At 43.3% G+C, this 1,153,433-nt stretch overlaps 5 protein-coding genes and 1 long non-coding RNA gene across 7 annotated transcripts in view; 4 read left to right on the top strand and 2 right to left on the bottom strand.

The window, feature by feature from the left end:
- The first annotated feature begins 58,221 nt into the window (after positions 1-58,221).
- ADD1 (adducin 1) lies at positions 58,222-249,589 on the top strand. Its single transcript, XM_029606751.1, has 16 exons — positions 58,222-58,302; positions 60,989-61,069; positions 65,272-65,421; positions 68,643-68,682; positions 74,542-74,585; positions 74,690-74,788; positions 75,242-75,418; positions 83,401-83,652; positions 92,829-92,930; positions 152,436-152,525; positions 152,624-152,641; positions 162,066-162,158; positions 226,081-226,237; positions 230,365-230,739; positions 232,288-232,380; positions 246,745-249,589. The coding sequence occupies exons 1-16, from the start codon at positions 58,222-58,224 to the stop codon at positions 247,104-247,106; spliced, it is 2,214 nt and encodes a 737-aa protein (XP_029462611.1). The 3' UTR covers positions 247,107-249,589.
- Positions 249,590-272,164: 22,575 nt separating this feature from the next.
- On the bottom strand, positions 272,165-349,331 carry MFSD10 (major facilitator superfamily domain containing 10). The gene is made up of 12 exons (XM_029592067.1): positions 349,051-349,331; positions 342,681-342,777; positions 341,145-341,248; positions 338,880-339,038; positions 335,726-335,914; positions 330,417-330,525; positions 323,717-323,828; positions 305,694-305,802; positions 301,419-301,509; positions 283,506-283,553; positions 277,735-277,824; positions 272,165-273,238 (listed from the first exon to the last, which is right to left on the bottom strand). Exons 1-12 carry the CDS (start codon positions 349,222-349,224, stop codon positions 273,132-273,134), a joined length of 1,389 nt encoding a protein of 462 aa, XP_029447927.1. The 5' UTR covers positions 349,225-349,331; the 3' UTR covers positions 272,165-273,131.
- A 42,903-nt stretch (positions 349,332-392,234) lies between these two features.
- Positions 392,235-682,190, bottom strand: NOP14 (NOP14 nucleolar protein). The gene is given in 19 exon segments (XM_029592043.1): positions 392,235-392,658; positions 406,870-407,025; positions 424,079-424,197; positions 425,843-425,990; positions 442,095-442,254; positions 456,500-456,653; positions 497,310-497,411; positions 498,976-499,111; positions 502,368-502,453; positions 503,065-503,195; positions 526,630-526,717; positions 526,719-526,913; positions 553,144-553,272; positions 566,424-566,546; positions 592,564-592,698; positions 613,160-613,305; positions 654,394-654,535; positions 663,690-663,824; positions 681,820-682,190. Coding segments are annotated over 19 exon segments (2,574 nt in total). The 5' UTR covers positions 682,000-682,190; the 3' UTR covers positions 392,235-392,549.
- On the top strand, positions 400,933-434,286 carry LOC115085726. The gene is made up of 4 exons (XR_003854936.1): positions 400,933-400,974; positions 425,452-425,573; positions 432,444-432,532; positions 434,192-434,286. It is a non-coding gene; the product is annotated as an uncharacterized LOC115085726 (long non-coding RNA).
- Positions 682,191-688,408: 6,218 nt separating the features above from the next.
- On the top strand, positions 688,409-1,017,755 carry GRK4 (G protein-coupled receptor kinase 4). 2 transcript variants are annotated; one of them, XM_029592025.1, is made up of 16 exons: positions 688,433-688,808; positions 769,346-769,441; positions 843,230-843,342; positions 851,645-851,722; positions 888,344-888,444; positions 916,615-916,707; positions 928,663-928,726; positions 933,926-934,066; positions 957,387-957,577; positions 977,178-977,215; positions 978,860-978,949; positions 984,661-984,869; positions 1,001,505-1,001,642; positions 1,010,746-1,010,883; positions 1,011,652-1,011,783; positions 1,014,290-1,017,755. In XM_029592025.1, exons 1-16 carry the CDS (start codon positions 688,757-688,759, stop codon positions 1,014,341-1,014,343), a joined length of 1,728 nt encoding a protein of 575 aa, XP_029447885.1. In that variant the 5' UTR covers positions 688,433-688,756; the 3' UTR covers positions 1,014,344-1,017,755. The 2 variants fall into 2 exon arrangements, with proteins under 2 accessions (XP_029447889.1, XP_029447885.1); XM_029592029.1 differs by lacking the exons at positions 1,011,652-1,011,783; positions 1,014,290-1,017,755 and having other exon boundaries at positions 688,409-688,808; positions 984,661-984,885.
- Positions 1,017,756-1,054,916: 37,161 nt separating this feature from the next.
- Positions 1,054,917-1,153,433, top strand: part of HTT (huntingtin) — a 797,032-nt gene continuing 698,515 nt past the window's right edge. The window contains exons 1-7 of the mRNA XM_029606726.1: positions 1,054,917-1,055,234; positions 1,082,315-1,082,398; positions 1,095,113-1,095,233; positions 1,114,181-1,114,240; positions 1,125,560-1,125,639; positions 1,141,803-1,141,943; positions 1,152,953-1,153,092. Coding sequence (XP_029462586.1) covers positions 1,055,134-1,055,234; positions 1,082,315-1,082,398; positions 1,095,113-1,095,233; positions 1,114,181-1,114,240; positions 1,125,560-1,125,639; positions 1,141,803-1,141,943; positions 1,152,953-1,153,092 — 727 coding nt within the window. The 5' untranslated portion in view covers positions 1,054,917-1,055,133. The remainder of the gene's footprint in view (positions 1,055,235-1,082,314; positions 1,082,399-1,095,112; positions 1,095,234-1,114,180; positions 1,114,241-1,125,559; positions 1,125,640-1,141,802; positions 1,141,944-1,152,952; positions 1,153,093-1,153,433) is intronic.

Here is a 1,153,433-nt window from a genome sequence, read left to right as displayed (position 1 = left end):
AGAAATATAAAATTGTAAGCTATATTAATAAACATAATTAATGTTTCAGAGCAACTGATGAATAGAATAACATTCAATAATTTAAAACTCATTAAAATTTCTCAAAACATCAAAATATTTCAAGTCAGCAGACTCATCACATAATACTCGATAATTAAAATGGCAGGCAAGACAAACCTAAAAAATCACCTTTACTTACCCTCTCCAGCTACTCTCCTACTCCTTTCCCCTGCATGCCAGTAACGGACACACCAGAAGCAACAGTGGCTGTCCTCAAGGACTTCTTCCTTAGGGCCTATGACCAATCTCTCTCACTCACACATACACGTGCACATCAGTTAGACCCAATGACTAGTCTGTGTGTCACACACCAGTCACCTTCCCGACCAGTCTTTCTCTTTCCCCCATGCACACCAGTCACCTCCCAGACCAATCACTCTCTCACACATCAGTCACCTCCTTGACCTCTCTCTCATACACATGCACACCCCAGTCACCTCCTCAACCAGTCATGGGTGTAGCATCCGTACAGTACCACCAATTGCGTGCACAGCAGGAGTGGCAATGAGAAGAGGGAGAGGCCTGGGAGGCTGCTGGTGGACCCCATCTCACCAGCAGTCAAAGAAAGAAGAGTTACAGGAGGCTGCTGGCAGCTGAGAAGAGGAAGAAGCCCATTCTCCCACTTCTGTTTCCGGCCTTCAAACCATGTGTGACCAATATGTACTCCTATGCCGAACTCGTGCATCATGAGATCAGCATAGAGGAAGTGCTAGCCCTATGAGTTTTTGAATAGCGCAGGGCAGGCACACGAGGAGCAGCGGGAAAACGGGTTCCTTCTTGGCTACCAATGGCCTCTCAGGCCTGCTACTTAGCTACCAGTGGCCTTCCGGACCTGATGGGGAGTCTGCCTGTGAATGGTAACCTGCTGGGGTGTGTGTGTGTGTGTGGGTGTAGTGTGAATGGTAACTTGCCTGGGAGCGCTTGTGTGGGTGTAGTGTGAATGGTAACCTGCCTGAAAGTGCTTGTATGAGAATGGGGGCCTGCTTGAGAGGGAATGTGAATGGGAACTTGCCTGAGTGTATGTGTGTAAATGTGAGAGCCTGTGTGCGGGTGTGAAGGAGTGTATGGATGAGTGGGAGCCTGCATGTGAGAATGAGCCTATGTGTACGTATTGGAGCCTGCATGTGAGAGAGTGTGAGTTTGTGTGGCAATATGAAGCTGTATGAGAGAGAATGTGTCTTTGGGGGAGGGAGGGAATGAGAGCCTGCATGTGAGAGTTAGAGCCTATGTGTGTATTTATGTAAGGGAGTAAGCACCTGCATTTGAGAGCCTGTGTGTGACAGCCTGTGAGTGGGTGGGGAGGAATGGGAGCTTGCTTGTGAGAGCCGTCATATGAGAGAACATATGAAAGTGGGAGCCTGTGTGTACACGAGAGAGCATGCAAGAGTGGGATCCTGTGTGAGAGCATGCATGTGAGAGAGCCTGTGTATGTGTGTGGAGGCAGGAAGGAAGACAGGAGGAGAGAGAAGAAATAGAATGAGACCTTGAAAAAGGAATAAGAAAAAGACTGGGACCAACTGATTAGAAAAATAAGATCAGACAACAAAGGTAAAAAAAAAAAAAAGTGCCTTTCAGCAATTGAAATATGCCATCTTTGGGCATGTCCATTTCTTATATATTTGTATTTTGCTTTTTTTTCAGTATTCCAGAGTTCACAGTCTGTTTTTGCCTTCGTATTTCTAATTAGTAGTCTTATTCTGTATTAGGTAAGGGTCTGTCTGAGATGTGCATGTGTGTGTGACAAAGGTGCAGTATTTTGACTAACATGTAGCTTCTCTGTAGGGATTTGTAGCAGTCTGGCTTGTTCTGTTTGCCCAGTAGGTGGTGTATTAGTGTTCTAGGGCATCACACAAGGCTCTCACAGGCAGGCACGTGGGGGAGAGAGTCTGTGTATATGAGAGAGGGAGTGTGTGAGAGCATTGGCATGTATATGAGAGCGGGAATGTGAGAGAGAACGAATGTTAGTGTGTGTGTGTGTGAATGAGAGAGAGTTTGTATGGCCCTACCTACCCAATCTATGATTATCTCAGGGTGAGTGGAAATCAAAAGGTCCCAGCTATGGAGAGCAGGAAATTTTTTTAATCCTTATTTTGAATTATTGGGTGTAATTGATGTTTCTATTGTTTTGAAACATTTTATTTTTTGGGGGGGGGGGGATGGGAATATTAGAACATTTTTTAATTATTGGAAGTTTTCATCAGATATTTGAAATATTTTATTAATTTGGAAATATTAGAACAAATGGAACAAATATATGCAAATTTTCTTAAATTATTGGATGTTTGTCAGCTGTATTGACATTTATTCTTTTTATTATCATAGTTTTAATATTATGAATGATGTTTTATATCTCTATTTTATTGCTTCAAGTTTTGCCTTCTGGTTTCCAGTACAGTTTTTGGTGGCACATGTCTATTCTGTATCTGAGGGTTTGTATTTAAGGTTGTTCTTGTGGAACTTGAATTTTTGCTGTAAAAATTATGGTACTTATTGGCTTATGGTCCTCTCTCTCGTTTCTATTTTAAACAGAAGTTTGCTCTTAATTTCATTTGCATGCAGAAAATTGGTTTTGAATGTTCTTGCAGAAAATTTATTTTTTTCATTCACATTTTATTGTAACTGTTAGTAGATTAGGTGATTTGTTTTAAGAGATGGCTTTAGCTAATTTTCCCTCTAAGGATTGGGTTGCTGTGAGCATAAAATTGATTGGCTTTTTGCATCAAAGAAAGTAGTGCTCACGAGGTAATGTAGGAGGGCGAACTATGTTCTAGGGCACCTGACAGCAGCAAATTTTATGGTGTACTACAAACTTCAGCAGTTGCCCTACACCCCTGCAACCAGTTTCCTTTCTCATACACACACAACCAGTCACCTCCCTGTCCAGTCTCTCTCACACACCAGTCACCTCCCTAACCTTTCTCTCTATTGCACACATATGCTTAAGTTAGAGTATGTTCTCGCACACATGCAGTCATTCACACACATTCTCTCTTTCACTTTCACCCACTCTGGCTTCTACTCTCTAACTCACCCACTCTGGAGTACAAATGGCAGCTGCAGCAGCCCCCACAGCCCAAGAAAGAAGAGTCCTATCGACTGCCGGGGGCTAATGCGGCTCTGCCTTCTCTTGTTGATCGTCATTTTGCACTGAGTCCCTGCTGCCCCTATTGCGATCTCTGGCTGCTGCTGCAGGCCAATTCTGCTGCTGCTTTTGAAAGTGGCATGTGTACTAAGGCTTCCCCACTCTGCAGCACTCCACTTCTGCTACTGTGCAGGTCCAGGGAGCCTGCCTGGAAGTGTTCCCAGTGGTTAGCGCCCACTTCAAATGTTAATTTGGAAACACAGGGAGCAGGCACATTGGCTGCTTGGGGGGGGGGGGAGGGAGGAGAGGTGGGATTTGAAATGACAGACTTGCAGCACTAGAGGGTGAGCGCTTTTGCTGGTGGGGGATAGGACTTGAAACGCAACATTTGATTGGCCCACAGTGGCTGGAGGGCTTGAAACTCTGCAGCTCTGGAGCTCTTCTTTAATCATCCTAAAATTAAAGTGAAAATTGGTTTAAACAAATTGTCACCTTTGTGGGGAAAAAATCCAGGAATTTATGGGTGAAAAAGGGTGCTTTGTGTTCAGATTAAACCCTAAGTATCCATCCCACCAGACCTCAGACAAGAACCCAGCCTCCCAATCTTCAGGAAAAGACTTAAGACCTGGCTGTTCAAAAAAGCATTCCCGGACACTGATTAACCCTTGCAGCCTGTTGAACTACCTCCCATTGTAAAAATGTTAATTTAATGTAAATATCTTTATCTAATGTTATCCTCTCCCTTTCTTCTCTACTCCCAGTTCTAGTACCTTGTTATTTGTAACTGCTTCCTCCTCACTAATAGGTTACTCATTTGTTCTTTGTACACCCCTGTTCTATGTAAACCGGCATGATGTGATTGTATCATGAATGCCGGTATATAAAAATTTTAAATAAATAAAATAAATAAATAAGTATGCACTGATTTGCTACTACCAGTTGATGTATTTAGGTGGTACTAAATTTCATTGCCTTAGCACTGTTTTAACCTTTATAGCCAGTGATGTGTGAGGATATTTAGGGTTTTTAAATTCTGGTGGCTGAGTGAGGAATTTTGCTTGTGTGTTTTGTTTGGTTTTGTTTTACTTGTTACTATTGTACTTATACGTTTCTGCCTCTTATCCTGAAGCACATCTAGGATGCAATAATGGTCTGTAAATGTAAATAAGTGAGCTCTGGTCAGTGTACACTAAGTGCATTTACAGTTGAAATATATGTGTACTCAAAGTGCTCTTCTCTGGTTGCAGAGTGGCTATTACCAAATGCTCTGCTGTCAATTCAGTTGAAGTATGTTTTCATTTTTATGTTGCTCTATGTATTTTTGTCAAAATTTAGAAACATATTTGATGATAAAAGTTAAACCAGCAAGGACCTTTCATAGGCAGTTAAATGACCACATGCCTCAGCTTTTTTCTGTAACTGTCCTAAGGCTATGTGCCATATTAGGCACCTTCCCTAAAACTACAGAGCTGAAAGACAGCTGTACCTCAGAGTAGCTGTTGCACTTTTATGTTTTACTTTGAAGGGAATAAACAGTAAAACAGAACAGAGAGGTATTTTTAATGTTGGGGATGGGGGTGGATATAGTGAGCTTATTTAACGTCTAATATTAGTGGCCATGCTGATGCTATGCATCCTCGATTTCCTGGTTAATCAGATGTTTTAATTGCCTTAATTAATAGGGTATTTATTTGAGATATACTTGTTTCTCAGCAGAGCATGCAAGCCAGGAATTAAAACAGGACTTGCTTAATGAACACAATGGATTAAGAAAACCTAATTCAATAAGGACACACTTTCAAGAATCTTTTGTAATTGTTACTTCTGTATTTCTATTGGGTCAAATGTGTAGGCCACTATGATACAATTTTTATCCATTAGCTTGTTATAGTGATTATCTTATGCTTTGTAACACCTAATCTCATACCTGCAGTTTTTCTGATGCAGCAGTTATGTTGTGGATCTGCCTTCTAACTGTATGCCTGCTGCAGATCTAGAGGTGTAAAAACAATGACCACATGTTCTGCGATAGTTCTGCAGCACATAGCTGTATTTCATTATTACTGTTGTGTATAGCCGGTGAGGAAGTGGGAGATGGTAAAATAGGACTTTCCTAACGTGTAGCAGATGGACTCAGGACCAATGGGTATAGTGTACTCCTGATAGCAGATTGAAATCTGATCTGTCTCCGACATCTGGTCAGCCTATGCATCCTCCAAACCGTGACTCACAAGGATGCCTTTCAAGGGAACACTCCTGTTCGGAAGCGAACTAGAGAAACTGGCCAACAAATGGGGCGAGTCCCCACTGCCTTGGCTACCGGAGGACAGGAATAAGAGAAACCAGCGATCCTTCCCTCAAACTTCCAGGGGCAGAGGATCACAGCGCTTCAACCCATATAGAAGCAGATATCAAGAGGCCTGCCCCGCAGGCTGGAGCTAGTCCTTTCGGAACAAGCAGAACAAAAGGGGAGCCAACTCGGGCTCAGGCCCCAGCCGCACCCCACAATGAAAATCAGCCGACCCGTCCAAAGGAAGAAGCCATAGGGGGCAGACTTGCCCTATTCTACCAAAGATGGGTCGTTAACTTCGGACAAGTGGGTCCTATCCATCATTCGAGAGGGATATTACCTGCACTTCCACCACCTCCCTCGGGCAAGTTTGTGGAATCTCCCTGCCATGATCCTTCCAAGAGGATGGCAGTGGAAGCTACACTGACCAGATTGCTAGCCTTAGAGGCTGTAACACCGGTGCCTCCACAACAAATAAATACTGGACATTATTCCATCTCTTTTATCATCCCCAAGAAAAAAGGAACGTTCAGACCCATTCTGAACTTCAAGGCGGTCAACCGTCACCTGAAGATTCCTCGCTTCTGCATGGAAACCCTACGCTCTGTAATAAGAGCGATACAACCGGGAGAGTTCCTTACATCCCTGGATCTGTTGGAAGCCTACCTACACATTCTGATCCATCAAGAGCATCAGCGTTTTCTATGCTTCTCGATCCTGGACCATCACTACCAGTTCCGGACACTACCTTTCAGGTTAGCCACTGCACCCTGGATGTTCATCAAGATCATAGTGGTGGTGGCAGCAACACTGAGGAAGGAAGGAATCCAGATGATTGGCTGATCAGAGCGAAATCCCCAGAGGAAAGCCACCAGGCAACCAACAGAGTCAAAACTCTACTGGAGAGCCTCGGGTGGGTGGTCAACACAAACAAGAGCTGCCTGCAGCCCTCCCAATCTCTAGAATACTTGGGAGTCTGGTTCTACACCAAACAAGACAAGGTCATCCTGACACAGACAAGGAGATCAAAACTAATGACCCAGTTACGAACTCTGTTGAGCGAACTTCGCCCCACAGCATGGGATTACCTACAAGTCCTCGGCCTCATGGCATCCACACTGGAAGTAGTGCCATGGGCATGAGCTCACATGAGACCCCTACAACGCTCACTACTATCACGATGGAATCCTCTGTCCCAGAACTACACCGTACGTCTTCAGCTGCCGGACAGAGTTCGGGCCCAACTATGATGGTGACTACAAGAAGCCCATCCTAGCCAGGGAGCGAGACTATCCTCATCAACTTTCCCACCGTGGCCCCTATTGGGCGCAATCATCCACAAGATAGAACACCACAGGGGACCAGTACTTCTAGTGGCCCCGGACTGGCCAAGAAGACTGTGGTACACAGACATGCAAAGACTGCTGACAGGGAGCCCCCTGCCGCTACCTCCATACAGAGACCTGCTCCAACAGGGACCGATCCTCCACGAGGATCCAGCTCGATTCTCTTACTGTCTGGCCATTGACAGGACTCACCTGAGGAAGAGCAGATACTCGGGGGCAGTAATTGACACCCTACTCCGAGCACGCAAGTTCTCCACATCCCTAACATACATAAGGATTTGGAGAGTATTCGAAGCTTGATGCGAGGACCGTGACGACATACCACGCTCAGTCAAAATTCCTGCGATTTTGGAATTCCTGCAGAACTGCCTACAAAAGGGATTGTCTCTCAACTCCATCAAGGTACAGGTGGCTGCATTGTCATGCTACGGAACCAAGAACGAGAGCGGCAGCATAACCTCTCACCTGGATGTCTCCCGCTTTCTGAAAGGAGTCAAGCAGATCCGACCACCCCTGAAGTGGCCGGTGCCTCTTTGGAACCTCAACCTGGTCCTAGATTTCCTAGCAGGAACCTCCTTCTGACCTCTCCGCGGCCTGTCTCTCCGACTGTTAACACTGAAGACAGCCTTCCTGCTGGCAGTCTGTTCGGCCTGTCGTATATCCGAGCTACAAGCACTGTTCTGCCAAGAGCTGTTCCTCAGACTCACCCCGGGAACCATCCAGTTACACACAATTCAGTCGTTCCTCCCCAAAGTGGTGTCTCACTTCCATCTTGTCCAAACCATCTTGCTACCATCGCCAGATGAGCATAAGAATTCGGAAGAGGCTCGAAGTCTACGCCATCTCAACATCAGCAGGCTCCTAGTTTGATACCTGGAAAGCTCGGAATCTGTACGAAAGACGGACCATCTATTCGTCCTTCACAGCGGGAAGAAGCAAGGAGAAGCGGCCTCACGAGCAACCATAGCCCGCTGGATCAAAGAAGTCATCAAGGCGGCCTATGTAGAAGCAGGCAAGTCACCACCTTTACAAGTCAAGGCCCATTCTACGAGAGCCCAGGCAGTGTCCTAGGCGGAAACAAAGATGCTGTCACCCACCGAGATCTGCAGGGCGGCGACATGGTCCTCTATTCACACTTTCTCCAGGTTTTACCGCCTGGATGTTCAGGCTCGGGAGGACACAGCATTTGCAAGGGCAGTACTAAGTGGGTCATGGGCAGCCCCCCCCCCACCCGGTTCGTGAGTAAATTTTATACATCCCATTGGTCCTGAGTCCATCTGCTACACGCTAGGAAATGGAGAAATTACTTACCTGATAATTTCGTTTTCCTTAGTGTAGACAGATGGACTCAGCATCCCACCCACAGCTGCCATTACTCAGGGACTTCTCAAGGGATTCACGGGTAAGCCATGCTTTCCTTCAGCTAGGACACCCATCCTACTGGGTGTCGACGTTTCTCGTTTGAGGGCACTGGCGGTCTCCAGCTATAACCAATTCAACCAGTTCAAATTTATTAAGTTAACCAAGTTTATAAAGTTAATCAAGTTATTAAAGTTATTCAGTCATACATATATCCACAATGCTTTTCGAGGAGAATATTAAAGAGCTGCACTTCCTGCAGGGGTATATGTACTAGGGCTGACGTCAGATTGAAATCTGATCCATCTCCAACTGCTATCAGGAGTACACTATAACCATTGGTCCTGAGTCCATCTATCTACGCTAAGGAAAATGAAATTATCAGGTAAGTAATTTCTCCAATTGCCAGGCTACAGTGATATGAGGGAGACGGTTATAAGTTGTCCACGATAGAAGCTTCAGAAAGATCCCTAACCTGCTCAATTAACTACATTAAGTTGGTTTGATGTCTGATTTGTCCAGAAGATATGTTCGGGAGCTACCCATCATAGTTCTAGTTAGGATGTTCAGCCTTGGTATCTAATCAGGTAACCAGAGTTGGAAAATTTTTCAAAGAAATTGGGTGCCAGCCAACATTTCCCTGCCCAGCTGTCTTGTTTGTTTTGGCTTTTTACTGTTTTCACTAATTCCTATTTTGTTCTCTTTCTTGTTTTACTAATTTCTTTTGTTTTTCTTTATTTCACTTTTTTCCGCCTTTAAGTTGCCTCCATTCTCTCCCATCTACACCACTTTTTTTCTTTGGTTAGCAGCAGAAGTGGCGATAGCTCCGCCCAACCAAGACCCAAGGTTTGATGGAGGCAGAAGTGACTCACTTTTTTTTTCCAGTCTGGGACCAGCTGCAGTGGATGCAGCTCTTTCTCCTAGGACAAGCAGGATGGTAGTCCTCACACATGGGTGACATTATTGGATGGAGCCCAGCACGAAAAGCTTATGTCAAAGTTTCTGAAACTTTGACTAGGCACATTGAGTGTGCCCTATACTACATGTCCACGCAGGGTCCCTCTTCAGTCTTTTTTTTTCCATGAAGTTTTTGCCTCGCGATTTTGTTTGCGCATGACTTTTCATCTGGAAATTGCCTTGGAAAACTTTCATCACTTTTTTTTTCCCAGGACTTTTTCATGTTCCATAGATGCTGGGTCCCTCTCTGTGCCCCCCTGTAGGTTCCTTAGGTTTTTCGGTATCTTCAGCAAGTTTACTTTCATGACATAGCCCCACGGCAGCAGTGTCTTGGTGCCTGCACGCTTCAACCGTTAGCAGTCACTGCTGTTGTTTGTCCCCCTTCTTTTCATTCGTCATTGCCTTATCTGGTTTTCGTCAATGCCCCCAGTGCTCGAAGACCATGTCCATCATGGACTCTCACAAGGTATGTTTCCTCTGCGTAGGGGCATCGGTTGATGTCCGGGGTTGCTGCTTGTGTGCCCAGATGACCTAGGGATGTCATTCCTGACTCAACAAGATGGAGAAACTCTTCGGGTCGAGGAAGTCCAAGCCATCAGCATCTGCATCGGTGGACCTTGGAGCCGCACCAGTGGACACTGCACCATCGACATCGGCGGGGCCATTAATTAATGCCATCAGCAGATAAGGCACCAAAGACCGTCCTCTGTTTGTCTCTTCAAAGCTGAGGATGCCAGGTTTATCGTCATTGATCTCTGTACTGGGGAAAGACCAGGCCGAGCACAGAGGTAAGCAAGGGAAGCACCTGCATCGGTCACCTTTTATGCACAGTGCTGGGCTCGGGGAGGCACAGGCTCATGCCGTGATGCCCTCGAAGCGACCCCACGGCAAGGAGTGCCAATCCTCAATTGATGACGGGAGTTTGCGACTTACTCCACCAGTCCTGGTGCCAGTCGCCAATCCACCTCAGGGATCTGAACAAGATCTGGCCACCCCTCCTGCCTCCCAGTCAGTGTTGGCATCAGCAACCTTTGAGGAGGAGCTGGAGTGGAGAGTCCAGCTGGTGGTAGAACAAGCGCTGCAGGACATCGTGTCTGTGACACAGATTGTGCTGATGCCCACGCTCTCATTCTGGAACTGCTGCTGGAACTTCTCAATGTGCTTATTGGTGCATTACTAGGAGGCCATCGATGCCTGGCAGGGCACCAATGCTTCCCCTGAACAACACTGTACTTGTTGCCGGTTCCTCCAAGGAGGAAGCTCCATCGAAGGTCACCTTAGCCTGCTGCTCCTGAGTGCAAGTGGCGGATACCACCATGGTGTAGATGGTATACCCATCTCTGTACAGCCTATAGTTGTACGCTTCATGTGGGCCTGCTTTAGTTGAAGCTTCCCCTAAGGCCTCCCACTGTGCCTTGGGACTTCAACATGGTGCTTGTTCAGCTGATGAAAGTTCCTTTTGAGCTGCTGTGTTCCTGTGACCTGACGTACTTGACCTGGAAAGTCATATTTTTGGTGGTGGTCACCTCAGCACGCAGGGTTAGCGAGCTCCAGGCCTTAGTGACTTATCCACCTTACACTAAGTTGTTGGTTTTTTTTTTTTTTCATGACAGGGTGGTCCTGCATACGCACCCTAAGTTCCTGCCTAAGGTGGTGACAGATTTTCATCTTAACCAGTCAATCGTTCTGCCAGCATTTTTTCCCAGGCTCCATTCGCACCAAGGTGAACAAGCATTGCACAGTTTGGATTGCAAGAGAGCCTTGGCCTTCAATCTGGAGTGGACAGAATCCCATAGACAGTCCACCCAACTTTTTATTTCTTGTGATAGGACTAGTTTGGGAGTTGCCATTGCCAAACAGACACTATCCAATTGGCTAGCAGGTTGTATCTCCTTCTATTATACCAAGGTGGGACTGCATTTTGGGGGGTTATGTCAAGGCTCATTTTGTCAGAGCCATGGTAACTTGTGAGCAGTTTCTGTGGAGATCTGCAAGGCTGTGATGTGGAGTTCTCTCCAAACATTCGCTTCCCACTACTGTCTGGATAGGGATGGCTGACGTGATGAATGTTTCTGGCAGTTTATCCTTAGGAATCTCTTCGAGGTGTGGAACCCAACTCTCCTTGCCTATGACCCATTGTTTGGGTTCAGGCTGTCTCTCCCTCTGTTACCAACAGCACTGGTGTTCCTGTTGGCACCTGGTTAGGTGGCTGGTTACCTTTTGGGTCAGGAGCAGCCTGTAGCTAGGGATTCACCCATGTGTCAGGACTGCCATCCTGCTTGTCCTAGGAGAAAGAGTTGCTTACCTGTATCAGATGTTCTCCTAGGACTGCAGGATGCTAGTCCTCACGAAACCCGCCCGCCACCCCACAGAGTTGGGATTCTCCTATTTTTGGTTTTTATTTTATCCTATCATAATTCTATGTTACAAGACTGAAGAGGGACCCCGCTTGGATGTGTGGTATAGGGCATGCTGGGCGTGCTCAATGTGCTTAGTCAAAGTTACAGAAAATGTGATGTAAATTTTCTGTGCTGCCTCCATCAGATGATGTCACCCATCCTAGAAGAACACCTGTTACAGGTAAGCAACTCTACTCTTTTGTGTGAACATAGTATTGTTTCATTTTTCTGGGGAGGGACTGACAACAGCAGAGGCAGCTTCTTTTGGATCCCGGTCAGCAGCAAGCATCAGATGCTAATTTTAGATTGAGTGATCTGCAGCCCTGAAAACATGTTCAGATGTATTTTGTTTAGTAGGTAAATTACAGGTAAAGAGAGCACTACTACACTAAGACTGGAACCTAGTGAATTACTACTGCTTGTTCATATGGTGCATTTAAAATGTTTTTTAGTTATTTCAAACTTAGACTGCAATTCCATAACAATGCTCAAAGCAGTGAACGAAGATAATTTTACTGATGTTTATTTGCTATTATGATTTAAAATCTAATAGCAATAAAATATGAAAAATCCTCATTAAAACACACAGAAAAAAAATACATAGTATGTCTTATGTACTATTGCATAATAATCCATTTAGAGTATCTTGTTTTTGCCATCTTATGACAGCCATGAGCAACGTATTAACTGGATGCTGTAGTTAGGTAGCAGTAGGGAGCAGTTTATTATGGTGATATGTAAGAATAACCTCAGTTAGATACTTGCTGATCATTGCAGGGATTGACTGATCCAATGGGGCTTGTGCAGAAATGTTCTACAGTTGCCATGCCCTCCTCTTCCCCTGCAATGAAAATTGTGACATTAAGCAATAAAAATTGGGGGGGGGGGGGAAGAATTAGAGTTTTTGTTTTGTGTATTATATTTTTTAGAGAATACATTCATGTAAAGAGCAAACAGTTGCATAAAAGCTTACTGTGTTTTGTTCTGTTCACTTCTCTACTTTTACGTAGCTTTTCATTTTTTAAAACCATTTCTCAGTCTCAGTGAATAGCTGTATGTGAATCTGTGCCAGCAAATGAGCTGATGCTTGTGGGAATAGAGGTTAAGGATTGGGCTATTAGAGGAACTCTCTGCAGATGCAAATTGTTCACAGCTTTTGGAATGTGATGCAAGAATTGTTCCATTATTATTATTTTTTTTTTATCAGCAGTTATTCATTGCTTTATATTTATGGTGTTCTGTCCTGTTGCATGCCTGAGGTTCCAAGCCTGAATACTAGATTATATAGTTGGTTTCCGACTTGTGTTCCTTTGTTGCCAATATGTCTTTTTAGCTTCTGCTATTGAGTGGCATATGATAGATTCTAGGTAGAAAGTTTCAGTCTTTGGTATCTACTAAGTGAATGTATCCTGTATAGATAGGCTGCAAGTGAAGAAATGGTAATACAGGATCTAAAGCATGATTGCTGCTCATCAATAATACTTTAAAATGTTTGCTGATTTCTATATTGCATTCATAAATCTTCCTTTCTGTAGGGTTTACAGTACCAGTATTTTGGCTTGTATGACATTTCACTAAATAGACTCCCAACAGAAAATGTAGTTTTCTTTATTATAATGCATTGGGGGTGTTCAGCTAATCGCATTGCATACCGCTTATATCTAGTTCACATAATGTCACCACAAATGGACTGTTTCAAGTACTTACAATATACAGTTTGTATATTGCTTGATAATAAGGTAGTAGGTATTGGCGCAGGTGGTTATTTATTTATCTTTTTAAATGAGGCCATCTCTGAACACAGGTTTGGGTTGCATTGCTGTGTTTTATCTTGCAGAAATGTCCATACCTTCAAGTGGTGACATTCTTGAAAACAACAAAACTGGGAATAACACCTGCAAAACTTTTGACATGAGTGTAAGGGAAAAAATGCACATGTGTGTGCTCTTTCACTTACCTATTCCTATCTGATTGGGCCTCTGAAGGTTCATTAAATTTAAATCTTGAACCTTTGCCATGTTCTTAACATTTGTTGAAAACCTGTTAAAGCACAGCAGTGCTCCTTGCTCGATTTTGAACTACTTTGAATAAAACAATGTGGTTGCTTTCAGGGGTCAGAGTTTGTTTTGCGCATACCATGATAAAGATGACCTTCATACCCAATACACGCTGGCTTAATGATCTTATTCTCTCAAATGTACTGCTAGTGCTCTTAATATCTGCATTGTACCAAAGAGAACTTCCTTTTGGCACTCAAAGTTTAATATGGATTATTGTGCCTTTCTTCTAATAGCATGTTGCACCCAATCAGAAGATGGGGAACTCTCTATTTCTGTACTACAGATTGTCTTTCAGGGTTTTTTTTTTTGGGGGGGGGCCCTATGCTTGTGAACCAATTTGTATGTAATCCACTGTCATGTGCTGCAATTTATCAATGTCTCATCGTTATCTCTCTTTAGTTTTTCTTGTGTCAGATGTTTCTCCAACAATCACATGTAGATAACATTTTTGAATTTCAGTTTTTGGTGCATTTGCCACATTTTCTTTTATTTGTTGGTCTAAATCTGTTGCTGCTTTCTATACATATATTGGTGAGTTATCACTCTTTCCTTCTGTTCTTCAAGTTTGATTATAGAAATTTTGTAACTAATTATTTTGGTACTTTAGCCCCTTTCGAGCATTGATTCCATTAAATATACTTTGTGGCTTACTAAATAAAGTTGCTGTTTATATGGAATTTATTTCTGTAAGACCCATGCTGCCTTCATTTTTTGGCATGTGCAGTCTGGACATACAGTGGTTCTTATAGATTGGGCATGGAACAGTTTTCTTCCTGTATGCAGCTAATTGAGCTTTCTGGGGCCAGTCTGGAATTCCAAAGCTTTATGAAAGTACATGGATGGCTTGTATTTTGTTCTGTGCTGTTACAGCATTTTTCAGTATTAGTTTCATTCTCCTATAGTAGTCTTTGCTGATCTTTTCTCTTGCTGTTTTGTGCTTCATTGTTACACCTTTATCCGTTTATATTTGTGTTCCTTCCTGTCCAGGAGATGCTTTCGATTTTGGCTAATTTTCCTCCAGTGAAAATTCTCAGCATATTTGTCAAAGCCAAGTGCCATGGTGGTATTTGAAAAATCCTTCTCTAATTGAAATTCTGCCAAATGACCATTGTAGTAGTTGTAAAGTTTCAAATCTATAAATAGGTGTGGTGATATCTGTGGATCACTGGAATCTCTTTGGGTTATGGGTTCAGCCTTAATCACAGAGTTCCTAAAACTACACAGTAGATTTAGTGTCAGACAGAAAAAAATGGCAAGACATCTCTCTTGAATATTTTTCTGAATCTACATATTAAGAATGAAATATTGACCACCTTTACAATTCTGAGGGCATGTAGTTTGCCACATTTTCATTGTGATTTTAATGTACTGTATCAAGCCTAGCTGTATTTTGTGTATGTGAAGGCAATGATTCAAGATTGTGTGATGCTAGCAAATGCCTTCTTATAGTCAGTCAATGATATACTATGATTTTAGCCAGTCTTACAACTGACCATGATGGCTTTATTCAGCATTCATTGGTCTTTTGGTACCATAAAGTCCTCTCTTGTTGCCTTTCTGTTGTAATGTCATGATGATGTTGGAGGTAATATGATTGCATATTCTCTCTGTATCTATTCTAGTAAATAAGCTATAAGGAAGCAGATTATGAATGGGTAATTTTTGGGGACTTTACTTGAATCTCCCTTTGGGAGGAGGTATGTTCTTTTGTTAACTATTGTGGTGTTAGTTCTGATTGTCTTATCAATTGATTCTTTTAGTTTTAGAGTTCAGTTTACTCAATCTAAGTGGAGAGATGTTGAATATTTGAGTACTGCAGCGGGGCAAGGATTCTTCCCATTTGGGTCTGTTCTTAACCTGGTTTCGAATTCTTTTGTTCTGGCCATTCCATAATTTTGATGTTTATGATTTCCATATCTCTTTATCCTATTATACCCCTGTCCAGCCCTTCCTACCCCTTCTTCCAGCTTCTGTCCCTTTTATTACCACCACTCCCGACTTTCATTACACAATTCACTGTTATAACTGCCACTGCTGTCCTGCTTCCATCATAGCGGTAGCTGATATTGCTGATTCTCCTTCCTCCATCTGTGTAGGCTGATGATGCAGCTGATGTCTGTGTCTCTTCCTGGCTTATGTGGGTGAATGCTATAGCAACTGTCCCTGCCTAGTTTCCCATCTTGGGGCCATAATCAATCTGAAGATCCCACAATCCATCCAACTGGCATGGTGGGCCAGATGTTGCCTGTGGACTGTAGTTTGAGGACCTGTGCTCTACAAGAACTTTGCTACTCCGTTCTACCATGTTGCTGTGTTAATTCACTTGGATATGTAGAAATAAAGATCAGTAAATGAGCTGTAGATGATTAAATGGATTAAATTACGTGTAGACAAGCTTGGTCCTTGAGGGCTGCAACCCAGTTGAGTTTTCAGGATTTCCATAATTAATATGTGTAAGATCTGTTTGTGTGCACTGCCTCCATTGTGTGCAGATAGGTCTCATGCATATTCATTTTAGAAATCCTGAAACCGTGACTGGGTTGTAGCCCTCAAAGATTGAGTTTGGGGACCCCCTGGATTAAATTCATGCATTTGTGACTAGTTTTAAGATTTGTGCTTTTTTAATCACATTAACACAAAGTATATAGCTACAGAATGACTTTTATTGGGTGAAGTCTATTTGTGTCTGTTTCAAAGTACGGTATTTGGTCATTTTAATTTTGAATATTTTTGATTGTGAGTAGTTTTGTACTTCCCTTTTAGCATTGTAAGTTTATTGATGCAGTAGTATGTCCTGGTAATATTCTCTCACAAAGCTGTCACCTTGCTCTTCTCCATGAAGATTTATGCCTGTGAAGGTTTTTTTCTGGTCTGTCTTATGATGAAACAAATCAAGAAATATAAAATCAATAGCAGTAAAATCATACTAATAAAGAAAAGATTTCAAAACAGCTGATGAAGTATCCAGTAATTAGAAGCTCATATAAAAAATGTCCAGACACAACACACAGCCCAGTAATTAAAAATAAGGATAAAAAAATATTCTGCTCTCCATACCTAGAAACATTTGATTTCCAGGTGCCCTGAGATTGTTGTGAATTGGGGGGGGGAGGGGATGCTTGCAACCTTCTCCTCTGTCACACACGCTCTCTCTCTTTCTCTCTCTTATACACACACACACACACACACACACACACACACACACACACGCACGCACGCTCTCTCGTTCTCTTATACACACAGGCTTTTAATCATATACACACACACATGCTCGCTCACTCTTTTCCTTCGGACCAATGCTGCATGCACTTGTACTTAACATGGTCTCTTCCCGTGCGCGTGGCCGCTGCATACCACTTCTTCTTCCGGCCCGCAGGGAACAGGAAGAAGAGCACTCAGCAGCATGGATGTCTTCCAGCTTTCCTGCCGTGCTCCACCCAGGTGGAGGAAGAGTTTGCATCTCGCTGGGGCAGGGGGAGCAGCTGGACCAGTGGGGGACCGGGAAGTGTGGTGACACAACTGTGTTCTTGGCGGTTGAGAACACTGCTCTAGGGTATACATATTTAGCTCCTTAAGTGTCAGCTGATATGGCTTTTGGTCTAAACCCTGATCCATTTTGATAGCTTTTCTCTGGACCACTTCCAGTTGGTCTATATCCTTTTAGAGGAACAGCATTCAGAACTGGACATAACTATTGTAGGGGAGATCTTACTGACATTTCTGTAGAGTCATCTTTTTTCCTTCAGTTGATAAGCAGGGCTGAGTTAGCCATGATATGTGAGGGTGATGTCATCCAATGGCACCGAATGAAGCGATCTCTCAGAGCTCAGTAAAAGTCTTACTGAGCATATACGGTAGTGTGCATGCATTGTCTCATGAGCCCCTCAGTGTGATTTTTGTCTGAGCTTCTGCACAGACACATTTCTCTCTCATAGATTTTCTTCATATTCTTTTTCGCCTGCCTATTGCAGCTTCAAGTTTTCATTGTATTGCTGCCTCAGCAACCCCTCAACATTGCTTTAAAGTGCCACCAAAATAAAAAAAGAGGCACTCTTACACATGTCTGGAGAAAGGCCTAGAAAAAACCCTCCATCAGCTGCTTTAAGATCTGTGTCTGTGGGTGTCGGATGTTGGTCTCAAATATCCATGAGTATACAAGAATACCCATGAGTATACTACAAGTGCTTAGGCCCCGACCATGACTTGGCTAATTGCTATTACAGGTTGTATGCCCCCAGGATTCAACAGTCTTGGGCCTGGAAAATGCAGGATCTCAGAAAAGTACTTAAAGGTGTAAGTACCCTAACGAGTCAGACATTGGAGCTGATCTTTGTTCTGGAGTGGGTTGTCTTCTGACTCATGCCAAGTTGAGCAAGGTCTCCTTGCATCCTCTGCTCTGAGGCTAAGACCTTTCTTCTCCCCACTCCCTATGATTCCGGGTTCCAGATCTGCCTCTAGGCCTTGTGTAGAGCAGGCACAGATATGCTCTGTGCTAGAAGTGCCACAAAGAAAGGAACCTAAGCAGGACCTATCCCAAGTTGGAGCCAAAGAAAAAAACGGTATGGCCCCACATGTATGGGGCCATGTTGGCACAGGTGCCTTCATCTTTTATGGCACAGAAAGACCCCATCTTTTCTACTCGGAGCTTTGCACTTCTAGGGTGCTATTGGTGCTGTTCAGAGTATACATTCTATAGCACCATAGGCACAGAGGCTTTCAGCGCTGGCATTGATTCAGTCAACGATACATTTGGTGTTGATGAAAAAGATGCTAGACAAGATTACTCTGGCACACCCATCAAAAGGCCTTGGTGCACAGCCTAATCAGGTCAGTGCACAGCAGCTCAGAACCTAATCTTTCTTTGGAACCAAGTATATCTGCTGTTTTCCAGCATGGTGAAGAGGAGCCTATATTGGTCTCTGAAGAAGATGTCTGCCAGTGATCAGAGTACAGCAGCAGGTAAAACAGTTTACTGAGATGGTGAAGAATTTCATTGCCTCCCTGACTCTTGCAGGCAAGAGAAGTGCCTTGGAGCCTTTCCTGTCTAAAATGGGAGAGGTAGTCCTTCAAATCAAGGCGCAGTCCACCACAAGTTTCCGGCCATAGGTTCTAGTCCTCAACAATCACACAAGCCACCTCATGTGGTTGGGGTGTCCCACTCTTAGAGGATGAGGAAGGAGCTTCAAGTGGGTCAACTTATCGTTTGGACATGTTGCCTTCGAACAGGTCTTCATCTCAGTGACCACCTTCATTATCACAGTCATGGGTCAGTGTTACCATGTTGGTGGTGGGGTCAGGGAAGACCAAATAGTAATTCTGTCTGATCCCTTACACAACTTACTGCAACAATTCTTCCTCTCCTGAGGATCTCTGCTGCTCCTAGATACATTTGCAAATGTACTGGCATCAGTGTCAGGAAAGAGGCAGATCCAAGGAATGAGGCTTTCGGCCTCCAGCAGACTGTGGCAATTGCATGCACAAGTTATTCCAGGATCTGCAGTCCAGGATGTGGTAGAATCCTACCCACTGCCTTTTAGTAACCAGCAAACTCTACCTAAAATACTGGGTGCAGCCAGGCCTTGGGTTTGGTGTGGCCCAGCTTCCTCACCACACCTTTGTGGCAATGTGCTCTCAAGCAGGCCAAGAAGTCTCGATTTCTAACACCCCTCTAGGGAAAGACCTGAAGCTCCTGGATGCCTATGGGAAGAAAGAATTCCACAATTTCATTCTAATAACTTGTATAGCAGTAGATTAGCTTACATGGCGCAGTACTTGCAGGTGTGTTAAGCTGAAATACTCAACAGAATTATTAGAAACAGAGTAAGTTATAGTTCGTAAAACAGTGGAGGATGCAGAGGAAAATATGAAAAGCATCTAATCCGCTCAGTCAATGAGGCATTCAAAGCTGAGGCCACAACTTCAGCAGCAGCCATTGAAGCCTCTGTCTCTACAATACCTCTCACATATTCAAAACATAGGGCCTTTGGCCCTCTGATTCCCTTTCCCCTACCACCACCACTGTCATCCAAAACATATGACATCCAGATCCACAGATCTCTTCCTCCTGCCAAGGTGTGATGTATGCTCTGGCAATGCTGGCAGTAATGGGCTGGCTTCACTCCTAGCAAATAATTCAAAATATATGGGAGGTTTAAGTGGGGGGCTGATGGGGAACATCTAGGAGATGGGTGCCCAACCCAAATTTTTGATGGTGGGTTGGGGTGGTATGAGTCAAAACTTTGATTTCCTGGGGGTATGGTGGGGTAGATAGATACTGGGAGCCAGAGGGTTTAGACAGTACCTTGTCCAGCTCTCCATTGTTGTCAGCTCATTGACATTTAACACTAACTCTGATCAGGTGCTAAATACTTCAGGTTCCAATGGCCTGTGTGAATTTAGTGCTTCTTTCTGACTATGGTGACAATAGCAAATGAGATCGTTATCACCATATTTTAATATTTTCTGTGTGCATGCAGATTTTTAGTATGCATGCATGTCTGACTTAATTTTGTGCATATAACAATATGTGCTAATTAACAGGTCACTATTAATATGCACCTTAATTGTTAGTGGTCTTTAGTGTTAGCACCTATGTGCTCCCTTTGTCTGTATTGCATTTTTTTTTATTTATTTATTTATTTATTTAGAGCTTTTCTATACCGGCATTCATGATACAATCACATCATGCTGGTTTACAAATAACCGGGGGTGAGATAACTTTGAACATTTTAACAAGTGGAGAGAAGCAATGAAGTTACAATAAAACAAGGGTGCTCGAACTGGGAGAAGAAGAAAAAGCTAGAGTAACTTAACAGTAAGAGGAGCAACTATTTACATTGTGCTGAAAAGTCTCTCAATAGTTGTTGCGGTGATTCAGTTAGGATCGGGAAAGGCTTTAGATGTCTTCTATGCAAAGTTTTCAAAATTCTGCCCCTAAGGTTTTCTGTAACCCTATTTGACATATCATGCATAGATAGTGAGTGTTATATCGTAAACAATAATATGTAGTTGTACTGGGTTAATATGGAGGATGTGAATATATGTTGTAGATGTGCTCACTGTCATTTTATTTTAATATATTAGTTTGTAATTCTCAAGTTGCAGTATTATTGATATAGTACACTTGGCTTTATGTGAACAATATTCATAAACATTAAGAGAGCGACTAGAGAGCATTCATTTACAGAGTGCTGCAAGCTTTAGGTGCCAGATTTAATGTATTATGCAGAATACGTATATTCAGAGATTACTTGTATACTAAGAATGTGTATTGTTCTACAGTTAAATATGGTTTATATCCTTTCTTTTTTCACAGAATTTCTAAGATTGTGCTATGAATGGGGATTCGGGAACAGGGGTGGTGACGTCACCACCTCCTACAACTGCTCCACACAAGGAGAGGTACTTTGATAGAGTCGATGAAAACAACCCAGAGTATTTGCGAGAGAGGAATATGGCACCGGACCTTCGTCAAGATTTCAATATGATGGAGCAGAAGAAGAGAGTCTCCATGATTCTGCAGAGTCCAGTAAGAAAAATATACTCTCATTGAAACAGCTTTGTGGGACAGCTACATTCGTTTCGTGTTTAATGGATGGGTGTACGCTATGGAGGATCTTAGTTTAAAACTTAAGTGGTTTAGAAGTAACTGAAGAGCATGTACCCTTTTTGGGAATAACGTGTTGATGATAATAGATGAAAATCTGTTCATAATGCCTCCAGCTGCATTCCTAATTTTGAATGTGCATTAGTACATTAGTAATGTGCTATAGAGCAACACTGAAAGGTTCATTTTTAGAGGCAGCCCCTCTACCTACCTCCAGTTATCATTTGTAAGTACAAACTTAAGAAGAGAGAATCCTAACTGCCCATTGTGGTGCTGTAGTACTAGTATCGCTTCCCATAAAGTAGGATGACCACTAAATGATAGTGACTCTTTTATAATCTGAGAATATTTCTCTAAATGTGTGCTGTGGTTTTTCTGTACATGAGTGGCTTATTTTTCATTGACATTTTTCATTGACATTATCAATTGTCAGGTAATTTGAAAGAGGCAAAGCACTCACTGAAGCACTGTTGAAATTTCTTAAAAGGGAAATACTGTTTGTATGGGTTTTATATATTGTGTTCCTTTAGTTTAAGTTGCTAAAGGCAATCCTATCTAGGTGACACGTGAGGTCCGCTACCTTCGCACCAAGTAGGCATGTTACCAGGCGATCCTCACACCCACCAGCCACCCAGCTGTCTACATTCCTAATAATCGAATAACCAACTATGATGGCCGACCTAACCCTTTCCTCCTGGGCAATAGCCCTGGGAGACACATCCTTTGTGCGAGAGGACAATGCACTACCTGGAGAGCAGATCCTTGCTACAGGATCCTTTCGTGCTGTACCAGGTCGATACTCTCCGACCATGAGACCTTCTTCCTCCAGGGCAGCACCAGGGCTGCCAGTCTGAAGTTGGGACTTGGCTACTATGTCCCTGAATGTCTCATCTATATTTATTTTATTTATTTATTTATTATTTTTATTATACCGAGTTTCATGATAAGAATCACATCAACCCGGTTTACAATTAACATGTGTGTGGAGGCAGGGAGTAACATAGTGATAAACATTTCCCAATTCAACATTAAATATAGTGTGAAACTTAAAAAATATTAAAACAATAATTAGGACGTGAGAAAGTTACAAAAAACAAGGAATAATAACTAGGACCAGAAAGGGGGAGGGAATTAAAAAAGAGAATATTTACATTTCAGCCAACTGTTTCCAAATTAATAAATATGTATAATGTTATAAGCAAAAGATGTGTTGATGGGTTGAAGTGTGGAGAATTTAATCCAGTTCTGGGAAAGCTTTTTTAAAAAGCCAAGTTTTTAGTCTTTTCCTGAAAGTATGAATGCATGGTTCTTGTCTTAAGTCCGGTGGGATATACCTCTGTATCTGCCTCAGCTCCTCCAGGTCTGCCACTCTAGCCTCCAGAGATCAGACTCGTTCTCTGAAACAGGAGCTCTTTGCATCGGATGCACATGTACATGACAGGTAAAAAATCATACATATGACATTCAATGCAAAAGACTGGGAGGCCCCCCTCTTGCTGCTGGACTGCTGCCTTCATCTAAGATTTGTTCAGTTCTTAGTTACCGTATTTTTTGCTCCATAAGACGCACCTGACCATAAGACGCACCTAGGATTCAGAGGGGGAAAATTTAAAAAAAAATAAAAATTTGTGCTAAACCGGCTCTGCGTCTGGGCGTCTTATGGAGCAAATTAGGGGAGTGCATAGCTTTTTTTTTTTTTTTCTCCCCATTTTGTTTTCGGGTCTGGGGAGGGCCATTTCGGTCCACTCCCCAGATCAGAAAACTTTTCTTTTTCTGGGAACCCCTCCCCCCCAAAAAACCCCCCCATCCCAACCCTTTAAATTAATTAACAACCCCCACCCTCCTGACCCATCTCCAAGACCTGCCGACTTAATTTACTACAACCCCCCACCCTCCTGACCCCCCCAAGACCTGCCAAACGTCCCTGGTGGTCCAGCGGGGGTCCGGGAGTGATCTCCTCGGCTTCGGCCGTCGGCTGCCAGTAAACAAAATGGCGCCGACGGCCCTTTGCCCTCTCCATGTCACTGAGACCGACCAATAGCAGCGGTCGGTCCCAGTGACATAGTGAGGGCAAAGGGCCGTCGGCGCCATTTTGATTACTGGCAGCCGACGGCCCTTTGCCAAAGAATACATGTCAACAAAAACAGGCTCAAGGTCCGAGCCAGAAGCCTCAACAATTTATGAGCGAAGCAAGGCCACAGCCAATGCCAGCAGTAGGTGGAAGAATATCCTCATCCTATCTGGAATAGTCCAACATAACATTGGACCGTTGTGTCCTCAGTATTGTGAAAAATGGATATCAACTGAACTTCCATATCCCCCCCCATGCCTACCCCATCTAGTTTATCATGGAAAGATCGCACAAACATGGATCTACTCCAAAAAAAGTTCAATCACTTCTAGCTGAAAACGCTATTCAACAGCTGCCTCGCCTGCAACACAACCATGGCTAATACTTCATCCCCAAAAAGGGAGGGGGTCTCAGACCTATTTTAGACCTATGGGCTATGAACAAACTAATCCGGGAAAAAAAGTTCAAGATGACATCTCTCAAGACCATGCTTCCTTTTCTGCAGCCCAACTACTGGATGTATTCCTTTGACCTCAAAGATGCGTATGCTCACATTCCAATGTACTTAACCTCACACAAATACCTTCGCTTTCAGATAAACAAGTTGCATTACCAATATAAGGTACTTCCATTTGGCCTATCATCAGCACCCATGGTATTCTGGTCGCCGCACCCATGGTATTCTGGTCGCCGCATCTCAAAAAAGATATAATTGCGATGGAGAAGGTACAGAGAAGGGCTACCAAAATGATAAGGGGAATGGAACAGCTCCCCTATGAGGAAAGACTAAAGAGGTTAGGACTTTTCAGCTTGGAGAAGAGACGGCTGAGGGGGGATATGATAGAGGTGTTTAAAATCATGAGAGGTCTATCACAGGAAGGGGACATTCTGCTTCACCCCCTACACTGCTCTCTACATCTGACAGCATGGAAATTGAAAGGAAGGCTCTACGTCATCTTTCTTCCAGTAGACATTGAACATGTTCTTATTTCTGCTAGAAAACCATCTACACAAAAGAAATTATGCAAGAAAATGGAGCAGATACTTCAACTGGTGTAATACTACGCAGGTAGGTCCACTTCATAGCTCCCATCAACAAGTTATTAGTTATCACCATCTTCTCTTTTCCACTGGACTAGCGGTATCGTCCATTCAAGTATACTTAATTGCTATAGCAGCATACCACCTATCCTTGAATGGGAAATACTTATCTATGCATCCTTTAGTATCTCGCTTCAAGGGTGGAGCAATAAGACTCCGCCCTTAAATCTCAAAACCAGTGGTTTCTTGGGACATTAACATAGTTTTAGAAAAGCTCATGTACCCACCCTTCAAACCGCTACACTCTTGTTTCTATGAAATTTCTATCCTGGAAGGTACTATTCCTAGTAGCCGTCACATTGGCAAGAAGAGTCAGTGAGTTACAAGCCCTAGTTCACTACCCTTCATATCTCCAGTTTTACCTTGATAAGGTCACCTTAAGGATCAACCCAGTGTTTCTTCCTAAAGTAGTCTGAGTGTTCCATTTGAACCAATCACCTTGCCCACGTTTTTCCCAAAACCACATGCAACGCAGAAAGAAAAAAACCCTTCACATCTTGGACTGTAAAAGGGCTTTAGCCTATTATATTCAAAGGACTCCATCACTGAATCATAGCTCACAACTATTTGTTTCTTTCAACCCGAATATGCCAGGGTTGCCAGTCTCTAAGCGGGCATTAGCTTATTGGTTATTCCTATGTATTAACTTCTGTTACTTGAAGAATGGAGACAAACTTCCAGATGGTGTAAAAGCACATCAAATCCGAGCTACAGCAACTTCCATATCACACCTAAAAGATGTACTGATTTTAGATATCTGTAGAGCAGCCACTTGATCGTCTTTGCATACCTTCACATCACATTACTGTCTTAAAGAGCAAACTCAATCAGATGCAGCAGTAGGAGAAGCAGTATTATGCTTCGCAAGCAAAACTTAAGCTGTCCACAAACATCATTAATTCCTTCACACATAACTATTCCGGTTTGTAAACACTACAATCGGAAGGAATAACTTGCTCTAGAATTCACACCTGGGGACTCCCACAAAGCATGGCTAATTCAGCCTGCTTATCTAGGTAAAAAAGCAAATTTGCTTACTGTAAATAGTGTTTTCCTTAGTTGGGATGAATTAGCCATGCACCCCACCCTCCTCCCTGGACAGTTAATACTCCAACTCTGTCTCTATCCTATTCTTTCTCCGTTCGCTGCACACTAATGTTTTCTTTAACTGAACGGGGGAGGGAAATCACTCGAGAACTTCTACACAGGCACACAGAAACACAGCCCTGTATTTTTTGAGAGGATTCTGCGTCGATCTCCCTGGGAGGACGTCCCATGAAGCATGGCTAATTTTTCCTGCTATCTACGGAAAACACAGCTTACGGTAAGCAAACTTGCTTATATTTAAAAAGAAAAATAACTATTCTTTTATTTGATCCACCCAACTCATGATTTATAAATTTCTATTGTGTCTCTTCTCAGTTGTTTCTTTTCCATGCTGAAGAACCCTAATCTGCATAGCTTCTTATAGGAGAAGCCATTCCATTCTCTTTATCATTGTAGTCTCCTTCCTGTTCACTTCTAGTTTTGCTATGTCTTTTTAGAGATGGGGGTGACCAGAACAGCACACAATTCTCAAAGTGCGGTCCCACAGAGGCAGTGTTTTCTGTTTTATTGTCCTTTTTTTTTTTATCATTCCTAACATTCTATTTGTTTTTTTGACCGCTGCCACTCAAAAAGATGAAGATGGCAATGCATCCACAAAGACAAAATATTCAAAATGGCGCTCTTATACAAATTACATTGTGATATAAACGATCAATATAAACTTGGACAACAAAATCTAACAAGAAAATTTAATAGCTGAGTATTTTTTCAAAATTAAGAAAACACTTGAATGTATACATAGGATACTCTTCTAAGAATATCTCATGTTATTCCAGAAAATAAACTTATATGGTCGACATGTTTTGCATAGCTGCATCAGGATCATTTACATATATAAGCCAGTGATGTTTTTCAATATAAAAATTTTAATTTTGAACAGTTTTATTAAGTTTTAAATAAGCAATACAATAAAACATTAGTCTGGAAGAGCTGGAACACTGAAGCCCCTCCGGACATAGTCCATAGCAAATTTACATTTCTTCTGTTAACCCCTCGCATCAACACTCCCCTTAACCTTCTCCTTCCCCCTCCCCCCACCCAGCCATGACTGACACCAACAGATCCATGCTGCGTATCCAGGCCTCAAGACCCCTTCAGACTAGAGCTCAAATCCAAGTCGAAAGATAGGGAGTAAATCAGTCATTAAGGATCAAACTCCTAGAGCGATGCGGAAATGCCTGCAAATAAGGGTCCCAAATCATCAAGAACTTCTGGCGTAGCTGAGGAGAGGCAAGTTGATTGAGCCAAGTCCAAAAAGAGGGACACTCATTACCTCGCCAATGTAACAAAATCACTTTCTTCCCTACTAAGCATGCTTTAAGAATAAATAGGCGAGGGCCCTACCTCGTCAGGAGATGGGGAAGACATCCAAAAAGAAAAAGGAAGGGGGAAATGGGAAGGGAAACCCCCCAATAAGGCCATAATATAGTTGGCGATACAACCCCAAAATCGTGGTATAGGGGGGCAAGCCCAAAGAGAATGGGAGAAAGTTCCAGTGACCTGATTGCAATTTACACAAAGGGCAGATGTGGAAATGCTAGAGCGACAAGTAATATGGGCGGACACATAGGCCCTCCGCAGGAACTTGTATTGCATTTCACGATAATACATACTCACTGTGATTTGGGACACTTGCCTTTAAAGCATGCCTTAAGCATGGGTACAGTAATAACAAATACCCCAACCCCATTCCATTGGTCGACCAAGATGGGATATGGCTCCTGTCGTGTAAGGGCTTTAAGTTTTTTATAATATTGTGACAATGAAGGAGCTTGTGGTCTATCAAACAAAAATAACTTATCCAATGAGTGAAAGACCATAGGGGACAGTGAAGTTTGAGGTAAGGACTTAATGTAATGTTGGATCTGTAGATAAGAGAATACTTGGTCCGATCCCAGCTGATACATTTCCCGCAGCTCGGAGAAAGGTAGTAGGTGCCCTTCGCCATTAAGTGCATGACCCAATTGTGAAACTCCTTTAGTCAGCCATAACCGAAAGCCTGCCACTTGGGAGCCAGGATAAAAGTCCACATTCCCCTGTATGGGTAACAAGTATGCATACAGTCGAGGTACCTGCAATATCTAGGTCACTGCCTTCCAAGTTGTGCGTAGAGGCCTTATTGAAGGAGAGTGAATTAGAAACGACATGGGAGCAGTGAAGGAAGCGTATAAAGTATATTTTAAATCCAGTGGGGCTACCAGGACCTGTTCAACTGAAACCCTTACATAAGAAGATTGACCCAAAATCCAATCCCTAAGTATACGAAGGTTCATAAGAACATAAGAAATTGCCATGCTGGATCAGACCAAGGGTCCATCAAGCCCAGCATCCTGTTTCCAACAGAGGCCAAACCAGGCCACAAGAACCTGGCAATTCCCAAACACTAAGAAGATCCCATGCTACTGATGCAATTAATAGCAGTGGCTATTCCCTAAGTAAACTTGATTAATAGCTGTTAATGGACTTCTCCTCCAAGAACTTATCCAAACCTTTTTTGAACCCAGCTACACTAACTGCACTAACCACATCCTCTGGCAACAAATTCCAGAGCTTTATTGTGCGTTGAGTGAAAGAATTCTCTCCGATTAGTCTTAAATGTGCTACTTGCTAACTTCATGGAATGCCCCCTAGTCCTTCTATTATTCGAAAGTGTAAATAACTGATTCACATCTACTTGTTCAAGACCTCTCATGATCTTAAAGACCTCTATCATATCCTTCCTCTGCCGTCTCTTCTCCAAGCTGAACAGCCCTAACCTCTTCAGCCTTTCTTCATAGGGGAGCCGTTCCATCCCATTTATCATTTTGGTTGCCCTTCTCTGTACCTTCTCCATCACAACTATATCTTTTTTGAGATGCGGCGACCAGAATTGTACACAGTATTCAAGATGTGGTCTCACCATGGAGCGATATAGAGGCTTTATGACATTTTCCGTTTTATTAACCATTCCCTTCCTAATAATTCCTAACATTGTTTGCTTTTCTGACTGCTGCAGCACACTGAACCGACGATTTTAAAGTATTATCCACTATGATGCCTAGATCCTTTTCCTGGGTACTAGCTCCTAATATGGAACCTAACATCATGTAACTACAGCATGGGTTATTTTTCCCTATGTGCAACACCAATCACTTGACCACATTAAATTTCATCTGATATTTGGATGCCCAATCTTCCAGTCTTGCAAGGTCCTCCTGTAATGTATCACAATCCGCTTGTGATTTAACTACTCTGAATAATTTTGTATCATCCGCAAATTTGATAACCTCGCGTGTCATATTCCTTTCCAGATCATATATATATGTTTTGAAAAGCACCGGTCCAAGTACAGATCCCTGAGGCACTCCACTATTTACCCTTTTCCACTGAGAAAATTGACCATTTAATCCTGCTCTCTGTTTCCTGTCTTTTAACCAGTTTGAATCCACGAAAGGACATTGCCTCCTATTCCATAACTTTTTAGTTTTCTTAGAAGCCTCTCATGAGGGACTTTGTCAAATGCCTTCTGAAAATCCAAATACACATCTACCGGTTCATCGTTATCCACATGTTTATTAACCCCTTCAAAAAAATGAAGCAGATTTGTTAGGCAAGACTTCCCTTGGGTAAATCCTTGTTGACTGTGTTCCATTAAACCATGTCTTTCTATATGCTCTTCGATTTTGATCTTGAGAATAGTTTCCACTATTTTTCCCGGCACTGAAGTCAGGCTCACTGGTCTACAGTTACCCGGATCGTCCCAGGGGCCTTTTTTAAATATTGGGGTTACATTGGCCACCCTCCAGTCTTCAGGTACAATGGATGATTTTAATGATAGGTTACAATTTTTAACTAATAGATCAGAAATTTCATTTTTGAGTTCCTTCAGTACCCTAGGATGAAATTCATCCGGTCCAGGTGCTTTGCTACTCTTTAGTTTGTCAATCTGGCCTACTACATCTTCCAGGTTGACAGTGATTTCGCTCAGTTCATCTGACTCATCACCCCTGAAAACCATCTCCGGAACTGGTATCTCCCCAACATCCTCATTAGTAAACACGGAAGCAAAGAATTAATTTAGTCTTTCTGCAATGGCCTTTTCTTCCCTAAGAGCCCCTTTAACCCCTCGGTCATCTAATGGTCCAACTGACTCCCTCACAGGTTTCTTGCTCTGGATATATTTTAAAAAGTTTTTATTATGAGTTTTTGCCTCTGTGGCCAACTTCATTTCAAATTCTCTCTTCGCCTGTCTTATCAACGTTTTACACTTAACTTGATAATGCTTATGTTTTATCCTATTTTCTTCAGATGGATCCTTCTTCCAATTTTTGAAGGATGGTTTTTTTTGGCTAAAATTGTCTCTCACCTCGCCTTTTAACCGTGACTGTAATTGTTTTGCCTTCCTTCCACCTTTCTTAATGTGTGGAATACATAGAGACTGTGCCTCTGGGATTGTATTTTTAAACAATGTCCATGCCTGTTGAATACTTTTTTAACCTTTGCAGCTGCACCTTTCAGTTTTTTTCTAACTGTTTTCCTCATTTTATCAAAGTTTCCCTTTTGAAAGTTTAGTGTTAGAGTTGCATATTTACTTATTGTCCCCCTTCCAGTTATTAGTTTAAATTTGATCATGTTATGATCACTGTTGCCAAGTGGCCCCACCACAGTTACATCTCTCACCAAATCCTGCGTTCCACTAAGAATTACATCTAAAATAGCTCCCTCTCTTGTTGGTTCCTGAACCAATTGCTCCATGAAGCAGTCATTTATTACATCCAGGAACTTTGTCTCTAGCAAGTCCTGATGTTACATTTACCCAGTCAGTATTGGGGTAATTGAAATCTAAAATTGTAACAAAAAAGAGTCAGTACAATAACCCAATAGGTAAACTGTCAACAAAGGGGGGAACTGATTCGAATTTAAATTTTTGCCTATAGTGACGGTGTCTTCAAGCCAGACGTTGTGATTTCCACCCAAAATCCAACCGGACCTCTAATCATTCACCATCACTCTAAAATCTATATTTATTAATTGAAACTATTTTTTGAATTTTTTAAAATTTTTGAATATATCATAAAAGTTCAGTCGAGAAGACTTTTAAGGAAACAAACTTAATTGATTGCTCCACTCCATTGACAATGTGAAGAAGGTGAGTTGATGAGCACTCTCTCAATGCATAGTATAAACACAGCCCAACACGGCCGGTGTTTCGCATAACAAGCTTCCTCAGGGGCATCTAAATAACATTCAGCACAGGAGTATTTGCCGATTCAAAATGGACACGAAGTCTCCAAGGTTCTTCTGCATTGCAACCTTGGAGACCTGGACTACCAGTTCAGTTACCCCTGGTCAACATCCACCTCCAGAGGACTTTTCGGGGCTGGAGAAGGCGAAGAGCGCATAAAATTCTTAACAGCCTCGGTCTCTGTGAACCAACGAACTCCACCTGAAGTAGCGACCTGGATCCGGGCAGGATATACCAGAGTAGCGCGCATCCCTGTCTCAATTAATTTGGAACATAGCGGTGCCATGATGCGACGTTTTGCTGCCTGATTCGCCAAAAAGTCTTGAAAGAATAAAATTCTTTGATTTTCATATCGTAGAGATTTCCCGGCTCTAGTGGCTCTCAAAATTTCACTTTTGTGGCGAAATTGAATATTTTCGCAATGATCACGCAAGGCCTGATGTCGGAGTCTCGTTTAGGCCCAAGGCGGTGCGCGAGTTCAATGCGGAGGGGGCCATGTGCGCGAGAGAGACCCAACTCTTGATGTAACCAACCTTCCAAAAAGGACGGCAGGTTCCGTTCTGCCAAAGTCTCCGGGAGCCCCAGGAAACGGAGGTTGGACCTCCGCGACCTATTTTCGAGGTTCTCCAACCTCTCGGTATGTTTTTCTAACGTGGCTCTGAGCGCCGCGATGTCAGCCTGAGAGATCTGGCAGCCATTGTGAAGATTGGATACGCGCTGTTCTAGTTCCGAGAATGGGGACTCATAGCCCGCAACAGCCGCATTAAGCTCGGTGAGTTTCGCCGAGATGTTTTTTAATTCGGGGCCAAGTAGGTTGGAAATTGCAGCTTTAATATCTGAAATCGCTGCCATAGAAACATAGAAATGACGGCAGAAGAAGACCAAATGGCCCATCCAGTCTGCCCAGCAAGCTTCCCTCATTTCTTCTCCCATACTTATCTGTTTCTTTTAGCTCTTGGTTCTAATTCCCTTCCACCCCCGCCATTAATGTAGAGAGCGGTGATGGAGCTGCATCCAAGTGAAATATCTAGCTTGATTAGTTAGAGGTAGTAGGGGTAGTAACCGCCGCAATAAGCAAGCTACACCCATGCTTATTTGTTTTTACCCAGATTATGTTATACAGCCCTTATTGGTTGTTTATCTTCTCCCCTGCCGTTGAAGCAGGGAGCTATGCTGGATATGCGTGAGGTATCAGTTTTTTTCTTCTCCCCTGCCGTTGAAGCAGAGAGCTACGCTGGATATGCATCGAAAGTGAAGCATCAGGCACATCTGGTTTGGGGTAGCAACCGCCGTAACAAGCCAGCTACTCCCCGCTTTGTGAGTGTGAATCCTTTTTTCTTCTCCCCTGCCGTTGAAGTTATGCTGGATATGCGTGAAGTATCAGTTTTTCAGGCGGCAATGCGGGAGGATCCGGCACCATATTGGAAAGCACTTCCGGGGCTCTCTGCCTTTCTTTCTCTTTCTCTTTTTTTGTAAGCCTGGAAGTCATCACACTTACCGTCCACGGCAGATGTGCTAAGGTATTCTCACTGAGGATTTTGCAAATCAAAAGGCTGCATTTTAACCAGTGGATGAGGCTGGATTACTGGGGGCCAGTGCTGCGAAGGAAAATCACGTCTTCCCCTTACATTGCATCACGTGACCTCCCTCCACAATAAAAATTTAAAATTTAACGGTTCTCTAAAGGGAGTCCCCTAAATAAAACATTGTACAGTGTCCTACCAATCACTTTTAAATAGACAAAAAATGTCCTACACTTAATAACGATATCTTTGAAGACAGTATTGTCAGGTCAAAACCATCACTCACTTTCTCACACAGAATAAGTGCTTGGCCCAATGGAACAGGGCAAAAATTGCTGTTCAGCATTTCCCAAAGCACCACTTTGTGACGGACATTCAATAAAAGTTACTGCTCAGCATTTCCCAAAACATTGCTCAATAGCGAATATTGTGGATACAGTGCGAGTTATCTGGCGTCTCCCTGATCACCATTCAAAGTTGCTGCTCGACATTTCCTAAAGCTCTACTCAATAGTGGATATTGTAGACACAAAATGAGTTGTTGTCCGGCGTCTCCCCAATCACCGTTTTATAGCTGAAGTTACTGGATTTCTTTAATCAAACTTTTAATCCAGCGTCGTTACTCAAAACATCTTTTCACAAATTTTTGTAACTGGTATTCTATCCGTTATACCGCTGCACAACGGCATAAGTCGCTTATTTGGTGTCTTGAGACATGGTGCCGATTTAAAAAAAAAAAAAAAAAAATATCCAATAACGTCGACTATAAAATGTGATTGGGGAGACACCAGACAACACCTCACGTTGTGTCTACAATATCCGCTATTTAGCAGTGTTTGGGGAATGCCGAGCTGTTACTCCGTCACGAAGCGGTGCTTTGGGAAACACTGAACAGCAATTTTTGCCCTGTTCCATTGGGCCAAGCACTTATTCTGTGTGAGAAAGTGAGTGATGGTTTTGACCTGACAATAACGATATCTTTGAAGACAGTATTAAGTGTGGGACATTTTTTGTCTATTTTAAGTGATTGGTAGGGCATAGTACAATGTTTTGTTCAGGGGACTCCCTTTAGAGAACCATTAAGATTTTAAATTATTATTGGAAGGAAACCTCAATGGCTTGGTGTATGTAAGATCCTGATGCAGCTACGTGAAGCATGTCGACCATATAAGCTTCTGTTTTCTAGAATAACATATGAGAGATTCTTATTAGAGGGGATCCTATGTATACAATCAAGTATTTTCATAATTTTGAAAAAATACTCAGCTATCGATTTTTCTTGTTAGATTTTCTTGTCCAGGTTTATATTGATCTTTTATATCACAATGTGGTTTGCATAAGAGCACTATTTAGAAGTCATGGAGTAGCCTAGTGGTTAGAGCAGCAGGCTACAAACCCAGGAGACCAGGGTTAAAGTCCCACTGTCGCTTCTTGTGACCTTGGGCAAGTCACTGTACCCTCCACTGCCTCAGGTATAAACTTAGATCGTAAGCCCTCTGGGGAAAGGGAAATACCCACAGTACCTGAATGTAATCTTCTTTGAAGTGCCGAAAAGTGGAATATAAATATCTAAAATAATAAATATTTGATATTGCCTCATTTTCTCTCTGTATAATAATTTTCAGAGATCTTTCAGTCAGCATATTTTTGGGGTGTTTTCCTCATTTTCTATTTATATTTACCTAAGTAAATTTCCCCATAAAGAAATCCCATATGGAGTTTCAGGAAAATTTGACAGTTCCTAACATGCTATTTGTTTTTTTTTTTTGTTTTTTTTATTGCTGCCACACAGTCAGGCCGATGCAATATTTGTGCGTAGAGAATGAGTGCTCAGCCACTTCTCTTGGGCGCGTGATGCAATATTTAAATGAGGGCTTGCGCTAAAAAGGAGATGCTAGGGAAAATTGTGCATCCCTAGCGCTGCCTCGGCATTGGGTTCACAGGAAATGTGGCTGTTGGTACAGGTGGGAAAAACGGACGCTCAATCGAAGAGTCTGTTTTCTCCTGCTACCAGTACAATATACACACAAGATACAGAGCCTGGACCGGTTATCTTTCACATATATATATTGGGCCCTCAGAATTCATCTCACCCATCCTCAGTAACTCAGTAACTCAGAACACATCTCACCCATCCTCAGTAACCTACATTGGTTACCAGTAAATTTTAGAATCCTATACAAATCAATCACCCTAATTCACAAAACCATCCATCATCAACTTCAACTCGACTTGGAAATCCCATTCAAACTCCACTCCTCTAACAGACCAACTAGAGAGGTTCTCAAAGGCACTCTACAATTTCCTCCGACTAAGGCCACACGTCTCTCCACGACCAAAGACAGAGCTTTTTCGATAGCAGGCCCATCTATTTGGAATAACATCCCTGCAAACCTCAGATTGGAACCCTGCCTCTTAACTTTCAGAAAAAGACTCAAGACGTGGCTCTTCCACCAAGCCTTCTCCGATCCTCCAGACAATCACTAATGGCTTCCACTCTCATCCGGCCTTGGCATTTATTTTCATGAACTATGGACTCTGGTACCTCCAGGTTAAAGCACTTTCAAGCTTTAACCCGTTCTCTCTATCGTATCTTTCATAATTAATACTTGCCTTTATCTTCCTTCCAGCTTGTTTTAAGCTTCCAAGTTCTTGACTCCCGTTGATTGTAACTGTGACTTATTCCTATCTATGGTTATTTATTGTTTACCTGAATTGTTCCTTCAGTTATACCCTATGTTAAATGTAAACCGATCCGATATGGTTATTTACTATGAAGGTCGGTATAAAAAACTGTTAAATAAATAAATAAATAAATTTTTCCCCATGACTTTTTTTCCCCCCCATTAATATGCAGGCTTATTTAGCCATGGGTGACATCATGGGGTGGAGCTTTCTCTCTAAGCGGCAAAACTAATAGGAGGAATCCAGAAAGCAGGAGTTTTTGTTTTTATCAATGAGCCCGGCATACCTTTGCAACCAGCCCTGGGCTGGTGTGAAATTTGCTGTATTGCAATGGGCACATAGGCTGCACAGGAAATGTTTTGAAATGCAGGTATTAGCTAATATCCTAAATCTACATGGAATTTGCATGTGATGAGCGCTATTAGCTATGCGGTGGTTTAGATGCATATTTTGGACACGCCAATCCCCATATTGCATCAGGGATTATGGACTCCCATCCAAAACACGCTTCCAGTCATGAGTTAAGCCGTGTGCTAGCTGCAGTGCATGGTATTGCATCGGCCTGACTGAGCTGAAGATTTGAATGTATTATCCTCAAGGACTCCAAGGTCCTTTTTCTGTGTAGTGAATCCCAATATGGAACCTAGCATTATGTACCTTTAGTTGGGATTATTTGTGCATCACTTTTCACGTTAATTTTATCTGCCATTCAGATGCAGTTCTATGCAATCTGCTGCTGTTTTAATAGATTTGAATAATTATCTGCAAATTTGATCACATCACTTGTGCCCTTTTCCATATCATTTATGAATGTTGAACAGTGCAGGTCCCCAATACCAAACTTTCTCCATTTTGCAAACTGACCATTTAGTCTTACCCTCTGGTGTCTCTTTTAACCAGTTACCAGAATACAATAGGACACTGCCTCCTATCCTATCTTTTTTTTTTTACTCTGAGGTAATGTCTCATGGGAAACTTTGTCAAATGTCTGAGAAAATCCAAATACACTATATCAACCAGCTCATCTTTATCTACATGTTTACACCTATTGTAATGACAATATGTCAAGAGGTGATAGTTCCGGACAAGCAGTTTTGCACAGCCTGTTCACCCAGTAGTCTACTTTCCATTGGTGGGGCCAAGTTACTTCTTCACTAATTGCTCCACTCTGCAGCCCTTAGCTTGGGATGTGTGTCATGCCTAATTCAGCCCTGCTTGTTGACAGAGAAAGCAAGTTTGCTTACCTGTAAACAAGGTTTTCTGTAGATAGCAAGATTCTTTAGCCATACTTATTACCCGCTTGTCTCCATGGAGAGTTGACTAACTTGCTAAAGCTTAAATTCTGGAATAGACTAAAGAGCTTATGAGGCAGTGCGAGCACAGTAACTTCCATACATGCTCAGTAAAGTTTTCTTAGCTCTGAGTGGCCCTTTTTGGTGCCGTCAAATGATGTCAGTCCACATGTCATGGCTAATTCATCCTGCTCTCAATGGAGAACCCTGCTTACAGGTGAGTGATTTTGCTTTCTGGGGGTTGCAGTGATAACTTTTGGAAAATATACAGTCTTCTAAGATCTATGTACATACTTTCACAGTAAAGTATGTAATTAGCTGGTTCATCTGAAACGAGGACCAGAGTGTCTGAGATACTTGTTTGGTTTTCTTTTTAGATGCGTATATTAATGAAAGTTTTCCTCCCATCAATGGTAAAGATTGTTTGTTTTGCTTATAGGCTTTCTGCGAGGAGTTGGAATCTATGATCCAGGAGCAGTTTAAGAAAGGAAAAAACCCAACTGGTCTGTTGGCATTGCAACAGATTGCTGACTTCATGACTACAAATGTACCAAATGTCTACCCAGCAGCTCCTCAAGGTGGAATGGCTGCTCTAAACATGAGTGAGTGTGACACGTACATTACTAATAGTGTACAACGGTTTATGCAGTACCAGTGAAAACAGTCTTACTACTAAGTATAATTACACAAATTTAATGCAGCTTTAATTTTACTTTAGACTGTCACATTCAAAACACGAAAGCAGTTGCCTAAGAATGAGAAGACAACGAAAATGGTGCAAATAATGGGACTCAAGGCTGCTGGACTGGAAATTTGAACATTGTTAATGTTAATTTGCAAATATAGTGCAGGCACCAAGATATAGGAATTGAAATAATGTTACTGGCTTGTCCTGCTTAATCTGCTGCTCCTGTTGAGCTGCTAGTGTCTGCTACTTTTTTTCTTATCTTTGCTATTGTGCTACAGTTGTCAAATATTGGCCACTGTGATGAGATACCAAAAGACTACCTGTCAACAAGTGATACTAGCATAAGATTTATTGTTTAGAGCTGTGGTCCATATCCTTTTTTAGGTCAGGGGACACCGGATGGATGATGCTCACATGCGTGACACATTGCTCATAAGACTGTCGTGGGCTAACTGTATACACCCACTCAGCATCCCCAGAATCCCTCCCTGCAACAGTGGGTACAGAAGAATAGGACATTTCCTTGTACAACTTACTATAGAAAAAACAAAGTCTGATCTGGATGTCATCTCAGTAACGGCAATACAAACTCTCCTCTACCAGGCACATTGTGAAATACTACAGAAGGAAACGCAGCATGTGTGGCAAACCTACTATACCATAGTTCCGGCTTCCATCCTCTAGAACCCCAAACAGTTCTGGTTTTCAGGATATCTGTAATGAATATGCATACGAGATTTGCATACACTGCCTTCATTGTTTTCATATAGTTGAAACCGTCTCACCAGTGAAGCTTATTCTTTTTTGAGAGTAGACATGTTATAGTGGAAATGTTAATCTGTCAGGCATTCTCTTCACCTCTCCACCACCCCTCTGCATTCCATGACATTGGGGTTGCCTTCTCTCTGCAGGTGTAGACGAATTAGGAATCCTAAAATTCTTTGTTTGGAACTGCCTTCTACATGACTGGAGTCATAACCCACACTCTCCCTCATCTATTATCTATTGGTTTCATAAAGGACAGAGTTATGAAGGTCCATAATCCAAATCCATTTAGCTGGACAACTCAAGTTATCTGACTATATGGCAACTTTGAATATTAGGCCAGTTATCCAGCTAAAAAAGAGGCATGCCAGGGATGTTTTGGAGCGAGTCTGTTATTTGGCTAATTTAACAGATTTTTTCAGTTGTTTCCAGCTAAGTTATCTGTATAACTTTAGACCTGCGTTAAATGAATCCAGAACAAGTGGGTTATGCATTTCTACCAGAAGATGGAAACAAAGCAAATTGATGTCATAGTACATATACCCCTGCAGTGACATCAGCCTGCCAGTATTCTCAGTCTCCAGCAAATGGATGTGTATCTCCCTACTGGGGATTGCTTCATTTTGAAAAAGGAGAATTAAGGATATTCGCCCCGCTCTTCTGCGGTGATACCAAAAGGTCCCTCCCACAGTTGAGAATTCCTGAGGTGATTTCCGTGGTCCCTCATATGAGTACCTTGGTCCGGTAGCTGGTTTTTCAGCTAGTATGGACTTAGCTGTTTAAGCAGCTGAAAGGCAGCAGGTGCAGGAAGCTGAACACGGCATTGACGGCATATGCCCTCTCCCCCCGCAACCAGAGACCATCTCTGTTCTCAACCAGGTAAGGCTGAGCTCAGGTAAGTTTAAAAAAAAAAAAAAAAAAAAAAAAAGGTAAGCGTGCGGCCACTTAAGGCACCGCTTAACTTAGATGCATATAATACCAGGCCCGATTAAGCGTCCAAAAACTGGGCGCACAACCTAAACACACAGACACACACACCAAACAGACAATCCTGTAAAGGGCAGTGTCACGTAAAAGGAGGCTTTTGTAGCTTAGGCTTCCTCTTTTTTTCCTGGTCTCTGTGCTTGGCTTGCAATTCTGATGTTCATTCTGCTCCATGGGAGGTCGAGGGACGTGGGCAGCCTGGCGGGTTGAGCAGTATCTGTAGGCTAGGCCCTGCTCTGAGGCTTTTTTTGCTGTACACACTTGGTAGGCTGCAATGGCATTTCACGTGTTTTCTAAGGCTGCCCTCTGCAGAATTGTTGGTTCGGCGTGTGTGTTTAGCTGTGCGTCTAGGTTGCACGTCCAGTTTTTGGATGCTTAGTCGGGCCTTGTATTATGTGCATCTAAGTTAAGCGGCGCCTTAAGTGGCCGTACGCTTACCTATGCACACAGGTTTTCTCACAGGACAAGCAGGATGGTAGTCCTCACATATGGGTGACATCACAGGATGGAGCCCAATCACGGAACACTTTTGTCAAAGTTTCTAGAACTTTGACTGGCACCTACTGGGCATGCCCAGCATGGCACTAACCCTGCAGCCAGCAGGGGTCCCCATTCAGTCTTTTTTCCGCGTAGCAGTAGCCACGTGGTTAAGGAGCTCCGCAGAGATTCCTGACAGGAAGTTTCCTCATGGAATTACTGAAAACTTTCTTACCCCACAGGGGTCCCTCCTTCAACTTTTTTTCAAGCCGCAGTACTCCGGTAAGTTTTTTACCCATTTTTAGTCAATTCCCGACTAGTTTGGCCCTCGCAGCCTACTTGCCGTCGACAGTACTGCAGCTCAAATTTTCCAAGGCCATGCGTCAGGGTTCCGTCTGTGCCCGGACTGTAACCACACCATGTTCATAACAGACCCTCATAAGGTCTGTGTAATGTGTCTTTGATGTGAGCACGATGTCCTGACCTGCACCAAATGTGCCCTAATGATACCAAAAGGTCACAAGGCCAGAATGGAGAAGATGGAACTTCTCTTCCGTGCTCAAACCCCGATGTGATCTGAACCGACACCATCCACTTCGCGCCAGTATCGACCTCCAGCCGGTGACCTTCCGGCATCGACTACTTCTTGGCCTTCAACTTACCTCTACTCCCCCTCAGGACCAAGGGGATCGTAGAGAGAAACATCGCCATTGACATTGGAAGTCTCGGACCATCGAGGGAGCAAAATAATCGACCTCGCCATGTCCAAGCCGCCGTCGAAAAAACCCCGTCCACAAAAGGCACCAACCTTTTCTGCGACCGGGTCACCGAGGCAACCCTCACCCGGACGGGTATCGGGAGCTGCGACTCCACCTTTAATGGTGGTCCCTCCGGCTATGCCTCTGCCTCCTTCTCCCCTTCCGGAGCCGGGGCTGATTGCTCCAGGTCTCCGTGAAGAACTGGACCGGATGGTTCAAGAGGCCATCGACAAGGCAATGCATCGACTCCAAGTTCCTCCAACACCGGTGTCGATTGTGGAACCGACCACCGACCTGATTCCGGCAGCGTTGGCACTGCTGCTCTCGAAGATGGAAGTGCTTATTGCCGCTTTTCCACCGATGGATCCCGTTGCCCTCTCCACTTACTTTGTCATTGGGAGGAGAAACATCATTCCGCATCCCTCCATCGGGGGTCTTACCGATGCCTCAGCCATCGATGCTGATGCTTCCGGCGCCACCGATCCATCCCTCGATGCCTGCACCGGTGCCTTCGATGCCTTCATCTGTGCCTCCAGTTCTTCCTTCGATTCCTTCAGAGCCTAGACCTGGACCTTCAGGAATTCCACCATCCTGTCCCCCGCTGGTTCCTAGAGGGGCAGGTGCTGATCCCTATGATACCTGGACTGATGATTCTTCACCAGACACCGATGACTTGCCTTCACCACCTTCTCCTACTGAAAGCAGGAAGCATTCTCCTCCGGAGGACCTTTCCTTCATAAATTTTGTGAAGGAGATGTCTGAATTGGTTCCCTTCCAATTACAGACCGAACAAGATGACAGGCATCAAATGATGGAGCTGTTCCAATTCCTGGATGCTCCCAAGGAAATAACCTCCATCCCTATTCACCAGGTTCTTCTGGATCTCCTCAAAAAGAACTGGGAACACCCTGGCTCTGTTGCTCCAGTCAATAGGAAGGCTGACAGCCCCAGGTTTTCAAAAACCTCAGTTGGATCACCAATCTGTGGTTATAGAATCGGCCCAAAAGAGGGCAAGGAGATCAAAACCCCACTCTTCCTTTCTCCCAGGCAAGGAGCAGAAAATTCTAGATGCCTTTGGTCGCTGTGTCTTCCAGGGCTCAATGCTCATGTCCTGAATCGCCTCTTATCAGCTCTATATGACCCAATACAACAGGGTCTTTTTTAAGCAGATACAAGAATTGACAGACTCCCTGCCTCAACAATTCCAAGAACTTCAAACCCTAGTGAACAAGGGCTTTGAGGCAGGCAAGCATGAGATAAGATTATCTTAAGATATCTTTGACACTGCTACCAGGGTATCTGCAGCTGCTATTTCAGCAAGAAGATGGGCCTGGCTCAAGTCTTCAGACCTTCGCCCTGCTGAAGAATAGGACAGATTGTCCGACCTGCCCCTGTGTAGGAGACAATCTGTTTGGCGAGCAGATTCAATGGACGGTGGCGGAACTCAAGGACCATCATGAGACCCTGAGACAGCTCTCTCTGATGCCTTCTGAGTATTCCTCAAAACAACCTCTCTGAAAGGACACTAAGAAGAAATCTACCAGCCACCGTCTAGAGCTTGTTCTACTAGACCTTTCCAAAAAACCCAGTCTCGTCAACTACGAAAACAAAAGCCTCAAGCAGCTCCTCAGCCTGGCCCTGCTTCTGGTTTTTGACTCCTGCATAGAGAGCAGCAGCCAGCTTCCACTGCCTCACATACCAGTGGGAGGTTGATTGTGCCATTTCAACAATAGGTGGCACTCAATCATCTCAGACCAGTGGGTCCTGGCGATAATTGCTCAAGGTTATTAACTGAACTTTCTCTCCATCCCACCGGACTCCCCACCTCTACCGACGTGGAGAACATCCAACCACTCTATCCTCCTGGAACAGGAGGTCTCCCTCCTCCTCCAGTGCAAAGCAATAGAACCAGTGCCCTACTCTCAGCACTGCCTAGGGTTCTATTCCTGGTACTTTCTAATCCCCAAAAAATCGGGAGGCTTTCGTCCAATTCTGGACCTATGTGCCCTCAACAAGTACCTCCATTGAGAAAAGTTCAAAATAGTAACCTTGGGTTCTCTTCTTCCTCTTTTGCAAAGAGGAAACTGGCTCTGCTCTCTAGACCTCCAGGACGCATACACACATATTGCGATAACTCCATCTCATCACAGATTCCTGAGATTTCTGGTAGGCCCCAAGCACTATCTGTACCAAATGCTTCCATTCGGCCTGGCATCTGACCACGAGTCTTCACAAAATGCCTCGTAGTAGTTGCAGCCTTCCTCAGGACTCAAGGTGTTCACGTCTACCCCCATCTAGACGATTGGTTGATCAGGGCTCCCACTCAGCAAACTGCTCTGTCGTCCCTACATCTTACCTTACACACTCTGATTTCGCTAGGATTTCTCGTCAACTACGACAAATCCTACTTAGTCCCATCTCAAACTTTATCATTCATAGGGGCAGATTTGGACACCTTGCAGGCAAAAGCTTTTCTGCCTCGACAGCGAGCTCTCACACATCAGCTACAGTCTCAGCACCAGACGACTGCACGCCACTTCCTCATCCTGCTGGGACACATGGCGTCCTCAGTTCAGGTTACCCCAATGGCTCGCTTGGCAATGAGTCATGCAGTGGACTCTAAGGTCATAATGGACTCAATCCATTCAGCCCCTATCGACCATTGTCCATGTCACCGACTCACTCCGTCAGTCTCTAGCCTGGTGGAAAAATCAGATCAATCTCCTCCAAGGCTTGCCCTTCCAAACTCCAGATCCTCAAATAATTCTCACCACCGATGCTTCCAACCTCGGCTGGGGAGCCCTTGTGGCCGAACTGCAGACACAAGGATCTTGGTCTCCAGAGGAAGCCAAACACCAAATCAATTTCCTGAAGCTTTGAGCAATCAGATATGCTCTCAGGGTTTTTCAAGATCGCCTGTCCAATTAAGTCATCCTGATTCAGACGGACAACCAGATGGCCATGTGGTACATCAACAAACAGGGAAGGACGGGCTCCTACCTTCTGTGTCAGGAAGCTGCGCAGATATGGGCGGAGGCCCTCTTCCACTCGATGTACCTCAGGGCCACCTACTTGCAAGGAGTGGACAACGTGTTGGCAGACAAGTTGAGTCGCACCTTCCAACCGCACGAGTGGTCTCTAAACCCCTCAGTGGTGGACTCGATCTTCCAACAATGGGGTTACCCTCATATAGACCTCTTTGCGTCACATCAAAACCGCAAAGTAGAGAACTTTTGTGCTCTCACTCGCAGCCAACACTATCAACCATGAGATGCGTTCTCCCTCTCATGGGCGACCGGTCTCCTGTATGCATTCCCTCCACTTCCACTTCTCTCAAAGACTCTCGTGAAGTTACGTCAGGACAAGGGAACCATGATTCTGATAGCACCTCACTGGCCACACCACATGTGGTTTCCAGTACTTCAGGATCTCTCTATTCGCAGGCACATTCCCTTGGGAAAGGACCCGCTTCTGATTACTCAAACGACGGGTGCCTACGCCACCCCAATCTTCAAGCCTTGTCCCTGACAGCCTGGATGTTGAAAGGTTAATTCTTCAGCCACTTAACCTTTCGGAACCAGTTTCCCGTGTCCTGATTGCTTCACAGAAGCCTTCCATGAGAAAATCCTACCTTTACAAATGGAACAGGTTTAAGTAATGGTGCTCTTCTCAATCCCTTGACCCCTTTACCTATCCTACCACAAAGTTTCTAGACTATCTCTGGCACTTGTCAGAATCTGGTCTAAAAACATCCTCCATCAGAATGCATGTCAGTGCGGTAGCCGCCTTCCATGAAGGTATCGGGGACATTCCTATTTCAGTATAGCCCCTTGTAACAAGTTTTCTGAAGGGCTTGCTTCACCTCAAGCCTCCACTGTGTCCTCCAGCCCCTTCTTGGGACCTCAACCTGGTTTTGGGTCAGCTCATGAAACCACCATTCGAGCCTCTCCAATTCTGTGATCTTCGCTATCTCACATCGAAAGTGATTTTCCTTTTGGCGATCACTTCGGCTCGCAGAGTTCGTGAGTTACAGGCTCTAGTTACCTATCCGCTTTACACTAAACGTCTGAGGACCAGGCAGTATTCCGCACTCACCCTAAGTTCTTGCCTAAGGTAATATCAGAGTTTCATCTCAATCAGTCCATTATACTACCTACCTTTTTTTCCCAGGCCCCATTCCAATCCAGGAGAACAGGCTCTGCATACCCTTGACTGTAAACAGACTCTAGCGTTCTACCTAGACCGTACAGCTGCCCACAGGAAGAGCACTCAGTTGTTTGTCTCTTTCCATTCCATCAAATTGGGGCAGCCTGTGGGTAAGCGGACTGCGTATCCTTTTGCTATTAGCAAGCGGGCATTCCACTTCAAGACCGTGTTAAAGCACACTCTGTATGGGCCATGGCGACTTCAGTAGCACATCTACTTCGGTTCCGCTTCCTGACATTTGCAGGGCTGCCACCTGGAGTTCTCTCCATACCTTTACAGCCCATTATTGCTTAGACAAAGCCCATTATTGCTTAGACAAAGCCCATTATTGCTTAGACAAAGCAAAGACAAGATTCCATCTTCGGCCAGTCTGTCTTGCGCAGCCTATTTACAACTTGACATACCAACACCCTTCCGCCTGCCCGTTAGCGTTCAGGATGCCCTCTACCAAAATTCCACCCCAGTCCTAGTGCCTTTGCACACTTGGGTACATTTCGTGCATACTCGGACATCCTCAGCTCGGTACTCACCCATATGTGAGGACTACCATCCTGCTTGTTCTGTGAGAAAGCAAGTGTTGCTTACCTGTAACAGGTGTTCTCACAGGACAGCAGGATGTTAGTCCTCACGAAACCCGCCCACCACCCCACGGTGTTGGGTTCGTTATGCTTCTTATTTTATTTTTCGGCACTTCCTGTAGCTTTTAAACAAGACTGAAGGGGGACCCCTACTGGCTGCAGTAGGTGCCAGTCAAAGTTCTAGAAACTTTGACAAAAGTGTTCCGTGATTGGGCTCCATCCTGTGATGTCACCCACATGTGAGGACTAACATCCTGCTGTCCTGTGAGAACACCTGTTACAGGTAAGCGAAATTTGCTTTCTTTAGTCTACCTGGCTAATGTGTTATGGACTTTTCCTTCAGGAGCTTGTCCAAACCTCTTTTAAACACCACTATGCTCTTTGCCATGATCATGTTCTCTGGACACAGATTCCACAGCTTGATAATGCGCTGAGTGAAAAAGTAATTTCTGCTATTTGTTTTGAATCTGCTAGTTTCATGGAGTGTCCTCTTGTTTAAGTATTATTTGAAAGGGTAGATTACTGACATTTATTTACCTCTTCCACCCAACTCATGATTTTATAAATGTCTATCATGTCTCTTCTCAGCTCTTTTTTTTTTTTTTTTTTTGGTATAAACATTTTTATTGAAGTGAACAATGAATCAGACATACATAATAAACTGTAAACTGCATACACTCCGTTTTGTTGCATTCAGAAACTACAAAGAAGCCCCCACCTCCCTCCCCCCTCACACATACTATAACTGTTATTAAAGACCGTGGTTGAATAAAGAAGCATACAACTTATACTGTGGGTGGAAGCATGTCCTCCATGGCGCTCGAGTCTCGCCAGCTCAAAAAGGAGTCCCAAATGATGTGAAACCGTTTCAATGTATTATGTTTGATGGCTGTCATCTTGTACAGGGTGCAAACATTGTCCAGACACATAATCACTGCGTTTAGAGTAGGGCCTTGCGCCCTCTTCCAGGCTGTAGCAATTTCCAGCCGGGCAGCTAAACAAAGTTGTGCTATAAAGGGATGATTTTCGATATGTAAATGACTACAATCACTGTGAAGTAAAGCCATTGGCATAGTCAAAGTAATCTGAGTTTGTAGAATCCGTGAGCAGAGGCTTTCAAGCTTTTGCCATAGTGGTTTAGTACAGTCTCCTGACCACCATATGTGGTCGTAGGTCCCCAAAATTGGACATCCCCTCCAGCATAATCCTCCAGCATAATCCATTACAGTTAGTAGACATTTTTGCAAGATGTTCTGGCGTAATGTACCACCTATACAATTGCTTATATCCGTTCTCTAGAAGTGTAGCCGAAATCGAGAGCTTGCTTATATTTGTAAAGGTGGTAAGCCAGTCCTCTTTGGAACATACCGTCGAAAGGTCTTTATTCCAAGCAGAGATGTGGGTCAGGGAACTTTCTAGTGCAGTTTATATACTTTCAATATAAGTCCTTTGAGGGGAGAGGTAGACGAGCAGTAACCCTCAAACAGCGTTTTCCCTGTACCAAAATTATCAATTTTTAATTGAGCAGCATAGTAATGCCGGAGTTGATGGAATGCTAGGAATTCCGAAGCAGTTAATGCATACATTTGACATACAGAGTTAAAAGAGCGGAGATGCCTTCCCTCCCAAACATGTTGGAGCCATGTAATTCCCTGTCTTTTCCCTTCTGAAAATGCAGTCAATGAGCTGGAGGGAGGGAAGTTTACATTATGGAAAACCTGGGTTAGAAAGAAATAAGTTCTTGTACCAACCACTTTGGGCTTCCATTTATTCCACACAGCTAGCGTATGCCTCGTGGTGGGTAACATTGAAGGACAGGGTCTTGTTCATACTGGAGGGCTGCCATGCTCCAGGAGTTCAAGAGTATCATTACCTGCTTTTACAGGGAGTTCAAATCTTTATCTGAATGCTTTAAGCACACAGAGTTCAATGAAAAATTATCTGTGTACTCCACGCTCACAGAGAGTTCAGAGAAGGCCCTTCTTGAATATTTAACAACTACTTTTTATCTTTAAAATAAACAATCTTTATTAGTAGTAAGCAAGAAAGTGAGAGTAAATACAATAGGTTTCTTGGGGGCAGTGTAATAGTCTTAATGGTGACATATTACCTAGCCTGCTCAGTTATTACAGGATACATCATTGTCTTATATACATGTCTACTAAAACTAATGATGTCACAATGCCTTTATCTTGGTACACTCCTTCTTTCCCCACTCAGTAGCCAGGCCTTGAAGCGTCAGCAAGTTTCCTACACAAGTTTCTACGCAACCTGCTTCTGCCTGTCATCCAAGGACTGTTTTTCTTGCTCATAAATGACAAATCACATTCTTTCACTTGTGCGCAAAGCTGTTTCATTAATTTCATCATTTAACTGTTTAAATCCAGAATATTATCAGTCTCCACGTTTTCCTGGGCTGCCAGGGCATAGCTGATAATGGCATCACACCTACCTGGGATTGTTCAATAGTCGCCCAATGTTTGGGATCCTCAAGAAGATGCCAAACTATCAGGGGTCTCAGTTGAGCGGCCACATAATACCATTGTAAATTTGGTATACCCAGACCTCCATCCAGCTTGGATTGATACAACGTATGTCTGCTTACCCTGGGGGGGCCTTTTTTTTTTTTTTCCAAATAAAGTTAAATATCTTCTTTTGCCATAATTTCAGAGCCTTATTGGTTACAGGGATGGGCAAGGATTGAAATAAATACAATAATCTTGGCAGCAGATTCATCTTTATTGAGGCTATCCTACCTAACCACGAGATGGGGAGTCTATTCCAACAGTCTAAATCTATAAATGCTTTCTTGATAAGTGGGAGATAGTTTAGTTGAAAGAGATCTTTCGGATGTGGAGGTAACTGAATGCCCAGATATTTCAACGTACGGGCCGCCCAGCGGAATGGGTGCTGATATTTCAAATCTAGGACAGTCTGGGGATTACATGTAAAATTTAGCAATTCAGATTTCTCCCAATTGACCTGAAACCCAGAGGCTGCACTGAAGCGTTGGATAGCTCTCTCTATTGCTAGTAGTGAAGAGTGTGGTTTAGTAATAGAAAACATGATATCATCTGCAAATAACGTAAGTTTAAATTCTTGAGTAGCAAATTGAAACCCAGATACACTTCCATTATTCCGTATCGCAGTAGCCAGTGGTTCAACAAAAATAGCAAAAAGCAGTGGGGATAAAGGGCACCCTTGCCTAGTTCCTCTGCCTACTATAAAATAATCTGAGTATCCCCCATTGATTTTAAGGCGTGCCTTCGGATCTCTGATAGACGCTCTAGCCAAGTGCAGAAAAAAGGCCCAAAGCCCATCTTTTTTTAGGACACCAAACAAGAAAGGCCAATGGACCATATCGAAGGCCTTCTCTGCATCGATAGAGAGGAGAACAGCCTCCATTTTGGTTCTATGTGCCCACCACATTATATCAATTAACTTGCGAATAATATCCCCGGCCAATCTACCGGGCATAAAGCCCGCTTGGTCTTGATGTATAAGAGAGATATTAAAGTTATTCATACAATGAGCCAAGATTTTGACAAGGAGTTTAATATCTAAATTTAAGAAGGATATTGGCCTATAGGAGCTGCATAACGAAGGGTCTCTGCCCGGCTTGAGTAATATCATTATTCCCGCCAAATTAGAATGTGGAGCTAGCTCTTCTCTCTCCTGCATGTGGTTATAAAACTTTTGCAGTGCGCCACTATATAAGGGGCAAACCTCTTATAGAACCGGGCGGTTACCCCGTCTAGCCCGGGGGCTTTCCTATTTTTAATTCCTTTATCGCCTGTAATATTTCAGGGGATAAGTTCTCTGCTTCCAAAACTTCCTGTGCCTTTAATGTAAGTGCCGGCAAGGTAACGGACTCTAGAAACTTGTCCACTTGACCCTGGGTGATATGGCGTTGTTGAGCATAGAGGTCAAACTAAAACTGTAAAAATCTCTGGCGGATATCAGTGTTATTAGTCAGCATAATCCCCTTCGCATCTTTAATTTTAGGTATTAAATTCTGATACGTAAGTTTCTTTAATCTGTGCGTTAAGTTCCTACCCGCCTTGTTACCCCCTTCGAAGTATTCCTGTTTAGTTAACTTCAGGGAATGAACCATCTGAGCAGATTCTAAACGCATTAAATCCTCCCTTGCTTTTGTGAGGTGAAGTAAAGTGTGTGGGGCACCAGCGCTCTGGTGTATTTTAGTCAGAGTTTCTATCTTCCTCCGCAAATCCTGAGATTCCAGATTCCTCCTCTTCTTTAAAAAGGAAGCCCGGGATATAAAGACGCCCCTTATGAAAGCTATAAAGGACTCCCAGACCATCAATGGCTTAGCCTGCTCTGTGTCAATATATTTAAAGAACTCTTGTATACGATCATTTATAGACTGGACATATTTTTCATCATCTAAAAGCGAATCATTTAACCTCCAGAACCGCATTCCTCTATCATAAGAATTAAACTGAAGGTCTATGGTGATGGCTGCATCATCAGACCATGCGACAGGTATAATATCTGGTTTAGTAATAGCGTTAGATAGTAAAGTATCGATCAAAAAATAATCAATTCCTGAATGTACATTGTGGGGTACAGAAAAAAAAAAGTATAAGATCTAGAAGTGGGATACTGCGATCGCCAGACATCAAAAAGATGCTATCGATCTATAAACTTCTGTAACTTTTTCCTATGTATAGGGGCTGTTGACAGAGTACCCTTAGAGGAGTCTAGCACAGAGTTTCTTACCATATTAAAATCACCACCTATAAGGATATTACCCTGTCTGTGGAGCGTGAGTACCCGGTCTAGTCAATCTAAAAACTGCCCTTGATCCTGATTCGGGGCATATATATTCACCAATGTGTATAGAATACCATCTATCGAGATGATTAATATGATATAACGCCCTTGGGGGTCTCGAATGCAGGTCTGACAAGCGTATATCAGGCTTTGAGATGGCGAAATATACTGGAGTGGGTATTTTGCTATTTTAGCCCTTGGCGTCCAATATTGGGACAGGTATTGGTTTGATTTCAATAATCCCTCAAACCGAGCTTTCAAATGGGATTCCTGGACGAAAATGATATCAGCTTGTAAAGTCTTCGCCTCCTTGAAGAATATATGGCATTTATAAGGCAAATTAAGTCCCTTCATATTCAGGGATGTTAATTTAAAGGAAGCCATATATACATAGGGCAATAGAACATGGGCATAGCATGATGATAAACGAGCTTGGAAATCCACTCATCAAATGCATAAAGCAGTAGAGAAAAATCAGATATAGACATCAGGTCATCAGAAAAAAATTGACAGGCCATCACCATACACCGAATAGGGTGTAGCATGTAATTCAGACATCCCAACAATACTCTTAACTCACCCACCAGTGTAAAAATGAAATCTTTGTATAACATGAACCCACGGTGCATAAAAACATGTGTGATCCCTTGGAACCCCAATTTGACACTCCCTCCCTCCCCTATCATACACCCATGATCTGCTCCAACCTCCGTGCAGATCAGTACTCAGTGAGGAAGAAAAAGTTGAAATTAAAATCACCATCATGTAGAGTCCCCGAGCCCTTTTTTGGTATCCAAAGGGGAAACACCCCAGGGATGAAAGTTAATCAGTAGGACACTGGAATCCTGATTCAAGTAGTATCTCCGGATTGCTTCTGAAGATGAGAGTTGCCCTTCAACCTGCTGTTTCATGTGCCAGCTTTTTGCCATCGGGGCTGTGATTCCCTGTGACTTAGCTGACTGGTATTAGGTGCAGTGAATGGATTGAAACCATGTTCCTTTAGTAGAGGTATGGCATCCGCTACATTAAAGAACTTAGAGGATATCCCATCGCAGGTGTATACCAGACCAAACGGGTGCAACCACCGATATTTAATATTTTCCTTCGAAAGGAATGCAGTTACCTCCTTAAGATCTTTTCGGTTCTGCAGGGTGGCCTCTGAGAGATCTGCATACACGGATATCTCTTGTTCCTCCCACGACCATGTCAGTTGTTTCCGAGCGAGACCCGCTATTTTCTCCTTGAGAGTGAAATCATGAAAACAAATGATGATATCACGGGGTAAGTTAGAATTTGCCACCCTCAAAGTCTGATGTGCACGATCCAATTTTATTTCCAAAGAAGGGGTGCACTCACCGGTTTGGCCTGCATCCAACAGGAATAAGCAGAAGCGCCGGATGGTCTCTGCGCAGTCTGCATTTGCATCAGACTCTTTGAAATCACAAAAGCGCAGATTGCCTCTGCAGGCTCTGTTCTCCATATCAGCTAACTAAGTTTTAATAGCCATATTTTCTTCTTGGAGATCCACCATTGCGTCTTGCAGATGTTTGGCGGTGTCTGCATGGGTATCCGTTCGGGTCTCCAGCTCATCCACACGGTTGCTCAAGCCAGAAAGTTCTTCCTGGAATTCCTCCATCATTGCACGAATCTCTTTTTTGTAGTCTTTGAGATCTTGGCATAGACCCCCCCCAAACTAAACCAATCTCTAAATTCAGAGCGTGTTGGTGCCTCCGAAGACTGAATATTAAATTCATCCGTCATTTCACTGTTCGCGTCTCCCTCAGGCTGTGAGGCCTCCGCATTTTGCGCTTCCAAGTCCGACTCACGCTCCTCTGCCCAGCAGTATGAAAAGCACCGAAAATCCACAGATTTCCGCTTTGCAGCCATGATCTATCTCTGTCTGCGCTTGCCGATTGTTGTTTTGGGCTAGAATAAGGGTGGCGAATCCCGCTAATTATATCTTTTTGTAGGGCTACACGGGGAGCTCGCAGCTCATGCGACCATTCGCTCCGGTGACGTCACTTCCTCCCAGCTGTCTCTTTTCTAAGCTGAAGAACCCTAGTCTGTGTAGCTTCTCATCATAGAAGAGATGTTCCATTCACTTTATCATTTTTTCGCCTTTTCTTCACCTTTTCTAATTCTGTCTTTGAGATGACGCGACCAGAACTGCACACAGTAATCAAGATGCAGTCACACCATACCTCAATATACAGGCAGTATTTTCAGTTTTATTCTCCATTCTTTTTTAGATCGTAAGTGGTGTGCAGCTGCTATATTTTTTATTTATATTCCACTTTTCATACTTTTTCAGTGCTTCAAAGTGGATTACATTCAGGTACTGTAGGTATCCTTCCTAACATTCTATTTGTTGTTTTGACTGCCATCACACACTGATCTGAGAATTTCAACATATTGTGCACAAGGACTCCAAGGTCCTTTTCTTGGTTAATGACGACGCCTAATATAGAACCTAGCATCGTATACCTGTCATTGGGATTATTTTTCCCTATATGCATCACTTTGCACGTTTCTACATTAAATTTCTTCTGCCTTTCAGTTGCCCAGTCTCCTATTCTCACAAGGTCCTTCTGCAATTTCTTGCAATCCGATGCCATTATAACAAATTAACATAATGTTGTATCATCTGCATATTTGATAATCTCGCTTGTTAACTTTTCCAGATCATTTATGAATATGTTAAACAATACCAATCCCTGTGGTATTCCATTTTCTACATTTGAAAAACTGATTTAGTCCTATCCTATGTTTCCAGCCTTTTAAGCTACCAATCCACAATCGAACACTGCCTCCTGTCCCATGAATTTGTAATTTCCCGAGGCCTCTCATGGAGGATGTTGACAAATGCCTTCTGAAAGTCCATAGAAATTATATTAATCGTCTGTTTTAAACCTTAAAAAAAATTCTGAAGATTGGTAAGACAAAACTTCCCCTTGCTAAAACCATGTTGACTCTTCCCCATTGAGCCATAGCTATCTATATGGCCAATTATTTTGTTTTTAAGAATGGCTCCTACCATTTGGCATGGCACAGACGTATTAGGCTCATCAGTCTATAGTTTCCCGGATCATCCCTGGAGCACTTTTTAAAAATTGGAAGGTAGCCTGTGTGACACTAGTCTTCAAGAATCATGGCTCTTTTTTTTTTTATGAAAGGTTACAGATTAGTAGTAACAGGTTAGCAATAATGTTTTAGTTCTTTTAGAACTCTGGGATGGATTCCATCTGGTCCTAGTGGTACATCACCCTCTTAGTGTGAATACTGAGCAAAAGTATTTACTTAAGACATCTTTCTTCTGATTCTCTTCTTCACTAAGCCCACCCACCCCTTTAATTCTTACAGACATTGAAGGGTTTAATTAAACAAATGGCTGGCCTTGTGATAAAAACTGAAAAGGGTCCAAAAGAGCTGTTAAACCATCAAACATAAAAGTAAAAGTATTTGTGCACAGATGATTATTTTATAGATAAGTATTCAAAGGTGTGCAAGCTTTTGGGTTGGCCCTGTATCTTAGATTGTAGAGCTCGTTGCCAGCAGGGCTCGGAATATACTGCAAATGCAACACTGGGTCTGGAGAGGAAAGGAAGTTAAATGTTACTGTAGCAGTCCCTGTCTACCTTAATGTAGAGCTGAAGGTTTTTGTGAAAACTTCCTTTGAAGTCAGAAAAAACATCTGAGCATCCTGTTAATGCCATTTGGTTGGGAGGGCATTAGATGCAAGCTTTTAGGACTACTAAAGGCCTTTCCTCTAGCACTGCCTTAAGATTTACAAATTCAAACCTTATGCACTGTTTAAAAAAATCTCCATTGTTTCATACGCTTAATTTCTTGCAGATTGACTGCAAATATTTTGATGATGATCTCAATTTTAATGCTAAAACAGCAGGATGTAATGTTGAGCCGTTATGGTACAGCTGCAGTTCTTGAGTGCTTTCATTTGTTTTCATAGGTCTTGGCATGGTCACACCAGTGAATGATCTCAGGGGCTCAGATTCGATTGCATATGAGAAAGGGGAGAAGTTACTGCGATGCAAATTGGCAGCTTTCTACAGACTAGCAGACCTCTTTGGGTGGTCTCAGCTTATTTATAATCATATAACAGTGAGTATTATATTATGGACAGTTATAACTAAACAATTGAAATATTAGTCTCTCCCTTCTCTGTTCTTGCCTCTGTTTCCCCTTCTTCCCCACCCATCTCCATATGTAACTGGTAGTGAAGTAATGAGAAAAAAGTATAATAGTGGAAGGATTCAAAAGCACAGTTAAGAACAGAACAAATTGGATTCCAGCCAGTTTAGGATAAATAGTCTTCAGAGATTGTACATCAAGCTTCTCATAATGGAACAAGGCTTCCTTCTCATTTTAGCGATTAGTATTCTCACTGGAATGAATAAGTTGCATTTATTATTATATGGGCAATTCCTTGTACCAATTTTCTTCATCAACCATTTTTCAAAAGTTATTTTCTTCTTTTAAAGCTGATATATTTTTTAATTTATTTAAAAGGACTTTTATCCCACCTATCAGTTGTATTTCTGTAATCTCTCTGGAGAAACATAGTAGTCCTGAGTCTTCGACATTAAAGCATTTATTTGACCCCTAGTGTATGAGCTACATTTGTTAGCAATGATAAAATTGTATTCATTTATAAGTATTGGCTAGGGAGCTAACTATATAGTCATGTTATTTGGAACTTTGAATGAAATTGTTCAAACTATTCAAAGTTCTTGAGTAGACCCCTCCAACTCTTAAGCTTCCAGTGCTGCCAGAACCTACTTTAAGCTCTATTGTTTGCTGTTTGAAACACTATAATCCTTCAGTTGTGACAGCCAGAGGTTTCTTACCTTTGGTCTGTCTTATTCACTGTTTGTTTATATTTAGCTCATGTCTTTTTCACTGATAGCTCAAGGCAAGTTACATTCAGGTACTGTAGGTAGTATGCAAGTACTAGCTTGGACAGTAGAGCAACAATTCTTTGCCTAAGGGACATGAACCATAGCTTTCCTTGGAATCTGTACAAAGATGCTCTTAAACCAGTTGGCTCTGTTCCAGGGGATGTGACCACTCCCTCTTCAGTGTTCCTAGTCCCTTCTGGTATTCAGGCCCATTCAGTAAAGTCCGCGGGAGAGCTGGCGCTCCAAGGTGCATTGGCACCACTGATGCACAGTGCTTCTGCACTGTTTGGCGCAACATGCATTGGTGACACATGGCACGTCAGGGCTCTCAACACTTGCGCACTCAGAGCATGGGGCCCAAGCTCCTTTAACGCACCCTGTTGCATTGACATATCAATCACCAGTTTTACTGATTCAAGACTTATTGGTGCATATGATATCTTGTCTCTTGTGGGAAAACAGTGCTGATGTATATGCCGGTCACCCTAGATCAAGGAAAGAGGAAGATTTTATTGCCTCTGCCCCTCCAATCACAAGGTTTTGGACTGGAGACTCAAAACTCAGTCTGCTCTATATTATATCTTGCCTCCAAAATGGAATAACAAGAACCCATTCTAGTCTCCAATGAAGGTGTTCACGTCCCACTCCAGGTCAGGGCGCATCTGTCACTTGACCAAATAGTATATTTTGTGAAAAGTTTATTTACCTCTTTAGCTAAGGAGACAGCAGGCACTGTCTATTCTATCCTCTCCTCTCCTCTTCACTATTGTGATGGTGATCTCACAAACTGGAGTCCCAGTTTCACCCATGGAGTGAATACATCATCAGAACCCTTACTGAAAGGTTCAATTGCAGTGGAGTCAAGTTTGTCAGAGGTGATAGACCAGGGAATTTCTTCTCTGGGGCAACTGGGAAAAAAAATCTCCCCCCCCCCCCTCTCAGTTGCCACCTTCATCATTGGAGTCCTGGATTAGTGAGCCCTTACCATTAGTTTCTGAAGAAGAATCTACAAAGATACTTTCTGATCCACTTCCGGATCCTTCTGACAATACATCACCATCAGAAAATCTTACCTCTTCCAAGGTTGTGGAGAAAATGGGAACACTTGGCATCAATGTGCATAAAGATAAAGACCCCCACTTGAAAATCTTTGGGCTCCTTTACATTCTGCATGCTCCATCAGAACCAACGGCTCTTCTAGTCCACAACATTCTATACCTGTTACAGATGAAAATGTGGGGAAACGCCCATTTCTGGCATTCCTATGGCTAGGCAGTTACATCTAAAATATAGAATTAAAAAAAATCACTGGGATCTGGAGCAAGTTACCCCCATGCTTATTTGTTTCCCCAGACCGTAAACGTCAGTCTTTGCTGGTTGCTGTCTGAATCCAATTCCCCTTTTTCTCTTTTCCCCTTTTTCTTCTGCCGAAGAAGCAGAGAGCCATGATGACATTGAATCAACAGAATGAAGACTTATTAATTAATGGTAGTAACAGGTGCACTAGCAAGTCACCGCATGCACTCTTTTCTTCATGTCCATCCTCTAGCCTTTCTGTGTTTTCTTCCAATTCATTTGGAACAGTTGTGGGGATTCTGGTGCCATGTGCCTTCATTTGCAACTACTGGGGATTTTCTCTGATTTTAATACTCTCTCTCTCTCACTGTTCTTAGTATGGTCATTGCAGCAACAACCTTGAGGTTGAGAGCTATGCATCCGGGCTCCTTCCAAAACCCAGTATCATGGACTCTAAAACTAGCTGCTTGGTGGCACCCTTAACGATGACCATGACTCCCTCCCTGCCCCAGAGGCTATGAACACTACCTCCGCAGCCAGCCCTGGGGTATAAGACTTGATTAGGTACCAAACCTGGAAGCTTCTGAATAGCAGCAAACAGTACTGCCATTGAACAAGGACCATGGTTCTAATTGAGCTCAAAGGAGCAGGAAGAAACTGCTGGTTCAAAAATTCATTGGTATTTCGGACAATAATTTGAATATGTAATGAAGAGAGAGTTATATTTAATGTCTAATGTTTTGTAGCTGTTTTCTTTAGACAAAGGTACTTTCTATCTTATTTTTAAATGTTTCTAAATTAGTATTAAAATTTTATGCTAAGCATTTTCTTTGTAGGTAATGCAATAGATATGAACGTCCAGTGGTGTCCTCACAAAATCTTCCATTTTCCTTTGATTACTACTAAACTCTTCCACACAATTAACCCTGGCAAGGAGAGACTTCATTTGTTTAAAGTCAACTTTATTCAAATTTAGCACTTTATTTTTAATATACTTGACTTATGAAAGTCCTTTAAGACCATGACTGGATCATCATTTGGAAGAAGTCGTATTATTTGATGTCTCACATTTTGTATCATCTGGGAGCAGAGTTTGTCACAAAGAACAATATTGTAACACTGTTATAAAGTGACTTGCCTAGCAGAGGAGAGAAGACATTTAAGATCTCAGAAAGCCTATGCCTACTAGGCTTTATGGTGTTTGTCAGTATTACACAGCATTATTCAGCAAGGCGCTTTCTTACCCATAATACAGTTCTGCTCTAGTATACCTAAGGTGGCCTAACCAGGCCAGCTTCTGGGAAATATTGCACAATCGTAATGACTTATCTGCTAAAACAACCTGAAACTTCAGAAGAGTACAGTTTGGTTGCACCTGCATGCTTAAACGTATCATGGAAAAACTCCTCACATCAATGGCTGCAGTATAGGTAGAAAGTATTAAACAGTCCAAACACTTTTGAATTAAAGCGCAATTTCGTTGCTTAATATATACTTTTCAAAACTGCTACTCCAAAAGTCATAAATGCAGTACAGTAGGGGGACCTGGTTGAAAACTACTGTACTGCATTTATGACTTTTGGAGTAGCCACTTTGAAAAGTATATATTAAACAACGAAATTGTGCTTTAATTCAAAAGTGTTTGGACTGTTTAATACTTTCTGCTCTCTACCTTCATGTGTGGCTAATGCTTTGGAGAGCAGTTATCTCCTTTTCTGATATTGGATTTCTCCTGCAGTATAGGTAGACCATGGGAACAGAGGGAAATGCTGATATGAATTACAGGCTTTTCTTGAAGGTTAGCTAGTGAAAAAATAGCACCAGCTCGACAGGCTACAAGGGACATTTTCACACACAGGCACATCCCTCCTCTCTTTCTCTAATTCACCTTTTATTCATACAGTTGCGTAGCTCAGGTGTGATATACAGACTTGTACAAGCTCATTTTCTTAAATAATATAATCTTTATTGTATGAATATCTGCCTTTGTATGTATCTTATTCTGTCTGTTGCTTCTGGGAAGTGGACCTGGACCGACTAAATTCTTCTGAGACCCCTGCCTCATACCCATTCCAATAAGATGAATTCCAGTTCTGGATTCACTGAGGTCCTCACGCTTATCTTGTTTTATTTCAGTGATAGATATGGCACTGTGGGCTAGGTTCCATATGAGTGAATAAAAACATCTGTTGCTAAAGTATATGGAAGCCGCAGGGAGGATATGTTAGTTTTCAGCTGTTCCAAGAAGTTGTGCAATCTCTGACTTAGAAGATTAGAGGGAGGAAGATCATTACTGAGAAAAAAATTGAATATTTATTTTGATGGATACAAGTTTGCTTGGATGAGGAACCATTATGTTAAAGTTTTCAGCTCAAGGCTTTAGTCTCAGAGGTTTGAACATAATTGTAAAACTGAGGACAGTGGTGAATGCTCTGAGTCTCCTAGCAAACGATTATGCAAAAGGATATTTGCATGAAATCAAACTATTTTGTAATGTACTTAAGAATGGGACAGTGAGTCCCAAGATGAAGATAGAAATTGAAGTTTCTGTCAGGGGCAGAAAGGAATTTTCTCAGCTTACTTGCAGATGATATAGCAATGAATATGAATGTGAACACATTGCCTACCATCAGGAGTATAGGAATTAAACCAGGAGGCCTTTCTGGCCATATGCAAGAGGTGAGTTGTCAGAATACTAGATTTCATGGTGTCTTGTTTCAACAGAGAGGTTTCCAGGTTGTTCAGCAAATTCAAAGATCCATGGGTGATAGCTACAGATGCAGTGTCTCAGAAGCAGATCAGCTCACTGCTCTGTATTTTCTCAGTGGTGAATTTGAGAAGATTTAGAAAAATGGAAGCATATCAATCCAAAGTGATTGTGATAGCTTACTAGCTCAGGAGTCCATGATTTTTGGACATTGTGGAAATACGGATAGCAAAGTCTTCCCAACTTGTCTCATGGAGGATTGTCAGCTAAGAGGCATCTTCAAGAAACCCAGAATCACTACCTGTGACAACCTGTTAACTGAAAAGCTTTCTCTAAAGAATGACTTTTCAGACCGCAGAAGCAGGTTTACTAAAGTCAAAAAAGGCTTCCATTTGGAGAAAGTTTGCATTCTTAAATTGAGAGGAACATTTCTGTTCTTACAGCCTCAATGAAATCCATTTGAAATTTTTGTTTGTCTTTGTAAAGGCCTAAAAGTAGCTACATTAAGGATGCAAATTGAAGCACTGTTGGCAGTACAAGATCAAATGCATGGAAGAACACTATCTTCCCACCTACATGATAACAGTGGCTTGCAACAGCATTCCAGCCCCCTAAAATGTCATTACATTTGTATGAATTACAAATGACACTTAACATAGATTGTTCCAAACTTTGTTTATTGCAAACCAGTATACTCTTAAAGTACATTTTCAAAGTCACAATTCATTATTTCTTAGCATTTTTTTGTAAAATAAAATAAAAAACTGAAAATGCTGTTTGCTTAAGTATTCAACCCTTGTGCTGTGGAAGCTCCAAGTTATCGAGATGAAAGATATTGCCCTAACAATTGGCTTCTTTCTACTTGTCAATCATTAAAAATGGTCAGTTTTTCTAGATAAAATACCCACTAATTCCAGTGCCATTGATCAGACTGTGAATCTGAAGGAAAAGCTGTGAAAATGAAGGCCAAAGAGCGTTCTAAGGAAATTAAAGGTAAAGTTATAAATGTGTACAAATAGGAAAAGGCTACAAAATAACATCTAAGTGCTTGGATAGCCTAATGAGCACTGTTGGATCAGTTGTGAGGAAATGGAAGTTTCATTTGTAATCCACAGAAATCTGACTTTTTAGAGGTTTGAATACTTTTGCAAGTCACTGTATAGTGTTTTGGAGAGCTCCTTAGTTTAGATGATTGTTAACAAAACGTAAATCTGGTTTTGAAGGCACTAATGAAGCCACTGTTTGAACCTGAGGCTTCAGTTTCCTTATTTCTTTATATAATGGTGTTCCTGGTAGCAGGTGGTTCAGTAAGAAATATCAGCAAACTGCAGACCCTTTTCGGTTTCCCCTTTTCTTGAATTCTTTTGCTTTACTCCTGAGGTGAATTAGGTTTCATTTGAATCGTAAGGTAATATTATCTTATGCCCAGAACGCTGGTCTCTATTAGAGAAAAGTTTTAATTGGATATTAAGAGATTTAAAAAAAAAAAAAAAAATTTTAGAAGATTCTGAAATCCTCCTAGAAATCAGCGCATTTTGTTTTGTTTGTGGCAACTAAGGGTAAATCAGCTTCTAAGATGTCCATTGCCAGATGAATACAAAATTGTAACTTTTGAGGCTTGCAAAGCAGAAGTCTGTTTTGGTTCTGAGCTTTGTGAGACCTTGTCCAGCAAGAGCTGTGGCAATGTTAGGGAGACTGCATGTGTTGGTTAGAGATCTATAAGGCTACTGTTTAGGAGTTGATACATACCTTTTTACTGACTTATCGTTGACAAGTGGGCATCAGTAAATATGTTCAGAAGAAAGAGCTCCGCAAGCTGTATTTAACTCATTCTGCTAGCAGAATGCTACAGAACAAGAATTTTTCTTACCTGCTGATTTGCTTTCTGTTAGGGTGCTTTTGGGCCAGAACAGAGAGGAGAATATTCTTAAGGAGGGTTTGATCTGTCTTGTCAGAAGCTACTTTGATTTGAACTGAAATTTGCAATAATTGTATTTAGTTATAGTGATGCATGTAAAGTGTGAATGTAACATGCATGCATTCTAGGGGCATATTGTTAAAGATAAGGGGCATGAACATAAAGGATAAAGATATTTAACTAAAAAAAAAATAAAGTAAGAGACTAGACTAAGAAAAAAGGTTACCTACGAATACGAACAAAAAAGGATGCAGTGGCAAGAGGAATATACTACTGCAGGGATGGCGAACTCCAATCCTCGAAGACCGCAAACAGGCCAGGTTTTCAGGATATCCACAATGAATATGCATGAGAAAGATCTGCAGGCACTGCCTCCACTGGATGCAAATCTTTCTCATGCGTCCTCATCGTGGATATCCTGAAAACCTGGCCTGTTTGCGGCCCTCGAGGACTGGAGGTTGCCATCCCTGTTCTACTGCTTTTGAGGTCAAAGTGAATTTCCATATACTGGATTAAATGATAAATGTTTTTGCGTTATAACAATAGAAAATTTGTTGTTAAACTAGAAGGAACACCATGTTATCCCTTCAACAACAACAAAAATAAGAAAAACAAATTCTTTGAATAGGGATGGTACCTGTTCAAGGCTAACAAATATTAAAAGATAAATAAGGTTCCTTCCTCAGGCTGTAAATATTTTTCCTGGTTTTAATTTAATTTAATGTAATGTTTCCCTGCAGGTCAGAGTTAGTTCTGAGCAAGAACACTTCCTTATTGTACCTTTTGGACTTCTGTACAGTGAGGTTACTGCATCCAGTCTGGTAAGCAATTAAGTAGTACACAAACTAGAATACTTAATGTTTGCATCTCTCTAGCACTTTTTCCTTGTGACAGAGGGCAGAAGGTATGGTCTAATGATGAGAGCATTTTCATATGATTTAAGAGAATGCCCTCTTCCATCTACTTTCTTTGACTCTAGACAAATTTCTCTGATGACCAGCAGTTCAGAGTTAGTCATGCTTGACACCAAATGGATGAATTCTTTGAGTGTTTTGTTTTTGGTTTGTTTTTTTTAATGAAGAAAGCCAGTGAAAGGATTTACCCTGTGTGTGCTGTTACCTCATGGCTCCCCTCTGTTTTTGTCAGCCAAGCCTGTCAAATGTGTTTTGCTTCTCTGGTTCCACAAAGCCTGAAAACATCACCTTTTTTTTTTTCCTTCAGGCTGTTTGCCTAACCCCTACCCCTAGATCAACCTAGATAGGGTTTTGGTGCTTTCAGTTTTATTTATTTATTTTTTTTGTTAGCCTGCTGAACTAGCCTGCATTTTATTTTTCAGTGCAGCCACACCAGCAGGCTACTCAGCCAATTTTTTAAAAATCTCATTGGATTGTCTTTTATAAGGAAGATCCTAGTGACTTATCCACCTTATATAAGATTTCATCGTAAGTGTTCTGTACATATCCTAAGTTGCTGTCTAAGGTGGTGTCTGATTTCTACCTTAATCAGTCAGTCATTATCCCAATGCTTTTTTTCCCCCTATATCATATCTCCATAAATGTGGTGGGGTTGGGTTCCATGTGGGAATTTGATCTACTTTGGGTAAATGCACATAAACATGCTGCAGAGCAGACTAGATGGGCCTTTTGCCAACATTTACTATGAAACATTTTTTTATTCTGATTCTGGGGCAGAGTCAAGATGGCAGAAAGCTACTGAATACTTTCTTGCTTACCTCTAAATTCTTGCCTATTTCTTCGTCATGGGGAAAAGGAAGGGGAAGGCCAGAGTGTTCCCTGCTGAGTCCTGCTCCTTCTGCATCTAGCCCCATGAACCAATTTCTGCAGAGGACAGCGTACTCCTCGCTTCTTGCTTGCTCCAATGTTGGAGCAAGCATGAACCATGGGTAAGGAGGTTCCCCACCATTGTCGTCCCCGATGCTGAGATATCGCTCTCACCGGAGCATCGTGAACCAACACGTCAGCCCAGGAGTAAGCATGAAGAGCTGCCAGAATTTCATGGTGAGCAGTCTCATCCCTATGACGTCTCTGCTGTCATGGGGGGGGGGGGGGGGAGGGGAAGCCGTTTGATCAACCCGCAGTGTGCCAGAGCTTTTTGCTGGAGTCCATGGAGCCACTTGGGCAGCAGAATGAAGATTCTTTAAGAGGTCTGTTTGGTTAAGGTCTGGGGAAGTACACTCAAGGTCTGTAGCTACAGCTCAAGAGTTGGTGTAACTCACTTTTTTTTCAAGAGGTAAAGTGGTAACCTTGGAAGGAATTTGGGATGCAATTAATGTTTTGTCAATTAAAAGAAAAAAAACATTTTTTTTATTGAGCCAGTTCAAAAATTACAGCCATTCACTAAACAATGTAAGACAGCCTCCAACAGCACAAACCTTATGATATAATAACAATAGCATAAGCAAGTCCCTCTTTGCTCCTCCCCTCCCTCCCCCCACCCTCCCCCGGACAGATAAGGAGAATCCATTTGGTGCTGAGTATTGTCATGTGACCCATCTTTGTGACTGAACTGCTGTCTTCAGAGAGGATCTGTTAAAAAAAAAAAAAATAAAAAAATAATAATACCTTTGCTGCCCTCCATTTAACTCAGTCACCCAAAATGTGCCTCAAGCTCACGCATACCAAATGTGACTGCATGATTGTTTCTTTGAAGACCAGGATAGTCACCCAGACTGGTGATGTCATTCTGATGGCGTGGGCACGGACACATTCTCTAGAGCATTCTAGGAAATTCTTGAAAATCTCTCTAAGCGTTCGCGTTGGGTCCTACACTAGTGCATGTATTTCTTTACAACAAAATGATGCCTGTCACGGTGCCATTTTAACATACCAGCAGGCAGGGCAGAGGTGCCTGGGGATTACTCCTGCCCCCATGTAGGCATTTTGGACCTGTGGAATGGAGTAAGATAGTTTCAAGGATGTTAATTTTGGATCGCACCTTATAATTTAAGCTTTTCTTCCAGTTTAAAAAGAAAAAAAAAGGGGGAATTCTGACCAATCAAAAGCAATTTGTTCTATCATGTTGGCAGGTTGTTCTTATTTCTCCCATTTTGTTGAAGACAACCCTTAGCTAGAGAGCCCCATTTGTGTAATTACTGTTCAATTTACTCTCCGTTGCCTCAGGTATAAAAAGATTGTAAGCCCTCTAGGGCTAGGGAAATATCTACAGTACCTGAATGTAATCTGCTTTGAAGTGCCAAAATTAGGAATATAAAATCTAAATAAAACTGCTGGTCTTCAGAGAAAGCAATGTTGCTTACCTGGAGTCAAACAGCTCCCCTAGTCACACAAACCCTTCTTCCTCCCGTTCTGGAGTTGAATCTTTTATCTTAAGTACAGCAGAAAGGCCCATTCTGTGACCTGTGCTGCCCGTGCATATTCAGATCTGCAAGAATTTTCTGGGAAGCTCTGGTAAACATGACTGTGCCTATGCTATCAGGATGTCACCCATACATATGAATACTGAACTATCTTCAGAGAACACCTGTTACAGGTAAGCTTTGCTTTTGTAACGATTAATGGGATCCTGTTCGTGTGAAAAATGCTAAATAAAATGTTTGAGTATTTTAACCTGGGGTTGTGGGGGGAAGCGAAGCAATAATCAATGTTGTTAATGCAGTTTATTGCTGCTTTCTCCTCCCAGTAAGTCTGCACAAAAAATGGTGTGGAGTTAGGTTGGGGAGGAAAGGTACACATGGGGATTGCATTTTTAAATCATCGCATCTATTTTCTGGAGCATACTTACGCAGATACTTTTGTACCATGTTGTGCGCATTGGTCAAATTTTCAAGGGAAACTTCACAAGGCATTCTCTTTGAAAATGAACTTGCAGTCCCACAGATACAGAATGTGGTTCTCATTATTGCCCTCCTTGGTTTCAAATACACAACCTTGTATATAAAAAGATAAATCTCAATTCTGCAACTTTCATTACGGTTTGCACACCGTACAATGCCTTCCTTCCACGTGCACAGCCACTATTCCCTTTCAAGAGACACTTACACAGTTCCTCCAAAATACAACCCATCCACCCCTCACACCCCAAAATTGAAAATAAAAACCCTTGCACAAACAACCCCCACATTCCAGAAACACCATCCAGGCCTGTAAACACACACATGCATCCCCCTACACACATTTCTCTACCATCCTACAAACCACATACAAAATCCAGCTCCAAACACTTCTCCACACACACATTCTCCTATCCCCTAGGTCCATCATACAGATAAATACACACACTTACACTAAATCCCCCACTAACACCTCAACATACCATAGTCCTCTACACAATTCTTCCAAAACACAACCTTCATACACACATGTATTCCCTGCTGCATACCCTCTCCACAAATATCCAGCCCCCACAAAACACTCCTCTCCCTCCCCCTGAAACTTACCTTTCTCTCACCCACATCCTCCCATACAAACATGCACTTTCTGACACACACCACCCTAAGAAAATTATTTTGGAGGAGAGTTAGCAACAGAAGTATATGGCAAATGCATTTTGTCCCTCGAAATAACTGCTGGAGGTAAAGAATGCCTTTGGGGATCATGTATATTCCTTGGAATACACCTTTTCCTTGTTTCCATTTTAAAACTAACCAAGGAGGGAGTGAAGATCAGATGCTTTCATATAACTGAGTGTTTCCTGATTCACAAGTTTGTTTTAAAAAAAATGGAATTTGCTCTCTTTTTTTATTTCTGCATGGTATTGGTTGTGGTCACTTAAACTTTAAAGCATTTCGCTAAAAATAAACTACTGAAAATATTTTTGTACGCTGCAAGATATTAATGCATTGAATATAAATAACAGCAATCCTGTCTGATATCCTTGATAGCAAAAATTAATTTTTGTCCAGAAAAATTTCTTAGCTTTGGTAATTGTTGCTGATCAATGCCACTGTGAAAAACAAAAATTAGCTGAATGTTATGTTGAATGGCATGTTACTATTTTCTTTTGTAATCGTTCTGTTCTGTGTTCAATGTTACTGTATCAACAGGTTAAGATCAATCTCCAAGGAGATGTGGTTGACCGTGGTAGCACTAACCTAGGAGTAAATCAGGCTGGCTTTACACTGCACTCTGCAATCTATGCAGCCCGACCTGACATTAAATGCATCGTTCATATTCACACGCCAGCTGGGGCAGCAGTAAGCATTTATTTGTTTCTTTTAATTTAAGATTGTTAATTTTAGCTATTTAGAATGGCTTAGTTCTAGTTTTTCATTTTATGGCGACCAGGACTTGTTCTCAAGATACGTTTCCTAGCAATGAGCTGTGTAATGTAGTGATTGGAGTGCAGCGTTGTGGACCTGGTCTCATTCTCCTGTCTATCACTGAGACTGTGACCTTGGCTTGGTCACTTATCCTGTCCATACACAAACTTGAAATGTAAGGTTTTTTTGAGATGGAGTATTCTAGCCATATAAATTATTTTGTACGTTGACAGTATGGTTAGACATTTTAAAGATGAAAATGTTTTCCAGAAGTGACATATATTGATGAACTAATAAATCAAAATGGTAGTGCCACATATTAATTTACAGTTTCAATAGAAAAGTAAAATAAGTTGTCATCAACCAGCACCAAGCAAACCCTTCTCATTCAAAAATGATTTTATTTCGGACTGAAAAAAACAAAAACCTTAACTTTACATTTATAATATGTATCCTGTTACACCCTTAATTCACATATATTAAGAGAATACCTTTTGAATCTTATAAACCGTTGTGATGGCTTCACCGAATGACGGTATATAAAACTCAACAAATAAATAAAAATAAATAATTTCAGTGTGGCTATGCTAGCCACATACGATCTCTTCAGTTTGCTTCCAGAATTCATAATTGCTGGATGTGAGGGTGATCTGGCTGTGGCATCTGTCAGCCCATTGATCGTTAGGGTTGATCCAGCAGATCTGGCTGGCTAGGCAGGTGTCCCCTTCCTTCTTTACCATTCAATGCTCATTCCTCCCAAAGCTGTGTGCTCAGTCGAAGAGCATGACCTTCCCATAGAAGAAGTACCGCTTGTCGATCAAAGGTAGAATAACTGTACTCCCCTGATAGAACCTCCAGACAAGCTCAAGAATTCATAATTGCTATATTTCCACTACAAGGATGTAATTCTAAAAAAAAAAAAAAAAAAAGAGGTATGTTTGCACTTTTGAATGTGCATACCTTGTAGCTAATTTTCAAAGGGATATTGCACAGGGTTTAGTTTTGTATCTTTGTTGCTTTGCTAAGCCAGCTTGCATTTTTTTTCTTCATAGCCACACCAGCAGATGCCCAGCTGAATTTTTCAGTTCTTTGACTCATCTTTCTGAAGAAAAATATGTCTTTAGATTTTCTTCATTATGTCTGAGAAGCAGGCCAGTGGCTTCAAGTTTCCTATCACTTATAAACAGAATATATTCCTTACTGACCATCACAAGATTTGCTATAAGTATCTGAGACAAGTCCACACTTACATCTTTACAAAGAAGTCACTCAGAGTAATTCAGGCCTTGAAGGATATGCTCTTTGCCTTCCTTGACAGCAAGGATATTGGAAATTCAACCTAAGGTCCGTGGTGCAACACTGATCACTAGTAGCCAGGCTTTGTTTTACTAAAGTAAAAAAAAAAAAAAAAAATAGCAATCAATCAAGCAAATAAACTAAACTGTGTCAAATAGATCCTCAATCACTTCAGCTTATTTGTCCAAAGTTGGGCCCAGGAGCCAAGAGGAAATATCACTGTCCCTATTCAGGATGATTCCAGGGCTCAGCCTCTTGTTGAGCCTTTGCAACTCTCGTGTCTCTGTATGATTCAAAGAGCCAGAAGGTTCCATATCATCCAAAGCATCCATGGTTGTTGGTAAGCTTTGCCTCTCAGGCTCAGACAGTGCTGCACAAGTCTCCAGAGGTCTATTTGAAGCCTTTGAAAGTGACCTCTAGAGAGTCATGGAAGATGGCCACTATCTTATGAAGTAAACCCAGACATAGTCAGAAGCTATTCCAGGCAGCATTGGATAGGAGAATTGCTGAAGTGTTTGCTTAGCAGTTTGCACTCCCTTCTTCAAGCATTTAAACTCTTTATTCTAATGATGCTGCTCTCAGTGCAGAGCTTGCTGGCACCAGCTCAGGTAGGACCAGCAACCCAAGCCTATTTGTGTCATGTTTGTGCTAAGTCAGCTGAACTCTTTTGAATTGGGAAGCCTCTGCTGCCCCTCCGCAGTGCTTGGTCCTGATGCCCAAAGAATCAAGTTTTAGGTCACTTCATCTCTGGATTGGTATATTCTCATGCATCTATTAAATCAATGTTTTCTGAGCCTGAAGAGTCCTGAGATCCTGGATACTTGTCAGAGGAATATTGTTCCAAAGCAGAATACTCAACTGACATTCTATCATGGCCATGTCTACAACAGGCCGAGAATAAGTCTCCACCTGAAGACCTTTCTTTCCCTGACTTAGTCCAGAGGTTGCCAAGGCCATCTCTTTTAAGTTACAAGCTGAGGGTAAGCCCAGGGTACACCTTGTCCTCCTCAAATATCTGGGTGCCCCTAAAGAATTGGTGGCAATACACAATCACCCTTTCTTCCAGGATGAACAGAAGAGAATATGTGAGACACCATAATGTACTTCTTGTTGGAAAGAAGGCTGAAATGAAGTATTGTGTCCAGCATCTGAGGGATTTAACAAGCCCCAGTTACCTCAACAAACTGGGTAATTGAATCTGCCATAAAACGGCCAACACATCTATGATTCACATCTCAGGACCTCCTGGACTTGACTACCAGATTCTAGATCTTTTGGGCAAGAAATGTTCTTGCAAAGCTATGCTCATCCCATTTATTTTCTTGCCAAATCTACATGACATATTTGCATGCAATATTGAAAGGTCCAGGAATTCACCATTCACCAATTCCCTTAAGCAAAACTGGCAGATTAATTACCTGATGGAGGCCCATGAGGAGTGAGAGAAGCATCTGTTCTGCATAGCCTATGCTTCTGAAACACAAGAGTCTCTTCATGGCCATTGATGCCTACAAGGAAAGGCTTAAGAATATAAGAAATGCCATACTGTGTCAGGCCAAAGATCCATCAAGTCCCTCATCCTGTGTCCACCAATTAACAATTCAGGTCACAAGTAACTGGTAGGATCCCTAAGGTTCAGTCTTCCTTGCTCATAACCAGGGTTAGGTGGCTTTGCCATGTCTACATGCTAACAATAGTTTATGGACTTTTTGTCCAGGAACTTGTCTAAACCCTTTTTAAACCCAACTATTCTAACTGCTTTCACCACATCCTCTGATAACAAATTCCACTGTCTAGTTTTGCACACCAAGTTGAAAAAAGATACTTTCTCAATTTGTTTTCCATGTGTCTTCTATTAGCTTCATGAAGTGTCCTCTAGTTCTAGTACTGTTGGAAAGGGTAAATAACTGTTCCCTATTTACCTGTTCCACCCCACTCATGATTTTGTAGACCTATATCATGTCTCCTCTCAGCAGTCTCTTCAGTCTGAAGATCCCTAACCTGTTTAACCTTTCCTCATAAGGCACATATTCTATCCCCTTCGTCATTTTTGCTGCCTTTCTCTGTACTTTTTCTAGTTCCACTATCTTTTTTTGAGATGGGGGCAACTAGAACTGCATACAGTACTGAAGCTACGAGTTCAGTACATTATATCTTTTGAGGGGGGGGGGGGGGTTTCCATTCCTAAACTAATACTTAACATTATATTTTCTTTTTTGACCATCGCCTCACACTGAGCTGAGGATTTCAAAGTATTGTCCACAGTAACTCTAAGATCCTTTTCCTGAGTGATGATGCTCAAAATGGAACCCAGCATCACATACCTATAGTTTAGATTATTCTTCCCTATATGTGTCATTTTGTAATTGTCCACATTAAGTTTCATCTGTCATTTAGATGCCCAATCCTCCAGTCTCATAAGATCCTCTTGCAAATCCTTACAATCGACTGGTGATCTATTTTGAACAATTTTGTCATTTGCAAATTTTATCACCTCACTCATGGCTGCGTTTTCCAAGTCATTTAAAAATATATTAAAAAGCATCAATCCCAGCACAGATCCTTGGGGTGCTGCAGTATTTACATTTCTCCATTCAGTCCTACTGTTTCCTTTCTTTAAGCTAACTACCAATCCACAATAGGACATTGCCTCCTATCCAGTTTCTCTCTGATTTCCTGATGAGCCTCTCGTGAGAAACTTTGTCAAACACCTTTTGAAAATCCAACTCACATATCAACCAACTCACTCTTATCCATATATTTATTAACCCCTTCAAAAAATCTAACAGGTTTATAAGGTAAGACTTTCATTTGCTAAATACATACTGAGGCTGCCCCATTAATCTGTCTTATCTAGATGGCCAGTAATTTTGTTCTTTGGAATAGCTTCTTTCATTTTGTCCAGCACTGACATTGAGCTCACTGGTCTGCAGTTTTCTGTATCACCCCTGGAACTCTTAAGAAATGGGCATTATATTGGTTGCCTTCTATTCCTCAGGTAGTTAACTGATTTGAATTAGAAATTAACGATAATTAGTAATAAGTCTGCAATTTCATTTTTTGGTTCTTTCACAACTCGAAAATGTATACCATCCGGTTCCTACAATTTGTTTGTCAGTTTACTGTATTGCATTTTCCTCGTTCATTATGATTTGCTTCAGTTCCTCTGAATTATCACCCTCAATATTTCTGGTGTAATTCATGGAAGATTGCCATTCTATACGGCAGTCTCTTATTCAATGCCATTTCCAAAACCTCCTCTACATCTGGGAAATTTTGTAGTAGTCTGCCTAGGAAGCAAATTTTCCCTCCATTGCTTCCCAACCCTTTTTCTCAAAACAGCAGGATTCAAGGCAGGCTTCAAGACCAAAGGACTCCATAAAGCCAACCTGAGAGATGTTTTTGACTAAATCCAGTAGAGTTTGTTAGATTCCCACTCTTTTCTGGAAGACCTCCATGTAGGGGAAGGTAGCGGTTTTACCTAAATTGTAGACCTTGTATAATCTCAAACAGTTGAGTTCTCTAGTTCATTATAGGAAGGTTACAAATTACTTTAATTGGGAATCCTCTCAAATCATATGCCCAAAAGAGCATGGAGAATCATGCAACACTAGAACCTGCTTAAGGTGGAAAGTTTCTTCTTGCAGGCCATAGGCATTGAACTTTTTCCACCACAAGAGAGCAGGTTGGTATTTTACCTTGAACAAATTCTTGAAAATGGAAATGTTCAAGATGGTTACTCTGGGTTCCATAATTCCCTTTCTGAACAAAGGAGACTGGCTATGTTCTTTTGGATCTAAAGGAAGCATTCATTTACATAGACTTGCATCCCAATCACAAGAGGTTTCTTGGGTTTGTAGTAGGGACACAAGATCTTTAGTATTGTATTCTGTCTTTTGACCTAGCTTCAGCACCACAGGTATTTCCAAAATATGTTGGTCATTGTGGCATTTATATGCAAGCTAGATGTTCATGTGTTTTTCTGCTTGAATAATTGGCTATTTAAAACAGCATCTTGGACAGAAGCAGACAAATCCATGCATAATACCATCTGGATGCTGCAGTTACTAGAATTTATCAGCTACCCCAGATCTGATTTGAATTTGACAGCATAATTGGAATTTCTAGAGGAGGGGGGTAGTATGAAAGATAGCTGACATGATGGCTCATTTCCTCATCTACAGGGCTGACAGTTATAGGAGTGTCAAAAAGAGTAAGTCAGACTTGGCAAACATCATCAGCTTTTTTCATGATGAGAATGTTGGGACTTATGACTTTTTTGGGTCATGTAACTCCTATGTCATATCTCCATATCAGACAAGGCCAATGGACCCCAAAGTCTCAGTGGAAGAAAGCCACTTAGGGACTCCAGGAGAACATCTGTCAGATAGCTCAGACTTTCTGACATGGTGGTTGTCCCATTCCAATATGACCTGGAATTTATCCTTTCAAATCCCTCCTCACCAAGTTATCTTAACCACAGATTTACTGCTAGGTAGATATGGTATTTACTCCTGGGGGAATACTACACACAAAAATTTAAAATTCTGCATGTTTTATATTGGTCAAATAATTTAAAATGTAATGCAGAAGAGTTATTCAGATGCAGAGTTTCATATTTTGAGCAGAATTCCCTAAAAGTATACTGACTCCTTACTCCACTCCGACTCTTTACTCCCCTTTCACTCAGCCTCACAGGCCCCAACTCCTTTGTCCTCCACTATCTCTCCCATTCTCCACCACACTCAATGCCTTCCACTTTATCTCCATCCCCAGCCTTCCACTCTCAGAGTTTGATCCTTTTCTCTTATAGCCCCTCACACAGGCTGTTGCCGCGCACACACAGGCTCCCTCTGTCCCACTCACACACTCCCTCTCAAAGGCTCCCCTGCTCTCTCTCTCTGGCACCCAAATGCATCCTCAGTGCGCAGTACCACACTTCTCTCCATCTCTATTTATTTCTACATTCTTATATATTGCTCCACAGAGTAGTTCTGGTTGGTGCAGTTTACATTAAAAATTCAATGTAATCATCAAATACACAAGTTTTCCTGCTTCTCCTGTCTTCTTTGGCCACAAGTGGGATAAGCTTTGCTCATGGCCTGGCGTCCTCACTCTTCTTCTGCAAGCGGGATAGACTTCACTCATGGCCTGGGAGCCTTCCTGTTCTACCACGAGCGGGATGGGCTCTGCTTGTGACCCAGCGGCCTCCCTCTTCTACCGCTCACGGGATGGGATCTGCTCGCAGCTGCTAACTTTCTTGTGCTTCTGTTGCAAGCGGGATCGGCTCCGTTTGCAGCCTTGTGGCCTTCCTGTTCTTCTGCTGTGAATGGCATAGACTTCACTCACAGCCTGGCGGACTCGCTGTTCTGCCATGAGCGGGATAGATCTGCTTGCAGCCCAGCTGCCTTCATATTCTTCTGCCGCTCACAGGATAGGCTCCAATTATGGCCGCCAACTTCCCTGTGCTTCTGCCGCAAACCTGATGTGTTCTGCAAGCAGTCTACAAGCCTTTCTACAAATTGTGTGCAAAAAATACAATTCTGCACAGCAGATGAATTCTCCACAAACTCTGCACTCTGTAGTAGTGCAGAATTTCCCTAGGAGTAGGTATTGGATCTTCGAAATTTACAAGAAAATCATACAGTTCCTCTAAATTTTAGTAGAGCGTATTTATCTACAACAGTTCTCATTTTGCTGGAAAAGCCATGCCCACATTGAAGAACTCTAGGCAGCTGTCTGCAGTTTTGTCCACACCTTTGACTGCAGAGTGAACAAGTTGACCTTGGCTGATGCAGCTTTTAGCAGGTGAATTCTTCAAGATACGTTGAACTCCCATCCAGCTGAGAGATGTCCCAATTGGTACTAACTGTTGGAGAAATGCAATAGAAGAGACATTTTTGTACATATATTTTTTTCTATGAACTTCAGTCAGGATCATCTCCTCCTCCTTATTTTCTTCCTTCCCTCTCTGATCTTTATCTATATTAAATAAGGTGCAAATAAAAAAAAAAAAAAAAGCTGGTATCCTGGTTCTAAAAACCTCTGAGTGAGATCCTTAGATTGATGTTTAAAGTGGAATACATCTGTACATATCTGACATACTCATAAAAACTGACTAACTGGTAGGTTCCACTTGAAAGCTCTTAGAGGGTAACTTTGAAATCTTAAGAGGTTGTTCCTTTCACACGGCTTATGGTATAGATCCGTGAATATATTACCACCTCTCTTGTGAATAGTCCTATCTAAAAATGAAATTTGTTCTATGCTGTATTGTATTGAAAACGTCAAGTTTTGATCCTGATTAAGCCAAGAATGAAAAATTAGCAAATTGTTTAGAACCCTCCCAGATGAAAAATGTCATCCATGTACATTTTCACGAGACACTGATCAGTCCCCCATGTAGACCACTCATGTTGACAAATGGCTCTTTACACAAACATACTACAGGAGACAGCGGTAAAATGTATAGAGGAAATATTAGACTGTCGTCCCCATCCACAACATGTATCAATGCATTTTTTGATAGAGTTGGCCAAGTTAGTGCTGTATGAAAACAATTTTTCTTTTGGTACCCAATTTTTTCATCAGAAACACAGGATCATCCCCAGTGGTCACAGATGTGGCCAACATATATGCATCATAGTTTGAAGAAACATACATCTGTTGCTTGCCGGATTATAAATGTATTCCTTTATGAATGAGATACGTAGATATATGTTTCATCTGAGAGGGTTCTGAACAAAATTTGAAATGTCTTAAGAACATAAGAAATTGCCATGCTAGGTCAGACCAAGGGTCCATCAAGCCCAGCATCCTGTTTCCAATAGAGGCCAAACAAGGCCACAAGAATCTGGCATTACCCAAACACTAAGAAGATCCCATGCTACTGATGCCAGTAATAGCAGTGGCTATTCCCTAGGTACACTTGATTAATAGCAGTTAATGGCCCTTTTCTTGAAAAGTTTGAAGACCCCTGATATAATGGTTTAGATAGTGCAGACCCCAAGTATTAGAGAGAGAGGCTTTTAAATTATGAACCAGGTTGTTCACTATGGTTTCAAGATGAGAATCCTGTGACATGGTCTTGCATTAGAAATCAGCTAAATTAATACATCTTTCATTGATATATACTATTCCAAGGCTGTGGAATGAAATACTGTGTGATCGGCACCTGCCGAAGATTTAATGGCCTATAGGTGCAATTTAAAGACTTGAATATTTTAATCATGGGTGTAAGATTACTGTGTGAATCATACATATCTGTGACTTATAGGTGCTTTTAAAGTTCATCCTAGGTTTGGGAAGGAATATGTAAAGATTCCTAGGGCTGATTTGGTTGGGGAATGGAGAATGCAGTTTACTTTAAGCAGTGGGTATTTTAATGTGGATAGTTTGATTGGTTTGCGTCATCTTATTTAGTTGTGAAGACTCTTGTCCACTAAAGGGTGGGAATTTTATGGAGGAACTGAAACTTTTTGTATGTAGAAAGGAATGATTATGTACTTTATTGGATTGCATTATTGGGATAGATCATAATTTACAGCTGGCATGTGGGTTTTTATGTATATTGTAATATTGTTTCTGTGCAACTTGCTTAAACGGCTTGTATTATCCTTAGGTGGGGTATAAATATTTGCAAATGTTTTAATTGCACAGGTATCGGCAATGAAATGCGGTCTCTTGCCCATCTCCCCTGAAGCCCTGTCTCTTGGCGAGGTAACTTACCATGACTACCATGGCATTCTAGTAGATGAGGAAGAGAAAGTATTAATTCAGAAAACCTTGGACCTGGGAGCAAAGTGAGTAGTCTCTATACATAATAAACCACAAGATATTTTTTATTCTTCATACTTGTATGTTTTATTAAATCATGTGGTTTTTTTTTTTTTTTTTTTTTTTGCAGGTCCTTATTTTGAGAAATCATGGGTTGGTAACTGTTGGTGAGACTGTTGAGGAAGCTTTCTATTATATCCATAATCTAGTGACTGCCTGTGAAATTCAAGTAAGAGATTGATGTCTTATGTATAATGTTTAAGCAATAAGGCATGACGCAGCAAGCATGTACCAGCCAGATAATGCCCACATCCCATTTACATGACTTATGTAGTGCTAAAATAAAAATAGCATGGCAACCCTTCACCATAACTGGCAAAATGGCTTATTGTGACTGTAAAAAAAATCCTCCATATAATTAATAAGAAAGCTAATACGAGCTTAGAAACTTTAGATTCCACAAGCATGTACTATGATAATGAGTGAGAAATCTTGCTGTCCATTGCTTAGCAGCGTTTTAATCTTTCTGCTCATTTTAGTCTGATCTGTCTAATACTCTTCCTAATTAGATTTATTTGTAACCTCTAAAATTGCCTTTTGTGAGCTGTCTTTGTTTGGCTTATTGTTATCATTTGGTTTTCCTAGAGAAGCTATGGTAACTCTCAATGAATTTTATTTTAAGGTACGCACCATGGCTAGTGCAGGAGGCCCTGACAATTTAGTGCTTTTAGACCCTGGAAAATATAAAGCAAAATCCCGTTCCTCTGAGTCTCCTGTAGGAGACGGCAGCGGATTGCATCCAAAGTGGCAGATTGGAGAACAGGAGTTTGAAGCCCTTATGCGTATGCTTGATAATCTGGTAAGAGACTTAATGGATGTACTTTTTTCTTTTATATAAACACAACTTTTAAAAAAAATCCCCCCCCCCCCCCAAAAAAAAATAATTGGTATGGTGTATATATATATATGCAGAGCGTATACCTAAAGATAAAAAGACACTAAGGGATTGATCCACTAAGACTTTTTTCCCATTCTGTCTCTATGGGAATAAAGCTTAGTGAATCAGACCCTAAAAGGTATAACATAGTAAGCTGGTATTTGTGGTCAACCATAGTGCAACAGTGAATACATGCAAATGTATGCTGCTGATTATCAGGAACTGGCTCAGTTGGTTGGGCCAGTCCTAGTTGTTCAGTATGTGTTTGCCTGCTGCTGCTGCAGCATGGAGGAAGAATAACACATGAGCTTTCAACAGGATGCCTAAAATGGAATTCTTTTTTCCTCAGGGCATTCAGTGAAATCAAAAGAAAAACACAATAAGATAATCTGTACATTGCCAAGCATTTTATTTAACCCTGGACAATGTTTGCATTTATCCCTGGATTTATCTGGAAAGCGAATCCTGTAGCTTTCATAGTGTGTGTATGCGGAGGTTGAATAACATGATGCAGTGAAGGGTACAGGTATAAGTGACTGACTAGGCTGGTAGTATAGGTAGACAAATGTACTACGCTATCCTTTTTAAATAAAAACTTCGAGTAACGCAGTGGGCATTCACGTTTTCTGTGCAGAGCAATATGTTCTGTGAATTACAATTCATAGTAAGAGTTACTATGTTAAGCATCGAAGAAATTGCTTCCAAATTAAAGCTAAGGATGGTGTGACTCCAAATTCTCAGATGAGATAATCTTCCTGCCTATCCTGAAGGAAAAGCTGTACATCACTTCAGGGAGGTTGACTGCCTTGCTGTGGTTTCTCCTTTGTTCCAATGTGGATGTGCCATTGCAGAAATAGGCTCTATGGACCAAATGTTAAAATAGAAAAGGGTTTTCTGGAGTATTTCCAATAGCACGGTTATAAAATTGTGCTTTTGATCAGTGGATTGGCCTCATGGTCTTGCACTTGGGTTGAGAAACTTCTGAGTTGTATGTTGGGAAAGAGGAAAGGGTGTCTTCTAAGAGTTGGTACAGATTAAAGGGCAGTGGCAGTAGATTTCAAAATTTAACTGGAGGATGCATTGCCGTTTGTTAAATGTTCAAGATGTAGAAAAGGAAAATACTGTATAAATGAATTGTCTATTATGCTTTCCCCTGATTCTTAATAAAAAGAAAAAAGAGCCTTCGTAGTCTTACTATTAAGATTATTTCCACATCTGTGCCACTGCCATATCATTGAATGGCATGGGAGTGCTTTGCTTTGGGCACTACGATGGGTAGTAGTAATAAGAAATTGTTTACTGTGAAGGAAAGGCCAAAGCAAATAACTTAGTTGACTGTAATCATTTAAAGAATGTTGTGCCTATTTGTTTTCTACATAGAACTGTTTGCTCTGAAGAAGGGACTTGTGAGGCATCTCGTAAGCTCATGTACTGCAATATCCTTTTTTGTTTGTCCTTTACAAAGTATCACATACTACTAAAACTTCACGTACGTACCCAGATCAGTCCAGACTCCCGGGTTTTGCCTCCCTTCCAGCAGATGGAGACAGAGAAAGTTTTGACAGACTCTGCCATATATCCCAAGGTGCCACCCACAGTCTACCAGTATTCCTCTGTCTCTAGCAGATGGTTGTGCAAAACCCACAGTCTGGTTTGATCCGTAATATTTAGGTAGAGCTTGGTTTGGAAGTTGTTAGTGTAGACAGAGAGGTGTTTTAGCGGTAAAGTTCTTTTTTAAAAAAAAAGAAAAAGTTTGCTTAGCTTGGAGTCTCAAGCTGTCCTGAGAGGACCATCCCCTCTTGTGTTGCAGGCAGCTGCTTGAAGGGGTCGAGGGTCCTGGTACCATGGACAGAGCAGCTCTGGGGGTGATACCGGAGAGTCCAGCTCACTCCCCCCAGACGGAACAGAGGCTCATACAGGCTGCCGTGCCGGCCTGCGGGTCAAAAGTAAAAAAAAATCATACAAATCATACAAGTCTTTATTTTTGCTGTGCAGCCTCTCCCTTGACTTCCTGCATCTGCAGCTCCTTTTGTTTGGCAATTCGCCGTTCCGGGGGGCTGTGTACTTGCGAGACAGGGCTGTCATGCCCCGATCGTAGGCTTGCCGCAAGTGCGATTGTCCCGTGAAGGAATTTGTTCCGCTTGTTTTCCAGGAGGGGAGGGTCCCTCCGTTTTGCCCCGGGAGGGTCGGCAATATGCACGCCCAAATGCGGCGAGGTCCCCTGCTCATCCGGCTGCCCCGGCTGAACCGTTTCCGTGGAGCATGGGAATGACGGCCATTTTGCCTTCAGGCAGTACTAGCAGGAGAGCCACAAGGAGCGCGCGGGGGGAAGGGAATTCTCCTCCTGCGTTATCTCCGCAGAGGCCTGTCTCCGGAGGGACAGGGGATGCAGACCCAGAGTCCACTGAAACGGATGATGACCCCGATGATGCAGGGGACTCCTCCTCTTCTTCGTTTTCCTCGGAGTTTGTATTGCTTATGCATAAGGCCTTTAGGCAAGAAGGCAGGTAGGAACCAGGTTGAGGAGGGTCCCTCCCCCAGTGGCTCCCACAAGACGAATCTGAAGTGGCATAGGTCTAAGGAGAGCCGGGACATGGATACCGGGGGCTCCGGTCCCCCTATGGTACAACGCCCATTGAGAACAGGGGGCCATCAGATGGATACGGACACCTCTGATGATACGGATTCGCAAGAAAAGCCCTCAAGAGGGGTGGATGAGAATCCGGACTTGCCAGTGGACGTGGTCCGAGGGGCACAGGTTGCCAAGGGGGACGACCCAAAGGTTGTCCGGCTGTTCTGTAGAGATGAGCTCTGCCCGCTCATCTCCTTTATTTTGAGAGAGTTGGGGATCGAAGGGCCCCTGGCAGAGGTCAAACGGGAATATGGATCCTGTCTTGTTGGGCCTGAGGGGTCCCACTGCTTCATTCCCATTCCATTTTTCCGCCACAGATTTGTTATTCCGTGAGTGTAGTACCCCTGACCTCGAGCTCAAGGTGAGTAAAGCTATGGACAAGCTATATCCTTTGCCAGAGGACGATCTGGAGATGTTACGAGTTCCTAAGGTGGACTCGGCGGTGACGACGGTTACCAATCGGACCACTATACCGGTCACCGGAGCAACGGCCCTCAAGGATCTGCAGGATAGGAAGTTTGAGATTCAACTCAAGAAGATTTTTGAATTGTCGGCGCTGGTGGTGCGGGCCGCCATGTGTAGCAATTTTGCCCTGCGGGCGGGCCTCCGCTGGGTTCAGCAGCTGCAGGCAAATGAAGACCTGTTGGAGGGTGAGGCTCTCCAAGCGGGCCGACTGGAGTCAGTGGTCGCGCATAGTGCTGACGCCCTTCATGATCTGTTGAGGGCCTCGGCCAGGTCCATGGTATCCACAGTGTCAGCACGCAGGCTCCTGTGGTTGAGAAACTGGGCGGCGGATGTTTCGTCTAAGGCGCAACTTGGCACCATGCCCTTTAAGGGAAGGTTGCTTTTTGGTAAGCAGTTAGAGGATTTGATCCAATCTCTGGGAGAAAATATGGTCCATCGTTTACCAGAGGATCGGCCCAAGTCCAGAGGTTCCTTTTCTGCAAGATCTCATTTTTGAGGAAATCGGAAGTTTCATCCTGCCAGGGCTGCGGGACCTGCTTTCAGGCCAGGGCCTAACAGGCAACAGTCGTGGTCTCAGTCCTTTCGTGGCCGCTGGTTCGGGAGACCCGGAGCTTCCCCGGCTTCCACTAGAGTCAAGTTTTCGCAATGAGATGAGGCGGGCCCACTCCTCGGAGGTTGTCGTGGTTGGCAGACTGTCCTTGTTTTACGAGGAATGGGCCAGGGTGATGTCGGATGGGCCAGGGTGATGTCGGATCAGTGGGTCCTCACAGTGATAAAACACGGTTACGCTTTAGATTTTGTACGCCGTCCCCGTGACCTATTTCTGAGGTCCCCGTGCGCATATCAAGAAAAGCGTCAGGCAGTGCTCGACACATTACGATGACTTCGGGGCCTGGGGGCAATTGCCCCTGGTCCCGTTGGGCGAACAAAGGAAGGGCCAGCATTCCATCTACTTTGTGGTCCCAAAGAAAGAGGGGGAACTTTCCGACCCATCCTCGACCTAAAAGGTGTCAATCGCTGTCTTCAGGTGCCTTGCTTCCGCATGGAGACCCTGCGGTTGGTGATTGCCTCCATAAGTCCGGGCGCATTTCTGGCATCGCTGGACTTAACAGAAGCTTACCTGCACATCGGCATACGACGAGATCACCAGCGGTTTCTACAGTCTTTCATCCTCTGTCACCATTATCAATTTCAAGCCCTGCCTTTCGGGCTGGTCACCACTCCCAGAACGTTCACCAAGATCATGGTGGTAGTGGCAGCTCAGCTTCGCAGGGAAGGCTGGTTGGTGCATCCATATCTGGATGACTGGCTGATTCGAGCAAAGTCCAAAGAACTTTGTCACAAGGCGGTTCGCCGAGTGCTACAGCTGTTGAGATCTCTTGGGTGGGTGATCAACTTGGCCACGAGTCAGCTTATGCCTTCCCAGACCTTGGAGTTTCTGGGAGCGCTGTTCAACACAAGACAAGGGAAGGTGTTCCTGACAGTGGATCGCATTACCAAGTTACAGAGTCAGGTTCGGGCTCTGTTGGTAAACAGTCTTCCTCGGGTGTGGGATTACCTGAGGGTCTTGGGATCCATGACTTCCACTCTGGAGCTTGTACCGTGGGCCTTTGCGAATATGCGTCCGTTACAGTCGGCATTGCTGTCCAGGTGGAGTCTGGTCTAGGAACAGTTTCATCTCCCTCTCCCTCTCCCACTCCCACTCTGGAGGTGGCTAGGTCCAGTCTCATCTGTGGCTTTGCTCAGACAATTTGCAAAAGGGAGTTTCCCTAGTAATGCCCGAATGGACGATTGTGACTACGGATGCCAGTCTCTTCGGTTGGGGAGCGGTATGCCACAGGAATCTGTACAGGGCCTATGGTCTCTACAGGAGTCTCAGTGGTCCATCAATCGTCTGGAGACCAGAGCGGTTCTTCTGGCCTTACAAGTGTTCCGTCCTCTGATTCAGGGGAAGTCGGTCCAGGTCTTGTCCGACAATGTAACCATGGTGGCGTATAATCAATCGACAAGGAGGGACCAAAAGTCGCCAGTGGCGGAGGAAGCACGGAAGCTGATACACTGGGCGGAGCAGCTCTTGTCCTGTATAGCGGCTTCCCACATAGTGGGTGTCTAAAATGTTCAGGCGGACTTTCTCAGTCGCAACCGCCTCGACCCAGGAGAGTGGGAGTTGGCGGATGAAGCCTTTCGACTCATTTGCGACGAATGGGGCACTCCTACTCTCGATCTGATGGCGACCTTCAAGAATGCCAAGGCACCACGGTTTTTCAGCAGACGCAGGGGAGAGGCACCGAGGGCGTGGACGCGTTAGTCCTCCCATGGCCAACCGACATACTGCTGTATGCCTTTCCATCATGGCCTCTCATAGGGAAGATGCTTCGTCGGATAGAACTACACCCAGCAGAGGTCATACTGGTTAGTCCCGGAGTGGCCGAGACGTCCATGGTTTGCAGATCTGCTCAACCTAACTGTGTTAGGGCCTCTCTCTCTCTACGGGGCATCCCGTCTCTCCTTCATCAAGGCCCTGTATGTTTGGAAGAGGTGGATCAGTTTTGTCTAGCGGCATGGCTTTTGAGAGGTGACGCTTAAAAGGCAAGAGTTACTCGGACGTGGTGATTGCTACCCTTTTGAGATCGTGAAAGTCGTCTACGTCTTTAACATACGCTAGGGTGTGGAAAGTGTTTGAAGATTGGTGCGAAGCACGGAAAGTTGATCCCATCCGGGCGTCTATCGCAGATATTTTGTGTTTTCTGCAAGCTGGTCTCGCAAAGGGTTTGTCGTGCAGTTCGTTTAGGGTCCAGGTGGCGGCACTTGGTGGTTTTCGAGGTTCTCTTCATGGAATGTCGTTGGCTACCCATCCGGATGTGGCGCGTTTTCTTCGGGGAGCCAAACATTTGCATCCCCCGCTTCAGTCCCTTTGTCCTTCGTGGAATCTGAATTTGGTTCTCAACGCGTTGTGTGGTTCGCCCTTTGAGCCTTTAAAGAGAGCGACTTTGAAAGATCTTACTTTAAAAGTGGTGTTTTTGGTTGCTATTTCCTCAGCTCGAAGGGTGTCGGAACTTCAGGCGTTGTCTTGTAGGGAGCCTTTCCTACGGATTTCTGAGTCGGGAGTTTCATTGTGTACGGTCCCGTCCTTTCTTCGGAAGGTAGTTTCCTCTTTTCACCTGAATCAGTCAGTGGAACTTCCATCGTTTACGAATGTGAATCGGTCGGATCCCCTCGCGCGAGACTTGCGGAAGTTGGATGTTCGGAGAACGCTCCTACAGTACCTGGAAGTCACGAATGCTTTTCCATTGTCGGACCATCTCTTTGTACTGTGGAGTGGTCCGAAGAGGGGAAATATGGCTTCCAGGACTACTATCGCTCGCTGGCTGAAGGAAGCTATCTACTCAGCTTATTTACTGCGGGGCAAGACCTTGCCGGTAAATGTTCGAGCACACTCTACTAGAGCTCAGGCAGCCTCCTAGGCGGAATGTCAACATATTTCTCCTCGAGAGATTTGTAGAGCGGCTACGTGGAAATCTTTGCATACGTTTGCGAAACATTATCGACTGGATGTCTGGGCCCCGGTCCCGGGGGGGTTTGGAGAAGGTGTGCTTCAAGTGGGCCTCTCCGGGTCCCACCCTAAGTAATTGCGCTCTGGTACATCCCAGGAGTCTGGACTGATCCGTGTACGTGCAGGGAAAGGAAGATTGGTTCTTACCTGATAATTTTCGTTCCTGTAGTACCACGGATCAGTCCAGAGTCCCACCCTTTTCTCAGCATTAAGTCAAGGGAGAGTCCGCTCAGTCAATAATTGTCTAAGATGATTCTGCAGATTTGATTTCTCAGATTTGGGTCACGATCAGCCTTAGTGATCCGGTTGTTCAGGTTTGGGTTTCCATTTCCTGTATATAGTTAGTTTGGTTTGATCCATTCTGCTTTGACATTGAGTAATACTGGCAGACTGTGGGTGGCAGAGTCTGTCAAAACTTTCTCTGTCTCCATCTGCTGGAAGGGAGGCAAAACCCAGGAGTCTGGACTGATCCATGGTACTACAGGAACGAAAATTATCAGGTAAGAACCAATTTTCCTTTTCCTCCAGGACATATAGTAGTCCACTCTATATTTTTACAATATTTTCATTCATTATATTTTAGCTGTTTCAACATTCTGACTTAACTTCTTGTTTGTATCTGTTTGTTATACTTGAATGTGATAACATATGTTTTTATAGCGAAGAATTAGTTAAATGAAAACCAGCATAATAGTTGGCTAGAAGAGAAAACTTTATAAAGCTAATGAATGTTTAAAGTTGCAAGCTTTCAGGTCTGAGATTGCCTGACAAACACATTTTAGTAATCTCAAAAGCTTGCATTTTTAAAATGGCCATAAATTTGTTGCCAGAGGAGGTGGTTAGTGCAGTTAGTGTAGCTGGGTTAAAAAAAGGTTTGGATAAGTTCTTGGAGGAGAAGTCCATTAATGGCTATTAATCAATTATACTTAGGGAATAGCCACTGCTATTAATTGCATCAGTAACATGGGTTCTTCTTAGTGTTTGGGTAATTGCCAGGTTCTTGTGGTCTGGTTTTGGCCTCTGTTGGAAACAGGATGCTGGGCTTGATGGACCCTTGGTCTGACCCAGCATGGTAATTTCTTATGTTCTTATGTTTTCTGCCCAGCTTTTATTTATTTATTCTTTTTAGCTATTTTTGGCAAGCAAGCATAGTGCCTCCCTGTCTGTTTCCACAGCATAATAGCAGCAGGATATTACTGGTTTTTTAACATATGAGATGGGAAAATTGATCCTTTTGTTTTGCTATTTCCTCAGGGTTACAGAACTGGCTACCCCTATCGATGCCCTGCTTTGAGAGAAAAAGCCAAAAAGTATAGTGATGTTGAGATTCCTGCTAGTGTCACAGGGTACTCCTTTGGTAGTGACGGTGACTCGGGCACTTGCTCCCCTCTCAGACACAGTTTTCAAAAACAGCAGCGGGAGAAGACAAGGTGGCTGAACTCTGGCAGGGCGGATGATGCTTCTGAAGAAGGGCAGAATGGTAGCAGTCCCAAGTCGAAGACTAAGGTGTGGACGAACATTACACACGATCACGTGAAACCCTTGCTGCAGTCTCTCTCGTCCGGTGTCTGCGTGCCAAGCTGTATTACCAACTGCTTGGTCTGTGCCTTCCTTACTGTTCATAGTTGATATAGAGCAACTTGAGTGGCTGGCACTTGGAGGCTTTGGGAATTAACATAGTTTTTCCTTTTTTTTTCAGCTCCTTTCCTTCCCTTTTTAATTCCTCAGAAAACTAAATCTTACTAATGTTTTTTTCTGAATCTGGCTTGGGGTGGTGATCTTGCCTTGGTAAAACTGTAGTAATTTAATATCTTAAGCTTATTTCTTGAAACTGCTTAAGACTGTCTTCCTAGATCATCTGCTTTTTGAAACCTGTGTTCTCTTTTCTTTAACTAAAGTAGCAAATAAGCAAATTTGAAAGTCTATTCATGTATGTGAATTCTCATTAGAAAACTTTTTATAGGAATTTCATAATTTGACTTGAATGGCCTGTTAATAATTCACTTAGTTTTTATTAACACTATTTGTTATATAGGAATATCACTCTTAAGCAGTTTTTTCTTAATGTAGTTATAACATATTAACCTTTGCTTTGCCATCTTTCTTTGTTTTGCTGATCCTCTCTGTCTACATATATATATATATATATATATCCCAAAGCCTCTAAGTGTTCACAACCAGCTGCCTTGTGCATGAACTGTTGCATGCCAGTAGATGGCCATAAGTGAAAAGTCTTTCCTCCAGTACCAGCTGGGTGTGGCATGACTAAAGTGCAGCTCAGGCCATCAGCAGGCACTAAGCGATAGATACTGCAACTGGTACTTTATTTGATTTTCTTTTTGTTAGCAGGTTTTTCAAGCAGCATTTCTAAGTAGGTTGTAACTCATTAAGGGCTGCAGAACATGAAATGACCATTGAAGGGGTCAGAAGGCATGTTTGTGTCCACTCTTTTGATGACATAGAAATGGAATATTTTACAGGCATTGGCCAGTTAGCTGCCTTCATTTTCTTATAGATTTCTCCCTTATTTAGATGAGGGTCTCCTGCATGTTAGTGATATCACAATTAAATGTCCAAGGAAAATCCTGCAATCCACATTTTCAGCATTTTAATGCCAAATGTACTAGTATTTGCTTTTTTTAAATGTCATCTACTGTATGATATTTTAATGGGACCCAAATGGGCACTTATATTATTGAGGGATTGAACATGTTCATAGTGTCAGAGCTGCAGGTCAAAGAATATCTATGAAACTACTCTTAACATCATGAATTGGTTGGTTAATGTCCTATATAAACCATATATGGAGAGACTTTAGCAGCTAAAGATGTAATCTTTTAAAAAGTGGAGAGGGGGAGAGATGATAAAAACATACAAATATCTGGCAGTAAGGACGCTTGAGAGCAAGGGGTCATCATATGCAGCTGAAGGGGGAGAGGCACAACAGGAATAGAAGAAAAGTCTTTTTCAAGGCGTGGTGGACACACGATAGGCTTGCACCAGAAGTGGTAGGTGTTAGAATTTAAGTATGCTTGGAACAGACACAAAGGGACCTTGGTGGCAGGGTAAGGGTGAGAGGAGGTAATATGTGATCTATGGAGAGTAGACAGGTAAACATGTGCAAACTGGGTAGACCAAATGGTACTTCTATTTCTATGTTAGGAGTACCTGTTCTGTCCAAACTAATGCAAAACAGAAGTTTTCAGAATTATAAATTGTTCACGGCTTCTTCATAAAAATGAGTACAGGTAACTTGGTTAGAAAAGGCACCATTTCTGCACCAGAGCAAAGGAGGACTACAGTTGTGCCCATATTAAGCTGCAAAATTGAACAGTTTAAAGCTATCTCTATCGCTTACAGAAATGCATCTGTGAAGCCTGGTATACTATCAGGCAACGTGCGTACCATGGCATATTGTATTGTATCTTCCCCTAGAAAGCCCTGAAGTAAACAGAAAAGAGATTCTCTCTGGGTTTAAAGCCAGGTACTTCACTTACAGAGCATATTTTAATAGTGTTAGTAATCAAAAACATCCATAAATACATATAAAAGGCATACTACTAAAGATGCAGCTTAAGTGCATCAGTAATGTACAATTGAGAAGCCTTATTTGCCACCATAAATGAAAGTACTGGGACCTACACTGAGCACAAATGGCATATATTTAACAACCATGGCTTCTTTCTAGGGTGAATCTCTTGTATGTGAATGATGAGATGTAAATACCAAATTATAGTTTTAATTGTGGGGTTCATTTCTATAAAATATAATTACATGCATTAGTATATTGAAATAACTAGTGAAAATTCAGAGAGTCCTTAAATGGTTAACCTTGTGTTACAATTGTGCATGAATCATAAGATTTACAGTATACCAGATTTGTTGTGCATAAAAGTTAATGTTCTCAAGCTTAGAAGTGCTTAGATTGCTATGTTTAATGTTGTGACTGTTAAAATTAATTACTCCAGCCTTTCATTAAAGATAATTTTATCTGAGAAGATTATAATCAGTGAGTATACCATAGCTCCATGTTCATTCCATTTTTTTCCTTTACAAGTTGTAAAACATTTTAAATTCTGTTGCTTTTTAAATTATTTTTTTAATTTATGGCTCTTACTAGCTCCTGAAAGTACTCAGGAAAGCATAGTATTTGCTTTCTGAAGTGGGTTTGTTTTAATGCTCAGTGCATTTTTAAAATTTTGATAATTGGTTAAGGTTCAATAAATAATTGTAATAGTTTAACAGAACTTGGGGACATAAACCGCTTTCTCAGAGGACAGCTGGATGTCAGTCCTCACATATGGGTGAAATCATCGGATAGAGTCTGGCCCTGAACTTTGATCTCAAAGATTCTAGAGCTTTCAGAAATGCCCTACTGAGCATGTGCTGATGTAGTTATTACCCTGTCCCCTAGGCAGAGTCTGTATTGCCAATTTAGAGATTTTGTAGTTGAATCTGGTGACTTTTTGAGCCAAATGGAGATTTTAGAACTGTAAATGAGACAGGGAGCTAATTTGGCTATCTTTGGATGATTTAACTACAAATCTAGCGACTTTCTCACAGCTCTAAAATTTCCATCAGGCTCCCTACCTTCGAAGAATATCTAGAAGCAGCAAATTTCAAGAGGGAGACCTCCTCTGCTAGAGTGCAAGAGAGTGGTGCATCTTTTGGCAAGAATGGGGCAGGAAACTTAAGAGTGAGCCCTTTTTTGTCTAGAGTGCCATGCTGGATGGCCCTGCCCTCTCATTCCTCACTTCAGCCCCTCAATCCCCAGAACAGGTTTTGCAGGTTCAGTCTCCCTAAGAATATGTGTGATAGATCCACTCCTTTCCCCAACAATCTTAGGATCACTAACTATGATGATGCCACTGCACAACATGATTTTAGCTACTTTTTACCCGATAGGGAAACTTTTCACAGTGGATGTAGTGACTTTTTTCAAGTAGGAGTTGGCAAACTGGGCAGAGTCCCTCAGTCTTTTTTTCCACAGAGCCGTGTGGTCATGATATTCAGCTTTTCTCTCACTTCTTGTTGTGATTTCTTTTTCTAGAGCTGCTGCTGTTTTTCTTTTTCTTTCAGTAGTTTTTGGGTTTTATTTTATTTTCTCCTAGAACAAGTAGGATGGTAGTCCTCACATATGGGTGACATCATCAGATGGAGCCCTGTCATGGAACACTTTTGTCAAAGTTTCTAGAACTTTGACTGGCACACTGAGCATGCCCAGCATGCCACTAACCCTGCAGCCAGCAGGGGTCTCCCTTCAGTCTCTTTTTTTCCCCGCGTAGCAGTTGCCTCGCGGTTTAGGAGCTCTGAGAAATTTCTCACAACTTTCCTCACAGGACTATTTGAAGTTTATCTTATCAAAAAATCCCTCAGCGGGGTCCCCCATCATGCTCCATTCCCTCCGATGCTCGGTAAGTGTTTTTTCTGGTACTTGCGGTCGGCTCCCTGTGGCTTACCGCTTCAATGCCCGATGGTCACCGGCCACGCGCCCGCCAAATTTTAACATGGTAACCGGATTTAGAAAATGTCCCAAGTGTCAGAGGACCATGTCCATAACGGACCCGCATGAAGTACGTGTTTTGTGCTTAGGCCCCTCGCATGAAGTTCGATGCCCTAGTTGTGCACAAATGACCTCCTAAGGCCGTCTCGCTCGCCTGGACAAAATGGAGCAGTTTGCCTCAAAAGAGACTGCTCCATCGACGCCAGTTCAAGCGCCACCGACCGTGGAGGGTCCATCAACCTCTGAGACAATTTGCCAGGAGCACTGTGGACAGGGTGACCGTCCGTCACAGACTCCATCAAGGACATCGGCGTCATCGTCCTCTGTGCCGGGGAAAGACCGGACCGAGCACCAAGGAGAAACACCGACACCAGACGTCCCCGACCTGGGCCGACACCGATACCGCAGCGGCATCGACTTCCATCGAGCCGCCCAAGGAGAGGAGCCCCCATACGTCTCTGAACCTGGGACCTGTAGGCGTTCCACACTGGTGCCAGGCACCGAGCCTCCACAGGCCCCCGTGGAGGCTCCGGTTATGCTTAGCCTGCCTCCTACCCCAATCGCCTTGCCACCCATGCCGGCTTCCTGGGAGGAATTGGACCGTGTGGTCCAAGAGGCAGTGCTTGAAAGCCTTACGAGACTTCCAATCGTCGCCAGCACTTGCCCCCATACCGGCCCTGGAACTGGCTCCCTCGATGGTGGCACCGCTCCTCGAGCGCCTCAATATGCTCATTGGTGCCTTATCGACTCCTCTGCCACCGGACACGCTGGCATCCAGTCATCCATCAAGGCCTCTGCAGGTCCCAATTCCATAACCGGGTTCCTCGGAGGAGGAAGGATTGATTCCCGGCCACGTCCCTCCACGGGAACCGCCGATGCCTGAACCCATGCCAGGGTTATTGGGGCTACCGGTACCCAAGCACAGCTTATCTGCCCCAATTCCATCGATGCCTTCCTGCCCTCTCTGCTTTGGCATGCTTCCTCCATCAGGAGCTCCACCAAGAGAAGGCGAAATCCATGGGGCAATGTATCCTCAGATGATTCATCACAGACATCAGAGGACCTACTCTCAGAGCCTTCACCGCTGGAGGAAAGGCAAAGATCTCCTCCAGAAGACCTCTCCTTTGCCATTTTTGTCAGATGTCTGATACTATACCTTTTACACTGGTCACGGAGGAAGATGCTAGCCATAAAATGCTGGAGGTCTTACAATTTGTAGATGCTCCAAAAGAAATAATGGCAATACCGGTACATGAAGTTCTTTTGGACCTCATGCACCGCCTGTGGGAACATCCAGTACGGTACTCCCAGTCAATAAAAAGACAGACGTTACCTACCTGGTTCAACAAGCCCCAGGTTTTCAAAAGAGTCAGCTGCCCCACCACTCTATAGTTGTGGAATCAGCTCAGAAAAAGGCTAAACGATCGTGTACACATTCTTCTGCCCCTCCTGGTAAGGATCAGAAAGCACTGGATGTGTTGGGACAAAGGATTTTCCAAGGGTCCATGTTGATATCGTGAATTGCAGCTTATCAACTATACATGACCCAATATAATAGAAATCTCTGGAAACAAATCCAAGAGATTGCGGAGACACTACCACCTCAACAAGAAGCCTTGTCCTCCATCCTACAAAAAGGAACGGAAGCAGGTAAACATGAAGTCAGAGCTGCCTACGATACCAGGAAGGTAGTGTTGGGAGTCTTTCCCTCCCACAGAAGAGGGGTGTGTCTTTTGACCCCCTCCCATGTTAACATATGTTGAATCTCCTTGGGGGAAGCCTCTGGGGCTCCATCCCTCGCAGATCATCAGTTCCTTTGAATCTGTGTATCTCCCTGCATCCCAGGACCTGTGGGCATTGGGTGGATAGCAATGATGGTCTTTGGACCGTTCTTGCTGGTCCATGGATTACTGTGATGGCCTACCCCGTTTGACTGGGTGGCCACTTGCTGGCGGGTGGGTTGCTTATGAACTCAGCGATTACCAACAATAACCCACTCTGCTCTGGAGAGTAGGAAGTTTATTGGGATCAGGAGGCCCCAATTCACATTGCTTTCTGTATCTTCAAAAAGGGGAGATACAACTAGGTTTTCCTGAGGTGACCCTTAAGGGTTCCCCCTTGGACTCCAGGTTCTCCACCCCTACAAGTGGTGGCCCTTGTTCTCAGTTTCCTGAAAAAGGGATTTAATTACCTCTGACTGTTGGTCGCTTTCTGTTCCCTGTGGGATCTGAGAGCAAGCTGAGCGTTGGCGCTTTTTCCTAGGTCATCCTAAGGTACATTAGGTCTATTTCACAAGGGAGTTTTTCGGATTTTGACTCCCCCCCCCCCCCCCCCCCATCATACCCGGGGTCTCACCTTCTAGGCAGCTCCCCAGCAAAGATTAAGGTCTGCTCTCACTTGGGAGTCACCTTTTTTTTTTTTTTTTATACCTGCTGAGCACAATGTGTGGTTCTCATGGATTACCCCTCTTGCCAGGCATTCTCGCATGTGGGGACTGTACCTCAGGGAGGGTGGGTTCATGTCCATTTGCATCCCAGTTGGCATGTATGCCTTTCAACCTCTCTCCATCTCCATGGCTGCATGAGTTAAGGGATGAAGGACCCTGCAACAGAGGTGCTACAGTTTTGTTGTGGTGGCTTGAGAGCTATTCTCCCCTTTTAGGGGATAGCCCTGTCTTGCAGGTAGGGAGGTCCTGGTTCATGCAACTGTTCCACTTAGTGGACCACATGATTCCTTGAGGAAAATATATGTAATCATGGCCTTGGGTATTGATACTTAGGCCAGTTCTGAGACCAGACTGACCCTGCCCTGGTACCCTTCAGGTTGCCAGGTCAGTAAGAAATCCTGCTTCTATAGGGGTTGTACTTATGGCATCCCTGCTTTCTGTTTCTTGGTGGAGAGCTCTGGATTTCTTCCCCGGGAGGTTCACTCTGTTTCAGCTGTTCCTATTAAGCTGAGAGGAGAATCAGCAATGAGTTGTTTGGGGTTGATAAATTCAACCTAGTGGCTTTTTCTCATCTCTGCATTCCTGGAATATGCCTCCTTGTATTTTTTGCTCCTTCTGACTTCTGATCAGAATGTCAGGTGACTGGGAGGGAAGAAAAACCACGAATGCCCAGCCTAGCCTATCTTAGTGTATACCTACAGGGATCGGTACACCATCTTTTCCCTGTTCTGGCAAGTACTGCCTTTAGCTTTTCATACTTCACTGGGTTGACCAAAGTGCCTCCCTGTTCATCTGAGCTATCCTTTGGATAGGATGGATAGGTCTGTTCATGACAGGGTGGAGCATGGGTGAACTTCAGGCCTAGCTTAACGCTCCCTACTCTGTTTTTGGGCTAGCGATTCCATTCAGGGATTGCCTTTCATCCCCTTATACTTTTGACATCTGTCCAGGATAGTCAGATCTGTCTGGTACTTTGGCAGGTAAGGTCTACCAAAAATCTGACCGCTGTTACTGCTGCTTCTTCCAAGTGTTGCTTGGGTTTTTCCACCCATTGTGCCTATCAGCCAATCGCTGAACATGCTTTAGCAAATGCATTCTGTCCTTAAGATGGTAGTGGCCCACAGTTTTGTTCTGGAGGGCTTTCTGGCCCCAGTTGGATTTTTGGTGGTCTTATGACACCAAAGGAAACTGTGGTCTTTGTCCAAATGTTCTTCTCTTGGTTGGTTTTCTAAGCCTTTTCCTGTATACAGGAGGATTTAGACCTAATTTGCTTGTCTGGGTTCGCTGATCTGAAACCTTGATTGCAATACTTCTGTGAGGCAAAGTATGCTTTTTGCTGGAATTTGCATTACGACCTTGCCTTAGTCGCCTCTGCTATACATCGGAGTTTTTGTGTCAGTCTGTTCTTTGGATTTCTTTTGTAGAACTCAACTCTTTTTTTTTTTTTTTTTTTTTTTTGTTTTTCCTGCCTGGACCTGTTTTTGGGTTGGCTGCCTCACAGACAAATGGGAGCAAGGTAGGGCATTCAGCACTGTGGGCTTTCCCTCTTTGTCCTATTTTCAGCAGCCTCTCTAGCTAGGGATTCACCCATATGTGAGGACTGCCATCCTGCTTGTCCTCATAGAAAGCAGAATTGCTTACCTGTAAGAGGTGTTTGGTCAGCAGGATGCCAGTCCTCATGAAACCCACCTGCCTCCCCTGGGAGTTAGTTTCTCCATGTATTAGCTACATCATGGACTGAGGGACTTCAGCCTAGGGGGCAGGGTGATAACTGTAGCTGCACATGCTCAGCAGGTCTAGAATCTTTGAGATCACAGTTCCAGGCCGGGCTGCATCTGATGACAGTCACCCATGTGCGAGGACTGGCATCCTGCTGTCTTCAGAACACCTATTACAAATGAGCAACTGCTTTCTGGAGTAGATAAATCCCCACATACTATCATAGGTGCACTGGCAATCTAAAATAACCTTGTACCATAGACACTGTGAAGCGCTTCAAGTTTGTGTTTGGGATATTTTTGTAACACATGAGCTGTAAGTTATACAAAATATTTGACATCGCCAAACTGCTCTGCTAGGTTGCTGTTTAAGCGCTGATACTGCTATTAATTTATTGAGAAACATCAAGATCATGGAAATGGTGCACTCCGATGCTGTATTGTTTTATTTTAATGCACAACTTTGGTGATGCCCACTCCTGCTTCCCTTCACTGTACAGAATCCATCCATAAAACCTGGTTAGTGACATCACATTGCTTTCCATAGTCCTGTCATTTTATGCTTTAAGTTTGCTTTGGTGTCTGTTGAATATCAGAGTAGTGAATCAATGATCTATCTCTACCTTTCTTTATTCAATGTCCATTGAATTTTAAGATTAAGAAGAAATTAAAAACTGTATGGCTTCACAGCACACTGTTTTATCATAGAGCTGTAGATACATAGTATTCCTGAATGGAATAATACCTTGGTGAGAGTTTTGGTTAAGTTTAAAAAAAAAACAAAAATTATATTTTATAAGATCAGTTCTAAATGTATAAATTAGTTTTGCTTGAAACATTGTTGAAAAGTAGGCATAAGTTTGGTGGTTTGATATTAATATGTAATCATTGGTTCAGTTCTCTAACTGCTGACTTTTGTCAAATGCATGACCAGTTGTGAATGTACATTGCTGCTATGAATGTCCCTTTATTTCCTGTAACACTTCTGACTACTCAACTGTTCTTGATATTACAGTGGACTAAAGAGGATGGGCATAGAACCTCCACCTCTGCTGTCCCTAACCTGTTTGTTCCATTGAACACTAACCCAAAAGAGGTCCAAGAAATGAGGAACAAGGTTTGTATCCTTTACTTATATACTTGGATTTGTAAATATTTTATATGTAAATCTTTACAATGTGCACCTGTTTTATTTGCACTGAATAATTAGAGATCAAGAACTGGAATTACCTGATCAGGGATAAAATGAGCAATCTGGAAATAGTTTTTGTTTTGTTTTTTTAAGATTTTGTTACCTATCCTCTTAAATGACTTCAGTTTTCTTCAAGCACTTTATCTTTCTTGATTTGAGCAAATTAAACAAACAAGCTACAGCATAGAAAAGGCCTCTGAAATGTGTTTTATTTCCTTTGACTAGGAATCAGCTTGATGATTCTAGTGTAGCTTTTCTTCCACATTTCATTCTTAAAAAGATGGAGTTCTAGCTTCAGCATCTATTGCTAATGCAAATAGAATGTTTGTTTAGGTTACAATATATTAATTTTGACATGAGAGAAGAGACTTTAGGGTTCCCATGACAGCTTGTGCTTGAGAATTGTCATTCCTGTTTAACAAGGTTAACTGAAGCTTGTGTATTTCTTCTAAAAGTCTGATGGTAGTAGAGGTAGGATACTCTGAAAGCATAGTTGAAGCAGGTACATAGTAGTTTGTTCAGATTTAGAGAACAAATGTTGAAAAATGGAAACATTTAAAACATTCTGTCCTTTAGTAGCTGGAAGTAATTGATTCTTAATAAAGCCTTTGATGTGTTTGAACAGGGGAAGTTTCAGATGTATAGCTGATTTTAATGAAGTTGTGGGATTTGATTGAAGCAAATGCACACTGTGCATGATGATTTAGAAAAAAAAAAAGGCCAGCCAGATTCAGTGCTATATGCAGCCAGGCAAGAAACTGAGGTTTGATTCCTGAACCCAGTTTCTGCTCATTGGGCTGCTGTGGTATGGAGGTAGGCTCTGAGGGGGAAGTGAGGCAAGAAGTGGCATCTTCCCCATCACTTAATGGTGACACTTGAATCCAGGATGCATGTGCATCAAATTCTGGAAGGAGCTACAATTCGTAGCATCAGACTGATGGCTGTTGCTGCAATAGCTGGACTGGAGGGAACTGTACGGCATTAAACAGGGAGAAAATCTCTGGTTAGTTGTAAATAAAGGCTTCTGGCATCATAGCCCAGCTAAGAGAGGTATCCAGTTTAGTTGGAGACAGAGGGAGCAGGAGGAAACTGCAAACCAAAAAAAAGTGCACAAGAAAAAACTGAATGAACTTGATAGATATGATTATGCATGTGGTATTATAACTTCAAGCACATAAAGACAGCAAAATGTGAGAAATTATTTTTGAAAGAGAAGCCAAGCACACATTACAATGAAAAATGGACAGAGTTCAAGCTGGACTCCAATACTACATAAAGTAGTTTAGTGTAGTAAAAAAAAAAAAAAAGTGACCATTTGAAACAAATTTGTTGATTCAAAAGGAGTTTTGACTAAAGCCATAAATGCTAACTACAGAGACCTGTAGACCCAAATCCTTTCCTTTTCCTACTTCCTCTCCAACTACTGGAAATGCATGCTAAGTGCCCTGTGAGCATGACAGGAAGTCCATGTCCAGGAACTCAGAACAAAAATCAGAAACCAGGACCAGCTTGGTACACTAAAACAGAACTGCAGCAGGATATGAAGTCTTCAGGTTCCTGTGCTCTCACAAAAGTTTGACATTAAAAGAGGAAGAGAAGTGGAAGAAGGGAGGAATGATGGGGATGGAGTAGAACAAGATAGACATAGGATTTGGGTGGATAATATGTTTTAAATGAGCAAGATGAGAGATTCAATTGGAAAAAAGATATGGAAGAAAAAAAAAAGTAATGTCACAGATACATATATAATGAAGGAAAAATAAAAGAGGAAAATGGTTAAGTGGGAGAGCAAGAGTTGATGGAAATAAAGGGGAATGGGAGAAATACGAGCAAAAACTGTTATGAAACCAAGAAGTTTCAAACTGGTGTAGCCTCTGGGTGGGAGCACCTGGATAACTGTCCCCAAAAGCACACACAGATAAAATAGATACTATTTGCAATAACTCTCCAAGTTCACATCTAAGTGGTCTATGGCTCCCAGTAGGGGGGAAGCTTAGCTTCAAAGTTTTTATTAAAGCCAATTCCTTAGTAATTTTATCTCCTTCTCCTTCCAGTTACTCAGATTGAAAATGTGTAAACTTAACTCCCAAATTTACAGCAGATTCTTCCCACTGTGGAATGATCAGATTAGATGTCTGGTTAATTAATAAAACAAAAAAATCTCAATTTTCATACTTCTGAAATCTTCACCAGTACCATAGATCTCCTTCTGGTAGTACAGAATTTGCACTCACCTCCTGAGTACCGCACGCTTGAATCAGTAGTGAAAACGCTCTTGAAAAATGCATTAATCTCTCCTTCTCTCTTGTAATGGATGGGAATCCATTCCTCTGGATGACACAGCTGCTCCTCAGGTTCTTGCAGAAAGATACCTCCTCCTCTAGATGATTTGGAAAACTAAGCCCCTGGTAAAAAACACTCAGTCTCAAAAGAACAAAATAGAAAAAAACATATTCAATTAGGGCAATCAAAGGAAAGGTAGAAAATCTTCCTTCTCCAAACAAAAAATCTCTGAAACTCTGGACCAGAAATTAGAGTTCAGACACTCTCAGGTCGATGCAATATCAGCGCTCATTAAATGGGCGCTCATGATCAAGTGCCTACTCTCTTAAGGATAAGAGTCTTAAACTTTATCCTCTGCTCTACTGGGAACCAATACAGGGATTTTAATGCAAGCATTATGTTACATGTTGGACAACTAGAAACCAAACGTGCAGTGGCATTTTGTAACAATTGCAGTGCACCTAACTGACATTTAGGTAAGCCCAGATAGAAAGCATTGTAGTAGTCAGTCACTGAAAAGATGAATAATTGGACAACAGATCAGAAATCGTCACATTCTAGAATTATATTTAAGATGCAGTGTTCTTAACTTAAAGCCTGTTTTAACCACTTGCTGTAATTGTTAGATGTTTAAAGAAATATCAAATAGAAATGCCAGGTTTTGCACAGGGTTTAATAGAGATATGGGGGTCCCTTAAGTGGCTAATCTCAGGTCCAATGACTCTGTACTGGCAGGGGAGATCAGGGCTACTTGTTTGTGTCGTGTCATGGGTGTCAGAAATGCCTGATATAACTGGAAACAGCAGCTGAATGTCAGTATATATTTTAAAATTAATCCCTATGTCTTGCAGCATTATAATTAATGTATGAATATAGATGTTGACTAAAGATGCAGAAAGGCAAGACCCCTGTAGAATCCTGGATGAGATGTGCCATTTAGAAAATTTTGGGCCAATATTGGGGGGGATATGACAAAACCACTAGGACCGCACCTCCTGTCCCAATTTCAGTTGAATGCTGTAACATCAAAGTATGACTCATGGAGTCAAAAGCAGCCGATACATCTTTAAAAAACAAAAAAAAATTACTACTGCTGCTGCTTCGTGCTGAAGTTTCTGCAGGATAGAAACAGAAATCAGGAGAGTTCCGGTGCTATTGGCAATTGTGCAGCACATTGTTTTCCATAAGGAATGAGTCCACCTGGGGTTGGACCAGTTTTTTGATAAGTTTACCTAGAGGAGGAAGAATAGAAATGTGCCTCTTTCCAGCTGGATCATCTGTATCATGGCTAATAATCTTAGTGATAGGGCAAACAGCTTTCTTAAACCAAGTTGATAGGTCCCTGTTGGAAGGTGTCCTGTTAATCAAGTTACTCAGGTTATACAACAAGGAATCTTTCAGACTGTTTAGTAGCCAGAACAGACAAGGGTCTAGAGAGCAATAAGCATGTAAATTTGAGAGGGCCAACTCAATCTCTGTTTTACCAATGAAATCAAACCAGTCATTTTCACTGACTTTTGGTACCCAGGTCTCTGTGAAGAGAACCCTCAGAGTTCTTTCTCTAGGCAAAATAATCAGAGGGACTGCATAAGCAGAGCTGTCCCTCAGCAGGGCAACTCATGAAGAAAATCTGAACTAAAAATCCACTTCCTAAGATGGTAGCAGGGGTTTATAAAGGCTCAGGCACACACAATCTTTTACCCCATATGGAGAAGCTCACACTAAGAGTTCCTTATACTGAAAGATGAAGGAATGTAGATCAACAGGAGCTGGCCCCATGTCTCAAGTTCAGATCTCTTCTTTGAGAGGGCTGGCAGCAGATGGACATGTTGAGAATGTGATATATTCATTCCCATGGAGGGAGAGAGAAGATTGCTACTGCAACACCCCTGCAGGTTGAAGGTATGGCACTGAGGGTAAGTCTTGAAGGAAACTTACTTCCAATCTCCCTGGCCAGGAAGGACACTTGTTGCCTTGCCATGTTCTCTGTAGACAAGCAGGACTAATTCAGTTACTCAAACTGAGTGATGGCACGGATATATTATTTGCTCTCCTAGAGCCCAGTATGATTTCTGAGCACACGCAGGTGTTCCCATTCAGCTGCTGCCATGCGAGTTGTCTCAGTAGTTTTTCTTCCATTGAAGTATGAGAATGATTTTTCTATATCCTCTTGCTGAGTTTTGATATCCTCCTAAGTCAAGCAGAATGGTAATCCTAACACATGGGTGACATCATCAGATGGAGCCCGGCACGGGCTCCATCTGATGTTATTGTGGCATACCACCAACATCAGGTCTTCCAGTCTCTTGCCTCCCCTTAGTAGCAAATTCATTAAAGGCTTCTATCTTTGTCCTCCTATAAAGATCCCACTCACTCAGTGGGATCTAAACATAGTACTTTCTCAATTAATACATCCTCAGTTTGAACTATTGCCATCAGGAGAGCTTACATTTCTCTTGGAAAGTATTATTTTTGGTAGCAGTAACCTCAGTGCATAGAGTAATCAAACTCCAGGTCTTTAGTACTGCATATCCCCATACACAAATTTTTAAGATTAGGGTAGTATTGAGAACTCTTCCAAAGGTGGTTTCTCAGTTTCATTTATAGCAATTGATAGTGCTACTGATGCCTCCCCCCCCCCCCCCCCCCCCCCCCCCAAACTTCATTCCAACAAAGCTGAACACAATCTTCATACTTTAAACTGCAGAAGATCTTTTATTTTACTTGGAAGTGTCTAAACCTTTAAAGAAAATTGCCTCAACTTTTTGTTTGACTCAGTTAAACAAGGACTTATTAGTTAAGAAGCAAGTGCTTTCTACTTAGTTATATGACTTTATTTTGTACTGTTATGCTAACTCTGGCATTCAATTTCATAGTAAGGTGAAGGCTCATCAGATGCAAGCAACTTCAACTGTAGTAGCTCATCCTCATTCTGATTCAATTTAAGAAATCTGTAAAGCGACCATTTGGTCCTTTATCCATATCTTTATCAAGCATTACTGTCTTGAAGAGGATTCCCTCGGGAATAGTCATTTGGCCAGGCAATACTACTTAACCCTTTTAACTAATGACTTCAACTCTCCCTTCAGCCTCTGTCCTCCAGTTAAACCAAAGCAAATGATTAAGTCACAACCCTCAACTTAAGGGTACCTGCTTGTGGGGCTGAATTAGTCCTGCTTGTCCACAAAGAAAGCAAAGTTGCTTACCTGTAATATCTGTTCTCCATAGATAGCAAGACAAATCACTCACACAATCCCACTTCTTATATTTGAAGCTCAGCTGAGCAGGAACGCGTGTATATGCTCAGACTTTTAGGTCTTTCTGGACTCTGAGAGAGCACATTCCACATTGGAACTATCTGGTGACTTCATCCCACTTGTATGGCTGATTTGTCCTGTTGTCTACAGAGAACACCAGTTACAAGTAAGCAACTTTGCTCTATCTGGGCAGGAATGTTCAAAAAAGGAAGAACTTATAAAAACAAATTAGAGAGAAAGCTGGAAGCACAGAAAGCATGTAGGTAATGGAAAGGATCATTGCAAAATAAGGCCTAACTAAAAGAAGGGAAGAAGTCTAAAGGCATAGGAATAGAAAAAAGTGGAAAATAGCCATCCTGGAGAATCAATAAAGCAAAACAAAGGGTAAGTGAATGTTTTATTTTGTCTGCAATAAATTGCTTTTTAATTTTGACCAGAGTTGTTTGCAGGTGACATTTTAAAGATATGTATACAAATATATTACTCTGCATACTAAGTCACCAGAGATCATATATGCATTTTTTATTTTTATTTTTCACACTTATATATTAAGTTAAAGAATTACAGTATATCGCATATATGGAGAATCCATAAATGGAATTTCAATATACATTACATATAGCATAGAGTATTTGAATCATGTATCTGAACAATTTCGGCACCTACAGGTTAAATTACAATCTATTGCGAAATTATTTATGTGCCTATTTGTAAACCGTTGTGATGGTATATCACTAAACGACGGTATAGAAAAGTTTTAAAATAAATAAATAAAATAATACACAAACTACGGTACACTTAAATTTGAAAAGTTCCTATTTTAATGTGGAATATGTATATGTTTTGGTTTATTTGTAGGAAGCTGTATTGTTTAATGTGTCTTTTAAAATGACAACCCGCCTGTGTGGTTTGCTCACTTACTATATCCATGTGTTAAAAGACCCTCTCAATGAGGTTTATTCACTGTATGTTCCCATTCATACTGTCCATGTCATGCCCATTGGAAGTTCCTCAGGTTTGTGGTAAAGGACATGTATTACCAATACAAAATGCTCCTGTTTGGCCTCTCAGTAGCCCCTGAGGGTGTTCATAAAATACCTGATCAAATTTGGCAAGTGTAGAGAAGAAATTCTTACAAAATTCATTCTGGTTCATATTTGGACCTTGAATGTTTCCATACAGACTGCATTCCAAAATTAAAAATCTGCCTTTGACACAATTTCTTGGAGTTTCATGTTTGTGGTTTATGAAGAAATTTGCAGTTCCAGATTACTTTGACCTATGCCCTTATGGAAGAATTCAGGGCTATGGTCCAAACAAATGGTGCACAATCTGCCCCTTTTTGTGTTTGAAAGGTATATATCAAGGATGCCCTCACCCCTTTTTGTCAATTTAGCTATAGAACCTTTTGTACAAATGGTATGATTTCACCAGAAATATCCATGTTTAGATTTCAAAATACATCACACAAAATTGTACTTTATGCAGATATGCTGCCTTTCCTCATTCATTCATTCATTCATTCATTCATTCATTCATTTATTTATTTATTTATTTAATGGTTTTTATATACCGATAACTGTTTGCACATCGTATCGGTTTACAAGGAACATTGTGGTTATATAATGTATCTATAACAAATATATAACATTTAAAACATTTACATAGAACAAATTGGTAGCATGTAGAGTTAACACATAAGTATAAAATGACTATATACATGTTTTAAATATATTTGAAAAGGCAAGAGCATGTAATGATACAGGGAGAGGCTGAATAATTGCATATAATAGTATCTGAAGAGGCTGAATAACTGAGTACAAACAAACGGTAAGGCTAAGAAGCCTGAACGTAACACATGTATTTCTGAATTAATTAGAATCCTGGAAAGGTCTAGTGAGGTCTTAAGATGATAAATCAACTATAAAAAAAAATCCCAGATCTTACTGGGATACCCAAATGTCTAGCTTTGCTATTACTGCATTGAGTTTCAGATATGTGGTGATCCAGATTTCAGCTAATATAGCAGATTTATATAAATTGAACTATCCACCAGTGCTACATAAGCTCAAAGCTAACTTGGATAGATAGTGTATACTTCCAATTTTTTTGTTTGAAAGAGTTAATTTAGTTAAATGATAATTCTACCAAAATTAATGTATATATTCCAACAAATTATCTACAATATTCCTAAGAGTATATTTGTTCAGCTGAGGTCAAATTTCCTCCTTTTTATGGAATAAAAAACTACAGTATATTAGATAAACCATTCTGCAGTTACCCTATCGCTATGGTGGTCTAGAACTTCCAAATTTTTCTCTGTAGTATTTGAGCCAGATTAGTAGGATTACATAGATGGCTAGGAGTAGATATACAGGTCAGGAGTGGCGAGAGCTAGAAAGTTCTCAAGTTTATGATCATAGTCTGGCTACAATGTTAGAGTACCCACCGGGAAGTAACACAGTAAATAAAATTTGTAGAACGAATCTGTGTCATACTCTGAGGGCATAGCAACTTGTGAATAAGGAAGGTGGATTGAAGAGTGGGAGGATCTCCTTTGTATGTTAACTCAAGGTTATTTTTCAGCAGATGTATATATTTGTGGCAAAAAGGTGAGGCTGAAATATTTAGAACAAATTTATGAGGGCTCAATCTTTAAAACATTTGCTAAATTAAGCACAATATGAAATAACCCATAACCACTATGTAATCATGCAGATAAGGAGAATTGTATGGGGATTCCGTTGAAATGGATATATTGTGGCAAAGGATTGTAGTGAAGAAAATGCACATAATCTGCTGTTAAAATAACTCAACATCATTGCTATTTAAATATGGAAGGTAAAAAGGTGGCAACAAGTAGAGCATTGACAGGATGTAGAAATCAAGATCTTCACTTGGAATATGAGGAGGAGACTTGGCAGAGAATTTGGCGTTTGATATAAAAAAAAATAATAAATTGGTTTTTATGATTTATGCCTTGATGCGCTTTATTGGTTAAATTATTTTATGCTGATTTAAATGTTTAGGGTTTTTTTTTGTCAAATTCAATGTGAAAGCTGTTAATTTAATTATGGATATTGCACTCTGCAGGAAGCAAGTTATTAGGACCTGCGGTTATAAATGTTTCTAAATAAACATTGTACATGTCTGTTCTCACAGCACTTTGCTGTGAGAACAGACTGTTCTCACAGCAAACTGCTGTTAAAGGGAGTGCAGATATATAACTTATACATGTGCTGGTACTGCAGAGAAGTTAAAAAGTTCTGATTAGATGTCAAAGGTAAGATAGCAATTATTAGTGGTTAGAAGTTACCCCTCTGCTGGAGAAAGGAAGTGACGTCACTGCCTATGATAGCAGCCTGAAATTGAGCTACCCAAAACAATGGGCTAATCCAGCTTAAATCGCAGACATCCGAACTTCAGAAGCAACCAGCTGGGGTGTGAAGAGCACGTGAGTGTCGATGAAAAGGAAATCTATAGACTTCCGCAAGTTTTCTTATACAAAAACGGACGAGAGCTCTGAAACTGATTTAGAAAAAATGCCAGCGAATGACTCGCCCGATCCTCCGGTGGACCCGACATCAGAGGCACCTAGTCCGGGACTTGATCTCCTGACAAGAGCCGAACCACGCAACTGGTTTGGCGAGCTATGGCGTGATATTAAAGCCTACAAGCAGGAGGTAACAACTCTAATTGTGGAGATCCGTGAGGACGTGGCGGAACTAGGCTGCAGGATCAACAAGTCTGAAACGCGCCTGGACTCACAAGCAGAGGCCTGGCAAGTATTGCAGAAGGACCATGCTGCCTTACAATTACAATGTGCCTCCTTGTCTGAAAAAATTGAAGGTCTTGAAAATAGAAATCATAGGTGTAACCTGCGATTCCGGGGTATACCTGAAACCGTGGAGTTCTCGGATTGCAATTCAGTGGTTGAGAAGATCTGTCATTTTGGAGGAAGAAAACAATGTGGAACAGCCCGATCTGACTTTAAAATTGGAGAGAGCACATAGGCCGCTGGGCCCGAAGATAGCTAACAGACCACGGGATGTAGTGGTCTGTTTCCACTCCTACTCCCTAAAAGAATAAGTTCTCACTAACTCTATAAAAAGAAAAAAATCAACTACACTACACTAACTGCACTAACCACATCCCCTGGCAACAAATTCCAGAGTTTAATTGTGCGTTGAGTGAAAACGAACTTTCTCAGATTAGTTTTAAATGTACCACATGCTAACTTCATGGAGTGCCCCCTAGTCCTTCTATTATCCGAAAGAGTAAATAACAGATTCACATCTACCTGTTCTAGACCTCTCATGGTTTTAAACACCTCTAACATAACCCCCCTCAGCCATCTCTTCTCCAAGCTGAAAAGTCCTAACCTCTTTAGTCTTTCCTCATAGGGGAGCTGTTCCATCCCCTTTATCAATTTGTTTCGCTCTGCTGTACGACGCATGATGGAAGACATTATGATCACAGTGACGCAAATAACTGTACTTTGTCTCTATCACCGGATATGGATTTGTCATGTTTAAGAATATTTTGTTGGTACAAACTTGTGAAATGTTTAATAAAAAATTAATTACAAAACAAGAAATTATCCCACTGCTATGTGTGCTAGGTTGTTAGGAGAAAAAGGAGTCACCTAAAAACTTAAAGCATTAATATCTGTGGCTACGTGCAGCAAGACTGATCATCATATATTTTTGGAAGTTGACACCACAGCTTGTGGCATGGTTCAGATGCAGAGATTACTTTATTAGAACAGACTACTTGTACATTAAAGGATTAACTAGAGAAATATAATATTTGGGTGTTTATTGGACTGGTGGAAAGTAGTTGACATTTACTGCATACATTTTTATGTAACACTATAAACACTACTCAGTAATCAAATGTGCACTATCTATGAAAGGGGGAAATAACAGCTTCATTGTAATGAGAGAATGTGTTCTCAGTGTTTTTTTTAAAACACACATTACAAGCCATCAAACAAAAGTTTCAAAATAAAAAGGGAAGAACTAGGCTCTCCTGTATCAGGAAGCTGTCTTGACTATAGAACTGGACCATCATATGGGATGACCTTGAAAGATACTTGTCTGGCAGGGGTAAAATACACTCTGGCAGGCAGACTGTCAGAGTATAGTGAAGAGCATTTCCCTTCACTGGGGAGCTCCCAAGATCTTTTTGCAATAATTGCGAACAGAGAGTTGCCAGCATTCTATGCCGATATCCTTGACATGGTATTTTGCTTAAACATTTAGATGAGATTGGAGTGAGTGGATTGCTATTAAGTTGGTTGCCCTCATTTCTCTCAGGACTGGTAGTGTCTTATAGAATGGAGGGCAGTCTACCCTATACTTGAATTTTGGGTTCCAAAAGGTTCAGTATTGTCACCACTTTTGTTCAATATCTGTATGGCCGTTATTATGAAGGTGGTTCAAGGTTTTGGAGTACGCTGCCACACATTCAGTGATGACATTATCAGTTGCATCCTTGAATGGTAACCAAACATTCTGTATATCAAATCTTTGTGTGCTTAGGAGCATTAGCAGCATGGTTATAGTGGTTTAAGCTGAAATGGAATCCAACCAAGTAGAGTTACTGTTAAGTGAGTAGATGGACCAGTTATCCTTCAATTTTGGGTCATAGTTTGAAACTGAAATGTGGTGCATAGTCTGGGCATTTATCTGGATTCATAGTTACGGATGGATGCTGAGATCTCATGTGGTGGTGAATATATTTATATCCCAATGGTATATCCAACTGTTACATGGATTACTGGTCAAAAAAAATCTGTTGCATTTGTGGCCCATGCTTTTGTGCTTGGGAAAATTGATTACTGTAATGCCCTGTATCAGGGGCTCCCAAAGATTAGATTAGATTAAAATGGCTACAATTACTGCAGAACACCACAACTTGTTTTTTTCCCCATTATTTTTATTAACTTTTAATCCAATACAAGGATTGAAATAAAGAAAAAAATGATACAAAGACATAAACAATAAGGGGTACATTTTCAAAGGGTTGCATGCGTAAGATATGCGCGCAACCCCCAAAAACTTACCCCTGCCTCCCCCTGCGTGCGCCAAGCCTATCTTGCATAGGCTCGGCGGCGCACACAAGTCCCGGGGCTTGAAAAAATGGGCGTTCCAGGGGTGGGGCCATGGGTGTGGTGCCAGCCCGGGGGCGGGACCGAGGCCTCCGGAACAGCCACCAGGCTGGGGAATGGAGAGCCAGCGCGCGCAAGTTACGCCTGCCCAGAGGCAGGCGTAACTTCTTCAATAAAAATCAGGGGGGCGGGTTAGATAAAGGAGGGGAAGGTACGGGGGGAGGGCAGAGGGAACGGAGGCAGGCTGCTCGGCTTGGCCCGCGAGGTTGCACAATTGTGCACTTCCCTGTGTGCGCCGACCCTGGATTTTATAACATGCGCACATGTTATAAATTCGGGCGTAGATTTGTTCACGCCGGGTTGCGCAAACAAATCTACGCCCACACACATGTTATGCAATCTGGCCCTATGGATATGGATGTACTCATGAAACTGCAAGGATTTTGCGGTAAGGCTGTAAGTCCACCCCTAGGTCTTGGTGGAAGTGATGCAGGAGGGCTTGTGCCTGAACCTGTAGAAGTGATTCTCAAAGACATATGGAAGGTGGTCACACACTCGAACCTCCCTAGCCAATACTGTTATTCGACTGTGCACATATTCTGTTGGAGTTTCCACGAGGCTGTCTGAATTAGATAACAGATTAGGGGGGATAGAAATCAGTTTACTGCTATGTCATCTTCTGTTTTACATTGCAATCAACCTAAGGCTGTTGGTATTAAGGATAAAGTACTGTTGTATCATCAATGTGAGTCTTTAGAAAATATGTTGTGGGCTAGGAATTTATATTTGTTAAATTTTCCTAAAACATGGTGGTTATCACCTATAGAATTGCTTAAAAAGTATTTTGCTGAAATATTAGTTTTCCTTTAAAATGTTTTTCTCTAAAGTTATTACTTGCCCAATAAAAAAAAAAACAAACCCAAAAAGCCCCTTACTATCAATGTAGTTAAGTGCTCTATGGATGTTCTTGTCCCTCTTGAGAGTTCTGATTTTTCATTGTGTTTGCAAGATTCACACAATTTAATTTCTACCAGAGCTACTTTGTTGTTTACTTTTCTTCTGAGACAAGGGAAATGGTGCTCAGACAGTATTTCAGCTACAAAAATGAATTATTTTGCAGTCAGAAGATTCAAATCTTTCCTGACATTGCTAAAGAAACCCAATTGAGAAGGAAGCTTTTTCTACAGTTGAAATTAGTTCATTTGGAGGCATCCTTCTTAAAGTTGCTTTGTAAATGTATCATTGTATATCAAGGGAATAAGTTAATTGTTGTTGATCCTGTTCATTTAAAGGCCTTTATTTCTGACAAACCAGGGTAATCAATACCAGGTATTAGGTGGTATTTTGAAATTTTATTTATATTAGCTTACAGATAACTGATCTTTTTTTCCCCCTACTATATAGTTTTCCTGAAGAGTTCCCTCTCCCACCCCCCCATTTAATGGTGACTGGTGATGATTCATAAGATGAATGCCACAACTTGTTTAATAGCAGGGAAGAAAGATTAAGACCATGTTTACCCCTATTCTTTGGTCATTATATTGGCTCCTAGTGGAGCAGAATCCCCAGTTTAAGATCATGGCTTTAATTTTTAAATGTCTTTATTGGGCAAACCACCAGAGACAATAACTTTCAAACAGGTGCAAATATACATGCGTGCATTGGTGCGAGCCCTGGGACATGTCAGTTTTATAACATACATGCACATACACATATGTTATAAAATAGCCTAGGTGAGCATATGTGTTTGCCCAATTTTGCAAGTGGTCATGCATAACCATGCAAAGTCAGGTTTGAGCCACGCAAGTGGGGGAATTTTATAACGGGTGTGCATGCACGCCATTACCAGTTTCATCTGTTTGTCCACAAGTTTGCCCATTTCCTAGCATGTAGCAGATGGATTCAGGACCAATGGGTATAGTATACTCCTGATAGCAGATGGGAGACGGAGTCAGATTTCAAAGCTGACGTCAGCCTACATATACCCATTCAGCATGCTCAGCTCTTCAGTATTTCTCTGTCTCCTAAAGCAGATAGGGACACATCCACACACTAGAATAGTGGTAGGAATTCTAAAACAAAGAAAGAAAATTTACCTCAAGAAGACAAGTCCCGCTCTCCTGCAGTGATATCTAAGGGTCCCTCCCCCAGTCGAGAATTCCTGAGGTGATTTCCGAGATCCCGCAGAGGTAAGCCTCGGTCTGGTAGCCGACTCCCCGGCGTGGACTTAGCCCCCAGGGTGGCTTAGAGGCAGCGGGTGTTGAATCAAGCACGGCAGTGAAGGTATTCCCCTCTTCCACCGCAGCCGGAGACCGCCCAGCACGAGACCAGGAAACACCGAGACCAGGTAAGATAGAAACGTTCTTTTAAGACTCCGGTCTCCAAAGCTCGATTTGCCGCACAGATTGTCCTTTCCGGCGTCTCTTATATCGGGTTGAGCAGCTCCGTCTGAGCTAGACCCCGATCCGGTGCGAGGGTCCACACACGTGGAAACCCTCTGGGGGGGTCGCCATCTTGCCCGCATGGTCGTTGGTGCCATTTCCCCTCTTTGACCGCCGTATTGTCCGCACAACTGAGCCATGCGCACAGCGGCGAGCTGGGCGCACAACTGACTTGTGCACATCTGTGCTGTGTGCCCAGCGAGTGCCGGGCGCATAGCGGCCCACATAAACGACCCGAGCACACAAATAGGCCTGTGCGCACAGTGGCGCGCACATCTTGCCCAGGTACACAAAGTGGTAGCCTGCACGCACATCCCGCACGCACATCTTCGGTGCACCCAGAGCGCACAACTTAGCCTCCCGGCACGCATACCAACGCGCACAAACAAGTATTGAATCACTCCACGCGCACAAGTCATGGCACCGCCAGCCAAAAAGATCAAGGGACAAGCCCTCTGCCCAGCCTGCCACCTGAGAGCTGCGCAACCTGAAGTGGCCTCCACATTATGCCAGCAGTGCGAAGAGACTCAGGGGGAACCTAAGCAAGGCCCTCCACAGCCAGTAGAGGGTTCCAGATCCACTAATGATAGTACCCAAGACCTCTGTATCTCAGACTCTGCACCTACACAGGAAGGCACCTTGGGGGCTTCCACCATAAACACGCCAGGATTCAACATGGACCCAGGGATCTTCTCCTGGGTGGAATTCTTTAAAGGAATACAAACCTTTGTCCAGGCACAATCGGTACTGCCGGCGACACAGTCCCAGTCTTCACCAGAAGCACAAGATCTTCCAAGCACCTCTCGGACCACTCGAGATGTGCCCCATCTAGGCAAGAGCCTCCCTACAGGTGATTGACACTTCGGGGGACGAGACTGACACCCTGGAGGAAGGGGAAATCCCCCCCAGGGATGGAATCATACTGAACCATGCTGCGATTCTTCTCCAAAGACGAGTTACCAGCTCTCATGTCTCTGACCCTTAAGATGCTGGCCATTCCAGGCACGGGTATCACAGCGGAGCCAAAGTCTAACCCCGTCCTGGTGTCCCTCCATCAAGCCTCATGCTGTCTTCCAATGTTGCAGGCCATACAGCAACTGATTGACACGGAATGGAATGCCCCGGAGGCCAGCTTCAAAGGAGGACAGGCCTTAGAAGCCCTATACCCCCTGGAACCCACGGCCAAGGAACTCCTATGGTTCCCAAAAGTTGATGCCATGGTCTGCGCCATCTCTAAGCGCACAACCATCCTGCTCGAAGGAGGAGCGGCACTCAAGGATGCCCAGGACAGACGTCAGGAAGCCATCCTCAAACAGTCCTTTGATGTAGCAGCAATGACCCTGCAAATCGCGTCCTGCTATGCTGTAGTAACAAGTGCCTGCTTGCTTCTCTCCAGAGATGCAAACACGTCCACTGAAACATTAGAACCGACGATATCCTTCCTCACAGATGCAACCTCAGACCTAGTGCGCACCTCAGCCAGGGGCGTCTCCTCCATAGTTGCAACCAGAAGACAACTATGGCTCTGAAATTTGTCGGCCGACGCGACCTTCAAAGCGAACCTCACGAGAATGCCTTTTAAAGGATCCCTCTTGTTCAGAAGTGAATTGGAGATGTTAGCCAACAAATGGGGCGAATCTCCAGTACCTCGCCAACCAGAGGACAGGAACAAAAGAAACCAGTGCTCCTCTCCCCGAAGAACCAAGGGCAGAGGAGCACAGCGCTTTAGACCGTACAAAACACATACTACCAAGCACCTCGCCCCCAAAGGCAGGTCCCGGTCCTTTCGGAACAGAAACAAGAGGGGAGCAGACTCAGATACAGGCTTCAGCCTACCCCACAATGAGAATCAGCAGACCCATCCACAGGAAGAAGTCATAGGGGGCAGACTTTACCCTCTTCTACCAAAGATGGGTTGAGATAACGTCGGACAAATGGGTCCTAACCATCCAAGAGGGATACTATCTGGACTTCCACAGCATCCCTCCAAATTTGTGAGATCACCGTGCCACCCCCTCTCCCAAGAGAACGGCAGTGGAAACCACACTGACAAAACTACTCAGCCTAAAGGCGATAACCCCGGTGCCCACGCACCAACAAAATACATTTCACTATTCCATATATTTTATCGTTCCCAAGAAGGAGGGAACGTTCCGGCCCATCCTGGACCTCAAGACCATCACTCGTTAACTGAGAGTACCACACTTCTGCATGGAAACCCTGTGCTCAGTCATAAGGGCAATACAGCTAGGAGAATTCCTGACTTCACTGGATATATCCAAAGCCTATCTCCACATCCCAGTCCATCACGGCCATCAGCGCTTCCTACGCTTTGCGTTACTGGACCATCATTACCAGTTCCGGGCGCTACCCTTCGGACTAGCTACCGCCCCTCGGACTTTCACCAAAATCATGGTGGTAGTGGCGGCAACACTAAGGAAAGAAGGAATCTTCGTACATCCTTACCTGGACGATTGGCTGATCAGGGCAAAATTTCCACAGGAAAGTCACCAGACGACCACCAGAGTCAAGAATCTACTGCAGAATCTCGGGTGGGTCGTCAACACAGCCAAAAGCTGCCTACAGCCCTCCCAGTCGCTAGAGTACCTGGGAGTCCGCTTCGACACCAAGCAAGACAAGGTTATCCTCCCCCCTCCAAGGAGAAGGAAACTGATAGGCCAACTGCGAAAACTGTTGAACTATCCTCGCCCCAGGGTATGGGACTACCTCCAAGTCCTCTGTCTCATGACATCAACCCTGGAAGTTGTTCCATGGGCAAGGGCCCACATGTGCCCACTACAACGTTCCCTACTGTCATGATGGGACCCAACATCCCAGAACTACTCCATGCACCTCCAGCTACCAGCAGAGGTTCGGACACAGCTCTAATGGTGGCTACAGGAGGACCACCTGAGCAAGGGAATAAGACTATCCCCACCGAACTGGATCTTGCTCACCACAGATGCGAGCCTGCGAGGGTGGGGAGCCCCCTGTAAGGAACTGATGGCCCAGGGGCAGTGGGACAAAGAAGAGGTGGGATGGAACATAAACTGGCTGGAAGCCTGAGCAGTCCGACTAGCCTGTCTACGATTCGGCCACAGACTCCGGGGCGAGTCTGTCAGTCATATCTGACAACACCACAACAGTTGCCTACATCAACCACCAGGGAGGAACCAGGAGCCAACAGGTGTCCCTGGAAATAGACCCCTCATGGCATGGGCAGAAACAAACCTGCAAGGGATCTCAGCCTCCCACATCTCTGCGGACTACCTCAGCAGAGAGAGCCTAGATCCAGGGGAATGGACACTGTTGACCACAGCCTTCCAGTTGATAGTAAACTACTGGGGAACCCCAGCTATGGATCTACTGGCAACCTAGTCCAACGCCCAAGTTCCCAAGTTTCTCAGCTGCAGAAGAACTGCAATCCCAGGAAATCGACGCCCTTGTCCAGACCTGGCCACAGGAAGACCTGCTGTACGCCCTTCCCCCATGGCCACTACTGGGCAGGATCATCCACAAGATAGAACACCACAGGATCTGGCCAAGAAGGCCATGGTATGCAGACATGCAAAGACTTCTTGCGAGGAACCCTCTGTGCCTTCCTTCACACAGGGACCTGCTCCGGCAAGGACCGATCCTCCACGAAGACCTGAATCGATTCTCTCTTACGGTCTGGCCATTGAGAGGACTCGCCTGAAGAAGAGCGGATTCTTGAAGGCAGTGATTGACACTTTGCTCCGAGCACGCAAGTTCTCCATATCTCTAGCTTACATACGAATATGGAGAGTATTCGAACCCTGGTGTGAGGATCACGAGATCCTTCCGCAGACAGTCAAAATCCCCATGATCCTGGAATTTCTGCAGGACGGCTTGAAGAAGTGGTTGTGTCGCAACTCCCTCAAGGTTCAGGTGGCCACGCTGGCCTGCTTCAGAGCCAAAGTAGACGGCATCAGTCTATCAACCCATCCAGATGTTTCCCGTTTCCTGAGAGGGGTCAAACAAATCCGACCACCCCTAAAGTGGCCGGTACCCCTATGGAATCTCAATCCTAGTACTAGACTTCCTCGCAGGAACTTCCTTCAGATCAACACGTGGTCTGTCACTATGGCTCCTGATGTTGAAGACTGCATTCCTAGTGGCAATATGTTCAGCCCATCGCATCTCCAAGCTTCAAGCTCTATCCTGTCGGGAATTGTTCAGGATCCATACAGCTACGACTGTCCCCTCCTTCCTACCGAAAGTGGTTTCTCAATTTCATCTAAACCAAACCATCTCGCTACCATCTCCAGACAAACATGAAGACTCACGCCTTCTTCGCCATCTTAACGTCGGCAGACTCCTAGTCCAATACCTGGAAAGATCGGAATCTGTGCGAAAGACGGACCACCTATTCGTCCTTCACAGCGGGAAGAAACAGGGGGAAGCGGCCTCGCGGGCAACTATAGCCCGTTGGATCAAAGAAATAATCAAGGTGGCCTACGTAGAGGCAGGGATGCCTCCAACTCTACAAGTCAAGGCCCATTCTACAAGGGCCCAGGCAGTGTCCTGGGCAGAAACCAAGATGCTGTCTCCTGCCAAGATCTGTCAGGCAGCAACAAGGTCCTCCATACACACCTTCCCCAGGTTCTACCGCCTGGATGTCCAGGCCCAGGAGGACACAACCTTTGCAAGGGCAGTGCTAAGTGGGCCAAGGGCAGCCTCCCGCCCTGTTCGGGAGTAGCTTTTGTACATCCCATTGGTCCTGAGTCCATCTGCTACACGCTAGGAAATGGAGAAATTACTTACTTGATAATTTCGTTTTCCTTAGTGTAGACAGATGGACTCAGCATCCCGCCCACGGCTGCCCTGGAATCCGGAAACTTCAGGTGAAAAAACCCCGAGAACAAGACAAACACGGGGTAAGCCAGGTAGTACCCCTAGTTCAAGACACCCATTGTTGCCGGGTATCGGCGTTATCCGGTTGAGTGCACTGGCGGTCTCCAGTTTGGAAATCAGTTGAACTAGTCCTAGTTAATAAAGTTAACCAAGTTAATAAAGTTATTAAAGCACACATATCCACAATTGCTTTTCAAGGAGAATACTGAAGAGGTGGGCATGATGCACAGGTTTATGTAGGCTGACGTCAGCTTTGAAATCTGACTCATCTCCCATCTATCAGGACTACACTATACCCATTGGTGCTGAGCCCATCTGTCTACACTAAGGAAAACAAAATTATCAGGTAAGTAATTTCTGCAGTTTAGTGCTAGGTCCTTAAACTCTCGGATTCTTTAGTCTGCACTTCCCCCGTTACTGTAGACTCCTTAAAACCCTCAAGGATGCCTTTTTTTTTTTGTCTCAGTATCACAAACTTAAATGGCAATGGGTCTGGGCGTGTGCATAGGTACTTGTGTGCACATCTCTTGGCCATACCCTGTCCTGCCCACACCATGCCCCCTTTTCATTCCAAGTGAGAGATTCATGTATCGGGAGATATGTGTGCATATAGGAGACTTTAAAAATTGGGTGGACATACACATGTCCTATATGTGTGCGTGCAGCTTTTAAAACTCACTCTTACTTAGCAGAGTTGTCATACCATAAGACACAGAGATCACTAGGATCATCCCAGCAAGCTCTGTTGGTAGCACTGACATTTCCGTAGGTATGATTAGCTTGTACCAGAACATCTGCATTCTCGTGCTTTGGCCCAGTGTTGTGGAACTCTAATCTGCTGGAGGTCCAGCTTGAATTAAATTATTTAACATTTCATAAGAAGGACATAACCTGGTTATTTACATAGGGACTAAGGGGAATGAGCAGAGGTAGGGGATTTAGGAAGATGGTGTTAGGAGAAGTGGCTGCAGTTTTTTTATTGTTGGATGGAAAAGCAAGAGGAACAGGGAATGGAGGATAGTGAATGATGGGGCATGTTGGAGGTATAGGGGAGGAGTGAAAATTTGACTTTTTTTTTTTAATTTTCTTTATTGATTTTTAATACATCACCAAGAATAAAAACCTCTTGTACACAATTGTAATGATAAGGAAAACAAGAATACAACAATATGTCAAAAAGAATCATCAAGATCATCATCAATGCTATCAGGCCACTAAAAGAGTAAGGGAGGGATGCACAGTTCCAAGCAATATCTGACCAAAATCTAGTAAAGGAAATAAGAGGAAGCCTACTGAATCATTAGTATTTTGTGTATGAGAATTTAGGGGATTAAATCTTCAGATGGAATTAAGTAGGAGCAGTGGAGATAAGAGAAGAGATGGCCACTGGTGCCTAGACCAATTTATTACTCAAAAATCCCCACACTGAGGGTTTATAAAATATGTATCTTACAGCTAAATACTTTAAACATTTACAGTAGATAGATCCCATGCTGTTAACACTCAGGGATACAGCATGAGAACTGTCTACTGTTTGGGATCCTGCTAGCTGCCTTTGTTTGATTGTTGCTGTTTGTTGTACCCCACTTTGAACTTTGATATGTGTGAATTAGAAATTTTTAAAATAAATATGAGGCTTTAAAATCTGTTGGGAGAGGATCACATGATGTGGTAGCCGAGAGGACACGCTTCTCCCTGGCTCCAAACCCGCCCCACCAATCGCGCCACATCTGACCACAAATTTGCTTCCTAGCTAAGCACTACATACCATCGGGGACAGGGCGTATATCAGTGGTCCAGGCTCGGGGGAAACCGCTGTCATCGATGCCGGCAAAGACCAGCAAAAAAGAGAGAGAAAAAATGACAGCACCCGAATCCAAGATGGCGGCCGCAGCGGACAGTGAGTCTCCCTCCCCTCTTATGCCTCCAACCATCGAGGCGATAAAAATAGCGGTTCACGAAGCTTTAGAGGACAAATTATCGCAAATAACAAATCAGCTGGGGGAGGTTCGAGATTCGCTGGCAGCAATCCCCATGCTTTGAAATGGCAGAGGCACGGATCTCAGAGTTGGAGGATACCACGGGGGTTATAAACGCTAAAATGGCGGCCTGAGATAAAAGTTTACAAGCTCTCCAGCTTAAAGTTGGTGAGCTGGAAAATAGGGCCCGCTGCGATAACTTGCGCTTCATGGGCTTCCCAGAGACAGTGGAGGAGCGCGCTCCCTGTGTTCTTTATTGGAGACTTGGCACCCGGAGGTGCTTGCTTTGCCTCACTTACAGGGGAAACTCGTGGTAGAGCATGCCCATAGACTGGGAGCGAAAACCTCACCGTCGGGGCGTCCTTGGCTGGTCGTCGCCAAAATTTTAAACTCAGCTCATAAGGCTGAGCTCTGGAGGGCATCCTATTGGAAAAAGGAATTACACGATCAGTCACATTCCATCAGAGTCTTCCAGGATTTGTCAGCATCAGTGTCCAAGGCCAGGCGGGGATTTTCACCCCTCTGCTCCACTTTGCACAACCGAGGTATCAAATTTGCTCTCTTGTTCCCAGTGCGCTTGCAGATTTGAAGCGCAGACAAGGTCCATACCTTTGATTCTGTGGAATTGGCCCGGGCTTTCGTGGATTCCCTGGATTCCTAAACTGTTTTTTTTTTTCTTTTTTTCCCCAAATACTTGCTACATAACTTTGGCCACAATTAGGAGTTGGCTGGGGCAAGTAAGATTTCAGCCATGTAACAGACTGGTTACAACCTGAGGGATGAATCCCTAGTGTCACACAGGTTATTTTTCCCTGAGACTTTGTTTTCTTCATTTTTGGATGACTTTGCCGCAATAATCACAAGATTTCACATTGGGAATTGGTGCTTTCTGAGAACTCACAATATGCTCGCTCTGCATAGCGGCCTTTTGGAGTGATGTGTGGGAACACACGGTAGGGGAAAATCCTGTATCTTTTGAAGTTGCCATGGCACAGCATTCAGCTTGACACCCATATTGTTATACTCTTGGGTTCTGACTTAGATATCACACTTAAGGAAGCTCTGTTGCTTCAAGGTTTTTTTTTCAGGAATTGAAGGAAAGATTTTCTAGGATAGCTTCTAGACAACACAGGTGAACGTTAGAACATAAGAACATAACTTACTGGGTCAGACCAAGGGTCCATCAAGCCCAGCATCCTGTTTCCAACAGTGGCCAATCCAGGCCATAAGAACCTGGCAAGTACCCAAAAACTAAGTCTCTTCCATGTAATAGCGGTGGTTATTATCTAAGTCAGCTTAATAGCAGGTAATGGACTTCTCCTCCAAGAACTTATCCAATCCTTTTTTAAACACAGCTAACCACATCTTCTGGCAACACATTCCAGAGTTTAATTGTGCATTGAGTGAAAAAGAACTTTCTCCGATTAGTTTTAAATGTGCCACATACTAACTTCATGGAGTGCCTCCTAGTCTTTCTATTATCCGAAAGAGTAAAAAACCAATTCACATCTACCCATTCTAGACCTCTCATAATTTTAAACACCTCTATCATATCCCCCCTCAGCCGTCTCTTCTCCAAGCTGAAAACTCCTAACCTCTTTAGTCTTTCCTCATAGGGGAGCTGTTCCATTCTCTTTATCATTTTGGTCGCCCTTCTCTGTACCTTCTCCATCGCAATTATATATTTTTTGAGATGCGGCGACCAGAATTGTACACAGTATTCAAGGTGCGGTCTCACCATGGAGCGATACAGAGGCATTATGACATTTTCCGTTTTATTCACCATTCCCTTTCTAATAATTCCCAACATTCTGTTTGCTTTTTTGACTGCCGCAGCACACTGAACCGACTATTTCAATGTGTTATCCACTATAACGCCTAGATCTCTTTCTTGGGTAGTAGCACCTAATATGGAACCTAACATTGTGTAACTATAGCATGGGTTATTTTTCCCTATATGCATCACCTTGTCCACATTAAATTTCATCTGCCATTTTGATGCCCAATTTTCCAGCCTCACAAGGTCTTCCTGCAATTTATCACAATCTGCTTGTGATTTAACTACTCTGAACAATTTTGTATCATCTGCAGGTTTTTTTTGGTGCCTAGCTCATTTTTGGATGAATTTTCTAGCTGGATTCTCGTATCTGACTGTGTTAAAAGATACGTTTCTTTTACTTGATTACCTGAGTTTGGATGTTTTCTTTTTGTGTTCACAGGGAAAACTTCAGTGATGTTTATATGTTTTCTGTTCATTGCTTTTGCTACTCACTGCCCGAGGAAGAGGGTGGGTCGAGGTCATGGACATATCATTACGTGATCTCTTCGCTTCCACTATGGAAGCGCAGTGGGGTAGGTTGTGGGAGGATGGCAAGGGGAACAGTCTTGCAAACTTGGTTGGGTGGAGGTGGGCACAGTTGAGGGGGGGAGGGAGACGGGTTGGGGGTGGTGGGGATGGGGGGTGGGGGGTGGGTAAACCAGAGGCAACACAAAGTGAGGGGACGAATGTTATGCAGGTAGCAGAAGCAGAATTACATTGTTTCGTTCCACCGAGGGGGGTGAGAGTTGGGGGGAGCCCTAGCTGGAGGGGCTTCCACCATGCTATTTCTGACATTCAAGCATTTATAATTGACTTCTTGGTAAACACTGAGTAATCACACACGGATTGTTTCTTGGAATGTCTGCGGGATACACTCCCCAGTCAAGCGCTCTAAAATACTTTCCCTGTTGAAGAAAAAAGCGACTTTAGTGGCCTGTTTACAGGAGACTCATCTCTGCGGCAGAACATGCTAAATTACGCTGTGACTGGGTGGGGGAAGTGCGGTATGCAGCGGCCTCCTCGAGGTCTGCGGGTGTTGCCATTTTAATACATAAGAAGCTCCCTATTAAAATCACTAAAGAAATAGTAGACCCTCAGGGCCGCTACTTAATTTTGGTCTCTGAATTATATGGTCGGACTGTTTTATGCAATGTTTATGCCCCTAATTCCTACAGCCCCAATTTCTTTCGGGGGCTTTACTCCCATTTAATTCCCTATCTTAATGAGATTCTAGTTATTGGGGGAGATTTTAATACTATCCGCGATGCCACTTTGGATGCCTCCATGTCACGCACACGGGAGCAGGGAATGGGCAGAGGTCCTCAGCTGTTGGAAAGTTCCCTTCACTTGTTAGACGTATGGCGCTTATTACACCCAATGGACTGGGACTTTACACATATGTCCCGGGCACATGCATCCTTCTCACGGATTGATCACTTTCTGGTTAGCGATCACACGTTCCTTTTAGTAAGCGATGCAAGGATTGACAATCTAGTAGATAAATGAGGCTTGACCGACATGCCGCAAATGCGCAGTAGGGAGCAGCTCTACTGCGCATTTGCGGCACAAAGAACTCTGCCCAATGTGCCGCGAGAGAGCACGTCGGTCAGAGCGGCGGACACGGCGTTTTGCGGCAGTGGCGGTGGTATGTCAGCGTCAGTCGGGCCAGCAACAGAGAGCGGCGGATGCGGCGTGGAGGAGCAGCGGCAGTGAAAGCTGAGCGACAGGCGGGCAAGCAGCGAGCGCAGTGGTCAGACGCTCCAAGAAAAGGCTCCTCAGACATGTTAACAGCCTGAGCCTGGCCCTCCTTTGCCAGGGAAGGGGGGAGAGAATAGGAAGTAGGGACGGCGACGGAGGGACAGGCTCAGGCTGTTAACATGCTGCAGTTCCGTCAGCAAATGCCTCCTCCTTTTGCCTGGTCCCTCCCAGCCGGCCCTGTAGAAGAGAAAAAGGAGTGGAGGAGGGCTGAGGGAGAGGGAAGGGGTTGTGGATGAGGTGATAGTGGAAGGAAAGGGAAGATGAGGGGATGGAAGGAAAAGGGATGAGTGAGTAAGTGGGAAGGGTAAGATGTGCAGAAGAGAAAAAGAGGGAGTGGGAAGGGGGTGTGGCTGAGCGGAGAGGGGATGAGAGTGAGGGATGAGATTGAGAGAGAGTGGGGAGTGACTGAGGGAAGGGGAAGGAGTGGGAGGGAGAATGAGGGGGAGGTGAAAGTGAGGGAGTGGGATGGAGGATGAGGGGGAGGTGAGAGTGAGGGGGAAGGAGGATGAGGGGGAGGTGAGAGTGAGGGGAGGGAGTGGGAGGGAGAATGAGGAGGGAGGTGAGGGAAGGGAGTTTGAGTGGGGGCAGGGAGGGAAGGGGAGGTGAGTGACTGAGGTGAATGAGCGAGGGGAAGGAGGAGTGAGGGAAAAGAAGTGTAGACGGGTGCAGTGTCTGAAAGCGGACCGAAATTTTTTTTTAATGTAGCCCGTTGTTACTGGCTTAACGGCTAGTATTGTTATATTGGACCATGCTCCCATTTGGGTAGATTTTCATTTTTCGGTCGGACCGTCTTCGGCGAAAATATGGCATTATCCTTACTTTTTGGCAAATGATATGAAATTTCGAGATTATCTGCGGTCTAAATGGGCGGATTATGCCTCTTTTTTTTTTTTTTTTTTTTAATTTTATTTTTATTAAATTTTCAATTTATAACAAGCATACATCTTGTTAGGGTAATATAGTACAATCAAGGCATAATCATGTAAAGAAATATTTCTCTATTACATAAGCTTTTGTACTGAAATAAAGGAGAGGACAAGAAAATAGAGCGAAAATTAAAGAAAAACTATACTTGTAACAATTCAGGTCTCCATGTATACTAATATCTTATCTTACTGCGGACCACAATTATGTTATATCTGGGTATGAGTTTCCAAAAAAGTTTTCAACTGTTCAATCTCAAAGAAAACATAATTAACATTATTAAAAATAATAGCGCATTTGCAGGGATAACGTAAATTAAATTTCGCACCGAGTTTTATAACATCTGGTCTTAATTCAAGAAATTGTTTACGCATTATTTGTGTAGATCTTATCAGATCTGGGAATATCCAGACCTTATGGCCATAGAAAAAACATTCTTAATATGTTATTACGTTCAGATACGAATGCAAAAGTCACCAATACTGGTCTTCTCTGAGCAATATCTGTCTCGATAGATGATTCAAGAATGGCTGAAACATCCAATGATTGATCCCCTCTCTTCCTGTACTCTTGCATTTTCTCTTGAAACTTGTAGAAGGTAATAAATCTTAGTGATAACAGGAAATGCTGATTCAGGAATATGTAGTATATTTAACATATAACTTTTAAAGAGTTCAAGTGGGGAGATCAATCTTATTTGGGGAAAATTCAGTATTCTTAAATTGCAAATCCTTGAAGCATTTTCAAGACTTTCTAGTCTTCTATTAGTAATTCTTTCCGATTTTATCAAATTCTGAGTAAATTTTTCAGATTCATCAAGTCTTTTATCAATATCCTCTATTTTTTGATTATAAGAAGACAGCAATGTTGTATTAATCAAAACTTGATTTTTAGTGCCCATAGTAACTTGTGATAAAGTAGCTAGAGATGACTCAATTGATTTTAAAGCCCCACAAATGCCTTCCATTGTAGAAGGTAAAGTCATATATTTAGATAGATCAGTCTCCACAACCTTTGCATTCTCTTCACCCATACTCCTAATTGCGCCCGTTCCCCTACCTTGTGCTGATGTCCCAGGGATATCCAGCCCTATTTCCACGCGAGGATTTTGATCGTTTTCAAGATCTTTCCCTTCTCCCGTGTCCGGGGACTTCCATAGTCCCTTATCCACACTCAAGGGATCTCGATGTTGCAGCGCTTCCAAACTCCCCTGGACTTCCACAGGGTTTGGCGCTGATTCTGGCACGGACCTCAGCGGTAGCTGGCCTGGGGGAACAGGTCTGTCCGGCACGCCGGGGCTCAGAGTGGTATCCAGGGTCAAGAGGTTAGTCTCGCGCTCCTCGAGACTTCCTGCCGCGACCATACTTCCCGGCGTCTGGTTGGTATCTGCGGAGAAAAAACCCTCTATGCGCGGCTGAAGATGGTTGCTTGAGGGTGAACTTGTCGTTACCCCTTGCTCTTCACATGGGGGATAGTAATTGCTGCAAAATTAAAAAAGTAGAACGAGCGCTGCCGAAGGTTTTCCTCCGCGTCTTACATGGCGGCCATCTTGAATCGGAGTCCTTCCCGCTCTTGAATCCGGATTATGCCTCTTTTGACCAGGCCCATACTTCTCAACCTGCCTTATTTTGGAATGCAGCTAAGATGGTCCTCCGGTGGGATATAATACCCTATGTTTCCCACCGTAAACGGGTCTTGGACAGGCATATTTTGGCGTTGAGTAGGCAACTGCAAGGGGCCCCGGTCAGATTAGCTACGGGAGGGGGTGAAGCCACGCGGATTACATATCGTTCTCTACAAGCGGCCCTCAATTCCCTTTTACATCAGCGGGCGAAGAAGAGTTTCTTATACTATCAGTTTCATCTCTACCAGTACAGTAACAAAACTGGGCGTATGATGGCTAATCTGATTGGTCCTCAAGGTCTAACAGGTTTATCCCAGCGCTTCAGACAACACCCACTGAGGTGGCTCGAGAGACCCCGGGTATTTTGCGTGAATTTTGGGACTTCTATTCGACTTTGTATACTTCTGAAGGGAGGACAGCGGAGGCTAGTGCCAGCTACTGCTCTAAACTTCCTCTTCCCTGTTTAACCCAGGATCAACAGGCAATACTCAATCAGCCTATTTTGGAAGAGGAGGTACACAAGGTTATAAGGGGTCTGCATAATTTTAAGGCCCCTAGGCCCGATGGATATACTGCGGAAATTTTCAAAACTTTGGTGGACCAGATAGCATGCCCCTTGGCCTCGGGGTTTTCAGAGTTGATACAGTGTGGTCCCTTTCCCCCTAATGACAACCTAGCTTTAATTACTCTCATACCTAAACAGGGCAAAGACCCTGTCATGCCAGAATCCTACCGTCCGATTTCCTTGTTAAATTTGGATCACAAAATATTGGCAGAACGTTTGGCTCCTATTTTGCCTTCACTAGTGGGTGATCATCAAGTTGGTTTTGTACGACAGAGTATGCTTTGACTAATATCCGCCGAGTTTTGACTGCTCAGATGATTTGTCGGCAAATGGATAACCCCCATTTGGTTATCAGTTTTGATGCTGAAAAAACATTCGATCGGGTGGAATGGCAGTACTTGTTTTTCATTCTGGAACAGATGGGGTTTGATGGTCTCTTTCTGCAGGCAGTACGTTTATTGTATTCAGAGCCCCGGGCAACTATGCTTGCTAATGGCGCACAATCTGAGCCCTTTGTGGTGGCTAGAGGCACTAGACAAGGTTGCCCGTTATCACCTTTATTGTTTATATTGCAATTAGAACCCCTTTTGCTGGCTATTCATCATAGTCAAGGAATAAAGGGGCGTATGCTTTGGCATGCACATTTTTAAAGGTGTGGCTTTCAAGGACGATTTGCTGGTTTTTATAACTAATTCCTTCTTGTCTTTGCCTTCACTACTGAACATAATTTGGGAATTTGGTATGTTTTTGGGGCTGCATTTGAACGAGTCTAAATCCTCGGTATTGGCATATCCTTCTAACCTCCCGGCTACCTGGACGGGATCCTTTCCACTGAGATGGACCACAGATTCCTTACATTATCTGGGGGTATACCTCCCAGCAGATCCTGAACGAGTCTATCAGGCCAATATCCCTCAGATGCTGAAGACTACTATTGATCATTTGGCCCCATGGAATAGATTGCCCCTCTCCTTAAGCGATCGGGTCAGTTTATTCAAAATGACTACATTACCTCTGTGGCTCTATCTTTTACAAAATCTCCCGGTCTTACTGAAGCGGGCAGATCTTCAACGACTGGATGGTGCGTTACGGCGGTTTCTGTGGAGGGGGAGGGAAGGCTCGTCTTCCACTAGCCTGGTTGAAGACAAGGTGGGGTAGGGGTGGACTGGGAGTACCTGATTTGGCACCTACAATTTGGCCTGTAATCTCGGGCTTATACGAGATTGGCTGCTGGACACCTCTGCTCATGCCCCGTTATATGCTGACAAGGCCGTAATGGCTCCGGTAGCCCCCGCCTATGCTGTTCAGTCTGGCGCTACTTCGCTTCCATCTTTTATTGTACAAACGGCAATGGTACGCCCGCTTAGACAGACGTGGAGGTGGCTAATGAAACTTTTAAAGTTACCCCCCTTTTGTACTTACTTTCTCCCAGTAGTGGGGAATCCTAATTTTACCCCAGGATCACAATCTTCCTACTTTAGAGCTTGGGAGGATAGGGGTCTAACTCACTTGGGTCACTTATTGACATGTACTGGGGAACCAATATCCTTTCAGGATTTTCAGGTAATTTATGGTTTTGGAATCACCCACACTTTTGCACATTACTTAAGAGCGCTCCCTGATCGTACTAGAGATCCCTTGGTGTTTCATACCCTAGATGGGGGTTTTTTGCTTTGAGGGGGCCAAGGCCCCATCCATGTCAGTATATTTATAAGCACCTACAAAAACATGCGGAAGTGGATATGTGTTCCATTTTGGAAATCCGCTGGAACAGGGATGGTGATTTTGTCCTTACACAAAATATCTTGAAGACATGCTTTTGGCGTATTTCCAGGATCTCGGCCAATATGTATTATAGAGAGTTACAGTTTAAGTTTCCCAGTCAGGCCTATGTGTCACCACAAGTGGCCTTTCAACTAACTATAGCACCCTCAGCCGGCTGCCTCCGGTGTGGGTACCCTTCTGGGACTTTGACCCATGTATTCTGACTTGCCCCGCTATACAACGATTTTGGCGCAAAGTGGCAGAATACATGGCTGATTTGATAGATGTCGCTTTTCCAGTTACCCCTCTTTGGCTGTTATTTGGGTGTATTTCACCGATTCAGATATGAGTTCCTGGGTCGCGTATGCTTTTACATAAAGCATGTCTTGTGGGGGAAAAAATTATCCTTTCTGTCTGGCGGTCGCCTGATAGTCTGTCCTTTTGGGCCTGGAGAAATTGTTTCAATAAAATGATGACTATGGAGTCAATGGCTTCTCAAATTTCTCCTCGCTACCAAAGGCATTTTTTTGAAGGTGTGGCAGAATTATCTTCAGTCTCTTCCCCATCGTGCCAGCAGCCTTGTAGTTAACGATTAACCTTGCTGTTGTGAGTGTTACCTGGGTGGAACACTGCCCTGACTGCTGCTGACTTCCTATGTATTGTGTGGAACTGGGGGGGAGGATGGGCATTTCATTGTTTGCATCTATTGTGATTCTGTTCTGAGGAGGGGGCAGGAACCACCCCTCTTCAGCCAAACCTGCATGTGGTTTTGCAGTGTTCAAGCAGCATCAGTTTGTATGAAATTGCAAAACTGCTGAAATAAAAGATTTTTTATGGGTAATGAAAAAAAAAATCTGTTGGACTCATTTGGTAAAGATGACCTTCAGGACTGTTCTTGCGTTACAGAAAATCTATCCTGTTTTGTTTTTTTAAATAGTTGGTGGGGAGTTTTTTTGTCTTTCTTATTATCACGTCCTCTTCAATTCCTCTGCCCTAGGTAACATGCTAAGGTGGCTCTCTAAACTCTCGTGAGCCTAAGAGTTGTAGTGTTGCCACCTCCAAGAGGAATGCTTGGGCAGCAGAGGCTGCTGCTGTAACTGGGCAGCCACCTTACTTCTCTCTCCTGGACCTCTATATAAGCACCTCTGGGGCATGCCCAGGCCTAACCAGCCCCATTGGAAGATCTGAACTTAAGACCCCTAGGCCACAGGATCAACCACCTCTAATCTGGTCACTGCTTAAAAATTACTTTTCTTTTACATATTTGGTCATGGCACAGCAAAATTGTTTAGTCTGGGGATGATTTATTCAGGTGTTGACATTGCTGGGCAGTGGCTTCCTGCCTTTAGCTCCTGAAAGAATAATTCAGAGCTTTGCATTCCTTTTAAGAGTTGTTCCCCCCCACCCCACATTGGAAGGCTGCTTTGATTTGATTTATCATCTGCCTGTCCATGCAAGCCCAGGGCATGGACAGGCAGGGGGCACTCCATGAAGTTAGCATGGGGCACATTTAAAACTAATCAGAGAAAGTTCTTTTTTACTCAACGCACAATTAAACTCTGGAATTTGTTGCCAGAGGATGTGGTTAGTGCAGTTAGTATAGCTGTGTTTAAAAAAGGATTGGATAAGTTCTTGGAGGAGAAGTCCATTACCTGCTATTAAGTTCACTTAGAGAATAGCCACTGCCATTAGCAATGGTTACATGGAATAGACTTAGTTTTGGGTACTTGCCAGGTTCTTATGGCCTGCATTGGCCACTGTTGGAAACAGGATGCTGGGCTTGATAGACCCTTGGTCTGACCCAGTATGGCATTTTCTTATGTTCTTATGTTCTTACATCATAACACAGTACAAAAATAACAAACAAATAATTTCTTGCATCACTTAGACTTCAAGGGCAGAAAGACAAATCTTGTTGGTCCAAGAAAGAATTGGATTCCTTGCCAGTTGTAATACTGTTCATTGGGCCATCATTATTTTTTACAAGGCGGTTTTGGACCTCTGCTTTCAAATCCAAAAACATCCACTGTCTGTACAATTTTGATGTTCTGTGAAATGCATCAGTCTCTAACAAAACCACATCCATCTCATGTTAAACTAACACACCATTGTGTTTTTCCAAATGTGTTGCAGTCATAGGTATTGGAATGTGGGCTGGGGTTGCAGGGGCTATGCCCCCCTCCAAAAAAAAAAAAATAAAATTTCCACTTGCAACTTTGCCACAGGAGACCAGGGACCTTCTTAAAAAAAAAAAAAAAAGAAAGAAAGTAATTTGTGGCAGTGTGAGTGGTGCAACTGCACCCGCAGGATCCCTGCACTCATCCAGTTAAACAGGAGAAGGTGATGGCCAGCCTTGCAGTGCCGCCAGCGCTTCCTCCACCTCCTGACAGGCCCAAGCATTGCACTTTGAACAACATGGAACAGGCAGAGGAGAAGGAGGGAAGTAACTGAGATGCTACAAGGCTGGCTGTTACCCCCTCCTGTTTAACTGAATGAGTGGGTAAGTGGATCCATGGGGACACAGAGACTTGGGGGAGTGGAAATGGAGTGACTCAGTGATGGCGGGGAAGAAGAGACTGAGTCTACTGATGATCTGGAAGGAGGAAAGGCAGTGTACTGGGAATGAGAGAGTTGGATGTAGTGAACTAGGGATGGGGTCAGAGGAGGGAGGGCATGAACTGGGGATTGCAAGGAAAGGGAGGGACAGAATGAACTGAGGATAAGGGAAAGGGAGGGACAGTGAAATGGGATTGAAAGAATTGGAATAGTGGGGGAAGGGAGTGAGGGTGAGAGAGGATGGGGGAAGAAAAGTAGTGCAGGGGGGAGAGAACTAGAATGGGGATAGAAGAGAGGTGGCATGCTAGAGAGAGATGCCGGGGACAAGAAGAAAGAGGAAGGGGCCAGGAACCAGAGGCCTGATCATTTGGGTTGATTTTTTTTGTTTGTTTGTTTTTGTTTTAGGGGACAGTATTATGTTAGGGCTACCAAGCCTTCATTTTTTTTCTTGGTAGACAGACAGGCCTCTCTTCTCCTCCCCCTTCCACCAGCATTCCACTTCTTTCCCATCCACCTCTTCTCCTTTCAGCTTCTCCATTCAGTCCCTGTCTCTCTCCGTCCCATTGCACCTCCTCTCCCTTTTGCCCCCCTCCTTCTGCTTTCCCCTGCTCCCATCCCCATCTCTTGCTCTCCCTCCCACCCCTACCTCTGTCCCTACTCATACTCCTATCCAATACAAGAAAAACAAAAAAGGCCTTCATTGGGGCTGCAGAACCTTTGTTTTTTGGTTTTTTTTTTGGGGGGGGGGGGCAGACTGCTCTTCCTAGCCCCCAGACCTCCCCTCTTTCTCTCTTTCCTCCCCTTCAGCCCCTCCTTTTTCTCTTCATCCCCCTTCTCCTTCTGCATGCCACCTCTCCCCATCCCTTCTTTTTTCTCTTCTCTAGCATCCTACATCTCTCCCCATTACCCTTTCTCCCCACATTAGCATCCCAAACCCTTCCCCATTACTACTCCCTCTTGCTTTTCTCCTTATCCCATCTCTTCTCCTCCTCTCTTCTTGCTCCCACCCTTTTTCTTTCTCTTCTCCCTGTTGCCACTCCTCCTCTTGTTGCTTTCTCTCCCTTCTGCCCCCCCATCCCTGTCCACCTCCCACAAGAAAAATGACAAAGGCTCAGCAGCCCCCAAAATAATACCATATTATGTGGGCGCCACCGAGACTTTGTCATTTTGATTGTGGGGGAGATGTTATATAACATAATAGGCTCACTCCCCACAAGACCAATAACTGGGGCCCAGCTTAGTCTAGGAAAAAAAGCATGTTTGTTTATAGTGCTCCAGTGTTGCACTGCATGCAGAATCTGCCTGCTTGGTTACCATTCTAATTGTGTATATTTCATGTTTTTAATTTGTGACACTTATTTGTATTTGAGGGTCATTTTGCATATGTGACTAAGGTGAGGTTTTCTGCTAGCATGTAGTTTCTGTGTAGGTATCTTTAGCGGTATTGTTTATTGTGTTTTCCCAACAGGAGGTGTACTGGTGTTCTAGGGCCTGGTATAATGTTTGCAGTGCTGCCTAATCATAGGTAGAGTTGTTACTTGTGGAATCTTGTGAGTCAGTGCTGCTTTAATATGATAGGTTTGTAACATATATTGCTGAGGGTTTTTTCTCCAGGATTTTGTATTTCATAATGGAAATTTGTATTTCTTTTACTTTGATACCAAAAATAAAGGCTGCACTATGATATTCTAGAGGGATTTATCAAATAACACCAAAAGTAATGAAGAAAATATCACCACTTAATCTAAGATATTTCAACAACCATTTTACAATAAAGATTGAAACTATTATACCCCCCCAATACGAGTTGTCCTTGTGTCTTTATTTATTTGAAGTAGTAATTGCTCTAAGGAAAAAATTTTTTATGGAGGAAGGAACGTTTCATATTTCATGTTATGGCCCCCACACCGGGTGCTGTCAAAGCTTATAATCATTAACGATCCTCCTCCATCCACTCTTTTGTTTTTATATGCGTGTAGCGTGCACAAAATGTGAGAAAAAACATTTTTATTAATTAAAAACAAGTTTGTTACCGGCTATGATAGAAATAATGTCCCGACTTATCTGTTTCAAAGTGATGACCCAACGAGGCCGCGTTTCTTCCTATATACACCTGTCCTAAGGTGTATATAGGAAGAACAACAAGGAAGATTAAAATAACTCAATGAACACAAATCAAAGTTGAACATGGAAACACTGACCGCTCCTATAGTCACTCACTGTGTACAAAACAAACACGTTTTTTCAGAATTGAAATGGACCATCATTGATCACATTCAACCATCATTAAGAGGGGGCAATCGCATAATGTTGTTAAATTGACGTGAAGCATTTTGGATCTTTACATTACGTCCATAGACACCGGAAGGTCTAAATGAGGAACTTGACTGGGGTTTGTTGATTTAAAAACACATAAGTTATGGGAGGGCAACGTGATCACTGATTGGATAAATTGTCATTCCATATAACCACATAAATATCAGTTAGCTCAGACAGGCGTTTAGACGAGCAGAGTTTTACTCGCACCGAAGGCTGGAAAGCAAACACAATGTCATTTCGAAGATTACCGGTCAACAAACATCTTTTTCCAAACACAGACAGAAAGTAAAAAGAATGTATCCCCTGAGGAAAGATCCTATGGGATCTGAAACGTGGCCTCATTGGATCATCACTTTGAAACAGATAAGTCGGGGCGTTATTTCTTTCTATCATAGCCGACAATAAGCTTGTTTTTAATTAATAAAAATTATTTTCCTCACATTTTGTGCTCGCTACATGCATATAAAAACAAGAGTGGATGGAGGAGGATCTCTAATGATTATAAGCTTTGACAGCACCCGGTGTGGGGGCCATAACATGAAATATGAAACGTTCCTTTCCTCCATAAAAAAAATTTTCCTTAGAGCAATTACTACTTCAAATAAATAGACACAAGGACAACCCGTATTGGGGGGGGTATAATAGTTTCAATCTTTATTGTAAAATGGTTGTTGAAATATCTTAGATTAAGAGGTGGTATTTTCTTCATTATTTCTGTTACTTTGACACCAACATTTTTTATATGCTGAAATATAGGGGAAAATATCCTGCTCTGCCCCCATTGTTAGAGGGGTGTATGTGGGGGTGTTGGGGAAGGGAGTCTGTGATCACAAAGTATATATTTACAGAACTGGAGGTACAGGATTTATATTGGGTTTGTCTTGCACATGCAATGACAAGAACGAAACTCTTAACCCAGGATACAGTATGTTGGGCATGATCTCAGTCTCTGAGAATTACTTCTAGTGTTCTTAATTACTTCAATTGTTTTTTTCTGAAGCTGTTAAAGTATTATATACAGACTATATTAAGGTGAGTTTAGAAATGTTTTAGTCAGTGACTGGTGGCCAAACAAATAGGACTATTTCTGTATCTTTAGCCACATTTTCTTGGTCTTTGACTTCATCTCTTGGTATTTGATAATCTTCTCTTTCTCCATTCATAGATAGCAAAGAATAGTCACTTAGTATTGACATTTTTATTAGTAATGCTGTTTTTGTTGTTTTCTCCTTTACCACTATGTCTGGTTTTCTAGCATCAAGCATTTCATTGGTCTGGAAATTAATTATATACTAAACATAAATTGCCATACTGGGTCAGACCATCAAGCCCAGCATCCTGTTTCTAACAGTGGCCAATCCAGGCTACAAGTACCTGGCAAATACCTAAACACTAAGTAGATCCCATGCTACTGATGCCAGTAATAGCAGTGGGTATTCTCTAAGATAACTTGATCAATAGCAGTTAATGGACTTCTCCTCCAAGAACTTATCCAAACCTTTTTTTTAAACCCAGCTACACTAACTGCACTAACCACATCCTCTGGCAACAAATTCCAGAGCTTAATTGTGCATGGAGTGAAATAATTTTCTCCAATTAGTTTTAAATGTGTTACTTGCTAACTTCATGGAGTGCCCCCTAGTCCTATTATCCAAAAGACTAAATAACCAATTCACATTTACCCATTCTAGACCTCTCATGATTTTAAAGATCTCTATCATATCCCCCCTCAGCCATCTCTTCTGCAAGCTGAACAGCCCTAACCTCTTTAACCTTTCCTCATAGGGGAGCTGTTCCATCCCCTTTATCATTTTGGTCACCCTTCTCTGTACCTTCTCCATTACAACTATATCTTTTTTGGGATGCAGTGACCAAAATTGTGCACAGTACTCGAGGTGTGGTCTTGCCATGGAGCGATGCAGAGGCATTATGACATTTTCCATTTTATTCACCTATCCTTTCTTAATAATTCCTAACATTCTGTTTGCTTTTTTGATTGCCACATTACACTGAGCTGACAATTTCAATGTATTATCCACTGACACCTAGATCTTTTTCCTGGGTGGTAGCTCCTAATATGGAACTTAACATTGTGTAACTACAGCATGGATTATTTTTCCATATTGCATTACCTTACACTTGTCCACATTAAATTTCATCTACCATTTGGATGCCCAATCTTCCAGTCTTACAAGGTCCTCCTGCAATTTATCACAATCCTCTTGTGATTTAACTACTCTGAATAATTTTGTATCATCTGCAAATTTGATTACCTCACTCGTATTCCTTTCCAGATTATTTCTAAATATATTGAAATGCACCGGTCCAAGTACAGATCCCTGAGGCACTCCACTGTTTACCCTTTTCAACTGAGAAAATTGATCATTTAATCTGTTTTCCTGACTTTTAACACGTTTGTAATCCACGAAACGACACCGCCTCCTATCCCATGACATTTGAGTTTCCTTAGAAGCCTCTCATGAGGGACTTTGTCAAACACCTTCTAAAAATACAGATACACTGCATCTACTGGCTCACTTTTATCCACATGTTTATTAATCCCTCTAAAAAAGTGAAGCAGATTTGTGAGGCAAGACTTGCCTTGGGTAAATCCATGCTGTGGTCCATTAAAACATGCCTTTCTATATGCTCTATGATTTTGATCTCTAGAATAGTTTCCACTATTTTTCCTGGCACTGAAATCAAGTTCACTGATCTTTAGTTTCCTGGATTGCCCCTAGAGCCCTTTTTAAATATTGGGGTTACATTGGCCACCCTCCAGTCTTCAGGTACAATGGATGATTTTAATAAGTTACAAATTTTAATTAATAGATCTGAAATTTCATGTTTTAGTTCCTTTAGAACCCAGGGGTGCATACTATCCAGTCCAGGTGATTTGCTACTCTTTAGTTTGTCAGTCTGTCCTACTACATCTTCCAGGTTCATAGTGATTTGGTTCAGTTCATCTGAATCACCCTTGAAAACCATCTCTGGAACTGGTATATCTCCCACACAAAATAAGCCCTATAACCCAACGTATTCCAGAACCCTCACACACTGTAAACACACATCAAAAAAGGGGGTTTCACTGGTCAAAATTGATTCACAGTAAAGTTATAACCACGAATGCTGTGCCAAATATATTCGTTTGTAGGACCTACAACTTGAGTTTGGCTGTCGTACAAACTCATACTCCAGGTGAGAGGTCCATTTACTTTATTTATAAACACTCAATTTGAGCTCAAATGATTATAAAATAACTCGTTTGAGCTCAGAATTAAAAAAAAAAAACCTTAAAAATTGAGTGTTTATAAATAAAGTAAATGGACCTCTCACCTGGAGTATGAGTTTGTACGACAGCCAAACTCGTTAAGTTGTAGGTCCTACAAACGAATATATTTGGCACTGCATACGTGGTTATAACTTTACTGTGAATCAATTTTGACCAGTGAAACCCCCTTTTTTTGATGTGTGTTTACTGGTATATCTCCAACATACTCATTTGTAAACACAGAAGCAAAGAATTCATTTAGTCTTTCTGCAATGGCCTTATCTTCCCTAAGAGCCCCTTTAACCCCTCGGTCATCTAACAGTCCAACCGACTCCCTCGCAGGTTTCTTGCTTCGGATGTATTTTAAAAAGTTTATATTAAGAGATTTTGCCTCTATAGTCAACTTAATTTCAAATTCTAGTTTAACAAATTCTAGTTTGACAATGCTTATGCTTTTTTCTATTTTCTTCAGATGGATCCTTCCAATTTTTGAAGGATGTTTTTTGGCTAAAATAGCCTCTTTCACCTCACCTTTTAACCATGCCTGTAATAGTTTTGCTTTCCTCCCAACTTTCTTCATGCATGGAATATGTTAGTTTATGTGGACCCAGTTGGTAAAATAACAGCCTTACCTGGGTCAGCCGAGAAGACAGCAATCCTGCACGCTGTAAAGGGTAGCCCAGATCCACAAGAGTGGATGGCAAGCGAGGTAAATCCAGAGACAGTCCGAGTCCAAGGGCAGGTGGCAAGCAGGGTAAATCCAGAGACAGACCAGGTCCAATCGAGAAAGCAGCGAACTGCAAAGGTAGCACCAGCACAAGTGAGCCTGTAGCTGAGGCAAGGGCTTGTACTGGGCTGTCAGCTTAAGTATTGGTTTTTCCTGCACTAGGCACAGAGAGTGACAGGAAGAACGCTGACGTAAGGGGAGGAGCCTGACTGCATTGGCCTGCGTGGCACGCTGCAGTGCGCAGCCATGCCAGACATGGCCCTGATCATGTCGGGAGGTTGAGGGCAAGTCGGAGGTACTGATTTGTCTCCTAACAGAATACATCTGGACTACGCTTCTAAGATTGTATTTTTAAACAATGTCCACACATATTGTACACTTTTAACCTTTGCAGCTTCACCTTTCAGTTTTTTCCTAAATATTTTCCTCATCTTATCAAAGTTTCCCTTTTGAAAGTTTAGTGTTAGAGCTGTAGATTTATATGTTGTCTCCCTTCCAGTCATTTGCTCAAATTTGATCGTTATGATCACTATTGCCAAGTGGCCCCACTGTTACCTTTCTCACCAAATCCTGCGTTCCACTAAGAATTAAATCTAATATAGCTCCCCTCTCGTTGGTTCCTGAACCAGTTGCTCCATGAAGCAGTCGTTTATTCCATCCAGGAATTTTATGTCAGCATGTCCTGATGGTACATTTACCCAGTCAATATTGGGGTAATTGAAATCTCCCATTATTACTGCACTGCCAAATTGGTTAACTTCCCTGATCTCTCAACATTTCATCATCTGTCTGATCATTTTGGCCAGGTGGAAGATATTATAATCTTATCACTATACTCTTACCCAACACACATAGGATTTCTACCCATTTAGATTCTACTGAGCATTTAGTTTCTTATATGATCTTCATCCTGTTGGTCTCTATACCCTCCTGGACATAAAGTGCTACACCCCCACCAAGTTGAACCTCCCTATCATTGCGGTATAATTTGTAACCTGATATATCCTCTTTGCACCAGGTCTCTGAGATGCCAATTATGTCTATCTCATCATTCACTGATTTATGCAAAGAATATATGTAAAATAGAATGACATTAACATTAAAAGTAAAGTAAAAAAAATGGGAATGTGGGTGGAGTTGAGATAGAGCTGGGGCGGAGGTTGGTTCCCCCCCCCCCCCCCAAACCAAAAAAGCGTTCTGCCCTTGGTTGCATTAATGTTCTAACTTTTCTCCTAGGACAAGGAGGATGGTAGTCCTCACATGTGGGTAACATTATCAGATGGAGCCCGGCACTGAAAACTTTTGTCAAAGTTTCTAGTCCCATTCCAACCTGCCCTTCCCCAGGTGACCCTCACCACCGATGCCTCGCCTCAGGGCTGGAGGACCCACACGGATGGCCTACATACTCAGGGCCTTTAGACTGCGGCCTAGACCCATTGCCAGATAAATTTTCTGGAGTTGTGGGTGATCCGGTATGCCCTGTGTTGGCCTTCCAGGACAGGCTCTCCTCCAAGGTAGTCCTCATCAGAACGGACAACCAAGTGGTGATGTGGTACATCAACAGTCAGGGAGGCATGGGCTCCTTCCCTCTCTGCCAGGAGGCGTTGCAGGTCTGTTTAAAATAAGCCCATTGCAACATATTACCAGTACCCAAATGACCTGATGCTTCATGCACATAGTTTCCTATGCTGACTTAATGAATGGCTGCATATTGATCAGCAGCCTGATTATGGGTACTCTTGGGTACTCACCATCATCTTTACCTACATGTGCATCTACCTGTCTAACATAAACCTGCATCTCCTGACAGATTTTCCAAATTTGAGGCCAGAGATCTTTACCCCAAAGAGGTTTTCCTTTAATCTGCCATGCATCCTGATGCCACTTTGCCATACAAGGTAACAGTCCTTTATAAACTGCCCAAGAGTCTGTGTATATGTAACAGGAGCTATCCTCATCATTTTGTGCCGATTGAAGGGCTAGAAGTGCTGCATTTAGCTCTGCATATTGGCTACTTTGCCCTACACCCTCCCTGCATCGATGTTCCTGAACAGGAGAGTAAGCTCTGCGGCCTTCCATTTTCTCTGTCCCTGATTATAACAACAACTGCCATCAGTGAAGCAGGCAAGAAGTTTTTGTTCTGTGGTCAGAGTATCGTATTCCGGGGCTTCTAAGACCGGACTATGAGGTGGAGTACTATCTAATACTGGAGGCACTTCAGAGAAACAAGGGACTTCCATAACTTTTTCATGAATTTTGGATAGTCCAGGGGAGGAACCTCGGACACAGTTAGCAATATACCATTTCCATTTTAAAAGGCAAGCTGTAAGGGCAGTACCAGTTAATGCAGTGGTGTGCTCTGAATTTACCCATGTCATAATTGGAATTTGTGTTCTCAGAGTAATATCCCGTTCCCCAGTAATCTAATTAGTCTCAATCAAAGCCCAATAAATTGTGCGTTGAGTAAAAAAGAACAAATTTTGGTCCTTATTCAAACCCAATCACACTACCTCAACACCTTTCCAAGGTGAGTAACTGAGCTGAACTATTCAACTTTTTTACTTTGGTATATACTGCTCCTAGCTTATTTCTAGCTTCTGGCTACTTTTTGGGGGTGGGGGTTTTTTTGTGGGTTTTTTTTTGTTTTTTTCAATACAAGCACTCAGTATTAAATACAAACACTCAGCTCTTTAAAAGTCTGGAGAACACTCAGTTCTGCAGACTTTTAAAAATAAACACACTACCTACTGCTACCTTATTGACTGACTAAAAATACAAACAGTCTAACTTGTTTATTCGCTGCCTACCTACTGCTACCTTATTGACTGACTATTTAAAAATGCAAACAGTCTAACTTGTTTATTCACTGCCTTTCTGACTATTAAAGGCACAAACACACAAACACACTAAATAATATTCCCAAATAGTTAACTTTGCCCCAATACTTTTAAAAAAGTCAATGTCCCAAGCAAAAACTTACTGATTCCTTTCAGCCACCAGCATATAGAGGATGCAGTATCTATGAGATGTGGTACATGATTCTGCCAGAAATTAAAAATATCACAAACTCACTGTACCTCCTTCTGTGAGGTAGGGGCTGCAAATTGTTGGATTATATTCATCACTGATTCCGGAATACGTTTACCTGCCTACCACCATATACCCAGAAATTTCGCATCTTGACTGGGTTCCTGGACTTTTGTCTGATTTATTTACCACCCATCTTTTTCTAATTCCTGACATAGAAGGGCTAAAGCTTCAACAATTTCCTGTGCGTCTCTTCTCTGAAGTAAGATGATATCTACATTATGATGTAACTTTATGGAACCCGGCAACTTAGAAGTTAACCGTTCCAATGTGTATCCAACCTCTTCATGATAAACGATTGGATTATGTATATATCCCCATGGCAGTCTGTTAAAGTATATTGTTGCCCGAACCATTAGAAGGCAAACATCTCCTGATTAGAAGGGACAATAGGAATACTAAAAAATGCATTACTAATATCTACCACAGCATACCAGGTACCATTATGTTCTTGGTTGGCATGTATCAGGTGGGACAGCAGCATGAAGTGGTGGGATGATAGCATTCAACTTACAGTAATCCACTGTAAGGCGCCAAGATCTATCTGGTTTTAACACTGGCCAGACTGGACTATTAAACGGAGATTTCACTAATGTCACTACTCAGTAGTTGTCTGCAAAACTTCTGGTGGACATTTGGTTTTAAACTGGTCAGAATGAGAAATTTCTTTAGGTTTGGGAATGCATACACACTCGGGAAGACAACCAACATGAACAGCAGACACCAAGGTTTGTTTTGGGCGGATAAACATCCGTCCTTGTTTAACTTCCCATTCAAATTGTTTGATAAAGTCAATGCCTAATATGCAATCTTTCTGGGGAGCAATGATAACAGGAAGAGACAGTCATTGACCATCCTCTGTAATTACATGTGCTAGGACCTGCATACCTGTTGTAATAGAACCTCCGTATCCTTCCAGCTTTACTGGTTGGCCCCTGTATCGATATGGGTTACCCCTTATAATGGTGGCCTCTCCCTTCAGTCTCTTTTTTTTTTTTTTCCCGCGCTGCAGTTTGCCTCGAGTTTAGGAGCTCTGTGAGATTTTTCTCACAACTTTTCCTCACGGAAACACTTACAGTTTTACTTCATAAATAGTTTCCCTACACGGGTCTCCCTTCATGTACATTCACGTACATTTCATCGACGCTTGGTGAGTACTATGCCCTGTTTTCTGGTCGGTTCCTGTTACCTCACTATCGGTTCCCCCGGGATACCAACCAGATTATGGCCCTCTTTTCTCCCTATGTCTATCACCCTCGGTCCACCCCACAATGCCCGCGAGTGTCCTTGCTGTGATCTTCCACCGGGTCCATCGGAGCTAGAGGGATTGGGATGTCCATGGTTCCCGTTGCCGCCAGGGCCGCAGTCCATGCACCCATCGATGCCCCCGTTGATACTATCGAAGCCGCCATCTGCACCTACATCGATGCCCTCATCTAAAGAAAACACCCCATGCTTCAGGTTCTAAACCAGAGCCCCATGTAATCCTTGGGCAACAAACAATGCCAGGAGCAGAAGAGGCACGGTGACCGTCACCAATGCCATCCAGGACAGCGAGGGCATCTTCCTCAGTGCTGGAGAATGACTGGCTGAGCACCGAGGGAAACATCATCGCTGGCACAGACATAGTTCCGCGTTCGGTGCCGGCACTGATACCACACCAGCATCAATGTCCATTGAGCCAGTTGCGAAGCGGGCCCGGTAACAAGAATCTGTGGTGGCTCATTACCCGGCACCGAGGTGTTCCCCACCGACACCGGTGCCGGGTACTGAGCCACCACAGATTCATGTGGAAGTGCCAATAATGCCTAGCCTGTCTCCCCCTGTAGCTGCGCTACCTATACCAGCTTCCAGGGAGGAGATGTACGTCTTCGTCTGTCAGGCTGTACGTCTTCGTCTGTTAGGCTGTCCTCGATGCCTTCTGGAATCTACTAACACCAGAGCCATCGATATTCACACCATTGTGGCACCGCCTCGTTGTGGCACCTACCAACGATAGCCTAATTTATCGATGCAGACTCGTCGTCCTGAGCCTCCACGGACCCCTATACCTATCCCGGGATCCTCGAATGGCGATGGGCACTCTAATCCTGCTTCAGTTCCAATCCCATCGAGACCTAAGTAAAGGATGTATCTGAAACCATCCCTTTCGACCTGGTCACTAAAAAAGGACCAGAAGTTTTCGGGAAGGTCTAGGTCGTAACTTCTCCCAAGAACTATATTGATGTCACATATTGCTATTTACCAGCTATATTTGACACAACACCATCCACATTAACTTCGAGCAACGTGTGATTACTTCAAAACATCTTCCCATTGCCAGCAACAGGACTCTGTGCTAGATGGTGAACCTGGCTTACGGCCCCTGATTTATGGCCCGAAGTCCAAGATAAACTAATTGATCTGCCATGCACTACAGATAATCTCTTCGTGCACAAGGTCCAACAGACAGTGGCTCAATTACAAGACCCTGCGACAGCTCTCTGTTTCTTGCACAGCAAACAGGGATGCTAGAAGGACCTCTTATCGCTCCCGCATGAGACCAACTGATATCCAGATCACACAGCTCCGCCAGCCGGGCAGGCTCCTGGATTTTTCAAATTTGCCAGAGAACAGAACGGTCCATCTCACTGAGGACCAGGGCTCGGGATACCATTCCCTGGATGCAACAAGGCAGAGGATTTTAATCCCGCTATTTCCTACTTTCAAAGAAAACAGGCAACCTCCACCCATCCTGGACCTCAAATCTCAACAAATTTCTTCAGAAAGAAAAGCTCAAAATGGTGTGTCTCGGCACCATGCTTTCCTTACTATAACAAGAGGTTTGCCTCTATTCTCTGGACTTTCTATGTGCTTCATAGTGAGCCAACAACATTTTCAATACCAAATCCTGCCATTCGAACTAACTTCGATAACTTGTATATTTCACCAAATGCCTAGCAGTGACTGCCGCTCATCTACAAAGAACAGCAGCAGTCACATGTTCCTTACTTTGGATGACTGCCCAATAAGGAGTCAATCCAAACAAGGAGTTCTAAATTCTCTAAGACTCACTATAAATCTTCTACATTTGGCTGGGAATTCTGATCAACTACCATAAATCCCATATGGAGCAGATCTGGGCACTACAGTCGCAACGGCCTTCCTGCCCAACAACCGCACAGACATCCTATCAAATTGTCCACATCTCTGTGCGCATGCAATATAGCTCAGCCCATCAATTCTTCCATTGCTGGGCCACAAGGTTTCCGTGATCCACGTCACTCCTATGGCCAGACTAGCCATGAGAAAAACTCAGTGGATTTTAAGATTTCACTGGCTCTAAGCTGTTCAACCGCTTTTGTCCCTGATCCATATCACCGATCCAGTAACCAAATCCTCAGATGATCTTGGCAATGATTCCATCCAACTTCGGTGGGAGAGCTCGTATCAACATCCTCCAGACCCAAAATGCATCGACGCCACTCCATGAAAAGTCTCACTTCAACTTCCTGGAGCATCAAGCCATACATTATGCCCTTTATGCCTTCAAACATTGCCTCTCACGCAAAACTTTGTGGATACAGACAGACAACATAGTGGCAATGTGGTACTCGAAGAATCAGGGCCGCACAAGATCTTATCTGCTCTGCCAGGAAGCCATGCGGTTCTGAGCCTGGGCCCTTGCACACTCCATGCATCTCCGGGCCACTTGTCTAACAGGGATACCGAACATATTAACAGACCATCTCAATCGATGTCTCCATCCCCACAAGTGGACTCTGAATCCATGTGTAGCGAGCAAAATCTTCTAGCGCTGAGGTCAACCAACCATCTACCTCTTGCATTTGAATCGAACCACAGAGTGGACAAATTCTGCTCCCTGTACAGGCTTCGAAATGCAGGGGCGAGCAAAGGCGTCCATGGGTAACGCAACAAATGCCTCCTATATGCATTTCTTCCTGTACCACTCATAACCAAAGCTCGTGTGAAGCTACAGCAGGACAGGTTTTCAATGATTCCCATAACCCCGTGGCCTCGACAAGTATGCTCTCCATACTTCTCAACCTATCACTCCAGGAACCAATTCGCCTGCCCACAAGTCAACCTCATAACACTGATATTCTCAGGTACTTGTAGCTTCACGAAAACTTTCCGCATGTAAATCTTAACATTCGAAATGGGCAAGATTTACCAAATGGCGTGCACAAAAAGGTGTTGCCCCTTTTTTCCTGCCCCACTCCATCTCTATTAGGCTATCTAGGATACCTTTCGGATTCTGCTCCCCAGACATCCTCCACATGGGTATACCTCAGTTCCATCTCAGCGTACCACCAGTGATTAGGGGATGCCCTGTGCACGGCTCAACCCCTTGTGAGTTGGCTTATCATGGGTTTTCTACAACTTAAGCCTCCTCTATGATCACTGGTTACGGAATGGGGCCTAAATGTAGTGCTTACAATGCTCATGCGTTCCCCGTTCGAGCCTTTGCATTCCTATAACATTAAAATTCTAACATGGAAAATTCTTTTCCTTGTAGCCATCACCTCTGCTAAAAGGGTCAGTGAGTTACAAGCCCTAGTTGCATACTCACCCTACACTAGGTTCCTCTGTGACCGAGTGGTCCTCCGTACTCCCCCTAAATTTCTTCCTAAGGTGGACCCAGTCTCTCCCCTTACTCAGTCTATAGTCTGCCCACCCTTTTCCCAAGGCCTCACTCTTACTAGGGCGAGAGGTTTTTGCACCCTGGACTGTAAGCATACACTTGCATTCTGTCTAGACCATATTGCAGTCCATAGGAAATCCATCCAACTCTTTGTTTCTTTTTGACAAAAACAAGCTGGGAGTTGCAGTGAGCAAACAAACTCTTTCCAACTGGCTAGCAGGCTGTATCAAATTCTGCTATGACTAAGCAGGCCTTCCTCTCCAGGGTGAGTGCAGGCACATTTTGTAAGTGCCATGGCAACATCAGTAGCACACTGTCGTTCAGTACCAATTGCCGACATCTGCTAGGCTGCGACATGGAGTTCTCTTCACACATTCACAGCCCTCTACTGTTTAGAAAAGGAAGTCATCAAAACTCTGCCTTTGGCCAATCTGTCTTGAAAACCTTTGTTCCAGTATAATCTCCAACTCCTTCCACAATCACCTGCTGTGATTTCAGGCTGCCTCATCATTGCCAATAGCACCCCAAGTTTTGTGCCTGCTGCACGAGTTGTCTGCTATTGGCCTGTTGTAATATGAGTCAGCCTGTAGCTTGCTAATCACCCAAATGTGAGGACTACCATCCTGCTTGTCCTGGGAGAAAGCAGAATTGCTTACCTGTAACAGGTATTCTCCTAGGACAGCAGGATGTAGTCCTCACGAAACCCACCCGCTACCCTGCGGAGTTGGGTCCGAACTTTTTTATTTTATTTTTTTGTTCGCTCTTTTTGCTACAAACGAGTCTGAAAGGAGAGATCCCTGTGGACACAGGGATCATGGCATGCTGGGCATGCTCTGTATGCCAGTCAAAAGTTCTAGAAACTTTGACAGAAAAGTTTTCTGTGATGGGGCTCCATCCAGTGACATCACCCATATGTGAGGTCTACATCCTGCTGTCCTGGGAGAACACCTGTTACAGGTAAGGAACCCTGCTGTACCTTATAGTCCTGATTCTGTTTTTCCAAAAAGGCAATCTGACCCTGCACCATCCCATTCTCATTATGTTGCTGAACATTAGTTTGTAACAATAACCAACATGCACATGCCCCATTCACATCTAATTTTTCCAACCATATTCTTTCTAAAATTGTGGACACCTTTACCTCTAAGGGTCGCATCTCCTTTTCCCACTGATCACACGTTACATTAGACCTAGCAAGTTGCTCTGCTACACAAAACCGGGAACCAGCCCGGAATCAACAGTGTATGTGTAATAGAATTATTTTTCTTAAACATGATTACTTAACAATCAAGCAAAAATGTAATTGTGACATAAAATCCTATTCATGATGCCAAATGTAAAAGGGTAGGGTGGCTGACTGGTAGGTTATATGTCATAGAATACACAACACACTTACAGCTCAATACAGTAAAGTGCGGCCGCGGTTACCCTGCTCCTAACCGGCTTTCTACTCACTTTTCGGACGCGTTAGTCCAACCCGCGATACACTATCCCCTTTAATCCATCCTTACTGCCTCTTTAAATCCCCGGGTAACCCCTTCCGCACGCGGCATGTATATCAGATGTAAATGATCGAATTAGCTATTCCCTCCCATACAGTAACGCGCGCCCCGACTATCGCTATTTTACCCTGCCATTTTGCCCCGCTTTTAACCTGCTAACTTACCGCCTACCCCTACCCCTGCGTTAGAGGCAAAGGTTAAGGGTAGACGGCAAACTTTCCCTCAAAAGAAAACCTATAAACCTTTAAACCATTAAATATATGAAAGGGCAGCTTTTAATCTCTTATTTACTGTCCATGTCTATTTTATTATTGTCGGCTAGCCCCCCCCCCCCTTTTTTTTTTTTTTTTTTTACATGATATTGTGAATCATTGCACTACACATGCGATTCCTTAAATGAACTTAAAACAAGTTGTTGGTAAAGTTGTTATAAATACCTTGGATGTCACTTTCCGAATCCCCCATCTCCATGTGGGCGGGCGTGTGGTCATAGAGGCGGGAGCCAGCGGGCACGCGTTCATCCAGGTGGCGGGAAGGCGCGTGTTCAACCAGGCGGCGGCAGGAGTGTGTTCATCTAGGCAGTGGTGGCGGGAGCCGGTGGGCGGGTCGGCACGCGTTCATCCAGGCGGCGGCGGGCAGGTGGGCGTGCGTGCGTTCAGGCGGCGGCAGGAGCCGGCGGGCGGGCGTGCGTTCATCCAGGCGGAAGGAGCCGGCGGCGAAAGCGGCCTCCAGCAGCCCCCGCTGGCAGTGAATGAATGCACGCCTGCCTGTGTACGCCCATGCAATTTCGGCGCTCAAGGAGGTGCATTAGCGAACGCCGATGTCACATGCCGTGACGTCACGACGCTTGACGTCACGGCATGTGACATCGGCGTTCGCTAATGCACCTCCTTGAGCGCCGAAATTGCACAGGCGTACACAGGCGTGCATTCATTCACTGCCGGCGGGGGCTGCTGGAGGCCGCTTTCGCCGCCGGCTCCCTCCGCCTGGATGAACGCACGCCCGCCGGCTCCCGCTGCCGCCGCCTGGATGAACGCACGCCCGCCGGCTCCCGCCACCGCCGCCTGGATGAACGCGCACCCGCCTGCCGGCTCCCGCCGCCGCCTGGATGAATGCACGCGCCGCCGCCTGGATGAACGCGCACCCGCCGGCTCCTGCCGCTGCCGCCTGGATGAATGCTCTCTCGCCGCCGCCTGGATGAACGCGCGCCCCCCGGCTCCCGCCGCCGCCTGGATGAACGCACGCCCGCCGGCTCCCGCCTCGATGACAGCATGTGCGCCTGCCGGCTCCTGCTTCGATGAACTCTCTCCCGCCTCGAACGCGCGCCTGCCGGCTCCCGCCAGTAAGTTTACTTTTTTTTACACTTTATTCCCTTTTGTTTTAATTTTCGCCCTGCTGCTTAGGGAGGGGGGGAACCATCCACTTCCTGGTACCTGTCATTTCAAATGTCAGTTGAAATGACATTTGAAATGACAGGTACCAGCGCACCCAGGATACTGTATAGGCGCTGTATTAAGCGCCTATACAGTAAAATGGGTTACGCGGGCCTAACGCTTCGCAAACGCGGCTTGCATTTGCAAGCAATTTAAATAGAGTATCGAGCGGTATGTGACCAGAACTGTGCGTGCGGCAAACGAGGGTGCGCCCGGCACTGCCGCACTCTTTCTAACGCGGCCTTACTGTATCGACCTGTTACTTATAAGTATAGAAACTTTACTTAACTCTGAGAATAAGCAATAAAAAGCATACAAGATTAAGTCTGCATTAAAGAATATCTACACAAAATACTTTCCTCACATTTCCCAATGTAAGATATTTTAGAAAATCTGGAAACACGATGGAAAATAGCAACAACTCATTGGTCACTTCATTAACCATTGATAATGTCCAAAAAGCTTTTCTCTACTTCATGGGTCATTTCATTAACACTGGTAATGTCCAAAAAGCTTTCGCTCTGAGCTGTTGGTTCTCTTATTTCAAACAACTGTTGCTCTTTAAGTTAATTCTTCTGACCTTTGTCTAGTTCCTTTCTCCGGACCACTCCCCATGTGCTCGTTAAGGCACCAACTTCGTTATTGCATCAGCAGCAAACAGTGAGGTGTGGCCTGAAGGCTAAGTCCTGTTTTCCTCAGATATCTGCAGTTAGCCTTTCTGAATAACCACTCTCCAATATATTTGATCTCAGGACCTATTTTGTTACAATTTTTTTTGTTACAAGCAGGCTAAGAAAAATGGCATATGTATTCTCAGAACCTATAGGCCTTATATTAAATAATTACACTAATAATATCTGATTTTCTCTGCTTCATTCCTGTCTGTCAGGGCATAATACTTTTTCGCACGCTAACTTCCTCCTTAAAATGATTTCCCACAAAAGAATGAATAGGAAAAACCCATATAATCCTGAGAGAAACAGCAGCTACAGTAGCAGACTACATTACGTCCTACCACTAGGCTAGAAATATAACCTGCCAGAGACAATTCAGACCAGCACTGGAACCTGGGAATTGTACTTGCTATTAAACGTTCTGTACCCAGTAATTATAATTACTGAGAGAATCCAATGGGAGCACTGAGAGGAGAGGATCATCTTGCTAGTGGCTAAAAGGAATTAATACGTTTTGCTTGAGAAATTTTTTTTTTGGGGAGAGTAAGCTATTGGGGTATATTATTTTGTGTGTTTGTGCTTTTCCTAGTCAGTAAGGCAGCTAATAAGCAGAAGTTAGTGTGTTTGTATTTCCCAATCCTCCCATCCCTCTCCCACCCACCCCTAGCTCATCCTTTAATTTATAGGCAGGTACCACTTTCACACACACAAAAAAAACCAGCCTTTTAACTTCACTTCACGAATTCCCCACATCTTATTGAGAGTTTGATCATTCCCCTGTAGGCCACCTAAAACTTAACCAGGAACTGAACAAATGTGCGATGAAGGCAGCAATCCAGCAGCAAGAGGGGGGCCCTCCCAGTCTTTTGCATAGAGTATCACATGTATGATTTTTTTACCTACTGGTAAGAAGTTGTACGTGTGCATCCGATGCAAAGAGCTCCTGTTTCTCAGAGAACGAGTCTGATCTCTGGAGGTTAGAGTAGCAGACCTGGAAGAGCTCGGGCAGACAGAGGTATATAGATGAGACCTTCAGGGACATAGCCAAGTTCCAGCTTCAGACTGGCAGCCTTGGAGGAAGAAGGTCTCATGATCAGAGAGCATCAACCTGGTGCAGCAGGAAAGGATCCTGTAGCAAGGACCTGCTCTCTAAGTGGTGCATTGTCCTTTTGCACCAAGGATGCGTCTCCCAGGGCTTCTGCCCAGGAGGGAAGGGTTAGGTCGGCCGTCATAGTTGGTGATTCGATTATTAGGAAAGTAGACAGCCGAGTGGCTGGTGGGCGTCAGGATCACCTGGTAACATGCCTACCTGGTGCGAAGATGGCGGACCTATCGCGTCACCTAGATAGGATTTTAGACATCGTTGGGGAGGAGCCGACTGTTGTACATGTGGGCACCAATGACATAGGAAAATGTGAGAGGGAGGTTCTGGAAGCCAAATTTAGGGTCTTAGGTAGAAAGCTGAAATCCAGAATCTCCAGGGTAGCATTCTCTGAAATGCTCCCTGTTCCAGACGCAGGTCCCCAGAGGTGGACAGAGCTCCAGAGTCTCAATGTGTGGATGAGACGATGGTGCAAGGAAGAGGGATTCAGTTTTGTAAGGAACTGGGGAACCTTTTGGGGAAGGGTGAGTCTTTTCCGAAGTGATGGGTTCCACCTTAACAAGGGTGGAACCAGACTGCTGGCACTAACCTTTAAAAAGGAGATAGAGCAGCTTTTAAACTAGAACAAAGGGGAAGGTTGGCAGTCGCTCAGCAGCGCATGGGTCAGAGGGAGGTATCTTCAAAGGATACTAATGAAGCATTAGAATAAGGGCATCCCAACAGTGAGGTTCCAATAAAATCAAGTAGTCCAAGTGCTTGTAAGTAAAAACTTTCCTAAGCTAAAAAATTCCAATTTATCCCTATCAATTAGAAAGCAGAATGAAAATACAAACACCACACTTTGAAATGTTTGTATGCTAATGCCAGAAGTCTATGAAGTAAGATGGTAGAATTAGAATGTATACCAGTGAATGATGACATAGACTTAACTGGCATCTCAGAGACATGATGGAAAGAGGATAACCAATGGGACAGTGCTATACCGGGATACAAATTATATCGCAATGACAGAGAGGAGCATCCGGGAGGCGGTGTGGCGCTTTGTCTGGGATGGCATAGAGTCCAAAAGGATAAACATCCTGCAGGAGACTAAATGCCCAATCTAATCTTTATGGGTAGAAATTCCTTGTGTTTTGGGGAAGAGTATAGTGATAGGAGTATACTACCGTCCACCTGGCCAAGATGGTGAGACGGACAATGAAATTAGGGAAGCTAACCAAATTGGTAGTGCAGTAATAATGGGAGATTTCAATTACCCCAATATTGACTGGGTAAATGTATCATCGGGACATGCTAGAGAGATAAAGTTCCTGGATGGAATAAGTGTCAGTTTTATGGAGCAATTGGTTCAGGAACCGATGAGAGAGAGAGCAATTTTAGATCTAATTCTCAGTGGAGCACAGGATTTGTTGAGAGAGGTAATGGTTGTGGGGCTGCTTGGCAATAGTGATCATAATATGATTATTTGAATTAATGACTGGAAGGAGGACAGTAAGCAAATCCACGGCTCTAGTGCTAAACTTTCAGAAGAGAAACTTTGATAAAATGAGAAAAAGTTAGAAAAAAACTGAAAGGAGCAACTACAAAGGTAAAAAGTGTGCAAGAGGTGTGGACATTGTTTAAAAAAAAAAAAAAAAAAGAATACCATCCTAGAAGCATAGCCCAGATGTATTCCACACATTAAGAAAGATGGAAGGAAGGCAAAACGATTACTGGCATGGTTAAAAGATGAGGTGAAAGAGGCTATTTTAGCCAAAATATCTTCATTCAAAAATTGGAAGAAGGATCCAACAGAAGAAAATAGGATAATGCAAAAGTGTTGGCAAGTGAAATGTAAGACATTGATAAGACAGGCTAAGAGAGAATTTGAAGTTGGCTGTTGAGGCAAAAATTCACAGTTAAAACCTTTTAAAATATATCCGAAGCAGAAAGCCTGTGAAGGAGTCAGTTGGACCGTTAGATGATCGAGGAGTTAAAGGGGCACTTAGAGAAGATAAAGCCATCGCGGAAAGATTAAATTATTTCTTTGCTTCGGTGTTTACTGAAGAGGATGTTGGGGAGGTACCCGTACCGGAGAAGGTTTTCATGGGTAATGATTCAGATGGACTGAACCAAATCACGGTAAACCTAGAAGATGTGGTAGGCCTGATTGAGAAACTGAAGAGTAGTAAATCACCTGGACCGGATGGTATAGACCCCAGGGTTCTGAAGGAACTAAAAAATGAAATTTCAGGTCTATTAGTAAAAATTTGTAACCTATCATTAAAATCATCTATTGTACCTGAAGACTGGAGGGTGGCTAATGTAACCCCAATATTTAAAAAAAGGCTCCAGGGGTGATCCGGGAAACTACAGACCAGTTACCCTGACTTCAGTGCCAGGAAAAATAGTGGAAGATGTTCTAAATATCAAAATCACAGAATATATAGAAAGACATGGTTTAATGGAACAAAGTCAGCATGGCTTTACCCAAGGCAAGTCTTGCCTCACAAATCTGCTTCACTTTTTTGAAGGGGTTAATAAACATGTAAATAAAGGTGAACCGGTAGATGAAGTGTATTTGGATTTTCAGAAGGCATTTGACAAAGTTCCTCATGAGAGGCTCTTAGAAAAAGTAAAAAGTCATGGGATAGGTGGTGATGTCCTTTCGTGGATTACAAACTGGTTAAAAGACAGGAAACAGAGAGTAGGATTAAATGGACATTTTTCTCAGTGGAGGGAAGTGGGCAGTGGAGTGTACTGGGACCCGTGCTTTTAAATATATTTATAAATGATCTGGAAGCAATAGGACGAGTGAGGTAATCAAATTTGCAGATAATACAAAATTATTCAGAGTAATTAAATCACAAGCAGAGTGTGATAAATTGGAGGAAGACCTTGTGATACTGGAAAATTGGGCATCCAAATGGCAGATGAAATTTAATGTGGACAAGTGCAAGGTGATGCAAATAGGGAAAAATAATCCATGCTATAGTTACACAATGTAAGGTTCCATATTAGGAACCTTACATTGAGTAACCTAACATTGTGTAACCTTACATTGTGTAAGGTTCCTAATATGGAACCAGGAAAGAGATCTAGGTGTCATAGTGGGTAATACATTGAAATCGTCATTTCAGTGTGCTGCTGCAGTCAAAAAAGCAAACAATGTTGGAAATTATTAGAAAGGGAATGGTGAATAAAACGGAAAATGTCATAATGCCTCTTTATCGCTCCATGGTGAGACCGCACCTTGAATACTGTGTACAATTCTGGTCGCCGCATCTCAAAAAAAGATATACCGTAGTTGCAATGGAGACGATACAGACATAAGGGTGACCAAAATGATCAAGGGGATGGATCAGCTCCCCTATAAGGAAAGACTAAAGAGGTTAGGACGGTTCAACTTCGAGAAGAGACGACTGAGGGGGGATATGATAGAGGTGTTTAAAATCATGAGAGGTCTAGAATGGGTAAAAGTGAATCTGTTATTTACTCTTTCGGATAATAGAAGGACTAGGGGGCACTCCATAAAGTTAGCATGAAGCACATTTAAAACTAATCGGAAAAAGTTCGTTTTTTTACTCAATGCACAATTAAACTCTGGAATTTGTTGCCAGGGGATATAGTTAGTGCAGTTAGTGTAGCTGGGTTTAATAAAGGTTTGGAAAAGTTCTTACCCGCTATTAATTAAGTTGATTTAGAAAATAGCCACTGCTATTACTGGCATCAGTAGCATGGGATAGACTTAGTTTTTGGGTACTTGCCAGGTTCTTATGGCCTGGATTGGCCACTGTTGGAAACAGGATGCTGGGCTTGATGGACCCCAGTATGGCATGTTCTTATGTTCCCTTTAAATTTAACCACTTTATGGGGGTAGCAGAGAGGGGTAAAGAAGTGGATGGAGAATGAGGTAAAATATAGAAGAGGGAGTCAGGAGTGAAAATATTTTAGAAAAATTATGCACCATTCAGAATTAGGAGTCAGGGAAATTGTTTTACTTAGTTTGTTCTCACTTTCTCACACTCATTTTATTGGGCGGCTGATTATACGGTTTTTAATTTTTATATTTTTAATATTGCTTTTCCTTTTTTTTTATTTTTTTTCTTGTCTTAATTTTAGGCACCCAGGTGATCTGACTTCTGAATTTTTCCAGCCTTGAAAGGAGTAGGAGAATAGGAGAGAGGGAGGGGTGGGCACATGCTGGAAAGAGGGAGAAAGAGGGTGTACAGGAAGGAAAGTGCTTTGCAGCCCCAGTCCTGGCAATTCACAAAGTGCCCAGTAATCACCAATATGCCCCCTTCCCCTGGGCAGTAGGAAACACACACAGAAAGTAAAGAGATTCTCCCTACGCTCTGTCAAGTTAGCTATCATCCTGTGAATCCCCTCATGGGCTGGTCAAACATAGTGCTGCCTACACAGAGCCAAGGTTAGCCTCTGACTTTAAGCTTTGCCAGCTTGGGGGCCAAAACAGTCTCCAGAGCTACCATCTGCCCATTCTTCATCCTTCCTTCAGCAGGGTGGAGGCCTTACCATGATTGCCTGTTCTTCCTCTTAGGGAGCTGGGGCTATGCAATGATCATATTCTCCTCCCCTTGCTTCCAACAGGGTGATCTTCCCAGAGTCGTCAACTCTTCCTCCTGCCTCTGTGAAGGGGCATCGTGCTGCAATTGGCCAGATTTTCCTTCTGTGGAATCTTGCAGGTTGGACCTGCTAATCACATGCATCATGAGATTAGTGGAACTAACCCATGAGTTTTAAAAAACAAATGCTTGTTTGTGCAGCCGGCAGAGAAAGATAGCATTCAGTTAGCTGTTCTTCAGTGCCCACAGGCCACACATAAATATCACACACACATATTTCTTCGTAGAAAGAATGGTATATGCATGGAACATCCTTTCCACTGGAGGTGATGGAGGCAAAAACAGTAACAGAATTCAAGAAAGAATGGGAATAAGAACATAGAATCCCTAGTTGCCAAGAAGAGGAAGTAAAGTCTGAGATCAACTACAGGGTGGCCCATGGAAGAGAGGCCTGCCCCCAATAACTGGTATTGGAGGCGGGCTACTTTTCCATGGGCCACCCTGTAGAACGTATGGTGGTGTACCATGAAATAAATTGAGAAAGCTAGATTGACTTTCTGGTCCTTATCTTTCATCATATGCTATATTTCTGAAATGAAGGCCTAAATGTACCCTAGTAATTGGCAGTCTGTCATTCAAGTGGCCTGAATTAAAAAATGATTCCTGCTCTCACTAATGGCTTTAGGAGACTCTGAGCCTTGCCCAGCAGAAGAAAAATAAGTCTGAGGGACAATGACTTCAGAAGTATACAGTAATGATGATTATTATTTATTTATTTATTTGTTTGTTTAACTAACAGCTTTTAATATACCGGTGTTTGTGCGGGCACATCACGCCGGTTTACAATAAACTTGAGAAAGGAGGAAAATTACAAAAAACAGGGAGCGGGTGAGGGAGCAGGTGAGAAAAAGGGGCGGGAGTGAGGGGGATAGAAAGAGGAGGAAGGGATAGCAGCTAAGAAAGTAGAGTAGAGTAACCATAATTGAGGTGGAGGTATTTACAGGAAGGAGGTATTTACAGCAGGAGGGCTGCAAAGTGGGCTAATTCGAGAAACTAAAGAAACTTATTTACAATGTTGTATTATTAGTTCTATCACATATAACATCTGCAGTTTCATATACTGATGTATTTAATGTATTCAAATTCCTTATGGCAAATAATGCATAGCTTTGTTTAAATACAAATATAAAAGTTTGTGGTAGTACAGTCACTGGCCCCCTTCTCATCTGTGAATAATGTTATGCCTTCTGTGATGTTCATATCATATGAGTTTTACTTTTCCATAGAAGGAAATGAAAAGGCAAAGTAAGGAAGAGCCTAAGCACTGATGCTTGGTGTTTGGCAAGCTATGCAAGTGGCCTAAAGGGCTCACTCATGATGATGGCTATTAGATCAGACTATGATGGTAGACACAGCTCATAATTTGATTTTGTCAGGCAGGCTGTAAGTACAGAAATAATTAGAAAACCTAATGGAAATGTAGGCACTTGTGTAGCTGGATCTGTCTAGCAGGCTACACAGGGGACCTAGGAGATTAGATATTCAGCCAACAACAATGCTAATGTTGCTGGCTTTTTAGATTATTACAGAGATATGTGGTTAGACATGGAACAAGGAGGGGTGCTGGAGGGAGCTAAGTGGGATCTTATATGTTCATCTACCCAAGGAATGGAAGAGCAGCTTAGGTGGTTAGAGGAATGGGCCTAAAACTAGCAAAGCCAGGGTTCAAATCCTGCTTCTCCCACAGATGCTCCTAGTAACCTTGAACGAGTCACTTCAATCTCCATTGCTCAGGAGCAAGCTTAAGTTTTAAGCCCCATGGGGCAAAAAAATATCTAATGTACCTATATTATGACTCACGTTGAGCAAGAGTTTGGAAAAGCAACTAATTAAATTCAAATCCAAGATGTTGGAGTATAGAGGAGAAAGATAAGGAAATAGATCTTGCAGACAGTCTCACACTCTTAACTGGTAACTTGATGCATTCTTAGTGAGTGGTCAGAGTAACTGGACAGTCCACCTCCCCTCTTCCTCCTTTCTCTTTCTGTGGATAACAGTCATCATCCTTGTCCCATCATCCCATAACCTTGGAGTCCTCTTTGACTCCTTGCACACACTCCTTCTCTGCGCATATCCAAAACACTGCTAAAATGTGTTGTTTCTTTCTTTATTCATATATTCCAAAATTAAATACTCTCACAATTATATTTGGGAAATTGTATCAGAAAAGCAGTGTGCTCTTACAGTCGTCTGGCTCTTGCCCACAAAGGGCTGCAACCAGTTTCGTGTATATGGCACTCACAGTCACCTCATTTACTCTTTCCCATCAGTTACATTTTTTAGAATTTTTTTAAAATTTCAATATTCCACTTGTGTCACCCAAATTTAAAATCACTTAACTCTCCTTGTTTAATACCCAACACCTCTGTGCTCCAAAATTTTTATCCTCAATGTTTTTCACTATTGCTTCAGTGCCTTTTATCACCACACTCGAGCTCCACTCGCGCTTCACTTGCTATTTTCTCGCTGCTGTTCTTGCTGTTTGCTGTTTTATTACGGTGCTGTCTGCCGCTGCATACACGCTATTCTTACTCCCAGCATCGACAATGTGTCAGCGGTTATGCCCGCCTTCTTCAGGGGAATCTTTTAGTTTCTCGGCCATACCCGGCCCCTTCCCACTGATTTGAGCGAGAGGCGCCATCTTTAAATCAGTGTGCTGTGGGAAGGATCCGGGTACGGCCGAGAAACTGAAAGAGATTCCCCTGAAGAAGGCGGGCATAACTGCTGACACATTGTCGATGTTGGGAGTAAGAATAGCGTGTATGCAGCGGCAGACAGCACCGTAATAAAACAGCAAACAGCAAGAACAGCAGCGAGAAAATAGCAAGTGAAGCGCGAGTGGAGCTCGGGTGTGGTGATAAAAGGCGCTGAAGCAAAGGTGAAAAACATTGAGGATAAAAATTTTGGAGCACAGAGGTGTTGGGTATTAATTTAAACAAGGAGTGTTAAAAGTGATTTTAAATTTGGGTGACACAAGTGGAATATTGAAATTTTAAAAAAATTCTAAAAAATGTAACTGATGGGAAAGAGTAAATGAGGTGACTGTGAGTGCCATATACACGAAACTGGTTGTAGCCCTTTGTGGGCAAGAGCCAGACGACTGTAAGAGCACACTGCTTTTCTGATACAATTTCCCAAATATAATTGTGAGAGTATTTAATTTTGGAATATATGAATGATAGGTTCCTCTATGATTAGGGTTGGTTAATTGTAGATTTACATTGAGAGGACTTATAAGCCTATAAATTACAAGAATTTGTGAGTTTCTTTAAAACATTGTCAAAATCTGTTCTTTCCTTTCTGAACACACTACGAGAATCCTTATCCACTCTCTCATCTCGCTTAGATTATTGCAACTTGCTCCTCACAGGCCTCCTGGCAAGCCATCTTTCTCCACTGCACTCTGTCGTAAATTCAGCTGCACGACTTATCTTTCACCAAAGTCACTATGCTCATATAACCCCTCTTCTGAAGTCACTCCATTGGCTCCCTATCTGCTCCCACATATACAGTTCAAGCTCCTCTTTCTCACCTACAAATGCCTTCACTCTGCAGCACCTCACTACCTCTCCTCTTATCTCTCTCTACACCCCTCCTCGTGCACTCCATTCATCTGATAAGTCAGTCCTATCTGTGCCCTTCTCCTTGTCTGCCAATTCCAGACTGTGTGCTTTCTACCTGGCTGTGCCATGTGCTTAGAATAGTCTTCCTGAACTGGTGCATCATGCTTCCTCTCTTGCCATGTTTAAATCCTATCTAAAGACCCACCTTTTTTAAACCGCTTTTAAATCTTATGCCTGATTGTCTGCTTTTTAGTCTTGTTAACGGATTTGATTTTATTTTTAACCAATGTCTTGCTTTATGAAATACCCCAAATCTCTTGTCCAATATGTTTAGCTTATTAGATTTTAAGCTCTGTTGAGCAAGGACTGTCTTTTTGTATGTTTATACAGCGCTGCATATGTCATGTAGCGCTATAGAAATATGTAGTAGTAGTTTTTTTGTCATCATTTACTATGTTAAAAAGTGCATCAGAGGATAATGTTTCTGGAGTTGATTGAAATTCTTTTGCTCTGCTATTACCTTTCTAGATTCGGGAGCAAAATTTGCAAGATATCAAAACTGCTGGTCCTCAATCACAAGTTCTTTGTGGTGTAGTAGTAGACAGAAGTTTTGTACAGGTGAGTGCATAAAATATTTGGTAAAATAAACTAAAAGTTAATGTGTGATATATTCTGTCACCTAACATGTTGCAATAAAATTATTCTTTAATTGGCAGAGATTATCTATCTATAAGGTAAGTGTTAGAGGCAACCCATTTTTTTCTTTCTTTTTTTGCAGAAGTGCTCAGGATCTTTTAAATCATTAAGAACAATTTTAACAGAGCTTTAATTGTGTAGTGCAAGCATGTCAATGAGAGTTGCTCCTTTATCCATTGCTAAAGTAGTGCATGATATGAAAAGGCTGCTCTGTTACAATCCTGCTGAAAACTAGTCAGGCTTACTGGCAATTTTTCCAAAACTATTTACATGAAATGTGTAAATACTTTCTCCACTCCTTAGACGACTCTTTCACTTTTGAATTTTTGTTTCAAATATTTTTGTTACATTTGCAACCTTGGAAATGGAGGGAGGTGAATGGGAGGCCGAGGGCATCACACCCATGTGCAACATTGACCTCTGATGGCTGACTTAAGGGTGGGGATCTATATCTCTCAGGTAGGAAAATGTCATGGAAATGACTGGGAGGAGGTTCAAAAAGTAAATAAAACCCTGTATAGCTGTGAATGAAAGCTGAAGGTGCTATATTCCCAGTAAATGCCAGTTCTGAGTGTAAGCCTAAACAAGGAAACTGCTAGGCAACAGCTTCCAACCCCCATCTCAAAACAAAAACTGTCATTTCAGCACAACTCCAGAGACCCCTGACTGGTTACATGGATACCCCTACCTACAGGTTCACTAATTGGCCAAAGGGCTTTCATGGGAGGGTGGAATGGGAGGGGAAGGGAGAAAGCTGCTGAGCCAAAATACATATAGATGTTGTGATTAGCTTACAAAAATAGCTTACTGAGCCCTTTAAACGAATGTGATAAATGATGTCATGGTCAACAGTAGCAACTGTTGTTGTTTTTTTTTTCCTTATTATGACACTGATCAAATAAAAATGCCTTATAGCTCAATAAAAGCTTCTGTGACCTGAATAAACACGGTTGGTCTACAATATACTTAAAGCTAATTTAAAAGTTCATTGGTCTTCACTGAATGACATTGTTGTCTAGCAAAAATACACTAAGACAAGTAGCCAAATATGTTTATGCATTTCTTACATACTCAATATACTTTTCCTTTTCCTTTTTTTTTTTTTTTTGCACTGACAGAATTCTAAATTGAAGTTCTTATAGAGCAAGTACAAGACAGGTGCTAGTTGAAGGTTCATCAGCAAGCCTGTCCAATATGCCTTGAACTTTCTGTGATGGGCCATTGAGTGATTAGGCTTAGATGGATTAAATTCTACGCCCATGGGAGTCTTTTTGGTCCTTTTGCTAAAACTTTCATCCTGATTTCCAGTAGCATGGATAGTTTTAGTAATGTGGACACCTATTCATTAACACTTGAGAACTTCTGACTCCTTTCATATAACAATGAACAAGCTATCATATGGCTTACTTTTTTGTTTTAATTTTCAAAGAATCATCCAGAAAGTCCTTTTTAGAATATTTTGTTGAGCAAGTTAGGGGAAACGTTCATGTGTGTGGAGTTTCCTTTTATCTTGAAAATATCAAGAGTTCAGAGTTTTTTTCAAAAATGTCCTTTTTTTTTAATGCACTGAATATTTGTTTCAAGTTTATTGGCTGAAAATGCAGCTATTCTAAAGATAGACATTTGAACAGTATTGCTGCATACATTAATATGCATTTACATGACCTCATGTACAGTTGTGCACAAACGTTTAGGAATTCTTGGTCAAATTGCATGTTTTAATGAATCACTAAATAGAACAGAAACTGACACAACCTTTACAATCAAGGATGTCCAACTCTAGTCATTAAGGCGTGCAAACTGATCTGGTTTTCAGAATATCCCTGATTAATATGCATGAGATAAATTTTCATTCAATTGAGGCAGACTCCGTGCACATTTCTCAAACATATTCATTAGGGTTATCCTGGAAACCTGACTGTTATGTGCCCTCGAGGACTGAAGTTGGACTTGTGTTTTCTTCATAGTACCAAGTTAAACATGACATTTTTCTGCAATTTTAAGTCAAAATTACTATTTGCTGATTTTAACAGACTGAAAGTAATAAAAGTGAATATATGTCATGTCCAGTTGATTCAATACTACTTTAAAAAAAAAAAAGGTGTTAAGGCCCAAAAGGTTTGACTTTTTAGGCCTTTGGTTAGTCAGGTGAAGGCAATTCCAAGGATGAATAAATATTCCAATCCTTCTGACCTCTCAGATTGTGATTGTTCAGTCTGCTTTCAACAACGATGGCTCCTCTAAGCAGCAGCTGTCATGCATATGGGGTATGGAAATCCGAATGAACTGTATTCGATGGGGGGGAGAAGGGTTGATGTGCACGGGGCAAGAGAGAGAGACCTTGGGATGATAGTGTCTAATGATCTGAAGTCGGCAAAACAATGTGACAAGGCGATAGCTAAAGCCAGAAGAATGTTGGGCTGCATAGATAGAGGAATATCGAGTAAGAAAAGGGAAGTATTATCCCCTTGTACAGGTCCTTGGTAAGGCCTCACCTGGAGTACTGTGTTCAGTTCTGGAGACTGTATCTCCAAAGAGACAGAGACAAGATGGAGGCGGTCCAGAGAAGGGTGACCAAAAACGTGGAAGGTCTTCATCGAATGGCTTATGAGAAGAGATTGAAGAAATCTAAATATGTACACCCTGGAGGAAAGGAGGAGCAGAGGTAATATGATACAGACTTTCAGATATTTGAAAAAGGTTTTAACGATCCAAAGACAACGACAAACCTTTTCCATCGGAAAAAAATCAGCAGAACCAGGGGTCATGATTTGAAGCTCCAGGGAGGAAGACTCAGAATTAATGTCAGGAAGTATTTCTTCATGGAGAGGGTGGTGGATGCCTGGAATGCCCTTCCGGAGGAAGTGGTGAAGACCAGAACTGTGAAGGACTTCAAAAGGGCGTGGGATAAACACTGTGGAACCATAAAGTCTAGAGGACTTGAATGAAGAATGGGTGGCTCGCGGGAATGACAGCTACTACCTGGAGATAATACCCTTATTCAATAAACATACACACGGTTAATGCGACTCCAACATTGCTCTAAGCTTCAACGGCAAGAGGAAATGTGAAAAAAGATTAGCATTCACAAAAAACGGGGAATAGCTTGCTTGTTACGGCGGTTACTACCCCAAACCAAATAAGCCTGATACTTCACTATCAATGCATAACCAGCATAGCTCCCTGCTTCAACTGCAGGGGAGAAAGTCTGATACTTCGTGCATATCCAGCATAGCTCTCTGCTTCAATGGCAGGGGGAATGAAGAAAAGTGGATCTATATACAGACAACAGCCAATAAGGACTGAATCACATAGTCTGGGTAAACAAGCATGGATGTAGCGTGCTTATTGCGGCGGTTACTACCCCTAACTAATTAAGCTAGATATTTCACTTAGATGCAGCTCCAACACTGCTCTTTGCATTAATGGTGGGGGTGGAAGGGAAATAGAGCCAAAGGTTTACTAAGAGCCAAGAGTAACAGATTAGTATGAGAAAAAAAAAATAGTGCAAAGCTTGCTGGGCAGACTGGATGGGCCGTTTGGTCTTCTTCTGCCGTCATTTCTATGTTTCTATGTTTCATTAGAAAATGAAGATAATTCATGCCTACAAAACAGAAGAAGGCTATTAAAAAAAAAAAAAAAAGTTCCAACCTTTAGCAACTTAGTAAAATGATGATACAGATAGTCCAGCAGCAAGCTGGAGGCTATCCATTCTTTTGCACAAAGTGCCACATGTATGATTATCTGTTAGTGAGATGCTATACATGTGCACTGGTGCCTAGAGCTCCTGGCTTTTAGAGAACAAGTTCAGTCTCTAGAGGCCACAGTGGCAGACCTAGAGGAGACTGAGGTATGTAGAGGAAACCTTCAGAGACATAGTTAAGCAGTCCCAACGCCAGTCAAATGGCCCTTGTGCTGCTTTGGAGAAGCAGAGTCACCTGACAGGAGACCACCTCCATGGTATGGCAGGAAGTGATCCTGTAACTAGGACCTGTCCTTCAGGTAATGCCTTATCCTCTTACACCGAGGATGTGTCTCCAGTGCCATGTGCCCAGGAGGAAAGGGTTATGATGTCCATTGTAGTGTATGATTCAATCATTAGAAATGTAGATGATTGGGTGGTTGGTGGGCATGAGGATCACTTGGTAACTTGCCTGCCTAGTGCAAAGGTAGTGGAACTCGCATATCACCTAGATAAAATTTTAGAGAATGCTTGGGAGGAGCGCCCCTTTTACCTCTCAATCATCTAATGATCCATCTGACTCCCTCGCAAGCTTTTTGCTTTGAATGTACCTGAAAAACGTTTTATTATGAGTTTTTGCTTCCACAGCAAGTTTCTTTTCAAATCCTATCTTTGCCTTTCTTATCAATGCTTTGCATCTAACTTGCCAGCATTTATGCTGTTTCCTGCCTTCTTCGTTCAGATCACTTTTCCATTTTTTGAATGATTTTCTTTTGGTTAGAATAGCCTCTCACCTTACCTTTTAACCATTTTGTTATTTGGCCTTCATTCACTTTTTTAATGCATGGAATACATCTGGTCTGGGCTTCTAAGATGGTATTCTTAAACAATATCCCTGTTTAATGTAAACTCTTGGATCTTTGCAGCTGGTCTTTAAGCTTTTTCTTAACTATTTTTCTCATTTTATTATAATCTCCCTTTTGAAAGTTAAATGCTAGGGTAGTAAATTTCCTTAGCATCCTCCAGCTATCAAGTCAAATTTGAACATGTTATGATCACTGTTGCCAAATGGCCCTAACACCATTTCCTCTTACACCAAATCATGTGTTCCACTAAGGATTAGGTCTAAAATAGCTCTTCCCCCCTTGTTTGTTCTTGTACCAGCAGCTCCATGTAACAGTCATTTATTTCATCTAGAAACTTTACCTCCTTAGCATGTCCTGATGCAACATTTACCCAGTTAATACTGGGGTAATTGAAATCACTCATTACTACTGTCTTATTAGTTTTATTGTCATTGATACATGGGAATATCAATAACATATGAAAGTGCAGGAGGGAGGGTCGTAGGTAAGCATCTGAAATCTAGAACCTCTAGAGTTGCATTCTCAGAAATATTTCCCATTCCATGCACAGGACCCCAGAGGCAGGATGACCTCTAGAGTCTCAATGCGTGGATGAGACAGTGGGGAAGGGAAGAGGGTTTTAGGTTTGTCAGGAACTAGGGAACATTCTAGGGAAGAGGGAGCCTATTCCAGTGGGATAGGCTTCACCTTAACCAGGCTGCTGTACTAACCTTCAAAAAGAACATAATTTAAACTAAATGGGGGGGGGAAGCAGACAGTCGCTCAGAAGCTCATGGTTTGGAATCATGTAACTTTGAAGGATACTAACAAAACAGGGATGTTGGGGAATCCTGATAGGTTGCAATAAAACTAAAATAACCCATGTGCTTTTAACTAAAGAGCAAATAGCATAGAAAGATTCCAGTTACCCCCTATCAACTGATAAGCAGGTTGTTAATTCAAACAAAATACATACTTTGAAATGTCTGTACACACATGCTAGAAGTCTAAAAAATAAGATGGAAGAATGCATAGCACTGAATGAAGAGGTAGATATAATTGCCATCTCAGAGACCTGGTGGAAGGAGGTTAACAAATGGGACACTGTCATACCAGGGTACAAATTATATTGCAGTGATAGGATGGATCAAATTGTGGGAGGGATGGCACTATGTGTTAAAGAGAATATAGAGTCAAACATGATAAAAATTAAAAACATGAAACAAAATGCACTGTAGAATTTTTATGGATAGAAATTCCAAATGAGAAGGGGAATAGAATAACAGCGGGGGGGGGGGGGGGGGGGGGTGTGCTACAGTCCATCTGTCCAGAATGAACAGATAGATGATGAAAGGCTAACAAATTAGGGAAGCTATCAAAACTAGCAATATAATAGTGAGTGATTTCAATTACCCTAGTATTGACTTGGTAAATGTCACATCAGGACATGCCAAGGAGTTTCTAGATAAAATAAATGACTATTTCATGGAGTAGCTATTTTAGACCTAATCTTTAATAGACACATGATTTGGTGAAAGAAGTAATGGTGTTAGGGCCATTTGGCAATAGTGATCATAAAATGATCAAATTTGACTTGATAACTAGAGGAAGGATGTTAAGGAAATCTACTTTCAAAAGGGAGATTATAATAAAATGAGAAAAGTAGGAAAAAACTTAAAGGAGCAGCTGCAAAGATCCAAGAGTTTACATTAGGAATGGATGTGTAAGAATACCATCTTGGAAGCCCAGACCAGATGTATTCCAGCATTAAAAAAGTGGAAGGAAGGTCAAACTGCCAAAATAGTCAGTGCTGGGCAAAATGGTAGAAACTAATATAAAGAACAAAATTACTGAACATACAGTTATAGTCTAATGGGCAAAACCAACATGGATTTAGCCAATGGAATTGTTGCCTCACCAATCTGCTACTTTTTTTTTTTTTTTTTTTAAGTATGAATGAACGTGTGGATAAAGGTGAGCCAGTTGATTTAGTGTATCTGGATTTTTAGAAACCATTTGACAAATGATCTCATCAAACACCAAAGAAAATTAAAATCATGGATAGGAAGCAGTGCTGGTACTGCTTCCTATCCATGCTGGTACAAGATAGAAAACAGAGAGTAGAGCTAAATGGTCAATTTTCTCAATGGAGAAATGTGGATAATGAGTGCCCCAGGAAGCTGTATTAGGACTCCAGCTTTTTAGTATATGTATAAATGACTTAGAAATGGGAACAAAAAGTGAGGTGATCAGATTTGAAGATGATACAAAATTATTCAAACTTGTGAAATTGCAAGAGAATTTTGTGAGACTGGGAGACTAGGCATCAAATGGCAGATATTTATTGTGGACAAGTGCAAATTGATTCATGTTGGGAAGAGCAATACAAATTATAGCTATATAATGCAAGGTTCCACATTGGGAGTCACCACCCAGGAAAAGGATCTAGGCATCATAGTGAATAATATGTTGAAATCCTCTGCTTGGTGTGCAGCAGCCAAGAAAGCAAATTAGAATGCTAGGAATTAGGAAAGGAATGGAGAATAAAACAGAGATTATCATACTTCTGTATCACTCCATGTTGCGACAGCACCATGAGTATTATATGCAGTTCTAGTTGCTGCATCTAAAAAAATGGCATAAATTTAAAAATGTACAGAGAAGGGTGACCAAAATAATAAAGGGGATGGAATGATTCCCCTATGAGGAAAGACTAAAGAGGTTAGGGCTCTAAAGTTTGGAGAAAAGATGGCTAAGGGTGAGATACAATAGAGGTCTATAAAATGAGTGGAGTTCAATGGGTAAAACATGAATTGGTTGTTTACTCTTTCAAAAAGTACAAAGACTAGGGAACATTCAATGACGTTACTAGATGATACATTTAAGAAAAATAGAAAATATTTATTTACTCAACGCATAATTTCTTTGCCGGAGGATCTGGTGAACGCTATTAGTGTAACTAGTTTTAAAAATGGTTTAGACAAGTTCCTGGAACAAACATTCATAAGCCATTATAAAGGTGGACTTGGGGAAATCCACTGCTTATCCTTGAGATAAGCAGCATGAATCTATCACCCTTTTTGGATCCTGCCAGGTAGTTGTGACCTTGATTGTTCACCCTCGGAAAGAGGAAACTGAGCTTGATGGACCTTTGCTCTTACTCAACATGGCAGATCATATGTCCTTATAAATGTTTCTAGCTAGCAATTTCAACTGTCAGAAGCATTGTTAAGAAATGGAAGTTAAATGGAAATGTCAACGTCTGGAAAACTAAGAAAACCTTCTGATAGAACAGTCTAAAAACTGGTCAGATTTACAAAACAGAACTCTCATCACTGCAAATAACCTATCGAAATGTTTAGCTGCCACTGGAATTGTTGGCCAGAGGTCTATAGTACAGTGTTGCTTACATAACGATCTATATGAGAGTGTTTTCAAAAGGAAATAACTTTTGCCATGAGGTCATAGAAAATATCCAAAGTATGCAAAACAAAGCTTTGATAAGTATGAAACATTTTGGAACAAAGTGCCTTGGACTAATGAAATGAAAATTGAACTGTTCAGCTACATCCAAATAAAATGTATTTGGAGGAAAGAATACCTAGTTAACCATTAAGCACAGTGGTGGATCTATTATGCTTTTGGGATCGTGTTGCACCCAGCAGCACAGGAAATATTGTATGGGTAGAAGGAAGAATCGATTCAACTAAATATATACATATTCTAGAAGCTAATGTCTTGCAGTCAGTTAAGAAATTAAAGCTGAAAAGAGGTTAGATATTTCAGCAAAACAACAGTCGAAACATAGCTCAAAATCAACCATGAAGTGCTTACAGGAAAAAAAATGAAGGTTTTGGAATGGCCCACACAGTCCCCAGACTTGAATATTATTGAAAATCTATAAGGAGATCTCAAGCAACTTTTCATGCAAGGAAACCTAAGCATATTTCTGAGCTAGAAGAATTCTCCAAAAGCAAGAATAGAAAAACTTTTAGCTGGCCACAGGAAACATTTGGAAGCTATTATTTCTGCCAAAGGAGGTATTACAAAATGCTGACTGAAAGGGTATCCAAACTTTTGTACGTGCCATATTCCGTTTTGCTATTTCAATCTTTTAAAACAGCAAATAGTAACTTTGCATTAAAAACTGTAGAAAGATGTGTGTATCTTTGTAATTAAATATTACTCAAACATTCAAAATGAAGAATCAGTATGAAAACTGAAAAAACAAAAGCATTTAAAAATCTTAGTATTATTTATACCAACTTGTGCAATGCAATAGGGATCATCATAATGTTAGAAACCATTTGACAAATTCTCATATTATGATGATCCCTATTGCACTGCACAAGTTGGTATAAATAATTCTAATATATTTTTTGAATGCTTTTGATTTCCAGTGTATATCTTTGTACCATCTAGAGATTGATATTTAACATCTAAGGCCCCTGATTTTACAGTCTGGTAAACTGATAAGCATGGGAATAACCTGCACAGTGCAGCAGATACTGCTCGGCAGACTGGGTGGATATTTAGTCCTTTTCTGCCATCATTTTTATGCTTCTGTACACTCAGATTCATTGAAACATAATTTGACCAGGAGTGCCTAAATCTTTGTGCACAACTATACATAACTGAGAATGGAATGCTTACATTTCCTACACAGATGTTCTCCAGTCGCTTTAAGTATGAAACTTAGGAGGGTGTTTTCTGTTTCCTTTGTCCCTGTCTTCTTCACACTTACAAGTTTGACTAGTCTCATTCTGGTCATGGCATCATCCTGTTTTGGTGTGCTGCTTGTCTGCATGTCACTTTCTCATTGTGTTGTCCAGTATAACTCGTGTCTGCATGCTTATAATTGATAATATGATGCTCTTGGTTAATGTTGAAAAGCTTGGGTATGGTTTGCTGTGTTTACTCAATTTCCTGTTACAGGATGCACCCCTCTCTGACTGTACGGAAACTATTGAAGGGCTCGATCTCTCAGAGCTGGCCTTTAGTCCAGCTAAAAGTCTCTCAGTTAGAAAGGTACATACTGCCCTGTCATTAAATGTTTCCTGTGAATGCTTTTAATACTGTGTTCTGCGTTCACGTTTACCTCTGTTAACTTGCTCTGTTATTTCTTTTAGATAGTAAATTGGTCACACAGTTCAAAATGAAAACAGTGCTTTATATATAAAATTGAGCAAGTTTCTCTGTTCCATACCTTCTAGTATCTTGAATTAAAAACCTATCTGTTGCATGAAGGTATTTTTAAATCTTTTAAGTTTGTGAATAATCAAATTTGCCAAGCTTGCCTTTTTTTGGTTTGCATGTGATTATAATTGAGGTGGCCTGAAGGATTTACAGTGCAATGGCCTAATCAATTGTTTTCTTTACCAGTATTCCATAGAGAAGTTTAGGAATTTAGGACTTCAGAGATTGTGTATCCATTATGCACTGTATAGTATTTGAAAATTATATAAATATCAGTTACAAATTGTACTATGTCCTTAATTTTAAAAAAGGTCTTACTCCTTTATTGCTAAGGTATGTGTGATCTCCTTGGCCAAAGAGATTTTTGTGTTTTGTTGTGGCTCATTCTAGATTGTACCAGATGGGTATAGTGACACCTGCTGAGATGAGATCAGCAACATTGAAACTCATTTTAACTCATCTGCTTTTCTCTTTTATTATTGCCCTCACATCTTTAGCAACTTCAGTCCCACTGCCTTACATAGCAGACCTGAAATATTTTTTTACATCAACCCACCACCAAACTTATCAGAGATACAGAGTGGATTGGCCAGTCTGATATGAGATTAACAGAAAAGTGTCATTAGATAAACTCTGTTTATTCCATTGTGTTGCATCCTACACTGCACCAGAGGAGATCTACCAGAGCAGTAATCCTTTAGGGAGAGTTGATTACAGTATGAAGTATTCTACATCCAAAAGCTGCATCTGCTGAGACCTATTTATCAATTTGCTAATGTTTCGTGAAAAATATGCAATAATTTCCCAGTTGCTGCCTTACAAATATCTGCCAGTGAAATAGCAGTATCCCTGGACAAATTCTAATGTAAGCAGTAGAGTCCTGACACAAGTTGTTTTTTTAAATTAGATATAATTATGCATACAGGAATCAGTGTGATGCATGCCTTGCACTAAGTTTTGTAGTTAATTTTTTTTTTTAATTTAAATGTTATAGCCCGCCTACTTAGATATCCTAAGTGGGTAATAAAAATACACACATTTAAGCATAAGACAAATCAACATAAAATGTCAACCTATGATGTGAAGAAAGACCACCAAGCAACCAAATAATGCATTAACATAAATCAAAACAAACTGGGACTGAGCCGCTAATTTCATCTTAAAAACTCCAAATGTGCCTCAGCCTTTAAAAACCTGTTTAACAAAAGCCCTATGACCTTTTTCCTGAATTGTCTAATACAAACTTCAGAGCAAAGGTCCTTAGGTAGTGAATTCCAGTATAGAAAACCTACAGCAGTGAACATCCTTTTCCCTTAGTTTTGCACAAATGCAAATAGTTGACAAGACTGCCAGCAAACTTTTTCCGTCAAATAATACAAACTGGGTAGGAATATATATTTTCAAAGATGCATGAATGCTGGAAGGTACTACACGGTGTAATACCTTGAAAACTAAAAGCAGCATTTTAAATTTTATGTGCCAAAAGACAGCCAATGTAGAGATTCAAGCTTGGTGTCATGTATTGAATAAGAGGCGCTTACTGTAATATGTGCTGTAGAATTTGGTGCTATTTTTAGAACTCTGTGTTTATACAGGAAGAATCAGAAAAACAGAATTACAACAACCCATTTCACTTATCAGTTAACTGAATCATAGTGCAAAAATCTTATAGGGCTAGCATTGATTTCAGCCTGAGCAATATCATGTTTATAAAATATTTTGCACTATTTTATGGCAGAGTATGGTGGGGGGGGGGGTGGATGAGTGTGAAGTTTACCATATGTTTCTGTGTATATAACAGATTTCAGAAAATGTTATGGTAGGATTCTTTATTGCTCAGTAACAGGGAAAAGCAGAGGTTGTCCCTCACTTTGCTCAGGAAAAAGTCTACTGCTCCCAATTTTTCTATACATGAGCAGTAACTAATGGCATTCACCTAAAAAAATATATTTTCTGAAACTAGATAAAAGAACACACATGCAGGATGGTATTCTCACAGTTTTTTTGCTACCCATACTCATTTTTAATTAGAGCACAACAGTGTCAGATGCGTACTCACCTCTTTCTTTCAATCCCATATGACTTCTCTAACTCCCAGCTCCCCACCCCCAACACATTTCAGTTAATTTTACCATGAATGGAGCTCTCTGGCACAACTATATTTGCAAACAAAGATTTTTATTGAATATGGGTGCAGCCTAGATCAAATTGCAAAACTAAATTTACCCATTAATTAAACCCTCTATGATTAAGCAATCCCTGTAGGGTGACCACCCCTCACCTGAGTTGCAGTTCATAATACGTATCATGCTAATGCAATATTCTGGTGCTGGGGATGCAGGGACGTTCAAGCCTTGCCCCCTCCGACGACGATAGGAGAGCAGCAGGAGTATTAAGGGGTGATCAGGCCAATCATAGCTATCAAAGCTGAAGACTAGACAGGCAACTCATCTACACGCTCACCCACCCATGAAACACAGTAGTAGTAGATATCCACTTGGAATTCACTCCTGACCAGTTTTCACATCGCACAGGCCATGCGCAACGTAGCAGAAACAGTACCTGCTTGGTATTGCCTGAATAACTTTAAAATAACACTTACTGTGCACTCTTAGGGTGTGGTTGACCCCACCCACCCCCAAGCTGTGACTGTTAGGCACCCTGCCATGTCACTTTGAGGCCACAAATCCTGTCCTGTGATGGGCAGGCTGAATGGAAAAACTGCCCAAAAGAAGAGGCTGGTAGGAGGACTGTTCCTGGATCAAACTGAGCTCACCAGTCCTCCCACCAGCCTCTATACCCCCATCCCTGGAGGCAGAGCACCTCCACTGTTGTGGCGTACTCCCCTAACCTGGAATGGGAGTCTGCTCCTTTATTATGCAATAAAGTAAAATATACATACCCATTAATTTTACAGTGAATTATGCATAATAAAATTGTGCAAAAACATGATATTCTACTTGTTTTGATCTGATATAACTTAGAGCCCGGAACCTTATTCTATTCCTGCATTTAAAGGTGAATTTTAAAAGTTGAATGCGTGCCGAAATCAGGAGATGAGTGCGCATCTAGCACTAATTTGTGTCCATCTCATTTAATAAAGCAGGTGGATGCACGCACATGTACCGATGTGCGAATAACCCACATCGAAGGAAAAAGAGGCATGGTGTGGGCATGGGCATTCCAGGGCGGGACCAAGAGATGTGCATGCAGGTACCTACGCGACTGGCATGCACCCAGGTCCAATACCGTGTAAATTTACTTCTGCTAGGGAGGAGGTGTAAGTTTAAAAAAAAAAAAAAGTTACAGGCAACTGTTAGGGATTTGAAGGGTCTGGGGTAACTGGGGAGAGTACAGACTATAGAACCAGGGGGGTTGGGGAGGACCTAGGAGAACACAGGGCGAACTAGTAAAATTGGTCCTCAACTGGATGCGCATCCATTTAAAATACAGCAGTTGCACATCCATAAATCGATTTAAGCTGCTGGTCAAGTGCAAGCTTAAAATTAGGTGCACAGATATCCATGTCTAGGCTATTTTCTATCATGTGTGCATATGTACAGGCATGTTATTAAATTGCCCTGTCTCTGGGCTCACACTGATGCACAGGTATGTGTTCCTGCACAGCCATTTAAAAGTTATCATCCCTGGGCATGGATAGGATAGGAGGGTATGGTTAAAGGCAATTTCTCTGGATTTGACCTTCTCTCTTCCACCCCCCACCCTATCACATTCCAAATAGTGAAGTTGAAAATTAGGTATCCAGCTTCTTGTTGAAATCATAGGGGAAAAAGTCAATTTCTGCCAGCATCTACTGAGTAGCAGTAATCTGTTTATCCCTCTTTCTTCCTCAGTGTCTTTTCCTTTTCCTTCCCTCAGCTTATTATTCAGTGCCCTAATACACTAGGTGGTGCTGAGCAATAATTCTTTTACCTTGATCCTTAAGTGGGAATTGATACAGTGAATGCTGATCCCAGGCTGAAGTTTGGAGATGCCACAAACTGTCAGCATTTCAAGGAGTAGTATGGAAGTAGCTGTAAGACACTGGTTTTCAATTATGTACCCTGTATGTCAGCAGGGCCATGTGAGTGCCACTTTTAGTTGATATGCAGGGAAGTAGTTAATCTGTTCTCTATGATTACCTTCCACCCTGTGCAGCCGCCATATTGGTCAGCATGAACCAGTCAGATCCAGTATGCATGAAGAAAGTCTTGAGAAATATCATTTGAGGTCACAAATAATTTACCTACTGCATGGCCCAATCAGATCCAATCAGATCGCTGGGTCAGCCAAGTTCTCTAAACTTGGCTGACCCAGCGATTCTAGGGTTATGCTTAATGAATCACTAAATAATGACTTGGCAGTATAATGTTTAATCAACATAGGGCAAGTATTAATACATGCATTTTCTTTGTATATGTTTGAAATAACTGTGACATAAACAGAGGCTGGAACATTCCTGTAGAGTTACTGAATTAAAAAAAAAAAGAAAACAAAAAAAAAAAACCCACTTCAGACTTAGCCAGTCTGTGCTGTGTGCTTCTACATCTTTTCATTCTTGACACTAAAAGTAGCATTGACTGAAATTCAAAAACGTTGCTATTAATTTGAATGAGGAAGAACACAGAGTTCTCCACTTGACTGTAGTTCAGTGGTTCCCAACCTTTTTTGTGTTATGGCACACCTGGCATTGGGCTCACTTCATCATGGCACACATCACCTTCCCTATCCCCTATTTCCCTGGCATCATTCTATTTTCTTTCTTCTCCTCCCCCAACCCCTGGCATCATCAGTTTCCCTTCACTCTTCTCCCCCATCATTAACTTTTCTCTTCCCCCTCCCTCTCTCACCCCTCACTTCATTACCATCTTTTCCCCCTCTCTTCCTTCTCCCTTCACTCTGCTGCAGTCCTAATCTTTCCACCACAATTGGCATCACTTTCTCTTCCCTCTCCCCCCACCACTCCTGATATCATCACAACCTTCTCCCCTCACTCAGCCCCAGCAGCATCACCTTCTCTTCCTTTTCTCTCCTTTCTAACCAGTGCATCATCCTCTTCTTCCCTTTACTCTCCCTTCTATCCCCTGCATATTCTCTTCCCTTTTCTCTCCCCTCACCCCCCCGGTATTATCACCTTCCCATCTCTTTCCCCCTCTTCTTTCATCATCATCTTCCTCTCCCTACTCCCCACTGTATCATCACCATCACCTTTCCCTCCCTGCTCTGTCTTTCCACCCTTCTGGCATCACCACCTTCCTACTTTTTCCTTCCACCCCCTGACATCTCTATCACCTTCTCTCTCCTACTCCCTCATTCTCCTAGGACAAGCAGGATGGTAGTCCTCATGTGTGGGGTGACATCCAATGGAGCCCGGCATGGAAACAATTTTTTCAAACTTTGACTGGTGTCCACGCAAGGTCCCCCTTCAGTCTCTTCTTTTCCATGATGAAATAGCCTTGCAGTGGTGGAACTCCAACTCCTTGAAATTGTTTTTGAACTTTTTCGGGGTTTTTGTCTGTGTCTGGTCTCCCTTCATGTTCGGTTCCTCCGTTCGTTAGGTACCCTTGTTTTGCCTTCATTCTTTGCGGTCGATTCCCGACTTCTTCACCGTGGGGTGCCAGTCAGTCATTGATCGCGAGCTGGCCTCTCTTTTTCGATGGCATTGTCTGTTTTTCGCCAGTGCCCCCAATGCCTCCGGACCATGTCCATCACAGATCTGATTGAGGTGTGTATCCTCTGCCTGGGGACCTCGCACTACATCCGGGGGTGTCGTTTATGCAACCAAATGACCCCCAAAAGGGCGTCGAGCGAGCCTGGACAAAACTGAGAAGCTCTTCAGGTCTCCTAAACCCTCTGCTTCGGTATCCTCGATACCCAAGGACCGCGGGGAACAGACTCCTCTTTGTTGTGTCTGTCGGTCTCAGACGGCTTCGACCTCTGTGCCTCACCTTTCTTCTTTCTCCTCCAGCCTTGGGAAGATGGCTGCTGCCGCATCTTCTTGCCGCTCTCTCCAGCATCCCCAGAACGGCGACGGTGTTCGTCATGGATTTCCTGAGGGCCTCCTAGGGTGTGCGCGCGCACGCCACCCACGTCTTTATCCACATCATGGAGGGCGTCCCCTCCGAGTGACGTCACGCCATCTGGGTATTTAGCCTGCCCTTCGTTTGCTAACAAACGGGCCGATATAGTACAGCGCACTGTTGCCCCGCGTTTGGACATGCGTTTTTGACGCGCTAGCTCTACCCCTTATTCAGTAAGGGGTAATAGAGTGTCAAAAACGCGTGTCCAACACCCCCCCCCCCCCCCCCCCCCGAAACTAATAGTGCCCGCAACATGCAAATGCATGTTGATGGCTCTGTTAGTTATTCCTGCCGCACATTTTACTTTCAGAAATTAGCGCCTACCCAAAGATAGGCATTACTTTCTGCCGGCGCCAGGGAAGTGCACAGAAAAGCAGTAAAAACTGCTTTTCTGTGCACCCTCCGACTTAATATCATGGTGATATTAAGTCGGAGATCCTAAAAGTTTAAAGTAATTAAAATAAATAAATAAATCGGCCCGCGGCTCGCGGGTTGAAAACCAGACACTCAATTTTGCTGGCATCCAGTTTCCGAATCCGTGGCTGTCAGCAGGTTTGAGAACAGAAGCCAGCAAAATTGAGCTGCCGCTTCCGTCAAAAAAGAGGCGCTAGGGACGCGCTAGTGTCCCTAGCGCCTCTTTGTACCACAGGCCCTAATTTGCATGTTTGACCCCCTGAATTGCGCGCACAGGAGAGTGGCCTGTGCGCGCGCTTGGAGAGCAGGTGCTCGCCCGCTCTCCCACTACCTTTACTGTATTGGCCTGAAAGTCAGCTTGTCTCTTCTTCAGCTGCAGGGTATGCATCCGGGACTCTCTCTTCTATCCTGCGCTGCCTACCGTCTATACGAATGTGGGACTGGTCTCCTCTCCTGAGGACCCCTGGACTGTCTCTATTGGGTTACCTCACTGCTGCCATTCCTGGCAGTACCACCAAGCTGCATAATAAATATGAATTCTCTGTGTCTGCATGTATAGAGTCTAGACTAGTACTGCGGTTCCTCACGGGGCTTCTCCCAGTGGGAGTGGCCATTACCGCAGTACCCAAGAATCCACTCCAACAACTCAAAACCCTAACACTCTTCCCCTGGCGGTCCCACTATCCAGTACCTCTAAGGATCGGAGAGAGGGGGATCGATCCTCGGTGGTCTCTCCCCACCCGCTAACCTCAGGGTCTTCTTCATCCTCGGCACCGGGGAAAGATCGGGCTGAGCACCAGAAATCCAGAAAGCATCAACACCAGTCAGTCTCGCCACGGTTCCAGTTCTGGAGCAGCATCGGTGGCTGCTGAGCCGCCAACGAAGTGGCACCGGCCACCGGAGGCCCCATCCTCCAGTGTCCCCGGTAGCCCAAGGCGTTCCCCACTGGCAACAGTGCTGGGTATTGTGCCTCTTCGTGATCCTTCCAAGGATGTGCTGGCGATGCCTCGTCCCCCTCCATCAGTCCTAACCACCCAGAACTTTCAGGAGGAGCTGGACCGCAGGGTGCAGTCGGCGGTGCTCAAAGTGCTACAGAGCGTTGAGCTGCCGGCACCACCGGCCCCCATACCGGTGCCCGAGCTTCCGCCATCGATGCTTGCACCCCTGCTGGAGTGTCTGGACATCCTTCTTGGTGCCCTACAGACACAACCGCTGCCAGAGAGGCCTTTGATGCCTCCTCGACCACAGATGCCCTCCACTGGAGTGATCTCAATTCCTGGGTCCTCCGAAGAGGATGAGGCCTCTGGGACCGGAAACCCTTGCCCGCAGTTTCCCGGGCTGCCAGCGGTTCCCTCCGGTGTACCACAGCCGATGCCCTCTCGATGCCGGGGGTTTAATTGATGCCGCCGGTGCCTTTGGGGCCCAGGCCCACTGTCCCTCCCGGCCTCCGCCCTCTGCGACCGGGTCCTTATGACCTGTGGGGTGATGATTCCTTGGACTCACTCTCTGAGTTTTCTGACAATCCCTTCTCGGAGCCTTCCCCTCCAGAGGAATGGCGTCAGTTTCCGCCCGAAGACCTGTTGTCTGCCAGCTTTGTAAGGTCCATGGCAGAGGCCATCCCCTGCCAACTCCTATTGGAGGAGGATACCCATCACAAGATGCTGGAGGTCCTCCAGTTCATCAATGCTCCCAAGGAAATAGTGGCAGTGCTGGTCTGTGACATCTTTAAGGAGTTCCTCCTCCATATGTAAGAACACCCGGTGTCAGTGTCCCCGGTTAACAGGAAGGCCGATGCAACCTATCTGGTGCAACCAGCTGTGAGCTTTGAATGGTGGCACCTCCCCAACTAGTCAGCGATTGTGGAGTCCGCGCTTAAAAAGGCCAGACGCTCCCGACACATGCTTCTGCCCCTTCGGGGCGCGAACACAGGGAGCTCGATGGCATAGGAAGGAAAATGTTCCAGGGAGCTATGCTGGTGGTCCGCATTGCAGCCTGCCAGCTATACATGACCCAATACAACTGCAATCTGTGGAAACAGTCCAAGACTTTGCGGAGGGCCTTCCCCAGCAACAGCAGGAGTCTCTTGAAGCCATTGCCACACTGGGCCTTGAGGCGGGTAGACACGAGGTGAGGTCTTTCTACGACGTGTTCGAGACCGCAGCCCACCTAGCTGCCAGGGGTTCAACGCCAGACAGCTGGCTTGTCTCCGATCCTCAGGACTCCGACCAGAGGTTCAGGGCAGGCTTGTGGATCTCTCCTGTAAAGGCGAAAACCTGTTTGGGGATAAAGTGAAAGAGAGGTCATGGCACAGCTGAAAGATCAGCATGATACTCTTCAGCAACTCTCCGTCAGCCCCTCCGAAGGCCCTTTCTCTGCCAGGAAGTCCTCCAGGCCAGGCCCTCATAAGCCTTTTTACCAGCCAAGGAAATACTATCCTCCAGCCACCTGTGCCCACCCGCCTCTGACCAGTCCTAGAGGTTGTGACTGACAGCAGCGGGTTCCGAGGGCTCAACCAGCCCCCCAGCAGGTGCCGTCCACAGGCATTTGACTGGCGGCGAGAGGGCACGAGCCAAAAGTTGGATCCCCTGGCGGTTGATCCCCCAGTCGGTGGCAGGCTCCTTTGCTTTGCCCGCCATTGGGAAGCGATCACTTCAGATCATTGGGTCCTTTACATTGCCCACCAGGGCCTGAATTTCAGCTGGCTCCCAGAGACCACTCCCCTATGTCTATCATGGGGCTTGCCCACTCATCAGGTCTTCCTTCAATCGGAACTCTCCACCCTTTTAGCAGTGGGTGCAGTGGAATCGGACCCCCGTGAGCAACGGGGCCACGACTTCTACCTGAGGTACTTTCTCATTTCGAAGAGGAATTTCGGCTTGTGCCCCATTCTCGACCTCAGGGCATTAAATTGGTTTCTCGTAAGAGAGAAATTCAAATGGTCTCTTTGGACACACTGATCCCACTCCTTCGAAGAGGAGACTGGCTCTGCTCCCTCGACTTAAGAGGCTTATGCCCATATTGCAGTTGTCCCCAACCACAGGAAGTATCTCCGCTTTCTGTTGGGGGGCGACACATTTTCAGTACAAAGTGCTGCCCTTTGGGCTGGCATCAACCTCTCGTGTCTTCACAAAATGCTCGGAGGTGGTGGCTGCCTACCTCAGGCGTCGTTCGGTCCAAGTCCTTCCGTACCTGGACAATTGGCTGATCCAGAGCAACTCCCACTCCGGGGCCTTGAACGCGCTCTGGCCCTGATGGTTCGGACCTTGCAGTCGTTAAGATTCGTTATCAACTTCCCCAAGTCGTATCTCTGTCTGTCTCCACGTCTAGACTTTATCGGCATCAGGTTGGATACAGCACAAGCAAAGGCTTTCCTGCCCAAGAATTGAGCCCTCTCCTCACTGGCTACAGAAAAAAGGTGCCGGCCCATCTGCTGCTCCGCCTGCTGGGCCACATGGTGGCCTTAGTCCATGTGACCCCCTTGGCCCGTCTCCGCTTGAGGAACCCTCAGTGGGCCTTGCAGTCCCAGTGGTGGCAGCCATCCCAGGATCTGGAGGTGCCGATTACGGTCACAAACCCTCTCCCTGATCTGGTGGGAAGCCCTTTCCAGTTTGGAAACCGGGCTCCCATTTCAGCCCATGCTGCCCCAGATGACCCTCACCACCGATGCCTCACCTCAGGGGAAGGGGGGGGGGCCCATACAGACGGCTTGCATACCTAGGGTCTTTGGACTGCGGCTGAAGCTCCCTGCCAGATAAACTTCCTAGAGCTTCGGGCGATCAGGTACGCCTTGTGGGCCTTCCAGGACAGGCTATCCTCCAAGGTCGTCCACTTCAGAATGGACAACCATGTGGCGATGTGGTACATCAACAAGCAGTGCGGCATGGGTTCCTTCCTCCTCTGCCAGGAGGCGATGCAGGTCTGAGATTGGTCCCTTTCCAGAGGGATGTATCTATGGGCCACCTACCTGCCAGGTCATCTGAACACACTGGTGGACCATCTCAGCCAGTCCTTCCAGCCACACAAGTGGTCCCTGATCCCTGCGGTGGAAGCAGACTTGTTCCGTTGCTGGGTCACACCGGACATGGACTTGTTTGCCTCTCCCCACAATCACAAGATGAGCATGTTTTGCTCCCTGATTCCGGGGAAGGGCCATCCGGCCTGCAACGCCTTCTCCCTTCACTGGGGACAGGGTCTCAAGTATGCATATTCCCCTGTCCTGCTCCTCTCGAGGACTCTGACGAAACTGCAACAGGACAGGGGGACCATGATCCTGGTGGCACCCTCCTGGCCAAGGCAGGTGTGGTTTCATCTTCTCTAGGACCTGTCAGTGAGGGCGCCGGGCCCACTGAGGACGGCTCCCGACCTCATATCGCAGAACCAGGGCACCCTGTGCCATCCGAACCTCCGGCTCCTGGCCCTCACGACATGAATATTGAGTGCATGATCCTCCAGCCTTTGCAGCTCTTGGATGGTGTCTCCAGGGTCTTGACTGAGTCCTGGAAACTTTCCACCCAGAAATTTTACAGTTCGAAGTGGAAGCGTTTTTCCATACGGTGCAGTGGCCACGGACTGGACCGCTTCCCCACTTGCTGGATTACCTCTGGCATCTGTCAGAGTCTGGCCTCCAAACCAGATTGGTTCGAGTACACCTCAGCGCCTACCACCAGGTTGTCGCCGGTGCGCCCATTGCAATCCAGCCACTGATCAGGCGCTTCATGAGGAACCTTGTTCAACAACCCCGTGGGATCTCAACGTTGTCCTGGCAAGACTAATGCGATATCCGTTCAAGCCTCTCAAGTCCTGTGACTTGAAGTTCCTCATCTGAAAAGTCATGTTCCTGGTGGTGATGACTTCCACTCACAGGGTCAGTGAGATCCAGGCCCTGATCACGTACCCTCCCTACACAAAATTCTTCCATGATCGTGTTGTGCTATGTACACATCCAGAATTTCTGCCTAAGGTGGTGACTGCTTTCCACATCAACCAGTCAATCATCCTTCCCACGTTCTTCCCACAGCCTCAGTCTTACCTGGGGAAACGTGCTTTCCATACCCTGGACTGCAAGCAGGCACTCGCTTTCTACTTGGATTGTACAGCGACCCATAGGCAGTCCACCTAGATCCTTGTGTCTTTTGACCCCAATAGACTGGGAACAGCAGTGGGGAAGCAAACCGTGTCAAACTGGCTAGCAGATTGCATTGCCTTCTGATACGAGCAGGCAGGCTTTCAGCTGGCCGGCAGGGTGAAAGCTCACTCTGTGTGGGCTATGGCGGCATCAGTGGTCCCTATCGTTGACATTTGTAGGGCCATGACCTAAAGTTCTCTCCACACGTTCGCGGCTCACTACTACCTTGGCAGGGATAGTCGCCAGAACAGCGCTTTTGGCCAGTCTGTCCTGCGCAATCTATTCCAGTCCTGACCACAACTGTCTTTCATCGTGCTCTCTGTGGGACCAGACCGCCCCTGTTTTTTCCCCACAGCACCGCAGTTGTGTTATGCCCATTAGTACCTTGTTTGGCTACTGTGGGTCTCTGTGGTCAAATGGGGTAGTCTAGAGCTCTGTAATCACCGACATGTGAGGACTACCATCCTGCTTGTCCTAGGGGAAAGCGCAGTTGCTTACCTGTAACAGGTGTTCTCCTAGGACAGCAGGATGTTAGTCCTCAGGAATCCAGCCCGCCTCCCCACGATGTTGGGTTCACCTTCGGTTTGTTGTGTTATTTTTCTCACTCGTAGTTTTTGCTATATTACGAGACTGAAGGGGGACCTCGCGTGGATGTGCGGATAGCAGCAGGCCAGTCAAAGTTTCTAGAAAAAAAGTTTACTGTGCCAGGCTTCATCGGATGATGGAGCCTCACATGTGAGAATTAACATCCTGCTGTCCTAGGAGAACACCTGTTACAGGTAAACAGTGCTTTCCACTACCTGCTTCCATCACCTTTCCTACCCTCTCCCCTCCTTGGCATCAGCACTTCTCTTTCCCAAACCCCCCTAGCTTCCCAGCTGCCTGTTTTTATTTATTTATTTGTTTATATTCCACTTTTCACACTTTTTTGTCAGCGCTTCAGTGGATTACATTCAGGTACTTGTAGGTATTTCCCCATCCCCAGAGGGCTTACAATCTAAGTTTGTACCTGAGGCAATGGAGGGTAAAGTGACTTGTCCAAGGTCACAAGGAACGACAGCAGGTCTCGAACCCTGGTCTCCCGGTTCATGGCCTACTGCTCTAACCCCTAGGCTACTCCTCCACTCTCTAATGGGAACTGCATGGGCCAGCAGCATTTGAGACTACAGGGCCCAGTGGAGTTTCAATTGTAAAGAAGAGCCAGCAGAGAGGGGCAAGCAGCAGCAGCAGATAAAGCGCTGCTCTCTGACTCCACCTTCTGATGGGAGGATATTCTGCAGGCCAGTTGTAGGAGAAAGAGAAACTAAAGATTGCCACGTCACACTAGAGACACAGCTATGGCACACTGGTTGGGAAACACTGCTATAGTTGGTCAAAGTAAACTGTTCTACTCTGAAGATACTTAAATGTTGCCCATTAAACTATTGGAAATTGATAGTTGTGTTTAGGAGAGACGAAAGCAAGAATCAATAAAGTAAGCTGTTCTACTCTGCACAGAAAAATGCAAGAAGTCCTCTATGATGCAGCTTGCAGAAAAGAGATCAGCATGGAGAATGCCATCAATTGAGTCTCTTTGGCATAGATATTCTACCAGCACCAAAACTAGCTATAGCAATGGATCCTTATCAATGCCAAAATTGTTTTGGTGCTGATGAATTTTTCAGCATAGAAAAGCAGAAACAGCAAATTTGGATAAAGCTTTGCCTACAAAACAAGATTCCATTAGCTATGTCAATTTTTGTTCCAAGATTAGATGATTATTCTCCAATGATTCCTCTACCAAAAAATGAAAAACTGTAGCTGAAATTTGTGAAAAAGTACTTCAGATATGCCAGGTTTGCCACTGTCTCTACTGGAAGAAAAATCTTCTATTTTAGATGACCTCCAAGTTGGCAAGCAGTCCACTATTCCAGTTTATCAGTAGAGTAGAGAAGAAATGATCCAAACAATTCACTTTCTTCCAAGGATAGGGAAACTCCAAAAGACCCTCATATTATGTTGTCTGATTCTCAGGAAGGCTCAGTCAACTTGTTCACATAGATCTTCCATCAGTGCGTATGTATTAGAGCAAATTGACAAGCTAAACATCAGCATATCACCAGGCCATGATTGTATTCATCCATGAGTTCTGTACCCTATCATTAAAATCTGTCACGGTACCAGAGGACTGTAAGATAGCTAGTGTATTGTCAGCATTTAAAACTTTCTCCAGAGAAGATTAAGGAATCTACAGACCAGTGAATCTGATGTTGGTGCAAGGCAAAAATGGTAGAAGCTGTTTTTAAGAACAGAATTACTGGGCAAATGGCTAGACATGGTTTATTGGGGAAGAGCCAATATGGTTTTAGCAAAAGGAAAAGTCATGCCTTTCAGTCTAGTAGAATTTTGAAGGTATAAATAAACACTTTGGGAAAGGTGAGCTGACAGATATATTGTATCTGAATTTTCAGAGGGCATTTCATGAAGTCTTTAAGGAGAGGCTTGTCAGGAAATAAATGCCATGGGATAGAAGACTTTTCTATTGGTAATTGGTTAAAAGATAGGAAACAGAAAGTAGGACTAAATGCCATGGCTTGTTTTTCCAATGAAGAGAGGTGAATAATAGTGCCCCAAGGAATCTTTTCTGAGACCAGTGTTTAATATATTCAGTAATAATCTAGAAAAGGGAGTAATTAAGTGAAATAATTTTAAGAGGATATTAAATTATTCAGAGACATTAAAACACAAGTTGATTGGAAGCTCAAAGGAGCAGGAGGAAACTGCCAGGCCAAGAAGTGTGTGTGTGTGTATAACTATCTCTAGCACTTCTTTCTCTCCTCCCTAGGAATAAACATCCCCCTTTCAAAAACATTAGTCCTGAACTGTGAGGCATCTGAGGGGCTGAAAATTAGGGGGTTTTTTCTCTGCAGATATATTGCTGCTAAGATTTATGCTATTCAATAGCAACAGGATAAACCTAGTGTTAGGACTCAATTCAACAGTATTAAGACCTAACATAATAATGACGGCAGAAAAAGACCAGATGTCCATTCAGTCTGCCCAGCAAGTTTCTTATGGTAATAATTGCTGCTCCGTACAGGTTATCTCAAAGCCCATTTCTTTTCTCTGGCCTTCCCTGTTTAATCCTCTTCCAGTACTGTGGGGCAGGCCTTGGCTTAACTTGATGATTGATAGGATCTGTTTGCCCATGTGACTTTTTTGCTTAGTTCAGATATGTTAAGCACTATGGTTAGTTTGTTTAATGTATATTTTGTTTTGTAACAATTATGTCTGTTTTAATTATGTATGTACTGTTGTCATCTGTCAAGATTTATGGATTGGTGGAATATAAATATTTTAAATAAATACCCCATGTTTCTGTTAAGGGTAGTAACTGCTGCTCCATGCAGATTACCCCCAAGCCTTATGTTAAGGGTAGTAATATTGCAAAAAGCAAAAAAGGTGGTGTGAAACCAAGCAGTAAGCTGTTCCTTATGGAATAAAAAGCAAGAGTTTGACAGTTTTTCAACACAACAGCTTTATTTGGTTAATCTTAACGAAGTACAAAAGTACATTCCTCCAGGGCAGTAATATTTACAATCAAATTCAAGCAATTGTCAAACCCATAACAAAATTGCAGCTAGCCACATTTTTGTGGGGTGAGCAGCCTTCAGACAAAGCTGCTTCAAGGTGCTTTGCTTTTGGACTTGGCTGTAGAAGCAGTCCTGTGCATTTTCCCTAATGTCGGTGTGTCAGTACCCGGACCGTAAATGTCTGGGCACAGCATTGACTGTCGTATGAATACAATTCCCCCCCCCCCCCCATGTCAAAGTAGAGAGCAATGTTGCAGTTGTATTAAATGAAAAACCGCAATTTGAATCCTCCGTGATAGATTATTTATTGAAACCTATAAAGCTTCTAATCCTGAAGCCGGGTAAAGCAATTTAAACAGCATTTAAATAGATATTTCAAGAAAAAAAAATTTAAGACGAAGAGAGGAACGTTTCATATATCATTATCATAGATCCCCAGTTGTATTAAAAGCATTAAGGGTAGTAATCCCCATGTCTTCTGTTAAGGGTGGTAACTGCTGCTCTGTGCAGGTTACCATGCACCTTTTTCTTCCTTTCCAACCTCTGTCTTTTAGGGATCCACAGGGTTTATCCCATGCCCTTTTGAATTCATTTACTGTTCTAGGCCTCACCTCCTCTTCCAGAAGGGCATTCCAGACATTCACCACCCTCTCCGTGAAGAAATGTTTCCTGATGTTAGTTCTGAGTCATCCCCCCCCCTGGAGTTTCTTTTCATAACCCTTAGTACTACTGTTTCCTTTCCAATGGAAAAGATTTGAAGTTCATGCCTCCCTAAAACCTTTCAGGTGTCTGAAAGAGCTATATCATATCTCTTCCAGGGTATATATAGTCAGATCCTTCATCCTCTCCTTATATGACTTCCAGTATAGACCCAACAACATTTTGTCGCCCTTCTCTGGACCGCCTCCATCATATCTATCTTTTTTTGAGATACAGGCTCCAGAACTGAACACAATACTCCAGGTGAGACCTCACCAAAGACATGTACAATGGCATTATCAGCCCCTTTTTCTTACTGGTTATTCCTCTCTATGCAGCCCAGCATTCTTCTGGCTTTAGCTATTGTCTTGTCACATTGCTTTGCTGCCTTCAGATCACCAGACACTATTACCCCAAGGTCCCTCTCCCATTTTGTGCACATTAGTCTTTCACCCTCATCACAAACAGCTCTTTTGCATTACTGTACCCCAGATGCATGACCCTGCACTTCTTGGCATTAAATCACAGCTTCCAAATCTTTGACAACTCTTCAAGCTTTCTTAAATCATTCTCTACTATTTCAGGCATGTGCACTCTGTTGCAGATCTTACTATCAACGGCAAATAGACAAAGAATCTTCTATCCCTTCCGCAGTGTCGTTCACAAAGTTATTGAACAGATCCGGTCCCAACACTGATCCCTAATGGCACGCCACTTAACACTGTTCTCCCTTCAGAGTACGTTCAATTTACAACAGTCAACCAGTTAGTAATCTACTCCCATTACCATGGTGCCCATTCCCAAGCTTCTCATTTTAATCATGTCTCCTATGTGGGACCATATCAAAAGCTTTGCTGAAATCCAAGTAAATCACATCAAGCGCTCTTCCTTAATCCAATTCTCTAGTCACCCAATCAGAAAAATCAATCAGATTTGTCTGACAGGACCTTACCCTGGTGAATCCATGCTGTCTCAGGTCCAGCAACCAAATGGATTATAGATAGTTCACTGTCCTTTCCTTCAGCAGAGCGTCTCCATTAATTTTCCCACCTCTGAGATGAGGCTAACAGCCTGTACTTTCCAACTTCCTCTCTACTACTATTCTTGTGAAGCGGGACCACAACCACTTTTCTCTTAGTCTTGCGGTACCACTCTCATTTCCAGGATCTACTGAACAGGTCTTTCAGCGGATCTGCCAGCAAACCTCTGATCTCCCTAAGTATCCTGGGATGTACTTCAGCTGGCCCCATGGCCTTGTCCACTTCCAGTTTTCCCAGCTCTTCCCATACATTCTCTTCTGTAAAAGGAGTTTTGTCTACCCAACTCCCGTCTATGGTCTTGTCCACCAGCAATGGTCCTTCTCCAGGGTCTTTAGTGAACACTGAACTGACATATTTAATATTTCTGCCATTTCTTCGTCTCTCTATACATTGCTCCTTGTCACCTTTCAATTTCCCTATACTACTTTGTGCCTTCCTTCTTTCTCTGATAAATCTGAAAAAGTTATGTCCATTCATTTTACCTCTTTGGCAGTCCTTTCTTCCACGTGACCTTTTGTTTTTCTGATTTCTTTCTTCTTCTAACTCAGTTTCACCAGGTATTCTTCCCTGTGTTCCTCTTTTTGGGATCCTTTATACTTCTTGCGTGCTGTTTTTTGCCTTTGTTTTTTCAGCCACCTCCTTTGAGAACCAGATCCGGTTTCTTTTTCCCCTTACTTTTGCATGCTTTTCTAACATGCGGGCCGATACAGTACAGTGCGCGCCATTAGCCCGGGTTTGACCGCAATTTTCGACGCACTAGCTTTACCCCTTATACAGTAAGAGGTAATAGCACGTCGAAAACGCGCGACCAATCCCCCCAAAACTAATAGCGTCTGCAACATGCAAATGCATGTTGATGGCCCTATTAGTTATTCCTGCGTGATCCAGAAAGCAAAATGTGCAGCGAAGCCACACATTTTACTTTCAAAAATTAACGCCTGCCCAAAGGCTGGCGTTAATTTCTGCCGGCGCCGGGGAAGTGTACAGAAAAGCAGAAAAAACTGCTTTTCTGTACACCCTCCGACTTAATATCATATCATAGTGATATTAAGTCAGAGGCCCCAAAATTTAAAAAAATTAAAAAAAAAAAATGTAAAATCGGCCCACGGGTCGGAAGACGGACACTCAATTATGCCGGCGTCTGTTTTCCGAACCCGTGGCTGTCAGCGGATTTGAGAACCGACGCCAACAAAATTGAGCGTCGGCTGTTAAACCCGCTGACAGCCGCCGCTCCTGTCAAAAAAAAAAAAGAGGCGCTAGGGACGCGCTAGTGTCCTTAGCGCCTCTTTTTACCGCGGGCCCTCATTTGCATACTAAATCTCGCACACAGGAGAGTGGCCTGTGCGCGTGTTGGGAGAGTGGGCGCTCGCCTCGGAGCGCTGGCTCTCCCGTGGGTTTTACTGTATCGGCCTGACAAAGATTTGCCTTTGTAATAGCTCCCTTTAATTTAGCCTACTGTTATTCCACATAATCCATTTTCTCCTAGTCTTTTAGTTCTTCCTCCAGGTACAAACCCATTTTGACACAGTCCATATTATTGACAATCAAAACGTGGATCTTTGTTTGACTTCTCTGTATCCTGTTTGCAATATCAAACTACTACCATGGGTTCCATTGCCATTTGTTTGAACATAACCCCTTGAAGGGCATCTCTTATCGCTCTACTTGTAGATTCTTTGGAAGGCATGCTCCAGTCCACATCCAGCAGATTAAAATCTCCAACGAGCTACATTTCTCCCTTTTCCACCTTTTGGATGTCTTTGACTAGATCTCTGTCCAGTTCTTCTGTTTGAGTCAGAGGCCTGTAGACCACACTAGTAAAAATGGAAGCACCATCTTCTTCTTATTTTTTTTTTTTTTTTAGGATACTCCATAATGCTTTTTCTCTACAACCACGTACCTTGCAATTCAGGTGCTTGGACATTTGTTTTTGATATAAAGAGCTGCTACTCCCCCCCCCCCCCTTTTTTTTTCTATCCTCTCTGTCCTTCCTTAAGAAGTTATAACCTGGGATGTCCGTATCTCAATCACGAGAATCAGTGAACCATATCTCTGTAACAATGTCCAAATCTGCCTCCCCCATTAGGGCCTGCAGTTCTGGGATTTTATTGCCCAGACTATGAGCATTTGTGGTCATAGCTTTCCAACTTTTCTCCCTTGGTTTATGGATCTTCATGGTCACCTTTTCTGCTTTTTTGAAATGATTGATTTTTATTTTCTCCTCTCAATTCCTGTATTGCTTAGGAGTGATGCCAATTTCATTGTCCACCTCCTGCCACCCCCGCTCCATAGTTTAAATGCCTGATAATATATGATCTGAATTTCTCACTTAGCATCCTCTTTCTTGCCATCCTTACCATATAACTTTTATTGCTCTCTGCATGGCCCCAGCTGCGTATCCAAAACCACTTGTTTTGAGCCAAGAGTTGAAATTACCTGTATGGCATAGCCTTACCTTTCCTTTTCTATGAACAGATAATACTTCCAAAAAGATAATAGTCTTTGCCATGTGTCTAATCTTCTTCCCTAGATTTTGGAAATCTTTCTGTACTGCATGGACACCATTTTTATTGAGATCATTGGTCCCCAGGTGGATAATAACATTGATATCAGAGTCCTTACTTTCTTCTATAATTGCTTTGACCACCTTGTTTGCATTTCTTTTTCCTGAGGATCCTGGAAAGCATTTATTTATTTATTTATGTATTTATTTAAAATTTTTATATACCGGCATTCATGATACAATCACATCATGCCGGTTTACATAGAACAGGGGTGTACAAAGAACAAATGAGTAACCTATTAGTGAGGAGGAAGCAGTTACAAATAACAAGGTACTAGAACTGGGAGTAGAGAAGAAAGGGAGAGGATAACATTAGATAAAGATATTTACATTAAATTAACATTTTTCAATGGGAGGTAGTTCAACAGGCTGCAAGGGTTTAACTGTTGTGTCCCCATCAAAATGAATTCCCAAATTGGTTCCTCTGACCTGCCAAATTGGATTAGATCAGTGGTCCATCTAGCTCATAATCCTCTGCATTTCTTACACACTTTCTCTAAGCACTTGTGGATTACCACCATTACATAGGTTCTTAGAGGAAGTGTATAGAAATAGTGCATGTGTAATATTAATTCACTGTCATTCTAGAGCAGACCTGGGCAAGGGGCGGCCCGCGGGCTGAATCCGGCCCACCTACGGTCTGAATCCGGCCCGCCCACTGCTGAGAGCAGACGGGTAATGAGGCACTGCTGCCTTCCCTTGCAGAGGGAAGGCAGCAGTGCCTCATTCCCCGTCTGAATGAACTGCTGCCTTCCCTTGCAGAGGGAAGGCAGCAGTTCATTCTCCGCTCCCTCGCTCCCCGATTGGCCGGCCAATCGGGGAGCGGAGAATGAACTGTTTTTTTTTTTTACAGCGTCCGGGGGGGGGGGGGGGAGGAGGGAGTGACTCGAGCGAAGGCACGCTGTCCGATTGGCCGGTGCTGGGCAAGCCTTGCCCAGTACCGGCCAATCGGACAGCGTGCCTTCGCTCGAGTTTCTTTCCTACATATGTCACGGAGTTTTTTGCCGGTCCGCGGCGCGCGCTCCCGGTCTCTCCCGCTGCCGTTGCTGCTGGGCTGTCTCACGTTCAAGCCCAGTGGAAACGGCAGCGGTGTTGGAAGAAGCTATGGCACCCGCGGCTGGCCTTTTCTTCTTCCCGCGCCTGCCCCTCCCGTGACCCGAAACAGGAAGTGATACAGGGAGCGGTGCGCGGGAAGGAGAAAGAGCCGTGCCGCGTCGGCTGCAGCATCGGCCCCCGAGCAATTGAACCAGCCGGCAATCGAGAAGAGAGTCAGCAGCATGAGCCTCCCGCGGCCGAAGGGATTCTTCTTTCTTGGCCTGCGGGGGCTCATGCTGCTGACTCTCTTCTCGATTGCCGGCTGGTTCAATTGCTCGGGGGCCGATGCTGCAGCCGACGCGGCACGGCTCTTTCTCCTTCCCGCGCACCGCTCCCTGTATCACTTCCTGTTTCGGGTCACGGGAGGGGCAGGCGCGGGAAGAAGAAAAGGCCAGCCGCGGGTGCCATAGCTTCTTCCAACACCGCTGCCGTTCCCACTGGGCTTGAACGTGCTGACAGCCCAGCGGCAACGGCAGCGGGAGAGACCGGGAGCGCGCGCCGCGGACCGGCAAAAAACTCCGTGACATATGTAGGAGGAAGAGGAAGTGAGTAAGAGAGAGTGAGAAGCAGCCAGCCAGCCTGTGTGTGATTGAGTGGTCAGAGAGCTGATGTGTGTGTGTATGTGAGAGACAATGAAAGTGATTGCTCAGGGAGATGACTGATGTGTATGTGAGAGTGTGAGGCATTAGTCAGGGAGGTGACTGATGTGTGTGTGTGTGAGAAAAAGCATGGAAGTGAGAAGTCTGGGTATGTGGGAAAGCATGAGCATAAGAAGCCTGGAGTTGTGGGAGTGAGAAACCTGGGTGAGTGTGCATGCATGAGAGAGAGAGACTGCTTGGTAAGGTGACTGTGTGTGTGAGAGAAAAAGATTGGTGTGTGTGAATGTGAGAGAATGTGATTCAGGGAATGAGAAGCCTGTGCACGTGGAGAGTGAGCATGGAAATGAGAGAGACTGGTGTGTGTGTAACAGAGAGAAAGTGATTATGGGAATGAGAAGCCTGTGCATGTGAAGAGAGTGAGCATGAGAGTGAGAAACCTGGGTGTGTGTGAGACACAGCATGGGAGGGAGAAGCCTGTATATCTGAAAGAGAACTTGGGAGTGGAAAGCCTGTGTGTGTGTATGCATGAGTGAGATCAGGTGACTGGTGTGTGTGTGTGAGAGAGAGAAAAAGTGATTATGGGAATGAGAAGCCTGTGCATGTGAAGAGTGAGCATGGGAGTGAGAAACCTGGGTGTGTGTGAGACACATCATGGGAGGGAGAAGCCGGTATATCTGAAAGAGAACATGGGAGTGAGAGACTGGTGTGTGTGTGTGTGTGTGTGTGTGTGTGAGTGAGAGAGAAAGAAAGTGATTTTGGGAATGAGAAGCCTGTGCATGTGGAGAGAACAAGCATGGGAGTGAGAGACTGGTGAGTGAGTGTGTGTGTGAGAGAGAGAGACAGAGAAAGTGATTATGAGAGTGAGAAGACCATATATGCAAGTAGAACACGGGAGTGGGAAGCCTGTGTGTGTGTGTGTATGGCATGAGAGAAACTGTTCAGGAAGGTGACTGGTGTGTGTGTGCCAAAGACTGTTTGGGAGATGATTGGTGTGTGAGAGACAGAAACTGGTCATGGGGGCATGATTGGTATGGTGTGTGTGTGTGTGTGAGAGACATGGGCACTAAGGAAGAGGACCATAAGTATAGAGCTTAGCTTCTACTGCTGCTTCTGGTGTGTGCCATGGCCTGCAGGGAAGGGGAGTAGGAGAGCTGCTGGAGGGGGTAAGTAAAGGTGGCTTTAAGTTTATTTTTCTTGACTGCCATTTTAATTGTATGATGTCTGCTTTTTGAAATATTTTATTGGTGTTTGGAGAATGTTTAATAGTTTTTATGAGTTTTTAATTGTTGGATGTTATTCTGTTCATAGCTGTTTAGAAACATTTATTCTGCTTATTAGTATAGTTTTACAATTATTTCTGTTTGGGGATCTATAGCTGCTTGTTAGTTCTGTTTTCCTAATAAGAGGTGTATTGGTGTTTAGGGTCTGATGTAATATTTGTAGTGTTGCCTTTTCATAGATAGGGTTGCTCCTGTTTGAGTGTATTCCATAATACAGGTGTAACTGTGTGCAGATTAGTTTATGTGCATTACTACAGATCCTGGGAGTATGTTAGGTCGGTTCTGTGTCTGTTACCGAGATGAGATATTTTGCTAGCATGTAAGCGTTTGTATCGGTCTTATTTGTTGTGTTTTCTCAGAGGACATACATTGGTGGTAAACTGCTGTCTTTTCATAAGGAGGGCTATTGAGAACTGAGTTAATTATATTAGTCCGGCCCTCTAAAACCATCCCAATTTCTCATGTGGCCCCATGGGAAAATTAATTGCCCACCCCTGTTCTAGAGCAAGATTGTACATTATTTATGGATGGCACTCCTCTTTCAGTTAAGGCACAGATAAAAGACCTGGGGATATACGTAGATGCAGATCTATTTATGCAAGTCCAACTTTCTAAGGCTATTAGTAAAGCATTTGAGCAACATGAGGGGCCGATGTAATAAAAAGCGAGGAAAGTGGGCACTGAAAAGTCAGCGCCTGCTTTCTTAATGCGTGCATGGCGCCCGCAAGGGGGGCGCCATGCAATACACAAATTAGGGGGTTGCACTAGCAAGGAGGCACTAGGGTTGCTTGCGTGACCTTAGCACCTCCTTGCTAACGTGACCCCGCCACGGCTGCCAGTTACGAGAACAGACGCCGGTAAACTCAGCATCGGTTTTCATAACCGGCTGTCTGCAGTAATGAAATGCGGAGTGAATGAGTAATAGCCTCATTCACATGTATTTTCATGTGATGAGCACTATTGCATTCACTCCGCGTCGGACACTCGTTAAATAGGCGCTAATCCCCCTATTGCATTAGGGGGTGGATTAACGCCTGTTTAACCCACGTCCGAGTGCAGGTTATACAGTGCGCTCGGCCCCTGAGTTAGTAAAACAGTGGCAGCAGTTTCTCTATCAAAAAGACCTAGCAACATTAACACAGGCAGTGGTAGTTTCACAAACTGATTACCATAATACTCTTTATGCTGGTCTCCCACAAAAGTGTTTGAAAAGACCCACAGAGTTTAGACTCAGTGGCAAGGCTTGTTCTGGTGGTTGTTATTGAGAGCACATAGCTGCTGTTCTTTATGCCCTGCACTGGCTCATGATCAAATACATTATCAAATACCACTGCTGCTCCTTGTCACCTTGGGCAAGTTAATTTACCCTTCGTTGCCTCAGGGGCCATTTACTAAGCCTTTTTCCCATAGACACAAAATGGGAGAAAACCTTTAGTAAATAACCCCTTTACATTGTAAGAGCTCTCAGGAAAGGAAATAATCTATAGTACCTTGAATGTAAGCTGCTTTGGAGTGCCGAGAAGCGGACTATAAATAAATTAAACTTAAATTACATCTAAAAATGTTTAAATCTGGGCATAGACTAGGGCTTAAGTATTTACAGAACAGCCTAATGCTGTATGCCCCTTCCTGATCACTTAGGTTAGCGATCTTCACTATTTTTCTTGCAGGGGCCACTTTGGCAAAAAATTAAATGCGACAGCCAGGACCATCACAGGGCAATGTGACTGACACCCTGCGCAAAAGAGAACTCCCTCTCCAAAGATGTGTCCAGCATGAGTAGGTGGGAGTCCTCTCCAATGATGCAGCCAGCCCAGCTCTCTAACTGCTTCTCTCCCTTCAGCCAATCTCTGCCCCATTCTGTCTTCCCAATACACACTCCTTCAATTCACACTCTCCCTAATCCATCCCAGTCAGTCTCAACCCCCACCCTCCTCTCCAATGAGTCAGCTTCCACCATCCTGTACCCATCCCCACACTCTTCAAACCAGCTCTCCTTCCAGTTTAATACTGTCACCCCACCAAAATCATCTTCTCCATAGGCATGCTGCCACTGGCACTCCTGGCACCATACAGCTCTCGTTGCATATGAACTGGACAGTGTCTGAACACCCATGCTTTTCTCATATGAGCAAAATGCGGGAGTTTAGACACCATGCAGCTCAAACTCGCAGAGAGCCACATGGTGTCAGAAGAAAACAGAACTTTTCTAGATGCAGTATGAGTATGTGTACTGTGATAAAGGGAGACTGTGAACCACACTTTAGGTCTGTGAGAGCTGCCACTGACTCCCAGACTTTACAGTGAAGAACACACTGGCTTAGATCTTTTCAAAAGGATTTGCTTCTAGTCCCTAGTATGGCTCAGGCATGTTTGATAAAAACTCAAGATAGTACCTTTTCTGTCATTGCCTCATGTCTTTGGAGCACTCTACTAAAGAGTCTCAAATGACCTAACTGAATTCCACTGTGGTCTGGCTTTCAGCACTATAGAATAGAAGGAATTGGAGAGTGTCTAAAGAAGAGTTTTTACAGTTTATGTGAAGATGTCGCCACATGCGTTAGTAGCTGATTGTGTTTGTTTTATGTATTTTTAATTTTCACTTTAGTTGTGTGATTACTAGATTTTTTTCTTTTGCATTTATAAATGATTTTAATTTTAATATTGATTGTGTACATGCTTCGTATTTAGAAATTTGATTCATAAATAAAATTAAATGACATTCTTCAAAGTTCTTTATTAAATTTCAATACATTATTTTTAGGAATATAGGGAAGTAAGCACAAAGTACAAGGTAAATTACATTAACAACTGAAAGACAAAATACTTATTATCAGGCCGATATAGTACAGTGCGCTCCGATGGAGCGCACTGTTAACCGGCATTTGGACGCGCGTTTTGGACGTGCTAGCTTTACCCCTTATTCAGTAAGAGGTAATAGCGTGTCCAAAACGCACGTCTAACCCCCCCCCCGAACCTAATAGCGCCCGCAACATGCAAATACATGTTGATGGCCCTATTAGGTATTCCCGCGCGATTCAGAAAGCCGCACATTTTGCGCGATTCAGAAAGCCACACATTTTGCTTTCAGAAATTAGCGCCTACCCAAATGTAGGCGCTAATTTCTCCGGGCACCGGGAAAGTGCACAGAAAAACAGTGAAAACTGCTTTTCTTTGCACCCTCCGACTTAATATCATGCCGATATTAAGTCGGAGGTCCTGAAAGTTTAAAAAAGTTTAAAAAATAAAAAATAAAAATTTAAAATGGGCCCGCGGCTGGTGGATCGAAAACCGGACGCTCAATTTTGCCGGCGTCCAGTTTCCGAACCCATGGCTGTCAGCGGGCTCGAGAACAGACGCCGGCAAAATTGAGCATCGGCTGACAGCCGCCGCTTCCATCAAAAAAGAGGCACTAGGGACGCGATAGTGTCCCTAGCGCCTCTTTTTACCTCCTAATTTTAATAAATTTAAATACTGAATCGCGCACACAGGAGAGTGGCCTGTGCACGCGCTGGGAGAGCAGGCGCTCGCCCGCTCTCCCGCGCTTTTACTGTATCGGCCCGTGTGTAAACCAATCTCTCTTTAAAATCTCATGCAGGCCTGTTTGGCCAGACTTCTGATCTCTCTATTACACAATATCCTGATATCGCCTATTAGGCAGGCATGGACTGATTTAACCAAGAATTTGAGGATATCAAATTCTTATTTGCTACTTGTTCAAGGCAACCTTGAATTTACTCCTGGCTCTCAATCAGCTGGCTTCCATTCCAGGGTGTCTAAGGGAATTACTCAACTGGGACATATTTTGGATGATGAAGGTAAAATATTTACTCTTCAGGGTTTGCAAGGTCTATATGGGCTAAGTGACACCCACCCATTTACATATCTACTCCAGGTAGATATGTAAATTCATACATTGTATGGTCACACTTTTGGTGAATTGAAGTGGACTGTCATTGATTATGTGCAACCATTGGTAAGAGGAGGGGATCGGGTTGGTGCGCTCAATAGACGTGAAGCATACTGGATATTTACTTTACAGACACAAGCGCTCATGGTTTAAATGAGGCACTTGATTGGGGATTGCTGGTATGATGGCAGACATATTGACGTTACAGCAACGTGGCTTGGGATTGGATGCACAGCCATCCGTGCACCAGGGTTAAAAAGGACTGTTACACATCAGCGTTTAATGGCGGCAGAGCCTTTTGACTCGCTTGGAAGAAACTGAATTTATTTGGAACGATTTCCTGGAGTAATTCATATGCACTGACGGATAGTTTCACAAGGAAACATCCCCTGAAGAAAGGTCTGCCAACGGACCTGAAACGCGGCTGCGTTTCAGGTCCGTTGGCTGCGTTTCAGGTCCTATTTACACCAGATAAGTCGGGACATTAAGCATTTGCATTATTGTTGAATTATAAGCATGCTTTTAAAAAAAAAAAATATATAAAAAAAGGAAAAAGTTCACACAAACAGATTTCTCACCTTTGGTGCACGTTATAGATATAAATAATTGGATGGAGGAGGAGGGTTGATGATTATGCACACAGTGAGATCACCCAATTGGGTTTCATGACTCAAATTTATGAAACTTTTCCTCTTTCCATATAAAAATTTTGTTTTTAAAAAATGGTGGCTTCTGGAGTTAGATTACTCCGGAGCGATTGAGATAATTTATGCACTACCCGACATTGGGGTTGATATATTGAGATTTGATTATATAGAAAAAGTAATAGGTGATTGGTTTTTTGGATTGAGATCATACAGTATAAATCCCTCTAAAGCAGTTGGTGCGATTGATTTTTGGCCTATAAAAAGGTAACATTGGAAATATTACATCAGACTCTAAAACATCAATACACCTCCTATTGGAAAAAGAAAACAAATCAGGCCGTTATAGATCCCTAAACAGAAAGCTCATGCTAGCAGAATACTTCACCTTGATTGCACATGCAGAACATAAACGGACCTTCAAACTCAGAATAAAAAGACCATAATTTATAAACAGAAACGTCCAAAAACTGAACTGTAAACTACAACAAGCCAGTACAACAGAAAAACAAAATCACCATCATTCCTTATAAAATATCAAATAAAATAAAAAATTATGAAACTTCAACCATAATAGTAAAACCATACTAAAAAAAAGAATAAATATTTCAAAACAGTTGACAAATAGAACATCAAATAATCAGAAACCAATAAAATATTTTAAAACAGCAGATACATTTAATAACATCTAATAATTTAAAATAAGGATTAAAAATCCCACACTTTTTATTCCTGGGAACTTTTGATTCCTATCACTCTGACATTGTCATGGATCAGGCAGGCACAGGGGTGCACACAAACTCTTCTCTCTTATATACACACATTCTCTAATACATGTTCATTCTCATAAGTACTCTGTCTTATGCACCGTCACAAACACACACTCATGATCACTGACTCACATACACACTCACATGTGCTCACTGACTCACACATGCACTCTCATGCACTCTCACATATACTCAATGACACACAGGCTCACACATGCTCACTGACTCACATACGCACTCACATGCGCTCACTGACTCACAAACACACTCTCATATATGCTCAGTGACCCACAGGCTCACACATGCTCAAAATTCACACTAGCTCATATATACTCAGTGACTCACTTTCACTCTTCCTGTGAATAAGTTAAAAAATATATTTTACTTACTTTTTCATTGGAGTTCAGGGGGTATTCAGGCAGGGCTCCAAAAGAATAGGGTCTGGGTAGGCCTCCAGCAGGCAGGGATCCCTATCGATAAGGGCAAGCTGGAAGGCCCAGATGCTGGCAAGGGGGCGCTGGTAATTTATTTATTTATTTATTTATTTTAGCGGGCTGAGCATGAAGGCAGTTGCGCCTGGGAGAAGCAGGAAGTGCTCATCCCCTGGTGAGGTAGTCCCGGGAAGTTTGTGCATTCCTGTCCCCGGCAGAGGAGGCTCGAGAACAAGTGAGACAAAGCAAGGCAAGGCAGGTGTGATGAAGGCAGTGGGAGGAAAGAAGAGAAGCAAGCTCAGGCCCATGTACCCACTTTATCGCTGCCATCGCTGCGTGAATCCAAAATATGAGAGCCTCGAGGAGCTGAACCCCCCCCATAAAACTGCTGCGGGGCCTTCTGGCAGCCCCGGCGGCTCACAGCAGAGCAGTGATTTTCTTGAACCACGACGGCATGGAAGGCAGAGCAGGCTGCAAGAAGAAGCAGGCAAGAGTAGTTTCCACTGCCGCAGTACTGCGTGGGGGAGGAGCTCAGGTCCAGGCCCATGCTGCCTCTGTGCTGAAAATGAAAAGGCAGTATGAGCAGAAAGAGGAGCTCCTACAGGGTTGTGTTAGGCACAGCGACTCCGCAGGCATGGGGCCGCTGTGAACACCAACCACATGATCGGGCTGATCAGCCCACCGGGGCATGCCTGAAGCCCCGATAGGCCAATCCACCCCTGTGCCCTCCTGTTAAACGGTTCTGGGGATGTGTTGCAAGTTATGTTGGAGACCTTTTAGGCATTCAAGTTCCCTTATTTCTGAAGGTATTGCTGTTTGACTGCATTACCCCATTATTGGTCCAGGGTTCTGGACCTCAGTTGTTGCTTAAGAAAGCATGTGGTGTTGGGGGAAAAAGTGATTCTTTTATTTTGGAGAGGGCAGGATGCTCCTACTTTTTGGGTTTGGTGTAATCATCCACACCATATGATTTAGATGGACAATATGGCGTCACGTGTCTCACCTCAACACAAACGGAGGATTTTGTCAATTTGGATCTCTTACCTCCAAACGCTGCCACACCAATCCAGGAGTTGATCTGGAAAGATTGACCTGTAGTTCTGCATGTATAGCTTCTATGTTAACTGCTGACACAGTACCACATTTGATCAGTGATTATGGGGGGAGGGTGGAAGGGAAGTGGCGTTATAAGAAATTCAATGTCACTTGTACGGTTGTCATCATATGTCGCTATTTGGGGATACATAAGGAACCTTGCACCCCAAGCCATGTTTGTATTATTCTTCTTAATTAAATATTTTGAACTAAAATCTCAAACATTGGGGGGATTCCAGAGAAATAAGAAGATACTACAAAAGAAGAAAAATTATATCCAAATAAATCTGAAAGAGGACTACTAAGCTTATAGTGTGTGATAGTACAAATATTGATACTATCACCACCTACTGGTTACCACCACCCATTTATACAGAAACTTTAGCATCAAGAAAAATTCTTAGTGGCTTAGGATCAAATAAAATTAACTAATGTGAGTTATATCTTAACATACACTTGCAATGATAGTAAGAAAATATTCACCACCTAAGGCTATAACCTGGTGCAGCTGTAAAAACTCCTTAAGCCTACTCTGTGTCACAGAGAGAGAAAAAAATACACGATTCCTAGATCTAAAGAAAAGCTGCATAACTGAATTCTCATCAGATTATAAAAACAAAGGAAACTATTAGAGTGGCACATCTAATTGCCACCTCTTAGAATTGCTCTTAATTCCAAGCTGTCCAAAGTTACTTGATCTTGCTCACAGACCTCTGATACTAAGGAACCTTTAGTGTGCTGCTTAGATAGGAGGAAAAAGGCCTTGTTCAGAGGAGGCAAAGAATCTCCAGGAATCTTTAAAATCTCCCTCAAATATCTCTTAAAAGGCTCCACTGGATTGGTTTAGATTGGTTATGGGAATCTAAGGGAAGTTAAGTACTCTTAAATTCAATCCTTGCATTTTGTCTTCGTTATACTGAACTCCTGAATTATCCTTTATAAGATTGGCATTCACATTCTGCATAGCCACTAGTTCTTCAAAGGATTCCAGATTCCCACCATAAGAATTGCAGTGTTGTCCAGCCTGGTGATTTGATATTTACATTCCTTAAGAGAGGACTACAAGCCTTCTAATCTCTTACTAACAATTTGTTTCAAGCTTTTGAAATGCCAACTGAACGCTAGTGTGATCCTTTGGGTTTCCCCACTTACTGCCACTGGCTCCCGGGAAGTACGTCACACATATCATGATTCAGGGTATGTGGACCCTTGGAGCTGTTATTGGATTGATGTAGCCTAACCAGCAAACAGCACTGCTTAGGATCCAGTAGGCAGCAGCTGGCTGGCAGAAGAGGCTAGTCCAGAATAGTCAGCAAGCAGTGGCAAGGCTGGAACAAAATCAGGAATAATAGCACAGTATCAAGGATCATCAAGGGAACAGAGTCTCCTTTTATTTTAGAGTATCAGTAATGTCATCAGTGTGCACCACAGGAAGTCCTGGAGGCTGGACCTATAAACTTGGTGAGTGTTGTGCCACTTCCAGTTGTTTTCAAAGGGCCTATCAAAATCTTGAAGTAAACAGAACTCTATGGTGACTGACAATGTGTTCAGGAAGCCAATGTAGCCAGAATATTTGTTGCAAAATGTGCTTGGAGAGACCCAGGACTGTAGGTAAGGCTTTGAGAGGAATGAATTGGGCCATTTTGGAAAAGCGATCGACTACAAAGACAACAGTATGCCCTGAAGTGGGGAGGAAAGGGCCATAAAATAATCCATAGAGACATGAGAATGCTAGTACCCCTGGACATGAGTCCAGGGGTACTAGCAAGAGATGGCGTAAACACACCGGTCATTGGCAGGAGATTTTATTTTGCGTGCAGTTGGTATAGGAAGAGATGCAATTATGCATCTCTTTAGCCAGGTTGGGCCATCAGTAGTTACGGGAGATAAGGTCCATGGTTTTACGAATGCCTTGGTGGCTTATTTCAGGACTTTCTGTTGGAGACATGCAGGCAAGAATATCTTTTCAGGAGAGTTTTCAGGTAGTGTCATGGAGATGATAGCGACAGTCTTGGCTGGGTCAATAAGATGCTGAGGGGTACTGAAGAAATCTGTAGGATTGAAGGATCTGGACAGGGCATCCACTTTGTTTTTCTCTGCTGAGTGATAAGTTAGGTAAAAGTCAAATCTGGTGAAGAGCAATGATCATGTGGCCTGTCAAGGGTTAAATCTCCTGGCGGTTTGAAGTTATAATACGTTCTTATGGTCTGTGAAGATGGAAAAGGAGTATAAGGTGCCCTCCAGTAGGTGACATCTCTCTTATAAGGTTAATTTAATGGTGAGTACTTCACGATCACCAATGCCATAGTTCTTTTCCACTGGGAAGAATTTTCTAGAGTGTAAGGCACAGGGCAACAATTTGCTGGTGGAAGCAGACTGAGAAAGGACAGCCCCCTAAGCCTGTCAAAGAGGCGTTTACTTCCAGAAAGGAGGACTGCATGGGGTCAGGCCTTTGAAGTACTGTGGTGGAAACTAAAGCATCTTACAGACGGACAATTGCTTGGATAGCATCAGATGGCCAATCCTTTCTTTTGCCCCTCTATTACAGAGGTAATGGGAGTGATAAGAGTGGAGTAGGGGTGAATGAATTGCCTGTAATATTAGGCAAATCCCCGAAAGCGCTAAATAGCTTTGAGGCCCATTGGCTATGGCCAACCCATAGTGGTAGAGCATTTAAAGGTATGCTTTTGTAGGTCCTGTACTGATATTATGTAACCCAGGAATGGGAGTTATGGCTCATGGAAAAAAATCAGTAGAACTAGGGGCCATGACTTGAAGCTCCAGGGAGGAAGACTCAGAACCAATGTTAGGAAGTATTTCTTCACGGAGAAGGGTGGTGGATGCCTGGAATTCCCTTTCGGAGGAAGTGGTAAAGACTAAAACCATGAAGGATTTCAAAGGGGCATGGGATAAACACTGTGGATCCATAAAGGCTAGAGGATGGGAATGAAGTGAAGAGCCAAGGGGGTGGATTACTGGAGTGGAGGCTACTACATGGTGATTACTACCCTTATTCAATAAGCCTTCGCAAGGTTAATGCAACTCCAACATTGCTCTCTGCTTCTACAGCAAGGAGAAATGTGGAAAAGAGGATTTGCATTCAGACAACAACCAACAAGGACTGAACTTCACAATCGGGGTAAACAAAAAAATGTGGGGTTAGCTTGCTTAATACGGCGGTTACTACTCTAAACCAATTAAGCCTGATACATCACTTTGATTGCATATATAGCATTGCTCTCTGCTTCAACGGCAGGGGGGAAATGTGGAAAACAGGATTTACATTCAGACAACATCCAGCAAGGCAATGATTTGTGCAATCTGGGTAAACAAGCATCGGGGTAACTTGCTTGATGCGGTGGTTACTACCCTTAACCATTAAGCCTTATGCTCACCTTTGATGCAACTCCAACGTTACTATCTGCATTAATGGCAGGGGATGGCAGGAAATTTGAATCAGTTACCAACAAGGGCCCTGAAATTGGTGGTTGGTGAAACAGATACGTATGGGAAAATAAATGTGGGAGCTTGCTGGGCAGACTGAATGGGCCGATTGGTCTTTTTCTGCCATCATTTCCATGTTTCTATATGTTTATATTTCTCCAACTTGGCATAAAGAAAGAGCATGCTCCCGTAAACACTAAAGTACAGTCTTGACATGGGAATGATGTGCGTGGAGATTGGGTAAGTAGATCAAAATATCTAAGTATATTAAGACACAAATATACAATAAGTCTCTGAGTATGTCATTGACAAACTTTTGGAAAACCGCAGAGACATTAGAGGCCGAAAGGTATGAACAGATGTTTCTAATGGCTATCCAACATGTTAGGCAGTTTTCCATTTGTCACTTTTTCATATCCGTATGATGTTATATGCTTTCTGCAGATGGAAGCGCCATGAAGCCAGTCGAACAATTCTGATATTAGTGACAGGGGGGTATTTGTTTTTAATAGTGATGGCGTTAAAACCCTGGTGATCAATATATGGGCGAAGCAATCCATCCTTACCCACAAAGAACCCACCCCAGTGGGGGGAGGTGGATGGTCTAAATAATCCTCTCTTGAGTTTCTCCCAGATGTATTCGGACATTGCCATGACCTCTGGAATGGATAACAGGTAAATTGTACCACAAGGCTGCATCTTTCCGGGCATTAGGTTTGACAGTCATATGGATGGACGATGGGGAGGTAGAATCTCGGCTTTTTTTTAAAATTATTATTATTTTACTGAGAATATCCACGGAAAAGGCATATTTAGTGAATAATCCTGGAAGAGTGGAGATTTCTTCAGTGCCAAGCTAGCTGGGGGGATACTGGAAGCAGACAAGTTTGGAAACAGTGGATGCTGCAGTAGAGGATCTCTCTGATTTCCCAGTCCATAACTGGAAAATGGTATTGTAACCAGAGCAGGCCAAGTAGTATGGGGTTGACACGTTTCCAGATTCCGTTGTATAGTGAATAGCACTAGGCAATATATTTCCTTAGGCAGAAGCAATGCAAACAGTTTTTCAGAGGTACTACAAGTATCTAGAACTCCTTCACAAGGGCTTCATCAATAAAGTTGCTGGCAACACTAAAATCCAAAAAGGCCTCTGAGAAGAATCTCTTATTCCCAAAGCTTAACTGGACAGTCAGAATAATTCTTTGTGATGAAGTGGAGTGGGTATTGCCTAAAATAGCTTCCCTCATTAAACCTAAGCATGGGTGTTTCCCAGACTTCTTAGGGCCCAAGACAGCATAGTAATTCTTGCCGGCACAGGTTGAGCAATTTTTGCTGGTGTTTCTCCTCTTCAGAGAGGGGATAACATCAGCCTTTGAAAGCTGGGAGCCAGGTGGGCACAGAGTTGAGGCAATACCCGTTCTCAAGATCTTTCTTAAAAATGGATGTCAGCCTTCATAGCCAGGGTTATGAGGTCATCCAGCTTGGCCGGCGGCATCATGGTCCGTCAACTCATCTTCTATTCGGTCTGAAAGACCTTGCCAAAATATGGCCACCTGTGCTTCTTCATTCTAGGAGAACTCAGATGCCAAGGTATGGAATTGTACCACATATTGGCCTTACTGTCATAGATCCTTGTCTCAGGCAGAGCAGTGGAGAGGTCATGGAAGACACTTGAGTGGGTTCATCAAAGAGCTTTCTGAATAGAGACAGAAATGCTTGAAGACTGGGGTTATTTCTCTCCCAGACAGACCCCTGCCGGGCCTGACCTGACAGTACAGAGATTATAAAAGCCACTTTGGCTTGTTCCAATGCAAAGCTGGCTGGCTGAAGTTCTAAATGGATAAAACATTGATAAATGAAACTACTGCAGTTCTTGAGGTCGCCTTCTTGCCAGAATGGTGGGGAAGATATAATGAAGAGGTGGTCTGCAAGAAGATGAGGCCAATGACCGGTCGTTTGACAGCTGGAGGTGGCATAAATGCTGATAGGGACAACTTGCTTATTCAGTTGCAGAGACAGGACTTTCAAGACACCAATGATGTGATCTTGGTTCTTCTATTGCTGCTGGACTGTCTGTGAAAGGTCCCGCAGAAATTCAGTGAGGGGACATCAGCAGGGTCTGTGGCCTTGAGCAAGCAGTCACATCTCTGGGTGTGTGGACTATTGCAGCTGCTATTGGATTGGTACAACCTAACCAGCACACAGTACAACTTAGGCTCCAATAGGCAGCAACTGATTGGCAGGAAGTGGCTGGTCCAGAATAATCAGCAGGTAGCAGTGAGGCAAGGCTGGGAACACCACTAAAGAAAAGAATTAAGAACCGTAATGGCACAGTATCGAGGATCAGGAGTTATTGCTTAAGCAGTCACCAAGGTAACTGAGCTGCCCTTTTTTTTATTTTTTTTTTTTGAGTAGCAGTGTTGATGTTAGTGTGCACCACAAGAAGTCCTGGAAGCTAGGCTTATAAATCTAGTAAGTGCTGCATGCCCTTAGTCTAAGCCACAGGATACAGTCCCAAAGCAGGATCAGGGAAACATGCCAGGACATTGCCTCAGAAAACATAACACCACACCAGGCCTGGGGCCATAAGGTACAGGATGCCAACCAGGGTATATATAGCAGCCCATGTTATACAATGCCTACTCTCCATGTTCTACCACCTCAGGCAATAGTGCATGTCCACCGCGGTCTGTTTCCAGCCATCCAGCTTTTGAACAGCGTGCAGTACTGGCTCCAATGTGTCTACAACTACTGGAGCAGGAGATCCCAGCAATGCAGTTTTGCATAAGAATATAAGATATGCTATAATGGGTCAGACCAAATGTCCATGAAGTCCAGTATCCTGTTTCCATCAGTGGCCATTTCAGGTCACAAGTATCTGGCAGGATCTCCAAAGGATGATAGATGCCATGCTGCTTATTCCAGGGATAAGAGATGGATTTCCCAATTTCCTTAATGGTTTATGGATTTTTCTTCAATGAACTTGTCCAAATCTTTTCTTTAAACCCAGCTATATTACAGCTTTTAAACATTCTCTGGGAATGAAATTCAGAACTTAATTATGTGTTGAGTAAAAAACATTCTAAAATGGCAGCTGCAAAATCCTCCCCAATGTATCTTACTTTAAATGAATCTATTTTCAGATTTACTTGATGTCTGCATTACAAGATAAGCTTTCAGCAATTTTGGAACAAACTGCTGATGTAAAAAAATCTCTTAACAGATTTTGGACTGCTTTTAGATAATGCTGAGGAACAAATATCAGTCCCAGAAGATGATTCTGTGGTGCATGAGTCCAAAATAAAGGAGATGGAGAAAACTATGGCAGCACAAGAAGAGAAAATATATGAATTAGAGAACAGAGTACCATAGTAATTTAAGATTTGACTGTTTCAATTAAAGTTTGGAGGAACGGAGCTTGGCTGAAGTTTTAACTGAGTGGCTTCCTGAAGCACTGGGCCTATAGGAGCTGCAAGGCATGCTTGTAATGATAGGCCTATTGAATTATGAGGATATAATTAGCACATCCTCATGTTTCAGGACTATTCTTCAAAGTTCTCCAAAAAATGGAAGGAATTTGCATCAGTATGCTCCAACTTAATACAAAAGCATATTTGATTTACTTTGCAATTTCTGGCACATCTGTGTGTATGGCATGAGGGGAATGTGCATGTCTTTGATCCGGTGGAGTCTATGAGAAAATCTTTTTCAATTCATGACTGATCTTTGTTTTGTTTTTCATTTTTGAATTTGAGAGGGTTACCTTTAGTTTCATAATAGTTGAACTCTGGTTTTGAAAGCAGTACGCTGTTTTTGACAGTTATACTTTTTGGAAAAGGGCAGTCCTCAGCCTTTCAGTTTTCTTTATTGAATGCCCAAATAATTTCTATTTATTTTTTTGCCGATATTGGATTAAGAGTTCTGATCACACATAAATTACAATGATTATTTGCTTTATTTTGGTAAAATGTAAACAATGTCTAGACAAAAGTTTTTGAAACACATTTTTATTGCGAAGTTTCCCAGAGACTAGCAGTAAACATAAACAGCAAAATACAATCACGAATCTCCCCAAAACATGTCTACTGCTACTTATACCCATTTTCATACATCCCCTCCCTGCACCCACAGAACTTTGACGGGAGACACCAGTATATTAGTTCAAGGATGAGCCACATCCATATAGGCGGGAATAACCATAATTCTAAGAAGAAAATTTCTAGGACTTCTATAAAATACAATCACATATAGTCTGCAAAGGCTGCCATGCACAAAAGCGCTCTGAGAACCTGAAAAAAAACCCCAAATTCCCTTTCCCAAAAAGGATAGACTCTGCAAATAGTTTTGACTCCCAATTAAAGTGTCTTTTCAGTTCTTTTGGTAAGGAGCACACAAAGGTTGTCCAGATCCTCTGGCTTGCTATCTGGTTTCTTCTTAGGAGACTGCAGCAGTGATGGTCGCTCCAACATATATAAGTCCAGCATAGAAGTAGATCACATCAGTAGTAGGTCCCAAAGCAGTTAACCAATTTAACAAAAGTAGTCTTAGAGCAATCAAACATCCTTTGGTCAGTAGAACTGTGTGCATTTAACTATCATGCACCATCAGATCTTTATGACCAACTAAGCAAAAGGCTGAAGACCATATTGAAACAGAGATGTTAGCAGATACAAAAAATAGCTTAACAGACATCCAGAACTTTTGTACAGCAACACAGTCCCATAAACAATGCAATAAGGAAACCTGGGGTTGATTGCAGTTAAGACACTGATTTGAGGTAGCTATCCCAGCAAGATAGGCCTTGCGTGGCCAAAAAATAACTCTATGCAGAATCTTATCATGTAGTTCCCAGTACACTGCATCCAATGCCACTTGTCCCACCAGTTGGTCAGAATCATAGAAATCATCCTCAGCATACATTGTAGGTCTTTTGACCATGTACCCACTAAGGTTGCATAAATGATACAAATTTTTACATTCATCTTCTAAATATACCATTTGTAATACTGGGAAATGGAAACTCAAGTTTTTGCATGCAAATGTACAAATCGTTGAAACAGACCATTGTTTAAAGATCATATATCATATGCAGACATGGCCTTGAGATAGCTATTTGCATACACATAAGATAATCAGAATTGGTAAAAGAAAGAGATTGACAATAATAAAAGGAGCTAAATAGCAATTCCGCATTGATAAAGTCGTAAAAAATTCTCATTACCCCATCCAGGCAAAAACTGTGGATTTCCCCCCATGAAGGCAATAAAAAAGACAATTTCCATGATAGACCCAAGTGCTGCCAAAGGACATGCCAGCATTTCCGCATAGAACTTAAGAGAATTGGCAAGATAAGGCAAGGCCTCAGTTTGGAAATGGAGCAAGTACATTATACTGTAGTGTTTAGCAAAATCCTCCTCCAGTCGCACCATTAAATGATCTTGTACAGTCTGTCTCAACCATTCCTTAAAAATCTGCAGGAGACATGCCAGATTAAAAAATCTAAAATGTACAAAATCCCAACCGCCTGTTTTTGGGGCCACCAAAACAGAAAAACAAAGCCTTGCCCTCTTGAAACCCCAAAAGAATTGGGAACATGCTCTTTGAAGAAAATTGATATCTTTTTTTTGTTAGGAAGAGCGGTAGCATCTGAAGTAAAATATAATAATTTGGGTAGCAAAACCATTTTAACAAACACCATTCGACCTTGTAGTAAAAAAGAAAAATGCTTCCAACTATACATTTTTTTTAAACTCTTGAAGCAGCGGAAAGATATTATTTGTACCACATATCCGGGAATCTATGTATTTTAACCCCTAAATACTTCTTGCCCAGGCCAGAAGGAAAACTGGCCAGGTATCACAGAGATGACCACCAATATCCATAGCTTCAGATTTAGATAAGTTTTTAATTTTAAACCAGAAAAAGAGCCAAAGTTATGAATGTCTCAGAAGTAAAGGCAGAGCAATCCAGGCGTTATTCAACACCATCTGCCATACGCAAAAAGGAGTTTCAACTCATTGGGCCTAATAGGAATGCCAGTAATAGTTAAATCCTGTTTAATTTTGCACACCAACAGTTCTAATGACAAAACAAACAAGAGGAGGTGATAAAGGGCATCCCTGCCTAGTTCCCCTCCCCAAACTAAATAAGGGAGAGGAGGCACCATTAAGACAAATGCTTTAGGATCTTTATAAAGCAGTTGGATAGCCGATAGAAAGGGACCCTCAAAACTGTAAATAAAAAGTCCCAGGCCTTCCTATCAAAGGCTTTTTCTACATCAAAACAGATCAATAGAGGGTCAGCTAGTTTCTGGGTGTGACATGGTTCCAGCATCAATAACAATCGCCTTATATTTGTAATAGGCTTCCTGCAAAAACAAATCCTGACTATTCTGGGGAAATCAAAGCAGGCAAAATATACTTTAGTCGATTAGCTAAAATCTTAACATAAATCTTAACATCCTGGTTCAATAAAGAAATAGGTCTGTATGAACCAGAGTCAGTTAAGTCCCTAGTGTCCACTAGGTCACAGTGCAGTATCATATGGTTAAATAGAGCACAGAGATCAGGCTTTACAAAATTTTGGAGCAATTTGTAAAACAGAGTTTAAGCCACCCAGCCCCAGCAATTTATGCAGCTTTAGCTCTTTTATAACTACTGAGACTTCCTGCATGGTAATTGGTTTATTCAGGTTGGTTACCTGTTCAGGCAATAAATGAGGGAGCTGTAACTGAACAAAAAATTTGTTTTGGCTGTTTAAATTTGGTATTTCTCTGCCATACAAAGCTTGTAAAATTCCTTGAACACATCCCCTATATCAGAGGGGGAAGTGGCAAAGGAACCATTTGGCTTTTTGATATTACTGATAAACTTGGATTGGGAATGAGATTTCATCAAATTTGCTATTAGCCGACCAGGCTTCTTGCCATATTTGAATAATTTATGCCTGTAAATAAAAAGAGCACTCGACTCCTTCTGATGAAGAAGATCATTAAGGATTGCCTGCATGCTTCGAAACCTAATCTTCCATTCCTCCAAATTACTTCTAGTCCATTGATTTTTATAGTAAAACAACTTCCTACCCAAATCCAAGATCTGTTTGTCTTTGTTATAGCAAATTGAATAATCTCCCCTCTCATCACCATTATTGTTGTTTCCCAGAACAGAATCGGGGTTTCACGATGCTGCCGGTTGGTCTCCAAAAAATAATGCCATGGTTCCTGTAAAAGATTGTGGGAAATCCCACTCCTTACAAAGCCATTCTGATATTCTCCACTTAAAAAGAGAATCAAATCCAGTGTCCCCCGTTTCCCCCCCCCCCCCCCCCTACCACCACCACCATACAACAAACCACTGGGCAATAGTCAGAGATCACTAACTGCCCTATGTCTACTCTATTAACATCATTGAAAAAAAAATCCGATATTAAAATATAATCAATCCTGGCTTTGGTAGGGTGTGCCCTTGCATAGTATGTAAAGTCCCTTTCCTCTGAATCAAGAGACCTCCATACATCTAAACGTGAAAGAGAATCACAAATGAAATATCTTTCCCAGGATCCAAATGGGAAACCGTGGAAGCAGAGCATCTGTCCAGTAAGGGGTCATGATATAACAGGAGCTGACCCCATGGTGGAAATACAGGTGATTAATTTAGTAAAGAGTCCGTGATCTTATCAATTTGGGGCATAAACAGATGCCAAAATAACAGATATACCAAACAGGGCTCCTTTGACCACCACAATCCTAAGAAGAACATAAGAAATTGCCATGCTGGGTCAGGCCAAGGGTCCATCAAGACCAGCATCCTGTTTCCAACAGAGGTCAAACCAGGTCACAAGAACCTGGCAATTACCCAAACACAGAGAAGATCTCTTGCTACTGATGCAATTAATAGCAGTGGCTATTCCCTAAATAAACTTGATTAATAGCCATTAATGGATTTCTCCTCCAAGAACTTATCCAAACCTTTTTTGAACCCAGCTACACTAACCACGTCCTCATCTTCCCTAAGTGCCCCTTTAACCCCTCAATCATCTAACAGTCCATCAGACTCCCTTGCAGGCTTTCTGCTTTGCAGTTTTGCCTCTATGGCCAACTGTTTTTCAAATTCTCTCTTAGCCAGTCTTATCAATGTCTTATATTTAACTTGCCAATGATTATGCTTTATCCTATTTTCTTCTTATGGATCCTTCTTCCAATTTTTGAATGAAGATCTTTTGGCTAAAATAGACACTTTCACCTCACTTTTTAGCCATGCTGGCAATCCCTTTAAATTGGCACTGACTAACATGCGTTGGTCCAGAACAAAGGACACCCATTTGCGAATTAAGATCACCACCCCACAAGGCTTAGATGACCCTGAGGAAAAGAAAATCTGATTATAACCTTGCTTATTCTTAATTTATCATTCTCTGTATCTGTCATGTGAGATTCCTGCAAAAAGACAATCTCGCCCTTTAAGTGATGTATATAAGAGAGAACTTTTTCCCTTTTTATAGGCAAACCCTTGCTTGCTACATTCCATGTTATAAATGTGGTTGAGGAACCCATAAAGCGTATAGAAAAATTACAGATGATTCCATATTACTGAATATGGAAAATTACCCTATCTATTAGAACCCCACAATTCCTTAATAGGAAACTCACCACAGTCAACTCCCAGGCAATAGAAAACCCAGAAGACTGCAACAGCATAAAATATATGCCCAAGGTAGAACCCATGAAATAACATTCCCAGCATAAACTTGGCTTGCTTACAGTATAAAAGAGAAAATTAATAACCTACCAATAGTGCTCCCTAATAACAACCAGGGTGTCAAGAACCATCCACCACCCCCTATTGTTCCCCTCCCACCCCCCCCCCCCCCCCAAGACCACCAACCCACAAGAAAATCAGTAGAAAATACTCTTTGCCTAGAGATCTAGAGACAGTACTGTGAGTGTTCTGGTGCCATCCCCCGAAACAATGTGAAGTAAACCCAGAAAAGGCATAACTTTAAGTCAAGGAAAATCTTCCTGTGATAAAGAAAAAAGCACAGTTGCGCAATTTAGCAGACATGCCACTAATAATCCATGCAATACAGACTGAAATTTTCACATTCAGGGCCCATCAGGTTTCCTCACTGTATACCGTCTACAAAACACTGGGTATCCGGCAATGAGTCAAAAACATGTAAGACACCTTCGTTCCACACCTTCAACTTGGCTTGACACTGAAATGTGAATTTAACTTGTTTGGCCGTCAGACGAGCACATATATAGGCCCAAATTCCTTCCGTTTTGAGGCTACCTTGTAAAGACATCTTTCAATAGGCTTGCCAAATCATCTGCTTCTGCTGGAAGTTGAGGAATCGAGCAATCACAATTCGGGGCTGCTATTTGCCATTGTTCATAGGATGTAACCTGTGCGCCCACTCTATAACCAGTGGCGCACCATCGGATCAGCTAAACCCAACGCCATCTGAAGCCAATCAATAAGGATCTTGGTTAACTTATGCTCCTCAAGTGACTCCACAAAACCCACGAATCTTAGATTTTTCCAAGAGCAGTTCTCTGATTCGTCTTTTTTTTTTTTCCCCCTCCTGGACCGAAACCAGCTTTTCCAGGGACTGCACTTTCCTTCTCACAGCCAAAGTATCATCTTCAACTACAGTGATATGGCCTTCTAGGGCTTCCACCGTTGGGCTAAACTCCATTAACGCAGACTTAATGTCAGCAATTTGTTCGGCAGTTTTAGTAAGGTGTCCTGTGACTGCTGCCTTAACTGCTTCAGTAATTGCCATTTCACTAATAGTGCATTGAACCAGGTTGTGGATGCCATTTTTTCTTTTCTCATCTGCTTTTCTCTCTCTCTTCTCACCGGCTTGGCAGGCATTCCCGGAGGAGATTTCTTCATGTAACGATCGATTATTCATATGCGCTCACAGAATCAGTATGGATGGCCAAAACCTTTGTGGTACTGCCTTCAAAATTAGCAAAAATCGGGAGATGGCACCAGGATTCAGCAGCAAATCAACTGCTCTGAATCAACACATCACGTGACTTCATAGACAAATTTTTAAGTTGTAATTTGATTTGGTGTAATGAAATCTGCCCCTGCATATGCAGGCAACTGTGGTATGTGTGTCTGCATTTTCAGAAGTCAAAAGGCATGTTGGGTTACTTATAAGCAGGAGCTTTTGCATACATTTTTAGAGGACTATTGTTTTTCAATACCTTGATTATATACTGGTTGGGTTACAAAAATTGTTTAACTGGGGGATGGCATCTGTACACATCAGTTTACACCCCAGGCTCTCGTTTAGATAGGGCACTCAATAAATATGGGATTTGGAGGGAAAAGAGAGGGAAGAAATAGGTAGGGATTGTATTTTTCTTCTTTGAATTCTTCTGGAGGATGTCTTATTGGCTATGGATGCTTGGAAAATGTGGGAAAGTAGTTGCTGATGGCATTTTGGAAATGTTTGTTAGCACTGTGCAGACTTGGAAATGGTGTTCTCCATTCAGTGCTGTGTTGGCTTTTGAGCAGGACATATAGGTGGGATGGGAACCCGTATTTTTAACACTTCATGAAATATGGTTGGTTTAAGTACCCCTGTAAAGAGAGTTTTAGCCCGCTTGCCAAAATTGCATAGTCATGTAATTTTCTTACAGGAAACCCATATGAAGGATTGAGAACATGAAAAAATGCAGATTAAATTTTTATGCATCTGGTACTTCTAAACACAATGGGGTTGCTGTATTATACATAGAAATATTGCCTTTAATATGGAAAAGTAATGTGCGGACCCAGAAGGACAATATACCCTAGTTAAGGACCAATTGTTTGGGTGACTTATAATCTTGATGTCTGTCTTATGATCACTATATTTTTTTTATGGGTTTAAATGCACGGATAGTTGAACTGGGTCCAGCCCCAATTAATTATGGGTGGGAATTTCAACTATGTGGCAAGCGCATCCCTTGATAAATGTACAGATTCTAAGATCCATAACTTAGGAGCACATAAAGGAGTTAATTTTATGTATGAAACCCTAGTTATTGGAAATTTGGAGAGTATTGAACCCTAATACACATGGTTACACTCATGCGAGAGCATATCCATCTATATCCAGAATTGATTATATTCTGGTGTCTGAGAGTTTGTTTAACTTTATGGTACAACTGAGAGAGATGAAGAAAATAATCAAGACGGCAAAATGTCAAGCGGAAGAAAGGATTGCCAAAGAGATAAAGAGAGGTGACAAAACATTTTTCAGATACACCAGATAAAGGAGAAAAGTTCAAAGTGGTATAGTGAAATTGAAAGGTGAAAAGGATCAATGTGTAGAGAGAGACGAAGAAATGGCAGAAATATTAAACAAATACTTCATTTCGGTATCCAGGAGAAGGACCGTCGCTAGTTAGCAAGAAACTGGAGGGGATTGGAGTAGATGTAACTCCATTTACAATGGAGAATGTGTGGGAAGAGCTGGGGAAACAAAGTTGACAAAGCCATGGGGCCTGATGAGGTTCATCCCAGAATACTGAGGGAGCTCAGAGACGTGCTGGCTGGACTGTTGTGTGATCTGTTCAATAGATCCCTAGAAACAGGAGTGATGCCGAGTGATTGGAGAAGAGCGGTGGTGGTCCCGCTTCACAAGAGTGGGAGCAGAGAGGAGGCTGGTAACTATAGGCCGGTTAGCCTCACCTCGGTGGTGGGAAAAGTGATGGAGTTGCTGCTGAAAGAGAGAATAGTGAACTATCTACAGTCGAGAAAATTGCTAGACCAGAGGCAGCATGGATTCACCAGGGGAAGATCCTATCAGACAGATCTGACTTTTTTGATTGGGTGACTAGGGAGTTGGATCAAAGAAGAGCGCTCAACGTCATCTACTTGAATTTCAGCAAGGTTTTTGATACGGTCCCGCACAGGAGGCTGGTGAATAAAATGAGAAGCTAAGGAGTGAGTGCCGAGGTGGTGGCCTAGATTGCAAACTGGTTGACGGACAGAAGACAATGTGGAACTTACTCTGAAGAGAGAGCGGTGTTAAGCGGAGTGCCGCAAGGATCAGTGTTGGGACCAGTCCTGTTCAATATCTGTATGAGCGACATAGCGGACGGGATAGAAGGTAAGGTTTGTCTGTTTGCAGATGACACTAAGATCTGCAACAGAGTGGACAAGCCAGAAGGAGTGGAGAGAATGAGACAGGAGTTAAAGAAGCTGGAAGAGTGGTCGAAGATATGGCAGCTGAGATTCAATGCCAAGAAGTGCAGAGTCATGCATATGGGGTGTGGAAATCCGCAAGAACTGTATTCGATGGGGGGTGAAGGGCTGATGAGCAGGAGAGAGACATTGGGGTGAGTCGGCGAAACAATGTGACAAGGCGATAGCTAAAGCCAGAAGAATGCTGGGCTGCATAGAGAGAGGAATATCGAGTAAGAAAAGGGAAGTGATGATCCCCTTGTACAGGTCCTTGGTGAGGCCTCACCTGGAGTACTGTGCTCAGTTCTGGAGACCATATCTCTGAAGAGACAGAGACAGGATGGAGGTGGTCCAGAGAAGGGTGACCAAAAAGGTGGATGGTCTTCATCGAATGACTTATGAGGAGAGATTGAAGAATCTAAATATGTACACCCTGGAGGAAAGACGGAGCAGAGGTGATATGATACAGACTTTCAGATACTTGAAAGGTTTTAATGATCCAAAGATAACGACAAACCTTTTCCGTTGGAAAAAAACCAGCAGAACCAGTGGTCATGATTTAAAACTCCAGGGAGGAAGACTCAGAACCAATGTCAGGAAGTATTTCTTCACGGAGAGTGTGGTGGATGCCTGGAATGACCTTCCGGAGGAAGTGGTGAAGACCAAAACTATAAAGGACTTCAAAGAGGCGTGGGATAAACACTGTGGATCCATAAAGTCTAGAGGATGTGAATGAAGAGTGGGTGGCTCACGGGAACGATGGCTACTACCTGGTGATAATACCTTTATTCAATAAACATACACACAGTTAATGCGACTCCAACATTGCTCTGAGCTTCAGCGGCAATGAGGAAATGTGGAAAAAAGGATTTGCATTCACAAAAAAGCGGGGAGTAGCTTGCTTGTTACGGCGGTTACTACCCCAAACCAAATAAGCCTGATACTTCACTTTCAATGCATATCCAGCATAGCGCTCTGCTTCAACGGCAGGGGAGAAAGTCTGACACTTCACACATATCCAGCATAGCTCTCTGCTTCAAACGGCAGGGGAGCAAGACTGGTACTTCACTTTCAATGCATAGCCAGCATGGCTCTCTGCTTCAACGGCAGGGTGGAATGAAGAAACGTGGATCTATATTCAGGCAACAACCAACAAGGACTGAATTACATAGTCTGGATAAACAGATAAGCATGGGTGTAGCTTGCTTATTGCGGTGATTAATACCCCTAACTAATTAAGCTATTTCACTTAGATGCAGTTCCAGCACTGCTCTCTATATTAATGGCAGGGGTGGAAGGGAAATAGAATAAAAAAGGTTACTAAGAGCCAAGAGTAACAGATAAGTATGAGAGAGAAAAAAAAGTGCGAAAGCTTGCTGGGCAGACTGGATGAGCCGTTTGGTCTTCTTCTGCCGTCATTTCTATGTTTCTATGTTTGTAGAATCTTCTTCAATAGAATATTTGTTGATATCTGATCATGCTCCTGTAATGTGCTGTCTTACATTTGATATACCCTATTCCCAGAGTTGGCAGTTGCCTTGGTGGTTAATCCATGACAATTTAAGATTTTTCTGGAACGAGCATGGAAAGAGTTTGTGAAGAATAATGCTGAACATTAGGACGCCCCAATTTTATTTTGGGAAACTGTGAAAGCTGTGATGAGTGGAGAAATTATTAGTTATATAATAGCAGCTAAAAAGAAATTAAATAGGTCATGGATTTAGAAAAACAAATGTCTGACTATAAAAGGTGAATGAATATTAATGGGAAAGTTGAAGAGCGAAAGGAAAAATTTCTTGGGACACAGAAACTACTAAATGAGTTATTACATAAAAAAGCTACTGTGTCTGTTTCATTACAGGCATAAACTGGTAGCAAATTGGGAAAGATGCTACCCAATCTGGTTAAAGGTCAGGGTAGATCTAGATTTATTAAGGGGATTATATTAATACTGGTGTGGAGATTAATGCAACTCCTGATACTTGTAAGATTTTTTAGGGTTATTATCAAAATCTATATCAGAGTGTGATGGTAAAGATCATGTACAGAGACAGAATTTCATGTCTGCAATACATTCTGTTTTATCCATATTGGAATTGGAAAAACTAAATGCTCCTATTTCATCTTTTGAAATGCTGAAAGTAATTAAAAAGCTACCCTCTCTTAAGTCACTTGGCTCAGATGGTCTCTCTTACCAATTTTATAAAATATTAGGAGAGTTAATGGTTAATCCCTTGAGTGCTCTTTTTGGGAAATTGATTGAAATTTGGGAAATGCCGGAAACTTTGAAAATGGCAGCTATCATTGTGCTCCCAAAGCCTGGAAAAGATCCCATTGACACGTCCTTGTATTGACTGATCTCCCTTCTGAATCAAGACATAAAAATTTATTCGAAAATTATTGCGAATTGGCTTAAGTAAATACTGCCAGCTCTCAGTTCTCCAGAACAGTCTAGCTTTATTTTTGGGTGGAATTCAGGATCAAATATCCTTAAACTACTTCATACTTTGGAGGCCTGCAAGGAAGGAGTGATGATAAAACCTTTGATTGTTGGTTTTGACACTGAAATGGCATTTGAGTAGGGTCTCCTGGGGCTTTCTTAATTATGTTCTTGTCAAAATGGACTTTAAGAGGTGTATCTTAGAATCGATTAAGGTGCTTTATTCTAATCTGTGTCTGTGTGTGTGTTAATTGACTGTTATCGAATCCATTAGTATTGAAAAGTGGTACCATTCAGGGTTGTCCCCTTTCCCCTATGATTTTCATGCTGGCTTTGGAGCTTCGTATTCATAAATGTAATGGGGAAAATAAGATATCGGATGTCCAATTGGGTAACTATATGTTGAAGTTCATGCTTTTTGCAGATGACATCTTAATGAGTCTTACTAAAGCACGCCAATCATTACCAGTGGTATTATACACTCTACTGCAATATGGGAGTCTTTCTGGGTTAAAATTGAATTTGGGAAAATCAGAGGCTTTAGACATTACAAGCAAGATGAAATATTCTTGGAGAATCAAAATGGCATCATGAGGGGCGGACGCATTGGCTCAAGCTCCATTCCTACCTCATTTTTTTACTTACTTTCTTATTGGAGATGCCGCACACTAAAAGAAAAGGCCGGTTGAGACCTGAAACCTTGACACCCCCTCAGTCAGCAATGATTCAGACGAGGATAGAGGGCTTCTGCTCCGCCGCAGGATTTGCTCCGGATGTTCGTTTCGCTGTTAGCGCAGGAGGAGAGCAAATTCCTGCACTATTGGAAGAAATATCGTTAAGCCCCGGAGCTCCGATTACTCCTTCGCCACCCTCACATGACATGGCTGCGAGACCGGGTGGTCAGTTGGGGCGGAAGACGCCCGAAGAAGCAACCATCGAGGCAGGGCCCTCCAGCTAATTCTGTGTTCTGTGATATCAGCGTGGGAATGCAGGCATCTACACCGCTGGTAGTAGAAACAACCACAAGTTCAGAGGCAGGACTAACTGGATTCTCCGTCAAGATGCCTGCCTTGGAAGGGAGAGAGCTCTTGGAGGACTCCCAGAACAACGATGGAAGTCCTCAATTTCCTATGGTAACTTTTTCCTATAAACCATGTCCTGTTAAATCTTCAGTTGTGACTTTAGATTCATTATGGAAGGCTATATCTATGTTAGAAAATTTTGTAGTCTCTTTAACAGCTCTGAAAGACTCTCAAAACCAATTCACCTCATTAAAACCTGAGGTTACAATACATTCATCTAAAATAGAAGAATCGGAATTTAAAGTGTCTCAAATCCATAACACCCAGAGTGCTTTAATACCGGGAGAAACTGTAATGTCCAAAAAAGTGGAGAATTTGGGAAAATTCAACTAAATATTTAAATCTGAGAGTATTAAACTTTCCTAAATGTCAATTAATTTCTCCTAGAGAGCAATTTAAAAAGTATTTACAAGAGATACTACATTTTTCATTGGATATGATACCACCTATGTCAAAGGTTTATTTTCTTCAAAATAGTATGAAACAGGGAGAAATTCCTGATCTTACGTCAGTTTTGCCATCAAATATAAACCTCTTACCATCTGCAAATGTGTCTGAATTCTTGGAAACATCTACTGAGGCTCAAGTTGAAAACAGAGGAACTCTTTTGGTTAAATTTGTTTTTTCTACTGATCGGGACAATGTCTTTAAGATATTTCTTCGAAATAGAGAATCCCTGAATTTAGGCCAGAGGGTCTGGATTTATCTCCAGAGTAACACAGATACGCTGGAAAAGATTCTTGAATTTATGTCCTCGAGTGCGATTGAGTGCTCAAATAACTATATGGTATCCATATAAATGTGTAATGAAAATTGAAAGTAATAGATCTTTTTTTTTAACCTTCCCAGTTGGGTCACTTTCTGGATTCTCATCAGTCATCTGGTGAAGTTAACCAAGTAGCAACCGGTGAATGAATATTCCTGCACATCCCCTCTTTAATTACATATTCTTGGTTTTGTTCAGCATTGCTCTATTTTGTATTGATTCTCCCCAATTTCATTGTAATTCAAGATATGGTTTAAATATGGAAGTAGAATTGTAAATGTATTTCTTGGGGATCATATACCATTCTTGTGTTTTCCATGACATGTTATTGATGTCTATATAATTGAAAATTAAAAAAGAAATATTCTTGGAGGGACTTCCCTTTGAAATGGGCAGAAGGTTTGATTAGATATTTAGGTATTTTGATTCATAGCCAGGAGAAGGAATGGTACAACCTGAATATTCCATCTACTATACAAGAATTTAAACAAAAAGTGCAAAACTGGATACATTTTCCATTGTCAGGTAGAATGGCACTGGTTAAAATGATATTGATACCTAAGATATTGTATATTTTAAAAATGATCCTTCTTGCTCTTCTAAAATAAAGATATTAAGTTAATTGTGTTCTAAATTATTTTGGAAGTCTCTGAAAGCAAGACTTTCCATATAGAAATTACAGATCCCTAGGGAGGAAGGAGGAATGGGATATTCAGATGTTCGTTACTATAACATGGCCTGTATTATGAGATTTATGGGTGAGTGGCTTACTTAGAAATGTAAATATATGTCATTAGTGCTAAAAATCCAGCAATGGCATCCCACTTATTTAAAATATGTTCATCTGGAAAATAGGATTATTTAATTTTGCATGAAGTCTGTGTTTCTTCTAACCAGTACTGTTCGATATGCTTGGAAATTTCTTAGGATTTTATTAGGGCTGTCTTGGGAGATATGCTGTTTTGCCTCTAGGGCTGTTTGCATGATTTTCCTCCAGGTTCTATATACTCGATCACCAACAAATGTTAACAAAGGGAGTTGTGGATATTTCTGCTTTATTAATCTGTGTGCAGGTTGTATACATCCTTTTGAATATCTTGTATCACATTCTTTACTTGGTAAGAATAATATAATGGTTTACCACCAACTAAGAAGTTATATTACTACTGTATGTAGGGAATAAAGTACAAAAATACTCTTCTGGTCCTTTTTTTGAGGTTATTACATATGCTTGCTAGAAGTATTTCTTCAATGTCAACCTTGTATAAATTGTTGCACTTAAATACTCAATGTATCCAGCTGCAGGTACTTGCTGATGTGTGGTCTTAATCTTCAGATTCTTTTGGTAAATAATGATCTCTGGAATACCCTACCAGAAAACCTAAGATTACAAAACAACACAAAAATATTTTAAAAACTACTCAAAACTTGGTTATTCCGACAAGCCTACAAAGGTGGCATTGGTTAAACAACTTCCCCACACGCATCACCTCAGCCTACCTATTCACGCACTTATAATATATATATAGTAGCTACTTTTGAGACCCTTAGTGCACACAGGATCTAAGCAGTTCTCCCCACAGACGCTCCCACTTAACCACGAAAGCACACTATTTAATCTCCTTCACCCTTTCCCCCTCTCACTTGCCCCTACACACCCCCCCCCCCCAGATATCTGTCACATTACCATGATGCACAATTCAAATCTAGAGAATATCCTACCATAATCTCTTGAAAATGTTATCTTGCCTTACACAATAATTTTATTCAACATTAAACACTATGGGGCAGATTTTCAAAGGGTTATGCGCGTAACCCCTGAAAAGCTGCCCCTTCCAACCCCTGCGCATGCCGAGCCTAAGCCATGAGACACACGTAAGTCCTGGGGCTTTCCTGGGGGGGGGGGCGTATCGTGGCCGTCACGTCATTGGGGGGGGGGCATTCCGGGGCAGGGCCACGAGCGTGGTTCCAGCCCAGGGGCGTGGATGTGGCCCCCGGCCCGGAACATGGCGCGCGCAAGTTACACCTGCCTCAGGCAGGCATAACTTTTGAAATAAACGTAGGGGGGGGGGGGGAATTAGTTAGGGCCGGGGGACGGGTTATTTAGGGGAAGGAAAGGGAAGGTGGGGGTGCCAGAAAGCAAGTTCCCTCTGAGGCCGCTCCGAAATTGGAGCAGCCTCGGAGGGAACGGAGGCAGGCTGCGCGGCTTGGCGCGCGCAGGCTGCAGATTTTGCACAGCCTTGCATGTGCCGACCCCGGATTTTTTTTTTTTAATTCTTTATTTATCAAATTTTTAATTTACAATACAGGTATCAAACTTGCAACTGAAATTACAGAATTATGTAAACCATAAAAAGAAAAATATTATAATATTTCAAATATATTCCTTATAACATACTCTGTATTTTACAAGCAAAAAGAGAAGTATATCCAAATTAGAGCATTTTTTTTTTAAATAACTATAATATGAAATTTGTAAGTTAATTCCCCAATTATATTTCTTTGCCATTCTTTTCAATCCCCAAAAGTGCTCTAAGGTGTTCAGGGTCAGTGTATTGATATCTCTGCCCATTCAATTTTATTGCGCACTTGCAAGGATACTGGAGTATAAATTGACCACCTTTTTCAAGCACACTTTTCCTTAAAGCGAGGAATTTCTTCCTCCTAAGCTGAGTGGTTTTCACAAGATCAGGGTAAATCCATACCTTATAGCCATAAAATGTTTTTGACATATTTTGAAAGAAATATTTCAATATATTATCTCTGTCTGATACAAATGCTAATTTTACCAACATATTACCAACTCATCCTGAGATTTTTCAAGGAAATCTGTCAGATCTACTGATAGCTCAGCACCTATTTTCTGAACTTCTAATTCATTATTTTGTGTTTCTATCTTAGATTGTTCTTTCAATTTTGTAGAGGTATTGATATAGAAAGCTTTTACTATTGTTGGCATAAGCTGGTCCGGCATTTTTAGTATTTGAGTGATATAAGATCTAAATAATTCTATTGCATTCATTTTTCCTATATTTGGAAAATTAATAATCCGGATGTTTAATATACGAGAATAATTCTCAATATTCTCAATTTTCCTTTGTATCTCAATCTCACTCTTTATCTGTTGTAATTGTATTTTTTCTACTTTCAATAAACGATGTTCCACATCCTTAATTTGCTTTTGTTGGGCTATCAATAGATCTGAATTACCTTTCACCACTTTATTAGTTTCTTTTACAACCTCAGTTAATTTCTTAATAGAGGAGTCCATTTTTGTCAAAAAATTCCACAAAGTTTCCAAAGTGATAGTTACTGGTCTCACAATTACTTCCTGGGAAATCTTTTCAATTGCTTGATAATTATTCTGAACAGAGGAAGAGGAAGAAATATCTTCTTGCCCAAGAACTTGCTTAGGTGACCCAACTGACATATTTTTGCCCTTTGATAGTTCCACTCCTTCATTAACTCCACTGGTTCCTTCCACACTTTCTAAGTCACCTTGGGGAGTAACTGGTAAACTATGGGATATCGCCCCTTCTTTACCAGGTGGTGTTGGTATATCTGGCGCTCCTGGACTCAATGAAATGTCCTCGGCCAATAGGGAAAGATTTTGCTCCAAATCTGTCCCTATAGCGGCCCCCTCAACAGGAGTAATCTGAGGAGAATTAAGCCACTCTGCAACAGTCCTTTGTTCTAGCTCCATAGTCGGAGTACTAAAGGATGGCCTTAACTTGGCCTTTCTCTTAGTATGAGGCATCTTTATTTCAATAAATTTAAGGAAAATGGAGAGCTATAAACTGGAGAGGCAGAGAGGACCTTACAAATGTTAATATACTTCTCTGATGGAGAAGTAGGAGATGAATAACAAATAATAATCCAGCCTACCTTATTCAATAGGCAGGAGTTAATAGAATACCCAGTTCACTTCTTGCCTGAATCGGGACTTTTCAAATATTCCGGAGGCTCCCAGGCGAATCCAGCCGAAGCCAGCCAAAGCCACGCGCCCCTTAGGCGCGCGGCTTCGGCGCAGCTACTGCGGGGCGCCTCAGCAGCTGCGCGCCATAGGAGGGCCGTTTATACTCCCTTCCGGCCCCTCCTAGTGACGCAGATGGTGCAGATTGGCTTTCCCCAAAGCCGTCGGGGCAGGCTCCTGCCTACCCCTCCCGGGCAGTGTCCAGGAAATAGACTGCCGATTAAGGCAAAGGAAATCAGTGGATGGAAATAAAGAAAGTCCTCCTGCCTCGAGGGTCCGAGGTAAGCTCTCCTCTCGACCCCGGATTTTAAAAGATACGCACATAGCCGCGTGTATGTCTTAAAATCTGGCGTACTTTTGTTTGCGCTGGTTGCGCGAACAAAACCACGCGCACGCGTACTTTTTTAAAAACCTGCCCCTATATTTCTTAGTTACATTGATTATATAAGAATGGTAAGGTAATCCATTGTTTTTTACATGTAAAACATATTCAATGTTATACATTACATCACTGTTATCCCTATAAAAAAATTAGCTGTTATAGTTATTATACCTTTCTACCACAGTTATTAATGTAAATGTTTGCCTGTTCATGTAAGCTGTTATACCTGTAAACCAGAGTGAAGGCTTGAGCCACATTTTGGTATATAAAAGCATACAAATAAATAAATAACTCTCTATATAGGTAACAACTTAATTCAACATGCAACGGAGAATGTGTTGCTGAAAGAACTTCAATTTTGCATTCTACAGAGAGCTATCTTCTGGCCTGTCAAAGCATGCAAAGCTCACAATGCGGCATCAGATAGTAAAGTGTGGACAACCAGGAACAACATTGCTGCATTGTATGCAGGATTGGGTAAACATTCAGTCTGTTTGACGAATAACACAGCAGTGTTTGCAGGGTATCACTTCGGTGTCAGGTTATTTGTCAGTGGCATTTTGTTTGCTGGGTTTCCAGGGTAAATTGATAACTCTAAATAAGCATTTTAAGTCTTTTCATTAAAGGTGGCCTGGTAGCAAAGAAGTGTATATTGACCAATTGGTTAGATTCTAAAGGCCCAACTCTTTTGCAATGGAAATCTGCAATATTGGATTTGCTTTTTTTGGAAAACAAATTAGCGAAGATAACATCTAAGGACTAAATATCGCTTTCAAGAAATTTGGAGCCCCTTTTTCAATTTAATTCAAATAGACTTGAAATATAAGTTAATATCAGGCTCTTGATAAATCATTTCTGGCATTAAACTTTTCTACATCTAACTTTTGTGTAGTCTAGTGACTGGTTAAGAATATTCTTTGGTAATTTTCTTACATTCTTCAGCATGTGTGTTTTTTAAGCACTTTTTCCATTATTCTTCAATAACAATGTTCAATAACATCCTTCAATGGAAACATGTGGATGGACAGGATGGGGTGGGTGGGTTTCAGAGAGCATAAAAATGTTACTTTGTTTTATTATTGCAGTGGTCTTTTCCTAGTACCCTGCTTTGTTCATTGATGTACTAAAATGCAAAAAAAGATATTTAAACAAAAAATATGTTCTATGTGTTTTAAATTTATATATTACCTAGTAACTTCATTGCATGTCCCCTAATCTTTATACTTTTTGAGAGAGAAATAGATACGCATTTACCTATTCCACTTCATTATTTTATAGACCTCTATCATAACTCACCTCAGCCATCTCTTTTCCAAGATGAAGAGCTCAAGGGGAATCGTTCCATCACATTTATCATTATGTTCACCCGCCTTTCTATCTCTTCTAATTCTGCTATATCTTTTTTGAGATGCAATGACCAGATTTGCCCACAATGCTCAAGTGTAGTCACAAAATGGAGTGTGATCGCATCTTCAGTATTGTATGCAATTTTTTTTTTTATTAAAAGAAACCTTTTTGGAAGCTTAGATAAAAAGTATTCCATGCATTAAAAACGGTTGAAGGAAGACCAGATGACTGCCAGTATAATTTAATGGTGAGGTAAAGGAGGCAGTTAAAGCTGAAAGGGCATCATTCAAAAAATGGAAAGCAGACCCAAATGATGAAAATAGGCAAGATCATAAGCACTGGCAAGTTTATGTAGTTAGGCCAAGAGAGATTTTGAGAAAAAGCTTGCTAGTGAGAGAAGAAAACTAATGAAAACTTTTTCAAGTACATTCAAAGCAAAAGGTCTGTGAGGGAGTCAGGCTGCTAGATGAGAGGAGCAAGAAAATAGTAGAAAAACTGAATGAATTCTTTGCTCAAAACCACACAAAAGTTGTTTGAGGATAGATTTATATACTCCTGTCAGAGGCGGTCTCCCCTGACGTGAGAACAGCAGAAAAAGGAGTATTTTTCAATATCAGATCATGGCTTGGTGTGTCTGTCTGGAGCTTGGAGATGCATTTAATAGCCTGGATTATGACATGATGGAAATTTCTACAGTTAAAAGAAAAATGGGAGGACTGCTTGAAGCTGAATAGTTTTACTGATGCCACCTCAGTATTGCTATGGGAGAAGGGGGAACGCTGTGTGAAGGGAGGGACATCATAGCTTATGTAGCAAAATAAAAAAAATAAAAAAATAAAAAAATGTACAAGGGTTCCAAGATGGCCATCAGTAGACAACAATGTGGGATCTCTCTTAGGCAGATTACATAAGTTTCTTGCTTGCAGGTATTTTTTTCCCTTTCAATGGGCAGAAAGAGGAAGCCAAAGCTGGGATCTTCCCCTGCAGCCCACCCGACACCTCCTCTGGGCACGATGGATGCCCGTGTTGTCTACAGGAAACAAACGTTGAGCAGTCAGCCATTGGAGAGAGAGGGAGGGGAATTTGAACTCCCTTCTCTTATGAGCTCTTTGTCACCGCTAAACGCAGTGCAGAGGACACCGCCCAGTAATCCTGCTGCGGTTAGAGCCTCCCGAGTGTTGGGATTGTCAACAGAGAAGAAATTGGTTTGGTGATCTCTGTGGGGAGTGGTGCAGAAGGCCCTGCAGCATCTAGTCCTGTGAATATTTCATATCTGTCGGGTGAAGTAGTGGTTGGAGCTGGAGGACTTGGAAGCGACTGAGTACCCGATGGTAGTGAAACAAGTGAGTTGCAATTGTTATCTCAGCCATCTTTTTTGGTAAAGAGACCTTCTTCTTTTTCGTTGGAGGCTATGTGGGATGCCATAGTGGACTTAGGGAATTCTATATCCCAGCAATTATCTCCTTTAGTCCAGAACTGTGTTGGTTTGGAGAGGCGAGTTCACGCTTTGACCAATTCCACTCAAATTTGGGCCAGCAACTTGAGTTGGTTCGTTCAGATATGACTAATGTTAAATGAACTCAAGAAGCAACTAAAGAAAATTCAAATCTTGCTCAAAAATTGGAAAATTTTGAGAACATTGTTAAGAATAAAAATTTCAAGTTCATAAATTTTCCAAAATTACCCTTGATATATCCAAAAGAGATGTTTAGGAGATATTTAATCGAGATTCTTCATGTTCCTGAGAATGCTATTCATCCTGTTTCCAAATATTCTATCTTCCATCTTTTAAAAGGATTTCTACTGAAGACCATGGGGATATGCAAGTGCCTTTGGTTCCTTCTGATGGAGCTGCTTTGGATGTATCTTCGCTTCTTGAAACATCAGATACAGAGTTGGCAGTCCCAGCCACACTTTTTGTCACATTTGTCATCGAACCTGATAAAGACTGGCTTTTAAAATTAATTTTTTCAACTCAGATCTGAAACTTTCTTGCAATTAAAAGTGAAGGTTTTTCCTGATGTCTCTAGTCAGACACAGAAAAAACAGAAACGATTTTTTTTCTCATGCGCTGTTGGGTTCAACAAGTGGGAGGTGTATTTTTCCTTAAGTTTCCCTGTAAATGTATGGTTACATTCCAAAATAATTCTTATATTTTTATGGTCCCCCACAATTGTCCCAATTTGTAAAACATCAATTATCGCTTCCTCTGGAAGCGCCCAGTCTTGAATTGCTTTAACCAATTCTCAGATATAGATTAGTTTTACTTAAATGTTGATCGATCTTTGGTTAATGTCATTATTATACTTGTGTATTGGATCGCCCCACCTTGAGGACTTTGATTGGAAATTGAAAAGATTATGTATTGATTTATTCTTGTAATTTTCTTTTTCTTATTTCAATTACCTATTTTTTCTTTCAAGATTTAGGTCTTGTATATTTTTGGGAAATGCATAAATAGAAAATTAAAAAAAAAGAGATGTGGAGATGTTGAAACTAATGAAAATGCTCTCACAGGAGGGGCAAGATGGCTACCACGACAGGACGATAAGGCTCCATAGTTTAGAAGTACCTTTTTGGGAATTTTGACTTCAGTCATAGTGAAGCGAAAGGCCAAAATGAAGGGTAAAGCTTCCTCAAATATGACTGTGGCTTTGGGTCCAATGGACAAACATTGTTATTTCCTAAGTGGGACAATGTCCTGAGACGAGCACAAAGCTGGAGCCTCTGCAAGAGCTGGAACTCTCATTGAGTTTGAGCCTGAGCCCCTCTTCCACCGCCTCCATTTGGGCTCAATTGCTCTTCCTGAGGAGGGATGCTGGTATTGCGGCATATGGAGGAGGATAGTTTCCCAGGTCAACTGAACTGCTGCAGGGAGCATGAACCTCAGTGGGTGTCAGTTTCCCAAACTGACCATGCTCAAGTTCAGGGCGCAGGAACTGATGGCAGAAACATACAACCTGGTGGTTTATTTGTGAGTAGACCTCAGCCAGTCTTGTTGCCATCCCTGAAACAGGGAAATCAGGAAGCCCCTCTCCCTGTAAAAAAGGACATCATGTTGGAGGACATCTTGGGGAGCAGTTTGTTGGCTCAGTTGATTTCTCAACTATCTTTTTTTACTCAAAATGCAGCTTCTAAATTTGAAGGATAGGATACAAGATTTGTAGAAATAGGGAACCAGTTGGCCAGGATGGACTTTCAACAATCTACTCTGCAGGATGCTGGGGCAGCTCATATCAAGTGCATGACTTGTGAATTCAGAACAGTGAGAACTTCACTATGAAAAAACATATAAGCAAATTAATCAAAACAGGGTACTCCAAACTAGGAATATTACATCGACTGAAACCCTGTTAACATTTCAAGACTTCCATACTGTTCTACAAACACTTATATTTTCAAACTTAGACTACTGCAACTCTCTTCTACTAGGCCTACATCGAATCTACTAAAACCACTACAGCTGCTTCAAAATGCCTCTGCAAGACTCGTTCTAGGAACAAGGAAATTTGAACACATCACTCTCTCGCTGATTGCACTACACTGGCTTCCCATAAAATCCAGAATTCACTATAAAGTTTTAACACTAATATTCAGTATCATCAACATTAACCCAAGTCTATTAGGAGTGACAATTCAAAACTATACACCTCAGAGACCTAAGGTCACAAAACAAAGGACTGCTTATGGTACCTTCAACTTGGGAAAGGAAAACACACCTAACGCAAGTAAGAGACCACTCGTTTTCAGTCCACGCTTGAAGTTTTCTGTTTGTCGTATTGACTCTGGCAGGGAGTTCCACAACTTGGGGCCTGCTATTGAAAATATGGCTCTTCAGAAAAGCATATGATTTAATGTAAAAGACCAATAATCTGATAATTACATCAGTACCAGAGGTAATGTTAATGGAGCAAAGAATAAGAAATGAATTATGAGGCATAAATTGTTAAGAGCGAGCAACAAGTAATGAATAATGTGTTGTACATTGATGTTAGAGTGAGCAATAATTATGAATGAGATGATGTACACTTTTAGTAGGATTAGTTTTTGTATTCCTATTAAGTCGAACATGAATGTGCACAAATATGAGCTAGAATTGAAAATGCACAAACATGAACTGGATTATACAATAACTAGTGTACTTACCTAAAATACTTTTTTGAATTTGATTTTCAATGAGAACATGTTTACTTTGCGGTGTCAAACTAAAAGGTGATTGCTAACCCACAATATGTGATCATTAACCGTGAATATGTATACGGATCTTGTAAACCGTTGTGATCTACTTTTGGAACGATGGTATATAAAACGCCTAAATAAATAAAATATCATGGACTCCTTACTTTTGCATTAAAAAATGGAATCCTTGGGGAAAATTTGTCCAGAATTAAGAACTTGCATATTCTAAATTTCCCAAAGACCAAATTTATATCCTTTCAGGAACTTTTAAAGAAATTCTTAAAGGAGATACTCAGAATCCCTTATGAAGAAATGGTGGTCATTTCCAGTATTCACATATTCCATCTGGAATGCGGGAAGAGAAGGGTTACACTTATCACTACAGATAGTTTGGATGTGTCAACTTTCTTCAAATCTTTTCCAGATGAAATTTCAACTAGGGTGCCAACATTAGTGTCTTAACACTGAGATGGAGAAGAATTTAGTGTTCAGATTGTACTTTTAAAAATTTTTTTTTTTTAATTTTGTGGTCAAAAGGTGAGGGTACTCCCAGATGAGGCTGGGTCCACTCTGTTAAAGAGGGAAACGTTTTCTTCAGAAGAAAGACCAGGTTCTTGCATTGGGAGCCTTTTTTTTTTTTAGGCCCATTGCAGTGTCTGATCATTTTCCAAAGAAATAAATGTCATCTTTGACCCTTTCCAATTAGAGAAAGTTCTTTGAGAAAAAAATCTGAATATTGAAACATTTCTTATTGTTTGTGGCATTGGGTCAAAGAGAAGAAAAACATGAGATTTGATCGTTAGAAATTTTCCATAAGTCTTTTAAATATTTTCTTTGAATTATCCCTCCCAACTATGTGGATTGGATGCAGCATTTAAATGTTTTCTTTCTTTTCTTTTTTGTAACACTGATATTTTTTGGATGCTCTATTTTCTTTGGTTTAAGTTCTATAAATCTTTTTTGAAAATTCAATAAATTAAAAAAAAAAAAGTGGACAGATTCTGCTCCCTACACAGGCAACGAACGCGTTAGACATGGACCCCTTGCTCACCCCTGGAACCAAAGGCGGCCTATATATGTCTCCTCCAATACCTCTCATAGCCAAAAAAAAAAACAAACCAACAAGTCTTGTGAGATACAGCAGGACAGGGGTTAATGGATTCTCAAACCCCCGTACTGACCTTGACAAGTATGCTTCCCCATACTTCTCAACCTATCAATCCAGGAACCACTTCGCCTGTCCACAGCTCAATTTCATAACACATAATCACGGCAATTTATACCATCCGAACCTTCAAATCTTTTCACTAATGTTTTTCAGGTACTTGTAGCTTCACGAAAACCTTCCACACGTAAATCTTACCATTCAAAATGGAAAGGATTTACCAAATGGTGTACACCAAAAGGTATTGGCCCCTTTTCCTGCCCCACTCCATTTCTATTGGGCTATATAGGGTACCTCTCAGATTCTGGTCTCCAGACATCCTCTGCAGACCTCTGTACACCTCAGTGCCATTTCAGCATACCACCAGGGAGTAGGGGATGCCCTGATAACGGCTCAACCCCTTATGAGTTGGCTTATGATGGGCTTTCTACAACTTAAACCTCCTCTACAATCACCGGTTATGGAATGGGACCTAAATGTAGTGCTCACAAGGCTCATGCGTTCCCCGTTTGAGCCTTTGCATTCCTATGACATTAAAAATTCTTGTATTTTCCTTGTAGCCATTAAAAATGGCTACAAGGAAAATTCTTTTCCTTGTAGCCATTACATCTGCTCAAAGGGTCAGTGAGTTACAAGCCCTTGTTGCATACTCACCCTACACTAGGTTCCTCCATGGCCGAGTGGTCCTCTGTACTCACCCTAAATTTCTTCCTAAGGTGGACTCAGTCTATAGTCTGCCCACTCTTTTCCCAAGGCCTTGCTCTCACCAGGGCGAGAGGTTTTTGCACACCTTGGACTGTACATGTGCACGTGCATTCTATTTAGACCACATTGCAGTCCATAGGAAATCCACCCAACTCTGTTCTTTTGACAAAAACAAGCTGGGAGTTGCAGTGGCAAACAAACGCTCTCCAACTGGCTAGCAGACTGAATCGAATTCTGCTATGAAAAAGCAGGCCTTCCTCTCCAGGGGTGAGTGAAGGTACATTTTGTAACGGCCATGGCAACTTCAGTAGCACACTATCCTTCAGTACCAATTGCCGACATCTGCTAGGCTGCAACATGGAGCTCTCTTCACACATTCGCAGCCCTCTACTGCTTAGATAAGGACGGTCATCAAGACTCTGCCTTTGGACAATCTGTCTTGAAAACCTTTTTTTTCCAGTATAATGCCCAACTCCTTCCACAACCACCTGCTTTGATTTCTGGCTGCCTCACCATTACCAATAGCACCCCAATTATTGTGCCTGTTGCACGAGTTGTCTGCTATTGGCCTGTTGTAATATGAGTCAGCCTGAAGCTTGCTAGTCACCCATATGTGAGGACTACAATCCTGCTTGTCCTGGGAGAACACCTGTTACAGGTAAGCAACTCTGCTTTTCTTTTGTGTGCTTAAAACAGTCTAATACTTTGCATAAATGTAAAATGCATTTTATCTTATATGAAAATAAAGACATTTAGAAAAAAAAGAAAAATACATGTTTTGGACACATTTTCAAATAGGTCGATCTTATTTGTGTTGAAAGGTGTTATGTTTTATATATATTCTGTGATCAACTTATCTAAATTTTTTTTTTTTTCTTAGATGTGGATGGTCACTTTTTTTTTTAATAGACTTCTAAAATGTGCACTCTTTTCAAAAGAATTTACATGTGCAAAGTGAACTCGTGCAACAGGCAAATCCTATGGTCAATTCAATGGCATATATTGTAGCAATTTTCAAAAGCCCATTTACAAAAGTAAAGTGCATTTACACATATAAAACCCAGTTTTAAGCATGTACATGCTTTTTAAAATCAGGCACTTAGAGGTCGATTTTAAAAGGAGCGATACAGATCCTGGAGCGCACACATGGACGTGCCAATTTTATAACATGCATGCAGCGACACGCGCATGTTATAAAATACGATATCTGAGTGCACATACGTGGGCGGGTGCCCCATTCGCGCACGCAGGGAGGGTACATATTCAATTACGTGCAGCGACGCAATCAGCCTTTTTTCCCAGTTCCCTAACCCTACCCTTCCTCCCTTTTCCCCTCTCCTCCCCGACCCCTAAACTATCCCTAACTAACCACCCCTTTTTTTTTTCAATACTTACTGCTCCTCCAGAGCAAAAGTATCCAGCGCACACTTCCCCAGGACAGCGTCTAATGGCGCTTTCCTGGCCCGCCCCTTTTACTTGGCCCAGTACTTCTGCGCGTAACGGAGGTTATGAGCATAGCTGAGCCCTTTCCAAAATGTGTGCAATGCATGCAGAGCTCGGCCACGTGCATAACCTCCGTTTTTTAAGCATGCAAGGCTCTTAAAATGTGGGCATTATTGTATAAGGATCTGGCAGCATGCTCATGCATGTGCCCTGACTATCTCAGAGGCCCAACTGCCTTTCTTAATATTACCTTTATATAGACTTGAAATAGGTGAAAGTCGGGGATACAAGCCAAGGAATTAGTGTAGGTGGAGAAAGGAGTGAGGAATAAAAAGAGCAAGCAGCAGGAGGAGAGGGCCACAAAAAAAAAACATATGTAACTAATTCTGTAAGCCCCAGCAGTGTATATGTACAGAAAGTAGCTGCTTGGGGGAAAGGTGCATGCTGGGCTGTGCCAGTGTTGTGCAAGCTATGACCAGTCGTGTCTCGTGTGCACGTGCATAAACTGTGAAACATTTTAATGTATCTATACACCAGAGTAGATGATAGCAGCCCCATGTGGATAATATGCAGCTTGGATGTATAATGTGAACAAATATTTTGAAAATGAAAACGTTGACTAAATCATCAAAACACAAGTACTTGGTCTGACCTCAGGGCTCTAGAACTACTATGACAGCTATCACACTAGCCTTTAGTGACACCTCTGGTTTGAGGTGACTTCTACCAGCTGCTCAATCATCTGTCTCATGGTTTCTAATGTAACCTAAATTCTGCAGTGTCATCACTATTTTTCTGTATTGGATGTTCATTTTTTTTTGTAGTTGATTGGAACTGCAATAGACTCCTTTTTTGTATTCATACCTCTTGAACCATGAAAAAATTAGCATAAATCTGAAATTACATACACTTAGAATGTATAATTAGCATATGTTTGTATTATGTTTTTGAAAAATTGAGAGTTACATTGCAGTCTTAGAACAAACTTGGAGGCAAATTTGTCATTGGCTAATAAATTGTAAGCAGGGAGTCTATAAAACAGTCCTTAACGTGGGTAACAGCAGGCATATTTTCCACATAAAAGCTGCTGCATAATAAAATATTTTGAGACAGGCTGCTGTTCAGCAGATTTTGTTCATATACCCAAATTATGTGTGCAAATAATCAAAATGAATTGAGGTAGAGGAGAAATTGAGATATTTGAAAATCTATATGAAATGTGCTTACAAAAAGAATTGACTGTGTGTTTAGTTATTAGTGTTTAACCGTGGATACTTCAAGTAAGTTTATTTTGTAGCAGACATATTTGTGTATGTTCTTTACCAGGGAGAACTGGTGACTGCATCTAAAGCAATCATTGAGAAGGAATACCAGCCAAGAGTGATCGTGAGCACAGCTGGTCCAAACCCCTTTAATAAACTCACTGATCGAGAACTGGAAGAATATCGCAGAGAAGTAGAACGCAAACAGAAGGATTCTGAAGGTTTGTTACTTTATATGACAGGCATCATTATTTTCACATGTACTGCACCAGACATGGGAGCTCAGATACACTCATGACCATTTCTGCTGACATCAAAAGCTACAACTTCCAGCTAAAAATGGCGTCTCACTGATGTTGGCACCCATCAGCCTGATAGTTCTAGGTGTTTGACATTTTCTGTCGCATGAACTAAAGATAGGTTTCCTAACACTGTACTGTATTTGTACAGCAGTTAAAAAATGTATCAAATTGTCCATCAGCACTGCTGAGACCTGATTTCTGCTTCCAGACTTTGTGCATATTGGAATGGCAGCATTTACAGGCCCTAGGATGCCTACCAGCTAATTTGAGCACAGTAGTTTTGGGAAGATCTGCAGTCCGTCTTTCAGTGAGGCTACTGTCTTTGCAATGGCAGAGCTTGATGGGAAAAAGTAGAGGGATTAAAATAGGGGAAAGATATTTGCTAGCTATGAATGAAGGTTCATGGTGCTGTAGTTGTGATAGATTTAAGTTGGGCTGGAAACCTGAAAAAGCAAAGAGGCTGCTGGGCAAAAAGGAAATATTGTGCAGTTACTTTTTCTGTCAATTTGGATTGCTGTACAAATCAGTAATTGTGCCTAGTTATGTTACTGGTGAATTTGCTTAGCACTAAGTTTGGAAGTTTTTAGTACATTTAGTAAATGAGATGCCAGCTAGCTTGCCCATCAGTTCTGAGACTTCAAACACATCCAGGCTGGTGAAATGTGTGCACAGAGATAAAAGATGATAAAAGAATATATATGATAACCATAGCTTTTCAGGAAAGAGGAATATTTTAATTTGTAGGTTAGCATGGTTTCAAGAACAAGTCATGCCTGAGAGAGTTATTTTATTTGTTTGTTTTTATATGAACGCTCTGAACAGTGCTTCTTGTAGAAATATATTCACAAAGTATTTGGAAAATACAGAGTTACATGGTGGATGGGATACTCAGAGTCCAACAGCAATACCCTATTTAGCCTTAGGAATGGATAAAATATAATACAAAAACCAGAGAATCCAATCTGCAGTATGTTTTACTTTAAATTTTGAAATGAGAACTGTCATACAATGAACTCGAACTCGACAAGTCAGTAAGGGTCATCATTCTTATAATCATGGGCCCATTGTCCATGGTCAAGCTATTTTGTACACGGGCACATATACATGTGTATGTTATAAAATGGCCACGTCCCTGGGGGCGGGCTGACTAATGCATGCACATGTGCGCCCACACACTGGTTTAAAAGTTACTGTCGAAGTATAGTAAAAAAAAAAAAAAAAAAGCTTCAATCCTAAAGGGAAGACATAATGTGCTTAACTGAATCAAAATCCTAACATGACTTCATTTTTCGAGATAACTGCATCGGGGAAGTATTCAGGTCCACATTCTTCCAACCCCACTATGTCTCTCTCTATTTCAAAATTTAAAGTAAAATATATTGTGGATTGGAGATGGGATACTAAGTCAAAATGATTACATAGGATAAAACAAGTGAAATATATTTTAGGTCTAGATCTGAAAGAAAGGTACTAGTCACTTAACTGAGAGATTAGAAGTGAGAGAGCACAAACAAGATGTGCCTTGCTTAGTACAGAGAGTGAAAGGAATAGTATGTGATCAGAAATGGGGAAAAAGAGAGGGACTAGAGGGAGAAGAAGAGAGGAAAGGGAATTGGGAGCAAGGCCATGAATGCACTTAGATATAGATGAACAGTTTAAACATAATTCAGCATTTAATTGGGAGATGGCTTGGGAGTTGATAGAGTAGACAGGTTGCTGAGTTTGGGGGCAGAGATATATCGGGCAAATCAGTCAGAAGGTTGTCCAGACTGGGAAGGTAAAGGCCAGGAGGTGTTGAAGAAACAAGAATTCATTTTATAAATATGAAAAAGATGATAGTGCTGAGAGCAGTACATAGAGATGTATAGGTAGACGGAACAAGACATCAATAGAGAAGCCTCCAGGAAGTAGACAATGAATCTGTCTTGCTGGGGTTTAACATAATGAAGCAGGGGTGCACATAGATTGGAAGGGATAGCAGAAGAGGTGTTAGAGAAGGTTGTTAGTAGTAAAACATTATGAAAATGAGTATTTTTTGATTTTGACAAAGCTTTTGATAAGGTACACATGAGAGCACGAATTTCAAAATAAGGAAAATTAGATTTAGGAATAACTTTTGTGAATGGATATGGAAGTGATTAAAGAAGCATTTCCAGGCAATATAATTAATGGCACAGATTCTGATTTAAATAAAGTAAGAGATGAGGTCCTCTAGGACAGTGCTTCTCAAAACTCTCCTGTTAACTCCAGAATCGGTCAGATATCCACCATGAATATGCATGAGAGAATATGCATAGAATATGTGCAAATTTCTCATGCTTATTGATTGTGGATATCCTGAAAACCTGATTGGCTATGGGATCAGATTTGGAAAGCTGTACTCTAGGGGCCTCTCTATATATACATGAACCATTGGCCATTCATATGTTTCTCAATGAACTGGAAAATGAATAAATAGCAGTAAAATCACTTAAGATATCACCAAACTATTGCACTGTAAATACACTTCAGGAATCGCTAATTTTATAGAATATGGATGTGTCGGGCAAATGGACAAACACGTCTATTTGCATATTTTGGCTATCCTGAAAATCAGACCTGTTTATAGCTCTTGAAGTATAATTTTGCTTATTCCTGGTGTGTGGTAATATTTTTGTTGCACAAAATTTGGCAACCGCAATAATGCTTCCTTAAACTAACCAGAAAAAAGAACTAAATGTATTAGTTGATAAGCTGTGAATGATTGCACACACATACACAAGAGTAGCAGCCACGTTGTCAAAGCAAGGAGCAAAAATGCTATCCTTCAGTCAGAGGTGTCAAACTGCAGTCCTGGAAGGCCACAAACTCAGGTTTTTGGGCTGTTCCTAATGAGTATGCATTAATGTATCTGCATGTACGGTCTCCATTGAATGCAAATATATCTCATGCATATTCATTAGGGGTATCCTAGAAACCAGGCCGATTTGTGAATTTCCAGGATTCCTGAAGTCCTTCAGTCAAATCACATTTGGAATATAGGGTTCAGGTGTACTCTCCTTCAAAAATAATATCTTAGAAAAAAGTATAGATAATGGCCATTAAACTAATAAAGGGGACACAAGGGCTTACGTATATCGAAAGATTGGCTACACTGGACTAGAAAAAGGGCATTTGAGGGGTGATCCAGTTACATTGTATAGATATATACTGGACCCTCAAAAGAGCTTGTAGAGTATCTTTTCACCCCAGGGGTAACTACAAAGCATGGGAATCCCCTCTCTATTTAAGGGGAAATATATTTTACCATCCCAGAGGAAAGACAGTTTTTGCTCTCAGGGAAATTATGGAATTTTTTTGCCACCAGAGGCAGTTATGGATTCAAAATATTAATAATGGGCAGTATTTTTGAGGAAAAATAGAAAGTGTGGTGGTGCAGTTAGAATCTAGGAAAAGTACTCATGCAAGAACTGCAGGTGATCTCCATATTTAGTATTAGTGGGAAGGTTTTTGCTGGAAATCAGTTATTTGTTGGGCAGAAAGAAGGCTGGAGGCGGTGGATCTAGGATTGTGACTCAGTCTACCAAGTAACAGTTGGCCACCCTAAAGGAGAAGGTAAGATAACTTGCCCAAAGGTAGATTTCTCATAGTTTTGCTTTACGCTAGTCAACATAGACATTCTGGTGTCTTCAGTGAGGAAAATGCCAAGGCAAAACTGAAGCAATGTTTGCACAGGAGCACAACTTTGATAAGTCTGCACCAGAGAGTTGAGGTTCAGCAGGATGGAGTTCGCCTCGCCTCGAACCACTGGACTACATCACTTTCTTTAGATAAGATATTTTCCTGTGCTTTATTCATTCTGTATAAACATATGAGTGCTCTTGGAAATGCTGATCTGTTCTAGAAATAGTGGATTTTCTAAATTGCACATTAGGCTTTCTAATAGTCTAAGCCTAAAGCTGCACCGAGCTGGACTGTACTGTTTATACAAAGAAACAGTGTAGCTTTGGTACAGTATAATTGCATGCACTTTTGTTTTTCCTATGACAATGCTACACCTTTCCTAGGCAAGCTACCAAAATGTGGAGAGACAGATTTATTGAGACAGACCCTGGCTGGAGAGACTAACCTTTTAATTAAGGGTCAAAACCTTAACCTGGAATATGCCTCAGATAATGCTGAAAGCAAGCAGGACTTGAAGGCTCAATCAAATACTTTCTCAAGTCAAGGTAAAGAAGCAGGCCTGAAGATTCGGCAGAACCCAGACATGGGATCTAACCCTTTGAAGAACCCAGAGATTGGGACTGGCCTAAAGCCTTGTTCAGCTGTGCAGCAAAATGTTACCTGCACTATTCCAGAACCAACATCCCCCCACAAGGAGTTTCACACTGCTGTCATCCAAGCTCTTAGCTCCAACCCTGATCTGTTTACAGAGACCTCAGGTACTAATGAATGTGCAAATACTGGCTGTCAATCAAGTGATCCTGCTGCTTCCCTCACCTGCACTCCGGAGGCAGCAGGGTCTCAGCCATCCTTGGAAGCTTCTAGATTTGCTTTGGCTTCTCTCTATTGGGGAGGAAGTGCCAGTGATTTTATTCTTTGATTGGGGGAATTCCTCCTGGGATGGTGGGGGGAGACTTAAAATCTACTTGGAATTATTACAAATTCACACTAAGATAACCTCATTTTTATTTCTCTGCTCTGCCCTGAATAATTCAAACAACATTAATAAATTGTAATCAAGATACTGGAAAACAATTCAAAGCAAGTGAACGTTATGTATTCCCTCTCTTTGTTAGAACTCTGATTAAGAGCATGTAGGAATTTCTTTCTAGATAGATTTGCTTTGTGTCCCTGGAACTTGAGTCTCCAAACTGCTGCCTGCAGAAATGAAGTCACCTCTTGCCTTGAGACTCATATTTAAAGTCTCAGTTCAAGCTTGCATGGCAAGCAAGCGAGCTGATACGAATACAGCTGAGCAATGCTATGCTTATTTCCTAAACCACAGAAAAGTTGGACAGCTGAAGGCTGTTTGCAGTTCTCCTGCCTGATATATGGAGCCTGTTGTTTCATGGAACCAGAGGAACAGCTCCATAATCCTGCATTAAAAGCCGTGAGATCTGCCAGTGAGGTGCACATTCTCACAGTTCCTCTTGTTTTGGTTGGAAGGGAAGGAGCGGGAGAAGTATATCAACCAAGAGAACAGCGCTTTGAAGTCTACTGTTTCAGGTCTAAATTGATATTATCTAGCACAGTATATCCTTTCAAGTTGAAAAATGTGAAGAAGGGTTTGAATTTTATTTTTTTTTTTAATCTGCCATCCTGTCCTGCACTCCAAATTGGCCTCGAGCCTTGGAGGGCTTATCGCAAATCACAGGCTCCCTTCCGGGGACTAGAAGAGGGTCACAGAGCTGCTCAGGAAAGGGAGATCATGTTTCTATTTCACACTAATTAAATAAAATTACAGAGTTGCTAAGTTTTTTTTATTTCCTACTTTTAACTATTTTGAAATGTACAGCCATTAGAATATTTAATATGGAATATACTTAAAAAAAAAAATGCATATTGAATAAAAAGTTCGAGAGGAAGGGCATGATGGTCATGGTTGTACCACATGAGAGAGCTTGACTTAGATGATAAGCAGTGCTTAAATGCCAAAGGAGGGGGTAAATCTAGGGCATGCACACACCATTGAGGGAAATGTAAGAAGGCATTTTGGTGCATTTAGTCAAGTGTATCTACAAAAGGCCCCTGCATGGCAACCTGGCCATTGAAATCAGTTCCAGGTCACATCCTAGATACACTTGATTTTTTTTTTTATGACACCTGCAGTATAGTTTCCCTTGCTTTGAATTTGAATAATAGACCCTTTTGCTCAAGAACACAAACCAATGTAGAGCAGTTTGTAAATAATATTCTGTATGGCACAGGAGTCCCCTGAAAACATTCTCTGTTGGCTCTTCTCTTTAATTTTTTATGTACATCTGTAGAACATGCAGAAGAACCTAGAAAAGAGAGAGAAGATAGTCCTGCAGACCACAATTTAACCCGCACGCCACCGAGCACTCCGATTAAACAAGAAGGTATGGTGCGTTACGAAAAAACCAAAATATTAGAGCTGTGCACTGCTCTTGAATCTTGCATAAAGGGCACATGTTGCTTGTAGCTTTTAATAATATATCTAGCAGACTTTTGTTTTTGTTTTGCATTTTTAAAAAGGGAGGGTGGAAAACTTAAAATGCAACAAACTGTTACTGTTTAATGTTAACAATAATAAAGAAGTGTGCATTACCAACAAGACATATATGATCCCACGTGCAAAATTATTCTCCCTAACACCAGCTTAGACTTCCGTGGGCCCTTGGGTAACTGATCATGCTGCTCTTCTAATGCCCGAAGCAGATGCAGTCCAACATTGGCTTGTGCACATTATGGTGAATTTGGAGCTGCACACCATTGCGCACTTCTTAAATATTATTGTTGTTGGATTACACCTTTGGAGATGTTCTCTCCAGTTTTGGAGTTCATATTTTTAACATAGCATAAAGCTCATGATATACTATTACTGTCAATAAAAAAATCACAATGGATGGAGGTCTGTAATTCTGACTTGTAAGGTCACAGTAACATGTCCCCAATATACTGATGCTGTTCTGCTCAGCAGTCTGGTGTGCAGCTGGTGTAATCTAATTTGTTTTGTGTGCTCCTTATCCTGTTTATGGAGAGAAATCACTTGTCTGTTGAGAAGTCTTTCATTCACTTCATCTCATTTCTTCTCTCAAGAATGGTGTCACCCATTCTGTTTGTTTAACATAATGGCTGTGATGAATGCATAGATTTTTCTACTTGTGCTTTTTTCTTCTTGTGGCTGCATTACAAACAGGAGATGGATATGCTAAAGAGTACCTGTTGCCATAGTAAGTATCATCCCATTCTCTGATCTGTTTTCGCTTCTTTTTCAGTATTTTCTGTGTGCTTTGCTTCATTCTCTTGCATCTTTTTGTTTTATTCCCTTTGGTTTTTGTTTTCAAAATAACTGTCTCTATTTTTCAGTTGGTGACAAGACTTGAATTCTCACAGTTGACTTCCTGGAATTGTTCATCAGTTCTGTAACTGATTTTTTGGGGGGAGCACCAAGTAATGTTAGTGCTGGTATTCAGCAGTGGAGATTATGCTTTTTTAGATCATGATTCCCTTTTAGCCCACTGGTTTTAGATGGTCCATATTAAACATGTTGCTGTATCAAAGTTTAGTATAAATTCTGCTTTCCAGTTTTAAGGGTTTTAATATTTATATTTCATTTTAGAATACATATTTCTATTATACCTTGACTCCCAATTTAAACATAAAGCCCATTGAGAATCGTTTTAAATTGAATTTTGTATTGTTTATCTAGTAGAGTTTCCAGTGGTGAGTTTCCATCTTTTTGTAATCTTTGAAGAACTTCCTATGTAGTTGGTCACTTTGCCCTATATGGGTAGTACAGAAGAGAGAAAAAAAAGTAGACCCATCACTCACCACTAGAATATTTATCCAAGCTTAGTTTAAAAAAAATATGTAATGACATCTAACCCTTTACCTTACCCACAGAAGTTAGTAAGTTAAAATTAAGCAATACTTTTATTGTGGATCTTGGTCCTTTAGCTAAGATTGTTCTCCATTGACAAGCAGACATGAAATAGCCATTATATGTGGGTAACATTATCCAGCATGGACCCAGCTCTCATGAGCTCCTCAGTTTCTTTGTGCGAGCTACTTTATGGACATGTCCCAGTCTCAATTTTTTTCAGCTATTGGGGGGGGGGGGCTAGTGCCCCTATATGCCTCCTGCCCCTATATGCCTCATTGCTGTAAATATATTTTCTGCTGTTGCATCAGCAGTCCCTCAAATAGAACAAAAAAAATAGATTGCGAATTTCAGAAATAAGATGTTGAAGAGAATGGAAAAGGCCAAGAAGCCTGCAGTAAATGGCTTTAAGGCTTGCATCTTTGGATGCTGGATGACCATCACAGATATGCATGCCATCTGCTATTGGGCCCACATCACAATTCCTCCATCTGCTACTGCTGTGGTTGGGAGTTCCTTAGGGTCCATTAATACCGTGCCAGGACGATGGTGGCCCTAAGGAAGGTGGGTAAGGTCCCGAAACCTCATTGTGATGCCAAGCAGCAGAGCCCCACCACTCATTGAGGAGTGAGGTATCATTGGGCTCCAGTAAGTAAGTCGAGCTGGGAGCTGCTTCTTCTTGATACCACAAGCATGGGAAGGCTTATCCCCCGCCACATCCCCTTCCCCCCCCCCCCCCCCCCCCCCATGCTTCTGGCCTTTGGAGCTGCCTCAAGTTGGGGGGTTGAATGTGGTGCCAGAAGAGGCACTAAGGCGAGTACCAAAGTGGCATGGGGACCACCTTCAGGGCTGTCCCCTCAGAGCCAAAGACGTTAACAAAGGGGCCTTGCTAAACACCGAGGCAGAACATAGCCTTATTGGAGCAAATTATGTCCTTATTCATGATACAGCAAATCCCCACGCGCCAAGCAGTTTGTTCTTTCCAGACCCATTGTTGATTAGGGCACTGTCTGTGTCCTCTGAAAAAAAAACCACACTTGGAGCAGTAGAATTTGGTGTTGGAATGGAGCAGTTTGGCATGTACACTTATGGGGACTATCATGGTGCAGAAGGAGTTACTGGCACCTTCTATGAAGCAGAGTGTTAATCAACAGTTGTTGATACAACTGACATGGCACATCTCTGAGCCAGCCACCAGTGTGGCTGGGGATGCAGCCATGATGCCGGGCTCCTATTCAGATTTACTGATAACCCTGAGTGAGGATGAGCTTATTTTAAGTTTTTGAAGAGGGTGTATCTGAGGGTTGCTCAACCTGCCGGGGGGGACCCCAGTTATTGGAGCTAGTGAATAATTTCTTTGCCTCCTTAAACCCTGAAGATGGATATTTTCTTACTTAGCTGGACTCCTCCAGTTTCCATGCTAGTTCATACTTCTCTGCTGGAGCTTCCAGTATTGGGAGTTTGTCCTTCTTATGAAGTGAAGGATTTACCTCCAAGGGAGTCCCTTCATGAGTGAGGAGAGAATGTAGGTACATTCCACTGTGAATTCCTTCTGGATGTTTCTTCATCAAATAAGCGGAGGTCTCCATCTAGGTCCACCTTCTGCATTGTCAGGGTCATGGCTTAATGTTCCCTGTAGTCAGGATATGAAGAGGATTCTGTAGTGATTCCATTTGATCCCCTGCTGGACTTACCTCAGCATACTTCCCCCTCCAGAAGATGGCTACGTCAGATTTTCTGTCAAGCTAGTAAAAATACTATCCATCAGAGTTTAAAAAGAAACAAAAAAAAAAAACCACACGAATGGATATATTTGGGCTCCTGCAGTTCCTTCAGTTCTCAGCAGATTCTGAGGCTATCCTAGTTCACAAACTCCTCCTAGACCTACAGATGACAAGAGTGCAGATACCTACTACATGCTTTCCAGTAACCCGGAAATTGCACTTAAAGTCTAAAGTTCAGGCCACTCCTGGGTTTGGGGCGATCCAATTGCCACACCACTCTGTGGCGGTGAAGTCAGTGATGAGACATGTTAAGCATATTCATGATCACTCTAAAATGCCTCCTAGAAAGGACAAGGTGGCTTTGGATGCATTTGAGAAGAAAGTCTTCCAGGATTCTCTGAGGACATGCAAGATGGTAGTCCACATACACATGGGTGACATCATCAGATGGAACCTGGCAAGGAAATTTTGATTTTGTAGTTTCTAGAAACTTTGAACCTGCCCTGCTGGGCATTTGTAGCATGTTATACTAATGCATCCATGCAGAACTCCCTCCAATCTTATCTTTTTCATGGAGCCCACCAGTTACGGATCTTTGTCTCCCCTGCTGTTAGGGAAGAATATGCTTTCTAGAAGTGTAGGAATTGATCTTTGAGGGGTCACAAGATGTCTTTCATTTCCCTTTAGTCATCCTAAGTAGGTTTTTCAGTTATAAGTTTCTTTCAACAGCCATGTGGTTCACCAGCATAAATGCATCGAGTTTGATTTTGCTGCATTAATTTTTCAACTGATTCCCCAAAAGGCTTTGGGATCAGTCTGTGGTTGAATACATTCTCAAGAGGTCTAGAATCCATTCCTCTATGCCCCCAGGGTCCAATTATTGTGCCCAGGGCTGACTTAAGTTTTTTAGAAAGTTATGCCTATGCACACATAGCATCCTATTGGTCATTCATGAGCTAGTATTTGTGAGACATTCTGAAGATCATGATGGGAGTTGGCAGTGCAGCGTCCTCAGAAGCATGTGATGACTTAGTCACTGATGGACAAGGGTATGGAGTGTGCCTAGTCCAATCAACCTTTGTTTTTGAGACTGCATCAAGAGTCTCTGCAAATAGGTATTGTTGCCACAGATTCACTTGGTTGCAGGCCTCCAACCTTCAGACAGAAATCCAGGAAAGACTCTGACATGCTTTGCAATGGGGAGAATCTCTTCAGAAATAAGATCAAGAAAGCATTGGCTCAGATTAAAGACTACTGTGTGATGCTTCAAACCCTCTCCACTGCCACTCCAAATCAACCAGGAGATACCTGAGGCAGCATTTCTATCAGCTGAGAAGTTTCCTCCACCCCCTTGAACCCATCAACAGCATGTCCCCATTTTGCTCACCCTTAGCAGCAGAGGACTCCAAGGCCACAGTCAGCACACCAGCAAAACCTGGGATGGAGTTTTGACTGGATAGGGCATAGCCAAGATCCTAGTATCTGTACCAGAGGACCTTCCTGTTGGAGGTAGGCTAAGTTTTAGATAAACCATTGGTCCAGAATAACTTCAGACATTTGGTTCCTTTCCATAATTTGAAAAGGATATAGATCATGCCTATTGGATATACCTCCAAATTGCCCATCAACATCAGAAACACTCTTCCCTCTTAGACACCAATACAGTTGAGCCTGTTTTACTTTGGGAAGGAAGGCAGGGATTTTACTCCAAGTACTTCCTGATCTGGAAGAAAACAGGAGGACTATATCTCACCACAGACATAAGGGCATTGAACAGGCTCTTGAAGAAAAAATTCAAGATGGTTTCCCTAGGCATGTTGACCCCCCTTTCTAAAAAAAAAAAAAAAAAAAAAAAAAAGGGGGGGGGGGGGGGCTGGCTGTGCTTTCTAAAAAAAAAAAAAAAAAAAAAAAAAGTATAGACAGATTTTCAGGTTGCAGGAAATATCTCAGGTTTAAGGTAGGGAACCACCAACTCCAATAATGCATATTGCCCTTCAGCCTTGCAGTAGTGCCACACGTATTCACAGAATGACTCGCAGTGGTTGCAGCACATCCAAGCAACTTGGGGGTACATGTGTTTCCATCTGGACAATTGGCTGGTCAGGAGCACCACTTAAGCTGGTGCTGCAGAATCAATGAGCAAAACCATCCAGGTGTTGAAGTTACTAGATTTGTCATCAGCTACCCCCAAGCCCCACGAGCCAGTCATCTCAATTGGAATTGATAGGAGCACTACTAAATATGACTCAGGCAAAAGCCTTCTTCCCAAAGCAGAGGATTATCACATTGATAACTGCATTGGAGAGAATAAAAACTAGTCAGCAGGCATCCAAATAAAACATGTGGAAGGTATTAGGTCTCATGGCATCAACAGTCCGTGTTATACCCTTCTTCATATGAAAAAAGATCAATAGGCCCTCAGGTTACAGTGGAAATAGGCCACTCAAGATCTTCGAGACAGCATCCACATCACTCAGCCTCTGAAGGACTCCATGTTCTGGTGGCTGATTCATTGCAACTTGGCCAGGGGTATGTCCTTGCTAATTATCATAACCTCAGATGCATCTAACCTGAGCTGGGGAGCCCATACAGAAGGACTCTGCACCTAGAGCCATTGGTCCGCTCAGGAAAAACTTCATTAGATGAATTTCCTAGAGCTAAGGGTAGCATGGTGTGCTCTGAAAGCTTTCAGAGATCGGTTGGCCAACAGTTATCTAGACAGACAATCAAGTGGCAGTAGTCTATATCAACAGAGAGGAACAAGATTGTATCTCCTGTGTCAGAAGAGTGTCTAGAGGTGGGACTGTCATCTCTCAGGGAATGGTCTGATGGACAAGCTGAGTTAGGTGGTGGAGCCCCCACAAATGGTCCGTGGACAAGAGGTAACAAACCAGATGTTCCATAAGTGGAACACACTCGCACTAGATCTGTTTGCATCTCCTCTGAACAGAAAGATCCCACTCTTCTGCTCCAGAAGGGGGGACTCAAGGCAAGCTAGCCTCAGACGCTTTTGCCCTGAATTGGTCAGGGTCTGCTGTATATGTATCCTCAAATTCCTCTAGTGGCAAAGACCTTGTTGAAACTCAGAAACTGGAGAACTATGATTTTCATAACACTGAGCCAGATTTAGTTACCACTCCTGCAGGAGACTCCATCAGAAATCCACTCAAGATCAAGGGCTGTTGCACCATCGGCACCCTGGCGCTCACAGTCTGGATGTTGAGATGATAGTTTTGTTTTGTAACTCCCGAATCTTCCTGAGATATGTCTCAGATTTTGCTGGCCTGCAGGAAGAATTCCACAAGAAAGCTCTATGGATTGAAGTGGAGATAGTTTGTCTTTTGATATGAGGGAAAGGCTTTAACTCCTTTCTCCTGTTTCACACATTGTTTGATTATCTTCCACATCTTTCAGAGTCAGGTCTTAAAGCAACTCATTTATAGTTCACTTTAGTGTAACTGGTGCTTACCACTAACATGTGGAAGGTAAACCCATCTTTGTGCAGTCTGATTCATTCGGGGCTTCCTTCATATGAAGGCTCTCTGTGTCATGGGACCTTGATGTGGTTTTGACTAGTTGAAGAAAGCTCCCTTTGAGGCTATAGGCTCCTATGAGCTGAAGTATCTAACCTGGTCATATTTTTTGTGGCAGTCACTTCAGTTTGCAGAGTCAGTGAGCCCTAGTGATTTATCCACCTTATACCAAATTTTTTCACAATAGGGTGGTTCTGTGCACTTCCTAAATTCCTGCTTACAGTAATGGTGGGATCCACCTTAACCAATCGGTCATCCTCTCAACCACCTTTCCCAGGCCACATGTCCACAAAGATGACTAATCACCATACAGTTTGGGCTACAAGAGAACCTTGGCCTTCTATCTAGAGTGGATTGAAGTCCTTAGGAAGTCCACCCAGCTTTTTGTTTCATTTAACACAAACAAACTTGGAATTGCCCTTGCCAGGCACACTCTTTCTAATTGGCTGGCAAATTGCATGACCTGTTTTGCCCAGGTGGTCCTGACTTTGGGATATGTCCAGGCTCACAGTGTCAAAACTATAGTGGCAGTGGTAACTCAGCTAAGATCAGCCTCCATGGAGCAATTTTCAAGGCTGCAACGTGGAGTTCTCTATACATTTACATTGCACTATTGCTTGGACTGGGACATAACAGTAGGTTTGGCCAGTGTGTCCTGAGGAATCTCTTTGAGATGTAGAAACAATTTCCATTTCCCCTAGTGTCCATTATTTTGATTCCAGGCTGCCCATATAAAACATAAAATACAAAAATGCCTTATTGATTTTAAATTTATTTATATTCTGCCTTTCAGCCATTGCAAAGCAGATTACATTCAGATACTTTCATTCAAGAAAACTAGATGTTACAATACCAAAAAATTGCTGGATAAGCGCAATCACACCAGTCAAGAAAGATAAATCACCTTGTCACCACCAAAACGTTTCTACACCTTGACACTTTTGAGTTTTCCTTTTCTTTTTCTTTTTTTCAGGACAGCCTGTAGCTAGGAATTCTCCATGTGTGAAAACTGCCGTTCTGCTTGTCTTTGGAGAAAGCAGAGTTGCTTACCTGTAACTTGTTTTGTCTGAGAACAGCAGGATGTGAGTCCTCATGAAACCTGCACACCTCCCCTTGGAGTTGATTTCTCCAAGTCTAAGCTAAATTATAGATTCATGGGGCCCCCAAATGGACACATGGTAATATAGTACGCTAAACATACCCAGTAGGGCATGCTTAGTTTCTAGAGACTCTAAAATCAATTTTCCATGCTGGGGGCCCATCTGATGTCACCCATGTATGAGATCTGACATCTTGCTGTTTTCTGAGAACACCTGTTACAGATAAACAGCTTTGCTTTCCATTCTAAGTGCATGGATTTTAGCTCACCAGCTCTACATGGTGCAGCATGTATACAAATATGTTCAGAATCCAGAAATCTTGACAGAATCATCAGGCCCACAGCAGGCAGACTTCCATAGAACAGAGGCAGACATGGAGGAATGTGAGAAGCACCTTTTCAGTTTCATATACAAAGCTTTTTATACTGTGACTAGAACGTCAGCTGCTGCTATAGGGGCTCAAATGAAAGGTGTATTTTGTTTCAGATGAAATGGCCTTAATAGAAGGAGAGTGCAGGTTCATCTCACAGATATACCTTGTACAGATAAGTTGTTTGACAAAGTTCAAGAGATGGTGGCTCTGATTAAGGCACATCAATACACACTACAGTCATTATTACCTATGGCTGGGGACAAACTAGCTCCTGCCAGATGCCAGTTTTTCTCATACAAGCAACCATTCTTCCAAAGATGTCCCTTCTGCTCTTTTCAGCATCATTGAGCAACTCCCACTCTTTAGCAGTAACAGTTGCCTGCCCAAGCCTGGCAGAGGAATAGATGTCAGCCCAAGGCTCAGCATTAGACGCAGCCCAACACCAGTTTTTTAATTCCTCTAGACCCATCTCCATCGGTAGGGGTGAGGGGTAAAGTCTGTCCTCCTGGAATGGCTTTGGACTACCAGGGACCAGCAGGTCTTAAAAATTGTGAAGTAGAGCTCCTGCTTGCACATCTCCCACCCTCCTCTGACCCAACAGATGTCAGTTCCAACCCTTCCCAATCTACTCAACTGCATGTGGAGGTGGAGTTGGTGTCAGAAGGTAATTGAGTCTGTCCCTCCTCAAGAGGGTGGCCAGAGATTCTATTCCTGGTATTTCCTAATCCTCCAAGAAGACAAGGGGATTGACGCCTATACTGAACAAGTTGCTGGTTCAGGCAAGATTCAAGATGAACCCCCTCCAGATCATTCTCCCTTTCATTCATCTGAAGGATTGGTTATGAGCCTCTGGATCTGAAAGACACTTATGTACATATTCTATTTTATCCTGCCCATTGAAAATTTCTTAGGTTCCGGATATGCACAGTTCAAGGCGCTCCCTTCTGGCCTTGAGGGTGTTTAATGGAATGTCTTACAGTAATGGCAGCAAAATTTTGTCAGCAAGGAATCTGTGTTCCCATGCCTGGGTGATTGGTTGGTGATGGGTCCATCTCGGTCAGGAGTTCTGGAGTCCCTTGTAAAGTCCATACAGCTTTTCCAGTCCCTGGGCTTTCTGGTCAACTTAGCCAAGTCATACTTGGTTCTGGCTGAAATAATTCAGTTCACTAGAACTTGGTTAGACTCACTGCAGGAAAAAGAATTTCTCTCTATCAAGAGAGCCACAGTGCTCATGGTCCTAGTAAAGGCTTTCCTTCAATAGGAAAGATTATCAGCAAGGTTGATCCTGGTCCTTCTTGGACACATGGCAGCGGCAGTGCATCTGGTTCCTCTGACTCATGTACATATGCAGGTCCTTCCTGCATGAAGTTTCCAAAGCCAGTGGGATCAACTCTTACCAACCTTTATTCTATCAAGTGGGCATGATCCATAGGATGAAATCATCCCTTCAGTGGTGGATTAACCTGGAGGTTCTAAACTGAATTTTTGTGTGTATTATAAAATATAAATATGAGACTGAAGATTATAAAAGATTAATGCTGTAGAACTGTGCTCTTCAATGGGTGTATATATGATGATCTCAGTTTCAACACATAATTATTTACTATAAAGCTTCCTGTATTAGGTGGAGAGGATTTAATGCATCTTAAACAGTTTCTACTGAAGTGTTTTGATTAAGAGCGTGGTATTTAGTTGAATCCATTCATCCTTCCTCCTGCACTGTATTTCCTGTGCCACTGATTGTGACACAATCCCAAAGTATAATAAATCCATCCTTGTGCTTAACAGTTGACAAGGTAGTGTTTTCTTCAAATGTGTCACCATTTTTTCTTCAAATGTATCTTGTGAGGTTGTGGCCAGACAGTTCAGTTTGTTTCATTAGACCAAAGCACTTTGCTCCAAAAAATTCAAGCTTATCAAGATTTTGTTTTATATACTTTATCCAATGACTTTTGTGATGAGATTGTAGAAGAGGTTTCAATCTAACAACTCTCCCATGCAGATGGTTGTTGTGTAAGCAATGCTGCACTGTGGACAACTACTACAGTGGCAGCTACTTTTCAGCAGGTCATTTGCAGCGATTTGTGGATTCTGTTTTGCAGATTTGACCAGTTGTCAGGCAGTTATTTCAGATTTTTCTTGGTCTTCAAGATCTTTCCCTGACTTCAACAGTTCCATGTAGTTTCCATTTCTTAATGTTTCTGACAGTTGAAGTTGTTAGCTGGAAGCATTAGAGAGCTTTTTAAAGTCTTCTCTTGCTCTGCAAGAATGAATAATCTTCACTTTCAAATACTCAAATAGCTGCTTAGCGGAGACCATGTTTGTTGAAAGCAGACAAGAGAGTCAGATTATATTAACAAGTCAATCAGTTTGGGCCTTATTAACAACAGCATTTTAAAAAATGTCGTAAGAAATCAAGTGGAAGGGTTTCCAAACCTTTGCACATGCCATATTCACTGTTTTCTTATTTTTAATCTGTTAAAATCAGCAAGCAAATAGTAATTTTGCATTAGGCATTGTAGAAAGATGTGTTTAATTATGTTTCATGTAATAGTTGTGTCAATTTCTGTTCATGTAGAGATTTATTGAAACATGCAATTTGGTCAGGGGTGCCTAAACCTTTGCACACAACTGAAGAAACCATTCGTTATGTTCGGAGGGCTTTCTCTTGCCGCCTCTTCGGAAAAAGAATCTGACAGTCAACCAGGTGGCCATGTTCTACATAAATAAACAAGGAGGTACAGGATCTTATGTCCACTGTCAAGAGCCTGTCTAAATCTGGTCATGGGCAGGCCATCGCAATGCCATTTCCAGGTGTTCTAACTTCCGGTACATTAAGAATATGCTGGTGGATCACCTTAATCAAATATTATAACTGCATGAATAGTCCTCGGATCAGAATCACAGACAACTTGTTCGGTCATAGAAGAAAGCTGGTGATTGATCTTTTTGCCTCAGAAGTCAACAGGAAAGTCAGAAAGTTCTGCTGTATGCATTTGAGCAGCTACAAATCAGCTCCTGACACTTTTCTGCTAAATTGAAACATCTGTCTACTCTAGGCATACCTACCGATATTTCCTAATCACCAGGACTGTCCAGAAGCTTCTTTGGTACAAGGTGAGAAAAATCCTCATTGCACCAACCTGGTTATGCAAGTATGGTTAGAGAGAACCCTGACTCTCAATACACAGAAAGATGGCAGGCTCTGCCATCCAAACCTGTCATCACTGGTCCTCCCAGTGTAGATAGTGAACTATCAGTGCTTTCCTTCTTGCATGTTCTGAAGGAAGTGGAGGACATGCTGATTTTGGTTAGGAAGCCTTCAACTAGTTTCAACTGGAAGCGGTACTCAGCTTAAAGCAAGACCAGTCATCTAGACCCCTTTTCCTTTGGTTCAAGGGACTTGCTTCAACATCTACTCTTCCTTTTGTCCTCAAGCTTTAGCATCTCTTCAAAGTTTGTCTTAGCACCATTGTGGCATATCATCAAGAGGTGGAATAATCTCCGATCTAACTCTACCCTTTGCTATCCAAGTTCACAAAATGGCTAATTCCAGACCTCCAGTCAGTAAATCTTCAGTACTTTGGGATTTCAATGTTGTCCTAGATCAACTCATGAAACCTTTTGAGTCTTCCAAGTCAGTGGACTTGAAGTTTCTCACCTGGAAAGTGGTTTCTCATAGCCACAGGGAGTAAGTGAGCTACAGGCTCTAGTTTCATATTCACCATACCATCAGATTTTTCATAATATGGTAGTTCTGCAAACTCACCTCAAGTTGCTTCCAAAAGTGGTATCTATGTTCCATGTTAATCAAGCTATTATATTATCTACAGTCTTTTAAGACCACATGTGCACAAGGGAGAACAGGTATATCACTCCTTGGACTGCAAGAAAACTCTTGTGTATTATTCAGAGAGGACTCTTCCTCTCCATCAATCATCTGAACTGTTTGTATCCTTTGATCCCAACAGATTGGGAAGGGCAGTTGCAAAGCAGACTGTATAGCACACCATTATGTGCTGGCTAGCTTATAGATTAATGACTCTGTGAAGGCTCATCAAATGAGAGCCAAGGCAACAAGTGGCTTATCTCAGGGCCACTTCCATTGAAGATATTTGCAACACTACTACTTGGTTGCCTGTGCAAACCTTCATTTCCCACTAATATCTGCACAGCATGTCCAAAGGAGATAGTAACTTTGGGCAAGCAGTTGTGTGCAGCCTGTTCACGCAAAAGTCCACTTTCCACTCGTTGGGACCAAGTGCTTCCACTGTTAAACCTTTAGCCTGGGACTCCCCACATGTAATGGCTAATTCAAGCCTGCATGTTAAAGAAAAGGACAGTTTGTTTTCCTGTAAATAGGGTTCTATGTGGACAGAATGAATTAGCCATTCTTAATACTCACCCGCCTCTGTGAAGAGTAGACTACCTCACTAAAGCTAAAGCTCTAGAAGAGACTGAGGGGCTCACGAGGTAACGTGCATGTGCAGGAACTCCTACACATGCTCAGTATTTACTAAGTTCTGACAGCTGAGTCTGTTGGTACCATCAGATATTACCCACACATAATGGCTAAGGCATCCTGTTGTCTAAGGAGAACCCTGTTTACAGGTAAGCAAACTTGCTGTACTTCATTACAAACCTTCAAGAAGCAAAGTCTCCATAAATTAGAATTAAATAACTGATTATCAGCTGGACCAAATAGTTCTTGTAGATGGATATATATATATATATATATATATATATATATATACTATAGTCATTTGCATCATATCCATCTACAAGAATTATCCATCTACAATAATATGAAAAATCCTTATTCTATTCAGTGTCACAAAGAAGCTTAAACTGTTCTTTATCCCATGAGTAATATTTCAAGAAGTCTGCAATTTATCTAACTAGCTGAAATTCATTCAAGGTACAGTATATGAATGAAGACATTCAAGCATGATTAACCTTGTCAATTTTAGTTTTGAAGAAATAAAAATTTAGAATCTACAGTAATAGTGGAATTTCTCACTCTAAATGGAGTTTCCTTAACATGGATGTGCTAATGGGTTAATCAGACTTGTACTGTACCTCGTAACAAATAACAGCTTTTTTCCTGGCCATGCTTTATGACCTCTCTGCAGCATAACATTTTAAGGCTTTATTCAAGTGCCCAACATCTTAACTATTTTGCAGTTGGAAGGCTTTTGGGTGGTGGTTGGTGAAAATGTGACAGCCGTTTAGAATGTATTGTATTACCATTGGAAAACATTATTAAATATTCTGTGGAACTTATCAGTGTTAAGTTAAAACTTCAAATCAAGATAATTGTGAAACAATTTTGGTAACGTTTATAAAGTTTTTTTTTTGTTTTTTTTGTTTTTGCAGTATCAGTATAAACAAGTTTGTTTCAGAACACCAACTAAGCCATAGTGATTAGAACAAGCTACCAAATGTTATATGCATAGACACAATCAGCAAATTGTGGTTAGAACTGTGTATACTGAATATTTACTGCTCAGCAGCCATTTGCAAAATCTTTTAGATTCCTAGAGTAAGTCAATGGAAAAAGGAACAGTATAAAAATTCAACCATTCCTCTAGTTTTTAGTACAAATTTAAAAGTGAAAGGCCTTAAATATGAAAGCTTCTGTTTCAAAAGGACTTTTCTTGTCCTATGCAATTTAATTTATACATTTACAATATATTCCATATTTGCAATAAAAAGTTAAACCAGGTGAATTACAGCAATCAGAATTAAAAATTGTAACAATCCTAAATCATACAACACAAAAATAAAATCACAAAAACAGTAAGTACTGTGAAACATTTGTTAATAAAGCCTTATGTCATGTATGAAACTTGCTTTTGTAACAATTCTTTAAAAATGCAGAATCTTTAGTGCCTATATGGCAAAAATCTAAAATACGTTTATATTCCTAATACCATCGAATATCAAATTTGGTTTATTTTCCTGCCTTCCTCTGCCTCAAACAGAAGTAGAATAGAAATACTTAAAATAAAACCTATTGAAAAGGCTATTTGAATCAGAAGGCTAGATTTTTTTTTATCTACCACATGATCGTGTAGCAATAGCTAGCTCAAAGTATTTCAGGATGAGCTGAAATCTAACTAACCACCTCCCTGTTGATCCATTCAATAGAATCTCAGCAGGACCAGACTTACAAAGATGACAGTGATGCTGCAACTCTCAAGCAAACCCTCCCAGACCTTACTCCTGACGAGCCGTCAGAAGCACTTGGCTTCCCAGCTTTTGAAAGGGAAGAAGGCAGCGGCGCTGTGTGCAATGACAACCTGCCAAAGAATGAGGTCGAGACCGCTGCCACGGACATTCCAGAGCCCCCATCTCAGCCTGCTGACCAAGCAGCGCCACCAGCAGCTGAGGAGGGGCCAGCGGGAGACCCCGGCAGTGATGAATCTCCCGGAAAGTCGCCCTCCAAAAAGAAAAAGAAGTTTCGCACCCCTTCCTTCCTGAAGAAGAACAAAAAGAAGAGCGACTCCTAAGGGCCAGATGCACTGCAGAAACACTGTCATATTTTTAGATCTAAAATTCATTAACCACTAGAATGTACCAGATTTTATTGAGTGTTTTGTCTTATATGTAAAGGAATGCAAAATAATAATTAAACCTCTAGTTATAGCTTGATTTAAGATTGCAGCAAGACATTAACCTTAAGGTGCTAATCCTTTGAGCTCAGCAGCTATTAACAGATTTGATCTCCAACTTACACATCACTTTACATGTATTCTATATTAAAGATACTGCACAGCCTTTTAAAATTTTAAGGCCCATGCTGCTTTTACTTAATGGACATAAGGAAATTTGTAAACAAGTTAGGCCATGTTTGCAATGCTAAAATAGTTCTGAAACTTGCTGTTTTCTAATGTACCACTCTTCAGTCTAGTATCTCAGTAATTCTGGAGAAAATTTGTTTTTGTAGGTTGTCATCCCTTTTAAAGGACCAACCAATAAAGATAATGTAATTATGAGCTTCCAAAACATCAGTCCCTTGTTCTGATGTCCTTTCAAAGGTATCACTCCTGCTAAGACTTCAGTCACAAGTACATTCTTTCAATATAGTGATCTTTGCATTGCTTGAGGAGACATATCTATCCTTTAAGGAAATTTGCACTTCTACAGTTTCCAGGCAGGTTCACTTGTACCTTTATCCTGCTGTTAAAAATGACTTTCTTGAAAATTAAGGCGCATCTTGTGCTCATGAAGGTTTAAAATTGTGCTACCTAAGACAACTATGCTAAAGTTCTCTTAAATGGCTGCTTACCCGACTCCTCTATACAGTGAATCTGTTATATTTATACTATTGTCCCATATGGTTCACTCTGTGTTATAGAATTGTACTTTACATTGAGTCCAAGCCAAATCCTATACTGTGAACTGAAGGTGAGTGCAACTTTATAAAACCTCTTCATACTTCAAGTACAGTAATTTAAAAAAAAAAGTTAAGACAGTTCATTGTGTGTAGTGGATTAATCCAGTGTTTCCTTATGGGGAGGTATCATTCCTTTACATAAAGGTATCAGAAGATCCCATCTTGCTTTGTTCTCATAAACCGCAGTGGATAGATATTCAATCTGTCACTATCAAGTCTGTATTCTAGCATGTACCACAGAATAGAAAGTTAACCTGTTATTTTAAAAATGAGTAGTTCCATTTCCTTCCAGCTCCCTGCAGATAATTTCTTAGAATTCCTACTTTTCCTAGTCCACAATGTGGAGACCACAAGCAGTAATTCTGTAGGCTGCAATTTCCCCCTCCTGTTGAGATTGCTCGTAGCTCATTCCTAATATTCTGAACTACACCAGATTCCGTAATGGATTTAGAATACCAAACTGGTTACCAGAGTATACTCAAAAGTGGTCTGGGTCAGGGGCTAGGCTCGTTTAAACTGTAGTAGAGTAGTCTTTCCCTCTCTTTTCAATGGCATGAGTTTTATGTTGCCAGCAATATTCTGCCACCAGGTACTTGAAAGGATTCTTTAGTTTTCTGTAAACAGCAACTCTGAATATTTTGCAAAAGGAAAATCAAATTCTTCTTAGAAATTTGCTAGTTGTAAGTTCTCAGTTCATAAAGCATGGTGAAAGAAACCAAATGAAAGCATTTTTGTTTATGCCTTTCACAGTTTTTTTTAAAATGTCATTTCAAGAAAATGACCTTGCCTTAACTAACAGATCATGCACATTTCCAGGGTTACTGCATTATGGAGATTTGTGGTGTTAGCAAAAAGCATTCAAATCTTATCAACATACTTAAAAGAAATATTGGTACACTTGCAAGAGCATAGAACTGGAAATGGGATTCCTGCTGGATATAGCATTTAGCACGAGTTACATATTTTTCATTGAATGCCTTACAGTTTGTGTAGTACAAACATGGACAATGGACTGGTCCAGTGAAGGAATGCAGCAATGCTATAACGTAAAGCCTACATTAGGCCTCCTGATACTCTGGACCAGTAACAAGTGGTAACAGGTTTATAAAAAAAAAAAAAATTTTGAAGATATGACATAACAGGGGTTGGGGACAAAAAGGAGGTGGGAGTAGTAATAGTGTGGTAATTGCGGTAGGGTGAAATTAGAGACAACAGCAAATCTCTGCATAAGAGAGACACCTTTTGAAGGACTGCATGGCACTAATAAGTTTGAATTTGTATCCTAACCTTGTTTGTCCTATGTACACTAGAGAGCATACTTATGTTGTTTTGCTAAGTTGTGTGTTTTGTTGCCAGGGTCATGTCATTCTAGTACTAAACCATTGCTACGTGTTTCAGTTAATGGTAGATTCTTTTCATTTTATATTATCATTCATGCAATGATTTTTTATTTCTAATTTGTAGTTTTCAGAGCTTTGTATTACAATATGAAATACAGTTGTGTATGGTTACACATTTTGGGAAATATCCCTGTTTTTTTTGCTTATTGTAACATTAAAGTTCACTCACAAAATAAAATTCCTCTTTAAACTGTGATTGGTCTATATATGGAAAGCTGTGATGATTGATTAGTTTATATTGAGAGTGAGTACATAATGAATTTCAATTAAATCCATCATGGATTGTGAACAGGAACGGTTTCCATACTTGATGACTGGAAGGACCATGAAGTGGTGATGAAAAGCTCTCCCCCCCCCCCCTCTACTAAGCAGGGGAATAACCTGCCAAGTATTAGGCCATGATGTTTACTGTATTTTTAAACATATGGCCAACGCCTGTCCTCAAGAGCCACAAACAGGCTGGTGTTTTCAGGATATCCACAATGAATATGCATGAGATTTGCATACAGGGGAGGCAAATGTCTGTCTGACTGAATGCTTTTTGTTTTGAAGAGATTTTATGATGAACTAACTGGAAAAGCTGTATTTTACCTGTTGGAGGGTATCCATTTTATGCCTAGTTGCAGTGATCTTATCTTGCATGTACTTTTCATCAGACTAGAAATGATACCATCACAAATTGTTCCAGCTACTGGCCACAAAGCATGATTTTGAATTGGCAGCCCAGCAAAATTAATTTTTTTAAACTAGTGCCTAGACGGACCCTGCATCTTTCTAAGTCGTAGGTCTGCTCTGAAGGAAGCATGAATGTTGTCCCTTAACTCTTGTTGTGACTATTTTGTTTTTAATGCAAGACTAGTTTACTGCACTATTGAAATACAGTAATCCAGACCAAATGTGCTTTTATGATATCAATCACAGTTGAACTTTTTGGAATACCAAGATAAAGTACATTGTCATGATATCAAACAAAATGCTCTCTATATACTGTCAGTATATCAAAAAAGTTTGAGACTATTGAAAACTATCATGACCCCAGCTAAGCCTAAGAGGTGACCTAAATGACATTGCATTTATATATATTAGGCAAGACACTAAAGCAATTTCTTTAAGCCAGTTACTGCACTGACAAAAATGGTGCTCAGATTTTCAGCCATAATGTTTTGTGTGGCTGCATGCTTGTACTGGTTGGTTTGCCATTTTTTTTCCAGAGTTTTCAACATGGCCTTCTTCCGCCCCGAGGCCCATCAATAGTGGGAAGAGATTTAACATGAATTAACATGGTGGATCTTGGCTAGGCTCAGCTCAGATTTCCTCAATTCTTCCATGTTTAAATTGGTGCCCATTGTCCTGCAACCCTTCCAACACAGTGTGCCAGCATCAAATTTTAAGAATTCAGAAAGCGATTTATACAGGTAAAACGTCTGAAAATTGCCCTCCCTTACAGTGAATAAAAGTTTGCAACACATCTACTTTTAACCATATTGAGAGGAGACATTCTTGGGTCTGAATTGTTTGACGAAGGTAAAAAACATGCCAAGATTGTATTGTCAAAGCATTGTGTAAGTTTTTCCAGTACTCGTACTGGCAGAAAATGCAGGTGTAAATGGCCATGCCTACGCTGCTTTGAAACTTGTTACAGATACAACAGTATGCATGTACTTTCCTTTTGAAAATTGGTGCAAAGTCCACCAATAACATGTATATGCCGTTTTTGTCCCAGTGCTTGACAGCTATGAAAATGGGTGAGTAATAAACAGAGAGGAAAGGTAGTTTGCCAGTAGTGTACCACTGGGCATGGGTCCCAATCCGTGTTCCTGTTAACATTTTCATCAGTGATTCTGCAGAACTATCAGGTAAGGTATGATTCTGTAGATACTAAAAGCTACAACAGGGTACACACGTGTGGAAAACATGAGTCAGGATCTAGTGAAGCCTGAGAAAGTTGAATTTGGCAGCTATAAAATGCAGGGCCAAGGAACTGGGTTGCAAAAACAAAAGACAGCAGTACAGCATAGGGAAGCAGCTCCGTGCAGAAAACGAGCAGGTTCTGGGGCTGCCCACTTAATTTATTTATTAAATGTAGACAAGGCTGTACCTCTGTGCACACAACCAGAAGGATGGTTGTGTGCACAGAGGAACAGCCAGCAGGAAAGGAGGTGACGCTGCCTCTGCCTAAGTTTTTGTGACCACAGTTGGAGCCCTGCAATTGTTACTTCAATATTTTTTTTTATATCTGGTGCCACACCTCCTCCCTTTCTTCCTGCTCAGGCCTTCCTGTATAGATTATAGCCTAGTAAAACTATATCCCACTCATGGTTTTTCATGAACCACCTCTCAGAGCCACTAGATCCAAGTCCTCATCTTCTATGTCTGCCTCTAGCTGTAGGACTTTAATGCTCATAATATAGGAAATAGTGTACATAGCTTTCCAGATATTTTACTCTTTTCCCATTTCTACTCAAATATTTAATGTTATAGAGCTTTGTTCACCCATCCCCGATGATCCTAGTTTAAAGCCTTCTCTAACTAGGAGGATGATTGGGACATCTCAATTGCAATGTCTGCTTAGAAACAGGGAAATCTTGGATTCTTTGCAGGGAGAATTTATCTCAGCTGGTAACAGAACTCAGATGGAAGGATCCAATATTGGACCTGGCACTTATGAAATAGGAACAAGCTTTCTACTATTTCAGTTGAGCCTCTGGGCTCCAGTGATCACCAGCTAGTGTGGCTCAATATTAGAACGTAAGAGAGGTGCCTAGAATTCAGGAAATCTAACTTAGGCCTAGGTTCTTCAAAATGCTATAGTGGAAATAGCACCTGTAATAAAATAAAAAATGGGCATGGTTAGGAAAACTATAGAGTTACCTCATCGCATAGATAAATATCAATGCATGGAACATTATTGCATCACACATTATTTGTTTTTAACACATGCACTATATTAGTACAGGTCGTAACACACCCTCAGAGAATGAGAGACTCTATAGAGTCAATGGGACATGCGCTATATATATATATACATATACACACACACCACTGTAAGAGGATACATGTTCAACACAGCAGGTTACAAGGTGCTTTTTACATACACAGAGGAATAACTGCAAATTAGATAGACTGATTAATTACTTCATTAATTCAAATGATAGAAATCAACTCCTCCAACAAGAGGAGTTGATTACTACAAAGCAGTCTACGTCATTGTACAAATCAACTCCTCGTTGGTACCTTTCATTGAGTCAAATGATAGAAATTCAGTAGTCATAGCTAAGTTGCAGTTAATTTCTCTGACTGTGTATGTAAAAGCACCCCTCCTAAACCCAACCCACTGACCCCCCTAAATTAGCCCCAAGTTAAGTGTGTACCCTCTTATGACTCTGCGTAGAGTCGCCCTCTCTGGTGATAAAAACATGTTCCCTCCTAATGCAAGGCCAATGTGGGTATAATGCACAGAAAAAGATGGAGTTATTTCTGACATTAACATCCCATGTTAGTGTGTGTGCTACTCTTATCGCATTCCAAACTACCAGACCCTCATTTCCATTAAGTCCTCCCACTTGCATACTCGATATGCATACACATTTCATGTGCAATAAGATCCTAACATGACTTGAAAAATGGCCTTGTATCTAATTTTGACAAAGTTGTTAGTTAGCTAATTCCTAGTCACAAAAGTGGACGTAAGGAGGTAGGCAGTAAGTCTCATGGTTGGGGTAGTGCATTAATGGAATCACAAAAAAAAAGTGCAATTTCTAGAATCCAATAGATTGCAGGACCTGAGGCAGCATGGTTTTAGCAGAAGCATTTGATCAATTTCTTTAATTGGATGACCAGAGATTTGGATTTGCGCTAAATGTAGTGTACTTGGATTTCAATAAGGCACCCTTGGCATGTGCCCTAAAGTGACTGACTGGGTTAGAAACTGGTTGAATGGGAGGCACCAAAATATTGTAGAAAATAGAGTTCACTGCAAGGAGAGATCTGCTCTTTTCAATATTTTCATGAGTGATGAGCAAGAATTGGGGAAAGATTTGTCTTTTTGCCAATGCTACAAAAATCTGCAGGAAGGTATGGAAATCTGCAGGAAGGTATGGAAAATAGGAGGAGGTTAGTTGATTTATTTGCTATACTCCCTTTCAATATATAATCAAGGCAGCTTATAATAAAAGAAAAAATAGCATAAATATAAAAAAAAACCCACCATAGCTAATACAAGTTTACAGTAAAATAATATACATGATCAAACAAATCCAGCTCAAGGAATGGTCTAGCATCTAAGATTTAATGCTAAAAAAATGGTTATGCCTTTAGATGATAAAAAAAATCCCATGGAACATTCATGCTTAGCATGAAAAATAGGGTGGGAGCTGGGACTAAAGGTATCTGATCTTAAGGTGGCTAAATAGGTAAGATGATAGCAAAAGCCAGAAAAATGCTTAGCTATATAGGGAGAGGAATGATCAACAGAAAAAGGGATATGGTACTGCCATTGGATAGGTTAGACTACATGTGGAGTAGTGTGTACATTAACATAAGATTTGCCATACTGGGTCAGAGGAAAGGTTCATCAAGCCCAATATCCTGTTTCCAACAGTGGCCAATCCAGATCACAAGTACTTATCATGATCCCACGGCTGGTGCCTACACCCTCAAAAGGATGTAAACCAGATGGAGTCTGTCCAGAGGATGGCTACTAAAATGATCAGTGCTCTTTCTTCTAAAGGCTCGAGGGACAGAGATTTAAACACATATACCCAAGAGGGAAGGTGAGATTGGAGTTATTTAAATGTCTATCATATTTCCCCTAGGTTTCCATGCATAGGTGTTCTAGAATCTTTCTGTTAAAAGAACCCAGTGATGGCAAACTCCAGTCTTCAAGTGTCCCAAACAGGCCAAGTTTTCAGGATATCCACAATGAATATGCAAGATTATAGATTTGCATGCAATGGAAGCAGTGCATACAAATCTCTCTCATAGGTACAAAATTAGATACATAGGTACATTCAAGCCTGATTGCAGCTAGAGAGAGAGTGCATCAAACTAGGTAGAGAGTACACTGTACAAATCAACTCTTTGACCTTCCATCACTCCAAATGACAGAAAATCTTTACTGTCAACTTTGCTGTTTGTGCTTTGACTGTATGTAAAAACTGCACCCCCAAAACTCACCCTTAGTTACTAGTGCCCCCTCTTACAGTGGTATAAACAGTAAACTTACATGTTAGGCCTCTACAGAGGTGCATTCTCTCTCCCTCACAGCTCAAACCACACACCTGTGGTGGATTATTCAGAGTGTGATATGAAAAAGAAGTGTGATAAATGTTGTGTGGATTGCAGAAATTACCTTTGTGGGAGTAGGGAAATGAGCCTAAACACACACTCAGGTTTTTTTGTTTTTTTTTCTAAATCCCTGGCACTATTTCTGCTATATTTATAGCATTTTGATGAATCTCAGGCTCAGATAGCCGTATATATTCAATAGTGTGGCTACACTATTGAATATGTCTCCAAAGTTAGACAAGTTTATCCGGCTAACTTTGCTATCTGGATTGTATCTGATTATGGTCATCTAAATAGATCCCATGCTACTAATGCCGGTAATAAGCAGTGGCTATTTCCTAAGTCATCTGACTAATAAAGGTTTATGGACTTTTCCTCCAGGAACTCATTCAAACCTTTTAGAAACCCAGATAAGCTAACTGCCTTAACTATATCCTCTGGCAATGAACTCCAGAGCTTAATTATGTATTGAAGGAAAAAAAAAATTTCCTATCTCAAGGTCATCCTGACTCCTCTAGTTCTGCAGCCTGCACTGCCCCCCCCCCCCCTCCCCACTTGATCCAGACCCCTCACCTAGTCATGTTAGGCCTAATACGTGATTTCTGCAGACTTACACCTCATCCCGAGCAGCAGTAAAACCACGCATTGCGGCCAGATTTAAAAAAACAGATTTATTCATGCAACTGTTGGGCCTACTCTAGAATGGTCCTGACACACCCTAGCTCTCCCCCACCCCCCTTTTTTTTTTTTTTTAACTCACACCCACTTATATGTATGTGTAATTTAAAATTTACTTCTTAAATAGTAGTCTGTAAAATAAAAACTTTCCACAGGACAAAAGGAAAAATCTCTGCACTGAAGGAAAATTTGCTGGAAATTTTCAGTGTCCCTGATTTTCTGCAGAGATTAACAAAACAACAGGAATAAGAATGTCTGCCTTCAATTTTGAGAACAAACTCAGAATTCCTGTTTAAGAATGTTACTCGAATCAAGACCATATATTTTCACAAAAGCATTTTACTGTCTTTGGAGCCATTTTGGGCTGTGTAAGAGCACAGAGGTAAATGTATCATGTATTCTGCCTATACTTCTTGCCCTCCAGCTACCAGTGTTTCCATGAGCCAGTCTAATCGAACCTGAAGTTTAACCCAACAGTATGACAAAACAAAATCAATTTTGACCATTTTATTGCAGGAAAGTTTAAAAATAGTTCTGTCAGCCCATAAGGAAATACAATAACTTACATATCTCAGCCCTCAAAAATACAGACATGATTGAAAAATCTGTAATACAAAACAATACTTAGTAAAATACACAGTCTGTTCTACATCTTCACACTTTAAATATCAAAGAACAGTGTATACAATTCAACAAGATGGCATTTTATTGCTATACTTTTTTTTAAAACAATCATACAATGGGTGTTCATTATTTTCTCATTCACTTGTGGACATAAAAAGGAATCGCTCATAGAGATAAATACAACTGGCGTGCAAGGTAGAGCTTCCACAAGAGGAGCATGTTGTGCACTAAACCAACTGCATGGGAAGCATGATGGCTTTTTTAAACTATAGGTAGTAGTAGCAGCATGATAAAGACATTAGGCATTCTTTGTCCATGTCATGCCATTCCATGCTGAGTCAACAATTAACAAGCGATTGCTTTAAACTATTCATCCCACCATTCCTTCCACCTAGTCAAAGGAAGATTTTAAATCAAGGAGGAAAGATTGGAAAACAGAACACACAAACTACAAAAGAATTGTGGGAGATAAACATTAAAAGGTCCATGTTACAAAAAGGGTTTTTTGCCATAATCCTAGATTACAAAAATATTTGGAATGGGATCCATCCAGAGTTGCACCTGTAACATGTTACCTGTCACACACACACGGATTTCATGACTGTACTCGGTGCTGAACAAACCAGTTCTTCCAGAGCTTTCTGGAAAGGCATAGAAATCTTTCACTTGTCATGCATGCTAGCTCCTAAGTTCCCTATAAAAACGTTTGATAGGAGGGACAAAAACTCTGAAAGGGAGGATTTGGAAGGCTGAACTACTGTCTTCAGAGAACAATTGTTACAGGTAAACAACTTTGCTTTCTCTGAAGGTAAGAAGGTTCTATAACAAGGATTGTCTTCAATGAAAAAGGGAAATAAACACCAATGGGCAGAAATTGCTTTTTTTTGGGGGGGGGGGGGGGGAGATAGTGGAAGGAAAAGGAATCTTCTCTATTTTTTTTTTTAGTAGGGAAGAAAACCTAAAATTTTAAAATGGGGCTGAGGTGGGATGAGTTGGATACTACCAGTTCAGAGGCCAGAGACAAGAAAGTCTAATCTCATTATCCTGGCAAGAGATTGTATCTAAACAGTAATGGGCTGTGAAGGTGTTGACTGAACTCCATGTCACAAACTTGCAAATCTCAGTGGGCAATTCATGGCCCTAACAAACCCGCGGGGACATATCAAAAGGCAGTACAATCAGCTATCCAATTAGAAATGGTGTACTTTGTCACCTCATTCTCAGGTGGATAGGCGAAAAGAAACCAAGTGGCGTGGAATTTCTATAAACTTCAATCCATTCCCGAGTCCACCAGAGGTATGGCAGGATGCACGCAACAAAGCTGTTTCTCTCTCTCTACCCCCTCTCCCCCAAATGAAAGGAGAAAGCACCCACCACTAATCTGCTTTCTGCTCTTCTGAGTGGAAGACTTGTACCTTCCTGTGGCACAACAGGTCCATCTCAAGAATGCCTCATTCTAACAAGATTGTCTTCCACATCCTGATCCAAGGACAAGGCATAGGGGTCCGGGTGGCAACTGAGTTTGTCTAGCTGAATGTTGTCACTTCATGAACAACTTCTGTTGTTCTTAGGGTTATTTATGTTATGGTGTCTAAAAATGCTCAATGAGTTGTCAGCAAACAAAAAACTTAGGTTCATGTCGTGAGACATGGGCCAGTTCCACGCTTAGACTTCATTCTGCTCCATCAGGAAACTGTCAGCTTCTCCCTGCTTCTTCCAGTAGAACGTTACCCTCTGGTTGTCTGGATTAAAACATTTGCTGGTCACCTAATTTCTGAAAGCCTTCAGGGCACCCACAACTGCACATACATCTAAGAAACCAGGGGTCCTGACTGTAAAGCAATTATACGTGAGTTCCCCACCCCAGGTTGAAAGCATGTGTAGTTTTATTTTAAGAGTTTCTAGCCCACCTATTCACGGCTCTAGGCACAGAACACAGCCATATATTTATAACCAAATAAAACAAATCAACCTAAAAATCACATGCACATCTGCATCCTACTCTGTAATGTAGTAAGATATTTAATGGCTTTGCATAAATTAGTTAAAACAATTCAGTTAGTAGGGATCTGGCAAGATAAACCTGACATTAAATTCAGAATATAAGAAGTGCCATGCTGGGTCTGACTAAAGGTCGATAGAATCCAGCATCCTGTCTCTGACAGTGGCCATTCTGGGTCACTTGGAAGTACCCAATAGATCCTAAAAGGAGATCCATATCTTGGGGTTCACTTCCAGAAGAGGTAACAATCCTCCAGGTTTCTCTGGCTAATAATGGTTAATTGATCTGTCCTCCAGCTACTTCTCCAAACCTTTTTTTTTTATATTTAAACATTACAATAAATAAAAATAAAGATCAGAGCAATATAGCATAATCATACAATAAGGAAAATAAGCCAAAAGAAGAAAAAAAAAGTCCAATATCATTACTTTCTTTCAAGTCTACATTATATTGGAGCATAACAAAGAACATTACAATAGGCAAATTGAGAAAGAACAAAGAAAATGAAACTGCCACAACCAAATCAATATACTATTCAAAAATGTATCCCATACTAGGCATCTCCTCCAAATCTTCTTTAAACCCAGCTATAGTATTAGCCTTAACAACATCCTCTGGCAAATAAATTCATCTTAATTGTGGGTTTCTTAAATTTGTTTTATATCTGCTACTAGTTGATTTTAGTGTATACCCCATCTAGAATTATTCAAAGGGTATATAACTGTTACCTATGAACATGTTCTACACCACACATGAATTTATAATTGGAATGAGAGAGCTATCAGCCTCCATTGCTCAGATGCTGTCCTGGAGAGCATCTGAGTGATTAGGTCTACTTGGCTGGTCTCAAATGAGATATGACATAGGAGTGGCTTTTTGGAAGCCATAAAACCCAACATTCTCAATATGGACCAATCAGATATCTGGCAACTTTGAATTACACAACCACTATGTCATTAGGTTTGTTGGTAGAGAAATGAGAAATTGCATGAGTATTAGTAATATAAATTCCAACTGAGGTGCCAAGTTCAAATCAGATTTGGTGTAGTTGATGACAAATCATGTAATCACAGTATAGCGCTAAAGAATGTTAGGATCGTTGAAAAATCAAAGCAAGACAAAGTTCAGTCAGTGAGGACATTGCCAAGCAATTCCATCCTTTTTTTTTTTTGAAAAGTGCAGAAGATTTCGGTCCCCCGACACGGACCATGTTTTGCCACTTCAGCTGCATCAGGAGGGACAGAAGCCCAAAACGAGTTTTGCAGTGCTGCAACAGTATAGCACTATTCAATCACAGCATCTCCAAACACATGCTGGAAGAGTAGCAAGCAGAACACACCAAGAGAGCCCAAAACAGCACTTGCAGTATGCGGCATCTCTGAACATGCAAAATAAGAGAAGCGGGTGTCGGGAAATATTTAAGAATCACTTGTAAAAGGCAGCCCTGCATTCACACGGTTTGGAATTCTTCTGGTGGGCTGTCCTAAACAGAGTTTTTGATGCCATGGGGCTGCCCTCTTTAGCGCTATATTGTGGTTACATGGTTTGCTACCAGTGTGTATACTGCTCGCTCATCTTCTCCACTTCATTATTTGCTGTGTAGTTGATGACAAACCATAAAAAATACAGTATCAAGATGCTGATCTGCAGGAATTCATCTACCCTACCTAAAATATGCTCTTGACCACCCAATCGTCCAAGCAGAGAAACATGAAGGCCCCAACCACAGAAAGCCTGCAGCAACTAAGATATTTTGTAAATACTTGCCATACTGAGGTTAAGCCAAAAGGCCTTATGAAATACTGGAGGTACTGCTTACTTTCTAAAAATCTGGATCTATTTCTATATGATTATAGGCACTTAGAGATTCAGAGAAAAGAGCCAGTCTCCTTTGCTTAGAAGAGGAATTACAAAGGCCAGGACAACAAACTTGAATGTTTCCCTCTTTGGGTTTTTGTTCACGATCCTTAAATCTAGGATGTGCCAGAATCCTCCAATCTTTTGGGGACCTAGACTGGAGTAAAGGCCTCTCTCCTGCAGTGGAACATGTTCAACCTTTATGGCCCGAAAGAGGGAGATTTCCAACCTGAGCAGGTCCTGGTGACCAGGGGGCTTTTGTATTCTTGGGTGAGCAATTTGGAGGGATTCCTAACAGATGTAATCTTGTAGCACCCAACTGTCTGAGGTTATAATGCACCAATTCAACATCCCCACACAAAGAGGCCAAATTTAAAACTGGGAGCCTGGCTATTTTCTCTAGATCTAGTTAAAAACCCAACCCACTAGGAGGCAATATGAGGCTTAGATCTCCCTTGGTCATGATGGTGAGTCTGAAGTCTGTGGCTTGGGAAGTATTTTAATAGGAAAAACTGCTTCCTAAGCAACCCACTGTGAAACCTCAGATGTGGAGGGTGGTTTGGAGGAGACAGTGAATAGGCTCTGAAGTGTAGAATGATAATGCTGTGTGAGTTTCAATGTTTTCCTTTCCTGACAACTTTCTGCAATACAAACATCTCCTTGATAGTTATCATACTGCTATATGCCTCTACTTTTACAGAATCAAGACATCCATTAACAATTCTCGTGAACTGTTTCATGTTATTAAATCTTTGACTCAAACTCCCCCTCCCTCAGCAGATTCCAACCAAACCATTGCTGAAGCTTTTGCCTCCTTTTTCCACAACAAAATAGAAGTTCTTCATTCTTTTTTCTCCAATATCATCCCCCCCCCCCCAATCCATTATCAACTTCCATTACACCTGAACCTTTATACGTAAACTTCACCAAGATTTCTCATTCTGAGATCTCACAATTCAACTGCTCCTTCAACTGTTTTACTTGCCTAATTTGACCCCTGCTATCCCGCCCTCCTGAAACGTTGTCACAACGAGTTTGTAAACCTCATCTTGCCACCATTACAAATCTCTCGCTGACCATTGGTCAATTACCCTCTTCACTCAAGCAGGCTTCCATTAAACCATTCTCAAGAAGCTCTCCTTAGACCAGACAGAATTTTGTAACTGCCATCCTATCTCCTCCCTACTTTCCCTTTCCCAAAGAGTCCTCCATACTATGCCAACTTTCTCTTTTCTTTGACGAGCACTCTACCTTGGATCATCAATTCGGTGTTTGTAGTTTTCACAGTACCGGGTCTTTCCTAGTCTTTTTTTCTAGATACTATTCACTGCAGCTTTGACTCTGGCATCTGTTATTTATGGTTTCTTACAGATATTTCAGCAGCTTTCAACGTGAGATATCACATTCTTGGACCTTTTCAGGGCAGATTCAACCACCACACTCTGATATAGTAAATAGGACTTGTCAAATCCCTGATTGTGATACCTTTTACTAATAAGTACAGAGTTTGGGGTCTTCCAAATCCTCCGCTATACATTCTGGAAGACAGGATGGAGGCGCACCCCTGCCACTACCCCTATAGGGGCATCAAGTATTTGAAGAAAAGGCACCAGAAAACTCACCCTCAAACCACAATTCAGTTTCAAAGTTGTGTGTTGAAGAGCCACATCGATGTGCCATGACCTTAACAAGATGACTGGCACAAATTCTTTTTGACCTCTTGCTCTAGCATGGAGCATGCTGCCCTTGGCTTGAGCAAGGGATGTGAGATTTCTTTTGATTCCTATAAGTATCCTCAGATAGAGGAGCCAAAAAAGGTTAAGCACTGTCAATAGCTGTTTCTTTAGCTCTATGGTCCTTGTGTCAGGCCTTTGGGGCCAGCTTCAAAAACATAGACTTAAGTCTGCTGGCAAGGACCATAAAAGGGACCTTGAGCTGATAGTGTCTGGAGATTTGAAGTTATTAATGCACTGTGACAAGGCCATGGTTAAAGCCAAAAGGGATACTGCGATGCATAGAGGAATAACCAGCAGGAAAGAAAAGAGATGATAATGCCCTTGTACAAGTCTTGGGTGAGGCCTCTCCTGGAGTACTGGAGCTGTATCTCAAAAATGACAGAAAAAGGATGGAGGTGGTCCAGAGAAGGACTGCCACAATGGTTTGGGGGTTTGTATTGGAAGATATATGAGAAGAGGCTGAAGGATCTAAATATGTACACTGGAGAAGAGGAGATGCAGGGGAGATATTTTTATTATTTTTTATTTAGGCGTTTTATATACCGTCGTTCCAAATGAAGATCACAACTGTTTACAATATCACCATTCCTATTCTTGATCTACAATCACATATTGTGTGTTCATATTCACATTCTATTCTAAAATCACAATTTTTTTTGTTTCGGTTCATATTCATAAAAATACTAGGTCATAATAGTGAGGATATAATCTAGTTCATATATGATAAAGACCTTCAGATACCTGAAAGGCTTTGATGATGCAGAGACATTTATTATCTTTTCCACTGGAAAGAAAACTGTAGAACTAGGGGTCACAATATGAAACGCCAAGGGAGACAACTGAGAATCAATATCAGAGTGGGTGGTGGATGCCTGGAATGCCCTCCTGGAAAAGTTGGTGAAGACAAGAATGATAATGGAAATCAAAAGGGCATGGAATAAGCACTACAGATCCCTAGTGGATGGAAATGAAGAAAGAGTAACCTATATTAACCTAGAGGTGTAAAATTTCAGATTGGGGTAAGCTGCACAGAGCAGCAGGTACTATATAGGCTATGGGGTGACTAGCACAGAAGTGTGGGGTAACCAGCTCACAAATTCATGAGGACGTAATGGCATACAGCAATTATCTACGAGACACTCGCATATTTGCAGAGCAACCAACCTTGATGCTTTTGACGTAACTCCGACATAGCTCTCTGCTTTGATGGCGGTGGCAAAAAAAGGGGAATTGGATTCAGAAATGGCCAACACTGGGCCCTGACTTTTACAATCTGGGTTACTGCTATGCAGATATTACTGAAAAAGCACAGGACTTCTTCTATGGCCAAGTCCAAAAGCAAAGCATGTTCAAGCAGCAATTGTCTGAATTATCAAGAAGGCTGCACCCACTGTAATTTTGTTATGGGTTTGACAGATGCTTGGTTTTGATTGTAAATATTACTGCCCTTAACAGAAGGCATGGGGTAACCTGCACTGAGTGGCAGTTACTACCATTAAAAAACCTGGATGCACCCTTTTGTCTTTTTCTGTCATGATTACTATGTCACTATGGTAAGGTTCAGAGCCTATCCTCCTAGGCTTAAACAACACTGGGCAATATATTTGCACAGATATCACAAGTGGAATCAGCATAGCTTTGCAACAAACTTTGTGAGGGTGGTTCTGAATATCTTTTATTTGCATTTAGAAAAGAACTTGAATCTACAGGGCTTTTTTTCTGGACAATGCGAGATAAATCAGCATTGAATCAACTGCTGAAAAACTTTCCTCTTGCTAGGAAAATAATTTTACTGGTAGCATGTTGAAGCAGCGAAATGAGGGGGGGGGAATACCCCATCAACTAACAACACCCTAGGCCAGCTCAGCAGAACCAACATAAAAGGAATTAAACTTATATAAGAAGATGAGATTTGCCATACTGGATCAAACCAAAGGTCCATCAAACCCAGAATCCTGTTTCCAACAGTGCCAATCCAGGTCACAAATCCATAACAGGATCCCAAAGGATTGATAGATTTCATGCTGCTTATCCCAGGAATAAGCACTGGATTCCCCACATTTACCTTAATAATAGTTTATGGACTTTTCTTCCAGGAGAACTTCTCTAAACCATTTTTAAACCCAGCTACACTAACAGCCTTTACCCACATCCTCCAGCAACAAATTCCAGAGTTTAATTACACATTGAATAAAAAAAATATTTTCTCCTATTTGCCTTAAATGTATCACCTAGTAACTTTATTGAATGGTCCCTAGTCTTTGTACATTTTGAAAAAGTAAACAATCTATTCATTTACCCATTCCACTCCACTCATTTTATAGACCTCTAACATATCTCCCCTCAGCTGCCTCTTTTCCAAACTGAAAAGCCCTACCTTCTTTGCCTTTTCTCATAGGGGAATTGTTCTATGCCCTTTATCATTTTGATTGCCCTGCTCTGAACCTTTTCTAATTCTATTTTTTTTTTTGAGATGCAGTGCACACAATATTCAAGGTGTGGTCACATCATGGAACAATACAGAGACATTATGATATTCTGTTTAATTCTCCATTCCTTTCCTAATAATGCCTAGCATTCTATTTGCTTTCTTGGCTGCTGCTGCACACCGAACAGAGGATTTCAACATATTATCAATGATGATGGGTGGTGACTCCCACAATGGAATCTTGCACCACGTAGCTATAATTTGGGTTGTTCCCCACTATGTGCATCACTTTACACTTGTCCACATTAAATGTCATCTGCCATTTGGATGCACAGGCTCCCAAGTCTTGCAAGGTCCTCCTGTAATGTATCACAATCCTCTTGTGATTTAACAAGTTTTAGTAATTACATAGCAGCAGCAAATCTGAACACCTCATTCACTATTCTCATATCTAGGTCCTTTATGAATGTTAAAAAGCAGCAGTTCTAGTACAGATCCCTGGGGCACTCCCACTATTTACCTTCCTCCACTGAGAAAACTGACGAGTTAGCCCTGCTCTGCTTTCCTTTTAACCAATATTCTTCCACAAAAGATCACCTCCTCCTATCCCCTGACTTTTTAATTTCCTCAGGAGTCTCTCATCAAGTACTTTGTTTTTTCAGAAAGCATTTGACAAACAATTACACTATCAACTAGCTCATCTTTATGTAAGTGTTTATTCATGCCTGTGGAAAAAAAAAAGTTGCAAATTGGTAAGGCAAGACTTCCCTTGGCTAAATCCATGTTGACATTGTCCCATTAACCTACAGTGCAAATGTCTCCTCCCCCCCCTCCCCCGAAAAAGTCAGATGTGTGGATTGCAAATGACACTCAGATTGTTCCAGACAGTATGTTTATTGCAAACCAGTATACTCAAAGTAAGTTTTCAAAGTTACAATTCATTATTTCTCTATTATTTGTAAAATAAAATTAAAAACTGAAAAATGCTGCTTCCGTAAGTATTCAACCCCTATGCTGAGGAAACGCCAAGTTTACACAGATGAAAGATATTGCCCTAACAACTGGCTTACAATTGGCCTTTACTTGTGAATCATTAAAAGGCCAGCTTTTCTGGATAAGAGACCCCTTAATTCCAGTACCATTTGTCAATCAGTGAATCTGAAGGAAAGCTATGAAAATGAAGACTAAAGAGCATTTTAAGGAAATTAAAAATAAAGTTATAGACATGTACAAGATAGGAAAAGGCTACAAACTAATATCCAAGAGCTTCCCAGTGAACACTGTTGGATCAATTGTGAGGAAATGGAAGCCGCATTATACCACCCAGACACTGCCTAGACAAGGTCGTCTCTCAAAACTCAGCGTCAGAGCAAAGAGGAGACTTTTGAGGGAAGCCACAGAAAAACCAAAAATCACCTTATTTATTTATTTAACATTTTTATATACCGAAATTCATGTAGCAAATGTTACATATCAATTCGGTTTACATTGTAACAATTAAACATGCACGACAGAGTGCAATTACATCGAACAGGAGGATAAACTTGGATTAAGTAACTGGGGGGTTAACTAACAAGAAGTTATAATAAATAATGTAGGACCTACAGCGTTCAGTGGCTGAGACTGGAGTAGATGTGCACCAGTCAAGCACTTCAAGAGCTCTGCATACAACTGGCCTGCATGGGAGAGTGAGTAGAAAGAAGCCATTACTAAAACACAAACCACATCTGGAGTTTGCCAGAAAGCATCAGAGTAACCCAGCTAAAATGTGGGATAAGGTTTTGTGGACAGATGAGACAAAAATGGAACTTTTTGGTCAAAATTCAAAATGTGTGTGGCACAAATCTAGCACCGCCCATTCCTCAGCAAACACCATTCCAACAGTAAAGCATGGGGGTGGCAGCATCATGTTGTAGGAATGCTTTTCCTCAGCGGGGACTGGGCATCTTGTTAAAATTGAAGGATGGATGGGGCAACACATAGGGAGATACTGCAAGATAACCTGCTTCAGACTGCTAAAAAATTAAAACCTGGGAGAAAGTTCATCTTTCAGCAGTAGAATGATCCCAAGAACAAGGCCAAAGCAACACAGGAGTGGTTGAACAAAAAAGGTGAATGTTCTACAATGGCCAAAAGTCAAAAGCCAGATCTCAATCCAATCAAGAATCTGCAACACTATTTGAAAATTGCAGTCCATAAGCATCATCCAACAAACCTGAACAAGCTGGAGCAAATCTGCAGCAGTCAGGGAAGCAGACAGAATGTTAGGAATTATTAGGAAGGGAATGGTTATAATAAAATGGAAAATGTCATAATGCCTCTATATCGTTCCATGGTGAGACTGCACCTGGAATACTGTGTGCAATTCTGGTCGTCACATCTCAAAAAGGATATAGTTGCAATGGAGAAGGTGCAGAGAAGGGCAACCAAAGTGATCAAGAGGATAGAACAGCTCCCCTATGAGGAAAGGCTGAAGAGGTTAGGGCTGTTCAGCTTGGAGAAGAGACGGCTGAGTGGGGATATTATAGAGGTCTTTAAGATCATGATCAGTCTTGAACAAGTAGCTGTGAATCGGTTATTTACACTTTCAAATAATAGAAGGACTAGGGGGCATTCCATGAAGTTAGCAAGTAGCACATTTAAGACTAATCGGAGAAAATTCTTTTTCACTCAACGCACAATAAAGCTCTGGAATTTGTTGCCAGAGGATGTGGTTGGTGCAGTTAGTGTAGCTGGGTTCAAAAAAGGTTTGGATAAGTTCTTGGAGGAGAAGTCCATTAACGGCTTTTAATGAAGTTTACTTAGGAAATAGCCACTGCTATTAATTGCATCAGTGGCATGGCATCTTCTTAGTGTTTGGGTAGTTGCCAGGTTCTTGGAAACAGGATGCTGGGCTTGATGGACCCTTGGTCTGACCCAGCATGGCAATTTCTTATGTTCTTGAGAATGGGCAAGATTCACTCCCAAACAGTGTGCAAAGCTGGTAGAAACTTTCTCCAATAGACAAAACTTATTGCAGTAAAAAGTGGTTGTACCAAGTACTAGTCTGAAAGGGTTGCATACTTAAGCAAGCAGCATTTTTCAGTTTTTAATTTTATTTTACAAAAAATGCAAAGAAATAGTGAATTGCAACTTTGAAAATTTAAGAGCATACTGGTTTGCAATAAATATACTGTCTGGAACAATCTGTGTTAACTGAAATTTGTAATCCAACAAATATGCTGATTTTGAAAGGGGTCAAATACTTTATGCCTAACTATATATTCAGTAATTTTGTTCTTTGGAATACTGTCAACCCATTTTACCCAGCACCGATGTCAGGCTCACTGGTCTGTGGTTTCTCAGCACATGCCTGGAACCCTTTTTAAAAGCCAGCATTACATTGTCCACCCTTCAATCTTCAGGTACTGTAGCTGATTTTAATGATAATTTACAAATTACCAACGGTAAGTATGCAATTTAATTTCTCAGTTCTTTCAGCATGTTAGGATGTATATCATCTGGTCCAAGCGATTTGCTACTCTTTAGTTTGTCAATTTGTACTAGTACATCTTCCAGGCTCACAGATTTGTTTCATGTCCTCTGAATTATCACCTTTGAATATAATTTCTAGCATAGGTATCTCTTTCCAAAAAAGAGCAAAGAACCTCAAACAGTAATGTATCAAATAGATAGATCAAGGATTACCTACTATCTTATGGGAAGTAGTATCAGATTAAAACAAGCTCTTGCCCGTAATAGACTTCAACCAGTAAGAGGCAAAAATATCACTTACAACATGCATACTATATTTATAAAGCACTCCTGTAGTGCCAACCAGAAAACTCTGCAAAGGAAGATACTTTGAGTTCCTATGGAATTAGACCTTTTGTAATGCGTGCTGGATGTAGGCTTGGCCCTCAGAAAGCCACAAATAAACAGAATTACCATTACAATATAGTAAACAAATCATTTCAAAGCAACCCTAACAACCTTATCTATGAAAAGGCAACACTGCACATATTGCAGGCCCTAGAACACCAATAAAACTCTTATTAGAAAGCCAGGCTATATAGATCCCTACACAGAAATTAAATGCTAGGAAAATACCTCACCTTGTTCATATATGCAGAACACAGAGAGACCCTCAACAAATACAGAATAAAGAGATCAGAAAGTATAAACATAGATGTGCTGAGAAGAAATGAACTGGAGCCCACAACAAGCCAGCTTCTATATATAGAGTAACAATGGAAAAATAGAAACATAACCATTCTTCATAAAACATTAAATAAAGTCAAGAAATATAAAACAATCATAATAGTAAAGTTATATTCATAAAAATATTTCAAATCAGTTAATGAACAGAATATTGTGATCACTATTTCCACATGGCCTTAAAACCAGTACTTCTTGCAACAAATCATGTGTTCCACTAATGATTAGGTTTAAAATAGCTCCATCCCCCCACTTGTCGGTTCTTGAACGAGCTGCTCCATGAAGCAGTCATTTATTCCATCTAGAAACTTTACCTCCTTAGCATGTCTGATGTGACAGTCATTACCCAGTCAATTATGGGGTAATTGAAGTCATCTATTACTACTATATTGCTATTTTTTTTTTAATACTTTCTATTTAATAGAAGGAGAACATGAATATAGTATACTCAGATTTACAAAACACAAGGATAGGCTTTTAACAATCTCCTGCCATCCCACAAGAGTGACATGTAGATGTTTGGGTTACCCACCCTACCCCAACCTCCGGTATCCACAGTGATCCTTTGGTTTATGTAAATAGTCCCAAATTTCCCCCAGATTGAATCATATTTAGTTTTTCACGCAGTAAGTAATTTTCCCAAACACAATGTCAGTCATTTATGAATGCTAATGTGATATGGTAGGAGCACTCTTCCATAACAGCGCTATCGTATGCTTAGCTTCCCTAATTTCTGTTAGCATTTCTACATCTGCCTGTTCATTCTGGCCAGCTGGATGGTAGTACACCCCCACTGTTATTCTATTCCCCTTCTCACGTCATTTCTATCCATAAAGATTCTACAGTGTATTTTGTTTCCTGTAGAACTTGACTCAATGCCCTCTAACATATAGTGCCACCCCTCCACCAATTTGATCCATCCTATCATTGCGATATAATTTGTATCCTGGTATTAGTGTCCCATTGGTTAACCTCTTTCCATCAGGTCTCTGACATGCCAATTATGTTTACCTCTTTATTCATTACTATGTATTCTAACTCTCCCATATTTTTTTTTAGACCTCTAGCATTTGTATACACACATTTCAAAGTATGTATTTTGTTTGAATTAACCTGCTTATCAGCTGACAGAGATCATTTGGAATCTTTCTGCTAAGTTTGCTCTTTATTTCAATGCAGATGGGCTATTTTAGCATTCAATGCAACATCTCTATCTGGATGCTCTAACATTCCAGTTTTGTTAGTATCCTTCAAAGATACATCAGCTTTTCCCCCATCATCTAGTTTAAAAGCTGCTCTATCTCCTTTTTAAAAGTGAATGCCAGCAGCTTGGTTCCACTCTAGTTAAGGTGAAGCTGATCCCACTGGAATAGGTTTCCCCCTTCCCCAGAATGTTCCCCAGTTCCTGATAAATCTAAAACCCTCTTCCCTGCATCACTCTCTCATCCACGCATGGAGACTCTGAAGCTCAGCCTGCCTCTGGGGTCTTGTGCATGGAATGGGAAGCATTTGAGAATTGAACCCTGGAGGTTCTGGATTTCAGATTCCTACCTAAGAGCCTAAATTTAGCCTCCAGAACCTCCCTCCTGCAATTTCATATGTCATTGGTATCCACATGAACCACAACAGTGGACTACTCCCCACTACTCTCTAAAATCTTATCTAGGGGGCACATGAGGTCTGTTCCTCTACCCCAGGGCAGGCAAGTTACCAAGCAATCCTCAAATCCAGCAGAAATCCAGCTACCTACATTTCTAATGATCGAATCACCCACTATAACAGCTGGGCTAACCCTTTCCTCCTGGGCACAAGGCCCTGAGACACATCCTCAATTCAAGAGGATAAGGCATCACCTGAAGGGCAAGTCCTAGCTACAGGATTATTTGCTGACAGACTAAGTTGATGGTCTTCTGTCAGGTGACCTTGCTTCTCCAAAGCAGCACAAGGGCTGCTTGACTGGAGTTGGGACTGCTCTGCTCTGTCCCTGAAGGTCTTCTCTATATACCTCTCTGTCTGCCTCACCTCCTCCAGGTCTGCCACTCTGGCCTCCAGAGATCAGACTCGTTCTCAGAGCCAGGAGCTCTTTGCACTGGGTGCACACACACAACATATCACCAACAGGCAGATAATTGTACACGTAGCATTTGATGGAAGAGACTGGACAGCCCCCTCAACGTGCTGCTGGATTACTATCTGCATCCTCGTTTTATTAAGTTGCTAAAGTTTTAAAGCTGATTAAGGAGTAGTTATGTCTCTCAATTGAAGGGGTTTTAAATTATTTGATGTCTTTTAAAATCTAAGGTTTTTAAATTGATAACTAGGTGACTTGTTAATATGTGAATAAATAGCAACAAAACTAAAATTAATCAATCACTAAAATTGGGGTTAATTGTATGTTTTGCAAACTTGCTGACATTTTTTAAGATTTTCCTCCTAATTGGACTGGAGAGGATATATTTAACAGAAAAAGAGCATGGTGCTAATGGGAGATGGGGAGGAGGGCGTGAATGAGAATCAAATTAATGACTAGTTGCCCAGGAACAAGTACGCTCAACCTTTTCAGATCAAGTCACTCACCTCTGCAAACTCACAATTTTAATACTTACAAGCAAATACAGTACTAACATCTACAATCTCAAAAAACAACCCAAAGTCCTATTTCTAAACACACACAATTCCTAACAGTAGCGAACTACTAGCCTTAAAAACTAACACAATGAAGACAGCCAGTAATAGTTTAACCCTTTAAGATTTTTTTCTTTTTTTGTTAGGGGGGGGGGAAGGATTCGATTTTAGAAGATCTTTCCCAGCAAGTCCAACTTACCACCAGTAGATAAAGGTTCTGCAGTCAGCAATCCATCTGGATTGACTTTAAAAAAATGTTTAAAGAACAAAGCAAAATAGAGGGTTTGAGGAAAAGAAAAAACACAAAACTTTTCTTTAGGTTACCAGTTTCCTTCTGCTCCTTTGGTGCTCCAAGGTCCTATCAAAGCCATCCTCTATTGGAATATGGCTCCATGAGCCTTCATTCACCATTACCCAAGAGTTTTCCCCTATTTTATACTCTCCTCCCACCTCAGTCCAGCCACAGCAGCAATCGTTCTTCACCCGGGGGCCACAAACCGTGGCTCCATCTGGAGCCTGGTGAATACAGACCCTGTGGCTGAGCACTAGATGTCACCACTGAGCCATGCCCGAGACTCCTTCCTCTCTGCAGCATCCCAGCCAGGATAGGAAGCAGGAGCTGCCCCTGTTCCCTCCATATTGCAGGGCATAACATTTGCTATCGAGTCACCAGGCCATCATGGCAAAGAAGAATTTGTGAAGAGATCTATACAGTCAGAACGAAAATAACTTGTTTGACAGTTTCAGCAGAGAAATACAAAATGAAGGGAGCTCTGGAGCTGGTGCAACAGGGAACTACTGCGCAAGGCACTTGAAAATGGTTTTTGCCTTTTCCAGAAAGTTCTAGAATATTCTGTTCAGTACCGAGCACAGTGACACAAGCCTCAAACTGCATGTCTTTAGAGAGATGGGTATTCTTTAACAGAAAGTAATTCTAAATATCATAATTTTACCTTCTCATGTAAAAACGGACATCTAGCGAATTAAAAGCAGCTCTTTGTTAGTTTTATTTTTTCAAGAAATATTTAAATTGCAATAGATTAAAACAGATGTCCTGCTCAGAAAATTGAAGGCTACTTAAAATATATATCTGAACCTTGTTAGTCAGTTTGATATCATAAGTTATGTCTAAAGTTCAAGAGCTACACAGTCAGCAATCTGGTTGGATGGCATAAAATACTTTTAAATCCTAGTTTTATCCCTTGAATACTCTACAGAAGCACAATCATTACAAAAAAACAGATTTAAAACTCTGCTTGCTACTTGAGGTCACAGCAGCTCATGTTTGCACTCCCAGCATGCCCTGGTAGAAAGAGATACAAGGATTATCCACTCCGCTCACATAGGAACACACATTTATTTTTTTTATTTTTAATAAAAAGAATGTACAAAAACTAAGTATAGTTTCCAAGTGCCTCAGGGTTTATATGGTGCAGAAGCCATTCTTCTGTGACCTTACAGCAAACCCAAGGAAAGTATTCTACCCGTTTATCAACTTTTTAGAAAAAAAAACAAAACAGAATATGGGGAGGAGGAGGGAAGAGAAGGACCGTAAGGCTCCATCTACTCCATCATCTTTTAACAGAACCACCACCTACCCTACCAAAAAAAGAAAACCTGACATTTTCATGTACGATCCAAGTTTTACAACTGGCTCTGCCCCTACAACAGCACATGGATCTCCAGAGCACTAATGTTTCAGCACCTCCTTCCACGCGCCATGGAACACCTTTTTCCGAGAGCCTGTATGCAGGTCCAACAAATGAGAATGAGCACAGTGAAGAGGCCCAAGGACCAGCATTCTAATTACAATTTTTCTGTCTGCGCCCCAATTAATTTAACATTCAGGTTGGCAGGGGTGCAGCGTGTGTGGGGCTGAATTGATCTCTGTGTGTTACAAGAAGATAAGCAATGAAAAAACAGAACAAGGAGGGGTTCAGTTGGCGAGAAGTGCGTGAACATAAATCATACAGATGAAGCCCATCTTAGCAACACATTGAAACTTGGAAGAGAAAACCTGACTATCTTCCAGCTGCTCTGCTGTTATGACAAAGAAAACAAAGATTAAGGCAGAAAGACATGACCTTTCATTTGCGGAATGTGAAATACAGAACATCCAAGTCGTTTTATAGTTTGCTGCCAAATAGGATAACCTTATCCCAGCCCAGCACACTACAGTGCAGCCTTCCATCAGCTCGGCACTTTGTTGAGGATAAAATGGTCAGCGCTGGAATGCCTGCCATGGCATGGGAGTGTACGTTACTTTGCAGGGCTGCTCAGTAAAAGATGCCCTTCCAATTCCTCGTCACTCCTCCTTGGCCTGCGATGTCATGCTGCTGAGCAACAGCAACGGGAGCAGCAAGCAGGCTGCACAGGTACTGAAACACACCTCTGCTCCCGCCAGCCAGTACACTGCAAGGGAGAGGTCGAAAAGAACGTTATTACATCAACAGGTGACAGCATGACTGGTCTACAATTACTTTGAAGGCACTTAGGTTTACGGTATTTGTTTTTTGGGTTTTGGGGGGGTTTTTTAGGGGAGAGATTACTACCTGATAATTTCCTTTTCCTTAGTACACACAGGTGAATCCAAAACCAGTGGGTTATGCATCTCTACCAGCAGATGGACACGGAGCAAAGCTGACATCACAGGATATATACCCCTGCAGTGGCATCAGCCTGCCAGTATTCTCTGAAAAAGCCAACTGTGGACAAACTAGCAAACTTTGATTAACACATAACCATTCCAGCACTCAGCAAACAAGAAAACATTGAGCTCAGACAAAGAGTGTAAGAACACTAATCTAGGGACTGAGCTGACACTTACCAATACTCCCTGCAACACACAGCCACGCAGGACATAGGAACATAAGAAATTGCCATGCTGGGTCAGACCAAGGGTCCATCAAGCCCAGCATCCTGTTTCCAACAGAGGCCAAACCAGGCCACAAGAACCTGGCAAGTACCCAAACACCATAGCACAACCCTTCGGCAGCCAAGGGTGGGAAGTTGGATTCACCTGTCTGTACCAAGAAAAAGGAAATTATCAGGTAAGCATTAATTTCTCCTTTCTTAGCATACAGACAGGTGAATCCAAAACCAGTGGAATGTACCAAAGCTACTCCCGAACAGGGCGGGAGGCTGCCCTCGGTCCAGTCAAAACTGCACGTGCAAAGGCTGCATCCTCTCAGGCCTGCACAGCCAGGCGATAATGCCTGGAAAAGGTATATAAGGAGGACCATGTCGCAGCTCAGTAAATGTCGATGGGAGACAACAATCTAACTTATGCACATGACACTGCCTGAGCCCTAGCAGAATGAGCCCTAACCTGACTAGGCAACAGCTGCTCAGCATACGCAGCCGTGACTACTTCCTTAATCCAGTGGGCTATTGTAGCCCGCAATGCCGATTCACCCTGTTTACTCCCACCATGGAGAATAAACAACCAGTCCGCCTTTCTGAGAGGTTCAGAAATCTCCAAATAACTCAAGATATGTCTTTTGACATCCAAGGGCCAAAACAGACAATATTCCTCTGCATTTCTTGACCAGACTCGGCAGAGAAAGTACGATTCAAGTGAAAACCTGAGACTACTTCTGGCAAAAAAGGAAGGAAATGTATGGAGCTATATCGCCCTCGGAGTCACTAGTAGACAAGGCCTGTAGTTCATATACTCAACACACAGAATAAATTGCCACAAGAAACACTGTTTAAGATCAGTTGAAAGATAGGGTCCACTAAAAAAATCCAAAACTAGGTTAAGACTCCGCAAGGAAGGACTCAGCCTGCACCCCTTCTGGGCTGCCTGGGATGAAAAGACTGAGACCTACTCAAAGGTCAAGTCCTCTGAAAAGCCACTGTTCTGTACGGTCAAAAATATCTGAACCCCCTAGTACGACCTTTCATGCTGAAGGATCGCAGAGCCTGTTTCTTATCCTGTGGTAAATCGAGGAACTGGGGACTTACCTCACTTATTGGCCATTTTCTCCAGCTCACTCCCAAATAACAGCGAGCCTTTAAAGGGCAACTTTGTAAGGTTAGACTTTGAGATTGTATTGGCCGACCAATTTCTCCACCAAAGCTGATGCCTGGCCACTATTACCGGAGCCAGCCCTCTGGGTCGAAGTGCAGACCAAATCTCAGCCCGCATCTGCCAAAAAGGCGGCTGCTGGTTCCATCACTGCCCTGGAATTTACACCAAATTCATCAAGCTCCTGAGAAAGCAACAAACAAAAGTGAGTCACCAGGGAGCAACAGGAAGCTATCTGCAAATTCACTGCCATTGCTTCAAAGGCCTGCTTAAGGATAGCCTCAATGCTCCTATCCTGTGCATCCTTCAAGGCCGCTCCCCTCCCCTCTATGGGAATAGTCATCCACTTGGTAACAGCTCACACAAGCACATCCACCTTTGGAAAACATAATCGCTCTCTTCCAGCTGGATCCAGAGGGTACAATCCTTTCAAGACTTGTCCCCCTTTAAAATTGGCTTCTGGGGCACCCCTGTCAAGATCAATTCTTGAATGGCCTCCATAACAGGGAAGAAGCCATGAAGATTTACTGAAAAAAAAATCAAAATGGGATCTTTCTTTGGCTCAGCCATGGATTCAGCCCCAGGTTCTCCCAGCATCTTCAATGTCTGGGAAATCAGACCTGGTAACTCATCTCTAGGAAAGAACCTCAACATAGTTCTATATGGCTCCAATCCCGGAGGAATTTCCCCATTCTCCAGGGAGTAAGGATTGGTCTCATCCATGCCATCTGGGTCCCTATCGGGAAGACCGGTTCCAGGCGTACCTCGACGCTTACCCGCAGCACCAAGCATGCAGGATTTCACCACTTACAATCCTGAGTTGTTAAGATTGACCAGGACCGGGGACTGTGCCTGAAGAATGAAGTGCAGTCCTTGAAAACAATTCTACCCAAGAAAAGGCAGTAGGAAGCATGCCAAAACCAGAGGCTGCTGTCCTGTGCCCACTGAACTACCTTCCCCTGCTGACAAACCAGTTAAGGGAGCTCCAAAATCAGATGAGCCTTCTGGCAGCTCTTTTCCAATTCCTGCACCAGGCTGAGAAGAATCAGACTTAGTAAAATCAGAAGGAGGTAATTCTCCCTGAGCCTCCAAACAGTGCTGACACAACTTTGAGGGAACACCAGGTTGAGATTCTCAAATATGACAAACAACACATAAGGCAAGGCACTTAGGTTTCTTCACAATGGGCGCCATAGTCTGTCAATACGCCCTAATAGGCATCTGACAACAGAGCACCCAAAAAAAAAAATTAGGCACTCACAGATAACGCGTACAACACTGTGCCTATGCAAATGCCCAACCTGAGCTCCCTCAGGTCGCTCAGATAATGTGCGCAAAAAAGCGCATGCATGAGCACAAATAGGCGCCCTGGCAGATGTTCCTATGCATCTAACTAGGTGCCTAGCTAGGCGCCCAACTAGGCAAACAACCAAACACACAACAGGCCATGTAGTATGGTGCATAATCCGATGAAAACTGAAGAGGGCAATCTGCAGTGCACAAAAAAAAAACCCACCATGGCCTACCACGCGGTGAACCAGATGAGTCTTAAAGCAGGGCCTAGCCGCAAGGGCTGCTCAACCTGCCAGGCAGCCCCTGTCCCCTGAACTCCAGAGGCGGGAATGATCATCAGATTGCATGCCAAGCACAGAGAACGGGGGGGGGGAGAAATCCATACTCAACTCCCCTTCTCTTCCTTTTTTTTTTGTTTGTTTTTTTTTTACAATATTCTCTTTACCTGAGCTCAGCTTGTCCCTGCTGAGTATGAGTCCAAGGTCAGTCTTCGGCTGCAGGGGGAGAGGGTATAAACCTTCACAGCTTTGCTTGGCTTCCTGCATCTGCTTGCCTTTCAACTGTTTTGGGTTTTTTTCTTTCAACAGTTAAGCCCTTGCCAGTTGAAAAACCAGCTACCGGACCAAGGCACTCATCTGAGGGACCACAAAAATCATATCAGGAATTCTCAACTGAGGGAGAGACCATAAGGTATCACCATAGGATAAGCAGGTCGAATTAATTTCCTCCTCCTTTTCTCCTTCAAAACTTTAAAGCAATTCCCAGTAGGGAGCTACATGTCCACCATCTGCCAGAGACGGAGAATATAAGCGGGCAGATGTCACTGCAGGAGTATATATACTGTGATGTCAGTTTTGCTCCATCTCCATCTGCTGGTAGAGGTGCATAACCCACTGGTTTGGATTTCACCTGCCTGTACTCTAAAGAAAGAGTAATTTTTGCCTGTTTTGCATCTGACACTTCCTTCAGTTCCTTTGGAGGGTTCCACCTCAATCAGAAGCTGCCCCGACAGGAGCTGCAGCACTACGAGCATTCATTCACATTTTCCCCATTCCACTCTATTCCCAGTCAGTGCAGCACAGTTGTTCCCAGAACCTGCACCCCTGAGAGTGAAGTAAGCGTGGAGGGGCTGTGAGCACGGACACTGCACTATTTGGATTTAGTTGCAATGCTCTTTTGCATATTTTGGCCTTTGAATTATTCTTTAAAATTCTCTGGGAGTGAATATTTGTATGCAAAAACCAATATATATTAAAAGACCATACACGGAACCCTTATTTGAAGGAAGTATATAACATGCCATGAAAAGCAACATGAAGGAAATTTCATCCTTTGGAATGTGGAATTTTGCTTCCCTGTTGAAAATGCCTAACTCCTAGTCTTAGTCACATTCTTCCTCGTTAGCATTCTTTCAGTTCCTCCTCTGCTAATTTGCCAAATGCTTTCTGTACTGTTGTCAGATAGATTTGCATGGCGCTTTGGATAAAAAGTGCCAGATGTACATAATTGCATGCTGTAATAATTTGTCCAGATTTTGTATTATTTTACTTGTCAAGTCACTGGCTCCAAGACAGAAGACACTCACCCGTTGCTGCAAGAATAGGCCCCACGGCTCTTGCCAGTGCCCCCAGGCTACGAAGGATTCCCATCACAGTGCCTTTCTGGCTAGCTGATCCTGTACAAACATGAATCCAACAAAAAGCAGTTCCAAAATCATTCTTCTGCTCCATTTAATGAAAAACATTCTTAAGCTCCAGCTCTGATGGGACTTGGATGTTTTTTTCCATTCACTGACAAACAGAATGACATAGACTGCATATTTTAAAATACTGCTCAACACTGGGCCACATTCAGGCCACAAACTTGCTCAGAATGTAGCTCACCAGAAATCAGAGGCATCAAAAAAAGCTGCCACCTTCACTGCATCACAGGGGCAGCTTCATAACAGTCCTGCAGAAAGTCACCCCAGCAGCGGATGGACACAGAGGGGCGGATTTTCAGCGCCCTGCTCGCCTAAATCCGCCCAAAACCGGGCGGATTTAGGCGAGCAGGGCCCTGCGCGCCGGGAAGCCTATTTTACATAGGCCTCCCGGCGCGCGCAGAGCCCCGGGACTCACGTAAGTCCCGGGGTTCTCGGAGGGGGGCGTGTCGGGGGCGTGTCGGGGGGGCGGGCCCGGTCGTCGCGGCGTTCCGGGGGCGTGTCGGCAGCGTTTTGGGGGCGGGTACGGGGGCGTGGCTACGGCCCGGGGGCGTGGCCGCGCCCTCCGTACCCGCCCCCAGGTCGCGGCCCGGCGCGCAGCAGGCCCGCTGGCGCGCGGGGATTTACGTCTCCCTCCGGGAGGCGTAAATCCCCCGACAAAGGTAAGGGGGGGGTGTAGACAGGGCCGGGTGGGTGGGTTAGGTAGGGGAAGGGAGGGTAAGGTGAGGGGAGGGCAAAGGAAAGTTCCCTCCGAGGCCGCTCCGATTTCGGAGCGGCCTTGGAGGGAACGGGGGGAGGCAGCGCGGCTCGGCGCGCGCAGGCTATACAAAATCGATAGCCTTGCGCGCGCCGATCCAGGATTTTAGTGGATACGCGCGGCTCCGCGCGTATCTACTAAAATCCAGCGTACTTTTGCTTGAGTCTGATGCGCAAGCAAAAGTAGGCTGATCGCGCTTCTTTTAAAATCTACCCCAGAGTCATTATCCAATTGGGCAGATGTGCACTTTGAGTTGCGCAGCACTGAGTACGTGCTAAAAATTTATCAGGCAAGGGCTCATCAGAAACTCCTCCAAAAGCATCTCTTGGAAGCACTCCTTCAAAGGAAGGGCAATGGATTTACGGAACAATCTCCCCAAGATGTAGTGGAGGCAAAAAACAACAACAGAATTCAAGAACCATGGGATAAGAACAGAGAATATGGAACAAGAACAGAAGATACTTAGACCAAGGAAAGTTTAAAGTCAGAAATCAAACAGGGCCTGCGAAACTGAAATGGGTAGGGAGAAAAGAAACAGTAGGCAATGACGGATTTAGGATTTTGCCCCCCCCTCTATCCCAGACAAGGGACAACAGAGAAGATCTTTGCTCTGGTCTGTCTGCTTCCCCTCGTGTTCCTAAATGACAGGAGGAGAGGGGCTGGATTAGGAAGCAGAGTGGCTTTTCTTTGCTCTCTGCTGTGTGTTCTGTCCTCACCCCTCTCCTCCTGTTCCCTACACAGGATAGGAGGGGAGGGGCTGGAATAAGGAATAAGAGCAGTTTTTCTTTGTTCTGCATTTGACCCCTCCCCTCCGGATTTCTCAATTGGGAAGGGGATGGCATAGAGCAGGAAGCAGAAAGCTGGTTTTTTGCTCAGTGATATTCAACACAGCTGGGAGGCAGCAAATCTTGTACTAGCCTGCTGCTATATATGGAGGGAGATGTAGTCAAGAATAAGGCTGAAGAATTTATTTGTTCTACTGAAAAACATAGGTGCAGGTTTCTCTGATTTATGATTCTCTAGAGTGGCCATGTCAGCTCAGACATTTTACACTGGTTATGTGGTCACAAAATATATAGATCCGTGTACTTGGAGTTATTTAGTACATCCTTGGACTTGACGGGCTGTATCTCAAGAAATGAGAATAAGGTTTTAGATAGAGATCAGGTTATATCATGGGTCATCAAAGCAGAGAATGAAATTAGGCACCACTAAGGAGTGACATACAAAGTTTCATCCTTTTTGCCAATTTAGAGTGAACCTAGAGTTGAGCATATAAAATCAACTACATATTTAAGAGGAGGAAACAGTTGAGACAACAGGAAAGTAGGCGATCTTGCAGATAATTCAGAGAGAATGTAATCATCCTTTGAAGAACTGAAAAATAAATGGACCAATTTTCAAACTGTCTACACATGGAGATGAAGTCTGCGCATGTGTTTTATCCACCACTCTTTAAAGGAAACACACACATATCTTCCCTTCCAAAACTGCCACATGGTCACTTGCACCTACTTTATCTGCAGGTAGGATTTCACTGGAGATGTAGGAGGGTAGGATCTGAAAATATCTTTGCATTTGATTTTCCTCCCGACCTAAATTCGCCACAGGTAGGCATCTTCCCAATGTGGGACTTAGTCACGTGCAGCTGATTTACATGGGTAAAAACACTTTTTGTCCATGCAAATGGTTTTGACAATTGCCTTAGATATTCCTAAAAGGCCTGTTTTCTACCTCCAGGCGAGGTTATAAATGCAGGGCCCAAACTTTGATTAAAACAAAATATAGATGCCAAAAAAAACAGGTATCGCTCTTGAGCGAAATACAAATTTACTTCAGAAGGGCAAGCAGAAAACTTGTATGTAGAACTGAAGAAATACTAAATGAAAATACCAATCCAAAAGATATTCAAACATGGGTAACAGGATTTCACTCAGGCAGGTTAACAATGGATGTGAAGAAAGTGCCAATATATTATTTTTGGGTCTGTTAATGTGGGAAATTATTTTAAGCAGTAGCCAGCTTGTGGAAGAGTACTGTATTGCAATAGAAAGGAATGAAGCAGAGAAATCACTGATATTATTAGTGCAATTATTTGATATAAGAGAAAAATATTCACTAGTTTACAACCATTGATTGTCCGAATATGTCTCTCCACCATTTTTAATTTTACCTTAAAATCTTTATCTTTTAATTTTTATTAATCTCAAAATTATTTTTTAACAATTTTTTAATGAAAAGAGGGGGACCTCAGTACTGATAGAGTATCTGAATTAACAGATTCTCATTGTCCAGTCATTGCAATCATAGGTCTCACTGCATCTCTTTTGTTTTTTCTATTGTTTTATAAAATCTGTTTTTCTGGCCATTCTCTGTGTGCCTTTTGCTAATGCGTCTGATTTGCACCAATCTTGGTCAATCTTCAATCATCTTTCTTTTTTGAATGGTGCCAATTTCCGTTGGTTCAATTACAAACACACTTGAGATTCAGCAGCTGAATGTAAACCGCAAATCAAATGCATTAGCAAAAGGCACATAGAGAGTGGCCAGAAAAACAGATTTTATAAAAAATAGAAAAAACAAAAAAAGATGCGGTGAGACCTATGATTGCAACGACTGGACAATGAGAATCTGTTAATTCAGATACTCTACTAGTACTGAGGTCCCCCTCTTTTCATTAACAAATTGTTAAAAAATAATTTTGAGATTAATAAAAATTAAAAGATAAAGATTTTAAGGTAAAATTAAAGACGGTGGAGACATATTCGGACAATCAATGGTTGTAGACTAGTGAATATTTTTCTCTTTCACTTGACACTAGTCAATCCCTAATTAATTTTTGAGGATTATTTGATATAAGACCTATAAGTTCTGAGAATACATGTCCCATTTTTCTTAGCCTGCTTGTAACAAAAAACAAGTCCTCAGATCAGATATATTGAAAGAGCAGTTACTCCGAAGGCTAACTGTGCAGATATCTAAGGAAAATAGGACAGTAGCCTCTTGGCCACTTCTAGCTGCTTGTTGTGGATGTGATAACAGACAGTTGGGGCCTAAAAGAACACATGGGGAGTAACCCAGAGAATAAACTAGGGCAAAGGTCAGCAGAATCAACATAAAAAGACCTATTTCAAACTAACTGTTTGAAATCAGAGAACGAACAGCTCGGAGGAAAAGCTTTGGAGCATTACCAATGGCTAACGAAGTGACCGATGAAGGCGGGAAAGCTTTTTGAACATTACTAGTGGTTAATGGCGTGACTGATGAACTGGTCTGATTTCCCAACACATTGTGTCCCAGATTTTCCAAAAATATATCACATTGGGAAATATGAGGGAAGTATTTTTGTATGTATATATTCTTTAATGCAGTCTCTAATCTTGTATGCTTTATTGCTTATTCTCAGACTTAAGTAAAACTTCTATGCTTATAAATAAGTATGTTGTATAATCTGACAAAATAATCACCAATTTTCCAACGTTAATCATATTCAGAGATTTTGGAGGAAAAGTTGTCAATTTCTGTACAGTAACAGTACTATTTGGGGGGGGGGGATGTAATTGTTGGACATTCTTTCAGGAGTACATAGAGCAATTCAAAGAAAGGGTGTTTCTGGTGCATCTGTTAGTAGCAAAGAAATATAGGATTTAAATGATTAGGTCTCAACTTTCAAAACTTCATCTCTCAAAACAGTGGAGCAATAATCCAAGAATACAAAGCTGCTATTGCCAAAAAAGGGCAAATTAATAGATTTTTAAAAATGGCAACATTTTATGGAGCGTCTACCTATAAACAAATTTAATTTATAAAATCCTACAAAAGTCAAGTTAGGGGTATGGAAATAGGAAGCAAGTTTGCTTACCGTAAAATAGGATTCTCAATAGACAGCAGGATGAATTCGCCAGGATGGGGGTCCATTCGGTACCATCGGATGGCGTCATCTCTCTAGCTCAGTAGACCCTTTTACTACTGAGCACGCAAGGGAGTTCCCATGCACGTGATGCCTCAGGAGCCCCTCAGTCCAATGCAAAGCTTAGCTTTAGTGAGGTAGTCAACTCTCCAAAGAGGCAGGTGGGCATTAAGCACGCCTAATTCATACTGCTCTTTAAGGAGAACCATATTTTCGATAAGCTAAGTTGCTTTCTATGTGGACAAGCAGCCCATGACAGGTGGGGAGGCCTAAGCCAAAGGCTGCAGTGGAGCACTTACTGAAAAAAGCAACTCCACACACACACACACCCCCACACACACCCACCCCCAAACACCTTACTTTAGTCCAGTCCTCGGCAGTGGAAAAAAAATGTTTTTTTTAAACACCGAGACAGCTGAAGAACTGGGGACAGAGTGACTGCCTGGCAGTAATGTGTCCTACAAAAAAAAGCAGCAGCCACAGAGGAAAGTTGTACCCGGCACCTACATTCACGCCATAGAATAGCAGGTAACCAGAAGACCTGAATTCCCAAATTCTGCAGGGTTTCTTTTGGGTGAGGAGGCTGGCTTTGGACATTCAGAGGTCAATTTTCCAAAGGGATTTACTGGAGTAAAATGGATTTTTTTTTTTTTAAACTCTCCACCCTGTAACATGACCAAAAGCAGGCTGTGTGGAGGTGTTCTCAGGGGTGGCGTTAACGTGGTGGATGCAAACTAACTTCAGGAAAAAGTAGGTGCACATTTCCACAGGGACCTTTTCCTGCTGGGGTTTCCAAAGGGAAAGGACGCTTACTCTTCCCCTGTGAGAACGGGTGCAGAGTCCATGGGTACGAGTACTCGTGCCACTGCGGGTAGCTCTAGAAACTGCCCTGTCCATATCTTGCTGCTGAAGTTTCAGTGACCAGCCCCCCCCGCCCCCCCCTGGTTTTTTAACTTTTAAGGTAATATTTTATAAACAAGTACTACTTACCATATGCAGACACCATAGCCGACAGACAAGGAACAACAATCGCAGCAGCTAGAACAGAAGAAACAGATCGTTTTGCAAGAGGACCTGGAAATGGTTTGGTATTACACAGCGGCTCGGGGGGGGGGGGACGACTGTCAGAGCAGCCATACTGCTTACTGCAGCAGGGAAATACATCGAGCCCCATGGCACTGCAGCAACAATGAATCAAGAGTATTAATCCAATTGTAAAATGGAAAAAAAAAAAAAAAAAGCCTGCACAAGCAAAGCAGTAAGGAACATCTGTAGAGTCTGGTCTTTTTTACAATTGAGATCGCCTCTTAAGGAAGATGTAGGTCTCAGCTGTTTCATTCAAACTAGAAAAATCCCAAGAAGTTAGTAGTAACCAATGCCCACAAGAAATGCTGCATGATTAGCCTTCTGCACATGATTAAAACCTTCCACCCAAATCAGCAAACTCGGAGCTCACCTGTGCTAATGCAACCATCTGGAAAAAGCTGCAGGTGCCTGCAGGACTGATTCAACATCCTATCTCAGTCCCCCCCAACTAATCTCTCTGCTTCATGGCTCCAGCCCCTTCCCTCCCAGGCAAAAACAGGAGGGGACATGAGGGACGAGGCTAAGGCTGGAGCAGACAAGGGCCAAGCCACTCTGCTCCCTAATCCAGATAGTCCCCTCCTTTCTTAAAGGGACCAGGAGGGGAGGGATGAGGTTGAGAGTGCACAGAGAAGCAGTGTTCAATCCATCAAAGATCTCTTTTTAAAGTCAAACCAAAGATGATTTTGATAAAGTTCCTGGATGGATTTATGCCCCTTTAGAAGAATTTCATCTTTATACAAAAGCTTCCTGAACCAGTACATGCGGCCAACCAGTCTCATTCAGGTCTTTGTCAACTGGTTTATTTTAGAGGCTCTGCAGCTGCTCTTGTCCCACAGCTGGCAGCAGAGTTGCCAACTGTCCAGATTTTCTCTGGACAGTACAGAATTTCAAGGCAGTATCTGGAACCAGATGGAGGGTTAAAATGTCCGGAAATTGTGCAGATTTTACCCCTCCAATCCAGCACAGCAGCACATCTGCTATCCAGCCTTAAGGAGCTGTGGTTTCACTCCACAGCCTACGGTGGTGCTATACTAAAAGAAACTGCATAAGCGCTTCCCTCTTTCTCTCCTGCAGCAACAGCCCATGCCGCGAGTCTCCTCCTTCAGCCTCCCTCCTGCGGCACGCAATTAAAGGCTGCCGGCACCTCTCCTCCCTCCCATGGCCACAAGTATCTCCCCTCCCGCCCACCGCGCAACAAAGGAAGGCCCCATGAGGCCATGGACAACTCCTCTCCTGTCCACGGTGAATTAAGAAAGGCCCAGCAGAGCTGCTGACACCTCCTCCTGCTGTCCGCAGTGCATAAGGACAGGCCCAGCAGGGCGTCAGCTGAAGCAGAGGCTCCAGCCTGACAGTGGCGGTAAGAGAGAGGGAGAGAGCACCAATGAGTGAGAGACAGTTTGTGTGCATGTGTGTATATGAGAGTGTAAATCTGAGACAGCTTGTGTGTGTGATAGGGAGAGTGCCAGCTTGTGTGTGTTAGACAGCTGTGAGAGAGAGCGAGCGAGCTGTGACAGAGAGCGAGACGTGCTTGTGTGTGTATTAGAGAGGGAGAGGGCTCCAGTAAGTGAGAGTCAGCTTGTATGTGTTTGTGTGTGAGAGACAGGGAGATTGTAAGACACCTGGTGTGTAGGAGAGAGTGCCAGTGTGCGAGAGAGAGAGAGAGATCTTGTGTTCAAGAGTGAGTGTGAGACAGCTTTTGAGTATGTGACAGTGAGGGAGATAGCACCAGTGAGTGAGAGTAATCGCCAGTGAGTAAAAGAGCTTGTGTGTGAGAGAGAGAGTGAGAGAGATCCTATGAGAGCACTTTTGCATGAGTGTGTGTGAGAGGGTGTGTGCACGAGAGCGAACATGTGTGAGAGAGAACAAATGTACATGTATTTTAGGGAGTGTGTGTATAGAAAGAGAGAGAGGATAAAGTATGCACCCTCTTTCTCCTCCCCCCCCTCCCCCAACTAATCCATGACAGTCTCAGGGTGAATGGAAATCAAAAGCTCCCAGGTATGTAGAGCAGAGGATAATTTTTAGCCTTGTTTTAAATATTGGACTTTATTTGATGTATCTGCTGTTTTGAAATATTTTATTGGTGTTTGGTAAGTTTAAATAAATGTTTTTAAGAGTTAATTATTGAATGTTATTCTATTCGACTCCTGTTTTGAAATATATATGCTTATCAGTATGGTTTTCCTATTATGATGTTTTATATTTCATGGTTTTATTGTTTGTTTTATGAGGAATAGTGATATTTCTGTTTTTCCATTCTTGAACTTGTTGCAATTTCCAACTGCATGTTTCTATTTATGCTCACTTTTTTCTGTCTGTGTTCTGCATGTGTGACCAAGATGAGGTATTTTACTAGCTTATAGTTTCTGTGTAGGGAACTATAGCAGCCTGGCTTGTTCTCTTTTCCTAATAAGTGGTGTATTGGTGTTTAAGATCTGGAGAAATATTTGCAGTGTTGCCTTTTCTTAGGTAGGGTTTTTACTGTTTGAGTGCTGGCAGTTAGTGCTGTTTTGATTCAGGAGGGTTTACTATATTATAATTCAGTTCACGCATGGCTTTCTGACCAGCAAGCCCACACCCAACATACATTATAATAGTAGGCCTAATGCAATATGGGTTCCAAGTGTCTTTTTTGCAAGGTTTTCCAGTTTGCATCACAGTAGTATGTGTAAATGGAGAGGCCGATATTTAAAACAGCACCTATCCAACTAAGCGCTGACGATGAATATTTAGCTACGATCAGCTGGTGCCACTTAGCCAAATAAGTGACTTATCCAGTTAAGTATGTCGCTGATTAAGTCAGGGATGGGGAATGGGCAGATCTCGAGGAGGCAAGTTAGTTGGATAAGTTAAATCGGCTATCTTGATATTTACTGTTAACCAATTTATATGGCTAATTCTGGTCAGGCCAAAAGGGCTGTCTTAAAGTTAGCCGGATATTTATTTATTTATTTAGGATTTTTATATACCGACATTCTCGATACAAATATCAAATCAGGTCGGTTTAGCAAGATATTAGCAAGATATACTTATCTTGCTAATTTTAAAATATATTATAATTATTATAATTATATATTATATATATTATAATATTAGCAATTAGCTAATATTATAATAGATATATTATAATAGATATATTATATTATAATATATATAGATATATTATAATTAGCAAGATATACTTATTTTGCTAATTTTAAGATAATCGGGTCTACTCAATGACAGCACTAGTTAACCAGACAAGTATATCCAGCTAACTAGCAGATCCATGTGACAGCTCATAATATACATGATATACATAATATAGCCTTCTATATACATATATATAGAACGCTATATTTTGAATCTATTATAACTGCATAATTTTTAATTGTATGTGAGTAGTGGGTCACACACAGCTGTAAGCATTGCCTAGTGAACCTAGAAGCCCTGGGATAGCAGTGGTGGGTAAAGAAGTGTGATATCAAGTTAAAAAGACAAGATAGGGATGGGGCAGAGCTGATGTTCGGCTGCATGTTTAAAATAAATAAATAGTTGTGTGAAAGGACATAAGCAAAAAATTGACTCCATGAGTCCAAAATGTTCAGAGTTTTCAGAGTTGAGAGTTGGCAACCCTAGCTGGCAGAGGTGGCATTAATTTCAATTACAGCAAGAAACTCCGCTGATGCTGAGCACAGCTTCCACATATGCTCAGAAACATGACTAGGACTTTCTCAAGAAAATATAAAAAAAAAAAAAATGTTTGCACTGTATTTCTATCTAAATTAAAAAATGTTAACTCAGTTAAGAGTTCAACGTTTTTTTTTGTACATAGTAAATTTTCTCTCTCTAATAATTGAAATGGTGTTTAAAGGCAATGTGCAAGATTTTCAATTAAAAAATGATTTTTGGAAATCACGTGACGCAGTGAACCCGGATGGAGGGGTAATCCAGAGCTCTGGGTGTCAACCCCTGTAATAAAGTGCCATCTCTGGAAATCCACGCATTTACACTATCCAACTATCGAGCACTGCTTTCTTAGTGCATGGGCAGATTTATTACATATTTGCCCAAAGTAATCAGCACTCGTTTCGCTAAAAAGGAGAGAGAAAAACCATGACTCAGCGAGTCGAAAATGGCTGCCGCAAAGGAAAACTCCCCGCCAACTCCGGGTAAGGATGTAAATATCAATGTCCTTATCGAAGTTGTGGTATCTGCTTTAAGCACACGTTTCGATGCCATTTTGGCACAAATCTCAGCAGTGCAAGATTCCATCTCAGACTTTGGAACGTGCCTGGATGCGGTTGAGGGCCGGGTTGGCGTCGTTGAGGATAAAGCGTTGGCAACAACGATAAAAATTCAAAAGTTGGAAAAGCTTTTAGAAGACCAAACCGACAAGTTAGACGTCTTGGAGAATAGGTCCAGGCAAAATAATCTGCGCGTGGTGGGCATTCCAGAATCCATCGAGGAAAGACAACTAAAGCCCCTTCTAGAGAAAGAGCTAGCCTCCGTGTTGGGCCTAAAATGGGAGTGTGGGCCTATTGTCATCGAACGCGCACAGCACCTGGGAGGTATTTCAGCAAGCCAGACTAAACCTAGAATGGTTATTTTTAAGCTTCTGAATTACGCTCAAAAGGAATATATTTTACAAGCCTATCGGAACCAGCAAGAAATGCGGTTATTTGATCACCGAACCTTACTATTCCAAGATTTCTCTCCACGAGTCACTCAATTTCAGAAGGGATTTACCCCGATATGCTCGGAGTTAAACAGACAGATCAGATTCGCTTTACTCTATCCAGCAAGACTGCGGGTCTGGTATTATATTTCAGCGCATAATTTTGACTCTGCGGAAGAAGCCCAGGCATTTCTAAAGCATGTGGTGGGCCCGGATAAGCATGGCTGAAGTTGCATAAATGTTTTGCTATTTTCACATCTTTGGCAGAAAGTTTTATTTTCGCTTGACCACTGTACCTATAATTGTATGGGCAACTTGGGAACAAGCCTTTAAATTTATATTCTCTGTTAAAAGAGTTTGCATAAACACACGTGTTAATGTTTAAGTTTCAAACGTTGGTGAAAACCGGTATTACGTGCACGGAGAGGATCACCTTGCTGGTGGCTGAAAGGAATCAGTAAGTTTTGCTTGGGAATTTTTTTTTTTTTTTAAGTAAACTATTGGGGTATATTATTTAGTGTGTTTGTGCTTTTAATAGTCAGTAAGACAGTTAATAAGCAGAAGTTAGTGTGTTTGTATTTCCCAACCCACCCACCCTAACTCATCCTTTAATTTATAGGCAGATGCTACTTTCACACTTTAAAAAAAAAAAATAGCCTTTTAACTTCATGACTCCCCATACCTTATTGAGAGTTTGATCATTCCCCTGCAGGCCACTACCAGATATATACTAAATACACTAATATATTTAAAGGATGCTAATTAGACACATTCCTACTTCCATAGTAACCTAAAACTTAATCAGGAACTAAACAAATTTAAGATGAAGGCAGCAATCCAGCAGCAAGAGGGGGGCCTCCCAGTCTTTTGCATCAAGTGTCACATGTATGATTTTTTACCCGCCAGTGAGAAATTGTACGTGTGCATCCGTTGCAAAGAGCTCCTGTCTCTCAGAGAATGAGTGCGATCCCTGGAGGCTAGAGTGGAAGACCTGGAGGAGCTGAGGCAGACAGAGGTATATATATGAGACTTTCAGGGACATAGTAGCCATGGCCAACTTCAGACTGGCAGCCCTGGTGCTTGGAGGAAGAAGATCTCATGATCGGAGAGCATCAACCTGGTACAGCAGGAAAGGATCCTGTAGCAAGGACCTGCTCTCCAGGTGGTGCATTGTCCTTTCGCACCAAGGATGTGTCTCCCAGGGCTATTGCCCAGGAGGGAAGGGTTAGGTCGGCCATCATACTTGGTGATTCGATTATTAGGAATGTAGACAGCCGGGTGGCTTGTGGGTTTGAGGATTGCCTGGTAACATGCCTACCTGGTGCGAAGGTGGCGGACCTCACGTCAATTAGATAGGATTTTAAACAGTGCTGGGGAGGAGCCAGCTGTCATGATACATGTGGGTACCAACGACATAGGAAAATGTGGGAGGGAGGTTCTGGAAGCCAAATTTAGGCTCTTAGATAGAAAGCTGAAATCCATGCAGGTCCCCAGAGGCAGGCAGAGCTCCGGAGTCTCAATGCATGTATGAGATGATGATGCAAGGAAGAGTGATTCAGTTTTGTAAGGAACTGGGGAACCTTTTGGGGAAGGGGGGGGGGGGGGGAGTCTTTTCTGAAGGGATGGGCTCCACCTTAACCAGGTTGGAACCAGACTGCTGGCACTAAACTTTAAAAAGGAGATAGAGCAGCTTTTAAACTAGAACAATCAAACAGCGCATGATTCAGATGCATTAGAATTAGGGCATCCTACCAGTGAGGTTCCAATAATAAGAAAAGTATTCCAAGTACCTGTAATTAAAAACTCACCTGAGCTAAAAAATTCCAATTTATCCCTATCAATTAAAAAGCAGAATGAAAATACAAACAAAAAACACACTTTGAAATGTTTCTATGCTAATGCCAGAAGTCTAAGAATAAGATGAAAGAGTTAGAGTATATAGCAGTGAATGATGACAGACTTAATTGGCATCTCAGACACATGGTGGAAGGAAGATAACCAATGGAACAGTGCTATACCGGGGTACAAATTATATCGCAATGACAAACAGGAGAATCTGGGAGGCTGGGTGGCGCTTTATATCCAGGTTGGCATAGAGTCCAAAAGGATAAAGATCCTGCATGAGACTAAATGCACAATCAAATCTTTATGGGTAGAAATCCTTTGTGTGTTGGGGAAGAGTATAGTGATAGGTGTATACTACCATCCACCTGGCCAAGATAGTGAGAAGGACAGTGAAATGCTAAGAGAAATTAGGGAAGCTAACCAAATTGGTAGTGCAGTAATAATGTGAGATTTCAATTACCCCAATATTGACTGGATAAATGCAACATTGGGACATGCTAGAGAGATAAAATTCCTGGATGGAATAAATGACAGTTTTATGGAGCAATTGGTTCAGGAACCGACGCGAGTGGGAGGACTTTAGATCTAATTCTCAGTGGAGCACAGGATTTGGTGAGAGATAGGTATAGGTGGTGGGGCCACTTGGCAATAGTGATCATATGATCAAATTTGAATTAATGATTGGAAGGGGGACAGTAAGCAAATCCACAGCTCTAGTGCTAAACTTTCAAAATTGAAACTTTGATAAAATGAGAAAAATAGTTAGAAAATAACTGAAAGGAGCTACAAAGGTAAAAAGTGGCATGGACATTGTTTAAAAAAAAACAAAAAAAAAAAACCATCCTAGAAGCACAGTCCAGATGTATTCCACACATTAAGAAAGTTGGAAGGAAAGCAAAACGATTACCGGCATGGTTAAAAGATGAGGTGAAAGAGTCTATTTTAGCCAAAAGATTTTCATTCAAAAATTGGAAGAAGGATCCAACAGAAGAAAATAGGATAAAGCATAAGCGTTGGCAAGTTAAATGTAAGACCGATATGACAGGCTAAGAGAGAATTCGAAAAGAAGTTGGCCATAGAGGCAAAAACTCACAGTAAAAACTTTTAAAAATATATCTGAAGCAGAAAGCCTTCGAGGGAGTCAGTTGGACAGTTAGATGATTCAGGGGTTAAAGGGGCACTTAGAGAAAATAAGGCCATCGCGGAAAGATTAAATAATTTCTTTGCTTTGGTGTTTACTGAAGAGGATTTTGGGAAGATACCCGTTCCGGAGAAGGTTTTCATGGGTAATTATTCAGATGGACTGAACCAAATCACGGTAAACCTAGAAGATGTGGTAGGCCTGTCTGACAAACTGAAGAGTAGTAAGTCACCTGGACCGAATGGTATACACCCCAGGGTTCTGAAGGAACTGAAAAATGAAATTTCAGATCTATTAGTAAAAATTTGTAAAATATCATTAAAATTATCTATTGTACCTGAAGACTGGAGGGTGGTTAATATAACCCCAATATTTAAAAAGGGCTCCAGGGGCGATCCAGGAAAGAACAGACTAATTAGCCTGACTTCAGTGCCAGGAAAAATAGTGGAAAGTGTTCTAAAGATAAAAATCACAGAACATATAGAAAGACATGGTTTAATGGAGCAAAGCCAGCATGGCTTTACCTAAGGCAAGTCTTGCCTCACAAATCTGCTTCACCTTTTTGAAGGAGTTAATAAACATGTGGATAAAGTTGAATCGGTAGATGCTGTGTATTTGGATTTTCAGAAGGCATTTGATAAAGTTCCTCATGAGAGGCTTCTAGGAAAAGTAAAAAGTCATGGGACAGGTGGCGATGTCCTTTCACGGATTACAAACTGGTTAAAAGAGAGGAAACAGTGTAGGATTAAATGGACAATTTTCTCATTGGAGGAGGGTGGGCAGTGGAGTGCCTCAAGGATCTGCACTGGGACTTGTGCTTTTCAATATATTTATAAATGATTTGGAAAGGAATACGACGAGTAAGGTAATCAAATCTGCAGATGATACAAAATTATTCAGGGTAGTTAAATCAGAAGCAGATTGAGATAAATTGCAGGAGGACCTTCTGAGACTGGAAAATTGGGCATCCAATTGGCAGAGGAAATTTAAATGTGGATAAGTGCAAGGTGATGCATATAGGAGAAAAATAGCCCATACTATAGCTACACGATGTTATTAGGATTAGGAGCTACCGCCCAGGAAAGAGATCTAGGCGTCATGGTGGATAATACATTGGAATCCTTGGCTCAGTGTGCTGCGGCAGTCAAAAAAGCAAACAAACCAATGTTAGGAATTATTAGGAAGGGAATAATGAATAAAACAGAAAATGTCATAATGCCTCTGTAAATGCTCCATGGCGATACCGCAACTTGAATGCTGTGTACAATTCTGGTTGCCGTATCTCAAAAAAGATGTAGTTGCGATGGAGAAGGTACAAGGAAGGGTGACCAAAATGATAAAGGGAATAGAACAGCTCCCTATGAGGAAAGACTAAAGGGGTTAGGACTGTTCAAGCTTGGAGAAGAGACGGCTGAGGGGGGATATGATAGAGGTGTTTAAAAATCATGAGAGGTCTAGAACGGGTAAATGTGAATCGGTTATTTACTCTTTCAGATAACAGAAAGACCAGGGGGCACTCCATGAAGTTAGCATGTGGCACATTTAAAACTAATCTGAGAAAGTTCTTTTTCACTCAACGCACAATTAAACTCTGGAATTTGTTGCCAGAGGATGTGGTTAGTACAGTTAGTGTAGCTATGTTTGAAAAAAGGATTGGATAAGTTCTTGGAGGAGAAGTCCATTACATGCTATTAATCAAGCTGACTTAGAAAATAGCCACTGCTATTACTAGCATCAGTAGCATGGGATAGACTTAGTTTTTGGGTACTTGACAGGTACTTATAGCCTCAATTGACCACTGTTGGAAACAGGATGCTGGGCTTGATGGACCCAGTATAGCATGTTCTTATGTTCTTGAGTGGAGGCACTTTATTATAGTGTAAAACAAAAAAAGGGGGATAGACACCTGTGGCATTTAGAGTGATCTCAAGCCTCTACTATAAAGAGGCAATTAATATGCGGGGAGAGGGGCAGGAGGGATGGGGATTTGTTCAATTTTTTTTAAGTTTGATACTGTATTGCACTCTATGCACAAATACATTATCTGAGGGGAAGGTAGAGATGAGACCCGAGGATGTGTAAGGGAAAAATACCAGAGGGATCACGGCTCGAAATTGGATGGTGTGGTCCCCTTGAGATCAAACATATGCTGAACTTACAATGGGTACCTGATATATGGGATGGGGACCCCAGATAATATAATATCCTGGAACGCAGCCTGTTTAGGCACTCCTATAAAGCGTGAGAAAATACTTGCTCAATTAAAAAGGCTGCAGGGAGGTATCATCTTTCTTCAGGAAACCCACATGTTGGAAAAAGAGCTTTTAAAATTACACTGAAATTGGGTTTCCCAGGTATTCTCTGCACAGGGATCTACTAAAAGTTCTGGAGTTGCAATCCTTATTCACAAAAAGACATCATTTCAGATGAAACAGGGCAGGGCTGATCCAGAAGGGCCTTTTCTCTTAGTTGCTGGGGGAAAATGCGAGAAATGTAATTTTGGCTTCTATTTATGCACATAATAATTATAATCGTAAATTTTTTGTTACCCAGATCCAGGGGATGAATGCAGCTCCCATTATCGTGGGGGAAGACCTCGATTGTGTGGCAGATAATACTCTGGGATAGATGGCCAAGACAAACTACAAAGGCAAATAATGAGAACAAAGGGGTTAACTTCTTGTGCTCTGCTTTGCAATTGTTAGATATTTGGAGAATCCATCACTCAGGAGAGAGGGATTATACCGACCAGGCAAGAGCACATCTAAATCCCACACAGATATGGTTTTCTTTTCCATAACGTGGTTTCTGCCACTCTAGACCCCTTGGTGATATCGGATCACTGCCCAGTCCTTTGCTCAGTATCCAGTGGTAATGGTAGTGGCAACAGTTTGCTAAACATAACCAACAACATTGCGTCACTCCTATATTATTTTGGGAGATGGTGAAAGTCATTCTTCGTGGGGAAATAATCAGTTATATAGTGGCTAAGCAGAAAAGTCAAAGTCGCACCATACTAACCCTATTATAAGCAGTTGGCCCAATATAAGGCTAATATTAATTCTTATGGCACTAAAGAATGGCAGAAAAAGTTTCTCGCCACTCAAAAGATCCTAAACGAACAACTACGCAAGAGGGCGACAGGTTCCCTATTCACTTTAAAACATAGGTTCTATAGATATGGTAATAAACCGGGTCGGCTTTTAGCCAATTTAGTGAGGTCACAGAAAGGCTCTACACATATAGGGGGCCTAAAGAATCACACGGATACCTTATGTATGGGGTTAAGGGAGATGGGAGACGTTTTTCGCTCTATCACCATTTGTATACCGCTGTTGCGACCGGTCTGCGACGACTTCGCCCCGCCTACCTTAATCTTCTTACGGCTCCTCCCGCTCATCTCGGACTACCGGCTGCCACGGCGTCTGTCTGCCGTCCTCTCCGGCATCCCCAGACCGGCTTTGGTGCTGCCTCCCGTCATGCTCCTCCAAGGTACCATAGGGCGCGCGTGCGCACGCCGCCCTCATCTTTATTTCCTCATTGGCGCGAACCTCAGGGGCGTCCCCCTGAGATGACGTCACGCTGCCCGGATATTTAAGCCTACAACTTTTGCTAGCTAATCGAGTTAGCAACCGGAACCTTACGGATGGGATTCGCTCTCCATACTGAAGCTACTCTGCCACTCCAGCGTTATCTGGAACTCTTATTGCTAACAGGGTACCTGCTCCTCGGGGGCCTCTTCTGCTTCTTTCAGGTGCTATCAGGAAACCGGTACTCGCTCATCGAGGGCCCATTTTCCCTGAGTCGCTGCCTGCATCTTCAAACCTTTCTACTTGGAAGACTTCACTAACAGTTTCCATCTGTGAGTACAACTACCATCTATTCCACAGTACTGCTTCCCTGGAACCAGGTACTCGCTCCTCGAGGGCCTGCCCTCGGTTCCAGTGCCAGACCTCTCGTCTAGTGGAATCGCTGTGTGATACAATACCACTGAGTCTCTCTGCTCTAAGGGATCAGGTACTCGATCCTCGAGGGCCTGCTCTCCCTGTCTCGGAGCTTCTCCTATTCTACCTGGGACTCTGTATATTTCTCACTGTGTACTCATAATTCTCAGTCTCTTTCCACTACAGCACAGCCAGCCGGGCTCAACATCTACTACCCACTACTGCCACCTCTGGTGGGCATGGTCAGCTGCCACAGTGTCCAAGGATCCACCCAAACATCAATATCATAACAACCACAGAGTGGGAAGATTACAAAATTGATTCAAATGGGTAATATGTCTGAGTCTTCCCGAGCAGCAGTAATTATTGTTCTTCTGAAACCAGGCCAACCACCAGACGATGCGGCTTCTTATACGCCTATAAATCACTTTTAAACCTTGATATTAAAACTTATGCGAAACTAATTGCCAATCATCTGAAAATCATTCTCCCAAAGTTAATTTCCACCGAACAGACGGGGTTTGTGCAAGGTAGGCACTCAAATTCTAACATAAGGAGGCTGCTGATGGCATTAGTTGTAAGTTTCGATGCAGAAAAGTTCTTCGACAGAGTCTCTTGGTCCTTTTTAAAACTCATATTGCAACGGAATGGGTTTTAAAGGTGTCATATTTGATGCGATACAGGTTTTGTATTCAAATCCTTTGGCACATATTCAGGTAAAATGGAGCTTTGTCAGAAGCCTTTCCCCTAACTAGGGGCACGAAGCAGGGGTGTCCTTTATATCCTTTATTATTTATACTAACACTAGAACCCCTTGTCTAACATAATAAGCAAGAAAGTGAAATCCAGGGGATTCATATAGGGAATGTGGAGACAAAAAATAATGCCCCATTACCCCCTTGTCAACCCTCTTTCTACCGCCTTCTGTCAACCCTCGTTCTACCCTTCCCCACTCCACACCCTCCCCCTTCCATGGTACCCCCGCCCTCACCCTTCTCACCGCAAGATCTCCTCTTACCCCCCCTCTCGTGATTCCTCAGCCCTGGATACTTAAGATACTGAAGATATAAGTTATATCGCTTTATTGCTATAGTGCTTACATCGTTTTTATATTGTTTTATATTGCTATATCTTTATATTGTTATATTTTTATATTGCTTTTTATCCCTTGGTCCCAAGTAGCCCTTTCTTGCCATCTCCCTTGTTACCCTCTACTTTTCCCCACCCTAGGTTTTTGTTCATAATTGTTATGCTCTAAATGGTTTTGCAAAAATGTTAATACTCTATTACCGACCAAGTTTTTACCCCCTGTTCGATGTACTTCTCCTGTGTTTGATGTAAACCGATCTGATATGACGGGTCATGAACGTCGGTATAGAAAAAGAATAAATAAATAAATAAATGATTTCTTGATGACTTTTGTCATGGGCTCAGTCACTTCCAAGAGTGCTCAATTTAATAACTGAGTTTGGTAAAGTCTCTGGATTAAAATTAAATTTTACTAATTCTGAAGGGCTTGATATCTCTGGCACTCTGAGGGAGTGATGGCTGCTATTTCTGCTCAGATCAGCGGGAGATCAGATTAAATACTTTGGGGTAATGATTCATCGTTGCCCTGATTACTGGTACAGATGTAATATCCGTCCTATGCTGTTTTTAAACAAAAAACTCAGGCATGGGTAGTTTATCACTTTCTATAATGGGGAGAATAGCCTTATTAAAAATGGTATTGATACCTAAGATGTTGTACATTTTCCAAATGATCCCTGTACTACTAAGGAAAAAATCCGGAATCACGTACAAAAACTAATCGGCGAAAATTGGGTCCAATGCATTCTGGGGCTTTTCAACGACTACTGCACCTAAGGAACTCTGGCAAGATAACCCTATCATTAGCCTATAAATATTTACATTCTATCACTGCTTATGGTTTATTAAGAGCGTTAGCTGTAACGTAGGCACAGGACCTTTCAGTGAATATTCAAGAGGAAAATATTGCTGAGAGTTTGACGATGGCCAAAATTTCCATGGAGAGCATGGAGCTACGGGAACTACAATTCACACTTGTCCACAGGTTGTATTGCTCTCCACGACGGGCCTACATTGCTCGTATCGCTAGAAGTGCTCAGTGCTTGAAACGCTCATTAGAAAATGCAACTCTTCTTCACTGCTTTTGGATATGTTTTCAGCTGCAAAGCTTCTAGCAAACAATGTTGATGCTCTTACAAAAGCTACTGGGACAGCAATTCTCATGGTCTGTTGGTTATCGAAGATATTATGCTTGTTGGTTATCGAAGATATTATCCCTCCAACAACGAAAGATCAGGACTCACTCATAGAATGGAGAATAATATGGAAAATGTCATAATACCTCTGTATTGCTCCATGAATACCGTGTACAATTCTGGTCGCCGCATCTCAAAAAAGATAATTGCAATGGAGAAGGTACAGAGAAGGGTGACTAAAATGATGAAGGGGATGGAACAGCTCCCCTATGAGGAAAGGTAAAGAGATTAGGGCTGTTCAGCTTGGAGAAGAGACAACTGAGGGAGGATATGATAGAGGTCTTTAAAATCACAAGAGGTCTAGAATGGGTAAATGTGAATCAGTTATTTACTCTTTCGGATAGTAGAAGGATTAGGGGGGCACTTCATGAAATTAGCATGTGGCACATTTAAAACTAATCGGAGAAAGTTCTTTTTCACTCAACGCACAATTAAACTCTGGAATTTGTTGCCAGGGGATATGGTTAGTGCAGTTAGTGTAGCTGGGTTTAAAAAAGGATTGGATAAGTTCTTGGAGGAGAAGTTCATTACTTATTAATTAAGTTGACTTAGAAAATAGCCACTGCTATTACTAGCAACAGTAACATGGGATAGATTTCTTATGACCTGGATTGGCCACTGTTGTAAACATCTGGTCCAGGAGATTGACAAACTAAAAAGAGTAGTCAATTTGTCCTAGTACATCTTTGAGGTTCACTGAGATTTGTTTCATTTCCTTTGAATCATCACCTTTGAATATCATTTCTGGCATGGGTATCTCTCTTACATCTTCCTCAATGAATACCAAAGCAGAGAATTAATTTAGTATCTCTGCTATGACTTTGTCATCCCTAAGTGCCCCTTTTACCCCTTGATCATCTAATGGTCCAACTGACTCCCTTGCAGGCTTTTTACCTCAAAGTACCCAAAAAGGTTATTATGAGTTTTTGCTTCCATGGCAAGCTTCTTTTCAAATTCTCTTTGCCTTCCTTATCAAAGTTTATTATCTAACTTGCCAGTGCTTATGCTGTTTCTTGTTTTCATTCAGATCCCTTTTCCATTTCTTGAAAGATGTTTTTAGCTATTATAGCCTCTCTCACTTCATCTTTTAACCATGCCTGCAGTCATTTAGACTTCCTTCCACTTTTTCTAATGTGTGGAATACATCTGGTCTGGGCTTCCAAGATCATATTTTTAGATACCATCCATGCCTGATCTAAACTCTTAACATTTGCAGTTGCTCCTTTCAGTTTTGTCCTAATCATCTTTTCCTAACATTTTCCTCATTTTATCAGTCACCTTTTTGAAAGTTAAATGCTATCACAGTAGATTTCTTTAGTGCCGTCCTAAGAGTTCTTACATTTATTTGTAACTGGTCCAAGTATATGAATTATTTTCTTGATTTGTTTGCGTTTTATATCATCAGTTTCTATGCTGTAATCAAATTAGAACCATGTGTTTTGTACATGCAGAATATAAAAATTCCAATTGCGGTGTCAGGGTCAAATAGGATTTGGAGTAATTGATGAAAGATCTTCATGACTGCAACACCCAGATGGTATTCCACATGGACTCGTCTGCCCCTGCTTGAGATGTGGTTGTAAGTCAGCAGAATCCCAATATCAGCAGATATGCCACAACAAAAGCTAGAAATGTTATGAACGCACCCTGGAGTTGACGCTATGTTAAAAGGCAGTATACAGTGCTGGATAGGGGTGTGCATTCGTTTGCAATGTATTGGCAATCCGCAACGTATAGGGCCATATTTATTGTATTCGTGGGGAAGAGAAACGTATTGTGATTCCCATGAATACAACGAATCTTCACCAAATTATTCGGCCGTCTAAAGGAGTGAATTTAAACAAAACCCCCACCCTCCAGCCCCTCACAAGACTTGCCAAAACTCCTTGGTGGTCCAGCGGGGGTCCTGGAGCCATCTCTTGCACTCGGGCCGTCGGCTGCCAGTATTCAAAATGGCACCGAAAGCCTTTGCTCTTACTATGTCACAGGGGCTACCGGTGCCATTGGTCGGCCCTTGTCACATGGTAGGAGCACAAGATGGCTACCATCACCATTTTGAATACCAGCAGCCGATGGCGTGAGTGCAGTAGATGGCTCCCGGACCCCCGCTGGACCACCAGAGAGTTTTAGCAAGTCTTGGGGGGGGGTCAGGAGGGGGGGTTGTAGTTAATTAAATTTTAGCTGAGAAACATAAGAATGGAACGCATGAACGGATCGGAGCCCCCCTTGCCGAATGCAACGTATCTGCCCCCCACGAATACAAATACCGAATGTAACGTATGCGGTCCCTCTGCACATCCCTAGTGCTGGAGAAAGTCTTTTTCTAATACAAATCTGAAATACTTTCTGTGAGTTGGATGTATCTCTGTGACTTTGGATTTATAAGAGGCATATAAACATAACAGTCACTCTCTTTTGTTCAGAAGGGGAATTATAAGGCCCAGGGAACTCATTTTAAAAACGTTTCCTTTGTTAGGAATTTGTTCAAGAACCTTACAGCTAGGATGGGTTGGAATTCTTCTATTTTCTTGGGAACCAAGAAGTACCTGGAGTAAAATCCCCACCCTCTTTCTTACAGTGAGAAAGGCTCAACCACTCTGGTCTATAGGAGGCAGAGTTTTTCCCACTTAAGTAGAAATTGGTGCCGACTGAACAGCAAAGCTCTTTTGGGAGGGTGATTTTGAGGGATTTCTAACAGATGTAATCTATGTCCATCTATTATCTGGAGAAACCAGTTGTCCGAACTGATAACAGGCCAAAGGTTTATTAAGAACTTCAACTTCGTCACCCCCAACAGGGAATCCTCCAGAACAAAGACTGGAACACGGGCTTTCTGCTCTGGATTCAGTCACAAACTGGGTAACTGTGCGGAGCTTAAAGCTTCTCTTTGCTTACGCTAGACCAGCCCTTGAGCCCTGCTGAATGAGGTAAGTAGTACCTAGAAAGCATTTTTTTTTTTAATGAGGAAGTATCTAAACTGAGGTGGTCCACTGCAGAACTTCCAAGGTGCAGAGGATGATTCAGAAGTAGAAGTGATTAGGGTCGGCACCATTGTGTTGTGGTTCTTCATAAGCTGGTCTTGCCTGCGCATCTTCCCCCAAAGCCTGAAAATTCTAACCATGCGAGCCTCATACTAGCTAAAAGAAAGGATGAAAAAAAATATTTAAACTTAAATAAGTGCTCAAACATCTGGCTAAGAAAATAAAGGGGATCTTTTTGAGAAAGAAAATGTCTGTAAAAAAAAGCAGGGCAGCTAAAACTGATGCATCCAACATCCGTGGAGGACAAGAATGAACTGAGGGGCACAGTGGGTTTGAACCCCCAGGCAGAGGCACTAAAGTCCTATATATGCCTTTCTAGAAAGCTCTAGAACAAACATCCACTCGGCACTGAACAAGGTAACGTAACTCACTTGCATGACTATGGTGAACTGTTCCGTTTGTAGGGATGTTCATTCATCCAGGACGAATTAAGCAATTTCAACAAAATCAGGGAGCCCGAAATCCGAAGGAAAGTGTGCACAAGATTTAACACGCCGGGCCAAAAACGAAGCCCGGACCAATAGGTTTGGGCTTCGCACATCCCATTTGTAGACCTTAACAGTGAAGTTATGAGCAATTTTATCTTGGTGTTTAAAATCTTGTTATTAAGTTTGTTAGATTTTTATGACTGTTTTTATTGTATGCCACCTTGACTTTTGTGAGGATTATACATTTTTTAAATAAATTTCTCAACGTCTTAAGAATTTGAGTAGTGTCTCTTCCCAAAAGATTATTAGGACTTTCATTTTTACCTGCACATCGCAGTCTTGTCTATTGGGTTTCTACAATGATAAAATATGCAAAGTATACATTTTTTAAAATACCATGCATTGGATAAACAAATCAAAGAGCTATTTATACACAGGAAGCAGCAAATTCTTCAGTCTTGATTTTAATCACTTACCAAAGGAGTAAATCAGTAGTCCAATATAAAGCATGGTCACGTTAACAGCCCATCCAATCAGTATGAAAGCTGGAATCAGAAGCATTATTGCCTGAAAGCATTTTTAAAACTGTTTTAGTTCCTGAAGCTGTGATTGGAGAACACCAGATTTTAAGGCAATGTTTAAATTCACATTTCCTAAATTTATGTTGTTCATATTATTGAATTTACATTCACAAAACAGAAGAGCTGCAACAACCCACATAGTAAAAATGCTTACCTGTAACAGATGTTCTCTGAAGACAAGGGAATCAGTCACATACATGGTGACAATATCACTCAGAGCTGATCACACCTTTCTCCAGTGTATCTAGGAAGTTCTTAGAACCCTTCTGGCCATGCATGGTAGCTTCTGCACCCCTGCATCCTTGCAGTGCACCTCAGTTCAAATCTAGACGTAAGAAAGCTCACTCTAGAAAAGAAGATGGGCTTGAGGGCCTGGCTAACTATCTTCAGAGAACATCTGTTACAGGTAAGTTTCTTTGCTTTCTCTGAAGTCAAGGTGGGACTCTTCAGCTAATGGTGGGCTCCAACAAAACAGAACAAGAATAAACTTCACCAACAGGGCAACAACTGTTTTTGGCAAGTTTGAATTCTTTTAAAAAAAAGAAAACTCTTAATAAAATGGGGTCTTTGTGAGGACAGAGTTGGGCTCTAGCCCTCAAAAGCATTGCCTTACATCTCTCTTCTGTAGAGGTCGATCTCAGATGGGCCAATGACACACCCATGGTCTTCCTATGTTTCTCCAGCGTAAGACCAGTGTGGGCACAAGTGAAGCAGGTGCAATCTGTTATCCAACTAAATAGCGCTGACACAGCAGTTCCAGGCTTGAGGAGTGAAAAGGCACAAAACGCTGAGTTTTTAATCCTCTCCATCCAGATGGAAAGCAATAGCTCTCTTACAATTTAAAGCATGAAGGAATCATTCTCTTTTATTAGTATGTGGCAAAATGACAATTGATTACATTTGAAATCCATCACAGCCTTAGGATGGATGAATAGCACCACCTTTTTATGATGAAATTTACTATAAAGTTCATAAGTTTATTAGAGCCTGGAGCTCAATGCTGCAGGCTGAAGTAACTGCCACAAAATAAGTAACATACCAGGTTATATACCTGAGCCCCCAAGAGGCCAGTAGCTCATAGGGGGCTTTTATCAACTGGGTTAAAACCACATTAAGGTCCCATGACACTGCAGATAGTTTGATGGAAGGCTTCAAATGAAACAAATCACACAAACCTTTACAATTTAGAATGGTACAGAAACAGATTTGCCTTCTTCATGGTGATAGGGTACATCTACCTACAGTTGGCACCTTATAGAGTTGGTTTGGAGCCTAGCCTGAGATATGTAGAAGGTATTCAAGTAGTTTTTGTGCAAGACAGAATAAGGATCTCTGAGCTTGCCCTCAGGATAGACAGCAAACTTCCTCCACTTGCAATCATAAAATCTTCTAGTAGATTCCATTCTAGAAGCCAGAGTACTTGAGTCACTGAATCAGAAAGACAATAAGGACATATTACTTGTCTTTCAACATCCAAGCAGCGAGGAGGAGAGATTGGAGATAGAGCGAAGTAACATTCTTTGGTTCAGCATGATCAGGATTTGGGGGGAAAAAAAAGTCACCAACCTGATTGGTTCCCTAATGCGGTGGCTCTCAATCAGTGTGTTGGGACACTGGTGTGTCACCCAAAATTTGACAGAGCAAGCCTATGCTTTCTATAACAGCCACATGCGCTTGCTGCTTCAGGAAAGTGCAGAGTACGGATCCCGGTACTTAAAATTCCCCATCACCGCTCCCTATTGCTGCATTTCCCCTCACCCCTGGCAATGACTGCCACCACCAATCCAAGTCAAAAATGTTTCCGGCATGCTGTATCCTGCCCGCCCACCCGCTTCTTGGAGTTTGTTTTTCTCTGAATGCTTGCATTTAGTTTATGGTCTTTTATTCTGTATTAGATAAGGGTCAGTCTGCATGTTTGACAGAGGTGAGGGATTCTGCTAACTAGGATGTAGATTCTGTGTAGGGATCTATAGTAGTCTGGCTTGCTTTGGTTTTCCAATAGTAAGTTTACTGTGTTCTATATTTGCAGTCTTGCTTTTTTATAGGTACGGTTGTTGCTGTTCATGTCCTGGGTGTTAGTGCTCTTATGGTAAGGCTGGTATGATAAATAATTTCTAAATGTCTTTTTAACAGGTTTTCATGTTATTTCACAAAGTGCCTAGCAGGGAAGGGATTCTGAAGTACTATTACTAAGGGAATACCAGAATTTGAATATATTTTTCTATGATGAGTTGAAAGGGGAAATTTCCTAACGCTGCTCTGTATAAACTCCAGAGGGGGTCAGAACTTTCTGAGGTTAACAATGAAATGCATGAGAGTTCGTCTGTATCAAAAGACTGTGTGCTGCATATGCATATCAGGCCCAGATTTTTAGTTGTTAAATGTAGTGTGCAATGTGTTACACCCCTGAGCATCATGTGTCAGGTGTGTCATGATGAAGAAAAGTTGAGAACCACTGCCCTAATGGATAACCTCCAAAGGATTAGAAACTATACTTGTCTTGGACAAGAGGAAGCTATGAGAATCAGTCCCCTGGTCTGAGGTGTTTGCTAGAGGAATGGGAGGATAATCATACAGAAGTCCCTTTTCCCAAGATAAGGGAAATGACCCCTCATGCTAGCCTGCTTTCTGCGTTTCTTTTACAGCAGAATACTAGCACCTTCCTCTTCTGAATTGCTGCAAACAGAGCTATCTTGGCAGATCCTCAGCAAAAAACAGATCACTTTTGAGGGGCTAGCTAGAGACTCAACCATAATGTTTTCTATTCTGCCAGAGACGCTGACTAATCCCACAGTCTGCTTCCCAACACAGGAGAAGAGATCCAGTTTCTCCCTGCTTGCTGAAGTAAAATATGGCTAACCAATTATTGGCCTACACTAAGACAACTTGATTGGCCACCTGATTTCTGAAAACCTTTACAACATATCACCTTTAACTTCAAGAGCTAATATGTAATCTTTCCTTCTGGAGAGAGCAAGAGCCCCCAAAGTGTAGAACACCAGCTAGTCGCACTGGTGGTTAGAACGATTGAACAAGTTTGAGTTGGAATAGGAATAACCTTAGTTAGACTGCAATGGGAGAGTGACCAAGGCAGGGAGGCTCCCTGCATCTCTGTTACACCGATGTGTTCCTGAAGTCCTTGAGTTACTCAATTCCACCAGAACATTAAGGTCCAATGGGCTATGGCATACACTGTTGAGCCCATAAGGCCCAACTTCCTCAGCATGGACCAAACTGATGTCAAACCATAACCTTCTGTACAGCAGTAACAACATATCTGGGGTCCTGCAGACAGGAAGGAAAGCTATGGCTTGAGTCATTTTTAGCAGAGCCCCTATAAATTCCAAATGAACTCTCGGGCTCAGAATGGATTTGGGTAGTTGATAACCAACCCTGGTAACTCCAGCACCCAGATGGTGTTGTCCATGGATTTGTCCAGCCCCACACGAGATGTGCCCTTGATCAGAAGGGAAATATGTGAATACTCAGAATGATCCAAATCAGTTGTGTGTGTAAAGCCAGGTTTGGGCTATAAAGTTATATACCCTGGATTCCCAATGCTTCTAACTGTAAATCTCAGCACCATTGTAAATTATCTCAATCACATTTTGCCTGTTTTTAATTTACTGCAACCCACCTTGAGGTCACTCTTGGTAAAATGCAGGATATGAAATGTCTAGCTATAAATAAATAGATAAATAAAAAGGGACTTTCCCACTCTGTGCCCATAGAAAAGTTTTATCAGAAAGGCCTTATGATTGCTTGGTAAGAATATTAGCAAGTCTACAGGATCCTGTCTTAATGCTGGAGAGAAAACAGGAACAGATAAATGCAATGAGGAAAGAATAAAACGGATACCAAATAATGCAAACCATATGATAGAAATTATTTAGTATATAATGCTACAAAATGAAGTCATTTAAAAAGCTAGGATTACAAAAGAATTTAATTCTGCTTGCCAGATAATAAATTAGGACCACGTTAAGGAAAAGATCCGAAGAAATAAGACAACTGAAATGACATGAGATGCTTCTGAAACTGAGCCATGCACTGTACCCACAGAAGGAACCCGACGAAAGTGAAAGACAGTCAAATTAGAATATGTTAATGGAAAAAGCTTCTTAATTTCTTATTAGCAATTATGTTCAAAAGAAGAAAATTCAAGATTACCATTTTCACAGCTTTGATTTCACTTCCTGGTTTGATCCTGCGAGCATAGCCACCCTGGATCACAGCCATGGTGATTCCAATGAAGAAAAACATTTTTCCCTGTTGCATGCTGCCAAGGGACAAAAAAGCAGCACAAACTGAGTAAATCATTCCTGGAAGATGGCTTTCCCCAAACACGCGCATTTATGACTACATTTATAGTTTAACTTTGCATTTCCCAGTTGGCTGTCTGAGCAGTGAAACCGAAGCCAGTTTCTGCTGCATCCCTGATTTGCTACGCTGCTGCCATCTATGTCCCAGTGGAAAATGGGGCTGAGAGACAAAAAAAAAAGGGGGGGAGATCAGAGAGAATCCTGGAATTGGAAAAGGATGCGAGAGAGAGAGAGAGCGAGAGAGGAAAGGGAAGGCTAGGAAGGGAGGGTGAGAGCCAGCAGGGAAAAGACTGTGCAAAGGAGGCGAGAGAAAATAAGGAGATGGCGTGCACAGTGAGAGAGCGGCAGATGCAAAGCTGGTAGGATGAGAAGCAGGATTAGGTTCTTAAAAAGGTAAATAGGTGAGGTGGTAAAAAGCAATGGAATAAAAAAACAAAACACACAGATGGCAGGGGAAGAGCAAGACCATCCATGGGGAAAGGGTGATGGAAGGGGAGATGAAGAGATAAGAGTGGGAGAGAGCTAGACAAAGCTGGAGGAAGTGAAATGAAAGAATATGTCAGAGAAACAGATGGTGAAGAGAGAACAAGAATTGGATCATGGAATCAGGAGAAAACAGGATGAAAGCAGAATATGAGGTGGAAAAGCAAAACAAGAAATACCACACCGAATTAAAAGGAACCCACTTTCCATGACACATGCATGTGCATGTCCACACGTATGCAAGGATCAGATGTAAAAACGCACTCCTGTGCCAAGGCGGCTAAAAAATAATTTTCAATTGAAATATTGCATTGCAGCTTTTCAAAGCTTTGGATTTTGACATTTTCACTTTAAAAATATTTAAACATCTTATATATTTTATTACATGCACTTTTAGTATTTAAATGTAATTGAGGCAATTTTCAAACCCTCCACCGAGCTTACAGTTTCCTTTGAAAATCTGCAGCCAGTGCAGGTGCTTTGAAAAAGCTGCAAAAGTGCGTATGAAGATTTGAAAATGAAATCTCCCCTCACTCTCCCCCCCCCCCCCCCCCCACGGGTAAAAAAGATTGTATGTTGTGAAACCGCATATGTGTTTTGACACACAGATACCCTGAGTGGGGGGGGGGGGGCATTTGAAAATTGTCCTATTTGGGGACATTTTCAAACTCCCCACATTGCTGCAAAGTCAATGGGTACATTTCATCCACAATCTTGGATTCAATTTTTTAAAAAAATGTACATTTGTTTGTTTTTATATACCGTTGTTCGATCTGGCATATCACAATGGTTTACAGTGTAACGCAATTCCAGTAAGAATAATGCTACTTACTTTACATTGTAACTTTGTATCAATTTTTAACATTTTAACTAACATAAGTAACATTTACTGACATTAGCTGTTTAACTAAAAGTGACCACAGAGATTTGTACCAGCTATTTCTGGGGAGCCTTTTCCCCCCCCCCCCCCCAACCACAACTACAGACTCACTCATGATTTTGCTCTAATGGCTAAATGTTTTTAACCGTGAGAGAGCGCGAGAGCCAGCCTCAGTATTAGACCAATGCATCAGATACTATTTATATCACTGGTAAGGGGGGGGGGGGACCTTTAAATTCGGGGTGAGGTGTCAGGGGTGGGGGAAGGCTTGGAGGGCACACCTGTGACATTCGGAACGCTGAGAGTTGAGTGTCCTCCCCATTACAGAGATATAAATAGTAAACCGATGCATTGGTCTAATACTGAGGCTCTCTCTCTTTCTGCGATAAAACCTGTCCGGGCAGTGATGTGAAATAATGTGGTGTGCGATAATATAACTGTGCGATGCGGTAACCGGAAAATGTGCCTAACCACGCCCCTTATCCTTATCGCAGGCATCAGGCTTGCAAAGTTTATAGCAAAAATGATGAATCTAGGTCTCTGTGCTGAAAATCCAAAACCATGTGTGTGTGTGTGTGGTTTCCTTCCCCACCCCAAGGACACCTCCACAGTAAAAATCTGTGCCATGGAAAATTGCGCACACTCATTTACCTACATACACAGAGTGAGCAATGTCCAGACTTAAATTTTTACCCGTGGAAATCCCTTTGAAAATTGACCTTGACTGAGGTAATTTTGTAACATTCTGCAATAAGTCAGTCACCAATTTTCAAAGTAAACTTACACGATTGTATTTGCTTTGAACATTCCTCCACTAAATGCCCATGCACACACAATTAAACCTAACTGGTGCACAGAAATGTTTTGGGAAAATGTACCTATGTTCTTTTGAATATCCAATAGTATGGTGTCTAAATCTAAAGCTCTCCCCCAGCTCCATCTCTGCACAACCTGGGAAAACTTATACGCAGATAGGACAGAACACGCTTAAGTTTATCTGGAAATTGGGTGGGCAATTTTACAACAAACCTTTTCCGCAGGTAGAGCAGCGTATTACCTACAGAAATACCTGTGAAAAGTACCCTACACCTCTGCAGAGCTGATATGCAACTGCTCTACCTGTTACCTTTTCCCTGAACTATCCGGAGGGGGAGGGGGAAGGGTTACCAAGTCTCTGCCTAGTTTACCAGTCCCCCTGAAATAAACAAACAATCTAAATTTGGACTAGCAATATTTGGTGCCTCTGCATGAGAATGGCAATGGCCAGGAAGGTAGATACCCAGCAGTGCTCTCGGTGGGAATAGAAAAGAGGCCTAGCTAGGGGGGGTCATTGGACTCGTATCAGAGAACATTGCTGCTTTTTAATATGGGGGGAGAGGCGATATCATTTGTACAACGTCTAACCAAAAATGAAATGGTTACATTGGCCCTTTTCCCGATAAAAGTCGGATCCTTTTGACAAAATAAAGCCACTGCTCCAAAACGGGCAAAGGATGTAAGCATCCACACCACTGCATCTGTTAGAAAAATAAAAACAGTAGGGAAGAGCACAGCGGTAGGTCCCTAAGAGTTTCACAGCAGGGTGCATGCAAGTTCTCTCTGGACTGCCGTAATTTCAAGCAGCCACCATTGAACGGTCACGGAGCGCATGAACAGCAGTGCACAGTCTCAAAGCCACGCACCAAGAGGTACTTAATCGCATGGATTTAGCTAGACTGAGGAGGCAGGTATCAGCCAGGCCAAAGGAAGCGCACTGTGGGGTACATTTTTTAAAAAAGCGCGAGCACATACTTTTGTTCGCGCACCAGGCGGTGCACAAGGGGGTGCACATTTGTGTACCTTGCGCGTGCTGAGCCCTGCGCGTGCTGCCCGTTCCCTCCGAGGCCGCTCCGAAATTGGAGTGGCCTCGGAGGGAACTTTCCTTCCGCTTCCCCCCACCCTTCCCCTCCCTAACCCACCCCCTACCTTTTATCGCAAAAGTTACGCCTGCTCGAGGCAGGCGTAACTCACACGCGCCGGTGGCCCGCCATCACCGGACCCAGGGGCTGGTCCAGAGGCCTCGGCCACGTCCCCTGGAACGCCCCCGGGCTGGCACCACGCCCCCTCGGAACGCCCCGAACGTCGCCCCGGGTTACGCACATAAGTTACACGTGTAACTTATGCGCGTAACCCTTTTAAAATCCGCCCCTGTGAAAGCAAACAGGCCAGAGTGGTGGCAGGGGATTTAGGTCGAGGGAGGAAAACGATGTGCATACATTTGATTTTCAAATGCACACAAGTTTGTTTTTTCCCCCCAGCTTTCGATTCACAGAGGAGGCTACAGCAACGTCCACAGGTCCTCAAACTCACCGACCTCACAGGCAACTTTCAAAAACGGAAACTACCAAGCAGCAACAAGGCCCGCAAGCACAAGAGCATCCACAGGCTCTGCAAGTACTAGGACTACTCAAAACTAGCCCACTAAACGTGACAATAAAAATCTGAGGTTGTGTATGCATTTGTGGAATTTATAAACAGAAAACCAGAAAAGCCAAACCACAAAGCTGGTTTCGAGTTAATGCAAGGCTTCCAGCTATTAAAATGGACTTGGAAATAGACCAAGTCGTATTTCTTTTTGGGATGCAAACTACATGAATAGCTTTGGTTCAGTCTCTGGCATCCATATCCCAATATTAGCATACACACTGGCGGTCTCCTCTGCAGGGGTCTGAAGGGCAAAGAATACCTGAAGAGAGTAAAATTTCTATCCATCTAGTCCCTCCACGTGGCAACCTCATTGTATAACATCTAGACCAAATCTCAGCAAGACAACTACTAGTGAAGTATGAAAAGAAGCAAAAAGAAAAAAAAATCCATAATAGCTGCACATCCCCCAGGAAAAAAAAAAAAAAAAAAGGCGCCCAGTCTTGGCCTCAGCACTAGGACTAATGATGGTGGTAGTGACAGCAGAGAACCTTCAAGTGAATGAAACGCCAGTGTAGTTATATAAGGCCATCGTGAACCCGTTCATGGTGCCACTGCAGGAGACAGACCCCCCAAGAACCTAATGAAATAATGAAGAGAACTTACTAGTTAGGTGGACTCCTGAAGATTTAAAAAATAAAAAAATAAAAAGATATAATGCGCTGCTATTTTTATGCTACAAACTCTACGTTTAAACAAACAGCATGCCAAAAACTGGAAGAAAAAGCAATACTGCTCTCAAGGGAAAAGCCACAGAAAGCAAGCGATGGAAAGTTATGATCTCCGATTGCACAAATCATTAAGAAAAGCAGTACCTTAGAAGAGACGATGCAGAAAAAGTGAGTGAGTGAAAAGGGAGATCCATAGAGGAGCCAAAACAGCCAAAGCACATGGAAGAGGTAGCAGGGGAAATACCAAGATAAGGATGCAACACAGGAGGTCAAGAGCAAGGTAAGACAGGCCAGGAACACAAAGATAAGAGAGGGGCCAGGAGCTGCAGGCCGAGCTTCATACTTATACAGGGGGGTCCAGGAGAGGGGAGAGAGACCACACGCTACACCTGACACCCGAAGTAAAAAGCATAAGATCATCAAGGCCAGAAACTGCAGAAATATTAATAATACAGAAATAAATCTGACACAGTATTATGCAGCAAAGGTTATTACTAAGAGTCCTATCAACAAGGACACAAGGCCAAAAGAAAGAAGTCAACTCCTCCTGAGAAGAAACATAAGAAAAGATAAAATCGCTCTTTGTAAAAGATGTCACTAGTAAATGAGTTACCTCAAAGGATTCAGGACTGCAAAAATAAACTAACTCAACCTCAACCTGCTAACCTCCTGCTAACTCAACCTCCTGCTAACCTCCTGCTAACTCCCAAGGTGTAAATCCTTTCAGGTCCCAGTGACTCCCATCCTTAAATTCCCTGTGTGAGGTGAGAATTGCTGTGCACTGTGTACTATGAGCCCGAAGACGAATCAGGGACCACTGGATTAAGGTCCAAAATAATTTTACTGCAGAAAATGATGAACTGATGGCACAATAAATATGAATGGCACCACCAGTGTCTTTTTGGCTCTTTAGTACAAATCTTTGTCCTCTATCCCTGCGAGAGTCTTTTGAACAGGTTGGGAGTCCAGCCACCCTGTTGACTTGGGCTAAGTAGCGATCCCCATTTGTCAGGGTCCCCTTCAGTGAATGGGCCAACCCTTCCCAGGTGGCAAAACTGTCTCTGCACAGAGAGTGAACGTTTCTCTCTCCCCCCAGGGGACTCCGGGTGGGTTTCCTCTCTGAATAGGTGATTTCTTTCTCACAGTTAGACGTCCTTTGTCTTGGTAGGGATCCTGGATGGAACTGCAGATCTCACAGGTCCACAGATGGGTAGGAAGAGGGTCAGAAAAAAAATGCTTCCCCCCAGATCTTAAAAATTAACTTCTTCGGTTGCCCAAAAGTAAACAACACCAGAGATCCATTGCAATGGTCACCCTCACTTCAGGGGCAGTTCTTCCCTATCTATGGGCATCCTGAACACAGGGTTCCCCCACTTCCTGAGTCTCGGAAAAACCCAGGTAATTCAGCGCGGCTCCTACCAAGCAAAAGTCCAAAAATCCAAATTCTCTGGACAACCACTCTGCACCTCCGGAGGAGAGAACAGCAGTGGAGCTGTAACTTGCACTGGAGGATCTCAGATGGATTCCAAAGCCTCGGGTAGGCCAAAATAAATTCAGGATAATCTCCAACCTCCCTCTCAAACTGCCCCCTTCGCGGAGCTCTGCTATAAAACCTCCTGCAGGGGATATCCATTACAGCCCCGCAATGGGAGGAGCTGCCAATGAATGGATCCTCTCCCTAATTATCCCTCTAACTGAACTAATGTGTATTGTCCCAGGGCTTACCGGAAACCCAGAAAGGTGCCCAGGTTACAATTAGTTACACATTTTTTTAGCTGTGTCCCATTTGGATTATGGAAATGCATTACTGATGAGTTTACCGCAGTGGCTGATGCGGAGATTACAAATTGCCCAGAATGTGGTGGCTAGAGTATATGAAATGTTTATTTTACATTGGCTTCCAGCCGAAGCACGTAAAAAATTTAGGATGTTAATGGAGAAATTACTTACCTGATAATTTCGTTTTCCTTAATGTAGACAAACGGACTCAGGACCAGTGGGTTTATGCTCCCCTGCCAGCAGATGGAGACAGAGTAAGATAATGTCACAGTATATATACACTCCTGCAGTGACCCCAGCCTGCCAGTATTCTCTTCAAAAACAAATGTGGACACACTAGCAAAAAACTTAATTAAAAACAGATAACCACAACTGTACTCAACCAACCATAAACACTGAACTCATACAAGATTCCAGATACCCCAAACAGGGACTGGATGAACACTTACCAGTAATCCCTTGGGACCTAGAGCCCCACAGGATGACTTTTTTCTTATAAACTGTTTTTATTAAAAATCACAAATATGATCCATTTAAACAATGCTTAAATACAACTAAGAAACAGATCAACCATATAACTTTGTCGCGCGCCTAAGGAGCTCGACAAAGGAGCCTGCTCCTTTGTGCGCTCCTTAGTGCACTCCCTATTAGTGGGACCAGCCCGAGACCCATCCCTCCCAATAGGAGGCCTTTTTAATAGAGCAAAGGAACCGAAGCTACCCAACTACCATTCTAGCATGTTATCTATCAACCTAATCATTGGAGGCCGGAATATAATAGTCTTCGATGTAACTGCTTGTGACCAGAATCATCCCAGCAACCAGTCAGGCAACCACTCAAGCTTACAGAGGACAGAGCACTCTACCAGCCAAACCCACTAACTTACAAATACCTTCAGCATTTTCATCCAAACATCTACCCTTACAGACAGACACCTCTCTCTCACCCACCCTCAGACACCTCTTGAATTTCTACAGACCCACTCCTTTGGGCCTCCAAACCCGGACCCAATTAATCCGTATCTCAAAACAAACCTACCAGAACCACTCTCACCATGCTCACTTTTAATATCCCTATCATCCACAACAAAAGGCGAACCCCCTTAACTAACATCACCAACAGCTTACAAAAAAGAATCATCCCTATTACGACATCACCATTGAACCAACTATTAGGCCTCACGCTACTCTCAGTAACTCTCATCAATGCGCAATCTTTAACGAAGAAGACACATATCCTCAATGATTACCTCTTGGATACCAACCCAGACATCTGTGCCATCACAGAAACCTGGTTAAAAAACTCGGACATTGCCTTAACCAATCAACTACCAATTCAGACATACGACATCTTCACCTTCCATAGACTCAAAAAAAGAGGAGGCGGACTTCTTCTAGCCACGAAGAAAGAACTCAGATTGACTGCGCATACTATCAAGACAGAATCCAAATTAGAATTGCGTCTAGTCAAATCTAAACAACTACAAATTCTGTTAGTCTACGCTCCCCCGGGAGTTCTAGAAACGGACCCATCACCCCTCGTAGAATCCATCGTGAAATATATTAATGCAGACATCCCAACAATAATTATGGGGGACTTCAACCTTCATACAAATGCAATACCTCGCTCTACCAATTGTGAAGCTCTCCTCACCACCCTCGGCGTGATGGGATTCACTCAGACCATCAACAGCCCCACACATAAAGCTGGTCACACCCTGGATCAAATATTCATCAATTCTAATTTCACTTGCACAATAGAACCGTCCTGTACACCAATCCCTTGGTCAGATCATTTCCTAATAGAATCTTCCTTTTCCACACACAAACAGACACACACTTCTCCATACACTTCTACCATTCAATTGAGGAAAACATGTCCTTCTGACATACTCGGCGATCAGCTATCCAAAGAACTCTCCAACCTAGACCTAGCTAATCCGGACTCAGCACTATCTTCTTGGCAAAAGATTACGGAAATAGTCGCAAATAAATGGTGTCCAATAATCTCCAAATCACTCAACCCAATAAAAAAGGGAAACCAACCTTGGTTCTGCTCGGAACTGAAACGAATGAAACAGGATTTACGCCAGAAAGAAAATAGATGGCGTAAAACCCCAAATAAAACAACCCTCTCATCATACAAGGGACTCTTAAATCAATACAGGATCGCCATTCTACAGAAAAAGAAGGAATACTACGCAAACAAAATTCACCATTTTCAATACGATGCCCAGGCCTTATTCGCCTACGTATCACAAATCACTAAATCAACCTCACCACCTATTCCAGATGAACAAGCTCTCTCAAAAGCTATAGAACTCGCTTCTTACTTCCAACAGAAGATCTTAAATACCCTCGCCCTCCTTCCTACAAATACAACCCCCCTAAAGTCAGGTGAGAATTCCAATTCTCTAAATAGACCCAAATTTGACTGTTTCGAATCAATCTCCACCAAAGAGATTGAATCCCTTCTAAATAAACTGAAACCTGCTAGCCATCCAGTTGACAACATCCCATCGAGACTCCTGCTTCTAATCCCTAACTTGATCTCAGGACCTCTGACCAGTATAATAAATAGCCTCCTATCCCAAGGAAGCTACCCAGACATCCTAAAAACCGCTTCACTCAAGCCCCTCCTCAAGAAACACAATTTAGACCCAAATGTTCCAGAAAATTTCAGACCCATCTCTAACCTCCCTTTCGTCGCTAAATTAACGGAGAAATTGGTAAACACACAGCTTTCTGACTACCTGGAAGACCACAAGATCCTACACCCTTCGCAATATGGTTTCCGGAAATCACGCAACACGGAAACCCTCCTCATCTCACTAACAGACCATATTATTATGGGGTTAGATAAAGGTCATTCCTTTTTACTAGTCTTGTTAGACATTTCGGCGGCTTTCGACACCGTCAATCACACCATCCTGTTGGATCGTCTAGCAGATATCGGCATCTCGGGATCTGCGTACAACTGGTTCAAGTCCTTCCTCAGTAATAGGACTTACAAAGTCAAAATCAATAATAAAGAGTCTCCCCTAACAAAATCTAATCTTGGCGTACCACAAGGATCTTCTTTATCCCCAACCCTCTTCAACATATACCTCCTCCCCCTCTGCCAAATGTTAACAGATCTCAATCTAATTCATTATTTGTACGCAGACGACGTACAGATTCTAATCCCCATAACAGATTCAATAGCAAAAGCGCTCACCCATTGGAATAACTGCCTACTTTCCATCACCAATCTACTCAATAGCTTAAACTTGGTCCTTAACGCTTCTAAGACAGAGCTTCTCCTCATCTCCTCAAATGATAATATCCATCAACCAACATCACTCAACGCTCTCATCACATGTAAACAGGTGAGAGATCTTGGGGTGATTCTAGACAACCGACTAAACCTCAGGAAAATGGTCAACACAACAACGAAAGATTGCTTTTACAGATTACAGGTCCTAAAACGACTTAAACCTCTCTTATTCTTCCACGACTTCAGGACAGTCCTCCAAGCGTTACTGTTCTCCAAAATAGACTACTGCAGCGCCCTGCTACTAGGACTTCCCAAATCCTCTACTAAACCGCTGCAGATGATTCAAAATGCAGCAGCAAGATTGTTAACCAGTACCAGCCGCCACGATCACATATCACCCATTCTCAGGAATCTACATTGGTTACCAGTAAATTACAGAATTCTTTACAAATCAATCACCTTAATCCATAAAACTATCCATCATCAACTTCAACTTGACCTGGAAATACCTCTTAAACTCTATTCTTCTATCAGACCAACTAGAGACATGTACAAAGGCACTCTGAATGTTCCCCCCACTAAAGCCTCACGCCTCGCTATGACCAAAGACAGAGCCTTTTCAATAGCAGGCCCATCGATCTGGAACAGTATCCCATCAAACCTCAGACTGGAGCCATGCCTTTTAACTTTCAGAAAAGGACTTAAGACCTGGCTCTTTCAACAAGCCTTCCCTGAACCAGACAATCAATAGTTGGCCTTCATTGCTACTCGGTCTGGCACTCCATTTTTCAATGAAGGAATAAATGGACTGAGTCATTAAGGTTAAAACACTGTCTAAGTTTTTAACTTGTACTTTCTATGGTAAAATTTCTTTTACCGGCCTATCTTCCTTCCAGCTTGTTGCAAGCTTCCAAGTTCTCTCCCCTTGTTGATTGTAATTTTTGACTTATTCCTACTTATTGTTATCTTTCGTTTACGTGGATTTGTTACTCTTGTTGTTTTTCCCTTTTGTTAATCTGTAAACCGATCCGATATGGTAATTTACTATGAAGGTCGGTATAAAAAAAACTGTTAAATAAATAAATAAATAAATTGTAACATTTGCAATAAAGTATAGTATTTGCAACTCATACGCCACATGATATTTAACTTCTTAGTCCAGATAGTAAGTATGCATACGTATTGTACATTGCTATATTATCAAATAGCCTGTATAACTGCAATCCCAGTGTACATTGTCTGTTCTATGCTATGAAACAACCATTTCTTAACCACCCAGCGGCATCAGACATATGTCAGCATTATTTATCTCCCTCTTCCCCCCTCCCCCCCCCCCCCCCCCCATCCTTCTGTTTGTAACTATGAAAAGTGGAACTGCGAGATCACTCGTCTATTACCTTCTTCGCTATATTCATTTAAGGAGTCCTAGTCTACAGATATTGATGTGTTATCACTTTTTTTCCTCGGAGGTTGAGAACTGCTTGGCAAGCCACAGCTCATAGGGAGACCAAGTTTTATGAAATCGTGATATTCGTTTCTGTTTATGAGCTGTGATTTTCCCCAGATTATATAGGGTCTGCATCCTGACTTGTTTAAACCCTAAAGAAGGGGTGTCTTCAGATTTCCAAAATTGTGCTATAGCACATCCAGTGGCAACAATACCGAATTGAATAAAACGCATATGGGCTGTCTTGTCCTTTCCGATCTCCAATCTTAAGCTTGTCAGGCCCCCACAACTGTCCCCACATCTGGAGCCCTCTATGGCGCCATTCCTGAAAGGCCGGGTTTGTGAAACCCAGGAGTAAAAGTATTATCGGCATATAGATAAGTACTATGGTGGTACTCTTTATTCCCCTGTAGACCCTCACCCTTTTGAGCCATAAATCTAAATTGTTTTTGAATAGAGGGTGGTAATACGGCTGGAGGATTAATAAGCCATGTCTTCTTGGGTTGCCAAACTAAGCTGAAGAAGGGAACCTTACCCAAAAGTTCTTGACTGAGTAACGCCCAGGGTTTTGGGGATTGGCATCTGTGCCAATCTACCATCTTTTTGAATTGAGCCGCCAGATAGTATCATTCCAACTCTGGAACACTTAAACCCTCCTGGCCACCCTAGGACGCTTACCTCCCCATATAACATGCATAACTTTTTTCTGCCAAATCACAAATTGTTTAGGAGGTATCCTGATTGGCAAAGTCTGAAAGAGATACAAAACTTTCGGTAAAACTGTCATCTTTACTGCAGCCATACGGCCCCACCAAGAAATCTGGTAACAGCTCCATTCTTCCAGGTCTTTAGAAAGCTTTTGCCAAAGGGTATCATAGTTTAAAGCATAGAGATCTTGGTTTGCACTAAGATATACCCCTAGATATTTAATTTTGCTGTCAGTCCATTTGCATTGAAAGTCATTCCTAATTTTCCCTGCTTCCGAGGATTGAACACTAATATTCAGTATTTCAGATTTTTCCCAATTTATCCGAAATCCCGATACACTACTGAAAGTCTCTAGCTCCCCGGTTAAAGCTTGTAGGGAAGCATGAAGCTTCGAGAGTACAATCAGGATGTCATCGGCAAATAGTGATAGCTTTGTGGTGAAGTGTCCCAGATTAATCCCCTGAATTTCAACATTTTGACGTTCCAAGAACAGCGCAAAGAGCAGCGGGGACAGTGGGCATCCCCGGCGTATACCCCTCTCCACGTTAAAGTAACCACCATTAACCTTAATGCACGCCCTCGGGGAGTTATATAATTGACCTAACCATTGTAAGAAAGGAGCCCCAAACCCCATTTGTTCCAGCATCTGGAATAAGTAAGGCCAGTGCACCATGTCGAATGCTTTTTCTGCGTCTACTGACAGGGCTAGTGTTGAGATATTATGTTTATGAACAAACCACATGGAATAGCATATGTAACTTCTAAGAAGCAGTCAAATCAACTTTTTTTTTTTTTTAAACTTGTGATTGAAATGAAAGCTTAGAGTTTCGTGTAATGCCTAGATTTCTGACCTCCCAACTGTTAGTCCTGGGGAATTTTGCGTTACTGCAGAGCCCAGAATTCCCACAGAATTCCCCTCCTGCGCAGCTGTGCAGAATTTAGTAGGCCCTGGTGTGTAGCAAGGGGAGGCCGTCCCACTTACGGCAAAGATGAAACAGGCCTGGTGTGCCGCGAGCAGAGGCCATCCCGCTCACAGCAAAGATGGAGCAGGCCCTGGTGAGACAGAGACAGAGCATGTGTGAGCGTGCACAAGACTGCAAACCTGGGGGGGGAGAGGGAGAAAGAGAGAGACTGGGAGCTGATGTGCGTGAAAAAAGGATTGTGTGTATGTGAAGGCATGTGTGTGTATGTGTTTGAGAAAGAGGGAGCCAGTGTGCAGAGATGTATGAGTAAAAGACATAGGTAGCCTATGTGAAGGTTTATGCATGAGAGAGGAGTCTGTATGGGTGTGTGCTAGAAAGAGAAGGAGCCTGTATGAGGTTGTGTATGTGCGTGTACATGAGAGAGTAGCCGGTATGAGGGTGTGTGTGTGTGTGTGTGTGTGTGCGAGAAAGAGAGGGAGCCTGTATGAGGGGGTGTGTGTGTGTGTGTGTGCGAGAAAGAGAGGGAGCCTGTATGAGGGTGTGTGTGTGCGAGAAAGAGAGGGAGCCTGTATGAGGGGGTGTGTGTGTGTGTGCGAGAAAGAGAGGGAGCCTGTATGAGGGTGTGTGTGTGCGAGAAAGAGAAGGAGCCTGTATGAGGGTGGGGGTGTGTGTGTGTGTGTGTGTGCGAGAAAGAGAGGGAGCCTGTATGAGGGTGTGTGTGTGTGCGAGAAAGAGGGGAGCCTGTATGAGGGTGTGTATGTGCGTGTACATGAGAGAGAGTAGCCTGTATGAGGGTATGTGTATGTGCACTAGAGAGAGGAAACCTGTGTGTGTGAGAGAGAGGACAACAGAGGGAGCCTGCGTGAAGGGCAGTAGAGAGGGGTCAAACTCTGGGAGTGGAGATAGGAGTGAAAGGGGTTCAGCCTAGAGGGGGTGGGGAGAGTTAGTGGCTGGTGGAGGAGTTGGGACCTGATAGGGCAAAGTGAAAGGAGACTGGCCAGGGGAGTAGGGAGAGAGGGTGGAAGAGACACTCTTACAGTGAGGTTCTAGGGAAATTCTGCTCAAAATATTTAAAACTCTGCATCTTTAAGTAGTTTTTTTTTCTGTATTACATTTTAAATTAATTACTTAAAGACTGTCATGTATATTGTGTTATTTTGACCAATATAAAGTAATCAGAATTTAAAGTTTTTGTGCGCAGACCTTTTTTACGCAGAATTCCCTCAGGAGGAAATCGTAAAACTGCAAGAGGGCGTATTTGCTAAACTCACAGGTGGTTCTTTCTTCCCAAGCCAAAGAACAATTGTTTGGTTTATTCCTTGTGAAAAAATTAAACTTCAACTCCTCCAGCCAGTGTGACCAAGATTAGGTAGCTCCTGGCCTTTTGTGGTTAGCAAGACAAACACACATATAAATTATTAATAATTGGTACAGTGTTACCTGAGGTACACCACATTGTACAAATAAACATAAAACAGACAGTCCCTGGTCTTTGCAACTTAGGGATAGTGGACACAACAAAAACTAAGCAAGAGGCTTTGAGTTAAACACAGCAAGGCCATGACTGGAGAGAACTAACAGCTCGATACAGTATCGTCCGGTCGAAGATTGCCCGTCTGTAACGTGCTGGGAGCGCACAATACAGATGAGTAAGGCGATCCAGCGATACAGTCTCCAGTTTCACGCGTCCTTAGCGCTTCCTAAAATAAACACATAACCCTTTCCGCACCCAGCATGTAAATGAACGAAAAAGCTGTATAATGAAGGAATTAGCTATTCCCCTCCGATACTGTAACGGGCGCTGATACTATCTCCTCAGTAACCCGCTGTTTTGCCGCGGCCTTAACGTGCTACTTTACCGCCTCCCCCTAGAAGGAGTTAGGACTGTGAGTCTAGTAACAAATCCATCGACACCGCTTAAGATACTCAAAAACAATAAAACAATAAGCCTGGCACCCTCCTTGATGTAGTACGTCCCGGATGCCCCCCCCTCCCCAGCGCGCCCGCCACTACCCCTTTCATCAGCTGCATCCACCCATTATGCCCCTCACGGGCATGTCCCGCTTCACAGAGCGCTCCCACTCAAATCCGTTCATGGGTATATACCCTTTCGCCCCCCTCACAGCGCCATGCTACCACTGCGACCCGGCAGTCCCGTGAGGCCTACAAAAAAAAAAAAAAAATCCCCGGCTCCCGCGCCCCCGCACTGGCCCGCCGACTTAACCCCCATCCTCCCGATCGGGCGGGTAGGCGGCGGCGAAAACCAAAGCAATTTTTTTTTTTCAAAAAGCGACATCACACAATGCATAAAATAATTTCTCCAGCCTTAAAGCGACAATTTTGTTTTTTTCCAAAAGCGACTTACTTTTGGGATCTGTCAAGATCCCAAAAGTAAGTCGCAAAAGTAACTTACTTTTCTGAAGCCATCAGGAACACGATCTTAGCTCCTCTGGATGAAGACGAAGATGGCCGCCTGCACGGGGAAAGCGTGCAATTGGCAGCTGAGGACGTGACGTCACGACATTTGGCGTCACGAGATGTGACGTCACGTCTTCAGTGGCCAATTGCACGCTTTCCCCCGTGCAGGCGGCCATCTTCGTCTTGAGCTACGATCGTGATGGCTTCAGAAAAGTAAGTTACTTTTGCGACTTACTTGACAGATCCCAAAAGTAAGTCGCTTTAAGGCTGGAGAAATTATTTTATGCATTGTGTGATGTCGCTTTTTGAAAAAAAAAAAATTGCCTTGGTTTTCGCCGCCGCCTACCCGCCCGATCGGGAGGATGGGGGTTAAGTCGGCGGGCCAGTGCGGGGGCGCGGGAGCCGGGGATTTTTTTTTTTTTTGTAGGCCTCACGGGACTGCCGGGTCGCAGTGGATGCAGCTGATGAAAGGGGTAGTGGCGGGCGCGCTGGGGAGGGGGGGGCATCCGGGACGTACTACATCAAGGAGGGTGCCAAGCTTACCGAACCGCTGCTATTGCCTCTGCTCGCAGGTCTATTTCGCCGGCTTGCTGCACGCTTTCGCTTTGCTCGCACGCTTTCGCTTTGCTCGGCTCTGCTTTTCTCCTCTCCCGTCTGTCTTCGCCGCTGTGTCTCTCCTCCTCCCGGAGCAAGGCTGCTTTCGCGCCCTGCTCCGGGAGGAGGAGAGACACAGCGACGAAGCAACAAAGACTTTTCGTGTTTTTTACACTTCCTGGTGCCTGTCATTCCAAATGCCATTTGAAATGACAGGTACCAGCGCACCCAGGTTACTGTATAGGCGCTGTATTAAGCACCTATACAGTAAAATGGGTTGCGCGGGCATAACCCTTCCCTAACGCTTCACAGCCGCGGCATTCATTTGCATGCGATTAGAGGAGAGTATCGGGGAGTTAGTGAAGAGAACTGTGCGTGCGGGGAGGAAGGGTGCGCCTGACACTGCCGCACTGTTTTTACCGCGGCCTTACTGTATCGACCTGTAAGTGGGTTATAAGTGGCATGAATTGAAGCAGCCTTTTAGGAGTCTATTAAAAAAAAAAAAAATCATCTAATGGGCTGGATGAGATTCTAAGTAAAATATATCTGCAACCAAAAAGCAGCTTCCAATCTCCATTCAACCCCCCTTTAACAGCAAGTCGATATTCATATTGTTATGTTTTGCAATGTACTTGGAGAGCGATAGCAATAGTGTATCACTATGAAAACAAAAACATGCCATTATGGAAAGTGATAACTGTACTGCCTTGGAAATCCATCTCAATGAATGACGACTCTAGCGCTGGGATCACAAATTCCAACACTGCTGTGGCTTTGAGTGTGAGGATTGAAGGTAGGTCACCGGGGTGATGACCTTCATTGCACTTTTGTACTTAGCAAAGAAAACAGTAGGTTGTCATTTTATTCCAAAGCTTTTATAGCCATGATATCTTGAGGACAGCATCTCTTAAATTTATGTCAATAATGTATTAGGCACACAAGGCAATTATTTTATTTCCTCAAAACATTTTCAAAAAACATCTGTACATGTTACAGAACTAATTCCAAATCTGGATTTGAAACCAAATGCAACTGAAATGAACAGAAATTCCTCTCATACCAATAAAAACACACACACTAGCCATGGAGTTTTGTGGTACAAACGTTCTGCCCAAAAATCTATGCTAGACTGACCCCACTCTTGTGGAGACACTAGACTGAATTCTCAATTACTGCCTGCGCTTCAAAATTATCAGCAACGACAGAAACAAGGGTAAACACTATAGAGAAGCTCACTGGAAGATCTTAGAAAAGCGAGACTCCTATCCTCCGGAGATCAGCCCAGGCACTTGATCTGTGAGAAAAGCCCTCATATGAGCAAATGTCTACTATACAAGCAGTAAGTAGTGCTCTAAAATCCACACCGCTTCGTGGCTACCAGAATCGAATAGCAATCTCTCCAAGATGAGATAGGATGCGGCTGGAATTCAAGAGTAAAAAAAAAGAAAGATCGAAGCTGACCCTGAATTCCCACTATATAAAAAGATACGGCCTACGCTCCAAAACGTATGCTCAAATTAAGGAAACACGAGCAATTCAACTTTCAATGAACAGCTCATATTTATTTTATTTATACAGATTTGTTACCTGCCTATAAATCGGACCAGTCATGGTATTAAAACATTTACAGTAAAATTAACTAAAACATAAAAAAAAAAATTCAATAACACATTTTAAGCCTTGCTGATGGTCTCTGCACAGTGATTTCCATGACAACACACACAACTTCTTTAAAAATGACCTCAAAAACACAATACAGAGATAAACCTTTTACAAGACTAGTTGATCCTACTTATCTCAAGAGGCAAACCACACAGTCGCTCTCTGAATAAGGGTGCATGCCTTCTATGAAAAAGCTTCTATGAACAAAACGGATTTCAGTTTTTTTTTTTTACAGAACAACTTACAGTCTGGCATTTCTTGAAGCACGGCTAACAGCGCATTCCAAAGTGTTGGAGCTATAATTGAAAATGTTTGATGCCGGGTCTCCGAGAAATGTGCCTCTTTCAAGGACCAAATGGCAAGAAAATACTTTTTCACTAATGTGAAGAGGAAAAAAAAAATACAATTCTAAACTTTCTGTATTATACATTACCGTGGGATATGTAATATGACAACTCTGAATGTGATGAATTTTGCATAGCTATTCTTGGACCCATGACATTATTCTAAAACCCGTTTTGTCAATGAATTGTTAGAAGGATACGTGGTCTATAACAGTAATAACCAGATCTTCCAAATATACAGTACCTGCTGAACTGGAATCGCTGGTGCGTCAGGAAACTTATCGTATACTCCAGTCCAGAAAACAGGAAGAGATACAGAAAATATACCAGGCCAAGGACCTTCAGATTTTGAAAGCCTGTGGTAAAAAAAAAAAAAAAAAAGTAAAGAAACTATACCTTAACACAGACATTTAAGTAACCTCATCATAATGTAATCTAACACTTTGAGGTGATCAATCAGGGGGAGAAAGTGAGCTCCATGGTAGAGGCTTAAAAGCCAGAAAAAAAGCAATTATTGCAAAGCACTTATTTTAATTTTACCACATTTTGATGCTGACTACTCCTTGGGCATCACAGAACCATCGCAAGAGACATTGCAACGGGTATTATAAGGAGTCTTGTCTTTGCCTTACACATACCTCTATTTCTTAATTCAGGTTTACTGTCTCTTTAGAGTGTAGTGCTTCCAAGCATGTCATACCTTTTATAACAACCAAAAATACAGACAACACAAACTAAATTAACTTTTAGATGGGGGTGGGGGGAAGGAGCCGTAGCCATACAAGCTTGTAAGCACATGCCTAATGACACTAAGAAACTTTAGAGGTCTAAGAAAGTAAACATCATTTAAAAAGTGAAGCACGTAATCTACTGAGATTTAAAAGATAAATACATGAAGAGCCACCTGCAGCTCTGGAGGTGGCCCAGGGGCCCACGTTCCCACCGCCACCAACATATCTGCTTCTCCCCAGCTGGCCAACAGCAGCCCAGCCCACCGAGAACAGGAAACGCAAGGCTGCCCACAGTGCTAGGACACTAATCTTCTGTGCTAAATAGGGATGTGCAATCGGGTTTTTGACAATTAGGAAAATCGTATGATATTCCCTAAATCGTCATGGATCGGGAAACCAATAAAACGATTGCATTTTCCCCGAATTTTCGTTAAAAAAAATCGTTTTTCGGCTTAGTGGCGGGCGCTAACAAAAACTAACCCCATTAGCGCGCACTAAGCCAAAAAACGATTTTTCACGAAAAAAAAAATGCCGATCTGCGGGAATACGAGATTTTCCCACGGCCACAAACCCGAAAGCGGAAACGATCGGGCACTCGATGCACATCTCTAGTGCTAAATTCATCAGCTCCTTCCTCATCCAAGCCGTATGTAACCATCGGCCGTCCCTGTAGGGATTCAGAAGGCGCACACCTTCCGCTCGTCCAACCCGGCCAGTGGTCAGAATTAAAACTTTCCTGTACCAGAGTGCTCCCAGCAATGAAGCCATCAAAGATGAAGGAAAGGCTTTTTTTTTTATCTACCACCTTTTTCATCTAACTAATGTGACTTCATTTAGAAGTTTGTTTGGGGTTTTTTCAATAAAGCATTTGGCTTGTGAACACAGTATGCATGTCCAAAAAAAAAAAAAAAAAAAGTCTAGAAACCCTGGTTTGGTTCCCTCACCCAACCAGTCTGTGTGAGTCGACCAAGACACTTCACCACCTCCACCAAGCTCCTGTGAGCATTATAATATGAATTTTCTTGTACAAGACAGTATACTTTATATTACTACCGGGGCATAACATTTCAGATCCAACAGTACCGCCCAAAAAAAATAAATAAAATTTTACTCTCCCCAGACTTGCTTACCCTGAGATTAGCAGTGATCTGGGAAGGAGGAATTGCATCAGCTCTTTCTAGCACACATGATGGTGTTACAAATTGCTAGAGAGGTACCAAACGTGCCTTTCGTGTGGTGAGGTGGGTAAGGGTACAAGGAAAACGACCCACCTTGTGGACAGCACCTACCTGCACAGAGGGCACACTGGCGAAAACTTCTAGTCCGCCTCCCCTCTTCCTCATCATCATCATTTAACCCCTCCACCCCCTCTCAGGGGGGCTTGTGCTCATCTTCCTCCCTCCTCTGCACCGAGCCTTTGATTTCTCTCCCTGCAACTGCACGGATCCTCCAGCCCACTTTCCTCTCTGTCCCCCCGTCCCCCTTTGCTTGCTCGTGATACAAGAAGCCCGTCAGGAAAATCTCACTGAAAATCTGAACAAGCACCCCTCTTCTTGGATTTATTTTTTTCCCCTTCCTGTTGCTGCAAGTATAGGGAAAAGGAAGAGTAAAAATTTCTTATCCAGTGCGGCCTCGAATATCACGTCAAGGCCTCTACTGATAGTTTCCTCTTCTGGCAGTCGCAGCAAGATGGGGCCAGCTTCACCCCGCAGCGAGGAGATTTACCACAGAGTCCGGATGAGCTCAACGCTGCACTGAGCTCCGGTGGCCGATCTCCACTACAGCTCAGCATTACATTTTCAGCTGCGTCTTCCCTAGCAACAGAGGCGGCCCAGGCTGGTCTAAAACTAGGGTCTGTTGGAGGTAGGAAGACGATCTGAAATGAAGACCTCCAGGAAGCCGATGCAAGTAGGACTGGAATGACTATGTTTGTGGTATATTTTTTTTAGTCGCCTGTACTGAAGCCCTAGGTGATGTACAAAATAGAAAATTTATAATTTTAAAATAAACATTGCAATCTGGGGTAAGAGTGGTACAAAAAGAAATTTAAAGCAACGCAGAATCTGAGTGCTTTGAATCAGCATCACATCTCAGTGTTCCTGTAGTGTCTGAGACAAGAACTGTGCCAATGGCTATTTCCTCTCCGAGTAGGGTTACTCTGGATACAGGAATGGTACCGATCTGTAGCATCCAAGAATGTCATCTTGGTGCAGATCTGGTGAATAGTGACAAGGACAGAAGGTATGCCTTCTACTTTCACCCCTCAAATTCATACCTTTACTAAGGAAACAGCACTCAAATTATCAGGATCAGAGGCTGAGTAAGCAAGATACACTCGTGACCACGGGAGGCCAAATTTCTGTACTGCAATCACCCAATATGGCGTTCATTAATACTAACATTGCTCTGCACAGCAGCTAGAGAACACCAACAGGAGTAGGAATCGGCCTAATTAAATTTTCCCCAAAATGATATTGTTACCACAGGAACTATTCCAGAAGCTCCCAGCAGAGAATTTGAAATTTTCATTGGAAGCATATCTAGGAATTATCATCTGCCTGAAACTGGGAGGAATGATTGGATAATCTGGATTGTCCACCTTCCTAGAGACTTCCCAGGATGAGGTCATCATGCAAGCCACCTTGTTGGTAACTCTCTCATGAACCTGATAAAGCGGTGAGGTGGTGTCTGTGGTTTAGCGGCCAGTTTTACATGCAGAATAAGACGTATGAACAGCACAGTACACCTTCTCACTCCAAATGATGTCAAATCCTCACTGAGGTGTACTGAAGTGTTCATATGTCTCACTGTGCATGTAAAACTGGCCCCTAAACCACCACCAAAACCTCACCTCGAGCTATTAGCTGGCCCTCCTATAGAGATATAAATAATTGAGTACTATGAAGGCCTTAAAAATGGTCTCTCTCTCTCAATCTAGGGGTCAGTAACTTGCACTATTGGTTTTTCTTTGTTGGCTATATAGCATTTAATAAGTGTTTCCCTTATGATATTTGTTTCCTATTGTATAGATTTTTCTTTTGTATATATTTAAAAACAAAACTGACATAATACATGTAGTTTCCTTTTTCTTTCTTTTGGTATACACTTGAAATTGTAAACCGCTGAGGGTAATATTAGGACCAGCGGAACAAAAATGTTTTAAATAAATAAAAAAAGAACCTTTATTGGCAGAGGTTTGGGCATGTGTTTCCAAATACAATGCATAGATGAGAAATAACGAGAGCTTCCAAGTTCTGGAGACACTGACTGAATATTCTCCCTGATCACATTACATTTCTGGCCTGATGGCAGGATACAACATATTTTGCTGTTGTTTCTCCTTTCCCCCAGGACTATGAGGAGTTTTCCCTGCTCATTCTTTTGTAGGAGGTTTTTGATTTTCTCTGTCAGCTCTGGGAAATATGCAACTTTATATATTAGCACTTTGCTCGGGAAAGAAGAAAATACATCTCTGTTTATTTCACCAGTATTGCAACTGCATACAGAGTGACTTCTTGGGGTTTCCATTTTAATGTTTGCCTGCATGTTTCTGTTTCTAATTTGTGGTCACTGATATACATATATTCAAAAGATTTATGCACGTGAAGATAAAGAATATCTGTTTTTACAGACATAAATCTTTAACAATATCTCCCCTTTTTCCAATTCACTTTGCATAGACATTTGTGTGGTCAAAGTTACCTGGAGATAAAGGGAGCAGGGTTGCAGCCATGACAAGGGAAGGCTAACATATTTAGCTGGATAGCACCATACTGAGCACTGACTACATTTGTGCAGACACCATCTATACCTCACAGCTGTCTCGTTGGTCTAGGGGTATGATTCTCGCTTTGGGTGTGAGAGGTCCTATATATTGATATAGATATCTCTCTCTCTATCTCTTTATCTTGAAAAGCACCGGTCCAAGTACAGATCCCTGAGGCACTCCACTGTTTACCCTTTTCCACTGAGAAAATTGACCATTTAATCCTACTCTCTGTTTCCTGTCTTTTTTAACCAGTTTATAATCCACGAAAGGACATTTCTTCATCATACCATAGAACCTGCATATTATCTGATACTCTGAAACTAATACTATAATCCCTTATTTTGATCCTTATTAATCCCAATCCTTTCTATGAGAATTCATTAATCCCAACCGGGCCCTTGTGTTTCGCCTTGGCGGCTTCGTCAGGGGAATATATATAGTGATCAAACCAAGGATCTATTCTTGAATGAATTCACAATATATAGCGTAGCCTCTTATAGTAGAAACATCAAAGATCTTCTTTAAGGTTCCGATATCTTGTTATATATGACCACGTTCTGTATCCGTTCTCACTGAGTTTGCTGTCTTCATGAAAAACTCTTGCTGTCGCTGTATCCACAGCCTAAGACCTCTACAGATTAATCACCAGAAACTCAAAATGCTCTCCTTGCTAGTACGGAGATATACGGACACACCATATCAATTTTCCTCCGTTTACCCGTATACCATTTCTTATTTCCTTTGTTCCTTTTCCTTATTGTTCATCAGTTTTGAAGCACAGAGCTCGAATATCTACATATCTCTACATATCGGTTATTTACACTTTCAGATAATAGAATGACTAGGGGGCATTCCATGAAGTTAGCAAGTAGCACATTTAAGACTAATCAGAGAAAATTATTTTTCATTCAACGCACAATTAAGCTCTGGAATTTGTTGCCAGAGGATGTGGTTAGTGCAGTTAGTGTAGCTGGGTTCAAAAAAGGTTTGGATAAGTTCTTGGAGGAGAAGTCCATTAATCAAGTTTACTTAGGGAATAGCCACTGCTATTAATTGCATTAGTAGCATGGGATCTTCTTAGTGATGGATAATTGCCAAGTTCTTGTGGCCTAGTTTGGCCTCTGTTGGAAACAGGATGCTGGGCTTGATGGACCCTTGGGGTCTGACCCAGCATGGTAATTTCTTATGTTCTTAATAGAAGGTATATTGGTGTTGTAATATTTGCAATGCTTAGCGTTTGTTGGTAGGATTCTTCCTGTTTGATCCCTGGGAATCAGGGCTGTTCTAGTACAACAGGTTTTGCTACAGAAATGTTGAATGCCTTTAATCCTTCCTGCAAGGTTTTGTTGCACTTAAAAGTGCCTTGTAGTGGAGGCTGTGTGTGTCACTGTTACTGAGATGACATCAGAATTTGAGTATTTCTTTTTTTTTAATATTACTTTTGCTCCTATAATGCTGGTTATATGGAACACTCCTTAACTGTGGGCTGGATGCAATAGCAAATCATTGTATTATGTATATTTTTGTATTCTTAAAAGTTTTTCTTTTTCATGTTGCCTTTTTCTATGCAAGAGTTTTCTTGTATTGTTAAATGAAACGTAATAATTAGAACCAAGAAAAAAAAGAAAATGAGTATTTCCTTTCCACATAGTGAGTTGTGAGGGGGAAACATCTTACTTCTGCTCTGCACTCCTTGCTAGGGGAGTTTATGTAGATGCAGTATTTCTTTACAGAACTGGAGGTGCAAAGTTTCTACTGGGGTTTGCCCCCATTATAGGTCTTGGGCCTCGAATGACCCAAGACTTCACTTTCATATAGGAGAATTGGTTGAATGAGGCTATCAATTTAATATTTAATTTTACAGTGGGGGGTTATCTGAATCGGGCCAGGGGTTTACTTTACTGCACAGAAGGCCGTTACAGCTTCTTCACTGTCAACCTGAAGCACCCTCATACACTCATTAGGTCAAGGTATGCATAGTCTAGCGTGTGTGCTACTTCATCATTTAGATAAACTTGGAATGTGTATTGGGAGATTTTGTTGGCTTTGCTGAGAAAACCATACTTTGTCTCTTCCAGATTCACCTGTAGGAAGGGGGACATAATTTGTAGTAGGTCTCTAGTATAATTTTATTTTCCTTTGCAGACCTTCTAGAGTACAGGATAAGATGAACAGATCACCCCTCTGCAACATAGAACCTCATCTCTCATACTACAAATAGAGTTCCACACCTGTGCTCTACCTTGAGTGGGAGGGGAAGCCAGCAGGAAGCACTTCTCTGAAATTCTGCTCGTCCTGCCTCTTTCCACAGCCAACTGGCAGCGCCCCCAGGGAAGAGTCATTATTGGCATATGTATATTTTGCTCCATTATTATATGCAGAATACACTTAGAGCAGGAAAACTGTAAATATGCATATACATCGTATAATTTAAAAGAACATACTTTCTCTGGAAGGAAAGTCTTTTCTTCTTGTGATTGCAGAGAATTGAAATAAACGAAAAGGACTGAGTAAGTCCACAGCTTCTTGAAATCCAGACAGGACTGAGGATAACTAATAGAGAAGAGAGAACAGGGACAACGTGAGTGTACCAACAAGAAGAGGAGAATCGACACGGGTCCTGAAATCTCCTAATGATCAACATTCACTCTGCTGAACAGAGACAGAGATGGATTAATGCCACTGGCAGCCTATGTTTCTCCAATAATTACCAACAAATGGGTCATGTGAAATTATGAGTCCAGACGACAGCTGACCACTCTCCAAATATAATGGACAGTTTCTATTTGAATTAAGAAAAGGAAAGCCAATTTATAATACAAGAGAGAAATTCACTTCCCATACTTCTTACTGCTGGACAAAGCCCAAGCAGAATCAATAAAGCAGACTAAATAGGCCTCAAATATTAAGACAGTCCCATTAAGAATGTAAGATTGGTCTGACCCAGTATGGCCTAAGTATGGTCTGACCCAGTATGGCCTAAGTTCCACCAAGCCCAGCATCCCGTCTCTGACAATGGCCAATCAGGGTCACAAGTTACCCAAGAACAGATCAATTTCTTGCTGCGCGTTCCCAGGGGCAAGTGGTTTCTTTTCCAAATCTACAAGACAAATGTTTTATAGACTTTTCCTCCAGGAACCCCCTTTGACACCCAGCCAAGCTTGATGCTTTCATCACGTCCTCCAGCAACCAATTCCACATCTTAACTATGCAATGAGTGAAAATACTCTCTCTGAGTGGTTTTCAATCAGCTACTTATTAGCTTCACAGTTCCCCCTAGTCTTAGTACTGTTTGAAAGGCTAAATAACCATCCCTTATTTACCTTTTGTGGCAGAATAGGGATATTCGTGCTCGTTGAAATTTCTTATTTTGCACCAAGACCTTTGTGTATCCTTCCTTTCCCTTGCAACCCTTGAACTCACTCCTGCTGTGCTCTGCAGTTTCTGGTTAATTTGCCAGAACCCCAAAGTAAGACTCGGAATGCAGATTTCCCCAGGCTGCATTCTGAAGGGTGTTAATTACTACCTAAGATTTGCTTTAAAGCTATTTTCTGTAATATTGGCAGCCACAGAGAAGACAGCTTTAAAACCTGGGCGTGCAAATCTACTCGGGTATTTTATAATCTACATGTATAACGATGTATCCGTGCAGGTTATAAAATACGCACACATATACTTGGGAACAGGCATACATTTAAAAAAAAAATGTATAAATACATTCTACTTATCCAGACAAGAAGCAATAGTTATCCAGATAATTTCCAATTTATCTGGCTAAATATAGTCAAACAGCATATACATGTAGGGACATCATTAATCTAATCATCCAGATTTTGCTTTTTATTATTTCACATATAGCCACACTGAATGTATAGAAATACACCATTTACATAAGTTTCCAAAATACTGTTTCATTATCAATTAACACCTATGGATATATCAGAAGGTATGGAGAAACATTTACATCATCAAATTCCCTATATAAACATATCAAAAGGACAAAAAGCAACCTTTATGATATAATCCGCTCACATTCACCTCACCACTCACACATACATCATACATATCTAAAAACCTTCATCTAAAATCACAATACACAACCACTTCCCACGAGCGTCGGCGTCAGGCGCCTTAACCCGGCGTTCGGTTCATCCCGCAGCGCCAGGGAATGTGAGTGGATTATATCATGATAATGGTTGCTTATATGTCCTTTTCTTATATCTCAAAAGGACATATAAGCAACCATTATCATGATATAATCCACTCACATTCCCTGGCGCTGCGGGATGAACCGAACGCCGGGTTGAGTGCTACTGGATGATTAATGATGTCCCTACATGTATATGCTGTGTGTTATTTCTAGTAGGGGGATGTGATATACTCTGTGTTATGACACTACTTAGCCGGATAAGTCTAAAAACACTACTTGTTCGGCTATCGACTTGGCCAGATAAGAAACATTTTAAGCCATCTAAGTAGTGCTTTTCAGACTTATCCAGTTAAATAATCAGAGCATATTACTGTTAAAAAAAGTTATTTTGTAAAGCAAGGTGTATGTACTTAGTTAATCTGTTACACTCTATCATGTCATTATAAGGCTTGCCTTAGACATCATGTTGTATGTAAACTGACCTGATATGTCAAATCGAATGTCGGTATAGAAAAATAAATAAATAAGACAACGTTTAATTCAGAAAAGCCCAACTCAGCAGGATAAGTCAGAATTTAGCCAGATAAATCTGCACAACCGGCATACCGGAATATTTTTACTTATAATTTTAAAGTTATACGCGAGTAAACATAACATGAATAAATTAGATGCATTTGTTCCCCTCCCCTACCTCCAATAAGTCAGCCTCTGCATGTGTTAAGTGGGGGAGATTTTCTAACATGCGTTCGAGCAATGGAATTACCAGTTTTGCCAATTAGTCTACCGGTTTGCCCAGGCCATCTGCAGGTCACCGAGTCCCTCCTAACTCTTCAGCCTGAGGTCCCCCTCATTCAGTCAGTATTTCACTTTTAAGATGTTTACGATCACTTACTCCAGATATACAGCAGGTGTCACATTTACATGCAGAAGTTGCTTACAAAATAGCAAGTTACTCGTGGATATGTAGGCACTGTCCCCGGCCCACACATACGCAGATTTACTCATGGACTTTTACCTACGTGTGTATTTTGAGGTTTTTAAAATAGCAGTTACGGGAGTATATGCTCTTTGCACACGCATGTGCTCATTTTTCCCCCCACACGCAACTCTTTGAAACTTTGCCTTCAAAGTTTTGAAAATCTTGTGTCATCCCACCCATCCTTGGACAGAGGGCAGTTAAGATCTCTTTCCCATACCAGTGTGCGTTTTGGTTTACCAGTCAGAGGTGGATTAAGAATAACGATGCTGAGAAATCAGACTTCTCGTTATCTTCTGCCTGCCACATGATGCCACCAAATGATTTTGCAGAAAGACGGCTTTCCTTGCTGCGGCTCAGTAGGAAACGAGCTCACAGCTGGAGCAAACTCCCGGCAACTGCTGCTCACCTAAGCAGCCAAGTTCAAATAGCCAATACTCCCAGTCTGGAAGGTTCCTTCAAGGTAGCAAATGACCCGAGCATGCGCCCCATAAATGTGATCCCAGGCAAAAATGTTTACTTGACAAAAAGTTGTTGATCAAACCCAATGTACATCTAATATTTTGGGCTTAGAAAGACTTTTTGCTGGCTTTCTTCATGTCTTTGCTTGACCATTCTGGAGCCTCTTCTGGTTTGATGATAAACGTAAACAAATCTGAAGCTTTGGATCCTCTCAGGGCTCTGCTAGATTCTTGGGAAGGGTGTATTCCCTCTTACTTGAGCTACAGATTATACTACAGTAGCTAGGCTTGAAGGTCCTGAGAAATGTACGTATATTATACTCCTTGAATATCCCAGAACTCGTAAAAAGCTGAGATCTTTATTGGCCTGGCACAATCATCCCTTATTCCTTTTCAGTAGGGTTCAGTTTAGAAAGATGGCTAACCTCCCAAACAAGGTTCTACGTTTTGCAAATGCTCCAATAGTTGCTTTTAAATCAGAAATTGTAGAGATCCGTTCCACGGTTCATTTGGAGAGGATGAAAGCCATAGCTATCATACAAACAAAAAGCCTATTTTTGAAGCTGCAATAACTAATGCCAAAACTGATGCTGAATGCGCATTAAAAATACATCATATGACAACGGCAGCACTAGCAGAAAATAAATCAGGTGCCATGTGCGCTGAATCAATGAACTGCATCGTATGCACATGCATGCATAGCATTTCATTAATATGCAAATGGAGTAGAGGGGAGCCTCCCATCAGCAGTGCAAGTTAGGATAAGAGTGCAGGTGAACAGGAGCGACTGGGTACTCATGTACAAGCCCCCCTTCCCCCAATCCCTTTCTAAATGTAGGGCTAGTGTTCCAGGGGGTCCATGGGTGGCTCAACCCCTTCCCCGGACCTTGCATTATTGAACATGCTGCTGCTGGGCCCTTCCACCCCATCTCTCCCCATCCCCCTCCCTGTCTCAAGTGGGGATATCTGGTACTGTCCATAAAAGATTGTTTTGGGTTTCTTTTAACCAACAGAACTCAGCAAGTACTGCTGGTCTCAATGGAGACCCACAGGGCTCTGCTATTTCAGCTATGCTTTTTAAACATCTGCCTTGCACCAATCTGCAAGATCTGCGCCTGTCTGGGCATGAATTATAAAATATATGCAGATCGATTTTTTTGTCCTAAAATCAACATCCTGATCAAACTTTTAACCAGGTTTCTCTATGCCTTCAATCTGCCAATAGTTGGTTGCAACATAATAAAATGTTATTGAATATCATGAAAACTGATTATTATGCTCAGTAAATTTCCTTCCTATGATGCCCCCTCTACTTTTACTTTTGGACAGATCATTCCGGTCAAGCATCAAGCTCATTAAAACGGTTGTAAAGTCTTCCTTTTACAAACCAACAGGGTCATTCAGCAAAATGCGTTAAGTCAAAATGCCCCAACGCCCACAAGAATGCCATAATGCATGCAATGGTATTTAACTTAGCGACGGTATAGAAAAGATTTTAAATAAATAAACAAAAATAAATAAATGCGTATGCAAATTTTGAAAAATTCAAAGGGGAGGAGTTTGGGCAGGGTTTAGGAAAATGAGGGGTGTTTGCACGTTTTAACACCGGAAATAACTACACCTTTTTTCCTGGCATTAAGCTAGGCGATATGCCCGAAACAGGATGCGCAACATTTATTGCGAATCCCATTTCGGAGAGGGGAGAGAGCCTCTGAGATGGCACACATATTAGTCATCTATTTATACCACTGTAGGAGGGCCAGCTAGTAACTAGAAGAGAGGTTTTGGTGGTGGTCTAGGGTTTTGGGGCCAGTTTTACATGCACAGTCAGACATACGAACAGCACAATACACCTCAGTGAGGATTTGATGTGGTTTGGAATAAGGAAAGATACACAAAGATGAGATTTGTACAACATACTCTCGCCCTAGCTTGATGCACTCTCTGCCTGGGTGCTATCAAGCTAGGGCGAGAGTGCATTGTGCAAATCTGTTAATCAGTTCTGCACGATCCCATCTTCTGTATCAGAATAGACGCTCCTGTGTTATTCTGCACATATCCGATCAATAATGTCCCTTTTTCTTTACTGTACCAAGACAACATTCACAGTTCTTGCACAGGAAACAAGAACTGTTTCCTGCTAACACAAAGCTGAGTGAGCTTTACCCGTTTTTCTTTGGGGAGTGTCTCCGGAAGAAGAAAGAAGATGAAGATCAAATCAAGGACTGCGAAGAGGAGAGCGAGCAGAGCTGGGCGCACATAGAAGATCTCTTCGCTGGCTGTGTCCCTGGCAAAGTAAGCACCCATCAAAGGGCCCAGGGTGAACCCCAGAGAAAAAGCAACGCCAATCATTGCCTGTGAAAACCAAAAAATTGTTGTGACAGAAAAAAGCCTTATGACATTTCTATGGCACCACAAATGCACACTGCACTGCACAAGATAATTCACAGGTCGATACAGTACAGTGCGTTCCGACGGAGTGCACTGTTAGCCTGCTCTTGGACGCGCATTTTCCCTTACCCCTTATTCAGTAAGGGGAGGAAACCGCGCGTCCAACCCGCGGCACCTAATAGCGCCCTCAACATGCAAATGCATGTTGATGGCCCTATTAGGTATGCGCGCGGGATACAGTAAGTAAAATGTGCAGCCAAGCCGCACATTTTACTTTCAGAAATTAGCGCCGACCCAAAAGGAAGGCGCTAATTTCTTCAGGCACTGGGAAAGTGCACAGAAAAGCAGTAAAAACTGCTTTTCTGTGCACCCTCCGACTTAATATCATGGCGATATTAAGTCGGAGGTCCCAAAGTGTAAAAAAAGTTTAAAAAAAAAAATTGGAATTCGGCCACCAGCTGTCGGGCCAAAAACCGGATGCTCAATTTTGCCGGCGTCCGGTTTCTGAGCCCGTGGCTGTCAGCGGGCTCGAGAACCGACGCCAGCATAATTGAGCGTCTGCTGTCGAACCTGCTGATAGCCACCGCTCCGGGCTAAAAGGAGGCACTAGGGACGCGCTAGTGTCCCTAGCGCCTCCTTTTGCCCGATTCTACCGCACCACCTCATTTGCATACTGAATCGCGCGCACCGGCAAGTGGCCGGTGCGCGCACCGGGAGAGCGGGCGTTCGTCCGTTCTCCCGCGTTTTTACTGAATTGGCCTGTCAGTTAGCAAGGTGCCTGCTTCAAACAGCTTACATTTCACACTTGAGGACAGTGTGGCTCAAGGTCACAAGTGCACCACTCAAAACAATGAACATTAGGCCTGAAACATGAATCCTTTGAACAAAATAAAAGGAAGCAATCTTTACGACAAGAAGTTATAGTTTAATTATGTTAGTGATGCAACATCATTCCAGCAAATGCTAATGGCAAACGAAAAAAAAAAATACACACACACAAAGAACAGAGCCAAACGATCACTTTTTTCTTTTTCATACAATGTTACAGGAGGCAGTTCTACTGGCTGCACTGCACTTTCCTACTTCGAGGAGTTACAGTTATTTCAGGTCCACTTTGTCGGAGTGGGCGAGCTGCATACGGCAACTCTCACTCGAGCACAAACCAAACTCTGCAAGCAAAGCCGTGGCAGAGGAAACCGGCAAACATCACATGGCCTAATCAAGGCGGACGTTGTGTCTTGCTGCCGCGACGCTCAACGGCCCAGCAGCAGATGCCAGGAAAAGGCTGCATGGAGCCCCCAGGCACGAGGCGACGCACGCGGGAAAGCTGGCGGAGCCATTCACAAACCAGACTCCCTCGGCAGAAGGCAAGCCACAGCCTCCCACAGAGTGGGTCGGGTGCACCAGTAGGACGTCTGATAATCGTTTTTTTCAGGACACCCTCTACCCCCTCCCGGGACTGAGTTACTCGCAAAGCCCTGGGCAAAGTATCAAAAGCAAGCAAATACAGAGCATCGGTAATGACAACACAGGAAGAGGGTGGGGGGTAGCAGGAAGAAGGACGCAGGATAGCAAGAGAAGGGAGCCTCCAAAACTAAAATACAGGTGCACAAAATGGAAAAAAACAATCACCTTTATTAGCCAAGGCTTACGACTGTCCCTTCTCTAGCAGTCCTATCGCAGAGGACTGCAGGTCACTGTAGCCAGCAAGAACGGTGAAACAGGCACATTTGCAGACAACCAGATAGTACATTACTGCTTTCCCTAAGTTACAGGGAGAACCTTCCTAAGTATCAGCAAAACGTCCCATCAATACCTTCTTTTACACACTCTCAATGACAGAAGGACTTTAACGCGTCATGTTACGTCTTCTCAACCCAACCTTCATGGGTTCAGTTTCGCATTCTTAGCCTGCAGTTTGCAATGCATGCCTTCGAAGCGTAAGGGAGAGCTGCTAGAGTCAACCTCACAGAAGCTGAAGTGCAATTAGCAAGCCTGGCCAGGACAGAAAGAAATGGAGGCGGCCACAACACTAAGCCATAAATTTCTCAAAAAAAAAAAAAAAAAGTTATCCAATCGCAGACTGCTCAAAAGCTAGCAGGCCTTTCCCAGCTGCCTCGCCCATCTCTGGCACATTTGTTTACTCGGCAGAGTAAGTAAATGTCAGTCAGTTGTTACAGTGTGGGCAATGCTACGCTGCAGCAGTGTATGCTGCTTATAATCACAGGCTCTCCACTCTTTTTCACTTCATTAAAGGTCAGAAACATTAAGAATGGGGCTTTCCCATTTCCCTGCACTTGTCCCCCCCATGTCTTCTAATCTTCAGCTGGGACCACCCCTCCATGGGAGCCAATTCTCCTGCTGCTCTTTGACTGGAAAGTTAAGGGGTAGCAAGGCCTGGGCCACCACATTTTATTAGATGTGCGGGGGAGGGGGAGGGGGGAGAGCTGTTTCAGAACATAATTAATGGAGCAAAGCAGTCTACAGCAACTAGTAAAATTACACTTAGCCAAAACGAGAAAGAAATTACTTGAAAACATTCTCCCAAATTGCATTTTTCAAGTTCTCATTAGGGGTCACATGTCGAGACAACAGGTGACCTCCACAAACACTGCTGGTTAGGAAAGTGAGATTCCTTACCTTTAATATTCGTTCCTCAAGGAATCACACACACACACAGGTCACGTGACCTCCGCCACATGCTCAGGGAGCAGGGACATCACACGACTTACGTGAAACCATGCAAAACACAACAACTTGGAGAACTGCTGTTTAAAGAGACTGAGCCACTTGTAGATTACTGAGCTCTCCAGGGGCACAGGTGACATGTAGAAAAGAAACCTCTGTCCAAAATACATCTGAGGAAACTATCATTAAAAAAAAAAAAAAAAAACAACTCCACACAGATCTTGAGAGAAGCTTAACTCACCATGCCCCTACCACGAGCTTCTGGAGTGCGCAAGTCAGCAATTATAGCAGTGGATAAGCTGACGTTCCCTTTGCTTATTCCACCTATTGCCCGGGACAAGAGGAAAATCCCAAAACTCCTGGAGATGGCCCACAGGGCATATGAAGTTATCAGCCCCACCTGGGAAAGACCAAGAGAGAGAGAGACTTATGGGTCTGCGGGACATTCACTCTCATTCTGGCAGGCTTTCACAGCACAAGACCAGTACTGGAAGAGCACAGCCACCAACACAATGCAAAACATCCTGAATTATCAAACGTTACAAAAAAAAAAAAAAAAAACAACCCAAAAACCTGGCGATTTCAGAAATACATACTGGAATAAAAATTCATTCATCCAGTGACGTTCGAGGACTACTAGCCCACTAAATGAAACCACATCTAGTTTGAAGAAGAGAAGTGACACTGGGCTTCATTGTCCGTTTTCAGTGTGTTAAAAATCCTCAGGGTATGGGGGCCAGTGCAATGGCTCCCTAGGAGTGATGCACAGAGGAACTGAGTTTGATCATCGGGCCTGGCTTCTCTTCCCAGGGGCAGCCAAGGCTAGGAACTGTCCAGAAGCAACAGTCATAACCCCTAAGAGGATGAGAAAGTCTCAGCCATCACTCAACAGTGACACCCGCTGGCGGAACTCAGAGCACAGGCTCTGAAGGTACAGCAGGAAGCCTCTGACTAAGGGCTGTCACTCGAGCAGCTGGGCCAGGTGGAGAGGATGGCTTTCCATAAAACAGGGAAAAAACCCCAGGTAGTTGCTTAATTAAGGCTCATATGAAATACAAAAACCCACACCCACTTATTCATTTTTTTTCTTCTTTTTTTATCTTCTTTAATTCTACATATTGTATCTCTAAACCAGAGTAAAAATTCACAAATATTCTATATAGACAAAAATCCTTTTTCAAAAGACATTTTTTGTGAGGGAAAGTGGTTGTTTCATAATCGTCAAAGAGTACCATCCAGGTTACCCTCGCTCTTGCTTTTAACCACAAACAAACCACCTTATATTCGTTTATTAATTATTTTCTCAAAAAAATATTTTTTTACAATTCATTGTGAATTTTTGTCTAAAAAATGGGATGGTCCTGCTCTCTTCGAAATCTGGCCATGTCGGGTTAAAATGCTACCATGGACTGTTTTCTCAGCGGCTCATTTAACAGCAGGGATTGAGCCAAGTATTTTGCGACCTTGTTGAGAACAAATATCACTGCTCTGAGCCAAGTACTCTGCGATGTGTCAAGAACAATGAATATAACAAATGGGAAGTGATTAATATTTAATGAAAACTTTTACCTTCTAAAACATTTAAGTGGTGAACTGTTCCCATTTTTTAGACAAAAATTCACAATGAATTCTAAAAAAAATTTTTTTGAGAAAATAATTAATAAATAAATATAAGGTGGTCGGTGGTTTGTTTGTGGTTAAAAGCAAGAACGAGGGTAGCCTGGATGGTACTCTTTGACGTTTATGAAACCACCACTTTCCATCACAAAAAATGTTTTTTTGAAAAAGGATTTTTGTCTATATAGAATATTTGTGAATTTTTACTCTGGTTTAGAGATACATAATGTTGAATTAAAGAACATAAAGAAAGAAAGAAGAAAAGAAAAAATGCATAAGTGGGTGTGGGTTTTTGTATTTCATTACGGTGATTTTTACCTACATTGGTGGATCTTTGGTTTGGGGTAATTAAGGCTCAGGACACCACAGCCCCAACAGAAGCAGATTCCACTTAAGCTGGAAGCCCAAAAAGAGGAAGAAGAAACTGCCAGATTAGGAAAAAAGAAAATAAAAAAAAAATCTGGGAGGATCCTGGTGTTAAGACGGGCTCAACCGCTTATCCCAAAGCCGCTCGATAACCACCTCCAGAGAACGTGCCACAAGCCTAAGTAAACGTGTCGGCTGTTACAAAACATGAAGCTCACTGAAGAACATAAGGAATGAACAAAAACTGTTTTAAGATTCAGTCTGATCTGATTTAGTGAAACTGGTCATGCTACTTTGAAATAAGTAGGAGAACTGAGGAATAGATACGTTCTGGGACTTTTAATTTAATTCAAGTCCTTGATTTTAGCTTAAACAAAACTTGCAGTTGACCAAGCGAGCTCGGCACATAAAAATACCTTTCCTGATGCGCTTTACACCTCTTAATTCACAGAATGAAGCACAGGATGTCTATCATTGGCTAAACTACTTGAATTTCATTTGACTGGAAACGGATGGTACCTACCACAGTCATCATCATAACTCGCCTTCTTCCAAAGTAATCAGAGACGGCACCGGTGAGCGGAGAGGAGAAAAACTGCAGGATGGAAAAGATGGAGCCAATCAGACCTGGAAAAGATGGATCGTTACACTCCAGGCCACGCAGACACATGATCAAAGACAACATACCCTACCGCTCGGCACGCCCCGACAGCAGATAAACTTTCCTGCTCGCTCGCTGCAAGTGGCCTCCAAGGGAAGAAGGCTCACTTAGGATTCAATTCTGCAAAGTTTGTAAATGATGGGGAAAAAAAAAGCTATTTGGTCCAGCTTGGGGCATATTTGTCTCCATCCCTTGGAGATTTACTCCTGTGCTGTTGCTGAATTTCACAGGATAGAGATTTTCAAACAAAATGAAGCAGGATTAGAAAAAGAAGGAATGTAATGTGTTTAAGGGACAGGGCATGCTTGGCTGAAATTCCCTCGCTGGCAATAGACTGCCAGAGAGCTACCAAGTAGCCCACGGCTGTGCGTCTTGGCTGGGTCAGAAGTACCAAAGGGTTTTTCCTATTTTATTTCTAGATGAAAGATGCCTACTACATCTGTCCCTTTACCCAAAGCAAAACAAAAAAAAGGCAAAGGAAAATGTGAAATTTGTTTCTACAAAAGTATAATTGCACTATTCAAAGGTCAAGAAGCCAATGCGTTTTCTACAACTGAGCCAAAGATATGAGCAAAAGGCAAATCAAGTTACTCACATAAACTATTTTGTGAAATAAACTACACCAACGCTGGCAGTTTCTCACTTTTTGAAAGCTGGAAGGCAAACATCCTGCAGTGCCACTGGCCAGAAAGCCATTGGTCACAGGGCTATTGTTAGCCCTCTGTGCCCTGATTGGCTCTTCGGACAGAACTAGCCCTGAAGTTGCTAGAATTCTCATGTCTCGGCTGGGAGTACAGAGAGAGCAGATCTCTGGGCAGAGGCCCTGCTCTAACTCTGGTGGACAGCATATTTTCATAAGCTCCCCCACGCATTGATGAGTACAGTGCAAAAAAAAAATGTTTGGCTAACTTTTGCTTTTTAATCCTTCTTGTTCTACCCATTACTGCTTGCAATTTGAATATTTTTCCATTTACTGTTCCCTCTTTTTGATAATAAACTCATTAGTTTGTTAGCTCTGCCTGTCCTGATTAATGATCCCAGTATTCTCTACATTTGGTCTGTGGGAGCATTTCTAGGAACTGTGTGACCCCTGGATCGTGTGGTGTCTGTGTCCCTAGAAACCTTACAGGGCTGACTTGTGGGTGGGAATTTGTACAAGGACACGTGGGACCCAGCCAGCATAGGGCTGCATGGGCAGCTGGGCCTGAGCAGCGCTCGGCAGGACCCTCCGAGTGGCCATGGGGTTAACCCTGAAAGGGTGCTAGTGGCGGCGCCGAGACATTACGAGACAACGCGTTTATCTCCTTTAAAAATGCACTTCATGAAAAAAAGAAACATTATGAACACATACAGTTTATATAATGTGTTTTTTAATGTAACAACAGGCTTCATTCATACCTCCAAACAATACACTGTTGTACTTTCTCTCCTGAGGTACCCCAACCGCCGCTGCAAACCAGTTCACCGTGTGTTGCAATGACTGAAACAAGCCATCCTGTGAAGAAGCACAAAATTGCACCATAAGAGGAACTCGACTACAAAATCCCTGCAAATACCATAGAATAGTCTAAACCGTCAAATGTAATAAGTGTGGCCTGGCCAAACATTCAAAAGCCTAAGGGTTATATTAAACACATTCTCCAGCAACAGCTTTTATTTATTTTATTTTTTTTGGAAAGTTGGACATGAAAAGCTATTATACTTTAAAAAGCTCTTAATAAACAAATTGCATAATTTAGTGTAACTATTTAGCTCAAGGGATCCTGAAAAAAACTATACATTTTAAATTTACATTCTGCCTTTCGACACTTTAAAGCAGATTAGTGACCCAGAGCTTTGTGCCCTTCCATGGACTTAGATTAAAAAAGAAAAAAAAAAAAGCCAAAAGAAATAACATTCCTCCTCCCAAGCCACAATTTTATTGAATATAAACTGCAAACATTTTATTACAAAGATTAACCCAGTGGGTATCTACTACTACTTTCCAGAAAGGGTGCAGATATTATGATTAAAGGAAGCACAGCTCATAACCACCAGGCAGGAGGGATTTTCTGCTGAATTTCAAGGTTTCTTTGGGGGGGGGGGGGGGGGGGGGGGGGAGTTCTTGGTTGAACCATACCACTAAAATGTTCACAAAAAGAAGAAATGTATCTACTAATGTTAAGGAAAAAAAAGATGAGCAGTTCCCATCCGAGGTCCCTATCACACATAGACGCTTTGCTCGTGCTATTTCAAGATGTCATAAAAGTATCTCTTTTTGTAATGTACAAGGCTGGCTTCAGGGCAAATGGCACCTCGGGCGAAAAGTATGCATGGCACCCCACACACTCACACTGCCTCTCTCCCTCCAGGCTCTCTCTCTCCTCCCCTCTCTCCCTTCTTCCAGGCATTTGGAAACCCCCTCCCCCTCTCCTCTTCAGCCAACTCTGGCCCTGCTCCTCCTGACCTGGATGCAGAGCTGCTTTATTTTATTTATTTATTTATTTACATTCTTTTAATATACCGATGCTCAAGACCAGGTCTTATCGTACCGGTTTACAATAAACTAGGGGGTAAACCAGTTAACAATGAAAGCAAAAGTTACATTATAACAGGGAATGTGGAACTGGGCTGGTGGAAAAAAGAAAAAAGGAAAGGTTAAACAATTTCTAACTGGAGAGCAAAGCATATAAGCATAGAGTAAGTGCTTACATGGTAAGAGTTATATACAATTTATACAGTGTATACAATTAGGCAAGTTATATGAAAGTGCAGTTAGCTGAAAAACAGTTCTGCTTTAACCACTTCTGTGGCTTTGGACAGACCTCTGTAGCCGGATCCCCTTTAACTGGTTCCAGATTGACCCCGCAGACCCATCTCACGCCACCCACTAGGACCCCAGCCAAATTGCCAAGTGCCCACTCCAATCCCTGGCTATTCTCAAAGAGGTAGATCTTTAAACAATACGCGATCGCGTACTTTTGTTGGCGCACCAGGCGCAAACAAAGTACGCTGGATTTTATAAGATACGTGCATAGCCGTGTGTATCTTATAAAATCCTGGATCGGCGCGCGCAAGGCTACCGATTTTGGGCAGCCTGCGCGCGCCGAGCCGCGCAGCCTGCCTCCATTCCCCTCCGAGGCCGCTCCGAAATCGGAGCGGCCTCGGAGGGAACTTTCTTTTCGCCTGCCCTCCCCTTCCCCTGCCTAACCCCCCCATACCTTTATTTCGTGATTTATGCCTGCTAGAAGCAGACGTAAATCTACGCGCGCCGTCATCCGACCCGGGGGCTGGTCCGGAGACCTCGATCACGCCCCCGGGCCGGCGCCACGCCTCTGCCCCCAAAACGCCTCGTCATTAGGCCCCGCCCCCGACATGCCCCTTTTCAAAAACCCCGGGACTTACGCGAGTCCCGGGGCTCTGCGCGCGCCGGCGGCCTATGCAAAATAGGCACGCCGGTGCGGGAGGGCCCTGCTCGCGTAAATCCGGCCGGATTTACGCGAGCAGGGGGTTTAAAATCCACCCCAAAGTCCCTTCTCTCTCCATTCATCTCCAAGTCCCAGCTCTCCCTCCCAATTTCTGAATCCCCACACGCCCCCCAAACCCCACAATCCAAATGCTGTTCTTTCCCACCAATCCATTCTACATTAACATTTATTAAAAATTTGTGACTCGCCGAACACTTAGAAGGTCTAGGCGATGAACATGTGAACATTCATAATCTAAAATATACAAACTAAATAATACATTCATATAAAATCATACAAATAAAATCATGAAATCTAATAAAATACATAAGAAATTAAATATGAAATTAAATATAAAAAGACAAGTAAAAATTTAAAAAAAGAAATAATGACAACAAAACAAACCCTCAGTATCTACTCTCTTCCCTCCCCCACTCCCACCAAGAGCTTCAAGCAAGCCTCTTCCTCTGCTCCTTACATGTTTAAAAAAAAACAAAAAAAAAAACCCTCAAACAAATATCCACTTTCATGTGGCGATTTCTTTTCAAGAATTTATCTCACTTGGAACCGGGTGTCAATATTCAAATGGTTTATCCAGCAGAAGACCCATTTTACCCTGTTACCCAGGCAAACGTTACCCACATAAAAAATGAAATAAATAAATCAAACAGTGGCACGGCAAGCATGGTTTCACTGGCCTGTGCCCAGACAAAGTTACCCGAATAAGTGTCCAGTTAACTTTACCTGGATATTCTGCTCGAAGCCGCGCTGGCTGAATATCGGGTCTAACGTTACCCAGACACAGCGAGCTGATAGTGAATATTGACCTCTATGAAACTGTAGAAACAGCATTCCATGGGTTATCCCCACTCTTGCTGCTCAAGCGCATGTACGACAGCAAGGTATAATGTGCTCCACAGTATCTGCAGGGTCTGACTCACAGTTTGGAAGATACCACCCTGTGTTCGGTGCCCTTGCCATAGCTTCCAGCACAGTTGCTTCAGCACCTCTTCTCTTCGTTCCACACCCGTGCAGTCTGCACAGCCCCTCAGCAAACCGCTCGGCCACAGGCAGAGGTGACATACCCAGGTTAAAAGGTGCATTCTCTCCCGAGTCCACCTTAAAGGTGCAGCAGCACACATGCTGGAGGTCATTTCAGTGCCTTTAAAGAGATGAACACTCTGCAGCTAGCATTTCCCCCCAGAGTTGTCTCTGCTGTCCCAGGTCCATATTCAGCTAGCACTGTCGCTGCCTGGCATACTGGCTAATTAGCCCAACAGGCAATGCCAGTGGTGCCCAGGGTGCTCCGGGCAACTGCCCAGCTCACCCTACCCAAAGGCTGGCCCCTGAATGCACTGCTTAAGCCTCACACTTCTATGACACAAGGCAAAACAGGTTATCTGACTGCACCTCTCTCACTACCATGCACGGCTGTTCGGCAGAATATGAACTTTCATTTTATTAAGATTAATGGGGGTGGGTTTTTTTTTTTGTTGGTCTAGTAAAAAGGATATCTGAGAATTTTGAGACCAGGCAACTCTCTTCTCTGAAAAGTTCATGTACTGCATCATCCAATAAAGAAAGCAGTATAGTATACAAGACTTCTGCCAGCCAGAACTCCCAACTTGTGCACAGACCATAATGAATCTAACACTGGCTAAATGGAAATATTCAGATAGACAATCAAATATTGAGATGCGCCACAAAAATACATGAAAAACGAAGACATTTTTATTTCAAAAACGTTTTACAAAAACAGGTCATATACAGAAAATAAGTGGCATCTCTCAGTATCTGATTGTTAACCACACTGATGCCAATAAATTCAATGTTACAGCACCATGGTGGTTTCAATATTCAGGCAGAGCCATAGCGTGCCTATAGTCTCGGCCATAGGCGCCGCTATCCGAAGGGCGCCATAGTGCTGCAAATGATCCCTTGTTGTTGCCGCTGGGAGAAATGCACCCAACTAGAAGGAGAAGTGCAGCAGTCCTGCCAGAAGTGACTGATGGGATCTAATTAAGAGAAGGAGCGCCGCAGCCCCTTTGGGATCGTGGGGGGGGGGGGGGGGGGTCTCGGCCCTGTCGGAATCACCAGTGAGGCCTTAGCAGGAGGAGAAGTGGGGTGACCTGGGCCCCCGCAGCCTCAAGGATGAGCGAATTGGTCGCAGGGGCTGAAGGAGGCTGTTGCTTCTGTGGTTTTACTAATGATGAAATGTATATTTCTTGATTTTGTTGTTTTATGAGTAATAGTAATGTATATTTTTTTTCCATCATTGAACTGCGCACAGAATTTGGCTTGTTGCAGTTTCCAATTCAGTCTGCGTGTTTCTATTATATTTTACGGTCTCTCTATTCTGTTTTTGAGAGTCTGTGTGACTGAGGTGGCATATTCCGCTAGCATATAGTTTCTGTGTAAAGATCTATAATAGCTTGGCTTGTTCTGTTTTCCTAATAGGGGGTATATTGGTGGTTTAGAGCCTGTTGTAATGTTTGCAGTGTTGACTTTTCATAGGTAGGGTTGTTGCTGTTCGAGTACTGGCAGACAGGGCTGTTCTGATAAAAAAAAGTTTATTGAATTGTGTTTTCTCATGGATTTCTGAAGACCAAGCTCATGACCGTAGCACATTACAGCAGGCCTAATACCAAATAGCAGTGGTTTCCAAACCTGTTCTGGAGGACCTCCAACCAGACAGGTTTTCAAGATAGCCATAATGAATATGTACAAGATAAAGTTTGCATGTATTGCCCCCCATGACATGCAAATTTGATCTCATGCATATTCATTGTGGGTATTCTGAAAACCAGACTAGCTGGGGGTCCCTCAGGACAGGTTTAGTAACCTCTGCTATATGGGTTCCAAGTGTCTGTTTTGCAAGGTTTTCTGGTTAGAAGCACAGCATTGCATGTAAAAATACCACTTACAATATATATATATATATATATATATATATATATATATATATATATATATAATAGAATTCAAAAACTAAGGCAACCTATGGTATATTATATGTGCTAACCGTATAACAAACATACAAAAAACACCCAACACAAAAATGTTTGGGAAGGAAAAGCACTATTGCTTCCTATTGGATTACTTCAAAAAAGTACACTATTCAATTAAAAATCATTTATGTTTTATTGAGAATATGACATCATATAAATTTAATTCCTTACATAAAATCTACCTACATCTAATACAAATGTTTTGGACCGCTCAATTTAGTTCACACTATAAATATCCACCATTGTACAATCTTGAGTTCACCCTCAAACCTATACTGCCTCTTACCTCGCTCTGTCCCTCATTCACCCAAGCAACACCATAAAGTAGATCTTTTACTTCAATATGGTTATTGGTCTCCTTTCATTGGAACACCTCTAGATTTTTAAACATCTATGTTTGGAATAATTTGTTATTGCTTGATAATATTATGAGACCAAGACAAAAGGCTTGGTCTCAAATAATTCTCGCCAACATTCGCTCCGTTGGTGCTCAGATCTTCTTAACAGGTGTCCTACTTATGCATCATAAGAGACATAAGAGAATGAAGACCTATTACAATGAGTTTCTAGGTCTTCTTCCTAGGACAGCCTTACTCCTTCCTCCCTTTCACCTTTAGAAGCTATTTCAGGAGTGAGGTACCAAACTTTTTTGTCCGTATGGTTTCAAATAACATGGACACCAATGTGGATAAAGGCGTTATACAGTCTTCCATCAAGTACAACACTGTATCTACAGAAACAATGCAGAAGATATTACACAAACCCACTCCTCCAAGTCACTACATGACAAACAATGAAGAAGCAGAAAGCCACACAGGCCTGTAGGACCTTGCCCCAGGAGGCTTATTGCTAATAACAATCACCGCCATCTGCTTCTCATGCGTGGACTTGGATTCATTATTTTTTTTTTGTATCAGATAAAGATAAGATGATGACTGACACATACTCTGAAAGTCACATCTAATGAGGATTTTTTTAAATTTATGCATTAAACTCGCTTTATGTCATGCCTGCCTTACCTGTACTTCACAAATTTTTTTCTATCATACATTTCACCCGATAGATGTATATATACATATATTTATTAGATTCTATCTATATCTATTATCTGTGTGACACTTTGAGTTACTCGTGCTTCTCCCACTTACACAGATCTGATCCTCCGTGAGGGCGTTTCCCATTGTGAAGTCGGATCGGGGTACGGGCACCCGATAAGTTAAAAATCAACCCCCCCTTCCACTTTCTTTCCCTCCCTTGCTTGCTTCCCAGGCAGCGGACAGGCGCAGCCGGAGCCAGTTTCAGGACTGTACTCACCCCGCTCTCGCCGTAGTGCTGCACGATAGCGGGTAGCAGCGGTAAGATGAGGGTGAAGCCCAGCAGATCTATAAACAGCGCCACGAAAACGGCTGCGATCACCGGCCCGGAGCCCTCATCTTTCGGCTCCGATTTGCCCTCCTCCGGCCGGGCCCGGACCCAGCTCTCCCGCATGGCGGCCACAACCGTACGCGACCCGCAGCTACCAGCCAGAGCCAGACACGGATACCGGCGCGTGCACCGTCCCTAACCCACCCTCACTCCCCGCCAAACAATAACCAAACGCGAGGTCGGGCGCGGGTTGGTTCTCGGGGAGCTCCGCCCCCGCGCACTTCCGCGTTCCGGCAGCCGGCTGGGAGAGGCGCTGTGACGTCAACGTGCCCGCCGCCAGCTAAAGTGAACGGGAGGATCTCCGGTTAACGCAGAGCGCGGCCGGCGGGAGAGTCCGCGCTGAAACGATGCAGGCTGCCAGGGATGCAAAACTGCGTCAGAAGAAGGGACCCGTGTAATCTGAAAAGCTAAAGCACAGGAACATTTTTGGATAATTCTTAGATTAGTCCACTAAAAAATATATTGCGGCCATGTGTTAAAACCACCACCACCACCACATAGGTCTCCTTTTACAAAAAAAAATAAAAAATTGGAGGGTATGGTTTAAAAATGTGTTCTTAAATCTTGTGATCTGCTGTTTGTCCTGTATGGAGGAAGTGAGATTTCTAGTGAGGAGAGGGAGGCTGAGTAGGCGAAGGGTAGGGCTGAGAGAGGCTGCTGAGAGAAAGTTCTGGTTCAGGAAGCCGCTGAGAGCTGTACAGCTGAGAGTCCAGTAGTCTCACCTGATTCAGTTTGTATAAATTACAAGTGCCAGAAATATGTCTGAGAATTCAGGAGCACTGCTGAATGTTTTTTTAATGTGTGTTCTGCAGTTACCATTCTTCTGTAGTACTGAATGCCAGTACTGGACTGGAAATTCATGAGTTGTGGTGTGCCTTCTGTAAATAACGCAAAAGTCTTTTAGCCCACCTCAGTTTCTATGAGAGAGTGGGTTGCTTTGTTGAATTTTGCTCGCCAACTTTCAAGAGCAAGCAAAAGATAAATTTAATTTCTGCTCATACAAGTGAATCCTGTGATTCAACATCTAAAAGCTATCAGAAAGCCAGGTGTTACCATACACACAGGGCCAGCACCACAGGGTGTGCAAACCGTGCAATTACACAGGACGGTATACCAGGATGGGCGGCATCAGGAGCAGGGAGAGGCCCGTGTTGCCACCGGTGGACCCAACCCACCAGCAGCAGAAAAAGTGAAATTTTTCCTCCGCCCGTGGTATCGGGTTCATCAGCGGCAGAAAACGCAAGAAGCAGTTTCGTGGTGGTGGTGGTGGGGGGGGCATGTTACTTTTATGCCATGTGCCGGCCATGCACAGCAGGAAGATTGGTGGAGCTCATCCCCGCACGGCCCGAAGAAAAAGTCACATCCAGGTGCCCCTCTTTCCTGGCTGCACAGCCCTGGAAGAAAAACGTTGATGGAGCCACGTAGGCAGGAAGGAGGAGGAGCAAAGGCCACGTGCAGATGAGAAGTAGCGTTTGTAGCAGGGCCGCTGCTTGCAGATCCCACCTTGCAGCGGCCCAAAAAGATCAGGGTCACCACAGCGACCCACAAACAGAAGGCCCTATAGAGTGTGTGTGTGTAGGAGAGTGAGTTGGGAAATTGTGTGAGAGAGAGTGGGTTGAGAGACCATGTGTGGGAATAAGAGCCTGTATGATCAGAGAGACAACATGTGAGAGCCTCTGTGTGTGTGTGTGTTTGTGAGACGGCATGTGAAAGAGAGAGTGTATTTATGTATGAGAGAGCATTTGAGAGGGAGAGCTGTGTGAGAGAGACAGCGTGTGAGAATGAGAGCCTGAGTGTGTGTGAGTCAGCGTTTGAGAGTGTGTGTGTGAGAGAGAGAACATGTGAGAATGAGAACTTGTCTGTGTTTGAGGGAAGAAGTGAAGAAGACAAGTGGAAAGAAAAGAAACAAAAAAAAGAGACCCTGTAAAAGGAATTGGCAAAAGACAAAGAAAGGGAAGGTGGGGGAAAAAAGCCTGTGACCAACCAATTAGAAAAGTAAGATCACACAGCAAATGTAAAAAAAAAAATATCATTTTTTAATTTTTAGTGATTGCCATATGCTATCTTTGGGAATGTGCGTTGACCATAATACACAAATCCATACACGCCCACAACTCCAATTGGCTCGACATCCCCTTCAATTCCCCACAGTCCACCCATCCCACCAGATCCACCAACATGGGCACACTACATGTTCCCTCTCTGAAAACAGCCCACCTCTCTTCCACTCGCGATCGTGCCCTCTCTATTGCAGGCCCCTCTCTTTGGAACTCCCTCCCTGTACACATGCGCCTCGAACCATGTTTATTCAAATTTAAAAAGAAACTAAAAACGCTACTATTCAAACAAGCCTATCCAGAATAGATCCCCCTCTACCCCATCCCTGCACCGCTTTATGGTGATCACAACCTCCTTATATTAAGGAACTAATTATTCTGTTAACTTATGCTTGTTCCTGTTATGTTAATCTTTCTTTCCACGCTGCTCCTTGTTATCCCCCTCCCAGTTCGCTTCCCCTGTTAACATGTATTTTCAAGCCTTTTTGTTCAAATGTAAACCGGTATGATGTCCCTACTTATACCGGTATATAAAAGTTTCTAAATAAAAATAAATAAATAAATGTGTAAAAGTAGCATAAATTGGCATAGAGAAAGTAGCACTTTCTCTATGCCAATTTCATGATGTATGAGATCAGTATGGAGGAACTGGAAGCCCTGCAAAATTTTAATACCATGGGGCCTGCACAGAGGAGGCAGCAGAACAGGCTTCAGTGCCAGTAGCAGCAATCAGCACCTCCCCAGTACCCAAGCGGCAGCAGTAACAATAGCAGCAGAGGAATGAGACAGGCTCCGAGGTTGCTGGCGAAAGAAAGGATGATCTGCCTTCAGTGTGTGCATGTATATGAAGAGAGAGAGAGAGAGTGAGTGAGTGTCTGTGTCTGTGTCTGCATCAGTGTCAGATGGATTCCAACCTGTCAGCAGCTGAAATGAAAATGAGAGCTTGATACTCCTGGTAGATCCCAAACAAAGAAAAACTGGAGATCTCTGCAGGTTTGTCTGAGAGGGCGCGTATGCGCGTGTATGAGCTTGTATGTGTGTGTGTATATAAGCAAAAGGAGAAAGTTGGTGAATCCCTCTCCCACTAATCCATGACAATCTCAAGGTGACTGGAAATCAAAGTTCCCAGGGTATAGAGAGCGTGAGTTTTTGAAATCCTTTTTAGTTTTATTTTTTCAGGTGTTATTTGCTGTGTCTGCTGTTTTGAAATATTTTATTGGTGTTTGAGACATTTTAAAAAACTTGTATATAAGCTTTTAATTATTTTTTCTTTTATTCATCAGCTATTTTTAAATATTATTAGTATGTTTTTAGTATTAAGATGATGTATTCATTTTATTTCTTGATTTTGTTTGATATTTGAGGAATGGTGACGGTTCTGTTTTTTCATTGTTGCACTGCATAGAGAGTCTGGCTTCTTATGGTTTCCAGTTCAGGTTTTGACACATTTATATTTCTACTTTATGGTTGCTCTATTCTGTATTTGGTGAGGGTCTGTTTTTGTTCTGTATGTGTGATTGAGGTGAGGCATTCTCCTAATAGGAAGTTTAGTAGTGTTTTAGGGCTTTCTGAGGGTCAAACCACACCCAACACACATCACAATAGGCCTAATACCCTATGGGTTCCAAGTGTTTTTTTTGCAGGGATTTCTGGTTGGCATCTCAGCAGTGCATTTAAATGTAATGTAAATTATATTTTTACCTCAGAATACTGTACTTTCATATTTTGCAAGTAAAATATAAATGCATAACTCTTAACTATGTATGTGGAATGGTGCGGGGGGGCGTTATGCAAGGCTATAAGGTTCGCCTAGGGCACCTAATAGCCTTGCACCAGCCATGGGTTCGGGGGAGGGGCATGATATCAGTTTTTAAAGTTTGTATCACTGAAGGGAGCTGGGCATTTTTTTGGTGATCCCGGGACAGAGAATGAATGAACGGTGGGGGTATATAAAATCCAATTACGAGATGATTCGGAATCCATAGTAATCATGCTTGCTGGGATGGAGGGGGAGAACCATGAAGTAGTATGCAATTGCCCCAGCTATGACCAGTTATTAGAGTTATCGGCTGATGGGGGTTGGGCAGTGTCAGAAAAATTTATTTCAATCATGGGCCCGATGTAGTAATTCACTTTCAAACATCAGATATTACAAACATGGCCTCAAAGCAGATTACAATCAAGTTAAAACAAACCAACACATACATTCGTGATAACATTAGTGGAAGGCTCATGTGCAGTCATCCTTGAATCAATGATACAGAGGCAGATAAAAAGGCCATATTTGACATTTGATGCTGTTACTTTTTTTTGCATTGAATTATCTTGCACCCAGATTATTGGTACTTCTTGTTTGATTCTACTTTGAATTGCCAATTGGAAACATAATATATGATACATAAATTGAACTGTTTCATTTGTCTGTTTATGGACCAATTAGCATGCTAGGAAACAGCCAGTCACTATGTGGAAATAAAATTATTTGTGCAGGTTGGTGCTGCACTTTTCAACAATTGATTGTGGAGCTTGGGCTTCATATTGGACTATCAGCTCACCATCAAAGCCCATCAAAGCTAATTTGGTTACTTTGCAGTAACCAAATTAGCTTTTTACCAACTATGTTGCTGCTGCTCTTTCTCTAATGGCCCTGCCTATCCCGTAATAGCTACCAAATAGCTTACACTTCCAACTTAGCCCTCTAGCAATGCTAAAAGTACCAGGCATGGGTCTAGTAAGCTGCTACTGCAAGCTGGACTGAAGATGTTACAATTTTAAGATACCAGCAGGGTGGGAAGTGAAGGGTGCATACTGGGTCAGACCAAGGGTCCATCAAGCCCAGCATACTGTATCCAACAGTGGCCAATCCAGGCTACAAGTACCGGCAATTACCCAAAAACTAAGTATATCCCATGCTACTGATGCCAGTAATAGCAGTGACTATTTTCTAACTCAACTCAGCTACACTAACTGCACTAACCACATCCCCTGGCAACAAATTCCAGAGTTTAATTGTGCATTGTGCGAAAAATAATTTTTTTCAAATTAGTTTTAAATGTGCTACTTGCTAACTTCATGGAGTGCCCCCTAGTCCTTCTATTATCCAAAAGAGTAAATAACTGATTCACATTTACCCGTTCTAGACCTCTCATGATTTTAAAGACCTCTATCATATCCCCCCTCAGCCATCTCTTCTCCAAGCTGAACAGCCCTAACCTCTTTAGTCTTTCCTCATAGGGGAGCTGTTCCATCCCCTTAATCATTTTGGTTGCCCTTCTTTGTATTTTCTCCATCGCAACTATATCTTTCTTGAGATGTGGCGACAAGAATTGTTCACACAATATTCAAGGTGCAGTCTCACCATGGCGCAATACAGAGGCATTATTTCATCCTCCATTTTATTCACCATTCCCTTCCTAATAATTCCTAACATTCTGGTTGCTTTTTTGACTGCCACAGCACACTGAGTTGATGATTTCAAAGTATTATACACTATGATGCTTAGATCTCTTTCTTGGGTGGTAGCTCCTAATATGGAACCTAACATTGTGTAACTACAGCATGGGTTATTTTTCCCTATGTGCATCACCTTGCACTTATCTACATTAAATTTCATCTGCCATTTGGATGCCCAATTTTCCAGTCTCACAAGGTCCTCCTGCAAATTATCACACTCCGCTTGTGATTTATCCATTCTGAATAATTTTGTATCATCTGCAAATCTGATTACCTCAACTCATCGTATTTCTTTCCAGATCATTTATAAATATATTGAAAAGCATGGGTCCTAGTACAGATCTTTGAGGTACTCCACTGTTTTGTTATGCACAAAACACACTTATGATGCTTCTCCATGTTCACAAGAATACTATACTGAAAGTATAATTTTTTATTGAGCATTATAAGTATTTTTGGGAGATGCTGGATGCCCGTTCTCTGACAATCTGACCAAACAGCATCACGTCTGTATACATGAACTGATCCTTCTTTTATAGGTAAAATACAATACAGTACTAGGTCAGAAATTCTTAACTTGCGTGACCATCTGGAGTATCATTTACATAGGTTGTCATGTCAACAGCATGATCCAGTATCCCTAAACTACCCTGACCAGTTCTCCAAGTTGGGGCCCATTTACCAGCACTCTTTAGATAAACCTTTGTTCTGTTAAAATCTTGCTGCTCAGGGCAATCGTTATTTCTTAGATGCCCCAGAATTGACATTCTAGCCTGATGTTCTGACTGTTGCCTTCTGCTCTTGTGTCCCTATAATTTGGTATCACAAATTGTCGCCAGCTTCAACTGCTGTCCAGGTGTTCTTCATTTCCTCCACATCAGGCTCAGTAGGGCATTTAAAGTTCACATAGCCAGAAAGGCTAAGATAGCAGAGGATTCTGGGTCAGTTGCCATCTCCATGTTGGCCTCAAGCTCAAGCACACATATCAGTTTACCCTTTTCCACTAAGAAAATTGTCCATTTAATCCTACCCTGTTTCCTGTCTTTTAACCAGTTTGTAATCCATGAAAGGACATCACCACCTATCCTAGGACTTTTTACTTTTCTTAGAAGCCTCTCATGAGGAAGTTTGTCAAATGTCTTCTGAAAATCCAAATACACTACATCTACTGGTTCAACTTTATCTATATGTTTACTAATCCCTTCAAAAAAGTGAAGCAGATTTGTGAGGCAAGACTTCCCTTGGGTAAAGCTATGCTGACTTTGTTCCATTAAACCATGTCTTTCTATATGTTCTGTGATTTTGATCTTTAGAACACTTTCCACTATTTTTCCTGGCACTGAAGTCAGGCTAACTGGTCTGTAGTTTTTCAGATCACTTCTGGAGCCCTTTTTAAATATTGCAGTTACATTAGCCATCCTCCAGTATTCAGGTACAATGGATGATTTTAATAATAGATTACAAATATTAACTAATCTGAAATTTCATTTTTTAGTTCCTTCAGAATCCTGGGGTGTATACCATCCGGTCCAGGTGATTAATTACTCTCCAGTTTGTCAATCAGGCCTACCACATCTTCTAGGTGTTGTGTTCGTGCTTGCTCTTGCCCTCGCTCCAACCTCTCTACATCTGAGGCAACTCCCTTCAGGTCTGATGGACAGTTGCTGCCACGGCTTCTCCTCGCAGTTTCTTCCCAGAGTCCCCGGGCTGGCCTGACGCTGCAGATCTGCCATGTTTCTGATGACGGAGGGCGCGCGCGCCGAAGTTTGTACCAATAAGGGCGCGAACCTTGGGGGTGTTCCCCCGTAGTGACTTTCACTTCACCTTTTAACCATGCCGGTAATTTTGCCTTCCTTCCACTTTTCTTAATGTGTGGAATTCATCTGGAATGTGCTTCTAGGATGGTATATTTTAACAATGTCCTCTCCTCTTGCACACGTTTTACCTTTGTAGCTGCTCCTTTCAGTTTTTTTCTAATTATTTTTCTCAGTTTATCAAAGTTTCCCTTTTGAAAGTTTAGCACTAAAGCCTTAGATTTACTTACTGTCCTCCCCTTTCTGTCATTAATTCAAATTTGATCATATTATGATCACTATTGCCAAGCGGCCCCACCACTGTTACCTCTCTCACCAAATCCTGTGCTCCACTAAGAATTAGATCTAAAATTGCTCCCTCTCTCATCGGTTCCAGAATCAATTGCTTCTTAAAACTGTCATTTATTCCATCCAGGAACTTTATCTCTCTAGCATGTCCCGATGATACATTTACCCAGTCACTATTGGGGTAATTGAAATCTTCCATTATTACCACACTACCAATTTGGTTAGCTTCCCTAATTTCTCTTAGCATTTCAATGTCCATCTCACCATCTTGGCCAGGAGGACAGTAGTATACTCCTATCACGATACTTTTCCCCAACACACAAGGGATTTCTACCCATAAAGATTTGATTGTGCATTTAGTCTCATGCAGGATGTTTATCCTGTTGGACTCTATGTCATCCTGGACATAAAGCACCACCTCACCTCCCAGATCCTCCTCTCTGTCATTGCAATATAATTTGTACCCCGGTATAGCACTGTCCCATTGGTTATCCTCCTTCCACCAGGTCTCTGAGATGCCAATTAAGTCTATGTCATCATTCACTGCTATGCATTCTAATTCTCCCATCTTACTTCTTAGAATTCTGGCATTAGCATGCAAACATTTCAAAGTGTGTTTTTTGTTTGTATTTTCATTCTGCTTTTTAATTGATAGGGATAAGTTAGAATTTTTGAGCTCAGGTGAGTTTTTAGTTACAGGCACTTGGACTACTTTTCTTATTATTGGAACCTCACTATCGAGATGCCCTAATTCTAATGCATCATTAGTATCCTTTAAAGATACCTCTCTCCAAACCATGCACTGCTGAGCGACTGTCGGCTTTCCCCCTTGTTCTAGTTTAAAAGCTGCTCTATCTGCTTTTTAATGGTTAGCGTGGTGTGGGTGTGGAGAGAGATGGGGGAAGGAAAGGAAAGGATGGGACTGTGTAACTGCGAGGGGGGATGGTGGCAGAAGTGCTCACGCATTTTATTTTATATCTGGAGGAATTTTTTTGGGGGGGGGGGCTCAGGTCAGCAGGCACTTGTGAGTTATCTGGCTAAACGGCTTTGAATATTGATCCCAATGTTTTTTGGACTTGACCTGTTCTGTGTGCCCTCAGAAGGACAGGCTACAACCAATTGGATAAATAAATAAATCCTAGAAGGATTAGTCGATTTCCTAACCAACAAGCGTTTTATCACAGCATCACAGAAAGACAGAGCAGGAAAGGACTTCAAGATGTCCTGGAGTCTGTTTCCCTAAGTCAAGCCAAGGTCCACTGGACTTCAACCAGTGAAGCCACCAGAAAGCTTTGGTTCAGGCACTTCAAAGCAGGCAGAGAGAGTAGTGAGCCAGCATCATCGGCCCGCACGGGGCTGGGAAAAAGAGGGAGACAGAAATGTGTCTTCAGCAACAGCCTGCAGGGGGCTGGGAAGAAGAGGGCGCAGTCAGTGGCTTGGAGAGGCCAACAAACGCGGCGGGGGCTGACAGCATGAACCCCTTGTCAGGGAACAGGTGGCAGAAACTGCCTTGGTGAACTGAGAGAGGAGATAGCTTGCTGAATTATCGCTGCCAAGGACCCCTTTAGGTCATTTTCAATCTTTCTATAAGAGAACTACTTAAAAACTTCAGGTTATTCTAACAACCCACAAGAGAACTATATAAGAACGAGACAAGTTCAACTCTAAACATTACTCGAACCCCAAAGAATACCCCAATGAATAACACAAATAATACCCCAAAGAACTCATCAATTCAACTTCAAATCCTTGGCAGTTCAAAAATCATTACCCAAGCCTACTGACAGTCCTAAATTCAATACCCAACCCCACGCCTATGCCTACATTAGGCTTTATATATTGTATTTATATGTTATAAACCCCATATATTATTTCCAAGTTATTTCTACCTGTTCATTGTAAGACAATTACTTGTCACTGTTAAAGTTCAAAATGTAAACCGAATTGATCAGTAATTCTGTTATTGGAAAGTCGGTATAGAAAAGCTATAAATAAATAAATAAATAGCTGGGAGGAGGCGGCGGAAAGGAGCTGTTTTGGGGGGAGGAGGAGGCAGGGGATAGCAGTGAATCAGGACCCTGTGGCGAAAGGGAGAAGCCCTGGACCAGGGATTGGTGGAGAAGGGGTGAGGGGGAAGTTACAGACCAGGAATGAGGGAAGAAGAGGAGGAGGAACGATTGGAAGTTAAATGGTGAAAGGGAGATGGGACAGAAAGTAAAAGATCGGTGGTCTGGGATGGTGAGAGATGGAAGGCATGAGGGAGGGAGGGATAGATGGAAAGATGGGAGGGTAAGCATGAGAGGGAAGAGATGGAAGACATGAATGAATAAATATGAGGTATGAGACAGTAAGACTTGCTTGCTTTTTTTCCTGCACTAGCTAAAGAGCAGTGAGGGTTAAATGTGGCCACCAGCCAGTTGCTATGGTTAGCCACCGCGGCCTGGGTTTTTTTTTTTTTTGTTTAGACCCACTGACTCTCACTGTCCTACACAAATATTTGTCTGATCTGCTCTTTAAAACCTCCAGTGACTAAGAATCTCTCTCTTCTCTAGGAAATTTGTTCAGGTGCTTAACTACAGTGTCTTGTGAAAGTCTTCATACCCTTGTACATGTTTTCACATTCTGCTGACTAAAAAATATGATTCAAAATGCATTAAAATAGGAATTTGTTTCACTGATCTATACAACATACTGTGTTCTTTGTGAAAGAACAATTGTAGAAATATTCTACGAGTAATTAAGAACTTTAAAAAAAAAAACTTTATTGTGTAAGTCTCCACACCCCTTGCTTCAATACTAGGTGGATACCCCCTTTTGCAGCAACAACAGTCACGAATCGCTTACGATAAGCATCTACCTATTTTGCACAGCGGGATGGAGCCATTTGCTCCCATTTCTTCTTGCCAGAAGAGTTCAAACTCTTTCAGACTGGATGGGGGGGGGGGGTGGTGGTGTCAAATCTCAGCCGCAGATTTTCTATTGTATTCAAGACTGGGCCACTCAAAGACATTCACTTTCTTCCTGTTAAGCCCCTCCAATGTTGCTTTTGCTTTGTGTTTGGGTTCATTGTCCTTCCAAAAGGTGACTCTTCTCCCCCGTCCCAGGTCTGTGGCAGACTGGAGCAGGTTTTCCTCCAGAATCGTCCTGTACTTTGCACCTTCCATCTTTCCCTTGATCTTCCCAAGCTTCCACCACCTTCCCCCACACACAACTGCTGCAAAGTATCCCCCCAAAATAATGCTGCCACTACCATGCTTTAGTGTAGGGATGATGGTAGCAGGGTGATGTGCTGCGTCTATATTTTGCCACACATATCACTTAGCACGGAGAGCAAAATGTTCCACTTTGGTTTCATCACACCACAAAACCTTCTCCCACCTGTGTGCAGTGCTCCTAAGTGTTCTTTGCAAACACTAGGTGGCACATCATACATGTTTTCTTTAGCAGCGGCTTCCTTCTTGCCACTCTCCTATACAGTCCATGTTTGTAGAGTAAACGTGAAATTGTTAAACAATCTTCCCCAGTCTCAGCCAGAGACCTCTGTAGTTCTTTTCAAGTTGCCTGTGAAATTTTGGAAGAAGATCTGAAATGCAGTTTAAAACAAATATACAAATTGGTAGAACATGCTAATTTAAGAGAACCGTGATTTGAGTTTTTGCACAGAATGTATATTTACCCGCAAAGGGCTAGGAAAGCTTGAATTACTGAATCAGGGAATTTTCTTAAATGTGATAGTTTGGATGGATCATGTATGCATTGCATATGGGACTGTTTATGCATTAAGAAGTTTTGGGAGGTAGTTATGCTCATCAGCAATCTTGGATAAATTGGATAAGTGCTCTCTAGATGATGACCTTTTCATATTTGTGTAAAAGTCATATGTAATGGAAAAGAAATGCAACATAATTCAGTGGATAGAAAAGGATCCTCTTACTGTGAGCAGATGGAGAATTTAAATGCAACATTTGCCGCCTATGGAAAAAATTGTCGGTGAGAAAATTGTAAACTAGTTTGCAGGAAGCAGTTTCTGAGGACTTTGCAACCATTTATTAATTTATTAACCACTAGATTGCATAATAGAGTTGTGAATTATTTTAAGATATGAGGCAGAGGAGCTGTGGTGGAAGGGACAAGATGTTTGAGGTTAGTAGAGGGTGGTGGGGACGGAAAGGGGGACATTGATAATAGGGTATATAGTGGATATGGAGGAAAAGAGGGAGAATCTGTTTTAATGTTTTTTTAATGTGTAACATAAAATAGTATATAGCAGGACCACCTATATACAGTTTTATTTTGTGATGCTTTGGATTCTTTTGAATAAAGAGAATTTTGCATAAAGTGGCCTGTGGAGGAAGAGGCTATGTGAGAAAATAAATGCATTGTTTTACTGCATGCACCTGGCTGAGTGATGCTACCAGTGATCAGAAGGGAGTTGTGCAGAGAGGACAGACAGTGTGTTGTCACAGTTGTTTACACACACACCCCCTATATCATTACCTGCTGAAGAATGGATGCATGAGGAGCTAGAACTGAAGCCATACAGCTAGAACATAAGAACTGCCTCTGACAGTGATCAATCCAGGTCACAAGTACTCTGCAGGCTCCAAAAGAATAGATCCAATCTATCTCGCTCATAAGCAGGGATAAGCAGTGGCTTTCCCAAGTCTATATCGTTAATAATGATTTAAAGACTTTTCCTCCAGGAACTTGTCTAACCCTTTTTAAACCCATCTATGCTAACTGCTTTCACCACATCCTCTGGCAGCAAATTTCACAGGTTAATTGCACGTTGAATGAAAAAAAACAAAACTTTCTCTTATCTGTTTTAAATGTGCTACCTATTAGCCTCATGGAATAAAGGTTCATGATGTCATAGCCCCCGTGGAAGCTGGTTGAACTTGAGCTGGAAGGCCTGGGGCATAGGAGGAAATTACCACACCCAAAGAAACAATATAAACCAGTTTTTATGTATGCACTGAGCAAGTGAAACTCAGAGCATGGGAATGAATACTTCTGGTTAGTGTTAAGTAAGGATGCAAAGAGGAGCACAGAAACTGGAGATTTATTAGGACTTATAATGTTTGCAACATTTCTCAGCCATGCTGAGGCTGGCTTTATGCTTCCTCAGGATAGGATTAAGATGAAAACATACCAGAGAGCTCTTTTACATCCCACTCTTATTTGTATTTGGCGTTCCAGGCCATTGTCTCTTGCACATTTGGAAACAAGGCTGGGAGATACATGGCCATGAGTCTTCATTCACAATTAACAGGGAATTTATTTTTCCCTGTATCCCTTCCCAGTTGACATAGTCCAGTCAAATACCAACACCCTGCAATCATGGGTCCTGAATCCAGCCACTAGGCATGGCTGATGTGCAGTGAGTGGTACTTCCCTACGACATCAGGGTTTATGAAAGCTGCCACAGTAGCACATAGAGTATTGTATATCTGGGGAGCATAAAACCTGAACTAGGAACTCAATCCAAGTCTTCTGCCACTGAGCCTCCAGGTTGGCCCCCATTCCATGCTAATTGCATCTGTCCACATAACATTAGCATTTGCCAGGGGTTACAGTCTGAAAAAAAGGTAGAAAACATGAAGGGCCTAACTTATCAAGGCATTCTCTTACATGGTAAGTAAGAAAAAAAAAATGTTTAATGGAACAAAGTCAGCATTAGAGATGTGAATCGGAACCGGAATCTGATCAGTTTCCGGTTCAGATTCAAATCTTAAAATTTTTATTGTGCGGCCCAATTGGGTTTTTGTTTATCGGCTGCGCTCGATCTGATAAACAAAAAACAGACCCCCTTAGCTTCCCCCCCCCAACCCCCCCCAAAAAAAAACATTTTAAAATTACCCGGTGGTCCAGTGGGGGCGCGGGGAGCGATCTCCCGCTCTCAGGCCATCGACTGCGCTAATAAAAATGGCGCCGATGGCCCTTACCATGTGACAGGGTATCCATGCCATTGGCCGGCCCCTGTCACATGGTAGGAGCACTGGATGGCCGGCGCCATCTTTAAAAATGGCACAGGCCATCTTTTTTTTTTTCATACAACTCCCATAGTTTTCCCTTAGTGCTTCCTCACACAACTCCCTTTCTCTCGATATTGGTAGAACTCCCGACAAGAGACTCTCGTTTCATCCAAATGGTTTCCTCAGGGGATCACTACTGAACTATTGTTTCTTCATTACCATTATAGGGAACATCCATTCATTCATTAACCTTGTTGTTCTTGTTGTATATATGGAACTTTCTTAATCTGTTGTCTATTACAAAATACAAAACATGGCAGTCATGAATATTAATATTTAATAGAAAACATTAGAACAAACATCTAAAAACGTTTTTAAATACCTAATATCTTACATACTACTTTACCCAGTCACCACCGATGACAGGAGGGATATTTAAAAAGATCAAGGAGGTGCTATAATGCGCAGCCGTGGTGTTTTGGTGGTATAAGAAAGTCGAGTTGGTTTGGAAATTCATCTGGAGGTGAATATAAGTTGGTGTATTTGAAAACTGAATACAAAGTAGTGGAATAATCAGGTAGATGTGTGTTTCATATGGTTAAATCTTTTTAATATTTTTTAAGGTTTGATATGAATCCCGAGTTCATATTGTTGGAATTGTAGAAAAACGTTAGGTGAGCTGCGGAGCAATTAAATAAAAGTAGCATTGGCATGGAACCCGATGAAAATATTATAAGGTCAGTACATCAAGATAAATAGTGGGATATAAAGGCTTATAATGAATGGGGTTTTGCAATATATATGTTGTTTTTGACCATCAGGTTCGTGGCATACTCATTGAAGCTGAGCAAGCGTAGAGAATGTGTATTGGTTAAGAATTGCACTGGCCAATAGTTTGAACGGTGAGAATAGAAGGTATTCAAGAGGTGAGCGGGTTTCGTTAAATTTTCTTAAAAACATTTTTTTGAATATATCAGTGGTGACTGGGTAAAGTAGTATGTAAGATATTAGGTATTTAAAAACGTTTTTAGATGTTTGTTCTAATGTTTTCTATTAAATATTAATATTCATGACTGCCATGTTTTGTATTTTGTAATAGACAACAAGAAAGTTCCATATATACAACAAGATCAACAAGGTTAATGAATGAATGGATGTTCCCTATAATGGTAATGAAGAAACAATAGTTCAGTAGTGATCCCCTGAGGAAACCATTTGGGTGAAACGAGAGTCTCTCGTCGGGAGTTCTATCAATATCGAGAGAAAAGGGAGCTTTGTGAGGAAGCATTAAGGGAGTTCTACCAATATCGAGAGAAAGGGAGTTGTGTGAGGAAGCACTAAGGGAAAACTATGGGAGTTGTATGAAGAAAACAGCTAGAGTTATGTGAGGAAATATTTAGAGAAAATTTTGGGTGCTTCTGTGTAACAAAAAATTATGAAAATAAATGATATGGTAATTGTGTAAGAAAAATTAAGATATAATTAAATGAATGCTAGGGAACTATTGTGGTTCAGTCATTTTTACCAGCTACAGAAGCAGTAACTATAGGAGGAGGATATGTTTCATGTAAGAACTGTGATTTTATGTGATCAAACAATAGAGGGTGAAAAATGGACATGTCTGAATACACAATATGAGATTTGCCAAAAGCATATTACTAATTGTTAATCATCATTTGTGGTATATTCGATTTTATGTCCTTGTAAGAACATTTATGAAGGCAGGCCTCAAAGAGATCCAGGTCAGGCTGATTGAACATTGGAGTTGTGTGCAGACAAAAGAAAATGCAAGAACTTTTGGTATCTCATTGAGGAATTGAAGTAGATTATTGATAAACATAATCCATAAAAATGGAGGAGCGGTGATAGAAAAGCTTTATTACATCGGCAAGAACAGAACTGGATATTTGAATTAGAGACTTTGCAACCTATGGGATTGAATGCAGAAATTTGATGGCATAAAAATCTAGTTTCTGAGTAGACAGCATTTTCTTATTTGCATTTTGATTGGCTGATCCATCAAGCTGCAGATTACATTTTTTGTGCAGACTTCCTTGTCGAGAACGGCCTCGAAAGGCCTTGCATTCTGTTGTGAAGGGGGGTGTTTAGTGTGCCCTTGGGGCCTCAGCCCAGGGCCAGGCCAAGGGTTGACGGCATGCTCCCGGCATGGCTGAACACGGTCTTACCCTCTGCCAGGCTTGCAAGCTCCCAGAGCCACAACATGTGATGTTGGTAGGGGAATGGTCCTCCGACTGTTCCGACCCCTTTCGGACCTGCCGCTTGATCGGCATTGGAACAGCAGGCCTGGCCTGAGGTTGAGGGCAGACGGAGGCCTTGACACAAAGACAGGACTATGGTCAATGCGACGGCATCGCAGACAAGACACTTGACAACAACTGGGTCGATGCAACAGCATCATGGACGAGGAACTTGACATCCAAACAAGCACACATAAGGCATGGACATTGGCACTGTCTCTCAGGGCGCCCTACTCAGGCCACACGCGGGACTGAGTCGCGGACCACCCTGTCCCACTGCGCGCCCTACACAGCCCTTGCAGGCTGGTCTCGGACCACAAGGAGAGCAGAACAGCGCAGGGAAGATCCAGGCAAGGAGGAACTCCAATGACGGAGCCGGTGTCATCCGAAGCTTCCCCCAAGGCTGGCAGGAACGGAGGCTCAGGAGCACAGGGACACTTCCCACCTGCAAGCCACCTCATTCTCGGGCATACACCATCCGAGAGCACCGGCTTACAGGAACAGAAGGCTCGAGAGCACCAGACGAAGATGCAGGGAAGAACATCCTGGCAGGCGGACACATCAGGCTAAGGAAGATCATGGCGGAACATCAGGACATGGTCAGGGACCTCAGGCAAGACATCAAGATACGAAGACGTGGTATAAAAGCAGACGAGACGAGGAGCTTCACAAAGAACAGACGACCTTACAAACTCTGGCAGGCAGGAGCCTCCAGAGGGAAGTCACGATGATGCAAGGCAAAGACAGACTGAAGTTGAAGTCCTTTTATAGGGCTGCAGACCGGCGATTCCCTGGGAGGAGTTTGGCAGGCCCATGCCTAGCTGGCCCTATAACTATGGAGAAGTGCTGCGGGCCGGCCCCTAGGGAAGGGCGTGGCTCAAACCAGGAAGAGTCCATGCAAGCACAAGCAACCTCAGGCAAGCCCCATGGACATCGAGGCCTCCCAGTCCCTGGAGCAAATCCTGGACAGTTCGCAGGCGAGCCCCTGGCTTGGAGCGGCCTCCAGGAAGAGATAAGGAGCCTCCTTATCTCTTCCTCCACCGCTACAGGAGGGTTCATAACATTCCTTCTGGTTAGCAGATGATGTAATCTATCCCTGAGGCAGAAACAAATTTGAAACATGGATGCCGTATCAAAGAATAAGAGTTCTTAATAAACCTACTGAGGTGAAGAACCCATGTACATGAAAGTATCTATGAAACAAACAAGGTCATTTTTCAAAATGCAATGGGCTGTTATTGCATGCGTTAAGGCCTTATTGCGTGTGATACTGCCCTAACGCACGCAACAACCACATTGAGACGTTAAAATTAAAATGAAGGAAAAGGGGAGGGGTTAGGGCAGGGTTTGGGTGGGGTTAACTAAATTTTCGCTGCGGGCAATAATGTTTTACACGTTCTTGCCAGCAGTAGCGCCGAAAATAACTGCACCTTGTGCAGTGGCGCTATGGGGGTGATAGTGTGCGCCTCGGCCACAATCGCAGCAGGTGAAAGTGCACCGCCGCGATACAGCTGGGTGCACCCTGTCGCCCCTCCGACCCTTTTCTGGTCACGGAAAAATCTAGGCCTAAGAGAGCAGCATATTTTATTGCAATAAAAATACTAAAAAATAAAAAATAAATCACCACATCTTGGAGACCAATGATTAGAACAACTGAGATAGCATTTGTGAAAGTACAATGAAAGCTAGCGGTCATTTTGCTTTATGAAGGTCTCTTTAATAATATTTGCTTATTAATCTGAAGTATTTCAGGAGTGAATCCCATTTTTCTACTGTAGTGTCAAAGGAAGGTAAACTGGGGGTAGGTTTATGGTGTTTATTTTACTATTAACTTTCTAGCCCAGTTGCCAAGTAAAGAATCCTTGCATGCTGCCACAAAAGAATTGGCGATTTCACAGCATTTCTCCTGTTGGTGTGGGGGTCCCTCTGGATCACACACCGGGTTCTGATCCTGTACAAGCAGATTAGGCTAGAAATGGTATTGGAAAAAGGAAAACAAAAAAATGCTACAATTATTTCTATTAGAAAATAGTTGCTTTAACTACAAAGGGGGAGGCCACGGAGAAAGTGATGATATTGGAGGTAGAGTGTAGCCAGAAATTAAAAGGGGTTTGTACCCACTGCCATGAAGACCTACATAGGATGAAGATGGGAGAGTGGGGGCAGGATGGCCACAGTGCCCATCCATGTTAATCTTGGCTCCCCAAAAGCATTAAGTTCTGGCTCTACCCCTGGATAGATGCCTGGAATAACCTATCAGCAAAAGTGGTTGAAACCATTCTTGTGACAATTCGAGCCTGCTTTGGAAAGATTTAGGGGCTGATGCAATATTTTTGCGCAGAAAGCGGGCACTGAACAGTCAGCGCCCACTTTAACGTGCCCCCAGGCACCCTCTCCCCCCCCCGGAGCACCATGCAATATTTAAATTAGGGGGCTGCCATAGCAAGGAGTGTCCGAGTGCGTTGGCTGTCCGCCAGTTAGGAAAACAGACGCCATGTTTACCGACGTCGGTTTCCCTAAACGCCACACAGCCAGGGATTCAGGAAATAGACGCTTGCAATTGAGCGTCAGTTTCCTGCAGTATTTTTTTCTGCTTTTCTGTACTGGTTTAAGGAGTGCTCAGCTATTAGCGCCTGTTTCAGGCAGGCGTTAATTTCTGATTGCTAAATGTGCATCCTAGATGCACGTTTTTTTTTAATTATAGGGAGTGAATAGCTAATAGCTTCATTCACATGCATTTTCATGTGATGAGTGCTATTAATTCATTCCGTGTTGGATGCGGGTTGTAGTGCTAATCCCCCGTAATTATGGGTTAACAGTGCACTCGGCTGAGCGCACTGTATTGCATCGGCCCCATAGAGGAACAAGGTTGAGAGTCTGCAGTTTTGAAAACAAACCACCCTTCAGTCCTCTCAAGAACAGAGTTAAGGGGATGGCGATAAGGATAAATCAAGGGGCCAATAAGGAAGCACAACCTAGAACCATTGTAGGCCCTGGGGTAGCTGGATTGGAATCAGTGGGTTACAGCTCCCCAGAAACCAAAGGAGTCAATACTGGCAGGTTGATTGCTGGGTACTGACCAGTAACTAACAGGCTGATACAGCCGGCATTTGGACGCGCGTTTTGGATGCGCTAGCTTTACACTTTATTCAGTAAGGGGTAATAGTGCATCCAAAATGCACGTCCAACACCCCCCCCCCCGAACCTAATAGCGCCCGCAACATGCAAATGCATGTTGATGGCCCTATTAGGTATTCCCGCGCGATACAGTAAGTAAAATGTGCAGCGAAGCCGCACATTTTACTTTCAGAAATTAGCGCCTACCCAAAGGTAGGCGCTAGTTTCTTCCGGCACCGGGAAAGTGCACAAAAAAGCAGTAAAAACTGCTTTTCTGTGCACCCTCCGACTTAATATCATGGCGATATTAAGTCAGAGGACCCAAAAGTTACAAAAAGTAAAAAATAAAAAATTTAAAATTGGCCCGTGAGTTGAAAACCGGACACTCAATTTTGCTGACGTCCGGTTTCCGAACCCGTGGCTGTCAGCGGGCTCGAAAACCGATGCCGGCAAAATTGAGCGTCGGCTATCAAACCCGCTGACAGCCGCCGCTCCCGTCAAAAAAGAGGCGCTAGTGACGCGCTAGTGTCCCTCGCGCCTCTTTTTACCGCCGGCCCTAATTAAAATAAATTATAATACTGAATCGCGCGCACAGGAGAGTGGCCTGTGCGCGCGCTGGGAGAGCGGGCGTTTGCCCGCTCTCCCGTGTTTTTACTGTATCAGCCTGATAATAAGGAGAAAGCAAGAGAAAGAGCAGAGGCGGTTCTATAATGAGACAGGGTGAGGCAGCCGCTTCAGGTGGCAGAATTTTGAGGCAGCAAAAAATGCCCCTCTCAGAATGCCACTGTGGCGTCCGCCTCACTCTGCCTTCCCCTGCCATGGCTACCGACCCAGGCTGGTAGTGGCAGAAAAGAGGTTGGTCACTGCCACAGGTCGCTGCTGCCGAAGGCCAGGCCGGCAGCATGGAGGAGGGAGAAGGGACAGGCGGGGAGAGCAGGGGGGGGTGGAGCGAGGGGGGGCTGCACAAGCAGGAAGGGGGCGCCCTCTTGTCCCTCACCTCAGGCAGCAGATTGCCTTGAGCCACTCCTGAGGAAGATAAAGCACAACCTAGTGACATCCTAGGCCATTAAATAGCCAGGTTGAAACCAGCAGACTAACTTCCCAGAAGCCAACTAGATTGATGCCAGCAGGTTGGTGGTGGCTGGCACAGGAATCTAGGTGGCTGGATGTTTAGGCAACAGCCTCACTAATTTTGGTAGCTGTCTGGATTATTACAAAGCTTGTTGATAAGACATGAGGAAGAAGAAAAGTTTGTGTTGGATTAAGCATGGAAACTTGTATGATCATATTCCTAAAATGGTAGACAACAAATGATGAAAACAACAAAATCTGATTTGAATAAGGACAGATATCCTTCTAGCTGTCTTAGATTTAGTTTAGATTACTTTTAAATTTGATGGTTTGCTTCTAATAAATCATTTCAAACTGAATCAGGAACAAAATATATCATAATAATATAGAACAATATAAAATCTAACAATTAAAAAATAAATAAAAATTTAGGTCAGTACAAACCATAATCATTCAATAATAAAAAATACAAGTATAAATTAATCATAACAATAAAATAGAAACAATACAGGATCAGATAACCAGGAATTAAATAATGAAGACATTTCATAAATAGTAAGTGGTTTGTAAAAACAACTGTGTTTTCAAATTATTCCTTAAAGACAGGTCATTTTTTCAGCATGAAAATCTATGGAATTAAATATGAGAGCTAAATAAAAAAATACAGCTTAATAGCAGAAGGAGGAAGAATCTGAAGCAAGCTTGTTGACGAGCAGTGTGATTTTGCTAGAACAGGGGTGGTCAACTTCAATGGTCAAGAGCCACAAACAGGATATCCAGAATGAATATGCAGGAGATAGATCTGCATATAAAGGAGGAAGTGAATGCACATTTATCTTATGCATATTCATTGTGGATATCCTGAAAACAAGCTCTTGAGGACAGGACACACCTGTGCTAGAGTATAATGGTATAATACCCTGCTCAGATATTTAGGATCAAGTTGTTTAAAATATTTGGCAACAATGCAGAATATCTAAAACTTGATTAATTTTGAAACAAGTAACCAGTGAAGCTTCTGCAGGAAATCAAGAAAATGTCCCATATTTCTTTTCCAAAAATCCTGATATCAGAAGAAAACTGATCACAGGTCTCTTTTTGTCCCCAAGAGCAAACTTTTAAAGTGGCAGAGTGCCTTTACCAAGAAAATCTGACCTGAAAGCAAACCTTCCTCTTTTATGTGGTTTATTGCAAAACGTACAGCTCTAACAGTAAAATATAAAATTCAGTTTGGTCCACCACATTCTACACAGACAGCTCAGTATATATTTTTCATTTTTCATTACACACATACACAGCCAATCAATACAGTATTCTTTGATTACCCATTTCCTTGCATCATATTCTCATGATGTCATCACTCATAGAGCCAATCATGGATAGGGTTTTTTCCTTCATCCAAAGATATACTGATTAGTAATTAGTATGATAGAAGCTATAATACACCTCTTTCCTCCATCTTAGATCTTATCCGCCATTTCAAATCCAAGAACAAGATGTCCTTTTGTTCTCCATTTTAGATGGAGCATCATGTGATGTTTTTCACTCAACTGGAAAACATGTGTATCTCCTAATAAATGGGGAAGAATTGCAGTTTAATTTATAATCTAATACTTCAGCTGTGGGCTTAAAATAATTATTGATTTCAGACAATTATGACTTAAACCTCCATTTCTTAATCAGATCTTAAGACTTTAGACACATGGAAAAACAAATTGCTTAGTTCTGCTTTATTGTTCCACAGCATTACTCTTTGCAGTACTTGCCTTGTAATGAGGACACTAAGACTCCCAGATGGTCTTTTCTATTCTTCTCTAGTACTGTGAGATATACTCATGCCGTCCTAGCTCTCTCAAGTTTGGCTGCCATATTCTGAGCAAGTTGTAGGCACTGGTGCAAAGATAGAGTAAGACCAAATATAATGAATTATAGTACTCCAGTCCAAAGATTACAAGAACATACGTCATTGTAAGGCCAAAGTTGTTTGAATTAGTTCAGACCAAAGAAGGTAAATTGAACCACTGATGATATCTGTGGTGCAAAGGTAGGGCCGGTGCAAGGGGATTAGGCGCCCTAGGCACCTTCTGGCTTGCGCTGCCCCCACCCCCACCCCGGGTCGCACCCCAGCTCCTACCTTTGGGGCGGAGACCACATGCCGCTGCTCTCCCACCCCCTGTGCCGCCCCCTGAAATTTAAATAAAATAACTGCTCCCCCCCCCACAAGTCTCACAAAATCCCCTGTGGTCCAGCGGGGGGCCCAGGAGTAATCTGCCGCTCCTGGGCCATTGGCTGCCACTAACTAAAATGGTGCCAGTGACCTTTAGCTCTTACCACGTGACAGGGGATACTAGTGCCATTGGCCGGCCCATGTCACGTGATAGGGGCAATGGATGACTGGCATCATTTTTAAAAATTACATGCTTTTTTTTTTTTTTTTTTTTTTTAAAGTGCTGGACTATAATGTCAATTAATGTCCATGGTTAGATGACAGCAGTTGAAGGAACAGTGCCAGAAAGAGAAGGGGGCAATAACAGAACGCCAGAATGAGAATGAAAAATGGGAAGAAGAGTGGGCAAACATTCGAAAAGCTATAAATATATAGTTTAATGGATATCCCTCATCAGTGTCATAAGGAGTTCGTGTTCCAGGTGGAACTGGATGAAGTTCCCACCCAAGCATTGGTGGAAGGGTCTGGCAAGATTCTCATTCACGAGGAACTCCTCCAAAAATAGTGCATCAACCGCCAGAAAAGAGAGACGCTTAACTGCGTGCATGGGGACAAACAGGAATACATACTATAAGTTACCAGTCAGGTTCTGCTGACGACCATGGCAGGGCAAGCTATTATGGTAGCAGGAGCCTTTCCTGGGCTCCTGTACCTGATTATTCTGGGACACGATTGTCCCCAGTTCATGTCCCTGTGGGCCCAGCTCACAGGGAATCAGGGTAGCCAACCTAAGGGTGGGTCACTGGTGAGGAAGAGCCGGGAATTAGCACGGGCAAGGCTGAATGCCCAGCCTGACAAGGCAGAGCTGAGGAGGAGGGTACGTGAAGGAACATGTAAGGAACTCCCTCAGAATATCTTAACTCTCAAGCCCACAAGGGATTCTGGGATAGCTTGAAGTCCTGCAAGTGGGAATAAGAGACCAGGGCCAGAGGGATGAAGGAAACCCAGAGAGACAGACAGAAGCCTTGAGAATACTAACTATAAGTTACAACTGTTTTCGTTGAAGAGCTCAAACCACCAAGTAATTATTTTGTTTGATATTGCTTAACAATAAAGATACTTATAAAGATTAATGCCAGATTCCAGCCTGGAGTTTGCTCTCTGGCTAGTCCTGACCACTCGACATCACAAGCAGAATGTCATCCACAAAGAGATGGCATTCTATTTTATAATCATGGATAACCTGGCACACCTAATGGTAGGGATATAGCTAAAGATGTAGCATTATCCCATTTTACTGCAAACAATCTGTCTTCTAAGAAATAGGAAAACTATTTATATATTACTCATCCAATATTTATATACTACTGCTCCATATACTGATCTATTCTAACCTATCAGATGGTGAGGTTTAAGTCCAACAATACCAGCGAAAGGGACACCCGCTATCTCCCTCTACATGGAAATAATCCAATTGTATTTTAAGTGAGATAGATGTTCAGCCACTGTCTGAGATAGCCAGATAAACATATCTGGTTAACTTAGCTGGGATAGTCAGTAGCATGGCCATGTCGCTGAATATACGCAGCTATCTAAAAAGTAGCCAGATTAGTTTATCCAGCTAAACTTCAGACCTGCTCAATAAGCAGATTTAACTTATCTGGCTAACTTAGCTGGATAAGGCTGAGTATCACCACACACTGGAATGTCCCCATTGCATCCACCACTTAGCTGAATAAATAGTTTTCTGGCTCAGTGGTGGCCACTAGAGATGTGCTTCATTTTAAGCTTTCGGGTCAGGCGATTCGTCGTAAAATTCGTTTTCTTAAGGGTCTTTTTTTTACCGGCAGATTTTTCGAACAAAAACACCCCCCAAACACCCCAATCCTTCAAATTTACTTACTTACAACCCCCCCACCCCCACGTCTCAATCCCCCCCCCCAAGACTTACTAAAAGCCCTGGTTGTCCAGCGGGGTCCCGGGAGCGATCTCTCCCTCTCGGACCGTTGTCTGCCACTAATCAAAATGGCACCAGTGGCCCTTTGCCCTTACCATGTGACAGGGGCTACCGGTGCCATTGGTCAGCCCATCACATGGAAGGAGCAATGGATGGCCTGCGCCATTTTCAAAGATGGCACTGGCCGTCCACTGCTCCTACCATGTGACAGGGGCCTGACCAATGGCACCGGTAGTCCCTGTCACATGGTAAGCGCCATTTTGATTCCTGGCAGGCCCGATGGCCCGAGAGTGGAAGATCGCTCCCAGGACCCCGGTTGGACCACCAGGACTTTCAGTAAATCTTGGGGGGGGGGGGGGGGAAGAGAACCGGGATGGTGGGGGGGTTGTAATTAAGGTACAATAAAAAAAACAAAAGCCTATATAACACAATAACACAATACATAGCATAACTTAATAGATCATATAACATCTTACCAAAAATGGGAGTTTAGAAAATAGGATGATAGTTGGAAATAACATGATTGAAATTATGCTTGTTAAGGGTGGGCTTAACCATATCTTGCTCCAACATCATAGGGAAACTGCCTATGTGTCAGGGAAGAATTCACAATTGTCATCAACCAAAGACCATACTGATTTCACTATTGTGGAGGGCATAGGGTAAGAAATTTAAGTGATACAATTTAAAGATATCATTTCCTCCAGTTCCTGGAAAGCAATAGGGCAGAAATTATTTAGTCCCTCCCTGTTAACATTCTACTACAGGGGGACTGAAAATGCCTAACAACTGGACCAGAACTTTTGAAATAACCAAATCATTAAGTTTAGCCAGCAAAATTGAGACCAAGGTTATGACTAGGGTTTAATTAATGGCTGAAGATCTAAATAGTTTTGTTTAAATTTTCCTATAAAATATAAACCCTGCCAAATCCTCAGCCATAAAAGGGACTGTCACTCGAAGGTCTCTTTGCAACTGTCTTGCAAGATTTTGTATAATGCCAAAGAGCTCCTTAGAATACTTCAAACTTCTAGCATTGGCAGCTGGAATATATATAAATATATATACATACCATAGCAGCGTGAACCAGGATACCTGAGCAGATTGGGTGGGTCAATTACCTTTATCTGCCATCATTTCTATATCACCTTTGGAACTGTTGTGAGCAGAATCACATTTTTTTCTGCAGTAGTCCAAGTATGATGGAATGAGATGCCAATTGAAATCAGGGAAGAGAAAGAACTGATGAAGTTTTGTAGGAAATTAAAAACCTGGTTGATGAATGCTAGGGTGTAGGAAGATGGTGGGTAAAATAACTGGAGGACTGGAAATTGATTTTAATGATGACAGCTGGATGGTCCATTGTGCTGTTTTATAAGAACATGAGATATGCGGGAAAAGCTTCAGCTGAGAGAAGAGGGGGCAAGATGGCCGCATATTGAGAAGCAGATAAAGAGCTCTCTCAATGCCTGTTCCCGGAAATTTATAATTCCTTGGTCAATTTTTCCCTTCTTGAATTCTATAATGCCTCACACGAAGCGTAAAGCTCGTTTGAAAGAAATTACAACCTTAAAAGAAGAAAATAGTCAACAGGCAAAGATCGAGAGTTTTTTTGATCCTACCCCAAAAACGCCGGGAGTGAAGACCGCGGAGGGAGAGACCCAGGAGCTCGGGGCGACTCCCATGGTCGAAGAAATCTCACTCAGCCCTGGGGCTCCAGAAACGCCACCGCTACCGGGAGGTCAGGCAAGAGCAGAGGGGGAGGAAACATCGCGAGACTTGCAGGAGGAGAGGAGCGAGCAAGCCCCCCCAATCGGCCCGACGGAGACAGCAAGGAGATGGCGTTTAGAGGAGTCGGAGGAGCAATGGAAGGATTGGCTACCTCCACTCCCTTACCCCAAAGAGCTTTGCTGGCGCGGGACAACCTAGGAGAATCAGCACTCCAAGATCTGGTAAACTTACAGACAAAACCTGTATTTTCTCTTCAAAAGCCTCCCGTGGTTACTTTAGACCCTGTATGGAACGCATTGGTTTCAATTGAATCTGCTGTTACTACCCTGACACAGGCTTTTCTAGATTCTAATAAAAGAAGTTTAAACATCGAAAAAGTGGTAAAGGTTCAATAGGAAAAAGTGGAGAAAATTGAGGATAAGATCACTAAAATGGGAAAAGTACAAGAGACCTTAATAAAAGCTGAAGTAAATGCTGAAAGAAAATTTGAAAATATAGAAAATTCACTTTGCTATTTAAACCTTCGATTTGTGAATTTTCCTGTGGTGAAGAGATTAAATCCAGTCGAAATGTTAAAGGAATATATGTTAGAATCTTTAAAAATACCTAAAGAAATTACACCGGTGATTACAAAAGCATTTTTTGTTTCCAAGAAATCTGTGATAGCTACGGGAGAAGAGGAGGAAGCACAACATTCCTTGCAGCAATCTTTAAACACCACTGATTTGATCGAGACATCATTACACACTGAGATTAAGATAAGAGGAACATTATTGGCCACGTTTGCCTTTGAACAGGATAGAAATCTTGTTTTAAAATTCTTCTTTAGAAATAGAACTGTTCAATATTATGGTCAATCTGTGTGGATTTATCCGGATATTGTTCGTCCAACGCAAGAGCGTAGGAGAAAGGTTTTGCATATGAGATTAGAAGCCCAAAATCTAGGCGCTAGTGTTATGTTGAGATATCCTTGCAAATGTCTTTTAAGATAACGGGAAAATAAATACATCTTTTATGAACCTGACCAACTAAGGGGGTTCTTAGATGGTAAAAGTGGTAGTGCTGTATCCTAAGTAAGAAATTAGGGGAAGTGTTTCTCAATGTCGGTATATTCCTTATATTGATGTAATACTTAGTAATAGAGCTTCATTATACTTTAAGTACATTTTGCCCCTATATTTCCTTAGATTAGAGATCTGAGATTAATGTGTATTACTGTTGAAATTTTTTTTTCCCCTTATATGTACAACTTGAATGGATCTCTTAATACTTGTTGATATATGATGTAAATATATCTGAAAATAGAACATGAGATATGCCATACTGGGTCTGACCAAGGGTCTATCAAGCCCAGTATCCTTTTTCCAACAGTGCCCAATCCAAGTCACAAGTACTTGGCAAATACCCAAACATTAAATCAATCTCAAGGCAGGCACAAAAGGTAAGACAAAGGACAAGGGGGGAGGGTTAGAATAGGGCTGGGGGGGGGAAGGTTAGGGCGTGTGTGTTATAAAATCAGGCGTGCACATGTAGGCCACGCGCACTTCTTTTAAAATCTACCCCTTATATTTTAATTTTGTACTTTACTTTGAGTGATTTTTTAAAATCTGTAATGCAATGAATAAATATTTTTAAATAAACAAACATCTTTTAGATTCACTCTTTCCTTGTCACCTCTGATAACTCTGCCATCCAGGTTCTTGCACTGCTCTCTGTCTCCAGTCTGTGGCTAAGTAGGATACTGGACATGGTTCTAGGCTAGGTTTAAACTCAGTTTTATTCTTAACACAAAACTATTGCTACTTCAACACAGATACCATCTTCAAGGCACAATAATTCTAGATCTGAATATAGCATTAACTGCAGGATCCTGGATGTAACTTCCAAGCCCTCTAGTTGCCAGGAACACTGTGAAAACCTCAGCAATCCCTGATGACCAAACTGAATCCTCAGGCATGGGGTTGCAGATCTGAGCTGATAGCAGGTATTTATGCTGTCTCGGCTTGGTTGGCCACAAGGAAAAGGACTCATTCTGTGTCTCGGGGCAGACCCTGGTTTATCGCTGGGTTGGTTTCTTTATACCCTTACAGTAACTTGTTTTTCTCATTCTTCGAGGACATGACATCTCATCAGTTAATTATACTCAGTAGCCTTGAACCTGATGATCATGTGGGTTTGGGTGTGTGTTTCGTATGTGAGGTGAGAGCTTAAGAAGCTGCAATTACTTAATCACTTGGATGAAAACTGTTGGGGGGTTTTTTTTCATTCATGTGTTTATATGAAAACTCATTTTAGTGCATGGGCCACCATTTTTTGCACAGTTACTATTTCTAGAGAGAGGAATAACCAGTAAGAAAAAGTAGGTCATCATGCCCTTGTAGAGGTCCTTGGTGAGGCCTCATTTGAAGTACCATGTTCAGTTCTGGAGTCGACATCTGAAGGGGGATAAAGACAGGATGGAGGCGATGCAGAAAAGAGCGATCAAAATGGTGTGGGGTCTGTCTCAGAAGACCTATGAGGAGAGGCTGAAGGATCTGAATATGTATACCCAGGAAGAGAGGAGGTGCAGGGGAGATATGATACAGACCTTCAGATACCTGAAAGGTTTGAATAATGCACAATTGTCAAACCTTTTCCGTCGGAAAGAAAGCAGAACTAGGGGTCATGAAATGAAGCTTCAGGGAGGACGACGGAACCACCATCAGGAAATGTTTCTTCATGGAGAGGGTGGTGGATGCCTGGAATGCCCTTCCGGAGGAAGTGATGAAAACAAAAAGAGTGGGTTCAGACAAGTGTGAGCTATGAAACTCATTACTATAGGAAGATAGGTTTTTGTTTAATTTAAGACATAAACAAAGAAAACAAAGCTGGAGAACTTTAGGATAATGTGTGTTTATGGTGCCAGAGATTTCCTGTAATTGAATTATAGGAATTTTTCAGCACTGGGTCTGACACAGAACGGCTCACACTTGCTTTGCTGCTCTATACACCCACATTGTTGTAAGATAGCAAATGTTGCTTACCTGATGTAACAGGTGTTCTCACAGGACAGCAGGATGTTAGTCCTCACAAATGGGTGACATCGAGGATGGAGCCCACCACGGAAAACTTCTGTCAAAGTTTCAGAAACTTTGACTGGCCCCTACTGGGCATGCCCAGCACGGCACCAACCCTGCAGCCAGCAGGGGTCTCCCTTCAGTCTGATTTTCAAAGCTACAGGCAGTGCCGAAAAATAAAAGAAAAAACGAACCCAACACCGCGGGGTGGCGGGTGAGTTTCGTGAGGACTAACATCCTGCTGTCCTGTGAGAACACCTGTTACATCAGGTAAGCAACATTTGCTTTCTCACAGGACAAGCAGGATGGTTGTCCTCACAAATGGGTGAGTACCGAGCTGAGGATGTCCTGACTTGTACCAAATGTACCCAACGGCGTGCAACAAGCACAACAACAGGGGTAGAATTTGGTAAAGGGCATCCGCACCCTACCGGGAAGGTGGAAGGGTGTTGGTACATCAAGTTGGAAAAAGGTTACGCAAGACAGATTGGCCGAAGATGGAATCCTGTCTTCCAGCTTTATCCAAACAATAGTGGGCTGCAAAGGTGTGGAGAGAACTCCAGGTTGCAGCCTTGCAGATGTCAGGAAGCGGCACCGATCGAAGGTGTGCTACTGAAGTCGCCATGGCCCTCACAGAGTGTGCTTTGACACAGTCTTGAAAAGGAATGCCAGCTTGCTGATAGCAAAAAGAAATGCAGTCCGCCAACCAGGAGGAAAGAGCCTGCTTACCCACAGGTTGTCCTAACTTGTTAGGGTGGAAAGAGACGAATAATTGAGTGCTCTTTTTGTGAGAAACTGTACGGTCTAGATAAAAAGCTAGAGCTCGTTTACAGTCTAGGGTATGCAGAGTCTGTTCCCCGGGATTGGAGTGGGGCCTGGGAAAGAAGATAGGTAGTATGATGGATTGATTAATGTGAAACTCCGAAACTACCTTAGGTAAAAATTTAGGGTGAGTGCGGAGTACCGCCCGGTCCTGCAGGAGTTTAGTGTAAGGCGGATAGGTAACTAGGGCCTGTAATTCACTAACCCTGCGAGCTGAAGTGATAGCCAAAAGGAATAACACTTTCCATGTCAGATATTTTAGGTCACATGAATGGAGAGGTTCGAAAGGCGGCTTCATCAGGCGACCAAGAACCAGATTAAGGTCCCAAGATGGGGCCGGAGGACGTAAAGGCGGTTTCAAATGGAGCAATCCTTTAAGAAATCGTGTTACCAGGGGTTGTACTGAGATAGGGACACCCCCGATACCTTTATGGAAGGCGGCTACCGCACTGACATGCATTCTAATGGAAGAGGTCTTTAGACCTGATTCTGAGAGATGCCAGAGATAGTCCAAGAAGTTAGAGATTGGACAGGAAAGGGGATCAAGGGACTGAGAAGTGCACCATGATGTATACCTTTTCCATTTGTATGAGTAAGATTTTCTGGTGGAGGGCTTTCGTGAAGCTATCAGGACACGAGAAACGGAATCTGAAAGGTTGAATGGCTGAAGGACTAACTTTTCAACATCCATGCCGTCAGGGACAAGGCTTGGAGGTTGGGATGGAGGAGGCATCCGTCGTTTTGAGTGAGCAGATGCGGGTCCTGTCCCAGAGGAATGTGCCTGCGGATGGAGAGATCCTGGAGTATGGGAAACCACACTTGGCGTGGCCTGTGGGGTGCTATCAGGATCATGGTTCCTCTGTCCTGGCGTAGCTTCACGAGAGTCCTCGACAGAAGAGGAAGTGGAGGGAATGCATAGAGCAGACCGGTCGTCCACTTGAGGGAGAATGCATCCCTCGGTTGAGAGTGCTGGCTCCGAATGAGAGAACAATAATTGTCCACTTTGTGGTTCTGAGGGGACGCAAAGAGGTCTATGCGGGGATACCCCCACTTGTGAAATAGAAAGGTCGCTACTACAGGATTGAGTGACCACTCGTGTGGTTGGAAGACACGGCTCAGCTGGTCCGCCAATATATTGTCTACTCCCGGCAGAGAGGTGGCCTTGAGGTACATGGAATGGGAGAGAGCTTCTGCCCAGATCTGCACAGCTTCCTGACACAGAAGGAAGGAGCCTGTGCCTCCCTGCTTGTTTATGTACCACATTGCCACCTGGTTGTCTGTCTGGATTAATATTATCTGATGTGATAAATAATCTTGAAAGGTCCTGAGAGCGTAGCGTATTGCTCGTAGCTCCAGGAAGTTGATCTGGTGTTTGGCTTCCTGTCGTGACCAGATTCCTTGAGACTGTAGATTGTCGACATGGGCTCCCCACCCTATGTTGGAAGCATCGGTGGTGAGGATTACCTGGGGATCTGGTGGAAGAAAGGGTAAGCCCCTTAAAAGGTTGACTGGATGCATCCACCAGGCAAGAGAGAGACGTAATGCGTTTGTGATTGTGACAATGGAGGATAGAGGCTGAAGAGCTTGGATCCATTGGTGTCTTAGAGTCCAGTGTGTAGTCTCATGGCCAGACGGGCCATGGGAGTTACTTGAACCGAGGAAGCCATGTGTCCCAGTAGAACAAGGAACTGGCGAGCTGTGGCTGTGTGTTGAAACTGCAGCTGGCGAGCTAGAGACACGAGAGTTTGAACCCGTTGATGAGGAAGGAAGGCCTTTGCTTGTAAGGTGTCCAAGTCTGCCCCAATGAAGGATAAGGTTTGAGATGGGACCAAGCAAGATTTCTCGTAATTTACAAGAAATCCTAAGGAAAGGAGAGTCTGAATTGTCAATGCTAGGGAGGATTGAGCAAGTAGTTGAGTTGGAGCCCTGATTAGCCAATCGTCCAGGTAGGGGTAGACGTGGACACTTTTTTTCCTGAGGAATGCTGCCACTACCACGAGGCATTTGGTGAAGACTCGTGGTGCGGATGCTAGGCCGAAAGGTAGGACTCGGTACTGGTAATGGTTTTGGCCTACCAGAAAACGCAGGTATTTGCGATGAGATTGTGTAATCGCAATGTGGGTATATGCGTCTGTTAGGTCTAGGGAGCATAGCCAGTCCCCTCTTCGCAACAGGGGGAGAAGCAAACCCAGGGTTACCATCTTGAACTTCTCCTTGAGAAGGTACTTGTTGAGAGCCCGCAGGTCGAGGATGGGACGTAGGCCCCCTGACTTTTTTGGAATCATGAAATACCTGGAATAGAATCCCAGTCCTTGTTGTAAGGGAGGAACGGGTTCTATAGCATTTGATTGTAGGAGAAGGGATACTTCGTGCTCTAAAAGAGCAGAATGATTGGGAAGACTCCATGTTTGTAGAGGCGGGGAGTCTGTAGGAAGAGTTGTGAAATTGAGGTGGTAACCCTGTGTAATTATTGCTATCACCCACTGATCTGTGGTAATGCGAAGCCAGTTGTGCAGAAAATGGCACAATCGACCTCCTACTGGGATAGTTGGAAGAGGGGTCTGGTAACTGCTGTCTATGTGACGGTCAAAGACCAGCCGCAGGGCCAGGAGGTGGAGCTGTGGCAGGCCTTTGCTTACGAGGTTGGCGTGGCTGAGACCTGTGCGAGGTACGTGCAGGCCGGGACTTAGCCGATGGTGGATAATATCGTCGTGGCCTAAAGAAGGGCTTTTTAGGGTCTTTCTTAAAAGGCTGTTTGGAGGGTAAGTCTGAAGGAGTGGATGAGAGTTGTTTCAGCGTCTCATGATGCTCTTTCAATTCAGCTACTATTTGCTGAATTTGCTCTCCAAACAAATTATCTCCTAGGCAAGGTAAATCCGAGAGTCTGTCCTGGACTTCCGGCCGAAGATCGGATGATTTAAGCCAAGCCCAACGTCTGGCTGAGATGGCTGTTGCTGAAAGCCTTGTGGAAGCATCAAAGACATCATACGAAGTTCTTATTTCATGCTTTCCAGCTTCAAGACCTTTGTCTATAAGGGCTTGAAGCTGTGGTTGAAATTGTTCAGGTAAAGTATTTGAGTAGTCCTGCATTTGTTTGAGAATGGCTCTGTTATACTGAGTCATATACAGCTGATACGAGGCAATTCTTGATATCAGCATAGCTCCTTGAAAGACTTTTCTGCCTACAGCATCTAGGAATTTATTTTCCTTAGTAGGTGGTGTAGAAGAATGAGGCTTTAGTCGTTTAGCTTTCTTTTGCGCTGATTCAACGACTACTGAGCGATGGTCCAATTGAGGTTTTTGAAAACCGGGAGCTGACTGTACCAGATATGTCGAATCAGCTTTTTTATTTACTGGTGTAACAGATGCAGGCGATTCCCAATTCTTTTTAAAAAGATCTTGAAAAACCTGATGGATGGGAATGGAGGTGATGATTTTGGGAGCATCCAAAAATTGGAGTAATTCCATCATCTCATGTCTGTCATCTTGTTCAGAGTGGAGCTGAAAAGGGACTACTTCTGACATCTGCTTCACAAAATTTATAAAAGACAAGTCCTCAGGAGGAGAACGCTTTCTACTCTCCGTAGGAGAAGGTGGTGAAGGTAAATCTGTGTCAGAAGAAGTATCATCACCCCAAGAGTCATAAGGATCAGGGTGACCGGTAAGACCAGGTGGAGGCTGAATTCCTGAAGGTCCTGCTTGAGGCTCTGGATAACTGGAAGAAAGCACCGAGGGCTTGGAGTATAACCTCGATGGGATCGGTGCTGGAGCCGGAGCCGGTGATGGCATCGAGGGCACCGGCGCCGGTCGCCATGGAATCGGTGCCGGCATCGGAAATCTCGGTGGAACCGAAGAATATATCGGTGGCGATGGACGAGAAGGCACCGATGGAACCACCCCCGAAGGGGGAATCAAATACGGTGTTTCTCCACTCGATGAAAGGTCTGTCGGTGACAGAGGTCTCGATGGTACTGGAATCGCCGGTGGAAGGGCTGATACGAGCTTTTCCATTCGGGTGAGAAGCGGTGCCAGGGCTGCAGCAATCGGCTCGGTGGCCGGTTCCCCTCTCGGTGCCGGAGTCGGTGCCGGTGGAGGTTGGAGCTTGAGCATCGCTTTCTCGATGGCCTCCTGGACCAGCCGGTCCAGTTCTGCCCGGAGACCAGGGGTAACAAGACCCGGCTCAACGGGAGAGGGAGGCTGAGGCTGAGCCGGAGGGACCACCGTCACGGGTGGAATCGCAGCTCCCAAACCCCGAGGGGGTGAGGGTTGCCTCGGTGCCTGCGAACCAGAGGTGGACGGTGCCAGATCTGATCTCGGCTTCTTAGTCGGTGGCTCGGTCGGAATGGAGGTCGATGACGATGGATCCTCGACAGGCCGAGACTTGTGACGATGACGACGATGCTTGTCCTTCCGGTCCCCTCGACCATCCGGGGGAGGGACTGGAGTCGATGGCTGTGCAATCGTCGATGGCGGACGGTCACCGGAGGGCTGCCGATGGTGCAATCTCGACGGTGCCGGTTCCGAAGACGTCGATGCAATCGATGGCGTTGGGGTACGAGCATGGAAAAGAAGTCCCATCTTCTCCATCCTGGCTTTGCGACCTTTTGGCGTCATTAAGGCACATTTGGTGCAAGTCAGGACATCATGCTCACTACCTAAGCACAAAACACAGACGCCGTGGGGGTCTGTGATGGACAAAGTCCGGGTACACTCAGGACACCGACGGAAACCCAACGCCATGGCTATGAGCCAAAAATTTAACCGCGGGACTGTCGACTGCCAACAGGCCTCGAGAGTGAAACTCGACAGAAGTCGACCAAACAACAGCGAAAACTTACCGAAGGTCCGCGGAATGAAAAATTAGTCGAAGGGAGACCCCTGAGGGGCAAATTTTTCTTCAGAATAAGAAATTCCAAATTCCTGTCAGGAACGTGGTTAAGAGCTCTTCTGCCGCGTGGCTACTGCTGCGCGGAAAAAAGAAGACTGAAGGGAGACCCCTGCTGGCTGCAGGGTTGGTGCCGTGCTGGGCATGCCCAGTAGGGGCCAGTCGAAGTTTCTGAAACTTTGACAGAAGTTTTCCGTGGTGGGCTCCATCCTCGATGTCACCCATTTGTGAGGACAACCATCCTGCTTGTCCTGTGAGAACTCAGTTTACAGAAGAGAATGTATAGGAAGAGCTAGGAAAACTGAAAGTGGACAAAGCCATGGGTCCAGATGAGATTTATCCCATGATACACTGAAGGAGTTAAGAGATGCGCTGGTGGGTCTGCTACAAGACCTGTTCAATAGATCCCTGGAAACAGGAGTGGTGCCGCAAGATTGGAGAAGAGCGGTGGTGGTCCCACTTCACAAGAGTGGGAGCAGAGAGGAGGCTGGAAACTACAGGCCGGTTAGCCTCATCTGGGTGGTGGGAAAATTCATGGAGACTCTGCTGAAGGAAAGGCTAGTGAACTATCTACAATCCAGCGGGTTGCTCGACCAGAGGGCAGCATGGATTCACCAGGGGAAGGTCCTGTCAGACAAATCTGATAGACTTTTTTAATTGGGTGACTAAAAAATTGGATCGAGGTAGAGCACTTGATGTGATCTACTTGAATTACAGCAAAGCTTTTGATATGGAGTGGATTACAAACTGGCTGACAGATAGAAAGCAATGTGTGATGGTAAATGGAACCTACTCCGAAGAGAGAATGGTGTTAATCCGAGTGCCACAAGGATCGGTATTGGGACCGGTTCTGTTCAATATCTTTGTGAGTGACATTGTCGAAGGGATAGAAGATAAAGTTTGTCTATTTGTGGATGATACTAAGATCTGCAACAGAGTGGACATGCCAGAAGGAGTAGAGAGAATGAGACATGATTTAAAGAAGCTTGAACGGCAGTCGAAGACATGGCAGCTAGGATTCAATGCCAAGAAGTGCAGAGTCATGCATCTGGTGTACGGTAATCCAAAAGAGATGTATGTGATGGGGTGTGAAGGGCTACTGTGCACGGAGCAAGAGAGTGACCTTGGGGTAATAGTGTCTAGTGATCTGAAGATTATGAAACAATATGACAAGGCCATAGCTAAAGCCAGAAGAATGCTGGACTGCATAGAGAGGAATAACCAGTAAGAAAAAGGAGGTGGTAATGCCCTTGTAGAAGTCCTTGGTGAGGCCTCACCTGGAGTATTGTTTTCAGTTCTGGAGACTGTATCTCAAAAGGGACAGAGACAGGATGGAGGCGGTCCAGAGAAGGGTGACAAGAATGATGGGGGTCTCCAACAAATGACTTACGAGGAGAGGTTGAAGAACCTAAATATGTATACCCTGGAGGAGAGGAGGTGCCTGGGAGATATGATACAGACCTTCAGATACTTGAAGGTTTTAATGATGTACAATCAACAAACTTTCTCAGTTGGAAAAAAAAAATCAGTAGAACCAGGGGTCACGAAACACAAAATGAAACTCCAGGGAGGAAGACTCACTACCAACATCAGGAAAAATTTCTTCACAGAGAGGGTAGTGGATACCTGGAATTTATTTAAAGATTCTTGTAGGAGGTCACGTGATGCACTAGCCTGGTGAGACGTGCTCTCCAGAGCTCCGGGTGTGAGCCAGCTAAAAGCTAACAATTTGAAGTGTTAAAGTTAGGCGCCGCGCTGCCAGAAGATCTTGAAAGATTGCGGAAGACTCTAAGCACCTACCAGGAGCTTTGTAGGCTGAAGGGTATGTCGGCAAGACCGCCACGGAAGGAGAAAGAAAAGCTGAAGTGTGGTGGCAGTGAGCCCAAAATGGCCGACGGCACGAAAGAGCCTGAAAACGCTGGCTTTGATGAAGCTGCGATTACCCGAATGACGGCGGCCGTGGTGGAAGCGCTTGAGCCCAATTTTGCGGGGATTGCCGAAAACTTTACGACCATTAAAGAGTCGTTAGGGGGCATTGGACACCGGATTGAGATCGCGGAGGGCCGGATAGCCGCGGTGGAGGAGGACCAGCAATCCCTTGCGGCCCGGGTGACGGCCCTCGAGCGGGCAGCGAGCGTGGCGGATACCAAATTAGAGGATCTCGAAAACCGGGCGCGGAGGAACAATCTTAAGTTTATGGGCCTACCCGAAGAGATCCTGGAGGGTGAGTTGCAGACCTTAATTGAAACTTGGCTGCCCGGGGCACTGAACTTGGACAGTTTGGAGGGAAAGCTGGTTGTCGAGAGAGCGCACCGATTGGGGCCCCGGAGGGAATCAGAAACCCGCCCGCGTTTAGTCATTGCCAGATTTATGAACTGGGCTCAAAGATCTTTGATCCTCACTGCCTACCGTAAGAAGCGTGACCTCCGATATAAGGACCACAAAGTAGTGATGTTTCAGGACTTCTCGGCGGGAGTAGCGGCGAAGAGGCGTCTGTTTGGCCCACTGTGCAATGATCTCTATAACAGCAATGTTCGTTTTGCGCTACAGTTCCCCGCGGTCTTAAAAGTGTGGCGGGATGGAAAGGTGTTCACCTTTGACATGCCTGATAAGGCGAAGGAGTGGCATCAAACTAATGGCGGTGCGAAGTGACAGTGTGGTGCCGGACAAGGCCTTGGATTCCTGGTTATTGGTCCGGGAACTGATTGACTGCGACTTTATGGTATGAAGACGGAGGAGCACTGGGAAGCTATGCTCAAGTTTCGAAGAACATATCCTGCCGGGGAGCCACGGCTTTAGGAGGAATGTGCAGTGTTATTGGGTTATAACTTGTTTGCGATGGTTGCACCACAGAGGCATTAGTACCCCAGCCACGAGGTGACTTAAGATAGCAGCACGGTTTCTTCTGGCGGTCTGTTAGGGGCACCTGAGCTCCTGATCTGGATACCATGCTTAACGCTTGCGCAGTGCGATGCTGCCCAGTGACTCTCCTGCCCGCGAAAATTGCACGAGACTGAGCGGGATTGGTGGCGGAGGGCATGAGCCCATCTAAGACTCTGCTGGGCTGCCACGTCTGATCTGGATTGCTGGTGGGACGCAGAATAACCTCTTGCAGGGGCTAAAAATACCTAAGTTATATTGGTGCATGTTTCTTTTCTTTTTTTTGCTGTGTCATGTTTACATACCTTGTATCTTTTTCTTAATTATCTTTTTCTCAAATGTTCGTTAGGATGGATTATATGTGTTCAATAATGGTATGCTACGGGAGGCTTAGAACGGTGCGGGGGCTGGCTCACACCTGGTTGCATCATACACGGGCCTCTTACCCACTTCTATGTGGGGCTTATCTCTGGTTTTTCTTCACTTGGGGTGGGGGGGTTTGGGGGGAGGGGAGGGAGTTCGGGAGGGGGTAGGGGGGGATGATGATACACACTACACCACGCCGAGGCAGGAAAGTGGCATACCACCTCTCCGGGTGGCGGCTCAGGCTGGGAGGCCGCCGTCCGGTGGATGGCACCAATGGACTGGGTGGTATGAGACGGCTCTAACGACAGGAAAGGACGGATTAGGTACATATCCTGGAATGTGGGGGGCATTTCTACGCCGATTAAGAGACAAAAAATACTGAGTGCCCTTCAACGGCAGCACGTGGGAATTGCAGCACTTCAGGAGACCCACTTGTCTATGGCTGAAAGTCTGAAACTAAAAAAACAGTGGGTGGGACAGTGTTATGCTGTGCCTGCGGTGGGGAGGAAGGCAGGAGTCGCGATACTAATACATAAATCTATTAAGTTTGAGCTAATACGACAGGTGGCAGATGAGCGGGGCAGATATATTATTCTGATTGGCAAAGTACATGGCAGGGATATAACAGTCTGCAATCTCTATGCTCCTAATGTGTATACTCATGCCTTCTTCCAAGGTGTAGTAGCCGAGTTGGTGGGTATTATTCGCGGTCCCGTGGTGATGTTGGGAGACTTTAACTGTGTGAGGGATTCTGAGGTGGACAGGTCCCAAAGGGCACAGTTTACACAAAATATGAGGGGCAAAGGGGTAGCATATATGTGTGAGGAACTTCAGCTCCTTGATATCTGGCGAACTTTAAATCCGACCGAGAGGGACTATACGCATGTTTCGAAGGCGCATGCAACTATGTCTAGAATCGACTATGTGTTGATTTCGACTAGTTTACTTTCCAACACTGGACAAGCCAAAATAGGACCTATAGAAATATCAGACCATGCCATCATCTGGGTAGATATAGGTGATGGGGATGGGGGTGATGGGGCACGTCAGTGGCGGTTTCCCAGTCATCTGTATGCTGATGAAAAATTTCGAGATTTCCTATTGAGTAAGTGGGACGAATTTGCAATCCATAACAGCGCACATAAAATCGACCCATGGCTGTACTGGGAGACCAGTAAGGCAGTCATGAGGGGGGAAATAGTGTCCTACACCATAGCGAAATCCAAAGCGATGAGCAAGAGTATAGTGCTTTTAGAACAACAATTGCGACAGGCGAAGCAGCGCTTGGCTCTCCTGAAATCTCCTCAGGCGTTAGAGCACTATAATGCGGTACTGCGCTCGCTCAATACTTTACTTCATGAGAGGGCGCGGAGGGGGATGCAGCGAGGAGCGCATAATTTTTTTAGGTATGGGAATAAATCTGGCCGGGTTTTGGCAAACATGGTTAGGATAGCGAGGGGCAGCACGGTGATTGACAAACTGAGGCGGGCGGATGGGACCCCACTGGTTACGGGGGACGAGATATGTGCAGAATTTCGCATGTTTTATGAGAAGTTATATAAGGAGGATAGGAAGGGGGGTCGTTTACAAGAGGAAGAGTTTTTTTCTGGCCTTTCTATTCCTAAGATCACGGCCCACCAGTTGGAATATCTAAATAGACCCATCCAGCTTGACGAATTGCAGAGCGCTATACGGGCTAGTAAGCTTAACAAAGCCCCAGGTCCAGATGGCCTTTCCGCCGAATACTATAAGTGTTTGCATCTGAGGGCAGGGAGTGACCTATTGGCTTTTTACCGGGAGGCACAAGGGAGGGGTCGTTTTCCTGATGAAACCACCAGAGCTTATATTACGGTATTGGAGAAACCGGGAAAGAACCTGTCTACCCCCGGGGCGTATAGGCCGATCTCTCTTCTTAACTTCGAGGCAAAATTGTTTGCCAAGATTATGGCGGATCGGTTGGGAGGGGTTTTCCCTGATATTATCACACCAAATCAGGTGGGGTTTGTTAAAGGGCGTGCGATAAGTACCAATGTCACCAAACTGATCATTGCCATGGAGGAATGCCATAAACAAGGTGTAGAGGCAGTGGTGGTGGGATTTGATTCGGAGAAGGCATTTGATAGGGTCTCTTGGGAATATCTTTTTTCAGTGTTACACAGATATGGCTTTGAGGGGGAAATTGTCCAGGCCATTCAGATGCTCTATCGCGCACCAACCTCTGCGATTAGAGCGAATGGGCGGGTATCTGAGGCTTTCCGGTTATTCAGAGGCACGAGACAAGGATGCCCCCTGTCCCCACTGTTATATGTTTTATCCATTGACCCTCTGCTACGGAAAATTGAGGCGGATGCCCTGATAAAAGGTTTTGTCTGGGGGAGGCAGGAATTCAAAGTCTCAGCGTTTGCTGATGATGTTCTGGTGTTTTTAACATCTCCGCAACCATCTTTGGATCGAGTTCTGGCACATCAACAGTTGTTTGGGGCTTTTGCAGGGCTAAAAATAAATGTAGATAAATCTGAAGCTATGGAGCTGGGCCCGAACATACGGAAAAATTGGATAGGGGAGTTTAAACTGCGCTGGGTAGACAAGACCATGCGATATTTAGGTATTTTTCTCACTAGAGATGTCCATTGCCTCTATGAAGTGAACATCCGTCCGTTACTCACCAATCTGTCTAACAAGCTTAAAACATGGGGTACTTTACCGTTATCCCTGAAGGGGAAAATTGCATTACTCAAAATGTTGGAATTACCTCGCTGGTTGTATGTCTTACAACAGCTCCCCTTGTGGATCAAAAAGACTGATCTTGATCATATCCGCCGGGCGATCCGCACGTATTTATGGGGGGGCCGTAAATCAAGACTGTCCCTGCAGACCTTGCAGCTAACCCTGGCGCAGGGGGGGTTGGCTTGTCCCAATTGGAGAGCATATAATTTAGCGTGCATCTTACGACACATACAAGACTGGTTAGAGAATACAGGGAAGTTTACACCTAGAGAATTTCTTTTAGCCTGGCTCTATCCCTATAATCCGGAAACGTTGATACAAGTGCCTGGGGCACAACTGCCCACGGGGTACCATCGTCATATGCTGCTTGCTTCAGGGAGGAAGGCACGGAGGTTTTTGTGTCTTCAACAATTAAAATTAGGTGGCATCACCACGCCTTATGTTACTCTCTGGGGTAATCCTATGCTCCCTAGTGGGGTACGGGGTGGGGTGTTCCAAGGGTGGCGAGCTAAGGGGATACAGAATGTTTATAATTTATTTGCCCCAGGGACTGGGATAATGTGGACATTCCAAGAGATGCAGTCTGTATATGGGATTCCGAAGCAAGACTTTTTCGCTTATTTACAGGTTAGGCATTACATATACACCCTGATGGGCACTTATACTCTGGCCCCAGGTTGGGAGAGTTTAAGGGGGTTCTTTATGCCCCGATCCAATAAAGGTCATTCGTGCGCCTCGCTGTCTCAAGCCTTGCGGGAAATCCCTGTGCAGCTGGCTATACTGGAGATACAAAATAAGTGGGTGAGGGTGGCCAATGTCTATCTGGCTACTGAAGCAATAGGTGAAATCCTAGAAAAAAGCGCTAAAGTGTCAGAAAATGTGATCCTTCAAGAGGTGGGTTTCAAGCTTTTGCATTGTATGTACATTTCTCAGTCGCAACGTTTTGCAGCGAAATTATGTGAATCTCCTACCTGTATTAAGTGTCAGAGGGAAATTGGCACTTTCTTTCATGGGATTTGGGAGTGTGAACAAATTGAGCTCTTTTGGACAGAGATCTTGTTGCGTTTGGAGTCTCTACTGACTGTCTCACTTCCCAGGGATCTCAAACTATGTCTGTTTCGCTTGCCGCATACGGCTTCTCTGCAGGACTTACCAGACGTGGATTGGGCTTTTCTGGAAAAAGCTTTAGTTATTGCGGTACAGACTATTATGTGCCAATGGATTTCACCGGAGAGACCTACGGCGGGTCAGTGGCATGAGCGGCTGGTGTCGCTGTTGCAACAGGAACTTTGGACTGCACAGACTCAGCCTCTGGCGAAACAGAGTCTATGCTCGGCAATATGGAACAGGCTCTGGTGGTCTCTTTCGGATGCTCGGAGGAGTCTTATTTTAACCACCACTGGTTACAAGTATACGCATTCCAGGAACGGTGGCAGTTCGAAGTAGGATGCCTGTAACTGTCCGGTCCATACAAGGTTTCAGAAGAAGGATGCAATTACAGGCCCTTACATTGAGTTTGGAAGGTGGGCAATGGATGGTATGACACGGCTGTGTCTGTACGGTTAACTACTTGTGGAGTGGTGTGTATGGGGGTTGGGGGAGGGTGACGGGTCCTGGAGGGGGGGGGGGATGGGGACGATGTTAGAACACGATGTTAGTCTTGGAAACAGTTTTGTTCCTTTGTAAGTTGTTACAATAAAACCTCAATAAAGAAATTTAAAAAAAAAAAAAAAAGATTCTTGTATACAGTCGTTCACCACCTCCTCCGGAATGTCCTTCTGGAGGAGGTGGTGAAGACAAAAACAGTGAAAGATTTCAAAGGGGCATGGGATAAACACTGTGGATCACTGCGGACTAAAGGATGGAAATGAAGAAGGAAGTGCATGGGGGTAACTTGCTGTGTGGAAGTTATTACCCGTAACCAATAAGCCTTCATACTATTGATACAACTCCAATATTGCTCTCTGCTCCAATATTACTCTGTGCTTTAATGGTAGGGGGGGGGGGGGGGACGGGAGAATCAGACTCCGAAATCAACCAACAAGGACACTAAATTTTAAGGTCTGGGAAAACAAGAATGGGGGTAATTTGCTGATATGGCTATTACTACCCTTAACCAATAAGTCTGATACTTTTGATGCTACCACACGCTTGCTGGGCAGACTGGATGGACAGTTTGGCCCTTTACTGCCATCATTTCTATCACAAGCAAATGCAAAAAACTACCACCAAATTACATTCAAAGCACATACATGATGTATAAGAAATCACTTATCTGTTTTGAATGTCGTTTTCTGCTAGCTTTTTTAATTTGCTCACTTAATACTAAGACATACCATTTAGAAAACTTTAAACTATATTTCAAGTTTTAATTACCCAAATATTCTCCACTATGGTATCTAATATACTAAATGCTCAAAGGCTGAAAGCTACATAAGAAAGAGCAAGATTTTGAGTGTAGAAGATATTTATTGATTTATTTTCCATAAAATATTTTGTTGAATAAAAACAAGTTACCAGGAAACCTTATTTACAGTCAATGTTTTTCTCACTCAGGGAATGAATGCATGTGCAGTACGAAAACCACCTGGAAAACATTTCTAAGTACTCTAAGCTTTCTGTCAGATCACCTTCGTAATTTTTCCCCAAGTGATTTTCTCTGGCAAGCAGAGGTTTATGAAAGTAAATTGGATGTCCTTCTGTGAAGAATTGGTTTTTCCATCTAAAAGTTCAACTCTCCAGAATAATTCATGAATTTTTATCATTAGTGGCCTCTTCCCTTCATCTTTTTCCTCTTCAGAGCTTTCCACTCGCCCTCCTGAGTAGAAAGGCTGTTGAAAAGTTGTTTCACCTTCTTCTTCCGTTCTGCATCCCTGAAAAGTTGACAGAAATCTATTATTTTCATGCAAACACTGCATGCCAAAATCTGACAACAAAAGAAAAAAATGCCCTCAAATTTTACTTTTTTTTATCAAGCAGTTTCATCCTGCTCTTTGTATCTCCAGCTCAATCAGAACCAGGGCTAGTAGGATCTGCTGCCATGAGACTTCATTTACAACTATCCAAAATATTTTTATCCTCTATTTTATATCACACCCCAATTTACTCTAGTCCAGTCACTGGAGTAACAGTCCTTGGGGGAAGGGGCAGAATGCTTTCTGGAACCTTGCACTCATGGTCTCTAAATCCTAGCATTAGGTGTTGTCATTGTGCAATAACTGACTTCCTTCCATCCCACCTCCTCAGGGGCTGTGATCACAGCCTCTGCAGCATCCCCCACCAGCAGCTGACCTGGAGGGTGGCACACCTGAATCTGAAATCAAAACCAAAACCCTCTCTATGACCACTGCAAAGCACTGCCAGTGTTCCACTGGGCATAGTAAATTTAATTTCTAATCAACAAACATTTCCCAGGAATCAATGAAATAGAGTGATGGCATACAATATCACATGGTCACCTAGTGGGCCACTGATAAATCATTTATAACCTATAAACAAAACAAAATAGCTTACTTGTAACTGTGTTTTCCATGGACAGCAGGATAGTGAGCTACACAAATGGACAATGTCATCCAATAGTACAAATGTGAAACATTTCCTAGCTTTTCCAAGCATGCACAGTACTTCCTACCCTGTTTCTAGCATATAAACAAATCAACTCCATAAGTAAAGGAGGGTAGGTAAATGTTAGGGATGTGCATTCGTTTCATACGTTTCCTATGAAACGTATGAAACGAATGCACATCTAATTGGCATATAATGGGAAACGTAGGAAACGAATGAAACAAATGCACATCCCTAGTAAATGTGGTTGATTATCCTGTTGTCCACAAAACATCTGTTACAGGAAACTAAAGTGGCCTTCTCCAAGGGAAAGCAGGATTAATCAGCCACATAACTGGGAATCCCTAGATGAGGGTGGCCTTAAAAAAATAAAAAAAATAGCAAGGCTGCCAATGGAAGGTTATAAAAGTTCAGATTTTGGAAGCCAACTCCAAATAATATAATGGGCCTTAGAAGAGAAAGAGCTGAATTCTACCCCTCAGAGACCCTAGAAGACAAACTGATCAAATCTACTGCAGCTTTGAAAATCTCTTCCATAAATGCAGATCTTATATGGGCTATTGCAACCATGGTTTTAACATTATGATCCTTGATGCACCCTTTTTGATTCAGACCTGCTTGGAGATGCTATCTGCTATCCAATTAAAGACAATATGTTTGGTTATTTATTTATTTTCCAAGCATCTGATATTCTGCCTTTTCATAAAGGTAGGTAAAAAGCAGATTACGCACTGAGTGCAAGTCCTGGGCACATTCAGATATAACTAATATGAGGTAGATAAATATAAGAAATGGGTACATTGGGTATAAACTGCATATATATAATTAAGAAGTTAAACATCCGCACTGTGTTAATTAGTTAGAGGTCGCCCTGAAGGGGGTGAATCTGGTGCAATTCATGATCAGGAAGATTTTCAATGGACTAGAATGAGTCTCTGTAGTGGAGTCTAGGGGCAGGCTTGGCTCTTTTGCTGGAAGGTGAAGTAGCAAGTTTCCAAGCAGAGGGTTAGAGTGTTAACTTGTTCCATATTTTAGGGACGGAGCAGTTACATTTATGAAGTCTCATGCACGTTATTCCAGATGAAGCCAGTGGAGGGGAGGACAGAAAGGTCTGTTGGGAGGATTGAAGTTCCCTTGTGGGGATATAGGACAGAAGAAGTTGGGAAATTCAGAGGCCAGTTGATTTATACATTTAAAGACAAAGCCAAGAGTTTTAATTTTATGCTGCTCTCAAATGGGAGCCAGTGTAAGCTGATACAAAATTGGTATAACATGGGTGGTGGATTTGGCTCCTATCAAACATTTAGCTGTCATGATTTGCAGAAGTTGTAGGCATTTGAGATTGTACTGTGCAATGCCACGCAATGTGGTTTGTCATCAGTGAATGTCTAACAGTAGCTAGGTCATATTTCTTTAAGAAGTTACACAATTGATGAATCTAGCATAGGTGCATAAATAAAGTTGTTATCATCACTGAGACATAGGTTTCAATTGTGAAAAGCTGGTTGAGTTGTACTCCCAAACTATGAATGATGATGAATCCAGAACAAGTGGATTATGCACCTCTAGCAGCAGATGGAGACAGAGCAAAATGACGTTACAGTACATATACTCCTGCAGTGATATCAGCTTGCCAGTATTCTCAATCTCCAGCAGATGGTGGATGAGCATCTCCCAACTCGGACTGCTTCATTTCAAAGAAAATAAGAATTAAAGAAATAAATCTGGCCCACTCTCTTGCGGCGATACCAAATGGTCCCTCCCATAGTTGAGAATTCCTGAGGTGATCTCTGTGGTCCCTTAGAGGAGTGTCTTGGTCCGTTAGCTGGTTTCAGCCAGCATGGACTTAGCGGTATGAGCAGCTGAAAGGCAGTGGGTGCAGGAAGCAGAGTGCAGCAGTGACAGCACATTCCCTGTCCCCCTGCAGCTGGAGATCATCTCTGTATTCAGCCAGGTAAGGCTGACCTCCAGTAAGTTTAAAAAAAAAAGAAAAAAAAGAAAAGAAAAAGATTATACAGAGAGCTAGGAGATTGTTTTTGTTGTGTAAGGCTTCCTCCTTACCCTTGTCTCCATGCTCATTGAGCTGGTCCGAAGCTCATCCCGCTCCGTGAGAGGTTGAGGGACATGGATAGCCTAGTGGGTTGAGCAGCCTCTTTAGGCATTTTGCTGCGCACAGCGTGGTATGCCACAATGGCATTTTGTGCGCTGAGGCTGCCCTCTACAGGACTGTTGGTCCAGCATGTGTGTCTAAGCTGTGAGCCCAGTTTTTGGACACACAGTCAGGCCTTGTAGTCTCTGCGTCCACGTTAAGCAACGCTGTAGTAGTCGCTCACCTTCCTCTGCGCACAAGCAGTACTGGCGCTTAAGTTTTTTGTGCACTTATTTTTGGGTGTCTAGGTGTGTGACGCTTAAGTGTTGGACGTGAATATATATATAAAAAAAAAAAAAAAAGCTAGACATGCCTTAAGAACATAAGAACATAAGAAATTGCCATGCTGGGTCAGACCAAGGGTCCATCAAGCCCAGCATCCTGTTTCCAACAGAGGCCAAACCAGGACACAAGAACCTGGCAATTACCCAAACACCTAGAAGATCCCATGCTACTGATGCAATTCATAGCAGTGGCTATTCCCTAAGTAAACTTGATTAATAGCAGTTAATGGACTTCTCTTCCAAGAACTTATCCAAACCTTTTTTGAACCCAGCTACACTAACTGCACTAACCACATCCTCTGGCAACAAATTCCAGAGATTTATTGTGCGTTGAGTGAAAAAGAATTTTCTCCGATTAGTCTTAAATGTGCTACTTGCTAACTTCATGGAATGCCCCCTAGTCCTTCTATTATTCGAAAGTGTAAATAACCGAGTCACATCTACTCGTTCAAGACCTCTCATGATCTTAAAGACCTCTATGATATCCCCCCTCAGCCGTCTCTTCTCCAAGCTGAAAAGCCCTAACCTCTTCAGCCTTTCCTCATAGGGGAGCTGTTCCATCCTCTTTATCATTTTGGTTACCCTTCTCTGTACCTTCTCCATTGCAACTATATCTTTTTTGAGATATGGCGACCAGAATTGTACACAGTATTCAAGGTGTGGTCTCACCATGGAGCGATATAGAGGCATTATGACATTTTCCGTTTTATTAACCATTCCCTTCCTAATAATTCCTAACATTTTATTTGCTTTTTTGACTGCTGCAGCACACTGAGCCGACGATTTCAATGTATTATCTACTATGACGCCTAGATCTCTTTCTTGGGTGGTAGCTCCTAATATGGAACCTAACATCGTGTAACTACAGCAAGGGTTATTTTTCCCTATATGCAACACCTTGCACTTGTCCACATTAAATTTCATCTGCCATTTGGATGCCCAATCTTCCAGTCTTGCAAGGTCCTCCTGTAATGTATCACAGTCTGCTTGTGATTTAACTACTCTGAATAATTTTGTATCATCCGCAAATTTGATAACGTCACTCATCGTATTCCTTTCCAGATCATTGATATATATATTGAAAAGCACCGGTCCAAGTACAGATCCCTGAGGCACTCCACTGTTTACCCTTTTCCACTGAGAAAATTGACCATTTAGTCCTACTCTCTGTTTCCTGTCTTTTAACCAGTTTGTAATCCACGAAAGGACATCGCCTCCTATCCCATGACTTTTTAGTTTTCGTAGAAGCCTCTCATGAGGGACTTTGTCAAACGCCTTCTGAAAATCCAAATACACTACATCTACCGGTTCACCTTTATCCACATGTTTATTAACCCCTTCAAAAAAATGAAGCAGGTTTGTTAGGCAAGACTTCCCTTGGGTAAATCCATGTTGACTGTGTCCCATTAAATCATGTCTTTCTATATGCTCAGCATACTGTCGGCCATAATGGTACCTGTACCTAAGAAGCCTAAGTGTCTTTCTTTTTGCACTGCTTGTCATATTTGGGTGTCTCAGCCAGGAGTGCCCGCTAATTTGTGCCAGTGCTGTTTGAAGGCTCAGGGAGAAAGGTCTTCCTCTGATTTCACTAAGCCTGGTTCTTCCCAGCCATGAGTCTGGGTAAAGAGTCAGGTGGGGTGCCTGATTTTGGAACTCCCCTAACTGGTTCCTCAGCAGGGGAAGGCAGCTCAGTGAGTACACCTCAGTTGTGGCAGAGTTGAGAAAGGACGGAATCCTAGTAGAGGATGACTGGTTGATTTGCTGGAAAAGAGCCGTCTGGTGACTCGCAAGGTGATTTCTTAGGAGTTACCACCCAGGAAAGAGATCTAGGTGTCATAGTGGATAATACATTGAAATCAGCGGCCCCGTGTGCTGTGGCAATCAAAAAAGCAAACAGAATATTAAGAATTATTAGGAAGGGAATGGGAAATAAAATGGAGGCTGTCATAATGCCTCCGTATCGCTCCATGGTGAGTCTGCACCTTGAATACTGTGTGCAATTCCATTCACCACATCTCAAAAAGGATATAGCTGCACTGAAGAAAGTGCAGAGAAAGAAGACCAACATGATATCGGGCATGGAACAGCTGCCCTATGAGGAAAGGCTAAAGAAGTTAGGGCTGTTCAGTTTGGAGAAGAGATGACTGAGGGGGGATATGATCGAAGTCTACAAAATCATGAAAGGACTTGAACAAGTTAATGTAAATCGGTTATTTACTCTCTCTCAGACAATAGAAGGAGCAGGGGGCACTCCATGAAGTTAGCAAGTAGCTCATTTAAAACAAATCAAATAAAGTTCTTTCACTCAGTGCATTAAACTCTGGAATTCATCGCTAGGGGATGTGGTTTCAGCAGTTAGTGTTACTGTTAGCTTGTGATCTAAGATTTGGGTTCTTGCCAGGTACCTGTGTCTTGGATTGGCCACTGTTGGAAACAAAATACTGGGCTTGATGGACCCTTGGTCTGACCCAGTATGGCATTTCATATGTTCTTATGTTCCCTGTTGAGGGAGCTCGGCTGTGTAGTGAACCTCACCAAGAGCAATCTTCAACCTGCTCAGTCATTGGAATTCCTTGGGGTTTGGTTCGACACATAACTGGGCAAGGATTACCTGCTGGAAGCTCGAATTCAGAAGTTGCTGGCACAGCTCTGTCTGTTGATGAACACTCTGCGCTCAAGCGTGTGGTCTTACCTGCAGGTACTTGGCTTAATGGCAGCAACCCCGTAAGCAAGGGCGCATACGCATCCTCTGCAATGCTCCCTGCTGTCTCGGTGGAAGCTGCAGTCTCAGGACTATTTGATTCGGCTCCACTTGCCGATGGAGGTCTCCTCCCAACTGCAGTGGTGGCTGCACGTGGATCATCTAAGAAGGGGAGGTCTCTCTAGCCTCAATGCACTGGCTAGTACTGACAACGGAAGAGAGTCTCCTTGGTTAGGGAGCTCACTGTCAGGAGCTGATAGCGCAAGGACGCTGGAATGCAGAAGAGTCTTTCTGGAACATCAATCGGCTGGAAGCCAGGGCGGTCCGGTTGGCATGTTAACTGTTTGGCGACAAGCTTCAAGGTTGATCAGTCCGAATAACGTCAGACAATGCAACGACTGTGGCTTACATCAATCAGCAGGGAGATATTCAAGAGTCAACAAGTGTCACTGAAAATAGATTAACTTATGGAATGGGCAGAAGTTCATCTCCAGATGATCTCAGCCTCAGATATAGCAGGAAAAGACAACATAATAGCAGACTTTCTCAGCAAAGAGTCAGGATCCAGAGGAGGGTGCATTGTCAGACGAGGATTTACAGCGGATTCTGGACCGCTGGGGTCTTCCATTCTTAGACCTTCTGGCGACTTTGCACAATGCAAAATTTCCATGATTCTTCAGCCTCAGGAGTGATCCGAAGTCATTGGGGATCGATACTTTAGTGCAGGAATGGCTGGAAGACAAGTTACTATATGCCTTTCCTCCATGGCCCATGTTGGGCAGATTGGTTTGGAGGATCGAGCACCACAGAGGGATGGGGCTCTTGGTAGCTTCAGACTGGCCTAGGAGACCATGCTATGTGGATCTGCGGAGGCTCCTGGTGGATTCGCTTCTTCGTCTTCCCTGGTGCAGTAGGGACCTGTCCTTCATGAAGATCTAACTAGATTTTGTCTTATGGTATATGGCCTTTGAAAGGGCTCACTTGCTGAAGTGGGGATACTCTGCAGTGGTGATTTCCACCTTACTGAGAGCTAGAAAATTCTCCAATTCCTTGGCCTATGTGCAGGTTTGGAGAGTATTTGAGGCCTGGTGTGAGGATCGAGATAGTCTTCCTTCCTTAGTCAAGATTTCACTCATTTTGGAATTTTTTCAGGATGGCTTGAATAAAGGCTTGGTTCTCAATTCTTTGAAGGTGCAAGTAGTGGCTTTTGCCTGATCAGGGGTCAGGTAAATGGTGGATCCTTGTCTGCTCATCCTGATGTGGCCCATTTTCTGAAAGGAGTGAACCATCTTCGTCCTCCCTTGCAGTTTCTGGTGCCCTTTTGGAGTCTTAATTTGGTATTGGATTTCTTGGCAGGCCCTACGTTTAGACCACTGTGTACCCTGTCCTTGAGGTTACTGACCTTGAAAACTGTGTTCCTTGTGGCAATTTGCTCTGCGTGTAGGTTTTCTGAACTCCAAGTCTTGTCTTGCCATGAGCCTTTCCTTCAGGTGACTCCAGGGCTGGTACAGCTACATACTGTTCCTTCCTTTTTATCCAAGGTGATCACAGAGTTTAACTCGAATTAGTCTATCTCCCTTCCGTCTCTGGAGAGAGAGAGAGAGAGATGCAGAGGAGTATCGTTTGTTGCGACCCTTGGATGTCGAGACATTGTCAGGTATCTGGCGGCTTCTAAGCCTTTCCAGAAGTCTGATCGCCTGTTTGTTCTTCACAGCAGTACTAGTCCGGGAGAGCAGGCCTTGCAAGCTACAATAGCTCACTGGATTAAAGAAGTAGCCCCAGCTGCATACGTGGATGCAGAGAAGCAGTTACCTATAGTTAGATAGGGCTCATTCCACTAGGGCTCGAGCAGTGTCATGGGCAGAAGTTACCTTGTTGTTCCCTATCGACATTGGCCGAGCAGAGACGTGGTCCTCCTTACACACCTTTTCAGGTATTATTGTCTCGAGGTGCAGACCCGGAAGGATGCAGCCTTTGCACTTGCGGTTTTGATTGAACCGCAGGCAATCTCCTGCCCTATTCAGAAGTAGCTTGGGTACATCCCACTTGTTCTTGATTCATCTGACTGGACGCTAAGAAATAAGAAATTACTACTTATCTGATAATTTCCTTTTTTTTTTTTTTAGGACAATCAGATTAATCCAGCTTCCCCTCCTGTGGCTGCCGAATGATTGTATTGTGGTCCTCATGTGTGACTATGTGTTACAGGGATTACTGTTAAGTGTTAATCCAGCCCCAGGATTTATGTTTATACATTTTCTCAGCTCAGTGTTGCCTGTTGGCTGGGTACTGAAATGGTTATTTATTTTCAATCAAGAATTTTGCTAGTCTATTCACAGTAGCTTTTGAAGACAATACTGGCAGACTGATGTCACTGCAGGAGTATATGTATTGTGATGTCAGTTTGCTCTGTCTCCATCTGCTGGTAGAGATGCATAACCCACTTGGCTCTGGATTTATCTGACTGTCCTAAAGAAAAGGAAATTATCAGGTAAATAGTAATTTCTCAATAGTCAAGTTGCAAGGGGGGCTCTTGAAAAGGAGGGTAACATTAAAAGAATGCTCTTGTTGGCTTAACCAGAGGAGTTTCGTTTGAGTTTGTGTTTGTTAAGCCATGGGCCACTGCTAACAGGTAGTGAGAATGATTGTTGCAATTTGGTCAGTCCCTGTTTTGACACAAAGCTGGATGTCATTGGGATACAGGTGAGGTTTGAGGTTTAAAGACTGGATAAGATTGTAGATTGGGTGGATGTAGAAACTGAAGAGAAAAGGGGAAAGCACTAATCCTGGGTCACTCCTCAGGTGAGATCCCTAGGTGTGGATGTTTAGTTGCCCCACAAGATGAACCATGATAGTTTGGTCAGGAGTGATTTGAACCATTCAAATACAGAGCTCTCAATACTGATCTCTCTCCGGCATTAAAGCATAAGTAGGTGATCCACAGTGTCTAATATGGTGGAAAGGTCTAGGAGGACCAAAAGGCAGTTGCCATGTAGGTGGATGCTATTGGTTAAGGCTAAGAGGATGGATTCTGTTCTATGGCCTTTCCTGAAGCCAAATCAGTAACGACTGGGGATGCTGGCCTCCTCTAAAAAGTCTAGGAGTTGAAATTAGACCACTTTTTCCACAAGCTTGAATAAAAAAAGAAGACTGGAGACTGGGTGATAGTAATCAACTATTCTGGGATCAATGCAAAGTTTTTCCAAAATGAGTTTGATCACTTTTTTTTTTTTTTTTTTTTTTTTAAGTGAGACAGATAGGTCTCCTTGGATTAACAGAGTTGATTATGGTGGTCAGCCAGGGGGCTAGGTCTTGACTAAGGTCACAAATGAATATGGGGGCTGAAGAGTAAGGGAACTGACTGATCCTTTTTGAAAATCTTTTCTACCTTTGCTGGGGATGACTGTCTTGAACTCAATACAGCAGGAAGCAGTTTAGAGGGAGTTAAATAGGTCTGGCTGAGTTGAAGAAAGACTGTTTGGGGTAATTTTACTGCACAGGCCTGTATGGAGAAGGGGAATTGTGATAAATGATGAGCAGGTAGCTTGAATTTTTGAAACGAAAAATGCAAAGTCTTCTGCTGAGAGACCCTCTGTGATAGTACTTGGTGTCATGAGTTGATTCTGGAGACTTTGTTCACAATCTGGAATAGTTTCCCTGAGTGGTTCTTTAATAGTTCAAGTTGTTTGGCGATAGTCTTTTTTTTGCTAGCTAAATGGCTGTCTTGTATTTTTTTTTGCATGTTCCTTGCAAATGTGTAAGCTAGTATCCATTTTCTATTTAGGCCATTTCCGTTCAAGTTGGCAGGATTGTTTCTTGAGGAGTCAAACTATTGATTGACCAAGGGAAGCTCCTGGGAGATATAGTTAGATTGGGTTTGATGGGAGCTAGGGTGTCGATAGTTGTAGTGAAATCTTCATTCCAACTTTGGACAGGGTGCTCTATTGACTCTGAAGGGATTGCTATTTTTGGTAGGTTAAGGAGCTTACGGATGCTGTCCCAAGTGATGAGGGACATTTTCCTGATGGCAGGTTTGGGCTCAGGAATATGAAGGGTTTTGTTGGTGATGGGTAGCGCAACCTGCACAAGCTCTGACCAGGAAATATAATCCACCAATACTGAATTAGCATCTACACAGATGCTGGGAGACTGGAACATCAAGTCTAGAGAGTGGCCACCATAGTGGGTGAGCACTATGATTTGCTGGGTGAGGCCCAGATGCTCCAAGTTTCATTGAAAGCTGATGGTATTACATTTGGGAGGGCTCTCTGCATGGTAGATGAAATCTCCTAGAACGAAGAGTTTATTGGTAGAGGTAGCAAAGTCACATAGGAATCTGAGAATTGGAGGAAGCAATCAGTTTATCTGGTGGCTGGTAGATTAGGACCAGTTTGGCCCCTTATCTCCTTGGAATTTCAGGACAAGCCAGTTTGACTTGTCTGCTTGTTTGGTGACAAGGTCAAGTGCCAGGGGAATGGTGCAAGATGACAGCTATTCTCACTGCAGCCCATGGACCAGGGTGTGTAATGTATCTGGTAACCTGGTGGACAAAGCTGGGTAAGAGTAACAGTATCACCTTCTCCTATCCAGTCTCCACGAGTCACAGGATGTAAAGTTTAAATTCTTCAATTAAATTCAGGATGAGGTGAGTTTTATTGCTGGCAGAACATGTATAACTGCCCAGTGGTTAGGCCAAGATGAAAGACAGAAAAAGTGACTTGTTTGGGGCATACCGTGTTGGTGGGCTACAGGTGATAGGTATAAGGCAATTGGAGTGAGCTGGGCTACAGCAATTCCAGGCTTGTTTGGGGGGGGGGGGGTCAAAGGAAACAATGTTGAGTGAACCTTCTAAGTTTGAGTGGGCTCCAAATAGAAGGCAGGGGCTCTCTTGCAATCAAATTGTATATGGCTTACTCACTTCTGTCAACATGTGACCTAGGAAACACTGTACAAGATAAGCCAGTTAAGATGGAAATTCAACATCATCTCAGGAAGGAACTTGGGATGCGTGCAAAGCACTGCCCTGTTTCGATGAAATTTAGTATTAGATGGATACGTCTAGGACCTGGGGCTCACTGACTGCTGAAGTAATCATAAAAAATATGACTCTTCCAGGTCAGGTGTATAAACTCACAAGAATTCAGAGTATCAAAACAGGTTTTCATCAGCTGAGCTAAAACCCTGAGCTCCATGACCCAGTGGGCTGACTATTCCAACAGCTAAGGACTTCCTCATGCGGGTGACAAGTGCCAAACACACTGAAGTGCGCCCTCTGAAAGACATTGAAAATATTCAAGAAGTTTGTGTGTTAAATAAGAGAAGGGATCTTGGGATTTGAATTCACATGAGATGGCAAATGTCCTCCATTTAAACCAGTAAGATCTGCTTGATTCCTTTCTTGAAGCCAAAAGAACTTAAGACAATTGGAGAATCCAAAAGAGCTATTCATTTTGCTCTTCACAGACTGTGAAGGCTGGAGACTGGATGCTGGGAGAATATATTGTTGCTTGATTTGGTGTGATCAGGGTTGGGAAAGTGCCCAATCAGATTGATTTTCTAATGGATAACTTCCAAAAAAGAGGAAACCAAATGTGTCTCTGCCAAGGAGGAGCACAGTCCATAGTCTCATGAGTTTTATTAAGGTTTAATAATGAAAGGAACTGGAGGATACACATGCAAGAAATGTGTCCACCAATAAGGAAGAAGGCTTCTGATACTAGTCTGCTTTCTGACCTTGCCCTAGTACAGGAGGCCAGGACCTTCGCAAACAATCTTTCTTGGGTGTCCCCCACTCAAGAATTATCCTGTTCACAACAATCAGATCCAGAGTCTATTTGTGAGACTCAAAAATCCAACTGAGCCTGACAATATGTTCTCTCTTCCTGCTAGGTATGTTGCCCTTAAAGTCGACCCAAGAAAGAGTACCCAGTTTCATACCTTGACAGTCTTCTGACACAGAAGTGAGACATGTTCTGCCCCGCTTCACATATAAAATGAATGTCAGGATAATTTTGTTGGGCATCTGTTTTCTAAAAGCCTTTAGAGCATTCCTTACAGCACATGGTTCTAGGAAACAGATATGATGATGCTTTTCCTGAACTGACCAATTGCTTTGGATGTACAGCCCTCGAGTCTGAGCTCCCCAGCCCAAGTTGGAAGCATCTGCTGTCAGAACAGTTTGGTGAAGACACATTTGGAAGCATAATTCCATGATTAGACTGGCATATAAAAGGCACCAAGACAGGGAGTCTGAGCTGTATTGTTACACAAATATACTCCTCCAGTGGCTTGATCTCATTGGGATTTCCCCATTCACTGGGTTTATCTCATTTGAAAACATTCCATGTGGCTAATATAAACTGTGGCACCAGTCTTAACATGACCCAGATTGTTTGCTGATTCTAGAAGATTCCCATCCACTGTGAATGTTAATTTAATGATCCTCTTGGTGGAGAGATGTGCTTTTACTTGAGTAATATTTAGCAGGTAATATTTAGCAGAGCCCCAATGAACTCCAACTGAAGAGACAGGCTTAAGCTGCATTTGGAGAAATTTAGTCTTACCTGATAATTTCCTTTCCTTGTATCCTGCTATACCAGTCCAGATGCATGGATTTACTCTCTCTACTAGCAGATGTAGACAGAGGGGATAATTTTTTTCTGTGACATCACTGGTAGTTATGGTAGAGTAGCTCCAGCAAACAGCCAATATTTTTATGTCACAGCCATAGAAGATTAAAACATCTGATTTTAACTTTTGGATGACAAAAAACAAAATAAAATCTAAAAGGGTCCGCCAAAGAAATTATCCCTCTGACCTTTTCTTGGTTAACAAGGAGTTACAAGAAACCAACAAGATGAAGTGAAAAAGTGAACCTTTGGGCTGTCTCCTATATAAAAAAAAAAAACAAACAAAAAACAATCAATCTCTGAAAACTAAGGTAAAACTCTTCAAAGACTGTAGAGACCCAACTTCTCACGAGGGTCCAGGACTGGTGTAACAGGATTCAAAGAAATGAAATTATCAGGTAAGATTAATCTTCTCCTTCCTTATCATCCTGTCACACCAATTCAGACATGTGGAAAGTACCCAAGCCAATTAAGCTGGGAGGGGTTAAGGGCACCTTAAGAATGTCAGCTCAAAGTCTGCATCCTCAATTGTAAGAATATACAATCTGTAATACTTAGTGAACCTATGCAAATAAGACCAAGTAGCCACGCTGCAAATATTCTCAGGAGTGAGAGTTGAAAACTCCGCCCAAAAAGAAGCTTGTGTTGGAGTCTGATGGCGTTTCAATATGTAAGCTAAGGCAATAGATTCTTTATTCCATCTTGCAAAAGAAGCCCTGGGGTACCAAAGAATGAACTTTGGACTTCTTATCCCTTTTCAGGGTAGATTCAATAACCACAGATTGGTGTGGCAACTTGATATTGTTGAATCCTGGTGTCTCCTGGATATGGTAAAAAGGCAGATGCTGAATACAAATAGGAAAAAAGGAGAGAAGTCTCTCCCACATTCTGTTCTGTACATCCTGAAGCTGGTGGTTAGGCATCACCAACTTCCCCTTAAGGGCATCAAGGTAAATGAGGCGGCCAAGAAATGGTGACCTGGGCGTACCCTCTACCTTAAAGTGAATGGTTTCAGTCATTTTTGTCATACAAACTGGGAAGAATAGATCCACAGGATGAGATGTACTCTATCTGTGCAGGAGAGGGCTGTGATGGGAGGTTTGGTGAATCCTCTTTGGAACTAGTTCTTCAGACTTGTAAGTAATAATCCAGGATTCTTCAGACTCCTAAAGTAAGACTGGAGCTGAAGTCTGGTTAAAAACTAACCCGAAAGACTTAGCCTCAACAGGCTTATGTAATGGCTCTTTGGGGCTGAATGTTGCTGTACAGTTGGTGCAGGATATATAAATTGGTCTCATGCATATCCATTATGGATATCTTGAAACCTCTACTGGCGGTCATCAGGATAGGTTTGCAAACCCTGAATTAGAGGACCAGAAATGTTACAATAGGCAGTAGTGAGCATGTCATTGTCTACTGCTAGTAGGACATGGTTGGTACATACATGTACCTACTGCAGCTACCACTGAAACTTGAAAGAAAACCCACTTTCTTGGAAATGTAATTAAACCCTAATTTTCATAACCTCTAGAGCAGTTGTATGAAATTTAGTATGCCCTCCAGGCCTATTATAAACTGCAACAAATAATGCATGCAATCAAAAAGACCCTCTTGGAAAATTTCCTGCCACAAGACCTCAACATCCACAGATCCACTATTGCAATGCTACTGTATGCTTCACCTGCATAGTAGCCCAACATCTTAGCCTTGATGCTTAATTATTTAGAAGTCTGTCCGAAAAACAACCACCCCCTTACCTTTCCATCGTCTCAGACAGTTGCTGTTTAGCTAGGAACTGGCTGTCTTTACGGATCTCCCGAATGGCTCCTTTAAATTCCCGCTTGTGTTTGTGAATTAGCCTCTTTCTTTCACGTTCTTCCCTGCTGCATCCTTGCTTTCTTCCAAACTCTAGACTGAAATAATGTTGAAGTTACTGGAGATACCAAACATACACTGTACATCAATTAAACAAATCAGGAGAGCAGTTTTATACTAAGGAAGCATGAAACTACTGTACTCAATGGTGATTTTATGCCAGGTCATCAATCCAGAACACTTTTGAACTTGCTTCTTTTATCCCATTTGGGAAAAACTGGAAGACCAGTGGTCTTGACCAGTAATATTTTTTTTAAGAAAATTATCACTGATTTTATTAATTTAAAAAAATGTTTAATGTATGTTCTAAATCCTGAAATAAATTTGAGTTTCTCTGCTACTGCTATCAATGTATAGCATGGTCTATATCTTTATATATGTACACATACACACACACTCACTTTAATGAGGACTTGCTTTTAAAGAAACCAGAAAACCACAGATAGAAAAACAAAGTTGCTTAACTATAACAGGTGTTTTCCACAGATAGCAGGACAAATCAGCCATACAGTTGGGTGATGTGATATATGACAGAATGTGCTCTCAGAGCTCAGAAAGACATTACTGGTATACAGTTTGGGGAAAAACGTTGGTAGAACAATGGATTAATTCAAATGAAATAGAGACCACTTTAGGAAGAAATTTTGGATGCATTTTCAGCATTACTGTTTTTGTTAATTTGTGCATACAGAGAGTATGAAGCCAGGATTCACAATTCACTTACTCTGTATACAGAGATTACAGCTATCAAAAATAGATTACAAGAAAGAAATTTTGGTTTTGCTATGTTAGAGGCACAAAGGGTGGTTTCATGAGCTCAGCAAGGAATATGTTTAGATCCCATGAATAGGAGGATCCCTAATTGGAGTCCTTTTATGAATCCAGCAACTTTAAATTGTTGAGAAATGGGAATGTCATCTGAATGCTGGTGATATGCTCCAATAGGACTCTGGCGAACTCAATTAGTTTTTAATTCCGATTCAGACGGATTTAGGAGATACTGAAATAGGAGGGGTGAGGGAGGGGATAGGACATTTAAAGGGATCCTGATTAACTCATGCACATCTGACAGAAAATCCCATCCATTTAAAGTTTTAGGATTTTCTAACAGTATATTTCCTGATAGAAGGATAACTTTGCTTACTTCCATAGGTAACTATTGAAAAGAATAGGTGACTTTCAACATTCAGGCTGTCACAGCTAATGACTGAAGGCTTGGGTGGAGAAGAGACAGTAGTACTGATTATTTGTATTTATTTACTTAACTTGATATACCTTTGTATGAAACAAACCAAGAAGTTTAGAAAATCAAACACAAAAAATAAATAAAAATAGTAAACACAAATTCAGTACTCAAATTTCACAAAACATCAGAAAGTCAAGAGAAACAGATAATGAAGGATAGGACCTTGAGCAAAGTCATTCAAGATTAAGGTGAAAAACAGTACAGTTAATCTTCTAGAAGTCAAATAAATGGATTATGGCATCTCCTACAATTAACAGTTTAAGGACTGGCTGAAAAGCCATGCCTTCATATTCTTCCTGAATTTAAGATAGTCTAGCTCAGTGATTCCTAACCTGTTTTCAGACCCTTGGGGGTCCACCAGACCATCACAGGGAGTCCCACAAGAAGTGCTGCTGCCGAGAAGAGTGGGCTCTGCACTAAGGCTGCTACCTGTCAGGTCGATACAGTAAGGCCGCGTTAGAGTGCGGCAGTGCCGGGCGCACCCTCGTTTGCCCCACGCACTGTTCTGATCACATACCGCTCGATACTCTATTGAAATGGCATGCAAATGCAAGCCGCGTCTGCAAAGCGTCTGCAAACCCATTTTACTGTATAGGCGCTCTATACAGTAAAATGGGTTGCGCGGGCCTAACGCTTCATGGACGCTTCTTAGACGCAGCTTGTATTTGCAAGCTATTTACATACAGGATCGAGCGGTAGGTGAGCTGCACTGTGCATGCGGCAACCGCGGGTGCGCCGGGCACTAACGCAGCTCTTCCTACCGCTCCGTACTGGATTGACCTGTATGGGATCTTTGATGGACTTCTAGTCTTGGTGTAAGGGTATCCCTTATTTTTGTCAGAGTCTTAATTTGCTTGATGTATGGAGCATTCTGCATCCGCAAGTATGTGACTTCACTCATGTGTCCAGAGCCCATGCCACGAATCTCGCATTCACTATTTATTATTTTCCCAAACTAGTTTCTCTGAGGTACTTTCAGCGGCTATTTGACACCTGGAGATCTCCACTCATGCCATAATTTGGGTTGACTTTCAGTGGCAATTGCCCTGGGATGTAGTCGAACCTGGAAATTTCCAGCACATCTTTATGAGAATACTTCTTTTTTTTTTTTTGTAACTTATTTTTATTGAGTTTTACAGGTAGAGAACCAAAGGGTACAAGTTACACACACTGGCACAGTGATGACAGTAAAAATATGTCAATAGCATATAACTTCATAAACCACTTTCAGGCAAGAACTGTCAATAAGTCACAATAGTAAACTGCGGATGACAGAAAGTAACAAAAGCAGGCATGATATAGAAGAAAAAAATCAGCAGTGTACACCTTGGCAATCAGGTTAAACAATCTCTACATTATAAACCTTATTAACACACTAACAAATCCCAACCTGTCCCTAAGGTCCCTCCCCCCTTTTCCCTTCCTTCCCCCCCCCCCCCCCCTCTTTAGACCAGTGTGAGTGTGGTACCAAAGTACTAAGAGAACAGAACAAATATCTAAAAGAGAGATGCAGCCACATACATGAGTGTGAGTCTTCCCTATCAATGGGTCAGGGCGCTCACCTAACCATTCCCACATTTGGATTATAATCAGGGTAGTATGTTGGGCTGTAGATAAAGCTCCAACGGTTTCCAAATATTACTCATACATTTCTGTTTGTGTTCAGTAGCCTCTTGGGCACAGATATATTCTAAAGTGAATAGCTTGAGCAAGGACCTGAACCAAATGTCATGTGTGGGAGGCTCAGCAGAAATCCAACAAGCTAAGATGGCCTTTTTACCAGTCAGACTGACTCTGCGAATGAACTGTAGTTCAAATTTCCCCAATCCCACAAAAGGAGTCTGTATTACCCCAAATAGCCAGAATATGGGATCTAATGGGAGATATCCAAACACACCAAAGCAAGGTGCTGCACTACAAGACAATTAAAGAACACAAAAGTGCAGAGCATAGAACTTTTAGTCCTGATCAAATGAGATTCCAATCATTTTATAAGCAGGTAAGTTCTGAATTTTATTGCGGCAACTCCACTGCATGAATGTTAACACAGCAAACAATTTTCAAGGTGCCCCAACACGGACCCGTGTTTCGCCAGAGGCTGCAGATTCGATCCAACCCCCACGGGCAGAGCACGTCACCCGGTCCCGCACTCGAGGCAATACTCAGCCCCAACGACCCACCAGAACTACGCGCACTCCGGTGGATCCTTGGCAGTAGAACCTATTGCAGTGTTTAATCTATCTTCCCATGTTTTGTCAGATATTGAATTAGGAGTTTTGCGGAAAGGTTTGTCCTTTGTTCCCACAGAAAAGTGTAATACATTCGATTTACAAGTTCATTTACAGCGCTTCTATAGAACATTACGGTTAAAATCTTTTTTTGCCGATTTTCCACCCAGTTGCGATGCATCTATGGTTTATGTCAAATCACGTTGGACTCCTCCTGGTCCGATAGATCCACTTATTTTGGCTTTTGAAAAATTAGTGAATCAAGATGTACGGGCTCTTGTTTCAGCTCACCATTTCACATATTTTAATCTGTCTAAGGTAGAGGCAAGGGCTATAAAGAATTTACAAGCTGACTCTAATATTGTAATAAAACCCGCAGACAAGGGTGGTGGGATTGTCATACAGAATAAGATACAGTATGATACTGAGATATATCGGCAATTGAGTGACGTTATTTTTTACTGCCCTCTTCCTGATGACCCGACCATTCATTTAAGATCGCTGATTGAACCTGTAATTCAACAAGCCTTGGATATGAAAATGTTGACATCCCGTGAAAGTAAATTTTTGTTAATTGAGCATCCCCTTACTCCTGTCCTGTATACTCTCCCAAAGATTCACAAAGATCTGGAGAACCCACCCGGCCGCCCAATAGTGGCCGGAATTGGTTCTCTGCTTGAGCCACTCTCAAAATTTGTGGATCTATTTTTAAAACCGTTGGTCCCTTTAAGTAAATCGTACATCCGTGACTCCTCCCATTTCATTACAATCTTGGACTCCTTATCTCCTCCAACGGAGCAATTCTTTTTTGTCACATTAGACATAGTGTCTCTATATTCCAACATCCCGCAGGCAGAAGCTTTACAAGTAATTGAAGAAGTTTTGGACTCCCGTCCTGCCCCTTGCCGTATTTCTACATCTTTTATTTTGAAGCTTGCTGAAATTGCCCTTACTAAAAACTTTTTTTGTTTTGAAGGACAATTTTACCAACAAGTTAAAGGTACAGCGATGGGGGCCACTATGGCCCCTAGTTTGGCGTGCCTGTACGTGGCCAAATTCGAGGAGACTCATATTTACCCTTCACATTGGTTTACACATATTGCATTATGGGTTTGGTTTATAGACGACATCTTTGTAATCTGGCGGGGCACTGATGTCCAATTCTTTATGTTTGTAGATTGGTTAAACTCACTCAATCAACACCTTCAGTTCAATTTTGTCATAGACGCGTCCTCCATTGCTTTTTTGGATATTCTGGTCTTTGTCCAGAGTAATATTTTCCATACCACTATTTATCGAAAAATTACAGATCGAAACACCTTATTATCTTTTGACAGTTGCCATCCAAGAAATCTTCGTAAAAACATTCCAACTGGCCAATTTTTGAGATTACGGCGACTCTGTTCTACTCGTGAAGAATTTTTGAAACAGGCACAAATCATGACTTCTCGTTTTTTGGCTAGAGGCTATCCCACAACAGTTATTCGGAGAGCTTTTAAAAGGGCATTATACGTGAACCGGGATTTACTCTTTTTACCTCAGCCTACTTCATCAGAGCCGTCCAACAACTGCATACTTCCCTTCTCCCCTTTAAGTCGGGATGTTGTAAGAATTGTTCGAACACACTGGCAGTCTTTGTTTTTACATCAGATGTTTCAGGGCACCCTACGGTTCACTTTTCGTAGAGGGCGCAACTTAAGGGATAGACTAGTGCATGCACATCAGGGGAGGGTGGACGTCTCCTCCTCGGGAGAGTTTTTACACCGGCCGTGTGGTCACTGCACAGCTTGTCCCCACACAGAGTCTCTTTCATTCTTTCAACATCCCATTACTCACAGAATCTTTTATTTTAGATCTAACTCTGATTGTACATCGCAAGGTGTCATTTATGTTATCAAGTGTCCGTGTCCCTTACTTTATGTTGGGAAAACCTCACGAAAAATTAAAACCCGCATTTTTTAACATTGTTCAAACATTCGCACGTCCCGTGAGCAGGAACCTCTAGTAGCACACTGGATAAGTTCCTCGCATACCATTGCTGATCTTTGGTATGCCGTACTTGAAGTGGTTTCAAAACCCACTCGGGGTGGTAACTATTTAGAATTTTTGGGACGACAAGAACAAAAATGGATTTTTACATTGGACACAGTGTCTCCAAAAGGATTAAACCGGGAGATTGAATGGCACCTGTTCTCCTAACATTTATTCTTCTATTTATTTTTTATATGGGGTTGTCTGTCTATGCACCTATTTGGCGCACATGCCTCTTGGGGACCGATGATTGGTTCCCGCGAGAAAGGTGATTTCTTCACCTGCATTTTGGCGCCTAATGCTGCCTTTAAAATACCTGGTTGGACTAAGGGTAAATGCACTCCCTGTTACTATATGAACACTGTACCAAGGTATGTTTGTTTATGTGTCTAAATTTATACATCGGCGTTAGTCCATCATTTACTGTCCTGATTTTCACTTACTTTAACTTTGTAGATTGAATTCCTGTTGGTCCCCCCGATGCAGCCTCTGGCGAAACACGGGTCCGTGTTGGGGCACCTTGAAAATTGTTTGCTGTGTTAACATTCATGCAGTGGAGTTGCCGCAATAAAATTCAGAACTTACCTGCTTATAAAATGATTGGAATCTCATTTGATCAGGACTAAAAGTTCTATGCTCTGCACTTTTGTGTTCTTTAATTAATCTAATGGGAGATCCAATGCAAGTAACGAGTTGCACGTACCAATCAGGTCCCTCCAAAATAAAGAGATTGCATTACACGCCCAAAATTGATGTGTATACGTGCCCAGTATTGTATTACACTTGGGGCAGTTAGCAGAGGCCGTGATATGGGCTAGGAAAGCCCTGTCAGTCGCCATATAATACTGTCTCAGAAATTTATATTGGGTCTCCCTATACAGTACGTTTTCAGACCATTCAGTAATCACCTCGAAGCATGATAAAAACTCCTGACTAGTTAGAGTAAAGTCAGGCCACTTCAGCCATTGTTGCCAAGTACCAACTACAGCATCGGACTGAAGATGCAGCAGTAGTGCTTGATTGAGTGCCGCTATCGTGGGCTTCTGCGTCTTATGTATGGAGAGTATCTTTTGAACTACCCGAAACTGCGGGTTGAGTAGCGAAGACATCTTATGCGTAGAACAAAAATCTCGCAATTGCCTGTAAGCAAAATGATCTAGGGGTACTAGGTCAAATAACTGTTGTAATTCCGAGAAGGAATAAAACTGACTCCCATCAGGTGGAAAGCACTGATAGAACCAGGTTAATCCCCTCTCCTTCCATCTATGGAAGACGGATACAGTCATCGCTGGTGGGAACAGTGGGTTACCGCAGATAGTTAGCAAAGGAGTAATGGCTGGGGAAAACTTTGCCTGAGCACGCAGATATGCCCAGGCCTTCCGACTGGCCCAAATCAACGGTTTGCGTAAGAAGCCCCGCTGGCAGCTGGGTTCTAGGAAGCTGAAGCAGGGGATTTAAGGACTGTTGATTCCACCAAGAGCAAAGGAGTGCAAGGGGAGTGTAATGAGACGTATCACCCAGAATGTCTTTCACGTGTCTGAGAATACAGGCCAAATTATATCTGCGTAGGTTGGGACATCCCAGACCCCCTTTTTTTGGAGGTTGTGTTAGAATTGTTAGCGATAAGCGGGCTTTACGTCCATTCCAGATGAATTTCCGAAAAAGGGCGTTTGCCCCCCTACAATCCCTCCCCGTCAGCCATATCGGGGTCATTTGTAGGATATAAAGCCACCGGGGGAGAATCATCATTTTAATTAATTGGATTCTACCAGAAATAGATAGGGGCAGACCTTGCCATTTCTTCAGTAATAAGGACGTAATCTCTAAGAGGGGCTCCACATTCAATCTGAGAATACTTCTTTTAAGCAATTTTTATTTAAGTGGGAGGATTTTCAGGAGTTTAATGGGGAACCTAACTCGAATCCTGCTTTGTTCTGGGAAACCGCTAAAGTGGTTTTACCAGGAGAGATTATCTCCTTTGTAATTCGGCAAAGAAAGAATCTAGATAAAAAGATTCTTAGAGGGAGGAAAAAAAAAAAAAGAGGTAACATGCCAGAAAAACCTTAGCGCCTGTACATTTATTTATTTATTTAAAATCTTTTCTATACCGGCATTTAGTAGAATACCGTCACAACGGTTTACATATAGGCACATACAGTAAATTGTACATGCAACTGTTCCTATTATTAGTAACGGAGGTGCCTGGTGATCTCGGTAACATCTTTTCATAGTAACGGCTAAAAGTTCAGTGATGATTAATCTAACCTGTGACTAAGATAAAGACTGTTAAAATTATACATTTAATTTAAAAGGTGCAATAGACTGACCATGACGTACATACATATAATGTGCTAGTGCTGTATGAAGATTTTATGTGTACAGCTTTCAGCGTTTTTCTCTCTCGCTCTCTTTGTGGAAAGGCTTCTCTAAAGAGCCATGTCTTTAAGCCTCTCTGTAGTCTTATCTCTATGGGCATGGTGTTCCATAGTATCGGCCCAGCCAAAGATAGTGCTCTTTCTCTGACTTGAGTTAGTTTTGCAGTTTTTACTGAGAGGATGGTTAGGAGGGCTTTGTTGGCAGATCTCAGGTTTCTGTGTGGGACGTGGACGCGGAGTGCTGTGTTTAGCCATTCAGCTTTTTCGTCATGGATTAGTTTATGTATAGTGCAAAGGGTTTTATATAGAGGAGGCTAGAGCTTCTTTTGTAGCTGCACAAGTAGCCTTGAATACACTTATCCATCAGCGAGCAAGAGAATCAATTTTTTTATTATAAATTTAAATTATTTCAATATGGTAATAAGACTGGCAAAGCTGCTGGCAGGCTTAAACAAGCGACGGGAGGGGCAGAAATACATAGCGGCCTTTAAGGATAAAGTTGTTAATGCTAAAATACACATATACAAGAGGCATTTTAAAAAACATTTTCGGGTATTATACACTAAACAAGAGATTAATTTGGAATCTATCCACTGATATTTGGAAAGTGTGTGTTTGCCTAGTCTTATGGAGGTCCAGTTGGCTACATGGAATGCGCCAATATGGAAACAAAAACTTAAATTTGGTATCCAGCAAGCCAAATTGTATAAAGCTCCGGGACCTGATGATTTGGCAGAGAGGTTTACAAACTGTTGACTGAACAAATAGCTCCTCTGGTGGACATGTATGCAAAGGCTATAGAGGAGGGTGCTTTTTCTTTTTGCTCCAATAAAGCATTAATCACATTAATTCCTAAGCATGGTAAGGATCTCTATCAGCCTGAGTCATATAGGCCTATCTCCCACTTAAACTTTGATATGAAACTGCTGGCTAGGATCATGGCAGCCTTTACTCCCACTAGGCTTATGGTGCTTTTACTCCCACATCTTATTTTGGAGAATCAAGTTGGGTTTGTGCGACATAGTCACTCGGATTCCCTGATGGTGGTGGGATTTTCCAAACTGGATTCCCTTCTCATCAGTTTCAATGCGGAGAAGGCTTTCGATCGAGTAGACTGGAGCTTTCTCTTTACCTTTTTAAAGAAAGTGGTGATTACGAGTACTTTCTTGAAAATAGTTCAACTTCTCTATTCCGCATCCCGGGCATCTATTTTAATTAATGGGGGGTGGACTGAGGAGTTTGAAGTTCAGCAAGGTACTCAAAAAGGGTGTCCACTCTCTCTTCTGTTTCTTCTTTTCCTAGAGCCTTTGTTGAGGCGATACATAGTTCAGATGCAATTTGCGGGTTACCTATTGGAGCTTCCGAATTTAAAATAGATGCATTTGCTGATATGCTCGTGGATTTGACGAACCCTGCTGATTCACTCCAGGCGTTGGTGTGGGAGTTTATGGTGTTTGGTGATGTCTTGGGAGTGAAGCTTAATTTAGATAAGTCTGAGGCACTAAGTACTACCCCACAAGTGCAACTTAACTGGGGTCAAGATTTTCTTTTAAAGTGGGCAAGAGATTCCTTTAAGTATCTGAGGATCAAACTACCTATCTATATAAATTTTATTTTCCGTCTATGTTAACCCAGGCGAAGACTAAGTTTAAGCTATGGCAAGATCTCCTTCTTTCCCTCGTGGGTAAGGTAAATTTGTCAAGATGGTTCTCTTTCCCAAGTGGTTATACATGCTGCAGGTATTGCCCTTGTGACTTTTAAAAAGGGATGTTCGGATGCTATATGGATCATTGTCTCACTTGTTGTTGCAGGGTCGGAGATCTCTGCTATGACTGACTTGGTTGATGGGTACATGAGAAAGTGGGGCGATTGAACTTCCAGATATGGAAAGATATAACTGGGCATATCAACTACAGCATCTAAAAGACTGGATATGGGATATGACACACTACACTCCCTTAGAGATAGAAAAAGTCTTGGTTGCTCCCTTATATTTACACTCTGTTTCACATGTTAAAACACAGGATTTATGCCATTTTTAAAACTGGGGCCTGACAGTTCAGGAGACTTGGCGTATACTGTGTGCACAATTGGGTCACTTCTTTAATATCTCCCTATTTACAACTCAGTGGGAACCCACAGACAGAGATCAATTTGCTTATATACAACTGCAGCACTATGTGGGTAGTTTGCCAACTACTCAGCTTCAAGATGTATTTTGTGATCAATTAGATTTCTTTCAAATTGAGAATTTTAGGACGATGAGAATTTCTCAGCTCTATAAATCCTTACTGAAGATTCAGCCATTATGGTCTAGGTCTTCTTTACTTGATAAATGGAATGATAAACTCTCCATAGTACTTTTGGACTCTCAGCTGAGGGCGGGACTGCGTACTATCAAGGCGTTAGTGTCCTCTGTGAAACTGAGGGGGAGACAGTAAGTTTTTAACACGTGCTTATCTTTCTCCCATACGGGCATATAGGTGTGGTATTATCATCACTAATATTTGTCAGAAATGTAAGAGAGATAGGGGGACTTTGGGTCATGTCTTTTGGTTATGTGAGCCCATTCAAAAATTTTGGAAAGGGATCCAAGATTTTTTTGAAACCATGCTTGGGCAAAATATTTTTTCCCCTGAAGGTGTCCTTTTTGATGATTCTGCTTCTTTCCATATACAGGGTAAGGGTAATCTGATTTTAATAAGTAAGGCCTGTTTAGTGGGGGGAAAAAGTATTCTTTCAATGTGGTCAACAGAGGAAGCTCCATTGGATTGGGCCTGGAGAAATGCCTTCCATGAGTTTATGTTCTTGGAAACAAAAAGGGGGGCAGGACTCCTATATAAATGACAAACGTGTCTCTTAAAGATTTGGAATGTGGATCTTCAAATTTTGCTGGCTAAGATCCGTAGTTTTGTGCCAATGAGGGGCTATGAGGATCATAGCTCCCCCTGTCCAGTCGAAGCGTCAGGAGAGTCTTCATCACCAGGGGTAGCAGAGGATACGTGTACAGAAGGCCCTTGCCCCAATGGCGGCCGAAGGTAACTGAGGCTGGATTGCCGTCCACCCTGTACAGGGAGCAGAACTGATCCACTTTTCTGTTGCAGGTGGATGCAAATAGATCTACATCCAGCGTCCTCCAAAGGCGGAAGATCCGATTCGCCCCGTCCTCATTCAGGGACTACTTGTGGGGTCGGAAAGCTCAACTCAGCCTGTCCGCCTCCACATTCTCCGTCCCGATCAGGTAGATGGCTTGGAGCACCATACCCTGCGACAGAGCCTAAGACCAGATCTGAACTACTTTTTGGTACAGGAGGAACGACCTCATACCTCTGTTTGTTGATATGCCACATTGCCACCTGGTTGTCAGTCTGGATCAGAACCCCTTTGTTGATCAGCTGATCCCTGAAAGCCCAGAGCGCATACCGGATCGTACGAAGCTCCAGGAAGTTGATCTGACACTGAGCTTCCTGTGTGGACCATAAGCCCTGGGTGCGGAGCCCCCTCCACATGGGCACCCCACTCCAGGTTGGATGCATCCGTAGTGAGCACTATCTGAGTAGGGGGATTTTGAAAGAGTACACCCTGCTCTAAGATAGCCAGACTCGCCTACCAAGACAAGGAGTTCCGGAGAGGCAGAGTGATGTGGTCGTGGAGGTCCTAGATGGCCTGCCGCCACTGGGATCACAATGTCTATTGAGCTCTGTGCATTTGCAAGCGAGCTAAGGGAGTAACATGGACTATCACGGCCATGTGCCCTAAGAGTTGCAACATGTGGCGAGCCAAAATCTGATGGCTCTGGTGGACCACTCCCATGATGGACACCAACGTGAGCGCTCGGTCAAGGGGAAGATACACTTGGGCCTGAGCCATGTCCAACCTGGTGCCAATAAAGTTCAACTGAAGTGACGGGTCGAGATGGGACTTCTGGTAATTAATGATAAACTCCAGGGACTAACACCCAAATGGTCAAGCGCAGAGACCGTACTGCTCCTCCTGGGTGGGGCTCCTGACGAGCCAATCGTCCAGGTAGGGGAACACATACATCCCCAACCTGCGAAGGTATGCCCCCACTATAGCCAGGCACTTGGTGAAGTCATGGGGGGCTGAGGCCAGGCCGAATGGCAACACCCTGTATTGAAAATGTCGCTCACCCACCACAAACTGCAGATACTTCCTATAACCTTGGAAGATCTTGATGTGGGTCTAGGTTTCATTTAGATTGAGGGAGAAAAGCCAATCTCCTCTTTCTAGAAGGGGAATCAGGGTACCCAGAGAGACCATCTTGAACTTTTCTCTTTTTAGAAATTTGTTCAAGGCTCTCAAGTCTAGAATGGAATGGAGTCCCTCTGTTCTCTTCGGAATCAGGATATATCAGGAGTAGAACCCCCGCCCCCACTGTCTCAGCGGAACGGGCTCAATGGCCGTGGCCCTTAACAGGGCGGCAAGTTCCGCCAACAGTATTTCTTAATGCAAGGACGACCCTAAGAGGGCACGGGGGAAGAGTCCAAAGGGACACCCAGGAAGTTTAACCAGTACCCTCGACGCATGATGGACAGAACCCACTGGTCCGATGTAACACCAGGCCAACGGTCCAGAAAGAACCTTAACCGGCCACCGACTGGAGGGTCCTGCGTCAATGGTACAGATGGTTGGCTTATGTTCCCTCACAGTCAGTTAAAACCCCATAGTGGGGCTTGTCTGGGGCACCGGCTGAGATCTGGGGACCTGCTGCTGTCTAGAGCAGAGCTTCCCAAATTGTGGGTCGGGACCCCAAATGGGGTCACAAAACCTCCAGCTGGGGTCACAAATGCCTCAAATGCCTCTCCATACATCACCAGCAGCTGAAGTAGTGGAAATCAGCAATAGATCTTTGAGCTAGCATGCTCTCTCAGATCCTGCAATGGTCCCGCCCTCACTTGAGTTTCCACATTAACAGGAAGCCATGTGTGAGGAGGGACTGGGGCCACTGCAGGGCCTGTGAGTTTTACTGACTCACAGATCCTTTGCTGACTTTCATTACTAATGCTGCTGCCAGTTGCAGATCAACATCACGCATTGGACCAGCCATTGGGGAAGGGTGGGAAGAGCGTGCACAGGTCTGTGCAGGTTGTCACTTCTCTATCCTCTCCCATCACTGAACTTACCTAAGAGAAAAATGTTGCCCATCATCAGCCTGCCCTCTCTCCCCACTAGTTGTCATCCACTTATTGCCTGAGGCCCAAAGGAAAATGTTGCTGCTGATCCTAGTCAAGGGGATGTTTGGATGGGGGCTGTTTGAAGGGAGGGATAAGATACAGGAAAGTTTTGAGGGTTGGATCAATGGGAGAGGGATTGGCTGTGGAAGGTGAGAGGGTGGATGCAAGAGAGGAGCTAGGGGTGAGAGTATCAACTGGGGGGGTATGTGAGAAACGAGAGGAAGGGGATGGCAGTTGATCAATTGGGGTTATAAAAATGGCTTGCAGGTGAGAGAGACTAGGCTGGGAAGGGGAGAGAAACCTAGGGATGTAAGAGGGGATTAGCTGGAGGGGCAGAGGTTAAAAGGCCCTCTGGAGGGGGATGGAGGTTGAGAGAGGGGATCAGTTGGAGTGCAGGAATGATGAGTAGAGAGATTGTTGGAGGCAAACTTCACCCCTGCTAATTAGGTTTGGTTGTCCTCTGGGGTCATGTGAATTTTCAAGTGCTAAAATGGGGTCAAATTGGCTAAAAGTTTAGGAAGCCCTGCCCTAGAGCCTATCCGTTGGGCCCGGCCATGAGAAATGGGAAGGTAGTATTTCCTCTAGCAGTAGAAGGGTGTCCTTGGGCCTTACGCGAGAATTTCCTAGCAGAGAACGGTGGGTCCAACATACTGGCCTAGAGATGCTGTAGAGTCTCACGATGAATCTTTAACTGAGCTACAGCATCCCTCACCTTGTCACCAAAGAGGTTGTTGCCAGTACAGGACAGGTCTGTGAGCCTCTCCTGCACCTCTGGGGAGAGATCAGAGGCCCTAAGCCAGGCTATCTGGTGGGCACCAATCCCCACAGCCACCACTCTCGCCGCTGCCTCAAAATCATAAGTGGAACGCACCTCATGCTTGCCACATTCCAGACTCTGCTGGACGACCGCTGAAAAAACGTCCTGTTGTTGCTGAGGCAGGCACTTGGTCAGCTCCTGATCTGCTTCCAGAGGTTCCGAGAATACTGCGTCATATAAAATTGAAGAGGCAATCCGGGCAATCAACATGATGCCCCTTTCTACCCAAAGCATCCAGCGCCCTATGTTCCTGTCCCGGAGGCGTGGGTGTGAGAGTGCTTGGTTCACTTAAGGGCAGACTACCACAACCAACTTGTGTGGGAGCTCACGCTTCTTGAAACCTGTAGCATGCTGGACTAAGTACACTGCATCAGCCTTCCTGTTTACCAAAGGCACAGAAACGGGGTGTTCCCTTATTCAAAGAAGCAGCTCCTTGAAAATCTCATGGACAGAAACTGCCACCACCTCCTCTGGGGATCCACACTCTGGAGAACCTCCAGCATCTTTGTCTGGTATACTCCTTAAGAAGCTGGAATGGAATGGCTTCAGCCATGGCCCGCACAAAACCAACAAAGGTTAAGTCCTCAGGCGGGGACTGGTGTTACTCCTCCAGAGGAGATGTGTCTAAGGGAAGTTCACCAGAATTATCAGAAGAAGATTCAGAGGTATCATCTCCCCATGGGTCCTAAGGGGTGCCATCATCACTAAGATCACCCGGAAACGCCTATGGGGGGTGGGGGGTGGGAGAGCCTCCCCAGGCAAAACGGCTTGGGCACTCATGGCACAGATGGCCTCAAAGGATCCAGACCCAGACCGTGCAATGCTAGCTGTGGAACCGAGGGCCTCGACAGCCTTCCAGCTTCGAAGGTCCCTCCTCCTCAGAAGACCCCACAATGGGGATAGCACTGGAAGGAGGAGGCATCGGTGGCCTATGGCACCCCGGCCACCAGCATCGGCTGCCTGGGAAGAACACCATGCAGAACATTGAGGCACTCCAGCAGTGGTGCCAACATCGAAAGCAGAGGCGGCTTGATGCCCTGCAAGGCTCGAACAACCGCCGATTAAATCCTGTGGTCATGCTCCTCCTTGAAAGCCACCGCTGACAGGACAGCCTGAGGAGGCAGCATAACCAGATCCCCCTCGGGGCCCCAAGGAGAATCAGTACCTGGCACCGGAATTGGTGGTTAACGCCTTGGACCCCTGGCCACGATGAAGGACGATACCTCCTCACCATGGGGTCATCATAGCAGAAACTGGTGCCAACCTCAGTTCAGTACTGTGCAAAGACGAAAACTGGTGGCAATGTTTCCAGGACTTCGCATGGTGCTCATCCTGGTCTTTCTCTGGCACCAAGGGCAAAGAAGACGATCCAGAAATCCTCAAGCGAGAGGAGACCAATGAAGACCGATCTCTGGCACACCTCTCCACCGGAGGAATGGACACCGAGGGATTGGTGTCCATTCGTTCCTCACGCCCCTTAGGCGTCGATGCTCCCAATGCCAGCGTCGAGGTTTCAGACATCTTGTCTAGGTTGGCACGCTGGCCCTTGGGGGCGGGTCATCTGGTCACAAAAATGACAGCCCCGAATGTCGTGCAATGCCCTCAGGCAAAGGATACACACCTTGTGTGGATCCTTAAGGGACATAGTCCAAGGGTATTTATTTATTATTTATTTAGTGCTTTTTTATACCGACATTCATGATACCAATCATATCATATCGGTTTACTAGAAACAATGGGGCAATAACATTAACATATAACAATAAGGCGAAAAGTGAAAAGTTACAATAAAACAGGGGCACTCTAACTGGGAGGAGGAAGACTCAGAGGCATGAGTAACTCAGAATTAAATAAAATCAGGTCATATACCCAGGACTATAATAAGTACTCAGGACTGAATACTATCTAATATATAAATAATGTCATATACTCAGGACTATAATAATATTGTACTGAGTATATGTACTTAAAAAAAAGGGTACTGAGGGCATTGATGAAAACCTGACGTCGTAACGAAAAAAAATGACCAGTGAACAGTCGATGACTGGCAGACACTGAGGGACAGCGCTACCAGGAATTGACCACACAGCAGGCAAAAACTTGCTGCGCCACTCGCTAACTAAAGCTGAGAGGAATGGAGAGGGACCCAGCGCAGGAAAAAAACATTTTCCAAAGGAAAAAAAAAAAAAAAAAAAAAAAGAGTACAGGCTATACAACCGCGAGACAACAGCTCCACGGAAAAGAAGAGACCGAAAAGAGGCCCTGTGTGGATGCATGGATAGTGGCATGCTCAGTGTGCCAGCCAAATCTCTAGAAACTTTGACATAAGTTTTCCGTGTTGGGCTCCATCGGATGATGTCACCCATGTGAGGACTACCATCCTGCTTGTCCTAGAACTTAAAAATCCTTTAAGCTTGAAACCTCTGTACTTTATAGCTCTGGAGACATCTGGGCATAGGCAGCATAATTTGATATTTTCATGTGATAGCCCTTGGCAGCAGTTATGAAGATTCAGAATGGAAATCTTCTAAGAACATTTGATGCATCTTCTGAAGCCCATTTTTGTCCACCACAGTGAAATGGGCTAAAGTAAATCTAATTTAGTTTTTAAATAAAGAAAAATTAGTATAATGCCTGTTTTTGGAAAATCACAAACTATGAAAAAAAAACAAAAAAAACTGGAGGAAAAATAATAAATAACATTCTAAAAATGACAAATGGCTGGAGTAGAGAGCAAAAAACATGTCATTCACCCAGGTGGAAGAGAGAAGACTGGGGAGACGTGTGCCCTGTGCAGTCTTTCTGAATTCTGAGAGAACCTTTTCCGTCTTGTCATCATTTTATAATGTCACCCATTTGTCTGCTTGTCCATGGAGAATACTCTTACTCTAACCAAGCTTGTAGGCTTATTATGTCTTTCTATAACTCAGATAACTACAATGTCCAAATTGTAAATTGCCTTGAGCTTGGATTTGAAAAAGGCATGTAATTAAATCTAAAATCCAAATCTAACATTTTTTAGGGGGTCTCTCTTAGCACTTCTCTGATAGCCACAATTAACTTTCCAAGATAGCCAGTAGAACTCAGATGTCAATTAACGATTATCCCACCCTCCCATTAGAAGCTTGCTTTTTGTAGGCCTTTTCTGCCGCAGCACTGCTCACAAACCACAGAGCTGACAGACTGCACATTTACTCACACTTCCATTATTTTTGGTGTGTACAGCTTCAGTGGAACTGGTTTCTTTTTCTCAAACACCAATGGCTCGTAGTGTTTATCTTTATTATCCATCTCTTCCAAGACATTTTTAACCAATTCCTGAAAAACAAAACAAGCTCATGTTTACACAGAAACAAAGAATATGATAGTAGATAAGGACCATTAGCTGCATACACAGTCTGCCTGATTTCATTCATTGTACAATGCACAAACCCCAGTTCATCTCTGGGTTTCTTTTCACGTCCTTTCAACTAGGAATCCTTTGTACTTATCCCAGGCTTTCTTAAACCTAGTTACTGTTTTTGTCTCCACTACCTCCACGGAGATACCATTCCACGCATCCACCACTTTTTTAGTGAAGAAATTTTCTGAAGTTATTGAGTCTATCCCCCAGAAGCCTCATATTGTGACTACCTGATACAACACATTCTTTCCTCTAAAAGATTTGCTTCTTATGAACAATTTATACATTTGAGGTAATAATGTCTATCACATCACACTTCTCACCTCTTGGGCATGCATATTTAGGACTTAAGACTCATCTAATATGGATTTGGTGTAGTCCCTGTACTAATATGGGTAGTCTCTAACTAGAATGCCTCCAGCCTGTTTATATCCTTTTGGAGATGTGGCCTCCAGAACTAAACAATATTCTAGGGTGAGGTCTCACCAACAAAATCAACATCTCTCTTGCATGGGTTTTCACCCTTTTCAGGACAACTTCAGCTTCATTTTGGTGTGGAAACTGGGGCTTGCCTCAGTTGCTTGGCCACAAAATTTTCATGTCTACCTTCTTACCAATTAGAAATACAGTGTATGGAGTTATTTCAATACTTCTTGAAAAAAGGTGGACAGGCACTGCTAATAACTCTTTAGGGGTATCCAAATACATGAGATGACAGACGAGAGGGACCCTGGCTCACTCTTAACCTGCAAATCAAAGGGGTCATACTTAAGTATCCTATGAACAAAGTGTGCAAAAAATGTTGTTCAAGTACAGAACTATAGGTAGCCTCTGGTGGAGAGGTGACTAGATGGGAAGTTGTTTGGATATTACTCCTCATAACAGTATGTCTCTGACAAATAGGTAAAGCCCCATTACAGGTTTCCAGAAGCACTGGTGCATTGGTCCTGGTCAAAGACTTACTAAAATAACTAGGCTAGGTAACTTGGGAATCGATATAAGATAGGAAAAAAAGACCAGATAGTTGCAAATGTTGACTCAAAATATTAAGAGCCCCAAGACGCTTTAGACTGACTCAGAGAATGCTGTTTTGAAGGAAGTCTGATAATGCACTGACCCTGGATATAAGAAACATCTATAAGACTAAAACCTTGCTCTTTTCACTTCAGGACCAAGCAAGATCAAGGGGGCAGGTGAGGTTACCCACTTTGAGCCCATTCAGCACTGACTTTATGCTGAGACAGGATGGCATGACAAGTCCGCATTAGTTCCAACATGCTTGATGTTACAGGTGAGCCCATCAAGAAAATGATCACTTGATGCATGAAGAGGAGTTGAGGTGCTTGATGTCAGGACCACAATGTGACTGATGATGTCAAGCAAACACGTCAGCATTCTTCCTGTCAAATTTCATCTTGATGAAAGAGTCACTGAAAGCACACTACTAGTTGAACTATCACTTGAATGGAAAGGAAAGGGAGGATGCTCTAATGAAACTTAAGCAGGCGTTTTTTAAATTAGCAGTGAATATTTTTGTCCAACTTGTTCTAGAAAACATACCTGTAGTTGATTGGGGTATTCCATAATTGGTAAATGATCAGTAAGGAGTATTCGAACAGGATGCATTATTTCCTTGAAAGCAGGCAACAATCCATACAATGCAATACTTCTTTTAACAAGATCCAAACATGTGGCTAAACATGACAACCTGGAAAAAAGTGCAATTATTTTCAAATTCCACATTAATAATCATGATGAAAGAATCAAGACATACAATGGCTGCATCAAGCTTTTTTGGTTCTATTTTTGAATGGAGAAATTACTTGATAATTTCGTTTTCCTTAGTGTAGACAGATGGACTCAGGACCAATGGGGTATGGTGTACTCCTGATAGCAGTTGGAGACAGATGAGATTTCAATCTGACATCAGTCTAGTACATATACCCCCTGCAGGAAGTGCAGCTCTTCAGTATTCTCCTCGAAAAGCAATTGTGGATATATGCGTGACTGAATAACTTGGATAACTTAATTAACTTTATAACTTGGTTAACTTGATCTGGTTGAGTTGGTTATAGCTGGAGACCGCCAGTGCCCTCAACCTAGAAATGTCGACACCTGGTAGGATGGGTGTCCTAATTAGAGGGAAAGCTTGGCTTACCCGTGATTAACTCGCTCTCGGGGATGTCGCCCGAGAATTCCATGAATGACGGCAGCCATGGGTGGGATGCTGAGTCCATCTGCCTACACTAAGGAAAACGAAATTATCAGGTAAGTAATTTCTCCATTTCCTAACGTGTAGCAGATGGACTCAGGACCAATGGGATGTATAAAAGCTACTCCTGAACCGGGTGGGAGGCTGTCCGTGGCCCACTTAGTACTGCCCTTGCGAATGCTGTGTCCTCCCGAGCCTGAACATCCAGGCAGTAGAACCTAGAGAAGGTGTGGATAGAGGACCATGTCGCCACCTGACAGATCTTGGTTTCCGCTCAGGACACTGCCTGGGTCTAGTGGAATGGGCCTTGATTTGCAAAGGCAGCAGCCGCCTTGATAACTTCTTTGATCCAGCGGGCTATGGTTGCCTGCGAGGCCGCTTCCCCTTGCTTCTTTCCACTGTGAAGGATGAATAGATGGTCCGTCTTTCGTATGGATTCAGACCTTTCCAGGTATCTGACTAGGAGTCTGCTGACGTTAAGGTGGCACAGATGGCGAGATTCTTCCGGGTCCTTATGCTCATCTGGTGATGGTAGCGAGATGGTTTGATTGAGATGGAAGTGAGAAACCACTTTGGGGAGAAAGGCCGGGACCATGTGTAACTGAATGGCTCCCGGAGTGAGTCTGAGGAACGGTTCCTGACATGACAGTGCTTGTAGCTCGGAGATACGACGGGCCGAACAGACTGCCACCAGGAAGGCCGTTTTCAATGTTAGTAGTCGGAGGGACAGGCCGCGAAGAGGTCTGAAGGAGGCTCCTGCTAGGAAGTCTAGGACTAGGTTGAGGTTCCATAGAGGCACCGGCCACTTTAGGGGTGGTCGGATCTGCTTGACTCCTTTCAGGAAGCGGGAGATGTCCAGGTCAGAGGCTAGGCTACCACCCTCACACTTGGTTCTGTAGCATGACAATGCGGCCACCTGTACCTTGATGGAGTTGAGACACAATCCCTTCTGTAGGCCGTTCTGCAGGAATTCCAAAATCATGGGAATTTCTACTACACCAGGCTTCGAATACTCTCCAAATCCTTATGTATGTTAGGGATGTGGAGAACTTGCGTGCTCGAAGTAGGGTGTCAATTACTGTCCCCGAGTATCTGCTCTTCCTCAGGCGAGTCCTCTCAATGGCCAGACCGTAAGAGAGAATCAAGCTGGGTCCTCGTGGAGGATCAGCCCTTGCTGGAGCAGATCCCTGTGTGTCAGTAGCAGGAAAGGGCTCTCTGTCAGTAGCCTTTGCATGTCTGTGTACCACGGCCTTCTTGGCCAGTCTGGGGCCACTAGAAGTACTGGTCCCTTGTAGTGTTCTATCTTGTGGATGATTCCACCCAATAGGGCCGTGGCGGAAAGGCGTATAGTAGAGTTTCCTATGGCCAGGTCTGTACCAGGGCATCGATTCCCTGGGACTGAGGTTCCCGTCTGCAGCTGAAGAAGCTGGGCACTTGGGCGTTGGAACGGTTTGCCAGGAGGTACATGGTTGGTGTTCCCCAACTGTTTACTATCAACTGGAAGGCTGTGGTCGACAGTCTCCATTCTCCTGGGTCTAGACTTTCTCTGCTGAGGTAATTCGCAGCGATGTTGTCTTTCTCTGCAATGTGGGCGGCCGAGATCTCTTGAAGGTTCGCTTCCGCCCACTTCATTAGTGAGTCTATTTCCAGAGACACCTGATGGCTTCTGGTTCCTCCCTGCCGGTTGATGTAGGCCACTGTTGTGGCGTTGTCTGACATGACTGACTGATTTGTCCCAGAGTCTGTGACCGAACCGTAGGCAGGCTAGTCTGACTGCCGGTACTTCTAGGCGGTTGATGTTCCATCCCGACTCTTCTTTGTTCCATTGCCCCTGGGCGGTCAGCTCCTGGCAGTGTGCTCTCCATCCTCGTAGGCTGGTGTCCGTGGTGAGCAGGATCCAGGTCGGTGAGGATAGCCTCACTCCCTTGCTCAGATGGTCTTCTTGTAGCCACCATCGTAGCTGGGTTGGAACTTTGTCCGGGAGCTAAAGACGAACGGTATAGTTCTGGGACAGCGGGTTCCATCGTGACAGTAGGGAGCGCTGTAGGGGGTCTCATGTGAGCCCTTGCCCATGGAACTACTTCCAGTGTGGATGCCATGAGGCAGAGGACTTGGAGATAGTCCCATGCTGTGGGGCGAAGCTCGCTCAACAGGGTTCGCAATTAGGTCATCAGTTTTAATCTCCTTGTCGGTGTTAGGATGACCTTGTCTTGTTTGGTGTCGAATCAAACTCCCAGGTATTCTAGAGATTGGGAGGGCTGCAGACAGCTCTTGTTTGTTTTCACCACCCACCCGAGGCTCTCCAGTAGAGTTTTGACTCTGTTGGTCGCCTGGTGATTTTCCTCTGGGGACTTTGCCCCGATCAGCCAATCGTCCATATATGGGTGTACGAGGATTCCTTCCTTCCTCAGTGCCACCGCCACTACCACCAAGATTTTGGTGAACGTCCAGGGTGCTGTGGCTAACCCGAATGGTAGTGCCCGGAACTGGTAGTGATGGTCCAGGATCGCGAAGCTGATGCTCTTGATGGACCGGAATGTGCAGATAGGCTTCTGAGAGATCCAGGGATGTAAGGAATTCTCCCGGTTGTATCACCCTTATGACCAAGCATAGGGTTTCCATGCGGAAGCAAGGAATCTTTAGGTGGCGGTTGACAGACTTGAGGTCCAGGATGGGCCGGAATGCCCCCTCTTTCTTGGGGATGATAAAATAGATGGAATAGTGTCCAGTATTTATTTGTTGCGCGGGCACCAATGTTATAGCCTGTAAGGAGAGTAATTTGGTCAGCATAGTTTCCACTGCTGTCCTCTTGGAGGGGTCATGGCAAGGGGATTTCACAAACTTATCTGGAGGGATGTGGTGGAAATCCAGATAATATCCCTCTCGAATGATGGCTAGGACCCACTTGTCAGATGTTATCTCAACCCATCTTTGGTAGAATAGGGCAAGTCTGCCCCCTATGGCTTCTTCCCTTGGATGGGTCGGTTGATTTTCATTGTGGGGTGCAGCTGGGACCTGGACCCGAGCTGGCTCCTTTTTTGTTGTGCTTGTTCCGAAAGGACTGGCTCCTGCCTGCGGGGTGAGTCGCTTGATATGTGCTTCTGTTTGGATTGAAGCGCTGTGATCCTCTGCCCCTAGAAGTTCGGGGGAAGGGTCGCTGGTTTCTCTTATTCCTGTCCTCCGGTAGTCGCGGTAGTGGGGATTCGCCCCATTTGTTGGCTAGCTTCTCCAGTTCGCTTCTGAACAGGAGGGTTCCCTTGAGGGGCATCCTCGTGAGTCTCGTTTTGGACGAGGCGTCGGCCGACCAGCTTCAGAGCCAGAGTTGTCTTCTGGACGCCACGGCGGATGACATACCTCTAGCCGCGGTATGCACCAAATCAGAGGCGGCATCCGTGAGGAATGATACTGCTGATTCCATGGCTTCCCCGGGAGTGCTGTTCCTGGTTTTTGATAAACAGGCGCGTGTCACCACGGCACAGCAGGCTGCGATCTGTAGAGACATAGCGGAGACTTCAAAGGACTGTTTGAGGATGGATTCCAGACGCCTGTCTTGGGCATCCTTGAGTGCTGCTCCTCCCTCGACTGGGATGGTAGTGCGCTTCGAGACCGCGCAGACCATGGCATCCACTTTTGGACATGCCAGGAGATCTCTGGTAGCAGGGTCCAGGGGGTACATGGCTGCCAGGGCATGCCCCCCTTTGAACGTGGTCTCCGGGGCTTCCCATTCCAGGTCAATTAGCTGCTGGACGGCTTGTAACAGTGGGAAATGACGGGATGTCTGACTGAATCCTTCTAGGAGGGGGTTAGTCTTAGATTCCCCTGAGGCACTTGTGCCCGGGATAGCGAGCTCTTTCAAGCTGTGTGTGACCAGGTCTGGAAGCTCGTCCTTGGTGAAGAAACGCCTCATGGTTCGGTGGGGTTCGGTCCCTGGGGGAAGTTCCCCTTCCTCCAGAGGTTCTGAATCCTCATCAGAGTTGTCCGTATCCCCAAAGATGGGGCATCTGGGCGGAGGAGGCACGTTTCTGGAGGGTCCCGGGATGTTGAGACCTCTGGCGGAGGCTGTGGCCGTGTTATCGAAGGCCCTGGCTGCATGTGGACGAATGTATGCAGGCCTTTGAAGAATTCCACCCAGGAGATAGAAACTGGGTCTATATTAAGAGGCTGTGTCCCTAGGGAGCCCCGTTTGAGGGAGGCTCCAGCTGGGAGACACGAGGTCCGGCGTGCTGTCCGAGAAGCCAGATCCCGGCTGGGGAGGGCCATGGGCTGAATCCCCCAGGACCTCCTCACACTGTATACATAGGGCCGTGGCCTCTTCATGCTGTACAGCTCTAATGTGGCAAGTGGGCAGAGGCCCTGAGCTTTGATCTTCTTCTCTGGTGGTGCCATGGCTTGTGTGCGTAAAATACAGAGGCTGGGTGGCTTAGTTATGCACTCTGGTGCGTCGAGGTTGTGCGCATAGAATTGGTGTGCGCTCAAGAAGATGCACGAGCCGTTGGGCGCACGGACCGAACTTATGCGCCCGGCACAGTAAGCGTGTGGCTATGCGCGTCACTGTGCGCACGGCACTTAGGCACGCGATGTGCGCACACGAAATGTGCGTACGGGTCGAGATGGCGGACAGGGTGGCGAACAGGTCAAGATGGAGACGGCGACCACGCTGACAATATGGCGACCACCTCGAAGGGTCTCCACGAGGGAAGACCCTTCGAGGTGGTTGCCATATTCATGGCGGAACTGACCGGGGCCTAGCCCTGCTAGGGCTGATCAACCTGGTGGCACTGGTGCCGGCTGGCGACCAGTGTGCCTCTTCGAACTTCAGAGACCGGAGACTTTTAAGTAGTTTTCTACCTTACCTTCTCTCGGCGCTTCCCAGTCTCGCTCCGGGTGGTCTCCGGCTGCGGGGGGAGAGGGAAAATACCTTCACCGCTGCGCTCAAAGTTGCACCCGCTGCCTCTCAGCCTCACTCGTTGTCGGGGGCCTAAGTCCACACCGAGGGTCGGCTGCTGGACCGAGGCTTACCTCCGAGGGATCGCAGAAATCACCTCGGGAATTCTCAACTGGGGGAGGGACCCAAAGGGTGTCACCACAGGAGAGCGAGGATCGTCTGTAGAAGTAAGATTTCTTCTTGTTTGGGTTTCTTTTGGTAAATGACTCTAACGCTGTGCGAGTGTGCATAGAGTCCCGAACTGCTATGGAGAAAGAAAATACTGAAGAGCTGCACTTCCTGCACTGACTGATGTCAGATTGAAATCTGATCCGTCTCCAACTGCTATCAGGAGTACACTATACCCCATTGGTCCTGAGTCCATCTGCTACAAACACGTTTAGAAGGTTACTGATGTCACAATCTGAAGTCAAAAGAAATGAATACAATCATTTGGTATTTAAATGTTGAAAAGAAGGATATACTGGTGGTTTGTTTCCAAATACTTGTGTATTAGAAACTCTTATAAGGCAAACTATATAATCACTAATGTTCTCTATCAAAATAGCTTCTCTGAAAAATCTGTGCAAAAGATTATGCCTGTAAGCTTCAAGAATTTTACTGCAAATGAACACAAAATACTACATAAGGCTAGTGGCAGGCGAAGATTTATGGCTTCATCTGGAAGAAGCGACCACCAAAGATATCTTGCTCAGTACTATTTCTTCCTAAGAGTAGAGGAGGTTTAGGGGCCCCTAATTTTCTATGGTATTTTGCAGCAGCCCAGCTTAAAGCTCTAGTGGATATATATAAAACAGCTGAGTCGAAGCAGTGGGTAAAGTTAGAGCAAACATTATTGGGGGTGATGCCTATTCAAGAGTTCCCTTGGCGATCTAGACATACCCGGTGTCCACTCTCTTTCTTCCCTATGGCTCTTTGTAATTCCACACAAATATGGGATCAGTGGAAATCTTCTTTGGTTGGCACTAATTATTTTTATCTTACATACCTATTTCATAATTCAGCTTTCCCTACAGGTATGGCATCCTAGCCCTTTTCACGGTGGATGGGAAAATATATCCTGGGCCTCGGAATTTTCCTTACCTATGCTCAGGTACGTCACTTCCTGAATTCACTTCTGAAAGTGGGTACTTTGTGTTTATCTAAATTGCTTTCTGAAAATTTCTGCAAGCGATCAGATAAACTGCAAGGTTTGACCTAAAAATTGAGCGAGTGTTGAGGATACTATAAATTTAACACTTATCGTATCCTAGAGTGGAACAGAGATTTGGGAGCACCACTAAGTGATGACGACTGGGACATAGTGTTTAATTGCACACATAATATTCTCTCTCAGCTAATTTACAAGAACATTGCTATAAGATATTATATCGCTGGCATCTAACCCCGGTGAGGCTTAATAAAATACTACCTTCTATAACTGAAAAATGTTGGAGGAAATGCGGCCAATTGGGTACATGCTTTCATATCTGGTGGCAATGCCCAGTGGTAGTGTCTTTTTGGGAGGAAATCACACATTGGTTAGCCCAAGTTATGGGGGGGGGGGGGGGTGTGTATTGGATTCTAGGCACATTTTATTGCATATGCCAGTAGAAGGGCTTAACAAGTATACTCAACATTTCTTTTTACAGGTATATATATATCTGCCTGATGCGAACTAGCTAAGGCTTGGGAAACAGCCCACTAAACCCTCTAATCTAAGCCCACTAATCTATCATTTATATATCCAATGTCGTCAGGTTCATCTCACAGCTCTGAAACAGGATCCTTAATTAGCAAGTTCACTTCCACAGACACTTCATGAGAGCACTATGTTATACTATACTCAAGCCTCTTAGAAGTTCAGCAATCTGACCATTGCAGAAGTGGATAATATGCCTTACTAGAGACTTTTCAAAGTTCTACTCAAAGTCTGTTTCAGCAGCCTGAATATGCAAGTGATGCCTTGATATTATATGGTATAACATCGTGCTCTCATGAAGTGTCTGTGGAAGTGAATTTGCTAATTAAGGATGGTTTAACATCAATTTCTTTTTGAGCAAAGACTTTTGTTTAAAACCGCAGATGATTGAGTAGACCGGGCAATCTCCTTCACTGTAAGAGATACGCCGCCAGGCTTGCTGATGCGGGTTTAACATACAAATAATATTTATCAAATCTTGGTATACACTAATTGATTATACTATATTGTTCTTGATCCCCCCTTTCTTTACGATATATTATCTAACACACTATCTGATTATCTCTGAGCAAAGTTGATAGCCCTGTAGGTATGAATCTTGGGTTGGGTGAGTTCACAGGTCAGATTTTCATCTGCTGGTTTCATTAAGTGACTAGCTTGAATTTGTAGCAGCTTTTGATAACTATCACAGAGATTGGGGGGGAGGGAGAAGATTAAAATTGCATTGTGTTGCATTGATAAGTTTTTGACCATATCTGTATGTTTTGATACTTACATCTTTTAGAAGAGTTGGCATTTTTAATTATAGTCAAAAATTTTCAATTTAAAAAAAAAAAAAAAAAAAGACTACTACAGGAAGCAGTATTTTTAGATATTACATCCTTTTTAAAAATTAGTCCTTCCTGGTTTTGTGGTTTCTCCCCCACCCCCTTTAATGGGACAGGTTAGCTAAAATGCAAACACAGACTTTTGCATATATGATGCCAAGTCTTATAGAATTTTCTTCCCAAGGTACTTTGGCTGGTAGGGAAATATCTTAGATTTACCAAGGCATTTAATTCTCTTTACTAGGGTGTGCAAAAATTTAGGAAGCCTCGTCAAGTTGTATGTTTCATTGAATCTCTGCGTGAACAGAAGCTGACAACTTCTACATGGTACAAAGATAAACATGACAACTTTCTCCAAATTTTAATGCATAATTACTATTTGCTGATTTTGAAAATAAGAAAACCGTGAATAAGGCACATGCAAAAATCTGTGCAGCCTTTCAGTGACTTCTTCACCCTTCCTTTGGCAGAAATAACAGCTTCAAATATTTCCTGTCGCCAGCTAAGTCTACCTGTTCTTGCTATTAAATTTTTTTCCACTCTTCCTTGTAGAACTTTTTGCTCAGAAATATTTTTAGGAATCCTTGAATCCTGGATGAGTGAATGAGGTCGGGGCCGAAACCAGGGCCTTGGCAGGGGGGAGAGGGGGTGTGGGCGCAAGGCAGAAGGTTCACCTAGGGTGCCCAATACACTTGCACTGGCCCTGATCTCACTGTTTTAACAGCAACTATGTATTTTTTTCCACTTTTTCACAGACAAGTTATTATAAATAATGCAGAATTTAATTTCTCTGTTTCTGCTTCTCAAATATATTAGACTGAATCTTACCTTGATAGTATTTAAAGTTAAAAACTCACTCATCACAATCACTCATTAAATTGGTTAAAAATTCTCTAGTTAGTGTAAAAAAAATAGTGCTTCTACTGTAAAATTGTCTTCTATGTTTAGTACAAGCAGTTTTCCTGAGAAAATGACAAATTTTCTTGTATTTCAGTGAGGAGTTGCCACAGTACAGTTCCTACACCTTCAAAAGTCTTCAGCCATGTCCCTAATTGTATCAAATAACTTTTTCACTGTACTACGGATCACTATACTCTTTGGTGTAATATAAAATAGTCCCATTTTAAAAGTTTCCAACTACAAGTATTCCCAATCCCCTGGTTAACCTGGTTACAATTAAATTATATTTATTTCCTTGGATTAGGATGAAATGCCCCCATGTCAGCAGAAGCTCTCTCTATAAAACTTATATTTCCCTTGACTGTCAACAACTTATTCTGCCTGGCTACAAGGCATAGCTCCCTCTAAGCCGAGCATGTGAGCGATCCCTCATACATTTTGGAGTGTTGCTTTTAAGATTTTACATGGTTGCTCATATGCTTATTTTCTGTGTGCTATATACAGAAATGCAACGCTAATACTGGCGCTCAAAAATAGTTGGGTTAAAAAAAATTCTTGCTCACACAAAAAAAAAAAAAAAAATTGTGCGCACATCCTGTCAATCCTTGGAGGGAATATTGCTACAAGACACCCTCACATCAGAAATAGCTGCTAAAGTTGTATATAAATTAGTTACATCAGAGGGAAGTAGGAGAAGCAACACCGAAGAGTAGCACATAAGACTTGCCATACTGGGTCAGACCAAAGGTCCATCGAGCCCAGTATCCTGTTTCCAACAGTGGCTAATACAGGTCACAAGTACCTGGCAGGATCCCAAGGGGTAGATAGAGTCTAAGTTGCTTATCCTAAGAATAAGCAGTGGATTTCTGCAACTCTACCTTAATGGTTTATGGACTTTTCTATACCAAAGAGCAATTTGACATTCACTTCTTACTACCAAATTTGTACTGCCTTTGACCAATCTCTCCCACCATCCACACTGAGGCCACCCATATTGTTCTTTCACCCCTTAGATTGTAAGCCCTTTGGGGATAGGGAAATACCTACAGTACCTGAGCATAATCTGCTTTGAAGTACTGAAAAGCAGAAAAAAAAATCATATAAACAAATAAGTAGGCAACTTCACTTTCTCTGTGGAGAGGCAGGACAGATCCAGTCATACAAGTGGGGACCTTCCAAGCTGAGGGCTGCAACACCATATTTGAATTTTTACTGGATACAGACAAATTGCAACCAGGCAAAAAAAAAAAGGAAGGAGAAAGTTTAAGATATTTGTTAAATGGGTTTCTTAAAACTGCTTGGCCAAAATTAATATCTTTACAAGAATCTTCAAAACAGTACTGCTTGGTAAAAATACAAGGACCAAGTAGCTGTTTTGCAGAACCTTTGGATTGAGGCAAATTGGAGATGCACTACTAAGGTTGATGTCGCTCTCACCTAAAGTGCTATAATCTTAGGAGGGGGATGCTTTCCAGACTTTGCATAGCAAAAGGAAATACATTCTCCTAGGACAAGCAGGATGGTAGTCCTCACACGTGGGTGACATCATCAGATTGGAGCCCGGCACGGAAAACTTGTGTCAGTTTCCAGAACTTTGACTGGCATCCTGAGCATGCCCAGCATGCCACTATCCACACCTCCACGTGGGGCCCACCATTCAGTCTCTTTCTTTCTGTGTAGTGTTTGCCTCACAGTTGTGGAGCTTTGCTCTTTTGAGTGTTTTTTCTTGGTCCCCCCTTCTCACCATTGGCACTTTGTTAGGCAGCATGGTAAGTTTTTCCCTTCTTTGTGGTCAATTCCCAGTAGTGCCATTCCTCGGTGACCGCTCATCAGCTCTTTTTTCATGGCGTCTTTGGGTTTTCGCCAGTGCCCCCAGTACCTGCTGATCATGTCCTTTACAGATCTGCATCCTCTGCCTGGGGGCAATGCATGACATTGCCGTTCAGCTTCACTTCAGCCCCACTGGTCTTCACCAAGTGCTTGGCCATGGTGGGTGCACACCTTGCCACCTGATGGTGCACATCTTCTCCTATTTGGACTGGATGATCAAGAGCGCCACACGCGAAGAGGCACTTCACTCCCTATGCCTAACCATTCAGGTGCTGCAATCCCTCGGGTTTATCAACTACCCAAAATCCCATCTTATCACGTCGACTCAACTGGACTTCATAGGGGCATGCCTGGATTCGACCCAGGCTCTGGCCTTTCTTCCTCACGACTGGGCGCTTGCTCTAGTGTCTCTGGCGAGTGCGGTCTGCCACAGCCGTAAGGTTTCAGCCCTACTGCTCCTTCAGTTACTGGGCCACATGGCTGCCTCTGTCCATGTTACCCCCTTCACCTGCTTATAATATGCAGACCGCTCAGGGGACCCTGCAATCGCAGTAGCAGCAAGCCTTCCAGGTCCTCAGTGTGCGGTTAAGAGTCACTTCATCTCTCCAGAACTCCTTGTCTTGGTGGAAGAGTCTGCCCAACCTGGTGTGGGGGGTTCCCTTTCAGGCCCCCTGCCACATATCAAACTGTACTCACTATGGACACCAACTGTGGGCTGGGGAGCATGTGGACAGCCTCCGCACGCAAGGTTGCTGGTCTGCTCGAGAGGCTCCATACCAGATCAACTTCCTGGATTTTCGAGTCATCAGGTATGCACTCGGTGTTTCAGGATCGCCGATCCAATTAAGTGGTCCTGATTCAGACAATCAGGTGGCGATGTGGTACAACAATAAACAGGGAGTTACAGGATCACTCCTTTTCTGTCAGGAGGCTGTCCAGATTTGGGCCTGGGCTCAGTACCAAGGAATCCTGCTCAGAGCTATATACCTGGCCGGATTGGAGAATGCAGTGGTATATTGGCTGAGTCAAGTGTTCCACACCCACAAGTGGTCCCTGGATCAAACAGTGGTGGATCGCAGTTCCCACTTCTGGGGGATTCCGGAAGTGGACATCTTCTCCCCTTGAAACTAGTAGTAAAAGCTTTTTTGTAAATTTGTTTAGAAGTGAAGTATAATTTTGTGCTGCAACACTATTTAGCAAGTGATATAACAGTATATGACACCTGATTTTTACTATTATTTTTTAGAAATTGGTGATATCCCATTGTGTTGTGTTAATTTACAAGTAAACAGAGTTGCTTACCTGTATTAGGTGTTCTCCCAGGACAGCAGGATGTTAGTCCTCACATGTGGGTGATATCATCAGGATGGAGCCCAATCACGGAACTCTTTTGTCAAAGTTTCTAGAACGTTGACTGGCACACTGAGCATGCAACCAGCAGGGGTCCCCCTTCAGTCTTGTTTGTAGCAAAAGTATGAGCGAGAAATAAAATAATAAAACGTAAGCGAACCCAACTCTGCGGGGTGGCGGGTGGGTTTCCTGAGGACTGACATTCTGCTGTCCTGGAGAACACCTGCTACAGGTAAGCAACTCAGCTTTCTCCCAGGACAAGCAGGATGGTAGTCCTCACATGTAGGTGAATAGCGAGCTACAGGATGCCCAAATAGAATGAACTAAAAACACCCAACGACATGCAACAGGCACAACAACCGGGGTGATTTTGGGTATGAGGGCAGCCTGAGTTTCACAGTGGGTCGCAGGAAGGAAGTTTGGTTGTTAAACTGGAAACAAGTTATGCAGGACAGACTGGCAGAAGCCTTGTCGAGACAATAATGAGCTGTGTGTGGAGGGAACTCCATGTGGCAGCTCTGCAGATGTCAGCAAGAAGTACAGAATGGAGGTGCGCTACTGACGTTGCCATGGCTCTTACTGAATGCGCTTTTACCCGTCCCTGTAGCGGAAGGCCTGCTTGTCGGTAGCAGAAGGAAATGCTGTCCGCCAGCCAGGTGGACAAGGTCTGCTTGCCCACCGGAACTCCCAATTTGGTTTTATCAAAGGAGACAAACAGTTGCGTGGACTTCCTATGGGCTGCAGTGTGGTCCAGATGATAGGCAAGCGCGTGTTTACAGTCCAAGGAATGCAGAGCCCGCTCACCTGGTTGTGAGTGAGGCCTTAGAAAAAAGGTAGGAAGTATTACAGACTGATTTAAGTAGAAATCAGAGACTACCTTTGGCAAGAATTTAGGGTGAGTGCGGAGTACCACATGATCATGAAGAAATTTGGTATACGGTGGGTATGTTACCAGTGCCTGTAAGCTCACTGACTCTGCGAGCTGTTATATAGCAACTAGAAAGATCCCTTTCCAAGTGAGATGTCAAAGCTCACAGGAGTGTAGGGGCTCGAATGGAGGTCGTATGAGCCGTGCTAGCACAACATTGAGGTCCCATGCCGGGACCAGAGGACGCAGTGGAGGCTTTAGCTGGAGCAAGCCTCAAGTTGGCAAATGTTGGGTCTCCAGGAGGGAAGCAGTGGTGTTTTTCTGAGGGTGAAGGCTCTGACAGGAGTTCATCCGAGTCCTGAGTGTCAGAAGAATCATCACCCCAGGGATCATATGGTGCATCTCCAGCACCATGCGGGCCTTCAGCTGGAGGTAAGGGTCCAAATCCAGCTGGATCTGGAGGTAGCACCGATGGAAAGGATGGAGGCACCAATGTGGGCACAGAGGACAGTGATAGCATCGATGGAATCGGTGCTTTTGATGGACGTTGTGGTGGCAACAGACCCGATGGTCCTGGAAGCGGTTCTGGCATTGGTAAATTTTGTTCCTCATCTGAGGCGAACGGAATAGGTATCTGTGTCGGTGGTCTTGGAGGTGCCGATGGCATGGAAGGAACAGGCACCGATGGCAATGCACCGATTAAGGTATCCAGGTGCTTGAGAAGTGGAGCCAGCATGGTAGGCATCGGGTCGAGTGTCAGATTGGAAGCTGGTGCCGGTGGAAATTGGAAACCCTGAAGTAACTGGAGTACTGCCTCTGGGACCATCCAGTCCAGTTCCTCCCGGAAGGCTAGCGTTGGCAGCACAGCCACCGTGGTTGGAGGTTCAGAGGGCACTGCTGGAGGGTCCACATGTATTAGTGAAATCTCGGCTCCCAGCACTGGTGCCGGTGGGGAACGCTTCTGTGACCTGGTCCAGAGGGGGATGGGGTCCCTTATCCCCGGGACTTCTTGGCCGGCAGTTCTGTTTATGCCGATGGTTTGTCGGTGGCAGCATCGGAAGAAGGGTCATGTCAATGGCGGTGACTGTGTTTCTCCTGATGCTCGGTCTGGTCCTTCTCTGGCACCTAGGAGGAAGATGTCGACACCTTCAAACGTGAAGAGGCTGGTGAAGGACTGTCACTGGTGTCTAGATGGCACTGAGACTTCCATGGCGAAGGGGTCGTTGAAGAGAAAGGCTTTCGACTCTGTGTAGCCTTGGCTGCAGTAGACTGAGACACTCTCTTAAAAAGGTGTTCCATCTTTTCCAAGCGGGCCCTGCGGCCTTTTGGCGTCATCTGGGCACAGATAGTGCACTGTTGGACGTCGTGAGTGGGCCCCAAGCACAAGACACATACGTCGTGAGGGTCCATAATGGACATGGTCCTTGGGCACTCGGGGCACTTTTGGAACCCGGTTGCCTTTTTTTTTTTTTTTTTTTTTAAAGAAAGGCGGCACGCGGTCGGTGGCTGTCGGGCACCGAATAAAGCACCGCCAGGAACAGACTGCAAAGGACGAGGTAAACTTACCGACGTCAACGGAGGTCGGCGGTCGATGGGGGACCCCGGAATGGGGAAAAAGTTTTAAATTTTTTAAATAAGTTTCCGTGAGGAAAAGGTTGTGAGGAATGCTCACAGAGCTTCAGAAATCCGCGAGGCTACTGCTGCGCGGAAAAAAAAGAGACTGAAGGGGGACCCCTGCTAGATGCAGGGTTGGTGGCATGCTAGGCATGCTTGGTGTGCCAGTCAAAGTTCTAGAAACTTTGACAAAAGTGTTCCGTGATTGGGCTCCATCCTGATGTCACCCACATGCGAGGACTACCATCCTGCTTGTCCTGAGAGAAAATTAAAACTGGAACGTTTGAAAAATAAGTTACAGAAACACAAATTTAAAATATTTGATAATAAATTATTTCTGACTTGGTAGTTTCCTCCTGTTCCTTCAGCCTTCCAGCTTAAATTAGAACCTGCTTCTACTAGAACCTCTCTGCTTACACAAGCCCTCATGAATAACTGTCTTGGCTCTCTCCCTTCCTCACTTTTATCCCTTCCTTAACATTTCTATATATGTTTTTGTTTTTTGACCTTTACACCTTCCCCCTGAGATCTAATCATTGTAATGACAGTATTCTGACTGAAAGGCATGGGCCACTATTTAATTCAGAATAAGCATGATAGCCAGGACCCCCACCCAGGAGTTATGAAGGCTGGGTCCCCAGTGTCCTCAGCCCTATTTAGCCCAAAGAGTAGATGTCAGGTTCAAGAATTGAACTTGGATATCTTGCACTGCTGCTGAACCATTAGACTGCCCTCTGAGTAGCTTCTGCCGTTTCACATCTTTTATTTCATGCAACAACTAGTTCAGTCGACTCCTCTTTTGGGAAATTAACTGATCGAATTCACACTTGTGGAAAAAAACCCAAAAAAAACCTTAAAAACTTGAAGACCCCAACTTTGCAGGATATTAGAGAGTCCACACACTTTGTGGGAAAGCATTTTATAAAATGAAGTTGTTTGATCCAGAACATATAATAAAACAATTACTTGACAAATTTTAATATATTTTGCAGCAAGTGAATAATTTAACAAGTCATTTTTTTCTTAATATATCTATAAAAGGTCAAAAAAGATGCAGGTGATAATTTAACAAAAAAAAGGTAAAGCAATATATTTGAGGCTGGCTTTTGAGAACTATGTACCCTTCACCAGGTCAGTGCACAATGAGATGGAAACTGCTAGAATATTCAAGTAAACTGCAAGTTACTTTACAATGGTAGTGTCTTTTTTTCCTAAAAATGTAAAAACGTTATAATGTGAAAGGATGGGGGAAAGGAAGGTTAGGGGAAGGAAGAATGAGAGATCTGTTTGTAGAGGAGTGAGAAAGTGGAGCAAAACAAATAGCTCACTCTGTTTTCTTATCTTTCTGCAAAAATTACTCCACACCCCCAAATCTTTCACTCAAACACAGCCAAACCACCAAGGTAATGTAACCTATCATTTACTCATATATTAAGATATCTATAGCTCATTCTGCACTGACCTGATGAAGGAAGAATATCTCTTGAAAGTTAGTCACATAAATGTATTAAATTAGTCTAGTAAGAAAATATCACATGCAGCTCATTTGGACTAATCTGGCAATCACACTATATTCCTCACATACCTGTAATGATTTACTTCTGTTTCACTAGTTTTGGTCAATCCATTCACGGCATGTAATGGTAGATATTTCTTGTGCCATGTTACCATATCCTCCTTGTTACTGACCAACAGCAACTCAGAATTCTTCCTATGTGGTCTAAATGGATGCACTAAAGTATATCCTGAAATACAAATTTATACAACAGATATTTGGTCAATATTTTTTGTTGGTGGTTTAACCTTCCTATTTTGGTTACGGACGTTAAATTATCACGTCCACAAGACTACTGGGTGGCAGGGTGTTAACCTTTCTCCTCCCTTTACCCCATATTGTACAGGTTCTGAATCTCAGCCAACAGGTCAAGAAATGACCATCTCAGCTCATAACTCAGACCCTCGGATCACAGTAAAAAAAAAAAAAAAAGCCAAGAATGACATTTCCGTAATTATGGTCTGAAAAAATTGCTTCTTGGCCTCCTTTTGATGCCTCCAGAATGGAGTCTGAGGCAGTCTGCTTTTGGAGTTCTTTGTTCCTCAAATCAATTTAATTATGAAGCAACATGTCTTAAGAGCTGGGGTGAAATAAAAGCTCACCATGTGATAAGATGTAGTTTATAATGCTTTCAAAAAAATTAAGAAAGCGAGCTGCAATTTACTCCAGCGACAAACTAGTTTTGTAATTTACTGAGAAAGAAATGGTTAACTTAAGATTAACACCCTGTAGGGGACACTTACAATGTGCATTACAATGGAGTGACTCATCTACAGAGGACAATTAATAAGGACTTCCTCACCCTTTACCAGATATAGCCCTTCTGTAGCTGTAAGTCCCATTGTCTGTCAGCTTTGTCAGCCCCCATTCCTTCATCTTACAATGCATTATAGTTTTGAAAACCACCACCATACAACTATTGTAATGCAATCTGCAAATTCCTAGTATGTTCAGTAAACTTCATTAGTAGCTCATTCTAACTTGAGGAAGGAGGAATGTCTTTGAAAGCTAAGTCACAAGTGTAGGAACAATTCAGACCACCATTTTCTTAAAGGAGCTTGTTCTCTCTGAACCAAACAAGATGGAAGAAAAGTCAAAGTATTATGGATGCTCTATATGCGACAGAAATGAGAAATGCAGGCATTGCAAAAGAATGCTAGGTTATAAAACATCCTTGGCACTGCAACCACATTATCTACCTTTAGCCACTGGCTGCTTGGCATCACGTCTGATTGACTGAAGCAACTGACCCTTATGCTCAGTGGAGTGAAATAAATTGGCAGGAATGCTTAGTGATGGGTGCTCTCCTCCTTTGGCACACTAAGATGGGGCAAGTTGGAGTCTGCCATTCATCCTCTCTCCTTCTCAGTGCCGGTTTGGGGATGAGTGTGTGTAGGTGACCAGACATTAAGGTGTTTTGTAACCGAACACTGTACAATTAGTTTAAAAACTAGTCTGTCCGGTCCAAAATCAGTTGGTCACCCTAAGTTCAGTGCGAAATAAATATGGTTGGGTGGGAATGTTAGTAACTAAAGATTATGATGTGGATGTAAAGGTGATACATAGGGATGTGGAAGGAAGATGTATTTTGGTGAAAACGGAACTAAACTCAGTGATTTATACTAAACAAGGTTCTTTCTATAAATTATTACAAACTGGGAGGGGGGAACTCCCACACCTGGGGGCCCGATGCAATAAAAACGTGTAGAAAACGGGTGCTCACATTGAGTGCTCGTTTTCCTAACGCACAGCCATTCGCCTCTGCTGGGCATCAGATGCAACATGGTAATGAGTTGTCCCACTAAAAAAAGGACGCACTAGGGATAAATTGTGATTCCCTAGCACGTTCTTGGCATTGGGCACCCAGGAGACATGGCTTTGCAGATTAGGAAAACGGACACTGGTAAATTGAGCATCCATTTTCCTAACCTGACAGTCATATCAAAAGGGTTTGTAATTTTTTTCACGAGGCTTTCTGTGGTTCCTCCAACTTAGTATCGCAATGATATTAAGTCGAAGAAACAACAGACAAGCAGTTTTTTTGGCTGTTTTGTTGAGGCTTACGTTGGGCGCAAGGTGATTTTTTGCATCTAGGGTACTAGCTATGAGCATCATTTACATGGCACTTAGATGTGATGAGCACTATTAGATATGTGCTGGTTTGGACACATGTTTTGGACACACTAATCCCATTAGGAGTTATTTTAACACCGCCAAAACATGTCAAGTTTGTGCATTATATTGCCTCGCCCGCCTAGTTTTTTATCTCATGGGTCTCATCCCAGCAGCTGGCCTGGGTCATTTTAAGGTAGCTAGCCAGTTTAAGAATTTTTTTTTTTTTTTTTTAGAAAACAAGTCATCTCTTTCCCTCCCCTCTCCCAGTCAGCCTTAGTACAGAAAAATGATTTCCTTCTCAGCCAACCACCAATTAGTTCATCAATGGGTCAGCAGGCCAGAAGAGCAGTGCTAGTGGCCCCTTTTCTCTCATCATCTCTACTTCGGGCCAGCTAGGGGAGGTGGAGATGAAATCCTGCTGAAGGCCTCATCTCCTGAGACCACCTAGCTGATTCTATTCGCAAGAACCAATCAAATGCAGAAGACAGGAGAACAACTCCTGCTCTGCAGATTTCTTCCTTCTTCCAGTGTACAGATTTGCTATGAGATAACCAAGTGAGGAAAAGGTATGAGTGGTGGGTGGGGAGTTGGAGTTAGGGAGGGAGGAGAAGAGGTATGTCTGTGTCGGGGGGGGGGGGGGGGGGAGGCTCACAATAAAACCTTGCACTGGGGACCAAGCGACCATTTCTCTGCCACTGCAGTGGACTTTCCTCATGAAAAACTGTAGTAATCTACTCTCAAAATATACTTAAACTCACATTCTTTGATTTTGTTACCACGAAATATTTCAGAACCAATACAAAACCCTCAGGGCTGGCCGATGCATCTTACATACAAATAATTATGCACCAGAAAAATTCAAATCAAGCCAACAAAATCCTGTTATCAATAGGTAAATTATTTAGAAAATAAAATAAGTGGCAGACACCCTCCACCCACTAACAATCTAAATTTTGGGTAGTGGACAAAAACTGAACTGGGCTCGAGGATATTTTACATTGAAAAGTTAATATTCACTATCAGATAAGATAATTTTTTATTTTCCCAGCTCAGTTTGTCTGTCTTTTTACTCATTCTTTACTCTTGTTTTTTGTGTTTGTTTTCTTTCTAGTGTCCTTTTTCTGTTTTAGTTCTCTCTCCTCTCTATCACTTTCTTCCTTCTCATTTGCTTCTCTCCTTTATCTTCTTCATCTCTTATTACTGCATGCCTTTCCTTCTGTCTTCTTTCTCCTCCATTGCTCTTCCCTTTCTTCCTACATTATCTTCCTGGACTTGCCCTCCCCCTGACAAAATCCAGGGCTCTTTCCCCTCACCATGCCTTCTTCCCTCCATCCTCATTTCTTTTTCCCTCATCTTCCACTCTAAACAGGGTACCTTCTACTCTTTCCCAGGGCCTCTGCCCCTTCATTCCTGGTCCTTTCTCCTTCTTATTCCTCCTCCCCCCATCTTGGGTTCTCTCTCTTATTCCCTCTCCCTCCCATTCCTTTACTCATGTACCCTCTCTACTCCTCTTCCACTTAGTTCCCTCATGGCCCTTTTCAGTTCCTCTCTCTTCCCCACCTCCAGCCTTCTCCTTTTTCCCTTTTTGTCTGGTCTAAGCCAGGCCCAGGTGGCAGCAGTAGCAGCAACAGCAAAAACAAACAAACAAAAAAAAAAGGCATGGAGCCAGAGCTAGCTGTGCACGCTTAAAGATCCTGCAGAGATTCCAGCCCTAGAACTGGTTTTCTTGGGCTCAGGAAGCCCATAAAATAGGAGGGACAAGGATTTCAGCAAGTGCACATTGGCTCCAGGACTGCGCCAATTTCTCTAACAGTGGAGAACTGGCTGTTACCATTTCACTGTTGGTTGAGGTTAGCTGTAGCTATGCTTCCTGCTTTTCTCCCTTCCCCAGTCCAGCAACGGGTACGATCATAGCATCAACTTTTAGCATGCAATGAAAATTGATGCTATAAGTGCTCTCTGCTCCTGCTGTTGGCCTGGGAAAAGAATAAACCAATGGAGAATAAACCAAGCTTGGCACCATCTACTTCTGCGCCAGTGCAGGGTTAAAGCACAAAAGCAAGCTTCCGCTCGGCTGCTAATTCCAACACCCAACTCAACTGTTTCAGGCCACTGCCCCCTATGCTAGTGCACAATTTGCACAACGGGTTGTGCTGGCCCTGTATGTTGTTGAGCAATGTGTGCAAGTTTACCCACATAGAGAATGGTCAATTTTTAAAAATGTCAAAAACTTCAATAAGATAGACACACAATATACTATTTAAATTAAAGAACGTCTGTAAACACTAACTTTTAAGATTACTTACAAAATATCATTATAGTGTCACTTCAAGAGGCCTAAACCAGCATATCATCTTTACTTATTACGGACCATCATAACACCCCGCAGATGCTTTAAATGTCAACATTTTCACCACTGTACACTTTGAATAATTTTTTTAAAAAATGGTCAGTGCTTATAAAACATAACACTTCTTGTGAAAGATCTAAGAACATGGATGTCAGGTTTACATCTTTGAGCACAAGGAGATCTGTTCAACAGATCTGATAGTTCTAAAAATATCTTAGAGATATTCATGTGCTAATACTACTTAACATTTCTAAAGCCTTACTGGACGTATGCAGTGCTGTATAAACAAGACATTCCCTGCTTAATAAAGTTTGCAATTTAATCAAGATAAACAAAAGCTGAAGATTGTGGCGGCTTTGTTTTATAAATGGATACATGAACTCTTGCTGCTGGTACCATACACGAGTTCTGTTTGACAGATAGTGGTCAAAAGAACATACCTCTACCATGTAAGTGTCCTTTGAAACTATGCAGATACACAGTAACCCTCTGCATATGACACACAGTTCTCCAAACTTGCAGGAGTCTCAGATATAATTTGATCCTACAAACTAAACTTATTGACATTAGAAGTTTCCGCAAACATCAGGAATCAGATTTGGGAAATAAACTTTGGGTTGTTTTTCTGCTGATAAATTTACTCCTGCCAGTAAAGTCAGGTGGTATACTTAACTTGTACATTGGCAACTAGCTTCCCTTTCATCAGATATTAAAGCCTTGGTATTATAAATGCAAAGAAACTGCATATAAAATAATGTCAGTAAGTGAACTGAAATATTTGATGAAAATTGGTATTTTTTGTACGCATATCACAAAGCTTAGATCACAAAGATGCATACAATAACTAATTCAAAATGCAATCAAAATTTAGTTTATTTATTTACTTGGCAGTTTCCTTTGGGTTTCCAGTTCAGTCAGAACAAGGGCTGGGATCTTGGCACCATGAACCTTCATTAGCAATCACCCTGGGATATATTCCCCTATTTTATATCAGCCTTTCAACTCAGCCATCCAATCAAGTTATTAGCAGGGGATCCTGAACCAGAGCTTCATCTAGAACTCTGCAATCATGGGCACTAGATCTCGCCACTAGATGTTGCCATTGCACAATAACTGGGACTCCCTTCCCCGAGGGGCTGCGAACACTGCCTCGGCATCCTCCTCAGACTTGGCTGGCAGGAGATATGATTCAGATCCCAATGTAATAAAGTGCATTAGGCTGTGTGCATGTTTTTAGGTGTATAACTTCATTCTTGATTTAACAAGTTTAACACAAATATGCCCACAGATGAAAAACCATGCTCATAAATTTGTGCTCCTCCATGCAAATCCCATGTTAATCAAAACATTCCCCAGTGCATAGCCTTAACTCATGTGTTTTGTTTTTTTTAAAGGTGGAAATTTAACTTCTGGTCGCAGGTGAAGTAAAAATTTCTGAAGCTAAGTCAAGTCTATGGAGCTGAACTGAAAGTTTATGGCACAGAGGTCCTAGACTCAGGATTGATATGCACAAAACACGATTTGCACACAAAGCATGCGCTCTGCCCATAAAACATGATTTAGGCACATAAATCACATTTTATGCACAGAGAAAGCAAAGTAGCTTACCTGTAACAGGTATTCTCCATAGACAGAAGGACAAAGCTACGCAGGTGAGCGAAATCATTTGATGGCGTAGACAATGAACTTGCTCTCTCAGAGTTCGAAAGACAAAAATCTGAGTATGTGTGGACGATCTTGCGCAGCCCCTTCTCATGAACCTCTTCAGTCTTTTCCCAAGCTAGTCTAAAACTCCAGGGTGAACTGGATGGGATTGTTTGACTGAATTGTTCTGCTGTGTATGGAGAACATCTGTTTAAAAGGAAGCAGCTTCACTTTGTCCCTAGATTAATTCATCCGCTCAAGTGGGGACTCCCAAGCTAAGGGGTGTATGAATATTTTTATATTTGCTGTATTATAAGATATGCACCAGATAGGCATATAAGTATGGACTTATGAGACTATCTGGAAGCTGCTTCCCGCTGCCAGATAGACAGAAAAATCCGAATTTATCCGGGTAAGTGGTGGCAGTAGCTGCAGCCACTTACTCAGCTAAGTCACAGTACTTATGAGGGTAAGTGCAGGCTGCAGCTGCCACTTAGCAAGATAAGTCAGTTATCATCCGGGTATAGCTTTTTAAACTTTTTAAATGTTTTTTCATAGCGCTGGAAACTTAACTCCAGTTCTAACTAGGGGTTAAGTTTCCATTTCTAAAAAAGGCACTTTGGCCAGATGCAGTCTCTCTGCATCAGAGGGGTAATGCTTAATGCTGTCATTTGCATGGGATTTCCATGCAGTTGCTAAGCAGTTCTCCCATTTGGAAACGCGTGTTTTCTCCATGCAAAACTCCTTGCTGATTTGGCAGCAAGTTTTGCCTGCAGAAAATGCCTGTTGAAGTGCATGCTGAAAGGTGCGATCAGCAGAATGAACCTTTCACCATCAGCATTTTAGAGTAATAGACTGGCACAGGGGAATAGCTAATAAGCAATGGACCTTTATTGAGCAAAAGATTGTGGGGATTGTCCTTATTCAAGTATTAGCTTGGCTTTCTTGCCAATGTTGATCAGTTTTCGGTATTATCTCCCCATTCATACTGTTTACCTTAAAACTGTGGGATAACATAGAAACATAGAAGTGACGGCAGAAGAAGACCAAACGGCCCATCCAGTCTGCCTAGCAAGCTTTCACACCTATTTGTTTTCATAATCTGTTACTCTGACCGCGGAGGTCAGGGCCCTTATTGGTAACTTTATGGTTCCAATTCCCTTCCACCCCCACCATCGATGCAGACAGCAGTGCTGGAGCTGCATCTAAGTGAAGTATCTAGCTAATTGGTTTGGGGTAGTAACCGCGGTAATAAGCAAGCTACTCCCGTTTGTTTACCCTGCATGTGCAATTCAGCCATTGTTGGTTGTCTGAATAAAAATCCTCTTTACTTAATTCCCTCTGTTGCTGAAGCAGTGAGCTGCACTGGATACTTATTCCAAGTCAAGTATCATGCTTAATTGATTCGGGGTAGTAGCCACCGTAACAAGCAAGCTACACCCATGCTTATTTGTTTACCGAGAATATGTAATTCATTCCTTGTTGGTTGATGCGGATATAAATCTTTTCTTCATTCTCTCTGCCATTGAAGCAGAGAGCTATGTAGGATGTGCATTGCAAATGAAGTATCAGGCTTAATTGATTCGGAGGTAGTAAGCACCATAACAAGCCAGCTACTCCTATGCTTATCTGTTTACCCAGACTATGTAATTCATTCCTTGTTGGTTGATACTGAATATAAATAATCTTTTCTTCATTTTCCCTGCTGTTGAAGGAGAGAGCTATGCTGGATGTGCATTGAAAGTGAAGTATCAGGCTTATTTGATTTGGGGTAGTAACCGCCGTAACAAGCAAGCTACTCCCCTGCTTTTTTGTGGAGAGGGTCTGAATGTAAGACTTCTTTGGTGGGGGTCAGGAATTATTTTCTCAGTGCTCCCATAAGCTTTAATGTTGACTTTCAACCTAGGAGTGCTTCAGCTGCTTTTCTGCAGTGGGAAGCACTAGTGATATCTCCAGTTGAGGCATTTTGTTGATTTGGGATCAGTTAGAATGGATCTTCTAAAGGGGAAATCTATATTTGAGAGTTAATGTGATAAGGCTAGAAGTTTTAAATGGTTGCTATCTAAACTCTATGCTTTGTTAAATGGACACTTAACCAATAAACCAAAACATGCGTTACCCTAGGAACAAGATTTGTGCGAGACTTTATCTGTGGGACGGAGCTCAATATCTTCCCTCTTAGTAGAGAATGATAATAAGCTATTGTATTGTGGGCATCTCATCACTAAAAGACGCCACTGAATTTATCCCTCTGTGGGAGACGATTTTTGGTGCTTCTGTGGATGTATTGGTACTCTGTATCATGTATGGTGACAATGTCCATTGGGCCAGCAGTTTTGGGACTAGATAGTGGAGTTCATTAAAGATATCACTCATATTGCCCTTTCTAAAGATCACAATATATTCTTATACGAGTACTCCTCTCCTTCTCTACAACGTCTGATTCACTAGATTTTAGCCGCTAGATGTATGCTAGTGGTGTGGAAAGAAAAAACCTACAACTCCTCCACTTTATTCTGTTTGCCAACGGCTCCATACCATCCACTACTTGGGGAAGTTAACAGCAATTAAGACTGAAAGATTTAATGATGTTTGGAGACCCTTTCAACAGTGACTTGAGGCACATCTTGCTTAATGTAGGCTTGTATTGTGAAGGTATACATGCACCCATACTTTGATTGGATTTGTTTTTGGTTTGGGAAGGGAGGGAGGGAGTTGTTACATAAATATATTTTCTATCATGGAGTAGTAGTTGTGATTTGTATGTATCTTTTTAACCAATAAGAAGAAATTCAATTAAAAAAAAAAAAAAGGAGGCAGGCATGATCTTGTTCCTGTTCCTCCCCAGTTGTTGATGTATAACATTGCTACTTGATTGTCTACCTGAATAAGGAAAACGTTGCTGGCTAACTGATCTTGGAAAGTTTTTAGAGCATAAAATACTGCTTTTAGCTCTAGGAAATTTATCTAATGAAGTTTTTTTCCTTAGCAGCCCAAAGGCCTTAGGTGCATAGTTCATGTATATAAGCTCCTCAGCCCAGGTTGGACACATCTGTAGTTAGGACAATTTGAACTGGGGGAATCTGGAAGTGTATGCCACTAGCCAGATTGCACTGAATCAGCCACCAGGACAGAGTTCTTAAGAAACTAGGTGATGCACATGCTGTCTCTAAGAAGTTATTATTCTTAGAGGCCTTCATCTAAAAATGTTTAATGCTGTATTATGTTTCTATAGGCTTTATGGGCTGTGTGCTTGGGGAGTAATATTTAGGTTTTGGATTGTTTTAATTGTTTGTCAAGATGATTGGTATTTTATGTAATCCGTTTAGCATGGCAGATCCACTATAGACAGACTATAAATACTTTAAATAAGATCTTGATTCTGGTACGACTGATGATCCATTGGGCTTTTCTCATGTGAAATGTATTTAATAGCTTTATTTTAAGTTTTAATGTATGCATTTTATGTTTTATCCTATTATGTATGTATTTATGTAAGTCATTTAGACCTTTGATATAGGCAGCATATAAAAGTGCTAAAAACTAAATAGAACATACCAAGGGAGTAACATGGACTGTTGATATCACAAGGCCAACATGTCCCATGCTGATACCTGCTGACCTATCCTTCACTGCAGAAATTGCAAGGATACTCCTCTCTTGTGGAAAGAAGGCTCTTGTCTGAATCATGTATCAGTGCTCTGATGAATTCCAGTTGAGATGACAGGCTCACGTATAACTCATAATAGTCTATGAGGAACCTTGGCAACACCAATATGATTTGCTTATTGATTCTGTAACATCTCCTTGAGACATGCTTTTGACCAGCCAATTGTCCAGGCAGAGAAACTCATGCACCACCAACTTGACATTTTGTGAAAATATGTGGTGCTGATACCAGGCTGAAGGGCAATATACAATATTGAAGGTGGTGGTGGTTCCCTAATACAAATCTGAGATATATTCTGTGACTTGGAAATACCTCTATGTGATTGTAAACATCCTTTAGATCTAGAGACCACAGTCAGTCCCCTTTTTTGATGAAATGAATCAATGTGTTCAGGGAAACTATATTGAACTTTTCCCTCTTTAGGAAGCTGTTTAAAACCCTCAGGTGTAGGATGGGACGAATCTCCATGTTTACTTTAGGATCAGGAAGTACTTGGAATAAAATCCTCATCTTTCTCCTGGTGGAATGGGCTCAAACTACATATTGTCCTCTAAAAGGACAATATAGTTTGCAGTAATTCCTGATGCTGACTCATCAACTAAGCAGGTTTCGGTGAGCGATTTGGAGGAACATCTACTAGGCACAATCAGTACCTATTTTGAACAATGCTGAGGGCCCAAATATCCAAAGTTATTCTGGGCCGATTACATAAAACCTTAGCCTCCTTCTGACAGGAAGGTCCTCTGGCATAGATATTGGATTCCTGGCAATGCTCTCTCCAATCCAGTCAAAATCTCATCCTAGGTTTGGGCTGAATGCAGGCTGTGGCTTTGGGGCCCTTTGCTGACTAGGGCAAGCACAAGGACCCCACTGCCGACGGGAACAAGAGAACAGAGAAAAATGTCTCCTCAGCTGATAGATTTCTCTTTGGTGCTCTACCAAGGTACCCCCTGAGTGAGGGGTGGATCTGGAATGGCAATGGAGAGGGTCTGAAATGTCACACAGGGGTCTTGAATCTGAGCCACTTGCTTTTTTTCTCCTTTTGAGGCATCAGCAAAGATTTTCCTCAAGGCAAGGTACGTCAGCCGGTCTCTGTTGAACATCTGGTCAGAAGTCTGATCATCTGGCTGGAAGAAACACTGCAGCCAGGCGAGTCTGTGGGTGCCAATACCTACTGGCTATGCTCTCTAGATATATGCAGTCTTGAAATCAAAGGTTAATTAGACCATGTTGTCTATACTCCATACCCTTTGCCCACCAGTGACCCCCAAGGCAACATGCTGCTTCTGAGGAAGCTGCTGTGCTGTCTACTTTACACTCTTCAGCATGTCCCACATATACTGGCTCACGAAGAGCTGTTAGGACACAATTCAGGCATTCAGCATAGCACCCTGGAAATTCAATTCTCCCAAGCAAGTTCAGGGTATAAGAACCCATCCTCTCAGACACCAAGGAATGAATTCTAGACCTCTTGGCCTTCTTGAGAGCAAATTCAATTACCATCAATTTGTAAGGCATCTGCAGCTTTTTGAATTTGGGAGCTTTCTGGACACAATATATTGCATCCTACTTTTATTAACTGGTGCCACAGAAGGTACTCTCCCATATTCTTCTTTGTGCTTTGTCAAGGATCTCATGTACATGCACTGCCATGATGATATCCTTTGGAGAATGCTCAGCATCTTTACCTTGGACTCTTCCACCTTCTACAATATAAACAGAATGACATCCACTTTTCTCTTAAAATCAGCAAATGAGAGGTCTTCCAGAAAACACTTTCTCCCTTCCTATGGAAGAGAGGGATCTGAGATGAGAGCTAATGACTCCTCCTGATCAAAGAAGTAGTCAGATCCATAGCTATAACCCAGGGCTATTCAGCGTTCAAACCAATTGATACATCGGGGGCAAAATTGTGGACAACACCCTACTAGCAGACAAGGCCTCAGAGAAGGCAGCACTTTAGTTGAGGCCTAAATCCTGATGAATTCCTGTGCCTTGGTGAAGTTTCCTCCCTCTTTGAGCTAAAGATTAACACTGGTTCAGTAATACTCAATATCAATTCCCCTTTAGGAAATGGTATTGGGGCCCATCTGCTGGATGCAAACAAAAATTCCAGGAGGAGCTGGATGTCTGTCTGCAGGGACACTAATGCAGTTGATGTTGACGCACTGTTCTGCATCTTAGGATCCAGGGGCTCCTGGATCTTCCCATCAATCTTGCCCTCAAAAACTACTGATGCCACTATAGCTTGGGAGGGTAGCGAGGCCATGTCTTCTTGAGACACCAGAGGTATATTGGTAGCTGACACATATACCCTCTGAGACTGTTGCGATACCTGGGAATACATTGCAGATGAACGGAAAATGTCATATTGCCTCTGTATCGCTCCATGGTGAGACCACACCTTGAGTACTGTGTACAATTCAGTCACATCATCTCAAAAAATATATAGTTGCAATGGAGAAGGTACAAAGAAGGGCAACCAAAATGATATAGGGGATGGAACAGCTCCCCTATGAGGAAAGGCCGAAGAGGTTAGGGCTGTTCAGCTTGGAGAAGAGACGGCTGTGGGGAGATATGAGGGAGGTCTTTAAAATCATGAGGTCTAGAACATGTAAATGTGAATTGTTTATTTACTCTTTTGGATAATAGAAGGAATAGAGAGCACTCCATGAAATTAGCAAGTAACAAATTTAAAACTAATCCGAGAAAATTATTTTTTACTCAACGTACAATTAAGCTCTGGAATTTGTTGCCAGAGGATGTAGTTAGTGCAGTTAGAGAAGCTGGATTTAAAAAAAAGGTTTGGATAAGTTCATGGAGGAGAAGTCCATTAACTGCTATTAATCAAGTTGTCTTAAGAGAATAGCCACTGCTATTACTGGCATCACATTAGCATGGTGTTTGGGTACTTATCAGGTACTTGTAGCCTGGACTGGAAACAGGATGCTGGGCTTGATGGACGCTTGGTCTGATCCAGTATGGCAATTTCTTATGTTCGCCTCCTCGTGGGAACTTGCATCATTAGCGACTGATGTATATCATCAATGCTCTGCAAAGCTGGTTCTAAAGAGACTGAGCCTTTAGCTCTTTTTGAGTGGGAGGAGGCAAACGACAGCCCTTCTCTCCAGTTCTGCTTGGAGCTTAATATAGGAGGGTAGGGTGATGGGCAGGGAGAAGGCATGATAATTTATGCACCCCCCTTCCTCCCTATATCAATACACCGCCAGATTAAGTGCAGCTCCTGGATCCCTCAATGTCGATACCACCAATGCCGATACTGAAGGGCTGGACTTAAGGTACTTAAGTGCTTTTCCATGAGGTCAAATTGGGAACTACACCATCTAAGGGTTGTAATCATGCAGTGGGGATACCCCAAGCAGGTGGTCAGCCATCACAAAGGACTCATCTATCATGGGGATCTGTGACAGACATGACTTTTGCACAGGGGGACTTTTTCAAACTAGTGGCTTTTTTCTCCTTTTGGCGCATCAGACAAAACATTAATGCAGCAAAATCTAACTATTCAATATTGGGAAAAACTGTGACTGATGCTGGCTTGATGCACTGGTACATCACATAGCCATTGAAAAAGATGAAAAATGTAGAAAAACCTCAAAGAAGATTAAAGGAGTGTGCTCCTGGGAAGCAAAAGTGTCACAATCAGTAACAGAAAGAATAGGTCGGCGACTGGTGGGCTCCAAAGAAAAGATGAGACACATGGAAATATAGCATGCAGCACATGAGACACATGGAAATATAGCATGCAGCACATGCCCAGTAGAGTATGCTCAAAATTTCTACAAACTCTGAAGTGAAACTTCTGTACCAGGCTCCACCTGTGACCCATGCATGAGGCCTGCCATCCTGCTTGTCCTCAGAAAAATTGTTTTATGTGTGCTAAGCATATGTGTGCGCACATTTTCAAGATAATGATGGCTTTTTAAATTCCCAGTGTATATGCATACCATTAGCTTATTGCATTGGGAATCAACTCTTTTTAAGATGCAAAGAGAATGTGCCTTGAAGTTAACAGCAAATATTTTTACTTATGTCTTATTACATCAGGCATCAGAAATCAAATAAAGGAACTCCACACATGGTAATGAAAAGCACTGTAACTTATTTATCTGTTTTGGCATAGCCTTTGCTTTGACCATACACAAGCAACAGTTTAACCCCCCCCCCCCCCCCCCCCCCCCACACACACTAAAAACAGATTTTTATAGAAATGTAACATCTCATTTAGTATCTCAAGATGTTTTCTCATTAGAATTCTTCAGATACTTATATACCCTAACAGTACATATCAAGCACCTGGATGGCATGACTACTTTCAAAGACTACTAAGAGGAACAGTATTATTGACAAGTTAAACTAGGTGAATGACGGCACATGGAAATAAAAAGACTTACCCAAGGTCTCTGCAATTTAAGTTCATACCCCTGGCTTGCAGTTCTGTGCTCTAAACATTTGTGCACCTTCTTCCATTAGGATAGGCAAGGAGAATCAAGGTCTTGCAGGGAAATGGGGTGGAGGTATGAGTGAGAAAATAATATTTATGTAGTATCTAATTCAAGACTATGTTCACTGCCTCTACCATACCAGCATGTTGGAAAACAAAGTAAACAAACGTGAAATACTCATTAAGCTTACCAACAATTCTTGTGCTGGGAACAGCTAGGTGGAGGATTCCCAGGAGGAAATTAATAAGCTCTGGTATGAATCTTTGAGACAAGGATACGTATTCCAGGAATAAGCAGCATACAAACAATCCTGTTGTAACATCTTCTAATGACATAACTGGACACTGAAAAAATAAAAATTTGCATAATTGACAATTAGAAATGCAGTTATTTGAAATGGGTTATTTAATCACCAACAAGTTACATTTTAAAGTATTCTCAAAAACTTTATAAACAGCATTATTTCAATCCAATGGATTACATATTCCTAAACAAGTTTAGTTTAAAAAATAGATTAGTTCATAAGAACGAAATTTGGGCTTTTAAATACAAACCATATTTTGGTTGATTGGTCATATGCAATAATACTCAGAAAACTGACCTTACAGTGTGAAAGTTCAGACTTTGTATAAGTATTTGCTTGCTCAAAAAAAGCCATCTTCTTCCTTAAAGCAAACATGAGAAGCCAGAGATACCATGTATCACTGAAGACTTGAGTAGATTTCTGTGGCAACAGTCATTGGCCAATGAAAGCAATTAAATCATGATCACACCCCAATTCCACATAACCTATGAATCCCTCACATAAAAGCTCCAGAAGGGAATAATAAAATTCCTGTTTCCCCCATCTAAAGGCTGAATGGGTTTGCATACTCTATGAACACAGATAAACTAGGTTATAGTGTCTGTCTTTGCTGTAGAGCAATCCAGCCCCCCTGGAGCTGCTGATCAGAGATTGTTGCTTTACAGGAGTCTCCTATATCAAGTTATCAGGTATTTGTATTTAACTAAGCTAGTCAATACACAGCCAAAAAAGGCTTGAAGCATACTCTTACCTAGTGACTGGTGAAAGCACAGAACTTTAAATGACTCAAAGCAATGGCATCCAGCCCTCATTCACCAAATAAAAAGCTACGTGTGATACATACGATACATATTGTGAAAAGAAAAGGAAGGATCAAAATCAGTATTTAAGAAATGTTTTCTTTATGCGCAATCCTGATTCTGCTAATCTTCATGCTAACAAATTTTATGTAAAATTTCTCCTAGTGAGTACACCCTCTCTCAGCCCACCATATGCCAACACGTTCCCATAAATCACAAGTTTAATGCAAACACAGGATGAGCAAAGCACTCAAGACTCTCAGCCAAAATTAATGAGTCCTTTCTGATTCCTCTTCATATATGATTTTGGATAGCTGAAGCTAACAAACAGGAATAATCAGTTTTATTCCAGTCTTTAGAACTCTTCTGAAAGAAAACAATAAAGGAGAATGAGAAATTCAGTGTAAGATACTTTACAAAAGAAATGGAATGGCAAGTTGCAGCTTGCACAAATTTAAAACATGCGTGAACTTTTTCAGACCATGAAGTAGATACGACTAGTACTGAATGTTTCACTGCTTCAGGGTGTAACACCACGAGCGGCCTTGGCTCCAGGGAGTATGCTGGAGGACAAAAGTAGCTGGACTAAAGCATTCTATCAAATAGAAGTACTTTTACTATGTACAACAACAAACCCACATACAGTCTGTTTACCTCAGCAGTTTGGCCCTGACACAAAGTTAGGGCTTCCAGACCAATAAAATGTCTGCTTTTTCTTCCTCTCGTCCAAGGCCTTTCCGTTCCCTTCATGAGTCTGATCTCTTACTCCCCTGCGTAGGGAAAAATGCTGTGGCCAGGATTTCTTTCTGGTCTGTACCTTAAGGTGGACCGGGCCAGATATCTGGAGCTGGTCCCTTAAAGTGTACTGGGTCTTTCCTGTCTGCTCTTTCACATAGGGGGTAGCTTTCTTTTTAATTTATAAGCCTCAAAAACATGATTTTCAGTCTGCCAAGAGACCCTTTCTATTCTAGGAGTCCATTTTTGGTAGGACCTTACACTGCAATATGTAATTTCTCATGTCTGTAGAGCCAAATCACTGCCATACTTCCGACATCCAAAGTACGTCATTTTTCTTCCTTTCAGTTACTTGCACTAAGGCAAAAAACAATAGTATAATAATGATCTCATTGAGAAGGAAAACAATCTTCAGAACAAAATGAGGAACTGTCTTCTCCTTATGAAACACATGATGTTCTCTTGCCAAATGGACTTGGAGTTCACTAACTTTTCTCACTGAACAAATAGCTATTAAGAAGACTGCTTTAAAAGTAAAATACAAGTCAGATCAGATCATGTTTCTAAAGCATATCAAGCACTGAATTCAAATCCCAATAGTGATATCAAAGACCTCACTTCTGGATTATGGATCTTCACTGTTTGCAGACATTGTACACTGTTCTGACTGATTTTCAGACTCGAAAGCAGTATATAAAAATTTTAAACATTAACATATCAAGAGCCAATTAGTCATTATCTGCCATCTATTATGTTACTGTGTAAAAGGAGAACCAAATGAAGTAATGTCTTTTTTAAATATCCAAGAGAATTTCTGACCATTGCATGTACCTTCAGAAAACCTCAAATTAACTCAAAGTACAATGCTCTCTAAACGTCGGACACATGATGTGCTACTAGGAGGAGGACACGGCTGAGTTGAGCTCCCTTTGCCTATACTAAAGAATCCTGTAAAATTCCTTGGTCTGGCCAAGCAACAATGGCTGCAATGGTGAAGGAATCACAAAAAAGGTCTCTGCCCGCATATTGGGCAGATAAGAAGTCTCAGCCTCCAAGGAAGAGCAAGGAAATAGTGGTGGAAATATCTGGCTTGGGGATGACTCGATATCTGAAGAGGAATGGCCGCTCCCGGCCACACAACTTGACATGACTAAGCAACTACACGAGATGTTCTAGAAAGTCGAGAAATTTTCCGACAAAATTGCTTCTGATATCAATGCTAAGTTGGCAGTGGTGATAGAAAAAGTAGCGCAGTTGGTGTCTATGGCACAAGATAACAGTGCCCGAATTACAGAAACAGAGGGCCACGAGGAGGAATTGGAACTTTCTTTAACTGAGGCTCGAAAGAAAGTGGAAATGCTGGAACGAAAACTGACGGCCATGGAAGAGAAACTTGACGATTTAGAAAATCTCGGACGAAGAAAGAATATTAGAATAGTAGGGCTTCCAGATCAGTTTGAAGGCTCATACACCATGGATTTTTTCTCTGGCTGGATCTCAAAACTCTTGGGTCTGGAGAGCAAAGATGGCCGTATTAAGTTAGAGCGAGTGCATCAAGCCCTAGCATCCCTCTCCTGCGCCTGGGGGCAGGCCCCAAGTGATTATCATACAATTTCATCATTACACAGATAAAGTTAAAGATCTGGACAAAGCCCAAGTGTTAAAGTCTATTACTTATCAAAATCACAAGCTTTTTTCTTCTCTGATTTTTCCCAGCAGGTGCAGAAGAAACGGGCAGGCTTCATGGAAGTGAAGCACCAATTATGCCAGCACAGCTTGCAATATATGCCTTATTATATCCGGCGAGACTGCACATCTCTGTGAATAATCACACACATTTCATTCTGTGGTTGACGCAGCGCTTCTTAAAAAGATTTGGGCAGTATGTCCTCCGGAGGTGGCTTGGAGCAACTTAGTGTGCGGCCAGAGATATGAGGCGTAGTAAGTTATAGGCCAAGCTGTTAGGTCAATGTGGCTTGTGAGCCGTAAGACTTTTAGACAAGGGGAGGGAACCGGCAAGTAGGTGATCCCACTCTGTTTTTTGGATTTTTTTTTTATTGGGTTTTATCTTTTGGAGGGAGGGAGTACTGAGATATTCAGCGGGTAAACTTTATAACTTTAAAGATGCCGGTGCCAAAGAGGCCTTTTCTGACCTGTTCTATTCTGTATGTGAGCAGTATGAAAGAACTGTTATCATCGGATCTGAAGGTGTTTTCTTAAAGAAGAGGATGCAGAGAGAACATATAAGCAAATTTGTCAGCTTTCTGAGACTGACCTGGCTAACCTGTGTGCACTTAATGAAATCCTGATTTTTTTTAGTTTGATCTGGACTGAGCTTGGTGGTTGCCTGGACAAAATCGTGGAGGGGATAATGCTGATATGGATGCAAGACCTGGAACTGGAAAAAAAAGCTCATTGTCCCAAGCCCAAACTGACATGCAAGATTTTGAGATCTGTGAATATCAAGCTATGGGCGATGGATGTTTGACAGCCTACATGCTTAAGCATTAGATCTTCAGATCAAAAGTTCTTTGGGATTTATGTTCAGGCGGGATATGATTATGAGATAGGTGGGCAAGTGGGGAAAAGGGGATTGTTTGATTTCTGGAGAAGTGACTACCTAGGTTTTTCTTTTCCAGTGCTAAGGGAGGGAGGGGATTTGGAAAACAGGTCTCGGCGCTCAAATCTTCGGTTGGTAGGTTTCCCCGAGTCCCTGCCTGCAAAAGACCTAGTTCAGACATTAGAATACTGGTTTTTCCGAGAGCTGGCCCTCACCACGCAGTTGGGGCTGCTCCGTATTGAGAGAGCACACAGAATGGGGCTCAGGAACAAAATCAGCCTAAGCCAAGGGTGGTCATAGTTAAGCTGCTTAAGCATGCCCACAAGGGTGAAATCATACGGGTGCTGCGAGGGGGGAGGGTGCTTCAATATGAAAATCAGAAGATCCTGATCTTTCAGGATTTTTCAGTGCAACTCTCCCAGAAATGCTGGAAAATGGCACTTTACTGCACAAAGCTGTATGCCCTGGGCACCAGAGCCCATCTGGTTTACCCTGCGCGTATTCGGGTGGCATCAGAGCATGGTGCCCATTGGCTGGGATCAGAGGTGGAAGCACAACAGTCCCTTGCCGCTCAGGAGGTTAGTAGCAAGAAAGGGAACCTTTCAGTGCCACCTGTAGTTCCACCCTGAGCAGCGACACTGCATTGGGAAATCCTTGAATGACTTGTGGCTCCTTATGCAGAACACATGCTTTGTGTTTTTGAGGAGCCATCCTCCAGTGGCTGTGGTACAGTCACAGCATTTGGTTCCTGTTCACACAATTGGCCTTATCGCGACTTGATCCTGGATTGTTTACAGTTTTTCTGAACTCTGGGATTTTTCATTATCCCCTTTGTTTTGCAGGTTCTACTGTAGTTCCCAGGCTTATATCTTTGCTGTTAAACAGATTGATGATATACAGTTTTCTATTGTGTATTGAGTTGCAAAATTGGGGGGAGGGGGGGCTTGATCTCCTCTTAGCAGCAAGCTAAGGTCACTAGGATGGTACTTAGGGGGGAATGGGGGGGGGATCAGCGGGGGGCTCATCAGGTATAGGTTGGGATCTCATGCTACCTTCAGATCACTCAGTTTGTTGTCCAAGCCCCTTAGGTATTGCCGTACCTTTGAATATCACTGTGGAGGTCTTAGCTAGGATGACCTCCATGCCATGCAAATGATAGATTTATTTTTCATATGGGCTTCTCTTCATCTAAATGGCTAAGTCTGGATATCGCGGAGTTACCTGGAATGTAAGTGGCATTAATTCCCCTATTAAACGTACCAAAATTCTCACTTCCTTAAAACAACAATCTGCAGATGTAGCGATATTGCAGGAGACATACCTGAATGATCAAGAACACTTGAAGTTAGGTCAAAAGTGTGTCGGTAAAGTGTACTTTGCTTCCGCCACTACTCACTTGGCGGGGGTTGCGATCCTCATCAATAAGTGACTTCCTCTGCAGGTGATTAAAGAAATAAAGGACCCTAATGGGAAGCAGCTTATCCTTGTCACGGAATATAATGGCGAGACCACTGTGTACTGCAATGTTTATGCCCCAAATAATCTGGAGATCAGCTTCTTTCAGACCATCTACTCCCTGCTTCTCCCATATTTATCTCATATCATAATTTTGGGGGGGAGCTTTGCTGCTGTTTTCAGAATTGGTTTCTATACATGGTCTGCAATTGATAGTATGTAAGGCCGCACTGCCTTACATATTATCAATTGCAGCACTATATTAAGTCTTTAAAGGCCCAAGCACTTCGACCACAAGGGTTTACCACTATAGAGGAATTGTTTGGGTTGAGCAAGAACTGCCCGCCGTCAATGTCCTATTATTATAAACAACTGAAGGGCAACACTCGGGGTGACCCCATTCCTGGGTTGGTTGAGAAATGGAATGCTGAAAGTGCCTTTGAACTTTCTGTCCCTATGTTAAAAGCTAGCTTTCACAAGATAGCGTCAACCTCTTCAAATATGTATTTCAGGGAAATGCAACATAAGTTTCTTTGGAGGGCCCATGCCTCTACTGTTGTTGCCTTTCACTGTCCTGTTTTGACTTCACATCTCTCCATGAAATGCAGGGGTGCTGATGGATCCCTTACTCATCTATTTTGGACTTGTGTTTATATTAAACGGTTTTGGACCAGAGTTATACATTATCTGAGTGACTTGGTGAATGCTCAGATCTTGTTGTCACTAAAGTGGATATTGTTAGACGCCATCCCCGATAGACTGTTTCGACATTTGGGGCCTCGACTTCTGATCCGTAAGGTATGCAACATGGGGAAAAAGTTAATATTGTTGCAGTGGCAGAGTCCAGACCCTCCCACTTATTGGGCTTGGCACAACCACCTCCATAAAATGATGATCATGGATGAACTGGCTTCTCGGTCCACTCCTCAACAGCAGTGATGTTTTCAACAGATGTGGAACTTGTACATCCAAGCGTTGCCACCGAAATCCAGGAACTTATTTTTGAAAGTCACTAGCCGATGACGGACTCTTCCTGATTGTGCCTCATGGGATTGGCTACAGTTCTCTTGGACCTAACCTAATGCCTGGGGTGGGGAGGTGGTAGAGGGGAAGGGGGTGGTAGAGAGGGGGGTTAGGAGGGTTAAATGTGATAATCTGCCTGATTATACTCTACACTGCTATAGTTGTATAAGTAGGGTACAATTGTGACTGTTTTTCTTAGTGCTCCTTCCGCTGTGCTTAATGTACCCCTTGTTTCTAATAAAAATTATATTAAAAAAAAAATTCAGTAATTTGCTTCACATTTCTCTACTTTTTATAAAGCCCAGCCTGCACCAGATATGGGGGAAGTGGCGGCCTTCTTGGATCCTCTGGGCCTGGGCCGTCTTGCTCCAGAGGACGCGTTGGGCTTGATATCCCCAATAATGGCAGACGAGATATTGTATGCCAAAAATGGATGGCGGGAGGTAAACGTCCCGGACCAGATGGTTTCCCCATTGAGTTTTAAGAGGCTTTTGCTGAGCAGATAGTCCCACATTTTCAACAGTTGTTTACTTATCTTTGTACCCCTGAGGCAGAAGTAGGCACTTTAACTGACACTCTCATAGTTTTGATATATAAAAAGCCTCACCACACCTTCTACCCCACTGCATTCCTCCTGGATTACATTAAAATCATCTTCTTGGTAATATCCTTGCTCAACTGCAAGTGTAAATACCTGTACAAGGTGATATCAAACTCCTCTACCAGATCAGTGAATCACTTTAACCTTCCCCTTCATCCACCAGTTGACCCAAGTATTTTAAACTGGAAACCGCCCATCCTTCCATATCAGGAGAGAATGTACACTGTGATACCTCTGGATTTTCCCATATGGGGATCATATATGATTTAGAGCCTGCAAGTAACTTCATGTCACTGAACAGATCTCTATATCCTTAAAGTATGTATGTACTACAATGTTATGATCTCTCATAGTGGATCTGAGTGTGTTTGAAGAATGAAGCATATAAAGAAGCGACATTAAACTACATCTCTGGCTGTCTATTTTTCCAATTCTAACCACGCTTGTGGTGGATCCGCTCCTGTCCACTCCCTTAAACAAGTAAGTTGACAGGCCCAAAAATATCATTGAAATTCTGGGAAACCTAACCCACCCAACGTTCCTATGTTTTATCAATTCAGAGTATTTTAACCATGGCAATTTCCCTTGCTACAAAACGCTTAAAACACTTTTAAGAGTCTTGAACATTGCCCTTGGAATATCACAGGGTAGGGTGCATAAATGGATATATCACGTGGAGCAATACTGCCATCTTAACCACATTAACTCTTCCTATCAAAAAAACTGGTAACTGCTTCCAGTTTTCAAGATCTTTTCAAATCTTAGCAAATAGTGGGGTATAATTATCTCTGTATAATTTTGAAATGTCTCTAGATACCCCCAGGCTCAGATACCCCCAATGTGAGCTCTTTCCAGCCTATTTATACCCCTTGTGTTTTGTTTATCCATCTTAATCAGCATAATTTCATATTTGGAATAATTAACAGTGTATCCTGACAAGGATCCATACTGGTCCAAAAGCTGACGTAACGCTGTAATTGATCCAGAAACATCAGTCAGGTAAAATAATATGTCATCAGCGTATAAAGATATTTTGTGACACCCCACTCACTGAAAAACCATGTATCCCAGGGGATGCCCTGACCGCTTGAGCTAATGGCTCTATTACTAGATCGAATAATAAAGGTGAAAAAGGGCACCCTTGTCTTCTACCTCTTTCTATTCCAAAAAGATCTGAAACTACCCCCTCCTGATATCACCCTTGCTCACGGCCCAGTGCATAATGCCCTTATCCATGATATAAAAGCCTCTGGGAAATTAAACTGGAATACTACAAACATAAATGGCCAGGATACGCGATCGAAAGCTTTATCCACGTCCATGGACACTATAGCTATATTAGGAATAGAGGCTGTCTTACTTCTACAGTGCCTTTCTATAGCCAAAAGGAATAACTGGCAAAGATTCAGATGCAGAATTAAGTTTTTAATGAGGTAATGTTATGAAGCCTTCTAATTTCTAGTAATATCCAGCACGCAGATCAACACACATGATCAATATACCAGATCAGAATTAATATTAAAACAATATAGCCAGTTCATTGGTTTTCCATAGCACATATGCAATGGGTGGCAAAGAGGGAAGAGCATATGCTCAACTGAACTGCTAACTTGAGCAAAATCTATTGTCTGAAGAATCCTGAATTTGAGAAGGTGTTAATCGCTGGCATTAGATGTGAACAAATATCCAACTGAGAAGTCTCCAAATAAACATTTCCTGGAAAAAGAATTGTCTGCTCAATTTATCTACCTTTAGAATTTCAGCTAGGTATTTATGCCCAAACACAAAGTCCCTGACAAAGAAGTAGAATTTGTGTTACCCTCCACTCTGTTTGTTGTTCTCTTGCTTGAGTGCCAACATCATATTATATACACACACACACAATGACTGATGGTCGTAAAGTATATCCTGAACTCAGAAGACAAAGCATTCATTTCCAGAACACTGATCAAAGTTTGATTTTCCTCCGTGACCATCTCCTCCAATTTCTTTTATATATGGAGTTACAACCTAGACTGGCTATCTTTGTTAGTATTATGGAGTCTATGGCTTTCAAGAATACTCCCTTTGTTATGTAACCAATTGCCATTCCAAATAGTGCCTGGTTTTCTGAGATGTCTCCTAATTATGGAATACAGCATTGCAGCAATTCAAAACAATTAAGTCAGTTAAACACTTGAGAAGACAGTTACTACTTTGAGCAGTACACTGAGAAAATAGTTTTGGATTTTTGCTCTCTGGCATATTAAAGTGGTAAGTGCTTCAAATCTCATGGTGCCTGTTTAGTCTCATGTTACAGTTTTGGAGAGATCACCAAATTTCCCTCTATTTCTCCTAAAGACAACATTGCTTGTAAAACTAAAGTAGTCTTTCAAGATTTGAAAAATCATTTTCTTTGTATATACACTTGCATACAAAAATGTTTCCATTTTTGCCAGGATTGGCTTTGAGGTTTGGCAGGCAATGAATGTCAGAGCTTGTCCTAAAGCAGTAAGATTTTAGATGTCTTTATGGCAAGTTCAGCTGGCAGGTGTTGCAAGCGTTTCCATCAGAGGGTTCTGCATGCCTAAGCATGCGCAGACATTCCTAGCCACAGATGTTACAACGTCAAACTGCAAGTTGTCTAAAAGAAGGATATTACTTATTTTAATCTATCATTCAGAACCACTTATTATAGCTTTTGAATCCTAAGAGGAATAAATGGTTCTGTCAGATAGCAGCAGCCTCAATGGACTTCTTAGTTAATTCACCTCTTTTTTTTATTAAAGGATGGAAATGCTTTGGTCATCTTACCTTCGGGACATTGTTGTTAAGACAGTGACAGGCTAATCCTGATCCCTGAGAAAGTGCTGCAGTAATGATCTGCAGCCTCAGGAAGACAGACAAGTTGCAATCCCCAACTTCCAGGAAATAAGAACATTAAGACTTGCCATACTGGGTCAGACCAAGGGTTCATCAAGTCCAATATCCTGTTTCCAACAGTGGCCAATCAGGTCACAAGTACCTGGGTAGGATTCCAAGGGGTAGACAGATTCCATGCTGCTTATCCCAGAGATAAGCAGTGAATTTCTGAAAATTCTACCTTAATAATGGTTTATGGACTTTTCCTTCAGGAACCTGTCCAAACCTTTTATAAATGCAGCTCTACTAATAGCTTTAACCACATCCTCTGGCAATGAATTCCAAAGCTTAATTATGCGTGAAGTAAAAAAATATTTTCTCTTATTAGTTTTGACTATCGCCTAGTAATTTCATTGTATCCCCCCTAGACTTTGTACTCTTTCAAAGAGTAAACAATCTATTATCTTTGCTTATTTCACTCCACTCATATTATAGACCTCTATCATATCTCCCAGACATCTCTTCTCCAAGCTGAAGAGACCTAACTTCTTTAGCCTTTCCTCAGAGAGGAATCATTCCATCCCCTTTACTATTTTGGTTGACCCTCTCTAATTCTGCTATATCTTTTTTGAAATATGATGAGCAGAACTGCACACAATACTCAAGATGAGGTTGCACCATGGAGCAATACAGAGACATTATGATATTCTCTGCTTTATTCTCCATTCTTTTCCTAATAATTCTTAGCATTCTATTTGCTTTTTTGGCTGCCTTTGTACGCTGAGCAGAAGATTTCAATGTATTATCAACTATGCCACCTACATCCTTTTCCTGAATGGAGGCTCCTTGCATTGTGTAACTATAATTTGGGTTATTCTTCCCTAAGTGCATCACTTTGCACTTGTCCACATTAAATTTCATTTTCCATTTACATGCCTAATATCCCAGTTTTGCAAGGTCCTCTTGCAATTTCTCACAATCCCCTTGTGATTTAATAACTTTGAATAATTTTGTGACCTCGACAAATTTGATCACCTCACTTGTTCCAATTTCTAAGTCATTTATAAATATATTAAAAAGCAGTGTTCCCAGAAGAGATCCCTGGGGCACTCCACTATTTACCATTCTCCACTGAGAAAATTTACCATTTAGCCCTCCCTCTCTGTTTTCTATCTTTTAACTGGTTCATTCATATTCCACAATAGGACACTGTCCCCTATCCCATGACTTTTTAATTTCCTAAGAAGTCTCTCATAAGGGACTTTGTCAAATGCTTTCTGGAAATCCAAATACACTATATCAACTGGCTCACCTTTATCCACATGTTTATTTATGCCCCTCAAAAAAAAAAACCTAACATGTAGCAGATTAATGAGGCAAGGACTTCCCTTGGCTAAATCCATGTTAGGCATAGTGTAATGGGACAAAGCTATCTATATGTTCAGCAATTTTGTTCTTTATTGATAGTTTCTACCATTTTGCCTGGCACAGATGTCAGACTCACTGGTCTGTAGTTTTGTGGATCATCCCTTGATCAAAGAAACTGGTAGCCAAACTAGTGCAGATTAGTCCAACTGAAAAATGATATTAAACAGAGCATGGAGGACCTCCTAGCCATTATGCTCAATATGTTATCATCTGAAATGCTGCACTGTCTCCTGGACACGGAGCTAGACTAAAGAGCTGAAGGCCAGTATGTTCAGAAATAACATCCTCCTCCAAAAAAAAATAAAAAAATGTAAATATGATAACCTATAGAGCTTCCTCACTCTTCCCTTAATGAAGAAAACCAAATGTTCCAGTATGAAATATGAGCAACCTTTCCACACTTCTGTAGCAATGATTACATAATACAGCTGGCAGTGATGAAATGGCCAGAGGCAAAACTGTGCAGACTTGAGACTGCTTCTCATTAAGACTGAAAAAGAGAAAAGACATGGGAAAGATTCAGAATGGGAAAAGGAAAATGCACCAAACTCAACACCTTTTCCCCACAACCTCCTTTTATGGACTTGGAAGACTAATTCCATGAGAGGAGGATCAGAATGTACGGCTGATTGTCCTGCCATCTTCAGGGAACATCCATTACAGGAAGGCAACTTTGCTCTCTCTAAGGACAAGCACGATGAATTAGCCACACAAGTGAGAATCTTTAGCTATGAGTTGCCTTTCAACAAAAAAAAAAAAAAAAGTAGTAACAGATTGCCAACGAGATGTGTAATTTTTTTTTTTAAAATCACAAAACCCTTGTGTTGTGTTTTTTTTAGCCTACTTTCCAAAGGAAAAGAAAGCTTATGACTTCACTATGTTTGTGTGTTTATATTTCCCCTTCCCTCAATAAATAACTTATTTGTTTGGTGTCTACTCACACCAAATTTTCAGTACATGCCTTAAGGGTGGAAGATGTTTTTTTTTTTTCCAGACTCATGCATATGCATGGATTGTGAACGTGTATGTCCCTGAAGGCAAGCTCCTTTGCTCCGGGTGAAACTTTTTGTATTTTAGAAAAGACAACTCAAAATAAAAATGGCTATGAGGAGAAATCAAGTTGAGCCTATACCTCAAAGAGACCGTGAAAGACAGACTGACCAAACCTATCAGGTGGAATGTATACGGCTAAACACTAATAATATGTAAATGTGTGGACTGAACGGTATTGTAGCCTTGCAAATCTTACTCAGACCACTGATGCTACCTATAGTGCTAACACTATGAGTCCTGGCATGATCTTCTAAAGTCAAACCCACTTGGGCCTAACAAAAGGATACAATCTGATTGACAATTAGGAATTATCCATTTGGTTATAGCAATCCCAGGTCTAAACACACACACAAAGCTAGCTATTCTATGAGATCTGGTCTGCTCCAGGTAAAAGGTGATAGTTAATTTGCAATCCAAACTGTACAGAGCTTGTTCACTTCTATGAACGTGTCCTGGGGAAAAATGTTGGCAGGATTGACTAGTGGAAATTCAACACCTCCTTAGGCAGGAATTTAGGATGAGTATGTAACATTGCCCTGTTATAGTAAGTTTCATCACAATGTGGATAAGTCCTGTAGCTCACTAACTCTGTAAGCTAAAGTGACCACCACTAAAAATAAACCCACAAGAATTAACAGGCCCAAAAGGAGCTTTCATCAGCTGGGTAAGAACCACATTGAGGTCCCATGACACAGCAGATGGCTTGATTGGATGCTTCAACTGAAGAAAGCCCCACATCTGATAACTAAAGACTGAACAGAGATGGCATTTTCTTCCTTATGCTGATGGTAAGCACCGAGTGCAGTGAAGTACATCACCAGCATAGATGGTTTTGAGGGCTGATAAGGCTGAATGCAAATATTTGACCATGAAGATCTGTTAGGATGCTATGCAGGACTAAACAGATCATTCTGAAAGAACTTCTTCCATCACCAGTCCAAAGTCTGGGCATCCCACCCTGCGGGGTACCAAATAATGAGTCCTAAATGTTTTGGCTCTTTTCAGGAAGAATTTAACCATCACAAATTGGTGTGAGAATTTCATCTTGCTGAATCCTAGAGCCAGTGGCACTATGTATTTGATGTCTGCCTTTTTACCAAGTATCTAGGAAATATCTAGAGTGGGATCTCTCACATTGTCTTCTGAATATTCTTAAGGAGTTGGAGGTGGGCACTGCCAGAAACTCCTTGGGGTATCAAAGTATCTGAGAAGGCCTAGTAATGCTGCTCTGGCAACAACGTCCACCTCTAAATTTAAAGAATTGTTGCCACCATTTTCTATACAGCTGTTGGGAAGGAAAGGTTGGCTAGAGAGGACCTACTTCTTGTATGAGGAAGAGAGGTCCAAGAGGAGATAAAAACATTTCTACTTCATAACCTGATTCTCCAGATCAGACACTGAATCCAAAATTAAAAAGGGGACTGAAGTATGAGAAGGCACAGATCCTATAGCCATAGGCTCAGAGGGCCTTCCTGATGACACTTTGGGTATGGGTTAAGTAGTACTGAATAACCAAACCAGCTTTCTCTCCAAAGCTGTTTGGCCTTGATTTAGTACATCAATTCTGAGTCTCAGCTTTGAGATACTGATGTTTGTGCTGATCTGCTCACATACTAAGTAGAAATCTCGAGAACCAGTTCAGGTGGCACCATAGATGGTGCTGAGGTGGTTGGTACTGGCACTTGTACCTGTTTGACATGCCAAGCAAGGGCTTTGAGGATCCCCATATCTAATTCTCACAAAAATTGCTGAAACCAACACTCAAATGGGATCAGTACAAACTCTTGGGTAACAAGACAGATAAATATATATATAGTAATAGACTGGACCCCTGATTGTTACTGGAGATCTTGAGGGGGAGACTGAACTTTCATTCTTACGCAACCACAATCTCCCTGCTCATAGATCTGAAGGACAATGGTGCCAAGATTTGATGCTGTTTCCTCCTACATCTGAGCCTGACTCCAATAAGCCTGTCTCAGACGTTAAGTGGTAAGGTTCCTTGCTCCTGGGAATATGGCTCATTTTCAACACTAAGAACAAGTGAGCTTCCTTGATGCCAGTACAGCTTCTAGAGTTCCATTTCAATCCATCAAACTATTTTGGTGGAGAAGACATCTTGTAATCTTAACTTCTGAAGACTGATGGCTCTAGGTAACATCTTTGAGCTAATGGCAAACTCAGAGACAGTGTGCACTAGCCCCAAACAGCACATTGAAAGTTCTTGATTAGCGATGGGCATGTTAAAGTTACAGTAACTGAAGTGCTTGCAGCCACTGGTGGTCTTTTTGGACATGGTGAGGGAAACAGTTTGTGAGACAACAAATTTTTTCTGTGAAAAGGAAGAAGGCAAGTTAAGTTTACCCTACAAGGTTGCAACAAGGAAGAAAAATACTTAAGGAATCTTGAAGCCCAGTGACCAGGTCGAAACACCACCAAAATTTAATAAGTGCTGGAAAAAACCCTAACTGAGGAATTTACTGGTAAAATTAAGAGAAAGAAGCCAACTGAGACAATTGCAATGAATGAGTTTCTCTCTCACACTGTGGGGAAAGCGGAGTTGTTCACCTGTAGTGGGTGTTCTTTATAGACAGCAGGACAAATCAGCCACACAAGTGGGTGATAGCATCCGACAGCCCCAGTGCAGATGTGCCCTTCAGAGCTCAGAAAGTAAAACACTCAGAGTATGTGTGTGACTTCCTGTACATTGGTCCTGCATGAGCCTCCTCAGTCCTTTCTCTAGCTGAAAATGTCAACTATTCAGGGAGGAAGGTGGGATTGTGTGGCTGATTTATCCTGCTGTCGACAGAGAACACCTTTTACAATTGAGCAACTTTGCTTTCTCTGTGGACAAGCAGGACAAAAACAGCCACGCGAGTGGGGACTCTCAAGCTTAGGGTTGCTGTAGACTTTTGGAAAAAGTGGACCTCCAAAAACTCTCACAGGTCCTGCACCAAATGCATCACCTTAAATTTACACGCAGTTAAATCCCATATGGAAAACTGATTAACGCAATAACATGCACTCCAGAATAATCTATAATGTATAAAACGTAATATTAAGCAAGTTTGCTTACCGTAAACCATGTTTTCTGAGGATAGAATGAAAAAGCATCACATGTGGGGGACATCATCTGGCGGCACCAAATAGACCTTTCTCAGCTGGTACAGTTTTTGCTTTACTGAGCATATGCAGGTGTTCCCACATGGGCACTGCCTCTCAAGCCCCCTTCAGTTAATTTTAGAGCTAAATCTAGCTAGGCAGTCAATTCTCTAGGGAGGTGGGTAGGTATTTAAGCATGGTTGGTTCATCCCATTATCTACTGAAAACACAGTTTACAATAAGCAAACTTGCTTTTTCCATCAATAAGCAGAGCTGAATTAGCCATGACATTTGGGGAGTCCTATGTTAAGAGCTGCAGTGGACCCCACTGTGGAGAACATAAGAAATTGCCATGCCGGGTCAGTCAAGGGTCCATCAAGCCCAGCATCCTGTTTCCAACAGAGGCCAAACCAGGCCACAAGAACCTGGCAATTACCAAAACACCAAGAAGATCCCATGCTACTGATGCAATTAATAGCAGTGGCTATTCCCTAAGTAAACTTGATTAATAGCCGTTAATGGACTTCTCCTCCAAGAACTTATCCAAACCTTTTTTTAAACCCAGTTACACTAACTGTACTAACCACATCTTCTGGCAACAAATTCCAGAGCTTAATTGTGCACTGAGTGTAAAAGAATTTTCTCCAATTTTAAATGTGCTACTTGCACAATAGTCCTATTATCCAAAAGAGTAACTAATTCACATTTGTCCATTCTAGACCTCTATCATATCCTCCCTCAGCCGTCTTCTCCAAGCTAATCAGCCCTAACCTTTTTAGCCTGTCCTCATAGGAGAACCATTCCATCCACTTTATCATTTTGGTCGCCCTTCTCTGCTCTTTCTCCAGTGCAGCTATATCCTTTTTGAAATGCAGTAACCAGAATAGTACATAGTACTCAAGGTATGGTCATATTGCCTCTGAATATGAGTCATATTGCCTCATATTCAGAGGCAATATGACATTTTCTGTTTTATTCACCATTCCCTTCCAAATAATTCCTAACATTGTTTGCTTTTTTGACCATCACAGCACACTGAGCCAATTCAATGTATTATCCACTATGATGCCTAGATCTCTTTCCTGGGTGGTAACTCTTAAGAGAACCTAACTGTGTACCTACAGCAAGGGTTATTTTTCCCTATATGCATCACCTTTCACTTGTCCACATTTAATTTGATCTGCCATTTGGAAGCCCAATCTTCCAGTCTCACAAGGTCCTCCTGCAATTTATCACAATCCTCATGTGATTTAACTACTTTGAATAATTTTGATTCATCTGCAAATTTTATCACCTCAATCATATCCCTTTCCAGACCATTATAAATATATGGAAAAGCACCGGCCCAAATACAAATCCCTGAGGTACTCCACTGTGAAAATTGACCATTTAATCTTACTCTCTGTTTCCTGTCTTTTAACCAGTTTGTAATCAATGAAGGGGCATAGCCTCTATCCCATGTCTTTTTAGTTTTTTTAGAAGCCTCTCATGAGGGACTTTGTCAAACACCTTCTAAAAATCCAAATATACTACATCTACTGGTTCACCTTTATCCACATTTATTAACCCCTTAAAAAATGAGGCAGATTTGTGAGGCAAGACTGCTGGCTGTATTCCATAAAATCATGTCTTCTTGCACGCTCTGTGATTTTGATCTTTAGAATAGTTTCCACTATTTTTCTAGCACTGAAGTCAGGCTCACCGGTCTTTAGTTTCCCAGTTCACCCCCTGAGCCCTTTTTAAATATTGAGGTTACACTGGCCACCCTCCATTCTTCAAATACAATGAATGATTTAAATGATAGCTTACAAATTTTTACTAATAGATCTGAAATTTCATTTTTGAGCTCCTTCAGAATCCTGGAGTGCATACTGACCAATCCAGGTGATTTGCTACTCTTTAGTTTGTCAATCTGGCCTACTACATCTTCCAGGTTCACAGTGATTTGGTTCAGTTCATTTGACTCATCACCCTTGAAAATCATCTCTGAAACCGGTATCTCCCCAACATCCTCATTAGTAAACACAGAAGCAAAGAATTCATTTAGTCTTTCTGCGATGGCCTTATCTTCCTTAAGAGCCCCTCTAATCCCTCGGTCATATAATGGTCCAACCAACTCCCTTCAGATATATATAAGAAAGTTTTTATTATGAATTTTTGTCTTTCTGGCCAACTTCATTTAAAATTCTCTCTTATCCTGTCTTATCAATGTTTTACACTTAGCTTGACAATGCTTATGCTTTTTACTATTTTCTTCAGATGGATCCTTCCAATTTTTGAAGGATTTTTTTTGGGCTAAAATAGCCTCTTTCAGCTCACTTTTTAACCATGCCAGAAATCATTTGGCCTTCCTTCCATCTTTTTTAATGCATAGAATACATCTGGACTGTGCTTCTAAGATGGTATTTTTAAACAATGTCCATGCCTGTTGTACACTTTACCTTTGCAGCTATACCTTTCAGTTTTTTTCTATTTTCCTCATTTTACCAGTTTCCCTTTTGAAAATGTAGTGTTAGAGCTGTAGATTTATATATTGTCCCACTTCTAGTCATTAGTTCAAATTTGATCATGTTATGATCACTATTGCCAAGTGGTTCCACCACAGTTAGTTCTCACCAAATACTGCGTTCCACTAAGAATTAGATCTAAAATAGCTCCTTCTCTCTTCTGTTCCTGAACCAATTGTTCCATGAAGCAGTCATTTATTCCATCCAGGAACTTTACAGCTCTAGTATGTCCTGATGTTACATTTACCCAGTCAATATTGGGGTAATTGAAATCTAACACAAAGATTCTCTTAATGGGAAATCCCACGATTGGAATGAACTTGTATAAAGACGTGGTATTTGATAATTTTGAACAATCACAACGCTATGTAAATATTTTTATCAATTTTTATAATGTATATTTAAGGACCATCATACTACCCCCCAGTGCTCACAAGTCATACTTGCATTTTCTGCACTTTCACAGGGTCATGTTTAATCAATTGGTCCAGATGACTGACATCAATGTTCAATTTTTTCTTATTTTTATACTGTATAATAAAAAGGCAACTTCCCTTGTTTCCGGGTTATCGGGGTTACTTGTCCCGTAGCTGTCGGAGGCACTTGACAAGTGCCTCCGACAGCTACGGGACAAGTAACCCCGATAACCCGGAAACAAGGGAAGTTGCCTTTTTATTATACAGTATAAAAATAAGAAAAAATTGAACATTGATGTCAGTCATCTGGACCAATTGATTAAACATGACCCTGTGAAAGTGCAGAAAATGCAAGTATGACTTGTGAGCACTGGGGGTGGTATGATGGTCCTTAAATATACATTATAAAAATTGATAAAAATATTTACATAGCGTTGTGATTGTTCAAAATTATCAAATACCACGTCTTTATACAAGGTAATTGAAATCTCCCATTACTGCACTGCCAAATTGGTTTGCTTCCCTGATTTCTCTTAGCATTTCATCATCCATCTCATCATTTTGGCTGGGTGGACAGTAGTATACTCCTATCACTATACTCTTACCCAATGCACATGGGATTTCTACCCATTTAGATTCTACTGTGCATTTAGTCTCTTGTATGATCTTTATCCTTTTGGACATAATGTACCACACCCCCACCAAGTTGATCCTCCCTATCATTGTGATATAATTTGTACCCTGATATAGCACTGTCATTTTGAGCATGGTAAGCTGATCTGGCACTGAGTGCAAGTAATTCTTTGGTTCGTGTGCAAACTGGATTGAAGATATGATGTTGACACAACCTGGAAAATCTTTTAAGTTTCAAACCATTGGCTGTGCTAATGGATGGTTTCCTGGCAGATACTATTATATCCCAACCCCCTGGAAAAAGGATAATTTGGCAATCATGAAATTGGTCAAGCTGGAAAAGGGAAGATTTGGTTTAAATAGGATTCCCTCTTCTTGAGTTAATAAGTAAGGATCAGACCCAAAGGAGGTCAGTGAACTGTTAGACCAGCGATTCTCAACCGGTATGTCGCGGCTCCCAGTGTCCCACTGCCCTGGTTGTGCTTCCCCGTTCCTGCCCCCGCGGGCCAAATGTCAAACCACCTCCATTCTTCCTGCCCCGGTGCAGGCCAGTGGGAGTAGGAAGAAGGGACGAAGCCTCTGATTGGCTGGTGAGGCAGGAAGAAGGGGCATAGCATAGGTTGGGGGGCTTGGAGGAGTGGCAGTGTCGAAGCAAGGCCGCCACGGGAGCTGATCCCCGTGGTGGAGAAGAGGAAGCCCATCCCCGGCCAAGCAAGGCCGCCATGGGAGCCCATCCCTGTGGCGGCAAAAAAGAAGTCCCTCTGGAGTAAAGCCACAGTGGAACTGGAGCCCATCCCTGCAGTGAGGGAAGAGGAGGTTTGGTAGTGAGACCCGGTGTATGCATGTGTGAATGGGAGCCTGGATGTGTGTGTGTGTGTGTGTGAATGGGAGCCTGGATGTGTGTGTGTGTGAATGGGAGCCTGGATGTGTGTGTGTGTGTGTGAATGGGTGCAAGAGCACGTGTGTGTGATTTTGAGCTTGTATATAAGAGAGAGCATATCTGTCTGGTTGTGGGCCATAAGAAGAGGATCGAGCTTCAGAAGCTGCTGCTGCTTATGATGTGCGCTTTTGGCCTGCAAGGGAAAGGAGTAGGAAAGTTGCTGGAGAGGGTAAGTAAAGGTGTCTTTTCTAAGTTTATTTTTCTTGATTGACTGCCATTTTAATTATTGGGTATTATGTAATGTGTGTTTTGAAATATTTAATTGGTATTTGGACAATTTTTAATCATTTTTATGAGTTTTTAATTGTTGGATGTTATTCTATTCATCAGCTATTTTGAAACATTTATTAGTATAGTTTTACAATTATTTCTGCATGGAGATCTATAGCGGCTTGGCTTATTCTGTTTTCCTAATAGGAAGTATATTGGTGTTTAGGGCCTGGTTTAATATTTGTAGTGTTACCTTTTCAGAGATAGGGTTGTTACTGTTGGAGTGCATGCCATAATGCAGGTGTAACTTTGTGCAGATTAGTTTGTGTGCATTATTGCAGATCCTGGGACTATGTTAGGTGCTATATTTCTGCTTCTATTTCTCCAGTTTTGTGCTGCATGCAGAGTGGCTTTTTTGGGTTTTCATTCCAGTTTCTGTCTACATATTTATTTATTTAATGTGTTTTTATATACTGCGGCACGTTCGGAACATCACCTCGGTTTACATGTAACAATAATGCAGCAACAGGCTTTACAAATAACACATAAGTTGAATAATATAGCAACAGGGTTTGTACAATAAACAAATTTAGTAATAGGGAGAGAATAACCGATGGAATTATGTACATTAACGAAGTGGGAGAATGGCAAAATGAAAGAGAGGGAAGGTTGGCATAGAGAAAGGGGTGGAGGATAGGGAGAAAAGTGTAGCTGGAGAAAAGATTTCTGAGCTTATATCAGGGGGGGGGGGGGGGGGGGGGCGTGACATTGGTATGGGTGGATCTTTGGACTAAATATGATCTTTCTGTCCTTGGTGAAGGTTGGCTTTATGTGTATGACAGAGGTGAGGTATTTTTCTAGCATGTAGGCATTTGTATCAATCTTATTTGTTTTGTTTTCTCAATAGGATATGCATTAGTGGTAAATTACTGTCTTTTCATAAGGAAAGACATTGTACCTAGTAGTAAAGGGAGTTTGTTTTGATTTTATTGAGAAGTCACCAGAACATCTTTTTTGTATGGTGAGTTGTATGGGTAATGCCCTAGTTCTGCTCTGGGGGGTTCCTGTGGATGCAGAGTGTATGTTTACATATAGCCCTGTGACAGTCACATGTTCACTGTGTCACGAATGTGAGAACCATCTGTCAGGTGTGTCCCGGCCGAAAAAAGGTTGCAAACCACTGTGTTAAACAACTGCACCAGATACATGAACAAAACCTATTGGGGGCTGTGCTGAAGCTATGAGGAATTGACAGGCCCTGTCTTTAAGCCATTTGTGCACCAATCGGGCTATCAGTGGAATTGGTGGAAAAACAGATGGAAATCTACATTCCTATTTCGTAGAAAAAACATTTTGAGCTGAATAGAGCTCACTGGGAAAACAGGAGCAAACCTTTCCTGGTTTTCTATTTTACTCTGACGCATATAGGTCAATTGCTGGAATTCACCATAGAATTAACAGTTTGCTGGTTGTTGAATGTTGTAAAGAAGTCGCATGGTTGAAAAATTGTGCTGAGGCAATTTTCTAACGCTTTGGAGATCTCTGGAAGGTAGGCTACTTGCAGTACATCTTGATGTTTGCACTCCCATTTCCCTATATTTATTACTTCTTGGCAAAAAATCTATGATCCTGTGCCCCACTGCTTGTACACAGAGAAGGTGGCTTGTTTGGTTATGGGTTTGAAGTAGGATACTCTTCCTGTCAAAGAAGTGAGTGAATATTATAAGAGCGTATCTGATTGTTCTCAATTCTAGAGGGCTAATTTGAAAATGTCTTCTAGGAGCGATCACATTCCTTGAGTTTGAAAAGGTATTGCATGGGCCCCATGCTTTTGAGGCATTAGTCACAAATCTAACCTGGTGGAGGGAGTAGTGATCCTTGCTGAAGGATGTAGAGATGCATCCACAAGTGTGGATCTTGTTTAATTTGCTGTGAAACTCAGCTGGGTTGCCAGTATTTTAGTGACCTGGTCTCATTGAGGATGGAGATTCCCATTGACGTGAAGGGAGGCCAGTTAAACTGTGTGAAGTATGTGGGAAATATGCGCTTGCCAGCAAGCCATTTCATCAGGGTTTAAACACTAACTTCCCTTCTCCCTGACATTTGCCTGAATAAAAGCATCACTTGTGCTTAAGTCTCTGCCTAGGAAAGGATACCTGACTTCATGTATTTCTCTGGCTTATAATTAATCCTGATAGCCTGAAAGTAGGGCTGGGTGTTCCCTAGTCAGAGGCAGGACAAAAGTCAGGAGGTATAGATTTCAGCAGCCAATGAAATGATCCGTGCACACCCCCTGAGCCAAAGCCAATAGTGTAGGGACTCGTCTGTTGCTATGGGAAAGTAGCCAATCATGTAATGACACATCATCTGCCTTTGTATGAATGTACAATAAAAGGAAGAGCCTCGTGAGGGCTCACCCCTTCTCTTCCTGCCTGCGATGAAAGCTGCCTCAAGTGTGTTCTTGGCCTCCATACTCTACATCTGGTGATCCCCGTGACGTGATGATAAACTCCATGCTCATTAAACTCCATGCTCATTTAAATATATTACGATTTGCAATCGTAATATATTTAAAAAAAAAAAAAAAAAAAAGTACTTCTTAGTAATTTTTGAAGTATTTCTCAGCAAGTTTGTTCCCCACACTCGTGAGCATGGGCAATGATTTGACTGTACAGCAGAGGCTACATGCCAGGGAGCTGCAGCAAATCATCAATAATCATTATTTCATCACCAGAAGAAAAATAGCGCAAGTCAGCCTGGGGGACTTAGAAAAATTAATAAGTGAAATAGCTTGCCGTTGCCCTTGGTATTCCATGGAGGCTGGAACTCTAAATACTCTAAATACCCAGGAATGGATTTCAATCGGCAATTGTCTTCATACGGCTCCCAGAGCTCCCATAAAGCAAAGATTAATCTGGCAAAAATGTACAGAGGCCATCGAACACATAGAAAAAAAAAGTTTAAAGACAGCAGTTTCAAACCATGTGCTTTTAGAAGCAGGCAGGCTCAATCAGAATACCCTTCCCCCATCTTATGCTCAGTCTTCCTCAGAGACAGCAAATTCTTTGTATCAGCTCTCCATACCCACACCCAAGCCCATTCACACCTCTTCAGAAAAGCAACCCTTGAGAACAATTGAGCTACAACCTGGCCTGGGTGGGGCGATTAGCATTGAATTTCAGCAGAAAGAAAACCTTACAGAAACAGAATTGTTGGAAGGACTTCAAGCCTTCCCCATCACAGAAAAGAACCATGAACAAAGGGGGACAGAAAATGAAATAGAACATCTGGGGACACACACTCACATGGCTCCTGTGGCTTCCTCTGCATCCACCTCAGAGAAAAGGCCCCAGGAAACTGAAAACACTGAGGTCAGAAAAACTAGCCTTCCTCCATCTTGCCTGCAACCCCCTTCCCCCACCAACCACTCCCTGTACCCTCATTTGCCATTGCCTGAGACAGTCATTGATTCTGCATCATCAATTTGTGCAGGTAAATTACCATCTCAAACCACTGCTCCCGGTAACAATTTATGTGCCGCGGTCAGCATGGGATTTCACCTAGAACATGGAAATCTCACAAGAGAGGAATTATTGAAAGGGATTCAAGCCTCTCCTATTACAAAAGGGATTAAAGAGCTGGGTGTGGCAGCAATAGAGTGGAGTGCCCAGAGAGCCATGAGCAGTGGCTATGCCCCCAGGTCTTCAAAGAAATCAGCGTATAAGACCTTGGGCCAAGCAGCTGCACTCCTGCGTTACAAGCAAAGAAAATATCAATATGAAAAAAAGGATTTAATTAGACTCCTGCGTTACAAGCAAAGAAAATATCACTATGAAAAAAAAAATGGTTTCTCTTAACAAACAGGACGGATTGGAAAAAAAAATGGTTTCTCTCAGTCTTTGAAAGGAGTAGTTTCTCTTTGAATTCAGTTACAAAAAATCTGCATACTTTGAGAGTATTTTCCCCCACAAAGTGTATGCACAGCCTTATGTTAAAACTGTACTGAAATTTGAACAATTGCTGTGTGAATTTCACTTCTTGCAAAATTTATTTGGCTCACATTTAAAATGACTCCATTTCTCTGAGATTTAAGTTTATAGTTTGAATTGCTAGCGTACAGAACTTATATTTTTACTGTGATTCTCCCTAAAGTAAATTAAAATAGTATCTGTCTGCAAGGAATCAGCAAATCCTCGGCCAGCCATTGTCTGTTGTCGATGTTATCAATTGTTAAACAATGCTATCTTTAAGTTCCTATTGACTGAAGGATTAACTCCTTGGGTGCAGTTCTTTTCTGTTGAGAAACACTGCTCCTCCCCCCCTTTACTGTCTTTCTTGCTTGCCACTCTTGCTTGCACTCATGGGGGAGGGAGGGAGAACTTTTGAAAAGAAAAAAAACTGGACTTAGTACTGCAGTTTCTCTCTCTAGTTTATATATGTTATAACTCAGACAGATTAATAGTAGTTACAGTCACTTTAGCATGCAGCAGACAGAGCAGAGCAAACAGCGTGTTTAATTTCCTATTCTAATAATTATAAGAAGAAATTCTATTCTGATATTCCACATTGAAAGTAAGCTCAGAGTATTAATGCTTGCAACCTGGAACAATAGTTGCAATCTATCAAGTAATGATGGGGTCTCCACTAGGAGGCGCTATGTTATTCTACAAGTTATATTATATTATTGTTTTAATAATTCTGTTGTATAATAGTTTTTATTTTTCAGATCTGTGGTCCTCATGCCTTAAGGACACTTCAGTTTTATTTTCTTTTTCACAAAATTTATACAGAATTCTGAACCTTAAAATTTTTACTGACAGAGGTTGCTACATATAAAGCAATCCCTCCCAAGCCTTTTCTTGCAACTCCAAATTGATTTTATTAAATTGAATGATAGAATTGATTCTCTAAGGTTAAAAAAGTAAGAATTTAACTTTAATCCTTACCTTAATAAATTTTTGCTGTATGCCAGTTTTTAATATTTTCCAGATTTACAGCCTTCCTGCCATGAGGAGATGTGAAGGTGAACACTTTGCAGTTTATTTTAACATTTTTCTAACACCTTTTGACTTTTGATCCTTGATCTAATTTTGTTTTTGATAACTTTTTGGTAAGATTTTTAGCTCATATTATGTGTTATCTGTTGTCTGTCTTGATGCCAAGAAGACTATGAATGAATATTTGCAGGATGGATGAATATGTGTCAGTTTTGTGTAAATTAATATTTGCAAGATGAATGAATATATGTCAGTCTTGTGTAACATGTGTTTAATGTAATGTCTAATATACTTGTCATTTGATTCAGCTTACAGCAAATGACTTTTCCTTTAAATGATTAATTTACATTTATGCTAATTTACTGAATGAAAATTGATCACTGCATAAAAACTTTCTTGATAATGGGGTTACGTTCTGAAAACTGATAATGGCTCTGCTTATTGCAGCCATTCCTTTGCATGAATTTTGTCAATAATTGAATATTAAATACTTATTTGGCATCCCCTACAACATCACAGGGCAAGCCATTGTGGAGAGAGCCAACCATACCCTTAAGAGCTCTGGACCAAACAAAAAGAAAAAGGGGGGATTGCCCCTGGATTTTCCCCCTGAACAAAGTATTGTTTACTTTAAATCATCTAAACATATCAGGTTCACATAAGAACACAGCCATGAGTAATCATTATGGGACTAGGGTTAGTCACCCACAGCCATCAGTTTTGCATAGAATATTTAATGTCTGGTACGGTCCCGTCCCCTTATCAAAGGGACGAGGATATGTTTCTCTGCTTGCTTCCACAGGTATCAAGCCGTGGAAAGATGGAAAGGTGTCCAGGTCTACAGGACCCGATCCCAAACTTCTCCATGAGCCTCCACAGCCCTCAGAAGGACAGAGACCGGACTCCTTGCAAAAAGCAGCACCACATGACCTGGGGACAGATCAAGGCCCTATCCAACCAATCTGCACAACTCTTAGAACAGCAAGGCCTTGAGAGAAAACTCCAGAGAACTTATTAGCCGCCTTTTCTTGCCTGAATGCCAACTCATTAACAATTGTGTTCTGTACCCTCATCCTGTACAGTCACCATGTGGCAGAGATCAACTAAAATTTATCTGGCTGTTATATACTGATGCATAATGAATAGTCTGTATACAAGGGATTTGAGAGTATTTGTATGATCTGACAGAAAGAAAAGGTCTCTCCTGCAGAGTCCATCCAGATTGAATGCAAAACAAGCATTCCCAGAATAATCTCTATGCCCTCCCCAACTACACCGCAAAGCCCGGCACCTCCATCAAGCCCTCCCCAACCCTCCCTTTATGCACCTACCTTACTCCCCCCCCCTCCCCTAGTGTTCCCCTCATCCCACCCTCCAACCCCCACAATTTTGCCGCTCCCTCCTCCACCCCCCCCTGCCAGCAAGACAGCTGCTGCCACTACTTGTAAATAATATTTGCAATGTTTTGTCTTAAGCTCTGCTTCTCCTCCTCCTAGTTGCATTTTCCCTCTTCAATGTACTTTCTTCTTTTGAGTTCCATGTAAACCGATATGATGTTCCCATGAATACAGGTATACAAAAACATTAAATAAATAGATTTGAGTTTCTGAGAAAAAAAAATCAGATATGAATTCTCAGGAATCACCAGGAACACTAATGATTATCTTGCAAGGAGAGCAGTACAGCTCCCCTGGAGTTCGCTGTTAGAGGCTAGCTGCCTAGAAAAGGGAAGATTTTGAGGCCCTGATGCTGCAGACTGTTCTATTATAGTCAGGCACTTGGTGAAAATCTTTGACTCTGTACAGAGAGAGGAGTCCAGCATAAAGCACAGGTAATGCTAATGAGAGAGATGAATGGGCTTTCAAGTGTAAGTATCTATCAGATACAGAACAATATCCACACCCCCTTCCATTTGAAGAGTATCATCATTCTGAGGGAATTCAGTCTGAATTTCTTCCAGAGTACATGTCTATTTAGGTATCTTAAATCCAGGACAAGCCTTAGAACCTCAGATTTCCTGGGGAGAAGAAAACAGCAGGAGTAGAATCCCTGGCTATGGAGATGGGGTGCAACCAGCTATTACTGGGCTTGAGAAGTGACTCCATTCTGAGATGGAACTGTGACAAGTGAGACGGATTTGTATTAAAAGCTGAGGAGGAATATTCAGAAGTTGGAAACCATGCAGGTGATATCCTGACTTCATGATCTTGAAAACTCAGTGATGCTTGACGTCACGTTAACGCCTCAGTGTTAGCCTTAACACCCACACAAGGTAACCCTGTGGCCACTTGGAGGGTCCTGCCAAGCACTGCTCAGGCTCAACTGCAACGGCACATGTTGCACCTACACTGGCAACCTCCCACCCACCAACTGGGTTCCTGGATGCCTCTGGGCAAATTCCCCGCCCATAAGCTATTCCCTGGTGGTTTCAAGGGACGTGAGACCCCCCTCACAACTAAGGGTCATACAGCTCCTAGAAATATATCCACAGATCAATATACACAATACTGGGATCACTAATCAGTCCTAGACAGGCAGAGCTAACAAACTAATAAAAAGTAGGAACAATAAACAGATAAAATCTAATATGCAAATAGAAACAGGTAAAGCAAAGGTAAACAGTAAAAGGACTAAACTACTTATTGGGAGGTCAGGAAAAAAGCTGTTCTCAGGAGCTGAACAGGGCCTCAACACACAGATCTGCTCCCTCTGTGCTTCCCAGCCGAGACTGTAGAGTATTAGCACGTTTAGGACTAGTTCTCTGTCTGTAGAGCCAATCATTGCATACAGTACTAACTATTACTCCCTAACCAATGGCCTTCACAGAGATAATAGCTTTCTGGCTAATAGCACTGCAGGATATTCCAGTCTTACATTTTCTCGGGGATGGGATGTGTATGCTGTTCAAGCTTCTCTCTGAGTCAAGGCAGCATCCAAAGCCCCTGCATGAACTAGAGTGCAGAGGTCAGACACCACCTGCAGGCCAGCACAGAGTAAATGAGCTCTCTGGGGAAAAGTGTCACAGGCAAAACCCCTGTTTCGCCACTCTTGGTAATCCTGTGCCACCTCTCCTGGCAGTACTTGATTTTTCCTCCACCAGAGAGAATGTTTGAGTTGGGTCAACTGCATTCACACTGTGAAGCACAAGTCAAAGCTGTCAGTTTTGCAGAAACAGAGGCAGTATCCTATACAGCTGAAATTATGGGGAAGGGCATCTCTGAATACTGTGTTTCACAAGTACAGTATGCAGAACATAGTTGATTTGGTTCTCTGAAGAGTGAATGGACTGCTACACGTTGCTTCTTGATCTGAGTCACCATTTTTCTGAGCTTTTCTCCGAAGAGATGATTACCCATGTAAGGGACATCAGTCAGTTTGTTATGGATGTTTTGACAAAAGCTACTGGCTCTTAAAGCCATGCAGCAAGCACCCGATGGAAGCTCAAGGTGAGTTGGTATCAAATGTCTCATAGACTAATTTAGATAAGATAGCACACACACTGTTCTGCATGTAAGAGTGGTTGGGGATATGCAGTTTTTCCTTCACTAGGCAGAAGAAAACGATTTATCATCTGTATACATCCATGTAAGTATTGAATTTCCATTAATCATTTTCACATGGTTCATGTACCTGAAGCTTCTTTTTTTGTTTTCTTTTTATTGTCCAGTACCATGATATCCTCTCTCTGATGAAGCATTCAAACACACTTTTTTTTTTTTTAGCTGATGTTACCACAACTGGTTCGTGGAATAATTGCGCTCTCTCAAATTACAGGTATTTTTGTATTCCATACTTGAGATGGTTTCCTTGAAACTGGTGCATAGGAAATCTGATTTCCCGCAGAAATTGCAAACCAGAATGTGGGAAATCCTATTGGGCTTTTGGCTGCACAGATGTTTTAAGAATTTGGAGGAGGCTATAAATGCTTGTATGAGGTTCTTTGTCTTTGCAAGAAAGAACTCCAAATGGTTTTCCCAGCATGTACCGAAACCTGGAGTAGGAAAAATGACCTCTGATGGAAATTAATGTTCTCAAAGGTTCAGAAGGGGGTCAGAAGGGATCCCGGACCTCTCTTCATTGCCTAGATCCACTGAAGAAGAATGCTAAGGGGGAGGAAGAATGCTGAGGGGATGACCTTGGTTGTCTTGGAAAGGACTACTTCTGGTGGACTTCCTCTGACTAGATGGACTTTGCTGTGAGTGAATAGACTCAAACCACCTTGAGGGGATTCTGAAGGAATATTCACTCAAACTGGAGATATTGGAGAAATATTGGGAGCAAACCTGATGTTCTGGAAAGAGGAGGTTGAAAAGTAAGCACCTTATCCTTTACCACTACAAACCTACTATACAGTCAAGAAGGGAGAACTCCTCTTGCTATTGGGGAATATAACAATATTTTGAGTCTTAAGCAGGTTTTTCTTCCTGGACAGTCTCAGATTGCTGCAGGAAGGTGTTGCTCCAGAATCAAGAGCTTGAAGTTTAGACTACTTGTCTCCTCCTGATACTGGACTTTGCTCCTCACTGGAGCTTTTATTGCATCAGATGCTGGCACAGCATTTGGCAGTGCCAGAGCACCTCAACGTGGGAGGGCTGGAACTGCCTCAATGGCACTGGAGTGCCGGAACTGCCTCAATATCTTCTTCGGGTCAGAAATGGCGACAGCTGCGGAAATTCTGGAGTAGGATGCCAGCTTAAACTTGAAAGAGCCTCAAAGTCCCACGTGTGAGACAAGGTTGGGGGTACGTAACTTTGAGCCCTCATGTATAGGTGCCCGCGTGCCGTGCCTTGGCAAGGATCTCATTGGAAGGGGAGACCATGGTTGATGCAGCCACTAATACACTACCAGAATTTTGATAGCTGAAAGTTTTATTTTATCTATTTATTTTTATTAAAAAACAGAAAAGTAAGTTAAGGGGCTGCCAAGACAGTGATGGAAAAAATGTAGTCCTTAAAACCATTTAGCATACCTTTATCTATTCAAAACGTTGTTTGCATTCATATTTACAGAAACATGTGAGAGAGATAGAGGTACATGTCCGTGCTGGTGACTGGATGAACAAAAACTAAAAGGGATCGCGAGGCAGCGCAGAAACTCCCCTGCACGCTTGGAAAAGCAAAAGCTTTACTAGCTGAAAGAGGTCCATTTGGTGCCGCCTGATGACTTCACCCATGTCATAACTAATTCAGCTCTGCTTATCGACAGAAAAAATAAGGAATAGTTTCTGATATAAACTGTGTTCTCCCTCCTGCTCTCCCCTTATGGCCCCCTTCATGAGTGCTATTCCCCACTTCTACCATGGCCACTTCCCAAGTGCCTTCTCTCTTCCCAGCCTCCCTCTACCTACAGACCCTTCCTGAGTGCTCTCCCTTCTGCTCTTTCCTCCCTGCAGCCCCTTCTTTGGCTCTATCCCTCCTGCCTTTCTCTTGTAACCCTTTCCTGAGTGCTCACCCTCCTGCCCTCTCCCCTTCCCGTCTGCCTTGCTTGCTCTCATCCATGGCTCCTTCCCTTCTGACCTCTCCATCCTGTCTCTCCTTCCCTGGCCTTTCCCCTTAAGGCCCCTTTACAAACACCTTCCCTTCCCCATGGCCGCTTCCTGAATGCCTTGCCTTCTGTCCTTCCCTGGTCCTCTCTTTGCTTCGCTCTCCCCATGGCCCCATTTCAAGTGTTCTTTTATTTATTTGGTTTAATTACCTACCATTTGGAATAAGAAATGTGACCAAGGTAATATACAACATATTCAAAAGCTATCATATAGTTTGAAGGAGACTTCAGTAAGGATAAACGTGATATCCAATGACAAGACTAAACTAGGTAAAATGTAGAACAGGACTAAACTTGAAATAAGTCAATAGGACTAAGAATATAACATCTGAGTAGAATCAACACAAGACTAATTAAATAAGAATACAAACATCTCAGGTCAATAGGTTGTAGCAGTATTTTAAAAGCGTTCATATAACTACAGACATCTTAGTAAAACATTAGATTGCAGCAGCACATTTAAGGCATCCCTATAAGGTGTCAAGCACTCCCTCCTAAGGCCCTTTCCAAGTGCTTTCATTCCTATGCACTCCATCTTGCCTTTTGTACACCTTGAATACTGTGTACAATTCTGGTCGCCGCATCTCAAAAAAGATATAGTTGCGATGGAGAAGGTATAGAGAAGGGCAACCAAAATGATAAAGGGGATGGAACAGCTCTCCTATGAGGAAAGGCTAAGAGGTTAGGGCTGTTCAGCTTGGAGAAGAGACGGCTGAGGGGGGATATGATAAGAGGTCTTGAATGAATAGTTGTGAATCGGTTATTTACACTTTTGAATAATAGAAGGACTAGGGGGCATTCCATGAAGCTAACAAGTAACACATTTAAGACTAATCGGAGAAAATTATTTTTCACTCAACGCACAATAAAGCTCTGAAATTAGTTGCCAGAGGATGTGGTTAGTGCAGTTAGTGTAGCTGGGTTCAAAAAAGGTTTGGATAAGTTCTTGGAAGAGAAGTCCATTAATGGCTGTTAATCAAGTTTACTTAGGGAAATAGCCACTGCTATTAATTGCATCAGTAGCATGGGATCTTCTTAGTGTTTGGGTAATTGCCAGGTTCTTGTGGCCTGGTTTGGCCTCTGTTGGAAACAGGATGCTGGGCTTGATGGACCCTTGGTCTGACCCAGCTTGGCAATTTCTTATGTTCTTATGTTTTTCTCCCTGTGATCCCTCATCTTTGAATGCAGATCGCACTGTGGCCCTTCCTTCCTGCCCCCACCATAATCTTCCATAATGCATCTTTTTTCCACTCTTTCTCAGACCAGCAGGACAAACAGAGAACATATAGCAGTGGTCAGAAATGGCTCTTGGGGTCATCACCCTGCTTAATGCTGCCTCTGGAGGCGCAGATGTTGAAGGTGCTGGAGGAACTATGTTTACCTTCCTCCTCTCTACGCAGCTTCAGATTTTTAATGGTGGCAGACCCTCTTCCTTGCTTCCTCTCAGTGCCAGTTCGGCTTCTTGAGGCTGCAAACTCTTGCTCCTCAGCATAGGATCAGACAGCAGAAGCCTCAGAGCAAAGTTCCTTAGAGATGAGGTCAGCCTGTTCTTTTTCTCACTTTGGAATGCCCCCCCTTCTGGCAGACTCCCTGTGATGGTCTCACAGACCTCAGGCTGGGAATCCCAATGTTGTTCTTTTTATTTTACTTGCTTGGCCCAAAGCACTGTCCTTCCTTGAGTCCTGTTCTAGGCAATAATGTTTAACAAAGGTGTGGATGGAGGACTAGATGGCTGCCTTGCAGATATCCTGATTTGAAATGATCTTTGGAAAGTTACGGAAGATGCTGTAGCTCTAATCTTATGAGCTTTGGATTTTGTGAGGAAAGTGTATTCCTGATAGTTTATTATAGAAGGAAATGCAATGATGGCATTGGTTTGGTAAAAAGATGGCTTCGTTTGATAATGAATAAATAATTGAGAGGTTTTTCTGAGAGACTTCATTCTTTCTAAATAGTAAAAAAAATAAATAAATAAATAAATTCTCAGTCCAACACATGAAGTGTGTTCCACTATAGAAGCGAGGGGTTTTGGGAAGAAAGTTGGAAGAACAATTGATTGATTCAAGTGAAACTATGGAACAAATTTATGCATAAGCAGCGAGTTCTGAGCATCACTTTATCTTTAGCAATTTGCAGAAAGGAAGAGTCAAATCACTAATACTTGAAGTTCACTTACTCTTTGTGCTCAACTAGGAAAACTATTTTCCATGATAAGTATTTGAAATCATTTGCTGAAAAGGAGGTGTCACCAAAGCTGCTAAGACCAAATAGAGGTCTCATTGGGTTGGTGGATGTTTATAAGGCAGAGTATACCTTTTAAAACCTTATTATTGGAAGGCAAGAAACTGGCAATCCATCAACAGGGTGATGAAAAGCAATGGTGGCACTTAAATGCACTCTGAATTAGATTTTAAACCTGAATCTGACAGAAGGTACTTGGCTCCTGTGTTTTGCACCAGATTGAAAATCTTTTCCACTTAAAGTCATAGGATTGCCTAGTTGATGGTTTTCATCCTCCTAGTAAGACTACTTTAATTTCCTCTAGGAATGTTAAAGTTTCTAAGATCTGCCGCTCAACATCCAGGCTGTTTCAGCTAGAGAGCAAAGATTTAGGTGAAGACAGCTCCTTCATATTGTGTCAGAAGGAATGGGAAAACTGAAAGACAAATAGGTTGTTTAATTGACAACCTCTGAAGCCAAGGAAACCATGCTTAGCATGGCCAGAACAAAGCTATTAAAATCACTGTTGCCTCATCTTGCCTGAACGACACAATAGTTTTGGTTATCAAAGGTACTGGAGGAAACAAATATAGTAGGCCGCCTAACCAGGAAATTGCCAGCGCATCGGATGCTAGGGCTTTTGGATCTGGTCTTTTGGAGCAGCAGACAGGAAATTTGTGATTGAAGGACACTGCAAAGAGATCCACTTGAACTCCTCATCTTTGAAATATATTCTGCAAGTTGTTCCCATCTATACACTATTCATGAGGCTGCAAGCATCACCTTAACAAATCCACCAGAACATTTTTCATCCCTGGAATGTGAGTGGCTGAAAAATGCATCTTTCTTTCCAATGCCCAGAACCAAATCCTTTGGGCTTCTTGGTAAATGACTTGATATCTCATTCTTCCTTGCTTGTTAATGTGGTACATTGCTACTATGGTTTGTCTGAATCTGCAAGATTTTGCTTTTTATGAAAGATTTGAAAGTCAGAAGTGCTTTATGAATTACTTTCATTTCTAAGATATTGTGCAAAATGATTGTTCTCTTATATATGCCCTTGGGATCATAGATGTCCAAAATGAGCTCCCCAAGCATCTGCCATTAATTGGTGAACTTGAGATGAATGTAAAGTTTTGACATACAAGGAGGTTGTGAGGTTGATTCCACCACTCTAGAGATCTGCACAATTGGAGAGTAATTGGTATTTTGAAAGACAGAGCTAGCTAATGTTGATGCCAGTGGGGTTTTATATGCCACTGAAGCATCCACATGTGGAGAGACAGGCATATGGGGTTACATGCACTGTAGCTGTCATATGGCCCAGCATTGCCATGAATTCTTTTTGCTGTTACAGAGGTCTGAGTGCTTATTGCAGTTATCAAGCTATTAAGTTGGATGGTCTGAAAGAGGAGAAAAGCTTTGCCACTGAGAATCTAGCTGTGCCTCAATGAATATTCCAGGCAAAAAGAAGATGTTGGATATGATTTCTTGTAGCTGAGGACAAATCCCAAATGACAAGACTTGCATTATCTGAACTGTTGAACTCTTAGCCTAGGAAGAGCTATTCGTTATTAGTCAGTCTAAGTACGGAAAACCCATAATGTTGTTTCTCCTTAGGTGAACTGCTACTATTGACAGACACTTTGTGAAGACTCTTGAAGCTGCTGAAACCCCAAATGGAAGGACTTTGTTCTGATAATGGCCTACTCCCACTGTGAATCAGATATTTTCTGTAGGCTGGATGAATGGGAATACATGTGTATGCATCTTTTAGGTTTAGTGCATCAGTCAATCGCTTTGTTCAAACAGGGGAAGAACTGTTGCTAGCTGTTTAATTTTCTTAAATCCAGAATGGGATGAAAAGCCATCTGATGTTTGGGGGATTAAATAGAACAGGAACCAGTTCTATTGCATGAGATGAGAGGAGATGTTATTTCTCTGTCATATTCACCTGATCCTGTGCAGTGTGATGGTATGGTTGGTTTGAATTTGCAAGAAACTTTTCAAAATTTAATCTGTATCCTTTTTGAATGCTATTGAGAACTCACTTGGTGGTGGTGATCAGGGTCCACTGATGATAAACAAGACTCCCTCCCACTGGGAGGCCGGCATAGACAAAAACTCTGTTTTTGCACAGGGTGTTGTACCAACTGTTTGAAATCTGTCCCTATTGTATTGTCTGGGTGGTAGCTGTTGCAATTGTTGAGCTTCTCCGATATGGATAAGGTATAAAATGCCTCCATGAATAACTACTCCTCCTATAATGGTGGTATTTCCTCTGACTGGGTGCTTGGTCCAAGGTTACTGTAGTCAAAATTTGCAGTGTAGTACACTGTTCTGTTCTGTTTACTATTTCTTTTATTTTGAATTCAAGATTGTCTCCTGCACAAGGTGCATCTGACAACCTGTCATGGACATCTTCCCAGTGTCCAGATGTCTTTAGTCATGCTAGTTTTTTGTATTGTTATGGCTGAAGTCCTAGCAGACATCAAAGTTACCAAAGTTGTTCACTAAAGGAGACCCTGGAGAAACTGGAGGGGAGTGGAGTAGATGTAACTCCGTTTACAGTAGCGAATGCATGGAAAGAGCTAGAAAAACTAAAAGTTAACAAAGCCATGGGGCCTGATGAGGTTCATCCCAGGATACTGAGGGAGCTCAGAGATGTGCTGGCGGGTCCGCTGCGTGACCTGTTCAATAGATCCCTAGAAACGGGAGTGGTGCCAAGTGATTGGTTCTTCCTCTGTTTGAACCGCTTCACAAGAGTGGAAGCAGAGAGGAGGCTGGAAATTACAGGCTGGTTAGCCTCACCTTGATGTAGGAAAAGTAATGGAGTCGCTGCTGAAAGAAAGAATAGTGAACCATCTACAGTCGGAAGAATTGCTGGACCAGAGGCAGCATGGATTCACCAGGGGCAAGTCCTGTCAGACAAATCTGGGGTGACTTTTTTTGATTGGGTGTCTAGGGAATTAGATCAAGGAAGAGCGCTTGATGTCATCTACTTGGATTTCAGCAAAGCTTTTGATACGGTCCCGGCACAGGAGGCTTGTGAATAAAATGAGAAGCTTAGGAGTGAGTGCCGAGGTGGTGGTCTGGATTGCAAACTGGTTGACGGACAGAAGACAAGCGGTGTCTCTCTGAAGAGAGAGCGGTGTTAAGTGGAGTGCCGCAAGGATCGGTGTTGGGACCGGTCCTGTTCAATATCTTCGTGAGTGACATTGCGGATGGGATAGAAGGAAAGGTCTGTCTTTTTGCAGATGATACTAAGATCTAAGACCACATCACCCCGATTCTAAAAATACTTCAATGGCTACCCATTCGCTACAGAATTCTCTTCAAGACACTTACTATTATCCACAAAACCTTATTTCAAGAATCCTCGCTCCAACTTACCATACCCCTCAAACCACACTCCTCTGCAAGACCCACCAGATCTGCATATAGAGATTCCCTCCAAGTTCCCCCCAAAAAATCCATTTTTCACAACTCTATTGAAAAACGAGCACTATCAACTGCAGGACCGCATCACTGGAACTCCCTCCCGCCAGATCTCCGCCAGGAACATTGCCATATCACGTTCAGAAAAATTTAAAAACTTGGCTATTCACCCAAGCTTACCCCTAAAAAGCCTCAGGGTCACCCACACAGTCTCTTACCTCACGGATGCGTCCATTTCCGCAACTCAAAGGAACTGTTGTCCGACTAAATGCACTATCTTATAATTTGCTTAATTTCATATACACTATGTAAATTTGCTTAATTTCATATACACCAGGTAAATGTGTACATAATTCTTATCCTGTAAGCACCCTCTCCCCCTTTTGCCCTCTCTCCAGTTAGAATTTGTTTAACTTAACTTTTAGAATTCGTTAGAATTTGTTTAACCTATTTTTTCTCCAACAGCCTAGTTCTACATTCCCTGTTATAATGTAACTTTTGTTTTTGTCTGCTCTGTTAACTGGTTCCCCCTAGTTTACTGTAAACCGGTACGATAAGACCTGGTCTTGAGCATCGGTATATTAAAAGAATTTAAATAAATAAATAAATCTGCAACAGAGTGGGCACGCCGGAAGGAGTGGAGAGAATGAGACAGGATTTAAGGAAGCTGGAAGACTGATCGAAGATATGGCAGCTGAGATTCAATGCCAAGAAATGCAGAGTCTTGCATATGGGATGTGGAGATCCGAAAGAACTGTATTTGATGGGGGGGTGAAGAGCTGATGTGCACGGAGTAGGAGAGAGACCTTGGGGTGATAATGTCTAACGATCTGAAGTTGGCGAAACAATATGACAAGGCGATAGCTAAAGCCAGAAGAATGCTGGGCTGCATAGAGAGAGGAATATCTAGTAAGAGAAAGGAAGTAATGATCCCCTTGTACAGGGCCTTGGTGAGGCCTCATCTGGAGTACTGTGTTCAGTTCTGGAGACCGTATCTCCAAAGGGACAGAGACAGGATGGAGGCGGTCCGGAGAAGGGCGACCAAAAAGGTGGTCTTCATAAAATGACTTATGAGGAGAGATTGAAGAACCTAAATATGTACACCCTGGAGGAGAGAAAGAGCAGGGGTGATATGATACAGACTTTCAGATACTTGAAAGGTTTAATGATCCATGGTCAACAAACCTTTTCCATTGGAAAAAAATTAGTAGAACAAAGGGTCACGATTTGAAGCTCCAGGGAGGAAGACTCAGAACCAATGTCAGGAAGTATTTCTTCACGGAGAAGGTGGTGGATGCCTGGAATGCCCTTCCGGAGGAAGTGGTGAAGACTAAAACTGTGAAGCATTTCAAAGGGGCATGGAATAAACACTGTAGATCCATAAAGGCTAGAGGATAGGAATGAAGAGAAGAGCCATGGGGGTGAAGTACTGGAGTGGAGGCTACTACCTGATGATTACTACCCTTACTCAATAAGCCTTCGCAACTCCAACATTGCTCTCTGCTTCAACAGCAAGGGGAAATGTGGAACACAGGATTTGCATTCAGACAACCACCAACAAGGACTGAACTTCACAATCTGGGTAAACAAATAAGCGTGGGGGTAGCTTGCTTATTCGGCGGTTACTACCCTAAACCAATTAAGCCTGATACATCACTTTGAATACATATACAGCACTACTCTTTGCTTCAACGGTAGGGGGAAATGTGGAAAACAGGTTTTACATTCAGACAACATCCAACAAGGCATTGATCTGTGCAGTCTGGGTAACCAAGCATCGGGGTAACTTTGCTTGATGTGGCAGTTACTACCCTTAACCATTAAGCCTTATGCTCACCTTTGATGCAACTCCAACATTATTCTCTGCATCAATGACAGGGGATGGCAGGAAATTTGAATCAAACAGTTACCAACAAGGGCCCTGAACTTGCTGGTTGATGAAACAGATAAGTATGGGAAAAGAAGCGTGGGAGCTTGCTGGGCAGACTGGATGGGCCGATTGGCCTTTTTCTTCCGTCATTTCTATGTTTCTATAGTTTGACAATTTGATGTTTTGAACATTCATCTGCTTCTGATAAATGGGATTGGAATATAATCTGCAAATCAGGAGACAGTGCAGTTGAAACATGTATGTTTTGCAAAATATTATAGAAATACTGTGCTATTTGAAATTGGTGAGCTGTGATCCTGCTTTGGAGGTTGGATGAATGAGAAAACTTTTTTGCCATACTGTCCAGGAGTTTACATTCTTTTTATGAGGAGCGCTGGAATAGATTTATTTCTTTGCTTTCCGAAGTGCTGATTTAACTATTATGGAATTATGTGGGAGTTGTCCTTTGTCAAGGCCAGGACCGTCTTTAATCTTATATTTAAGGACTATTCGTCAGGCTACTGATGTAGTGGACAGAAGCAAACTCCATTTTTCAGTTTGTAGGTCCTTTAAGGCTTTGTGCACTGGCACAACCAAAGATTGCTTCTAGGACTTTATAAACTTAAGTACCACTGTAAATTCCTCCATTGGTTCTGGTTTGTCCTGTACAGACAAAAAATTAGAGTTGCCACTTTCTGTTTAAATGCTGGTTATGAGTGGTTTAGACTGGTGTCAGGTGAAAACGATAAGGATAACGAATTCGACTCTGGCACTAGACTGGACGGTGAGTGTCCTCCTTGAGCCAAGGATGAAGCTCAGACCCTTTCTTTTTAGATCATTTTGGTGCAGAGGAGACTTTCGCTGACTTTGGGGCCATGGAAGCCTGCACACACTTTGGCACTGAGTAGGACTGTCCCTTGGTGTTGCAGTCTGCAGACTGCTCTGTTTCTGGAATCAGTGATGGATATGGGGCCGGGGACATGCATGGCACTGATCTTGGCTTCAGAGATGGAATGGTGCAAATGATATACTATACTCTGCTTGTGCCAACATTGAAGGAGCCGCCTTTTTCATCACCGAAAGATCCCTCTGGATATCTGGAGGATTTACGCACCTCCTTTTTACCTGTTGAAAATGTTTTATTCTCGATAGAATGGGAAGAACACAACTCTACCCTCTTCTTGCACCTTGAAACTTGGGCTTGCTTTTTATGTGAGACTCTAAGTCTCATTTAGACAGAGACTATTTTATCTTCCGGAGAAGTGGCCTCAGAGATTACAACTGTCGATATCTGATCACTCTCAGCAACATTTTGGCACAAGCCTTGCAATCTGAGACATCATGAGATGGTCCTAGACATTTTAAACAGATCTATTGCAGATCCACTGAAGCCATCTTCTGGCTAAACTTTCTGTACTTCTTTAACAGCTGTTTCCCAGACATGACCAACTACTCTAAATAACCCACCCCCTCACCCCCTAAAACTACTGAGGCTTGATAAAAGGAAACAAAAACAAAAGGGGTCGGTCTGAGGAAGAAAAAAAGTCAAAAAAATGAAAAGATAATGAAGGCCGTTGAGAGAGAGCAAACAACATCCTACTACTGCAGTGGTGGAAAAAAAAAAGGCTGAAGAGACTGAGCTCTGGCGGTCACATCTATGGCCAGTAGATGACCATCTACTTGTGTGACTGTTTTTGTCCTGCTTGTTCACTGAAAATGGGAGAAAGTATCCGACCATCACTATGGACTAGAAAGCACCGAGGGGATTCTATGAGGCAGCGAATGCATGGGAATTCTAGTGAATGACTGGAAAAAAAACCAAAAACAATACAGAATTATCTGGAACACTGTCCATGTCGGCATCATCATTATCCACTTGTGTGGCTGAGTAATCCTGCTTGTCCTTTGAAATTAATTATGATACTGCAATAATGCAATTAAACATGGCTGAATATTTTACAGCAAAAAGAACAAAAATTGTACTATATTTTTAATAAAAAGCAAATTAAAGTGCTGGCTTTCTGGTTCAAACCTCAGCTCAACCAATCTCGATTCAGACCCCTTGTCCAACAAGGACAGTTTGGCCTAGATGTGCCAGAGAGAGTTCACATGTTTAGGCACAGAGTGAGCCTAGAGAAGGGGGGAAGATAGTTGCCACTACAGTGGTGGCACCTACCCACTACTAGTGCTGAAGGAGTGCAGAGGCAGCAATACAGCTCCAGCTCAAGGATGACCAGCGTTCCTGGTCATCCAGAGATAACCATCTGGGAAAAGCAAAGTCAGCAGAGATGCTATGGGTACAAAGCAGAAAGAGCAAACTTACCTTAATAAGTATCTGGCTCATATATATCATTGCAGGAGTTACCACCGGGTGCCAAAAGTCGGATGTAGGAAACAATATTGCAGTAATTTTCAAAACAAGCAGCTAAAACAGATTACAAAAGAGAAGATGTGTTAAGCCATCACATTGAAAATTCTTCATATACCATGCCCTAAATATAAATTTAGAAGACTTTTTTTTTTTTACAAAAAGCTTGTGAGCACATTAGTACGGGAGGCTCAAAGATCTGAAACTAAGCTAACTCATTTCATAACAAAATCCCAAGCAGCTGCTTCCTTGCTTTATCAGCATTCCTGTATCATTTTACACTTTGTGCTTCTTACACTGTACTTCTATCCAAGACATCCTACAAATGTATCAGAGATCAGTTGTTATGCTGTTATGATTGGTACTCATATCATATCCTATGAAGAATGAAAGGCTGAATGGACCATAGCATAAAACCCGGGAGTATTAAGATATTGCAGGCTGATGGCAAATACAACAGGTTCCTCTTCCAGAAACTACGTAACACTTAAGTTCCCAAGCTGCGGGTTATGACCCTAAATGGAGTCATGAGAAACAGGGTGGCTCTCCATGCACATAACTCTGGACCATCCACTCCAACTTAAAACCAGCAGCGGCAGTCAGCATACGCTCAGTCCCCACACTTTGATCCAGCAAGGACTTCCTGTTAGGACAAAAATCCATGTGGAGAGCCAGGATCTGTGAGCATGCACAGACTCACAGACCTCACCACTGAATGCTGTGGTCATCACCGCTTCCCCGCTTTGGGGGAAGAAAAGGAGTGAAGCCTGGAGGCCTCCTGGGAGGAGGGCGAATGGGAGGGCAGTGTGCTATTTTATTTTGACTAGCATCTGGAATTGTGTGAATTTTCACATATTAAAACGGAGTCAAACTAGACAAAATCTGTGAAGCACTGATGTAACATCATCAAGCTGAGGGAGAGAAATAAGTAGTTCTAATCTTCAATTAACATTGCTTGATGCTTTTAAAAACTAAGCCTAGGAGACCTCAAAAGCAATACAAAGTGGTTACTAAAACCACTGAACTCAGCTGACAGTTTCTGGCAGGAGGACATGATCAGGGAATATGAGGGTTGGGAGGTTTTTTTGGATATATCTGTGCATTTCACATACACCAGGTATTAAACAAACTTCCAAGTCCCAAGCCTCAAAAAGGAACAAAGGGTAGAATTGCTCATCTTACTGTTTGGGGGGAATGTAGGAAAACTAATGAAGAAACACATATATTGTTATTAATCAACAGTTCCACTGTGGTAGTTTAGTTTTAGTCCAACTCATGGAGTTCTTGATTGCCGTTATAACTATTTTTGACATTACATTTTATTGACCCAAGCAAAATTTTCTATATTGAAACAGCAGTTTACAACTATGGCAGTAGGTAACTGGTCAGAAACATACAGGAAAGGGGAAAAAAAAACCCCATAATGCTCCCTTGCCTTCACAAGTTAAAGGGCCAAATCCAAAAGGCCCCCAGGGTGGGATTTGCTGCAGGCAACACAGCCTCTGGCACCAACTGCTTTAACAGCTGAATTATATCTCATGAATGCTTCAGTGTATAGCCATGACTAACTCACAATGGGGATATTCCAATTTTTATTTTAAATAAATAAAATGTCACTCACTACATCTAACCGCGGAAACACTGCCCGGCCTTTGACTTCTATCATTTCTTCCATCTCGTGTGCTGCGTCTCGGAGGACAGACCTGATACAACCGCCTGCAGCTTCAGGAAACATCTGGCAAAGATTGTACAAGTGCCTAGTAATGAGACACAAATGGTACACGTCAGTTTCTGGCTTAAGAGTCAAAATGAATCTTTCCAGACAGCTGCTTTGCAAAGCTAGTGGCTGGAAAAATAAATCAGTTCCCAGTCCAGAAAGCCCTTGCAAGGTCGGTCAGCACTCAGGTTACACAGAAAGAACCAGTTGCAACTCGGGCTATAAACCTGTGGAAGTTGTGGCTTTTCCTGGAACTCAAACCTTTGTGGCTTACATCAGCAGCAGCAAAAGATTATTCCTCTGGAACCAGAGAGCAAGACTATACTAAAGACTTCTGAACATAAAACATAAATCAAGGAAACTTTTCTTTTTGTCTTTATCCCCCACAGCCTCCTATCACCTCCCTACTTCAGCCATCCCCTTTGAGGAAGCCCACAAAAATTCTACTCCGCATATTAGATACAAGAGCTCTTACACGCATGTCAACTTTGGGTGGAGGTGGGGAAGGGAAGGGAAGTTAGAAAGGAGGTGTCCGTGTCAACTCTTGTTTCAGAGCCCTCAGAGAGTCTCTGCTCCCTTGAAGAGAATGTGATTGCTGCATTCATAGCATTCTCAATCCCAACTGAGAGGAGAAGCTGAGGCTGGCTCTAGCTGACTACTGCATAGCAAGGCACGGTGCTTTATAGTCACAAACTATGATAAGGGGAATGGAACAACTGCCCTATGAGGAAAGACTAAAGAGGTTAGGACTTTTCAGCTTGGAGAAGAGACGACTGAGGGGGGATATGATAGAGGTGTTTAAAATCATGAGAGGTCTAGAACGGGTAGATGTGAATCGGTTATTTACTCTTTCGGATAGTAGAAAGACTAGGGGGCACTCCATGAAGTTAGCATGGGGCACATTTAAAACTAATCGGAGAAAGTTCTTTTTTACTCAATGCACAATTAAACTCTGGAATTTGTTGCCAGAGAATGTGGTTCGTGCAGTTAGTATAGCTGTGTTTAAAAAAGGATTGGATAAGTTCTTGGAGGAGAAGTCCATTATCTGCTATTAAGTTCACTTGGAGAATAGCCACTGCCATTAGCAATGGTTACATGGAATAGACTTAGTTTTTGGGTACTTGCCAGGTTCTTATGGCCTGAATTGGCCACTGTTGGAAACAGGATGCTGGGCTTGATGGACCCTTGGTCTGACCCAGTATGGCATTTTCTTATGTTCTTACTAAACAAGGTTTACACCAAACTACTGCTTTTATTAAATGCACATACTGCTAAGCATTGGCTACCAGCATAAAGCAGGCATTTTATATAGTTACCACAGTATAGGAGCTTATACTGTTGATGGGTAAACGTTTTCCCATTGTCCTTAGATATTGTTTTCTCTTTTGGGGGTTATATTTCTGGACTTTTGAGTGCCACTTTTTGCTGGCAACTTCTTAATGAGATTTCACACAGGAGTACCATTTATATAGCACTCATGTATACTTCATTTGACTACCTCAAGGCTGTCTGAAACCACACAAAATCTTCCTTCCCCACTGTAATAGTCAGTCTGCTGAAATATGTTCTTTCCATTTTATGTTGTGCTGTGAAACTTAGTCCATCTTACTTCTTATGGCCAATAATCCACTGTTTCAAACACACATAACAAATAAGAAGAAAAACAGCAGCTAAAAAATTCTTTTAGTTTATGTAGAAAACCGCTCCATTGATGGTCCCGGTGGTTGAGAACTCTATTATCAGATAAATTCCTGGGATCGAGGTTAACTGTTCTGAGCTGGAGGTATGGGCATCCAACCAAGTCAAGGATAATTACTCTGCAGATAGAGCATTCAACCAAGGGAATTGTAGCTTTGAGAAAATGGAACTTAAAACTAAACATATAATTTTTACATCTCTCAACTGTGACTTCAGCTGAGAAGTTCTGGCAGGCCTCTATAGGCAGATACTGCCCTGCCAAACTGTAGTCTGACTTGATAATATAAATATTCCAATTTTCAATAAAAATTTAGTTTTGAGATTCTACTCATGGATTCCAGAGTGCCTCTGGAATCCATGAGTAGAATCATGGATTCCAGAGGCACTCATAAACTTTCATAAACTTTCATAAACTTTCGGTGTTGCTTGTAATGAGCTTATGAAGATAAGCTCATTACAAGCAACACCGAAAGTTTATAAGGAGTGTGGATTGTCACAATCAAGTGCTTTACAAAAAGATTTAGAACTGAAGCATTCCAGGTGATAAGCATTAGAGATGTGAATCGGGTGCTGGAATTGGTTCTGGTTTCGGTATCGTGGACCTGCGGGAAATTCCGTTTCCCGAAGTCCGGACGTTTTTTTTTTTTTCGGCTGTCCCAAGCCGAAAACCCCTGCCCCCCACCCCGACTCTTTAAATCTAATTATTTACAATCCCCCACCCTCCCGACCCCCCAAAACTTTCCTTAAGTACTTGGTGGTCCAGCGGGGGTCCCGGGAGCAATCTCCCACTCTTGGGCCGTCGGCTGCCACTAATCAAAATGGCGCTGATGGCTTTTTGCCCTTACCATGTGACAGGGGCTATCGCTGGCGCCTGTCACATGGTAAGGGCAAAGGGCCACCGGCACCATTTTGTTTACTGGCAGCAGACAGCCCGAGAGAGGGAGATTGCTCCCGGGACCCCCATGTACTTAAGGAAAGTTTTACGAGTATTCGGTGCCCATGTTCAGCCACCAGCTACACAGCACTGCACTGATATCTTTTTAAGATGACGCCGGCTGTCCATTGCTCCTACCATGTGACAGGGGCAGGCCAATGGCACCGATAACCCCTGTCACATGGTAAGGGCAAAGAGCCATCGGCGCCATTTTGATTAGTGGCAGCCGACGGCCCAAGAGCGGGAGATCGCTCCCGGGACCCCCGCTGGACCACCAGGTATTTTAGGAAAGTTGGGGTGGGGGGGTCAGGAGGGTGGGGGATTGTAAATAATTAGATCTAAAGGGTCGGGGTGGGTTTGGGGTTTTTTTTTCTGTGTGCACTTTCTCCCCCCCTTCCCCCCCAAACCGATAAGAAAACCATATGAAAATTTTGTGGGGTTTTCCTAACATTTTCGGGGACCCCCGATACATCACGGATTAGAAAATATTGTACAATATTTTCATCCGTGAAAAAAACAATGCACATCCTTAATAAGCATTCACCAAGCAGTAACAATGTGGAGAGATTCTTCAGTCTCTTAGAAGTCAAACTGACAACACTTAACTCTCATGCATGAGTTTTCTTGCTTCCCTGTCATACCACCACCAACCAGTTTTACTTACAGGACCAACTTGTCCACTGTTTTCAGCTCTGGTGGATCCATGGTTGCTAATTCTTCAGTATACTCTAGAAGGAAGCCAAACAGTTTCTGCAATGACATTGATAAGAAAACATTGCAAGAGTTTTTATTATTCAAGCACAATGCTTCTTTTTAGTGCCATATTTTTCATGGTTTAACACATTTTAGTTGACAATATTTTACAGAAGTATTATGGCTTTTTTGCATTCTACTTGCATATGCATTTCCTAACCTAACTTATTATTTCAAGAGAAGATAAAAAGTTAAAGAAATGCATCTGAACAACAGTGCAAAGAGATATTTCAAATCAGATCTAGTGTGAAAAAATGCCAGACCCCATGTTCCACAGCTGGCAATGTTGCTAGACAAATGTTACCGGTATTGCACAGGTAATTTAATGAAATTACTGGAGAATGCAGGCATGTATGTTGTGCAAGAGCAAAAGAAAGGAAGAGGTATAAGGTATGGCAGAGAACATGGGGCTAGGCAGTCTTTCAGCAGAATCTCAAGGCAGACTATATATGTTTCTCTAGTGAAGATATCAGTGCAGTGCTGTGTAGCTGGTGGCTGAACATGGGCACCGAACACTCGCACAAACTTTCAATTCTGTTCACTTTGGTTCAACACTCATGCAGAGCCCGACATTTTTCTCACACCTACATACACACATTTTTAAATACCTCTAGCTTTGCTTTGTTTCCTACTGCAAGGCTTGGGTGGGTACACTTCTGGATCCGCTCCAGCACTAACAGCTGCTGCTCTACTGATTTTCCTGACAGCAGACCCTGCAAATCCTCATAAGATTCAGGAGCTATATTACAAACAAAACAGGCCAAAAAGCAAAAAAATATTCAATGTTTTAACATATTTGTCTACTAATAAGACATTTTCTGCAATGACATTGCAGAAAATGTCATTGCATATGACATTTGCTAAAACCCCTCCATATGAGGAAATAGATATTTCCTCATATGGAGGGGTTTTAGCAAAAAGATCACAATACAGATATGAATTTGTTACACAGGCAGGAGAAATCAGAAAGTAAGCCTCTCTTTAGGGCCATCAGAAAAAGCAAAGTAGAATCATTGTCTGCAGGAACAGGCTGCAGTTCTCAAACATTAATATAATCAAAACAATTATACTTTCTACTCTAAATATATGTGCATGTCAAACCTAAGCCCTAAATAAAAGAAAAAAAATGTTTAATGCACCACAGTATATTATGAATAACTATGAAGGAAAAAAAACCCTTTGATATCCTCCATATGAAAGTGTGTCATCATTTGGGATTGGGATAAACAATGTAGTTTCAAAATGCAAACATGATTTCACAACTATTTCATGGGACAGGGGAGGGGCTGTAAGCAAATTGAAATATTAAAATTTTAACAAATGGCAATGCTAATTCAGCTTTCAGATTCATCTGTAAGAGTCAGCAGGGGTCTTCATTAAAGCACTGCTGGGCACTCTACCCATTCCCAAGAAACACAGGGCCTGCTTCAAGTCCCATAGCACTCCAAGCTGTGCTCTGTCCAATCCAGAGGGGACATGAACTTGGCATTACCCAAAGCTAACCAGACTAGTAACCCATATAGCTTTGTCTTACTTTGTTTAAATTGTAGCCATTTGTGAGCAATGTGAAGGGCATGGCAATGGAGGCCACTTTGGTCCCTGATATTACCTGCCTAATCGTCAAATTTTGAATCTACATTTATGTATGATTCCCCCTTTTGGTAATTTGGCAAAGCTTACATTTATGACATTTTCTTGGTATGGCACTATTTTTTTTTTTACACACAGTTTTTGGCTTTTTTGAGTTCATGTAATACCAATCTTCACTCTTCTCATCGCGGGTATTCTATTTATTTATTTAGATATCTGGGTATCTCGATGTGGGGATGGATTTGCAACAACTATACATAGGAAAGCCACTGACTGCAACTCTCTCTTGCATTTTAATAGTTGTCATCCATGGCGGATGAAGGAGGGCGTATCTGTGAACAATGGTCCCTCTAAGAATTGGGCTGTGACCAAAAAGATTTTGTTACATTACCTTGTGAGTACTACTTTCTTTGATGTAAAAAGCCTATCAATCCAATCCTTAGAGAGAACATTGGCTAAGTCCATCCATTAAAATAATCGCGTAATCTATTAACAGCAGTTACAATAAAATATGCGAAGGAAAAAATATTTTCTGCAAGAACATTCAAAATCGCATTCTGCATGCAAGTGAAATTATTAAAGCGCAAACTTCTGTTTAAGATAGAAATGAGAAAGAGAGATGACCATAATGCTATAAAAGCCAGTGATAAGTATCATCATTTTGACAGCAAGGATTAAAGTTACACAAGAACTGGACCTTTAAAATACACCAAATACAAAGACCTTAAATTATAAATAGAAACGTGCCCACAAAAACTGTACTGGGAAACCACAAGCCCAACTGTACTATACTGTGCAACAATGGAAAAGCAGAAACAAACATCAAGTAATAAAGTCAAGATATATAAAACATTCATACTATTAAAACCATACTATAAAAATAAATGTCAAAACAGCTGATGAGCATCCAATTTAAAAACTTGCAAAATTTTGTTCTAATTTCCCAAACACCAATAAAATAGTTCAAAACATCTGATGAATAAAATATCCAATGATTAAAAAATATTCTATGACTACCCAAAAAAAACAAAATATTTCAAAATAAACATCAATTTACCACCCAATAATTAAAACTACTAAGGATTTAAAAATCTCCTGCTCTCCATACCTTGGATCTTTTGATTTCCAGTCACCTTGAGACTGTCGTGGATTGAGTGAGATAGTTTATGTGACACACACCCACACCCCAGCAGAAAGACTGTATGGCCATTCCAGTCTGCCCAGTCGTCCAATCAGTTTAGCATTACAATTCTCATCACTTCCTTAGACATCCCCTGTAATTATTCTATGCTTTCTTGAACTCAGATACCGTTTTTGTCTCCATCACTTACACTGGGAGGCTGTTCCATACATCCACTACCCTTTTTGTAAAGAAATATTTCCTAAGATTACTCCTGAGTCTACCCCCTTTCAACCTTATGTCATGAACCCTTGTTCTAGAGCAGTGGTTCTCAACCCTGTCCTGGGGACCCCACCAGCCAGTCGGGTTTTCAGGATACCCACAATGAATATGCATGAGAGAAAATTTGCATGTTATGGAGGCAGTGCATGCAAATGTTCTCTCATGCATATTCATTGTGGATATCTTGAAAACCCGACTGGCTGGTGGGGTCCCCAGGACAGGGTTGAGAACCACTGTTCTAGAGCTTCCTTTCCACTGAAAAAGGCTCACCTCCTATGCATGGAAACCTTTGAGATATTTGAATGTCTCTATCACACCTCCCCTCTCTTTCCTTTCCTCTAGGGCAGAGCTTTCCAAACATTTCATGTTGGTGACACACTTTTAAGACAAACAATTTCATGACACAGTAATTCAGTCTACTAGCAAACCAGAGGTTAAAAGTTAAACGAACAAAACGTATTTCGACAATTTATGTATGTTTCCTTAAATATATACATACATTTTTGTGGCTTACATAATGTTACACCTACACTGACCCCCAGGCAGCTCCCATTCATTCTCACATCGCTCCCTCCCCACCCCCCAGGTTTGCACACATTCATTCTCACACACACAGAGACCCCTAGGGCAGGCACCAATTTTTTTTTTTAATTCTTTATTTTCAAATTTTTGAAAGTTTTACCAGGAAAAACTCCTGTACAGTAAATTCAATGTCATAAAAAGAAAAAGTATTAACAGGAAAAATAATTACATTTTCATATCCATTAATTATAGACATTTAAATTACAAGAAAAATATATTAGTAATTAGGAGGCAGAAATGAGCACATTTTCATCGAGAGAGAGATAGAAATAGATATATAATAGGCATATTAAGTGATAGGTTGCTGGATATGCTACCACGTTATACTATTTTACACCAAGCCTGTGGAAGTTATAATAGGGGTTTGCCCCGTTAAGAATGTTCTGAGTTGTTCTGGTTCATATAACATGTAGTTTACATTTAGGTATCTGATGCATGCCTTGAAAGTATTTTAGGACAAACTTAGCACCCAATTTCAAAACCTCAGGTCTCATCCTCAGAAACTCCTTTCTATGTGTCTGAGTGGATTTAACAACATCAGGAAATATCTATACCAGATTACCATAAAAAGAGCTTTGTCTGTTTCTAAAAAACAGACGCATTACATGGTTTCTTTCCGAGAGAAAAGCGGAAGACACTAGAGTAAGGGTTTCCTCAGATTTATCTCACATTCTGATGACATTTCTAATATATTAGTTAAATCCAAAGGGCGATCTTGTTCTTCACTTTGTACACTTTGCTGTAAATAAAAGGCTTTTACTACTACTGGTAATGCTGTCTCCGGAATCTTCAGAACTTGCTTCAAGTAAAGTTTAAACAATTCCAACAGGGAAATTAATTTTATAACAGGAAAGTTCAAGATCCGAAGGTTATGCGCTCTTAAGGCGTTTTCCACGGCTTCTAACCTTTTAGCAGTGACACTTTCAGATTCAATCTTAGTTTGCTTATTTTTAATTATTTTCATTCGTCTGTCCATATCTTCCATTTTACTTGTAAAATTTGTTATTAAATTATTTTTAATTACCTGGTTTTTAAATTTCAACTGTTGCCACAGAGAGTTTTGATTGAACTTTCTATTGTGCTTAGCATTGTCCAAATCCCTTCCAGGGAAATTGCATCAGGTCTTACTGTTAATGAAGATCATCCTCAGCTGCTTCACCTCCTCGTCCTCCACAGTTTCCCTGCTCAACTCCGTACCTGGAATCGTTGACGGGTCAGGAATCTCTAAAATAAGTGGTGAGGAAGCCGTTGCAGGTTTCTCCAATCCTCCTCCTGGGCTTACTTCCCGCAGCTGCTGTATTTCGCTGGCACTCATGGCTCCTGTCCGTCTGTCTTCGGAGGTTCCCTCCCAGGCCATTACCATGGCCGCACCTGCCTCCACAGAGGCAGGGCTAGGTACATCGATATCACCGGGGTGAGCGGGTTTGCGCGGTGATCCGGGGCTTAAGGTCGTATCCAGAGTCAGGGCGGACAGAACATGCTCCAATGCCATTCCCCCAGTGACCAAGCTTTCCAGGACTGTCGGTGGAGCCCCCACAAAGAATCCGGAGATCTGTGGCTGTCGAGGGTCTTCTAATGGTGAACGAATATTCTCACCTCTTAGACTACCTTTACGTTTTGTATGGGACATTTTGATTTTCTGTTAGCATTTAAGAAAAAGGAAAATTTTCGGCAGCTTTCCCTCTGGCGTCTCTCGCGGTCTTACACCTTGCCTCCAGGCAGGCACCAGTTTATTCTCACACACACACACACACACACACACACACACAGGCAGACACCTATTCTCACACAGACAGACCCCAGGAATCACCCATTCATTCTCATACACAGATACAGCCTCAGGCAGACACTCATTCATACACTTGCACACACTGAAGGCAGACCCCCCCTCTCTTTCTTTTGCCAGCAACCTCAGAGCCTCTCTTATTCCTCTGCTACTGCTGTCACTGCTGCCATGTGGATATTTGGGGAGTGCTGATTGCTGCTACTGGCACTGAAGCCTGTTCTGCTGCCTCCTCTGTGCAGGACCCATGGTATTAAATATTTGCGGGCTTCCACTTCCTCCATGCTGATCTTGTACATTGCGAGATCCGCATAGAGAAAGCGCGACTCTTGCATTCCCAAAGATAACATTTGACAATCACTAAAAAGTAATTTTTTTTTACCTTTGCTGTCTGATCTTAGTTTTCTAATCGGTTGGTCACAGGCTTTTTTTCCCCACCTTCCCTTTCTTGTTTTTTTGCCAATTCCTTTTACAGGGGTTTTTTTTTTCTATTTCTTTTCTCTCCATCTGTCTTCTTCCCTCAAACACACAATCAGGTTCTCATTCTCATAGCGGCCCTACTACCAGGTTTCCTCCTCTCGGGCCACCGCAACGTGGGATATGCGGCGGCCCATTAACGCTGCTCTTCTTCTGTACACGGCAGATGCTCCTCCTCTTTCCTGCCCACGCGGCTCCGGCAACGTTTTTCTTCTGAGGCTGCGTGGGCAGGAAGGAGGAGCAGTGAACGTGACCCTTTTTTTCAGGCTGTGGTGAGGTAAGCTCCACCATGGCCCCGCCGAACTTCCTGCTGTAGTTCCCTGCTTCCGCCGGCCCTGCTGCTATGTGGACCGGGCGACACACCTTCACACTACAGAAGACACACTAACATGTCACGACACACAATTTGGAAAGTTCTGCTCTAGGGTATACATGTCTAGATCTTTAAGTCTATCCTACTATGCTTCAGAACGAAGACCACTGATCATTTTAGTAGCCACCCTCTGGGCCGACTCCATCCTGTTTATATCCTTTTAAGGAGCGGTCTTCAGAAATGTACACTGTACTCCAAGTGAGGTCTCATCAGGGATCTATACAGGGGCAATATCACCTTTTTTTTTTTTTTGCTGACCATTCCTCTTCCTATGCAGCCAAGCATCTTTCTGGCTTTTACCATCGCTTTACCACCTATTTGGCCACCTTAAGATCATCAGATACAATTACTCCCAGATCCCACTCTTCCTTTGTTCTTAGAACAATTTCGCCTCCAATGCTGTACCTTTCCCCTTCTGTTTTTGCATCCTAGATGCATTACTCTGCATTTTTTAGCATTAAATCTTAGCTGCCAGACCTTAGACCATTCCTCGAGCTTCACTAGTTCCCTCCTTATGTTTTCTACTCCTTCCTGGCTGTCCCCCTGTTAAAGATTTTGGTATCAGCAAAAAGGCAAACCTTTCCAGACAACCATTCCTTTATGTCACTTACAAAAATGTTGAAAAAACAATTCAGTCCAAGGACCTATCCCTGAGGCACACAACTACTAACAAATCCCTCCTCAGCGAAACTCCATTTATCACTACCCTTTGTCATCTCTCACGCAACCAGTTTCTAACCCAGTTATTCTAGGATCCATACCAAGGGCACACAATTTATTTATAGGACTTCTGTGCGGAACAGCGTCAAAGGCCTTGCTGAAATCCAAGTATACTACACCTAGAATGCTCCCTTGATCCAACTTTCTGGTCACCCAATCAAAGAAATTTATCAGATTCATCTGACAAGATTTACCTCTAGTAAAATCATGCTGCCTTGGATCTTGTAATCCACTTGATTCCAAAAAATGCACTATCCTCTGTTTTAGGAATGATTCCAATAGTTGGTCCACCACAAGCAGATTATGAAAAATTGCAGGAGGACCTTGTGAGACTAGAAAATTGGGCTTCCAAGCAGATGAAATTTAATGTGGACAAGTGCAAGGTGATGCATATAGGGAAAAATAACCCATGCTACAGTTATACAATGTTAGAACCTAACTTAGGAGTTACTACCCAGGAAAGAGATCTAGGTGTCATAGTAGATAATACATTGAAATTGTCGGCTCAGTGTGCTGTGGCGGTCAGCAAAGCAAACAAAATTAGGAATTATTTGAAGGGAATGGCAAATAAAATGGTGGATGTCATAATGCCTCTGTATCGTTCCATGATGAGACTGCACCTTGAATACTATGTGCAATACTTGAATACTGGTCACCACATCTCAAAAAAGATATAGTTGCACTGAAGATAGTGCAGAGAAGGGTGACAAAAATAAGGGGCATGGAATGGCTCCTGCATGAGGAAAGTCTAAAGAAGGTAGGGCTGATCAGTTTGGAGAAGAGATAAGTGAGTGAGGACTTAATAGCGGTCTACCAAATCATGGAAGGACTTGAACAGGTTAATGTATATTGATTATTACTCTCTCAGATAATAGGACTAGGGGGCACTCCATGAAGTTAGCAAGTAACTTATTTAAAATAAATTGAAGAAAATTCTTTTTCACTCAGCGCATAGTTAAGCTCTGTTATTCATTGCCAGTGTAACTGGATTTAAAAAAGGTTTGGATAAGTTCCTAAAGGAAAATCAATAAACTGCTATCAATCAGTAAGAAATAGTAGCTTGAGATCTATTTAATGTTTGGGTACATGCCCGGTACTTGTGACTTGGATTGGCCACTGTTGGAAACAGGATGCTGGTGTTGATGGACCCTTGGACTGACCCAGTATGGCATATCTTACATTCACCTTGCACTTGTCCACATTAAATTTCATCTGCCATTTTGACACCCTTGTCTCACCCTCTTGAAATTTAGCATAATCCATATGTGATTTAACTACTCTGAATAATTTTGTGTCATCTGCAAATTTGATCACCTCACTCGTATCCCTTTCCAGATCATTTATAAATATATTGAAAAGCACCAGTCCAAGTACAAATCCTTAAGGCACTCCACTGTGAAAATTGACCATTTTATTTTACTCTGTTTCCTGTCTTTTAACCAATATGCAATCCACAAAGGACACTGACTCCTATCCCATTACTTTTTAGTTTTCTTAGAAGCATTTCATGAGGCACTTTGTCAAACACCTTCTGAAAATCCAAGTACACTACATCTACTGGTTCATCTTTATCCACATATTTATTAACCCTTTCAAAAACAATGTAGCAGATTTGGGAAGAAAGACTTCTCTTGGGTAAATCCATGCTAGCTCTGTTCCATTAAACCATGTCTATATGTTCTGTGATTTTTTTTTTATTTTTTAAATTTTTTTTAAGCAGTTTCCACTAATTTTCCCGGCACTCAAGTCAGGCTAACCAGTCTATACTTTTAGTCAGGGTTGAGAGTGGAGACACCAAGGAGGAATAATCATGGATAAATTGTCTATAATTGGTGAAGCCCAGGAAGTGCTGCAGCGCTTTGAGTCCCACAAGTTGGGGCCATTCCAGTATGGCCTTTAATTTATCAACCGTAGGCCATGGCGAGAAATAATATATCTCAAGAAGGGAAGTTCTTCTTGCTGGAAGGTACACTTCTCTAAGTTGGCGTAGAGGTGATGCCCACGGAGCCTCTAAAAAACCTGTTTTACAAGGTGTTGATGCTCCGATAATGATTTGGAGAAGACTAGGAAATCATCTAAGTAGGCTACTACATGAGAATAGAGAAGGTCCTTGAAGATCACATTGACCATAAATTGGAAAACTGTGGGAGAGTCGCACAACCCAAAGGGCATTACTAGATATTCATAGTGTCCATCATAGGTGTTAAAGGCGGCCTTCCTTTCTTCACCTTCCTGTATTCGGATCAGGTTTTACACCCCCTCCCTCCCCCCCCCAGGTCCAACTTGGTAATATCTGAGCGCCTCAAAGGCAGTCAAAGAGCTCTGAGATTAAGGGTAGAGGATAGCGGGGTTTCTTTTGTAATGGCGTTAAGATGGCAGTAGTCAATGCAGGGATGTAAGGATCCATCCTTCTTCCCTATGAAAAAGAATCCAGCCCCAGCAAGTGATGAAGAGGGACGAGTAAAGCCTCTATCCAAATTCTCCTTAATATATTTAGACATAGCTTCAGTTTTGGGACCAGAGAGTGGGTATATTCTGCTTCTGGGCAGAACCTTGCTGGGGAGCAAGTCTATGGAACAGTCATAAAAGCTATGTGGGGGTAGGACCTCCGCCTGCTGCTTGCTTAATACATCTGCAAAGTTAGAATATTGTGGAAGCAGACCTGGAAGCTTTAAGATATCTGTTTGGGCCAAGGATACCACAGCTTGATGTTGGTGAGACATTGCTCTTGACAACAAGGACCCCCACTTGGCTATCTAATGTGCTCTAATTGAACTGGGTTGATGAAGGGTAAACCACAGTAATCCCAAGATGATAGCATTAACTGCCTTGGGCAAGTCATAAAGATTGACTTGTTCCTTATGTAGAATCCTGGTTTGCATTAGTCAGGGGTACTGTAGCTCTGGTAATATGTCCAGGCAGAGTTTCTCCGTAAATGGAGGCAATAGAGAATGGTGTGGCCAACAGCACAGTCTGTATCTGATAGTGGTGAACTAGTGCCTCATGAATGAAGTTTCCACCTGCACAGGTATCCAGGAATGCAAGTGCATCTATCAAGAGGTCCCCTAGGGAGAACCATACTGGTACCAGCAACTGAGGAGAGGTGCAAGGATGACTTAGGGTGGCCTCTCCCACCAGACCTAGATCCTTGAGTTTCACGGCTTCTTCGGGCACTGGTTGGCAAAGTGCCTGGAAGCTGCACAATAAGAGCACAGGTTGAGACTGCTGTGCCACTGCTTCTCTTCTGCAGATATTTTAAACTGGTCAACATGCATGGCTTCTTCTAATGTCAGCCCAGGTTCAGGAGATGCACATGAGATGACAAGTCACTGGAAATTCAGGGAAAGATGGGTGGTGTGGTGAATTGAGCCCCTTTACTGGGTCCATTCCTGGTAGCTTAAGTCTAGACAGATGGCTAGGATGATTAGACCCTCTAGTGTCTCAAGCAGGTTCCTGGCAACCATCTCTTATTTTACATGCTCTGAGATCCCTTGCCTGAAAATGGCAGTCAGACTGCCACTGCCCCATTGTAGTTCTGAGGCCAGAGTGCAGAAATGAACAGAGTATCCTCCTATGGACTGAATACCTTGTCTGATCCGCAAGAGGTCAGAGGCCTTAGAGGTGAAGGAGCCAAGCTCATCAAAGACCTACCAGAATTCTTGCAGGAGGCTATTCAGATCTCATATGAAAGGGTCATCTCTTTCCCAGATAAGTGAGGCATGGGCTAGGACGGAGCCATCCAACAATGACAGAATATAAGTTACCTTGACACATTTGGTGGGGAACAAGGGTGTTTGAAGTTCAAACTACATCAGACAGATTTAAAAAGCCTCTACATTTCACTGGGTCGCAGTTATATCTTGGCGGTGGACGCAGATGCAAAGTGGGTGTAGGCTCAGACATCCATTTCATGGACGTACCAGAGCTGGAAAAATATTCAGACTGTGTCATGGGGATGAAATCAGTGTGGCGCGCCATTTTGTGTTCTGGAGAGTCTGGGGTTGAGACGCAGGACATTGTGGTTGATTAGGAACACCTCTCCCTGGGGCCAACTATTAGAAACAAACCAAGGAGCATTATTACATGCCTGTATTTTCACACCAAAGCAGTGGTGATGTAAAATGAAAGGTCCATAGGATCTATAAATTGTAAGGGAATTCCTATTGGACTCTTCAATATTTTCTCCATAATGTTGTGGTTGTGAGCCCTTGTGCTGTGGCATGGTTTATGCAGCCTTGTAGGTGAACTTACTAGGACCATGCCGACAGCGGTGGACACACTGTAAGCTGGGACTGAGCTGAACCTTCTCCTATACCAGACCTGCTCCTTTCAAGTTGAGAGCCCTTGGATTCCAGTGGCCGGCAAGACTTAGACAAGTATACCTATAGACGGTCAGAAAGAGAGAGTCCAGAGCCAGGCTTAAGTCAGGGTAAGCAGAGTTCAGGCAGCGATCAAAGAAGTGTGGGCCCATTGCAGAGGTACATAGCAGGCAGCAGGCAAGAAGATGGGACAGGGCAAGGCAGGAGGCAGAAACGAGGCAAGGCTGGAACAGGAATAATGTTTGAGTGAAGCAGGGGCAAAAACAAGGATGGAGCGAGGCAGGATCGGGAACACAGGAGAAGCAGCACACACTGCTAAGCTGCAGAAGGACCTGTTGCTGAGGTGCAGGAGGAAGCACGGCTATGGTTTAAATATTCAGCCACGAGATTATTTGCATTATAATGCCTGTATTACTTCTCTAAGATGTTCTACTTCAATCGAAACTTTTAAACCGTTATGATGGCAAAACCGAATGACAGTATATAAAACTTGATAAATAAATAACGGGCTGATACATTAAGATGTGCGGGCGAGCACCCACTCTCCTGACGCACGCCCAGGCCACTCTCCTGGGTGCGCGATTCAGTAAATAAAGATATACAAATTAGGGCCCAGGGTAAAAGGAGGCACTAGGGACACAAGCGCATCCCTAGTGCCTCCTTTTTGACAGAAGCGGCGGCTGTCAGCGGGTTTGACAGCTGACGCTCAATTTTACCAGTATCTGTTCTCGAACCCGCCGGCAAAATTGAGCGTCCGTCATCCAACCCGCGGGCAGATTTCTAATTTTTTTTTTTAATTTTTGGGGCCTCCGACTTAATAATGCTATGATATTAAGTCGGAGGGTGTACAGAAAAGCAGAAAAAACTGCTTTTCTGTACACTTTCTCTGTGCCGGCCGAAATTAACTTCCGTCTTTGGGCAGGCAATTTCTGAAAGTAAAATGTATGGCTTTGCTGAATATTTTACTTTCTGTATCGCGCGGGAATAACTAATAGGCCCATCAACATGCATTTGCAGGTTGCGGGCGCTATTAGTTTCGGGGGGGGGGGTTGTTTGGTCGCAAGTTTTCGACGCACTATTGCCCCTTACTGTATAAAGAGGTAAAAATAGCGCGTCGAAAATGCGCCGCCAAACCGGGGCTAAAGGTGTGCTCAGCCGAGCACACCATACTGAATCGGCCCGAATGTAAATAAATAAAATGTCATTAAAAGGCACCGGTCTAGGGCTTTCCTGCCATGAAGCCTACATCAACTGGCACGCGGTGTGCATGTGCGCCTAGGGGCAGCACCAGGAGAAAGGGAGGCAACAAATGATAGCATCCATGCTGTGAAGACAAATGCATGGAGTCTGGTTGGACCATCAGGATCGCCTGGTGAGTGCGGCAGGTCGTAAGGCCTTCACGCAACCGGACAAACATTACACAGAACTCTGAAGTGTTGTAAAGATTTGAAGCCAGTTACAGATGCCGTTTGGGCGAAGAATATTCATTATCCTTTTGTGATGGCTTTTACTATCAATGGTTCCACATCCAAAATATGAACATTGTTAGAAGCTAAATCTATTTTGAATAAGGATGGTGTCTCTGTTAAGCAGCAATCTGAGGAGTCCAGGCATCTTCCTCAAAGAGAAACATCCTGAGACAATGAATTGGCAAAGGTGAAAGACGAACGAGGTGGAATTTAGACAATGATGTTTTTATTTATTTTATTTAGAGTTTTTTTTATATTACACTTTTCACACTTTTTTCAGAATTTCAAAGTGGATTACATTGAGGTACTGTAATTATTTCCCTCTCCCTAGGAGGGCTTACAATCTACGTTTGTTCCAGCTAGAGAGAACCTCTTACTTGACTCAGGAACAACAAGAATACATGGAGTAGCTGGTGTTTCCCTAATGATTTTTTTCCAGGCATGTGTACCCTGGGAGACATTTAGTTTCAAGTTCCAGTAATTTACATGCGTTACCATGGGTGTCACTTTATGTAGATGGAATGTTGCACCTTGCTTTGTTTCAATATATTTATTTCCATTAATTTATAAACCACCTATTTCCAGGACCTGTTTCTAGGTGGTTTTATGCATGTGGATTGCATATAAACAAATCACATCTTAAAACACAGAATATAAACATAAAAATACAACTATGCTGCTGATTGTAACATTTAGGTATGGCGGGCCACTTGGTGATTCATTCCTCCGATGGGAAATGTGCAGGGAATGGTGCACATTAGTTCTATTGTAAAGGCAGGAGCAGGTGGAGAAAAGGAAGGGAATGAGTATGGCTGGGGAGGGAGTGGGTGCAGGGAGGTGCATCAGATGATTTAGCAGGGGATTCGCTGGGTGTTTAAGAGGGCTTCTTTGGTATTGATATTGAGATGAACTACAGATTTTTGCATTCTAAATGCATTACTCTGCATTTCTTAGCTTTAAATCTTAGCTGCCAGTCTCTAGACCATTTCTCAAGCTTTGCTAGATCCCTCCTCATGTTTTCCACAACTTCCTTGCTGTCTACTGTTACAGATGTTGGTATCATTGGCAAAAAATGGAGAAATTACTTACCTGATAATTTCATTTTCTTTAGTGTAGACAGATGGACTCAGGTCCAGTGGGTTATGTGCTCTTCTGCTAACAGATGGGAGACAATCAGATTTCAAGGCTGACATCACCCTAGATATACTCATGCAGTGACCTCAGCTCTTCAGTATTCTCTTTGAAAAGCCATTGTGGATATATACTTGCTTAAATAACTTGATTAAAACTGATTAAACTTGATTGAACTGATTTAAAAAACTGGAGACCACCAGTGCACTCAACCAATTAAAGCAGACACCAGGCAAACTGCGGGTGTTTAGAACCAGGGGGTAGACAACGGCTTATCCGTATTTGCTTAATCTCGAGGTTCGCTTTCCGAGGTCCTCCTTCTCTGGGGCAGCCGTGGGTAGGATGCTGAGTCCATCTGTCTACATTAAGGAAAACAAAATTATCAGGTAAGTAATTTCTCCATTTCTTAGCGTGTAGCCAGAGAGACTCAGGACCAGTGGGATGTACAATAGCTACTCCCGGACAAGGGGGGAGGCTGCCCGTGGTCCATTTAGTACTGCCCTTGTGAAAGCTACGTCTTCTCAGGCCTTAACATCCAGGCGGTAGAACCTAGAGAAAGTGTGTAAGGAGGACCACGTCGCCGCCCGACAAATCTCGGCGGGTGATAGCAGCTTGGTTTCTGCCCAAGATACTGCCTGGGCCCCTAGTAGAATGAGCCTTAACCTGCAGTGGTAAGGGCTTTCCTGCCCATATGTAGGCTGCCTTGATTACTTCCTTGATCCAGCGAGCTATGGTCGCCCACGAAGCTGCTTCTCCTTGATTCTTCTCGCTGTGGAGAACGAACAAGTGATCCGTTTTGCGCACCAGTTCCAGTCTTTCCAGATATCGCACCAGGAGTCTGCCGATATTTAGATGGCGAACATGGCATGAGTCTTCAGAGTCCTTATGTTCATCTGGAGATGGCAGGGAGATAGCTAGTTCAAATGAAACTCGGAAACCACTTTTGGTAGGAAGAAGGGGACGGTGCGCAGCTGTATCATTCCAGTAATGAACCTAAGGAACGGTTCCAGGCAGGATAATGCCTGTAGTTCGGAGATTCGACGAGCTGAACATATTGCCACCAGGAATACAGTCTTCAATATTATTTATTTATTTCAAGCTTTTTTGATACCGGTATTAGTGGTTACATCATACCGGTTTACATCAGAACTGCAGGTAGAAAATACATCAAACAAGTACTGGGGATGGGACTACAGAGAAGAGGAAGATAAGAAGTTGAGGCTGGCAAGTGAGAGCAGCAAACTGTATAAGATATCAGGTGAACAATGTGAAAATAACTTTATACATAGGTTCAGGTCAGGTACTGATACAGGATAGGGTCAGCAGGGCAGGGGGGACTAGTCTGGGTAAGCCTGCTTAAAGAGCCATGTCTTTAGCTTATTTTTGAATTTGGTGGTACAAGGCTCAAGTCGGAGGTATGTGGGTAGAGAGTTCCAGCGGGTAGGACCAGCAATGGAGAGGGCTCGATCCCTCGTGGAGGTGAGGTGTGCTTCTTGAGGGATGGTACATGGAGGGTTCCTTTGTAGGTTGCTCTGGTGGGGCGGTTAGAGAGTATGAGGCGGAACGGTTCATCAAGCCAGTTGGAATTGTATCTGTAGATGGATTTATGAATAATGGTAAGGGTTTTATAGAGGATGCGTGATGGGATCTGACCACATCACCCCCATCCTCAAAGTCTTTGAGGATGGGGGTGATGTGGTCAGATTTACGGGCATTTGTGATGTTCCTCGCTACCGCATTCTGGAGCATTTGAAGCGGTTTTATGTTGGAATAGGGAAGACCTAGGAGAAGGTTAGGTTAGGACTTTTCAGCTTGGAGAAGAGACAACTGAGGGGGGATATGATAGAGGTGTTTAAAATCATGAGAGGTCTAGAACGGGTAGATGTGAATCGGTTATTTACTCTTTCGGATAGTAGAAAGACTAGGGGGCACTCCATGAAGTTAGCATGGAGCACATTTAAAACTAATCGGAGAAAGTTCTTTTTTACTCAATGCACAATTAAACTCTGGAATTTGTTACCAGAGAATGTGGTTAGTGCAGTTAGTATAGCTGTGTTTAAAAAAGGATTGGATAAGTTCTTGGAGGAGAAGTCCATTACCTGCTATTAAGTTCACTTGGAGAATAGCCACTGCCATTAGCAATGGTTACATGGAATAGACTTAGTTTTTGGGTACTTGCCAGGTTCTTATGGCCTGGATTGGCCACTGTTGGAAACAGGATGCTGGGCTTGATGGACCCTTGGTCTGACCCAGTATGGCATTTTCTTATGTTCTTATGTTCTTAAGGGAATTGCAGTAGTCCATTTTAGAGGAGAGGGTGGCCTGAATGACGGTATGGAAATCATGGGTGTGCAGTAAGGGTTTTAGGGGTTTTTTTTAGAACATTGAGCTTAAAGAAACCCTCTGAGGATATTGTTGATGTTTTTCTTTAGGTTCAATTGCTGGTCGATCAGGACACAGAGGTCTCGTACAAAGGGCTGAGCGGAGATGGAACTATATGCTGGGTCATTTGCAAGGGAGGGTTTAGGGATTTGGTGTTGGGATATGAAGAGCAGTTCAGTTTTGGAGGTGTTTAGGGCAAGTTGGAGATTTGTAAGTAGGGTATTAATGGAAGCAAGACATTTCTCCCAGAGTTTTAGAGATTCGGAGATAGAGTCATGAATAGGTATGATGATGATTTGGATGTCATTTGCGTATAGGTAGAATTTGAGGCCAAGGTCAGATAGGAGTTGGCAGAGGGGTGTAAGGTAAATATTGAATAGGGTGGATGAGAGGGAGGAACCTTGTGGAACTCCGTGGGAGAGGGAGTAGTGAGTGGATTCAGCGTTGCCTATTTTGACTGAGAATTGTCAATTAGACAGGTAGGATTTAAACCACAGGAGGGCTGAACCTGAGATGCCTATGTCAGATAGGCGGACGAGGAGGTGGCTGTGGCATATCATGGCGAAAGCAGAGGACATGTCGAGAAGGGCAAGAAAGTAGCAGTGACCTTGGTCCATGCCTCTGATGAGGTGGACAGAGAGGGAGAGTAATAGGGTTTCAGTATTGAAGTGCTTGCGAAAACCAAATTGTGAAAGGTGAAGGATATTATTGTTTTCAAGGTAGTCCATGAGTTGGGAGTTGACATTTTCCATAATTTTCAAGATAAATGAGAGGTTTGAGATAGGACGGAAATTAGATGGATCATTGGGGTCTAACGATGGTTTTTTGAGCAGGGGTTTGACCACTGCATGCGTGAGCGTGTCTGGGACTATGCCAGAGGAAAGGAAGCAGTTAATGATGTCAGCTAGGGGTTTGGCGATGGTGTTGGGAATAGTTAGGAGTGTTTTAGTAGGGATGGTGTCTATGAGGTGGGAGGCAGGTTTAATATTTTTAAGAATTGATTCAATTTCCTAGGAGGAGGTGAGGTCAAGTGAGTCAAGGATGGCAGTGAGTAGGCTTGGATAAGGGGGGGGGGGAAGATGGGGTAGGGGGGAATCTAATGAGGATGTTTGCTATTCTTTTGAGGAAGTAGAGTGCTAGTTCTTCACATTTGCTACTAGCTTCAGTATCGGGGATGGAGGAAGGAGTGGACTTCGTGAGATCCGCAACGTAGGAGAACAGGGCTTTGGGGTTGTACATGTATTCATGTATTTTGGAGGCGTAAAAGTCGCGTTTGGACTTAAGTGTAGCGAGTCTGTAGCAGTGAAGAGCAGACTTGTAGAAGGAAGCATGTTGAGGTGAGGGGTCTTTACGCCATATTCTCTCATTCCGTCTGAGTTTTTTTTTCATTATTTTTAACTCAGCGGTATACCATGGTTTTAGGTTTTTTGAGGATGGGTGTCTAGTGATCAGACATAAATTATTTGCTATGTCAAGGGTGAGTTTGCTCCATGAAGCAAGAGCAGCTTCTGGATTGGTGCAGTCGAGTTTGGACAGGGAATTGGATAAGGCTGAGATTAGGTCCTCACTGGAACAGTCAAGAGGCATAGTGACAGACCGCGCACTGGTCTAAAGGAAGCCCCCCACTAGGAAGTCTAATACCAGACTGAGGTTCCATAGGGGCACCGGCAACTTTAGGGGTGGCCAGAGTTGCTTAACCCCTTTTAGGAAACGGGCCAAGTCCGGATGAGCTGATAGACTGATTCCGTTCACTTCGGCTCTGAAGCAGGAGAGGGCTGCTACTTGGACCTTGAGGGAGTGACAACCCCTTCTTCATACCGTCCTGTAGAAACGCCAGAGTAACGGGGATTTTGGCTGCCGCGGGAATATCACGCTGTCCTCGCACCACGCTTCGAATATTCTCCAGATCTGTATGTATGCCAGAGATGTTGAGAACTTGTGCGCACGGAGCAGGGTGTCAATCACGGCCTTCGAGTAACCACGCTTCTTCAGGCAAGTTCTCTCAAGGGACAGACCATAAGAGAGAATTGATATGTATCTTCGTGAAGAATCTGGCCCTGCTGGAGAAGGTCCATGTGTGGAGGTAGGCACAGAGGGCTCCCAGGAGTCTTTGCATGCTGCGCATCATGAGCGTCTTGGCCAATCTGGGGCCACTAGTAGAACTAGTCCCCTGTGGTGTTCTATCTTGCGGATGTTCTTGCCCAGTAGTGGCCATGGGGGGAAGGCATACAGTAAGTCTTCCTCTGGCGAGGTCTGGACGAGAGCGTCGATCCCTTGGGAGTGTGGCTCTAGTCTGCGGCTGAAGAACCTGGGGTCTTAGGTACTGAGAGAGGTGGCCAGTAGGTCCATGGCTGGGAGGCCTCAGCAATTTACTATCAGTTGGAAGGCTATGGTCGACAGCGTCCATTCCCCCGGGTCCAGGCTCTCTCTGCTGAGGAAGTCTGCTGAGACGTTATATTTTCCTGCAATGTAGGAGGCCAAGATCACTTGTAGGTTTATCTCCCCCCATGCGATGAGAGGGTCTATCTCCAGAGATATCTGCTGGCTCCTGGTGCCTCCATGGTGGTTGATGTAGGCAACAGTTGTAGCGTTGTCCAACATTACGCTAATCATTTTGCCTCAGAGCTTGTGGCTTAATCGCAGGCAAACTAGTCTGACTGCTCGAGCTTCCAGGCAGTTTATGTTCCATCCTGCCTCTTCCTTGCTCCATTGTTTCTGACAGTGGGCTCCCCAACCTCGTAGGCTCGCATCCGCGCAGAGCACAATCCAGTTCGGTGGGGATAGGCATACTCCTCTACTTAGGTGGTCTTCCTGTAGCCACCACTGAAGCTGAGAACGTACCTCTGCTGGTAGTTGGAGGCAAATTGAGTAATCCTGGGACAGTGGGTTCCAGTGTGACAGTAAGGAACACTGGAGTGGTCACATGTGAGCCCTTGCCCACGGAACAACCTCCAGGGTTGATGCCATGAGCCAGAGGACTTGAAGATAGTCCCATACTTTGGGGCGTGCATTGGTCATCAATCATTGTAACTGATCCATCAGCTTCCTTCTCATCGGGGGAGGGAGGAAGACTGTTCTGTTTGGTGTTGAAACTGGCCCCCAGGTACTCTAGAGACTGAGAGGGCTGCAGACTGCTCTTGACCATGGTCACCTGCCAGCTCTCTTCCGAAGACTTTGCCCTGATCAGCCAGTCGTCCAAGTAAGGGTGTTCCAAGATCCCTTCCTTCCTCAGTGTTGCCACCACGACCACATTTTTGGAAAATGTTCTGTGGGCAGTTGATAGACCAAAGGGTAGCGCTCGGAACTGGTTTTGTGACCCAGTATCGCAAAGTGTAGAAAACACTGATCTTGATGGACTGGAATGTGAAGGTAGGCTTCGGAGAGATCCAGGGAGGTTAGGAACTCTCCTGGTTGTACTGCCATTATTATGGAGCGGAGTCTCCATACAGAAGTGTATTATATTGAAAACGTTTTTGTAATTCTGTCCACCAATAAATATCATTGTTTTATGATGTTTTTGTTAAGTGAAGCGTTGTGATGTTCCTTTCGAATGACTGTATACAAAACTTTTTAAATAAATAATTATCCGCAGATGACGGTTGACGTTCTTGACATCCAAGATGGGTTGGAATGATCCTTCTTTCTTAGGAACGATAAAATAGATGGAATAGTGCCCGTATTTTGTTGGGGCATAGGAACCGGCGTTATTGTCTTCAGACTGAGTAGTCTTGTCAGAGTGGCTTCCACTGCCAGTCTCTTGGTGTGGGAGTGGCAGGGTGACATCATAAATTTGTCCTGAGGGATGCTGAGGAAATCCAGAGAGTAATCTTCTCGAATGATGTTTAGTACCCACTTGTCTGATGTGATTTCGACCCATCGTGGATAGAAGAGGGAAAGCCGACCCCCTGTTTCCTCTTCCTGTGGATGGGTCGTCCCATTCTCATTGGGGAGTACAGCCGGAGCCTGCCCCCGGGCCTGTTCCTCTCTTGGTTTTTTGGTTCCAAAAGGACTGAGACCTTCCTGAGGGATGAGGTGCCTGGAACTGCGACTTCTAGTAGGGGTGAAAGTATTGAGAGTCTCTGCCCCTAGTTCTTTTGGTGGAGGGGCGCTGGGATCTTTTACCCCTGTCCTCCAGCAGCCAAAGTACTGGAGATTCGCTCCACCTGCTGGCTAACTTCTACAATTTGCTTCCGAATAAGAGAGATCCTTTTTTTTTTTTTTTTTTTTTGCAATACAATTTTTATTGAGTGATCCTCAGACACAATATGAAACTTTGCCGATAACAGACAAGCAAACATAATACAGCAATCGATATTGATGACACAAATCACAGAACCATGAGGAAACACTTCTCAATTTTCCCCCTTCCAGATATCTATCACTGTGTCTAAGACATCTCTAGAGCCACCCTAGAGAATACTCATGTCGCCAACAAACTAGGAGAGGCTGCACTCTGATACCTCCCCCAGTCTGACATATTGAACAACTATAGCGGGCTAGCTCTGCTTAAACAAGAAGGAACAGGAGTAAGAGAGATCCTTTAAAGGGCATCCTTGTGAGATTCGCTTTAGAGGTCGCATCAGCAGACCAATTTCACAACCATAACTGTCTGCTGGCCGCCACTACAGAGGCTACTCCTCTGGCTGAAGAACGCACCAGATCTGAGCTTGCATCCGTCAGAAAGGCTGCTGCAGGTTCAATCGTTTCACCGGTATATGTTCCTGAGTTGTTTACCTCTCTAGAGAGGAGCAAACAGGAACGTGCCCACCAGTGCGCAGCAGGAAGCAATCTGTAGTGTCACTGATGTTGCGAAGGCCTGCTTAAGGATGGATTCTAATCATCTATCCTGTGTATCCTTCAATGCAGCTCCTCCCTCAATGGGAATGGTTGTTCGCTTTGAGACGGCACAGACCATGGTGTCCACTTTCAGAAAATGCAGGCGTTCCTTGGTCGCTGGTTCCAGAGGGTGCAAGGCTTCCAAGGCCCAACCTTCTTTAAAGCTGGCTTCTGGGGGCATCCCACTCCAGGTCAATCAGTTCCTGGTTGGCTTCCATCATTGGGAAATAGCATGAGGCCTTACGAAGAGACACCAAGATGGGGTTCTTCTTTGGTTCCGCCATAGGATCCGTGCCTGGAATACCCAGAGACTTCAGAGTCTGGGAAACAAGGGCTGGTAATTCATCCCTGTGGAAGAAGCAAAGCATGGCTCTGTATGGTTCCAGGCCTGGAGGGATTTCTCCTTTTTCCAAGGAGCCCCCATCATCATCTGAGATGTCTGGGTCCCTGTCAGGGAAATTCTTGGTTAGGCAAGGCATGTCTCAAGGCATCTGAGCAGGGCCGGGAGGATCTTGTGCTTCCGGCAGCGATTGAACACGGGTCGCAGCCGGGGCTGATTGCGCCTGAACGAAGGCTTGCAGCCATTGGAAAAATTCTAACCAGGAGAAGGTCCCTGGGTCCATGTTTATCCCAGGGGGATTCTGAGTAGGTACCCCATGAGGTGCCCTCTTGTGGAGAAGCCATTTCAGAGTTGCATAGATCCGGGGTGCTATCGTATGTAGTGGCTCCAGACCCATCCTCAGACAGTGAAGGGACCAGGCTTTGGTCCCTGCTGGGCTTCTTCGCAGTGATGACACAGGCAGAACTCCAGTTCAGGCTGTGCGGCTCTGATGTGGCAGGCTGTGCAAAGAGAGTGTCTTCTGGGCTTCCTGGACGCCGGTGCAATTGCCTCTATGACTAGGCGCACAGGTAATGTGCTTCAATGTGCATGTAGTTATGCATGTGAGCCCAATGCACGCGTATAGCTGTAAGCACGGCTGTGCGTGTAGTTATGCGCGCAGTTGTGTGCGCGTCTACGTTGAAGGAGCACAAGTTGGGCACATTGACCGACTGGTCTGTCCCACTCGTACCGCCGGACGAGAAGGGAAGATGGCGCCGGCGCCCCTGCACATAAGTTGGAGCCCTCTGAGGGTTCAGACCCCTGCTCCGGACCGGGGCCTAGCCCAACCAAGACTGCTCAACCTGATCCATGCTCCCTTTTACCTCGCCGGGTGAAATTAGGAATTGGGACGGCACTCCGAGCCCCGGAGACCAGAGACCTTAGTTTAAAGTTTTCCTCTTACCTGGTCTCGGCGCTTACCGATCGCGTGCCGGGACGGTCTCCAGCTGCGGGGGGAGAGGGCTTTACCTTCACTGCCGTGCTCAGATGTGCACCCGCAGCCTTTCAGCCGCTCTAGGAGCTAAGTCCACACCGGGGCTACCGGACCAAGGCTCACCTCTGAGGGATATTGAAATCATCTCAGGAATTCTCAACTGGGGGAGGGTCCCTTAGGTATCACTGCAGGAGAGTGGGGCTCCTATTCTTAAGGTAAATTTTGTCTTCTTGCTGTGATTTCCTAACACTGTGCTAGTGTGTGGGATAGTGTCCGCATCTGCTAGGAGACGGAGAGATACTGGAGAGCTGAGGTCACTGCAGGGATATATCTAGGGTGACATCAGCTTTGAAATCTGACTCAGTCTCCCATCTGCTAGCAGAAGAGCACATAATCCACTGGTCCTGAGTCCATCTGGCTACATGATAGGAAAACCAAACCTTTCCCGTTAAACCTTCCACTACCTAACTCACAGAAATGTTGAAATGAACCAGTCCTATGAGGCACAGCATTAGTAACAACACCCTCCTCAGGGCAGTGGTAATCTTCATTTACCTCTACCCTTTATTGCCTTCCACTCAGTCAGTTTGTAACTCAATCATTCACTCTAGGCACCATGCCAATTATAGTCACTTTATAAGTCTTCTTTATAGACTCGTGTCAAAGGCCTTACTCAAATTCAAGTATATTATGTCAAGTGCTCTCCCTTGATCCAACACTCTGGTCACGAAAATCAAAGAAACTAATTAGATTCATTTGACAAGATTTACTTCTAGTAAAGCCATGCTGCATTGGATCATGCAATCCATTGTATTTCAGAAACAATATTATCCTCTATTTCAGCAGCGATTCCATTAATTTGCTAACCACAGAGTTCAGACTAAATGGCATATAGTTCCCAACCTCTTCCTTGCTTACACTTTTGTCAATAAGACTACATCTATCTCTCTTCAATCCTTCGGAACTACTCCAGACTCTAAAGAAGCACTGAAAAGGCAGCGAGGTAGAGAAAACTGTTAAGAAAAAAACTAAAAAAATGTGTTTTAGAGAAGGACGAATGTCTGGACAGCTATAGCTATATGGATAAAAAGAGACGGGTGGCTCATGAGGGAATTTCTGCATTTGCTCAGTAAAGCAAAGCTCTATTGAGCTCTGACAGAAATGGTTCGTTTGGCACCAGACGTCATACAAGTATCATGGCTAATTCAGCACTACTTGTCAATGGAGAATTCTCACAACACAGAAATAAAGCTCAAACAGACATGCACAAGAGGTGTACCAGAGGCCATATTAATTGAGAAGGCTTAGAAATTAGTTTTGCCATTTTGAACTAGTTTTGAGAAACATTTTGAATGAAAGAATGGTCTATGTTTTTAGGCAGAAGGCTAGATGAACACTATGCCTTGCTCAAATTTGGTCAAAACTCAGTGAGAAAGTGGTGCTTCCATTTTTTTTGTTCAAAAATATATTTTTCTACCCTTTAATTCCATCTTCCCCTCTTCCCTCCAGAATGGGAGGGAAGCTTGGTGGACCTTTGTTGATTCAAAGAGTACCACTTCATATGTGTACCTTAAGTGCCATTCTGGTTTGCAAGGAACTCAACAGAAGCAACAGACATCTTTCCTGCTTCCCTGGACTTGACTGCACCATGTCTATGATGCACCCAGGCCTGACCAGTCCCAATGGAGAAGGGGCATTGAAACTGGAATCCCCCATACATGGCACTATGAACAAAGCCACACAGCCAATCCCCGAATGTTTTAATACAAATAAAGCACACCTGATTGTTTGCTTACCTGCAAACGTATATGGGAGCTCAGCTTCGGCTTTTTTTTCTTCTCTGCTTTGTGATTTCTTTTTTTTTTGCTTTGGGTGTGTTTGTCTCCTGATTTTCTGCTATACCATCCTCCTCCTCCTGGCTGCCCAAGTCAGATTCAAGGTCAGAGAGGGTTTCAAGAACATCACTTGTCTCATCTTCGTCATTTTCACCACTGGCTTCATCTCGTTCCTCTTCCATCACACCTTCACCTTCATTCTCACTCTCCCCTTCCTCATCACCTACATTGAGTAATTTCCCATCCTGTCAACAGTTAAAAAGCTGTAAGATGACCAACACAAGCAAAACTGAAAAAAAAAGTATCACTGAATGTATAAACATGCATAAAGGACTCTCTCCCTAATGTTCAAATTTAGTACCTTTATTGAAAACCTACAGAGTCATAAACCATATATGTGAAAAATTCTTAAAAATGATTAACAATGCAAGTATAGTACCACTGAAAGTGTTAAAAGAATACAATATTCTAACATACAAACATGATGGCACGAAAAAGACCATATGACCCATCCAGTCTGCCCATTCTCATTTCCTTAGAGATCTCCTGTATTTATCCCATGCTTTCTTGAATACAGATACTGTTTTTGTCTCCACCAGCTCCACTAGGAAGCTGTTTCATGCATCCACCACCCTCCCTGTAAAGAAATATTTCCTAAGATTACGTCTGAGTGCACTCTCTTTCAACCTCATCTCATGACCCTTATTCTAATAGAACATGGCTGAGGAAGAGACCTGATAAAAACGCCAGGGAAAATGGGCTGGGTCTATGCAACAGGAGGAGAACTCATGGATGCAAGTTCAGATTCACTGCACCAATGTGTAACCTTAAAAGGTGTTAATACAAATCAAAGTTAATACCACACTATAAGTACAATACATATATAAAAATAAACCAAACACTTATAGAGAAACAAGCTGATGCATGTGTTCAGAACTGAGGTTTCTGTGAAGAAATTTTCAACAAGAGGGCTCAGGGAGTCGGGGTGGGAGGATTTTTGGTGGCAGTGACAGATTTTTTTAAAATGAAAATCAACTTAATTTTTCTGTGTCTTTCTTTGATTTAAAATGAGACAGGTAGTTTCATTAAAATTGTTTCATTTCCAATGAATACATGTCCCTAATACAGATATTTATTATTGCTATTTGTTTTTTTTTAAACATGCCCATAAAAGTTTTCAAGATTGCCAGAGATTATTTTACCACTCCTGATGCATAGCCGTTTGAGCCATGCCAGCTTTTACATGAAATTGCTTAATCTAGATAAACTGATTGTTGATAATGTATATTTTTATACGTTTTAGGATGCATGCAATCTTGTAATTGTGTTGAACACTATAGAAATAGCAGAATATAAACTGGTATAAATAAAATGCATTAAGTGGTTATTTGTTATATTTGTAAGTATGGTAAATCCAGATTAAAGGTCAAAGGTAAACAAGTTGCCTAGTAGCTGTAGAAAATAGGGATGTGAATCGTTTTTTGATGATTTAAAACAATCGTCAGATATATTTTAAATCATCAAAAATCGTTAGAGCTGCGATACAACAACAATTCCCCCGATTTATCGTCAAAAAATCATAAATCAGGGGAGGGTGGGAAAACTGGCACACCAAAACAACCCTAAAACCCACCCCGAACCTTTAAAACAAATCCCCCACCCTCCCGAACCCCCCCAAAATGTTTTAAATTACCTGGGGTCCAGTGGGGGGGGGGGGGTCCCGGCGCGATCTCCCGCTCTCGGGCCACGGCTGTGTTAATAGAAATGGCGCCGGTGACCCTTTGCCCTTACCATATGACAGGGCAAATGTAGCGCTGGTGCCATTTTAGTTCCTGTCACCCGACGTCACGAGTGCAGGAGATCGCTCCCGGACCCCCGCTGGACCCCCAGGGACTTTTGGCCAGCTTGGGGGGGGGCCTCCTGACCCCCACAAGACTTGCCAAAAGTCCAGCGGGGGTCCGGGAGCGACCTCCTGCACTCGCGCCGTATTGCCAATATTCAAAATGGCACCGGCGCTACCTTTGCCCTCACTATGTCATACGGGCCGACAAAGCTAGATAAACACAGCTATGACAGTTTACATTCATCTATAGCCAATTCAAAGGCCCTTGATTCTGTCTCATATGCTGAGCATATACAATGCTTTTGGCACACCCCGCTTTGAGTCATTAGTTAAAATTAACAATGACCTTCCCAAGATAAATGGTAGGTGAATTCCTGTGACCTTTCCAGATGGCATACACATACTTAACTGTGTATGTTGGATATGATGCCATGTGAGACAAACAACATTCTCCCAAAATAGTCTGTCTGACAGTCAAGTCCTGGGGGCAGAGAGGCATATATCTTGGACATCTTAGCATATTTTAAGCATACTAGAAAACCAAACACTGTTGAATCGCTTTGCCACCTGGACAAAATGTTCAATGTCTGCCCTTCCTGCCAACTGGGAGCACAGAGTGTGGGGCCTCTTGCCCAATTTCTGGTAAAGAGAGTGGATGGACACTGCCAGCAACTCTTTTAAGGCATCCAGGTACTTGGAGGATGTACAGAGATGCCTTAGGCTTTCCCCTGATCTGCAACTCAATTGGAATGGCCTTGGTCAACTCTTGAGGCTTTGGAGTCCATCATCACCTAGAGTTTGAAGAGGTTTCACTCTGAAGTCATTCAGCTACAACTCTATGCACTTGGCACAAACAAATCCTCAATATGTAAAGCTTGATATCAGCATAGATACTCAGTGCCATATAGGAGGAAGCAATTTGCAGGTGCTCCAAGTGGAGTTTAGCCGGCTGATGCTGGCCCTTCAGCACTCTGTGTGCCAAGCAGCTGCCTCTGCTATCTGCCTCCAAAGTTCTGTTCGCAAAGACGCTGTGTTGAAAAAGTTATTTAAATATTTCTCTTTTGCCTATATCGGAGCATACCAACCTAGGCAAATTACATCTCATAATAGTTTACAAAGCTAATATAAATTTTAATAAATTGAAATGTTTAACAGATATACATTACTAAGTTTCAAAGTGGCTCAAATGATATAACACACAATTGCAATCAATGACAAACATACAGCAAAAAAAAAAGAAAAAAGAAAAGAGTTCCTTACCTGCAAAGGTGTTCTCCTAGGACAGCAGGATGGGTGATATCAGGTGGAGCCTGGCAGGAAAAACTTTTGTCAAAGTTTCTAGAACTTTGACTTGCACCCTGCGCATGCCCAGCATACTACTATCCGCGTGTCCACGCGGGGTCCCTCTTCAGTCTTGTAACATAGAACTCGCGAGTGAAAAAATAAAATAAAACGCAGGAGAACCCAATTCCATGGGGTGTTGGGCACATTTCCTGAGGCCTAACTTCCTGCTGTCCTAAAATACCTGTTACAGATTAGCAACTATGCTTTCTCCTCGGACAAGCAGGATGGTAGTCCTCACAGATGGATGAATACTAAGCTACAGGCTGCTCCTGGTAAGACTTATGACTAACAGGCACCAAACCAAGTGTCAACGGGACAAACATAACTGCGGTGCTGTTGATAATACAGGGAGACAACATGAACACAACAAAGGGCCTTAGGCAGGGAGAGTTGGATTTTTAAGCCTGGAAAAAGTTACGAAGGACAGATTGGCCAAAGTTATTATGAGTGAGCAGCAAACGTGTAGGCAACTCTACATTATGGCTCTGCAGATTTTGGCAACGGAGACTGCTCATAAGTGGGCCACAGATGCTGCCATGGCTCTCACCGACTGAGCCTTAACGCGGCCTCCAAGCTGAAGGTCCGCTTGCACATAGCAGAAAGAGATGCAATCTGCCAGCCAGTTGGACAAAGTTTGTTTGCCCGCAATACCCATTCTGTTCTTGTCAAAGGATATGAAGAGTTGCATGGGCTGCCTGTGGCCTGCAGGGCGTTCGAGATAAAAGGCCAAAGCCCTATTGGAGTCCAAATTTGTAGAGCCCATTCGCCTAGGCCTCGGGAAAAAGGTGGGCAGAATAATAGACTGATTAAGATGAAAATCAGTCACCACCTTAGGCAGGAACTTAGGGTGTGTACACAGGACCACCCTATCATGAATGAAATTTGTGTAGGGTGGATACGTCACCAACGCCTGAAGCTCGCTAACTCTGAGCCAAAATGACCGCTACGAGGAAGAGAACCTTCCAGGTTAGATACTTCAGCTTGCAGTAGTGCAAAGGCTCAAACGGGTCATGCATGAGCTGCGCCAACACCACATTGAGGTCCTAGGACACACAGGACGATGCATGGGAGGTTTCATCTGAAGCAATCACCAAATAATTCACCCTACTAGGGGCTGCAAAGAAATGTGCGCACCACAAATTCCTTGATGGTAAGCGCTGATGGCACTCAGCTGGACCCTGAACAAGTTGGTCTTTAGGCCCGCCTCTGAGAGGTGCCACAGGTGGTCCAGAACTGCAGCGTGGGGCAGGCGAATGGATCCAAGCCAAGACCTCCACACCAGATGGAGAACCTCCTCCACTTGAGCCTGCAAGACTTCCTGGTGGGAGACTTTCTTGAAGCTACCAGTACCTGGAACACTTCGTCAGAGAGGTAGAGGGGCTGCAGGACTAGCCTCTCAACATCCAGGCTGTCAGAGCTAAGGACCTGAGATTTGGATATCGCAGCTTGCTGTGATCCGATGGGCTCTCTGACCAACAGGTCCTGCAGGACTGGAAACCAAAGCTGTCTCTGTCAACACGGGGCCACCAGGATCATGGTCCCCTTGTCCTGCTGGAGCTTTACGAGGATATGCATACAGAAGACCCTTGCTCTAGTGGCAGGCCAAGGCATCAGACGCTGGCATTCCGTCACTCCTGTGCAGGGAGCAGAAGTATCTGACTTTGCTTTTGTAAGGGGAGGCAAAGAGATCCACGTCCGTGGTTCCCCACAGGCAGAAGATCTGGCCCACTACTGAGGGTCCAAGTGACCACTCATGTGGTCTTAATGCCCGACTCAGGCAGTTCGCCACCACATTTTCTGTCCCTGCCAGGTAAATCGCTCGCAAGATCATGCCCTGGGATATGGCCCAGGACCATATCTGCACTGTCTCCTGACAAAGGAGGAAGGAGCCCATGCCTCCCTGTTTGTTGATGTATCATATCGCAACCTGATTGTCCATTTGGATTAGGACAGCTTTGTGGGACAAACGAGCCCAAAACACCCAGAGCGTGTAGCGGATTGCTTGGAGCTCCAGGAAATTGATCTGGCGGTGAGCTTCCTGTTGCGTCCATCGACCCTGTGTGCGGAGGCTGTCCACATGTGCCCCCTAACCCAGGGTGGATGCATCAGTGGTGAGCACAATCTGGTGTGGAGGAGCTTGAAACCGAAGTCCCCCCTCCAGATTGGAGGGATTTTCCCACCAGGACAGGGAGGCCTGAAGAGGCTGCGTGATGCAGACATGTGCATTGAGGTCCTTGGTTGCCTACAAGCACCGTGAACAGAGGGTCCATTGAGCAATGAGCATACACAAGTGGGCAAATGGGGTAATGTGAACAGAAGCAGCCATGTGACCCAGAAGATGGAGCAACAAGCGAGTGGAAACCTGACTGCGGAGGACCAAACCCACCATTGATGCCACGGCATGCGCTCGGTTGTGGGGCAGAAACACCTTGGCCTGAATAGTGTCCAGTCTGGCTCCAATAAAGCCCAGACGTGGGGACGGGCTGAGATGGGACTTGGGGTAGTTGATGACAAATCTCAGAGACTGCAGCACACGGGCCATTATGGTCAGGGAGCGGAGTGCCCCCTGCTGGGTGTTGCTTCTGATTAACCAATTGTCCAGATAGAGAAACATGTGCACTCCCTGCCAGCGCAGATGTGCCCCCACAATTGTCAGGTATTTGGTGAAGACCTGTGGGGTCGAAGCGAGGCCGAAGGGCAACATACGGTATTGGAAATGCTCCCTGCCCACTAGAAAGCGGAGATACTTCCTGTGGCTGGGGAAGATCTCGATGTGGGTGTAGGCATCCTTTAGGTCGAAAGCAGAGCCAGTCTCCTTTTTACAAGAGAGGGATTAGGGTGCCCAAAGAGATCATATTGAACTTTTCTCTTTGCAGAAATTTGTTCAAGACCCTCAGGTCGAGAACAAGGCAGAAGCCCCCTGTTTTCTTTGGTATCAGGAAGTACTGAGAGTAGAACCCCTGGCCCCACTGGTGAAGGGGGACGGTTTTGATCGCCCTGGCCATTAGTAGGGCGGACAGCTCTGTCATAAGCACTTTCTGATGAGAGGACAGACCCCACGATGAACACGGGAGAGTGTCCGTGGGGACATCCCTGAAGTTCAGGTGGTACCCTTGGCAAATGATGGCGAGAACCCACTGGTCTGACATAATGCTGGGCCAGAGGTCCACAAATAGATGTAGCCGGCCTCCGGGAAGTCAGGGGGTTGAGGGTACAGCAATTTGGGCACATGCTCCCTCGCCCATAGACAAAACCCTGTAGTGGGGCTTTGCTAGTGGGCAGGTTGAGGCCTGGGGGTCCGCAGTTGACATGAGCGACCCTGAGAGCAAGCACGTAACGTGCGTGCCCAAGAGGCAGGAGGGTAGTACTTTCTCTGTGGTAAAAGGACTTCCTGAAGCCCTGTGGCGAAGATTTCCTGATCGAGGATAGCGGATCTGAGGTACTCGCAGAGAGGTGTTGCAGGGTCTCGTGGTGGTCTTTTAACTGGGCCACCGTGTCCCTAAATTTATCTCCGAAGAGATTCTCCCCTATGCAGGGTAAATCTTCCAGTTTCTCCTGGATCTCTGGTCTAAATTCCGAGGCACGAAGCCAGGCCATTCTGTAGGCATCAATGTCTGCTGCAGCGACATGCACCTCCATTTCAAGAACATTGTAGGTGGACCACACCTTGTGTTTTCCCACCTCTAGGCCTTGCTACACTACCGCCATGAAAGCATCCTGCTGTTCCTGGGGCAGGCGCTCCGACAATTCCTGGACCTGTTTCCACGGGTTCTAGTGGTAGTAGGTCATATACAGTTGGTAGGACGCAATACAAGCGATGAGCATAGCACCCTGAAAGACCTTCCTACCTAGGGCATCAAAGGCCCTGTGTTCCCGACCTGGTGGGGTAGAAGTGTGGGTGCGAGCGCTTGGCCTTCTTGAGGGCAGAGTCCACCACTACAACTGGTGCAGGAGGTGGCGCCTCCCAAAAGCCCAAGGCTTGCTGCACCAGGTAAATGGCGTCCGCCTTCTGATTGACCAGAGGAACAGACACAGGGTGCTCCCAGATACTAAGGAGAAGTTCCTTGAAGATCTCATGGACTGGGACAGCCACTATCTCCTTTGGGGCATCAACAAACAGGAGCGCCTCCAGCATTTTGTGTTAAACATAATCTTCAGTGAGGAGCTGGAATGGAATAGACTCTGCCATAGCTCACAAAGGAAAGATTCTCCGGGGAGACTGACGCCTCTCCTCTGGTGGGGACTGCTCAGAAAGAAGGTAGTCTGAGTGCTCCGAGGAAAACTCGGATGTGTCATCTTCCCAGGGATCATACGGGGGCTCCTCCTTGCTAAGGTCCGTCAGGGACTGGCATGGAGAGTCCCTGCCCAAGCCTCTCTGTTTTGGCACAGACGGCCCCGAGGGCATTAATGGCACCAAGATCCCTGATGGTCCGGGATCGGGGAGGCACGGCTGCAGCACTAAGGGCCTCGTCGGCCGCACGGATTCTTCCTCCTCGGAGGTCATGAAAATGGAAATCACTCCAAAGGAAGGGCGTTGGTGGCCGCTGGGGAACCAATGGTCCCCCAGGCACTGGCTGTATCAGAAGTACATCCAGAAACAACAGCTAGCTAACGCTCCCTCTGTAGCACATACTTTAAAAGTTTGGGATCGTTGGAAATCACATCTGGTGGGTAAAAACGTATTATTTAATTACGCCAATATTCTTTAACCCTCAGTTTCCCCCAGGGATGTCTAGAACTAGAGCAATCCGATGGGAGGATCATAATTGTTTCCAACTAGGGCATTTTTGGCATAGGGGCAAGGTGCGTGAATTTTCAGACCTGCAGCAGAAACACAATTTACTTCCTTCTGATTATTTCTTTTATCGTCAGGTACGATCTTATATTTCCCAAATACGGATTAAGGAAGACTTGGGCAAGGGTAGATCTTTATTTGAGGGGTTTTGCGAGCATTCAGATAGAATTAAAAGGCATATTTCTCGTATTTATACCCTCCTAAATGGTCCTATACAGATCGCACCAGTACATATCCAGGCTTGGGAGGCTGATCTGGGGGCAAATCTGACTGGTGCACAACTGTCACAATGCATCTTATCCATTAGACATAGCTCCATATCGGCATCCTTGATAGAACATGGATATAAAATGCTCTACAGGTGGTATTTTACCCCAGTTAAGCTGCATAGGACGTATAGCGGTATATCAGCACAATGCTGGCGAGCATGTGGTAACTTGGGAACTTACATCAATATGTGGTGGGAATGCCCTAGATTGGCTTCTTACTGGTCAGTCATACAGCTGATTTCAGAGGTGGCAGATGTACATGTGGGTAGAGACCCCGCCTTTTTCCTGCTTAATATTTCTTTATCGCCAGTAAAGTACCCACATCTTCATATTATTCGTCAAATAATACTGGCTGCTAGAATGGAAATTGCGTTTCTTTGGAAACAGGTAGAGCCACCACACATACAGCAGATACACCAGAGATTGTCTAAGATTTGCTATTTGAATAAACTCACCGTCATTAGACATCAACAGGTGAAGAAATTTATGGACCACTGGGAACCATGGGAAGCTTGGCAAACAGCATCTCACTCACACATTAGCATTAGGTTAGGGGAGGGAGGGAGGGAGGGAAGGGGGGTTGGGGTCCACGGAAATAATGGCAACCTTGAGTTCAGCAAAATTGCTTACCTTGTAATAGGTGTTATCCCAGGACAGCAGGATGTAGTCCTCACATATGGGTGACGTCACTGAACGGAGCCCAGGCGGGAAAGCTTTCTGTCAAAGTTTCTAGAAACTTTTGACTGGCCGTGAGAGGCCACTGAGCATGCCCAGCATGCTATGATATTCTCTGCCACAGGTGTCTCTCTTCAGTCTGGTATATAGCATAAAGCATTAGCAAAAATAAAATAATAAAGGTCTGAGGCCCAACTCCGCGGGGTGGCGGGTGGGTTCTGTGAGGACTACATCCTGCTGTCCTGGGATAACACCTATTACAAGGTAAGCAATTTTGCTTTATCCCAGGACAAGCAGGATGCTAGTCCTCACATATGGGTGAATAGCGAGCTAGAGGCTGAGTCATGTTATATTGAGGCAACAGTGAAGTACTGTTGTTGAATGAGTCAGCAGAAGATCACAGAACATTGGATGCAGAAGGAGTTGGGATTAAACTGGAAACAAGTTCTTTAAGACAGATTGTCCATAGGCTGAATCTTGTCTTCCTTCTTTGTCCAAGCAGTAGTGAGCTCAAAAGTGTGAAGAGAACTCCATGTTGCTGCTTTGCATATGTCGAAGATTGGCACTGAACGAAAATGTGCTACTGATGTTGACATTGCTCTTACTGAATGAGCCTTTACTCGCCCTTGAAAATGAAGGCCTGCTTGTTCATAGCAGAACTCTATGCAATTTGCTATCCAATTGGATAGGGTATGTTTACCCACTGCTTTACCCGGTTTGTTTGGATCATAAGAAACAAAAAGCTGAGTGGATTTCCTATGGACTGAAGTACGGTTTAAGTAGAAAGTGAGTGTACGCTTACAGTCCAGGGTGTGTAAGGCTGTTTCCCCTGGATGGGCATGAGGCCTTGGAAAGAATGTGGGTAAATTTATGGATTGGTTCAAGTGGAATTCCGTAACCACCTTGGGAAGGAATTTTGGATGGGTACGGAGAACCACTCTGTCATGTAGGAACTTTGTATAAGGTTCGTATGTAACAAGTGCTTGTAACTCACTAACTCTTCTAGCTGAAGTAATGGCTATGAGGAAGATAGTCTTCCATGTGAGAAATTTAAGATTACAAGAGTCGATGGGTTCAAAAGGAGAGCGCATGAGTCTTGTTAGTACCAAATTCAGGTCCCAGCTTGGGACGGGTTTTCGAATTGGTGGTTTAAGGTGAGTTAGACCTCTCATAAATCTACTTACGAGAGGATGTGTGGATATAGGTGCATCTCCTATCTTGTCATGGTAAGCAGAGATTGCACTTAAATGTACTCTTATAGATGAAGTCTGGAGACCAGAGTCTGAAAGATGGTATAAATAGTCCAGTAGAGAAGTTGTGGGGCAAGTGAAAGGATTTATATCTTTTGCTGAGCACCACAAAGTGAATCTCTTCCATTTAGAAGAATAGATTTTTCGTGTGGAAGGTTTACGTGAAGCTTTAAGCACTTGAGATATATGGGATGAAAGATTGAGTGGTTGTAAGATCAAGCTTTCAACATCCATGCTGTCAGGGATAGGGACTGAAGGTTGGGATGGCGCAACCGGCCCTGATCCTGAGTTATGAGAGTGGGAGCTACTCCCAGACGAATTGGATCCCTGACAGAGGTCTAGCAGTGTTGGAAACCATACTTGTCGAGGCCAATGTGGGGCTATGAGTATCATGGTCCCTTTGTCTTGTTGTAGCTTCACTAGAGTTTTTGGTTATGAGCGGTATTGGAGGATACGCGTATAGTAGGCCTGAGTTCCAAGGGCGAGCAAAGGCGTCCTTGGCTGGCTGATTGTTCTGTTTGTGTAGAGAACAGAACTTGTCCACTTTGTGATTCAGATGTGACGCAAAGAGGTCTATTGTTGGTTGACCCCAACGTTGAAATATCCTGGTTGCTACTGCAGAATCCAGGGACCATTCGTGTGGTTGGAATTGACGACTGAGTCGATCCGCCACTATATTGTGTATGCCTGCCAGATAAGTGACTCGTAGGAACATTGAGTGATTCAGGGCCCAGCCCCAAATCTGTGCTGCTTCTTGACAAAGGAGACACAAGCCCGTACCTCCTTGTTTGTTGATGTACCACATGGCAACTGTGTTGTCTGTTTGGATGAGAACAGTCTTGTGTGAAAGGCAGTCCTGGAACGCTTGCAGTGTATAACGTATAGCTCGAAGTTCCAGAAAATTGATTTGAAATGTTGCTTCGAGTTTTGTCCAAGTCCCTTGAGTGTGGAGATTGTCTACATGAGCTCCCCATCCTAAGGTGGATGCATCTGTAGTTACAGTAATCTCTGGGACTGGTTGTTGGAAAGGTAGGCCTTTGCACAGATTGTCCTTGTTGGTCCACCAAAGTAGAGATTATTTTAATTGGTTGGTCACTTGAATTGGATAGTGGAGTGGTTGAATGGCTTGGATCCATTGTAACCTTAAAGTCCATTGGGTAACTCGCATGGCTAGCCTTGTCATAGGAGTAACGAACTGTGGAGGCCATGTGACCTAGCAGTATCAGAAACTGATGGGCTGTGGTTTGTGTCCCTAAGGAAATGGACTTTGCTAGTAGAATGAGGGCCTCTGCCCGTTCTATAGGCAGAACGGCCTTTGCTAGATTTGTGTTCAACTCCGCTCCTATGAATTGAAGTAGATGAGTTGGAGTGAGATGGGATTTTTGATAATTGATGAGAAACCCCATGGAGTGAAGTACAGCAATTGTCCGGTTGAGAGAAGTTATTGCTCCTTTTTGAGATGGACTCTTTATGAGCCAGTCGTCTAGATATGGAAAAACATGGACACCTTCCTTGTGCAAGTATCCTGCTATGACTGCTAGACATTTAGTGAAGACTCTGGGAGCAGACACCAGTCCAAATGGTAGAACTCTGTATTGGAAATGTTGATGGCCTACTGTGAAGCGCAGGTACTTGCAATGAGGAGGGTATATTGGAATGTGAGCATAAGCATCTTGAAGATCCAGAGAACAAAGCCAATCCCTTGCTTGAAGAAGTGGAAGCAGGTGCCTAGAGAAACCATTCTGAATTTTTCTTTCTTTAGAAATTTGTTGAGATTTCTGAGGTCTAGGATAGGACGTAGGCCTCTGGTTTTCTTTGGAATGAGGAAATATCTGGAGTAGAATCCTCTGCCCTTCTGTGTCCGGGGCACTGGTTGAATGGCCTTGGATCTCAGAAGGGTGGATAATTCTGTTTGTAATTGATGAAGTTGAGAGTTTTGTTGTTGGTAGTATGTTGGTGGACATTCTGGAGGAATGGAAGTGAAATTTAGTTTGTAACCTCGGGTGACTATGGAAAGAACCCATTGATCTGAGGTTATGGTTTGCCAATTTGTGTGAAAAAGGGATATTCTGCCTCCCACTGGAAGATTTGGCTTGGGATTGCAAGGTTGAATCTGTTCTCTGGTGGAATCCTCAAAAGCCTGTTGCAGGTCCTGTCTGTGCAGGAGGTTGTGGACGGGCAGGTCTGGATTGTCTGGCCTGAGATCGCTGTGTTGGCCTGGTAGATCTACCCATAGTTGTTTGTTGGTAATACCTGCGTGGCCTGTAGTAAGACCTTCATACATCTCTACGTGGAGGACGACGAGAAGGTTGATTAGCAGGTTCTTGAGGGGTTTGAGACAGTTTAAGGGTCTCAGTGTGATCTTTGAGTTGTTGTACAGCCTCTTGAATTTTATCTCCAAAGAGATTGTCACCAAGACAGGGAATGTCAACAAGCTTATCTTGTACCTCAAGCCTGAGGTCAGACGCCTTGAGCCAGGCCCACCGACGAGCAGTGATTCCTGCTGCTGCTGTTCTTGAAGCAGTTTCAAAGTTATCATACACTGCTCTTACTTCGTGTTTTCCTGCCTCAAGACCTTTTGATATGATTGCTTGAGTAGGCTCTTGGAATTGAGTGGGTAAGGAAGTGATGAATTGTTCCATCTCTTTCCAGAGATTTCTCTGGTGTTGAGTTATATAGAGCTGATATGCAGAGATTTTTGTGCTCAGCATGGAACTGTGGTAGATCTTTACCCATTGTGTCCAGGAACCTGTGCTCCCTGCCTGGTGGGATGGAGGAATGTAGGCACACACGTTTAGATTTTTTCTGTGCTGATTCCACAACGACAGACTGATGGGGCAATTGTTGTTTGTGGTACCCTGGAGCTGGTTGAACTATATAGGTGGTTTCCACTCTTGTTTACTGCAGGGATAGAAGCTGGGTGTTCCCAGATTCTCTTCTGAAGATCCAGTAAGACTTCATGTACAGGTACTGCTAATACCTGTTTGGGTGGATCCACAAACTGTAATACTTCAAGAGTTTGTGCTCTTGTGTCCTCCTCAGCAGTCAACTTAAATGGGATGGAATCAGACATAGTTTGCATAAATGATGAGAAGGAAAGATCTTCTGGGGGTGACTTCTTTCTTCGGTCAGGAGAACAAGGATTGGACATGAACTCCTCAGAGGAAAATTGAGAGGATTCGTCATCCCAGGAGTCTTCTGAATCTTCCCTGTAAGTTGTCTGAGTTGCTGGTGGTTGTGGGACATGAAGCCCTGAAGGTCCAGGTTGAGGATCATCGATGAAAATTTCAGTAGATGTTGTTCTTGGAGTGATAGGTGGTAAGTTGTCGATGACATTCTGGTACCTTTGTAGGAGGCGACGGTAAAATGCCTCATCTTGTATTTCTAGTGGTTGATCAGGTGGTGGCAGGGATGCTGTCGATGGAATCATCGATGGAATTTGAGATAACATCGATGTAGATTGTGTTTGCAGCCTCGGTGTGGTGGTTATGAAACCCGTCGAGGATCTTGGAAGGAAAGATATTGTTGTCATCGGTGTTATCACCGGCATCGATGTTACAGGAAAAAACATCAGCATCGATACAGACGATGGAGGTATCGGCATCGATGCTGGGGGCATCGGCATCGAGGATATCGGCATAGACATCGAGGATATCGGCATCGACTCGGAGGTCGGCATCGACAGGCCTGTCGGAACTTGTTGCTCCTGTAGAGCTTGTAAAACAGCTTGTCTAATAAGTGTAGACAATTCTGGCTGTGGTAGGAGTGAAGGCACCGATGGCGTATGCGGTGGCGCGATGTCCATCGATGACGTCGTAGTTATCGGTGACGGCGAAGGCCCAACCACCGACGTATCTTGATTTTTAGGCCGCTTCGGCATCGACTCGTCCTGGGATACCGATGCGGACGATGATCGATGGCGATGTTTGGTTTTAGAACGTTCTGCCGACTTTCTGGAGATCACAGATGGTGGCGAGGACAGACGGTCACCGGATCCATCCAGATGCGGTTTTTTCAGTAAAACTCTTTTTTGTCGCTCCAGCCGGAGACGACCTCGGTGCTTTTGAGGGAGAAGGGATTAGCTGAAGAGAAAAAAGGTGTTCCATCTTCTCTTGCCTGGCTTTTCGTCCCTTGACCATCATTTCTGCACATTTGGTGCATGTACTGACATCGTGTTGTCCCCCGAGGCACAGTACACATTCCAAATGCGGATCGGTGATAGACATATTTCGGTTGCAGACCGGGCATTTTTTGAAACCGGTCGCCATTTTCGATCGATGGCCGTCGATGAAATGAGCGTGTGTGTGTGTGTGTGTGTGTGTGTGAGAAAAATTTTCGGCCGAAAATATTTTGAAAGACAGTACTCACCAGCCGGCGAGGTAGAGATTTTCCCGTGACAGAGAATATATTGAGAAATGACTTTTCAGTCAAAATAGAGATTCCCAACGGTAGGGCTATCGGTCCGCAGTGCGAACGGCAGCGCGGAAAAGTGAAGACTGAAGAGAGACACCTGTGGCAGAGAATATCATAGCATGCTCAGTGGCCTCTCACGGCCAGTCAAAAGTTTCTAGAAACTTTGACAGACAGCTTTCCCGCCTGGGCTCCGTTCAGTGACGTCACCCATATGTGAGGACTAGCATCCTGCTTGTCCTGGGATAATGGTCTTAATGAGAAGCAAGCTTTCTTATACATTGTAATGTTTTACTTTAATGTATGGTTGTTTACAATGTTGTATATTGTGTTGTATAATGAGATATCAGTTTGTCCTAAACTGTAAATTTAATATTTCTAATTGTAAACTGTTCTTTAAAATTATAAATTAAAAAAAAAAAAAAAGAAGTACACCCAGAAGGGCGTCTAGACACTCTAGCAGGTATGCCAAGAGAGATGGCGCAAGCTCAGGGACCGGCATGGGGACTGGTGTAGACAGTGGCTCGATACCCCTCAGGGCTCGGAGCACCCCTTGCTGAACCCTGCAGTTCAACTTATTTTATTTATTTGTCAGATTTACTTACCGTTGTTTGGAGCAAGCCTTCACAACGGTTTACAGCGATAACAACAGTTTACATCAAACAGGGTAAAAACTGGTTACATTTTAAAAGGAAAATCTTGAACAGTTTATGTCAAACTATGTACATAACAGCAAATTTACATGGACGTGAATTGAAATGCGGGAAACACGGGAGGTGTGAGGGAGGGAAGGGAAGGGAAAGGATGGTAAACTAAGGGTGGACACATACGGCAAAAAATATCAGATATTATGAGGATGGTGGAAACAGCTTCAGGGTTAAAGATACTAGGACAATGCATGTAATCTGTGAGAGTTGGGGATGCTGAATAGATGTCTGAGAATGCACTGCTGACGATGGACCCTAAGACCACAGAGCTCCAATATTTTTCTCTTTAGGCATCAGGAGAGTGTGACATTGAGATTTAGATTTAGAACCTGCATCGGTATGCTTGGGGCTGAAGAAGAGACCCTGAGAAGTAGCTTACTTGATGTACCAAGAAGTGATGAAGTCACCAAAGATAGCAGCAGAATGAAGCAAGAAAATGTAGAGCTGTTAAAAATGGAAAATCCATTCAACAATCTTGGCAGAGAAAAAGAAACAGCATCAGCATGGAAACTACTACAGTAAAGGCCTTTAGACTTTTCTATAAAACTATGCAAGAATCGTCCATTTGGTGCCCAGCATGGCCAGGTGACTCACTGCTTTGTCTTAGAAAATGGAGTGGATCATAAGATCCTTATCTGCCAACATCTTCTATGCTCTAAGCCAGTAAAACTGAAATGTAAGTTATCTGCAATATATTGAAATCCCATCAGCCCATCCAGTTACAGAACCTAACATATCTTTGAGCTTCCACCACTCTTTACCCAAAAGTCTTATCAAATCAAGAGTACATTCAGTTAAAAATGGAACTGTTCAGAGGTAAGAAATAGCTCAACATTTACCTACTCATTAGACACTGCCAACTGTGGTACACTGAACGGCTTTATTTTATTCTGTTGATTACTGCTCATCTGTGTCATAGTGAAGACCACTGAACTTAGAATCTCAGACTAGCTCAGAAGAGAGAGGTAAGAGCTTTGTTTCAAAGAGTTGGTAAGCACCATGCCAGGCACTCCTCAATGGTTGAGAAGGATAAAGTGAATCCTTGGTCTGACCTAGTATGGTATATGTTCTTATGTTCTAGAGAGTTCTGGTAATCAGAGGAGAGAGGACTGAATGTGCCAATAGGAGGCAAAGGCAAGAAATGTGGTCTTTCTTGGCTAGAGAGGTTGGGTAAAAGAGAAAAGGAGATGGCCGTGGGCAGCACATGCTCTTTTGGGGGAGGGGGGAATCTTTCCTCTCTGCAACAGGCTACCCCCCTTCGCCCATCTCTCTCTAATCTTCTACTCATCTCTAAATTTTAAAATCCCTCTAGTCCTTCCCTCCTAAGCATAAAGGAAAACCTTGAAACGCACAGTGCTATTTGGAGTTGAACAGTGTCAAGCATCATGCAACTTGTAGTTCAGAAAGTCATATTTATTATCATGTATATGATGCTTATGCACACTTAATACATTACATAGGAAATGAGAAAACACAATTTGAGAAATTCTTACCTGATAATTTCGGTTTCCTTAGTGTTGACAGATGAACTAAGCAGATGGGAGACTGAGTCAGATTTCAAAGCTGAAATCACCCTAGATATACCCCTGCAGTGATCTCAGCTCCTCAGTATTCTCTTCGAAAAGCCATTATAGATATATTTGCTTAATAACTTGATTAAAACTTATTAAACTTGAACTGATTCAACAGATTTCAAAAACAGGAGACCGCCAGTGCACTCAACCAATTAACGCCACCAGGCAAACTGCGGGTGTCTTGAACTAGGGGTAGGCAAAGGCTTACACGTATTTGCTTAATCTCGAGGTTCGCTTCCCGAGGTTCTCCTTCTTTGGGGCAGCCATGGGCGGGATGCTGAGTCCATCTGTCTACACTAAGGAAAACAAAATTATCAGGTATGTAATTTCTCCATTTCCTAACGTGTAGTCAGATGGACTCAGGACCAATGGGATGTACAAAAGCTATTCCCGGACAGGGCGGGAGGCTGCCCGTGGCCCACTTAGTACTGTCCTTGCGAAGGCTGTGTCTTCTAGGGCTTGAACATCCAGGCGGTAGAACTTGGAAAAGGTGTGTAAGGAGGACCACGTCGCCACCCGACAGATCTCGGTGGGCGACAGCAGCATGGTTTTTACCCAAGATACTGCCTGGGCCCTAGTAGAATGAGCCTTAACCTGTAGGGTTAAGGGCTTTCCTGCCTCTATGTAGGCTGCCTTGATTACTTCCTTGATCCAGAGAGCTATGGTTGCCTGCGAGGCTGCTTCTCCTTGATTCTTCCCGCTGTGGAGAATGAACAAGCGATCTGTTTTGCGTGCACCGGTTCCTATCTTTCCAGGTATCACACCAGGAGTCTGCCGATATTTAGATGGCAAAGAAGGTGTGAGTCTTCTGAGTCCTTATGTTCATCTGGAGATGGTAGGAAGATGGCTTGGTTCAAATGAAACTCTGAAACCACTTTCGGTAGGAAGAAGGGGACGGTGCGCAGCTGTATGGTTCCAGGAGTGAACGTAAGGAACGGTTCCAGACAGGATAGTGCCTGTAGATGGGAGATGCGACAAGCTGAACATATTGCCACCAGGAATACAGTCTTCAATGTTAAGAGGCGTAGTGACAGACCTCGCGTTGGTCTGAAGGAAGCCCCCGCTAGGAAGTCTAATACCAGATTGAAGTTCCATAGGGGCACCGACCACTTTAGGGGTGACCGAAGATGCTTAACTCATTTTAGGAAACTGGTCAAATCAGGATGAGCTGATAGATGGATTCTGTTCACTTCAGCTCTGAAGCAGGAGAGGGCTGCTACTTGGACCTTGAGGATGTTGAGCGACAACCCCTTCTTCATACCGTCCTGTAGGAACTCCAGGATCATGTGGATCTTGGCTGTCCGTGGGAGTATTCTGCTGTTTTCGCACCAGGCTTCAAATATTCTCCAGATCCGTATGTATGCCAGAGATGTTGAGAACTTGCGTGCACGGAGCAGGGTGTCAATCACGGCCTTCAAGTAACCGCACTTCTTCAGGCGAGTCTTCTCAAGGGCCAGAGCGTAAGAGAGAATCAAGATGGATCTTCGTGAACAAACATGCCCTGCTGGAGAAGGTCCCCGTGTGGAGGTAGGCACAGACAACTCCCTGCAAGGAGGCTTTGCATGTCTGCATACCATGGGTGTCTTGGCCAATCCGGGGCCACTAGTAGAACTAGTCCCCTGTGGTGTTCTATCTTGCGAATGATCTTGCCCAGTAGTGGCCATGGGGGGGGGAAAGGCGTACAGTAAGTCTTCCTCTGGCCAGGTCTGGCCGAGAGCTTCGATCTCTTGGGAGTGTGGCGCTCATCTACGGCTGAAGAACCTGGGGACTTGGGCACTAAGAGAGGTAGCCAGTAAGTCCATGGCTGGGAAGCCCCAGTGATTTACTATCAGTTGGAAGGCTGTGGTCGACAGCATCCAACCCCTTTTAGGCTTATCTCTGCCCATGCCATGAGAGGGTCTATCTCCAGAGACACCTGTTGGCTCCTGGTTCCTCCCTGGCAGTTGATGTAGGCAACCATTGTAGCATTGTCCAACATTACTCGAATCGCTCTGCCTCGGAGTCTGTGGCTGAATCACAGGCACGCTAGTCTGACTGCTCGAGCTTCCAGGTGGTTTATGTTCCATCCTGCCTCTTCCTTCCTCCATTGTCCCTGGGCCATCACTTCCTGACAGTGTGCTCCCCACCCTCGTAGGCTCGCATCCGTGGTGTGCACGATCCAGTTTGGTGGGGATACGCTTACTCCTCTGCTTAGGTGGTCTTCCTGTAGCCACCACTGAAGCTGAGAAACTACCTCTGCTGGTAGATGGAGGCGAATTGAGTAGTTTATTTTTATTTATTTTTAATTTTTATATACCGAAGTTCCTGTATGAAATACAAATCACTCCGGTTTACAAGGAACAGAAAATCGCCTAGGGCTTTACATAAGCGCCTAAATTCTTTACATAAAACAATTGATCAGTATGTTACCATAAAAAACACTAACAATAAAACAGCAAAATCGCCCAGGGCTTTACATTTATGCCCAAGGCTATATATAGAACAATATAAATTAGAAGTATGCGGTCGAAGTTGTGTCTTTAAAGTGATGGGAGAAGTGTTGTGAATCTTTTTATGAATGATAGTGAGAACTTTGAAGAGGATCCTGTATTTGATGGATAGCCAGTGTAGGTTGCGGAGAATGGGGGTGATATGTTCTCTTTTTTTGGTGTTTGAAAAGATTCTGGTGGCGGCGTTCTGGACCATCTGTAAGGGTTTGATAGTGTTGGTGGGGAGTCCGAGTAGGAGAGAGTTGCAATAGTCGATCTTTGTTAGGACGATGGATTGTAAGACTAGGCGGAAGTCATTGAAGTGAAGGAGAGGTTTTAGCTTTTTTAGGACTTGCAGTTTGTAGAAGCAGTCTTTTGTAGTGGTGTGTATACATTTAAGGTTTAGTTGGTTGTCCAGCCATGCTCCTAGATCCCTGATGTCCAGCGAGAAGTTAATGTTTAAGCTTGTGGTTTGAGCAGAGCTTGTCAGGTTATTAAGGGAGTCGTGGGAGATAAAGAGCATCTCCGTTTTGTTATCATTTAGCACTAAGTTGAGGCTGGAGAGTAGGTGTTTTATTGGGCGAAGGCAGTCATTCCAAAAGGTAATAGTTTTTTGAAGTGACTCTGTGATCGGGATGAGAATCTGTATGTCATCCGCATAGAGGTAATGAGTGAGCTTGAATTTTGAGAGTAGTTGGCAAAGTGGTAGGAGGTAGATGTTGAAAAGCGTGGGTGAAAGTGAGGAGCCTTGAGGGACTCCCTGGTCCGTAAGGACTGGATGAGATTCCTTATTATTTATCCTAACTTTGTAGAACCTGTTGCTCAGGAAGGACTTAAACCAGCTGAGTGCTGAACCTTTGATGCCTTTGTTAGCTAGTTGGTCTATGAGGATTGTGTGATTTACCGTATCGAAAGCTGCGGATAAATCTAGTAGCACTAGTAGGTAAGATAGATTTTTCTCCGGGTTTAAGAGGATTGAGTCCATTAGTGAAAGGAGGAGGGACTCTGTGTTTAGAGTTTTACGAAAGCCGTACTGAGCTGGGGAGAGTATGTTGTGATCTTCGAGGTATTCCGAAAGTTGCTTGTTAACTGTTTTTTTCATCAGTTTTGCTATCAGAGGTAAATTTGCGATAGGCCGGAAGTTCGCTGGGTCTGTAGTAGAGGCATTTGGGTTTTTTTTAGAAGAGGTTTAAGAATTGCTAATTTTAACTGGTTGGGTACTATGCCTTGAGCTAAAGAGGTGTTAATGATTTCCGCTAGTGGTTTTGCGATGATATTCGGGATTGCGATGAGCAGGTTTGTCAGTAATGGGTCTGATGGATGGGAGGATGGTTTGAGTTTAAGTGTATTTTTGATCTCAAGGGCAGAGGTGGGTTCGAAGGACTCTAGACTAAAAATTTTTTGAGGCTTGTTTGTGAGGTGGAGTGTTAGTGTAAGGCTGTGGGTTTTGAAGGAGCGGGTAAGATTGGAGATTTTTGACTTGAAGTATATGGCAAGATCATTGGCTCTGTTGAGTGCTAGGTGGTCTGGAATGGAAGGAGGTGATGGTTTTGGTAAGTGATGAGACGTAAGAGAAGAGAGCCTTTGAGTCAAAGATGAAGGTGTGGATTTTTTTTGCGTAGAAATCTTTCTTGGTTTTGTGGATGGCGTTCCTGTAGGTATTGAGAAGGGATTTATAGGCAGCATGTGACGAAGTGGATGGGTTTTTCCTCCAGCTTTGTTCTTTATTTCTTAGATTTTGTTTTAGGGATTTAAGTTCAGGGGTAAACTAAGGTTTTCTGTTGTCAAGTGCGGGTTGTATTACTTTAGTGGTGGTTGGGCAGATTTGGTCTGCAATTTTATTGGAGAGATCGATCCATGAGGTGGTGGCTGTGGTTGCGTCTGTGAGGTCTAGCTGGTTTATCTTAAGGGTCGTGTGAATGACTCTGTGGTCTGACCATGGGACTGGTGAGCAGGAGGGCTTTGAGTAGATGGAAAAGCTGTCATTAATGAAGATGAGATCCAATGTATGTCCTGCCTTGTGTGTGGGGCTGTTGACAATTTGTGTGAAACCCAAGTGGCAGAGTGATGAGAGAACTATTTCACAGTTGGTGGATTGTGGATAGGCGTCAACATGCAAGTTAAAGTCTTCCAGGATTATGGCTGGTTTGTCTACGTTAATGTATTTAGCGATGAGCTCGATCAGAGGAGAGGGGTCTGAATCTAAAGTTCCTGGTGGAGCATAGATGAGGCATATTTGTAGTTTTTCAGATTTGAAGAAGGAGAATTCGAGTTTAGTTGTGGAGTCTGTATGTTGAAGGGTTAGGCCTAATCCCTTTTTAGCAGCTAGGAGGAGCCCTCCTCCTCTTTTCTTGGGTCAGGGGACTGAGATGAGGTCATAGGCTTGTATTGGAAGCTGGTTCGTTAGTACTGTGTCTGTAGGTTTCAACCAAGTCTCCGTGATTGCACAGATGGCTGGGTTAACTTCTATAAGGTAATCATTGAGGATGTGCATTTTTTTGGAGAGCGACTGAGCGTTGAGTAGAGTTAGCGTGAATAGCGAGAGGCCCAGGAGCTGGGTAAATGGAGTTATAATTGGGATTAGCCTTTGTTGTCGAGCAATGTGATAAGATGCAGGTTTTAGGTGTGTTCTTAATTTATTCTGGATTGTGGGTATAGTGAAAAGGTGCATCTTTGTGATGAGGTCGAGAGGAATATAATGCGAGGGCAAGGAGATACTATGAGGGGGAAGGAAAGATCCTTTTGATGTTTAAGGCAGAGGGGATGTTTTATATTGAATGAAGTAGGCCAAGACCTGGGGTTTTAAGTCTGAAGCCTTAATCGAAATCTCAGTCTGAGTCTTGGTCTTTCTTACCAAGTTGGAGGTGTTTGGTGGCAACACTTAGGGCAGCACGCAGAGCATGCAAAGGGGGGGCGGCGCCTCAGATCTGGTCGTGGCAATAAATGCCTTGCAGTCGTAGTTTGGTGCGTTCACCGGGAGGAAATTTCTGGCTTCCAATTGGAGTTGGTGTGCAGGTAAGGCAGCCGGGAGGGGGCCCACGTGGTCTACAGGTTGGGGCGCTGGGCAGACGGTGGAGGGCTGCGGAGGTTGGCGAAGCTTTGGTCCCTGAATGGGGCGGCTCCGAGGTTGCGATTCACCCAGGAGAGCAGGAGAGCCGAAAGGAGAGTCGCGGGAGGAGAGAGCCTAAGTTTGAGTTTGAGGGGCTTTTACCTCGCTTCTTGCGTCAGTTCCGTGCCTTGGTTAGATTACTGGCTTCTGATTGGTGTCAGTGCGCAGGGAAGGCAGTGGGGTGGGGGGTGTTCCACGTGGTCCGCTGGTTGGAGCGCTGGGCGGTCAGTGGGTTCAACCCGGCAGGAGGGCAGATGAGCCGAAAAGAGAGTCGCCGGAGTTGAGGGGGAAGGAAATCGAAAGCACTCAGGGTTTGGTAGGTATGCACTACTGGGCTGCATGAAGGGGCAGGCCCCTTTGTTGTGCGCCGAGGCAGCTCTTTGATTTAAAGCCCCTCTAGGGTCTCATGTGATAGGCTAGCCAGGAGGGAGACCGCTGCGATTGGCTGGTCTCGGAGGACAGGCTCTGGGGCTGATCGCACGTGGTCGGGCGGACAGCGCTGGCATCTCGCGGTCAGCAGCGGATCTGCCGTGGGTAAGTGCAGGATTTAAAAGGGCCTAGTTCTGGGACAGTGGGTTCCAGCGTGACAGTAAGGAGCACTGGAATGGTCGCATGTGAGCCCTTGCCCACGGAACGACCTCCAGGGTTGATGCCATGAGTCCGAGGATATGAAGATAGTCCCATACCTTGGGATGTGCATTGGCCATCAATCGTAACTGTTCCATCAGCTTCCTTCTCCTCAGGGGAGGGAGGAAGACTGTTCTGTTTGGTGTCGAAACAGGCCCCCAGGTACTCTAGAGACTGAGAGGGCTGCCGACTGCTCTGGACAGTGTTCACGACCCAACCGAGTTCCTGCATTAGGTTCTTGACTCTGCTGGTCACCTGTTGGCTCTCTTCCGAAGACTTTGCCCTGATCGGCCAGTAGTCCAAGTAAGGGTGTATCAAGATCCCTTCCTTCCTCAGTGTTGCCGCCACAACCACCATAATTTTGGAGAATGTTCTGGGGGCGGTTGCTAGGCCGAAGGATAGCGCTCGGAACTGGTAATGGTGACCCAGTATCGCAAAGCATAGAAAACGTTGGTGATCTTGATGGACTGGAATGTGAATGTAGGCTTCGGAGAGATCCAGGGAGGTTAAGAACTCTCCTGGTTGTACTGCCATTATTACAGAGTGAAGAGTCTCCACGCGGAAGTGTAGGTTGATGTTCTTGAGATCCAAGATGGGTTGGAATGATCCTTCCTTCTTGGGAACGATGAAATAGATGGAATAGCGGCCCGTATTTTGTTGGGGCCTAGGAACCAGAGTTATTGCCTTCAGACTGAGTAGTCTTGTCGAGTGGCTTCCACTGCCAGTCTCTGTGTGGGAGTGGCAGGGTTACATCATAAATTTGTCCCGAGGGATGCTGAGGAAGTCCAGAAAGTAACCTTCTTGAATGATGTATAGTACCCATTTGTCCATTGTGATCTCCACCTATCGTTGATAGAAGAGGGAAAGTCGACCCCCTATTTCCTCTTCCTGTGGATGGGTCATCCCATTCTCATTGGGGACCATGGCTTGAGCCTGCCCCCAGGCCTGTTCCTTTCTTGATTTGTCAGTTGTGAAAGGGCTGAGATCTTCCTGAGGAACCAGGTGTCCAGAACTGCGAGTTCCTGTAGGGGCAAAAGCGTTGAGAGCCTCTGTCCCTAGTTCTTCTGGGGGAGGGGTGGCTGGGATCTTTTCCCCCTGTCTTCCGGTAGCCGAGGCACTGGAGATTCGCCCCACTTGCTGGTTAACTTCTCCAATTCGCTTACAAATAAGAGACATCCTTTAAAGGGCATCCTTGTGAGATTCGCTTTAGAGGTTGCGTCAGCAGACCAATTCCACAACCATAACTGTTTTCTGGCCGCAGTACGCACCAGGTCTGAGCTTGCATCCATCAGAAAGGCTGCTGCAGGTTCAATCGTTTCACCGGTATTTGTTCCTGGGTTGTTTGCCTCTCTCACCAGTGCGCGGCAGGAGGCAATCTGCAGTGTCATCGCTATTGCGTCGAAGTCCTGTTTAAGGATGGATTCAAATAGTCTATCCTGAGTATCCTTCAATGCAGCCCCTCCCTCAACGGGAATGGTTGTTCGCTTTGAGAAGGCACAGACCATGGCGTCCATTTTCAGAAAGCGCAGGCTTTCCTTGGTCGCTGGTTCCAGAGGGTACAAGGCTTCTAAGGCCCAACCTCCTTTAAAGCTAGCCTCCGGGACATCCCACTCCAGGTTAATCAGTTCCTGGTTGGCTTCCATCATTAGGAAATAGCATGAGGCCTTACGAAGAGACACCAAGATGGGGTTCTTCTTTGGTTCCGCCATAGGATCCGTGCCTGGAATACCCAGAGACTTCAGAGTCTGGGAAACAAGGGCTGGTAATTCAGCCTGTGGAAGAAGCAAAGCATGGCTCTGTTTGGTTCCAGGCCTGGAGGGATTTCTCCTTCTTCCAGGGAGCCCCCATCATCATCTGAAATGTCCGGGTCCCTGTCAGGGAAATTCTTGGTTAGGCAAGGCATGTCTCAAGGTATCCGAGCAGGGCAGGGAGGATCTTGTGCTTCCGGCAGGGATTGAACACGGGTCGCAGCCGGGGCTGATTGCGCCTGAACGAAGGCTTGTAGCCATTGGAAAAATTCTAACCAGGAGAAGGTCCCTGGGTCCATGTTTATCCCAGGGGGAGTCTGAGTAGGTACCCCCTGAGGTGCCCTCTTGTGGAGAAGCCATTTCAGAGTTGCATAGATCTGGGGTGCTATCGTATGTAGTGGCTCCGGACCCATCCTCAGACAGTGAAAGGACCAGGCTTTGGTCCCTGCTGGGCTTCTTCGCAGTGATGACACAGGCAGAACTCCAGTTCAAGCTGTGCGGCTCTGATGTGGCAGGCTGTGCAAAGAGAGTGCCTTCTGAGCTTCTTGGAGCCGGTGCCATTGCCTCTATGTTTAGGCGCGCAGGTAATGTGCTTCAAAGTGCACATAGTTATGCGCGTGAGCACAATGCGCCCATATAGCTGTAAGCGTGGTTGTGCGCGCGTCAACGTTGAAGGCGCACAAGTTGGGCGCACTGACCGACTGACTGGCCTGCCCTGCACGTACCGCCGGACGAGAAGGGAAGATGGCACCGATGCTCCCGCTCATAGGATGGCACCCCCCAAGAATCTACACATGTTCGGACCCCCTGCACCGGACCGGGGCCTAGCCCAACCAAGGCTGCTCAACCAGATTGGCGCTCCCTTTTACCTCGCCGGGTGAAATTCGGAATCAATACAGCCCTCCGAGCCCCGGAGACCTTAGTTTAAAGTTTTCCTCTTACCTGGTCTTGAAGTTTACCGATCGCATGCCGGGACGGTCTCCAGCTGTGGAGGGAGAGGGCTGTACCTTAACCACCGTGCTTGGATGTGCACCCGCTGCCTTTCAGCCGCTCTAGGGGCTAAGTCCAAGCCGGGGTTACCGGCTACCGGACCAAGGCTCACCTCAGAGATATTGAAATCACCTCAGGAATTCTCAACTGGGGGAGGGACCCTTACGTATCACCGCAGGAAAGCGGGGCTCGTCTTAAGGTAAATTTTGTCTTCTTGCTGTAATTTCCTAACACTGTGCTAGTGTGTGGGATAGTGTCCGCATCTGCTAGGAGACGGAGAGATACTGAAGAGCTGAGGTCACTGCAGGGCTATATGTAGGGTGACGTCCGCTTTGAAATCTGACTCACTCTCCCATCTGCTAGCAAAAGAGCACATAACCCACTGGGTCCTGAGTCCATCTGGTACACGCTAGGAAATAATGTATTTTGCAAAATATAAATTGTAAAATAGACTTCTTTTGCTTCCTTACTCTACTATGCTAAAGTTATGCCAGTGGCTAGATAATGGACAACAGCATCTATACTGTGCAGGCCTAAGAATGAAGAGCTCCTTTGCCTCCCCACAGGGCAATGCTAATACAAAAAGCAAATGAACACTTCTCTAATTAAACATAATTCAGCTCAGAATTTCTGAAATTTATATAACTCAAATAAAAAGTTTTGTACCTTATAAGAAAGTAACTGTTGATCATCTTTATTCAATATAAATCCATCAATCAAATCATCAGCTGATATATGCTTTGGTCTTTTTTTGTTGTCCTCATTTTCTCCAAGCATTCGGCTAAGCCTTTCGGCCTATGAAGCAAGACATCAGAAGAAAACTTGTATTAAAGAAGACTGTAAAACATTCACACACCTCAACCATCACCATCTAAAATTATCTTTGATGCTTCCAATAAAGATATTCTAACAATAGGTGGTTCAATGGCCCTGGTGGCACTGTTACATAGAAGATCCAATTTTTGATATCCAAATGGAACACTGGCAACTCAGGGCAGCTGAGATTGGGAGTGCACCTCAGATAGCATTCACTTCTGGTGGAGAAAGGAAGTGAGATAAAATGGTCAAAGGCCCAAAAATAATTCATGCATGACCATTCTACAGCACTTTAAGCTCTTGTCCTTTTCAGTTCTGTGAAAAAAGCAACACTGAAATATATATATATACAATACCAGGGTTCACCAACTGCAAGCAGTGCCCCAGGCTACAATAAGTCTCTAAGTGAAATGAAGACATGGCAGAGCTTTTTAAAGCAAAAAATAAACAATTACACAACACACACATATACACACACACCCCTCACCAATCTCCAATTGGGTTTTATAGTGTTCAATCTGGAAATTTCAACAGTGTTAAGCTCAGGAGTTTTATTTCTAACTCACACTACATGGAAGTTTGGCTGGACATATGATACTAACAAAATCCAAAAATAATTTGCAGCGAACACTGGATTTCAAACCACTACGCAATTTAAGCAAAGGTTAAGTACATAAATGTTCAATTGAGATTAAAATGTGTTGCATGCACCTATTGTTATTATGGAAACCCCCTGCAAGTTAGAGATATTCATCAGCTGTGTCTCACTGCAGCTTCAGGAGAGTCCTCATGAGGAGCAGAATAGGAGGATACGCATAGAGGAGGCCTGCGCCCCAATGGAGTGCAAAGGTGTAGATGGCTGGGTGCCCATCCGTTTTGAAGAGGAAGTAGATGTTGCTCACCTTGCAAATGTAGGGGGAAGCGAAGAGATCTACATCTGGAGTTCAGCACAAGTGGAAAATCTGGGCTGCTACTGCCAGTTTTATAGGACCACTCGTGCAGCTGGAAAGAGCGGCTGAGATGGTCTGCCAGTACACTGAAAGCCCCAACCCGCTAAGTTGCTCGTAGGGATATACCCTACAACAGAGCCCAAGCCCAGATCTGCACTGTCTCCTGACAGAGAAGGTATGATTCCGTGCCTCTCTGCTTGTTGCTATACCACATTGGTACCTGATTGTCTGTCCGAATCAGGACTGCTTTGTGGGATAGCTGATCTTGAAAAGCGGATCGCCCGAAGCTCCATGAAGTTTATCTGGATAAAGGTCGGAAGCATGGAGCCAGGCCATCCTACGGGCGCCGAGGCCCACAGCGGCTGCCCATTCTATTGTTACAAGAACATTGTAGGTAAATCTCACCTTGTGTTTTCCGGCTTCCATGCTTTGTTGAACAGAGAACGACTCCTGTTGCTGCTGCGGCAGACATTCTGCAAGCTCTTGGATCTGTTTCCACAGATTCCGGTTGTACTGGGTCATGTAACTGTTTAATGTAAAAAGCCCCGGCCAAGTTGCCGTTCTTTGTAAACCGGATTGATTTGTATCTCATACAGGAATTTCGGTATATAAAAATTATAAATAAATAAATGTATAACTGATAGGAGACAATACTGGCAATGAGCACAGCACCCTGAAAGATCTTCCTACCTAAGGCATCTAGCTCCCAATGTTCGCGTCCGGGGGGGGGGGGGGGGGGGGGGGGGGGGGGGGGCGGAAGAATGGATGTGAACGCTTGGCCTTTTTGAGAGCGCACTCCACCACCACAGATTGGTGGGGGAGAAGGTGTTTCTCAAAATCTAAGGCCTGCTGCACCAGGTAAGTGGCATCCGCCTTCCTGTTCACCGGAGAACTTGATATTAAATATTCCTACATCCTAAGGAGAAGATCCTTGAAGATGTCATGGATAGGAACAGCCACTACCTCCTTAGGTACATCGACAAACTAGAGAACTTCCAGCATCTTATGTCGTGCATCCTCCTCAGTTAGGAGTTAAAGGTAATGGCTTTGGCCATGCCCCTCACAAACCCCACAAAGGAGAGGTCCTCTGGTGGCGAAGGTTCCAACAGGATGTCACCAGAGTCTTCAGAAGAAGATTCAGAAGCGTCATCTCTCCATGGATTTTACAGGCCCTCCTCCTTTCCTAGGTCCCCCAGGGGCCTATCCAGACTTTTCAGTCTGGGCACCAAGAAGACCAGCATCATTGGTAGCAAGGAGAGCGTCTCTGGCCGTGGGAGGCCCAATGGCACGGGCACAGGTTCAGGGAACTGTGGCCTCGAGACCAAAGCACCAGACAGCGCCGGCGGTCAGTGAGGTCTTCTTCCTTGGAGGACCTGATGATGGGAATCGCTCCTGAGGGTATTGGCAGCAACAGATGGTCCCCCGGGTACCGGCTGGGTCTGAAGGGTGCCGAGTAGGACGTCCAGACGCTCGAGCAGGGGTGATAAAGATGGCTCAGGCTCTGGCACTGGTATGGGGACTGGTGCTGGGGGTGGTTCAATGCCCCGTAAAGCTTGGAGCACCACACTCTGCAGTCCAACTCCTCCTGGAAGTCCAGTAAAAACAGGACTGATTGAGGGAGGCGAGGCATCACTGGCACCTCCTCAGATCCCCGAAGAGGCTTGGTGCCCGGCACAGATGTCTGTGGGGAATGCCTAGGACTCCCAGGTCTGCCAGAGGATGGGGCCTCCTCACCATGGGTCCTCTCTGGTGGCAGGCCAGCCACCGGTGCCACATCGGAGCCAGAGCCATGCGCCAATAGTGACCGGTGGCATTGCTTTCAGGGTTTCCCCATGGTGCTCGGTCCTGTCTTTCCCCGGCACTGAGGAAGCGGAGGAACCCAATGTTTGATAGAGCACCGACAGCGGCAAAGGTTGATCACTAGCTCTCAGATCCTTGGAAGTAGCTGCTGGGTGAGGAGAGGGACAGTGTATCCAGCGGTTCCCCCCTACCCCCAGCCATCAGGGACTCCGAAGCCGGCGTAAATGAAGTGGACTTTTTGGGGCCAAAATGTTTCTCCTTTTTGTCCAGACAATTACAACTGCCCTTGGGGGTTATCTGACCACACAGCTGAAACCCTCGGACATCATGTGATGTCCCCAGGCAGAGGAAGCAAACCTCATGCGGGTCCATGATGGACACTGGGGGCATCGGCGAAAACCAGACTCCATAAAAACGAGCCGGCGAGCAGTCAATGGCCGGCGGTCACAGAGAAGCAAGCTGCCAGGAATAAACTGCAAAAAAGGTTGAAGGTTGAAGGGTAAAGGTTACGTACCGCCCCAAAAGGGGCACTGTCTAGAGCAGGAGTGGGCAATTCCGGTCCTCGAGGGCTGCAAACCAGTCGGGTTTTCAGGATATCCTTAATGAATATGCATGAGAGAGACCTGCATACACACTGCCTCAGTTGTGTGCAAATCTATTTCATGCATATTCATTAGGGGTATCCTGAAAACCCGACTGGTTTGCAGCCCTCGAGGACCGGACTTGCCCACCCCTGGTCTAGAGGAAGGGGGACCTGCGAAAAAGGGGAGAAAAATTGCTTTAAAGCTAGAAATAAAGAGTACAAACTAGAACTCGAAGCAATGAGAGGCAACTGCATCACAGAAAAAAAAAAAAAAAAAGACTGAAGGAGGACCTTGCGTGGACGTGCGGATAGTGGCATGCTGGCAAACGTTTTTCTGTCAGCAAAGGAAACACGTGGATGGATCGGTGTAAAACAAAGTATTTATTGAAGCTTGCCTGACTCTGGCCGAGTTTCGCTCAAAGATTCTTGCTAGTATCCATGTTGAGCGTTCATTAGGACCTCATTTGAACATAATTTCCGAGAAATTGGTGTGTAACCATCGTTGTCTTCATTACATGTTAACTCAGATGTTTTAAGCCAAATCGACTGGCTTGTAAGTCCCTGAGGCAGCTCTTTGAGCGAAACTCGGCCAGAGTCGGGCAAGCTTCAATAAATACTTTGTTTTACACCGATCCATCCACGTGTTTCCTTTGCTGACAGCCATCTTGGATCGGCTACCGGTTTGTTTTCTTGGACCAAACGTTTTTCTGTGCAGGGCTCCATCTGACGATATCACCCATCTGTGAGAACTACCATCCTGCTTGACCTAGGAGAAGAGAGGAAACCCAGTTGTGTTCAGGAGACCCCTATGCCTCCAGGAGGAAAGCAGCTCCTGTAAAGGGCTCTGTCCAAACCAGAAGAGAGTGAGTGTACAGTGACTAGAAGCAAGGCAGTCTACTGCCCCTGTGTGTTTAAGTCAAAAACTGCTACAGTAAGCAGTAAGAGTTGCGTTTGCTGAGAAAAAGTTTGTTTGCATTTTAAGGCTGGAGTCAGTCTGAATTTGTGCCTCCAGTTTGGGAAACACTGCTTGGTCTCTCACATACAGGGTCAGGTTGGAGATTTTTTTGGTAAACCTGGGCACAGGAAAACCCCAAGTCTCCAAGGGATTACTGTGAATTGAAAGTTTGTATGGGGCCTGCCAAAGAAGTTGGAAGCACAGCAGTGCTGCAGAGAAAGGGTGTGGCTCTGGTATCACAATGAAGTTAGGCAGGCTGCATGAAGAAAGTTTGTCTAGCCTTGCCTCAGGAAGGCTGCTAGGACAGAAGAAACCCACTGTTCTTAAACTATGTACAAGAACACTGGAAGTAAAAGGGTCTGGCTCTGGGAGCATGTTGAAACAGAGCAGTGCTCTTAAACTGTGAACAAAAAAACTAAAAGATGGAGGTTTGTGGGCTCCTAGAGAAGCTTTCGAGAGAGTGAAGGATCTGGGGGCCCAGAAGGTAGTCAGGGCTAGATTTGTTTTGCAGACTAAGGGGAGAAGCCCCATTTGGAGTTTAAGGACTGTGCTACACTGTATAGTCAGCGCCAGTGAGGCAGGGTATTTTTTGTTGTTTGTTTTAACTTTTTTTTCCTTAAGAAAAAAAAAAAAAAGCAGTTGTGCACTGTGGCTGGAGCAGGGTGTGGCCCAGAGTGAAAGTGAAATTGCTTGCAAATGCAGCTCCCAGAAGTCTGGGCAGTACAATTGAAAACCTGGTCTGGATCCAGCAGGTGTACTGCAGTGCAGGTGCAGCAGAGTAGAAGTATGTTGGGAGTTAATTGGCAAGCACTGGCTCAAAGCCTCCTAGAAGGGCAGAAGCAGCTACAGGAAAGTGTAGTAAGTCCTAGAGTCTCTGGACAAAACCCTGGGAAAAGCTGGAAGCAGAGAGAGTGCCTCAGCTACCCAAGTCAGCTGTCTGCCCTACCCTGAAGAGGGACACTACTGCAAACGGAGCAAAAGGCCAACCAGGCTAGTGGGGCCAGTGAAGCCACAATGGCATTCTGGAGATGCCCAGAGGGAGAAAGCAGAGTTGCTTACTTGTAACAGGTGTTCTCACAGGACAGCAGGATGTTAGTCCTCACATATGGGGGACTTCATCAGGATGGAGCCCAATCACAGAACACTTTTGTCAAAGTTTCCAGAACTTTGACTGGCACCTACTGGGCATGCCCAGCATAGCACCAACCCTGCAGCCAGCAGGGGTCCCCCTTCAGTCTCGTCTCATAGTAAAAAGTACACGTGAAAAATAAAATAAGAAACGTAAACAAATCCAACTCCGCGGGGTGGCGGGCGGGTTCCATGAGGATTAACATCCTGCTGTCCTATGAGAACACCTGTTACAGATAAGCAACTCTGCTTTCTCACAGGACAAACAAGATGGTAGTCCTCACATATGGGTGAGTACCGAGCTGAGGATGCCCGAGCAAAGCACCAAATGCGCCCAAAGACATGCAACAGGCACAACAACAGGGGTGGAAATTTGGTTAGGAGGGCATCCTGAACGGGTCGGTGGAAGGATGTTGGGAAGTTAAACTGAAAACAAGTTGCGTAGAATGGACTGGCCAAAGATGGAATCCTGTGTGCCAGCCTTATCTAAGCAATAATGGGCTGCGAAAGTATGGAGAGAACTCCAAGTAGCAGCCTTACAAATATCAGCAAGCGGCACCAGAGGTGTGCTACTGATGTTGCCATGGCCCTGACCGAGTGTGCTTTTACACGGTCTTGTAGCGGAATCCCTGCTTGCTGGTAGCAAAAAGAAATGCATTCCGTCAACCAGGAGGAGAGGGTCTGCTTTTCCACAGGATTTCCCAATTTGATGGTATCAAAAGAAACAAATAGAGAGGATTTCCTGTGGATCGACGTGCGGTCCAGATAGAAAGCTAGAGCATGTTTGCAGTCCAAAGAATGCAGCGCCTGTTCTCCTGGGTTCGAATGGGGCCTGGGAAAAAAGGTAGGTAGGATAATAGATTAGTTAATATAAAATTCCGACACTACCTTTGGCAAAAATTTAGGGTGAGTGCGGAGCACTACCCTGTCATGCAGAATTTTAGCGTAAGGCGGGTAGGTAACTAATGCCTGTAATTCACTAACTCTGCGAGCGGACGTGATCGCAAGAAGAAAAACTACCTTCCAGGTGAGATAGCGGAGATCACAGGAGTGGAGAGGCTCAAACGGAGGTTTCATGAGCCGTTCCAAAACCACATTAAGATCCCAAGCAGGGGCAGGAGGGCGCGGTGGAGTTTTTAAATGGAGCAAGCCTCTCATGAAATGTGATACTAAGGGTTGTGTTGAAATGGAAACGTCTCCTATACCCTTATGGTACGCAGACACTGCACTAACATGGACTCTGATAGAGGAAATTTTTAGGCCTAACTGACAGGTGCTAGAGATAGTCTAGGAACCTTGCAGTGAAACAAGTGAAGGGGTCTACGGACATGGAAGTGCACCAGACCGTAAACCTCTTCCATTTAGAGCAATAAGACCTTCTCATTGAAGGATTTCGTGAAGCCACCAGGACTCGTGAAACAGACTCTGAAAGGTTAAGAGGTTTGAGTATTAACCTTTCAACATCCAGGCCATCAGAGATAGAGCCTGGAGGTTGGGGTGACGCAGGTACCCTTCGTTCTGAGTTATTAAAGGGGATCGTTCCCCAAAGGAATGTGCCGGCGTACTGATAGGTTCTGGAGGATTGGAAACTACACCTGGCGTGGCCAGTGGGGAGCTATCAGGATCATTAATCCCTTGTCCTGCCGGAGCTTCACGAGAGTCTTTGAAATGAGAGGAAGTGGAAGGTACACATAAAGGAGACCACTGGCCCAGGAGATGGCGAAGGCATCTCTTGGTTGCAAGTGGTGACTGCGAATGAGAGAGCAGAAGTTGTCTACTTTGTGGTTGTGGACCGACACAAAGAGGTCTATGCGAGAGTAACCCAAGTGTTGGAATATCTTGTCCGCTATCGTGGGGTTGAGAGATCACTCGTGCGGATGGAAAGTGCGACTCAGCCTGTCTGCCAACACATTGTCCACTCCCGGCAAATAGGTTGCTTTGAGGCACATTGAGCAGGAGAGGGCCCATGCCCATATCTATGCAGCTTACTGACACAGGAGGTAGGAGCCCGTTCCCCCTTGTTTGTTGATGTACCAAATCGCAACCTGATTGTCTGTTTGAATCAGGATGGCTTTGTTTGACAGGCAATCCTGAAAGGCCTTGAGGGCATATCTGATCACCCGTAGCTCCAGGAAATTTATTTGGTGTTTGGCTTCCTCTGGAAACCAGGTTCCCCGAGTCTGCAGGTCGCCTACATGTGCACCCCATCCGAGGTTGGATGTGTCTGTTAAGGTAATTTGAGGTTCTGGAGCCTGAAATGGAAGGCTTTGAATGAGATTGGAATGGTGTATCCACCAGGCTAGTGACAGACGGAGCTGTTTGGTAACCTGGATAGTGCTGGACATTGGCTGACAAGCTTGAATCCACTGGCATTTTAAGATCCACTGCATCATTCTCATGGCTAGGCGAGCCATCGGAGTGACATGCACAGAGGACGCCATATGACTTTCAGATCCTTTCATTACAGCGTATCACTAACATCACAGACTCTTAATTTTACACCTTCTTAATCGCAATTTGATCTTAACATAGACAAATCATATAATATATAATTGTATTCTTGTATAATGTTTGGTAGCCCGGTTGTCGCTACTATAGTTCTTTGTAAAAAAAAAGTTGAACACACGTTCTGTTTAATGTTAAATGTTAATTTATTATGGTCACTTCTCAATGTTCCTTGTAATAAGCCCAGTCTGGACTGTCCCAACCAGGGCAACTTATTGTTTAATGTAAACCGGATTGATTTGTATTGTATACAGGAATTCCGGTATATAAAAATTAAAAATAAATAAATAAATAAATATGACCCAGCAGTATGAGGAAGTGACAAGCAGTTGAAGATATTCGAATCTGTAGGTGATGCGCCACAGATGCTATGATGAAAGCGCGATCCTGGGGGAGGAAGGCTTTCGCCTGTATAGTGTTTAGGTCGGACTCTAGAAAGGATAGGGTTTGGGATGGAACTATCTTAGATTTGGGATAGTTGATTAGAAACCCTAAGGAGACCAGGGTGTGGATAGTGAGATGCAGGGAGGCTAGTGTGCCCTGCTGAGTTGGAGCCCTTATCAACCAATCGTCAAGGTAAGGGTAGACATGCACACTGATTCCTGAGGAAGGCTGCGACCACCACCAGGCACTTGGTGAATATTCGTGGAGCAGATGCTATGCCGAATGGTAGTACACGGTACTGGAAGTGATGAGGGTCGACCAGGAATTGCAGGTACTTGCGATGAGATGGAGTAATTGGGATGTGTGTGTAAGCGTCCTGGAGATCTAGAGAGCATAGCCAATCTCCTCTTTGTAGAAGAGGAAGTAGAGAGCCCAAGGTTACCATTTTGAATTTTTCTCTGCAAAAATGTGTTTAGGGTGCGGAGGTCCAGTATCGGGCGTAAGCCACCTGACATTTTCGGTATTAGAAAATATCGGAAATAAAACCCATGCCCCTGCTGGGAGAGGGGCACTGGTTCTATTACTCGGGATTTGAGGAGGGAAGAGACCTCCTGCTCGAGCAAGGGAGAGTGGTCGGACGTCCCCCACGTCAGCCGACGTGGAGAGTCCACTGGAACAGTCAGGAAATTTAGGTGGTAACCTTGAGTGACCACTGCACATACCCACTGGTCTGTGGTGACTGTATGCCAAACGCTGTTGAAGTGGCAGAGCAGGCCGCCAACCGGTATGGATGGAAGAGGAGGTTGGCTTACACTCTTTAGGAAGGAGTCAAAACCCTGACGCTGATCCAGGCTTAGAAGCTGTCTGAAACTTTTGAGGCAGAGTCTGCCTGGTTTGACCTTTTTGGTAAGGTCTAGAAGGGCATCCTCTAGAAGCCGGAGGATAAAATTTCCTTGGCTTGTAGGCCAGCCACTTAGAGTCACGCCTGAAAGTTCTCTTAGGGGTGGAAGGAAACTCAGACGACACAGAAGAAAGCTGGCGAAGCGTTTCATGGTGGTCCTTCAACTGCGCCACGGTCTTTCGGATCTTTTCCCCAAAGAGATTATCACCCACACAGGGTAGATCTGCTAATCTGTCTTGGACTTCTGGTCTTAAATCTGAGGATTTGAGCCAGGCCCATCTTCTTGCACTAATCCCTGCTGCAGAAACTTTAGAGGCAGTGTCAAAGATATCATAGGCAGCACGGACCTCATGCTTTCCAGCATCCAGACCTTTTTGAGCCAGAGTGTGAAGTTGAGTCTGGAGTTGCTCTGGTAAAGAATCAGAGAAATCCTGGATCCTCTTAAAAAGGTCTCTGTTATACTGGGTCTTGTATAACTGGTAAGAGGCAATGCGAGATATGAGCATTGAACCATGGAAGACACGCTGCCAAAAGCATCCAGGGATTTTTGTTCTTTTTCTGAAGGTATGGAGGAATGAGGTTTTGAACGTCGTGCCTTCTTCTGGGCTGATTCAACAACAGAGTGATGATCCAACTGTGACTTTTGGAATCCAGGAGCTGACTGCACAAGATAGATAGCATCTGTCTTGCGGTTGACAGGCGGAACCGAAAATGGGTGTTCCCAGTTTTTCTTCAGGAGAACAAGCAGGATTTCATGAATAGGTATAGACATGATTTCTTTAGGAGCATCTAGAAATTGGAATACTTTCAGCATCTTGTGCCTAGAGTCCTCTTCTGTCTGAAGAGGACTCTAGGCACAAGATGAAATTAATAAAAGACAGATCTTCTGGTGGAGAACGTAGTCTTTCATCTGGGGGAGAGGGTTCTGATGGTAGGACATCTGTATCTTGGGACGAATCATCGGTCCAAGCATCATAGGACTTATCTTCAGCACCTGGTGGGTCTTCAGCAGGGAGAAAAAATGCTAATCCTGAAGGACCCGGCCTAGGCATCGGAGGTGGCACCGACGGCCCCGGTGACATCGATGGACGAGTCTGTGATTAAATCCCAGACGGTTGATGGGTATCTGTTTCCTCATCATCCGATGATAATGGAATCGGTGTGGAAGGCACCGGAGCTATTGGTGCTCTCGGTTCCATCGGTGGAAGGGCACCGATCAACGCATCCAGTCTACTCAGAAGAGGTGCGAGCGCCACAGGAATCGGGTCAGTGACCGGCTTGGGGGCTGGTACCGGCGTCGATGGAGGTTGGAAGCCCTGAAGTGCTTTACCGATGGCCTCTTGGATCATCCGTTCCAAGTCCTCGCAGAAGCCTGGGGCATGGAACCCCGGCACCGGAGTAGGAGGCAGCACTGTCATAGCTGGAGGGTCCATCGGTGAAGATAGAATCGTGGATCCTGGCACCACTGAAGATGGGGAACGCCTTGGTGACCCGGTCACAGAAGAGGATGGGGCCTTTTCTGGACGGGGCTTCTTCGTTGGTGGCTCTATTGACATTGATGCCGAGGGCTTGCCTGGATCGGCGGACTGAGCCTTGCGATGACGGTGTCGACATTTTTCACGATGATCTCCTCGGTCCTTTTCTTGAGGAGGCAAGAAGGGAATAGACACCTTTGGAATCGTCGATGCTGGTCGGGCAGCAGCAGTGTCCCGGTGCTGGCGAGAGGTCAATGGCACCAGCTTGGACGAAGTCGAAGCTATCGATAGAGTCGGGGTTTTTGACTGAAAGAGAAACTCCATTTTCTCTAAATGAGCCTTACGGCCCTTTGGTGTCATTTGGGCACATTTGGTGCAAGTTAGGACATTGTGGTCGGACCCCAAACACGTAACACAGACCTCGTGTGGGTCAGTGATGGACATTGTTCGAGTACAGTCGGGCACCGACGAAAACCAGACGCCATGACTCAGACAAAAATTTAGCTGCGGTGCTGTCGATGGCCAGTAGGCCCTGAAGGGATAACTCGACGGGAATCGACCGCAACAAGAGTAAAAGCTCATCTTTCGACTGCGGAGTATGGATATCGATAGGGGGACCCCTATGGGGTAGTTTTTTTTTGAAATTTTGAAAAGTTCCATGAGGAAAATTCCTGTCAGGAATCTCAAGAGAGCTCCTTAACCCATGTGGCTACTGCTGCGTGGAAAAAAGAAGACTGAAGGGGGGACCCCTGCTAGATGCAGGTTTGATGCATTGCTGGGCGTGCCCAGTAGGTGCCAGTCAAAGTTCTAGAAACTTTGACAAAAGTGTTCCGTGATTGGGCTCTATCCTGATGATGTCACCCATATCTGAGGACTAACATCCTGCTTGTCCTGTGAGAAAGGTAGAATTAAATGTACAGGAGACTGCCAATGAGGGGACCCAGTGAGAGATGAATCTGAGGCAGGTCGCAAAAGAGAACACTATGCTAGTGAGTGAGCTCAGAAAAACTACCAGCCTGCCTGAAGCAGGTTCTGAGACTGGTACTACAGGAGGTACAGAGGAAGACTCTGTATGGTGCCCAAACACTGCCGGGAGCCAAGAAACAGTTCCTGTGGGAAACCAGAGAGTGGTGTCACAGACAGTCCCGGAGAGGGCAACAGAGACTGCCCAGAAGGGGCAGTACCAAGTTGCCAGTGAGAGGCAATAGCAAAGAGCTTGAGAGAGGTGCTGCCAGGGGCCAAGTGAAGAGGATGCAGAGGCCTTGGAGTCACTAGTGAGAGGGAATACAGAGAAGCCAGATGAAGATACTACAATGGAGAGCCCAGAAGGAAGGACCACAGAGAGTCTGGAGAATGGAAGCGTAGAGACAGGGGTTGCAAAGGAGAAACAGAGGGGTTGCACAGCAGGGACAAGGAGTCAGTGAGAGACGTGATGGAGTTGCCAGAGGGTGCTGATTGTGACAGTGCAGGAGGCACAAGTCAATGCAGAGATGAGTGAAGAGTACTCACCTCATGTCTTCACAGCCATTCCAAAGAGTCATGCTAGGGTGGATGTGGAACCCAGAGCTACAGATGGACTCAGATAAAAGCATGTGGGTGTACACTGGGCAAGGGCCACAGGGGGTGATACTAACAGTGTTGTCTGGGGTAAGCCTAATGGCTATGGTGAGTTTGAACCTAGGTCCCCATCCCCGTTCTTAAGCTTAACTGGTGGGAGGCCAGATGAAGGGGAATGGGATGTGCTGTACTTCCCTGGATGGGATTCACGGGAAAGTAGTGATGTTCGGACAAACGGGTCCAAGCTGGGGGGGGGGGGGGGGGGGGGGGGGAATATGTGACAGAGTGACCGTGTTTTCACCTTTTAAAACTATGTGGGACCGGGCATGGGGCCCTGGTCCACCTTAAATCCCACAGAGGGAGAGTCGTGAGGGAGAGACCAGCTGGGGAGCATAAGAAGGTAAGCCCAGCTGTGTTCAGGAGGTCCCTATGACTCCAGGAAGAAGGTTGCTCCTGTAAGGGGCTCTATCCAAACCAGAAGGGAGTGAGTGTATATTGACCAGAAGCAAGGCAGTCTATATCCCATGTGTGTTTGAGTGAATACTGCTAAGGTAGGAAGTCCACTATTAAAGAGCTGTGTTTGCTGAATAAAAGTTTGTTTGCATTTTAAGGCTGTAGTCAATCTGAATTTGTTCCTTCAGCCTGGGAAACACCGCTCCGTCTCCCACACTAAGATTAGTTTAATGATTAAGCTATTATGCATCACACAATAGCCCAATTTGAAACACATCAAAAACAACTGATGTGTTTTGTCTGATCACTCATGTTTTCTTAAAATGCTATACATCTTATAAATTCTGTTGGGGTATGTAAACTTATGAGCACAAATGTAATTGCCAACAAAATCAAAGCAAGAAAACCATATGAACAAATGGACATTCTCTATTAGTACCTCTAGTTGCTGAAGGCGCTGTTGCTCCTCTTTTGCTAACTCTTCCTCTGTCTTCATCCTGTCAGAGGGCTGTGCCTTTATCTCAAAACCAAGCTCCCGCACAATCATGTCATATTCATCAGGCTAGGGGAAGAGTAAGAGTATAAACTGTAAACTTACTACACATCCTAACCATGCACCCACATTTTAGAAAATGCTGGTATGTCATGTATATAAAAGCAGAGAGAGTTATAACAGGAAAAAAAAAAGTTATTCAATGTAAAAAGAAAAGCACCACAAAGTAAAGAGCAAGGAAGGTTCCCACTCAGGACTTCCTCTAGTACTTCATTTAAGATACTGGTTGGTCAAAGATCCAGGACATGCACATACAATAAAACTGAGAAATCGAACAGAAGATTATCTGTCTCAGTTTCAAAAAGATCAATATTGAGTATAATTTAAATCAGCACTTCAACATAACTGAAAATCAAACTCCCCACAGATTTACAGTTTACATAACTTTTTAATTGTATGGCATGTAAAGCACTGCAGGCTGACCTCATATGCCTTGAAGAGATCTATTAAGGAGCAGTTACAGGACAATGAACTTTGGGAAAGATTCAGCAAGTGGCTCACTTGTTAGCTATCAGAAAATAATGAAAAATGAGTGGTGACCATTACTCCCGAAACACAAAGTACATATTTGTTCCTTTTCAAAGTAAATTTTACCTTTTTAACATATACAATGTGCTACCAAATAATGCTGTGTGTATGCAGGGGCCTATTCCAACACGTTTGACAAAGTCTGCTTGGTGATAGGCTGTTTGCTGAAATTTTTCTCTTACATGTGTGACTGGGAAAAGACTCTCCAAGATAGAAAACATAATATAATCCCTCCAGGACAGAAGCAATACCTTTAGAGGCCCTTGGGCTTGCAAAAAAATTTTTTAATAAAGGTTAGAAAGCCACTTAATGAGTGATGCAAACAGATTTAGTGTGAGCATGATAATAGGTAATTGGTAATTGCCAGGTTCTTGTGGCCTGGTTTGGCCTCTGTTGGAAACAGGATGCTGGGCTTGATGGACCCTTGGTCTGACCCAGCATGGCAATTTCTTATGTTCTTATGTAATAATTATCCCCAATAACGTGGTCATATTTTCAGGAATAGAAACCCAAAAATGCATTGGATGATCAATGTGAGCATGTTATTTATAGAGGGGAAACGAGTGTAAAAGCACACTAAACTAAGCATGCTCAGTTCTTTTGTTCTCTATTCCTCCTGCTGGCTTTCAAGGTGGATACAAGTAAGCCCATGAGGGTTGCTTGTCAGTGCAGAAGGAAGATGTGGTACAGTGTTTCTCTACTTTTTTTGAGCCCAAGGCACACTTACATTAAGAAAAATAGTGTGGCACATCAACCTCTGCTCAGCAGGCAGAGTGAATGGACATGTAGAGGACTCAACTTCTGGATTTGTTCCTCTATTAATTTAACAAATTTCTTAACCACCTATCAACATCCCTAGGTGGTTTATAAAGTATAAAACATATCAGAAAAAAATCCTGAGGATCATTATTCAAAGCCATTTAGCCAGATTTGAATATACTAGCCAATACCTGTGAATTCTCCCACCAGCCCATCTGCAAGGCTCCTTTAGCATTAAAGTATGAAATCCAAGTTGCATTTATTTATTAATTTATTTAAAAGAACTTTTTACTTGCACCTTCCAATGTTCAGGATGGGTTATAACAAAACAAACATTTACAATAAAAACAAAAACAAAACATGTTCATAAGAAAAACAAACTATAGGAAATATCAAAGGCAAACTAAGCACTGCAAGCTGTACAAGGCATTAAACTATCAAGTTAGACTGGGCAAAATCTAAAAAGAAATCTCACTGGACAAAAGTAATTGTAGCTGGGTACTAAGAGTTATGAATTGCTGACGTCTTGATATGCCTGTCTAAATAAGCGGCTTTTCAAAGCTTTCTTAAAGTCCTTGGCACTGGTATTAGTCTGATGGATGGAGGAATAGAATTCTAAATAGTGGGACCCACAATTGAGAAAGCTCGTTCTCACAAAGTTACCAATCTGCTGAGTCTGTGAAATGGTATTTCAAGTAAGCATTGCCTTGATGACCTTAGGTTTTGAGAAGGAACATGGAAATGCATGGTTAAAAGCAACCAAGTACTGGTAATGCTGTATATTAAATTGTATATGATATATATATATATATATATATATATATATATATATATATATATATATATATATATATTTGTATTTGTGAGCAGTCGAGCTGAAGAATTTTGGATAAGCTGAAGTGGTCTATTCTGGTAAGTACCAGTGCTTGAAGAATGGTACGAAAATCATATGGTTCAAGAAGTGGTCTGATGTGTCAAAGAAGTCGAAACTTGTAACATGATATTTGTAATACAGACAATGTTGGATTTCATATCTAATCTTGAGTTGAAAATGATCCCAATATTCCAGGCAGTGAGAGACATTTGGAGTGTGATATTGCTAAAAGAAAACGTACATGGCATTTCTGAAAGGACAGTATTGCTCAATACCATAATCTTGGTTCTCCGACAGACAGCCATGCATTAATAGACAATAGACAAGAGATATGAATTGAATGGTAGATTACCAGTTATGTTTGATCAGAAAGAAAAAAATGTCAGCATAGAGGCAATATGAAAGACCTAAAAAGAAATGAAGGGAGCAAATGGGAGTAATGTATATATTGAATAGGGTTGCAGATAGTGCTGAACTAAATGTAGATGTATGTGCTGGGATTGATCATGTAACTATGATTTCAACCAAGAATATACTGTTCCAGCCAGGCCAATATTGGCAAGATGTGAAAGGAGAATGTCATGGTTAATAGTATCGAAGGCAGCAGTGAGATCTAAGAATATGAGAACACTAGCCGTTAAGCCCGTAACAACGAGCTACATTAAAAAAAGTTTTTTGGTCCATTTCCTTCCCCCTCATTCTCCCATCCCCCCCTCATTATCCCTCCCCCTCCCTTCCACCTCCCCCTTCCCTTCCCCTCATTCTCCCTCCCCTCCCCTTTCCCCTCATTCTCCCTCCCTTTCATTCTCCCTTCCACCTCCCCCTCCCCCCCTCATTTTCCCTTCCACCTCTCCCTTCCACTTCCCCTCCCCATTCTCCCTCCCACTCCTTCTCACCTCATTCTCTCCTCCCTCCCCTCAGTCACTCCCCTCCGCTCCCAGCTCATTCACAATCCCTTCAGACGGCGCGCGTGCGCCGCTGCCGCTACGGGTCCTCGCCGCCGCCGCTGCTACGGGTCCTCCCAGCGTCATTTTTGTCAACAGGCAAACTCTGGCCGACGTGCTCGCCCGTGCATGCGTGGTAGAGCTGCTCTCCACTGCGCATTTGCGGGCCGGTCAGAGCCCATTTATAAAGGTAGATAAGAGGCTCCAGAATCAAATCCATGGTGGATATTAGTACTAGATAACAGTAATGCTTCTGTACTGTGGTGAGGTCTGAAACCAAACTGATACTGGTCCAGTATTGAATAATCATTGAGATATTGAGTTAACCTGTTTAAGGACCACTGATTCAATTATTTTAGAGATAAATGGAAGAGATGATATTGGATGAAAATCATTGAAATTAGTACTGTCAGATTTATTTATTTATTTTTATATTGGCAGAACTGAAGCAGTTTTGAGTGAGGACAGGCGAGGTCCAGAAGACATTATCCCTGATCAGTTTTAGCAGGATAGTAGAGCAGGGATTTAAGGGGTACATGTAAGACTTAATTTTTTAAGATAATTTGAAGAATTTAATTTCTAGCAATATCTTCAAAAGTATCCCAAATTGAAACAGGTGCCATGTCAGATACTTTTGAGTAAGGTGAGTACATGGTGGAAAAGAATTGACAATGTTTGTTATTTTAGAACTAGTGATTTCCAAAAGCATTGCATAGTTTAGAAGGAGAATTAGCAATTGGGTATTTTGGCACATTATCTCAATATTTAGTGAGAAATTTTACTGTACTGAACAGTGTTTGTGGATTATTGCCATAGGCTCCGATACATTTTGAGTAATAGTCTTTCTTTGCTGAATTGAAAGCAACTCTGCATTGCGTTAGCTTATGAGCATAAGATTCTTGATTAATGGAAGATCTATTTTTCCTCTAGACTGTTTCAGACCTAAACAATGCTTTTTTCACAGTTCATAGGGCTTGGGTGTACCAAGGAGCATGAAACTTCCTGCGATTTGCCTTTTTTTTTTTTTTTTTTTTTTAGGAGGTAATTCATCTAAAGTACTCAGTAATGCTGAGTTCCAACTGTCAACTACGGTCTTCATGGAGTCATCAGGAAGGTTGGAAATCAAGGGAAGTAACTGCTCTTTGAATTGATCAGGATCAATATGTTTCCATTTATGAATAACAGAAGGATAAAGATTAGAAAGAAAGGAGATTGAGGTGACACCATTGGTGATGCTAACTAGGAAATGATCAGACCAGAGAACAGCAAAAGTGGTAACATGAACCGGATTAATGGAAAATTCAGATGGACTGAGTAAAAGCAGGTCTAGAATATATCCTTTTCTGCGAGTCATATCTGTAATAATTTGTTGCCAATCACAAGCATCCATAATACTAAAAAATAGTTCATAGGCATGAGAGGGACGGTCTTGATCTACATGTAAATTAAAATCACACCAAATTATAGTCTTTTCAGGAGAGGAGACAGCAGTAGAAAAAAATTCAATGAGAGGACAGCAATTGTGTGCGAGAAGACCAGGGGGATAGTACACTAGACAGATTAAATGCTTTACTAGTGAGAAGCATAACTTCAAAAAGGATAGGCATATCGACCTGAATGAGTAAAAATCAAGCTTTGTTTGTAGAAAACCACTACGGCAACGCAGACAAGGAAGGGAGCAATGTGTGTAATCTAAAGGGCAACATTAAGTAATGATGTATCACTATTAGAAATCCATGCTTCAGTAACACAGAAAAGGTCAGGTTTGTTAGCAGAAAGAATATCATAGAAAATGTGATTGCTTTTTGTTTGGTTTTTTTTTTTTTAGACAGAGCAAGCATTGATAATGAACAGTGAAATAGCAGTGGAAACAGTTAATAAATTTCAGCGATTGCAATGGAATATTAATTTAGACCTTGATTCCAGGCAGCACAATTTGGGTCGAAGAGATCCGTATCATCCGTAGCTGGTAACAGTTGGAACATTTATGATGATAACAAATAGAAAGTTCCAGATATCAAAAAATCAAAGTTGCACACACACGGGGGGGGGGGGGGGGGGGGGGGGCAGAAGGGGCATGATCCTTTGTGCTCCTTCTTTTGCAAACCCTGTGGGGCAAGCACCTCCAGCATGCAAGGCCCAGTTTAATAGGGCCTGCACCCCCAGATGACTTCATGGGAGGCGGGGGGCAGGAATTACAAACAGCACAGAAGTGGGAGCTTGGGTTGGGGCCGGTGGAGGAGCGTCCAGGCCAAGCCTGCAATGGAATGGGTCCCACGGCACACAGCCAAGGTAGCAAGATGTTCTCAGGCAAGCAGACAACTGATGTTATTTACAAGTTCAGCATGGTTTTTTTTCCATTGGCTTCAGCCACAATCTGAACCTGTTGAACAAAGAGGAGTCTCGCCTTGGTGCCCCTTCCTCTCTCTTTTTGCTGCTATCTACTTCACTTCTCCACTCTCAGTTGTCTTAACATAGGCATATTGCCCACCTGCCCCAGCTTCTCCCCCCTTGCAGATGCTCCTACTCCCTTCCCTCTTCACTGCCTACAGAGTCCTGCTCCTTCCCCCCATCCTTAGCTCCTCACCACACATGGATGCCTCCCATACCTTCAGTTCTTTGCCATAACGAGAGTACCCCACTCCTAGTCTGCAGCTCTTTTATATATTAAAAAAAAAAAAAAAAAAAAAAAATCCAAAATCTGTGCAATGCAGGGCAGGCAGCTGACTCAGTTTCTTTAGCTGCAACATGTGACTGCCAGAGATCATCTACTGCTGCTGCTGCTCCAACACTTGAAGTAAGAACATCCAGGACTGAGTGCAGAAACCGGAAAGACTCAAAGGGGGCAGCTCAGAAGGACGAAGCGGGGAAGGTGCTGCGTGCAATGTATGCAGCATGCTGGCTGTAAATTTCCACACTCTGGGGCTCACTCTGTAGCTAGAAAGCAAGGGCATGTGTACTCCTGCGCGTATAAAAAGAGTCATCGCTGATGGCTTTTGGTGCTGAGAGCAGAGTCCAGATGCTGGTCTGGATCAGAGTAATCAGGCAGGGGAGACTTCTCCACAGCATATCATAAGAACATAAGAACATGCCATACTGGGTCAGACCAAGGGTCCATCAAGCCCAGCATCCTGTTTCCAACAGTGGCCAATCCAGGCCATAAGAACCTGGCAAGTACCCAAAAACCAAGTCTATTTTTATTTATTTAATCTGTGTACTGTGATCAGGTCTCACGGTACACAGATTTGGGAACCAACAAGCTAATATATGCCAGGTTAGGAGGTCAAAGGAGAACAGCGCATTCCATGAAAGCAGAAAATTGACACAAGTGCATGTTTAGAACCATGTGCCTTCTGATTCAGTAAGAATCTTCAAAGAACAGTGTGAGAATTTTTCTCGTCTATGCAGTGGATATACAATATTTTGCTCCTCTCTTCCACCACATTTATACAAATAGAAGTGTATTTAAAATGCAATACAAAAATTGGCTATTTCATAATAGATCATCATTGAATATTGCAAAACCAGATATCATGGCGAGCAGACAGCTGATTTTGGAAGGCCTACCTTCATTTGAATTTGGTGGGCATAAAATAAATCTTACTTCCCATGTGTGCAATCTCAGGGTGCTTCTGGACCAAAGCTATCAATGAAGATGCATATACAAAATTTAATAAAAGTCATTACTTTAAATTGCATATGCTGTGGCATTTGAAACCTTTATTGGAACCAGAGGATTTTTGAATACTCCAAACTTTATTCTTCTCAGGGATTGATTATTGAAATTCTCTGATGCTTGGACTTCCAGCTAGCACCCAGCGATAACTCTAAATCTTTCAGAATTCCACTGCTCACGTTTTAACTGGATGAACATATCCTTCCTATCATCATCCCTCTATTGGTTAGTCAGTGGAGAAAGCAGAGTTGCTTACCTGTAACAGGTGTTCTCCAAGGACAGCAGGATGTTAATCCCTCACATGGGCGATATCATATGAAGCCAGATGCGGGAAACTTTGACTAGGCACAATGAGCATGCCCTATACCATGTGTCCACGCAGGGTTCCTCTTCAGTCTCGTAACAGAATTAAGATATAAAATAAAACAAAAAAAATAGAAGAAATCCAGCTCCACAGGGTGGCAGGTGAGTTTCGTGAGGACTAACATTCTGCTGTCCTCAGAGATTACCTGTTACAGGTAGGAAACTCTGCTTTCTCAGAGGACAAGCAGGATGGTAGTCCTCACACATAGGGGAATCCCTAGCTACAGGCTGCTCCCCAACACAAAAGGGAACCAACAGACAAGACACTTAACCAGGTGCCAACGGGCACACTACCACTGGAGCTGTTGGTCACAAAGAGGGAGACAGCCTGAACACAAACAATGGGCCCTAGGTTGCGAGAGTTGAGTTCTACACCTCAAAACAGGTTCCTGAGTTCAGAGTGGCTGAATCTACTTTCATGTCAGCCATCTCTATCCAGACAGTAGTGGGATGTAAATGTGTGGAAAGATCTCCAGTCGCAGCTTTACAGATCACCTCACGGGAACTGCTCACAAGTGGGCCATCAACACTGTCATGGCTCTGACAGATCGAGCCTTGACATGACCCCCAAGATGCAGTCCCGCCTAGGCATAACAGATGCAATCTGCTAGTCAATTGGATAGTGTCTGTTTGGCAATGGCAATTGGATAGTGTCTGTTTGGCAATGGCAACGTCCAACCTATTCCATGAAGTTAGCATGGGGCACATTTAAAACTAATCGGAGAAAGTTCTTTTTTACTCAACGCACAATTAAACTCTGGAATTTGTTGCCAGAGAATGTGGTTCGTGCAGTTAGTATAGCTGTGTTTAAAAAAGGATTGGATAAGTTCTTGGAGGAGAAGTCCATTACCTGCTATTAAGTTCACTTAGAGAATAGCCACTGCCATTAGCAATGGTTACATGGAATAGACTTAGTTTTTGGGTACTTGCCAGGTTCTTATGGCCTGGATTGGCCACTGTTGGAAACAGGATGCTGGGCTTGATGGACCCTTGGTCTGACCCAGTATGGCATTTTCTTATGTTCTTATGTTCTTAATCAAAAGAAATACAAAGTTGGGTAGACTGTCTATGGGATTCTGTCCGCTCAGGCTTTCTTGCAATCCAAACTGTGCAGTGCTCGTTCACCTTGGGGCAAATGGGACCTGGGAAAGAAAACTGACAGGACAATTGACTGGTTAAGATGGAAATCTGTCACCACCTTAGGCCGACATCCAGAAGCAGGCACCGATGGAACTAGATTGGGGGGGGGGGGCTACTGGCCTCAATGTCTCCGCCAGCCTTGGCAAAGCTTCCTCCTTCGAGAAACTGGCAGCAACCATCGTATTGGTAGGGGTAGGCCTCTGTGCCCCATTGGGCACTGGTGCTGTCCTGGGAACTGACGCCAGCTGTGTCGGTAAGGTACCGATGAGTACAATGAGCTTCACCAGAAGCGATACGAGCATGGGTGGCATTGGTTCCGGTACCGTCAGTGCCGCGGGACCAAAGCTTTGCAGCGCCCACTCCAGTCCTAACTGGACTCGACACTCCAGCTCCTCCTCAAACATTGCTGATGCCAACACTGACTGGGAGGAAGGAGGGGTGACCAGATCTTCCTTGGACCTAACAAGGGGGATCAGCGACAGGCACCAGGACCGATTGAGACCGTTGCGGACCCAGAGCACTGATGGAGGTTTGGCACTCCTCGCCACAGGGTCACTTTGGGGGCATCGCGGCAAATGCCAACAAGTCCCCATGCCCAGCACTGTGCAGCAACTGTGACCAGCACCAATACTTCTTGGTTTTCCCACAATGCTCGGCCCAGTCTTTCCCCGGTGCCGAGGTCGAGGAACCCAATGACCTTGGCCTGGAGGAGATAGACAATGGTTGGTCTCTGGCATCCCTATCGGCAACCTAGATAGAAACGATGATCCCGCCGATGCCGATGGCATGGTGTCCTTCAGTGTGGCCCAGAGGTCCTCCAATGTAGATGGCTCAGACTTTAACTCGAAGTGGTTGTCTATCTTGTCAAGTCGAAGCAGACGTCCCTTAAGGTCATCTGGGTGCACAAGCAGCAACTCCGGATGTCATGCAATGCATCCAGGCAGAGGATGCAAACCTTATGAGAACCGATGATCGACATGGCACTGGGATCATCAGCAGAAGCCACATGTCACAACGGGGCGACACAAATGGGAAAATACGGAACGATGGCGGTGGGTGGTGATGGAAAACAGTCACCGCCACCACAGGGGGAACCGACCGCAAAAGGAATCTTTAGGGTCTGTACCACAGTTTGTAGCTGCTGCTGCTGCCCTTCTACAAGGAATCCCCCCAAGTAATTGTGAATGAATGTTCATGGCACTACATTCCAGCCCTGATTCTCACTGGACTTAGGAATTATGGAGCAGGATGAAACAGTTAAAAAAAAAAAAAACCAAACAAAAAAAAAACAAAAAACCAAGGACTGACTGATATGCCTGTATCAGGAAAGGAAGCTATGGCAGAAAAACCACACTACCAGTTTTAAGTATGCACACAGAGCACAGACAGGAATACATACAGCATCCAGATAACTGTTGTTGGTTTTGTTCCTTCAGTTGTTGCCTGTGAATTTTCCCCCATCATCTCCATGGCTCATCTGACACTGGATAATGAAGTATATGTTACATTTATGGGTTACCCACAGCTTCTGCACATTTCTTCAGTAATGTTTACTTAGGTGTGTGCCACAATTTGGCCCTGCTGTTATGCAAAGAGGGATCTCACCACAGGACCCTCTCCTATCTCTCATTCTGCTGCTCTGTGCTTCAATATCTCTAGTTTTTGTGTTGCGATCAGCAGTCCTTGGGATATCCCCCACAGACACACTCCTCTTTACCTCTAACTCCAAGCATGGCATGTCCCTAGTAGATGATGGAGTAGGCTCCCGAACGAACATGCAGCACGTCACTATGTTTTGCAGAGTCCCACCTCTTCTGCTAAGGCAAACGCAGCCCAGGCTTCCGATGAGTAGCAGGTTGCTGCTCACGGCCTGCTTCTATCGCTGCTGCTTCCTCAGGCCCCCCCCATACCCGACCTGATTCTTTTTAAAGGGCCTGTGGCAGGAAATAATCAGAAGCACCCAATGATGATTTCACTGCTCTGGAGATACAAAAGGCCACTTCAGCTCTTGCTCCATGCCTCAGCAATAGTTCAACTACCTCGGTAATAGTGCTTTGCCTCTGCGTTCTTCCTGCACTCTTCTTTGTTCCTGTGTTCCTGCTCTGTGTCATGGTGGTTTTGGTCTTGTTCTTCAGTTCCTTGTCTTCATCTGGGGTCAGTCTTCAGTCTCGTCTTCATCCTCCCTGTGGTCAAGTCTTCAGTTCCTTTCTTCAGTCTCCAGCCTCTTCATTGCCTGCCTGTGTTGCTCCTTGCCTCCCTGCCTGCTTCTTTGCCCCTCCTTCTCTCAGACCGATCTCTGGTTTGACCTCAGCTTGGAACTTTGACTCTGATTGAACTTTGCCTGCCACTGACTGATTGATTGCCACCTGCCCTGACTGCTGCTTGACTGTATTCTACCTGCCCCAGACCCTGGCCTGTGACTCGACTTCCTCTATGGATCTTCATCTCAACAGCAGTGGCCCACGCCTAAGTCCTGCCAGCCCTGGCACCCGAGGGCTCAACATAAAGGGAAGGTGGGCTGGTATAGGTGAAGGTCCAGCTGGGCCTCTGCCACAGCCTGCCCCACCAGCTGATGGTGGGGACCTGGAGGACTCCTCTTTGCAGGTTGTGCCAACTCCATCTTGGTCCAAGGGTCCACACCTGCAAACCTCTGCTGTCTTTTAACCCAGTGCTGTTGAACACTTGCTTCCCAGCTTCTCACCTTGCAGATATTCCTGCTCCCGCCACTCCTCATTGCTTGTGGATTCTCTCTTCCCTATTCTCATCTCTCTACCTGCATGCTGAAGACTTCTTGTGGTTGAGGTTCTTGTTATAAGGATAGCCATGTAGGCGGCAAGTTAATAGATGTTATGCACAGAGGTACAGTTTAATAAATAATACTTTTATATATTGATATCACCAGACAAATTATATTGCTGTAAATACTATAAATTATAAATGCATTCTTTATTTAAAGCAGTAATATTTTGACAGTCCTATTTCTTATGTTCTAAATTGAGACTTTTTTTTTTAAACTTTGTTTATTGAGTTGCAAGTACCAACAAATATTATAAACAAAAGCATATCAAGCAGCATACTGTGCCTAATCTCAGCAGATCAACTAAAAAAATAAGTTCTTATACAAAGAATAGACCAGTCCTCATTTATATCCCATGCTACATTTGCACTCATACCAACCAACCTCACATTCACCCATAAATTGAAAAACCACAAACTGCAAGGCCCATGATCTACATACTCAAAAAAAGATTTAAATCCCCAGTGTTTACACGTCAAAGACCATAGCATAAAATATCCCTTGCTGGCAGTCCACTGACGCGAACTGTCCACAGTTCTTTGAAAAGTTCCATGCCAGCTAATTCTAGCATCAGTTCTGTCCATTGTGAAAAATTCAGTTTACCTTCAGAATTCCATTCTCCCAAAAGAATTTTTTTCGCCAGTGATAAAGCTATGGAGACATATCTTGCACCGCCTTTCAGCATTTTCACCTTCTGGTCATATAAGTGCAAATAGCATGGTCTGGGAAAATGTATCTTACAACCCAACACTTTTTTCACGAAGTTGTACACTTGGCTCCAAAACATGTTCAATTGTGGACACCCAGAGAACATGTGACAAAGTGTTACTGGTTGCAATTTGCATTTCAAGCATGTCAGATTCCCACAATTTCATTTTGGCCTCCGTTAATCTTGTGAGATTACTCTGTGCAGCAGCTTAAACTGTATTTCCCACAGGTTTGCAGATAGCATCTTATATATTGATTTAAATGCCCCCCCCCCCCCCCTTATTCAACATGGACATCCAAACTAAAATTTTATTGAACTTAGGAATTGTATCAAAAAAGGAGTCCTCCTCATCATTAAAATTCAAGTGAGACAATCCCTCCTTTCCCATGGCCAAGCTGTAGTGTCTGGCCTACAGATAGAAAAATATATGCCCCTGTGGAAGTGACCAGGTTTTTGGAGTTGTGGAAAAGTATATAAGACAGTTGTATCTGAATACACCATTTGATCCAAGCAATACAGCCCCCTAACTTCCCAATCTCCCAAGACCACTGATGAGCAGCCCACAGGAAAGTCTACATTAACTTGAAAAGTTAAAAATAGTAATAAGCCAATACTATGCTTCATACCACTATCTCGCCACCACCATCAGGTTTTCCGAAAAGCAGTCAACCAAAATGTTTAACAGCCCAACCTCCGTCTTCTATGACTTGGCAAATGCAACAGATTAATAGGCTGATAAGTATATACACTAGCAGCCATCAAAGAATCAGGATCATACTTCTTACCCATCGCCGCCCATTCCTGGACATATGGCAGTAAGCAAGCGACATTGTATAACCTTAGATTCGGCAATGCTAATCCCTCTCATGACCTGTCGCGACAGTGTCTTAGAACTTAATTGTGCTCTTCTGCCTTGCCATATAAATGAGATGAGTAGGGAATGAAATTTAGTGATATCTGCCAATTTCACCCAAAACAGCAGCATAAGATTTTTTGGCAGGACCACCCTTTTCACCAAATCTCATCACCCCATCAAAGACAAAGGCAGATCACGCCATCTCTTTAGTTTTTTTGGAGGATATTCCAAAGCTGCCGAGAAATTACTTTTGTATATTTCACATATATATGTAGTCACTGTTATGCCCAAGTATCTAATAGAAGAATCTGCCCACATCAAAGAAAACACCCCTTCCCAGTTTGTTCGAACTGACAGGTGCAATGAAAGAGCAAGTGACTTGGAGGGGTTTATTTTTAAACCAGAAAAACTCCCGAAAGAATGTATGAGATTCAAAATGATCTCTAGAGCATTTCTCAGAATCCCCAAAAAAGAATATCATCTGCCAACAGATTAAGATGCACTGTACCCCTCAAATCCCATCAATGTACGAAGTGCAATTGCCAATGGTTCCAAGGACAAAACAAAGAGCAGCGGGGACAGTGGGCACCCTTGACACATGCATCTGCCAAGCTAGAATATATTAAATAAAGCGCCATTTATCAACAGCTGAGCCCTAGGCTGATTGTACAGACTTAATATCCGTTTTATAAAATATGGACCAAAATTATAACTGTTCAACACCTAGCACAGATAAGGCCACTCCACATGGCCAAAGGCCTTCTCCACATCCAAAATGACCAGCACTCCTTTTATACCCTGATTTGAGGTGGTATTGATGGTAAGTAAGGCCTTCAACAAATTAGAATCCCAACTGGTCCAAGGATATCAAGTCTTGCATAATCAAATTTACTGTTAGTCAAGATGGCAGATATCTTAATATCTTGGTTTAAAAGAGATACGTAGGTAATTCTGCATCTTTCCCCTGTTCATTAAGCAACACAACTGTAGCCAGATTATACCTCTTCACAAATTCCCTCTGCATGTACCCCCTGATACATCTTAACCAATGGTTGTGGCACCATGTCTTTTAGAATTTCATAAAAATTCAGCTCCTATCCCACCAGGCCCCAGCGTCTTTGCTGATTTTAAGTCTGTGATGACTCTCAGGACTTCAGCCATACTAATAGGAGCCTCTAGAACAGTGGTTCTCAACCGGCGTGTCACGATACACCACTGTGTCACCAAGCACACGCATGTGTTCGCCACACTTCCCGGTCCCCCGCTGACCCAGCTGCTCCCCCTACCCGAGCAAGATAGGTCCTCCACCCGGGCTTAAAATGCTGAAAGCCCGGGCAGAACGCGGCATGAGAGCTGGTGTTAGCGGCACCGGCATGCTCTCTTCTTCCCGCCCCCCCCCCCCCCCCCCCGGAAGAGGAAGTGGTGATCAACGGGTGCGTGCGCGGGAGGAAGAGACCATGCTAGTGCAGGCAGCTTCGGCCCGAAGAAAAGAAAGGCACAGTCTGAGGAATGAGCAGTGCGGCTTAGAGAAAAACAAAGAACGTCGTCAACCCCCGCAGCTGATGAGACTCCTTGCTCCGCAAGGGCTGAAAATGAAGTAAGTTGCTGCTGCCTTTAGGGTTAGAAGTGGAGGAGGCTGCTGCTGCTAGTTACGGGGGGGGGGGGGGGAAGAGTGGGTGAATGAGCAAGCATGTGTATTTGAGATCCTGTCTGAGTGAGATAGCATGTATGTGAATGATTGAGAGCCTGTACATGTGAAAGAGAGTGTCTGTGATTGAGAGCTGGCTTAGGTGAGAGAGCACGTAAGTATGTGATTGAGAGCCTGTGTGTAACTGAGAGTAAGAGAGAAGAGCATGCTTGTAAACATGTGAATGAGAGTCTGTGTGCGAGAGAAAAGGACAGCATGTTTGTGTGCGATTGAAAGCCTGTGTGTGTAAGCCTGAAAAGATAGACAGCTTGTATGTAAATGTGTAATTAAGAGCCTATATAAGTGAGAGAGAAAAAGCATGTGTATATGTGAGCGGTTGAGAGCCAGTGTGAGAGAGAGCGAGAGCAAGTGAGGAGAAAGTTCCAAGCAAACCACCCCTCCTCCTGCTAATTCAGAACAATCTCAGGACACCTGATATCAAACATTCCCAGGTATGCAGAGCAAAACATTTTTTGTATCCTTATTTTTCATTACAGGGTCTTTGTGTCTGCTATTTTGAAATATTTTATTGGTATCTAGAAATGTTTGAGTTTTTAATTATTGGATATTCCACTCATCAGCTGTTTTGAAATAACCTGTTCTTTTTGTTAATATGGTTTTACTGCTACTGATTTTATATTTCTTGATTTGTTTTATAAGGATGGGTGATGTTTCTCTTTCTCCTTTGTTACACTGCATACAGAGACCCTGGCTTGTTGCGGTTTCTAATTCAGTTTTTGTCTGCATGCTTCTAGTTATGCGTTTTGGTCTCTTTATTCTTTGTTAGGTGAGGGTCAGCACATGTGATTTAGGTGAGGTTGTCTGCTGGCATGTAGTTTCTGTGTAGAGCTCTATAGTAGCCTGGCTTGTTCCATTTTCTTAATAGAAGGTGTATTGGTGTCTTAAAGCCTGGTGTAATATTTTCAGTATTGCCTTTTCCTAGGTAAGGTGGTTACTGTTTGAGGCTGGAAATTGGTGCTGTTTTGGTGTTGGATGTTTACCTATTTATGCAATTTCTGTTCAGACAGAATATGTATCTTTTCCTTGTGTCATTCTTAACAATAAAAATACTGGACCTTTATTTTTTATTTCCACCATAAATTGTAATGAGCAGTGTGTCACATGTGAGCATGGTCTGTTAGGTGTGTCACGATGGGAAAAAGGTTGAGAACCACTGCTCTAGAAGCATTTTATGCTCTTCCAAAAGTTGTGGCAGACTCAAAGTCTAAAAATTTCTCCCACACTTCCATATTTACAGGCCCTGCAGAATATAGTTCTTTATAGAAAGCTTCAAATGTGTTACAGATCAAGGCAGTGGATGTACAAACACTGCCCCCATGGTCCAACCTCCGTATGATATTCCTCTTTAGTATTCTGGACTAACCGGGCCAACAACTTTCCCGATGTATTTTCCCACTGGTACAGACAGTATTTATAAAAACATATATTAGATTTTGCCTTTGCTGCCAATAAAGCAATCAATTCCATTTTGGTTTCCAAAAACTTCTGTGCCAGCAAGGGTGACATGTTGTGAACATGTTGCCTCATCAATGCAGCCAAACCTCAATGTAGCATTCACCTCTCTCCAAAACACTGATAAAACATGTTTCTTTCTTTATAACAGTGCCAAAATCCGTCCTTTCCTTTCTGAACACACTACCAGAACCCTTATCCACTCATCTCCTCAGACTATTGCAAGCTGCTCCTCACAGGTCTTCCAGGAAGCCATCTCTCTCCTCTGCACTCTGTCCTAAATTCAGCTGCGTGACTTATCTTTCACCAACGTCACTATGCTCACATAACCCCTCTTCTGAAGTGTCTGCATTGGCTCCTATCTGCTCCCACATATACAGTTCAAGCTCCTCTTTCTCACCTACAAATGCCTTCACTCTGCAGCACCTCACTATCTCTCCTCTTATCTCTCTCTCTCTTTCTAAACCCCTCCTCGTGCACTGCACTCGTTGGATAAGTCACTCCTATCCGTGCCCTTCGCCTCTACTGCCAATTCCAGACTTTCCACTTGGCTGAGCAGTGTGCTTGGAATAGTCTTCCTGAATGGATACATCATGCCATGTTTAAATCCCATCTAAAGATCCACCTTTTTGAAACCACTTTTAAAATCTTATGCCTGATTGTCTGCTTTTAGTCTTAACTAAATTCCTTTTCTTTTAACCAAGTATGTTTGTCTTATTAGACTGTAAGCTCTAATGAGCAGTGACTGTCTTTTTGCATGTTTGTGCAACGCTGCGTATGTCATGTAGCGCTATAGAAATGTTAAGTAATAGTAGAAGTAGTAGTAGGAGGAGTAGGAGTAGTAGTAAGAGTAGGAGTAGTAGTAGAAGACGACGATGTAGTCCCTCCGGTCATAATTGTCAATTGCACTCATATCATCGAATGGTCCGATAAGGCCACCTCTTGCATCTCTGAAGTGTGTAAAATCTGAAATATTGACTCAGACAGTAAAATCAATCAATTCGGGAGTGTACATGGTGCACCTGAGAGAAGAAAAAAATTCCATATCACTCAGTTAATACCCTCCAAGAGGACATAGGTCACTGTATAAAAGCTCCACTCCAATCTCCACTTGATCTTTCCTGGGTGTCTTTGAAGGCTTGCAATCTAGCACTGGATTATCAGAGATATTGAAATCCCCACCTAAGATGACAGAATAACCCTCCCATCTGCTCACCAAAGCCAATTCTGTAAAGAATGCATGTAAGTAGCGATTTGGGGCGCATATATTTAGTAACTGCACTTTACAACCACACAGGGAGCCAAGCACAACTATGTATCTACCATTTGAATCAAATACTTGTTTTTCAACCACCAAAGGAATGGTCTTATTGACTAGAACAGTGGTTCTCAATCTTTTTCCCATCATGACACGCCTAACAGACCTCACTCACATGTGTGACACACTGCTCATTACAATTTGCGGCGGAAATAAAAAATAAAGGTCCAATATTATGTTTATTGTTAAGAATGACACAAGGAAAAGATACGCATTCTGTCTGAACAGAAATTGCATAAACGGTAAACATTCCACAGCAAAACAGCACCAATTTCCAGCACTTAACAGTAACCACCTTACCTAAGAAAAGGCAACACTGAAAATATTACACCAGGCCTTAAGACACCAATACATCTCTTATTAGGAAAACGGACCAAGTCAGGCTGCTATAGAGCCCTACACAGAAACTACACGCCAGCAGAGAACCTCACCTGAATCACATGTGCAGACCCTCACCTAACAAAGAATAAAGAGACCAAAACGCATAACTGAATTGGAAACCGCAACAAGCCAGAGTCTCTGTATGCAGTGCAACAAAGGAAAAAAAAGAAACATCACCCATCCTTATAAAACAAATCAAGAAATATAAAATCAGTAGCAGTAAAACCATACTAACAAAAAGAACAGATTATTTTGAAACAGCTTATGAATGGAATATCCAACAATTAAAAACTCATAACAAAAATTTCTAGATACCAATAAAATATTTCAAAATAGCAGACACAAAGACCCAGTAATGAAAAATAATAAGGATACAAAAAAATGTTTTGCTCTGCATACCTGGGAATGTTTGATATACAGGTGCCCTGAGATTTTTTCTGAATTAGCAGGAGGAGGGGTGATTTGCTTGGAACTTTCTCCTCTCTCACACTGGCTCACAATCACTCACATATACACTTGCTTTTTCTCTCTCACTTATATAGGCTCTTAAATACACATTTACACACATGCTGTCTATCTTTTCAGGCTTACACACACAGGCTTTCAATCACACACATACATGCTGTCCTTTTCTCTCACATACAGACTTACAAACAAGCTCACTCTCATTTACACACAGGCTCTCAATCACATACTCACGTGCTCTCTCACCTAAGCCAGCTCTCAATCACAGACACTCTCTTTCACATGTACAGGCTCTCAATCATTCACATACATGCTATCTCACTCACACAGGATCTCAAACACACATGCTTGCTCATTCACCCACTCTCCCCCCCCCTAACTAGCGGCAGCAGCAGCAGCCTCCTTCACTTCTAATCCTAAAGGCAGCAGCAACTTACTTCATTTTCAGCCCTCGCGGAGCAAGGTGTCCCATCGGCTGCAGGGGTTGACGACTTTCTTCATTTTTCTCTGAGCTGCACTGCTCTTTCCTCAGGCTGCGCCTCTCTTTTCTTCGGGCCAACGCTGCCTGCACTAGCATGGTCTTCTTCCCGCGCACGCGCCCGCTGATCACCACTTCCTCTTCCGGGCTGCAGGGGGGGGGGGGGGGGCGGGAAGAAGAATGCATGCCGGTGCTGCTGATTCCAGCTCTCCTGCTGCGTTCCTCCCGGTCTTTCAGCATTTTAAGCCCAGGTGTAGGACCTATCTTGCTCGGGCTGGGGGGAGCAGCTGGGTCAGCAGGGGACCAGGAAGTGTGGTGACACACCGGTTGAGAACCACTGGACTAGAATGTCCACCCCACATTGTCTAGTGGTCAGTGAGGCATAATAGTATTTGCCTACCCATTCACAACTCAGTTTCTTGTGCCCCTTATCATCAAGATACATTTCTTGTAGGAACACGTCAGTATTTTTCTTTTTAAGCTTCATCAACCGCTTTTTCCTTTTTATAGGCAAATGCAAGTCATCAATATTAAGTGAACATAATATCAAATAAGCCATTAGCCCCTCTCATGTTTGTAATCACCAGATTTTTTCCCCATAAGTACAGGGAAGATCTCCCCAGCCTAGACCTCCCCTCCTCATCATACTGGGCCCACACTCAATATTCTTTTGCCTGCTCCTTGCAGTCCCTCGCAATCCTTTCATACCCGCACATACACTCCCCTCCCTTCCCATTTGCCCCACCAATTCTACTTTTTCCCCCCCCCAAGACCTCAACCCACTGTTCCCAAACTTGTCATTGCTTTTGGTGGTGGTTTCCTATTAAGAAGGTCGGTCGGCTATTTCTTCCATTTTGCAGTGCCAAAAACACTCACTTCCCACGTTTGCCAAACTTCAGAGAAATAAAAGAAGAAAGTCAGTGAGGAGGTACCCCAGGGATTGCCCTAGATCTGATTAAACAACTGAACATTCGATGATCTTAACTATCCCACAGCATTAGTAAATATCAGGACATCTTGATCAGTAGTAGCTCAATCAATAGATGACTAACACCTGGACATTGGCCTTTGAATCAAAAGACCTTGCTTCTTTCTTTGTAGAAAATTTTTAAACGTGTGGGAAAATGGAGAGAGAACTTGATGTCTTTTCTATGGAGTTACGTACAAAATGGCATAAGCTCACGCCACATCGTGGCCAACTTGGCTGAATAATCTGGGAATGTCAGCAACAGTGCATTGTTTGCAATACGCATTTATTACATATATTTTATCAAGAAAATTAAGAAGTTTAATTATGACTCACTGGGATCATTGTGCTGAATTTAAAAACGACCCATTGTGGTGTGCTATCTCCACAATCATATCTGGCCTGCACATTGATTCCAAGCAGCTCTGGCAATTGTGACTCGCACCATTTCAACAGGCTCTCCCCCTTGAATCTATTCCAGCAAACCTATAATGCGCACATTGGTCCCCCTACTGCAGTTTTCTAAATAGTCTAAATTTCTCTTCTAATTGCTAATTTTTTCTCCGCAGTTGCTGCACTCAGTATCTAACCCAGACAGCCTTTCCTCATGGCAGCTCAGCTTTTGATCGATTGCCATGAGAATTTCTCATATAACTCCTCCGAGGTTTGCCACCAATACTGCCTTGGTTATATCACTCAAATGCAGATCCGAAACTCCGTCCTGCGAGATTCCAGTTTCTGCCACCATTTTGTCCTCCTGTTCTTTTTGGCCATGTTGCCCATCTCGCATGTCACTAATCAGACTGTTTTCATTAAGGGGAAGTCCCGTAACCCCTTTCAGCTATCAGATGGTGAGCAATCCCCTAGGAGCCCTGGATCATGACCTCTGCCTAGGCTTGCATCATCACTGGAAGTCATTAGACTATCATATATAATCAAGAAAGTAAATAACTGAGAATGCAAACTATCGAGATGAGTCTACCATCAACTGCAAACTATCAAATAAGTACGGTATATCTTTTGTAACTATTTTTGTTATCACTATATAGCAGTCACTTATTCTCAATTTATAAGAATTGATGCTTTGTGCTAATGTGTTTTTTTGGTTTGTTTTTTTTTGGTTTTTTTTTTTTAGCAGCGATGGAATTCAAGATGAGGATCATCAAGCGGTATGTCCTTTTTCTATTCACTGTTCCTTTTCCTTTTCTCTTTTCCATTTATTTGTAAACTTTAGCGAAGCTCAGGTTTGGCTTTCTATTTTGTCTTGGCCTCCAGTACCACGCAGTATTGTGGCATCTTTAGGTAGGAGGATCGGTTTCTGCAGTATCACTCTTCCCAATGCGGCACTTCTGGTTTCACTTAGGGACTCTGTAGCAGTTCTCTCTTTTTACAGCTTTCACCTTCTCTTTAAACGTGAAAATTACACATGCAAATGAGACATCCCTGCTACTTCTGCTCTCTCTCTCATGTGGCCTTATCAGTATCACTTGTCTGCCTCTCCATGCGATCGTGGATTTTCTCTTATTTTCTTTTCTCCTGGAGTGATTGAAGCTTCTTTTATTCAGGCCCCTCCTATGATATGAGTCATCTGGCACAATCACAGTTTCACTGTGGCCAGAGGAAGCCGCCTTCTCAGCACGATACAGCTCTCTCCTGGGTCCATCTTGCTTGCTTGCCCTCTAGCATACGCTGCGATTCTCTTCTTCTCATGAGAACATCATTTCTTCTCTTGTCATGGGGTGGCTCCTGCTGTCACAGACCTTCCTTTCTTTTCTCTACTGCTGCTGATGCAACAGGTCTGTTACACTCATCTCTTGATTTGGTGTTGTCTTTTGCTTAGCTGTGGCAGGGTTGGTCAGAGGGACACCTTTAGTCAGTCTTCAGGCTTGTTTTTTTTTTACTCTTCTGTGAACTCTTGTTACTGTTTTTACGGGTCTTCAGCCTTTGACAGTTTCCTGTAAACATGTATTTATTTATTTATTTTAAGGCTTTTATATACCGATGAACGTTGGGAACATCTCATTGGTTCACAGAAATGTAGGGAGGGGGCTGTTACCGGCCTCTACGTCTTTGCTGTCACAGTTTCTGGCTCCTCTGCCCTGGACTTCAACATCTCTGGTCTTCTCGTCCCCTACACTTTCCACAAGCTTCATGGATCAGGTAAGTTCCTTATTTATTTTTTTTTAATTTTGGGTATCCCTTTACATAAGCCTGTACTCATTATCCCTCTAGTCCATCCCCTATTCCTGTGCTCCAGCTCCTTCTAAATACATGTGCAGAAGAAAGCAGAAGTCTGTTCAGTGTGGGCATCCAGCTTGATTAATTACCTTGATTGTCACCAGAGGTGGCACAAGTGGCTGCCAGAGCTCCACTACTGCTGCTGCTTTCAACACTCAAAGTGAGTTGCCTCTGGTGCTCAGAGCCCGTTCTCACCATCTCACTCAGTGTGAGGCGGAAGGACTCAAGGGAAGCAGCTCAGGAGGGGGGAAAAGAAGAGGCGCTGCATGCAGTGTGTGTTGTGCAGAAAGCGGGGACCAGCTGTCCATGCCTTCAATGCTGCCACTTAATTACCAAACTCGATGCTCATGTAGCTAGGTAGGAGAGGCATATGTGACTGAGCTTAGAAAGGTGCTCCTGCAAATTCTAGTCACCACTGGTGTCTTGCTGCAGCGAGGTGCTCAGAGCAGAGCCTGGGCACTGGTCAGAACCAGAGCATCAGGTAATGGCAATTTTTCCGTGGTACATCTGAACAGATCTGATGGCATACTGGTTGGTAAACACTGCTTTAAACACAGGAGAATTGCAATAGCATATAAAACAAAACAAAACCCCCCCCCCCCCCCCACTATATTTTAAATGACTTATAGCCCACATATTGCTCCCAATGCTTTGAGATGGTGAACAATTAAAAACATTTAGGAAAACATTTAGGAAAAGACTAAAAACTTGGCTTTTCAAAAAAGCATTTCCAAGCCTTGAATAAAACCTCCTCTCACTAGCACTAACTCGTATGCAATAATGGAATGTAAACACGAATCAACCAACCTCAAACCCTCTCTCACTAATTCCTGCTGAATATTTATCATACTATTACCATTCACAACTGTCATATTTATTCATTTGATTACCTATGTACCGTTTCATTTTTCACTTGCTATTCTAATGTATCAATAGGCTGAAATGTAAATATTGTGCTGTTCAATTTCTCCCCTTCCATCCCAAGTTTATTTTCCTTGTTTTTTGTAACTTTCCCTCTCCCTTTTTCTGATTCACTGTATTTAAAGTTCAAGGTTCTTATTGAAAATATTGTTTTTTACGTTACGTTATGCTTTACACTCCTTGTTATTTGTAAACCGGGTTGATGTGATGCCTATCATGAAACTCGGTATAACAAAAACAATAAATAAATAAATAAATAAATAAAATAAACAACATACATAAAATGAAACTACCACACAATCAAAATAGGACAAAGCAAGCCATCAATGTGCTCAAATAAATCTGGTGCAGAAGGAATATAAATTAAACTAATCTGCAATACTGAACGTATTCCTGAACAATGTTTTCAATGCTTTTCTGAAAGTCTGCACATCTGCGAGAGCCTGAAGGAAGGTAGGAGGTGCATTCCAAGCTCTAGGGCCAATCGAGAAAAGGCCCTTTTTCCTGAGTCTCTACATGGTGCACATGAAGGATTTCAGGGAACTCTGAACTCTCTTCTTGAGATCTTAAATTCCAGGTTGGTGCATAGATTCGCGAAATGGAATTAATCCATGGGCTTTTAGTATTATTCATCAGTTGAAAAACTATGACGACTAAAATCAATCCGCCACTGAATTAGAAACCAACGCAGAGAGCACAGAATGGGAGTGATGCGGTACCTCATATGAGATCCAAGTAGCAAGCGTGCAGCAACATTCTGCACTATCTGCAATGCTCATAATGAGCTCAGTAGGAGGCCTAAATACAGAGAACTGCAATAATAAATTGCTGGAAAAATCAACATCTGAAATACGAACTGATCATCATCAGGAACTAGTGGTAGTCTCAAATGATGGAGCATCCTCAGCTCGTAGAAAGAGCTAGCCATAACAGATCTGATATAAAGTTGCATGGACTAAGATAACCCCTAGGTTCTTTACTTGTTTCACAATCACCAAGTTAGGACCTTCAGATATAAACAGTTGGCACATCACGTATGGAAAATTACTCAAAATGGATTACTTCTGTTTTATCTTATTCAAGACTAACCTGTTATGGCTCAACCAACATTTTATAGCAGACAAACATTCGGATGAAACTGAATCTAGCAGACCAATTTATATTGAAAGGGAACTCAAGACAGTGCTGCTTTCAGAGAACCTTTTTTAAACATGCACACACAAATATATATATCAGATGTTTCCTTCTATAAGTAGTTCCTTGGCTTTCTCCTATAGAGCTCAGCAACATGGGAAACTGCTTTTCGAATTGAAAACAGCTGATTCCTTCTATTAGTAGCTTGCCAGCTTTTTCCTGGAGAGCCAATAGCTTGTGAAACCCGAGTTAGACTATTTTCTTCATGTTTGAAATTCTGTGAGAGAGCAAGGTTTATGAAGTCTTGCTACCACAGAAACCAAAGCAAAACTAGGCAGGAAGCCCTGATTAGCCTGACCTCACTTAAGCCTCATGATACACACTCATACACGTGTCAGTAAAAGACATTTTCTGATGCTGCTCCCGAGTCTGTGATCCTGGAATTCTGTACCATGATGTCTCGTTCTATTGCCACCTTTCTTCTGGAAGACGTTTGCTGCTACTTTGTAATTTTATACCTTTGAGATATTTGAACTTCTCTTCATATCTCCCCTTGCCCATCTCCTCTGGGGTGTGTTTCTGTGTATCAGGAGCAGCATCAGAAAATATGTCTTTATTGACAAGGTGGTGGCATCATAGAATAGAGTGGCGATAAAAACAGTAATGGAATCCAAAAAAAGCACTGGATAAACACATAGGAATTTTAGTGATGAAGTGAGGAGAAAGTCAGAACAGCTTGGGTCTGTAGCATTAAATCATGAGCGAGCCTGGGCACACTAGACGGGCTTATTGTTTCTTATTAGCTGTCATTTTTTATGACAGTGGTAGGAACAAGGTTGGGAGATTTCAGTGCTGCAAACAGTCCATTCTTAATTCCATCCAGAGCTAAGCAAAGAAGAAGTGATAAGGACAATAATCAAGGGTGGAGAAAGAGACCATAACTACAGGCCATGGGAAAGCTGGGCTGGTAGCAGCAGACTAGCTGCTCAGAATCCAACCAGGAAGGTAGAGGCAATTAGTGATACGAGGTGGTGTAGCGCAATGCCATGGGGACCTAGGAGACTGGATGTTCATGCAACAGCCTCACTAGTTTTAGTAGCTGTTTAGATTGTTAGTAGGCTAGGCGGTTGAGACATTAGAGAGCTATGAAGAGGGAAGGAGAGAGGAGTATGCTGAGAGTTGGATTAAAAAGGAAGTCTTGTATGATCAGCGTGTTGACTAGAAGTCCTGGTTGAAAAGCAGGCACTCAAGTAGCTGGGTCTGTCTGGTAGGCTATGCAGAGGATCTAGGAGACTGGATGTCTGGGAAATGGTCAAGTTAGTACTTGTAACTACTTAAATGATTAGAAAGATGTCAGACATGAAAAGCTGGGTATGAACTTCTTGGGAACCTGCATGCTCCACTGCCCACAATGAGACAGTTTTTGTCATCAAATTCATTTGTACTGTAATGAATAAGGAGTGATGTCTTATAAACAGTCACTCTCTATGGCTGGCAGCAGGGAAATATTCTTTCAGCATGGACAGTAATAACTACACAATTTTTTGTAATCTACCATATCATTAGGTTACTATATTTTTCCACAGTTGTCATATGTACATTGTGTTAATGCATCTTTGAGGGATTTTAAAATACAAGACACAAGATAATTAAAATTAGAGATTTTTGAATTTGAAAAAGACTCAAAGTGATATAGGATTGTCACAAATTGTTTTTGTCCTTTTGTGAAAGCTTGGTTTTGAATGTCAGAGTTTGCTTTGCGTATATCTCTATAGCTTTGCGTACATCTAGTAATGCTAAAGAAATGGACAAAAGTAATAGTACTCCAGGACCATTTAATCTGTTTAGCCCATTTGGTTGAGCAAATTCAATCCTCTAGAACTACAAAAACATGTTTGGCTTTCAGGAATCAAGAAAATTAACAAGGCTCTTAGATCAAATGTATTCAGCTATATCTGATGAGTATTTTTAGTGTGATTATTTTGAAAACCATCCCTGTTTGTTGCTCATTAGGACAAGAGCTGCCTATCCTGAATTAGCCCATGATTTTTATTTTTATTTATTTATTTATTTTAACTTGCCCATCCACAAAAGCTTTGCCTGCACAGGGTACCATTTATTTTTTGTAGCTTATGTAATCTTTGTGGTCTCCATCTGGAAAATCAGTTTCTTGGCTTTTCTTTTTGTTTTTTTACAGCAATCTTTCTTTGGACCTGTCCATCAGTCCAGCCTTTCATTCATTCATTATTCCTATTAACTGAGTACATGAACAGAAAGAAAAGGGGAGAAGTACATCCAGATCAGACTGAAAATGTTACCTTTGGTTTTGCTTCCACTTCTTTCCTCTTGGATTTAGGAGTTTTATGGGCCAGTAAACCTTGGATTTCTTTCCAGTCACTGTCCAGCTTCTCTGTAAGCTCAGAGGCTTGTTCTTTTTGCGTTTGTCTTTCTCTCTAGAAAATAAAAAAACATTTTAGTTGAAGAACAATGTTTCTGCCACAGCGTGCTCAATTAAAGGAACAGTTCAGTTTCTGAAATCAGGAAGCATGTTCCAAAATAATGAGTAAATGTGATCCATATGTAGCCAATCAAGCAAAAGCTGAAAAAAATATTAATAAAACAGTCTTAGATCAAATGCTAAAGCAACATAAAAGGTTATTTACACATAAATATGAAAAGAAGTTAGAGGATGAAGTGAAAAAAGAAGTGGACCAAGAATGGAGCCCTGAGGAAACCAACTAAGAAGGGGTAAAAAAAACAAAGCAAACCAAGGTCATGTGAAAGGAATGAATAGATAGCAATAGAACCTACCTAAACAAAGACAGAAATTGAAAGAGAAGATGCAAATTGTGTGTAAAGAAATGGTGCTAAAGGGGCAGAGTGATGGGGATTAGGAAGGATGAGAGTGGGTGAGGTTGTTAAATGAAAGGATTCACGTAACGTGAAGTTCTGAGACTGGGGAAAAAGGGCAAGGGAAACTGGGCAACAGTGAACAGCGGCCAGCAATTCAATGTATTACATGTGATAGTAAAATTGTTTTTTTGGTCCACCTATTTCTTCCCATTCTTTTGGGCTTTCAGCTCAAAACAGAGCAGCAGCTGGGATCTGGCATCATAAGCTATCATCTGCAACCACCTGGTGATTTCTCCCCTAGTTTAGAAGCCCTCTCAGCTCAGTCCAGTCATTGAGGTGACAGTCCTCAGCAAATTGTCATATGCCAGAGATCCTCCCAGAACCAAGTAACTGTCGGCCCAAAGTCCAACCAATAGGCAGCACTGATATGAAGTGACGCCATTCGAGCCCCAGGAGTTACGGCTGCCTTTCACTGCAGCATCCAGAGTTCAAAATGGCCTATGTGGCACAGTCCTGGCACTGCCTTTGAGCGACTGCGTTAGACTGCAATTGCAGAATTTTACAGTAGAAAATGCCAGCTAGGTCAGTTGCAGAAAGTGAATATAAAGACTGGGCCGTGATAAAGTCTGCTGAATGAAATAGTTGCCTGCAATAATTGACGACGTGCCAAAGAATAAGAGATGAGACCAATTTTTAAGCCATAAGTAAAAATCACATGAATCCGAAATGAAGTGCTTTATAATATAACATAAAATAGATAATAGTGAGCAATTTTTTTTAAAGTAGGCTGTCAGGACCTTCTGTGATTGCAGAAGACAACAGTAAGACAGAGCTAGGCAGCTTGAGGTGAAACTTTCCAGCATGTTAAACGGAACCTGAAAAGGAAAAAATTTGCAATGGCAAGTAATGAATGAAGAACAGGAAATGGAGAAGAAAGGGAAACATGCACTGGAAATGAATTATAGAATGGGAGTCAAAGTAAATTTAAGCATACATCAACAGTTTAAATTCATCCATTAAACTCCCCTCATACACTGCTGCTCACTGTACAGATCACCTCTAACTTTGAAACTCAAAAGTCAACAAATAAAAAAAAGTTATACTTTTCTACTGAACTTACCCATACATGTGAAACTCAAAGGAAAATCTGTGTCAAATGGTTAATTTGCTCAACAGCAAGACCTGAAAACACATGAACTCAAACCTCATGCAACATTTTGCAATGAATTTCTCAGAAGTTCCAATGTTGTCCATCTTTAATAGCTTTGCCCTGTATTATTCTTGTCATGCTATCTTAGGTAGAGATGTGAATCGGAACCGGAATCTGATCAGTTCCGGTTCCGATTCAAATCTTAAAATTTTTATCGTCCGGCCCGAGTGGGTTTTTGTTTATTGGCCGCGCTCGATCCGATAAACAAAAAACCCACCCCAACCCTTAAAAACCGACCCCTTGGGGGCGCTGTTCTGCCGGCGACGGTGATGGCCGCTTAATTTTGAGCTCTCCCTCCCAGATTCTAAATTTGCTATTTAGCAAGCTTTTGCCTCGCGGAAAACCTTAGGGGAGCTTGATTAACTTGAGCGGGTGCCCTGTACGATGGCAGGAAAGCGGAGAAACACCGATTTAAAGCAGTTTGCCTTCTCCAAACTACCGCCTGAAATGTCGGAGGTACACGAGGATAGGCCAGAGCAGGCCGAGCTGGAGAGTGCCGTGGTCGAGTCTGACGCAGCCCCGGAGAGCGCGGCAGGCGCGGAACTCGAGGTCCCAGCGAGTATCTCTCAGTTGCGCGATGAGATTCGGGGCTGGTTTATCGAGTTCCGGTCGGATCTCAAGAGTTATAAGCAGGATCTTTTGGCTTCCATCTCTGACCTCCGGGAGGACTTAGCAGCGCTGGGACAGCGTGTCGACGAGGTTGACGTCCGGACCGAGGGGCATGCGGCAGCCATAAATACCTTAAATGAGCAACAGGGAGCTACAAATGAAGAGCTGTCCTCCCTTCAAGATAAACTTGAGGACCTTGAAAATCGCTCTAGGCGCTGTAATTTAAGGATCCGGGGCGTCCCTGAAACGACAGCCTACACTAATGCTGTGGAGGTGGCTGGGCTCATATGCAAGTTTATTCTTAATGAAGGTAATATTTCTACTCCTGCCACCTCGGATCCGCCGGTTATAAGGCTGGAAAGGGCGCATAGGGCACTGGGTCCCAGATCTGAAGCTAAGCCCAGGGACCTGGTGTTGTGTTTTCACAGTTTTGTCCAGAAAACTGCGATCATGGAGGCGGCCAGGAAACAGAATAATTGGATGTGGGATGGCCACCCTATCTCCATTTTCCAGGATTTAGCTTCCACCACGTTACGGCGGAGATTTGAGCTGAGGGAAGTTACCGCTTTTCTGCACCAGGAAAATATCAAATATAAATGGACTTTTCCGTTTGGCCTACAATTTGCAGTGAAAGGAACAACGCATAGGATTAAAACCCTGCATGCAGCCGTGGCGGCCTTGGAGCAAGCAGGCTTTCGCCTCCACATTGCCACCACTCAGCCCAAGGCTGCCTCTCGCAAACTGGTTGACCAGCCCCGCTGGCACAGGGTGGGCAAGGGTGGTAAACGTCTTCGTCGCCACTCTGAGGACTCACGAGCAGCCTTATCGGATCAGGGCTGATTTGCCTGTGCTCCCAGTCTCAGTTAATGGGCCAGTTATCGCTTAGAGATGCTGGGGGTCACCCTTTTTCAGAGGCCTCTGTATGTCTGTATTTTTATATGACATAAGGCCTAGGGGTTTACCTGCGAGAGCATGTGTGTATGTTTTGCACTGTTTCCAGTTTATGGTTTTTTCTTGTCATGAATGTAATCTGGGGGGGAGGGTATTGTTGGCGGTTGTTAACGCCCGGTTTAGAGGCCCTCCTAGTCATGGTTTTCACCATCTTTTGTGATGGATGGTGGGGGGGAGGGGGGAGGGGAGGGGGGGGAATGGGGGGGTGTTTCTTCTCTTAAAGTTTGGTTACCATATCATGTATGCATGAACAGTTCCTGGCTTAAACCTGTGGGAGTGTATAGTTTCTTAGGGGTCACTTTACCATTTAGACCATGGCGGGGATGTTGAGGTTTGTCTCCATCAATGTTAAAGGTCTTAATCATCATCATAAACGAGCTCTACTGGAAAGGGAGTTGGGGTCCCATAATGCTACGGTGGGGTTTATACAGGAGACCCATCTACGTAAGCACTATGAACACTTATTGCGCCTGCGACACTTCCCTCATAAGTACTTAGCGGCTAGTACTAAAGATTCTAAGTATGCGGGAGTGGGAATCCTATTAGCTAGGGATCTCACACATGAGGTTCTTACTACTATATACGATCCTCAAGGAAGATATGTGTTAGTGAAACTTCGTATTGGCAATGAGGTGTTAACCTTGGTTACTGTATATGCCCCTAATACGGGTCAGAGCGCCTTCTTCCGCAACCTTGATAATCTTTTGCTTATACATGCGGAAGGCCTGCTGATATTGGGTGGGGACTTTAATGTCTCGCTTAATCCCACCTTGGATAACTCTGGGCAGGCTACACTTCCATCTCGGGGTGCGAGATCCGCATTACGCTCACTCATGGCACGTGGGATCTTACAGATATCTGGCGTCAGAGGTTTTCAACTACCAGAGCTTACACATTCTATTCACATGCTCATCAATCCTACTCGCGGATTGATTTTTTTCTTGTGGACTCTAGGATACAAAACCGGGTGATTGGAGGGGACATTGATCCCATTACATGGACGGACCATGGCCCAGTTACTATGGTAATTACATTATCTAAAGCCCTGTCAGGCCAAAGATTTTGGCAGTTAAATGAAACCTTATTGGCTGATAAGAACTTTCTAATGAAATTGGGGCAAGAATTGTTAGCTTATTTTCAACATAATGCCACTCCAGAGTGTGCACCCCCATTATTATGGGAATGCTCTAAGGCGGTGGCGCGTGGTTTGCTTATTTCGCAGGCGACTTATTGTAAAAAGGTGAAGGGGGAACGGAGAGCACTCTTGCATGACTCTATTGCCCAATTATCTCGGCAACATCAAGCTAGGCAAAGCCCAAAAATCTATAATCAGCTCGAAGAAGCTAGATCGGAACTTCAGTCGTTAGACCTCGCCACGACTAATTTGGCCTTACAGATTACCAAACAACAGTTTTACGAGGAAGGGGATAAGGCGGGGCGTATGCTGGCAAGACGTCTAAAGGTGGTCCTTGCCCAAAACAATATAGCTAAAATAAAAAATTCTTCGGGCAAGATTGTTACAACCTCTGACGATATTCGTCATTGTTTCACGGAGTTCTATGAGGCTCTTTATGCCAAAGATTCTGATATAACCACTGCAGATATTGATTGTTATTTAGCTTCAGTGGCTCTGCCGACCCTGACGCTGGCCCAGCAAGAGCGGCTTGAGGGTCCCATTACTGAGGCTGAGGTCCAATATGCTATTAAATTGTTGAAGGTGGGCAAGACACCAGGCCTTGATGGCCTTTCAGGGAGTTACTATAAAAAATTGACGCATATCTTGACCAAGCCCCTCACAGATATATTTAACGCTCTGCGTGGCGAGGCGCGGCTGGCTCCTCATTCTAATGTAGCGGGTATCACGGTCATCGCTAAGCCGGGGAGAGACCCGGAGCTATGTGGCTCTTACCGCCCGATCTCTCTGATCAACCTTGATCTTAAGATCTTAGCCCGGGTCTTAGCGGAACGTTTGAAGATCTTCTTACCCGATTTAATTTCCAATGACCAGGTTGGCTTTATACCAGATCGAATGGCCAGTGATAATATTCGTAAAGTCCTTGATTTGATTGACTGGGTACAGGTTAAACAAATTCCAGCAGTCCTACTGGCCATTGATGCTGAAAAGGCCTTTGACCTGGTACACTGGTCCTTCTTATTTAAAGTTCTACAGAAAATGGGCTTTGGTTCTTATTTTCAGTGTTGGGTGCAGGCCCTGTATGATTCCCCACAGGCTAGGGTAAAGGTGAATGGTGGCTATGGCCCGTGTTTCCCTATACAGAGGGGTACTAGGCAGGGTTGTCCCCTGTCTCCTATGCTTTTTGCCCTATTTTTGGAGCCCCTGGCCGCGAAGGTCCGTGCTTCCCCTCAGGTGGTGGGGGTTGAGTTTCCAGGGGTTCATTGCAAGATGTCGCTTTTTGCGGATGATGTCCTCTTTACACTGACGCAACCCTTTGATTCTATCACAGCTGTGAAGGGAGAACTGGAAGCTTTTCAGAGAGTGGAGGGTTTCCGGGTTAACCAGGATAAATCGGAACTATTGAACCTTACTCTGCACCCCTTGGAAGTCGAGCGTATAAAGGCGGTGTTTCCTTTCCGTTGGGCACCACATTTTCTTAAATACTTGGGGGTTCATATTGGAGCACGTACATCTGATTTATTTCGCCACAATTATACCAAACTCTGGCAGAAAATTGAAGGGGACTTACACCGTTGGGGTAGGGAGGCTTTCTCTTGGATGGGACGTATTGCAATCCTGAAAATGAATGTGCTTCCTAGGTTATTATATTTGTTTTCTACTCTCCCTATATTGGTGCCTAAAATAGTTCTTGCAACCTGGCAAAGGAAACTCTTTGGCTATATATGGAAGAGGAGACCGCCTCGGGTGTCACGTGCTGTCCTTTATCTCCATCGTAAAAGTGGGGGGCGGGGAGTCCCTAATTTGGCATGGTATTATGGGGCAGCTCAACTGAGAGCTATTATTGCCACATATCAACAAAGTGATATTAAACAATGGGATCGGGTAGAACAAGCCATGTTAGCTGTCATGCCTATTCAAGCTTTATTTTGGCAGCCCAAACGCTCATACCGGCCTCTTGCCTACCTTCCGGAGGCCTTGCGGACCACTCTTACTGTGTGGTCTCAGTGGCGCAACCAGTTGGTTGGTTCTCATACATATTTTCAGATGTCTCATTTGTTTCATAACACTGAATTCCAGATGGGCCTTCGGTCCCCAGTTTTTCATACGTGGCAACGGCAGGGTGTGGTAACTATCAGTCATCTCTGGTCAGAGGGGGATATTCTACCTGCAAAGGAGTTCCTACGCAGATTTCAAGGGGGACTGGGTGACTTTCTGGGGGTAGCTCAAGTCCGGCATTTCCTACAAATGATCCGGGACGCACGGCTGGTGCGGAACACAAAGTCCTTGTTTGAGACCTTTTGTGATAATGCGGATAAACTAAGAGGTGTAATTTCTAAATTGTATGGGTTATTAAATACACAGTCCCCCCTTGCTGTCCCCCATATCAAAGCTTGGGAGACTGAGTTGGGAGTTAGTATTTCAGAGGATGATTGGGATGTTGTTTTCCATAACATAGCCAAAAGTTCTATCTCTGCAACCATACAAGAACATTGTTATAAACTTTTGTATAGGTGGCATTTGACTCCAGCCCGGCTCCATGCTATGTTCCCACAACGCTCTGCGGAGTGCTGGAGAGGGTGTGGTCAGATGGGCTCCTATCTTCATATCTGGTGGTCCTGCCCCATTGTAACTGTCTTCTGGAATGCAGTCGGTGACTGGCTGCGGGATGTGCTGGACATGGACATTCCTATGGAACCCCTCCACGTTCTGCTACACTTACCTTGCGAGAATGTGGACAAATTTCGGCAAGTCTTTATCTCTCAGGTGTTCATTGCCGCCAGATGTGAAATTGCCAAGGCCTGGAAACAGCCTGTTTTACCTTCTCTTTCAGTGGTGATTCATAGACTACATACCTGTCAACGCATGGAACATCTTACTGCGATGCGCAGGGACAAACTCGCTAAATTTCAACGCATCTGGGAACCTTTCCATCGATGGATTCAAACACAATCTATATAGAGTGTCACTGTCTCGGTATCCGGTTGGCTTTGATTCTCTAGACCCAATACTTACCTGTGACTGTTTGTCATTTATACCCATGGATGGACTTGTTTTCCGGGACTGTTCTAGTTCATGCTCTTTCTCTTTTTCTTTGATGACTTGCTTATGAGATATGGTTGGATTCTTCTGTATTGGAGTGATTATGGAGAAGAGGTGGGGAGGGACGGGGAAGGGGGATTGGGGGGGTTTCTTTGTTGGCAAATGGTATTGATCTCATTGTATTCTTTTGACATGTTGCCTGATTAATGTGATCAATAAAAAATTTCATATACAAAAAAAAAAAAACCGACCCCTTAGCTTCCCCCACCCTCCCGACCCCGCCAAAAACGTTTTAAAATTACCTGGTGGTCCAGTGGGGGCCCGGGGAGCGATCTCCCGCTCTCAGGCCATCGACTGCGCTAATAAAAATGGTGCTGATAGCCCTTTGCCCTTACCATGTGACAGGGTATCCGTGCCATTGGCCGGCCCCTGTCACATGGTAGGAGCACTGGATGGCCGACGCCATCTTTAAAAATGGCGCGGGCCATCCAGTGCTCCTACCATGTGACAGGGGCCGGCCAATGGCACGGATACCCTGTCACATGGTAAGGGCAAAGGGCCATCGGCGTCATTTTTATTAGTGGCATCAAAATGGCGCCGATGGCCCGAGAGCGGGAGATCGGTCCCGGGGCTTCCACTGGACCACCAGGTACTCGTAAAAAGTTTTGGGTGGGTTCGGGAGGGTGGGGGGAAGGTAAGGAATTAGTTTTAAAGGGTCGGGGTGGGTTTAGGGGTTGTTTTGGTGTGCCGGTTTTCCCGCCCTCCCCCCAAATCCCCGATTTACAATTTTTCACAATAAATCGGGGGAATTTCTATTGTATCGCGCACTCTAACAATTTAAAAAAATATCGGATGATTTTTTAAATCGTCAAAAAACGATTTACATCCCTAATCTTAGGTGAATATTTTAGCCCAATAGGTTTTCTCCTTGTCTTAAACTTCCAAACTAGGAGTGATCAGCCCTTCACACACCAAGAGCCATGGAATCAGAAGGCTCAGTACCAAATAGCCTCATATTTTTAAGGGGTGGGTCTCAATTAGGACCCCTTCATCCCCACCAGTCTCTCTCGCTCTCTCTCTTCCCCAACCCTTTTCTCTTCAGTCTCTTGCTTTCTCAATATTACCACTTGGTCCCCCCCTCCCCAGCAGTCTATCTCCAACCCCCATCCTATTCTCACCAATCTCTCAGTCATTTCATCCTGTCCCCACTACTCTCCCCCTCATTCTCTTCACCCTGTATCCACCAGCCTCAATCATCCCACCCAGTCTCCACAGCACCCCACAACCCCCACAATAATAATGGCAGGGGCTTAGTGGCCCCATCATAACATCTCCTGCCCCACTTCTTATGCTGTTTTTCCCCCATCTCTTTACCCTCTGCCCAGTACCAGTATGTCCCTGCCAACCCCTCTTTTCCTTCACCCCATTCCTTCTTTCTCTCTCACCTATACTCTCAGCCATCACCGCTTCTGGATCTTGCACAGACGCCTCCCATCACCTCCCCCTGTCTGTCTCATTCTCTCTCAAACTCCCTTTCTTCCCAATCTCACCTCTGGTTCTCTCATTCCTCCATCACCACACCTCTGGCTCTCATTCTCTTCCTCCCCCATCATCACTTCTGGCTCTGCTGTTACCCTCCCTCTCTCCCTTCATTACCATCCTTGGCCACTTCTGTACAACATCACTTCTGGCTCTGTCTCTCTCCCTCCCCCCTTCACCACTTCTGAATTTCTCATCGCCTCTGCACTAACCCCACCTTGACACCATTCTGGCTTTTTCTCCCTCCATCCCCCATCAGCACCTCTGGCTTACTTTTACATACACACTCCCACGGGCTCTCTCAAACCCACTTCTCATATTCTCCCCGCCCCCAAGCATTTCCCTCACCAGTAATTATCCTGGCCTGAATGGCATTCTGGATGGCTTCCTCCTCTCCTCTGCCATTAGCTAACTATGGATTGGTGCTCAGATTCATTTATCATCCCTGTGGGTATACAGCGTATCAAGATTACTTAGTATTGGCCAAACTGGCTCAGGTTTTTAAAGTATTTATCTGAAGGGCTCAGTACAGCATAAAGCAAATTTTATCATCAGAGTGTAAGCATTATGATTACATCCTAACGAACAATATTGCACTTATTTCCCAGTTGCTGTGGTCTTTGTTGTGTTTTATATTTTATGTTTTTTTTATTAAGGTTTTTATATTTGAGCATCTATTTATTTTTATGTTTATGACTGTTTTACGAATATAACCTGGTTATCTGCCTAGAACTGGTAATAGAATGGGATACAAGTCTTTAAATAAACTGAATTCATCTTGTTTCTCTAGAAGGAGATGATCAGTAAAACCCCTTTGCTATTTCCAAGATGGAGTGGGAGTTCATACATATTCAGATACGTATGGTCCAAATTTTGATCTTGATTGGATATTACCATCATTTATAGACATTCGATTGGTGGCTCATCTTTGCCAGTATGTATATACATAGTCACAGGTTAGTAATTCTGTTCATCAGCAGTCATCTGTTGAACAATGCCTGCTTCATGGCTGGATACAAGTTTCTGGGTAGGCCACAGCTTAGCAGTCTGTGCTCTGGTGGTACTAGCTAAGTTGTAAGATGCAGACAAATGTGTGATAGGAAGGACAATAGCAGTTTCTTTTCTCTGTGCATTTCTCATCCATTAGGGCAGTAATGCAACTTGAAGTTCCATTTTGTGTTGTTCAGGCCTGCAATGCTAAGTTCAGCTGCACAGTCCTTTTAAAGTGACTGGCTTATCCCTACACCCTCTTGAGTAACAGCAGAAGCTTGATCTGGCCGCAGCAATGAGAACAGAAGGAACTTACTCTGTCAGCAGAAGCACATTCTGCCGCTACTGCCAGCTCAGATATTTGGAGTCAGAAGTGCAAGTGGCAGCTCACCAGAGCAGTATGAGCAGGAAATACCCGTGCACAGCCACCACTGATTGGCTGCATTATGCATTGCTGGCATTAGTGCTGCTTCTGCAGGGGAAGCCATTTTGACCCAAGTCAGGTAGAGAGGCTGCAGCATAGCCATAAGGAGTTTTCAGCCACTCTGGAGGTGGTGCAGACCAGTGCAAGCTGAAAGAGGAAGGCACTGGGTTCTGCAGAGCTGTCAGGGAAAGCCAGGTAAGGACATTGGTTCCTGGAGCTTCCAACCGTGCCACCAACTATTGGAGATATGGAGGAATGGGCATGGTTACCATCCCCTAAGTATATAGGCTTTGGACAAGTACAGTGCAGAAATCCTCATTATTATAACCCAGATATACCAAGTCTGAGTATCTCTCCCTGAGTTAAAGTCTTCATAGGGGGCCGTTTTACACATACCACAAATCTGGCATGTTGCAAGAAAGGGAAGCAAGAGGAAGTGAAACAAGAGAAGGGGTGGGGGAAAAGAGATAAGAAAGAGGAAAAAATAGAGAGTGTCAGCAAGAGTGTGACACTATCTTGCCATCCATCTTCCTTCCCTGGGTGGGCAGGTATTGTGGAAGAGGAAGGCACGGGGCAAGATTGGTGGGTGTGGCAGTATTACTTGTCCCTTACTGCCCCCCCCCCCCTTCCCTAGAACTTCAAAACTCAGACAGGGCCAAACATGGATCTCCCCCTCCCCTGTCTAAACCCTTTCTCAGAAAACTCCAAAGGATTCTCTCTCCCTTTTTCGACACACCAAACCTCTCAGCTTAGCAAACTGTGGGAAGACCTCCCCATTTACGGCACTATCAGCGATTTGAAATGTTCTGTGTGACCCTTCTGTTAAAGGTTAGGGGACCTATGTACTAGAGAACGGCTGAGGGCAGATTTGATCACCACAGATTGGTTCAATAACTGAGTCCGGGTGAATCCCTCAGCTGCCTGGACACTGTTATTTGGTATTTGCCTTCTTTCCCAAAGGGACTACAGTGAGTGGCATCTCCTGGCTGCTCGACCCCGAAGAGGAGGTAAGCAATCTGATCTATGCTCTTGATGTGATTAGCAACTCCCTCAGTGTGTTTCTGCAGCTCTTCTTCCTCCAAGATTGCTAAGTTGAAGATATGATGGAACTCAGTAAGAGGGAACTCTTCTGTTGAAGTCCCTTGAGGGGAGTCCAAGATCAGAAACTGGACTTCTGAACACTAGTCACATTATATACACCTGCTGGGAGGCAGAGCAATCCTCTCTGCATAGGGACCTTCATTTTTTTTTTGTTCTCCTTATTTTCCCAGAACTTTACCAGAGTTTATTATGATAAGAACAAAAACAGGAGAATCCATTTTAAAAAAGGACTAATTTTCCAGGTAAATATCAAGAGTTTATTTTGGTAGGCAGAAGCCAAGACAATAAAGCAGATTCTCTCACCCAGCTATTTAGCAGCATCATCATCTCTACCGCCATCACCCCGTCTAGCATTCCCTCTCTCCCCCATCCCCACCCTGCCAAGAATATTCCTCTCCCCTTCAGTATAACAGCATCCACCCATATCAGTGAAGATGGCTCTAGGCTTCCCCGCTTTCCTTCGGCATCATACTTTACTGAGGCTCCTGTGCTCTGCAGCACTGCACATCCGCTTTTGTGCAGGGCCAGGAAGCCTGCTGAGAAGTGCTTCTAGAAGACAGGGCCTGCTTCAAACATATTTGCGGCACCAGACAGCAGGTGCTTTGGCTGCCAGAAGGTGAAGAGGTGGGACTTGAAATAAGACGTGGGTGGAACCGGAGGGTGAGCGCTTTCACTGGTGGAAGGTGGAACTTGAAATGCAGCACGTGCTTTGGCCCACACTGTTTTCCAGCAGTGGCTGGAGGCCTTGAAATGCTGCCTCTGAAGCCGCTTTTTAGTCATTCTAAAATAAGGGTGAATATCGGTTTAAACAGGTTATCACTTCTATCCATACACCGCTGCTTCAAAGATCTGACCCTACACTCCAGGATCACCCTGCTCCTGTAGCTATTTAAAAGGGAAGATGGTGTCAACAGACTCTCTCTTTTGATGAGTCCTTTAATCCATTCCTCCTCAGCTCCATGCTCTAAGCCCATTGCACATGCAAATTGGATTAACAAGATCTGCTTCGATCACTGTGCCTGTCCCTAAGTTTCAGCACCAAAGGAATCTGACTTTTGGCATCTCAGAGGTTTCCATGGGTGGAGCAGTCCCACTGTATCTGAGCTTCTTCAATGTCTTTGGGGCTGAACTGATACAGTCTGAATTTTGTTAGTTTTCGAAGAGAGACCACAGTCTCATCTTGCAGATCTTAATGGACCTCAGCGATATACTGTAGATGCTGCAGTAAGCACCACCACGATCCTCCCTGAGATACTTGCAGACATCTGTCTGCCTGCAGTCTGGGCAAAATTTTAAGCTTCTGGAGAAGCAATAATGAAGTCAGACCATCAGACAGGAAAAATATGCTCAGAAGGGTTGTCAAAAAAACAAACAAAAACAAAAACTAGGCTCTAGAAGAGAAGACAAAAAGGCCTTAAGGCATACTTTCTAAAGAAAATATTGCCAAAGTAATGCAGTGACGAACAGTATGTCAGAAAAAGAGGAAATAGGGCATGCCACAGTACTGCGGGGACTGCCACATGTTTAAACATAAACCACTGCTTGATGAAAATTTCATCTTAAGTATGAACAAATTAAAATTAAATGTCCAGAAAATGGGAGGTCTTATGGATTTAGAAAAACAGCTTTCTATGCCCAGTTTTGTCAACTAATGGAGTCCCCCTTGCATTAAAGGATTCTGTTCACAGTCTGGAGATTGACAACTTTCACCTATCATTAAATAGTATATTATGCAATTAGTTAGAAACAGATTTTTTTTCCATTTATGACAACTGCAGCTCATTCACCTCTTATTTGACTAAATACTTCTCTATGATTATCTAACTGGAAAAGGGCTGCAGGATAAAGACATTTTAACAGCTTATACCTGAATTTACCAAAGAAGCTTCTTAGGTTGGAAATGGTTCAAAATTCATTGGTCTATTGACCGAGTTTAAGTTCAGGCAAAGGATTTCTCCCATCCTGCAACAACTGCACTGGGTGCCAATCTGGGCCCCGAGACCGATTTAATATTTTAACTATAGCTTTTAAAAAATTGCAAGGTTTGGGCCCTACATGTTGATTTGGTCCCAGTGTTCTGAAAACTACTGACTGCTGTGTATTCCTGCAATAAAAGAGCACTAGGTCAGCTCAGTCACAAGATCAGACTCTTGTGTGAGCTCCCAGAAATTTGTTTGTCAAACAATATGAAGAAACTTAGATGCAACCTGAAAGCAACCATTATTGTGGGCTAACCATCATTGAGGTATATGTGTTAAAAACATCTTTTTTTCATCCCATTATGAGAGTCTAGGCTCATGTTAGTGACTCAATTTTACTAATTTAATGTAAGATTTTTATTACTGGATGCTGAATCATCTTCATTGTGTCCTGAATTCTCTCTGTTAATATGTTTTGAGAATTATTGAAAACAGGTTACATATTCAAATAAATGTTCTTAAAAGAAAGCTTTGGGAAAAATATTCCACAATCGATGCTATCAATGACATCATCCATGACTAGGTGATTCACCTTTACTTCAGAGAAAAAAAAACAAACAAAAAAAAAACACACTTTACTAATCAAAACTGATCTATAGTCACTGAAGGCCCATTTAACATTAAACAAAATAAACACACACTAAGATACCATATTTATCCTCCTGAGGAGCTCTGTCCTTGCCACTTTAAGCAGAGGTGCAGCTTTGGAAAGAAAAGAGAATTAATCTTCCCTGGTTGCCTGTTTGTCAAAATTGGTTTAGCTTAATATATTAGATTGAAATATATCACTTTTCCATTGGGAAATTAAAACTGTTTATATTAAATTGCATAGCATACCAGTTTACATTAAAATCAAAGCATTAAAACAAATAAAACACCAACATAAAACATAACCGCTAAAATACATCTCAATTAAAATTGAAAGCTAATGAAAAAAACCCAGAAAAAAACCAGTCCATAACAGCAACTAATAGTAAAACATCCACGTGCAAAGAAAAACAGATCTTGCCACAATACAAATGCAGATGCTTCATATAAGAATAGAAGCATTATCCTTAAAATTTTCCTGAAAGAACTGAACCAAACAAAGACCTGCTGTAGCCACTATACCACTGCAAGTCATCACAATTCTAAGCTTCAAAGGCTGCCTATAACACAGGTTTATTGAGGTCCATATTTGGACACGTATCCGGCTAAATTTTAGCCGACTAATAAGCTAGACAGAAAGAATTTAGCCGGATAAGTTAAGAGCAAGGGCATAACTGAGAGGAATTGAGTTAACTAAGTTAACAGGCTAACTTTGATATTCAGTTAGCTGAATGACTTAGCTGGCTAAGTCTGGTCAGGCCAAAGAGCTGTCCTAAAATTAGCTGGTTAACTTTAAGATAGCCAGCTATATTCAGTAGTGCAGCTAAACTATTGAATATACTTCCAAAGTTAGCCAGATACGTTTATCCGGCTAACTTTGCTATCCAGACTGTGTCTGAATATGCACCTCAATCTGTCTATACTTATGTGCTGTACTGCCATCCACTGAAATGGTTGTACATATAAGGGCCAGAATAGGGAAGGTGGTTTTCTGTTCTTTAAAAAGAGTATGGCTTACCCAGGAAATGCTCTAGTACAAATTTCTTTTTTCCAGGGTACAACCTTTCCATGTAAACCAATCCTACACTACAGAGGGAAAGACCTGAAGTCTTTGGATAACTGGTCATAATGGAATACTCGCTAGAACCAAGAGCCATATCTTCCTCGTCATCCGCTATATGCAAAATATGCAAGCGGGCCCAGCGCTCCATTAGATGAACTAGGCTGTCGTCTAGAGTGCCAACCATTAGGGGCGGCAAAGAGCAGCCACGTGGGGCAACAAGCAAAGCCCATCTCATTTGTAGCTGAAATTAGCCCCGGTAGGCACAAAAGGAGCCCATCCCGCTTACAGACGAGATTAAGAGACAGGCCTGGAGGGGGCCATGAGAGGAGCGCATCCCGCTTGGGGCCAACAACAGGAGACAGGCTCAGCGGGGCTGCAAGCGGGGCCCATCCTACTCACGGCTGAATGTAAAGCATGGCAGAGCTGCGGGAGGAGCCCATCCTGCCCACAGTAGAAGACAGAGGCCTGGGAGATGGAGGCCATCTCGCTTGCAGCCAAAGATTAAAAGACAGGGCCACAGGCAGAGCTCATCCTCTCTGCAGTAGAAGACAGAGGAGGAAGTGAGAGAGAGGGGGCTAGGAAGAGTTGAGGGCAGAGCCCATACCTACAGAAAGGAGAGACCCAGAATGAGCCCACGAGCTTATGTGAGTGAGAGAGATATTGGAAGGGGGAGTGTATACAAATATAAATATATACACACACAATTTTTACTTATGTAGATGGGCCAAGTGGGAGGCAGATCAGGGCTGAAGGTTTGCCTAGGGTACTTAATACCCTGGCACTGGCTCTGTATGCTAGACCTGAGAATCAGAGATGAAGGCTATGCTTATGCAAGCTAATCCATCCTCTCTCCCCTCAGCAGGATATTCTTCCAATTCCTTCCTCAATTATATAAAATCAAGGAAACCTGCTGGCTTTGATAATTCATCATCCAGCTCCACATATGCCTCTTTTCTGCTTCTTTTCCTCCCTTGGGGAGTAAGAATGACTGGAGCAGGTCCCAGGACTGAACTCCATCCCATTCAGAAGGATCAATGGAGACAACTGAAATTTTCTGCAGATACTGCAGTCCAGGAGAAAGAGAAGTATTCCAGTTCAAAGAAGGCAAAGCTGTGCCTCTAAGAACCTGAAAAAGCACTCCACTGCATCAGTAGCAGAATCCAGTGCTGCAGAACTGAGAGAAGGCCCAAATTCCTTGCTTGCTGTAGTGCCTATAAAATGGCCACAGACTTCACTGCGTCAGAAAGTCCCAGACTGAAGCCCATGTGGAGGACAGAACAAAGGCACTTCTAAAGCAGAACAGGAACAGAGCCAAAACTTTCTTCACCTGTACTGCAGAGCTGAGAGAGGGAGGCTTTAAGTCCTTGTCCTGCTGCCATGCTGGTAAAATGGCCACCGCTTGTGCCACTATAGTAAGGCTACTGGTGGGCGCAGAACAAACACGGCCTGCGCAGATGTGGGCCCCCCCGGAGCAGCAGAATCTCTGCAGTGCTCAGCTCCTCTTGCCTCAAAACAGCTGCAGCACCTCTAAGGCCCCTCGAGATGATGCACCTTGCAGCAAAAATGCCTAGCAAAGATCCCTTCTCATACTCAGCTGCTGCTGTCTTATCTCTCTCAGCTACCCCAGTCAGCTAAAGTTACCATTGCCGCAAGAAGCACCCTGAAATTTATTTATTTAAAAACTCTTCTATACCGTCGTTAAGTTAGATAACCGTCACAAAGGTTTACAGCAAGGCACGATAATGAAAATGTAAGTGGTATAGATTACAAATTAATCATGTGCCATCATACAGGCCGATACAGTAAGGACGCGTTAGAAAGAGTGCGACAGTGCCAGGCGCACCCTCGTTTGCCGCACACACAGTTCGGATCACATACTGCTCGATACAGTATTTAAATTAGATGCAAATGCTAGCCACATCCAATGCGCGTCCATGAAGTGGTAGGCCTGAGCAATCCATTTTACTGTATAGAGCGCTATACAGCGCCTATACAGTATCCTGGGTGCACTGGTACCTGTCATTTCAAATGTAATTTGAAATGACAGGTACCAGGAAGTGGATGGTTCTCCTACGCTCAGGCATCGGGGATTGCCAGTCCTCTCTCCCGCCCCTCCCGAAGCAAGGCGCACGGCGAAAATCGACTCGACATGTTATTAAAGCAAATGTGTATAAAGTGCAACAAAAGTAAACTTACTGCATGTGAATGACAAACAGTCCTCTCTCCCCTCCTCCCGAGGCGCGCACCGTGGCTCCCCTGCCTCCCGGGGGCAGCCGGCGGCGAAAGCCGCTTCCAGCAGCCCCTGCCGGCGAAGGTGGATGAACACACGCCTGTACGTGCAATTTGGGCCCTCAAGGCAGTGAAGGCGCATGAGCGCATTCGGTCATGCACTTTCGCAGCCTTGAGCGCCCAAATTGCACGTACAGGCGTGCGTTCATCCACCTTCGCCGGCAGGGGCTGCTGGAAGCCGCTTTCGCCGCCGGCTGCCCCCGGGAGGCAGGGGAGCCGCGGTGCGCGCCTCAGGAGGAGGGTGAGAGAGGACTGTGTGTCATTCACATGCAGTAAGTTTACTTTTGTTGCACTTTATTCACATTTGCTTTAATAACATGTCGAGTCGATTTTGACCGGAGCCTGCCTATTACTGTCTCTCTCTGCCGGGGCTTGCCTGACGCTCCACACTAACGCAGGGGTAAGGATAGGCGGTAAATTAGCAGGTTAAACACGCGACAAAACTGCAGGTTAAAAAGGCGATAATCGGGGCGCACATTACTGTATGGGAGGGAATAGCTAATCCGATCGTTTACATACCATATACATGCCACAGGCGGAAAGGGTTTCCCGTTGATTTAAAGAAGCGGTAAGGATGGGTTAAAAGGGATAGTGAATCGCGGGTTGGACTAATGCGGTCAAATTGTGAGTAGAAAGTGGGTTAGAAGCAGGGTAACCGCGGCCGCACTTTACTGTATCGGCCTGATAGTGCGGTAACAATTCATTTCAATAAACTATGTGTGTAAATTAAGCTTGTCTGTTGGGAGCATATTAGGCGGATTGAATTTAACATTAATGTGCGTTTGTAGGTTACAAGTAACAACTTCTAGTTTGGTGCATCCTTATCAATCAAATGCTTTTCTCCTTCTCTTTATCTTTATAAAAAGCTTGTTTAAATAGCCAGATTTTCAGATTGGTTTTGAATATTTTCAAATTTCTCTGCAGCCGTATTTCCAGTGGCATGGTGTTCCATAGCACAGGGCCAGCCAGTGATAGTGCTCTTTCCCTTACTTGCGCGAGGCGTGCTGTTTTGACAGAGGGGACAGTTAGTAGAGCCTTATTAGCAGATCTTAGGTTTCTTTGCGGGACATGGAGGCGCAGTGCAGTGTTAAGCCAGTCAGCTTTTTCATCGTGGATTAGTTTGTGAATTATGCATAAAGCCTTATATTGAATTCTTTGTTCAATTGGGAGTCAGTGTAGATCAGTGAGCGTTCCTGTAATGTGTTCATTCTTTTTTTTGCCAGTCAAAATTCTAGCAGCTGAGTTTTGTAATATTTGTAGTGGCCGAATTGTAGATTGTGGTAGTCCTAAAAGTAGGGAGTTACAGTAGTCTGTGCTTGCGAATATCATTGCCTGCAGAACTGTGCAGAAATTGTTTAGTGTTGGTAGAGGTTTTAGTCTTCTCAGGATCATTAGTTTCGCATATCCTTTTATTTTCAAAGAGATGTGTTTCATGTTTAGCCAGGGTCGATTATTACTCCTAGATTTCGTACTTTCGTTGCTAGCTCAACGGTTTGGTTATTTTTAATTGTGAGTGTTGGTTGAATGTGGTGAATGTTTTTACGTTCAAGGTGTAAGAATTCCGTTTTGTCGATGTTTATTACCAGTTCCATCTGATTTAAGAGCTGTTTAATTATCTCAAGATACATATTGGCAAGTTTCATTGTTTCTTCAATGGTATTTACAATTGGCAGCAGTAGCTGTATATCGTCTGTGTATAAGTAATGTATGATTCCAGGTCCTGCTAGTAGGTGACATACCGGGAGGAGATAAATGTTAAAGAGTGTTGCCGACTAGGCCGATCCCTGTGGGACGCCAGTTAGCAGTGTGACTTTGTCAGATAGTGTATTTTTGATTTGTACTTGAAAACATCTATTGTTTAGGTATGACTCAAACCATTTTATTGTTTTATTAGCGAGACCTATTTCTTTCAGTCTATTGAGTAGTATTTTGTGATTTACCGTGTCAAATACTGTGGAGAGATCTAATGGAAATAGAATTTAGTGTGTTCCTGTATCAAAACCTCTTAAGTTATTATTTGATAATGCTAATAGCAGAGTTTCAGTAATGTAATGTTTGCGAAACCCATGTTGCATTGAGTAAAATATGTTATTACATTCTATATGGTTTGACAATTCTTTTTGTACTGTTTTTTCAATTAGTTTGGCTAATGGGGTAAGTTTGAGACTGGTCTATAGTTATTGAGAACTAGTGGGTCAAGAACTAGTGGGTCAAGCTCAACCACCTAGAGCGCTGTGTTGAAGGAGTAGTTCTTGCTTAGCCGCCTTTTTTTTTTGTTTGTTTTTTTTTTGTTTTTTTTAAGTAAAAGCAGGAAAAGGATCAAAAAATGAGACAGAAGAATGAGAAAAAGGAGGATAAACAGAAAACTGAAGCCTATGCCAGCCAAAATCCAGAAAATCCCTGATCCTGGGCTACTATGCTCAACTGGGGAGGGAGCACAAGGTTTTCACTGCAGGAGTTGCCCTTAATCCGATCCTTTTCATTCAGCCTAATCAGGCCACAGCTCAGAACATGGGATGCTCGCCTACCAACTGCTGGAAATTGAGAATACTGGAAAGCCATTCACCTAGACTGGTCTGACTGGATGATGAGTACCACCAAATTAACCAGAACAAAATTCCTGTTGGAACAAGCAAGTCTTAATACCTTTGATAAACTTGTAATAATTAAACTTCCTTAAGTAACTCTGAAGACAGAGTTCCATAACAAGGGCCCCTAATAACTGAACAATCCCTGTCTAGTACATTCTAGTCTTTTCATTTGGAAGTCTAAGCAACTTTTGTTGCAGTGATGGTGAAGCTCTACCCAAAACATATTGCCCTCTGGTCAATGTCCTAAAAACCAGATCCTACAGATTATTGGAAGTCAATATATCCGCGCCAAACCTGGTGTCACGTGATATTTTTTTTTGTTCTATATAGAATTTTAGCAGCCAAGTTTTGGACCAATTGAAGTCTAAGTAATTTAACAGTTAAAACACATTTTAAAAAGTCTGGATTTTGTATAGTCTGCACTAAGTAAAACTACACAAACCAGAAAAGCAACATATTTATCATTGCTCTGCTAGTCCCTTCCCATTCACAATGTAGTTCTTTGTGTCTAGATCCTGCCTTATACTTTCTGTCTGGAACAGCAGCTCACCTTCTCTTGCTTGGATTTTGCAATGAGTTCTTCAATAAGCTCTTTGCGTGATTTTGGCTGTTCCAACCCCTCTTCTTTCTGTTCAGAAGAAACCTTTTTACGCAGAAGACCTCCACCTCCACCAAAATGAGCAGCTGTTAACTCAGCTAAGGAGAAACCAAAAAAACATCAGTGTCATTCCTTTTATATATTTTTATTCAAGTGTTTTATCACACTTATCTAAAGACGAAAGACTAGATAGTAAAAAATAAATAAAGGCAAGGGGACATATCCAAAGCAAAATGAAATATTTTTGGTGTTGTTGCACTTTAAATGTGTTTCTTAAAAATTTTGACCATTTAAAAACAAAAAAGTTAGCAAGTCAATATTTTTGTTTGATTCCAAGATTATGAAGTATTTGAAACAATTTGCTAAACCAGAGGCAGTTTTTATTCCAAGATGATCTACAAATATATAGCATCTACCTAGGTTAAGTGCAAACAAACCACAGAGAAAAGAGTAAAATCAAGAGAACAGGTAAATTGATATTAAAACCAGTTATATCTTAACTATCAAGATGTTTAAGGTTGATGACACTGTAAATAAAATTCAATAGAAAAGAAAAAAAATTGTTAATATCTATGCATTCCTTAGCCTCCTACTGGCGAATTTGAAATCTCTAATGAAAAAGCAATCTTCGTTAAAGTTTTAGTATTTTAGCATCCTTTCATTTGAGCTGATGGCAAAGTGGCATTTTATGGAAAAATGGTATGTAAATCAAAGATATGACAATGTGCCCTAATGCAAAAAAGAAAAAAAAATAATTGGGACTATCTGCATTATTTTTTTTTTTGAGAACTAGAAAAAATTAAATATGCAAAGTTTTTTTGGGTTTGTTTTTTTAATTGGTGAGAAGCAGAACACAGCACTAAATATGAAAAATGTTTCCGACCTACAGTACATCAGAATCCAGATGGTTTGTGAATGTCTCCTTGCGCAGAGCAGCTAATCCTCTTAGAAAAGGGAGGCAGCTAACCTCACTAGGAGTTCAAATCTCCCAGCTCCGTATCCATTGCCCAACTAGGAATCGCAGGAAATCCAGACTGAATGTCTCACCCATTTTCAGATCTCATGCAACTCACACCCCTTTCCCTCTCCTGGGACTTCAGAATACCCAGGTCAAATTTGTTATGCTATCAAGGACCTCAGAGCACAGGGATTGAGTGGCTTTCTCTTAACCAATTGGTGCTTCCATAGGTAGCACTCTGAAAGAGTTCACAGAAGAAGAGCTCTATTTTCAAGATGTCAGCATTCCCAAAACTATGATTCTTCTGGAAATCTAGATCTTCCTACTTTAACTGGACATGCAGAGATCCTTTACTAAAGCATTTTTAAATTCAGAAGGTAAACCAACCCTGTTCTACAGTTAAGCCAGTAACATCACAAATGTATTATAATGAAACCTGTCCAAGCCAAACCTGCACATTAAGGACAACACTTTTCCAAACCCAGAAACAGGTGTCCTAAGGAATCTTATCTCCTTTTCTTTGTTCCATTCCACTTTTACAGAAAATGACTACTATGCAAGGAAGAACAAAAAGCAAACATAAGGGATACCCCGAGGGCTTAAAACTTTCACTAGTAAAAAGTGAGCATTCAGCTGGCATATAAAACATGCAAAATTACACTGTCTCATACAGTTTGATTTTTCTTTCAGTCCTAGAAAGATTAATGGTCAAAATTTGTGAAGAATCATAATGGTGGGATGACCAAGTCAGTTGGGGCATTGCTGTGCTTGCACTCATCAGGCATCACACAAGTACATATTGCATGACCTGTAGGGTGCACTGAAGGAAAACAAAGTTGCTTACTTGTAACTGGTGCTCTGTGAAGACAGCAGTTTACCATTCAAACAAGCGAATCATACCACAGCATGGCATAAAGCAAATCAAAATGACACATCTTACTGGAAGAGACAGTCTTTTCTGTGCATGTGCAGGACTTCCCAGGCTGCGGTGGGGCTCCACTCTTTCAGTTTCTATTTAGGAACAATATATAAAAGGAGAAAATGCGGCCCAAGGAATGTTTGTGCGACTGGTCAACTGCTGCACTGAAAGAATACTGGTTACAAGTAAGTATCTTAGTTTTCTGTGAAGAAACGAAGGGTCACCATGTCATACAAATGGGGGACACTAGCTAAGGGTTGCCTTCAACAAAAGGGGAACAAGAACTGCCACAAGAATCATTTTCATAGCAGGGATGACAACCCAAAACAACTAAATGTATCTTAATAAGGGAAGAAGATAAACTCTACCACTCAAAAAGGCCATGGGGGATGGATAGTCCAAACATATATCATCCCAAAGGAAGACTGTCCAAACTATAAAATAATATGTGTGGCCTTAATACAGCTTTGCAACTAACTTCAGTGAAAGGCGGCCTTAAAAGGCACCAATATGGTGGACCTTGACATGCTCCTCTAACATTAATCCTGCTCAGGCATAACAAAAGGAAATGCACACTGCTACCCATCTGGAAACAGGCCATTATGTTACATTGCCAGGTCTAATAGGGTCAAACGGAACAAAATGTTAAAGTCTACTTTCTAAAGGTTACAGGAAGAAGGTGGTAGCTCTCTTGCAATCCAAAATACTGAGAAGTGCTTCATCCTTATGGTCATGTGACTTACAGAATAATGTTGGTAGTTCAAATGACTGATGAAGGTGAAAGTCTTTCATTACCTTACAGAGGAACTTGGAATGATGGAATCTAATACAAGGTGGAAAAGCCACTAGGGTCTAGAGCTCATATGGAAGGTAATTTTCAAAGGAGTTACTCATGTAAATGTAACTACTATTGTAGCAAATTTCAAAAGCCATTTACTCGAGTAAAGTGCACTTATGCAAGCAAATCTTTTGGACAATTCAATGGCATATATTGTAGCAAATTTTAAAAGCCCATTTACTCGAGTAAAACCCAGTTTTAGTTGAGTAAATGCTTATGAAAATCAGGCCCTTAGTCTGCAAGCTGAAGTAACAAACCATCAAAAAAGCTACCTTCCACATCAGGTACTTGAGCTCAAAAGAATTCACTGGCTGAAAAAAGGATAAATTATAACCACATTCATGTTCCATGACAAAAAGAGGCTGTAACTGAAACAAGACCCACATGAATGACAGCTAAAGCATACACAGAGCTGTACCTTAAAAGAGAAAATTTTGAGACTAGACTCAGATGTAGATGGTAGTGCAGTAGTTTGCACATGAGACAGGAGACAGTGGAAGTTAGAAACCACAGACCAGCTAATTTTACTTGAAGGACAGGTGAGGAAAAAGGTAGGGACTTTGGCAGGTCTCATTCTTTCAACAGGCACCAGAAGCTCCCAAAAACTGAAGGATAGCCGGGAAACGCATCACCAAAGCTGTCGCCACTATTACCACTTCTGCTGCTGCCAGACAAATGTCCCAATCCAGAGCAAGGAACTGGCTCTGTGTGAAATGTCTGCAGATGAATTCCCTCAAGAAACTGGCAAAACTCAGAGAGGATGTGGTGAGACTGAGAAGCTTCTGAAAGAATGAGGACTACATCCATGAAATGCTTATTGAGGCATCAAAAATGGAAAACTCAAGTACAGAGGAATGTGAAACTGAACCATGAGATAACAGCTGATCCCAGGACCATGACTTATATTTCCCTTGAGCTGAAGAACTGGTATGCAAGTCCGGAAGTGGAAGAGGAGAAAACCAACCAAGGAAGAGTAGGAACCGAAACATGAAAAAAGCCAAAGCAGCAGGCTCAACAACTACTGGATGCAGGAGGCAGAGGGTAGTGGCGGTTATTGACTCACTTGTGAGGGGCATTGATGCATTCATCTGCTAACTAGAGAGGATATCCTGGGAAGAGTGCTGTCTCCCAGGTGCCAAAATCCAAGACATTACAAAGAGCCACTGCTGAAAACCCTCAGGCCTCCTGCTGGCATGAATGATACGATCAGGTACCATTCAAGTCATATTAAAAGTAACTTAATGGCTGGCTACGGACTTTACCTTGTTTGCCCGGAGGTGAATTTTCTCATTTCTACTTGATTCCCTGCAAGGCCTGGACGTCAGGGGGAGGAGCTGAGCGTGACGCCTACAAAATTGGCATCCTACCAGCGTGCCGTACGCGCTGCTTTGCTTGGCTTAGCGTGATTGGCTTTGCAGAGAAGTTTGATTAACTGTCCGGTAGCCACAAGATTATGGAGAAGGAATAAAGGAACTTATAGATGTCAAGTGCAAGGAGTCCTAGGTAACTATTTTCTTTTTCTTTTCATTGAATTTATAACATCGGGTTTGGCTTGCTTCCTCTTTGTAATGCCTCATACAAAGAGGAAGGCAAAGCTGACAGAACTGTCTTCTACGCTAAATTTAATTGATAATCAACCCAAGATAGTGGACTGCTTTGCAAGAACTCCCATAGAAATATCAGGAGTCGTCGCTGGAGGATCAAACCGGGAGCGGGGGACGATTCTCCTGACTCATGAAACATCATTAACCCCTGGTGCACCAGCGACAGAAGAGCCATCATCTGGCAAGAGAGAGGGGGTCTTTTTGTTTGAAGATCCCAAACTTAAAATGGATTTTACACCATTGCGGGACCAGAGAGAAGCGGCTAGTTTAATCTGCTCCTCGGGGAGCCCACAACAGGGCTCCAGGGAACAAAATGGTGTTTCCTTTATACAACATATTTCATCCGGGTAGGCTCCAACGGAGGGAGGAAATGGTGATACCCAAGTTGGAATCTTGACGGAGATACCTATAATTACACCAAGAAATTTCACCCTTGAAGAAATTGGAACTGTGCTAGTTTCAATGTAAAGACCCATATATAATATCGCTAATACGTTACAGGAAGTTTTGAATAAAAATGTGGTCTAACAGACTAAAGTTGACAAAGTAGAAGGTTCTGTAATTTCTTTGGAGACTAAAGTGAATGATTTGGATAAAGTACAAGCAAATCTAATTAGATCTGAGAAAATACATTTTAATAAATTAGAAGTTCTAGAAAATCAAATCAGGAGTAGTGCAAAAGGCACAAGACAGCACAGCACAGGAAGGGAAGGAAAGGCAAGGCAAGGCGTCACAGGAAGCAAGACAAACCCAGGAACAATAGCAACATGCACTGCAGGCAAGGCAAGAGACCTGTAGCTAAGGGGGGTCTGGAAGCACGGCTGGGGTTTAAGTCTCCAGCCCTTGGTGATGTCATCCTTCTGTGATGATGGTTTCCCGTCATGAGGCCTATTAAAGCTGGCCAGTGACATGCACCCTAGGGATCGGCACGGCAAGAGGCGGCAGTGATGGCGGCATTCATGCCGAGTGGAGAGTGTCAGTGTAAGGGGCAAGTGTGGTCAGTCGCAGGGTTGTCCCACACCTGCCACACATTACAGGGGGGGAGGGGGAGGGGGGGGAGTATCTCAAGGAGTCGTTAGCTATATGGGAAAATCTTAGGGAAGTAGAAGAACAATGAGTAAAACAAAAAGGAGATATAAGCATTTAACCTTTTTGTTAGGAAATTAAATAAAAGTAAAGAGGAAAGAGGCAGCTATGGTTTTCTAAAGAAGCCACTGAAAAGATAAGGGAGAAAAAGTTAGTTTTCACGAAAAGAGAAGACAGCTGGGAAAGTAGTCAGGAATGCAAAAATTCAAATGGAAGAATATAGCAAATATGGTAAAAGAGGGGAACAAGACTTTTTAAAGATTTGTTAGTGATAGAAGTACGGGCAAAAGTGGCATTGTGAGACTCAGAGGTGAAGGAGAGGAATATGTAAAAAATGAGGAAAAAATGAAATTGCTTAACATCTTTCTGTTCAGTGTTCATTGTAGAAGGGACAGGAGCAGGACCACATAAAACAAAAACAAATAGGATTGGAAGCAAAGAAAACCTCAATCAATTTTCAGAAAAAATGTGTTTGTGAGGAGCTAACTAAACATAAAAGTAGATACAGTAATGGGGCCAGATGGGATACAGCCAAGATTATTAAGGGATAAGTCCTGGCAGCTCTGCTGCTGATCTTGTCAATGCTTAAGAGTTGAGAGTAGTGCCAGAAGACTAGAGACTGGCAGATGTTCCTATTCATAAAAGTGGAAGTAAGGAGGAAGCTGGGAACCTCAGGCTGGTTAGTCTGACCTCTGCAGTGCGCAAATTAATGGGAATCTCTGCCAAAACAGAGGATAGTGCAGTTTTCTAGAATCCAATGGATTGCAAGAACTGAGGCAGCATTGTTTTACTAGAGCTAGATCTCAGAGGAATCTGATAAATTTCTTTGGGTAATTAGAGAATTGATCAAGGGAGAGTGCTAGATGTAGTGTACTTGGATTTCAATGTGACCTTTGACACTGTTCCACATAGGCAACTTATAATTAAATTGAGTGCCCTGTAGAATGACTGGGTAGTGACAAAGTAACAGTAAATGGAGTTTACTCTGAGGGATAGGGGGCACTTTTACTAGCAGTGTGCCTCAGGAATTGTTCCTTGGACTGTTCTTCCGTGAGCATCACAGTGGAAGGACTGGCGGGAAAGGTTTGTCTTTTTGCTGATATGAAAATCTGCAACAGGGCAGACAGCCAGAAAGGTGTGGAAAACATGAGGAAGGATCTAGCAAAACTGAAGGAATAGTCTACAATCAGGCAGCTAACTAAAGAATACAGAGTAATGCATTTAGGCTGCAAAAACCAAAGGAATAGACAATATTGGAGGTGAAATTCTTTTAAGCATGAAAGAACGGGATGTTGGGGTGCTATAGACAAGGTCCTAAAATCATAGAAACATGGAAAAAGATGGCAGAAAAAGACCATATGGCCTATCTAGTCTGTCCATCCATGCAATTAATTTAACTTTGCAATTGCCATCACACCCTCAGAGATGCTCTGTATTTGTTCCATGCATTCTTGAATTCAGATATCGTTTTTGTCTTCACCACCTCCACTGTTCCATGCATCCACCACCCTCTCTGTAAAAAAATATTTCCTAAGATTACTCTTGAATCTACTCCCTTTCATCCTCATCCCATTTTCTGAAACCTCCTTTCTGTTGAAAGGCTTGCCTTCTGTGCATGAAAAACTTTAGATATTTAAATGTCTCTATCATATCTCCACTGTCTTCTAGGGTATACATGTTTAGATTTTTAAGGCTATCCCCATATGCTTTAAACCAGCGACCATTTTAGTAGCCAACCGGTTTATATCCTTTTGAAAATGTGGTCTCCAGAATTGTACACAGTATTCCTAATGAGGTCTCACCAGGGACCTATTCAGCAACAATTTCACTTTCCTTTTTCTGCTGACCATTCCGCTCCCTATAAGAACCTAAGGATTGCCATACTAGGACAGACCAAGAGTCCATGAAGTCCCTTATCCTGTTTCCAACTGTGGCCGATCTAGGTCACATGTTCCTGGCAGGATCCCAATCAGTAGATAAATCCCATGCTGCTAATGCTCAGGGATAAGTAGTGGCTTTTCCTAAGTCTATTTGGTTAATAATTTATGGACTTCTCCAAGAACTTGACCAAATGTTTTTAAACCAACTATGTTAGCTGCCTTTTCTCTGATTTGTTTTAAATGTGCTACTTACTTCATGGAGTGTTCCCTAATTTTTGTATTTGAAAGAGTTAATAACCAATGGGAAAAGTAATGGAGTCGCTGCTGAAAGAAAGAATAGTGAAATATCCTCAGTCAGAAGAATTGCTGGACCAGAGGCAGCATGGATTCACCAGGGGAAGGTCCTGTCAGACAAATCTAATTGACTTTTTTGATTGGGTGACTAGGGAATTGGATTGAGGAAGAGCGCTCGATGTCATCTACTTGGATTTCAGCAAAGTTTTTGATATAGTCCCGCACAGGAGGCTTGTGAATAAAATGAGCAGCTTAGGAGTGAGTGCCAAGGTGGTGGCCTGGATTGCAAACTGGTTGACGGACAGAAGACAATGTGGAACTTACTCTGAAGAGAGAGCGGTGTAAAGTGGAGTGCCGCAAGGATCGGTGTTGGGACCGGTCCTGTTCAATATCTTCGTGAGAGACATTGCGGACGGGATAGAAGGTAAGGTTTGGCTTTTTGCGGATGATACTAAGATCTGCAACAAAGTGGACACGCTGGAAGGATTGGAGAGAATGAGACTGGATTTAAAGAAGCTGAAAGAGTGGTCAAAGATATGGCAGCTGAGATTCAATGCCAAGAAGTGCAGAGTCATGTTTACGGGGTGTGGAAATCCGGAAGAACTGTATTTGATGGGGGGTGAAGGGCTGATGTGCATGGAGCAGGAGAGAGACCTTGGGGTGATAATGTCTAATGATCTGAAGTCGGCAAAACTGTGACAAGGCGATAGCTAAAGTCAGAAGAATGCTGGGCTGCATAGAGAGAGAAGTATCTAGTAAGAGAAAGGAAGTGATGATCCCCTTGTACAGGGCCTTGGTGAGGCCTCACCTGGAGTACTGTGTTCAGTTCTGGAGACTATCTCCAAAGGGACAGAGACAGGATAGAGGCGGTCCAGAGAAGGGCAACCAAAAAGGTGGATGATCTTCATAAAATGACTTATGAGGAGAGATTGAAGAAACTAAATATGATTACCCTGGAGGAGAGGAGCAGCAGGGGTGCTATGATACAGACTTTCAGATACTTGAAAGATTTTAATGATCCATGGTCAACAACAAACCTTTTCCGTTGGAAAAAAAAAATCAGTAGAATTAGGGGTCACGATTTGAAACTCCAGAGAGGAAGACTCAGAACCGATGTCAGGAAGTGTTTCTTCATGGAAACGGTGGTGGATGCCTGGAATGCCCTTCCAGAGAAAGTGAAGACTAAAACTGTGAAGGATTTCAAAGGGGCATGGGATAAACACTGTGGATCCATAAAGGCTAGAGGATGGGAATGAAGAGAAGAGCCATGGGGGTGACTTGCTGGAATGGTGGCTACTATCCTTACTCGATAAGCCTTCACATGGTTAATGCAACTCCAAGATTGCTCTCTGCTTCAACAGCAAGGGGAAATGTGGAAAAGAGGATTTGCATTCAGACAACAACCAACAAGGACTGAACTACACAGTCTGGGTAAACAAATAAGTGTGGGGGTAGCTTGCTTATTGTGGTGGTTACAACCCTAAACCAATTAAGCCTGACACTTCACTTTAAATGCATATACAGCATTGCACTCTGCTTCAAAGTCAGGGAGAAATGTGGAAAAGAGGATTTACATTCAGACAACATCCAACAAGGCATTGATCTGTGCAATCTGGGTAAACAAGCATCAGGTAACTTGCTTGATGCGACGGTTACTACCCTGAACCATTAAGCCTTATGCTCACCTTTGATGCAACTCCAACATTATTCTCTGCATCAATGGCAGGCGGTGGCAGGAAATTCGAATCAAACCGTTACCAAAAGGGCCCTGAACTTGGTGGTCGATGAAACAGATAAGTATGGGAGAATAAGTGTGGGAGCTTGCTGGGCAGACTGGATGGGCCAATTGGTCTTTTTCTGCCGTCGTTTCTATGATTCACATTTACAGTTCTAGTCCACTCATGATTTTATAGACTTCTATCATATCCCACTTAGTCGTCTCTTTTCCAAGCTAAACAGCCATAACCTCCTTTAGCCTTTCCTCAAAGGGAGCTGTTTCATCCCTTGAATTATTTATTTGCTCTTCTCTGTACCTTTTCCAGTTGAGCTATGGCGACCCAAATTCCACACAGTATTCAAGATGCGGTTTCACCATGGAACAATACAGAGGTGTTATGACATTTGCCATTTTATTCTCCATTCTTTGCCTAATAATTCCTAACATTATTTGCATCCTTAACCAAGGATTTCAAAAGTATTGTCAATGATGGTGACCAGATCCTTTTCTTGGGTTGGATCACCTAATATGGATCTAACATTGTATAATTAGCTTGTGGGTTACTTTTCCCCATGTGCATCACTTTGCACTTGTCCATATTAATTTCATCTGCCATTTTGATGCCCAATCGTCTCTCAAGATATTCCTGCAATTTTTCACAACCCGCTTGTGATTTCACTACTACGAATGATTGTATCTGCAAATTTTATCACCTCCCTCATCGTTCTCTATGAGTCCTAGTATAGAACCCTGAGGCACTCCACTGTTTACCTTTCTCCACCGAGAAAAAAAACAACTGACCATTTATTCCTACTCTCAGTTTCCCATCTTTTAACTAGTCTGCAATCTATGACAGGATATTGCCTCTTTTCCCATTACTATTTTTTTCAAGAATCTCTCATGAAGGACTTTTTCAAATGCCTTCTGAAAATCCAAAATATACTATATATCTACTGGATCACTGTTATCCACATTTGATTAAGCCCTTCAAAAAGATGTAGTAGACTGGTAAGACAAGACTTCCTTTATATGAAATCCATGCTGGCTGTGTCCCATTAAACCAAACCATATCTTTCTATATGTTCAGTGATTTTATTCTTTAGAATAGTTTTCACTATTTTTCCCAGCACATTAAAAAAATAAGCTGTCTAAACAAGCATCTTGTTGAAGATCCTATACCAAAAATACAGGCATGTATACAGTAGGCCTTAGAAAAGAGACTTAAGAATAATCATCAAAAGGAATATGATTTTTTGATGGAAAAGAACCCCATCACTTTTTGGTTTAGCCCCCAAAATTTGTAAGTCTTTAAATGCACTTCCTAGCTGCCCTCTTGTGCTCAGGATTGGCTCAAATGGTTATCGAAGTAGATAGGTTCCTATAACCATTGGTGGATCGACACATACCCTATATATTTGAAATTATTCACAATTTATACAACTACTGAAAAACTTCATAGGGTTTTCAATCACACTGGCTTTTATAGTTAGTTACAGTGAACATTTTAGCACTTTATACTAGGATACCACAAGCAGCCATGATCATTGTTGATGACTGTCTGAAATCCACTTCAATTTTAGACACATAGGCAGTTCATTTGTGAACTCACTTTTATCGCACAGATGGAGAATTTTTAAATTTCTGATAATCATATTTTCAACAGATAAAAGGGACAACAATGGAAGCCACTTTGGCCCCCTCTATAGTATGCTTATATGTGATGGTATTTTAAAACAAATATATTTACACTTAACATTATTAGTCATTCAAACTTTGGAAGTAGTATATTGATGACATTTTTCATTTGAACTGGTACACAAGAATTAATATCCATCTTTACACAATGGATCGATTAACTTTGATTTGAATTTGTAGAAAGTGACACATTCTATTCCTTAATATATTAATATATAAAACAGATGAAGGTTTCACTGTAACAATCTACAGAAAATTTATAGACAGGAATAATTTCTTGCAATACAATAGTCATCAGCCAAAGCAACAGAAATATAATATTCTAACAGGACAATTCCTGCATCTTAAATTAGCGATTCCAAAACAGTATGCCATGGCAGACTGGTGTCTCTTCAGACCTAATCAGGTGTGCCATGGAAAAAAGTCACCACTGCCTGAAACTCAGATCTAGGTCAGCACCTTGCAGCAGCACCAAGAGACATCGGCAGTGGCTTTTAAAAACTTATAGGAACTCCTTTTCTGAGAACATGTGTATTCATGCATGTCACTTCTTCCGAGCTGCAGCATGAACCCCAGAAAGCGGCAATTAATGGGCAGCATGCAGAGCACAGATAGTTGGGACCTGCTTTGTGCAGCAAGCACAGTGCACACAGCATCGCCTCATTTTCCCCATCTTTGAGTTCAAGCCTCTGACTTCTCCCCAGGTTGAATGAGACAGAGAGAACAAGCACTGAGAAATGAATTTGACTCACTTTGAGTGTTGCGAGCAACAGTAGCAGTGAAAAAGGTCTGTCAGCCCAATGCAGCAGCCAAGGTAACTAGGGGGGGTGGGCGAAGGAAAGTTCCCTCCGAGGCCGCTCCGATTTCGGAACGGCCTCGGAGGGAACAGGCAGCGCACGCTGGGCTTGGCGTGCGCAGGTTGCACAAATGTGCACCCCCTTGCGCGCGCCGGCCCCGGATTTTATAAGATACGCGCGTATCTTATAAAATCCAGCGTACTTTTGTTCACGCCTGCTGTGCGAACAAAGGTACGCGCTCGCGCAAGTATTTAAAATCTGCCCCTTAGAAAATAGCCACTGCCATTAGCAATGGTAACATGGAATAGACTTAGTTTTTGGGTACTTGCCAGGTTCTTATGGCCTGGATTGGCCACTGTTGGAAACAGGATGCTGGGCTTGATGGACCCTTGGTCTGACCCAGTATGGCAAGTTCTTATGTTCTTAACTGTCAGCCGAATTTTAAATCAGCTGTGCGCATCTTCAAAAGGGCCCTGCCAAGTGCGTAAGTGACAATAAGCACATATCTGCCGGGCTCTGAAAAGGGGACGGGCCAGAGGCCGGCCAGGACAGTGGCCATTAGCCGCTGTCCCTGGGGAGCGCACGCTGGCATCTGGTCGGCACGCGTAAATTACTTCTGCTCCTCAGGAGCAGCAAGTAACAAAATTTAAAAAAAAAAAAAAAAGGTACGGTAGGATAGGTTTAGGGGGTGGGGAGGAGAGGGGAAGAGGAAGGAAGGTTAGGCAGGGGATTAGGGAACAATTAGGCTTGTCCATGGGACATATTTTTCTGTCCCATCCCATGGCAATTTATGCCTGTCCCATCCCATCCCATGGGATGCCCATTACAATATTAATATGGAATACAGTTCAAATAAAATTATTAAATTTATGAAAGTTTACGTTTAGTGTCTACTAAATAGGACTACATGTACAAAGAGACATGCAAAACGACAAAATTTATTAACTTTAACACTCAAAAGTATAATCTAAGTATGACAATTCAGTATCATTCTGACACTCTCATTCTATTTCTGAGTCACTCTGCTCATTCAGCACACTATCAATTTCCTGCTCATCGACCGTTTCTAATAATTCAGTTAATCCAGGTAATCCCTGAACCATTTCCACAATTTTCATCTTACATGCAAATCTGATATACACAGAGTTTATAACGACAGCTGGTGACATCCATTTTTGTAACTTACTCAACAACAATCCAGTCGCACTAAATAAGCGCTCTACTGCTGACGATGACACTGGTATGGCCAAAACAATTTTCGCACTTGCTTTTAGCAGTGGAAACCTATGTTCATTTTTCCAATAATTTAATGGTTGTGAAGTTGGTTGCCGTAATTTTTCAAACATGATGAGTTCATCCTCAAGGCATTTGTTCCTCCTGGCGCCATCAAACTTAAGTGCTTTGTTTGGCGGAGGATCAAAAAGTAAGTCAAAATCACTTTTCGGCTTTTGTTCTACAATTCCTGCTACTTCACACACAACAGATGATTCAGAAGAAAGATTTAAATCCTTGATGAATGAAATAACAGTTGGAACAACAGACTTAGAAAAAGCGACCCAGTCATTGGCCCATTTATTGGTGTCCACATTCCTTTTCTTCTGAGTAACAACAACTGACTTGACCATGTCTTCTATTTTGGCTGTAATGTCAACTCCAGTAAGGAATGCCGCAGTAACTGCCAGAGAACTGCCGCAATATGGCCAAAGTTTTTCTTCAATAATATTGCGAAAGTTCTGACAATATTTCTTCACCATGCTGCTGGAAGTTTCTTCGTCAATATCAAAAATAACTTTGTACAACTGATAGTCTAGGATGAAATATAACAGCAATATTAAATGAGATGTAGCACCATCAATTTCTAGTTTGTCAAAAAAAGTTTTGAATTTCTCATGTATATACAGCATTCCTTTAATCTGAGCAATATTCGGAATGTGATTTAAGAATTCCTCATCATCTTCATTCAAGTAATGCGAGTAATTTTTTAAATGGGCATTGAAACGTCGGTAATATGATCGCCATTCACGTGGTGTAGATTTTGTTGGTATGGAAAATGGCAGCTGTGATGCCTTTGCCTGACGTGTATTGTAATATGTTTCAATAAATGAAAGTTGATCCATGAAATGATCCAATTCAAAAATCACGCCTCTGCTGAAGCTATCAGTAATGCATGTTGATAACTTGTGCTCAGTACAACCAGATCGGTGAATTTCTGTATCGGTATCAAACCGTCCATCAAATGCTGCCGTCATGGTTGCTGCATTATCAGTACACACAAACAATGGACTGGAGAATGTGGTAGATTCGACAAGAAATTCACGTACAAAAAAACTGTGCGTAAATTGTGCAGTATGAGATTCATTATTATCAATATTGATAATAGACAGAGGAAAAGTAATCCATTCCCAACTCTGATCTAGTCCACATGCAATAATTCCTCCATATGGCAACAGATATGTTTGTCTTGCAGACCAAAAGTCAACTATTCCTGAAATTGCACATTCTGGATCTTGTGCCATATTTTGAAACAATTTCTGAAACTGCAGTTTTGCCAATTTTCCTTGCTCCAAAATAGCACGAGTCACTGTTTGCCGTGATATAGTGTAATTATATACCTTGTTTGCAGCGTGAGTAGATCTTGCAGCAAAGTTAGCAGCATCACATATAACGTCACATCCAGCCGAAATGGATACTGTTGGATGTGATGTAATTAGTTCAACAACTGTTTTTTGCCACGCATTTGCCAATGTTGGTGGTGGTTTTGATACTTCCGGCTGCTTGGCTTCAAAAAATCTTTTGATGTTCGTAGAACTTGAACTACCAGAACCACATTTCATGCTATGCTGTATTGCAACTCCATAACCACTTTGATTAATCCATTTTCCATTAATCAACTTATACCAACTGTACAGCGTTTTGCACTTTGCACAGTAAAGAAATGGTGCTAAAATACCTTCAGATATTTTAACTGCTTTAACATCAGCTGTTGAAGACTTTACATGTTCTTTTGGAACATCAATCAAGTGGCATTCTCCATCACTCAACATCTTTGCAACCACAGTTTTAGTTAGATCCTGGAACTCATATTTTTGGTTGGCCATTTTGGGGTGCTAGGCTTACACAGCCTGTACTCAGTAACACCGTGACTTCAAGTGACTACCCTTCCTGCCTTCACAAATTATTTGAAATTAGCAATTCAGAATGAAATTCAGCAACGAAACAGATTACACCAGATTAAAACTAGCTTTGTATTTACAAAACGCCAAAGACGACAATCAACAACACAGCAACAATGGCTGACTAGCCGCGCGCATGCGCAATGTGCCAGTCTGGCAGTGTTACCACTCGTTAAATTGAGAAAACCTAGACAGAGCCTTTAAAAAATCTAGGAAAACCTGAATTATTCTTTAGACTCGAAATCCTTCTCATAGCACCATGCAGTTACATAGATGATGAATGAATTCTATTTTGTTGCACTTACGCAACTGCAAATTTCAGCCTAAATTTATTTTACAATATCAAGTATCGACTACCATGGGAAATACAAATGTGTGCCGTCCCATCCCATCCCATGGGACGTGTCCCATGGGATTCCCATGGGAATAACATTCCTATGGACAACACTGGGGAACTGGGTGCCGATTGCGTCACTGTACGGACTTCATAAAAGTACACCCTCCTTGCATGCGTGGCCACCTAATTTTAAAATATGTGCGCAGCACACATATCTTTTAAAATCTACCCTGAACGGCAGTCCACACCACACCAATTTCTCCCTTCCCTTGAGGGAGCCGGTACATCATGACTGGTTCTTGTGTCTCTGACCCCAGCTTCCTTTGTATTAAAATTGAGAAGATACACTGGTGGTGCTTTCAGTGCTTCTCCAGCACTCTTTTTAGCCATACCAGTCCTTTTTATTTATTTATTTAAAAATGTTTCTATACCGCTTTTCCAAACAAGGTTTAGTCAAAACGGTGTACAAAAGATACAAATCATAAAAATAAAAATAAGATAGCATAATTAAAATTACACAAATCTTATAATAAAATACAATAAAACAAGTTCATAAATTATTAAATCCTAACAAAAACAAGATAAGTGCCATCTTCTACATTATAGTGGTATATGAGGGGAAAACTGAAAAAATGGATGGTTATGTGATGTGTAAAGTGGTTAATGTTTATTTGAGGTAATTTTGAAAGCAATCTGAAACAGGTGGGTTTTTAAGGCTTTCTTGAAGTGAACTGGATAGTACTCTTAATGAAGGGCCTTTTCAGTAGCAGGTTCCATCTCTTTTTCTTGTGATATCTAATCGTGCTTGCCGAGGTGAAGGGGTGTCTAAGAGGTTTTTTGTTAACAATTTCAAATGTCTAGTGGGTTTGTAAATACGGAGTAGAGAGCAAAGCCAAGTGGAAGAAGAGCTGTGGATAAGTGAATGGATAATGGTAAGGATTTTGTTTAAAAAATTTTTCCAGAAAACAGCGGCATCTGCTGGACTTAAGCGCCATCTGTTACACCTTACACTAAAACACGCTACACTAATCATTTCGCCAGTCCAGGTCCACATTTCACTTCCATTTTAACACATTCGCGCACTTTTTTCGTCGGAAGATAACTATTTCCTTTACAGATAAAATACACCCACCACCCTCCTCACGCCCCCCACACACATGCCAAATTTATTTACTTCCCAGGCCCTCACAACACACATAAAACCTGACAGAAGTCCGGGAGGCTCCAGTGGGGGCCAGGACCGGTCCGGGACACATTTCCTGCACTATGGCCGTCGGCTGCCAGCAATCAACATGGCGCCGACGGCCCTTTCCCTTACTATGCCACTCGGGGACACCAATGGCGGCAGTAGCCCATGTGACATAGTAAGGGCGAGGGTCCCTCGGTGCCATTTTCAGGACTGGCAGCCGGCAGACCTTTGCCCTTACTACGTCAGAGGACCTACCGCTGCCATTGCTCCACCCCACTGACATAGTAAGGGCAAAGGGCCGTTGGAACCCGTTTCAGTGCTCGCAGCCGACGGACCAACACCAATACATCGCTCCTGGACCGCTCCTGAACACCCGCTCCACCGACTGACATTTTTATCAGGTCTCGGGGGGTCTGGAGGGTGGGGGGTGGTGATGAATTTATTACGAACATCTTGGGGAGGGGTCACCAGGTGGGTGGTTAGTTTAAGAGAACTTTTCTCATAGGGTTGTTTTTTGGGGGAAGGGGGAGGTTCACACACAAATACATACACTAAACTTGCACGATCTCGGGAACGCACCAAAATAACCCTCCCCAGACCACAAAACAAATTTGGAAGTGCAAATTTGGTTAGGCACTCCCCTATTTGGCTACATAACGCGCACAGACGCCCAGGGACAGACCACAGGTAGCACCAACAATTTCCCAGGTCTTGGGAGGGGGCAGGAGGGTGGGGGGTTCCCACAGAAATAGAAAGACAAAGGTTTTCTGATCTGAAGGGTAGGCAGTAGGCGGGAGGAGGTGACAGTGAGGGGAGGAAGAATGAGGGGGGGAGGATGAGTGACTGAGGTAAATGAGCACGGGGAAGGGGGAGGGAGGGTAAAGAACCTGACTCTGCCACTGTAACACGTGGCTGGGTACCGCTAGTATTAAATAAAATATTGGGGTTACCATTAGCTTTCGAAATTTTATTAGAGTAATAAGATTTTTTTACAATGTTTGTGTTCTTGTTATAATGACATAAGAGGCAATAATATGCACTTTCTTTCTGGTGTTTTGTTACGCCGCCATCTGCACTGCCTGCTCCATGGAAGCTGGTGTACCACACACTTTTTTTTTTTGTTAATGTAGGTGTGCCTTGTGCTTGAAAAGGTGAGGAAACACTACCTTAAGCTGATTGTCTACTGTAATCTAGGAATATAAGGCTCAAGCTTCTAATATGGCCCTTTTCCTTCAGAAAGGGTATCATATTAAAATCAGTGTACAAACTATATAAGAACATAAAAATATCAATATGCCAACAGAGATTATTTACTATAGGGATCTGAGAGAAGTTCTCTTAAAAACATAGTATATTTGATCCCATTTTCTTCTTGATCAAGTGTTAACAATATATTCAAGTGATGCAAAACTATCAGCATATGTCCTCAAAAATCCACCAGTGTTTGTTCTTAAAAAAGGCAGAAATGTTCATGAACTTGTATCATGTTTTAATATCTTTCATTTTAGCAGTATTTCTCAAACAAATGGACAATTTAAAAGTGTGAATGTTCTATATGCTCTCACTTTTCTGAAATGAAATCATTCCAACATCCTCAATTACGCTTTAAACACAGGTTAACTGGCCCTTTGGTTGTAATACAGAACAGGTTATTTATATTATCGTCCCTTTATCAAACTCTATATCAGTCAAACAAAATAATAGATCAAGACCTGGATTGCCAAACAGAAGCTGTATCCAGTCTAAAAAAAAAAATGAATGTGCCTTTAGTTGATCATTGAATCAAGTTTAAAACATATCTTTGAAGATACACTAAATCAGAAAGAATTTAATCTCTTTAGTCGAGGAGGCAACATAGTGCAGTGTCTACTGCGACAGGAGCCAGTGCTTCTTTTTTCAATGGCAAACTTTAAATCCTATATATCAAAAAACTCAATCAATTAACCAACGAGTCCAATATGTAATAAATCTAAGTACGTTATATTGGAGAAAATTTTATAGCCTATGTGAATAGTACCGATTCTGAAATATATTCATAGGCAGGTGACTCTCATACCATCCCGCAAGCTCATTGGCATATCTGCTCTCAAGCCGCATCAGGGATCATCTTTAATCACTGGTCACAATTTTGCCCATGTATTTATATGCTAGTAAAAAAGTAAAAAACTAGCATATAAATACATGGGCAAAATTGTGACCAGTGATTAAAGATGATCCCTGATGCGGCTTGAGAGCAGATATGCCAATGAGCTTGCGGGATGGTATGAGAGTCACCTGCCTATGAATATATTTCAGAATCTGTACTATTCACATATATTGGAGAAAATTTTATAGCCTAACGTACTTAAACTTTAAATCCTTCCAGCTTAAAATGGTGCAATGGCAAGATTGTGTGTGTGTTTGGTTTTTTAATTCCAGTAAGCATAATTTTCTGGGTTTACATAGTTATGACAATTTAATAAGGCTTATATTCTTGAACAGAAAACCATATGTAGAAGACAGGGCTACATACAGGGTATATATACCCACAGCTAGAATGACATGTTTAATGGCACCATAAGAAAGTAAAGACGGTATGTTAACACTTAGATCGTTTATGCAAGCCACTGCAAACTCAAATTTAAAATCCACATTTTATACGCAATGCCCTTAACTTAGCAAATTATGTATCTCTAAATGGACATGATTTATTTCTTTACAGATGTTAAAACTTGAACAATGTATCGAAAATGAAATTTCATCTATATGATTACGTGATGTCTACAAATGGCATTTGACAGGTTTCTCAAGACTCCTTTGAAAAAACCGGTTTGGTGAAACTTAGGTCCTTACAGGTCAATACAGTAAAGTGTGGCCGCGGTTACCCCGCTCCTAACCCGCTTTCTACTCACTTTCCGGCTGCGTTAGCCCTTCCTGCTATACACAATCCCCTTTAACCGATTCTTACCGCCTCTTTAAAACACCGGGTAACCCCTTCCGCCCGCAGCATGTATATTAGATGTAAACGATCGAATTAGCTATTCCCTCCCATCCAGTAACGCGCGCCCCGACTATCGCTTTTTTACCCTGCCGTTTTGCCACGCGTTTAACCTGCTAACTTACCGCCTACCCTTACCCCTGCGTTAGAGGCAGGGATAAGGGTAGGCGGCAAACTTACCCCCAGCCCCCGCTCACCTGCCCTGGCCGCATCAATGGGTGCTGGCCTCCGGGGCAGCCCCAGTCCTCTCCCCCCCTTCTCCCGAAGCAACGAAAGTGGGGGGGGGGGGGGGGGGAATAAAAAAAAATAAAAAAAAATCGAAAAAATTCGAAGCAGCCAAAAAAAAAAAAAAGCAGCAACGAAGTGGACGGTTCTCCTACACTCGGGATTGCCAGTCCTTTCTCCCCTCCTCCCAAAGCAAGGTGCGAAAAGCAGCCTTGCTTCGGGAGGAGGGGGGAGAGGACTGGCAGTGTAAAGCAACGACTTACTTTTTTCGCAGCCCTCCTCCGGAGACTGACATCGGCGGAGACGGATCGCGGCTCCCCTGCCTCCCGGAGGCGAAGATGGATGCCTGCATGGGCGAAAGTGGCCCCTGTGCGTGCAATTGGGCCGCTCAAGGTGTGACGTCACGACGTTTTGGAGTCACGACATGCACCCTCCATTTCTCCCATGTATTTCAAGTCGTCTTTGTGGTAGGGGCAATTTCACCATCTCTCAGCCAGGTGTCCCTAGGTTGCCAAAGCATGGCCCGCAATGGCATACGCCCCACTATATCCTGTTCAAGATTTACCCAAAGCGGCTGGTCGTACATTTTATGCCAGATAATTATGGCCCTTAACTGAGCGACTGCCCAATACCACTGTAGGTTGGGGACTCCCAAGCCCCCCCTACTAGTAGGTTGAAACATTACTGCCCTTCAAATCCGAGGTGGCTTCCGCTTCCAAATATAAACACACGTCTTTGCCAACACTTCAGCATGTTATTGGGGATAGATATAGGAAGCGACTGGAATAGATACAAAAGCCGTGGTAAGAGATTCATTTTTACCACAGCTATCTGCCCCAACCATGAGAGGGAGAGGCCAGACCAAATGTCCAATTCCTTAGAGAGAGTGTTTGCCAGAGGGGTTTATAGTTCAATTCCAGGAGGTCCCCATAATTCTTGCCAATACATATACCCAAGTATTTAATGTGATGTGCCGCCCACTTAAAGGGAAGTTTGGACTGCAAACGCGCCCTCTGTTCGTCTCCTAATGTTAAATTGAGAACTTCAGATTTTTCGAGGTTTAATCTGAACCCAGAGACTTTACTAAAGGACATCATCCGCAAACATAGCTATTTTGTGCTCTGACGATCCCAAGTGAACCCCATGAGTATCACCTGAGGCACGTATATGATGAGCTAAGGGTTCTAAAAAAAGGGTAAAAAGAAGTGGCGAAAGGGGACACCCCTGCCGTGTACCTCGCTGGATGGGCAGAGGTTCCGAGTATATACCATTAACCTTTACCCTCGCTTGGGATTGGGCATATAAATTGTGCAACCATGCCAAAAAAGAGTCACCAAAGTTCATTTTCTTCAAGACACTGAAAAGATATGGCCAGTGGACCATATCAAAGGCCTTTTCAGCATCTATAGACAATAATACTGCTGGGGTCCCCTGCCTCTGTACCGACCAGATGAGATTCACTACCTTCCTGACATTGTCTGCCGTCATGCGGCCCTGTATAAACCCCGTCTGGTCCAGATGTACTAGTCTGGTCATGACCCTCTTTAGTCTATTTGCAAGGATCTTAGCAAAAATCTTTAGGTCAATATTGATCAATGAGATAGGTCTGTATGATCCACACACAGCCGGGTCTCGTCCCGGCTTGGCCAGTATAGAAATCCCAGCTACATTGGCACTAATCGTAAGAGGATTTCCAGACTTCAATGAGTTGAACCAATCCTGCAATAAGGGAACGATTAGGGTGGCGAATTTTTTGTAGAATAGGGCTGTGTACCCGTCAAGCCCGGGTGCGTTGTTGACTTTTAACCCCTTAATCACCTGTACTATTTCCTGTTCCGTAATATCTTTATCATAAAACTGCCTTTCAAGATCAGATATTCCAGGGAGAGTTATGTCCTGCAGATACTGGTCAATACGATCAGTTAGAATCAGGGGATATGCGGTATAAAGGGCCCTGTAGAATTCCATGAATCTTTGCCGCATATCCTCCGGCTTAGTGAGCAAAGTGCCCCTTTCTGATTTAATTTGTGCAATTTGCCACTGGGCTACTCGTTTGTGCAAGTATAGAGCCAAACAGCGACCCGCCTTATTCCCACCTTCAAATCGTTCCTGTTGTAGCCTCTGCAGTTGGAAAGCTATAGTTTCTAACTCAAGAGATGAGAGTTCAGATCTAGCCCGCAGGAGCTTAGCATAACAGGCCTTATTCAAGGTTTGTTTATGGATTCGTTCCAGATCCAGGATCTCTCGCCAGAGCTGCTGTTTGTGTAGCCTAATCTTTTTCACATAGTACGCCCTTGCTATTAATCGACCCCTAATTACTGCTTTAAGGCCTTCCCAAAACATTGAAGGGTTAATGTCATCCTGTACATTAAAATTAATATATTCTTTAATTTCCCCTTCCAGTTGCGAACAGTAATGTTCGTCCCCCAATAACGAGTTATTGAGAGTCCAGAAGCGCCCCCCCTCTTGTTTGTTAGAACCATACAAAACAAGCTTGACTGGAGCATGATCCAACCATGTGATCTGATGAATATCAGCCTTGCAATACTGTGGTAACAAACATTTATCTAAAAGGAAAAAGTCCAACCTAGAATAGGACTGGTGGGGTTTAGAAAAAAAAGTATAATTTCGGCTATGGGGATACTGGAACCTCCAGACATCTATAAGATTCCATTTTTTCATTAGTTTCTTTACCTGCGCTCTGGCTATACCTGCGCCCGAGCTACTACCATTAGTGTTGTCTACCCTGGGATCCAGCGTCAAATTAAAGTCACCAACTAATACCAAATGGCCCTTCAACCGCCTGCTGTAGGTAGTGACCCAATGCAGTGTAAAAGATAGTTTGACCCTGCACTGGTGCATAGACATTAACCAAGGTATACGCAACACCTTCAAGTTGAAATTGTACCATGACATATCGCCCCTCTGGATCAGAAAAATGTTGTTGTATAACACCCTGAAAATCCTTGTGCAGCAGAATAGCCACACCTGAATATTTATCCTGACTTGTGGCCACTGCAAAATATTGTGTAGGGTGGGGGAGCTAGAGCGAAGGAAGGAGAGAGCCGCCAGCTTTAACCCGAGGAGAACTGTGCAATAAGGAGCCCCTGAGAACATCTTGCCGGTGAGAACAGCTGAGCCGTGATTGACGTCGCGAGGGCGGGGCTACAGACTATAAGAACTCCTGTAGCGCGACCTATCACCGGGGAGCTAGAGCGAAGGAAGGAGAGAGCCGCCAGCTTTAACCCGAGGAGAACTGTGCAATAAGGAGCCCCTTGCGACGGACTGCAACAGCGATCACAGGTCCCCGGAGCAGATAGGCGCTGGGAGAGAGGCCCGCGCAGCCGGCGCTTGAGCCCATCGGGGTAAGGCCTTAAATCTCGCCCTACCTCCGTGGGCCCCTGCTCCGGCCATGGGGAAGCGTACCACCTACCTCCTCCTCCGGATTCTTCTTAGGGTCGCAGCGATCCGGCTGCCTCGCCGCTCTCCGCCCACCGCCGCAGGAAGCCACAAGAAGGGCCCTCCCGCACGAAAGACGGACCGACGCCGCCCCAGTCGCGCTGGTGACCTCAGCACCACGCGACCGCGCCAAATTTAAAGAGCCGGCTCGACTTCTGCCGCCCTCTTTGCGACGGACTGCAACAGCGATCACAGGTCCCCGGAGCAGATAGGCGCTGGGAGAGAGGCCCGCGCGGCCGGCGCTTGAGCCCATCGGGGTAAGGCCTTAAATCTCGCCCTACCTCCGTGGGCCCCTGCTCCGGCCGCGGGGAAGCGTACCACCTACCTCCTCCTCCGGATTCTTCTTAGGGTCGCAGCGATCCGGCTGCCTCGCCGCTCTCCGCCCACCGCCGCAGGAAGCCACAAGAAGGGCCCTCCCGCACGAAAGACGGACCGACGCCGCCCCAGTCGCGCTGGTGACCTCAGCACCACGCGACCGCGCCAAATTTAAAGAGCCGGCTCGACTTCTGCCGCCCTCTTTGCGACGGACTGCAACAGCGATCACAGGTCCCCGGAGCAGATAGGCGCTGGGAGAGAGGCCCGCGCAGCCGGCGCTTGAGCCCATCGGGGTAAGGCCTTAAATCTCGCCCTACCTCCGTGGGCCCCTGCTCCGGCCACGGGGAAGCGTACCACCTACCTCCTCCTCCGGATTCTTCTTAGGGTCGCAGCGATCCGGCTGCCTCGCCGCTCTCCGCCCACCGCCGCAGGAAGCCACAAGAAGGGCCCTCCCGCACGAAAGACGGACCGACGCCGCCCCAGTCGCGCTGGTGACCTCAGCACCACGCGACCGCGCCAAATTTAAAGAGCCGGCTCGACTTCTGCCGCCCTCTTTGCAACGGTTCTTCCTCAACCAATCCCGGAGAAGCACACGAGATTTAATCCCGGACATCCGAGGCGCCGCGCGCCGAGCGTCGCGCGCCGAAGGAGCGCAACAAAGGGGCCCGCCCCTTTGTGCAGCCCCTGAGAGCCCCTGAATCCTCGTCCACTAACTGAAGCCGGCTGAACACCTGCTAAAATCCACCAAGATTTCCAAACATATCAGAACCAGGTCCGTCTACACATTCAAGGTCAGCCATCTAACGCTCAAACGCTCTCCCTCTCAAACAACAATTCAGGACGACATATACAGAGGCAAACAGCTGTACCGGTGAAACACACTGACAACTCTGCAGGACTCCAGCAGCCTCTGAACAACGCTAAACAAAGACAATCAAACTTCACAAACGACTACACACTCCAACAACCACCCAGGAACCCAGCACTCACCCAGCATCCACGCCAGGACTCCAGCATCCACCCAGCAGCCACTCCAGGACTCCAGCATCCACTCAACAACGCCACTCCACTCAACAACTCCACTCAAACAAACACAGCATCTTCTATAACAACACCCACAATTAAAATGGACCTAGCCCTAAAATGCATCCAACATTTGCAATCCCAATCAAAACCTCACTATTTCTCACAGAAAAGAAATCCAACCAGACAAGCAAACCTTCGCAACCTTAAAACACTCACACCAATCCTAATAGCTCCGATAACCCAACTACTAGGCCTCTCCCTATTCACCCTATCGCTATTCAATGCGCAATCTATAACCAAAAAATCACTAATCCTCAACGACTACCTCACTGACGATAAACCAGATATTTGCGCAATAACTGAAACATGGTTGAAACCCTCAGATACTGCAATATTAAACCAACTACCGACGCTAACCTACGACATCTTCTCCCTGCCTAGACTGAAAAAGAGGGGAGGAGGAATCCTACTTGCAACTAAAAAAGACCTCAAATTCTCACAACATCCGATCCACTCCGATACCAAACTTGAAATTGGATTCTTCACATCACACCAACTTCAAATACTTCTCATCTATGCCCCCCCAGGACTCTTAGAAGCCGACGTCTCACCCATCATCGAAATAACCACAACCTTCCTAAACCTGGACGCCCCAGCAATAATACTAGGAGATTTAAATCTCCACATGGATAACTCAGCTCTCTCAACTAGCTGCCAAACTCTCCTTCTAGCATTCTCAGCGATGGGCTTTACCCAAATAGTCAATAACCCGACACATAAAGCAGGACATACGTTGGACCTGATCTTTATCAACAAAGGCATAAAATCGTCTTCCCCACCAAAAAATACGAAGATACCCTGGTCGGATCACTCCCTGATTTCTACCTCATTCGCATTGGAAAAATCTACTGCTCCTCATCCACCTACTCCCTCCTTTAATTACAGGAAACCTTGTCACCCCGACGACCTCACCAATCAGCTGACCAAACACCTTCCCGCTATTGTTCTCACCGATCCCAATACGGCCTTACGATCATGGAACTCCATCACAGAATCCATAGCCAATAAGCTCTGCCCTCTAACAACAAAAAAATCCCACCCAGACGCCTCCAAAAAACAACCATGGTTCACCGACGATCTTAGAAGGCTAAAACAAAAATTAAGACAAATGGAATCCAACTGGCGGAAAAGTCCTACTGCTAGCACACTCTCAGCCTACAAACGCTTGCTACAACAATACAAGGCCAGCACCTCCAAATCAAAAAGAGACTTTTTTGCCTCCAAAATCCACAACTTAGTCTTTGATGCGAAAGCTCTATTCTCCTATGTTTCCTCCCTAACCCAAGTACCCTCACCAGAATGCCCTAGTAACCAAGCTCAAGCTAAAGCAGATGAACTCGCCATCTTCTTTCAAAACAAAATCACAAATCTTCTTACTCAACTTCCCTCCAATATCATCCCTCTAACTCCAGCCCTAATGCCTCACATCAAAAACATTCATCTTGAAATGTTTGAACCCACTTCGTCTTCCGAAATCCAAACCATCCTTAAAAGAATGAAACCATCTTCGCACCCAGCGGACCATATTCCCTCAAAACTTCTCCTCTCAATACCAGACACCATATCCAAAACATTAGCAGACATCATCAACTGCTCGCTATCCCAAGGTTCCTTCCCAGAAGACCTCAAACAAGCCTCACTCAAACCTCTTTTAAAAAAACCCAACCTGGACCTAAAAGACCCCAACAACTACCGTCCAATAGCTAATCTCCCTATCATAGCTAAGATTATGGAAAGGCTTGTGAACGCCCAACTATCGGACTTCATCGAAGACAACAAAATTCTATCCGCCTCACAGCATGGATTCCGCAAAAATAGGGGCACAGAATCCCTACTTACCTCCCTAACAGACCTACTCATCTTAGGTACAGACAAAGGTCAATCCTTTCTATTGATCCTTTTGGACCTCTCAGCAGCTTTCGATACCGTAAATCACGCTATCCTCATCAAACTGCTAGCTGCGATAGGAATCTCTGGTTTAGCGCTCTCCTGGTTCAAATCGTTCCTAACCAACAGAGGCTACAAGGTAAAAATCCAGAATAAAGAATCATCACGCCACGACTCGACCATCGGAGTCCCACAAGGTTCCTCTTTATCCCCTACACTCTTTAATATTTACCTCCTACCACTATGTCAACTCCTCATCAACCTCAAGTTAATACACTTTATCTATGCAGATGACATCCAGATCCTTATCCCCATCAAAGAATCATACTCAAAAACCCTTGAATACTGGGAATCCTGTCACCTAGAAATCAAAAACCTCCTCAACAGCCTCAATCTGGTACTAAACTCCGCCAAAACTGAAGTATTACTCATAACTCCTGATAACAATCTCACAACCTCTCTGCCAAACAACCTACAAACCACTCATGTAAGAGATCTAGGTGTGCTAATCGACAATAAACTAAACTTCAAAGCCCACATCAATAAAACCACCAAAGACTGTTTCTATAAACTGCAAGTTTTAAAAAGGATAAGACCACTCTTCCATGCCAAAGACTTCAGAACCATCCTCCAAGCCCTCATTTTCTCAAAATTGGACTACTGCTGCTCCACTTTACTTGGCCTCCCCTCCTCATACACAAAACCGCTCCAAATGGTCCAAAACGCAGCAGCCCGTCTACTGACAAACACTAAGAAAAGAGACCATATCTCCCCAGTGCTACAAGACCTCCACTGGTTACCAATTCATTTCAGAGTCATTTATAAATCCATCACCTTGATATACAAAATCACTCATCAACATACCACAATCGATCTACAAATTCCTCCCCGCTTCCACAAATCCACAAGACCGACCAGGGAAGCCTACAGAGGATGCCTCATTGTTCCACCCACGAAAACCACTAATCACAGCACCTTAAGAGACCGAGCCCTTTCCACCGCAGGCCCACAGTTATGGAACTCCATCCCTCCAGAACTCAGAAACGAACCATGTCTCCTAACCTTTAGGAAAAGACTCAAGACATGGCTTTTCAGGCAAGCCTTCTCGAACTCTACCTAATATGCACCATAAACAAACTCTCTACTCAGAGACTGTACATATGAGACACCATATTTATATTGAACTTTTGTATATAATTATTCTCCTCTATCTCTTTCTATTTCTTACATTCCCAGTTCATTAGCCCTTGTTAATTGTAACTGCTTCTCTTCATCACGTTATTTATGTTTTTTGGTTGTATTATCCGCACCCCTGTTTTCTGTAAACCGACATGATGTGAACGAGTTCATGAATGCCGGTATAAAAAAACCTTAAATAAATAAATAAATCTTGCCGGTGAGAACAGCTGAGCCGTGATTGACGTCGCGAGGGCGGGGCTACAGACTATAAGAACTCCTGTAGCGCGGTGCAGCGTCGCCGCGACGTCGAAGCCGCTCGCGTCAAAGGGGCGAGCGGCTTTGTCCGGCTTCGTCCGGGGAAGTCTGGGAGTTGGGGGAAAACTCTTGCGTTTTCTTCACTTGGATGGGGAAGAAAAGAAAAGCCAAGTTAGTGACATCATCCCCAGCGCAGCAACAGCATACAGGCCCTATGGACCAGCATGTTGTTAGACAGAGAATTTCGCCAAGTGGGGACGAAGGGGGAGGAGTATCCTTGGCCTCCCTAAGTCCCGGCGAGGGACCTCTATCTCCACCTCAGCCATGTAGGTTTCCATCGACCGAAGAGGCACAAGAACTGGTAGGAACAGTCCCCTTGGAGGTAAACTTGCACAGGCAAGTGGACACCAAGGGGTCAAAAGACGTTTTATATGTTAAAAATATGTTAGAAGCTCCACCAGAAGATATTGGTATAGGCATTAGTCCGGTTCCTCCGGACAATGTATCTTTAGGTGATTTATGGCAATTGATTGTGAAAATAGATAATAATATTGCAATAATGAATAAGTCCCTATCTGCTGTAATTCAAGTTAATACGAATATAATTACTCAACATGATACAAAAATTGTTAACTGTGAGAAACAAATAACTGATTTAAATTCAAAGATCCAATTAATACAGAATTCACAGAATGTTTTTATGCAGGATAGTTTGATCCTACATAAAGAAAATGAAAGATTAGAAAATATATTACGATCAAAGAATTTGAGATTGGTGAATTTTCCTCAGACACGTTTGTTATCTCCGTATGAAATGTTTAAAAAATTTCTAAAAGAAATTTTGCAATATAAAGATGAGGATATTCCAAAAGTATCTAAGATTTTTTATTTCACTATAAGATCTAGAAGAAATGAACGGAATTTACAGATGGAAGATCCTCCAAGTTTAGGAGTATCTACCTTCTTGGAGGAATCTATCGATATAATTGAGAAAAGAGCTACTCTTTTTGTTACTTTTCATGCTGAACAGGATAAGGACAATATTTTTAGAAAGTTTTTCCAATTAAAAGATATATCTTTTTGTGGGCAAAGGGTCCAAATTTTTCCTGATGTTGCCCGACCTACTCAGGCAAGGAGAAAGTATTTTCTATCCTTAAAACATCGAGTAGTAGGAATCGGAGCAACATTTTTCCTTAAATTCCCTTGTGTTTGTCAAATAACATACCAAGGGAAGAAATTTAGATTTGTGGACCCGACCCATCTTGAGACTTTCCTATCAGATAAGTCACAGATATAATTAATTAGAGATAGAGGTGTATTAAAAAGAAGTCAAATTCTCCTTCCTTTTATGTTTTCGCTAATGAAATCCCAATCCTAGAATTATTGGGATTGGTTTATTATTAGCAAATTATATATAAATCTTGTATTTGTATATATAATAGTTGCCTTTCCCCCAATTATGTGAAATGTAAAACAATTATTGTTTGCGTGTATTTGTTATAAGCATTTAATTATGGTTGTGGAACATATTTCCTGTTTTCCTTTTCATGATATTGTCATTGAAGAAACTTAATAAAGTATAAATAAAAAAAAAAAAAATTGTGTAGGGTACAGGGACCACTGTAGAAGAGATTCATAGCGTTTCCGCAAATGCGTCTCTTGTAATAATATAATAGCTGCCCCTGAGCGGAGAATGTCAGCGCGCAGAAACTGGTGTTTCCTCGGGCTATTAAGCCCTTTAACATTCAGGGACGGCATAGATAATTGCTCAATCATAATTTAAACATAAATTAAAAAGGAATCGAAAGAATGTCAAAAATACATGGCGACTTTCATAAAAGAACCTGCCAGCTCGCATATTCTGTGGAGCAAAATTAGTTAGTACTGATCTCAGTCCATTTCCCCAAACCCTAATATGTGCGCTATGTTGCCATAGCCAAGCTGCCCACGCAGCCAGAGGGGAGAGCTATGAAAGCACTGAAACATGTCCCCCTCCCCCCTCCCCCCGAGCCTCACAACCACTCTTAATGCATATGAAAAACATTTTACAACCCCTAGAACTGCGAAACAAGTGCTGTTCCCATGGAAACCAAGTTCTGTGACCTGAAACAAAAAGAACTGTCACAGCACAAAAAACATCCTCCCTGCAGACAAAGAGGTCACCAGCACAATGTGCCACCAATCTCAGTCCTGAAGAACAAATTAAAGACTTCACATATCCTCAGCTGTTGGCTTTGCCCATTGTAAAGTCACCGGATTGACGCTGAAGCCGCTTGCTGTTTTTCCCCACTCGCTGCCATCGTGGCGTCACCAGCCGTCCCGCAGTAGGTGCCCTGGTCGGCTGTCTAGGCTTCTGGATCATAAAGCCGGCTTCTATCAATATACGTTCTGCTTCCTCTGCCTTTTGAACCGTGGATGTAACTCCCTGTATGGTCAGCGCCAGACAAAAAGGAAACAGCCATCTATATCTGATCCCCTCCTTCCGCACTGCAGCAGTGGCGTCTTTAAGTCTGCTCTTTTTTTCAGTGTCATGGGGGAAAGATCTGATAATATGGAGATGGAGTGATTTTCCCACAACCAGCTTTGTTGCTTACGGGCAATTGCAAGCACTTGCTCCTTAACTGGAAATCTATGAAAACAGGCTATTATATCCCGAGGGCGATCACCGATTCTGGGCCCCAAGGCGTGGTGCGCCCTCTCCAGCAAAATTTCCTGTGAACTCTGTCCGGGACTAGTTGTATCTGCCTGCAACAATATGAAGCCACATATGTTTTTTACCACTTCTACTGCATCTTTATATTCCTCTGTTTCTGGCACTCTGATTCTTAAATTGTTTCTGCGCCCCCTATTCTCTAGATCCTCCACTTTTAGGAGGAGAGCAGAATTTTCCTGTTGTAGTTCAGCCATGTGGCTATCCACTTGATCAAATTTAGCATCCTGTGCATCCTGTCTCATATCGCACTCATCCACTCTCCTGCCAAGGCTAGAGATTTCTTCTTTCATGTCTGTTAATTCTCTCATTTCTTGTTTAAAAGCAGACATTTCAGTTCTTATTTCTCTAAACCATGTTCTAAACTCCTCCCGAGAGGGAATGCCACCCACCTCCAACTCCGGGGCCTCCACTCCCCGGCTCACTGCTGCACTAGGCCCTGGATCGTCCTCCCCGGGTTTGTAGAATTGCCTGAGATCGGGAGTCTTTTTTTTTTTTTTTAGCGATCTGAGACATGATGGCATCCGAATTACAGATCACTATTTTTTGTGGAGTTTTGCAGGGTTAGCAAGCTGTCTGTCTTAATTGCAGCTCGGGGGAGAACGGAGCTCCACGTTCAAGCAGCCATCTTCCGCGGTGGCCACGCCCCCCCCTCCTAAAGATTCTCTCTTAATCTTGTGGACAAACTTATGAACTAACAAGAATTTTAAAAATAACTCAAGGTGGTCTACTGTATCCCAGAGTGAGCAACAGCCCCTTAAGAAAACCACTGGGTGTTTTGAGAAAAGTTTTCTATGAAGCCAAACCAGTTTGGTGGTGGTGGTGGTGAAAGTACAATTCCAGTACAATAATATTGCATTGATCAGACCTGTAAAAATAGCCAAGACTGTTAAAACGCTAAAATGTATGCTAAAGGTTACAAAGTATGTTAAAAGGTGAGCATTAAGTTTTGTTTCTGCTTTCTGAACTTAATTTACAAGAAATCATATGACTTACAATAATCCAGATAAAATTATAATGCCAATGAATTAGAAAAATGTTATGCAAACAAACTTACTCATTGGTGTATAAAGTTAAAGGTAATAACATGTTAACAAGAGTTTAATGGCTCAGAAGAAGCTGAGCTGAAGAATTATTCTGCATTGCTTGACAAGTACTGCTCCTATTATATCATATAATAAGAGACTAAAGATTTTTCTTTTATTGGCAGCTGGTATTCAATGTTTATTAGCACCCACAACCAATGCTCCCTCAAAGCTGTGCACGTATGCAGCCGCACACAGTTTTTACCCCCTCTCGCAGGAATAAACCAAACCCTTGCACGATCCAATCAGTGGCATTACACCTCCCTACAGCCCATCCTGGGCAACAAACATCTCCTGCTGCAATAGGGCTGATCGCGCAGCTCTTTTCGTGAGATAAAGGCGACTCCTGCTGCTGCCCACCACTCAGCAGGCCGCTGCGAATCCTGTTCTGTGGTGGCTGAAGAGAGAGGATGCGGTGGCCACCCATGGACCCCATCCCGCTGGCGGCTAAAGCAACAGCCCAGGTCCTCTGTGTGTGTGGCTGGATGAGAGCCTGAGTGATGGGTGTGACTGCCTGTGTGTGTGGTGGGTGAGATCCTGTGTGCATGTGGGTGACAGAGGCTGTGTGAATGGGGGGGGGGGGGGGTGTAATGTATGACTGCCTGTGAGAGGGGGAAGTAACAGCCTGGGGGTATGTGTATGTGTATGTGAGAGAGGCTAAGTGTGGGGGTGGTTGGGAGACAGCCTAAGTGTGTGTGGCTGGTTAAGATCCTGTGTGTGTATGTGAGACTGTGAATGGATGACTGTTTGGGTGGGTGGGTGACTGCATGTGCATGAGAGCCTATGTGCACATGTGAGATTGTATAAAGTTTGTAGAGTTCCCCCCCCCCAATTCACAATAATCTCAGAGTGGCTGGAAATCAAAACAGTCCAGGTATGAAGAAGCAGGAGATTTAAATCCTTATTAGTTTAATTACTGGATGCAATTTGATAGGTCTGCTGTTTTGAAATATTAAATTGGTATTTTGGGAAATCTTTTAAATATATTTATGAGGTTTGTTATTAGATGTTCTATTCATCAGTTTTTATTTCTTCTTTATATTAGTATTGTTTTCCTTTTATGGCTGATGTTTTATATTTATTTTGGTTTGTTGATCTCTTATTTTGCCTTTAATAAAGGTCTATGTGTTCTGTATGTGTGATCAAGGTGTATAGTTTCTATATACGGATCTTTAGCAGTGTCTTGTTCAGTTTTCAATAGATGTATTGGTCTACTAAGGCGTGATGCAATATTTGCAGTGCTGTTTTTTCCTGGGTAGGGTTGCTGCTGCTTGCGTCCTGGAGTTAGTGTTGTGTTGATATGGCAGATGTGTCTCTTGGGGTACACTGTATTCTTGGCAGGCTGTGATAACTTTTATTGGAGCTATGTAGTATATGGCTCTCTCATAACAGGTTGAAACTCAACACAAGCAAAACAGAAATACTTTATCTTTCAACCATCACAGACTCAATCCACCAACCCCCGTCTATTTTCATATTTGAGAATCAACCTATTATAATAAAACATGCAAAAAACTTAGGAGTAATTATCGATTCTAGACTTGCAATGGATATTAACATATCTGAAATAGTGTAAAAATCCTTCTTTAAAATTCATGTTAAAAAAACTCAAACCATTATTACTTCCAAATGATTTTCGTTTAATTACTCAAGCATTAATTTTATCTGCATTGGACTATTGTAACTCTCTGTATCTTGGCCTACCACAGTCAACGATTTATCCACTACAATTGGTTCAAAACGCAACTGCCCGAATGCTCTGTAATTTATCACGCAGAGATCATATCACTCCCACTTTACAATATCTGCACTGGCTTCCTATTTCATTCCGTATAACTTACAAAATACTGTCAATAATACATAATCTGTTATATAATGTGAACTCTACATGGTTATGTTCATTATTAAGAATTTATAAGCCTACCACACAGCTCCGATCTCTCGATAAGTGCATTCTTGAAATTCCATCCATAAAATCAGTTAGCTTATCTTTTAACACGTAAACGTGCTTTCTCTGTAGCCGGACCTACTTTATGGAATTCCCTTCCAGACAATATCCGTTTGACATCAAACCGAAGAGAATTTAAAAAACTGCTAAAAAAAAAAACTTACCTATTCATGCGTGCATATAACCTACAATAATGTTATTACATAACGTACTATATTTTCATCAACAAACATTGCAATGTATTTAACTCTTGTACGCTTTTGTGTAAAGTGTATTGTTTTAATTATGAATGTTTTATTTTGTAAACTGCCTAGACTGATAGATTTCTACCCCATTGTGCGGTATATAAAACTTTTAAATAAATAAATATTAGCCAAAAATATTGTACATGAGGTATTGAGAAAAAAAAGGACTTATTTTCAGATGTCGATGTCTCTGATCTGAAGGTGAAGAAGAAACTTATGTAGTTTTAAAAGCTTTTGTACAATATTTTTAGGTACATTTTTTTTCCAGGTATTTTAGGCAGCCTGGCTTGCTTTGTTTTCTAAATAGGAGGTATATTGGTGTTAGAGCTTGATGTAATAATATTTGTAGTGTTGCCTTTTTGTTGGTAGGGTTGAGTTTGAGTGCTGGCAGTTAGTGCTATTTTGGTTTGGGAGGTTTACCATATTCTAATTGTTTATGCATGGCTTTCTGAGAGCCAAGCCTACACCCATTACTTGTTACAAAAGGCCTAATGCCATATGGGTTGAAGGAGCAAGACTGCTGTAGACAGAGAAGAGAGGGTGGTCAAGTGGCGCATGTGGGAGTGACACTGAATCCTCTGCTACAAAATGTCACTGCACGTCCCTGCTGTAGAATGTGCGTGAGACAGACAACATGTGATAGCCTGTGTATATGACAGACAGTTTGTGGGAGTGAACTTATGTGTATATGAGACAGCATGTATACATATGAAAGAGACAGGAAGGAAGAGGAGAGAGAAAGAAAATGAGAGCCACAGTTGGTATTTGGGGAAGGAAGGAAAGACGACAGGTGGGGAGAGAAGACAAACCAAAAAAAAAAAAAAAAAAAAGAGACCCCCAAATAAGATTAGAAAACAAAAGATATATATATTTTATTTTAATGATTAGCATCTGTTACTTTTGGGAATGTACATTATGTCTCTTCAGTATTCCACTGTTCTGGTTTCTCTGGCTTTCCATTTTATTTTTGTGTGCATGTTTCTGTTTCTAATTTGTAGTTCTTTGTTATTAGTAGCCCTGGGGGAATTCTGTGCTACTATAGAGGGCAGAATTTGCTCAGAATTCTCCCCCTGTGCAGAATTTGGCAATTTTGCGCAGAAAATGGCACAGGAGACCCCAGCATGCAGCAAATGGAATGAACGCCATTCACAGTGAAGATGAAAGCCCCGGTGAGTGAATGCGTGTAGAGAGGTGTGTGTGAGGAAGGGGTGGGGTGATGAGAGAGCAAGGGGTGTGAGAGACCAGGGAGGGTAAGCGGGGAGGGTGCTTGAGAGTGGGTGCCAAAGAGAGGGAGCCTATATGAGGAAACTGTAAAGGAGAGAGAGAGAGAGAGAGAGAGATTGGGAGCTGGTGTGTATGAAAAAGGGTTCCTGTTTATGTGAGGTGCTAGCTTTTGTGACAGGATTGTGTGCGTGTGAGAGCGCCTGTGTCAAGTGGTGCATGAGAGACATAGGTAGCCTGTGTGAGACAGAAAGGGAGCTTGTGTGGGTGTGTATCCAAGAGAGGGACCCTGTATGAGGGGATGTGTCTGTGCCCTAGAGAGAGGGAGAATATGTGTGAGAAAGGGAGGGACAGAGGGAACATTTGTGAGGGGCAGTACTGAGAACGGGGTCAAACACTGGGATTGGCGATAGAGTAGAAGGGGTTGAGCCTAGAGGTGGAGGGGAGAGATACTGGCAGGTGGAGGAGTTGGGGCCTGAGAGGGCAAACTGGCCAAGGGAGCAGGGAAAGTGAGTGGAAGGGACACTCTTACAGTAAATTTCTAGGGAAATTCTGCATCTTTAAATTAATACAGAAAAAAGTTATTACTTAAGGTGTCATTACTTCAAGACTATATGTAATAAATCCCCGCTATTAATAAGGTCAAATGTATATATTACAACAACTCTCTCTACCCCACCATGTAAACAATTAATGATGTAGGATGAGGAAGGTTTCATACATCAACTGCAACATGTCTCCACGGCCTTGTATACAGAATATTGTAAATAGTAATCATGAACCAACCTCCCTCTTACCTTTGATTTTTTTTTTTCTAGAGCATTTTTAATGTGTAAACAAATCTTTCGAGTGAAAAATTTGTGTGTGTGTGTAGTGCTTATTTAAAAAACGGCTATATACAGCTCAGCCTGCCTAAATCCATTTAAACATTCAACGCTGTCCACGGTGTTTTTTTTGTTTTGGTTTTTTTTTTACCGCGGCTGACACTTCAAATGCTTCTTCAATTACACAGTCTATCACTCAGATTTAATAGTGAGTTCCCGGTCAACTTAACTTCTCATTCATTCATTCCTCCCAGCGTTTTTAATGTGAGAAGAGCGACCCCCGACAGTGAGAAGGATCTGAGACTCCCCTGATGAGGGAGGAATTAATACGATAAGCTAAGTTGATCGGGAACTCACTATAAAATATGAATGATAGATTTAGATATTTAAGAAGCATTTGGACTGTCAGTAGTAACGGCAAAAACAACATGGACAGCGTTGAATTGTTTAAACGTACTTAGGAAGATTGAGCTGTACAGCCGTCTTAAGCTTTACACATATGAAAAAATTTCCTGAAAGATTTGCCTTCACATAAAAAGCCCCCCCCCTCCCCCGCCAAAAAAAGAATTTGCAGTACAAAAATGCCCAAAACTAAAGTATATAAGTCATATTTGAAGCATTTGCATGCCATTTTTCAACAAAAGTGATGTAAATCTGGCAAACTAGTCTAAAAGTTATCAAAAACGATGCTACAGTAAGTCAAGAACAATCCCAGTCCAAACCCACTCTTGCTTTTACTGGGCTCTGAATAAATTCTAACATATGCAACTGTCTCTAAAGAAAATCTGCAGGTAAAACAAAAGGGACATAGATTTTCTCTATACAAGCAAGGCATGTAGACAAGGAGGGGTTTGGTTTTTTTCCCCAATAACGTCTTCTATAAGGCACCAGATAAAGAAGGTAGTCATTACATAGAGAATAGATAGTAAATCACACTGCTCAAACTGCCAAAAACGTGCACAAATTATTTCGCCTCTGACACAGTATCTATCACTTGCACTTTTCCCACATGCCAAAACTGTAATTTCACCAGGCACTGCAATGTAAATTTAAAACTGTGACACACAAGCTCTGAACAAGTTGGGGAGAATTCTCACTTTCTACTGGTAACGGCTAGAAAAGTCCTGGAAAATTAAAACTTCTTGGTAAGTTAGTTCTTTACATTTATGGTATGCTAGTAAAATTTTCATTTTGTGAGCATAGTTGAGAGGTTTAATAAAATTACAATTCCGGGCCTAATCTGGCCCAGTCTCTTCACTCCAACACAAAATGGGCCCTCTCTGCTATCTCTCTACTGACATAATCCGCTGGGCCAAAATTTTTCACCTGCCAAATCTCTAACAACTGCAGAAAATCACCATCTGGTATATTTTCGGTAATTCCAAAAAAACCTCAGATTTTTCCGTCGAGTGGTTCTCTAAAGAATCCAGCTTATCTGCTTGGTCTGATGCAGTTTTTTTCCCATCAAATCTATTTTTTATTCTCCAACGAAAACATTCTCTGTTCTGTGGTCAGATTTCAAATAACCATTTCCACTTAACATGGGCCATTCTAGGCTGAACATAATTATTATAAATAAATAAAAACAGAAATCCTAAGGTCCCATTCCCTCCTTACTTAGACTGAAAAATAACGGAGTCTCACCCAAAAATTGCTGCAGATCTTGAGTTCCTCTTTTATTCCAAGTATGTGTATACACAGAGAACGGACTTGCCACAAAAGAGAAGGCAATTCTAACCTATGCAGCTAAAATCATTCTTGAATAAATAGGTTAACTTCAGAGAACTAACAAATGAGGTAACTGTTTCATTATGATTATTAAATAGACTAAAGAATAACTGCTTGCTAAAGCCTTATTTGGTATGACAACAGTTTTCAGGAGAAAACATATAGCTCTATCTGGTTTTACCAAGTTTTACAGCTCTTTAGGCCACTTTATATGCTGTAATGCATCACTACACTAAGGAAACTAACTAGAAATTCACTTTGAATCCAACACATCATCTATGTGCTTTACCAATTTCTGCAATCATGCTTTTAACTTCTCCGATGTGCTCTGTTAAAGTTTCTAATTTTACACTGCAGTAATAAGTCAGCTCCCAGAGAATTATACAGCAAGCCAGGAGGGGCATTACCACTAGTGTCAACCATTTATCATTCTCTTGGTTTCATTTTTTGCTTTTTTTCACATAGGTTTTCCCATTTTTTAATCTTTGACAAAAATAAATCTGTCCTGTCACTGTAACTCGCTATGGCCAGAAAAAAGAAAAAAAAAATCTCTGGAGAGCTAATTTCAAGGTGTGGCATCCAAAGCCCAAGTCCTCCACATCTTTCTTGGCTCACGTGACTTTCATTGCTGTGAAATTAAGAGAAAAATGTCAATACCTACAAGAGAAAAAAATTGATTTGCTATCTTTTCTACTGAAAATTAGGTGTAAAGAGATTCAGATTTGGCAGAGTGTTGAAACAAAATAAAAACTAAAAGGGGCTGAAAACCCGACTAAGGACTTAAGAAGATAAAATGAAATTTGTGACCAAGGCAAAAAATACGGAAGGGAAAAAAAAAAGCCAAACAGCCTGTGTGAAATTTAATGTGGACAAGTGCAAGGTGTTACATATAGGGAAAAATAACCCTTGCTGTAGTTACACAATGTTAGGTTCTATATTAGGAGCTACCGCCCAGGAAAAAGATCTAGGCATCATAGTGGATAATACCTTAAAATCATCGGCTCAGTGTGCTGCAGCAATCAAAAAAGCAAACAGAATGTTAGGAATTATTAGGAAGGGAATGGTTAATAAAACTGAAAATGTCATAATGCCTCTGTAGCTCTCCATGGTAAGACCGCACCTTGAATACTGTGTACAATTCTGGTCGCCGCATCTCAAAAAAGATATAGTTGCGATGGAGAAGGTACAGAGAAGGGCAACCAAAATGATAAAGGGGATAGAACAGCTTCCCTATGAGGAAAGGCTGAAGAGGTTAGGGCTGTTCAGCTTGGAGAAAAGATGGCTGAGGGGGGATATGATAGAGGTCTTTAAGATCATGAGAGGTCTTGAACGAGTAGATGTGAATTGGGTATTTACTCTTTCAAATAATAGAAGGACTAGGGGACATTCCATGAAGTTAGCAAGTAGCACATTTAAGACTAACGGGAGAAAATTCTTTTTCACTCAACGCACAATAAAGCTCTGGAATTTGTTGCCAGAGGATGTGGTTGGTGCAGTTAGTGTAGCCGGGTTCAAAAAAGGTTTAGATAAGTTCTTGGATGAGAATTCCATTAACTGCTATTAACCAAGTTTATTTAGGGAATAGCCACTGCTATTAATTGCATCAAGTAGCATGGGATCTTCTTGGTGTTTAGGTACTTGCCAGGTTCTTGTGCCCTGGTTTATCCTCTGTTGGAAACAGGATGTTGGGCTTGATGGACCTTTGGTCTGTCCCAGCATGGCAATTTCTTATGTTCTTATTGATCCAGATGTCTACCATCCACCATCCTCTAAGTGAAAAAGTATTCACATTTCTATAAAGCATTCCTTTCCTTCAGTTTTATATGACAACCATTTATTCCCATGTTTTTCATTCTATCCCGTACTTTATTGAAGCCTGCTAGAAATTAGCATGTTTCTATCTCAGTTCCTCTTTCCCTTCTCTCTTCTACTAAAGTTCAATCTTTAGCTCCTTCAGTCTCAGTGTATGATTTGTAGTGCAGACCATAAATCATTTTCATGGCCTACCTCCAATTGCCTCTACTATGTCTATATTCTTTTGAGATGTGGTCTTCAGTCCTGAACATGGCTTTTCAATGGGGAGTCTCACCAGAAAGCTTTACAAAAAGACATTACTCTTTCTACTACTGATTTAATAAATCAAATAAATAGATAAAATAAGTACCCGAGTGCACTATGAGTTTTCCAAATTAGGCCAAAATAAGGAAAGCAGACTAATAAATAAAATCCAAAGAGGAAGCACTAAAGCCACGCAAACAGAAGGATTTAAAGATCCTAGTTAATTCCATAGTTGTAACTGGACTGCTTTCAAATCTTGCTTTTGTGAGAGGGTTTTTTTTTTTTAACTTAAAGAAACAATATCACAATTAGATCATCTTTTCAATTGTGGAGAGTTTGTTTGATCCCTGAGGAGTATGCTACAATATATGATCAAGCAACCCCAAACTAACCTGTCTTGCTTTTTTTTTTGTCCCCTCATTCAAGTGTGAGCAGCATTGGTGCAAGAGTATTTGGCGCACCAGAGGAACCTTTCATCTTTCTCCTGCTCCCCCATCTTACCTTTTGCTGGCAGCTCCAGCACAGCACTCCCTTCCGGCAGTAGTGGCTCCAACACAGTGCTCCCTTATTTGGCAGTATTAACTCTGATAAAGCACCCTAACGGAGCACTCCTGCTGGCAAGAATTTGCCTAATGGAAACACTGGCCCTGTTTGTGATGTAAATAAAGTTCAAGATCTGTGCACACTGAACTGGCTTATGCTCATTTACACTTTTAGTGGAATAAAGCCTATGGCCTCAATTTCATTTCTTTACTATTACACTACAGCCAAAGACTGGAGACAAGGTATTTTCTATCTCCCTCTGCTGATTGGTCAGCATAACCCATTCATCCGGACTGGTATGACTTGAAGGTGAAATTAGTTCTTACCTGATAATTTCCTTTCCTTTAGTCCAGTTAGACCAGTCCAGGACTCTCCCTGTACTATCAAACTTATTCAGGTATACTAACAGAGCTGCGGAGAGTAATTCTGCTTCTAAGCTGGTAAGTGAATTTCCTGTGTTTTTGATACTGTCACCTTTTTTACTTTCCTGCTCTGCTGGAAGTCCATTGGTTTAAAAAAAATGATAAAAAATTTGGATTGAGTTTATCCACAGCTTGTTACAGATAATACTGGCAGACTGAGGTCAGCACATGTGTGTCTACAAGGGGAGCAACATCAGCAAATCTGTTTCTCTGTCTCCATCTTCTGGTTGGTGAGCATAACCTATTCATCTGGACTAGTCTAACCCTTTACAACCCCCCACTCCCACCCAATGTACCTTCAAATTACAGATCTTGTAGTCCTGAGATGGCATACTGCTAAATGGTAGTGGTGTCTTAGGTAGCATATTAGGGTCGTTTCTTGACAAAAGGATCATGCCATCTCTGGTCAGTAACATCATGATTTGGGTTTCATCACATACTGTCTAATTCAGGAAGTACCAGCCCCATAACAATCAACCTATATAGGAAGACCATGCTAGACAGTGTTACAATACATGAAGCTGGAACTCACCTGACAAGGCACCTCTTTCTTCAGTGTCACTATCACTTTCAACTATGTCATTCAGTTTTTCAATATCTGCCAGTGATTGGCCATAATGGGTCAATTCTTCATCTTCATTAAGATTATAGATACTTTTCTTATCCATATTACGCTAGATTTGGCAGGGGAGGCGTACGTGAGAGGTGGAAAAAAAAAAAAAAGAACAGAAGTTAAACATGGATGTTTTCTAAAATTCAGTTCTACAATGTTGATCAATAAATTTAGCACAGTTATTGCCATATTTGTACAACAGACAAACTTCCATTCTCCAATACTGAAAAAAACCCCCATTTTTATCAGCTGAACACCATGAAATTAAATAATTCCTGTTTTAATGGCTGATAAAGATGAGAGGTAAGAGTGATGCAGTGAAAGTTCAGTGTGCACCTTAAAATACCTCACAAACACCCTCCACTGAATAGGACTGGCCAAGAAACCCAGACATCCTCCAAAAAAAATGACGAGTTGAGGGAACCCCCACTATGTAAAGCAGAAATTAAGAATAAAGCACTGTTTTTATTTCTTAGTAAGTTAATCACATTATGTATGGTCATGTTTGAATAAAATAATATAAAATTGCTGCAGTCATAACATGTTAAGTATTTACATCAGCTGTGCATGTTGTAGATTTGTTATAACTTGTATCATATCATATAGTTTCTATATTTTTTTGGTTATGATTTTTGTATGGATATATTTTTATATTCCATTTTTATTGCTTTTACATATAATACATGCTTTGTACTCTTTGGAAAGTGTGTAACAAATTAGCAGCTCAAACAGGCCCTATACTAAATGGAGTGTTTCAGACTCTCACCATGAAGCCACTGAAACATTTCCTACGAGCTTAATTAGCTGAAGCCAAACAGAAGATTTACCCAAAAGCCAAACGACTCTGTGGAAGTTTAGAGGTAGATTGAGGCATGGACTGGAAAACTCTGTGGCTACTGAGGCACACGTACAGAAATTTGCATACGCTAATGTCAAATTATTGCACATTTTTCAATTATTTTCATTATAAAAATAAAATTTGGGGGTCATGTGATGCTTCAGTGCTGAGCAGTTGCATCTCCCCGGAGCTCCTGACCCCGCAGCCCATTGACAGCTCTTTTTTCACTACATTCCGGCTCTGCATTTTCCTCCTATGGCGGAAAAAGTTGCCAAGAAATCCCTCCCGCTGATGTGTGTGTGGGGGGGGGGGGGGGGGGGCGGGACGGGACACAGGCTGTCCGGGCAAAGAGATCCTGCCGCAAGCCATTGTCAGACCACACAACCTGTGCAGAGGAGGCAGTGTCCGATGAAGACAATATGGCAGATGCCACACTCCCCACTGATATCGCCAAAGCTCACTATCATTCAACTGGGAGACAAAATACATTCTAGTTTGGACTCTAAGCTAGAGTGTCCCAGGTGGTTTCCACAGTGGGCGAAAACGCTGCGAGGCTGGATTCCCTCAGAGAGCAGGTAGAGGAACTAGAAATGTCTCTCACTACAACCCAGCAAACATTAGAGGCCTTGAAGAGGGGCATAAGGTACTACTGGAGAAGCAAGATGATCTTGAGAACAGGAGCCACCACAATAACAACAACATTTGCCTTGTTGGTATGCCAGAGCATGTGGAAGGCTCAGACGCTGTGGAGTTTTTCTCCACTTTATTTCCCACACTATTAAAGGTCTCCTTAAAGGGGGCAGAGTAAAGCTGGACCGGGCTCATAGGACCTTAGCGCCCCAGCCGAGAGACACTGATCGCCCGAGGGCGGTGATTCTACGCGGGCACAATTTCCAGGATAAGTGTCGCCTGTTAGACACTAATCATAAATTAAAAGATTATCTACAAGGACAGCCGCATTTTTCTTTTCCAAAACTACTCAGCTGAGGTGCAATGATGCAGAGCTGCATTCATAGAAGTTAAAAAGAAGCTTCGCGATCCAGGCCTGATCTCCGCAATGCTGTATCCTGCTTGTCTTCGAGTGCTGCATGGAGGTAAATCGGAGATCTGTGAATCCGTGACGGCTGCACGTGAGCTGCTCCAGAGGATTCGAGGATCGGCTGCTAGTGCTTCTGCTCCTTGAGAGCCTCTCTGGCTACAAATCATTTTCTCTAATTGCTCCTCTGGGGCGTCCTTCCTAAGCTATTTGCTCTTTGGTATCTTGCCCCCTCAGGGGGGGTGATTTGATCTGGATGTGTTTACATATATGGAGTGAGCTGTCTTATATGTGTTAATTGACAGTTTGTTGTATATTTGGTTGCTGGGGTCGGGATTTTGGGTGGGTTATGCGGTGGCTGTCTGCTAGAGCACTGGGGTTGTTGTACGCCTTACTTTCCTTGTCCTTCCTGGTCTAGCTATGTGGCGAATCCAGAATCCAATCCATTGAAATTTTGGCTCATTCTTGGGCGTTGCTCAGCGTCCTTGCTGTGTTTGCCTCATGCAGTGATGCTTTGCCTGATTTTTTCTGTCATATTTTTCATCTCTATTTCCCTGCCTGGTTGCTCACTTCACTGGTCTGGACATTTTATCATGGGCTGGGAATCTTTACCACGGCTCTTCTTGGAGTGGATAGTGTTGGTGTTGTGAATAAGGTTTTTTTGGTTTGTTCGGGGGTCGCTAAGCAGGAACGTGGGCTAGTTCCAGGTTTTCCCCCCACTGGTCCAGGTTTTTCACGGGGAGGGGGGGGGGGGGGGGGAGTATCTGGGTCACCCTGATGGTTATTTCCTCTTAGTGCAGGGTTGTTTTGGTTTATAGTTTGGGGTGGCGAGGGGTATTATGGGTGGGTAGTTTCTCGCAGTTAGTTTGGGTTAATGGGAGTTACACAATAAATGGGCCGATACAGTAAAGTCCGCGGGAGAGTGGGTGAACGCCCGCTCTCCTGTGCGCGCGATTCTCTATTCAAATGAGGCCCGGCGGTAAAAACAGGCAAAAGGAGGCACTAGGGACACTAGTGCGTCCCTAGCGCTTCCTTTTAGACCGGAGCGGCGGCTGTCAGTGGGTTTGACAGCCGACACTCAATTTTGCCGCTGACAGCCACGGGCTCGGAAACCGGACACCGGCAAAATTAAGTATCTGGTTTTCGACCCGACAACCGCGGGCCGACTTCAAATTTTTTTTTTTTTACTCTTGGAAACTTTCGGGACCTCCGACTTAATATCGCCATGATATTAAGTCAGAGGGTGCACAGAAAAGCTGTTTTTACTGCTTTTCTGTGCACTTTCCCGGTGCCCGAAGAAATTAGCGCCTACCTTTGGGTAGGCGCTAATTTCTGAAAGCAAAATGTGCGGCTTGGCTGCACATTTTGTTTTCTGAATCGCGCAGGAATACCTAATAGGGCCATCAACATGCATTTGCATGTTGCGGGCGCTATTAGGTTCGGGGGGGGGGGGGGGTTGGATGCACGTTTTCAGCCCCTTACTGAATAAGGGGTAACGTTAGCTCGTCGAAAATGCGCGTCCAATGGCAGGTTAACAGTGCACTCCGTTGGAGCGCACTGTACTGTATCGGCCCGAAAGAAAACAGTGGTCGAATGTACATGGGGCTCATTCTCCTTTGAATGATGTGCAAGGTCCTTTTTTTTATGGCTAACGCACCTCTAAACCTTTTTTTGGTTAAATATGCGGGGTATTGGTTCCCCTGTTAAACGTCGGTGCATCTTGGATTATTTCAAAAAGAAGGGGACCCAAGTGGTCTTTCTCCAAGAAACCCACTTAACTGACTCAGAACATGATAAGTTGGTCCGGGATTGGGTTGGGAGAGTTAAATATGCTTCTTATAACTCTAAAAGCCAACGGGTATGTATTTTGATCCTTAGAGCTCTGCCTTTGAATATCCATATGATCCATAAAGATCCAGAGGGACGTTATGTGTTCCTGGAGTGCTCTCTCAACGGGGAACACTTAATTTTTGCAAACTTGTATGGGCCTAATGTGGGACAGAAAGATTACTATTCACGATTGCAGAATTTGTTGGACGCCCTCCCCCCATACCCTCTTGTAGCAGGAGGGGATTGGAATGTTAGTCTCGACCCCAGACTTGACAGATCTTCTGGATGTTCAATAGGTGGTGCAGCGGATTCCCTAAAAGATTTGATGCTATGTTTAGACCTAGTTGATGTCTGGAGGGAACAAAATCAAACAAGCAGAGACCATACCTCTTTCTCACCCCAGTTCCTTTCTTACAGCCAGATAGTTTTTTTTCCTTTGTTCTTGTTCACTCCTCTCGGGTAGGCCTGGCTAACATTGGCTCTGTGGTTATTTCTGATCATAGTCCTATCCATTTACCACTTTATTTCCTTCGCAGCCCCACCACCGGGAAAAGTTGGCATTTTAACGCGGCCCTATTATGGCTTAAACCTTTCTGTGTGTTAATTTAGGACACTGTGAAAGAGTCATGAATCTCAAAAAATTCTAACGAGTACAGCCCAGGTCTGTTATGGGAGTCTTTAAAATCTGTTCTGCAAGGGCGGATCACTAGCTTCGCTTCTCATCATAAGAAAGAAAGGGCTCACCATGAGCGCTCTTTGGAACTTCGTATTGGGCAATTTGAGATCTCTCTAACACACCGAATCTTATCGCACGTATCGTGAACTGGAAAAAAGCGTAGAGCTGCTCTTCGAAAGTTGCAACTCAAGAATGTTGAGAAAGTTTTTTGATACTCTTGTCAGAATATGAATTTGGGAACAAGTTCAGACCCATGCTTGCCTACTTGATTCATCATCGTTCGCAAAGGGCCTTAATTTCAGTCACTCACTCATCGACAGGATGGGTCCTTGGTACACTCTATTGAGTGTATCAATGCTGTGTTTTAAATAATTTTTTCCACAATTATACGCCGTTGATAATCAGGCCTCGGCTGCCAACATAGTGGGATATTTAGCCGAATTACCTCTCCCAGCCTTGACTGATGTTCAGAGGGAAAGATTAGCAGCTCTAATCTCTACCCTAGAAATTCAGAGTGTTATTTCACCTTTACCTGGGTAAATGAGTTTTGGCAGACCTGGTCGGGCCTCTTAAATATGTTTTTGACCATATGCAGGCTCATCCTGACCATACAGTTGATCTTTCGGATGTAACTATAATATTACTACCAAAGCCTGGGCAAGATAAATTTGAGCTGGAAGCTTACAGACCAATCTCCTTTTTGAATGTGGACAAAGAGTTCAGCGAAAGCACTGCAGCTGCAGCTCGAGAGTTGTATGGGATCTCTAATTGGCCCAGATCAGTCTGGCTTCATTAGCGGTTGATCCTCAGTTAATAATATGCATTATTTGATATTCTTGCCTTGGCTAAACGTGATAAGGTCTCTGGCCTAGTTGTAAGTCTAGATGCTGAAAAGGCTTTCAATCGGTTAAGCTGGCCGTTTTTGTTTGCAGTGCTAACAAAAATGGGGTTTTCTGAACTGTTTGCGACTGGATTCAAGCCTTGTACAATTATCCCCGGGCCAGAGTTCTTATGAATGATTTACTGTCTGATTTTCTTCCCATAATGAAAGGCACATGGCAGAGTTGCCTGCTGTTGCCCCTGCTTTTTGATCTAGTTATTGAACCTCTAGCAGTGAAATTGTGAACACACCCAGATCTGCTTGATTTTCGGATCAGTGATTATTCTCACTTGATCTCTCTATACGCTATGTTTTGTTTTGTTTTTTAGCAGACCCAAAACGGGAAAGGCCGGTATTATTGATAGAGTTGACGGATTTTGGTGCTGTGTCCGGGTACAAGGTTAATTTTCATAAAATCAGTGGTTTTTCCAGTTGGTACTACTACACTGTAGAGGGTTCCGGCTTGTTTTGCTCCCTTCAAACGAGCGATAACTTCAATTAAGTATTTGGGAATTCATGTACCGGGAAATCTGAATGATCTGTACAGGCTTAATTATGCCCTGGTGGTCACAGCAATAGGCACAATCTTCGGGGTTGGTGAGATCATTGTCTCTCCTAGGATGAGCAAATTAATGTTATCAAAATGAATATATTGCCTCGTTTATCATATCTTTTCCAACATATTTCTTATTTTTTGCCAAAAGGTTTCTTTTCTTCTGTCAATACTATGTTACTTGATTTTCTGTGGGAGGGAAGACCTGCTCGGGTTAGTTTAAATGTGCTACTTCGGCCTAAGGAATTGGGGGGGGGGGGGGGGGGTGGCTTTTCCTGGTCTTCAGGCTTACTTCTGGGCAGCACGCTTGGCAGGAGTCTATACCTGGATTTATCAGGACTGAGCCTCACCTTGGCTTGCCATCGAGAGGTATCTTGCTGATAGAGCTGACCTGGTGTTGCTCCTATCATTATCCCCTCTCTCGCCCGGGCTAGGAGAACTCACCACAAATGCCCACTTATTGCCTGTACAGTCCAGACGAGGAAAGCTTTTTCCCCACTCTGAAAGAACTCCACCTTGTCTAATGATATGTGTGCCTGAGCTTGAGACCAACATGGAGACAGCAACTGACCCAAATTCCTCTGCTATCTTAGCCTTTCTGGCTATATGAAATTTAAATGCCCTACTGAGCCTGACCTGGAAGAATTCCAAGGACACCTGGACAGCAGTTGAAGCTGGCGACAATCTGTGATGCCTAATTATAGGGTCACAAAAGCAGAAGGCAATGGTTAGAACCTCAGGCTAGAATGTTGGTTATAGGGGCAACTGTAGCAGGGGCATCTGTAAACACTGCACACAGCTTAAGATATAACGATTGCCCTGAAAAGCAAGATTTTAACAGAACAAAGTATTATCTAAAGAGTGATGGTAAATGGACCCCAACTTAGAGTATCCATAAACTTCACTGACCAGATCTCCATCATGCTATTGACATGACTACCTATGTAAATGATACTCCAAATGGTCACGCAACTTCTGAATTTCTGACCTAGTACTGTATTGTATTTTACCTATAAAAGAAGGATCAGTTCATGTATACAAACGAGATGCTGTTTGGTCAGTTTGTCGGAGAACGGGCATCCAGCATCTCCCAAGAATACTTCTATTGCTCAATAAAAACTTATGCTTTCTACAAAATCTAAAGTGTTCTTGTATCCATGGGTAAGCGTCATAAAGCGTATTTGGCGCTTAACACTAAACATACCTATAGCTGGGCTGCGTAAAAATGGTGCGGGGGGGGGGGGGAGATCTTTGCTGTCTGGGTCATCTTTGTGAAGGGGATACGTTACGCTCCTTTGCTGAGCTTCAGAATGAATTTGATGTAGCAGCTAATACTCAGCTTTATTACGATATCTTGAAGCAGGAATTAGCTTGTAGAGAACATGGGAGGTGGTGCTGGGTCGCTCTTTCTGCTCTGGAACTTACCATTACTAAGGGTTTTATGCGACAGAGGATGAGTTCCTTTCCATATCATGCAATTATTCAGGCCTATGTAGACCTGGAACCCGATCTGAGAGTAGAGCGACAGTGTAAGAATATAGACTTGGGGTTTACGATTAGTTCCAGGGCTTGGTGGGGAATCTGGCGCAGGGCACATAGATCATCTCTCTGTGCTAAAAGGGCTGGACTGTCGGTACGCCTTATGTATTCTTACAGATTTCGGCTCTTCTCCCGTTTCTCTGCTACCTCTTCTCCACGCTGCTGGTATGGCTGTGCCAACTTGGGTCCTACTTTCATGTCTGGTGGGATTGTCCTATTGTGTCCACCTTTTGGGCATGCGTAGGAAGAATTATTGGGCAGATAGCAGGTTGTACTTTCTCTGTAAATCCGGGCCTGTCTCTTCTTCGGATATGGGGACCTCAGAGGTTGGACAAATATAAGAAATGTTTTATCCAACATTTGCTGCATGCTGCTCGCTTTGCAATTGCTTGGAAATGAACATCTACCCCAACCCTAGAGGACTCAGGTCCACTCTGTGGCTTTGCCTGAGAAATTAACTTTTATGTTGTGAGATGATATATCTCTTTATGACCAGATCTGGGAAAGATATTGGAATTTTTTTCATTCATCTTAGAGCATTTACTGTATTAAGTGGGTATGCCTTTTGATACCCTGTCATTTGCATCTCATAATGTATCGTTTGGTTCTGCCCTATGTATGTCTTGACTGACTTATAAAGAGTTAATTAAAAATATAAATAAATAAAATATTTTCCAATATTGTGTACATTTTGCTTTAATAACTTCTCTCTCTCCCTTTCAGTTATCTTAATTTCTTGTTTTCATTCCTTACCCTCTTTTCATCCTTTCCACTAGACTCTCGCACTACCTTTAGCCTCTACCTCCCAGCCATTTTTCTCTCCCTTGACTTTTTTCCTTCCACTACCCCCTTCCATGCACTACTCCTCCCTCTCATACTTGTTCTTCACCAGTGGTGCTGACTAGATAGTCTCCAGATGGTTACAAAGCTGCACCAGTAACAGACTCCTAAAGGGGCTGGCAGAAGAGACACCAGAAAAAAAAAAAAAGAGCTAGCACCATTCAGAACAAAAGTGAAGGAAACCCCAAACATGGGGGGTGAGAGGATCCTGAAAGAACTACTAGACAAGACAGAACAGCAGCACAGATAGTGACTGACTGACCTGTTTCCCATGACTCCTCAGCAAGATTCATACATATTTAGAGGCCATTACCACAGAAACATGATAAATTTAAAACCCTGCATATAGATATTCAGTTAAAGCAAAGCTGAAATGACTCATAAGAAATGCCATACTGAGTCAGACAAAAAAAAAAATCCATCAATCCTAGCATTCTGTCTCTGACAAAGGCTAATCCAGGTCACAAATACCCAGCAGGATCCCAAAGAACAGATCCAACCATTCATGCTCATACTCGCAAACAAATAGAGGCTTTTACAATTCTTCATTTCTAATAGTGGTTTATGAACTTTTCCTCCAGGAACTTGTCTAGAACCTTTTTAAACCCAGCTATGCTGACTGTTTTCATCTCATCCTCTGGCAACAAATTTCATAATGTAACTGTGTGCCAAATAAAAAATTTTTTTCCAAATTTGTTTTAAAAGTGCTATCGATTAACCTCATATTGTATTCCCTAGTGCTAGTACAATTAGAAAGGGTAAATAACAGTAAATAAACTTCCATACAAGGCCATTCTTAAAATATTCTTTTGAACTTACAATTTTAACATTCTTTCCAGAAATGGAACCATGAAGTAATCTGGTACTCTCTGCAGTCTCAGGACTCCAGTAGCATGAACTTCATATTCATGTCTGAAATCTTGACAGTACAGCAGCATAATGCTGTTTTCTAGGCCTAGTTTATCAAAGTCTTCAGAGAAGACATTGAATACCTTATCTTGGTTTTATGTAGATTTATCTTACCTGTCGCTCTAAAGCAAATCTTTTCATCATTTTCTCTTCTGGGCTTATTTGGGTATTATATTCACCAAAGCGCTTATCAACAAAAACACTTGATTTTCCCCTTTGCTGGTATTCTTTCAGCAATGTTGCTGCACGCTATAAAACAAGAATCAGATATGCATATCAAAGAAAAATAATTTTCAATAAAAAAGAAGTCTGACAGTCATGCACCTAGGCCAAAAGTTTTAAAGCCGGAGGACATAAGCAATTGCAGAAATAGGAACCACATGCCATACCGTATGAACAACATCCTGAGATTCCATCCAACTACACTTGCCATTTTGTCTATGAGCCTTGCTCCTCTTACTACCCTGGATGTGAGCACTGTGTGTGCACTCCTTTTTTCAAATCAGAAGACAAAGGATCTTTAACTTGCAAGTAACATGGAAAGAAAGGAAAATTGGTTCTTACCTGCTAATTTTCGTTCCTGTAGTACCATGGATCAGTCCAGACCCTGGGTTGTCACCAATCCAGCAGAGGGAGGCAGAGAAAACATTCTATGACTGTGACATATACCCTGGAGCACCACCTGCAGCCAATCAGTATTGACCAGTATCAAAGCAGAAATTTAACTACTAACATATTAACTAGCTATCTAAACAGGAGAACGAATTTCCAACTCACAAATCCTAAATGGAAGCAGAATCCCCCCCAAAAAAATCTTGGGAATAAACAAGAAAATATTAAGAAAAATAGACAGCATGAAAAGGCGGTTTAATCACCCAAACAGTGAACGAGCGGACTCTCCGAAAAGATAAATATAATACACAGACATAAAGGGTGGGCGTCTGGACTGATCCATGGTACTACAGGAACGAAAATTAGCAGGTAAGAACCAATGTTCCTTTCCCTGTACGTACCTGGATCAGTCCAGACCCTGGGATGTACCAGAGCTGATTCAATTAGGGTGGGACCCAGACAGTCCCGCTCGGAGAACACTCTCTCCGAAGGCTGCCGAACTTGGAGCGTGAACATCCAAGCGGTAATGACGAGCAAAAGTATGCAACAACTTCCAAGTCGCTGCTTTACAAACCTCCTGAGGAGAAACTAACTGACATTCTGCCCAAGAGGTAGCCTGTGACCTAGTAGAATGAGCTCTCAACCCTTCAGGAAGGTCACGACGAGCTAGAAGATAAGCTGAACAAATTGTCTCTTTTAACCAACGAGCAATCGTAGCCTTCGAAACCTTATGACCTTTGCAAGGGCCACTCCACAAAACAAATGATCAGACAATCGAAAATTCTAACTTCAAGATAACGCAACAGAGCTCGTCGTACATCCAATTTTTTTTAAGATCCCTAGAGGAAGGATCCAAACAATCTAAACACGGAAAAGCCGGAAGCTCTATGGACTGATTTAAATGGAAAGAAGATACTACCTTACGTAAAAAAAGATGGTACAGTCCGTAATGAAATTCCTGTATCAGAAATTCTAAGAAAAGGCTCTCTGCAAGACCAGGCCTGCAACTCTGAAATTCTACGAGCTGAAGAAATGGCCACAAGAAACACCACTTTCAATGTGAGATCCTTCAAAGTCGCATGATTAAGGGGTTCAAAGGGAGCCGAACACAGAGCCCTAAGAACCAAATTCAAACTCCAAGCAGGACAAGGATTCCGAAATGGAGGACGTAGATGTTGCGCACCTTTGAGAAAATGCGCTACATCCGGATGCGCAGCCAAGGATAATCCCTGAACCTTACCACGAAAACATCCAAGCGCTGCCACTTGTACCCGTAAGGAACTACAGGACAAACCTTTGGCTAATCCATCTCGTAAAAAAGATAAAATATTGGATACAGAAGAGTGAACTGGATCTACCTGATGCTCATTACACCAAGATTCAAAAACCTTCCACACCCTTGCATAAGCCAAAGATGTAGAAGATTTTCTAGAACACAATAAAGTAGTCACTACAGCATCTGAATAACCTTTATTCTTTAACCGACGCCTCTCAAAAGCCATGCCGCTAGAGAGAAGCGTTCGACCTCTTCCAAACAAACCGGACCCTGAGTCAGAAGGCACGGAAGATCTCGAAATCGAAGGGGACCGTCCAGTGCTAGTCTGACCAGGTCCGCGAACCACGGACGGCGTGGCCACTCCGGAGCCACTAAGACAACGTCGACTTGTTGAACTTCTATCTGACGCAGAACCTTGCCGATCAGAGGCCAGGGAGGGAACACGTAGAGAAGAACATCCCTTGGCCAAGGAAGTACCAGAGCATCTACTCCTTCCGCTCCTCTTTCCCTCCTGCGGCTGAAGAACCGAGGGGCTTTGGCATTCTGAAATGTGGCCATGAGATCCATTGCCGGAGTGGACCATCTGTTGCATATCATTTAATAGGCTTCCTCGCACAATTCCCACTCGCCTGGGTGGAGATGATGCCGACTGAGAGTCAGCTTGAATGTTGTCCACCCCGGCAATGTGTGAGGCTGCGATGCTGAGCAGATGTTGCACAACAGCTGATCACCCAGGCGATCAGCTGTTGTGCTTCCTGAGTTACCAGGAAGCTTCGGGTTCCTCACTGACGGTTGATGTACGCTACCGTGGTCGCATTGTCGGAAAGAACCCGTACCTACTTCCCGCAAAAGAGAGGTTGAAGAGCGATTAAGGCTAAACGAACCGTTCTGGTCTCTAAAAGATTGATCGACTACTGCGCTTCCTCTTCGGACCACTGACCCTGAACAGATGTATTCTGACATACCGCTCCCCAGCCTGAAAGACTGGCGTCGGTAGTGACCACAGTCCATTCCAGAATCTCTAGCGGTACACGTTGTTGCAGATTCGCTGTCTGTAACCACCAATCTAGGCTGGAACGAGCCGTCTCTGTAAGAGGAAGGGGAAGGTGGTATAGTTCCAAAACCGGATTCCAGCGTGAAAGCAATGCAGACTGAAGTGGTCTCATGTGCGCAAAGGCCTAGGGAACCAATTCCAGAGTAGAGGTCATTGAACCTAAAACTATCAAGTAATAGGAATAGACTGTAAGTCTCAAATTTGTGATTGAACTTGAGAAGGCGATGCTCCGGAAGGAACACTATCCCTTACAGAGAGCGTCGAACCGTGCACCCAAAAACTCCAGAGATTGGGAAGGTAATAGGTGACTCTTGTCTTCGTTGATCACCCAGCCTAGAGACTGCAAAAAGTCGATTACCCTGTTGATTGTATAATAACAAAGAGATTCCGACTTCACTCAAATCAACCAGTCGTCCAGGTACGGATGTACCAACAGGCCCTCCTTCCTGAGTTGAGCGGCCACCACAACCATTATCTTGGTAAATGTTCTGGGAGCTGTGGCTAATCCGAACGGGAGAGCCCTGAATTGATAATGTTGCCCTAGAATGCAAAACCTGAGAAACGTCTGATGATCGGATCGAATGCCAATATGAAGATAAGCTTCGGTGAGGTCGAGAGATGCTAGAAATTCTCCTCTGTGACCTGAAGCTATGACAGACTGAAGAGTCTCCATCCGGAACTATGGAATCCTTAGACAATGGTTGACCCTTTTGAGATCGAGAATGGGACGAAAGGTTCCTTCCTTTTTGGGAACGACGAAGAAAATTGAATAACGACCTTTCCAATGTTGGAACTGGAACTATAGCTCCTAGGTCGCTTAAAAGCTGTAGCGAGTCTTGGATAGAACCCATTGATCCGATGCACATCTGGCCCTTTCTCCGTAAAACAGAGACAGCCTGCCCCCTATGACGGGAACCGGAGAAAAGACCGGCCTTATCTCATTGGACAGACTTTGTGCCTCCTGAGAGTGGGGAAGTTCCAGGTCTACCAAAGTGGTGGCCACGAAAGGACTGAGACCAAATCTTTGTCTACCTGAAGACTGTTTAGCTGGAGGAGCCGACGGATGAGAAGAACGAAATCTTCTGTTAGACCAAAAACGAGAGCGAGATGAAAAAGAGCTTCTAGGTCTAGGACGGTCCTCTGGCAATTTGTGAATCTTATTTTCCCCTAGGGAAAAAATTAAATCTTCCAATTCCTTACCAAATAATAATTTTCCCTTAAAGGGTAAAGCCCCTAACTGAGCTTTGGAGGATGCGTCTGCGGACCAATTACTCAACCAGAGAAGTCTGCGAGCCGATACAGAAGCAACGATAGAGCGAGCAGAGGTCTTAATGCGATCATATAAAGCATCTGCACCATAAGCAACTGTAGCTTCCAGTCTACCAGCCTGAGCAACTTCCTCTTCAGAGAGGGAAGAATTGTTTTGTAAAGCCTGGACCCATCTTAGTCCAGTTAGCAAAGCCAAGGTACTACACATGGCCGCCTGCACACTAAGAGCAGAAACCTCAAAATTTTGCTTAAGCTGAACCTCCAGCTTACGATCTTGGAGATCTTTAAGAGCCATAGGCCCAGTTACTGGAATAGTTGTTTTCTTAGTGACGGCTCAAACAGCGGCATCCATCTTAGGAAATTTTCAAATTTCCAAAGCTTCCTCAGGTAATGGATACAATTTTTCCATGGCTCGTGCTACCTTAAGCCCCCAACTCAGGAGTGTCCCACTCCCGGTATATAAGGTCAGTGAGAGAAAGATGAAAAGGAAATGATGTCGTGGGATCTTTAAGGCCAAGCAACACTGGGTCAATGCCACCCATCCGAGAATCCTTCACTGGAGCCTCGAGACCCAATTCCAGTAAAATTGCTGGAATTAAGGGACTAAGTTCCTCTCTTCTAAACAGACGGACTACTTTGGGGTCATCCCCATCCGCAACATGAGGGTCTGAACTAATACTCAAAGCAGGGTCTTCATTTAAATCCCCCTCCAGCAAGGACTTGTCCGGGATAGGTAAAGAGCCATGCTCAGAATCATCTGAAGAAGAAAAAAATTGTCTGATCTGGACCCGGACAAAGGGGACGCTTCGGAGCTGACCCCACTCCCAAATCCGTGGAACTAGCCCTTTTAGAGGAACATGGCTTTAACCTCTGTTCAGATGAGAGACTCTTATGTCTCTTATGAAATTTCTTAGATTTGTAAGCTTTGCGAAGAAAACGAAGAAAATCCCCTGAAAAGGCAGGAGAAGAGGAAGAAGAATCTGAAATCTCCTCCAGGCTTTCTAAACTAAAAAACTAAAAGAAACTGCGGCGAAAAACAAAGGCACAGGCCCACCGAACACCAAAAGATAAGTAAACAACGATTCAGCTGTGAAGAATTATTTTTATTTTTATTTTTTCCTGACCGAAACGCCACGGCCTCCAGGAACTGCTCCAAGTAAGGTGAGTGAGCCGGGCCCCCCAGTATCACCCCTGCCAGGAGTGGTTGCTGGGTTCAAAACCTCCAACTCTGGCAGCCTCAAAACCCAGGAGGGATAGTCCTCCCAGGACTTGGCAACCTCCCGGGAGGCAGTGAAATGGCTGTGAAGAAAAATAAAGCCTTTTTTTTTTTTTTTTTAAATAACTTAAATGAAAAGAACAGGCTCTCTTCAAAAGAAAAAGAAAGTCTGCAAAATTAACTCCTAAACTACCTGACTCAAAAATAACAAACTACCACAGACTGCAGGGGTTAGGAACGTCCACCTCTGCTGGGAGGTGGAGAAATACAGATTGGCTGCAGGTGGTGCTCCAGGGTATACGTCAGAGTCATTAAAATGTTTTCTCTGCCTCCCTCTGCTGGATTGGTGACATAACCCAGGGTCTGGACTGATCCAGGTACGTACAGGGAATTGGAATTTGCAAATGCAAAGCTTTGAAATTATTATATAAAATTAGTGCAGCTTGTGAAAAAACTCACACTTGCTGGACGATTATATAGTAGTACTACAACCTATTTTCCCAAACAAGGATCTTGGCATCTAAACCAGCATCCTTGCAGCTCCAGGATACCTGGGATGCTAACACCGAGCTAGAAAGAGAAAGCAAGTTTACATACCGGAAACAGGGCTCTCCATAGATAGCAGGGTGAATTAGCTATGCTAAATAACCAACTGCCTCCCTAGTTCGAGGGAGCTCTCAATTGACTGAGGAGGCTCATGAGGCATTACAGTCATGGGAATTCTCACATATGCTCAGTAGAGAAAGCTCTACAACAGTGGTTCTCAACCTTTCTAATGCCGTGACCCCGCAATACAGTTCCTCATGTTGCGGTGACCCCAAACCAAAAAATAATTTTGGTGGCTACTTCAAAACTGTAATTTTGCTACAGTTATGATTCGGAATGTAAATACCTGATATGCATTATGTATTCTCATTGCTACAAATCAAACATAATTTAAACACAGTGATTAATCACAAAAACAATATTTAATTATATGTTGAGAAATATTTATTACTAATTCCAATAAATAACATTTCACCATGGCATAGCATGGGTTTAAATATAACAGTAATATAACAGTAAACAACAGTGCAATATTTTGCAACAGTATGCTGCCAAATTCAGTGAGATGGTTGTGGTTGCTTCTTGCTTACCAATTCAGAAATTCTTGGGGCAGTCTTTGCAAGGGCACAGCGAAGATCATTTTCCACAACAAGTCTACTTCGGTATTTAGACTTGATTACCAGCAAGCTGGAAAACCCTGTTTCGCATAGATATGTTGTTGGAAAAGGAAGAAGGCGGCGCAGCACAGTCTCAGACAGAATAGGATATAACTGTAAACACTTAATCCAGAATTTTGTCAGTGGCATCCTAGAGAAATCTGTTCTCGCTGCATCATTGTTAATTAGGTCAATGAACTCTTCTTGCGCTGTCTCCGGAACATCTTCAACTTTCACTGTGAATGGACTTCTGGCAAGTGCAAATGGGGTGTCAGGTAGATTAGGAAAGTATGATGAAATTTCGTCTGCAAGCATGTGCAAATGTTCTTTCACAGAAGTTATCATCATAATTTTTTTGTCTGGCTCAATGTCATGTTCCTCAAAGAAGGCAGATAATGTAGGGAACATGTAAATTTTATTTTTATCCAATTTATTTTTCCAAAGCTGAAGTTTCATTTGGAATGATCTAATTTTTTCGGACAAATCGAGGCACGTTGTATTTGGTCCTTCCAGTGATAAATTTAAGTCATTCAAGATGACAAAGATGTCCACCAAGTAAGCTATTTTCTGCAGCTCAGTTTTATCGCTAAAAAGTGCTTCGAATTGTGGTCTTGCTTTCTGATTAAAAAATGTTTTCAGTTCATCACGAAGCTCAAAGACACGTTTTAAAACTTTTCCTCTTGACAACCATCTGACTTCAGTGTGAAATAACAGAGCATTGTTTGGCGCATCTAGCTCGTTGCACAGTTGCCAAAACAGCCGACTGTTTAAGGCGCTCGACTTAACAAAATTGACACGTTATGACGCTTTTCATTACTTCTTGTAAATCTTGCGGCAGTGTCTTAGTCGCTAATATTTGGCGATGTATCAAACAGTGTGTTCCGACTGCTTTTGGCGATTCATTTTGTACCAAACGTTGAAATCCTGAGCGACATCCTAGCATAGCAGGAGCACCATCTGTGCAAACACCGCAAACCTTTTCCCAGGAGATGTTATGCGCTTTTAGAAAAGAACCAACTGCGTCAAAAACATCATGACCAGTTGTTGTTGTTTCAAGCGGTTTGCAAAAAAGAAACTCATCTTTAAAGTCGCCATCATCAATATACCTCGCGTAAACCAATAACTGCACAGTTTGCCACGTCTGTAGATTCATCAAGCTGGATACTGAATATTCGTAGTGGTGCAGATTTAATTTCCTGGATCACCTAATCAAGAATATCGGCAGACATGTCCTCTATTCTTCTGCGGACAGTGTCGTTAGATAAGGAAATTGCATTCAATTTCTGAACATATTCATTTCCAATTATCACTCGAACTATGTCTTTTGCACCTGGCAACAGTAAATCCTCAGCAATGGTGTGAGGTTTCATAGCTCTGGCGATTCTGAGTGCCACCAAATATGACACTTCAACAGCTGCTACATTGTGTTTGTGGTACTGACCACCAGTGTCATATCTAGATTTCTTGAGTCCATCAGCTTTGCTTCTAAAATAGTCGATATCCTTGCCAGCAAATCTTGGATGCTTGCTATCAAAATGGCGTTTTAGTTTGTTCGGCTTCATAGATTCAGCTGAGAGAACTTCACAACAAATAACACATTGTGGTTTTTCAATTCCTGCTGTAATTGAGGTAAAACCATACTGCAAGAAATCCTCAGTGTATTTTCTTTTCCTAATATTCTTGTCTACACGATCCATTGTCATGAGACGGTTTGCTAAAGAAAAAATAAAAGATGGTCGCGTCTAAAGAGTTTGTTAAAGTTTCCTATTATTTACTATTCCCTGTGTTGTTTTCTATTACACACCTGTTACTATGACCAAGGGGCCGTATTCACATGCTTAACTAATGGATCTGTTTTTTTCCCGATTAGTGGCAAGTTTTCTATATAGAACAGTGTGAACTACGTCATAGGATACACTGCAGTTTCTGCACAGCATGGCATCTTTCAGGGCTCTTTCACACTATGAAGTAGCGGTTTCTGCGGTGGAATCCACATCTCATTTACTTCAATGGGAGACTCGTGAATTCCGCAGAAGAGAGATCCCCTGTACGGCAGAAATGCAGTTCTGGCGCATGTCTCTAACTCCTATTCAAGTCAATGGGAGGCCGCAGCAGATTCCGCTCAAATATAGAGCATGTTGCTTAAATTTTTCCGCGCTAGGAAAAAGCCTAGTGTGGAAAAATTAAGCAACATGCTCTATATTTGAGCGGAATCCGCCGCAGCCTCCCATTGACTTAAATTGGAGAGGAAGAAATGTGTCGTAAACTGTCATTTCTCCGCCTCTTATTGAAATCAATAGGAGGCTGCGGCGGATTGTGTGGTAACCCGAGATTCTCGGGAGCTCTCTTCCACAAAATCCGCTGCACTCACAATGAAATCAATAGGAGGCGGATTCAATGCCGGAAACCGCTGATTTCAGCAGTTTCTTCATTCAGAATATGGGAAAATAGTGGGAGATATGGGAGATAATTATACATTGGGGAACAGTGTGAACTACATCTTATAGTGGTCTCTTATAGTATAAGACCGATGTAGTTCACATTTTTAAATGTATGGTGCTTTGTGTAAGTGTAAGCTGCTTTGTGTACTGTGTAATGATTACACACAAAGCACCTTACACTTACACAGTATTGTGTGTATGGTGTGTGTACTGTTTTTACATTATTAACCTTTTTTACACCAGCAGGCTGTCTCGCAGGCTCTCTTGGCTCTCCGCCTCTTGCCTCTCCGCCTCCTAGGCTTCTGTCCTCCGGCGCTTGCTGCATCCGCCCACTGATGATGTCAGCAAGCGCCGGACACATGTAATGTGCTGCTATGGACTGTGGAGCGTTCCCCCCGCTTCCCCCGCCCCTTAGGCCCCGGACGAATGATGCAATCACGTCTGCGCATGCGCGCAGGCATTCAGTTTGGAACGCGCATCCATAACGGCGTGCGTTCCAGCTGAATAGCGCTGCTGCAGACGGTAGCGCGACTTCTCAGCGGCTAAAGCCATCAGAAATATGTATTTTCCGATGGCTTTAGGCGACCCCTGTGTTTTGGTCATTCGACCCCCGCCGGGGTCACGACCCACAGGTTGAGAACCGCTGCTCTACAAGCTTACAGGCCGATTAGATAAAACATGTGGGGAGCCGGCGCTCCGAGTTGAGCACCCGCACTCCTGGGCGCGTGATTCTCTATTCAAATTAGGTGTTGCGCTAATAAGGAGGCGCTAGGGATAAGAGTGCAACCCTAGCGCCTCCTCAATAGCAGAAGCAGCGGCTGCCAGCAGTTCCGACAACCGACGCTTAATTTTACCGGAGTCAGTTTTCAAACCCGCTGACAGCCACGGGTTCGGAAAAACAGACGCCGGCAAAATTGAGCATCCATTTTCGAACCCACCAACTGGCGGGCAAATTTTTTGGGTTTTTTTGTTTAATTTTTCGTACCTCAGACTTAATTTCACTATGATATTAAGTCGGAGGGTGTACAGAAAAGCATTTTTTTTCTGCTTTTCTGTACACTTTCCCGGTGCTTTCTAAGGTTAACGCCTGCCCTTGGGCAGGCGTTAATTTCTGAGAGTAAAATGTGCGGCTTGTATTCTTGGGTAATAACTAATAGGCTCATCAATATGCATTTGCATGTGATGAGCGCTATTAGTTTCGGGGTGGTTGGCCGCGCGTTTTCACGTGCTATTACCCCGTACAGTATAAGGGGTAATAATAGCACATCTAGGACACGCGGCCAAACGGTGCGCTCAGCTGAGCGCACTGTTCGGTATCGACCAGTTAGAGAGAAGGGTCCATTTGGTGTTGTGGATGACAACACTCCACATTATGGCTAACTCATCTTGCTGTCTACGGAGAATTCTGTATACAGTAAGCAAACTTGCTTTCTCCATCAACAGCCAAGGATGAATTAGCCAGGTTGCAGTGGGGCATTTAGTGAATAAGCAACGTGGACACTGTGTAGATTACTGGGTGAACAAGCTACTTAAAACTGCTTGTTCAAATATACTGTCACTCTCTAAAAGATTGTCCAGACAATAATGAGATGTAAAGATGTGTACCGATGACCAAGTTGCAGCTTTGCAGATGTCTTCAAGAAGTACAGCTCGAAGATCAGCCACTTATGCAACCATTATTCTAACTTAAAGAACCTTGATTTGTAGGCCTGCTAGTAAGTAGCAGTGCACTATACAATCAGCTAGCCACTTAGACATTGTGTATTTAGCTATTGCTATGCCTTGTCTGAGAGGAAGGCCCTCAGTCCGCCACCTCCGATCAATTAGACTCCGCTGCAAGTGAAATGAGAAAGACCTCGTAAGAGGGATTCCAATGATGTTTTCCTCTGATGGACAAGGCTAGGACTCCCTGTTGTGACAGGACTGAAGCTATGCTGGTAGTAAAGGCTAAAAAAGTTCCTGGAAGCTCCACAGTGAGTGAGGCAAAAGAAAGAGGTCACCAAACTCACTATCTGGTAAAGTAACTGAAGTAGTCTTTGACCTGATGTAGGAGGTGGCACATCTTCAGAAACCGGAACTGGTTATTCTTCCAGACCAGAAAATCTCATGGAAACGTGTGGCAGTATAGAACAGATGGGATCTGGCGTCTCCAGAGAATACCCTTCTGCACATAGCATAAGGCAGCGGTTCTCAACCGGTGTGTCGCGACACACTAGTGTGTCGCCAAGCACTGGCTGCTGTGTCGCGTGGTCCCGGTCTCTCCCACTGCTCTTTCTTCCCTGCTGCCGTTGCCGCCGGGCTATCAGAACGTTCAAGCCCAGCGGGAACGGCAGCGGTGCTAGAAGAAGCTGTGGCACTTGTGGCTGACCTTTTCTTCTTTCCGCGCCCCCCCCCCCCCCCCGGACCCGGAACAGGAAGTGATACGCGGTGCGCAGGAAGGAGAAAGAGCAGTGCCGCGTGATAAAGTAGCAGCGGCGACTGCAGCATCGGCCCCCGAGCAATTGAAGCAGACGGTAATCGGGAAAGGAGAGAGCAGCATGAGCCTCCTGCGGCCGATGGAATTCAACTTTCTTGGCTTGCGGGGGCTGGAGGAGGAGGCTGCTGCAGCTACCATTTGTGCTCGGGGAGGGGCGGGGAAGAGGAAGTGAGTGAGAGAAAGAAGCAGCCAGCCTGCGTGTGAGTGAGAGAAACTGGTCAGAGAGCTGATGTGTGTGTATATGTGAGAGACAATGAAAGTGACTGCTCAAGGAAATGACTGATGTGTATGTGAGAGTGAGAGACATTAGTCAGGGAGGTGACTGATGTGTGTGTGTGTGAGAGAAAAAGCATTGAAGAGAGAAAGCATTGGCACAAGAAGCCTGCTGTTGGGGGTGGATGTGTGTGAAAGAAAGCATGGGAGTGAGAAGCCTTATTATGTGAGAGAGAGCATGGGAGTGGGAAGCCTGTGTGTGTGCATGCATGAGAGCGAGAAACTGGTTGGTAAGGTGACGGTGTGTATGAGAGAAAGAGACTGGTGTGTGTGAATATGAGAGAAAGAATGTGATTCAGGGAATGAGAAGCCTGTGCAGTGGAGAGTGAGCATGGAAATGAGAGAGAGACTGGTGTGTGTGTGTATGTATGTGTCTGTAACAGAGAGAAAGTGATTATGGGAATGAGAAGCCTGTGCATGTGAAGAGAGTGAGCATGGGAGTGAGAAACCTGGGTGTGTGTGAGACAGCATGTGAGGGAGAAGCCTGAATATGTGAGGGAGAAGCCTGAATATGTGAGGGAGAACATGGAAGTGGGAAGCCTGTGTGTGTATGCATGAGAGAGATCAGGTGACTGGTGTGTGTGTGTGAGAGAGAAAGAAAGTGATTATGGGAATGAGAAACCTGTGCATGTGAAGAGTGAGCATGGGAGTGAGAAACCTGGGTGTGTGTGAGACACAGCATGGGAGTGAGAAGCCTGTATATCTGAAAGAACATGGGAGTGGGAAGCCTGTGTGTGTGTGTGTATGCATGAGAGAGATCAGGTGACTGGTGTGTGTTTGTGTGTGTGTGAGAGAGAAAGTGATTATGGGAATGAGAAGCCTGTGCATGTGGAGAGAACAAGCATGGGAGTGAGACTGGTGAGTGTGTGTGAGACAGAGAAAGTGATTATGAGAGTGAGAAGCCCATATATGTAAATAGAACATGGGAGTGGGAAGCCTGTGTGTGTGTATGGCATGAGAGAAACTGTTCAGGAAGGTGACTGGTGTGTGTGTCAAAGACTGTTTCGGAGATGATTGGTGTGTGAGAGACAGAAACTGGTCATGGGGCCATGACTGGTATGGGGTGTGTGTGAGAGAGACATGGGCATTAAGGAAGAGGACCATGAGTATAGAGCTTAGCCTCTACTGCTGCTTCTGCTGTGTGCTACGGCCTGCATGGAAGAGGAGTAGGAGAGCTGCTGGAGGGGGTAAGTAAAGGTGGCTTTTTAAGTTTATTTTTCTTGATTGACTGCCATTTTAATTATTTAATATTATGTGATGTGTCTGCTTTTTTTGAAATATTTTATTGGTGTTTGGAGAATGTTTAATAGTTTTTATGAGTTTTTAATTGTTGGATGTTATTCTGTTCATAGCTGTTTAGAAACATTTATTCTGCTTATTAGTATAGTTTTACAATTATTTCTGTGTGGGGATCTATAGCTGCTTGCTAGTTCTGTTTTCCTAATAAGAGGTGTATTGGTTTTTAGGGCCTGATTTAATATTTATAGTGTTGCCTTTTCATAGATAGGGTTGCTCCTGTTTGAGTGTATTCCATAATACAGGTGTAACTGTGTGTGGATTAGTTTATGTGCATTACTACAGATCCTGGGAGTATGTTAGGTCGGTTCTGTATCTGTTACCGAGATGAGATATTTTACTAGCATGTAAGAGTTTTATCAGTCTTATTTGTTGTGTTTTCTCAAGAGGACATGCATTGGTGGTAAACTGCTGTCTTTTCATAAGTAGGGCTATTGAGCCTAGAAGTAGGAGTTTGAGTTGCTGTTACTGAGATAACACCAGAACCAGAATATCTTTTTTGTAGGGTGAGTTGTACGGGGAATGTCATAATTCTGCTTTACATCCATTATTGTGGGTCAGGGGGGTTCCCGTGGATACAAACTGTACTTTTACATCTAGCCCCGTGACGATCATGGGTCAGTGTGTCACGCATGTGAGAACCATCTGTCAGGTGTGTCCCGACAGAAAAAAGGTTGAGAACCACTGGCATAAGGGATCTGGCACTTGGAAAGGGTAGAGCCAAGAGATCTCCTTCTGCACTGGCCAGCATACAGTTGGGTGGGCATAACAATGATGGGCTATACGGCTCAATGCGACAGATTGTGTGTCAATGTTGATGCTACTAATGCAGGTTTCTCAAATGTTGAGTATTTGGATGAAGGGAAGAGGACTTCTTTAAATGCGCCAACAAGCTTCACTTAGGAGCCATGAAAGATGGCAGTGTTGAGTGGGACTGGGCAGACAATGGGTGCATCGAGATTGGATACAGCAACATCAGAATATCCCCAGCGCTGCCTGCTGTGGCCATGTCAATGAGTCAAAAGCACTGTTCTCTGAAGGGGGGGGGGGGGGGGTCGGAAGCACTCCACGCCAATGTGTGGACCAACGATGGCTTTGAAGGTGCTTGCATCACAGATGCACAGTGAATCAAGGAAGACTTTGGCTTGACCAATGCATCATCGATGCAGATGGTGTGATGTGTGTTTGATTGTACCATTATGTCATGTCTTGCCAATGTTATGTGCATTGAAAGAGTTGATGTGGCCTGCACTGACTGTGCCAGTGTATTGTGTCTAAATGCACCGTGCTTCGAAGGCATCAGTGTGTCAATGCATCCCCATGGGCCTTGTGTATCTTCAGTGCTGAAGGCTCCACAGAACAATGGTGCTTCTTTTTAAACACAGAACTGAGGAGCTACGCAAGTCCTATTGAGGTCGCAATCATTCATCGATCCACAAAGAAGTCTCAACTGCCTCTTCGGGTAAGGAACAGAGCTGAAGCTCTTTTAAGACTCCCCTATTGGTGTGCAGGCCGAAGCATTGGTGCACTGGGAACCCTACCAGTGCATAATTTACAGATCGATACTGTAACGTGCGGTTGAAGATTTCCCGTCTGTAACGTGCTGTGAGCGCACAATTCGGACATGTAAGGTGATCCCGTCTCCAGTTTCACGCGTCCTTAGCGCTTCTTAAAACAGACGCATAACCCTTTCCGCACGCAGCATGTATGATATGTAAATGAACGAATTAGCTGTATAATGAAGGAATTAGCTATTCCCCTCCGATACTGTGACGCGCGCTCAGATTATCTCCTTTGTAACCCGCTATTTTGCCGCGTCCTTAACCTGTTAGTTTACCGCCTACCCTCTACTTGGTGTTAGTGTGGTGTTCGAAAATTAAAACAGGAATAAAGTGTAAAAAATGGGGGTAAAACCAAAAGGAGTAAAGTGTAAAAAACCATGGACGACCTCCATATTAACATTGCAGCGTAAGTTGTTTATATATATGTATAAATACCTGTCACTTTCCTGTCACTTTCCAAATCCCCCAGGCGTGCGGTCATTGAGGCGGCGGCGGGAGCCGGCGGGCAGATGGGCGCCCGTTCATCCAGGCGGCGGTGGGAGCCGGCGGGCGCGCATTGGATCCAGGCGGTGGCGGGCGGGCGCCCGTTCATCTAGGCGGCGGCGGCGGGAGCCGGCGGGCGCGCGTTCGATCCAGGCGGCGGTGGGAGCCAGCGGGCGGGTGGGCGCATGTTCGATCCAGGCCGCGGCCGGAGCGGGCGGGTGGGCGTGCATTCATCCAGGCAGAGGGAGACGGCGGCGAAAGCGGCCTTGAGCGCCGAAATCGCACGGGCATTCATTCACTGCCGGCGGGGGCCGTGCATTCATCCAGGCAGAGGGAGCCGGCGGCGAAAGCGGCCTGGATGAATGCACGCCCACCCGCCCGCGGCCTGGATCGAACACGCGCCCACCCGCCCGCCGGCTCCCACCGCCGCCTGGATGAACGGGCGCCCATCCGCCCGCCGGCTCTCGCCGCCGCCTCGATGACCGCACGCCTGGGGGATTCGGAAAATGACAGGTATTTATACATATATATAAACAACTTACGCTGCAATGTTAATATGGAGGTCGTCCATGGTTTTTTACACTTTACTCCCTTTGGTTTTACCCCCATTTTTTACACTTTATTCTCGTTTTAATTTTCACCCTGCGCCTTGCTTCGGGAGGGGGGGGAACCATCCACTTCCTGGTGCCTGTCATTTCAAATGTCATTTGAAATGACATTTGAAATGACAGGTACCAGCGCACCCAGGATACTGTATAGGCGCTGTATTAGCGCCTATACAGTAAAATGGGTTGCGCGGGCCTAACGCTTGCCTAACGCTTCGCAGACGCGGCATGCATTTGCATGCAATTTGAAGAGAGTATCGAGCGGTAGCTGAAGAGAACTGTGCGTGCGGGGAACGAGGGTGCACCTGGCACTGCCGCACTCTTTCTAACGCGGCATAACTGTATCGACCTGTTAATTTGCAGTGAGGCAGCCTGGTCTTCTTCCTGCTGCCAGGTGTGAGAATGCATAATTTCATGCACTGCAAGGCAGCTGGGTCCTCTTCCTGCTGGCAGGGGTGGGAAGCATAAATTTCTTGCACTGCAGGGGAACAGCAGGGTCTTCTTCCTGTTCCATTCAGGGCCCATCGTCATGCAGGCCACGTATAATGTAAATTTTAAATTGATAGGCTGCCAGAAGAAAGCCAACAATGGGCCAGATTTGGCCCACCCCTGTCCTAGAACACTTCCTTCTGGGAAAACAAAATAAATTCAAACTTCTACAGATTTTTACACAGAAACTGAACACTGGTACAACACCTCACCTCTGTCACCATGCAGAGCGCACAGACCAAGAACACAGAATAAGAGTCCACATATTATAAATATAAAAATGTAGACAAAAACAAATTTGGAAATCCCAAGAAGCCAAAATCTGCATGTAGTGCAACACTGGAAAATGACACAGAAATGCATTTCCTCCTGTATTGTGCATATCCGATGTCTTTGTATGCTGCACATTTCCCAACGCTGGACATGCATACCACAGAGAGAACTAAGATCACAAAACGCCTACCTAACTGACATAAGAGACCAAATGTTTTCCACAGGCCCCAAGTTATGGAACTCACTTCCAGAGTCAGTATGTCAAGATAACAGAAAGAGAGAATTTCAAACATGAACTGAAAACATGGCTCTTTAGAAAAGCATACAACATAAAAGTCCAAAACACTGATAACAGCCATATCAGTACTAGAGATAATGTTAATGGAGCGAGCAATAAGTAATGAAGGATGTGAAATGTATTGTTAGTAGGATTAGAAGCTGTGTTTACTGTTAGGTTGACCAAGAAAATGCATGACTATGAACTAGATTATACAGTAGCAAGTGTTATATCCTAGAATATTTATGCTTATGAACCAGAATATGTATATGCTGTGGTGTCCAATTAGAAGGTGAATGCTGACACAGTATGATCGTTGACCATGAACATGTATGCGGATGCTGTAAACTGTTGTGATCTTCTTTTGAAATGACGTTATAAAAACACCTAAATAAAATATTTCAATCACTAAATATGAAATAAAATATTTCACTTTGTTAGGTGGGCATATTTTTTTCTAATCATGTTGGTCCTGGTTGGGTTTCTGCTTTCAATGTCTTGCTCTTCTCCATTTCCCTTTTCCACTGTTTCCTTAGTCCTTTTCATTTTCTATTTTTCTACCCTTCCACACTTCTCCCCATCCTGCTTCTCCCTTACTTCCATTATCCTTCCAAGTGCTCACAATCTCCCTATTTTCATCTCTTACCTACCTACCAGAATTTGATCTGCCAATTTCAACCCTCCTTCTTTCTCATTTCCTCCCCAATGCCCTGATTCGTATTCTAATCCAGTCTCCTGTTTCCCCTTCTATCTTTCAAATCTCTAGGTCTCCATTTTCCACCCTCTGTACTCACCCACCCCCAGCTCTCATCTACTCTTTTCTGCCTCTCAATTCAAGCTCCTTCAACATTACTGACCCTCTCCCCTAATTCAAGTCCGTTTCTTTTGCCATCTCGGGTCCTCTTTTTATCATCCTCCAATCTCCTCTTCAGCCCACTCAATCTCCATGTCTTGTCTGCTCCACCACTGATCCACTATATACTCTCAGTCTTCTCTCCACACAAAAGGGGTCCTCTATGCCTCTCTGTTCCACCAGTCCTCTCTCTCACCTGTCCCTCCCTCCCTTCCTTCACCTACAATCCCCATCTCCCTCACCACCACCAGCTCCACCTAGGGTCACCTTAATTGCTCAGGCACATCTATACACGTGGTGATAATTCTTCAGAAATGCAGCTTCCACGACCACCCGTGCCAACAGACAGCAGAAAGTTTGAGAGCAATTTTACATTGTTTTTATTAAGAGTTTGTAGCTCACGCACCATCATAGGCATGGCTTCATATCGAAGTTAATCCGGTCATGTCCTTCCTTCTGTCCTTTACAGTTCTGGATAGACATATAAACAACCATCACCGGATCCCCTCCATACCTCACACTCGAGCTTGCCCTCCGTGCCTAACCCCAAGCATACTCCGCCACGGTTTTAGTTTCCTTCCACTTACCTTCTTAACAGCTCGAGAGCGGGACACACCGGGCAGCCCCATGTCGTGCTTCATTTTTCTGCCCAGAACGTGAAACTTCTGCCGGTTCATCTTCACCTCAAACGGGTTATTTCGGACGTCGGTCGCAGTGCCGGTGCCGCTTCCAGCACCACGCCTCCGCCTGTCCCGCGGCCGCCCCATGACAGAGAACCTCCGGGGCAACTTCACCGGCAAACGAAGAAACGAGCGCCTGAACACGCTCGACAGCACCCGCGACCGACGCCGAACTCCCACAATCCTCTGCTCACGTTACGCACGCTGCCCTTTCCGTCTCTCCGAATCCGCCTGTTTCATTCAGGAAGATCAGAACCTCCCCGTCAGCACAGCCTGCCAAGCCTCACTTAGACGTCAAGACGCAAGCGCACGCCCCACGTGCCTTTGCCAAAGAAGAAATTCATTGGTCTTCGGAAAGCGTCGACGTACGGACGCTAAGAAGGCATTTCTGTAGTTTGCTTCATTTGGGTCAGCATAAACGTTTTCTATCGTATTTTTTTTCGCTTCTATCTATCTGTCTAAAACGTTATTCCGTTTTCAGTGTATTTTAAGTTATATTCAATACAACTCTGTATAGATTAAATCAAGTGCATCTCTATTTAAAAAAAAAAAAAAACAACAAACAACAACACTCCAACAAACTCGCGAGAATTAGGTGTTTTCAAACACTAAATAGATTCCAGTAGCAAGAATACTAGGAGACGCATGCGTTGGGCTCTAGGTAGAGGGGTGCATGGACCAGCGCATGCTTGTTGCCGTCGCTGGTAGGAGATGGAGCTTGCGGCGGGGACACCTACTGAAACATATCTATTGTACGGCAGGGACCAACTTCTGAATTCTGTCAAAAGGGATTTTGATATATTTAATCGAAGAACTGGCCTAACAGACGCTGGGCAGTTGGGTTTGCTGTTCAGATGCATGTTTGTATTGGGACAGCGTCTGTCTCGTCTACAAAAGCCGCTGGATTGGATCTTTTTCATAAGAAAGAGGAAACTTTTCTTTCAGATTTTTCCCCTGCTAGTCGCATATTTCTTTCCAGACGGTCGTGCCCTGCTTGCTCCAGGGCTGGAGGACCACTGCCTTCTGGAGGAGAGAAATCTCGTGGCTAGAGCGGGCTGAGAGCCAGTGACTCCGGTCCCGCTTCTCCCTTGCCTCGGGTGCTAATTGGATTGTAAACCCTGTAGGGCAGGGATCTACCTTCTGTGCCTCAACTGTAACTCTCTTTCTGCACAAACTTGAAAAGGCGAGCAGTTAAATCCAATTATGTGGGGTGCTGCTGGTAGGATGGCAAAGGCCTTTTACTGTAGCAGCCTTAGGTGCAAACCTCTTCGGGGAACTTAACCAGAATTAAAACGTCTTCGGACTATAGGGCTGGGCCAAAACTAATTGTATCAAAGTTTAGTCCATCCAAAATTCGTCAAAACACTTGATACAGGCCTGGCTGCGCCTTTGACGTGGTCTGCACTTAGGGGATGCATTGTGGGGAGGCGGTTCCTGCCAGTCAGGCAGTGGGGCTGAGGCTAGCTCCTCAGCTGTTGAGCTGGAACCTGGTGAGTGTCTCCAGAGCTGCCCAAGTATGCTGGTTCTGGTAGAGGTTCCAATGGGGAGAAAAAAAAAATCTATAAATGGATATTTATTCCAAATGTAGGGAGGTTGACCAGTTTGATCCTTTGCTTGATCCTAGTTCAGGACCCGGGCAGGGAGAACAGGAGAGCAAAACTTAGGACAACCCTTCCAAGCCTATTGTATTTTATTTTTGTGGATGAATTTTGAAATCTTGTGCATTTTTAGCACTGATCTGACAGTCCAACATGTATTTGAGCCTCCATTGAGAACTCTGAACATTGCCTAATATGGCTATGGAGCAACAGTACTCAACCTTCAAAGTTCTTGATATAGCACTTACACTGTAGGATTTTAAAGCATTGCAGGGTAAATTGAAACATGCTCTTAAAGCCTTGGCTTGCTAAAACAGAACTATGGCTAGACACTGAATTACAACATAGAAGTAGTAGAAATCTCTAACACTGACTTCTGTGTTCCTAAGCAAACCCTGTTACGTCTCAGTGCTTGTGGGTCCCAAATCTATGTTCTTAACCCCACCGTCAGTTGAATTTTCACAATGTGTACAACAAATATGTACATAGTAACATGGTGAATAATGGCAGATAAAGACTGAAATGATCCATCCAGTCCATCCAATAGATGAGTGGGAAAGTAGCCTAGTGGTTAAAACAGTGGGCTACGAACCAGTGAAATCAGCATTCAAATCCCTCTGTCATTCCTTGTGAGTTTGGGCAAGTTACTTTACCTTAGGTACAAACTTAGGGCCTGATGCATTAAGGCTTTCCTCCCATGCCATGTCTCTGGGAAAAACCCTTAGTAAATCAGGTACTTAGATAGTAAGTCCTTTGGGGATGGGGGAAATATCTCCAGTATTTGAATGTAATCTGCTTTGAAGTGCAAATAAGAATATTAAAAATAAAAAGATGTTTAGAGTTCTAACTGCCTCTCCATGCAGGTTCCACTGCCTCTCCGTGGAGGCCACCCCCATGCAGATTCTGTTTAGGGTTGTAACTGCCACCCTGTGCAGGTTACGTCACCAAACATTACCACAAATTATGCCAGGTTTTCATTTCCATTCTCTAGACAGGAAGGATCCTTCGTATTTATCTCATGTCTTTATAAATTCTTTTAGCATTCTTGTGTTGTGAAGTATTATGTTTCAAGTCATATTCAGAGCCTGTTTGGATGAAGGGCATATATAAATCCAAATTGGTATTAATACAACTAAATAAGATATGAGTTGTACATTAATTACAGAATTTGACATGCCTTGGATTACAGGTGCATAGTGAGGCTACAGTATACAGCCTAATTGACACCCAATGAAGGAATTTCCAGTAGAAAGTTTTTTCCTCCCTTGCCCCCACCCAAATCTAGCACCTCCATCCTTGCAAGCCCTCTGCCTCTGTCAGGCTGCAAGGTTATGCTTTCTGTGGATGCCAGATCCCTTGCCTCTGTTGGACTATACGGATGTGTTTCTCAGAGCTGCCAGGATCTTCCTCAGTTGGGTTGCATAGCTGTATTTTTTTCAAAGCATGATTGATGGATAATGAAGAGTGCCCTCCTTTTACTGGTGCAATAGAGCAAATCACATAGCCTCGAACAGACAAACACTAGCAAGCATATTTTATATATATAATGGTGCTTTTTGGGAGGGAAAACAGTGCTAGTACTCACATGCAGGGCCCTCCTTGGGCATGAGATGAGATGGGGCAGTCACTCAGAGCCCTGCTTCCTGCAAATGGCCACAGAGCTCATGAAATGATAGCATTGCGAATATGTATACCCAACCCTAGAATACCTTATTGGGAAAACAGAACAAGCAGAACTGCAACAGATCACTAAACAGAGATTATGCACTAATAGAATACCTCACTTTGATCACACAACCAAAACACATAGACCTTCACCAAATACTAAATAAATTACCACAAAATATAAATAGAAATACAAAGACAAAAACTGAACTGGAAATCCCAAGAAGGCAGACTCTGCACATAGTGCAACACTGGAGAAATAAAAATGTATTTCCTTCTATGCTATGCAAAATACAAAGATATCAGAGATGCTGCACATTCACATTCTCTTAAGCTTGACATATTTGAATCACTAAGGGCCTGTGCGTGCGCCGGGAGAGCGGGCGTTCGTCTGCTCTCCCGCGGATTTTACTGAATTGGCCTGATAGTAAATGACTACAGATACCCAAATGGGCCTTCCAGTCTGCCCAGCAAGTTTAGGGTTGTAACTGCTGCTCTGTGCAGGTTAACCCCAGGCCTTCTGTCAACAGCTGTTCTTACTTCTATATGTCTCAAGCATGCTTATATTTTGCCACATACTGGTTTCTGCCATTTCCACTGTCTCTGTTACCCTCTCACACCATCTCAGCACAGAAGTATTTCTTCCTGTTCCCTCTGTAATTCCATTCCTTCGACTTCATATTATGGACCCTTGACCTTGAATTTCATTTGCTATGGAAAATTGCACCTTCCTGTAGTTATTGAAGCCTGCTAATAACTATGTATATGCTAATAACTATGTATATGTTTCAATAATAACCCCCCCACACACACACACACACACACACATTTTCTCCGTTTGTGTGCCACGTGTATCTCTATGTATGGTTTGGCTACATGTCTTATATCATTTTACTAGGCCTTTCTTTGAACTTCTTCCATCTTCTTAATGTCTTAGCAAAGATGTGGGCTCAAGATATCTACATAGTCATTAATGTGCAGGCTCACTAATGACTTACACAAGGGGATTATCAAAGGATTTTCAGGAAAAGTCATATTTACAGTGTTGGGATCTAACTGTGATTTAAGTTCCCGTCTTTATCCATACGTTGTCATTATTTTTATTCAGAAAGATCTTTGGACGAGGGTCCTACAAGCTTATAGGCTTGTTTCTTTTCTCATTGTTGATGTAAATTATTTTTTATTTAACTTCTGTCTTTCTACACCCCTTACATATGTACAGTACTGCATATGTTCATGGTACCTGATTAATAAATATGGAAATGAGCTTTACCCTCATGCTAGGGATATTTGCATGAGGAACCTTTGGTAGTCAATCATGTAGCAGGGGTTTTTTTTCTCCTTTTATTCTGTGATAGAAATTCATTAGTATTTATGCCAATCCTAGGAAGGGACTGGCAGAACTGCTTAATCATTTGAAGGAGAGAAGATGGGGAGGCAGATCTGCTTAATCCTTGAGGTAATACAAGAGTCAAAGTGGACTGGATGAGAATAGACTTCAAAAATGAAAATTTTGCTGTACTCTAGCCGCCTTAGTTTCTGGTAATGCTCTGTCAGGCTGATGCAATACCTTGCACCGTGGCCACTGAACGGCTCAATACATGATTGGACGTACATTTTGGACAGGCATCCATAACCCCCGATGCAAAACGGGGGTTAGCACATCCAAAATGTGCGTAGCTAATAGCGCTCATCACATGTAAATTCATGTTGAGGCTATTAGCTATTATCCCCCCTGATGCAAAAAAAAAAAATGTAAACCCGACCCTCACATTTTTACTTTCAAAAATTAATGCCTACCCCGGAGCAGGTGTTAATTCTTGAGGAGCCCCAAAAGTTTACAGAAAAGCAGAAAATACTGCTTTTTTTTGTAGTTCCTCGACTTAATATTGTGGTGATATTAAATTGGAGGAACAGAAAAAGGAGAACTATATTAAAAAAAAAAAAGTGCGCTGGCGTTCAGGTTAAGAAACATGCTCATAAAATGAAATGTCCCTTTTCCTAACCCGCTGACAGCCACCTCTCCTGGGCGCCCGATGCTGAGGAGGTGCTAGGGATGAAAAATTTTCCCTAGCCCCTCCTTTATTCCGCGGCAGTCCATTTAAATATTAAATCTTGCGCCCAGGAGAGGTGGATTGGTGCACATTAAGAGAGCGGATGCTCAATCATGAGCACACGTTTTAACGCATGCCGATATTGCATCAGCCTATTAGTAGGGGAAGTCAAATGCTTAGACTCTGAGAGGGAGGGGAATGGATTCTAACAGTGCTAAATGTGCTATTACCTATTGGGGAAGGACGGAGGGGAGTTGAATTTCTCCTGGGGGCATTCCATACAATTCTGAATTGGTGCAGACTTCCCATCCCATGCGGAACTGGAAAACTTTGCAGAATTTTGTCATTGCAAGCGGATGGGCAGTTCTGGCTGCCTCAGCCTACGCGGGATGGAAAGAAGAGGAGGTGTCAGCATCATCTGCATAGGCTGGAAGAAGGTTACTGAGTGTCAGCTGAGTTTTTTTGCAGTGGCTAGGTGGATTGCAAAGAGGATGCAGCAGCAGCAGCATCTACATAGGCCTGCACAAATGGAGAGAAGAGGAGGCGCTGGTGGGGTGTCGTGTGTCAGGATGGAGCCTGCGCTAGCCTGGCCCCCACCTGCAGAAAAGAGGCTGATCAGGTTGAACTGGGGAAAGAGGAGGAGACAAGGGAAGGGGGTATGAGGGAGAGAGAGCATGGAGGGGGGTCTGGCCTGGTAGGGTGGGGGAAGAGATTGGAAGGAGTGGGCCTTATAATGCACTCTTATAGTACTTGGGCATGGAAGTAAAGGTTAACAAAAAAACCCCAATATCTTATCTTTACTCCTGAGGGAATTCTGCACAAAAATACTAAAAGTTCTGCATCTCCTTAATAACTTCTTGGGCTATTGAATATTACGTTTCTGAAAGATCTAAAGTGCTGTTTTGACTAATCTGCAACACTTGGAATTTTAATTTTTGGGGGACAGAATTACCCCCAGGAGTTTCGAGTATTGAGAGGGGCTTTGGGAGCTAGCTTTTCTAAACTGTCGGGGGAGTTAAATGCAATATAAATCCCCCCCCCCCTACCTGGACACTGAAAGAGTTTGCTCAAGCACCCACAGAGTTGGCACCTATGGGAAGAGGGATTATTGAGTGAGTGTAGGGCTGATGAGGGAGAGGCGTTCTTCTGAGCGCTGTGTGGGGAGGATTGGCGGATCCATTGAAGGTAAGGGGAGTTGGAATCTACTAGTGTAGGGAGGGAGAGGCTCAGGGCTTTAGCTCCTCCCAGCTGTGGGCAGAGGTAGAGAAACAGGAAGCAAGGAGGGGGGGGTGAGAGGCAGGAGAGGTGCAGAGCTGCGCTGGGGAGCCAGAACGTGCGGTTGCAACGAGGATGTAAGGAGGGATGAAGCTGAGGGCGAGCTGCTGTTGCTGCTGCGGCCTGACACAGAGCCCGAGCGTGCCGGAAAGGGAAGGCGAGCCCCGGCAGGCGGCGGCGGCGGGCGCGCACGGCTTCTAGCCCCCACTCACCCGCGATGCGCTCTCCTTCCTGCCGCTCCGCGTCCTGATCATGGAGATCGAAAACATTGTGGCGAACACCGTGCTGCTGAAAGCCAGGGAAGGTAAGAGAGCAGGGGCGCTGGCGGGCCGGGGGCTCCCGGCACGCAGCAAGTTGCTCAGTCGCAGAGGGGTGGGGGGAGGATGCGTTTTGATCATCGTTTAATTTTTTTTTTTTTTCGGCAGCACACCCCCCCCCCCCCCCCGCAACCTTTCGCCTATAACAAACATATTTTCCAGGCAATTAAAAGAAACAAAAAAAACAAACCCTGGTTCCCGAAGCCTTTCGTCAATGAGCGTGCAATCAATATCGGGTTGCGAGGCAGGTCGCCCGGGAGCGTGCGCTCCTCGCCGACGGGGCTGAGAGTTGCCTGCGAGCGGTTTGGCGAGCTCGATGCTGGCCGGGACCCGCGTGCATGTGCCGTCCAGCGGGCATGGAGTCGCGGAGTGCCCTCCGCCCCTGTTGGGTGGCGAGTGGACTGGCTAATAACCCCATTAATTATCCGAACTGCTTTTGTGTGGGTCTTGGAGGTTTTACTGGTACCAACAAGGCAGGAGAGGTCAGGCGTGGGCTTAGAACCTCTTTTTTTTTTTTTTTTTTTTTTTTACCGGGGGAATGCCAGAGCTGGTAGTCAAAGTGCAATTGCCAGTTTCCTTTGGGTAACCTTTTCCAGCTGCCGTCGTTGCAGAGGACTGGTTTCAGGTGAGAGGGAGCGAGATGTTTGCAGAGACGATTGCTTGCCAGGGCGCTCTTGGCTTCCTTCATCTGAAAGAGGTTTTTTCTGGCTTCAGATTAAGAAAATAAGGAAGGTGCCGCTTTTTTATGATATTTTCATTTTGATCTGCGAGAGAAAACTGGATTTGTCTTTTGAATCTCTCCTGAGTACTGACTGCATACAGTCTTTCACATTTATAAATGTGAGTGAATTCATGGGATCTGTAATCTTGTTTTTAGCGTGTTTGTGAGATGCGTACACATTTTGGTGTAACACAATTTCACTATTCAGTGCTTCCTATTTTAATTTAGGATATTCTATAATCAGAGTGGATCTCAGTGCTACCTCTGGGAAATGTTGTGCCCCCCCCCCCCCCCCCCCCCCCCAAAATACTTGTGCAAAATATTTTAAAATTCTGCAAGATGTAGTATGCATCATATTTGTTAAAATACTACCATAAATCTTCCAGCCATTTACAGCAGAGTAAAAAATTATTAAAAATTCGGGATCTGAGTATTTATATGCAGAATTACTCCAAGGATACTGCAGAAGTATATCTCATGCCCTAGCCCTTCCACATTCTCATTCTTTGCCACCAGGCCTGCTTTCTTCTGTTCTTTATCTCCATCTCTGCCCCTGGCCTGACCCCCCTCCGCTCTCTCCTGCTGAACCTGATCAGCCTCTTTCCTGCGGGCTCAATCCCAGCCCACGTAGCCGATGCCACTGCTGCCCCCGTCTCTGCTTTTCTATCCGCGTGGGCCGATGCAACTGCCACTGTTATCTGGGCCTCCCTTTTCTATCCCCCGCAGCCAGTGCAGACGACCACTCTTCTCTCCTGCCTGGGTGGACTGATAATGCAACCAGGATGACCTGCTGACTTGCAGTGCCAAAATTCGGCAGAGGAAGGAAATTCTGTGCAAATTCTGCATAGCTTTCCATTGCAATTGCTTGCACTCAGATGTGTTGCTTATAAATGTAAATTCACCAAAGGGTGTGCACTGTTAAAGATTAGTAATAACTTAAAATTCAGTTTCTTAATTAGATTTATTTTACCTATTCTGGATGCATGCAGTTTGGGGGGGGTGTGTGTGTGTGCGCGCGCGTGCACCCACAGTGCTGCATATGTCTAGTAATGCTTTAAAAATAAGTAGTAGTAGATTATATTTTAGATACAAGAGCAGTTGGTGAATTGTTCACCTTCTGAGTATCTATTATTTTGATACATTAGTTTCACACACTGCTTACAATGACTGGAAATTATTAATGAAAGTAGGTTGATAAAGGTGTTAATGGCTATTTGATACTAGTTTGTGTGTTTACAACAAACATTAAGGCTCTTGTGTCACATTCGTGAAGCTTTTTATAATCGTTGTACAGTCTTCATTGCTATAAATGAACTTTTTGCAAGTGGAGCAGAGAAGTAACCAACCTGTTAGAGCAGCTATTGCCTCAGGTACCAACTTAGATTTGTAAGCCCTCCGGACAGGTACATATCAAATATACCTGAATCTGTAAATAGTCCTGAGCGCTGATTTGAAAGGTGGAGAATAAAACAAATAATACTAAAAATAGTTTCATTGCCGCTGCCTCCTCCTCCTCCCCCCCCCCCCCCCCAAGCGGTTACTCTTGCATTTTTTAGATATAAACAGTAATCATTTGAGAACACTTGTTTTGAATCCTCTCCCCCACCATAACTTCTTTACTCATTGATAAGACCGTGAAGTCTTCTTACAACCGTAAGATCACTTGACAGTGGCACAGTCATGTATGGCATAACTAATATGTCATGCGAAATGGAGAGGGGAAGGGAACGCATAAACTCAAGTCCCCTTGAATTAAATTACTTTTTTTTTTTTTTCTTTCAAGCGCCATAAACATTTCAAGGGAAGCTGCCGAGTATTCCCCCCCCCCCCCCCCCCCCCCCCGTTTCATTGCTTTGTGCTCTTTGGGAAAAGTTAAGCAGATAGTCCTGAGCGTCCGCCGTGCTGCTGGGAGGCAGAGCGTGGCAGCAGCGCGGATTGCATAAGGGCGGTGAGGCTGACATTGACGTCACTCGAGTCAAAAGTTTCTCATAGAAGCAGCAGCGGGGAGCCGTCAGCGGGTCACGTGACGGCAGGAAAAATGAGTGGAACTCGCTGCTCGGGGAAAGTGGTTTTAATTAACGTGGGTATCTTGTTTCCCTGAAAGTATGTATCCGAAGATGATTAGTTTTCGTTAGGGAGCTAAATGCTGCTCTATCTTTACTCATATTTTTGTAGAACTGTACGTTTTCAACGCTGTGCGAGAGAGAGCCGCCAAGTAGCCAAAATAAACACCGTTAAGGGCACCAATGTAAAGAACTGCAAAACAAGGGGGCGCAGATCCCTTCCCTCGGTGGGTCTTTATTTTTATTTATTTATTTTTAACTTTTATATACCGACATTCTTGCATTAAATGCAAATCATGCCGGTTTACAGTGAAACAGAAAAAGCAGGAAAAAATTCCTTAGTCGAATACAATGAAACAGCTAAGTTAACAAAGGAAACATAAAAATAAATTTGTACATATATACAAAGGTTTGCACGAAGGGGTTTTTTTTAATAATTTATTTGAAGTCTGTTGCCGAGTAACAAGTTTTAAATGGAGGGTTGCATTGCACTATAGGGAACAGTTTGTGCTGGTTCTGCTGCCGAGGGAGATTTAGGTTGTGGTTCCAAGAGAAAACATTGCAGGAGGTGGGGTTTGAAGATACAAGAACTCCTGTGGGTTTCAACCCAAGGCTGGCTAGCTAAGGGGCCGATGCAATATTTTGGCGGAGAACAGTGAGCGCCCGCTTTCTTAACGTGCCCCCCCCCCCCTTGGGGGTGCCATACAATATTTAAATTAGGGGGTCACGTTAGCAAGGAGAGCCCCGAGTGCATCGGCCCTCCATCGGTAGAGAAAACCCACGCCGAGTTTATCTGCATCGGTTTTGCCTAAACACCTCACAGCCAAGGGGGTCAGGAAATGGACGCTTCTCAATTGAGCATCAGTTTCCTGCACCTGACTGCTGGCGTTTTTTGTTTTGTTTTTTTTTTGTAAAATCGCAACGATATTAAGTAGGAGGCAGTACAGAAAAGCAGTTTTTTCTGCTTTTCTGTACTGGTTTAAGGAGCGCTTAGCAATTAATTTCTGATCACTAAATGTACGTCTTGTTGCATAAGGGGATTAATTAGCATCTATACAACCCACGTCCAACTGTATTATACAGTGCGCTCAGCTGAGCACACTGTATTGCATCGGCCCCTAACCCAGGTACATGTTAGGTGCACGCGTGTAAAATAAAGCAAGATCATGAGGAGGAAAAAGGAAAGAAGCCGGTGACTGAAGGCTGCTTTTTCTAAGGTTTGCATATTTACAGATGATTCAAAGATATACAACAGGGAGAGCACTACCTAAAAACATAGAAAGATTGTGAACCTTCTGGGGATAAAGACGTGCCTACAGTACTTGAATGTAATCTTTGTTGAAGTGCCTGAAAGGCAGAATATAAATCAAATACATAGAAAATAACCGAAAATAAGGACTGCATGGCTCATCTAGGGTCTGATGTAACAAGGTGCATACAGTTTTTTTCCCACAGTTGGTCATGCACTTTTTGTATGCAAACTTTACTTTCAATGCAGCAAGAAGTTTTGCCATTGCTTGGCACCTTCCCATGGAAATCCCATGCAAATTAAGGCAATAACTATTACCTCCCCAATGCAGAGAGGTGCACTGGAAATTTTACTTTTTGTCTGAGGTGGAGTAAAGCTTCCAGTGCTAGTGTCAGTCCATGGGCAAAAACAAGAGCTCCAGTGCCCGGACCTGTAGTTTGTATTTTATATGCAGAAAACATGCTTGGATTTTGCATACAAAATTTGCTTTTGTTGCAGAAAGTGTTTTTTGTGCACGTAAAACATGTTTTTCTCTGTGCTAAGTCTTTTTTGTTTGTGCACATTTTAAAACTCCTGCTATATTAGCATAACACTAGCTTACTGCATTGTAACTTAAAATTCTAATCAGCTTGTGTGTGAAGAAACTGCATGCAGAATTTCTGCACACAATTTTAATGCTCAGCTAATTACATCGGCCCTCTAGTCTGCTTGCTCCTATTGTAATGCTATGTTTCCCACCTTTTTCAAGCCCAAGGCTCACCAACATTAACAAAAATGTCATGTGCACAATCAACCTCCACAGAATAGGCAGTGTAGATGTGAAGAGGACTCATGGCCAAAAAAGAGCAATGGTAACACTGAAAGCCCAAGTAGTCTCTTGCAAATTTTAGAACAAAGGGGAAAAAGGGGGCAGGGACACACACAGATGGGCCAGTTCTGTAAAGGGCGCTCTGCTGTGCGCACTGTTTAACACGCGTTTGGCCGCGTGTTTTCGGCACGCGTCTATTACCCCTTATTCTGTAAGGGGTTTAGCACATCGAAAACGTGTGGCCAAACCCCCTGGAAGCGAATAGCGCTCATCACATGCAAATGCATAGTGATGAGGCTATTGGTTAGTCACCCGAGATTCTGAAAGTAAAATGTGCGGCCAATCCGCAACCTGAAAAAGTGTACAGAAAAGCAGAAAATACTGCTTTTCTGTACAGCCTCCGACTTATTGTCCTAGTGATATTAAGTCAGAGGACCAAAAAATGGAAGAAAAAAAAATGTGCTGGCCGTTCTGGTTAGGAGAATGGACGCTCAATTTTAACGGCATCTGTTTTCCTAACCGATGGCTGTCAGCAGGTTTGGAAAACCGACGTTCATATAAAATTGAGCGTCTGTTTCAGATCCTGCTGACAGAACCACCTCTCCTGGATCAAGGAGGTGCTGGGGCATATAATCGTCCCTAACGCCTCCCTTTAGCGCGACTTCTCAATTAAATATAGGATCGAGAGCCCAGGAGAGGTGGCTGGGTGTGTATTGGTGATCTTTACTGAATGGACCTGAAACTCATCACAATGGATCAGTTCTTTTTATATAAATGCAGGCCTGGGGCTAATAACCTGCACAGAGGGGCAGTTACTACTGTAATAAAAAATTTGCTGGGCAGACCGAATGGACTATTTGGTATTTCTGCTATCATTTATTATGTTACTGTTAGGAGAAGGAAGAAGTTGATGTGGTACTGGTAACTAGAGATGTGCATCGTTTTTTGTGTTCGTGTCGTTCTTTGTTTTTCGGCCGCCATGGAAATTGTCGTTTTTTTTCGGTTCGGGTCTTTTTTTTTCGCGAAAAATCGATTTTTAGTTAGTGCGCGCTAACTCCCCGTTAGCGCGCACTAACAAAAACCGTTAGATTTTGTTATTTTTTGTTACTTTTTGTTAGTGCGCGCTAACGGGAGTTAGCGCGCACTGACTCCCGTTAGTGCGCACTAATCGGAAAAACGAATTTTTGCGAAAAAACAGGAAAATCCTGATTTTTTTCAGGCTTCCTGAAACATGCCGAATTGGACAATTTCGTTGCAATTTTCCAATTCGGCAAAAACGAATGCACATCTCTACTGGTAACCGGTTTGGTTAATTACTTTGGCTTCTGCATGTAGCTTGAGAGCTCTTCCATTGCTGCTGCTCCAAACTCTTAGGGGCCGATGCAATACAGTGTGCTCAGCCGAGCGCACTGCGTAATCCGCGGTTGGACGCGGGTTGTAAAGGCACTAGGTAATCCCTCCACGACTCGCGTCCAACGAGGAGTGAAACTAATAGCGTTCATCCATGCAAATGCATGTGAATGAGGCTATTAGTTTCACCACATGCCAAAAAGAAAATATGCATCTAAGACGCACATTTTTGCGCTCAAAAATTAACGCCTGTCTGGAGCAGGCATTAATTGCTGAGCGTGCCTAAAAGTAGTACAGAAAAGCAGAAAAATCTGTTTTTCTGTACAGCCTTCTACTTTAATAGCGTTACAATATTAAGTAGGAGGAAGAAATCTTTCAAAAAACAATTAAAAAAAAAAAAAAAGCGCTGGCAGGAAACAGGCACTCAGTTGACAAGCGTCCATTTCCTGAACCCCTGGCTGTCTGCTATTTAGGAAAACAGACGCCGATAAATTCGGCGTCTTTCCCTAACCAGCGGATGGCCGACACTCGCGGCCTCCTTGATAACGCAACCCCTAATTTAAATATTGCATGGTGCACATAATTATTGCATCAGCCCCTTAGAGCGAGTCAGATCCAGTTTTCAGTGCCCACCTCTCCCAGTCTACTCAGCCTGGAGATAAGAAAGAGGCTGGAACGATGCAAAGAAGAAGGCTCCAAGATGAGGTGGTGTTGTGTACAGTGTGTGTGGGAGCTGCATAAAACAGGGCCCAGCTATCCGTGCCCTGTGTGCTGCCTATAAATTACCATACCCTGGAGCTCGAGCTGTAAGTTAGGAAGAAGAGGCACACGTTATTACACGTGTTCTTAGAAAGGAGTTCCTACATGTTTAATTGCCCCTGCTGGTGAATCGTGTTGCTGTGAGGTGCTGAGAGCAGAGCTCAGGTACAGGCCTGGATCCTGAGCGTCAGGCAGTGGTGACTTCTCCATGGCGCACCTGATCAGGTCTGAAGGCACAGCAAGTCTGCCATGGCACACTGGGTTGGGGAAACGCTGATCTAGTGCTACAAAGCTTTCCCGATCTCAGGTTTTACCTTCATTTCCTCACATCCAAGGTCACAGTTCTTATCCTATACTTTCCAGAATAATGTTACTGTTTTGTCCTCCACTGGGAGACTGTTCTGAGTGTCCACCACCCTTTTCTATGAAGAAATATTTCCTTATAGTACTACTGAAGTCTATTCCCTTTGAGCCTCATATCATGACATCTTGTTCTGAAACACATTTTCTGCTGGTAAACAGTTCTTGGGTATTATATCTTTTGTGGCATTTGAATGTCTCTATCAAATCTTCTCCTTCCCCCGCTCTCCCCCCCCCCCCCTTAAAAAAAAAAAAAACCAAAAGAACAGAAGAAAAATCTCTCTCTGATCTTGTAAGTATGTGTGTGTGCAGGTCCCAAAATCTTATTTAGATAGTAAATGACGGATAAAGACCATAATGGTCCATCTAGTCTGCCAATTGAAATGTTTCCTAGAACTCGTGGGCCAGGCCCTGCATCATTTTGCTAGCCATTCTTTGGACTACCTCTAGTCTGTCTATATCCTTTCAGAGATACATTTTCTAGAACTGCAGGCAATATTCCACATGAGTTGTGCCAGTTACCTGTACAGAGGCATTGTTACTTCCTTGGGTCCAGCATCCTATCATCGCTCTTGTCACTGCCATGTTGCACTGTTTTTGCAACTTGGGTTCATGAGACACGATCACCAGGATATCTCTCTCACTCTCTCTTGGTGGGTGTGCATCGGTATCTCATACGCCATGCACTGTTTTCTTGGATTTCTGCAACCCCAGATGCATGATGCTGCACATTTTGGCATTAAGTCTTACTTGCCAAACTCTTGACCATTCCTCAAACTTCTTATCATTCATTTTGTTGCTTCTGCTCTATGGCTGTCCACACGTTTTCTTTTCATCTGTATTGAAATCCCACCTGTACGCTTCCTCCTTTCACTAACATTTAAGCCAAAGTCTTTTCACTTTGCTTTACTGCCTTTGCTATTTTTGCCTCTATTTGTGCCTTTCTGCTGCCCTGACAACCTTCTGTCAACCTTTTCAGTATTTTTCCGTTCTCTCTTTCTGAGATCCTTTGCACCTTTTTTTAAATGCCAGTCTTTTTGTCCTTATCTTTTCAGCCATTTTTTTTTTTTTAAATCATACCAGTTTCCATTTTAGGGACTTTCCTAATATAAAATGACTTGTTACCTTTTTACAATGGATTTTTTGGGTTTCTCCCACTTTTTTTTCTGCATCCCAAAGCTCTTCCCACTCTGTCAAGTGCCTCTAAGGTGTCCCCATCCCCACCTTCCATTTTAACACAGTTGGTGCTCCTTTCTGTCTACAACTTTGATCTTTTTGTTTTATTATACCACATTGTCTAGTGACCACTGGTTCTCAGCTGACCACCCAGCATGGCGCTGGAGACACATTCTCCAGGTTCTAAATACCAGGTCTAATATTTTATTTATTTATTTAAAGATTTAGATACCATACAACCAGTGAAATGCAAGAAAAATGGTTTACAAATAACACGCACAATAAAACCGCAAACTAAAAGCAATATACCCTAAACTTTGCACCTTTCCCTGTGGATTCTGTTACCATTTGGCTGAGGAGTGCTCTCTCCCTGTTTCGGTTTTCTGCAGCAGGATTGCTCCAGTTGACCTTTTGCTACGTTGAAATTCTTCAACCAGCAGCCCCATTCCTTTCATTGTAATCTTGAGGATTTCTTTGACTAAATTTTCCTACAAATCTGCTTCCATTAAAGGTCTGTGGATCACATGGGTAGAAACAGAAGATGCCATTTCCCTTATGTAAGAAAACCCAGGTTTCTTCATTCCTTCCTCATACTTCCTGCATTTCAGTTGCCTTTAATGTTGTTTTTTTGTAGATCAAAAAAATTAAAGAAATCCACCCTGCTACAATTAATTTAAATCACCGAGTGACTCACAATACCAGCAGTGGAAAGAAGGACCTTTCATACTGGGCACGCTAGGGAATGTATTTATCAGTGCCTGTGATCAAGCCCAATGTGTATAATCATGGGTCCTGAGATAAACTCCCCCAATGTTAACAAGGACTTTAACTTTTTCTCTTTGCAAATGTAATTGATGCAATCAGTGCTTGATCCCTGACTTGGTCTGTGTTTCGAAAACACATTCTGCATGGGGGGAGGTGGGGAGAGACAACTGCTGAGCAGATGGTATCGTGCTTTTCTGTTCGTGAGCATTTCTAATGTTTCCGAAAAACCGCACAGGCACACAAATGGCCTTAACGTCCATCACAGAGCATTCACTCAAAAATGCACAATGCTTGTACACAGATAAGTACAAAATGGCACCTAGCCAGTGGCAACCTTACTGTTCTGTGCTGGTACAGGCTGTCTGCAAAAGGAACAGAGGTAGTTAGCTTTTCTTTTTCTTTTCTAAAATGAATGTCTGTCTGAATGAACCTTCAATCAGCTGTGGCCAAATTTTCCACATGCTAATAAATCTCCCAGACGATAACCTCATTTTTCAATCCACGATGTCCATAAATAGAGAGAAAAATACTGAGGTCAAATGGAATACTGTTCTTCTTTTTTTTTTTTAATTTTATTTTTATCATTTAAAACATTAAAGCAAGATACTACTTACTTACAGAAAATGGGAATACAATACATCAGATACATATAAACACAAGATCCTAACTTTTAATCCTCCATTTTTTGCATTCCCCCTTAAAGAAAAGTTTTTAAAAAGGGGGCAGAATATAAAGGGAGTTTTACAAGTAACATGTTTGCTAGAATCAGGCTTACTGTTTAATAAAGACATTCATTCTTTATGTTCCTCTCACTATGGCTAATTAATGTTACGTCTATCTTGCAGATTTTAGTGGAACCACAGTTTAGACCGCTTACCTTGTGTAAGGGGAACCTGGAACCCGGGAGGTGCAGCGTGCTCCGATAGGCGGTCAGGGCTGGCAGCAGGCAATCAGGAACCGAAGCAGATAATCCAAATAGGCAGGCAGCAGGCAGGGTAATCCAATAGGCAGTCCGAGTCAGGGCAGGCAGCAGGCAATCAGGAACCGAAGCAGATAATCCAAATAGGCAGGCAGCAGACAGGCAGGAACCAAAACAGACTGGGTCAGAGCAGAAAGACACCAAGCAATTCCTCAAGCGAGAGCTCCCAAAAAACACTCGTGGCCGAAGCAGAGAGCAAGGGAGAAAGGCTCTCTTTAAATAGCCCATCTCCCGCGCAAACTGAGCCTCCGTCGGCGTCTGACGTCAGAGAGGCGTGGCCTGACTCCGAATCGCGCGAGAATTGACTGCCCATGTCCGCGCGGAGGTGCTGGCTTCCGTGCCGGAGGAAACGCCCCGATTGGTGCGAGACCGTGCTGCGGATGTCGCCAAACCAGCCCTGCTGCTCCCCGGGCCACGAACGCCCCCTCTAGTGCGCCGCCCCGCTGTAACCCGCGCGGCCGAGGTAACAATTAACGGAGGGAGTAATAACCCTCCTTGCATTTAGGAAGGATTTTAACTGCTCGGGGTAAAAGAAAATGAAACATTCTGTTGAAGACTTTACGACACACTTGCAAGGATATTTTAATACATATGAAAACCCCAAAGCAGCTACTTGTGGCCTTAAAGCAAGAAATTCTCGCAAATGGAATACTGTGTTCTAAAGAGGTCTGACATTGTTTGTTAGTGGTTGGCCAGTCAGCTGGATTTTTGATGTTATGGATTGATGGAAGGGCAATGCTAGAATAAGGAGGTAAGATATGAGGCTCCAAAATGATAGACTCAGGCAGGCACAATATAAAAACATATTTCTTCACCTCAAGAGATTGTAAAAAGAATAAATTAGGTGACAATATCTGGAAAAGATAAGAGTAGCTGGGCAAGTATCCAGGAGAATGGAAATGGAATTAAAAATAATTAATATAGTAAAACAGGGGAACAAGATTCCTTAAATATTTTAGTGATAGGAGGAAGTACAAAAGTGGTATTGTGAGAGACTGAAGTGAATAGGAGGAACACATAGAGGCTGACAAGTGCAAAGGAGAATTGCTTAACAAATATCTGTCTGGTATTCACGGGGGAAGGGCCAGGAATAGGATCACAGAAAATGGACAAAAATAGTATTAGAAGTGAGGTTAACCTCCAAATATTTTTCAGAAAACTGTTTGTAAGGAGCTAGCTAAACAATTGGGATGGATGGTTACATTCAAGGGTTTGTTTTTTTTTTAATTTAAAGTTTTTATTGAACATATATAGTGTACATGGAGTACGAAATCCTCCTGTCAATATAATGGAATTATAAGTGTAAATTCACATTCTGAAAATGGAATAAAACATTGATTTTATACCTTTAAACCTCCTCCCCCTAAAGTCTCTTATATATTGCAAGTAAAGCTCAATAAACCGAAAAGAACAATTGGAAGCCATCATTAGCAGTTGAAATCAAGGTACAGCCTAATGCTAGAGAGAGAGATCAGGGAAGAACCAAAGAAGGCGGTCTACACTGTATGAATAGAGGCCACTTGCAAGAATTTCCATATCCTATAAGCCTGCCATATTTTTTCAAATGTTAGATATACTGTGCTGCTTATAAGCTGTAGTTTGAGATAACAAAAAGATTTTATCCACTCTTTGTTGTATGGTTGCTTTTGTTGGAACTATTGGTGATTTCCATGCCCGTGCTAGTTTGCATCTACTAGCTGTCAGAATGATATGTGCCATTCGGTCCTGATCCACTGAGACCCCTGGGAACCTGACACCCAGTAGAACATGCAGTGGTTGAAAGACATTTTAGCCCCGGGATGATTGCCTGCAACCATTGATCATATCTCCTGCCACAACTTCTGCACTTTGGGACACCCCCACCACATATGTAAAAAAAGAACCAACCTCCCCACAGATCCGCCAACATTTATCTGAAATGTGTTGTGCAAATGTATGAAGTTGAATGGGGCATGCATACATACCACCGATATACCAGCTACATTCAAGGGTTTTAAGAGAACTTAAAAAGGTCAGCCAGCAGAGCTGCTAGAACTTTAATGCTCCTTTAGAGTTAGGAGTAGTTCAGGAGGACTGCAGACAGGCAGATGTGGTTCCTCTTTACAAAAGTGGAGGCTGAAAACTACAGACCGGTTAGTCTGACTTCTGTGAGATGAAAATTAATGGAAAGGCTGCTAAATAGAAGATAGTGCAGATTCTGGAATACAATGGATTACAAGATCCAAGGCAGCACAGTTCTATTAGTATCAAATAAATCTGATCAATTTCTTTGACTGTTGGATCAGGATATACTTGGGCTAGATGTAATATTTTGATAGGGTTCTGCCTAGGTGATTTATAAATAAACTGAGTACCCTTGGTATGGCTCCTAAATTAATTGAGTGGGTTAGAAACTAGTTGAGTGGAAGGTCACAAAGGGTTTATTGATTTAAATTTTATGTACTGCTTGTAAATCATGTTAGCCAAGTGGGATGTACAATAAAAACATACATAAAAACCATGATTAAGTTGATATTTGTTAATCTTGACTTTATCTACTAAAAACAAATCACAATTTTAACTTTTAATTGTTAATTTTATTAACACACAAAGACTAACACAGACCGAACAATCAGACTAACTGGCAACTGGAGTCATTATGAAGCACTGTCAAATTCCTGGGGGGGGGGGGGGGGGACGACACCAGCTTTTATTACCTTCCTGAATTTAGCAAAATTTATTTTTAAAGGACCATCAAAAGGTAAAGCATTCCAGAGAAGGGGAGCCTGGTAACTAAAGGATGAATCCCTAGCTAGCTCTTTTTTTTTGTTTGTTTTTAGCATCTAGAGTCATACTTCTTGGGCTGCAAAAACTCAAAGGAATTGTACAATATAGGGGGTGAAATTCTTGTAAGTACAAAACAAGAGCAGGATCTGGGGGTGATCGTATCTGATGGTGGCCAAAACAGGTAGATAAGGGAACTGCAAATGCCAGAAGGATGCTTGGTTGTCTAGGGAGAGGAATGGACAGCAGAAAAAAAAAGGTAGGTGATATTGCTCCTGTATAAGTCCCAGGTGAGGCCTCATTTGGAATAGGGTGCACAGTTCTGGAGACCACACCTTCAAAAGGATAGGAACTGGATGGAGTCTATCCAGAGGGTGGCTACTAAAATGGCAGCAATCTTTGTTTTAAAGTATATGTGGGCAGACTTAAAGATCTAATCATGTATACCCTAAAAGAAAGGGGAGATAGGGGAGATATGATATTTTAAATACTTCTAAGGTATTCATGTTCAGGAGGCAGGTGTCTTTCAATGGAAAAGAGGTGATGGAATGAAGGTGAAAGGGAGTAGGCTGGGAAAGTCATCTAAGGAAATATTTCTTTAAATAGGGTCATGGATGCATGCGGCAACCTTTCATTGGAGGTGATGGAGCCAAGGCCACTGTCTGATTTTGGGAAATCATCAGATAAGCGCAGGGGATCTCTGGGGGAGCTGGGTAGTTGGTGTGGATGGGCAGACTAGACCGGCTGAATGATCATTTTCTGCCTTGACATTTTTTTCTTTTTCACAGAAAAGGTAAATGGAACAGTTTTCCGGCATAAGTAACTAGGGTGCAAGCCAATTGTTTGAATTAAAAAAAAAAAAGCACGGAATAAAGAGAGAGAATCATTAGCTGCAAGGAAGTGAAGATAAATGTTGGTAGAAGAGTGGCGTCTGTGGTACTGCAGCAGGAAGGGATCATGGGCAGGCCAGGAGGACTTTTTGAATCTATGTGCTGTCATATTCTCTATTTCTCTGTTTTGGATAAATCTTAACATTTGTCCAGTAAAAGGTATCGCAGACTGTGAATAATGCTCATAGAGATGAAATGGGAGAAACCCATTAGTGCATCTGTTTCACTGGATTATTGTGCAAAGGTATTATGCACTGGTCAGTGGACAAACTACAGTTAATATAGCGCCATGCACTTGGTGGATGAATGGATTTGATTTATGTAAGGATTTCCCTCTTTATATTGAAGCAGGTCTACTGTGTGAAATCCCTGAAGCTTTTAGTCCCCGTGCACCCCCACCCATTCTGCAATAAGATTTTTTTTCCCAAATAGGATTGTTGGTTTTCTTCTGGGTTTGCTGAGAACCGTTGATTTTCCACTAGAGTAGATGTCTGTTGCTCCTGAGTAAAGTCAATTTTTCTAAATGCTGTTGCCTGTGCTCCCTGTGTAGCAGTAGTCGCCTGTTTTTGGGGGTTTTTTTGGTTTTGGTTTTTTTTTTTTTTACAGATAGGAAACCCAAGCTTAATATTGACATCTCACGGCTTCCCGGCTTAATTTCAAACAATGCAAAATTGTTTGGAGAAGGAGAAATGGGTTTAACAGGGTTCTCCTTTACAAGAAGGATGACTATTGCCAGCCATGAATGAAGACCCTTTTGGAAGGGCTGATGATTATTTCACAGCTGACGTGGTGAAGTAAACTGGAACAGACTCTGTGGTTACAGAAATGGTGTTGAGGAAACGTGGTCACAGGAGAATATTAACGGATTAGAAAACAAAACAAAATACAGTTTTAGCTGAGACCTATAGGGAAGTGGTGTGGATGCGTCTAACCTATTGTTCTATGTTCTTCTTTATTTAAAATTTGTTTATTGCTCATGCTAAAAAAAATAAAAAATAAATAATGGTGTGATTTTCAATATTTCCTTTACCCCGCTGAAGTGTTCATGAGTGCAGATGTCTCCTTCCAGCCCCATTGAAACAACATTTAGAGGGGCGAGCTAGGGCACCCTTACTTTCTGAACAATTCAAAATGCAGCTAGGTAAGTCTTCAGCAGGAGTGGTGTTGTAAGTCTCTCTTTATATAAGAAAAAAAAAAAAAAAACCCACACGTTTTCACCTTGGCTGGAAAGTTCCAGTTCTGTTTTGTCATGCACTGTAACCGTATATCGATGTCCGTGCACGTCAAGGGCAGCTTTAATGGACCTTAGTGTTTTTTGAATTCCATATAATAGGATTCAAGATCCATCTCTCAAGAGTTGAGTGTCTTTCCGCTTTTACTCAGTCGCAGTGCTGCGAGCATCAGTACATTAAAAAATAAAGTCAATTAAAACCATTTGTAAGGGGGTTATAGTACAGCCGTCATCCAGGGGCTTCCTGTTGGCACAGGCATTTCAGCTTGCCATCGCTATTAGGAGAACATGTGCATTAAAGGATTTACGTGCCTCCTCGCTCCCCCCCCCCCCCCCCCCGCTAGAAAGGAAAGCAGCTCATAGAAGTGGCATGCTTCCGCAGTAAAGCACAGGTGGCTGATTTAAATTTTCCAAATTGATTAGAGTTGGCCCCCAAGGCCTCTCCAGTGAGACGTAGCTGCTTGAAGCGGTTCCTCAGCTCCATTTCTTCTTTAACCGTCGCTGCAGATTAAAGTTGAAACTCCCATTTCGTAATCGGGCTTGACGTGTGAATGGTTAAAGGCCTTGGTTCTTTTCTCATCGTGCTGGTAATCTACAGCACCGTACGCCGTATATACGGAGAGGTTTGCGGGGGGGGGGGGGGTGGAGACAGGCTAAAGGATTAATCAGTCAGAGGTACAAGATGAAGAAGGAGTGATGTTCCAAACGTGCCGCGGTATCTAAAAACCCTTAAATAAATAAGGCCGAGGTCCCCGTCCTTTATCACTCTGTTGGCTGAGTTTTTCAAAGGGGAAATGGTTCTGCTTCTGATGCATGCGTGGCAGGACACTATCGTGTGGCATAAAGAAGCACATGCTGTTGGGGAAAACCCTTAAATGCTTGAGAGAGCATACCTTTGTAACCATAACGAGGATTTGAACATTTTCCTCCAGGATGTATTTACCCCCTTCCAGCCCCTGTCCTGAAAACTTCGGTGAGTGCGCTCCCCTCCTCCCCACCTTGGTGCGCTCCCTCTGCCCTCCAGTCCTTTATCCTCCCTCACTTTCCTCCTCCATGCCCCACCCTGCACAGTCGCAGTTCCTTCTTACTCTTTCTTCTCCATCCCTGCTGCCGCTTCCTTCCCTCTCCCTCAGCTGGGGACCCAAAGATGTTGCTGCTACCAGTTCCCCAGGGCCCCAGTGATGGCACCACCTCCGGATCCCAGGACCCCATCGGGCCTGCTGTGAAAATCTGCTTGCCCCAAGCGAGCGGGCAGGTGGATTTACGAACCTCCTAGAAGGTACCTCGGCGCAGTGTGGGTGCCAGCCTCCAGAGACCCAGTGCACGTCTACGTTCATGATGTTTTGCAAAGCATAATACTGTCAGCTTAGATTTTACATATCCTGCTTCTACAAAGATGGAAGTTCAAACTGCACCATATTTTCTTTTGTTACTTTGTTTCCAAGCCTTGGGATCCACCTGCTTGCAGCCATCTTGCCTTCTCTGACAAAATGCCAGGATATGGCCCAAGATGCTCTTCTTTTTTTTTTTTTTTTTTTTTTTATTGATTAATGTTGGTATTGCTTTTAAGCAGCATTTCTGCTGTTTGCCTTGTACCTTGCCTTGTTCTGACATTTAACTGGGAAAGGTGGATTATAAGTCTCTTAAACTAGATGATGATAAGGTGCAGTTGTCCTCGGTACGCATGGCGGTGCTTGTAGTTGTGTGCAAGCACGCGCTTCTCTTCTGTATGAGGGCGTTTCAGAGTGTGCTGGAATGTGGACGTGACCCCCTGTCTCTGTGCTTGTTGGTGCTAGTTCCACAGCATGCCCTTTCAAAGTGACAGTGATACATCAGTTTTGTGGAGCAAGGCCAAGGGAATGGAAAACAGTGTGTAATGAAACCACTATCTGATGGGAGGAGCAATCAGATAGGAGTTAGCAATCTGGTATTTAGGAGAGTTGAGGGTGGATCCTTGGACCAGTGGCAGATGACCACGCCCCCGCGGAAGACCCCGAGAGGGACCACCGGTCAGGCTCAGAGTTAGGAGACAGACACACACTAGTTCTTTTATTAGACAGTATACAGAACCACCAGAGGTGGCAGTAGTGAGCTGGAATGCCCGGCTGGGCTGTAGTCCTTCAGAAGCTGGAACAGCAATCCCTGGAGGCTGAGCTGAAGAGAAACTGAAAATTAGTGAGTAAACAGGGTAAGCAGAGTTCATGTACCGATCCTGATGGTAAGACTCACAAAATGTCTCCTAGAAGCCCAGGAGCTGGAATGTATAGGCCCTCAAGGAGCGAGTACCTGGTTCCAGGGAAAGCTCTGAGAGAGCAATGGTAACTCACAGATGTAGTAGGCAGTGCTGACTTCCTGGCAGAAGTGAATTCGAAGAAGTCCGGGAACAAGGGCCCTCGAGGAGCGAGTACCGGTTCCAGACTGCAATCTACAAAGTAAGAGAGAGAGGGTGAGGCCCCCGAGGAGCGGGTATCCCTGATTAGTCCGAGGAGGCAGAGTAGCATAGATAGAACGAATCCATTGCCATATCCTTGCTAACTCGATATGTTAGCAAATTCTAAGACCTTAAATATCCGTCGCAGGTGACGTCATCTTCGGGGGACGCCCCCGAGGTTCGCGCCATTGCCGGTACTTCAGTTGGGGCCGCGCGCGCGCCCCTCGGCCTCCAGGAAACATGGCGGTTAGCAGTGTGGAGCCGGTCCAGGGATGCCGCCGCAATCCTCCCGCGGCCGAAGAGGGAGGCGCCAAAGAGGTGAGGAGGGTGTCGGGAACCGACGCACACAACACAATGGTGAGATTTCACTTTTACCCAACAATCCTTAACCCCAGGAAATGGAGAGAGACTGAAATGGTTGTTTATAGAGCAGACTGGAAATGTCTCCAAAAGCACTCTGCTGCACAGACATTAGGATATCAGAAAAACGAAATGAGGTGAGGGAAGGGAAAATTCCCAGACTTATTATTTTTTTAGGAATACTCAACATCTTCCAAAATATTTTCGACTGAGCATTGTCTTGAACTATTCCCCATTAGACCGTTGGTTCTCAAGTCAGACTAGTAGTGATTTAATAGTGCAGTTGTGTTATCCTGGGGCAGATATTCAGCTGCGGAGTGGTCAGTTAAGTTAACCGGATATCTATATCTTAACATTAGCTGGATAAGTATATCTAGCTAACTTTAGGACAGTGTTGTGGCTAAGCAGCTATCTCTGAATATCAGAGTTAGCCGCATAACTTATGTGGTTAACTCTGGCCTGCCCCAGACTGTCCCCAAATTGAGGCTAAATTCTAGCTGCATATCTCGTTAAGCAGCTAGAATTTAGTCATGGCTTCAAATATTGCTGCTTTTCCATTTAGATGGATATATTTTCAGTTATCCATCTAAATGGCTTGTGAATATTGACCTCCCTCTTGAATGCAAACAGAAAATAAACATTTTTGTAGCCTCTGGTACTATCACAAATGGTGTGCTTATCAAGTAAATATTTTTATGCCATCTAATTTTTAGGATTAAAACCACTACTACAAATCATTTGTGTGTATGTATATATAACTTATTTTGTTCTTCACCCCACCCCCATCTCAAATGGCATGCCTGGGTGGGATCAAAAATTGCTTACCAATCTCAGGGCTAAAGGTAGCATCTCCTCCAAGATAATTCATTAGTGCTGCTCTTTATGGCCAGCATGTGCCATCACAATAGTAGAAGTTATCTTTCCTTTCTCTCTCTCGGGGATTGGTCGCATCAGTTCTGTGGTGTATCGAACCTAACCATCCCCTATAGATAGCAGATTGGAATCTGGTACGCCATGGTTCTATAGCCTGATTGACACAACCAGATGACCACTTTCATTTATTTTTTGTTTGGTCTGAAAGTTGCCTCCTGCTTATTGGGCTTCCAGCTCAGTGGAAAAGACCTCCTTTGGGCTATATTGCCATGAGCCTTCATTCACAGCTATCTAGGGAGTTTTCTTCTGTTTTTATATTCCTCACCCTGAGCTAGGCCTGCCATTACAATGTCAATTCCTGGCCAGGGACCACATATCAGGACTCCTAAAGCCCTGCAATTGTAGATTCTAAGTCTGATTGCTAGGTGTCTCCATTGTGTGATGGTAGGGGCTCTTTATCCCCTGCCTCCAGGGACATGAATGCTGCTTCCCCAGCATAGCCTGACCTGGGCATGAAATCCATGACCTTTATATGGCAGTTCTTCCATTAGGCTGGCCACTGGCTGCCCATTTTGATTTTAGCACTAACTTTGTGTGTGTGTGTGTGTATCCCTAGATAGCTGTCTTTTAGAGATTATTCTAATTGACATTTGAAAACCATGCATGTCATAATCTCTGGATAATTCACAGGTTGGTCCAGTAAACGATATCTGCAAAAAAAAAAAAAAGTCCTGCTCTGTCCAAGCACAATTCACCTTTGCAGTTCCTCCAGTCTGGGTATAGATGGCTCTCTGCTGCACTGGCCTTCGGGTATGACCAGGTCTCATTTGCTGTTGAGCAATAATGCACCACTATGACATAGCAGTAATGTGAAGATATGAACAAGTACATTGATGTGGCTACTCTGCTAATTAAGAAAGGTCACGGCATTTTGTGTGGCGCAAATGAACAGGAATATTGCTTTATGTAGTGTCCATCTTAGTAGATCAGCAAGCTGTAAACTGAATTCTTCCTACCATTTCCATGTATTTGTTTCTGCAGATATTTGAGGGGAAATGTTGCCCTGTGATATTGCAGTTCTGTGTTGTCATTAAGTGTAAGCCCCCCACCAAACCGCCTGTATTTCACATAATTGTTGGATAATGCTAGAATAGACCGTTTGTGATAGACCTCTGCATCCTTTAACTCAGTTGTTACTGCAGGGTTATATAACTCTTGAATCTCTGGATTTATGTGCCTGTATCTTCATCTCATAACTATCTAATGTGGCTTGTTAGAGTGTGTGCTTATATTTCCTTACACTGCTTACCATTTAGCTCCTTACATTTTCCAGTTGGTTCAGGCTCCCTGGGTTTGTTTGATGATGTGCCCTTGAATGTATTACAGCAAATATTTTGCTTTTCGTGAATTTCGTTCATCTGTTTACGGAATGTGAATTAGAACGTAGTACGGGTAAAGTCATGCACTAAAGGCTTCCCTTTTTTTTTTTTTTTTTTTTATCTGTCTTCTGCAGCCCTGTGATCTAAACCGCAAACCAGTCTGACAAGTTTCTGTTCTGCCAAAAAAGAATTGCTCTCTTCCATAATCCTAGTGTACACATCTTTCTTACCACAAAACTCCTGCTAACATGAGGATTTTCTAGAAAATCATGTAACCTGGTTATCTTGGTTGGGCTTGCTCTTGGGGTTTAACCCTGGTGAAATAGATCAAGACTTTATTTTGTTAAGTGAATATGAAATAGTTTCAAGTGTACTGAAAAATAATTTCTGATTCTCTATTGCAATCCAGCTTGGGGAAGAATTGGGACCTACGCTGTTGGAGACCCAAGGCACTCGTCTTTCTTGGGGATTGTTTTGATTCCCTTGGTGCTTTTGTCCATGTGGACAAGTCATAACGACAGGTTCCTTTAGGTCATATTAGCCTTCTCTATATTGGATTTTTGTATCCTGTCAGATACAAAGAAAGCTTTAAAGGAAAACGAACAGCCAACATCATATTTAATGTTTTGTGATCTAGGTTGTGACCCAAACTTGGCATTTTAGTTCAGGAATCTAGTTTATTGTGATAATTGTCCATTACTAGTTCTGTTTTGGTTTTTTTTTATTATTATACCTACTCGGAAATTCCAGAAATGTGCCCATGGATGTTTTATATAGACCTCCCATACCTCTGTGTTCGTATCAACTCTTGTTAGTAGGGATCATCGACAGCTACACGATCCAAGAATTGATAAGCCTGCTTAAAAATATTACTGAGGTCTTTAGAACTAATTGCTTGCTTGTTTGCTTTCTTTCTCCCCCCACTCCTCCTTGAATTTACTGAGAGCTTGGTTTACCAGATTTCACTGTTCTGTGCATTATCCAGCAGAATAACACAGTATTTGCTCCAGAACAGGACCTGCTTTTGCTATTGTTTGTGTAAGGGCGTAGTAGCACTGGCTTTTTTTTTTTTTTTTTTAACTACGTGCAGTTGCTTATACACCATGCAAAATTCTTTAGGTCCAGACGTGACCAGAAGCCACGCATAAAACACCAGCGCTAGGACTCTAATGACATGGTTTTGGTTTTTTTTTATCTATGTCTGCAGCTGGCTATGTAAACATTTTTGCATCTGGTTTTCACTGTGTCCAGATAGTAATGCACAGCCCCCTTCTCTCTATCTTTCGCTAGTACCCAGAATTTTGGATGCTTATTTTCTTTGAAAGTTTTGATTCTGCTAGCAAAGAGAGGAACGAGGAACTTGGAGGTTGGAAGGGGGAACAAACTCCTCCTCCTCCTCCTCCACCCCCCCCCCCCCAAAAAAAAAAAAAGAAATCTCTGTCCAGGGCCCAGAATGGAATGGGAATTTGTGAAAGTTTTCAGAAATTGTGTGTCTACCTACTGATCTGGCATGAGTTTTGTGAAAGATGCTGTACAGTAGAATTGCCTAAACTGAAAAAAAAATTATAATAGCTTTCTTGGAATTACTTATTTTTTACCATTTAAACAGTTTGGCAAAATAATTGTTCTTAACTCTTTAAATTCTATGGGTTTTGTTTTGTTTTTAAGTTTATTTTTTTTTTATATGGAAGTTGGCCTTAAGTGTTTTGTATGTCTCTTATCCTCCTGCCCCTCCTCCCTTCCAAATAACTTTTGAACATTTAAATTAAGTTTCATTCAGACTTGTGCCATAGATAAAAGAGCATTCTGTGATTTCCCCACCCCTGGCTCACATTCCTCGACACTTAGAATCCCTTCTTCTTAATTCCTATAAAGGAACCAGCTAGTGAACGTCAGCTAAAATTTCAGGGAGGTCAGAGCATGTTGTGAAGAGCATTTTTTTTACAGCTTCCCTGCTGTTGGTTAGTGCCTGTGATCTCCATTTCGTACCTAGTATGGGAGGGTTGTTAATAAAAATATATTGAACACACAACATTTAAGTGATACCGAAACAAGTTATGCATAGGCAAAGTCAACATATATAACATAAGAAGCACTAATGCACAAACCGGATACCAAAAATGCTGAATTGTAAAATGGTCACTACATTTATATTAAACAATCAACACCTGGAACCCCCACTCCATATCCCCCCCCCCCCCCCCCCCCCCCCCCCGAGACCCTGTCCAGATACTCCCCAAGGATGTATATTCAGCCATTAAGAGGCAAGCTTCTCGCTCTGTGGCAGAGTCTGTAGATACAATTCCCAAGTTTGAAGAAAAGTTTTGCGCTGCTTAGGCGATCTGCGAGCGGACAGGTTCTTCAACTACGTCAGTTTATGGAAGTGGATCCGCCAGGTCCAAAAGGAGGGTGCCTCCCCATCTCGCCAATGGAGGAGGATGATCTTCTTCCTCAACAGTACAGCTTTTTTGAGCAAAGATCGTAAACCTGGTTCCGACACTAAATATTGGGTAACGCATTGAAATAGCCATAAATAGGGTGACAACGGTAAGCAAACCCCCACCAACGTTTCTAAATAACCAGCAATTTGCCACCAATAGTTATTGATACTTTGGCATTCCCAAAATACATGAGACAGGGTCCTCATCCATTTCCAGCAGCATACACATTTATCATTGTCTGCAATACCAGCTTTAAATGCAATCTGGGGAGAAAGATAGGCCCTATGTAAAAATTTTAAGTGCATCTCCCGAAAATACATATTGCCAGTAATAGAGTGTACACTCCTCACACTGTAGGAGAAAATGAGGTGTCAACAAGAAGGCCCCGTCTCGATTCCAGCAGTCGACTGAAACTTGATAAGAGTTCATGGGGGTGCCACGTGTCGGCCGTCTGTAGTATATCGAGATAGAAGGATCCTTCGAATGATCAAAATTGAAAAACTCGTCCAGTGCTTTAAAAGCTGCTAAATGTTGATCGGGGGGTCCCACAGACCTAAGATAATGAACAAGTTGTAAATATCCAAGTAGGTGGGTCCCAGGGAGTCCATACAATTCCTGCAAATGATCAAAGGGTAGAAGGCCGCCCTCTGCATCCAATAAATGACCCAAGTATAGGATACCGCTATGACCCGGGGACCTAAAACAAGCAATCGTAGACACAGGGGAGAAATCCAGGTTTCCTCTGAGGGAGGTTAAATACGTGCAATGCTGGGGTATCCCCAGAAAATGGGTGAGATGCGCCCACGTTTTCCTCAGTGGCACTATTAGTGGGTGATTAACTAGCAGAGGTGGTACCTTTGCTTTAGGGCTCATGAGAGCATAACTCAAGGCAACGGGACCAGTGAAAGTAGTTTCAGCCAGTATGTTAACAAAAGGGGACTTCCCCAAGAGCCATCCTCGAACCAAATGGAGATTGGTTGCCAGCCCATATCGGTGAAGGTTGGGTATCCCCATACCATCCCTGGCCCACGGAAGCTTTAACCAGTGCAGTGGTATTCTAGCCTTCCCATCCCTCTAGTTAAACTGGCGCAGTAACTGGTCCACACTGGTAAGATCCCAGGATAGTAACAGCAAGAGGAAGTTCTGGAATACATACAGCCATTTGGGTAATATTACCATTTTAAACAAATTAATCCGGCCGCCTATTGAGAGCGGCAGGTTGCGCCAAGTTTGTAGTTTCTCCTGTGTGGCTTGGAGCAACAAGGAGATGTTGCGATGATAAATGTTATGCACATCAGTGGTGAGATAAATCCCTAAGTATTTAAGAGAGCCTCGAGCCCACTGCAAGGGAAAGGATCCCCCCCCCCCCCCAGCGCTCCCAAAGTGAGTCGGGGAAAGCCAAAGCTTCAGATTTATCCCAGTTGATTTGCATGCCAGAGAATGCTGCATAATGATGAAACAAAGCAAGAAGCGCCTGGAGCGAACCGGTGCGGGGACATGAGAGAGAGCAACACATCGTCCGTGAAGGCCGCATATTTAAACATTTCTGTCCCCCCCCCCCCCCACCCCCACCCAGAAATTGTATTCCCCTGATGGCTGAGTTAGTTTGAATAGCCAGTAGAAAGGGTTCCAAAATAAGTTTAAAAAAAAAAAAAAGTAGCGGGGACAAAGCACAGCCCTGCCGAGTTCCTCTGCTCACTGACCTGGAGACGGGCCTCAGGAACACTATATAGGAGTTCAACCGCTTGGTAAAAAAAAAAACGCCAAACCCAATTAATTGTAGCACATGGAACATATAGCCCCACTCCACTCTGTCAAAGGCTTTCTCTGCATCTAGACTAACCACCAAATATGGATCTTCTACCCGATGACAGAGCGCCATGGCGGTCACTATCTGAGGAATGTTTCACAAGGCATACCTCTTTTTAACAAAGCCTACCTGCCCTGGTTGTATGAGAGAAGGCAGGACATTCCCCAAGTGGTCAGTGAGAACCTTTGCCAAGATTTTATGGTCCACGTTCAGCAGAGAAATGGGGCGATAGGATGCTGGCAGTAAGGGGTCCTTACCAGGTTTCAGAAGGAGAGTGATATATGCCTGATTCCCTCCTGGAGGGAAGGTCCCCTGATTAATTAAGGACTTAAACTGTGGGAAGAAGTTTGGAGACCGGGTTTACCAAACACTTATAAAACTCCGAACTGTACCCATCAGGGCCCGGAGCCTTTAATTTGCGCATTTGTTGTATAACCCGAAACACTTCTTCCTCAGAAATGGGCTCATTTAAATAACGACTGTATTCCAGTGTAAGGGAAGGGAACTGGATCAGCTCCCCGAATGCCTCCCAGTAAGAAGCATCCCAGCCCTCTGTTTGGTATAGCTGAGAGTAGTAAGTGTGAAAGGCCAGCCGAATACCTTCAGCATCGGTCACTATCTGCTGCCTGGTATTCTTGATAGCAGGAATATGGCGGGACCCTCTAGCTGACTTAATTGAGTTAGCCATCAATTTACCCGATTTTTGTCCAAATTGAAAAAGTTTGTATTGATAAAGCAGGCTTTTCTTGGTTCGTTGGTGAATTAGAGAATTAATAGCAGTTTGCAAAGAGAGGTATTTTTCCTTGTTTTCCAAGGAGTGACAGCGTAACAAATCCCACCTGGCTCTCTGAAGCTGAGCACTCAGGGTGAGGAGTCGCTTATCAATAGACCTTTTTCCGGTAGGCCACATATGAGATTATGTCCCCTCGGAGTACTACTTTGGCTGTATTCCAAAAAGAGAATAGGGTCATCTTTATGTTGGGCATTCAAAGTCTCAAATGCAACCCAGCGTTCCTTCAAGTATTTTTGAAAAGCGACATCCTCCGCTAGAAAATAGGGGTACTTCCATGTATAAGTAGAATATTGTAATAAAGGATTCGTCAACTCGAGCCAAATCGGCGCATGGTCGGAGATCACGATCTCCTCAATCCCCACCCCAACAACTTTGGAGAAGTTATTAGTGCTCAGCAAAAAATAGTCCAGCCGGGCTTGAGTGGCATGAGCCCTGGAAATATGTGTAAATTCCCTCTCTTTGGGGTGTAACGTTCGCCAAACATCTGTGAGATGCAGAGATTTCTCTAAGAGTAATAGCCCCTTACTGGGTACTCCCTGAATTTTGGCCGTAGAGGAGCTATCCAAGGTTGGATCTTTAACTGCATTAAAAGTCCCCTCCCACAATGATCAGATCATCTATGTGGGGAAGAAGTACAGCACATAAGTCCTGAAAAAAGGGCGCTCTATACACGTTAGGGGCATATACATTACACAAGATAATAGGAGCTCGATTATATTCCCCCTCCAGAATTATATATCTACCTTTCGGGTCCTTGATTTCATTGGTTATTGTGATGGGAAATGACCGCCGAATCAAAACAGCTACCCCAGCCGACTTGGAACTGGCTGCTGCATAGTGAACTGAACCCACCAAACGCTGCCTCCAATTTCTCATGCTCCACATCTAATAAATGGGTTTCCTGCAGGAAGGCGACATCTGCCGCCTTCCTGTGCAGGGCCTGCAAAAGTTTGGTCCGTTTTTAATAGGAAAGTTAATGCCCCCTACATTCCAAGAGAAAAAATGGAAATTACGAGTACTTAGGTAGGCTCAGTGACAGTGAGTTTTGCAAAGAAAAACACACAAATAGTTATAGGAGAGGAAGGGCCTCCCAGCTGAACCCCCCCCCCCCCCCAAGAACACAAAATGAGAGTACCTGGAAACATCTATAGGTTCCCCCTGTGAAACTTACAACTGGTCTCTGTCTCCCTCCCCCTCCAACCCCTCTGATCCAACACCCCAATACCTACCATCCTAAAGATAGCAGGGGACGATCACATTGACACAATGCCCAACCCCCCCCCCCCACCTCCCCCAGACACATCACAATAAAGAAATAGCAATTCAAAAATTCAAATGGGCATTATTCATAAAGAGAGACTGCAAGAGCAGAACAGAAAATGCTGGTGAGTCCCGGCAGCCAAACAGCCCTAGCCTCCACAAGATTGAAGGGGAACCAGAGCTGCTCATCAGTCCCATGCCTGGCTAGACAGGGCGTATAGGGCTTCCCCCAGCGTATGCCAAGGGAGAGGCAAGCCCTCCACACCAAACCACAGTGAGCCCTCTTCGGTAAACAACTTGTGGGGCTAAATAAACGGAGAATAACACTGCAGCCAAGGAACACACAAAATGAGACTGGCAGTTGAAACATGGGAGAGCATTCGAGCTTCCAAACATAAAAGGCTCCTACATCCTTCCAGGCTGGCGACAGGCTCCAAATCTATTCCCGGCCACTCAGCAGACCAGTTTCAGGTGGCTGTAGCGGCCTGCACAGGCAGTGCCTGAGTATATTGTTGTACGGAGTCCACATCGGTGAACCAACGAACACCATGATCCGTCTGGACCCGCATCTTGGCCGGGTAGACCAGCACTCCGCGAATGCCTCTTTGATAAAGTTGCGTGCAGTACGGCGCCAGTGCACGGTGTTGTTGAGAGACAGCCAAGGAAAAGTCCTGGAATATCAAAACGGGTTGATTTTTTTCATAGATCGGCTTATCTTGCTGAAGAGCCCGGGTAATCACCGCCTTATGAGAGTAATTTAATACTTTTGCTATAACCACTCGGGGTTTAGCTTGGCCGTCCCGCTTAGGGACGGCCAAGCTTCAATGCCTGTGGGAGCCAGCCTTCAAGAAAGCTGGGCAGTTGAAAGTCTGTTAGGCTCTTCGGCAGCCCCACTAACCTTAAATTCGCTCTCTGCGAGTGGTTCTCAAGATCTTCTATCTTGAGGGCCTGCTTTCCGAGCTCTGCTTTAAGGGTCGCTATGTCAGCTTGAGCCACGTGGAGGCCATCTTGGTTCCCGGAGACCCGCGCTTCAAGATCTGCGAAATGGCGGTCAATCGCTGCCATTCCTGAATTTAACTCCTGAAGCTGCTCTGAGATTTTTTTGAGCTCCGGGGTAATTGCGGTGAGAACCGCCGCCGTCAGCTCAGCCATCAGGCTCTGCGAGGTTGTGCCCTGCTCTAGCATTCCCGCTGCAGCTTCCTAGTTGGTGTCGGGCAGACGGGCCTTGTCGCGATCCTTTTCTTTCTCCTTCTTGCCTGCCTGCCCGCGCTGCCATTGGGGCCCCACAAGCCACCAAATAGTTCAGGTGTTCAGCTGCAAAATAAGAGGCCAAAAAAAAACCCTGATTGCGGCTGGATGGAGCCGGGAAGCGGGGGCTTGAGCTCCACGACGGGGGATCACATCCTCTCCCGTCAAGGTGTCACGTGATCTTCCTAAATGTTCTATTTACATATAAGACACAAATACATTTTTTAACAAATGTCTGTTGTGCCAGCTTGTATTTATGCAGCTTTGAAGGTTTATACCCCATCCCTATGCCTGTGGTCACAGGGAAGGAATCTGCTGCTAGAAGTACTTCTGTAAAAAGGTACCATCTCTGTTTGAGAGCAGTTTTTTGAAATAACCTCTCTGATATTAGATCTGAAACTTGTATACAGTTGTTTCAGAAAGTGGTGAGGGGGTCATTTATTTCAACAGGCATTTTCTGACACTTAACAGACTATGGCTCGCAAGGAGCAGATGCAGCATTTCCAGTTCATTCATGTTTGTTTTGTATATTCTTTATGCTATGCTGGCTGTACCTGGTGATGCAGGGAGACATTTTCAGATTCCAAGATCTCTTGTTATTTAAGAATGCAGATATTTGTAGTTGTCATGTTCATTTGTTTTTGGTGTGTTTTTATCAGTTTTAATGCTGTTTTTAATTTATTTTTAATTTGTTTTATGGTACTTTTGTGTTTGTTTTTATTATTTATGTTGAATCTGTAAGTCATCTTGAATAAGACAAGTTATAGATGTGTGAAACAAATCATGTTCAAATTTCTATACGAAAAGACACAAAATGTGTTAAACTAGGTGATGTGTAAAACTTTTTTTTTTTTTTTCCTTTAAGTTGCATCGCAAGTAGAATTTCCCATACATGACCTGTATCACCGATGAGGTCAGAATTGTGTCTGTACATTATGTATTGTACCTAGTATGAAGAGCTGGGAACCTCTCCAAACCCACACTTCCGTAGCTAACGTTTGAGCCCCAGACCAATGTTTACACTTTTATAACCACAGACCCCTCTCCACCTTAACCAGTCTTACCTCTAGAAAACCATAACCAATGGAATTCTCAGGCGGGTATTCATTTCACGTTGGGGGGGATCATACTGGGCATGGTTGTTTCTCTCCACTGATTGCAATAGGAATGTTTTTTGTGTTTGATATGTTTTGTGTGGCCAGAAGAATAAGAGAGGAATGGGTAAAGTGAAAAACTACTTGGAAGCTCTAGATGGTTAGGGAAAGATCAAAGGCAGGGAGACTCTTGACCGATGAGGCGACCTCTCATGCCCGGCACAGAGGGGGGGTCTGTTCAGCAGGAGAATGCTCATCTTGTTCCATGGGGAGGGGGAGGTTTGAAATAGGTTTACAGCAGCCAGGAGTTGGTTAGCTAGCAGATGGATAAGGGGATGGGGGTTAAAAAAAAAAAAATATGGTTGGGAGTGTATCGCATTTGAGCAATATCTGATATTTTTGGCATCCGAACACATGGCTAACATTCCTGCCTCCGTTAGCTGCCAAAATGTATTAACCTCATCGGGGTTGATGAACCAAGTGGTGTAAGTGTCAGGAGTTTGCTGTTTTTTTTGGACAGTAACGTTATGAAGCACTTCGAAGCAGTGATGCCTCATATTCGCCCTCTTTGCAGCAAATGGGAGGGCAACAGTCAAACCCCATTGTTTGAGGGGGAGAGGGGGTACAAGAGGAAAAATCAGGTTCTTGGTTCCAAGCTAATTAGCTAGAACCTTACTTTGTCCTAAAGCTATTCAGTTATTTAGAGAGAAGATGCTTCCAGCTTTTCAACTTCCATACTGTATAATAAGGTTTGTCCTTCTCTGAGCTAAGTTTCATTTTGCTGTATGTAGACAGCATTGTTTTGGGGTTGTTTTATTATTATTATTATTATTTTTAAACAAGTCTTCCCATACACCCTCCCCCAGGAAGGAAAGTTGCAAAATAAACTTTATGAATGTAATTTCGGATGAATGCTTTCATTCCCCTGGTATAGCAGTTTGAGTCATGAGAGTAATGAGTCAGTCTTGTCAGGTAAGTTGGTGTCTTGTACCTGTGAAACAGGTCCTCCCAGTTCACCACATCACATGACCTGGGAGGTCATGTGATGTGGTGAACTGGGAGGACCTGTTTCTTCTCTGCTCCAGGGACCCGCTCCAACAATCCCGATTCATCTGCACAGAATCTTACTGAAAAATAACATCGGAGCGAGCAGCAGTGAGAGCATATGTCTATAGTTACTTCATATGAACGGAATTTCTCAGATTATGACGACTAAAGGTGGGGGAAAAAAGAAAAGCCGTGAGCTACTGATCCCAAAATGGCAGCCGGGAGTGACAATGCCAGCCCTCACCTCACAGCTGAAATAACAATCGCTGATATCAAGGAGGTGATACGACAGGCCTTGGATGAAAAATTAGCGGGCATTGTGACCCAGCTTAGGGAGGTCCAGGAGGCCATGCACGAAATAAACCCCCGCATAGATCGAGCTGAAAGCTGCATCTCACAGCTGGAAGATGACGCGACTGCTACAGAAGGTAAAATGATAGCATATGGGAAAAACATAAGTGACCTACAAAATAAGATTGATTGAATTAGGTTATTGCAGCGTGCGCTGTTTTCTTAGATTCCTGGGCTTTCCCAAATCAGTTGAGGAAAGAACCTTGAGTGACTTTTTAGAAACATAGCTCCCCAGCGCTTTAGAACTTCCGGCTTTACGGGGAAAGCTAGTAGTAGAGGGCCCATCGGTTAGGCATAAAAAAAAGATGCGACAAGCCGAGCAAGATTAGTCATAGTTAAAATCATGAACTATGCCCATAAACAAGAAATCTGGCGCACCTCTAGAACAAAACAAGACTTAGCGCACCAAAATAGCCGAATAAGAATCTTCCAAGACTATTCGTCTGCTGTTTCCAAGCTTCGCAAGAGCTTTGCGCCGGTGTGCTCCACGCTGTACAATAAACATCTGAAATTCTCCCTGCATTACCCGGCCAAGCTAAAAGTCTGGCATGCGGAGCAAATTTACCACTTTGAAACACCAGACAAGGCTAGAGGCTTTCTAGACAAACGGGAAACTAACGTGTTTCATCAGCAGAACTTAATCATCAACATTATAACCTGACTTCACTTTTCGACCAGGGAAATGTAGTTAAAGGCAATCTTGCGTGATGTATTAAATACTGAATGTATTATCTGATCATCCCTCTATAAGTGCCTTAGAAGTGAGTGAAAATGAAATTCTCAAAGAGGGGCAATCTGAATTTATGTAAATCACCCACCAAGGCGGGAGAAAGTGAGACATGGGAAGAAGATTTGATACTTCACCCCCACATTAAACAGATCAGCGCCCAATCATCTTTGATTTACCCCGACGGAGTTTTGTTGCAGCACACCCTGCATTAGGCAGCTTCCAGATGTTGCTTCCGCCCCCATTTACAGGAACGGCGAAGAATCTCTCGCCATGAGTCACCAGTGAGATCGGAGTTGCGCGGCAGAGAGACGGTAAAAACCCTGGACCACCAGGACAGAGGCCGCAGGATGTGAGTCGAGAGCTTCTAGAGCAGCATGCTCCTTTTAGTAGCTCTCCGCCGGAAAGAGAGAGCATTTTTGCAAGCCTACGTTGGCGGCCATAGACCCTCGATCTATTTCAGAGAACACCCTCTCCTGGAAACCGATAGACATTTGGCGGGTCATTCTAGCACCCATCGGCTCCACATCCTACCTGCTACCCATAGATAGGGAGCAAAAATAAGAAGAGGGGAATGTTTAACTGTTGAATTTTGCAGTCATTTACAGCTCGTTAAGTAGTTTAAGGACTAGACAACTGCCCATTTTATAGGGAACAACTAAAGGAGTGCGGCCCCTGAGCACATGAAACTTGACCTCTACTCCTCATACTTGGGGACATGTCTATCGGGAATAGGGGATTAGGGAATGTTAGGGGACATACTGAAAGGTTTAATACTGGTAAGGAGGGACACAGAGAGAAAGAGAGGGAGGGAAGGAGTTGGGCAGGGGGGGGGGATCCTTTGGCTATACCTATGATTCCTTTTTCTCTATTGTAGTCATGTCCTGTACTGCATACATGGAATGACCTGGCAACACTGAATGCCACACGAAGACTATACCATCTATCTTTGAGCTTTCACCCTACCAGATCCGGAAGGCTAGGCTGGGAGCCTCCCGGTCCTATACCATAACATTAACAACCCATTCACATATCTGTTTTAAATATCTACGATTGAATAAATTAATTTCTTGGAATGTCAACGGGCTAGGATCTCCCATTAAGAGAAAAGGATACTCTCCCATTTAAACATTTGCACGCAAAAATTGCTTGCCTGCAAGAAACCCATCTTTCAACCACGGAAAGTAAGAAATTGCAGAGGGAGTGGGTGGGGACGTGCATTTTTGCTGAAGCCATTGCCTGAAAGGCTGGGGTGACCATACTGATTAATACAACTACGAACTTCTTTTTAGGGAGGAGTGCCACAGATCCAGATGGGAGGTACATCTTAGTTATGGGAGAGTGGTTTGGGACCCCTATTACTATTTGCAATGTGTATGCGCCCAGTGCATATACTCACTCATTTTTTGTGCAATTAGTAAATACTATCACTACCCATCTGCATGGGACTCTCCTTATGGCAGGGGATTTTAATTGCATTGCTGACCCAGTTCTGGACAAGAACCCAGTACCCAAACAAAAGCTCCGCTCATTTGGGAAAACACAGGAAAAAGGCATTGCTTTCCTTTGTCGACGTCTTAACCTGGTTGACATATGGAGGTTACTACATCCCAAAGAAAGAGATTATACACGTTTCAAGATCCCATCTTTCGATGCCCCGCATAGATTACATCCTAGGTGCTAAAGATTTTTTCGCGCGTATCCAAAAGGCAGACATCGAAACCCTAGCAATCTCAGATCATTCACCAGTATCCGTGTCTTTATGCTTACGTCCTGCGGTTACCTTATCTTCTATGTGGAGGTTCCCTTCTTACCTCAAAGATTATCTCAAGTTTCAAAAATTTCTCAAAGACAAATGGCAAGATTTCCTTTCCACTAACCGGCAGCATATCACAGAACCCCAATTGTTCTGGGAAACTAGGAAAGCAGTTACCGTCCGGAGCGATCTCCTGCACTTGGGCCGTCAGCTGCCAGTATTCAAAATGGCCTGTTATATGGATGTCAATAATCTGAGTGTACCTTCATACGATGCTGTAAAAAAATACGGCTATCGTGACTGTGAAGCCTATGTGTAGGCTTTAAAAATCATTAGGTACCCCAGTGTTGGAATGCAAACTTTTGTAGTGCTCACTGTCCACTGTGCAATTGTTGCTAAAATGATCACGTGGATACTGTTGCAATATTCACTTATCTCAAAATTGTAGTCGGTCTTGCCTCAGCCGACATCCTGATGTTTCGGAGGCTGGCTCCTTCTTCAAGGGCTGGATATGCGCAAGAGAGACCGGTATTCCAGTGAAACATTAGATGTTGTGACAGTGAATTTGATTACTGTGCCAGCAATGTTCAACTTGTTAAGTTTGTTTAGCGGTCTGTGAAGCTCCGTGAAAAACAAGCGGCTGCTCCCACGACTCTGTGCTGGCTGGCCAGCACAGAGCCAGCCAGCACAGAGTCGTGGGAGCAGCCGCTTGTTTTTCACGGAGCTTCACAGACCGCTAAACAAACTTAACAAGTTGAACATTGCTGGCACAGTAATCAAATTCACTGTCACAACATCTAATGTTTCACTGGAATACCGGTCTCTCTTGCGCATATCCAGCCCTTGAAGAAGGAGCCAGCCTCCGAAACATCAGGATGTCGGCTGAGGCAAGACCGACCACAATTTTGAGATAAGTGAATATTGCAACAGTATCCACGTGATCATTTTAGCAACAATTGCACAGTGGACAGTGAGCACTACAAAAGTTTGCATTCCAACACTGGGGTACCTAACGATTTTTAAAGCCTACACATAGGCTTCACAGTCATGATAGCCGTATTTTTTTACAGCATCGTATGAAGGTACACTCAGATTATTGACATCCATATAACAGGTCTTTTTTTGAATTCATAATTTTTTCATGTTATATTGTTTGGGTTTATAAATTTAGTATTCAAAATGGCGCCATCTTGTGCTCCTACCATGTGACAGGGGCCGACCAATGGCACCGGTAGCCCCTGTGACATAGTAAGGGCAAAGGCTATCGGCGCCATTTTGAATACTGGCAGCCACAGCCCAAGTGCAGGAGATCGCTCCAGACCCCCACTGGACCACCAGGGACTTTTGACAAATCTTGGGGGGGGGGGTCAGGAGGGTGGGGGGTTGTAGTTAAATTTAAAGGGTTGGGATGGGGAATGGGGACATGATTCATAAACAGGGTAGTCTTAGATTCCATATAATTGTAACAGATGTGCTTTGCAAACCTCGAAACATCACACTTGGGATGGTAATTGTTGTTGCGACCGTCGCTGCCCGATGTCTCCACGCCGCCCACCTTACCTCTTTTGCGACTCCCTCTTTGGTTGACGGAAGTTTGGCTGCCGCAGTGTCATCTTGCCGACCTCCTCCGGCATTCCCAAACCGGCTAGACGCTGCCTTCCGCCATGTTCTCCTGAAGCCTAAGGGCGCGCGCGTGGTGCGGCCCCGACTCAAGTACCAGCTGTGGCGCGAACCTCAGGGGTGTCCCCCTGAGATGACATCATCCTCACCGGATACTTAAGGTCTTCATTTTTGCTAGCTATTCGAGTTAGCAAGGGCTTCTCAGGTATCGCTGCGGATGGGATTCGCTCTCTGCATACCTTGCTACTCTGCCTCCTCGGACTTTACCAGGGGGGCCTCGCTCTCTCTTGCTTTTCAGGTTGCAGTCTGGAGCTGGTACTCATTCCTCGAGGGCCCATGTTCCCAGACCTGCCACCGAATACAACTTCTGCCAGGAAGTCACCACTGCCTACAACTCCAGTGAGTTACCATCTCTCTCTGAGCTTTCCCTGGAACCAGGTACTCGCTCCTCGAGGGCCTACTTCATTCCAGCCTCTGGGCTGCTTCAAGAGACTATTGTGTGAGTGTTACCACCAAGGTTCTGTTCCTGAACTCTGCCTACTCACTATATTCAGTTTCTCTACAGCTCAGCCATCCTGGGATTGCTGTTCCAGTGCCTGAGGGGCTACAGCCCAGCCAGGCTCTTCCAGCTCACTACTACCACCTCTGGTTCACTATACAGTTTAATAAAAGATCTAGTGTGTGTCTGTCTCCCAACTCTGAGCCTGACTGGTGGCCCCTCTCGGGATCTTCCCCCGGGGGTGTGGTCATCTGCCATCGGCCCAAGGATCCACCCACAATTATCACAAATAATAACAGTAGATTAGGCAGCCTGTTCATGGGAGTAGATCTATAAAACCCTTAGTGGAGGAGATGAGTGCTTCTGCTGATCTATCAGAAGAGGAAGAAGAGTTTGGCAAATTGAACAGACCTCATTTGAGGAAACCACGATGACACTTAAATTTACAGAGTAGGTCTGGCTTTGGAGATTGTGATTGGATGTCTTCCAACAACTGCAGAATGCGCTGAGTGCTATCATCGGCTGAATGCAGACAGAAGTAGCCGGAAGCTGAAAGATACCAAATTTGATCCTGATCTTATTAGAAGATGACGCCATCAGCACATGTAGATGTACATCTTCTAGTGATCTAATTCCTCCTGTCCATATGGTAAGATCATGGATTTTTTTCAAGAAACAAAGTGCCAAGAACATAAGATTCCTTTTCCGAAGGAGAGAAACAGTAGCTGAGGACATTTTGCAAATAAATCCTATCTACTTGATAAAAGATCTTAATGTGAGATCTTCCTAAACCTAATTGATCTCCTGATGCACTGCTATGAAATCTGTGTCATGGAAGGAGAGGAAAATTGAGTCTTTATGATTGTATTGGCAAACTATGTGAGGCTCTCTGTTGGCTTCAGAGCTACACCTGTGTTTAGGTACCCTTTGGGAAAAGTGTGTTATCTTTTCCATTTTACAGACACTTCAGTTTGGCAACAAAAGCAGTTTGAGATATGGCCATCTGATTACAGATCAATAAGGCCATGGTTCTGAAATGCCTATTAGACATCCACAAGAGTTTTCAAGGCAACAATCCAGTTTACATCCTTAATAATCTCTCTCTCATAAACTATTGTATCTGAACTAAAAGAGGCAATTTACTGACACCAAGCAGCTGAGAAGGAAGAACTTGCATGCCATCTGCAGTCCTTGCTGCTGCCTCCAAGGCCTCGTGAGTGCTCCATTCCTGACTGGGCTCCCTGGACCTTGATATCAATGGGCACAAATCTCTGCCCGTCAGCAGGGAGAGACTGTTTTGCTACAGATAGGATGAGTCAAAGGTGCTTGTTCCTCCTGAGAAGCCCTGCCGAGAGTCAGCAAGACTATGTTGGGATTATTTCATATTGTTTTGTTTATAATAATTTTGGTTACTGATACTTTGAATGCATGTTTTTATTATTGTGATATTTTATTTAACTATTTTTATACTTCTTTTCGGCACTTTCAGAGCAGATTATATTCCGGTACTGTAAGAAATTCCCTATCCCCAGAGGGCTTACAAACTAAGGGGGTCATTCTTTTCGCACGCGATAGCTAGCTCAGGGCGGAGTCGGCCCTGGAAGAGAAGGAGTCAGGGCGGCACCAGGGGTCGACGTTGCGGACACATCGCTGGCGGCGAAAGGTAAGATTCCTTATCGCCGCCAGTATCGCGCCTAATAACTACACCTTTTATAGTGTAGTTATTTGGCGCGAAAGCCGGCAACGATCGCACTGTAGAAGTGCAATCACTGCCTCACTGGCAGCTATCGCAGGACCACCCCCCTGCTTCGTCGTCGCCCCCCCCCCTGGATTCTCTAAGGTCTGACCTTAGAGAATCCAGGCCTAAGTTTATACCTGAGGCAAAGGAGGGTAAAGTGACTTGCCCAAGGTCACAAGGAGCGATAGTAGGAGTTGAAACCCAGTTCGTAGCCCGTTGCTCTAACCACGAGGCTATTCCTCCACTCTAGGCTAAACTGCCAGATTCTTTCTAGAACTGTTCATGCTTTCCAGTGATTATTAGCACAGCAGTATCCTTGCTCAATCTATTTATTTTTCAAACCATTCAAGACCATACAAAAGCTTGAAAAGCGATGATAAAGCTATAACAATGAAAAATTAAAATAAATTGACCGTACTTTCTGCCTTAGAGTAAGACTGCTATGTGGGGAGAGCAAAATACCAAAGGTGTAAAGAAAAAAATAAGATACACTTTAACACAGAAAAATCAGATAGCAAGCAACTGCAATATAACAAAATATGAATGTTTCAAATATCAGAATTGGTCCAAAGTAAGAGTCAGAGATGATAATTTTCATCTAAAATCTCATAAAATGTTCTCCTGCCCTTGTAAAAAAAAAAAAAAAAAAAGCCACCTTGAAAAGGCTTCTAAAATATATGTAATAAATCTTGCAATTAAATCCTACACTTAACACGGCTATAACAAATTACAGTGTGTACCCATTGAAATAACATCCTGCCTCAAACTAAAAAAAAAAAAAAAAGTTTTCCCTTTTTAATATCATTCGGCCTTGCAGCATCCGAATGCAAGCGGATTTTAACTCCCAAGAAATTTCCCAATTTATTCAGAAAGAACTTCTATACCCACTCCCTGTCAGCCTGTAACATGAAAAAGGGACCACAGACATCCGAATGGAAGAAATGGTGAACGACGTGTCCAGTAATTTTGAATAAATTTAACATTTGAATTTCTTACAAGCCTTTCCATTTGAAGTGCTTAAGGCGTGGAACCACAAATACCACAATAAAACCATCCTTAAATTGAAAATTGCCTATATAAATGTATCTTAAGACTTTCCTTGTGGTGGTGATTTTTCTGAAAGATAATATGCCTTCCTCATTGGCAGAAGAGATTCCTCAGTAATTTTCAGGGCTTCTAGGATATATTTATTAAATTGCTCAGAAGGTGAAACACTAGCTATGGCTGGAAAGTTTACAGCACTTAACTTTCTCCTCTTGGATATGTTTTCCACAGTTACCAACTTTTTTTATTCTAGCAATAACCCACCCAATAATTTTAATGCGAGAGAGCTTTGCTTCAGTTTTCAATGTGATCTGCTGCATCACTTCTCAGACTTTTTTTCATACAACATCCCCTTGAATTGGAAATATGAGTTTTCAATTCAGAAATGTCAGTTACCTCCTCCCCCCCTCCCCCACCCCCCCCCCCAAAAAAAAAGAAATTAGGTGCTGTGTCTTGTCTAATATCCAGAATCCCATTCCAGATCTGGATTGAAGGAACCGCGGTAGGGGAATAGAAGGTGGCAGGCTCAATTTTGAAGGTGTGTGTGGTGTGAGGACTGAAGGTTCAAGATGTCATTGGCGTGGCTCACCTGATGTTGAAGCTGAAGGGCAAAGCTTGAGTGTTGCCATCTGAGCCTGGCCTGAATCCCCCTTCGGGGCCAATCTATGCCTTTTGTTGCTCACGTAGAGGCGGTGAACACTTCCGGGATGACCTCGCTGGAGGAGAAGTTGCCGTGCTCATCGGAGGCCGCCATTCTGTCACCTGAGGAGCAGGGCTTTTCCAGGCACGCTGGCAGAGAGAGAGCTGCCAGCGGCCCTGCCGTGTCAGCAAAGACTGCTGACCCTGCCAGAAGGTGCTGGTCACTCAAAGGAAAGGGAGGAGTGCTCCCAGAGCTTGAGCAGTCCGGAGAAGACACTTGAAACAGAGGTGTGTTGCTCAAGTCTTTCCTCAGTATTACCTTAGGAGATGAGTCTAATTCCTGGATGGTATTGCCTTTGCTGAAATGCCTTGATATGTGTTAATTTTGAGACTTTGTGGGCAGATTTTACAGCAGGCTGTGTCTGAGCAAATTTTAAAATTTTTTTCCGCTCAGTTGGATGGGGCTTCTTCTAAATCTGTGTTAATGCAAGTGGAGATCTCTACTTTGAAGACCGGTTGTGAACTGTGCAATGCCAGAGTGAAAAAAGTTGGTAATCAGTGATGCTGTGCTGGTTAAGGTTAATGTGGCTTTGCACAATAAACTTGAACATCTTGGCGGAAACTTGCAGATGATTGAACTTTATCAAAGTTGTTTAGGTTTCTCCTTCTGATAAGTTTAGGCAGTATTTTCTAGTGGTCCTGAAGGAACCACCTGCTTGCATTCTCTCTCAAAAAAATGTATTACCTACTGCCTTCTAGGAGGGTCAGTAGTCCCCGTTATCGTAGGATGGTTTAGACTTAACCGCATTTCTTGAGTAGTCAAATAGGCACGCCATCTGCCTTGATCTTTCAACTTGCTTTACGTATGAATGTTTTATAGATATAGAGACATACTGTTTTTGAATAACATTTGCACACCAGTGGAAGCACTCAGTGGATGAGGCAGCTGCCTGGGGCAGCATGGTGATGACATCTCCTTCCCGCCCGCATATGCCCAGATGAGGAAATTTTAGTGTTGCATGGACCCATGCGGGCGGGAAGAAGGTGATGTCATTGGTGCTGCTCTGGAAGGAGCAGGAGGCAGCAGCATCGGCCTGTGCGCCAAAAGGAAGAGGAGCAGGAAGCAGAACAGCATTGGCCCAAAGAAGGACGAGTCTCCTGGGCCGCAGAAGCTGGAGAGGAGTCAGTTGCCACCCCTTGCTTACGCTTCTAGAGGGAGAGAGGGGAGTGTGAGTGAAACAGCATGTGTGTGTGAGAGAAAGGAGAGAGTTTGTGCACAACAACCCATGCATGGAGTATATATATATTTTTTAACCTTACTAGTTTCAATTATTGGGTGGTATTTGATGTGTCTGCTGTTTTGAAATTTTATTGGTGTTTGGAAAATGTGTTAAACATTTTCCAGTAAAAGTTTAATTATTGGATGTTCTGTTCATTAGCTGTTTTGAAATATTTATTCATTTGATTAGCATGGTTTTACTATAATTGATATTTTATGAGGTATGGTTAAATTTCTGTTTTGCATTCAATATAGAGTTCTTGTTTCAGTTCAGTTTTTGTCTATAATGGCTTCTTTATTCTGTATTTGTTGAGTCTCTCTGTTTTGCATATGTGATCGAGATGAGGTATTCTGATAGCAAGTAGTTTCTGCATACGAATCTATAGCATTCTGGCTCGTTCTCTTTTCCTAATAGGAAGTGTATTGATGTTTTAGGGCCTGTTGTAATATTTGCAGTGTTGCTTTTTTTTTTTAGGTAGCATTGTTACTGTTTAAGTGCTGGCATTTGTTGCTGTTCTGGTTTGGAAGGTTTACTATGTTGTAACTGTAATTCAGTTTACTCAGCCAATCCCACACCTACCACACATTACTATAGGCCTTATACCGTATGGATTCCTAGTATCTTGTCTCTTTTATTTTTTATTTTTTTGTGCAGTGTTTTCTGGTTGGCACCATAGCAGTGCATGTCGTCATTTATTTATATCACACGCCTTTCCAGCCAGGGAGTTAAAGGTGTGTTACAGACAATACAGTTAGTTTAAAATAACAAATAGCAGCAGGTTATCATAGATATAGAAACAACTATGGTTACAAGATTAGTATATAAGAGAGAGAAATAACAGGTTTTGAACCAGCAAGCCTTGGAGCTCAGGGTGCAGACTGTTAGGATTAGCCCAGAACTGGCTGATCTTGAAGCACTCTGGTAGTAATTGTCTAATCTACCTGGCAGGGGTTCCTGACTGGACCAACCTTGGGTGTATTCCCTGATTTGGAAGCTGTTTATAAAGAGACCCTGGTCCAAACAGTCTTCTGAGACCTTGTGTGTGGAGGTGCTGTCAGATATTCCTCTCTTCCTGCTCAATGTCGGACTTCTGACCCAGAACTGACTTTGGATCCTCGCCAGATTTCTGATTCATGGCCAGGCCCAAGTCTCAACCTGCCTGCACTCTCAGTTACTCCACAGATCACCAAGTTCCAGCCATGGCCTGCACCTGCATGCTCAACCCATGACAAAATGATTGCAGAATTAGGTAAACACACCTCCTGGGTACTGTCTTGTGATTTTACTTCCAAGTCACTGCTTACCCAGATCCTCGTCCTCCGGACACCATCCTTGTACATGTTGTGATATATTTACCTTAGAAGAATCTATTTTGAATGTCCTTTTTCATGTAAAATGGGTTATAGATGCATCATTTTTAACTGCTTGTGAGGATGATGGGGCTAGGGATGGTGGGCGGGACACGCAGGCCTGTAAGATTCGCCCATAGCACTTAATATTAATAGGCCTGTGCAGAGTTATTCTTCTGGAACTGTCTTCCATTACAGCTATAAGCATGAGACTCTTTGTACCAGCTTTAAGGACTGTTACCATGGGTACCACAGTATGTCTAGAGTGGGTATGAACGTTATAAGAAAGAAAAGCATGAATCTGGAACAGGATGGCAGCCGGATTGCAAGATATTTATGATCCAGTAGGTATTGGAATAAACTTGCCAATAAACTACCAGTTCTGTGGACTGGTGGATTTTGGATAATCTGACTGTGATAGTGTGGTCCAGTCTTCCAGCTTCAGGGAGATATGCAGAACAGAGAAACCTGCTGAACTCTGCTTTTCAATAGGAGGACTTTTTTTTTTTTTATTCTTTACACAAACAGAAAGAGAGACAGCAAAAATTCTATTTATCTCACCAGTGCTGCATCAGAAGTGAAGCATTCTGGCATAGTTCCTGGAGCTTCCTCCTCCCTTTATGGGCCCAATTGCTCCTTCCTGAGCCTGGACTTTCATTGCTTTTCCCTGGGAAACTCCCTGTGGCCTGGATTCCCATTGTGGGTATTTAAGGTGGACCATGCTAGATTTGATTGATTTTAAACAATTTATATTCTGCTGATCCACAAATCTCAGTGGAGTACAAGTAACATACACAAAAATATTTAACGACAGCAATAGTACATCATGAAACAGCATTTGATTACAAAGCAAATAGCGAAAAACAATAAAACACAGTCATGAGAGAGACAAATATTTATTACCCAGCCCTTTTGAAAGGGGATTGGTCCTTTTCACTGACAGAGGGACCAATCGGCAGACAGTGAAGGAGTGAATAAATTTAATATTAAAGTCAGACTGTAGAGGGATTGGATGGAGAAACGAAAAGGTGAGGGGTTATTTGAAGAGGATCCTGTGTGGAAGAGAAGGAGAGGAGCCTGGAAGGAACAGGGGGGAGGGGAGAGAGAGAGAAAGTAAAAGGAGGGAAGAAGTATGGAAGAGAATGATGCACTATACCTTTTCCACCTCCCTTTTTAAACCTTAGTTCTGTCTGCTCGCGTGTGTCATGTATGGCAGGGGTCCCCAACCACCGGTCCGCGGACCAGTACCGGGCCGTTGGGGTTTGTTGCCGGTCTGTGGCGCCGCGGCTGCTGCGGGGAGGCGGGGCGAAGCTGGAGACCCGCCTTCTCCAACCCCAAGAGACAAAAAGCTAGCGCGTCGCGGTGAACTATGTTGCTGGAGCCGCGCAGGTGCTCCTCCTACTTCCTTCCTGCCCGCCCTGGCCCGGAAGACAAATGTTGCCGGAGCCGCACGGGCAGGAAGGAGGAGGTGCTTCAACCGCGTGCAGGAGAGGGCTGCAGGAGAGGCGTTTCAGCCGCGTGAGGGAGAGGGCTTCAGCCGCGTGCAGAAGAGGAGCAGCGGGGCCGAGGACCCAGGGCCGCTGCAGAGCCCTGCCTGTGGCAACCCATAAAGAAGAGGCCCAGAGGTGAGAGAGAGGTGTGTGCGAGTATGAGATGAGTTGAGAGATTGTGTGTGAGAGTGAGTTGAGAGACTGTGTGTGTTTGCAGAAACAGCATGTGAGAGCCTCTGTGTGTGTGAAAGAGACAGCATGTAAGAGTGAGAGCCTGTGCTTGAGCAAGGCAGCATGTGGGAGTGAGAGAAAGCCTGTGTGTGAGACTCAGACAGCATGTGCCAGTGAGAGACTGTATGTGTGTGTGAGAGAGAAATGCATGTGAGAATGAGAACCTGACTGTGTGTTTGAGTTGAGACACATTCACATTATAAATGTCATAATAAATGATAAGTATGCACTAAAATCCAACCCCATCCATAACCCCGCCCCCACCCCGCCTTGCCGGGCCATGGAAAAATGGTCTTGCTTGAAGCCGGTCCCCGGTGCAAAAAAGGTTGGGGACCACTGATGTATGGCATTCTCTGTGCATGGCCAGATAGAATAGGATGCACAGTTGTCCTGTTTTTTCATTCTTAGGATATAGGAACACTTTTAAAAAGAAGACTGTCCTGTATAAAGCAGGATATCGGAGTCCCACCCTTTCAGTATCCCTCTTTACCCTTCCTCCTCTCGCTCTCCCGTTCCCCCTCTCTGTCTCTCTCCCCCCCCAGGCCCTGCATTACTGAAGCTGATCCTTAATGGGCCCCGCGCTGCCGCCTATTTCTCCAGCACCATCTGCTGGCAAGAAGATTGCTGTGCTCGTGGCAGTACTCTTCTTGAGTTATAGCATTGAATAAGGTTGAGTGAAAAGCAATTTTTTCACAATTATCAATTGAAGGTTGCCATAGGCAGCCACAAATCTTGTGCCAATTGTGTGTCAAATTTTGATCACAAAGTAGAATATTTGTGCCTGATAGCCCCAAAGGTTGTTTTTTTTTGTTTTACTTTGAGGCAGATACATTTATTTATTTTTAACTGACATAGGAAAGGTAGAGGCTCTCTCTGTTCTCAGTTTTCTTCCTTTCTCTGTAGCAAAGCTGCTTTGAAGGTGGAGCCCAACAGATTCTGCTGTTTTTGTCTGTAACAGAACAAGTAACAGGCAATTGTTTCTAGTTCAAAGGCCTATTCTTTGTGGCTCCTTGTTAGGGGTGTGAGACTTTCGTAAATTGTGAGACTTGTATCGATTTCCTGTTTAGTGCAGAGCTAGGCTCACCTTTGATGAGCACAAGACAGAGCTGTTCATTATCAGGCGGATGCAGCATGGAGGTGCTAAAAACATGCGTCCAAACTGGGTGATGCAATAAGCAAATGAGCTGCCGCGCTAAAAAGGACACACTAGGGATAAATTGTGCATCCCCGATGCGTCCCTAGTGATTCCATAGCATGGGGCACCCAAGAGACGTGGCTGCTCTTGGGTTAATAAAACGGATGCTCAATTTATCAATTTATGAGCATCTGTCTTTTCCACGGAAGCTATTTTACTGGCAGAATACAAAGCACAATTTACATGGCCTGAAGCATGTATAGTGTGTGTGTGTGTGTGTGTGTGTGTGTGTGTGTATATATATATATATATTTTTTTTTTTTATTTTTTTTTTTGTTTTTGTTTTTTATGTCAATTTTTTTTTGCATGATGCGGTTTTCTGTGGTTCTTCATACTTAGTATCGCAGCAGTATTAAGTAGGAGGAACCACAGAAAAGCAGGGGTTTGTTTGTTTTTTTTCTGTAAAGTTGAGCCCTTGATGTGTGGGAAGACTACACCTGCTTCAGGCGCTCACAGAATTTTATAGGTTAAAATGTGCGCCTCGGATGCAGGGGGATTTTTTGTATTGCGGGGTAATGGCTAATAGCCTTATCTACATGGCATATACATGTGATGAGCGCTGTTAGCTATGCCTTTCTTTGGATGCACCGATTCCCCCCTCTTGCATCAGGGGTTATGATGGATGCGCATCCGAAATGCACATCCAACTGCTCGTTAAGCTGTGCGCTAATCTGGGCGCACTTTATTGAGTCTGCCTGTATGTGTTTGTATGAATACAGTGAATTGCATCCTACAAACCTACTTCCTCTCCATTCTTCACTTTCACCAGCTCCTAACTGGTCAGTGATCATCAGTACCGGAAGCTTTAGAGATTTTCTGGTTCTGGGATTAGCGGAAGGAAGGTGTTAGCTTGGTTGCAAGGGGAGGCAGTTGTCTCGGCATTTTAAGGTGCGCATGATTGTGAGCAAAATCGCCATTTAGGTGCTGATTTAGGCAGTTTGTATGTGCGTTGGCAAAGAAATACATAAGTGATTTATTGAAAAAGTAAATGATGATTTTATTTATAATTTAAATTTCAGTTTATCATCTGCCCATCTCAGTAAATTCAGGGAAGGTTACAAAGCTAAAAAAAAATTGCAAGTACACAGAACAAAAAATATATATAAATCCTTGAAGCAGTAAACAATACCCACATTACCTTAATAGTAAAATTACAAAGTTTAGAAAAGACACTAAGCCAGATCATTCTGTGAATCGGGTATTGCCTCAGGACATGCCAAAGTGCATCAGTGCCTTCATGGGGATTTGATGAACTTCTCTTCCCCTCTCTGCCTCCCCTTTACAATTTTCCCTTTCTCTTCTTTCATTTTCTTTCCCCCTCCCTCTTCCTAGTTTGACTTTTTAGCTCTTCTGGCAGAGAATTTCTGCTGGCCTGGCCTTTTCCTTCTTTTGTTATCCCTATTCCCCCTTGCCCCCTTACTTTCTTTCTTCATTTCTTCTTCTTTGTTCCCTCATTCACCATTGCATTTTTTTAAATTTCTCTGACCCAGCAGTTCCCTCCTGCTGATCTGTACCCTGCAGTTCAGTCAGCATCGGGGCTGGGATCTGAGACAGCGAAGAGCAGTTTGTTTGCAGCTTGCCCCTAACGTACACTAAATAAATACCAGCATAAGTACCGTGAGAGCCATGCAGCAGAAGCGAGTGCAGAAGCAGGCAGGAAGCACTCACCTCGGGCTCCTCTCCTAGTCCACATGGGCCTGGGCCCCACAGGCTGTGCAGGAGAGAGGTACTTCCTGCCTGGCCCCACGGCTGCTTGGGGGGTCACATCAGTCTGTACTAGAACGGCCTGGGCTAGCTTCTTTCCCAGACGCCTGGGTCTCTGCACAGAGGGCTGTGGAACAAATGCAGAGAGTTCATACCCAGCGGATAAATAGCGTTGTTCACCCCCCTTTCTCATTTTTCTTTTGAAAACCTTTTAAAATGGTGGTCTAGGTGCTAGAGCCATACTGCCAGGCCGCCCACCTCAGAATCAGCTGCATTTCTGAAGCACTAAGAGGTGTGAAGCACACTGTGATCCCGTTTGGATGTAAGGTGCAGTATGAATCAAAATATATTATTATTCCAGTAAGTGGGGGCAACAACCTGCTATGCAACTTTTCTTCCTTTTTTTTTTCTTCACAGCCGATAACAGTTTTCGTAACTGGTAAACAAATATTTAAAGAATAACACTATTGTTTCTCTCCTTTTTTTTTTTTTTTTTTTAAACCCTCAGCATTTCCATCTGATCTAGGAGTGCCTTCAAAGGCAAAATGACGTAACAGTATAAAAATGCTAAATTGCCTCCATCCTGGCTGTATGCATTCTAGAGGCTGCTGGAGGCCGTACCTCTGAAAGGATACAGAGAGTCTGGAGGCAGTCCAGAGAAAAGGATTGCCAAGAATGGTGCCAGGTTTGCAGCACATGAGATGAGACTTGGGGACCTAAATGTGTATATTGGAGAGGGGAAAGAGACATTCAAACACCTCCAAAGTATAAATCAGACAGAAGCAGATCTTTTCTGAGAGGAAAGAAGGATCTGGAACAGGGGTCTCCAAACTTATAATACAGTACCTGAATGGAATCTGCCTTGAAGTGTCTGTGAGGCGGAATATAAATCAAATAGATAAATAAGGGAAGGACTGCATAGGACACTTCAAATCACCAAGAGAGCAAGGGGGAGATGGGTTGGGGAAAATCTGATCCTTTTGATTATTTGAAACGCTGGGGAAAGGGACTTTCCTCCACAAGACAGATCCAGCCACAGGAAGGAAAAATATGACAGACCAGAATAACGAGCTCAATGCATCCAGTCCGGCCTACAGGCTGTAGTTTGGTAACTCCTGATCTAGAACAAGAGGTCACTATGTGGAGCTCCAGGAAGGTAAATTGGGAGCAACATCAGAGCATACTTTTTCACAAAAGAGATAGTGGAAGCATGAAGTAGCCTCCCACTGATCGTAGTGGAGACAAAAACAATAATGGAATTTTAAGAAAATGTAAAGTAAGCAAAGATCCCTGGGTGCAAAGAAGTGAGGAGAAAAGCAAGAGATCAGCTAAGTTCTATGGTCTTAACTGCCATTATGTTCTGTTTCTATGTTACATAATGTGTAACGTTTTTTTTTATATTTATTTGGGCATTTTGTTTGATTTCTTAGTAGTAGCAAACTGTAGGGCAGGTTCTGTTTTCTGCAGTAGGGTCTTGCTAGGGGTATCTTTGCATAGGCATTAAAATATGTGGCTACCTTATTTATTTATTTAACATTTTTATATACCGACATTCGTTAATAACATCACATCGGTTACCATTAAACAAAAAATGCAGCCACAAAGGCTTTACAGTGGAACTGATTATGAAACTGGGGGGCGGGAAAAACAATAAACAGGAGCTACTGAGTAGGGGACTAAGAATGGGGGTGCAATTATAATTAGGAAAGGAAGGTAATACACTACAATATTCTTCTTTATATTATTTGCATAAATATTAATGTTCTTTAAGTACATTTATCTTCTTTAACTTATGTACAGGCACAAAATGTGTGATATTAATGTCAGGGGGGCTGTAAGTAGGTGGTGGCAGACATTGATAAATTGCTGGTAACATTGATATGTTGCTAGTGGGTGAGTACACATTATAAAATTTGAAACGGAGAGTTGTGAAAATTATGCTAGGGGAAGGACAGTGAATGGGGGGGGGGGGGGGGCGAGGAAGAGTGAGCCGCAGAGTAGGTCTCAGGGGTAAGCTTGCTTGAACAACCAGGTTTTGAGTTTCTTGTAGGTGGAAAGCCGTTCTCTTTCATCCTGTACAGGTTAGAAAGAGGAAGAAGTTACCGTACAACATCTTCTTTTCTCCCTGTTCTGTCACTTAGTTCTAACTCTGGGGTCCAGGCTAGGAATCTCCTACTACTTATTTTCCTGTCAATAAGCAGGGCTGAACAAGTCATGGTTTGTGAGTGACATAAAGCAGCAGTGAACAGAACTGTCTCTCCAATACTGAGGATGTGCAGGAGTTCCTGCACGAGCGTTGCCTTGGTTTCTCCTCAGTCTGTTTTCTGTTTTTTGGTTTTTTTTTGTTTGTTTGCACGGATGGTTTATCTGACTCTCTCTCACAAATTTTGCTCCTAAATCTATATTTTTTCTATCTCTCTGATTCTAGCAACTCACAACAGCACTTTTCAGTGCTACATTATTTTGCTTCTTAAAAAAAAAAGACTGAAGTTATGTGAAGGACTTCTGGAACCTTCCCAATGGCATCAAAGAAAGCCATCAGTGGCTTTAAGTCCTGCTCTTATGGCCAAATAATCCTCTCACCTATGCTCCCGCTCTCCCCTGCTCAATTCTCCCTGCCTTTCCCTTTCCCCTTCCCTACCCAGCATACCTCTGACCACCTCTCACCCCTTCCTGCTCAGCATCCCCTGACCTCCCTTCTCCCCCAACCCAGTAGGCCCCACACCTCTCTCTCCCTCCACTTCTGCCTCTCCTCCCTGCCCAGCACATTTCCTCCTCTTTCTTGCTCCCAGCCAGCATAAGCCTTCAGTCCAATCTAGAGTCTCCCTCCCATTTTACCAGCAGCAGATGAAAGCATTGAGCAGAGGAAGATGAAGCAGCGGAAGTCGGCAGTGGATCTACAGAGCACGTCCCTCTCTCCCTCATGCTCCTGATTTCATGTCCAGGCCCCATGAGGTGAAGAGAGAATCAGCAGTCTTGATGCCAGGACAGGCAGAGGAAGATAAAGTTGGTGTCCTGTCAGGGCCATATGAAAAGGACCTGGTGATATCTCGCTCTGATCTGGGTGAAAGAGAAGGGAATAACCTCCCAATGGGGCACGAAGAGATGAAGGAAGCAAGAGCAGCTTCCTCTTTTATCCAATAAAGGAGAAATCGGCCAGCTCTTGCCCAGACTGACGAGGAAAGAGCAGCCTTCTGCTGGGTCTGCGACACACCTGCTGAGAACCACTGCTCCACATGATATGTACATAGTCGAATTTCCATGGTAGAATACAGGTTGCAAAAAAAAAAAGTCACTGCAGTCCTCAGCTTGGAACTCCCCATAGATCATGGCTAATTCAGCCCTGCTTATCGACAGAAAAAAAAAAGTTGGCTTACTGTAAACAGTCTTTTCCCTAGATAGCAGGATGAATTAGCTATGAGATGCCCATCCTCCTCCCTGGACAGCAGACTATCCTTGTCCTAGCTTTGGAACAGACTGAAGAGAAGCTAAGGTCAAAACCCTACCACCTTAGACAGCTGCTGCTTCTACTACTACCTCTTAACATTTTTATAGCGCTACCCAATAAACGCAGTGCTTCTCCATTCAGTGCCGCCTTATGATGTTACCCACAGATCATAACTAATTCATCCTGCTATATGAAAAATACTGTTTATGGAAAGCAAACTTGCTTTGCTGTATGCGTGTTTCAGTGTTATCCATGTGTGTGTCTTTCTACCTGTTTAAAGCCTGGATTTATCAAAATGCAGTAAATATCGCATGTGATAGGAAAAGGGGTGTGTGTTATGGTAATAGCACAGTTTGCAATAAACAGGCTATCTTACCACTTCGCCATAGGTATTACCCCAGAGTGCAATAACTTTTTCGCACATTGTGGTAAGTACCACAATTGTTGCAATTCCTACCTACAACCACTGGGGGGGGAGGGGGGGAGAGAGAGAGCGCCTAGCTATAAGGCCCTTATTAGTAGTTAGGTATTTATACCTCTATATGAGGCCCACCTAGTTACTCGAGGTGAGGTTTAGGTGGGGGTTAGGGGCCACTTTGACATTCAGACTGAGATGTACAAACAGAACAGTGCTCTCTTGTGAAGATTTGATGTCCTTCAGAGTGAGGAAACCCACCCAAAGATGAGTTCCAAAGGACATCAAATCTTCACAAAAGTGTACTGTTCTGTTTGTACGTCTCAGTATTAATGTCAAAGTGGTCCCTAACCCCTACACTACTACGTAAACCTCACCTCGAGTAACTAGGTGGGCCTCATATAGAGGTATAAGGACCTAACTACTATAAAGGCCTTATAGCTAGTCTCTGTCTCTGTCTCTCTCTCTCATATGAAAACGCTATTTGCGAAAACATTGCAAAGTAAATAAAGCCATATCGCACAGCTTAACGCAAATGAAAAAGGTGTAATTATTTCCCGCGTTAAAACTGCCAGCCCACTTGGCCAGAAATCCCGCTCCAAACTCCTCCCCTTTTCCAACGCCAGCCCAGAGCAGGCATTAATTTCTGAAAATACTGTTTTTCTGTACAATCTCCAACTTAATATTGTGGCGATATTAAGTCGGAGGAACCAAAAGTTTAAAAAAAGAAAGTGCCATGGTCAAGAGAGAAGCGGTACCTCAGGCCACATCTTTATCCTCTTATCACCCAAACCCAACTAGTGCTTTGAACCATATTGAACACTATACTACTACAGTGTGGTTCAAAGTGCCAGTCAGACCCCAAGTGGCAGAGAAAGAGGACCTCCTCCTCTTGCCGGCCTGGGTCAGCAGCAAGTTGATGCCCAGGGGGTGAAGGGGAGGAGAGAAAAAAGTCTTTGCTCAGGCGCAATGGACGCTGTGCACCGGTTAGGAAAACGGACACTTGTAAAATTGAGCATTGGCTTTCCTAACCCGTGGACAGCCGACCTCTCCTGGGCGCCCGCTGCCAAGGCGCCGCTAGGGGTGTTCTATTGACCTTAGCGCCTCCTTGGCAGCGTGATCCCTCATTTAAATATTGCATCATGCACCCAGGAGATGCCTGGGCGCGCGTTAGGAAAGCGGGCGCTCAACACAGAGCGCTAGCTTTCGACGAACGTTTATTGCCTCAGCCCCATTGTTTGGTGGGCATTCTTTACAATATTGGTACTTTGGAACTAAATATGTGCCCGATGTGTCTGTCTGTGTCCTCTCTAATCAGCACATGCTAATTAGGCACTTAGGATCCCATGGTATCACCTGCATTGAGGCCCTGTTAGCTTCGTGGACCCTTGGGCCGATCGGAACCAGGAGATGGAATACCTTAGAGAGGTAGGGGCACCGGTTCCAAACGGGAGGCGGCGAAAGCAGGCTCGCGGACTACCGGGAGAAAGACACGAAGGGCCCTATGCGACCAAGGACCAGGAGATGAAGCTGACCCGGTGGGAGAGGTGCTTCGCCCTGGAAGCCGGTACTCCCCCGAGAGGAGCTCGTAGGAGTCCGGCCGCTGGGACTTAGGCGGTTCACCCTGGAAGCCGGTGTCCCCCCGGGAGGAGCCCGTAGGAACCCGGCCGCTGGGACTTAGGAGATCCCTATCGATGGAGAAGTAGCTCACCAAGCCCGGGTCAGGTGTCGGAGAATCGCTGTCAGCCGGTCCGCGTCTAGAGCCAGAGAAGTCGTTGTCAGCCAGTCCAAGTCGAGATCCAGAGAAGTATCGTAAGCCAAGCCGAGTCGAGAGCCAGAAGACACCGAAGCCGAACCAGGGTCAGAAGCCAAGAAGAACCACAAGCCAATCCGAAGTCGAAAACCAGAAGATCAAAGTGACGAGCAGGAACACAGCAACTGGGAGCAGGGCGAACCTGGGAACCTCGTTGCAAGGCAATGGCTTGGCTGTACTGCAGGGTTTTTATACCCTGCAGCGTCTGACGTCACCCGGGAGCTTCCCCTGCCAATTTCCTGTGCTGGCCCTTTAAAGCCAGCTGAGAGACGCGCGCGTGCGTCTAGGGGGCGGGGCCAGCCGCCGAGGAACGCCGACGGATCGGGAGAGGCCGTGACGCGATGCCAGAGGGCCCTGCAGGCCCGAGTGAGGTCGGGACAGGCCGGGGGCGCAGCGCCCGCGGTCCCTGCAGGCCTGGGAGGCCGGAGCCAGCGACGCTACCGCCGCGGGGTGAGTGTCGGTCCCGGGGCGCCCCGGGATCGCAACAGGCCCAGAGAAAAGAGGTGGAGCCTGGGATGAGGAAGCAGTCCTGTGAACTGGCTGAAGAGACTCGGCAAAATACATTCTGCCTGAGCAAAGACTGATTTCTCTCCTCCCCTTCACCCCTCTATCTGCCTGTCCATCAGCTTGCTGCTGATCCAGGCTGGCAAGAGGAGGAGGTGCTCTTCCTCTGCCACTCAGGGTCTGACTGGCACAGTGTCCAATACTGGTTCAAAGCACTAGTCGGGCTTGGGTGATAAGATAAGGATGCGGCCCGAGGTACCACTTCTCTCTTCTTTAACGTGCCAACGTAGATCAGACGTTATGGGCTGGAGGGATGGGGAAGGAAGGTGATGAGGAGGAAAGTCTTGGGGAATGAGAAGAGAAGGGTCTGATAGGTCCCGAGAGGAGGATTGGCTGAGGGTTTGTGCCAAGAGGGATGCAGAGACGTAAGAGGAGGGCGTGGATGAGGGGAAAGAACTGGGGGGAGTGGGAGAGAGACAGAAGGATTGTATGCCTGAGGGGCCTTTGAAAAGACTACTCCAAAAATTCCCCTCATGTTTTTTGGGGTGATAGCTCGATTCATCCAGCTTCCAACCTTCACCCATCATCCAGTTTTACATTCTTGTTAATATATGTTTTGAGCTGTCAGCTAGGACCATGGTTTCTCTCTTGGCCAAAGGCAGACAATCACAGTTATAGTCTTTCCTCCTTCCCAGTGGATCTCCAGCCTCTATGAAATTCCAACCCCTCTTCTTTATATCCTGTCTATAGCTGTCATTAAAGTGTCTGTCTGCACCCTTGCCATACACAGGTAACACTTCATAACAGGTAACTGGGTTTGTTTTTTTTTGTTTTGTTTAACAGCTGCCTAAGTCCTCTCCTGATTTCCTGACATCCTCTTCTATTGCTTGTGCTGATTTGGTTTCTAGTCAGGTTATTGTCTCTAAGTGGAGGGTAACATCAATCTCTCCTTCCCTTCTTTCTGCTCCAGCAATGTTAAAGAATGCACGTTGACTCCAGTAGCTGTGATTCTTGGGAGACATGTAAAACACACATTTGTTAGCATTGCCTTTGTTTTATTTCTTAATTGTGTTTCTGAAATGGCATGAGTAATGTTCCTGTGTAGCCATTCCTTTTATTACAGATACAAATTTTAAAAAGAAGGCTCTACTCTGCTGATTGTCAGTAGAAAATCAGATAAGGGGAATAGAGCAGAAAAAAAGCTGCAGAATGAACAGAGGAGAAGTGCTAATCCATGGGGTGTGCTCTGGTGCTTGTAATAAGGTGCATAACCTTTTAGATTGTATTTATTGGTTTCAATTGTATTGGTTCAGATTGGCATCAGTTGCACTTGTTCGCCAAGTAACTTGTAACTCTGTCCTGGTTGTACGTGTAATTTCACCCTCTATCTGAGGTGTGGCATGTGAGAAAAGAGCAGCCGTTAGCATTTAATGAATGGGTGTGTGTGTGTGTGTACTGGGATGTTATACTCACGCCTGGAAAGGCATAAGGCGTAGCCAAGTCTTTGTAATATCATTACTGGCTCACACATATGCCATAAGAGGGCTAAATTCTACAAACTACTGAGCTGCATCAGAAGCTTCATATCTGAAAGTATTTGGTCTCTGGCATTTTTTTGTTCCTTATAATGTGCCAAAAAAAATTCAGTACCTCTTGTATAGGCTGCTTTGTTTTGTAGAGATTTGTGCTGGGCATACATATTCGCCCAGGCCTAAATGGCTAGCTGTTACAATCCTTTTTTTTTTTCTGGCCCTGGACTGTGGAAGATGGAGTGAATAGTCATGTGATTAACAAGCGGCCAATCGCATGACTGATTCCTAGAGCCATGTTGTAAAATATAGATGGGTTTAGTGAATCACTGAATGTGATTGCAGAGCACTGAGTGGGATGTCTGTGAGGGAGACTGCGTGAAGCAGAAGATGCAGGGCTTTGTAAGTTTTTTTTTTAATCTGTTACCGTACATGTTAGTTTTTAGGATGGCCCGAGTCCATCCTTTACCTACACTGTCTTGTGCAATCTAGAAATGGCCGCTTTCCTAGCGTGCAGCCAGATGGACTCAGGACCAGTGGGTTATGTGCTCTTCTGCTAGCAGATGGGAGACTGAGTCAGATTTCAAGGCTGACGTCACCCTAGATATACCCCTGCAGTGACCTCAACTCTTCAGTATCTCTCCATCTCCTAGCAGGTGCGGACACTATCCCACACACTAGAATAGTGTTAAGAATTACAGCAAAGAAGAAACAAAATTGTCTTAAAGAAGATAGAGCCCTACTCTCCTGCGGTGAAACCTAAGGGTCCCTCCCCCAGTTGAGAATTCTTGAGGTGATTTCAGTATCACTCAGAGGTGAGCCTTGGTCCGGTAGCCGGTAACCCTGGCATGGACTTAGTCCCTAGACTGGCTGAAAGGCAGCGGGTGCACATCCAAGCACGGCTGTGAAGGTAAAGCCTTCTCCCCCCGCAGCTGGAGACCGTCCCGCCACGCGATCGGTAAGCGCCAAGACCAGGTAAGAGAAAAATTTTAAACTAAGGTCTCCGGGGCTCGGAGTGCCATCCCGATTCCGAATTTCACCCGGTGAGGTAAAAGGGATCACCGGTCAGGTTGAGCAGCCTTGGTTGGGCTAGGCCCCGATCCGGTGCAGGGGGTTTGAACACATGGAGACCCTCGGAGGGCGCCATCTTCCCTTCTTGTCCAGCGGTACATGTGGGGCAGGCCGGTCTGTCAATGCGCCCAACTTGCACGCCTTCAACTTAGTCATGCGCACAGCTTGCACGCACAACCGCACACATAACTATACGCTGCTATAGATCTGTTAGGAAGTTAGCAATCTGTAATAAATCTGGAAAGAAAGCTGGGCGTAGATGGGAGGAGCAATCTGAATGAATGGCTCCTAAGAAGGAGGAGTCAGCTATCTTGTAGTGTCTCAGATTCAGTATATTCCGCTTCTGTTGGGGTTCTCCGTGAGGAGTAGCAATCTTATTGGGAAAGCTCTGTGTTAGAGCTGGTAGATAGCAATCTGTTATGAATCTGAGATAGTAGTGGTGAATCCCTGGGCCGGTGGCAGATGACCACGCCCCTGGGAGGATATCCCGAGAGGGACCACCTGCTAGGCTTGAGTATGCAGACAGACACACATTAGTGCTTTTATTAAACAGGTTTTTGGAAACCATCAGAGGTGGCAGTAGTGAGCTAATATGCCCGGCAGGGTTGTAGTCCCTCAGCCATCCTGGATTGCGGTTCCAGTGCCTGAGCTGTTGAGAAACTGTAGAAAGGTGAGTAGGTAGAGTAGACAAGGTTCATGAACAGAACTAGATGACAAAACTCACATAAGGTCTCAAGGAAGCTCAGGTGCTGGAAAGGTTTAGGCCCTCGAGGAGCAAGTACCTGGTCCCAGGGAAAGCTCTGAGAGAGAGAGAGAAACTCACAATTGTTTGTAGCAGCGATAACTTCCAGGCAGTAGAGAATCTTCAGAATGTCCAGGAACATGGGCCCTCGAGGAGCGAGTACCATTTCCTATCTGTAATCTGAAAGTAAAGAAAAGAGCGAGGACCCCGAGGAGCGGGTACCTCTGGTAAGTCCGAGGAGGCAGAGTAGCTTGGAGGAAACGTAGCCAAATCCATATCCTCTCCTTGCTCACTCAGATAGTGAATTAGAGACCTTAAATATTGGAAGCGGATGACGTCATCTCAGGGGGACGCCCCTGAGGTTCGCGCCCTTGCTGGTATTTCAATCAGAGCGCACATGCCCTAGGTCATCAGGCAAACATGGCGGATCTGCAACGTCGAGCCAGTCCGGGGACGCCGGAGGGAGACGGCATGGAGACGCCACGGCAGCCCAGCCGTCCATCTGACCCGGAGGGAGTCACCACAGAGATAGAGGGCAGAATGAGGAAGTTGAGCAGCGACGGACACAACATACGCACAGCCGTGTTTAAAACTACCCGCGCACATTGTGCTCACACACATAACTGCGCGCATATTGAAGCACATTACCTGTGTGCCTAGACGTAGAGGCAATGGCACCGGCATCCAAGAAGCCCAGAAGGCAGTCTCTTTGCACAGCCTGCCGCATCAGAGCCGCACAGCCTGAACTGGAGTCCTGCCTGTGTCATTGCGAAGAAGCCCAGGGGGGACCAAAGCCTGGTCCCTCACTGTCGGAGGATGGGTCTGGAGCTACTACATACGATAGCACCTTGGGTCTATGCAACTCCGAAATGGCATCTCCACAAGAGGGCACCTCAGGGGCCCCTGCTCCGACTCCCCCTGGGGTTAACATGGACCCAGGGACCTTCTCCTGGCTAGAATTTTTCCAGGGGCTGAAAGCCTTCGTTCAGGCACAATCAGCCCTGGCTGCGACCTGGGTTCAACCCCTGCCAGAAGCACAGGATCTTCCCAGCCCTGTTTGGATGCCTTGAGACATGCCTCGCCTAATCAAGAATTTCCCGGATGGGGACCTGGATACCTCAGATGATGGCGTCTCTCTGGAAGAAGGAGAAATCCCTCCAGGCCTGTGACCATACAGAATCATGCTTCGCTTCTTCCACAGGGATGGATTACCAGCCCTTGTTTCCCAGACTCTAGGGATCCCAGGCACAGACCCTATTAAGAACCAAAGAAGAACCCCATCTTGGTATTCCTTCGTAAAGCCTCATGCTACTTCCCAATGATGGAAGCCATCCAGGAACCGATTGGCCTAGAGTGGGATGCCCCGGAGGCCAGCTTTAAAGGAGGTCGGGCCTTGGAAGCCTTGTACCCTCTGGAACCAGCGACCAAGAAACACCTGTGTTTTCCAAAAGTGGACGCCATGGTCTGTGCCATCTCAAAGCAAACAACCATTCCCGTTGAGGGAGGGGCTGCATTGAAGGACACTCAGGATAGACATTTAGAATCCATCCTTAAGCAGGCCTTCGCAACAGCAATGACACTGCAGATTGCTCTCAAGAGAGGCAAACAACGCAGGAACATATACCAGTGAAACGATTGAACCTGCAGCAGCCTTCCTGATGGACGCAAGCTCAGATTTGGTGCGTACTTCAGCCAGAGGAGTAGCCTTGGGTAATGGCGGCCAGAAGACAGTTGTTATGGTTGCGGAATTGGTCTACTGACACAACCTCTAAAGCGAATCTCACAAGGATGCCTTTTAAAGGATCTCTCTTATTTGGAAGTGAATTGTAGAAATTAGCCAGCAAGTGGGGCGAATCTCCAGTGCTTCAGCTATCGGAGAACAGTGGTAAAAGATCCCAGCGCCCCTCCCCCAGAAGAACTAGAGGTAGGGGCTCTCAACGCTTTCGCCCCTACCGGAACTCTCAGTTCCAGGCACCTCGTCCCTCAGGTAGGTTTGAGCCCTTTCGGAACCGACAAACAAAGAGAGGAAGAGGCCTGGGAGCAGGCTCCAGCTGTACTCCCCAATGAGAATGGGATGACCCATCCACAGGAAGAGGAAATAGAAGAGGGAAAGTCGACCCCCCCCCCCCCTATCAACGATGGGTTGAGATCACGTCAGACAAATGGGTACTAAACATCATTCGAGAAGGTTAGTCTCTGGAGTTCCGTAGCATCCCATCTGGACAAATTTATGATGTAACCCTGCCACTCCCACACCAAGAGACTGGCAGTGGAAGCCACTCTGACAAGACTACTCAGTCTGAAGACAATAACTCCGGTTCCTACGCCCCAACAAAATATGGGGCACTACTCCATCTATTTTATCGCTCCCAAGAAAGAAGGATCATTCCGACCCATCTTGGATCTCAAGAACGTCAACTGTCATCTGCAGGTACTACACTTCGCATGGAGACTCTTCACTCTGTAATAATGGCAGTACAACCAGGAGACTACCTAACCTCCCTGGACCTCTCCGAAGCCTACCTTCACATTCCAGTCCATCAAGATCACCATTGTTTTCTACGCTTTGCGATACTGGGTCACCATTACCAGTTCAGAGTGCTACCCTTCAGCCTAGCAACCGCCCCCAGAACATTCTCCAAAATTATCGTGCCCTGGCTGAGCAAAGTCTTCGGAAGAGAGCCGGCAGGTGACCAGCAGAGTCAAGAACCTACTGCAGGAACTCTGTTGGGTCACGAACACAGTCAAGAGCAGTCTGCAGCTCAGTCTAGAGTACCTGGGGGCCTGTTTCGACACCAAACAGAACAAAGTCTTCCTCCCTCTCCCGAGGAGAAGGAAGCTGATGGAACAATTACGACGATTGATGACCAATGCATGCCCCAAGGTATGGGACTATCTTCAAGTTCTCGGGCTCATTGCATCAACCCTGGAGGTCATTCCATGGGCAAGGGCTCACATGCAACCACTCCAGTGCTCCTTACTGTCACGCTGGAACCCACTGTCCCAGGACTACTCAATTTGCCTCCAACTACCAACAGAGGTACGTTCTCAGCTTCAGTGGTGGCTACAGGAAGACCACCTAAGCAGAGGAGTAAGCCTATCCCCACCGAACTGGATCGTGCTCACCACGGATGCGAGCCTACGAGGGTGGGGAGCCCACTGTCAGGAACTGACGGCCCAGGGACAATGGAGCAAGGAAGAGGTGGGATGGAACATAAAGTGCCTGGAAGCTCGAGCAGTCAGACTACTGTGCCTGTGATTCAGCCACAGACTCAGAGGGAAAGCGTTCGAGTAATGTCGGACAATGCTACAACGGTTGTCTATATCAACCGTCAGGGAGGAACCAGGAGCCAGCAGGTGTCTCTGGAGATAGACCCTCTCATGGCATGGGTGGAGATAAACCTACAAGGGATCTCTGCCTCCCACATCGCAGGAAAAAGCAACGTCTCAGCAGACCTCCTCAGCAGAGAGAGCCTGGACGCGGAGGAATGGACGCTGTCTACCTCAGCCGTGCAACTGGCCTCCCAGCCATGGGTTTACTTGTCACCTCTCTCATTGCCCAAGTCCCCAAGTTCTTCAGCTGCAGACAAGAGCTACATTCCCAAGGGATCAATGCTCTCGTCCAGACCTGGCCAGATGAAGACTTACTGTACGCCTTCTCCCCATGGCCACTACTGGGCAAGGTCATCCGCAAGGTAGAACAGAGGACTAGTTCTAGTGGCCCCGGATTGGCCAAGATACCCATGGTACGCAGACATGCAAAGACTCCTTGCAGACAGCCCTCTGTGTCTACCTCCACACAGGGACCTTCTCCAGTAGGATCTGATTCTTCACGAAGATCCATCTCTATTCTCTTATGGTCTGGCCCTTGAGAGGACTCACCTGAAGAAGCGTGGTTACTTGAAGGCCATGATTGACACCCTGCTTCGCACGCACAAGTTCTCAACATCTCTGGCATACATACGGATCTGGAGAATATTTGAAGCCTGGTACGAGGACCGCGGGATACTCCCATGGATGGCCAAGATCCCCATGATTCTGGATTTCCTACAGGATGGTATGAAGAAGGGGTTGTTACTCAACTCCCTCAAGGTCCAAGTAGCAGCCCTCTCCTGCTTCAGAGCCAAAGTGAATGGAATCTGTCTATCAGCTCATCTGGATTTGACCCGTTTCCTAAAAGGGATTAAGCAACTTCGGCCACCCCTAAAGTGGCTGGTGCCCCTATAGAGCCTCAATCTGGTATTAGACTTCCTAGCGGGGGTTTCCTTCAGACCAACGCGCGGTCTCGCTATGCCTGTTGACATTGAAGACTGTATTCCTGGTGGCAATATGTTCAGCTCGTTGCATCTCCAAACTACAGGCACTATCCTGTCGGGAACCGTTCCTTAGGTTCACTCCTGGAACCATACTGCTGCGCACCGTCCCCTACTTCCTACCGAAAGTGGTTTCCGAGTTTCACTTGAACCAAGCCATCTCCAGAAGAAAATAAGGACTTGGAAGACTCATGCCTTCTTCGCCATCTAAATATCGGCAGACTCCTGGTGCGATACCTGAAAAGATCGGAACCGGTGCGCAAAACGGATCGCTTGTTAGTTCTCCACAGCAGGAAGAACCAAGGAGAAGCGGCCTTGCGGGCAACCATAGCTCGCTGGATCAAGGAAGTAATCAAGCGGCCTACATAGAGGCAGGAAAGCCCTTACCCCTACAGGTTAAGGCTCATTCTACTAGGGCCCAGGCAGTATTTTGGGCAAAAACCAAGCTGCTGTTGCCTGCCGAGATCTGTTGGGCGGCGATGTGGTCCTCCCTACACACCTTCTCCAGGTTCTACCGCCTGGATGTTCAAGCCAGAGAAGACACAGCCTTCGCAAGGGCAGTACTAAGTGGGCCACGGGCAGCCTCCTGCCCTGTCCGGGAGTAGCTTTTGTAATCCCACTGGTCCTGAGTCCATCTGGCTACACACTACCTGATAATTTTGTTTTCCTTAGTGTAGACAGATGGACTCAGCATCCCGCCCACGGCTGCCCCAGAGAAGGAGAACCTTCGGAAGCGAAGCTCGAGATTTAAGCAAATACGGGTAAACCTTTGCCTACCCCTAGTTCAAGACACCCATATTTTGTCCGGTGTTGGAGTTTAATTGGTTGAGTGCACTGGCGGTCTCCAGTTTTTGGAATCAGTTGAATCGGTTCAATCAAGTTAATCAGTTTTAATCAAGCTAGTTAAGCAGATATATATCCACAATGGCTTTTCGAAGAGAATACTGAAGAGCTGAGGTCACTGCAGGAGTAAATCTAGGGTGACGTCAGCCTTAATCTGTCTCCCATCTGCTAGCAGAAAAGCACATAACCCACTGGTCCTGAGTCCATCTGTCTACACTAAGGAAAATGAAATTATCAGGTAAGTAATTTCTCCATTCAGTATATGGTATCTGGATCAGCCACAGGGGTTGAGAGAATCTGTTGGCACTGATGCCATGCAGTGTTTTTAGATGGAGAGGGAGTGTACACTGGCAAACTCTGCCTGCTATAACAACTTAAATTTAGTGCAGTATTGTCCCCTCCAACATAGAGACAGAGTAAAAGCAAAAATATCTGCACTGCTAATACTGATCCACTACCATAATGGCCTTTTCTCTCTGCTCCAGAAAGTAGCAGTGCCAGCTCAAGTCTCCCAAGTATTTTGCCTGTATTGATTTCCTCTTTCAGCTTTAAGCTTTGGGCTCGTTTTTTGTTATGAGGTAATGTACATTCCTTATTTTTGCAGTTTTATGAAATGAAAGTATGCTTATGACCATACCTTTGACTCTTATCCAACAAATCTTCCATGAATTTTTTAAGCTTTTAATGCTGGGTTCATGTTTTACGGGTTATCCCTATGAAATCCACAGGGGTTTCTGATGTGAATCAGCACAGCAGCGCCCAGATTATTTAGCACCATAGTGAGGGAAACCAGCAAGCAGGATGAGTTTTCAAAATTTAAAACATCTTATTTCTCTGTCAGAGATTTTGCCTGAAAAAATATAAAGTGAAAATGGAGGGAATTTTGAATTGTTTTAACCATGGGTTAAAACAATTCAAAATTCGAAGTTCATAGTGGTGCACAGGCACCATCAACTGTGTGCACATCTAGAGAATGGTGATAGCCTCACGGGCCTCTCTTTTCTCTATCGGCGGGCCCCATCCCACCGGCAGCCAAAGAGAGAAGAGGTCCAGGAGGCCACCAGCAGCCGAGAAGAGAAAGAAACCTGTTCTCCTGCTTCTCTAAGTGTGCCGGCCTTGAGACTACGTGCATAGCGAGATCAGCATAGAGGAGGTCCTAGCCCCGCAAGTTTTGAATAGCGTGGGGCAGGCACACGAGGAGTAGCAGGAGAATTGGTTCCTTCCTCTTTTCATTCACCGCAAACTTCCAGGCCTGCTCCTCTTCTCAGCCACAGGCAAGGTCAGGTCTGCCAGCGGCCTTCTGAACCCACTGGGGAGCCTGCCTGTGTTTTGTCTTTGTGTATGTGAGTGAATGGTAACTTGCCTGGGTGTGGATGTGTGTGTGGTGTGAATGGTAACCTACCTGTGTTTGTGAATGGGAGCCTGTTTGGGGGGGGGGGGGAGATAATTGGGGGTCTGCTTGGTGGGGATGTGAATGGAAGCCTACGTGATTGTATGTGGATATGAGAGAGAGCGCGTGTAGTAGTGAGAACCTGTGTGTGGGAGTGGGAGCCTGCATATGAGAGTGATAGTCTGTGTGTGTTTACATTTTTTGGTAATGGGAGAGAGAGCATGTGAGTGCTTGTGTGTTTGTATAGTAGTAGGATGCTGTGTGAGAGAATGTGTTGTCTGGGGTGGGGGGGAAATGGGAGCCTATGTGTGAGAGCCTGTGCCTGTGTGCGAAAGTGGCAGCCTGCATGTGAGAGTGAGATCCTGTGTGTGTGTGTACGAATGGGAACATACGTGTAAGAGCATGTATGGGAGTGGGAGACTGAAAGAAAGCATGTAAGAGAGCTTGCATGTGTACGTGAGGGAATGGGAGCTTGCATGTGAGTGTGAGCCTATATTTGAGAGAGCATGCAAGAGTGGGATCCTGTGTGAGAGAGAGCTTGTATATGAATGCGCATGTGACAGAAGGCCTGTATAAGTATATGGAGGAAGGAAAGAAGACAGGCGAGAGAAGAAACAGAACAAGAGACCCTGAAAAAGGAATAAGGAAAAGACAGACAAGGGAGAAAAAAGAAAATGGGACCAACCGATTTGAAAAATAAAGTGGGACAGCAAAAGTAAAAATAATTTTGCCTTTGAGTGATCTTTGGGAATATGCATATCTTATATATTTGTATTTTGCTTTTTCTTCAATATTCCAGATTTCAGAGTCTGGTTTCTCTGGCTTTCTATTTCAGTTTTGCTTGCATGCTTCTGTTTCTAATTTGTAGTCCCTTATTCTGTATTAGGTAAGGGTCTGTCTGTGATGCGCATGTGTGACAGAGGTGCAGCGTTTTGACTAGCATGTAGTTTCTCTGTAGGGATTTGTAGCAGTCTGGCTTGTTCTCTTTTTAAGCGGTAGGTGGTGTATTAGTGTTCTAGGGCCTAGTGTGTCACACACTGGCTTTCACAGGCATGCGCGTGGGGCAGACAGCCTATGAGTGAGAGAGAGGGAGCATGTGTGCGAGCATTGGCATGTACAGTATATGAGAGAGGGAGTGTGTTAAAGAATGAATGTGTTAGTGTGTGTGTGTGTGTGTGTGAATGAGAGAGATCTCCTACCTCCCCCAATCTAAGATAATCTCAGGGTGAGTGAAAATCAAATGGTCCCAGATGTGGAGAGCAAGAGATTTTTTTTTAATCCTTATTAGTTTTAATTATTGGGTGTAATTTGAGAGTTCTATTGTTTTGAACCATTTTATTGTTTTTTGTTATTTTTGGGAAATATTAGAACATTTTTTTAATTGGATATTTTATTCATCAGATGTTTTGAAATATTTTTATTGATGTTTGGGAAATAGAACAATTATGCAGGCTTTTTCAAATTATTGGATTTTCATCAGCTGTGTTGACATTCTTTTTTTATTAGCATGGTTTTAATATTATGAATGATTTTATTGCTTGATGTTTTGCAAGAGTAATACAGTTGGGCTTCTGGTTTCCAGTACAGTTATTGTTGGCACCTTTCTATTTTGTATTTGGTGAGGGTTTGTCTGTATTTTAAAGGTCCAGTTCTTTTGTAACTTGATTTCTTGCTGTGAAAATGATGGTACTTATCACTGGCTTTTATGGCATTATGGTCCTCTCTTCCGGATTTCTGTTTCAAACAGAACATAAGAACATGCCATACTGGGTCAGACCAAGGGTCCATCAAGCCCAGCATCCTGTTTCCAACAGTGGCCAATCCAGGCCATAAGAACCTGGCAAGTACCCAAAAACTAAGTCTATTCCATGTTACTTTTGCTAGTAATAGCAGTAGCTATTTTCTAAGTCAACTTAATAGCAGACAATGGTCTTCTCCTCCAATAACTTATCCAATCCTTTTTTAAACACAGCTACACTAACTGCACTAACCACATCTTCTGGCAACAAATTCCAGAGTCTAATTGTGCATTGACTGAAGAAGAACTTTCTCTTATTAGTTTTAAATGTGCCACATGCTAACTTCATGAAGTGCCCCCTAGTCTTTCTATTATCAGAGAGTAAATAACTGATTCACATCTACCCGTTCTAGACCTCTCATGATTTTAAACATCTCTATCATATCCCCCCCCCTCAGTTGTCTCTTCTCCAAGCTGAAAAGTCCTAACGCTTTAGTCTTTCCTCATAAGGGAGCTGTTCCATGCCCTTTATCATTTTGGTTGCCCTTCTTTGTACCTTTTCCACCACAATTATATCTTTTTTTGAGATGCAGCGATCAGAATTGTACACAGTATTCAAGGATCTCACCATGACCGATACAGAGGCATTATGACATTTTCCGTTTTATTCACCATTCCCTTTCTAATAATTCCCAACATTCTGTTTGCTTTTTTGACTGCCGCAGCACACTGAACAGACGATTTCAATGTGTTATCCACTATGACGCCTAGATCTTTCTTGGGTGGTATCTCCTAATATGAAACCTAACATTGTGTAACTATAGCATGGGTTATTTTTCCCTATATGCAGCACCTTGCACTTATCCACATTAAATTTCATCTGCCATTTGGATGACCAATTTTCCAGTCTCAGAAGGTCTTCCTGCAATTTATCACAATCTGCTTGTCATTTAACTATCTGAACAATTTTGTGTCATCTGCAAATTTGATTATCTCACTCATCTTATTTCTTTCCAGATCATTTATAAATATATTGAAAAGTATGGGTCCCAGTACATATCCCTGAGGCACTCCACTGCCCACTCCCTTCCACTGAGAAAATTGTCCATTTAATCCTACTCTGTTTCCTGGCTTTTAGCCAGTTTGTAATCCACGAAAGGACATCGCCACCTATACCATGACTTTTTATTTTTTCCTAGAAGCCTCTCATGAGGAACTTTGTCAAACGCCTTCTGAAAATCCAAATATACTACATCTACCGTTTCACCTTTATCTACATGTTTATTAACTCCTTCAAAAAAGTGAAGCAGATTTGTGAAGCAAGACTTTCCTTGGGTAAAGCCATGCTGACTTTGTTCCATTAAACCATGTCTTTCTATATGTTCTGTGATTTTGATATTTAGAACACTTTCCACTATTTTTCCTGGCACTAAAGTCAGGCTAACTGGTCTGTAGTTTCCCGGATTGCCCCTGGAGCCCTTTTTAAATATTGGTGTTACATTAGCCACCCTCCAGTCTTCAGGTACAATGGATGATTTTAATGATAGGTTACAAATTTTTACTAATAGGTCTGAAATTTCATTTTTTAGTTCCTTCAGAACCTTGGGGTATATACCATCTGGTCCAAGTGATTTACTACTCTTCAGTTTGTCAATCAGGCCTACCACATCTTCTAGGTTCACCGTGATTTGGTTCAGTCCATCTGAATCATTACCCATGAAAACTTTCTCTGATATGGGTATCTCCCCAACATCTTCTTCAGTAAACAGTGAAGCAAAAAAATAATTTTATCTTTCCACGATGGTCTTATCTTCTCTAATTGCCCCTTTAACCCCTCTATCATCTGACGGTCCAACTGACTCCCTCACAGGCTTTCTGCTTCGGATATATTTAAAAAAGCTTTTACTGTGAGTACTTGCCTCTACGGCCAACTTCTTTTCAAATTCTCTCTTAGCCTGTCTTATTAATGTCTTACATTTAACTTGCCAATTCTTATGCTTTATCTTATTTTCTTCTGTTGGATCCTTCTTCCAATTTTTGAATGAAGATCTTTTGGCTAAAATAGCTTCTTTTACTTCTCCTTTTAACCATGCTGGTGATAGTTTTGCCTTCTTTCCACCTTTCTTAATGTGTGGAATACATCTGGACTGTGCTTCTAGGATGGTATATTTTAACAATGACCATGCCTCTTGCACACTTTTTACCTTGGTACCTGCTCCTTTCAGTTTTTTTCTAACTATTTTTCTCATTTTATCAAAGTTTCCCTTTTGAAAGTTTAGCACGAGAGCCATGGATTTGATACTGTCCCCCTTCCAGTTATTAATTCAAATTTGATCATATTATGATCACTATTGCCAAGCGGCCCCACCACCGTTACCTCTCTCACCAAATCCTGTGCACCACTGAGAATTAGATCTAAAATTGCTCCCTCTCTTGTCGGTTCCTGAACGAATTGCTCCATAAAAATGTAATTTATTCCATCCAGGAACTTTATCTCTCTAGCATGTCCTGATGTTTCACTTACCCAGTCAATATTGGGGTAATTGAAATCTCCCATTATTACCGCACTACCAATTTGGTTAGCTTCCCTAATTTCTCTTAGCATTTCACTGTCCATCTTGTCCAGGTGGACGGTAGTATACTCCTATCACTATATAGTCTTCCCCAACACAGAAGTTTGCTCTTTATTAATCTCGTTTGCAATCAGAAAATGGCTTTGAATATTCTTACAGAATTATTTTTCATTCACATATTTTATTGTAACAGATGTTAGTAGATTAGGCGACTATTTTAAGGGATGGATTTAGCTAATTCTCCTTCTGATTGGGTTGTTGTGAGCATAAAATTGATAGGGTTTGTGCATCAAAGAAAGTAATGCAGGAGGGTGAACTGTGTCCTAAGGCACCTGGCAGCAGCAAAGTTTTTTGGTGCACCAACTTCAGTAGTCACCCTATGCCCCTGGTTTTAACCATTAACTGCTTTATCCTAAAGCAGAAAAGGACGCCTAACAAGCATGCTCCCATTTTGCTAGTGCTGCAGCGTAGTGTAGAGAAAGCATGCAGACCCTCGCATGTAGAGCCTAAGCATGGCTGGCAGTGCGGCATAGAGTTGTGACCCTGCACACTTCAGAGTGTCTCCTTCCACTTAGCACAAGTCACGTGACTTAACTGTGCTTAGCCTTGGACTGTAAGCTCTGATGTTTGCAGACTTGATAATTAGAGGATGTGCACACATTTACCATATAAAATGGGCAGTAACGTGCTGGCCCAGTGGCTCAGAAATTGATCAGATTTTGTTTGAAATAAAATCTTCCCCTGGTGAAAACCGGTGCTGCCTTGGATCCTGTAGTCTGCCGGATTCAAGATACTTCACTGTCCTCTTAATTTCCCCACTGCCAAAGTTAGAGACTCCCCAGCTTCCCACTTTTATGGCGAGGAGCTACATCCACCCTTCTCCATTTCCACAGAGCTAATCCTGTCTCCAAAGATCACTTGAACTGATCCTTAAGCAGACTCGCCAGAAGCTGTCTGAGTTCCCTTAATATCCTAGGATGTATCCCAACCAGCCCCATAGCGATGTCCACTTTTAGTTTGGATAATTCCACAGGCACAACTCTCTTTTCCAAATGGTGTGGCATCTGCTTTATTGCTTTGGCCATTTTGTACATTTATTGCATGCTACTACTTTATGCAATTTTATTACGGTTGTAAGCAGCACTGAGTCTTTGCGAAAGCAGGATATGAATCTAAATAGAAATATGTACTCCTACCAAAAATCAGAAATCCTTATCTGATTCCTTCTTCAGTGAATATTCAATAAATAATTGTTTAGCCTTTCTGCTTTTCCCTTGTCCCTTTTTCCCCTCTGAGTCTTATAGTCCCATCTCTGCCTCCATCTTCCTGTTCTGAAAAAGTACAAGAGAAGGGTGATTTAAGATAGCAGAGTATGCATACAATGAAAGAGTTTCTAAGCTGAAATTCTTTTCCTTGGGAACACAGATTAATGAAGAGATACGTTAATTGCATTCTACAAATACATGAAGGAACCTCCACCAGGGATCTTGCAGGAAATCTTTCTATCAAAGGAGCAGCAGCTGTAACAAGGGGGACATCCTCCTAGGCTAAAGGAACATAGATGTCACCACCTTCAAAAGAAGAGATTCTTTAAACTCGGAGAAAATGACAACTGAATATTTTGCCCACAGAGATGATCATGGTTAATATACAAAAGTACTTTAAAAAAAAATTTCAGTTGGGTGCATTTCTGGAGAATAAATATTAATGGGTATGAGAGAATTTGTTTCTGTATAAAAAGAAATAAAAGTGCTGATTAAAAGAACTCATAAGCAGAGCATGACAGATGCCTAACTAAACAAAAAACCTGGAACAAACATGTAGAGACGCAAGTGGAAGAAAATACCAGTGAAACAGAGGGTAATTCATCTGACATCTTTCTCTGTAGCACATTGCATAATTTATTTAACAGTATTTACTTACTTGCCTGCCCACAAAGAGTGCTCAAGGCCAGGGACACTGGAGCAAAACATTTCAAACAGATCAGAATGAATGAAAGAACATCAAGCACCAAACAAAATAAACATACATGCATATAATGAATCAAACACAGAAATATCCATTATACAATGATTGATTTAGAATTAAAAAAAAAATACCAAATCAAAATTTCAAAAAACACCCCTCCATAAAAAAAAAAAAAAAAAAATCCCCATAACCAAAACAAGAAGAGCTGCCATTTGTTAATGTAGGACTTTGTTTATTATTTAGCTAATCAGTAACTCTACCATTAAATAACAGATCTTCTCACCTAGTATATCTACATACTGCTTAAAGTACAGGGTATCTCTTAAAAATTGCTACCCCCAAACCAAACTAGGCAGCTCCCACGAGGGATACACTGGCCTAGACCAGTGACTGGCCACGTGCCTGAATGAAGAACCAGAGCAGTTTATGAAACAGAAGTAGCTCTTTTGTAAGCTTGATTTCCTTCAGGAGGCTCTTCCAAATGGTCAGCCTAAAACAACAAACGGCTGTCTTGCATGCTTCTGCAGATCTAACTGCATGAAGAGAGGAAGGGCTAGCCATTTCGCGTCCTGTGATCTCGGAGGCCCGTGAGATAACTATTAAAGGCCTTAAAATTATTTATTTTATTTTATTTATTTATTTAAAATTTTTATATACCGACATTCATCCAGGATATCACATCGGTTTACAGTGTAACTCAAACGCCAGGCATGGCGCTTTACATTGAACAAATAAAACAAGTTAACAAATGAATAAATGAGGATGTGAATAACAAGGGGAAATTTGCATTAAATAATCAGCGAGGTTTGTAAATATATACATATGTACAAAAGGAAGACACTAAGAGATAAGCAATTTAGGAGTGCTAGGAGGAGAGGGGGGAGTGGCGAGCAGAGGGAAGGGAACGAGGTGAGGGGGGGAGAAAAAGTGTATGAGGTGAGGGGGGGAGAAAAAGGTAGGAGAAGGGCGAAGTGAGGGGATAGAGGGGCAGAGGAGAGGAAGGGTGGGCAGTGGAGAGGAAGGGAGAAATTAGGTGTATGCCTTGGCGAAGAGCCAGGTCTTGAGTTTCCACTTGAACGATTTGAGGCATTCCTCTTGCCGTAGTTCAACTGGCATTGTGTTCCAAAGGGTCGGCCCGGCTATCGATATTGCACGGGCTCTGGTAGATGTTAGTTTGTAGAGTTTAGGGGAAGGGATGGGCATAGTTGCGAGATGTGCGTGTCTAGTAGGCTTATTAGACTGGTGTAAGCGGAAGGATTCATTAAACCAGTTCATTTCAGGATTGTATAAAACCTAAGGCCTTGAATTTGGCAGCCAGTGCAGCTGCTTAAGATGAAAGGAAATATGGTTCCGTGGGCTGCCACATTCTGGACCACAACTGTGACCATCCCAAGGTCAGAGTGTGCAACACCACATTAAGTTATTGCACAGGCAGTAGTTCAGATGTGACGTCATGCGAGTGGTAAGTTAGAGTAAACTGGATGGGTATGAGTACATCGTTTCCTGCCAAAGCACACTACATTTTTACAAGCAAGCAAATCAAGTGTGTTCTGTGCATGTTTCATAAAACCTCCAGGCAGTTCTGACCTATACATGTTTTGACAGATGCGCCTTCATCTAGGGCCTCCTATCGGTCCACTTCCAAATCGAATAATCCGCACTGCTTCTTCCTCTAGGATGGATGCACGTAAAAGAACTTCCTGACTGATCTATCCTCACGGGAGTAATGTGGAAAAGGAACTCAAAATATCCTTGGGACACGTTTCTTTTGTTGGAACTTGTACAAAATCAAGTGGTCCAAGATCTGTATAGGCTACGCTGGATTCGCTTGTTGGTACTGACTCCCAGTATTTTTCAGCAGGAAATAGTTACTGATCTTGGATACATCCAGCTTATGCAGTCTGCAATGGAGAAAGATATTGTCATGGAAGAATTGCTGGCATTTTTACTGATTCTTCTTTTTCTCTGTTTGTGTCTACAGTTTGTTAGGGGTGTGTTTGGGGAGGGGGGGGGCGTTGTGTGTTTGTTTTTTATGAAAAGTGTTGATTGTCATATTTGGGGCTGGCAAGTTTTTTGGTTTTTTTTTTCATTGCCTCATTATATTGGCCAAAGATGAACAAATTATTAAGTCAGTTCCCCTGGTTTACCACAGAGAGAACTGTTGGGCTCCCTCTATCAAACCAACCAACTCTGCTGTGCGCCAAAGATATTGTGCTGGGACGTCGCAACTCCACACAAACATCCCAGTTGCACAGAGATTGCCTGCCTCTCTGTTTCTTTAAAATAGCTTTTATTATGTTGAGCTAGGCCTTATATTAATGTGGTTCCCTGTTAGAGGAGAAGGGCCAGTGCAGCGATTAGAGTCCTAGGCTTTCTTAAATGTTGTCTGTCTTCTTCTAACCTAGCAGATGATACGGTATATTGAACAAACTTCAGTGGTATGTGAGGTCCTCTGTGGGAAGAGAATTCAGTTAAACAACCAGGGTTCAAACTGCTTTCATTTTCTGATGGAGATCATGTCTCAGGCACCAAGGGCAGGCCGCAGGAGTCTGTGCGGCAAAGGCTTATAAACCTGCACCATAATCTTCAGTGTGACCTGTTTTAAACCTTTACAACCCAATAGCTAAGAATTGTTTTCCTTTGGTAATAAATAAGAAGTTACTGTGAAGCATTCACTGGCCATAAATTATTCTTGCCAGGCTAACTTTGCGTGTATGGAAAATGACACTCTTCCTGGCTTTGTGTATGTGTTTATCTGTTCTACGTTGTGGTTTTTTGTTTTGTTTTTAATTCTTATTTGTCTTTTGGACCACCCAGTTTGTCAGAAGTTTTTCCCAGAATGAAAGAGGTTCTGGTGCTAGCAATGGTTCTGTTTCTGTAGAAAAGGTGGACTACGGGGACCGAGCTGTACTTGAGTGAGAGGTTAGAAAGCAAGATCGGAGTTGCAGCCTGCAGGTGAAATAACGTTGGGTTGGCCAGCCTGCTAAATAGAAGCCGCAGATTTTTAATGCATTTTTGTTCCTAGCTGGGTTATGTTTGTAATTTTGGCAGGCTGCTTGCTCAATAAGCACACCTTATTAACTCACAGAGACCCCTGGTGTGGAAGGTTTGTGCACCACAAACATTTGAAATGGCATTTTAAAATCTTGTTTGGAACGTGAACTAAAGAAAACCCTGAATGTGACTGCGTTTGTGGTACTAAAGTAATTTTGGTTCTGTTGAGAATCTAGTAAAGTTTTTTTGGGGTTTTTTGGTTTTTTTTCCCCCCCAGAATGTGAAAACAGGAGCCACCCTCTGATTGTGGCGTCAGTACGCTGGAGCAGGAGATGTTCCTCTGAATTTTTTCTTTGTATGTAGATGAGGTCCATGACAGGCACGTTTGAGCAATTAGGCTTTTGAGTGTGTCACGTAAAGCTTCTTGTACTTTGGATGTGGGGGGTCGCCCATGCTGACTGCATTCCCCTGGTTGTGCAATAACTCTTCGGCTCCTACGCTAGCTTTAATTATAAAGGGAATGTGTTTTTATTTTCTTATCCTGTTTTTGATTATTATTAATGCTTGAGAATGGTGCAGGGGGTTGAGGGAAAGGAGAACACAGGGATGAAACTGCCCTTAGCCATGTAACTTGCTGACCAATCGCATGCCTCGGAGACTCTCCAAAACTATTTTATAATCCAGAGCAGATTTTTGCAAGAGCCACATTACTGCCGGAGCTTGAAGAGAAATGTTTTCTTGCACGGTGGTGGAGAGCTAGCAGCTATCAAGACTCCATAGAGTGTTGTGGTTCTAGGTTAAGTCCTGCTTTCCATTCTGAAAGCCTCAGAGGCAACTGTTAAGTGGCGATAGCACCCTTGAAAGACCGCACGTATTAGATAGGAGTTTATTTTAGGTGTGGTTGCATAATCTCAATTTTCTTCCTTTTTAGTTTTCAGTGTGTTTATAGCTGACCTTGCTCTTCAGTTAACTTTTTATGCTTATTTTAACATGCATTACTGGAACTGGCAATATTGCTGGCTTTTATTGTGCACAGACCTGATTCCTTTTTCGCGTCCCTGGTTGTCTGTTGTTGATTTGTGTGGTTGGCTTTGGGAGCTCTTTAATGGCGGGGAAGGATATTCTGTGGTGTACAAGCGCGTCCAGTTGGTGATTTTTCCAGAGCCGCTGGTATGTTGAACTCTGGCATCATGACACTGACACTCCTAAAGATTAAAAAAAAATGTAAAGCACATGGATTGGTTGTGATGTTGGCCACATTGTTCTGGATTGTACTTGTGACAGAAAATGGATCAGAAAGCAAGAGGCAAAGATAGAGGCCCTGCCCTTCTTCAGCATCATGGAGAGCACAGATCCTCCTATGCCAGACGAGGATAGTGTCACTATAAATCTGTTTTAAATAACACCTTTTGAAGGAATGGGTAGAGGACAGAGAGAGTTAGCATGTTGGGATCATGTGGGAAACCAGGGTTAGACTTGTCAGAATTTCCTAAAGTATTGCAGCCTATAGGTTAGCCAATCTGGAAACCTGACTAAACATTGTTGGGTTTGCATGCTGCCAACCATGGGGAGCTGCCCTGTGGTTGAGGTCCCGAGTCCAGCATAGTCCCCGGCATCCCAATCTTCTGCTGCATCCTGCTGCTCTGACTAAGGGCCCCCTCCAACTCAGTAGTTGTATAGGCCCAGGGCACAGGATTTCCTGTGGCATGCCCTGATGACATCATTGCTGCTTTGGTATAAAAGGAAGCTCAGTCCTCTGAGCAGATGCCTGAGCAACAGGTTTAAGGATCCTTCAGTTCCTGTGTTTTGTTGTTCCTGTTCCTGACTGTCTCTTGTGACCCTGCTTGATTCCTGACCCTACTTTCGTGTGCTGCCTGCCCTGACCTCTTCTGGCCTTTCGAGGCTGTACAAACACTACCTGCCTCGACCTTTGCTTGCCTCCTGCCATTGAACAGACCCTGCCTGTCTGACCACACCTCTGCGTCTCTATTCTGTTCTGGTGTCTTGGACTTGACTGTCACAAGCTTCACAGTCCACCCACAAGCCCGTGACAATGGGAGGGGGGGGGGGGGGGCGATGACACATTGCATCAGTTACTAAGGGACCTGTCAGCTCAATAGTCAGCGGTTGTCATAATGAATGTCTTGACATTCAGAGTTTATATGTCTGACCCATTGTTTGTAAATATTACAGATTATATGCTCATGTTACATTACAATATAAGTGACAATACATGTTTCTGAGTGAGCTAGTTTCTTGTGGTTGTAAAACATCCTGGGTTTTATATGAACAGCATATTGCAACGGAACCCAAAATAGGAAGGTGAGGTTACCTTGTAAATAGAACAAAATTTTCCTTGTTAAAAATTTTAGAATAATTTTTGTTGAAGCAATATTAAAACAGGAATCACTGATGGGGAGAAAATGTTTGAAATTTCTTTATCCTGCCAGACCAATCTTGACCAGTGGGTTATCACCTCTCACCAGCAGATGGAGATTTTTTTGCTGATGTCATCCCTAGCATAAGAATGGATTCAGCTGACTGCCTGTCCAATATTTCTCTGTCTCCAGCAGATGGTAAATGGTGCAGCAGGATTCTGGACAGTATGCACAGTTGGTTGAGTTAGGGTAGCATTTCCCAACCTTTTCAAACACAAGGCACATTTACCTTAACAAAAATATTGTGTGGCACGTCAGCCTCCATGGGGCAAGCAATGCAGACATGAGGAGGATTCATATGATCTGAGCATCAGATAGTGGTGACTTTTCTGTGGCACTCCTGATCAGATCTGAAGGCGCACAGGTGTGCTGTGACGCACTGATAAGGAAACACTGTCATAAAGTATATGGGGAAAGACTTAAATATCTAAGCATTTATACTCTGGGGGAAAGGGGAGATATGATAAAGACATTTAAATACTTTAAAGGATTGTATGCGCATGAAGCTGGTCTCTTTCAATGGAAAGGAGGCTCTAGAATGAGGAGTGAAGGGATGATGATGATGAAAGGGGAGTAAAATCAGGAGTAATCTGTGGAAATATTTCTTTATGAAGAGGGTGGTGGATGCATGAAATGTCCTCTCAGTGGAGATGATGGAGACTGGAACAGTGTCTGAGTTCAAGAAATCTTAGGATAAGCAGGATCTCTGAGGTGGAAGAAGCTAAGTTGAAGGTGGGGATGGGCAGGCTGGATGAGATGGTGTTGCTATCCCTTGATTCCATATCAATCCTCCTATCATTCTTTGTACTCTTCTGAAATTGCTAAATAGAAAAATAGAACATGATGGTAGATAAAGATCACACAGCCCATCCAATCTACCTTGCCACAGACTAGGGTCAGATTAAGCATACTTTTGATATGCTTAGCCGACCATCTCAATGGGCATCTGCTTTTCTCATTCTCTTTGTTCTCTTGGTCACTTTTTATAGAATAAACTACATTTTCTTTCTAGCTATCCTTCTGTAGGTGTTCAGGACTAGCTCACTGCTGATTTTCATCCTGGCTAACTATTCCTACTCTATTTTTGTGTATGAATCTAGAGTTGGTCTCTCATCCTCACCTGCTGAGTTTTCTCTCTTTCTGGTCTTGGTTCGTTTATCATCCATCATGGATGTAAATCTCATTGCTTTGCTAATAACATACAGATCTCTTCCCTTTTTTTCTCCCTACCCCACCACATCTTTCTCCTGCCAGCTGTCTCATCTGTGGCCTCCTGGATGGTCTGTTTTTCCTTGAATGCTTTCAGAACCAAGTTCTCTTTAGTTACCACAAAGACTTTACCCCTAGTTGCCCCTTGGTTTTCTCTTCACTGGCTGTATGCTGCTTTGCTTCTCTGATTTCATTCAAGATCCTCGGCATAGTCTTTGATCAACCTTTCTCCTTTTCTCCACCCATCTCAAAGCTTTGCTAACTTCTCAGTCAACAGTTATTCAATATTTGTAAATTTTGTTCTCCTTTCTCCTGGATGCATGCTGTTCACTTCTTCAAGTACTTTTCACTTCTTCTTTCAACAACTGCAGTGCTCTTCTGTCTGGCTTTCCTGATTTGCCTTTGTGCTCTGTGGGTGTTGAGCTGGTCTTTCTATTCCTTGATGTACTCGTGCATGTCTCGTCTTGCTTCTTGACGTATAGTTCATAAAATAGTGTACCACTGCCCCAAAAATGCATGCACTGGTTTCAATATATGCACATTTTTAAATTCAGGGATCTGCTTAGGTGTATAACCTATTTAATAAAAGTATATGCATATATTTTACTTGCTAAATAATTGTAACATGTTCATGAAATAACCCTCAGTTTATGCACTGAGTCAAGTATTTAAAGTCTGATGTATGCGTGCATCTCGCTTATGAAACTTGTGCACGTACTTCCAAGCACCCGTTTGCCCAGACCTTCCACCAGTTGACTCACACGCTGCACAACTTGCTCCAGACCCACCACACAAAAACTGCACCAATGGAAAAGTGAGATTTTAATTTTCCGTGATTTGATCAGCGGGTGTAAAATGCACATGTTTGAGGTATGCACAAACTCCATTAATGGAATACGGAAGGGTGTGTGTGTATACTTCCACATCCCACCCTGGAATGCCCTCTAGGTGCCCTCTGGCTGCGCCTACTTTTCCACATGATAGCACAAGTATGCCCATACTCTTGTCATTCTGAAGATTGGCTGTACGCATGCACTGGCTAATTTCCAAGACTGTAAGTCTTTGAAAGTTAACCTCTAAATGTCCTCATTGCCTGGAACTGCTTTTACTTCTCTTTTCTGCTCTGTTGATATACTTATGACATCTCCCCAGCTTTTGCTCTGGCAGCCCTGTTCATCTGTCTTTCACCATCTTGCTTTCATGCTTTCTCCAGCCTGGCACCTTGCCACCAGAATAAACTCCAGGAGGTCCATATTCAGACACAGTCCGGATAGCAAAGTTAGCTGCATAAGATTATCCAGCTATCTTTGGAGATATATTTAGTAGCACGGCTGCACTATTGAATGTAGCCGGCTATCATAAAGTTAGCTGACTAACTAGCCAGCTACGTTTAGGAAGGGTCTTAGCCAGTTAAGTCTGCTTGGGCCAAACTTAACTCCTCCCAGTTACGCCTCTGGAATACTCCTAACTTAGCAGGCTATAATTTAGTGGGCTATCTTATTAGCTAGCTAGAATTTAGCTGGTTAAGTATCCAAATATTCATTTAGCCAGATAACTTCTGAGTTCGCTGGCTAAATGCTTTGAATTTGGACTTCATGATGTTCAGAAGGCTATGCAACTACCTCCAAATTAAGGCTCAAAACCCTTATTTTCAAACTGGTCTTCACTTGCTCATTATTCTTGCCTTAATTTGTACTGCTCTATCAAGTTGTGAATTGTTAAAAGGCCCCTCTGGATTAAATGTAAAATACATGATGCATCCCAGCAAGACAGGAAGCAGAGACACTTAATTACAGCATCAAGCCAGGAAGGTTCATTGTAATGATAGTCAACAGCCTGGCCTCCACGAGATTCTTTAATTGGTGCAAGGCAGTTTGTGGTAAAACTTAGACTTTTGAACTTGGTTTTGTAATCCAAATGATCACCCCCTTAGTAGAAAAGACTTTTATCCCATCCAGGATTCCAGGAATTAAGGACAAAAAAGCAGTGCTTCTCTACAGGCCAGTACAGAAAGGTGTGCTCAGCCAAGCGTACAGGTTTACCTGCTCTTGAGCGCATATTTTGTGAGTGTAAACCTTCCTGCTGATGGAGCGAGGAGTTCCACGCGCATAAAATATGCGGGGGAAAACTGTTTCGTCTTGGTGCCCTTGCATGGAAGTTTCTTGCAAATGAGGGCATTAGCTATTCCCTCCCAATGCAGAGAGGTGTGCTGGCACAGCTCCCATATTCCCATTTTCCTAGCGCTGGAAATTTTTTACTCCTGGCCAGAGGTGTAATAAAGTTTCCAGCACTGAGGGAAGGGAGTTGCATTGGCCTGAATTCAGAGCTGAAACGTTTAGCCAGGGAGCTGCATATCTTCCAATGGAGGTGCCGACCCTTTCAGAGGTCCTCCTCCCCTCTCCAGCCCATGGGCAAGAAGTTCCCCCAGCAACTACAGTGCCCCCTACCCAAGTTCAGCCTAATTGGCCAGAGGTGAGCAAAGGCTCTCGGAGCCACGGAGTTGCAACTTTTCCCCAGAGTTGTATGAAAGCCTTCTCACACTCCCTTCTCCCCAGGCCCAGCGCAACCAGGTGTGTGCACACTGTGCATTTGCACAGGAAGAGGCAGCGAGCCAGCGGCAGCAGGAGAGGCAGTGGGGCCGCCAGCAGCCGAAGAAGGCAAAGAGGTGCAAGCTGCCGGCTCTCGAGCCACCGGCAGCCGTCGGAGAGGCCCATGTCTGTTTGCATGTGCGCGCGCACACAGCTTCCAGGGCAGCACTGCAGTTGTTTGCACGGGGTAGCACAATCGACTCCCCCCTTCAAGCAAGTTTAAAATATGTATTCAGCCTGTGCCGAATGCATGTTTAAGCTGGATATCTGCACATTTCAACTCCCCAAGCGTTAGCTTACTGCATCAGGAGTTTAAAAAAAAAAGAAAATAACCTGTGCATTAAGAAACCACGCGCTGAATTTCAACGCAAGGTTTTAATGCACAGGTTTCTTGCATCGACCTGCTAGTGAGTGTAAGCCATTAAATAAATAAGTCACTTTGCACTGGTTTTGCAAGGCTTGCTTTGTAGCTGTTCCTGTCTCCTGTAGTGCAGGATGACGACCTCTTACAGCAAATGGGTTTATTGTAAAACGACTCCACATTTTATACTTGGAAATAATTTAATCCTTCCAAACAATATTTCGGCAAGGACGTGAAAGGGGGGGGGGGGACTGGGTGGATTTTGTCATGTATGTTTATTTTTAGTAGATTGTAAGTTCCATGTAGCAGGGACGGCCTATTTCTTATGTATGTCTATACTGCGCTACATATGCCTAATAGTGATTTAGAAATGATAAATGGTGTTAGTAGTAGCAGCAGTAGCAGTAGTAGTTTTTAAGCTTGTAATATGTAATTGTTAAAATGCAGTTCCTCTTGTTCGGCACGTTAAAATAGATTGGCTGGGACCAGTTATCCTGTATAGAGCTATGGCTGACTGGATGTCTCCTTTTGCTTGAAATTTAAAAAATAAACTTGTGTGGAACATAGGGGGGAATGGAGTGATTTGGTTAGATGTTTCAGGCCTGGAGGAAACAGTGACCTTTTCTAGGTTGTGGTAACATTAATTGGGCACCCACCTGCCAGGAGCTGTTGCATTGTGCTTGCTGTCTTGCTGAGTGAGCTTGCCTGGTCATGTGCTGGATTGCAGCATCTTCCTTTTGTGTAGTGCAGAGTTTCCAGCAGCTGCATTGGTCCTGCAGGAAACTGGCAGACGAGACCCTTCTGGTCCCGTAAACTCATGTTGCACAACACCATTTACTGGACCAGTGATAAAAATATCCCCACGCTTGAAGGTCTCGGTTAAATAGAAAAAAAATATGCAGTCATTTTATTTTACACACAGTCTAGGGCTGGAAATTGCAGACGAGATGGGGGGGGGGGGGCCTCCTCCTCCCCCAGTCTTTTGAAGGAGGGCCGTGGGCATGCCAGGGTCATCTTGGGCTCTGTATTTGACAATAGGCACACTAGACCTGTGCCTAGGATGGCAACAATCTGGGAGCAGCAGGCTTGCCGAAGAGTTTGCTGCCTTGCAGTTGTGCAACATTTCAGCAGAGAATAGCCCTCAGCCATTCCTTCTTCCCAAGTATGCAAAATCAGCACCAGCTATCGTAATCTACAAATGGCGCAGTTATGTTACCCCCCCCTCCCCCAAACACTTTGAGAAGTGAAATCTAAAAGTACATTATTATTTATTGGGGGGGGGGGGGGGCAGTTTCCTTTCTTGACCTTTCGGCTTCCAGCTCAATCAAAACCGAGGCTGGGATCTTACGCCATGAACTTTCGTTTGCGACTAACCTGGTTGAGGGGGGGGGGGGTTGTTTCTACTGTATTTCCCTTCCTGAGTTGCTTTAGGTCACTCATTGCAGCGACCGTCCTGGGCCAGGGTGCCTGCTCCTGGATCCCCTGCCGTCACAAGTCCTGAATTCGAGCAGTAGGTGTCACGGGTCTGCGAATGCTGACCCAGGGCGTGGAAGATCTGATCTGGGAATCAAACTCGTGTCTTGCACACGGCAGGGCGGGGCTCAGCACCACCATTGAGAGCTACCTGACTGGCCTCATAACAGCATCGTTTTTCTATTTATGTTTGTGGGCGGGGGATTTTCTATCACTGGTTCTTGTTCCGATTTGCGTGCTGGTGTAAGTTTGCTCTTCTGTTGAGTAAAACGGATTTCCTGTTCTTAAAAAAAAAAAAAAAAGAGCTGTTTCGTTTTTTTTTTGTTTTTTTTTCATTGTGCAACTTTTGGCATCCTGTGTTGTTGTCGTGTCGATTTTCAGCTTGTACCTCAAAACACATTCGTGCAGGATCAGAGCAATTTCCTACCGTTGTGGGTGCTTGTCGTGAAACTGTATTCTAGTAATCCTGCTTAGATGGGCCAAAACCTGCCAAAACTAAAATATTTGCTGCTTATCTGAAGATTGCTAATTGAGAAGGAAAGTTATTGGGATATTATACAAAGCTTTGGTTCTATTGGGGGAATACATACGTGTTTGTGTATGTAGATGTACATATGTATTTAGCTGGATGAATAGTAGTCTGACTAAGCAATGGCTGCTGAACACAGCCGAATATCAGGCGCCGCCACTCTGCTGGATATCTAGCTTAGGTGGCACTGAATATTGACTTAAGTTTTAGAAAAAAAGGTTATGGTAATCCTTGTGCAGCAAGCTTCTGAATAATTTCTGAATGTTATTTCGTTAGATATTGTACAGAATTGTACGTAAATTGCATTGTCTTGGATGTCGGTATGTATAATTCTGAATGTATTTTGTGACCCACCCCGCAAAGTTCTTGGAATATAAGAACATGTAAATAAAATAACTTTTTTCAAAATTGCAGGATTATAGTTACTTTTATTTGATTTCTAAGAACCCTATCTTTCCGAGAGATAATGGGGGGGGGGGGGGGGGAGTGAGTATATTTATTTTTGACCAGGACTGAGATCCGGCATCAAGAACCTTAATTCATAACCACGCAGGGATTACTTTCCCCTGTTTTTTATATGCCCTCCCAACTTGAGTTTAGTTTAGTCATTGCAGTTATGGTATTGGGCCGGGGGCCCTGCATTAGGGCTGCTTTTGGGACTCTGTAATTATGGGCCCTGAATCCGGCCGCCAGTTGTCTCCCATCAGCAGTGACTGACTCCTGTCTCCTCTCCCCTGGGGGCTGTGAATGTTGTCTCTGCGGTATCTCCAGTCCTGACTGCCTTGGGGGTTTTGAACCCACCGCATGGTAAAGCACAGCACTTGCCTCCTGAAGCCAGGGGAGCCGTCCGGTGGAGATTGTGATGGTGACCACGGATCTCAATAGTTCGGTCCATTCCTAAGGTTTTCTGTAGCCTGCTCTCCCCCTCTTTTGAGGGATGCCTGTGATTTGTGGTGACTTTGTGTGGGCAGTCGGGGTAAGGACGGCGGCATGCGGAGAGCGAATTAGATCGTCGAGGAAGCATGCGGGGGCCTGTGCCTGTCTCTTGCAAATCATTCCCATGCTTTTTGGGTTTTTTTTTTCTGACCTGTAGCATTTCTCTCTCTCTTCAGGAGGAGGGGGCAAGCGGAATGGACGGAGTAAGAAATGGAAGGAGATGCTACAGTTACCGCACATTGTGCAATGCGAAGAACTCAGGCGTTCAATCGGTAGGTGTGCGTTTTTCCTGTTCATCGATCTTTTCTCTCTTTTGTTCCGGAATATGTGCATGCTCACCTTTGTGAAGTGAAATGGCTCCTGCTTTGCCTCGCTTGGGGCTGACAGCAGAAACCCCCAGAACTAGGTTAGGATGGAAGGCCCCGTTGAGGAAGAGGAGGTGACCTGGTGTTCCCTGATGGTGCCACAATGCCCTGCTTCACCCAGGCCCTGGACTGAAAGCAGTCTGTGAGTAATTTCAGTTTGGAAAGTTTTTTTTTAATCTACAAAGCTTGTACAAAAAGCTCCAAAAATAAAGAAGCAGAAGCCCCCCCCTCCCCCACCCTCTCGTCTTGCTTTCCGAATATAAGAAGACTTCCAGATCTGGATACCAATGTCCTGGAAACTGAAGTTTTCCTGAGCCTGTGTATTGTGATGGAGGAGGGAGAGCAGGTGGGTGCCGAGAAGCCAAACTCTGCCCTTGTGCATGAGCCGACCACTTGAGAGGCAATGCATAGCTTTTGGGCCATCGGACCTCCTTTGCAAGAGCAATTACTGGCTTTTTCACTGAGATAACCTCCTTAAAATTAGATCAGTTTCCTGTTTGCAGTCTTAAAGCCTCTTTAAATTAGTCATAAAGGGAGGAGAAATCACATTAGCATCTGTGACGGAAAGCCTTGTAAACTGGAAGGGTTTTATGGAAGCACTAATCTAGCATTAGAGTGCATTAATACCTACTTTGGACTTGAACACCGAAAATGAAAAACCACTAAGAAGAAGTTTAAATCCCACATTGGCAGCTGTAAGACAAACATGGTGTCTCTCTCTCTCTCTCTCCTTGAATTTTACATTTTAAAATGTAAATCATTTAAAAATTGTCTTTGTAGAAACAAACTTAATCTTTTTTTGTTTTGTTTTATTTTTTGATGTGGTGGATGTTTTTCATGCTTTTGCTTTCATGTGCATCAGAACACATCCAAGAAAGTTGTGAAAATGAATTTTTGACCTAAGAAATTCTTTGAATTATTTTATCTGCTTATTTTTTTTGTTTGTTTTTAGTACACTTTTTTCATACTAGTTAACTTTTATTAACGGTGGATTTTTTTTAGCCCACCATTCTAAATGATGCTTCAGGCAGCTTACAGCATTATTAGAAATTGGGTACAATAAGTCCTTGCCCCAGAGAGCTTACCATCTGAATATTGAGTTCCAGGGCTGCCCTTCTGCTCACAAATGCACCACTCTGTCCTTTTTGCCTTCAAGACAGAAAATAGGGGTGAAGGGTTTGGGACCAGGGAGCATCAAGGAAATCAGGCCCAGTGCTGCCAGATATGCAAATTGTTCAATTGCACAGGAGGCAGAGCCCATCCCACTGACAGCCAAAGAGTAGAAGAGGGTCCTGGTGTTGCTGATGGAGCCCATCCTGCTGGCTGTTGCAGAAGAGGGAGAGACCCCATGCGAGTGAGAAAAAGAGGAGTTGACTGTATATGTGTGAGAGTGGAAGAGAATCAAGTTGGTCTGTTTCCCAGCCACCACTAATCCATGTCACTCTCAGAAGTTCCCAGGTATAGCGAGCATGGACATTTTTTTTTTAAATCCTAATTAATTTTAATTATTGGATGATCTGTCATCAGCTGTTAGAAATATTTTTATTAGTATTGGTTTTATTATTATATTTTATATTTCTTGGTTTTATTTGATGTTCTATAAGGGATGGCAGTGTTTTTTGTTTTGTACAGAAAAAGGAGAAGTGCAGAAAATTCCAAGTCCTTCAGTTTTCCAAAAGCAGTATTTATTTTTATCATTCAGAAAATGCACAGATTTTTACTTCAGAAAGACTCCTGAGGTTCAAGAAAATTCTGAAACAGCAACTCAAAATGTCCCCCGACATGGACACCGTGTTTCGTCGAGAGAGGCTGTGTCAGGAGGGACAGAAAGTCTTGGAAAAGTGAAGGACTTGAAATTTTCTGCAGGCCTCCTTTTTCTGTTCTATACACGGAGCGTGGCCCTAACTCCCTTGGCAATGTTTCTGGTTTTCCATTGTTATTCTGCATACAGAAGTTAATATTTAAAGCTATTTAGATGGATAACTAGCAAGTTATCCATCTAAATGACTAGTTTTGATTATTCCCCTTATCTGGCTAAAGTTATCCAGTAACGTGTCCCTGGATTTTTAGCCTTGTTTTCAGGCATGTCTTGAGTTAGCCAAATAAGACAGGGGCATATTGAGGGTATTCCAGGGTGGGGTTGAGCTGCGTTAACTGAGGAAGTTATTCGGCTAACTCGACTCACCTGAAAACGAGTCTAAAGTTATCCAGTAACGTGTTACTAGATAACTTTTTTGCCTTAACTGGCTATGTTCAAAAGAATAAAGCCAGTTAAGTAGTGAAGTGCAGGGTTTGACTTTTTTTTTTTTAATCACAGCCTCCCACCCGAACCCCAACTGCTCAGCCCTACCAAGCTGACCCTGCATCTTCCTCACCCAAACCCATCCATCTCATCCTTTTAACAATGTAAAGGCTCTCTCCATCCCCCCTGCTCCCAAGTCCCATCTAATATGTTAAAAATCATACTCTCTCTAGGGCCATCCCTCCTGATACCTTAATTCAGTTTAATCTTCAGCCCGGTAAGAAAGCTGCAGGCTTGGTCTAGTACGGCCGAGCAGTTGGAACTCAGGTTGGAGGGAGGAGGGGGCACTGTGTAGGGGCCAGTAGGCCCGCAGTCCGTTGTTTTTCTTTTTCTTCCAAACCACTTAACTGGCTATATTCTTTTAAACATAACAGATTAAGGTTTAACTTTATACCTAACTGGCGATATTAAAAAAAAAAAAAAAAAAAAAAAAAAAAAAAGCCAGTTAGTTTTAAAGTTATTCAGCTATACTTAGCTGGATAACTTTTTATTTGAAGATATTCATTGGTACGTTATCTGTGCTCCTGGTCTTTCAATATTTACTCCTGGGGGAATTCTGCGCACAAAAACTGAAAATTCTGCAAACTTTATGTTGGTCAAAATAACACAATTTACAATGCAGTCTTTAAGAAGTTACATTTTAAATATTTTGAGCAGAATTTCCCTAGAAATTCACTGTAAGAGTGTCCCTTCCCACACAGGCCAGCACCCTCACATACACACAATCCCTTTTTCATACACACGTGCTCCCAATCTCTCTCACACACAGACACTCCTTCACAATCTCCTCATATTTGCTCCCTCTCTCTGAAACCCACACTCAAGCATCCCCCCACCTACCCTCTCTTACCTCCCATGCTCTCTCACACCCTCCTGCTCTCACCCTCCACACCCCCTCTTACCAACCATGCTCTCTGTCACCCTCCCCTCCCCTCTCTGACACATTTTCACCGGCATGCCACGGGACACGCTCCGTTTGTGGTGAAGATGAAGGCCCGGCATGCCATTCGCGGCACACAGGGGCCTTCCCTTTTTGCCGCGAACGGTGCGTCGGGCTCCGTTTGCAGCATGCCGGGGTCTCTTCTGCTATTTTCTGCGCAGAAGTTGGCAATTCTGCGCAGGGGGGAATTCTACGTTCCGCAGTAGCACAGAATTCCCCCAGGAGTAAATATTGGACTAGTGGAGTCTGGCTTCTTGCAATTTTCTTTTGTCTTCACGTTTCTATTGTCTCTTTATTCTGTATTTGATGAAGATCTGTCTGTGTTGTGCCTGTGTGACTGAAGAGAGGTATTCTGCTAGCGTGGGGATCTGTGTATAGCAGCTTGGCTAGCTCTATTTCCTAATAGGAGGTGTATTGTTAGGGTCTGGTGCAGTATTTGCAATGTTGCTTTTTTTTATGGGTAGGCTTGTTACTGTTTGAGTGCTGGCAATTAGTGCTATTTTGGTATGGAAGGTTTACTATATTGTAACTGTAATTGTTTACTCGTGACTTTTCAAGGACCAATCCCACATCCAACACGTTACTATAGGCCTTATACCATAGAGGTTCCATATGTGTGTGTTGCTTTTTTTCCAGGGCTATCTAGTTGGCACTAAAGCAGTGCTTGTAAATATAATATGCATGTTGTAAATTTATATTTTTACCTCAGAAGACTGTACTTTAATGTCCTTTTCATGTGATTTGCTATAAATTCATAATCTTTAATTGTGTGCACTGAGAGGGTTGGGTGCAAGGCAGTAAGTTTCACCTAGGGCACTTACACCGGCCCTGGATCTGTGAGGGTGCTGTGGGACGGGGGAGGGTTACAAGCCCAGTAAGGGGGTGTCATTTTTAAAAATTTGGGTTGCCGGAGGGAGCCAAGAGATTTTAGGCAGGCCAGGAACAGAGACTGAACGAAACTGGGGGTAGGGGGAGCACAGGAATTGTTTGCACAGGGCAGGAAAAAAGCTAGCAGTGGCTCTGAAGGAAACAATTGTAAACGATTCTTTCAATTTTTACAATTGCCCTGATCCTGCTAGTGATTTCCTTACAAATCTTCATAAGTTCTCTTTTTTTGAGCACCAGAGATTGGGAAGAATATTGGAAAGAAAAGAGCGGATTGTAAATGAGCACTGGAGCAAGATGAGACAATGCTTTTAGCAAGATGATCTAGGGAGGGTTTCGTACTGTTCTCCAGCTGAGTCTGAAGTTTTTCTTTTTCTTTTTAAATCTTTTTTTTCTTATTCTCCGAAGACCAGCAGTTCACCATAGGGTCACTCATGGGTGATGTCATCTGTTGCTCACCATGAAACATTTCCAGAGCGTTTTAGGAAAACCCGAAAGACCCTCGAAGCATACGCTGCAGTTCCCGCAGCTGCGTGCCTCGGTTTGCTGCTGAGACCAATGAACCATGTGTTAATGGCTTTTCGCTGTGATTTTTCCCCATTTGGCACACTCTCTCATAATTTTTCTTTAGCTCTATTAATTAGATTTTATGTTGGTTTTTGTTTACTTTCTTTCTCAGTCCCTCTGTCAGCAGGTCTAGTTTTCTCTGTGGTTTTTCTGTCAAGGCCCCTTTCAGACTCTGTTTGTCCTTTATCCCAAATTTCTTCTCTGATTTTGCTTCATTAATTTTTCTGACGGTCACAAAGAGTAGGGCCAGCAGTTTCAGATTTTGCCTGGATTACAGGCAGATGATGATGATAATTAGTGACCATCATAAGACCTGCTACAAGTATCTGGTTGAGGATCGTGATGTAGCATGTGCCCAACGATGGTGCCAAGGGTCACCAAGACCCACAAGATGAGACTACAATGTCATCTTGAAGCTTTGAAAATGTTCAGATCCATCTACCATTGAAATCACTGCAGCCGAACAACTGTGACTCAGAACTGCATCAGTTGCTGGAAGCATAGAGATCCCAAATGGAGCATCTTGGCCCTCTTTGGCTCTGAAGCCTAAGGATAGGCCCAGAGATGGAGACACGTGCTGTGGGTTCCTGGCTACCCAGTCTTCCATGTTCATAGTTCAGCTGTTTCCCTGCTTCCCATGGAGCAGTAAAGGTTTTTCCTTGTTGGCTGTCACATAGCCCATTCTTTATGATGGCCCTGCCTAGGTTCACCCTTTCAGAAAGAAAGACTGCAGTTTTTAGCTTTAAACCTCTTAACTGGCCCTTTTTTTATTGCTGAGACCAGAAGGGACCCTGGTCCTGCCCTCTTTTTGGGAGCCATGTCAAAGACCCAACAAGAATTACCACCGCTCTTACTTAAGAGACAGCCCCAGGGGAAGTACTTTGAGTCTCCTATACTGTACATGTTCTATTATATACTCTCAAGCAGTAGTAACCTACAGGTCTCGACTGTCATATTAGTTAAAACAAGAATTCATGGGAAGAAAATTTCACAGTCATGCAAGTCTGGATTTTTCGGTGCAACTCTGTTACCACCAAGGTTCACACATGACTGGAATAAGTACTGGTTCTTCCTACTTGTGGACCCTTCTCCACTCAGCTCAACATGCTTTGCTTTTGGAGGAATCTAAATTAAAAATATTTCATGTCGAAATAAAGAATGGCCAGGATGAGGAAACACTACAAAATATTAAGAGATTAGACTGGCTAGTAAAATGAGCAACATGATATTAATGGGAGACTTGAGTAAATATCACATCAGAGCATGCAAGGCAGTAAAGCTGCTAGATGCCATCAATGAGTGTTTCATGCAGCAGTTGGTTATGGAACCAACCAGAAGGGGAACTATATTAGATCAGGTTCTCTGTGGACTACAGGACGAGATGCAAGAGATAAGTGGTGGATCCACTTGGCAACAGTGATCATAATGTAATAAAATTTGACATAATCCTTGGAGGGCGAATACGAAGGAAAACTACTGCAGTAGCATTAACTATAACAGGGAGGCTATGATAAAATGAAATTTGTTGGGGAAAAAAAACGGAAAGGAGCAATCCACAAGATTAAAAACTTGCAGGACACATGGACACATCCCTAGGGCCGATACAAAATGTGTTCTGTTCATTAAAAAAAAAAAAAAAAAAAAGAAGGTCAAAGGAAAGCCAAATAATTGCCGGCATGTTTTAACGGTGAGGTGGAAGTCAATTAAAGCCAAATGGAAAGCAGACCCAAATGAAAATAGGGAACAGCATAAGCACTAGTAAGTTAGATGTAAAAAAGTAAGCTGATTGAGAGAATCTGAAAAGAAGATTGCCATAGAGGTCAAAACAAGTATTAAAAACCTTTTCAAGTATATTCAAAGCAAAAAGCATATGAAGGAGTCAGTTAGTCCACTAGATGGCCAAGGGGTGGTCAGGGAAGACCAGGAAATAGCAGAAAAAAATAAATGTATTCTTTGTCTTTCTTTTTACTGAGGAGGATAGGGTCATACCCAAACCGGAAACATTTTTTTATGGTGATGACTGAGCGACAAGATCAGGGATTCTCAACCCAGTCCTCAGGATACACCTAGGTAGTCAGGTTTTCAGAATATCCACAATGAATGTGCATGAGATATAATTATGTACATTGGAGGCAATGCTTTCACCTCTGTCATGGGATATGCATTGTGGATATCCGGAAAACCTGACTAGCTAGGTGTGTGGACTGGGTTGAAACCCCCTGAACTAGATGGAATCACTGTGAAACTGGAGTACTTAATAACTAAATAACTTAATAACTAAAGAATAACAAATCACGGGGACCAGATAGTATTACCCCAGAGTTTTGAAGGAACTCACACTAAAAGGCAAAGCTGAAGCCTTCAATTACCTCGACGCCGATTTTGGATCCTAGTCAGCCACGAATTGAGACTATGTTCGCCGTTTCACTGAGAACTCAGCCGGCTGAAGGGAATGCCTGACGTTGAGCAGGCAACGTGAACCCATGTGGAGGAGGCATCCCTCAGTCCTGGCGCACCACTTACCCCGGATCCACTATCCGAAATCTTCAGCTTGTCTGGAGAGGCCACAGCCGAATGGCTGGAGGGGAAAGTGGAACCAACGAAAACTGCCCCAAGAAAGGAGGTGAGTGAGGCACTCCTTTCGGTGAGCCAAGGAGAACGAGGCTCCAGGGGCTTGGTGGCCACGAAACATCAGAAGGACGGTAAGACCGGGGACCTGGAGGCAGCAGGGAGGAGCAAGACGGGAATACATGTTTTAGGAACCCTTCCTTTGGTAAAACCTCAAGAAATAACCATCGATGATATTTGGAACATGTTTGTTTCTCTGGATTCCTCTATAAAGTCAATGTAAAGCTTATTGAGGGAAAATTTACAACATACAAAGAATATGGATGTAAAGATGACTACTTGGAGAAAAAAGTGTCTGAGAATGAGCAAAAAATCAAGGATATGAAAGAAATTAAACATAATTTAATAAAATCTGAGTCTATGTGTTATAATAGGCTTGAGAGATTGGAAAATGAGAATAGACGAGTGAATTTAAGGGTACTTAATTTCCCAAAAATGAAAGGACAGTCACCACGAGATTTATTTAAAAGCTATCTCAAAAATATCTTGAAATTTCCAGAGGAGGGATTACCAGCTTTATCTAAAGTATATTATCTACCAAGGTCCAAAGAAAAGAAGCCAGAAAATGTTTCTCAACAGCAGGAGAGAAGAGAAAAATCTTTAAATATCTCTGCACTCCTGGAAATGACTTTAGACACAGTAATTGAAACAAGGGAAACTTTGTTAGTTTCTTTTTTGTTTATTTCACAAAGAGAATACTGTCCTGAGAAACTATCTGAGAAACCAAGATATGGTATTTCATGGTTACAGAATCTGGATTTACCCAGACGTAACCAAAGAGACAGAGATTTTTACAAATGAGATCTGAAGTCATAAACAGGGGGGCAAAATTCATATTGCGCTTCCCATGCAGATGTATATTGATATTTCACGATGCTAGGACCCCATACAGAGGAGTATACCTGGACTCACATTCCTGATAGTGTGCCTCAGGAAACGGTAATCATGCAAGCTCAGGAACTAACTCTAAGGGTGTGATATCTGTTAGGAAATGATCTGGTTTTCTTTTGTGACTGCTCATTCGATATTGGACTCCCTATTTCCTATGATTATATCAGATATGAAAATGTTTTCTAACGATTATCTTGAATGTTAAGTATTGATATTACTATTGTTTGTTATCCGTGAACTATTGGTTCTGTATAATTGGTTAAAATTCAATAAAAATAAAATTACTAAAAAAAAAAAAACCCTAAATATACCGACCACATAAATAGACATGGTTTAATGGGAGAGAGTCATCATGGTTTTTGCAAAGGGAATTCTTGTCTTGCCAATTTACTAGATTGTTTTGAAGGTGTAAGTAATCATGGATAAAGGTGAGCTGGTTGATATAGTGTGTGTGTGGATTTTCGAAGGCATTTGACATAGTCCCTCATGAGATGACTCAGGAACTTGGGAGGTCATGGGATCAGCGGCAGTGTCCTATTGTGGCTTGGTAACTGAATAAAAGACAGAAAACAGAATGCAAGACTAAATAGTACATTTTCTGAATGTAGAAAGGGTCATCAGTGCTCCAGGGGTCCTTATTGGGGCCTTTGTTTAGCATAATCATAAATGATCTGGAAAACAGGGATGACGAGTAAAGAACAAATTTGTAGATGACACAAAATTGTTTTGAGTCTTTAAAATGGCAGCGGGTTTGAAGAACTGCAGAAGGATCTTGTGAGATTAGGAGACTTGGTTTCTAAAAGACATATACAATTCATTGTAAACAAGTGCAAAGTTATGCATAAAGGGAAAAATAATCCCAACTACAGGTATACGATGCTGAATTCCGTGTTAGGAATCACTACCTGGGAAAAGGACCTCATAGTCCTTGTGGACAATACTTTGAAATCTCTAGCTCAGTGTGCGGTGGTGGAGGGCAAAGAGAATGTTAGGAATTATTTGGAAAGGAATAGAGAACAAAACTGAGAATATCATAATGCCTTTGTACAGATCCATGGTACGACTGCATCTTGACTATGGTGTGTAGTTCTGGTCTCCCATCTCAAAAAAGACATAGCGGACATAGAAAAGTACAGAGAAGGGCAACAAAAATAAGGATGAAAATGCTCCCTTATTATGGAGAAAGGCTAAACAGATTAGGGCTGTTAGCTTGGAATAGACGATTGAGATGTATAAAATCATGAGTGAGGTGGGACAGGTGCTTCCCTTTGCTCCCCACCCCCATCCTTCTCCTAGCAATATTTAAGTCAAAGAAAATCACAGTAACACACACACACACCAAAGGGAACTTTAGGGGTATTCCACTTCTGGCCTTTAGGGAGCAGGGGGAACCCCAGAAACCTTTCCTGGGCCTTCGCATGGCACTCTAGCCTCATTGCATTGCACTGCACAGAGGGGGGGATGTGGTGACATAGGGGGCCTATCAGCCGCACGGTGTGCATACCCGGGCGGTAGTGGCGAGGGGCCCTTCAGGGGCATGAGGCCAGCAGCTGCTGCTGCTGGCGGGGGAAATGCTGCAGGGTTTGAAAGTTCTGGGTGGTGAATGCTGCTCGGGGAAGGCAGCAGAAGGGCTTGGGGGTGGGGAAGTAAGCGAGGCGGGCTTGGCAGAGAAGCCTCATCAGCTCACACAGATGGCACTGAGGGCTGCACGGGGGAAGGCGAGCAATGTCGGGCACACCGAGATCCACAGCTATGCACACAGACGCACAATCAAAATCCTTCTTCAGAACCAACGCTCACACAAACACCCATTCATAGTCTCACTCTCTCTCCAAAGCGCCCTCTCCCTAATCCCAGTGCTGTCTTTCTCTAGCTAGGCATGGGCACACAGGGCCTAGTGCAAGTAATCTCCTTCATCACAGAACAGCCCTCTGTTTTCTTTTCCAATCCCTCCCAGGCAGCTGCAGCGAACAAGACAGGAGGTGGTGAGGCTGAGGTTGGAGTAGACGGAACGGATAAGAGGAAAAACCTACCTGTTCCCTAATCCAGCCCCTCTCTTCCTGCTGTTCCCCCCCCCCCCCCATCTCCTCCTGTCTTGGGGGGGGTGAGTTTGTGGTGGATAAGAGCAAAGCAAGGAAAGGAAGAACTACCCCGCTTCCCAATCCAGCTTCCCTTCCTCCCAGGCAGCCTGCAGAGAACGGGGAGGGAAGGGGCTCAGATTTCCAGGTGTGGTTATAACACCCTGAGCAGCAGGAGCATTGCTTATTGGTTGGGGTCATTTCCAAAAAGAAAAAAGTACTGGGCTGGGACCAGTGACAGCCTCCACCTTCCACCGCAGCTGCAGTGGGGAAAAGGAAGGAAGTTCAAAAAGGTGCCAGGTCACTGACCTGGAAGAAAATCAGTACCGCCCGAAGGTGTGCCTAAGTCAGTTCAATAACAATGTCTCACCTGCAACCTGATTGTTGAATTTTATTTCTACGTAGTCAAGTGAACCAACACATCAGCCACAATACTCTGAGAATAACAGATGTACAGGTGTGTTTTGTGTGTTTTTTTTACCAAACTGGTTAAAAGGTCAACCCTTTTTTTTTTTCCCTATTGGGGAACTTTTTCCTCTTAATTCCACTCTCTCCCAACTCCTTGACAAATTTTAACAAGAAATGACACCCCTTCACATTGATTGAAATATTTATATGATTACATTTGATGTCATGTGGTTTCTGAGATTGGCACCTCGGAAAAGATCATTACAAAACAAACTTCAAATACACCTTTAACTATGATGTCACTAAACGTGTTGAGTGATGTAATAAATGACAGATGGATTTGGAACAAGAGAAAGTGAACTCATTTTTGCATGACCTAAGGACAGTGTTATTTGTGAACACACCCTCAATTGAATTGTCTTTATATGTACTGCCGTGCTGTCTGCCGTCTTGTGTATAGTCATGTTTGATAGCTCAAACAGTTAGGTGTGTTATATGAGAGAGGTTAGTAAAGTTTTAGGCATTCATAAGACAGGATAAAGGAAGCTTTCCTAGCCAGATAGCTCTCTGCTGTATGCTACAGCCATGAATTTATTCCTAATAGGATATTGAGAGGAAGCGGCAGGGCACGCAGGTTGATTTTTATGTATTTCTACACCAACTGTTCAATATAATAGTTTACAACAGGGCATAGATTAATGATCCATATATCACCTAGTGGCACACATCCCTTCATTGTTAATCTCCATCTAGTGGAATGACTTTGAAGGTAACTTTTTTAACTTAAACATTTGACTTTTGAAGTGGAGGAAACAGCCAAGAGTCACAAGTTAATTTACTGAGTTGCTGATTTGTTGTTGAAGTAACAGAAGATGTTCATTTGTTACCAATAGCTTATAAATACTCTCTGATTAGATATGGAGGCAGTGAAAACGTAGGAGAAAATTCACAGCAGCTTATGTTTTTTGGAGGGGCAACTGCTGCAGAGAAGCCTTGCACTAGCATTGGGGAATTTATGTAATGAGTGTGAACAGTCCTAGGCCTTCAATCTGGATCTGTTCACTAGTAGGATTGAGTAAGCACTACTTGGTTAAACACTTGCCAACTAGCACAGTGAAAAGTAGATGTGTTAAATTGCGTAAGATAGCAAATAGAAAAGACAGGACAGTTAGCAGTGTTGGTGGATAGAAGGAGCTCTGATGGCAGGTTCATAAGGAATGCAGGTTTAAAAGGAGAAAAAGTGCTTAATAGTTGGCCAGGGTACTCTAAAGCCAATCAGCCCAAGCAATATGTGTTAAAAAGTGCAAGACATAGCTGAGACAAATTATACTGACTGAGGCTGTTGGCTTTGTAGTAAAAAAAAAAAAAAAAAAAAAGAGGGGGAGACACTGCCAGAAGGAGTTCCCCCGGAAGTAGACCAGCCTGCAGCCTTTTGAGCTGGGGATTGGAAACTGCATTAAGTATTGGGAGGGGAAAATGAGTTCTGTGCACTGCGGACTTGTAGTAGACTACACAAATGCCTTACTAAGAAGACCTGGCTGTCTCAGCGAAAAGAAGCCAGAGTTGAGCGTGTAATAGAAACATTAAACATAGTGTTTTGTACTACAAGTAGCTGTCTCGAGAGTGTGTGTTCCAGGAAACTGTCGACGGGTTGTGCTATACCCAGGCACCAACCTGTTACAACGGCTAATGGCTTTCTGCATCTTCTTATTCCTGGGAAAAATCTGTGTCCAAAAACTAAATTAAATTCAGTGCACTATATTTTTAAAATACTGCAAAATGTATTTATTTAAAACATTTCTATTCTGCGATGCTCAGTAACAAATCGGATTATAGTAAAAACAAAAAACATCAGAAGAACAAACAAATCTTACAACCCATAATTAAAATACAGAAAAATAAAACCCAAGTAAAATATGATAGATCTATTACAGTTATCATAAAACAATTATGCCAAAAGCTTCCATGAACAACAATATTTTTAACTTTTCCTGAAACAGCCTTGGGTCTTTTGCGAGCCTAAGCGACAATGGCAATAGAAAAAGCTCTACTTAGTGTTTGAAGCTGAAAATCTTTTTAAGGTGGAATTGCAAGCAGACCACCCCCCACAAATTGTAAAGAGCGTAAAGGGAATATTAAGGAGTCAAAAGTGAATTTCAATGCCGTCACCTTGTAATGCTCTGAAAATAAGGGTAAGCAATTTCACCCATGAAGCAATAGGGAGCCAGTGTAAAGCCATCAATTTGGGGCCGAAGCACTCTCTTCTCTCACAGGCAGAGATACTCCAAACTGCAGAGTTTTGAACAGTCTACAGTACCCTCAGTTGTTTCTTAGTTAACTCACAATAAATACTCTTACAATAATGGGGAATAGACTAAACAAGTGCCTTCATCACAGACCTAAAATCAGACTGACACAGTAGAAATCGTAACCATCTAACCTGGCCAAGCTTATAACAAGATTTAAGAATAGTTCTTTTCTGTGGTTTTAAAAGAGCGGCAGGTGCAAATATAACCTCAAACTTACGAGCTTCTGTTAAGCAAGGAAAAGACTACCCATTAACTTGCAAGGCACTGCAGTTCTCGGGCATGAAATCGACTCATTCAAAGGACCTCAGTATTTCAGTATTGTACAAATGTTGACAAAATGCTGAACAATGCTGCAATATAATCACTGAGTAATGCTTTAAAAGGCAATAGAGAAAAAAGTTATATTACTGGAAGATGCAGAACTTTAATTTTTTTTTTGTGCAGAATTTCCCCATCATAAGGCTGGACTCTCCCCATCTGTCTCCTCTTCTTAGGGCCAATCCTCCAGCTTGTTGACTGCTCTCGCACTTTTCTCCCCAGTTTTCTATATTTCCCTCCCCTCCATTCCCCTGCCCCCAGAAGACCTACAGCTTGCTCTCTGCCTCTCCACTGAATCAGGCTCAGGCCTCCTCCCCCCCCCCCCCCTCATTACCAGCAGTGGTCCTTAGTGTATCACCTTTAGCTATGGATAGGGAGGTGGGAATTGTAGAGAGGCGCCATTTGGAACAGCCCATCACTTTTGAGGGGAAGGTGTAGGAGGTTTTTTCCTGTGTTGGATCTTTGGGGCCTGTCTGTTGTCCCTGAGAGAAGGTCGGGGATCTGCCTGTCCAACAAAGGATTCAGGCCCTAGAGAAAGACTTGGGCTAGTTTGAGTGGATACAGCCCCAAAAGAACTACGAATATGTTTATGGCCCCATCAGTGTTGAGTCATGACCAGGAGATGGGGGTTACGTATTTAGATTTCTTTTTTATATTCCACTTTTAAACCACTTCAAGGATGATTTCGTTCAGGCACTGTAATTTCTTTCTCTCATTACCCTTTAGCAAGAACATAGCTTTTTCCTCTCTGCCTCTTCCACCCTCCCCAGTTGTCGTCTCTGCTCCCTCCTCTACTAGTTCTTTCCCCAGTAAGTCTCTCTCTCTCTCTCCCCTTATTTGTGTCCCTTGTCTTGTTAGGTCTAGGATGACATTGAAACCTCATCTCTTTTGGCCTCCGTGGGCTGATGCTCCTGACTCTTCCAGCCTCCTTGGGCTCTCGCCAGCGCTGTTCCTTCCTCACTTCTAGCCCTGCCTATGCCGCCGTTGCCTGCTGCTCCTCTTCCGGCTGCGGGGGCTGATGCAGACGCTGTTCTCCTTTCTTTTCTGGCTATCGCAGGGCACTGCTGTTCCCTCCCGGTTGCTGCATCCAGTGCTGGGGGGAGGGGGGGGGGGGTGCAGAAATGCAAAATTGTGTGTGGAAGGGGAATTCTGCACAAATTCCATGTTGAGTAGATGCTAAGAACTCTCCCAAGAATAATATCTTGATCACAGAAGAGAGAAGAATCCTAGACCAGGGACATCTGCCACCTAATGGCGATATTACAGTTTTAAAAGTAATCACTAACGGTATTATTTTCTAAAGCTTTATCGCGTGCGTTAGGGCGCTAACGCACGTGATAAGGCCTTATCGCATGCCATATAATGCAAATTAGGGGGAAGGCAGGGGGCAGAGTCGGCGGTGTCTTCGCTGCCGGCGATAATGTTACTAACGTTATCGTCGGCAGTAGCACGCTGAATAGCTCCACCTTTCATGGTGGCGCTATTCGGTGCGAAAGCCAGCAGCCGGCGCACCGCCATGGTGAGAAGGCTGCGGGCTTTCGCAGGCCCGCCCCCTGTTTTCGCAGGATTCATCAATTCTGCAAAGAATGATGAATCCAGGCCTAAAGTAGAAAATGCTTGTATTTATTGTACTCATTCAGCATCATTGCCCAGACACACCAGTAGATGGTTGATGGTATGCTAGAGATCTTGGACAAATTACCTTCTCTAGACCCTTGGCCAAAAACCAAACCAACTGTAAGATTCGGCTTTCGCACCGAATATATTGGATTTGGATCCAAACTTGTACATGGGACAGGTGACGAGTAATTTGGCAAGAGTAACAGAATATCTTGAAGACTGTGGGTTCCAGGTGATGTCCCAGGGTCTGGGAACCCTTATCCTGGGTATCCAAGAGTAAAATATTTATTTCATTAGATATACCAGTTTTTCTTTGGAAAGGCATAAGGAAAGATGTGAATTGCAGTACCTATGTCAGGGGAGGAGGAAGGGGGCCATAACATGTAAACTTGGACCTGAATAGCAAAATAGCAGTATATAAAGCATTTTGAACGTACAGCATCAAAATTAACATAATCAAAACCCTCAGAAAACAGCATATTTTAATGTTTTTGGGTCCTGCAAGTGTATTCAAGCTCAAAGTGGGGCCTGAATGGAAAAGTGTTTGGGAACTGATGACTTAATGCAGCAGTACTGGATTGTGTAGCATTTTCAATTTGCCTTTTTCTTCATCCTATTACTTCCTATTTTTGTCTTATTTTATATTAAACTGTTCAAACACCAGAAAAATATACAAGGTACAGCAAAGATTATATCATTAGCATGATACACAACAGAAAATTTAAAAAAAATGGATCTCTTTCCCTCATAATCCATAGCATTAAAAAAAAAAAAAAGAGGCAAGAGTCACTCAGAGGCTCTCACCTGACCAGATGGCTCTCCAACCAAGACAGCATATTTCTGTTGGTCTGGATTCCAGATGTTATATTCTTCAGATCTGCCTTTTTAAGGCATAGGTGACTCTCTCAGGAGACAGTGTTTCAGACAAATGCTGCTTCCAGTGACTAACGTCACTAGATTCTCTCCAAGTAAGCATTACGGAAAGTCCATAGTGGCCAAGCTTTTGGTATGGGCAGGAATTCCCAAGCCATCCCCACAGGCCCAACAAAGAAAAGCAGTTTTAGATCCTATGGTGTCCCAGATCTCCTCCTCTTCTACTTGTTTCTGGAGGAACTGGGCAGCCTTGCAAGCAAACCACATTTGTGCATAAGTGCCCTGCTCACCACACCCCCTCCAACACCAGGTGCTGGCTACAGGGCAAATCTTTTGCAAAAAAAAAGCAAAACACAGGACACCTTTTGTGTAATAAAGAATCCTAATAAACAGTTCTCTTCTTTTGCTACAAATTGAGATCTTATGCTCTTTCAGAGACACGCCTCCAGCTGTCTTCAGGACAAGCCCTAGAGCCATTCCATTTCTGAATCAGATGCCTGTAAATTGAATCTTTGTTCTTGGTTTCCGTCTGTCTTCTATAAAAGATGGCTAAGGGTATGCCTTGTCAGCTGATTGGTAGGTAAATAACCAAGACTTGAATAGGGTGGTTTACCCTTCAGCTCCATCCCGATCTATTGATTGATTGCATTTTATCTCAAATTTGCAACTGTGGACTTTGGAATTTTGGTTGAAGTTCAGCAAATATTCTCAGCATGTGATCTTCACAGATTAGATTCAGGAATCTGACTCCCAAACTCTGCCCGATCTCTATTTCAGGAAATAATTACAAAACAACATTTATAAATTATTCAGTGTCGGAGCCATAGGAGACAGTTCAGCCTTCTGCCCAAAAACCTACCCATATAGTACTATACTTCCAATGTGTGTGCAACGATTTGGGCTGCCCCTCTCTATCGCTCTGATAGGAGGTGAAACAAATTGAGGTGTAATAAAGTAGCTAGAGCCAGAGGTTCCCAACCTTTTTGGCTGCATGGACCCCCTTTATTGAGTACTTCCTGAAGTCCATCCCTATCACTTCGTCTTCCCACAAGACCACCTCTCTTCCCCTTCCCCTTCCCGAAGTCTCTCCATCAGTCTTTCTCTTCCCATTCCCACCACACTCTCTTCTCCCCAACCCTATTTGCCATCTCTTCTACTCCCAAACCCCACCACTCATTCTCATCTCCCTCTTACCCCAGCCCATCCTTAACACCCTCTGTCCCCCTTACTTTCCCCACCATTAACCTCTCTCCCTCCCTCCCTCCCTCCCATATTGCTGCTGCACTGCTTTTCCAGCACTTTGCTCCTGCTTCCATCCTGCATGGCCATGCAGATTCCACCCCCACAGTTACTTCCAATCTGTGCACTATGCTGACCCTGCCCTAACAGCTACAGCTGTTTCCAGCCGTGTGGCCCCCCCCCCCTACTCATTCCAGCCCCATAGCTCCTGCTCTTTCCAGCCAGCAAGGATTAGTCCTATGAAGATGCGGGTTCTCTTTCATTTAGACTCTCTGTGATGGCCTAATGGACCAACAGGTGTCCATTAGCTACAGTTTGGGAACCACTGAACTAGATCATAATCCCCCAGTGAGAGCCAAGGTACGAACCATCCTTGTGTTCTGCAGATGAGCAGCCCAGTGATAAACTTGCAAGTTTGTCAAAGTGCTGCCATCAGCTGACCTGGATGGCCACAAAGTCCCTAATTTAAACCTGGCCATCTTTTTATTTCGTATGTAGCTGGAGAGAGCCATTAATTTCAACAAATATTTTAGCTGGTGCATGACAAGGTAGATATTAAAATGATTATAATAAGCAGTGCAAAATACTCATCTTCAGCACGTAGAGTGGCCTAGGAAATCCAAAGGTCCTCCTAAGACCTCTACAGATCCTGTTTAACTTTCTTTATGATAGGAATATAATCACCTTTAAAGAGGTCACATAGATGGGTAGAAACTGCAATTTCTAAATATTTGAATCCCCACTGTGCCATCTGAAATCTAGCCAGACCTGCTATAATACAAGTCCTTTGGATTGATTTGCATGATTTTAGACTTTAGCACAGTTTATTTTTATATTCATATATATGTCCTTGGGTACTCTGGCAGAGCCGTGTCTGAAGTCAATCATGTGGTGACAAACAGCAGCACATCTGCAAACAGTACTATTTTGTCAGCTTCCCCTTTATCCTGATCTGATTTCAGGAGAAGAGCGAACAAGCTGGGCTTAGAGGCTCAACCACACAGTCAGAAAGTAGGGACGGCAGGGCATCCCTGCCTTGAAAAAAATGAGGTAAACATATCATTAAGCAATATGTGTAGCTAGGGTTGAATCAAACCAACCAACCAAGCCACAAGGGAACACAAACTTCTTAAACGTGACAAAAAGGCCGCCCTGTGCTGCCCTATGTATGCCTTAAGGGAACTCACCAGTCCTGGGATCTTGTCAGTAAGATGGATCAAATGAAACTACTTTCTGGTATTGTTGGTGGCAGCCTCTCCCTCACAAACCCTGTCTGAAAAGAGCTGAAAAATGTAGACTACAAATTTTAAAGCTGTGTTAATTAAAGAAATTGGCTAATGGGAGTCACAGTCCAACACATGCTAGCCCTTCTTATGGAGCAAGATCAGTACTGCTTCTGTCAAACTGCTCAGTTCCAATGAAGAGTCGCCCAAATAATTAAGCAGCTACAAAAAAAAATTAAGGAAAAGCTGTTTGAATTTTTCTTATTGATCCAAATGAAACCCATCAAGGCCTGAACTTTTCCCATTGGGAAAGCCCTTGATCACTCAAACCACCTCATCGTTAATAACCTGGGCAGCCAGCCTCCACTTTTTGTTTCTCAGTGAACTTTGGGAGCAAAGTTTTGTCAGTCTGTTTCCTTAGATTGACTTTTCTCTGCACCATACAGGGAAAGAAAATGTTCCAAGAAATCATTGGCAATTTCACCTTCTTTGCACTTGATCATGCCCTTTTTATCTTTTACTACCATTTATCCTTGTGGCAATTGCTCTTTTCCTAACTGCTTTAGCCAGCAGCCTTCCCGAAGTTTTGCCTCTAGAGGTGCATTGATTGCTTAATCTGCATGTCCTGAATAGATTTCAACTCATTCCTGGCCAGCAACAATTCCCAATATAATGACTTAGAACAGGTCTACTTATGTAAAAGCTCTAGCTTATATATTTTTCCTAGTTAGGATCATTTGGCCTGTCTGCACTATTTTGTTTGTTTATTTATTTATTTGTTTGTTTGTTTTTCTATACCAACATTCTATTCAAAATTTCATATCGTTTACAAATAAGACAGAATACAGTAAAACAGTTAAACACACTAAATATAAAATTAAAAAATATAAAATTAAAATCAATAATTAAGATACCAAAATTATATAAACAAGAAAACCTATTGTTCTCAAACATTCTGTGTACTTAAAAGAAGTAAATTATAGAATGGTGTTAAAGTTAAATTTGTGAGGGGATTAGTATTGATTGATTAGTATATGAAATAATCCTTCCCCTAAGGATAACTTTATAGGTCTCCCACCTCCATTATGGATTGTAGTCACTAGTTGGGTTGTTTTTGTAAACCAGCTGTCAACTTTGAGATCAACTGCTGAAACTTCACTTTGCCTACCATAAATAGGCTGAATTTCGGTCTATTAGAACAGTGGTTCTCAACCTTTTTCCATCGTGACACACCTGACAGACCACGCTCACATATGTGACACATTGCTCATTACAATCCATGGCGGAAATAAATATAAATAAATAAATAAAGGCCCAGTTCTATTTTTATAGAAAGGGGAAAGGCAAGTTCTCTGTCAGAACAGAAATTGCTTAAATAGTAAACATCCCATACTAAAACACCAATTTCCAGTACACAAACAGTAACCACCTTATCTAAGAAAAGGCAACACTGAAAATATTACACCAGGCATTAAGACATCAATACACCTCCTATTAGGAAAATGGACCAAGCCAGGCTGCTGTAGAGCCCTACACGGAAACTACACACCAGCAGAGAACCTCACCTCAGTCACATGTGTCGACCGTCGCTGCCAGACGTCTCCACTACGTTCACCTTACCTCTTTGGCGACTCCCTCTTTGCTTGATGGAAGATTGGCTGCCGCGGCATCATCTTGCTGACCTCCTCCGGTGTCCCCGGTCTGGCTAGACGCTGCACTCCGCCATGTTTCCCAGAAGCCTAAGGGAGCGCTCGCGGCGCGGTCCCGACTCAAGTACCAGCAGTGACGTGAACCTCAGGGGCATCCCCCTGAGATGACGTCATCTTCACTGGATACTTAAGGTCTCTGAATTCGCTAACTGTTCAAGTTAGCAACGGAAAAGATTCCTAGCTTCCTCCAGGTATCGCTGTGGATGGGATTCGCTCTCTGCATACCTTGCTACTCTGCCTCCTCGGACTTTACCAGAGATACCCGCTCCTCGGAGGCCTCGCTTTCTCTTGTTTTTCAGGTTGCATTCTGGAACCAGTACTCGCTCCTTGAGGGCCCACGTTCCCGGACTTGCTACTGAATACCACTTCTGCCAGGAAGTCTTCGCTGCCTAAAACACCAGTGAGTTACCATCTGTCTCTCTCAGAGCGTTCCCTGGAACCAGGTACTCGCTCCTCGAGGGCCTAATTCATTTCCAGATCCTGGGCTGCTTCTAAGAGACTATAGTGTGAGTGTAACCATCAAGGTTCTGTTCCTGAACTCTGCATACCCTGCCTACTCACTATATTCAGTTTCTCTACAGCTCAGTTATCCAGGATCGCAGTTCCAGTATCTGAGGGACTACAGCCCAGCCGGGCGCTTCCAGCTCACTACTGCCACCTCTGGTGGTTCAATATACTGTTTAATAAAAGAACTAGTGTGTATCTGATTTCAAACTCTGAGCCTGACCAGTGGTCTCTCTCGGGATCTTCCCCCGGGGACGTGGTCATCTACCACCGGCCCAAGGATCCACCCACAACTATCTCAAACACGAACACTCACCTTACAAATAATAAAGAAACCATAAAGCATAACTAGAAATATGCAGACAAAAACTGAACTGGAAACTACACAAGCCAGAGAGACTGTATGCAGTGTAACAAAGGAAAAAGAGAAACTTCACCAGTCATCAAAACAAAGAAATATAAAATCATTAGCAGTAAAACCATACAAACAAAAAACAATTTCAAAATAACTGATGAATGGAATATCCAATAATTAAAAATTTATATAAAAATGTCTAGATACCAATAAAATATTTCAAAATAGCAGACACAAAGACCCAATAATGAAAAATAAGGATAAAAAAATGCTTTGCTCTGCATATCTGGGAACGTTTGATATCCAGCGCCCTGAGATTGTTTTGAACTCGCAGAAGGTGGGATGGTTTGCTTGCAACTTTCTTTTCTTTCTGTCACACACAAACTCTCTCTCTCACTCTGACACAGACATATATACATGCTCTCTCTCTCTCACTTACATTGACTCTTAATCACACATTTACCACATGCTGTCTGTCTTTTCACACTTACACACACAGGCATTCAATCACACACATACATTGTCTCTCTCTCACTGTCACACAGACTCTCAATCTCATACTCACATGCTCTCACCTACACTGGTTCTGTCACACACAGATACACATGCTCTCTCTTACTTATACACACAGGCACTTAATCTTAGATACATATAATCTCTCTCACTTACACATACATTCATGCTATCTCAATCACACACAGGCTCTGTCACACACACACATACTATCACACACATACATGCTGTCTCTCACTCACACACACACACACACGCTCACTCTCTCTCTCTCTCCCCCCACCGAACTAGCAGCAGCCTCCTCCACTTTCAGCCCTCGTGGCCTCAAGAAAGGACTCCCATCCACCGCGGGGGCTGACGTTGCTCCGCACTGCGCCGCTCTTCTTCAGGCCGCTCCTCTCTTATTCGGGCTGATGCACACACCAGCATGGTCTCTTCTTCCCGCGTGCGTGGCTGCTGCATACCACTTCCTCTTCCGGGTCGTGGGGGACGGGAAGAAGAAGAGACCATGCTGGTGCCGCTGACTCCAGCTCTCCTGCCGTGTTCTGCCCCGGGGCTCTCAGCATTTTAAGCCCGGGCAGAGAATGAGATCCTATTTCACTGGGGCAGGGGGAGACCGGGAAGTGTGGTGACACATCTGCGTGTGCTTGGCGACACACTGGTCGAGAACCGCTATGTTAGAATACTCCTTGTCCTCTGCAACAGATAATGCTGGGTCCTGAAATGTAGTACCTCCAGGTTTTAATCCGGTCTTCATCTTTTAGTTAAGGTGAAAGCACAATTTCTATTATCGGAGTAGATTTATGCTAGTTGTCTTTGTCTAATATGCCATCCTCTTCTGATGAGATCATTTATATATGTGCATGTCAGAATCATTTGGCTTTGCGATGCTTATGAATATTTATTCCAGATGTTCTGAGCAGTGTTTGAAGTTTTTTGTTCAGTGATCCAGGCCTTGATTTTTTGCCCCTCATAGACTACTGTAATTGGTCTATTTGGGCCTTCTTGTCTACTCTTTAAAGGCCCTTCAACTCTTACAAAATGCCTGAGCACATCTTATCACAGGCACACACGTTCATGCTTTCTAAACTTCACTAGCTCCCAATTCAGTGGCACATAAAATGCAAAATTGCAGTCATGGTACACAGTCGTCTTCAGCTTCATTCTTTTCCTTGGTCTAATGCCCTTTTGAAGATTTACACTCCAAACTAGAAATTTTGCATTCTATCAACCATGGCGTGCTGGGAATACTGTCACACCAAGTAGCCTGTCTTAGCAAGAGACACGCGAGAGGACCTTTTCAAGTGCAGCTCCTGAATTTTGGAATTCACATCCCATACAACTGAGACTGGAAACAGACACCAAGAAATTCAAAGCTGAGTTGAAAATCTTCCTTTTCAGATTATCATTTCTGTAACCTGATTTCATTTTTTTTTTTTTTAATAGGATAATATTGATCCTTAAGGCTATATTATCAAGACCTACAGTTTTGTTTGTTTAATTTTTGCCTGATTATTTTAATGTTTGTATTAGTCCAATGTTCCATTGTGATGTTTGTTTATTATTTATTTAATGTATTTTATTGTGTGTAACCTTGTAAAAACGCTGAGCCATGTGCACCAAGCGATCCACAGATTTTAATAAACTAAACTTTGTGAAGGCTCACCTGCAGCTTTTGAAGGCCCCTTCCTAAGATCTCTTCATTAGCCATCAGTGACTGAAGAGCAGAGGTTCTGAAGGATGTAGCCCGGTCTGTTGTACCAGCAAAGTTATGCCTCTTTTGCTCTCTTTATACTATCACTAATCAAGGCACACCTTGTACTCAGCCAACGGGACCCTCTGAGGCCATGTCTTAACTATCTGGCAACAGGAGGGTCAATGTTCCTTGGCCTTTCCCTACCCTGCAGATTCCCAGTCTTTGCTTTCTAGGGTCATTGGTTCTAGGTCGAACCCCACAAAGACCAGCAAGTCTGAAGGCCTGTTTTGCAGTGGGAAGGGAGGAGGCTTACCATCAGTTTACAAGGGCCCCTACATTATTGGGAAGAGTGCAATTCCTTCCTCAGATGATTTTGCAAAGTCATCAAGAGGCTGGAAAGGATGACATGACATAGCAGCAGGAACTATTTGATCTCAACAGTCGGGGGGTTTTCATTGTTATTACATCTCAGAAGCATAAGGGATCTTTTACATAAACATATATAGAAATGACGGCAGAAGAAGACCAAACGGCCCATCCAGTCTGCCCAGCAAGCTTCGCACTTTTTTTTTTTTCTCATACTTATCTGTTTCTCTTGGCTCTTAGTAACCTTTTGGTTCTATTTCCCTTCCACCCCCACCATTAATGTAGAGAGCACAGTGTTGGAACTGCATCTAAGTGAAATATCTAGCTTAATTAGTTAGGGGTAGTAACCACCGCAATAAGCAAGCTACACCCATGCTTATTGTTTACCCAGACTATGTAATTCAGTCCTTGTTGGTTGTCTGTATATAGATCCACTTTTCTTCATTCCCCCTGCCGTTGAAGCAGAGAGCTATGCTGGATATTCGTGAAGTTAAGGTGTGTTATGCATTTTCCTTTTTAGCCATCTGTATGCTCAAGGGTATATATCCCATATGTACAGTCATACACCTACCTCAGTTGGCGTTCATATGAGGCATCAACTGTAGGAATGTAGGCACTGCCATTCTGTTGAGGAAGCAGCTTCATGGTGAATCTGATTCACAGCAGAGCACAGATTGTGGATGGCTGCATGGCAGGAGAGCAGCTAAGGCTTATCAACATGTATGCTTCTCTTGACAAGAATGAGCATATGAACAGTTCCAGAGTATCAGGTTGCAGCTTGTGACCTCTAAAACCATAGGGATATGGTGGGATTTCAACTGCATGATTCAAGAGGGAGGACATGACTGAAGCAACTCTGCCCAAATGGATGTAGCTTCTGGCTTACTCAGGGAAAGGATTTGAGGAGGTATCCTTTTAGGACATCATGCAATCCATAGGGCCTGGCTCCATAAGCTATATTTGGAGTCTAACTGACATTTTAGCATGTTCTCAGACTTCCTATCCATAGCCTGACAGGTGCAGGCCAGAGGGTGCTCCCGTGGTGGCAGTTTACTCCCCTGACCACAGAGATCCACTTTTGATTTAAAAAAAAAAAAAAAGTGCAAGAATGCTTTCCAGGAGGATATTTTACAGAAAGTGCTGCTCTTCTCCTTTTCTGCCCACACTGGCCTTTCTGAACAGAATATGGCCTGGTAAGTAAGGTCTTATCCTATTGGTAAACCTTACTGAAGGTTAGAGGCTGTTACAGCAACAGTGTCTAGATTTTCCATTGCTATTAAGGCTTACTCTCTAGTTCACTAGAATGAGCTTTTCAAATGCACAGACCTCCTTGCAAAAAGCAGGTGTAAAACCTGTTTTTTTTTTATTGTATCTCTCGCTAGAGCTGGATCTCAGAATCTGAGCACTGTCCAAGCACAGGTTCTGTATGAAATGCAAATAATCTCTGCTTAAACCTTTTAAAATGCATTCAAGCCACTGAAGAATCACCCTTGCAAATAAGCAGGTCAAAGCATCTTTTTTTTTTTTTTTTTTTTATATACAGAAATTGTGTGAAAAGTGCAGTTCTTTTCAAGGAGCACCTAAAGTGTGAGGGGTGAGTACATGAAGGGATTTCCAGTCTAGATGGGGATAAGCTGGGACAAGTAGGAGAGCTCAGTTTCCAACTACAAGGAGATAGTGTAGTTTGAACTTTTTCAAGAACCACTCTTTCTTAAACTGGCCATATGGATACCCAGAAAGATCTACCAGCTGATCTGTGAGAAGGACCCTATGGAACCTTTGAACAACCTACTGAAAGCCACCATGATGTGGTAGAACATCACATCCCAGGAGACTGACAAGCACACATATATTGCTTGGATGGCCTGCTCATAATGGCATTCATGCATGTGAGGGGCTTCTGCAGATATAGGCACTGCCTAGAAGTTACCCAGCTCAAGAGGCAACCTTTTGCTTGTTTGGGTGTGCCACCCTGTCCAGGACTGTAACACACTGACAGTGGGGTGCTGCCTAACGGCTGGCATCCTGTACTTCTGAGTCCAACATGGTCCCGACAGGCTGATTGTTTGATGTATCCTGCAGCTCTGTCTAAGGGCCCTCACCAACTCAATAGTGTTTTATTGTCCCCAGAGCCCAGGATTTCCTGTGAGTGCGTCCTGATGACATCATCACTATTCTTCTATAAAAGGAAGCTCAATCCTCAGAGCTGATGCCTGAGCAATGGGTTTTAGTTCCGTGTGTTCCTGTGCCTTGCTATTCAGTTGCTGCCTGTCACCTGTCACCTAGCCTGATCCCTGACTCTGCATTTTTTCTGCTGCCTGCCCTGGCCACTGCTTGCCTTTTGACTTTGTATGAACTCTGCCTGCCCCGACCCGCTGCTTACCTTTTGACTGTGATTGAATTCTGCCTGCCCTGACCTTGGGCTGCCTTTTGATGTCGTACAAACTCTGCCTGTCTGACCTCTCTCTTCTGCCCCCTGATTCTGTTCTGGTTCTGACTGGCAGCTGCTGTGAGTCCACCTTCCAGTCTGTGTCAAGGACTTATTGAAGGCTATGGACAACGAATTCAGAGACTGCATCTCGGAGAAATGCATAATAAGCTGCTTGATGTCCCACAGAGAGTTTCCAAAGAGAAACAAGTGGGGAATGATCCAAGATGCTTGGAGTCTTTTCTGCTGCATCAAGAATGTCTTCCTTTGCTGAGACTCGCCTTGTACTCCAGATGGAGATGGTGTCCATCCAGGCTTCCAGCAAACTGATTGACAGCTTTGTAACTCTGCATCATCGACAGCCTGAGGAAAATGATGAAGAATGAAACCATGGAGTAGCTAAAATGCCCCTAAAAGCCCAACCGAACCTGTACCAGCAGGTTGTGGTGTTTATGTAAATGGTACTCTTATGTTACCATGTAGATCTACATTATGTAAATGCTTGCTATAATCTGCCATGCATTGCAGTTAGAGAAAATCAGTTTACATAGCTTTTATTGTATCTGATACTGTGATGTTGAATGCTGACAATTGCTTAATCCTTTAGCTAGCTATTTCAATACAGAAATGGTTTATGCAGTCTGCTAATTATGTCAGGTAACTGATCTCATTTTTAATTGTAATGTATGTGATGTTGCTTTATTGATTGCTGTTGTAAGATATATATTTTTTTTATCAATAGTGTATTTTGTTTAATAAAAGTTTCAGTAGAATACCTGATAAGTCTTCTATTTGGGATACTGTTTGTTAAATAGATTTTTGGAGCAGGGACCTAGGAGCTTGCTGTATCCAATCTGTGTATTGATGGAGTACTGCAGTATCCTTGGGCATGGTGCATGACCCCCCCTTGAATGATCAAAGCAATGTAATTCAAAGAAAAGCTGTTCTTCTTGCTTAAGGGTGTGTGTCATGATAGAAAAACCACTACCCCCCCCCCCCCCCCCACCAGAATGCCTCCGCCCCCCGCAGTACTTCTGTTTTTAATTGGAATCATTTGTAAGAAAAAAATCATCTCAGGATGGAAAGTTTTGATGAGTGTCCTGTTTAAACTTCTTTCACAAAGACACAGATTTCCTAACACGGACGCATACATAGCCAGTTTGGCCACCCATAACATCTGAAAAGGACAGAAGGATAGGTTTTTTGTTTTAAGCCATCTACCTGCAGCAGGTACGTTTCTGTGAGCCTTGAGGGCCACGAGCTGGTCTGGTTTTCGAGATACCCCCAGGCGACATAAATGAGAGAGGCTTCACATCCTTTTGCTATCCACATAAAGTAAATTTGCATGTTAGGTTGACTCTGAAAACCGGACATGTTTGTAGCTCTGGCAGACTGTAGCCGTGTACTTCTAGCCTGCAGCATCTGTGCAAACCTGTGCTCCATGGTCTGCGGTTCACTTATCTGTTAATCTTTTCAGGGTGGATGAAAGCAGCATAAGCTGTAGCTGGTTATGGTGCCATATATTATTAACGTTCTACACTCGCTATAGTGAATTTCAGCATTACGTATCCCGTGATCAAATGTCTTTTCCTTTTACACTTTGTTGTTGTTCCAAGCTATGCGTTCCTTCTTCTTTCTTGTCTTCCCTTGTTTGTGTTTCTTGTTTTTTTTTTAACCTGTTTCCATGTTACCTTGCGCAGTTCCTTGCCCTCCCTCCTCTGCTTTCCGATTCCTGAATGGGCTGTCCCCTTGCTTGCCGGATGGCATGCAGTGGAATAACGATTCCAGTGAGCTTGCGGCCCCAGTAACTTCTGCAGCTCTAGCCGCCTCTGGCAGAGCACAGCATTGCCTTGCCAGCTTATTGAGAAAGTGAACCTTGAATGGCCTTCTGTTTCAGAGTAACAGTCAATTCAGCTCTTTGGGGAAAATGAAAATGGTCGTCCTTTTACGAAATGCTGTGCTTATGAAGCCAAATGTACTGTGTTTGGGGTTTGCCAAAGACATTTTTATGCTAGTGTCTTAATCGATCCCATTCAGGAACTGAGGGGGTGATGGATTTATTCTCTTTTTTTCAGGCACGACTCCTAATGATGGCAAGAACTGTCAAATGTGTGTGTGTTGTTTTTTGGTTTTTTTTTTTAATTTTAGCTTTTTTTTTTTTAATAGTCCTAAGGGCACTGTGCTGAATCAATAGTACTTAGCCAGTTCAACCTGTAATTTCAGGTGGCAGGTCAGTGAATAATCTCACTGTGACCTTCTCACTGAATAGATGAATTTAAACATTAACTTATGTGGCTCACAGTGACCTCTTACAGCAATGTTTTAAATGCCAAACCATGTAGAATGCATGTTTCCTATTATGTGTTGCATTTTGTTGCTTTTCATAAGCTTGGTTTAGGTTTGAACATGAGCGCTTTTAGGGAATCTTGTCATGTTTTTGTTTTTTTTTTTTGTAAGGAGTCAGCGGTTTTAAAGGTGTGTGGTTTTTGTTTTGTTTTACCTACCTCCGCTTTTCCTAAAGCTTAAGAAAAGGGTTACCGGATGTTTTCCAGTCATTGGAATCAGCTATGTAAAATGTCATAGCTAACTGGTAAGCAAGGTTTTGCCTTTTTGTCTTGAGTCTGTCCATTTAATTAGGAGAAAGCATTGGCTTAGTGGTTAGAGCAAGGGGCTGCAAATCGGGGTTCAAATCCTGCTGCCTCGATGACATTCCTTATGACGTTGGACAAGTCACGTTATCTCCCATTTCCTAAGCTATCCACTTAGATTGCAAGCTCCGTAGGGAAGGGACTTATCATATAAAAGAAAATATTGTAAACCATCTGGAGCTGATATTGGAAAGGGGGTCTGGAAATATAAAATACTATTCCTGTCTAACATATTAGTAGGCTCTGTCTGCTGCTGCTGGGGGAGGTGGAAGCATATCTGCCCTGGGGGCTGACTTTGGCTCTTCCTGGCTGAGGCCCTGGCGGCGAGATCCCAGGTAGCTAAAATTGAACATCTTACATAGAAAAGGCTTGGGAAAGCTGCATCTCCCCTAAAACTGCCCAAAATGGAAGACCTGGCTGGCCTGATCACGGTGGCAGCGCATATCCTATATGAAGGGTCCGGAGATTGCAGTAGAGTTTGGGGAAATGTGGCACCCAGAAGCGACGCATTGTAAGGATGGCAGAGGCTGGGATGCTATTGCCTTCGCCTCCCGCAGGCGGAGAGCTCTCGACACTACGCTGGGTGCAGCCTCTTGGTTGCATAGGAGTCCTAGCTAACAATAGTATTGAAGTCATCTGCCCATCCCTTTCCTCTTGGCTTACAACTCACCTCGGTACCCGCAGCACATGCTCCTCCCTCGCCCCCTACCACCCTCTTTTCTGCCCCTCCGTGCTGGAACATGTGCACTCCTTGGCCATCCATCCTTGCCAAACCCCTCCTCCCTTTTTTTTTTTTTTTTTTCTGCTTCAGTTTTCGGAGATGGACGGCTTGCTGAAGATAGGCAGCTAGCAACCGCAGTCCAAGCTGGGAAACTTGGAGCGACTCGTGAGCTGGGAAACATTGAAGACCAGAGACTCTTGAGAGAGGACCCGCAGGGGTTTGAAGGGCAGTGGCGAGGATGGCTGGCCAGGTGCCAGCTGGAAGTTCTGCCTATGGATGATGAGTGGATTGAGGAGAGCACCCACCAGGCTGGAGCAGCTCCTTGGGACCCAAGGCTGATGCAGAGCGAGTCCAGCCTGTGGTGGTCCTGTTGGCAGAAGTCGTGTTGCAGCCTGTCTCTCGGTGCGAAGCCTTCTAGACTGCAGGCCAGCACTGATGATTGCTGCGGCATTGAATGAGTACTTTTAAAAATCACACGCCACCTGTGTTGGTCCCATGCATTACAGGACCAGCACAGCTGGCCTGCACATTTTGAAAACTCACGATATCCAGCCACCATTTTAGAGCAGTCAAAATGTGTGTTAAGATTCCTGTGTTGCCTTCCAGCCCTGGGAGACATGCCCCCCTGCAAGTGTAGAAATAAAGATGCTGAGGGAAGAAGTAAGAGCCTTTGATATGCTGTCTCGTTTTGGGGGCTTGCACTCCAGCTTCACTCTGGCATTGCACCTTCCCTTTCAATGTTTAAAAGGTTGACCGTTTTAAACTTACATCATATTTTGCATTCCTGATTGAGAATAGTCCAAGCCACTCCTGAATGTGCCATGTAGCATCTGTTGACATGCAATGTTGCTTTAGTTAGAAGATTGCAACTTACATTAGATGCAGTGGAGTAAATCCATGGCTGGCTTGGCCTGTCTCTGATAATCTGGAACCAATGTATCACAAATTATGGTAAACCTGGTATGTCTCTCTTATAATCATATTCAAACTGTCTGGCTTCAGAAAATACACAAATTTTGTAGGACCCTTACTCATCGAGTCAAAAGAATCAACCAGACTCTCCTTGTGGTATCTGGTCCATTTTACTTTGTATATATCTCTTTTGTCATTTTTATCATTTTATCTGTAAAATCCAAAACTGAAAGCTCCAAAGTTTAAATTAATCCAGCTGACCTGGTAAATACTCTCACAGTATGATGATGTCACACATTCAAATATGAGCACAAAATTATAGCAGTGATACTCATCTGCACTTAATCCCAATCCAGACACGATCGCGTTTCGGACCCCCATAACCGGGGTCCTGCTTCAGGGGAGTAGTCCTTCACGCTTGTTCTTCCGTGACATCCAACAGGCATTCATAAGAGTTCAATTCTTAATCGTCAACAGCTATTCTTTAATCCAACGATATACACATTTTGGGGCGGATTTTCAGAGCCCTGCTCGCCTAAATCCGCCCAAAACCGGGCGGATTTAGGCGAGCAGGGCCCTGCGCGCCGGTGAGCCTATTTTACATAGGCCTACCGGCGCGCGCAGAGCCCCGGGACTCGCGCAAGTCCCGGGGTTCTCCGAGGGGGGCGTGTTGGGGGCGTGTCAGGGGCGGGCCCGGTCGTCGTGGCGTTTCGGGGGCGTGTCGGCAGCGTTTTGGGGGCGGGTACGGGGGCATGGCTACGGCCCGGGGCGGTCAGGGGGCGTGGCCGTGCCCTCCGTACCCGCCCCCAGGTTGCGGCCCGGCGCGCAGGAGGCCCGCTGGCGCGCGGGGATTTACTTCTCCCTCCGGGAGGCGTAAATCCCCGGAGAAAGGTAAGGGGGGGGGTGTAGACAGGGCCGGGCGGGTGGGTTAGATAGAGGAAGGGAGGGGAAGATGAGGGGAGGGCGTTAGAGGATTCCCTCCAAGGCCGCTCCGATTTCGGAGTGGCCGTGGAGGGAACGGGGGTAGGCAGCGCGGCTCGGCGCGCGCCGGCTATACAGAATTCATAGCCTTGCGCGCGCCGATCCAGGATTTTAGTGGATACGCGCGGCTCCGCGCGTATCTACTAAAATCCCGCGTACTTTTGTTTGCGCCTGGAGCGCCAACAAAAGTACGCCAACGCGCCTTGTTTGAAAATCTACCCCTTTGTGTTTGAGGGCCTTTTTGTGTGATCTGATAATCTGGAGCCATGTCCTAACCCTACTACAGAACTGGACAGAGTGAGCGGATTCCATTATTTGGCAGTTGATTTGATAGGGAGGTCTTTCCTGAGGCCAAGACATTTATTGCCTTTGAAACCCTCATGACTGCCCCATCAGCCGCCCTCTCCGCCAGCAGGCAGAACTGTAAAAATCACATTGGGGGTAATGTCTCAGTTCTGTAAGAGTCTTGGCTAACACTAGTACTGAAGTCGCCTGCCTCTCATTGTACATCGCTGGCCTCTGATACCTCTAAGCTCTGGTAGTTGCTTTCATGGGAGAACTGGATGCGGTTCTTTATCACTTCAGTGCTCAGCTCTGTCTCCAAGTGACAGGGATTGTATTCAGATAAATATATCTATTCGTGGTGGAACAAGTATTATAACCAAAAACAGGATGCTTTGTGAGAGAGAGTGCAGTTGAGTTCCAAGGGGGTCAGGGCCCATCCACTGCTCTCCAATGTCAAATTTCTTGGAAGGTGTATTTGTGTACATATATATATTTTTTTTAACTCTTAATTTTTTAGGACACACAGTATACCAGAAGACAGTTACAGCTGATTAGGAACATCAACAAAAAGCAAAAGTGCCTTTTGCTAAATATACAATAATTCAAAGTCATAGTGAAAGACGTATACCCCACACTTGATCATATCCCTCAGATTTATCTTTTTTTTTTATTTATACTTTTAAGTTTTAAGTGTATGACAACAGTTTAACAGCCGCATAATTACAGAAACAATAAAACCATAAACATAGCCATTGCATGTGTCTTGACTTCCATTAAAAATTACATCAAAACCAGATTTATCTTTTAAGTGCATGCGTAATTTGTTCCATGGAAGTTATTTTCACTGCATCGCTTTTTCAGTGTCCAAGTTTGTGGCGTTTGCTAACAGTAAAAGGCAAATATTTATTTTTGTCACATGAAGCACATGTGAAATCGGTTGCTTGATTCTTTTTTGGGAGTTGCTGCGATTCCCACCTCCCCAGTAGGCACAGTCAAAGTAATAGCTCAGATGATGAACCCGTTAAAGCCTTAATGCCCTCTTGTATTTTAGGCTATAATTTTTCCTCTTTGGCACACTCCTACCGCACATTTATTTACTTATTTAATGCTTTCTTCTAATCTGCAACTTCCTAACATGTATCCAGTGCAGATTACAAAGTTATATCCTTAATATACCATATTAAACATACAAGACTTTACTTTTTAAAACAATAAAACACACAAACATCAAAATAAAAAAAACTAACAATTAAAAGCTTCTTAAAAAAATATTTTCTTCACTGATTTTCTAAACGTTTTTAGATCTGACTGCTCACATAGTCCTACTGGTAGTTTCATTCCATTCCATAGTGGCTACTGTGGGAAAAATCCATGGTCTCGTTTGGACCCATTTATACTGATTAGTAGCAGGAATGCATAGCTGTAAGGTACCTGCTGGTCTCAGAGTTCTTCCGGGAGTATAATATTCCAATGTATCTCGTAAGGCGCAGGAGTGAACACACTTTACTAATCTAAAAACAATAATCAGCAATCTAATCAGCAGTCTAAACTGTGCTCTCCATTTTACCGGTAACCAGTGAAGTTCTTTTAATACCGGTAAGATATGGTCCCTTCTGGAGAGCCTGGTCAAAACCCCAGCTGTAGCATTCTACACAATTTGAAGCACATGAGTTAGCTTCTTTGATAGACCTAGGTGCAGTGTACTGCAATAATCCAGATGGCTCAGGACCAAAGCTTGTACCTTGTCTGTCTGAAAAAGATCGCGGGGTAAGAAACTCTTTAATGGCCTAACCATCTTCAACTTAAAAAAAAAAATAAAAGCTACTTTAGCTGCATGGTGTACTTGCGATTTCATAGACAGTTACGAGTCTAAAAAGATTCCCAAACTTCTTACCTCTGTCTGTAAAGGCACGGAGAGGTCAGTAGTAATTTGCACCTCTGACCCAGGGGGTTATGAATATACAAAGCCTGAACCCCACATTCTCTATAGCATAAGAGGCTTGAATTATTACATTTAGAGAGAGTGGATATCTGTAAATCTGATGTAAGCGTTTGTATGTTAATTCTTGGTTTTAATTGTAAAAACAAAACTTTTCAACAGAGCACCAAATACCATACCATTCCTCAACATTAAGTTCCAGAGTGGAACATGTTGCTATTGCCTGAATCTCACTGTAGCAATAAATCTGGAATATGATCATCATGACTTCACCTGCTGTGCAGTCTTCCCGTGCCGAGGTTCAGCCTGTCGTGTAATCTTCCCTCCACCAGGGCTCAACCCTCGCTCACTACCTTGCCAGTTAACTCCTCACTGATTATATAATGCTCAAGCCTCAGCCCTACTTAACTCAGCCAGTCCAGTGTCTCAGTGCCTCTTCATTAAGTCATCTCGGCTCTCTGACTTGGCCAATCTTTCCTTGCTTTTCTGCCTTGCTCCGTGACCTCTCTGCCATACTCTGTGCCCTTCTGGGCTTTCTTGTTTTATCTTGCACCTCCGGGGTACCCTGTTGAGCTTTCTTGTTTCCCATTGACTGTCCATTCCTGTCCTTGTCCAGGTCTTGCCCTGCCCAGTCCGGTTCAGTCCCTTGTCTATTTCCTTGCCCTTGTCCTTTGCCTCAAATCCAGCATCAGCCTGTGCTCTGTGTCAAGCTCCCAGCCTACTCCTGACCTCAGCTCTGTTTGTGCCCTGATGTTCCATAGAAGACGAGTCCTACCTGCCCCCAGAACCCAAGGGCTAAACCTGCAGGGGAGGAAGTTGGTTATTTATTTAATAACTTTTCTATTCCGGTATTCGTGGGTACATCATATCGGTTTACAGATAACTTAACATATTACAGAGAACAAGGATAGGGGAAACAAGGGAACCAAAGAACAAGGGGAGTGAGGAGGGGTAAAATGGAATAATAGGAGAAACTAATATGAACGAGGAAGCTAGAGGAAGGTAACACGGGAAAAAGGGTACTAAAATACACAGGGGAAGAGGATTCAGACAAAAAGTGGCGTAACTAATAAATAACGGCTAGATGGTACAGGGGTAACAAGGCATAGGAAATACTGAAAAACGGGGCAAAAATATACTGAGATACAGGGGGAATAAGGTACAGGACTAACTGGATAATATAAAATAAGGTGAATCTAGTAAAAAAAAAAAAAAAAGGGCAAAAGAAACTGAAATACATGGGAGAATTTACAGGACTAAAACTGGATGATATAAGATGAATAGAGTAAACTATATAAAATATGACAAATACAACTATATAAATATGAATATAGTGAAATAATGGGAATGAGGATCGGAAGTCGGGGGGGGGGGGGGCCCAGGGGGAAGAGGGGAGAAGAAGCAAGAAGAATAGAGGGAAGGAAGGGGGGGGAAATGGTTAGACAGAAGACCATCTCCAGTCCTTTCCTGCAGCCCTGTACCTCCTTTGTGGGGGTGCTCCCTAACTCTAGCCTGCCAGTGCTTGATAGAATGAAGAGGCCAACAAGCCAACCACTGAGTCCCAGAACAGATTTTTCTGCTATAGACAATAGCAATGATGTTTCTGTCCCAGCACCTCAAGCCATTCCAGATTCTGTGCATTATTATGTTTGCACTGCATGCCAAATTTGGAATCCTTTGCATTATGGACTGTACAAAATGTTGGTCTATAAACTCTGCATCTGTAAATGCCTGTAGCAGTTGTGCTGCACTCCGGCCAGAAACCAAGCTAAGCATTCCAATTCCTGATGATACAATTGCATCCCAAATCCTATTTTATTGGAAGTACAACAAATGCGCAGCTAAAAAGTCTCTGATATTTCCCGACTGTGAGATGTGGTTCCCTTAATCCTACCTAGTGGAAATGTAAATGCCTTCCGGGAAATATGCCTTCTAATAGAGCCTTTCCATTTTGTTCTGCAACCAGTCCAGTTCACGGTTTAATGTGCACTATGTATTAAAAACCCCTGTTACTGTGGTTTTCTCTACTAATAGTTTGAAAGGCATGCAGTCTGCTGAGGAAGCTCCAAGCCAAGCTCCTTTGAAAACTGTAGCCCATCCAGACTCAGGTAAAATCAGCCGTAGGGAATTAAAACCAGCACCTGTAAAGGTAAATCCTGCTTTAACACCCAGCAAAGCCTCCTTGAAAAGCGCAACTAATTCAAGCACAGCTTGCCAACTTAATTTTAATTCCTTATCAACAAGGGCAAATTCTGTTACTGTTTGCAATACTCCTTCAGTTCTCCTATCCTAGTTTCAGATGGCAGAAATTCTGAAACAGAAAGCTAGTTGATTCAGTCCTGAGAACCCAACAGCCATCTGGAGCAGGTAACAAACTGCTAACGAGATCAGCTCTGACTCATAAGAAAGCAGCCTGTGCCTTTTCTATACCCACTTTCTCTGAATCTCTCCTGAGTGTACAAGGCTCAGGAAATAACTCCAGTCCTGAAGCCACTCCAGATTGCTGCTCTCAACATAGCTGCAGTTCTGCCTTCAGGAAAGTCCTGTGCCTCTGTTCAGTCATTATGCACTATGAAAACCTTTAACATTGTCTGCACATTCTATCTTATCTTCCCAGACTGAGGGAATACTAATTCCATCTGAAGCCCCCGCCAGTCTCAGCGATGCCTCAGCTCCATTCCACTTAATGCAATCCAAGAGAGACTCAGTTGAGCAGATCCTCTACTGAAGAATTCCATTTCAGCTGTCTCTGGCAGCCTGTGGCCGAGGGACACTGTTCCAGCTCCCCAGTTCCAAAGAGATGCTGTTGCATCTCATCCAAGGATGCAGACCAAACCCAATCCAACTGATCTGTTCCGGGAAGAGCGGTCCAGTGCAGCCACTCTGCTCCTGGAGGAGCCCTCTGGCCCAGCTACCCTTTTGTCAGAGAGATCCTGGCTCAGCCATCCAGCCTCAGAGAGGCTCCAAGCCAGCAAGCCAGTCTCAGAAGGGGGAAAATTGGTGAAAACTTCTCAAACCCCCCCCCCCCTTTTTTTTTTTTTAAATAATTTATTTGGTGCCAAGCCTTCAGTGTACAATATAATTATTTCTATAAATTCTGCTAAGAGCTACAGCCCCTGGAGGATAAGGGTAGTAATGATCTCAGTCCATGTCCCTGGGTCTGAGAGCCCTCCATTTCCTGCGACTACATCAGCTCACTTCCATGTCGCCTCCTACTGTTTGTGCTGACAAATAGTAAAGATATAGGTCAGAGGTGTCCAAACCCCCACTATCCCTTGAGAGCTGCAAGGTAGATGGTTTAATACATGGCACCCTCTTGTTCCATAAAAAGGATGAAATGGCATCTCTTAGTGATGAAAAAAACATTATCTGGGCAAATATTAGCATTGCCATGACTTTGATATTTATTTTTACTAAGTAAATATGCACAAATAATGGCATGGGCAGACATATCCATCTGTCCAGATTGGATGTTAGCTTTCCAATAACTGAGATAATTCAATATATACATCACTGGTATAATGGTGGATACATTAATTCAAGGTATTTAAATTCTCTTTGGGTGATTGTGAAACCATTTAGGCATCTAGAAATCCTATACCAGGGCCCAGTACCCATTATAATTGATTTGATATAATTCACTCCACATCCAAACAATCTTCTGTTCATGTTCAACGTTTTAAGAATTGCTGAGGCTGACTTAGTAGCATTGGTGATATGCCAAGGATGTGCTTTTGTTTATAATGTTATATTTTTGCAGTGAATTGTGAAATTTAAAACCCTTATTGACTGAGGCAAGGTTCTAGAGCCAGATTAAAAAGTAAAGGAGATAACGGACAGCCCTGTTTAGTACCTCTGTAGATGAAAAACAAACTTGATTACAGCCCTTTAGCAATCTTCTGAGCTCTAGAATTTCTGTATAATGTTTTTATCCAAATCAGGAGTTCTGCTGGGAATCCAATTCTTTTAGGACTAAGAACATACAATCCCAAGAGATCCTGTCAAATGACTTGTCTGCATCCACTGGCATTATTAGACCTAGGACCTGAAGTCATGTAGCTAGAGGGATTATATTAAAAATGCCTCTTAATGCTGTTTGGGGATAGCGATGATAAACTCCAGTCTAAATTGTAATATCTTGACTAACACCTTAATATCTCAATTAATAAAGAATATAGGTTAGATTCTGTGGGATCTTTTCTTTTTTTTTTATGTATCAGTTATATCATGTAGCCCTGTGAACACTGGGCGGGGTCTTGCCAAGTACTGCCTGGTCCCACCTGCTCCTATGCATGTGCCCCTACAAAGGCAGCCTTCTGCCCACCCACAGGGGTCCTGCTTATCTCTGGGCAAGTAATCCACCTGAAAGCCATCCCCTGATGATTTCTGGGGACCCTATGTTCCCCACACACCCTAAGAGTCCTACAGTTCCTAGAAAGGTACCAACAGATCAGATAGAAAATAATGCTGGGATTATCGATTAATCACAGAACAGAGATAACTGGAGTCTAATAACAAATAGCAATAACAGTAAATAGGAAATACAGTTAATTTGCAAACAGCAACAGATAAAATAACAGGGATTCATATAGTTAATACTAAATAGATAAGGTTCACTGTACTTAATGCCTGGGGAGGTTCAGGAAAGGCTGCCCCCACAAGGATATATAGAGCTGGAACAAGGCCTTGGTACAGATCTGATATCTTTGAACTTCCAGCTAAGACTGGAGAATTCTGGCAAATTCTGGGCTGGCTCACTCTGGGTGAGTGTACAACCAATGGAAGCCCAAGGTACCAGCTTCCTAACCAATAGCAATACAGAATGTTGCAACATTATATCGCCTTGTGTAGAATGGGGAAGTATGCATTTCAAGCTTCACTTTGGGGTATATGACATTAATTTGTTTAATCCTTGCTGTCAAAAACTGCCGAGCACAGCAGGAGTTAGGCTTCCACCTGCTTGTCTGTTAAAGGATTGTAAGGGAAAGCTCTTCCTAGGGAAACAAAAGGGTCTCTGTGCAAAATAAATGGCCAGTAGGCACAAAGATCCCCTTTTCACCACATGTTATTAATGCATCTAATAAATTACTAGTTGAAGAAGTAGCCTTCCTAGGTGGTTAAATAATGTACACAGTAATGGAGCAAACTTGACCTGAAAATACTCATAAAAATCCAAGTGAAAGCCATTGGACCCCACACTCTTCCCAAAAGACAAAGCCTTTAAGGCCTGAAGGAGCTCCAGCTTTGATATGGGGTTGCCAAGGTTTCTCTGGCTTCAGTTGATATCTTAGGCAAGGTTATTGTATCTAGGAATCCTTTAATTTCATCCATTGTTACCTGGTCAGGTGCTATATATAGTGATGCAAAATAAGTTTGAAATGTCATTACTATCACTAGAGGTAGATGCCTTAGCTTACTCTTACCATCCTTATTAATGGCTGAATCTGAAAAATATTCTTTGATCTGAACAATCTGCCTTGTGTTTAGTTTCCATTTCCTAAATCTTTTTTAATAAGACCTGATGTTTTTGCATTCTTTGTTCAAATAACTAGAAAAATCTATATTTTGATCCGTCAAAACCACCTTTAGAGTCTCCCACCTAAGCAGAATGATATTGGTGGAAGTCTTCAATGGCCTCCTGAATCATGCTACTGAAATCCAAATTCCTAAGAATAAAGAATTTGTACTGAGGACAAACAATGTGTAAACTTAGAAAAGACATGGGCTAGGGAAAGGAGATTCTGTATGAGTCCTTGGGAATCTACAAAATTGCACATGAATGACTGGTCTCAACATCCCTTTTATAGGACCCATTTTAGGTACTTAAAAATAAGGGCTTAAGGAAGACAGGTTCTCATCTGTCCCAGTCCTACTAATACCTTTATGGGGGAATCTGGACTTTCAAGGTCACTTTGGGAGAAAGAACTTCTCTGTTTGGTATGCAAATGGATATGAAAAATGATGGAAGGGGTACTTCGTCCTTATTTTGTGGGTTCAGGAGTTAAATCCATATAGATGACCTGAATAGAGACAGCTGGGGGGAGATGGGTAGCTCACAACTATTCCATTGACTGGATAAGGAGGACTTCATCCTTCTCTCTTCCATGAACTCTGGCCCCAATACTACCCATACTGTCCCTTAGTGCTGGCACAAATAAACCATAAGTTGGTGCACACCACTTTCAAATAGTCAAACTCATTTTTTTCTGGTTCTGATGCCAGGCACTAATAACAAGTATAGCATGGAATAAGAATCCTTAGTCAATAATCAAACTTCATGGGACAAAACAGTCAGACTTAACATCTTTTCCCCAAAAACATACTATATGGTACTCTCTATGACTTAGTATTCCAGTCACTCAGCCTTCACATGAATGGCAATTATATCTCCCAATCTTTACTCCCAACATTTTAAAAGGAAACATAAACATTACATTCCCCACTGTTCAGTTCTCCTATTATCATGCTTCCTTCTTCCATATTTCAACCCACCCCAAATCACAAGTGACAGGCACCATTTCCCCATTCTCACAAAAACTATAAGGGAATGAAATTCACCCCCGGGGTGGTCTTTACTCATGTCTCTTTCTGCCTTGACCTTTTCCATCCTATATTTCCAGTCTAACCACATGTAGGTCCTTCATGGGGCAATCCTATCAAAATAATCCCCTCTCTCCGCTCTTGGACTTTATCCTTATGGGGAGGAAATGCCTCTTCTCCACCCTTAGTTCATGGACCATTTCTCAGGGGGAGGAAAACTTTCTTCCCTTGAGCGGAAGAACCTCTGCAAAGCTCCAATCCATACTGAGATGGTCCCCAGGCCCAGTAGCATGCAGGCTGGCTACTCCAGGCCACTACATCCTGGAGGTCCCTTCCACTGCCAGCCCTATACCTAGAAAGGCCACCAACAGCCAAAAACCTCCTAATTTTATACCTCCCACTTAACCATTTCCCACCAATCACATACCCCAGATTCTTAAGGGGACCAGCACATCACTTCTTAACCCAAATCACATTAACACCTTACATTACAATGCTCACCTTTCTCAAAATTCCATCCAGTGGTCGTTTACTATTCCTACAAGTTCAAACATTCAGCACATTTCCCAACAAGTCAACCATGGTAAATCCTTGGTCTCTCCCGCCAGAATATCTTGTGTTACTGGAAACCAAATAGAGACTCAAATTTGGAGTTCTCCCCACAAGAATATGTCAGGGTGAGCCAGTGGTTTGAAGATGGTCAATTAATCTATTCAGCAATTAAAAAGGAGTGATGTACCTACTACCCAATATTTCAATTCTTGAAGTTAAAAGAGCTGCTTACTAATACTTTGCTAAAGGGTTTATGTAGTAGGGAACCCACTAGTTTTGAGTTGCTGGCCCTGGATGACAATTTGGGTAAAGGATTAATTAAAAAAAAATATTTATAGGCTAATTGCTTCACTTTTAGATGAACCGTTTGGAGAAAAAAAAAAAGTGAAACTCATTTTGAAGGACAGCTGGAGGAATATTTTTTTTATAGAATCAAAAAAGGAAACTCCATCTGTATCACTGCTTAAGAGAGTGCTTACTAATTGTTGTGCTGCTGGCACTACATGCCTGATAAATTGAAGAGGATGGGTTTCCTACACCAGGATAAGTGCTGGAAAGATTGTAGGGGAAAGGGAACATTTTTTTTCCACACTTGGTGGGACTGCCCTAGAATTAAGGTGATTAGTGCCACAATCATTTCATGGATTCATCATTTTAAAGGTACTCTGGTTGTTCTGCAGGGTCTGCTGGCTTGACCCTTTCTTCCTACAGAGTGGAAAGGGGTTAGACTGGTTACTCATATGTTTGTTGCAGTCAGTGTAACATACTCTGCCATTGGAGAGTGTCACAATACTGGCTGCTAGGTGGCCTCCCCTTCTAGCAGTGGTCCACACTTCAATCCTGCTCTAGCCTCCATCTTCAAGGCTGCATGATGCAGCAAGACCAGCCCTATAAAAACCTTCTTCACGGTTTGCTCAGGGCCTTATGGAGTTGCCTTGGCTCCTTGCTTTGACCAACCTTGCGCCTTGCCTTATTTCTGTGTGGCCTTAGTGACCACCTTGCCTTGACTTGCCTTGTCTACTTTCTGCTTTTTGTTCTTGTTGCTTGCCTGCCTGTCTGTTTCCCTGGTTCCTGTGGGATCTTCCAGTGACCTTCCTGTTCCCTGTGTCCTAAGTCTCCTGTGGCCTAGCTTGTACAGTATTTTGTTTCTGTCCTGTCTGGGCTTCCCAGTGGCCCTCCTTGTCTGTGTATTCCTTGCCCTTGTCCTGTCTGTGTTCTCTGTCTTGCTCTTGTCTTGTCCAGGCCTCTTGGTGGCTTATCTAGCTGTCTATATCTTGCCTTATATCTCTACTCTAGTTTTCCCCTTGTTTGCCGTGTTCCGAGCGTTGCCCTATTGCTCCTACCTGCCTTGCTTCCTCTGTTTGGTTTGACTCCTGATACCTGAACTGGCCTGATCTTTGACATTGCCTGTACTCTGTCAGCCCTGACCATAGTCTGCTTCAGCTTTTGCCTGAACCCCTGTTCCAGGTGCTCTGCCAGCTGAGTCCTGAGGCCACCAGATCCTGCAGGGTCAACCAAGAGGGGAGGTGGACAGTCAGGCAGAAGACCCTGCCTTGCTCTGCTCTGGAGCCCTGAGCTGCACCTGCTAGGGGATACCTTTACCTGCCTGCCCTGCTGTGACAGAGAGATGCCTTAATGCCATCAGTATTTGAATGGTGGCAGTTCTTGTGGCAAGTTTATACCATAGAACATAGTACTTTTCAAATTAGAGAAGTCTGTAAGATATGGGAGCCTTTCCACTCAAAGATGGTACCTTATTTTAATCTATGAATTGGCCAATTGCTTATAATCTTAGGGGGGTGGGGTCTCAGCTGATTTAGTATGCAAGGATCAAAAAGGGATAGAAACTGAATACAAAGCAACAGAAATAGGTTTAAATATGTTGTTAAAATCTGTGCATTATCGTTCAGATAAGTCATCTGCTACTACTCATGGCCTTTATCATTATTCTTTGTGCCCTTGCAGAAGTTCATTGGATTAGTTCTTATGTTCTGTCTCTTATAAGAAGTGAGGTTATTTTTTTGTGTATTGTGCAACTTCTTTTGTGTCTAAAGTTGGAATTAGACTATGATGTTCTATTGTTACTGTTGCTGCTTTCTCTACGTTTTTTGGGGGGGAAAAAGAGGTTATGTTTTTCATATTTAATTAATCCGGTCATCCTTGTGTAAAATAATAGACAGGATGATTGTGACAAGTGATAGGTCAAGATGTCATGCTCTTTTATTTTGTGTGTAAAAGGGGTGATTGACTGGTAGGTTATGCCACAGAATACATAACACACTTATTTACAAGTATAGAAGTTTGCTTATAAATCTGAGAATAAGCAATAAAGGCATGCAAGATTAAAGTTTGCATTAAAGAATATACACAAAAATAGTTTCCTCACAATTCCCAATGTGATATATTTTAGGAAATCTGAGAACACAATGGGGCTGATGCTATAAAAAAAAATGCGGAAAGCGTGCGTCCCTAGCGCCTCTTTTTACCGCGGGCCCTAATTTGCATGTTTGTCCACCCTGAATTGCGCGCACACTGTATTGGCCTGTAAGTAACTGCTCTTTCAGTATATCTGATTTATGGACTTGTTTTTTTGTTTCAAGCAGGCTAAGAAAAATGGCATAGGTATTCTCAGAACTTATAAGCCTTATATCAAATAATTACACTAAATATTGGTGATTTCTCTGCTTCATTCCTTTCTATCGTGGTACAAAATTCTTCTTGTTATGGTTTTGAGGTATTTGAGTTGATTCTTGGGTAGTGTGGAGATGACCACGCCCCCGGGGAGGAGCCCCGTGAGGGAGCACAGTACTAGGCTAGACTCAAGACACGTAAACACAGATATTTGTTTTTTATCATACAGTTGAGAATATACCACCAGAGGTGGCAGTAGTGAGGTGATCCAGAGGTAGCAGTCCAAGGACCCTCAGCAGAGGGACCCGTCTCACAGAGAGTATAGGGAGATCCGGTTGCAGGTTCCCAGTGCAGCAGAGCTGTAGATGAGGCAGACTGAGAATGTTAGATTACTCACGAACGGGCCGATACAGTACAGTGCGCTCCGGAGCGCACTGTTAACCCGCCATTGGACGTGCGTTTTCGACGTGTTAGCGTTACCCCTTATTCAGTAAGGGGTCGAAAACACGCGTCCAATCCCCCGAACCTAATAGCGCCCGCAACATGCAAATGCATGTTGATGGCCCTATTAGGTATTCCCGCGAGATTCAGAAAACAAAATGTGCAGCCAAGCCACACATTTTGCTTTCAGAAATTAGCGCCTTCCCAAAGGTAGGCGCTAATTTCTTCGGGCACCGGGAAAGTGCACAGAAAAGCAGTAAAAACTGCTTTTCTGTGCACTCTCCGACTTAATATCATGGCGATATTAAGTCGGAGGTCCCGCAGGGTAAAAAAAAAGAAAAAAAATTTGAAGTCGGCCCGTGGCTATCAGGTTTCAAAATTATCAGGTTATCCCGTGGCTATCAGGTTATCAAAATTGAGAACTGGATGCTCAATTTTGCCAGCGTCTGGTTTCCGAGCTCGTGGCTGTCAGCGGGCTTGAGAACCGAAGCCAGCAAAATTGAGCATCGGCTGTCAAACCCGCTGACAGCCGCCGCTCGGATCCAGAAGGAGGCGCTAGGGACGCGCTAGTGTCCCTAGCGCCTCCTTTTGCCCGTGTTTACCGCCGGGCCTAATTTAAATACAGAATCGTGCGCACAGGAGAACGGGCATTCGCCCGTGGACTTTACTGTATCAGCCCGTAAGTTGGTAGCTGTATAGGTGGAGATCCCAGCAGGCAGAAGTAGTTGTATACAGGCACCGAGCCAGGGAGAGCAGGCCCTCGAGGAGCGAGTACCTGATCCCAGATATGCACCTGAAAGAAAGCAAAGGGCCCTCGAGGAGCGAGTACCCAGGTTAGAGAAATACCCCCAAAGGGCAGAGAGAGCTTCCAGCAGCAGCAAGGAAGTGGCAGAGTAGCTCAGATCGGAGGCTTTCCATCCATTCATGATCCTTGCTAACTCGATTAGCTAGCAAACAAGGGCAGGCTAAATACCCGGATGGCATGACAACACTCGAGGGGGACGCCCCCGAGGTTCCCGCCATGAAGTGGATAAAGACGTGGGTGGCGTGCGCACGCGCACACCCTGGGAGACCATTAGAAGAAACATGGCATGAGGCTTTGCCATTGCTGTTCCGGGGATGCCGGAGAGAGCGGCATGCAGACGCGGCGGTAGCCATCTTCCCAAGGCTAGCGGGAAGAGCAGAGAGAAAAGTGAGGCACAAAGGTCAAAGCTGTCTGAGACCGACAGATGCAACACTTCTGCAAGCTAACTCCTGCTTAAAATAATTTCCCACACTGTGTTAGTCTGGTGTAGCAAAAATGACACCTTTATAGATCAACTATTTTTTTGAGGCATGAGCTTTCAAGGACAGAGTCCACTTTATTTTGCCTGATTATAAAGGAAATGATCCTACGATATACCTGGTGTCAGTAAAAGGTGTAGTCACAACGTAGGGCTAGATTTAAGATTGTGGCACCTATTTGAAGCTATGTGTACTTGCAACATAGCTTCAAGATTCTCTTGGTATGGATATTTGGTGCCGTAGGTAGTTGCCTATGCCTAAATCCAGGCCTGTCATAACTACTAGGATGCCATTGCCTCCAGGCATCTTTGAGGTTTAATATTTTAATTGCATTTTGGAAACTACCAGGCAAAGCACCGTGGGCAGTTTGAGCATGTGAACTATCCAAATTGAATTGATGTACAAGTTCCAATCGCCTCCAACTATTAAACACAGCTGTATTAAATCTCCCTGTCACTGAGAGAAAGGATTGGTAAAAATCGCTGTAATTGGAGTGAGGCTGTAGATATTTACCAAAGTCAAGTTTCCCCCATTTTAGTGCTCCTCCAGATCTCTATATGGCCTAGTAATATTTAAGGGATGTTTTATGTATCAGAATGCATACTCCCCAGCCCTTGAAGTTATAAGAAGCTGAAATAATTTGACCTACCCAGCCCCTGTATGTCATGTTCTGCATGAATCGTATGGGCCTTTCGTAGAAACGCAACCTGTGAGCTCTGCTTATTAAGAAATAGTAATATCAGAGTTCTCTTAATTGGGAACGAAATTCCTCTAACATTCAAAAAAAAAAAATAATTGTAGGTTTAGAACTCCTCAACCTGTGGTCTCCACACATGCAAATCACTAGAAAAAGTGTAAGCAAAGTGAGCACCAGTCCCTGTGTATTTGACCTAGGAAAAAAATCGCAAGGTTCACAACCCAGTGCGCCATAACCTCTTACCAACATTTCTTGTGTCTGGTGTTTACTTTAAGATTAACTGTACTAAAACTAACCAGATAACTTTAAAAACCCCAATCCTCCCCCAACCTACATAAACCAGAAGATTAAGTTCTTGATCTGGAAAACTATAAAAACTCCTTTCCATATTTCCACCCATAGGATACATTTAAAAACCAAAGAAATGCCATGCTGGGTCAGAACAAGGCCCATCCAGCCCAGCATTCTGCCTCCGACAGTGACTGGTCTGAGTCACAAGTGCCTGTCTGTTACCCATTTTTGATCCATTTCTTGTATCACACTCCCAGGGATAAGCCCTGGCTTTCCCAAGTCTACTGGGCTAATAACTGTTTATGGATTTTTCCTTCAGGAACTTGTCTGGTCCTCTCTTGAACACACTGTTAGTTCAGCTACGTTAGCTTTGACCACAAACTCCAGCAACAGATTCCTTAGCTTGATTGTGCGCTGAATGAAAAAAATACTTCCTACAATTTGTTTTAAATTTGCTGATTGCTAGTTTCATAGTGTGCCCGTGTCATAGTATTATTTGAAAGGGTAAATAACCATTCCCTATTTACTAGTTTCACCCCATTTTATGATTTTATAAATTTATTTGAGCTGATTTCTTATTTTGAAAATGTATATACGCCATGTTCAATTAAAATCATATCCCCTCTTTCGTCTCTTTTCCAAGCTAAAGATCCCTAATCTGGTCAGCCTTTCTTCACAAAGTAGCTTTTCCATTCCCTTTATCATTTTTGTTGCCCTTCTAAGTACCTTTTCTATGTCTGCTCTGTCTTTTTTGAGATGGGGCGACCAGAACTGCGTAGAGTACTTAAGCTATGGAAACACCATGGATCTGTAGGAAGTTATTATGATATTTTCAGTTTTGTTCTAAATAGTTCCTAACATTCTATTTGCCGTTTTGACCGCCACTGCACACTGAGCCAAAGATTTCAAGGTATTGTCCACAAGGACTCCAAAGTTCTTTTCCTGGGTGGTGATTCCTAACACAGAACCCAGCATCGTGTACTTCTAGTTGGTATTTTTTTTCCCCAGCATACATTACTTTGCATTTTTCCATTTTAAATTTCATCTGCTATTTTAGAAGCCCAGTCTCCTAGTCTCTCAGTGTCCTTCTGAAGTTCTTCACAATCAGCTGCTATTTTAATGACTCAAAACAATTTTGTTGTCATCTGCAAATCTGGTCACTTAACTTGTTCCTTTCTCCAGATCATATATGAATATACTAAATAGTACAGGTCCCAATACAGATCCCTGGGGCACTCTACTAAAAAATTGACCATTTTGTCTTACCCTCTGTTTCCTGTCTTTTTTTTTTTTTATATATATCCAGTTACCAATCCACAATAGGATACTGCCTCCGATTCCATGACCTTCCAATTTCCTGAGCAGTCTCTTATGAGAGACTTTCTCAAATGCTTTCTGAAAATCCAAATACACTATATCAACTGACTCACCTTTTCCCACATGTTCATTTATACCCTCAAAAAAAAAATCAAGTAAATTGCTAAGACAAGAATTTCCTTTGCAAAAACCACCCCCATTAAACCATGTCTGTCTGTCTATGTGATCAATAATTTTGTTTTAAAAATAGCTTCTACCATTTTGCCTAGCACCATTTCCCCCCCCCCCCCCCCCCCTCCATATTAAGTCATATTTGTTGTTGGCAATGTTTTTGTCAGAGGACTTAATTTTGCATCTCAAATTCTCCTTGAAACAATGATTGCCCATCACTTTCTCTTCTCAACCCTGAGTCTGAAGAGCACTCCTGATCTCAGAGTGTACAGAGGACTTGTCACCTTCTGGCTGAAAAGTAACTGCACTGCAGGGACTCCACAGTCCTTTGGATTTGCTCTTCTAAGCAGAACATCCTTCCAGGCTCAGAACGTTTGGTCTTCAACAATACAAAAACTTGGGGAACAGACAGCCAGTCTGTTACCATTAAGGCCTGGGTGTGCAGTAGTAAGCTGAGTATAGGTTAGTGAATGGGGGAGGATCCATTCAAATTTAGCCCCTGCCTTTGTGGGGGGTCTGGATTGGCCGTCCCCCTAAAAGGCTTTATAACAGCTATCTCCCGAGAGTTTGTGGGCAGTTCTTTATGGGTTTGGGAGAGTTGGGGGTAGTAAGGAGCTTTGCCATTATTTGAAACTTTCAAGTCCAGGCAGAGGGGAAAGCAGGTTAACCCAGCCTGGGGATCCTGACCCGGGCCTGGAGGCTTTTCCTTCCAGTCTGCTCACCAGCTGGTTGGCATATCCGTCTGGGTTGTTTTCGAGTTTTAGGGTTTTTCATGGTAGGGGTCTTGTGAAAGCCTGTGCGCTCCCTGGGCCCAGGGACTGGGGAACCCTGTTTCTGGGGCTGCTGTGCAGGTTAGGGGAAGACCTGCCCTCCAGACCCTCAGCAAGGCTACAAGGAGGAACTCCGGTGTTAATCTTGTGTGGAAGGGAAAAGGACATTAAGTTAAAAGATGCAGGAGGAAGATTGCTTTTGGCTTCCCCTTCCTTCCGGCACTGGAGCAGGGTAATTCACCTCCATGCAGGGATCCGGAGGGAGAGACTGAGTCTTTGAGAAATCTAAGGAATCTGAACTGCTAACCGTGAGTAAAAGAACTGAAAAGATCATTGAGGACTCCCTAGCTGGAGTCTTCACTCTCTGGAGAGAAAGTTTTGGACTCTGTGCAGAGCCAGGGTTTTATAGTTTGCTAGTTCTGAATGGGGTCTCCCGCCCATCGTGAGGGTATTCTGCCCACCTGGGAACTCTGCTTCTCCAAATCCTGGAGACTTAGAAATTCTTTGACCCTGGTATAAGTCATTCCTGCACAGACAGAGGACAAGGACTGTAAAGTGAGCAAGAAAGTCTGTGGTGCTGGAGTCATATTTATTGTACTGCTATTCATCCGTGTTTGACAGTAAAGATTTTATTTTGGACACTAACCCAGTGAGTCCAGTGTGGTTACTGGGGCATACACAATGAAGAAAATTGCCCCTCTCCTAAGGACAACCTGAAGGAGGTCAGTCACCCCCCAGCACTGAGCCCTGAAAGTAAATCTCCCCCCCCCCCCATGAAAAGGATCCCCCCCTTGGGGAAAGAGCTGCGGAGAAGAGCTAACCAGGGTCCCTGCCCCAGAGAGACTACAAATTCTTTTATGGCCCCACCCGTGCAGGACAGGCACACCAGGGTGGGGTTGCACATAGTGCATTCAGTTTGTGAGACGGAAGGATCTACAGCTTGGCCACCATTTGAGATTTCTGTCCCCCTGTTTGCGTCACCAAAAATAAAATTAAAAAAAAAAAAACCCCACAAAAAGGAGAAGTAACTTTTTTTTTTTTTTTTTTGTCCATCTGCTGTTACCAAGGTTTCTGGTGGTTAGCAATACTTCTGCAAAGTAAGGAATGGCACGTAAATGGTTTAGATCTAGTCCCAGAAAAAAGTATTGGTGTAATTAAATAAAAGCATTAAACAAAAATATAAAAGAGGATCTGGATGCATTAGTCACCTTACATTCAAAGTCCCACCTCTTCGCCAGTGTTTTGCTGCTGGCTAACAATACATTTCATACCAGTGAAAATCTGTTCCAAGTTTTAGTACTGTCCATTTGTCATCTCGATAACATTGTTTTTCACTAACTTAAGCACTTCCTCCAGTGGTAAGGTTTCCAGCATTTACTATTCTCAGTTTTGCTGGATATACCATAGCGTAAGTGTAGCCTTTCTGCTTGAGTTAATGCTTTACCTCTGCGTAGCTTTGGTGCCTTTTCTGCACTAGTTATGAGAAATCCTAAAAAAAAATGTAAATCTTTTGCTGCTGAAAAAAAATAATCAGGCAGACTACATTATCAGTTGCTTATCTGCAAAGCCCTGTAACTGAGCTGCTACGTCTCTCGCCCTTCCATTTGATCCCAGCTGAAGAGCTAAAACTTTGTGCACAAGGAATCTTTCTTTCTTCTCTTCATCTCGTTCCCGAGTAGCTCCTGCAGCCATTTTGCAAGAAAACCCAAAGGGTCTTGGCCTCTCTGGTCTCTCTAATATGCCAACTATAAGAAAGTTATTTCATAGACTATGATTTTTTTTTGGGGTTTTTTTGGGTTTTTTAGATCATCTTGGTGATCATTTATGACTTTTGGTCTTTTCTCCAGAGTTTCTATTTTGAGGCTATATGTGGTCAGTGTGTCCTGTAAACTACTATCAGTTCTGTGCCATCCATCTTTTCTGCTCCCACACCGAGGAGACTTAGCTACACTACTTTTTCCACTGCACTCTCAAGATTAGAATCAATGTTTTTAGAAATCTTTTCTGAAAAACAGTCCAGATACCATTTAATCATGACTGTCTAGTCAGTGGAAACACAACATTCCCCTGCAGGGTGGGTGAAGCAGTTTGTTGTTTTTTTTTCTCAGTTTGCTTTCTCTCCCAATCCCTTTTTCTTAGCTGTGCTGTCTGCCTACATTTTCAGGATAAATCTCTTTGGGAGCTCTTTAGACCTATTTAGAGAGAACTTGCTAGAGATTAGCAGGAAAAGTTAGTAAAATACCTGGTGAAATGCAGAAGCCTTGCTAGATAGCTGCTGCCTCCTTTAGTGCATCACACAATCGGTATTGTGGTTTGGTTTGGTTTTTTTGTTTTTTTTTACAGTATCAAAACATTTGTTATCAGTAATATATGCTGTCATGTTCTCATGTTTGCCTTCCTTATGAACTATGCAGTAAAGTCCCTTCGGGGGCAGCAGAGAAATTTGCTTGAAGTCCATTTCAGTAAAATGTAAAGAAGCATTTTTCTATAGATTCCAGCACCTGCCAGTGCTTAAGTGTTTTTCCCTTTTATCATTTATCAGAGAGCTGCATGGTAATGTAATTTTAAATGGGTGGAGGTCATACATTCTGATGACAAAGGAGATTGTTGAGGTTTCTTTCATTTCTATGCAAGGTGTTTTTTGTCTTTGTTTTTTTTTTTTAAATTAAAGGGCAGTGGGAAGCTAATTATGCTCCTCTGTGGTCTATTTTCTAAGTTGCGCAGGCTCCTTCCATATTCCCTCAACATGTTCTTTTGTCAGATAATACAGTGACATCAAATTATCTTCCTTCTGTCATCAGCCCTGGCCTAAGAGCTTGAAATGAGACCTTACACTGCCAGAGGTGGGGGTCGTCTCCAAGGAGGCAATCCTAACAGGGTGTTCCCTTTTGGGAACGACATCGGGAGTAACAGCCTGGCCTGGCCCGACCTGGACTTTTTAACTTTGGCTGGGGATCCCAGTAGGCAATCCCAGTCTTTTCCTGTTCTGTTGTGAAAGAGGAGAACTGAAAATTGCTTTACAGGGCTGGTGCAAAGGTAATAAGCACCCGAAGCAAAACTTGTATGGGTGGAATTAGCAAAATTGAAAAGTGGACAAGGGCACCAAGGCCTGATGAGACATCCCAGGATGCTAAGGAAGCTGAGTGGTTCAGACAGGGTCCACTGAAAAACTTGTTCAATAGATCTTTGGAAACTGGAGCAGGGCAGTTGTGGTCTCGCGTCACAGAAGTGGTAGCAGGGAGGAGGCTCGAAGCTACAAGCTGGTTAGTCTCACCTCGGTAGTTGGAAAATTTCTACGTGAAGTCCTGAGCAGAAAAAGGAGGGACTAGTCGGAGGAAGGTGCCTATCAGATAGCCAAGCATCTGGTTTCAACATGAAGACAAAATGGAGAGGTATTCTGTTAGCTAAAAGTACAAAATTACTTTTCCTGCTCAAAAATTAGACATTAAAAACACAGAAGCAAAGAAGTGCAGACATCTTTTCACCCTCTGCCTACTTCTTCAGAAGATATTTGCTAAATTGCCAGCGCTGAGCTTCCCAATAACCCTCAAATATATATGCCTGATTAGTCATGCAATTAACACCGGTAAATCCAATTATAACGATCAAGGAATATCTTAAAGCCAACAGGTTAGCAATAGAGGAATTCAATGGAAGGATACATTTTTATGATTCTCATCGTATGTAACAAAAGATGTTGCAGGAGAGGATGGGGGAAATAAGAACAATGATGAAAAAGTTTCCAGCCCTGGGCTGGGACTGGACTGGAGCTTCACCTATATCAGCCCTGTTCCCTGCAGGTTAAGCCTTTAAGTTCCAGGGGCCTGCGGGACGAGGGCGATTAGTCCCACAGGGTTAAGACAAGGAGAGAGTCCTGGGCTGGGCTGAGATCAGGACAGGCAGCTATCGAAGAGTCACCGGATACAGGCCAAGGGTCGGGCCAGGTGGCGAGCAGAGCGTAGTCCAAGTCCAAAGCCAGGGGTCAGTGGCAAGCAAGAGAGTGGTCAGTATCTGCAGCGAAGGTCCAAGGTAAGGCAACAGGTGAGAGAATGGTCAGTGTCCAAAGCAGGGTCAAAGACAGGAGTCGGGCCAAGACAGGCAAGGGACACAGAGAAACACAGACAGGCAGGACAGACAAGCAGGACCAAAGATGTAGGACAATGGAGGCAAGATGGAGGTAGGGGCAACAAGGCAGACAAAAAGCAAGGCATGGAGAAGGAAGATTCCAGAGAGCAAAGCGCACTGCTTGGGAGAGGGACCTGTTGCTGAGGCATCCGCTAGTCCTTTGAATAAGCTTTAAGTAGCTGGGAGCCTGAGATGTCGTCAGGAGGCGCAGAATGTCTTTTCTCGCCACGGGCCCTTTAAGTTGCAGGACGTCGGGTGCATGCGCATCTGGGGAGAGTCGGGGAGGGTGTGGCATGCAGGGCCGGCGGAAGCACTAGGCGAACTAGGCGATCGCCTAGGGCGCTGAGCATTAGGGGGCGCCGAGCCGCTGACGGCCAATGGCCGCCGGTGGACGTCATCCCAATGGCAGATACACACAGCAAGAAGATCGCAGGGCCGTGGTACAGTCGCGTCTAAACATGCTGGTGCTCCTCCTCCTTCCTGCCCGCGCGGCCCCGGAAGAAAAATGTTGCCGGAGCCGCGCGGGCAGGAAGGAGGAGGAGGAGCATCAGCCAATGCAGGAACTTCTCCTCCTTCCTGCCCGCGCGGCCCCGGAAGAAAAATGTTGCCGGAGCCGTGCGGGCAAGAAAGAGGAGGAGCATCAGCCGCGTGCCGGAAGGAGGAGGAGCATCTGCCACGTTCAGAAGAGGATCAGCGCGGCTCGAGAAGACCGGGGCCGCTGCAGAGCCCATCCTGCAGTGGCCCGTGAAGAGGAGGCCCAGAGGTGAGAGAGAGAGACTGAGGGTTTGTACAGTGTGTATGTGTGCGTGTATGAGATGAGTTGAGAGACTGTGTGTGTGTGTGGGAGTGAAGACCTGAATGTTTGCAGAGACAGCATGGGAGAGCCTTTGTGTGTGTGAGAGACAGCATGTGGTAGTGAGAGCCTGTGCTTGAGCAAGACAGCATGTGGGAGTGAGAGAGAGCCTGTGTGTGTGTGTGTGTGTGTGTGTGTGTCAGTCAGCATGTGACAGTGAGAGCCCGTGTGTAGGAATGATTGTATGAGAGAGAGCATGTGACAGTGAGAGCCTGTGCTTGAGCAGGACAGCATGTGGGAGTGAGAGAGAGCCTGTGTGTGTGAGTCAGCATGTGACAGTGAGAGCCTGTGTGTAGGAATGATTGTATGAGAGAGAGCATGTGACAGTGAGAACCTGTGCTTGAGCAAGACAGCATGTGGGAGTGAGAGTTAGACAGCATGTGCAAGAGAGAGACTGTGTATAAATGATTGTATGAGGGACAGCATGTGAGAATGAGTGCCTGTGTATGTGAGAGAGAGAAAGCATGTGAGAATGAGAACCTGACCGTGTGTTTGAGGGAAGCAGACAGATGGAGAGAAAATAAATATGTTATAAAAGGAATTGGCAAAAAAATAAGAAAGGGAAGGTGGAAAAAAAAAAGCCTGTGACCAACCGATTAGAAAACTAAGATCAGACAGCAAATGTAAAAAGAAATAAATTACTTTTTACTGATTGGAACATGTAATCTTTGGGAATGTGCAAGAGTAGCACTTTCTCTATGCGGATCTCACAATGTACGAGATCAGCATAGAGGAACTGGAAGCCCATGGGGCCTGCACAGAGGAGGCAGCAGAATGGGCTTCAGTGCCAATAGCAGCAATCAGCACCTCCGCAATAGCCATACAGCGGCAGTGACAGTGGCAGCAGAAGAATGAGAGAGGCTCTGAGGTTGCTGGCAAAAGAAAGAGAGGGGGTCTCTGCCTTTAGTGTGTGCATGTGTATGAATGGGAGTCTGCCTGGGGGTGTATGTGTGTGAATGCATGGGTGCCTGCCTGAGGGTGTGTCTGTGAATGAGAATGTATGGGTGTCTTCCTGGGGTTTGTATGTGTGAGAATAGGTGCCTGCCTGTTTGTGGTGTATGGGTGTGTGTGAGAATAAATTGGTGCCTGCCTGGGGGTCTGTGTGTGTGAGAATGAATGTGTGCATGCCTGGGGGATGGGGAGGGAGTGGTGTGAAAATGAATGGGAGCCTGCCTGGGGTTCAGTGTGAGAATGACTAGGAGCTTGCCTGTGTGTGTGTGTGTGTGTGTGTGTGTGTGAGAACGAGTGGGAGCTTGCCTGGGAGTGTGTGTTTGTGTGTATGTGAGGGAGCCAGTGAGAGTGAGAGCATGAGTGTGTATGAGAAAATCCAGGGGAGTAAGAGTTTGTGTGGGGGTGTGTGTGGAGGGGGAGAGAGTGCCTTAGAGCCTGAGTGTGTCAGTGTCTGTGAGAGCGAGAGGTTATGGTTGGGTATAAGAGCATTAATGTGTATGTATGTGACAGTGTATGTGTGAGAGAGAATGGACATGTGAGTATGTGTGAGAGAGAGAGGATAACCTCCTAATCCTCGACAATATCAGGGTGACTGGAAATCAAGAGCTCCCATGTATGGACAGCAGGGGCTTTTTAAAATCCTTATTAATTTTAATTATTGTGTGTTATTTGATATATGTACTGTTTTGAAATATTTTATTGGTGTTTGGGAAATTGTAAAAAATGTATATGATTTTAATTAATAGAAATTCTATTTATCAGTAGTTTTAAAATATTTTATTAGTATGGTTTTACTATTATAACTGATGCTTTGTTTCTTGATTTTATTTGTTTTATGAGGAATGGTGGTTCTGTTTTTCCATTATTAATACACAGAGTCTGGCTTCTTGGGGTTTCCATTCCAGTTTTTGTCTAATTTGTGCTCCTTTATTTTGTATTCTGTATTTGGTGAGGGTCTGTCTCTGCTCTGTGTGTGTGACCACGATGAGAGATTCTGCTAGCATGTAGTGTCTGTATAGGGATCTATAACAATCGGGTTTGTTTTGTTTCCTCAGTAGGTGGTGTATTGTTATCCCAGGACCCAGTGTAATATTTACCCTTGCTTTTTCACAGGTAGGGTTATTGTTGTTTGAGTCCTTGGTGTTATTACTGTTATGTTATGATGGGATTGCAGTATAGATTTTGGGTGTCTCTTTTGCGGTGCTTTATATTAGTTCACAATGTGTCTGGCAGTGGAAGGTGTTTGTGCTGCTGTTACTGTGAGGTGACACCAGAATTTGAAAATATCTTTTAGTATGATGAGCTGTAAGGGAAACATCCAAGCTCCATTGTTTGGGGGAATTTCAGTGGATGCACAGAGATACAGAACTGGAGGTGCAGGATTTGTATTGACATTCTGTCCCTTCCTATATATTCCAGACTTCATTCTCATAATCATATAGAATTAGTTGAATGAGGCTATCAAATAATTTTATAGTAGTTTTACTAGAAGTGTGAAACTGGCCAGCTTTTTAAAATAATGCAGAGGACCCTTTGGACTTTTTTTAACAACACTTTTTTTTATAACCAATTTTAAAGCAGGATCCATGCTATAGAGGTGGGTGTGATGAAGAAATGTCATTTTGGCTCCCCCCCCCACCCAAAACAAATTCTTCTGTCTAGAGATGCCACTGATTTTCTGTGGCACACAAATGCATTGGCCCCTGGGCGCTGGAGACCCTTGGTGCGCCACTGGGTGCGAGCCATATGGGGCCGCAAGTGGTGGCAAAGAGGAGTGGAGATTTGGCGGGCCGCAAGCAGTGCCCAATCTGCTCGCGACCCAGAAAACCCCAGTCAGCGGGCGTGATTGAGAATGAGGTAGGAGTCGGGGCCGAGACCGGGGGGGGGGGGGGCGCAAGGAAGAAGGCTCGCCTAGGGCGCCAAATCCCCTTGCACCGGCCCTGGTGGCATGGCGGTATCCCATGATGCTCTTGGCAATGGTCTGCAGCTGGCAGCATCCAGACCGTGAAGTGATGCCAGCAGTGTCTGCGTGAATGAGGTGTTACATTGTCTCTATCTTTTTAAATACTTTATCCTCCTATAGGGTTGAATGAAGAAATGGTTTTTAAACCTTTTCTGAGATCTTTTAAAAAAAAATGTTTGCTGCATCTTGGTTTAATGTGGAAATAATACAATAACCAGAATATTTGATTTGGTTTATTTGACAGATATGCTTGCATACTCTAATTGTGATTTGTATTTAATCGGAGATTGATAAGATGGTGTAAGCCCATTATATTTGTCACTACTTTTCCTGCCCCGCCTCTTTTTTTTTTTTTATTTTAAGAAACAGATTTGAACGATGCAAGTTTTTCATTATAAACATTGATATATCTGTATGTTGGTCCTTGTAACTGCCCTCAACTCTTGTTCTCTAGTTTAAGTGCCTAGAAAGTCAGTTAAACCTTTTTTTTTTCCCTAGTTTGATACCTGCGGACTCAGTTCTTGAATACTAAACAATATTTATTAAAATAACAGATCACCTGGGCGATGAGCGAGTAGGACGTGTGTGTCTCTTCGTCCGGGTGCCCTTCCTGTAATCCCTGTTTTTACTTTACTAAATGTAGCTAAGCTGATGAGTTTCTCCTACCAGTGTAAGTCCTGTAGTATATGGATAGCTTTGTGGTGAAAGGCAGCGGCAATATGTCTTCAAAACCACAGAGGAAGGAAAAAGTTGTGGGGAAGCAGACTGAGCTCAAAATGGCGGATGGACCGGCTAAGCCTGCGAGCAGCGACCACTGTGACATCTTTAGTCATTGAGGTGACTGAAGCAGTGGTTTGGGCACTGGATGTTAAAACCAATGACTTATTAAAACAAATAACTACAGGGAACGAAACGATGGAAATTAAAGAAAAGAAAAGCAAGTGGAAGACCTGCAAAGAAGAGTGTCGGATGTAGAAAACGAGACGCGCGTGCTGGCTGCAGCACGAGAGGATCTAAAAGCCCAAGTTGAACCAATTAAAAGATAAAGTGGAGGGGAGGATTTGGAGAACAGAAGTAGTCGTCATCATCTTTGGTTTGTAGGCTTTCCAGGGTCTTTGGCTGACCGAGACGTGCACCTGCTTTTGGAAAACTGGCTGGCGAAAGAACCAAGGCCTAAACAATTTGGAAGGTAAAGTTCATGTGCAATGAGCCCACCGACTGGGGCCTATGCTGGGGTCCTCGCTGAGAGCGAGAGTTATCACTGCTAAGTTGTTGAATTTCTCATCCAAAATGGAAATATCGCAAGTGTATAGAAAGCATAATGCAATTTAAATACGAGGGCTCAAGAATTCTCATTTTCAGGACTACGGTACTCAGCGAATGTAGCCCTAAAAAGGAAAGAATATTCTATGGACTGTTGGTTTGCTTTTTAAATTTTCTTTACAATATCCGGTCAGGCTGAAGGAGGAGAGAAACGGCTCATGGTGCACTTTTGACTCAGCCGCAGAAGCCAGTGATTGTACGTTACAAAAAGAAGCTCACTTTTTCTCTGATGTTTGCTTGGTAGTTTTGTCGCTATATACAAATTGTTAAAAATTTGAAGAGAAAATGGGGAAGGGCACCCGTACGCCCAAACCGTGTTCTCTAATTTTCCTTTTTGGGATACCGATGGTAGATGCTTAGTAAGGGAATAATTGGGGGAGGGGGGATTAGGAAAGGGAAGGAAATAATTAGTAATCAAAGGTTAGTAAAATTTAACATGGTACAACTATTGAAGGACTTGGGGACCAGAAATATCTTCAATTTCATGCCTAATGTTTGCTGGAGCCAAGGCTGGGTGGCTTCTAGCAATGAGAGCACAGCAGTTCAATGGATTAACTTGCTATGTTCTAATTTTTGGATAGAATACGGTTGAAAAGATCAGGGTAGGATCTTGGAACATAGACCGCTTAGGATCTCCTATAAAGAGGAAGAAGATGTTGCAGGCACTGAAAAGACATAAAATACAAACAGCATGGATACAAGAAACTCATTTAAGTGAGGTAGATAGTAAAAAAAAAAAAAAAAAAAAAACTACTTGAGAGAATAGGTAGTTCAATGCTATTATTCTCTGGCAATACATACGAAAGGGAGGTATAGCGATATTAATCGATAAAAGAATACAATTTGAATACACCCATATTTATAATGATGAGGATGGCAGAGTAGTATTGGTATCTGGAAAGCTGGTGTGGAAGGAAATCACCTTGGGCAATATATATGCTCCAAATAATTACTCTCAGGCCTTTTTTGTAAAATTAGTATCTGAGTGTGTGGATCACAAGAGGAGGCCTTTAATCTTAGCAGGTGATTTTAACTGTGTCAGCGATTATTATTGGGCAGTAGAGATGTGAATCGGAACCAGAATCTGATCGGTTCTGGTTCTGATCCAAATCTTAAAATTTTTATCGCCCAGCCCGATTTGAGTTCTGATTATCGGCTGCGCCCGATCCGATAATCAAAAAACCCTCCCCCACCCTCCCGAACCCCCAAAAAAGGTTTTTAAATTACCTGGTGGTCCAGCGGGAGCGCGGGGAGCGATCTCCCGCTCTCAGGCCATCGGCTGCGTTAATAAAAATGGCGCCGATGGCCCTTTGTCCTTACCATGTGACAGAGCAAAGGTAGCGCCGGCGCCATTTTGAATGTTGGCAATATGGCCCGAGTGCAGGAGGTCGCTCCCGGACCCCCGCTGGACCCCCAGGTACTTTTGGCCAGCTTGGGGGGGCCTCCTGACCCCTACAAGACTTGCCAAAAGTCCAGCGGGGGTCCGGGAGCGACCTCCTGCACTCGGGCCGTATTGCCAGTATTCAAAATGGCGCCAGCGCTACCTTTGCCCTCACTATGTCACAGGGGCCGACAACGCAGCCGATGGCCTGAGAGCGGGAGATTGCTCCTCGAGCTCCCGCTGGACCACCAGGTAATTTTAAAAGGTTTTGGGGGGGGGGGAGGCTAAGGGGGTCATTTTAAAAGGTCGGGTGGGGTTTTTTTTTATCGGGCCATCGGCGCCATTTATATTAGTGGCAGCCAAAATGGCGCCGATGGCCCGAGAGCAGGAGATCGCGCCGGGACCCCCCCCCCCCTGGCCACTGGACTACCAGGTAATTTTAAACATTTTGGGGGGGTTTGGGAGGGTGGAGGATTTGTTTTAAAGGGTCGGGATGGGTTTAGGGATTGTTTTGGTGTGCCGGTTTTCCCGCCCTCCCCCCTCCCTCCTCCCCCGATTTATGATTTTTCACGATAAATCGGGGGAATTTCTATTGTATCGCGACTCTAACGATTTTTGACGATTTAAAAAATATCTGACGATTTTTTTAAATCGTCAAAAAAGATTCACATCCCTATTGGGCAGGTCTTCCTGTAGTTCTGGAGGTCAGCTTAAAAAGAAGCAGGGTATTTCGTATCTGTGTAAGGCCTTGCAGTTACTAGACCCATGGTGTATTCTACATCCAGAGGTAAAAGATCACATTCTTATCTCCAGAGTACATCAGACAATGTCAAGGATTGATTATATATTGACCTCGGATGTGCTCTTTCAAAAGGTAAAGTTGAGATCGGAGATCCAGGAATTTATGATCATTCATTGATTTGGTTAGAATTAAGGGCTACAGAGACTCAGAGAGGCCAAGGGGTTTGGCAGTTCCCAGGACATTTGTCAGCAGATTTGGAGTTCCATGCATACTTAAAACAAAAATGGAGGGAATTTAAGCAAATGAATAATCAGCATAAAGGGACAGCGACTCTGTTCTGGGAAATGAGCAAAGCTGTAATGTGGGGGGAGATAACCCTTTACATTATACGGAAAGCTAAGGAGTTAAGTAAAACCATTCTGCATCTAGAAAGAGATTCGAAAGCAGCTAAAGAAAAATTGATAGCTAACTCCAATATTAAGAATAAGAATGCACATATAAGAACTTGCCATACTGGGTCAGACCAAGGGTCCATCAAGCCCAGCATCCTGTTTCCAACAGTGGCCAATCCAGGCCATAAGAACCTGGCAAGTACCCAAAAACTGTCTATTCCATGTTACCATTGCTAATCGCAGTGGCTATTCTCTATGGGGCGGATTTTCAGAGCCCTGCTCGCGTAAATCCGCCCAAAACCGGGCGGATTTACGCGAGCAGGGCCCTGGGCGCCGGGAAGCCTATTTTACATAGGCCTACCGGCGCGCGCAGAGCCCCGGGACTCGCGTAAGTCCCGGGGTTTTCGGAGGGGGCGTGTCGGGGGGCGGGCCCGAACCGCGCGGCGTTTTCGGGGCGTGTCGGGAGCGTTCCGGGGGTGGGCCCGGGGGCGTGGCTACGGCCCGGGGCGGCCCGGGGGCGTGGCCGCGCCCTCCGGACCCGCCCCCAGGTCGCGTCCCGGCGCGCAGGAGGCCCGCTGACGCGCGGGGATTTACGCCTCCCTCTGGGAGGCGTAAATCCCCCGACAAAGGTAAGGGGGGGTTTAGACAGGGCCGGGCGGGTGGGTTAGGTAGGGGAAGGGAGGGGAAGGTGAGGGGAGGGCAAAGGAAAGTTTCCTCCGAGGCCGCTCCGATTTCGGAGTGGCCTTGGAGGGAACGGGGGTAGGCTGCGCGGCTCGGCGCGCGCCGGCTATACGAAATCGATAGCCTTGCGCGTGCCGATCCAGGATTTTAGCGGATACGCGCGGCTCCGCGCGTATCTACTAAAATCCAGCGTACTTTTGTTTGCGCCTGGAGCGCAAACAAAAGTAGGCTATTCGCGCTCGTTTTAAAATCCGCCCCTAAGTGAACTTAATAGCAGGTAATGGACTTCTTCTCCAAGAACTTATCCAATCCTTTTTTAAACACAGCTATACTAACTACATCCTCTGGCAACAAATTCCAAAGTTTAATTGTGTGTTGAGTGAAAAAGAATTTTCTTTGATTAGTTTTCATTGTGCTACATGCTAACTTCATGGAGTGCCCCTTAGTCCTTTTATTATCTGAAAGAGTAAATAACTGATTCACATTTACCCGTTCTATACCTCTCATGATTTTAAACACCTCTATCATATTCCCCCCCCCCCCCAGCTGTCTCTTCTCCAACTGAACAGCCCTTTCCTCAGATCAGCCAATAAAGCCCTACTAACCATTCCCTCGGTCAAAACAGCAAAACTGACCCAAGTTAGAGAGCACTATCTTTAGCGGGGCCAATATTATGGAACGCATTACCACTTGAATTAAGAGTAATGAAAGATTTAAAACTCTTCAAAAAAGGTTTAAAAACTTGGCTCTTCAAAAAAGCCTTTCACAGTGAGGTCGATGAATAAGAACACCAACACACAGCTGAAAGTCACCCAAAAGCATAATTGCTTACTTTATTATTTTTCATCACAATTAAGTATTAAATTAAGAGAAGGACAGTATAGAACATATATGAATTTCCTATTATTCATATAAATGGAAATTCCAACCCACTCTCCACTTAGTGTATATTATTGAAACATGTAACCGAAAAATGTTTTTGGCACCTTCTGGATAATTTATAAACCAAACTTATTTGTGCCTAATTGTAAACCGTTGTGATGGTGCATTACTAAATGACGGTATAGAAAAGTTTTAAAATAAAAATAAATAGGGGATCTGTTCCATCCCCTTTATTGTTTTGGTCGCCCTTCTCTGTACCTTTTCATCGCAACTATATCTCTTTTGAGATACGGCAACCGGAATTGTGCAAAGTATTCAAGGTGCAGTCGCACCATGGAGCAATACAGAAGCATTATGACATTTTCCATGTTATTCACCATTCCCTTCCTAATAATTCCTAACTTTCTGTTTGCTTTTTTGACTGCTGCAGCACACTGGGCTGACAATTTCAATGTATTATCTACTGTAATGCCTAGATCTTTTTCCTGGGTGGTAACTCCTAATATGGAACCTAACATCGTGTAACTATAGCATGGGTTATTTTTCCCTATATGTAACACCTTGCACTTATCCACATTAAATTTCATCTGCCATTTGGATGCCCAATCTTCCAGTCTCACAAGGTCCTCCTGCAATGTATCACAATCTGCTTGTGATTCAACTACTCTGAATAATTTTGTATCATCTGCAAATTTGATTATCTTACTCGTATTCCTTTCCAGATCATTTATAAATATTTTGAAAAGTAAGGGTCCCAATACAGATCCCTGAGGCACTCCACTGTCCACTCCCTTCCACTGAAAAAATTGTCCATTTAATCCTACTCTCTGTTTCCTCTCTTTTAAACAGTTTGTAATGCACGAAAGGACATCGCCACCTATCCCATGACTTTTTACTTTTCTTAAAGCCTCTCATGAGGAACTTTGTCAAATGCCTTCTGAAAATCCAAATACCCACAGAGCACTATTGTGTTCTCTTAATACATTTTTGCATTAGAGAGTACAAAAACAATTGTTGAGAGCCTCGCACAGGTTTTTTAGATTTGGAAACAAGGCAAGGAAGCTTATAGCCAGTCTAGTTAGAACATGGAAAGGGAAAGCGTTTATTGAATGTTTAAAAGACGACAGGGGGAACCATTGTTGGGAAGTGGAAGATTTGTGTAATATTTTTAGAACTTTCTACCAATCTCTATACTCCGTTGAACCGCAAATGGAGGCTTCCATGTGTGAAAGTAAAATTTTCAACAACTTAACCTTGCCTGTTTTGCACAAGTCCCAATTAGAAGAGCTAAATAAACCTTTAGTATTGCATTACAGAAGCACCAGGGCTGATGGGCTTAAAGCTGATTATTATAAGGTTTTAGCACACCAATTGTCGTTATCCTTCGGGAATTACTTTGAAGAACCGTTTCAGAGAGGTGAGTTTCCAGGGAACTCCATGAGAGCTCATATTACGGTGTTGCCCAAACAGAGTAAAGACCACCAGAAGCCTCCTTCGTATAGGCTCATCTCTCTGCTGGATTTTGACCTTAAGTTATTTGCAATAGTGTTAATTAATAGAATCCACAAGGTATTATCTCACAATCAGATGGGCTTTGTAAACTGAAGATCTGCGGGAAGACATATCGGCCGACTTCTGACTGCTATGTCTTAACTGTATGAATAAAAGAATGTCCTCATTGGTAGTGGAATTCGATGCTGAAAAGGCGTTCGACCAAGTCTCTTGGTCATACCTTTTTTCTATACTTCCTAGATATGGATTTTCTGGTAGGATCTTGCAGTATATTGCATTGTTATACAAAAACCCCAAATCAGCTGTCATCGTAAATGCCATATTTCTTTGGAATTCTTTCTACAGAGGAGCATGAGGCAAGAGTGTCCACTGTCCCTATTGTTTTACATTTTGGGTATGGATCCCCTGTTAAGGAAAATAGTTCAAGTATTTCGGGTTTGGAGATTTGAAATATTGATTTCAAAATTGCAGCATTCGCTGATGATATTTTAGCATTTTTAACAAATCCAAGTGTGTCCCTTAACAATATTAACCAATTGCAGAAAAAGTTTGGAAGTTTTCTGGACTAAAAATCAACTTGGAGGGCCCCTTTCTGTTATGATGGGTTCATAAGGAAATGAAATATTTAGGGATTTATATACAGCTGGATATCCATGATATGTACCACAGAAATATTGCACCCTTATTGTGTAAAATGAAACTCAAATTACAGGTATGGTGTCTCCTGCCATTGTCACTGAATGGCAAAATACAATTATTCAAAATGATGATTCTGCAGCTCCTACCTGTGTGATGTCCTCCAGCTCCTACCTGTGTGGTTGACCAACTCTGATTTATTAGCATTTCAGAGTATTCTTCGAAAATTTCTTTGGGGAGCTAAGAAACCACAAATTGCCCTTAAAACCTTAATATTACCAAAAGAGGCTGGTGGCATGGGCTGCCAGAATCTGTAATTGGTTGTATGTTAAGATATGTAAAAAATTGGTTTTATGATACTTCAGAAGGTTCCCCGACGTTTTACTTAAATGAATAGTGTGCCCCATTGAGTTTATATAACATACTCTGCATTCTCAAACAAGACCTGCCTAATCATGTAAAGTCTAACATAGTAGTAGAATCGAGTAGACAAGGCTGGACACTGTTATGTGAGACTTTAAAGGTTGATAAGGTAACATCTCCTTTCCTTTCCATATGGGGAACCCCCAGTTTCTGCCAGGATTACAGAATTTAACTTTCAAGAGACAGAGAAAGAAAGGGCTCCACCAGTTGCGGCACTTTGTAATGGAAGACGGTCTAACAATTAAGACGTTTGAAGACCTAACAATTGAATTTGACTTGGACTCTAAAGAATTTTATGCATTTCTTCAAGTTCATCACTCTGACTCAGTAACTGCATTTCCACAGATAGAAGGGTAACTTTTACAACCCTTTCTTGGGTTTTTTGGAACTGGCAACAATGAAAAAAAACCTTGTGCAATCTTTATGAAAGCTCTTTTGGAATTAAGGAAAAAAGATTCTTCCTCTATAGTTCTTAAGTTGGTACTGGACAATTGGAATAAGGAAACTGCAGACATTGTACATTCAAAAGAACTATGGAGTTGCTTTTCCAACATTTCTTTAACTACAGAGAATTAATTGTTGAGAGAAACGCAATATAAGTCTTTATGATGAGTATATCCTACTTAAGTATGGGCTCTTAAGCAAAGTTCTGTGTATCTGAGCTTTGCTTAAAATGTGACTCTTGGAGAGGCACCTATTGGCACAGGTTTTGGAGCTGCTGTTGTGTGCACCGCTTCTGGTGGAAATTAAAAACACATTTAAATGGTTTTCTATCCCATGAATTACCTTTGTCTGCTAGACTGTGTCTATTTGATGTATTCTTCGATATCCAGCTAGATCTTCCTGAGGAACAGCAAGTGTTCTTACACAAAGCTCTCTTAATGGCGAAAAAGACGATTCTAGCCAACTGGATGTCAAGAGGAATTATCTTTGATGGAATGGAAGCTTAGAATTCCTCTCAAAAGCATTACGATGTGTTTGCAATATGGGACAAGTATATTATGCAATGAGTACAAAAGCCTGCAGTTTATAATTCCAAACAAGATGAAGTAAATGGAAATGGTAATGGCTCTCACTGTATGCTGAGGGATGGATAAAAAGTCAAGAATTATCAGGTCAGAAAATAATTGCTATACTTACATAGCTCAAAAGATAATACACTCCATGCCAAATGTGGTAAAGTTCCTTTCCACTCAACGAATATGTTAAAGTAAGAAGATAATGATCTTCTTTTTAATCAGTTTTCCTGTCTGTCAATTACTAAGAGATTCTTCATGGACAATTTAATGGGGATGGTTGGGAGGAAGGCAATTCGGGGTTACTAGAGGTGAGTTCCTTCTGGTCTGGGGTTTCCAAACCATATGAGGAAAATAAAGTTTTGAAAATAAAGTTTAGAAAAAAAAGTATGATAAAAAATGTTAAACATTCACTGTGAATGGTACACTGTTACTATCAGCTGTTATGAGTCTCCTGAAGCCCTGTAGTCCAAGAGAAAAACTGTAGCTGTAGTTGAAACTTTACTTATTTATTATTTACTTTATTTATATTCCACATTTTGGCACTTCAGAGTGGATTACATTCAGGTATTGTGGGTATTTCCCTATCCCCAGAGGATTCACAATCTGAAACTGTAGATATTAGTGAATAGTAGTGAATAGAATAGGTAAAAAGCGCTGCTTCTTAAGAGTTTGTAGCGTAGGAATTGGGATGAGCTGAAAATCCCTCCAGGCAATACACAAGTCCTAGCATGCTTAGCATGTAATACATTGTGGAGACAGACAGAACAATCCTATTGAGGTATTCTCCCCCCTTACTGATAGAATACATTTTGATTTTCTGCATTGAATTCCTCTATTGTTAGCTTGTTGGGCTTAAGGTGTTCTTTAAGGCTATAATTGGATTTAAATTTGTGAGTTGATTGGATGATTTAAATCAAGCATACACTTTTGAGAGTGTATGCTTGTAGGCGGTGATGGTTTAGCAAATTCCTCACGAAGAATCGTGTTAAGCACAGAATGGTATCAGGACTTTGTTTTTCTGTTTTGTCTGAGTTTCATTTTTGTTATGTAATAATTTTGTACTTTTGGTAATAGAATGCCACTGCCTTTATTCGTAGTGATCTGGTAACTTCTGAATATCTAGCTAAAGATTTATAATAGGATACTGCTTGCTTATGAGGGGGATATGTGTATATTATACAAAGTATGTTTATAGTGTGCTGGAGATGGAATGTGTGTAAAATCTTAGATGATGCCTGCAGGATGTTTCTCACCAGATTAATTGCTGCCTTACTCTTTCTGAGATAGAAGGCCTGGAGCAGAGTTTTCTGTCTGTCACATTCTTGCCAGAGGTTAGGTCCTTATCCAGTGTACCTCCCAGCAGCATCTGTTAATGGGATGGTCTGAAACTACAAAGCAAACAAAAAATTCTTACCCTCTGTTAAGGTGTCTCAGTTAATTTGATAGTTCCTATATGTCTTGGACAACAAATTGTATGTGTTATAGAACAGTTAAATGTTAGCATAAAAAAGATGAGGTTTTAAATCAACTCCAAGTGTAGCCTGTTTGAAGTGGTAACAGAGTGCCTTGTAATCAATAAACTGCAAGGTGTACCAGTTTTGACCCCCAAAGCGCATACATCTAATCATCTCCCTTGCACATGAATAGTCTATCTTTAAGTACATTGTCTCTTTTTTTTTTTATAATTTAATTATTTTTTTTTATTTTTTTTTTTTTTTTGCAACTATAAAAACAATAAAATAAAGACAAGACTGTATTTATCTTTTGTGGCTCAAATAAATTGTCAAAAAGCTGAAATAGTGCTCATCTTCTCCAGCGCAAAGTGATAGGAATGACAGCATCAAGGATGCAACTTGTGTGAGCTCCGGCAAGGTATAGAACACCCCAACAGTCCAATGTGGAAAGACAAGCCCGACACTGCAAATATTTTGGCACCAAGAATGCCTGCATCGATGTCTTAGTTATTTGAAAAACTTATTTTTTATTTCTTCTTTCAAAGAAAATAATAATGAGACTGTGAACTTTAAAATACATATTCATGATTGTGGTAGATGATTAGATCTATGTGTGTTTGGAGTCAATATTGATACACCTTGCAGTCTGAGTACATGGCACTGGTTGGTTATGGTCAACCAGGCTTTGCACAGTGTTGATTTATAGCCTCATCTTTTTTTTTTTTATACTAGTTTCCTCTATGGTGAGATTTTTTTGCTCCTTTTTTTTGTTGTAAAAGTAATGCTAACCAATTGTTATAACTACATTGAATCCTTTCCTAATATAATATATAATATATTGTAAACTATATTTTATAGTTATTTATAACGTTTAAGTCCTTAGCAAAAACAGTGCTCAGGAGACGTTTGAAGTATGTCTGAATTTTAATTACTGTGGTATTGTCTTATTATTTATTTTACTTCATGTGTTTTATTATGTATGCTATGTAGTAACCCGCTGAGTTTGGCAGATCAGTGGGATACAAATGCTTTTAAATTAAACAAAAGTCTCTGATGTTTTCGGGTTTATTCATAGATATTGTTAAACAGTATAGAGATATAGAAAGGGTTGAAAGTGATATTAGTTGATCGCACTTCTTCCAGGTGGAATCCATTATATGTATATCATTCCAGACTTTTGCATAATATGTTCTTAAAAATAATGAAGGTTCCTCTGCCACCTTGTGTCAGTGATTGTCCACTTTTACAATTTCTGTGTTCTTCCTAATGTGTAATCTGAATCGGCCTGTATTTCTTACTCTTAACCCAGTGGAGAAGGAATATCAATCACTTCACAGAAATGTGCAGATATTCAAGTTTCATAAGTTACCGTGGTATTTGTTAGACCCAGTTCCAGGTTAACAGTACTGTTAGAGATTGAAATTTTCAACTTCCTGGCTCCAAACGCTGCATTCAACCGCAGAGCTATTGGATGAGCTTCTCTTTGTCCTCCCGTTCACCTCCTGTTCCTACCCAGTAATTCCACTGTTACAAACATTTGTAAATTGAATATATGAAATGATCACAGCTTTGGCACTACTTGTGGTGCAAATTCCAGTGCCTGCAGTTGGTAAGATGTTTTGCATCTCTTATGTAAATGAGACCAGTTTACTGGGTGAAAAGTTTGACTGGACGAGGGGCTGTAGAATGGGGGTTCTCAATCCAGTCCTCGGGACACACCCAGCCAGTCTGGTTTTTAGGATATCCACAATAGATGTGCATATGAGAGAGGTTAGCATTTGATGGAGGCAGTGCATTCAAATCTACCTCGTGCATATTTCTTGTGGATATCCTGACAACCAGACTGGCCAAGTGTGTCCCAAGGACTAGCTTGAGAACCGTTGCTATAGCTGACAAATTTAATGAAAGCAATCCAGCCATGCCTGCTTCCACATGACTCCTGAGCAATTCCTTCCTCTTCCAGATACTCTTACTACCCTGGTTAGTAATGTAAGCATGATCTATAGTAAACATGTTCATTCTATGGGTATTTGTGAATATAAGCAGTGTTTGTCTATCTACTTTCCCCTGGTGCCCTCTGGGCATAAATGCCAGAGTTTGAGTTAGTGTAGCAAGATATCGTACACATAGGAATGTAAAACTGATCAGCATACTTATTGAATTTTTATATATAACATGAATTTTATGTTATTTAAGTGCTACCAGAGTTCTAGCTTGCATGAATTGTCCTGGAGAGTGGCTGATTTTTCTGGCAACTCTGTTACTTTCCATGAACTATTAGTTACTGAAAGAGCTGGAGATTCCGGCTTATTTATTTTATTTATTTAAGACTTTTTATATACCGTCTTTAGTAAATTAGATTTGAACAAAAATGGTTTACAATAATGAGCAAAGTAATACATGTATTTTATTTATTTAAAATCTTTTATATACCATCTTTAAGTTATTTACCATACTATTCTTTCATAAAGTGAAAGTAAAAATAAAATAATAAAAAGTATGAATAAAAATTACATAGTAACTTATCACTATCAATATTACTAAATATCTTTATCCTAAAAGATATTGAAATAAAATAAAATTAACTTTAAATTTAACAAAACATAAAGATGGAAAATTAAAATAACATCATAAAAAACACAAGATAATAAAAGAAAATGGATCTACTTAATCTTTTATTCAGTAATTCTAAATGCTTCTCTAAAGAAATATGTTTTTAATGATTTTTAAATTCCTTAGTATTTGAAATTTGGCGTAGGGCATTTGGTAGAGCATTCCAATGAATAGGCCCAGCTATAGAAAAAGCTCTATGACGGGTAACATTTAATCTTGCTAATTTGACTGAAGGCACGTCCAAAAGGTTCATTTTCGAGGATCGAAGCTCTCTAGAAGGTTTGTATATTCTCAAAACAGAACATAGCCAGGATGAATTAGGGCTATTTAATAGAGAATGAATTATGGTCAATATTTTGTACAAAATAGGCTGAAAATGCTGCCAAATTGAATAATATGCTGTTTGCATTTCTTTTGATACTAAAAATGTAAATCTTTGAAAAATAAAGATATTGTATCTCACTTAGAGATTTGGGCCTACACCTAGGTAAGAAGCTGATTAAATATTTGTTCTCAAATATTTACTGTCATAAAAGGAAGATGCTCACTTGATATTTCTGCTGTTTTGAACATTCAAAAAGGTATTGAGATGGGCCCCCAAAAAAGCTGCTCACTCCTTTACTGGGTTTTGCTTCTGTATAGTTATGTGGGTTTGATTTGCCTCCTTGTGGCTTCTACCTTGAATATGTTTACTTCAGCAGAAGTGCATCTGGGCAGCCTTCCTTGTGAGGGTGTAGCTCCCTTTAATTCTATGGAAGGAAAAATGCATTTTCTAATATACTGTATACATATATTTTTAATGGCACCCTCTTTCCATTCACTCTGTCTTGTTCCATTGGATAGGAAAGAAGGGTCAGGGTTGAAATTTTGAAATGGGTGTGATTTTTGAAGCCCCTTCTCTCTCCTTTTGAAGAAACAGCATTATGATTGCTGCAGTGCTTTTCAGTTGAAAAGCATCTTTGACATACCCAATGCACTGCACAGGCATTTCAACATTGCATTCACACATACTTCCCTATTCCCCCTCCCCATTACTTATACTTCCTTTTTCATAATTAATCTTGGATATGCAACATCTGGACCTGCCCTGTTCACTTGATACAACATTCACACATGTACATACCATTAAGCCAAGGTAAAACCACAAAGTATATGAAATGTAAACAAAAATGAAGCATTTGTACTGCACTTCTCACCCCTCTATCCACTGTCTTATTCTGTTTCTCACTCCTCTACCGTCCATTGCCCTTTTCATCCCTTTATCTCCCACTTCCTTCCAACTCTGCCTCCCATCCCTGTCTTTCACCCTCTCCCTTACTTTCCCTCACCCCCCAGCTCCACCTTCTAGCTCCTTTCCCGCAACCTCCTGCTCTTCATATCACCTTTCACTACATCTGGCCTCTGTCTCCTCATCTTTTGATCAACCCTTCCCAAGCTGCAGTCTCCCTCCTTCACCTCACTCTTTTCTCCCAGTTTCCTATTTGTCTTGTCTTGGCCCACCTGCAGGGCATGGCAGCAACAAGTGGATGCATCATGGTGACATTGATAGGGGCAAGTGCTCTTTGTTACCATGGCCACTGCCATCTCTTCCAGCATTGTTGACTGGTGAACAGCCATTGCCAGGGAGGGGCTGGGTTACTGAGGTGCTGTCGCCTGCTTTAATGTCTCAGAAGCAGAGTAGCAGTGTGAGTTTCTTAGGTGCTGTCCCACCACGGTGCGCCTACCTCTCCACAGTGGCTTTCTTTCAAGGCACAAGAAATGTTCCATGGAGAGAGGAGGAGAGTCCCACGGAGCCATGGCACACTGCTCAATTAGCTGCTCTGCTCTGGGTCCTGTTGCTGGGAGGTGAGACGGATGGGAGGATAGCCTGGGACTCTCCCGGTAGATCCTGAAGGCTTAGGCTGTATGGACCAACAAAACAAGAAGGGAGGCGATCTATGAAAGCCGTAGTGGTATCAACAAACAAGATAGATGCCAGATGTCTTTTATATGCATTTATTGTGGTGGAGACGTTAAATTGCCCGACTCAGGCCGAGTTTCGCCACTACCCAAGTGGCGGCCTCAGGGGTTGAATAGTTCAAAGATCTGAACATGCATATATCATTTAATGTGCAGGTATGACAACACCAATCAATATCTATCAGTATATTGAAATTCAGACATGTGGAGTGGAGACCTCATGTTTGAATTTCAGTATACTGATAGATATTGATTGGTGTTGTCATACCTGCACATTAAATGATATATGCATGTTCAGATCTTTGAACTAGTCAGCCCCTTGGGTAGTGGCGAAATTCGGCCTGAGTCGGGCAATTTTCCGTCTCCACCACAATAAATGCATATAAAAGACATCTGGCATCTATCTTGTTAGGCTGTATGGATACACAGCGACAACTTAAAAGGACTGTTAATATTCTGGAGTGGAGAATGAGCTCTAGCCAAAATGATAGCCAGAATGATTTAGGAGACAATCCACGCAGATAAGAACAGAGTTAAAAATAGAAATAATGGCAAATGCCAGGAAGAGAGAGCCATTTTAGATGTTATCTAACATACATACACATTTTGTACTAACTAGAATATAAATTTCACATTAAGGGCCGGGGTCATTAAGGAGTATCTCCCATTCTGTCTGAGAAGAGCTCTTGATGAATGAGGCCCTAAATGAAAACCTCAGATTGGGATAACCTTTAAGGAATCCATGGGACACGCACTCAGTCCCAGGGCTAAGTCTTCTTCCCATATTGCTCAGGGGAAAAAGGAATCTCCATGGGGAGTGAGGAAAGATGCTCTGGGCATGCACTAAAAACCAAGCAGTATGCACAGCTGGTCTTCTAACACAACTTTACTGATGAAACAGTTCAAACATATAATATAGCACTGGCTACAAGTCTCTTTCAGTCAGTCTCCAATAAAACAAGTCAGAATAGTAAATGTGTGACTATATGGATTGGTGATCCTTTGATCCAGCTCTCGGGGTCCCTTCTTTATCCTCTGCTAGAATGTGAAGCCTTCCTGGGATACTGGGATACACGGGGTCCTCTTTCTAGTGGAATACCTTATTTAAATACTTGGGATCCAAGTGCAGATTTTCCTCTCCTCTGCTGAACCACTTGGGTACCTCCTTGATTCTCTTGATTTTTTGGATGCTGTCTGTTCTGGTTAAACAGCATCCGGGTGGGGGCTGCTCCTTCTCCCCTCTCCTTTACATCTGCTCCCTCTGCTGGATACTGGATGGGCATCTTTTCTCCTCCTTCCCACGCTTGCAAGGGAATCACTTAAGATTAAGTGACACTAAGTCCTGGCCCAAGAATTTCTGTCTTGCTCTTCTTGTGGGGGAGAGGGAGGGGGCTGGAAGAGTAGATGGGAACCTCTTCCTACACAAAATTCCACAGGAAAGTACTTACCTGCAAAAAATGACTAAGAGATGCATCATCAGTTGTGAACCACTGTCTTTACTTTAAGACCCCTCGACCAAGGCTTTGGGCCTTTACTCTGAAAAATTAAGGGAACCAAAAGGAAACGCTCCCCCTCCCCCTCCTCTCTAAAGCCAAACTAAAAATTCACACAGACGTTAGGGGTCACTTACTGTAATGCGAGCAGGAACAAACCACTACGGCAGCCTTTAGTGGGTGTGCAGTGTCATAAGTGGTGTGAAAGAAGCGCTGAGGAGGTGACAGGGGATCAGCTGGAGATTTTTGGAGGGGGGTCATGCACCCCTGCTAATTTGTTTTCATCTTCCTCTGGACACATGCAGATTTCCAGGTACTAAAAAGGGGGTGAATGAGAATACTTTAAGGAATCACCAGTATACAATTAAATACAAGAAGAAAAACTGGCTGGTGGGATGTAATGTATGTTGTAACCGCAATGTATATGATTTTTATCTGTAGAGGAAAAGACCTCAGCACTGGTGATTTTCTGAAAGACTTGTCAGTGTTTCTACCAGTCGTTGCAATCATGGGTCAAAAAACCTCTAATAAACATTTCTTCTTTTACTGAAAATCAATTTTTAGTCTTTTTCAATTTTGTATAAAATAACTTAAGTATGTTCATAAATATCGGAACTTGCTCCTGGAGAGTAAATTTTCTTTAGACTTCTAATTCACTTTTAGAAAATGTGTTGATTCAAGTTTTAAATCATTGCGCTTTGTAGTACATTGCCCGATCAATAATGTTTCTATTCAAGTTGCTTTCTCTGTAGCGCTCAACAGAGCTGCTAGAAAAATAACCAACGCATTTGTGAATCTCTTAAGTACTCAGAAAGTTACCGGAGGGGGGCAGTTCAGAACATAAGTTGAATAGCGCAAATAACTTTAAATGTTACTTATCGTGTGGTATTGTTAGTCTTATGTGCGCTGAAAGACGCCGGAAACGCCGACATACGTTTCACAGGAATGCTGCTTCAGTGCACTGTCGCGTCTAAACAGATTATAAGTTCTGTCCCAGTCAAACTAAAGTCTTTGTGCTTCAGATAATGGCGACTCGTGCAGATTTCCAGGTTCTAAAAAGGGGGTCACATTGGCTAAAAGTTTGGGAAGCCCTGTTTTTAAAAAATGCATAGCTTATAACATTGGCTTCCATTGCTTCGAAGCCAGGCAGTATCTGCCAGTAAATGCTGTGTCCATGAGGAAAGTGTGGCTTGATTATGTTGCTGTTACCCACCTACATTGTTTGTAATTGCTGCTTGTATTCTGTTCTTTTCTCACCCAGAAAAAGACTACACAAGCCTCTGTGACAAGCAGCCCATAGGCAGGCTTCTCTTCCGGCAGTTCTGTGACTCCAGGCCCGAGTTCAAACGGTGCATTGAGTTCCTGGATGCGGTGGTAAGCTCCACTTCTGTTTGTTAGAGAACCTGAATCTGGAGGTGGGAAAAGGAGCTGTAGGCCTAAAGGATTTGCACCATAAGTGAAAAATGATTAACAGTCTGAGAATACGGGGTTAGTGATTAGCCTGATTTTCTTCTTATGAAATGGTTTCATTGTTTATGTATAAAAACATTTTGATGTCTCCTAAAACAATTATTTTCTTTTCTTTCTTTTTTTTTTTTTTTTTTAAACCAACTGCTGACGTCAAAGCAGTTTTTACACTCTGAAATTCAGCCAGTGTTTTCTGGCACACGAGTGTCGGAGTTTGGCCTAGCTATAGGCAGTCTCGGGATAACTGAATGCCTTGCTTTTGTGAAGAGGCTTCAGGTCTCAGGTACAGCAGAAGCGGGTGGCTTGTAGGCTGGAATGGCGGGGCACAGCCACCGGTGTAGGCTAGAAGTAATGGGAGCAGAGCTAGGTGAGGGCAGTCCAGGAGTCAGCCAGACCAGGTAAATGAGCCATTGCTCTTAGTATTGCTAATCCTAGCTCTAATTATTGATTCCTTGGGGATGTGTTCTAGAGCTGTGGTTCCCAGTCTGAGGTCTGCTGATCCCTGGTGGGTCTGTGAGGCCATTACAGGCTCTCCACAGAATGCAGGAAAGGAATAAAAAAAAAAAAACCCCAAAATCTCATGCAGCTGTAATCTGACATCTGCGTTAGCCCCTGCATGCTGGAAGCAGTACCAGCAGTGGCTGTGGGGTCATGGGATTAGGGGAGATCCATAGTGGCAAGGGGCTGGCTAAGTGGTAGCAGCAGCAGCAGAACCAATGGCCTGCGGAGTCAGAAGCAGCGCCAGCATTGGCTGTCGGGCAGGGAAGTAAATGGAGGTTGGGCGCTGGAGCGGTAGCGTGGAATTAGTAAAGTCAGGTATGGGCAGGAAACAGCAGCAATAGCAATTGGCCAAGGACAGTAATGTCAGAATCGGCAGTAATATGGTGTAAAGACGGAGATAAATAGAGAGAGTGGTGGGGCTGGCCTGGGGAGGGGGTTTGAGGTCAAGTGGATGGTGGGGCTCGGGAAGAGGGGATCAAGAAGAGTGAGTGTTGAGAACAGACTGAGGGGAGAGAGAGTGAGACTGGTGGGGGATGGGTTGGGGGTGAGACTGGTGGGAGAGGGGAGAGAGAGAGACTGGAGGGGGTAGAGACAGTGGGTGGGGACTGTGGGGTACCAAACCTTTTTGGAGGTCGATAAGGGGCCTCCATAGCCAAATAGTTTGGGAGCCCCTGTCCCAGAGAAGCCATGTACTGTATATATATATATCAGGGCTTCTGCTCCCTTTTTTTCCTGTGGATCTGTACTCAGTCTTCTGCTCCTGGTTCAGGCCCCGGGATTCCTGTTAGTGCGTGCCAGAAGCCTTGGCCTTTTTTTGCCAGCGTGCCTTATATATGCAGCTCAGGGCTACCTACAAGGTAAGGTGAAGAGAATGGGAAGAGGCCTCCCTGCCTGGAAGGCACATTGAAATGAATGTCGTCCTTTTCTTTTCGAGGGTTCAGAATGCTATAATTTGGCATTTAAAGGCACCCAAGAGGACCTTTTTCTTTCAGCTTCTTAAAGCATCGCAATACTGAAGACTATTTCTTCACAGACTTGTCATATGCTGGGAAGAGGACTTCCCTTAGTCTAGACTAGAACAGAACCGTTTCATCTTAATTACCTCTACAGCTAGAAATGCCACAGAACAACAGTAATATCAATCTTAGGAATTTTAGCCTATCTCCATCTAAGTGATGCTCAAGATGGCTTACAGCAGTTTTCCAATTCAGGTACAGGTCCCTGCCCCAAAGAGCATACAATCTAAGCGTGCAGCAGAAATAGAGACTTACGCAAGTTGATGAGGAGGGTTGCTGTAATCATGAGTCCGCTCCTTCATAGAGAATATCCTCTTTCTGGAGTGGAAGTGGTTATGGCAGAGTTGATGCCATAATTAGCAGTATTTTTTTTTTTCTCAAGTTCTTCCCTGCCCCTCCCTTCTTTTCCAGTCCTACTCTGAGGAAATCGCAGCATCTGTGTCAGCTTAAAATGGTATTTCAACACTGCGGACCCAAAAGGCATCCGTTTTGAAATGTTCAGCCACCACTGTGTCTTGTGTTCACATGTTGTCATGCACCCTTTGGAGGAAAGAACTTCCAGAAAACCAGGAAGTATTTTTGCTTAGTGGGGTTTTTTGTTCGTTTTTTGTTTGTTTTTTTTTTAGCTAGTGTATATCCGAGAAGCAGGCAAACAGTCCGAAACAGCAAAAGTAACAGCAAAGAGACATGGACATTCCCAGGAGAGAATATGTAAATATTTCGCAGCTGCAGTTCAGTGGGAACAAGTACATCTACGCTGGTGCATTTAGGCCTTAAGAATGGCTGTGCATAATGAAGGGAGGAGTCCTCTGCCTTCTGTCCCCACTGGTGAGAACTGCTTCAAAGACTGGAGGAGACCCCAAGCACTCAAAGCAAGGAAGCAGCTTCCAAGCCATGTATCAAGCACGGAGGGGGGTGGTACAAGGGGTAAGGTATCTCTTGCTTTTTCTGTAGGGGCCCTGGAAGTATTGAGGTGATGAGCTGACATGTTAAGGTGTTAACTTGCTGGCTTTCTTGGCCAGCAATGTGATCATGCTGGAGCTCATCATTCAAACTAGCTACACTACTTGAGGATTGGATGGGGGGGGAACCATTATAATGCCCATTTTTAAAAAAGGGCTCCATGGGGTGATGCAAGAAACTGCGGACCAGTGTGCCTGAAGTCAGTGCCAGACAAAATGTAGAAGATATTCTGAAGAACAAAATTAGTGACCATCTGGACAGTCATTAATAAGCCTGTAAGTGATCCTGGCATGCTTATAGGAGTTGCCAAAAAATGTGGATGGGCCATTGTTAGTAAATAATCCCATCAGAAGTGAGCAGGAGACCAGACGGCCTTACTTCAAAAAATGTTCTTATTCGCTATCTTCAGTGAGTGGTTGACTTTAACAGTTCAACATTGTATATTTCAATAAAGCTGTAAATGAGCACTGGTTACAAGTCAATTTCAGTCCCCTGACACGGGATCGTATTTTGCCAAGGCTGCATCAGGAGGGTTTTAAAAAGCCTTTCAAAGTCATTTTCCACATACAGAGGTTTCTTACACTGAATGATTAAAATATTTTGGTCTCCTTTAAAGCCGTCCCTCCCGATGCAGCTAGACCACTCCTCACGCATAGGATTTCCCTCCTCCTTAGCTGCCAGACGGAGGACACATCTTTTTTTCCCCGTGACACCAGGTGTGGCTATAAGGGAGGTGTGGTTCTAGGCAGTTGCTTGTAGTCTCTGTCTCCAGCAGTTGCGGACTAGTGAGGGCTGAGATGGCCCCACAATGGATGTAGAATCGGGGCCATGATTGGGGAAAAAGTTTCTTATTTCATTTGACTGTCCCTTGGGTAAAGTAAGCTGTGAGTAGCAGCAGCTACTTCAAAACAAAAAAAAGAAAAAATAATTGTGATCATGAGCAGAGGCCATAGATGTACAGCCTACAGCATAAGGTGGCTCCCGATGCTCCCTCTGTCCCATTTATGGTCAGGATATGGAATAACCTGTTCAGGATGTCATTGCTGTGGGCACCCCTGGAGTGTGTGAGTGCCAAGAAGGGGTGGGAATGGGAAAGGGAGGGGGCTGCTGCAGGCTGTGGAAGAGCTGCCAGCAAGCAAGAACTTTACATAATGAAGCAGTACTAAAGCAGAAGGCATTCACTGAGTGAGCACATGAGCAACAGCACAACAGCTAAATGTGTGTGTGTGTGTGTCTTTGTGTTTGAGCGTGACTGTGTGCGTGTATGTCTCTTTATGTCTGAGAGAGTATGTGTGTCTAAAGTGTGACTGTGCATGTGTGTCTGAGAGAATGACTATGTATGTGTACTGTTTTGTGTCTGAGAGAGAGTAACTGTGTATCTGTAAGAAGGTTGTCCTTTTCTTTCAGGCGGGGAGTGATCAGGCTCCATTTCCTCCCAGCTAGTGAAATGAATGGTGGCTCTCTGCCTCTGTGAATTATGGTTTTGTGGCTCCTGTCATGCAAAAGTTGGCCAACCCTGTGCTAAACAAATAATTCTGATCAGTATTCACTGAAGGAAGGGATTGGAAAAGTATCTTACTTTGAATGATTCAATGACGAATGTTGGGACTTGCAGAATGAATCTATATAAATAAAAATGTTAGTTTGTACCAAATCGCTAATCTCAGCAACCACTTAACCGATTGCGTTCAAATTTGGACACAAGTTTCACCTCACATACGGCAAGGATCTTCTACACTTACATTACATATATGTCACACCGGGGGCTGGTAAAAAAGTTTTAAAATTTGGTTCCACAAAACAGCGACATCTGGTGGACGTAAGCGGAAGCTCTTACACCTTACACAAACGCTCACACCCCACACACACATGACCAATGTTTGCGATTCACACACCCTCCCAGCAGACACAAATCCACCCTCCTCACACACCCCCGCACACATGCCAATTGTACTTATTTCACACACCCTCAAAAAACACAGAAAAACCCACTAAATACCAGCATGATACACCGGGAGGCCACTCACATGCCACATGTTTGCAATTCCCACACCCTACGAACTCACACACAAACACCATCGTCACACCCCTCACGCACATGACTTTTCTACTTACTGCCCTCAACCTCCGAATACACGGAAAACTGCAGAATAGTTCGGGCTACTCCAGCGAGGGGGGGGGGGGGCAACAGCGCTCCGTGACACATCGCATACACTACGGCTGTCGGCTGCCAGCAATCAAAATGGCGCCGACTGCTCTTTCCCTTACTAGGACACTCGAACGCCAATAGCGGCAGTAGCCCATGTGACATAGTAAGGGCGAGGGCCCGTCGACGCCATTTTCTGAACTGGCAACTGGCGCACCTTCGCCCTTACTATCTCAGCGAGACGACCGCTCCCATTGCTCCACCTCGAGGGTCTGGCGCCAATACTTCCATGCCAGAACGAATGCCCGCTCCACAGACTACCATTTTTGAAAGGTATTGTCAGGCCTGCAGGGCGGGGGCATGGGGATGTTCTTGCGTCCATGTTCGGGGGGGGGGGGGGAGGGGGCAGTTCCGAGATTCTGCAACTCTTGTGGGTTAGTCTATTTCGCCGGCCTGGTGGGGGGGGAAGGGAGGGTGGGGGAGGCTTATATAAACACAACGTTTCTGTGGGGATTACTTTGGGGTGCAAAGGGGGAGGGCACACACAAACACATACACAAAATGTGCACCATCTCCGAAAGGTTACAAAACAGCCCTCACCAGGTGGGGAGTCACTGAGGTGACAGTGAGGGGAGGGAGAATGAGGAGGGAGGTAACTGTCAGGGGAGGGAGAATGAGGGGAGAGGTGAGGGGACAGAGTTGGAGTGGGGACAGGGGAGGGAAGGGGGGGGGGGAGTGACCAAGGGGGAAGAAGATGAGTGACTCAGCTAAATGAGCAAGGGGAAGGGGCAGGGAGGGCAAAGAATCTGACTCAGCCACTGCAACGCGTGGCAGGGGTCCTCTAGTTAGTAATATGAAATGTTAAAACTCCAAGCAGGCGTTGCAGATGACCCTGCAGCTAGATCAGTCTGGCATAGTGTGATGACAGATTTAACAGCACAATAATAACTAGAAGTCCTAGAAAAAATGCAGGGGCACACTCCTTGTGTCGACTGGGTCAGTTCAGGAAGTTGTGAGTGCCAGAAGTTCAATCAAGAACCACACTAGTACTGGTAGCTGTTTAGGTTATTATAGAGCTTTGCAGTTAGACATGAGAAGGGAGGAGTGCTGGGTATGAACGAGATAGGGGATCTTGTATGCTTATCATCCGAAAGGTGGTACAGAGGAGGAAAAGGATAGAAACTGACTAGTCATTCTCTGTGGGTTGGCGCTGGGATATATCTTTAGCAGTGTGCACAGCAATGACTGGGCAGACTGGATGGGCTGGTTCTGCTATCTTATACTATATTAATATAACCCCTTAGTGAAGTGGTTCTCAACCTTTTCCTGTTGGGATACACCTGGCAGATAATGCTTACAGGCGTGACACACTGAACACGCGACCATCACGGGACTAAATGTAAACATATACTCTGTATCCACAGGAACTCGCACACGCCCCCGCCACCTCATCCTAAACAATGGATGCAGAGCAGGACTAGGATATTTCAAATACAACTCGCTATATAAAAAAGATATTCTGATTCTGGTGCTATCTCAATAACAGAAACACAAACTCCCTTACTTCCAGGCACACTGTAAAATACAAAACCTGAAAAATTTAAAAACACTCAGTACATGTGTAGCAGACCTTCCATACCATTGAATCACTAATTCCAAGATCTCAAACAGCAATAGCCCTTCCTAGGAAAAGGCAGCAGTGCAGCACCAATGCATGTCCTACATGCAACAAAGATTGATAGAAATCCCTACCTACTGGTAAAATACCTCAGTCTCACATACAGATCCGATGTTCACCAAATACAGAATAAAAGACCACAAATTACAAATGTGGAGACAAAAACTGGAATGGAAACTTCAAAAAACCACTCTGCATGCAGTGCAAAACTGGAGAAATGGAAATAAAAATATATATTCTCCTACACTAAGCAAAGTACAAAGGTAGAAAAATTGCACATTCCCAAAACTGACATATGGCTCTTGCACCCCATCACTCTTCTTCCATACCTCCCAATCATCCTTCACTTTTCCCAGTTACTCCCTTTTAATCATCTGCTCACACTTACATCCCTTCCCAGCATCCCTGACCCCCCCCCCCCCCACACACACACACATCTTCTTCCCTGTGCTCCCTCTCTCCTCTGCTTGACTCTCCCTACCCCCTTCATCCCATTTCCCTGCCTGCCCAGCTACCCTGACCCCGTTTCCCACCTCTTCCTGCTCAGAAGCCCCCCCACACTCCCTCTCTGTTCCACTTTCACCTTCCCAGCATCCCCAACCTCCTTTTCCCCACCCTCCACGGAGTGAAGAGATCAGCATCACTCCCAGACTCAGCAGGGGAAGATAAAGTTTGCATCCCATCAGTCCCAGAGCAGCAGGACCTGGCAATGTCTCACTATGATCTGGAAACAAACTCCCACTGGGCCACAAAGAAGAGAAGGAAGTGAGAGTAGCCTCCCATCAGGCCCAATGTAAGAGAAGTCAACCAACTCCCACCCGGGCTGATAAGGAGGCAGCCATCTGCTGGCCCTGTGACACCTCCCAGGACCTCGCGATACACCAGTGTGTCCCGACACACCTGTTGAGAACCAGTGCCTTAGTGAACAGGACCGTGATTGATTATATTTTTACATATTGTGACTGTCATAATACATATCTTGAAAAGTGGTTAATTAAATCAATAAACTGAACTGAATCTACTTTTAGGGATTGACCACTATCTGAGAGAGGATGCTGGGATCGATGGACCTTTGGTCTGACCCAGCATGGCACTTCTTGCCGTTCTTAACTTGAGATGTTGATGGTTGAGTAAACTGGTTTTATGCTGTAATCATTTTTAGTCTAGTTTCCTATAAGGAAGCTGGCCTTACAGGCTCATTGTATTTGTATCTGTTTCCCTCCTTCTCCCCTACCCCCCCCCCCCCCCCCCAGCTACAAGGACGTTTTAAACCATTCGTCCAGTTTCATTCAGATTTGTGCCACAGATAGGAAAGCCCTCCATGGCCTCTCCCCCATCCCTCTCTTCATGCGCCTTTGATGCCTCCAGCGTTCCAGACTTCCCTCTCTTCATTTCCTATAAGGACACTGACCAGTTCAGTTGAAATCTCAGGGAGGTCTTAGAGCATGTTTAAAGCTGCTCTGCTATTGGTTTCTGCCTATATTCATCCGCTGACTCCATGTCTTGTTTAGTTTCCTGTAAGGAAAAAAAAAAAAACCCCATCAATAATGTTTAATGTTGTACTTATTACACAGAAGTTCATATAACGATCTTTGGCACAGAAATTTGCACATGGGTAGGACAAAGGAGGAATGTTTACATCTCTCCATGTTTTGAGTTATACGGTCTTGCATTTCATTAACCGTCTAGTCTGGCACATGCTCTCCCTTTGTTCAGCCCGGACCGTGAGTCAATCGAGCATTTCCTTTTTGTAAATAACTTCAGAGAGCGAGCGGTGCCATTTTCTCATGGAAATTCTAGCTAAAATGAGTGTTGAGTTGGGATTTTGCATTGTTGTCTTTCTGTTTCTGCATTCCTTAATACGTCCAGCCAAAAGCTCAATATTCTTTTCATATTTACTCCCAGGCAGAGTATGAGGTGGCTTCAGACGAGAAGCGAAGAGACTGTGGGCTGAAGGTTTTAGACACATACTTCAACAATGGGGTAATGTTTCTTATTCCAATATTTACGTACTCTTTATTTTAAGAGAAATCATGCCAAGTGGATTAACCGTTTTGTGTGGAGGGGACTGCTGGGGTGATTGAATCAAGAACTCCCTGGAGCATTTCACATCTAGACAGGGGGTGCCAGGTGAATTCATGCCTCCAAGAAGAGGTTGGAGGAGTCCTGGCTTTTCCCCACTGCATCTGGGGATTTGTAGGCCTCCTTTTTTTTTTTTTTTAGCTTTTTATTGAAAGGCCAAAGATGAAGCTATGCAAAATCAGCAGTGACTCAATCTGTCCTCAGTGATTTGACACACTTTATTCAAATTGTAGGCCACATTAATAGTGACAGTAAGTTGTTACCATCTTGACAAGTGGTCAATTAAATACAAAGCTGACCTCCATTCATTTTCACTGTTATGGATGGCAGTCTAGCTGACAGCATCTACTCTACACACTACTCATGATCTTAGCCAAAAGGTCGAGAAGCGATATGTAGAGGCCTGAGCTGAAAACCTCATGTTGGCCCTTTAGAACTGTTCCTCCCCAACCAGGCTTAGGGTGCATTGAAAGGATGGTATGGGGACACTGGAAGTGCAGTTTATGTTGTACTTGTTCTGGGATCAGTGAAGAAGCATTTTATAAAATCAGCTCATTACTGTCACTAATGTGGGGAGACCTGCAAAAATAGCATCTGTTTTTGGGTATAATAATACAAAACGTTGTGAGTGGGGGAGGCCCTGGAATTTTTATTGTTCGATGTGTTCTAAACAAATGTTTGAAGGTATGAACCTTGTAGAACTGCTAAATGTCCACAGAATGCCATTTTTGATTGGTTTCTGGGATATGTTAATGCCTTCTACATTAAGAGGATGGTAGATTTTGGTTGGGGAAAGTCCTAGGAAAGCATAAATTCTGGGTCAATTTGGCAGGAGTTGCCCTTTTTAGGTTGGAGTTTGGGAGAGTGACCTCTAGGATGTAGTTAACCTGGAGTAGCCAGCCCATGGGCTGGTGGGGGCTTGGGGACCTCTCCCAGTATAGAGTGGGCCCTGCAGGAGTTTTTTTACCTTCAAGGGAAGATGCCAGAGGCCTTGAGAAATTGGTTTTTACCTTCAAGGGAAGATGCCAGAGGCCTTGAGAAATTGGTTGAGGAGAAAGGAGCAGAGTGAGCGGTGGTTCTTGCCCCCTGCTTCCTCTTTCCCCCCCCCCAAAGAAGAAAGTGCCTGGTTGAGGACCGAGAGTGACAGCACCCAGAAAAGGCCATGGGGAAGAGAGTGCCTGGCAGGGAAGAGTTACGGGATCCTAATATATGGGGATCTCTGAGGAAAATGAGAGAATGTTGAAGAAACCGGGGAATCCTGCATATCGCCGAGGACAATAGCCCAAGTCAAATGAAAAGAAGTCCCTGAGAGCATGGTGGTGAAAGTAATCCTTGAGTTCAAGAGTAAGTAATTAGGTCCCAGAGAAAGTCTTTAGGTGGGGAGCATATGTTTTACCAAGTGGAAATGGTGTTTAAAAAAGAGAGAGATGATTTACTGTCCATTGGGAAATGGGGGAGGTTTTGGAAAAACTGAAAGAAGGGAAGTGTTGTAATGAGGAATAAAGGATTTAATTTCTTTTCGAGTGAAGAATGAGAGACTAGTATTTCTACCCAGAGGCACCAGATAATAAACCTCCATGATAAATACATTGACTGTGTATTCCATGAATTCTGTGTATTCAGTTCTGAAATTCCTACCCTGAGCTGCAATGTACATTGTGACTGGCTGTTTAATCCAGAAGTAAAAGTTGAGGGTGGTTGTACCTCAGAGTGGAGTAACTTTGTGAGATCCATATTCAAAAGCATTTAGCTGGCTAACTCAGAAGTTAGCCGACTAGGAGGGAGGAGTCAAGATGGTGGCAGGCTGCTAGCGGCGGAACTGTGCTGTCTGTTTGGTTCTCTTTGAAATTGTTGCTATTGCTTCACGGCGTTTGGAATGCCTCCGAAAAGAAAAGGCAGAGTAAGGGTATATCCCTCCATACCTCAGACACTGCCCGGGCAGCGTACAATCCCGGAAATGACCGCAATTTACCTTGTAGGGGAGGTAAAGGCCCCCGCAGATGGAACGCCGATGGGAGCGTCGTTTTCATTGGGGGAAACATCTTTTTTTTTTTTTTATTTTAAATCTTTTTCTTGATTTTGCATAACAACATGGGAAGAACAGTGTTCCAGTAAATAGAAACATGATATAAACAAAGTTATACAGCATTAGAATGGTATCAACAAACTAACAACATAACAGGATATTATGCATAGAACAGCGAAACATTTGTGTAGCAAAATCCAATTTTTCCCTTCCCTGTCTCCCCCCTTCCCCATGCAGCATAGGGGAATAATAATACTGACAATAGCAATAGTGGAAATGTGCCGGATAAGAAAAATGAAGACATGGTGATGTACTGCTCCAAGTCTCTCCTAATAACTGTTCCATGCAGAGAGGTTGGTATAGACATGTGTGTGAAAAAATATATCGTGAAATAGATCATAAATAGCAATCTAACCAATATCAAGCTAATGATCTTGGGCTAAAAGGCTGTGTGCAACGAATGTGTGAAAGATAAGAGAAAGCCAACGGAAGGATGACACCCTCTCACTCTAAACTCATATAGTCAGTGCAGATATAGTCCAGCGTCGCACTCACACTTCGGAATGTGCATAATTGTTAAAAGGCCCCCAAATCTTAGAGTATTCTGTTTTCTTTTTTTGGGTTTGTGAATTTGTTGTCATCTGTTCAAATGCCGCCAGCTTAATCATTTTATTCAACCAATGTTTAAATTGTGGGCGGTCCCCTGAGACCCAGTTTGCCAAAATCACTTGTTTAGCTAACATCCCTGCTTTATTCACAAATACGGTAAGATATATAGGAAGCCGAATGTGGGGCATTAGATCGCTACCTATCAACCATATCTGGGGGTGTAGGGGAATGTTACTGCCCCATACTACATTGCAGAAGTCTGTGATTTGAGCCCAATACTCCTTAAGCTTAGTACACGACCAGAAACTATGCATGTAGTCGCCAATACTGTCCCCACACTTCAAGCATTTGGGAGAGTCACTAATTCCAAACTTATATGCTTGCTCAGTAGTGATATATATTTGCCATATAAATTTAAATTGCTGTTCTCTTAAGTTAGCATTCTCCGTGAGGATCCTGATGTTTCCCAAGTACGCTTTAATAATCTCTGGCGAGATCTGCAGATCCTCAACTCCCTGCCATCTGTCACTGATCTCCGCAAATGCATTGGTGTCTAGCAGTTGTTTCACTACCTTTGAGAATAAAGTGCAAGACATTTTCATCTTTAAATGAAAGCCCAGTAGGCTGCCCAGCTGAGACCTGATACTGGGAGAAAGCCTATGTAGGCCAGAGGTTAAAACATAATGGCGAAGTTGCAGGAAAGCAAAAAAATCCCTCTGTGGGAGATCATAAAGTGTTTGAAGTTCTTGAAAACTATGCACATAATTGGAGTTAGGCTGCAATATTTGAATAGTATGTGTTAGTCCCTTGGAAGCCCATTGCTGAAAGACTGTGTGCTCCCTCCCAGGGATAAAATGAGGGTTGTGGCAGATGGGCAGAAAAGCAGTGTGGGTGGACGAGGTTCCCAAACGTTTACATAAGTGTAACCAAGCTTGTCTGCCCATGCCGCACCAGGAAAAGCTGCTTGCAGTCCGCTGGTAAATGTGCGGATTCTAACTGTATCAATACTGCCGGGGAGAAACCCTGGAAGCTAGCTTGTAAAAAGGATGTAGGAGAAAAATATTCTGTACCTAAAACCTAGTCTCGTATATGTCGCATCATACACAAAAGGTTGTACCGTCTAAGGTCTGGGCATGCCAAGCCACCCACTTCTTTTGCCTGGGTGAGATGGCTAAAGGCCAGTCTCGCTTTACGACCCCTCCAAATAAAATTGCAGATTGCCTTATTGATGACTTTTATGTCTATGTTAGTTAACCAGACCGGGAGCATTTGCAATAGGTATAACCATTTGGGTACTTCCACCATCTTAAGTAAGTGGATTGTACCTGTTAGAGATAGAGGGAGGGTCTGCCACTGCAGTAAATCTTCTCTGCATTTTATCTAATGCTGGTCCTACATTTGCCCTATATATGGAGCTCAGTGAGGTAGTGATTTGAATTCCTAAATATTTTATTGAGCCTTTTGCCCATTTAAGTGGAAAGGGGGATCCCCAGTTCTGTTCAAGATTTCCACTGATGTCAAGTGCTTCAGACTTGTCAGTATTTATTTTAAGTCCTGAAAACCTTCCATAGCGGAGCTGTAGAGACAGGACATGTGACAAGGCTGATTGCGGGTAAGTCAAAAAAATTAGAATATCATCAGCAAAGGCTGCTGTTTTGAAAGTGTGCCCATTTATATTCAAACCAGTGATCAGTCGATCTTCTGCCATGTAACGGAGCAGAGGGTCAATGGCTAAAATATATAGTAAAGGTGATAGAGGACATCTTTGTCTTACTCCCCTCTGTGGGATAAACGCTTGGGAGAGTAACCCATTTGCAAGTATGTGAGAAGTCTGTTCAAAGTATAATAAGGAAATGTATGTTAATATATCTCCTTCCAGCCCAAAGCGTGTCAGAACCGAAAATAAATAGTTCCAGGATATCCTATCGAACGCCTTTTCCGAGACAAAGCCCACCGCTACGGAAGGTATACAATTGGCTTGACAATAAGACATAGCTGTAAGTAACTTGACAATATGAGAACTAGAAGAGCGACCCTTGACAAAACCAACTTGTGATGAAGAAATCAGGTGTGGCAGAACCAGGCTTAATCGCGCCGCTAGGACATTAGCCAGTAACTTTAAGTCGCAGTTCAGTAAGGATATGGGTCTGTAGGAAGCAGGAAGACCTGGGTCTTTACCAGGCTTTGGAAGAACTGTAATGTAAGCTTTGTTGAAATCAGTTGGAAATTTGTGTGAGATTAATGCATGAGTATAGAAAGGTTGTAACGTTTCAGCTGCCTCTTCCCCCAAGGTTTTATAAAAATCATAAGTGAACCCATCGGGTCCTGGTGCCTTCCCAGATTTACTCTTTTGTATAGCCAAGAGTATTTCTGATTTTGTAATAGGGGTGTTGAGTCTGGTTGAGATTCTGTTAAAGTGGGGATTTTCAATTTTTCAAAAGAAGCGTCTTCCTCTGCTGAATTGCCTAACCTATCTTTGGTGTAGAGCTGCGAATAAAACGTGCGAAGGATTTCACAAATCTCCTCTCCCTTAGTCACCCACGTACCCTTATTTGACTTAAGCTTTGCAATATAGGATTTACTAAATCTGGTTCGAACCAGATTCGCTAACGCCTGTCCCGTCTTATTTCCAAAACGAAAGAACGTATGTTCCTTAAATTGAAGAGATTTCTGTGCCTCTGTTGTAAATTTGCCTGTAATGTTCCCAAAGTTTTATGATATTGAGCCCAATTAAGTGGAGAGGGATTTTGGATCATTGCTCGCTTGTCTTGTTGTAGTTGCTGAGTCAGTTCCATTATGCTAGCATTAAGTACTTTATTTCTACGCCTTAAGAAAGAAATGATCTCCCCTCTCATTACTGCTTTTCCCGTTTGCCAGAATAACTCTGGATTATCTCTGTGTTGTTTATGTTCTGTGTATTGATTCCATTTGTCTATTAAAAAGTCTCTAAAAACTTTATCATCTTTAATATAAGTAGGAAATTTCCAGCATTGGCTTTTGGGTAGAGAGTCTTCCCAGTTCAGATCAGCCCATATCAAAGCATGGTCGGACACCGCTGGGGCATCAATCCCAGTAGAAGAGATAAGAGGAAAGAAAGAAGCATCCCCAATATATAGTCAATTCTGGAGAGTGTTCAGTGTGCTTTAGACACATGGGTAAAGTCTTTGTCTTCAACATGGAGTTCCCTCCAGTAATCCATAAAGTTGAGCTCCTTGCACAATTGCTGTATTAAAGTTGGTTTATTATGACAAATCTGGACACTAGGTAGTTTGTCCAGAAAAGGGTCATGGACACTATTAAAATCCCCAACTAACAATTGTCTACCTGTACCAAATGTGTGGTATAAGTTCGCAATTTTTGCAAAAAAAAGGGGAGAAGGAGAGTTAGGGCCATAAATGTTACCAATAGAGATGTCCTTACCATTCAATTTCCCTGGGAATTAGCACTTTTGTACAGGTATGGCCAGAAAACAGATTGCTTTATGCCTTTCCTTCGTGGCCCTTGCTGGGCAGGATAATTCGCAAGATCAAAGGCCACAGGGGATAGTACTCCTGGTGGTGCCGGATTGGCCTAGGCATCCATGATATGCGGATTTGCGACTACTCCTGGTGGCGGCTCCCCTTTGTCTTCCGTCGCACATGGATCTGTTTCAGCAGGGACCAGTTCTTCATGAAGATCAGACTTGATTCTGTCTTATGGTTTGGCCTTTGAGAGGGCTCACCTGTTAAAGCATGGTTATTCCTCTGTGTTAATTGCCACGATACTCTATGCTTGCAAGTTCTCCACTTCCTTGGCTTATGTACGGGTTTGGAGAGTTTTTTTGAGGCCTGGTGTGAGGAGCGGGGTGTTTTTCCTCGTTCAGTTAAGATCCCTCTCGTGGATTTTTTGCAGGATGGATTGAATAAAGGCTTGACCCTTTATTCCTTTAAGATGCAGGTTGTGGCTCTTGCTGTTTCAGAGGCCTGGTGAATGGTGTTTTCTTGTCGTGTCATCCTGATGTGACCCATTTTTTGAAGGGAGTGAAGCAACTTAGGCCTCTCTTGATATTACCTGTTCTATTATGGAGTCTTAATTTGGTGCTGGATCTTTTGGCAGGCCTTGTGTTCCGACCACTGCGTAGCTTTCCTTAAGGTTGTTGACTTTGAAGACTGTGTTTGTGGTAGCTATATGTTCTGCACGTTGGATTTCTGAGCTTCAGGCCTTGTCTTGCCAGAAGCCGTTCCTTCGGATGCCTCTGGGGCATTACAGCTGCGTACTGTTCCATCCTTCTTGCCCAAAGTAGTCTTGGACTTTCATTTGAATCAACTAGTCTCCTTGCCATCCCTGGATAAGGTTAGGGATGCAGAGATGTTTCTTCTTTTGCACTCTTTTGATGTTAAGCATCTTGTCGTGTGGTATCTGGAGATCTGAGTCTTTTTGAAAGATGGATCACCTGTTTGCCCTACATGGTGGGAGTAAGCAGGGCTTCTGGCTTCTTGGGCTACCATAGCTCGTTGGATTAAGGAGGTGGTATGGCTGCATATGTGGATACTGAAAGCTGTTGCTTACTCATGTTAGAGCTCATTCCACTAGGGCTCAGGCAGTGTCATGGGTGGAGGTTAGTCTGTTGTCTCCCGTCGATATCTGCAGAGCTGCGATGTGGTCCTCCTTATACACTTTTTCCACGTTTTCTTGTCTGGCTGTGCAGGCCTGGGAGGATGCACCCTTTGCATATGCGTTGTTGACTGGACTACGGGCAGCCTCCCACACTGTTGGGGAGTAGCTTTGGTACATCCCACTTGTCCTGAGTCCATCTCTCTATATGCTACGAAATGGAGAAATGACTTACCTGATAATTTCATTTTCCTTAGTGTAAACAGATGGACTCAGCTTTCTGCCCTCGGCTGCCTCATGAGTGTGTCAAGGGTTGTCCTGTGGAGCTCTGGGTCCCAAGGGATTACTGGTAAGGGTTCATCCAGTCCCTAGCCTAGAATCTTATGTGATTTCAGTGTTTATCGTTGGCTAAGTACAGTTCTGGTTATCTGTTTTTAATCAAGTTTTTTTGCTACTCTGTCCACAGTTGCTTTTGAAGAGAATACTGGCAGGCTGGGGTCACTGCAGGGTTGTATATACTATGACGTCAGCTTGCTCAGTCTCCATCTGCTGGCAGGGGAGCATAAACCCATTGGTCCTGAGTCCATCTGTCTACACTAAGGAAAACGAAATTATCAGGTAAATAATTTCTCCAGTAGGGGAATTAAATTGAGAAGTAGAAGTGAGGATGTATGTGTGTTGAGAGGATGGGGAGAGATGAGAAGCAATAAGATTAGCCTTTATTTGCTCATGTTTCAATGAAAGAAAACAGGGTGACATCCAGTTGGAAACTGCAGATGGAGGGGGAAATGTCCGTTATATCTGGAACACATAATGGAGCTGAAATTAGAACTTGAGGATCTACAGTGTACAAATGATCAGATCTAAGTGAAAATTGTTTTAGATGTGTTTTTGTGTTGAGTACTTCTTTTGCTGCTAAGTGCTTTGACATCTGTTTGGCTCTTTAATATACTTTGCATTGTACATGTTTGTTAAAAACTCATTCTTTAAGTGTTTCTAAACGTTAAACAGATGTTCTTTGCCAGAAACAATAGCGAAAGGAAATAAGCTTTGAATGTGGGGTTTAAATTTTGGCACAAGAATAGCTCGAGCAAACTTATATCAAAAGATTTAAGGAATATGAGGAATGTGTTCTTGTGATATTTGAGATTTACTGGTAATGGGCAGCAGGTTCCAAACCATATGTTAGGCCGTATATGGATGTTTGTGAGTTACTTGTAATGAAGCTCTAAATATTATTTTAAAGTATTTTTTTATATATAAACTTGAAGAATGACTACCTAGCTTTTCTGAACTTAAATTTCCAAATAAAATCAGAACTGACCAATGCTTGTCAATGTGCACAGAGGTGGGAGGTTGCAGAGGGGGAGATAAGTTTTTTAGTTATGGTGAAGCTGAATGAAATAGGGTCAGGGGAGGCTTAAAGGACAGGCCTGAAAATCTAGAGGCAGCTTTTTTTTATATGCATGTGCCTATGTCAAAGCATTTTAGCATAAGTTGTCCTTTAATTGTATTGAAAATAATTGCCTTGAGTGGAGCAAGTTTGATGTACTAGCTCGTATCCATAAAATGTAATGATTTTTTTTTTTAATGCAACAGGCCTTTATAATCAATGACAAACCGGCCATTTTTAAAAGCACTATAGAGAGGCAGAATAGCAAATGTGATGTGAATTTTATTTCCCCTATTGATGTTCTATATATCATAGTCTGCATGGTTGGAGTTCCTTTGCTAGGATGCACAAAGAGCTGCCACGTGTTTTATTGTAGCATGAATCACCACAAACTATTTTGGCAGATAAGTGGGTCTAAAAATTGTTGTTTTTTCAAACGTGATCTAGATGCCGCACATCATGGCTAGTGGAGCTCATAAAACCATTTCCATCACTGCACACCTCGACAGTGAGGATCATTGGGTATACTCTGTTTAGGGAGTGTAATATACTAAACCGTTCTCCTCAGAACTTAGCTCTCAGCCTCTTCTAAAGATGTGTATTTGTTTTGAAATGAATGTGCTAAACAGGAAGCATGAGACCATTTTCACTTTGTTTGAAACAGAACAAAATGAAAATGGCGTCTCTAACAAAATACCTGAAAATTTTCATGTAATTTTGTGTTTGTGCATAATCCCCCCCCCCCCCCCCCATAAAAGGGCCTCTGCGAGGATCTCTAACTGCCCTCAAACACCTCCCCTGCCCAAAAAATAGAAGCCCAGGCCTGGGTCTACCCAGTTGGGCCTCCCTGAGACCTTTGGACCTGCATCCTAGTTAATGAGGTTTGGGGTTTTTTTTGTTGGGTTTTTTTTTCAGGGCCAGGGACTTCCCTAGTCCTTACTTACCCCATCCCTGGGGTCTGGCATCATGTGTTATTACTTAGGTACTATATCACTTAGCCCAATAAGTGACTTATCTGGTTAAATAGATAGCCATATAATCAGTGAGCATAATTGGGCGGCGCTACCTATCCGGTTAACTTAACTGGATAAGTAGTGATATTGAGCCTTAACAGGTTAAGTTAACAGATAACTTAGACATGGCCCATAGCGGGCCTAAAGCTTATCTGGCTAACATTATGCTTATCCGTGTATATTCAGCGGCATTGCCATGCCCTGAATATCCTGTGTAAGTTAGTCAGATAAGCTTATCTGTGATTTTGATCTTTAGCATAGTTTACACTATTTTTCCTGGCACTGAAGTCAGGCTCACTCGTCTATAGTTTCCCGGATCACCCCTGGTGCCCTTTTTAAATATTGAGGTTACATTGGCCACCCTCCAGTCTTCAGGTACAATGGATGATTTTAATGATAGGTTACACATTTTTTTTTTAATTTAAGTTTTTGATTTATAAACTTATAGTCAGTTACAAACATCATAAAGCATAACATATGATTTTCATTTCAGGCTAAGGCCCCCAAATCCCTTCCCCCTCTCCCCGGAACGACAGAATCCTACAAAGCAGTCCAGATATGAGTGCAGATATAGAACAAGGTTACAAATTTTAACTAATAGATCTGAAATTTCATTTTTGAGTTCCTTCAGAACCCGGGGTGCATACTATTCAGTCCAGGTGATTTGCTACTCTTTAGTTTGTCAATTTGGCCTACGACATCGTCCAGCTTCACAGTAATTTGGTTCAGTTCAACTGACTCATTACCCTTGAAGACCATCTCCGGAAATGTTATCTCCCCAACATCCTGGTTAGCCCTAGCTTGATGGACTCTCTACCAGGGTACTATCAAGCTAGGGCGAGAGAACATTGAAGTAATCTCATCTTAGTCTGACTTTCCTCACTCCAAATCACATCATATCTTCCCTGAGGTCTACTGTGTTGTTTGTACGTCTTTCTCAGCATGTGAAACTGGCCCCAAAACCCTAGACTACCACCTAATCCTCACTTCGAGTTACTAGCTGACTTTCCTTTAACAGTATCACAAGGAATCTGAGCAAAGTACTGCACTCCAAATATATCAATGTCAAATGCCAAAGGAATGCAAAGAATTTAAAGGTCCAAACTTTGAATTCACGCAAAAAAATGATTTTGTTTTATTTTCAATACGGCAACTCCATTGCTCAAATGCCAAACTGAAATAGTTCTTTTTAGGGTCCCCCGCCCGTGTTTCGCCTGAAGGCTGCATCTGGAGGGACAGAATAAATTTATGAAACTTTAAATGCAGAATGGTGTTCATACAGCTGACAAGGCAAGGAGCCTGTCCCTCCCGATGCAGCCTTCGGGCGAAACACGGGGTCCATGTCGGGGGACCCTAAAAAGAACTATTTTAGTTTGCCATTTGAGCAATGGAGTTGCCGTATTGAAAATAAAACAAAATAATTTTTTTGCGTGAATTCAAAGTTTGGACCTTTAAATTCTTTGCATTCCTTTGGCATTTCCTTTAACAGTATAAATCTTTGACTACTATGAATGCCTTATAAAGAGTTTATCTCTCTCTTTCTTTCTTTCTTTCTCTGTCTCTTTCCCTCCCTCCCCATGGTGCAGTAACACATAGCCACGCCCCTTTTCCTTATCACAGGCATTATCCGCCATGTGATGAATCTAGGCCTAAGTTTGGGATATCCCACTATTATGTCGTCTAATCAAGTAGGCTTGTAAAAGGACAAATGGCGGAAAGTAGCGATTTTGTACAGGCATTTTGGAAATGCCCCAAGATTTTGGTTTCTGAAAAAAAGATGAGATGTTCCTCACAACTTGGGGTGTCTCTATCAGGCAACCCAGAACTCTGCTCTCCTATCAAAACCTCTTCTTGATCTCCTCCTCTCCTTAATTTTGGGGTTAATAGCAAAAAATTAAATAAATAAAAAACACTAGTTCATTGGATAAAAACTGATGGGCCAAGTATGTTTCACTGGGAGAACAGGATGATAAAATTACTAACATTCGAATATCTCACAGCAAAAACCCTGTTTTTGCTGTGAGATATTCGGCCACGTTGGAGGTCTGGCAAGCCTTTGGATATAAGGCCACGTTGGAGGTCTGGCAAGCCTTTGATGACCTGTCTCCTATGGTAAAGAACACAATTCTGAATTTATAGTTTTCTGTAATCCCAATCTACATTACTTATGCCTTTGACTTCCTTTTACAGTACACAGAGAAACAACAATATGGGAAGGGGGGAGGGGTAAAGAATGAAGGACTCCATTGTAAAGTTCTGTTTATTGTTCTGTATGCAGTATAATATTGTAAACTGAAGACTGTAAATACTGCTACTGTTTGTAATCTTTGTTTCAACAAAATTAATAAAGAAATTGGGAGCTCAAGATGAGTCGGTTGTCTATGCTTTGAATGTCAGGCTAATGATCTCAGCGCTGCTGTTAACGAAGCTCCGCGTGAGTTTTACCTGCACACTCTGATCTGGAAGTGGCCTTTACCCAGACTCAATCTTCACTCCAAGCTGGAGTTGTATTTAAAAAGTGAAGGGCTGTTTGACTTTGTGACTATGCTGGAGGAATTTAGGGAACTGGGGAGGGGGTTGTTTCCCATATTTGGCACCACATTACCACAAATGAGCGTGTCCAAGGTTCAGGGGAGTCATCCTTCAACATCACTAAACCTAGGATATCATCTCGGAAAGGAAAGCTAATTCACACGTTTGTCCAGAAAATGAACAGTTTTCCTAGCCCAAATTTCCTTTTAAGAATTTGTCAGGGACAAGAAAGTATAGATCAGGTGAAACTGCTTGGCCACTCTGGCACTCCTGAAACAAGGACAGGGATGCCCAGGTGCCACAGGAATTTTCAAAGATTCTCTTCTGAGTCTAGGTTCATTTTGCAGAAAGTTGCCAACATACTTGAGTCACTTCAAGGAGGAACAATTCTTTTCTTTAGATTTTTTTTTTTTTTCCTCTGCAAATCTAAAAAAAAAGAAAGGTCATGGAAGAGGTCACACCAGTAGTGAATCTCTGGCTCAAGAGTTCAGATTTTTAAATTTGTTGGCTTTAGAATCTGTTTTACGTGTAAGGTGTACGTGAAAGTCCAAGAAAGGGTCCAAATCTTCAGTCTCGGAGGCTGCTGGCTTGCAGCAGCAAGGAAAGTCCTGAAAGTTAGGAGGCTGTTCCCACCAATGATTTTTCTGGTTTTCTCCAGGCTTGAAAAGACCACACATTGAATACTGTTCCTACTCATGTAGGGACAAAGATGTAAGGACATCAGAAGCCTCAGGGAACCACTTTTACTATGTTGGAGGGTGTTTGCTTTTAGTTTTTTCTTGTTTTCTTAGGGGCGGATTTTAAAAAGCATTTACTCGAGCAAAACTGGTTTTTGCTCGAGTAAATACACTTTCTTTCTTTCTTTATTTATTTATTTAACAATTTTTATATACCGGCATTCGTAGGACACATCATGTCTGTTCACAATTAACTGAGAAAGGAAATTACAATGAATGAGGATAGAGAGAGTCAACGATATTACAATGAACTAGGAACAAGGATAGAGAGCGTCAACGAGCAGGGATACAACTTTGTAAAACGAACTGGATGAAGATTCTGAATAGGTATGCATCAGGATGTTAAGGATGCATGTACACTTAAGAACTTAACATATGAACTTATTTACAATATTAATATTAAATGCAGGGGCAGGGAGAAGGGGAGAGGGGGAGCGAGGAGGGGAAAGGAGAGGAGGGGGTAGGGGTATAGGAGAACGTTAAGGCAATGGCTCTTTCAAGGAAAGGCTGTTTGTAGGAAGAGAGGGGAGGGGTAGGGGAGAGGCAGCAGGGTGCTGGGGAAGGGTGGGGGGAGGGAGCAGGGAGGGAGCTGGGAAGGTGAGGGAGTTAGAATGGTAAGGGAGAAGGGGGGAGCTGGGAAGGTAAGGGAGCAGGGGGAGTTGGGATGGCGAAGGGGAGGTTGAGGAGGGGGTGTGTAGGCTGAGCGGGAGCTGAGTAAGTTCGAGACAAGACAATGACTAGGATTGGGAGGAGTTGGGGTAGGCCTGTTTAAAGAGCCATGTCTTGATTCCTTTTTGAAATGGCTCAGGGACGGTTCTAGGCGGAGTTTAGCAGGAAGGGAGTTCCAGAGGGTAGGACCCGCAATGGAGAAGGCTCTGTCCCGGGTAGTGGTAAGGTGCCCAATTTTGAGTGAAGGGGTTTGAAGGGTGCCAGCGAGGGTGTTTCTGGTGGGGCGATTAGTTTGACGGAAATGTGGCATATCCTCAAGCCAGGGGGAGTTGTTTTTGTATAATGTGTTATGGAGGATAGTAAGTGTTTTGTATTGGGAACGGTAGGAAATGGGGAGCCAGTGGAGATCCTGTAGTATGGGAGTGATGTGGTCAGTTTTCCTGGTGTTTGTTAAGATTCTAGCCATAGCATTTTGGAGGATTTGGAGGGGTTTAATAGTGGAGGCAGGGAGACCTATGAGAAGGGAGTTTACTCAAGTAAGTGGGCTTTTCAAAATTGCTACAATATATGCCATTGAATTGTCCAAGGATTTACTCAAGTAAGTGCACTTTACTCGAGTAAATAGCTTTTGAAAATTGCTACGATAGTATGTCACATTTACATGCGTAACTCCTTTGAAAATGACCCCCTTAATGTATGAGTATTAGTACCCTGAGAGTCCATGTTCTGCTTCTTATAGCTAAACATAATGAGATGTATTAAAGTAGCAAAATGTTTGCAGCTAGAGAGGTGCCTCAATGAAAATATTCCCTCTATTGAGAAGCTAACTTTAGGTGTCGGAAAATTGGGCGGGCCAGGTTAGGTCGAAAAAGGGAAATTAAGTAGCTGGTGCTGGTTTTCAGTGCTAGCCACTTAATTTGTCTGGCCAGATCTAGACACTGCCATACTAGGCAGAAATTTGGCTGGCTAGATTGCTCCTCCCTCTGGCTGCCTTTGCACGTTGTGCCGAGGGGGCCACTAGCCCCCTACCATCCTCTGTCCAGTAAATTAAAAAAATAAACTATGTACTGGGGTGGGGGGAGCTCCCAGCCTCTTGCCATTCCTTCTCCTTCCTGTGATTTTACAATGATATAGCAGGGGCATCTACCCAGCATCCCCATTTTTTTTTCTTCACCTAAAAATTGATGTGCTGGTGGGATCTGGCACCCTTCCTACCTCCTGTGAATTGAAAGAAATGATGTGCCAGGAGGGGGCATCACGTCCTCCATTTCCCCCTGTTCCCCTTGGCATCTCTCCGCTCTCCTGTGATTAAAAAAATGTAAGCTGGAGGCCTTTCCTGGCACTTGCACTCCCCCCGCATAGCCCACAAACCTCCTCTACCCTTCTGAAGCCAAGCCGGGAGGAGGATCTGGTCTTGCCTTCTCCTGGATTGGTGTCCCCCTTTGCTTTGACAATGGCAGTCTCTGGGAGGGAAGGAGGGGGGATGCCGAGGACTGGAGGACCCATATCACTTTTGAAACATGGGAAGGGGGGGTATATCATGGGTCTGGCATTCTCTCCTGACACCCCAGTACATAATTTTTAAGCTGCTGGAGAGAGGATACCGGGGAGGCTAGAAGCGTGTTAGACAATCATTTTCACTCATGACTAAGCACCCAAATATGTAGGTGCTTAAATCTGGCTGAATATTGGTCTGCAAGGTTTTGAGGCTTCTAGGCTCATGGAACCTGTATATTTTGCTGAGTGATCTTATGGTTCTTTATGGGAGCCCATGGTATTGTGCTGTATTGGTTTGACCACTAAAGCAGTGATCTTGGATTCTGTTTCTTTGGGAAGAATAGTGCATGAATTGAAGGCCTTATCCTTAGTGTCTCACCCCTATTTTTGCCTCTGATACGGTGGTTATATTTATGTACTTAGCAGGTTTGTGTTGAACTGTGAATTTGAGACAAATTTAAGAAAATATCTTTCTCAGACAACACGCAATTAAGCTATGAATTTTGTTGCTGGAGGACAATGGTATACCGAGGGGGGTGGGGAAGGGAGGCCAATGCCCTTGTGTGCAGGGTATAGGGGGCGCTGATGGCTTACATAGGGAGGCCCATGTGGCCGCCGGTGGATTCCATCCCACTGGCAGCTGAAAAACAGGAAGACAGGTGAGCGTCTGCTGGTAGACCTCATCCCACCGGCAGTTGAGCAGGTAAGTGTGCTGTTCCTATGCTGTGTGCTGGCCACTGTTCCCTTTAAGCTGCGTGTGTGCATTGCCGTACACAACTTTTCTTGTGGCTGCACACAGCAGGAAGATCGGCAGGGCCAAGGTGGAGCTCATTCCACCATGGCCCGAAGAAAACAAGTCACCTCCAAACCTCCAGGTGCTCCTTCTCTTTCCTGTCTGCTCTGCCCCAGAAGAAAAACGTTGCCGGAGCCGTGCGGGCAGGAAGGATGAGGAGCATCGACCTGAATGTAGGAGCATTTGTGGCAGGGCCTCTGCGTATCCCATCTCACGGCGACCCAAAAAGATCAGGGCCACAACGGCTTCCATTATGCGGTGACCCGCAAAAAGGAGACCCAGAGGCAAGAGGGAGTGAGTGCCTGTATGCTTGGGGAGAGAGCATGCGAGAGCCTCTGTGTGTAAGTGAGAGATAACATGTGAGAATGAGAGCCTGTGTTTGTGTGAGACAGCATGTGAGAGAGCCAGGGTGTATGTGAGAGGGAGAGGTGTGTGTGTGAGGGAGAGATAGCATATGAGAATGAGAACCTGAGTGTGTTTTTGAGGGAGAAGGGAAGAAGACAGGTGGAGAGAGAAGAAATGGGGGGGGGAAAAAAGAGACCCCGTAAAAGGAATTGGCAAAAGACCAAGAAAGGGAAGGTGGAAAAAAAAAGTCTGTGACCAACTGATTAGAAAACTAAGATCAGACAGCAAAGGTAAAGAAAATTTGAATTTTTAGTGATTGAAATGTTATCTTTGGGAATGTGCAAGGGTAGCACTTTCTCTATGCTAATCTCACGATGTACAAGGGGTCTAGGGGGTCTGTGTGTGTGTGTGAATGAATGTGTGCATGTTTGGAGGGTGGGGGGGGGGGGGTGGTGTGAGAATGAATGGGAGCTTGCCTGGGGGGGTGTTTGAGAGAATCTGGGGGGGAGGAAGAGAGGGTCCTAGAGCTTGAGAGTGTGTCTGAGAGAGAGAAGTTGTGGGTGTGTATAAGCATGTATGTGTGTGTATGTGACAATGTATATGTCAGAGAGAGAGGGGATAAAATCTGTGTGCCCCTCTAGCCCCTAATCCTCGACAACCTGAGGGTGACTGGAACTCAAGAGTTTCCGAATATGGACAGCAGGTGCTTTTTTTTTTTTTTTTTTTTATTAAATCTTTAGTAGTTTTAATTGGGTATTTGATATGTGTGCTGTTTTTAAATTAGTCTGGTTTTACTATTGTAATTGATGCTTTATGTTTCTTGATTTTATTGTTTTATGAGGGAATGGTGGTTCTGTCATTGTTATACTATGGACTGTCTGGCTTCTTGTGGTTTCCATTTCAGTTTTTGTCTGCATATTATTGGCTCTAATTTGTGATCCTTTTTTCTGTATTTGGTGAGGGTCTGTCTCTGCTCTGTGCATGTGACCAAGGTGAGAGATTTTGCTAGTGTATAGTGTCTGTGTAAAGATCTATAGCAATAAGGGGGGGTTCCCCAGTAGTTGGCATATTGGTATTCTGGGACCCGGTGTAATATTTACCTGTGCTGCTTTTTCACAGGTAGGGTTCTTGTTTGAGTCCTTGGTGTTACAACTGTTATGATAGGTTTGCTGTATAGATGTTGAGTTGGTTTTTTTTTTGCGGGGTTTTGTGTTAATTCACAACATGTCTGGCAGTAGAAGGTGTTTGTGCTGCTGTTACTGTGAGGTGACACCAGAATTTGAAAATAATTTTTTGTATTATGAGCTGTAGGGGAAATAGCCAGGCTCCATTGTTGGGGGAATTTCAGTGGATGCACAGAGTTACAGAACCGGAGGTGCAGGATTTATATTGACATTCTGTCCCTTTCTATAAATTCCAGACTTCACTCTCATAGCCATATAGAATTAGTTGAATGAGTCTATGAAATAATTTTAATAGTTTTACTAGAAGTGTGAAACTGGCCAGCTTTTTAAAATTACGCAGAAGACCCTTTGGACATTTTACTGAAATTTTTTATAGCCAATTTTAAAGCAGGGGCCATGCTATGGAGGTGGGAGTGATGAGGAAATGCCATTTTGTTCCCCCCCCCCCCCCCCAAATTCTTCTTTCTAGAGATGCTACTGATTTTCTGTGACCTTAAGAATTAGTACACAAATGCATTGGCCCCGGGCACCAGAGACCCTCAGTACACCACTGCTGGAGGATGTATCAGGATTAGTAGTAGATCTATAGTATAGCTGGGTTTAAAAAAGGCTTGTATAAGTTTCTGAAGGGCAGGTCCATTAACCATTATTACCCAGGCAGATGTGGAAAACTCTACCTCTTATTTCTGGGAGCAAGCAACATAGCATGGACCTCCCCATTAGGATTTGCTAGGGGTACTTCCAAGTTTTCTGGATTGGCCGCTGCTAGAGATAGGGTGCTGGGCTTGATGGACCATTGGTCTTACTCAACATGGTACCACTTTTGTTCAAGTTATATAATATATGGTGGTACTTTCCTTTCAACTGATTAATTTGCCTATTTATATTTATGAAAAATGGAGGTGAGGGGAATATGTAATTAATTCCTTCTATGCCTTACTCTTTATTATCTTGAGATAGTTAAGTGCTCATTCTGGTAAGCAGTAATTGTCTTGTAGGGAGAGACTGAAATTCTTAGGGAAATAAGCCTTCATTTTTTTGGCCCTGCAATTTCCTCTTGCATGTTTTGGTATAAGCTCAATCACATCAGGCCTTTATTAGTCTACATGCAATATTATGAGCTTTCATTTACAAATACCAAGATCTGTTCCCGCCCCCCCCCCCCCCCCCCCCCATTTTTTTTTTTAATGGTCCTCATCTAACCAAACATTGAAGTGTTGGTCCTTGGCCAGGCTATGTGTCTTTCTCCAAAATATAATCAACGTGCAACCCAAGGCCAGCCAGAAGGTGTCGCCATTGGTGTCTGCAATGACTGAGACTCCTTTCTGCCCAGGGTATGGAACACAGCTGGGGGAGCAGGAAACCCGACCCAGGAATCAGACCTAGGTTCTCCACATGGCAGCCAGCGGTACTGCTGCTGAGTCACCAGAATGATCCAGGAGGGAAAGCCGTTTTTAGCACCAAACTGGTCTCTCACGTACAGGATGTGGCCTTGCACAATTTCATTGCCATATCAGGAACGGCACAAGAGTGAGTTTGGAGGCTGTGACCTTGGCATATAATTGTTCACGATACATGGGAGGAAGGAATTGCCTTAGTTGTGCTACTGATATGGAAAATAACCATGTGTTTGTTTTGATTCTTTTCCCCATGTGCTAAAGAAATTGGTCTGCTAGCACTATGCAGTTCGGATTTTAATACTGCAGTCTTTTGAATTTGAAACCAATAGATCATGCTGACTGGATGATTTTTCACTTAGCTAAAGCATTCTATCTCTGGAACTTTTTGTCACTAGAACCTTCCATCCCTGGATATGTGTATGCATGTGAGCAGGGGTACTGAACATGCAGTGTAAGATCCCCATTGCCTAGATACCATGGTCCTTTGTCCCTCATAAATTGTATATACCTGTGTACACATATAAAATATGTACACATGTGTACATATAAAAATATGTATAAATTATCAGTGCACACATAAATGCAGAAAATTATTTTGTATCATGTCTTAGACAGGGCATTAAATATTTTTGAAACAGGTGTTATCACGCCTTTGTAGAATCAATTGCTTGAGTTAAAAAAAACTTTAGATACTAAGTCTTAATGAAAATAACTTTATTTCTGGAAGCACTGCCTGTTTACTGCCAGAACAGGAAAAGATATTTTGCATCTTTGCACAAAGAGGAAGTAAAAGTTTAACGATGTGATAAAAAGTAATTAGTTATGCAGCTAGCTGCAAAGTCCCCAAGTAGATTCAGCTGTGTGTTTTGTTTTTTGTTTTTTTTAAGTAAGTGTTGGCTCACTTAGATGTGTAAATTTAAAAAAAAAAAAAATCTTATCTTTCTATTGATAGTAATAGATCAGTAGTGACATGGTTTTGGTGTATTGGAGTGAGGAGATGGAGTTCTTCAGTCATGGGGGAGAGCAGGAGAGAGTGAGTAGGTAAGAAACAAATGATAGGCCTGGGGAAAGAGAGAAGAAGAGGTCAAGGCTCGGGAAAGAAAGAGAAGATTGCCCTGGGGATGGAGAGGTTGATCTCTCTAGCCAAGTGGATCCCTTGACCAACAGGGAATCTGTTTCCTCACTACAACTGTATAGCAGTTGGACAGTTGGGGTTAAAGCAGGGCAATAATAGAGAGAGAGAGAGTGGAAAAATAGTGAATCATTAAAAAAAAAAAAAAGGTACAAATTGCAGCACTCTGCTAGTGACGGTGGGGGGGGGATGAAGAAAAGAGGATTTATATTCAGCCAACAACCACCGAGGACTAAATTGCACAGGCTGGGTAAACAAATAAGCGTGGGAGTAGCTTGCTTATTGCGGCAGTTACTACCCCTAACCAATTAGGCTTGATACTTCACTTTGCAGCTCCAGCACTGCTCTCTACATCAGTGGCGGGGGTGGAAGGAAATTAGAACCAAAAAGTTACCAATAAGGGCCCTGAATTCAGCGATCGGAGTAACAGATAAGTATGAGAAAAATAAGTGTGAAAGCTTGCTGGGCAGACTGGATGGGCAGTTTGGTCTTCTGCCACCGTTTCTATGTTTCTATATGACTAGGACCATGAGGAAACTGCAGAAAGGTTTCTATGCCGAGAGGCCTCTTTAGTGCCAGTAACTAGTGAATGTATGGATCTAGATGATGGATCTATTACTCAGTTCATGCCAGTACCTATAACTGAGATTACAGGTGTCCTGAAGGAGATGAAGGCAGGATATGTTACTTGGACCCCTTCTCTTCAAAGTTTATTAAGGAGGGAAGGGATACTTTTGGGTCATATTAATCCATCTCTTGGGCAAGATTATACACCACAAGTATTGAAGCAGGCAGTATGAAGCCACTGTTAAAGAAGGGTAGTTTTGGATACATTGGATACTGTTGTTGGATCATCTGGATAAGGCTTCTTTCTTCTCCCCTCTCAGTTGGGGTTCTGACAACTTGGACCGTTTTCCTGTGGCCCAAGGGACTTGTTTCAATATCTCTTCTTCCCCTCATCCTCTGGACTACTCAGTACCTCTTCAGTTAAAATGCAACTTTGTGCCATTGCGGTGTATCATCATCCGGCACTAGGTGCTCCAGTCTCTCTCTACCCTTTAGTTTCCAAATTGATGAAAGGTCTCTGGTGATAAACTTGCAGTGCCTTGGGATCTGAACTCATGAAATCTCCTTTTGAGTTCTTGAGTTGATGGATTCTGAAGTATTTCACCTGAAAGGTGTTTCTTGTTGCTGGCCTTTCAATACAGAGAGTAAGTGAATTTCAGGCTCTGGTTTCATGCAGTTTTTTTCACAACAGGATGGTTCTACATACTCACCCTAAATTTTTCCAAAAGTGGTATCCACTTTTCACATTAACCAAGTTATTGTGCTGCTGATATTCTTTTCTAAATCTGCATGCAGACAAAGGAAAATTGACTCCTCAGTCCTTGGACTGCAAGAGAACCCTGGCATATTATTTAAAGAGGACTGGCCCTCTCCGTCATGTTTCTCAGCTTTGTGTTTTTTGATCCCAATAGATTGAGAAGGACAGTTGCCAAACGAACTCTGTCCATTTGTCTAATAGACATTATTGTGCATGGTTACATACTGGCTGGCTTAAATATGACAAGACTAATTACATCAGAAACGTACCATCTCTTTAGCAGGACCCGTCCAATGCAACATGCTCCCGCCAGACATCCGCCTTGAGATCTGCTTCGCTTCCTTCAAAAAGAAAATTAAAACCTGGCTCTTTAGCCAAGCTTTTCCAGAACTTTGATTATTTTTTACCTCCAGCTATCAAGATTTTCTCACCATCGCAATCCCTTCTGCAGATCACATTTATCTTAGACAATTACGCCTTATTTTATGATTTGGTTTCTCAAAGAGACTATACAATTTTCTCAATGTTATTTTTCGAACCTGTTTTCCATGTTTTCCAAGTTCTATAACCTTGTTATATGTACCGCCTCTTGGCGTAATTTTTATGTTTCAATGTAAACCGATGTGATCTGTATTTTAATACAGGAACACCGGTATATAAAAATCTAAAAATAAATAAATAAATAAATAAATAATCAAGTGAAAGCCATGGGAGACTTCAATGGCTTATCTCAAAGCTCCTTCCATTGAAGACCTATGCAAAGCTGCTTCTTGGTCATCTGGACACGAGGAGAGAGTAATTTTGGGCAAGCAGTTCTGCAGCTGTTCACCCAGTAGTCCACTCTCCAGTTGATTAGGTTGGGTTGTTTTTAAATATTTGCTGTGCAATATGTCAGACTGAAGACGTCTGTGGCATACTAACATAGGAATAAATGTTGAAATAGAGATTTTATTAGAAATGAGAACAGCATAACGATTCTTGTCTTATCTATGGCAAGCAAAACTTGAGAGAACTCACAATTTAAGGGAAGGCTAACTTCCAGTCCAGGTATGCAGTCTGGGTCTTTTCACCATAGATTCTTATTTAACAACACATAGCACAAACGAAGACAAGACTAATGATTACATAAGAACATAAGAAATTGCCATGCTGGGTCAGACCCAAGGGTCCATCAAGCCCAGCATCCTGTTTTTCCAACAGAGACCAAACCAGCCCACAAGAACCTGGCAAGTACCCAAAAACTAAGAAGATCCCATGCTACTGATGCCAGTAATAGCATAGACCAATTCCCTAAGTCAGCTTGATTAATAGCAGGCAATGGACTTCTCCTCCAAGAACTTATCCAAACTTTTTTTAAACCCAGCTACACTAACTGCACTAACCACATCTCTGGCAACAAATTCCAGAGCTTAATTGTGCATTGAGTGAAAAAGAATTTTCTTCGATTAGTCTTAAATGTGCTACTTGCTAACTTCATGGAGTGCCTCCTAGTCCTTCTATTACCAAAAGTGTAAATAACCAATTCACATCTACTCATTCAAGACCTCTCATGATTTTAAAGACCTCTGTCATATCCCCCTCAGCCATCTCTTCTCCAAGCTGAAAAGTCCTAACCTCTTTAGTCTTTCCTCATAGGGGAGCTGTTCCATCCCCTTTATCATTTTGGTCGCCCTTCTCTGTACCTTCTCCATCGCAACTATATATATATATTTTTATTTTTTTTAGATGCGGTGACCAGAATTGCACACACTATTCAAGGTGCGGTCTCACCATGGAGTGATATAGAGGCACTGTGACACTTTCCGTTTTTAACTATTCCCTTCTTAATAATTCCTAACATTTACTGCTGCAGCACACTGAGCCGACGATTTCAAAGTATTATCCACTATGATGCCTAGATTTTTTCCTGGGTGGTAGCTCCTAATATGGAACCTAACATCGTGTAACTACAGCAAGGGTTATTTTTCTCTGTATGCAACACCTTGCACTTGTCCACATTAAATTTCATCTGCCATTTAGATGCCCAATCTTCCAGTCTCTCAAGGTCCTCCTGCAATGTATCACAATCCGCTTGTGATTTAACTACTCTGAATAATTTTGTATCATCTGCAAATTTGATGACCTCGCTCGTCATATTCTTTTCTAGATCATTTATAAATATATTGAAAAGCACCAGTCCAAGTACAGATCCTTGAGGCACTCCACTGTTTACCCTTTTCCACTGAGAAAATTGACCATTTAATCCTACTCTCTGATTCCTGTCTCTTAACCAGTTTGTAATTCACAAAAGGATATCGCCTCCTATCCCATGACTTTTCAGTTTTCATAGAAGCCTCTCATGAGGAACTTTGTCAAACGCCTTCTGAAAATCCAAATACACTACATCTACCAGTTTACCTTTATTCACATTTTTATTAAACCCTCCAAATAAATGAAGATTTGTGAGGCAAGACTTCCCTTGGGTAAATCCATGTGGACTGTGTTCCATTAAAACATGTCTTGCTATATGCTCTGTGATTTTGATCTTAAGAATAGTTTCCACTATTTTCCCCAGCAATGAAGTCAGGCTCACTGGTCTACAGTTTCCCATATTGCCCCTGGAGCCCTTTTTAAATATTAGTGTTACATTGGCCATATTACAATCTTCAGGTACAATGGATGATTTTAATGATAGGTTACACATTTTAACTAATAGATCTGAAAGTTCATTTTTAAGTTCCTTCAGAAACCTAGGATGCATACCATCCAGTCCAGGTGATTTGCTACTCTTTAGTTTGTAATCTGGCCTACTACATCCTCTAGGTTCACAGTGATTTGATTTAGTTCATCTGACTCATCACCCTTGAAAACCATCTCCGTAACCGGTATCTCCCCAACATCCTCATTAGTAAACACAGAAGCAAAGAATGTATTTAGTCTTTCTGTAATGGCCTTATCTTCCCTAAGAGCCCCTTTAACCCCTTGGTCATCCAGCGGTCCAACCGACTCCTGACAGGTTTCTAATTTTGGATATATTTTTTAAAGTTTTTATGAGTTTTTGCCTCTACAGCCACCTTCATTTCAAATTCTTTCTTCGCCTGTCTTATCAATGTTTTACACTTAACTTGACAATGCTTATGATTTTTCCTATTTTCTTCAGATAGATCCTTCTTCCAGTTTCTGAAGGATGTTTTTTGACTAAAATAGCTTAACATCAAAACACAAGCCAAGAATTCACTGGCTCCTTCAGAATGCCACACACTTTGTTTTTTGGCCTCCATCCCTTCTAAATGCTGGGAACAACCTGCAGATGTTCCAGCACTGCTTTTGTAAGTCCTGAAGACCAGTCGGGATCCTCCGGGGCAGGGCCATAGAGCAGGCTATCTTGAGTCTGCAGTTGGCTTTCTTTGAGCCATTCTGTGACTCTGTGTAAAGCACTTTTTTCCCCCTGACACAATACAACCTTAAATTAGGACTCCCAATATGTTATGGCTAATTAATTCCTGCTTGTCAACAGAGAAAGCAAGTTTACTTACCTGTGTTTTCCATAAACAGTAGGATGAATTAGCCATATTTTATACCTGCTCTCTTCCCTGGACAGTCAATTACCTCACTAAAGATTAAGCTCTGAAAGAGACTGAAGGGCTCGGCCCATGTCTGTTTCATTGGATGCGTTATGGCTAATTGGATGTGTTATGGCTAATTGATCCTGTTCAGAGGTTAGCAAACTTGTTCTCCATGAAGCTAACAGGTGGCTTATTTAAAAGAAATCTGAGAGTAAATTTTTTTATTCTGCTTTTCACACTTTTTTCAGCACTTCAAAGTGGATTATATTCAGGTACTGTATTTCCCTATCCCCAGATAGTTTACAATCTAAGTATGTACCTGAGGCAATGGAGGGTAAAGTGACTTGCCCAAGGTCACAAGGAGTGACAGTGGGATTCAAACCCTGGTCTCCTGGTTCATAGCCCACTGCTCTAGCCACTAGGCTACTCCTTCACTTGTTTTACTTAGCACACAAACTGTGGAATATGTTGCCAGAGGATGTGATGAAAGCATTTAGGGTTTAGGTAGGTTTCTGGAGGAAAAGTTCATAAATCATTATTTGCCATGTAGACTTGGGGCAGCTACTGCTTCTCTATGGTTATGAGCAAGAAGTACTGGCTCTATTCTTTGAGATTCTGTTGGGTACTTGTGACCTGGATTGCCCATTGTCAAGGACAGGATTTTGGGCTTAATAGACCTTTTGGTATGACCTAATATGGCATTTGTTTCTTTATAGAAATTTCTATTCTGCCCATTTACCAGTTTCTTTTCTGGGTGGATTACAACAACATAATACAAAATAAACAACATTCTCAATAAAACATTGTAATAACATTAAACAATAAAGAAGTATATATAAAGACGTCTTAGGATACTTTTGTTTCAGTAAAAGAGTAACAGGTTTGTTCTGTTATGTTAGGCTCCATTATGTCAGGGATGCTAATGTTAATTGATTATTGCTGTGAGATTTTTTTGGGGGGAGAGTGGGGGGGGGGGGTTGTATTGGATTACTGTTGTTTGCCTTGCATACATTTTATATGGACTGGTTTTGTACCTTGCTCACAGCTACTTATGTAGATTTTTTGTGATGTGATTAGGCTTGTGTACAGTGATAGTCAGGTTTTTGGCATCTCTAGGCACTTTTGGAACTCTCAACCCCACTTCCCCAGAAGTCGTACAACAAAGCACAGAAGCTCTAAAGAATGGCATTGCAGTTTCCTGCGGCAGCTCAGGGATAGATTCTGAAGCACATTGGCAAACAGTTCTATGTTTTATACTATAAAAATAGAGGTCCACATTGAACCTCTATTCAAGCAGGAAAATTGCATGGACAACTTTAGCCACATATTCAGCAAAACTTACCTGGATAAGTGTTGTTCTGAATATATCCAGATAAATTTAGGATAGGTATTTGCCCACCCACATTCACCTGACTAACTTTATCCAGCTAGCACTTAATATCACCATTGCCCAGATAAAATGAAGCCTTGCCCCAATAATTACCCCAGCACTTTCTCTCTTTACCTGGGTAAATTTTATCTGGGCAACAACTTGTTGGGACAAAATTTAGCCAGGAGACGGGGAAAATATTAAAATCTCGGGCTTTGTCCAGCTAACTCCAAAGGTTAGCTGGACAAACACATTGAATATCGGTCTCAAAGTAGTTTTCCAGCCTTGCTTGTGTTGATATAATATATGTTGGTTTTAATGGATAAATAAAAGGGAAGAGATCTCTGAAATGGGGGAAAGGAGAAGGATAGGACCAGGGATGGGAAGAGGAAAGTGAGGAGGACCAAGAATGGAGTGAGAAGTTTAAAGGTCTGGGGATGGTGGTATGGATGTGCATTCGTTTTATCTGAATGGATGAAATGTGACGCATGAGTTGTTTTTTTGGTTGATTCTGAATGGAACAAAGTTAAAATGGGTTCCTGCCAAAAAATGTGAAGACTATTCAGATTTTTTGGCTCAGTAAAGAGTGCACAATAACAAAATGCACTATTTACCGGCACATGCTTCCCCCTTCCCACAGCCCTCCTAGCACCTGTTTACCCCTTCCATGGAGGTTTCCTGGACAGAAAAGGGGGTAGGAGTGAGTCCAGTCACTCCTGCCCCCACCAGGTCCTGCTTTGCAGCAGGTGTCATGTTCTGTGACTCTGAAGCATGGTGATATTCACAGTGGACACTGGGGCTTTCTCTAGAAGACTCATGCAGAAAGGGTAAGTAGAGGCAGGGGAGAGAGGTTTTTTTTTTGGGGGGGGGGCGGGAGTTCCTTTCTTTCTTTTCAGTAAATAAATCAAATCAAAATAAATATTAAATGAACCAAAATACAAATAAAATTAAAAAAAAAACCCCAAAATGAAAAATAAAACAAAATGAAAATATTTTGTGTGCTCATCCCTACTGAGGGAAGAGATGAGACTAAGTGTGATGAGGGAGAGAGGGATGGAAAAGATAAAGGAGGAGGGGTGGGAAGAGGAGGAGAACCATGAATTTGGGATGGGGAAGAGAAGGGAGAGGTAGAGTTTCCGGGATTGAGGAGGGGTCATATGAAGGTAGGATCTCGGATCAAGTGCTGAAGGAGGGGGTTTCAGGATTTGAGGAGAAGTGAGAAATGGAAGTTCCAGACTCTGAGGGATAGAATCCGGGATGGAGGATCCAAATTATGGTGGAGGTGTAGAGTGGTCCTGCTCCTTCTTGCATCACCATCTCCTTTGTAACCTCCCACTCCATTTGAGACACACAGACACCTTCTCACTCATATACATACACATGACCCCCTCCCGTTCTCCTCTCTTACATGTACAGGCACATGCCCCCCCAGCCCCCACCCCCAAGCTGATCCTCTCTATTGATTCCCCTCTCAACTCCTCCACAATGATCCCTCTTTGCTCCTTACACTTTGGCTGATCCCCCCCCTCTAATTACCTTGACAAAGATGTCTGTCTTAGGCCCTCCTCTGCCCTCATCACAATAAACCTTCCTCTCCATGCCCTGACACCACTCCCTCTCCCTACCCACAAATAGATGGTTGCTATAAAAAAAAAAAAATCAAATCTTAATTTCTGGGAGCCCACAACCCTACCAATGTCAAATGAGACTCAGGAACGCAGTGCTGCCTTTTCCACCTCCACGTCCATCCCCAGGCTTGGAAAAACAAGTTTCAGGGAATCCATTATTTTGGATGGGGCTGTGAATTGTTACCTCTTGCTGCTTATCATCGTGGCCCCTAGGAGTTGCTGTTCAGGAATGCCAGGGACTCCTTCCACACAAATGGGCAACGAATGCTTCCTCCACAGCCTCGTCTGAAATGCGACGCGAACGCAGGTTTTCCACACGGCAACCCATAGCAGTGTCACCAAGGCCGATCCTTGTCTTTGTTTTCCCTATACCTCAAAAAGAATTGTCCGCTCTTTGTGAAAACATCTCCACCACTTCCTCCCTCACCATGTGTTTCTCATCCACCTGCCTCAGTCCCCTCACTTCACTCCCTTCAGCCTGCATGATGTCAACACAGATAACTTGCCCCCCCCCCTCCCTCGGTCTGTAATCTTGCCAAAGATAATTTTCTAGAACAATCAGTAAGATTGTGGGACAGGAGAAAGTCATCATATAGGCACCAAGCTGGTTCAGAGCAGCTAAAGCAGCTGATTTTTGCAGACACGCAAACATCCCCTGCAGCAATCCAGTCACAAGAGCCTGTCACGTCTATTACTTCAAAATTATTATTTTTTTTTTCTGTTTTGCTGCAGAACATTGCAGTTGCTGGTAGTTCTGTGTTGCTCTGGGGTGTTTGTAACCACAGTTGATATATTTGACAAATTTTTCCGCCTTGCTCCATTGAAATCATTATTCAGAGGCAACCACCCAAAAATGTACCACTGATGCAAAACACATGGGCGGAGGAGGCAACAGCACCCGGGGTGGAGCCGGATGAGGCAGTAAAAGGGAATAAAAATTAGATACAAATGCGGAACTACGTATATAGCCTGCATGACTTAGGGCTGGAGGGTACTGGAAGCCAATAGTAACAGGTGGGAGAGAAAAAAAAGGGGGAAAAAATGGATAAAGTGCGTAGCTTGCTGGGCAGACTAGATGGGCCGTTTGGTCTTCTTCTGCCGTCATTTCTATGTTTCTATGACCCCAGGAGCCCATGTATTTATTTCCCATTTTGTGTCTATGAGAAAATTGCCCAGTACCTAAACCTCTTAATCTGAGCCCTGTGCCTCAGCTCCTTGGATTGAAGTTTCCATATCTGCTTCTGTGTACCCGGGGATCAATAAAGTTAGTTGCAGCTCAGCAAAGTGCTCAAGATCTGTGTTCCTGGAAAAGGTTGAAGCAAATGCATCAGCTGGTTGTTAGAGAGCTTTCTTGCCCTGAGACAATTAAAGGCAGCCCACAGAAAGTACTTCCTCCTCTTCCCCACCCCCACCGTGCCAGCCTCTTTAGCCCTCAAAGCCTTTCTGCCTTGCCTCCTGCTGCCTTTGCTATTACCGTCCATCAGTGGTCATGTAAAATGGATGAGGGTTGTAACTTTCCAGCCTGGGAGAGTGAAAAGGAGATGCAGACAATGGGCAGTGCTTATGTCTAGGTGCTGAGCAAACTGGAGACAATCCCTCTTCTCACCGAAAGTGCCTTTGGGGTTTTTTTTATCCTTCTTCCATATTGTATGAGATTTCCATCAAGCAAATAGCAAATTTGAAGTGGTGCATATTTATTAATGTTAAAAAGAAGGTACTATAGAAATAAGTGGATGGCTCTTACAGAGGTACTTAGCTATACTGATGTGCCAGTTGTGGTTGTATAGCATTTAAACATGTTCCTGTACACCTCATAGAAAATCTTTTAGTTTTTTCCTTTTCTAGATGGGGGCTTGACGCACAGACAGAGAACTCCTATTCTCCTGCATTGGCTCTGTGACCCCCTTCTTTAAGCCTGTCCTGGGGCTCAGCTTTTCCCCAGCATCTTCCTGATAAGTCCAGCACCTGAAGCAAAGTCTCAGCATTACAGATTAAGTATATTTTGGATTAAGTTATTTTGCCCTATAGCACTGTTTCAGTATCATCCACCCATAAGTAGCTAACATTTTGAGCTAACATTGGCGTTCTTTCTCAGTAAAACCAATTAATCCTTTCCTTCTCCTCCTTCCCTCACTCTACCTCACCCCACACACCCTCACCCCCCCCCCCCCCAAAAAAAAAAGATAAAGTTAAATTTGGTTAATTCATATTGGTCTCAGTAGTTTGATACTTGGATTAATACAAGTTCCAAGTAAATCAATTAGTGTTCCATGTACATAAGAAGGCTGATTACTGGTTTAGTGGCATATTTAATAGATGCATAGAGTTCTGCAAACAAGTATTGTCACACGGGGGGATGCAGAGAGATATTATCACTTACTGTTGATATAACATCCTTAAAGGTTCATTCTTTCTGGTGAAGTCCTGATTTGATTTTGCTGAGTTCTGTGCAATTCTTTTCTTTAGAGGTTTTGATAGTTGTAAGAATGACGGACACAAAATGTAGGGTGATTTTTCTTGTCGTGAATGTACAGTGGCAGCTCGTGTGTCCCGCTCTGCACTGTGCTTTTCATGAATCTTGTGCATGAAGAGGATATGTGCACAGTCTTAGTCACCAATGAACTCACCTGGCGCACATTCACAGAGAAACTGACCTCTAGGTGCTCTTTCAGTCATTATCAGTCACCGATTTGGTCTATTGCACTTGAAAACCCAAACAGGATTTGTATAACCATGCAAATGTTTCCTTTCTAGTAACTTGGTACTAGCAGTGTATCATTCCTCAAAATATATGTCCAGCTGTTTCTAAACCAATGTGATTAATGGTCTACATCCCAGCAATTTAGGGCAGAGATGTAACACAGATTCCTATGTACATAAGACGTGGGCAACATAAACCACTTGGGCATAATTAAGAAGCTGAACCTATCCAAATTGTGGTATGTTAAAAATATTATCCATAATAAAAAGAAAGGACAGGCAGTGCTGGCCAGCCTAGGGGTGAAATGCTTCTGTTCCTAGACATGACCTGCACTTTGAATCAAATCCAATTGCAGCTGGAAAGGGTTTAGAAAGAGGGGTCATCCATAGGTCCAGCGGTGGAATCAAGTTGCACAATCTCTGTTTTATAGGCTTCCTGTAACTTCTCAGTTCCTTGCATGTTCCCCTTTGTTGCTCCCTGGAATTTACTCATTTATTTTTGGCACAGGACCAGGTTTGGATAATTCTCTCAGCATTTTGAGAAATCCAGTTCAGTGATGCACTTCTGCAGTGCATTTACTTTCTTTTTTTTCCTTGCAGACGATACTAGGCGGAAGATGTGGAATCGGCAGTAGTGTGTTCCTCACAATGTACTATAGCTGCCAAATTGCCCATAGCATTTGCTGGCAAGAATTATAAACAAACTATGAAGGGGAGATGGTAGGGAAGTGTTAAATAATGTTTCTGGCCATTTGTTTTAAGAAATATTATTTATTGGAAGTGCCTTTTTATAAAATATTACAGTTTAACATCTCTTTTCATACTGCAATTTCTCAGTGTACCATTGAAATTCAAGAAAGTGACTCAGTTTGCAACAATGCAAATTCTCTTTGTTTCAATAGTTAATCTCTCTAACTGTGGCCACCAGGTGGTGCCCAGAACAGTGGAAGATGCACTATGCAAAGAAAATATGCTCTATCTGCAAAGCCCTGTCATGCACAGGCACCCACCCTCCTCCAAACCTTATGAACACATACGGGCTGTGATTGACCAGACAACCCAAGCAATGCCGGGCAATGTCTGCTGATATGCTCTGTTTGCGAAGCCCTGTCTCTCTCACACTCCCCCATACACATAAGCTCGCACAAGCGTGCATAGGCTTGTGCACACACTGTCTCATATAAGCAGAGAGAGACACATAATCACAGGCAGAGACATGCTTAAAGGCAGACATGTATAGGCACTACACAGGGTATTATAGACCAGACTACCCGAGCAACCCTGGGCACTTTCGCTAGTAACTAATAAAGATTAATGGCTGCTGTGCTTATTTCAAACCTAAGCATATACTAAATACCGTCTTAAGAGCTCTAGACTGAAAATAAAACACAGGCCTTCATGATAACTAAAAGGATTCTCAGCTAGATCAGTGTTTTGCAAGCTGGTCCTGGCCCTTCGCCTCTCCAACCAATATCATGCATATTTACTGAGGATCTCGAAAACCAGACTGGCTGGAAAGGTACTCGAGGACTGAACTGACAAACACTAACCTAGATTAGATTATTGGGAAAGCAAATCTAATTGTATTCGGCAAGTTACCCCTTTTAGAGAGCATCACCCTTTCGAGCAAGGCAATTTCCTGGATTTAAAGCCTCCAGAACCCCAACTGTGGAACCCTTTCCCAAAAGTACATGGCTGTGTGTCTAGTTCAGGGGTCTTCATCAATCTCTATCATCAAGGGTCTGGATAACTTGAACTTTAGCCATCTGTATTCAGTATATAGCCAGTTGAGAACCACTGACCTAGACTATTGTGCTTTTTTATATATTGTTCTTCCTGATAGACTGATGCATCCCTTACAGCTAGCACAGAACGCTTCTGCTAGTTATTTCTGGGATATCAAGGAGAGAACATATAACTCCTGTTTTGAAAGATTTACACTGGCTCCCTGTTTAAATGGAGGGGTAGATTTAGATTGATCACTGTAGTTTTTAAACTTTTGAGAGCAATACCTCCATGTGTATGGAGAAACCATTGTGAGTTATATTCCTGGTCATGCCTTGAGGTCATAGGATGCCCAGCTCTTAGCTGTCCCTCAGTTCAAAAAATTTAGATGGATCCATACCAGAGGGCGGACTTTCTCCTCAGTGGCAGTACATGAATGGAATAAACTGCCTTATATACTTAGCAGCAGGATTTCAAAATGTTCAGGAAAGCTTTAAAGGCAGAATTTTTTATGAAGCATTTGGATGAGCTGGCGATTTAAGTCCTAGTGTATTTATATGTCTATAAGGTGTCAACTGTTAACTTATGATTTTGTAATATTTTAATATTTTATGGCTGTTTTGTTGTAATCCATACCAAACAATTGTCTGGAGGTTGTGGAATATAAGATTTTAAGTAAAATAAAATAAATAAAAGGAAGACAGTTGATATAGGCTATCTAGATTTTCAGAAATTATATGACAAAGTACCTCATGAGAGGCTCTTGAGGAAATTAAGTGATGGGATAGGAAACATGTACTGTTGTGTATTGAGAAATGGTTAAAAGGTAGGGAGAGTAGGACTACATGGTCAATTTTTTTTCAATGGAGAAAGGTGAACAGTAGAGTGCCACAGGGACCTGTACTAGGTAGGAACACTGCTTTTTAACATATTTATAAATGACCTAGAGATGGGAACGACAAGTGAGGTGATAACATTTGCTGATTATACAAAATTATTCAAAGTTGTGAGATTACAAGAGGATCTTGCAAGACTGGGAGACTGGGCATCCAAAAGGCAGATGATATTTAATGTGGATAAGTGCAAAGTGATGCACGTAGGGAAGAACAATCCAAATTATAGCTGCACAATGCAAGGTTCCACATTGGAAGTCACCACCCAGGAAAAGAATCTAGGCGGCATCGTGGATATGTTAAACACCTCTGCTCAATGTGCAGCAGCGACCAAGAAAGCAATTAAAATGTTATTCTAAATCACTAATTGACTCTTATTTTGAAGGTTTTCCTCCTAATGGGGGTAATAATCTATATATCAGACTTGGGTATGGGGTGGGTGTGAATCAAACTAGCGACAAGTTGCCCAGGAACTAGTACTCTTCTCACTTTCTCAGATAAAATAATTGATCTATGTAAACACACTATTCTAACACTGGCAACCCAATATGTACAGCCAGTAATAGTTTAACCCACCAGGGAATGTTTTCTCAAGATTTAAGCACTCTTTCCCAGTCAATCCAATTTACCATCAGCAGATGAAGGTTCTGCTGTCGAGCCCAGCATGCCATATAGTCCGTTTTTTATCACTCGAGCAAAAATGACCCACGCAACCTAAACATTAGAAACACAGTCTCTGTTGACAAGCATCCGGGTCCAGTATTTTCCCCCTAATCATTGTGGATTCTGTTACTGTTTGTCTCAGGAGAAGGTCCTTAAAGAGATTCCAAGAATCGGTTCTTTAGATGGGATTACACCAGTAGTGTTTGGCTAACTTAAACCTCTCACCAGCAGCGCCTTTCCCTTCACCGCATTCCTGTGTGTTTTATTTATTTATTTTAAAAGCTTATATATACACCTAGACTTTGTTCAAAGTGGTTCAGAAAAAGTGCACACACACAAAATAAGCGTTCCGGCCATGCCAAAGGTCTTCAGATCACACCATACAGATGGAAATGCCATCTGCCTCTACCCCTGCATCTCTCTTGCTTTAATATTATGTTTATGTAGTCTTCGTCACCGCTTTTTTGCTTATTTTGTTCTTCATGAAAAGATTATAGCCTAGGGAGGTAGGACTCAACAATCTCGGGGCACAGGGTTGCCATGGTGATTAGCAATCTTGCCATGGCACCTGGGATTTTTGTGCCCCCCAATGTAGCAACAGCTGATTCTGCTGCTGAAAAAGCAGTCCAATTCTATCTGTGCTGCTGCGCAATGCTTAATGAATTTGAGTCACACTGTGCCTGAACTGCTGCACTGGTCTCACAGTATTACAAGACTTGAGGTGCAAAACCAGCCTAGAAGTTCAGGAACCGCCAGCTCAAACTCGCAAAGAGCTGCATGGTGCCAACAGAGGGCAACAGCTTTTTTTTTGTTGGCAGCAGCATGAATGTGAAGAAGGGAAACACTAACTGGAGTCAGGTGATGCTGCTGCATGACTGATTGCATGACTGGGGTAGATTCAGGAAAGGGATGGCTGACTGGGAAGTTAATGGGTTGGGTAAGTGTTAGCCTGCTAAGGGAGTGACTGACTGGGTTAGGGAGGAGTAAGATGGCAGGCTGGGGAATGTGTCTGGGTTGAGAGTGAGTGGCTAGCCGGCTGGCTAGAGGAGTGACTGGGTTGGAGGTAGATGACTGGCTAGCTAGCTGGAGGTGATTTCTGCCTGCTGGGGTCAAGGGAGATACAGGTGGCTGGGTAGGAGTGACTGGCTAGGGGTTAGAGGACTGCTGACAGTGGGAGGGGCTGGGAGTGGGGTTTGAGAATGTTGGGGATAGGGAGGGAGGTTGAGAGAGAGACTGGAGGGGGACCTGCATTAAACTGAAATTGAGTTGAATTTACTAAGCTGCTTTTTCCACCATAGAGACAGAATAGGAAAGGAGCCTTAGGTGTAAATCAGGCTCTAGGGGAACTGCGGCAGACCTTGGAGGGGGATCCCCACTCCCCCATTCATCCATGGGCTGGCTTCTAGAGCTGTAGGAAATTTTGGCAAGACCGTATTCCCAGTCATGGGACTCACTGAAGCATGCCTGTGTGTTTTAGTGAGACTCGGGAGTGCGATACAGCCATTACCAGACTACAGTCTGTCAACATTTTGACGCTGAATTATAAAACCCTTAATAGTCTTAGAGCAATGAGATTTTACTTAATTTCTGAGAAGACATAAATATTGTATTTTCACTTTGCTCTTGGTTAGTCCCTTCCCCCATAATGTACCTCCGTAAATCGAGGTGCTTCTGTGCCAATTCTTATCTGAAAGATCCTGTGCAGGCATCTCCCCGAGAAACACGCACATGGTAGTTTTCAGACATTTCCGCTGCCAGTAACGCAGGATTTTACCTGCAGAAATAGCTTTTTACAGAATTGCACACCCGATATGTGCATATTGCCTGCTCTTGCATATGTTTAGCCAGATTGAGTGGAGGTGTTCCCAAAGGCGGAGTTGAACTTAACACACACACTTTTAGATTTTCCTGAAAAGTTTCCATGCATGTAATAGCAGGTGTAATTATGTATGAGTAAATTGGTGGGATAACTTTCAAAGGAGGACTTCTACCCATAAGTCTGCTTTGAAAGCAGGTGTGACCTGATAATTTGTTGCCTAATTTTGGTGGGTTGTTCTGAAATTATTCTCGTCAAGTATGACTTTTGCACAGACTGCTGGAGTACGAATGCTGGGGAAAGAGTTTGTTTGTAGAATCGGGTATGTGGCCATAATATTATAAAATGCAGATAATTTTTTATTCCTAAAAGGTGTGAAAGTATAAAATTAAAAAAAAAAAACCTATATAAAAACAAAAAAGGGGGCAACGTAGGCATGAGATCACAAGAGGACAGCATTGAACTATGCTTATTGAGCAATCTAATTAGAGCCCCTGTTTTAAAGGTGAAACACTGTCCTTCAGAAAGACACTTCGGTGTCTCATTTCTTGATGCAAGGGTTCAGCAGAGCCTTCTGGCTTGCCAGGGTTTCTTTGTGTTCTGTTGTGGGCTAGTGTTGGCTATGATTATTGGAAAGCTTGTTGTTTGGCCAGCGGCCTTCACAGTAGTGTTTGGAGATGTTAGCATGCTGAGGGCAGCCACAAAGCGCAGCTGTGCTCTCTGAAACCTAATCCAGCCCTATACAGAGCAAGGAAAAAGGGCTGCCAAAGTTGGACAATCCGAGGACTTCATGTTACTGTTTCAATTAGGTGTTATAGACCAGTTCACTTGTTTTCTTACTAAAGGTGCATATTTATTCTGTGTTTTGTTTGGTTTTTTTCAAGCAACATCAATGATAACTGGTTTTGTTACTGATCTGCTGTGTCTTGTTTTAAGTCTGCAGCCCATTTACCGGAAATACCTCAGGATACAGTGAAAGGATGTAGAGAGAGGCTGGAGCAGAGCCCTTGCAAAGAGCTTTTTAAAGACTGCACTAGGTAGGTGATGAATGTCGTTAGCATTACAAGGAATTGGACTGAAAATACCACAGTGCTGGTTGGCAAACAGGAGAGGAGGAACTGGATACTAAGCTAACTTCTTTCTTTTTTTTTTTTTTTCTGTGTTTGATCCTGGATTTTGTTTTCATACAAGGTGCTGTTTTGTTATTCTCTACATATTGACATTAAGAATGTAACCCCCCACGTTCTCAGGGTGAGTTCACCTCTGGGCACTGCATGAGTGGAAAAACCAGTCTGCAGTCCAGTTGGGGATAGTAATAGCTATAAGGTGCAAGGGGAGGTCATACACCAAAAACAGTAGTCCGCAGCAAGGAGGTTTGTTCCAATACAGAGAAATGTATTTTAAATCCCAGAATCAAAGTCCAGAAAATCAGAAAAATCAGCCAGCAATCCAAAGTGCACTGGGAAAAATAACTCAGAAAAAATAGCTGCTAAGTCAGTTTCAACCTTTCCAGGTGGTTACTTCTCACGACACTTGAGTGCCATTCCATACAAGACTCTTCCCTCGCATCTTCCCACTAAGGCCTTTTCCTTTTCTACAGCCCTCAGTTTCTAGCTTGAGTGCCTAGACAATCAGTTAAACCTTTTTTTCTAGCTTCAGATACCAGAGGATTCAGTTCTTGAATGCCAAACAACATTTATTAAATTTAAATATATGAAATATAAGAAATTAAATATTTATTAGAATGATGAAACAGTTCAACAGTCTCTGTGAATGGCAAGACAAAAAATAGCCATACATACAGCAGTCATGAGTTCAGCTGTTATGAGTTGCTGAAAGCCCAGTAGTCAGATGGAGACAAACTGCAGCTGTACTTGAAGCTGTAGAAATGAGTGAACAGTAACGAATGGGATAGGTGAAAAGTGATGCTTCTTAGCTTGAGGACAAGGATTCAGGATGAGCTGTTAGCTTGCCAAGAGCCTTACTATAACTGAAAGTCCCTCCAGGCAGAGAACAGTCCCAGCATATCTTGGGTCATGAGACCAAAGGGAAGAGGAGAGAGAGAAAGAGAGCAACACAGGAACAGACCCAATAGGAAGTTTCAAAACATTCAAACAATAACCAATCCAGAAAAAGAGCTGTACACCCTGTAGATACTCTAAGCTACGTAATATCATAAGGTAGCACAGGGTGGCAGTATAATATACATACAGTACACCATGGAGACAGAGCTCTGTCCACTTGGTATTGCAATTACCACTATTTTCAAACATTATGCAAATCAAAGAACTATAAAAAAAAATGTGCAATGGTCCATATAATGTTCAAGTATTTTCATGCGATATAAGGAGCACTGTTTCAGTGCCAGATCTGATGAATGTCTTCACTGCTCCTTGTTTTGCTGTTTTGATTTCTTTAGCATAAGCCTCTTACTGAACACAATGTAGAATGGCATTCTCAGAATGAGAGAGCTCATCGACTGTGCTTGGCGTGGTGCAGAAATGCAAATAGTATCAAATATGTATATACTTTCCGGGGTCTGACAGAAAGAGAGCATAATCTGGAATGAGGTGTGTCCCTAGCTCATCTCAGCACTGAGCACATTGAAAAACTGGTTGAACTGCTGTGCTCCTAATTTGCCTTCAGGAATGATGTTGGTGGCAAGCATGATTACCTACAAATGGATCTCTTTTTCCAATCCTGCTTTCATAAGCTTGAAAGGAGTCTTTCAGCTGGGAATCCATCGTTGCTTTTTGTAAGGAACTCTGGTCCAGTCAACAATGTTTTCTGTATCAGATGAGCTACTGAGACAGATTTTGTGGTGTCGTCCACTAGGTTCTGACCAGTGGATACATAATGCTACTGTTCTGGCCGGTTTAAGTTCCTGATGCGCTCAACTATGTTGCTTATATATATGTAGAAACTTCTAATTTGATTATGTATGTAGCCCAGCATTATTATTGGTGTAGAACTAGTCCATGTCTGGCTGAATGTCTTTCTCACTCAGTATCAGCGCTGCTATTTCTACTGCCAATACCTACTCTACATAATTCAAGCCATGGTATGGTGTGGTTAGGAAGAGGTGCCAATTTAGCCTTGCCAAGGATAAATCTTATTTGGGATCTACCTTCTGCATCTATCATCTTCACAAGGGCCACAGTAGCTATAGCCTTTACAGAAGTGTCTGAAAAGACACAGAGTTTTGTAGTGAGCTGCAGTGAGAGATAGAGGTTTATGTATATTTATTTATTTATTTATTTATTAATAATTTTTATATACCGATGTTCCTGTAAAGAATACATATCGCACCGGTTTACAAGGAACTGAACAGTCGCCTCCAGGGCAGAAATACTTTAAAACAGTCGCCTCAAGGCAGAATACATTAACACAAGTATACAGGAAAACTATTAAAGAGAACTTTCATAAACTCAACTAAATGTAACTGGGAACCATATATATGTATATATAGATATAAATAGATATACAAACATTGTGATAGTGAGTATGTGTATATGTATGTATATGAATACATGTGTGTGTGTATATATATTAAAAAAAAAAATCTGGAGCTGCTCAAGATCTCACAGGAAATCCTTCCAAATTTCCCATGTTCCCACATGTCCCACTCTTTTTGTCTCTGATGAAAGTTTTCGTAATAAAGACCTCCCTTGTATGGTGACCGAAGCAAAAAAAACCAAGTGGATCATATAAGCTGTTTACTGTGGACAGGAGATCACTGTGGGTTATATGGTTTTTCCTCGTTTGAGTCTTGGAACATGAATTTGTCTCCTTTCAGGTCCCAATTTAATCCGAGACTATGCTGGAGTGGTGTCATGTCTACTCTTAAATCTAAATATTTTAGGTCTTTCGCATGGTCTTCTGAAGGGAATGCTTTCATTATCTTGGCACTAGTGGAGGCTATTTTATGGAGCCTCAGCTAATATTGACTGAATTATCTTTAACAAGTCGATAACTGCTTCTTCTGTAAGTATGGACTTCAATCCATCATCCTCATAGAAATCTCTTTCTAAAACTTTTCTGGCATCTGTTATACTCCTTCTCTCCTTCTTGTGCTGTCCTCCTGAGTCCATAGATAGCAACTGCAGGTGGTCTTGCCAAAGACATGGACACATGCATCTTGTACTCACTAATTTTGTTGTGATGTTGCCTTGGTTCCACAGGAACCTTAGAAACTTTCTGAAGTTTTCATGAGCAATGAAAAAGTAGAACATCTGTTAGATATCTCCTGGTCTGTGACAGCAGCTCAACTAATCATTGGTAGCAACAGCTTAACTTTCATGCATCCCTACTTGGGATCCATGGACCATAGGTTGGAAGCCACTGCTGTAGAATAACATCTATATATAAAAAATGTTTTTTGTTATTCTAATTAAAAAAAAAAAAAAAAAGCAGAACATCCCCAAGCATTCAGATTTTCCAGGGAATAGTTCAATGACAAACATTTTGATCCACAAATCTGTGTGAAATTATTGGGAGAAGCAGGTAGCCTGTGTCAGGCTACCTAGGAAGGTCCCTGGGATGATCTAATGCTGAGAATTCAAAAACCATTTCCTGTAAGGCGATATCCCATGTTTAACCACTGAAAGAGCCAGGTATGAATCATAATAGCCAAAGAGGGATGCAAACCAGTATACTGACAGGCTAAAACACTGTCACAGCTAAGGTTGCCCAGATGAGAACTTTAAACTAGAACTAAAGGATGCTTATCAAGATCTGCCTGTTTGTAAGCTCCTGTGTAAATAAAACCAAGGCAGAGGGACAATGCAGCAACTTAAGCTCACAAGCAAAAATCATGGACCGGCCAAGGGAAGTCTAGAGGTCAGAGACCCCCCCCCCCCCCAACCCTTGGATGAAGGGGGAGTACTCTGAGGCATACAGCTTGGTATACAGACGTGGCAGGATCCCACCTCCCTCCCCGAAGAAAAGGGGAGGGGTGAAAAGACTTGTAATGCAGCAAAGACCTTCCACCCCCTACATGATTATGCACAAGCTTATGCATATTTATCAGCTGAAAAGTCCTAAGATGGGGGGGGGGGGGGGCAAATCAGAAGAAAAAAGGGAGCAGACCCGAAGCAACCCCAGTAACCCCTGCTATCGAGGAGGGAGAAGACCAAGTGTGGCCAGGAGACCACAGAGATGCCCTACCAAGAGTCGAACAGTGACGTGGAGTCTGAGGTTTATGGCATGTTTGAAACCACCCATGGTACAGAATTTTCTTTAGGGTAAAGTAGTGCTTAGTGACCAGGATGTTAGAGACAGGAATTGTTATCTTCTAAATGCTAAATCTTGCCAAATCTGATAAGTCTAATTCTGAGGAGAACACATTCACTTCCTGAACTTAGGATTGTGAAGTGAAGTGGGAGGGGAACTGGAAGATACCTGTAGCAGACAGGTCCCTGTACCCCTAAACTTACTTACATTCCATATCAGATCAAAGCATAAGGCAATGAAATGTACATGTGTGGGGAAAAGGGCCATTTTCAAAAAACATTTACTCGTGAAATTGGATAGTTAGGTGAATAAGAGGGCTAAATGAAACCTGCCCACTCTGTATGCAGGAGAGAACGCATGCTTAATCCCACAACACGTGTACTTTTACTCACATCGCAGTGGAAGCGTTCCCAGGGTGGGATTAGAGTGGGGGAAAAAAAGACAAACAATATGGAACTGCACACATTGGGCCAGATTTTCAAAAGGTTACACACGCTGGGCCTATAGCCCTGGGATGCGTGTAAGTCCCGGGGCTTGCAAAAAGGGGCGAGGGCAGGGCCAGAGTCCTCCGACAGAGTGGCCATTGCTGTTCTGTCAGAGGATCGCGTGCTGGCAGGCTGCTGGCATGCGCAACTTGCAGATGCAAAAAGTAAGATAAGGATTTTGGGGGGGTTAGAGTAGGGCTGGGGGGGGAAGGTTATGGGAAGGGATGGGAAGGTTAGGGGGAAGGAAACGGAGGAAGGCAGCGCAGCTCGGCGCGCACAAGGTGCACAATTGTGCACCCCCTTGCGTGCGCCGCGCCCAGATTCTATAACATGCACGCGCATGTTATAAAATCGAGCGTATATGTACGTGCGCGCTTCTTTTGATTTTAGTCAGAAAAAAGTAGGTCCAGGTATCAGAGGGAAACTTTTCCTTAAGCATTTTTCAAAGTAAAAGTCCACGCATATCGTCATTTAGAAAACTGGTGCAAAAAAAATACCCATGGACTCTGAACCAGTGCGGGAAGTCAGAAAATTGCTCCCTCAGTGACTTTCGAAGTGGCATGCAGAGCAAGTTTTCAAAACTTGTTGCCCCTTTAAAGTTGACAACTTTCTACCTCTATCCTCAGGCAATGTGCCTGGGTAGCTGGGTGGACCCTTGCCAGATGAGGGCGGGAGGGATACCCTCTTTGAGGTGTGCCTGGAGTGCAGTTCGTTGACTGGTAGGGTCAACCACAATGACTTCAAAACGCCTCTCCACCTTAGCCCCCTCCTTCCCCCTCTACAGCATTTTCTCTCATGAACCCGTTGGGTTTCCAGTTCAACTGGAATAGGGCTGTGCTGGGGCCACAGTGCCTTGAACCTTTGTTCACAAGTTGCTGGGGGGGCTCTGAACTTCAGCGCTCTCCCTCTGGAACTTGGAATGCTCGCACCCTGAGTCTGACCATTATGTGTTGCTCTTGTGGAATGGCTGGGACTCCCTCTGTTCCTCCCCCATCCCAGAAAGGCCGGAGTAGCTGCATCACCAGCCCTGGATGGCCTGAGGAGCAGAAAATGGGTTCTGGAATCCTACATCCTCCCACTGACCCTTGAGAAAAGGGATTTTACAAGGAATTGTTTGTTACAAAATTTGGGACTTGGCAGTGGTCAAGACTCTCCGATCACAGAGCAGCCAGTTCTGCAGCAACAGGAAGTAAGCTTGGGAGAAAGTTAAAAAGAAAATTATATTTTCATCTGTACATTTTTTTTTTGTCTTTGAGAGCACATGGTACTATATTTTAGCAGTGCATACCTGTGTGAATATTCTGATGTAACCAGCTTGTGAGTCGTCTGGGTTAAAGTACTTCAAGGGTGAGATACAGTATACATGCGCTTCCTTGTGACACCAAGGTTTCAGATGTATGTTGAGAGCATTGCCAATTGCAACAGCACAATGTGTGCTAGTGGTCAGTGTCTATACCATGTGAAGAAGTATCTTAAGAATGCCCCGTCATTAGTAAGGAAATATCCTTCATGTGTAGCACAATGATGAAGGTGTCCGAGAGGCGAGACACCGTTTCTAAAGGGATAGCTGCAGTTTATGGAGTTATCATGGAGCTTGCTTGTTTGGCTGGGTAGAATTGTGGATTTGGAGATGGTTAAGAAACTTTCACTTTATTAAGTTCTCTAGCAGACAGGTCAGTAGCAGCAGTGGTCAAATCTTTTGGCCTGAGGGGGCCACACTGGGGTAGGATGCTTTATCAGGGACTGAGTTAAGAGCAGTGTAGGAGAGTTCCCCTTGGAGGTTCAGTGGAGGCACTAAGGTTCTGCATTCTCTTAGTGTTTCCCACGTGACCCCAGCACTAACTCATGGCACTTCTGCGCCACTTTCACCCTGCCCATTTGACAGTGAGCAATCTGACATTGGCGGTCGCAAACCTTGGGCTCACTGCTGTGTTCCTGACACTGTGCTCTCACTCCAGCCCCTCCCACGCCAAACAGCTGATTAGGTGGGGACTCTTGAAGCTTGCCTCTTCTGCCTCTGAATAACTGATCGCAGTTGTGACAGGTAGCTTCACACCACTGCTGCTATGCCTAAAAACAAACACCGGAAGTGATGTTACCACCACAGGACACATGGGATTGGAAGCAATGCTCCCAAGGGCCATAATTTGCCCACCTCTGATTTATAGGCACAACAGATTGCAGAGTATAATTGAGACCAGTGGCTTCAAATGGGAAGCTGCATCGTAGCCAGATTTTGCCAACTACAAACACAAGTTTTAAGATTTTGTTATTTTTGTATGATTATTTTAGTTCTGTTGACTAATTTTTGCTTTTTTTACATTTGTTTATTTTAATTTATATTCCACTTTTCAGCTCTTGGTGATTATAAGTATTTGTAAACTGTCTTTATTATTGTTACATTGAGTATGTGATATATAAATGTGTTAAACAGGGTTCTTAACACTTATGGTTGAACAGATAGTGTGGAAGGCCAGCAGGGCGAATTGCTTCCTGCACGGGGCTGACTAGGCCCTTCTGTAGAATGGCTTTAATTCTCCTTTATTATTTACTATTATTGTCATGTAATGCCACCCCTAACACTCACTCAGAGTTCACTCTTTGGCCACGTGGAGAGTCCTGCCAAACATTACCTAGCTCCGCCTGCGCCTGCACACACACTCTTTCACTGGCAACCTCCTACCTGCATTCTGGGTCTTGCTTGCCTCTGGGCAAGTACCCCACCTGCAAGCTATCCCCTTATGATTTCTAGAGACAATGGGACCTCACAAAACCCAAGGGTTACATAGCAGCTAGAAATGTACTCACAGACCAAATACCCAAATCCCAGGATCAGCAATCAGTCCAAAACAGGCAGACCTAACAAATTAATAAGTTGTTTAACAAAAAGAAACAATGAACAGAAAAATGTTTACATTTGCAACCAGCAGCAGGTAAAATAACAAGGACTAAGTAGTAAAGGTTAACTAAATATTTTTCACTATCAGTGCCTGGAAAGTTTCAGGAAAGTTTCAGAGTTGGACCTGGATCTCAACAGAGAGATCTGCTATCTCTGTACTCCCAATCAAGACTGGAAAATAATAGCAAATTCACGGTTAGTAGCCAAGTCCCAAATCAGGTCTGGCAGCCCTGGTGCTGCCTTGGATCAGAAAGGTCTCCCTCTTGGAGAACATCACCCTGATGTAGGAAGTGATCCTATAGCAACGACCTGCTCTCCATGTTAACCAGAGTGGAATCAGGCTGCTGGCGCTAACTTTTAAAAAGGAGATAGAGTAGCTTTTAAATTAGAACAAGGGGGAAAGCTGACAGTCACTCAGCAGTGCAAGGTTCGGGGAATGTATCTTTGAAGGATACTAATGAAACAGGAGCGTTAGGCATCCTAACAGAGAGGTTCTAGTAAAAGCAACTATAGTCCATGTGCCTATAAGTAAAGAATCACCTGAGCTAAAGAATTCCAAATTATCCCTATCAACTAAAGAGCAGGTTGTTAATACAAACACAAACACACTTTGAAATGTCTGTAAGTGTTGCGTGTGCCGGCCGCGGCAGACCCGCTGCCCGGCCCCCTCACCTCTCTCTGGCGAATCCAGTGCCTAGCTCCATTCTCTGGCCACCACCGGTGCCTCAGCTTCAGCTACAAGTCTCTGTGCTCCATGTCGAGCCTCTCCACGTGGCCCGCGGAGAGACGTCGCTGTTAAGCACCACACCCCTCCCTAGGCATGCACGTGCACATCATTGTGCCTTATGAATGGCCCGCAGCGGGAACTTGGTCGCGGCCCCAGTTGATGACATCGCCGAAGCTCCGATATTTAAGGCCGGGTTCGACTTCCAATGATCGCCTTTGCAACAGGTCTCCACGCTGGTCGTGTACTCATTGCCTCCTGGTGATTCTCCTGCGTTCCTGGTTCCTGATCCCTGCAAGTTCCTGTTTCTTTTCTCCTTCATCCCTGCGTTCCTGATTCCTAGCCTTCATTGGATTGCCTTCTCGAATACGACCTCTGCATCGCCTTACTCCATTGACTCTCTCCAAGCCCGGACCTCTGCATCGCCTGACTTACCCCATTGACTCTTTCTAAGCCCGGACCTCTGCATTGCCTGACTTACCCCATTGACTCTCTCCAAGCCCAGACCTCATCCTTGCCTTGCCACTACTCCTTGTTTGCTGCCGGCCCTGACTCCAGCTTGCTCTACGTCGCCTCTTCAGTCTACGACCTGGACTTGGCCTATTTAGGCTTCAGCCTATTCTTGCTCAGGCGCCCCCTGTCTGACTTTGGTTCTGTTGGCACCCGGGTCTCCGGGACTCCGCCTCATCCAGTACAGACTTCTCCATTCTACTGTTGCTGCCTCTGGGCTGACCTCTCTGCCTTTCTATTGATGACGACGACATATGGAGTCCTACCTAAGCCCAGCCGTACCTAAATGCTCAACCCACAGGGAACGAGGGCCAGTATTGGTGAAGCGCCAGCCGGCCTCTGTCCTTCTTCAGCCCACTCCGCCTGCCAACGGTGGGCACCCGTAGGATCCCTCCTATGGGTTGCGTCAACCCCACCTCAGCCCAAGGGTCCACCTCCGGCACAACAGTATGCCAGTGCCAGAAGTCTAATAAGTAAGATGAGAGAGTTAGAGTGTATTGCAATAAATGATGAGAGAGACATAATTGGCATCTCGAAGACCTGGTGGAAGGAGGATAACCAGTGGGACAGTGATATATCAGAGTACAAATTATATCGCAATGTTAGGGAGGATCAACTTGTTGGGGGTGTAGCACTTTATGTCCAGGAGCGTATAGAATCCAACAGGACAAAGAACATACAAGAGTCTAAATGTTCAGTTGAATCTATATGGGTAGAAATCCCATGTGTGTTGGGTAAGAGTATAGTAATAGGAGTATACTACCGACCACCTGAACAAAATGGTCAGATAGAAGATGAAATGCTTAAATCAGGGAAGCTAACCAGTTTGGCAGTGCAGTAATAATGGGCGATTTCAATTACCCCAATGTTGACAAGGTAAATATAACATCAGGGCATGCTAGAGACATAAAGTTCCTGGATGGAATAAACAATTGCTTCATGGAGCAATTGGTTCAGGAGCCAATGAGAGAGGGAGCTATTTTAGATTTAATTCTTAATGGAACACAGGATTTGGTGAGAGAGGTAACAGTGGTGGGGCCACTTGGCAATAGTGATCATAACGTGATAAAATTTGAACTAATGACTGGAAGGGGGACAATATGTAAATCTACAGCTCTAACTAAATTTTCAAACGGGAAACATTGATAAAATGAGGAAAATAGAAAAAAAACTGTAAAGGTTAAAAATGTGCAACAGGCATGGACATTGTTTAAAAATACAATCTTAGAAGCACAGTCCAGATGTATACCATGCATTAAGAAAGGTGGAAGGAGGCAAAAATGATTACCAGCATGGTTAAAAGGTGAGATGAAAGGAGCCAAAAAAAAATCTTTCAAAAAATGAAGAAGGATCCTTCTAAAGAAAATAGGTAAAAGCATAATCATTGTCTAGTTAAGTGTAAAACATTGATAAGGCAGGTTAAGAGAGAACTTGAAATTAATTTGGCCATAGAGGCAAAAACTCATAATAAACCTGTGAGGGAGATGGTTGGACCGTTAGATGACCAAGGGGTTAATGGGGCTCTTAGGGAAGATAAGGCCATTGCAGAAAGAATAAATGAATTCTTTGCTTCTGTGTTTACTAATGAGTATGTTGGGGAGATACCGGTTCCGGAGATGGTTTTCAAGGGTGATGAGTCAGATGAACTGAACCAAACCACTGTGAACCTAGAAGATGTAGTAGACCAGATTGACAGCTAAAGAGTAGCAAATCACCTGGTCTGGATGGTAGTTCTGAAGGAACTACAAAATGAAATTTCAGATCTGTTAGTTAAAATTTGTAACCTATCATTAAAATCATCCATTGTATCTGAAGACTGGAGGGTGGTCAATATAACCCCAATAGTTAAAAAGGGCTCTAGGGGCAATCCGGGAAACTATAGACCAGTGAGAATGACTTCAGTGCCAGGAAATAATGTTGGAAACTATTCTAAAGATCAAAATCACAGTGCATATAGAAAGACATGGTTTAATGGAACACAGTCAACATAGATTTACCCAAGGGAAGTCTTGCCTAACAAATCTGCTTCATTTTTTTGAAGGGGTTAATAACATGTGGTAAAGGTAAACCGGTAGATGTAGTGTATTTGGATTTTCAGAAGGCGTTTGATAAAGTCCCTCATGAGAGGCTTCTAAGAAAATTAAAAAGTCATGGGATAAGAGGCAATATATTTCGTGGATTACAAACTGGTTAAAAGACAGGAGACAGTAGGATTAAATCGTCAATTTTCTCAGTGGAAAAAGGTAAACAGTGGAGTGCCTCAGGGATCTGTACTTGGACTGTAGTTTTCAATATATTTATAAATGATCTTCAAAGGAATACGATGAGTGAGGTAATCAAATTTGCAAATGAGACAAAATTATTCAGAGTAGTTAAATCACAAGCGGGTTGTGATAAATTGCAGGAGGACCTCGCGAGACTAGAAGATTGAGCATCCAAATGGCTGATGAAATTTAGTGTGGACAAGTGCAAGGTGATGCATATAGGGAAAAATAACCCATGCTGTTACACGATGTTAGGTTCCATATTAGGAGTTACCACCCAGGAAAAAGATCTAGGCATCAAAGTGGATCATGTGCTCAGTGTGCTGTGGCAGTCTAAAAAGCAAACAGTGTTAAGAATTATTAAGAAGGGAATGGTGAATAAAATGGAAAATGTCATAATGCCTCTATTGCTCCATGGTGAGACCGCACCTTGAATACTGTGTACAATTCTGGTCGCCACATCTCAAAAAAGATATAGTTGCGATGGAGAAGGTATAGAGAAGGGCGACCAAAATGATAAAGGGGAATGGAACAGCTTCCCTATGAGGAAAGACTGAAGAGGTTAGGGCTGTTCAGCTTGGAGAAGAAACGGCTGAGGGGGGATATGATAGAGGTCTTTAAGATCATGAAAGGTCTTGAACGAGTAGATGTGACTCGGTTATTTACACTTTCGAATAATAGAAGGACTAGGGGACATTCCATGAAGTTAGCAAGTAGCACATTTAAGATTAATCGGAGAAAATTCTTTTTCACTCAATGCACAATTAAGCTCTGGAATTTGTTGCCAGAGGATGTGGTTAGTGCAGTTAGTGTAGCTGGGTTCAAAAAAGGTTTGGATAAGTTCTTGGAGGAGAAGTCCATTAACTGCTATTAATCAAGTTTACTTAGGGAATAGCCACTGCTATTAATTGCATCAGTAGCATGGGATCTTCTTAGTGTTTGGGTACTTGCCAGGTTCTTGTGGCCTGGATTGGCCACTGTTGGAAACAGGATGCTGGGCTTGATGGACCCTTGGTCTGACCCAGCATGGCAATTTCTTATGTTCTTATGTTCTGAAGCTGGTTGGCAGGAGCTTACATGACACACGCATATTAGCATGTCAGATGCTCTATTAAGTACTGGGAGCCCTGGTTATAGTGCAAGGGGCTACACAAATAAGACCACAGTTACGGAATTTTCTAGATTAATTTTTTGGGCAATAAATCATGGTCGCTTGTGAATCTCATCCTGTAAGAATGAAAAAAAAATTGGAAGAAAAAAATTTTTTTTGCTGGGTTTTTTTTTTTCTGTAAATTAAGTTGCACGCATGTTAAAACCTTCAAAAGGGTTTGTTCTTTGATTAAGGCAGGACATTTGATTCCCTGGGTTAAGGCTGGGCCCAAAATTAACTGTACTGGATGAATGTGAGAGCCTTGGGGTATTCCCAGATCCTTGTTTAAATATTGGAAGGTTTGGGTTCCCATCTGCAGCCATTTCTTGGGTCTGATCTAGGCTTTATTAGGACTGATGAGAGCAGCTGGCTTCCAAATGCTTCTTCTGAGAGCAACTTACCTGGGATCCTTTGGAAAAGTAAAAATGTGATCCTTAACTTTAAAAGCTGATTAGGGAGGTTGGGCAAAGGAAAGGAGGCCCTCCTGACATAGGGACAAATCTGAACCTATTTTCTATTTGGTTCCCCTTAAAGAGGGTTTTCAGGGGTGCAAATCAGACTGCCCAAAGACCCTTCTCAGGAGGAAGTCAATGAAAACGAGGTGGCTGTTAAAATGGAAGAGGGAAGGCCAAAATGTTCTGACTCCCAAAACAGCCTGCCTTAGCAAATAGGAGGCATGCTGAAGAGCTGCTTCCCAGTCTGGAAAAAAAATCCCTTGCAGAAGTTTAGGACCCAGGACATCATTCTAAAGATTTACCTCACAGAATCTGCAGGCCTACTAAGGAGTTTATGTCCATGAACTCAAAGATTCTCCAGGAAATAGGGGACGGTTGCAGCTCTGTGGCAGAATCTGAATCAGTCTGTTAAAGTTCAAGTTATAATGCTTTTCCCTGTGACACAAAGGTACCAGGGATTTATTTCAGCTATTTACTAGGCTTAAAGAAGTATAGGGCTTTGAGTTCATTCTGAACCTAACAAAAGTGGGTAGGTTTTTATGACTTCAGAATGGAATCTCTTCATGCTATAATTCAAGCAGTTAAACCAAGGGGCCTTGATTTGCTTTTCAGACATAATGCATACTTGGACATCCCAGTTCTCAAAAGAAGCATTTACGATACACCCTTGGCAAACATCCTCATGAATACAGGACTTGTCCTTTTGCCCTCATTACCCAGCAGTATGGATAACTCCGATTGTCAGGTCCAGAATACATGGCCTCGTTGTCTTTCTATACTTAGATAATTATATACTATTTAGGGGAGTGTCTGAGGCTCACAAGATGATGATCTTTTTGTAAGAGTAAATGGACTGGGGCAAGAGTTCTTTGTATCAGTGTTATTGTTTGTAAGGTTTTGGGTGGACCCTTGGACACTGTGGCAGATGACCACGCCCACAGGGGGAAGTCCCGTGAGGGGCCATAGGTCAGGCTCAGCTTTAGGACACACAACACAGAATTATCTTTTATTAACAGAGTTGAGAAGCCACCAGAGGTGGCAGTAGTGAGTAGAGATGAAGCCCGGCTGGGCTTGTAATCCCTCAGGACACTGGAACAGCGATCCCTCAATAGCTGTGCTGTAGTGGAGAGAAACTGAGATAATGAGTACAGTGGAGCATTCACAGGGTTCTGGTATGGAGCCTCGTTGGTTGATTACTCACACAGCGGTTTCTCCCGGAAGGTAACACAGAAGCTGGAATAGAGGCAAACCCTCGAGGAGCAAGTTCCTGGTTCCAGGGAACAGCTCTGAGAGAGTCTAGATGGTAACTCACTGATGGTGTAGGCAGCGGTTTCTTCCAAGCAGAAGTGAGCTCAGGCAGCGAGTCCGGGAATATGGGCCCTCGAGGAGCAAGCTGAAAGAAGAGAGAGAGGCCCCTGAAGAGCGGGTACCCCGATAGAGTAAGTCCAATAAGGAGAGGCAGAATAGCTAGGTACGGTGAGCGAATCCCATCCGTAAGGAGTCCCTTGCTAACTCAATTAGCTAGCAAACAGAGTAGACTTTTGTATCCGGGATGCGTGATGTCATCACAGGGGGACGCCCCTGAGGTTCGCGCCAAAGAAGGAATAAGAAGCAGGGCCGCGCACCCTATGGCAGCTGAACAGCATGGCGGGATGCAGCACCTAAGCCGGACTGGGGATGCCGGAGAGGACGGCAGGCAGACGCCGCGTGAGCCAGACGTCCATCAACCGCGGGAGGAGTCGCCAAAGAGGTAAGGAGGGCGGAGTGAAGACATCGGGCAGTGACAGTCGTAACAATCAGTTTGGGACTAGTCTGGTTTCTAGAGGGTAAAATCTCTTCTTTGTGCCTTCATCATGTTGAAAGTGCAGCATGTCAGCCTGCTTAAAGTGGTCTTCTCTGTCTTTTCCTGCAGATCCTTGCACTCATGTTCTTGACCACAGAGATGGTTTCATAGCCCAAGCTTCATGTTAGAACTTTAAAATACTGCCTCAAGTACATTTGGCCTGTACCAGCATCACTCCTTCAGTTCCAACTGAACTTGAACAAGGCATCAAAGATTCTTTGCTCTGGTGGATGGCCAGATTTATTTTAGACACAGGCAAGAGCCCAAGTAGGTTCTTACATATGTACTGTCATGGAAATAAAAGATGCCGTCTTGGCCTTTACAGACTTTCAAGATCAGATTTTATTTGGGTTTTCAAAGCAGTAAATTTGCAGATGCCTAAGATATGGAGGCCAGTACCACCTTAGAGTCTGATTATTGTGTCCAATGCTCTTACGGAGCCTCCTTTTGAAGCTCTAGTTCAGTTTTTATTTTCTGACCAGTAAGGGCCGTGCTACTGGTGGCAACTTATTCAGCCAGGATCTTGAATGAATTGAAAACTATTTTCTCAGTGTCATCTTTTTGGAAATTTTTTCTAAGCACTGTTCTAAGTTTACTCCTGAGGTCGTCTCATTTTCATATTAACCGAGAAAATGTTTTGCCCAGGTTCAATCCAAATCCTAAAGAGGAGAAGCTTCACTTCGGGATCTCAAGAGGGCATTAAAAATATTACCTGGAAAAGATGAAGTTCTTCAAGAAATCATAACGTTTAGGTTTTTGGGTTTTTTTTTTAATGGTACTGGGTCTAACAGCTTCTAAGATTTCCATGTTGAGGTGAATTAGACATAGTATCACTGAATCGTACAAAAAAAACTCCTAGAACTCTTCGTATTTTCTTCCAAGCAGACTCAATTTAAGTAGTCTCCTATTTTGCTTGTGAAAAATGCTTATGAATCCGTGGAAGAGTGATGCAGAGCAGCAACCTGGGATTCCATTCATACTGTCACAAAACAATGTAAGAGCGCTCACATGGCATCGGCAGATACTAAAGACAAACTCTCTAAGCTAATTTCACTTTGAGGTGTTGCTGTGCTGCCTTCCTTGGTGTTCATTTCTGCTCTATCAATTCCTACAGCAATCAGAACTGACCCTGCCATGAACATTTGGGTACATGGCTTGCCTGTACAGAGCCGCCTAGGAGAGTTTAGGTTTTATATGCAACATGTGCAGTTATAAGGAGGAGGAGGATGCTGGGATAAATAGAGGGTACAGAGCATTCCTGAATTTAAACATGCAAAAGCTCTGTGCTTTAAATCATCAGCAGCATTCCTTGGAGTATGCTTAATTTCATCCTAGAATGCAAAGGGACTAGCAGCAAGATTAAGAATATTTTTATACATTTTCTTTTGCTAAGAATGCCAGACCTAACTAAAGCTAGCCCTTGCTACTGAAAAGATAGAAAGGGGCTGCAAGCTCAGAATAAAGCAACACAATGAAACTGTTTAGCAGTTATTAGATTCACTTGGCCTAGCTTGCTTCTTTTAAAGTTTCTCCCCTTCATCAAGGATTTTAAAGATATCAGATTACTTTTTTGCTAAAATGTTAGGAATAATTTTGAGATTTTTATACTTTTGAGGCACATTATTTAGATCAACGCTTCTCAACCAGTGTGTCGCATCTCGCGGTGTCTCACTGCCCCATTGTACTTTCCTTCTTTCTTTTTCCAGCCCCCGTGGGCCAATTGGAAGCCTCCTTTCTTCCTACCCCCAATGCCCAATGGGAAGCCTCCTTCATTCTGCCTGCCCCTGCGCAGGCCAATCGGAAGCCTCCTCTCTTCTACCTGCCAGTGGGAGTAGGAAGAAGGGAGGAAGCCTTTGATTGGCCGGTGAGGCAGGTATCAGAAAGCCCGGGGGTTGGGTGGGAGGAATAGAAGAGTTGAACTCCGAAGAAGCAAGACCACCACGAGAGCCCATTCCCGTGGCGGTGAAGAGGAAAACCCGACCCCGACCAAGCAAGGCCCCCCACAGCCGGTGGTGGCGAAGAGGAAACCTGACCTCAACCAAGCAAGGCTGCGACAGCCCGAGGGTGTGAAGAGGAAACCCGACCTCGACCGAGGCTACCACGGGAGCCCATTCCCATGGCGGTGAAGAGGAAAACCCGACCCCGACCAAGCAAGGCTGCCACAGCCCGTGGCGGAGAAGAGGAAACCCAAGGCAACCACAGGAGCCCATCCCCGTGGCGGCGAAGAGGAAACCTGACCCCGACCGAGGCCACCACAGGAACACATTCCCGTGGTGGCGAAAAAAGAAGGCCTGCCACAGTAAAGCCGCGGCGGAACTGGAGCCCATCCCTGCAGTGAAGGAAGAATAAGTTTTTGGTGAGAGCTGGTGTGCCTGGGTGAGAGCTTGTGAGGGTGTGGGTGTGAATGGGTGCTTGGGTGAGAGCTGGTGTGAATGGGTGCTTGGGTGAGAGCTGGTGTGAATGGGTGCGAGAGCGTTTGTGTGTGATTGAGAGCTTGTATATAAGAGACCATGAGTGTGATTGACAGAGAGACTGGTGATGTGTTTCTGTGTGAGAGAGAGAGAGACTGGTCAGGAAGATGACTGGTGTGAGAGAGACAAAGACTGGTCGTGGGATCTAATGGGAGGGTGGGTGTGTGTGTGAGTGACTGGTTGTGGGCGCTAAGGAAGAGGACTGTGAGGACAGGGCTTCAGCAGCCCTTGCTGCTTCTGGTGAGTGCTATTGGCCTGGAAGGGAAAGGAGTAGGAGAGTTGCTGGAGAGGGTTAGTAAAGGTGGCTTTTTAAATTTATTTTTCTTGATTGACTGCCATTTTAATTATTGGGTATTATGCGATGTCTGCTGTTTTGAAATATTTTATAGATATTTGGACTTGTTTTCATAATTTTTATGAGTTTTTAATTGTTGGATATTCTGTTCAACAGCTGTTTTGTAACATGTTTAGTATAGCTTTACAATTATTTCTGTGAGGGGCTCTATAGCAGCTTGACTTATTCTGTTTTTCCAAAAGGAAATGTATTAGTGTTTAGGGCCTGGTTTAATAGTTGTATTTCGTAGATAGGGTTGTCACTGTTTGAGTGTGTTCTATAACACAGGTGTAACTTTGTGCGGGTTAGTTTGTGTGCATTATGCAAATCCTGAGAGTCTGTTAGGTGCTATATTTCTCTTTCCATTTCTCCAGCTTCGCACTGCATGCAGAGTGGTTTTTTTTGTTTTCCATTCCAGTTTCTATCTCCATATTTATAATTTGTGGTTTTCCTGTACTTGGTGAAGGGTGTGTGATAAGGTGAGGTATTTTACTAGCATGTAGGCATTTGTATCAATCTTATTTGTTGTATTTTCTCAATAGGATATGCATTAGTGGTAAATTACTGTCTTTTTAAGGAAGGCTATTTTGCCTGGTAGTAAAAGGAGTTTGTTTTGCTTTTACTGAGATGTCATCAGAACCAGAATATCTTTTTTTGTATGGTGAGTTGTACAGGGTAATGCCCTAGATCTGCTCTGCACTCATTGCTGGGGGTTGAGGGGATTCCTGTGGATGCAGAGTGCATGTTTACATTTAGCCCCATGACGGTCACATGTTCAGTGTTTCACGCATGTGAGAACCATCTGTCAGGTGTGTCCCGGCCAAAAAAAGGTTGAGCCACTGCTTTAGACAGTGAAAAAAAAATACAGCCCCTTCCTTTTCTTTGAAATTTACAGCCATGAGTTTCTTGCTGTACACTTTAACATAACACTGTTTCCAAGAACTGCACGAGCAAAAGCCATTAGACCATCAGTTAGGAAGTGAATTGTTTAAAAAAAAAAAAAAAAATACTGTTCAATGTTAGGATCAGGAAAGGGCACAAGAGGATTTTTTTCAATATGTTTTTCCTTTTTTTGGCTTGAAATTCTTTGGAGAGTTTGGAAAGAGATTTCTAGGCTTTGTATTTTGGGAAATCTATTGTGACAACTGTTAGATTTTTTTTTTTTTTTTAACTAACCTTAATTTATCCCAAGGTCTGCTTATGCCTACACATCTGTTATGCAAACAATACATTTGTTCTCCTGTGGAGTCCTTCCAATGGCTGGTGATGATTCAGAGAACTAACCTTAAAGAATGTATTTATTTAACAGTTTTTATATATCAACGTTCATCAGTGATATCACGTCGGTGTACACTGAACAAAAATATTACGCCGAAGTGGCGTTTGACAAGGAACGTGTAGGAAATATGTGAGCTTAAACTAGAATAATCAGCATTATATAAGATATTTACAGGATAACAGTGCAATATATAATATTTACAGGAAAAACTGTATACATTAAACTTGTCACGGCGGTTACTACCCCAAACCAAATGTGCCTGATACTTCACTTTCGATGCATATCCAGCATAGCTCCCTGCTTCAACGGCAGGGGAGAAGATAAACAACCAATAAGGGCTGTATAACATAATCTGGGTAAAAACAAATAAGCATGGGTGTAGCTTGCTTATTGCGGCGGTTACTACCCCTACTACCTCTAACTAATCAAGCTAGATATTTCACTTGGATGCAGCTCCTCCACCGCTCTCTACATTAATGGCGGGGGTGGAAGGGAATTAGAACCAAGAGCTAAGAGAAACAGATAAGTATGGGAGAAGAAATGAGGGAAGCTTGCTGGGCAGACTGGATGGGCCATTTGGTCTTCTTCTGCCGTCATTTCTATGTTTCTATGTTTCTATGTAAACAGAAAATAAATTGGGGTACCGAGGGGTTGGGACTAGGGGAGAATTATAGAGAAGGGGAGAAATATGTTCAAGGTATAAGGTTGAAGATTGCAGTAAAGCAGTTAGCTCGGAAAAGTTTATGAGAAGAAAGTAAGCTAGGGAGGGGTGGGACAATGAATATAAAAGAATATTTTATTGTTCTTCTCTTGCCTCGCAATCTACTACTGAGCTACTAATTATTGAGATTTTTGTGATACTTTGACATTTAGAAGAGTGATGTCATTGTAGTCTGTGGAGGTGAATGGTGTGGTTGGGAGACACTGTTCTTGCTATGGTGTCATCTTTGCAACCAGGGAGACTTGACAAATCTGCTTTCTCTGATAATTTGAGTGGCAACAGCTGCTCTGATGCTGCCATGCTGTTCCTCTCTCAGTTGTTAGAAGGTGCTGCAGATCAATGTTTGCCATTTCCTTTTTGGGGGGAAAAACAAAATCCAGGTCATTCACATGCTGTTTCAGTTTGCTAATGATAGATCTGTTGGAGCAACCCAACTACTGCATCAGTGACAGCAACATCTGTATTCTTTCCATGAAACACATGTTCCTGAGGTACATTTCTATTGCAAAACTCCCTTTGCTCATTAGTCGTGTTCTCAATCTCAGTACTGTCCTGCTTGGTGGTGATCAGCTAGCTGGAAAATAGATTGTAGTGGTGGGCTGAATTTTTTGGGCCTGAGTAGTTTAGTAGGAAGAGAGTGGGGGGTCTTCCTTGGAGCTCCAGCTGAGGAGAGAAAGGGGAAGGGTCCCTCCACAGTTCCAGGCCAAGGAGAGGATGACGTTCCAGAAGAGTATGTAAGACCTTCCATCAGCCCGTGGCAGCGGCATCCCTTCTGGCCTGGATTGAAATGACATGCTCTTGCCACAGTGAGCTGAATGGAAGCCTCCCGTGAGCCAGATGTTCTGGCCCATGGGCAGTAATAAATGCCATGCTTTGGTCAGACCAAAGTCTATTGAACCCAGCATCCTGTCTCTAACTGTGACCAGTCTGGGTCACAAGTATCCAGCAAATCCCAAACTATAGATCCATTTCTTTTTACTCACTCCCTGTGAAAGTGATAGATTTCTTTAGTCTACCCGGCTAATAACATTTGAATGGACTTTTCCTCCTGGAACTTGTCCAAACCTCTTTTAAACCCTACTATGCTAGTTGCCTTGATCACATCCTCTGGCAACAGATTCCACAGTTTGATTGTGCGTTGAGTGAAAAAGTATTTTAAGTGTTTTTAAATTTGATAGGTTTAGTATCATTTGAAAAGGTAAATAACCATCCTTTACTCATTGCATCTTACACATGATTTTAAAAACGTCTATCATGTCCCATCTTAATCCTGACTCTTTCAAGCTGAAGAACCCTAACTTGCGTAGCCTCTCATCATAGGGAAGCGGTTTCATCCCCTTTATCATTTTTGTCATGCTCCTTTGCACATTTTCTAGTTCTGCTTTCTCTTTTTTGAGATGGAGCGATCAGAGATGCACACAATATTCACAGTGCAGTTGCATCATGGTTCGAGGTAATATATATTTCATTTTATTTTCAATTCCTTTTGGGATCATTCCTAACATTTTATTTGCTTTTTTCACTGAGCTGAGATTTCATTAGATTATCCACAAGGACTTTAAAGTTCTTTTCCTGAACGGTGATTCCAAATATAGACCCTAGCATTATGTACCTATAGTTGGAATTATTTTTCCTTATGTGCATCACTTTGCGCTTTTCCACAGCAAATTGGATCTGCTCTTCAGATACCCAGTCTCCTAGTCTCACAAGGTCCTTCTGCAGTTCCTCATAATCTGCTGCTGTTTTGACAACTTCAAATAATTTCATGTCATCTGCAAATTTGATCACCTTACTCCTCATTCCTTTTTGCACATCATTTATGAATATGTTAAAATCACAGCTCCCTGTGATACTCCACTAATGACTTTTCTCCATTTGGAAAACTGACCATCTAGTTCTATCCTCTGTTTCCTTTCTTTTAACCAGTTATCAGTCCACAATAGGAATTTGCTTCCTATCCATTGACTTTTTAATTTGCTAAGGAGTCTCTTATAGGGGACTTTGCCAGATGTTTTCTGAAAATCCAAATACTATGTCAACCGCCTTAACTTTATCCTCATATTTATTTATACCTTCAAATAAATCTAAGACTGGTCAGGCAAGGCTTTCCTTTGCTAAAACTGTTGACTCTTCCCCATTAAGCCATGTCTATCTATATGGCCAGTGATTTTATTTTTAAGAATAGTTTGTACCATTTTGCACAGCAACAATATCTGGCTCACCAATATATAGTTTCCTGGATCACCCTGTAGTGTTTCTTTTTTTGGGTTTTGTTGGGTTTTTTTAAATCAATGTTAAATTGGCCATTATCCAGTCCTCAAGTATTGTAGTTGTTTTAAATGATAGGTTACAGATCACTAGTAAGAGGTTTGCAATTTAATGTTTGAGTCCTTTTAGGACTCAGGGTGAATGCCATCCTGACCTGGTGATTTGTTACTCTTTGGATTTTCAGTTTGATCTATTACATTCTCCATTATCTCAGAGATTTGTTTTAATTGCTTAGAATATCACTGTCCATGAATGTTTCCAGTGTGGGTATGTTCCCAGCTTCTTCCTCAGTAAAGTCTGAGACAAAGAATTCATTCAGTTTTTCTATTTCCTTTTCCTTTTACCCTTTGGTCATCTAGCAGCCTAACTGACTCCCGCACAAGCTTTTTGCTCTGAAAGTAGAAACTTTTTCAAGTACAATTTAATTTTTGCTTATCTAGCAAGCTTCTCAAATTTATTTCTTGGCCTATCTTACTGTTCTTTTACATCTAACTTGCAAATGCTTATGCTCTTGTCTATTTTATTTATTTGGGTATGCTTTCCATTGTTTGAAAGATGTCTTTTGGCTTTAACTGCCTGTTTCAACTCACTAGTAAACCATGCTAGCAGTTGTTGATCTTCCTTTGACTTTTTTTAATGCATGGAATACATTTTGTCTGGGCTTCCAAGATGGTATTTTTAAACAAAGTCCAGGCCTCATGCAAACTTTTAACCTTGACAATGGCTCCCTTTAATTTTTATTTATTTATTTTCTTATTATATCATAGTGTCCCTTTTTAAAGTTTATATGTTATTGTAGTAGTTTTACTTAATGTCCTCTCTCCAATAATTAAGTCAAATTTGATTGCTTAGCAGCCCTACCACAGTAACCACTTGCCTCAGGTTGTGTGTTCTATTGAAGACTAAAGTCACCTTCTGTAAGAAATGCGATTACTAACTAAAGTAGTTGCCCCTCTCATTGATTCTGGGAACAGCTTCTTCATGAAGCAGTCATTTATGATATCTAAAAACTTAACTTCCTTAGAATGTCCCTTTTAGGGACAGCAGGGATCGAATCTGCGGACCTGGGTGTTCAAGGCCAGGGGATCCTGCACCGGAGCCACAGGGGCTCTGAAACACTAAGAAATCTGTAGAAAATAATAAGCAAAGCAAAGTTAGGGAAACTTGCCTCTGGAGGCTCCTTATTGGACCAGCATTAGCTGTTTCCCAAATAGAGGGCTGTATATAAGGAACTCTAACCTGACACACTTTTGCTGGTTCAACAGTTCACACAGCGTTTGTCCCTTGATATCCTATTGCCTGACCGTTTTTCCCTGTGCTTCCTGGTCTCTGGCTACAATCCTGGTCTCTGCTCCAGTACTGGTTTTCAGGATCTTCATGGTTCCTTCTTCCATCTGAGAAATCTTGGCGGCTGGTTGCACCTAAGAGCTTAAGCTGCAAGGAACGGTGGCTACTTCAGGCAGAAGACAGCATCTTCAGACCATCTGGCCTGTCCCAGGTACACCGCTGCCTAGACACAGTACCTCCTTTCTATCCCCAGCAGAGCCAGCCATAATCCCAATGAGACATTGACTTAATCAATACGGGAGTAATTGAAATCTCCACTTAATTTGTAGCAAGAATTATTTGCCTTTCTAATTTCAGCTAGTATTACACAGTCTTTCTTTATCTTGGCCATGTAGATGTTAGTATACACCCACTGTTATATTCTTACCCATTACATAAGGCGTTTCTATTCCTAAGGATTCTACAGTGCATTTTGTTTCTTGCAGGATTACAGACATGCTTGACTGTATGCCATCCTTTACATATAGTGCCACCTATCCACCAATTATCTATACCCTGTCTCATCAATATAATTTATACTTTGATATCAGTGTTCCATTGGTTATCCTCCTTCCACCACATCTCTGAAATGCCTATAATGCATATATTCATGTATAATACCATGTATTCTAATTCTCTAGTCTTACTATTCAGATTTCTGGATTCACATACAGAAATGTAGACCCAGTATAGCACAGGCGGAGGAGTTAAAAAAAAAAATTGGTTCGTATTATAAGTGAGCCCATCTTAGGTCAACTTTATATGTTTTGCTGTAATAAAAGATGTTGATAATCATATACTGAACAATATTTTGGATACTGGAAATAAAGATTTCATGGAAGTAAAGGTTTTATTGCTAAGAACTAAATTGCAAAGAACAAAACACCTGCACTCTATCAACTTTAAAAATTTATGAAATAAGATATGTATTTTAACATTGAAAAAATTGGGAACACATTATAAATGATTTCACATTATTATCAAATCTGCAATATGTATATCAATTTGTATTCACAACCTGCTTATTAGCAGAAGATACAAGCATTGTAGAGTCTTTCACATCTGTGAGCTCTTTATCTCTGTCCATCTGGGCTACATCAACCTTAACTGCAACCTCTCTACTGGGATATTTCAACTTCCCAATTTTGCAAATATCCTTGGAAGATACTTCTCTCCAAACCATGCACTTCTGAGCAACTGTCAGCTTTCCCCTGTTGTCTGGTTTAAAAGTTGCTCTGTCTCCTTTTCCACTGTTAGCGCCAGCAGCCAGGTGCTACTCATGTTAATGTAAAGCCCATCCCAAAGGAATAGGTTCCCTCTTCCCCAGATTATTCCCCAGTTCTTCCCTCATCATCTCATCCATGCATTAAGACTGTGGAGCTCAGCCTGTCTCTGGGTTCCTCTATATGGAATAGGGAGCTTTTTCTGAGAATGCAGCTTGGAAGTTCTGGATGCATTTTCCTGCCTTAAAACCTAAATTTAGCCTCCAGAATCTCTGTCCTGCACGTTCACTGCTTCCCACATGTACCACAACAGCTGGCTCCTCCCCAGCACTCTCTAAAATCCTATCTAGATGATGCATGAGGACTGCTGCTTTTGCACTAGGCAGGGAAATTACCAAGCGATCCTTACACCTACCAGCCACCCAAAAATCAACATTCCTTTTGATGGAATTGCCAACTATAATAGCAGTCCTAACCCATCTCCTGCGCACACACCACTGGAGAGAAATCCTCTATGCAAGAAGATAAGGCCCCATCTGGAGAGCAGATCCTAGCTACAGTATCACTTCCTGCCACCCAAGTGATGGTCTCCTTCCAGGTGACCTTGCTTCTCCAAAACAATTCCCATCTAGCAGCACACTGTACCTTTCACAATACTGGCGAATAAAACTTTTTTCCTCTTGAGTAGCCCTGCAGGGAGAAACACAAGAAGTATGAATCCAGCTTCTAGAGGTTTTCCTGCAGGTTTTCTAGCTGCATTTGGATTGACTTGCTGCTCGCTTCCTACAGCATTTGTTTTGGGGGTTATCCTGCCAGCTGAGCTGCTGTATCTGAAATTTGTCAGTCAGAAATGGCTCTGGTCAGGCAGAAATGGCTCTGGTGAAGCTCCTCTCTGACCCGCTTCACTTGTGTGGGGGGGGGGGATTTGAGGGCGAGGGGGGGCCCCAGCAGTAATAGTGATTTCTGTGCACGTTTAGCTACGGGCTGGCTGTGTCTTCTGAGCTCCACTACTGCAGGTCCGCAAAACATTTATGGGCTAGTAACGAGCCCTCCAGCTGTTTATATTTTGGGGGGATGTGTGTGTATATATATATATATTTCAGTTAGTATAGCGTTTATGAGTTGGGGGGTTGGTTTTTTTTTTTTTAGGGATTGTTTATACACTGAATCATCTTTGTCGAACTTTTGTCAAATAACTGCTTCCATTTATTGTGCAAGAGAGGCTTGGCAGCAGATGTGCATGGCACGTGCCTTCCCTGTGTGCCCTGAACATGTGCATCCCTTCCAGCTGTTTTTTAAATATCTGCCGCACAAGTTTCCTGGTGTTTCTCTGATAGTTCTTAGCAGCTGATGTAATCACAGACCCGACCCAGTGCAGAGATTTCAAAGAGGGTCTTTCATTTTGCATTGTTTTCTTTCCCCAAAACTTTTTAAACCATTTTTTCCTTGTAGTCCTTATAAAATTTAAGTACGTCCTCCTACGCTTTTACACTTAAATTTAAGAACTGTATAAAATCTCATATTTTAATTTGATTCATCTTTTTTTTTTTTTTTTTTAGTATTCAGTACTGGTGCAAACGCAATACATGCAAACTCTGCTATGCATTGTGTCAACAACATAGAGTGCAAAAACCCTTTAAGAAATTCAGCTTAATCTCCGCCCCACAACCTTCCTCCCCATACCCCAAGCAAAAATGTTAGCAATAAATAATGTAGTACGTTCAATAACCATTCAAGTCGCATATTTTAAAAGGCGACACAGGTGGCAGTGGCCCCCGAAGGTCCTGGTCCACTAATTATAACCACTCAAAATCTGTGGGGTAGCTTTGTTCCCTGGCCCTCCCGAATCTGTTTGGAATCTTTCCAGTGCAGCCCAGCCATTGCAGTGATGCTCCCCTGGCTTTGGGACGTGGACTGCCACCAGTAGGTGTCCCTAGTAAGTGACAGCCGGGAGAGGAGCGGGATCCGGGCATCATTCCTGCATTTCCTGCATAGCAGTGTTGGAGCTAGGCAATTAGGCCACCTGTAAAGAAAACAAAACCAAATGTATAAATGCTCTTAAAACCGTGGATTACAGAGCAGGAAAAAAATAGGTTGATTTAAAAAAAAAAACAAAAACAAAAAACCTAAAAACCTAGCAGTCTGATGTGCTGCTTTAAATCTCAGATAGCAGGCCAAAGAATTTTTGTTTCCATCTGAAGCTGTTGCAATTTATGGTTTGGTTAGTTCAATAATTACTCACTCCAATGACTTGTTATATAGTTATTCACTCTGATGTACATATCCAAAGGCTATATGAATCAGTCCTAAGTTTGATAAAATATTACTGTTAATTTGCTGGAATGTGTGTGGGTAATTTGCTGCTGAGTTGGTTCTTTTTATTTTTATTTTTTTTGAAAGACATTTCATGTAGTTGATAGGACCCTTTGCAGATTGTGCTACATTTTTTTATCATTATATGTTATGTTTTGTATAATTTTGTTTTTAAGATTTTGTCTTTAATTTCATAAATATATTCTGTTTCTTGAGGAGAATTTTAGAAATAATGTATTTTCTGTGCTATTACTGAGAAACTACTGTTTCCTGTTGGGTTAGGTTATTTTATGTTTGCTTGGCTGAGATGTAAACTGCCTTGAGCCATCATTGGAATGGTGGTATGAAAATGTAAAATAAATAATACATTATGTATTTGGCTGGTGTCGGAATCGTCAGATAATGCGCATGAGTTTTTGAGACCAACGCAGGGCTCTTTAGATGTAATCTATTGATAGGTAAATTATGGAGGTAGAATCAGATTGTTTTTTTCATCTTCTAAGATGAACAAAGGGGACAAGGGGGAAATTTAAAATGTTAAGTTGTGTTAGAGTAGAACCATGGAAATAGGGCAGAGCTAAGATAAAATAACTGGTTTGGAGAGGAGAAGCGCACATATATTTGTGGCAAGGGCAAGAGAAATATTGGGGTGAGGTACAGGGACTGCAGAGTGTAAAGAGTTTGAAGGCAAGGATGTGGATTTTGAATTTGGATGGAAATGGAAGACCCCACTGTAAGGCTCCAAAAGGGGGAGGGGGAGTCCATGCAGATTGCGTTGTAGATTTCAGACAAGAGACTGAGGAGGGACGAAAATTTGGTGAGAAGCAAGTTAGTTACCAAGGCAGGAAGGATCTAGCCCTGGGAATTAATAAGGGAAAGCTGGAATTCTGATCTTTTTTATTTTCATGAAATGTATATTGTATAGCAGAATGCGGTTTATTTTGGGCATCTATGCATCAATTGCTCTGTTTGTGTGGATGCACTGTCAAGGTACTTTATTTATAACTTTTATATACCGAGGTTCAATTAACAAGATTAATTATCACTTCGGTTTACATTACAACTAGCGACATTAACAGAGACCGAGTCTTGTTTTACAATGAACAGGGTAGAAATAACTTGGATAACCTGGGTAACAAAACAATGAACAGGGAAATAATCTGGAATAACAAATTCTGGGATACATAATGTTGGGTGAAGCAAAACAGAGAATTTCCTTGCTTCTGCTCAGGTGGTTGAGGTTTCTTTTTCTCCTGGAGAGGATAAAAACAGTTTTACTGAAAACTTTTGTTAAAAAAAAAAAAAAAAAAAGAAAAAAAAAAGTCTGAAAGAGACAAGTGAAAAGGTCTGTGCCGTAGCCGTTACATTGGGTGCTGTAAAATTGGCTGCCACATGATGCATCCAAGCTCTTGTCTTGCATGGCCCCCCCCCCTGAGGGAAGAAAAAAGACAGCGAGGGCCAGAGAATGCCTTCTTTGGACCCCAGGAAAAGAGAGAGAATCAGCACTGGCTGGAAAGAGCAGTCTGTGCGGCCCCAGGGATCCTAATTATATATATATAAAAACTTACTTATGTGAGTTTTCTAACTGTTGAGTACTAATAAATGTTTGTGGTTAGCATTTTACTGCAGTGCTAATTGACTTGTTGACAAAATGTTAGCCTCCCTGGTATGCTGGGCACATGTGAAATACATTTATTCTTTTCTTTCTAGAGTTGTTCATGATTACTTAAGTGGAGCACCATTTGAGGATTACCAGAGAAGTATGTATTTTTCACGATTTTTACAGTGGAAATGGTTAGAAAGGTAAGCTGCACTTTAAACCGATGCCTCACATTTTACATTTTGCATGGAAAAATAGTATTAGATGACATAAGATGATAGATATATACTGCCAGAGATGATGAATTACCCGTCAGTCGGAGCTCTTCAAAACATTTTGAGACCAATATTCAAAGGCATTTAGCCAAATAACTCAGAAGTCGAGGCAACTAGTGATGCCCCAGGGTGGCGCTGACGGCAGGAGAAGGGGGCTCCCTAACTTTTTAATGAGTTGAATTGCTGAGGGGAAGGAGGGAGAGGACTAGCTTGCCTCCTCTGGCCTTTCTGACCTCATCTTAATTTCTTCATTTTGGGGGATGTGAGGGTGCACAGGCCCGTCCTGCACAAATTTCTGTACCGCTTGAGGGGGAAGGGGAGCCCTGGCTGCTGGCCTGGGATTGTGGTTTGATTTTTGTTTGGTTGGAGGGTTTTTTTTATTTGGGGGGGGGGGGGGGGTGTGGCACTTAACCAGCTGTATTCTTGCGCATATAGCCGATTAAACCTAAAGTTGTCCAGATATATGAACCTGGATGTATGAGTGCCTTGAGCTTGAAAAGTTAGGAAGCACTGCTCTGTGTGCAGCATTTAGAATCAGTGTGTATAAATCTGTTTCCGGATAATTTGACCTGATCAATAAAATCAGTTGAAATGAAGTGTCAGCCACACCTCGTTTGTTCTTTACTGAGTGCCTCGGAGTCAGTGTTGGCAAGTCTCAGGAGAAAAACAAGCAGCACTGCCTTTCCAAGCCAGCTCAGCCCCTTTCAGGAGAAAGGAGACTAGGCGTGTTTACACAAATTCCATTTGGTTTTTCTAGCATATGACAATAAATAATACATTATCATTAATCGATATGTATAAACACCATGAGGCAGTGCTAGGAGCATGGAGCAGGCAGTAAGATTGTGTTTGAAGATATTCTGCTGTGTATAAAACTTTTCTAACGTGGTGCAAGTGAAAGCAGATGATAGTTTGCCAGAGCTCTTCACTCGCATACCCACCCAGCACCAAAATAAGTTGTATAGTAATAATATCCAGTGTTTGCCTCCAGTTACTGCTAGAAATAGTCTGCACACAATTCAATAATTGCAGTTGCAGAATACACCTGCCTTTCCCTCATCTTTATTCCCACTTGATTTTGCTTTGTGTAGGGTGAGTTTGTTCCTTGAGAATTAATGCCTATGGAAATTTTGTGCTAGTTAGTCAGTGTTGCTTTTAGCAATGGGCAACCAACGTCACATTTGCAAAAGCCACATCAACTAAATCCGGGCCATAGAGGCTCATGGGAACTTGTACCAGATGCACTGTTTTCTCCTGTTGGAGGGAGTGTGCTACTTGGCTGCAGCCTCCTTCCTCTGCCCCATGCTCAGGGCCATCTTCACCAGGGAGATGCCTGGATCTTTTGTTGCACATAAAAGAGAAACCTGACAAGTCTGTGCAAGGGAACTGGCAAGCTGGGATAGAACCAAGCACCGTGCCAGATGCTGAGAAGAAAATGGTTCCTGCTTGGTGGGAGTGCTAGTGATTTTAACCTAAAATGTTAAATGAATAAAGTATTAAAGATCTAAAAAGAAGCATTTCCTACTGCTCTCTGAAATATTATGTTAGGTACTTTTTCCAATTACCCATCTTTGCGTGCTTAAATAATCAAGTTTTTATTTTCCTAAATGTAAAATAATTGGACCCTTTGCATGCTTCAATTGGAAGAGCATTCCAAAGTAGAAGACCTTGATAATTAAAAGATGGGCAGTGTATGCCTTTGAGCCTCATCTGAGCCTATGATGGCATAGGCAGAAGAACTTGATTAGAAGATTTTAGTGTCCTTCCAGAATTAGACTGTATCAATAACGTGGACAAATATAAAGGAAGACCCATGCAAAATGACTTAGGCACCCCTGATCAAATTGTATTTCTCAATAAATGTCTAAGTGAACAGAAGCCGATACAACTTCTACATAGTACAAGTTATAGTGAAACTGCCAAAATCACCAATGTAGGAGTGAAAATACACTGAGTGCCATAATCTCCTAACTGATCCTTTAAAATGCACTATTTAGATATCCTTATTTTGAAAACAGTATGGATCGCAGTCAAAGCTTGTGAATTTGGGAAGGATCTTCCTCTAATGTAGTAGATACCATTCAAAACATGGTTGCCATGTCGGGAACCTCGCTGAGTGGAGACTGTATTATGAAGAGACTTTGCTGAGTGGAGACCATATAAAGATATGTTTTAAAATTTTGTTTGTATGCAAAGTTTTTGCAGACCTACAATTAAATATAGGGATGCAAGAATCCTTTATGAAGGGTTGGTAACACATATATGGGTCATTATCTCATTATGATTATCTCCTATTTACACAAATCTTATTTATTTTTTGTGATTTTTTTTTTTTGCATCTGGATAGTGCATTTTGAGGGATCAGTTAGGAAATTTTGGCATACAAAGTTAAACACATCTTTCTGCAGTTTTTAAAACAAAATTATATTTGCTGATTTTAACAAATTGAACATAATAAAATGGTCAATATGGCATATGCAAACATTTGGACACCCTTCTGGTTGATTCATTTCTCCATGTTTTTTTTAAAAGGTTAAGACCCAAAAGGTTGACTCATTAGGCATTCAGTTAGTCAGGTAAAGGCAATGCCAGGGTTGAACAAATACCTGACCCTTCTAACCTCTTAGGTTGTGATTGTTCTGTCTACTTTTAACAACCAGGGCTCCCCTAAACAGAAGTAGCTGTCTAAACATTTGAAAATGAAAATGTTTTTTTCTTACAAAGCAGGAGGCTATAAAAAAAACAACCTCTAAATGCCTCCAGCTAGCAATTTCAACTGACAGAAACATAAAAAAATGGAAGTTACATGGAACAGTTAAGGCCAGGCAAGATCTGGAAGACCAGGGAAAATCTTTGCGATATGTCACAGAGTGTGAGTTCTGGAGCTGTGGTGTAGTAGGGCTGGGTCCATGCTGACAGCAAGCAGACACGCTACTGGCAGGGTCTGAGTGGAGGCTTCACCTATACCAGCCTCTTCCCCCACAGGTTGAGCCTTTGGGTTCTGAGACCGGCAGAACTTAGAAAGTCCATTGAAAGGAGAACAATCCAAGGATCAGGGCAGGCACAGTCAGATGGCATCGTTATTTAGAAAGTGGTCAAGGGGAAGCAGTAGTCATTCAGTGTCTGAATCCGGGCTGCGGTCGAGGCAGGTGGTGAGCAGGCAAAGTTGGAATCTGGGCAGTAGATGAGGCACAAGAGATCAGAAAAATGAGGCAAGGGGAGCAGAGGACAAGGAAGGACTGGAACAAGATAAGGAACAAGGAAAGGACTGGAACAGGGCAGTAACAGAAGAAGGCAGGACTGGGTGCAGGGTGAGGAGCAGGGACAAGGCAGAGAAGGGGACCCAGGATCAGAAGAAGGCAGGAGCAAGGCAGGCAGAAACAAGCAGCAATGAACGTTGGTAAGGCAAGAGGACCTGTTATTGAGTCATCTGGTCCTTTAAATATCGAAGGGTCATGATGTTATCTGGCCACATCCCCTCAGGTTTCTCGCCGTTGGCCCTTTAAAAGAGATTATGTGCGTGCGTCTAAGGAGAGAAGTATGTCACGTCGGGGGAGGATGTCTGTGGTGTGGCCTACTGGCCCCAGGCTCGCATGTAAGGTAAGGGACGCCAGTTGTGGCATGGGCTCCACAGTCTGTGAGTAGAACTGCCTGAAAACTGGTCAGATCTGCAAAACAGAACCCACAGATCACTGCAAAAGTCCTGCTGAAAAGTTTAATTGCCACTGGAGAAGATGGCCGCAGATCTACAATATCAGCGTGGCTAACACAACGATCTACATGGGAGAGTTGTCAAACAGAACCCTTTTCTACTACCTTATCACAGAAGTCATCGGAAAGAGCTTTGGTCTGTTGAAATTAAAATTCAACAACCACATATTTGGAGAAAAGAGGATGGAGTGTTTGAAGAAAAGAGCACCTTGCCAACCTTTAAGCACAGGAGATTATCTATTGTGTGGCAGCAATAGGCACAGGAAATATTGTGTGAGTGGAAGGAAGAATGGAGTCTACTAAATATCAGCTTATCCTTGAAGCTAATGATCCACAATCGGTGAAGATATTGAACCTGAAAAGAGGTTGGCTATTTCAGCAAGAAGGCAATCAGAAACACCTCAAAATTAACCATACCATACAGTCCTTACAGGAAAGAAAGTTTAAGGTTATAGAATGACTTTCACAGTCCCCTGACTTGAATATTATTGAATATTATTGAAAATCTGTGGGGAGATCTCAAACATGCAGAGCATGCAAGAAGACCCAAAATACTTCTGAGCTAGAAGAGTTCAAGAGAGTAGAAAAAAATTCCTAAAGCAAAAATAGTTGGCTACAGGAAATATTTGGAAGCTGTTATTTCAGCCAAAGGAGATGTTATAAAGCATTGCCTGAAAGGGCATCCAAACTTTTTCACATGCCATATCTCCTGTTTTATTTTTAATCTGTTAAAAATCAACAAATAGTAATTTAGCATTAAAAATTGAAGAACATGTATGGCAGAAACCAGCGCTGCCGGCACGTCCCGACGACATCATGCGGCAGAGTACTTAAGGTCCAGTCATGCACCCTAGCATCACCTCAACAATGGGTCATCTACACTCGGAATTGTAGTGTGTTGCTGCTCCTGTTCCTGCATTCCAGCCTTGCCTTGTCTCTCCAGCCCAGCCTTGCCTCATCTTCTCAGCCTTCCTTACCTCGTATCCTCGCCTCTTCTTATACTGACTTCTGGATCTGACCGTTGCTTCAACTCTGACCGCTCTTGCCTGCCTCTGACCATTCTTGTTTGCTGCCTGCCTTTGACCCTAGATTGGCTCTGGATAGTTGCCTATGCAATAACCATAGAGACTCATCTAAGACCTGCCAGCCCCTGGAACCCAAGGGGAAAGGGGTTGGTATAGGTGAAGCTCCTAGTCACTCTCTTCTCTGCGTAGCTCTGCCAGCTGTTGGTGAGAGCCTTTGGGGCCTTCCCTGTAGGTTGAGCCAATCTCTCCACAGCACCAAGAGTCCACAGATCTTACACTGGTGTTATCTGTGCTCTACAAGATGCAAGAGGTGTGTTTTTCCTTCCTTCCCTTTGAAGGGTGGATGGGGCAGAGTATAAATAGTGCTTCCAGCGCAAGGCACAAGCTAGAGCTGAGCTGGGTTGAGAGTGGATATTGAGGTGGAGGGCAGAAAAAAGAGAGGGGATTCCTCACCAAGGAATCCAAATAGTTAAATGAACAAGTGAATTAATTAGTGAGAGAGTATAACTGTTTATACCCTTCCAGTTGTAAAGAGGTTGTGTGGGAGAAAACTCTTCAAAGAGCATTGGGAGGTCTTTCAAAAGGATTTAATCCTTGAGAGAAGTAGGAGTGGAGCTGAGGAAGCCCACAGGAATGGATATGGAACTGCAACAGAGGCATGAACCCTTTGTTTAGATAATTCTCCCCTTGGGTATCCAGAAGATATCTGGGCCTCTTTGGATGAATCCTGAGTGTTTGGACTATTTCCACTGCTGCAGAAGTGACACTCAACTCCTTTGCAGTTTCTGAAGGTGACCCGTGGGAGAAACAGGAAACACATTTTTGCTTGGCAGGTGACTTTTTATAATTTCGAGTCTTCACTCTTAGTTTTTGACTATCATATATACAGTGGAATTTGCTTGCTTCCTTTGGTATCTAGTATTTAATTTTGTACCATGTAGGAGATGTCAGCTTCTGTTCACTTATTAATGGAAACAAATAAAGGTGGCGCAATTAATCAATTATGGGATGTGCGAATGTCAGGCCAGCAGACACCAAGCAGGTTTTAAAATCCACCGGGATATGCACGTACGTGCCACTGCACGCACAAATAAAAAGTTTCCAGACAGGGGCGGGGCATGGGCGCGTCAGGATTTTACCATGAAACTTGCCTGTACATATTTGCACACACTGGTGCGCGTCAGGGTCCTCTGCTGCGTAACTTTACTCCTGCGATGGATGATGCGTAAGTAATAAAACAAAAACAACTAGACATATCAGCAGGGTTTTAAGGATCATGGCTAACAGATGAAGGGAGACTGTGGATCTAGGGAGGGTTTAGAAGTCCCATCCTTTAACTGGGTGACCTGAGAATGAACTCTGAAAACTATCAATGGCGTCGGCACGTGACCCTTTTAAAATTTCCTCACTTATGAGGTAGAAGCGGGATTTGCGCATACATGCGCATGTCCACTTAAAAGTGAGCACGCATGTACACACGGCAAGGCTATTTTTTAACACATGAGCATAGGCCAACGAACACACGCACATTCGCATCCACGCACCGCTATGAAATTACCATCACAATTTGACCAGGGGTGCCTAAACGTTTGCACACAACTATAAGCATAAAATCTTAAAATTTATCTGATTACTCATAGATAGTCAATGTAATTTTATAAGACAAGGTGTGGCATGGTAATACTTTCTCTATCCAAAAATCAACTTTGCTGTTATGTTTTGTCCAATTGGTAATCTCTTTAATAATGATAAAGAAAGACCTTGTAATAGACTATTGAAGTAGTGCGGTCATGTGAGAATTAAACTAGATTAACAACTGCAGATCCTGGTTTTCTAGGAATGGTCTTAAGATCCAGATATAGTGCAGATGCTAAAAGGTAGTTTGAATCAGTTTTGTAACATGTTCTCTTACAGGCAATTCTTCATCCAATATTACTCCTAAAATTGTGACTGTTTTGTAACGGAATCTTAACTCCTGCCATTTTTGGGGGGGGTCTTCACCATATCTCTCTTCCTTCCAATCAATATTGCCTCTGATTTTAATAGATTTACTTTAAATCTGTGTTCATGTAACCAATCCGCATTGTCGTACAAAATACAATGAAATAGCTCTCAAAAGGACAGCAACAAATGAAGAGCATTAAAAACTATGAATGTGTTTCCTCTGTTCTCGTAGATCTTTAAGGGTCCCCCTTTGTCTTTTTCATGACCGCTCCAATGGAGAGTATCTGAATGGCTATGGGGTTCTTGAATTGTTAGGTCAGTCAGGTGTTGTAGTGGACCTCGTGTGAAGATGTTAAGTCTTCTCTGTGGACAAGGATCAGAATCCTGATCTTTGCCTTCATGAAGTGCAGACTCCCCAGTATGGGGATTCTAACTGACCTGGCTTTATTTACAAGATATTTATTCATAACAGAATAGAATCCACAGGAACAATTAGTTTTATAATTCTCACTTCCAGAGTAGCAATCCAATTATGGTAAGAAAACTTGATCATGGACTTTTTAGTGGTTCTCTTCCCTTTTTTTTTACCAAAATCCATGAGACAAGTCCAATTTATGTGAGGAAGCTTTCAGTGCCCATGTGCCCTGCTTAGTTCTGATGTTCCCACACTTCACAGATGTGCACAGGTAGTTGGTAGCATTGGATGGGTGCCCAAGACTGTCCTCTCCTTTGCCACTTAGGTTGAATACCGGACAAGTATCCTATTTCTTCCAATTCTTCTGGCATATTGGCAGTGATCCTTCCTGGTCTGAACATAGAAACACGATGACAAAATAAAGACCATTCTGGCTTATCTATGCTGCCCATTCACACCAACTACTGAGCTTTACAATCGCTCCCTCAGAGATCCTCTGTATTTATTGAATTTTTTCTTGAATTCAGATAATGTCCTTGTCTACACCACCTCCATAGGAGGAAGTTCCATGCATCCACTACCCTTTCTGAAAAAAAGTGTCCTTAAATGACTCCTAAATTTACCTTCTTTCACCCTCATCCAATGAATCCCTTGTTCTAGAACCTCCTTTCCTTTTGAAAGGTATCAGCCTATTGTGCATGGAATCCTTGGAGATATTTAAATGCCTGTCATGTCTTCCCTTTAATGTCTTTCTTTTAGATCTTTGTCTCTCTCTATATGCTTTAGAATGAAGATTGACTATTTTAATAGTTACCCGCTAGACCGACTCCAACTGGTTTATGTCCTTTTGAAGATGTGACCTCCAGAACTGTTTACAGTATTCCAAATGAGGTCTTACCAGGGCCTTATCCAGGAGCAATATTTCCTCCTTTCTTGTGGTAACCATTAAGAACATAAGAATTTACTGTACTGGGTCAGACCAAGGATCCATCAAGTCCAGGATCCTGTTTCCAACAGTGGCCAATTCCTTAAGTCTACTTGGTTAATAACAGTCTATGGACTTCTCCTCCAGGAAATTATCCAAACCTTTTTTAAACCCAGCTACAGTAACTGCCTTAACTACATCCTCTGGCAACAAATTTCAGAGCTTAATCGTGTATTGAGGGAAAAATAATTTTCTACAATTTGTTTTCATTGAGCTATGTACTAAGTTTATGGAGTATTGCCCTAGTCTTTGTATATTTTGAAAGAGAAATAACCAATTTATATTTGCCCATTTTATTTCACTCATGATTTTATAGACCTCTATTACATCCCCCCATAGCTGTCTCTTCTCCAACCTGAACAGCCCTAACCTCTTTAGCCTTTCCTCATAAGGAGCTGTTCCATCCCATTTATTATTTTGGTTACCCTTCTCTGTACCTTTTACAATGCAACTGCATCTTTTTTGAGTTACAGCGACCAGAACTGCACACACTACTCCAGGTGTGGCTTTTACCATGTAGTGATACAATGGCATTATGACATTCGCTGTTTTATTCTCCATTCTTTTCCTAATAATTCCTAACATTCTGTTTGCTTTTTTGACCATTGCTGCACTCTGAACCAATGATTTCAAAGAATTGTCCACTTTGACACCCAGGACCTTTTCTTGAGCGGTAACTCCTAATAAGGAACCTAACATCTGGTAACAACTGTATAGGTTACTTTTCCCCATGTGCATCACTTTGCACTTGTCCACATTAAATTTCATCTGCCATTTAAATACCCAGTCTTCCAGTCTCGCAAAGATGGTCCTGCAATTTTTCACAATCTGCTTGTGATTTAGCAACTCTGAATAATTTTGTGTCTACAAATTTGATAACTTCACTTGTCATTCCCCTTTCCAGATCATTTATAAATATATTAAAAAGCACTGGTCACAGTACAGATCCCTAAGGCACTCAACTGTTTATCTTTCTCCACTGAGAAAACTGACCATTTAGTCCTATTCTCTGTTTTTTTTAAATCTTTTAACCAGTTTGCAATCCACAATAGGACATTGCCTCCTATCCCATGAATTTTTAATTTCCTCAGAGGTCTCTCAGGGGGAATTTGTCAAATACTTGTGAAAATCCAAATATACTATATCCACTGGCTTACCATTATCCATGTGTTCATTAACCCCTTCCTTTGCACCTAAACATCTTTCTGGCTTTTGTCACCTTATCCGCCTGTTTGGCAAATTTAAGATCATCAGATACGATCATCCCCAGATTGTGCTCTTCTTTCATGTTCAGAAGAATTTCGTCTTCTATAGTGTACCTCTCCCTTGGATTTTTGTAATCTAAATGCATAACTCCTGCATTTTTTAGCATTTAATCCTAACTTCCAGGCTCTAGACAGTTTCGCGAGGTAGATCCCTTCTCATGTTTTTCACACCTTCCTGTCTACCCTGTTACAGATTTTAATAACATTGGCAAAAAGATAAACCTTTCCTGATAATCCTTTCGGAATGTTGCTTACAAAAATGTTAAAGAACCAGTCTAAGGACCAATCCCTGTGGCATCTGCTAGTAATATCCTTTGCCTCAGAGCAAAATCCATTTATCACTATCTTTTGTCGCCTCCTACTCAGCAAGTTTCTAATCCAGTCACTATTTTGTGGCATATACCAGGGTGTTCAATTTATTTATAAGTTGCCTATGTGGAACCTGTGTCAAAGGCCTTACTGATGGGAAAATAAGTCAGAGTTCCAAAACAAAGGAGAAAAGGGTGGAAATCTTCCTTTCCACTGAAATTGCAACAGATTTTTTCCAACATTCAAGAGAAATCAATTGGGAAAGTCTCTTATATCTCAAAAATTCCTTATCTCACTGATTGAGGCCTAGGAGTTTGAAGGAGAAGGAATTGAAATACACTCCTGTCCCTCCTACTTTCAACCAAAAAATCCACAACTCCTCTAAGGGTCTCTGTCTTATAAAGATACAGGAAACAACCATTGTAGAAACCTTAGATGGTATGTTACTCTCTCTCTTCTGAATGCATGGCCTTTCTATCGGCCACACCTTCGTATGGATCCCACTACAACCGTCACCACGTCCTTCAAAATTTTGTGATCATATCAGCCCTCAAAAAGCCTTCACGGCACCCTTCCTGCTCGATCATTCCATCTCCTTTTTGTGTCTATATTGGCTTGAATGTGCTATTCATATCTGCTGTCTTGACTTTTTCTTTCATCTCAAGCCGTTCTAGATCTTCCAATGACCTCTTCTTCATGGTCCATGCCGAGGACCTTCACAGCCCTCATACTCATCTTGTACACCTTTAACATCTTAATCACTTTCTGCCCCCTCCCTATTCTACCTGCCAACTCTGGAGGAAGGGAGTCTTCTTTTTATCCTCCTCCCCTTGGGTGACCGATTCTTTGTTTACAAATTCTGGTTAAAAATAAAAAAAAAAAGAAATCATCATTTTTCTGTTTTAGTATTTAATTTCATTACTCTAATAGAAATCTTTGCCAGCCCCACTGTGTGCCTTTTTTTATGCCTTCCATGGCATTTATTAAATCAGTTACTTGCATTTCAAAATATATTTGGAAGATGTCACATAAAACTGAATGGGATTGCATTGTAAAATCTTTGAAAAGCTTCCATCGGTAGGCCAAAAGATTTATATTTGGATAAAAAAAAACAAACATTTATATCTTATTCAATATATAGCTGATTATTTGAGGAAGAGAGTTTTAAAAAAATGTTTTTGCAACACACAGAAAAAGCATGTAGGGGCTAGCCCAATCCATATATATATGGAGGCACAGTAATTCCCATCAGGTCCAAACTTGGAAAGCGGGGCGTTCTGACATTGTGTACTATTGATAATGACTGGAAGCTGATGAATGGGGTTCCGGTCATTCTTCTTAGGCTGGCAATGAAAAGCACTAAAACAATCTGGGCAAATGTATGGTTTTTACTTCCTCCATTGTTTTGTGGGGGTGTTTTTTTTTATTGCTTTGCATTTTGTGTTTGTAATTGGAGTCACCCAGCATAGCAGTTTTCCCAAGGACTTAGTTAAAATAAAGTTGGCTACAGCTGTACTTGCCTTCATTCAAAGGTCATGTATTACTTTGTCCCCTGTGATGTAACTGAAAAGGAATAAGTTTATGGAATTCTGTGCTTCTTTGTAGGGACAAAAAAAAAAGGTGAGGTCAGTATTCAAAAGGAACTATCTATTGTAAGTTAGCTGAATAACACTTATTTAACTAGCTTACATGAGTTTTCAGTAGCATGACTATGCTGCTGCATATCCCTATATTTAGTGCTACTTAGCCAGATATAACTTATTCAGCCTAAGTTAAACCTGCTTTATGAGTTACAACTAATCTGATTAACTTAACCTGATAAGTCTGAATATCTGCACTTATCAGACTAAGTTAGCCAGATAAGTAACACCACCCTGATCCACCCACTGCTGACCCACTAGATATCTGGCTAACTACATAATCGAATAAATGGCTTATCATAAATGGCGACCGCTGAACATCGCTGGATATTCAATGTCCGCCCCTTAGCTGGATAAGTCATTTGCTTATCTGGCTGAGTAGTGCTGAATATCTGGCTCAGTATGTTTTCCAAACTTTTTACCCTAACTTGTGAAGAGAAACCTGAATGTTTGGGTGGAGGAGGAGGTGGTGTGCATTTCTGTGGATTATGCAGAATTGAGACTTCCTGGGAAGACTGTTGAGAAATTAAACTTAAATGCTGGTGTGGCGTCTGATCTTTGTATTTTTTCCCCATATTTCCTTACCTAGGCAGCCAGTAACGAAGAACACCTTTCGGCATTACAGAGTACTAGGGAAAGGGGGATTTGGAGAGGTGAGTGTTGAACTGATTTTGATGCGTCTTGGGCCGCAGGGGTTAGATATAAAAGCCAGTCTCAGCAGCACGGATGATACTAGAGCACCAGGAGTTCCTTGTGTAACTCCTTGATTCATCTACTGCTAACTCCATCTTCCTTCTGTGCAAGGACGCTGCGGCAGGGAGACACGATGTGACATGTTGGGCAACGGTCGGAACTGATGCTTTTTTCCTCGGATTGGGTCTCAAATTTGGGTCCTCCTTTTCGCTTTTATGTTAAGAGTTGGAAATATCCTCCTTGGTTTCCATGTTGTCTCCCCCGGATGCTTTTGCATTGCTGAAAAGGTTTTGTAGTTTTTCTCTTTTTGAAACATAAAAGCAGGGGTTCCTGCCCTTTTGCCTTTTACAATTTTTCTAAGGGAGGGGGGGCACAAGCCCAGCAATGTGGAACAACATTTTATTTTTGTTTAAAATCTTTTATGTTCTGCTTTCCTGGTAGGAACCATCCAAAGTGGTGAATAAACACACAGAGCAAGCCACGTTAGGTCATCATTATAAAACATAAACCCTGTACAAGGCCGCTAAATACTAACCAAACACTTAACTAAAAACAGGCCTTGAACAGTTGGAGTTATACTGCCTTATCCGCTTTTTAGATATAAGGCCAGTAAAATGAATGAACCTTACAGAGAGGACTAATGTGTGTGTATACTGTGCGTGGCAGATGGGTGAGCAAATGCAGCGCTATCACATATGATGGTGGTAAACTGTATTGCTTCGCAGCACACACCTGTGTTTCCTTTGTGCCTTGATATGCAGTAATTGGATTAATTACAAACCTTGAGGCTGATTTATTACATGTTTTGATCATTTGTGCATGTAATATATATATATTTTTAAATCAGACCTTAAATTTTCATGTGCTGTGCTTTTTAACCCTATTTTTGCACTCACATTAATTGACTCTCAAGACCCCTGTCTGACTTCTGCTTGCAATGTTACTGCAGTGCATCTATCTCAGTTTGCTTATGGATTGGCTGCAGTGAGCTGAGTGGCTTTGCTGAAAACTTCAGGAACTCTTCGCCTTTGTTTTCTCTGCTCCCCCCCCCCCCAAAACACACACACACACACCTTCTCAACACTGTTTCAGGAGCATCCCCTGCACGCCAGAATGCCACTTGCTAAATGCAGGCAGACAAGAATTAGTGGTGGGGGAGGGGGGGTAGCAGACGCATGGAGGTGGAGGGAATAAGATCGGCACCGTGCAAATTACAAAGGTATAAGAGATGCACGTTTCCCAAAGCAGACCGAGAAAACGAGACTTCCATCGAAAGATTGCGTAGGAAGAAGCTCTGTGTAATTCTCAGTGATGCAAGAAAAACGTGCAGCTGTAGCAGCAAAATGTCAAATCCTGAGACTAGACCAGAGATAACAAACATCACCAGAACCCGGGTGCTGGCCTGATTCTTTCTCTCCCTAATACTTTGGCAACCCACATAAAAATGTGTCCTACCTATGAAAGGGAGTAGTGGGGCACTACATACAAAGATGGTGGAGGAGGGCCCGGGGTGGTAGAAGCTGGGAACAGATGGCATTTGAGGAGTTTAGGGGGCAGTGGCTGGGAGGGTTGGATTGCAAGAGCTCTTGTCCCTTCCTGCACTCGCTGCCTGGTAATGCGGGTGTGAGTGGGAGTGGGAGGCTCCTTTGCTGGGGGAAAGGGATGGAGGCACTGGTACTGCCTGCAGGCAAAGCTTGAGGAGTCACTATTAGGGTTTTTGGTGGGGTTCTTGAGGGTTTAGCATTCCATTGATTTTTGACGTAAGGGTCACAGGATAAGTGGTGCTGGGCTTAATACGGTGTTAGTTCTAGGTAGGGCCAGTAGTCCATCTATTTACTCTTATCATATTAATTAAATTTGTGTATATCTTGATGCAGTAGAGGGGGAAAAAAATGACCTTGGAGTAGATTATTAGACTGATCTCTCCCGGTGAAACCCCCGGGTCTGAGCAGATTGATTTGAGCTTTAACGTTTTTTTGGACTGTGCTTTCTAAATATAGAAAGTTCATAAACTATCTGTGCTTTCTATGCCCGGGTTCCAAAGACTTACAACAGGAAGAGAAAATGGACATATTAAGGTCCATATTCAAAGGAATTTAACTGGATAACTTGTGAGAGATCCAGATAAATGCCAACTTTTGAATATGTAGGGAACTTATCCTACTAAATTTTAGCCAGATAAGAAAGAGGTGTTGCAGGGCAGAGCAAAGCTGCATCTGGCTAAATTAGCAAGATAACCTTAGGACTTCCTCAGAGCAAGTCTAAAGATATCCAGCCGCAGCTGTATGGATAACTTAAGGCTTAACCGGCTCTATTCAAAATAATATAGCCAGTTAAATGTGCTAGTGATTAAAAATATTTTATTTATATATATTATATAGAATTTATATTTTATTTTAGAAAAGAATTCAAGTAGTTTTCTCCTATGGTCTTATCCTCCCTGAACGCCCCTCTGGTGGTCCAGCTGACTCTCACAGGCTTCTTGCTTCCAAAGTTCTTGAAAACGTTTTTATTAGTTTTAGCTTCTCCAGCAAGCTTATTTGCAAAGTCTCTCTTGGCATGCCGTATTAATGTTTTGTATCTAATTTGCAACTGCTTATGCTCTTTCCTATTTGCCTCATTTGGATCTGCTTTCCATTTTTTGAAGGATGTCCTTTTGACTTTAACTACCTCTTTCACAACCCCATTTAACTATGCTGCTAGTCATTTGCTCTTTTGACACAGTTTAATGATGGACTACATTTTTATCTGGGCTGCCACTATTTTTAAGCAATGTCCACACCTCATGTGAACTGTTAACCTTGGCAACCACTCCTTTTAGGGTTGGTTTTTTTTTTTAACTAATTCCCTTTTTAAAACTAAATGCTTCTGCAGTAGTTTTACTTACTGTCTTCCCTCCAGTGATTAGGTCAAATGTGATTTCATTATGATCACTAGTGCTAAATGGCCCTCACTGCCATTAACCCTTGCAGCAGGTCCTTCATTCCACGGAGGACTTAGAAGTACAATAGTGCTGCCTCTTTTCAGTTCCAGGACAAGATTCTCTGGGAAGCAGTCTTAAACTTTATCAACTTAGTATGTCCTGATGAAACATTTACCCAGTCATTTGGGAAAATGAGTTGTCATCTCATCCATGTTCAGCCTGCCTTTGAGATCCTGTGTGTGGAATATGGAGCATTTCTGAGAATAGAATTCTGGAAGATCTTACTCCTGGGGGAATTCTGCGCACAAAAACTGAACATTCTGCAAACTTTATATTGGTCAAAATAACACAATTTACATGACAGTAATTACATTTTAAATTATTACAGAAAAAGGTTGTTACTTAAAGTTGCAGAATTTTAAATATTTTGAGCAGAATTTCCCTAGAAATTCAATTTAAGAGTGTCCCTTCCATTCGCTATCCCAACTCCCCTGGCCAGTTTGCCCTCTCAGACCCCAGCTCCTCCACCTGCCAATATCTCTCCCCTTCACCTCTAGGTTCAACCCCTTCCACTCTATTGCCAGTCCCAGAGTTTGACCCTGTTCTCAGTACTGCCCCTCACACAGGCTCCCTCTGTCCCTCCCTCTCTCACACACAGGCTCCCTCTCTCTCATACACATACACACATCCTCATACAGGCTCCCTCACATACACAATCCCTTCACACAGGCTAGCACCCTCACAATCCCTTTTTTCATACACACGAGCTTCCAATCTCTCACACACATACACACTCCTTCACAATCTCCTCATATAGGCTCCCTCTCTCTGGCACCCACACTCAAGCATCCCCCCACCCCCCTCTTTTACCTCCCATGCTCTCTCTCACCCTCCTGCACTGTCACCCTCCCCTCACATAGGCCCCCCTCTGAAATCTACAAACATCCCCTCCACCTCTTACCACCCTCCCCCACACCCCCTCTCCTCTCTCACACACACATTCTCTCTCACCGGCATCTCCTTCCCCTCATATAGGCTCCTCTCTCTGAAACCCACACTCATCCCCCCACCTACCCTCTCTTACTTCCCATGCTCTCTCTCACACCTTCCTGCTCTCTCTCACCTTCCCCACCCCCCTCTCACAACCATGCTCTCACACCCTCCTCACCCCCACCCCCTTCTCATCAACCATGCTCTCATACCCTCTTCATCCCCCTCACCCCTCCTCACCAACCATGCTCTCTGTCACCCGCCCCTCTCTCACACACACATTCTCTCTCACCGGCATGCCGCAGGACGCACTCCATTCACAGCGAAGATGAAGGCCCGGGCGCGCCGTTCGCAGCACACATGGGCCTTCCCTTTTCACTGCAAGCAGCATGCCGGACCTTCATCTTCACCGCGAACGGAGCGCGTCCCATGTGCCGCAGGACACGCTCCGTTCACGGCATGCCAGGGTCTCCCCTGCTATTTTCTGCCGTGCTGAGATGCCCCCACTCTCGCGATGGCTGCTGTCCATGCGCTTCTGGTTTTGGAGGGAGGAAATTGGCGAGGGACGGTGAAAATCTGTGGGAAGGGCGACGAGGGAGGAAATCTGCATTCCGCAGTGGAGCAGAATTCCCCCAGGAGTAAGATCTGAATTTTTATTTCCTGCCTAAATTTTGCTTCCGTTACCTCCTTCCTGCACCTACCTATGTCATTGATACCTACATGTTACCATGACAACTGACTCACCCCCAGCACTCTCTAAAATCCTGCTACCTTTGCACTAGGCAAGTTTTCCAGCAATCCTCATGCTCATCAGCTACCCAGCTATCTACATTGCTAATGACTGAATCACTAACTGACAGTTCTAACCCTTCCCCCCTGGGTACGCACCCCTGAAGAGACATTCTGACATTCTTGGGGGCAAAAGGATAAAGCAACACCTGGAGGACATGTCTCAGGTACATGATCACTTCCAGTCACACATGGTGATGCTTTCCTTCTAGATGGCCTTGGTTCTCCAAAGCGACATGGAGCTAGGATCTCTCTACTGTGTCCCTTGAAGGTCTCCTCCGTATATCTCTCTGTTTGCCTCAGCTGCTCTAGGTCTGCCTCTCTAGCCTTCAAAGATCAAACTTGTTTTATGAGATGTTACAAGGAGTTCTTTGCATCTTTTGCTATCTACACGCCCTCAGGACTCTCATCGTGCCTTAAAAACTGACAAGCTAAAGTCTTATTTCTCTTCCCTTAGGTGTGTGCCTGTCAGGTTCGGGCGACAGGAAAAATGTATGCCTGTAAAAAGCTGGAAAAGAAGAGGATCAAAAAGAGGAAAGGAGAAGCCATGGCATTAAATGAGAAAAGAATTCTAGAGAAGGTCAACAGCCGGTTTGTAGTAAGTACAATTGCCTTGTTTCTGTCCACAGGTTTCTATAGATAACACCTGCTCCAGCATATTATGTTTAGCAGGGGAGTTTATAAATTGCATATAACATAACTTTTAAAGCAAATATTAATCTTAAAAGAAAAATCTATTTTTTGAGGGAAGCGGGGCTTCCAGCCCATTCAGAACTTATCCCAACTTAGTTCACTGCCATTAATGATGGGTGTCTGAGGAGAAAGGTGCCCTTGGTCTTTGTTCACAGGTTAATTACAAACAGAAAGGACAAACAGAATATAATGAATAATAAATGTATACACTGAAATAAAAAATATTTTTTTATTTAAAATTATTTATTAACCGCACATTCCATAACATCATGGTAGTTTGCAAAAAGTAAAACATACATAAGAATTCCATTAAAATATGTGTACATCCTCAATTTAGAATGGTACTATGTGGCGCCTCAACTCAAAGCAATCCCAGATATGCATAGAGATGCCACTACAAAACTGTGGGTGTCTTTTGAAGAAAATATAGTTGGAGGTATGCCTCTGAGAGCTGTGCCCTGGCAAACCCGAGATATTTGGGTCACCAGAGGGGATTTGCCAATCTCGTTAGAGACTACCATGCGAATCTGGTTTAAATGGTGGACACGCCTGGTGGGAAACAGGGGCTATTTTTATTCCACCCATCTCTTCTTTAGTAGTCCCTTCCAGGCAGGGAGAATCAATAAATCATTCAGGGAATGGCAAACACGGGTTGAACATCTATTAAAGGGAGGTTCTATTATGCAATGGGACAAAATGCAAGCTGTTCACCAATTACCCAATAGTGACTACCTGGCTGGATACCAAGTGTTGTAATTTCTAAGATCCTCTGTAATGGTCTCCTCCATCAGTCAAGGGAAAACACTATTTGAGCATTACTGCCAGGATGTAGATAAGAAAAGGGGAATGGTTTCTAAATTATATGCAATCTTACATGGCCCTGGAAAACAACCCCACCCTCATATCATTGCATGGGAAGCCAATCTAGGACAGTCATTCACATCTGAAGTGTGGGATCAGATTTATGATTCAGTACAGAAATGCTCTATATTTACAGCCTTGCAGGAAAATTGCTACAAGATACTTACCAGATGGTACATCACCCCCTCACACACTACACCACGGATATCCAAAAGTCAATGAACTGTGTTGGAGGAATTGTGGGCATGAGGGAACCTATTTTCACATATGGTAGAACTGTGAAAAGATCTATAAGTTTTGGGAGGTGATAATACAATGGGTGGAAAAGTTTCTGGGGCTTAGCAATTTACTTGATGCGGGTTTTGTATTGCTTAATATCCCAAACCAGATATTGAAGAAACAACAGATACTGTTCTGTCAGCAAGTTTTTATTGCAACAAGAATAGGCATAACAGCTCACTGGAAATCGACAAACATTCCATTGCTTCAAACTGTCCAACAAAGAGTACACTTTTACTGCAGAATGGCAGCCATCTCGGCTGCTCTGTATAATAGCACATCAAAATTTCAAGCAATATGGGACCCATACTTACAGTGGGAGAAAGCTATTCATGATTAAATGATCAGGATCTCAGGTATTGATTACTATTGTCATGACACTCTCCTCTAGACTTGATGGGCCTGAATGCTCTCTGTATTATGTTGTCTGTGAGCTTATGGAAGGGAGGGGGGTAGGGAGTAGGGGAGGAATGCTTTAAAATGAAAGTCATCCTTTTTGATATCTATTGTTGTTTAATCTTTAATTGAAACAAAAAATATGTATATATATCAAAATAAGGCTACAGATAGAATTTACTCACAACCCTTATTGATGAAGCAAGTCTCCCGTTTTGGTGCTTTATCCTAGACTAGGGATTCTACGGGTCTGGGTCCGGACAGGGAGGAAGACTTCTCTTCCGGTATCTCTGGAGTTGTCTATCACTATCTCAGTGACCACTTCACACTCTATATTAAATAGCTTCAGGAGGTGCCAGATAATTGAAAAATAAGAGCAATGAAGCCAAAATTATCACACCAGGAGAAGCCAGGAATAAAAAAAAGAGTCCATCCCATCCCCTATTAAGTCCACACAAGGGGAACACTCATAGAAAACACTGGAGTTCATAGCTGGTGTTTAAATAAAAGATATTCTTTACTATAACTTAAAGAAGAGGATTCAGGTCAAGATGATCCAATGATCAATTAAAAGCAAATGGTTTCTCTGTCTGTCCTTCTTCTATTCACTTCCCTTCCTACTCTTGCACCTTCATCCTGACTGAGAGTGGGGTAACTAGAGTATAGCTCCAGTTCTGGCATGAACTGGACTGAAAGAAGAAAAACATCCCCAAGCAAAATTTTTTGAACCAGACTAGGTTCAAAAAAGTCAAATATTTCAACTATAACGAAAGTCGCAAAAAAAAAAAAAAATACAAGTCTTTTCAGTTTTTGGATCAAATGGCAGCTTCTTTCTCTTTACCCCATCTGTTAACTGGTCGAATGGGCAAAAAGATCTCTGTCCCAGTCCTTTGGGATATCGGGGATATGCCCCACCCTCGGGCACTGATCAATCAAAAACAACTTCTCAAAACTTATTCCTTAATACCTCTTTGCCAAATGCTTGAATTCCCTTTACACTTAGGCAGGCCAGTCCACACTGATGGGTTATGCATTCCTACCAGCAGATGGAGATAAAGATAACTGACTCACTGATGTCATTGACATGTAGGCCTGCCCGTATTCTCCATCTCCAGCAGATGATGGACATGCATGTCCATAGTGGGGACTGCCTGTTATTTATTTTATTTTATTTTTTAATAGGAGCAAAAGAAGAAACCGATTAGATCTCCTGAGGGTGAACCCAGTCTGGGGCTGTCCCTCAGTTGAGCATCTGAGCCTCTATAACTTGCCAGTTTTAGGCTAAAAAAAAAAGAGGAATGGATAGTTCAGAGATGAAGGCTTGTGTCCTCTCCCCCTGTAACCACTGGCAAGGTCATGATTTCAGTCAGCAAATGTCTGAGATCAGGTAAAAAAGAATAAAGAGGGCCTTCCTTCCCTAGCAGGCCATTTTCTTCCCCATCAGCACTAATAACCTCCTCCTCCAATCGATCTCCGAGGAGTAGAGCAGAACGGTGAACTGATGATGCTGTTAGTTTGGCAGTAGATGCACTTCTGGGCTCCCGCACCACCATTCTAGTATGTTGGCCACTGTGACTCACAGGATGCAGCTGGGGTTTTTACCGCATGAGTGCATACAGTAAGGCTGTAGCCTGGAGTTCCATACGCACATACACATGCACAGGTATGCATGCAAGACCAAGGACTTAAGTTTTGCGCATATGATGACCAAGCATCCTAGTGAATTGTTGGTGTTTTAGCAGCACACAGGAGGCCAATGGACCGGAGGCAACCCCTTTGAGAAGGATAATGGCACTGGGAGTTAGAGAAACTGAGAGAACTCCCATGGTGCAGCTTGCCAAATAAGGGTAATCCAACCGTCACTCTCTCTTCGCCTAGACGAGTATTGCCTGGCGGTTGAAGGAGAATTGTCCTGCAATGATTTTGCTGCTGCTTGGGTGTCCCCTTGGCCAAATAAGACTTTGTGGAGGGGCATACAGGAGGTTATGCACTGGTCTATGAGAACCCTCCCCCCAAATTCCCTAGGGGGGAGTGGTGTCCCGGGTGGGTGGGGGGCAATGGAGAGCATCTTGATCAGCCCCATGGACTCAGGGATGGATTCAGCATCCTTTTCCTGGGAGAGAATTTTTTCCAGGGTTTGCAAACCTTTCTGAGAGGGTGCCCAGCGGGGACCAAGTAGCCCCGTAGGGACGGGAAGCATCCTAGGCCCACCCACTCTGCAACCAAGTCAGGCAAACCACGTAAAGAGCGGCTTGACAGATGATTCTAGGGGGGATTTGGGCTCCTCACCTTTAGAGGAAGGTGAAATCCCACCTGACTTGGAGCCACATAGGTGTCTGTTCTTTTTTTTCTACGAGATCGGGTTTATTAGCTCAGACCTTGAAAATGCTTGGAGTGGACAGGAGTGGCGTTGCAGGAGGGCAGAGGAAGGTTTCCATTCTGGTCACCTTACGTAAGGCATCCAGTTTTTATTGCTACTCCTGGAAATGGTACAGGAGTTGGTTAACTTTGAGTGGTATACCCTGGTAGAAAATTTTAAATTGGAGGGGGAGGGGGCGATATTTGGTGGACCTGTAACCCCTAGACCTGAGGGCAAAGGAAGCAGTTGGATAACTGGAGGCTGATCCCTGGTATGCGCGGTAACCACAAACCACAATCCTGGTTGAAAGGGGGACAACTTTGAAAGAGCCCTGGATGGAAAGATTGAGGCTATCCCTAAGCAGGTATTTGAGGTGGTGGCAATGCATTTGCAAATAGCTTCCCTCTGCTCTATGACGCCCAAAACAGGCTTGTGTCTCCCTCAGGGCCTGTGTTGGAACTGGGAGCAGCATTTCTAGCTAATGCCGGATGTGACTCAGTGCTTATGGCCGCTAGAGGAGTAGTTTCTGTTATAGCAACACGAAGCCTTCAGTGGCTGTGGAACTGGTCGGCAGATATGATTTCTTAGTCAGATTTGTCAGAGTTGCCCTTTAAGAGTTCTCGCTCTTGTTCAGAACTGAGTTGGAGAGAGAGTCAAATTGATGGGATGATTACAAGATTCCATGTTTGACGGAGCAGTAGAAAGCGGCTGCATGCTCTTTTGGGCTGAGGGGCCACTCCAGGGATTCCCTTCATTTTCATCTCTATAGAGGATTGACAAACCAGTCACGTCCTGTTGAAAGCTCGCTGTCCTTTCAGCCAGAGAGCTGAATAAGGACTTTGGCTCTGGAGCCCGGAGCACCTCTGACCTCCCAGTGAAGGTGAGGAGATCCACCTACAGGTTCTGGAGATAGGCAGATGGACCCATGAACTGGGTCCAAGGTGGACCCAGTTCATGGCAGACTAGTGGGTTTGGAAGATAATGAGAGACGACTGGGCTCGAATTTCTTCTGCTCTCTCCAGATGCTCTTATGGGTTATCCATGAAACTCGCTAGTGAGGAGAGGGGCAGTGGAAAGAAGGCTAACAGACCTCAGAGCCATAATTCCTTCCCAAACTGCAGGAAAAAACTGGGTGCTATTCCTTCTATTTTGTTGTGCCCAAAAAGAAAGAAGGCTCCTTTCAATGCCTCCTGGATCTGAAAGGGTCAAATGGCATTTGCATAAAGTGCATTTCAGAATTGTACTTTGCATTTTGTCATTATGGCATTGCAGTAGTAGGACCTGCTCATGTCTCTGGATCTGACAGAAGCATATCTACATACCCCCATACGATAAGAACATCAGTGGTTTCTGCGTTTTGCCATTCTAGGACGGTATTTTCAATGCCGTTCAGCCTGGCTACAGCACTCAGAACCTTCTCCGAGATCATGGGGATAGTAGTGGCATCTCTGCTCGAGAAGGGTATTTTAGTCCATCCATTTCTGGACGGGTGGGTGATTCAGATCAAGCTTACGGAAGAGAGCCAAGGGGTGTCTCGCAAGGTGATCTGCCTCTTTCTTGAGCTGGGCTGCATAGTAAACAGACCAAAGCAGTTTACAGCCGACACAAACTTGAACTACCTCAGAGTGAGATTTGATATGGCATGAAATAGGACCTACCAGAGCAGTGTATCCAGCAGCTGGAGTCTCAGGTTCAGTCCTTGAGCTTGGCCATCTGTCCAACGGTGTGGAGTTATTTCTAGGTCTTGGTCGATGGTGGCAACGTTGGAGGTAGTTCGTTGGGTGAGGGCGTATATGCATCCACTTTAGCAGGCTCTGCTGGTGCGGTGGGCTCCACAGTCAGAGAGAAGTAAACTATCGAGGTATATTATTTAGTATGTTCGTGTGTTTTATTTTAAATATGAAGTCAGAAAGTTAGGCAACAAACAGAAGTTTGTGTGTTTGTATTTCCCAACCCTCCCTCCCACCCCTAGCTCAACGTTTAATTTATAGGCAAATGTCATTTTCTCACCCAAATAAATAAAGCTGCCTTTTAACTTAAATTCAGAAATCCCCCACATCTTATCAGGAGTTTGATCATTCCCTTGTAGGTCACTACAGATATATAGTGAATACACTAATACATTTAAAGGACCCTAATTGTATGCAATCCTAAACCCATAGCAACCTAAAACTTAACTAGGAAATGAACAAATTTAAGATGAAGGAAGAAGTCCAGCAGCAAGAGGATGGCCTCCCAGTATTCTGCATCAAGTGTCACATGTATGATTTTTTTACCCACCGGTGAGAAGTTGTATGTGAGCTCCTGTCTCATAGAGAACGAGTGAGATTTCTGGAAGCTAGAGTGGCAGACTTGGAGGAGCTGAGGCAGACAGAGAGGTATATAGATGAGACCTTCAGGGATGTAGTAGCCAAGTCCCAATTCCAATCTGGCATTCCTGGTGCTGCCTTGGAGGAGGAAGGTCTCATGATCGGAGAGCATCAACCTGGTGTAGCAGGAAAGGATCCTGTAGCAAGGACCTGCTCTCCAGGTGGTGCATCGTCCTCTCGCACCAATGATGTCTCCCAGAGCTTCTGCCAAGGAGATAAGGGTTAGGTCGGCCGTCATAGTTGGTGATTTGATTATTAGGACTGTAGACAGCTGGCAGCAAGCGGTCCTCACGCCTAATATGCCTACCTGGTGCGAAGGTGGCTTTCTTCACGCAACACCTAGATAAGATTTTAGACAGTGCTGTCGTAGTACATGTAGTCACCAATGACACAGGAAAATGTGGGAGGGAGGTTCTGGAAGCCAACTTTAGGCTCTTAGGTAGAAAGCTGAAATCCAAAATCTCCAGAGTAGCATTCTCTGAAATGCTTCCTGTTACACCTGCAGATCCCCAGAGGCAGGCAGAGCTCTGGAGTCTCAATACATGGATGAGATGATGGTGCAGGGAAGACGGATTCAGTTTTGTGAGGAACTGGGGAACCTTTTGGGGAAGGGGAAGTCTTTTCCAAAGGGATGGGTTCCACCTTAACTAGGGTGGAACCAGGCTGCTGGCACTAACCTTTAAAAAGGAGATAGAGCAGCTTTTAAACTAGAACAAAGGGGAAAGCCGACAGTTTCTCTGCCGTGCATGGTTCGGAGGGAGGCATCTTTAAAGGATACTAATGAACTATTAGAGTTAGGCAATCCCAACAGAGATGTTCCAATAATAAGAAAAGTAGTCCAAGTGTCTTTAATTAAAAACTCACCTGAGCTAAAAGATTCCAATTTATCCCTGTCAACTGAAAAGCAGAATGTAAATACAAACAAAAAACTCACTTTGAAATGTTTGTATGCTAATGCCAGAAGTCTAAGAAGTAAAATGGGAGAATTAGTGTATAGCAGTGATTGATGACATAGACTTAATAGGCACCTGAGACATGGTGGAAAGAGGATAACCAATGGGATAGTGTTTTACCAGGGTACAAATTATATCACAATGACAAAGAGGAGCATCTTGGCGGGGTGGTGCTTTAAGTCCAGGATGGCATAGAGTCCAACAGGATAAAGATCCTGCATGAGACTAAATGTACTATCGAATCTTTATGGGTAGAAATTCCTTGTGTGTTGGGGAAGAGAATAGTGATAGGAGTATACTACCATCCACCTGGCCAAAATGGTGAGACGGACAATGAAATGCTAAGAGAAATTAGGGAAGCTAACTAAACTGGTAGTGCAGTAATAATGGGAGATTTCAGCTACCCCAATATTGACTGGGGTAAGTGAAACATCAGGGCATGCTAGAGAGATAATGTTCCTGGATGGAATAAAATACACTTTTAAGGAGTAATTGGTTCAGGAACTGATGAGAGGGAGCAATTTTAAATCTAATTCTCAGTGGAGCACAGGATTTGGTAAGAGAGGCAACGGTGGTGGGGCCACTTGGCAATAGTGATCATAATATGATCAAATTTGAATTAATGACTGGAAGGGGGACAATATGTAAATCCACGGCTCTAGTGCTAAACTTTTAAAAGGGAAACTTTGACAAAATGAGAAAAATAGTTAGAAAAAAACTGAAAGGTGCAGCTACAAAGGTAAAAAGTGTGCAATGGGCGTGGACATTTATTTAAAAAAATACCATCCTAGAAGCACAGTCTAGATGTATTCCCCGCATTAAGAAAGGTGGAGAGGTCATGTGATGTGGTGAAGCTAGTCGGATATGTCTGGTCCCAGCTCTAGGCACCATCCACCATAATTTACCCTAATCCATCCGGATAGGCACAAGAAGAGCTTTTCCTTCTCGACTGCAAGGTCTATTACATGTCGATCGACAAATTTATGCTGAAACAACAACTTAGTATGTCCTTGAGAGGAGGAAGAAAGGAAAAAGACAAAACGAAGGAAAACACAGGCAAAAATGGCACTGACATCCGGACGTAGCCCTTCGTCTCCTCAACCTACTGAGACAATCCAGGAACCTATACCGGACTTCACAACTCAAGTCACAGAAGCGGTGTTAAAAGCTCTGGATTCTCGCTTCACGGTGTTAGCAACTCAATTTCAAGAACTTAAGAATTCTATCGCAGACCTACCACCGCGTATGGAACACGCTGAGGCCCATATCTCCACTCTGGAGGACGACCATACCTCCCTGACCTCCAAAATCATCACAATGGAAAAGAAAATTGAGGAACAGACTGAGAAAATCGATGACCTGGAAAATAGGGCAAGGCGAAACAACATACAGATTACTGGCCTCCTTGAAAATATTGAAGAACAAAATATGGAAAACTTCCTAGAACAATGGCTGCCAGAAGCATTGACACTGCCGGAACCTGAAGGGAAGCTGCGGGTGGAACGTGCACACCATCTCGGTAGGAGAAAAGAAGGGGACACCAGACCTAGAATGATTATTGCAAGAATACTAAACTGGTCTTACAAACAAAAAACTGTTGCAAGCCTTCAGAGCGTGCGCCACATTCACTTACCAAACCTCTCCTGTACGGTTATTTCAGGACTTCTCGGCTCCTCTTACACAAAAATGGAAAGCATTCAGCCTGATATTTTCCATGCTCTACCACCGGCATATTAAATTTCAACTGCAATACCCTGCAACCTTAGAAATATGGCACGGCGGGAAGGTACATGCCTTTTCAGAAGTTGAAGCAGTGAAAGTTTTCAACGAAGGGCTTAAGAGCAACTACGGTAAGTCTCCCAAAGAAACAGTCTATCCGAAGATTACCCTCTGGTTTAAAGACATTCCACCAATGCCTATTCAGGGACAGGAAACGGCACAAGATCAATAGTTTATAAGTTTATGCATTCGTAAGTACCATATAAAAGTGTCCTCCTTGATCCTAGAGGGCAAGGAATGTGCAACTTTATATGGAAAAAAACAAAACAAAACAATCAACTACTTAAACATTTCACTTCTTGCCCCAGTTACCATGGAGTCCACTCCAAACTCTGTATTGCTGGGTTGTACCTCCAATGCAGACGCACTGTCACCAGTCTGAAGTCACTTCTATTGACAACCCCTCTGAGCGCTATCCCTTTTCCAGCACTAAAGTTGTGCTGTCTGATGTCGTATAGGGGTCTGCGTCCGAAGTGTCGAGAAGTTAACATGCTGCTCCGGCAGGCTAATGTGTGTTGGACCAAATCACGTCGCGCACAGAGGGGCTTCTCGAGGTGCGGCGATGTGCTGACATCACATGTTGTCGAAAATGGAAAAAAATTTTCGACAACATGTGATGTCAGCACATCGCCGCACCTCGAGAAGCCCCTCTGTGCGCGATGTGATTTGGTCCAACACACATTAGCCTGCCGGAGCAGCATGTTAACTTCTCGACACTTCGGACGCAGACCCCTATACGACATCAGACAGCACAACTTTAGTGCTGGAAAAGGGATAGCGCTCAGAGGGGTTGTCAATAGAAGTGACTTCAGACTGGTGACAGTGCGTCTGCATTGGAGGTACAACCCAGCAATACAGAGTTTGGAGTGGACTCCATGGTAACTGGGGCAAGAAGTGAAATGTTTAAGTAGTTGATTGTTTTGTTTTGTTTTTTTCCATATAAAGTTGCACATATTATGGTGGATGGTACCTAAGCACATTCAGGAGTGACCTCATATCCATCTCAGTTTAAGAGGTGGTGATTCATTAATGTGTTTTAGAAGGGGTAAAGAGTGGGTGGGGAACGGGGGGAGGGGAAAACAGTGGGTAGGGGCGAGGATCCTTTCCGGAAAATGGATAGATAAAAGAATAATTGTTGCATATATCATGTCTCTTTATGGCACTGGGTATAACTATGTAGTGGCCCGTACCAATAAGTCTTTGAGCCTAGGCTGGGGGGCTCATGGACTGAAGATAGCTGATGTCATACTAGGAAGTACAATTGATTGTATCACTAGTTAAGCTATTATGAGAATAGCTAGCTTAAATGTCAATGGGCTGAGCACCCCTATTAAGAGGGCAAAGATTTTACTAGCTCTTAGAGCCAAGGTGGACGTAGCTTGCCTACAAGAGACACATCTGAATAATGCAGAGTGTAAAAAGCTGCTGCGTGAATGGGTGGGACAAGTTTACTTCTCACAGGCACAAGGGAAAAAGACAGGAGCGGCAATATTATTCCATACAAATACCAACTTTCACCTTGTTCAGGAAGTTACCGATCCCGCTGGTAGATACATCATACTTATAGGAACCTTAGAAGGGAATGAGGTTACCATATGTAACATTTATGGCCCAAATGCATCATCTCCCCAATTCTTTCATGACATCCGGAATCTGCTGATGACCCACCAACACGGCTGGCTCATAGTAGCAGGGGATTTTAATACAATAATGGACCCTACCTTAGATAAAACCAAAACACCCAGCAAGGGCTCACCTGGTTCCCACAACACACACCTAGCTCAATTTTGTAAGGACTTACAGCTACTAGACCTCTGGCGAGTACTGCACCCTGAGGAAAGAGACTATACCCACCGCTCTAGGGCTCATAACACCTTATCCCATGTCGATTATATTTTTGGGGCACAGGACATGTTTCCTTTCATTACAGATGTTTGTATAGGCCAGGCCAGTGTCTGACCACGCCTTGGTATGGGCGGACATGATTATAGGGGATAAAGAGTGGCATATGCGCTGGTGGCGCTTTCCATCATACCTGAGACAAGATACTGAACTCCAACAATTCCTACATTCCAAATGGCAGTTGTTTAGTGACAGCAAAGCACAGCACAAGGACACCCCTAGGCTTTTTTGGGATACCAGTAAAGCTGTTCTGCGAGGGGAAATTATTTCGTACCTAAGGCAAAGGAACAAGAAATTGAATGTTAAAATCCTAATACTGGAAGGGGAATTGACATCTGCAAAGCATCGTTTAATTCAAATCCCTCTGTAGAACATCAGAGCAGTAAAGAAAGTCCAATTTGCGAAACTTAGATTTTACCAATATGGCAATAAAACCGGTAAATTCTTGGCAAACTTGGTCAGAGCATACCGAAATAAGACCTATATTACCAAATTGCGTACTCCTAAGGGATCCTGGGCCACACGGGAAGCAGAAATAGGGGAGACGCTCCGCGCTTTTTATGCCCAATTATACACAGAGAACAGAGTAGGGAAATCAGCAGAGGATGCATTTTTCCAAGACCTTCAGCTGCCACGTTTTACACCTCAGCAATTGACATCCTTGAATAGGCCAATCACAACAGCGGAACCTCTTCATGTTAAGTCAAGTAAAGTAGGCAAATCCCAAGGTCCGGACGGGTTTTCTTATGACTACTATAAAACTTTAGGAGCACAATTCGCTGAACCTTTATGCAGTTTTTTCCAAGCAGGCCTGTTTCAGGGGCAATTTCACCAAGACTTCAACAAAGCATACATCACAGTACTTCCCAAACCTGGGAAGGACCTTACACAAGCGGCCTCTTACCACCCAATATCCTTAGTAAATTGTAATTTGAAACTCTTAGCCAATGTCCTGGCAACCCGGATAAGCCATACCCTCCCCCTCACAATATCCAACCACCAGTTGGGTTTTGTAAAGGGCAGAGCCGTCAGTCTACACATTGTCAAACTAATAACAGCCATGATGTACTGTAAAAGGCACGAGCTGCCATCTTTAGTGGTCAGCTTTGACTCAGAAAAAGTGTTCAACAGGGTATCATGGCCCTATCTTTTCTCTGTCCTAGACCACTATGGATTTTCAGGAGAAATAGTTCAGTATATATCTCTTCTTTATACGAATCCCATGTCCCGCTTACTGGTCAATGGCTCCATCACTGATGCCTTCTGCCCGGGGAGGGGGGTGAGACAGGGCTGCCCTCTTTCACCACTGCTCTATATACTCTCAATAGATTCTTTACTAAGGAAAATAGCCGCAGATGAAGAGATCAGTGGCTTAGAAGTGGGGCACACTTCCTTCTGAGTTGTGGTCTTTGCCGATGACGTATTTATTTTTCTCACTAATCCCCAACAATCCTTGCCAAAAGTGTTGGAACATCAGGCAGAATTTGGAATTTTCTCAGGGCTCAAGATAAACAGAGAAAAATCAGAGGCCATGGGAGTATATAGTGACCTACAACAGACTTGGGCCCCAAATTTCCTGCTTAAATGAGCAACAACACACCTAAAATAGCTAGGAGTAATTATACCACCAGATCACAAAATTTACCAAAGTAATAACTCCTATGTTGAAGAAGCTCACTTCTCAACTAAGTCAATGGGTGTCTTTGCCTCTATCTCTCACGGATAGAATCCATCTTTTCAAAATGTGTGAACTTCCCAGGTGGCTCTACACCCTCCAAATGCTCCCAATTTGGTTACAAAACAAGGATATACAGACCATAAACAAACTTTTATGGCTTTTTCTATGGAATGGGAGGGGATCCAGACTGGCCTTACGCTGGTTATGTTCAGCCTCTCATGAGGGGGGTTTGGCATGTCCGGATTTTAGGAGCTATAATGTTGTATGTATGATGAGACATTTAAAAGACTGGTTTTCAGGCACAAATTTCTGTTCACCCTACTCACAGCTACAGACATGGTTTCCGGGACATAGGCTTGACGCACCGGTTCAAATCCCACTCTCCTTTATACCGGTCAATTACAGGGGATATTTAGTCTTGGAATCGGGATGGAAAACTTGGGCATTCATATGTAAAGTTTTTGGGTTGAGTTCTACCTTAACACCATTAATGCCTATTCAGGGGAACCTGCAATTTGCCCCGGGAATGGAATCGGAGGTTTTCCGTAATTGGGAACGTAAAGGACTGGTCTCTATCAACCAGGTTCTCACTAGTATCTAAGTTCTCGATACCCTTCCAGGAGTTGCGGGACAAATACAAATTGCCTAGCTCTGATTTTTATGCCTACTTGCAACTTAGGCATTATATTACGGCGGTGGGCATGCATAAACTACTGGGCATGAAAACCAAGATTCTACTAAATTTATTTTCCGCTACACAAATTGGTAAGACACCATGTTCTCAACTGGCAAAAGTATTACGGGAGAGTTCTCCCGACAGAAACTACTCAGAGATTGTAGCTCGATGGGCATCTTACCCCCAGATAGCACTCTCTGAACTAGAGGTCAAATATTATGTTTGAACGGTTTTTATTGGTTTTGAACAATAACATCAGAGTAACACTCCTGAGATGGGGTGGTTCTGTACCCATCTCAAGCATACATACAGCAATTACCACTCATAAAGGATAATCCCCAATTCCCCCCCTTCCCCCCCCCCCCCCGACAAGTGCAATCTGATAGCATCAAGTCCGAATTCACGTAACGGTCCACACAAACCAGGATGTAGACAAAACAAAGTTCTCATCACTCAAGCATTGAGAAGAAGACTGCGAATGCGATGTGGGAGAGTTTGGATATACAGTTGCCACACTGAAAGGAAACGCTTCCTGTCGCTGGGAGAGTGCCGAGATGCTATATTTTCCATGTTCATCATCAAATGTAAGCTATTTCTCCAGGCCCAAAAGGATGGGTCATCCGTCGTCCGCCATCCAGATAGGATAATTCTTTTCCCTACAAGACAAGCTTTGGCCAGGAACATCCGCGAGCCAGGATCTCGGATTCGAATTGGTGAAATACAGCCAAATAACAACCATAATGGTGTAACAGGAAAGGCTATGTCCAGCAAATCTGCCAGATAATCCGCAATGAGGTGCCAGAATCGTTGTATCGGTGGACAAGCCCAGAAGGCATGTGATAAAGTACCAAGGCTATGGCCACAGCGGGAGCAGCCAGTGTTTGGCGCAAGTTTTAAATGAAATGCTATTTGAGGGGACACATACGCCTGGCTCAAAAATTTATATTGTAACTCCCGATAGTATTGGTTAAGCGAGATCCTGGCTGTGCGGCGGAAGCACCTCTGTAATATTACTGGAGTAAGAACAAAATCACCATCCTTATTCCAACGGGAGGCCAAGACAGTGAGGTCAAATATTATATACGGAATATGTGCAGAATATCTGTCAACTCAAATTTGAAAGATTTGTCTGGCAACTTTACTACCCTCCCACTATTGCCCATCAGATGAAATTATGTTCCTCAGCAATGTGTATAAAGTGCAATCTTTCGGATGGATATTACCTCCATTGTTTCTGGTACTGCCCTCTCACTTATCAGCTTTGGTCCAAAATAATATCATTATGTGCAGTGTTATACTCTCTCTTAATGCCGACTGACCAAAAGGTATGGTTGTTTGGACAATATGAGGGAGGACTTTCAAAGTTTAAGAGATCCCACAAACTTTTCCTGGACAAAGCTGCTTTGTTAGCCAAACAGACAATACTTTCCCAATGGCTTTCGGAGAAAGCACCAGATTTTCATTGCTGGTCCAATAAAAATGCTCAAGATGGCTACTTTCGAGATCATAACAGCCAAACAAGATAGGGGACAATGACTGGAAACTACAAAAGAGATCTGGAATCCATTCATAAACCACCAATCAGATGACATTAAGGATAGATTTAAGTCTTTATTGCATTAACGGTACGAATGAAAGGAGTCGGGACATTGCTGATTTTCAAATAGGCAAACATGGATGAGCCAAATAGCAGCATAGTCCACTGTAGTACCCCGGTGCGACATGGTATTGTATGTTGTTGGTATATAGTATTATATATTTCTAATGTATAGAATTGTATATTGTTAATATATATTGTATACTGTTAATCTATTCTATCCAAGAACAATCAGGAAGGATGTGGGGGGGGGGGATCTGGGGGGGGGGAGGACAGGAGAGAGGGGGGAAAGGGTGATGAATAGGAGGGTAGGATAGCCTAAGGGAGATTTCTGAAATAGCTATGGTTCCATGTTATATGTGTTCATTACATTTTGTTATCTGACGGTTCCTTCTGAAATGTTTGCATACCATATAGATGTGCTGTTGTACTACCATATGCTATTAAAACTAATAAAGATATTTAAAAAAAAAAGGTGGAAGGAAGGCAAAACGATTACCGGCATGGTTAAAAGGTGAGGTGACAGAGGCTATTATAGCCAAAAGATTTTCATTCACAAATTGGAAGGATACATCAGAAGAAAATAGGATAAAGCATAAGCATTGGTAAGTTAAATGGAAGACATTGATAAGACAGTCTAAGAGAAAATTTGAAAAGAAGTTGGCCATAGAGGCAAAAACTCACAATAAAAAATTTTTAAAAAATATATCCGAAGCAGAAGGCCTGAAAGGGAGTCAGTTGGACCGTTGGATGATCAAGGGGTTAAAGGGGCACTTAGAGAAGATAAGGCCATCACGGAAAGATTAAATTATTTCTTTGCTTCAGTGTTTACTGAAGTGGATATTGGAGAGAGACCCATTCTGGAGAAGGTTTTCATGGTTAATTCAGATCAACTGAACAAATCTCAGTGAACCTGGAAGATATGGTAGGCCTGATTGACAAACTGAAGAGTAGTAAATCACCTGGACCAGATGGTATATACCCCAGGGTTCTGAAAGAACTAAAAAATGAAATTTCAGACCTATTAGTAAAAATTTGTAACCTGTCATTAAAATCATTCATTATACCTAAAGATTGAAAGATGGCCAATGTAACCCCTATATTTAAAAAGGGATCTGGGGTGATCCGGTAAACTATAGACTAGTGAGTCTGACTTCAGTGCTGGGAAAAATCGTAGAAACTGTTATAAAGAATAAAATCACAAAACATTTAGATAGACATGGTTTGATGGGACACAGCCAACATGGATTTACCCAAGGGAAGTCTTGCCTCACAAATCTCTTACAGTTTTTTAAAGGGGTGAATAGACATGTGGACAAAGGTAAACCGGTAGATGTGGTGTATTTGGATTTCCCGAAGGCGTTCGACAAAGTCCTGCAAGAGAGACTTCTAAGAAAACTAAAAAGTCATGGGATAGGAGGTGATGTCTTTTTGTGGATTGCAAATTAGTTAAAAGACAGGCAACAGAGTGGGATTAAATGGTCAGTTTTCACAGTGGAAAAAGGCAAACAGTGGAGTGCCTCAGGGATCTGTACTTGGACCGGTGCTTTTTAATATATTTATAAATGATCTGGAAAGGGGTACAACGAGTAAAGTGATCAAATTTGCGATGACACAAATTTATACAGAGTAGTTAAATCTCAAGCGGATTGTGATGAATTGCAGGAGGACCTCGTGAGACTGGAAGATTGGGCTTCCAAATGGCAGATGAAATTTAATGTGGACAAGTGCAAAGTGATGCATATTAGGGAAAAATAACCCTTGCTGTACTTATACAATGTTAGGTTACAATGTTGGCATATCTTATGTTCTTATGTAGTCCTTTGATGATGTTTTCATGCATACATTCTATGCTATCCTAACATTCAATATAAACTTTTCGGAGGTGTAATAGTAGCTGGCTCCATTGCATCAGGGACTTGCAGGTCCAGTCCACGTCTTATCCATATAGCATCTATATAGAGAAATACTGGCCTGGATACTGAAGTCCCTAAGCAGAAAGATTATGCTGTTATCCCTTGTGTAGGCCCACTACACTCAGAAGTGGAAAAGTGCACGGTTTGTATGTGTGTATAATATACACATGTACCACAGCTTTTAGAGTATATGCACAAATGTTACTGTTATACGTAAGTAATAACTATACATGTATTTGTTAGCTATTTTAATTATATACACAGGTAACACATGCATCTGTCTCCCCACCTTTATACACACAGGTATGCGCAATTTACACATGTATGTGGGTATAAAGGGTTGGCTCCCAGTGCATGTCTTCCTAGTTGTACTATGTACCAAAGGAGTGAAGCACTTGAGAGGAAACCCAACTTCCTACCTAGGGAGGTGGACCACCTTGCCTGTCAGTTCATGAGGATCCAGCATCTCCCGTATGGCCCTCTGTCCAGGAAAAGGAGGTCCTACAGGAAGAAGATAGTGTGAGAGGATTTGCCACAGGCTCAATGTAGTCTTTCACAACAACCGCAGTGTGAAAGACCTGAGCCACAAGTGGTGGGACCTCCCGACATCTAGTGAAAAGGAAGCAGGCCAGGATGCTATCTGAGAGGTCTGATAGCAAACTGTCAAAATTTAGCCATATAACTCAAGGGTGTTCCGGTGGCAGGCAGGAGGCATTCTGGGAAGGAGCAGAATTAGCCAGATAATTTAATCAGCTAACTCCGATATTCAGACTTAGCTGGTTAATTTATCCAGCTAAATCAGTTTGGGTCATAGGGCTGTCCTAAAGTTAGCCGGTTATACATAATTGGCTAATTTTAAGATAGCCGGGTATATTCAGCTGCACAATCCCGCTGATGAATATACCCTGCTAGTTAGCTAGATATGTGTATCCGGTTAACTAGCCAAACTGCTCAGCAGCTGAATATTGCCCCCATTATAATCACTCTGAAAATAGCCGCATTTGAAGAATTGTTTGAAAGTCCTTAAATTCAAGTAGATGCTTCATACACCACAACATATGCCACTTGAAATAATCAACTTTTATTAGGTTTTTATGTGTGATTTCATTGATAATTTTGTTTTACAATCTTTAATATAACTTAGTTAATATAAAAAATAAAATAAATAAGGCAGTAAATATAATAGGGACTTTCATTTTTGGTTTTTATTTTTCATGGGAATTTATCAAGGTTTATTATATTAAGAACAAAACCAAGAGAAAATCAGTTGAAAAAATGACTCATTTTTCAAGGTAAATATCGAAGTTTATCTTGGTGGTCAAAAGCCAGGACAATAAAATATTAAGCAAATTTTTCCCCCCACCTACTCAGCAGCATCCCCATCTCTACCCCCATCCCCTGCATAGCATGTCCCTCTCTGTCTCTATCTCTTGGCAAGATGTGGTGGAGGAGAGAGAGAATCTCCCTCTCCCCCCAGCTCTACACTTCAACAGCATTTATTCTTACCAGTGATGGCTTCAGGCGTCTCCTCTCTACTTCAGTAGCATGCTTACTGAGGCTCCTGTGCTCTTCAGCACTACATGTCTGCTTTTGTGCAGGGCCAGGAAGCCTGCCGGAAAGTGCTTCTGATGGACAGGGCCTACTTCAAATGGATTTATACCACCAGGCAGCAGGCACTTTGGTTGCTTAGGGGTAAGGAGGTGGGCCTCAAAACATGGCATGGGTGGCACTTGAAACACATGTGCTTTGGCCCACAGTGGCTTCCAGCAATTGAAACATTGCATTTGTAGTTCTGGGGCAGCTTTTAATAAGCTTAAAATTAGGATGAATATTAGTTTAAACCAATTGTTACCTTTTGGAAAAATCCTACAATTTATGAGTTAAAAATAGTTTAAAATGAAAGACCCTAAATATATATATATAATTAAAAATACCATAAAATGGTTAATGATTGTTAGATTATTAGTTCGAGGTAAATAGAAATAGAATACAAAATGGCATGCAACATTTTTTTAAAAACTCAATTTAGTATCACAAAGAAAGGACTTTGTACATAGGATAAAATTGCAGAAGGTAAAAATATATATTACATAATAATCTTACATAATCAAAGATCTGACATGGCCATGTTTAAGCTAGCTGCCTGCATCAAGGATATGAATTATGCAACTATGACAATTCAAAATTCTTTTTTTTTTTTTTTTTTTTAAATGCCTGCAAAACAGATATGGAAAAAGTCAATTTAAAATAAAAATAAAATACATAAATATTAAATTAATATAAACATATTAATTTCTCCTACTGCAAAATACATTTCAGACATTTTTTAAAATTAGTCTATAAACATTGTAAAAATGACAAAAAAATGTACAATTATAACAAAAATATAACTTGTGCAAGAGGAAAGGAGAAGGTGCGAGAGAAATTCTGCTTCATTGACTTGTGGTACCTACAGTATATTGAAAATAACTTCATGAAAATTGAGATATCTATATAAAAGAACTTAAAGTGTAATATAAACTAAGGTCATGAATTAAAAGATGAAATTTGTTTAAATATACAATTTAAAAAAATATAAAAAATAGTCATTTAAAACATACCTTGTTTGATAGGACAACTTCATATATAAATATCAGAGATGGTCAGGTCCTCATATCTTAAACAATGGCACAGGTGCACCAGTTACTGATCACTTGTATATTTCTTAACAAAGAAGAAAAGAGAAAATCTTAATGTTAGCAACATTATCTCTCTACATGTAGGAAAGAATGCAAAATGTATGGGGGGGGGAAAGGGGAAAAAGGAAAGAAGAAAAGAAAGGGGAAGGAGAGGGAGAGTGAGGAGGGAAAAACAAAGGGATGGAGAAGAAGAGGAAGAAAAGGGGGGGTGAACTGAGACTGGTTATGTAGCATACCCCACAAGCAGGCTGATGTAATAAGATGTGTTCAGCAGAACACAGTTTTACACAGGGCCGGCGGAAGCACTAGGCCTGGGCTTAGGGCACGAGCCATGTGGGGCCGTGAGTGCGGGTGGCAAAGATCAGTGGAGATTTGGCGGGCCACACACTGCTCAAGGCCCAGAAAACAGAGAATAAGGTAGGAGCGGTCTTGCGGAATGGGATGGGAAGACGGTGCTTAGGGTGCCTATCCCCTTGCACCAGCCCTGTTTTTATCAAAGTTGTGCGCACAAATTTTGTGCACTTACACCTTACTGCTGATACAGTAAAGAGATTTAGGTACATGAAATGTACTTATAAAACTCTGCATTTAGGTTAGTGCCCTCACATGGAAATTCCATGCTAAAGAGGACATCAGCTATTTCCTCCCAGTGCAGATAGGTGTGCTGGAATAATTCCAATTTTCCTAGCGCTGGAAATTTTACTCCTGTTCAGAAGTGGAGTAAAGTTTCTAGTGCTAGATAAGTTTCCTTTAAAATGATCAGTTTGTGGTACCTGTGTACAAGTTTGGCTCCACACAGCTGCTGTCCTCACAGGCAGGGCTAGGGCATTTAGTAACCAACAGCAACCTGCAGCTAAGTTCCTGTCCCCTTCATCCTCCTCCTCCCCAGATCTCTGAAAGCTTCTATCCCACTGCCCCTGCATTTCAGGGACTCTGCAGCAATGATGGTATCATCAGACTATAGCAAGCATGGGGACTAAGTCAGCCAAGCGAACAGTAGGGGGAGTAAAGAGAAGGGTTCCAGAGGTCCAGAAGTGAGTTGGGGCTATGCTGGTATCAGCACTAGCAGTACCTAGGGGGCACTGTTAGCTAAAATCCATCACTGCAGAATGTGAGTCACTTAAAATAGCATATTTGGCAAGAAGATATTGAAATTAATTGATATGATCAGAAGACAACACCTGACCAAAAAAATGGTATACCCTGTTATTTCTAGCAAGCTGCAGGCAAGTGTGAGATGCACCAGTGCTTGGTGGCAGCTACCCTTCCCTTCCCCTCCCCCCCCCCCCCACCGAGTTAAAATGAGCATTCAGCTTGTGATGAATACACATTTTACTGTCTACTTTCGCCCCTAAACGGTGTGCACGTTCAACAACGAGATTGCCTTGCAAGGCCGGGAGGCCAAATTCTTCCGGCAGCCATTTTTCAAGTAATGAGCATAACTCGTGGTCTGCTACTGTTTCAGGGAATCCCATGAACCAGAGATTTCCCCTCCGATCGCGGTTCTCAAGGTCGTCGAGCTTGTTTTCCAATGCGCAGATTTTTTTTTTCTTGCGCTATGATTTTTGTTAGGTTACAGTTTACATCATCTTCTACAATGGCTATACGGCCTTCCGCTGTGTCTAATCGGGGGGTGATCTCTGTCAAAGCAGTACATACCTCTGTCAGCCTCTCTTCAATACCCGCCAATTTTTCACTTAATTTTTCATCCAGCGCGGCTCGAACTGTGTCTTTTATGTCTGCCAGGGAGATAGATAGCGCTGGTGTCCCCCCGGCTGATTCGAGTCCGGTCGCCATTTTGGGTTCAACCCTGCGCGGTTTCTCTTTGTCCTTCTTGTTGCTCCTTGAAGCCATTCCGGGCGGCGTTTTTTGCATGAAATGAACAATGGACATATGTCCTTGCCCAGAGTAGCGAAATTGTTGTTGGGGTAAGTTCTAAGAACTCAGATGTTGATGAATGGTGGGGTCGGTACCCGGAGCCTAGAGAAAGCCATCTGCTAGGCTCATCACATCACGTGATCTCCCTGAATACACATTTTAATTGGGTATCCACACATTTTAACTCCTGATTACATTAGAATAACATTAACTCACTGCATCAGGAATATATATATATATATTTTTTTTTTAAAGTTGCTTGTGCGTTAGAGAACTTGTGTGCTGAGTTTTATTGCGCAGTTTTAAAACTCAGCCATCTGCATCATCCTGATAATGGCATATTGCACCATCTATCTAGCCATCATATATTTGAGAAAAATGAAAAAATAAAAAGGAAGCCTTAATCTAAAACAACCTTAATCCAAAAGAATCCAGTATTAAATAATGCCCCCTTTTTTTCTTTCTCTTCCCCTGTCCTGTTTTCCACACATTTTTTTTCTTTCCTATATGCATGCAGATGAATTTTTATAAGAGTTTACATATGTAAATTTAACGACTATTGTAGCAATTTTCAAAAGCCCACGTACTCAAGTAAAGTGAATTTACTCAAGTAAAACCCAGTTTTACGCATGTAAATGCTTTTTAAAATCGGGCTCATAGAGTTTATAGCAATGTTTCTAGCATTAAAATTTTCTTTTTTTCTTTAGTAAGAAATATGCTTGTTGTCTGTAAACGGTGCATTTATGCCACCATTTAAAATATCAGAACACAACTACCTCTAATTTATATATATATATATATATAAGATTAAAAATTATTTTTCTTTTAATATGACATTTTATATTATTGCACTTTTTTATTTTTCTTTTATATCATATTTTTTAATGAGCTTAATTTTAATATAGGGGGCTACAAGTCAGAAAAGCAGTTGCCCTTGCTGCCTTCTCCTCTCTACTTGCACAGGATATGGTTTTTTTTATCCGTATTTTCTCTTATTTTTGCAACATCCATGTGTAATTTTAAAAGAAAAAATTTTGATAATTGTGCAACATGGGATAAAATAATATTTTTATATATTAACTTTATATATTATGTACAACTTTATTCATTTTTTATCTTACAATATTTGATGACACTTACCATTATGCCTTATGTTTTATAGGCATTTTAAAAAGGACTTTTGAATTGTCGTATTTGCAGGGTTCATATCGCTGATAAAGTTGGCTGAAACATGGGCATGTTAGGCCTTTATGTAACTGGGTTTTTTTTTAAATAATGTAATATGTATTTTTACCTTCTGTATTTTGATCATTTGTATAATGACTTTTGTTTTATGATATTAAATTGAGTTTTTAAAAAACATTTGTGTGCTATCTTGTCTGTTCTTATTTACCTGAGTCATTAATGCAACAGTCATTGAGAATTTGTATAGTACATTTTATTTATTGTATAACATTTTCTTATTTTAATTATATTTTTTAATATTTTGATTATATCTATTTTTCAAATTATACATTAATTCATTATATATTTGTCCATTGTATACCACTGTTTTCTGTTTGTAATTAACTTGTGATATTTTGCCTCTTTCTTTTCAACTTCATTCACCAGTTCCTGCAGTTTTACTCCAATTTTAATCAAACTCTCATTTGCATCTAGCTGAGCCATTACAGCAACAGTCCCCATGCTGCAGGCCATGGACTGTAGCTTTCTGCAGAGCTCGGTGTACCAAAGTCTTATGCCACCCAGTAGTTGTCAGTATTGGGTAATGGCTGGGACTCCATGTCCCCAAGAAAACCATAAATGCGCCGTCCATTCCTCCCAGAATTGTTATAAACATCTGAAGAAATAAAACAGAAGCGGATTAAATGAGAACCTCTATTTTTCTACTTTTTGTCTTTTAGGTTAGTTTAGCCTACACATATGAAACAAAAGATGCCCTTTGTCTAGTATTAACAATTATGAATGGAGGGGATTTGAAATTTCACATTTACAACATGGGGAACCCTGGCTTTGATGAAGAGAGAGCTGTTTTCTACGCTGCAGAGATCTGCTGTGGTTTAGAGGATCTGCAAAGAGAGCGAATTGTTTACAGGTAAGAGTTAATTCAAAGCTTTACAACTGGGCTTCCTGATCTTTTCAGCGTTTTACTTTGCAGAATGATGCTTAACTGTTGGTTGCAAAGATTTTTTTTAGATTTTCTTGAAGGTTAGTCTTTATTTTTAAGAAGTCCAAGCAAATAAAGGATTTGTGATTTTTCACTGTGTCTGTCTTAGGTAATTTCATAAGTCTAAGATATACACAGTTCTCTTTAATTTCATTATCCTGGTAGACTTGTTGCCTTTTTATGTTGTGTGATACTGAGGAATACAGCAACATATGGGTGCAATAAAATTGTCTTCCAAGGTTTTATTAAGTTTTATTGATAGCCATTTTGTTAGTGATGAGTACACAGATTATCCAGTGGCTTTCAGAAATAGTGTTGTGATTTTGGATAGAAAAAATTACGTGTCCTTTGTTAAAATTACACTTGCCCTATGGTTATTTGAGATCTTTGCTCATTTCTTTACAGAAAGACTAATTTTGGTGATTTCCTCAGAACTGGTTGAGTTAAGAGAAATTAGTCACCCAGGGATATAAATTAAGTCAGATTTGCAGCACTTTGTGGTTGCTGGTGAGACAGGTGATAAAAGACATGCTTCAGGTATATATTGAAGTCTGTTTCACTGCACACCAAATCAGGCCTAGATTAATCCTGATCTCTCGCTACAGTGAAAGCATTGCGTGAACGGAAATGTTTCATAGGGGCTGGTTTGGGTGAGATTATTTAAAATTAAGGGCATTTTCACACTGTGCAATAGCGTAATGCTAGCTATCGCACACTTTTAATGCTGGAAATAACTGCACCTTTTTTTCCTGGCATTAAGCTGTGCGAAATGCCTGCAATGGTCATATTGCAATTTGCGAAAAAGATTGCAAATTGCATTTCGGCTATTTCCAGGCTGGGGAGAGGAGTGGAGAATAGAGAGAGAGAGAGAGTCTCTGGGGAGGCCTTCACAGTATTCAAGTATTTATATCACTATAGGAGGGTCAGCTAATAACTCGAGTTGAAGTTTTGGTGTGGTTTAGGGTGTAGGGGCTAGTTTTACATGCAGAGTTAGAAGTACGAACAGCACTGTACACCTCTGTGAATATTTGACATCATTTGGCGTGAGGAAAGTCTCACAAACATGAGATTTCTACAATGTTCTCTCACCCTAGCTTAATAGTACCCTCACTCCAAATGACATAAACTATCTTTTAACCAATATAGCAAAATACGTTTGGCCACCAAGGCGGCTTTATATAAAAAGAGTTTGAGAGTGCTTAAGAAATGCACGATCCACATTTATTCCCAATAGAAAGAACGGTCTAGTCATGGGAACATGGTACGTGGTCATACCCAACAACTCTCCAATCACCAGTCGCCAAAATAATAGAATCTCTTTACAATCCAGATACAGTGAAAAAAGTGGCTTTCTCTTGCAAATATTTTACACAGGTGTCAGAGGTTAAAAGACCTGTCCTGCATGCATGTCTTGGAGCTACTACAACTCTCTGTAGTATTCGAAATTGAAGCTTTCTAACAAGCACATTCTGAGCACCTTTGGATAAAAAGTGAAAACTATCTTTCATGTCCTTGACAGATAGGACACATTGAAAATCTTTCTGCCACGATTTTACCAAATCCAGCAGTCGATATTCAGAGACTGAATGAAGTTAGCTATATAACATGGACAGTTAAAAATGTTTCTTCCCATAAATGTATAGTAAGCTTTTAAAGTACTTGTATGTTAACTGCAAGAATGTGGCTTTCAATAAAATTGTTACATAATGTTGAATTTGTAAATAAAGAAATTGATCCAAATTAACCAAAGACATTGTTTGATTACATTCCAGAAATGATTTGAGCTGAGTTTCATCAGAATTCAAAAAATGAGATATGGTCTGGAACCCCTGAACAGCCAGCTCTTGGAATCTAGCATGTATATGCCTTGACAGGATATATTATCCCTTAACTTAATAAAACCTGAGACATAGGGAGATAGGAAAAGCTTCTTCCACACAAACCTCCATACATGCACCATACTTGTCACAATGATGGATGTCCCATTCTGTGATATTGAATATCTTGATTTTTCCTAGGACAAGCAGGATGGTAGTCCTCACATGTGGGTGATATCATCTAATGAAGCCCAGCACGGAAAACTAACGCATTGCGGCCTACCATCTATACATGACCCAATAAAACTGCACCCTGTGGAAGAAAGTCCAGGAGTTTGCGGAGGGCCTCCCCCCAACAACAGCAGGAGTCCCTTTCGGCCATTGCCATGCTGGGGCTTGATGCAGGTAGACATGAGGTCAGGTCTACCTATGATGTTTTTGAGACCACAGCCTGCCTAGCCGCCAGATGGTTAGCTTGGCTCAGAGCCTCCGGTCTCTGACCAGAGGTTCAGGACAGGCTTGCGGACCTCCCCTGTACAGGCGAGAACTTGTTTGGGAATAAGATGAAGGAGGTAATGGAGCAGCTGAAAGATCAACTTGATACTCTTCAGCAGCTCTCCGCCAACCACTATGAAGGCCCCTCTGCCACTAGGAAGTCCGCCACGCCGGGCTCTCGCAAGCCCTTCTTCCAGCCAAGGAAGTACTTTCCTCCAGCTGCCCGTGCCCACCCATCTCTGTCCAGCCCCAGAGGTCATGGCCAGCAGCAGCGAGTTTCGAGGGCCCAACCAGCTCCCCAGCAGGCCCCGTCCACTGGCTTTTGATTGGCGGTGACGGGGGTACGAGCCAAACGCCAGTTCCCCTGGTGGTCCATCCTCCAGTCGGTGGCAGGCTTCTTTGCTTCATCTGCCGTTGTGAAACGATCACTTTAGACCGTTGGGTCCTCTCCATTGTCTGCCAGGGCTACCACCTGAACTTCAGCAGGCTCCCAGTGACCGCTTCCCCATGTCCATCATGGGGCACGCCTGCCCATCAAGTCGTCCTCCAATCAGAACTTTCCGTCCTTCTAGCGGTGGATGCGATAGAACCGGTCCACTGCAAGCAGCAGGGCCAGGGCTTCTATTCGAGGGGGGCGTGTCGGGGGCGGGGCCGATCGGCGTGGCATTTGGGGGCGGTCCGGGGGCGTGGTTTCGGCCTGGGGCGGTCCGGGGGCGTGGCTGCGCCCTCCGGAACCGCCCCCAGGTCGCGTCTCGGTGCGCTAGTGGCCCGCTGGCGCGCGGGGATTTATTTCTCCCTCCGGGAGGCGTAAATCCCCCGACAAAGGTAGGGGGGGTTTAGATAGGGCCGGGGGGGGTGGGTTAGATAGAGGAAGGGAGGGGAAGGTGAGGGGAGGGCGAAAGCGAGTTCCCTCCGAGGCCGCTCCGATTTCGGAGCGGCCTCGGAGGGAACGGCGGCAGGCCGCGCCAGCTACACGAAATCTGCAGCCTTGCGCGCGCCGATCCTGGATTTTAGCGGATATGCGCGGCTACGAGCGTATCTGCTAAAATCCAGCGTACTTTTGTTTGCGCCTGGTGCGCCAACAGGGGTACACGAAGGCGCACTTTTTTAAAATCTACCCCTTAGAGAATAGCCACTGCCATTAGCAATGGTTACATGGAATAGACTTAGTTTTTGGGTACTTGCCAGGTTCTTATGGCCTGGATTGGCCACTGTTGGAAACAGGATGCTGGGCTTGATGGACCCTTGGTCTGACCCAGTATGGCATTTTCTTATGTTCTTATGTCCTTATTCCGAAGAGGAATGGTGGCTCACCCACCATCCTCAGCCTCAGGCATTAAACAGATTTCTCGTAAGAGAAAAAATTCAGAATGGTCTCTCTGGGCATGCTGATCCCACTCCTCCGAAGAGGAGACTGGCTCTGTTCCCTCAACTTAAAGGAGGTTTACGCTCATATTGCCATTGTCCCCAACCACAGGCAGTAACTCAGTTTCCTGGTGGGGACGGCACATTTTCAGTACAAAGTGCTGCCCTTTGGGCTGGCTTCAGTCCCACACGTCTTAACGAAATGCTTGGCGGTGGTGGCTGCCTACCTCGGGCGTTGCTTGGTCCATGTCTTTCCATACCTAGACGACTGGCTGCTCTGGAGCAACTCCCACTCCGGGGCCTTGAATGCACTGGCTTTGACGGTTCAGACCTTAGACATTGGCATTCGTTATCAACTTCCCCAAGTCACATCTCAATTCATCTCCACGGCTGGATTTTATCGGTGCCAGGTTGCATACGGCACAAGCAAAGGCTTTTCTGCCCAAGGATCGAGCGGTTGCCCTCTCCTCGCTGGCCATCCTCGTTCACAACAGAAAGAGGGTGCCAGCTCATCTGCTGCTCTGCCTGCTGGGCCATATGGCGGCCTCACTCTGTGTTGACCCCCTTGGCCTGTCTCCGCATGAGGGACCCTCAGTGGGCCTTGCGGTTCCAGTGGCAGCAGGCATCCCAGAATCTGGAGGCACCGGTGACTGTCACAGACCCTCTTCACCTCTCCCTGACCTACTGGGCAACAATGCCCAATATGGAAACCAGGCTCCCATTTCAGCCCACGTCCCCCCAGATGACCCTCATCACTGATGCCTTGCCTTGGTGGAGGGGGGCCCACAAGGACTGCCTGCATATCCAGGGCCTTTGGACTGTGGCTGAGGCCTGCTGCCAGATAAACTTCCTAGAGCTGCGGGCAATCCGGTATGCTTTGTGGGCCTTCCAGGGCAGGCTGTCCTCCAAGGTCATCCTCAGCAGGACGGACAACCAAGTAGCGATGTGATACATCAACAAGCAGGGCGGTACGGGCTCACTCCTTCTCTGCCAGGAAGCAATATAGGTCTGGGATTGGACCCTTTCCAGAGGGATGTATCTGCATGCCACCAACCTGCCAGGTCACCTGAAAATGCTGGTGGACCACATCAGCCGGTCTTTTCAGCCACACGAGTGGTCCCTGAATCTGGCGGTGGCAGCAGACTTATTCCATCGCTGGGGCATGCCGGACATGGACCTGTTCGCCTCTCCCCACAATCACAAGGTGAGCATGTTCTGCTTCCGGAGAAGGACTGTCCGGCCTGCGATGTGTTCTCCCTTCGCTGGGGAAGAGATCTCATGTACGCGTACCCCCCTATCCTGCTCCTCTCGAGGACTTTGATATCTAGAGTCTCAGACTTGTCCAAATTTAGTTTGTCCTGAGAGAGAGCCATATTCTTTAAAAGCTGCAAGGATTGCAGGCAAAAAGGTTCTAGCATTGGACAATATCATCAGAATATCGTCCGCAAATAATAAAGGGGTAGATTTTCAGAGCCCTGCTCGCCTAAATCCGCCCAAAACCGGGCGGATTTAGGCGAGCAGGGCCCTGCGCGCCGGGAAGCCTATTTTACATAGGCCTCCCGGCGCGCGCAGAGCCCCGGGACTCGCGTACGTCCCGGGGTTTTCGGAGGGGGGCGTGTCGGGGGCGTGTCGGGGGGCGGGCCCGGTCGACGCGGCGTTTCGGGGGCGTGTCGGCCGCGTTTTGGGGGCGGGTACGGGGCGTGGCTACGGCCCGGGGGCGTGGCCGCGCCCTCCGTACCCGCCCCCAGGTCGCGGCCCGGCGCGCAGCAGGCCCGCTGGCGCGCGGGGATTTACGTCTCCCTCCGGGAGGCGTAAATCCCCCGACAACGGTAAGGGGGGGGTGTAGACAGGGCCGGGTGGGTGGGTTAGGTAGGGGAAGGGAGGGTAAGGTGAGGGGAGGGCAAAGGAAAGTTCCCTCCGAGGCCGCTCCGATTTCGGAGCGGCCTTGGAGGGAACGGGGGGAGGCAGCGCGGCTCGGCGCACGCAGGCTATACAAAATCGATAGCCTTGCGCGCGCCGATCCCGGATTTTAGTGGATACGCGCGGCTCCGCGCGTATCTACTAAAATCCAGCGTACTTTTGCTTGAGTCTGATGCGCAAGCAAAAGTAGGCTGTTCGCGCGCCTCTTAAAATCTACCCCAAAGTTTTTAAACATGTCCCCCCTTTACAATTACCATAATATTTGGATTGTGCGTTAAATGATATACCAGGAGCTTTAATTTTAAAACAAATAAGAGAGGGCACCCCTGTCTAGACCCCCTTGCCAACATGAACCTATCGGATAAAAGACCATTCACCATAATCTCTGCTGTGGGTTGAGAATATAAGGCACATATACAATCAAATATATGTCCAGTGAGGCCCACAGCTTGCAATACATTTTTAAAAAAAGACCACAACACCCTGTTGAAGGCGTTCTCTGTGTCACATCCCACTAATAAGGGATCACTCAAGTTTCCCACATGACAGTGCTCCAATGCCAAAAGCAATTTCTTCACATTCACATTAGATTTCCGACCATGGGCAAATCCTACCTGGTCCTTATTAATTAAAGAGGGTAGTATATGTTTTATCCGATTAGCAAGTACAGCATTATATATCTTTACTTCCTGATTCAGTAAAGTGATTGGCCTATAAGAACTAGCCAAATTTGGATCCCTTCCAGGCTTAGGTAACACCACTATCACTGCATTTTGCAAAAACTGGGACATAATGATCTTACAGGCCATATCTTCAAATAAATTCTTCAGATCATCTGCAATATATTCTTTTAACACCTAATAAAAAGCAGCATCTAGCCCATCTGGTCCTGGGGCTTTTAAATTTTTCAGCTTATTTATGACCTGTAAAATTTCATTGAGGTAAACGGAGCATTTAGTCTGGTAAAATCTGCCATAGGGACCTGGGGAAGAATTGTCTTCCATATAAACTTCTCCCCTAATTCTGAATTCTCAACTTCAGCAGAGTAAAGTGAAGCATAAAAGTCCTGAAAAACTGAGCAAATTTTTACCGAAGAATGTACCATATTACGTCTATCTTTAATACCAAAAATGAAATTAGTACCTCTCTGTGAACGAATCACATTGGCCAACATCTTATTAGCTTTATTTCCATAAAGATAGAATTTATGTTGAAAAGATTGTATCAAATAATCAGCTTTACAATGCAGCAAATCAGTCTTTCCTAGCGTGTAGCAGATGGACTCAGGACTAATGGCTATAGTGTACTCGTGCTAGCAGTTGGAGACGGATCAGATTTCAATCTGACGTCAGCACCTAGTACATATACCCCTGCAGGAAGTGCAGATTCTCAGTATTTTTCCGTCTCCAAAGAGTCTTTTGGGCTCTCATAAACTCATGCTTGTGAGTTAATGAAGGATGTTGCAACCAATTTTGTGTGTTTAAAATTAATTTGCTTATCCCAATTCTAATATATCGGCTTTTAGCTTCCTCTTTTTCCCAATCAGATAGCTGGTAATTTAGCCCCCTCATCACCGCTTTCCCAGTTTCCCAATATAAAGCTGAGTTTTCTTTATGAATAGCATTATGTTCTTTGTATTCCTGCCAGCATTTCTGTAAATAGGCTGGAGAAGCTTTATCTAACATTAAAGAGGGCGGTTTTCCAATTAAAAGATGAAAATCACAAGATAAAGGGCTGTGATCCGATATAACAATTGTTTCAATTTTACAGACATTTACTTTGCTAAAAAGTGATGCAAAAAGTAAAAGATAATCAGTGTGAGAGCTGGTGTCATGTTCCCTCACACGATGGGTAAAATCCTTATCCATAGGGTTTAATATCCTCCGAATAATAAGATCTGGATGAAAAGATAAAAAGGAAGACTACGCCCCCACCCCCCCTTTCCAGCCACCAGAAACAGGAGACCGAGTGGGAGGCGATGGCATTGCATGACTCCCCTGCTCATGGCCCGCTGACCAAGTTAACCACGGCAGTGACGCCGTGGGCACTCGTGCCATGGAGCACACAAAGAAGCACAGCAAAGGAGCCTGCCCCTGTGTTTGCCTAATTCGCATCTCTGAACTGCATAACCACCAAAATCATGGAAAGCTGTGAATACAATATATCAGCTCCCTCATTTCAATTCCATATCCCTATAATCACAGGCCAGGGATGTTATAGTGGTGGAGCTATCCGATGGCCGTTCCACACTTTGCAAGCAAGAATCCTCACCAACATTAAATTAGCCAGCATGCACCCTATTTTTTTGCAACTATTACCCTGGTCTTCATACTCATCAATGCACAATCCATTACAAAGAAATCTGCCATCCTTTGCAACCTCATTGCCTCCAGATCTTATGACTCTGTATGTGTTACTGAAACTTGAAACATTATCACATTCCTATTCTCAACCATTGCTGCCCACCTAACTTCTCATACTTTTATAGACCAAGAACAGGATGAAGAGGAGGAGGTTTGGCTGTCTTTTTTTAAACCCATCTGAAATTTACTATGTTAGATGTTTCTACCCCTGCTCCTTACGAAATGCTATGTCTGAAATCCCAACACATTAGCCTATATCTGACCTACAGCCCTTCCGGACTCCTTGCCAAAAATGCACTCCTCCTGTGTGAGGCAATCCTTAATCTCAATCTGAATCCATCTACAACCACAATCCTAGGCGACTTCAACCTCCACCCACCGACATCACCTATTTCATCCCCCACCAACATTTTATACAATACCCTTCTCTCTTGCAGCTGGAAGCAAATCATTTTCTCCCCTACTCACAAGAAAGGCAATTGCCTTAACATGGTATTTATTAACTCCTCGGGTTTCCACATAAATGATCTGAATATAACCATAACTGAAATTCCTTGAAGTGACCACTTCCTTGTCAACTTCACCCTCAAATCCAATCCTGTGAACAAATCTCCCACAGAAATACCACTGCCATGAAATGAGGGCATATAGACCCTGTGGGGTAGATTTTATAAATCTGTGCGCGCGTACTTTTGTTCGCGCACCAGACGAGAACAAAAGTACGCCGTATTCTATAAGATACGTGCGTAGCCTATAAAATCTTGGGTCTGTGCGCACAAGGGGGTGCACATTTGTGCAACTTGTGCGAGCCAAGCCCTGCGCACGCTGCCCGTTCCCTCCGAGGCCGCTCTGAAATTGGACTTTCCTTGTACCGCCCCCCCCCCCCCCCCCCCCCGGCCCTATCTAAACCTTCCGCCTACCTTTGTTGCTAAAGTTACGCCAGCCAGAGGGCTGCTGGCGTGCCTTCACCCGACCCGGGGGCTGGTCCGGAGGTCTCGACCACGCCCACGGGCCAGTGCCACGCCCTGAAATTCACGCCGCCCACCCGACACACCCCCAACATGCCCCCCTTGCGAAGCCCCGGGACTTATGAGCGTCCTGGGGATTGCGCGCGCCGCCGAGCCTATGCAAAATAGGCTCGGCGGCGCACAGGGGGGTTTTAAAAGGGTTACACGCATACCTTATGCGCGTAACCCTTTTAAAATCCGGCCCTGTGTCACGGCCATCTTTATCTATAATAGTTTTCTAGCTGAAATGAAACTCTTGGTCGAACCTGAGGCAAAATGGACTTGAGATGCCCATTGCCGCTGTAGTTTAATATGTTCCTCGTCACTTAAGTGAGTTTCTTGAATAAGCGCGATTGCACATTTTAATCTGCGAAGATGTTGACAAATTGTTTTCACACTTTATGGGGGTATGCAGCACCGCCACATTCCAGGTAATAATCTTCAATGTAATCATTATCACTGTATGCTAAGTATTGGCAATAGCAGAACATTTTGATATTCTCCTTGTCAATGGTCCACCTTATAAAACACAGAGACATCCCTAATAACTGAACAGCCAAATGTAAAATGTCAAGTACATCATAGACATTAGCTCAGAAATAAATCCAATTAGTACTCGGAGAACTCCAGTTATGGTTGCATAAAACCCACAATAATTTATTAAAAGTTCCCTCCCCATTCACCTCCCCACTTCCCATGATCTTCCTCCCAGATACCCCCTAGTCAGATTTTTCAGCAGTGACTATAGAGAAAAAGACACAAATTGGCAAATCTCTCTTGGCATATCGCTACTTGGGATAAAAAAATGTGCAAAGGGTGCCACCCCCACTGATCTAACCGTTCTAACTGCAGTTAAATACTTTAGCAAAAAGAGCAAACAGCCACATAATTGTATATCTAAGAAACATTGTCCCCACACTAATGATGTCATAAATCCTGAGAGAAGAGAAATAAAAATCAGAATCTCCATGTGGTTTGATGATATGTTACAGTTCTTTTCACTGATCAAGTGCTCCGAAGACATGCACGCCTTATTCCTGAGAAGTGTAGGTGTTGCATTGCAGAATTATTAAATTGCGTCAGTTGAAACACTGCCTGAGAACTGAGCCTGTAGAAATCTGCTTCAGATTCATAAAAGTTCATCTTCCCCTTTTACCATACACGGAGCTTAACAGGATATTGTGGCTGGAATCAAATCTTTCGCCAGTTTACTTCAAAACATACTGCAGCAAATGCTTTCCGTTTTAAAGTCACTACGGTAGTTTTATTTCAAGTTTTTTCTATCTTGTGATTATTGTAAGTGAGACCTTGTTTGCACGTCCCTGCTGAAATCATCTGTTTATGTGCATGGTTCAAAAATCAAGCAATAACGACACGTGGCCTTGCATTAGCCTGTGTCCTGGGGCCCGTACTATGGGCATGCTCAGTATGTAGAAGGCCAACTAGTTGTGGTAAGTTCAGTTCTTATGGAAGCCATGTTTGCAAAGTCTCCGCTAGTATTTCATCTCCCACAGAATCCGATGACCCCACAATACATAAGTTCTTCTGTTGCGATCAGTTCTCAAGATCGTCAGTTTTTTGACTTTGTTCCAGCACTTGTTTGTTCAATGTTTTAACTTTTCTTTCTAAAGCTAGGGAGGAACATCCATACGATCTCCTGTTTCTGTCATAATATTTTTCAGATCTGTAATATTATCATTAATCGCCTCTAGTTTTTTATCTAGAGCATTTACTACTGCTGCAATCGGCGATGCTATAGCTGCGTCATCAATACTGGAAGGCCCTTGGTTTTCCTAGCCATCAGCCATTTTACCTTTTATCAGTTTCACCTTGTCTTTATCCTTTTTTTGTATTCTAGTTGTCATCTCTGTATTGGTATCATATGCAAATTGATGCAAAAATTCACACGGATCCCACACCATCAAAACAAAGAATAGCGGGGTGCGTTTAAAGGCGATGCTGGTAGATTTAGGAGGGGTGGCGCCCAGAGCTGCTCCCAACCACGACCGCTCAGCTCACCGCGTCACCTGATCCTGCAATGCTTTTAAAATTGACCTCTTAGTCTAGTGATGCTTACTTGGTTTAGTGGAATAATACCCCTCTGTATGTGTATATCTTTTGTACCCATGCATACCTGAGGCTAAAAATGTGAACACAGCTGCTTTTATCTGAACTCGGGCAGCACTGCTAAAGGTCATGTATTGGAAGCAGGGCTAACCTCCGGGGAGCATGCAGTGCTTGTATTTGGATGCTAGAAGTATAGAGCAGGAAGGACAGAAGCCTCTGCTGCTACAGCAGCAACATTGTTTGGGCTCATATCTGCACATTAATAACAATAAAACTTGTAATCCTTGCACGCTGTATCGTTTGAGGTGAGTAACAAAACGTATACAATATTAAAATTGTGAAAACGAGCATAACAATAAACGGATATCAAAATGATTAGAGCCAGCTGCACACATTAAACAACTTAAGCACTAAAAAGCTTGTGTAAAATTGAATGCCTTTAGTTGTTTCCTGAAGGTATTTGGACACTGTATTGCTCAGAGTTGGGCAGGCAACATGTTCCACAGAAAGGGCCCAGCTACATAAAAGCTCTTTCATGTGCCTTAGCCAAATGAATAAGCCTTATTGAAGGGACATCAAGCAGTCCCAGATGGCTAGATCTGCTTTTACTGGGTTTATGTATATTGTGAAAGGTTAAAAGTTTACAATGGGGAAAGGTCAACCCTGGACAAGTTGAGGCAAAGGACACGTGGGGAATGGCTAGCATAGGAGGAGAATTCAGATGGCCTTTCCTGTAAGCAGTTTGTTTTGTGGAAATAGAGGAGAAAAATGTATCCTATATTTTAACATGTGAAAACTTCCAGCTTTAAGTTCAGATGAAGGGCAAGAAGGTATATGCCGATGGTATGAGAAGAAGGGTGACTCAACTGATGGGTGCGTTTGTTTGGAGTGATATAAAAGGTAGTGTTGCACATGGGCGAGACACTGCTCTTCTGAAGAAGGGAATCTGGGAGCAGAGTCTGGATTAGCCATGCCAGAAGTGTGGCGTGAGAGGTGTATGATGCCATCTCTTGTGGGTACCCCCAGTTGAGGTGCCATTCCCTATAGTATCATCAGAGACAGAGCTGTGTTACAGAGAAAGTGAACAGAGAAGAAGCAGGCACCCTTCTGAAGTGATACAGGTCCTGGAGTGACTGGATCAATAGGGAGAGTACAGTGTTTCTAGACGCCAGCAATTTGAATATCACCGCGAACAGGCAGGGTCATTCTTCAAAATGCGTCCTGGTGTTAACGTGTTATCGCGTGCGTTATTATTCATAATGCGTGGCGCGAATGCAAATTTTTTGGAGGGGCAGGATCAGGGAGGAGATTGGGCAGGATTTAGTCAAATGGAGGGTAATATCGCACTGTGCGATAGCATAACTCATTCTCTATAGGAGGGCCATCTAATAGGTCAAGGTAAGGTGGTGGTGGTGGTGGTTTAGGGGCCAGTTTCGCATGTAGAGTGAGATATACGAACAGCACAGTACACCTTAGTGAATTGACATCATTTGGAGTGAGGAAAGTCTCACAAAGATGAAATTTGGTACTATGTTACCTCACCCTAGCTTGATGTTACCCTGTTTATAGAGTCCATCAAGCTAGGATGAGAGAACATAGTAGAAATGTCATCATTTTGAGACTTTCCTCACTCCAAATGACATCAAATCTTCACTAAGGTATACTTTGCTGTTTGTACATCTAACTCTACATGCAAAACTGGCCCCTAAACCACATCCAACACCTCACCTCGACTTATTAGATGGCCCTCCTATGAGATATCAATACTTCACTACTATGAGGGCCTTGTAGATTCTCTCTCTCTCTCTCCCCCTCTCTCCTTCAGCACAAGATTTGAAAATAAGGATTATCACAGGGTGCGCTAAGTTAACCGCACCACGCGATACTACCAATGTGAAGTGGTAAGTTACCGTGTGGTGCGGGGATTCCAAAATTTCCATAAACACGCCTTTTTTTTGTTATCGCAGACATTATCAATGTGTTAACGCTTTTTGATGAATCTAGGGGGGAGAGTTTTTGGACGTTTGCAGGACCCAGGGAGAGTGGTGCCTATGAGAAGTTCCAGAATGGACTGGGAGCTGCATCTGCCTGCAGAATGGGGGTGGGGGTGTGAGTTGCCTGGGATTCCTCAGAGGTTTTTGGAGATTGTGGAGTCAGAAAAGAGACTTGGGGATGAGAGGAAGGGAAGTGCTTGTTCTTAAAGAGAACTTCTGGATATTTATTTATTTGTTGAGTTTTATATACTGTCATTTGGTGAAGCCATCACAACAGTTTACAAGATTCAAAAGGTATTTTCTTAACAAATGTGAATTAAGGGTATAACAGGATACATATTATAAACATAAAGTTATTCTTTTTTATAGTCCAGAATAAAATCATTTTTTAATGAGAAGGGTTTACTTGGTGCTGGTTGATGACTTGATAGAGATAATGTAGAATTATTCTGGATTCCTCTAGGAGCTGGGAGAACAAGGAATAAGAGTAACTACTGGGGAAATTGTGATCTGGAAGAGAAGTGAACTGACTTGATGAATTTTGACAACTATAACCAGTATTTTTATTAAGAATATGGACTATGACTTCATTTTGAAGTTGGAGAACAAGTAAAGCGTAGATATTGGACTTTTTGGGAGAGCATTTCAGCCCAATTTGGGCCCTTGCAAGATGGTTCTGTCCCTGAGCCCATGAAGCCCTAAGAGACTGTGTGATACCCCACCCTGGCAGAGTTACCCTGATGCCCAGCGCTGGGAAAGTGGGATTACGTCAACATACAGGAAGAACAATCGATTTTCAGCGCCGATGAGATACTTAATGGCTCCTGGCTATTTAAAGCTTTATAGATGATGATAATCACTTTAAACTTTATCTGCCAAGCTATAGGTAGCCAGTGCAGTGATTCAAGGACTGGTGTGAAGTTGTGTGTTCATGCAAACATGTTCCTGTAAGTATAAACATGGCAGCATTCTGAAAAAGCTGCAATGCCTGGATCATCATATCAGGAAGCTCAAGATAAACTCCATTCATGACAGCAGCAAGGATTGGTTCGAAAATTGGATGGAGACAAAAATGGCTTCGTTCTGTGCCACCATTAGATCTCAACATTCTTAAATTGATTTTGAAAAGAAAGAACCACGTTATAAATGATGCCCACATTGCGTAGCTGTTGAATTATAAGAATTTTATTTCCTTGATAAATATTTTTGGGAGGAAGTCAGGTTTGGGAAATCTGCTCCAAATAATGCTTTCTGTTTTGTTCTAGCATTCAGGGCTAATCTCTTTTACAACATCCATTTCTCAATCTCGATCATTAAACCCTCTCTAATTTGCCATGAGCAGACTATAAGATCTTCTCTCTTGTGAGGTTGTGAGGCACTGTCCTCTGTGTGCCATCTTTGCTGCTGCATTCTGTGCCAGTCTCCTTCATTCCCTGAGCATGGCCCTCCTGTTCTCTTAAACTCAGAGTGGCTTTTGTTGCAGTGTTTGTGGTATGGCATTATTTATCCTAGCATGCTCCTAAAAACGGGCTGACTTTTCTTATTTTTCAAAATGATTGTAAAAGATCAAGTGCGTATGTTTAGCTTGTCTCAGAAATAAGGGCTGTTCTGGTCTTTTCAGATGCAGCTGTAACTCAGAGATCCTCTCCATTCACATCACACTTTTTACACCCAGGGATCTGATAGCATTTCCTTGTTTTCTGTAGATTTGTTTGTTTGTGATTCATCTCTTTGCCCACCGGAGGTCACTGTTGCTTCGTGCAGATGAAGCTGAAACATTAGTCACCTCAGATACTTCAGATGATGATAATTATATACAGTTATTTAGTATATATTGCCCCTCTAAAGGTTCCAGGGCTTTACATTTTTAAAAGGTTCAAAAATATACATGCAATCACTTCCTTCTGAGGCGTAAGGTCTAGCTTCTGGTTTTGGTGACTGATCATTTGCTTGAGAACTTTGAAATGAGAGAGGGAAGGAGTGGTGCAAATACTATTACCCAGCAACATCTGGTTAAACTAAGTCACAGAGGCATAAAAGCGACTTGCCCAGCATCATTCCAGGAGTTCTTGAAAGAGCAGTATTTCAGCTTACAAGGTAGAAGTCCATCCAACATCTAGTTCATTGTTTAACCTCACACACGCACATGCTTTACTAACCTGAATCAAGCAAAAAGATGCTTCAGTTCAAATGTGTTGCCTCAAAAGTTTGGTTGATAGAGAATACTGTTATGTTTTGACACTTCAGAGTCATATTTATTAAGTGACATTTTTATACTCCTTGTCTGTGCTGGCTCAAGGCAAGTTACACAAAATGTAAAATAAATAGTCTACATAAGAGGAAAAGCCTTTGAACAAACAGAATAAAAGAATAAACAATTAGCTAAAACAATCAAGGTGCACAACAGCTCTCATCTATTCCACAAAAAGACTTCTGGAAGAGTCATGATTTGACCATTATGCCTGAAAACAGAAAAATCGTTTTCCAAGCTGAGGTTTGTAGGAAGGGAATTCCATATACGTGGGCCAGCATATGAGAAGCTCTTTCATGTATTCCTTCCAGTTTAACCTCTCTCAGTGACAGTAATTTTAATAATAAAGGGAAATTCATCTCTACCAAATTTTACAACTATTTTACCACCTATACTCTCCAGGTTTCACCTTAAAAATATAAGGGACAGCATATTGAGGACCAGCAATTTGTAACTTTGTTTCCAATTTTGTAATCATAGTCCCACTGTCTACATCTTTTTATACATCTTCAATTGCATTTAAAAAATTTAATATTTGAAAAATACTCCCCAGATCTGATTTTTGTAAACACCCAACACAGATCCTGTGTTTCGAATTGTGCTCAAGGGTGTGATCATAACTCATGTCATCTTCATTGCACAAAGTAACATGCATGGCTCGCACCTTCCACTGCTCAAAATATGTCATTTGGAGATCTCGTGGTATCCTGTAGGATCTAAAATTGAAGTCTGTCCTTTGGATAGCCTGGACCTCTGATGACCTCTGCCTGCTGCAGTGCAGCAGTGGTGGGAAGTTGTCTTCTAGGCTGGAGCCACTTTATTGCCATCAGAATGACCAGCCCTTCTCTGAGAATGAGTCATGTACAAAGTGCACAATCCATTGCCTGAGCTAAGAAATATAACAAAATTATATCCTGCTTATGTTGTTCTGCTCCTGTTTTGGCCAATGTTGGGCTGGCACATTTTCTAACCCGGGCTGGATTGGCCAGTGGCTTTTTCCTGGGTTCCCGCCTCTCCAGCATCCAGGCACGGAGATGGTTCTGAGCTTTTCCTTAGTGGGCTTCTGCTTGTGGTACAGTGATTGCTGGGTTAGTCCATGTTGGATGGCGGGGCAAGGAGCAGGTCACCACCACTTCATGCACTGTGTTAACTGGCAATTAGGATGTTCAGAAACTGTATTTTATTGTGTATATAGATATGAAGGTACTTTATTATTTTAAATGTGTGGTGTTAGGTCTAATCTGAGTGGACAATTATAACCCATGCTGAACAGATTAGATTTGCGGAATATAAGATGTTTAAATAAATCATAGTAAGCATGCATTGGGTAGAGGCGAGGAATTGAGTGGTTTATGAGCTATGTGTCCCAGGAGTGCTGCAAGATTGTACCAATCTAGCAAACTGCAGTAATGAGGAAGACAGACTACTCAACCAGACAATATGCATGAAAAAGTTTTCAAAGTAACTAACTTTCTATGCCCATTTGATCACTGCAGTAGGATCTTTTGGTTTTCTTTAGTATTGCAGGAGAGGAAAGAGGTACAGTGTTTTGTTTTGTTTTTCCTAAAATCTGTGTGCAGTGTGTGATTTGTCAGTGGCAAAATTTTAACTGGCTAATGAAAAACCTATCATACAAAAAAATTAATATATAAAAAACAGTGGTTACACAAATTAATTCAAAAGCACTGAATCCCATTTAATCACTTATTTAATATACTTAAAAATGAGAAACATTAAGACTTCTAAACAATATCATAGATTATCCACAAAACCATACAAGAATTATCAATTGAAAAACCTACACGTTAGTTACTATCGAAGTTCATGGCTCTTTAGAAATGCATATGATTTAACATAAAATCTCCAAATGCTGATAACGTCAATGTCAGTACCAGAGACAATGTTAGAGCGAACAATAAGGACCAAACAATGTAAAGTGTATTATTAGAATCAGAATCTGTAGTTTCTGTTGTGTCAATCTAGAAAATGTATGAATATGTACTAGATTATATATTTGCCTGTGTTGACCTAGAATATGTATGGATATGAACAAGAATATGCATTTGCTGTTGTGTTGACCTAGAATATGAAGGCTGAAAAAGTTTGTGAATGTCGACCACGAATTTTAAAGCTGATTTTGTAAACCGTTGTGATCTTCTTTTGAAACGACAATATATAAAAGGCCTAAATAAATAAATTTGACATCAAACAAAGCCTTTCTTCTGCAATCCAAGGGCAATATCTAAAGTAGGAAAATGTATATGTTATAGTCCCAAAATAATACTGCTTCTACATATTCAGTCCCTGTATTCGGAGTACAGTCCCAACATGGCCCATGTTTCGCTAAGTCAACAGTTTCATTAGGGGAATTATAGTAGTCCACGTGTTTTATTGCAACCTTGCCTGGAAGAGCTTGCAGCCCTATCTGCAGAATAAATTCAGATTTAACAAATAAGATAGAACTGTGGGGAAAATAGACAAGTAATTGTCACAGGATTGGAAGAGTGTACCCTGGAACCACTGACAGACAGGGCCCAGGCACAGTACGGAATCGTGAGACAGTTGTGGTGAGGCAGGCAAAGTCCTTTCAGAAGCGAGAGATAAACGAGAGTAAGGGCAAGGTGCAAGATCAGGAACCAGGCCCAGGTCTCAATCAGGGCTGAATCAGGAGCAGCGAGACGCAGGGGAACGAAGAATCAGAACCTGTTCCTCAGGTACCTACCCAGAGGAGTGAGCTTCCTTTTAAGTTAGAGCAGTGCTGATGTCATCAGTCTGTGCCACAGGAAATTTCCTGCAATTAATTAAGTTGACAGCCACTGCTATTACTAGCAACAGTAACATGGAAAAGAAAATCCTGGGTGCTGGCCCTATAAAGCTGATGAGAGGCCCCAAAAGATCACAGGACACAGTGCTGGGCCTGGATCCATGGTTGGTGGCATGTTATAATAATCTCCAGTTCCTTTTCTGTGGTGTTTTGTTCATTTTGTGGTGTTTTGTGTGGGTGTCTTTCTTTTTGTGGCTTTTTTTCTATATCGTTGGTTTTGATTTTATTTCTTATTTAGTGTGTACTATTTGCATATAGCATGCAGTAAATAAGAAATTTAAACAAAATAGAAATTAAATTTTGTTAGCATTTCTTTTCACTTTCAAATGACACGAAATGAAACAACTTGTTTTGTTGCTGTTTTTGTGACATTTGAAAGCAAAAGCACATGCCTACTGCTAACATGATAGCTTAGGAAAAATATCTTGGATCAACCTTTTTAAAATAAAACAAGAATTTGAAACACAGATTAGATTGTGAGCCCTCTGGGGACAGGGAAATACCTACTGTACCTGAATGTAATCTGCTTTGAAGTGGTTGACCAATCACAATAGGTGGAATAAAACAAAAATTGAGAACAATTCTTTGGAAGGGGAAAACATTGTTAATCCAATAAATGGTATTGCCTGCAATCCATTTCTTGACCTTTATTTCTTTAAAAAAAAAAATAATAATAATAATAAATCTAAATTTCCATATAACAGGCTCAGATGACATTAAATAGTTGAACGAAAAATTCCAAGTTGGATGTACTAACAGAGTGTTGAGGTAAAGAGAGGGGAAGACTAGTCCATGCTTATGTTTGATCTGAGTTTTGAACTTATTTTCTTATATCATTGAGGACTGAGATATATAAAACCAACAGAAGGCTATAATGATTAAGCCCTTTCAACAGTTATAGCTCCTTTATAGGCCGCTTTTGCCCTGAATATTTGTCTTGCTTAGATTGTAAGTTCTCCTGTCTCTTTTATGTTTTGTACAGTGCTGAATGCGTAGAGTGATGCTCTAGAAGTGGCAAGAAGTATTTGTTTTATTTATCGGGTTTCATATACCGTCATTCAGATTCATAATTATAAATCCATCATAACTGTCTACAGCAAATATGAAGGTTACAATGTTAAGGGGGATCAACAGGGTTTCAAAAAGATTTAAAGTGTTGGTAAACATAGGTGTATCAAATGCTAGTTATTTAGTGATCTGTTTACGTTTAACTTCTTATAGTCTAGTTGTGATAAGTTCATTTATTCATTTAATCATTTAAGTAGTAGTAGCAGCACAGAATCCTGACTTTTGCAGTAGTAGATATCCAAACATTATAATTGTATCTAAACAACCTTCCTTTGCATCAGAAACGTAAAATAGTTAATAACGTTGCAGACCAAGAGAGGAATATTTTGGGTCACTCTGCTTCTTTTTACTTTCCAGAGATTTAAAGCCTGAAAACATCCTTCTGGATGACCGTGGTAAGTATGGAGGTGGCCATTTGACGCGTAGCAGTACCTAGAAAAGAGCTGGCGTGTAATGCAGGGAGAGCCAGAAACCCACTGGAGCTAGCACTGCCATCTACAGATCTGAAATCCTTGGCAGTTATAAACGAGAAAGCGATGGTTTTATAGCAGTGACTTAATCAGCAGGGACACAGGCTTCTGTGGGAGTCCTGCGTAGGTAGCACTGCTTGAAACGGTCAGCAGTCTCCCAGCTCCTTGGCACCTGGGTGTTGCATGGCAGAACACAGCAGCATTTGCAGGTAAATTCAGAGCCAATGACCACTAGCATAAGGTGCTGCCAGTGTTTTGGAAATCATTTTGTTGCAGTTGGGGTTGTTGATGGGATTTCCTGGATCAATGAGCTGCTTTCACTGGAGTGTGGTACGTCTTGATGATGAAGAACATGAAGTGTCCTATATAGAAGATATGGTCTTTTGAGGCAAAAGACAAAAAAAAAACAAAAACCCCTTGATATGTGCGGTGATCTGTTCAGACAAGCTTGATTACTGAGCCACTGTTTTGTTGCTTTTCAAAATTACTCTGGACTATATAAGACGCCTCCTTTATTTATATATTTGGTGTCCTGTATATTGTAGTGTGTGTTCACTTTTGTGGTGAGATTGGAAACATTCTTACACTGTAGAATTAGTGATTGAGTTTGGGTACTTTTTCTGAATTTAGAGCACTATTCGATAATTAGTTTGACCTAATGCATGTTTATGTAGAAAATTCTGGGTGAAAAGAAACCTCGAGGTGGTTTACTTATGACCTCTGTGAATTAATTGTGAATCCTTTTATGAAAGCTGGTATTTAGCTGATTTTTCTGTGCAAGCACTGAACCAAGTGTAATAAGGAAATTTAAAATGTTTTGCAAGGCTGTCTGACATTATTTAAGCTGCTCCCCTTGTATTCCTGACAGCGACATCTTCAGAACAATGCCACAAGTAGCCTCACATGGAATGGTGTCCGATTTGGTTCAAGCAATTTCTGATATGTTATTTACGACCAATCAGATTTGGTGCAGGAGGTCATTTTGGAATCTGTTTCAGATAGCAGCTCTGAGAGGTTCAGGGAAATTGTGCAGGAGCTACATAAACAATTTCAAATATAATATGTGGCAATAACGTGTTTTAAAATTGGTGTGGATTCAGTATTGCCTCTTCTGTGTGCAGCTATGAATGCATAAAATGGTCTAGCTTGCTTTTCAGTAATTGCAAAAAAAGAAGCTTCAAAATATATTGAAACTGCACCAAAGCTATGTACCATTAAAACAGTGGGACTCTATTTCCTATACGCTATCATTTCGAAATATGTATATAAAGGATACTTGAAGAAAACTGTTTTAAGAAAGGCAAGGAGAGATCAACCTTTATCATGGTACCTTCACTCAAATTTGAATTCATTGGTTATTTTGTCATAATCTCTCAACTTCCCCAAATAACATTTCAGTAATTTATTTGCTTAGTTGAAGGAGAGAAGAACAATATATTTTGGGGAGAGGGAAAGAAGTGACAGTAATGTAGGAGCTGAAATCAACAACTTTCATTTATGTTAAACTGGGAAATATTGCAAAAACTGTTATACCTCAAGCTTTACTTTAATTTTATTCAACATAAACAGGTCACATCCGGATTTCCGATCTTGGGTTAGCTGTGCAGATCCCTGAAGGAGAAACAATTCGAGGGAGGGTTGGAACTGTTGGATATATGGGTATGTAGTAGAGACTTTATTTTAACTAACAATGAAAGTTGCATACTAGAAAAAACAGTAAGGATTGCAGCGTGGCAAGAACTGTTTATTTACTTAAAATATTTCTATACTGCTTACCAGACCAAGAACAGATGCCAAAGTGATATACAATAAAAACAAAATTAAAATCCAACAATACAAATAAAGGATAGTCCATATAAACAAACCAGACTAGCAAACAGGACTGAGCAAAAGGTGGAGCCCCTCAGCTATTATAGTAGAATTCAATACTTTTCTGCTGGACAGAGCCATATTTTCAATTTTTTTTTTCTGAACATCGAATAACTGTGCTGGAACACGTGTTATCTGAGCCACTCTTCAGTGTGACTTGAACCATAATCTTCTGAACAAGTGCACAGGCAAAAAATTGAGTACATAGAGAGAGGGTAACTGTCAAAGGGTTTTCTGTGGGTAAAACTCTGATTTAACCACAGAAAAATGGCCCTTTTGAAAAACTAACGGGCCAATATATGTGTAAAATTGGGCTTATACCCTCTCTGCAGGTAACTTTAAGTGCACTGGGGAGAGGTGTTCAGCGGGATGGGGAGGTGCTGGTGTCTGGGCAGGGTTTGCATTTACACACACACTTTCGATTTGGAGAAGTATGGGTATAACTTTCCTCAAAATTTCCCCACACAAACTAATAGGTATAATTTTGTTTGGGAAGTATTTATGGGATAATTTTCTCACAAGTAAGTTTGCTTTGAAAACTGGTATAGCTTAGGTGTAAAAACAGCAAATTTATGCAGGCTGCTTTAAAATTACCCCTATGGTATTTTATTCTCCAGCTCTCCAAAACCAGCATGTCATTCGGCTTTGTCTTGTCCAGGAGAAATGAACTTCAAGAGTTTTACTGAGGCATTGGAGCAGCAACAGTTGGGCACTTTTTGTCTTATGCTTGGAAAGATGCCCCTTTGATCGCATTGGTATAAAGAATAGGCCTCTATCGAGATCTGCAGCCAAGTGCTGGGAACTACAAACTTTATTCCCAGTTTAACTCTATGTCATTTTTTTCAAGATGACTTTTTCAGAAATGTTGACTTTGGGCTACACATCTGTCCACACAGGCTTTTACAGCATTAGGGAGAGTAATTTTCTGTGCTTTATCCACAGAAATGGCCCTTTAGAAATTTATATTTATTTATTTAAGGTTTTTTTTGACCGATATTCATCAAGAGATATCATACCGGTTTACATATAACATGAGTAATATAGAAAAGAATAGTTACATATAACAGGGGTGCGAGGAACTGGGAGTAAAATGTGAGATAGAGGAGGAAAGGCAGGAGAGCTGGAGGATCAAGGCTGGTAAATGGAGTAGTTACCAGTAGACTTTAATAACAGTATAACGATAGTGATAACAGAACTTTGTACATCTAGGCTAGTTATTAAACTTAATACATCTCGGATAGCGAGTTAACCTTAGTTATAAAGCATCACAGAACTTGCAGTTTCAAATAAAAGAGCGTCAGAAGGGGCTTAATGAGGGTGAGGGTTATTGGTAAGCTTGCTTGAATAGCCAAGTTTACGTGTTTTTTTTTAAATTCTGTGTGCAACCAATAAGTACACAAAAGTACACAAAATAGTTTGCATACGCATTGTTTGTGACAACTTGTATACGCATAGGGGAGAGGCGTCCAGGTGGGTGGAGTCTGAGTGGATATGTTCATGCACCTGAGCCATTGTGCTCATCGAGAAACAAATAAAACATGCATACATAAAACATCCTAAAACATTTTGGGGCAGATTTTAAAAGCCCTATGCGCACCGATCCTATTTTGTATAGGCCCGGCGACGCGCACAAAGCCCCGGGCTTGAAAAAGGGGCGGGGCATGGCCAGAGGCCTCCGTAGGGCCACTAGGCCAGGGGATCGCGCGCTGGCACGTGCAACCTATGCCTGCCCAGAGGCAGGCGCAACTTGTAAAGTAAAGGTTAGGGGGGGTGGGGTTTAGGTAGGGCTGGGGGACGGGTTAGGTAGGGGAAGGTGGTGGGGGTGGTGGTGGAAGGAAAGTTCCCGCCAAGGCCGCTTCGATTTCGGAGCAGTCTCGGATGGAACGGGGAAAGCCATCGGGGCTCCCCTAGGGCTCGGCATGCGCAAGGTGCACTAGTGTGCACCCCCTTGTGTGTACCGACCCCAGATTTTATAACATGCGCGCGGCTGCGCGCACATGTTATAAAATCGGGCATATGTTTGTGCGCGCCAGGTTGTGCGCACAAATGTACGCCCGCGCATATGTCTTAAAATCCGGTCCTTAGATTTTAAGGATCATGTGCATAAATTCTCTCAGCAAAACTATGTGCATTAAATATTTGACTTTATTTCGATTTGTAGCTGGCTTAAAATTTGAATAAAAAACATTCCAAGCAGATAACAAAAGCCAAAAAGGCTCAAACATAATCCCAAAAAGCTTACAAAACAAAAACTCTAACTCAGCAATTCTAAATAACACAATGGAACACAATAAAACAAAATAATTACAATAAAAAATAAAACTGCATCAGTTATCAAGGAGCAGAACTCACATCAATTAACAGCTAGATTTAAAAGCTAGACTAAAATAATGAGCTTTAAACAGTTTCCAAAAAACAGAAATGTATCAGTACTATGTAAATGGACTGGTAAATTTTTGCAGCCCTCTGGTCCCACATAAGAAACAGCGCTTTTCCTTGTTCCTATCAGTTTAACTTCTTTAAGAGAAGGCAAAGCAAGCTAAGCTTCATATGAGGATCTGAAGTCCCTTCTTGGAGCGTAGGGATAAACCAATTCCTTCTTAGGAATGGGGGATAGGCCATGAAGAAAGTAAGCACGTTAAAATAAAATATGAAATAGGATAGCCAACCAGTGAACATTGCCCAGTGGAGGCATTACATGATCCTATTTATGGCAACAATTAATCGATCTAGTTATGTTGTTTTGAGTAATCTGGAGGCTTTGTTAAGAATATTTAAGAAGACACAAATATATGCTGTTGCAGTAATCAACCCTAGACAGAAAAAAAAGGGCTTGCACTTTTGTAACTAAATCAGATTTTGAATTTTAAGGATGCAGCTGCTTTGCCACATTCAAAAAGTAAGAGGCAGATTTAATAACAGCTGCTAGCTGATTGGTCATTTCAAAATGAATCTGACAACAGCACAAGAAAATATGTATGACATTGGAAGGAGTCAAACGAGCCTTTCAGAACAGCCGAAGGGACCATTAACAAAGGGAAAAGTTCATTTATCCAAAGCAATTGAGATATGGACAGATTTAATTCTGAGTTATTAGTTCTCATCTGCCTAGCAAGTAAAATAAATGATGATTCAATCTATCCAGCTTTGCATCTCTATTTTTACCTAATGAGAGACAGATGTATGTTGTCTGCATACATTAAAAAAGATATACGCTGGTCTTGGAACAATATAGCTAAAGTTAAGAGATACAAATTGAATAAAATAGGTGATAAAATAGAACCCTGTGAGATCATCACTCTTAAAGGCATAGAAGAAGAAAAATTGCCTCACACCACATGTTGTTTGTGACCAATCAAATATGAACTAAACCACTCTAAACAAGCACCAGAGATCTCCAGCTGATTATCAGGAGCAAATGAGTAATGATATTAAATGCCCCTGTGAGGTCCAACAAGGTTACCATAGTTTCAATCCCCTGATCTAAATAATAAAGGGAATTTAGTACAATTAAAGCAACATCAATACTATGATGTTTATGAAACATAAATTGAGACTTTTACTAGCAACTTGAAAACAAAAATTTGCCAAATTATTAGAATCTAACGAAAGCTTCTTCAACAGAGGTCCAGTACTGCCTCTTTAAAGACCCCCTGGACATCATCCCTCAACTAAGGATGAGTTAATCAGAACTGAAGGGGAGGACCCTCAACTTAGCTCCAGTAGACTTAAGTAGTCAAAATGAACATGAGTCAGATACACTGAATTTAGCCTCATTTGAGATAAAATAGACTCCAGCTTTCCCCAGAAATAGGTTCATACACATTCTACTATGGAACATCTGTGCCACTTGTACCTCCACACTGTTTAACAGCGAATTAGCATCCAACTGGATTAGAGTAATTTCATTAGAAAAAAAATTCAGGTGGAAATTTAAAGTAAATTAGGCTTAACTGGTGTTGGTAAGGGAGATAGGAACCCTTTCACTACCTTAAATTCCCTAAGTATATTTTGGGATAATTAAAAAATATGTGACTTAAAAGCCTGTTTAGTCTTTAGGATCTCCCTATTAGTGTTTCCCAACCCTGGATTTGCACGAGATAGATTTGTATACATCAAGTGCTCAGCACATGCAAATTGTCTCATGCATATTCATTATGCATATCCTGAAAACCCCACTGGTTAGGTGTGCTTCCAAGAGATAGTTAGGAAACACTGCCTTATTATAATCCTTCAAAAGTGGTCTTTAAAATTCAGCTTATCCTCTTCTGAATAAACATTTTCCAAAGTCATTCCCATCTATAGCCCTTCCTCTTCAAGGATCTTCACTCCTCAGTGAACCAAGGGACTTTATTTGTTACTTTTCCCACACGTTTTCAGTGAGGCATTGGCATCAAAGGCTCTGTTTGACTCAGAATTCCACATACCTTTTGATCTGGGAGATAAATCTCTCAAAGTCAACATTCAATTGACAGGATTCATCAGCTTCCTAGGTGGAAAGGTTTGCAGAGTTACAGAGGTGGTTTACTCTTCAAAAACTATTGACAGAGAAGTTGTAGTTATGTGTACACAGTTTTGCTAGGATAATTTTCAGAGCAGACTTGTGTGTGTATCTTATGTGCATATCATATGCACGATGTTACAAAATTACCCCCTAAACGTATACTACAAGGATGAAAAGTAGAATGTATGCATTTACTTCTTAATTTAATTAGCTGCCATTCATATTGGACTCATAGTGGAATACAAATAAAAATATGTAAATAGATTTACTTTTCTTAACTGGATTCTTTCACCACATTTAATAGCACCAGCAAATTGGACTTAGCAGCTGCCCAGACACGTGTGCTGAAGTGCTTCCTGCATATATCTGGGTTGTTTTTTTTTAATATGACCTGAGCACTGGACCAGGGCAGCACAGGAGAGTTATCCTCCTCTCTGGCTGGGCTGGGTTATAGCTTGTCACATGAGGGTGAAGTCTATTTTTCCTCAGGTGAACCTTGATAATATCAGTATCAAACAACTAGTTTTTCATTGAATGAATTTCATATGAAGTTTTTAAGTTGTGTTATATAATGTCTGGTTCTCTAGAAAGATCTAACCTACTAACACCACTGCAGTTAGAAGCAGGTGCTGATTGAGATGAGAGAGAACCATCCCACTTCTCTCTGCCTGTCACCCTGCTGTTTTTTCCCTCCTCTTTACATCTCCTTTACTCCCTTCCCTCTCCTCTGCCACATTCCTTGCTGTCTCATACCGCTTTCCTCCTCCCTCCTTCCCTCTGCTCTTAACCCCTGACAAAATCTGACAGCCGAGTGCCAGGATCTCGCCTTTTATGCGCATTTGCTCTTTGTTTGTGGCACAACATTGAAAATCAAAGATACAAATTATTTTCCTCTGACACTAAAATTGAAAAAGCCCTTAAGTATATTTTGGTCCTAAAGATACAAGGTGTTTTAATAAGCCACAAAAACCAGAATGTGTTTTTCCATTTGTTGTAGCACCAGAAGTCATAAACAATGAAAGCTATACATACAGCCCTGACTGGTGGGGGCTGGGATGTCTAATCTATGAAATGATCCAAGGCCAGTCACCGTTCAGGAAACGGAAGGAGAAGGTCAAGCGGGAAGAGGTAGACCGAAGAGTGAAGGAAGACCAAGAAGAATATTCAGAGAAGTTCTCAGAGGAGGCAAATTCCATCTGCAGGCTGGTGGGTGAAGATAGAGGTTTGGAAATGACATTTCTAACACTTTTTAAAGATCAGAAATCTGGCATTTGTTTCTGTTTTGCTGGGAACATTTTCGGTGCTATAATTAACGCCTTCTGGCATGCTTTTCTTCTTTGTATGGCTGGCAAAAAAAAGCCCCCAGTAGATTATAGTTTGATCCCAAGATCTTAAATCCATTCACGGGATCAGATGAGGCCACATGAATGGTTAAGATTCCAGCAGGAGTGAGCTGCTTAGGACAGATGTTCACCGAGTGAACAATGGTCTGGTTAAGATGGCGATTTAATTTAGATTGCTTCTTATGTTCCAATTGTGGAGCAGGTAACTGCAACTTAGATGATTCAAAGTTGTCCAAATTCCCCAAAAAACAGTAATTTTCTGACTGGGGTCTGATATCAAATTGATGAGTGTAGATCATGGCAGACTGTAAATATCAAGATGTGGAGCTGATTTCTGTTTGTAAAATATTATCAGGTTACTGCCCTTTAGGTACTTATAGGGTTCAGAGTGGGGTTGAGCTCCAGAAGTGGGAATCAGGCTGAGCTCAGTACAGGCTACAAAATGTCCAGAAGTCACTGCACTCTGTAAATAAAGGCCTGAATCTGCAACTTAATAGTAAGAACTGGAGCAGAAATGGCCTTGAGCTGGAGCCAGACAAGGTTGCAGGGCTGGAGCAGGAACTAGAAGCGAACTAGTATTCATGGTCATGAACCAGAATCAGAAAGGTTTCAAGGTGGAACAGGAATTAAAAATTGAGGCTTGGATCATGAAAACTTGTCAATAAAGATTTTTCATATAGGAAGTTTGATAGCAAAAGGGCAGGTTAGTTCTCAGGTTGCTGCAAACAGTTTTCTGCTTCCTGGTAATCTCTTTTGACTGAACCCCATCCCATCATTGATACCTAGAGATATGGTCTTGGGACCTATCTATTATGGTCTTTTCCTCTGTAATCCTGCCTGGCTCCAGGCAACTAGCAGATCTGGTGGTCAGGAGTCCCATCCTGAATTCCAGGGGCTGACCTGACCACAGTTCAACCTTCCATTAGTGTCTTTTCACTGTGAGACAAAGCAGAGTTGCTTACCTGTAACAGGTGTTCTCCTAGAAAGGATGTTAGTCCTCATACATGGGTGATATCATCACCCATGTGTGAGGCATGGAAAACTTATGTCAAAGTTTCTAGAACTTTGACTGAAACGCTGAGCATGCCACTATCCACGCGTTCATGCAGGGTCCCCCTTTAGATCACAGGAGCGCAGTGGCTCGAACAGATCTTTCATGAGCTGAGCCAACACTACATTGAGGTCCCAGGATACAGCAGGAGGCCTCAGGGGGAGGCTTCAACTGAAGCAGACTTCACATAAACCGCCCCACTATGGGCTGCACAATGATGGGCGAACCATCCACACCCTTGTTGTAGGCACTGATGGCACTCAGCCAGATGGAGTTGGTTTTCAAGCCAGCATCCAAAAGGTGTAGTAGGTAGTCATGCAGTTTTGATGTGGAGCAGGAGAACAGATCTAAACCGTGACGCTCACACCACACGGAAAATCTCCTCCACTTCAGATCATAAGACTTCCGGGTGGAAGGCTTCCTGGAAGCCACCAGGACCTGAGACACATCATCCGACAGGTCAGGAGGCTGCAGAATTAGCCTCTCAACATCCCAGCCGTCAGAGAGAATGCCCTGAGGTTGGGATGGTGCAGCTTGCCCTGATCCTGTGAGACGAGGTCAAGGGAAGTCCCCAGAATGATCGGCTCTCGGACAGAGAGATCCTGCAGGAGCGGGAACCACATCTACCTCGGCCACATAAGAACATAAGAAAATGCCATACTGGGTCAGACCAAGGGTCCATCAAGCCCAGCATCCTGTTTCCAACAGTGGCCAATCCAGGCCATAAGAACCTGGCAAGTACCCAAAAACTAAGTCTATTCCATGTAACCATTGCTAATGGCAGTGGCTATTCTCTAAGTGAACTTAATAGCAGGTAATGGACTTCTCCTCCAGGAACTTATCCAATCCTTTTTTAAACACAGCTATACTAACTGCACGAACCACATTCTCTGGCAACAAATTCCAGAGTTTAATTGTGCGTTGAGTAAAAAAGAACTTTCTCCGATTAGTTTTAAATGTGCCCCATGCTAACTTCATGGAGTGCCCCCTAGTCTTTCTACTATCCGAAAGAGTATTCTACTATCCGAAACAGCCACTGAGGAGCTATGAGGATCATGGTCCCCCTGTCCTGCCGGCGTTTCAGGGAGAGTCTTCATCACCAGAGGAAGCGGAAGATACGCATACAGAAGAAGAAGAAAATCTGTAAACACCAAGGAATTTATTGATATAATCCATAAGGGTTTTTTATGGTAAATCTGTTTTTATTGTTTTTTGAAAAAGCAGTAAACATCAAACAAAGAGTGGCATATGATACATAATGTACTCTGTTACATATAATATGGTCGTAAGCTTCTATGAGCATACCTTCCTCCCCCAGTACCCCTGCAACCCATAAGGGTTTTTTATTACGGATTATATCGATACATTCTTTGGTGTTTACCGATCTTTTTCTTCGTTTTTACCGATCTTTTTCTTCGTTTGGTCGCTACCTGCAATATTGGATCAGTTTCCGATTTGTTTCTTTGGACCTACGCATACAGAAGGTCCTTGCCCCAATTGTGGGCAAAGGCATCCAAGGCTGGTTTGCTGTTCGCTCTGTACAGGGAGCAGAATTGTTTCACCTTGCTGTTGCAAGGGGACACAAAGAGATCCACATCTGGGCTTCCCCAGAGGTGGAAAATCCAATCTGCTACTTCCTGATTTAGGGACCACTCATGGGGCCAGAAGACGTGACTCACTACATTTTCTGTCCCGGCAAGCTACATGGCTCGAGCAGTATACCCTGGGACTGAGCCCATGACCTAATCTGAACTGCCTCCTGTCACTGGAGAAACAACCTTATATCTCCCTGCTTGTTGCTGTACCACATCACCACCTGGTTGTGGGTCTGGAGCAGGACCGCTTTGTTCGATAGGTGACCCCTGAACGCCCAAAGAGCATAACAGATCGCTCAAAGCTCCAGGAAGTTGATCTGACACGGAGTAGACCACAGACACTGCATGCGGAGCCCCTCCACATGGGTGCCCCAACCCAAGATAGACACATCCATGGTAAGCACAACTTGGATAGGGGGAGAGTGAAATTGAACACCCTGTTCCAAATTGGGTAGGCTTTCCCACCAAGACAAGGAGAGCTGGAGTAACATGGATGCAAACAAGTAGATACTGGATGGCCTGCTGCCATTGGAACCGCAATGTCCACTGAGCTCTGCGCATATGCAAGCGAGCCAGGGGAGTAACATAGATGGATGCAGCCATGTGACCCAGGAGTCTGAGCATGGTGGAGATATGCACCCCCTACTGCCAGACCCTTCGTAAAGACCCGTGGGCCGAGGCGAGGCCAAATGGCAACACACTGTACTAGAAATGCCTCTCACTCACAACAAACCACAGATACTTCCTGTGACTGGGGAAGATCTCTATGTGGGCGTATGCATCTTTCAGATCGAGAGAGCAAAGCCAATCTCCTCTTTGCAAGAGGGGAATCAGGGTGCCCAGAGAGACCATCTTGAACTTTTCTCTTCTTAGAAATTTGTTCAAGGTTCACAGGTCCAAAATAGGATGGTGTCCCCCTGTTCTCTTTGGAATCAGGAAATAGCGAGAGTAGAACCTCCGCCCTTGCTGCCACAGCAGAACGAGTTCTTCTACTCTGGCCATTACTAGGGTGGGGAGCTCCATCAAGAGTATTTCCTGATGCGAGGGGTACGGGAGAGAGTCCAAGGGGGCACCCAGAAAGTTCAACCAATACCCTTAACGAACGATGGAGAGGACCCACCATTCAGAGGTGACACTGGGCCAGCGGTCCACAAAGAACCGTAGCCGCCTCCGACTGGAGGGCTCGGCATCAAGGGTACGGCCAATTGGCTTATGCTCCCCCACAGCCAGTCAAAACCCCATAGCTGGCCTCGGCTGGGGCACTGGCTGAGGCCTGGCGGTCCATTGTTGTCTGGGGCAGACCCTAGAGCCCACGTACTGAGAACAGGTGCAAGATGCAGGATGGTAATACTTCCTCTGGTGATAAAAGGACCTCCTCAGGCCCTGCCACGAGAATTTCCTGGCAGAGGGCGGCGGGACCAATGTACTTGCAGAGAGATGCTGAAGGGTCTCCTGGTGATCCTTCAACTGAGCCACAGCATCTTCACCTTATCACAACAGATAAGGTTCTCGCCAGTACATGGCAGGTCCGTAAGCTTCTTCTGGACCTCCAGCCAGAGATCAGAGGCTCGGAGCCAGGCCATCCTGCGGGCGCCAGTACCTGCTGCCGCCACTCTAGCTGCCTTCTCAAACACATCTTAGGTGGAGCGTACCTCATGTTTGCCACATTCCAGGCCCTGCTGGACAATTGCCAATAAAGCGTCCTGCTGCTCTTGGGGTAGGCATTTGGAGAATTCCTGGACCTGTTTCCAGAAGAACCCTGAGAATTGTGCCATGTACAGCTGGTAGGAAGCGATACGAGTGATCAACATGGTGCCCTGAAACACCTTCCCACCCAACACATCCACCACTCTGTGCTCCCAACCCAGAGGCATGGGTGCAGGAACGCTTGGCCTTTTTGAGGGCAGACTCCACTATAACTGACTGATGAGGGAGTTGATGCCTCTCAAACCCCAAGGCATGTGGTACTAAGTAAACAGCATCAGCCTTCTGATTCACTGGAGGTACGGATGGGATGCTCCCAAATCCTAAGGAGTAACTCCTTGAAGATCTCATGGACAGGAACTGCCACCACCTCTTTTGGGGCATCAACAAACCAGAGAACCCCCATCTTATGCCTGGCGTCCTCTTCCATCAAAAGCTGAAAAGGAATGGTTTCTGCCGTGGCCTGGACAAATCCTGCAAAGGTCAGGTCCTTGGGCGGAGACAGACACCGCTTCTCTGGGAGGAGACTGGTCCGAGGGAAGATCCCCCGAATCATCAAATGAAGACTCGGAGGTATCTTCCCTCCCACAGGTCATCTTCCTCACTAAGATCACCCAGAGACCACCAATGGAGGGCTCCTGCCCAGGATGCTCGGCTTGGGCACCGAGGGCATTGAGGCCCCTGAGAGGCCCGGTTCCAAACCAGGCAACGCCAGCCACAGCGCCAAGGGCCTCAGTGGTGCTGTAGGCTGTGACAGGCCTTCCTCCTCAGAGGAACCCAGAATGGGGATCGCACCAGACAAAGGAGGCAACGGTGGCTGTCAGGGTTTCGAAGGATCCCCGGGCACCGGCAGTGGCTGTGTAGGGAGGATGCCAAGAAGGACATTGAGGCACTTCAGCAGCGGTGCCAACATTGAGAGTGCAGGCATTGGCACCGTGAGGCCGGTGGCTCGATGCCCTGCAGGGCTCAGACCACCGCCAGTTGCACCCTGCGTTCCTACTCCTCCTGGAAATCCGCCAAAGACAGGATGGACAGAGGAGTGGGAGACATCACCAGATCTCCCTCAGATCACATAGGACTCCTGGGTTTGATGAGGGGTGGTACCTCCTGTCCACGGGGTCGCTTCAGAAGCATCACAGCAGGTGCCAGCCCGAGCCCGGTATCATGTATAGACTGAGATTGGTGGCAATGTTTTCTGGACTTCCCACGGAACTCTGCCCATTCTTTCCCCGGCGCCGAGGAGGAAAGTGACAATCCAGACAGCCTGGAATGTGAAGACAGATGATGGCTGATCCCTGGCGCCTCTTTCCATCGAGGGTCCCGGTGGAGGGGTGGACAGCGAAGGCTCAGTGTCCATCGGTTCCTCTTGGCTTCTATGCCCCCGACGCCAGAGTCGAAGTTTCCGACTTCTTCGAACCAAGGAGCTTCTCCATTTTATCCAGATGGGCGCACCAACCCTTGGGGGTCATTTGATCACAAAAATGACATCCCTGAAAGTCATGCGATGCTCCCAGGCAGAGGATAGACACTTCGTGCAGATCTGTGAGGGGCATGGTCTGAGGGCACTGGGGCACAAACGAAAACCCGATGACGCCATAACCAAAAAACCCCATGAGAGGTAGATGACCAGCAGGTACCGAAGGTAACGCCACCGGGAATTGACCACACAGAAGGGAAAAACTTACCGCGCCACCCAGCTAGCTAAGCTGGGGGAATGGAGAGGGACCCAGTGCAGGAAAGTTGATGAATTAACAAGTGAAAAAGCTTTCCAAACCAAAAAAAGAGCACTAGCTCCACAACTGCGAGACGATAGCTCCGCGGAAAAAGAGAAGACTGGAGAGGGGCCGCGCATGGATAGTGGCATGCTCAGTGTGACAGTCAAAGTTCTAGAAATTTTGACATAAGTTTTCTGTGCTGGGCTTCATCTGAGGACTACCATCCTGCTGTCCTAGGAGACAGTGTGCGCCAGTAAGAGCTGTAGATATTAAGCAAATATTTGGAGGATTTTTAAGATATTGTATGAAAGTGGCATTTTTTTTATTGGCCTTCAGTTAATGGTATTAAGGAAGGTCACTGTTCCTGCAGACTTTGGGAGGTTCAGTGTGGGCTAGCACTGAGAGCCATGCAAGCTGTGCTCATCTCAGCATGCCAGAAATGATCCTCATTGCTGCCTGAAGCTGTATGGCTACTCCCAAGCCAGACAGAGCAGCAGTACTCTGCTGCTGAGTAGACCAGGGCAAGTGAAGTAATGTGCAGAAAGCTTTGCTGTCCCAGCAGGTTACTCTTGTTTAGTATTGTGCTGATGTCATAGTGCACCATTGACTGTAAGTGCCATTTAACTGATCATAAATTGTGTAAGGAAAGAAATACGGGCACAGGAGATCAGTAGAAAAATGTACCTTATAAAGCAGTATTGTAATACAAAAGTGTTCTGGCAAAATATTATATCAGGATTGAGGAAATTACACTAGTTACACAGGCAACACATATAGCATATGTGCATATAAGAAAATAGAGTAAAAAAAACCCCAAAACTCTTGCTAGCAGCATGCTTATATAAGAACCGCAAAAAGAAAGAGAGAAAGATAAGATACTATAATACAACAACAACAATAAAACATGGGTTTACTCTCCTTATCTAGCCCCCGATTGATAAATAGCACAACCCGTAGTATTGCCCCACAAGGAGTTGGCGTAAGGTTCAAGTAATTCTCCACCCGAGGTGTGAGGGGAGACTGTGCAGGAAACCAGATCTGCATCTAGCTGTAGTGAATACTAGGAGCTAGAGAGGAGAATTTATACTGTACAGTGCAGATTTCTTTGTCTCATGCAATGCTAGTCTATAAATCAGAGCTCAGCGTTTCACTTTCCGGTGGGGGCTATTCTTTCCCAACACATACAGTCTTGGATGACTTCTGGTCCGCCCTCCCTAATCATAATACACTGACCATGGGCAGTTAATGGCAGCTGTGTAGGCCACGCTTTGCAGCCGATGTAATAAAACCAGCATTAAAACTGGACTTACATTTTGGCACGGGTTTTTCTTTGTTCATGCAGTAAGAACCTAGGATCCTGTTGGGATATAGCAAGCTAATGGCATGCAAATGCCCTATGAGTTAAAAAAAAAAAAAAAGTACACAAAATTAAAGAGCATGCTTTTTTACTTGTAGCCATTTGCATGCCCAGAAAACTTCAAATCCATGCAAAAAAAAATTGGCAAAAGATCCAGCACTCCAGAGACTGCAGTGGCTGCTGCTACCCTTGCCATACACCAGAGAGCAGGCTGAGCTGAGAATCCCCTGCCACCCACCCAATTTTAAAAAAATCAAAGTTATGGACAAGGTATGCAAGTTCTCTCCCAATCTCCCAAACCAGCTGGCAAAGGAGAAAAGCTTACCTACTTTCCCTGGGCAAGATGGTACAGCTCTCAGCTTTATTGGCGTTAATATTAATTTATTCACTTCACTGGCTGGCCACTGATTGGTCCTGCCATTGACAGATGAGAGTGAAAGGACCAATCCTCAATTCCTGAACTGGGAGTGATCCTTTCACTATTGACTGTCAGTGAAAGATAAACTTACCTGGCTAGCACTGAATATCAGAGATGGCCGGGTAAATTTAAACCACACTTACACACTGGGCTTATTAACGGGAACCTGCTACCAGCACAAAATGACAAGAGTCCAGAGGCAAGCAAGTTGAAAACTCCGCCAAATCCAGCGCATGACTCAAATTTTCCAATCTTAAGCCTGTTGCCTAGTAAGCAAGCTCAGCTGCTCATGATCATATTTTTGAAGGTTCTTGGATTTTTTTGTGCATTTCTTCTCACTCACAAAACAGGAGATGAAAAGCTCCATGTGATTCACATAATGACTTAGCTGCTCAACAGGGAAGGGAAATTAGGCACTCAGGATTTGTATGACTAAGTCCCGAACTTAGCTGAACAAACACCTTTGAATATTTACATCGTAGTCTATAAGACACATTTGCTTTAACATTAATTACACTAGATATCTTGAATTGATTTTTGGACTATCCTTTTATTAGCATTAATATTAAATTTTACCATATAGTAGAATAACAGAGCAGACTTCCTGGGTAAGCTCTTTATTACAGGGACTCAGGGTCTCTCTCCTCCCTAGAGATGAGACAAGATGCTTATATACCATTTCAGGTGCTTTACTTCCAGATATCAGCACGTGCTTCAGAACTTGCTTCTGGTAAGGGTCTTTGCTTGCCAGTTAGACTCTGTCCATGTAGTCACAAAGCAGGACATTTACATAGTTAAGGAGACCATTTTAAGATGATCTTAATCTTCACACTGCAGAACTCTGACCTTTGCTAGCTGTCTAAATGCTGATTACCCTCTGCCTTTCAAATGAACAGAGGTCCTACCAATATGGCTTGCCCTTGAGCTCTAGGCCCCATTCCTCCTCTCCCTCTCCTCCAGTAGTTTGGGCTTTTACTCCAGCTGAAACTTCCCTAATTGGCTTTTCAACATAACCTGCCTGAGAACTTCACATCCCAGGAGGCTTTTCTCAAATTCCTACCAGCTCAGAACACTTAGACTACATCTCCCAGAAGTGCTTTTTAACTGTGACCTTACCTCTTGCCTGGCCTTCAGTATGCCCTTTTGAGCTCCCTCTAAATCCAGTGACAAGCTGAACAATTTGTCACAATTACATAAAACAGCAGAGGGACCAAAGAGTGAATGAAAATGGCAAAATTAATTTAGATGGATTAGGAGTAATATCCTTCAGGCAGTCCTGCTTGCACAGTTGACAGCTGGGAGATGGGAGCAACTGGCTAGGCTGGGTGAGCAAACTGGTCTTTCCCTGCCATCATCTGCTAAGCATAGTGTCCCTGATCAGCAATAATATTTTCATCTAACATATGTCTATGCAACTGAAGTAAGTACTTGCCAAAACTCCAGAAATCCTCTTTGCCTATTTTTAACTCCTTATGCAGCACATGAAGAGTATTTTACTGTCTTTTGTATTTTCCTGAACTTTATCCACTCTTTAGGCAGTGCCTGGTGGGCACGTCTCATCTCTTATATTTTATTTATTTTATTTATTTGTGTTTTTCTATACCGGCATTCACGGGAGTACGTATCATGTCGGTTTACATAAAACAAGGGGTGATCAATACATTATAACATACATAACTAAAACATAAGAGTATACATTACAGTAGTATAAAACAAGTGCACGGAAGAGAAAGTTACAATAAACAGGGGTTATTCTAACTGGGATTAGAGTTAAAGGAAAGATAAACAAGTTTAATAAGAATTAAAACATTGTAGTGATTGGTTTGTAGTGATTGATTCCGTTTGGAAGGGAATGTTCAATTAAGTAATTGTTCTTTTAAATAAATATTTTATTTGATAGAAAATGTTCAGTATTGCTGTATTAGATTTTGCTGCAATTGCTGGAAGTGAATCCTTAAGGGTCTGGAAATGCTTTCATGAACAGCCATGTTTTCAGTCTCTTTCTGAAGGTTAGGAGACATGGTTCCTGTCTTAATTCTAAGGGGATTGAGTTCCATAGAGGGGGACCTGCTGTGGAGAAGGCCCGCTCTCTCAATGTTATATGTTGGGTGGTATTGTTGTGTGGTACCTGTAGATATTCTCTATAAGCTTCTCTGATGGGTCTATTGGAGGAGTGTTTTTTGAGAGCTATTTGTAGATCGAGTGGAGCCAGCCCATGGATATTCTTGTAGATTGTGGTGAGGGACTTATGAATTATTCTATAATGGATTGGTAACCAGTGAAGGTCTTTGAGGACTGGTGTAATGTGATCTCTTCTCCTTTTGTTTGTTAGTATTCTTGCTGCCGTGTTCTGTATCAATTGGAGAGGTTTAGTATGTGCTGATGGGAGGCCTAGAAGAATCGAGTTGCAGTAATCAATTTTAGCAAATATTATTGCTTGGAGCACTGTTCTATAGTCATGGAAGTGAAATAGGGGTTTTATCCTTTTTAATACGTGCAGTTTGTGGAAGCAGTCTTTGGTTGTTTGGTTGATAAATGATTTAAAATTTAATCGGTTGTCTATGGAAACTCCTAAATCTCTTACTTTTGAGGTTTGCAAGTTGGCTGGAGGGTTTGTAGTGATTTTGCAATTGTCTGGAGAGATTAGAATGAATTCGCTTTTTGATTGGTTTAGAATTAAATTTAAGCTGGATAAGAGATCGTTGATTTCATGAGAACAATTTTCCCAAAGTTCTAGAGCTTTAGTGATGGATTCTTTAATGGGGATCAGAATCTGGACATCGTCGGCAAATATGAAGTGTTTAAGGTTCAATTTGTTTAGCAATTGGCAAAGCGGGAGAAGGTATAAGTTGAAAAGTGTCGGTGAAAGGGAGGAACCCTGAGGAACTCCTTGCGAAGATGGGTATCTGGGGGATTCTTTGTTGTGAATTTTAACCTTGAAACCTCTGTTTTCTAAGAATGTCTTGAACCATGTTAGTGCTGATCCTGCAATACCGATGTTCGCCAGTTGTTTTAGTAATATGGCGTGGTTGACAGTATCGAACGCTGCAGATAGGTCCAATAGAATCAGAAGGAAGGCCTGTCCTTTGTCTAGGCCCAATATAATGTAGTCAGTCAGTGAAATGAGAAGGGATTCGGTGCTTGATGCCTTTCTGAAACCAAATTGAGTAGGGAATAGAATTCCGTGTTCCTCTATGTAATCCGATAGTTGTGTGTTGACTAGTTTCTCCATCACCTTGGCAATGAAAGGCAGATTTGAGATTGGACGGAAGCTGTTGGGATCATTGGGGTCCAAGTTAGGCTTCTTAAGGAGCGGTTTGATGGATGCTAGTTTGAGGTTGTCTGGATAGAAACCCTGGGTGAATGAGCAGTTTATGATGTCTGCTAGGGTTTTGGTTATGGTGTCCGGGATTAGCAGTAGTAATTTTGACGGGATCTGGTCTAATGGATGCGATGAGGGTTTCATTTTTTTAAGAAGTGTTTGGATCTCTGAGGAAGTGGTGAGTTCAAGAGATTGGAGGGAAATGTCTTTATTATGGAGTACGTAATTGCTAGCTGGTGAGCCTGTATTAGGCTTTAATTGTGATAGCAGGTTCGTGATTTTCTTACTGAAGAAGAGTGCCAGCTCATCAGCTTTTGTTTGAGCTTGGTTAGGTGGTATGTCAGAAGGGTTTTCATGAGTTAGATTGGAGACAAATGTGAATAGCGCTTTAGAGTCGAATATAATGTTATGAATCTTTTGAGCGTAGAAGTCCCTTTTTGTTTTTAGAGTGGAGCTCTTGTATGAATGGAGGGCGAGTTTGTATGTAGAAAGTGTAGTGGGGGAAGGAGCTTTCCGCCATTTACTTTCTTTTTGACGTAGGTTAAGTTTAAGGCTTTTGAGTTCGTTAGAAAACCATGGCTGCCTTTTTGATGCACCTTGTTTGACTTTTTTTGTTATCCATGGACACAGTTTGTTTGCCACAGATTCTGTTATGTTGGACCAGGAATTTACGGCTGTATTAGGTGATGTGACATCTATGTGTGAGAGTTCCGTGATTAGATGATTGCTGAGTTCATCCGAGGGGCATACTTTTCTGTAAAGAAATGAGTGTTGAGGGGAGTGTTTATTGTTCGTTTGGGTCATTGAGAAGGTGGTGGAGATTAAAGAATGGTCTGACCAGGGAACTTTTTGGCATGTGGGTTGTACTGTATGTGTAATACCTGGGTTCACAAAGATTAGGTCCAGTGTGTGACCAGCTTTGTGGGTGGGTTCATTGATTATTTGTTTGAATCCCATTGCAGACATGGCTGTAAGAATGGTTTCGCAGCTGGTTGAGAGTGTGGGGTTATCAACGTGCAGGTTGAAATCTCCTAGGATTATCGTTGGGAAGTCTGGTTTTAGATATGAAGCTAAGATTTCTAGGAATGGTGATGGATCTGCTTCTAGAAGTCCTGGGGGGGCATATACTAGAAGGATTAGTAGAGAGTCTGATTTGAAAAGACCTGTTTCCAATTTCGAGTCAGATTTGATTGGGTGCTGAGAGAATCTAAGATCTTTCTTAGCTGCTAAGAGAATGCCCCCACCCCTTTTTTTCTGTCGTGGGATAGAGAAAAAGTCGTAAGTCTGAGTTGGTAGTTGGTTAATTAATGCTATATCTGTAGATTTAAACCATGTTTCTGTTATAGCACATAGGTCTGGGTTTGCATCTAGGAGAAGATCATTTAAAATCAGAGATTTCTTGGATAGTGATTGAGCATTAAATAGAATCAGTGAGAACAGAGTGAATCCTAGAAGTTGTGTGATTGGAGTAATCATGATGGGGATGAGGGATTTGTAGGTTCGTTGATTGTAGAGTATGTTTGGTTTTCCTGAGAGTAGTGTTCTATGATGGAGAATCTGTATAGGGAGACCGTGGTACATTGTTTGCATTGTTAGGAGCGAAAGTGGTGTTGGTGAGTATTGGCTGAGTTGTCAGTGATTGGCTGAGTTGTCAGTGATGTGGCGACTGGATGTTAGATCAGTAGCTGAGTTGATTAGTTGGTGGCGTTTAGTTGTCTAGGTATTTGTTGGGTTGTCTGAGTTCACAATAGATGGTTGTTTGAGTGGTATTTGAGTTGTCTGGTGTTGGCGTCTGGTAGTCTGGGTAGTAGTTGCGTTGTCTGGTGTTGGCGTCTGGTAGTCTGGGTAGTAGTTGCGTTGTCTGGTGGTGGCGTCTGGTAGTCTGGGTAGTAGTTGCGCGGAGCCGCGCGTATCTGCTAAAAACCTGGATTGGCGCGCGCAAGGCTATTGATTTTGTATAGCCGGCACGCGCCGGAGGGAGGCGTAAATCCCCGCGCGCCAGCGGGCCTCTTGCACGCCGGGACGCGACCTGGGGGCGGGTACGGAGGGCGCGGCCACGCCCCCGGACCGTCCCGGGCCGTAGCCACGCCCCGGACCCGCCCTCAAAACGCTGCCGACACCCCCCGAAAACGCCGCTGCGCTCGGTCCCGCCCCTGACACGCCCCTGACACACACCCCTCCGAAAACCCCGGGACTTACGCGAGTCCCGGGGCTCTGCGCGCGCCGGTAGGCCTATGTAAAATAGGCTCACCGGCGCGCAGGGCCCTGCTCGCCTAAATCCGCCCGGATTTGGGCGGATTTAGGCGAGCAGGGCTCTGAAAATCCGCCCCATAATAAGAGCCCCAAAAGCGAAATCCCAACAAAGGAAAACTCTCAAGGTGTATCGGTAGCAGTCAAAAAGTGAATTCGATATGCACCTTGGCCATCAAAGCCCCCGGACCGCAATTTTGGACTATCTGTACTGCTGAACTGAATGAAGAATACCAAATCATGCTGAGATATAAAATCATTAACGGAACGGCCTTCCTGGAATGACAAATTATGAATTAGCCTAAATTTCCCCAGCTCTTTCTTAGGAATGACCGCCAAAGGAGACAAAATCAACTCCGTGAAGGAGGGGTTCCTTAAAAGGACCTGCAATATGACCAAGACCAATTTCGGCATTCATCCTCTTCATAACAATATTTGCTTCGCTTTGCACAGAAGGGCAATTATTGCCACCCCCAATATCCGTCTGCCCCTTAAAAGGAATCTCAAAACCTTCAGTAAACCCATGCAACAAAAAAAATGACACGTCCAACCTGGGATACCGAAGCAGCCAAGGACGCAAAGCTGAATCCTGCACCAGTGTGGGGGCAAGCTCCAAACTCTCATTTCTTCCTACCCTTTCTTGCCCCTCCGCTATGAGTTCCTTCTCCGGATACGGCATGCCCCGTTCACTCGGCACATTTGGAAGCTGGGTGACCCTCTCCACAATTGGAACATACATGTCGAAACTTGCAATCTGGAAAATTGCAAGTGGATCGATTGAAACGCCAGCAGAGGTCCCAATCCCGCTCTACCCACTCTGCCTGAGACAGATCTGGCTTGAAAGGAACGCAGACCCAATCCCACTGTTGATCCAGAGAGAACCTGTCGCAGATGAAGGAATCAGTGTTCATCTGTGTCAGCCACAAACCCACGTCCTGCATACCCCAGGACATGAATTTATTTTCTTCCATGTGATCTCTAAAACGTTCATCATAATTGAGCCAAGACCATCCCTCATCTTCTTTGCTAGCTGCCAAGATAGCATCCGAATATGCTAGCAAAGGCCCGTACTGCACACTGTCAGATGACCCACTACGCTAGCTAAATGCAAAAAAGTTCTATTCTAATTAAGGATGTTCCTTGCCACTTTTTTTTGAGACCCCAGGAAGCGGTCTATTCCTCTTTTTAATTCCTTTCTCCTTCCCCTATGCCCCTCCAGTAATTGAAATATGTCAATATATTTCCTCTGTCCTGATTTTTTTTCTAAGAGACCTAGGAATATCTTCCCACAGCTCAGAAAAATTAACTAAAGCAGGCACTCCCCTGTCTGTTCCCTTGTCCCCTTTCTCAGTCTCCCTATCAGAAGAAGACCCAGAAGAGCTGGAAGAAGAAGAGGACAAGGAAGAAGAAGAATCAGAAGAACTAGATCTACTGCGCTTACTCTTAGACCTATCCTGTTTTCTCGCTTTATCTCCTTTTTCTGGCCTATCCCCAGAAGGTGCAACCACAATCCCTCCCACTCCCTTTTCTAAACTCGTGCCCACTGGAATCCCTGCAGATGCTAGCGAAACAGACTCCATTGACACTGGAACGGTCTCCATCTCACCCTGAGTCGTGGCACTGGTGTCTCTGTCCTCCGCAGACCGCAACGAAGGTCCCGCAATACCAGCAGCTGCCGTCACAGGATCATTTCGCCAACCTTCAATGCGAGAAGGACCCAGGCCTTCAGGAGGATCATGCGAAGACTGAATCTGCGAAGAAAAGGAAATAGCTGAAGCAGCCAATCCCAGCAAACCTGTGGCACTAGAGTTCCCCATTGCAGATTTAGAGGCTTCTGAAAAGGAACCCCAGCCCATGAGATAACCAGGAGATCTCCAGCCAGTAAAGGAAAATGTGCCTTCTAGACCAGAAGGCCAGCAACCAGGCAAAGCCCCCCCCCCCCCAATTGGCGCCCAGTGGGGATGGCAATCTACCTGGTACGCAAGAACCTGGCGAAGATCCAGTACCGGACCAAGGACTGGAATGTCCCTCCCCTGGGAAACCCTGACTGCTCAGATCCCAGAAACCTTGGCTACTGCCGAACTGACTTCCTATTCCCCAATCCAAGGGGAAACTGAAGTCAGGGAAGAAGGCCCTACCCTCCCAAGCTCTGTCGACCCCACTAGCTCCTGTATTAGTCATCTCCCTATTAGCTCCTGTATTAGTCATCTCCCTATTACCCTGTGTCACAGGGTCTGCTGCGAGTATATGGTAATAGTTATTGAATATTGTAGGCAATGGTATAAAGGTGAGTTTTCAGAGCTTTCTTAAATTCTTTAGTATTAGTGGTTAGGCGAATTTGTTCCGGGAGAGAGTTCCACAGGATCGGGCCAGCAACAGAGAAGGCCCGCTTTCGAGTCAGCGCAATCAGTAAGCAGCTCAGCCAGACAACGACAGGCAAGTGGTAACTGCCCGTCTTTTGAGAAGGGCGTGCCCTTCTCAAAAGAAGGTAAATAGCTCATTTAAGGAGAATCTTGAGAGCCAATGGAGAGAAAAATTAAGAGAAATTTCACCTCTGCCTTTCTGTCTATGGATATGCTTTGCCATCTCCTCCACGTATCTCCTGCCTCTCCTTCCTCCCCGTGGCCTGCTGCTGATTCCTCTAGTTCTAAGCCACTGAGTGCCCAAAGTATTTCCAACATCTGGTGGGAATGCAGCAGTATGGCTGATGCTCATGTGACACTGAATTAATAAACAGAGCTATTTAGTTAGGCGGTGGGGACTGGTAGTGGGGGAAAAGGGAGAGCAGCTGCAGTGGCATGGAAGACAGAGAGGCAGATTTAGACAGTGGGGCTAGTTGCCACAATTTCTCTGCAAATGTTTTGGAAGTTGCTGTGACACTGGAAATGTGGTAAACTGGGGGCCCCTGATAGTAAGCTTAATGCTAACAATACATTTTGCCTCTTCAAAAAAACTGCAAATTGCTATATTAGTATGTGTGTGGGCTGGGATTAGGGGTTTGAAACTTGTCACTAATTAAGAAATGACCTTTTTATGTAAACGGATGAGAAATCTGAAAGCTTGCTGTTTTTCTGACTTATGCGCAGCTCCTTGCCAAGGATCCAAAGCAACGATTGGGCTGCCTAGGAGATGGAGCTGCTGGTGTAAAGCAACATCCCATTTTCAGAAGCATCAACTTCAAGAGACTGGAAGCAAACATGTTGGATCCTCCTTTTGTTCCTGACGTAAGTGTCCAGGGCCTTCTATGTTGGGCAATGCATTTGTCAGAACTGTTACTCGGTTTACCAGATTTCTGCAAGTGCCATTGCACATTCTGATCATGTTTAATCAGTTTGTTTGCGAATGTGATGTCAGAAGAGGGAGACACTGATCCCTTTTCAATATTTTATTATGGCTGCTATTATGACTTATGTTACCTGCTGTTGTGGTAACAGAGTTGTAGGAGGAGGTGGTGAAAGAGTATAACCTGCCAGTAGAAACTCTGTGCATAAGCATTAGCCCTTCAGATTTGAATTCCCAGATATCACCAGGCAAGTCATCTCGATGTGACAAAAAAGTCATCCAAGAGTCCACCCCTCTATGGGGAGTTGTGATTCCTTGAGAACCCCCCGGGTTCCCCTCAAAGCTATAGGAGTTTTCCTAAGGGTGTAGACTTGTGCATGTGGAATAATCCAAATTGGAGGAAAAGGTTTGAACAGACCCATGTGCAAACAGAAAAAAGCTTTCCAAGTACTTTCCTAAGCTTTGTTGTTCAGGCTCCTATGTTTTTATTTTATTTATGGTCCCACCTTTTTTGTGACACTTCAAAACGGATTACATTCAGATCACTGCCAGTACTTCCCTGTCCCCAGAGGGCTCACAGTCTAAGGTGGCAGCTGAGGCAGTGGAGGGTGAATTGACTTGTTCCAAGGTCAAAAGGAGCGGCAGTGGGATTTGAACCCTGGCTTCCCTGGTTCGCCATGCTGTGAGTGGGTTTGGCTAAGGCGAAGAGCTTCTCTTCAGAAGAATGGGGTGGCAATCAAGATCAGGCATTTGTGCAGGGACAGAGGGATTATATATTGATTAGAAAAAAAAGATGACCAGATGACAAGTTGTATTTTTTCATCAAATTTTCAGCTTCTTAACATTTAGATGGTATTTAAACAGCCGAGGAAAGGAGTTTTGTTAATAAGATGACAGTGACTAATAGTGCTCCGTGTACTGACCCATTGCATCCCTTTACAATCCAATAATGCCTGATAGGTAAGTTGGTTATTTAGAAGTGAGGTAAATTTACACATTTCTTATGTCCGTGATTAATTTCTTTTAAATAGTTCCAGTCTGGTGCAAGTCCTGGAGATGAAGGTGTTGCATGGAATTTGCACACCAGTTTCCAAGTTATTGTAGCTTCTAGTTTTGGTGATGTCTCACCTTGAATATCGTTCACTGATTTTTTTATTTATTGTTGCCAGGCTTTTTTGCCAGCTTGCAGTATCACTGTCTAGAAGTAGCTCAGTATCAGATATAGTATTCATTTTGATTTTGTTTCTGTGAGCATTCCTACCACTAACAGAAATTATTTCCCAGAGCTACAATCAACCCAGTTTTTGGCAGGAAATTTTTTTATCTTTTCAGATTTTTTAGCTTCTGTGCCAAGGCAATGATTCTTTTATATATAAGCAGCACTGCAGATACCAAAATGCATCAGGAGTTAGTGTCAGCCAACACTGGCCTAAAGTCTCTATCTACAAACTGGCAGCTGTGGATCTTCTAGAGGAAAACTTGGTGACTGAAGTTTTGCTTTAACAAAGTTGGTTGGCAATGCATGCTTCTCATAACAAGTGGTGGTTGTAATTTTATCATCTCATCACTATTATAATTCCTTACATCTGAGAGCTTTTATTAAGGCAACAATCTTAAAATGTTCTGTGATGAGAACCCAGTTCACGGAGAAAGACAGTCCCTCTCTGTCAAACGTTAGGTTTATCATAATGATCTATTTACTCATCAGAGATCCTTTGCTAAAGACATGAACCCTACCATGGGGTGAAAAAGATGAGGATAAAGAAAGCTGTCCCTAAGAAATGTATTCTTAAATTAGCTAAGTCATAGCAAAAAAAAAGGCAAGAGAGGGGTAAGAAAGTGGAGCAATCAGAGCCATTCCTTCCAAACCAGACCTGATTCTTACAGCACCTGCATTTCAAATGGAAAAACTTTACTTTGGCTTATCTTTTCTCCCTATGATATTGCTTTCATGTAGCCAATCCTTGATAAATGGAATTGATGGTGGTATAATCCTATTCCTTACCCTCCTCTGGAACCAAATCTCAAGGAACAAGGGTCTAGTGACCATGAGGAACCTTTCAGTCTAGGTATAGCTAGAATTCTCTGTCGACAAGCAGAATTAAACAGCTGTAACCGGTGGGTGACGTCATCTGATAGCACCAACACAGACCTAACATTCAGTGCCCAGAAGTGTTTCTGAGCAAGAGCAAAAGTTCCCACGCATGGCTGCTGCTTTGTGAGCCCCTTAGACTGTCTTCAAGCTATCGCATGGACTGAGCCTCCTCTCTTGAATTTTTTAAGTTTTTTTCCTGATGTTTTTGATTAAAATTGTATTTTCATGCCACTGCCTCAGCAGCCCCTTATACTTTTTAAGTTCTACCCAAAAAGAATGTATGCAGAAATCTAAGTCGATGAAACTATAAGTTAATGGGTTCAAAGTCTGCACATGTGGGCACTGTATCTCCATCACTGACACCCACGCTATCTGCTACCGCTGGATGGGCCCATACCTTGTCCTAACTGCAGCAGAATGCCTCTGCAGGCACGGCAGACCTGCACTTGGATGATGGAAAACCTGCAGAAGGCGGCGTAGGGCCTTGAAGTGATGGCAGATAGCATAGTTATTCTACCTCCCAGATTGAGAGTTTGCACTGGGAGTCTGTCTTCCTTTCATTCCAGAAGTTTGTAAAGGAAAGCTCCCCTCCTTGTTAGTGCCAAGGGCAAGGATTTGAGTTGGCATGGAAACATAAGGTGCAGGGGGAGGTGCCGAGAAGAGCACCTGAATGGCATAAAAGATTGCCTCCAGGGCCAGCTCACTTAATTCCGAAGAAGATAGGACCATTGGCACAGGGCATTGACTGGTGCCGAGAAGGGTGCCTTTAATCTCCTCGATAAGGAGCAATTTGATGGTGCACAGAGGAGTAGGTATAGCGTAGTTTGTCTTCCCACATACTCCAATCTCTGCACCATCCAAAGCACCTTCATTTGCATCAACATGGCGTATACTGGTGTCTGCCAAGGCACAGTTGTCCTGTGCATGCAGCATCACAGCGCCGAGAGGTGAAGAACTATTGACGATGGAAAATATAGACTTGGTATGGTGAGAATGTCTACTGGTGCAAATGGTTTAACCCGACCCCAGCCAGCAGGTGCATTGGCACAACTGGTATGGAACGCATCAGCGCCAAGCTTGTCCTAGGCCCAAGTGCTATGTATCAAGCTCCTCTTTGGCATCCCAGCCACTGCAGCTTCCATTGAAGTCTAGCCCATCTGGATGTCAGAGGAGGATACTTAACCTTCTACTCCAGTGCAGAGATCCCCACCACATTCGGTGGCCCAACTGTCTGAGATGGTGATGAATTTCTCTACCACCTTGCTTCTGGAAGTTTGGAACTTCTTCTGTCTAGAATAGAGGCTCCTTTTCTCCAAAAGCTGGGTTCAGGGAGTCCCTGGGATGTCCTACTTTCTCCTCAAGGAGCTTCAGCTTTGGACGAGTCCATTCAACATCATGTCTAGTTTCCCTGCCCTCAGGCATTCTCTTCTTAGGGATTCGGAGAGGGAAGGGCCGAGTCTGTTCGGTTAGAGTTCCTGCTGATTCTCTTCATTGAAGCCCCAGAGGTTTTCTTCTTGTTCACCCTGTTCTTCTGAGTTCTGGATGAGGTATTGGAAATAGTTGGATGTGGAGGTGTCCACAGGGATGCCTTCCTACCTGTCTTACCAGGGCATATCTGTCCTCCCGAGGCCCTCAGTTACGTTTGGTTCCTAGCGAATGTTAATCATTAATCTCTGAAAGGAAGAGGATCCAAGAACTGATGTCCTACAGTACCTGAATGTAATCCGCTTTGAAATGCTGAAAAAAGTGTGAAAAGTGGAATTAAAAAAAATCTAAATAAAATAAATGTCTTCAGGCTGTTAAAGTTCATCCCGCCCCCAACAGACTGTTCTTGAATTGGGCATTTTAAGGGAACTTCAGCTGAGAATGCGGCAGACCCCATGTCTTGCTTACCTATGGCATGCAAGACTGAGCTGAAATATAGAGTTCAGATCTGCCTAGGATTTGGTATGGTCCTGCTCTCACACTACTCTGTGATAATGGAGTTGACTTTGATGCACACCACATGCTCTAGGAAGCATTCTAACATGCCTCCTGGAAAAGATTAAGAGGACCTGGGTTCTTTCAGGAAGAAGGTCTTTCAAGTATTGATGCTGAATGAAAGGATTGTGACACACGAACTGTTTATGGTGCACAAATGGGTTCTTTATGTTTATGGTGTACATTAGGTTCTTGTGAGAACTTCTTTTGGTTGAAGCCAAGAGTAATCTGTGCCACAGAAGAGTCAGGGTGAACTGTTCTACATGTTTCTTTCAGGAAAAGGTGCATCAAGAGAAGAAAGCAAACTGCCTCAGAGAGGCGAGACCCTCTCTGCTGTTTGTGGGCTTCAGAACTCTGGCCTGCTGTTTGAGGATGGAGGGAAAAGTCATTCAAACCGATGTGTTTGAGAACACGCTGCAAACCTTTGATTTATCAATTATGGATGCATTTACTTGTGCAGAGAGTGCCAAAATTCTTCCTTTTTTTTTTTTTTTTGCAACAGTTTTAAATGTCTCTCAAGCTGTAACCAGTCCATGCCTTTCCCCATCCCCTCTCATTTTCAAGATAAGCAGGAGAGTAATAAAAGTTCAGGCAGGGGCGGCTCAAGGCAATCTGCTGCATGAGGCGAAGGATGAAATGATGCCCCCCGCCCCCCCACCCCCCCCCATGGCCCAGTGCAGGTGAAATCACCGAGGCCAGGGCAGGGGCAAGACAATGGAGGATGAAGTGACTTGCCCATGGTGTGACAAGGAATGGCAATAGGATTTGAACCCTGGCTTCCCTTGTTTGCAGCCCTCTGCTCTAACCACTCAGTTTATGGGCCTGTTATTTTTTTTTTGTTTTCAGTCTTCAGCGACCGCACTAGGGAGAGCCGGAGAAATGTTTAACGGGGTGGGGCACCCCACATCCTGGGTCTAGAAATAGGACTCCTCAATTCCCTAATTCCTGCCTCCTACCCTTCTCTAGGATCTGCCCCCTGCGGGTGTGAGAGGTTGGTGAATGGTGGGAGTGTGTGTGTGTGTGTGTGACACATTCTCTCTTAGGGCTGATACAGCCTTTCCTTCCCCCTTCCCTCCCGTCCCCACATAATTAAAACATATGCATTCTTCTCCATTTTAAAATGTATTAACTTCCCCAACCTAAAAAAGCAGATTGCATATGGAAAATAGACATTCAAAATACAATCTTCTGAAGTAAAAATATCACAACATATTATATAGGCATACATTACAAAAAAAAAAACCACACTTTCAATAATAATAGCTTAATAGACTTAATATTGTATCTATCCTATGTATTTTTTTAAAAATCTGTAAACCATTGTGATGGCTCGTCTGAACTACAGTATATACCTTTCTCATAGTAATCAAGGCAGTTTACTGGATCCCATATGGTATTAGGCCTGTGGTAAATTGCACTGGCTTTGGCCTTGGCCCACAGAAAGCCAGGAATAAACTGAACTAGAATTCCCGTACAGTAAGCCTTCAAATAACAAAATTGCCAGGACTCAACCTATGAAAAAGCCATACTACAAATATTACATCAGGCCCTATACACCAATATACTTTCTATTAGGAAAACAGATTAAAGCCAGGTTGTTGTAAATCCCTACACAGAAACTACCTACATGCTAGCAGAAAAATCCTAAAACCTCAGTGTCACAATCAGAACACAAACTCTCACTAAATTCAGAATAAAGAGATCATAAAATATAAATTGAAATATGCAGACAAAAACTGAACTGGAAATCACAAGAAGCCAAACTTTGTAAGCAATGCAAACATAATCAAGAAATATAAAACATTAAACATACCAATAAAAAGAATGTCAAATCTGCTGATAAATTCAGCCAATTAAAAACACGTATGAAAAAGTTTAAAATATTACCAAACACTAATAAAATATTTCAAAACAGCAGATTCACGACATCCAATAATTAAAACTAACAAGGATAAAAAAAAATGCTGTGCTCTCCATACCTGGGAATGTTTGATTTCCAGTCATCTTAAAGTCTCCCTAAATTGTCGTTGATTAGCAGGAGAGAGGTAGGTACACAAGTGTTTCCTCCCTCCCTCACACACGTCTTCCTTCTCTCACGCACATGCACAGACAGAAGCGCCCTCCTCTTCTCTCACGCACAGACAGAAGCGCCCTCCTCTTCTCTCACGCACAGACAGAAACGCCCTCCTCTTCTCTCACGCACAGACAGAAACGCCCTCCTCTTCTCTCACGCACATGCACAGACAGACAGAAGCGCCCTCCTCCTCTCACGCACATGCACACACAGAAGCGCCCTCCTCCTCTCTCACGCACGCGTACACACAGAAGCGCCCTCCTCCTCTCGCGCGCACAGACAGAAGCGCCCTCCTCCTCTCGTACGTGCACACACCACGCACAGACAGAAGCGCCCTCCTCCTCTCTCGCGCACAGACAGAAGCGCCCTCCTCCTCTCGTACGTGCACACATACAGACAGAAGCGCCCTCCTTCTCTCGTGCACACATACAGACAGAAGCGCCCTCCTCCTCCTCTCACGTACAGACAGAAGCGCCCTCCTTCTCTCACGCACATGTACAGACAGAAGAGTCCTCCTTCTCTCATGCACATGTACAGACAGAAGCGTCCTCTTCTCACACACAGACAGAAGCGCCCTTCTCCTCTCACACACATGCATATCCACAGACAGAAGCGCCCTCCTTCTCTGTCACACACATGCATATCCACAGACAGAAACGCCCTCCTTCTCTGTCACACACACAGACACAGAGACAGAAACAAATCTCACACACATAATTATGCCCTTCCTTTTTCTTTGGCTCCACCAGCCTAAGCTGCAATGGCAACCTACAGCTCTCTTCATCGGCTCCTGCAACAGCCTGATTCTTCTTCAGCCCCGCCACCCTCTGCTCCAGTGGTGGCCTGCACTCCCTTCTTTGGCCCTGCCAGCCTCTGCTCCAGTGGTGGCCTGCACTCCCTTCTTTGACCCCGCCAGCCTGAGCTCCGCCGGCAGCCTGTGGCTCCCTTCTTCAGCCCCGTTGACCTGAGCTCTGCTGGCGGCCCGCGGCTCCCTTCTTCAGCGACAGCCTGATTCTTTCTTCGGCTCAGGCGGCAGCCCACGGCTCTCTTCTTCGGCCCCAACTGGCCTGAGTGGCGGCAACAGGAGTCTCATTTATCCCGACGACATCTTCTGCTGCCGGGAGCTGCGAGGCTGGCCCCATGTCAGCAGGATATGACGTTGGGATAAACGCAACTCCTGCTGCCCAGGGTTAGGGATGTGTGTGGTTACTGAGCGGATCGGGCAAGGGTTTGGTTTATCCTTACCCAATCCGATGTTTGACTCTGGAGGCAGGGTGAGGCAGCAGCTGTGGTAGTGGTGTTTTGAAGGGGCACTTTTTGCCACTTCAAAATTCTGCCGCCTGAAGTGGCCCCCTCACCCTGCCTCATGATAGGAACCGCCCCTGAGTTCGAGCTTTGATTATTCTAGTAGCTCTGGTATTCTCCAGGATATGGTACTTGGTGCTGCGATTCCCTGGCCAGACCCCAAACCAGACCTCGCCCTTATAAAGAACTTTGGCCTCAGAAACCAAGCACACATTTAAATATATAAAAAACACTACTCTAGATGGCTTGGAAGATTCAATGACTTTAACAAAGTTTGGGCTATTTTTCTTCAGCAATTGAAACTATGTAAATCCCAAGAAACACACAACATCCCCTACAAATAAGCTCTGGAGATTTTTTTTTACAAGTGGTTTGCAAGTAGTGACGTCCTTAGCAACCTGCTACATTCCCAAATTCTCTTGGCAAGATTTCAGCTAGAACGTTAACTGGCAGTTGGAAAATTCATGTGGTAGTGGTTTTGATTACATACTGTAGATACTTCATGATGACATCCTGTCATAGATTTCTGGAGCTTCAAGTGTGGAAGATTATAACCAAAGAACTAAAGACTTGTGGAATTTGGAGTGCTTTTCAAGATACATTTCAATCCAAGAAGAGGTCTTCTCTCAAAACCTGATTGGCTTGGACATTTGCTGATTCATGGAAGTTTACATTGTAGTTTTATAAAAACAAAAACTGAACTAATTCAGCAATTTCCCTGACTTCTTTTCCTACCTCCCTCCCCAAAATATAAATTCTTGCGGGTTTGTCAAGCTAGTTCACAAATGTTTTTGTAAAGTTACTTTGCAATCTTTACATAGGATCCTTCAGAGTCTGAGACACTGCTCCAGAATTCTTCACTGGAAAAGGGAAGTGGGAGAGATGCTCTCTTAATACCCAAGGGACCCTGTTCCTAGCATCCTCCCACCTCATAGCTTATGAGAGACTGAACTTCAGGATAATCAGTGCTGTCCTTCATCCAGGGATGCTGCAACCTTGAAATCTGTAACCGGAAGACACATTCCATGCTCCGTTGGTCCCAGCAACTCTTACAACTCGGAAATGCTTTTGCTTCACTGTGACCTCTGTAGAAGAGTTTTGATGCTGCGGTCTGGATACAGAGTCCTGCAAGAACCTTTACAAACTCTGAAGTAGCTAGAGTTCTGTCCTATATAAGAGAGTCATTGAGACTAAAAGTTGTGCTCCTGCTACTTTCTTTCAGATCTAGGACCTATAGAACCCTAGACAGTCCCTGTAGTCTCTTTCTGCCATCATATTTCCATGTTTCTGTGTACAAGTAAGGAGTTTGAGTGATGGCGGAAGGAATTTGACTACCTAATGTAGTAGGTATTTGGTTTTTTTACACAGTCTCTGACAGTGTTTATGGCATTGTACCAGGGAACAATGCCATCAACACTGTCAGTAATTATTTTACTTGTCACATGGATACACTGGATAATAAGGAAACACCTGATACAAAAATCTTTATAGCGCTAAGTGAGTGACAAGGGTGACAAAAGAGGGAAGAGCACAGTGCATTGAAGGCATTTTGTACTGTTTGGCTGGACATATTCTGTCTCTTGTTTTGCAGCCACGAGCAGTGTATTGTAAGGATGTTTTGGATATCGAGCAGTTCTCCACAGTGAAAGGAGTAAATCTGGATCCCACAGATGACAATTTCTATTCCAAGTTTGTTACGGGCTGTGTCTCCATCCCCTGGCAGCATGAGGTATGAGGTATTGTCCTTTGTCAGATGCAGAAAGACAAAAATAGAGGACATCTTAAAATGTTTGGCTTGATTTGTATGTATGTATTCTATTCTGCAAGTTCCAAGTAGTTTAAAGCTGATTTTGGTGGAGTGGTTCAAATCCCATATTTGAGCAGTCTTAGCTGTCTAAAAGAATTAAGCCATTAGATATGAGTGCAGGGGGGTCTCAGCCAGGACTGCAAAACAGTTCTAGTTGGCAGGATATCCACAAAGAATATTTATCTGATGCGTCTGCATGCAGATGGTCTGACAGGAAGGCATGTTTGCAGAAGTTGGTCACCCTGAAAATCAGATTTGTTTAAGGCTTTCAAGGACAGGAGTTGAGAAGCCCTGATTTTGGGAATGTCCTACACAAAATGTAACACCTCCAGGCAGTGCAAACATTGATGTATGGTCAAATGCAGTAGCTTTTTTTTTTTTTCTTTTGTTGAGAAAGGTTATTGCTTTACAAATATTCCAAATATCTACTCGTAATTCTAAAACATAATATAAAAGGAAAAAAAATAGTTCCGTGTGTTATGATGTGAGGGGGAAGGTGCTAGCTTACATAACACAAGCATGTGAACCCACTCCCAGCCATGGACTGTAACCGGCCTGATGCCTCATTTAAACCCCAAAAATCCTCCAAAGTACTGAAGGGAAGCTTTTTGGCATTGCTGCTCAATTATGGTTTTGGTCTCTTGTCTTTTAAATGTTTTTTCTTCAGCATCTCCTTTTTCTTGGATGCAGATGATCGAAACTGACTGTTTTAAAGACATCAATATTTACGAAACGGATGGCTGCCTGTCACCAGATCTCGATGTCAGCAAACATAACCTTAGACCAAAGAGGGGCTTCTTCCATCGACTTTTCAGAAGAGGGGTAAGATTATCCTCTGTGGCTTCGTTGCATTTGTATGGGCTATGGATTAACACATTGGGCTATGTTCCGAAACTGTGTTCTCAATCCTGGTCCTCTTGACTCAGAAACAGGTCTGGTTTTCATGGATAACAAAAATATGTAAATATAATCTGTTAGACTAAGAGATTGATATTCAATGCGCTGATGAGTGGGAGAATTACCTGGGTAACTTTCCTCAGATATTCAGCGACACAGCTAGTTACGTCTGCCCCTAAATATACCCAGCTAAGGTTACGCATGTAACTTTAGGACAGTAATTTCTTTTGACTAGATTGACCCAGGTTAGCTTGTTTGGCAAGGGCGGAATATCTGCACTAGCTTGATAAATTTTAATCATGCCCCAATCCCCTGCCTGCCTTTATCTTGCGCTAAATTTTAGCCAGATATAGCCAAGTAAAATTTCACCATTAAGAGGGACAGGAAATTCAGATCTTAGCTGGATATCAACCTCGAAACATATACAGATAGGGGTAGATTTTCAAATACCGCGAATAGGCGTACTTTTGTTGGCGCTCCAGGCGCCAACAAAAGTACGCTGGATTTTAGTAGATACGCGCGGAGCCGCACGTATCCGCTAAAATCCGGGATCGGCGCGCGCAAGGCTATCGATTTTGTATAGCCGGCGCGCGCCAAGCCGCGCAGCCTACCCCCGTTCCCTCCGAGGCCGCTCCAAAATTGGAGCGGCCTCGGAGGGAATCCTCTAACGCCCTCCCCTCCCTTCCTCTACCTAACCCACCCGCCCGGCCCTGTCTACACCCCCCCCCTTACCTTTCTCCGGGGATTTACGCCTCCCGGAGGGAGAAGTAAATCCCAGCGGGCCTGTTGCGCGCCGGGACGCAACCTGGGGGCGGGTACGGAGGGCGCGGCCACGCCCCCGGACCGCCCCAGGCCGTAGCCACGCCCCGTACCCGCCCCCAAAACGCTGCCGACACGCTCCCTAAACGCCGCGACGACCTGGCCCGCCCCCGACACGCCCCCCTCGGAGAACCCCGGGACTGCTCGCCTAAATCCGCCCGGTTTTGGGCGGATTTAGGCGAGCAGGGCTCTGAAAATCCGCCCCTCATTGTATGCATGTTAATTGGGGACATCCTGAAGTCCTGACCTGTCTGGCTGAAACACCCATTAATTAAGTCTGGGGATCTAGAATTATTTTTGTCAGACCAGTCCTTGTGGTTAGTGTTGGATTAGCCTTTGACCTGTAATTAATATTCTTGGTTTATTTATTTATTTATTGTTTCTGTTCGTTACCTGCTTGTTTCATGGTTTGCTGTGTTAGCTTTACAACTTTATTGCAATTAGCCGGTTTAGTTCTTTATTATATTTCTTTTACCATTTATTATTAATTTGATTAATTACCAGTCTATAATCAGTTTTATTGACTGAGACTTTTTAGATGCATGTATTTCATGTAATGAATTGTTTTTTATATATTTTTATTTGCAGTGTTTTGTATGCATGTATCTCTTATATTGTGAATCAAATATTTAGCTTTGATGTCTTAAGGGAAATGAAACTGTCAACGATCATTGTTTGAAAAAACAAATTCTAGTAATGTAATTAATGGATACTAGAGGCCTAGCATGGTTATCTTTCCATGTAGTGGAATTAAGTAGCAAACAACTAATACATTTGTAATTAAAACAAAACTTTTCAGGTGCAAAACAGTTATCTGTGTTGACCAAAGTCAGATATGGAATATTACAGTAGCACTAATTTTGTTCTATGTATTGATTTCGCGGTGCTGTAATATCTCCATGGTTGAAGCTATAACCACATTCCTACGTTGAGACTTGATCTTGAGTTACTGGTAACTTTGCCAGTTTTGATTTGTTGCTTTTGGAACTTGAAAATCTAAATCTTTCCAGACTTTTTTTTTTTGCACTCCTCTAACTTGGAAAAAAAAAAAGGCAGCTTTGAATTTTGAAGGTTAGAAGGCAGCCTAACTCGGAAACCTTTGTAGTTTTTGTATATTTAGAGGTTTTTAGAAAATGAATTTGAAAACTACTTTTTGAGTGTGCAGCCTGAGCTGTAAAATCCTGTACTTTCATCACCAGGTTTCACTGCCAGTCAGTGTCCCCTCTAATATTTTACGGGCATTCTGTACCCCCCAAAAACATTCTTGTGTGCAATGTCAAGTGTATGGATTTGTGCTCGGTGTTCTTTGAAACACCCTTCTAGTTTCCTTTATTTGTGTGCGCTACGTTTTCCTGCGTGCGCTTGTTTCATGACCTGCAGGCACACACACAGCTTAAGGGGGATGCTGCTGCCAATCATAGATGTCTCATCGGGGCGAGGGACAGAGGGAACAAGAGCAACTTCTGGTTTTGTGGCATCAGAGATGGGTGTTGGACCTGTTTGCCTGTTAGCTTTAAAAAAACCAAAAAAAAACCAGTCAATTTGAAAAGCATGTCTGTCGGGAAACAATCTTTCAAAGAGCTAACTACATTTATTCCATCTAATTTCTTAGGTCTGTTTTAAATCTGGTTACAGTGATGATGAAGAGGAGCCCTCCAGAATATAAACCACTGTACCATAGCCAAAAATCAAATAATGAACTGAAGAAACTCTTAAGTGTTTTATTGTACCTATGGACTGTAATAAGTGTATTATAAATTAAAAATTCTCTATAAGTTTACAGATTTTGTACATTTATACTTGAATTATGTTCAGATGTATATTTTCACTAAAGCTGTATTGTACAAAAAGCCATATAAATACCACTTCAATGCATATATAAATGTATATGTATGTAATGTATATGCATATGCTTTTAATTGGAATGATTGCAAATATTTTAAGTTTCTAAAGCACAGAAGCATTATCTGTAATGTGTGTTTTTATTTCTTTGTAATTATAATCAGAGGCATTATATTATTTCTGGGCTGTCAGGACTGAATAAGGCCTGTTCTCCATAGCCAACATGTCATGTAATGTACACGTAACATTTCTGATGCTAATAGCACTTGGATCAGGGATATATAAAAAAAAAAAAAAAGCACTATCCCTCATCTCTGGAGTACGCAAGTCATTTTCAAATTACAGTCTAGTGAAATAACAAAATCATAACATCATGCTTTTTTCTTTAGTTCTTCTGGAAGAGAGGCCATACTTGTCATATATTTTGCTTCACTTTTACAGTCTTTCTTGCCTTGTACAGCAGGGCTTAGATTAGTGGAGGGTCTTCCTTGGCCAGAAATGGACCTGTTGTTCAGGATGTCCATTATGAATTTATATCAGATATACCTGCACACCCTTAGCCCACCGTTTTGGGTTGATTTGCATATTTTGGTTCATCTGAAAACCCTATATGTTCGTGGCTTAGATTTTGCATTTTAGTACAAATCACTATTTGCTTTTGCAAAAAAATATTCAAAAAATGTTGTCTGCCTGAATTTACACTGCTAAAGAGGGTGCATGAGCAGAAAAATTACCCAGAGTTCCAAGGATCAATAGTCTCTCTCTAAATGAAAGACAATCTGACATTTGGGGTTAAAAAGAATAGGAAATCAGCCACTGACACTAGTATAATAATGAGCATAAACTCAAAAGATCCTTAAAGGAGGAAAAGAACTCAGACAAGAACCAAATTTGAACAAGTCACTATCTGCTCTAAGGATTTGTAATCATTAGTTTTGTGGACTATGTATATTCACCTCACTTCCCTGTATATTTATTGAGTTAAAAGGAATGCTATTTTTCTTCTTTCATGGAAAATAATTTATCACATTCCATCTGTTTCTGTAGTACTATTTTGAAGTGTTTTTTTTTAACAGTTGGCATGCTGCTCTGTCTACAATTTTTGGGTGTCAATAGGACAGAATCTTTCTAGACCAGAGCTTCCCAAACTGACCCTACAGCTAGTTTGGTTTTCAGGATAGCCGCAATGAATATGATCAGATAAATTTGAATATACTGACTCTCCAGTCTATGCAAAATTATCTTATGCATATTCATCATGGTCATTGGGAGTTCTTGCTTCCTGCCAACAGGGGGCCTCAGTTAGCCTCGCGGACTATCTGCTTAGTCCTCCCAGCACCATGGCTTAGCACTCTGGTTTGTCACCCCAACTCTTATGTCATTCATTCTGCTGGCAGCCATGCTGCTTCTGGGAGGACAGAAGCAGCATGGCTGCCAGAGCTTGGTTCGGGTCTCGGTCCTACTCTTGAACCTCATGCTCCCAGACTCTGGTCTTCATGGCCCTAATTTGAGGCCTTATATTGGCCCACTCTCAGGCCTATATAATCACTGTCCCTGTCTTGACTTCATTTGGTGTTCTTCTCTGTCTTAGTCTGTTCCTGTTTGGTCTAGCTTTGTGTTTCTTGACTTCCTGTCTTATCTCAGTGGGTGCCTTCCTGTATCCAGTTCCTGCAGTGGTTCTGCCTTCCTCTTATGGGTATTTTCCAGTTCCCTGGGGTGTGTTTGTTATTGCTTTTGCTGTCTACGTTCTGCCCACTACCAGCACCTGAGGACTCAAACTGAGGGGAAGGGTGGCCGATGCAAGTAGACAACTTCCTGAATCCTGTTCTGTTCCTGCCTCATCTGGGTCCAGCCCCGCTCCAGCTTCTGGGAGTAATAAAATAGACAGTTTGCCCTGACAGATATCCTGAAAATCCAATGGGTTGTGTGAGGTACCAGGACAAGTTTGAGAAGCCCCGTTCTAGACTGCACCTAGAATGTTTGTATGCATTAAGGATGTTGTATCTTTTTAAAATGTGGATTTCCCTGGCAGCTGTTATCTCTATAGGACTTGATTACTTATCAATGTGTAGGGGCATTGTCCTCCATGTTCTGTTGTTAGTGAATAGTAGTTCCAAGATTAAAGGAAAAATATTTCCCAAAATAGCATTGTACACCCTTTCTCATGCTAACAATGTGCTGGATGAACTGAGTCTCAAAGATTCACATTGAGATGTTCATTTGTTTCTAGTCTCTGGAGCAGTGTTAAAATATAATTCTATGGCAGAAAAAGGCTACAACTCGGGCCCTGAAGAGAGATATTTGACTCTTGAGCTGCCTCTGGTGGAATAATTAATGCATTCAGAGTTTATCTTATCTTTTCTTTTGCTTTTTTGGAGCTGTATTTGTTAAATTGAAACAAGAGAATGTCCCTTCTGCTTGGGGAGCTGGAAAAGGAAGACTTGTGAAAGACTGCTCTTTCTTGCCTGTATAGTGTCCAGCATTTAATCTTCCTTCTTGTTCCTCCATGACCTCAACACAACACAACACTTCTGCAATGTGCTCCCCTTGGTTGTTAGAGGCTTCTCAGCTTCAGCCACTCTGAAATCCATTTACAGTAAATACTACCTAAGGGTATATACAGCTGCAAAATATGGTGCTGCACACTGGCAAAAGGAAAATCTTTGTTGATTAAAAATGTATTTTTATTTCTGTCTTAAACTTTTCCTCCATGTTATATGCACTGACTGCCCTCTAGTCCCTGCTATAATCCCACCCGAGAGCTGCAGTGGGAAGGCAGCTGTTCCTGATAGGCTCAGCAGCAGGGTGGAGCATCACTGGAAGAGGGAATATAGTCTTCCTGCCTTCACTGAGCCTCGGCTTTCCCAGACGATAAACTCATTTTAATGGCTTCATGTTTTTTACATTTTTAGTTATTTTCTCCTAAAAGTGCACGGAGCATTTCGAACTATTTCCTTTTTGGAATGAGTTGGGTTGAAGCTTCAATTCTAACATCAGCTGGAGGCCAGAGAATGGAAGAAAAAGAATGTAATTCTTGCAGTGTGGGTCCTCCACAGTCATCCCCTCTGTTCTTTGTGGGTCTTTTTATGGATGGCTGCCACTTTGATCATGGCAAAGTATTAACGTTGCATAACATCTATAAAACGTCTTGGTGAGATGCTGTGTGCTAAGCTGTAGCATATTTTTCTGTAAAAATAAAATAAATTGTACTCAAAACTTTAAAAAAAAAAAAAAAAGGGATTTTGATGTGAGAACAGATATTGTAAACAAAACTTATATAAACAACCTTGCTTTAACCCTGAAACTTACTGTTTTTATAATGAATAGGTATCCCCATTTGTCCTTAATCCCATAAATTAATAAGCTAAAAGGGACAATTTTGGCACAAAGTGTGGGGATAGCTTTAACACATTCTTCCTAAGCTTTTGAAAGGGAATCCATATGCGTAGTTTTTTCTTTGGAAGCTGGCATCTTGTTCGCTTTGCATCTGCTCTTTTGAGCAGGAAGGGGGTAAACTAGCATGTACCTTTCACAGTGACCTCATCACACCTGAAGGAACACCCCCTTTCAGCACAGGTAACCGTACCACTTTTGGAAGTCCACAAATGCTTTTGGCCATGTTGGAGGAGGAGCACTTTTCAATTGGGCCAATGTGCTCAGGTTTTAATGGCTTTGAAGATAGCCTTCCACGTGTTTTCCCTCATGTCTGCTTGGAACTAAGTGACATACAGAGGCCAAAGTGTGAGAGAGACCTGCCGAACCTTTTGACTGTGAGTGAAATGTTTTTCTCAAACACTGAATTTGGTAAGGCTTATATCTTGGAAGTCGTAATGTTTTGTTTTTCAATTTTTTTTAAGCGGCATCATATTCTGAAATCAAAATATGCATTTTTTCCCCCATTAGAAATGGGGGGGAAAAAAAATTCCAGATTCTGGAGTTTTTTTTAATTTTTTTTTTTTTTTTTTAAGAAGTTAAACATCCAAGAACCTGGTTCTATATGGTGTGATGAACTACACCTTTCTGAATAAAGGTGATCTTTATTTGAGTGGTGAATTCTTTTGAGTCTGGTTTCACAAAAGGATAGTAATCATTCTGTATCTAAAGAAGAAATGTTTTAAAAATACAATATTTTCCGTACAATGTCAAAGGGAATAAAACATATTAGGAGCAAAGCAGGATAATTTAAAGTGAGCTGCTGCTCTGCTGGTTATAAGTTTATGTGACTATCTTTATTAAATATTCTGTGTTAATGCTGTTTTGGTAAAACTAGAGGGTTCTAGTAACTAGAAGCCCAATTCAAATATTCTACACGTTGCAGCTCAAGCTTCTGTCTGCAAGCAAATAAAAGCAAAACCTTTGAGACAGGCCATAAATACATTTCATGTAAACTAAGCAAGGTGATGTAATCTTGCCATAAGCAGAAAATAGAATGTGCTGTGCCATTATTGTCTATTCAGATTGATTTCCCTGTCTTCCATGTTTTATGAAGAGATTGTAATGCCCGTGAAAGACTGCTGGATTAGCTTTCTTTTGTGCCTCTGCCAGTTTATGTACCATATAGGCTACATTGCTAACTTTATTAGGAAGAGTTCCCATAATGCCTCCATCTGTTACACTTCCCTACTGGTGCACAGAAGCAGGATCCTCATGCTGCCAGCCTCTATTCTACATAGCAGGCCATGGTTTCCCCAATGTAAAGCTGCAGCCTGTGTCAAGTATTGTGGTAATCATGTGGAGAGTCTGTCTGATAAGAGGGAACTGCATCAGAGCCTTAAAGTGGCTGTGGAACTGTGGTGCTAGGCCTGAAGTTTGACCTTAGCCATGTCAATGACAGTGTTAGTGGGAATGCCAGAGGACTGCAGGCTGAGGCTTTGAGCCTGAAATAGCAGGTGCTAACTATCCGGGTCATTCTAGGTTACTGTACTGGAAGGAAAGAGGAATTAGGAGAAGGATGCAGTGTGTATCCAGTGCTGTCAGGGCTAGTCTCAGATAGGGCTCTGGCTGGCTGGCTGGAAAGCCAGTGCTTTACCCTCTTGAGTCAATGGAGGGCACCAAGCAAGTAAAATGGAACTCTTGTACTGATTGCTGGCGGAATCGGTAATCCAACCCCTGGGGAAATGGATTGGTCCCTGGGATTAGAAAGGAGTCGCTGGTAACAGAGAAGTTATTCAGAGCAACTTCATGGCTCCTTAGCTCTGCTCAAAGACGTTCAGCAGATGTGGTATAAAAATTGAGAGTCCTCCTTTTCAAATAAGTAAACATTGTCAGTGACATCAGATCTGGCAGCAAAGCTAAAGCAGAAAGGAAAGTGGTGGATGCACACATACCAAGAGAAATTCAAAGAGGTCTAAAGAGTCCTTTTTCAAATAAGTAACCATTTATTCAGGAAAGTCTGTTCTGACAGCTCAAGCCATGTGAATTTCACGATCCTGACCATTGTCCCTCCCTCCGCAGCTTGTGCAAAACATGGACTGTGTCGAGGGACTTATTCCTCTCTTGAAATTTCAAGGAGCATCTTTCCTGAATAAATGGTTACTTGTTTAAAAAAAAGAAGGGCTCTAATTTTTTTCTTCCACACCTTCTGGCTCTCTTTAAATTTTTCTGGGTGTGTGCATCCACTGCTTTCCTTTTTGTCCTTGGCTTTACTGCCCGATGAGCTCAGTGACACTTGATTTGAAGAGTAGTGGGTACTTGATAATATTGGTGAGTACTAGAATTGAAGTTTGTGCGATTACCTAGATCGGAAGACCTTGGAATTTGACTTGTTTTGAGTACTTGGGTGCTGATTTATATACAGCTTAAAGGAAATTATCAAACTTGATAGTTAAAGCCCTTGCTCAAGGAAGGCTGGAATTTGAATAATTTGTGCTTTCAATGACCTGAGGTTGAGAACCTGACAAAAGCCAAGTTATCCTGTGTCAGCTGCAGCAGTGCGTTAGTAACATCCAATATCTGATTTTTTTTTTAAGAGAACTTTTGACCCTCATGACAAAAAAAAATATCAGTAAATAAAAAGAGGGCTGGAGTCATTCCTTGCCCATATTGTGGGGAATAAATGGCTCCCCTTCAGTGCAAGATCAACATTCCTGGTCAGTGAAGGGATAGATTCAATGAGTGAGGAGAGATCCCTGGATGCTAGAGGGCAGGAGCAGATGAGCTCCCAAAAAGGTTAGGTGCTATATCTTTCCTTACTAAAGGAGTGTACCATTAAGCTGGGGAGGTTCAATAACGAAATAAGTGAGAGCGGTTTGGGTTTTTGCTCCCCCATGTGGAAAATTGCAGATGGTATGTCCTATCTATTTATCATCCCACAGCACTATCCTCGTGGATTTTAGTTTGGATTTTGGTGGAGTAGGAGCTCTCTGTCTCCCGTGTACTAATTTGTCCTTCTAATTTATGGGAAAGGAGTTCCCAATTAGGGGTTGGTGTTATGGACATGGACCCTTGGGCCGGCTGAGAGTGATATTGAAGCACCGTGGAGGACCCACAGTGGACGTCACAGCTGGGAGGCAGCGCTGGAGGATGAATCCGGAAGAAGGCTTCACCACTGGAAGCCTGAGGTCCTCCCAGGAGGAGCCCGTAGGGACCCGGGCCTCTTGGTCTTGGGAGTGATCCTATGTGACCAAGGACAAGAACAGCAGTCTGACGAGGTACTCCAATGACTAGGCCAAGCTCAGGAGGTCAGAAGAGACTTCACTCTTGGAAGCCCGTGCCCCCCGGGAGGAGCCCGTGAGGACCCGAGATGCTGGGACTTAGGCGAAACCTCCAGGCGAGTGAAGAACCAGATACCGGCAGAACGGAGAGAGCTGAAGCTGGAGTCTGAGAACGAAGCCAGGTCAGGAGCCAGAAGTCAGACATCGGGAACAAACAGGAACCGGGAAGCAGGAAGCACAACTAGCTACTCCAAAGAGTGAACCTCGTTGCAAGGCAAAGCTTTGGGCCAGCTGCAAGGTTTAAATAACCCTGCTGGCATCTGAAGTCATCTAGGGCTGGGTTTAGTTTTCCCGTGCTGGTCCCTTTAAATGACGGGCCTCCCGTGTGTGTGTGCCTAGGGGGCGGGGCCAGTGTCTGAGGATCGGCGGTGTCTCCCTCTGTGAGGGAATGCCGCGGCAGGAGCCAGATCGGGCCTACCTGGCCGGGGGAGCTTCCTAGAGGCCTGGGCCAGCCCCGAGGTAGGTGGAGGGACCGAGAAGTGGCCCGGGACCATAACAGTTGGCCTCCTGTTGACTCATCTACCTACCTTTAAAGATTGTTTGGACTCTGTTAAATCAATTTCTGAGATTTCCCCTGTGAGAACCCATCCCCCTTGTTGCAGTGAATTGTGGCATCCCTGGCATTCAAGGCTGAATGGGGTAAGGACGATCTGCGTGTGCTATGTCGCCTAATGAGCATACATAGTGAGAATGGCATGGAAGGGAAGAATATTTTGGCACAGATTGTTTTGTTTTGAGCTATCTCTTATGTTGGAGGCACAGAAGTTTTATTCTGCTTGGTTATTTTTTTTCCATTTTTGGGTTCAACTACTATCAGCTCCAAGTGGAAAAAAAATATCCCGTGATACCTGGGAGTCAGTATACCAAACCGTTGGAAGAGGGAAGTCTTTCATGCAGTGAGATACAAAGGTGTTACAAATTCCATGTACAGCAAGCGATCCCAGGGAAGTGCACTGATAGGATAAACAAAGAAGGTACAACATCAAGGTAACAAGAACTTTGCTGCTTTTATGGAAGTTTATATAAGAGGTGAGAAGGGCCCACCAGGCATTGCCTAAGGAGTGGATAGAATTCAGGAAAATACAAGGGACAGTAAAATACTCCACATGCTGCATAAAGAGTTAAAAGTATGCAAAGAGGATTTCTGGAAGAATATTAAATCTGGGACTAAGTTCTAATTAAATATTAGGACTGTATATTTTTTAATCACATTCAGTAGGAAGAGGCAATAGAAATCAATTGGGGATTTGAAAGAGGATTGATCCAATTTCAATCTGCATAATCTGAGTAATTGGGAGAAGAAGAAAATTCATTGTAAATAAGGAGCTCTTCCAAAGTGATTAAGAGACTTTGCTAGAAGATGTGAAGTTACGAGTTTATTCTATTTGTTCTCTTATTGTTTATTGCTGTGAATCAATTGAATGAGAAGTGTAAATATTAGTCATTCATCTGATCAAACTATCAGTAAAGAAGTTGGAAGCCACCATTTTTCTCCTGTGTGTTATTGGATGCAGTTGGCAGTGTGGTGAAGTAAAGGACAGAGATTATGCTTGATTCCAAAGACGCAGAACATTAGAGCTATTGTTGGTCCCCACATGCAGGAGCCTGGACCTTAGAGAGGAAAGATCTGGTAGGGGAAAGAAGTTATATAGAGACCAAGAAGATGTGCATAAAGGGTCAGTCTCTATCTCCCCCCCCCCCCCCCCCCCTTAAAATGCCCCTGGGAGCCAAGTGAATGATCTGTCCCTCCCAGGGGGTTACATCAAGAAATATTGTGGACTTTAAAGTAACCCCTTAAACTTTTCCAAAACAGCTCTTTCCCATGAAAGAGAGCAAGAGGGCTGCTTCTCTTCCTCCCTTCGTGTCTCCGTTTCTCACAACTTCTGGCGCTGTGCAGAGGAGGATTGCCCTTTAACCCTACCAAGAAGGAGGATGCCAGGACAGTTATTTACAAAGTCAGAGAGAGGGCTTGTAACTAGAGAAGTATTACTGGCTCTGGTGTTGGGGGCAAAAGAACCTGAGAAGGACAGAATGGCATATCCCATTCTGGAGAGGCCTTTCAAATCCAAGATGTTCTTTCTATTTGCACTGTAGTAACGAAAAGTCTACATGGGACACAGACGGGACCACCAGGGAGCCATTCCAAGGTCTCTTTCCAAGTTGATGAGGCTACCTTTCCAAGTAACTGCAGGAAGACATTTAATTTCAAAGCCTATGGGAGCTCGCAACCTTGTAGGTCCCTATCTTTTCAAAAGCAAAAGAAAGGGGAGGAGCCAGTCTAGCTCCTTTTAAACTGTGTTTCTAACACGCCCACCCCGAGGAATGGAATTGGACATTCTGGAATGCTTCCATAAAACAAGTGGGTATTAAATATGATAAAAGATGATTATAAATAGGTCAACCTCAGGCCAGACTAATTATTTTATTACAGTATCCCAACAGACAAGGGGAAGGGAGAGGCCTTAAGGGAGACTGACATATGAATAATGATTCTTGTATCAATAACAGAAGTTTTCATTATACAAATTATTTCATGATAACAAAGTCATCAAATGTTTTTCCCCAGTCATGGACGTGCGAGACTAAACAAATGTAATGACAGAGAACATTTGTATTTTGGAATCTAAATTCCATCATGCTTGCAATGAGAATAAGGGATTTTATGTTTTCCTTGGATCTGCAGGATCCTTATCTCTGTTTTCCTAGCTCAGTGTCACCATAAATATCTCCACTGTGTGGTGATCAGCATTTTTAATACAGAGGCCCTGTGCTCTGCTCCAAGGATGTGCACACGTGCTAATTTCTCTACAGCAACATTTTGGGAATAAGGGACATAGTGTATCCTTAACTGGATGCTGTACTCCTAAAAGCCACAAGAGTAGTAAAAGTGAGTGAGACTCATGCTAGATCACGGCTAGAGAAGTCATGGGGAGTGGGAGTGCGGTTTGTTGCTGAGAACAACATGGCAAGCCTGCCAGAGGACAAGGGTCTTACCTGGTGGAGTAGGTCAGATATAGGAGCTCTCAAACAGCAGTGACAGCAGAATGGTGTTCACATCTACCAAGCTTCATAGGGCGGTTGTTGTACAACCTGCACCTTGTACAACAACTAAAATTGATGCCCCTCTCCTCCACCCTTCACTAGTGGCGGCTCTGACCTCTGATAGTGACAGTGGCTCCAACACAGCATCCCTCTTCTCTCCTCCCAATTCTTTGTCAGGCACCATTATCCCCCTGGTCCGCTCTCTTTTTCCCTTTGCTTACATGAGGTGGGAGGGGGCCTGTATGGCAGCATCCCCTCATCCATTGTGCCCTGCGCGGCCGCATGCCCTAAAAGCCACCCCCTGTCTTGACCGAGATGATACAATGAGCTAGGATCTGTATTGACAGCATTACAATGTATGTTCTTAAAGTAATGAACATTGTCCAAGAGAGGATTTGATACGGTTTTCAGCTGTCCTGTCTTGCCTTTGTGGCACTTGGAAAGAAAATTCAGAACGAGAATATCCTGTTAGGAGGGGGAAAAAAATTGGCTATTCATTTTGAGAGATATGAGTTTCTTCAGAAGTGGAGTCAAGGCTTAAAATCTTTGGGGCGGATTTTCATACTCCGCGAATAGGCCTACTTTTGTTTGCGCTCCAGGCGCAAACAAAAGTACGCTGGATTTTAGTAGATACGCGCGGAGCCGCGCGTATCTGCTAAAAACCTGGATCGGCGCGCGCAAGGCTATCGATTTTGTATAGCCGGCGCGCGCCGAGCCGCGCAGCCTACCCCCGTTCCCTCCGAGGCCGCTCCGAAATCGGAGCGGCCTCGGAGGGAACTTCCTTTTGCCCTCCCCTCACCTTCCCCTCCCTTCCCCTACCTAACCCACCCACCCGGCCCTGTCTAAGCCCCCACCTTACCTTTGTCGGGGGATTTACGCCTCCCAGAGGGAGGCGTAAATCCCCGCGCGCCGGGCCACGACCTGGGGGCGGGTACGGAGGGCGCGGCCACACCCCCAGACCGCCCCGGACTGTAGCCATGCCCCCTTACCCGCCCCCAAAACGCTGCCGACACGCCCCGAAAACGCTGCGACGACCGGGACCGCCCCGACACGCCCCCGACACGCCCCCCTCGGAGAACCCCGGGACTTACGCGAGTCCCGGGGCTCTGCGCGCGCCGGTAGGCCTATGTAAAATAGGTGCACCAGCGCGCAGGGCCCTGCTCGCGTAATTTACGCGAGCAGGGCGGATTTACGCGAGCAGGGCTCTTAAAATCCGCCCCTTTTTAGGAGGAGAAAAAAAATGCACAAGAAAATTCGGGAAATTAAAGCAGTGAATGTTTGTAAAAAAAAAAAAAAAAAAGGTGTTCATTTAATATCAAACAATTTTGTATGAGTATACTCTTCCCCTCCCGTTTTAAGCCCAATGGTTCCTCGTGCTCCATAGGGCTACAGTACCTGGGAGCGTATCCCCAGTTTTATATCCTTCCCCCAAAGCACACAGCCCATGCCTTCCATTAGAGTATTCAAGGTGTGGGGCAACAATTAAGTGATAAAATAAAAGTGCACCAATCCAAAGTGATTGTGCTTTACTTGCTGAGAAGCTTGTATGTTCTGGCTCTTATTGAGGACATATTGGCAGCAGAGCCTACCAGATTTTTTCAGATGGAGGATGTAATCGACCATGAGCCAGTCCCTCTAAACACAGAATCCCTACCGCTCACTACTTGAAATTTATGAGGCTTTACCTGAAGAAAAATGGTTATGCAGTCAGAGTTGTGGAAGATTTATTAAACTCAAGAAAGGCTTCTGCAAATAAAAGCCGAGAGAGTAAAATTTTTTTTGTAGGGGAGCATTTCCACAACTTCTATCTCTGTGAATTCTATTTTGCAATTTTTGTTGTATGACCTTGCCAAAGGCCTAACAAATGGCTGCACTTGGACAGTAACTTTCAAACAGGTGCACATGTGTGCATGTTCGTTGGCCTGCGCCCAGGGCCATTTTATAATATACATGCATATATGTGCACATGTTATAAAATGGCCTGACCCTGTGGAGGGATTTTAAAAGCACGCATGCCGACACCATCACCAGTTTTACCAGTTCATTCCCAGTTCACTCAGGTAAAGAATAGGACTTCCAAATTCCTCTAGTTTAATAGCTTCCCTTCTCCCCTATTAGTAACCCTTTAAATCGTGCCAATCTATTTGTCTTTATTTTATTACTTGCACGTCAACTATAGCAAAAGTAGAGTTATACCTGTATTCATGTGCAGATTTCAATGGGAAATCTAGGAATGCCCGGGCCCCACCCCTTTTTGGGAAATGTTCATTTGTGTATGTAGCAGCAAATACACACAGGTGGCTTTTAAAATCCACTTGGCACATGCTGGCCCAACTTGTGCTCATCTGCCAGCTTTGGTGCACACCGGGCTTCTAAAATTCACCTTTAAGGGTGCAAGTAACAGCATTGTTGGCAATATGTAGTCCAAGGAAAGAAACCTCTCTGCACACTCAGATGTTATCAGGTTTTCAAGCGTAGAAGTCCATTACCAAGTTGGCATTTCAGTTTGGGTTTAAAGGCACTAATTAAAACTTTTTTTTTTTTGGATCCGTTGGCTTCATTTTCCTTTTTTATCCTAATTTACTATAAGAAAACTGGCTTTATAAAAATCATCATGTCTCTGTATCTTTCCCTTCCTGTACATGCCCCCACTTCCACTAAGCTTTTCAATTTCATTCAAACGTCTGCCACAAACAGAACACTCCTTGACCCCTACTGGGATTGCCAAGTGGCTCCAGATTTTCAGAACAGTCTGATCCAGACATGGTTTTGCCCCACGGCATGCAGGGACTTGTAGTCTTGAAACATAGAAATGACAGCAGAAAAGGCCCAAACAGTCCATCCAGTCTGCCCAGCAAGCTTCTGCCATACAGGTCACCCCCATACTTAGTTTTCCAGACCGTAAAAGTCAGGGCCCTTGATGGTTGCTGTCTGAATCCAGTTCCCCATTACCTCTTGCAGCTGAAGCAGAGAGTAATGTTGGAGTTGCATCAAAAGTATCAGGTTTATTGGTTAAGGGTCGTAACAGTCGCATCAGCAAGTTACTCCCATGCTTATTTGTTTTCCCAGACTGTAAATGTCAGAGTCCTTGTTTGTTGCTGTCTGAATCTAATTCCCCTTTTCCCCCTGCCATTAAAGCAGAGAGCAGTGATGGAGTTCCATCAATGGTAGTGATGTCTTATTGGTTAAGGGTAGTACCCGCCACACCAGCAAGTTACCCCATGCAACTCTTTTCTTTATTTCCATCCTCTAGCCTTTAGGGATACACAGTGTTTTATCCCATGCCCCTTTGAATTCTTTCACTGTTTTGTCTCTTCTGGAAGGGCATTCCAGGCATCCACCACCCTCTCCATGAAGAAATATTTCCTGATGTTGGTTCTGAGTTTTCCTTGCTGGAGTTTCATTTTGTGACCCCTAGTTCTACTGATTTATTTCCAATGGAAAAGGTTTTTCAATTGTGCTTCATTAAAACCTTTCATGTAACTGAATGTCTGTATCATATCTCCCCTGCACCTTACATACATGTAAGTCATTTGATGGAGACCCCCCCACATTTTGGTCGCCCTTCTCTGGGCCACCTCCATCCTGTCTCTGTCCCTTTTGAGATACAATCTCCAGAACTGAACGCAATACTCCAGGTGAGGCCTCACCAAGGACCTGTACAAGAGGGATTATCACTTCCTTTTTCTTAATGGTTATTCCTCTCTCTATGCAGCCCTGCCTTCTTCTGGCTTTAGCTATCGCCTTGTCACATTGCTTCACTGTCTTCAGATCACTAGACACCCGAAGGTCCCTCTCTTGCTCCTTGCACAACAGCCTTTCACACCCCCCCCCCCCCCCCATCTCCTACAGCTCTTTTGGATTACTGCACCCCAGATGGAAGACTCTGCACTTTTTGGCATTGAATCCCAGCTGCATATCTTTGATCACTGTTCAAGTTTCCTTAAATCACATCTCATTCTCTCTACTCCTTTCGGCATGTCCACTCTGTTGCAGATTTTAGTATCATCCGCAAATAGGCAAACTTTACCTTTTATCCCTTCCGCAATGTCGCTCAAAAAGATATTGAACAGAACCGGTCCCAACACCAATCGTTATGGCCCTCTGCTTATGCGCTTAACACATCTCTTTAAAGTAGGTTCCATTTACCATTACATACTGTCCTTTATCTGTCAACCAGTTTGTAATCCATGCCACCACCTTAGCGCTCACTCCAAAGCTTCTCATTTTGTTCACAAGCCTCCTATGCAGGATCATATCAAAAGCTTTGCTGAAATCCAAATAGATAATTTCAAGTGCTCTTCCTCGAACCAATTCTTTAGTCACCCAATCAAAAAATAATCAATCAGATTTGTCTGACAGGACCTTACCCTGGTAAATCTACGCTGCCTCTGGTCCAGCAATCCTCCTGACTGTAGATAGTTCACTATCCTTTCCTTCAGCAGAGTCTCCATGAATTTCCCCACCTCCAAAATGAGGCTAACTGGCCTGTAGTTTCCAGCCTCCTCTCTGCTAGCACTCTTGTGAAGCGGGACCACCAGTGCTCTTCTCCAGTCACTCAGCACCAATACCATTTCCAGGGATCTATTGAACAGGTCATACAGCAGACCCAGCAGCACATCTGAGCTCCCTCAGTATCCTGGGATAAATCTCATCAGGCCCCATGGCCTTATCCACTTTCAGTTTTCCTAACTCTTCACAAACATTCTCTTCTGTAAATGAAGTTTCATCTACCCCATCTCCATCTATGGTCTTGCCAATCAGAAATGGTTCTTCTCCAGGGTCGTCTTTAGTGAACACTGAACTGAAGTATTTGTTTAATATTTCCACCATTTCTTCAGATCTCTCCACACAGTTCTCCTTGTCACCTTTCAATTTCACTATATCACTTTGGGCCTTCCTTCTTTCTCTGATATATCTGAAAAATGTTTTGTCTCCTCTCTTTACCTCTTTGGCAGTTCTGTTTTATTTTTTGCTTTCCTGATTTCTTTCTTCATCTCCTTCAGTTTTAACAGATATTCTTCCTTGTGTTTCTTTTTTTGGGATCCTTTATACTTCTTGAATGTTCTTTTTGCCTTAATTTTTTCAGCCACCTCCTTAGAGAACCATATCAGTTTCTTTTTCTTCTTACTCTTCTTTACTTTCCTAACATATAGATTTGTTGCCTTTGTAATAGCTCCTTTTAATTTGGCTTACTGTTCCACCTTACCCATTTTCTCCCAGATTTCCAATTCTTCCTCCAGGTACATCCCCATTTTGACAAAGTCCGTATTTGTGAAATTTAAACCTCTGGTCTTTGTGTGCTTCTCTGTATCCTATTTGCAATATCGAATCATACTGTCTGATCATCACTACTGCTCAGGTGAACCCCTACCCGAACATCAGAGACATTTTCCCCATTACTGAGCACTAGATTGTGGATCATACCCTCCCCCGTGGGTTCCATTACCATTTGTTTGAGCAAAGCACCTTGAAGGGCATTCATTATCTCTCTTTCCTTTTTTATAGATTCCACAGAAGGAAAGCTCCAATCCACATCTGGCAGATTAAAATCTCCAATAAGCAACACTTTTCCCGTCTTTCCCAACTTTTGGATGCCCTTGATCAGGTCTCTGTCCAGTTCATTTGTTTGGGTTGGAGGCAATGGAAGCATCATCTTCTCTTTTTAGGATGGCCCATATTGCTTCTTCTTTACTTCACATCCCTTGCAATACAGTTGCTTGGATGATATTTTTGACATAAAGAGCTACTCCTCCTCCTATTTTGTCTTCTCTGTCCTTCCTTACATCGTAGGCCAGGATGGCTGCATACCAGTCATGAGACCTAGTGAACCATGTCTCTGTAACAGCAACAATGACCAATTCCACCTCTACCATTAGGGCCTGAAGGTCTGGGATTTTATTGCTCAAACTATGAGCATTTGCAGTCATAGCTTTCCAGCTGCTATTCCTAGTCACCTTTTCTGGGTTTTTTTTAACTGATTGATTTTGTTACTTTATCTTCCCATTTCCTGTATTGGTTGGGCGTGACATTCCAATTTCACAGGCCACCTCCTGCCACTTCTAATCCCTACTTTAAATGCCTGATAATGTATGATCTGAATTTTTCACTTAGCATCCTATGTCCTCCCACAGACAAATGTAGGTCATCCTTACCATATAATTTTTTATTGCTCCATACATGGCCCCAGCCTCCAATGTATCCAAAACCATTTTCCTTACACCAGGTTTTGAGCCAGACATTGAAATTATCTTTATGGCATCACCTTTCCTTTCCATGAACAAGTAGTACTTCTGAAAAGGTACTAATCTTTTCCCATAGATTTTGGAAATCTTCCTATACATTGTGGACACTGTTTAAAATGAGGGCATTGGTTCCCAGATGGATGATAAAATTGATATCAGCATTCTTAATTTCTTCTCTAATTGCACTGACCACCTGGTTTGCATTTCTATTAGTTGAACATCCTGGAATGCATTTTAACCATTGTGTCCCTATCAAATAGGGTTCACAAATTGGTTCCTTTGATGACCATGCCTCCCAGAAGAAACAGCTTTCCCTTATGACATTTGTCCATGTTGAAGGGTTTCTGGGTGCAGTGGGCAGTGGGTAACTACTTCCCTTTTCGATATCACTTCATGTTGTGTTGCTGGGGCTTCTTCATTTTTCTAAAACAGAAAAAGCATTATGTAAGGGTAATAGGAGAGTGGGTGACTCTTCATCACAGGCCTTATCCTACCAGAGCCGACAGTAATTCAGTTACTCCTGCAATTCTGAATCTTGGATGTCTGATTTCGATGTGCGAGTGAAGATGGGTATTCAGGATGCTGACTGGTTGGGGAGATTGGGTGTCTTATAGTCACATGTCTTGTTCTACCAGATCCCACAGTAAACCATTTATTCTTGGAGTTCTGAATCTTCTGTGGAAGCTGAGGAAGATATTTTGATTGCATCAAGATAGAGCAGGCTTTTTGAAATCTGAACACTTCCTCTTTCAACTGTATCACCTGTTTTTTCATTGCAGAAGCTGAAAACAAATTAGACAATCCTTAAGCTTTCAAATGGTAGGCAGTAGAAGAGGACCGAAAGACTCATCTGCATATTACTCCCAGCATCCACAGGGAGCGAAGTCCAGAGATCACCGCAAGTGTCCAGGGATTGAATTTCACAGCCCCAGCTTCCAGAGGCCCTGTACCCTTTGCAGTAAAAGAGGACCGTAAACGCATGCCTAATGGCACTCTAATCTCAAACCCGTTAATTATTTGAGTGAAGATCAATTTAATGGTGGTTACAGAGGATTGGTTAGTATAGCTTTAGGAAATCTTTGGACTTATAAAAGTTTGGAGAAAGGTGAAATAGTGGGATATATTCTTAGAGTTTGTATGTGTCTGAGGTATTAAGCAAACCAGAGATAGTAAATTCTAGTGTCTGTCTTTCCTACCCACACAACCCTTGATTTTTAGACAAGAACCATTTTCACATTAAAAATCAATCAGGCTCTTATCTAAATCATACTATTGTACCAGCCCTTATTGAAAATTTAATCATCCCGTTGTAGGACACTAGCTGATTAATTAGTAAATTCACCTGTAAATTTAAAGTACTCTAATTCCAACTCCCTTAGTATCCTAAACTTAACTAGGATCTCAATAAAATTAAGATGAAGGCAGCAGTCCAGCAGCATGAGGGGGGCTTTCCAGTCTTTTGCACTGAGTGTCACATGTATGATTTTTTACCCGCCGGCGAGAGATTGTATGTGTGCACTCAGTGCAAAGAGCTCCTGGCTCTCAGAGAATGAATCCGATTTCTGGAGGCTAGAGTAGCAGACTTGGAGGAGCTCAGGCAGATAGAGAGGTACATTGATGAGACCTTCAGGGACATGGTAGCCAAGTCCCAAATCTAATATGGCAGCCCCACTGCTGCCTTGGATCAGAAAGATCTCCCAGTACGAGAACATCACCCTGGAGTAGCAGGAAGTGATCTTGTAACAAGGACCTGCTCTCTAGGTGATGTATTGTCCTCTCGCACTGAGGACAAGTCTCCCAGGGCTACTGCCCAGGAGGGAAAGGTGAGGCCGGCCATCATAGTTGGTGATTCAATTATTAGAAATGTAGATAGGGTGGCTGGTGGACGTGAGGACCACCTGGTAACTTGCCTGCCTGGTGCGAAGGTGGCAGACCTCATGCATCACCTAGAAAGGATTATAGACAGTGCTGGGTAGGAGCCGGCTGTCATGGTACATACCAACAACATAGGAAAATGTGGGAGAGAGGTTCTGGAAGCCAAATTTAAGATTTTAGGTAGAAAGCTGAAATCCAGAATCTCCAGCGTGGCATTCACTGAAATGCTTCCTGTTCCACATGCAGGTCTCCAAAGACAGGCAGAGCTTCAGAGTTTCAATGTGTGGATGAGATGATGGTGTAGGGAAGAGAGATTCAGTTTTGTAAGGAACTGGGGAAACCTTTGGAGAAGGAGGAGACTTTTCCGAAAGGATGGGCTCCACCTTAACCAGAGTGGAACCAAGCTGCTGGCACTAACTTTAAAAAAGCAGATAGAGCAGCTTTTAAACTAGAACAGGGGGGGAAACAGTCACTCAGCAGTGCATGGTTCAGAGAAATGTATCTTTGAAGGATTCTAATGAGTAGGGCATCCCAACAGAGAGGTTCCAATAAAAGCAAACGTAGTCCATGTGCCTATATGTAAAAAATCATCTGAGCTAAAGATTTCCAAATTATCCCTAAGAACTGAAAAGCTGGTTGTTAATACAAACAAAAAACACACTTTGAAATGTCTGTATGCCAATGCCAGAAGTCCAAGAAGTAAGATGGAAGAGTTAGAGTGTATAGCAGTAAATGATAAGGTTGACATAATTGGCATCACAGAGACCTGGTGGAAGGAGGATAACCAATGGGACAGTGCTATATCTGGGTACAAATTATATCGCAATGATAGGGAGGATCAACTTGGTGGGGGTGTGGCACTTTATGTCCGGGAGGGTATAAAGTCCAACAGGATATAGATCACACAAGAGACTAAATGCTCAGTAGAATCTATATGGGTAGAAATCCCACATGTGTTGAGTAAGAGTATAGTGTTAGGAGATACTACCATCCACCTGGACAAAATGGTCAGACAGATGATGAAATGCTAAGAGAAATCAGGGAAGCTAACCAATTTGGCAGAGCAATAATAATGGGAGATTTCAATTACCACACACTATAAACAGTTATGTTCAACCACAACGAATACAAATCTCACTAAAAGGACGTCATGTGAATGTATTTTTCTTGTATTTTAATGTGCTATTACTATTATTTATAGAGCCATCATAACACCTGCAGGCATACCAGCATATTTTGCTTGAAGGTTTTGCCACTTCAGGTCGTGTTTAATCATTGGCCCCAGTCCTTGATTCTTCAACGTATTTTTGTTAATTTTTTTGTTTTTGTAAAATTCTGTATCGGGGTAAATATATTCCTTAAGATGACTCAAAGTGTCAAGGAAATTTAAAGCCCAGTCCGACGCGCGTTTTGCACTGCTTCATCAGGGACTGAAACACATATCCTCCGCTTTTATTTTCATCAACGGAGATGAATTGCCCCGTTACTCAGTGGCTTACTGGCTTGCTTCTAGCCTTCCAACCTTGCCGCCGTGTTTCTCCTGCTGGACGTCTCAGCATTACAGGAGGACCTTGCAAGACTGGAAGATTGGGCATCCAAATGGCAGATGAAATTTAATGTGGGCAAGTGCAAGGTGTTGCATATAGGGAAAATAACCCTTGCTATAGTTACACGATGTTAGGTTCCATATTAAGATCTACCACCCAGAAAAAAGGCATCATAGTGTAAATCAACTATGTGTTGATTTACACGAATCAACGAATCAACGATTTCAAATACTTTGAAATCGTTAGCCAAGTGTGCTGCAGCAGTCAAAAAAGCAAACAGAATGTTAGGAATTATTAGGAAGGGAATGGTTAATAAAACGGAAAATGTCATAATGCCTCTGTACCGCACCTTGAATACTTTGTACAGTTCTGGTTGCCTCATCTCAAAAAAGATACAGATGGAGAAGGTACAGAGAAGGGCAACCAAAATGATAAAGGGAATGGAAGAGCTCCCCTATGAGGAACTGCTGAAGAGGTTAGGGCTGTTTAGCTTGGCTAAGAGGCGGCTGAGGGGCGATATGATGAAGGTCTTTAAGATCATGAGAGGTCCTGAACGAGTAGATGTGAATCGGTTATTTACACTTTCGGATAATAGAAGGACCAGGGGGCATTCCATGAAGTTAGCAAGTAGCACATTTAAGATTAATCAGAGAAAATTCTTTTTCACTCAACGCACAATTAAGCTCTGGAATTTGTTGCCAGAGGATGTGGTTAGTGCAGTTAGTGTAGCTGGGTTCAAAAAGGGTTTGGATAAGTTCTTGGAAGAGAAGTCCATTAACTGCTATTAATCAAGTTTACTTAGGGAATAGCCACTGCTATTAATTGCATCAGTAGCATGGGATCTTCTTAGTGTTTGGGTACTTGCCAGGTTCTTGAGGCCTGGTTTGGCCTCTGTTGGAAACAGGATGCTGGGCTTGATGGACCCTTGGTCTGACCCAGCATGGCAATTTCTTATGTTCTTAGGCCTTGGGACATAAGTACCACAAATATTACACTGAATAAAAGCCATTCTGTTAATAGTGACTGTTATACAAGTCGTTAGATTTACTTTAGTCTTATTATATACTTAATCAAGTCCTTAGAAGAACTATTTAGGAAGAAAGAAACTTAGGGGTGTGGGTCAGGGTGAAGGGAACAAACAGCTCCCGCAGATAACAGCCCTGTATTCTATAAATTACAAACATATTTATTTCAATACACACTAGTCAGAAGTCTAAAAGCATTAGCTAGATTAATTAGCTAGATTAAATAGATAGAGATTTCAAAACATCCTCCAACAGAGGAAATATAGCAGAAAAGAGAACAGTGTCAGCAAGAAATCAGTCTATATTATGGCTAGCAAATTAAAAATTAAACTTTGCTGGTCACAAGCACAGGTATATGTGTCTCTGGAGAGGAACCCGAACAATTCTTTCTCTACTGTTTAAATTACTTCTTAATCAACCCCTGCAGAGCCTTTTACAGTCACTAAGAAAAGCCTTGACTGCAAAAGGGAAATCAGAACTACAAGTCCCTGCATGCAGTGGATTAAAACTAGGACTCGAATCAGTTGTCAACGCTAACCACTGCCCCCCCCAGCTCATATTCTGCATATAGCCCTGATACCACTACATTTGGAATCATTTTTCTTTGCTTCTATCTTAGTTTCCTACAGGACAGCAGGCCAGTTCATTTTTGTTGTAATCTCTGGGAGATCAGAGCATACTGAGCTGTCATCAAGTATTTTTTAAAGTTGACTTGTTATTGATTAGTAGCCATAACCATATGAACATTTCTGTATCAAAGGAAGAAACTGGACATCATGAAATTTTCATGCTCTGATTTTTTGGTTGTGTTTTGTGGCATGGGAAGGGGACGGGTTTCTTAACAGCTAAAACAGTGGGGTTTCGGGGTTTTTTTTTTTTAGAAGAGTGAGAGTTCTGACTTGTTTTTCTTTCTCCAGTTCTTTTGTGACAACTTTTTAAAGAAGTTTCTAGGATTATTCCTAATTAGCATTCAACCTTTCATTTGAATTAGGAGGTAATATTGCCTGCCTTATTCCTGATGCCCAAATCTACATTAGAGAAAAGAACTATTTTATAGCTGAGGTGTTTACACTTTTATTTGGAGAGATTAACACCTTCACAAGAATTGGAGAAGTTATGTGAGGGGCAAGCAAGGAGGATAAGCCGCCTTTTAAAATACCTACAGTACCTGAACGTAATCTGGTTTGCAATGCTGAAAAAGCAGAAAATAAAAATTTAAAAAAGTTGATTGTCAGATAGATAAAACAAGTATACATTCAGTGCTTAGAAAGTAGGGGTTTTTATGGCCCCAAGTTCTATAAAGGTTTGCAAGCACAAAAAAAAACCAAACCCTGTAGCAAATTCCTAGACAGAGAGAGTGGATACATCTGTGGCAGAGATGAGTAGGACTACCACTTAGAAATTGGTTTATACTTGTACAAAACATCAAGATGACAAGTGCTTATCAGCACATGCAGTGTTAGGACAAAAAAGCTGTATTTAACTTTCCAAAGTAAGACACTGCATGGTACAGACCATAATGTTAGTCTCTTGTCAGTCTAACCCAAACTTGTCCTGGTAAAGGTTAAGTATGTGAGAAGGTGTTGAATCGTTTGCAGTATAACATGGGTTTATGCTCATATTCTAAATTCTCAGATTTTAGGCATTGTTTAGACTGGAGGAAGTGCTGGAGAACATCTTATGCCAATGCCAATTTCCATCTTTCCTTCTTCAACTTGCATGCGTAACTTTCCATTGCCAGGCAAATTCCACAAGTAAGTTTTATGGCAGTGGGCACACAGGCATAGATCTCAGCTTTATTAAATGCAGCATCCATATTGCCATCTGAGTCCATTTAAGGGCATATTTTTGCTATTTAAAAAGAAAGTATGTGCATAAATCGACCAGAAATGGAAAGATGCATATACAACTTGAAAAAGCACATGGACGGAAACCAGCATGGATAGGCACACACACACACATTGCTTCGTTCTCTCACACACACACACACTCTCATTCCTTTTCTGACGCGCACAAATGGCATCTCTGTCACCAACACACACGCATGCTCACAAACAAATTCAAGCTCTCTCTCAAATATGGCTAAGCAATCTACCTTTACCATTAAACCATCCACAGCGCTCACATCTGCCACACACATACATACAAAATTGACTTTGTTCTCTCTTTTACATACACGTACACACACACAAAAGGTCATCCCATTTTTCACAAAAATATATTTTAGAAATGTATATTATGAAAAGAATGCCATGGGAAAGTTTGTGTACTCCATGAACTATACCTTTCCATGCCTATGGCATTGCAGAAGATTGGCAGTGGAGCGCCAAGCCAATACAGAGAGACCACACAAAGAACAATTCACGTTAATGGTGGTTTACAGGAAGGGGCTAGAGTGTGTGGCACAGAAGGTCCTAAGGCGGGAAGGGTCACCGGGGATCTGCCCTCCCCACACTTACGTTTATCTCCCCCCAGTACCTCTGTCTAGAGATGCCACTGGGAGGAAGGGAGGGAGGTGAGCCTGGGAAGGGATCAGCTGGAGAAGGAAGGCTTATTTAGTTTTTTTGGGTTGCAAGAACCGAAGTGGAATGCAACTACAAAGCAGACCAAATACCACAGGCTGAGAAGGAAGGGAAGACGATTTGGTGAGCTGGGCTCGTTTGAGCTCTGAAGGGCTCATGGGGGGGGGGGGGGGGGGGGGGGGGGGTGTCACGCAGGCTGTAAGTGTGGGAAACCTTACCATGCTGTTTATGCTTTATGAAATTATGTTTAAATTAAGTAAGGAAATGCTCATTTTGGAGGGCAATACATTTCTATGTGATTTAGATAACAAAAAAATATTTCTTATAAATTCAAGATTTTGAAAACCTTACAGTACAGAAGCAGGTGAAACTTGTTTTTCTAGATATGTGTGTAAGATATTACTAGGTTGCTTTTAATTGTAATGTTTGCAGTATTATTGCTGGCTTGACTCATTTAATATTTATCATACTTAATTTCAACTTCTAACCCTGCAGACCTTTTCAAGAAAATGTAAGCAAATTTATTTTGATGCCTTTCATTTGTGAATTGTAGCTATCTTTACCAGTCCAAGTTAAGAGCCAAGTCCCTGAAACTTTTACTTGCTTGATTTTCAGCCTTTATGAGTTAATGCAATTCTTCCAGTTTTCCAATGAACTGAATTCTAATGCAGGATCTAGTGTAGCCCAGAGACGTGTCACACTGTGTTACTAATTAAGAAGCAATGCTGTCTCTGAGAGAGATCTAATGTCATCTTAAATACAGTGCTGCAGCACTTCAGCAAAGTCTGCTCTTTGCTTTAATTGTGCAAATTTGAATGTTGGACTTAAATAACCCTTCCCAAATTATATCTTTTCTGATGGTCAAAAAAGAAACCCCATTGGTGGAACACTGTAGCCAAGTAAAGCCAAGATTCCCAAGTCCTGCTATTACATGAATTGCAGTGTTTGCGTAGAAAGGTTGAAAAAGCAGCAGAAGACTAGAGGTTACTCTCCCTGAGTTGCGCCATTGCTGAATGTGCATTGCTGGCAGGATGAGTATGGACAGAAAACTGCAATTTTTGTTCTTTTTGTAGACTGTGTGGCATGTGTACAAAGAAAATTGTAAGGCTCCCATTCCAGACCCATTTGAGTCATGCCACTTTTTCTTTTTTTTTTGCTAGAGCTAAACTGTAATTGAAGGGGTAATAACTATTTCTACTGTTCCAAATAAAAAGCTCAGCCATGCGAATGAGAAATAAGCTCTTAGCAGAAGCTGGAATGTCTCAATCTGCCAAGCAGTTGGAATTCTATTTTATTCTGAATGTGTATTTATGTATGTATGTATATACATATATATATATATGTGTGTGTGTGTGTTTTCAGTTTTCACCATTTATTTATTTATTTATTCATTTATTTATTTTAACATTTTATATACCGATTGCCGTTTACACATCGTACCAGTTTACAGATAACATATGGAAGGCCACAGAAAGAAGGCACATCCGTTACATGGAACGTAAAAAACATTTTATATACCGATTGCCGTTTGCCAATTAACAAAATATGTTTACATGTAATCATAAAGTGCTAAATAAATACTAATGACCAACATAGGAGCTAAAAACAAATCTTTCAACAACTGTAGTAAGAGCTCTTGTACCTGTTCTTTTAATGGATGTGCTATCATATCAAATATGTACATGAAAAAATAACACACATATCTATAAAATGAATTCTGTTTTCTTAAAGGCTTTCTTGAGCAGAGAAATGTAATCCATGTTATATTGCCTTCACAGTTTTGCTTGCTATGCAGTCTCCTCTTTGCCAATGTTCTGCCTGCTGCACAATGTACCTTCCACCAGGGGTCCATAGTGAGCCTTGCTCATAGCACTGCCAGTTACCTCCTCGCTGGACACACCACACCTCAGCTCTACTTAACCTAGCCTGCTCAATAGCTCAGTGCCTCTTCATTGAGACATCTTGGTTCTCTGACTTAGCCATTCTTACTTGGTTATCCTACCTTGCCTTGTGGCCTACCCAGGCCTCCTTGCCTAGCTCTCTGAACCCATGGGCGTCTCTCCCTTATCTTAAGGGCCTCTAGGCCTGCTAGGTTCTCCCAGCCAGCCCTTGTGCCTGTGCCTTCCCCTCAGCTTCTAGCCAGTGCCTGACCCCAGCTTATGTTATTGGCTAGATGCAATATACAGCATTACTAAGTTTAAGATAGGTGACATAGAGCGGTTTTTGCTGGTCACGAAATTAGCTGAAGATCCTGTGCAGGCAGCACATCATATCTGATAATACCCGGCGGTGCCCAGAAAGGAGGGCTTTTTTCTTACCTCTTCCTCCATGTAAGGGAATATCGTACACTTAATACATTGTCAATTATTGGATAAGGCCTTAACAGCTCGTGGCAATATATTACTGAGTGAGGGCAATTGTATATGTTTGTACCAACTGGCAAATACCCTTTTTATCTAGTTTCAGATGGGCCGTGATAGCAATATGCTTACAGCATTATTCATGCTTACAGCATTATTCAGATGGGCCGTGATAGCAATATGCTTACAGCATTATTACTGCTTTACCATCCTTTATCTCCCTGGTTTGGCCAATATTGTTATTCCCGCTGTATTTTTATTTGGGGACAATACCCCTTTTGATCGCAATGAATTAAACAGCCAGACAAGGACAGGTATCAGTTGAGTAGCATATTTTTTATAGAAGATAGCCGTATAGCCATCGAGTCCCGGTGATTTACCGTTTTTTAATTCTTTGATCGCCCACGTAATTTCAACTTGGTTGATTTCTCTGTCCAAAAAATCTTTTTGAGTTTGCGAAATCTGGGGAAGATTGTCATTAATTAAATAGGAATCGATCTGTTCGTTGGCTATAGAGGAGTCAGTTGCATACAATTCCGTATAGAAATGAAGAAATTGATTCCTAATATCAGTATTAGTTGTCAAAATGGTACCCCGCTCATCTTTAATTTTTACTATATGATTAATGGATTGTTGCACTTTTAATTTTCGGGCTAATTGTTTCCCTGCTTTGTTACCCCCTTCATAGAGGAGTTGTTTTAATAATTCTAATCGATGGGCGATTGCAGCTGCCTTTAAATCTTCCAGTTTGTGCCTACATTGGTCTAGACGCTTCAGAATTCTATGAGAACCTGTTCTCTTGTGTGCATCGGCTAGTTGCTTAATCTGTGTGAGTAAATTTTCCCTATTAGCTTTCTTTTTTTTTTTACATATGCTGCCCTAGCTATTAATTTGCCTCTTATCACCGCCTTTAAGCAATCCCATAGTACCATGGGGGTTACCTCGCCATCATTATTTGGGTTTACTTAATCTGTGATGTCTCCCTGTAGTAGCAAAGAAAAGGCTTCATCTTCCAGCAAGCCGTCATTCAGCTTCCAAAATTGCATACCCCTATCATATTGCTCAAGTTTTAAAGAAATACTCATTGAGGCATGGTCAGACCATGTTATAGAATCAATATATGGATTTTCCACCCTATTTATGATGGTTTTTTCTACGAAGAGGAAATCAATTCTAGAGTATGATTGATGGGCTCTAGAAAAGAAAGTGTAGTTCCTAGATGTTGGATTACGTACCCTCCAAGCGTCAAGCAGACCTTGTCTGGATAGGAAAGCTTTAAACAGCTTTCTATCTTTCCCTTTCTCGAGGGTCCTTGCCCTTTAGAGTTGTCCAGGTGTGGATTGACCGTTAGATTACAGGCCCCATCTAAAATCAAGCAGTCTGCTGCATTGGTGTCTGTAACATTTTCCAGTTTTGAGAAAAAAGACCCCTGATTAGTATTGGGGGCATATATATTTAAAAAGGTATATTTTGTGCCACCCAGTATTATATAGTACATATCTACCCTCTGGGTCATGTATGTAGGCTATTTGTTCAAAAGTCATATCTTTATGAATGAGAATCCCCACTCCTGCATATTTACTAGTTTTAGTGCAGGCAGCCCAATATTGATGTGGGAATAACGCATGTTTCATAGTATGTTTATATCTGCGTTTGAGATGGGATTCCTGTATAAAAGCTATAGCTGCATGTTGGCTTTGTAGTTCAGAGAATAAAAATTGGCGTTTTCTATGTGTATTAAGCCCCTTAACATTAAGGGATAATACTTGAAGATCAGTCATTGGAAAATCTTATATTCTTAAATAAGAAAAGAGAAAAAACTCCCTGCATGGTGATATCTTCATACCTAAGCATCCCCCATACTGACTGCGACTGTGATAGAGAGTGAATGTGAGTGTGTTCTGTACTACCAGAGACCCACTTTGAGTTCTCCCAAATATCCCCAACCCCTTGGCAATCAGATCCTTAGGTAGAGACCCTTTTGCCTTAGCAAGAGAGAAATCAGTCATCATGTCCTTGATCCCTAACTTCCCTCCCCACCTCCCCATTCTTATAACATACATTTGTAACCAAATAACTGTTAACTCCCATGAATATCATTTTTAGTTCCAAACTGTTCCCAAATAGTAGCGATTAGGGTCTTAATCGTTAGCTAACAATCGGGACTATAATTTTCAAACAATGCCTCCGAATTATTAAGTCTATACAGAGAGTCCATTTTTTTTTATACTCAAGTGGCTGTCTGTGTTGATAGTCCAGCTTCAGGATTCCTTCGTAGCCGACGTCCTCCCTTGTTTACCCTCTGCCAACGAGGTCCAACTTCATTATTGCTTGTAGTAGATCTAACTGGCATGATGGCTTCAAATCCCTTGAAGCCAGCATCTTTTGGTATGCTGGCACCTTCTTGTGATAGTTGCCTTTCATGGTGAACCCCAGCCCAAATGGAAACAACCATCTGTACCGGACATTGTCCTTCCGTAGGGCTGCTGTTATAATTTTCATCTCCTGCCGTTTTCGGATGGTTGCCGGCACCAGGTCTGTGTAAGTCATTATTTCATTATTTTCCCAGGTCCACACTGTGTGCTTCCGGGCAATCATTGCTATTTTTTCTTTTAATGAGAAATCGTGGAAACACGCAATTATGACCCTGGGGCGATTATCAGGTCAAGGACCCTGGATTCGGTGTGCTCTGTCTATTTTTATTTCACCGGGAGGAACAAGCTCGGTGTTTGCCTGCGTGGAAAGCAGCATGGTGCTGATTTTCGCTGCAATGCCTGCACAGTCCTGATAGTCTGGTGTGTCCGGTATGCCTCGAAACCTCAAATTCTGCCTTCGGGACCTGTTTTCAAGGTCTTCAACTTTTTCATATAAATCGTCCATTTCTTTCTGTATTTTATTGTGCTCGTCCCTGGCCGACTTGATTTCCTCCATGAGGGCCCCAGCCTTGGTCTCAACATCGAAAATACGGCGGCCATTGTCGGCCATTTCCTCTTTAATATCGTCGATTGAGGCCATGATGTCCCGTTTATGATCTTGCAGGTCCTGTCGGAGTTCTGCGAACCAATGCCTCATTTCGGACCAGGTCGGTAGGTCGTTATCAGGCAGAGGAATATCGTCTGGTTGTTCTATCGGGGACTCGCTGTCCTCTAGCGCCGCCATCTTGGGAGGGCCTGGTGGTTTTGATAAGTCCTGTTTTTTATAGGCGAATTTGCGTAAATCCGTCGGTTTTTTTCGCATCGACATTTAAAATATGTCAATGCAAGCTGAGCCGGAATTTCGAGTTAATTCGGAGGCTGATGTGGGAGATTCGCTGAGATTGAGGGGACAGCCGGTCGGGAGCTCAGAATCAGGCAACCATCTGCGTTGATGACGTCACTCCTCTTGCTCTACCCTCTTGTAGTTCTGAAGTGTTCTATTAGTGAACACTCATCACTGTTATCTTTTTATTTATCCATGCACTATTCAGCTGTCTTTGCTATGGAAGGGGGGCTTTCCTCATACTGTCAGCTTAAGTATTTACTTTGTGTTACTGCACTAATAAGAAGAAATGTCTGAAATTGCTGCACTTTGATACTTGCATAAGGAAGACCAATAAGCCATCATTTCTCAGGAACCGGGATTAAAAAAAGGCAGCAAGGCCCAACTTGTCTGGATGCATTCACACAGCTCAGATCCATAAAAGTTTACAGGGATAGAGCTTTGACTTTACTGGTGAATTTTCAGCGATGCACAAGCCCCTGAAGAAGATGCCGAAACACAGCCGTTATTGGGCTCGTATTATAATTAGTGAGCTTTGGGTAGACCCTTGGACACTGTGGCAGCTGACCACGCCTATGGGGGGCAGTCCTGTGAGGGCCCACAGGTCAGGCTCAGCTGAGGACACACACAGAGATTGATCTTTTATTAAACAATGTGGTGAAGCCACCAGAGGTGGCAGTGGTGAGCAGTTGAAGTATCCCGGCTGGGCTAGTATCCCTCAGGCGCTGGAACAGCGACTCCTCCGGTAGCAGTGCTGTAGTGGAAATAACTGTGAATAATGTGTACAGTGGAATATGCACAAAGCCCCAGAATGAAGAATCCCAGGATAGGGAGAGCAGGCCCTCGAGGAGCGATTACCTGATCCCTGAGAGCTGAGAGACTTGAAGGTGATGTACTCACACAGCGGTTCTCCGTAGGAGATGGCACCAGGGCTGGAACGGAGGTAGGCCCTCGAGGAGCGAGTACCTGGTTCCAGGGAACAGCTCTGAGGTGAAGATGGTAGTACTCACTGATGTTGAAGATAGCGAATCCTTCCAGGCAGAAAAGAAGGTAGGAGCAGGCAGCGAGTCAGGGAACATGGGCCCTCGAGGAGCGAGTACCGGTTTCCTGATAGCGACCTGAAAAGCAAGTGAGGCCCCCGAGGAGCGGGTACCCCGTTAGCGTTAAGAGTCCAATAGAATTGGAGGCAGAGTAGCTGGGTACGGAGAGCAAATCCCATCTGTAAGATTCCCCTTGCTAACTCAAAGGCTAGCAAACATTGTAGGCTTTAAACATCCGGGTAGCATGATGTCATCACAGGGGGACACCCCTGAGGTTCGCACCAAGTAGGAAATAAGAGTGAGGGACACGTGGCGCGTGCGCCCTAAGGTACCAGCGGAGCATGGCGGGAGGCAGTGCCCAAGCCAGTCCGGGGACGCCGGAGAGGACGGCAGGCAGATGCCGCGGCAGCCAGGCGTCCATCCACAGCAAGAGGAGGTGCAAAGAAAGAAAGGTAGGCGGAGTGAAGCCGTTGGGAAGGGACAGTTGCAACAGCTCGCTGAATTTAGCTGCATTATGTTCACTATGGGTCTGTCTACAGATATGCTGCGGATGTTCTGTACATTCATATTTTTTCAAAGCTAAGTAAATTTTATATGCGTTGGTTAAAAAAATGTCTTTAAAAAATTTGGGGAAAAAAAAATCTGGGACAAATTTGGACTGAGACTGATGATTACAAACTTTATAAGAGTATGATAAAAGAGGAAGTATTAAGAAAACTATTCAGTTTATACTGATGCAGTGTTCCCAGTACTTAGTCTTTTTTTTATTAAGGTCACTTAACAGAATACACCTGTGAACTGATAGTGATTTTTATGTGATTACATTAATTTTATGACATGTGTATCTCAGAGTGGAGCAGAGCTGGCCAGAGCTCCTTCATCAGAAATTGATAGCACATCACTTCTTGGGGACATTTGATTGCGTTTTTTAATCATCAGGCTATCCAGGGAGGGAGCTGACTCTTTAAACAAGAATGCAAATTCAATCCTGCCTTTTTTAGCTTCAGTCAGTGAACAATCAACTGGGTAAAAAGAACTTTAGACTGTGGCTTCAGGGCTGAAATTGCTTTAGTTTACAGCTTAAGGCTATTTTCATATTGTAACAATCAGGGCCTGCTATAATCTACATTTAGTATAACATTACCTCATTACTGGGTTTTAAGTAGTGAAATATGCTGGATCTGTCTTAGAGTAGCATTCAATTAGATTAAATCAAATTCTGCAAGAAAAAAACATCATTTCACAATTAAACCTATCACGACAGGGGTTTTTGGGCTGAGAGAGACACTGATTTTAACTAATGAGCATGGGGCTATGGATTGATGAGATGTGGGTCAGAATGCCTAAGAGCATGGTAGTTGGCTGCAATTTGTTTTTGGTTAAGAGATTTATCTGTGTTTAAATGGTTATAGTCAATGGATTCATGTACTGAATTTTTTAATGTTTGTAACACCACTTTGAGTGGCCACTGTGAGGCCAGGATTGTGGTCTAGCAAAGCAATAAATACAAATAAATAACAAAACAAATCCAGCATTAAGCATCGTAGTGAGATAAATGTGTACAGAATTAGCATGGCAAGAAAATGTATATTTTTATTTCTCTTCAGTAATTCTGCTCTAGCATTATTCTTAAGAAGTGGACAATCACTCTGATTAGGCACTGTAATGCTGTTTAGATAGGTTTACAATAGACAATCATTAATTTTGTCATATTTTACTGTCTTTATTTTATTGATGATTTGTATTGTTTTTATAGTATTCATTATGAATGTTTTTATGAAAATGGCCTAGAGCTGTTGATAGGCAGTTAATAAATTTAAAAAAAATAAATTAGTACAATTAAAACAGGATGCTTTTTCTGACTCCTTAGATACAACATGAGAAGGATCTGAAAAAGCAGCAGTGTACTGGGCATCAGGGCTAGAGTGAAGATTTTGGTGCCCATAGGCAGAGTGCCAAGGCAGTATCCCTTTGAAGCTGTGCCAGCACCTAGCCCTAAAGCAAGCAGAAGCAGGCTCCTCTTTGACCTGGATATTTGGTGCCTTCAAAATTGTGCACCCTAGGCAGTTTGCCTGTGTTAAATCTGGGCCTGCTGGACATCCCTACGGCACAGGGGAGTCCCCCTGATGCCAGGGGATTGCTGGTTTTGGTGCTGTACTCTCCAGGGTCTGGACAAAATTTTCTGCCACCCTTGGCAGGTGGAAACTTTGCCACTGCCCCTACTGCTTCCCTCCCCTTTTCAGCTGAAGTCATGGCCCTGTACCTGGCTTCTAGCAGCTGTGGCTCATGATTTCTGAGGTTGGGAATTGTGGGCAGGTATGCATGCCCACAGTCCTGGGGATGGCCCTTCTCCCTCCTGGTGCAGTTTTGATGCCTAAACAGGAAGGCTGCAGGAGGTGAGACCAGTTAGGCAGCGATGAGCACAAGTCAGCTCTCCTTAGGTTGCTGATCATGTAACTGAAAGGAGAATGGCCTGCTGGGAGGTAAGGACTGGCTGACTACAGGCCATTGTCTCATAGGCAACCACATTAGAGCACTCCATCCCCTGCTACCCCTCCCTGTCAAAAAAATTATTTTACTACATAAAAACAAAAGTATATACAAATATATAATTTAAACTAGGGAAAACTGCCCAGCATTGCTCAGACAGTCTGATTCATAGCAGCTATAAATTTTAAAATTGACCAAAAATGAAAATGATAAATACTGTTTTATTTTGTTAAGAGATTACCAGAAAGCATATTGATACTTAAAGGAGAATTTTAACAGTCCGACACGCACATTAATTAGAGGATATGCAAATTTGTTGGGCTCGTATGCCCCAAATGGATTTTAAAAGCTGCAGTTATACACGCACATCTCGGAAGTTTTCAAAAAGGGTGCGTATGGTCTGGGAGGGGCCTGGGCATTTCAGGGCATGAACCTGAGATGTGCACATAAATACACTTATGCGATCTGGCATGTACTGAGGCCCCCCTGCCATGTAACTAATTCTTTTAAAGATGACGTGTAAGTTAAAAAATTAAAGAAAAATAGGCAGCTCTACGGGGTTTAAGGGACAGGGATCGGCGTGGAGTGAAAACTATTAAACTATGGGGGTTTGGAGGACCTATCTTTTAACTGGGCGAACTGGGCGAACTGGGAATAGCAATGGCGCATGCCTCTTTTAAAATCCCCCGATTTAAGTGGTAGAATAGAATAATTGAAAACCGTTCCATATGCATTCATATTTAACTTTTTCATCTTGTAACAGAAACCTAAGCATTTCAATATCAGCAAGTGCCTGACTGTTAGGATTCGTGGGTTAGTGGGCCCTTGGCCCGAGGTGAGAGATGGCACTGCACACGGGGATGAGCTCCACTGGGCCTCACCGTCGGGAGGCGAGGTCTGCAGCAATAGGAGTCACAGCCCAGAGAGTACAGAGAGAGCAAGAGACTGGGGTGTGGATACAATTGCCGGAATAGGTCCTCCTAATGGTGAAGTGCTGAGCAGGCCCCGAGGAGCAGGGAATGCAGGCAGGGTATGGAGGAAGGCAGAGAGCGTGACCCCCAGGGGGCGGAGCCACAGAGAGAGTCAGCACGGGAGGCATGACGTAGACTTACCTGCGGAGCGGGGAAGCCCTGGGATCTATGGCAGTGCAAGAGGGCACTACCCCGAGGAGCGGGGGACTGCAGTACAGTCTCTGAGATAAGGCAGGATGCTACCCCGAGCAGCGGGGAGCGAGGTGTAGTCACAGGAGTACACAAGGCGCTGCCCCGAGGAGTGGAGACGAGCGGCACAATCCCAAGGTACACAACGCGCTACTCCGAGGAGTGGGGGGGGGGGGGGGGGGGCGTGGCTTAGTCACAAGCAAAAAGCAATGGCCCACGGAGCGGGGTACACCAGCGCTGAGTCTCCATGAAGCAGAGTAGTGAGGCAATGGCCCGCAGGGCAGGATACATCTACGTTGGGTCTCCACGAAGCAGAGTCGTAAGGCAATGGTCCGCAGAGTGGGGTACACCTACGTTGGGTCTCCACGAGGTAGAGTAGTTCCAGCAGCAACCCCGAGAAGCGGGGAAGCAGGTAGACTGTGTCCGAGGTGCAGGGCCTTCCGAGGAGCGGATAGCCAGAGACAGGAGCAGGGCACCCGAGGAGCGGGTACCCGAAGAGTGTCTCTCGCCAGAAGGTGCAGGATACAGGATCCAGTGTCCATAGAGAGATCAGCAGGATTCAGCAAGGAAGGAACTCGTTGCCAAGTCGATTAGAGCCAGGACCCGATGGTGCTTAAGAGTCCAGGGCTAGTGATGTCATCAAGAGGAGGCGCCCCTGAGGTTCCTGCCCTGGTGTCCTTAAAGGAGGCCCATGTAGCGCACGTGCACTGCGCGCCTAGGAAGGCCGAGGAGAGACATGGCGGTCGGCGGCATCCTCGCTGCCCTGGGGAGTCCTGGAACGGAGCCATGTGTGCTGGAAGCGGCTAGCCACAGCCGCGAGTTTCCCCAAAGGAGAGAGGGTAGCAGCACAAGACGTGAATAATAGCGGTCGCAGCCATCTGCGACCGACGGTCATAACACTGACAGTGCTGTCGCCAGTGCTCTATTCAAGAGTTATACTTCCAGAAAGTAGCAATGGTGAAATGCGTTGAAAGAAGGAGTTGAATCACCATTTAGCCTATACTACTGAGGAATGTGAAACCCATCCCATCTTTCAAGAAGACCCAGAAGTGGGGTCATATGTATAAGTACCCTTATAATATCAGAAATATCTTGAGTAACCTCCATCCAAAAGTATTTCTTCTCTGGACAGACCCACCACATATGCAAATAGGTACTCTGAGGCCTATATTCAGTAGGCCGGGTAGTGGACAAGTTATCCGGCTCAAGTTATCCGGATAACTTGTCCTGTACATTCAGCAGGAGAAACATTCTGCTGAATATACTTGCTTAAAGTTATTTGGCTCCATGTAGCTGGATAACTTAAAACCTAACCGGCTATTTTGAATATAGCTGGGTAAGTTTTACGTTATTCAGCCCTGTGTGGCTGGATAACTTGGTACTTATCTGGATGTCTTCAAAAGATATGGCTTGATATCCTCTCTCCCCCCATCAAATAGTAAAGATGCCCTATTGGCCTTGTATCCCCCTCCCCCCACATCTCCTAATTATAAAAAATATTTCAGGATCTCTGCTGGCTGTGTCTCCCTCTCCCCACCCCAAACCCCTTCCTCAGATAATAATGTATTTCCGAGGCCAGGCCCTCCCATCCCTTCCCCCTGTAATTTAAATTATGTCCCTGCTGCGCCCTCCCCACTGGACAATCCCCCCCCTCCTAAAAATCCCTGCCAGGAGCAAGGTCTAAACTTACCTGCTCTCCTCCCAGCGAGGTCCAGTGCAGCTTCTGTCAAAGATATGCCGGAAGCGTAAACTGAGTGTAGTTTGTGAGATTGTGCCCAAATTGGAATGCCCAGTACCAAGCTTGTGAAGATCATTTTGGTCAAACTCCTTTCAACTTTAAGAACTTATTTCTTTACTCCTGTTTTAAAGCACTTTTCTGCATTAGTGTGGATTTTTCAGGTTAACTGACATTTTAGCATGTTTTTTAAATTTAGCATGCTTTTTTTTTTAGCTCCTGTTCGATTTGCATCCCAGTAGCTTAGTGCATCCTGTGGGGATCCCTGTGTTTAGTGCTCACGTTATTTATTTATTTATTTATTTATTTAAAAGTGTTTCTATACCGCTTTTACAAATAAAATTTAATCTAAACGGTTTACAGTTTAAAACACATAATCTGCATAGAATTAAAACAATAAAATAGACAAAAAATTCAACATGTCTAGCAAACAACAAAAACAGAACTCTGTTTTAAGTGCATTACAAAAAGTGCCGCAACTCACATTAATCTTAAATGGTAATAGGGAGAGTAGGGGTATATGGGTATGTTAATGGTATGTATAGTAGGTAATTGACTCGGAAGGACCAGGGTGGGGGGAACTTTATGATTGGTTTGTAGGGGGAGTGTTGAATGCTTTATTAAATAAGTAGGTTTTTAAGGATTTCTTAAATTGTTGTGTGGTTGGTATGAGTTGGAGAAAATCAGGTAATGAATTCCACAAAGAGGGGCCTGCCACCGAAAAGGCTCTCTTGCGGGTTATATAGTCTTGCTAGTCTAATTGTAAGTATGTCTAGAGGATTTTTTAATAGTGATCTCAGCTGTCTGCCAGGTTTGTAAATGCGTAGTGATGCGCATAACTAGGTTGATGAGATGTTATGGATAAGAGCACCTATGGATAAGAGACCTAGGAGTTCTAATTGAAAATCACCTAAACCTGAAAGCTAACATCAACAAAACCACCAGAGACTGCTTTTATAAGCTCCAAGTGCTGAAAAGAATAAGACCTCTGTTCCACACACATGACTTTAGAACAATTCTACAATCAATCATTTTCGCAAAGCTGGACTATTGTAATACCATCATGCTTGGTCTCCCCTCTTCACACACCAAGCCACTGCAAATGGTCCAAAATGCCTCCGCTCGTATACTCATGAACACCAGGAGAAGAGAACACATAACCCCTATCCTGATGGGCCTCCACTGGCTGCCCATCCACTTCAGAATAATCTACAAGGCCATTCTCACCATATTCAAAAATATCCACCAATTAGCCCCAATCGATCTCCATATCCCCCTCCGACTACACCACTCTACAAGACCGACAAGAGATGCTTACAAGGGATCACTTCAAGTACCTCCAACCAAAACCACCAGACACATCACGCTAAGAGATCGGGCCTTCTCCACAGCCGGTCCAACTTTATGGAACTCCATTCCCCCGGATCTTAGAATGGAACCTAGCATCTCAACCTTCAAGAAAAGACTCAAGACGTGGTTGTTCACGCAAGCCTTTCCTAACTCCAATATCATTTAACTCCCTTCAATCATCACGCTTCGCTAGTTATAGCATTAATAACCACCTCTTACAATGTTATCATTTACATTTATAATTATCTGATCTTCTTTTTCCTTCTTAATCCAAGTTATTGTTTCCCTGTTACATGTAACTGCTTTTCTGCACTATTGTTCAAATTGTAAAGTTTATTATATTGTGCACCCCTGTTCCTTGTGAACCAGCATGATGGGACTTCTGTCATGAATGTTGGTATATAAAAAAAACTTAAATAAATAAAATAAATAAATAAGAGCATGAATAATCGTCAGGACTTTGTATTGGATTCTAAATTTTATGGGAAACCAATGGAGAGAGTAAAGAACCGGGGTGATATGATTTCTACTAGAGATTCCTGAGAGAATACGGGCAGCTGTATTTTGTACTGGTTGTAACGGGTTAATTGTAGAGTCAGGTAGGCCCATATATAGCGCGTTGCAATAATCTAGACTCGAGAATATTAAAGATTGCAGGAACATGCAAAAGTCTTGTAGGGACAGGAGGGGGGCGTAGTCTTTTTAGCAGGTAGGAGTTTATAAAAAGATTTTTTTTGTAATAGCAGAAATGTGTTGCGCCATTGATAGGTCTGAATTTATCATAATGCCTAGACTAGAGGCACAATTACGAATTTAAAACCTGTGCTAAAATTTAACTCTGATTTTAGTATGTGCTTTAGTACATCGGCCTCAAAGAGACCATGTTGGTGATGGTGAGTATTCTGAAGATAGAAAGGGGGAGGCAGCTGTGCTATGGGGAGCGCAGATGGGGCATGAGCTCCTCTTTTTCCCATTTGCTAATGCCTAAGGATAGTACACTGCAATTGAAATAGTTGTACAGAGCGGGGGCCCACCTGCTCTGTGTGGCTATGATTATGTAAGTATTCCTGCACATATCTTCTGCATTTCCTTCCTCACTCTTGGCGACAATGTTTCCTCCTAGAAAATAAAATGGCTATAGAGCTAATTGTTTCAGTGAAATTGAACAAAAAGCCATGACTTTTCTAACCCCAACCCCTTGTGCGGGCGGCCGCCTTCCCATCTCGGGGTGTTTTGCACTCACACTCCCGAGGTGGGGAAACAGTTCTCAAGAGCCGAGGGCCTTGGGCCAGGTCTTCCTGCAGGGACAGTGCTGGGCAGAGTACACTCCAGTCTCTAAGTATGCTGCAAAGAACATATAGTTTAATTCAGTTTCTTCAGGGGAAAACATACTGACTGTCTGAAGAAGGCAGGCAGATATGCTACTCAAAAAGAAAACACAGTCCAGGAAATCTTTACTCCTCTTTACACAACTTCCACCTTTAGAATTGGCCTCTTAGTAGCTCACACAGGGCCCCCAGTAACTTTGTTACTTTTCCTCCTCTTATCCCTTTGTGGCAACCTCAGCCCCTCTCTTCCTACACTCCTCTGTTAGGGATAGATTGCTTACTCACTTGGATGTCCTATTCCAGCTCAAGGAAAAACCCTTCAGAGATGACTTCAGAGTCCTCAGAGCAGCAGTATAACTCCCCACTGATCCAGTTTGGCTTCCTGGTCCAGAAGAGCTCCTGTCCTGGTTAGACACAGGTTAAGTCTCGTAAGTATTAGGCAATTGTTGCGGCCCCGGTTGCAAGCCTTGCGACTGGGTCCTTACCTCTGGCTCCGTGGCGGTAACATCGGGGCTCTCAAAGCGTCCAGGTCTGCCCTAAGCCTCCTGGGTAGTCGGCTGCGGGGGTGCGCAGTTCGTTGGGCCTGCTCAGGCCTTCTCGCAGCGGCGTCTCCACGAGGGAGACGCCGCCAAGCCCCGGAACCTGGATCCTCCCCCTCTGGGCACACGCGCACGCGAGGAGGCCCGATTTAAAGGGCTTTTCCTGCCAGACCGCGGGCCGCCCACAAAATGACATTAGACGCCGGCTAGTATTTAAAGCTGGCGTCTGCTTCCACTAATCGCCTTGCAACGAGGTTCCTCTGTGTGAGTGGCTAGTTGCGTTCCTGCAGATCCTGTGCTGGTTCCAGTCCTTGCTGAACCTGTTCCTGTTCCTGGTGTTCCTGCTCCCGGTATCCTGATCCGGTTCCGCCTTTTCCTGCTTCCAGCTTCCGCTGTTCCTGACGACCCTTGTTTGCCTTCTCTGGCTCTTGACCCCGGCTTGCTTCTGGATTCCGTTATTGCCGCCTGCCTCGACCTCGGACAGTTTCTTCTTCTTCCACACCTTCGATCTCCTAAGTCCCAGTGGTCTGGGACCTCACGAGCTCCTCTTGGGGGGTCCTCAGGCTTCCAGGGTGAAGCCGTCGCCTTGGCTCCTGTGATCTCCTAAGTCCCAGTGGTCTGGGACCTCACGAGCTCCTCTCGGGGGGTTCTCAGGCTTCCAGGGTGAAGACTTCAGTTCTACGTTCGGCTTGGCGTCGCCTCTCGGCTTACTTCTACCATCTCACTCCGCTAGGCCGGCCCAAGGGTCCACTGCTACGTCCGCAACAGCAATATTGCACTTTTACTTCTCCTCCTTAGGCTTCTAATGATTTTAGTGAAAAATCCTTACCTCTCTTCTTTTCTCCTTTTTAGGCTTTTAGGGATTTCAGTGGAAAAGCCTTGATGTTCTCCTTGTGCTCCCTTCTGTCAATCCTGGGAGAGGATCACAGCTCTACCTAATTCCTTTCATTGCAAATCTGAAGCAGCACCTGACTCAAGAGAGTCAGGGTTTTTTTTTGTTTTTTTTTTTTTAAATCTCTGATAACTATTAAGCTCCTGAGGAAATGCCCCCCTCCTTGTTTGTCAAGAGGGTAAGGAAAACCCCCGACACTAGAGATGACCCCAGGCTCTGGAAGATTCCTATGCTTCATAAAGATGACTTCTTGCCTCCATGAACATCCTGTGCACTTCCAGCAGATGTTTACTTAGAGATCAAAAGATTTATAGCACACAGGATTCCTTGCAAAAGGAAACCTCTACTTAACCTGTACCTCTGCTGACATAGCCTCCATACTCCTTTCTGTGGCATAGGGGACACACACAAAAAAAGAATGGTATCCTTAAATCAGTTGGCAAAGATCATCTGGGCTCAGTATTTTGGGTGCTCTAGTCATTAGTCTAAGGTAGACCTGCTTTTCTTAGAGAAATTAGGACTACGGTACAGAGCAGTGAGGGGCTACTGCCTCTGCTCATTCTGTCCAGGTACTACAGGTCCAGTTTAGATCGAGAATTAAAAAACAACAACTTTTAAACAAAATGATACCTATCCTACATAACGCAGCACTACCCTACACACAGGCCGATACTGTAAAAGTCGCGGGAGATCGGGTGAGCGCAATTCAGTATTCAAATGAGGGCCTGTGGCATCCAAAACGCGCGTCCAAACGCGGGTTAACAATGTGCTCTGCCGGAGCGCACTGTACTGTATCGGCTTGTGTGATCTCAGCATAAGCAACTATTTATGCCAATTAACAAGCACTGTATTATGGACCCTAAAGACAGATCTCTTAAAATCCATCTCCGGTTGGTACCCTAAACTACAGTATATTAATGCCCAATGATCCCCCTACTCTCCCTTGCCATGGACATTTACTGAAGTTGCGCTTTGCAGCCTGTCCCTTTAAAGATACCGGGCCATGCGTATGACGTCACTAGTAGAGCACTCTGCGCGCGCTGGTTTCTCCGCTGCAGTACTTTGCTCACGTTTTTTTTTTTTCCTTTCTTTTTTCGCGCGCGTGCGTGTTGCCGCCGCAACCAAACTTGGGCTGTCTCGTTTCGCGCACTAGTGGCCCGTGCCCAACAGTCACAGCTCTCCCCAGGAGAGTCTGTTGTGGGATTGGTCAGCGTTGGGGGGAGGGGGCGGTCTTGCGGTCCTGCGCACCGCCCCAGTGGTTTGGCTGCGCCTTTGCTGTCACTAGCTGCGCTTCCTGTTGCCGCTGAGTTGGTGGGGGCGACGGGACGGTTGAAGGATGCTGCTCGGCGCTCAGTCTGGCAGGCGGCTATCATTCATTTAACGGCTGACTGTGCGGGCAGAGCGAAGCGGCGGCGCAGCCGCCCTCGGCAGTTTTCCCGCTGCGCTTGTTCCGTCGCTGTGGTGTTTAGAAGGGGGCGGGCTGAGCCCCGGACATGGCCACGATGGAGAAGCTGATGAAGGCCTTCGAGTCTCTGAAGTCTTTTCAGCAGCAGCAGGGACCGCCGGTGGTGCCTGATGAGCCGGTGCAGAAGCAGTGAGTGCCCACGGCGAACTGACCCCCCCCCCCTCTCTCCCTTCTCCTCCCCCGCTCCCCGGCTGCAGGCAGTTCCATAACTTTGCCTTATTGCCTGTCTCCCCTTTTCGTGTCCTGCTCTACCCTGGCCGGTAGCGACGAGAGGGACTGGGGCTTCGGTGACGGGTTGGGGGTTGTCTGCTGCGATCGCTTCTTGGATTATTTGGTGAAACCAAAGTGGTTTCGTGCAGAACTGCCAAGCTGTCAGGGGGCCTCATTGATAACCAGTTTGCAGCACATCTCTGGCTTCAATCCTGTTCACGGGTCTGACTTACTTTATGTAACCTTTTCTCACACTGGAGGGATTTGCTTCAGCTAGAAGTGTGGATTGCTCAGGTGGCTTTCTTTTTTTTATGGTTCACAAAATAATCGCAGAGCTTAAGTCATGGATGGAAGCATAAAACTAGATATTGTTTGCTTTTTTATGTAATTCAAATAGTGAACGTCTTAATAGTCCTTTGTATAGTCTTTGCAGACAAAATAAATAAAAAAATTGATAAGGTATAGCCGAGGACTTGTAACCTTTTTAGGTTTGGCTAATGGTCATACTGAAAGATAAAGTGGTTTGAGCTACGCTTAAAATGTTCTCTAATTATGGTTTAGCTTTGAGGCCCATGCTAGTTCATTACTTTGATTGCCTCAGCAATTCTGATACAAAAATCAACTTTGTTTTTTAGAATGAGTGATAGTGTGTGTGGTTTTTTTTTTTCCTTTCTTCATGGAGAGTTTTGACTCTGACTACTGTTGTAACCTGACCTGTGTAATAGAAATATAAGTGTCTGTTGCTGCTTCTGAGTTTGACAGTGAACCTTGTGACTGGAAAACCCAGGATGGTAATAAATTATCCATATAACTGTAAACTGAAGCAGGAAGTCTGCTGCCATGTTAATGTTGCTGCAGTGCACTAGGGTTTCCTAGCCAGTGCTGGAGCTTCACCTAGGGCTGGTTTACAGTTTGTTCACAGTGAATGTGCATTATGTATGTTTCTATACACAACAGACTCTGTATGCAAATCTGCTGCAAATTTGTAGTGGGTACTGTTCAAACTAGACCTGGTAAGTAAAGCTCCTGGACCAAACTAGGAAAAACTGGTGTACACAAAATTTCTTCTTAAGAAATTTCATGCTGGATCAGACAAATGGTCCATTGAGCCCAGTATCCTCTCTCCCACAGTGGCCAGGCTGGGTTCCCTGGAAGTACCCAGCAAATCCTAATCTGAAAGTTTCATTTTGTGCTTCCCAAAAAATTAGACTTTGAGAAACCGAAGTCTGTTTGACTAATAGTGCGTTATGGACCTGTCCCCCAGAAACGTGCCCAAACCTTTTTTAAACTCTGTTATACTACTAGCCTTAACCATATTTTCTGGCAACAAGTACCATAGCCTAACTATATGTTTACTAAAAAATACTTTCTTAAATTAGTTTTAAATCTTGATTAGTGTAAATCATTTCATATTAACCTCTTCCATTCCACATATAATTTTTTATATCTTTGTCTCTTTCTTTGAAAGGATTTTTGCTGCTGTATCCAATATTCAGGGTGGGAAACATCAAAACATTTGTAGTTTAAAACGTACAACCATGAATCAATTATTAAAACCATACATGGCATGCATAATAACAAAAAAAAAAAGTAGCTCAGCTAATCAGATGAACAGAATGCTCTAATGGTAGAGTTCAAAGATTTGTAAAAAAAAAAAAAGTGCCTTTAGTTATCGCTTAAATGACTGCACACAGGCGTTCATTCTAGAATGTCCTGTTGTGAGTTCCACAGAGCAGGCCCTGCCACTGAGAGAGCCCTTTCACGGTTCTCAGATAATTGGGCAGGTCACAATGAAGAAACCTCCAGTAGCCTGCAATGTAATGGATTAAAGCCTGTAAGGGATTATAAAAACTCAAAATAGCAGAAATTCACAGAGATGAATTGTTGCTGTTAAGTAGTTTATGAATCAAGGTCACAATCTTGAATTTGAATCACCATTGCTTTGGAAGCAACTATTGAAGGACTGGAGTATATGCTTTCTTCTGCCAGAGCCTATCAACAGATGTGCTGCAGTGTTCTGCATGAACTGCAGTGCCTTGAGAGTTTCCATTGGATCTCTAAGCAGAGTTGCAATAGTCCAAGGATGAAAAAAATCATAAAAGGAGAACAAATAGTTCGGCTGACACAAGACAAAATTTAAGAAAAGCACCTCATGTGACTGTCTTCACCTGTATACGAAAAGAGACTTCAGACTCTGCCCTGACACCTAGATTTTTTTTTTTACCTGTGAAACAATTGGTATGGTATATCCATTCACTTGCACTTTTGAAGGGGCATTGATCAATGCAGAATGGCTCATTAATATTACCTCAGTTTTGTCCAGGTTCAGTTCTAACTTATTAAATAGCCACTGGTTTGTGGTTGAAGATATATTGAAACAACAGCAAGAGTATCGGACCAGGAGAATAGATCTTGGTACGAAAAACTGAATATCATCTGGATATATGCAATACCCAATGGCAATTCCAGCAAGAAGTTTAACTGATATAGCAGACTTATGGCACACCTGTTCTCACTTTATGGCAAGAGGAGGTAGTAAGTAGAACCACTCCTTACTTACTGAATCTGATCAGACACACAAGACATAAACCATGATAAAACCATGCCCACAATCTCAATTTGCCTGTATCTGGATATTAAAATGAAATGATTAAGGGTATTGAAAGCAGTTGATATGTCCAAAAGCATCCAGACATATTTAATCCCACAATCAAAACTTCATCTAAAGTTATGAGGGGGTTGATAGCAACAGTGTTTCTGTGCTAAAAAATCTCTTTAACTCAAATTGGAATTGGTCAGGTATTTCATGTTCATCAAGGACATTTTTTTAGCTGCTTCTATACTATATCCTTAATGACCTTTGCAAGCAAAGGTAGTGAAAAGATCCATCTGAAATTTTTTAGATGGGATGGTTCAAGAAATGGCTTTTCCAGCAACTGGTGTACAAATGCCCACCTCTGCTCCACAGTTAGGCAGGCAGTCTTAAAGTAGTGAAAGGTTCATGACCTTAGCTAGAGAGCCACTACTCTCATTTCTGAGAGTTTTAATATGGCTGTTGGGCAGGGATTTAAAGAGCAGAATGACAAATTCATACCATCAATGATTTGGAAGATCTCTTCCTCAGTCTGGTATGAATTGATCCCAGTATGGGCCCTGCTCAGAGAGAAGATTCATATCTTTGCTGTGATAGTTTGGGACTCTCATACAGGTCTCAATTTTTTCAGAGAAATACAGTGACTTTCTCACAATATGAGGAGTTGGGGGCGATATTACACTTCCCAGAATCAGTAGTGATCTTCCTCATAAAATGTCTATTCTAGTTGTAAAGTTTTTTTTTTTTTGCATCATTTTGTCTTTGAATCTATAAATCCTCAAACATATATGATATTTTTGGAATGAGCAATGATCATGGAGCTTGTGCCTGAAAGCAGAATATAAATCTAATATGAATCAAAATAACAATGTCGGGTCTTCTGCAGCAAGTTGCTTCATCTGATTCAGAAAGGATGCTTACCAAGAGGCAGAACTCAAATGGCACAAAAGACTCTGCATTGGTGCAGCTTCGTCCACTGCTCCCCGTACGGTCTGCAATTTATTTATTTATTTTATTTACGATTTTTATATACCGATGTTCATTTCAAAAAGAGATATCACATCGGTTTACAATAAGGTACAATAGGTAATTCACTATCCCCTAAAAGGGCTTACAATCTAAAATTTTTGTACCTGAGGCTAAGAGATTACAAAAACGTCGTGAGTCACGTCTTGAGCAGCCAATTGCACGCACAGGGGCCGCTTTCCCCCGTGCAGGCGTCCATCTTCGCCGGGAGCAGCAATCCGTTTCTGCTGATGGCTGTCTCCTCCGGAGGGCTGCAAAAAAAAGTAAGTCGCTTGGTCGCTTCACACTGCCAGTCCTCTCTCCCCTCCTCCCGGAGCAAGGCTGCTTTTCGCACCTTGCCTCGGGAGGAGGGGAGAGGGACTGGCCATCCCGAGCATAGGATTGCCCGTCCTCTCTTCCCTCTCTCTCTTGCAACTTTTTTTTTTCGCTTTTGTTGCTTCGGGAGGAGGGGAGAGAGGGCTGACAATCCCGAGCGTTGGAGAACTGTCCACTTCCTGGTACCTGTCATTTCAAATATCATTTGAAATGACAGATACCAGCGTGTCCGTGAAGCGTTAGGCCCGCGCACCCAGGTTACTGTATAGGCGCTGTATAGCGCTCTATACAGTAAAATGGGTTGCGCGGGCCTAACGCTTCACGGACGCTTCTTAGACGCAGCTTGCATTTGCAAGCTATTTACATACAGGATCGAGCGGTAGGTGAGCTGCACTGTGCGTGCGGCAACTGCGGGTGCGCCGGGCACTAACGCAGCTCTTCCTACCGCTCGGTACTGGATAGACCTGATAGTGAGTTGTATTTGAAATATCCTAGTCCTGCTCTGCATCCATTGTTTGGGGATGGGGTGACAGGGGCATGTGTGGGATCCTGTGGATGCAGAGTATATGTTTACATTTAGCCCCATGATGGTTGAGTGTTCAGTGTGTCACACCTGTAAGTGTTATCTGCCAGGTGTGTCCCAATAGGAAAAGGTTGAGAACCACTGCTCTGGCCAGAGGTCTCCATGATAGCACTGCTGTGGTTCCAAATATGAGGCAGTCGGTGCAGTTCAGGTGAATGACAGCTTATCTGATGTGAGGAGGAGAGAAGCATCAAAGCCCATTGCTTGCTAGCATTTTTTGTTTTCAGTACATTTTACTGTAGGACATTAAATTCTTTCACTTACAGGCTGATAATAGCCTGTAAGTGAAAGTGTAGATTAACTTTATCTCCTAGAGACTGTGCATCAGTTTACAGGACAGGTTTTAGAAGAAGCCTCTGGTAGTTTAATTGGTGGTTATTAGTGTAGATTCACCATCTGACCATTTTTCCTTTTTTATGTATCTGTATAGGTCAATTTTTTTTTGTGTTTTTTTTTGCCACTGAGATGGGGGGTAATGGTAAGAACATAAATGAGAGATTGTGTAAAAGACACAGAGCAGTAGGGGTTCTTTTAGTCAGAGTGAAAAAAGAGTGAAGATGACAGATGAAGACCTAATTGACCTGAATTGGGCGAGATATCTGCAGGCTGTAAAGTTAATATGGCTTGATGGCTCAGGGCAACAATACCATGCAGAAAAGCTGGATTCTATTCCCAGGTTGTAAACTAGCTGGGGCTGGGGGTGGGATGCTGCTTCAGAGCCCCTGAGGAGAGGGAGTCGCAGCCATTGCTCAGCAGTGACACATACTGATCAGACTTAACCATGTATACTAGGTTCTGCAGGGAGCTGTGGTTTGTCACAGCAATACCTGGGCTAGGTGGACTATTTAAAAAAAATAAAAAAATAGGGGACAACCCTACATACTTGTAATGAAAGCTTATAGTTGCCATAGGCAAATAAAGGTCAGTTCTGATTGTGCTGGAAGCCTGAAGGAGGGGGTGGAAACTGTTGGGCCATAAAGTTTATATAGGTTAGAACCAATTATTGAAGCAACTAGGCGCATACTATGTGGGTCAGTTGGTCTTTATTTGCCATCATCTACCATGCTATAATGTGGAAAAGAAATGGAAATAGAAGCTGTATATTTTTAGTATTCTCTTTATCATAAAAAAAACAAAACACCCTGAGAAACACTTTATAGAAGTGGGAGGGGTTAAATCTTGAGTTTGTGTTCTTTTCATTCACTATGCTTACAAAGTTTTCATGACCCCTGTTAAGGAAACATTTACCATATTCCTGATTCTTAGGGCAGTGGTTCCCAAACTTGTTCTTGGTTACTCTCTACCAGTCAGGGTTTCATGATAGCCAGTTTAAATTTGCCACAGACTGCAGGCACATGCTGAAAGGGAAATGTTTCACTGAAGGAACATGTGGGGATTTGGGAATCTAATCTCTGTACATACTTTTCCTCCCCCTGACCTTGACCGCTTGTAAAACCACACTGTCCCGGTTGGTGAGTGAGGAATTTTCAGTGGGGCATTTTATGCGGATAAAGGGCTGTTTACTTTGTTAAAAGGTTTGAAAATTGTCCTCTGTATGCAAATATCTCATGCATATTCATTGTGATGATCCTGAAAACTTGCTTGGGTTACTTAGTATAGACTCCAGCTCTGTGGGTGTTTGGGCACCCCCAGTATTGTCTCCTGTACTCCTGTGGATCAGGAGCTGAGAGCTTCATGTTGTAGCAGAAGCAGGAAGCAAGTTATTCCTGGGGGAATTCTGCACAAAAAAATTTAAAATTCTGTACACAAAAACTCAAAATTCTGCAAATTTTGTATTGGTCAAAATAACACAATTTACTTGACAGTCTTTAAGTAATTACATTTTAAATTAATCCAGAAAAAATATATTACTTAGAGATGCAGAATTTCCCTAGAAATTCACTGTAAGAGTGTCCCTTCCACTCGCTCTCCCTACTCCCCTGGCCACTTTGCCCTCTCAGACCCCAACTCCTCCACCTGCCAGTATCTTTCCCCTCCACCTCTAGGCTCAACCCCTTCCACTCTATCGCCAGTCCCAGAGTTTGACCCCGTTCTCAGTACTACCCCTCACACAGGCTCTCTGTGTCCCTCCCTCCCTCTCTCTAATACACATATACACACCCTCATACAGACTCTCTCGCACGCACACATCCCCTCATACAGGGTCCCTCTTTCTCACCCCCCTCCCCTTCCCCACACCTCACTTCCTCTCTTCTCTCTCACACACACTCACTCACTCACTCTCACCAGGACCTTCATCTTCGTCGTGAGCAGGGCACAAGTCCGTTCATGGCACACGGGGGCCTTCATCTTTGCTGCGCACGGTGCGCCGGGGGCTTTATCTTTGCCACGAGTGGCGTGCGTCCCACAGCACCTGGGGGCCTAAAAATGGTGCGCTGGGGCCTTCAGCTTCACGCGCTCCATTCGCGGCATGCCCAGTCTCCTCTGCCATTTTCTGCGCGGGGGGGGGGGGGGGGAATTCTGCGCAAATTCTGTGCTCTGCAGTAGCGTGGAATTCCCCCCACGACTAGCTAGTGCTTCCGTCTCCCTGTTTCTATCCCACCTCCCCCCTACAGTTTATTGGCTGACTGGATGTCTAACCAATGGAGAACCAGAGACTAGCAGCATGTTAGGTTGTCTGAGGTGCAGTGGAGATGAGGAGGGCTGCTGATAGAAAGGCAAGAAAAGCTGTAAGGGTGAGAGAGGGGCTGAGAGAACTGATTGGAGTTGGTTGTAAAAGGGGGATATTATCTGCGAGAGGAAGGAAGTCTGGTTCGGAGAGCAGGAGCAATGAGGGGAAGAGGGCCTGGAAGAGGAGCTGTGGGAGAGGAGTAGACAGGGTGAGAGGGGCTGGGAGAGCAGCAGAGAGGGCTGAGAAGGGAAAAGGGGATACAAGCTAGGAGAGAGGACATGGGCTTGATGAGAGGATCAGGGATAATGGGTTGAGTGAAGGGAACTTTAAAAGGAAGCAAGAGGTTAGGAGGACTGGGGTGGGAGATTGATAGAGGAGGTAAACCAGGAGGAGGGTTGTGAGAAGAGGAAAGGTGAGAGATGGAAGTGGCAGGAGGGGGGTGAGACCAGGAGGCAGTGAGAAGATAATGAGCTGTGGAGAGACAGTTATACACAGAGAGGAAAATTTGATAAAGAAATGACAGACTAGAAAATAAGCTTTAAAAGAAAAGGAAGGTCTTAGGCAGAGAAGAAACCAAGAGCCAGCAGATTCAGGGGACAAATTACAGACACAAAAGTTGGAAAAGTGTTTATTTGAAGTTTGGTGATTTCTGTGCAAGCTGGGCAGGGTCAAGGGAGGGGGCAGATGGTATCTGCCCTTTGCTTGCAGCTCTGCAGCCACCAGGGTAAATAAGGTATTTTATTGAAAGTGTGGGGAAGGGGGAGGAGGTTGTGGTGGGAGCTCCAGTATTGAGAGGGGCTGTGGTCAGGGCTTGAATTGAGATGAGTATTGCTTCCTTAGCTATAAATGTAAATAACACATTCCCCTGTTATATCCCACAGGAGACAGCACTTACCTCTGGGGTTTCCATATCAAGGGCAGGAAGCACCACATGTGGCTGTGCCTCTGGAGCTGGGGAGATACTTACTGCTGAGCTGCTAACGCTCAGGACTTGCAGATATTGGAGTATCTTACGCAGACTCTGCAGGCTTGGGACTGGCTCTGGACTGGAATCTGTGAGTGCTGGGAGGAGGCAGGGATAGATCCAGAAAAAAATAGTGCCCGGGCTCAGGGAGTGCAGAGCAGGGAAGTGATCCAAGCTTGTGGCTGAGGGGAATCACAGGTTGAAAGGTGAGTGGAGTCTACCAGCAAAGGCAAGACTAACATGCTGAGTGATGGGAATCAGTGAAGGGATGGGTGAACCAAGCCTGCAGAGGAGGACAGCGGGGTGAGGAGGATCTCCTGGGGGGGGGGGGGGGGGATGGGAAGAGGAACTAGGCGGGGAATAGAGAAGGACAGGTCAATGGAAAATGGGGAGCAGAATATTCTAAGGGGGGATGTAGGGAGTGAAGCTTGATGAGAGGAATTAAACCCTCTCCCCCAAATGTAAAATTCAGAGTTTGCCCATGCAGGAGGGTGAGAATTAAGAGAGTAGCGGGAGTAAGGAGGAGAGGGAGAAGAGAGTAGGAGAATGAGAGAAAAGGATTGAGAAACTATGGTGGTGCCAGGAGAGGGTAGGGGAAGAGACTGAGAGGATGGGAAGTTGGTTGAGGCTGGGGGGGGGGGGGGGGGGGAATGGAGCAAGAGGGACGAGACTGGTGAGGAAGATCTGGGATTGGCAAGAAGAATGAATTGTGGGACTTTAAGCTTTTGTTTTGGGCACATGAGACTTCCCCATATTCACATTGTCTGCTCCTTTTTAGACATTTAAATACAGGCTGTTCAGTCCTTATTCACAACCCACTGTGTTCTCTCTTTTCTTTTTTGCCAGGGGCACACCCCCAAACTTGGCTCCTATGTACCTGAGGTCAGATAAGATCGCAGGTCCATTTTTTCCAGTCAGGACAGGTTGAACTGGTCCTGGTCCTTCATACATGGGCTTGTAGTTCTGATTACCCATTTGTGCAGGTAATGGGTTAAAACCAGGACTTAGATCAGCTTGCCCTGAAAAAATGAAGCCATTTGACACCCTAGCCTTAGCTTAGGGCATGAAGTTGGGTACCTCGTTAGGGGGTGCACTATCCTACATGAGCTAAGAGATAACTAATTAATAATTAGGGACCATCATTTTTGGTTTTTATTTTTTTATTTTTTCTGGGGATTTATTTATGACAAGAACAAAAGCAGGAGAAAATCAGTGGGGAAAAATGTGACTCATTTTTCTGGGTAAATATCGGAGTTTATTTTGGTGACTAGAAGCCAGGACAATAAAACAATATTGAACACATTCTCCCATTCAACAGCATCCCTATCTCTACCCCTGACCTGCCTAACCTGTCCCTTTCTCTTCCCACACCCCCGAGAATCTCCCTCTTCTCTCTCAGTGCAACAGCATTCATCCTTACTAGTGATGGCTCCAGGCTGCTCTTCTCGCCTTCGGCAGCACGCTTACTGAGGCTCCTGCGCTCTGCTTTTATGGGGGCCAAGGAGCATGGCCCGCTGCACATACTGCATTGGCAGGGCCAAACAGCAGGTTCCTTGGCTGCCTGCGGGAGGGGGGATTTGGACTTTAAATGCCATAACACAGCACTGGTGGGCGAGCACTGTCGCTGGTGAGGAGCAGGGCTTGAAACGCTGCAGCCACAGTGGCTTCCAGCAGTTGCTGGAGGCCTTTAGACACTGATCTGCAGCTCTGGAGCTACTCTTTAATCAACCCAAAATGAGGGTGAAAATTGGTTTAAACTAAAAATGAAGGACCTTACTAATAGGTGAAAATGACATAGATGTCTGGTTAAGATTATAGAATGCTTGGTTTCTATACTTTACTGGTTAAGTTCAACCTTTCAGTTCAGTGAGGCTTGGTTGTAGTTTCCTGTTTTGTTTTCTTTAATTAAAGCATGTGTGAAACATTGTGTGTATGACATGGAAGCCATTGTAACACTTTTTTTTTTCTACAGTAGTTGCTTGATAATTTTTTGCTCAGGAAAGACACACTTTTTTTTTTTTTTTTTTTTTTTTTTGCCAGTTTTCTTATCTGCTTTATAAATTTGTACTATTTTCAGTTAGTGGTTGTAGTCCTGTATGTCAACATGCTCAGTCCATGCATTTTTCTCCTCTCTGGCCACCTTGAATATTGTATTGTTGCTGTAGTTTGGTTATAGAGTTGAGCAAAAGCCAGCATGTGGAAGAATTAAGAACCCCGAGGCAAGATGTACTGAAGAGGTTTCTCCTGTTATATGTCCAGCAAAAATGCTTACTACAACTGGCCCTATGTTTTTCTTAATTGGTACTACCTATTGGTGCCCTTCTGCCCATGCTTCTCATCTGTTTCTCCATAGATATACATAGAATGCTCCAAGCTGCTACATGCACTTTGCTCTGTAAGATATCTTGCATTCATTCTTCTTAAGCAATTTACTGTGTAGCACACTGGTTTCTGCTATTTTTGGTTGCACTTCATGGTAGAAATCAAGAGGGAATCATTGACTTGAATCATGCATGATTATTTGCTGTAACAGATGTTGATGCTAGAACATGCCCACAATGGTGTCGTTCTTGTGTGCTTAAAACAAAGCCCCATGTCATTAATTGAATGAAATGAATGCTTCTTTCAGTTTGGAAACCAGTTTTCAAGTTTGCTCTTTCTAATGACCTCTAAGTCAGGCTGTGATTAGAAATAACAGCTACTTCTTCAGCTGTGATATGCATTTCTGGTAAGAATGCTCTTCCTTCAGTTATTTCTGTAATCAGTCGTGCTAAGTGTAGTCTTTTTGAATTCATTTGGATAGGGTTTTGCAAATTACAACTTGAGAGAGAACCTCCTGAACGGGCTGCTCTTCTGCTCCAGCACATGCAGCAGAGACCCTCTTCTGTTATACTTGCTTACCTTGCCACATGCCATTTTACATTAACTACCCAGATGGGAATTTGGAAAATGAATTGGAAGTAAAAAAAAAAAACAGCTTAAGGACTATACATTTTATTAAATAGGTGTCATAAACTGTAAATTTGTGCAATATCTTTCCTGACATTATACAGCAAGACTGAAGGATTACTTAAATTTATTCAGCTTATCAAAGTGTCCAACTGTTAATGAGGGGTTTGTACCCTAAATATAAATGTCTTTTTCTTTCCACTAGACCAGTCCTTACTGGTAGAATATTTCCTCTCTTTGGCTCACTGACAGGTCGATCCAGTAAAGTGTGCTCCGTCGGAGCGCACTGTCACCCTGCTCTGGACGCGTGTTTTCCCTTACCCCTTATTCAGTAAGGGGAGGAAAACACGCGGCCCACCCGCAGCACCTAATAGCGCCCTCAACATGCAAATGCATGTTGATGGCCCTATTAGGTATTCCCGAGCGATCCAGTAAGTAAAATGTGCAGCCAAGCCGCACATTTTACTCTAAGAAATTAGCGCCGCCCAAAGGTCGGCGCTAATTTCTTCCGGCGCCAGGAAAGTGCACAGAAAAGCAGTAAAAACTGCTTTTCTGTGCACCCTCCGACTTAATATCATAGCGATATTAAGTCGGAGGTCCCCAAAAGTAAAAAAAAGTTAAAAAAAAAATAAATACATTTTTTTGAATTCGGCCCGCGGCTGTCGGGCCGAAAACTGGACGCTCAATTTTGCCGGCGTCCGGTTTCCGAGCCCGTGGCTGTCAGCGGGCTCGAGAACCGACGCCGGCAAAATTGAGCGTCGGCTGTCAAACCCGCTGACAGCCGCCGCTCCAGGCCAAAAGGAGGCGCTAGGGACGCGCTAGTGTCCCTAGCGCCTCCTTTCCCTCGTTTGCACCGCGTCGCCTCTTTTGAATACTGGATCGCTCGCACCGGCCAAGGGCCGGTGCGTGCGCCGGGAGAGCAGGCGTTCGTCCGCTCTCCCACGGACTTTACTGGATCGGGCTGTGAGACAGCGGACACCTCTTTTATGACCTCACTCTGGGCTATAAGGGAGGGGTGGGGTTCTAGACATTTGCTAGTAGGCTCTTTTTCTCCAGCAACTGAAGACAAGTGAGGGCTGGTCACTGAGCTCCCAAAGCCCTAGATTCAGAGCACACCTGGTAGAGCATTCTTTGCTCCTGTAGAAGCCTACCTCCCAGGGTATTCCTGGTTCAGTTCCCTAGAGCCTGATCCCAGTACCCTTAGGAGTCAGGGAATGGCTCTGCAAAGAGGGAGTCTTAGGGTCCCTCTGACAGAGCGAGTAAAATTCTGGGCAGGGTCTTCAGGGCCTTCCGTGCTCTTTCTCTTTCTCTCCCTCTCCCTTTTACTTCTTTTCTCCTGCCTCCCCTCTTTGTCTTCCAAGCTGTCCTGTTTAGAGCAGATTGAGAGACAAAGTTTAAAAAAAAAAAAAAAAGTCAAGCAGCATGAAACAAGCTCAGAAGTCATTTGCCCCAGGAGAGGTGAGTCCTACTGGAGAAAGAGGGATGTAGAGGAAGTGCCTTAGACTGCGGCGTTTATCTTCTCTCAGGGCGAGCTTCGTTTGTGCACTGTGGTGCTCTAGTTTAAAATAAAAATCCCTGGTGCAACAGGGAAAGCACTGCGGGAGCAGCCTGAGTACTGAGGTTGTCGAAAGCAACAGACCCGCAGCAGGCAGCAACAACTGTCACCATGGGAGTACTGCAGTATTAGCAAGAGAGGCAGTACTGCAAAAGGCAAGCAGCCTGGTCTGGCACCATGTTTAGAGGCAAAAAGTATGTGGACTGTGGGATCAAGCAGGTCCCCAGTATTGCAGGACCCTTTGCCTTGTTTGAAATTCTGTACCAGGTTTGGGCACACAAGGAAGATGACGTCCCTTTCTCCTGGTTAGGGAAGACCAACCAAAATTGGACTCATTGATGGAATCAGTTCAGCCACCATTTGTGGAAGGACATTTTCTATCCCCAGGTGGGCAGATACCATTAGCTCCTCCCTCAGAAGCTTCAGCAGGGGGAAGCTCAAGTTTTAAAAAAGCAAGTTTGCTTACCGTAAACGATGTTTCCGTAGATGATAGGATGAATTAGCCATGCTGTCATGGGATCTGTCAATCAGGCCCGGGAGGCGGAGCTTGTCGAAGCAGAGAACAGAGCTTTGCTCTCTGCGGCTGCGCGTGTGTTCCCGCGCAGAAAAGTAAAGGAATCTCCTCAGTCTGTAATTAAGCTGTAGTCGAAGACTAGGTGACTGCCAGGGAGGGAGGGTGGGTCAACATGGCTAATTCAACCTGCTATCTACGGAAACATCGTTTACGGTAAGCAAACTTGCTTTTTCCCGTCGATAGCAGGGCTGAATTAGCCATGCTGTCATGGGAGTCCCAAGCTCCCGATCACGTCATTTATGATATATGTGTTTGGACGTGATCTTTGACAGTGTGGCAGTCACCGTGGACAGGAGGATAGAGATTGCAGTATTGCTTGCCCTATCTTCGCATCAATGGCTGTTTGCTGGTCAAGGCAGTAATGAGATGTGAAGGTATGCAGTGATGACCATGTAGCTGCCTTGCAAATGTCTATGGGTTGCACATTCTTCAGGTGTGCTAAGGAGGTTGCTACTGCTCTAACTTGGTGAGCTTTAGGAGTAGATTGTAAATGTAAATTCTGTTTGTCGTAGCAGAATTTGATGCACTGCGCTATCCAACTGGAGATGGTGCGTTTAGCCACTGGTAGTCCAGGTGCCTTTGGGTCAAAGGAGACAAAGAGTTGAGAAACACGGGAGTCCGAGTTCGTTCTGTCTTTGTAGTGCGTTAAAGCTCTCTTATAATCCAGTGTGTGCAGTAGCTTTTCCCTATCGTTTGCATGCGGTTTAGGGAAAAACGTTGGTAATTCCATTGTCTGATTGAGATGGAATGGGGTAACTACTTTGGGTAGGAAGGACGGGTGAGTCCATAGAACTACCTTCTGGTGATGAAATTGCAAGTATGGAGGATAATGGACCAAAGCTTGTAACTCGCTAACTTGTCGTGCTGAAGTTACTGCAACCAGGAATACCACCTTCCAGGTGAGGTATTTAATGTGTGCCGAGTCCATGGGTTCAAAGGGATAAAGCATGAGCTGTTCCAGAACTATGTTGAGGTTCCATGGAACTGGAGGTTTGGATATCGGAGGACGAATGTGTGTTAAACCCTTCATGAAACGAATCAGTAATGGGTGATTGGATATAGGAATGTCATTGATTGGTCTATGATAGGCGCCTATGGCGCTGAGGTGAACTCTGATGGATGATGTTGCTAGACCAGCTACATATAGTGTATGAAGATAATCAATGAGCAATTCCGGGGAACAGTCCAATGGTGGTACACCGTTGGAAGTGCACCAGGCAGAGTAGCGTTTCCATTTATAGCTATAATTTTTCCTGGTTGAGAGTTTCCTTGATTGTAACAAAATGAATTGTGCTGAAGTGGAAACTCCTTGTTCTGTCAGGAGGAGCCTCTCAATCTCCAAGCTGTGAAGTGTAGAGATGAGTGTAGCGGGTGTAGAAGTGTCCCTTGATCTTGGCTGAGAAGATCTTGACGATTCGGTAATAGAATTGGATCCTTGATGGATAGTCGAAGCAGGAAACTGTACCATGGCTGCCTCAGCCAGGCCGGGGCTATGAGTATCAGTTGAGCTTTGTCCGCTATACACTTCTGAATTGTTCTTGTTATGAGAGGTATGGGAGGAAAGGCATAGAGAAGGCCTGTCGTCCACGGAATGAGGAAGGCATCTTGGGCGATCCTGAATTGGCTTGGTCATATGGAGCAGAAGTTGGGAACCTGTGCATTGGTCTCTGTTGCAAAGAGATCTATCGAAGGTGTTCCCCACTGTAGAAATATGTCCTGGACTAGTTCTGTATTGAGTGTCCATTCGTGAGGATGAAAGATGCGGCTTAGTCTGTCCGCTCTTGTGTTTGCAATTCCAGGTAGGTAAGTTGCTTGGAGATGTATGCAATTCTTGTGAGCGTGTTCGAAGATTGTCAGAGTCTCCTTGCAGAGGGACCATGAACCAGACCCTCCTTGTTTGTTGATGTAAAACATCGCTACTTGGTTGTCTGTGTAGATCATGACCCTGCGCCCTTTCAGGTGGTCTTGGAAGACTCGCAATGCATTGCGAATCGCTCTGAGTTCCAGTAGATTTATTTGTAGATTCTGTTCTGAGATCGTCCATAACCCTTGGGTTTCGAAAATCTCGATGTGTGCACCCCATCCCTTGCGAGACGCATCTGTGGTTAGGACTGCATTGTGAGGAGGGGGATGAACAACGCTCCTTTGGACAGGGTGGAATCTAGGAGCCACCATGCTATATCTTTTTTTCATTTCTGCGGTCAGCGATACCCTCTGCGTCAATGGTTGTGAATGCTGTTTCCATTTGCGCTTTAGACCCCATTGTAGGTGTCTCATGTATAACTTGGTGTTGGGAACCGTGAAGTTCGCCGCTGCCATGTGGCCCAGAATTACCAAGACTTGTCTTGCTGACGGCCTCTGAGTATGTTTCAAGGTGTGTAGAAGTTGACGGAAATGTGATATTCTGTCGACTGGGAGGTATGCTCTGTTGCACGTAGTATCCAGGCATGCGCCTATGAACTGCAACTGTTGGGTTGGTTGTAGGTGTGATTTCTGAAAATTGATCACCAAGCCTAGTTCTTGCAAACAGTGTATCACCCGATGGAGGTGATCCAGTAAGATGTTTGGAGTTGAGGCTATTATGAGCCAATCGTCCAGATATGGAAAGATGGTTATACCTTGTTTCCTGAGATGAGCCACCACCACTATCATGCATTTGGTGAATACTCTGGGTGCAGCCGAAAGGCCAAAGGGAAGAACTTTGTACTGGTAGTGTTGATGCCTGTAGCGAGAGCATAGGTAACGCCACGAGGATGGATGGATTGGAATGTGTGTGTAAGCATGCTTCAGATCGATGGAGCACATCCAGTCGTTTGTCTGAAGGAGAGGAAGAATTGACTTCAAAGACACCATTTTGAACTCCTTGATGAGAAATTTGTTCAATTCCCTTAGGTCTAGTATGGGGTGAAGTCCCCTCGACTTCTTGGGTATGAGGAAGTACGGAGAATAAAATGCTGCTAAATTGGAGTGTGGGTGGATTTGTCGAATTGCTTGTTGTTTGCGAAGTAAAGCAATTTCCTCCCCCAGTTGTGGATGGGAACTGTGAGTTTTGAGTGTGGAAAGATGAGGCAAGATGGGTTTTGTGACAAATTGTAGTTGGTAACCTTGACGTACTATCTCCAGAACCCATTGATCTGATGTTATTGTTTCCCATGCTTTCAGGCAAGAACGAATTCTGCCCGGAGGAGCTTGATGTTGTGGTGGCGGCTGAGTAACTAAAAAGACAAAGTTGCTTTTGCTGCAGCAGTCGGCTGTTGTGCCTGCTGTCTCTGGTTACGTGGTTTACCTCTTCATTGATTTGATGTATTGTTTTGTGGAGCAGGACGCTGGTAAGACGGGTATGGCTGGGTACGAAAAGATTGATAAGATCTATAGGGTCTTCTGGCATATGGTTGCCTACGAGTGGATCCCACATAACGACGTGTAGTCGAATAAATAGGATTCGATGTTAGAGATTGTACTGATAGAGCTTCTTCTTTTAATTTACTTACTGCGTCCTGAAATCTTTCTCCGAACAGGTTATCTCCTGTACATGGGAGGTTTGTTAGTTTTTCGTGCAAGTCTTCACGTATCGAACTTGAACGTAACCATGCTAGTCTTCGGGCTGCAATGGCTGTTGCAGATGCCCTGGATGATGTTTCATGTGCTTCATAGATTGACCTCAAGAGGTGTCGAGAACACTCTTCCATATCATGAAGAGGCTGAGGTATCTGTTCCGCCACTGAGGAATGTATACCTTTCATAGCTTGCATGCATTCATATAGATATTGTACCATGTAGAACTGATGTTGCATAATTGCAGTTAATATTGAGTTATGAAATATTTTCCTGCCAAACTCATCTAAATATTTGTTGTCTTTCCCCGCTGGGAAAGTGGTATGCAACTTTGTTTTCTTGAACCTTTGCAACGCCGACTCTACTACAATTGATGCGTGAGGTAATTGTGGTAGAGTGTATAGTGATGCTTTCTTCATACGAAATTTTATGTCTGTTTTCCTGGAAACGGCTGCAATTGTATAAGGTGTTTCCCAGGATTTTTGTAAGACTGAATGCAGGATTTCTTGTGGTGGAAGAGATGTTGGTTCCACTTGAGTATCAAAAATCTTTAGCAGACCAAGAATTTCTGTTCTAGGGTCTGTTTCTTTTTGGACCTCTAGATGTAGAATGGTACCCATTTTTTCTAGGAATTTTGGGTATGTAAGGTCTTCAGGAGGGGAATACGGCTCCTGTAGTTGGTCCTGCGGATCAGACAGACATCCCACCGATGATGATGGGGATGTTTGTATTGAAGGAGAATCAAAAGATGTATCATGTACCTGATTTGGCGAGGCTGGTTGGTTTATCATGGGAGATGTCGGTGGCTCTGCCGACTGCTCTTCATGAGACTGTGCTTTGTTTCGTAGCATTGTCATCATCAATATTAGTCATTTTGAATGATTGCAGCATCTCATAAAATCCTGCTAACGATTGAGACAATTGAAAAAATGCTTCTCTTGTATGAGAGGGCATTACCATACGAATGTCTTGTTGTAGTGGGATAGTTGTTTGCGGTGAAGCTGGAACTTCCCCATCCTTTTGTATTTTATTGACTGAAGTATTTCTTAAGTCTTCCGAATCTGAAGAAGTGTTAGAGGAAGAAATATGTACCACTGCTCTTTTTGAGTAGGCAGTAGATGGCACTTTACGAGATGATTTAGAAGTCGAAGGACTTATCTCCCATGTAGCACTCCTCTTTTTTAATTTTTTAAAATGGGAGTGACTTGAGTACTTATGATAGTCATCAGATGATGAATGAGTATCTGTGGCTTCAGCCTCCGAAGAAGGGCTGTGTGAAGAGTATCGTTTTCGTTTCAACTCTGTCCTTAAGTTCTGAGGTGAATAATTGTGGTTTATATGCGCAGATTTTGATCTATGCGCTGATTTTGATTTATGCGTGGATATATAGTTATGCACAGGTATGCGCTTATGCGCAGTTATAGACTTATGCGCGCTTGTAGATCTGTGCGCGGAAGTAGATTTGTGCGCAGTTGTAATTGTATGCGCGTATCTTCTTGATCCCGCGCGCACAGGGTTATCGGCGCCAATGTGTTCGGCGCCGTGCGCATAAGTTTTTCTGCAGTCGGCGCCGTACGCGTAAGTTTCTCCGGCGCCGGAAGCGCTAGGTTGTGCGCAGACTCCGTCTTCGGCGCAGATATGATATCATGCGCAGACGGCGCCATAGACGCAGAAGTCCAGAGCTTTCCATAAATATAGAGAACTTCTGTTTCTCCTTCCCATGCCTAAGGAAATGCACTTGATTTGGGCATTTTGCAGCATGCTGACAGCTAAGTAATAAATTTTACTTTTTAAATTTAGGTTTACCTCAGATACACAGAGCATACCTCTGGAGTACTGGGCAGACTCACTTAGTAGATTCAGGGGAGTATAAGGTCTTTTAGGCTTACTTCGATAACCAGGGCTTGGAGGTTCTGCTATGGGGTCAGCCGGCAACAGTAGACTTCCCTAGTAGCTGTGCCTCCTTATACCTATGTGCATCATTTTGCACTTGACCACATTAAATTTCATCTGTCATTTGGATGCCCAGTCTCCTCGTCTTGTAAGGCCCTCTTGCAGTTTCTCACAACTCTCTTCTGATTTTAACAACTCAGAATAATTTGATCACCTCGCTCATCGTTCCATTTTTCCAGATCATTTATAAGCTTATTAAAAAGCACAGGTCCAAGTACAGATCCATGAGACACTCCACTGTTTTCCTTTTTCCACTGAGAAAACTGATCATGTAGTACTACTCTCTTCTTGGGTGTCCTGTTTTGATACAAAATGAGAAACAGAAATATTTTCCCCTAACAGCCTTCTACTCTCAGCAGGCATCACAAGTGCCTAGTAATCTTCAGTTACTAGGGCTAGCGACAGTTTCTTTGGATCTGGTCCCATATGCCAGAGATCATGTGTGCCCTTTTATAGTAAGCTTTACTGTTGCGTTGGTCTCCTACTTATCAGGACTACCTGCTCAGGCTGCACCTACTCTTGAAAGTAAGATGGAGTCTGAGCTGGTGACTGAGAACCTCCAGTCTATAGAAAGGAGTAGGCCTAGAATTTCCCAGCTAGATAATTATGACTAGGAAAGCCAGCCTAAGGGGATAGGGAGTCCATTACCAGGGCCATATAAACCAGGGACTCTGGTCAAAGGAAGAAGCATTCTGGTCAATAAATGGACTAGAAACAAATACCATCAGACTTTCTTTATTATATTTTCTCTCTCTGATAAAAGGAAAAGCAGTCAAAGATCTGTCAGACAATGCCAGAGTAATGGCATATGTAAACAAGCGGGTGGGGGGAGGGGGGGGGGGATTTGCAGCCTCACATTGGCCCAGTTGTTTGAGTGGGCAGAGGAAAATCTGCTCCTTCTGTCAGCCTCCTACATAGCTGGGAAGGAGAATCTCCGGGCCGACTTCCTCAACAGAAACAGACAGGATGCAGGGAGATAGGAGATGAGCTCAGTGACCTTCCATATGATAGTGGATCAATGGGGGTGCGCGGACGTCAGCTTAATGGAAACTCAGGTGAACGCCAAAGCTGTGTTCTTCAGATGTCCTGCAGAAGTAGATGCCCTTCTCGGTCCTTGACGGAGTCACAGCTTGCTATGTCTTCCCTCTTCTAGGCAAAGTAATAAGGAAGACAGGGGACTGTTCCTCCATGATCATCCTGGTGGCCATGGGTTAGCTGAGGATATCTTTGTATGCAGACTTAAGACTACTAAGTGGAACTCATCTGTTCTTGCCTAGGGAGCGAGGTTTGCTGTGGCAGGGTCCAGTGCCAATGGAGGTCTGTCTCCATTCTCTTATGGCCTTGTCCTTGAAAAGGTATGCCTGCGTGGGAGAGAGTACTCTTCAGTGGTAATATTAACAATGTTAAAGGCATGTAAAACCTCTAACTAGCATACATTAGGATTTGGCGAGTATTTGAGGAATTCTGTGGAGACCACAGTTTCTCATCCCGTGGATATCGCATATCACTAATATTGAATTTTCTCAAAGAGATCTTGACCATGGATTAGTTCTCAGTTCCTTACAAGTACAAGTTGCAGATATATATATATCTGCAACTTGTTTCCCCCCTTCCACTTTCTCTGACAGTACATTGACGTCATGTTTTAGGCAACGATGATTGGTTAATGTAGCCGGCTCTGCCATTGGTGCGTGTGTTTCGCGCCAAAATGGCAGCGTTTAAATCCCTGCCTCTAAGGTTGCTAGAGTGCGCTCCTGATGAAAAATGTATACAAAAATCTATGCTGACACTGACACAGGTACGTCTTAATATACAATGTTTTTGTCTGGTCATCATCTGCTTTGGTTTCCCATTTCGTTGATTTCTGGTTTTTATATGTTTTTGTTTATTTCAGACCTTTGTTGTTAAAATTGTTCCCCCTCCCGAAGCAGCCGGACTGGCGAAACACGGGTCCGTGTTGGGGGTTTCGCTGCACAAGTTTGTTCAATTAAGAGGAGTAGCCGCAATAAAAGCAAAATCATTTATTTCTGAATTTTGACCAGAAAAGACTTATTCTTGCACTTCTAGTGTATGTACTGTATATGTTGAGTGCAATTGGTGCTCCGGTGTGATATAGGATAAGTATGGCTCCCATGACATAATAGGACAATGGGCTGAGAAATGTCTCCCTATACATTACACACTTTCAGATTATGGGACAAATGGAAGCGAATTTTGCAGGTCCACAGACCATTTACAGAAGCTCTTCTATTTGTGAGAATAGAGACTTTCCCCCAGTTCTCAAAAAAGGAGGATTCCATCGATGGCACAGGTTGGGCGTTCACGTGATGGGGCAACTCATAGATCCTAATGACTCAATCTGTTTTAGAAAATTACAGGAAAAATATAATTTGCCTCCCACTGATGTATTTATGTATTCCCAATTAGTACACTATATATGGCTCATGCCAAGGTTAAGCAACAATTACAGCTTGGTAAATCACCTTTTGAAGGATTATGCTCTCAGGAGGGGAGAACTAAGAAATTGATCTCTAAGATATATTTATATTTCCTGGGTGACATGACCCTAACATTTCCTGGGTGACATGACCCTAAACACATTCATGCCTGGACAAAAGAGTTAGGGGAGGATATAGGGGATGTAGAGTGGGATAACTGCTACCAGCGTATTAGGAGAAGCTCAGTATCTGCTCTTCTTGTGGAAAATGGGTATAAGCTGTTGTACCGATGGTATATGATACCCTACTTTATCTAGTACATGTTGGAGGGATTGCAAACAAGAAGGTACGTTTTTATATATGTGGTGACAGTGCCCGGGTATCAGTATCCTCTGGGATTCGGTATTCCAGACGCTATCTGTAATATTGGGCACAATGATATTGAAAGAGGTTAAATGCTATTTACTTACTTTTCCATATCTGGACACTAGCAAAGAGCATCAGATGTTGATCACCCAGGTGGCTTTAGCAACCCAAATGACTATAGCCGCTGCATGGAAACAAGTGGCATGCCCCACTGGTGCGGATGTCTGGAAGAGATTGTCTAGAATTTATTATCTAAGCAAACTAACTGCAATTCGACAGGACAGGCTGGAGCAATTTCAGAAATTATGGAAATCCTATGAACAATGGATGGAGTCCGAGCTCGCCAAATGATTTCGGAAGACTATGCTTCCTGACAGCAGTACTGTGGAGGCAACTGTGGACAATTACGATATACAAATGTAGGAATGCACGACCAGAAGGGAATGGGGAGGGGGGGGGGGGGGGGGGAAGGTATACATTGCAGGAAAATTAGGGTTGGATACTTTCTTGTTTGTATTTTATGGTTCATTGTGCCTGTGTACACAACTCGTTCATGTTTGACCAACAACCGGAACAATAAAAATTTAAATTACAAAAAAAGAACTGGGGAACTTTATGGAGGGATGGAGAAGCTTATTCAGACTAGAGGAGCTCCAACTTAATCAGGGTAGAACCTGGCTGCTGGTGCTAACCATAGTCCTGGGGGAATTCTGCGCTACTGTGGAATGCACAATTTGCACAGAAATTCTCCTTTCCTGTAGATTTCCTCCCTCACCTTGCAGAATCCACTGCAGCTGAATACATCTCCCTTCCAAATGCTCTGCCAGAAGAGGAAGCAAAACCGGAAGCATTGTGGCATGAGCGAGTTTGCCGCGCTGGGAGAGTGGAACCATTGCGGCATGGGCATGTGCACGGAGAGCGGAGACATTGCAGGCGATGTTCCTGCATGGAGAGCAGAAGCTGTGTGGCATGGGGGAGAGAATGAGGGAGAGAATGAGGGGGAGAGAATGAGGGGGAGAGAATGAGGGAGAGAGTGTTTCTTGTGGGGGCTTGAGGTATGAAGGGAAAGCAGGAGAATGGGGACAGGAGCAGAGGCCAAGGAGGATTCATATTTCCATTTGTTCTGAGCCAGAAGCCTGCAGCCTTTTGACATGTGTGCCCTGGCACTGGACAGCTGAGCGGACTCTGGCTTCCGCCGCAGAGGTTGCTTTTAACCAAACGTCATCTCCTGCTACGTGAGACCGGCCCCACAGCAGCGGGAGATGTTTGGTTAAATGCGACTTCTGCTGCTGCATGTGAGGTTTGGAGCTAGCTTTCTGATTCAGGTAATGGCGGCTGTCATTTTCTGCTTAGCTGTCAAGTGCCGTGGGTTGTTGCCCTTGGCCTAGAGTAGGTAGAGATGTGAATCCACCTTTGACCTCTGCCTCTGTTCCTGTTTTCCTCCTCATGAAAATACTGGATTGCACTGAAATGCAGAATAATTTTCAAAAAATATTGTTTTTCAAATGTGCAGAATTTTCAGTTTTTTTGCTCTGAGTTCCCCAGGAGTATAACCATTTGAAAAGGAAGGGGAAAGCAGATAGTTGCTTAGAATTGCATAGTTTAGAAGGAGGCATCTTCAAAGCATACTGGCAAAACAGGGAAGATAGAATATACCGATAGACTATCGTAAAAATTGAAGTAGACTGGATTTAAATAAAGAGCACTATACAGTTCTTAACTGTAAAGCCTTTTACTGTACAGCTTTTATACTGCTTGTTTCACAGAAACTTTCAAAGTTCCCTCATCCAAAGCAGCTAACGTTCCTCTCAATCAGTCTTCAAAACAAAGATCTTAATGTTTGAAATCATTTATTGTAAAGATAATTTCTGATTACTTACAAATGTTGTTTCCAAACGTCTATGCCTCTGGCAGAGATCTTTGTGGCTGTAGGAAGGCAGGGGAAGGTAGGTGAAGTTTCTTAGGACGCAGGGAAGGACAACGAGGGGTTGAAGCTGATTAGTCTTTCTAATTAAAACAGTAAGAGGAACGTAAAAAGCTGTTCATGTAACCGAGGTTACAGGCATGTGAGTCTTCTACTGGCTTAGCTGGGACCGACCCTCCGTCTTGGAAAGTGAACATAGGAGAAAATCTCCTCAGGCTGAGGTAAGGGGCGAGAACCAATCACAGCGAGCCCAGGACCTAAGGGACTCAGGAGGGAACATGAAGAGCAGTCCCTTCAGCCAATAAGGCACCTGAAAGGACCCAGGTTATATTAAGAAGGCATACAGATCCTTTTCCCAATGGGAGGAACAGAAGGGAGGGGGCTTCTGTTAAAGGCAAACTCTCTTTAAAGGCAGGGCTCTCAGACTTTTGTTCTGGGATACATAAAGTGTCACAAGTATTAGGAAGGAGGGGCTGTGGAAAACATAAGAGGGCTTGTGTATACAGACACAAATATGTACCCTTTACTGGGGACAGAACAAGCACAGAGATATGAAAAACGCCAAACTGCCTGTATCAGCTGCTAATAAGTTGTGAATACACATTAAAATAGATATATAAATAAGCAACATACTTTAAATGATCTGTACCCGAATGCCAGAAGTCTGAAAAATTTATTTATTTATTTTTAATTTTTATATACCGATGTTCCTGTATAGGATACATATCGCACCGGTTTACATATAAACTGAACAGTCGCCGTGAGGCGGATACAAAGAACATGAAGTATAATGAACAAGAAGCAACAAAGAACATTTGGTACAATAGAGATATACTGAGGAGTAATATAAAACATAGGGCTATATAGGAGGAAACCTCAAAATAAACTTAGGGGAATGCCATGATAACGGGAAATACTGGAGTAGCTGATGGGTAACCGGTAGAGCTGAATCAGCTAAAAATAAGATTGGAGAGTTAAGTTATGGCATTAAACAGAGATACAGATATAAGCATTGCAGCCACCTGTAGAAGGAGGATAATCAATGGGACATTGTAATATCAGGGTAAAAATATCGACGTGACACAGCAGATCAGATTGGTGGAGGGGTGGCAATATATGTTAAGGATGGCAGAGAATCAAATAGGATGAAAGTTCGGCAGGAAACAAAATGTAATCTGGAATCCTTGGGGATAAAAATTCCAAATGTGATGGGGATGAGTACAGTAGTTGGTCCAATCCCTTGAGTATAGTGTCAGAAAGGGTAAGACGGAGGCTTTCAGTGTTACGGGCTTTACGAAAGCCAAATTGAGCCGGGTGAAGGGTGTTGTTCTCTTCAAGGAATTCAGTAAGCTGGGTATTGACTATTTTCTCCATTATTTTTGCTATGAAAGGCAAGTTAGAAATAGGGCGATAGTTAGCTGGGATACTGGGGTCAAGGTTAGGTTTTTTAGGAGGGGTTTGACTACTGCATGTTTAAGGGGGTCGGGTACTTTGCCATGTGAGAGGGAGCAGTTTATTATGTCAGCTAGTAGTTTTGATATGTGGCGGGGAAGGAAAGAAGAGTCTTAGTGGGAATTATATCGGATGAATGCGTGGCAGGTTTAACCTTTTGGAGGATTCGTTCAATCTGTTTAGGAGAGGTGAGTTCAAGGGACTCAAGGTTGGCGCTTGAGTTTTTGGGGAGGGAGTTGACTAGGGAGGGCTTACCAGGGAAACACTGAAGGACATTAGTGATTTTGTTTTTAAAAATCATGGCAAGTTCCTCGCATTTAGTGCTGGCATTTTCTTCAGTGGAGGGAGGGGGGGAGGGGGTGGTAAGTTCAGAGACAAGAGAAGAGAGCATTGGAGTTGAATTGGTAATCGTGTATTTTGGCGGAATGGTACGCTCGTTTTGCTTTTAGGGTGGATTGTATGAGTGAAGAGAAGATTTGTAGGCAGCTGTGTGAGCTGGGGATGGGGTTTTTTGCCAGGCTCTTTCTTTATTTCTCAATTCATTTTTTAGTTTTTTTAATTCAGTAGTGTACCAAGGTTTTTTTCTACTGACTTGTTGTGGGAAATTTTCTTTTTTACTATAGGGCAGACTTCATCGGCTATGGTGGCGGTGAGATTGTTCCATGATGATAGTGAAGTATCAGGGTTGGTAATGTCAATACACGGTGATTTTTCTTCAAATGCTGTAATGAGTTTCAGTAGAGCAGGGTTTACGGTAGGAGATAGTGCTGTAGGAGAGGGTAGGTTGGGGGTGGGGGTGTTTATGGTGAGGAGAGTATTTATAAGGGAGTGGTCGGACCATGGGACCAGGATTGTAGAGGGGGTATGGTGAGATTGAATGTTAGCATTAATGAATATCAGATCAAGGGTATGTCCTCTTTGTGTGTGGGGGTTGTGTTCAGTTGTCTGAAGCCTATACCTTGAAGGGTGTTCAGGAAGAGTTTGCAGGATGGGGAGAGAGGGGGAGGGCATCTACATGGTGGTTGAAGTCACCTAGAATTATGGCAGGTGTGTCAATAGTAATGTTGTCTGATAAAAATTCGATGAGGGGGGATGGATCCTGATCAAGCTGCCCTGGGGGGGGGGGGGGCCGTATATGAGGCAAACCTGAAGCTCTTTGGCTTTGAAGAGGCCAAAGTTTATGGGGGGGCAGTGATTTTTTGGGGTTTAAGATTGAGATGTTTTTTTGCAGCGAGAATGAGGCCTCCGCCTCTTTTTTTTTTTTTTTTTTTTGGGTCTCGGGATTGAGAAAATATTGTAGGACTGGGTAGGTAGCTAATTGATGAAGACTTGGTCAGTGTCCTTGAGCCAGGACTCAGTGATGGCACACATGTCTGGGTTAGTGTCGGTAAGCAGGTCAAATAGAAGCGGAACTTTTTTGGAAATAGATTGGGCATTAAAAAGAAGTATTGCTATGGTAAAGAGGCCTAAGAATTGTGCAAAGGGAGATACCATGATGGGTATGAGGTGTTTGCTGTGAATTGGGGAGCGGGGATATGGGGGAGGTAAGGGTTTGTGGGGGGAGTGATGTATACATGGGGTAGAGAGAGGGTACATTGTAGTGGAATTGGCAAGGGATGAGAAGAGAGAGAGGTTAGCAGCAATTGTTACTACAATGCTGGTGTTGTAACTTGCATTTTAGGTCACCTTTGAATAGGTCTTGCTAGTGAATGTGCAAGTCACAATCTCTAAATTGGAGTCATCTCTTATTCTTTATTATGATTACAATATATGGTTTGGATTATTCTTTTTGGCCCAATAGTTTCTCCTGTTTCCTTGTGCATTCAATTGAACTAGTATCTATTTATGGCATCGTGAATCTTCATTTATGGATAGAGAAAGCTATTTCCCCATCTTTTTTTTTTTTTTTTAACTTAACACTACCCTCCCATGTTAGTGAGTCATCAAATGGGGACCACAGGCCTCTGTTCCCCTGAGGGCTTGGAATTTGTGCACCCTAAATCTGGCTCCTACATGTCGTCATTGTATGATAAGTGAGACTCTCTATCCCTAGGTGCTGTGAAATTGTGCCCTGTTTCAGGGAGCATCTCATTTTAATCTAATCATTCTTTTCTTTTTAGAAAGAAAGAGCTTTCAACCACCAAGAAGGATCGTGTGAACCACTGTCTGACAATATGTGAAAACATAATTGCTCAGTCTTTAAGGTAATCCATTTTATGTATTTTTATTTTAGTGCTGCAGCTTTAAGCCTGAAAAGTCTTATTTTCAGAATATTTACTTTTCTGTTCCATGATTTTTTTTTCTTTCTTTTTCTTAAGCATAGACCTTTTTCTAGTAAAATCTCTGCTCCTCCGATCTCTGATGGATTGTCTCGAAATGGTGGTTGGGATTTGTATCTGATATGGTGGAAGCTGAATTTATAAATGGAATGTTTTAGCACCACGTGATTGGAATGAGCAGTTAGTAATTACAAAAGACCATGTTTACTATGTGAAACTGAGGATAATTTGGTTGAATACATTTCATTTGTTCACATTAGGGCAGATAGAGAGAAATGATATAATGGACAGATTATTCCAGAGCTTTCTGGAAAGGTGTAAGCTGCCTTTTACAGCTCATGAGTGCTAATTACCCTGCTGCTTCATCCCTGTAGCTCTTAAGTTGTTGAAGCCCACCGAAACCATTGGATGTGTCGTCTTTTTTCCTTCTGCAGCTCAGCAGAGTTCAAGAAGTTGGCTTTTCCTGGCGTGTAGCCAGATGGACTCAGGACAAATGGGATAGTATCCGCGTGCTAGCAGTTGGAGACGGATCTGACGTCAGCACGGGGGCGTGTATATATCCCCACAGGAAGCGCAGCTGTTCAGTAATTTCCGTCTCCAAAGCAGTTTGGAGTGCCTGCACGCTGGTTCAGCGTGCTTTCCAAGACTACTTTCATTTTTGTTTTCTTCTCTTCTAGATTCTACTTTACCTTTCTTCAACACCTTTTTGAGCCCCGCGCTCCTCAGGGGCCGTTCTGGCCGTGCCCCCCAGTTGAGCTTCCCGGGGTGACTGCCGTGGTCCCCCGGAGGTGAAAGTCCTCGGTCCCGCCGAGGCCCTCGCTCCCGGCGTGGACGAGGTGGCGGGTGCATTGCCTCAACCGAGGCGGTGAAAGGTATCGGCCCTTTCCCCTCGCAGCCGGAGACCGCCTGTGATCCTGCCCGGCAGCGCTGAAGATTTGGTAAGGCGTACGTCTCTTCACCCAGGTCTCCGCTATCTAGAGGACCGGCGGCGTGGCAAGCCGTGGAGGACGCCATTTGTGGCCTTACTCAGGTATTCCGCGCCTGTAATGGGCGCGGCTTTCTTTCCTCCTTGTTCTTGCTTATTGGCTGCCACTGTGAGTATGTGCCGCATATTGCTGCTGTATGTCTGCCATTAGGTGTATCTTGCTACCTGCTTAGTATTGTGCGCCTATTCTGCTTGGCGCCTCTTGCTGCCACAGCCTGTTGCTATTGTGCGCCTGTTATTTTCAGCGCCTATTGCTGTCGCATACTCTTGCTATTGTGCGCCTGTTTCTACTCAGCGCCTATTGCTGCCGCTTACTGTTGCTATTGTGCGCTTGTTTTGCTCAGCGCCTATTGCTGCCGCTTGCCTTTGCTATTGTGCGCTTGCTCTATTCAGCGCCTATTGCTGCCGCATCCTATTGCTATTGTGCGCCTGTTCTAGCCTGCGCCTATTGCTGCCGCATAAGAAGCGCACGCTTGCTATATTTTGCTCATGGATCAGCTCGCGGCCGCAGCTGCGCCGCCACTTGCCCTAGACGTTTCAGCTCTGGGCCTCTGCTCCGCATGCCACCTTCGTGCCACGCGCGGTACTGACCCCGACTCCCTGTGTACCCAATGTGCGGCGGCCGGGGGACCCTCCGGCCAGGACCAATCTCAGCCGCAGTTTTTTGACAGTTCACCTGCGGCTACCCCGGATTTGGGAGGCAGTCTCGACCGCTCGGGAATCCCGGGGGATCTGGTACCCCGGCGTTTTGAGGCTGCTTCCATTTCCTGGGTGGATCTTTTTCAGGGAATTCATGCCTTTGTCCAGATGCAGACGGCTTCGCGTCCTGCCCCTACGGTCCTTGCTGCGCCTGTTCTTCCGGTGGTTGCTGCGGTTCCTGCGGTGGCGGCGTCTACGGCGCATGCTGCGGCTGCCGCCATGATGGCAGCCTCTAGGGATCCTGTTCCGGGACCCTCGCAGCCTTCTCGGGAGCGGGACCTCCCGCTATTGGACAGTCCCGATCACTCGGACCAGGAGGTTTCACCGGACGAGTCCGAACTCCCGGACGAAGGGGACACCCCCCCGGGGATTGCGCCATATAGGACTATGCGGCGCTTTTTCCCTAAGGAGGACCTCTCGGACCTCGTGTCTCAGTGTCTGGCGGAGTTGGATATCACTGGACCCAGTGCTTCGATTCCTTCTGCGCAGAACCCCCTGCTGGAAGGTCTTCGTCCTACAGCCCGCCATTTTCCTTTCTTGCAGGCAGCTCAGCAACTCATTGATTTGGAATGGGCGGCACCGGCGGCCTCATTTCAAGGGGGCCGGGCCCTGAAAGGCATGTACCCATTGGCACCGGCTCTCCAGGACCTCCTGGCATGCCCTCAGGTGGACGCCTTAATTAGCGCTGTGGTCAAGCGCACTACCATTCCTGTGGAAGGGGGTTTGGCCCTCAGGGAGCCCCAGGACAGGCGGATGGACGCCATTCTGAAGCAAAATTTTGGGGTGGCAGCTCTTTCTTTGAGGATTGCGGCCTGTTGCACGGTGGTCACTCGTGCCTGCTTGTCTCAGGTCCGGAACAACGCTCCGGCGGCTGACATGGAGCCCGCTCTTTCCTTCCTCACCGATGCCGCATCGGATTTGGTTCGAACCACGGCTAAGGGGATCTCGTCTTCCGTGGCCGCCAGGAGACACCTATGGATCCAGCCATGGTCCGCTGATACACCTTCAAAGTCTCGCCTCACCAAATTGCCTTTTCAGGGCTCGTTTCTGTTTGGCAGTGACCTTGATAAGCTTGTCGCTTCCTGGGGTGCCTCGCCTACCAGAAGACCGGTCCAGGAGGGGACAGCGCTCCGGTCCCCGGCCCTCCAGGGGCAGGAGTTCACAGCGATTTGTTCCATATAGAGGGCGCTACCAGACGCCGCGTCCTCCGGCCAGGAATCAGTCCTTTCGGTCCAGGCTGCGCAGACGGGGGAACGGGCCGGGCGGGGGTCCCGGTCGCATCCCACAATGAGAATTTGCCGATTCATCTGGGGGACGAAGCCATAGGGGGCAGGTTGACCCTCTTCTACCCCAGATGGGTCGAGATCACGTCGGACCAGTGGGTCCTCGCAGTTATCCGAGAGGGGTATTATCTGGACTTTCATCATCTTCCTCCGGACAAGTTTGTGGAGTCTTCATGTTCCCCGCTCAAGAAGGCAGCATTGGAGGCCACCCTGACGAGGCTCCTGACCTTGAACGCCATCCTCCCAGTGCCTGCCTGGGAAGTGAATTCTGGACACTATTCCATTTATTTCATAGTACCCAAGAAAGGGGGCACTTTTCGGCCTGTGCTGGACCTCAAATCCCTCAATCGGTACTTACGGGTGCCGAGGTTTCGCAGGGAAACTCTGTGCTCCGTCAAAGCCGCAGTCCAGCCCGGAGAGTTCCTCACGGCATTAGACCTGTCCGAAGCCTATCTTCATATTCCGATACATCCAGATCATCAGCGCTTCCTACGCTTCAAGGTTCTGGACCGCCACTTCCAGTTTCGAGCTCTCCCCTTCGGGTTGGCCACCTCCCCAAGGACATTCACCAAGGTGATCGTGGTTGTGGCGGCGGCACTCAGGCGGGACGGGATCTTGGTCCATCCCTACCTAGACGACTGGTTGATCAGGGCGAAATCCCGAGTGGAGAGCCTGCGGACAACCGACAGGGTGATCGTCCTTCTGGAAAGCTTGGGCTGGGTCATCAACCTCAGCAAGAGCTGCCTACAGCCTTCCCAGTCCATAGAATATCTGGGGGTACGGTTCGACACTCGGGCGGACACGGTCAGTCTTACGACCAAGAGACAGTTGAAACTTCGGCAGCGTATCCAGTATCTGTTGGGAACCAGTCGGCCGTTAGCTTGGGATTATCTGCAAGTTCTGGGTCTCATGGCCTCCACTCTGGACGTGGTGCCTTGGGCACGAGCCCATATGAGACCACTACAGCATTCCCTGCTCTCTCGCTGGAGCCCCCATCACCGAGCCTATTCCACGCACCTCCCTCTACCGGTCCATGTTCGGACCCAGCTGCGGTGGTGGTTGCGGTCCGACCACCTGAGCAGGGGGTCGCGGATGTCCTCGCCCACGTGGATCTTGCTCACCACGGATGCCAGCCTAAGCGGCTGGGGAGCACATTGCGAAGAACTCACCGCGCAAGGGCGCTGGAACAGGGAGGAGTCCACATGGAACATCAATCGCCTGGAAGCCCGGGCAGTCAGACTGGCCTGCCTTCGTTTCGCTCCACGGCTGCGGCACAGAGCTGTCAGAGTGATGTCCGACAACGCCACCACGGTGGCCTACATCAACCGTCAGGGCGGAACCAGAAGCCGACAGGTATCTCTAGAAATCGCCCCACTCATGGTTTGGGCAGAGGCGAATCTGCGGGACATCTCCGCCGTCCACATTGCCGGGAAGGACAATACCACAGCAGACTTCCTCAGCAGGGGAAGCCTGAATCCAGGCGAGTGGCAGCTGTCCCCCACAGCTTTCCAGATGATTGTCGATCACTGGGGGATCCCGGCCATGGATTTACTGGCAGACAAGTCCAATGCTCAGGTACCCAGATACTTCAGCCGCAGACGCGACCCGTGCTCGCACGGCATCGATGCTCTGGTCCAGCTGTGGCCTCCGGGGACTCTTCTATATGCCTTTCCCCCGTGGCCTCTACTGGGTGCCCTCATCCACAGGATTCGGTCACACCAGGGCCTAATTCTTCTGGTGGCCCCGGACTGGCCAAGAAGACCCTGGTACGCGGACCTCAGACACCTGCTGGCAGGGGAGCCTCTCCCCCTGCCTCCTCTCCGGGACCTTCTACGTCAAGGTCCCATTCTGTACGAGGATCCGGCTCAGTTCTCTCTTACGGTCTGGCCATTGAGAGGGCTCGACTGAAGAAAAAGGGTTACTCGGGGCCTGTGATTAATACACTCCTCCGGGCTCGCAAGTTTTCCACATCCCTCACCTACGTACGGATCTGGAGAATCTTTGAAGCATGGTGCGACTCTCATGGCACCAGTCCACATGCCGCCACTATTCCTATTGTGTTGGATTTCCTGCAGGATGGGCTTCAGAAGGGTCTCTCCCTCAGCTCCATCAAGGTTCAGGTAGCGGCACTATCGTGCTATGGGCCCAGGAGAGGTGGCAAGACTATCGCCAAGCACCCTGATGTTTCTCGTTTCCTGCAAGGCGTCAAGCATATTCGTCCGCCACTAAAGTGGCCTATACCCTTATGGAACCTTAATCTGGTTCTGGATTTCCTTGCGGGATCCACCTTCCGACCCCTTCGGGGCTTGTCTCTACGGTCTCTAACCCTGAAGTTGGTATTCCTGCTGGCCGTATGCTCCGCACGCCGCGTCTCTGAACTACAAGCGCTGTCCTGCCGTGATCCCTTTCTACGTATCACTTCGGAGTCTATCCATCTTCGGACGGTTCCCTCCTTTCTCCCTAAAGTGGTTTCACAATTTCATCTTAACCAAACCATATCCTTGCCTACCACGGTAGGTTTGAAGAAATCTGAAGAAGGCCGTTTATTACGCCATCTCGACATCGGCAGATTGCTGCCCAGGTATCTGACAATGACTCAAGACCTGCGGAAGACAGACCATCTGTTCGTCCTACACAGCGGGAAGAAGCAAGGTGAAGCGGCCTCTCGGCCCACCATTGCCCGCTGGATTAAAGACGTGGTCAGAGCCGCCTACGTGGCGGCTGGGAAGGCTCCACCTCTACAGGTTAAGGCTCATTCTACCAGAGCCCAAGCGGCGTCTTGGGCTGAATCCCCGGATGCTGTCACCGGCGGACATCTGTAAAGCGGCGACATGGTCCTCCCTCCATACCTTTTCTCGGTTCTACCGTCTGGATGTCCAGGCCAGGGAGGACTCGGCTTTTGCGAGGGCGGTACTGCATGGTCCTCAGGCAGCCTCCCGCCCAGGCGGGGTGTAAAGCTTTGGTACATCCCATTTGTCCTGAGTCCATCTGGCTACACGCCAGGAAATGTTGAGATTACTTACCTGGTAATCTTGTTTTCCTTAGTGTAGACAGATGGACTCAGCATCCCGCCCAGCTGCCTGTGTACATGGGTTTTCACTGATTCCAGGTAAGCCTTTGACTTTTGTTTTCCTAAGAGCGTACACTCTGCCTATATCCACGCCTTCCGGTTGGGAAGGCTGGCGGTCTCCAGCCACTGTCAATCGGTCAGGGGAGGCCTGTTTTCACTTTTTTCTTTACTTTTCATTGAGCGTCAGTACACACATCCATAACAGCTTTTGCAAGGAAGATTACTGAACAGCTGCGCTTCCTGTGGGGATATATACACGCCCCCGTGCTGACGTCAGATCCGTCTCCAACTGCTAGCACGCGGATACTATCCCATTTGTCCTGAGTCCATCTGTCTACACTAAGGAAAACAAGATTACCAGGTAAGTAATCTCAACATTTTAAAATACATGCTCTTTGCCTAAAACCCCACTGAATAATCACTTTTTTTTGGCACATTTTAAAGTTTTTAATAGATTTTTTTTCATAGTTTTTGTACTAGTCTGCAGCTTTCTTTAATGTGGTCCTGTTAGCAAACCATCTGGCCAAATTTTTTAATTTTTTTGGCTTTGTGAAGAGAAAAATGTCTTCATATAAGTTTACCTCATTTTTTTTTTGCCATGTCTGAAAGTAGGCCAATGACTTTTAATTTTGTCCCTAATTGCAAATAGAATTTTTCCATTATTGACCATTGCGAGGTTTGCAGTGCCACTTGCTGTGACATCTATGTGAAAATGTCACCCAGAGCACTTTGCGTCTGACAGAATAGATTCCTTTTTGAGAAACCAAAGGGGAAGGAGGAAGAGCATTTTAAGTATAATGCTTCATGACCCTGAATTTGAGCCTTTGTACCATGCCTGTTGACGTTTAGATATTAGCTAACTTTAACAATATATTTATATATAAATCCCTTTCTCCTCTATCAAGCCATTACAGATGCTCCAGAATGCGGCAGCCAGAATCCTAACCAACACCAACAGAGGTTCGCACATCACTCCCATACTACGGAACCTTCACTGGCTGCCAATAAAATATAGAATAATGCACAAGGCCCTCACCACAATTCATAAAACCATATACAATCAGCAACAACTAGACCTCCAGATTCCTCTCAAATTATATTCATCCTCAAGACCTATAAGAGAAGCGTACAAAGGTACCCTGCAAGTTCCCCCAACGAAAACCACGCGACTATCATCCACCAAATAACGAGCATTCTCTACAGCGGGTTCAACTATCTGGAACAATATGCCCACTGACCTCAGACTAGAACCTTGCTCTCGAACTTTCCGAAAAAAACTTAAGACCTGGCTCTTCCTCCAGGCCTTCCCCTAACTTTCTAAGCCATTAATTGTCAACCGGACAGGACTCTGCTTTACCGGCTAACGCCCCACAATGTTTAGACATTATAATTAAGCCGCCGTTTCTTTTGTTTCATTGCCTTTTCCAGTTCTCTTCAGTTACACTGTCCTTTACCTCTGACTAGCCTAGCCCCCAAGTTATCTACCCTTGTTATATGTAACTTCCGCTTCTAGTGAATTGTTCTTGTTTAAGTTATACCCTTTGTTATATGTAAACCGATCTGATATGAAATTTTTCATGAAGGTCGGTATAGAAAAGTGTTAAATAAAATAAATATACTTGTGTAATTTACATGTAACAAGCGCTGAGGTCCAACAGAGTTCACTTGAGTCTTGAGACAATAGTGTTGCCACATTACTTGTCTAGTATAGAGAAGCCAAAGGCTGAGGGAGGGAGTGAAAGATACACGAATATAGAATGTAAGCCCAAACGTTTCTGGAATATTAACAGTAAATTCTCAATCAAACTTGAAAGTTGGTTGATGTAATCTGTCATATGTATAGTCAAATAGCTACTATTTCCTCTATCAGACTTTGCAATGCCTGTCTACTTAATGGAAGATCCCCCCCTCCCCCCCCATGGCAGGTGCCTCTATCACCCTGCTCAGTATTAGCAGTATTCTTGTTACTGTGAACCGCCTAGCACGGTTAAGAACATAAGAAATTGCCATGCTGGGTCAGACCAAGGGTCCATCAAGCCCAGCACCCTTTTTTAAACACAGCAATACTAACTGCACTAACCACATCCTCTGGCAACAAATTCCAGAACTTTATTGTGTGTTGAGTGAAAAAGAATTTTCTCCGATTAATCTTAAATGTGTTATTTGCTAACTTCATGGAATGTCCCCTAGTCCTTCAATTTTTTGGAAGTGTAAATAACAGATTCACATCTACTCGTTCAAGACCTCTCATGATCTTAAAGACCTCTATCATATCCCCCCCTCAGCTGTCTCTTCTCCAAGCTGAACAGCCCTAACCTCTTCAGCCTTTCCTCATAGGGGAGCTGTTTCATCCCCTTTTTTTGGTTGCCCTTCTCTGTACCTTCTCCATCGCAACTATATCTTTTGTGAGATGCGGCGACCAGAATTGTACACAGTATTCAAGGTACGATCTCATCATGGAGCTATACAGAGGCATTATGACATTTTCCGTTCTATTAACCATTCCCTTACTAATAATTCCTAACATTCTGCTTGCTTTTTTGACTGCTGCAGCACACTGAGCCGATGATTTTTAAAGTATTATCCATAATGATGCCTAGATCTTTTTCCTGGGTGGTAGCTCCTAATATGGAACCTAACATTGTGTAACTACAGCAAGGGTTATTTTTCCCAATATGTAACACCTTGCGCTTGTCCACATTAAATTTCATCTGCCATTTGGATGCCCAATCTTCCAGTCTTGCAAGGTCCTCCTGTAATGTATCACAATCCTCTTGTGATTTTAACTACTCTGAATAATTTTGTATCATCTGCAAATTTGATAACCTCACTCATCATATTCCTTTCCAGATGATTTACATATATATCGAAAAGCACCGGTCCAAGTACAGATCCCTGAGGCACTCCACTGTTTACCCTTTTTCACTGAGAAAATTGACCATTTAAGCCTACTCTCTGTTTCCTGTCTTTTAACCAGTTTGTAATCCATTCATCGCCACCTATCCAATGACTTTTTAGTTTTCTTAGAAGCCTCTCATAAGTGAGTTTGTCAAATGCCATCGGAAAATTCAAATATATTACATCTACCGGTTCACCTTTATCCACATGTTTATTAACCCCTTCAAAAAAATGAAGTAGATTTGTTAGGCAAGACTTCCCTTGGGTAAATCCATGTTGACTGTGTTCCATTAAACCAAGTCTTTCTATATGCTCTACGATTTTGATCTTGAGAATAGTTTCCACTATTTTTCCCGGCACTGAAGTCAGGCTCACTGGTCTATAGTTACCTGGTTCGCCCCTGGAGCCTTTTTTAAATATTGGGGTTACATTGGCCACCCTCCAGTTTCCCCAATATAAGACTATATGAAAAAAACAACTTGTAAATAAATAAAATTCCTTGTTTTCCTTGCTGATGAGCTAAAATCCAGATCTTGGAACCTGTGTTTGAAGGCTTAACGCAGAGATTTCCACAGTGATGCTGTTGGCCAGGCTGTGCTGAAGTGGTCCTCAACGTCTTGATTTTAGGAGTTGGGGAACATTCTCACTCGCTTCCTTCAAGCTGAGTCCAGAGCTCATAGTGCTTAAGCCAGGAGTCGAAAGCAGTCTGTCGAACCTTGAGTGAAGGCTTTGAGGCTTCAAGGCATATCATGCATAGCCGGGGGTTCCTCACCATCCAAAAGTGATAGTGTCTGCCTTCTAGTCACAGACATCATTTATGCTGGTCTGTAGAGGTCCAGTCGGAGCTGTAAAGTACATTCACTCCCATAAAAGGCTGATTCCTGTGTTCTCCTTAGTACTGTTCTTACCAAATGTACATGAGACAATACTTTTATACAATTCTGGAAGAGCTCCAGAAAGTAACCAATTTCTCCTTCAAGAGTAGTTTTATCATTTGACAGAGACCACTGAGAAGTGTGAGAAGCATCTTAGTCTGCATGAGTTAAGATGCTTTTCAGATGGCATCAGGAGCTTCTGCCATCACTGTTGATGTCTGCAGTCTATCAATGTGGGCCTTAGGCCTTTGTGAGGATGTGCAGGAAATGCTTGCAGCCATGCCCTGCAGTGGTAGAAAACTTAGTAAAAAAAACAAACAGTTACACTGAAAATGAAGGGCCCAAATATTAATCATTGCCCTTATTGATCAGTTTACTTTTTAAGTGAAAGTCACAGAATTTAATCTTTTTCTAACATCAGTAAAGTTTATCCTACGTCTTGTATATGTTGCCGGAGCTTTGAGAGACCCCAGTATTCTGGCATGAGGGGTCTCGCAAGGGACAAGTGGAAGCTGACAAATGAGACCATTGTTATTGGAGCAAGCCATGCCTATAAGGTCTTGCAAAAGCATAAAAATAACAAAAATGTTAATTTTCAGCTTTGATAAAGTTGTGATGCCAGTAACTTGTACAAGATCCTGTCATAGAAATATTGGAGTGTTCATTGATTTGTTTGCTATGTAACTTGCATTAAAATACTTAACAAACAAAATAAAAAAAAATATTGGGATGAAAGCAGCATCAGTGTGTTAACTGTTCAGCTCCTTGTATATTTAATACTGCGTCAGCACAACCTAGCCTCTTGCATTCTCTATTAGAGTTTGCAGCTGAGATCCTGATTCATAGTATTCAGGAAGTTTGTTCTTATGTTTGATATTGAATCTCAAGGATGAAAAATAGGTAAGAATTCAAATATACTTTATTGCTGAGCACAATGAAAATGGTAAGCCAAGTGGAATTTCAAGTATTTATTTATATACTGCCCAATTCATTGAGAGAATGGTCAGGTTTACATTAGAAAAGTATAGAAATACATAATTATAAACATGATTTCAAAACATAGCAGCCTAATTAACACAACATATAAATATCAGGTAATTAACAAACAATATGAAATACAATGAAAATAGAGTAAACTTACAAAATCTACAGGATTTAGACAGCTTCACTTTATAATGTGTAAGCTAAAGCAAAAAACCATGCCTTAGAATGTTTATGAAAATTTAGATTGCACGAATTTCACTGGAAATTAAATTCCACACGATAGGGATGACAACGTTTTGTTTTTTTTTTTCCCTAGTTTTGGGTAGTTTTATCTCTTTTAAGTGCGGGAACACACAGTGGATTTTCCTTGGAAGATAATAAGATTTTCAGAGGAACATAAGCAGAGAGGCAATCTACCGAATATTTTGGAGCTAGTCTACGTAAAGTTTTAAAACTAAAATGAGAATCTTAATCTATAGTAAAACAAGCAGGCAACCAAACTGTCAATGGAATTGTTATGAAAATTTAAAAAGAAAAATCTGTAGTCTGATATTGTAAAAATTTTTACTCTCAACATAAAACCAGAGGACCATTCTACTAAATATCTTGAACTTCTAAAGAAATAAGGGGTGGATTTATCAAAATGCGGTAAGTACCGCATGTGATAGCAAAAGGGGCGTGTTTTATGCTAATATAGCATTTATCACAATTTGCACTAATTACCTGTGCGAAGAGCTAAGTTAGCGCAAATTACAATACCATTTCAGATGGGGGGGGGGGGGTGGGGGAGAGAGAGAGAATGGCCACGATATCATGGCCCATAGGTAGGTATTTGTATCCCTATGGTAGGCCCACCTAGTAACTCGAGGTGGGGTTTAGGTAAGAGTGTAGGGGGTTAGGGGCCACTTTGACATTGTACGTGACACCTACGAACAGAACAGTGGTCTCTTGTGAAGATTTGCTGGCCTTCGGAGTGAGGAAACTCACTCCAGGATGAGATTTGGGTAAGGTTCTCTCAACCTAATTCTCTCTCCAACCTGTCAAAAAGGAGGCATCCCTAGCGTCTCCTTTTTGACAGGAGCGGTGGCTGTCAGCGGGTTTGACAGCCGATGCTCAATTTTGCCGGCGTCGGTTCTCGAGCCTGCTGAAAGCCACGGGCTCGGAGTCCGGTTTTCGGCCCGACAGCCGTGGGCCGAATTCAAATTTTTTTTTTTTTTTTACTTTTTTTACTCTTCGGGACCTCCGACTTAATATCGCCATGATATTAAGTCGGAGGGTGCACAGAAAAGCAGTTTTTACTGCTTTTCTGTGCACTTTCCCGGTGCCGGAAGAAATTAACGCCGACCTTTGGGTTGGCGCTAATTTCTGAAAGTAAAATGTGCGGCTTGGTTTTCGGTATCCCGCGCGCATACCTAATAGGGCCATCAACATGCATTTGAGGGCGCTATTAGGTGCCGCGGGTTGGACACGCGTTTTCCTCCCCTTACTGAATAAGGGGTAAGGGAAAACTCACGTCCAATAGCAGTACTGTATCGGCCTGCCTGTTATTGGCCTGCCTGTTATCACAATTTATAACAAATAGTTTTACTTCTGCCCACTTGAATCCTATAAGCTGTTCTTGAGAGATAAATGAGATTATTATAAGAAGGGAGCTAAAATGAGGCTGTGAGCAGACTGATTCAAATTTAAGCAGATGAGTAGCAGGAGAATAGAGATGATCCAGTTTCAAAGAGACTCCTGTAACTAATGAGGTATCTTAAATTTACACACACATGCAGATTCTTGTGAGCTATCAAGACAATTCTTTGTACATCATGCACCCTTTTTTTTTTTTTTTTCTTTTAGAAATTCTCCCGAATTCCAGAAACTCCTGGGTATTGCTATGGAGCTCTTCCTTCTCTGCAGTGATGATACAGAATCCGATGTCAGGATGGTTGCAGATGAATGTCTAAATAAAGTGATAAAGGTAAGATCTGTGCACAGTATGTTAATGGGGAATCCCAGTAATTTAGCCTTATGAAACTTATTCATACCTTTCTGTACTAATATTTTATTCATTATTTATAGACTTTTGATATTCCACCCTTTTTTCATGGGTGACTTAGAGGCATATTACAAAACAATGTTACAGTACATTGGTTGAAGGTCATTTACAATCACAGTTGAATCACATTTACAATGGATAGGATTGAGAGGCCAGGATGTATAACGTATAATACTTACCAGATGGTTCAAGTGGATAGGTTGGAAAGACCAAGCCTCTCTTCAGAGGGAATTCTAACAGAAGGTGTGACCAAAGAGTCATACGTGGCTCGAGGCATAGGGGTGGCAGTACCTTGTTCTATTTTATACTTCTATTTTAACTTCTTTTAAAATACACTAAATACCAATATTGGTTGTTTGTAGTTGACATTTTCATTTATGCTAATAGCTATTAGTGTTCCCCTATATTCTCTTTGCTTTGGGGGTTTAACCACGGTAGGGGTGGGAGGAAGGGAGGAGAGGGCTGTGATTGGACCAGGGGAAGGGGAGACTGCTGGGGACCGATCTGTGGAAAAGGCAGAGTGCTGGCATCAGATCGTGCACCAGGGTGGGGGTAGAGTGAGCTGTAATAGGACCCTGGAGAGAGTACTGGGATTCAGTCTGATGGGGAGAAAAAAGGGGTGTGGCCATTGGCAAAGACTTCTGGGGTGGAACATCTGGAAAAGGTTGGAGGAAGGAAATTGCTTGGGTTCACCCTAGGAGACCAGAGGTACTAGATAGTGACGACTGTGAAGATCTTACTTGGTGTCTTCAGCTGTTCGGCATTTTAAAAGATGGCAACCCTAGGTTGGAGGGAGAAGTACAATTGAATTTTAATAAGGGTTTTGACACTTTCATGTATTTTAGTCCATATACATGCTGAATTAGCTATTACATGTGGGATGGATCATTCAGCGGCACCGAATGGACTCGTCTCTCCAGGCTATAGCTTTGAGCTCTACTAAGCATGTTTGGGAGTTCCCATGTAAGCCTCCATGGTCATTTTTCATGTTCGTGTACTCACTCTGCTCATATTTTATTCTCTAATCTTAAAATGTTGATATTTCTACCTCATATTTTTATTATTCCCTTGCTGCCTCTGTAGCACCATGCAACAGCACTTTTCAATGCTACTAAAGAAAAAAAATTAGTGAGCGAATTAGTTTTTTTTCCCCGAGGCCTTGTGTCATGATTCTGGCTGTTAGGCAGCCTCCCTGCTAGCAGGTTCACTCTCTGGGCCACACTCTGCCCTGCTCTAGCTGCTGCCTTGAAGTCTGCATGATGTAGCAAGGCCAGCCCTATAAGAACCTCTCTCACAGATTCCTTGGGGGCTGCCTCATCCGAGTCACCTCTGCTCCTTGCTTTGACCAACCTTGTCTTGCCTTGCCTTGTTTTCTTGTGTCCTTACCTTACCTTTTTCCCAGTATGGCCTATCTAGGCCTTCTTGTCTGGATCTCCCTTGTCTTTATTCATTTCCCTAGTTCCTGTCTGGGCCTCCTAGTGGCCCTCCTTACTTTTGCCTGTCTTACCTTGTCTTGTATTTACCTTGTCTTGCCATTGGTTCCTGTTTGCCTGTATCTGTGGATACCTTGCACTGTGCTTGTGTTCCTATTCTGTCTCTTGTCTTGTCCTGTTTGGGCTTCCCTTGGGTCTCCCAGTGGCCCTTCTTGCCAGTGGGTCTAGGTCTCCCAGGGGCCTAGTCTGTCTGTATATCTTTGCCTTGCCCGTGTTCTAGTGTGAGCTTTTCAGCACTTCTTCTATTTTGTTCGTTCCAATGTTCTTTGCCTGTCTGTCTGTTTGGCTTCCTATGAGTCTTCTGGTGGCTCTTTTTGTCTTGTCTAGGCCTATCTAGCCTGTCTAGATCCTTCCATGCACCCCTGTTACAGTTTAGCCTGCATTTTACCTTGTTCCTACCTATGTGCTTTACCTGGTTCCAGCTTTGTCTGTGCTCCTGCCATGCCCAGACTTGTTTCCCTGTCCTGCTTTTGCTTTGCCTTCCCAGTCAATCTTCCTCGAACTGATCTTTGTTGCTGACTCGGACTGTCTTTGAACCTTGCCTCTGTTTGATCTCTGCCAGCTCCGACCTCTGTCTAGCCTCCAACGTTGCTTGACTGCTACTAGCTCTGAACCTGGCTCACCGTGCACCATGCCAGAGAAGTTCTGCCAGCTGCCAGAACCTGTGGGCTTAACCCAAGGGGGTGGTGCTAGGCAGGCAGAAGACCCTGCCCTGCTCTTTTAGAGCTCTGCACAGCTCCTGCTGGGGGAATACCTGTATATAACCTGCCTGTCCTTGACACCTTGCCATCTGAACATGTTGGGCCAGAAGGAAAAAAAACCTATGGTGAGCAGCTTTAAAAATTGCATCTGTGGTAAGGTAATGTCCCTCACTGATTGCCATGAGCTGTGCTACTGATGCTTTGGAGCAGATCATGACTAGGCAAATTACTTTGCTTGTGGGTGGATGGATGACTCCACACTCCCAATGTTCCAGAGCAATCCTAATTGAGGAGCTGCATAAATTTGTTCGGAGTTGCAGCAGATCCTTCTCCCAAAATGCAGTGTCATTTGCCTCACTGGGTAAAGAGTGGAGCAGGAGCTCCTCAAAATCAGCCCAGGCCAAAGCCATGGGGACAAGTAGTGTCAGCCACCCTGCACTGAAGAAATGGCATTGGAGCTGTCAGAGCTTGAATGAAAGAAGCACAGGCACTCCAAACATGGTGCATTGATAGTGGCACCTGTGCCGTCAAAGCGATCATCATCGGCACAAGGTGCATTGATGTGCCTGACGCATGAAAAATCAAAGCACGTGCCCACATCGATGCATCAACACACGCTCACACCCAGTGCATTCCAGCAATGCACTGGTGTTCTTGATGTACTGAAGCTCTTAGTACCCTTGGTATATGCTTTGATACATCTGGAAGTCTCCACGCACAGGCTGCATGGTGGATCTGTTCCTCCAATGTGTGATCCCATGATACACAGTGCAAGTATATATGGTGCCATACTGATGCAGTTGATGCCCATATTGAGGCAACATCCTCGATTTACACTTTCTTGTCATGACTCACACCAGAACCATCAAAGCTACATTCTTCCAAAGCATTCCAAGCCATCAAAGTTATTGATGCATCAGGCCCCCTCTCCCCCCCACCTGGCCCATTAGATTGCTTTACCAGCAAATCTGCTCAGTCCATCCTGGGTTGGTGGCGGAGGGGGTCATGTTGCCATTGTCCCCTCCAATAACAAGAATCCTCATTCCAACAGGGATGCTTTTGGAAGGTCTTCGTTGGGAAACCTGGATCCAGTATGTTTTGTAGTCTTACTTGCATCTTATAAATCGCCTATTCATATGCCGGAACCCATTCTAGTTTTGGAAGAAGATGGTTCACCACCCATGCCAGGTCAATGAATGCATCAATCTCTTGACCAGATTGTAGGTTTCGTGAGAAATTTCTTTGCCTCCCTGACTAACGAGACAGAAGGAACAATCTAACTTATCTTCGCCACCATTACTGCCGGGCTTCCTAAGACTGGAGTTTGAATCTCATCTATTGGCCTGAACACATCTTCAGAAACCATAATTGAGGGTGGTTCTTCAACACATTCTCTAACAGAGTCCAGTCATATGGAGGTGCTTGACCAGGGTGTATCTCTTCGAGCAACCAGAAGAACCTCCTGGTTCAACCTCTTTTGTCATTGGAGTCCTGGACATAAGAACATAAGAAAATGCCTTACTGGGTCAGACCAAGGGTCCATCAAGCCCAGCATCCTGTTTCCAACAGTGGCCAATCCAGGCCATAAGAACCTGGCAAGTACCCAAAAACTAAGTCTATTCCATGTTACCATTGCTAATGGCAGTGGCTATTCTCTAAGTGAACTTAATAGCAGGTAATGGACTTCTCCTCCAAGAACTTATCCAATCCTTTTTTAAACACAGCTGTCCTAACTGTACTAACCACATCCTCTGGCAACAAATTCCAGAGTTTAATTGTGCGTTGAGTAAAAAAGAACTTTCTCCGATTAGTTTTAAATGTGCCCCATGCTAACTTCATGGAGTGCCCCCTAGTTTTTCTACTATCCGAAAGAGTAAATAACCGATTCACATCTACCCGTTCAAGACCTCTCATGATTTTAAACATCTCTATCATATCCCCCCTCAGTTGTCTCTTCTCCAAGCTGAAACGTCCTAACCTCTTTAGTCTTTCCTCATAGGGGAGTTGTTCCATTCCCCTTATCATTTTGGTAGCCCTTCTCTGTACCTTCTCCATCGCAATTATATCTTTTTTGAGAGGCGGCGACCAGAATTGAACACAGTATTCAAGGTGCGGTCTCACCATGGAGCGATACAGAGGCATTATGACATTTTCCGTTTTATTCACCATTCCCTTTCTAATAATTCCCAACATTCTGTTTGCTTTTTTGACTGCCGCAGCACACTGAACCGACAATTTCAATGTGTTATCCACTATGACACCTAGATCTCTTTCTTGGGATGTAGCACCTAATATGGAACCCAACATTGTGTAATTATAGCATGGGTTATTTTTCCCTATATGCATCACCTTGCACTTTTCCACATTAAATTTCATCTGCCATTTGGATGCCCTACTTGGTAGATTCAGAAAGACTCTATGGGTATACCTTCTGACCCAGTTCTAGATTCTCCTGACTATACATTGCCCCTAGAGGACCTCATGTATTCTAAGTTTGTGAAAAGCTTGTCGTCCATGTCTGCAAAGGCAGAGACCTACATTTAGAATTACTTGGTCTTTTTTTCAAATTCTGGGCACACATAGAGCTGGTGGCCTTCCCAGTTCACAACTTCCTCAACATATTGCAGGTGAGATTATGGGAAACTCCTATTATAGGCATTCCTATGGTAAGGAAACTTGACTTTAAATACAGGGTTCAGAAGTCTCTAGGATTTGGTGTTGTCCAGCTACTATATCAGTATGTAGTGATTAAGTCTGCTATAAAAAAAAAAAAAAAAAGCTAAAAAGACCAGAATTCACTGAAACTCACCTCCAGGTGAAGATCACAGATTACTTGACAGTTTCGGCAAGAAAATCTTTCAAAACTCCATGCTGTCCTCTCTCATCACTATCCACCAATTTTATATGGTACAGTATGTTCATGACTGCATTAAAACGCTAAAGCCTTTTCTACAGCCTGTGAAAGGTGGAACTTATTATCCCAACTGCTTTTGAATGCGGAAGAGGACATCTGTCACCTTTTCAGGTCTGTGCACCAGTCTTTTGACTCCACCTTCATGCTTCTCCTCATCCTCAATCAGAGCTCGATGCATGGCGTGGCCTAAAGCTAGCAGCATTTGGGAAGATGTCCATGAAAAACTGGCTGACCTGTCTTGGATTGTCACCTAAACTTTTGGTGAAAAGTTCAGAGAAATGATTGCTCAGATTAAAGATCAGAACATAGCAGTGCAATCTCTCTTGACAGCTCCTGAACAGCCCTCTACTTTGAGACGCTTCTTTTTCACATACAAGTGACCATACTTTCATTGACATCCCTACCAGCCTTTTCAGCAGTACTATCTACCGCCTCTTCCAGCCCATTGTCAGCAACCACTTCTGGTCAGACCTCAACAGCGGGAATTCAGTCAACCTAAAACTATGCAACAGGCGAAACCCAACCTTGAGCCTGGTTTTTGATCCCTCTGAACAATCTTTACCCCTTCATTCTGGTAAGGGGAATTATCCAGACATTTTTAGAAAAATTGGCGTCCGATAACCCGGGACTACTGGATGCTCAAAATCATGTAGTCTGGTTACCGTTTGTTTCTCCCGGTTGCTAACCTTCCTGCATTGTGTGCCTCTCAGTCCAGATCCATCTCATTTGTGGCAACTTTGCCTGGAAATCCAGTCACATCTTCAGCAATGAGTGATAAAGCAGATTCCTGCATCCCAATATGGGCAGGGCTTCTCCTAATATTTCCTCATACCCAAGAAATCAGGAGGATTGAGGCCAATTCTAGACTTGAAACACTTGAACAAACATTATTTCCGAGAGAAATTCAAACTGATTCTTCCTTACATTCAGAAGGACGAATGAATGTGTGCCCTGGACCTAAAGGACGCATATACTTATATACCCATCCACCCTTTCATTGGTGCTACCTTCTCTTTCAGGTGGATTCTTCCCACTACCAATACAAGGTGCTCCATTTGGCCTCTCAACAGCACCAAGAGTCTTTACGAAATGCCTTGTGGTGGTAGCAGCTCATTTGTGATGTCAAGGAATACAAGCTTTTCCATAGCTGGATGACTGGCTAATCATGGCAAGTTCACGGGGAGGAAGTTCTCTGTTCCCTGCCCAGGATGGTTTGTCTTGTACATTGATTGGGCTTCATAGTTAACTTTAAGAAATAGAATCTAGTCCCCAACCAGAGGCTCAAGTTCATAGGAGTATGGATAGGCACATTTAAGGAAAGAGCATTCCTTCCTTCAGAAAGAGAAAACATTATGAGATCACTCATTAACCAGCTACTCCCCTGTCTATACTCAACAGCCAGAGTGCTGCTAGTGGTCAAAGGACATAAGGAGGCAGCCATCTATATAGTCTAGTTGACCTACTTCCATGTCAGTTACCTTCAGTGGGACCTACGGTCTCAATGGGATCAATTAACTCAATCATTATTGACCATGATACAGATCACAGGAAGCATGAGGTGAAAGTTGCAGTCAAAGGAAGAGCTCCTCTTTGAGTGCTCCCTCATTGATTAACACTGGACAGAAATGCTGTATCAAAGGATGGGGGGCACACACAGGATTCTTTCGGACTCAGGGCACTTGGGCTTTCAAGAAAAGCCAGTTCTAGATAACCTGCTAGAGGTGAGAGAAATAAGATACTCTCTCGGCATTTGCACACATATAGGGAAAATATATCCTAATTCAAACTGACAACCAAGTCACCATGTTTTTTATGTCAACAAACAGGGAGCTTTAGAGTCATGGCCTCTCTTCCAGGAAGCACTGAAGATTTGGGATGGACAGCCAGGAATCTAGCTGTCCTACAAGCCACCTGTCTGCCAGGGATCTCCAACACGCTGGTAGATTGGCTCAGTGTTTCGTCCATACAAGTGATTACTATAGCAATCAGTAGGAGACAGACTATTCAACTTTGTCACGATCCTGGCTTCTAGACAGCCTCCTGCCAACAGAGGTCCTCATGGAACCACCCTCTCTCCTATGCTAGCCACTACCGCGATGCTCCCATGATGCAGCAGGACCAGCCCTAATTAGCCCTACCTTTCCCAGAACTCTGTGCCTCGTCATCGAATCACCTTGGCTCTTTGCATTGGCTCACCTTGCTTTCCATGCAATTGCATGCCCCTGCGGCCTCCTCTGCCTCCCTGCCTTGCCCTGTGGCCTCCTCTGCTTTCAGGCCTCCTAGTCTTGCTCTGATCTTGCCTTATGGCCTGCTTATTCCTCCTTATCTGTTTCTCCCTTGTGTTATCCTATATCTGCCTTGCCTTGCAGTAGTTCCTATTAGTCTGTGCTAACTTGTTTTGTTCTATCCAGTTCTCCTTGTGGCCCCTATTCCCTGTGGGCCTCCTGTTCCAGTCTCGGTCTTCAGTTCCACACCTTGTCTCCAGTGCTGCTGACTTCAGTACCAGACATGTCTTCAGCTCTAATTCTTGCCTCTGGTTCCAGCTCTTGTTTTCAGCACCTGCCTTTCTCTAGCTCTTACCTGCCTTCACCTAGCTTGTCTCCATTTCCAGCTAAAGCCTTGCCAGTCACCAGAACCTGTGGTTCTAACTCAAGGGGGATGTGGCTGGTCAGGCAGAAGTTCCAGTCTGGCCTTGCCCCAGAGTCTGTCCCTGTTCTTCTGGGGCAATTCCCAAACCCAGCCTGCCTAATTGTAACTGACTTATGGAGTCTGTCATCACCTCAGACCAAAACAGGAAACTAAATCAGTTTTGCTCATTTCTACCCAGCGATCTCAGACTGGCTCAGGATGTGTTCCTGCTGTATTGGAGAACAAGCTTCATGTATGCTTTTCCATTAATACCATTGATCACCAGAATGATGCACAAGCTTCTCCAGGATCATGCTTGTCTGATCCTTATGGCTCCAGCATGCCCCAGACAAATATGATTTGCATGTCTGGTTCAACTCTCCAGCAGACCTCCCATACATCTGGGGATGGACCTTGCATTTTTAACACACGATAAAGGGACACTTTATTATCCCAATGTCCAAGCCCTCAACCTGACAGCTTGGATGTTGAATGCTTGATAATCTGCTTAGAGAAAAACACATACTAGTGTCTAGAAAGCCATCAATTAGAAGAAATTATGCTTTCAGATGGAATAACGAAAATGACAAGAGGTGGATGGCACATTATAGACCAGTGATGGCCAACCTTTTGCGCTCAGTGTGTCAAAATTCATTAAAAAACCGAGCATAACTCGGGTGGTGTGTCACTTCTAGAAAAATCCATAATTTTGTGATATATTAATAACAAAAAGTTATAATTTTAATATATGTTCTGTATTTATTAATAAAGCAAAAACAAATAATTCTTTACCTTACCTGCTTAGTGACTTTTTTGTTGCTGAATTTCATTGGCTAAATCTTCAATTAAAACACTCTCTCCCCCCTCCACCCCCACACAAACTCTTACTCCCCTGGATTTTCTCATACACACTCAGGCTCTCACACTCACTGGCTCCCTCACTTTCACACAAACACACACACCCAGGCAGGCTCCCAGTCATTCTCACACCACTCCCGCTCCATCCTCCAGGCAGGCACCAATTCATTCTCACACACACACACACCCCCAGGCAGAGTCCCATTCATACACATGCACACACTAAAGGCAGGACCCCCTTCTCTTTTGCCAGCAACCTCAGAACCTCTCTCATTCCTCTGCTGCCACTGGTACTGCTGCCGCATGGCTATTGGGGAGGTGCCGATTGCTGCTACTGACACTGAAGCCCATTCTGCTGCCTCCTCTGTGCAGGCCCCGTGGGTTTCCACTTCCTCCATGTTGATCTCGTACATTGTGAGATCCGCATAGAGAAAGTGCTATTCTTGCACATTCCCAAAGATTACATGTGCCAATCACTAAAAAGTAATTTTTTTTTTTTTTTTACCTTTGCTGTCTGATCTTCGTTTTCTAATTGGTTGGTCACATGCTTTTTTTCCCACCTTCCCTTTCTTATTTTTTCCCACCTTCCCTTTCTTATTTTTTTTTGCCAATTCCTTTTATATTGTCTTTTTTTCTGTTTCTTTTCTCTCCATCTTCTTCCCTCAAACACACAGGTTCTCATTCTCACATGCATTTCTCTCTCTCACACACACATACAGGCTCTCACTGTCACATGCTGTCTCTCACACACACAGAGGCTCTCACATGCTGTCTCTGCAAACATTCAGGTCCTCACTCTCACACACAATCTCTCAACTCATCTCATACACACACACACACACCCTCTACAGACGCTCAGCCTCTCTCTCACCTCTGGGCCTCCTCTTCGCGGGGCGCCACAGGATGGGCTCTGCGGTGGCCCTGCTATCGGGTCTCTTCTTCTTCTTCTCGGGCCACTGCGACTTGAGATTCGCGGCAGCCCGTAAACGCAAGTGCTGCTCCACTTCTGCACGCGCTGATGCTTCCCCTCCTTCCTGCCCGCGCGGCTCCGGCAACGTTTACTTCCGTGGACGCACAGGCAGGAAGGAGGAGGAGCATCAGCGCGTTTAAACGCAACCTTTTTCTTGGTCTTGCCGATCTGCCTGTCACTGCGCCCGGGGGCATTGGGGGGGGGATAAAAAAAAACTAGTTTTAAAGGGTTGGCGCAGCCGATTAAAAAAAAAAAAAAAAAAAAAAAATTCCCGATAGTCCACAAAACGCTGAGCGTGTCAGTAAAATGTCTCGGTGTGTCACCTCTGACACGTGTGTCATAGGTTAGCCATCACTGTTGTAGACTAATCAGTTTGAGGCATGATCTTTCGAGGGTAGAATCCACTTCATCAGATACATCTGATGAAGTGGACTAACCAAACTAACAGGGTCATCTATCAAATTGCTTTAGGGCCTTATTCATGGGCGTTAGGGCCCTAACGCCCATGATAAATAACGCACTGCAAGAAGCGTATGCAAATTTTTCCCGAATGGGAAGAGTTTGGGGGAATAAATTAAAATGAGGGGCGCTTAGCGATAGCATAACTCATGTTATTGTGACTACACCTTTTTTCATTGCGTTATGCTGTGCGATCTAGCTCGATAGCAGCTAGTCAGAGAGTGCATCAAACTAGATCGAGTGTACAATGTACAAATGTCATCTTTGTGTACCTTTCCTCACTCCAAATCACATCAAATTGTCCACTGATGTGTACTTTGCTATCTGTACCTCTGACTGTGCGTGTAAAACTGCCCCCCTCCAAAACCTAAGCTTGACTTACTAGTTGCCCCTCCTATTGTGGTATAAATAGTTTACTTATATGAGAGCTTTATCTCTCTTTTTTTTTTTTTTTTAGAATTTTTTATATACCGAAGTTCTTGTTGGGAAACAAATCAATCCGGTTTCGCCAGGGCACTTCTCAGCTTGCAGTGTGAAAATATCGCTGGTGCGATTAAATTTAATGCGCGTTGCGGTATTTAAAAAATCACCCTAACCACCCCCCCCCTTTTTTTTTTAATTGTGATATTTCAAGTGGTACCATCAGAACACTTTACTCCTGGGGGAATTCTGTGCAAAAAAATGTAAAATTCTGTGCACAAAAACTTAAAATTCTGCAAACTTTATATTGGTCAAAATAACACAATTTACATGACAGTCTTTAAGTAATAACAATAACTCCTCAACTCATGGGGTAAATCCTTCACATTTTATTTTAAAATTTATTTTATTTCTCAGGGAATGGTGCTCTCTCTCTTGTGCAATCTCCAGCCTCTTGCCCGCAAGGGGGCTTCAACCTGTACCATCAATGAGCACAATTTTTCACTATTTCCCATTGAATTTTTTCATCTAATAAATTTCAATACCAATTTTCTTTCCCATCAAAGTGTTTTGTGCAGTCAATTTCAAAACTTATTTTTGCTATTTTTACTTAGCTTATTTTCATTCTCTAAGCTCTTCCAACTCTTCTTTAACCCACTGCGATGCCACTGATTCGCTTTTCACATGCCCGACATTGACAATGTTTCGGCATCAGTATATGTCTGCTTCAGGGGTCTAGAATCTCTCTACAACAAAAACGCATCATTACTCACATTATTAAGCAATCCTTTCACTTATTTTAAATTATAAACAACTACTGAAGAGGTGCCTACCTTTATATCAGCTCGCTTTGGCTCTGCATCACAACTCACAGCATGGCAACAAACGCTTACTCATTTAGACCAGAAGTGCAGATTTTTAAGCGCCGCTCTCATTCTCCATGATCCAATCACACAACTCGCACTCCTTTCAGCCTATCCACTTAAAATTATCTTCTCTGAGACGCACCCCTTCTATATCTCTACATGAACACCGACCAGCCACTTCCTTATTTAGCCCTTCAGGATAGACCGTACTTATATTAAAGATCCAACGTTGCTCACTTCTGTAACAGTTGTAGGTTAACATCACCACCTCTCTCATTCCAGCTCATTACTTCCAATACAATGCACAGCAACTCCTCAAACTGATGTCCTGCCTCTAGCAAAATAAGTTTTGAAATTGACTGCACAAAACACTTTGTTTATGATACATGAGGGGTGTAAGCCAGTATTGATTTGGATAATAATCAGTTTGGAAAAGTCTTTAAGTAATAACTTTTTTCTGTATTAATTTAAAATGTAATTACTTAAAGATGCAGAATTTTAAATATTTTGAGCAGAGTTTCCCTAGAAATTCACTGTAAGAGTGTCCCTTCCACTCGCTCTTCCTACTCTCCTGGCCACTTTGCCCTCTCAGGCCCCAGCTCCTCCACCTGCCAGTAATTCTCTCCTCCACCTCTAGGCTCAACCGCTTCCACTCCATCGCCAGTCCCAGAGTTTTCACCCCGTTCTCAGTACTGCCCCTCACACAGGCTCCCTCTGTCTCTCCCTCTCTCTAATACATAGACACACACCCTCATACAGTCTCTCTCTCTCTCTCTCTCTCTCTCTCATACATACTCCTTCACAATCTCCTCATTTATGCTCCCTCTCTCTGAAACCCACACTCAAGCATTCCCCTCCCCCCCCCCCGCTCTCTTATCTCCCATGTGCACACTCCGCGGCACATGGAGGCCTTCCATCTTCGCCGTGAACGGAGCATATCCTGTTGCATGCTGGGGTCTCCTGTGCTATTTTCTGTGCAGAAAATGGCAATTCTGCGCAGGGAGAGAGTTCTGCGCAAATTCAGAATTCCCCCAGGGCTAACACATTGGAGCCATTCTCTTATGAACCTAAGCATGCTTATTCCTCCTTTCTGATTCAGGTCTCACTGTATCTTAACGCCATGGCAGCATACCATGATCAGGTGGACAGTAAGCCAATCTCTATTCATCCTCTAATATCTAAATTCATGAAGGGGCTGTGGCATTTCCCCACCGCTGGTGCAGAAACCACTGGTTCCATGGGACTTGAATGTTGTCCTATCTCAGCTCATGAAGCCTATTATTTAAGTCGTTAGTCAGCTTCTCCTAAGTTCTTGACAGCAGAAGAGTCAGCAAATTCCAAGAACTTGTTCACTATCCACCATTCATGCAGTTTTTTCACAATAGGGTGGTCCTCTGACCTCACCTGAAGTTTGTATTGAAGTCATCTCGACTTTTCATATTAATCCATCATGTTACCTACCTTCTTTCCAAGACTTCATGCCCATGAAAGGGAGGAAACCCTTCATACTTTGGATTGCAAAAAAGCCTTGGCTTATTACAAGAAACAAATTGGCTGTTTAGTCAAGCTTCTCAGTTATTTGTGCCATACAAGCCTAGACGCACGAGTCACCAAGCATATGTTGTTCAGTTGGATAGCAGAATGCATTCAACACTGCTTTATCCTAGCAGATTTACAGATCACAGACTCTGTCAAAGCTCATCAAATAAGAGCTATGGCCTCTTCCCATGCTCATCTACATTGCAAAACTGCAACTTGGTTGTCAGTTTACACCTTCACTCCCCATCACTGTCTCGACAACCTCTCAAGGACTAATAGTAAAGGGCAGTTTTGCGTAACCTGTTCTTACAGTAGTCTACTCTTCATAGTGGAGTTCAGGTTGCTTATTCAGTAGATGCTCTACTGCACCCCTAGACTGGGTCTCCTAACATGTAATGGTTAATTCAGCCTGCTTATCTATGGAAAAAGCAAGTTTGCTTTCCATAAAAAGTGTTATCTGTAGATAGCAGAATGAATTAGTCTTGGAATACCCACCTGCCTTCCTGGAGAGTTGACTACATAGCTAAATTTAGCTTTGATATAGACTGCGGAGGCTCATGAAGCAATGTCCATGTGGGAACTCCCGCATGTGCTCAGAGCTTTAAAGCTCTTCTAGCTTTTGGAGAGATGAGTCCATTTGGTGCAGCCGGATGACATCACCTCACACATAATGGCTAATTCATCCTGCTATCTATGAAAACCACTGTTTATAGTAAGCAAATTTTCTGAATAATTGTGAGTTAGTCTGTTTGGAAAGAGCATACATTTATAAATTTTATCAGAAATTGGTTAGGTAATGAGGCAGAGAATGAATCAGTGGGGCCCACTTTGAAGGACTGGTGTCCAATAGGGTGACAAAATGGGTGCTAGACCCAGTTGTCTTTAATATTTTTGTAAGTGATATTATGGGAAGGGCTAGAATGGAATATGTACTTGTTCATGTCATCTACAAACATTTGCAAGAGAGTAGACTTGGCTGGGGTGTAGATAAAATGAAAGATGACTTTAAAGTGAGGCTGACAAATTCTTCCAGTTTTTTAATCTTTCTAAAATAATAAAATCATTCATCTGGCTTTCAGAAATTCAAGAGATACATTTTGAGGTTTATGTAATAAAGGATTTCTTCCATTTAGTCTTTATGGGAAAAATGCTTACTAAATATGGCTTTGAGAGGGGGGTAAATGGTTACCAAAAAGGAAAGGGATCTGAGGATTGTTGTCTATGATGACAAGAAAATAACCAATAAATGCTACAAAACAGGCCGATACATTAAAGGGCCCGCGGAAAAGAGGTGCTAGGGACACTAGCGCCTCTTTTTGGACAGGAGCGGCAGCTGTCAGCGGGTTTATAGTAGATGCTCAATTTTGCCGGCATCGTTTCTCAAACCCGATGACAGCCATGGGTTTGGAAACCAGACACCTGCAAAATTGAGCGTTCGGTTTTCAACCCGTGGGCTGACTTTAATTTTTTTTTTTAATTAACTTTTTTTAACTTTTGGGACCTCCGACTTAATATCGCCATGATATTAAGTTGGAGGGTGCACAGAAAAGCAGTTTTTTTTTTTTTTTTTTTTATTAAAGAGTCAAAGATAATACATGACTTATAAATTGCATTTCTATGGCATATTTAACATTTAGTCTCCATCCATTTGACTTCGATAGCCATAATAATAATGATGATGATAATACTAATACTAATCATTAACGCCTACCTTTGGGTAGGCGCTAATTTCTTAAAGTAAAATGTGCAGCTTGGCTGCACATTTTACTTACTGTATCACGCGGGAATGACTAATAATTTTTTCCCCTGAAGTTACTTGTAAGACTCTTTAATTGTTTAATTTATAATATTGTTAATTTCAATTATTTAATCTTCGGATGTAACCTCTGTTTTTCTTCAGTTTTCTGTTAAATGTAACATGTTATAACTGTAAACCAGGGGTGAAGGCTGATAGCTATACCTCGGTATAGAAAACCTCTCTAAATAAATAAATAGGGCCATCAACATGCATTTGCATGTTGCGGGCGCTGTTAGTCTCGGGGGGGGGGGGGGGGGGGGGTTGGATGCGCTTTTTCGACGCGCTATTACCCCTTACTGAATAAAGGGTAAAGCTAGCGCGTCGAAAACGCGCCTCCAAATGCGGGTTAACAGTGCGCTCCATCGGATCGCACTGTACTGTATCGGCCTGCAAGTGAGGAAGGCTGTACCCTGGTACATAAGGAGATTTATCACTAGTAGGAGGAGAAAGATATTACTTCTACTATTTTTTGGCAAGACTGCACCTTGAGTATTTTCTAGTTCTGGAGACCATGTTTGAAAATGGATTTTGAGAAAATGGAGTTTATTAAAAGCACAGCCATTGAAATGGAGCATTCAAATATCTAACAGGTACCAGAATGTAGCATTTTCATAGAATCTGAAGGTACAGGACAATGGGGGCGTGGGTCATATAAATCTGGAGAGAGGCTTAAAAGAAATGTGAGAAAATATCTTTCACTCAGTGTGATGGAAATCTGGAAGAGAGATTGGTTCAATAGGATCTATAACTACACAGTAGGCAGATACAAAGTGATAGACAAGTTAGATCAAATAGCCCTTTTCTGTCAGCATTTTTTAGCTTTTAATTACTGTAGCCTACTTTATGAAGGAAAAAAAAACCTTATGAGATCTGTGTGTGTGTGCGCACATGCACTAAATTTTCAGGTCATGACAGAGTAGGCATAAGGATCCTGACAAAAGTGGCTTTTTTTTTTTTTCCCCCTCCAGATCCACATGTGAACATGGATATATTTGTGTCCCAGAACATAGGCCTTTTTAGTTTTGGGTTGGACTTCAGAATTGGTCAATCTGTTTTTCTGGTTTCCACTGGAAACTATCCTAGCTATTCAGGATTAATAGAATTGAACTTTAATTAAATTTGAAAAATGTATGCATAGCCTGATCTTCAATTCTAATTAACCACCATGGTGGATTTCATTCTTAGCAGTTAATTACAGACCATTTTTTCATAATTTTATTACCTTCAGATGACGTTTTAAAGAATTGTCCATTTTTGTGTTTCATTTTTTTCCTTTAATGAATGTCAGAACTGCTTATATATTAACATTTTTTAAAATTGCAACCACAACAAATAGGTAATTTCTCATTCATGATAAGAACATAAGAAATAGCATTCTAGGTCCTTGGGAGTCCAGCATGCTGTCTCTGGTAGTGGGCAATCCTGGTTGTTTTGAAGTAGTTCCCACCACATACTACCGGGGTGATCCATTCCCTGTTGTTCACATCCAGCTTCTGGCAGCAAGAGGTGGTATTCCCCCAAGTCTGCTTAGATTATATTGCATTTTTATATGCATTTAATTGTAAACAGCCATGATCGTTGGAGTGTGCAGTTTAAAAATAATTATAAATAAATAGTTGTTAATGGGCCTATCCTCCAGAAACTTGTCCCAACCCTTTTTAAACTTCACTGTACTACATGCTTGACCACATCCTCCAGCAACAAATTTCACAGCTTCATTGTGCATTAACAGAAAACAAAATACTTTTTATATTTTATTTAAATCTGCTACTTGTATTCTGGAATGTTTTCTAGTCCTAGTATTGTTTGATAGAGTAAATAACCATTCCCAATTAACTTCTAGACCCACTCGTTATTTTGTAAACCTGTCCCTTCTCTTTTTGCTTTACCTGTTAAACCTTTCTTCGTGAGGGAGCTGCTCCATTCCCATAATCAGTCTTTTGTTGTTCTCTGTACTTTTCCTTGTCCTGCTATGTATTTGTTGAGATTGTGTGACTAGAACTGCACAAAATAATTGATTGTTCACAGCCTGATATATACTTTTCCAGCCAAATGTTGCTCGTGTTCTTCTCTGTAAATGTATGTGCCTAACAAGTGTTAAATAATTATTTTTATCATTCATAAGCATGTCCTATCTCATTACAGTATTTCATTTTTATCTTAAAATTACTGATAAGGCTATAAGATGTGATTTTGCTCTAAGTCTATGGCAAATGTCTGTGGGGGGCCTAATAAACACAAAAATATTGGCTCATTTAAAGCTATATGTTCATAAACTCCCTGAATTAAATCATAGGTTTTCTGATTTGCAGTTGGTGTACTTATATCATCCTCAGTTACTTAAAAACTCTTCCTAAATGTGGCACAATATCTATAACCAATTTTGCCTTAAAATAGTATTTCTTGGGCTAGCACTGTGGCTTGGGTTGCGGTATTTGTACACAAGTAGCAAAGGATCTTTGTGTGAAACTCAGTGTTCTGACATGTTAGGTGGGCTGGGGGAAATGGCTCTTGACCTTTACTTTTCAATATATTTATAAATGATCTGGAAAGAAATATGACAAGTGAGGTAATCAAATTTGCAGATGGTACAAAATTGTTCAGAGTAATTAACTCACAAGCAGATTGTGATAAATTGCAGGAAGACCTTGTGAGGCTGGAAAATTGGGCATCAAAATGGCAGATGAAATTTAATGTGGACAAGTGCAAGGTGATGCATATAGGGAAAAATAACCCATACTATAGTTACACAATGTTAAGTTCCATATTAGGTGCTACTAATCAAGAAAGATCTAGGCATCATAGTGGATAACACATTGAAATCGTTGGCTCAGTGTGCTGCGGCAGTCAAAAAAGCAAACAGAATGTTGGGAATTATTAGAAAGGGAATGGTGAATAGAACAGAAAATGTCATAATGCCTCTGTATCGCTCCATGGTGAGACCAGACCGCACCTTGAATACTGTGTACAATTCTGGTCGCCGCATCTCAAAAAAGATATAATTGCGATGGAGAAGGTACAGAGAAGGGTGACCAAAATGATAAGGGGAATGGAACAGCTCCCCTATGAGTAAAGACTAAAGAGGTTAGGACTTTTCAGCTTGGAGAAGAGACGGCTGAGGGGGGATATGATAGAGGCGTTTAAAATCATGAGAAGTCTAGAACGGGTAGATGTGAATCGGTTTTTTACTCTTTTGATTAATTGAAAGACTAGGGGGCACTCCATGAAGTTAGCATGTGGCACATTTAAAACAAATCGGAGAAAGTTCTTTTTCACTCAACGCACAATTAAACTCTTTGTTGCCAGAAGATGTGGTCGTGCAGTTAGTATAGCTGTGTTTAAAAAAGGATTGGATAAGTTCTTGGAGGAGAAGTCCATTACCTGCTATTAAGTTCACTTAGGGCCTGATTTTAAAAAGCATTTACTCGAGTAAAAACCAGGTTTACTGGAGTAAATTCATTTTACTTGAGTAAGTGGGTTTTTGAAAATTGCTACAATATATGCCATTGACTTGCCTATAGGATTTACTCACATAAGTGAACTTTGCTTGAGTAAATGGCTTTTGAAAATTGCTACAATAGTAGCTACATTTACGCATGTAACTCCTTTTGAAAATTACCCCCTTAGAGAATAGCCACTGCCATTAGCAATGGTAACATGGAATAGACTTAGTTTTTGGGTACTTGCCAGGTTCTTATGGCCTGGATTGGCCACTGTTGGAAATAGGATGCTGGGCTTGATGGACCCTTGGTCTGACCCAATATGGCATGTTTTATGTTCTTCTATCCTTGCTAACCATAAAGCACTGTGAGGGCAAGACTGAGGTCAATGGTTTTGGGCAGTGGCGAGGGTACCTGAGTTGTCTGGACATATAATTTGGTGTGAGGAATGAATATATGGAGAAGGAAATAGGATATAAAAATATATCTTGCTATTTTTCATTTAAACTTTTTTTTTTTTTTTTTTACTTTCAGCTATTTCAAACACTTTAGTGTTTTTGTAGTGTGATTTGCCAAGAATAGCTATACAGTTGAATAGTTCATTAAACAAATTATTTCCTTTTTAATTGACTTTTTCCATGTTTGTAGTGATTGCTTAGTAAAGAGAAAATGTTTCATATTTTTGTGAAGAGCTTATTCAGTTTTTCTTTTAATAGATTTATCATTTTGTTTTGCTTTTTTCCTTTTCTTTGTACAATAAATTGCTTTTGCATTTTATTATAGACGCTGATGGATTCCAACCTTCCAAGGCTACAACTGGAGCTTTATAAAGAGATTAAAAAGGTGAACAGACTTCCTTCTTGTTTTTATCTTTGAAATTGTTTCAGTATCAGAACAAAATAGCAGGCCAGGTTTATTGTGTGACTATACCTTTTACAGGAATAAAAAATACCTGGCATGCAACTGAGTGGGTGAAAAAGAGGGTAGCTTGAGAAGACTCAAGAATGGAGGAAGAAGAACTTTATGAAAAATGATTTTAGGTAATCTTAGTTCACCCCTCACATTCTGTTTCCTTCCAGAGCCTTGCTACCACTGTGGCATGTGTGCTGTGCAAGGCTTACATTTTGGGGGAACAGCCAGGGACGCAAGTTCCGGCACTTTTCAGGCTTAAGTGGCAGAGTAGCAGGCCTATTCTTTTCCAGCCCCTTCCCTCCAGGCATCCTGCAGGGAAGAGAAGGGGAGGATATGAACCTGGAGCACACAGAGAAGAGAACAGTTACTGTGCTCCTGTGACACTTACTCCTTACCGTTAAACTTCATAAAATGATCCATATATAGATCTTGCTGCTCTTTGATTTCTGTGTTTAAATTCATAGATTTAAAATGTGAATACATTAATTTTCTTGTTATCTTAGTCCTTGTTAGATATTATGATAAACTTCATCTTCATTATCATAGTCCTTGTTTATTGCACACAGTTGGTATTCAAATATGATACAGACTAGTTTTATAAAGGCAGAGACAGGGTGGGAGTTACTGGTGGTTCATGGAGTGAGGTGTTATACAAGAGTTTGGTTAGAACAACAGGTGAAGGGGGGGAAGTGACGTCACGCGGGCTGATGGCAGCCTGAGAGGAGAGCTCCGGCCCCGATCACCCTAAAAACAGCTCCCTACAAAGCAAACAGCACTTGAAAAGATGCGAAATCGCTGCCACTGAGACCGCACACGAGGAGCATGTCAATGAGGAAAAAATACCCCGATTTAAAAAAATTTTTCCTACGATTCTGCAGCACTGCAAAATACCGGGGAGATGGAGGAGGAGAGGGAAAAAGAAAATGGTGCTGGCTTAGGCTCACCGGCAGCAGTTGTGGCGGAGTTCTGCGGGACTGACCCTAAAGCAGGGGACGCTCTGTCCAGGGAGGACTTTCAGTAATGGTTTGGTGCCATACATGCAGATATAAGCCAATTAAAGCAAGGGCTCAAAAATATTGTGGCAGAACTGAGGGCTGACTACACAGAACTGGGAAACCGGGTGGAAGCGCTTGAAACCCATCAGGAGGAACGGGATTACAGCAAGAACTCCAACATATTAATGATGGAACTATCAAGTTGAGGGACTGGGTCGAGGACCTGGAAAATTTGTCAAGGCGGGGGAACCTGCGAATTCGAGGAGTACCAGAAGAACCTGCGTATATGGATTGCCAAAAGGTGGTCTTGAATATTTGCAGTCAGATCTTGTCCCCTTAGGCGATATTGGAGGAGCCTACCACAATAAAGCTAGCTAGAGCCCACAGAGCGCTCGCAAAACCCCGGAATGGCCAATCCCGTGATATTGTGGTTTGCTTTCATGAGTATGCGGTAAAGAGCAAATCATGAAACAAACACGGACACTGTGCGATCTACGCTGGCATGTTCACAAAATTGAACTGTTCCAGGATCTGTCTCCGGTACCGATTAAAAAAAAAAAAAAAGAAGAGATTTCGGGAAGTAGTACAGGCGTTGTGCGCCAGGAATCATAAATATAAGTGGCTGTTTCCTTTCGGATTGATATTCACTATCAATGGAATTTCAAGAGTCCGAACCGTGGAGGAAGCAAGGACAATTATGATTGCAGCAGGTATACCGGTAGGCCCTAACACTACGGTGAGCCCCTCTAACGATTCTTTGCAAAAGGACCCTAGTGCTCGCTGGCAAAGAGTCTCCTACGGCAGAAAGAGACTGCGTCGTCAATCGGACGATGGGAAGGCCTAGTGGGATAGTGAGACTTGAAGCAAAACTGGGTAGTTGAGATCTCAATTCGTGAGGGCTCAGGACCAGGTGCAGGTCATCTTGAAGCCAGCGCACTTGAGCTTTAAAGATTGACTTTCACCAGTTCAACGTGAAAATTTGTTTTATTGTGGTACAATTGATATGACTAATATCTTGTTAGTAGGGAGGGAAAAGTTTAAAGAAAAGTTTTATTTATTTAAAACTTTTCTATACCGTCATTAAGTTAGATAATCATCACAACGGTTTACAGCAAGGCACGCTAATGAAAATGTGAGTGGTATAGATTACAAATTAATCATGTGCCATCATAGTGCGGTAACAATTCATTTAAAAAAAATGTTATGATATTGGAGCGGGGGGGGGTGGCTGTGATTTCTTCCGGGGCTGAGGGTAAACTGGTGCCATCGTTCCTCAAAGAAGTGGAGTGTATAGCGGACGAGGGAGGGAAAGGGAAGGGGGGAACTCACTGAGCAGGATTTGCTAGTTGCTCTATCCATACTTTCCACGGGTTGGCTCAATATAGGTACTAAGCCACGATGCTTGAAACCTATCCAAATAGGTGGTACACTGCCTCCACAGATTGTTATTAGGAATATTCAGTGGGGGGAACGAGGCTATCACAGATGAGATGGGTTCCTTAAAAATCTTATCATGGAATGTTAAAGGTTTGAATACGTATGTTAAACGTAAGAAATTGCTACATGATGCAGTTAGAGCAAAGGCAGATATACTTTTATGTCAGGAAACACATTTAAGAAAACATGAGAGACTGATGTTATCACACAAATTCCCTACATAGTATTTTGCCTCTGCCTCTAAAGCTTCTAAATATACTGGGGTGGGGATACTGTTCGCACAAAATTTGGCAGTGGAGGTCTGTTCTGTGATCCGGCATGAGGAAGGTCGATTCATTGTGGTGAAATTTAAGTTGGGAAAAGATATGTATACATTAATGAACATATATGCTCCGAATACAAATCAAGGGATTTTTTTTTTGAGAAATTATCTAAATTTAAAACAATGGGCCGATGGCTTCTTGATAATATTAGGGGATTTCGATATTACCAATTACCCATTTCTAGATAACGGTGGACTTGAGGGAGGGCCTACCAAGAGGAGCAGGAGGGCTTTAAAATCTCTTATCACTGATTGTGACCTTCTTGATGTCTGGCGTTTATACCATCTCACTGAGAGAAACTACACATTTTTCTCCAAAGCGCACAATGTGAACTCTAGATTTGAATTTTTTCTTGGTAGATAAGTCTCTGGTTAACAAAGTGTCAGACTCGGGGATACATGAGATCACATGGTCTGACCATGCTGCAATATGGCTTTCATTAGCAGGACTGGGGGTCTCCCAGGGGCAGAGAATCTGGCGTTTGAATGAAAGTATTCTGGATGATGACACTTATTGCTCTAATTTAGCAAGGGAAATGGAGGAATACTCGGAGGCAAATGACACTGGGGACATATCAAAAGGTACCTTCTGGAACTGTTTCAAAGCAGTGGCGAGAGGAAAAATTATTGCGAGGGCCTAGTTAAGGAAGAGCGTAGGTGCAAACTTCTGTCGAGTATAGCACGGTTAGAGCTTAGACATAAAAGGCAAGAGGACACACGGGTGGGGATCAAACTAGAAGATAAGGCCATTGCAGAAAAACTAAATTAATTCTTTGCTTCCATGTTTACTAATGAGGATGTTGGGGAGATACCAGTTCCGGAGATGGTTTTCAGGGGTGATGAGTCAGACGAACTGAACGAAATCACTGTGAACCTGGAAGATGTAGTAGGCCAGATTGACAAACTAAAGAGTAGCAAATCACCTGGACCGGATAGTATGCATCCTAGGGTACTGAAGGAACTAAAAAATGAAATTTCAGACCTATTAGTAAAAATTTGTAACCTATCATTAAAATCATCCATTGTACCTGAAGACTGGAGGGTGGCCAATGTAACCCCAATATTTAAAAAAGGCTTCAGGGGTGATCCGGGTAACTATAGACCAGTGAGCCTGACTTCAGTGCCGGGAAAAATAGTAGAAACTATTCTCAAGATCAAAATCGTAGAGCATATAGAAAGACATGGTTTAATGGAACACAGTCAACATGGATTTACCCAAGGGAAGTCTTGCCTAACAAATCTGCTTCATTTTTTTGAAGGAGTTAATAAACATGTGGATAAAGGTGAACCGGTAGATGTAGTGTATTTGGATTTTCAGAAGGCATTTGACAAAGTCCCTCATGAGAGGCAGAAAACTAAAAAGTCATGGGTTAAGAGGTGATGTCCTTTTGTGGATTACAAACTGGTTAAAATCAGGAAACAGAGAGTAGGATTAAATGGTCATTATTCTCAGTGGAAAAGGGTAAACAGTGGAGTGCCTCAGGGATCTGTACTTGGACTAGTGCTTTTCAATATATTTATAAATGATCTAGAAAGGAATATGACGAGTGAGGTTCTCAAATTTGCGGATGATACAAAATTATTCAGAGTAGTTAAATCACAAGCAGACTGTGATACATTACAGGAGGACCTTGCAAGACTGGAAGATTGGGCATCCAAATGGCAGCTGAAATTTAATGTGGACAAGTGCAAGGTGTTGCATATAGGGAAAACTAACCCTTCCTGTAGTTACACAATGTTAGGTTTCATATTAGGAGCTACCACCCAGGAAAAAGATCTAGGCATCATAGTGGATAATACTTTAAAATCATCAGCTCAGTGTGCTGCAACAGTCAAAAAAGCAAACAGAATGTTAGGAATTATTAGGAAGGGAATGGTTAATAAAACAGAAAATGTCATAATGCCTCTGTATCGCTCCATGGTGAGACCGCACCTTGAATACTGTGTACAATTCTGGTTGCCGCATCTCAAAAAAGATATAGTTGCGATGGAGAAGGTACAGAGAAGGGCAACCAAATGATAAAGGGAATGGAACAGCTCCCCTATGAGGAAAGGCTGAAGAGGTTAGGGCTGTTCAGCTTGGAGAAGATGGCTGAGGGGGGGATATGATAGAGGTCTTTCAGATCATGAGAGGTCTTGAACGAGTAGATGTGAATCGGTTATTTACACTTTCGAATAATAGAAGGACTAGGGGGCATTCCATGAAGTTAGCAAGTAGCACATTTAAGACTAATCGGAGAAAATTCTTTTTCACTCAACGCACAATAAAGCTCTGGAATTTGTTGCCAGAGGATGTGGTTAGTGCAGGTAGTGTAGCTGGGTTAAAAAAAGGTTTGGAGAAGTTATTGGAGAAGTCCATTAACTGCTATTAATCAAGTTTACTTAGGGAATAGCCACTGCTATTAATTGCATCAGTAGCATGGGATCTTCTTAGTGTTTGGGTAATTGCCAGGTTCTTGTGGCCTGGTTTGGCCTCTGTTGGAAACAGGATTCTGGGCTTAATGGACCCTTGGTCTGACCCAGTTATGATGGTAAATAACTTAATGACAGTATATAAAAACTTTTAAATAAATAAAATAAATTTCTTATGTTCTTATCTTATTAATTACAGTTTAAATAATATATACTGTTTAAGTAGCTTCTATCATATTTTCTAGGGATCTTTAAGGGTAAAATAGTAGTAATGCGTTGCAATTTTAAATTCTTCTCTTTCGTCTCTGCTTTGACACTTACTTCAAATCATCCTGATGGGCCAAGTCAGGGTAAACGGGGAGACAAAATGCAGCAATGACTTCTTCTCTTTGATTTTCTTCTTCTCCAAGGATTGCTAAATAAATAGCACCCTTTAATAATTTCTCACTACTTTAAGAATGAAGTTAGGAACAAGTGTCTCTTTCTGATTGGATGTTTGATCGAGTCCTTTTTTTCATGAAAGTACTTTGTTTACCAGTCCTTCATGAATAGCCACACTATAAAATGCTGCTAGCCAGAAATGGTCATGGGTATTTTGTACCACATAGCAACAAATATCCATCTGCAGTATTTTTAAACTGATCAATGACTGCATCTTTGTCTGATGGACAGCAGCATATGGCATAGTATTTCAAATCCTCAGCAATTCTTGTCAATCTTCCATTGTAGTGTATTTAAAGAAATGCAGAATTCTTCAGCCCTGTTTTTGATTAAACAGTCATTTTTAATATTTGTGTGTCAATGCAACAAACACAAGAATCAATTACTCCATCATTCTACACAGAACAGAAAGAGCAATAGCTTGTGCATGGTTCTGGAAAAACATTTTGTTTGTGGCAGGGTTGGCCAACAATTGTCCTCAAGAGCCACAAAAAGGCCATGTTTTCAAGATATCTACAAGGAATATGCATGAGAGAGATTTGCATACAATGGCAGTGATAAATACAAATTTCTCTCATGTATATTCATTGTGTATATTTGATTTATATTCCACTTTTCAGGCCTATTTGTGGCTTGTGAGGACTAGAGTTGGCCATCCCTGATTTATGGCATGAATGCAAGAAGAAAGATGGTTGGTCAATAATGATTACAGCAAGAAACATAGAAATGATGATTTTTGAGTCATAGGGAAAACAGGAAACTAGTACTGAAGCATTTTTGCTACCTGATAATAGCAAAACAGTGCAAAATAATTTTAAAAAAGCAAATTACAGGTAAGCTAACATGAGGGTTCTTAAATCTAGAAAAAAACTTGACAGTACTTTAGTGTATTGGATTTCACATATCTAGTAGTTGGCATTGTTCTCATACTTTGCTCCCTTCTCCACTAATTTTTAACCGGAAAGTGATATCCTGCAATATTTTAAAGATTTCTATTTGTACACTTTTAATTTTTTAATTTTTTTTTTTTTTTTTTATAACATTCATTTCTTAGTTCCTGTTGGCAGATATGGTACCTCAGTCAGACGCTATCCTGGTCCATTTTTTTTTTTTTTTTTATCTTCCCTTCTAGTCCTGCTACCAGCAGTGTTCAACAGGCCTTCTGATAGGATCTGCTGGGACATTTAAAGAATCCTTCTCAGTGGAATATCTCTCTGCCTTTTTAAAGAAAAGATATCAAATATAAAACAGAGGACTCGGCACAAATTTAATGCCCATAAATTTTCAAATGATTTTTATTCCCAACAAATTTTTTATGTTTTTAATTAGAACCCACATGTGCTACAAACTTCATATATTAAAACCCATCAACGACGCATTAACATACTATCACCATTCATACCATTCATACATATAAAATCACCCCAATACCTATAGAACATCACATAAACACTATAAATATATACCTATACCGTCCAATGTTAATATGCCCAACCCAGCACAATTATCCCAAAATTAATACACATAAAACATACAAAAATTTATATATTGGCTGAACGCCTAAATACAAGATATCTCAAATTTACAATCATGTATTGTATATATGCTGGACATATATGTTCGTTGTTATACACACAGAATATGTATTCTCTTTGTTGTACACCTTGGTTGTTGTACACCCAACAGGCTACCTGTTTCACCCAAATGAATAGGGCTTCCTCAGGGGACAAGATGTATTATTTAAAAATACTACCACGCCATCTTCTTCTCATTCCCAAATCTCCTCAGTGTGTGTACTCATCGCATTGATGGCAGCGATTTATAAAATATATCAATTGCACATGATCCCGGTCTCTATATCCTAAAAAAATATATAAACAAATCCGACTATGAATAATTAAATTCTTTATCAACGGGTGAATGCACCCTGTACACCACCACCATTTATATAGTACCAACCACATCATCGATTAAATGTTGCTCATAACCAAAAGCTCTTAATGAATTCAGCGTGATTCAACAGTCCAAAGACAATCCTTCAAGTTACTTCCAATGGACAAACAGTCTCAACTGCATCAACCCCGATAACTTTTTCTTCAAGCTTCATAGATTGTTCACCTACATAATATCAATAAGAAATATCTACCAATGAAATGTTTAAGGAGAAGGCACAAAAGATGCGCTGTTCAAAAATCCCTACAGCGTGATATAATACATGTGCATACAAATCCATCATTAGAAATACAATCTCAACACATACGCAGTTAAATAGACTGTCTTACCATGGTTTGTAAATGCTGCATTATCAAAGCATCATAGGTATTTATTATTGCTTCCTCCGGTACCGATGTTAACCTGTATCACTAGACCGCACGCCGACTCCTACGTAGAATACCTGCCGTGCACGCTTATCCTTACACATTTAAACTATCCCAAAACCAATGGGATGATCAGCGTGACTACGTTAGGCTGCACTGACGTGCTTAGCTCGTGACTACATTACGCTTCACTGGCGTGCTGAGCTTACCTTGCCTAATACATTTAAACTATCCAAAACTCAAACTAATCCTCAACGTGCTTACGCACGATCTCTCTGACATACTGCATTCACCTTCCCTACCATGATTCTCACCATGCCTACTCACAATCTTTCTGACATACTGCTTTCACCTTCCCTGTTATTACTGCAGTTTAAACCTATGCAAATTGTAAACGTGGTTACACAAATTCATGCTAAACCAATCTATCTAACAAGCACTTAAGGTTTATTTGATGCTAGCAAAGAAATCCCGTACTGTCAAGTGCCATAGAAGGCTTCCCATTCAATGGCATCATTTAATCCACACGGATGAACAGTATTCCAACTGAAAATGTATCGCTGTTCCACTTTTCGCAAAATGTTACTAATGTCGCCTTGTTGGCATATGGAGCACTGCTGAACAACGAAAAATCTTAACGCTTCAATGTCATGATTAAAAGCTTGCCAATGGGCTACCAATGGGGCCCCTATTTTGCCCGTACGTATTCTGCTTTTATGTTCAATAATCCTATATTTAATTGGTCTTCTGGTATGTCCAATATACAGTAATTTACAAGGGCATAAAATCGCATAAATCACCATACTGGAAACACATGAAAATTTACCTTTCAAAATGAATGGATAAGGCAAATGAGGTAATTGATATTCCCTAATTTCCAAAACATTACTACACACAGAGCAGTCACCACATTTACTCTGTCCACCCTCTTCATGGTTCTCAATATTGCCTGACTTAGATAACAATGCCCTTATATTAGATCCTCTACGCATAGAAAAAATAGGCGGTTCCTCGAAACCTGGCAAAGCCTGCAATATTTGCCAATGTTTCAAAATGCACTGTTTTATGCGATGTGTCTTAGTTGAAAATGGAAGTGTGCAGATCGGTCGTCTGATGTCATCATTAAAGCTAGAAGAGAACAAATTGTCTCGATCGGCGTATAACGCCCGTTTATACGCACGCTTGATAGTCTTAAGAGGATAACCTCTCTCTTTAAATTTTTCAATAAGTCCTTCAGCACAGGTCTTATAATCATTTTTAGTAGAACAAATGCGTCTATAACGGAGGAATTGACTAATCGGGATACTCTCCCTTAAATTCTTAGGATGAAAACTGTTAAAGTGGAGAGTGGTGTTTCTATCTGTGGGTTTGATGTATATAGAAGTACTCAGCCTGTTATTATGAATTGAGACCATAGTATCCAAATATGGTAATTGATGGTAACTTGACTGCACAGTAAATTGCAAGTTCAAATCACATCCATTCATATATAGGATAAATTGAGCTAATAACTGTTCGTCAGCTGTCCAAATAAAAAATAGGTCATCAATGTATCTCCTATAAAGTACAATCTTGCAGAAATACTCGGAAGGATTGTCTTTGGACTGTTGAATCACGCTGAATTCATTAAGAGCTTTTGGTTATGAGCAACATTTAATCGATGATGTGGTTGGTACTATATAAATGGTGGTGGTGTACAGGGTGCATTCACCCGTTGATAAAGAATTTAATTATTCATAGTCGGATTTGTTTATATATTTTTTTAGGATATAGAGACCGGGATCATGTGCAATTGATATATTTTATAAATCGCTGCCATCAATGCGATGAGTACACACACTGAGGAGATTTGGGAATAAGAAGAAGATGGCGTGGTAGTATTTTTAAATAATACATCTTGTCCCCTGAGGAAGCCCTATTCATTTGGGTGAAACAGGTAGCCTGTTGGGTGTACAACAACCAAGGTGTACAACAAAGAGAATACATATTCTGTGTGTATAACAACGAACATATATGTCCAGCATATATACAATACATGATTGTAAATTTGAGATATCTTGTATTTAGGCGTTCAGCCAATATATAAATTTTTGTATGTTTTATGTGTATTAATTTTGGGATAATTGTGCTGGGTTGGGCATATTAACATTGGATGGTATAGGTATATATTTATAGTGTTTATGTGATGTTCTATAGGTATTGGGGTGATTTTATATGTATGAATGGTATGAATGGTGATAGTATGTTAATGCGTCGTTGATGGGTTTTAATATATGAAGTTTGTAGCACATGTGGGTTCTAATTAAAAACATAAAAAATTTGTTGGGAATAAAAATCATTTGAAAATTTATGGGCATTAAATTTGTGCCGAGTCCTCTGTTTTATATTTGATATCTATTCTTCGCAACAGAGTAGTGTGTACTGATTTTTTAAAGAAAAGGGCATTTTTTACTTTTACTTTTACTTTTAGCTGTGTAGGATTTCACAGATTACAGGCATGAGAATATGCAGAGCCAGAGCAAACCATGAGATATTATGAGGCTAATTTTAAAAAACATTTATATCTACTTGTAGTGGTATTAAAAATTGATCTAGAATGCTGTAATGCTGATTTTTATTCCTACTCATATATTAAGAACTTAGATTTTGTTCTCAGTATGTTAGATGGCGTTGGAGAAAACTACAATTTTGTTAACAATCTTTCAGGGTCATTCCTTATTTTGCGATGTGCTGGTATCACATGAGATACCGGCTGCATCAGGGCGGTATTATTAAAATTAAGTGATGGGGAGGAGTGGGGGCGGGGTTATCTTCTGGCAGTGCTGCGTGCAGTAACGTTTTTCACATTATTGTTGGCAGCACTGCGGTGAATAACTACACCTTTTCCCGAGGCACTATGGGGGCGGTAGTGTGCGGTGTGGCTGCACTGTGGCGGGTGAAACCGCACCGCCACGATGCAGCTGGCTGCCCACTATCGCTCCTGCCCCCCCTTCCTTTTTTTTTTTTTGTGACTCATTAATCTGCTATAAATATAGCAGAATTATGAATCTAGGGGATAGATTTTTAAGCAGCCACAGAGTATGCCATAACCACGTCTCCAGGGCTGCTCTATTATCCATAAGCTGGTGAGCAGATCCTGAGTCTCCCAGGCGTTGGGAGCAGGATGCGGATGTGGAGAACTTTGATTTCTTCATGGGCTTAATATGACCTGATTGTTTTTAGTGGTAGGGTAAATGTGGAATCCTATATCTAGAAATACATGTTAATAGGGAAGTATTTGTATGCCATTACAAAGCCTAACAAATTACTTACTGACTCTATCTAGAATGGTGCCCCCCGAAGCCTGCGAGCTGCTCTTTGGAGGTTTGCTGAACTTGCTCATCTTGTTCGGCCTCAGAAGTGCAGGTAATGTCTGCTAACGTTTATTAATTACATTGAGACAAATGACAAATAAAATATATGGTCATATTTTTGTTTTGTTATTATTCTCTTACTAAACCACTGAAGTGTATAAAATAAAAAAAAAATTCCTGGTAATCTCCCTTCTTTGGCCTTATAACTCAATCAGAACTGGTCTTTACTAGCTAGGGTGCTATGAACTTTCATTTGCAGCTATCCATGGTTTATGTATCCATTTTTAACCTACTCTCACCTCTTGCCATATCTCTTATCTAGCCCAGCCATTTTAGTGATAGATCAAGTACCACAGACTATGGATATGCACTCTAGACTTGGTCAGTAGGTGGTACCCTTGTGTGATGGTTGGGGAATTTTTTGTATCTAGGACCTACCTTCATGATATTGACAACCACAATGAAATGCAGAAGCTGGGTTTGGGAAACTAATCCTGATTTCTCAGTGGGCTGGCCTTGCAAATATAACTTATTTAAAGGAAATTTCCTCAATACTGATAAAATGCAAAAATAATCAATTTCTTTTGTCCTTTCTTTGTAATGTGAGGTAGGAACATGGACTTCATATCTAGAGGCATTGGTACCAAACTGTAGCTCACTGCTTTGTAAAATTATTTGTGTACTTTGTATTGAATACATTAATCTTTTGAGATTTTGTCAGTTTTATTACTACTGTTCTTACTTCTCCTTGGACAAGCAGCACAGTATAGCCACACAAGTGGGTGATGTTATCCGAGGGTGCCGAGTCAGGTCATTCTCTCTCAAAGTTCAGACAAAAAACGCTCCCTTTCTGAGTATGCGTGTGAGTTCTTGCACTGCCATCAATGTGTGCATCTGTTACTCATTTTTTGCCTGCCTTGCATGCTGTTGGTTTATTGCTGTCTCCTACTGCTACATCTTTTTTAGAAATTTTGGAAGTTTTTCGATCAATATGAATACTTTCTTCATAGTTTATCTTTTAGCGTAAAAAAAGAGAATTTCTCTTACTTTTTTTTTTGTATAATATTTGTATTGAATTTTCCATTATCAACAAAAACAACAAAAGATAATTGCAATACAACCATTTCTAGCAAAAAGAAGGGTAAGAAAGCATATCAGCAATACAGATGTGTTTCATAATCCATGTTGCCTCTATCCTGTCCCTGCCCCTTATCCGCCCATCTTCCCTCCCTTCTCACCCTCCCGCAAATGATCTTTCTCAGAACTTGGGCTACAGTTGTTCATCTAGTGCAGTGAATGGGCTCCATATACTAGGAAGTCTTTTAATCCCTTTGCCATCAGTTCCCAAGCCCCATGTCTTGGAGAGCAAGCCTATTGTTTCGGCCTGCTATACTGGGACCATAGATATGTCCCCTTCAACCCATCTCATTAGTACACATCTTCATGCAGCACAGAGTCCTTTAATAAAAAAAACATAATCTGTGCCAGATATTTCTTCTGGAATAACCCCCAAGATACATACATCTACCCTATCCAGTATTGACAGATGGAACTTATCCTGGAAGTACTGCCTAATTGAGATCCAAAATTGTTGGATGGGGATGCACTCCCAGAAACTGTGCATGAGTATGGCTCTAAGCTCAGGACATCTGCGGCCACTCGGGCTATCAATACGCTTCATCCTGAAAACCCGTAACAGGGATATCCATATCATGTGCAGTATCCTCTAGGGATGTGCAGAGGGACGCCATACATTGCATTCGTGGTTCGGATTCGTCGGGGAGCAGATATGTTGCATTCGGCCGTATGGCGCCCCGATGTGTTAATACGGCGATTTCTATTCGTGTCCCAGCTAAAATTAAAATTAACTACAACCCCCCACCCTCCTGACCCCCCCCAAGACTTACCAAAACTCCCTGGTGGTCCAGCGGGGAGTCCGGGAGCCATCCCCTGCACTCTTACACCCTCTGTGCCGGTTTCATCATGGCGCCGATAGCCTTTGTCACAGGAGCTACCGGTGCCATTGGTCAGCCCCTGTCACGTGGTCATCGGCGCCATCTTGTGCTCCTACCATGTGACAGGGGCTGACCAATGGTACCGGTAGCCCCTGTGACATAGTATGGGCAAAGGCTATCGGTGCCATTTTGAGTGCTGGCATCGGACTGCTGGAGTGCAGGAGGTCGCTCCAGGACCCCCAGGGACTTTTGGCCAGCTTGGGGGGGGGCCTCCTGACCCCCACAAGACTTGCCAAAAGTCCAGCGGGGGTCTGGGAGCGACCTCCTGCACGCCGGCCGTCCGATGCCAGCACTCAAAATGGCGCCGATCGCCTTTGCCCTCACTATGTCACAGGTACCGGCGGTCAGCCCCGGTGACATAGTGAGGGCAAAGGCGATCGGCTGCCAGTATTCAGCTGTTAAATAAGTCCAATGGTGAATATTCTAGAGTGGCGAAGAAACATCTTTGAGGTCTGGGCAACCTTCTTCCAAAAGCTGCAATTTCCTGTAGTGCACCACATAGTATATGATTTACTAAAGACCTCTCAGCAGAGGGCCAAACCTGTGGATATCGGGAGAGAAGAAAAATTTCAGAAATAAAGGGAATCTTTACAACAACCAACTCAGGACTGAGGCAACCTCCAAAAAGGAAAGTTCTTAGGGCAGGACTACCAGATATAATAAAATGATCCTACCATCCCCCATAATCTCTAGCCCTGATCAGAATGATCTGGATAAATCTTACATAACTTAAGAGGAGTGAGATACCATCTGTACAAAAGTTTATAGTTTGTATCCACAATGCTTTTCGCTATGGCAATATAAGAGGTCTCCCACTGTTTCGCCAACCAGGTATGCCCCCAGTCAGATTCCCAACCCAGCCTATGTATAAAAGAAGGTAATTGTTTGGGAAACAGCAGAGCATACGGTTTGAAAATCAACCCTTTGGTGACAGTGTGCTGAAAACATATATCTTCAAAGTCAGAGAAAGCTCGGGATACCTGGCTCCTAAGAAGTGTCCTAGAAAAACAATGAGACAATTGAAAAAAACTACAGTATTCAGACTCAGGTAAACCATATTGCAATTGAATTTCCACAAAAGATAGCAGTTTTAAATCATCAAACAATTGATCACAGCACCCCCCCCCTTTGATTCCACTTCCTAGAAATACTCACAGAATGAGGGATAGAATGGTGCCCCTTGTAAAGACCCAGAGATAATAGAGGTGAAAAGACCTCAGACCCTGACAGTATGGTTCTCCACTGCCTCCAAATCATCAAGGTCAATTTAGTGAAAGGATTGTACTCTACATGGGAACCCCCTTTCTCCATCAATCCCCAGATCCTGATATTTTTATTTATCTATTTATTTATCTATTTATTTATTTATTTAATGCTTTTTTATACCGGCATTCATGATACAGATCATATCATGTCGGTTTACAAATAACCGGGGTTGTAGCCTAACTAACTATAATAAGCCCCCAGTTAGAGCAGCCTGCTCCATATATACACATTGTTTAGTGATAGATCTAGAAGACCGTTCATAAACAGCTCTCAATTGTGCTGCCGCATGATACTGCTCAAAATTAGGTACAGCCAACCCCCCCTTTAATTTGGTTAGAACCAGCACCCTTTTAGCTATCCTGGGTGGCCACTGCCTCCAGATATAATGACATTTTTTTTATGGAGTGATTTAAAAAATGTAAGTGTGACTTCAGTAGGGAGTGTCTGAAAAAGATGGAGCCATCGGGGCAAAAGTGTCATTTTGACAGCAGCAATTCTGCCCAACCAGGAAAATTATAAGGGGCCCAAATATCTAAGTCTCTGGATGTTTTCTCTGATAAGGGAATGTAAATCAGAGCAAACAGTTGTCGTTAATCTGCTCCTAATTGAATACCCAAGTAGTTTTACTTTGACTCGCCCGTTTAAAAGGAAAGCACCCTTTAAGCCTAATTTATAGAAGGTTCAGAAAAGGAGACATTTAATAACTCCAACTTACTCATATTTACTTTAAAGCCTGAGATATTGCTAAACCTAACAAACTCCTTGTTATGATAGTGGATCCTTGGTCAGGGGCGAGGGATGATACCCACCAGCAGCGCCTAGGTGTGCTCGTCTCCGGAAGGTGGAATATACTGCAGCCCAATCCGGCAAGGGGTCTCAAGGAAGACGGCAAGCAACACAGTCTGAGTTCCAGGCAAGGATCCAAAGCAGGTGGTAGTTCCAGGCAAGGATCCAAGGCAGGCGGCAACAACGCACTCCGGGTTCCAGGCAAGGGTCAAGGCCGGCGGCAAACAACACAGTCCGGGTTCCAGGCAAAGGTCAAGGCAGGCGGCAGGAGACTGTCCAGTGGCCGAGTGTACATGGGAATTATGTGAAAACTTGACCCAAGGTAGGAGAGTGGCCCAATCATCTTGGTGGTAGTTCATGAATAGGCGTAAAAACATCTTCAACCCTCTATTGACTCGTTCCGCCTGTCCATTCCCTTGGGGGTGAAAAGCTGTGGTAAAATCCAACTGAATGCCAAATTTGTTGCATAGCGCGCTCCAGTATTTGGCCGTGAATTGGGGACCTCTATCAGAGGTTATGTGAAGAGGAAGACCATGGAGACGGAAAATATGTAAAGAGAACAGGCTCGCCAATTCGGGAGCAGACGGTAATTTGGGCAGTGGTACAAAATGCACCGTCTTAGAGAATTGGTCGACTACGACCCATATTACCTGATTCCCGCATGACAAAGGAAGATCTACTACAAAGTCAGTGGATATATGGGTCCAAGGTTCTTGAGGAGGCGGAAGGGGCTGGAGGAGGCCCCATGGTCAACCGGGTAATGGATTTTGCTGGGCACACTTTGGGCAAGAGGCGACATAGGCCCGCACATCCCCCTTCATATGAGGCCACCAATAATAGCGAGACAACAGTTCTAGAGTGCGTGCTCTTCCGGGATGAACTGTGGTGAGGGAATCATGTGCCCAGGAGAGCACTTTGGAGCGAAGTCGAAGTGGTACTACCGTCTTCCCTGGTGGTGCAGTATCAGTCGTGGCAAGAATCAGCTTGGCTGGGTCTATAATATAGCTGAGTGTCTCTTGTGTGTCTTCCGTCTCATATGATCTGGAAAGAGCATCTGCGTGAATATTCTTTGTAGCTGGACGATATCTTAGTACAAAGTCAAAGCGACTAAAGAATAATGACCAGTGGGCTTGGCGGGGATTAAGGCGTTAAGCTCTATTGAGGTATTCTAAATTCTTGTGGTCAGTATATACCGTAATGGTGTGTTGCGCCCCTTCTAACCATTGTCTCCACTCTTCGAAAGCCATCTTGATGGCCAACAACTCCTTATTGCCTATACCATAATTCTTCTCAGTGGGAGAAAATTTTCGGGAAAAGTAAGAGCAGGGGAATAAGATATTCCGATCCGAGTGTTGGCTGAGGACTGCTCCAACGGCTACTTTGGAGGCGTCTACTTCCACTATAAATGGCCGAGTAGGATCCGGGTGACGAAGGCAAGGTTTTTGTAGAAAAGCTGTCTTGAGCTGTCTTGAGCTTCTGGGATCTGCTCCTTTCTTGGTCAGAGCAGTAATCGGGGCTACAATATGGGAGTATTGTGGGATAAAGTTTCTATAAAAATTGGCAAAGCCAAGAAAACGTTGTATCGCTCGAAGTCCCACTGGTTGTAGCCAGTCCCGAATACTTGCCACTTTCTCTGGGTCCATTTGGAACCCAGTGGAGGAAACAATGAATCCCCAAAAGGGTAGGGACTGTCTCTCAAAACGACATTTTTCTAGTTTAACGAATAACTGGTTCTCTCTTAGTCGTTGTAGAACACGTCTGACGTCCATGCGATGGGTAGCCAGGTCTTTCGAATAGATAAGTATATCATCCAGATAAATGATCACTTGTTTGTATAACATGTTCCGGAATACCTCGTTCATTAAGTTCTGAAATACCGCAGGTAAGCGCGGCCGGGACCCACAACACTCCTTAACACAGGCAATGACAAGTGTGGATTAGCAATAGAGAAGGATCTCATCCGCAAATAGATTTTAAATTGGGCATGACCCACAGAAATTCCTTTGATATCTCTATTCTGTCTAATCACCTCCGCCAAGGGCTCCATAACCAAAGCAAATAATAGTGGCAAGAGCGGGCAACCTTGTCTTGTACTTCTACCCAGCTCAAAAGTATCAGGAAATGACCCATTGACTTTTATGCATGCCCGGGGCGCAGTGTACATAGCTTTTAGCCAGGTCCGAAAATTATGCCCCAATCCTAACTTCTGTAAAATTTTAAACATAAACGCCCGATAAACCTGGTCAAAAGTCTTCTCTGCGTCTATAGTTAATAGCACTGCTGGAATCTTTCTGTCTCTGGCATAAAGCCAGATAGATCCACATGTACCAGGTCTGGCAACACAATATTCAATCTACCATCTAAAATTTTCACCAAAATCTTCAAATCTAAATTTTAATAACAAGATTGGGCCAATAGGAGCCACATAAAGAACTATCCTTACCTGGCTTAGGTAAAACTGTGACCCCTGCCAAACCCATAGAAGGGGACAAAACTGGATCAGTCAATATTAAAAAAAAAAAAAAAAAAGTCCCGTAAAACCATCCAACTCAGGAGTCTTGTTAAGTTTAAGGGAGGAAATGCAGTAATTATTTCACCCTGTGAAATCTCCTTTTCCAATCTCTGTGAACTCTCATCAAAGAACAGGCAAACCTCTTCCAAATACCCATCGATATCAGCATTTGAAATAGAACTTTCACAGGTATAGAGTTCCTTACAGAACTGGACAAATCCATCCCTTATACCAGCATTATCTGAGACAGTGACTCCTTGCTCATCTTTAATCTTCAAAATTTGACTTTGGGAAACCTACCATTTTAACTGCCAGGCAAGTAATTTACCAGGTTTATTACTTCCCTCAAAATATGTCTGTCGAGACCCATTTAACCAGAATTGGATTTCCCCATACAAAAGAGCCTGTAGCTTATTCCTTTTTCTATCCAATTCTCTGAGCATTTTATTACCCTCCAATAATTTCTCTGTTCTGTTTGATAGATAGCAATAACGCTAATTTCTCTTTCTCTGTTTGCTTCTTTGCAGCCACTGCTCTAGAAATCAATTTACCATGGAGAACAGCTTTAAAACAATCCCATATTACGTGAATTGATACCTCCCCTGTATCATTAAAATGGACATATTCTTTAATATCCTCCCATGTGCCCTCATGTCTGTTTATCAGGGACTAAAGAGTCATTTAACCTCCAATATTTTCTCCCTTTCTCTTCCTGCTGCAGGCAAAAAAACCCCAGACAGATGCATGGTCTGACCATGTGATTGAGCCTATTTATTTATTTATTTATTTATTTGTACGTTTTTATATACCGACATTAGATCAGTGATGTCACACCGCTTTACAGAGAAGGGAACTGAAATAAGCGGGGGGGGGGGGGTGTTCTTATTTCTTAGAATGAAACGTAATAAACATATTCAGCCTATAACAAGGGTAACTATACCTATATATGAGCCTATACCCATAGAAATGTACCCAGAATTTACTACCCAGTATCATATCTCTCCTAGAATAAGTCCCTGTACCCTATAGAAAAAAAAAGAATAGTCTTTTACCATAGGATTCAACATCCGCAAATATCTTGCCCTCTTCTTCAGGGAAACCACAAATTCTAAGGGTGTTCCTGCGAGATCTGTTCTCCAAATCTAATTTGGAAGTTAGCTCCTCAGAAACCTGCTTCAACTGTTGGAGGTCTTTTGAATGCTGTCATATCTACAGCTTGTTCTTCTGATTTTTGCTCCAATTCATGCATTCTCTGACCCAAATCATCATCTTGCCACAGTTCTCCCACTGCCTTATGTATTTCCTGTTTAACTGCGGCAATGTCGCTCTTCAAATCTTTAAACCATGCAAGAAGTTCTTTTCTTTTCGGGCTTGCCAGGCCTCCACTAGCCACGGTAGACGTGTCCGGCACATCCCTCTCCAGCGTGCTCCCCTTGGCCATGCCTGGATTGGCCTCTTTCAAATGTGCTGCGTTCCTGGGATAGGAAATGTTGGCTAAGTCCACCATCCTCCACCTGGTTGTCATGGTACCAACAGCAATTTCGCTGCAAAAATGACTCGCACAGAGTACTTGGAGAGCACTAAAAAGCCACTTTTATAAATATGCCATATGGAGCTCGAGCTTCAAGCAATTATTTGCAACGGCTGATGTCACTTCCTCCGTTTGGCCACTTTAAGATCATCATATATAATTACTTTATGGTCTTTTTATTTGGCAAAGGTCTGTCTGTGTTTTGGATGTATGACTTAGGTGAGGTATTCTGCTAGCATATAGTTTCTATATAGGGACCCACAGCAGCTGGATTTATTCAGTTTTCCTAACAGGAGGTGTATTGGTATCTTAGGGCCTGTTGTAATATGTGCAGTATTGCCTTTTCCTAGGTAGGATTGTTATTGTTTGAGTGTGGCAGTTAGGGTGTTATGGAATGGCTGGCTTCCTATAGGTCCCAAGTACAATTTTTTGCAGGATTTTGTATTACATAATGTTCCTGGTAGTGCAGGGAGTTTGTGTTGCTGTTTAATGAGGTGATACCAGAATTTGATTTTTTTTTTAATATGGTGAGTGATAAGGGGAAGTGCCTTTGTTCTACTCTGTACCCTTTGGGTGAGTTTCTATGAATGTAGGGTATTGTAGTACTTAAGGCCAGGTTTCATACTGGGATTCTGTCCTATTCCTATATAGAAGAATTTTTATTGATTGATGCACTTAATTTTTGTGGTAGTTTTTCTTAGATAGTTGAAACTGGCCAGGGTTTTCTTTGTTACTTAGAAGGTTCTTCTGTCTAAAATGCCACTGACCTACATGCCCAGCACTTTGTGACAATGACGCAGAATGTTTGTGGTGGTGCCTCTTGCTTTAGGAGTGGGGGTACCCTATCTCTGCATATATTGAATTTGGTAACTGGCAACTAACAAGGTGGTTTCCTTGTCACAGATGATTGTCTTAAAAAAAACCCAAAACCAAAACAACCCCACCCCCAAAAAAAAAAATGTTTGGAGGAGGGAGGGATATGTGCCCCAAACTTCTCTCCACATCTGACTTTTAGTGATGTGGGCCTATCTCAAACATCCCTCCTTCCCCCTTCACCACTAGTCTCTCACTGTCTGTCTCTGCTACATGATCCCTCCCAACCAGACCCCCTTCTCCCCCTCTACTGTTCATCTTGCAAGTTTCTCTCTCTTATTCCATCATTCTCCTAGGACAAGCAGAATGGTAGTCCTCACAGATGGGTGACATGATGGAGCCAGGCATGGAAAACTTTTGTCAAATTTCTAGAAACTTTGACTGGAATACTGAGCATGCCACTATCCACGCTTCCACGCAAGGTCCCCTGTCACTCTTTTTTTTTTTTTTTTTTCCGTGATGCAGTTGTCTTGCTGTTTGGAGCTCTGCTTCTTTTGTCGTCTTTATGCTTAAATTCGCAATTTTTCTCCGGTCCATCAACCGGTCCCCCTTCGCGGTCAGTATACCTTCTTGGCACAGTACATAAACATTTTTCTTCCATCTTCGTGGTCGATTCCCAGCGTCCCACTTATCGGCATTTTCCGGCTTCTTTCTGTGCCCCCAGTGCCCGCGGACCATATCTATCACGGATCTGCATGATGTTTGCATCCTCTGCCTGGGGGCATCGCACAACATCAGAGGGTGTCAACTGTGCGATCAGATGACCCCCCCCCCCCCCCCCCCCCAGGGGCAGTTATGCTTGTCTCAGTAAAATGGAGAAACTTTTTGGTCTTAAAAAATCTGCTCCATCCACATCTGCATTGGAGTCATTGAACCCCGGGGGTCGAGGGGAGCCACTCGATGCACTCCCCCCTCGCCACACCCTCTGCATCATCTTCTAAAGACCGAGGGGACAGTCTATTCTTGTGATGCCCTTAGTGCCTTTGAAGCCCTTGGAGCCCAGGGCTAGGAATTTTACACAGGCCTCACCCAGGCAGGTTCCGTGATGGTCTTAGCAAGGAAGAAGGACCTTATGACCCGTGGGGGGATGATTCTTCAGAATCCTCTTCAGAGGTCTCGGACAATCCCCTGTCAGAGCCTTCTCCACCAGAGGAAAGGGACAAACCCCGTAAACCCCTGGTTTACGGGGTTTGTCAGGGCCATGGCCGAAGTTGTCCCCTTCTAGCTTTTCACAGAGGAGGATGTGCGACATAAAATGTTGAAGGTCCTCCAATTTGTCGATGCCCCTAAGGAGATAGTGGCTGTTCCCATTCATGACATCTTTAAGGATCTTCTCCTCCAGATGTGGGAACACCCGATCTCCATCTCTCCAGTGAATAGGAAGGCGGATGCCGCCTACCTAGTTCAGCAGGCCTTAGGTTTTGAGAGGAGTCATCTCCCTCACCAGTCTGTAGTAGTGGAGTCCACTCTCAAAAAGGCCAAACACTCCCGCACCCATTCCTCTGCTCCTCTGGGGCGAGAACACAGGGAACTGGATGCTTTGGATAGGAAGGTTTTTCAGGGCGCTATGCTCATCGCCTGTATCTCTTCCTACCAGTTGTACATGACCAAGTACAACCGAAACCTGTGGAAACAGGTCCAGGAACTCACAGAATACCTGCTGCAACAGGAGTCGTTCTCTGCCATGGTCCAGCAGGGTCTGGAAGCCAAAAAATATGAGGTGAGATCCGCCTATGATGTTTTTGAAATAGCTGCCCGGGAAACTGCCATGGGTATCGACACCCGTAGGATGGCCTGACTGTGCTTCTGACCTTTGACCAGAGGTGCAGGAGAAGTTGGCTGTCCTCCCTTGTACAGGTGAAAACATTTTTGGGGATAAGGTCAGAGAATGCAGTAGCTCAGTTGAAGGATTACTACAAAACCCTTCAACAACTCTCCGCTAGTGCTTCAGACCCTCCATCTTTTGCCAGGAAATCTTCCAGGCCAAGTTCCAGGAAGTCCTTTTACCGGCAGCAGAAATATTATCCCCCTGCCTCTTGGACTCGCACACCCCATGCTAGCTCTAGGGGCCGTTCTAGTCAACAGCAGGCGCCTAGGCCCCAGCAAGACACACCTCTGATGCTAGATCCCCCAGTGGGAGGCAGACTTCCTTACTTTGCCCACCACTGGGTGGCCATCACTTCGAACCAATGGGTCCTCGCCATAGTTCGCCAGGGGTATCGTCTTAATTTCAAAAGGATCCTAGAGAACTCTCCCCCCATGACAATCGTGGGGTTCATCCGCCCAGCAGGTCATTCTTTGGATAGAGCTGTCTGCCCTTCTCAAGGCAGGAGCGGTAGAGCCCATTCCTTGCCCTCAGCAGGACCAAGGGTTCTATTCAAGGTATTTCCTCATACTAAAGAGAATGCCCCATTCTTGATCTCAGGGCATTGAACACATTTCTTGCAAGAGAAAAGTTCAAAATGGTTTGTCTGGGCACTCTGATTCCTCTCCTCAAAAGAGGAGCCTGGCTCTGCTTCCTTGATCTCAAGGACGCCTACGCCCACATTGCCTTCTTCCCTGGGCACAAAATGTATCTGCGCTTTGTGGTGGGGAAGGCTCACTACCAGTATAGGGTGCTGCCTTTTGGTTTGGCCTCAGCCCCTCGCATCTTCAAGTGCTTGGCAGTGGTGGCAGTGCATCTCAGGCACCGTGTGGTGCACGTGTTCCCATACCTGGACGACTGGTTGGTCAAAAGCGAATCACGCATGGGGACAATGGGCGCTTTAACCCTGGTGATGCAGACTTGCAATCTTTGGGTTTTGTTATCAACTACCCAAAATCTCACCTCTGCCCATTTCCCCAGCCTGGACTTCATAGGAGCCAGGCTGGACATGGTGTAGGCAAAAGCATTCTTGCCACACGATCAGGCCTTTGCCCTAGCTTTGTTGGCAGCCTTCGTGTGCAGCAGTTGGGATGTAATTGCCTGCCTTCTGCTTCGCTTTTTGGGCCACATGGCAGCCTCCGTACATGTTACGCTGTTAGTCTGCCTTTGCATGCGCAGAGCGCAGTGGACACTGCGGTTGCAATGGCAGCAGGCATCCCAGGACCTCTAGGCCAGTGTCTCCATCACACAATCTCTGAAGATCTTTGTTCTGGTGGGAGAATCTCTCCAATTTGGAGCAGGGGATTCCCTTCCAGGCTGCCTCACCTCAGGTGGTGCTTACCACCGATGCCTCCCCTCAGGGCTGGGTAGCCCATGTGAATGGCCTCCATATGCAAGGTCTCTGGACTCCTCAGGAAGCTCTTTGCCAGATAAACTTCTTAGAGCTTTGGGCGATTCGCTATGCTCTCTGGGCTTTCCAAGACTGTTTGTCCGACAAGAGAGTCCTGCTTCGGATGGACAACCAAGTTGTGATGTGGTATATCAACAAGCAAGGTTGGCACGGGGTCATTCCTCCTCTGTCAGGAAGCGGTACAGATCTGGTCCTGGGTCCTGTCGCAGGGGATGTCGCTGCGAATGGCGTACCTGCTCGGGACTCTGACGTGCTGGCAGACCGCCTAAGCCATTCTTTTAAGCTACACAAGTGGGCCCTAAATCCGGAGGTGGCAGCCCGGATTTTCCACCGGTGGGGAACCCCTGATGTGGACCTCTTTGCCTCCCCATACAACTGCAGGGTGAGAAACCTTGGCTCCCTGTTCGTGGAGGAAGGCCATCTAGCCTCAGGCGCCTTCACCCTTCATTGGGGGAAGGGTCTCCTGCACGCGTACCCTCCTCTTCCGCTCCTCTTGAAGACTCTCCTGAAGCTTCAAAAGGCTGAGGGACCATGAACCTAGTGGCGCCCTACTGGCCCAGGCAAGTCTGGTTCCCTCTCCTTCAGGATCTGTTGATCAGAGGTCCCATCAGGCTGGGGACCACACTCGATCTGATAACTCAGAACCAGAGTGCCCTGAGCCATCAGAACCTCCGGGTGTTAGCCTCGACAACTTGGATGTTGAGCGCCTAGTCCTTCAACCTCTTGACCTCTCAAAGTGTCTCCCAGGTGCTGGTGGCTTCTAGAAAGCCTTCCTCCAGGAAGTCTTACAGGCTGTAATGGAAGAGGTTCTCCGCCTGGTGTGCGGGGCATGGCTTAGATCCAATCACATGATCCCTTCCCAAGTTCGTGGACTATTTGTGGCACCTTTCTGAGTCATAAGAACATAAGAAAATGCCATACTGGGTCAGACCAAGGGTCCATCAAGCCCAGCATCCTGTTTCCAACAGTGGCCAATCCAGGCCATAAGAACCTGGCAAGTACCCAAAAACTAAGTCTATTCCATGTAACCATTGCTAATGGCAGTGGCTATTCTCTAAGTGAACTTAATAGCAGGTAATGGACTTCTCCTCCAAGAACTTATCCAATCCTTTTTTAAACACAGCTATACTAACTGCACGAACCACATTCTCTGGCAACAAATTCCAGAGTTTAATTGTGCATTGAGTAAAAAAGAACTTTCTCAGATTAGTTTTAAATGTGCCCCATGCTAACTTCATGGAGTGCCCCCTAGTCTTTCTACTATCCTTTTCACTTGTCCCACACCTAAACCTTTGGACTACCTCTAGTGTCTCTGAGTCTGGATTACAGACTACCTCTATCCGGGTACACTTGAGTGCCATCAGTGCCTACAGCCGTGGAGAGGGCAACACTCCGATCTCAGTGCAGCCCTTAGTGGGGCGCTTCATGAGAGGCTTACTTCAATTAAAGCCTCCACTGCATCCTCCTATTATGGCTTGGGACCTCAATTTAGTGCTGGCACAGCTCATGCGGTCTCCATTTGAGCCTCTATGCTCCTGCAAGTTGGAAGGTCATTTTCCTGGTGGCAATTACTTCCACTCGCAGGGTCGGTGAGCTGCAGGCCCTGGTGACCTATCCGCCTTATACGAGGTTCTTCCACGACAGGATAATGTTATGCACTCATCCTAAGTTTCTGCCTAAGGTGGTGACTGACTTCCACCTGAATCAGTCAATTGTGTTGCCCACCTTTTACACAAGGCCACACTCTTACCAAGGTGAGTGGGCTCTGCACACTTTGGACTGCAAGTGTGCTCTCGCTTTTTATCTGGAGCGCACTGCAGTCCACCCAACTTTTCATCTCCTTTGACAAAAATAGACTTGTGGTTGCGGTGGGCAAGCAGACCCTATCCAATTGGTTGGCAGACTGCATCACTTTCTGCTATGAGCAAGCAGGCCTTCCGCTTGGAGGCTGAGTGAAAGCGCACTCAGTGAGGGCCATGGCAGCATCAGTGGCCCACTTCTGGGCAGTCCCTATTGCTGAAATCTGCAAAGCCGCAATGTGGAGTTCCCTACACACCTTCGCAGCCCATTACTGTCTAGACAAAGATGGTCGATAGGACGGCGACTTCGGCCAGTCTGTCCTCTGTAACCTGTTCTAAGGTGAGAACCCAACTCTTCCTACCTAGGGCCCAGTATGTGGTTCAGGCTGCCCCCCATTGTTGCCAACAGCACCCCTGTTGTTGTGCCTGTTGCATGTTATTGGGTGTCTGTTGGCCCTGTCTGTTCCGGGGGCAGCCTGCAGCTTAGTATTCACCTGTCTGTGAGGACTACCATCCTACTTGTCCTGGGAGAAAGCAGAGTTGCTTACCTGTAACAGGTGTTCTCCCAGGACAGCAGTCCTCAAGTCCCACCTCTACCCTGCGTAGTTGGGTTTGTCTGCATTTATTTTATTTTTCGCTAGTCTTTTTATGCTTTGATACGGGGTTAGTGGCATGTTGGGCATGCTCAGTGTACAAAAGTATTCCGTGCCTGGCTCCATCTGATGTCACCCATCTGTGAGGACTAACATCCTGCTGTCCTGGGAGATCACCTGTTACAAATAAGCAACTCTGCTTTCTAATTGCATGTGCAACTTCTAAAGAGGCAGCAATATCTTCTTATCCCAGACCTTGATTTATATTTTTTTCAGATTCTTTTTTTACCTGCTTTGATTATTTTTCAAGTTTGCTGAACTGAAATGTGCCCTGAACTGAAATGTGCCCTGAACTGAAATGTGTCTTGAAGCTCCTTGCATGCAGAGAAACCTTGTGTCATTTTTATAATGTTTGTGTGCTCTCGAAGTTCCCAGCTTCTGTACAGAATGCAAGTGCAATTCAGTGACAAAAGGAATTATAGCTGTAGCATTATTTAGCTTTTGCTAAAAAAACAAAACAAAATACTTTTTAGATGAACAGTTTAGGAAGTTAATCACATCAGAAAGATAACTTTGGTTATTTAATTTACAAGTGAATGCAAACTAATGACAGGGGATTACTGTGAGGATACTTACTGTATTTTTCGCTCCATAAGACGCACCTAGGATTCAGAGGGGGAAAATTAAAAAAAATAAAAAAATAAAAAAATTTGTGCTAAACTGGCTCTGTCCCCGGGCATCTGTGCGTCTTATGGAGCAAATTAGGGGAGTGCATAAAATTTTTTTTCCTCCCCATTTTGTTTTCGGGTCTAGGGAGGGCCATTTCAGTCCACTCCCCAGATCAGAAAACGTTTATCTTTCTCTGGGAACCCCCTCCCAAAAAAAAACAACAAAAAACCATACCAACCCTTTAACACCCCCCCCAAGACCTGCCAACTTAATTTACTACAACCCCCCCACCCTCCTGCCCCCCCCCCCCAAGACCTGCCAAAAGTCCCTGGTGATCCAGCGGGGGTCCGGGAGCGATGTCCTGGGCTTGGGCTGTCGGCTTCCAGTAATCAAAATGGCGCCCACGGCCCTTTGCCCTTACTATGTCACTGGGGCTGACCAATGGCAGCGGTAGCCCCTGTGACATAGTAAAGGCAAAGGGCCGTGGGCGCCATTTTGATTACTGGAAGCCGAAAGCCCAAGCCCAGGAGATCGCTCTCGGACCGCTCCTGGACCACCAGGGACTTTTGGCAGGTCTTGGCGGAGTGTGTGTGTATGTGTGTGGGGGGGTTTGTTAGGTTTTTAGGGTTTTTTTTTTTTTTTTTAATATTCGCTCCATAAGACGCACATACATTTTCCCCCCACTTTTGGGGGGGGGGAAAAGTGCGTCTTATGGAGTGAAAAATACAGTATATTTGAATCAATAAATAATGCTTTTATCTCTCTTTTTTCTCATAATGCACTATTATGCTACAATAAGTGAAACTTTTGGGTATGTTTGCCTCACTGGATAGCTTGTAAATTAGTTTTATTAGTTTTATTTACCAGAGAGTAATTATGTTGTTGTTTGTTACCAGACCGTACCTTGTGAATCTGTTACCCTGCCTGACCCGAATATGTAAACGACATGAAGAATCTGTACAAGAGACCCTGGCTGCTGCAGTTCCAAAAATCATGACTGCTTTTGGCAATTTTGCTAATGACAATGAAATTAAGGTACTGGTGTAAGCATTTAAACGTTTATTGTAACACATTTTCCAGCATCTCATAGTCATGAACACTGTAAACATCAGTCCTCCTTCATGAGTAATTTTTTTTTTAACCTTTTATCTATAATATCAATAAAACTGGATTCAAATTCTTAGAAATAAGAGATCCATATTCAGAGGGTTTATCTGGGCAACTTTTTGATTTACTCAAGATTTGAGTGTCTCCTCTTTTTGACCAGCTAAATGTTTAGCCCAGGGAAGAAAGAGGTGGTGATAGAGGTGTTTTGGGGCATGGTTAAATTTTGGCAACTATGTGGCTAAAGTTAATCAGGTGAAGTCTGTTAGAAAAAATACCTGCCCTAAAGTTACCCCAATAATGTTAGTTGATTAATTTTAACTGGTTATATCCAGCAAAACACTCATCCGATTATTTTCTGTGTAATTGTTTTGCTCACCGGCCCTCTGAATATTGCCCTTTTGAGTGGTTTTTTTTTTGTGAAAATTGCATGTCTTATTGCCATGATATTCAGCAGGACAAAGTGACTGTTACGAAAGCAAAGTTGATGACATACCATACTAGCAGCTTAATTCCTTACCTGTATTTTATCTGTTAGATAGCACTTCAGCAGTCTTTATAGGTTGTGATACCTTTTAAAGGACCAACAAAAGATACTGTAGTACATGAGCTTTTGAGACATCTGAAATGGGACTTTTGTGGTCTTGGCTGTGTCAGGGCCTATATGGCTATTAAAAATCTTCAGTGCAGTATCTCTGAATAGATTGCAGAATTCAACATCTTTCTCTTTTATTTCTCCTTATTTGGTGCCTCCTTTTCCCCCTTGAAATAGTTTAAAAACCCCAGATTCTCTTTTAATGGGGCTCTGTTTCTAGAATCAGGTCATCTTTGACATAGACCTGCTGCATTATGGAATGATGAAGTGAAGGCTATTTCTGATCTACTTATGCTTCTCATAAATGTAGCTAATCAGTGCAGGTAGCTTTGAGTGCAGTGCTTAGATACTACTGCTTTGCTGTTTGTACAACAAAACCTTACAGATTTGTATAATCTCTTGGATTCTCAAGTCTGTTGAGGTTACAGACATCTTGCAAGATCTGGGAGTACTGAGCATACAAGAAGAAAGGGGGGATTCATGGATTGTCACAACTAATAGAATGTTAGTAAGATAATGTGAATTTGCTCTGACTACAGCTGAGCATTGACATTAATCCAGTGGCGTAGCCACGGGTGGGCCTGGGTGGGCAACTGCCAACCCAATTTAGACCCAGGCCCACCCAACTGGCACCGGAACTGCAAGGCTGTCGTGGGATCCCATCCCTGCGACAGTGAAGAGGAGGACCCAGGCCTGGTGCGCCATCACAGCACACATGGGGAAGCAGTCTTGCAGCCATATGGCTGACCAATCTTCCTGTTTGGGGGGGGGAGCGGAAGCGCCGCGCACAGCTTCCACTTCCACTTCCTCCCCCCAAAGCAGGAAGATCAGCTGGCCTCTCCTGCTGCCACCGGCCTCCTGCTATCTTCAGGCCATTCGGCCGACCGATCTTCCTGTTGGGGGGGGGGGGGGGAGGAGAGCGGAAGCGCCATGAACAGCTTCTGCTCCCCCCCCCCCCCAGCAGGAAGATCGGTCGGCCGAACGGCCTGAAGATAGCAGGAGGCCGGTGGCAGCAGGAGAGGCCAGCTGATCTTCCTGCTTTGGGGGGAGGAAGTGGAAGCTGTGCACAGGCTTGAATGTGTATGTGTGGATGAGAATGGGAGCCTTGGTGTGTGTGTGTGTGGGTGAAAATCGGAGCCTGGGTGTGTATGGGAGTGAGAATGGAGTCTTGAATGTGTGTGGGTGAGAATGGGTGCTTGAATTTGTGGGTGAGAATGGGTGCTTGAAATGTGTGGGTGAGAATTGGACCTTAAATGTGTGTCTGTGTGTGCATAAGAATATAAGCCTGGGGAGGGGTGAGAAAGTGAGAGCTTGTATGTATGTCTGCAGAGAATGTGAGCTTGGGGTGAGGGGAGAGCATATGAGAGTGAGAGCCTGAGTGTGTGAGGGTGTCTGTGACAGAAAGTGTGTGTGTGTATGGAAGGGAAGAAGACAGTAGTAGAAGAAAGACACTGAAAAGGAATTAGGAAAGAGCGACAAGGGGAAAAAATGGGAAAAAAGAGACCAGGACCAACTGATTAAAAAAAATACAGGCTTTGTATTTTGGCTTTATCTGCATGTTTCTGTTTCTAATTTATAGTCTCTTATTTCTATATTAGGTAAGGGTCGGTCTCAGTTTTGCCTGTGTGTGACAGAAATGCAGTATTTCTAGCATATAGTTTCTCTGTAGTAGTAGTCCAGCTTGTTCTGTTATTCCAGTAGGTGATGTATTAATGTTCTAGGGCCTGGTGTAGTATTTGCATTGCTGCTTTTTCATAAGGTTGCTGTTTGAATCTTGAGAGTCAATGCTGTGATTGTATGTCAAGGTTCTAGATGCTTCTTTCTTTGCAAGAGTTTGTGTTACTTTACAAAATAGCAGTGGAGGGTTATTTTTTGCTGAGATGACACCAGAATTTGAATTTTTTTTTTTCATGTTGGCTGTAATGTGAATTGCCCTAGCTCTGCGCTGCACCTGTTCTGATGATTAATTATATTTTATTGTATTTATATTTATGAAGATTTCTGGGTTTCTGCAAAGATGGTTCATAAAATAATACATTAATTTTTGTTTTATTACATGATTGCATCTGATTGTTTTCTATACTTGAAATAATTGAAGTAAATTATTTTAAAGTTTCATACATGACACATAATGGCTGTTGCAAATTACTTAAGCCATTCTAGGGTGCAGTATATGGCATTATTTATCAATAAGAAAGCAACTAGTAGGTCTCAGACATGCATGCCTACAGCCAACCCATGTTAACCTTGTGCCCACCAAAAAAATCAATTCTGGCTACGCCACTGCATTAATCTATGATTCTCAGAGGACAAGCAGGATGGCAGTCCTCACACATGGGTGACATCATTCGATGGAGCCCAGCACAGAAAACCTATGTCAAAGTTTCTAGGATTTTGACTGAGCCTCTCTGAGTATGCTCAGCATGCCATTATACCGTGCATCTACGTGGGGCCCCTTCACTCTCTTCTTTGCCTTGGAGCTTCATATCTCACTTTAGTTTTTGTGGTTACAGTAACCTCTTCTTTTTCTAAAGTTTGCAATTTTTCATGTTTCTGACCTCGTGTTAAAGGGTCCCTTTGGTGTCTTCCCTTTATTGTCTTAGGTTTTTTGGTGGTTTGGGTAAATTTCTTTTTGTTGTCATTCCCCCGGGTGGCAGTGTGGTTGATGCCTGCTGGCCATTGACTGACTGCCACAGTCATCGACTTTGATTGTGTTCCTTTTATTTCACAATGCCATGTCCCCTACAAGATTTAAGCAATGCCCCAAGTATACGAGATCATATCTATCACAGATCCCCATGTAGATGTGTCCTCTGCCTAGGGGCATCACATGACTCCCAGGGTTGCATCAGATGCTCCCAGATGACTCCAAAAGGGCATTGGGCCTGACTCAAAAAGATGGAGCGACTCTTCGGATTGGGCAAGTTCGAGTTATTGATGTTGATGTGGATGCCCTCGATGCCAAAGGATCTCTGAGCCACATAGATGGCCACTGAGCCCTCAACATCGATGGGGCCTTTGGTTCTGTTGGCGTTGAAGGCTGATGGGAGCGCCAGAGACAGGTATTCGCCTAAATACTCTAGATTGAAGACATTGAGTTCATCGCAATTGGCCTCGGTACTGGAGAGAGACTGATCCAAGCATTGAGGGAAGCTAAAGAAGCATTGGCATCGGTGCCTGTTGATGCATGATACCAGGCATGGGGATGCACCAGCAAATGCTATGATGTTCTCGAAGTGACCCAATAGGGAGGACATCGAGTTTTCTATGATGCCTAGGGGTTCGCCAAGGCTTCCATTGGCCCAGATGTCCACCATCAATCCTCCTCTCGGGTCTGAAGAGGATGTGGCCTCCTCTCCTAGCTCACAGTCAGTCTTGTTATCAGCAATGTTCAAGTAGGAGCTTGAGAAGCGTGTGCAGGTGGCCATGGAGCGAGCAGTGCGGAGTCTTGGTGTTGGGATACCGGGGCCAGCACTGACCTACTTCGAGCCCCTGCTAAAATCTCTACATGTGCTCATTGTGTGCTACCGACGTGGCCTGTGCTGATGCCCGGGGTGGCATCAAAGGCACCACTGGCCAGTCACGGTGGTCATCCCTGATTCCCTGAAATAGGAAGCTCCCCCAGAGATGGAGGCAGCCTCGGGGCCTGGGCCACATTGGCTGGTTTCATCGGTTTCCATACTGCTGGTTGAGGGCCATGGAGCCCATCGCCTGTCGATGACAGTGATAATGATGCCCCTTGTCATCTCCCAGGTGTCATGACTTGGATGCTTCAGACACCGAGGCATCAGAGGGTCTCCCCTTGGACCCATTTCTTCCAGTTGATCGAAGGAATTCTCCACTGAAAGACCTCTCCTTTGCAGGGTTTGTTAGGTTGATGGCGGAAATCACCTTTCAGTTAGTCTGAGGAGGATACCTGGCACAAGATGCTGGATATTCTCCAGTACGTGGAGCCTCTCAGGGAAATTGTGGCAGTCCCCATACATGAGATCAGTGTGGAGCTGCTGATGAGGATGTGAGAATACTCCCTCTCAATGCCTCCCATAAACAGGAAGGCAGATGTGGTTTATCTCATCCAAAATGCTCTCTCTTTGACAAGCGTCAGCTGCCACACTAATCTGTGGTCGTCAAATCCGTGCTCAAGAAGGCCAGGTGCCTTCAGACCCATTCCTTGGTGCCCCTGGGGAAGGATCAGAAGGCCATGGATGCTCCTGGGAAGAAGGTATTTGAAGGAGCTATGCTTATTGCCTGCATAGCGGCCTACCAGCTCTATATGGGCCAGTATATGCAGGACATTCTGAAGCAGGTGCAGGAGGTAGCTGAGCAGCTGCCTTAACAGCAGTAGGATATGCTCCAGTTGCTGGTGCACAAAGGCTTGGAGTGTGGGAAAATGGTGTCCGGTTGACTATTGATGATTTTGAAACAGCATCAAGAATCTCTGCAGCGGAGATCGGTGCTCATAGACTTGCCTGGCTGCGGGTCTCGGACCTTCAACTGCAGGTGCAGAAACCACTTGCAGACAAGCCTTGCCTAGGAGAAAATATCTTTGGAGATAAGTGAAGGACACTGTGGCCCAGATTTGGGACCACCATGCAGTGGTCCAGCAATTCTCCACTGGCACCAGGACCCACCCTCCTCATCCAGGAGACCTTCTAGGTCAGGAGGTTGGAAGTCCTTCTGCCCGAGGAAAATACCCTCCTCCACCTCAACAGTCTCTGGAACCGGTATCTCCCCAACATCCTCATTAGTAAACACCGAAGCAAAGAATTCATTTAGTGTTTCTGCAATGGCCTCATCTTCCCTAACTGCCCATTTAACCCTTCGATCATCTATCTATCCAACCAATTCCCTAGCAGGCTTCCTGCTTCGGATATATTTTTTAAAGTTTTATTATGAGTTTTTGCTTCTACTTGCCAACTCCTCTTCAAATTCTCTCTTAGCCTGTCTTATGAATGTTTTACATTTAACCTGCCGATGCTTATATTTTTCCTATTTTCTTCAGATGGATTCTTCTTCCAATTTTTGAAGGAAGTTCTTTTGGCTAAAATAGTCTTTCACCTTGTCTTTCAACCATGCCGGCAATCGTTTAGCCTTCCTTCCACCTTTATTAATGCATGGAATACATCTGGATTACACTTCTAAGATATTTTTAATAATTTACTGTTGTACACTCTTAACCTTTGTAGCTGCACCTTTCATTTTTTTCTATTTTCCTCATTTTATCCAAGTTTCCCTTTTGAAAGTTTAGTGCTAGGGCTGTAGATTAACTTATTGTCTGTCTTCTAATTATTAATTTAAATTTGATCATGTTATGATCACTGTTGCCAAATGGCCCTACTACCATTACCTCTCTCACCCAAATCCAGTGTTCCACTAAGAATTAGATATAAAATAGTTCCCTCCTCTCGTCCGGTTCCTGATGCAGTTGCTCCATGAAGCAGTTATTTATTCCATCCAGGAGCTTAATTCTCTAGCATGTCCTGATGTTATATTTACCCAGTCAGTATTGGGGTAATTGAGGTCTTCCATTATTATTGCACTGCCAAATTGTTTAGCTTCCCTAATTATCATCAGTCTTATCATTTTGGCCATGTGACCGTTAGTATACTTGTATTGCTAAACTCTTTCCTAACACAGATGTAATTTCTACCCATACAGATTCTACTGTGCATTTTTCTGTTGCAGGATCATTATCCTATTAGACCAGTGATGGCCAACCTTTTGAGCTCAGTGTGTCAAAATTCATAAAAAAACCGAGCATAACTCGGGTGGTGTGTCACTTCTAGAAAAATCCATAATTTTGTGATTTGTAGCTCTAATCAACAAAGTTATAATTTTAATATATATACTGTATTTATTAATAAAGCAAAAACAAATAATTCTTTACCTTACCTGCTTAGTGACTTTTATGTTGCTGAATTTCATTGGCTAAATCTTCAATTGAAGGTTGGTATTTCGTACACTTCAAGTCCAAGCAAGCGTTACAAACTTCATCTGTCAGTCGGTTTCTTTTATTGGCTCCCATTCATGTTCACAACACTCCCTCCCCATCTCCCAGGCATGCACACATTCATTCTCACACACACAGACCCCCAGGCAGGCACCCATGCATTCACACACACACACCCCCAGGCAGAGTCCCATTCATACACATTCACACACTAAAGGTAGACCCCCCTTCTCTTTCTTTTGCCAGCAACCTCAGAACCTCTCTCATTCCTCTGCTGCCACTGTCACTGATGCCGCGTGGCTATTGCGGAGGTGCCGATTGCTGCTACTGACACTGAAGTCCATTCTGCTGCCTCCTCTGTGCAGCCCCGTGGGCTTCCACTTTCTCCATGCTGATCTCGTACATTGTGAGATCCGTTGAGAAAGTGCTATTCTTGCACATTCCCAAAGAGTACATGTGCCAATCACTAAAAAGTACATTTTTTTTTTTTTTTGCCTTTGCTGTCTGATCTTAGTTTTCTAATTGGTTGGTTACAGGCTTTTTTTTCACCTTCCCTTTCTTATTTTTTTGCCAATTCCTTTTATATTGTCTTTTTTTCTGTTTCTTTTTTCTCCATCTTCTTCCCTCAACACACAGTCAGGTCTCATTCTCACATGCATTTCTCTTTCTCACACACACAGGCTCTCACTGGCACATGCTCTCTCTCATACAATCATTCATACACACAGGCTCTCACTGGCACATGCTCTCTCTCATACAATCATTCATACACACAGGCTCTCACTGGCACATGCTCTCTCTCATACAATCATTCATACACACAGGCTCTCACTGGCACATGCTCTCTCTCATACAATCATTCATACACACAGGTTCTCACTGGCACATGCTCTCTCTCATACAATCATTCATACACACAGGCTCTCACTGGCACATGCTCTCTCATACAATCATTCATATACACAGGCTCTCACTGGCACATGCTCTCTCATACAATCATTCATATACACAGGCTCTCACTGGCACCTGCTCTCTCTCATACAATCATTCATACACACAGGCTCTCACTGGCACATGCTCTCTCATACAATCATTCATATACACAGGCTCGCACTGGCACATGCTCTCTCTCATACAATCATTCATATACACAGGCTCTCACTGGCACATGCTCTCTCTCATACAATCATTCATATACACAGGCTCTCACTGGCACATGCTCTCTCTCTCTCTCACACACACCACACACACACACACACACACACACACAGGCTCTCACATGCTGTCTCTGCAAACATTCAGGTCCTCTCTCTCAACTCACCTCATACACGCACTCTACGGGCCCTCAGCCTCTCTCTCACCTCTGGGCCTCCTCTTCGCGGGTCGCCGCAGGATGGGCTCTGCAGCGGCCCTGATCTTCTCGGGCCGCGGCAGCCCTGCTACCGGGCCTCTTCCTCTTCTTGGGCCGCTGCGACTTGGGATTCGCAGCGACCCGCGGCGGGCTCCTCCTCTTCTGCACGCGCTGATTCGCTTCCTCCTTCCTGCCCACGCGGCTCCGCAACGTTTACTTCCGGGGCCGCACAGGCAGGAAGGAGGAGCATCAGCGCGTTGTCTTGAGCCTCATCGCTGCGACGCATGAGCCTCCCTGCGCCTGGGGGCATTGGTGGAGGGTAGGGGGAAACTAAAAAACACATTTAAAGGCTCGGCGCAGCTGAAAAAGAAAAGGCTCGGCGCAGCCGATAAAAAAAAAAAAAAAAATTCCTGATAGTCCTCGAAACGCTGCGCGTGTCAGCCAAAACGGCTCGGCGTGTCACCTCTGACACGCGTGTCATAGGTTAGCCATCACTATATTAGACTGTATGCCATCCCAGGCATAAAGCGCCACCCCCCCCACCAAGTTGATCCTCCTTATCTTTGCGATATAATTGCCCCGTGGTATAGCACTGTCCCATTGGTTGTCCTCCTTCCACCAGGTCTCTGAGATGCCAGTTAAGGCTGTCTCATCATTCACTGCTATACACTCTAACTCTCCCATCTTACGTCTTAGACTTCTGGCATTAGCATACAGAGTTTTTAAAGTGTGTATTAACTTGTTATTCAATTGACAGATAATTTGGAATTTATTTAGTTATTTATAACATCTGTTTACATTCAGGTACTGTAAGTATCTTTTAGCTTAGGTGATTCTTTACTTATAGGCACATGGACTATTTTTGCTTTTATTGGAACTTCTTTGTTGGAATGCCTTAACTCTCCTGTTTCATTAATATCCTTCAAAGATACCTCCCTCCGAAGTATACACCACTGACTGTCTGCTTTCCCCCTTGTTTTAGTTTAAAAGCCGCTCTATTTCCTTTTTAAGGGTTAGCGCCAGCAGGCTGGTTCCATCCTTGTTAAGGTGGAGTTCATCCCTTCAGAAAAGACTCCCCCCTTCCCTGAAAGGTTGCCCATTTCCTTACGAAACTGAATCCCTCTTCCTTGCATTATTATCTTATCGATGCACTGTGACTCTGGAGCTCTTCCTGCCTCTGGTGACCTGTGCATGGAACAAGGAGCATTTCAGAGAAAGCTGCCCTGAAAGTTCTGGATTTCATCTTTCTACCTAAAAGCCTATGTTTGGCCTCCAGAACCTCCCTCCCACATTTCGTATATCATTGGTGCCCATATGTACCATGACAGCTGGCTCCTCCTCCACACTGTCTAAAATCCTTTGTAGGTGACACGTGAGCTCTACCATCTTCGCATGGAAGGCAAGTTACTAGGTGAGCCTCATATCCATCAGCCACCCAGCTATTCTATATTCCTAATTAATTCACCAACTATGATGGCCGATCTACCTTTCCCCCCTGGGCAGTAGCTCTGGGAGATTCATCCTCTGTTCAAGAGGACAATGCATCACCAGGAGAGCAGGTCCTTGTTACAGAATCACTTTCTGCTACACCAGGGTGATGCTCTCCGACCAGGAGGCCTTCCTCCTCCAAGGCAGCAAGCACCAGGGCTGCCAGTCTGGAATTGGGACTTGGCTGCTTTGTCCCTGAAGTTCTCCTCTATATACCTCTGTCTGCCTCTGCTCCTCCAGGTCTGCCACTCTAACCTCCAGAGATCAGATTCATTCTCTGAGAGCCAGGAACCCTTTGCACTGCGTGCCCGCATATAACCTCTCACTGGCTAGTAAAAATCATACGTGTGACTCTTGCAAAAAAACTGGAAGACCTCACTCTTGGGGGCTGCGAAATTGACATGCACCAACCAAAATAGATTTCCAGTGATTGGTCTGATGATCTCAAGTAGTGAAACAGTATGATAAGGCAGTGGCAAGAGGGATGCTGCAGTGTATGAGACATAACTAGCAAAAAAAAAAAAGATACCTTTGTGCAGGTCGTTGGTGAGAGCTTGTGGAGGTATTTTTCAATTCTAGATGCTGAACCACAGGATTTAAAGAGTCTTTCTCTAGATCATCTCAAACCTATCAAAATGGTGCAGAATCTGCACATAGTCATACAAGATGAAACTTAAGGACTAAGTATATGTATCCAATAGAAGGTGCAGAAACTTTTAGATACTCAAAGGTATAAATCAGCCCAGGGGAAAGAATGGTAGACTCATGGGCAACATCAGAAACATCTATTTCTTTATAGAAAAGGGTGGCTGCATGGGATGGGCTCTCAGTGGAGGTGGTGGAGACAAAAGTGGTAACACAATATTAGAAAACATGGGATAATCTGAGAAGTGATGAAGTGAAAGACAGATATTAACTGTGGTATATGGCATTGTGCCAAGAATGAAATTGGGTAGATTGAAAAGCCAAATGGTTCTGATATTCTGTGATAGCGGTAGGAACAAGATTGGAAGATGGTCATATTGCAAATAATCACCCTTTGCTCTCAAGAGAAGAAGCAAGGGGAGAGGTGATAAAGACAAAACAAAAGAAGGATGGAAGGCAGTGTGATGTAGCAATACTGCATTCTCCAGGCAGCTAGGTTAGTACCAGCAGAATACAACTCCCCAGAAACCATCTGGATCATGGTGCTGGCCAGTTATTGTTCTTCAAGACCATGGGGATTTAGTTAATTGGATGCTTTAGGAACAGCCTTAATAGTGTTGGTAACTGTTCAGTAATTACAAAGCTTGGTGGTAAGAATTCAGGAAGGACTGGGTGTTGGATTAAGTATGGGACTTGTATGCTTCTCTACCCAGGATTATAGAGAAACAATGAAAAAGAAAACAAAAACTGACTTGGGTAAGGCGTGACTTCCTACAAGTAGCTAAGCGGTGTGGGATGGAATAACTGGGCAGGCTTCATGGTCCAATTGATCTTTTCCTGTCATCTACTACATTACTATGTTATATTATTATGGTTTGTGTGGTTTTTTAAATAGAGTTTTTTACATTGTAGGTTTACTGAAGGCTTTTGTAACAAATCTAAAATCCAGCTCTCCTACCATTCGTCGAACAGCAGCGGGGTCTGCAGTAAGCATCTGCCAACACTCCAGAAGAACTCAGTATTTTTATACTTGGCTACTCAATGCACTTTTAGGTAAGCTTGAAGACTTTTTTTTTTCTTCTTCAATTTAATGTTTATTAAAATTTACAAATACAAATAACATCAGCTCAGTAATGTGCAACCAATCCCAGCCCCCTGCCCATACCCTCCCACCTGAACCAACACTTTTTTCTGCAATACAGAGGAAGATACATAAAATTCCTAAAGATAAACTTCCATAAGATAAAGGAAGAAAGATAAATGACCTGATAATAGTGAAATGAAAATGCAGTAAAATACTTTGCACATGGCATATCACCCCTGGGCTTCACTCCACTGTTTGTATAGAAGCCATATGTTTTCAAATCTAGACAAGTATTCTTCTTAGTCGCTGT

The sequence above is a fragment of the Rhinatrema bivittatum genome, chromosome 1 (genome assembly GCF_901001135.1).
Source record: "Rhinatrema bivittatum chromosome 1, aRhiBiv1.1, whole genome shotgun sequence".
NCBI classification, from domain to species: domain Eukaryota; kingdom Metazoa; phylum Chordata; class Amphibia; order Gymnophiona; family Rhinatrematidae; genus Rhinatrema; species Rhinatrema bivittatum.
The sequence above is the reverse complement of the archived record's forward strand: the minus strand, read 5'-3'. Positions and strand labels throughout refer to the sequence as shown.

Coding starts and splice junctions, on each gene's coding strand:
- ADD1 (XM_029606751.1), top strand. CDS start 58,222: ATGAATATGAATGTGAACACATTGCCTACCATCAGGAGTATAGGAATT. Junction 61,070..65,271: donor AGGTTACTGCATCCAGTCTG/GTAAGCAATTAA, acceptor CTGTATCAACAG/GTTAAGATCAATCTCCAAGG. Junction 230,740..232,287: donor TCTGTTTACAGAGACCTCAG/GTACTAATGAAT, acceptor GTACATCTGTAG/AACATGCAGAAGAACCTAGA.
- MFSD10 (XM_029592067.1), bottom strand. CDS start 349,224: ATGCGGGAGAGCTGGGTCCGGGCCCGGCCGGAGGAGGGCAAATCGGAG. Junction 323,829..330,416: donor AGACTTTCCTTCCAGAGAAA/GTATGTTCTTTT, acceptor TTTTTACCACAG/GCTTTCAAAATCTGAAGGTC. Junction 305,803..323,716: donor CAGCGATTCCAGTTCAGCAG/GTACTGTATATT, acceptor GTCCCTTGGCAG/CATGCAACAGGGAAAAATGT.
- GRK4 (XM_029592025.1), top strand. CDS start 688,757: ATGGAGATCGAAAACATTGTGGCGAACACCGTGCTGCTGAAAGCCAGG. Junction 916,708..928,662: donor CAGTGGAAATGGTTAGAAAG/GTAAGCTGCACT, acceptor TTCCTTACCTAG/GCAGCCAGTAACGAAGAACA. Junction 977,216..978,859: donor CATCCTTCTGGATGACCGTG/GTAAGTATGGAG, acceptor CAACATAAACAG/GTCACATCCGGATTTCCGAT.